Source organism: Anolis carolinensis, chromosome 3, assembly GCF_035594765.1.
Source record: "Anolis carolinensis isolate JA03-04 chromosome 3, rAnoCar3.1.pri, whole genome shotgun sequence".
NCBI lineage: Eukaryota > Metazoa > Chordata > Lepidosauria > Squamata > Dactyloidae > Anolis > Anolis carolinensis.
Genome location: NC_085843.1, coordinates 181189933 through 182343365, shown reverse-complemented (window position 1 = coordinate 182343365; position 1153433 = coordinate 181189933). Strand labels below are relative to the sequence as shown.

General features: G+C 39.5%; 3 protein-coding genes and 6 long non-coding RNA genes across 41 annotated transcripts in view; 3 read left to right on the top strand and 6 right to left on the bottom strand.

Annotated features, from left to right (window-relative positions):
• Positions 1-3638, top strand: part of lrmda (leucine rich melanocyte differentiation associated) — a 973974-nt gene extending 970336 nt beyond the window's left edge. The window contains exon 7 of the mRNA XM_062975874.1: positions 2643-3638. Within this exon, the coding sequence (XP_062831944.1) occupies positions 2643-2722 (80 nt within the window). The 3' untranslated portion in view covers positions 2723-3638. The remainder of the gene's footprint in view (positions 1-2642) is intronic.
• The window catches only part of LOC103279402 (uncharacterized), a 206049-nt gene extending 44291 nt beyond the window's left edge, over positions 1-161758 (bottom strand). Inside the window, exons 1-2 of the long non-coding RNA XR_506760.3 lie at positions 161278-161758; positions 129913-130049 (exon numbers count right to left, since the gene is read on the bottom strand). This is a non-coding gene — a long non-coding RNA (uncharacterized LOC103279402). The remainder of the gene's footprint in view (positions 1-129912; positions 130050-161277) is intronic.
• Positions 12882-14592, bottom strand: LOC134297684 (uncharacterized). Its single transcript, XR_010004519.1, has 2 exons — positions 12971-14592; positions 12882-12929 (listed from the first exon to the last, which is right to left on the bottom strand). It is a non-coding gene; the product is annotated as an uncharacterized LOC134297684 (long non-coding RNA).
• LOC134297686 (uncharacterized) lies at positions 39927-44526 on the bottom strand. The gene is made up of 3 exons (XR_010004521.1): positions 44344-44526; positions 42562-42690; positions 39927-40321 (listed from the first exon to the last, which is right to left on the bottom strand). It is a non-coding gene; the product is annotated as an uncharacterized LOC134297686 (long non-coding RNA).
• Positions 161759-206452: 44694 nt separating the features above from the next.
• On the bottom strand, positions 206453-863619 carry kcnma1 (potassium calcium-activated channel subfamily M alpha 1). Of its 29 annotated transcripts, none has more exons than XM_062977423.1 (32): positions 862305-863465; positions 672164-672328; positions 565655-565716; positions 480335-480428; positions 477971-478082; positions 442957-443032; positions 437927-438002; positions 435727-435897; positions 433890-433981; positions 405602-405712; positions 403477-403582; positions 402296-402378; positions 393691-393760; positions 387830-387985; positions 373476-373585; positions 365844-365912; positions 360867-360878; positions 354217-354303; positions 352156-352232; positions 336936-337109; positions 298103-298196; positions 284664-284787; positions 281188-281412; positions 278278-278470; positions 252168-252281; positions 251071-251154; positions 245426-245556; positions 231682-231876; positions 228022-228140; positions 225736-225960; positions 223178-223206; positions 206453-212577 (listed from the first exon to the last, which is right to left on the bottom strand). In XM_062977423.1, the coding sequence occupies exons 1-32, from the start codon at positions 862692-862694 to the stop codon at positions 212423-212425; spliced, it is 3981 nt and encodes a 1326-aa protein (XP_062833493.1). In that variant the 5' UTR covers positions 862695-863465; the 3' UTR covers positions 206453-212422. The 29 variants fall into 29 exon arrangements, with proteins under 29 accessions (XP_062833493.1, XP_062833492.1, XP_062833494.1 ...); XM_062977422.1 differs by lacking the exon at positions 433890-433981 and adding an exon at positions 434073-434164 and having other exon boundaries at positions 862305-863461; XM_062977424.1 differs by lacking the exon at positions 433890-433981 and adding an exon at positions 434073-434164 and having other exon boundaries at positions 206453-212574; positions 862305-863460.
• Positions 863620-896059: 32440 nt separating this feature from the next.
• On the bottom strand, positions 896060-990639 carry LOC134297683 (uncharacterized). The gene is made up of 4 exons (XR_010004518.1): positions 990178-990639; positions 989204-989336; positions 896873-897004; positions 896060-896752 (listed from the first exon to the last, which is right to left on the bottom strand). It is a non-coding gene; the product is annotated as an uncharacterized LOC134297683 (long non-coding RNA).
• LOC134298081 (uncharacterized) lies at positions 905760-906907 on the top strand. Its single transcript, XR_010005055.1, has 2 exons — positions 905760-906291; positions 906375-906907. It is a non-coding gene; the product is annotated as an uncharacterized LOC134298081 (long non-coding RNA).
• A 14298-nt stretch (positions 990640-1004937) lies between the features above and the next one.
• On the bottom strand, positions 1004938-1151983 carry dlg5 (discs large MAGUK scaffold protein 5). Of its 5 annotated transcripts, none has more exons than XM_062975868.1 (34): positions 1151602-1151983; positions 1095408-1095476; positions 1087203-1087365; positions 1083187-1083330; positions 1079301-1079484; positions 1074717-1074976; positions 1073096-1073408; positions 1069564-1069794; positions 1067069-1067253; positions 1066131-1066256; positions 1065069-1065201; positions 1064760-1064887; positions 1063189-1063364; positions 1056430-1056533; positions 1055327-1055419; positions 1052323-1053348; positions 1043453-1043591; positions 1042346-1042490; positions 1041734-1041855; positions 1040399-1040491; positions 1039272-1039440; positions 1028678-1028755; positions 1027753-1027915; positions 1025493-1025626; positions 1021968-1022132; positions 1021253-1021436; positions 1020674-1020822; positions 1019750-1019920; positions 1017908-1018104; positions 1016574-1016717; positions 1011927-1012054; positions 1010689-1010798; positions 1007561-1007670; positions 1004938-1006631 (listed from the first exon to the last, which is right to left on the bottom strand). In XM_062975868.1, the coding sequence occupies exons 1-34, from the start codon at positions 1151981-1151983 to the stop codon at positions 1006516-1006518; spliced, it is 6234 nt and encodes a 2077-aa protein (XP_062831938.1). In that variant the 3' UTR covers positions 1004938-1006515. The 5 variants fall into 5 exon arrangements, with proteins under 5 accessions (XP_062831938.1, XP_062831939.1, XP_062831940.1 ...); XM_062975869.1 differs by having other exon boundaries at positions 1040399-1040488; XM_062975870.1 differs by lacking the exon at positions 1028678-1028755.
• On the top strand, positions 1100967-1104880 carry LOC134297682 (uncharacterized). Its single transcript, XR_010004517.1, has 4 exons — positions 1100967-1102225; positions 1102451-1102604; positions 1102768-1102944; positions 1104587-1104880. It is a non-coding gene; the product is annotated as an uncharacterized LOC134297682 (long non-coding RNA).
• Positions 1151984-1153433: the final 1450 nt, after the last annotated feature.

The following is a 1153433-nucleotide window of genomic DNA, read 5'->3' as shown; positions in this document are numbered from 1 at the left end:
GAATATTTTTAGCATAAAATATTCAGTGAAATGTGAACCACTACATAAAGTGAAGCTAGATCCCAGTGGAGTATATCATTTAATATATTTACTGATCCAAAAGCTGGACTACGTTACCAAATGTTGGTAAACTGCACAAGAAATTTATTTGGGTCTCATATTCAAATCTACTGTGCAAATTCTCTCTGCTGGTCAATGCGGAGTTTGGAGGGCTGTATCATCTAAATTTTCCCATTACTACAAATTTTGTGATGAAGCTCCTGGCTAATAAAAATAACAGAATATGTATAAACTACAGTAGTAGGTTTTTACAGGGAACAGCCTTCTTGGTTGCTGCTCCCAGCCTGTGGAACTTCTTTCCTTGGGAAGCCAAATTGACCCCTCTATCAGGCAGTCTCCTCTGTTTATCCAGGCCTATGAATGTCACCTTTATTTTACTGCAAGCATTTTAATTAGGATTTGTTGTATTTGTTTTTGAATTTTTGTTATCATCACCATCATTGTCATCATCCTCATTATCATTATCATCACCATCACTACCATATTTCAACTGTTTTTTTAAAAAACTGTTTAAAATTAATATTTTAATATGATTGCTTGTTTAACTTGCCACGTTATCACACTAGGACTTTAAAGCGGACAGCGGACAGCTGGCAGAATTCTGGGAAATGTAGTTTAGAGCAGGACCTTTTGAATTCCCAGCTACAGAAGTCATTGCCTTCCCAAACTACATTTCCCAGAATTCTGCAGGTGGCAGAAAACGCCCAAAATGCAGGGCTTCCCACTTTAAAGCCCTAATGTGATAATGTGATATGACATAGCACTGTAAAAATGAGAGAGAGATAAATATTTTCTGGGGAAATACATTGGAAAACATGCATGTAAGTAGAATTTTTATTGAAATTATGGAGATAGAGGATCATTGCAGAAATAGGATTGAATGGATTTATGAATTTACAAATTGGATGTGTTACAGAGAATTATCAGCCTACCTTTACTTAGCTAATTCCAGGTGTCAATATGCAATCATTTGATGTGTATATTTAAATTAGAACTGTAATAGTTACCTGAATTTCAAGGTATAGTTGGAGTTTCTTGCTTAGAAGAAATTTCAAGAGAAGGAAAACAATGGTTAACATATTAGTCTACACCAGTGATGGCCAACCTATGACACGCGTGTCAACACTGACACGCCAAGCCATTTTTGCTGACACATCTCCGCATGGAGATTGATTGGATGAGTATGTCTTTTGTGGCCAAATTTGGTGTGATTTGGTCCAGTGGTTTTGTTGTCTACTCCATGGGAATTATGGATATTATTATTCTATTATTGTTGTAGTATATTATCATTTTATTACTATTATATTATTATTATATTATTCATTATTCATGACTACATTGAAACTAAAATAGAGAGAAATCAGCGTGGAAACTGCAAGAGGTGCCATAGATTGTTGTACATGGAAATAATAGCAGTAAATAGTTTTTGATTTATTAAATACAGTTATATATTACAATTATATATTTTTGTTATTTAAACTATACATATTGCAAAATTATGGGTTTTTTCTCAAAGTGACACACCACCCAAGTCATGCTAGGTTTTTTGGTGAATTTTGACACACCAAGCACAAAAGGTTGCCCATCATTGGTCTACACATAACATCTGAGCTGCATGTATACATGCATAAAATCATCTCTGTGTGTGTTTAGGCCTGGAAATACACCTTGGTTCATTCAAATGGCCTGGAGATGTGCATGTATTACTCATATTTTCATGGTACACCTTATTCAAATATTCAACCTTATTCATAGCTGTCCAGCCAGATATGTTTTCCCTAAAATAAGACATCCCCAGAAAATAAGACCTAGTAGAGATTTTGCTGAATTGCTAAATGTAAGGCCTCCCCCAAAAGTAAGACCTAGCAAAGTTTTTGTTTGGAAGCATGTTCACCGAAAAGAAGGCCAGAGCATGCAGGATCGGTAAATGTACGTACCATAAAGTGTTGTACATGGAAATAATGGTAGTAACATGAAATTCTTGATAGGATTCACAGTTTGTCTGGTTATGCTGGTTTGTGATGACAACTACTGTACAGTATACAATAAATGTTCATGTTATTGTTCAACAATAAATGTGAATTCTTCTTCATGGAAAACTAAACATCCCCTGAAAATAAGACCTAGAGCATCTTTGGGAGCAAAAATTAATATAAGACAATGTCTTATTTTCGGGGAAACACGGTAGGCACAGCAGTGAGCTTGAAAGACATAATTGCTAGCATTTGCTTACATTTTAAAAGCCAGAGAGATAGTTCTGTAGATGTTACGTGTTACTCATGACTGCCAAGACACTTTTACAAAAAAAAAAATCATTAAATTGAAATCCCTAGTAACATTTTGTCAGAGGACCAACAGGTTTAACAGCATTATAAGCCCTAGTAGCCTTTTCTTAAAACAAATAAGACCATTGGCTCACGTGTCCCCTAGTTGTTGTAATGCATACTGACAGAAGCTTCTGTGGAACTGAATTCCAAGACATACTCTCCCCTGCTCCGATCTTCCTGCAATGTGCTATTATTTGCACATACCACATTCAATGCTAACTGCTCTCTCTCTGTCTCTCTTTTTTATTTTTGCAGGTGTTTTAGGGAAATGTCGGTATGTCTATTATGGGAAGCATTCGGAAGGCAACCGATTTATACGGGATGACCAGCTCTGAGGGAGACTGCCTCTGCAAAACGCTTTACACAGGGACACACACACACACAGCTTCCACCTCTTTTGAAGGAAAAGAAAAAAAAAGGATGCATCAACCAAAGTCCTCCAGTTCCTTCTGCTGACTTTGCCAGACCTGTCAAAACCATCCTTCTGCTTTAGCCTGAGTAGTCACATAGAGATTGACATGATTGCCTCTAAGCAGGTCCCATCCACCAGTGTGACAGACAGCTGCAGCAAAGCACCAGGCCTGACAGGAAGAACACCATGATGGATTGCCCGGCCCAACTGCTGCTTGCCGGAGAGCAAAGGTCACACCTGGGGCCCCACTGAGCATGCTCAGCTGCTTTTCAGAGAAGCCCCTGTCTTTATCTGCAGCTTGCCTGTTGAGCGAGAAAACTATCTTTATCGAAAATAGCTGCAGTCTGAGAATTTCAGAGAACACCAGCTCCATATCTGTCTCTATTGTCCTCAGGTATCTAATGCTAACACACAAAGTAGATGTATCACATGTAGAACAGCACAGTTCACTTGTTTTTATGTGGGGGGGGGGGGGACACTAATAAAAGCATCTGAAATGCTATTTAACTGCAAATGCTGGAGAAAGGGGGTGTTTCTTGATAAAATTCATGCATGTTTGTATTTGTCCCTAACTTAGCAGCAAGGATGGAAAAATAATTGTCATTGTAGTAGTAGTGTGCTTGTTTGTCTTTGGGGGCAGAGATTATATATAGGAACAATAACTGCAAAAGATGAACAGAATAGAGGGATATTGTTGAGTTGTCGTGAAAAAAATTAATTTGGGGAAAGAGTTGATTTGCTCTCCCTATGAGAGGGCACATGTATTTGGTTCTACTTCATCAGTCACATTTGTTACTATGCAGTCATCAATATTCAAATAAAGCAAATCCTGTTCCTTGTTTTGCTTTTTGTAAAAACTATGTAACTAAAATGAACCTCTTTCAAAAGTCATTTTAGGAAATAATTTTTTGACTAAATTCTTGCACTAGACTAATTAAGGTAAAGGTTTTCCCCAGACGTTACCAGGACTTACTTTGGAAGACAACCATACTAGGCATGGGTGATAGGTAAAAGGTAAAGGTTTCCCCTGACGTTAAGTCCAGTCATGTATGACTTTGGGGGTTGGTGCTCATCTCCATTTTTAAGCTGAAGAGCTGGCGTTGTCCATAGACACCTCCAAGGTCATGTGGCCGGCATGACTGCATGGAGTGCTCTTATCTTCCCGCTGGAGTGGTACCTATTGATCTACTCATATTCGCATGTTTTCGAACTGCTAGGTTGGCAGAAGCTGGAGCAAAAGTGGGCGCTCACTCCGCCCACGGGATTTGAACCTGGGACCTTTCGGTCTGCAAGTTCAGAAGCTCAGTGTTTTAACACACTTCACCACTGGGGCTCCAGCATGAGTGATAGCCAATGATTATGGTAATAATTATGATGATGATCTTGTGTCTGGAGTAACATTTATAGTTCTGGTCTCTGTTCACATCCTATACTGTGGTGTGGCTTGCAATATGCAAAAGCAGATTATGTAGACTTCTATGGGGTGAACGCACCTTAATCTATCTGTATCTTAAATAATGTATTTGAAAACCTTATTGACAGCAATCCAAACAAGTCCTTAACATATTATTGCATTTCTGTAGAGTATCTAGCCTGTTATTCGTAGATGTCTTCATCTATATAAAAAATCACTGTATGTACCAGTTTACAAAGGTCCATATGACATTGAGTTAAATGAAGAAGATAGAAGTGGAAAAAAATGAATTAGTTAGCTATATTCAATTATGATTGAGAAGGTGCAAATCAGATTGTTAGAAGATTGTTATAACATGATTATTTGTAAGAATGTTTTGTGGGGAAATCAGCTAATTTCCCAAAAACAACTACCAGCTGCAAGCCATGCTCACTTATATTTGATGAGCTGCTCAGAAGTGTCAGTACATGTTTTGACCATGGCAGAGGAGTTCGAAGCAGGAGTGCTTAGAATAACCTTGTGTCACATTCAGTCTGGTTTGATATCTCTTTTTGAGCTCATCAAGGGCTTTTTAACCCTGCCTCAAACAATTGAAATGCACTTGAAAACTGATGACATGACTTTTATATTTTCCCTCCATCCCCCCTCCCCAAATGGTATACTTTTAAAATGTTGAAACCTTAATGTATCACTATCAGTAAGGGTTCACCCCACTTCAGTGGCAAAATTATTTTGGGCATGAATTATGGTCATGCTTCAATACTATCCTCAGCATAATTTGTTTTGAGATTTGGTTTTTGCAGTGCTGCATATAGCAAGTTCAATTACCATCTAGGTCTTCAGTTAAAAGAGTTAGCACATGTACTTTTTGTTTACAGTGTAATGAAAATCATTATCTATCTATGGTTTCCTAAGCAACAATAAAATAACTCAATATTGGAGGGTGGAGATTTACATTTACTTCATTTTCATACGAAAAAAATTCTCACACATAAAGAGGATTGTGAGAATCTGCACATTATTCGACTTTTTTTTTTTAATGGGACTTCTTTGTGAAAGTTGTTTGTGAGGGAAAAAAATCCCTAATACTGTTTTACTATAAAATACCAGAAATATTGTAAAAATAGGAGGGATGTGGAAAAAAGTTGCAACAATTTCCTGAATGTGCAGTTTGACTGTTTCTTCATAGACATCTATGTCCACCTTCCCCATGCGGCCTCCTAGCCAATGTGCTAATGGACACCCATAGATGCCTATGTCCACTCTCCTCATAGGACCTCCTTTTTTTGTATCAGGAGCAACTTGAAAAACTGCAAGTCGCTTCTGGTGTGAGATAATTGGCCGTCTGCAAGGATGTTGCCAAGGGGATGCCCAAATGTTTTGATTTTTTTTACCATCCTTGTGGGAGGCTTCTCTCGTGTCCCTGCATGGAGGTGAAGCTGATAGAGGGAGCTCATCTGTGCTCTCCCCGGGTTGGATTCGAACGGGCAACTTTCAGGTCAGCAACCCAGCCTTCAAGTCATCAGTCCTGCCAGCACAAGGATTTAACCTACTGAGCCACCAGGACCTCCTGACCAATGTGCCTTTGTGTGTATGACCCCCATCAAGGTCTATGTACAACCTCTCCATAAGGTATCTTGGTCAATTAGCCTATAAACCCCTATAGATGCCTAAAGCCACCTAATGATAACAGCAGCAGCACTAACATTTTACCATGCAGAGGCACTTCTAATGCAATTCTGATCAGATTACTGTAGTGCTATTGCATTCTACAATATTATACTATTACAGTAGAATCTCACTAATCCAACATAAATGGGCCAGCAGAACATTGGATAAGTGAATATGTTGGCTAATAAGGAGAGATTAATGAAAAGCCTATTAAACATCAAATTAGGTTATGATCTTACAAATTAAGCACCAAAACATCATGTTATACAACAAATTTGACAGAAAAAGTAGTTCAATACGCAGTAATGCTATGTAGTAATTACTGTATTTACGAATTTAGCACCAAAATATCACGATGAATTGAAAACATTGACTACAAAAATGCATTGGATAATCCAGAACGTTGGATAAGTGAGTGTTGGATAAGTGAGACTCTACTGTATATATTACATTGTTATCACAGTAATATTATTTTTATGGCACAGATTCTTTTAAAACATCACAAGAAGTATCGGAGCATGCTTTCTGGAAATGCAAAGGAGAAGGACAAGGAAGGGAAGAAGGAGAAGAAGAACAGAAGCAGGAGGAGGAGGAGGAGGAAGAAGAGATAAATGAAAATATCATACCTCTTTACATAGCTCTTTATTTCAGTTTGTACCAACTTATCTTGCTTCTTGTACTCTCCCATTGCATCTTTCATCCTTTCATCTCCTCTTTTTACTGCCTCTTGCATCACTTCTGCCTTTACAATATCTCCTTACTTTGTTGTTGTACCTCTCTCCCTTCCTGGACACACCTTGTACATTCACAACGCTCCCCTCCCTTGATGTGGGCATTTTGCCACCCACCCTTGTCATCATCACAACTACAAGGCTTTAGCACAGCAGGTTAAACCACCAGCTGCAATAAATCTTGTCAATTGAGAGGTTGAGAGTTCAAAGCCCAGGTCAGGTTGAGCTCCTGACCTTTAGACCAGCTTCTGCCAACCTAGCAAGTCGAAAGCAAAATGTGAGTAGATAGGGACCACTTAAACAGCGAGGAGGTATTAAGACACTCATAAGGAAATGCCAGGAAAATACTGGTGATTCAATCAAAAAAGAAGGAAGCTACGAACAAAGCTCTTTGGCAGGGAGATGGAGCGACAACACCCCCCCCCCATGGCCAGAACCGAGCACAAGCCTCCAAGAAGCTGAGGTTAGGAAAAGCCTATATCTATATATATAAAAGGATAATGAAATTTCGGCCTAGGACAAAACAACAAAACTACACATCCCAGAAACACTAAACTTGGCAGCACAACCCATCATCCATGCCTCTACGCTCATACAACAAAAAGAAAACAAAAATAAAGTCCTAATTAGAGGGAGAGGAAGAATTGTTTTTATCCAATTGCTGCCAGTTAGAATGCTAAGCTCCGCCCACTTGGTCTCCTAGCAACCCACTCAGCCCAGGGGATAGGCAGAGTTAGGCCTCACTTAGGCCTCTTCCACACTGCCTATAAAATACAGAGTATCTGATTTTAACTGGATTATATGGCAGTGTAGATTCAAGGCCCTTCCACACAGCTATATAACCCATTTATAAGGTAAAACCTTTACCCTTTACCTTAACTACCACCAATTCCTCAATACTTTTATTTCCCATACCACCATACTTCGCCACAGCAATGCGTGGCCGGGCACAGCTAGTACCTCTATAAATGTTCAATCGTCTGCCTTGTCTGTGGATAAAACGGCATTGAATGTTTTCCGCCTATGTATGTTCTGTGATCCACCCTAAGTCCCCTTCGGGGTGAGAAGGGTGGAATATAAATACAGTAAACAAATAAATAAATACTTTTCTCCATTGCCTCTTTCATTATCTTATGTCTGTCTGTCTGTCTGTCGCTCTTGCACCTTGCATTCTGCCACTGCACTACGCATCCTCCCTTGCCTGCTTTCTTACCTTGCATCTTCAACATGATTTATTTCCTTACTTCTTTATTTCCTTTTCCATTTGTACACCTGCCTCTCCCTCTTCTCCCAGCTTAGTTCGCTGTGCCTTGTTCCATATTTCCCTCATTTGCAGCCACAACTTCAGCTGCACCTCAACTCTATTTTAATCCCTCTTTTTTAATAATAAATATTTTAAATAATCTATCCTGTATTTATTACAATTTTACCATTTATGTGTTTGAAATGCAATTTTTATCCTGTATTTTTGTTTTAATTGATATATTGTATTACTGTTTTATTTTTTTTATAGTGTGATTTGTATTATGTTGCCTATATTTTGTCCTATGTTGTTTGGACCTCTGCCCCATGTAAGCCTCCCTGAGTCCCCATGGGGAGATGGTAGCAGGGTATAAATAAAGTTTTATTATTATTATTTTATTTATTTGTTTATTTATTTTGCCACATTTATATCCTGCTCTTCTCACCCCAAAGGGGACTCAGAGCGGCATGCATAAAGGCACAATTCGATACCATACAACACATATACAGCAAATAAAAACATATACATTAAACCAGGGGTCCCCAAACTTTTTAAACAGGGGGCCAGTTCACGATCCTTCAGACCATTGGAGGGCCGGACTATAGTTGGCCACCAAGCAATAATAATTAATAATAATAATAACAACAATAATAATAAAAAAGAGGGTTGGCAGAGACCCTTTGGGCCATTGAGTCCAATCCCCTTCTGCCTTTGTGCACCAAAAGCACAAGCACAGCACTCCTGACAGATGGCCACCCAGCCTCAATGTTAATAATAATAATAATAATAATAATAATAATAATAATAATAATAATAATAATAGTACAGGGATTTGGAACACAATACTCCTGACCTCACAATCATGTTAAAAAACAAAGTATGGATTGTCGATGTAGCAATCCCAGGTGACAGAAGGATTGAGGAGAAACAACTGGAAAAGCTGACACGATATGAGGATTTAAAGATCGAATTACAAAGACTCTGGCACAAGCCAGTCAAGGTGGTCCCAGTGGTGATCGGCACACTTGGTGCAGTGCCTAAAGACCTTGGCCTGCACTTAAACACAATCGGCGCTAACAAAATTACCATTGGCCAGCTGCAGAAGGCCACCTTACTGGGATCTGCACGCATTATTCGCCGATACATCACACAGTCCTAGACACTTGGGAAGTGTCCGTTGTATGATCCAATACAACAGCCAGCAGAGTGTGTCAAGGACAGAACGCCACAAGATTCAAAGTAACAGAGTTTATTAGATTACAGAACTCAAAAATGCCCGTAAAAACACAAGGGCCAGGCAGTTTTTGCCTTTAAGCGCAAAAAGGGACAAAAGTAAATGTTCAAAAGATAAACCGGATTAAACCGGAGTTTAATCCGGGTAAAAACAAACTGCTTGCTTCAGCCTAGGTATTAACAGAACGAAAGCCAAGGAACAAAAGATACAAAGAATGCAACTAATTGGCAGCAGATTCCTCTCTGCTGCCAGCACTGTGCTTAGAGTAACTTGCGTCGCTCCCACACACACACAGTAGACAGGATCTCCAACACGAGCAATTCAGCCAAGGATTGTAGAAGTAGAGTAGACCAGTTCCGTTCCGTAGATCAAAGCCAGAAGCAGACGTTTGTAGTTTTTCCAAGTCCAAGAAGGGGGGGAAGACAAGCCGTGGTCAGTTCAGTCCGGGTTCTCAAAGCAGGAGATGGCGTCCGTCAGAAAGACGACGGAAGGTCAAGCTAATAAGAGTAAACACAGGTTTGCACAAACAAATGCCCACACAATCCCTCCCGCCGTCTGACCTTGGATTCCAATCAACTTACGTCTCAGCACAGGAAAGCACACAAGTCTTCAGGGAAGCGTCCCACACACACACGGATCCCAAGCGTTTGCCCAGATTACCTTGCCCGACGCAATTTGCAATTGCTCCCAAGCCCCATTTTATGCCAGTTACAAATCTTCATCACTGTCAGCTGTCCTCCTTAACCCGGGCGTTTCCTCATCACTTTCCTCGTCAGAGCTGGAACACCTCTGACTACGCCCAACAGCATCTCCAGCTGTGGATCCCGTCCCATCCCTCCAGCTAAGCCATGGGTCTAATCCTGAAGGTCCCCATTCATCTTCTGCCCCATCATGGCCAGTGGCCCCCAATTCCTCCCTTACCCGAGTCCAATCCATCTCATCCTCCTCTGAGCTAACCAGCCCCTCCTCCATTCTCTCCGTAAACCCTTCGAAAGATTCTTCGTCAGATGGTGCTGCAAATATGTCTCGCAGTCTTTTTCTCTCTCGCTCCTCGAGAGTATCTGACTCCCGAGGAGTCTTACGCCCACGTCTGTCAGTAACAGAGCCATGAGGCTCAATCATAACAGAGTGTCTGCTGTGGACTCATCTTGTGTTTATAATAATAATAATAATAATAATAATAATAATAATAATAATAATAATAAAATGGGTTTTAAGAGAAGAAGAGACCCCTTGGGTCATTTAGCCCAACCCCCTTCTGCCCTTGTGCCGTGGGGGCCGGATAAATTCCTTCGATGGGCCGCATCCGGCCCCCGGGCCTTAGTTTGGGGACCCCTGCATTAAACCAACCACAAAAAAATTTCAACTTTAAGATTATTTTAAAAGATAATTTTCACCTCACCCCTTCAAAAATGCAGAATATTACTAAATGGAAGTGGTAATTAAAAAAAAACAAGAGACTCCATAGAAGCTCAAATACTAATCACTGAACTGTAATTTTACCTCCTTTGTTTAAATCCACCTTTGTTTTGTAATGGCTTCATCACTTTTTGTACAGTCTTTGCTAGGAACATTGCAAATCACACTTCATTACCTAGGGTTGTAACATTGACCTAGGGACCCTGATATTGGAACTGAGAGAGAAATGTCAACCAGAGGTGTGAAACATCACTCAATTGCTTAACTTACTTGAAAGTAGGAAGTGGGAGACTCATTTCTCACATGACAGTTGTCCAAACTGGTGCTGGGGAGCCTGCGAAGAAATTGGGTCAGACCTAGCCAATGGTATGGTATGATGTCTTCTTCCCAGTCATTGCAGTAGATAGAAAAATATGGCAGAATGGGGAGGGCTCAGCTCAGTTAGGCACAGACTAGACTGCAGAAGGTCCTCTAGGATGACATTAGAGCCTCTGAGCCTAGTTAAATCATAATTCATCTGTAAGATAAATTTACCTTGGGCATAGTCCTAATTAATCTCTTTTAATGGACCAGTTTGCAATCAGTGGAACACATCATTTGTGTCACACATTTGCTGTTTCTGTTTTAGGTAAAGGTTTTCCCCTGACGTTAAGTCCAGTCATGTCTGACTCTGGGGGTTGGTGCTCATCTCCATTTCTGAGCCGAAGAGCCGGCGTTGTCTGTAGACACCTCCAAGGTCATGTGGCCGGCATGACTGCATGGAGCGCCCTTACCTTCCCGCCGGAGCGGTACCTATTGATCTACTCACATTTGCATATTTTCGAACTGCTAGGTTGGCAGGAGCTGGGGCTAACAGCAGGAGCTCATTCCGCTCCCGGGATTTGAACCTGGGACCTTTCGGTCTGCAAGTTCAGCAGCTCAGCACTTTAACACACTGTGCCACCACTCGGCCAATGAGTTTCTCAGGGTGCTTTTTAAAAAGAGAATGAGGATATTCTATTGCTGTTTTACTGTAAACTAAAATAGCTATAAAGATGCATGATTAGAACAGATTGAACAAAATTTATGTAAATACAAGTAACTATATCATAAGTACGTGAATTTCTTTCTTCTTTTTTAAACTGAAAACTACCCAAACAGCAAAAGTAGCAAAATAAAATGTGCAGACAGTCTGAAACATGTCTGAAAAGAAGCATTCCCCCGCATTCTGACACAATGATACTAGTCAATTACAAAATGAGGATTTTCTGACTTTGGGGCATGTCTCTTTATATTCTTTTTTCATTCACACTTTCTGCTTGGAAAAAAATGATCCCTTTTCCTTTGATTCTCCTTTGTGTACTTAGCACATTCTTATGATGAAGGGGTGAGGAGAATATTTCCGACACTTATATGGTTTGTGAATGAGTGGCAGTGTTTATAGTCTTTGCTTCCCTGTGAAACTGTCATTTCCTCTTCCAGATTCAGTTGGGCCAAGGAGAATTATTCTTAGATTCTGTTCCCAGGACCTCTGCATTAGCAATTATGCCTGGTCTTTGGGGGGAGGGGGGGCGGGGCTCATAATCTATATATATAAAATGATAAAGTTGTTTGCGCAGTGACTATAACAACAAAACCAAACATCCCAGAAATACGAAATTTGGCAACACAATGCAAAAGGCTTGCCTCCAGGTTACAACAACACAACCACACCACAAAACCACAATCCAGACCCACAAAACTCACAACAACGCATCATGCGATAACAACACAACTAAACGTCCCAGAAATACAAAACTTGGCAACACAATGCAAAAGCCTTGCCTCCCAGTTGTAACAACACAACCACACCACAAAACCACACAGGACCCACAAAACTCACAACAACACATCGTGACTAAAATAACACAACTAAACGCCCCAGAAATACAAAACTTGGCAACACAACGCAAAAGCCTTCCCTCCAGGTTGTAACAACACAACCACACCACAAAACCACAATCCGGACCCACAAAACTCACAACAGTGCATTGTGACTATAACAGCACAACTAAACGCCCCAGAAATACGAAACTTGGCACACAACAAAACGCCCCAGAAATATAAAACTTGACAACACAACGCAAAAGCCTTGCCTCCCGGTCGTAACAACACAACCACACCACAAAACCACCATCCGGACCCACAAAACTCACAACAATGCATCGTGACTATAACAACACAACTAAATGCCCCAGAAATACAAAACTTGGCACACAACTAAATGCCCCAGAAATACAAAACTTGACAACACAACACAAAAGCCTTTTCTCCCGGTTGTAACAACACAACTACACCACAAAACCACAATCCGGACCCACAAAACTCACAACAACGCATCATGACTATAACACAACTAAACGCCCCAGAAATACAAAATTTGACAACACAACGCAAAACCTTTGCCTTCCAGTTGTAAGAACACAACCACAACACAAAACCACAATCCGGACCCACAAAACTCACAACAACGCATCATGACTATAACAACACAACTAAACGCCCCAGAAATACAAAACTTGGCAAAACAATGCAAAAGCCTTGCCTCCCAGTTGTAACAACACAACCACACCACAAAACCACACTCGACCCACAAGACTCACAACAACGCATCATGACTATAACAACACAACTAAACACCCGAGAAATACGAAACTTGGCAACACAACACAAAAGCATTCCCTCCCGATTGTAACAACACAACCACACCACAAAACCACAATCCGGACCCACAAAACTCACAACAGTGCATTGTGACTATAACAACACAACTAAACGCCCCAGAAATACAAAACTTGGCACACAACTAAACGCCCCAGAAATACAAAACTTGGCAACAAAACACAAAAGCCTTGCCTCTCAGTTGTAACAACACAACCACACCACAAAACCACAATCCGGACCCACAAAACTCACAGCAACGCATTGTGACTATAAAAAATACACAATTTGACAACACAACTCATCCACCTCCCCAATCCCTACATTCACACTTGGCCTCCAAAAAACAATTACAATAATAACAATGACAACAACAACAACAACAATAAGAATCAACACCATCACAGGCAAGAAACAGCCAGGCACTGAGGCTGAGAGGCCAGTCAGTGCTACAGTGGGCCTCCAAAAAACAATACAGTAGCATTTAACTTATCCAACCTTCATGACCACAACAACAACAATAATAATAAACACCTACACAGGCAAAACAAAAAAAAGAATATTGTACCACAATAAAAATATAAACCGCACTCAGCAGAATCAGACATTACAATTAACAACAAACCAAAGACAACAGGGATCTCAAGCAATTATCAATCAACACAAAAACTGAAGAAGGTAACAGACTTCAAATACTACTACAGTAGAGTCTCCCTTATCCAAGCCTCGCTTATCCAAGCTTCTGCATTATCCAAGCCATTTTTGTAGTCAGTGTTTTCAATATATCGTGATATTTTGATGCTAAATTTGTAAATACAGTAATTACAACATAACATTCCTGCATATTGAACTACTTTTTCTGTCAAATTTGTTGTCTAACATGATGTTTTGGTGTTTAATTTGTAAAACCATAACCTAATTTGATGTTTAATAGGCTTTTCCTTAATCCCTCCTTATTATCCAAGATATTCGCTTATCCAACCTTCTGCTGGCCTGTTTAGCTTGGATAAGTGAGACTCTACTGTACTAATGTGAGTATAAAGAAAGGTGGAGGTCACAGCATAAATACAACCTAATGTAGACTGACCAACACCACCAGACTCAGCCACAGCAACGCGTGGCTGGGCACAGCTAGTATAACTATAACAGACAGATTGTCCCATTCAGAACCATTCTGTTGGGCCATTGAGACATTCACAAAATTAAATTCACTAAATAATTCACTTTAAGGACTTAAAAAAAACAACCACCCCTTTCTTCAATATCTCCTTCTGAGCAATTTCTACAGATAAGCAAAGAAGATGTGTGCTACTTTAAGTGGGGAAAGAGAATGTGGAACTTTTTCATGCTTCAATACAATTGTTACATTTTCAATTCCATGAAAGTATAAAAATAGACAAGGAAGGAGAGGACAAGAACCTTGCTCCTCAGTCTACTAGCTTTATGCTTGCACTAATATTTTCAAATTGGGAGAGAACCGGAAAACATACTATCGATTTGGAGTGGTGCTGTGTTTCTGCTGTGATAAAAGTCTGCAATTTCATTTTGTGCCATGGCTAGACTTGGGCTGATTTGCAAAATGTTAAGGTGAAGAGTGAGCATGGGATGTGAGGAGTGGGAGGAAAACTGTTTAACAGCAAATGAGGGAGTTGCAAGCAAGAAGCTGAAAACTGAAGAGCCAAGATAATGGAACAATGAAGAATGGGAACACTGCTGCAATTTCCACTAAGGTGAAGTTCAAAGTGACATTGGAGATTTTCTTATAAATTAAGCTACAGAAGTATTCTGATACAAGTATTTTTTAAAAAATCAGATGTTAACATACCGTATATACTCAAGTATAAGCTGACCCAAATATAAGCCGAGGCACCTAATTTTACCACAAAAAAACTGGGAAAACATTGACTCCAGTATAAGCCGACAGTGGTAAATTTCAGAAATAAAAACAGATACCAATAAAATTACATTAATTGAAGCATCAGTAGGTTAAATGGTTTTGAATATTTACATAAAGCTCTAATTTAAGATAAGACTGTCCAACTCTGATTAAATCATTATTCTCATCTTCTTCAATGCAAATGTGCTTATGTATCCTTTTAATAATAATTGAGTAAAATAATACATGTAATAATAATAATAAAGGAAAATAATACATGTAGTAATAGAGTAAAATAATAAATATAATAATAGTAAGAGTGAAATAATAAATGTATTAATAATAATAAAAAATAGAGTAAAATAAATGTAATAGTAGCAACAATATTAGAGAAAAATAATAATTGTAATAATACCAATAATAATAGAGAAAAATAATAAATGTAATAATACCAATAATAATAGAGAAAAATAATAAATGTAATAATACCAATAATAATAGAGAAAAATAATAAATGTACCATATATTCTCGAGTATGAGCTGACCCAAATATAAGCCAACCAGGACCCTCATCCGAGTATAAGCCGAGGGGGGCTTTTTCAGTCTTAAAAAAAGGGCTGAAAAACTACGCTTATACTCGAGTATATACAATAATTATTTTGGATAGTTGGGTTTGAGGGTTCCACCATCTGCCCTATTTTAAACAGGACATTCTTCTGTTTCAACACCTTATCTGATGAACCATTCAGCTCAAATTTGGTTTGGCCATAAGAATGGAGGGTAAAATCTTCAACATGCTCATCAACAGATATGGTTTGGATAGCACATGAATAAGTACAGAAATCAAATCTCTGTTGTGACAAGATGTAGTGCATGTCTATTTAATTGCAGTTTTGATCTATGCATTTGAAAATGTTATGCAATGCTGTGCCACCTTCTATCCTCCTTTCTGGTGAGTTGGATAATGTTTGAATGGTCACCCCAAATCTTACATACCTCTGAGTTGTCAATAAATTTTAATGGGGTTGACATTTTAATGTGGAGGTTCCCCCCTCTTAGACAAAATCTCAAGGGAATTTCATGGTAAGTCCAACTTTACTAACCAAATGTAATGCTTTAGTCCAGGAACTGTTTCTCTGAGATATTCTGGTGGGTTTGGCCTTGGAATAAGGAGCAATCTGGGCTTTTTCTGTTATCATTCTTATAGCCTCAATCATATCACAGAACCAAACAATTTCTTTGTACTGTGAGGAGCTGAGCACGATGAGACAACTGAGTCAACAAACAGAGTGCACACTATACAGAGAATGGAAAAAGGTGCAAGCCAATACTCTACTGTGAAGATCAACCAAAGAAGCCCTTTGCCATACAGAAATGGTTGGAGACCAATGACCCAACTATAAATAAATATTAAATAGCAAAATGAATTCCATTTTTTTTTAAAAAATAAATAAACCAATTACAACAAGAGGGAATACAATTCTCACAGTTTCAATACAGACAATAAAAAGAAAGATACCAAATAGATAAGATAAGCATCAATCAGTAAGGTAATGAAATTGACAATTTTTTCCAGTCTAAGGAAAAACAAATTGCAAAATTAATCAAAATTAGATACAGAACAAGATCTGCTTAAAGATTGTATGGTTCAATGGTCAAAGAATATGGGCCATAATATTCATCTAGACAAGTGGGATCAGATGTGGAGAACAAAGATTAAATTCACAAGATGCTATGGACTATAAGATGATATATAGATGATACATGATACTGGAAAAGCTAGCAAAGATTAGTCCAATTTTTTTAAAAAAATGTTTGCTGGAAATGTCAACAAAACGAGGGTACTTTTTATGATATGTGGTGGACATGCCCTAAAACCAAAAAGGTCTGGATTGCAATACACAAGAATATTGAAAATATCGTAAAAAGGGGTATAAATGTTGCAAATAAATCAATAAATAAATAATCTTAAAAATTAAGATACCACCAGAACCAGAAGCATTTCTGTTGGGATTTACAAATGTAAAATTGCCAAAGGAATTCTTGAAACTTTTTCTGCATATGGTGTATATGGTAACTGCAGAAAGGATTGCCTATGCCTATTATTGGAAACAAACACTCAAGATCTATAATTTACAAAAATGATGGATCTGGTAAATTGACTAGGCTTATACAATCACCAAATCCTCCCAAATTTGAATAACAGTGGCAGTATTTTATTGACTTTTTAAAAGAAGAGAAGAAAACAAAAATATTGGGTTTTACATCATAAGAGATCATCACTATTACAGAGATGGAAAAAAGTAGCAAGGGTAGCAAGATCCCCAATGATAGCCAAGGGATCTTAAAATGTTAATCTATCAGAAGTAAGAAGACGCAAGACAAAAAAAAAGGTTTTTTTTTAAATTATGAAGAAGGCAACAGTGTTAGGGCAGGAAGTGTTAGATAGGGCTTCTGTTTTCTGTTTTCTATTTCCTAACCTTCCTATCTTCTATGTTTCTATATACTCACTTTTCTCTTCTTTTATTTTAGTAAAGGTAAAGGTTTCCCCTGACATTAAGTCCAGTCATGTCTAACTCTGGGGGTTGGTGCTCATCTCCATTTCTAAGCCGAAGAGCCGGCGTTGTCCGTAGACACCTCCAAGGTCATGTGGCCGGCATGACTGCATGGAGCGCCATTACCTTCCCACCGGAGCGATAGCTATTGATCTACTCACATTGGCATGTTTTCGAACTGCTAGGTTGCTAGGAGCTGGAGTTAACAGCGGGCGCTCAAGCTGCTCCCGGGATTTGAACCTGGGACCTTTCGGTCTGCAAGTTCAGCAGCTCAGTGCTTTAACACACTTCGCCACCGGGGCTCCCAGAAATGCTTTTTTTCTTTAACATCATAGAAAGCTTTTTTGCATTAGATGGCAATAATTGAAGATGATAATATAAGATGTTTTTAAACGTCCTTAGTCTATTTTGCCCGTCGTATGCTGCCTCCCCTCCATTTTCAGCATGGAGCCTTTCACATGATGTACAGGCACTTCTGGTCAGGCTCCATGAAAGGAAGCAGCACACACCACCATCCCAGCAACATGAGAGCCTTCCAATGTTGCCTTTGCAGCAATGGGGGAAGCCAGGAGGTGGAGTGGTGGATTTTCCAAACCCCCACTGGGAGCCCATGAATTCACCTTAATCGGGGCGCATCCATGGGCCTTTTTTATGAGACTCTATATCTATTCTTGTACTCTTCCCTATTTCCTGTATTTTATAAATAAAAAATTCTGTAGCCAGAATCGAACATCCCCTCAGAAGAAGGTTAAAGTGCCTCTGCATCTGTCTGTCTCGGTCTCTGTTTGATATGTTTATGGGCATTGAATGTTTGCCCTATGTGTGTATAATGTGATCCGCCCTGAGTCCCCTTCGGGGTGAGAAGGGCGGAATATAAATACTGTAAATAAATAAATAATAGACGAAGGACGTTTAAAAACATCTTATATTATTAGTACAAAAAAAAAAACAGAGTGAAAGTGGCTGAAGATTTGCTATAAATCCTATCAGATATATTGCAAATATGTGTCGGGTTTTATTCTCTGACAGTGACGGTGGCAAAAAGATTTGACTTCACCATCACTATTGTGGTTACTCCATGGCTTTTAGTGGAGCTACTTTAGGACGGGATTCTGTTCTATCACATGGTCATTGACCAATGAGACATGTCCAGGTTCTTTTGTGCCCCCATGTTCTAAACATGATCATGAAATTGCCAAGGGAAGTTATCAAAATGTCTGGGATGGATTGCAACCAGTATTCACATGGTCTACAACCATCCTGCACAGCCTCTGACCATCCAGGTGTTTTGGACTTCAGCTCCCAAAATTCCTGACCACTGGACAAACTGGCTCAGGCTACTGAGAGTTGGAGTCCCACCTGTTACTATTAGAGTTAGCAATATATGCATGCCTCTACTCATTTATGGCTAGTTTGCACGCTTGTAGACTACACATTAGTTTAATATGGAGCCTCCAGTGGCCTAGGGGATAAATGCCTTGTGACTTGAAGGTTGGGTTTGTGACCTGAAGGCTGCCAGGTTCGAATCCCACCCGGGGAGAGCGCGGATGAGCTCCCTCTATCAGCTCCAGCTCCATGTGGGGACATGAGGGAAGCCTCCTACAAGGATGGTAAAACATCAAAACATCCCCTGGGCAATGTCCTTGCAGATGGCCAATTCTCTCACTCCAGAAGCAACTCTGGTTGCTCCTGACACGAAAAAAAGAATTAGTTTAATCACATTCACCCCTCTCTTCCTGCATCTACAGTCATTTTTGTTGTTAGCTTTCAACTCTCAAATGTTTCCCACTCTTTATGTTTTGCAAGTGAACTTAATTTTATATGTTTTACAAAGGCGGCTAAATCTTTTTAAAAATTTATTACACCCTGAGAGTAGGTGAGCAAGAATGGCACTGGTTGTTATTCAGCTTCTTCCTTGCTGGTTTTATTACTTAGCTTGTCAGATTCACTGCTATCTCTCTCATTTCTCAACATTTCTGATTTAAGTTACAGCTAGTTCTCCCTCATGGTCATTTCAATGTCCATCAGTTATTGATCTACATGGTGGCCATACCCTCAATAAAATTATCTAATTTATTTTTAAAAGCCATCTGAGCTAATGACCATCGCTGTATGCTGAAGAAGTGAATTCAACCTTGTGGTTCATTAAACATTGTGTAAAGAAGACATTTCTTGCTTGACTGTATTTCTTATCAGTATTGCTGGATGATACCCATTTTAATTATATGCATATCTGTATGCATTCCAAAGAAACAAAACTGCTATCTTGGTGCCATAATAATTTAATCATCTTTTATTGAGTATTCCAATAGTTATAATCTATCTAAAATATATAGAAGGAAGGTAAAAATGCCACAATTCTGTTGGTTAAACTTAACTAGAGTAGACTTGTTGAACTGACAGTTAAATAGTAAGAAGGGAGAGGGAGAGGGCCTTCTCCATGGTGGCCCCTCAGCTCTGGAACTCTTTCCCCAGGGAGATTAGGCAAGCACCCACCCTATCAGCCTTTAGGAAAAGTTTAAAAACCTGGCTTTTCCAGTGTGCTTTTGGAGAATGAATTTTAATCCCCACAACAGGTCCCATTTCAGTGACAATCACTTTATCTGATGCACTTTATTCTTTTGGACCACATAGTTGTGCCTCTGGTTGTAGTCTGTCTGTGCAATTTTCTTACAGCAGCTGAGGATATGATCAATGGTTTCATCGGTTTCCTTGCAGAGTCTGCATTTTGGGTCATCAGCTGATTTTTCGATCTTGGCCTTAATTGCATTTGTTCTGATGGCTTCTCCTAGGCTGCAATTATTATTATTATTATTATTATTATTATTATTATTATTATTATTATTATTAATAATAATAATTAGTGAGCCAGTGCGGTGTTGTAGTTTGAGTGTTAAATTATTATTGTTATTATTGTTATTGTTATTATTATATTTATACCCTGCTTTATTTCTCCTGAAGAAGAGAGAATGATTCTGGAGATGAGAGTTCAACTCCCCATTCAGCCATGCCACTGGGTGGCCTTAGGCAAGTCACACTCCTGACCTCAGATGAAGGCAATGACAAACCCCCTTTGTTTAAATCTTGCCATGTGATAAGGTGGCCTTACAGTTGTCATAATTCAGAAATGACTTGAATGCACATAACAAACACAAGTCAATGTGTACGTTCATTTAATTGAATGGCTCTACTTTAGTTGAGGAGCCCCGGTGGCGAAGTGTGTTAAAGCGCTGAGCTGCTGAACTTGCAGACCGAAAGGTCCCAGGTTCAAATCCTATGAGCGGAGTGAGCGCCTGCTGTTAGCTCCAGCTTCTGCCAACCTAGCAGTTCGGAAACATGCCAATGTGAGTAGATCAATAGGTACCGCTCCAGCGGGAAGGTAACGGCGCTCCATGCAGTCATGCCGGCCACATGACCTTGGAGGTGTCTACGGACAACGCCAGTTCTTCGGCTTAGAAATGGAGATGAGCACCAACCCCCAGAGTCAGACATGAATGGACTTAACGTCAGGGGAAACCTTTACCTTTACCTACCTACTTTAGTTGAAGTTAATAAAATAAAGGTGAAATAATCTGTTGATAATTTTGTGCCATGTCTTAATTCTCTGTATGTAGTTGGCACACCGTAAGAATAACCACCAAACAAATAAATAAGTGAAACCATCTTTTTACATATAAAGTATGTCCCCCTTTATGGTGGCTGGCCATGACTTTGATCTCCTTGCCTAGTTTTCTTTCTTTGGAAACATATGGCATGTCTCAGCTACACCAAGTGTCAGCTCTTTGGCAGGGCACAGGCTGATTTAGCTTAGGGAGATTGCCAAAGAATATGAGCCTGAGTGGTTGCAAACTAAAAAGCGGTGGGATTCAGATTGCCATGAAGGCACCTATTGTACTGCTGTGAAGTCATTCTGACTGCTGCGGCATTTATGGCAATTTTACAAAAGGATGGTCACTTATATTCTGTTACTTTTGGGGTTATTAACTCTTGGCACACTTTAAGAACTGAAATTAAACTCCAAGACACTGCGGCAAGCAGCTCAGCCACCACACTTGTAAGCAGAATAAAATCTGCTTCTGACAAAAACAGGCCACAAAAAGACCTCAAGCAATATCTTAGCTTTGCTTGGAGACATTGTCATCTTCATGAGAAGCCTTCCAATGCCATACACAATTCCAAATGAATCAGAAGAAAAGTGCTGTTGTATTGAATTTTTTTTCTGATTTCTTCTTGTTGACATAGCTGAACATTCCTCACCAACCCGTGTTCTGAATTAACAAGTTGTGATATTAGCCTGTAGACATTGAGGATTAAAGGTATTCTTCAAGGCTTAACTTAAATAGGGCATCATCCATTTCGGGGAGGAAGAAGGGCACTTATCCATGTATAGTTTTACATCCTCTAATTGATGTCACATGCAGCATCAGTATGCCAAAGATTCATAAACTGGGAATGTGACTGGGAATTTTAAAAACAACACAAGTATGTCCAAAATTAAATAGCAAAGGTAGGTAGCAACTCCCCACCTCATTCAGTGCAGTGAGAAAGAACTGCTTGAAGGAGTGTCTCAAAAATTCTCTTTACTCCAAAAGTTATCAAGCTGGAGTCTGGTTCATGTTTTCTGCTCATAAAACGACCCTTTATGGAAGCAATTTTCTGCAGTAATGGTGAAGACACACAAACATAACATTGTTCAAAAAAGTCTGCCAGCGCCAACCAAATAGTTTTTCCACTGCCTACCTTCTAGGGGTAGTGTGTTGGCTTGGAACCTACATGATCTGGAAGGGCTGGCTTGAATAATTGCTTGTGCCAAGGGTCAGGCAATTGTCCAAGCCAGCTTTCCCTGACTCCAAGTCCTTCCCTGGGAGGCAAGCATTTAAAAAGAAACCTGAAATCTACCCTGTTTCCCCTAAAATAAGACATCCCCAGAAAATAAGACCTAGTAGAGGTTTTGCTGAATAAGGCCTCCCCCGAAAGTAAGACCTAGCAAAGTTTTTGTTTGGAAGCATGCCCGCCGAACAGAACACCAGAGCATGCAGGATTGGTAAATGTACGTATCATAGAGTGTTGTACATGGAAATAATGGTAGTAACAAGAAAATCTTGATAGGATTCACAGTTTGTCTGGTTATGTTGGTTTGTGATGACAACTACTGTACAGTATATAATAAATGCTCATTTTTTTGTTCAACAATAAATGTGAATTCTTCTTCATGGAAAACTAAGACATCCCCTGAAAATAAGACCTAGCGCATCTTTGGGAGCAAAAATTAATATAAGACACTGTCTTATTTTCGGGAAAACACGGTAGGAGCTGGTAAATTATTGTGCACTACAGGAAGATGGAGCAGCCTCATTGTTCAAGAGAAGCTGAGAAGCCTGTGTAAATTGGACAGGGAAAAATGCACTTGGAATGCACTTCTGTCACTCCTATTTCACACTGAGTTTGGTGCCTCACAGATCCAAAGTTGTGTTAATTCCACTTAGATAGGCAAGGATGTGTTATTTCTAACACCTATTCCAAAGATACTATGGGCTGGCATCCATAGGCTTGCATGCTCTTAACTATTTATTTTATTTTATTTATTTACATCACTTTTACCCCGCCTTTCTCCCCAAAGGGACTCAAAGCGGCTTACAATAAATAGGCAAAAATTCAATGCCTAAAAACAATGTAAAAACAACAATTCATATAAAACAATCTACGAAACAACAATTCATATAAAACAGATACCATTACAAAATAAAATCACATTATATAAAATTTCAAGCATGTCCATGATTAGACAACTATCTCAATATACATGATCTCAGAAACTGCTGGGGTAGAATTGGGTAATCAAAAGTCAAAATTTGGAGAATTTGCCACGAGTCCACTCCTGGATATCTAATGCAAAAAAATATTTACAACATCTTTCCCATTCCCAACTACCTCTTCACCAGAGCCGGCCCTAGGTATTTTTCAAGTGTAGATGAACAGAATTTTGACGCCCACCCCCCAAACCAATCACTGAAAAATAAAAGCATTGGATAAGTGAAAATGTTGGATAATAAGGAGTGATTAAGGAAAAGCCTATTAAACATCAAATTACATTAAGATTTTACAAATTAAGCACCAAAACATCATGTTTTACAACAAATCAACAGAAAAAGCAGTCTCGACTGCGCCCCCATATGTTTTGCGCCCCAAGCGACTGCTTAATTCGCCTCATTGTTGGTGTGACCAGAAAACCTTGAATAAGGAAGTTCTTGATGCTTCTATACCAAAATTGTCTTCCACATCTCACCAGAAGCTTTTAACTCATCTATACTGAGTTAAAGCAGGAGAGAATGTGTGGTGGGAAAGGTATCTCTATCTATCCAGTTGATATGTTCTCCTAGCTCCTGATCCTGTGAAGTAGAATCTAATTGCTTCAGAGAGAAAGCAAGTTTCTTTTCACAACATAAAATAGTAACAGGAGGTTACCTGGCAATTGCTGGGGATGGAAACTTAGAGACTTTTAATAACCTGAGCCTTTCCTAGCTCCAGAATGCCCCTCCTCCCCACACATATACTTCTCTCTTGCCACTGTAGCAAAATTATTTATTCCAACACCCCAGAGTAATAGCCTAGATATAAGGTCATAGCTTGATATACCAAAAGGAGACAAACTATTTCTCCACACAAAATAAATCCCTTTAATATAGTGATGAGTTTGAGGAGCAATTGAAACGCTAAGCCTGAGTCAGCCATTTATGGAATTAACACTTATTTTTGTTGTACTCACAAGATAGTTTAAAGAACCTCTCTTCCTCTTGGAAGAATTTGATCTACTGTGCCTTGAACCTCTGAGAATTAAGGTGTAATCACAGACAATGTACACTCACACATAATTACTGGTGGTACATCACATTGCCTATCAAGACATTGATCCAATGGTTCAATGCTCCCGAGATAGGCAGAGTAATACATATGTGGCAATACATCAATTTAAGCACTTATATCCCCATCAATAGGTTTCATCCCTGAAGCTTCTCCCCCCTGCTCCATTTGTACCTATGGAAGCTTCCCAAGGGGGAAAAATCCCACAACTCTATCGAGGTAGAATCCAAAGATGATAGCTGAGCTCTTCCACATCTCTGTGGACATAGTTAACAGCCCCTGCCCTCTGATTTTGTCCCCAGAAGCTTATTTATATATTTGTCTGTAGAAAATAATGGAGCTGAGACAGAGCCGGCCCTAGGTAATTTTCAAATGAAAGCGAACAGAATTTTGGCACCCACCTCCCAAACCAATCACTGAAAATAAAATCATTGGATAAATGAAAATGTTGTATAATAAGGAAGGATTAAGGAAAAGCCTATTAAACATCAAATTACATTAAGATTTTACAAATTAAGCACCAAAACATCATGTTTTAAAAGAAATCAACAGAAAAAGCAACCTCGACTGTGCCCCCGTATGTTTTGCGCCCCAAGCGACTGTTTAATTCGCCTCTTTGTTGGACCGACTCTGAGCTGAGATTTCCCATGTGTGGCCAAACTCAGAGGGCAGGAGCCCCCACCCATTTGCTTAGCTTATCCATAGAGGTGATCCTCAGCTCCATTAATATATTTAGCCCTTTCGGGGTTTTCACTGGTAGAAAAAAGGAAACAGCACTACTCCTTTATCAACATGTTCTAGTTATCCTGAATGTCCAGACAGAAGAGATTTGGCCAAAGAAGTACAATCAGTGTTCTTTGAATGGTGGATTGAACACTGTTGTCTTACCCCTTAAATGTTTTCAGTGAATTCTGAGGGATAGAGTTGAGCAACTTGCTGTGTTAAGGCACATGTACTTCTTACAGCTGTTTTTTATATTTATATTGAATTTCTGATTTATTGTGGTAGTTGTTTTTTTCCCTATTAATGATGTTTTCTTATTGTTCAAGACTTTTAAAGCAAAACTTGTAAGCCATTTCAAGCATATGTTAATAGAGAAAAGTGGGACATAAATTATAGATTGTGCTATTCTGTTTTTGCAGAATCATCTATTTAACACACTGTTGCTTAAAATGCTTTTTAAAGGGGTGACGTGCTTAGCTATTGAAACATTTGAACATTTACTATGTATGTGTGTGTGTGTGCAAGTACATACATGAAAGTATATATGTGCATAGACATAGAGGTTGCATTTAAGTTCCTATATTTCTCTTCTAAACAGTCCTTGCAGTGGCTCTACTCCCCCTCCCCATCATCAAGGCAATAGGCAGGCGTATGAAAGATTGGGAAATGACTCCATGCCCATAAGAAATAAGCAGTTTTCTGGTGTGATGTAATGCGCATCAAGAATGACAAACTCAAGGATTTTCTTCTATTTCCTGAGATTATTGCTCTTGCCATTTCTCATCTCTTGCCTCCAGGCTGCTCACTCTGATTCATGAGAGGAGGGCGGTAGAACCCTTGAAGCTTTGGTGATCCGGTTGTCCTTATCCTATTGCCCAGAGCTGCACATACTAGTGAGTGATCATAAATTTATCCTAGCCTTCTTTAATAACCTAGCTGCTTTATTTAGCCCTCTGACCCCCTGCTGCAGTGAATTCTGGGCCTGCCTCGTGCAGAGCAGTATTTCTTTCAATTGTGATGTTCTCCTTTTGCCAGCCACTACTTTTCTTGCATTTATATAATGGCAAAGGAGTGTGAAAAATGGGGGACCTCAGTTCCGAAGTAATATGTGATGCCTTCTGAGTTTGTGACCTTTGTATCGTGAAGCAGGCCATCTCTTTGGTGCATGGATGCTGTCAGCTTTGGGGGAATAGTGATGAGGACAATTTTAAGGCCAGATTATGTTGTCAAGGAGCTGGCAGCCTCATTGTCTGTCAATAGAATCTTAACACCTTCCAGAACATTCCATCATGAAAGTGAAGCCAACACAAAAAACTGCCACATTATGAGCATTGTAGTTGCTAGGCAGCCACTCGCATTTATCCAGGCACCTGAAGTTTCAAACCTGGGCTAGTCACTTCGTGCTTAGAAAACAATGCAAAACTGTCCATAATTTGGGTATATTGTTATTACTATTATTATTATTATCCTGCCTTTCTCCCCATAGGGACTCAAGGCAGCTAACAATACAATGACATAACTAAAAAAAAAAAAAAACAAGGCAAATACAAAAATTAATTAAACATTTGTGTCATGAATATAAAGTTAAAACACAGTTAAAATACAGTAAGTACAACAAATTCCAGTCACAAAGTCCCATGTCCCTCATCCTCTCTCAAATGCCTGGCAGCAGAGATACTGTATATACTCGAGTATAAGCTGACCCGAATATAAGCCGAGGCACCTAATTTTATCACAAAAAACTGGGAAAACTTATTGACTGAAGTATAAGCCGAGGGTGGGAAATGCAGCAGCTACTGGTAAATATGAAAAATAAAATTAGATATCAATAAAATTGCATTAATTGAGGCATCAGTGGGTTAAATGTTTTGAAGATTTACTGTATTTCAAAGAAAAACAGTAAACTAACTCTATAAGTGGAAAAGTAGGGTCAACAAAAACAATGTGATATCAACAATAACTTTATAATCATCATCATCATCAACAACAACAGCAGCTTCATTTGTACCCTGCCCTATCTATCTCCCACTGGGGAAACTCAGGCCAGCTTCCAACATAGTAACAGGCAAACATATAATGCCTGTATAAACAATGCAGAGCTAGATATAGATCTATCATTATATATACTAATTTCACATGTGTATTTTCCCCTGAAACCTTTGCAAATCCTCTCAATGCAAAGCCCCCCTAAAAACAACTTTGTTTTCTTTTCTCCTGCCCTTTCCCACCTCTTTTCTTTCTCCCTTTTTCAAACTCTAAAAGTAGCCAGAAAAGGCTTTTTAAAACTTCTCTCCCCCTCCCAAAAAAACCCACCTCATTTTTGTTTCCTTAGGAATAAAAAGAAATACACACCTTCTGTTGCTCTCTTTTCCCTCCTTCCCTCCCTTTGGACTCAAATGTTCTTGCAATAGTAGTAGTAGTAGTAATAATAATGAATCGTGCAAATTTGCAAGAATATCTTTTTTTTCCTTCCCCTTCTGCCCATGCAATCTGGCTTGCAAGGGATTATCTCACACTCTCCTTTCGCTTTTGAAAACATTTGCTTCTTCTCTGTCTCTCTCTCAAACAAAATATAAGATAACCAGCCTGGGAGGAGAAGCAGAGGAGGGAGGTTTTGGAAAAGAAAACATACTGTGGCCTCCAGGCTCCGCTGATGGCTTGACCTTGACCCAAATATAAGCCGGGGGAGGCTTTTTCAGCTCATAAATAAGGGCTGAAATGTATATATGGTATGTCTTGACCGGCTTGCAAAAGGCAAGTAGGGATGGAGCCATCCTGTTCTCTATGTGGATGGAGCCCCAAAGTTTGGATGCAGCCATCAAAAATCTCCCTCCCTCCCTTTGTTTTGTTTGTTTGCTTGTTTTGCTAAATATGAAGTGGCTAAACATGGCTCAGATATTAGTCTGATCATCTGGACATGGGTACAAGCAGTTCAAAAGAATTTGCACTCTGATAGATAAAATGACACTTTCTTCCATTCCATGTAGAAATGGCAATGAGACTAGCATATTAAGCTAATTTAACTGTGACAATGGTACAGCACCAACTACTTGATCTGAAAGTGGCAGACTATTTAGACAGTATAGCATAGGCCATTTAGTATACAGAAGAGGTTGATGTTCTTATCTTCTGCAGCACCCAAACAACTTACTATCCAGGCTCTGAAATACCCTCTCCCCCACTGAAATGAAGTGATTACAGCACCACTGAGATTTACAGAAGATCTTAGTGGATCTCAGCCCAGCCAGACATGGGGACACTTCTCTGATCTATGACCACTTCCCATGCGGAACATTATGGCCATATAGCAGGATTTAGAAGCTAGACAACAAGTCCCAAGAGAGGCACTAGGCCCAACTTAGTATAGGTCAAAATATGATATTATGTTGTGCTAAATTATAGAGCAGTGGTTCTCAACCTATAGGTCCCCACTCCCAGATGTTTTGGCCTTTAACTCCCAGAAATCCTAACAGCTGGTAAACTGGCTGGGATTTCTGGCAGTTGTAGCCAAAAATACCTGGGGACCCACAGGTTGAAAACCACTGCCATAGAGGATTGCAGACTTAGTGTGGAAATCCATCAAAAGACCTCATACCAAACTACATTGAAATGAAATATACACAAAGTATACACAAATGCCATATATCTCCCCTTCCTTCCTGCAAGTTCTGGAGGATGCTTTTGTCATCATATGTCAAGCTATAAGCACATGGTCTAATATTTGCCTGCTCTTCATTGGCCACTAAATGTCTGTAACAGAGGAGCCGTTATAGGCAATGGCTTTGTCATGTGGGATGGAAGTAGAAAGGCAGAGCAGATTTCAGTCTTGGTAGAACTTACCCTGTTTCCCCTAAAATAAGAGATCCCCAGAAAATAAGACCTAATAGAGATTTTGCTGAATTGCAAAATATAAGGCCACCCCCAAAAGTAAGACCTAGCAAAGTTTTTGTTTGGAAGCATGCTCGCCAAACAGAACACCAGAGCTTGCAGGATCGGTAAATGTACGTACCATAGATTGTTGTACATGGAAATAATGGTAGTAACATGAAATTCTTGATAGGATTCACAGTTTGTCTGGCTATGCTGGTTTGTGATGACAACTACTGTACAATAAATCTGAATTTTTCTTCATGGAAAAATAAGACATCCCCTGAAAATAAGACCTAGCACATCTTTGGGAGCAAAAATTAATATAATATCAGGGAAACACGGTAATACCCAATTCCTCCTTTCTCCTCATGTATAATTTCAGCCATTCTTTCTCTGGAAAGATGCCAGGAAGGTGAGTCTTAAGAAGGGAGGGAGTAGCAGTCCTTGTCTAAGGGACGTAATGATTTCCTTCCTCTGCAACAACATATAAAAAGATATGCACACTGAAATATTGGAACCATCTCCCTGTGTGTCACTTTGTGTGCCCCCAATTTGAGAGTTCAAGAGAAGCTAGATGGTGAATATCAGGAAGCTGTAGTGCAGTGATTCCTAACCTGTGGGTCCCCACGTGTTTTGGCCTTCAACGCCCAGAACTCCTAACAGCTGGTAAACTGGCTGGGAGTTCTGGGAGTTGTCGGCCAAAACACCCAGGGACCCACAGGTTGAGAACCACTGCAGTAGTGACTGGTGATTCCCATATTAGTGAGCATTATGAATCCACTCCAGGAATTAGTCTCAATTTTACAGGAGCTGCTGTGGTGCTGAATTTATTTTGGTGGATAGAGCTCGGGGACTGGGTGTCATGATCTCCAATCTTTGACATCTCCGGCTGACAAAGAACAGATGCCAGCTATAAAACAGGTCAGCCATAAAACTTCAATTACCCTCTGGTATGTGAGAGCCTCTATATAAGTGGGCCAAAGGGAAGGTTTATTTATTTATTTATTTATTTACAGCATTTATATTCTGCCCTTCTCACCCCAAAGGGGACTCGGGGCGGATCACATTACACATTATAGGCAAACATTCAATGCCTTTTAACATAGAACAAAGACAGACAAACATAGGCTCCGAGCGGGCCTCGAACACATGACCTCCTGGTCAGAGTGATTCATTGCAGTGATTCATTGCAGTTGGTTCTGGTATTCGGTACAATAAAAATCTGTTGGAATCTACCAGGGTGTCTTGGTGCTTTTTCGGTGGAAGACTGACCCACAGCACAGCTGGGAGAAGAGGATCCGACACTGGGATAGCTTAAATTCAGTCTAAAACCCAGAGTGGGTTAACCACCATAATTCCAATAACTTGAGAGCTACCAACCACCACTGGGGAGAAGCAAACTGACTTCATTAGTTTCAGACCAATAGAATGAGATCCTTCCTCCGTGATAGACCTACATGGAACACAACATTAATGATTGACAGGATACTGAACTCAAATGGAACAGAAACTGCATTGAGTTTGAAAATGTTTGTACTTTATGTTTAAATATGTATCCCTAAAGCTTTTCTCATGAACTGTTCCAGTTCTATTGGATCTGAAAATCATTTTCCTTCAGGGTCTCCTCGTATTAAATGGCAGCATATGTGATGGGGGAGTCAGTGAGTCTGTACCTTGAGTTGTGCTGGTTAGAATGTCCAAAAGCAAATACGATAAAATGCACAAGCACTACACAGAACATTTTATTGTTTGTGTGTATAACTTTCTATATACCCTATGTCCCCATTCCCCAGTTTGAACATCATGCTGTTCAGACACTGTGTTCCCTTGTAGAAGTTCACCATAATATATAGAAGGCAAATCTGTAAGCTCCTGCTTTGTGCTTGATTTATCACTCTGTCTAGGTAGCCGAATGATTTAAGTGGAAACCAGTCTCATAGCCTGTAGGTACCACTGACTTTTTAATAAGAAGGATTTTCGTAAAAATGCAGTTTGCCAGAGGAGTCACATTATCACAGTCTGATTGTATTTGGAAAATGCTAAAATTAAATCCACATAATTTCACCTTCAAGGCCATTAGATAAAAAATGTGCTGCCCATATTAAACTTGAAGTTAGGCAAAGATCACACCCTCATTTGCAGAATTCAATGAAAGCTAATACATATGAAGTACTGTTGTTTGGATACCACATCACTACTCTTAATCCAGAGTTCTCTGGTGCTACGTGCAATGGAAACAATTAGTTCTGAGGCAGGGGAGACTTGTTTAGACATGCTTACAGACATTTATCGGACTACTTTCAACAAAATACTACCACTATATTCATATAGAAAAGACAGTGTTGGATCAATGTGTGATCTCTGAACCACCAGCATGCGCTTAGAGCAGGAGTCCGGAGGGCCGGTTCATAGTCCCTCAGATTGTTGAGGGGCCAAGTTATCATTTGGAAAAAAAATGAACAAATTCCTATGTACACTGCACATGTCTTATTTGTAGTGCAAACCCCCCCCCAAACAACAATTATTTATTTATTTATTTATTTTCTTACTTACTACATTTATACCCCACCCTCTCTCACCCCGAAGGGGACTCAGAGTGGCTTACAAGTTGTATGTACATACGATATATTATATTATTAGCATAGCATAATATTAGCATTATATATTACTATATTGTACTATACCACTATACCGTAATATTATTGGTAATATTAAATTTAATATGTAATATATATTTAATATTATTGTATTATACAATATTATTATATTGTCTTATTATTATTATCAGCTGCCCTGAGTCCCCTATTGGGTGAGAAGGATGGAGGTAGAAATACTGTAATAAATAAATATTATATTGTATTACATTATAATATTACAGTAGAGTCTCACCTATCTAAGATAAACGGGCCGGCAGAACCGTGGAGAAGCGAAAATCTTGGATAATAAGGAGGGATTAAGAAAAAAGCCTATTAAACATAAAATTACATTATGATTTTACAAATTAAGCACCAAAACATCATGTTTTACAAGAAATTGACAGAAAAAGAAGTTCGATACACAGTAATGTTAAGTAGTAATTACTGTATTTACGAATTTAGCACCAAAACATTGCAACATTTACTACAAAAACAATGACTACTAAAAGACAGACTGCCTTGGATAATACAGAACCTTGGATCAGTGAGCTTGGATAAGTGAGACTCTACTGTATTATCAATATTATATGTATACACAATATATTATATTATTACCATAGCACAATATTAGTAAATGCAAGAACAACACAATATTTAAAAATAAAAACAATTTTAACCAACATACTGTAAACCTATCAGGATTTCAATGGGAAGTGTGGGCCTGCTTCTGGCCAATGAGATAGTCAAGTTAAGTATGATTGTTGTTGTTGTTGTTGTTGTTGTGTGCCTTCAAGTCATTTCAGACTTTGGGCAGGGGCCAGGTAAATGACCTTGGAGGGCCGCATCCGGCCCCTGGGCCTTAGTTTGGGGACTCCTGGCTTAGAGATTGTAACACCACTGTTAGCAACTGTACAAACCCACTCTTCCCCCATACATAAAGATTTTGCAAAGTGACACAACAGGCACTATAATCAGGTCAACAATACACTATGAACAGAACGAGAAATGAGGAGGAGACACAGAGGTGGGAATCCAGGTCTCTGTTGAATCATTGGAAAGCAGGAAGAGAAGCTCAAAAGTGGCAAGTGGCTAAATGATTCCTAATCTTTGCCCCTTTGCAGCTTCCTCCCCTATGTTTTCCCCACAGAATGTTAGATCCTAGAAATGTTCCAGAAGAGCACATGAGGACATGGACAATTTTACATTGCCTGCAGATTGTTCCATTACAGATTTCAAGACTAGCCTCGGGCATTTGACTACTGTGACTAACATTAGAGGAACGTTCCTTCTCTCTAAGTTTCTCTCCTTCCCAAATAATCCTTGTAATTCTGATCCCAGATCCTCTTTCACTTCTCTCTTACCTCTGTGACTTGTTATACTATGATGAGATTTTCATTTTGCTTTGTTAAGGACTCTGACTGGCACCCACCTTTCTATCTGTGTCTATCAGGGACCCTGATATACCATTGACACAATATGGGCAGAGCCGGCCCTAGGTATTTTTCAAGTGTAGGCGAACAGAATTTTGGCGCCCCTCCCCCCCAAACCAATCACTGAAAAATAAAAGTGTTGGATAAGCAAAAATGTTTGATAATAAGGAGGGATTAAGGAAAAGCCTATTAAACATCAAATTACATTAAGATTTTACAAATTAAGCACTAAAACATCATGTTTTACAACAAATCAACAGAAAAAGCAGTTCAATACCTTGCGGAGGCAGGCCGCAGGAGACAGGAGTTGCCTCTATGGCATCACAGGCAACTGCCTAGTTGGCCTGGTGGTTGAACTGCCTCTGAATATGGGTTTTTCTTTTGGGACCATTTCATAATACAGTAGAGTCTCACTTATCCAACACTCACTTATCCAACGCTCTGGATTATCCAATGCATTTTTGTAGTCAATGTTTTCAAAACATCGTAATATTTTGGTGCTAAATTCGTAAATACAGTAATTACTACATAGCATTACTGCGTATTGAACTACTTTTCTGTCAAATTTGTTGTATAAAATGATGTTTTGGTGCTTAACTTGTATAATGATTACCTAATTTGATGTTTAATAGGCTTTTCCTTAATCCCTCCTTATTATCCAACATATTCACTTATCCAACGTTCTGCTGGCCTGTTTATGTTGGATAAGTGAGACTCTACTGTAGTAGTATTTCCAAGGCACCTCTGGGAAGGTTAATTCCCTTCAATCTAAGGAAACAAAAGTACTGTCCTAGATGGCCACCTAGAATTGTGAACTAGCAGCTTAGTCCTAACAACACTACCAACAAAACAAGCTGATAGGAGTTACAACTCTGAGGGGAAAGAAAAGATATTCAACTGAATTTCTGAATCCTTGGTGTGACAGCCGTCCGCTTTAGGTCACTGTAGGTCAGGTGACCATCTGGAATAAACAAATCTGGCTTGATTGGAGCTACCTTAGGAGCAGCTGAGGCCCTGGCTTCATGATTAGCATTAAGGACCATTTCTCATATGAAAATATTATTTCTGGAATGCAAAGGACATACGTTTGAGTAAAAAAAAACTTGACAAATTACTGTCTATGACTTGGAGGAATTAAACCAAAAAGAAAAAACTGCCCTGGCCTTCTATGAACCCAAAGGTTTGGTGGCTGGTCCAATGTTATGGCTGCTTCATAATATCAATTAGACAAGGGGGCATGTTTGCCTTTAGTTTCTGAACCATTGCTGTTGCCTGCGTCCATTCGTCTCCCCCACCCTCTCTTTTCCCAGTGTGACATGACAAGGATTCGATGTGACACACACCAAACTTTGAATGTCCCGCAGCCAGCTCCAGTGGCTCGGGTGCTGTCATCTTGAGCCACATCAGGAGCACTGGCTCAATGGCTGCGTCTGTGACACATGTCAGAAACTTTTAAATGTCTGCTCTTTTTTTCATCAGGATGCTTCTGCATCCTAGCGAGGGAAGAGCTGACATTTTCTGTTTGGGTGGAAGTTGCTGTAGTCCTTCTTCCTGCCTCCTCTAACTGTCACCCTGAGTTTCCCCTAAACATATCAAAACGCAGCTGAATAAACCTTGTCATTTAGAAATATATTCAGTAGTAACCAGGCTTTTACAACAATGTTTTTTTTTCCAGAAGAAGAAGAAGAAGAAACTTAGGAATATTTTCTCATACAACAGATGCACCACACAAAATACAGCACTAGGCTATCTCTGACCTTTGTTTTGTGGTGCATTGAGAATGGATGTGCAGAACTCAGCTACACCTGAATTCCTTAACATTTCTGGACACCACTCCACTCCACCCACCCATAAAGTGGTATTATTTGGTATATAAATCACAAAGCACAGTGCGGGTGGGGAACTCCCCCTGGTTGTGAAGAGTTGGAAGAAATAACATTTTGATCAAATTATTTGGTTTAAGGGTATAAATTAAAAATAAAAAAACAATGGAGGGATAGAGAAGAAACATAGCAGTATCACTGAATCCTATGGGATTATTAGAAAACTCACTTATTTCAGAAATATTGTGAAAGGAACAAGAATTGTCAGATATGTCACTGTAACCACAAAATAGTGACATCTTAATTCAATGAACAAATATATCATGCATATTTTTGAAGCATCACCAACTTCTTCATTAGAGGAAAGATCTTGAAAATAATACAAGAGAAGAAAAGTGATGGTGTTGGAGACTTACATATTGTCTCCATTAAGATGGCCTGGAGCAGTGGTTCCTCAGGTGTTTTGGCCTACAACTCCCAGAAATCCCAGCCTGTTAGGATTTCTGGGAGTTGAAGGCCAAAACATCTGGGCACCCACAGGTTGAGAACCACTGGTCTGGAGGGATATTAGTGCAGGCAAGAGGCTTTTTGGCTAACTGTATAGGACAGTTTGCCTGAATCTCAATGTTGCTGCTAACTGAATGGAAATTGTATTGACTGTGGGCCCATCTACATGAGCCAACTGGGGCAGTTTGGGGGTGAATGGACTCCATGGAGGCCAAAAAATGCTTGCAGTCCATTCGCTGTAACACAGCAGAAGGTTACATAACGTGGCCTACTCCCGCATTTTTAAATAGTCACAGGATACTCCGGAGTGTCCCTGAGTTCTAGAGCTCATCTGCATTTTGGGCCAGTGTAAATATCTGGGCTACTTTATATTTGGAAATGACAATAGCTGTTCACACTACCATTCTGATTTCCAAGGGCTTGGGCAGCCCAGAAAAAAGGGATGGCATCTAACTTGCCCACATCTTTCTGGGTTTTGTGGTTCCCACCGGCAGAGCCAGCCCTAGGTATTTTTCAAGTGTAGGCGAACAGATTTTTCCTCCCCCCCCCCCCCCCAAACCAATCACTGAAAAATAAAAGCATTGGATAATAAAGGAGGGATTAAGGAAAGCCTATTAAACATCAAATTACATTAAGATTTTACAAATTAAGCAAATCAACAAATCAACAAAAAAAGCAGTCTCGCCTGCGCCCACGTATGTTTTGCGCCCGAAGCAACTGCTTAATTCGCCTCATTGTTGGACCGGCTCTGCCCACTGGGCACAAAATAGCACTGGTCACAGCTTGGTGCCTGCAATGATAGCTGAAGCAATGGTGTGATCCAAGAAGGAAGGAAAAAGAAGAGAAAGCTATTCTTACTTTGAGTCCCTTTTGAGGGAGATAGAGAGGGGCATAAATAAATCTAATAATATAATAATATTCCTCCTTTCCTCCTCCCCTCTCTTGCATCTCTTCATTACTCTGGATATTGTCCTTACAGATACTGACTAGTGAACAATGCCTTTTTCATGCATGGTGTGCACTATAAAGCCCAGAACGATGGGAGCGAGGTAAGGGTGGCAGTCCAGCAGTGCTGAGATTTCTGGGCATCATCCAGCCACCTGGCCGGCTCAAGAGCATGCAGTTCAAACACTCACCTGACCCCAAGCCAGCTCTGTAGCTGGCCATGCAGATCATTGCTACAATGGCCCAGAGTCAGATCAGCATCATCATTTGTGGCCTATGTAAATGTATTTTACTGCCCTTAGTTTCTTGTCCCACATAACCAAGTATGGTTGCAATTCACATTGACCCTCTTGGAAATAATAGAAACTGCCTGAAATATAGCCTGTGTATATTTATCTGGGAATAAGTTACACTGAGGATATGGAAAACATTTCTAAGTACACATTGTGCTTGTGAGAGTCTTCAAATTTAGGGATGTGTAAAGGATGTCGGGGTCGTGGTGGAGGCTCCTTCTTTGGAGGCTTTTAAGCAGAGGCTGGATGGCCATCTGTCGGGGGTGCTTTGAATGCGATTTCCTGCTTCTTAGCAGGGGGTTGGACTGGATGGCCCATGTGGTCTCTTCCAATTCTACTATTCTATGATTCTATGATTCTATGAAACTTTATTTATAGCCCGCCCTATATCCCTGAAGGGACTCAGGGTGACTCACAACAAAATAACCCAGTGGCAAACATTCAATGCCAATAGTAATATATAAACAAATCAAGAAACAAATCAAGAACAACTCAATAAATTATGAAAACATAAATAAACAAGACACAACAAAATGAATAAGAGCCTGCCTCCAATAGTGTTCTCCAACCAGTGGTGGCTTGGTTATGGTGTCTACTTGCCCAATTAGTTTAATCATTAGTTTAATCATTAATGTTAATGATCTTTTAGTAGCTTGAAAATATAATTACTATATGCAACTAAAATTACATTGTAGTTGCTATTTTAATAATAATTAAATGGTCCCCTTTTCCACATGTATTTAAAAAACATTTATTTTAAACAAAATTAAATGATAGCCTTATAGTTGTTGATGGGCCCCCTTTGACTAATGGCAACCAATATTTTAGACCCAGTCCACCACTGCTCTAATTGTTCCTGGGAGATATATTACATACTGTACTTATGTTCTCTCTGGATATAAGGAGATGAGAGTACCAAACATGTTATATAAGAAAAAATGGGTTCCCCAGAGTTTAACTGACAAGTACACACTAATGGAATAATATTATAATGGAATAATATTCCATTAGTATTAGGTATCATTAAACATTGTATTATGTATAATAAATGAATATAAATGTCATATAAGTGGTTACAAATCACAAGCAAACGGTTGTATTCATAGTATGATGAATGGTAGTTACATTCACAATGTGGTAAACCTTTTTGTTTATTTTCTTGATTCTTCATAAAGGATGAGTAGACCCCTGATCCACACTAGGTTTTGACTACCTATAGTCTTCATCTGGTGATGGGGTCTGCAAGTATTGAGTAACATTAATACAATTGTACAAAGTGTTTTCTGGCCTAGTAAAATGTGGATCATATAGTGGCAGAAAGATCTGAATATCCAACATTTTCCAAACAAGCAACAGTGCTACTACCACTATCACTCACAGGTCCAGCCACAACAACTCTTCTAATGATCCTGGGACCAAGAAAAAAAAAAAGCAATGAATTTTGAAACAATTCCTGCTGTTGTGTTCCAAAGTACTATGATTGGAAAGCTGTAATACAGCCGTCTACTGTGATTAGAAGCTAGAGTTGTCAGTCAAAACCAAATTCCTTCCTCTCTCTCCAACTTTTTGCTATTTTACATCTTTTATTTGAGGAGTTTGGGAAAGTGTAGGGATTTATTCTGAACAACTCCCATATCTATTAAATTCACCTTGATTCAATGTACAATTCAGCCAAATCTGAAGCATGCCCATGATTCTTATACAATAGTGGCTTCTTTCTCATCAAATGCAAATGGCCTGCATCAATAGGGGTATAGCATCTAGATCCAGGGAAGTCATGCTCCCCCTCTATTCCGCCTTGGTCAGACCACACCTGGAATACTGCGTCCAATTCTGGGCACCGCAGTTGAAGGGAGATGTTGACAAGCTGGAATGTGTCCAGAGGAGGGCAACTAAAATGATCAAAGGTTTGGAGAACAAGTCCTATGAGGAGCGGCTAAAAGAACTGGGCATGTTTAGCCTGCAGAAGAGAAGGCTGAGAGGAGACATGATAGCCATGTACAAATATGTGAGGGGAAGTCACAGGGAGGAGGGAGAAAGCTTGTTTTCTGCTGCCCTGCAGACTAGGACGCGGAACAATGGCTTCAAACTACAGGAAAGGAGATTCCACCTGAACATCAGGAAGAACTTCCTCACTGTGAGAGCTGTTCGGCAGTCGAACTCTGTCCCCCCAGGCTGTGGTGGAGGCTCCTTCTTTGGAGGCTTTTAAGCAGAGGCTGGATGGCCATCTGTCGGGGGTGCTTTGAATGCGATATCCTGCTTCTTGGCAGGGGGTTGGACTGGATGGCCCATGAGGTCTCTTCTAACTCTACTATTCTATGATACTATGATTCTATGATCTTCATTGTAGAATTAATGCCGTTTGAAACCACTTTAACAGCCATGTCTCAATGCTATGAAATCATGGGAGTTATACTGTAGAGTCTCACTTATCCAACACTCGCTTATCCAACGTTCTGGATTATCCAACACATTTTTGTAGTCAATGTTTTCAATATATCGTGATATTTTGGTGCTAAATTCATAAATACAGTAATTACTACATAGCATTATTGCGTATAGTACTACCTTTTCTGCCAAATTTGTTGTCTAACATGATGTTTTGGTGCTCCATTTGTAAAATCATAACCTAATTTGATGTTTAATAGGCTTTTCCTTAATGCCTCCTTATTATCCAACATATTCGCTTATCCAACATTCTGCCGGCCCGTATATGTTGGATAAGTGAGGCTCTACTGTAGTTTTACAAAGTCTCCTGCTTTCTCTCCCAAAGAGTGCTGGTGCCTAACCAATGCACAAATCCCATGACATTGAAGCATGGCAGTTAAATTGCATTAATTCTTCTGTATAGAGCCAGCCCCTGTTTTGACTTAGGTCAGTACACAGTTGGATGAGCCCTGCAGTGGCCAATTCAGTGGAAAGCCAAAATTTGATTTTCCCCCAAGGTAGGGGGGAGTCAAAACAGTTGGACCAGTTCCTAACCAAAAACAACTGCAACTGTCTTTACTTCCCTCTGCTTGGTTGGCCTTGGTATGTGGGATGTCAGTCTCTTGACACCATCTACCATGTTTTGAATTAAATTCAGTGGGCCTTGGTGTCTGTTAGGGTTTAGTTCCAGGATTCACAATAATGGATCTCAAGTGCCATTATTATGCCCAATGGCATAGTAAAATGGTGTCTGTTATATAATATGGCAAAATCAAGATTTTCCTTTTGAATTTTTAAAAATATTATTGGTATGTCATTTTAAAAATATTTCCAAATCGTTAATGGTTGAATATGTGGATATGGAGGGCTGACTGCAGCGCCAAACAAGCTTTCCTCCTAAAGGCATTCTTAAAGCCCTCTGGTCCTTTTGTTTGCCTTTTCTGCCACCTATCTGACTCAGCAACATGCTTTCTTCATTTTTATTGTCACAGAATTACAAGCCATTTAATAAAGTGGTGAAGAGAAAATTCTTTTTTTAAAAAAATACTTTTATATGGTCAACAGGGTGAAATTTAGAAGTGCATGGACAGGTGACTTGAAGCTGTCTCCCTCCTCCACACTGAGCAGAATTCACATTGCAGTTCAGACATTTTTCCAGTATTGTATGTTTAGGCATTTCCAGATCTATTGAGAGGAGAAGAGAGAGAGGGAAAGTGCCGGAAGCTTTAACTGAACTAAGATGCATTTGTTTTTGGCTCCTAATTAATCAAGATAACATCTCTTTCAGCCATTAGACAGTAAAATCAATAGACTGGGCAGCCTGACTGCCATTTAGACTTATATAAGAACACCTATTATTGGCAAAATCGTGATGGATTTAACCATTTCATCCTTTATTATATTTCAAATAAGAATCAGTCTCAACAAGAAGATGTACCAACTGCCATGATAATGCTCACTTTGCTGTAAACATTCATCTTCCCCAACTTATTTCCCAATGTAAGTTTTTTTTCCTCTTGACCACACAGCCATGAAACTAAGCAGCTACTGAATTTTGTATAAACTGAAATTAAAGACAAATCGGGACTGAAGCACAAGCAGTCATTCCAAAGTAAGTGAAGGTTTTGAGAAGTCTGCTATGGAATCATGACTGTCTGTGTAGACATATTCCAAACTTGAAACCAATATAGTGACTTGCTTCAGTCTCCCACACCAGGCAACATTCCTACTGTTGTGTTGTATTACATCTCCCATAGCCAGCATGTCTAATGTTGATTGAAGGTGCATCTACCCTGAAGAATTAATGCAGTTTGACCCCACTTTATGCTATGGAATCACGGGAGCTGTAGTTTTATAAGATCAACTACTTTGATTACAATATTTTCTCGTTGCACTTTACCCAGTTTGTCTTATCCCTTTTACTTGGGTGCCAAATCCATGTTTTAATATGCTTATTATTTTATTCTTTTATAATAATAATAATAATAATAATAATAATAATAATAATAATAATAATAATAAAACTTTATTTATACCCCGCCACCATCTCCCCAACGGGGACTTGGGGCAGCTTACATGGGGCCATGCCCAGAGCAAACAATATAACAAGTATAAATACAACATAACATAGAGCAATTAAACAATACAATAAGTAATAATATACAATATACACTACAACGCAAATTAAAAAAAAACAGTAAAAACAGGGCCGTCCGCATGAATACAAAGATATTCTTTTGTTATGCTTAGAGTGTTGAATTTAAATAACGAACTGGGAAAAGTGCAACGAGTGAATATTATAATACGAGGTAATTGATTGAATGCAACCGGCAATGAGAAAACAACTTGGGAGGGATGGACCCTGTGACTGTAAACAAACTGCTAGGGCAAGAAGTGAGAGAAGCCAAAGCACAGAACAAGCATGGGCTTTTCTAGCTTTAAAAAAAGAGTTATGTTTTTGTTATTTTTGTAGAATAAAGAACAAGCATATTGTAGGAACAGTGTATATAGCTGTTGGCAAAATGCCAGCAGGGGACAGAGAAAAAGGCCGATCTACTCAACATCTTTGTTGCCTCTAAATCTCCTAAAAGGGAAACAGTGCTCAACTTGGGGATAATGGAGCAGATGATACAGTAGGGGAAATGAAGCACAAAACAGGAATATTTGGCTCTGGAGCCAGGTACCTATATGAAAGGGCAGGCCCTTAGCCAGGATTTTAATTCAGGGGGAGGGGGGGCTGAGTCTGCGTGAAGGGGGTCTACCCTAAAAAACCTTTTGTATCGTTATCCCAATACCCCCATGTATATGGGATATATTGAGCATGGTTATCAGATCATGATATGTATAAACATAACAGTTTAAATAATAAATGTAATGCCTTCTCGCGAACCACCCTGAGAATTTTGGGGGGGGGGGGGGCTGAAGCCCCGGCTACATGCCTGTCCAAGGGTATTAAAAGAACTGGCAGAAGTAATTTCAGAACCAATGGCAATAATATTTGAGAATTCCTCGAAAACGGGAGAAGTTCCAGCAAACTGAAAGAAGGCAAAGGTTGTCTCCGTCTTCAAAAAGATGGAAGAGGGGGAAGGGCCCACACAGTTACCACTTACTTGGCCTGACAGCAATATCAGGAAAGATCCTGGAGTAGATCATTAAATTAACCATCTGTAACCACTTAGAAAGGAATATCATCCTCACTAAAAGTCAACATGGGTATCTCAAAAACAAGTCATACCAGACGTTTATCTCTTTTTTTAATAGAACGACAAGCTTGGTAGATGAAGGAAATGCCGTGGATGTAGCATACTTCAGTTTCAATAACACCTTTGACAAAATCCCCTATTATATTCTCACAGTAAAATATGGACTAAATAATGCTACTGTTAGGTGGATTGGTTAATTGGCCGAACCCAAAGGGTGCTTACCAATGGCTCCTCTTCATTCTGGAGATAAGTGACCAGTGATGTACCACAGAGTTCTGTCCTGGGCCCAGTGCTATTCAACATACTTTATCAATGACTTGGACAATAGAATTGAAGACATACTTGTCAAATCTGCAGATGACACCAAATTAGGAGACCTAGTGTAGCTGATACCCCAGAGGATATGATCAGAATCCAAAATGTCTTTAACAGATTAGAAAGACTAGCAAAATGAATTTCAGCAAGGAGAAATGTATGGTACTAAACTTAGGCAGAAAAAAAATAAAATGCACCGATATAGAATGGGTGACACCTGACTTTAAAATAATACATGTAAAAGGGATCTAGGAGTCTTAGTAGACCACAAGCTGAGTATGGGTCAATAGTGTGATGTGGCAGCTAAAAAAAACCATTATGAATCTAGATGGCATCAATAAAAGTACAGTGTCTAGATCATGGGAAGTAATACTCCCACTCTATTCTGCTTTGGTCAGACCTCATCTGGAGTATTATGTCCAATTCTGGACACCACAATTCAAAATGGATATTGACAAGCTGCAGAAGGCCAATGAAAATGATCAAAGGTCTAGAAGTCAAGCCCTATGGGGAGTGGCTTAGGAAATTAGGTATGTTTAGCTTGGAGAAGAGAAGGCTGAGAGGGGATATGATAGCCATGTTTAAATGTTTGAAATAATATCATGTTTTAGGACATGGAGAAATGGACTCAAATTGCAGGAAAATAGATTCTGCCTAAACATTAGGTTTATTCCTGATGGTATGAGCCAGTGGACAGTGGAATATGCTGCCTCAGAGTTAAACTGTTGTCTATAGTGTAAATTGCCAGACATTTGTAGGGTACAGACTATATGTTGGGTATTATTTTCCATTCCTTGAACTCAATCACTGACCTTAAGATTCATGCTACCATTGTTAGCAACGTTTCTCCTGTATACCTTCTGTAGCAAGATATTTGTATCTTCATTAATACTACTATCTTCTACATTAACACAATTGTAGTTACAAGTGCTGTCACCCCTGTGCTCATTGTACTTGGTGTAATTTGATAATGTAATTCAATAACTTCCAAAAGCTCTGATCATTATGTGTTTGGGAGGAAAAAAAATGGTAAAAACGAATCATCATTTGAAAGCCTTCGACAACACATTGAATCATCATTTTTTTCTCAGTAGAATGTCAAATGATGAAAGCTTAGTCCATGACAGGAGAACCTAACAAGAAGCATCGACCCCTTTTACTCTCTTCATCATGGTGCTGCTTCTGGCTTTTTTAATGCCTTGATGGGGAAATAGCAATGGTAGCCAGGAGTGGCTGGTATTTGAATCAGCATTAATGTTTTTCCCTTTCCACAGAATGACCCTTGACTTATCCATGGGTAGTATCAACATTAATAATTTTGGTCCCCAAACCTGGTTTTGACCTATACATGAGTTTAACTACTACATTTTTTTGTGTGTCAGGAGCAACTTGGGTCGCTTCTGGAGTGAGAGAATTGGCCGTCAGCAAAGACATTGCCCAGGGGACGCTTGGATGTTTTGCTGTTTTTACCATCCTTGTGGGAGGCTTCTCTCATGCCCCTGCATGAAGCTGGAGCTGATAGAGGGAGCTCATCCGCACTCTCCCCGGGTGGGATTCGAACCTGGCAGCTTTCAGGTCAGCAACCCAACCTTCAAGTCACTTAGTCCACTACGCCATCTGGAGGCTCCTAGACTACTACATGAGTATATACAATAAATTTTGCTAGAAGTTATACTTACGTATACTTACATCACAGATTTCCTAACAAATAAACAAATGTTTGAATTTGATTTACGCAGACTTGTTTAGAACCACTGTTTTCCTTAGCTACAAGCCTACTTATGGCCTGACCAGGCTTTTGCTCTTTCTTTTCCAAAGTAGTCTCTTTTATTGTTAATCCCACTCCATCAGAAATCAGCCAGTAAATGTGATATCACAGTAGTATAGCCAATCAGATTGGGCTACATGATGATGTCACAGTTGGCAAGCAGAGGCAATTTAGATTGAAGGATTTGTAAATAATTTAGCATTTTCTCATGTAGTGCCAAAATCTGTGAAATGAGGTGTTTGTCAGTACTGACAAATACACTCATGAACTACCATGAGTTGTTTTGGCTCAGCTGTAACAAGCAAATCCTTTTTACTGGAATATTCTACAGCATTGGGGACACCAACCTCATCCCTCTCTTCAGCGCTAATGTAAATTAATGAGAACAATATTTTCCTTCTGAATAGGTTAGGCAAATGCTAAATTATAGTCAAGCTGTATAGTTAACTAACAGCCAAATGTGTGTTATTCTCAGGACACTGCAACATTAGATGATGGAACAGACTCATTTTAGCAAACCTCTGAGGCTTAGGGCCAATAAAATATTGTGGTATATATAATTTGTTTATGAAGTTAGGAGGCTCAAGAATACATCAGGAAAGTTTGTAGTTTTCTGTAGGCTGCTTCTACCTAACATTTATTGATTCAGAGGTTCTTTCGCTGGCATGAACTTGCCTAACTGCACAGGGCCTTTGTCCTTTGCAATCAAAACTCTACAAAGAGTTTTTATCCATTGTGTTTTGTGTTGTCTGATTGGAATAACACATTAGTGCAGTGGTTCTCAACCAGTGGGTCCCCAGGCATTTTGTCCTACGATACCTAGAAATCCCAGCCAGTTCACCAGCTGTTAGGATTTCTGGGATTTGGGAGAGCCAAAACATCTGGGGACCTACAGGTTGAGAACCACTGCATTACTGGATAACACTCATACTTCCTTTCCAGGCTCTTTCATTTTTATGCAAATGTTCTAACTGAGATTGGGGATCTTGGACTAAATCCTACTGTTACTTCCAAATAGAGTAGATCCAATGAATCAGTTAGATATGCCTATATTTTAAGGTACCAATCAACAGGCCTAGTCTGGTCGGGACTAACTAACAGGATTCAGCCCTTACCAATAGTATCAAACACCTTTCATTGCTCAGATAGCCTACTGGCATTGTTGATAGGATTTCCATGTTGGTTTCACGCTTTGTCCAGCTTGGTTTTTAGATATGTTTCCCTTGATACCATCTCAACCTTGACTGACATTATTAAATAACAGTAAATAACAGTAATAATATGCAGAGACCCTCACTGATTGACTTTGCAGCTTCAATACTAAAATGTTTTTTGTTTATGTTTGCTGGTTTATTGTTTTTAATGGTCTAATTTATAGTCCTATGTAATTGTTTTAGATGTGTGATATATTGTTTTTATTATATGTGAGGCATTGAATTTTGCCATTTATTTGATGTGAACCACTTTGAGTTCCCCCAGGGGTGAGAAAAGTGGTATATAAATGCAACAAATAAATAATAAATAAATAACATTTAAGTGCATTGTATGTGTGACTTGCCTTGGTTGGAGAACACTGGAAAATGTATAATCTCTGAAGGGCTTGCTTACATGCAAACTCAAATCTCCTTTTGTCTTTTAATCTCTTGGGTTTGTTTGTTTTTTTTACTTTGTCCTCTGGTTCTTGTAGTATTTTAATATGCAGTGAATACATTCCCAATATGATACAGGTTTGCTTTTCTTCTGCCAAAGCTTGTTGCCTTGCTCCATAAAAGTACAATGGCCATAGAAAGATGCCCTACAGCGTGATACAGTTTATAGGTCTGGAATGGTTTAAATAGCCAATTTGTAAAAGCTTCAGATTCAATTTATGTGTTTGGTTTTCCCCCTATGGCATTTACTTTGATAAAAGTGTAAAATGTGCCAAGCTTCGATTCTGTTTACTCCTCTTGTACCTGATCAGCTAACAAAAGGGAGAGAGAAAAGGAGAACGGGAGAGGGAAAACTTGATCACCACAGTCCATTTGTCGTTGGAAATGTCAAATGTATAAATGTCCAGAAATACTTTAACTATCCAACTGAACCTGCATAATTAATCTTATTTAGAGTCATGCCAAACAAATCACTATTTTGAATATTTGGATTACAAGTACCAATTTGGGTGAATCTCTCCTGGAAACACTTGTAGGACTACTGACCTTGGATATTTTCCCACCAGCATTATAGAATGAAGACTATTTTCTGCCAATAATCTGAGTTGCTACTGCAGAATTCTGAGAAACGTAGTTCAGAGTAGACCTTTGGAATTATCAACTAAAGAGTATTTAGCTTCCCTAAACTACATTTCCCAGAATTCTGCAGGAACAGATCTAACAATTGGCAGACAATCGTCTCGATTCTCCAACACTGGTGGGAAAACATCCCTTATGTCATAAATAGTTTTCCCTATATGCTCTATTTCCCTAGAATTCCTACTTGTAATACTTGACCATTTTGAATTAATCCATTGGTGACTAAAACCAGTGAGAGATCATATAGTGAACTGGATGCATAGTGCAGAGCAAGTAAGAATTCTCTAGATACTTATGTGACAATAACAATTCCTGGATTATTCATGTGTAGGAGCCCCGGTGGCGAAGTGCGTTAGAGCACTGAGCTGCTGAACTTGCAAACCGAAAGGTCCCAGGTTCAAACCCCGTGAGCGGCCGGTGTTAGCTCTGGCTCCTGCCAACCTAGCAGTTCGAAAACATGCCAATGTGAGTAGATCAATAGGTACCGCTCCGGCGGGAAGGTAACGGCGCTCCATGCAGTCATGCCGGCCACATGACCTTGGAGGTGTTTACGGATAAAGCTGGCTCTTCGGCTTAGATATGGAGATGAGCACCAACCCCCAGAGTCAGACATGACTGGACTTAACGTCAAGGGAAACCTTTACCTTTACCTTACAATAGGCATGAGAAGATCAAACACTAAATATGGTTTTGTGATGTCACTGAGGCCAACCAAATTAGAAATGAAAGCAACTCCTGTGCATTAATTGAGCAAACATTTTTGCAAAGAGTATTTAAAAAACACAACAGTAAGATTTTTCATAATATTGAAATGCTTGAAGAACATGTGAAAATTTCAGCTCAATTATACAGTATATCTATAAAGTATCTTTACAGCTTACGAAGATCAATGCAACCATTTCAATACCACTCAATTGTATCTGTCCTGTTTCCAGACAACCTGTATGTTCATAGGAAGAGTGAAAACATTTTGTAGTTCTTCACTTTGACCAAAATAAGGTACCAAAGTAAAGTACCAATGTTTTTTCTGCTGAGCAATGCCCAATTTTAACGGGTGAATATTGCACACTAATCTTCAATGCCGTAACTATAATCTTTCCTACACCAACAATGGCTTTGTAGACCTAGGTCTCTATCTTATTTCAAGGTAGTTTAAATCCATGGTCATTCCTATTAACTTGTCCTCAAATTTTGTATGCACTGCCCTTCCATTTTTCAGATGCATAATCTGCATTCACTTTAAGGAAGGTTGCACAGGTGGAGTTGTACATGCAGCATGTTGCAAACAGGTGTGATGCATTTGCATTGGTTCCACATTAGACTGTGCAGTATCACAATTTATTTAAGCATCACCACTGTGCAATTCTATAAGCATATGGTTGTCTCATCAGTGTATTTGCTTTTTGTGTGCTAGGAATGTGAAGAATGTTCCCAAACTTTCTTTAGTTTGTTGAAAGACACAATGTCAGGACAGCTGAGAAATTACCCACCTCTGCAAAATTTCTCAGCTGTAGAGATAAGACAAGGCTTGCACATAAAAATAGAAAAATATTCTCAAACCTATTTTTATTTTTCTTTGGAAAGAAAAGCACAAGTATCCAGCAAATGACAAAGTCCATGCAAGAAGCCCAGTTTGCAGATGACACCAAACTGGGAGGGATAGCTAACACTCCAGAAGAAAGGAGCAGAATTCAAAACGATCTTAACAGACTAGAGAGATGGGCCGAAACTAACAAAATGAAGTTCAACAGGGACAAATGCAAGATACTTCACTTCGGCAGAAAAAATGGAATGCAAAGATACAGAATGGGGGACGCCTGGCTCAACAGCAGTACATGTGAAAAAGATCTTGGAGTCCTTGTGGACAACAAGTTAAACATGAGCCAGCAATGTGATGCGGCTGCTAAGAAAGCCAACGGGATTCTGGCCTGCATAAATAGGGGTATAGCGTCTAGATCCAGGGAAGTCCTGCTCCCCCTCTATTCTGCCTTGGTCAGACCACACCTGGAATACTGTATCCAATTCTGGGCACCGCAGTTGAAGGGAGATGTTGACAAGCTGGAAAGCGTCCAGAGGAGGGCAACTAAAATGATTAAGGGTCTGGAGAACAAGCCCTATGAGGAGAGGCTTAAAGAACTGGGCATGTTTAGCCTAAAGAAGAGAAGGCTGAGAGGAGACACGATAGCCATGTACAAATATGTGAGGGGAAGTCATAGGGAGGAGGGAGCAAGCTTGTTTTCTGCTGCCCTGCAGACTAGAATGTGGAACAATGGCTTCAAACTACAGGAAAGGAGATTCCACCTGAACATCAGGAAGAACTTCCTCACTGTGAGAGCTGTTCGGCAGTGGAACTCTCTTCCCCGGACTGTGGTGGAGGCTCCTTCTTTGGAGGCTTTTAAACAGAGGCTGGATGGCCATCTGTTGGGGGTGCTTTGAATGCAATTTCCTGCTTCTTGGCAGGGGGTTGGACTGGATGGCCCATGAGGTCTCTTCCAACTCTACTATTCTATGATTCTATGATTCTAAGAAGAAAGTAGTTGGTCTATGCAATTTCCAAATATATCTAAATAGCCAAAAAAATTGCTCTCACAAAGGTTGTTTTCTCTTGAGCCCATTTTGCCTATCTTTTTGGGTGAGCAGAAAGCATGTGATTTCTCATCAAGAGCGAGAAAAGTAAGGATGAACGTCTTCCAACATGTGAGTATTGTGAAGATCCCTTTGAAACACGATAGACCGCAGGGCCGGGTGGAAATTGGGACCAAGAACCAAGGGCAAGAAGGAAATTTAAAATTTCACTGAAAAGCTCACGATCTATAGAATTTTTTCTAGACCTTTCTTGCCCATCTTATAATGCCATTCTCTTTTGCTGTAGATCCCATTGTGGTCTCCTTTGTGTCCAAGGTCATCTAGAAGGCATCTGTCTAAACAGCATTCTTTGCCTTTGCTTCCTTATATTTGTTCAGTGGGAGAGAACAAAAAGCCACAACACTATTGATTCTGGAAGTTTAACTGCATCAAATGCAAACGTCGTGGTGCTGCTGGGTCCGGGAATTGCTGTCAGCATCCTGGCTGTGCCGCTAAAGAAGGGGGGGCGGCTAATTCAGTCAGGCCTGCTCTTTCTGCCACAGTTTTGAGTGACGTGCATGGCCCAGTGCACATTCACTGAAAACTAGTATCAGGGAATGACATACAGTTTGATAACATAAGATGCTTAGGGTTTTTTTGGCTCAAGTGAGATGTTCAGAGCTAATAGCCCTGGTGAGCAGAGTTTTAGCTGTGATCTGTACCTTGAGATATCGGCTGTGTCTGGCTCAGGGGAAAGGGGGGAAAGAATGAAAGCTTATTTCTAGAAAAGGCTTCCGATGAGCAGCATTTGTCATTGAAGGGGAGATGGGTATAATTAGCTTGTCAGTCTCGTTTGGGCTGAGCTGGCTTTCTGTGCTAAGAAAGATGGACTAACTGCCAGAGCTGCTGACAGGTAGTCGATAATGCAGCAATTAATGTCATAAATAATTCTGGAACCAATTATATCAAAATGGACTCTGAGCTTTAAAAAAGATCAGAATTCTCACCTCCTTCTTCTTCCCCGCTAACAGCAAGCCTAGGCTTTCATTTTTCTCTGTAATTACTTTTCATTGTACATAGCCATAAAGTAGGGGTCTTTTTCTTCTGTCCATATTTTTTATGCAGCCCTTTCAATCCAAGTTATCCTGCCCTTGCTGCCATTGCCACCCCCTCTGCCCCTTTCTACCCTCTGCCCCCTCCCTCCGTGGCAAGATATCTTTTGGGGGAGCATGTAATCTTTTAGCCTGGCTGTTTACATGATAGCTCCCTCTGCACCAAAATGATTAAGAGCCCAGTTTTCTCAAATGTCATGAGCAATGACAGTAGAGCACACCAAACAATGGCATTTGGAAATGAAGACATTTGTGAAATAAATTGATTTGTCTTATTATTTTAAAGGTTGTTCTGACTTTGCTTACACCAAACCTATTGATTTTTCTTGGCCTCCTCCTTTTCTTCTACAGTTGCAACAACCAGGGAACGTGAGCCAAGCTATTCCCTCTATGCCGCAAACACAATTTACTACAAGTTTAACAATGGCTCTGTAACCCTTTGTAGTGTCTTCTGTCTATGAGAGGGAAACAACAGAAAAGGGAATTGCTTTCTTGGGCTGATGGCACACTTGCAGTAAAAGAAAGCCTTTTAAATGTCTTTGGGTTTCGGGGATTAGCCTTTTTATGATATTATTTGGAGACAATGAAGCAGGAATCGGCTTCTCTCAGCATGCTTTGGGATGATGCTCGTAGCAGCAGCAATTTCTGCAATATTTAGCATTTATATTGCACTTCAAAATGATTAAAATTTAAAAAAAATTATATCCTCAGAATATGCCCAAAAAGTGCACTAACTACTTATTTAAAAATTAAGTTGTTATTTTCAATTATTCTCTATTACTGACTCATTAGATCAAGAACGATCTAACTTGTTTGCCCAAGATTATTAATACAATATTTGAACTACTCTTTATGATTAAAATGTATGCTTAAACAAGGGCCAGGATTCAAAATTGGCTTCATAGCTACTTAACTACTTTATGTCAGCGTGCTGGAAGAAGCAAAGACCACCAGCATTGAAGCAATGCTCCTACGCCATCAACTCCGCTGGACTGGCCCGAAGGAGAAGGAGGCGGAGAGTGGCACCCTCCTCCCAGGACAATGGCACCACAGGCGAGTGCCTAGTTCGCCTTATGGTTGGACCGCCTCTGACTATATTTTATGGGGAATATCTCTACTTAGTATCCACTGGACTAGTACACTGGAACCAGATCCAGTAGCTAGCACACATTGGATTAGTATACTTAGATCAAATCCAGTAACTTTGTTTTTGAATGGGTTACTTTGCTAACTGGTTACGTTTTGCAGTAATTAGTGGGAAGTAACTTGGCTGCAAGTAACTTCTTAACAGAGCAAGAATTGGATTGTTACGCCTTATTATGTCTTTTCATATATCTCTCTGTGTTGAGTCAGTCTAAGCAATGGGAAAGGGAAGAGGAAGGGTCCTATAATGGCTGCTTTTGGGTGCAGCCCAGAAATATTGTTTTGCATTACACTATGTAACACGATTTTGGTTCCTTGGTTATAAATGTCATTTCCTAATTGGTTCTACCATAAAAACATGGAAAAGGTTTATTAAACTGCAAAAACTTTGTTTTTGTTGGACATCCTGTAGCTCATTTTGCTATAGTTTTTCAATGAATTTCTTATACGACCTCATCCAATGGGCTGCTGGAATTGCCATGCATCATGGCAAATCTGGCAGTGCCCGCTGGGGGATGTGGAAAACCCTTTGCTTCTCTCCCCTCTCCCATTGATCTCAATTGAACACGGGAAGCCTCCTGTGTTGCTGCATGGCAGCCCACCAAAAGTAACTGTGCATCATAGAATAGGAGCCAGAGGACTCCGTGGAAAAAAGGAAGGCAAACTGGTCCATGCCGCCGAATTTACCCCATCTGATGAGATCTATAGACTCTCAACCAATTCAACATAGTTTGTGGCAGCCACAAAAATGAAGTTTCTGAAGTATAACAACTACTTTCAAGGTAAAGATTGAACAATGGGAAATAACACTTTCTAACCAGGAACAGATTTCTTTTTCAATTTTTGTTACATAGTGTTATCATTCACATTTTTTTTTCTCAGAATTTGCAGGTGGAACAAGAGTGCACTTTCCTGTATTTTGCAGTAACATCTTCCGCTTCCTCATTTATTTATCACTTACCAGTTTCTCCTTAGGAATCAAATCAGGGACCAAAAGATTAAATACAGTAATAAATAGACCCGTAACATAGTTTAATCACAAACAACAATTAAAATACATAATCAATTAAAATAGCATAGAATCATAGAATAGTAGAGTTGGAAGAGACCTCATGGGCCATCCAGTCCAACCCCCTGCCAAGAAGCAGGAAATCGCATTCAAAGCATAACTTTTTAGTTGTGAATAGTTCAGCAAGTTACTTTTCTGGACTGCAGTAACACATCGAGTGCTCAGAGTAATGAGTCAAATAATCAAATAATTTTTAAAAGTGACATCCCATGCTCTCAGTCTGGCTTTTTCAGAGAATCCCCCAGCCCCAAACTCAAATTGTTGTTCTTCACATTGAAAAAAGACATTGTGGAAGCAGCAACTTACTTTAGCATTCTTTCACAACCTTTTGCTTCTTCGAGCCTGACAAATGTTTCCAGTTTCTCAACTATGGTGGCATTTAGTTCTGGGAGGGTGAGGGAAAACAGCTCATGAAGTTCCCACTGTTTATAAACTAGAAACATCTGCTGGTGTTACTTGCTGTTTGCATGTTGGGTCCTGAAGTAGAAATAATCTTGCAATCCTTTCACACACAGATGCCCCTCCTTAGCAATAGGTGTCACTGTGATGACTGCTAATTAAAGGAAATTGTTACAGAGTATTTGGGATACTTTGGCCAATCCAGCAAATGTGTAAACATTGACATTTACCATACTTTAAAACTATCTCAAGCTGCAACAAGTTAAATCACAACCGGTTTAATGAAGTTGCAAACCAACAAGGATGTGCAGGTCTCTTAATTACAACATGAATCATTGTTTTGTCACTGGGTTGGAGCAATTTAGGGGAATTGTTCATCTACAAATCAGTCATAGGATGCCTTACAAGCACACTTCCTTTCCACAGATGTTATCATTACACTGGAGCACACTCCCTTTCTTTGGATAGACAAAACCCACTTCAATCCCCTCAATCTGAGTGTAGGATTTATATAATGGTGATGAAGCTATAATTAAGCCACTCTGAATCTTTGAAAAAAGTGGGATATAAATAACAACAACAACAACAACAACAACGCTTGAAACTGGGGGGTTTCTGGAGAAGATGTAATGAAATCTATGAATAGGAGAAGGTAGGCTCTTTGGGATGTTGTTGCACATATGCTATCCAGTCGGTGAAAATTATTCTACTTCTAGTTATATAGGTTAAAGGTAAAGGTTTTCCCTTGATGTTAAGTCTTCTCGTGTCCGACTCTGGGGGTTGGTGCTCATCTCCATTTCTAAGCCGAAGAGCTGACGTTCTCCGTAGACACCTCCTAGGTCATGTGGCCAGCATGACTGCATGGAGCACCGTTACCTTCCCGCAGAAGCAGTACCTATTGATCTACTCACATTTGCATACTTTTGAACTGCTAGGTTGACAGAAGCTGGGGCTAATAGCGAGAATCCACTCTGCTCCCCGGATTGGAACTGCCAACCTTTTAGTCAGCATGTTCAGCAGTTCAGCAGTTTAACCTGCTGTGCCACCAGGGGCTCCTTCTAGTGATATAGGTAAAGGTAAAGGTTTCCCCTGATGTTAAGTCCAGTCATGTCTGACTCTAGGGGTTGGTGCTCATCTCCATTTCTAAGCCGAAGAGCCGGCGTTGTCCGTAGACACCTCCAAGGTCATGTCGCCAGCATGACTACATGGAGCCCCGTTACCTTCCCGCCGGAGCGGTACCTATTGGTCTACTCACATTGGCGTGTTTTCAAACTGCTAGGTTGGCAGGAGCTGGAGCTAACAGCAGCCGCATAGCTATCTATAAAAAAACTATTTTGCAGTGATTGCTTCCAATAGCCCTAAGAGTATAAAGACTGAGGGCCTGTCCAGACAGTACCTTTATCCCAGAAGCTCCCACAGCAAACGGGAGGGTGGCCAGACGCTGTTCCCTGTAAACCCAGAAACAACCACTACAAAAGGCAAAAAATGTGAAATTTCAAGGTGCGGGAATATTGTGGTTTTTAGCCAAATATCCAGATATTTGCATGTCTCCATGTCCCTGCAATCGGAAATCATGGACTTTTTAATCTGGGTTTGTTCCCAGGTTTTAGATGTTTGTTCCTGATTGGTCAGTTCCTAAAAAGGTGGTGATTGGGAAGAGGAACTTCACCTGTTTAATGAAGTTTGTGGCAGAAAAATGAAGTTCCTGGGGTGCAACAAGTATTTCCACATTAAGTAGTACACAATGAAACAGGAACAGACAATTTCAAACCAGGAACAGAATGTCATCATTACTGTAGTAAGTCAGACCTTGTGGTATGGCCATCTATGCAGACAGGTTTTGTGGTTTATTTGTGCCAGGGAGCAACAGGGTGATGTTGTCAGGTTATACATGTTGGTTCCTTATTGGGTGTATGCTGACAACATGGGTACAGTTTAGTAAATGGCAAAAACTTACTACTTGCTGTTGGGACAGGGATGTGCTGGAGAAAAATGTAAATACTGAGAGCCAACGTCATGCAGGTGGCTAATAGAAACAGCCATGAATAACCCAGGAACAGCACCTATTGTTCCATGCTATGAGTACACCACCAAATCTGTCTGGACAGATGGCCAGGCAGCTAGGCTCTAAAAAGTGTCAATAATGGCAAAGTTCTGTTCCTGGTTTCATTGTGCAGTGCTGACTTGAGCAATACTGATCCTACCCCATGAAATGTATTTGTGTGGCAGATACTTCATGAAATGTTTGGAGGGCACAGTTTTACTCTCCAGGACAAAGAACGGGACTTTTGCAGAGATCCGCATATCCATATATCCGCATCACAGGGCTTTTAAAAAAAAGCTGCTCAGGTTTCCAGAGGAAGTCCCGTGGTGACCATCTTGGGAGCCTCTAAATCTCAGAACAAAGCAGCAGGTCTGGACAATGGAGGCAGAAATCCCAGGACTAACAGGTCTGTATGTGGATTTCTTCTGAGGTTTTTTGCCCCGGTCTAAAACCCATGATTTAGTGTTGTCTGGAAGTACCCTGAGGCAAAACCCACAAGAAGTGCATTAGAGAATCATAGGGCTGTAGAACTGGTAGGTACTTCAAGAATCATCTGCCTCAACTTACTGTCAGAATTCCACACATCAACTATCACTTACACACATTCTTTTTATAAACTTTCAACAAACGAGTGTCCGCCATCTTCTGTGAGAGTCCAGTCCACTTTCAAACATCCCTACCCTTTAGAATTGCAGAAGACAATCACACTTGTTTCCAGGTCTTCAGATATTTCCCCTTGTCCACATTGAGATTTACAGCAATGAAGATAAAATTTTAAGAGATTCCCATTCTGAACATGGAAAATTCTATTAAAAAAACATGAAATTAAGCATCTACCTATCTTTAATTTAAATGTATCAATTCATTGCAAAGGGATAATGCCACCCAACTGCGGAGTGTGATTGTTTTCCCTACTCCTATTTAGTACATTTCGGACTAGGGATGTGTATGATGCCACCTCCTGCCTCCACTTAACCTTAATCTTCTGGCAAAAATGCAGGGAGAACTTTTGTGACCTTTCTTGAGTTCTAGTGAAAATTGAAGCATTTTAAAGTGTCAGAAAGTGTGTGTCTAGAATCTGATGAGGCTGACTGGTCTTTCCATCTTTCCCCCTTTTTGAAACTTTAAACAAAAGCAAGAGACTACGCTCAACAGATAGCTGCCAGTTGCTTTAAATCATCTCTGGGAGAATTGCAACATGGAAATGTAGTGTGGTTGTCAATGACATTGTATGGAATAAAATAAGCCTGCACATTTGGGGAGGCTAATCTCTTAAATTGCCTCTAAATAACTCTCGCCTACAGATTTTCTTGAGCATTTCTGTCTTCCCTTAAAGGACTAATCATTCACAGCAGCAATACTAATCACAAGGCATTCGCTTCAGCTCCAATTTCTAGGTTTTGTGGACCATCGGCCCAACATAAAAAGGAGATAGGTTAACAGGACATTTTGCTAACTGAATTTTTAGGTTGATCTGTGCAAACTGACTTTGCTGAGACAGTGTAGAACCAAAGCTCTGATGAACTGTGGCATGGAACAAATGAGAGATACAGAGAAATGGAAGCTGGTAAGATTCTGAGCATGGGAACACTGGGAGATAAAGGGATTGTCATATCAGACAGATTAGATGAGCAACCAATTTGTAGTGTTGGGATAGGGAGAGGAATTTACGGGAACGGAGGTGATGAGAAATGCTATAGAGAGATAGCCTTTCAGTGAAGTATAAGACAACTTGCTCTTATTGATTTTATTACTGCAGAGAGGGTCTACTCATCTTTAATATCTTTTTATATTTTACTATACATTCTTGAGGAAAAATATTAGAATTCTGTGCACCAAGCAATCACCTTTCAGTAATTTCTCTTGGATGTCTGCAATATATTCCTTTTTCTTTGTAGACTCCAAATAGCTGTGCTTGCTTCTCCTGCATAACAAACACAAGTTCCCTTCTTCGTTTCATCATCCAACTATTACCATCTTCCTTTCTTCCCCTCCTTCGCCATTTAACAAAATCCCAGAGTTGGTTGTGATAAAACACATTAAAAACCCCTATAAGAACATACTGAGTAATCACCACTGAAAAGTCATAACTTCTATGATTGTAAATCATGCTTGAACAATGCACTTTCTAACTGAAATACCTTTTCCACATCTGATCTGCAAACATACTTGCGAGGCAGATAATGAATAACTTATTCTTGGACAGAGTGGCCTAGGTTTGATTTATCTCTTAGTATAAATAAATAAGAAAAGGCTGTCAAATCTGGATGCATAAATCTCACCTCTCCTCTAAGGATGAAGGGGAGGAGAGTAAGTGAGTGGGTGCTTTTACCCTAATTGGAAATGGGGAGAAAGTCACCCTTTTGAGGGAATAAATACTAACCTTGCACAAGTATTCCTGGAAAATTACAGTTCTGTTTACAAATCCTGACTCGAAGGAGATTATGCTCTGCTTTGTCCTAATGTAAGCCTTGAGAAGTTGGGAGAATAGAGAAAAGGTATTCCTCAAGGGAGGTTCCCAAAGCTCCACTTGTATTCTCTCCTATTTGTGTTTCCAGATTCAGATATTTTACTACTTCCAGGCTCTTGATGGAAAATGATTGTTTTTTAAAATATTGGTCTTGAACCAATTTGCCTACAATTTGTTCTCTAAGCAGGGATATTTTCTTATTTTAAAGTATATATATACAGTAGAGTCTCACTTATCCAACGTTCTGGATTATCCAACGCATTTTTGTAGTCAATGTTTTCAATACATAATGATATTTTGGTGCTAAATTCATAAATACAGTAATTACTACATAGCATTATTGCGTATTGAACTACTTTTTCTGTCAAATTTGTTGTTAAACATGATGTTTTGGTGCTTAATTTGTAAAATCATAACCTAATTTGATGTTTAATAGGCTTTTCCTTAAAACCCTCTTCTTATTATCCAAGATATTCGCTTATCCAAGCTTCTGCCAGCCCGTTTAGCTTGGATAAGTGAGACTCTACTGTATATATATATATATTATTTTTCGTGTCAGGAGCAACCGGAGTTGCTTATGGAGTGAGAAAATTGGCCGTCTGCAAGGACATTGCCCAGGGGACACCCGGATGTTTTGATGTTTTACCATCCTTGTGGGAGGCTTCTCTCATGTCCCCTGACATTAAGTCCAGTCATGTCTGACTCTGGGGTGTGGTGCTCATCTCCATTTCTAAGCCGAAGAGCCGGCGTTGTCCGTAGACACCTCCAAGGTCATGTAGCCGGCATGACTGCATGGAGCGCCATTACCTTCCCGCCCGAGTGGTACCTATTGATCTACTCACATTGGCATGTTTTTGAAATGCTAGGTTGGCAGGAGCTGGAGCTAACAGCGGCCACTCACGCCGCTCCCGGGGTTTGAACCTGGGACCTTACACATTTTTATATAATTCCTATCAGCTACCTTAGGTCTGGGATTATCTTTCAGGATACAATTTCTCTGAAAACCTTAGGCAGGCTTCTCAAGTCTCACTGCAGACATTGTGTGAGGCAAGGCCTGCTACCAAAGCATTAAACCCTAAGACTACGCATTGTAGAGTGGGACTGTGAAAAGTGTCTTTAAGAGGGTTTGAATCCTCTTTTTGATCTTCGAGGAAGCTTCTTGGAAACCTCAACATTTTTCAAAGCATAGTTCAGTGATTCCCAACCTGGGGTCCACAGATGTTTTTGGTCTTCAACTCCCAGAAATCTTGACAGCTGGTAAACTGGCTAGGATTTCTGAGAGTTGTAGGCCAAAAACATCTGGGGACCCCACATTGAGAACCACTGGCATAGTTGGGAAAAAACCCATTGATTTTTGAAAAGTTAATTCATCTCCAGCTAAAATATTGTATCCTTTATGGAATTTTCATATTAACACACAAATTTATGTGCTCTCTCTCTCTCAATCTCATGCGCGTGCACACACAACACTGGTTTGCAAAGAGTAGCAATACAAGGAGAATTATTTTTTAAAAAATTGACTGTCTTCATTGGTTTATAATGTGTTGGTCTGCTTGCATTGTTGTCTCCAGGAAAATGCACAGGAGTTACACAGCTATACAGTAGTAAATTTGCACTTAATAGAAGGTGGAAATATTATCCAGCTGAGTTGAGAAGCTTTCTCCAAAGATTGAGGTACATCCCCAGCTGTGTTCTTGGCTGCCCCACTAGCATTAGACATGATATACAGCTGTGGCAAAGTGAATTTCAAAGTGAGATCTCCCCTTTCCAATCTGCTACATAGATCATCCTTGTTTGATGAATGAGTCAGAATTATTCCAAAGCATTTTTTTTAGTCTCGGTGCATAAGAGAATCTAAAATTATTGGATAGTTTGTAAGAAAATACAAAGTACTGTATCACCCTGCTCAGATCGGTTAGGTGAGAAAGTCAGTATTGGCTTACATGCCATAAGTTCAGCTGCTTATGTATACAATGTTGGCAGCCAATACAGATGGAAAAAGCATGGGCCGAATACATCTTGAGTGTCTTGGGTCTGTGAAGGTCACTCTGTTAAAGTAATATATAGTGCCAGTATTGGTGGCTCAAGGTCAAGTCAGCTTGCTTTTCATAATGCATAAACCTGAAGCTCTCCCAGACACCAATCATCTGACCTAAAACCTTGGAACAAATATTTTACTAAGTAAATCAGTGAGCATGCTGGCATTTCTATTAACCTTCAATGCACTGGTGACAGGAAATGAATAATGATAAATAATAACTCAGGCCTGTAAATCATACTTAACATCAGAGGCAGGAGGAAAAAAATGTGGTAGACTACCATCTGTTAAGAGTAAAGCTGGTGAAGCTTGCCTGGAAAATACAAAAGGGGACACACTTACCCTTTTCCTCAAAGGCTTCCCAAGGTGTCCTTAAAACAGAGTGAAAAGGAAATAAAAGTTTCCTAAAGAAGCCAGAAGACAGCCATGTGGGAAATCTTTATGTGAAGTAGTGAGATTAATATCTAAAATACTAATCAGCCACATTGGGAGGGAGGGATGGAGGAGGTAGCACTTTTGTGACTAAAAGCTGAAAGGCCAAGGAATTTGGCTTTATCCATTGATTGACTCCCACACAACTTGTGGCAGAGGCAAAGGGACCTTTCATCTCTTTTCCCTGAAATAAATAGCACAAGAGGCATTCACACTAGGCTTATGCAATTCAGCTGAAAGGTGACCCGTTTTTGGTATCCAGATTTTGTCGGGTACCCAGATCTGTTTTCGGAAACCTGAAAATTGGATAATAGAAAAATCTGATTTTGGCTAGGCAGCTGAAAGATCCAGGAAGATCCAGCCAATTGGGGGGGGGGGGGGTTGTGTGTGTCAGGAGTGACTTGAGAAACTGCAAGTCACTTCTGGTGTGAGAGAATTGGTCGTCTGCAAGGATGTTGCCCAGGGGATGCCCGGATTTTTTTTTTTATGTTTTTACCATCCTTGTAGGAGGCTTCTCTCATGTCCCCGCATGGAGCTGGAGCTGATAGAGGGAGCTCATCCGCACTCTCCCTGGGTTGGATTCGAACCTGGCAGCCTTCAGGTCAGCAATCCAAACTTCAAGTCACAAGGCTTTAATCCACTACGCCACCGGGGCTCCTGGTGGCAATGGGGTTCTTTCAAATGGCTGATATACACCTATATCCATACTGGGCCCCTTTAAAATTCTCCCTATATACAGTGAGTGCTACCTGCTTCTCCTGTGCTTGCCTAAGGAATCAAACCAGTAGCAGAGCACCTCTGTAGGAGAGTTTATGTAGGAGAGTTTCTGTGAGTATACATGCTCCTGTCTTCAATGCTTTTACTATACTTTGTAATTTGTAATTTTTATCCTGTACAAGTGTTTCTAGCCACTCGTATGTATTCCCTGTAGGTCCACTCCGTCATTGATAATGACACATTGAAATTATATACTTGAAGAATGAAATTGACTACTCTAGGTTCTCCATACCTGAACTTTCAAGAATCCCCTTTCCGTTCCTGGGACCCTTTCCTTTCTTCTTTTCAAAGGAGCTTGAGTTTGAGGAATAGGGTTAAAGAAGCACCCTTTCTGGGCTCCTTTTCTTCTTTCTTTCTTTCTTTGGAGCCTGGGTCACAGTGTTCTCCTATTCTGATTGGCCCAACAGGCAGGGCTCACAGGGAAACCCCGTGAAAGCATGCAGCAGCCTCTTTGCACGCTGCATGATGCTGAATAGGAGAGGAGGAGCCATGACCGAATGCCACATGGCCCATTTTGGCCCAAAAAAAAAAAAAAGGTGGCTGAGCTCTTACTGTTACGGCCAGCCGAACAAGCCAGACTGGCTGAAGGGAACAGACCAAACCGAATTCTTGCACAATCCTAATTCACACAGAACTTATTCTCATTCTTGGTGTGTGATGGAAATGAGTGGCTAATGTGCATATTAAAAGAAACTTATAATACTGATCATACTCTTTAACTACATCTTAGGTTATGGGAAAGAGCAAAAATTCATGAGGTGTATATAGCCATTGTGCTCAGGGACTACATTATGGACCAAACACAAAGGCTCTGAGGCTTCTCCAGTTGCCAACCTTGAGAATTAATCATAGGTGTCGGGCTGTGGCGCAGGCAGGAGAGCAAGCCAGCTGCAACCAGCTGCAATGAATCACTCTGACCAGGAGGTCATGAGTTCGAGGCTCGCTCGGAGCCTATGTTTGTCTTGTCTTTGTTCTATGTTAAAAGGCATTAAATTTTTGCCTATATGTGTAATGTGATCCACCTGAGTCCCCTTCAGGGTGAGAAAGGAGGAATATAAATGCTGTAAATAAATAAATAAATAATATTTCACCTTGATTTTTTATGTGTACTCCCAAACATATGGGATCCTAACGAAGTGCGTTAAAGTGCTGAGCTGCTGAACTTGCAGACCGAAAGATCCCAGGTTCAAATCCCGGGAGCAGCTTGAGCGCCCGCTGTTAGTTCTAGCTCCTGCCAATCTAGCAGTTCAAAAACATGCCAATGTGAGTAGATCAATAGGCAGAGGTGGTCCAACCATAAGGCGAAATAGGCATTTGCCTGTGGCGCCATCGTCCCGGGGGCACCATCGTCCTGGGAGGAGGGCACCACTCTCCACCTCCTTCTCTTTCGGGCCTTCCAGCGGCCACGCTGGGCCTTCCGGCCAGCGCAGACCCACCTTCGCACCACGCAAGCCCACCTTTGGGGCCTTCAGAGATTGTGAGGTCTGTAGGAACTTGGAAGCTAGGTATGTGGGGTTTATATATCTGTAGAAGGTCCAGGGTGGGAGAAAGAACTTTTCTTTGAAGCAGGTGTGAATGTTGTAATTAATCACCTTGACTAGCATTTAATGGCCCTGTGGCTTCAAGACCTGGCTTCTTCTTGCCTGGGAGAATCTTTTTTTGGGAGGAGTTAGCTGTCCCTGATTGTTTACTGTCTGGATTTCTTCTGTTTTCAGAGTGTTGTTCTTTATTTATTGTCCTGATTTTAGAGGGTTTTTTTTAATACTGAGGGCTATCTGGGTTATCTAAGTCCACACTGCCCTATATCCCTGTTCAATGTTTAGTGCTGAATTCGCAAATATAGTAATTCCTACATAACATTACCATGTATTGAACTGCTTTTTCTATTGATTTGTTGTAAAACATGATGTTTTGGTGCTTAATTTTTAAAATCATAATGTAATTTGATGTTTTATAGGCTTTTCCTTTATACTTCCTTATTATCCAACATTTTTGCTTATCCAACGCTTTTATTTTTCAGTGATTGGTTTGGGGGGGGGGGCCCAAAATTCTGTTCGCCTACACTTGAAAAATACCTAGGGCCGGCTCTGTCAATAGGTACCGCTCCGGCGGGAAGGTAACGGCGCTCCATGCAGTCATGCTGGCCACATGAGAGAGGACATAAATGTTTGATGTTTTCTTTGGAATTAGTTAATTGTGAATATCATCTAACCCCAGAAGGAAATTGGGCTCAATTGATAGTTGTCCTGGTTTTAGTTGCCTGTGATCACACGTCTGCTGGTGGTCCCAATGATGGGAGCAGTGAAAGATAAAATAAGTGCCTGACTTTTAAAGCTTTTGCATCAAATACACATATAATGCTTATTAGAACTAACACACTCAGCTGCCACTAACTGATAATAAGAAACTGACAAGAAAATGCCATGTCCAAAAACATTCATATCTTCATAAAATCATCATAAACTGACTTTGAGATGCCTCCAGGGAATGTATTTGCCTCATTTTGTTTAAGTTTATATGCAAGAATACATTTTATCTTCAATAATATGACAAAATGTCAATCATTATGATGGATGATACAGGGAGTGGGACAAAACAGTTGTAAGAACTCCAAATTCTACTCCACTGGTTGCCAAAGTACAGAACGTAGATTTTCGTCTACTACAACAATATCCCCAAACACAATATTATATTTTTCCTCCTCACATATGGGACTGGCAGCAAGTCAATTTTATGGAAGTAGAGTAAAATGAATATATATTTTAAAAAGTCATTGAAAATATGTTTCTCAATTTTCAGGAAACAGTGATACAGAGATGTGTTGTCGAAGGCTTTCATAGCCGAGATCACAGGGTTGTTGTATGTTTTTCAGGCTGCATGGCCATGTTCCAGAAGTATTCTCTCCTGACATTTTGCCCACATCTATGGCAGGCATCCTCAGAGGTTGCGAGGTAACCTCACAACCTCTGAGGATGCCTGCCATAGATGTGGGCAAAACGTCAGGAGAGAATACTTCTGGGACATGGCCATACAGCTCAGAAAACATACAACAACCTGGTGATACAGAGAATTCTGAAATTGGCAAAAACTTTCGCAGTATTGGACTTTGCTGCATACAGTATTTCTTTGCACCACAAAAGCAGAAAGTGTTTTCTATGCAAATAATAATGTGCAAATTTACACAAAACAAGTTTTCAACTATAGGGTTTTCTGTACAGGAAATTGCATTTTGGCAAAGAAAACAATATTTCTGGGTAAGTATAATTTCCTGTACAAAACGATGACATACAAATTTTGTGGTGAATATGCCCCAACCTGCACAGTTTGTGAAGATTGTGAACATTGGGAAGGAAATTTCTAAAATTATTCATTGCTTTAAGGATAAAATTAGAGAAGAATCACCTCTCTATACAGAAGAAAACAAAATAAAGCTTTCTTGTTTTCTCCATTATTTTCATGTTCTTGAACTACAGTTGGTTAACATGCACTGTATTCTCTTCTAACAGAAAAAATGTTTGTTGACCTGAAGGGACCAGTATATAGCTGATTTATTTTCTCTGTGGCTCAATCCTAGTTTTCTCTAGAGAAGTCCTTTCCAATTAAGCAAAAATAACCCTGGCTGTGTAATGTGGTGTCTGATTGAGACTAACGCACACAAGAGACAGACATATTAATTTTCAAGATTCAAACATTTAGTCTGTACAGCTACTACCTAAACAGAAAGCTCAGCATTTTATCCCTTTAATCTCTACTCTCCACTTTTTCAAATACAAATTAAATCATTTAACAATGATTTAATAAGCACTAAAACGTGTAATGAACCGAGTAATGAATAGGAGCTCATATTTTATATGCCATTTTGTGCACAAACTACTGTGCTTTTGGCAGTTCACATTCATTTCACTAGGACATTGAAGGAGCTTTTCTTTGCATTGTGTGTTATCAACTTTATTTTCATATTCATAATACATGTGAGGCAAACAAAGAGATAAACACAAGAACATATGAACTATTTGGATGTATATTTTTCCAGATAAAAAAACTGCATTAACACCAAACCGGTCGTCTTTCTACAGTCTTTCTGGAGGGGCATACTCAAAAGGTGGTACAAGGAGATGCCTATTCGACAACCTGGTTATTATCTTGTGGTTTCTCTTAAGGTTTGATTCTGTCCCTCATGATGTTTATATTCACATAAAACTGTTGGGAGATGTCATGTTCTAGGTTACATTGAAGACACTCAGTTTAACTTTTACAATTCCATCAAATTCAAATGAACCATTGTCTTCTGTCAATAAAAGGTAAAGGTAAAGGTTTCCCCTGATGTTAAGTCCAGTCATATCTGACTCTGGGGGTTGGTGCTCATCTCCATTTCTAAGCCGAAGAGCTGGCATCGTCCGTAGACACCTCCAAGGTCATGTTACCTTCCCGCCGGAGCGGTACCTATTGATCTACTCACATTGGCATGTTTTCGAACTGCTAGGTTGGCAGAAGCTGGAGCTAACAGCGGGCGCTCACGCCGCTCCCGGGATTTGAACCTTGGACCTTTCGGTCTGCAAGTTCAGCAGCTCAGTGCTTTAACACATCGCCACCGGGGCTCCTGTCAATAATCCACTGGAAAAAGGTGAACAAGCCGAAACATCTGGACAAGATAGAGATGCTTCTGGTTAGTCACAAAGCAGACCAGAGAGCATTATTCTGCTTGTGCTGGATGGGATTACACTTCTTCTGAAATCTCAGGTTCACAGCTTTGGTATAATCATGGACTCTGAGTCAGGATGCCCGGGTTTCAGTTGTGGCTGGTATATTTGCACAGTTAAAACTAATGCATCACATGCACCCATTCCTTGAGAAATGAGATCAAAGTATGGTTAAATGGGCCTCGTAACTTGCTTGGACTGCTTAAATATATTCTATGTGAGGCTGCCCTTGGAAACCGTTTTGCAATTTCAGCAGTTCCAGGACATTAACTGGGACTGGTTACAGGGATCATGTGGCTCCCCTACTGAAACAGCTACATAAGCCAATGGTCCATTTCTGGACATAATTAAAAGTGCGTTTTTTTTTAAAGTCGTACACAGCCTGGACCAACTATTTAAAATACCTTATCTCTTCATATAGGTCAGTGCAAGATTTAAGATTTCCTTTTTCCCAATTCTACCTCCTTTGCAGTTGCTGTTTGTGAGGACTCAGAACATAGCCTTCTACATGGTTGCTCCTATACTGTGGAACAGCCTTGCATGGGAAGTCTGGTTGGCTCCTTTGCACTCTTTCTGCTGGCAGATGAAGATGTCCAAGTAGGTTTTTGAATTTTAATTGTAGAGCAGTAATATGTTTATAATGTGGTTTGCTATGTTTTTAATCTTTCACCAAAATTTAAGGTTTAAAGAAATAGGTTTAACCATTTTAATCATATATACACACACACACACACACTAGCTGTGCCCGGCCACGCGTTGCTGTGGCGAAGTATGGTGGTATGGGAAATAAAGTATTGAGGAATTGGTGGTAGTTAAGTTAAAGGGTCCCCTGGGCTGAATGGGTTGCTAGGAGATCAAGTGAGCGGAGCTTAGCCTTCTAACTGGCAGCAATTGGATAAAAACAATTATTCCTCTCCCTCTAATTAGGACTTTATTTTTCTTTTCTTTTTGTTGTATCAACCTAGAGGTATGGATGAGGGGTTGTGTTGTCAATTTTCAAGGTTGTGGGGTGTTTACTTTTGTTGTTTTGTCCGCTGCCGTGATACCATCACTCTTTTATATATATATATATATATATATATATATATATATATATATATATATGATAGATATTTAATTCTTTTTTAACTTTTATAAGATGTTTTACCACACACACAAATAGCAGGTCACCATATTTAAGAAGCATGATGTCATATTTCATGTTACAAGCTACCCTGTATCTCCCACCTCTGCTTTTATAAGGATGTGGGAATACAGCAGAAAATTCACATATAGTGATATCTTGACTTAAGAGTTTAATCCATTCCATGGATTATATGCTCTTATCTCAAAGCAAATTCTCATTGCAATACTATTAATCTGTTTTGCGCCCCCCCCCCAAAAAAATACCTCCTTTTATGTGTTTTTAGACAAGAAAATGTAATTTACAAATAATGTATAAATGCACATTTATATGGAACAATAAAAAAGAAATATCAACTTTAAAATGGTAGAAGCACAAAGTTGTGGCAAGGAAGCACATCTGAAGCAACAAAACGTGTGTTGGCCAGTGTAACTGCACATTCACGTGGAACAATAAAAAAAAAAGAAAGATCAACTTCAAAATGGTAGAAGCAAAAAAGTTTTGGGAAGAAGCACAAAGTACAAAGTGAAGAGGCAAAAGCTTCATTTTCTTCATACTGGACTCATTCCAGCCTCTCTCTCCCTTTCTTGCTCTCTCTCTCTCTCTCTCTCTCTCTCTCTCTCTCTCTCTCTCTCTCTCTCTCTCTCTCACCCCCCCCCCCCCCCCATGAAGCCAAACATACCAGGAATAAAACCCACACAAAATCAGGTAACCCAAAGTTCCTCAGAGCAGACAAGAGCAAAGCAGATGGCAATCTCCCAAAGCAGACAAGGCACGAGGCACGGAGGCTGCTCCTTTGAAGCCCTAAAACCCTGTGTCTTCTCACTAGCACTTCCTCTGATGCTAGCTTTCAACTCAAAAAATTGCTCATATCAGAGTGAAACTGAGCAATGGCTCTTAACTCAAAACACTCATAAGTAGAAGTTTCACTGTATATAATAATGTCCTCAATGTGCAAACCATATTAAATTCCATTTTAATCCATTCAGGATTCAAGAGAGATGTCTGTCAGCTGCAGACCTAATCTATCTCCAAAATAAGCCTAGTTTGAAAATGGAAGAACCTTATTGACAGCACAGTACATCTTATTACATGCTATTTTTGTCGGAACTGTAGATTGCTGCATGAACACATCATTTATAAGCTAGACATTCCAATATTTGATATGCGTACACCAAACTGATTTAAGGGCTATCCGTCATTACTCAATAGGTATTACATCACCACTCTATGTTCTTGGTTCACATGAGAACAGTTAAGGGGTCCAGGAGTTCCATCTTTTCGGGTAAACTCAATTCACTACTCCAGTGTCTAGTTACTGCTAGACAGAAATTCCAGTGTCTGGTTACTGCTATAAGCAGTACTTGTCCCCAAATAACTGTTAATTGTAGCTAGTCATTATCTAACTATATTCCAATTCCTATCAGCACAAGGGCTATAAGCACCAAGCTATGGTAAATGTCTATTGCTTACAATGAACACTTTCAATATGTTATGGATAGTAACATTATGGATATAACAATAAAGCATCACAATCGCAAAGCATGGCAGGTCCTAAACACAGGCTCCTAACATTGTCACACTACACCATGCTTGACATTCTTCCAGAATTATGTTATTATGTTACAGTGATCACTCAAAAGATTATTAATTGCCATATTTACCACAGTAGAGGAAGTAATTACATTGTGATACTCATTACTAACATGTTGCTGTTTGCTTTTGCACCTTTGAGAAATTGAGAAAACAACTCTCTGGCTTCCCTCTCTATATCTGATTATCATGTTTCTGCACAGACCTCCCTACAAGACTCCCTTTTCCCATCATCTGTACTGAAACACCACAGTGAACTATACAACTTTTTTTGTGTCAGGAGTAACCAGAGTTGCTTCTGGAGTGAGATAATTGGTCGTCTGCAAGGACGTTGCCCAGGGGACACCCAGATGTTTTTGATGTTTTGTGGGAGGCTTCTCTCATGTCCCCGCTTGGAGCTGGAGCTGAAAGAGGGAGCTCATCCACGCTCTTCCCGGGTGGGATTCGAACCTGGCAGCTTTCAGGTCAGCAACCCAACCTTCAAGTCACAAGGCATTTATCCCCTAGGCCACCGGAGGCTCCTTATACAACTGCCACATGCAATATACTTAAGTACTTTGCATGGATGCATGGAAAAATCACACACTCAGCCCCCCCATATTGTAGTATTTCATATAATTTTCAGGCTCCCCCCCCCCTTTAAAAATAGGTAATGTGGGAATGATACATTTTCAAATGGAAATAGCTAGCGCTCTCCTGAATGTAAATACTAATACTACTACTACTACTACTACTACTAATAATAATAATAATAATAATAATAAGACTTTATTTATATTATGTTCTATCTCCCTGAGGGGACTCAGGGTGGATTCCAACAAACAAAAAGGCAAAAATTCAATGCCTCAGTACAACAGCAAATAAAAACATAATAACACCAAATAACCCAACATTTTAAAACACATTATAACATGACACCTAAAGTTAAATAAAACATAACCCATTAGATAAATTATATCTAATTTTAAACATGAACATCAAACATCCATATCAATTTACAAAAGCCAATGAAGATTAATTAAATATGTAAGTTAATTATGTAGCCAGTGATGTTAACTGGGCTGACAGGGTATATAGTAGCAGTATACAATAATAATAATAATAATAATAATAATAATAATAATAATAATAATAATAATAATAATAATAGTACCACCTCCCTGCAGTAAAGAACTGGTGGGATCACAAACCTGCAAAAGTATTGGAGAATGAGTACGCAAAGATACTGTGGGACTTCCAAATCCAGACTGACAAAGTTCTGGAACACAACACACCAGACATCACAGTTGTGGAAAAGAAAGAGGTTTGGATCATTGATGTTGCCATCCCAGGTGACAGTCGCATTGATGAAAAACAACAGGAAAAACTCAGCTGCTATCAGGACCTCAAGACTGAACTTCAAAGACTCTGGCTGAAACCAATGCAGGTGGTCCCAGTGGTGATAGGCACATTGGGTGCCATGCCAAAAGATCTCAGCCGGCATTTGGAAACATTGACAAAATTACAATCTGCCAACTGCAAAAGGCCACCCTGCTGGGATCTGCACGCATCATCTGAAAATACATCACACAGTCCTAGACACTTGGGAAGTGTTCGACTTGCGATTTTGTGATACAAAATCCAGCATATCTATCTTGTTTGCTGTGTCATAATAAAACAACAACAACAACAACAACAACCTTATTCTTGTACCCCGCCTCCATCTCCCTGAAGGGACTCGGGCAGCTTACATAAGAAAAACAGTCCATAAATTTAAAACACAATATAATGACATAGTTATACAACAACATAACATGACAGTTATTAAAACCAATACATCAATTGCTATGTACAGAGGGTGATTCATGCAAAACTCTGAGTAAAGTTCATGAGTAAAATAGAGACGGGCGGGGGAGGATGATAAACCGATCGCATTAAAACACTAAAACCTATAAAAGGGGGGGGCAATATTAAAGTGCAGCACAGTTTGAAAACAAGATACATGGCTGGTGGTCTCTTCACTCAAAAGTGCACCAGAACATCCATGTTTTCAGACTCCAGCGGAAGGTGGACAATGAAGGAGCCCGTCTAAGCTCCCTGGGGAGCAAGTTCCAGAGTCAGGGAGCCACTATCGAGAAGGCCCTATCTCTCGTCCCCATCAACCGTGCTTGAGACAGAGGTGGGAGCGAGAGAAGGGTCTCCCCGGAAGATCTTAGGGCCTGTGTGGCTTCATAGGGGAGGAAGCGATCGCGTAGATAAGCAGGTTCCGAACCGTTTAGGGCTTTATAGGTAACTAGCTGTGCCTGGCCACGCGTTGCTGTGGTGAAGTATGGTGGTATGGCAAATAAAGTATTGAGGAATTGGTGGTAGTTAACGTAAAGGGTAAAGGTGTGGAGTCCAGATAATCCAGTTAAAGCAGATAATATAAGATTATATAGGTTATATAGCTGTGTGGAAGGGCCTCGAGTCTACACTGCCATATAATCCAGTTAAAATCTGATAATCTGTATTTTATAGGCAGTGCGGAAGAAGCCTAAGTGAGGCCTAACTCTGCCTGTCCCCTGGGTGAGTGGGTTGCTAGGAGACCAAGTGGGCGGAGCATAGCCTTCTAACTGGCAGCAATTGGATAAAAACAATTATTCCTCTCTCTCTAATTAGGTCTTTATTTATTTTTTCTTTTTGTTGTATCAACCTAGAGGCGTGGATGATGGGTTGTGTTGTCAATTTTCGAAGTTGTGGGGTGTTTAATTTTGTTGTTTTGGCGGTCGCCAGGATTCCATCACTCTTTTATATATATAGAAGATGACCAGCACTTTGTATTTTGCCCAGAAGCAGACCGGAAGTCAATGGAGCTGCCACAACATGAGAGTTGTTCTCTCCTTGTATGGAGCTTCTGTTAGTAACCTGGCTGCTGATCTCCGAACCAGTTGAAGCTTCTGAACTATCTTCAAAAGCAGCCCCACTAAGACTCTTTGTTCCTTCTCAATCTTCAGATCAGATGCTGTCATTCTGGTATTTTATTTATATGTATTAAACACATTTAAAACATTAAAACTCTCTGTGGAACATAGGGCAAAGACAGACCTGAAGAGGGAAAGGATGTGGGCTCGCAGAAGATGGACCTTGATGGAACAGAATAAGACTATTGCCTCCACTGTCTCACATTTTCTTCCTACCTGTCTGAAGAGGCACTTAGTTGACAGTAGTGCCTACAAAATTCTAGTTAAGAATAAGCCTTTTTGTTTAGATTCCTGGGGGGTGGGGTGCATAAAAGGGATCTTCATTTTGACATAGGCCCGGGCTGTGGCGCAGGCTGGTAAGCAGCCAGCCAGCTGCAGCCAGCTGTAACAAATTACTCTGACCAAGAGGTCATGAGTTCGAGGCCAGCTCAGAGCCTATGTTTGTCTTGTCTTTGTTCTATGTTAAAGGCATTGAATGTTTGCCTTATATGTGTAATGTGATCTACCCTGAGTCCCCTCCAGGGTGAGAAGGGCGGAATATAAATACTATAAATAAATAAATAAATAAATAAATAGATAGATAGGACCTCATAAGGGACAACAGAAGCTCCTTCACATAATAACTGATATAATGATAAAAAGGGCTATTTCACATGTCATACCCAAATTATAATTTAGGTGTGCTAGAAGAATACATATACACATACACTTCAGCAAGTAAAGAAGATCAAATGTGATTGAAACACACCAGTGCAAGTCATAGTTCTGTTTTATTTTTGAAGGGGCTGTGGTAACTAGGATGAATCTACAAATTAACTAAAATGATACAGTGGATATTCATTTTGTGCTTCATCCATGATGAATAGCCCTGAAACCCACGTCACAGATAAATAAATGGCCTTTAATCTCTTCCACGTGACTGTATAGACAATTTGATACACTGTAACATAGAAGTCCCAATGAAAGTAATCACTTGATCATAATAGATCATATTGCATTAGGATGTGTCTGAGGATGTAATTTACTATCCAAAGTGTGAGGCATTAGCACTACTGTAATAATCTCTACATGGAACAGAGCATTCTGAATTCATTATGTGCAAGCTTTGGACTTTAAAACGTTAATAATATTGTAAACTAAAGGTACACTTTGTGTACCATAAATCTAAGTGTCTGTTCATCCTTTGCACTCAATAAATATACTTCTCATCAACTTTTAATTATGCTGTTTACATTATTCTGTCCTGAAGAGGATAACACTCAGTAAATCATCTACTTGTAGTCTATACTGCAGCATAAGTTTAGTTAATTAAACCATATATTTTATTAGTGCTTGCACTTCCATCTTATAAAGAGCATTGCTGTTTGGGGCTGGGGAGATAGGGGCATCTTTATTTATGTTTCATGCTGGAGGCAATGCTAGGGAATTTGCATGGAACATGGTAGGGTTTGCTTGTGAAGTTCCAATCATCTCGAGTTTGTCTCTGCCAGCAAGCAAGCAAGGGCAGAGGGGCCTTTTACTTGGGAAATGGCTGGAGTCAAAAACCATTTGGGTCTCAGCTAACTGACAGAATAGCTCTCAGAATAGAAAAAAATAATTGGGAGAAAATTACCAAAAGACCTTTTGACACAATATTGATATAGTCTAAGATGTAAACTTGTCTTTTAGAACTACAACCTGGCCATGCTGATAGCAACGGACATAACAAGGGATAAATAGACTGTCCCCCACTTCCCATTTCTATTTCCACGTCTATTTTATATATCTTCACTTATAAGTCCATTTCTAAATATATTTCTTCTGAAAATCCGTAGGTTAAAATATATGTTGAAATTCTTCAGAGTCACAAACTATATCAAAATATTATTCAGGCATAACTCTGTAAATTCCAGTATACAAGATGGAATACAGGCAGCCCCCAAGTTATGAACAAGATAGGTTCTGTAGAGTTGTACTTAAGTTGATTTTGTTTGTAAGTCAGAACAGGAACATTTTTAAAATTTAACTCTCTCTCTCTCTCTCTCTCTCTCTCTCTCTATACACACATAGGGGCTCCTGGTGGCACAGTGCATTAAAGTGCTGAGCTGCTGAACTTGCAGACCAAAAGGTGCCAGGTTCAAATCCCGGGAGCAGAATGAGCGCCCGCTGTTAGCCCCAGCTCCTGCCAACCTAGCAGTTCAAAAACATGCAAATGTGAGTAGATCTGTGGCGGGAAGGTAACGGCGCTCCATGCAGTCATGCCGGCCACATGACCTTGGAGGTGTCTACGGACAATGCCGGCTCTTCGGCTTAGAAATGGAGATGAGCACCAACCCCAGAGTCGGTCACGACTGGACTTATCGTCAGGGGGAAACCTTTACCTACACACACACACACACACACACACACACTTTGGACAGCATTGGGAAGGGTTAACACCCCAGTGATGTTTGTTTTGCTGTCTGTGCTGCAGTTCAGAAGATTTCACCTCACTTTCTGTCCCTGTGAGAACTGGTTTTTGAAAAAAAAATGATGTGTTGTGGAAACAAGGATTAGTGAGAGAGCTTCAGTGGAGACAACGTTTCCCCATGATAATTCTTCCAAGAGTGAATTTCCCTTCAGAGGGATAGATTTCTATCACCAACTTTCTTAACTATGAGTTGTTTATAAGTTAGATGTTTGTATTTCAGGGAGTGCCTGTACAGTTATCTGCTCTATTTCATATTTGTAATTCACACATTAGCGTGGGACATATGAAGCAGGTCAATTTGAATTAGAATTTATCAAGACTGGTTAGGTGTCTACATCTGGAATAGAACATACGAATGATAGCAAAAAAAGATGAGATGAATCGAATATGTTTGCCCTTTTCCTCAAGGTCCCTGACTGGCTCAGCCCTATCCTTTTTGTCAGTTCTATCTCCTTGATAGCCATGACACAGAGGATGGTAAGGAATGGACACCTGAGCTTGTGGAACACAGAATGGCAATCAAAACCATTGCTGTTGGTTCCATCTCGTGAGACAAAATGCTTAAATGGGTTACTCCACAAGCCACAAGTAGATAGATTCTTGTTTTCTTGCATGTTTTCGAACTGCTAGGTTGGTAGGAGCTGGGGCTAACAGCGGGCGCTCATTCCGCTCCCGGGATTTGAACCTGGCACCTTTTGGTCTGCAAGTTCAGCAGCTCAGCACTTTAACACACTGTTTATTTGTTTATTTAGATAAATAGATAGATAGCAACTTCAATATGATGTATATATTATTTAGTCATGTATTAGATAAGGTAAAGGTTTCCCCTGACATTAAGTCCAGTTGTGACTGACTCTGGGGGTTGGTGCTCATCTCCATTTCTAAGCCGAAAAGCCGGCGTTGTCCATAGACATCTCCAAGGTCGTGTGGCCGGCATGACTGCATGGAGCTCCGTTACCTTCCCGCCAGAGCAGTACCTATTGATCTACTCTCATTTGCATGTTTTCGAACTGCTAGGTTGGCAGGAGCTGGGGCTAACAGCAGGCGCTCATTCCTCTCCCGGGATTTGAACCTGGCACCTTTTGGTCCACAAGTTCAGCAGCTCAGCACTTTAACACACTGTTTATTTATTTATTTATTTATTTCCAATATTTCTATCCTGCCCTTCTCACCCGAAGGGACTCAGGACCGCGTACAATTGGCAACAATTTGATGCCGACACATCATTAAAAACAAACAGCATATAAAATCTATTACAAACAGTTAAATACAGTATAAAATATAAAGTAGACTTTTTAAAGAATCTTTGTCCTCTTTAAAGATTTGTGTCATGGCTGATATCCTGCTTTGGGAGATATACATATCCGACATGGCTGTGTCTCCATAACGGTGCTATAGAATCATAGAGTTGGTAGAGAGCACAAGAGCAATCTAGAACAACATTCTGCCCTGCAGAAATATATAATCAATCCAAGCTCAACTCCCTACATGGCGGGCAGTTGGACTGGATGGCCATTGTGGTCTTTACCAACTCTATGATTCACACCCAATCAGTGCTGAATTTACCATTGTGCTTAGGTGGCCAGGGTGACCCATCTTCTAGCCTATTTTGGATGGATTTTGCTTATATGGTGCAATTCTAATTTGGAAGGTATTCTGTTTCGGAGCAATTCCAGACATAAAGAGTTGATAGTTATGGGAGTGTGCCACAAAGCAGGCCTACTGGACCTACCTCCTTCTGGGCCAAAGTAACAGGACTTATAACAACTAGCACAGGGTCTCATTTGTCCTAAATTCAGCACTGTTCCTAACACATGGCTACCTAGCCTCAGTTAATAAACCTCCAAGAAAGGAGATGCCACCATATTTCAAGACATCATACCCCATTGTTGAAAACACCTCACCATTAGGAAGTGGTTCCTAATGTATAGAAGGAATCTCTTTTCTTGTAGTTTGAATTGCTCCGTGTCTGAGTCTCTGGAGCAGAACAAAACAAAACCCATTTTGTAAGCCATGCAGTGACCCCACATACCACCCCTCCATCACACACACACACACACACACAATTTCTGAGCTGTCAAAGAGTGAGCAATTCATCCATATATTTTTGGTTACCTGGATATCTTGTACATACACCACAAGGACCTCTAGCAGTCCATGGTATGTCTTTCCAGATCATGCCCTTGCAGCTACAGGAGAGTAGCTGATTGAAAAAGAACCCAGAAATTGACATTTGGCGGGAGACCTTTGTGTCAGAGGTGGTGGTAGTGGTTTTTGTATGGCCAGATAATTTGACCTATGCAATAACTGAACAAGTGAGCTGTGATGTTGGAAGCCAGACTTAAAACATCCTAATTTACTAACAGGACTCTAGATTTGTTTTCCTTTTCTGACTTGGTTCGTGGATCTCACATCCAAAAGGGATGGAACCTTTTTTTAAAAAAAATCTGAATATGTATGGACCATGGTAAGCATGCAAATGCATTATCTCATGATCAAAATAATTGTATTTAAAGAAAGGGTGTAAATTCTGTCATTAAAACCTCCATTTTGCGGCCCCATTATTTTCCCCAGTTTCAGTGGGGAATTTTTTTCCACAAATTTCCATGGAATATTGTAACATCTGCTATCAGAAAGCCCCTATTCTTTTTCTTTTCTTTTACTTGTCAGTTTTTCTTTTCTATTGTATATTAATCCAGTCATCTTGTGTGAGAAGGCAGCCAATACATTTCTGAAGTAAAACAAAGGCACAAAAATAAGGTAAAATAAAACGGTTGATGGTGAGTGTACATTCACATATTACACAAAGTAACTAAAGTCATATGATAGGCGACACATTCACAAAGTAAGTAGTTGCTTACTATTAAATCCTTTAAAACATTTCTATTTAATGGTATCCAGACTTTAAAGAAACAAGAAACACACAAGTAAATTAGAAGCTGGTTAAATGTCTCCAAACACACATGCTTGGAAACCTTTCTTAGCTATTACCATAAGCGGCTTGTTTTTTGAAGGGCCTTTTAATGCTAATGTGCTGGTCCGCTTTTAATGTTATTTTTAAGTCTGAAAAGGCAGAGAAAGGCTTGGATGTTTTAAAAACAATAAACAGTGCTTAGTCTCCAAACTCTCCTCACGTTTCCTATCATCCTCCCAGCCCTGAGTGATGCATTTTATCGATGTAGTCCACTCTTCCCTAACCTTAGTGCTGAGCTGACTGCTCTGTACTTAATACGAAAGTGGCCTGGAGCTCTGAACCAATATGCGTTGACTTTAAACACAAGCAACAAAACTAAAGCTCACTGAAAACAATGACATTTATTCATATTATTATCACCAGACAGAGAGAGGGGTCACGAAATAGAAAGTGCCTTTTATTTTCACTGCAGAAGGAGAAGGGAGATGCACCCCTGGAGGCACATGTGGCCTCTATAATCAGACTCATCTGACTGGAGCTGTGCTATGATATTTGCCAGTAGAAGAGCATCTACAGTTTTGAGTGGCCGGGAGAAGGACAAGCATTTGGGCACATGATCATGAATTGCCAGTTGTGAAGCTGACTTAAACAAGGCAAGCCAATGTCTTGTGTATGTGTGTGTGTGTATGCATTACCATTCCTGGGTGGCTCCCAAGTGATGAATTTCACTGTTAAGAGAGGACAAATATGTCATGACACACATACCTAAAGCCACATTCCTATTGTTCAGTTACTGGCAAACAAAGACCTTTCAAAGGTTTTTGTTCAGGTTGGTCATCAGCGACTGAGTAGTTGTTGGGACTGAAATTGTTAAAGATTTTATCTACCTTCGATAAGTACTTTTTGTTGGAAAAATGTCATCCTGTACTGCTCAAGTCTCTATGGTTAGATAGGAAGCCTAGAAAAAGAGTTAGGGACACCTTCCCCAGTTCCATGCATGCTTTGATTAGGCTTTACTATTGTTTTCTCCCTCATGTCCTGTTTAGGTCAACCCCACCCTTTGATGCTTTAGAAATGTGATCTCTCCTAGGGCTTTGACGTAACTTCCCCAATTTGGCTTTTGGAATGTTTATGGCCCTAGAGAAGAACAGACCCACATGGCTTGGTCGCCATTCCTGCTTCCTGCTTTGTTCCAGAGAGGACGCACCTTTGTCCCTCTACTAGCCAAGATGTAGCTACCTAGAGCTTTGTTATTTTAATCCGTCTATGTGTATTAGAACAGGATTAGATTAGATAGTTAGCTCCAAACCTTTTCTATCCATCAATGGATTTCTTTTTACCTCAATAAATGCTTTTAAACTTTAAAGCTAACTTTGCATCCCTTTGCCTTCCTGAAGACAAAGAGGCCTTCCAAAACTCACACTGCGCGTAAGTCTCTCTGCTGCATTCTACTCTGCTATTTTAATGGGAATTTACCTCATAAAGGGGGTGATTAGAGCTTAACGGCTCTTCAATTCCCAACACTTTTCAAAAATGGAAATTGTAATCAAGAAGTCAAAAGATGACTAACACTTGGATGGGCAGATATGAAGGAACTAAAAAGCCACTGAAGTGCAAAGATTGGGATATTATTTTCAGTTTCTATTTATGGAGGTCGCAACTGGACAGAGAAGAATGGCAACCACAAAAACATTAATTCTTTTGAAATTTGGCATTGGAGGAAAGGTAGGCAGTTAGCAGGAACTGCCAAAAAGACACATAAATTGATCCAGTAGGAAATTAGGCCTGAACTCTCACTAGAAACCAAAACAACTAAATTGAGGCTATTGTACTTTGGTTATATCATGCAGTGAAATACTGATGGAAACTACAATAATGCTATGCAAAGTGGAAGGCACTAGAAACAGAGGAAGACTACATTATAAGGGGATTGACTCAATCAAGGAAGCCATAAGCTTAAAAGATCTGATCAGTATTGTTAAAAATGATGTCTCTTGGAGGTGTCTTACAGGGTTATTATAAACTAGAATGGACTTAAGTTTAGTTTAGACAATCCCTCCTTATCCAAATATGATGGTCTTCTAAGTGTAGTGTCTTGGTGGTAGGTACGGAGGTGACTTTGGAGTCCTATTCTTGACCCACATGTTCTTCCACAGTGAGGACATCAGATTCCAGATAGAAGGCAGTCCTGGTCAGGATTGGCTCAACACGCCTTCCTCTTGGCAAGTTTCTCCCTTTCGCCCTTCATTCATGCCTCTTCAAATTTCACTGCACAGCTTGTCACAGCTGACCTCCAGTTAGGGCGCTCTAGGGCCAGGGCTTCCAAGTTCTTAGTGTCTATGCCACAGTTTTGAGGTTAACTTTAAGCCCATCTTTAAATCTCTTTTCCTATTCACCAACATTCTGTTTTCCATTCTTGAATTGGGGGCAGAGTAACTGCTTTGGGAGACAGTGATCGGGCATTCGGACAACGAGGCCATTCCAGCAGAGTTGATAGCGAAAGAGCATCGGTTCAATGTTGGCAGTCTTTTCTTCTTCCAGCACACTGATATTTGTTCGCCTGTCTGACTTAAGGACACATAAGAATAAGGAGTCCTCTTCCAGCTGTAGATATCAGATCTTGGTTGTAAGCAACATTTAACCATCTGGGGCTAATCACTCAGGACCATATATCAAGGAAAATCAGAGATAGTCAAGAAGTAGTTTATTTGCTGGAAATTAATATTTATCTAGTGAATGTTATTTTAAGTACCTTCCCTGGGAAAGCTGGAAAGGTGCCTCTCAAATATCTTTAGTAATTGAACACCAAAATTAAAATACTGTTTTAAGTGCTGTGCTATTTTTAATTCCTGTACCACCCACCCAACATTATTAGCACATCCTGTATTGGGGGATTGAAATAGCAGTCTATGAGAAACACATTTTAAATGATCTTGTGATGCTAACCACATTGTGAGTTTTTAATGTTCCCTTTTCTTTTTTCCTTATTAAAATTGTCTAAGGAAACTGATGAGGCCTTTTAAAATGAAGAGTAAATACTGAGGCTATTCTCTACACTGATTAATCATTCCTCACCTGAAACTGTTAAAGAATTCAATCCACAAAAACAGAACAATGTCACAATTGCCACTTATAAATGACTTAAGACAGCAAACTGAAAGACTTCAAAATCTTTCATGCTGTGTAATAGTCCGCATGCTGCACTTCTGAATGTTTCAGGATACCACAGTTCATGTTGCAGAAAATTCACAGCTCTTCAAGTTTTGCAAATATAGGCCAATGTCAACATAAGGACCATCTGTTTGAAAGTGATGTCCAACATCATCCGACATTTTTATCTGGAACACTTACAGACTTGTGCATATTCTGCAACAGAAAACAGGCAATCCAAGGTGGGAGTGAATTGAAACATTCCGTAAAACATAACCCATCAGACACATGGTCTTTTCAGACAAATACATTTCTCCAGTCCTGGTGAAGAAAATAATTTCTGCCAATAATTTCATGATTATTAGGCTGTATATGGCCATCTCTTTGTTTTAGAAAGGGCTCCCACGTTTTTGCCCTCAAATCTCAAATTATTAGATTAATTTAATGCCTGTCCAAAGGTTTGTGCTGCTTGTTTTGTTGCACATTTGGATGTAAAATCCTTTCCTTAAATCTCCAGTTAGTTTGTGCAACAATCTGCAGAAATGCATGAGCATGTGTGCGCACGGACACACACACTGAACACATATTCTGATGGAAAGTGAATTGTTGTTATGTGCCTTCAAGTCATATTCAACTATTGGCAACCTTGTTCTAGGGTTTTCTTGACAAGATAATAAAGAAAATTGAGATCGTGAGAAGATTGTGAAAAGAAATAATCTAGTTCTTTGAGACATCAGATCTAGCCATGGTAGTACCTGCCTTGATTACCTCCTGTTTGAATTACTGGTGCACACTATAGTTTGGAAACTATTTGGAAACATCAGTAGAACCAAAAGGTTTTAGGCATAGAGACTGGAGTGGACAGCATGTGTTATAAATCTTTTTTTAAAGGAGAATGTCTCCATATGGTAGATGGATTGAATTTATTCTTTAAAAGGCACAACAGCCTGTACACAAATTAATTAGCCTTCTTCAGGAACATTAATTAGATCACTGCCAGAAATTTCAGACATGCATATATACTTCCTCTATTAACTGTACTAAGCCAAAACACATTGGGCTTTTTAAAGAATAAATGTAGTACATTTCGTGCGTGTGGTGATTGTTCTTTTTTTTCTGTAGTTCCAATATGCTGCAACCAGGTTGTTGACTAGAGCTGATTGCAAACAATATGCAACCCACCGTTGAAACAGTTTGACTGCCTACCAGCCCATTTAAAATCCTTGCCATCTGAAAGAAAGGATCGTCCGTCTTTGAGTTCCCTGTGTTTTAAGATCTTCATGAGAAGACTTTCTCTCTCTACAGTTACAGACATATTTGATGAGATTCCATGAAAGAGCCTTCTCAACGGCTGCTTCCAAATTATATGAGGGCTATCCAGAAAGTAGATTACGTTTTGGAATTAAAAATGAACAAAGTATAGGAGAAAACATTTACCATATGCAGTTGATAGCCACACCCAAATACCACTTCTCGGCATAGTCGTCATTCAAATCTAGGCACTTATCATAGCGATGAATGAGCTTGGCAACTCCTTCCCCACCAAATTCTGCTGCTTGGGTCCTCAACAGTGTGTGACCGGTTGCGTGGGGCCAGGCGTCCCCTTGAAACAGCAAAATCCCTGCGCTATCGCAATGCTGAAACACAGCCAGGCTGGACAATGAATGCACCAGGAGCAAAAGTAAGCAAGGAAGAACCCTGCTCTCGCTTCTTTTGCAAGGCGATCTCAAGAGAGAATCAAAACATTTCGGCTTCCCTTCCCTTCCTGCTGGCTCAAGGAAAAGGCACAGGCTTACCTAAGAAGGCCTGCTTGGCCTGGCTGCTAAGCAAGCTCCGGAAAGCAGCCTGGAGGAGAGCGGCGTAGGCTCCCAAGGAGAAGCAGCCAGGATCAGTCAGGGCTTGCATTTTTTTTCCGAATGTGAAGAAACTTCTTCAGATTTCTGCAACATTGCCAGTATCAACAGCTACAAATGAAAGGTCGTTTTCAACCCTTAAACATTTGAAAACATACACAAGAAGCACAATGAGGCAAGAAAGACTGACTGGACTTGCACTCTTGAATGTCCACCGAAGTTTATCAATAGAGCCTGATTTCTGTCAAAGTGTATTGACACAGTTTTCAAGTGTTTCTAACAAACGTTGTGGTATTCTTTTGTAACTATAAATTATCAATTAACAATCATTTTCAGTTATTTTAAGACTTGAAACTTTGTAACTAAAATAGACATTTGATTTAATGAAGTCTATATAAAATATACTCGAAACCATATAATTTAAAGTATTTTATGTTATGGCACGATGAAACATGCCTGTTACCCTTGGTAGTCTTTTACCTAGGTCATTGCTATCTTAAATGCTGGTTATAAGTTTTAATCCTGGTTTTATCAGTTTTATCTGCTGTTAATTCCACTTACATCGTGTGTTTTAATTGGTTTTGGCTATTTTTGGCCTTACAAACATTGCATACCTGGTATCTTATACCTTTTACGGAGCAATAAGGGTCTTTGGAATGTAATAAAAATGCTGTTTTTGTGTTATCAAACTACTCTTCATGATTTGCTAAAAAAAGTTTCAACCCCCCCCCCCCCCAAAAAAATTTTTTTCTGGCTACGGCCTTGAATACAGTTATAGCATTGAGGGGTTAGGGTCAGAATATAATAGGATACAGAAAGATACAAATTGTTACTGGCTTCAAAGAACAGTGTAAGGTGATATATGCTATCATGTAGCTGGTCTGCAGAACAGAGGTGTGAAAGCAATACATCTATTTACCAGAAAATACTTCTCTTGGAGTCTCCAGGGACAGTTCTTCAGTTAAATTGCAGCCATGTGAACCTGCATATTAATTAATTAATTTTATGGTTGGCATCCTGTTCAGTAGTTAAGAGATTATAAATTGGATTTATGATTTCCTAAGTGCTAGAGATTCACAGTTACGGTCTTTACAACCAAACATGACTCTGGAATTTTAACATTTCAGCCCGATAAGACCTCAACCAAAAGGTTCTGAAATGGATCAGTCTAGGGTACTGAAAATGAGATCTGTGACACTCTCTTGATCATGGGGAGCATAAAGACAAGCAGCTGCAACAAGGTCCTGAGGTGTCTCTCTAGCTATCTAGCTGGATGTGCCTTACTATTGTCATTTCCCATTGCCCTGATCCTAGTGCCTTAGAAGTCCTGAAGGATGAAAAATTAGGGGTTTGTGGGGTGGCATCATCAGGCCTAGCTATAATAAAAGAGTTCCGTAATTGTAGCATCTAATGATGCCGGTCTTTTGCCGGTATTTATTATTTATTGAAATATGTTTTTCCTTCCCTTTTATCATGAAATTTCAGTGCAGCCAACAGAAAGTGTAATATAAACAGCCTATACAATTCCAAATTCAAAGCAGAGCATAATTTAAACAAAATATGAACAACATATTATGCAACTCAACAGATAAAAACATTCAAAAGACTAAAGAACATACCTAAAATTAAACTAGGACCCAAAATTGTAAATAAATAGCCACACTTTACCCATGTCTTGTGCTGCACTAGCCCTGGACCCTCTAGCACTGGTCTCAGCCTCTCGTAGCTGCTTAGGTCCACCCTAGAATCCCATCCATTGGCAGTTGAATCTCACCTAATGGACTAGTCCTGAAATGGATTTACTTTTAAATGAATATGTTGTGCTAATAGTAATTGTGTTGATGTTTTTATTATGGCTGTGTTGTATGTTTCTTGTTCTGGTGATTGAATGTTTTACCTATGATGGAAACTGTCCTGAAACCCCTTGGAGAGATAGAGCGGTATACAAATAAAGGTATTGTTATATTGTATGACACAGCAAACAAGACAGATATGCTGGATTTCGTTTCACAAAATCACAAGTTGAACACTTCCCAAGTGTCTAGGACTGTGTGATGTATTTTCGGATGATGCGCGCAGATCTCAGTAGGGTGGCCTTTTGCAGTTGGCAGATCATAATTTTGCCAATGTCTATTGTTTCCAAATGCTGGCTGAGATCTTTTGGCACGGCACCCAATCTGCCGATCACCACCGGGACCACCTGCACTGGTTTCTGTCAGAGTCTTTGAAGTTCAATCTTGAGGTCCTGATAGCTTGCTCCTGGGCTGCAAGGATCAGGCCTTCTGTCTCCTTCTTCAGTGTCCCATTTGTGAACCAGAGCCAGGTCTTCTCCTTATCAGCTTTTCCTTCAATTTTGTCATCATCTGAAGATAACTCATACTTAATAACTAATGTACGCTGTTAAAAAAACAATTGGGACAGAACTTTGACTCCTCATTGAAGATTCTGTGAGCTTTGTCAGGTTTTCTTTCTTCTCCATTTACCCGAGCTGTAAAACCTTTATAACATTTAATTTATATTCAGATTGTCATTTGACTTGTGACATTATTGATCATAGTTGTTTTTTATTGTTTTCAGTGCTTTATTGATTAGTCATATTTCTAAGCAATATTTTATAAATGCTATGGCTTGTTACAACTTATATTCTTCTTTGGATACAATATATATGAAAAAAGATTTAAAATATTTTAAAAAAACCAAGAGCAGTAGATAATCTACATTTTACATAGTGGGGATGAATAGCTTTTTATACAGTTTTGTACAGATTTGAATACTAAAGAACAAGTATAACTAGGATAATAAATGGCAAATTAGACCAAGGATGGGCCAACAACTGTGCTTTAATTGTTTTTTAATTCTCAATTTTTTAATAAAGGAATTAATTTAGACATTCAAACATGTTACCTTTTAAATAATTCCTGTAAAAACAGGATTTAGCCATAGAAAATCTCAAATTTAGCTAACCATGTTTGCCCATAAAGGCTGTTTCTAAGATCCTAATGTTTTCCCTGATGTATTAAATGGTGCACATTACCCTAGACAGTACCATCTTTTGAGTTATACATCAAGAGAGTGACTCATTCTGATGATGTATTCGGTTAATACATCATCAAAGCACCTTGTACCGCTGTTGCACTAATGACATGTTACTGTAATATATCATTGAAGTGAACTGCAGTGGAGATATATTACTTAAATGGAAATGGTATTATATGAACAGAGGTTGGAGGATCAAGTACAGTATTATGCACAAGGAAAACCTCATTATAGCAAGGATGGTCTTAAATGAGAACCATAGTGTTCCAATCTGGACTTCTGCAATGGGAACTTGTTTTTCCCCAGTATCTACCACCTGCCCATAATATTTGGTGCAATGGGTCTCAGACATAGTAGTCTATCAATTCCAACACCGGACTCTATGCAAAAATAAAAATGTTCTAGATCAGGGCTTTATAAACCTTTTCCACTTGTGACCCCCTTCCATGTGATAATTTATACAGGGTAGATAGGTATGCAAAATAGATATAAAATCAAACAATTACTGATAATAAATCAGCATTTGCAAAGCTTGCTAAACAGGCTGGTTTTCCTTTTTATTAAGTACAGCTGAAAAATTTTCTGCAGATCTACTGCATGTTGTTGCTAACAAATTTGTGTAAAACAGTCACTATGTGGCATTCAAAAACCTTTTACTGTTGCCAATGTTTTCATGACACCAACATTGAGCTAACAGACTTCATTTGGGGTTGGGACCCAGAGTTTTAGAAGCAGTGTTCTAGATAATGCTGCCACTCTAGCGCTAAACCTTACTGTATATTTATTTATTTGTATCTGTATATTTATTATTGTATTTCTAGGAATGTTGTTGTAATTGACTAACTAACTAATTTTAATTGCTTTTTTTACTGTATTTTATAATTTGTATATATGCCTGGTTTATTGTGAGCCGCCCTGAGTCCCCTGTTGGGTGAGAAGGGTGAGATATAAATGTTGTAATAAATAAATAAATAAACTAGAGTGGATCCCTGTGAATACCAAAATATGTAGATGATCAAATCCCATTATATACAATGGGGTAGGAAAATGGTGTTCCTCACTGGAGGTTCTTCACTGGAGAATTTTTGCAGTTAATAGTTTAATTGTAATGAATTAACTAATTATAGATTTCTGTATGATCTGTCATTTCTTTGTTATAATACTTTCCATCTGAGGCCTCTGTCATGTTAGCAGGTCAAGGTCTACACAAGAAGGAATTACATGACAATAGCACTACCATATTCATGTCCCTCAAATGTGAGCATCAAATGTCTATATCATCATCATCATCATCATCATCATCATCAGAAACTCATCAAAGCACAGCAGACAAAAAACCAGTACAAGAAAACCACACTACAAACTAGAGCTGACAGCTGGCACAACAAAACATTGCATGGAAAGTTCCTTGACAAAATTGAAGGAAAAGCTGATAAGGAGAAGACCTGGCTATGGCTCACGAATAGGACCCTGAAGAAGGAGACAGAAGGCCTGATCCTTGCAGCCCAGGAGCAAGCCATCAGAACAAATGCAATTAAGGCCAAGATCGAGAAATCAGCTGATGACCCAAAATGCAGACTGTGCAAGGAAGCCGATGAAACCATTTATCATATCCTCAGCTGCTGTAAGAAAATTGCACAGACAGACTACAAACAGAGGCACAACTATGTGGCCCAAATGATTCATTGGAATTTATGCCTTAAGTACCACCTCCCAGCAGTAAAGAACTGGTGGGATCACAAACCTGCAAAAGTATTGGAAAATGAGCACGCAAAGATACTGTGGGACTTCCGAATCCGGACTGACAAAGTTCTAGAACACAACACACCAGACATCACAGTTGTGGAAAAGAAAAATGTTTGGATCATTGATGTTGCCATCCCAGGTGACAGTCGCATTGACGAAAAACAATAGGAAAAACTCAGACGCTTATCAGGACCTCAAGATTGAACTTCAAAGACTCTGGCAGAAACCAGTGCAGGTAGTTCCGGTAGTGATCAGCACACTGGGTGCCGTGCCAAAAGATCTCAGCCGGCATTTGATATATTTTGAAACTGTTTTTATATTAGATATTCTTTTCTTAATAAACTTACTATTCTTGTTTATCTGTGTTTGATTAAAAAAGGATCAAGTAGGCAGTTGAGCTGCAACAGAGACATCATTTGAAAGCCTCTGGTAATAAACCAGACAGGTCCTGGGACAGGGCCCTGTATGGATGGGCCCCCAAATATTTCCTCATTAGCAGATACAACTGCTACACCTTGTTTGACTATTTCCCCCTCTTTTTTATTAAATTGTATATTAAATATTATTTTGGTCTCATATGATGCAAACTGCTGTCATTTTTCAGACCACCAGCCTTTTACACCTAGTAATTATGATATGGCTCATATTAAACAAAAGTTGAATGCTGTGTATTTTCTATGCTGCTGTTAAATGGTCTGAATTTGGCATGTGCAACACTTGCCCTTCAGCACTGCTCTTAAATGCTTTCACTCAGCAAAATAGTCATAATCAATATGCATCTAATTAACATTTCTTTCCTAGATCTATATTGGTCCATTAGTACTGATTTAACCTTTATGTTTCAAAGAAACAGAATCAAAGAAAAATGAGAGTTTGGTATTTTAACTAAAAAGTGCTACCGTGCTTCCCTGAAAATAAGACAGTGTCTTATATTAATTTTTGCTCCCAAAGATGCACTAGGTCTTATTTTCAGGGGATGTCTTATTTTTCCATGAAGAAGAATTCACATTTATTGTTGAACAAAAAAAAGAACATTTATTATATACTGTACAGTAGTTATCATCACAAACCAGCATAACCAGACAAACTGAATCCTATCAAGAATTTCTTGTTACTACCATTATTTCCATGTACAACAATCTATGTCACATACATTTACCGATCCTGCATGCTCTGGTGTTCGGCGGGCATGCTTCCAAACAAAAACTTTGCTAGGTCTTACTTTCAGGGAGGTCTTATATATAGCAATTCAGCAAAACCTCTACTAGATCTTATTTTCAGGGGATGTCTTATTTTCAGGGAAACAGGGTCTTATATTAATAATGCTTATGCACTTAGTGGAGGTTTCAACAACAGCAACAACAACAACATGCCTTGCGTGACTCCTGGATCATTCTAGATTTCATGAGATAAAAGTTGTCAATGCCCACACTAGAGAGTTTTGGAATATACAATGAAGGATTTTCCTGAATATACAAAACCCTGAGCCAGGAAACATGTGATTGCAAGAGGTGGAGCATTTATTTATAGCAACTAGCAGACATGTTCCTTAGCACAAAAACAGTAGTTCCAATTGCCAACTATTGTAAACAGCTAGAATTAGGTGTTTGGACATAAGCCCAAGGAATCATCCATGTTGGAAGACATGGCATTAATTGCATTGTGAAATAATTTTCAACCTCAGTAATAAAATTGGCTCTGGTGATTGGAATGTCAATGAAAGGCCATTCTTGCTGTTAGCCCCTTTACAAACACTTGGGTGCTGCAGTGCCTCATGCAAGTGAAACAAAAAATGTTTCAATACTCATTACTAAATTAGGGAAGGCAGAAAATTATTTTTAAAATGTTTCTAAAATATAATAAGGGGTCTGTATTGTCACCATAACAATATAATGCTTTTTGTTTTTTTAACAACTTTTTTTTAAAAGCTACAAGAGCTATTTTCTTGAATTTCAATTTTCAATGTAACAACATAACCCAAGCCATCATAACCCAAGCATGAGGTTTTTAGAGAAATGGATCTAATTTACATATGTTTTAATTGTTATAATGTATTTAATGATGTATTTTTATAGTTTTAATTGATTATATGTACTGTTTTTGTTTTATTATTATGTTCTTGGCATTAAATGTTGCCAACTGTTGTAAGCTGCCCTGAGTCTCCCCGGGTGAGAAGGGCGGGGTATAAATGCTGGAAATAAATAAATAGATAAATCATCCCCCCCCCCCCCCCAAGTTTCAGAAATATTTGCACATCCACTGATTTTTAGGGAATTTTAACCAACATAAACTTAACAGTGCTATTTCACTGGAAGACCACAGGGGCCATCCAGTTGAACCCCCTTCTGCCAGGCCGGATAACCAAACACAGTCAAAGTACCCCTAAGAAATGCCCCTCCAGCCTTTGAAATAATGATGATGACAACGATGATGAGGATAGGAAACCTACTAGGTAAATGATGGGGTTGATTCAACACCCAACAATCCCCTTTTATCTTGAAATCCCTTTGGAGAATGAACACCAAAACTTCCAGGAAGGAATTCTTGGAAATGTAATTTGGGAAGGCAAGGACCTCAGGACAGAGAATTCAAAAGGCACCACTCAAAACTACATTTATAAGAAATCTGCTCACTTCAGAATACCGATGCCTACCCACGTTAAAGCCTCAATATGAGTGTGGTCTCTGGCTGTCTCTCTTGGCTGGCCATGTTCCAGAGGGACTTCTTCTTTGATTGGCCATCTACCCACCCACCTGCCCTGAGCCCCCCACACCACCCCATCAGGGCTTTTTGGGAGAACCAAACCCGGCCCTTTCGGCAGAGACCAGGAGCCGTTTACGAGACTTATGTAACTCTTCTGAAAAGTTTGGATAAGTGATTTGAATCTTAAGTTTTCTGTGTGGGCACTCCTTGCGTTGCTTAGTATTGTGTCCTGTGTACAAATCTTACAAAATAGATATGACAAATTAGGCATAAAGAAGTTTAGCACAGCCCTAAAATTGTGCATAATCAGCTAGTTTTCTTATCTTCTACCCTCTTGCAGAAGTCAATGTCAGGTAAATTCATTATTTGCATTGTGAACAGATAAGCAATGTCCTAAAATGTCTACTTTGTAGGCCTTGGTGTCACTACCCTGTTTCCCTTAAAATAAGACATCCCCAGAAAATAAGACCTAGTAGAGGTTTTGCTGAATTGCTAAATATAAGGCCTCCTCCGAAAGTAAGACCTAGCACTGTTTGTGTTTGGAAGCATGCCCGCCGAACAGAACACCAGAGCATGCAGGATTGGTAAATGTACGTACCATAGATTGTTGTACATGGAAATAATGGTAGTAACAAGAAATTCTTGATAGGATTCACAGTTTGTCTGGTTATGCTGGTTTGTGATGACAACTACTGTACATGATATAATAAATGTTCATTTTTTTTGTTCATCAATAAATGTGAATTCTTCTTCATGGAAAAGTAAGACATCCCCTGAAAATAAGACCTAGATCATCTTTGGGAGCAAAAATTAATATAAGACACTGTCTTATTTTCGGGTAAACACAGTATGAGGTACAGAGCTACAATCTTTCATGTTCACTGTCCAAGAATGCTGGTACCTCATAGGATTCTAATATTTCAGCTATCTGGTATAAAATTATTAAAATGTAAATAATCTGTTCATGACTTGTTCAATATTACTGGACTGTATTATTTCTGTACAAGCCAAACCTTTAATGAATCTGTATAAAATCCAAGCAACATTATTGTAGTTAAGCTATAATTATTGTGTTGGACATCATTCACATTTATTAGGAAAATTGGTACACACCAACTTTTGAGTGATTGTGCTTATGTTTGAAACAAAAATATTCATACTGCTTCATTTGGTTAATCATTATTAAGTTATAGTAATTAGAAAAGGCAACAATGCTTGGCAAAATAGAAGGCAGTAGGAAAAGTGGAAGATCACATTCCAGATAAATAGGTTCAGTCATGGAAACCACAGCCCTGAATTGGCAGGAACTGAGCAGGACTGTTGATAACAGAATGACTAAAAGGTCTCTCATTTTTAGGGTTGCCGTAAGTTGAAGTTGACTTAATAGAAGTAAACTACAACAATATACAGAGGGAAAAAAGCAATCAAATGGAAGTTAAAGAATTCAGGTTTCTTGGATTTCAATATTCTTCTTCTGTGAAGGCAAAACAAACAATGAAATAAGATGAAAGTTTCAAGGTTGGTTAATTTTTAATCCTCCCAGGCAAAGCACCACATGAATTGCTGTTTAAAACTGAACTATGTATGGAGTGCAAATATAAACCACAAAGTGTTCGTGGAAAACAATACACTTGGGGGAGTAAGACATGCATCTGAAAGGGAAACCTCTAAACAAATGAAAAGTTATAGAAATTACATTAGAAGCGCAGCCTTCAGCTAGAAAGATAATCTATAAAGAGAATAGACAGTGTGGGGTAACTTTCAAACTCTGGAAAGAAAGATAAAAAATAAAAAGTGAACTGAGTGAGATGGAAAGAACAAAGAATATAGATGGAGCATGTGTACATGAGAAAGAGTGAGAGAGAAATATATCATTCTAATACTTTGAGAAAAGAGGACAAGACTAAACATGGCTTGCTGAAATCAGAGACTCATTGTGCTGGCAAAAATTCCACAAGTATGGGTTTTGCTTATTTGTTGATTCCATTTTTATGCTGTTTTTTTCCCCCCAGTGTGGAACTTAAGACAGCTCCTGAAAATAATGTAGTGTTTCTTATTTATTTGTTGCAAAATGTTTATAGGGAGGTAGAAAAACAAATTTCAGGGATTTTTAAGGACATACTATATTCTCCAAGATGTCTCCCTTGGTGCGATTGCTAGATATATTAAGGATCAGAGAAAACCTGAGTTATCTTTTGGGTGTGGCCCAGCATGACCTGCTAGAGCAGTGGCTATCAACCTGTGGATCTCCAGATGTTTTGGCCTTCCACTCCCAGAAATACTAACAGCTGGTAAACTGACTGGGATTTCTGGGAGTTATAGACCAAAACACCTGGATACCCACAAGTTGAGAACCACGGTGCTAGAGGAAAAGCTAGAAATTCTCACTGTATGGAAGGACTTTTCTTACTAGATAGAAAGATGGGTAAGACCAGGGGTCCCTAAACTAAGGGGCCCATTGAAGCTATTTATCCAGCCCGCACGGCACAAGGGCAGAAGTGGGTTGGGCTAAATGACTCAAAGGTTTTCTTCTTCTCTTACAATCCTTATTATTATTATTATTATTATTATTATTATTATTATTATTATTATTATTATTATTAACATTGAGGCTGGGTGGCCATCTGTCAGGGATGCTTTGCTTGTGCTTTTGGTCGAGAAAGGCAGAAGGAGGTTGGACTAAATGGCCCAAGGGGTCTCTTCCAACTCTCTTTATTATTATTATTATTATTATTATTATTATTATTATTATTATTATTAACATTGAGGCTGGGTGGCCATCTGTCAGGGGTGCTTTGCTTGTGCTTTCAGTGCACAAAGGCAGAAGGGGTTTGGACTCAATGGCCCAACGGGTCTCTTCCAACCCTCTTTGTTATTATTATTGTTGTTATTATTATTATTAATTATTATTATTATTATTATTGCTTGGTGGCCAACTATAGTCTGGCCCTCCAATGGTCTGAAGGATCGTGAATTGGCCCCCTGTTTTAAAAGTTTGGGGACCCCTGGGTAAGACAAAGCATAATGGACATGGGCATAGACTAAATAAAAAAAGCTGTGAGCATGCTGTGTTTGATGTGTTTCTTCACCATAGGATTTTCTTCCTTCTTGAGACTCTGAGTGTGTGTGTGCAAGATTAAAACCCGAAATTGCAGGTTAAATTCTGATATCTGCCTATTCTGCTAGGTGGTGAGAAGTATGACGATTTGCTGATGTTTTTAATAAATGAATTTTTCTTCACCTTTGGCCCAAACTGCTGCTGCCCTTCACCTTTCTTCACAGAAGAGAGAAGCAACAATTCAGTTATGTAGAAAAAGTTAAAACCAGTATTTAGTAACAAAATATAGTGTGTGTGGCTGTGTGTTGAGCGAATAATCTTAGACATTATGTCTGTCTTTGACCCTCTTCTCTCTCATGAGTAAAACTGGATATGATCAGATGCTGTAACCCCAATTTGTAAGAGACTTGTAGTCAAAGCATATATGGAAAGTACTTTTTTAAAAACAATAAAAACTTATCTTATGGCTATGAGATAAATCACATGCATTGTTTGTTTGTTTTTAAGTACAATATAATGGGAGTGTGATGGAGAGAATGGCTATCCAGCCCTAATCCAGCAGCCTTAAATGATGGGTTGACTACTATAGAATCCAATTTTTGACTTGTGTGTGATAATGCCCTTGCTGAAGTTCGCCTCATTGTTTAACATGACATTATAGCTACAACTTCTCTCAATAGTACCCATTTTTTCCTCAAAGAGTTAGACTCTGAAAACCAAGCAAGAATCCTAATGCAAAATGCTCCCAATGTAGTATAGGTTGAAATCTTGATAATGGTTTATTTATATGTATGGATGTAGCTATAGATTTATAAAATCGTTGACATTTTCAGGTGTCAATCCCATGAAGCTCTCTTTTTTCTATAGTACAGTATATTAGTTTTAAGAACATAAATAGGACCATGCTGCATCATATCAAAAAACCTTTCCAGGCAACTATTCTGTTCTCACAAAAGATAACAAGATGGAAAAACTCATAAGCAGGACAGTTAGATGAAAAGGGATCCTCCTCACAGTTGCCTAGAAACTCTGTTACTAATACATAATTATATAGACAAAACAGACACTAATATATAACCATCATGACTAATGGTCACTAATAACCTTAGCCTTTTTTATCTCCTTCGATCAGCTGACCTAGAGTTTGATTGTTTTTATCTGTTTGTTTGTTTGTATTAGATAGTATTCTCTGATGATACCACTCCAAACTTATTAAATAATCACCTCTGAATAATCACCAAAATGTATGGGAATGTACTTTATACCTCCAGAATTATGGCTGTCAATAGAAGAATAGATAATAATTTTACCAAGAGCAGCATCGGAACAGCCTTCAAAACAAAAACTATTTCACATGTAATGAATCACTTCCCAAGAATAGACCTCATTTTTGTTCTGACTGCATCTGGTAACCATTCTACATTTTAAAATTTTACTTAATTAATCTCATGGTAAAGACTTCTTCCCCTCGGTTTATGAAAGACAAGCCCCTGAAAAAGTGTGCTGGTCTTGCCTAAAATGTTTGCCTCTGCTCAAAATAATTAAAAAGTTTAGCATGGAGATAAATCTTAAAATTCTTTCTAAAGCTTCCCCTTAGATAAAACACCAAATGTATTGTTGAGGTCTAATCTCTAGAATACTATCCAACAATAGAAATAGAAGTATATTCATTTCAAAAGAAAAAGGGGCTCTCAAGACTTGATAACGCTTGACTGGGAAGAATAACAAGAAAATGTAGGCATTTTGCTTAGTTTTTGCCCCCTTTTTTACACATCTGACAGTTTTACAGGAAATAATTCTACCCAGAAGTACACATGGCTTTTTGTAAAATGAGAGGAGTTTTGCACAAAATGCACACTTTTTGTGTAATAAAACAGTTTGCAGGAGACACACATGGGATTTTTGAAGAGAAATCACATTTTTATGCCAAACCCACAAGTTTTGCACAAAGACACATGTGTCTCTTTGGAGCTGAATATAAATAAACTTGTTGCTTTGATGTGGCATGATATTGTTGCTGTGACATACTATTCATGAATTGTTCCCTAGTTTGTACATGCTGAGGAACATGGAAATGATGGAGCTGTTACATTCATAGCACCATTGTGGATTTCCCATAGCCATATGCTTGGGATCTGAAGGAAAAAATCTGGATTAAATCGCCCTTCACTTCATCGAGCATGGCTCTTCTCAGGTTCCATATTTTCACTGACTAATCCATAAAGTGCTTTGGACTTTTCTATCAGGATTAATTTTTCTTTCTTCTGATATATTCATCCTGATCAATCAGACTACATGCTGACAGGATTAACGATCTATCAGATTTGCTCCTTTGTCAATATATGGTCATTTTGGCTACAATGCCAGCATAATAATTGCCATTAGAAGAAGGGTTGATAATTTTATACAGAACGATGCCAGAACGTCATTGAAGATAAAAGTTATTTCACATGTAATAAATCACTTCCTAAGAATAGACTGCACTTTTGTTCCCTTTGTAGATTGATGTTGACTTTGTAACATTGCATATGGTAAACATTCTAATACACTCAGTGAAGACTGTGGCTCTGTAGCACTTTGATTTCTGACCTCTCACATTTGCAAACCCTTTTAGAAGTGTGTGCTGATAGATTACAGTCTTTCAGTATCCCATCTATTCCCTTCAGTTGTGCCTCCTTGAGGGATGCTCTTTGGTCATACCTTTGGAAATACCTATTTTGGCCGGGCTGTGGCGCAGGCTGGTAAACAGCTGCTGCAATAAATCACTCTGACCATGAGGTCATGAGTTCGAGGCCAGCCCGTGGCAGGGTGAGCACCCGTCAATTAAAAATAAAATATAGCCCCTGCTCGTTGCTGACCTAGCAACCCGAAAGATAGTTGCATCTATCAAGTAGGAAATAAGGTACCACTTATAAAAGTGGGGAGGCAAGTTTAACTAATTTACAACGTTGGAGTGAGGAAGTGCCATCAGAGTGGATGATGAAGCAGCTGCTCCCCCCGTGACCAGAATCGAACATCCCCTCAGGAGAAGGTTAAATTGCCTCTGCATCTGTCTGTTGTCTCTGTCTCAGTTCGATGTGTTTATGGGCATTGAATGTTTGCCCTATATGTACATAATGTGATCCGCCCTGAGTCCCCTTCGGGGTGAGAAGGACAGAATATAAATACTGTAAATAAATAAATAAATATTACAAAAATATTATAAATAAATATTACAAAAAAACAGAGTGAAAGTGGCTGAAGATTTGGGTGGGAGTTTGAGCAGGGCTTTGACCATTACAAGGTTTCTTTTTTAACCATTTCCTTTTATGCATGTAAAAAAGAAATGGATTGTTTACAAATTCCTCATTCGAATCTAACCTGTGGCCAGCTATCCTGCTATGAATCCAGTTTCTACATTTGCATACTGTGCTCTCACTTATCAGCCTAAAAAAAGCACTCATAACAACAACATTCGAGAATATAGTATATCACAAAATCCTTTATAAAAACAATCAATAGTATCAGAAAAAAGAAAGACAGCCAATAACCAAACAGAGCAAATGTTTTAGTGCTTTCAGGAACAACAGATCAAAATTAATTAATGCTTTGATTAAATAATTGTGAACTAGCCACAGAATAATACGTTGCCACTAAAAATAGGCAGATTTACTTGCAATGCAAATCAAAAATTAAGAAAGTGCAAAAGCTGGATTGCAGTTAAACGTCAAGAAAACCAAGATCATGGCAACTAAACCTATTGATAACTGGCAAATAGAAGGAAAAAACGTGGAGGTAGTGACAGACTTTATATTTCTAGGCGCGAAGATCACTACAGATGCAGACTGAAGCCAGGAAATCAGAAAACGTTTACTTCTTGGGAGGAGAGCAATGGCCAACCTTGACAAAATAGTGAAGAGCAGAGACATCACACTGGCCATGAAGGTCCACATAGTCAAAGCATTGGTATTCCCCATAGTATCCTATGGTTGCAAGAGCTGAACCATAAGGAAGGCTGAGCGAAGGAAGATAGACACTTTTGAACTCTGGTGCTGGAGGAAAATCCTGAGAGTGCATTGGACTGCAAGAAGATCCAACCAGTCCATCCGCCAGGAAATAATGCCCGACTGCTCACTGGGGGGAAGGATATTAGAGGCAAAGCTGAAGTATTTTGGCCACATCATGAGGAGACAGGAAAGCTTGGAAAATGGGGAAAATGGAAGGAAAAAGGAAGAGAGGCCGACCAAGAGTAAGATGGATGGACGGTATCCTTGAAGTGACTGGCTTGACCTTGAAGGAACTGGGGGCGGTGACAGCCGACAGGGAGCTCTGGCGTGGACTGGTCCATGAGGTCACGAAGAGTCGGAGATGACTAAACGACTGAGCAGCAGCAACCCTAACTCTTCCCAACCCCGTATCTCTTTCCCCTCTCCAACTCTACCCCTCCACCCCAAGTTTTCCCTCCCCTCACTCTCTCTTTCTTTCTCTTCTTTTTTTATCTGTAAACATAGAATTTAAATAAAGATCATTTTGTAAAAAAAAATTCACTGGAGTAATATTTATAGCATTGAGTTTTCTCTTTATTAGCACACAAAGCTCCTGACTCGTTATATGTAAAAGACTTTTTTTCCTACTTACTAGAAAAATGGTACATTGTCTAGTTTATATTTCAATATGCTTATCTCTATTACAAAGCATCATACCATAATTTGCATCTAATTGTAACAGTAGAGGGTATCAATATTACCATGTAAATGAGAACAGTTCACCCAAATGGGTCCTTGAGCAAATCAAGCCTAAACTTTCCCTAGGGGACAAGAAGGTTAAACTAGAACTCTGTTACTTTGGATATATTACCAATTGATATTAAAAAGACAATATAATGCATATTAATATGGTAGTAAGAAAAGGGAAAGACTGGATAGACTTGATCAAGGAAGACACAGCCCATAAACTACAAGAGCAGAGCAGAGCTGATGACAAGGTGGCGGTCTCATTCATAAATACACCATAAATTGAAGTTGACTTGATGGCAGTTAAAAATAAATGCCCCTAGAACAGTGGTTCTCAACCTTTGAGTCCCCAGATGTTTTGGCCTTCAACTCCCAGAAATCCTAATAGCTGGTAAACTGGCTGGGATTTCTGGGAGTTGTAGGCCAAAACACTTGGGGACCCACAGTTGAGAACAACTGCCCTAGAAGATTCTGATTTATGATCAGCTCCAATGATTGCTATCTATTTATCACACATGGAATCTTGTAATAACTGTGAGATTGAGCTATTAGTGGAAATTAAAGACTGATGAGAAGTACCAAAATGAGACTTTCATCTAGGACAAACTTAAACATGTTAGTTAACATTTGTATATAATGCTCAATGTACTTTCTGGACTGTATAGAAACAAATCTGTGGTAGAACACTTTAACACAGCTTGCAGCCTTAAAGATATCAATAGCTTGAAAGGAGAGCGAGTGCTCCTAAATGGTAGGCAGGAAGACATTTTAGCACTTAAAAAAGAAAAATCAAACAAGATTCCATTTCATTTGGAGAAATTCTGGCAGTATACATGTGCAGGAAAGTGTATGATACCCTGGGGGCCCACTTTTCTGTCCTCTGCTTACTTTGCAACCTTGAGATTTCCTTAACCCAGATGGAGGATAGCTGAGGGGAGCATGGAGCTACCTCTGAGTTGCTCACACCTTTAAAAAAAATCCTATCAGTACTGTCAGACCAAGAGGAATAGTAAGTTTCTTTTCATGTGGCCCCAAAAGGATTTATATTGTCCATTCATATGTATCCATTCACATCAGCTGCCAATGTCAATGTCTGCCTTGCCCCCCCCCCCTCCTCTCTCTCTCTAACTCACTTTCTTTAGGGGTTCTGAGGATTAGTGCAAGCTTTTTATATAACTGCCAGCATGGCATGGGAAAGCAAAGAATGAAGTGGAAGAAAAAAGTCTTAGCACATCTTACAGAGACACTGGGAACATCCTTCATAATCAGAGCTGTTCTTGGGAAACTGCAGCTCTTCTAGTTTTTTGTTTGTTTGTTTGTTTCGTGTCAGGAGCAACCAGAGTTGCTTCTGAAGTGAGAGAATTGGCCGTCTGCAAGGACATTGCCCAGGGGACACCCTGATGTTTTGATGTTTTATCATCCTTGTGGGAGGCTTCTCTCATGTCCCCACATGGAGCTGGAGCTAATAGAGGGAGCTCATCCACACTCTCCCCTGGGTGGGATTCAAACTTGGCAGCCTTCAGGTCAGCAACCCAACCTTCAAGTCATGAGGCTTTTATCCCCTAGGCCACCAGAGGCTCCAGCTCTTCTAGTGATCCTAAGAAAGTCATACTGTGTCACTAAACTGAAAAAAACAACAACAGTTATTTTCTGATGGATGGACAAGATTACAGTACAGTAGAGTCTCACTTATCCAACATAAACAGGCCAGCAGAACATTGGATAAACAAATATGTTGGATAATAATGAGGGATTAAGGAAAAGCCTATTAAACATCAAATTAGGTTATGATTTTACAAATTAAACACCAAAACATCATGTTATACAACAAATTTGACAGAAAAAGTAGTTCAATATGCAGTAATGCTAAGTAGTAATTACTGTATTTACGAATTTACCACCAAAATATCACGATGTATTGAAAATATTGACTACAAAAATGCGTTGGATAATCCAGACCGTTGGATAAGCGAGTGTTGGATAAGTGAGACTCTACTGTATTTCTTATTTTCACTTTTTACAGCCTAATAAAAAATTTCCCTATGTTTCTTACTGACTTGCTGTTCCTGGATGCAGCATCTACTTCAGCCAAGAATCCTTTTATGAATCATAATAGATCTTCACATTTTGTATTGGAATGCCCTTTTTATTGTGTAGATAAAGAGGTAACCTAGCTGCCACATTTTCACCAGTTGACATTTTTGAGTCATCTTCCCTCCTAACACAGTTTCAATCTTACCTGGACTGATGCTATTAGAATAGAATTCTATTTACTATTATACTATACACTCCAGGGTGAAGAGAAGAAATCCCTCCTACACCACCATCTGGCATCTGGAACCATCAAAAGCTGGTGCTTCAATATAGTTCTGGGATAAATGATGCAAGATACTATCACTGGTGGTGCTGAAAATTACAGAGAAACCCAAGAGAATTAGCAGGGAACACTTTCTCATCCTTCTTCTGACACAGGTTATCTGAGAAGGCAACAGAAACTAGTCTGAAATTACTCTGGATGAAGATGAAATTAAAGTCCCTGTCACTCTCTACCAAGTGATGCATGTAACAATAGACACAACAAGGATGGTGTTTTAGGCTTTGCTGAACTGTTTCTAAAATACTGTCTAAAAGAGGAAAACTGGAGAAGTAGTCACAATTATATTAGTATACATGTCCTTTATGTGACGCCTGCTTGAATGCTATTAAATGTTGGCTCAGACTCAAGGGAAAAGTATGGAAAGGAGGATAGATATTAACAGATGCTTATTTGAGTAACTAGTTTTTTTGTTGTTGTTGTTTTTTTTGCTTTCTCTTTGGTAGATTTGTGAAGGAAAATCAACAACAAAAGCTACAAAGTTTCAAGTCTTAAAAAAAACTCTGGAAAATGTCTCTTAATTGGCAATTTAGTGGTTACAAAAGAATATCAAAAGGCCAGTTGGAAACACTTGAAAACTGTGTCAATACCCTTTGATAGAAATCAGGCTCCATCTATAAACTTTGGTGGACACATAAGAATGCAAGTCCAGTCAGTCTTTCTTGCCTCATTGTGTTTCTTATGTATGTTTTCAAAAATGTAACAGTTGAAAACAACCTTTCATTTGTAGCTGTTGACACTGGCAATGTTGCAGAAATCTGAAGAAGTTTCTTCACATTCGGAAAAAACTGTCTTTCAGGGGCAAGATATGCTTCCAATGCATTTGATGGGTTTTCCTCCAGGTGTAATCTTTTTCCATTTTCTACACCACAGGTCAAACTCTTCCATCAGTGTGTCAGTATTTTGAAGGCATTCATTGTGAAGTTCTGTGTACTTGTTCAAGTTGGATTTTAAAGGCCCACAATTAATAGGGAGGAACATTTGCAGTTCCTGAACTTCTTCTCTGTGCCTTCTAAACCTTTCTTTTTAAAATACAGATTTTTATTGAAGATTTATATTTATAAAAAATAAAAAGTATGAGGTTATTAGAGGAGGGTAGGGATAGGGAACGTTGGGTATTGGGTGTGTTTAAGGAGAGAAATAGGGTAGGTAAGGGCGGTTGGGGGATTGAAGAGTTTGACTTCCAATCTTCTCTATTGTGGTTACTTCTTTCTTGGTTTTCTTAAATTCTAGTTTCGATCTGCTTTTTCCTTTTCTTATCTCTCCTACGGGGGCATGTCTAAAGGACATGCTTAACTATTGTCACCCAACACAACCACTGATTGCCAACAGCTGTTTGGCACATTTACCACCTCTTCACAGGGGTATGTTTGTCCCATTTTGCTGCTTTGCTACATGGGAAGGATGGGGTCTGCCGTGTGCCATCACGCAATGCATGACAGGCCCCACCCACATTCCTCCCAAAGTAGAGTAGAAGCACCAAAAGGCTCTTCCTCCTCCACTACGAGAAGGAAAATGTAATTTGTGTAGGTCTGAAGGAGCTACCTGCCTTTTCCTCCACTTTCCCCCAAATGATGAAGGAAAGGGGGGCAGGGCAATGCTTGTTGCCACCCTTTCTCCCATCTGATAGGGATAGGTTGCCAACGTACCCTGTCCCATCCCCACCATGTGATGATGTGGGAAGGAGGGAAGATGTGCAGGGCACCACGAGCTGCCCTGTACACCTTCCCTTTTGCCACCGTAACTGAATGGCCCAAAAGGGCAATTTGAAGACGTCCTTAGTCTTGTGTCTCAGCAAAAGTCTGTCTGAAATTTGAGGCCTTATAAACACCACTGCTATCATCAGCATGACTTCTTGCCTGACAATGAGTAGACAATCTCACCACCGCAGTAGTTCCATGGTGGCAAGTTAAAAATATCTAATACAATCAAAATGCATTGCTTAGATTTGGCCTATTCCTGGCAGAATTTGTGCTGAGCTCTTCCTGTTGAAATATATGAATCTTTAAAAATGCCTGTCTTTGGATGAATCATGCTTCATGTGTTGGAAATTCTATGAGCTCCAGTTAAATCTTTCTTGTCTTGTCTGAGCATGATTTTCAGTGGAAAGCTACAATATAATTTCATAAAGAAACAAAACAAATAATATTTTGTCCCACAATATGATAAGGGAGAAAGTCAGGCTATTTGAGAAAGTAAATAATCTTTTTAAAAACTTGTATTGTTTACTTTTTGAGGAGTATTTGTGTTCAACACATCTGAAACTCAACCAATATATATCTTGCAAACCTGCAAGTATCCACCTTTCATCCTTTGTCTATTATTATTTTTGTCTACTTCTTTCAAACTGTGTGAATTATTTTTTTCACACCTCTGCCTGTCTGCCATAACCCTTGGTACAAAATTCCCACAGGGCTGCATTGGAGAATGTGTATCCATTGTTGCTTTTATGTACAGAGTAATGCACATAACAGAGTGAAGGATAAAAGTCTGGGGAACCATCACCTTTGATAGCAACCAAGAGGAAAAAGGAAAAAACCCAGAGGGGAAATGTATTATCTTCACCTAAATGAAAAAGCATCAATTGAATGACACAAACATCACAATGATTGCAAAGACAGCAACACTGTGAAAATGTAGCTTATACATTATGACAAATATTGTCTAAAGTGTGTGGATATTAGTTGGAGTGGGGAGTTAGAACAAAGAAATGCAATATTTTTTTTCATATGTCAGAAGAAAAGAATGAAAGAAAGCAGGTAAATACATTTACAAAAATGCTGTCATGTGCTTCTCAAGTCAAATTGAAGGGAATTTTTGGCAAGATTTATTCAGAAGAAGTTTCCATTTCTATCCCTTTATGCTTAAATAGCATGGCCCACTGAAGGTCACAAAGTGGGTTTCCAAGGATGAGTGGAGATATAATTTTATAATGTAATTGTTTGTATACTTTTGGGGTCTTTTCATGATTGAGTTGCTTTGGGATTGGGTGTGTCGTGAATGTATTTATATTTGCACTTGTAATGGCACTACATGTGAAACTATCAGACAGAAAATATTTGTACAAAAATATTGGGAGAATAATTCATAATATCAAATAGAACTAGGAAAAATGGGCTAGTATTATATATTGAAGAAACATGGCAAGCTCAATTAATTAAAGAAGACCAAGAGAAAGGATATCATATGATGATGATACAAGTAGCAGACAAAAAATCCTTATTGTTAATGTATATGAACCTAATTCAGATAAATCAAAATTCTTTGAAGAAGTAAATCAAGAGTTAAAAAGGAATATAATATTCTTATATAATACTTCTAAGAGACTTCAGTGCTGTGGTAGACTCTACCTTGGATACAATATCAAGAAAGATTCTGTGAAAAAGGGAAGAATAACTTCCAAAAACCATCTGGAACATACAGAAAGAACATGGGAAAAATAAGAACATGGCGAGAATAGAATAGAAATGAAAAGAGCTTTTACTCTGACAGATCTAAAGCTTATTCAAGAATTGATGTGACATGGGTTTCATACAGTTTGATGGGATTGGTGGAAAATGTGGAAATACATCAGAAAATAATACCAGATCATGTTCCAATCTCAACTGAGATTAAAATACCAAAGAAACAATCTGTTTGGAAATTAAATGAAGATCTGACATATTTTAAAAACCAGAAAATGTGCAAAATTAATAGAAGAAATAAAAGATTTTTAAAAGATTAAATTAAAAGAATAATATCTGTACGCTAATATGGTACACTAATAGCTTATATGAGGAGGAGACCAATATAATTTGATATTCAAGAAAGGAAAGGAAACAGAATCAAGAGAAGATGAAATAAATTCAAGAAACAATTAAGAAAAAAGAGAGGGGAAGTAAAATGTACCCTTCAAACAAAACTGTAATTCAATAATTGAAGCAATTTAGACTAAAAGCATTAATGATATTAATGTATCAAATTGAAAAGAAACTGAAATTTGCTTTTTGACTTGAAACACTGCACTTTATTCCTCTGCCCCAAAGCATCTTAGAATATCACATTGCATTTTAGTTCTAGTGGTCCCTCCAGGCCATCCTCTCCTCCATCCCAGTGGTCTTTTTTTTCCTCCTCTTTCTTTGCAGATTCATGTTATTTGAGTGATTATATTCCATCTGCTTATGTGATTGTTTTAGTCAATTGTTATGTTTTGTTTTTGTTTCTAATTCTTATAGCGTTTTATAGTGTTTTCAGTGTTTTATTGTACAATGTTTTATGCTGATTTTATATTGGAAACCGCCTTGAGTCCCTTTCGGGAGAGAGGGCGGTATACAAATAAACTTTTACTTACTTACTTACTTACTTACTTACTTAAAAAACATTTTGAATTTGCTAACAAACCAGGAAAGTGGTTAGCAACCAAATTAAAAAAGGAAAGGTAAAGAAAATATATAACCCTGGTGAAAAGAGAAGACCAAGAAATTAAACAGGATGACAAAATTATACAAGAGCTTCATAAGTTTTTTCAAGATTTATATACTAAAAAAATATATCTGCTAGAAATTAAAGACAGGGATATCTACAGGGACAAAAATTACCAAGGTTAACAAAGGAAACACATGACATGATGCATGAAGTCAATACAGTGATAGGAACTTTAAAAGACAATAAGGCTCCAGGACCAGATGGCTATATGGCAATATTCTACAAAACACTTGAGGATGAATTAGCCCTTACTTGCGCAAAACAATTCATTATCCAAACAAAGAAGACACCAGTATATTGAGAAGAAGCTATGATAACATTAATTCCAAAAGAAGACAGAGAGAACACCTTGGTCCAAAACTTGGCACAGAGAAGTCCCATGACCAATTGAACATACTGCATGGGTGTAGGGGTAATTGACCTGGATTTTTTCGAGTTATAGTTCACCTGCATCCAGAGATACTGTGACCCCCACCAACAATGGACTGGGGCCAAACTAGCCACAGAGAGCCCCCATGACCAACTGAACATACTGCAGGGGTTTTGAAGGAATTGACCTTGATTTTTGGGAGTTATAGTCACCCACATCCAGAGAGCACTGAAACCAGCTGACATTGGATCTGGGCTAAACTTGGAGCACAGACCCAACATGGCCAACTATGAATATGGGTGGAGTTTGGGCGTGAAATGTTCAATAGAAACATCAAAAAATGCATAAAACCTCGATTTATACATGAGAAATAAAAATATACACACAAAAATATACAGTAATTCAAGTTAGATTCATGTAAATTACCTTGATAAAATACACTGTTTTAATGGTTAAAATGCATATAGACAATTCAATATATCAAGAGCAGAATTGTTTGGACTTGGAAAAAAATCCCTCCATAAACATAATATCTTGTTGTAGTGTTAGAAAATATAGATAACGATAATAAAAAAAAATGTTGAGGCAAAAAAAATTGGATTAAAACTGCAATATTTGACACTGGGAGGAATTAATGAAGGTCTGGATTTCCTCCTTCTATTATAGTAACGACTCTCTTCCATATAAAAGATGTTATTTTTCAGCCAGATTGCATCACACATCTTTGAAAAGTTGTATCACAACAACAGCCTCTTTACCCTTCCTTTTTTGACTATCTGCTGAAATGTATAAATAAATAAAAGTTAGAAACTTAGTTCCCTCCTTTATTGTTTGACAGTCCAGTTTAAATAGAGGTTTTTTTTTTTTGCCAGGCCCAGAAACTTCTGTTGTTGATACTGTGTTTATTTGTAGTGTAACCTCTGAAAAAGTCAAATCAGTTCAATTTATAAGCCAAAATGCATTTTACCTTTTACAAAATATAATGTTTATTAAGGCTTTTTAAAGAATAATATATACTGTAGACCATCAATAAGTATGTAGTAACCCATCATCACTTTCTTTGCTTCTGGATCATAATATATGCTCCTCTTGATGCAAGACAGTTTCTGTGTGATTTTGCACATGGGTAAACTCGGAAGAGTATCTTAGTATTTAGGTGCAGGAGTAATTTTGTCAATGTTTACCTTTTAGGCCCGGGCTGTGGCGCAGGCTGGTGAGCAGCCGGCTGCAGCCAGCTGCAACAAATCACTCTGACCAAGAGGTCATGAGTTCGAGGCCAGCTCGGAGCCTGCGTTTGTCTTTGTCTTTGTTCTATGTTATGGCATTGAATGTTTGTCTTATATGTGTAATGTGATCCACCCTGAGTCCCCTTCAGGGTGAGAAGGGCGGAATATAAATACTGTAAATAAATAATAAAATTTTAAAAAATCCTTCCACCCATCAGCTGAATAAAAAATAAAAATAATTACATATATATTTACTTGGCTTTCCTTCAGTGTTGCACATTGAAGCCATTTTTAATTTATTTTAAGACTTACTTTTGTTTGGCTTTCTTCTATTGACTTAATGTCTATGAGAAACAGCTCCATTTTTAATGTAAGTGGTATGTTCTCACAAGGGAATGGATGGCAAGTTTTCTTAATGTTTAAATAAATTATATTTTATACTGTCATAACCCAAAGTTCTCCAGAGGTTTCACTGGCTCCTGGCTCTGCTGTTATAGACTACATCCCTTTCAGCAAGATATTTCCTTTTCAGCAGGATATGTGGGTTTTCCTCTTGCGTTAAAATATTACTTTTTAATTACACTCTAAATGATCCCTTGTTAATCTGTTTTATTCTTTTGTAGTAGTACTGGTTTCTTTGGAGCAATGTTCAGGAAATAGTTTAGGCAACATATGTATGCACTCTGGAGTAAAGGTTATGCATCTTTGGACTTCCTCTTTTGTAGGCATAAATGTGATGAGTCATGGGCCATGTAGTCCCGTTCCTGGCACTGTGGTGCTAGATGAAGAGGAAAACTTGGGTTTTTCACCGTTTCAGTCAGAACTGGAACTTTCCCAGCCAGATTTGGGAACCTTGCACCTGCAAGAGATTTGTCTTCCAGAAGTCTGTCAAACAAGCCCTGAGCCTAAATCTCCTACGTTTTCTCGCCATGAGTTTTGTAAACAACAGAGGGGAGTTCAAGCGGCCTCTCGCAGGAGTGCTAGGATAGCTGCTAAGCATTCAGCTGATTAAGTCTGCTTTCCATGGGAAACTTTAAGGAGTCACACATCTGGACTCAGAGAATAGCTTTCGTTTCTGGTTCTCCAGAGAACTGCTCTTTGGCGGGAAAACCGGGACCCTATTTAGGTGTTCTACCCACAAAGGGATCTTGCGGAGTCAATTCGTCAGCTACCGGAGTAGTGTGTGTGGACAGCTACTCCGTTTCCAAGCCTCGTTCCTGTTTCAAGCCTTGTTCCCTATTCCAAGCCTTCGCTCCTGTTTCCAAGCCTTCGTTCCGTTTCCAGCCTTGTTTACCTCCACGGATCTAGCCTTGTTTTCCAGGACTCAGCCTTGCCTTGTTTTCCGGATTTTGCCAAGTAATTCCACGGATCTTGTCCTTGCTCCTCGTTCCTTGTTGCCTTATACCAAGCCTTGTTTCAAGTTACTCCTTAGCCTCGCTCAAGTTTCATGGACTAAAAGACCTTGTCATCTCCCCTCACTTTGCCTGGCAAAGTGAGTGTTTCGGTTATTGGATTACAACTTTGGACCTTAATATTTCATATTGGACATTGTTTCTTTGGACTAACTTTGACCTTTCCTGAAAGGTCTATTTCTGGACTATTTCATACACTTGCTTTTATTAACTTTATATATTCCTTCAATAAAGATATTAGATAGATTCTGGCCACTGTGTATGGTTATTGGTGCTCTGCAGCCTGGGTCGTGACAATAAATGATTTTTATTTTACTCAATTTCCATCTCCCATTCTTATTTTTGTTTTCTCCATTTGAGATGTACCTATTTTCTTTCAAAACTATTACATCATGGTCTGGTAAACCAAAAACTGACTTGTTCATTCCACACTTATACCTCTCAGTGATATTTTCTTTTATGAAAATGTTATTTTCCAACATCAAAAGAAACAAATTCCCACTCTGAGTCTATCCCCACGGACCCTGCCCTGTAACATCTCCAGGAGCAGCTGCAGTTTTTATTATTATTATTATTATTATTATTATTATTATTATTATTATTATTATTATTATTATTGTATGACACAGCAAACAAGATAGATATGCTGGATTTCGTATCACAAAATCACAAGTTGAACACTTCCCAAGTGTCTAGGACTGTGTGATGTATTTTCAGATGATGTGTGCAGATCCCAGTAGGGTGGCCTTTTGCAGTTGGCAGATCATAATTTTGTCAATGTCTATTGTTTCCAAATGCCGGCTGAGAACCTTTGTCACCCAGTGTGCCCATCACCACCGGGACCACCTGTACTGGTTTCTGCCATAGTCTTTGAAGTTCAATCTTGAGGTCCTGACAGCGGTTGAGTTTTTCCTGTTGTTTTTCATCAATTCGACTGTCACCTGGGATGGTGACAGCAATAATCCAAACCTTTTTCTTTTCCACAACTGTGATGTCTGGTGTGTTGTGTTCCAGAACTTTATCAGTCTGGATTCGAAAGTCCCACAGTATCTTTGCGTGTTCATTTTCCATTATCTTTGCAGGTATGTGATCCCACCAGTTCTTTACTGCTGGTGGGTGGTATTGAGGCATAAGTTCCAATGAATCATTTGGGCCACATAGTTGTGCCTCTGTTTGTAGTCTATCTGTGCGATTTTCTTACAGCAGCTGAGGATATGATCAATGGTTTCATCAGCTTCCTTGCACAGTCTGCATTTTGGGTCATCAGCTGATTTTTTGACCTTGGCCTTAATAGCATTTGTTCTGATGGCTTGCTCCTGGGCTGCAAGGATCAGGCCTTCTGTCTCCTTCTTCAGGGTCCCATTTGTGAGCCATAGCCAGGTATTATTATTATTATTATTATTATTATTATTATTATTATTATTTTATTATGACACAGCAAACAAGATAGATATGCTGGATTTCGTATCTATCTTGTGTGCTGTGTCATAATAAAATTCAGGGTCCCATTTGTGAGCCATAGCCAGGAATAATAATAATAATAATAATAATAATTATTATTATTATTATTATTATTATTATTCAACAGTTAAATTATTATTATTACATCAAATTAGGAAGGCAGAGATATTGCAAAGGATAGGATTGGTAGAGAAAGGCTGAAAGAACTTAGGTTGATGATGTTTTGCTGATAGAATTCTGATGAATACTACAAATAATAATAACAATAATCTGTTATGTCCTGATGGAGGCTGGAGTTAGAGAGAGAGACGATGGGTTCTGTTGCCTTGGCAAAGCTTCCACGGAAGCCCAATAGTTTTATTATAATAGGCAACAGCCGAATTATTATTATTAGGTGAAATTAAGAAGACAGAGAGAAATATAATAAAACAACTGAGAATTTGTGATGAGACTGCAAAAGAAAGAAATAATTAGGTATTGGTGGTGGGTTTAGGTAGGTAGGTTTTTCTGAGTATGATGCTTTGCTGTTTGCTGGAATTCTTATAATTATTAATAATAATATTTTAAAAAATACTTTCTGAAACAGGAGGGAGGGGAGGGAAGAAGCTAAAGGTTTTAGTAAAGGCTAAAAGGTGACTCAAAGTCACCCTCAAAGAAAAGCACACTCACCCACAAGTCCCCAGACACCACACACCCACCCAACCTTACTTTCCAGCTCCCAGTCCCTAAATAAAAAATCAAGAAAATAATCTAGGAAAATTTAAGAAAATCAAAAAAATAAAATTAGATTCAATGAGCCAAGCTAAAAATTAAAGCTACGAGCAAGCAGCAAGGCAATTGAACTGAAGCACCTCTTTCTAGAGACAGGACGCAACTTAGCAACCGAGGCGCTCACCCTATTAAATAGACACAGCTTGCATAAGACATGTCATGGCTTTCTTCTACTCTGATTGGCCCAACATGCAGGGCTCAGAGGGAAACCCCATGCAAGCACACGGCAGCCTCTCTGCGTGCTGCGTGATCCCAAATCATAGAATCATAGAATCATAGAATCATAGAATCGTAGAGTTGGAAGAGACCTCATGGGCCATCCAGTCCAACCCCCTGCCAAGAAGCAGGAAATCGCATTCATAGCACCCCCGACAGATGGCCATCCAGCCTCTGTTTAAAAGCCTCCAAAAAAGGAGCCTCCACCACAGTCCGGGGGAGAGAGTTCCACTGCCAAACAGCTCTCACAGTGAGGAAGTTCTTCCTAATGTTCAGGTGGAATTTCCTTTCCTGTAGTTTGAAGCCATTGTTCCGTGTCTGCAGGGCAGCAGAAAACAAGCTTGCTCCCTCCTCCCTATGACTTCCCCTCACATATTTGTACATGGCTATCATGTCTCCTCTCAGCCTTCTCTTCTGCAGGCTAAACATGCCCAGTTCTTTAAGCCTCTCCTCATAGGGCTTGTTCTCCAGACCTTTGATCATTTTAGTTGCCCTCCTCTAGACACTTTCCAGCTTGTCAACATCTCCCTTCAACTGTGGTGCCCAGAATTGGACGCAGAATTCCAGATGTGGTCTGACCAAGGCAGAATAGAGGGGGAGCATGACTTCCCTGGATCTAGACGCGATACCCCTATTGATGCAGGCCAGAATCCCGTTGGCTTTCTTAGCAGCCGCATCACATTGCTGGCTCATGTTTAACTTGATGTAGCCATGATCGGCAGCTGCACGGTCTCTTTTGGTCAAAAAAACATGGCGGCAGAGCCCTTGCCATAAGAAGCATTTGAACAAGCCGAACAAGCCAAAGGCAAATGTCCAAAACAAATCTGTGCACAGGTTTATTGATTAGTGCTCTAGGTGGAATTAGCTTGCAACCTAATGATATACACTACAGTATGAAGGCTTTCTGCTGATCAGTATTTACCCTTACTGAAATTCTTACTGAAATTCTTTTTATTGTATCAAGAGTAGAAGATATTTTAACCAAAAATTAATGATTGAAGTAACCTTGACCTATATACTATATACTAAGATTGGGCAAAATGTGACACCCCTGCCCTGGATAGGAGTGTAGCTTTTTTTTAAAGACTCTCGAATAAGAATTCTGCTCCCCACAAATGAAATTTTCACCCAGTCTTCAATTTTAAGTGTTACAGTATCTTGAAACTGAAATTGAGCATTTGGATTTACAGATTAGACATTCGTAATGCCAAAGGGATTAGGAAAGGGACAGGCAAAGTTATCAAAGCAATGTAAACACAGCAGTTCTAGAAACCTAGAAATTTGCAGACTGAAGGGAAATTTCATGGGGGAGACAGAATTCTTATTTGGAGGAGCAATGCTCTCACTCACTCCCCCTTTAATTACAGACTGTTTACAGATAGTTTGGATTGCACCTCCAACTTTTTTCACCATTAGATCTGCTGGCTAGGGTTTCTAGGAGTTGTAAAACATCATAACCAACAATAAAGCATGGGGGGGGGTGTTAATGGAACTAAAAGAAAGGGTTAGCACTGCTTCAAGATGAATGGTTGAGTATTTTCAACCTATGGTTTGATGGGGCAGATTACATGCAAAAAAAGAGAGGAATAATGATGATGTATCTATATCCAATCACCACTGAAACAAAAGAGTACAATGTATAATTTATTTATAAGACTTTGTAACACGATTTTTGTTTCAGTGTTATAAATGCTATTTCCTAATTGGTTCTATTACAAAAACATGGGAAAAGTTTATTTGTCTGCAAAAACTTTGTTTGTGTAAGACATTCTGCAGCACATTTTACTATAGTTTTTCAATGAATATCATATCAGAGTCTCAACCAACTCAACATAATCTGTGGCAGCGACAAAAATGAAGTTTCCGGATTATAACAACTACTTTTAAAGTATAGTCCTATTAAACAGGAAATAACACGTTCAAACCAGGAACAGAAAATTTTCAAATTTTCTTACACAGCGTAATTTGCACAACTTTGGGTGGGAGTGGCTGAAAAAAAGACCCTTTGAGCTTTCAGACTTGAACTGGAACCCAGATTTCTCAAGACAGTTTATTGCTCTCAGCATAGATGGTTTTGAAAAATCAGCAGTCTCTTTTCTGAGCTTGACTGAGAAGTAGCCCAATTCAGCCAATTATACCTGAATAACCCGTTAGTTACAATCTGAAAACACCTCATGTAGTGACAGTAGTGCTTACCAAGAGGACCAGCTAGCCATGGAGAATAGTATGGCTCACAGAAAATGGCCTACAAGTCTAGATACCTCTGCAATCTGTAGTGTCTTGTTTCACAGGCAATCCTCTCTCCCCTCCCACCCATCTTGTAATATAAAACAACAACAGTTATTATTATTACTATTATTATTATTATTATTATTATTATTATTATTATTATTATTGATACAAAAACATATTATGACACAGCAAATGAGATATATATGCTGGATTTATTATTATTATTGTTATCTTTATTTATAACCTGCCCTATCTCCCCAAGGGGACTCCACAGATGACTGTTGTTGTACATGATGCTGTCATACCCCAGCCACCTTTGGCTTCTGAACCTGATCCAGAAATCAACTATGACCAGGATGAAGCTTGTTCTGACTTTTTACCTAGTCCACAGAGCTCTTTCCAATTACAGCTGCCGGCTGTTGATAGCTCGGGTGATTCCTTAATTGGGAGAGAAAATGAAAATATTACTCTCATGGCTGAACCAGATGTTCTTAGTTCCCCAGAGATTGTGTCCTTCAACAGAAGGGAGTTTCTGCATCGCCAGAGATCTGAGAAACAAGAACTCCGCTTGGCATCTCGAGGGGATAATGGCTAGAAGATTTTCCCTTGAGAACCTTTAGGGAGTTTGGCTTTCCTTGTTAGTGATCAAATCAAAGTTCCATAAAAGTGTTTTCCACCGTGGACACTTCACGGTGTCAACTTTGCTATTTCCTGAGAAAGGTTCACTGACTCTAGCTCCTGTTTCTTCCAAGCCAAGTTTCCAGATCCTGGCGGCCAAGCCGAGCCGCGACTCCCGAGTAGACCCGGAGTAAGTCTACTTCATTGCCTTGTTCCTGAACCAAGTTTTGCCTCAGCTTCATCACATTCCTGCTTTGATATCAAAGACGTCCTAGTGACTTTGGACTTTGTTATTCAGTCTTGCTTCCTTGTTGTTCCCAGCTCAAGAACTTTCCAACAGTTTTGAGCATGTTTCGGTTTCTGGACTTTGGACAATAATATTGGACATCTCCCTTCAATTCTTTGGACAAATTCATACCTTTTCATAAAGGACTATTATTTGCTCAACCTTTCCACCTATTCATTCCTGGATTTATAATTGTGTTAATATATTATATGATTATTGGTCTCTGTCTGGTTTTCAGTGCTCACGCTGCCCTGGGGTGCAACAGATGCTTTGTATAGTCCCATCCATGGAAGTGGCACTTTAGAGTGTACAAATCTCTTGACTCATTGAGCTTAACATTTACAAATCACAGTAGGAGGAATAAGACATGGAGAAAAGATTGAACTGAGGAGCAATTGGTGGCTACTTTAGTTACATGCCTAGGTTTAAGTTGTACCAAGAGAGTGGATCACAATGGAGCAAAAAGCTATGATCTCATGTGATAGCTCCCTTATGACATCATTAAATCCCTGAATAAAACCCAAAATTGCCCCCAGCACTTCAGCTACTGCTCCCAGTTTCATTCTTTCTTTTTCATCTTCATTTAGTCAGTGATGGATACTGAGGATTTCCTTCAGCATAGCCTACAAGGTGGGGCTTGAAGTAAGGACCCACTGAAGTCTTTCCCAGATGCATCTATGGTTAGACAGGAAGCTTCTGTAGGACAGATCAGTTTTGTGGGTCATTCATTTCCCCCCCCCCCTAAGTTATAGGCTGAGCCAGGGAAGTGTAACTAGGAAGCTAGGAACTACAGAAGTACATATGAATGAGGTAGAAGTAAATGGGTGAAACTACACTGACAATATGTGGACTAGGGAGAAGGGGATATAAATTGATATAACACAATTAACAAATCCTTCACATGTCTTTCTGAAGTCTATGAAGTCCAGATGGGCATCCCATCCATCACATCAGCACATCAAGCTCTGACTTGTTGTTGGTACTAAGGATCATGGAATCATAAATTTGGGAAAGACCACAATGGCCATCTAGTCCAATTCTCTACCATGCAGGAACCCACAATCAAAGTGCTTCTGACAGATGGCCGCAAAACTCTAAAATAGGCTAACAATAGGAAATTAGGGCTGGTTGAAAACATGATGTGGAATCAGTGCCTTAGCCTCATAGAGTGAACCCAGCAGCTAATACCTCTGAAAGTATCAACAGTTTGTGAGAAAGCAAAGTCAAGCTTTGATGACTGATCTCTCTCAATGTGTAATCTGTTCTGATCATGTGTGGGTGGCAATCGTTTTATCACTGGAGGATCATACTATTTAATAGAAGAAGAAATCTCCCAAATATATGGAACAAGGGCAACTGCTCAAGGCCCAGGGCTGCACATGTTGTGTAATGGAGCTGGAAGGGCCATACCTCTCCCACCACTAAATTCATGCTAAGAGAAAGAGAGAGAGAAAGAGAAACACCCTGTTCAAAATTTCTGGAAAAGGGGGCCATGGGAAGCAACACAACTACACTCATATTTGATGAAAGCTAAAGAAAGTTATTTTTTCTAGCTAGGGAACAACCAGAACTTTTTTCCAATAGCCTCCCCTCCATATTTCTCAATCAGCTCAGAGGGGGCTGTAAACATTGCAGAATTGGTCTTGTGGCCTCTCAAAAGCACAAGAAGCTCTTCAGTTATGTTTGTTAAAAGTGTGATATGGAGGGGCATAGTGGAGGCCCCGGAGGCGGCTTGTAGGGCATACTTTGCCAAGCCAGTGTTAGGTCAACCTGAGTCATATTCCCCATATTAAAAAAATTTGACAATTCTTAGCTGCCTTTGTTCTCCCCCTACCTCTAGATAGATATGTCAGGAGGGCCTATGACAGTGAGTTCCATAGGTAGAGGATCATTATTACAACTTTAAAAAGACATGCACAGATGTAACTTTGACATCTGTCTGTGCATGTCACCAGTAATATACCAGTCTGATTGACTGCAGTTTAGGTCAATATCAGGATTTTTCACTTGAATTTTTCCTATACAGTAATGAGAATGAATATAAATATGTCTCATTATCATGCTGCCCATATCAGAATGGATATAGTAAGATGAAGAGTGTTGGAAGTTAATCAAAAGGAAGTAAATCAAGATTAGTGGAAGTTGGTCAGATTGATTAATGGCCCCCAATTAAGTCATTCCCCCAAATGGTGGAACTTGTCACTTGTAAAAAAATCTCTTTATCAGTTATTGCAAATCTCAGTATCTATTCCACAGACTGCCAACAGGAGGGATCAAAATAATGTTACTCGTACTTTGTCAGCTTCTCAGCAGGCACTGCGGGACACAGCTAACAATATATCTTCAGGGTTTTTTTTTTTAGATGTGTGGCTCAGTTTAAGCAACTTGTAAGTCATTTATGAGAAGGGGTTTAAGATGCTGTAATAACAACATGTGATTACTTATATTTCAACAATTCCATTCTACAAGTATAACTTTACAGAGGAAACATAAAGTTTGGAGTTGGCTGGTAAGCAAAAGATGCACATTTATTCATTTATGTTCTGTGCAATCATGTAAAAAATGTGGGCAAGGGATATGAATGTATAATGTAAACTTGCTAAGTTGTCACATGCTCTTGAAAAATAGATACAGCAAGACCTCTCTAACAATACAAAAATTATGTTAAAGTCAGTGCCATGTACTGCTGTAATGTACCACTGCTGCGGTGTTGATATTAATGGTACCAACGAGACTACAACATGATATTATAGCATACAATATGAGGGTGCTGACGTATCTATTAATATCAGAATATCAGAATGGGGCACCCACGCCATCAACAAGAAGGAGGGAGTGGCCATACCCCTTCCTTGCTAGTCACATAACCACCCCATTATTACCTCATTGGAATTCTATTCTATTCCAGTCCGGATTGTGATCTGCCATTCAACGGGAGGAAGGCAGCCAGACAAGCAGTGTAGCTGCCCCTGGAGCCACTCCAGAATTTTGCTATTCTGAACCTTGGATTAAGATGCTTGTTTAGATAATTCCTTAGCAGAAAAATGTAAACTTTACATCCTCCCACAAGGATGGTAAAACATCAAAAACATCCGGGTGTCCCGTGGGCAACATCCTAGCAGACGGCCAATTCTCTCACTCCAGAAGCAACTCGGGTTGCTCCTGACACACACAAAAAATTCAGATTAAATATTTTATTTGTATGTTATTCCCATATATGTGATCATTTTTGTGTTAATTCTAGTATTATGTAGTTTGTAGCTTGTGTTTGTTATTCAATTTCCATTTTATGTCATTCTTACTTATAAAGAGAGTTTAGCTCAAAATAATCAATTTGCTATGTAGTATGCCTTTTTCTAAAAAACCCACCTTTTTTACAAGAAGGCATTTCTGTGGATCAGGAATGTGTTTTGTACCATTTCTGATACATACATCAGTATTTCACCCTATTTAAGTGTAGGAGTCCCTGGTGGCATAATGGGTTAAACTCTTGTGCCGGCAGGACTGCTGACTGACAGATCGGTGATTCGAATCCGGGGAGAGTGGGTGAGCTCCCTCTGTCAGCTCCAGCTCCCCATGCGGCAACATTATTATTATTATTATTATTATTATTATTATTATTATTATTATTATTATTTTATTATGACACAACAAACAAGATAGATATGCTGGATTTCGTATCACAAAATCACAAGTCGAACACTTCCCAAGTGTCTAGGACTGTGTGATGTATTTTCGGATGATGCACGCAGATCCCAGTAGGGTGGCCTTTTGCAGTTGGCAGATCGTAATTTTGTCAATGTCTATTGTTTCCAAATGCCGGCTGAGATCTTTTGGCATGGCACCCAGTGTGCCCATCACCACCGGGACCACCTACATTGGTTTCTGCCAGTGTCTTTGAAGTTCAATCTTGAGGTCCTGATAAGTTTTTCCTGTTGTTTTTCGTCAATGCGACTGTCACCTGGGATGGCGACATTAATGATCCAAACCTTTTTCTTTTCCACAACTGTGATGTCTGGTGTGTTGTGTTCCAGAACTTTGTCAGTCTGGATTCGGAAGTCCCACAGTATCTTTGCATGCTCATTTCCCAATACTTTTACAGGTTTGTGATCCCACCAGTTCCTTGCTGCTGGGAGGTGGTACTTGAGGAATAAGTTCCAATGAATCATTTGGGCCACATAGTTGTGCCTCTGTTTGTAGTCTGTCTGTGCAATTTTTGTTATTATTATTATTTTATTATGACACAGCAAACAAGATAGATATGCTGGATTTCGTATCACAAAATCACAAGTCGAACACTCCCCAAGTGATGCGTGCAGATCCCAGTAGGGATTATTATTATTATTATTATTATTATTATTATTATTATTATTATTATTATTTCCATTTCTATACCCCTGGGGGGACTCAAAGCAGTTTTTTCACCCCTGGGGGGACTCAAAGCAGTTTACAACATAATAAATGGCAAAATTCAATGCCTTACAAATATGTAAAAAAAATCACATATCTAAATAAAATACATACAACTGTAGATTAAAACCATTAAAACTATAAAAACATCAAACATAGACATATGCACAAAACATGCTATTACAGCAATTAACATTAACCCTTCTCTTCCCCCACCACCATCCCCCATCTCTCTCCATTCTCCATGAGAGAAGCCTCCCACAAGGATGGTAAAACATTAAACATCCAGGCATCCCCTGGGCAATGTCCTTGCAGACAGCCAATTTTCTCACACCAGAAGTGATTTGTGGTTTCTCAAGTCTCACCTGACAGGAAAAAAAACCTATTTAAGTATCCTGATCAAAATAAGATTAGATTCACATCTCCACCTCATTTGCTAAGTAAGGCATGGAGTGTTATCCTTTTCCTGAGACTGAAATTTAGCATACCAAATACGTACTTATTTCTAAATTGTTTCTTGGTTATTCATCACTGTAACCAAACAACTTGGAGTGTGTTACTTTGGGCATTATATGTAAAGATGCAAGAATGATCTCCTGACAATTTTGGAGATGAAAGCACGTCTTAAAGTAATATATTCATGATTGCAACAGGGTAGGGGAAGGGCAAGATATTTTTTCCTAGCATGTCAGACATATCTTATTAGTTTCCATAAAGATGAAAAACATCCAGCTTATGATCCCATTTTTCTTTTCCTCTTCTCTCTTCTTTTTTGATTGAGTAGGTCAGTAATGTAAACTGATAAACAGTACGGAAACATTATCTGGACATGAAGACTTTAATCAAGCACATCATTTTAGAATAGCCTTCAAGTTATGAAAAAAAAATCAGAAGGGGGTTGTTAAGTGAAATATTTATACATGCCTGAATGTAAATGCTCCTATTAAGCTAGACTTTGCTACAAAACTTGTATTTTGTATGGCCTAAGTGTATAAAGGTATGCAAACCTTTTAAGAAATCCCCCCTCCTTACCTTCTCAATAAGGTTATGACATCTACAAACATTTTATGTTTTTTTTCTAGAACAGAAAGCTTCTCATTTACTGCAAGTTCAGCTTCTTATGAAACACAGTAACAAAACTCATGATTTCAAATCCCATAATAGTTATGAAACTCAACAAAAGGAGAAACCATCTTTCAGCCTGGCTTTTACTATTTTCTTAGGGCAAGGGTGGGAATTGTGTGGCCTCCAATATTTTGAAGAACTGCCGCTCCCAACTTTCTTCACCATTCATTATGCTGCCCAGGTCTGCTAGAAGTTGAAACTCAACAATAATTGGGAAGCACACCATTTTATCCACTTTTTACATAAGACTACCTTTAGAGGAAGGATGAGCTACAAACACAGCAGATCCCTTTTCTGGGGATGGAAGGGAATTTCAGATTTTAATAGTAGTGATTCAAAGAAATGTATAGAAGGTAAAGAAGAGTAATAACACAGTAGATAAACATGCTCTTGGATATCTCGAAGATGAAAACAGGACAAAAATAAAGGCTTTTAAGAGCATGTGGTGTGGTTGTTCTTCGTAACTTCTATTGTTCACAACAACATTTTCAAATCAGATCACACAGTCATGGTTTTTTTTTCCAACACAGGAGGCCTCCCTCCTGATTCTCATTATCTGGTACGTTTCAAACTAAATATATTGGTTAATTCTATTTACAGCAGAACCACTGGATCATAATTCAGTACTTTTGTAAGTCTAGTTGGTTTTAGGCCTTACAGTCAGAGCTGGTCCAACAATGAAGTTAATTGAGCGGTCGCTTGGGGCGCAAAACATACGGGGACACAGTCAAGACTGCTTTTTCTGTTGATTTCTTGTAAAACATGATGTTTTGGTGCTTAATTTGTAAAATCTTAATGTAATTTGATGTTTAATCCCTCCTTATTACCCAACATTTTCGCTTATCCAATGCTTTATTTTTCAGTGATTGGTTTGGTGGGGGGGGGGGGGGCGCCAAAATTCTGTTTGCCTACACTTGAAAAATACCTAGGGCCAGCTCTGCTTACAGTATACCTTTATACATGTCAGCTCAGAATAAGTAAGATCATATCCTATTGAATTCAATATCACAAGTAGGTAGATACAGACTGACAGTTGACCTGATTATTACAAGAATTCAGGTTATGCAGTTACATGTGAAACTCCACTCCAAGGATGAAGGCAAGGGTGGCAGAAGACTAGGCAGATCATGGTGACCACCTTAAAACAATTCCCCCCTCCCACCCCCCACACACACATACCTCCCTGGTGCCAAATGCAGTAGGAGACCCAGGTTTTTGGAGCTATACACCTCTCTCCAATGTGGAATGAATTTATCTCCTTCCTCCACTGAGAGAATTGATGGAAGTCCAGTTGTGCTTTTCTCTGTCATGAAAGGAATCTGCAGCCAGGTTTCAGATTTTTCTCTATAGAAAAAAGGTGATTTATCCCTTTTTATAGGGAGAAAAACAGGGCTTGGCTTTGGCTGTTTCTTTCCACAGAGAAAGAAGATGGACTTCTTTCTCAGTGGACAGGGGCACAGTCAGTCTCCCATCATTTCTCTCTACAGAAAAAGAGAGGTGCTCCTTTTCTCAACAGAGAGCAGTGTATGGCTTTGGACAGCCAGGCTTCCCACTGGACTTGGCATCCAGACATGGGGCTGCTTTTGAGAGCTCAGTTCAAGCAAACTGCACCCCCAACATGTCACTCTTCCCTTCAACCACTCTTCCCTTTACGGGGAAGCAGGTGTGTTAATGTGGGATTTGTGTATTGATAATGTTTAAATGCAATTTGTGTCATGCTTGTATTGCAACTAATTGCATCATCCAGAATGTACCATAATGTGGAAAGAGTTAATTGCCAAGAAGCTATGATGACCTTGATGTGTGGCTGGAACTAGGGAGTATCCAGACACAAGTGTTTTATGCATAAGGATTGCATCAGTTCAGTTGAGTTCTGTCTGCCTAGAGTTTGAATCAAGTTCTATTGGAGTCCTGGGTTCGTCTGTCGTCTGCAAGTCTGTTTGTGTTGATTATTGCTGCATACAGTAAATCTTTGTAAATAGTTTTACCAACTTCTCTGAGTGTCTCTTCGTTCTGCGTTCCACTGCTTCCATCCAACTACTGCTGCGCTGCAAATATTCTGACAAGGTGAACGGAGACATATTTTGACTGTGCCTTGTGTAGTATTTCAGCTTTCAGGGGAAAAGGAACCAGGCTTCTGTATGTGGAATATTTCTGGAAGAACTTCTCAGTCTCATTATACTGATTCCCCAGTTCACTATTAATTTGGGCTTTAAACTACCAGATTCATTTTTGTTAGCAAAGATTCCTTTGGGACCTCTATTTGCTGAAACATATACAAGCACCCACCTGGTTAGAAAGAAAGGCACTCTACTCAGGTTGGGAAGCATTTATCAAGTCCAAAAGATAAAGCAAAAAGCCTTGTGTGTCTTTGTTGTTGCGCTTTAATTCTGTTAATCGCCCTAGGTAAAGATTAGCTGCTGTTGTCAATTTAATTCAGCTTCAAACAAAGCAACAAGGTCACTTTTCCCTCTCCTTTTTAGCAAACAGGATTGAGTTGTCATGTAGTCCTAATAGGCAGCACAGGGAATCATTAGTCCACCTCGGCTCCCTGACTGATGGGCATTTCATTTCAATCATCTGACTGAGCTCTGGCGGTCCAGTACTATTGACACCATGTCAGGACTGAGAGTAGATGCCTTAATCGTCTCAGACACTCTCTGCATTGATTTGACAAGTTGCTGTAATGACCTTCTTGGTCGTCCCCCCCCCCCATTTTTTTCCCCTTTCTGAAGGATTACTGTTTACCCAGGGAGGTGCCTGGGACTAAATGCATCACATTGTCATGGAAACTATTATTGTTGCATCTCAATCCTATTAACGCTGTGGTGTGTGACATTGATATGAGACACTAAATATTTCAATAGAGTGCAGGCCACTTCAATAACACTAATCTCTCTCCATTAATCAGGCTTTACAAAATCCACAAGTAGTTTTCCCCAAGCCTGAACTTGAAGTAGGTATATGTGGGCTCTTCTAGATATTTTCTGCCTTTCTAAACGCAATTAAAAGAGGTCATTGGATAGAATGTGTTCAGTTTAAACACACATTAAAGGTAAGAATAAAAGGTAAAGGTTTCCCCTGACGTTAAGTCCAGTCGTGACCGACTCTGGGGGTTGGTGCTCATCTCCATTTCTAAGCCAAAGAGCTGGCGTTGTCCGTAGACACCTCCAAGGTCATGTGGCCAGCATGACTGCATGGAGCGCCGTTACCTTCCCACCAGAGTGGTACCTATTGATCTACTCACATTTGCATGTTTTCAAACTGCTAGGTTGGCAGGAGCTGGGGCTAATAGCGGGCGCTCACTCCGCTCCCAGGATTTGAACCTGCAACCTTTCGGTCTGCAAGTTCAGCAGCTCAGTGCTTTAACACACTTTGCCACCGGGGTTTCTTAAAGGTAAGAATAGGTGGGATCAAATGTCACATAGGGTCTGCTCCCCAGAAAGGGGAAATTGAATCATCTACATTAACTATAAGATAATGAATACAAAATTATAACTCCATGAATGCAAACACACACTTTGAAATTCAAAATTAACTTGGGGATAATTAATTGGAATAATTAATGCAAAGTTGGAGGAAGGGAGTGTCTCTGACCCACAGAACCACAACACAGCATTCCTTTGATGCCACATTGATCTGCAGAAGAACAGAAGCCAGATAAGGCAAATTTAATGTAAGACATTGAGTTCAAATGTGGGAAGAGGGACTCTGAACCATGTAAAGCACAACAAAAATAAATGTCCAAAGGTAGTCAGTCCTCTCTTACAATAAAAAAGACAGATCAGTCTTCATCAATGGCCAATGAAGTTCTCATGTTATACAATTCTTTCCTTCAGAGAAAAGGCCAACACAACAGTATAACTTTTTACAAAACAACTCACAAAAATCCCCTATTCTCCTTCACTCCTAACAGCATGTATAGTGAAGCTGTCAAAACACATCAGGCCTCTTTTTGTGTGAAAGTCTGCCAAGATCCTCAGACACTTAGTTTCCATCTATTAGTTTATATCTTATGGACTTCCTTCTATATTGCCATTCATAGGCTTGAACTATCTATCTGAACACAGAAGTAATGTTTGATCCTACATTTCCTGTTCAGCATTCTTTTGTTTTCTTGGTCACACAAGTAAAGAATAGATAATTGTTGTTTTGATGAACTCTTCTGTTTCTTCACTCCTCCTGCCACACTTCCACCAAATGTTTATCCCTTTCTCTTTTTAAACTTCCCAGCCTTTATCTTGTGGATTGCAACAAAACCTGTTTACCGAGATGGCATCAATGAGAACAGAGGAACTATATGAGAGTTACTCCAGTTTCATCTTCTCTTTTTCCTTCCAAATGTAAAGACATTTGTGAATTTTAATAAATTCCTAAAAAAATAATAAAATGAAGTGAAATTGCCATTTGTGCCTACTCAGCATCTGCAACACAGCTGTGCTGAGCACTCTCCTTTCCTAGTATCTCTGATGAGAAAACAACTGATAAATATGTGCAATTAGACACAAAAATACAAAGGGTGGGAGAATGAAAGAGAGAAAGGACCTCATTCCATGGGATGAGGGAAAGTGCATCATCCCATAGCATTCAGTATGAAAGCTGTCTTGAAAAAAAGATGGGGGACAAAATACTCCATCACTTGTGATGCATTCCTTTCCCAATTTCAAACACTGAACACACTTTCTATCTCATCAGATGAGTAGCGCCTGTCTCTTCCCAATCCATCCCAATCACAAGGCTTGCCCATTAAGCACACCCACACTTTACATGTCACTATGACAGGTGGAAACAAATTGCCCATCCCATGGGAAAGAAGACCTTCCAATACTCATGGAGACAGGCAAAGCGAATTCCCACCTGGCTTCAAAACATGGATTTCTGATGAAATGAGTTACGCACTGTGGGATGGGACATGCACGATCCCATGGGGAAATGTTTAAAAATGTGCATTCAAAGATCATCTGATGAGGTCCAAAGACAGACAGAGAGATGTATACTTTGAAGTGTTTGGTGGTACACATCATCATGGATGCCCAGTTTGCATAATAATTGCCAAATCCTCCTGATTGGTTAACAAAATCCTAACAAGACCATATTTGTGTCAGAGTATTTGTAGTGCAGCAGTAGTTGGATGGAAGCAGTGGAGCTCAGAACAAAGAGACACTCAGAGACGTTGGTAAAACTATTTATAAAGTTTTACTGTATCAACACAAACAGACTAACAGACAACAGATGGACACAGGACTGTTCTGTTCTCCAACAGAACTAGACTCGACTCTAGGCAGACAGAACTCAACTGAACTGATGCAATCAGTTTGCACAAACACTTGTGTCTGGATACTCCCTAGTTCCAGCCACACATCAAGGTCATCATAGCTTCTTGGTAATTAACTCTTTCCACACTATGGTACATTCTGGATGATGCAATCAATTGCAATACAAGCATGGCACAAATTGCATTTAAACACTATCAATACAAAAATCCCACATTAACAATTTGGACGTGAAGTATAGCAATCTTGTTTCAGCGTTGCAATGGATTGGTACATATTTGCACCCATCTGCCTGTCCAGACTCCCACTACCTGTAACCACTCTAACACAGTCAAAACAATGAGGACTCTTATGGAGAAGTGGAAAAGAGAGGAAGCAGCACATAACTTCTGAAGTCTGTGAGGAGTAGGACTTTCTCTTGCCATAGAAAAGACCGCTAAAGTATTCTATTACACAGGAAGCAGCAAACTTCATTCTGTGTTTTCAATAATAACTTTGTATATATAGACTATATTAATGCCTATTTAATTTTTTACTATTTGTATATTTTTAATACTGCCGTACACAGAGGGGGTCTTGTGTTAGATATTAATTATTGAGCAAAATAGATAAAATGTAATACATTCCGGACTAAATGAGCCCTGCACCTTTCAGAGGGTTCATCTACACTCTAGAATGAATGCACTTTGTCAGCACTTTGACTGCCATCTTCAATGCTATGGTATCGTGAAAGATGTAATTTTACAAAGCCTTTGGCCTTCTGTGCCAAAGAGTGCTAGTATCTCACCAATCCACAAATCATAGGATTCCATAACATGAAAACTCCCGTCAAATTGCATTCATTCTATAATGTAGATGCCTTCACCTGATGGGTCCTAATTTCTGTTCCAGAACATTGGTGGTCAGCGGATCTCACCAGATAACAGACCTTCATTATCCATGGCCCTTAGAAAACTAAATTTTCATAGACTTCATAGATGCACCCTGAAAATGGCTTGCATAAACCAGAAGGGTCAATGCCATACTCTGAATAAAATATTTCAAATTCTTAACCAGTTGTGCCCATAAAAGTTATATGATTTGCTTTATGCCAGGCCACATATGTAAGGGTAGTGGGATAATGTAATCTAGTCTGCACTTTTAAGCAAACCGAACCAATTTGCATGTCCCTAGTTTTAACCCATAATTTCCCTTACTGTGGGAAATTTTCAAAGTGAGGTGGTTTAAAGATATAAATCAAAATCCATTCCAGAAACACTGTAGAAAAGTAAATTCTTCTTTCAAACGGTACACTGTTCCTCCAACTATGGTGGACATACTACAATTTTGTTACAACATTATAAGAACTGTAGTTTAAAAAACAAATTTCACAAAAACGCCAGAACTTCTCCTGCTGGGGTTGCATGATCAGTCAGCTATTGTAGACAAAAATAGAGATAAATTATTTACCTTCTTTATTACTGCAGCTAGAATGGCGATCGCAAAACAGTGGAAAAGCGAAAGGGCGCCAACTAAAGAATCGTGGTTGGAAAAATTGATTGACATAAAGAACATGGACAAATTAACTTATTTGATGAGAAAGAGCAATGGAAGAATGCAGATGACCACAAATTGGTCATTGTTTGAGGACTACCTTGAGAAAGTAATTTCCAAGAAGTGATAATGTAATATGTAAAGGAAAAGGATAAAGACCGGAAGTAAACCCTTCCCTTATGTGTTTTTTCCCCCTCACAACCTTTGACCCACTACACCCCCTTTTCCCCTCTATCCCCTCCCCTTACATCAATCCTTACCCCTCCCCCCCTTCCCAAATGTAAATGTGTTTGTGTTTGTGTTTATTGTTATTACTGTGAATATTTGTAAACCTTCAATAAAAATATTTTTTTAAAAAGAACTGTAGTGTCTGTCATAGATTACATTCCTTGGATTAAGAAGAGATTATGTAAACAAAAGTTTGAAAGTTGTGGAAGTATTTTGAACATACATTCAATATCCTGCCTCAGCATGCAGTGATTACTTGTCGACCACCTTTAAATTTTTGAATTTTTCTTCACTCAGTTGCTTTCAGTCTTAGCTCACAACAGATGAGGATGGGTTGGTGTGTATGTCCACAGTGAGCAACAGGGTGTCACATCTTGGCAGATGAAGATCTGAGATGGAAGAAAACTGGGACTCATTCCCATATGCTCTACTACCCAACCACACACTACCAGTCCTTGCTCTTCTTGTGTCACTATGCACTTAAATTCTTATTAAAAAATATAGCCTCTGGCTTGCCTAGGAAAATTAAAACGCATAAATAAATAGAATTAATTGTACACCATATTTATTCAGCTCTTCCAATGTTAACCTCATGCATTTAAAATATGTTTGTGTGCATATTTCATACAGAGTACAAGATGTGTGCTGATACACATGATGCCAGAAAGGAAATGACAGGAATATGTGCTATGTTCAAGTAGATCATATAGAGACTTGGTTAAATATATATTAAGATGACAAGACTCCAACTGCGATACAATCTAAAACTGCTAATAGACAGTATGTTTTCTGTTCCCTCCATAGTGCATTACCAGTTATTCAAATTAAGGAAGGAGCAATGCAGGATCACAGTACATCGGGTTAAATCCAAATGCATTTTGGCAATATATATGGGCATAACTGAAGATTATCTATCTGGCATCAGCATCTTATTGTTATATTATGTGCAGCCAAAAGAAATACAGCACACAAAGAAAACCAGTAATAAATGACATCAAATTAGGAGGGGAATAAGCCTGACTAGCTTCTTGAATTAGAGCCCTCCGGGCTAGCATGGAATATGCAAGCTACAGGCTTTCCTTGCCTTGTTCTGTCCTTTTCTGTTTGGTGCTTGCGTTCTGTTTAAACTTAACTTTGCATGCTCTATAGCAATTCTGTGCCTGGGTAAAATGAAAACCACTCAAGGCTTGTTTATCCAATCATAATTGTGATGTTATTTCTGAAGACTAGAATTGTTACCATCAGGGGCCAAAACCATACCCTGTGGTATCAGAAGCTGGGTTAATGAAAAGTTTGAGGATATGGAAGGGAATCATGTAGCTCTAGATACTGTTAGCCTGAAATTTCTGGGTGTCCAAGCGAGCTTATTCAATGCTGAGGAATACTGAAACCTGTAGTTCAGCAACAGGGCCGGCCCTAGGTAATTTCGCTTTGTAAGCGAACCTAGTGCCCCCCTCTGAAATTGCGCCCCCCACCCTGGCACATACTGGCTTCGGCGGCGGCTTCGGCTTCGGCGGCGACAGCTTCGGCGGCGGGGAGGACCATCACCTCTCTCCCAGGTGAAGGCCTTCCGCATTTGCCAAGGAGGGAGGCGATGGTCCCCGCCACAGCCTCCCTCCTTGGCAAATGCGGAAGGCCTACTTCGGCCTGGCTTTTCTCGTGAAGTCTCGCGAGACCTTGCGAGAATAGCCAGGCCGAAGTAGGCCTTCCGCATTTGCCAAGGAGGGAGGCTGCGGCGGGGACCATCGCCTCCTTCCTTGGCAAATGTGGAAGGCCTTCACCTGGGAGGGAGCGATGGTCCCCGCTGCCACCTCCACCCCCGGCAAACAGGGAGGGCCTATCTGAGGCCTAGCTTTTCTCGCGAGGTCTCGTGAGTCCTCACAAAACCTCGCGAGAATAGCTAGGCCCCGGATAGGCCTTCCGCATTCGTCGAGGAGGGAGGAGGAGGCGGCAGCGGGGACCATCGCCTCCCTCCTCAGCGAAGGCCTCATTTGAGGCCTAGCTCTTCACTGAGGAGGGAAGGCAATGGTCCCCCCCACCACCTCCGCCTCCCTCCTCAGTAAATTTACACAGGGGTGCTGTCAATGCCTCGACAGCGCCCTCTCTTGACGTGCGCCCGAAGCAGCCGCTTCAATGGCCTCCATGTTGGACCGGCCATGTCCAGCAATATTTGAAGGACAGCATTTTCCTCACACCCAGTTCAGGAGAATTTCTGTGAACTTATCGACACTGGGCAATAAATGTGTGCCAGATCAGCCCCAAATCCCCATGCCAAATCCAAGGACATCATCACATTAGGATAAATAACTCATTTCAATCAGTATGCATTCAGTAGCTTTTTTCTGATTGATTGAAGATGGGATGTATACTGATGCTATCACACACAGATACTAAGATTCTTATCTTCAGAAAATATTTCGCTTTGTCCCATTACACCATGGAAGCCTGGCTCTCCTCAATCCATTGAAAACCCTACATCACTCTGTGACCTTTAATTTTTTTTTTCTAAATCTGAACAGTGATATCCTGATCTAGCTGTACAGGTTGCCATGGGACACTTCTCACCAACCTTCAAAGTATCCCCTGTATTCATGGAAAGCATGACAAAGCTGGATCCAAGTAGAAGTGTGCAAAACAGCAGAAATCTGTTCTATTTTCATTTCAAATTCCATGTGTGCCCCACATTCTGTTTTTGGGAAGATACTAAGAAATTAGGAGGGGGGGGCATTCAGATTTGTAATTTGAAACCCTGAGTTTTGTTTTTGTTTTGGTAAAATTAGGTCCATTGGCACTAATGGAGAAAATTTAGAGGCTCGTTTATCTGTCATTTTTACAGCTATCTGAATGAAACTCTGCACACTTGTATGACACATTTACGACTGTTAGCTTACCAAGTTTCAGAATATTTCACTCATACACTTTTTAAAAAAAATTCTAAAGTTTTTTTTTTACAAATAACATTTTTAAAAATCAAAAGAGGTATCTTTTTAAATTTCCCCACAGTGACAGAACATGAGCAGGGCATCATTCGTTCCAAGTATCAGAAAAATCTGATAATCCACTGATTTTTTAGGCTTTTTTTTTCAATTTAAGCACCTTTGGCGAGTCACACTCTCTGAACCTCAAATGATAGATTTTTTTTTTTAAATCAAGTTTTAGGGAGCAACTTGCCACACTTGCAGGGCATATTTATGACTAAGCTTGTAGAATTTTTAATTTTAATTTTAAGATATTCTTTTTTAATTACAGCTGTTTGAGTTGTACTGGACTAGATATATTTAGGGATCCCTTTAAGGGAAACTTTAGAAGCTCATTTTTCTGTCACTTTTATTGTTATTGGAATGAAACCTGGGATACTTGTAGGACACATTAATAGCTGTAAGGTTGCCAAGTTTCAGAACATTTCATACATCCACTGATTTTTTGGAAATTTGAATTTGCCCACAGCAACACAACATGATTTAGGGCATCATTCCTGCAAAGTTTCAGAACATTTTGCCCATCTACTGATATTTAGAATTTTAAAAATGTTCTCTCTCTTCTACTGAGAAGAGGAGCTAATTTGTAGGAAAAACAAGGAATTTGGGGAATTGAAGCCCAGTACAAAGGAGAGGAAAACCAGCCTGTGATTAGCTGAAGGAGACCCTGTGATGCAGCAAATATGGCTGGGCTTCAATTCCCCGAATTCCCTGTTTTTTTTCTACAAATTGTCTCCTCTCAGTAGGAGAGAGAGAGAAAAATTAAAATTCTTCACAGGACCACAGGACTTCTTTCACTATAGAAAGGTAATGCCAAGGGGGACTAATTGTGACAACAGCTATTTGGTAGTATTTGCTTCTTTATCAATTTTCTTTATACATTATTTTCCTTATTTCTATAATCCCCCACTCTCTATTCCAAATGTCTAACTTCAACATTGTCTTATATTTTCATTCTTAAAAATAGTAACAACAGCCATCCTGTACCATTTTTCTCTAAGGAACCTGCAACAGCTAAATGGATGGAAGCCTTGTACTCTTATTCTCTAACTTTAAGCCTGTTTTAATGCCTTCAACATTACTTTAAAAGCCAATTGCCTGTTGACTTTCCCACTTTCCATATATATATTTTAATTTTAATTTTTAAATTTACTATTAATAAAAATTTACCGGAAAAAAGCCAATTGCCTGTTGACAAAAAGAACTTTAATTTTTACCTGATATTAGTTTGAAAAGATTCCCTCCTTTGACTAAAGCATATTAAGTTGTCTTTTGCACTTATTTTTCTAAAGACACTTTTTCAGTTACACATACTTTTCTCCTGGAAGTTCTTGCATCTGTTGTTCAATGAAGCACAAACTGTCCCTGCTCTATAGACAGCCTAGGAAGAGCAGTGTGAAACAAATTCATCAAGGAATCCATCAGACTAAATACAGACGGAGAGCTTGTAACGTTCATCTAAAAAATCTACTTTAATTAGCTTAAATTTCAGTTAAAAGGTCATAAAACTTAATTCCGTTTACATTATTATTAGCAATTTCTAAAATGCATTAACTCAATGGTAAAATTAAATATAAAGTTGTTAATTTTGAAAGAAATCTTAGGAGATGGTATTTCTAACTGTGGTTGCCAACTGTAGTATAGAGGCAATTGATAGTCATTGAGATTAGAAACTTTGATTGCTGATTGTGTCTTGTAAAAATGGGCTCTACTGGAAGGACAGTGGCCACTATGCTGAATATACACCATGCTCCCCTCTACATCCCAAGTCAAGCATTGAGGTCCTAGGGAAGACCCTTATCTTCAAACATGTACTTAAGTAGGACCAAGGAAGGCTCCTTCTCAGGAAGGCACCAGCACTTTGGAACTCTCTTCCAGAAGAACTAAGATCTACTCCATCCCTGTTGAGTTTCCAGAAGGGTATAAAGACCTTCTTATTTAAGAAAAAAAAACTAACCAAAGATTTTTGCTTCAGGGCCAGGTTGAGTTTTAATTGCTGGATATCGAAAGAGTTTATACAGGGAATATGGTTAGGGTTTTATGAAGGATTGATTTTAACCATATTTTAACTTTTGTACTGTATGTTTTATTTTGTTGTAAGACGCCTTGTGTCCACTTGCAGAGAAAAGTGGGGTAAAAATATCTTAAATAAATAATAAATCAACTGTTGTCCCCTAGTAGCACAATTTGTTATTTGTACCTTAAACAGTGGTTCTTCTTCAATTTGCCTCCTACAGTCTGGCAGGTGACTTCGACTAAATCTTGTAACATTCATATATTGTCTTGAGTTGCTGGTATCTGTTGTCCAACATTTCTGGAAGTTGCTACCGTGTTTCCCTGAAAACAAGACAGTGTCTTATATTAATTTTTGCTCCAAAAGATGCTCTAAGTCTTATTTTCAGGGGATGTCTTATTTTTCCATGAAGAAGAATTCACATTTATTGTTGAAAAAAGAGAACATTTATTATATACTGTAGAGTAGTTGTCATGACAAACCAGTATGACCAGACAAACTGTGAATCCAATCAAGAATTTCTTGTTACTACCATTATTTTCATGTACAACAATCTATGGTACGTACATTTACCAATCTTACATGCTCTGGTGTTCTGTTTGGCGGGCATGCTTCCAAACAGAAACTTTGCTAGGTCTTACTTTGGGGGGAGGCCTTGTGTTCAGCAATTCAGCAAAACCTCTACTAGGTCTTATTTTCAGGGGATGTCTTATTTTTGGGGAAACAGGGTAGATTGGGGAAAGTTATCATAAACCATCACATTTAACTGTTGCTTGTCTTTTATCATAGATGATTTTCCTCTCTACTCCAGTTTACTACTATTGGCAATATATGTACTATCCTCTCAGCCCCTCACTTCAGTCTCATAACCATTTGCTTTCAACTTCTTACCAGATCAAGCCTAAATAGGTTGCTCCACAGCTATATACTTCTTTCTATTCTTTCAGATCACTGTAAATCACAAGAACTGGGACAGGTCTAAACTACAAAGTAGATGCTTATTGGAAGAGCATACAAGCCATGGAGTCTTTCTTCTTCCTCTGTCCTTTCAGTAACCTAGAGCAAAGACACTCAAGAGTTGGGACCTCATCACATAGACCTTGAGAAGTGTGGCTGGGGCGTAACGGTCTAGCAAAAGGAATTGTACCTTTCTATACCCAATCGTCCCATTTCAAGTTCTCTCTCATGTGTTTCCCTCTTCAGTTTCCCCTTGTTATTGCCTGTATTTGAATAATCACATGGATAATTTTTTTCTCCTCCTCCATATTGCTTTTTTAAAAAAAAAAAAATCAGGGAAACCCTAATAAGAAAGGAAGAGAGGGAGAGAGAAGAAAGAAAGGGAACAAGGGAGGAAGATTGGGAGAAATGGTTTTTACAGAAAATAAGTGGTGATCTTGGAGGTCAGGGAATGGTAAAGGGTGAGACTAGAGAATGGAGGCTGTTTGTCCAGGGAGCTAAAGAAGCCGTGGAGGCAGCTAGAGAACCCAAGATCAAGATGACAGCAGTGTCTATAGAACAAGGTACTTATCTCATTTTTAATGGTCTATAACTCCTACAGACCCTTCTCTACAGACCCTCAACAAGATAACATGTTCCTTTTTAAGAGCAGCACGGGTGAGGGACAAAAATATGTGGCTTGCTCTTTTTGAACATGCTGCATTGCACTGGAATTAGGGTTCTCTCCATGGAACATCGTATTTTCCCTTCTTATACTGAGAATTAATTAAATAATTGGACACAAAATGATGTTTGTCATTTATTTGTGCTAAAAATAATTTTGGAAGAACATTAATCGGTTAACAAGCCTAGGTGAGAATTCTTGAGAGTGAAAGATAGAGAGATGCTGAGATTTTTTAGTGCTCTACTGAAAATGTCAACATGATAGTGACTTTTATTAGTTGTCAAGTTTTCTGTAGTTGTAATTGTTGTTACAATTGTAAATCTGTCCCTGAGTTGTCCACATTGCACTATATATTGGAGTGCACTACACGGAACACTCTTCTGTACAAAGTATGTTGTCTACATAGAAATCTAGATGTCAAAGGAAAGTGTTGATGCCTAGCTTTTTCCAATCATGCAAGTTTATTATATAGAATGGGTGGGTTTATTTAGTTATTTGCTGACTGAAATGCAAATGCTCTTTCTCTATGGATACATTACCTTAGAGCTCTTATACACTAGGCAGTTTAGCCTGATGTAAATCTGCCCCGAATATTCCCAGACTCAAGACATTCATGTGCAATCCAAGGTCATTGCCTAAAAAGCAATGACCTTTCTGTGGTGGTCTGCACCTCATCTATTCCTTGTCATTACTGCTGCCACTCCAAGTTGGCCATAGAGCTCCATCCAAACTTTTAACTGTCATAGGCACCTCTGACAATGTCAAAAAAGGGGTACCTATGTGACCATCAAGAAGGATGGCCCCAGTTAGATCCGATCCAACTGCTCAGAATTCCCTGAAGCCATAGGATACTTCTAAGTTTCCAGAAAACAGAAAGCAGAGCAAAGTTGATCTAAAGCAAAACAAAACCAACAACCCACACTCCAGAAGCTGTTGTGCATCATGAAGTCTTCCCAGCGTAGACAAACCCTTGGTCAGTGGAAGAGAACGATTGGTACCTGGTTCCAAATACTTATATTCTGGATTTATTTATTTTTCTTTTTCAATTTTTCATTTTCTTTTATTTAGGGGCATTGCTAGCACTTGTATATAAAGCAAAATATGAAGGGAGTCACTTTCTATACAAGGACTCAAGAGGAAGAAAATATGTTCCACTGTTGAAAACAATACATTAATTGGCATTAAGACCCATAAGATTAACCACTCTTTCTTGATTTTATGAAGTACCTGAAGTTTTCTAGATATCAGATAAAGATTACAGTACACAAAATACCACACATAACTGTGCAGCATCCCGTATGGCTAAGCACAGCATAGTACTTTTCACTATTCAACCTTTGGAACCTGAAAAATCTGATAGAGTTAGGACTTCATCCCATGCAGTAAAATCAATGTTTCTACACATTTACGAAATGGAAACCCATGGTGCCATTCACATGATGGAAACTTCAACCTTTGGAACCTAAAAAATCTGATAGAGTTAGGACTTCATCCCATGCAGTAAAATCAATGTTTCTACACATTTACGAAATAGAAACCCATGGTGCCCTTTACACGATGGAAGCTTCATCTGTGGGGTTGAAGTATTTTGCAGTTTTGAAATATCAATCTTAGTCTCAATTGACTGATATTTCAAATATAATTTCTGCCGTTTATTGTAACAAAGTATATGTCCAGGGGGAAAGGGTGGAGGGTGGGAGTGGGGTAAAACAATAAAATAAATAAATGAGAAAAAGAAATATTTTGCCAATTTGTTAGTATTGGCTTCTCCAACGATTCCTAAGCCAGTTGGTAATCAACTTTCTACAATTGCCAATGTAGAGGCTTGTGGAAAGATCAGGGTTAATTTTAAACCACTTCTTACAATTCAGGGTGATGTTGTTTAAAAAAAAGATAAATAATTGAAATCCTGGAGGCACTGAGGCAGGAAACAAATCTCTACCCTGTGATGAGAAATCAAACAGATAAATCTAAAGAAAGCAGAGAAAAGGAGAAGGTGTGAGGGGGGTAGGAAAATCATCAATTTAATTTTCAAATGGAGCATTGCGAAGTCTAGGGAAAAAACAACCATCCCAAATGCTTTACTTATCCCATGGGATGAAGTCCTTAGATTGTGAGTTTTTCACTCCAGACAACAATTCCTTTGTTCCTTTCCCAAATTTGAGCATTTGATATCGGAAGCATGTGAAGGACTATTTCCTCAGTACGACATGATAGACACTGAAGAGACCCCCATTCATTGAAATATACGTTTAAATGCAAACTTTACATTGTAGAGATTTATAGACAAACCTGTGAAAATGGGGGAATAGATATTCTAATCTAGATTATTTTGAGTTTTGTCAAAAGAAGAGTCTTCAGCTGCATTTGTCTAACATCTCTCTCTCTCTCTCTCTCTCTCTCTCTCACACACACACACACACACACACACACACACACACACACTGACTTTAAGCCGTTTCTTTTTTTATAAGAGAAAGAATGAATACTGACAGCCTGAGGAAATACAAAAAGTAACATTTTATTTAATTGCTTTTGGACACAAATGTAATCTTTGGTTGTTTAGTGGAGAGAAAAAGACAACTGCTAATGGCAATGCAACCTTTTGCATTGAAAAATGCTATTTAAACAATACTTTGGACAAGTTTAAATGTCATCAGTCTTTATTCCGCATGTATAGTTGGATGTCAACCAAAGATCATTAGTTATCAGAACTTCACATAGAACTAACTAAATATTTGTTCCAGATAATGTTCAATAGGCACATGATAGATTTTTTCTACCAAGGAGGCAAGTAAATCCAGGTCATATAAGCTGCCTGATAGAAAGATTGGCTGGGAATGTTGCCCTGCACTATCTGAAGAAAGAGCCACTTAGAGATATATCACAAAGTTTAAATGAAAAGTGAGATGTGTTTCATTAGCACTTTAGCATGATGGATATATCATCATCTTTGTCAACATTTTCATTGGTCTCAGTTTTACAGTTTTTTTAACAACCCCAAATTTGGACTACCAATGATCTGGATTTATAAAAAAAAAAATCTAGGGATCAGTGAGATATTGTTATACAATGTGGTACATCTGAAGTAGTCCATTTTTTTTGTAATTGTGCTACTGTGATCCTATCTACAATAATTTCATCCGCATATCTTGCCGGAGCAATGGGAATTGCTCTCAGGGCACCTATAAATTTGGTGCTGTTCAGACACTTTGCGCTGCAAGTTCCAGCAGCCTAGCTAACATCACCAATGGTGAGGAATCATTGGGAATTGAGGCCAAACACATCTGCAGACCATGATTTTGAATAATATTTTAAATGACAAATTCTGAAAATAGTTTAAAATCACCTTTTGTTTGTTTAAACAAAACATTTTAAACATTTTGGGCACCGCAGTTGAAGGGAGATGTTGAGAAGCTGGAAAGCGTCCAGAGGAAGGCGACTAAAATGATTAAGGGTCTGGAGAACAAGCCCTATGAGGAGAGGCTTAAAGAGCTGGGCATGTTTAGCCTGTAGAAGAGAAGGCTGAGAGGAGACATGATAGCCATGTACAAATACGTGAAGGGAAGTCATAGGGAGGAGGGAGCAAGCTTGTTTTCTGCTGCCCTGCAGACACGGAACAATGGCTTCAAACTACAGGAAAGGAGATTCCACCTGAACATCAGGAAGAACTTCCTCACTGTGAGGGCTGTTCGGCAGTGGAATTCTCTCCCCTGGGCTGTGGTGGAGGCTCCTTCTTTGGAAGCTTTTAAGCAGAGGCTGGATGGCCATCTGTCAGGGGTGCTTTGAATGCGATTTCCTGCTTCTTGGCGGGGGGTTGGACTGGATGGCCCATGAGGTCTCTTCCAACTCTACTATTCTATGATTCTATGATTCTGATGACCGTCACCCCGGCTCTCAAGTTGAATTGAAAGCGCAGCGGAGAGTTCCGCAGATCACTCGCCAAAGGAACGGGACGGGACCGCAGCAGACTATTATTAAAAGATCTTTTTTTCTTCACTTTCCCCTTCCCTGAACTATGTAACAAATCCCCCAATAAAAGTAGCATTCATTTTAACAGTAACACTCTCTATCTGGTTATTTTGTATCTTTCTCTGACTCCTTCCTTTGCATGCAATTTCTCTCTCTCTCCCGTCCCTTTAACTCCGGCTGAGGTTTCTCCGCCATAGATTAATATGGCGGACGATACAAATCGGCTCATATCTCTATCAAAATTACCCCTAGAACGCTCCTCTTTTAGTCCTAACCCTTTCTAAGGCTCCTGACTCGAAGACCACCAGCGGAACCGAAATCGGTCCAGTTCTCGGCACCTCAACAGCTGACTGTCAAACGGGACCGACTGCTCCTTTCAAGCCAAACTGCTGCCTTATCCCGGACTTTCCTCTCCCCGCGGAAGAGATCCCTAGCCCCTTTCTGTGAACTGGGGATGGGGGGATCGCTCTCTCGCTGGGGGAACATAGTTCTCCAAGAACTCTTACCCTCTCTACAGCTGCCAGGGGGTGCCCGGACGGGTGCCCTCCACGTTTCATTCATACTTTCATAATTTTATGAAGGAGAAGAACACTCTTCCCCAGACCTATCCCTGGACTTATGGAATCTTATATTTCCGAAGACTATTACCCACATGTGCCCCTTCCCCATGCCATCTCTACGAATTTCCTTCCATCACAGATGAACTCTTTTCCCTCATGTATCCATGAATTTTCATATTCTATGTACCTGGACACCCTCGTGACCCACTGTTGTATGAGTTTCTGATCGTTGGGCTAACTTCATGAATTGTGAAATCATGCTGCTAGAACTCCACTCTTATGAATTTCCATATTGGGTTCCCCAGATGTTGTGAACTTCGTTCTTATCAAATGTTTTCAATTGTTTATATCATTCATGATTCCCCTTTATGCAATGTCACCCACCTTTATGGATTCTCCTTTATTTCCTTGAAATCTATCTATCTGCCTATATGTATTTGTACTCTTTGGGATCCCCGGAAAATATGTATTTTTCCCAGCAGGGTCTATGTTCCAACTTTATTTTAATTTTCACTCTATCCCATATAATTGTCAAATCATGAAATCAAATGGGAAATATTATGACCCCAACGTGAACCCTAGCCCCCATGATCCAGACCTCCCTTCCCAAAAACAAAAGGATAATCTGCCACAGTTTAATCCAATCTCATTCCGATCGCATGGACAATATAGGGCTTGAGTCACCAAATTCCTAAAGGTGATTCGACCCCAAGGCAAACATTGTCATATCCCAGGCCAGGACGCCTCAGGAAGGCACCCTGTGGGGCCCGTCAATGACGGCTCATCACCACCCTTCTTTACTTCCCCCTGACACCCCAAGGCATATCTAAAATCTGTGAACGTGACAGGACCCCGGACATCCTTGATGGGTGCCATTAATTCCTTTAGAAATCGGCCGGGCCAGGATTAATCTGATATTTCCTGTCCGGTCACTTCATTGTTTCAATAGCTCCCGCCTCCTCCTCTCTGATTGGCCCGAGTGGGGACAAAAAGCGGCTCCCCATTGGGCCAGCAGAGCAAGGCGGGAAACAAAAGCCCGCCTCGTTCAACCTTCTAGCCTATCCGCGATCAGATGGGCGGGGGAGCGGGGCGGGAAATTCAAAGGGCTGTCAGACCGAAACATTGTATAAATATGGCTTTATTTGAAACATATGTTACGCTAGTAGATTGAATGATCGCTACTAGTGTCCATTCAGCTGAATCGCTCAATAAAGACTCCTTGGCGGATTTTCCTTCAACCTTGGCGGACCTTCTTCATTTCAGGCTTCAGGTTGTATTGCGGCTTATATTCTCCTTTTGGCTTCGCCAAGGTCCGTTCCCTCAGGACCGGATCGGGTCTCTCCTTAAGGGCCCGATCCCCTAAAACGCGGTCGACAACATAATTTGGCTTTACCACGAAGGGACTTGCTTGGAAGTTCCAAAAATCAATTTTTTTAGGCTAAAATTCCAAGCGGCGACCTTGGTCCAGATATTCTGGAACAGGTTGGGGAGAGAAACGGCTGCAAGGAGGGCCCTCTGACCAACAATTTGACCTCATTTCACATCCAAATTTCTCTGGCAGTCCCTTTCTCTCTCTAGATCTGATTCTGGGTACTGAACAAAGGAGCCAGATAGGAGGAAGCAGATTTTTAGCTCCTCGAAGGAAAGGCGCCAACGTGAAACAGGGGACGCCCTGGAAAAAAATAAAAGGGAACCGGCCCCGTTGTTGAGACCCAGGTGGGCGGAGCTCTGGAGGTATTGCACTTCGGATCAGGGCTCGGTAACAAATTCCTGGTGAAACACGGGAACATCTGGCACCCGGGGGGCGTGTGAGAACAGTCTGGCTTGTAAGATTACAGGTTCGAGGATCGTGGGGTAGGGGAACGGTTGTGTTCCCGGGGCACCTGCGGATTCCACGGACGCCAGCCATTCAGTCTTGGTGGAGGGAACTCTCGGAAGGACGAGCGGCACCTAGCCGGTTGGGTGAGTCGTTACTCCGTTAACTGTCAGGGTAGGCAGGGGCTGAGCCAAGAATGGGTGTTTGTTCAGCACGTCTAGGGTGTCCCACCCCAGCAGACATCCCCAGGGATTCTCCATTGGGTAAGATCCTGGCCAATTGGGGTGGGCTTTGCATCGAAAAACATGGTGCAGGCCAGGTTGGGCTAACTCAGAGCACATAAGTGGCCCCTTGTGGCCCTTGAAGGGGGAACAGCTTGCCCCCCCCCCCCCCCGCTCGAGTCGCCGAATTCGGAGTGTTGACCTAAGGTGACTCGCCATGGGGAGGGCAGGTGGTTCCAGCTTGCTTATGCTGCGATGTTCATGGCCTTAAGCCAGAGGGAGAGTGGAAGGGGGGAGGGGGTCCAAGTCTTCCCATGCAGGGACGTGGGCTCCAAACCTACCCTCCTCAGAAGCTCCTCTCTAGACCTACTTCCCCTCCCGCCTCCACCAGAAGAGGAACTTCTGGAGACATTTGCTTGCCCCTCACCTTACCAACCCCGACCCCCATCCCTTGCCCCACCTCATCCCCCGCTTTCTCCCCCTGTTCTGAGTCCTGCACCGACCCAGAACCCCCAAATCGACCCTTCAAGGGAACCTCTGCTTCCCGGGATCCCCACTCTCCCAGACTCACTCTCCCAACTCCCTGCCATTTCCCCCCGTCCCCCCTCCGTTTCCCAGCCCTCTGTTTTCTCTCAGCCCCATCTCCCCTCCGTTTCCCAACCTCCTATTTCCTCTCCACCCCCCCCCCCACCGAATCCCTCTAAGCCTTTTTCCCTTCCACCCCAAGACTTCTTCCCCCTTGCGGCCCCCCCCTCCCTTAATCTCTCCCTCTCTTCCTCTCGCTCGTCCTTTTTTGGCCAGAGGAACAGGGGGAAAGGAGGGGCCGTGGGGGGGATGAGGACCATCAGAGGAAGGAGGAATTGACTGTTCAGAGACCATAAAACATCCATTGCCATCCTCTGTTTTATCTGAAGCCTGAATATTGGGTCAATAGTTCTCCAAAGAATTATTTTCCCCTCTCCCCCTCCTTTTCAAAGCAATCTGCTTCTGAATTTTTGAGTCACAGTTCAATTCCCTTTTTCCCTCTTCTTTTCTGTTTGCTTTCAAAACTTTACCCAAAATCTCTAGAAACTCCCCAAAGATCCCAGAGGAACATAAATTTTTAGACTGTCAATTTGCATTTTTGTTGGTTACAATTTGTAAGTGGGACCTTTGATCTGGCATTCTTTCCAAATCGTCAGGTCACACCTTGAAATTTGCTCAAACTAAAGGATCCTGTGTCCTCAAAGACTCCTTTCCCTTTTTCTTTTTTCTTCACCCAATCCCTTTGGGCAACCCTGCAAACCCCCCCCCCCTTTTTGAATCTTTCTCTCTCAGCCCCCCCCCCTCCTCTCTGGGGGTTATTGTGTATCTTTGGAAAACCTTCCATCTTCAGAGACTGGCTGAGTCCTGCCTGGGGCTTCCCTGTTCTCTGAGTAGTATTCTTTGTTTGTTGCCTTGACTTTGGAGTTTTGTCTGTCCTTTAAATATGGGGAACCAAGTTTGGTTCCTCTTTCTCATGGTTTTCTTCCTTGAGCTATCCTTTCTGTTCTCTCTCTCTCTCTCTCTCTCTCTCTCTCTCTCTCTCTCTCTTGTTTGCTATTTCTTGAATGACTGTGCATACCATGGGTTAGGGGTTTTACTAACACTCTCTCAGTATAAAAGGGACTGTTGGAAATTGTAGAATGGGAACCCTGGCACCCCACATGGAAGGCACCCCACTCCGACCTGGACTACCAGGACCATCATCCGCTCCTGTGGCTATAAAGGGACTCTGAGAAACCCAGCTCAGATAAGGCAAGAGCAACCAGTGGGGTGCCATCACGGTGATGAGGCCCCCACCCACAAGCTGGCTCCGATCGTAAGGCTGACCCTGAGCAGAAGAACATCCCCCCTTCAACTGCAGGGAGGAGAGGGCGCCCCCACGAGACCAGGAGAAGGCTGGCAGGTAAGGGCGACCCCCCTCACCTGAGAAGAGGCGGCAGAGGCTAAAGGTGCGTCCCCATGGAGCCACGAACAAGACCCTCGCTGTTGGTCGCTGGGTCAGGCGCGAGTGGGGAGCCCTAACATGGCTGCGAGGATGCCAGATGTACCTTCAGTATTGAAAACGTCCCAAAAGGTATGAATGATCTATTTCCATTTTTTTTCCTTCTTTACAAAATTAACCCTCCACACTTAGGGTTTTGGGGGAAGGGGAGTGGGGAGGGGACACGTGATCTCTTTTCTTTGCTGTCTTGAGGCATACTCTACCCCTTGGACCCCCCCTTCCCGGGTGGAAGTGCTGGACCTGGTTGTGGTCACTAGGAGGCGCCTGGTGAAGATGGCATCCCGACCTCCTCGAAATCCTCCTGACCTCCTACATCGCTTGCAAGGTTGCTGGAATATGTGCCAGGATCTACCAAAAGCGCTCCTGAACCAGAACCAGCCCCCACCAGCGGTGAGGGAGACAAAGACCTGTGGACTGCTGAGCTGGGAGACGACCTGAAGGTGTTGCTCCGGAAAACACCTCCTCAGGGCCTGCCGCCCGCAAACTGTCCTGACCCACACCCTCCCGAGGTCCGGAGAAAGACCAAACGCCAGAGACGGAAGCACAAGACCCCCTCCGAGGATCCCTCCAAATCCCATCCCTCTAGCACCACGGGAACACCCCTTTTTGGACCCACCAACATTTGACAGCTCAATTTGACAGCTGTCAAGCCCGCCTGTCAGCTGATCGGCTCACCTCAACCCCCACTCACTGCGGTAGCGCTGGGAGCTGTCCATGGTACTACCTCAGGAGCTGTAAGTTCTAATTTTCTCTCTATTTTTTCCCTCTCTGTTTCTTCCCTACCTTTCACCGCTGGGAGCTGTCCAGCGTGCTAACCCTAAAAAAATGCTAACCCTAATTCTCATTGTTTCTCTAACCCTCCCTGTCAATTCTAGATTTCTCCTTTTTCTAGCTGTAATCCTTTTCCTTCTAATAATAAGCTGCTGCTGGTCGCATTTGCCCGCTCTGTTCCAAATTTGTCGCAAAAAGAACCATTCGAACCCCTCTCAGCAGATGGCCATGCTGCCGCTGAGAGGTTATAATGCTTATGCGGTAGGGCAGGGGCGAAATGGGCTCCGCCCACCTCGCCCCGCCCTCCCGAGTGGGGAATATGATGACCGTCACCCCGGCTCTCAAGTTGAATTGAAAGCGCAGCGGAGAGTTCCGCAGATCACTCGCCAAAGGAACGGGACGGGACCGCAGCAGACTATTATTAAAAGATCTTTTTTTCTTCACTTTCCCCTTCCCTGAACTATGTAACAAATCCCCCAATAAAAGTAGCATTCATTTTAACAGTAACACTCTCTATCTGGTTATTTTGTATCTTTCTCTGACTCCTTCCTTTGCATGCAATTTCTCTCTCTCTCCCGTCCCTTTAACTCCGGCTGAGGTTTCTCCGCCATAGATTAATATGGCGGACGATACAAATCGGCTCATATCTCTATCAAAATTACCCCTAGAACGCTCCTCTTTTAGTCCTAACCCTTTCTAAGGCTCCTGACTCGAAGACCACCAGCGGAACCGAAATCGGTCCAGTTCTCGGCACCTCAACAGCTGACTGTCAAACGGGACCGACTGCTCCTTTCAAGCCAAACTGCTGCCTTATCCCGGACTTTCCTCTCCTCGCGGAAGAGATCCCTAGCCCCTTTCTGTGAACTGGGGATGGGGGGATCGCTCTCTCGCTGGGGAAACATAGTTCTCCAAGAACTCTTACCCTCTCTACAGCTGCCAGGGGGTGCCCGGACGGGTGCCCTCCACGTTTCATTCATACTTTCATAATTTTATGAAGGAGAAGAACACTCTTCCCCAGACCTATCCCTGGACTTATGGAATCTTATATTTCCGAAGACTATTACCCACATGTGCCCCTTCCCCATGCCATCTCTACGAATTTCCTTCCATCACAGATGAACTCTTTTCCCTCATGTATCCATGAATTTTCATATTCTATGTACCTGGACACCCTCGTGACCCACTGTTGTATGAGTTTCTGATCGTTGGGCTAACTTCATGAATTGTGAAATCATGCTGCTAGAACTCCACTCTTATGAATTTCCATATTGGGTTCCCCAGATGTTGTGAACTTCGTTCTTATCAAATGTTTTCAATTGTTTATATCATTCATGATTCCCCTTTATGCAATGTCACCCACCTTTATGGATTCTCCTTTATTTCCTTGAAATCTATCTATCTGCCTATATGTATTTGTACTCTTTGGGATCCCCGGAAAATATGTATTTTTCCCAGCAGGGTCTATGTTCCAACTTTATTTTAATTTTCACTCTATCCCATATAATTGTCAAATCATGAAATCAAATGGGAAATATTATGACCCCAACGTGAACCCTAGCCCCCATGATCCAGACCTCCCTTCCCAAAAACAAAAGGATAATCTGCCACAGTTTAATCCAATCTCATTCCGATCGCATGGACAATATAGGGCTTGAGTCACCAAATTCCTAAAGGTGATTCGACCCCAAGGCAAACATTGTCATATCCCAGGCCAGGACGCCTCAGGAAGGCACCCTGTGGGGCCCGTCAATGACGGCTCATCACCACCCTTCTTTACTTCCCCCTGACACCCCAAGGCATATCTAAAATCTGTGAACGTGACAGGACCCCGGACATCCTTGATGGGTGCCATTAATTCCTTTAGAAATCGGCCGGGCCAGGATTAATCTGATATTTCCTGTCCGGTCACTTCATTGTTTCAATAGCTCCCGCCTCCTCCTCTCTGATTGGCCCGAGTGGGGACAAAAAGCGGCTCCCCATTGGGCCAGCAGAGCAAGGTGGGAAACAAAAGCCCGCCTCGTTCAACCTTCTAGCCTATCCGCGATCAGATGGGCGGGGGAGCGGGGCGGGAAATTCAAAGGGCTGTCAGACCGAAACATTGTATAAATATGGCTTTATTTGAAACATATGTTACGCTAGTAGATTGAATGATCGCTACTAGTGTCCATTCAGCTGAATCGCTCAATAAAGACTCCTTGGCGGATTTTCCTTCAACCTTGGCGGACCTTCTTCATTTCAGGCTTCAGGTTGTATTGCGGCTTATATTCTCCTTTTGGCTTCGCCAAGGTCCGTTCCCTCAGGACCGGATCGGGTCTCTCCTTAAGGGCCCGATCCCCTAAAACGCGGTCGACAACAATTCTAGGTTTTCCCCTGACGTTAAGTCCAGTCGTGACCGACTCTGCGGGTTGGTGCTCATCTCCATTTCTAAGCCGAAGAGCTGGCATTGTCCATAGACACCTCCAAGGTCATGTGGCCGGCATGACTGCATGGGGCACTGTTACCTTCCCGCCAGAGCAGTACCTATTGATCTACTCACATTTGTATGCTACGTTGGCAGGAGCTGGAGCTAACAGCGGGCGCTCAAGCCACTCCCGGGGTTTGAACCTGGGACCTTTCGATCTGCAAGTTCAGCAGGGGCTCCTACATGGCTACTACATAGCTGTACTAGGGGGCAGGGAAGAGCAACTGGTTGAAATTCATTTGTCACTGCCTAGGATTGCTACTTACAGGTGATCCTCCTTATTTGCCTGCCTTCTGCTAAATATCCATGCTGGTAAGATGGAAAGAGGAAATGGCTGAGTGGGATTTCTCAGTCAAAAGCTATGATAGCCATAGAAAGACAAACCTTTGCACTTGCCTCCTCCATCTCCCTATCCCACTGACCACTATATGACTATACCCAGTGGGAAGGAATGGAGGACAGCGGAAACAGATTATTTATGTATTTATTTACAGCATTTATATTCTGCCCTTCTCACTCTGAAGGGGACTCAGGGCTGATCCCATTGCACACATAAAGGCAAACATTTAATGCCATGACATAAAACAGAGACAGAGACAAGACGCAGGCACCGGGCTGGCCTCGAACTCATGACCTCTTGATCAGAGTGATTTGTTGATTTGCTGCAGCTGGCTTGCTTTCCAGCCTGCGCCACAGCCCAGTCCTGATCTGATCTTCTACAATCAACCCCTCTCTTTCCCGCTGACCATTACAAGCTGTGGGGACAGGCAGGAAAAGAGGATAAAGACATTCTTGAGGCAGGGAGAAATATGCTTAAAGTGCTAGTTCTTCCATGCAGGAATGAATAATGTGAACAAGCACATCCCTGAAGGAATCCTCACATAGCTTGTATCACCTTGAGCACATTTGTCCTTAGCCCAGCTGAGCTCATTTCCAACAAGCTACTTGAGCTGTGAGAAATGTGTCTACAGAAACTGGGCTGTAGATTTGCATGTCTTTATCTTTGAGGCATTGAGCACCATCTTTGTTTATTCGTTGATGGGGCAGGCATGTATTTGGCAATATGGCTGCCCCATCAAATTAAATTCTATCCTACTTCCAGTCAAAGTGTGAAGGAGATAGCTCTGTTTTTTAAGAAAACACCTCATAGAGGAAGTCTCAGCTAATGTGGCTCCATACATAGAGTATTGTGAACAGAGATTCAGTCATGTCATGAAGGACAATACCGAGTAGATATACTTTTTGATGAGTACAGCCTACGTCCATATCAAATGCCTGATGAATTAATTGCATACAAATCTTTTTTTCTTTTAATATATTTTTATTGAAGTTTTACCTTATAAGATAAAGTAAATTAACATCAAAAGAGGGAGAAAATTTGATTGTATAGAAAGTAGGAAAACTGCAATTAAAAAAGGATCAAAAAGGGAGGGAAAGAGAAAAAAAAACAAAGCTAAAGTGTCTATATATATATATATACAGTAGAGTCTCACTTATCCAACATAAACAGGCCGGCAGAATGTTGGATAAGTGAATATGTTGGATAATAAGGAGAGATTAAGAAAAAGCCTATTAAACATCAAAATAGGTTATGATTTTACAAATTAAGCAGCAAAACATCATGTTACACAACAAATTTGACAGAAAAAGTAGTTAATTAGACATTAATGCTATGTAGTAATTACTGTATTTACGAATTTAGCACCAAAATATCACAATGAATTTAAAACATTGACTACAAAAATGCATTGGATAATCCAGAACGTTGGATAAGTGAGTGTTGTATAAGTGAGACTCTACTGTATATATAAATAATAAATCTGAACAAATGGTGATATAAAAATGCAAAAATACTTGGCAAAGAAACACACCAAAAAGCAACAGCAAAAAACCTTAGCACTGGCATTAAGCACTTCGAGTAAAATCGCTAGGTTAGAAGCAGCTGACATTGGTAATGTTCTAACAAAGAACTGCCAAAAACTGTTAAAGTTAAACTAAACAATCATTGTTGTTCCAGTACAGCAGTTGGAAAAATAATAATAATAATAGTCAGGATTTCCAAGCAGTATGTTATCATTTGGTTAACAGAGAGATATAGAAGAATAATATAATGTGCATTTATGATAAGTCTATATTTCATTAAGGCTAGTAATAAATCATGTTCTTACTCTAGAATAGTATATTTTTGCTTTTTAGTACATTAAAAATACTTTTTAATGTATTTCCTTAGATGGTAGAATATAAATGTCTGCATTTCAGGCAGAATTATCCTATGGTCTAGTGCAGGGGTCCCCAAACTTTTGAAGCAGAGGGCCGGTCCACAATCCTTCAGACTATTGAGGAGCCAAATTATCATTTGAAAAAAAATTCCTATGCATACTGCACATGTCTTATTTGTAGTGCAACAACAACAACAATGAAAAAACAATACAATATTTTAAAATGAAAACAATTTTAACAACATAAACCTATCAGGATTTCAATGGAAAGTGTGAGCCTGCTACTGGCCAATGAGATAGTCAAGTTAATTAGGATTGTTGTTGTTGTGTGCCTTCACGTCATTTCAGACTTTGGCCGAGCCTAAGTCTAAAATTATTTATTTATTTACTGCATTTATTTACCACATTTCTACCCCACCCTTCTCACCCTGAAGGGGACTCAGAGCAGCTGTATGTACATACAATATATTATATTATTAGCATAACACAATATTAGCATTATATATTACTATATTGAATTATACCACTATACTATTGTATATGTAATATATAACATATAATTAATATTATTATACGGTTTTACTATTAGTATTATATTGTATAACATAATATTATTATCAATATTATATGTATATACAATACATTATATTACAAAACTGAGGGCGGGGGCCAGGTAAATGACCTTGGAGGGCCGCATCCGGCCCCCGGGCCTTAGTTTAAGAATGTTCTTTTATTATATAAAATAAAGCATAATAAATTATTATATGCAGGCAGTGAGTCAGAGCATTTCTACAAATATATAGACTAGGATGTCTTAATGAAAATACCAATGTTGAATCCATCCTGTTCTAATTATACTATCAATTGTTCCAGAGGTCATCAATTAAACAGTCTAGCTCCCTGCTTCTCCAGTAAAGCACTCCAGTAGGATATCCCAGAGATCTCCATGCTTATTCAGATATTCCCAGGAATATAACAATTTCTCCATAAATATGCTCAGTTAGTTTTCTATTTTGCACAAGGTCCAGAATGCCTTGAAATACACCTGAATTGTCTGCTTATTTTCACTGTTTCACAACCTGTTCACAAGCCACCAGCAATTATGAACTCTAGTTCTTTTTTTCTTCATCATAACCTTTTTTTTTTACATAAACGAGTGGTGAAAATTAAAATTTATAATAGTCAAATTTGAAACCCCCATGTTGAAATAGTCTTTCCTTCTAAAAACCTTACATACAAATCTTGAAAAGTACAATGCACCTATACAGTTCAGGCCCAGGCACTCTGAAAGTCAGCATTTTCATGAATGAATGTGCCCAACCTCTAAGACAATCAGGAGAGTCTCTGTCTCACACTTTCCCAACTATATCTGGCAGTAACAAGATGAGGGCCTTGTTGCTGGCTGCTCCCAAGATTTGAAACTCTATCTTTAAGGAGGCTAAGATGGTTCTTTCTTGTTTTCCTTCAGCAGACAAATAAAAATGTTTGGTTGAAATTTGTTTTTATTGTTGTGTTGTTTTCTTTGAGAGTGACATTGTTTAAAATCTTTTAAATTTTAATGCTTTAATTCTCTATGATTGTTCAATTTCATTTTCATAATCAGGTTGACATATATTTATCAGTTTGATGGTAATTAAGAACAAATTGATGTTTCTCGATGTATTTTATTCCATATTTGTTTGATCCCTGTTAACCACCAAAAGACTTGATATTGGGAAAAGTTGGGATATAAATTAATAAACATCAGCAATACAGCTAGAATATTTTACATGTACATCTGTACATTGTAAATGAGACAAATACATATTTGTACATGGAAATCGTATAAAAGCACTTGTAAAGGGGCCAGACTGGCTCTGGCCTCCTACCACTTCGTCGCACGCACCACCAGCAGGAGGATAGATATATACAGTAGTCTCTCACTTATCCAACACTTGCTTATCCAACATTCTGGATTATCCAATGCATTTTTGTAGTTAATGTTTTCAATAAATCATGATATTTTGGTGCTAAATTCGTAAATACAGCAATTACTACATAGCATTATTTTGTATTGAACTACTTTTTCTGTCAAATTTGTTGTATAACATGATGTTTGGGTGCTTAATTTGTAAAATCATAACCTAATTTGATGTTTAATAGGCTTTTCCTTAATCCCTCATTATCCAACATATTTCCTTATTCAACGTTCAGCCAGCCTGTTTATGTTGGATAAGTGAGACTCTACTGTATATATATCTATATATATAAAAGAGTGATGGCATCACGGCAACCAACAAAACAACAAAACTACAGGCCCCCCAACCTCGAAATTTGACAACACAACCCATCATCCACGCCTCAAGGTTGATACAACAAAAAGAAAAGAAAAATAAAGTCCTAATGAGAGGGAAAGGAATAATTGTTTTTATCCAATTGCTGCCAGTTAGAGGACTAATCTCTGCCTACTTGGTCTCCTAGAAACCAACTCAGCCGAGGGGACAGGCAGATTTAGGCCTCACTTAGACTTCTTCCACAGATTATCTAATTTGCACTGGATTATATGGCAAGTGTAGACTCAAGGCCCTTCCACACAGCTATAAAACCCATTTATATTCTAATATTATCTGCTTGGCACTGGATTATCTTGACTCCACACTGCCATATAATCCACTTCAGTGTGCAGTCGGACACAACTGGACTTAATGTCAGGAGAAAACCTTTACCCTTTACCTTCACTACCACCAATTCCTCAATACTTTATTTCCCATACCACCAGACTTCGCCACAGCAACGCGTGGCCGGGCACAGCTTATATATATGGAAAAAGGTGCTATTTCCTGACTACTGAAGCAGCCTTTTTTGGTTTTGGAATTCACTATGTGTGTATATATGTATGATATGTAAAGGTAAAGGTTTCCCCTGACGTTAAGTCCAGTCGTGACCAACTCTGGGGGTTGGTGCTCATCTCCATTTCTAAGCCAGCGTTGTCCATAGACATCTCCAAGGTCATGTGGCCGGCATGACTCCATGGAGCGCCGTTACCTTCCCGCCGGAGCGGGAGCGGTACCTATTGATCTACTCACATTGGCATGTTTTCGAACTGCTAGGTTGGCAGGAGCTGGAGCTAACAGCGGCCACTCATGCTGCTACCGGGGTCTGAAACTGGGACCTTTCAGTCTCCAGCTCAGTGCTTTAACGCACTTCGCCCCTGGGGCTCCTATGATATATACATATAGGTATTTAAAATTGCCCTTGGAATTTTCTATATTAAGAAGAAAAACAGTTGTGTTTTATAAAATAATAATGAAGGTAATTGTGAAGAGGTCCCTAGACTACCCTATGCTTCGCATACTGGAGCTGGATTGTCAAAGTTTTGAAAATAGCAGAAATTGACAAATTGGCAATGATAAACAAAGAAAAAACATTCAAACATTTTATCAAAGACTGAGAGCCATTCCTAAACTTAAAAAGAAAAGAAAAGAATGATGGAAAAGTTTTCATGGAAGGCTTCACAATTTAATTGGTTATTATATTTGTAGGGAATTTATAAATAATATCTATTAGGCTAAAAGGAAGAATAGAAAAACAATGCAATAGGAAGGAAGAACAAACTGCATATGAATGTCTCCAACCCAAAGCGGTGGGAGGAGGGAAGGGCGAAGTCAAATATAACTATTATATAAATGTCAGGTAGTATTGCACAGGTCCATGTACATATGCATAGTTTTGTTTCATTGTTCTTTATGAATATGTAAATTTTAAAAATATTTATTTATTTATTTATTTATTTATTAACAGTATTTATATTCCCCCCTTCTCACCCCCGAAGGGGACTCAGGGTGGATCACATTACACATATAAGGCAAACATTCAATGCCTTAACATAGAACAAAGACAGAGACAAACGCAGGCTCCGAGCTGGCCTTGAACTCATGACTTGGTCAGAGTGATTTGTTGCAGCTGGCTGCAGCTGGCTGCTCACCAGCCTGCGCCACAGCCCGGGCTTATATATACAAAATATTTTATATATATACAAAATATTGGAGCTGCAAAATATTATATAAAATATTGGAGCTGCAACTCTCAAAGTGCAAACTGTGAATATTACCCAAAATGTGTTGAAAAAATATACTATTAAACTTGTCCAAGAGCCATGATTACCTGTTTCTCTGATGACTGTGTATTCAATAGCCAATTGTTCTGGTGTGTAATCTGAAAAATATTTGTGTGCCTCCTGGTGTGGTCATTTGATATAAAATATGGAAGCTCTTCCCCTTTGCTCTGTATTTTTCTCCACACAAAGGGGTTATTTCTGAACACATGTAACTGTCTTCTTCTAATATGCTTATTTCTTTAACTAGCCAAGAATAATATATTTCTCGACATTTTTTTCTCCTTACCTCTGTTACCAGTCTACCTCATAATTGATCACTTTTGCAAACAAGTCTACATTGAAAACCCGGTTGCCTTCGACCAAGTTAGTTTACTGCCCTTCTTCTCCCTTAATGAATGCCAAAATCATCATGAAAGAATGCTTCATGAATAATGCATTGTGGTCCAATTAAATGTGACTGCTGCTTTATTTATTATAAAGGCTATTGGATGCCAAAAGTTACCTAATAGTTGGATACAAACTTTTGACAAACAAACTGAAAACCTGTAAACGCTTCATATACTTGGAATTTTAAAAATTAAATGCTTAGACTGCTGTGTAAAACTTTCACCTTAAAAAGTATCCCCCAACAATCCCTTTAAAAATTAAGCCACGTGAAACATTTAAAATGTAGAGCACTCTGCTTCTGTTACTTTACATTATCAGAGGACCCCACAATGTCAATGGAGAAGTAATGATGACAGGGAGGATTCAAATGATGGAGGTTTTTTCCAAATAATCTTGAATTAGTTTGGCTTAATGGACATTGAAATAGAAAATTAATGGCTCTTAATAATTGGGGGTTTTTTCCCCTCCTGATGGCTTGGGTGTTCAGCTTCCAGGAAGTGAGGCTTTGGAGACAGAAATAAGAAGAAATAATCTGGAATTAGAAATACAATTCCAAGAAAGGGGGTTATTTGGAAGGTGCCAAAGTTCTCTCTAGAGATCTGATTACAAATATTTTGGATATCCTCCAGTGTTTTCTCAAAATTATAAATTCCCCGTGGAATTTTTTTACTTTTAGGAGAAGTTGTATGCAGCCATGTAAATATACTTTGCTATGTGTTGTTGGAGGGAAGATTTTTTTTTTCAGGAGGGCCAAGATACTGCACAAGGAGAAGTAGCCATGGAGAAGTGGTTACAGCTCCTCCTAGTTATGTTTTCCAATGCTACTTCTCAAAAAGCTACCTTATGATCCATGCAACTCCTAACACAGCCATTTTCAAGTTACCAGAGAGCAAAGGAGTGAGTGATGATGCATCCAGCTCTTATCCCAGATACCCGTTTTAGTGGATCCAGTCATAGGAAGAGAGCTGGACACCTCATCCCTCACTGCCTATTCTGCTGCTGCTGCTCAGTCGTTTAGTCGTCTGCGACTCTTCGTGACCTCATGGACCAATCCACACCAGAGCTCCCTGTCGGCCGTCGCTGCCCCCAGTTCCTTCAAGGTCGAGCCAGTCACTTCAAGGATACCGTCCATCCATCTCACCCTTGGTCAGTCTCTCTTCCTTTTTCCTTCCATTTTCCCCAGCATCGTGATCTTTTCCAAGCTTTCCTGTCTCCTCATGATGTGGCCAAAATACTTCAACTTTGCCTCTAATATCCTTCCCTCCAGTGAGCAGTCGAGCATTATTTCCTGGAGGATGGACTGGTTGGATCTTCTTGTGGTCCAAGGCACTCTCAGGATTTTCCTCCAACATCAAAGTTCAAAAGCGTCTATCTTCCTTCGCTCAGCCTTCCTTATGGTCCAGCTCTCGCAACCATAGGTTACTATGGGGGATACCATTGCTTTCACTATGCGGACCTTCGTTGCCAGTGTGATGTCTCTGCTTTTCAGTATTTTATCGAGGTTGGCCATTGCTCTCCTCCCAAGAAGTAGACGTCTTCTGATTTCCTGGCTGCAGTCTGCATCTGCAGTGATCTTCGTGCCTAGAAATATAAAGTCTGTCACTGCCTCCATGTTTTCTCCCTCTATTTGCCAGTTGTCAATCAGTCTGCTTGCCATGATTTTGGTTTTCTTGATGTTTAACTGCAGCCCGGCTTTTTCTTTCACCTTGGTGATATGGCTCCTCAGCTCCTCCTCACTTTCAGCCATCATAGTGGTATCATTTGCCTACCTAAGGTTGTTAATGTTTCTTCCAGAAATTTTAACTCCAGCCTTGGATTCGTCAAGCCCCGCATGTCGCATGATGTGTTCTGCATACAAGTTGAATAGGTAGGACGATAGTATACAGCCCTGCCGTACTCCTTTCCCAATCTGGAACCAGTCTGTTGTTCCGTGGTCTGTTCTTACTGTGGCTACTTGGCCTTTATACAGATTTCTCAGGAGACAAACAAGGTGACTTGGTATCCCCATACCACCAAGCACATGCCACAGTTTGTTATGGTCCACACAGTCGAAGGCTTTACAATAGTCAATAAAGCAGAAGAAGATGTTTTTCTGAAACTCCCTGGCTTCCTCCATTATCCAGCGGATATTGGCAATTTGGTCTCTTGTTGATTGTGTAAGTCAGAGTTATAAAATTATAATTTTTGAATAGGATGTCAGTGTGTGAGTAGGGATGGCTTTTGCCTTATTACTTCCCATGCTTTCAATAATCAAGCAGAAAATGAGGTGGTATGAGATCCAAGTTATTGGACAGCACCAACAGAACCAAAAAGAAGGATTGTAGTAGGTAGACTAAAAGGAAGTACTGCAACAACAGTATGGATCATTGGTGGTACCATGCCCACTCAACTGAGAGCGCAACTAGTTTACAAAGCAGACATTCTGCTTTGCATGCAGTATGATTCTAAAACATGCCTATTTCTTTAGATATTCTCCACAAACCAGGTAAAAAGGTAAAGGTTTTCCCCTAACGTTAAGTCCAGTCGTGACCAACTCTGGGGGTTGGTGCTCATCTCCATTTCTGAGCCGAAGAGACGGCGTTGTCCGTAGACACCTCCAAGGTCATGTGGCCGGCATTACTGCATGGAGCGCCGTTACCTTCCCACCGGAGTGGTACCTATTGATCTACTCACACTGGCATGTTTTCGAACTGCTAGGTTGGCAGGAGCTGGGGCTAGCAGTGGGCGCTCATTCTGCTCCCGGGATTTGAACCTGGGACCTTTCGGTCTGCAAGTTCAGCAGCTCAGCGCTTTAACACACTGCACTACCACCAGGGGCCCAAGCAATCCCTTATTCCCAACCAACTCTTTAATTCTGATTTATCTCATTTGGTACACCATCTTTCTACATGCAGAGATTTCCTTTAAAAGGGGGGATCTTAAAAATGAAATGCCTCATTTGCATTCTGCAGTGCCATAAACCTGTATGCAGATAATTGAACTTGTAGAGGTTTCTGTGTTATGGTGTAGTAGATAACACTTAAAAGATAGCTGGTGTTTCTGTAGTTTAAAAAAGAGTTTTCCCTTTTAAGTCACTTGGAGTATCTTTTAAGAGGAAAGGGGCAAGAATATCATGATCATCTAACACATGTGTCTCTGTGTCATATAAAGACCAAATATCTGATTTCTATAGACAATTTAATGTGGTATGATATCTCCTATTTCTTCATCTATACTTCCTGGCTATGAGAAATGAATAGAAGAGCGAGACAATGAGGGATATGAAAACAGAGATGGCATGTGGCATCATCTCTCCCATGCCTTGACTTCAGAACCAGTCTTACTAAGTTTCCACAGAAAGGAGACATTCAAAAGAGTTCAAACCATGCTGAGAATAATGAGACATTTATGGTGTTAATGAAATATCAATAAAAGAGCACTTGATCTTTAATTAACCTAATTGAGTTGTGTACTTTAATTACCTGAAAATTGCCATAATACACACATGCATATTTGTAAACTCCCTATATTTGATAGTGATGGTTAGATAATAATACCCCATGGGATACATGCGAGAGCAAAGATGTCTCAGAAATTTTGCAGTGTAACAACGGAATGTAAATAGCTGAATATAATAACTATTCATAAAATGCTCACTTATTTTACAGCTGTAATAAAATAATATGCACTATTTTTAAGGAACATTGGTCCAAATAGGTTGGTGTTTTGAAATATTTCTTTAGGGGGCTTTCATTGACGTGATACAAAATTACCCTTTATGGCTAACTCACAGCTTGAAGAATAATAGAAAGCAATGCACAGGCTGATCATCACAGCCTCCAATGTATTGATATGCTAAATATTATGCACTTGAGTCTCCTTTGGAGGGAGAAGAACTGTCTTACTACCTGGGAAGATCTCTGGAAGCTCTCAAATCAGGCCCAACAGAGTTACAGCGATCCCCCTTGTTTATCCCAAAGATGTCTCTTTCTGGGTTGTTGTATGTTTTCCGGGCTGTATGGCCATGTTCCAGAAGTATTCTCTCCTGACGTTTCACCCACATCTATGGCACATCTATGGCAGGTACCTCACAACCTCTGTTGTGAGGTACCTCACAACCTCTGAGGATGCCTGCCATAAATGTGGGCGAAACGTCAGGAGAGAATATTTCTAGAACATGGCCATACAGCCTGGAAAACATACAACAACCCTGTGATCCCGGCCATGAAAGCCTTCGACAACACGTCTCTTTCTGATCATGGTGTCTCCCCTGCGAGGTAAGTATTTATTTAGGCTTTCCTTAATCCCTCCTTATTATCCAACATTTCCGCTTATCCAATGCTTTTATTTTTCAGTGATTTGTTTTTTGGGGGGGGGGGGGGCAAAATTTCTGTTCGCCTATACTTGAAAATTACCTTGGATCTGCACTGCATAGGTGACTGTGGAACTCACATGTAAAACCCTATTCTTGACCCTAACCCTAACCACAGTGAGGACATAAGTTTCCAGGTGGAAAGTCCCAATTAGAATTGGCTTGATGTGCCTTTTCTTGGCACTTTTCTCCCTTTCACTCTCCATTCATGCCTCTTCAAATTCCACAGCACTGCTGGTCACAGCTGATCTTTAGTTGGAGTGCTCAAGGACTCAAGTTCCCGATGTCTATAACACTGCTTTTAAAGTTAGCTTTATACTCATGTTTAAATCTCTTTTCATGTCCACCAACATTCAATTTTCCATTCTTGAGTTGGGAATATAGTAACTGCTTTGGGAGATGGTGCTCAAGCATGCGGATAACATAGCAAGTCCAGCAGAGTTGATGGTGTAGGAACTTCACTTAAATATTACATATTACTGCTGTATCAGAGTAAGATTGCTATTGTTGTATTTATGAGTGGAAAATTTATCCCTCCACCAGAAAAAAGCAAGCCAGTTCAGTTTATTCTCTATCTTCCTTTTAATTGAGAGTCTGATTTTGATATGGAAGAAGAACAAACAGGGTGGAAAAAAGGGTGCCAGAAGAAGGAGCAGTAAACTGGTCTGTCAAATATCTTTCTTCTTTTCTCAACCTTCCTCTTTCCTCTGACTTCGTTCCTCGCTCTATCTTCTCTACATGAGATCGTGGTGACTCCAAATGACCTTTTTATCCTGTTAAAATATTTCTATAGTATTCACTCAAATGCTTTTCATCTGACATGGACAGAGATCAATTTGCCTCAGTTGTTTTATGTGATTAAGTCCTCAAAGGAGCTTTCAAAATATTGATGATGGATAAGCCCTGACACTCATACATCACATTAACTCAACTTCTCTGTGCAGATATAGCTTCATGGATCAGAAATACTAAAGGAACAGAGATGTGTACAGGCATGGGAAAATAGATTTGTGTTTTGGCAACCATGCTATCACACCAAGGCTTTAAAGCAGGTAGCCCCACATTTATGATGCCTGAAGAATTCTGAGAAATGTAGTTTAGGATGGTACCTTCTGAATTCTCAGCTACAAAGGTTTTTGTTTTCCCAAACTACGTACATTTGAATGTTTGCCTTGTTTGCATTACGCTTAGAAGAAGCCCTGAGTCTCTTCAGCGAGAGCAGTGTCAGTTAGAAATAAATTATTATTATTATTATTATTATTATTATTATTATTATTATTTCCCAGAATTTTGTAGGCGGCAGAAATGGGCAGTTGCCCACTTTAAAGCCCTGGTGTGATAACATAGCAATCGGAAGAACATCTTTTAAAATGCTCCGTAGGCACAACAATTCCAGATAGAAAAAGCAGTGAAAGGTTGCCACGGCACAACACTTATTTGAGTTTCATTTTCTTTCAGAGTCTAGAAATGCTATTTTTGGACTATAACTTTCAGAATGATCCAGCCAGGCTGACCATGTGTACATCATAATAAACAAGAAGATTGTTATCAATAAGGTTTCAAAACAGCAGAAAGAAATCTGGATAATAAGGAAGGATTAAGGAAAAGCCTATTAAACATCAAATTGCATTAATATTTTACAAATCAAGCACCAAAACATCATGTTTTACAACAAATCAACATAAAAAGCAGTTCAATACATGGTAATGTTATGTAGGAATTACTATATTTGCGAATTTAGCCCCAAACCTTGAACAGGTATATAGGGCAGTGTGGACTTAGATAATCCAGATAGCCCCCAGTATTAAAAAAAAACAACAACTCTAAAATCAGGACAATAAATAAAGAACAACACTCTGAAAACAGGAAAAATCCAGACAGTAAACAATCAGGGACTGCTAACATCTCCCAAAAAAAGATTCTCCCAGACAAGAAGAAGCCAGGCCTTGAAGCCACGGGGTCATTAAATGCTAATCAATTAGAGCTCTTTCTCCCACCCTGGACCTTCTACAGATATATAAATCCCACTTACCTCACAATCTCTGAAGGTCCCCAAAGGCGGGCCCAGTGCTGGCACTGGGAGGCCCGGCGCTCCAGCGAGCGCTGGGCCACCTGGTGAGTGCTGGGCTGCCCGGTGCTCACCAGAGCGCTGAGCGGAAGGGGAAGGCCTCCCCAGGAAGGCCTCACTTTCTGGCGAGGCCTTCCTGGTGAGGCCTCGCCAGGAAGACGTTTGGCGGTTTGGGGAGCAGAGAAGCGGCACTTCTCTGCTCCCCAAAGCCCCAAATGCCTTCCTGGCGAGGTCGCTGCTTTGGGGAGCAGAGAAGCGGCGTTTCTCTGCTCCCCAAATCGCCGAACGCCTTCCTGGCGAGGCGGCCTTGCCAGGAAGGCATTCGGTGGCTTCTCTGCTCTGCAAAGCCCCGAACACCTTCCTGGCGAGAAGGAACGCCTTCAAGGCTTTGTGGAGCAGAGAAGCACTGCTTCTCTGCTCTCCAAAGCGGCGACCTCTGCTCCTTCCTTGCGGAGGGAGGCGCGGCGGCGGAGGCAGGCCGCATGAGACAGGAGTTGCCTCGATGGCGCCCCCAACAAGATGATGCCACAGGCAATTGCCTAGTTGGCCTGGTGATTGAACCACCTCTGTGTGGGAGGGAGATGAATAAGAAGGAATTATGGGACTGTTTTTTAAAAATAACCCTCAAATTTCCCTAAATTTTGTCTTTTTACTCCCCATTAAGAGATTATTTAAAACTCCTCTGTATGTCTCTAATCCAAAGAAGAAGCACAACTTATGGGGACATGGGTCTCTGTGTGTGTCTCAACTACCACACTGCAAGGTGAATCCCTATTCCACTTCACAGTAGAGAAACTCTAAGGAAGGAACCTACTCACCACCACCAGCAGTAGGACTTGTAGTAGAACATATGGGGTTTATGTTCAACTCACTGTCTGAGCTAACCATGTGCCAGACCCTTTTCCCAGTGTGTGACTGGGCACCTGTCAAATATATGACTTATGTATTTCTTATAACAATTTCTTTTGCATCTCTGGCAGTCACAAAAAGCTGTGTGTGCACATACAAGCCCACATTCTGTGTGATGAATGGCTCATAACCCTCACACCCTGCTCGCCTGAGCCAGTTGCTTCTTTTAAATCACCCATCTTATCTTGAAGAAACACATCTTGTTCTGTATCCGAACCAGGTTGCTTATCTCACCTCCAGAGACTGCCCATCAACATGAGGGTGTGAAGTGAAATGACTTCGCCAGCTATCGGCTCAATTTGCAGTGAGTGAGCAGCCCACATCTTGATACCAACACATAATTCAGTTGGCTTTGGCAGATTGTTAAAAGGAAGGCTAGAATCACACTGCCAGGGACACTGAATTATATCAACTTGAGACAGAATCTGAGCCCTGCAGGTCAGGATTTGAGGATACTAAAGGAAGCTTAAGCTTGTATTTGTAGCAGCTAATATTCTGAAATGTAGACACACAACACAGCTAAAACTGCAATGGTGATATAGGTTAACCTCCTCAGATTTTCTTTGGAACAACTGAATATTAATTTTGTCAGCTACCATTTTACTTCATCACACAAAGAATCAGCTGTATGAATGTTTTAAAATGTATTTTTTTCAATATCTTTAAATGTTATTCCTAAAATGTGTTCAACATACATCCAAACATTGTTTATATCTCAAATATTGTTTATATCTCAAGTAAAGGTTTCCCCTCAGATAAGTCCAGTCATATCTGACTCTGGGGGTTGGTGCTCATCTCAATTTCTAAGCCGAAGAGCCGGCGTTGTCCGTAGACACCTCCTAGGTCATGTGGCTGGCATGACTACATGGAGCGCCGTTACCTTCCCGCCGGAGCGGTACCTATTGATCTACTCACATAGGTATGTTTTCGAACTGCTAGGTTGGCAGAAGCTGGAGCAACAATGGGCGCTCACTCCACTCCCGGGATTTGAACCTGGGACCTTTCGGTCTGCAAGTTCAGCAGCTCAGTGCTTTAACACACTTCGCTACCAGGGCCCCATCTCAAGTATAGTGACTGCTTATAATTTTCTTACAGTTTGTTCTTATGAACAGTTGCACTTAGCTTACTTGCTCCTAGGAACCTGGGGTGTGCTATGATGCAATGAGAGTACAATAAAATTACAAAATTACAAAATACATTAATAAAAATAGTAAACATTACATGTATTATACTGAAAAATTACTCTTCCAGTTAACTATTAAGGAGACATACAGGTTCAGATATAATAATATAACTGCAGCATTACTTAACTCAAGTAACTGAACTCAAGTTAAGTATACCTATTCCATAAATAAAAATCTTTTTTTCAAATATCCATGATAAACTTTTTCAAAGTCATATTTTAAACTCTTAGCAATATAATCCACCCAGTATACAATTACACCTAGGGCCTAGGGGATACAAGCCTCATGACTTGAAGGTTGGGTTGCTGACCTGAAAGCTGCCACATTCGAATCCCACCTGGGGAGAGCACGGATGAGCTCCCTGTATCAGCTCCAGCTCCATGCGGGGACATGAGAAAAGCCTCCCACAAGGATGGTAAAAAACATCAAAACATCCGGGCGTCCCCTGGGCAACGTCCTTGCAGACGGCCAATTCTCTCACTTCAGAAGCGACTCAGGTTGCTCCTGACACGAAGAAAAAAAAAAGCATTTACATCTATTTTTATTTGATTCACCAAGCCCTTATGCTTTTCATGCAAGCAGCATTTAGGGAAGAGATTTCTGGATATCAACAAACAGCCACTAAACATGCCATAGATGGGTGGTAGTTAACAGTAGGGAAAATATCCACTGAAAACAGGATGCAAGATTAAAAAGATAAAAGGCAGCAGTTCCAGATAATCAGGGTCTTGGCTGCCCATTCAAGAAATTAATGAATTAATGTTTGCTGAGCCTTTTCTTCCATGGGAGCTACAAGCTCTCAGCCTCGGTTATATGGACAAATATCCTGAGCTCCTTTTGGTGTTCAAGATGAGACCTCAACTGAAGCAAGTATTTCACAGCAGTCTGTGTAAGCCCCAGTTGGAGAAGCTGAGGAAAGCACATCTTGGAAAGCTTCAGAAAAGTAAAACATACCCACACCATTAGAGTATTGGTTACAGTGAGTAGAGCTTTGCAGGTGTCTTAGATTATGTGGAAAATACTTGTTATGTAGGCAACAGCTGAAAGTTTTAAATATAAATGAACTCAGTGCTGGTAACCACTGTTCCACCTAACACATGCCATGATGATGTTTTTCCACTAGTGTTATAAAAGGGAGGCTGTCATCTGCCAATTGTTCAAGTTGCTTCTGCAGAATTCTGGGCAATGTAGTTCAGGGCAGAGGAAAGGAATTTCAGAGAGATCCTCCACTTCTCTAAACTACATTTATCAGGATTCTGCAGGAGCAGATCGGACGATTGGCCTCAGTCTGTAACACTGGTAGGAAAACGTCTGTAGACAGCACAACCAGCTCACTTGATCTGCAAACCCCTAGAACACACACAAGAAAGCAGTTGAAGCTGTGTGAAATAAAATGGTTTTGTAATCAGATCACTGAACAAATATTACCCAGCTCCTTAAGAACATTTGCCCCCTGACCATTACCTTGCCCTACTTACTAGACCAGGGGTCCTCAAACTTTTTAAGCCAAGGGCTGGTCCACAATCCTTCAGACTGTTGAGGGGCCGGATTATCCTTTGAAAAAAAAAACAAATTCCGATGCACACTGCACATGTCTTATTTGTAGTGCAGAAACAACAACAACCACAACAACAACAACAATGAAAGAACAATACAATATTTAAAAATAAAAACAATTTTAACCAACATACATTTATCAGGATTTCAATGGGAAGTGTGGTCCTGCTTCTGGCCAATGAGATTGTCAAGTAAATTAGGATTGTTGTTGTTGTTGTGTGCCTTCAAGTCATTTCAGACTTTGGGCGAGCCTAAGTCTAAAATTTATGTATTTATTATTTATTTATTTACTGCATTTATTTACTACATTTGTATCACACCCTTCTCACCCCAAAGGGGACTCAGAGTGGCTTACAACTTATATGTACATACAATATATTATATTATTAGCATAGCACAATATTAGCATTATATATTACTATACTGAAATATACCACTATACTGTAATATTATTAGTAATATTATATGTAATACAGAATATATAATTAATATTATTATATGGTATTATTATTAGTGTTATATTGTATTACATTATAATATTATTATCAATATTATATGTATATACAATATATTATATTATAAAATTGAGGGCGGGGGCCAGGTAAATGACCTCGGAGGGCCGCATCCGGCCCCCGGGCCTTAGTTTGGGGACCCCTGTACTAGACTATCTTTCAAGCACCTTGCAAATTCTGAGGTGACTCAGGTTGCCCTATAGCCCTGTGACCTGAAGGCAATGGCCAATTCTGACAACCTAGCTAGAATTGATTCCAGAGCCAAACCCTTAACTCTCAAGTGGACATTTGTAAATTATTTGAAAAAGAAAGCCCCACACGTCACCTAAACCTCTCAATCTTCAAACCAGCTTTGTTATAACTTCTCCTGGTAACTGCATCCAGTTATCTGAAACACTCCGTTTGGTGGGAGAGCATAACAGTTAGCCCGTGATGTAAGCAAGGCACATAGAGCCCTATTAAAATGAGTAAAACTGCAGTGAAAAGACCTTGACCAATATGCATGAGGGACTGGAGGACACAGAATTAATGGCCTGCACAGTGTCCATATTATTGCACCAAAAATGGACAGTTAGCCAAATCCTAGGCCCATATTTGCACCACCACTGCTATCGAGAAAACATTCAGAAATGTCAAGCACAATAACAAGCCCACCTCAGTGCCTTCATCAAGCCATCTGTGCACAGTAATGAAGATAAAAAACATACCCTATAACAAATTGAAACTGCTGTGTGATAGAAAATACCTGTAAGGAATCCGGTCCCAATTCAAGGTGCAGGTTATTACCTACAAAGTCCTGAATGGTTTGGGACCCACCTACCTTCGGGATCGCGTTTCTCCCTATGAATCTGTGTGTTCTCTTTGATCGTCGCGGGAGGCCCTCCTTCGCTCCCAACACCATCGCAAGCATGGCTTGTGGGAATGAGAGAGAGGGCTTTTCCATGGTGGCCCCTCGACTCTGGAACTCCCCAGGGAGATCAGACAGGCACCCATCTTGGCAGCCTTTAAGAAAGATCTGAAAACCTGGCTCTCCCAGTGTGCTTTCAACAGCTGATCACAATAATTAATTTCCTCAGCACTGATACAACTGGGCCTAATTCACTATTTATTTTTTACCCTCATCTGGTAATTACCATCCTCTTTTATCCTACCTCAATTTTTCCCCTTTTTATTACAGCACTTTATTTACTACATCAGATTTTAACCCATGCATTTTGCGCCACTGCCCTGTTTTTCACTATTTAAACCTGCAAATTGTTTCTTATCTGACAGTTCTACTTATAGGAGCCTCCACTGGCCTAGGGGATAAAAGCCTCGTGACTTGAAGGTTGGGTTGCTGACCTGAAGGCTGCCAGGTTCGAATCCCACCCGGGGAGAGCACGGATGAGCTCCCTCTATCAACTCCAGCTCCATGCAGGAACATGAGAGAAGCCTCCCACAAGGATGGTAAAACATCAAAACATCCAGGCGTCCCCTGGACAACGTCCTTGCAGACGGCCAATTCTCTCACTCCAGAAGCAACTCCGGTTGCTCCTGACATGGAAAAAAAAAAGCACAGCTAATGGTGAGAATCTGCAGGATTGAAGTCCACAAGCATCTGGAGACACACAAATTGTCTACTCCTGCTTTAAGGTTATAGCAGCTGGACTTAATGTGGTTTGGCTGATATTAACTATTCCAAGAAACTCAATCTCCTTTTCTGTCTCTTGATAATGAGATATTTAAGATTTTATTTGGCTATTGGTTTATCCTGTCTGAACCAATTCCAATACTGACCTTCCAACATCAGTCAACAAACACTACAATCTTAATCTCATTTACTTAGTGGGATTTGATGGGACTTGACTCCTATTGGGGGCCGGGCTGTGGCGCAGCTGGCTAGTAACCAGCTGCAATAAATCACTACTGACCAAGAGGTCATGAGTTCGAAGCCTGGGTCAGGTTAAGCCCCCGACCATTAAATAGCCCGGCTTGCTGTTGACCTATGCAGCCCCGAAAGACAGTTGCATCTGTCAATTAGGGAAATTTAGGTACGCTTTATGCGGGAGGCTAATTTAACTAATTTACAACATCATAAAACTGCCAGCAAAACACGAGGAAAGGAATGAGGAAGTACAGCCACTAGTGGACAGTGAAGCAACAGCTCCCCCTGTGGCCAGAATCGTGAAGCTGGAAAAAAAAGTTAAATGCCTCTGTGTCTGTTTATATATGTTGTTTGTCTGTTGGCATTGAATGTTTGCCATATATGTGTTCATTGTAATCCACTCTGAGTCCCCTTTGGGGTGAGAAGGGCGGAATATAAATACTGTAAATAAATAAATAATAAATATTAAATATGCTAAGATCACTGTCTCCGAAGTATGCTTTCATGGAGGTTTCCTAAACACATAAAGCAGACTTCGCCTCTTTCCTGTGTGCATATCCATTGTTGGTTTCCCACAGTAAATGTGTAACCAGGGAGGGTCCTTCATTTTATCCCATCATTCCAGAATCCCACTCCTTGGCTTCAGATGGTTGTGTCCATATTTATGGGGAACAGGACAAATAGAACAAGCTAATTTGTAATCCCAGAAAGAAAATGATGGCTTGACGGTTTCCCTCATTGAACACCCTGCCAGTTTAAACAGCTGATTAGTCAGCTTCTGTGGAATCGATCTGAATCAGTTCCACCTGCATGCTCCCACCAGGAGCCACTTTATTGTAAATCAATCATTCTGAAAACAACTCACAAAGGGGCCAGTCCTCACTAACAAGCCATCAATTTAACCTGTCTGTCTGGAGCACTCTGCCAATTAGGAGTGCAACAAACATTTATTCAAAAATTATGGGCAGGTTTACATTGCGTATTTTTCATCTTCTGAAGAGTCACCTGTAATTGTAGCTTCTGATCTGTCTTTCTCTTCATATCCTGTTTATTGAAAATATTTTCATTAGTGTAAGGGGAAGTGTTCTGATATCACAGTATAAAAGTGCTTTGAGCGAGGTGTGTGAGAAAGAAAACATGTCCAGAATTTTAACAAAGAGATTGGACAGATAACCTTTATTACTGAAAGCCAACGTTAACAGGAACTCTGAAGCTTTATGTCCTGCCCTCAAGCCCCTTGGGGCTTCTGATCAATCCGAGAAGTCAGAGAAGTTCTCTTCGTTCTTTGACATAACGAATTGCTAAATTTTGGCCTTGGCTTTTCCAGCTGGCAGTGGTTGGAAAAGCTGCCTCTGGAGGGATGTGCAGATATATTGTTTGGTCTCTCAACTTCTCCTTTAAGATATTTCAAACTATCCCAAATAAAAGGGAATGAAAGAGATATATTCTACTTTCCGCCTTTCTGCATCTTTTTTTTCTAAATTGGCTTGCCTGGACATTTCATTTATGTCAACAGTCCCAAAAGGCAAGAATGATGTTAGGACACTGTGTGTCAAATTTAGCATTTCAGGAGTCATCTTTTCTGGTGAAGAGAAGCAGGACATTTGGGGCAGAGGAGATATGTATTGCTGTGAGCTCTAGTGTGCCAGTTTAATAGTGCCAGAGTAGATAATGCAGCTAAATAGTGTCCCAATTGTATCATCAAAGTGTGCTTTTGGAGGCAGGTCGGCTTTGTATTGTTAGCTATAAAATGTGATGTTTTATCTTAACAAGCCACAGCATAAAGCTTTCAAAATTAAGAACAGAGCAAATTTCTGTCTATGTCCCTAATTCAATGGGCTCCCTCCATAGAACTCTGTGTATATCAGTTCCACAATCTATCTATGCACATAATAAAAGTGAAAATGTGTATGTGTGTATGTGGAAAAAGTGTCTACCTACACAGACAGCCTCCCGCTTCCACAAACAGCTATAGTTCCCACTGAGCAGGAGACACCAATGGCCCTCCCTCCACTGACATGCAGGTTATTGTGAGTGCCATGAACATGTAACCCAAACCCTGCCAGTGTCCTCCACAAGCACCATTCTGCCCCCCACCCAAGTGAAGGTGTTCATGCAAGGACAATTTCACCCTAGATGTTCTGTTTTTCCTCCAGAATGGACATCCCAGGGTTCCTTAGTTTGCATGACTCCACCCACTGCCTCTACCTTAACCCTTTCCTACCCCTTCCTATGGCACACAATTAACAGAGGAATTGATCCTCAACTGAACAAGAGGTTTCGGGAGAATTCACCATGATTTACAGGAGTTGTACTTGACCTACATCCAGAGAGCACTGTTAACACAACCAACGATGGATCTGGACCAAACTTGCCACGGAAAATGGGACTTGCAGTACCTTCACTAATACTGTGACCCCATCAACAATGGACTGGGGCCAAACTTGGCACAAAGAAGCCCTATGACCAACTGAACATACTACAGGGATGAGTGGGAATAGACCTTGATACTGGGAGTTATAGTTCACCCTTATCCAGACAGCACTGAATCCAGCTGATGTCAGATCTGGACCTGTTGGGTTATCTAAGCAATCATGCATGCATTTTCAATGTGGGATGGTTTATGTAGTTAGTTATGTCTGTTGCTTAGTAACCTGAGCCAAGCTGCATTCCAGAGTTGATGACACCATTTAAGGGTTTTGCATATGAAATGGGAAATGGGTGTATCCTTTCTGGGGACACACAGGAAGTGATGTACAGATGCCTCTTCCTGTCTCTTCCTCTTTGCTCCTGATCATGCCATGCTGATGTTCCTGTATGTTAAGAGATATGTAGTTTCCTGAACTGTTTTTCTTTGGAACTAAGATGTTTTTGCCTGTATGACCATCATCATACAAGATTGTGAGTAAACATATTTTTGCTATTTTATTTGATGTCTCTGATGCTTATTTTATGCGCATGACTTTTAAAAGGGAAAGGGAGGCTGGATATTTTGTCTTACTGTTTAATTTCTTTTTACCTCTGCTCACATAAACCCCTAGTCTTCTGCGTTTTTACTGCTCTGCACGAATGTTTAACCACATTGGAATCATAATCTTAACAGGTTATGAAAATATATTCCTATTAGGACCAAACTTGGCACACAGACCCAACATGGCCAACTGTGCATACAGGCCTGGTTTGGGGGTGATTGACCTCGGATCTGGGAGTTGTAGTTCACCCTTATCCAAAGAGCACACAACCCAGCCAACAACAAATCTAGACCAAACTTCAGTGATATTACCTAACATCCCAAAACAAACAATGCGTTCTTTTAATAATCTGGGCACCACCAGGTCCCCAAGCTAGTGCTTTATAAACAAAACAACCCTAAGATATCATAGGGTACATTTGCTAAACTTGTATGGCTATTGGGCACAAGAACACATTCAAATTGTGTGTTGCACAAGAATCTTAGATCAACAAGTTGCCTTTTAAGAAATCTGCTTACCTTGATTAATGTTCACATTAATCAAGGTAACAAATCCTGTTGAGTTGATGAGAACCATTGGTTTCTCTGCTTAATTTGTAAAGCTCTGCCCAAACTAATCAGCTGTACTAAGGCCCGGGCTGTGGTGCAGCCGAGAGAGCAAGCCAGCTGCAATTAACTGCAATGAATCACTCTGACCAGGAGGTCATGAGTTCGAGGCCTATGTTTGTTTGTCTTTGTTCTATGTTAAAAGGCATTGAATGTTTGCCTATATGTGTAATGTGATCCGCCCTGAATCCCCTTCGGGGTGAGAAGGGCGGAATATAAATGCAGTAAATAAATAAATAAATAATAATACTAATTGCATGAAAATCATTATGGTTTATTATTACATTTCTGTATTGCCAAATGAACTCTGGGTGATAATGTGTTTCAATAAATAAAAGTTTAGCGAATATTTATTTATTAAATGTAAAGCTAAAAAAGCTAAAAAAGCTAAAAGCACTGAGCTGGAGACTGAAAGGTCCTAGGTTCAAACCCCGGGAGCGCCCGCTGTTAGCTCCAGCTCCTGCCAACCTAGCAGTTCGAAAACATGCCAATGTGAGTAGATCAATAGGTACCGCTCCAGCGGGAAGGTAACGGCGCTCCATGCAGTTATGCCGACCACATGACCTTGGAGATGTCTATAGACAATGCCGGCTCTTCGGCTTAGAAATGGAGATGAGCAACAACCCCCAGAGTCGGTCACGACTGGACTTAACGTCAGGGGAAACCTTTACCTTTTAAAGCTAAAAATATGAAATACTTAAAGCTATAACAACAGAACATAATGTTAACACAGCCAAAGAGTTCAAAATAGAATAAAAACAGCATGAAAACCAGGTGATAGCAAGTAAAACAGAAGCAATACAAATACTGACAAGCACTAAACAGTTGCCCACCTTCAATGAACAACTAAAACTCATGAGAAAATACAAATATCTTCTCATTAGCTTAACCTATTTGGGGAGGGAATACCTATTCCACATTTGGCCATCAACTTCTGAAAAGACCCATCTCCTTTCATCAGCAGAGGAGATAGATATAATCCTCCATTATTCACAATCCAGTAAAATCTGTTAGGAGTTTTCTACTGACTAGAAGTCCATTATAATCAGAGAAGCAAACCTGGGAGTCAGTTCCAATCAAAGTTGTGAATCAGTTCCACTTTCAGTTCATAATGCTCCAATGTGAAGACTGACTTTAATGTATAGTTTGTAACAAACTCAAGCACTTTGAACTCATTCGGATGTATTTCATGCACATGAAAGCAACCACCACTTAGTTTTAAAATATACTTTCTATAGAATGGGTGCAACAAACATTCTTTATCACAAGAAAACAGGTGAGAAAGTAGACCTTGTTTATATTTCCATGGAATGAGGTAGTGGTCTTTATTTTGGAACAGGATAGCGGAGAACAGGGTTCAAATCTCCACTCAGGCATGGCGGCCTAATTTGGTAACCTTGGGCATGTTATGCTCTCTTAGTCTCAAGGAAAGGCACCCTCTAAACAAATTTAGCCAAGAACATTCCATTATTATCTGGGGTCACCATAAGTCAAAAATGACTCGAAGACACACAATAGCAAGCTTTCAATTGCAATTCCATGTGCTTGTGAGAATATTTTCAAAATCTGCATATAACTAAACAACCAAAAAAAAAAGATGGTTACATATTGAAATAAGAATATCTGCATCACATATCAGCATAAAGTAATTTAAAATTGCTGATACCCAAAGAGTGAGAAAGGAAACTATTCAATACATTCTCCTTGTCGATGTCCATCGACCAGAACAGGAAATTGTCAGTCTCCCCCATGCCTCATCTCTTGGTACTACTTTATTATGACCGCAGTCAGCCCATTTTTCAGAAGTGTTAGAAGTACGATGGGAAAAATAAATGGTTTCTTTATCCTGTACTTGTCCTGCCAACTGATCCTTGGAATGTCTTTTGCTATAACTCACATTCCTTGTACATTAAAACTGTGGAAGCTCAATGTTGAAAAGTGACACCAGCAGCTCTGTATTTCTTGTCTTAATGACTTTCACAATCACATTCAGTTTCCCTGTAAAGAAAGACAGACAGGATCTTGGACAGAGAAAGGAAGTGTTTGTCGGACATGACTTACCAAGGGTTTTACCCAGATGTCCTTACTCAACTGGCCATGTGGACAAGGGGGAGTTGTCAACACAGGAAAAATTGTAATGACAAATGATTTATCTTAGAGACGAAAACATTTATTCCAGATCATGTTTTTGTAGGCCACTACTTACTGTCACACTAGCAACAGTCTAGAATTACTGCTTTTCATTCATTTACTTTTAATGAAGAATCCAGATGATGTCATGGTTAATCCATTTCATCATTCATATTTTCTGAGTTGTGCTCTTATTTATTTTGACTCAGACAATGTCTGACCATATTCTCTCTTAAAAGTTAACATACTAACCTGTTACTTGCTTTCATCTTCATAGCTTTCTGAAAACGGATCCTTTGCTTAAATTAAGACAAACCTTTCTACTTATGACATTTCTTCATATGTCATTGCTTTATATACAACTAGCTGTGCCCAGCCAAGCGTTGCTGTGGCGTTGTCTGGTGGTGTTGGTGAGAAATTGTTGAGCTAGTGGTGGTATTCAATGTCTGTTGTATGGTTGTCTTTATGTTTAGTATGCACACTGAAGTGGATTATATGGTAGTGTGGAGTCAAGATAATCCAGTTCAAAGCAGATAATATAAGATTCTAAATAGGTTATATAGCTGTGTGGAAGGGCCTTGAGTCTACATTGCCATATAATCCAGTTAAAATCTGATAATCTGTGGAAGAAGCCTAAGTGAGGCCTAACTGTGCCTGTCCCCTGGGCTGAGTAGGTTGCTAGGAGACCAAGTGGGCGGAGCTTAGCCTTCAAACTGGCAGTAATTGGATAAAAACTATTATTCCTCTCCCTTTAATTAGGACTTTATTTTTCTTTTCCTTTTTGTTGTATCAACCTAGAGCCGTGAATGATGGGTTGTGTTGTCAAATTTCGAGGTTGGGGGGCCTGCAGTTTTGTTGTTTTGTCCGCTGCCCTGATGCCATCACCCTTTTATATATATAGATGGTGTAGTAAAATGTCATTCCTCATATAAAATGGCAAAATTACACTTGTTTGGGAGACTTATTAAAATATTTTCAAGCTGTGGATAGTTGAATCCATGGATGCTCAATCTGTGGTTATGAAAGTCCAACTATTCTAGTGTTCAGTAGTAAACACTATTGAAATATTAATACTGTAGAGTCTCACTTATCCAAGCTAAACGGGCCGGCAGAGGCTTGGATAAGCGAATATCTTGGATAATAAGGAGGGATTAAGGAAAAGCCTATTAAACATCAAATTAGGTTATGATTTTACAAATTAAGCACCAAAACTTCATGTTATGCAACAAATTTGACAGAAAAAGTAGTTCAATACGCAGTAATGTTATGTTGTAATTACTGTATTTACGAATTTAACACCAAAATATCACGATATATTGAAAACATTGACTACAAAAATGGCTTGGATTATCCAGAGGCTTGAATAAGCGAGGCTTGGATAAGTGAGACTCTACTGTAGTTAGTAAAATTTAGTATTTTTGTCAACAAGTATTTTTGATCTGCCATTACTGTAAATGTAGTCAGCATATTATATTTACAACAAACTCAGCCCTGTTTATATGCAGTTTATAACAAATTAATTGCACCAGCTTTTTAAAAAGTCTATAAAATCTAAATAGTGCTACAGTAGAGTCTCACTTATCCAACACTTGCTTATCCAACGTTCTGGATTATCCAACGCATTTTTGTAGTCAATGTTTTCAATACATCATGATATTTAGGTGCTAAAGTCATAAATACAGTAATTCCTACATAGCATTACTGCATATTGAACTACTTTTTCTGTCAAATTTGTTGTATAACATGATGTTTTGGTGCTTAATTTGTAAAATCATAACCTAATTTGATGTTTAATAGGCTTTTCCTTAATGCCTCCTTATTATCCAACATATTCGCTTATCCAACATTCTGCCGGCCTGTTTATGTTGGATAAGTGAGACTCTACTGTATTTTGCTGGACAGTGAGATGAACCCTCGAGGAACAAAGTCTGAGTTTCTAGCAATGTGCATTTTTTCTTCTTCTCTGGTTCATAACATAGGAGGAGTATGATGATTCCAAAGACAGGTCTGGTATCTCATATTCCAATTCCTGGCAAGACTTCCTCAACATGTCTCAGAATCAATATGCTTGGCTCAATCCAGATGTTTAGTTATGGGTATGTAGGGTTAAATGAGGTCATTTCCTCAAAAGGGGTGTGGTATGGTAACTGAACTGGAGACCGAAAGGTCCCAAGTTCAAACCGCGGGAACGGCCGCTGTTAGCCCCAGCTCCTGCCAACCTAGCAGTTTGAAAACATGCCAATGTGAGTAGATCAATAGGTACCGCTCCAGCGGGAAGGTAATGGCGCTCCATGCAGTCATGCCGGCCACATGACCTTGGAGGTGTCTGCGGACAACGGCTTAGAAATGGAGATGAGCATCAACCCCCAGAGTCAGACATGACTGGACTTAACGTCAGGGGAAACCTTTACTTATGGTAACTTTAAAGCAAAAAAAGAGAACATTTCTGTAAGTGTCATTAGTTAAATGTACACTAAATACAATGTTGACTATGTCCATACCATCCTGCATAAATCCCTTGGAAGTTAATGGTTGAGAAATGGATTAATTAACAGTAGTATGGTCAGTGTTTAAGTAAAAAAAATCATCTCAATTTATAATGGTTATCATTATCTAATTAATTTTAGATACAGTAATTAATTATTTCACCCAGTTGATCAACCTGATTCATTTCTACATCTACCCCAAGGTTAAGGAGAAGCCCCAGTTCAAGTGTAATCTCTGCCACTAATGTAATGACTTAGGCTAGTGGTATTCAAACTGTGCTCCTCCAGATGTTTTGGACTTCAGCTCCCACAATTACCAACAACTGGTGGGATTTCTGGGAGCTCAAATCCAAAACACCTGGAGGAGCACAGTTTGAGAAACACTGCCTTAGGCTATTTTTGTCCCTCAGTTACCTCCTAAAAATTGAGGGTATAATACAAGACATTGTGGGGGTTTCTAAGCGTATTTGTATGGCCTTATACAAAAGCTACAAATTATTAACAACAGGACACACTGTACTTTTTGGAATATAAGAATATTATGGGTTTTTAGATCCAAATTCATTTATTGTCTTTATAGGACATTTCTCCAAGAACCTTGGATTCATTTGTATGCAGACATAATGCTTCTTATAAAAGATCTAGCTGATTCAAAAAGAAAAAAGGCAACAAGGTCCCACCATCCCAATTCAAGCTGCTACATTCTCAATCAGAATCATATACAAATCCCCAACAGCTGCTTTCATTTGAAGAAACACTCCGGAGTTGCTTCAGCAGCCAGATGGTTCTTGACAAAACCTTCAGATGTCAATTTCTGTTTTAATATCAGAGCATTTTCTTTCCCAGAGTCTTATGCGCATGTGTGCATATGCACACACACATACATATCACATTTATTCTACTGTTCTTTTTCTGCAGTTAAAATAAACATATCTGCTTTATTTCAGATCTCATTCAATGGCTTATGAATGCTGGAACTAGATTTCTACACAGAATTCTGAAAGTCCTAACATCTTTTAGACTAATGTACAACACCTATCATTAATTCGCTACAAATATTAAGGCTTGTTTTACTACCTGTTCTTCTTGTAGTCCAATTTATAAATCCCCATATTTTTCTTTACTAAAATGATGAAAATTCAAGTAGTAGGTGGCTTGTAAATTAACTGCTTGGCTGAGTTTATTTACAAAGTGTTCGTTTTTCTGTGTTCCAAATCCAGAGATCCCTTTCTGCATATGTGTGAGCTATTCTAGGCATAGAAATAAAATACATAAATTTCCAAGCACAATAGAAAGAAAGAAAGAAAGAAAGAAAGAAAGAAAGAAAGAAAGAAAGAAAGAAAGAAAGAAAGCAAACAAGCAAACAAGGAAGATTCATGTGTGACCCTATTTTCATTCCTGCAACATTAGTGACACAATGACTTGCATGTGGCAATTGACATATTGCATAGAAAAGTCACCATCACACAATGGCTGCTGATAGCAATAGAAGTGTTTTCCACAGTTTGTTCCTCTGGGCCTTAACTTTGCAAGTTGTGATTCTGCATTGCTCATTGAACATTGTTGTGCCTCCCATATGGCATCTTCTGGTTGTGTTTCTCTATATTGTGTGTTGCAATTGTGCCTCATATATTGTGTATTGTAGTTAACATTCTATATTGTGCATCATATATTGTGCATTTCATATTGGAACATACACAACAGCACCTAGTTGTCAACATGTATTGCATCATGTTGCTATTGTGTTTACATAGTGTATCTTTACCTGCATTTATTTAGGCTACATGGAAGAGATGTTGGATTGCAGCCTAAGTTTGATTCCATGAGATGTTATGAAATTTCTCAGTTAACACACAAAGTGTTGATTTCACCAGAAACATAATTTATTTATTTATTATTTATTTGCGACATTTATATACCGCCCTTCTCACCCCGAAGGGGACTCAGGGCGGTTTACAAGTATATATACATACAATATATTATATTATACAACTAAATCGCAATATTATTAGTAATATTGCATGTAATATAAATATACAATTATAATAGTGAATTATAATAATTATTACATTGTATTACATCATAATATTATTATTAATATTACATGTATATACAATGTATTATAATATTAGTATAGTATAATATTATATATCATTATATCATTAAATTGATACAGGAGACATGGTGGAAAGATGTCTTCCCGGCCCCGCCTTCTTCATTCTGCTCCAGATATAAAACTAGCATAGCATGTTATTGCGGATAGGGGCCTCTAGCTGATGTAAAGAGACAAGATGGAACTGTCCTCATAAGAGACGTTCAGGACATGACTGTAGGAAAAAAGGAAACAAGGCATCAATTTTTCCTTCAGTACTGTGACCCTTGTGAATGAGAAGCCTGAAACATATGAACCAGTTGAATATTTGATCATCTGGTTTTGTCAGAAGTATAGTTTCTCCTGGGGCATAGCATAGGGTATATGTCAATTTTAGCAGTCCTTGCAGAACTATTTTATGCTAGCTTGGCATAGACATGTATTGCTCATATATAATGGCCAAGATCCAACACTGCCAATAAGATCTTCAAAATAGCCGTATTTGCCAATGTATATCACATGCATATGTTGTGGATGAGTCTCTGATTAGTAACAACAGGGAGTTGGAGAGTAGGCAGACAGAAAGGTCTACTCAGGAACAAGATCCTATAGAAGAGCAACAGCAGGAGAGGATTTGGCAAATACTTACTGAACCCACTGATGAAGAGTCTTTTGAAGGGTTTGATGGGGATGCTGGGTTTGACAATGAAGCAGTTTCTATGAGAAGTGCTGGGAGTGACACTGATGAGGTTGTGGATGAGATGGATTGGACAAAAGTAGCAGAAGTGGGTGAGGAGCCTACATGTAGCAGCACATTCAGAAGATCTGTTGGGAATGAAACTTGGAGGGAAGATGATTTGTCTGCTGTTTGGGAGGATGTAAGTAGAAGTAAGAGAAGGGCAGGCAAGGCAAAGAGCAGCTCGGGCAGCACAACTGGCAGCTGAGCGTGGGGTGTTGTCTGATTCTAGTTTGGAGGAAAATGCAGAAGCAGCTGAGGGTGGGGTGTTGGCTGATTGCAACTCAGAGGAAGGTTTGTAATAAAAGGAAGGTTGGTTGCAATAGGAACTTTGCGACTGGCAAAGTGTACGCTGGGTTGCATGGTATGCTGGGTTGTGATTCCTGTGAGACTTGTGATTCCTGAACTTTGTGGATTCTTTGGGATTTGCTACTGTTCTTGGTTTGGACCTCTGATCACTTCTGGACATCATGTTTGCTCTTGTGCCCTGACTTTGGATTGGACGTTGACGCTGCTACTGTATCCTGTTTGCTGTGGATGACCCCTGGACCGGTTTGACTACGACTTTACTTCACCTTGGTATGTGTTTGCTGAAACGATAGCTAATGCCTCTGCCGGGTATTTTGGTTAGTGGGTTGGGATTATTTATTTATTTATTTTACAGCATTTATATTCTGCCCTTCTCACCCCGAAGGCGACTCAGGGCAGATCACATTACACATATAGGCAAACATTCAATGCCTTTTAACATAGAACAAAGACAGACAAGCATAGGCTCCGAGCGGACCTCGAACTCATGACCTCCTGGTCAGAGTGATTCATTGCAGTGATTCATTGCAGCTGCTCTCCAACCTGCGCCACAACCCGAGCCCACTTTAGGACTTTGGGACTCTCTGTTGTACCTCCTTTTTGACCGGTTGGTCTGTGTTTGTTTTTGAATACTATTTTGCTGCTGTTAATCATTTTTGATTCTTTTGAGCTGTTTCTTCATTTAACTATTTGTACTTGGGACTGACTTCGTGGTATCTGTACCTTGACAGTATGTGTCCACAGAGGCTTGCCTCCATTTCTAAGCATTTCCTATCGCCTTTGATCAGATCTCACCTGGAATATTGTGTTCAATTCTGGACACCACAATTCAAGAGGGATATGGACAAGCTGGAAGATATACAGAGGAGGGTGAGTAAAATGATCAAAGGTCTGGAGACCATGCTTTATGAGGAGTGGCTTAAAGAGCTGGGTATGTTGTTTAGTCTGCAGAAGAGAAGGTTGAGAGGAGACATGACTGCCATGTTTAAACATCTGAAAGGCTGTCATAAGAAAGTGGGAGCAGGCTTGGAAAGTAGGACTCGGAGAAATGGGTTCAAATTATAGAAAAAGAGATTCCACCAAAATATTAGGAAGAACTTCCTCACCTTAAGAGCTCTTGAACAGTGGAACTTTCTTCATTGAAGTGTGGTGGAAGCTCTTTCTTTAGAGGCTTTTAAACGGACACTGAATGGCCATCTGTTGGGGATGCTTTGATTGTGCTTTTCCTCTATGGTAGAGGGTTGGATGGCCGAATTGGTCTCTTCTAACCCAAAGATTCTGCCCATGCTTCTATGCCACCCTGAACCTTATTTCTAGAAGATTTTAATCCGAAATTTTCCCCTGTTGATAGAGAACATGCATATCTTCCTATAATTATTTGTCACTGCACTGTGAGCAGTTCTAGTTGAAAAGTGTCATATGCGAGACATGGGTTTTTGGTAAGGATGTGAAAGAAAACTCGCCACGATCTCAGATCTGAGACAAGCTATTGTGACAGAATGAGACAATGTGTTGAGATTTCCCAAATCCTCGTGAGAATTCTCACCTCCAGATATTTTGAGCGATTGCATTTTTTTCAATGCGTGCAAATAAAGCCCCTTTGCAAAAGTAGCATCACCTATCTGTAATTAAGAACTCGTTTTAGTAAGCATAAAGTCACAGGCTGGTTGATCAAAAATTACAAATATGAATTGTCCATAAAATAAAGCAGTATAGATCACCATTTTGGAATTGTCTGAATTCACGTTTACCACAAAAGGACAAACCAAGTCAGAATTAAAATCCCCAGTTCTCTGGGCAGTGTTTGCCTTATGATAACCAATTCACAAAATTGTTTTTGTATTCATAGCTCTAAATTATTACGCAGCCCAACAAAAATAATTTGTTCTCCTGATGTCTAGGTTTTTAAGCCTGATCCAGGGGTTATTGGGGGTGTTGATTTGGAAAATTGCATTAGCTAAACCATATCAGCTCTAGTTTCTTAGATATGGTTATCATGGTTTTCTGTTTTTTTGTTTTTTTTTTTTCGTGTCAGGAGCAACCGAAGTTGCTTCTGGAGTGAGAGAATTGGCCGTCTGCAAGGACGTTGCCCAGGGGAGGCCCGGATGTTTTTTTGATGTTTTACCATCCTTGTGGGAGGCTTCTTTCATGTCCCCGCATGGAGCTGGAGCTGATAGAGGGAGCTCATCCGCACTCTCCTCGGGTGGGATTTGAACCAAAATGTATATTGCCCAGTGTTATCAATATTCTTTAGTAGTTATTAGTAGTTTGCATATGCATGGCGTCGCTGTTAGTTTTGTTTAGTTTCATTCATTTTATATCAATTTTGTATTTGTCGTTGTTTCCGAAAATGGGGCACCTATGTGAATAGAATTTTTGTCTCACAAAAAAAAACCTGAAAATTTTCAGACCATTGGCAGCAATGGGAGGGCTTCCATGGTGCACCCCCCCCCCCCCGGGCTCAGTTTTTGGACTAGAGGGGTGAAAATTGCAACACACAGAGGGCATTTTGACCCCTTTTAGCCCACCAACTTTTAAAACATTTGGGTCTTCCCCAGTGTACTATTGTGATTAATATTAATACAGTAGAGTCTCACTTATCCAACGTTCTGGATTATCCAACACATTTTTGTAGTCAATGTTTTCAATGCATTGTGATATTTTGGTGTTAAATTCATAAATACATAGTAAATTACTATGTAATTACTACATAGCATTAATGTGTAATGAACTAATTTTTCTGTCAAATTCATTGTATAACATGTTTTGGTGCTTAATTTGTAAAATCATAATCTATTTTGATGTTTAATAGGCTTTTTCTTAACCTCTCCTTATTATCCAACATACTCACTTATCCAACATTCTGCCGGCCCATTTATGTTGGATAAGTGAGACTCTACTGTATTATTATTAACACCCATTGGTAAACATCAGCTGTAATGGGAAAGCAGCCCTCTGTCAGTACTTGCTTAGGTTACGCAGCCCGAAACAAAAGGAAAATGAAAGCAAGCATGATGACCGTGCAGCTTTCTCTTTCATATCGCCTTTTGTTTCATCCAAAAATAGCATATTTCGTTTTGGACATCTGAATGGACAATACTAAATGAATAGACGAATGTAACAGATGAAACAAATACAACGCACATCAGTATTAGTTATATTCTGTGTGGTGTTTGGATGCATTTGTGATGCCATCATAACTGTTATTACATTTCATGAAACTTACCCCATCCCCTCTGCATATATTTAGTTATAAAACTTCCATAAAAATAAATCCTTCTCTAGCCATCTTTTTAGGAAAAAGTAGTTTTTTGGGGAAAGCACAGCAAGTTCTTTGTTGAATTGAGGAAATGCCACCCCCTACATAAATAATCACAGCCTGCCTGTCCAAATTCATATTTCTACTCAAAACCAAAGCATGGCCACCATAACCAGCACTGAATATGTCCTTCAAAGATAAGCTAGCCCCTGGGCATTCACAATGATGTCTTAACATCTAGCAGCCACACTTCAGTCCTAGGGAAATTAAAGACAATTTCTGGACATCAGACTCTGCCTTTTATTCATGCATCTAGACAGCATGGAGGCTGCCTTGCCATATACTGACATAAAGGACAAATAGACCTAGTTATTATCTGTGACACAATGAGAGCCCAGATGACATGTTCCGACAAAGTCTGAAAACAGTACAGTAGAGATGTTAGATGGAATTGGTATTAAAATTAAGCCTCAAGGATTGCATCACAGAATGGTGGCAGCATTAGGTGTCCATTTCCTTCAAGTAGCATATTACTATGCATTTACACACATAACAGTTTGCCAGTTAACTAGTTTACCGAATAGGAGGTGAATAAACAATAGTATAAGAAAGTCTTTATTATAGGGCTGTGAGGCTAGATGAACTGCTTCTTATTCCATCATTATAACAAAAAATGAGACAGGGCTGTAGGTCCTACAACTTACTCTCGGAAAACAAAGCAATGGGTTTGTTTTCAACTTGGCAGTCTTGGCATTGATGAGTGTATGTGAATCTTCTCTGGGTTTCAGCCTGAACTTTAAAGGAACTCTCCAGGGAGTAGAACCAGTTCAGCAAATAAATTCAGCACCTTGGATAGTTGTCAAGTTCTGGACTTTTGGGAAAAATATTATCAAATTATTAGAGAAATAAAAGTAAAAGATGTATTGCATGTGTAACAAGGTGAGGATCGTTTAGGAGGTGGTGAAAGCATGGAATGCTGTGAATTACTGGTCATTGGCTGGTGACTGGTTTAAACAATATATTTTTGTGTAACCCATTTTTTTGGTCAGATATAGTAGGCTACAGAGTACTTTGAGTAAAAACAAGATCTGGTTTCAAAAAAGAACAATGGGATGCTGTAGTTTCTGAGCTCTCCCTGGTAGTTTAAATACAGGACATTTAAGATTTTTCCCATGGTAATAAAATATGTTATGAGCCTATCAAAACTATACCTTTTAATGTTGTGTATGTGATAAATGGATTGAATGAAATTGTGTAATTGGGTTCTGGCTAGGGCATATTAAGGTTGGCCAAGGCTGAAGAAACTATCTTAAAATTGGAACCTGAGAATGGCATTATGGAGAAGGTGAAGAATCCATTAGCTATGGCTTTAAAAGTGCTAATGACAAATACAGAATTGACCTGAGAACTTTTAGTGTAAACAACACCTGTTTACATAGTCAAACACAAAGTTACTTTAAGAAAAAGGTTAAACAACCTATCTATTCTGGAATTGATGAGGCTCAAGCAAGTCTGAGCTGAATGGCAGGTTATCCCAACAACCAGGTACAACAACAACAACACAATCACTACATGAGGAGACCCTTTTCCTTTTCCAAAGTGCGGCAGATCTGTGAGGGATGCAGCATTCTCACCACTCAGCAGCAGGCTAGGGAAGGGATGGTGAGCATGTATATATGTGAGTGAATGCTGAGTATATGTGATGTTTCCCTTTGTCTGTGTAACCAATATAGCTATTATAAAACCAGTGCTGTGTCAGTGTGCCTACTTCTTTCTCTGAAGGCGCCTGATACTCTATTCCACTAAAAAAAGATTAAATGACATTTTAAGGTTTAAAAAGTATTCATGACACATAAATACCATTTTGCAAATCTCTTGGTTCCCTGGCATATTTCTAGCAACCTTAGTGTTATTTGTTAATGTGGGATTTGTGTATTAGTAGTGTTTAAATGCAATTTGTGTCTTGGTTTGTATTGCATACTGATTGCATCATCCAGAGTGTACTATAGTCTGTAAAGAGTTAATTACTAAGAAGCTGTGATGACCTTGATGTGTGGCTGGAACTGGGGAGTGTCCAGACACAAGTTTGTATGCATTAGTGATTACATCAGTTCAGTTCTGTTCTGTTCTGCTGTCTGTTGAGAAGACAAGTCCTGTGTCTATTGTCTGCAAGTCTGTTTGTCTTGTACAGTAAAACTTTGTATATAGTTTTACCATTGTCTCTGATGTCTGATCGTTCTCAATTCCTCTGACTCCATCCAACTGCTGCTGCGCTGCTATTACTCTGACATTATTTGGGTAGCCAATGAGGAGAGGCGAGTAATAAATAAAATCATCATCATCATCGTCATCATCTGTGGAATGAATGTGAAATAATAATGAATAAGAAAAAACTAACTTCTGTCTTTGTGCCATTTGAGTTGTAATATAAAAAGAATACTACATGGGCCATCATGAGGACTGGACAAATAGTAAAAAGCCAAGGGGTTTGTACCTAGTACTCATGCCAATGGAGCAGCTCCGAGGTTTAGGGATTTGTAAATCAGATCTCTGCAACACTACAAACATCTTTGCATAGTATCTGAAGGCATTACAGCTAGTGGACCAGGTCATCTGAGGAACCAGTAGAGACTTTCCTGGTTCCAGTAACTGGTAACCTGGGCTCAGTTTTTGGAGCAGAGCAATATATCTCTTAAGTAGCTACACAAATCTATTCACGATGCATGCCTGTTCCACAGTTAAACCCTAGTTCCCCTTCAACCATGTTACTTCACCCGCTTCTCATCCTTGGACTCTTGATTGTTGTTTTGAGGTTGAGTTTACCAGCTCTGAACCTCTGTTTTCCTCAACCATTACACAAACTTGTCTTTTGTCACAACTTCTGCTACATAGTAAAGGTAAAGATTTCCCCTGACATTAAGTCCAGTCATGTCTGACTCTGGGGGTTGGTGCTCATCTCCATTTCTACGCCGAAGAGCAGGCGTTGTCCATAGACACCTCCAAGGTCATGTGGCTGGCATGACTGCATGGAGCGCCGTTACCTTCCCACCGGAGCGGTACCTATTGATCTACTCACATTTGCATGATTTCAAACTGCTAGGTTGGCAGGAGCTCGAGCTAACAGCGGGCGCTCAAGCTGCTCCCGGGGTTTGAACCTGGGACCTTTCGGTCTGCAGTTTAGTGCTTTAACGCACTTCGCTAAACATATTGGCCTATCCTTCTCTCACAAGCCAAGGCAGGAGATATATATATATATATATATATATATATATATATATATATATGTGTGTGTGTGTGTGTGTGTGTGTGTGTGTGTGTGTGTGAGAGAGAGAGAGAGAGAGAGAGAGAGAGAGAGAGAGAGAGAGAGAGAGAGAGAGAGAGAGAGAGAGAGAGAGAGAGAGAGAGAGAGAGAGAGAGAGAGAGAGAGAGAAATTTACTATGCCTTTGATAGTCCATGGTGGAGGGCTGACAGGATATTCTTGACATGCTGAGAGTTGGGTTTTTCAGGCCAGTGATAGTGGGTGGTAATGAGACTGGATGAGGCCTGGGTAAAATTAGGAAAGGCATAGGAGGCTCATCAGTGACTTCATTGCCTGAGGATTCATAAATCCTAGAACCAAGCCAGATCTCCAATCTGTGTCAATGATATTTGTGTAGCCTGCAGGTGTCAAAACAGGCACCAATAAAAATGAACCAATAAGGACAGGAAAGGAAATTTAGCAAGATGAGGCAAGTTGGTAAAAAAACAATATTTTTCATGCATAAGTCGATCAAATTCAGCAGCCTGCAGTGATGGGAAAGATACATAATATGATAAAGCTCGGTAGCAAAGACATGTGTGATTGAACAAACCAATGAAGAGATAACATTTGAAAGCTTTACAGCTTGGAAAGCTGTTAGCAAGCTGGGGTCCCCTTCATCATTTTTAATTTTAGTTTTACTGCCCTTCATTTGCTTTGACGGGTTGATGTTGCCATGGTGCAGTTGAAATTCTCATAAAAGTGCTGTTACCCTTTTCAAGATGGCTATTTTTTCCTAGGGTTTATGCCACATTTTATAGTTATGTCAGAAGGTTTACTTGGTTTATGAATTCTGCAAGCACTAGGATTGCTATGAAAACTCTGGGTTGGTTTTTTGGCTTCTGCCATTTAATAGCTTAAGCTTTTTTTTAAAAAAAAATCACCATATGAATGTGTTACGTTCTTAAATAATTAAAGTCATTACAAATTTATCCTTTTCTTAATAAGGGCACATAAACCCCATTTTATGCTTATATTGCTAATTTAATACAAAAAAAATATTTACTACAGACAGACTTCTACGATTTCTTTTTTTAGCCCCAGATGGGAATGAGCTGTCATGCATCGTTAAAAGCTTTTAAATGTCAATCAGATATTGGAAATACAGTAATCAATCAGTTATATAATTGGAAGCAATATGATCTCTCTTGTAAACAGGCATCATTTTATTGGATGCAGAGGAGCTTAGCTGATTCACATTCAAGAACGCATCAACCATTACACTAAACATGCAGAGTCAAGGCCCCCTTTGGAATTAGAAAAAGGAGCCTCCATTGCTCAGCCTTTTTCTCAGACCTGCATATTCGCTGGGGTTTGAGCATGACTGACCCCACAATCAAACCCATCTGAGTACAATTGAGCTGCTAGAGATTTTCAACGACTAGTTTCGGCCTAGACTGCTATCAATATGCGGACGACACCCAACTCCTTCTGCACTTGGAGCCTGGAGCAACGTCAATACCAGACAATTTCACCCTATGCCTGGAGGCTCTGTCAAACTGGCTACATGCTAGTAGACTGAAGGGGAACCCGGCGAAGACTGAGATTCTCTGGCATGGCCGTTTGATTGGTCTGACCCACTTGCTACCCACCTTCAATGGTGCTGCCCTATCTCCTTCGCCTACCGTTAAGAGCCTGGGTGTCGTTTTAGATTTGCAGCTGACAATGGAAGCTCAGGTCGCTGCTGCCAGCAAATAGGCCTTTTTCCATCTACGACAAGCGAGGCAACTGGCACCCTATCTATCTGATGAGGCTCTGGCAACAGTCATCCATGTCAGGGTCATGTCTAGGCTGGACTATTGCAATGCCCTGTATGTTGGCCTTCCGATGTCTACGACTCAAAAGTTCCGTATTGTTCAGAATGCAGCAGCCAGGCTACTCACAAGAACACCCATGAAATGCCATATAACACCAGTGCTGCAGCATTTGCATTGGATTCCAACTGATTACCGTGGTTTATATAAGATGCTACTTCTGACCTTTAAAATTCTTTACGGCCAGGGCCCATCGTACCTTAGGGACCTTAGGGACCTCCGGTGGCCTAGGGGATAAAAGCCTCGTGACTTGAAGGTTGGGTTGCTGACCTGAAAGCTGCCAGGTTCGAATCCCACCCGGGGAGAGTGTGGATGAGCTCCCTCTATCAGCTCCAGCTCCATGCGGGGACATGAGAGAAGCCTCCCACAAGGATGGTAAAACATCAAAACATCTGAGCGTCCCCTGGGCAACGTCCTTGCAGACGGCCAATTCTCTTACTCCAGAAGCAACTCCGGTTGCTCCTGACACGGGGAAAAAAAAAAACTTGCACACAAACATGGGTGCATATTAAATACTCTAGCTCTGCTGATGTATGGAGTCTCCACAGTAATTTTCTTTTCTAGATTTGTATTGCTTGGCTGTAGGGAAGAAAGGTTTTCTGGAAGTAATATCCATCAGCATTTTGAAATAAACATGCAAAGGATGGGGCTGTGTGGTTGCCACCCACGTACACATATACTACGAAACAGTGGTATACCAGGTGTGGAGTGGTTGGTGTGGTCCCTTCTGGGTGAAGTAATAAGGAACACTTATGTGTTCCTCCATCTGAACATGTATGTTCCACACACAGGAATGGAGAGAGAAGAGTGGGTGAGCAGACTGGCCCTGTTATCTCAGCATAATTAAGGAGCACTGGAAGAAGTAGTAACCTGCTCCCTTTTCTCTTTCTGTATGTTTTTCATCCTTAAAATCTTGAAGAGACCATAGCTAATCATTTCCTCTCATTCCACAAAGTCCATTTTGGAAGGAAAGTTTTGGACTCTGAAAGTCAGATCTTTTGGTGCCTTAGCAAACCCTTTAAATTGATTTATTATTGATCTTGGGAAGTTTAGCACAGCCCACTCCTCTGTATTTTGATTAATCATGACAATCACAATGGTGCTTTCTCCAAAATTGAGGTGCACTGTGTTGTGGTAATCTCTGAGCGGTAAGACTCCATTTAACCCTCTCTGGGGGAGATTCCACCAAAATCAGCAGAGTAGCAAAAGCAAAGCTTTCAAATGCAACAGTTACTTACACGAAGGCAAGCGAGAGAAGCCTTTCAACTTAGGATGGCAATGGAGTGCAGAGTCTCAGTAAAAGTTCAAAAAGTATTTATTCAGGTAAAAAGAATTCCATTGTAGATAGAAAGGCTTGGGAACTGTCTAGTCTACTCTAGACTGGATTCTAAGGAAAAATAAGAAAGGAAAAATAACAAACATTTACATAGTTACATCTTGCCAGGAGAGATGGCAGGATGCTTCTTGTTAGCTTGAAGAACAAAGGGAGAAGAGAGAACCAAAATGGTTCCAACCTCATGGTCCAGTTTATTGGGGCCATAAAAGACATTCTGACCAATGAGAAGTTAGTGTCCCTAAAGATTCACATTTCTACTAACTTCAAAGTAAAGGATGTGACGTATACAGGATAGAGCGAAACACAGTAAAGCCTGTCTAGGCATGCTTTGGAAACAGAGAAAGGATTCCCTCAATCTAACTCTATCATCTATCTAACTACATCTAGACTTGAGTAGTCCAGGATGATTCCCAACACACTGCAGTTGATGACTATTAAAATCTGGAATAAAGAGAGCCAGGGCTTATAATGTGGAAGAAAGTTCTCAATGAAATTAATATTAGACCAAAATGAGTTAAGAAGCCAGTATGTTGGGAAAGTGAGGGCAGGCCTAATATGTGAGAATCAAATTTTGCACATTTTATCGTGCAGTCTGTCACCAGGTCTGGTTCCATTTTCATTCTTAGATGTTTCTCATTGGTCTTTCTATTTTGATGTTTCCTTTTCAAAATTGTTTTTGTTATCTGTTTTTTCTTTTAACTGTCTACATCTCAGCCATTGTATTTGGTATCCCTGTACTTCTAATTCTTCCTGTATTTAAAATATGTAATCTTCTTCCCATATTCATAAATTTTTATATGTCCACCATCATTCTTCTTTTCCTTTGTCCAATCTGGAAAATGCTTCTTCTGGTTGTATTGGGAGTAGAGGATTTTTTGGATATAACCTAAATTAATATTTGTTTCAGATTCTCAGAATTGTTTGGCCAATGAAGTTATTTCTAAATGCCAAGTGTACTTCTAAATTTGTATTTCTAAAATGTACATTTGCTTTTCCAAACTGATTGCACCCAGACCTGTAAGACTCCTTTTGAGGAACCATGGTCAGTCTAAGGTCCCATCCATGGGTTCATGAATAATGAATCCAATGTAAAAATTTCCCTCAGAAATGCTGCTGCTGCTGCTGCTCAGTTGTTTAGTCGTCTCCGACTCTTCGTGACCTCATGGACCAGTCCACGCCAGAGCTCCCTGCCGGTCATCACCGCCCCCTGTTCCTTCAAGGTCAAGCCAGTCACTTCAAGGATACCGTCCATCCATCTTGCCCTTGGTCGGCCTCTCTTCCTTTTTCCTTCCATTTTCCCCAGCATCATGATCTCTTCCAAGCTTTCCTGTCTCCTCATGATGTGGCCAAAATACTTTGCCTCTAAAATCCATCCCTCCAGTGAGGAGTGTTAGAATTTTCTTAAATGGCTGGAACAATGTTTTCTACTGATGGTGCCTTGGTTTGTGTGCGAATTTTTTCTTTGAATTTTCTTATTTAAGAAAGGTAAAGAAACTAATGGTTAGTAATGGAAGAAAAGAAACTTTTGTTGGAGTGTCAGGTGTGTAGTGAATGATGAGCATGATGCCCAGTATTAATATTTTCAAAATATTAATGAAATTAGATCAACTTACAACTTCAGAGGACACTGCTGGACAGATGATTTATCCCTCAAAGGTGTTAAAAATTATCCATCCTGAGTATTAAATACACTAGATACTCGACTATAAGAAAGTGAGTTGGATTGATGTCAATTGGAGTTACCTCTGTGCAAATGTGTTTCCACTAGAACAGTGGTTCCCAAACTTATTTGGCCTACCACCCCCTTTCCAGAAAAAATATTACTCAGCGCCCCCTGTAAGTGGGCGTGGCTTAGGGGGTGGGCGTGACTCCTGTTCAAGAGGGCGGGGCTGAGCTTCTCCTCTAGTCCAAGATGCAGGACTGGGAGGGGGGAGGTGTGTGTGATTTATATATATATATATATATATATATATATATATATATATATATAGCACTTATGGTCCCTGCATATGTGTTTGTGTGTGTGTGTGTGTGTGTATATATATATATATATATCTTATATATACATAGACATACACAGTATGTGGAGAATATGTGGCCACAGAGGAGGAACCTTCCTGGGAGCAAGGCCTAATAATAATAATAATAATAATAATAATAATAATAATAATAATAATAATTCATCCCAACAAAGGATTCCCCCAGGCAGGAAGCAGTCAAGCTTTGAAGTTGAAAGGCTATTCAATGCTAATCAACCTTGAATCTATATGACCAACAGGAAATTCTGGAGGGGTTGGGGGGTTGCTCTTGATTTTGGGGAGTGGCAGTTCACCTACATCCAGAGAGCACTGTGAATCCAAATAATGATGGATCCGAACCAAACTTGGCATACAGACCCAACTTGGCCAACTTTGAACACTTGGGGCGGGGGTTGGGGATGGTTGAGCTACGATTCTGGGAGCTGTAGTTCACTCACATCCTTATGCATTTTCTAATGGGAGCATTCATAAAAAAGAGAAAACTGGTTTTTCTAATAAATAGTGTTTTGTTGGAAATGACAACCTTGATGTTACTTGGGCCCTTCCACACAGCTGAATAAAATCCCAGATTATCTGCTTTGAACCCAGACCAGGCCCGTCGCGGGCTCCAGTCCCCCCTCCTCCCTCCCTCCCTCCCTCCCTCCCTCCCTCCCTCCTTGGCCTCGGCCTTGGTGCTCCTCCTCCTCCATCCTGGAACCCCTGTAATTGTCTTCAGGTCTTGGGGGGTTCCCAGTCGAAGAATGCTCACACAGGCAAGTCTTTCTTGCCAAGACGAGCACAAAGCTGCTGCTAATCCATTTCCGCCCGGACCCTAGCATATCAAACTACTACTTCCCCCCAGCCCCCCTTCCACATTCACACCTATCTGTCAGATGATTCTTTCCCAGGCTTGAAAACCAGATCATGGCCATAAGTCAATCATCCTAGCCAGATGGCTCCTTATCCTTTAGGCTATCTCCACTCCAATTGCTTTTGGCAGGATGGGGATAGTTCAGCTAGTGTGAATGCTAGGTGATCACATCCTGACACTACCCCAGGTATAACAAAAAGCATAGCATGATCATATTTTTCCAGCCACCAGTCTAATAATTTTGATGTGGTTTCATTTTTCTTCCTGTTATGCTTTAGAAGTGGTGATGGAAAATTGAAAAGATTTCAAACATCTTTGAATTGAAGAAAAGGGGAGACAAATAAATTGCCTTTCTCACTTATGCATACCATTTTTATTGTAGCTTTGTAATCAAGCTCTGTCTTTAAAAAGAAATGCCATATGCTGTCACTGGTTTCTCCTTGTTTGCTAGTTTTCTTTTTAATTGTGTTTCTATTTGAGCCGTATTGTAACAACCGGGCTATGGAACAGAACAAAAAAAAACAACATACATTGTTATCAGTCATGGAGCCTCCTAGAGGACCACCTTAATAAGAGGCAGTTCACTACTGCTTGAAGGCATAAGATGGATGATGTTCATAGTTCATTATTTGAACAAGAGCATCTGACGTATGGCAAATCTATCTGAGAGAGTGTTGTAGAATACTATTTTATCTTTAAGGAATGGTGTTTTATAAAAGTAAGATATTTACTTCTGTTGCAGTGAAGAATTTGAGTAGAAAAATTCTCTGCAATGTTTGTTTGAATCATACTAGAATGATGAGGCAGGGCCATGCCGTACATCAAGCAACCAAAATGGGAGGACTCTATTTCTTTCCGGGTTAGTAGAAAATGCCAAGTGCTGTTGCAGATTAGCTTTGGTTCTTTAAAGACAAACTCATTGCTGATGAAGTATTGTATATACTCGAGTATAAGCCGACCTGAATATAAGCCAAGGCACCTAATTTTACCACATGAAACTGGGAAAACATTGACTCCAGTATAAGCCGAGGGTGGTAAATTTCAGAAATAAAAATACATACCAATAAAATTACATTAATTAAGGCATCAGTAGGTTAAATGTTTTTGAATATTTATATCAAGCTCAAATTTAAGATAAGACTGTCCAATTCTGATCAAATTATTATTCTCATCTTCTTCAATATAAATGTGCTTATGTATCCTTTTAATAATAATAGAGTAAAATAATACATGTACAGTAGAGTCTCACTTATCCAACACTCGCTTATAATAATAATAATATAATAATAATAATAATAATAAATTTATTCTTATATCCCGCCCCATCTCCCCGAGGGGACTCGGGGCGGCTCACAGCAATAATAAAAACAGTGACAAATTACACATTGTAAAATCAAACATGAAAAGCAGTCATACAATCAATACATACATCACATGTTAAAAACAAGGAGATAAAACAGTTCTAGGCTGAAATAGAGGGCTTCTGTAGCTTCGTGGCAGAAGTACTCAGCAAGGTATCAATAATCATGGCAGAACACTCTCAAATTAAATTAAATTAAATTCGCTTATCCAACGTTCTGGATTATCCAACGCATTTTTGTAGTCAATGTTTTCAATACATTGTGATATTTTGGTGCTAAATTCGTAAATACAGTAATTACAACATAACATTACTGCATATTGAACTACTTTTTCTGCCAAATTTGTTGTATAACCTGATGTTTTGGTGCTTGATTTATAAAATCATAACCTGTTTGATGTTTAATAGGCCTTTCCTTAATGCCTCCTTATTATCCAACATATTCGCTTATCCAACATTCTGCCGGCCCATTTATGTTGGATAAGTGAGAGACTACTGTAATAATAAATAGAGTAAAATAATAAATGCAATAATAACAATAATAATAAGATCAGAGTGAAATAATAAATGTATTAATAATAATAATAAAAACATAGTAAAATAAATGTAATAGTAGCAACAATAATAGAGAAAAATAATAAATGTAATAATACCAATAATAATAGAGAAAAATAATAAATGTACCATATATTCTCGAGGATAAGCTGACCCAAATATAAGCCAACCAGGACCCTCACCCGAGTATAAGCCGAGGGGGGCTTTTTCAGTCTTAAAAAAAGGGCTGAAAAACTAGGCTTATTACTCGAGTATATACATTAATTGTTTTTTCTTATACAATTAATCTTTAAATTGTGTTAGTGCAAATGTTGGCTAAGTGTAATAATTGGTTCCATATACCAAACACATGCCTGCATACACATACAAAGCACATGCAATCACTGATACCTTAAAGGTATAAGCTCTGTGAACATAATCTGTTTCTTACATTATTTGTGCTTTGCATTTTTATGACCAGCTTGAAATTCATTGCAATGCTGTACACATCTACTTAGGTTTTAATATCTACAGTAGAGTCTCACTTATCCAAGCCTCGCTTATCCAAGCTTCTGGATTATGCAAGCCATTTTTGTAGTCAATGTTTTCAATATATCATGATACTTTGGTGCTAAATTCATAAGTACAGTAATTACAACATAAGATTACTGCGTATTGAACTACTTTTTCTGTCAAATTTGTTGTATAATATGATGTTTTGGTACTTAATTTGTAAAATCATAACCTAATTTGATGTTTAATAGGCCTTTCCTTAATCCCTCTTTATTATCCAAGATATTCGCTTATCCAAGCTTCTTCCAGCCCGTTTAGCTTGGATAAGTGAGACTCTACTGTACTTAGGTTTTAAGAAATGGGGTGCCACTGCTCCTGTCCCTGGGGGGACTAGTACCCGGGGGAGTGGGGTAGGAGAAGGAAGAGAAGGAAAAACCAGCCCCACATGCCACTTCACTTATTTTGAGGATCCCAACTCTTTCTGTGTGTCATGTCTATTTCACACAGGCAAAGAAAGGAACGTACCAGGCAAAACAGAAACATGTAGCATGCCTGATACTTGGACAGCCCTCTTGCTCCTGTCTCGAGAATGAGGCTGCAGTGTGAATATTCACATGGATGTCCCAATTTTGGAAGGCAGTGATGGAATTAGAAGCTCACAAATAATAAAAACCATAAGCGTGAACCAGAGCCGGCCCTAGGTATTTTTCAAGTGTAGGCGAACAGAATTTTGGCGCCCCCCCCCCAAACCAATCACTGAAAAATAAAAGCGTTGGATAAGCGAAAATGTTTGATAATAAGGAGGGATTAAGGAAAAGCCTATTCAACATCAAATTACATTAAGATTTTACAAATGAAGCACTAAAACATCATGTTTTACAACAAATCAACAGAAAAAGCAGTTCAATACTTTGCGGAGGCAGGCCGCAGGAGACTGGAGTTGCCTCAATGGCGCCCCCAACAAGATGGCACCACAGGCAACTGCCTAGCTGGCCTGGTGGTTGAACCGCCTCTGGCATGAACTTGCAAATCCAGAGGACCAAGTATAATCTTTTTTGGAAAGTAGCACTGCCTGGCTAGTTCAGGGCAGTTTCATCCCCTGTTGGAAATAACTTTCCTTGCCGTTCTCCCTGTCACCACAGACCCCATGCTCCCGTACTTCTGTTCCCATACCTCCATGCCACCTCCACCTATGCAGGCCAATAGGATCTCATCAAGTGAAAGCAACTGCACCTTCCACCTTGCCTTGCCTTGCATTCCTTTGCCCCATTTGCTCTGAAAGTAATATATAGCTACTGTTGTTGCTGCCACTGTTTTGAAGAATTAACTTCCTTTGACCCATATCTGGCCCGAACATGTTCCAGACAGGCACTTTATCATAGGAAAAGCCAAGTACACTGTGAGGTATTTGAAGCAGTGTCCTGATACTGAGGCAAGTGACATTGCTTTGCAATGATGCCTCTGAAGTACAAGCATATCACAAATCATGTTAGCTGCGGAAGCTCAACAGAACTGATGTGCACAGATGTTGCTATTTAATGTGGTTTCCCAGCAAACCTTTCATAAAATTCATGACTGTGGCTGACCCTTGTTACCAGGCCCTTCTCTCTTTCTTTTTTAAAGGCTTATAACCTGGCTATGAAACACTGTCGGCTGAAAAAGTGATCTGCAGAGAATCATGTTCTCTTCAGCAAAAGATGCAGGAGGTGAAGCCCCAGTCAAACAGTTGATTAAATGTCACAGTGCATTGGGCCATCTTCTGTAGACTCTGACAGGATATATTTCATTCTCTCTGTACAAGAAACCGTTTCTGCTCTTCTTTAACAGTAAAGCTGCCACTGGAGTTTTGGCTGAAGAGAAACCAGAAGTAAAATTGGGGATTCCTTCCTTCTCAGAAGACACATCTGAAGAATTTCAAATGAAGGGACAATTCCCATGGGATTTCTCTGTGTTCCCAATCAGTTCTGTTGTAGAAGTAAGCAAAATGCATTAAGCAAAATGCTATCACTATGGGTAGGTGGAACAGGTTTTATCCAAATGGCTCCTCATGGTATCTTCCTACGTAATACTGTAGAGTCTTGCTTAGGTAAAGGTAAAGGTTTTCCCCTGACGTTAAGTCCAGTCGTGACCGACTCTGGGGGTTGGTGCTCATCTCCATTTCTAAGCCGAAGAGCCGGCGCTGTCCGTAGACACCTCCAAGATCATGTGGCCGGTATGACTGCATGGAGTGCTGTTACCTTCCCGCCGGAGCAGTACCTATTGATCTACTCACATTGGCATGTTTTCAAACTGCTAGGTTGGCAAGAGCTGGTACTAACAGCAGGCACTCATTCCGCTCCCGGGATTTGAACCTGGGACCTTTTGGTCCGCAAGCTCAGTAGCTCAGTGCTTTAACGCACTGTGCCACCAGGGGCTTATCCAACATAAATGGGCTGGCAGAACGTTGGATAAGCAAAAATGTTGGATAATAAGGAGGGATCAAGGAAAAATCTATTAAACGTCAAATTACATTATGATTTTACAAATTAAGCACCAAATCATCATGTTTTACCACAAATTGACAGAAAAAGCAGTTCAATATACAGTAACATTATATAGTAATTACTGTATTTATGAATTTAGCACCTAAACGTCGCAATGTCTTGAAAACATTGACTACAAAAACATTGACTACTAAAAAAATGGACTACAAATAAAGATAGAATTATTTATTTATTTACAGTATTTATATTCCGCCTGCAGAAGAGAAGGCTGAGAGGAGACATGATAGCCATGTACAAATACGTGAAGGGAAGTCAAAGGGAGGAGGGAGCAAGCTTGTTTTCTGCTGCCCTGCAGACTAGGACACGGAACAATGGCTTCAAACTACAGGAAAGGAGATTCCACTTGAACATCAGGAAGAACTTCCTCACTGTGAGAGCTGTTCGACAGTGGAACTCTCTCCCCGGGGCCGTGGTGGAGGCTCCTTCTTTGGAGGCTTTTAAGCAGAGGCTGGATGGCCATCTGTCGGGGGTGCTTTGAATGCGATTTCCTGCTTCTTAGCAGGGGGTTGGACTGGATGGCCCATGTGGTCTCTTCCAACTCTACTATTCTATGATTCTATGATTCTCACCCCGAAGGGGACTCAGGGTGGATCACATTATATACATATAGGGCAAACATTCAATGCCCATATACACAAAGAACCGAGACAGAGACAGACGCAGAGGCAATCTAACCTTCTCCTGAGGGGATGTTCGATTCTGGCCACAGGGGGGAGCAGCAGCTTCATCATCCACTGTGACAGCACTTCCGCATTCCAATGCCGTAAATTAGTTAAATTTGCCTCCCCACTTTATAAGTGGTACCTTATTTCCTACTTGATAGATGCAACTATCTTTCGGGTTGCTAGGTCAGCAACGAGCAGGGGCTATTTTTTTATTTTTTAATTGACGGGTACTCACCCCGCCACGGGCTGGCCTCAAACTGATAACCTCATGGTCAGAGTGATTTATTGCAGCAGGCTGCTCACCTGCCTGCACCACAGCCCGGCTCCTAAATTGCATAAAATGAATTTACAGTAACAATTTTGTCAGAAGTTAAATCCGTAAAAAGTTCAGTCCTTTCTGCCTAGAGAAAGAGCTGTGGATCTGGGCGGGAGGTAGACTGCATTGGATAATCCAGAATGCTGGATAAGTGAATGTTGGATAAGCGAGAACCTAGTGTAAGTAGGAAACTGTACTGGAGAATAGAATTCTGCAGAATGCACGCTTATCATTTCAAGTTGTCATTAACAAAAGAGAGACACATTCATTTAATCCACCCAAGCTGTTGTTACAGTGAAGTTTTGATAAGCAACCTGAACACTTCCTAGTGTTGCTTTCAATTTACACATTACATATTTGATTGCAACTTTGGGCACATTTATATTGACCCATTATCCTGGGGAGTGGGGATCTGTTTCCTGATGGCTACATGACACACAGAGCCTTGAACCACACTGACAAAAGTTGTGAGGTCCTGAGTTGCTCCAAATTCTGCCTGAGGATATAGAGCAACCTGTGACTTTGGGCCCACGTAAGAACGAAAGGGGCAAGTTTGGCACTGCTGGACAATCAGGACCCCGTCCCATCTCTGCAATGGCCAGAGGGCTGATGATCAAAGCCATCCCATGGCCAATCCAGAATTTCACATTCCAAATCAGCACTAGGATAAATGCTTTGTCATATATTCAGAGCCGGCCCTAGGCATTTTTCAAGTGTAGGTGAACAGAATTTTGGTGCCCCCCCCAAACCAATCACTGAAAAATAAAAGCGTTGGATAAGCGAAAATGTTGGATAATAAGGAGGGATTAAGGAAAAGCCTATTAAACATCAAATTACATTAAGATTTTACAAATTAAGCACCAAAACATTATGTTTTACAACAAATCAACAGAAAAAGCAATCCCTGTATGTTTTGCGCCCGAAGCGACCGCTTAATTTGCCTCATTGTTGGACTGGCTCTGCATATATCAATAGACCCAGAATATTGGGTTTATATAGTCAAAAGAGACCCATAAGCTGAGTCTAAACCCCTGCTCAGGGTAGGGACTCCATATAGAACATCCTCAGCAAGAAGCATTTTAGTTCCACTTAAATGTCTAGCAAGAGGCCTACAATTAAGGATGAGATGACTATAATGGCTGCTAGTGTAACAATGGAAATATGCTTTCAACCCACCTCTTAACAGAAACAGCTCTGCCCACTTCATGCCCTGTGAAAGGTGTTAAAGAAAGATGATAGTTGTGAGTCGGGTGGATATTGCAATTTTGTGCCATCTTCTATTTCACCCTGATCTTGCCAATTTTGGCACTTTTTTCTCAAACCATCTGCCCTCGCACTTGACCACACATCACAATACAGGATGGGAAGAGAGTTTGGGAATGTGGCAGCAAGGTAGCAGATGGAGGGAAAGGCAAGCAAGAAGATAGCATGCTGGGAAGGGATACAGCCATAGTCATGACTATTTTGCCATATAAGCTCCGGTTTCCCACAGTTTTCTGGGCCTCTGGCTGGTAATAACATAATTGTCGGCTTTTCGCCGCAGGAAGACTGGAGTGCAGAGCAGCAGTCAGTTTGTGATTGTATCATTGTTCCTTCATCAAGTGGAATTTTCTCAGTTCCACCTCAGCTTCCAAATAGGAACAACCTTGAACTGGTGCCACTCTTTTTAAAAATGGAAAACATAAAAAACATATGCTAAGTCCTTTTGTTTCTGTCAACATAGATCTAAAGGATATAATACAACGGAAATATCCTTCTATGTCTACCCCCTCCCTGAGACTTCAAAAATGTAGAGTAAGAGGGGACAGGAATTACAAGGATTTCTCAGGGTACAGTACACAGCTGGTGAAATGTATTTGGCCTGGAGGTTCACAAAAAGTTCTCCAGGCTTGCTGTACCAGACTTCACTGTCAAAACAAAGACATTTCAGGGCAGGGCATATGGTAAACTGTAATTCTAGAGGGAGATACTTGTCCCGGCCATGAAGGGCATAAGCCAGGTTCATATGTGTGTCTCGGCAACTCTTCAAGGGTGACAAAATCTCTTGTCCAATTTACCAGTCTAATACTCCATAGTTGTCAATAAACTGCCAAGACAGGCCCAAGAGCATTTCAGGACACATTTGTAGTCGACAGTATTGGATAAGCACATACACTAATTGTAACTGAAACAGCATACCATTCTGTGCAAACGCCTGAGCTTCCATCCTGAGTCCAGACAAATTACATATATTGGTACTAAATGCCTTCCTGTATATATGAGGGAACCCGAAAATGTTCTTTAATTATTTCTGGCATATGTCCTTTAAATTCAAAACTAGAGAACTGTAGTGGGCAAAGGGTAATACTTACTAACAGGTTACATTTCCCTCGGGATTTCTTGATTGACATCAAAATTGGTTTTGTCCCCTCTCCCCATTTGATTGACAGGGTGGCAGGTGTGAAGTGATGGTGGAGTGCTGTAATAATGTGTCAAAAGACCTTAAATCAAGACTAATGTGGCTTCAGTGATAAGTTCCCATATGGCTCATATGGAATTACAGGGACAGATCCATTCAGGGAGTGTTATTTTCGGAATATCTTGATTGCTTAACAGTTGAACCTACAAGGAGAGTTGGGACAGAGGTTTTAAAAACAACACTAGAATGTGACTAGGAAAAAAAGAAATTTTACCAAGAAAAGAAGAGAAGTTTGGGATTGGGGAGAACTTGTACACAAAGAGTTGCATAAAATCAATGATCTTGGCACCATTACTTGTCAGTGCAGCAGGAAATACCAAACTGACTTGGAGAGGTTACTTTAGTAAAAGTTGCTATTGGAAAACTAAGTCCCTAAATCTATCAGCTTTACTAACGGAATGTAGTAATGTTTTCATCCGTTCCGAACCCCTAGTTAAGACATCCAGTATTTATGAAAAGCAAATGGGATTGTTTGATTAGAATATTTACCAAAAAGGGAATATTCTAGAAAAATGCCTAATATCTCTTGAGATGCTTACAATCTTCTAAAATTTTGACTGGCACGGTTCTCAAATACAGTAGAGTCTCACTTATCCAACATAAACGGGCCGGCAGAAGCTTGGATAAGCAAATATCTTGGATAATAAGGAGGGATTAAGGAAAAGCCTATTAAACATCAAATTAGGTTAAGATTTTACAAATTAAGTACCAAAATATCATGTTATACAACAAATTTGACAGAAAACGCAGTTCAATATGCAGTAATGTTATGTTGTAATTACTGTATTTAAGAATTTAGCACCAAAATATCATGATATGTTGAAAACATTGACTACAAAAATGGCTTGGATAATCCAGAAGCTTGGATAAGCCAGGCTTGGATAAGTGAGACTCTACTGTATATGTTTTATTTCTAACATGGTCTGATTTTTATTTTCCTAACTCATTTTCATCAATATTCCTTAAAATGTTATGAGTTTTTCACTTTTTTATAAATTAAAGCAAGAGTTTAGAAGAGGTGAACAGGAAAAAAAACCCCCATAATATTGGGAAATAATGTGTTTCCCCACTTTTCCTTTTGTTAGATATGTTAAAGCTATGTTTATTTAATTTTTTATATTAGTATAGCTTTGTGTGTTTTGGTTCTGTGTAGGTATACCTTATTTTTTGGACCTCATCATATTAGATTAATAACGTGGGTTGATTCGGATTGATCTGGACCTTGCTGTTATAGTTCAGTCGTCAGGATCTGGCCGCTCACAGGAGATGGAGTTTGACTCAGGTTCTGATTCAGATTTTCGGCCTCTACAGGACTTGGATCAGAGCTCAATGGCTTTGCAGGTGCCCGAAGTTGTGATTCCAGAGAAACAGCTAATTGGGGAACATTCCGATGTTCACTCAAGGCTGGATTCACCAGATGGAGTTGTTGCAGGGGATGATGTGTCTTTTGATCAGAGACAATCTATCTCACAGGATAGGAGTAGAAGGGAGGTTGTGAGATGAAGTAAACGCTTGGCTCTCAAGTGCTCTAATGAATACTTTCCCATGTGAAGCTGTGAATGTCCTGACTCTCATTGCATGGTAGCCTTGAGATTTCCTTAAAGGTACCTCGCTCCCTGTTTTCGTTGCGGTGTCAACATTACCATCCTTGGGAGGAGCATCTCCATTCCAGTCTCCTGATCCTTGCCTTGTTCCCGTGCTGTTTCCAGGATACTCAGTGGAGGATCGTGCCTTGTGACTCTTGAGTATACCTTGCCTTGTTACTCTTGTTCCTGCTGCTTTCCAATGTCTGCCTTTCATGTGGATTATAACTGATGGATTTTACTGTGTCTTGTCTCTGATCATCGCAACTCCTGGTTACTAATTGACTTTGACTCTTTGTTGGAATTATTCAAGTCCTGTTTGTGGATTACAACTTTATAAGACTTTGATGAACTATCTACTGAACTGCTGAGGACATTATATTATTGGACTATTAGTTCTATTGACTCTTTTCATTATTTGCTTGCACTTTCATATATATATATATATATATATATATATATATATATATATATATTTCATTAAACTGCTTTGCTTGTGAATCTGGCTCAAGTGTGGTTTTCAGAGTGCTCACGTAGCTTTGGGATGCAACATTTGCCATTAGTGTTCAGTGTTAGTCCATGTTCAAATAAAATGGAGAATTAATTCTCCGCCATCACATTTGTTCTTATCTGGATTCGCCCGCTTCATTTGCCATCACATGCATTGGTGAAGTCCTTTCCCATCCCACCTTCCCCACCCTTTTTCCCCTTTAAATTACTTGCAAAAATTGAAGTATCAAACCTCTGTGGGGCAGAGACCTAAATAAGGATGACATTGTGCCAGCGGGTCGTGTTTGAGTTTCCTGACTACTGAAACGGGGGTCTACAGTAATTACTTAATTACTTTGGAACTTGCATTGTTTAATCAAGATGATATATTACCAGATACCGCAATGCAAAACATTTCTTTTAAGAAAGGGGGTGGGTGGGGAAACCTACCTTTGACAGCATCATGACAGTAATGGTAAACCTGAGGGAATAATGGTGGCGAGAGAAGATTTACGGCTAACAGCTGTAAACGCCCACTTTTTGCCCACCAACCGACTTCACAAAATGAAGTGGTGAATGGTGAAATGAAGTGGCATGGTGAAAATATCCAGCGGCTATCACATGGGAAAATCCATGATTTTTCCCGCATGTAGGCACATACAGACAGCTGGAGCTGGTTGATTGCCGGCTTCAAATAATGCATATTTTTAATTGAAAGCACCAGTGACCATCAGGTGTCCACTGAAAGTAGACTTGCATCATGTGATGGCAATTGAGGGACTTCAGTTTAACAGCATCTAGAAATGGAAAAACTATCTAATGTGATGAGGTCCCTTGTTTAATATATTTAAAATGATGTTTGCCAATAAAAAAATTGGGGGGGGGGGATAAATGTATATAAGTTTGATTGCCTATGACAGCCTTCTATCAGGTTGCACTACTAACATTACAAAAGAAACAATTTAGTATTTCCAAGTGTATTGGTCTATTTGACTTTATAAAATGCACTGTATTGCAAAGAAAAATGATCTCTTGTTCAGTTTCACTCCATGTTTTGCTCCTGTTCAGAACTGTACTTTCTGTTTTCAGTGTACACTAGAAAGCATTGAAGAACTACTTCCCACCTGACAAACTGCATTGTGTCAACCAAACAGGTGCAGCATGTGAGTAAGGTGTGTCTGTGTGCACGTACTCGTGTATGCACAGAATGTAACTTATAGGTGACAATACACCTGGAGGATATAAATATATTTTGGCAACATCATACAGCAACACTTTCACACATATCTGACAAGAACCTGGACAATCTAGCAGTATACATAAACTCTGGAAATCTTGGTTATTAATATTGTGCTCATACTTTCCCTATAATCCTATTGGTCCATGTCAGATTTCTCACTTTTATGACACAAATTAGACATTAAGGTATGGACTCTGACCTTTCCTTGTGCCTGCAAGTTAGCCTGATATTAATCAGAATAAAGCTTCGTGCTGTCCTCTCATTTTCTTTCCTTTTCTAGTGTTCTGTATTTCTTTAAAATGAGCCTGCTTCCAAATATGAATAAATCTGAATGTCAAACACAGCTTCCCATACCGATTCCAATACTGATCTGAAGATGAGTGTCAGGACCCTGCACATGCTTGGTTTTTCCTATGAGCATTTCTCACAGATCCAGAGGAATGATTTGACTCCTCTGTATTGCATTAGACCACTGTCATTAACGATAGGGGTGTCATTTTGATGTGATCTGTGAGGCAGCTGTAGCTTTGAAGTTGAAAGATAGAACAGACATGGATAAATTGTGCTCAGAGTACGCTGCTATTGCAACCATTATTGCTAGCAATTATTTCACCAAGTGACACATCTGATAAGAAGTCACCCAGCTTGCTGTGGAAAGAAAGAAAAAAAGGGGGGGAAAGAAGGGGGGGGGGGAAACCCTACCTCACTTGGTTGCAGAAATGTAGTAAATCTGTTGACTTTTTATAAACAGGCTGACAAAAGCTCATTAGTTTTAGCAGCCGAGTTCATTCTGCACCAATTCTTTTTTGTGCTATATTGTGCAGTTTTTCTCAGATGCAATTAAGGTGGAGCTTCCCATCTGTCTGGATGACCTTGGGCCAGTCACTTTTAATTTTCAGCATTTGGACAACTGCCTTATCTTTCCTTGCATGCATATGTATATGTGATATTACACATATTTTCATTTCTCCAGCTAGACATGTTTACAGATGAGCAAATCCCACCAGGATTTACTGGAGGTCAGGCTTAACCATTTAATTGTTCTCAATTGTGGAGAATTACTAAGGAGAGAGGAAAACAAGAAGATGGTAGAAATAGTGGCCAAAAGAAAACAAGAAGATGGTAGAAATAGTGGCCAATATAGCTCATTCCAACACAGCAGTAATATGGCCCAATCACTGTATAAAGTTCATGAAGGAGTAATTATTGCAGAAGTCACCAGAATTTATTTATTTATGTATTTATTTACAGTATTTATATTCCGCCCTTCTCACCCCAAAGGGGACTCAGGGCAGATCACATTATACACACATACATTCAATGCCCATAAACACATCAAACAGAGACTGAGACAGACAGACGCAGAGGCAATTTAACCTTCTTCTGAGGTGATGTTCGATTCTGGCCACAGGGGGGAGCAGCTGCTTCATCATCCACTCTGACGGCACTTCCTCATTCCAATGTCGTAAATTAGTTAGGTCATAAATTAGTTAGAAGAGTATAATCATAATGAATAATAATAATAACTTTATTCTTTTACCCCACTTCCAGCTCCCCGAAGGGACTCGGGGTGGCTTACATAAGAAAAACAGTGCATACATTTAAAACACAATATAACAACATAATTATAAACAACATAACATGACAATTATTAAAACCAAGACATCAATTGCTATGTAGAGAGGGTGATTAGTGCAAAACTCTTGAGTAAAGTCCATGAGTAAAATAGAGACGGACAGGGGAGGACAAGGAACCAATCACGTTAAAAAACTAAAACCTATAAAATGAGGGGCAAAATTAAAGTGCAGCACCATTTGAAAACAAGATACATGGCTGGTGGCCTCATCACTCAAAAGCGCACTGTAACATCCATGTTTTTAAACTCCGGTGGAAGGTGGACAATGAAGGAGCCCGTCTAATCTCCCTGGGGAGCAAGTTCCAGAGTCGGGGAGCCACTACTGAGAAGGCCCTCTCTCTCGTTCCCACCAAGCGTGCTTGAGACGGAGGTGGGAGCGAGAGAAGGGCCTCCCCGGAAGATCTTAGGGCCCATGCAGGTTCATAGGGGAGAAGGTGATCATGGAGATAAACAGACCCCAACCCTTTAGGACTTTGTAGGTGATACCCTGGTAGCGAAGTGTGTTAAAGCTCTGAGCTGCTGAACTTGCAGACTGAAAGGTCCCAGGTTCAAATCCCAGGAGCGGAGTGAGTAGATTAATAGGTACCGCTCCGGCAGGAAGGTAACGGTGCTCCATGCAGTCATGCCAGCCACATGACCTTGGAGGTGTCTACGGACAATGCTGGTTCTTCGGCTTAGAAATGGAGATGAGCACCAACCCCCAGAGTCAGACATGACTGGACTTAATGTCAGGGGAAACCTTTACCTAGGTGATAACCTGGACCTTGAATTGGGCCCAGAAACTTATCCGTAGCCAGTGGAGCTGCTTAAACAGGAGGGTTGACCGCTCTCTATATCTAGCTCCAATTATTAATCTGGCCACTGATCTTTGTACCAGCTATACAGAGCGCATTGCAATATAAGCCTCCAAAACATTTTGGAGACAAGTTCTGAATTTAGTGTCAGATTCATTTACCCAACCTCATGCCCTCCCTATATATACTCAGAGGTTGGTGGGGAGGAAAAATTTCAAATTGAGTGCTCAATAATAAACATATTGTAAGCTTACAAAGGGATTCAGTGGGGTTGATTTCTAAGTAGATATAAGCTGGGGCCATGGTTTTGTTTTTTTGTTGTTTTTTGTGTCAGGAGCAACTGGAGTTGCTTCTGGAGTGAGAGAATTGGCTGTCTGCAAGGACGTTGCCCAGGGGACGCCCGGATGTTTTGATGTTTTACCATCCTTGTGGGAGGCTTCTCTCATGTCCCCGCATGGAGCTGGAGCTGATAGAGGGAGCTCATCCACGCTCTCCCCAGGTGGGATTCGAACCTGGCAGCTTTCAGGTCAGCAACTCAACCTTCAAGTCACGAGGCTTTTATCCCCTAGGCCACCGGAGGCCACCGGGGCCATGGTGGTGCAATGAGTTAAATCGCTGAGCTGCTGAACTTGTTGACTGGAAGGATGGCAGTTCGAATCTGCAGGACGGGGTGAGCTCCCACTGTTAGCCCCAGCTTCTGCCAACCTAGCATGGAAATGTGAGTAGATCAATAGGCACCACTTTGGCGGGAGGGTAAACTGCACTCCATGCAGTCATGCCAACCATATGACCTAGGAAGTGCCTACAGACAATGCAGGCACTTCGGCTTAGAAATGGAGATGAGCACCACCCCTCAGAGCCTTTACCTTTATCTGTGTTTCATTGTTTCCAGGCGTTGAATGTTTGTCTTTGTGTATGTGTATGCTGGAATCTGCCCTGAGTCCCTCGAGGAAATAGGTCAGAATACAAATAAATGGTTGTTGTTGTTGTTGCTAGAAGAAGGCATGGGTTATGACAAACCAAAAGTTCCAAACTCAGCAAAACTCTCAAACCTCTGTATTAAATCAGGGTGGATGGAGGAAGAGATGGGAAGAAAAGAGAGGCTATTCTTCCTCAGTGGTTCCTGAATCACAGTTCCTCAACTGCATCTCAACCCTGTTGGGTTCTAGTATCGAGCAAACAACCTGCAAGATATATTTCCTCCACCACTTCTTCCTCTTCTTCCCCTTCCCCTTCTCCTTCTCCTTCTCCTCCTTCTCCTCCTCCTCCTCCTCCTTCTTCTTCTTCTTCCTCCTCCTCCTCCTCCTCTTTTCTTCTTCTTCTTCATACCCCACTTTATCTCTCCCAAAGGAGACACTTATACAGTAATTCTATTTCTCCTTAGGGCTTCCTTTTTAGTGGGATCTTCTTGAACAACCACTTGTTCTGAAGTTGAATACAGTACTTTAAATTGATTAGAGCTCTAAAGCAAGAGATTAACTTTGGCCTCACTCAGGAAACTTCATATTATTAACTGGTTGATAAACTGGTTGCTTCCAGGCTTCAATTATTTTAGGCACATAGTAGCTACAGTTGTATTTAGTGCTTTCTTACATGATGCTCAAACTGAGTCTTTTTCTTTTTTACATTTAGATATTTTCTTTTCTTCTGAATTTTTTGTTAATCTTTCCTTCACCCTGCCCCCATCATTCACATAGCTTTATACAAATACCACTTTGTCAGTTCTATTACTTCTACCTATTCTAATTTCATTAATTACATGTAATTGTTGTGATATATTTTTCTAATTGTTCATCCACATTTTTTCTTGGTCACTTGGTAGTTTGAATTCAACATTAGTTTTACACATGAAGCTAAGAAATAATTTCCATGTACAGTAGAGTCTCACTTATCCAAGCTAAACGGGCCGGCAGAAGCTTGGATAAGCGAATATCTTGGATAATAAGGAGGGATTAAAGAAAAGCCTATTAAACATCAAATTAGGTTATGATTTTACAAATTAAGCACCAAAACATCATGTTATACAACAAATTTGACATAAAAAGTAGTTCAATATGCAGTAATGTTATGTTGTAATTACTGTATTTATGAATTTAGCACCAAAATATCACGATATACAGTAGAGTCTCACTTATCCAACACTCGCTTATCCAACGTTCTGGATTATCCAACACATTTTTGTAGTCAATGTTTTCAATACATCGTGATATTTTGGTGTTAAATTCGTAAATACAGTAATTACTATGTAGCATTACTGCGTACTGAACTACTTTTTCTGTCATATTTGTTGTATAACATGATGTTTTGGTGCTTAATTTGTAAAATCATAACCTAATTTGATGTTTAATAGGCTTCTCCTTAATGCCTCCTTATTATCCAACATATTCGCTTATCCAACATTCTGGCGGCCCGTTTATGTTTGATAAGTGAGACTCTACTGTATTGAAAACATTGACTACAAAAATGGCTTGGATAATCCAGAGGCTTGGATAAGCAAGGCTTGGATAAGTGAGATTCTACTGTATTTTCAAATGGAGCTTCTTTTATTTCTTCTTTTGCAATTCTTAATTTATAGGTTAACCTTTTTAGTAGGGCCTTTCACTCATACCCTATTTAACCAATTCTTTATTGATAAATTCTCCAGTTTCTCCCATGTTCTGGCTATTTTGAATCTTGTGGCTTGAGTAATATGAGTAATATATGATTTTTAAAACCAAATCATTATTCTTACTTTCAAATACAGAAATCGTTAGTGGAACATTCCTAAAATAAGAAGGGTGATAGCTTTCAAGCCTGGGTAGAGAACACATTTAATGATGCCTCAGCCTTTCGTAAAATTCAAGGGTGCATCTACACAGTAGAATTGATGCTGTTTGACACCACTTGAATTGCTATGACTCAATACTATGGGAGCTGGAATTGTACAAAGTCTTTAGCCTTCTCTGCTAAATAGTGCTGGTGTCTCATGAGCTAAAACTCCCACAATTTCATCGCATTGAGCCACAGCAGTTCACCAGCACTAATTCTACAGTGTAGATGAACCTTTAGATATATCATGAATTTAAAAAGACCAAGCTGGACCCGTGTAGATACTCTTAAATAATGAGAAATAAATGTAGATGATATGTTCCGTGGAGTTACTTGCTGTGAGTGAGAAGTGCATTCGGTTCAGTTCCATGACCCAAGCAAAGTGTGGTCTCGTATTTATGAGAGCTAACTAACCCAGAGTCTTCTGATTACTTGTCAACCAGTTGGGGCGTTCATAAATTGCTTCAAGCCTGCCTGCTCTGTCCACATGAAGAGACATTAATTTTCTCCCCCAGCACCCTTTAAATGGTAAACCCAACTCTGAATGGAAAGATACATGCTAGGGCTGAGCCACAAGGCATGGAACTTTCTTGGATATCTAAACCAGGATGGACATTAGAGAAACTGGTATCTGCATCTCTGTGAATTGTTTTATATAAGGGACATCATTTTACTGTGCCATCCTATATAACGGAACTTGAGTATGCATGTTTTTTGGCAGGTCTGCACACTATATGTTAAGTACAAGCTTTATACTAAAAAAGGTAGTACGATAAGATGAAACCGTATGGGTAGAGAATATGCAGTCATTAATGCGTTAAATTTGCTTAATTAGAATACATACAATAATTGTGATACTTTGTGTAATACACAAATGAGATGCCCAGATTGAGGAGCTGCAACGTGGGAGTCTCAATGTTCAGAAATAATTACTTTTTCAGGCTCTGTTTCCAAGCTCCTCACAAGGTGTGAGGTACAACTTGTTTAGCTTGAAATACAGAGGAAACATAGGGTTTTTTTTAAAGCATCCACATAAGTCCCTGGACAGTTTAAATGCCCTCATCCCAGTTCCTCCTCATTTTCCTGAATTTGGAATTACAGCACTTTGTAGAGAAGATAAATACCTGCTTTTCATTGATAGGCAGACAAATGGGCAGATTGACACCTTTTGTTTCTCAATTTCCCTATTTATAGCAAAATACACAGGAGAGACAAATAAGTTAGGAGGAGGTCTGGAATCTTTGCATCAGATGTAGGAACCCTACAGTTCTTCATGGAAGGTCATCTTAGCCCTCTTGTGCTAATCCGTTTAGGACAGAAAGAAACTCTACTGTGTTTCCCCGATAATAAGACAGTGTCTTATATTAATTTTTGCTCCCAAAGTTGCTCAAGGTCTTATTTTCAGGGGATGTCTTCTTTTTCTATGAAGAAGAATTCACATTTATTGTTGAACAAAAGAAATATGAACATTTGTCATAAATTGTACAGTAGTTGTTATCACAAACCAGTATAACAAAACAGACAAACTGTGAATCCTATCAAGAATTTCTTGTTACTACCATTATTTCCATCTATGGTATGTACATTTACTGATCCTGTATGCTCTGGTGTTCTCTTCAGCGGGTATGCTTACAATCAAAAACTTTTCTAGGTCTTACTTTCGGGGAAGGCCTTATATTTAGCAATTCAGCAAAACCTCTACTAGGTCAAATTTTCAGGGGATGTCTTATTTTCGGGGAAACAGGGTAGTAGGTGGCATGAGGAATACAACATTCTTCATCTATGTTATCAAGTTGTAATGAATAAGTGCAATAATGTGTGTGACAAATGTTGAATTTTCAAGGTTCAAATAAAAATATTTTTGTGATGGGGATAACTATAGATGCCATAACCATTTATTTATACTATGTATAGGAAACATGTTGTCCTTCAGTTTATGCTGGACGGCTGCTCTTAGCATTCCTCACCATTGCCTGTACTAGTTAGAGAGAATGGAGTTGCAGTAGACCAACATTTGGAGAGTCATATGATTCCAACGCTTGAGAGAAACCATGATGGAAGATGTGTTGTCAAAGGCTTTCATGGCCGGGATCACAGAGTTGTTGTATGTTTTCTGGGCTGTATGGCCATGTTCTAGAAGTATTCTCTCCCGACATTTTGCCCACATTTGTGGCAGGCATCCTCAGAGGTTGTGAGGTATGGAAAAACTGGACTCATGATGGAAGAGTCCAATGTAGTGTTTTTATAGTCAGAGCTATATTCTTGATGGACAGGGCTGAACATTACCATTACACAGAGTAAAAAGACTACCTTGGGCAACCAGCTTAGGATGTCATGAAACAGCAGCAAACTGCTGACTATTTAATTCACTATTATTGCAGTAGTAAATGAGCTGGGAGGCTCTTACAGGATTATCTTACAGGGGCCGGGCTGTGGTGCAGCTGACTAGTAACCAGCTGCTATAAATCACTACTGACCGAGAGGTCATGAGTTCGAAGCCCGGGTCGAGTTAAGCCTCCGACCATAAAAAAAAAATAGCCCCGGCTTGCTGTTGACCTATGCAGCCCCGAAAGACAGTTGCATCTGTCAAGTAGGGAAAATTTAGGTACGCTTTATGCGGGAGGCTAATTTAACTAATCTACAACACCATAAAACTGCCAGCAAAACACGAGGAAAAGAATGAGGAAGAACAGCCACCAATGGACGGTGAAGCAACAGCTCCCCCTGTGGCCGGAATCGTGAAGCTGGAAAGATGTTAAAATGCCTCTGTGTCTGTCTAAAACTGAATGTTGTTTGTCTGTTGGCATTGAATGTTTGCCATATATGTGTTCATTGTAATCCGCCCTGAGTCCCCTTCGGGGTGAGAAGGGCGGAATATAAATACTGTAAATAAATAAACATAAATATCTGCCTTGGATGTTAAAATAACTACTTTGGACTTGGCCCCTCTGCCCTTTCACTTGGAGATGGCGAGACATTGCTGTTGAGCCTGAAACCACAAAGTGTCTCAGGCTGGCCTTGCCACAGCCATGTGAATTAAGCTGGAAGTATATGTAGCTCCTGCTATGATTCTATCTTATTGTACATGACACTTTTGCACACATACCCCAGAGAGAGAAATTGTGCTAGAAACCACAAATGCAATATTGATTTACACATAACCATGTGTATGACCTCACACAGCTGAGGTTGTGGTATTGGTATCTTACCCAAGACTACATGTTAGAAAAAGAGAGCAGGGAAAAAGCCACACAGATATAGCGCCTTTGTTTTTAGAACACAAATACATAAATTTTTAATCTGAGAAAAATACAAAATGAAACCATGTACAAGTTATGTACAAACCCTTTTTACAAGACAATAGATTTATCACTGGATATTACATATGACAAAGTCAGGTAGATCATTTCTGAGCACCAGCATTTGCGCTCTCTCTCTCATTCTCTCCTTCCAAACCTTAGTCACACAAAAGAAACCATAAGAAAAAAAGAAAAGAAAGGATGAAACCACACTCCTTTTTCTTGATGAACTTTTGAGTTAATGCCCCAGGCGTTTTCTATTGTCCCTTTGGGAGAAACAGCTGGATAAGACAGATGCCTCTGTAAGTTATAGTGTCATATTAGTTTCTGTGCTGGGAGTGTGGAGAGAGTAGGTAGGCCACCTTTAATGGTTCGTAAGATTTCTAAACTTAATTGCAGGGTTTTCATGGCAGGCACTTTAAAATTCGCAGACTTGTATGCCCAGGGCACTATCCAAAAATAATATAGATATATAGATATAGATATTAAAAATTGCATTTAAAATATATCTCAGATCTTCTGAAGACCACCTCTCAAACACTGAGGGCTTCTCTTGAATGCTTTCCCTCCTTACAAATTCTCTTTAAATTGTATTAAAATAAAAATCTAATGTTTCTCCTTACATTTTAGTTATATGAATATCTGCATTTTTTTCTTCTTTTCTTGTTAGAAAGCCTCTAGATCAGAAAGTAAGGGATAGAGGATAGATGAAAGATGCAACAACAGCCATCACAAAACAATATGAAATTTTGCTTTCTCACAAATCCAGTGTGTTTGGGTGATCAGTGCATAGAGAATGCATTGCTGCCAGGGTTGAATGTGCCACTTCAGCATGGGCCCCTCATTCAGTTGAAAGAGGCATCCTGCCAAAGTTAGCACAACTAAACTGGCTTAAGAATACTTCACTGCCTTCATGGTGGAGCAACATTTGCATGCAAGGTTGCCAGAGCAGATGTCCAAGAAGCAAGGAAACACTTTGAACGTGAAAGAGGAAACATTCATGGAATCTGTGGATATTGGGAAAGCAAAGAAAATCAGTCGTTCTGATTCAGCAAAGGTGACATGGGCATGGATGTCAGTCCCACATGCAGACCATTTGGATGTACATCTATGTTATGTTCTATGGAGCTGTGATGTTTGATAATACAGGAGAACCGGCGAGCCTGGCAGCTGCATGCCACAAAATGGAGCCCTTAAATAGATGCTACTGTGTGGTGTTTTGTTGTGTCTGAAGACCATGTTCAGTATTCAGAAGGGTAACATGGCTGGTCTTGCCCTGGCAGACCATGTCAGGAATGCTGAGTTGTGAATGCATGGATCATTAACCCACTTGTAAGTTATTGCTCTTGTCATGTGACAAATTATGCAGCTTATTATTGCAAAAAGTATTTAACCGTGCGTTTCTGCAAATAAAGCCCTCAAGTTAATCCATTTGGTTTTCCTCTCCAGGGCATCCATACATGAGTCATAGTGAGAAGCTAATACCATTCTCAGAATTTTCTTGAATATATAGTGAAAGCTTTCTGTAATTGTCTTCTCTGTCACCACTAAAGTATGTGCTCGAGGGAATAATGTTCACCTCTCCATGATGCTTTTGCTTTGTTCTGTCTCCTTAACATGAAAAAGAAAAAGAAATGCTCAAGGATTAAGCTTGCATGTGGCAAAGTAGGCAAGAAGATATTAGAAAGTAATCTAAGCTCCTTCATCCTTAGTTGCGATTTTCCCCATTAGGCCTGTAAGGCAAATTGTAAGAACTACTTTGTTCTTTACAACTGTAGCAATATCCTCTAGTTATAATATGGCTAACTATTTGACATACAATGCAGCATCTTGTAATGGGTTCTTCACTAGCAGAGGAAGGAAGGATGGGGAGCAGAGATACTAACTTCTAAAGCCCTGGAAATTTATGATTTTGTAATGAGTGTTAGTGACTTGGATGGCTCTACAAGCGACTCTAAATTACTACTTGGAAATAAGGCGAGCAGAGGCTACCAGTCATGATGGCCAAATATTTCTTCCAGTGCTGGAGGCACCATGCCCCTCAATATCAGTTGGTGAAGTGGGAAAGTGCTATACGTATTAGCATTGTGTTTGTGGGTTTTCCATAGGCATCTCTTGGTCATTTTAGATACTGTTCAGGGCTAAATACGTCTTTATCCTGATCAAGTTTAGCTCTTCTTGTGTTCTAATCATCTTAAAGGGTCTTCCTTTCTGGTTTTGCTGGGAAATGCAACATCTCGTAATACAGTGGTTCTCAACTTGTGGGTCCCCAGGCCATTGGTGGTTGTTCGATGGTGTTTTATACTGTATTAGGTTGTGTGTTGTTTAATTTTGTCCTATTATGATGTTGTTTTATCAATTATATTAAGCTATATTGTAACCGTGTCGCCTGGGCCTGTCCCTATGTGAGCCGCCCCGAGTCCCTTCGGGGAGATGAAGGCGGGATAGAAAAATAAAGTTGTTGTTGTTATTGTTGTTGTTATTATGGCCTACAACTCCCAAAAATCCCAGCCATTTTACCAGCTGTTAGGATTTCTGGAAGTTGAAGGCCAAAACATCTGGGGACCCACAGGTTGTAATAGCTTCTTCACTAGTAGAGGAAGAGCTTGAGTATTGGAAAAGGTGGAGAGTAAGACCAGAAAAGTCTGGGACCATAGGATTGGGGTAATAGTATCATTATGAAATATGTTATAGAGAAAATATATACACATCTTTCTTCCTTGTGATAGCTGCATCTGAGGTCATTCAATGAAATTTCATGGAAATCGATTCAATATGGACAAAACAGTCATGATCAACATAATTAATCCATGCTTGGTTGGCAGAAGCTGGGGCTAACACCGGGAGCTCACTCCGTCCTGTGGATTCGAACTGCCGACCTTCCAGCCAGCAAGTTCAGCAGCTCAGTGGTTTAACCTGCTGTGCCACCACAGCCCTTTAAGTGAATGGATAGGTATGTCCTATTGATGTAATTGATCTAGTCTTGTCTATTTTTGTGAACACGTTATTTTTTCAAAAATGTACAAGTACCTTATCTATTGCTAGTTATAAGCAAGGGCAAGAGAGCAGTCAGGGTATGGAAAACTTTCTTTTAGTCCATGCCTATCTATTTCAGTCCAACTAGTTGCACATTTTCAACAGCCACTGTCCATACCTTCATAACATAAAAAGGCTAGCATACTGTTTTCAATAATAATAAAACAAGTAAGATTATATTTTTTAGAAATGGTTAATCTGCATGAGGAATATCAGCTTTTGCATTTTCTCAGCTCACAGAATTTTGACATCTGTCCTAATTGTCTTTATTCCCTCGAAGCCATGAGTAACTACAAGAAGAGTAAGAAAGCTTCCACTATAATCCCAATCCATAGTTGCACAAATGTGCTTATATACCTGAACCAATTCATTGCTGACCTGGGAGGATCATGGTCTGTTATTTTAGTAAAGTGTTCCAACTTCACTGTTACCAATGGTTCTGCTGTGGCCTTTCTAAGAAAAGGATCAATTTTAAGAGAAGTGGGCTATAACCTGATTATATGAATTTTCTGTGTTCTCCATTCTAATGTGCTAGGATTGAAATTTAATGAATTCTCTTGGCACTGAGGCATATTGTATTTTTGTCTTGTGCAGTTCATGAATGAAAAAGGAGTATAGACTCGGGTGCAATCCCATGTGCTTTGGTACCACCTCTGTTGGGTCGCCATTGGGCCTTCCCATTCATGCTAGAGGGATTGTGCCCTTTGGAAAAAATAATTTTAAATAACTTAATGCAAAATCCAGAATACAAATTGCACCCTGCCCATAGATTTACAATAATAGCATCTCCAAAGACGAGAGCCCCCTTAGATTCGGGGCATTGTGATATGTGTAAATAAAACTGTTGTTCATTTGCTAATTTTTAGTGGTGAAATAAGTACTTTTGAGAAACAATCCAATTTTCATACATTATATTCACAGTTGTTACTTTTTTCCTCTTTGAATAACTAATTCTACAAAACATAATGACAAAGTAGTCACAGTCCAAGAAGTCACTCTGGAATTAAGCCTATTAGGTGTAAGTATGAATATATTTGTACTGCAGCCAGTAGACAAACATTAAAGCTGAGATAGTTTTAGCGTAAAATATTGGGTTATATAGTGGACACCTTTATCTGCTCAGGACTTGTTTGATTCACTGATATTACTCTAATGATAACGATATCACAGAATGTTGAATCTCAGCAGTTTTTACAACTTTGCACAATTACAAAGCCTAAAATTAGCTTGTGTACTGGGAGCCAATGTCATCTTTTCTCTCAGCCTTATTGCCTTCTTCCCTTCCGGAGGTCATCTGCCCCAGTTCAATCTAGATCAGCAGTTGATAATTTAAACTGGAGAGAAGTGCTAAATTATTTAGAGCCTCAAATGCTGGGGTTACTATATACTGCAGCACAGATATGAAACATCACAATTTTGTCTGATGACTAGAAAAGCTTACTGGCCATTTTGTGGAGAAGAAGAAAGAAGAAGAGGAGGAGGAGGAAAGAAAGAAATCTCAGAGTGAGCTGTAGGACTTTTCTAAAGGCCTTGTTATATTAAATACATTCATTATTTTCTGTTACTACATTTACACTTGTTTTGGTGTAAACCTTATGGGGCAAAGTCCCAAAAGTTCGGAAATTTAATGTTGATTTCTAACACCTAAAAAGAGAAGGCAGAAATTAGGTGGCTGCAGGCATAGCATGAGCAAGATCTGAACCACAGTGTTTGAATCACAGTTAGAGCTCACCTAATATCTGGCAATATTACAATGGAGAGGCTGGATTTATCCTTTACCACCATGAAAGGCCATTGGCAAATTGTGATATGGAAAGAAATTACATTTGTCACTTTGTAGGGAGCAATACTGGAGTCGGACTCAAAGCCAGTGCTAGCCTTTCTTCAGCTAAACACAGATCATAGTGTAAAGGATCGTGACTACTTATCAACTTCTTTGTGTACAGGGTTGGATGAAAGTCCTTGGTGAGAAACATTAGATGTCCATGGTCGACTCCTGCACATTGAAATGTATTGGTAACATACAATATGAAGTATAGAAAGAAAGCAGCCTCACCTGTACAACGTTCTGGAAGTTACCATAACTAGCATATTGACTATGCATTGTGTTTTTGTTTTATGCTAATGTTTACTACCTTATTGCCACTGGCTGTTACCCATTTATGCTATATTGGATCTTATAATTACCTGTAAGGAAGTTGCTCTGTATGAACATCTGCAGTAGCTATGGTGTTAAACAGATGCATAATTTCAGAATAGAGTTAATTCTACAAAAATATGACGTTTCCACTTTTTTTCAAAATAAATATGCTTCAGTTTATTAAGAGCTGGTGTCAATGCTAAACAAAATACACGTCTTCCAGGAAAGAAACATTCTAGTAAACTCTTCTTTGCGTCGTCTTCTTTGATTTACTAAAATACAAGTGGAATTTTTTTTTAAAATACATTTGTCTCTCTCTTAATTACATTTTTGCTTTTTGAGTTGTGACCATCATTCTCCTGAAAGACATAGGAATATAGAATTTCTTTCTTTCTTTTTCTTTCTTTCTCGGAGTCTGGCCACATTTGCAGCTGTTTTGTTAAGGGAAAATACTTGACAATGAAATAAAGAAAAAATATATTTTCTTTCTAATAAATAAAAATAATTTAAAACGCTAGAGGCTATACATGACTGCTTTGATTATGTTCGTTTATAAATGAAAGAAGTTTCCAAAATACATGGAAGCAAATATTAAAGGCAGACAAACAAAAATCTGTCTACTTTGCTTTCTGGCAAACACTTGCCTTCTGTAACTTTTTCCACCAGTGGTTCAGGATGAAAGAGGAATAAATGTCACATCACCATTCATGAAGTCTCTCAGTTTTTTTCTTTTTAAAAAAATGTTCTGGCCTTCTGTGAGTCAACATTCATCTTCAACTTCTCTGATTGGTGGTATCAAGCTGCTTGTAGACTTATACTGATTGATCTGATTGGCCATGTGTGTGCTCATGGGCTTGATTTGAATGTTTCTGGGGTAGGCATTTTCTGGCTCATCTGTAAACCATTTCTTTTCTGCTGAAGAGCAAAATGAATAGAGAGACAGAACAAGGGAGGAGGAAAATGAAAAATGTAATTAGTGCCATGCCAACAGCAGTTCAGAAAAGTGCATTTAAGCTACAAAACTCCAAATCAATAGCAAGTGACTTTGAATAATGGCAAGCAGTGAGGAGCTGAAGACTTCATAAACTGGAAAACACTGGTTAGAAGAAAGAAAGAAAGAAAGAAAGAAAGGAAGGAAGAAAGGAAGAAAGGAAGAAAGGAAGAAAGGAAGAAAGGAAGAAAGGAAGAAAGGAAGAAAGGAAGAAAGGAAGAAAGGAAGAAAGGAAGAAAGGAAGAAAGGAAGAAAGGAAGAAAGGAAGGTCTGCAGGTTTGAAAGCAAAGAATTAAAAAGAAGCGGCCCAATATTGGCTTACTTATGGAAAGTGCCCAGGACCTTTAATACATTGTTTAGGAAATACTGTTCTCTCTTTGAATGAAATTAGTGAGGTGCTAAGTTTTTAGGATAGTTTAAATTAGATGTGAGATGGATTTGCCATGATACGTTTTCCTGGAAAATATCCATTGTGAATGTTGAGGTTAAATAATGTCTTAAGATTTTCCTACAGCTTGAACTGAATGTTTCCAGATTCCTCATTTCAGTGATTAAAACCACAGGTACTGTTTCATTATCTGGACGGAATCTAAAAGGGGGCCTAGACAGACAAGGATAGTCCATTTGGGGGGGGGGGGGGGTCTTAAAGGAGGAAAACAGTTTCCCCATTTTTGCTGGTTATGTTCCCTCCCCATTTCCCATTTCATAAACGGGGGTTGTTTATTGGGAGGGGGGAATAACAGGGAAATGGGAAAATGGTTTGACTCCTTCAGCCCCCCCCCCCTTAAAATGGACTACCCTTCTCTGTCTAGCGCCCCCTTTTGGCCTCCGCCTGGATAATGGAACAGTACCAAAATACATATTTTGAAATGAAATTCTTTTAAAATTGAAGCTCTACATATGAATTCTACATGAACTAGAATTAGTGCAGGATGGGCTGATCATAGATCTAACTATGGCACAAGGAGTGTGGCTGAGAAAAAATCCCTGTAAACTGTGAAAATCTGTGACTACTATTGTTAGATATCAGATGTGCCAGTTTTCATCAAAACGGGGTTTATTTTCCTGCAATAGCCCTGGCCAATATATCGACTTATAATAAGTAAATGGGTTCCTGGTTATGCATCAAAGTACTAGATACCCACAAATACAGTTATATGTTTTAGTAATGTTCAGTCAACAGGTATAAAGTAAAAACTCATATAGAATGAAATACAATATGTTCAGAATTCACAATCGTAATAAACATAATCTATACATCACAAATGACTATCTAGCTCAACAATGTATGTTCTATATATAATTGTTCAGTTATTCAATCAGTTAGTTGAGCTGAAGAGCAAGTAGGTCACAGTAGATCACAACCGGTTTCGACTAGGTCTTCTTCAAGTGAATTGATTGAATAACTGAACAATTATATATAGAACATACATTGTTGAGCTAGACAGTCATTTGTGATGTATAGATTATGTTTATTACAATTGTGAATTCTGAACATATTATATTTCATTCTATATGAGTTTTTACTTTATACCTGTTGACTGAACATTACTAAAACATATTACTGTATTTGTGGGTATCTAGTACTTTGGTGCAATACATCGACTTCTTAAACACTGTCCCACCTGCCTGAATTTTTCCACTAATAGATGGATTTCAGTTGGACTCCTTACGAGATTTTACACTGAATGAAATATTTAAATAGATGTATGTGATGGTATCCTATTCTATTTCATGATCATTCATTCATATATATATATATATATATATATATATATATATATATATATATACACACACTATATATATATATATATATATATATATATATATATATATACACACACACACACACACACACACACACACACACACACACACACACACACACGATACTTAAAGGAATTATTACTGAACTCTGCTGTGGCTGTATATTGATATTATTTAGAAAGTAGACCTGTCTTCGCTTGAGAGTCTGCCCCCCCCCCCCCTTTATTGCTATTAGGTGGCCAAATTCAGTTAGAAAAATAGCTAATAGGTCGAGGTCTTATTCCTCTTACAGCTTGTCAAATGCCATGTTACACAATTTATGAAAATATTTTACTTAACTTTTTTTATAAATTGGAGGCATCCTGCAAATCAAAGAATACCGTTTTTCTTTCACTTGAAATATTCCAAGTTTCCCTCCTCAAGGAAGCCTATGTGATTCTGAACCAGGTTTTTCAGTCTCTAATTAAGTTTGCTCTGATTTGAACAGATTGGCCGATAGGAATTCATAATGTTAAATCTTGCACAGCGAAGCTAACTGATTAAGTGCCTTAAATTATTCTTCCTGACAAAATGATAAAGTTACAATCTGTTCTAAGATGATCTACAGCTTGCCAGACTCCTACAGCTTCCTTCTATATTCATTTATCTTTTTTGTCAAGCTGGGTTTTACACATTTAGCCATAGATCTTTTAAAGTCATCAGAACATCTGAATTGTTAATGAGGCTCTAAGGGAAAGGCTGCTGATGGGCTGGTTTCAGAAAGGTTGTAGGGAACGAAGACTGGGAAATGTGTACACATCAAAATAATTTCAGCTCCATTTAAAAACCATTTAGTTCAAGTGTGACACATGAACCATTATGCATTTGAGGAAACCAATTTTGCGTGATCTACAGTTAAACTAACCTTTCAGAGAGGTGTTAAAATGTGATGGTTCTCATGTTTTAAAAGCCTCACAAGATCACACAAACAATTTTGAACTAACAGTTATTCAAATGCATTGTATTTAAATTATTTTTTCAGAGAGGTTAAGACTGTATACTTTTTATCTCTTGTCTCTTTCACCATTAGCATTTGTCAGGCATATTTGTGTTACAAACTTTGCTTTAGATGGGGGAGAACTTGGAGAAAGAGATTTGAAGTCTGGGAGTATCTGAAAAAGGAAATGATGTTGCATCTTGAGCCAGAGAGGAAATGGGCATGCCAAACAACAGCTCTTTGCACATATCTCTGTACTGAAATGCCTCATCCTCCAAACGTGCTCTTTGTAGAGAGAGACAACTAGGTTTTGGAGTTTCAGCCTTAGGAAATATGCATGAGACATCCCTTTGGTCTTGTTTCCTCCTGCTGGAAGAGAGTCTTCCATTGATATCTGTCTTAGGGGAGCAACAGAAGCTACTCCGAGGGAGACTAATTATGGTTCTCCTGTCTTTCATTTGAAGGAAAAGCCTTCCAGAGATCATTTGCTGAGATAGTCAATGCTCTGTTATATATGTACACTGGCAATATGTGTACTATTAGGTCTTTTCCAAAGGAGGTAGTCAATACCCCCACATGCGGTAATTCCATATGAACAGAACTTTGAGCACCACAGCACAAAGCCAGTGAACAGGGAGCTTTTGCTCACTCAAATATCCAGTGAATCACCAAGTTTCTCCTTCTACTTTAGTGATGTTCCTGGAGCTTCCTATGACTCATCAGAGAATTGGGGGTATGTACAGTAGAGTCTCACTTATCCAACATAAACGGGTCGGCAGAATGGTGGATAAGCGAATATGTTGGATAATGAGGGATTAAGGAAAAGCCTATTAAACATCAAATTAGGTTATGATTTTACAAATTAAGCACCAAAACATCGTGTTATACAACAAATTTGACAGAAAAAGTAGTTCAATATGCAGTAATGCTATGTAGTAATTACTGTATTTATGAATTTAGCACCAAAATATCACGATGTATTGAAAACATTGACTACAAAAATGCATTGGATAATCCAGAACATTGGATAAGCGAGTGTTGGATAAGTGAGACTCTACTGTAGTTTACTTCTGGTTTTGGAAATGCAGCCAGAAACTGCCTGTATAATCCCATTAATTGGGCGGCTTTCAAACCATGAAAGAAACTGTTGCATTGGGGGCTGAAGAAGTCCAAGGGACTTGTGCTACTCCACCAGTGCAATATGTGGTCCTGGTTTCTGTTGTGTTTGTTTTAAATGTCTCAGGTGCTTGAGTAAATGCTCTAATGTTCTTTTCCTCAACACTACTAACACTACATGTTACACAATGCCAATGTGACTACTCAAGGGCAGTGGCTGCTGAAGGGGAAAAGCCAGGAGTGCAGTGACAATAAAGGAAGGCAGACACTGAAGAAATAGGCTGCTCAGCCTACTCAGACATCTCATTTTGACTGTCTTCCCTCACTGCCACAGCACAAGCCTGGAGAAAGTGCACTTACTAACATGAGGTACCAACAGGATCCTAGTTGAAATATCCACGAGGTTGGCAGCATGCAACTACATAGCAGTGGTGATTTATTTTCATGTTGGCAGCCATGACTAGAAAGGGAGTTCTCATTACCCTGCTTGTTTTTGTACAGCCTACATGGACACAATATGGTAGAAATTATGTAAGAAAAGCTTTCTCCCTGCTGAAAAAGATTCCTATACAAAGCCCAGACTACACATTTTAGGGCTTGCACTGCATTTTCTATTCAACTGTATTATAATATTAGTACTGCATGGATTAATTTCCTCCAATTTAGTGTCCAGTAAACCCTTTTCCTAGTTGTTCTTGGTCTTCTTTTTCAGCATCCTGGTTCAGACTAATGAGAAAACAGATAAAGTAAGTTTCATTTTTAAGGGTGTGTTTATTTGTTTGTCCTGCAATATTAACCTTTTGTGTGTGCGTGTGGACATAAAATGTGCTCTACTTAATCTCAAATGCAATCTTCAACCCCAGGGTTTTCCCACCACTCATTGAAATAAACAACAAAATAACAAGAAATCTGAAATTGGGTGATTTGTATGTGGGTATGTGCAGAAACATATTTTCTGCAAAAAATGCTGTGCAAAATAAAAATCATTACACAAATTCTGCACAGAATATGTTCCAAACTACATCATGTTGTATGAACCCAGGATTCTCCTCAGCAGGGGTTTGGAACACTCTAAAAACACATTTTGACTGTTTTTCCCTTTGTTTTGGCCTTTTAATGGCCATCAGATGCCATTGCAGGGATCATACAATTGCACTATTTGTCTTCCCTCCCAATAATGTATGGATAAGTGAAGGTATTTGAAGTATACATTTCCAGGGTACATAGAATCCTTTGTACAAGGTGATTCATAAAAACTGTAATTTTTAAAAAAATCCATACTTAATACTTTAACATTTAAAATTTAGAATTAGAATGATTCTAGTGGTGATTTGGGAACAACCCTCCATGAATTATTCTTCTTTGTCCAAACTTCAAATAAAAGTTCAAAGTTTGACAAGGAACATTTTATATACAGCAAATAATCAGTTTCCAGGGGAATCGTATTATCACTGAACTCTTTGAGTATCCCTAATATGGTTTTCCCTGAAAATATATCTGATGGTATGAAATATGAGAGAATAAAATAAAATAATAATGCTTGTCTTCCACACAAAATGGAGAAAATTATAGCTTCTCCTGTTTATTGTTCCCATTTTATTGGTGACTGTCAGTTTTGCTTTCTCCCATGTTTAAGTTTTTTAATTAATATTTTAAGGGTCTTCTTTTATGCACAAAATCAGATATGTGATCTGTTGTCAAAGGAATGTGTGTGAGAGGGGTAAAGCCTAATAAAATTCAACTTGGTTAGGAAAAACTACTAAAGGTTGATGGCCCACAGGCAAGGGTCCAGTTTCTCTTACTCTGAACCCCATTTTGATATTAGAACTACATTTGCAGTGCTCAACTTTATGCTAGGAGACAGATTATGGCATGTCAAACAGAATGGATTTTTTCTTTGACATAATAGTTTAGTAGATCATGGAAACATGCTGTGGACATATCTTAATTACATCAAAGTATTGGACAAGATTTTAATTCCAGTTTAATTGACAAAATGAAAAAACAATGGTACTGTATAACACTATGATTAGATTAATCCATTGCTGATTGAGCAGCCATACTCAATTATTAGTTCAGTATTCTCCTGAGAAGTTAAATCTTGAGTGCAGTTTGAGAGGGCTTTGTCTTAGGTCTCATGCTTCTCAGAACCACCATAGAAAATAGGACTGAGGTTCAAGTGAATCTAGACAACCTAAAAGATTGGGTGAAATTAGTAAGACAAGATAAATAAGCGTGTCCATATATACATCTATTGAGGTGTGGGAAAAAGGGCATAGTATGAGTATCCTGGCTCAGAAAGAACTTGGATGCTTTAGAGAAGAGGTGGGCCCAAGTGCAGCCTGCAGGTGAGCATATGGTAGTGATGGACAAAGGGTACCCATTGTAGCTGCCCTTACATGCCACCCCAAGCCTGAAAAAAATCAACAAAATCTATTTTTTTCACTTTGGAAGGCCTCTTGGAGCAGACGTTTTTGTATGTATCCCTGAATCCAGATATCTGCAGAATCCAAAAAAATTCAGAATTACATATTTTCTTCCAATGTTCCACCATTTCTGGATCTGTTCCACATTATGATCAGTAATAAGGGAATAAAATATTCCACAGAACTGCCAAAATTGACCTACTTAGCCGGATCTACAGAATGTATCATGATTTGAATAATGCAATCACTGAAAAAGCTATTGAGGGCTTGGGCTACTTTAACAGGAGCATAGCATCCAGATCAGATGTATTCTATTCAGCAAAAGTTGAACTGTTACTGAAGTCCTGTTACATGGGCATTGCATGTGAAGTGGAGTCCGGAAACCACATTTTATGAGGAATGGTTAAAATAGCTGGGCAGAGAATATAAATGAAGACGGTTAGGGAGGGGAGGGGAATGATTGAGGTCTTTAAATTACTGAAATGCAGCCTTCCTGCTGAAGACGACAAAACTTGAACAAATGGGCAGAAACTGCAGGAAAATATTTTGAAAATTAGGAGAAACCTCCTTACAGTTCAAACTATTTGGTAGTGAGAGTAGCTACACAGAAGTCAATGATGGGTCCTCCTTCACTTGAGGTTTTGAACTAAGTCTGCATGACCAACTGCATGCTATATCTCAGGGTAGAACAAACTACATTTTGGCGGAAATAATGAAATGCTTTCCCCTCAAATGCCCCCATTCCCTCAATGATGTAAAGGGCATTTTTGTCCCTCTACTCCATTTTAGTTCCAGGAGATGCATTTTCCTCCAGCAGGATTTAATTTGGGTATCAACATCCGGATTACCTCCTATTGATAAAAGACTTTGATTGGGCCCAGTATAACTTTAATAATGAAAACATTGCAAAATTGCCGCCCATCCCCTAGGGCAATGGTTCTCAACCTGGGGTCTCCAGATGTTTTTGGCCTTCAACTCCCAGAAATCCTAACAGCTGGTAAACTGGCTGATTTCTGGGAGTTGTAGGCAAAAAACATCTGGGGACCCGTAGGTTGAGAACCACTGCCCTAGGGTCATTGGGGACATTTGACATCAAATATTTTCAACATTTTATCTGGGATGGTGACCCTATAAGATCTTTTAGGGACCTTCACTGTTAGCTGTAGATGGACCCTGAATTATAGATAATGAATTAAGCAGGAGACGGACTAGGGCCTCAATAAAATTCTGAAGATCCCTTCCTTTTATTTTTTAATATCTAGCACCCCTACAAGGCTTTGCCATTTATGCTCAATCACTTAGCATTTTGTGCATCACAATTTAAAAAATATATATATAGTTAGGTGAAACACCTAGCAGCTGTGCTTTAGTCATCATTTATGTTAATAAAAAGATGCTTCCTCCAGTGAAATATGTTGCTAAAATATGCAAACCTGCTGTGTCTTTATGCTGTGGATCATAAAGAGTTTCCCCTTTCATGGGAAATTAAGTTTGCCAGTTCTGTCACAATCATAAATATACCAACCCTGGAATAAACTGGGGGACCTAGTAGTGTCACTCTAAATCCTTTTGCACTGTTCAGGGTTGTACAGGAACCAACCAGGGGCTGGGTACTTTTCTGACAGTGGTTTTGTAACAGCAGAGCCTCTACTAGGTCCTCCAATTCAACTCTATGAGAACTTCTTGGGGAAATATACCATAGAATCTCCTGAAAACTTAATGAATTTCTAAAGATACAATATTTCCCCCTGGATGCAGGGAAGTGAAATTACAGGTATGAGTTCTGTAGTAATGGAGATCTTACTATACACGCTATATGATGCTGGTACAATTGGTGGGACTTTTGAGTGAGAACAGTACTTTCTAATTTACTCATGTGGGGAACAAGGAGATTTAGGGATATCTATCTATCTATCTATCTATCTATCCATCCATCCATCTCACTGATCAACACACATTTCTGTGTGCATATGTGTATACACATATATACATACGGTATAGTCAAAACTGTAGTTAACACTGACAGAAACACTGATGGGGTAGCCTCACTCCCCAAAAGAGCAAGTGTAACTGTGTGTTGGTGATTTCCCACTTTTGAACCTCTGTAATATTGCACATCTTGAAAATCCCAGGTGGACAATGCAGAGGAGGGAAATACTAATGAGTCCCTTTTTGCTGCACATGTTTAGCTCATCTGCTAGCCACAAACTCAATCAATGGTCTTAGGTAAACCCCTAGTTTTGTTACAGTAAAAATATACTACATTGTATTGGAAAGATTAAGGCAGAATTCATGGACCTCCTATATCTTCATTTATATTTGCAATATATATCTTTAGATGAGAGATTATGGCTCACCCAAGTCATTGGTCAAGTCAACAGAATATATCATGGTTTGAATGGATACCTCTTTGATCTTGGTCAGACAACATACATTTTGGTGCCTCAAGTGTTTGACCTCTTTCTGGGTATGTTTGACCTGCTGATTCCAGAAATGCACCAGTTTTACCCCATCAGATCTAATTTTTGAAATGCAGATCATATGCCATATAATAGTCATCATAGAAAATCAGGATAACCATATTTAAGAAACTAGAGCTGATGTGGTCTATCCAATGTAATTTTCGGAATCAGTGCTCCAAATAGCCAAAACACCAAGATAATGTTTTGTTGATGGTTGTTCTAAGATCTTTTCCTGCTATATAGGGATAATACTATTATTCATAGGGATGAAAAATAAAATTATGAAAACTGCAACATTGGAGATCAGGATTTGAATTCCCACTCAGTCATAAAAACCCACTGAGTGATTTTGGACAAGTCACAGTCTTTCAGCTTCAGAGGAAGACAAAGGGACACCATCTCCGAAAAAACCTTGTTATACCTTGTGATAAATTTGTTTTAGGTTCATACTAAGTCAAAAAGGTCTTAAAGGCACAAAGCAAGAACAAACCTTAATTATTATTATTTTTTTAAAAAAAAGTATTGCTGTGAAAATGCTATCAAATGCAATGTATCACAGAAGATTCTTAATATCCTTGGACAGTTGCAGGCTGTGATTCACAAGCTGGTTAAGCCGATGCATTTTGACTTACAAGTCCAAATTAATTGCAGTCATATGTGTAGGACGTAGTAGCATTTCAAATGGAAGATGGCAGAGATATGAGATTAGCATAACAATCCACCAACCAATATTCACAGTTTTTTGTTTTTTAAAAAAATACATGTTAAATAGTTTTATATGTTCAAACACTTTATAAACATTTGGCTCTTCACTTAAAGACCAAGATATTTAAATGAATTGACAAATAAACAGACATCCCCATGCACACCGTTTCTGCTAAATGAATCTACTAAGATATTGAAAGCAGTATTAATACGAGGGGTCAAGTTACAGAGCACAATCCAGCAAGCTGGTATCTCTGGATTTTCTGATGGCTTTCACTGGAAGAAATAGAAGGCCAAACTGAAAAACCATTTGCGAGACTGAGCACTCAGAGGCCAAAATTGGGCAACAATTTTATTGAGAATTTACCATTATGGCAGAATTGTTGAGCTTTTTCTTTCCCAATGCCAATGAACTATCTGATTGTCCCCCATTTTGAATATACAATATAGATTTTTCCTCAAGCAGTTTTTTAAAAACTCTGAAATGTATAGGACAACTGCTTTCATATGGTCATCCCTTCCTCAGTTGGAGGAAACAGGATGTAGCATTACAAAAAAGCAGGTCAGGTGGCAAAGCAGCAAGGGGTATTCCTTCTTGACCCTAGGTGAGTCTAAAGAAACTGGTAGCATAATATCAAGTCAATATCACTACTGGGAAGGGGAAAATGGATGGTGATGAACACATACTGGGTGAAGAATAGTGGGATAAAGTGAACAGGACAAGACGGCACTACAGGAAAACAATGTAGCTACGAAAAGACCTAGACATTGGATAGGAGGACACGTGCAGCTGGAAATGCAAGCAAATGGACAGGGTTTGAAAAAATAAGAAATAAGAAATCAGAGCTGGCCAACAGCAGCAGCAACAGCCAATTGACTTTGGTTTCAGAAATAAAAGGGGAAAAAAGAATAAAATTACAACAAATCCAAAATTAAACAAACAAACAAACTGAATCAAGGTTTGGTAATGTGGTTTTTAATGTGTCACAAGTTTTCACAAGGACAAAGTTATAGAAGGAAAAACCCCACAGCAGTTTTCTAGCTCATGCAGAACCATCAATTGTCATACCTTGGCCCATTCTATTCATCCTTGTCGCACTTTAGAAAGAGAAGTAAGCTATGTAAGTTTAACAAGGCTTTTAAACTGTCACGCGTCCTGTTGAGCACTTTAACTGGCACATCCTTGGTGTGTGTTAGAAAAAGTCTGATGGCAAACATCAGAACCTTCTTTTTCAAAAGTGTGTACATTTATCTTTGTGATTAAGTGCTAGAGAAAGAAGGGGGGACAGCAATATTGCTTTGGAGGAGTTGGGGCTGAGGGTGAGTCCAGTCCCGGGGGCAGAATACCAACAAAAACAATCACCCTTCGGTTTGGATAGCTGGGAATTTCCAGTCCCCACTTTCAGTCCAGAAAAGATGCTTTGCACATAGCACACATTGTCCCATAACAAGAGGTTGTCAGTAAAAGTGCTTGGCGTAATTGTCAATTCACACAGAAAGCTACTATGACCATCATGCTTTTGGAACAGGGAAGAGGGGACTATCTATTTAGCAACTCCCCCCATTCTCCCCCAATACTTTCTAAAACATAGAGCACATGCCAGGCAACCAGCTAGCATTTATATAAAGGGAAGGGATCAGGTAGAGGGAGGAGGGTGCAAAGGAGTAGTGCGGTTACAAGGAACTATTTTTCTGTAATGGATAAAAAAAGGGTTATGTGGGAATCCAAAGTGTGATCCTGGTAGTTTAGGAACTTACTCTCTTCTACAGATATTTCATCTATGCTCCATTCCTATGAGCTACATTAAAAATTGTGTGACATCAGCTTGGCTAGGCACTTACCAAACTACATTTAGAAGCACTGAAGAAAATAAACACACAAATGTGCTTTTAGAGCTAGATATGATTCCTTGATTCCTGCAAAGGATGACTCCCTGATTCTTGTAAAGGATTGCAAAGTATCAGTTGAGAAAACTTCCTGTGTCTTCAATATAGTGATTCTCAAATTGTTTTTTAAGACTGTAGTTTGACTTGGAAATTGAAGCCATTTGGTTATGATAAACCTTCCTATCCCATTGGAATAGGCAGGCCCTGAGAGGTGGCTTCCTCCTGCATAAATGGGCATTGATGATCTCAAGGGATCTGATGTGGTGGAGAAAAGGTGCTACAGCTCCCTGACTGAATCCTATATAACAGCACATAAGGATAAAAATCCAACCCTGGATACCAGAAGAGAGGGATGAATGAATGTTAAAAGATGTCTCTCTGGAGGTTGGTAGGAAAATATGCCTTTTTTAGGTACATGAATGAAACAAGCCTCAAGTTTTAATCCAGAAGCAGCATGCAGCTGGACATTTTGGGAAATCTTGACTAAGGATAAGGCAGTACGTTCAGGCAACTTTGTCTGAAAAGTTAGTCAAATGCACTAATGCCAGGCAGTCTGTTCTGTGGGTTCTTGAAATCCTCTCAAGTCTGCTAATACATTGCATGTTAGTTTAGCAAGTGCTATGCAAACAGCTGTACTACCATGTAATTTCACTGAAATATAGCTAGTTAAAACAGGAGCCCAGATTTTCTGCACATATGTATGCAAGTCTTTTCTGGAAGTATTAATAGTATAAAATTAAGCTATTAGAGTAGGAAGAAAAGGAAACAAGGAAAACTACTTGTTTCCCCCCTGCGTATTATGAATATGATCCTTCACTGTATGGGGAAGGATTTTCTACACATAAAGGTGATTAATTCATCTTTTAATAGCTATAAAGGTTTCAGAAAGGTAGCTTCTAATGAATTGTGTTCACTATTTATGGTGCATGTGGCTTTTCATTCCAAATATTAAAGTAGAGAAAACATAGTTATCAGTGTGGCAATATAGGCAGAATTTAATATGCAATTAGAACTTTAAAAAAAACTCTTTTCAATCATGAGAGTTGAAAAACTATCTGCCAGTCCACTTTATGCATATTTATGTTGATGGGAAGAAAACACTCACTCTAATAGGAAGGCTTTTAAAAAAATAGTTTTGTGCACAAGAACTGATATTGCTTCATATAAAAACAGGTGGAGTAAAACTATACAAAATGGTGCAAGGCACATGCTGTTTCCAGCCCAAGAAAATGATCCCCCTGCCCTCATTCCTAAGATAATTTTACCTGATTATTACAAAACTAAGCAGGGGGGAAGTAGAATTTAATGTGTGTGGATTTCTTCTTTCAAACTGTACCCTTTCACAACAACACCCTTACATTAAATAACTTTCTTTCTGAAACTGATAGTGCACTACACATATTCTAAAACTGATACGCAGAGAGGTTATGGTAGGGAATTATTCACGTCTGGTTTTAACTCTTTTCCACCTGCTCTGCATCATAAATAATCTTTGGTCCGTCTGCTTTGTTGCTGTTGTGCTTAAGGGTTTTATGGTATTGAAATAAAAATGACAATCACATGCACACTGTTATACATATGCAAAATGTGTGTATAAAATGGGAACTCCATGGGGGGAGGCTGGGTAGAACAGGGAAAGCTACTATTGGACACACCAATTGGGAGGGTATGGGTGGTGGATACAGCTTCACACACGGTGGGAGTGGGAACACGTATCAAAGTCTATCTTCCTGCACATACTTCTGCTTTTCCCGGGAGTCCCTGGTCTTAGTGCGGTTCTGACGGTTTGCAGTTGCTGGGAGAGAATGAACCGATGAGCTTTTCTTGCTAGATGTGTAGGAAGAATGGGAAGAATGGGAGAGACTGGCCCGGGACTGGCCAGCATTGTGGTCGTACTGCATCAAACAGAAGATCCAGTCTGTCGGCACAAGTTCAAACTCGTAAGGTGGATTGGCTATAACAAAACTGGAAGAGAAAAAGAACACTGGTCTTACTTTCCTTTCATTGGGGTTTCATCTTCCAAATTATACACTAACAATGTCGTTAGAAGGTAATGTATGAATAACACTAAAGAGAGCAGGTACGTTACAGTCAGAGGTATATGGCTGGTGAAAGTAATTCTGAAAGAGCTGTTTTTCCAGGAGTTTCTCATAATACCACTGCAAAGGTTCATTGCAACAATTATCAGGTTACTGCAATGAAATCCACTACAAGTCACTACCTAAAGCAAGCCTCTTCATCCTGCAGCCCTCCAGGTATTTTGGATTTCAGCTACCAGAATTCTGACCATTGGACAAGCTGGCTAGGGCTTCTGGGAGTTGGAGGCCAAATGACCCAAGGCTTTGCAAAATCTACTATTTCTTGTTTTTTAAAAGCCATATTGCCAAGACAGCCATAGCAAACAGGGGTTTTCTACATCAATGAATTGATAGGTTTGTCTTGAAATGAGAAATGGTAGGTCTCCATGTTGGTTTACTGGCTGTTGCTCTGCCATTAGTAGGAGAGCTTGTTCTACAGTTGGAGGACCTTTTGATCACAGACCTCTATTTCTATTCTTCTGTTTTTCCACCTTATACTCTTGTCTATCAGTCCTCCTGTCTTCTTAATTTCCTTTTCTACCTAACCCCTTTTCCCCCCATCCTGATAGTTTTCAACCTCTTGCTTTACTTCATTTGCTAACCAGAGAGCTACAAGGGTTTTTGGAGACAAGCTTTAATTCTTGTTCTGGGGAAAGAAAAATGTTAAGAAGCAAAGTAGAAATGGTTATGGTAGTGGTTTCGTCATTTACTTAAACTATTTCTTTTTCAGCTTTCTACCCAACCTAACATACCAGAGTTGCAGATTAATTTAACAATACAAAGCAAACATTCAAACACTAATAAGATAAAATTATGTTAGGTTTTACAATGGTAACAAGAGCCACCTTCCCTTAAAAAAAGAAATAACCAAATAAATCAGGTTTTATCTGCTTCCAGAAGAGGAGATAGTTAGGGGGCAAGTGAACATCTGTAAGGAGGCAATTCCAGTGGTTGGGCACTAGCAAAGGAAAGGAACACTGCTGGTCTCACTTTGGACAATGGAAGCACCTCTCGGACCTTGAGGAAGATTTCACCATAAACGGCAATTCATATAAAAGAAGGCAATATTCTATGTAACCTCATCACCTTTGTAACTTTTGGGGAAATGATTGCTGTGGGTTTTTTGGGGGGCATGGGAGTTATACTTTCTAAATCTTTTAGAATTGATGAAAACAATTCCTTGTCATTCAAACAAACAAATCTTTATTATGGTCACAGACCAGCATAAGGAGGGAGGGTTATTCGGCACCTCTGAGCATTGTTATCTCATGATAATTTAGTAGCAAACATTTCTTATTTATTATTAGATCAAAAAGCCATTAGAACCACAAATCTTTTGGTACTTTCAAGTTATACAGAATGTTTGACATTGGAGTAGAGGGTAGGATGGAGAAAGGGGGTGGGAAGGGAATGGTGCTACACATCGTTGTTGTTTTTTTATTTCTCACTCATCAACCATTTGATGAGTGAGGGATTTCATTCAGGGCTTCAGTACATATCAACGTATTTCTCTTTGTGGGCTTACTAAGGAGTGGGTCCAATTAACAAAATGGAGCCTAATTTAAATGTACAGCATTGGGTTGCAGCTATACAAGGTCTTCTAGCACAACCAGCTTACATAAAGTCCAGGAAAAGTCAAGTACTGGTGATCCTTACCCTCATGCCTTTGCTCACAACAATAATCTTTTTCTTCAATATCCAACATGGAAGTCTCAGAAATGTGAAATCTTATTATATGCATGGTGAGGAGTTCGTTGTCCTCATAAAAATGTTGATTTTGGGGATCGTGTTTACTATTTATCTTTGTGTATTAGCAAGAGAATATCTGGACCCAAAAGGGGAAAGGATACTTCCTGAAAATAGACACTTCATATGAAAAACTCTGCTGGCAAGATTAGAACATTTAAAATAATAAAAACTGGTCAAGACACCACAATTTTGCATTTACCGCTTGGTGCATTGGCTAGGCGTGTTTGGATTGAAATCTCTCAATCGGTATATTCCAAAGCAAAGCATATTGTATGTTTTCAAAGCTTTACAAAACAGATCTCCGTAGCAACCACCATCCTAGGAGAGAAAATAAAATAAAATAAAATTTAGAGGTGTTTTGTTCCACCTCAATTACCACAATGACATTGAAGGCGAGGGAGATATTTTAAGTCAGTAATTCTATGCCAAGGGAACAAGGTGTGAGGCAATCTGTTGTTTACTTGTCACAAGTGAGAAACAATTAGTCAAGGAGCTGTCTAATTTAAATGTTTAATCTTGAAACTAGCTAATAAATGTGTGCAAGGGAATGTGTACAATCCCAGTGATTGTATTGCAGAAAAACAACCTGGACTGGGAACAGTGACTGACTCATATTTTAATTGAACATGCAAGCTTTGGGGCCAGAGAACTGCTGTTCCTTAAATTAAGAGCAATGGAGTCTGAACTACTGGATGATTAAGAAGGTGTGACTTTTCCTTTCTTTCTCCAGTCTTGAAAATTACTGTGTCATATGCCTCAGTTTATTTAACTATGTTGTCAATTTTCACCAAGATAGTTTGGATTTCACTTGGGAGCATAACACTTCAGTGAGTAAGAATCTCCCCACTTTTCCCCTTAAAAAAAGAGAAATTAGAGAAGAGAAAGAAAAAACATGTTTTTTTCTCCAAGTGAAGGGGCCACCCATCAAGATCCTCCTTTGTCTCCCAGGCAAGCATTTGTTTTGATAAGGGGATTCAATTGGCATTCAGTATGGCAAATACAGAAATGGGTACACAAGTACATGATGAATCAAACTTTCAGCTTTACCATCATCAGTAAAAGTAATAGCCAACTTGGGATTGGATTATTGCTTCACAGTTTGCCTTCTATACTTTGGCAGTCTTCTGAGGTGATTGAAATTATCAACAACAGTGGATTTCCATGCTAGAAGAACTACAGGCTAAGCCACACGTGTATAAAATGGGAGCCGTAAATATATGACAGGGTAATAGGGTTGAACATATGCCTCCCACCTCCCATAGAAGGATTTAGGTAGTATAGTGGACCTACCATATCTATGGATTCATGATTTGTGGAGGCATAAGACATGTGTACAAAAGACACATTGCTACACTTGTACTGTACTTTACAAAACATATTAGTGAGGCTGGAGAGGCTCACAGAGAGATGCAAATATGATCTCGTTCATAATTCCCCATTAAATGTGGCCTATGATAGCAGTGGAGGTGGTGGCAAGCCCTAGTGGCACATTCTTCAGGCGCTCCTAACTCTACAAAGCCCACCAGTCACCCATTTCCACCCTCAAGCAACCTGCACAGGGATATGGAGATTGGCAGCAGTGATGGTGTTCCTGGTCATTCATTTGCAAATTACTCTGCAAGAATGCCACTGCCAATCTCAGGAGGATGAGCAGCCTCCAGGGACATGGAAACTGGCAGCAGTGGCAATGCCAATCACAGGGTAGTAAGCAGCTTCTTCAGAAACATGGTGTTTGGTGGCAATGCTCCTACATTTTCATTCACAAATGGCTGAGCAGGAGTGCCACTAGTGTTTCCAACTGTCATGTCCAGGTGGAATCTGCTCAAAGGCAGGAGCAGGCAGCTGGCTGGCTCCTTGGAGGCAGGAAACCTGCAGAATGCATGCCTGGCAGCCAGGGTTTGCCACTGTCTGTGCTGTCCCTACATTATTTTTAAGATTATGTGCTTTTGTATCTGCAATGGGTCCTGAAACCAGTCCCCTATGGATATCAAAGGCCTACTGCATACATGTATGGTTATGAACATTCCTCCACAAAACAGTGTATTCACATACGGATGAGAGTTTATTTGTTTGTTTGTGTTCTAATTGATTTTTAGGACTGGTTCCCTTCTCGCCCATGTGTATATGAATGGATTTTCCCCTTGCATTCATACTAGACAGATGAATGTGGTAAGTAGCATTATAGAAAACAATGTGTTTCAGTTAATGCAGTGGTTCTCAACCTGTGGATACCCAGGTGTTTTGGCCTACAACTCCTTGAAATCCCAGCCAGTTTTCCAGCTGTAAAGGTTTCTGGGAGTTGAAGACCAAAACATCTGGGGACCCACAGAGTTAATGCAAGGCAGAGAAAGCATAAGTCTAAAATTTAAGACTCAATTAGGTAGTTGAGGTGGTATAAGTATTTTGTATTGTATCTTTTCACAAGACTGACTGTTCCCCAGAAACACACAGAGAGGGGGAAATGACAATGAAGTCATGTAAATCACCACAATCGATTGCATCTGCTTTACTAGACCCAACTCTGGAAACTGTCTACATATGTGTTGTTAAAGGCTTTCATGGCTAGAATCACTGTGTTGCTGTGAGTTTTCCGGGCTATATGGTCATGTTCCAGAACATGACCATACAGCCAGGAAAACACACAGCAACCCATTATATTAATTCGTTTCTGTATTCCTCTGTTTTGTTTACAAACTCTTACTTTGATTCTCCATATGAAAGCCTTGCTATCAGCTTACTATTAATCAGAAAGAATAAATAAGACACACTCAAACAGTTAGAAAGAATTATCAACTAATTGCTTATCCATTCAATAGCAGCAGAGTCTCTGCTGCAATAATCAAGCAGCAGAATAGAAAGAGACTAGAACTCAACAGAAACAGATTGGAAGGAGTCAACAGCTATGACCACAAAGCCATTTTTTACGAAGTGGAAAAAGAAGATAAAAATGGAGCTGGGAAGCATCACCAACATTAACTAAGTTTTATATTGCTTCTCAATCAGAATCCTGGTCAGCATATATTCTTTATAAAGAGCCACATTTTGAACAGTACAAGATCTGAATGAACAGTGACTATTGTTTGATCCAGTAACACTTGCTTGATCCAAGAAAAATTTGAATAAAGCCATTTGTAACTTTTGGTAAATTTGTAATAATTTAGTAAATTATTTAAAACCACAACTCACATTTATACTAGTCAAATAGAGTATGTACATGTATTTCCAACATGGACCCCATGTAGATATTAAAGATGAGGAATCTCTCAGAAACAACGAGGCAGCAACTCTAATTCCACACAAACATGTTTGAACACATAGGGATTCAAAGGCAGACTTTTTAAAAATTAAGGATGTTCTGGGCTTTGGGCCACAATCAACATGTCAGTTTTGGTTTCTCTTACATTTAACTTTCTTTCCTTTTTTATACAAAAAATAGCAATAAAAATTAAATTCAAGTTTGTTCTTCCCAGAATATGAAGACAGTTTTCAATTCTGTTCCATTTAGTAAGTTTCATTCAGTAAGTTTCATGTATCCATACTCAGGAGTCCATAGTTAAGGGTGCACAAAAGAAAGCTCTGCTTGCATGACCTTTATTGGCAGAGGATCCTGTTAAAGAACCAATTGGCAGAACATCAGTTCACAAAGTCCAACACTGTTGAGAGGCATAATGGGTTTGAGGGTGGTCATGGTTATATTGAGTGGCATCTGGAAAATCTAGGGGGGGGGGGGGGTGATGAACAACTCTGGCCAACACAGTTCCTTTGAGAGAATGACAATTTTTGTACACTCTATCCAGGAGGAGATAAAGACATTTATGAGATCCACTGCCTTGATTTCCTTCTCTTTTCATGGTCTTACCCCAAGATCTGCAAAAGGCCCATCCAGCAAAGCCAGCTGGGCCACCCGGCACCGGTCCCTATTGGCGAGGGTCTGGGGCGTGCTGTAGCCGCCTCTCAATGCATTCTCTTCAGCAATCAGCGACTCCAGCTCTGGTGTGGCTCCTCCGGTTACCAAAGTACGTATCAGTGTGAGAATATTGTCATTGAAGTATGTCTGCAGAGATAAAAGAAAGCTCTTTAAGCAAACACCATTAAAGTCACAAGCGAAGACATCCAAATTACAACTTTTCTGGCTTTCTGCTGTTTAAAGTTCTTGGCTGTCTCTTCAAATAATTTCCCATTGGAAGTGAAAAGACAGCAGCCCCCAATTACTCTATTTTCTTCTGTCCCATTAGGCTTCTACTCGATCCTTCCTCCACACACTTTTTCTCTGTCTCTCTTTTTTTAACAATCCCCAACTCAGGGTTGATTTTTATTAAAGAACAAAAAATGTAAATCATTCATGTTTGCTATAATTGGTGTTAGTGGTGAAGCAATGACTGCCTTCCTTCTCATTGCCTTCATGTCTAATAACAGCCTTTAGGACATGTAATTGTAAAGTCCAGACCACATTTAAAGCTTACAGCGGCTAGATTGCCTTTTTATACTTGTCACCAATCCATTGGGGAGCCGCCTCTGTGCTTCGGATGTCATTACTTATTACTGCAGCTGGACTCGAGCAGTCTTCCCAATGTACTGTACTAAACATCTTATTACGAGACTTGACAGTGTTCAGACACAAGCATGTATCAATTAAACATTCTGAGTTCATTCCAGATAAATGTATGATGAGTTTAGGGTCCTACTGGTCCTTTTAAAAAACTCTAGGGTATAGGGTAAGTGTAGTTTATTAGGGAAGATTTACTCCACAGTGACATTTTGCCAGCATCAGTAGCTGCACTGCCCTGTCAGGCAAACAATGGACATTTTAAATATTAATTGGATGCCAACGGTAGGAAGTTCATTTCAAAGTACAGTGGTCTGGATGGAAGATGCTCCACTAGGTAGCCACAATTTATGTCTTATATTATCTCAAATCTGAATGAAGTGCACTCTGTTGATGAACACATACACATATATATGCCCATGCATTTTTTTTTTTGCTAGATTTTGCATCAGGTAAAATAGAATGTGTGCCGAGGGACCCATTTTCCCTGAGACATTTCCACCGGAAACAGCAGCACAACAACCACTACTACCACCACAACCTCAAATGTATCTGATAAGAAGCAATTTCTGGATACTTTAGCAGGGAAATTTTTGAATATATAGATTGCTTTGTTGGCACCTTTAATCCATTACCTCTGATAATATTCAGCACACTCCTTCTTAAACTGTGGGTCTTGACCCCAAATGTGGTCACCTTAGTTCAATGTTAAGAGTCCCAAAAATTTGTAACAGTAGAAGTTTTTTTTTACCATCAACTAGTGGCTGTTTCAGACATTTGAACAAATCTGTTGTGCAATGCTTATAGTAGGCTCTGCAGAAGATGCTTCAGTTGTACTTCATAAAAAAGGAAATCCACGAGTTTAGCAAGCCTTGCAAATGCTGGTTCATTAAAATTTAGGAGTCCTGGCCTAGCAGAGCCATTATCACATCGTATTTGAAATGTTGTATGCAACTGTATGTATACAATATAGTTGTATGCAACTATATTGAGGCAAGTAGGTTATTATATTGCAATGTAATGACCTACTTGTCTCACTATAGATTTGTATTGCCCTATATTAAAAGTTTAATGCTGTCACTACCTGCAGCATACCTGCAGGTATAAATAGGGCAAAAAGAGGTAGTTGGAAGTTGTGGTAAAATATTTGTTTTTAAATAGGTCCCATCTGCAGGTTGGGATGAAAGATAAGCCCTGCATTCAAGATGCTGATTGCCGTGGGGAATGGATGCAAAGGAGGGTGGGGTTCCTACGTTTTGTGTTTGTGCATGCGTTCAAGTCTCCTGTCAACTTTTGGCATCTCCGTGAATTTTATAAGGTTCTCTTAGGCAAATATGTTTTGCAAATTCCTTCTTCTGAAATAGTTCATAATGTCTGGTGTTCATTCATAATCTCCCATCTAAATACTAATTAGATCTGACCTTGCCAAGCTTCCAAGATCAGATGGGATCTAATGCCTTTAGGGTATTTAGGCCCCTAAATGTATTATTTATTACCTTGCTTTAAAAATATTGTTACTATGTCCATGTTAAACTCCAAAGTAACTTGTCACTGGCAATGTCATAAGTAATGTAATGCATTACTTCAGTTTCTGAACTAGAGTAGGAAAATATGTGCCTTTCAACATTCTTCCTGCACCACTGCTGAAATGCTATCATTAACTCTGGGGTTCTTTGCATCCCACTATCCTCTTCTTTATAATCCAGGTAACATTGAAAGACGATTATATATATATATATATATATATATATATATATATATATATATATATATATACACATACATACATACACACACACACAGACACACACACACAGAGAGAGAGAGAGAGAGAGAGAGAGAGAGAGAGAGAGAGAGTTTATGCATATAATTTGTCTCGATCTAGCACCCTGTTATTTGGATCTTTTTACTGTTGAAAAAGACTTTAGACCTATGAATGCAATAGGAAAGGCCCACATGCTGAAATTAATTTGAACATGATGGAGGGTGACTTAACCACTTGCAAAAAAAGGACTCAGAATACATTGCTGACTATGTTGAGATTACTAGTAAAGACCTTTTTAATGTGTAATTGTGCTTGCTAACTCAAGAGTCATAAGGCTGCTGAAGCCATAATAATATAAGAAAGAAGGGACAAAAGAAAGGCACAACCTTGCTTACTATAATCCAGGCAAAAGACAGCTATTTCTGATCTCAATACGTGAGCTTGCAGTGCCACCTAGCCCATTCTTTTGCATCCCACCACAGCTCTTTTATAAACAGCTGGATTTTGCCTTCTGGATTCCTTTCCCGCTATATTTAAAAAGCAACAATCCATGTGTTCTGATAGCTCATCATCAGTATGGTCACATTTCTTAAACTAATTAACATCTCTAGTGGCATATTGTCATTTTCTGTGCCACAGCAACTATATTTAAAATATTTACAGGCTTGCATAGAATAAGTTTTAAAAGAACCAAGGTTAAGATGTTGAAAGCATTCTTTTTCTGTTTTGTTCTGGTCAACATTTCAGTCAAATGAAGATTTTACACTTCATCCAATATTGATAATATGAGGGTTATCCAGAAAGTAGATTATGTTTTGGAATTAAAAATGAACAAAGTATAGGAGAAAACATTTACCCTATGCAAAGCCACACTCAAATGCCACTTCTCAACATAGTCGCTATTCAATCTAGGCACTTATCATAGCGATGAATGAGCTAGGCAACTCCTTCCCCACAAAACTCTGCCGCTTGCGTCCTCAACCAGCCGGTCACCCCTTCCCACAGCTGCTCATTGTCACCAAGACGCTGCATTGAGGATGCAAGCGGCAGAGTTTTGTGGGGAAGGAGTTGCCAAGCTCATTCATCACTATGATAAGTGCCTAGATTTGAATTGCAACTATGTTGAGAAGTGGTATTTGGGTGTGACTTTCAACTGCATATGGTAAATGTTTTCTCCTGTACTTTGTTCATTTTTAATTCCAAAACGTAATCTACTTTCTGGATAACCCTCGTATCTTCCAACAGCAGCGAAGAACAGTGTACATTTTGGCTTTTCATTGTGGTTGTCAACCCACAATACAAAATAATGATTTTAACAGATTAATTAAACTGTTTTTGACTGACTGATCTAAATAAATTTGCACAATACATAATCTAATTAATGTACTTATTCTAGGATTGTTCGAAGAAGGGATAGTTTTTCTCAGAGACAAACATTTATCTCATTAGGACTATTTAGTTCCCTATGAGTCCTCCATGTGATGTCTGCTATTGGCCACACTTTTCCACATCCTAGGCTCAGGACTGGTAGTTGCAAAGCATGGTGGTTGACTCAGACAGATTATGTATCTTATGAAAGAGTGGCAAATTACTCCTTATTTCATTTATGTTGTTAAAATATATTTAATTAGAGAGGTTGGGGATAGAATGGTTGCTTACCTGTAACCAAGTTTCTTCGAGTAGTCATCTGTGAAATTAGCACCTGTGATAGTTGATGCACCTGTGCAGCAATTAACTGAAAACCTCTGGATAGCTATAGGATTGTGGCTGTGCCCCGCCCAGCCTCCATAAGAGGCAATATAGGAAATATAGGCCATGCAAGGGGTGCAGACTCAGTTCCCTTTTGCCGCTGTACCACGGCTCGAGGACTGAGCATGAATAGTGGGGAGGATGGGCAGGGAGGTGCTAATTTCACAGATGACTACTCGAAGAAACATGGTTACAGGTAAGCAACCATTCTTTCTCCTTCGTGATCTCTGATGAAATCAGCACCTGTGATAGAATAGCAAGCCACAAACCTTGGATGGTGGGCATCATGCTAGTGCCAAGAAGAGTACTGCTCTGCCAAAGGCAGCATGCCTCCTCAACTGGACATCCATCTTGTAGTGGGTGGCAAATGTGAGTGGAGTGGCCCAGATCGCCGCCCGGCAGATGTCTTGCAAAGGGACTCCACAGAGGTACGCTGCCAAATTGGCAACAGCCCTTGTCGAGTGGCCTCAAAGGTGGGGAGGGGGATCTCTGCCCGCCATCCTATAGACCAGCTTAATTGTGGCAACCACCCATGTGGAGAGGCGTTGTGGAGAAACAGGCAAACCCTTAGCATCATTTCGATACTTCAGGTAGAGTTTTGGGGATTTTCTGAAATCCTTTGTTCTGTCCAGGTAAAAGGCCAATGCCCTATGGACATCAAGGAGATGCGGTGCCCGTTCCATATCCGTTGACGGGCCTTGGAAAAAAGCAGGAAGAACTATATCCTGTTCTATATGGACGGAAGTCGCAACTTTCGGGAGGAAGGCAATGTCCATTCTGAGGACAACTTTATCCCGATGAAAGTGAAGTTATGGTGCATCAGCACGCAATGCACAGAGTTTGCTGGATCTTCGTGCTAACTTGACTACTGCCAAAAAAGCGACCTTCCATGATAGGTAGGAAAGGTTGACAGTAGCCATGGGCTCGAATGGTGGTTTGGTAAGTGCAGAGAGCACTAAATCGAGCTGCCATGAGGGTGGTGGAGGGGAGACTGGCGGTCTGAGATTCCGGTATCCTATGAGGAATACCTGTACAAGAGGATCCTGGAACCAGGAGGCACAGCCTTTCCTGCGACGGTAAGCAGAAAAAGCAGCCAGATAACATTTCAAGGATGAAAGCACCAAGCCGTCTTAAACCAACATTGCTAGGAAATCAAGTAGGAGGGAAGTAGGGGCTTGCAGAGGATCCACCTCTCGTTCTTGAGCAAACTGAGCGAAATGGTTCCATTTTGCAACGTAGGACCACTGTGTGGGTGGGCAATGTGCAGCATCTATGATGTCCGCTACTGAGTGGGAGAGTGGCGGGGCCGAACTTTCCATGCCATGAGACGAAGAAGACCAAGGTCTGGACGGTGTACGCAGCCATCCTGGATTGTCAGTAAGTCCAGCAAGTTGCCCAGAGGAAGACATTCTGCAGCAGCCATTGAGCTCAGGAGCGCAAACCAAGGCTGTCGTGGCCATTTCGGCATGATCACAATGGCATTGACATTGTCGGCGTCCATCTTGGGAGAGGAGAGGGATGGGCAGGAAGATGTAGAGTAGAGGGCCCTTCCAGTTGTACAGGAAGGCATCCCTAGACATCCCTGCCACATGTTTTGCACCCTTCTGGAGCAGTAGTAGCCGCATTTGGTGTTCTCTGGGGCTGCGAACAAATCCATGTCCGGGTGGTCCCACCTCTGGAACAGCAGTTTTGCTGTGTGAGGACGAAGCGATCATTCGTGGGTCTCAAGTCCCACTCTGCTCAGGTTGTCCGCCGTGGTGTTGTCCTGGCCGGGGAGATGTATGGCAACAAATGTTATGCATCTGGGGAGGCACCAGTGCCAAATGGACAGTGTGAGCCGGAGGAGGGTCTGAGATCGAGTGCCACCCTGTTTGTTCAGATACCAGACTGCTGTCATGTTGTCTGTATGTATCTGCACAACATGGCCAAGGATGGAGCGCTTGAATGACTGTAGAGCCTTCTGAACTGCCATGAGTTCCAGAGCATTGATGTGCAGTTTGGCCTCGGCTGCTGACCAGAGCCCGTGGGCTATCTTGGAGTCAGAGTGGGCTCCCCATCCTTGGAAGGAAGCATCAGTGATAATGACTGTCGAGGGCCCTGGAGGCTGGAACAGCATGCCCACACGAATGTTGCTGTGCTTTGTCCACCAGTGCAATGAGCGGCATACCGCAGGTGGGGCAGATAACATCTGGCTCTGTCTGTGTCAAACACATGGAGGAACCATGCCTGAAGTGGGTGGAAGTGCAGCTGGGCGAATAGTGTCACCGCCGTTGTTGATGCCATATGCCCGAGTGTGGATTGCACATGCTTGGCATCCATGGATGGTGATTGGATTATGCGCAGAACGGCAGAGCAAAGATTGCAGAAGCACTCCTCGGGAAGGTATGCTTTGCGGTCAAGGGAGTTGATCTGGGTGCCTATAAAACGTATGTCCTGCATTGGCTCCAAGAGGGAAAGGGTGAATTGGATGTGATCCAGAAGCTGCTAATGGGAATTCCCAATGAGTAACCAGTCGTCGATGTAAGGGAACACCACGATACCCTGGAGACATAAGTGAGCCGCCAACACTGCCATGCAGTTGGTGAAAACGAGAGGCGCCGTGGATATTCCAAAGGGCAAAACGCTGAAAGAGAAGGCCATGTGGTCTATCTTGAAGGACAAGTACTTGTAATGGCGTGAATTAATGGCTATGTTGAAATACGCGTCCTTCAAATCAATTGTAGCGAACCAAGCGTGCCGTGGAATGAGGGGAAGGATGGTCTGAAGGATGACCATTCGAAACTTGTGTGCCTGGATGTAAAGATTCAGCCCTTGGAGTTCCAAGATTGATCTCTGGCCTCTGTCCTTTTTGGGCTGAAGGAAACATCGAAGGGTGTAGCTCCACGATAGCTCCTTTTTGGAGAAGGGTGCAAACTTCGTCCCACAACACAGAAGAGGGAGGTGTCATCCTGATGACTCCTAGCTGCGGCTGCTTTTTAAACTCAATGGTGTAGCCATTTTGAATGATGTCAAGTACCCACTTGTCAGTAGTGATACTGTGCCATGCTGCAGAAAAACCAGCCAATCTCGTGCTAAACCGAACAGTCGGAGTGATGTGTTGAGAAGGGTTGTGTGGGGAATTCACGTGAGTCCTGTGACTAGCTGAATCACCACTGCACAAAGGTAGAGAGGACACCCGCGCTGAAGGGGGGGGGGAGGTGACACTACTAAAAGCGCCGCTTAGTCTTGTTCTGGGTCTTCCTTTTATCTTGTTTACATGAAGCAACTTGCATCTGTTACTTTGGTGAGCATGGTAGCCTCATTTGGGAGGAAGCTCACGAAGAAGGGAAGTATGGCCTGCGGTTGTAAGAAGAGGACTGCTGGCCTCTTGATCTGGAGTGGTAAGAGGTTTGTGGAAAACCAAATTTGTTAGCCGCTTGTCTCACCTCTTTAGTATCTTTCAGGTGAGTATTTGTCTCTGGATTAAACAGACCATCATCATGGGCTGGGAGATCTTCTGCTAACAACTTGCCCTCCTCTGAAAGGGTAGAGGTGCGTAGCCAGGCATGCCTTCTAAGGGAAGTAGATAACGAAAACATCTTCCCTGTGTTGTCAGCAAGATGCTGATTGAGATCTTTCTGGGCTCGATTCAGCAACAAAGCCTCTCAGCAATAGGCCTTAGCCATACCTTGGTGCTCAGGCAGCAAGTCTAGGTATGGTGCAACCTTCTCCCACCGAAAAGCATCATAGGAGGCCATATATGCTCCATTGTGAGCTATGCAGGTCGTAAGGCTTGCGTTGGCATGAACCTTTTTACCCATTCCCTCCAGCTTTTTCTCTTCTTTATCGGATGGAGTAGGCTGGGATAGAGTAGACCTCCTGCATTTCACGACATCCACCACCACTGAATTTGGGTTAGGGGGATAAGCAATCCACTTTGCCGAAGTAAGAGCGATGTGATATCTCGCATCCCATCTCCATGACGCAGTTGGAACCAGTGATGGGGCTTGGTCAGAGTTCTTTGTCAATTGAAGCAGGTATGGCAAAGGCGGCAAAGCTGCTGAAGTAATTGCTTGCTGCACCTGCTGGTCAGCTGGATACATTGGGTCCTCAACCGGAGGTTGGGTCTTTTTCATGGATAAGCTTAAAGCCTTAGCCATGCACACCATCAAGGCAGTGAATGCCGAAGTATCCTCAAGACATGCTATTGGCGAAGTCTCACGAAGCTAAGAGTCCTTAGGATCTTGTATAGAAGATCCAAATTCAGATAAGGTAGCATGGTCGCCATGAAGGTGAGAGTGATACTTGTGGCGACAACACAAGGCAACATAGAGTAGCCTTAGAAGCACTATGAGAGGAGGGACGCTGAGCAGGAACAAAGCGATAGGCCCTTCCTCCAGGGAAGTAATGAATAGAATCAGGGTGGTAAGAATGAGGATTACGACCTGATGGTGTGCGGCTTGGAGAATGCCTTCCATATTGTCGGCGCCTCTCCTCTCAGGGGAGGCATAAGACGAATAGCCTCCCGGGAGGAATAGGAATGCCAGCCAGGAAACTGACTGCAGGATCTGGAACGCCAAGTGTCTCCTGCCCTCGCAGAGTAGCAGCAGGGAGACCTCCTTTCCCTCAGCCACGGCGATAAGCGGCGCTCTGGTTCCAATGGCTGGGACTGCCAGCTAGGCCCTGCCGCTTCCCCAGTGCCCAACAAGGCCGAAGCCTGTTCTAAGGGCAGGGAGGGCTGCGTTGGTGGAGGGAGTGAGACCCCGCCTCCACTTCCTGCTGCCACAGGAAGTTCTGCATCCTGCTGTTTCGGCTGCCTGCATGGCGGAGTAGAAGCTCCAGTGGAAGGCAATGGTGGCCCGGGCGACTGCCACAGTAAGGCAACTTGCAAGGCAGGCTGAAGACTTAAGACTCAGTGAGTCTTTTGTTTCCTTTTGTCTCCCTTCTCCGGAGAAGGAGAGGTAAGGCTCTGTGTGCTTTTGCGCTTGGAATCAGCATTAGCTCTGGCTGGGTGTTTTCGAGCCACTGTGGGGCCTTGTATTGGTGTTGAGGGCTCTGAGACCGCTTTCAATGGGCTGGCTACCTCTGGGAGGAGGGCTTTCTCACAGAATATAGCTTTAAGACGCTGCTCCCGATTCCTTCTCATTTGTGGCATCAATGCTGTACAGACAGGGCAAGATTGTGCAGAATGTGTTTTCCCCAAACGTATAAGACAAATAGTATGCCCATCAGAGTCTGGCATGCCCCCTCCCCCAGGAGATACATTCTTAGAAAGTACCAAAGCCATTTAAACAGACCAGGGTCAGATGAGAGCATCGTTGTTAAACAGTCCAAAGTCAGGAGAGGAGAGTTTACCAAATCCATTTAAACAGTCCAGGTTATCAAACACACTTGTAAGTTTGTAGTAAGAGAGGTTCCTTAGTACTGCTGCAAAGGCGGCTGGAAAAAGGCAACTGAGGCTGCACCCCTTGCATGGCCTATATTGCCTCCTGTGGAGGCTTGGGCAGGGCACAGCCACAAGCCTATAGCTTTCCAGAGGTTTCCAGTTAATTGCTGCACAGGTACATCAACTATCACAGGTGCTGATTTCATCAGAGACCATGAAGGAGAAACAACTTGCTGTTCTGTCTCAGGGTACAAAATATATCCAGTTGACCTCGCCTAGGGAACTCATCAGATGGGTGTAGGGCTTTATTTCCATGCACTTTGGAAATTGAGCCTCAAGGAAGCCCCACAGAGGCCATCACATGACATAGGGCACTTCAGGTGGAACTCCATTTGGCTTCATTTTCACAGCACATGGAAACAGAGCCCTTCAGAAGTCTGGTGTTATCTGACTCCAAAGAGCCTGAAGATAGGAGAAAGTCAGAGAAAGATGGATAAGCATGTGGGATGGCTAGCCATCCCTCAAGACGGGGGGAAAGATGGGAGGAAACATGATAAGATGGTTCCCTCCACTTTCCCTTGATCCTTCTGATGAAGTCCTAGATTTCTTATTTCCCTTTCTCTTGAAAATCTAAAATTCTGTTCTCCAATTTTGCCGCAGTTATCTGCCTCTTTTTCAAGTTCATTTCAACCAACCTCGGGATGCTCAAATTGGAACCACATATAGGTGAAAAACTATATCCCAGTGGACAATTGAATCCCTTTGTTTTTAACAGGATTCTTCAGGAACAGAAAATCAGAACTTGATTTGCCTAATCATAAGATTGTGTGTCTCTCTGTATTATAATCTTGCCTGTGCACACAAGCCCCAATTTTCTAAGAGCATGTGTATGCTCTCCAACATAAGAGTAATATAAATGTTGTCTAGCAGTCTGGTGTGTTTAAATATTACTCCTCTCTTTTAAAAGCTCCTTGCAGGAGAAGCAGCTACAAAAAGATCTCTCCCCTGTATCTTAGAGCTAGGCAGAGAGGGAAAAGAATAAAAGCTGAGTTTTAGTTTTGAAGTATATGATCACATTCCCTCTCCCCATCTGTGAAACAGTCAGAGAGAAGTTGAAAAGTTCATCATGGTGAACTTCCTAACTATAGGTTATTCCTAACTATAGGTTATTCCTAACTATAGGTTTGTTGGAAACCACTGCAGTTTGTGGGAACTGTGCACATATTTATGGTAATGCTTGACATTCATTGCAAGGGCATACAGACATATGGGAAGCAAAGGAAGAATACATAATTACTTCAATAATTGGCTTATTTTATATATCTGTTAAACATTTTAACCCAGACTTCAGTCTGCAGATATGACAGTGGACAAGTATGGCTGAATAAAATAAAATAAAATACTAAAACCACATCATTATCATAAAAACAGAGAAGGCATTAAATACACAAGATCAGACAAAATCAACCAATCAAAATGCCTGGGTAAGCAAAACACTTTTGAGCAGGCAGCAGAATAAAATAAAATGACTAAATTGCTGCTGCCACATTATACCTCCAAAGGGAGAGAACGCCACAGTAGAAATGAAAAAAAAAGAAAGAAAATATCAGAAAAATAATCAAAAATGTGTTTTTGATTATTATAATACTCTGTTGAGAAGAATTCTGAACTGATGAAAAGCTTGTTTGTGTGTTTCTTTTGCGGGGAGGCACGGAAAACAAACTGAAAACAGCAATTTAAGCACTGATTCTGCGCAGAAAATATTGTTACTTGCTGAAAGGCACCATTTGTAAAGACTGTACAGAATAGGTCCTGAACTTCAATTTTTGAAAATGCTATAGTTTTGAATAATTTCTCTCATTGAGAATAAAACTGCTAAACTAACTTGTTCTGTCCTTGAGTACAACATTAATGAAGAATCATATCTTTATTGCATACTCTCAGTGCCTCTGAGCTCTCACCATTCTTGACAACTCTGTGTGTGTGCACTTTCATGTCACCTGTTGACTTGTTGCCACCCTATGAATTTCGCAAGGTTTCCTTAGGCAAGGCATAGTCAGAGTTAATTTTGCCAATTCTTTCCTCTGAAACATAGCCCAGTATGGCAGTCTCCCACGCAAGTACTAACCAGTGCTGACTCTGCTTAGATTTAGGTAGGATATTGTGCCCTTTAAAGTAATAAAGCCATTATTTCCCTGGATATACTTGGAGAAAGCTCCCCTAACTAAGGAACTGAGAGGAAAATGCAAAGTCTTCTGGAGAGTAACAGTGTGTGAACGAAGCAAAAAGCAGTATCTCACCCTGAAATGCTGCAAATGTGGGCCTTTTCAGGCCACTTGTGCTTCCAGGAAAAGATAAACTTTAATTATGGATTTATAGGTGTTCCCATGGAAGTAGGTGTGGCCAGTAAAGGAAAAATGTTTCGAGGCTTCAGGAAGTTGAACGAGTGAAGGCTGAAAGGAGGAATGTATTTTGATGTAAACACAGATAACAAAAGACAAAGCCAAAGTGGGCACTGAAGGAGGCAACTCAAACCTTATGAAGCATGTGGGAGCAAATAGGAAACCTATGAAGAAATATAAGGGAGGGATGGTTGGTAGTTTCCATGTCAATGGGGCAGTGATCAGATTTTAAAGAAGCTAGTCAAATGGTGCACTCAATAGTCAAGACAATGCCTGTCTAATAAACCCAAGTTTATTAGGGCAGGGCTTATATGGGGAAACTACTGTAAGATTTTAAGGTCCTAGGCTATATAAGATCTTTAATAGTGTTGCATGCATCTTGCAACCAGGCCAAAACCCGGAACCTCAATCAGTGGCTGGGAATGGATGAGAAACACCCTCCTGGGCACACAGAAGACTGGGTGACTTGGAAGGTGCTGAACAGACTGTGCTCTGGCACCACAAGATGCAGAGTTAATCATAAGAAATGGGGCTACAAAGTGGAGTCCACAATATGTAACTATGGAGAAAAGCAAACCACAGACCACTTACTACAATGCATTCTGAGTCCTGCCACTTGCACAATAGAGGACCTTCTTACAATGACACCAGAGGCACTCAAAGTGGCCAGCTTCTGGTCAAAGGAAATTTAATATTATGCCAAGTTTTTAACTTTGTTTGTGGTTTTTCTATCCATTATAACTGTAGTCTCAATTAGCTTCTGACACAACAAATGAATAAATATGCATTTTGAATTCAGATTTGACGTATACTGGCAGTCAGTTTTATTCCTTTAAAATCTGTGTCGTGTGGTTTGCATTAGATGTTCCTTTCAGCAATCTAGCTGCAGTGCATCACATCAGCTGCATCTTTCAAGTTAGCTTAAAAGACAGGTCAATGCAGAATGTATTGCATTCCTCTATTCAGGAGGTATAGATGACCAGGAAAGAATGCAGCTGGTGAGCCAACTGGTTTCAAGCCACACAGTTCATCTGGATTCAGGACTATAGCCACAGTAAATATCTAATCCTTCATAGGGAGTACATTCAGGTCGGGTTGCTTACAGGGTTCCCTATCCACAGAGCATCTCTCTTATCAAGCTGCACCTTCAGTTTACATATGGCACATGTGAGATAACAGATTGTAGCTTTCTAGGCAGCACTGAATTAAAACAGTATGGGACAATATCACTTACTCCTGTATTTGGATTCATGCAAATATTCTTGGGTGGGCAGTGAGAGCCTGCAAGCTGCTATTCTGAGGCAGCATCACTTGGACTAAAGCCGATTCTTAGCTACTAGACAACAGAATCAAGTGTTACACAAGTGTTGATTTAGCAAATTCCTGCTGATTCAGTAGGTGTACTTGAGTTGGGACTAAGAACTGAATTTAATTTTGTGTGTGTTGTTTGTTTGCTGATCTTAAAGCAAAAGCATTTGAATGGGTTTTCTTAGGTGAAGTTTCATGTTCCTTAAACACTGCTTGTTGCAAATTAACTAGGACTAACTAATGTTATCTGGCAAAATGACTTACAGAGAAACAGGCAAATGATCAATACTAGATAGATAGATAGATAGATAGATCAGCTGGTGAAAGGCAAAATGTAGAGCTATGATAAAAATTCCAGATTTCCTTTTCTCAATTATTTACAGGCAGTTCATGAACTTGGGTGGGGGGGATTCAGTCCATATGACACCAATGTGATAACGGAGGACACTGTAAACATTGGGTGCTTACCGCACTCATGAGGGAATCCAACACACTGACAGCAAATGCAGTTCCACATGCAAAAGGCTGTGTGAGATACAGTTCTGTATCAGGGTCATCGTCATCATCTTGGTCCAGAAATTGAACATTTGAGTCATTCACTAAAAAGACAATGATGTTAAAAACAGTTATTTCAAAAACCACCACAAAAAAACAACAACCAAAAACAAAACTCAGTTGATCAACTTTACATGCTAGCAACAAAGAAGTTGTATGTGTCCAGAAACAGGCATATCTGGAATACTTGAATGTTCTTGAAAATGACATTAAAATGGTTGTGAAATGTGCATTTGTTATCCCTGAGCAACAAAATAACTTTCTCAAGTGGAAAGTGTATTGTCACCAAATGGTATATTTGAGCCATAGCTATAGGGTGGGTTACCTAGTCAGGGAATTCCATAAAATACTCTCCTGGCTCAAAGGGAAGCAATGGTTTTCTGTAACTGTTTCGGTGTGGCCCATTTCTACCCCCCTCCCCAAAAGGGGAACAATAACACAAAGATATAAGGAGGTTAAAGAAATGAAGGTATCATTCCTTGGTTCCAAACTGCATTAAATTCCTATCAGGCTAGGATTCAGATTCCAAATAACAGCCACAGAACATGTCTCCTATATATCTTATAATAAGTACCTCTTGATCTCAGGTATTTTCTGATAACCTTCTGATGAACAGCAATCATGGTCAAATCTACAAGTTCAATTCTGTTTCTCCAATGTCTTGCTCAAATCTCATCCCAGCATGTAATAATTTTTTAATTACTAGAAATGTGTGTACATTTCTATGTCTATTTTTTCAAAAAAGGATAATTTTACAATATTTTCTCCCACTAGGTTTGTCTGTTTTTGGTTTTATAAACATTTCTCTATGTGCATTACTAAAGTAGAGACATTTTTAGATACGTTTTTGGTGGGAGTACATGACACCATAATCTCAAAAACATACTTCCAGTTGTAAATTGGCTCTGCAATGAGTTCTGGGGATGTGATTTGAATAAGCTCACATTTAAATGCTAACCCATCACATTTCTTGCCCATTGCTTATACAAATAAAAGATCCAGTTCATTCTGTTGCAATCAAATTTGTGGACTGACTTCATCACTATAGAGTATGATGATAGTATTGTCTGCTTCACTACTAACAAAATTCCTTTACATTGGAAAATATAGTAGAAAGAATGGCTTGAATTTAGCTTTCCCAGTGGTATTTTCTGTATATATCAATCTCTCTAAAACAGTATTCTATCATGAGAATGTCCATTCTCTGTCAAAAATGCACAGTTCATCGACATGTAAGCCATGCTTGTTTTCCTTTGTCGTGCAAACCAATGGGCAGAATAATAATTAGTGCCATTCCTTCTAACCCTAACCCCAGGATTGCTTCCAACATTCACGCGTTCAGCATGATATAAGGGCTATATCCACTTATGGTTCTATATTTGTTGAAGCTGTTGCTACTTTATAGAACACCTGGAATCATTCAGCTGTACCCAAACACTCCATAATCAAATGTCTGTCCCAATTCCTGTAGGGACAGACTATACATAATGTCTTAACATATTCTGGCACTACACAAGGATTGCTACTGTTTGCATCTATGAGAGAGAGTGAGTGCAAGGAATGGAAAGATATGGGAAAAGGCATCAAGGCTGTGGCATGACTGCATGCATTATCATTTTACTACACAATCCCTTTTAGTCAACAATCCTAATTTTGCAGACACAAGGAGATTCTAATAGAGCTTGTGGTCATGATCCAGCTTGCTTCTTCTCATACAGGCTATTTGTTTTAAAAATACATCCTTAATCCTTATTTGGAAAGAGTATAATATGATTTTAATGTCTCCAATTTTATTCTGCTGTGGTATCAGGTACGGCAGAATTATTGATCAGTTTATTTTGTCTATAGTCTTCTTTAGTAGGCCTGATGATTATGCTGTAATAACCTCATTGGTAAAGTTACAAGCAGTACTAATTACATGAGGTGACAGGATCCAGTAAAATGGTTGCTGCCATTGTGGAAGTATGACTTTGGGTGCATTTGCACTGTCATAATCATCAATGATCCCTTGTGTCCGAATATTATTGCTTTCCAAGTGCAGGGTCTTGGCAGTGGGTCCATAGGTAACTTTAGAGACCAATTCTGGATCTGCATGTTCTTCTGCAGTGAGGACTTTCATTTCCAGATGGAAGGCAGTTCTGGTCAGGGTTGGCTTAACGTGCCTTCCTCTAGACACATTTTTCTTTTGCCCTCCATTCGTGCCTCTTTAAATTTCACAGCACTGTTGGTAACAGGCAACCTCCAGTTAGAACGCTCAAGGGCCAGGGCTTTCCAGTTCTTGGTATCTATGCCCATTTTTAAGATTAGCTTTAAGCCCATCTTTCTATCTCTTTTCCTGTCCATCAACATCCTGTTTTCCATTCTTCAGTTGAAAGTAGAATATATGCTTTAGGAGACAGTGGTCGGGCATTTGGACAATGTGGCCAGTCCAGCAAAATTGATGACAGAGGATAATTGCTTCAGTGCTGGTTCTCTTTGTTTCTTCCAGAATGCTGACATTTGTCCGTCTGTCTTTCCAATAGATTTGCAGGCTTTTCAGAGGCAACGCTGATGGTATAGTTCCAGAAGTTGAGTGTGATGTCTGTACATGGTCTGTGTTGTACACTTTCACAAGTGTATAACAGGGTTGGAAGGACAATAGCTTTATAAACAAGCATCTTGGTACCCCAACAAATGTCCTGATCCTCAAATACTCTGTGCTTCATTCGGAAAAATGCTGCACTCGCAGAGCTCAGACGGTGTTGTATTTCAGTGTTGATGGTGAAGTTTGTGGAGAGGGGGTGGCCAAGTGGAAATTGTCAATGTTTTCTAATGTTACAACATTAAGTTGTATTTCTGGCTTTGCTGAGGGATTGGCTTGTGCCTGCTGAAATGACACTTTGGTTTTCCCAATGTTCAGCAAGACGCCAAGCTTTTGGTATGCTTCTGCAATGGTGTTAAGTGTGGTTTGTAGGCCTTTTTTGAATGAGCACAGACTACATTATCATCAGCATATTGGAGTTCTACAACAGATGTTGTTGTGACCTTGGTTTTGGCGTTCAGTCTGCTGAGGTTAAATAGCTTGCCATCTGTCCAATAGATGATTTCCATGCTGGTGGGTAGCTTCCCATCAACAAGGTGCAGTATCATAACAATGAAGATGGAGAATAAGATTGGGGCAATAACACATCCCTGTTATTACCCTTCTCTTCATTACTATGGCCTTAAGTACAGTTTTTGCTTTTGAAACAAATGGTTATCAAGGTTTCTCAATCCAAGCGCCTCCATTCTTGAAAGCCATCTGTTCATTTCAAATCATCTTTTTGATAACTGCAGCTAACCCTTACCAACCCACCTTCCTATGGTAGGATTCCAATCTAGATCAGACTTCTTATACAGGGTACTTCTTGTTAAATAGCAACAACAACAACAACAACAACAACAACAACAACAACAACAACAACAACAACAACAATCTGTCACAAGATCAGAGTAATGCAGAATGAGCCCTACATGTATACTTTGTTCCCCCCAAAAACACATCTAAAGAAATAACACAAGATGATTATGATATAGAGGCCACTTGTATATACAAAGTAGCCACTGAATAATTCCACTGATGCCAGCTGTCCATCCATGAACAAGAACATATATAAACAGAGCTAGTGGTGGCAGCCAGTGATTTTCAGCAATCTGGTCTCTTTTTTATCTGATCATAGGTAGCATGGCTAGCTAAATTTGGACTCTCCATTTCTGGATATAATCATACTACATCTGTAGTTTCATGAGATACTTACAATACTTTCTCAGAAAGTTCAAGTGTTGTACCATGCATTAGAGAATTTTAAGCATCTTATGAAACTGCAAACACCAAAACTCCATAGGATGGAACCATAGCAGTTGAAGTGGTATAAAACTACTACAGGCAGTCTCCAGGTTATGAGCAAGATAGGCTCTATGACAGTGGTTCTCAACCTGTGAGTCCCCAGATGTTTTGGCCTTCAAGTCCCAGAAATCCTACCAGCTGGTAAAATGACTGGGATTTTAGGGAGTTGTAGGTCAAAACACCTGGGGACCCATAGGTTGAGAACCACTATTCTATGGGTTTGTTCTTAAGTTGAATGTGTATGTATGTCAAAACAGGTGCATTTTTTGAGTTTAAGCTTATCCAATTTTTTTTAGTTTTGGATAGCATGGGGAAGGGTTAACACCCCCTGTAATGTTTGTTTTGCTGTGTGTGCCCATTCAGAAGATTTCACCTCACTTACATTCCCTTTGATAATTGGATTTTGAAATTTTTGGCTTGTTGTGGAAACAAGTATTGGTGATAAAGCTGCTTCAGTGGAGAAACCTTTTCTCTAGGATAACGCTTCTCTTCCTAGTGATAGAATTCTTCTCTCTCCCCCCAAACCCCATTCTGAATCATTTGTAAGTTGGATGTTTGTAACTCGGGGACTGCCTGCAATGTGGACCTGCCTCCTTTTTTTCTCTTGAACCTAATTCAAAACAGAGTGACTAACAGTCCTCAAATCCATTTTTTTCAAAAAGACTTTCCTTTCAACATAGCTTCCAACATTATTTGGTTTAAATCTTTCAGTATATTTCTCCCTTTTTGCATGCAGCTACTGTTTGAAAAAGGCACTCTACTTTAGACACATACCTCTGGGAAAGACAGGGTCTTTTCTCAAATGGTAAATTAAACCAAGGCACAAATCTTCACTACCATTGTATATTCCACTTACAACTGGCAGACTTGTAAGGCTAATAACTCACACATGGGTAATACCTGACAAAAGCTTTTCCACCTGTTATATAGTGACAATTTCAGAGTCACAGCAAAATCTCTTATGAGCATTGCATGGGTATAAGCCTCCATCTTAAATTGCAATAGGTTTATCTTCAATGTTTTCTTATTGGGATTTGTTTGAAAGGTCTCTCAGCAAAATGGAGTGGGGGGTGAGACTGGTTTAGGGTTTAGAGATTAATCACAGAAAATGGGTAACCAAATCCCATTTTGCTGAAGAAGCCTACTTAGAAGTTTATTTGGTTTCAGGACTTCAAAACCCTTCATACTAGAGCAAAAGCCTGCCCCCTCCAAAAAAAACCTAAGCAACCAGTCAAGAAACAAACAAACAGCTTAAGGTTGAATACAATACTGGTAGGTTTTTTTTCTTCTAAAATATTTTTTATTTCTTCCTGAACTCCTCCGAGGGCTGTTAAGACATGTCAGTCAAATCGTCAGGTGGCTAGAATTTTAGAAAAGAAAAGAAAGCAAAGGAGGAAAAAAGGTCTACACCAAAGAAAAATGAATTGGTGTGAAGATGCTATGGAAACAGCCAGCAGGTCAGACGAGTGTGATCAAAGATTTACTGATGCTGTGTGTAGGGAAAAAAATCATTAAGAAATGCCAGAACAAGACAGCCAATTTCAACTGGAATCACAAATAAAACACATTCAAAGCAGTGCGATGAGGGCAGCCCCCTCTGATACAGCCAGATAAATAAAAGAGAAAGCTGATGATGGCGAGAGCAACAATAAAACAAAAGATAGTTGATGTGAAGGAAAAAGGCACTTCTTACCCAGTTCAGTTATCATTAGAATGTGAGTTCCACTGTTTTTTTCCTGACTGATTGAAACCAAAGGCAGAAGTTTGCCAGGCTTAGCTAATAAGTAAAATGTTTAGGAGAGGATGGAGGGGAGGTGGGGGAAGAAGGCACAGAAAGAGAATAAAGTAAGGGAATAAGACAGGTAAGGTCTGAAACTAAAAGGAAAGGAAGTAAAAGGACAAAAGAACTACAAATCAAGTTTGTTTTTACCATGAGAAGCAAAATGGCTTTCACGCTTCACACCGCTTGACAACCGTCACTATTTAATGCCAAGCAGAAATGGAAAGGAACATATACTGCATTCTCCATGAAAGCACTCCCTATATGCTATGATGTCACAAATTAGTAGTTAATTTGTTAGCATAAGAGAGAAGGAGAGCGTGGAGATTAACAAGTCAATCTCTGTTGCCCATTAAAATGCAGACAGTGAAACTATTGGTTGCATTTCCTATGTAACCAAAAAGCCACAGCCATTCAAGCCAGTTCAATGGTACTGTCCTGTCATTGAAATTCAGTGGCCAAATGCAAGTATGAGAGAATGTTGCTCTCCTACATTAACTCCTTCATGTTTTGTGGAAGTTTTGCTTTGTAGCCAGCAGGGAGAAACCAATTCCGCACTGAACCTGTGCCCTTGGTTGCTATTCTCCAGACATTTCACAAAACCCATGATTTCTGCCATTTGTGACAGCTGTCTGGTAGGCTGATTATCCAATGCTCTAATATTAGCAGAATATTCAGATGCACAAGCTTTTGTACAAATATAGTGTTAAGTGTAACACACTCTAAACATGCTCACTCTTTCAATTCAACTTTGTTTTATTTTTTTGTCTTGTGGGCCAAATTCTGATGAGTTGTGCATTGTTACCAAGCAAGGAAAGAAGAAAATTGTTAAGACTTTAAAAGAGGCAAACAGCTATCATCACCACCATCACAAAAATAATGCCTATTTGCACCAGCAGGTTAAATGAGAGGTACTATGAAATGGGATTATTTCGCTAGGCTGGAAAAATTAAAGGAAAATAAATTAAGAAATGAACATAAAAGGACAAAGAGCCTTTCATTTCTCTTACCTAATTCTGTTATAATTGGGATATCAATTCCTGTTGTAATGGAAGGTTGGCGTAGAAGGCCATGAACTGGGCTGTTGTCTGGTGATGACCTGTCCATTCCTGGTGGTGAAAATCCTGCAGAGAAAATTGCACACAAAAATTTGGATGTTACACCAGGAATGCTAAGGAAGAAAGCAAATAGCAAACATAAAACTGGATATGAGCTGGAGGTTGTTTCTTACATAAAGAGGAAAAGAAACAAATTTCAAAAGCCAGGATGGTCAAGGATCCCAATAGCAGGCAGTTCTTCACTTCAATTATTTATTTATTTATTTATTTATTTATTTACATCACTTTTACCCCGCCTTTCTCTCCGAGGAGATCAAAGCGGCTTACAGTAAATAGGCAAAAATTCAATGCCAAAAAAAATATGTAAAAACAACAATTCATATAAAAACAATCTACAAAGCAACAGTTCATATAAAACAGATACCATTACAAAATAAAATCACATTATATAAAATTTTAAGAATGTCCAAGATTAAAATCCATTCATCCAGAATCCTCAAGTCTTCGTACAGGTCATGTAAAGTCCATGTTCTCATTCATTAAAAGCTTGCATGCACAACCATGTCTTTAAGGCTTTCCTGAAGCCTAGATAGTGGATATGGTTTGATCATAAATATATGGATACATGCTAGCAACCCTGTCTCTCACTTCACCAGTCTTCAGCTTGTCTTTGAAATATGTATACTATTTCTACGTGACCATCAGCAACTTTATCATTTTAAAATTCATAAATACAGAAAAATATATAATGTGAAAACCATATGAATTGAATTTTACACTTGAGTGCTCGTCCTCTACACATGTCTTTCTTTCATTCATTCAACTGCATACAAACATACCCACATATGTTGTTGCTGCTACATTTGCAGTTAAAACATATACCAGCTGTAGTAAAGATTTCCCCTGACGTTAAGTCCAGTCATGTCTGACTCTGGGGGTTGGTGCTCATCTCCATTTCTAAGCCGAAGAGCCAACGTTATCCATAGACACCTCCAAGGTCATGTGGCCGGCATGACTGCATGGAGTGCCGATACCTTGCCACCGGAGCGGTACCTATAGATCTACTCACATTAGCATGTTTTCAAACTGCTAGGTTGGCAGAAGCTGGAGCAACAGCAGGCACTCACTCTGCTCCCGGGATTTGAACCTGGAACCTTTCGGTCTGCAAGTTCAGCAGCTCAATGCTTTAACACACTTCGCCACCGGGGCTCCTATACCAGCTGTACCCATTGCTAAAAACATCTGATCTGGCTACAGTGACACATCTCAGTTATAAACCATTTGAAATATTATAATGTGATGAATATAGGAATATCTCTGAAGAATGTTCAGAAACTTCAGATGATCCAAACAGCCGCAACCAGACTACTGGCTGCAGGCTGGTATTAAGAGCATTCAATTCTCTTATTCTAACAAATTCACTAGCTGCAAGTCTGTCTCCCGTAACAATTCAAAGTCTTGGTTATAGCCTATAAATCCCAACACATTTGAATCTCTGGAATATCTGAGCAGCCCTATTCTTTCATATTCTGTCCGCATTTTGTTATTTTTAGAGATAACCTTTCTCTCTGCCCCACCAGCTTCACAGATACATCTGATGAGAAGATGAAAGAGGGCCTTCTTGGTGCCTGCTCTTATGTTCTGGAACTCCCTTCTAAGAGAGGCTACAGTGCTATCCATGGTTTTCTTCCAAGAGCAGCTAGCTGGCGGCTTTGTTGCTTTGCCAGGTACTTGGGGACTGCCTATTTATGGACTTCTTGCTTTTAATAGTGTATTGTCAATATTTGTTGCTTTTTAATGGACATGCTTCCACATTTCTTTTAATTATTTTGATAATTTAATCATAGTTTAATTTGTGTATGTTTTTAGTTATGTGAATTTTTATGTGCTGTGTTAAATCTCAGAGCTGGGTAAAATATAAATAAAATAATCTTTAAATTTATAAAGAGTTCTTCATTTCCAAATAGTAGCAGTATACAAAGTTGCTTTAGGTACAAGGTTCAAAAATTAATTTCTAAGCTGTATTTAGGTTATATTAAGACACAAAATAGCTATCCCTCTTCGTTCTCACCAAAGGCTGGCAAAATACAAATAGGATTTACTTTGCTCTAAAGACTCAGATTCTAAAAGGAATCTTCAAATTAAATGTCTACCAAAGGAGATTTTGGAATCTCGTTACTGAATGTGGAAAATTCAGGACTGAGGAATAGATGACAGCAGCCAAACTTTTTAAAATCAACCAACAGAGAGATGAAAAGTGATGTTGTTTTTGAAAAACTGGTAAGAGAAACACAGCAGGGGAGGAAGTGTTTGTTTCATGTCCATACCAATTAAAGTTGCAAGAAGCTGCAAGAAGCAGAGATTTTTCAATTCTCTTGACTAAGATGATGAGGAAATCAAAAATACTCTGAGTCTACTTATGGCTTCTTAGGCCCCTTCTACACTGTCCTTATATCACAGGATCTGATCCCAGATGATCAGCTTGCCCCAAGTTATATGGCAGTGGAGAGACTCATATAATTCAGTTCAAAGCAGATAACCTGGGATCAGATCCTGGGATATAATGACAGTGTAGAAGAGGCCGAAATGCTGCTTGGGTAATGAATGGAAGAGAAAAGATGTTATGATGGTGGTTACAGGCAAAAAAATAGACCAGTTAGGACTGAATGGGCACCCTAGGGCACTTTAAAATGGCACTAGCCATGTCAAACAATTAAGATTATCTTAGTCATTTCTTCAAAGGTATGCTTCTTAAGGCAATAACATCAAATAGCCACTGCAGGCTTAAAAAGTATTTCCTCTAGATGGGTCTTTCAGATCACCAACAACCATTTCTTCTTTTGGTTTCTAGCACTGCTGGAAATCATGGTCACCACCAGACAGGATGTAAGGTCCCACATAGAATAACTAGTGCATATTATTGACTGTATATAATACATATTTATTTATTCTTTCTTCTTTGAAAACTTAGCGCCAATAGTGGACCAGCACTGGGTCAAGGACCAATATTTTGAGTAGGACTAGAATATCCCTTTAACTGCCTTTGGAGAGGAGCTATTTCTTTCAGCAATCTCACTCTCAATATGAAGACCAATGCCGAATTATTATGCAAGAACTTTGTAAGGATCACAAGAACATATAGACTTGGTTCCTAAGTTGTCCCTCCATTCATGGAAAGAGACAGATTTCTGTTCCTTCTCTCTTTCTACAGTCCCAAACTGAAGGAACAGAGTTTTGGTTGTCACAGCAGGTTACAGATATAAGGGAGAAGATGGGAAACTGTTTCATCAACACAAACTCTGATCCATTAAGGAGGGTCAGCATCATCCAGAAAATTGAAGCATTTCCAAAGATAAAATATAAATATTCATGTTATCGCTGTTGATGATGATGATGTCAACGACACTTCCATTATCTTGAAAAGGTGGCAGGACAAAGACAGCCAGGTCCTCATCACAACCTCTAGAAATATCCTTTTTGCTGCCTGTTTTCCAACGCAAAGCATAAATTTTAGATGCCATCTATTTTCTCCCATCAGAAAAAATATGAAGGCAACCTAAACTGTTTTATCACAACTTTCATTTGAAATTATGAAAAACTGCAAGTGACAGCTGTGTGAATTCAGTGAATGTGAAGTTTCTGAATTCCTTCAACTTGACAAGTAAACACCTTAAATCGGTAGTGCTATATATGCATAATACATGGCCTGTATTTTGACATCCATCATCAAATGCTGACTTGAGAAAATACTGATTTGTACGTCAAGGAATAGCACCCATAAAGCAGGAAAAATTCAGGTCACAGGGTATTAGGAAAACAGTATTTCATTACAGCACAAGAAACAGGCTAAGTCATGAGATGTAAGAGCTCTTTGGGGATGTGAAAATAGTCTCTTCAACTACACAGAGCCTTCCTTTATTCATAAATGACAAACTTTACTCAAAAGCCCATTTTCATTTGCTTTCCCATATTTTCTAGTCATCTAATCTTAAAGACTCGCACCTATAAAACTAGAGGTGAAACTGCTATTTTCATCCCCCCCCCCCGGGATTCGCAAAAGTAGCCCCACATTACTTATGAGGCACAGTGGGCCTCCTGAGTTCTTATACTTAACCACTAAAACCCTAGTGTCTATAGGAAAGCTTACGGGCCATTTACACTATGCAATTATAGTACTGTACTATTATTTCACTTATCTGTCGTGACAATTGGCAACATCCTATGGAACATTTATAATTTTGAACTTGAGAGAACTTTTGATGCCTCGGATCTAGCTATAAACCCCAGAAGGATTCCACAGGATACAGACATTACAATTCAAGTGGAATCTTAGTGTCATAATTGTTTAGTGTGGATAGGTCTTTACAGAGTCAGAGGCAAATTCAAGACTCGTCATAGGGGAACTTTCACTGATAGGCAACTGAACTTATGGAGGAGCATCCTTCAGGTCTACCTTTTCTACACAGGAATGATTGCTGTAATGCCTTTTGGGAGATGTAATTCCCTCAGTAGGGTAGTATTAGCATGATAGGGCTATCTACCTGACTAGGCTCACATTTCCAAAAGTTAGGAAAGCCTTCACAGCCCTTCATTTTCAAAATATGCCTACAGCGGTGATTGATGGTACCCCCGTGGCTCTTGGTTTATGTGTTTGCGGGAACACAATTTTTTTTTCTTGTTCTCTGTATTCTGGGCCAAGAACTAAAATCTTGGGGTCTATTATTCATCTCCTTCAAACCAATACGATGTCAGATAATTTTTTTTACCTTTTGGCTGACATTGACCCTGTAGTTACTCACAGGTGTCTCTTTTTGTCCTGGCAGCACAGAAAATGGTTGTGAGTTGGTAGTAATGAAGGAAAGACACTTCCACCCTTTCTTTGCCTCCTTGAGCAATCTCTGTATGTGTTCTCATCTCTTACCTTCAACACTGAGCAGTAGGTCAGGAAACTTAAGAGATGACTCAGTCATTTCCATTAATAGCCATTCAAATATTAGTTTTGGTTTCCATACAGAAAATGAATGACTCCTTAGTCTGCAGATTTTAGCTAGTTAAAATCTAGTCTTTTAATCAATGTGTATGTACTGAAATTTGTGCATTGCCCAAAGCACTTCTTCAACATCCTGAAAAAAGTTTGAGCTAAAGCCCAGATGGCGAAGTGTGTTAAAGCACTGAGCTGCTGAACTTGCAGACTGAAAGGTCCCAGGTTCAAATCCTGGGAGCAGAGTGAGCGCCCACTGTTAGCTCCAGCTACTGCCAACCTAGCAGTTCGAAAACATGCTAATGTGAATAGATCAATAGGTCCTGCTCTGGCGGAAAGGTAACGGCGCTCCATGCAGTCAGGCCAGCCACATGACCTTGGAGGTGTCTACGGACAACACCGGCTCTTCGGCTTAGAAATGGAGATGAGCACCAACCCCCAGAGTCAGACATGACTGGACTTAACATCAGGGGAAACCTTTACCTTTACAGTAGAGTCTCACTTATCCAACACTCGCTTATCCAACGTTCTGGATTATCCAACGCATTTTTGTAGTCAGTGTTTTCAATAGATCGTGATATTTTGGTGCTAAATTCGTCAATACAGTAATTACTACATAGCATTACTGCGTATTGAACTACTTTTTCTGTCAAATTTGTTGTTTAACATGATGTTTTGGTGCTTAATTTGTAAAATCATAACCTAATGTGATTTTTAATAAGCTTTTCCTTAATCCCTCCTTATTATCCAACATATTCGCTTATCCAACGTTCTGCTGGCCCGTTTATGTTGGATAAGTGAGACTCTACTGTACCTTAAAGCCACTTTATAATATGAGAAAGAAAAACTGTGGAAAACTGACACAGTGGGCACCCTGTCTCATTCCAACCTTATATTATTCCACAGAGCAGAGACACATAGAATAAAGGATGAAATGGAGATAGAGACAGACTGGGTACAAACAAGAGTGCCTTCAAATTATGGAAAGGGTCCCTGGTACTAAACTATTAATAACAATGAATATACTCATTATTATAATTTTTTTACTCTCAGTACAGGAAGCTGACTATCTAAAGCACCTTTCTCCCTCCCTCTCAATACAATTAATTTAACTTCATTATTATATCCAACTCCCAGTAATTAATCTATTAATACTATAATTAATTAAAATTAATAAAAGGCAATTATTTCTTGAAGGCACATTTCTATTACAATAAAAAAAATATGTAAACTCTTAACAGGGAAATTGTTTCAAGAGACCTTGGTTCTCCTGTTGTTCATCTTTCATTAGTTTGTGGCACACTACTTTCAGGAAGGGTTCAGTCCTACTTCATGCACCTATCATTAAGTGAGCAGAAGAGCAAAGTTTTGCAAGCTGTTTTTTGTGTGTGCATACAGTGAGTCACTTAACCCATCCCCAAGGGGCAATGGAGTCTGGACCAGAGTGCTCCTTAACTCTCCGACTCCATATACAGACAATTATGTTTCAGAGGAGAAACTGAAGTGAGTCATGCACTTAGCCAGTGCGGAAATTACTGGGTTCCAAACTGAATTTAACCAGAAAGCTACTTTAAGAGGTATATTTTAACTTCTGGTGTTCTTTTTAAATGTGCGACTCTCATATAGATACTATAAGTGTTGCATGTTTTTTTTTAAAAAAAAAACCCTGGTAACTCTATATTAGTAGTCTTAATAAGGCTGAAAGATAAAGGAAATTTAGAAAATCATCTGGATAAAGTACTTTTCAAATAAGACACAAGTGAACCTTCCATAGGCTGAGATTTTGTTCAGTTAGTAGCTCCAATGATATATTTCAATAATATTCCTCAAGCTCTAGTGAAATATAGTTTGATGGCAACAAAATGCAACCCCATAATCAATCGGTGGTGGAGTTGGATGCCAGGAACTATGTGGTTGCTTTTTTGCATCCAGCAGAGGCTGGATGGCCATCTGTCGGGGGTTCTTTGAATGCGATTTCCTGCTTCTTAGCAGGGGGTTGGACTGGATGGCCCATGAGGTCTCTTCCAACTCTACTATTCTATGATTCTATGATTCTATGATTGCCATTGGGAAGAATGGGACAAGTATTATCTCAAAATCAACAATAAGAGAGGCAAAATTGCTATTTAACAGTGAGCTGTATTCTGATTGTCAGGAATAGGGAACTGTGTGACGCAGTGAGGGACTGAGTATGTGTCCCTATCCTTTGAGAAAGGAAATACAGTTATTCCTCCTTGTGATGGTATATGCTTTATTTTATTTTTTTATTTTGTGTCAAAACCATTGCATGAAAAAATAAGTTTAAAACTGCTAAAATAAAGGGAGAACAAGCTGCTAAATAGTTTCAGACCAAAAATGGGCAACAGTGACCGCATTATCTGTCACTTTAAACAGTTTTTTCTCTGTGCATTGTGGGCAAGCATACAGGTGCTGAGTTGTTTGTTCTGCTCCACAGTCGCACAAGGTGGAGGATTCTTCTAGGTAGTGCCATCTTGCCAGATTGTCTTTTGATCTGCCAACTCCACTTCTGAGTCTGTTTAGGGACTTCCAAGTTGTCCATTCTTGGTTTGCCCCTGGAGGAAGACCTCGTGGTGGGCCATCCAGTGGGAATTGCCTGATTTTGCTGCCCACAGGGATATTCTTGCTGTTCCTGGGTAAACATTTAGAGGAGTGGTTCTCATGATACTTTTCCTTGATTTAAGTCTACTTGAAAGAGGCTGATAGCCATACAGTGGGTGGCTTTCACAGTGTTCAACCTTATTTCTCTCGCAATTGGCAGCAACTTCCCGTTGTACATCGGGGGGGGGGGGGGGCAATGCCAGCTAGTTTATAGAGTCTGTCAACAGGTGTAGATTTAAGACATCCTGTGATTATTCTCTGTGTCTCATTCAGTGCTATATTCACCTGCTTCACATGGACAGATTTATGCCCGATGGGGCAGCCATACTGAGCAGTTGAGTGAGACAAGTCCAAGGCTGATGTTCTTATTAATTTTGGGTCTGTACCCCATTCACTATTAGTAAGTTTCCATGGGATGTTATTGTGTGCAGCTACTTTCTGCTTGGTGTTTGCACAGTTTTTCCTAAACGTTAGTGTTCAGTCCAAGATATTTAGGATGGGAACAGTGTTCATGCTCTTGGCTTTCCAAGGTAACCTTCGGTTTCCTCTTGGCTTCATGATTACATAGATGGAAAGCACACACTTGTGTCTTGGCAGGGTTAGGTTTCAACTGGTTATCTTTGTAGTAGCTGGAGAGATCTTTCAGGGCATTAGAAAGTTGGTTTTTAACTGTTTCAAAGTCCTTTACTTGTGTTGTTAGGCCAAAGTCATCATATATAAAGTTTTCTGTGAGTGGTGATTGTGGCTGATTGTTAGTAAAAATGTTAAACAAGGTTGGTGCAAGAACGCTGCCTTGGGGTAAACCATTCTTTTGCCTCCTCCATCTACTTTTCCTGCCCTGAAACTCCACATAGAAGCTGCGGTTTTCTGGGAGGGTCTGGATAGTTTCTGTAAAATCATAATCCCGGGTGATATGTTAGACTTTATGCAGCAATTTCCTATTTTGCTCCTAGAGCTATTTTCATCAATGACTATTTAATTAAATAATTTTGGAGGGTCATATGTTAGTATGTATTATATAGTTTATTAACCTCATTTCCTTTTAATTGTTTATCATCTAACAATCTGTGTGTCTGCCTTTTCGGTATATGAAAAATTGTTGGCTATTGTAAATAAACACAACTAACCCCCCCCCCCCCCCCACCACCACACACACACACACACACACACATACAACATTTTTTGTTCTCTGGGGATGAACAAGATAGGTATCATATGGTATCTGCTTGTTTCTCTCTGGAACAAATAGTAGCTCCTCAAGATATTCTTGTTGGGAAAATGCTGCAGGTAAAGGCAATAAATTCTCGATCTCCCAAAAGCACCACAAAACTACAGTCCTGACAGGAATGGGAGAAATAGTTGCTACTATTAATTTTCTGGTAGAATCAACAATTTTCTCATATTAAAGAATCAACTCATACTGACAGAAAGACTGGTAGTAAGATTCTCCCCCCCCCCGCCCCCCGCCAATTCTATTGGTACAATTCATATGTATAGAATGCACATGTTTCTTCTAAACAAAATATACAGGAAGCAATATCATAGTGTAAATATATGTATTTTCTGCAGAAAAAAATTCCCATAAAGACTTTCAGAAGGTGTAAATACTTCTTGAGAGCTGGGCAAAAAAAACCCTTTTTTTGGACCAAGAGGTAAATATAGGGTGCATCTATACAGCTGAATTAATACAGTTTGACAGCCATGGCTAAAGTACAGAACTCTCACAGCTATCTTGACATCACCTCTAATTACATCTTCATTACTATCAGTACTAAGTTTGAGAATTAGGCAAAACAAACAAACCTCTGGGGTAGCCATTTACACGTTGCTTTAGAAGAAAAGAAAAGCCAAACCTCAATAGAGAAAAAAATCAAGCTAAACTAGAGAATACTTTCTTGCAATGATCTCCATGATTTTACTACTACAAGGATAGTGAAAGCTGCAATTCAACAATATCTGAGGACGCATGTTTGGATCTGCAAACATGATACAATTGGGATATGCTTTCTTTTCAATTTCAGCCTTAATTTCGTATTAATTTTGCATTTAATTTGATCCAAAGAGACCTGGGGATGTGGAGAAAATCTTCATTTATAAAAGCCATTGCTAGATGTAGACACTCTATCCATTTCTACTGTAGCCTTATTTAATTTGAATAGTTATATTGTGCCCTCTTTTAGTCATGGAGCTTACTGCGTTCTCAGGTGGTCTCCCATCGAGGCACTGACAAGACCCAAACCTGTTTATCTTCAAGTAGGTTGATGCATGATGTGCCCTCAGTCCATGCCCTGAGATTAGTCTCAGTGTCAGGAAAATGTGCCCTGTGCTGACCTTCTCAAATAAATTAAACTGTGTCAAGAGGTTTGCAAAGACAGCCTGTCAATAAGCTACAAAGTGGAAATTTCACCGTTAAAAAGAATTCTTTAAACACAAGTTAAAACAGCATTTTAGATGCACATAGTTTCCTTTTAAAGAAAGGGAAGAAGATAGAGAAAAGTGAAACAACAATAAAAAAATCTCAACACAAACAAAGAAGAAAAAATATTTTGTTAAGTAAATGTGGAAATGCTCTTGAACACATGATTGGCAACTGCTGAAACATAAATTATAAAAACTTCCCATTGCTGCTTATGGAGAAATTATGCAGATTAGAATTTGATTAGGCTTATTTCATGAGACTCAATTTGGACTTTTAATCTATTAAACTCCAATAAATGAGGCATCTGAATAGCTCCCTAGAGCAGGAGCTGTAATAACCACAGCAGTCTTTCTCCCCCTCACCCTTTTTGCAATATGTATTCCAACAATTTCTCTTGCAAATGAAGTTAACAGAAATTCCGAGCCTCCATGTACAATTACTTCTTCACTTGGATGAAAATGTCAGATGTACAGGGCAAGGCAAATCAAACTTTAAAACGTTTAAATGGCATTTTTACAGACTTTAACTTTTAACACCATTGCTGGCACTGCTGTTTCTCTTGCTTCATTTTGATCAGTTTTAGCTTTTCATTTAACAGGGAAACGGGGCATGTAAGTGGATAGAACTACAACTAAGGGCCCGTCTACATGTGCCAAATGAGGCAGAGCAGGAGTGAATGGACTCCATGGTGTCTACATGACTGATGCACGGGGCCTAACTGCCCTAATGACCATCATGACCACTTAATGTGACCTTGTCCAGTATTTACTAAAATTTGCAGGATACTATGGAGCTCCCTTGAGGTTGCAGAGCTCCTCTGCATTTTGTGGAATTGTAAACATTTAAGCTGGTTCATATTTGGAACTGGTTGTGTCTGTTTACAAGGCCAACTTAGAATCATAGAATAGTAGAGTTGGAAGAGACCTCATGGGCCATCCACTCCAACCCACTGCCAGGAAGCAGGAAATTGCATTCAATGCACCCCCGACAGATGGCCATCCAGCCTCTGCTTAAAAGCCTCCAAAGAAGGAGCTTTCACTGGGCTTGTGCCCATCCCACAAACAGCTTGTCAATTGTCCTACCAGTTTTCTTTGAAAGGGGAATTGCCACTAGTTTTGACATTGCCACTGGTGGCCATAATAATGAGAAGGGGGTACCACATAACACATGTGTTGCCCATTTCTTCTTTACAGAATCAAAGACATGAACTACACAGGCAATGTTATACTTTTGTAAGATATATGGATTAGCACTTGTTCAGTGATTCTGATACTGCTTTTTTCTTTCCTTTGTCAGAGCAGAAATAATTCAAGCATATTTGTTATCTAAGTAGTACTCAACACAAAACAATGTCATGAAGAACAAGCAATTTTATAGTTGCTCAGAAGATATGGATGAAGAAAAAAGAAGACTATTCAGCTATCTCACACTAGGAACAGGAAATTCCTGAGAACATCTTGGAGTTAGAAAGGCCAAACTCTATCCTCGAGAAAATACTGCTAAGATTATTTTGAAATTCATGAACTTTTATAATTGTCTGAGTGCACATAAACAACATTTGATTAAACAAACAATATGGGCCCAAACAAGGAAACATTCTGGAACAATGCTCAAGAGAATGCTTGCTGTCAGATGTAACTTTTAAACCTTTCTCATAATAATCTTGTAATATATTATCGACATGTCCCATTTTGTCAAAACTATCTTCATAATCAAGATACTATCACAGCCGCTCTGGGCATTGGAACTATTTTTAATTTTAATTTAAAGAGCAATTAAAGAAAGACAATGGATACACAAGATAATAAAGTAAGTGATTAGCAGCATGCAAACGACACAGGCTTAATGATAATACCCATTTCTATTCTCTAAAGGGCCTGTCGAGAAAACCCCTTCCTACTCAGGGGTTGTTCAGCTAATGTGCCTCAACCTACAATTACAATATTACTGACACCATTAACCACTGAAACAGCATCACTTCACAAAACCCTTGTTGTCTCATTAAAATGTAAAGGGTCAGGTAATTTACCAGCTTTGTATGTCTAGTTTTGTTGTTGATAATTAGCAAGCATTACCCAGAATAGTCTCCCATTGGGAACCAGCAAAACTGTGTGAAATATTAAAGAGGAAACTCTTTACATTTTACTGAAAACTGGGGATAATGTTGGCTACAATCCTATACATATTTGCCACAAAATAAGTCCCAGGGAACTTGTTGCCTTTTTTTTAAGCAGTCATGAACAAGATTTATACTATGAGAAAGTTCAGTGATAAAGAATGCCATAGAGAATTGAAAATGAATTGCAATTTTGACTTCATGAAATACTGTTGATAAACTAAGTCTCAATGATGGGTTGCTACCCAAATGCAGGCAGATTCTAGATGAACCATAGACCCACTGAAGCTATCTGGAATCCAGCAAGTACATAAAACCACAATTCAATATGCTTGGATATAAATTCCATTGGTTTCAACAGAATTATTTCCAAATAAAAGAATTAGATAGCATGCGATTAAGGGTTTCAAAGCATTAGTGTGATGTATTTGCATTTCTTAAAACAAGGAGATTGACAGACTACTTCTCAAAAAGCCTGCTTCTCCTTTTAATGTAGGTTTCCTACCAAAGCAGCTCCAATAACATTTACCATCAGTTAATATGTTGTCTGGGAACCGAGTTGTGTCCTGTTCTTTAAATGGATCTTTTGGAACATAAACCACATTCCAATAAAAAGTGAAGAGAAAATTATGAATTCATTAAACCACTTTGGTATCTTTGGTACTACATATAATATTTATATTCCAAACCCTGTAAAATATGCTTTAATATCTTTAGGCAACTATAAGGGCTTAAATATTTATAAAACGGCTAAAGATAAAGCATGGCCCTCTTATTCCGACATACAGATGATGTAAGGCATGCAATCAAAGACAATAACACTTTCAACTCATTTGTCATCTTAAAGGAGGCTTTCGACTCCAGTTCCCTTGTGTGCTATCTGCATGAGAGTTGTTGCCTGCACAGGGCATTCCAGAGGAGTTTGCTCCTTAAAAACTACCAAGAGTGCTATACTTCACATAAAACAGGGTTTTCAGAAAACGGTGACAAAATTATAAATTTTCAGGCAAAACAGCTCCGAGAGGGGCTTCAAAATACGGCTGTATTTATCTCTGGGACATCTGGGAAACAGGAAGCATTTTGATTTAATATTTCATAACAGAGGCAATTGCTTCCTTGCCTGGTGTATAATTAATGCTCATAAAGAGAGGTTGTATGTGTGTGTGTTTAAATTTTATATCTCAATATCAGGATATCTCTCTCTCTCTCTCTCTCTCTCTCTCTCTCTCTCTCTCTCTCTATATATATATATATATATATATATATATATATAAACAGATACACAAACACACACATTAAAATATTTTGTTTCTCTTTTAAAGTGGTAAACCAACCAATAAAAACAATACAAAGGAGGTATAATGCATAACCATTAAATATGCTTGCAGTTAATGTATAATACCATATTACTGGCAATACATTATTTCATCATCTGATGATTTTTAGCTTTTTGGTTTGTTTGTATGTCCAGGGCTGGCTGGCCTCTAATTAGCAGAGAGGCTGTGATCACCGATGAGAAAAATGTGCCTAGCTGTACTTCCAAAACAGCATACAGTAGAGTCTCACTTATCCAACATAAGAGGGCCGGCAGAACGTTGGATAAGCAAATATGTTGGATAATAAGGAGAGATTAAGGAGAAGCCTATTAAACATCAAATTAGGTTATGATTTTACAAATTAAGCACCAAAACATCATGTTATACAACAAATTTGGCAGAAAAAGTAGTTCAATAGGCAGTAATGCTACTTAGTAATTACTGTATTTATGAATTCAGCACCAAAATATCATGATGTATTGAAAACATTGACTACAAAAATGTGTTGGATAATCCAGAATGTTGGATAAGCGAATGTTGGATAAGTGAGACTCTACTGTATTTGTTAAAGCCCATCTACTTTGCTTTGGTTCCCTCCCCATTAATTCAAATGGTCCAATAGAGATATAATCCTGCCTTCTTCTGAAAGGTGGTTAACAAATTCAGATCCAGCAACAAGAATGCTTTCACCTCCCCTCTGACATTCATGAGCATGAAAAAAAATGCTATGGGGGAGGTCTTAAAAGTTTTTAAACTGTGTCACTCTTCCAACAACACCTTATGTCTTACTGTTGGCTCAATGTTGTAACAGCAGATACACAAACAAGGTTGTGCATTCAAACATTCTTATTGCTTTGAAAGGGGAACCCAAGACAACCTCCCTTTTCTTCTTCTTGGTATGTTTATACAGATATGGTAAACAAGGTTCAGAATAGCTCTACAGCCAATCACAATACATTAAAGCCAGTATATATTACTAGCTGTGCCCGGCCACGCGTTGCTGTGGCGAAGTCTGGTGGTATGGGAAATAAAGTATTGAGGAATTGGTGGTAGTTAAGGTAAAGGGTAAAGGTTTTCCCCTGACATGAAGTTCAGTGGGTTATATAGCTGTGTGGAACTGCCATATAATCCAGTTCAAATCAGATAATCTGTATTTTATAGGCAGTGTGGAAGAGGCCTAAGTGAAGCCTAACTCTGCCTGTCCCCTGGGCTGAGTGGATTGCTAGGAGACCAAGTGGGTGGAGCTGAGCCTTCTAACTGGCAGCAATTGGATAAAAACAATTATTCCTCTCCCTCTAATTAGGACTTTATTTTTCTTTTCTTTTTGTTGTATGAACGTAGAGGCATGGATGAGGGGTTGTGCTGCCAAGTTTAGTGTTTCTGGGATGTGTTGTTTTGTCCTAGGCCGAAATTTCATTACCCTTTTATATATATAGATAGAAGACATATCTCAGATAATAAGGAATACATGATGAAGCTTTTTCACATTTTCCTCTCATCTAAAGAATTTGGAGCACACATCATGGGAATGCTATGACTTTGTGAAGGGAATCCTGAGGAAAGTGGACTTTTAATCCCCAGTTCACATGAACTAAGAATAATGGCCATATTCTCAAGAAGTATCTCCACACAATTCTTGCACTTATCACTACAGGATTCAAGAAATCAGTCTACAACAGGTGCCTTAATTCCACTCCAGGACCTGAAGATGTGAAGACCTTATTAAGGATAGGGGAAATTATGCCACAAAGGACAACTGCTGCATATGTTTCCCAAGTTCCATATAGGAAATATGAACTGGATTTTGCTAAAGAGCACTTTCTTCTCAACAGATAGCAACTCTGATTCCAAAGCTTGAAAAAGCCAAGAATATCAGAAACACATGATGTACTTCTGGGAAAATTAGATCTTGATCAGGAAATCAGTGGAGTCACCATGCACTTTGCAAGGTCATGATGTGTAAACATCAGGTCCCTGTACAAAGCCCCAAATTTATGTTGAGTTGATGAACAATACAGCTTGGCAGCATGGGGCAGAGAGAAGAGATGGGTAATAAGGTCTACTGGGACAAGAACCAGGAAGCACTGGGAATCAGCCATATGGACATGGGCGGGATATGGCTGATTGGGATGAAAGGACTGGGCAAATTAAAAGATTTCCTAAGGCAAGAAAAAGCCAAACAACTGCCTCATTGGACAATTGATCTATAAAGTACTCCTTTTGATCAGCTAAGGTAAAGGGCATATCAAATGGCAAGAGTCCTAAGCCACCCTTTAATCCAGGCTGCTTCAGGCTACCTGCTTCCATTCTCTCAGATGAGATGAGAAGGAGGAATATTTTTGTCACCCTTCCAACCATCATAAAGCTTTGATGAAACATGTGAGGTGCTCACCTCCCTTGAGTTTCTGTAGCTGCAAGAACTGGAAGGAGTGGATGCCTGGGAGATTATACATCTCTCTGTAAGGGACTCAAACAAACCTTTACGATGCTGCCAAGATAGAAAGGGTGCAAAGTGGTGCATCTGTGAAAAAGACTGTCTAGCTTTGCCAAAGGCATCTCAATGGTCCACTATTCCATTGAGGAAACCGAACTGTTTCTCATTTTCTCCCCTCCTTCTTTCCATGACAGGAAGGGCACAGAAAGAGAAAAGCGTGTATGTGTGTATAAGCAGACCTTTCTGGTGTGGCAGAGACTGGAAGGGGGGATATTCTCCCTCTTGCATCATGGCCACTAATCCCCACATCCACCACTGAACTATGGCACCACATGTGATAACGGAAAGTAACATGGTGCCTCTGAATCTGTTGCTTGCGTTTTGTCTAAACCAGTGGTTCTTAACCTTTGGTCTTCAGGTGTTTTGGACTTCAGCTCTCACAATTCCTAACAACTAGGTAAACTGGCTGAAATTTCTGGGAGCTGAAGTCCAAAAAACCTGGAGGGCCAAAGGTTGGGATCTACTGGTCTAAGCAGCTGGTGAAGTGGTTGCTATCAAACTGTTCTGCTATCACCGTGCCTTTCTATATATGCCTATCTTCAGTGAACAAGCCTAGAATGAATAGGTTAAATGGTGATGCCATAAAAACTGTGGGAATTGACTGTCAGTTTTACTCCGGCCCCTTCTACAGGGTCCTTATATCCCAGGATCTGATCCCAAATTATCTGCTTATCTCAAATTATATGGCAGTGGAGACTCATATAATTCAGTTCAAAGCAGATAATCTGGGATCCCATCCTGGGATATAAGGAAAGTGTAGAAGAGGCCTCCGTTACCTGCTGTGCAGGAAAAAAAATAGTGGGAAAGGGACTGAAAGCTCTCTATTGTAATCTTTTGTTAATTCTTGTTCTGTGCCTTCAAATTATTTCTGATTTATGGCAACCCTTTCTTGATTTATGGACTTTTCATAGAAATATTTTTCAGAAGGGGGGTTGCCTTTGATTTCATCTGAGGATGAGAGATTGTAGCTTCCCAAAGATCACTTGTTGGGTTTCTGTAGCTGAGTGGGGTTTCAAACCCTGTTCTACAAAGCTGTAGTCCAACATTTAAAGCCCTACATCGAACATAAAGATATGTGCCATTGCCAGTTTCACTTTTAATGCAATAATCTTTTGGAATTTCCAGGAAATGGGTAATCTTCAAGTAAACCAAACCTGTGGTTTCAGAAGCTGTTGGAAACTCTACATGTGATGAGCAACCACTAATGGTTCAGTACCAAGATGGGGAAAAAACAGACAAACATGCTTCACAATAATCTCCCAAGCTTCAAGTTATTCATAATCCTCATTAATAATTTGAATAAAGCAGAAGTAAGTGAATGCTATAATAATTACTTTTGCAAAATAATACAAAGCTAGAAAGGCATTTCAGTTGCCATAGATCACAGGATTGCAATTCAAAATGTCTTGATGAATTGAAACCAGGTTATAAAAGTGAGTCAAGTGAACTTCAACAAAGACAAATTGAAGGTATTAAAAACTGGAAGGAAAATCAATTGCAAAAACACCAAAGAGTATGGGAAAGTGGCTAGATTTTAAAACTGTAAAAAAATTCTTGGCATATGGGGGAAAACATAGACCACTGGGGTGGTCTGAAATGAAAATGCAGAAGCCAAGAGAGAAAAGGAAAAATTGTGGGTTGAAAACATTTCATTAACACACACACACACGTACATACACACATAAAAGTATTTTGGGGAAGTTTTTTGTACAAAGATATACAGTAGAGTCTCACTTATCCAACATAAACAGGCCGGCAGAATGTTGGATAAGCGAATATGTTGGATAATAAGGAAGCATTAAGGAAAAGCCTATTAAACATCAAATTAGGTTATGATTTTACAAATGAAGCACCAAAACATCATGTTAGAAAACAAATTTGGCAGAAAAAGTAGTTCAATACGCAGTAATGCTATGTAGTAATTACTGTATTTATGAATTTAGCACCAAAATATCAAGATATATTGAAAACATTGACTACAAAAATGCGTTGGATAATCCAGAAATTTGGATAAGCGAGTGTTGGATAAGTGAGACTTTACTGTATTTCTAAAAAGTTGTATTTTGCAGAACATACATAGTCCCCCCCCCCCATGAAATGTTTCATTAAAAATGGAAATATATTAAATGATTGAAACTCATAATCTCATGTAAAAATATATAGTTTCCCCTCTGTATCCATGGATTTTCTGTCCATAAATTCAACGTTCCTTTGGAGGCTGATGTGGCCCTCAAAAAAATGGAAGCAAATGTAGCAGTTCCTACTTGGGTGTAAGATGTAAAGTTTGTGAGGCAAACAAAGGCATTCTCATTGTTTAATTCAATAAATTGATGATGTAATTCTGAATATCCTTAAATTACTCTTGAGTCTGAAATTAAGTCCCACCAGTTGGAACCATTGAATGTAAGCAGAATTTATTAGATTGGCAGTGGTGATGTGACTCAGCTTAGAATACAATATAGATAATCTATTTAATGGTTTATCTGTGATACCACTGAAATTTAAATCGCATTCTAGATTGCCTTCGAGTAAACAGAAGATAAAGTTTTGATTCCATTAGGGATATTTCTCAGAGAAGCTGGGGGTGGAAGTGCCTAGCATTTTGGCCTACAGGAAAATTTTCATGTTCCCTCTCATGTAAGAATAAAGTCTGAAGCATTCAAAGAGAGACAAAAGCATTTCAACAATAATGACATATCTCATGGGGATTGTATTCATCTCTTCCTCTAAGCAGACTCCCCTGGTTCTCCAAATGATCTTATTCCTGTGTGGCCGATTCTAGTTCATGTTTTTATAGGGTAATGCAGAATATTTACAACATCCATGATTAGAGCACAGAATCAAACAGGCTGGTAAAATAGCAGAAATTGTAACTAATCTTCACTATTTGCCAAGGTGCATTGATCTTTTAATACCAACATGGAAAGCTTCACAATCTGTCCTGATTTGAAGATATTCAGACATTCTCCTCAGTGCTGGGCACTAGTTAACTATTGAAACAGATAACACGTAAAACAATAAATTCATTTTATTGTCTATCTATCAATCTATCTTTTATCTATATATAGGAAATATGACTTAAATGGACATAGGAATTTCCTTTGAGTATTTGCTTATTTGATTGTGTCAGTTTCAAAGGTGCTTCTCAGTATTCATTTGAAATGCCTATTAAAGTATGTCCTTAATTTTTTTTTTAAATGACATTTTGGCTGCAGTGCTGATTTACTGCTTCAGAATAAACTGTTAAGATTATAAACAGCTGTTGAAATAGTTGATGGCAATCCAACACAGTTCTATGCTTGGTTTACCAGGGAGGTGAGACTGACAAATGTGGTTGCGAGAGATCTGCTCAGTATCAGACAAGAATGTAAAGTGGGAAGCCCTCCTTATTCAGCAGCTTGTACTCATCAGGGCACACCTATGGGGCAGATATAGGCATCTCCTCTCACTACGGCTCATTCTTAACTGAATGGTGGGACCACACATTTTGACTTCATGTGTAGGCATTGGAAAAGATGTGCTGACTTCATATGAATGGTGCAATAATGACTATTCAGTTTGTGTCTAGAGCAAAAGCTAAATTTCCTTGAAATCATTTAATAAAATACCTAGATGAAATGTTAGAGAAAATGACATTATTTAAATTCCAGTCATGGGATGTGGGCTACCAAATTTCTTGATTATTATTCATCAGAATCAGAGTTGGAAGACAACAAAACAGCCATCTACTCCAACCTCCTGACATTTAGGACAATTTTGTTAAAAGTGTAAAATGTGAAGCTACCTTATGAATTTGGGAATCTATTTTGAGAAGGGATTGATAAATTACTAGCATGTGTATGTGTGTGTGTGTATAGATAGATAGATAGATAGATAGATAGATAGATAGATAGATAGATAGATGGTTTCACAGTCAATTAATAAATAAAAAGAAGCAACAAACACAGAATCTATCATGCCTCATATCTTCCTGTGATGTCTACCAGCTAAGACTTAACAACTAAACTCTTAAAAAAAAAACAAGCAAAAAAATAAAAATAGAAAATAGGGGAGAAAATTAAAAACACAACTGGCATTTTTGTTCCTCAAGCAAAGGCAACAATCATATCAAACTATTATATACTACTACTAGCTTGGGGACTCGGCAGTGCCCGGGTCATTTGAGAAAGACATTGTTTGCCTGGGTTCCAAGTTTAGTTTAGATTCGTCACTGGTGAAGGTTGCAGTGGTCTGTGGGAGCCAAAGGAATTGAAAGTTATGCAAATCGCATCATCCATGGTCCATTCTCTCCCAAATGGCACCAGGATATAAAATGGGCCATGGCAGTTATGTGTCCCAAGTTTGATTTTGATCAGTCAACAACAACAGTTTATTGATTAGCCAGTTGGCCTTATCAAGGACAGACCATACAAAAACAACATACAACATATAGCATACATCTAGTTCACTTAAAATAAAATACAGATATACAGGTGTCTGCCTGCTTGGTGCCAATATAGTTTAGCTAAAGATCTATGCATAGATTTTGATCAGTCATTGGTATGGGTCACAGTTTTCTTAGGAATTCAGTGAAGATACTGCAAGTCCCATCATCCATGGGCCAAACTCCTCCAAATGGTACTAGGATGTAGATGTGTCATGGGGTTCTGTGTGACAAGTTTCTTCCAGGTCCATCATTCATGAGGGACATAACGCCCTGTGGGAGCCGAATTGGGTGAAGGTGCTGCAAATCACATCATCCATGGTCCATCCTCCCCCACACCACACCAGCGTGTAGCGTTCTGGGTGTAGGTGACTCCTCTCATTCCCCAGTAGGAGTCACAGTGTCAATCCCCCAAACTCCTCCTCTGCTGTGTTTGTTATGGGGACAGATTTGAAAGGGAAGGGCAGTAGGCAGGGTCATGCAAATTCCACACCAATGGAGAACCCTGGGATGCCTGCCTGTGGTGGAGGAAAATACAAAATCTAGGATGAAATGGTCCCCAAATGAAAGCATCACTTGGGGGGGGGGGATAGTGTTTGGGAAGGACATTGGCAGGGGTTGGGCTACATGTTCATGGAGCTCGCTGTAACCGCAATGTCAATGGAAAAGAGTGACTTGGTGGCTCCTCAGCACTGGGAACTGTAGCCTGTTTGTGGAGGCCAGAGGCTGTCTGTGTGAGCAGACACCTTTGCCACATACACACATATGAGTTTTCACTTTTATTATGGATATAGATATAGATATACTATTATACTCACATCTTGTTCTGCTTAATTGCATTTTGGCTTCTGCTACAGATAAACCAATACATTTAGAACCAATACATATAATAATTAAAAACTTTGGCTTTCTTTTTCCATTTGGTCAGTTAAATTTGATTGGCTGTAGAGATCCAGGTAGTTTTGCTTACCAATCTCTGTAATACGTTGGATAGAAAAGCACATGGATTACTGCAGCCCATCATATAAATGACCCTGTGGAGAAATGTACAGAACAAGGAAGGAAGAAGAGAATTTGGATGGCACAGATATTTATGGTATGACAGAGATAAAGTGAATATAGATTATAATATTGAGTTTTTTGGACGTGCCTTATTAAGAATATGGAACAGGTATAAACCAATGTTATGCCAGAAGATGTCTTTATGGGCCCTAGCAGATAGAGCTTATTTCAGTAGAGAAATGGCAGGTAAAGAAAGAGAGTAATTTATCATTATCTTTTGGAATGTTGTCAAGGTGAATAAAAAATTAAATTGAAGAATCAATTAAAAAGGGGTCTAGTTTTCAGTGGTATTCTTACTGTTATTAAAAATATTAGATGGATACAAAGTTATACTTCCAAACAGATTAAATCCAATTTATAAATACGGCTAGATTGATGAATGGTGAACATTTGATAAGTAAAATGTACATGTTTTGGTTAGCGTTGCAAATGGAAGTTCAAGTGAAAGAATGTATGTTAAAGTGGGCAAATAATGTTGGAAATAGTATCCAGTTGATTCAACATTCAACACGGATACATTTTAAACATACTGTGTGACATACTTATTTTGAAAATTGAGTATGCCACATCCTCACTCTATCAGAGCTGTCAAACATTTGACCAAATTGTTTCCACTCCATTGTGACCCATGGCAGCCCTACAAACAAACATACAAATTAAAAAGGGCACAATCAGGACTAGAGAGTTGATGTTCCTGGTAGGGCAAAGTACCTGACTTGTCAAGGGCTTATACTTCACAACTCAGCCTCAGCCTTTCAGTTGGTAATACAGATGTCAAGAAGTTCAAGAAGGTCAAGAGAAGAGATGTGCATGAGTTAAGAATAACACAGTGTTCATGATTTATTGATTTTTGCCTACCAATAAAGAAGGTGAGAAATGGTTAGAGGACAGGCAAACTAATTCTGAATCCACACTGTCAAATAATGCAATTTGAGCTGCATGATATGTTCAAGTGTAGATTTATATTATACAGTTTGAATTGCATTGACCTGCATTATATGGGTCTACACTAACCATATAATGCAGAACAAATTGCATTAAATGGCATTGTAGATCCAGCCTTAGATGGCATGACTGTTTTGGTTAAAATAATAAATTGGGGGAAGCCAGATATCTGAAACTTTTTTGGAAAGTCTGGAATCACTACATGTGACTAGCAGTTTATTCCTCTGGAGTAACTTTTTAGCAATGGTCCAAGTTTTAAGATGCATTTGAGGTGACATCTAAGCAAGTCCTTAGAAAATAGAAGCTATAAGAGCTTTTCAGATGAAGACTGATTATTAGAGATAAATTGATGAGGGGTGGAACACTGCAATTCGGTTGTGAGAGGGAGTTTTAGAAATTAGCCACTTGGTCTTCCATTGCTTTTTAAATGCCTCACCATTTGGTATATGATCCCAGTGTATATGATTATGTGAGAAGAGCTTCAAGGTTAGCTCTTACAAGCTAGAAATGTCTACTCTTCATTGTAGGGCATACACCTAGGGATCTCTACAGCTAACCTATGTAGTTGTAAGGTTGTTGCCTTTCTTCTTAACCTGCTCCTATGTTTTGGAAAAAAAATTAGACCCCATTACCAGACAGTGCTAAGCATTGAGCTGCAGTTAAAAGCACAAAAGCAGGTCTGAGAAAAAAAGATGAAGCTCTATATGGCTATTTTCCAGGAGGGAGGGACGGAGGGACGGAAAGAAAGAAAGAAAGAAAGAAAGAAAGAAAGAAAGAAAGAAAGAAAGAAAGAAAGAAAGAAAGAGAGAGAGAGAGAGAGAGAGAGAGAGAGAGAGAGAGAGAGAGAGAGAGAAAGAAAGAGAGAAAGAAAGGAAGGAAGGAAGGAAGGAAGGAAGGAAGGAAGGAAGGAAGGAAGGAAGGAAGGAACTCAGTGCCAGTGCATTTTGTGCAAATCCAGGCACCACGATGCCATGCATTTCAGAGCAGAAAGTGATGCCTAGCGATGGGTAAGGGTTTGTACCAAATGATGTGAATTGAAATGTTTTCCCAGGATAAATAATGCACAAACTTTTAAGTAAAAAGAAAGTGACAGCCTGCTCTGTAAATAAAAGCACTTAGTCGCCAGTAAGGAACTGCAAAGTGGAGGCACTCTTTGCTGATCAGCAGAAATGGGATCACATTTTATACACACACACTCAGAGACACATATATATGCGTATGCATGCAGCTCTTGTGCCTCTTGTCTATTAAGCACAGAATGGGGAGGGGTCGTTCTGCTATTAAGGACAGAATTGGAGGAGGGGGAGAGCTCTTCTGCACAAGCCCTCATTTGACATGAATTTTCAATAGGGGATTGTGAAGGAGAGGTTTCTGCTGGAAAGCGCACGAAAACTGCATCTCATGGACAAAACTGTCATTCCAAATACAATTTCCAGCAAAGTTTATGTCACCTCTTTGATCTAATTGCTTCTGACAATGTGAACCATGGTATTTAAGATCCTTCAAGAAAATCTACTGTTTGGTTGTGAAAGCGCAATAACAAGATCAGAAGTGGTGCACACGTAAGTGGCACAAACCTCCATGAAGATAAGTGCTTTCTAACAGAGTACTTTGGATTTTTAAAGAATACTCTCTCAGCACTCTTTCAACTCAGCTGTAGAATATAGTGCTTACATATCTCCAGACCTACTTTTGAGGGTTTTAATCCAACCTACTCTGAAATGTCCTGTAATATGTTACCTATTGTGATACTGTACCAACTCAAAGTCATAAAGGTATGATGCTATGAATTGATCTCAAGTTTCTTCATTGCATGAATAGTGGATACAATCATTAATGCAGGATCCTGTTGTACATTCTTTCAGCAGGGTGTGACAGGATATGCAAACCCTTGCTCGTAGAAATTCTGTGAATGCTGTCCTCTATTGCACCACTGATGAGAACTGACTGCTTGCACAAGCATATCAAAAACCTGATTACAATATTTGAATCCGCTTTTGACGAGATCAACAAAGAAAATGCACTAGACTTTCTGAATCTGGTAACATATGTATCTTATATTTCATGTCTTAGAGAAACACATGGCTATGTACAGCCCTCACAACTATAGTGAATGTTCAGCATCCATCTAAACGCTCCAGGACTATTGTACGATGCAGGCAGGGCCACTTGCTTGAACAGCTTCTTCACATCAAAATCTCTCACTATCTTATAGATTTTTACAGTCACCTGACTTTTAAACATCCCATGTGAATTGTAAATATTCCTTCAAAAGAATTCTGTGGAGTAACTGCTATGTAAGAATTGTGCCTCATGATATCCTCAGTGTGCGGAACCAATGACATAGGTGGCCTTTCTTTCTTTCTTTGATGTATATCCAGATGCAAATCCACAAAAAGGAGAGGATTTGCAATGATTATATAGTTATTCACACAAAAGGTTCACAGTCGCTTTGTATGTGTCCACAGAACAGGCTATGAATGGGAGTTTGGAGTAGAGAATGGCAAGCAGATTACTGGCTCCTGGAACTCTATTTATGTCTTCCCAAACTTTTAGCCATCTTTTTGAATGTCTCAAGTAGAAAACTGGAATATAAAATTATTGCTGTGGTTGCTACCATGATGCCACACGTGCATCTCTACTTCAATTCCTTTCTCTGGTCTCTTATCGCCACTGACCATCAAAACTACAATTTCTGCAACCTCTTCGTTATTTCCATTGACACTCTCTTCCAATTAATTCTAAGCCTGAAACCCTTTTTTTTTTTTGGCTTGGCTTTTGGATCTCTAGCAGACAATGGGGAAAGCAGGACAAATAAACAAAGAATTATTTTCTAAAAAATACAGAGCATCTGTGTTTATTCTGCCCATTTCCTTATTGTTTGAGTTCTTTTAGTTGCAATATTGAATTGGTCAGGAAGAGCTCAGAAAGAGCCCCCGTCTTATTTTATATAAGCTTACAGAATGCTTATTTGGGTTTTTAAAGTGTTTTTAAATCCACTCTATGACCTTGACAAGTATTAATGAAAAGGGGGAGAAAGTCAATTGAGAAGAAAGCACTGTATTCATATGTTATGCTTTCTGATCTAGAAATAACAGGGAACTGTGGAGACACTATGGAAATTTAACACAGGTTTTGCAGAAACCCCTCTTACAATGTATTTCCATTCTCTCCTTTAGAAGGTGGTGGCGGCAGTGGTGGTATTATTATTATTATTATTATTATTATTATTATTATTATTATTCTATATGGCATCTGACTGCTATCTTGCGGACAAAGCAAACACTCTTGTCAAATGGCATTTGCAATTATCCCATTTTGCATCTAGCGTAAGGATGAGCCACCTCTGGCGACATGATGTGTACCAATGTGACTTTGTTCCTACAAACCTACAGACTGAAGGATTCTATAGATGTAGCAATTACCCATCTGAGAGTGAAATGAAATAAAATTCTTCACTCAGTCAATTGCTGTGCCCTCACTGGGATCACCAAAATTTGCTTCTGTGCATGCGCACGCAGTGCAGTGTTGCGACCATCCCTTAAAAACCCATCATACCAATCAGCAGGTTTAACTGTCAAGCAAGCTGATATAAGGTCCCTTTGAATTACTGAGTGAAGGATATTCTTCTTGCCAGGCCCTGTCCCCTGTAGGCACTATAGAGAAGTATTATAGGGCAGTTCTTACCTTGGGAATTAGCCTGCAAGACCCCAATGCTGTCATCAAACTGCATAGACTTGATGTTGAGTGACGCCAAGATGCATTCCTTGTCCTGCAGCGAAGTATCATCAATATTATTCTGATTGGCTGACAGGATTACGCACATGTCGCAGAGGTTGATGTTGACAGCCCTTAAATCAGCTCGACTTAATGGTGTACCCTTCGGCAGAGAGGAAAGAGAGAGAGAAAGAGAAAGAGAAAGAGAGAGAGAGAGAGAGAGAGAGAGAGAGAGAAGGGGCAGGAAAAAAACAAATTAAATACTGAAAAGGAGCTTTGGGAAATTATTTAACAAGTATACGTTTATGTTCTGACATTAAGCTGGTCTAACTATGTGCCAGGGAATAGAAGAAATGCACTAATCTAAAGGGTAGTTGCTGCTGATGGCAGCATTTTAGCATTAAGTCTCAATACTCAGTCAAGCTATTACTAACAAACAAGGAACCGGAACGATGCCAGCACTCTGCATCTTGTCTGCAACACAGAATCGTCTTGATTTCAGTCACTCTCATGTGGCAAGTTCTGGCTTTTCTAAGCATAGGCAGGGATGTATTGAAATATTTGCCACTTGAATTACTGAGCCATGAAGATTTGGGGCAAAGAATAATTATATCAGGACTAAATTGCTTTATGTGACTAAACACAGTGGGTTTAAAAGCAAATCATACAGTTCTTTAAGAGATAGAAGAAAATTATAACCATCCCTTTCAATATAATTAAACAAACCGATTTTTCACTTTGAAAGGGAAAGACAATATTTAACTAAAGAGCACTGGGTGCTATAACATCTGTTATTATTTTGTCTTCTCAAGTTGATTCTTGTCAACAATTGTTCAAAGAGTTTTTTTCTTTGTTTTCTTCTGAGGCTGAGAGAATGTGACTTGCACAAGGTCACCCAGCGGGTTTCCATGGTCAAGCGGGGGTTTGAAGCTTGGCCTCCACAGCCCAACTCTCATCATGCTGGCTTTCATGCAAATTGCTTTATAGACTTAGGGCCTCATCACATTGAGGTCCAAAATGTGGGTGACAGCAGGGGGATTCACCAGGCAGCATGGTGAATCCATAGGGCAGTGGGAGAAACCATTGCCTTGCACCCTGCATTGTCGCTTTCCCCATCACATGCGGGAAAGCGAGGCCACCTGGCTTCCCCCTGCAATGGTTCTGTTCTAAGCAATGAGAATATGGGAAGCCTCCTGTGTTCTCTGGGCTCTGTCCTAGGATGGAGCCCCGCCGGAAGTAGCCCTGCATCATGGACGGAGGCCCATTGGGGCTCCAGTGGTCTCCATCCTGGAAGCATCTAAGGATGGAGCAAGAAGGTTATGTGATGAGATCCTATGTGGCAAAAACTTTTGCAAATAAGGGGTTGAGAGAAGGTGAACTGAAGTTTATTTCAAAGTAAAATATGTTTACCCTCATCATTGTATGCCCTCATGCAATTCCTTTGGAAATGCATGAGCATGTGACAGTACATGGTATAAATGCCATGCCATAAGGTTTTCTCCAACATTATGCCTCTCCCTAGGGGCAAAGTCAGAGGGGCCCCTGGTGGCACAGTGTGTTAAAGCGCTGAGCTGCTTAATTTGCGGACCAAAAGGTTCAAATCCCGGGAGCGGAATGAGCGCCTGCTGTTAGCCCCAGCTCCTGCCAACCTAGCAGTTCAAAAACATGCAAATGTGAGTAGATCAATAGGTACCGTTCCGGCGGGAAGGTAACGGCACTCCATGCAGTCATGCCGGCCACATGACCTGGAGGTGTCTATGGACAATGCCGGCTCTTCGGCTTAGAAATGGAGATGAGCACCATCCCCCAGAGTCGGTCACGACTGGACTTAACGTCAGGGGAAACCTTTACCTTTACCTTTAGGGGCAAAGTCACATGCTAGTACTTTTGGGGTCTTCCACCCAGCATTTTCCTTCCTCAGAAATATTTGCTGAGGTTCAGCAACAAAGATAAGAATCCTTGGAATGTGAAGCTGAGACGAATGGAATACAACGTAGGTTATATGTTCTACTTAAATGTCTTTCATGTTAAACAACGCAGAGACAGGGTGCATTACAGGAAGTTGCATGAGAAATTCCCATGGCTTATAACAAAGGGGTGACTTGTGATATGAAGTAACCCTGGACAAACATGTAATCTCCCACTCCTTTTGGGAGACATGGGGAGGGGCAGGGAAGACCCACATGATATTCATGCAAAGCCTTTGATGTGGAAATCATTATGATTCTCTTGCTGTTTGCACCTTGCTCGCTGGGTGTAAAAAGCAGGCTAATAAACATTTCCATTATAGTTAGCAGTGAGGCATAAATGGTAACACCAAGAATCAGGGTCCTTTGAATTCTGGACTCATTTTGCTATGAAGAAATTCATATTATCTGGCTGCACATTCCCTTAGAAAGATGAAATGTCCCTGTCAGGCTGCTAAATAAAGCAAAGCCAGCAGGCCAGCCTTTCAAAGGTCTTTATGGATGCAGATAGATTAGGTAGATAGACAAATAATACAAAATGTTTTCAAAGGTTTCATAGGCATAAATAATGCCATAAGTAATGACTGTCATGCTGTCAAAAAATCATAACATCAAAATTGGCTGCATGCAGGGCACTCAAGCAAGTGTTCAATAGATAACACAGCAAACATATTTGATAGCAGCTGAAATTCATCCTTGACAAGGGACTGAGCACGTCGGCAAATTTCTTCTAATAAGGTCTCCCAGGGCTTAGTTTTCATAGATACAACAAACAGAGAAAAGGCCAAGTCCTGAGGCCTATAACCAGACAACAGTAAAACAAGGAAGCCCAAGATCAAAGCCAATGCAATTCTATTCAGTTGGTGTCTTTAAAAAAAGACAGAGTGAAAGGAAGGGGGCGCTTTGGACTTACAGGCAAGATTGAGACCTTGGGGAAGTTGTGCATTGTCTCCCATTCCCTCCTCAGATATTCTAGGGAGCCCACAAACACAATGTGCTTGAGCTCGTGGTAGTGGAAGTTGCTGGCTCTTAATGGCATCACGAAGTTTCTTAGTCCAATCAGGGCTGATGTCACATCTCCAAAAATGCAGACAACCACATGGCCACTTAAAACTGTCATGGCTGCTTCACTGCGAGTCTGGAAAACCAAAATAAATTCAGGAAGGAGGGCAATACAGAACTGAAAGAGAAGCTTCTGGAAAAAGAGCAATGCCTTGTAAACCCACACTAAGGCATTTTGATGCACAGATAAGCATGATAGCATCATAGAGTTATTGTTGATTTTTATTTGAGTCATCTTGAATACTGGTTGCACACAGTACTTCTGTGGAAATGGGATGGAAAATTCGAACAGCCAAGTAACTGATCAGTACAATCTTACACTTTTAGTATGTGGGATATCAATCTCATCTTGGAAAATCAGGGCTGATTTTAGTGTTTAATACATAATTAGTATATGATGAACACAGTTCATGAAGAAAAAACATTCAAGAAGATATGGGAAGGAAGGGGCCACATGTTATATGCCAAACTTAATATTCAAAGTTACACAAATATGAAAATTATTCATAAAAAGAAAATGTGTAAATCATCCTCAATGAAAATCATATGATTTCAGCTGAAATTCTTTGGATTTAATGCATGATTTATTGCAGTCAGATAATCTGGTGGACAAATGACGCTGTATTGACATACCACACAGAGCTCTGCTACCTTCTTCTTCACACAAGTGGCACAGAAGATGGTAAAGAGGATAGAAAACAACAAATAAAAGACTTTGCCCATCTTCTGTCTGTAACAATGAACAACGAGCTAGGGAAGGTGAGTCTATAGCGTCCTCATTTGTATATGTTATTTACCACAGTCTGCATATTTGCACTGCTGTCAGCATGTAGAGAGAGCTAAGTAAATGACTGCAGTCTCAAATGATCAGCAAAATGGTGCAGATAATACGTTCCATTATTGTACAGTTCAGGAAAGCTTTTGCATATATAAATTAATCCTACCTTCAACACACATGCACACAATATTACAATTTTACAAGAAACTCCCTCTATAATACAGCCTTAACTGCAAGAAGATCTCAAGCACTTAAAAAATACTTGTACTTCCTTCCTGTTGCTACTTAAGCATGGGATGTTCACCCTGAATATGAACTGCCTTCTCCACCCCACATTCCCATTTGTTTTCAAAGTCATGACATAATCCTCATATCCCAAGTGTAACCTATTTTAGTTACCTACTTGATATTGTTTATAGTCACCCTCCACTACTTTTGTTTCTCTCTTTGGTCTTTGTTATCTTTCCTTATGTCTGTTTTCAACTGTAAAGTTCTTGGGAGCAAGAGACATTTTTTATTTGGTTCCTAAATTCTGTAAGGTACAATGTGCCTTGATGGTGCTGTATAAAACTTGACGATCCCAATAACTGGTATGTATGGCTAGGGCAGAAGGATGCGTGTAAACACCCAGGGTTTATTTGTTTGTACATAGACTGTCTTTTAAATGGGCAATTGCAAGAAAAAATAACAAGGCAAAAGGGGAAAAAACTGGTTGCATATGTGGATCTCTTACTTTCATAGCCCACTGAAATATCTCTCTCTCTCTCTCTCTCTCTCTCACACACACACACACACACACACAAAGCTTCCCTGTGCAAATGGAGTAAATGAACGTTAAGTCACAACCAGACAAGGAGGGCACCCCTAATGTCATTTTTTAAACATGCAAACTTTTTGAAGTGGAACATTAAGGTCATTAGCGTCATATCTATTTGAAATACATTTAAAATATTCTAGCTGACATCTGTCGCCCTCAGTTATTTAACTATGTATGGGGAAGTTGTCTCTGGTGGTCTAATGAACACTGCAGAATGCATATCAATTTAAACAGTTTTGAATCAAATTCATAACAATTTTCTCAGTTGAATTGACTGGATTATTGATTGCTGAAATGCCAATATTACAATTCCAGACAATGTCATAGTTATTGTGCACAGTCTCCAAGGAACCTAAGTAACAAAGCTTTGTCTCCCAATCATTAAAGTAAACCAGAGCTATCCCTCTTATTGGTTGCAGCATTCAGCAGTTCAGAGAACTCTTGAAAAAGCAAGTATCGAAAAAAGTGCCTCAAGTACAACAAAGTGAAGACCCGCCAGGGAGTTCATTTAATAGATTATCAGTTTTGTCTATGAGATGCTGAGCTGCTTCCTTTGATGAAAGTGCATGAACAAAAATCGCACTTTCACAGAATCGAACAAAGTGGGAGAGGTCTACTAATTAAATTTAATTAGTTCAGTCAGTGTGATGGCTGCTCCCACACTGAATGAAAGGAAGATGGAAAGAGTAAAAAAAATAGTAGCTTGATACTGTTGTTTGTTTCAAGATAGAGTGAGATGCTATGGGAGGCAAAGGGCTGTTTCTGAAAATGGCACCAATGTAGCAACACTCTCAATTACCAGAAAATGCCATGGGTCAGAAGCAGAGAAACACACATAATATCATGGAATAACATCATTTCTACATGCAATAGGATACATACAGTAGAATACAAAATGAAATGATGCCTTCAGAAGCAGTCCCTTTTGAAAAGATCTGCACTTGCGATGAAAATGTATGAAACCAAGGATGCACCTTAACAAAAATAGATAAACATGGTAGCTACTGTGAGGTGTGAGATATAAATAATATTCTTCTGCATTGCCATCTGGTTTAGAAAGACTACCCAGTACATCTAAATGTGTATAATGTAGAATAATGTTTTAATCTAAGCAACGTTCTTAAATTCTTCCATTTAGCATGGCTGAAAAGAGAATGTGGGTGCTCTATCTATGAAAAATTCTCTTAATGATCAACTGGTGTACAGTAAAAGGTCACCCAAAGATATTTCTGAATATAATAATATCCTTTCCATTATGGTAATCAAGGCTACAGCATTCATCAGAATAATGAAAGATAAATCAGCTAACTCATAACTCACATTCATAATGCTTATTTTGACTTGATAATTAATACTGTGAAGGCTACATCATGCTGATGGCAAAGTGAGGAAGTACCGTATCTATTGCAAAGGACATGATTATGGCATCTGCTAAACCAATGGATTATACATTTGATAAATGCTCTGAGTGTAAGCTTTGCCTAACAACAGCAATTTATGACACTGAATGTTGACATGACTCTGGGAATCTCAAAGATTTGAATATCCAAAGGAATATATGGAGCTATCAACACCAATTAAACTAAACTGGGCAATCCATTCAGTCAATGGATTACTCCTTCTACCATTCATGAATTACTTGTTTATAAGCAAGATAGTTGAAAAGTATTTACAAATTCATACAGTTCAGTTAAATGATATAATTTAGCAAATGTTTCCTTCAGGTACCTACCAAAATAACTTTGTCAATCTCCTTGGCAGGACACCAGTGAAACATTCCTGTAGAGTCATATTTTTTCACATTGCAATCCATGTTGTCTACTTGTTCATTACCAGGTATTAATAAAGGGTCATGTCTAAAGAGAAAAAAAGAATAAAGGTTAATATCAGTGGAAGTCATAACAAGGAACAGTTCATATAATTTGCTTTGACAAACGTGCTTTGAAGAGGCTAATGATAATATTAAATTAGCTTTAATTTCGGGGAAACAAGACGATAGGAGAAAAAGAAGTCGTAATAAACTTTCATTAATGATAACAAACTTTTAGGCAAGCCTATCTTTCCACTATCCAAAGACACATACATGTTTTCCCTCTCCCTTCCTTCACCAAATAAACATCACAAGAGTCTCTATTAGCATCTGCAGTGAAGTAGAAGGGATAGGTATGAAACCCCCATGCTGACTGACTAGCATGAGGATAGAAAGCCAATTGCTTCCTTATAATACATATAACTTCTGACATGACGTTCTTCGAAGTAAAAGCTTTAACAGGCTGCACTTTAAATATTTTAGCAATTTGCCCAATCATATTTTGCTTTCCCAAACTGAAGCCCTTTAAAGATTCAGCAGTGTGTCATTTTCTAGCAAACTGACTAACAAATGCCCACATCCAAAATACATGATTTTAATACTAAACAACAATGCCCATTTTCTATGACAGCAATAGTATTTGGGGCAACCTTCAAAGCATTTCTTGTACTAAAACAACAACAATGATAATGACAATGATGATGTAGTTTTTCACCCTCACATAGTGAAAGGAAACCAAGAGATAGTCAGGCTGTACAGTCAGGCTTTGCCTTCCACTATTTCCACTCCCAGCAAAATGTGTTGTCCCTGCTCCCTTATTTTATTAAGAGGAAAAGTACAAAGGCAGCAGAGAACACCGATTAATTCTTGGGGCCTCATCAGAAAGACCAGATGAAGTGTCCCACTTCACCTGGCTACTGCAAGAGAAGAGAGGGGCAGCGGGGTGAATCCAGTGCCCCATGTGCAGTTCCCTCTTGGCGACACTTTCCCCATCACATGGGGGAAGCATCACCTTCCTGATGTTGAAGGGAAAACATCTGGCAACGCTTTCACCTCTGTTGGGGATGGAACTTCCACCAGAAATCACACAATGTTGTGTGATATCTGGCGTGGGATTCCATCCTGAAGATAGGGTAGAAGCATCTTAAGATGCTGTTTAAGGTAAGTATAATGAGGTCCTGGTGTGCAAGTTCCTTCATACTTGAAAGAGATTTGCTTTCTTGGAAGTGGAAATGTGGGCAGTATATATATATTTTCAAACTGTGTTTAGGAATCCAGACATTTCATGGAAGGTCATCAGGCTACTTTAAGATCTTCTTCAAAAGATGTACCATGTACCCCAGTAAGAAAAAATGTGCTGTGTGATCACGAGCAGTGTTTGGGTTGGTTTTATTTGAGGAATACTTTTTCAATAAAGGTATAGCCGCTCCATGCAGTCATGCCAGCCACATGACCTTGGAGGTGTCTATGGACAACATCGGCTCTTTGGCTTAGAAATTGAGATGAGCACCAACCCCCAGAGTCAGACATGACTGGACTTAACGTCAGGGGAAACCTTTACCTTTACCTATAGCCGAGAACAATACTGGTGAAAGTTTCATCACCTTTCCTGTCTCCTTGCATTTTGATTTCGGTGTCACTATTAACCTGTTTTAGTTTGGCTTTTCTTCAAGGGTGCTTCTGATGATACTATTTAGTGTGACTAATTAGGCCATTACAATTTTTCATTTTATTTTGAATGATTAATATGTGGTGCCTTTCTGCATCCCACACATCTATGAAGATAAAGGATGGTAAGTGAGGGTCCATCAATGGGAACAATAGCAAGGTAAGAAAAGTTTGGTGGAAGACGTAGTGCCCTCCACTGAGATTAGTCTAGTGGGTGCTGAGTAAATGTGAGCTTAATTGCAAATGAGGCTCAATAGTCCTGGCCACTGTCTCCCAATGAACAAGCATACAGTCTACAATATATCAGGGAATTCTCTAGAGTAGTGGCTGATGGAATTGTCAGTACCACTTTCTCTTCGCATGCATTTTTCAGATTTCTCATTCTTTCTGTCAAAGTTATAAACATCATGTACACAATATGAAAAATTATTGTAAAAAATTAGGATGATTCCATCCAACTATCTGCACTAGCTGAATTAAATAGCTAAAACTTTATGAAGATTATCATGTTGGACCTGCCTATAGCATTTAAAGATGAGGGAGACACTAGAAAAAAAATGGGTGGCAACACTAATTCAATCCCACAAACACATCGAAACACACAGATTCCTAGCTGGCCATTTCAAAGCCTTCTCCCTCAATGGATGTATTGATTAGATTTGCTTTCTTTGATATAAGATTTTTTGTCACTTTCTCTCAGTTTAAACTGTGCAGGAGTTTGTAGATGAAAATGTTTTTCTTAAAACATTAAATAAATGAAATGCATTCATCCCAGGTCCCCAATCTGCATTGGTTCTGTGGTAAAAATGATTTTGGTTCTTTGCTGTAATATATTGGAGAGAAATATATTTCTGAAGCTGGATTGTTATGAATACCACTAGGTTAGTGTAATCACATAATTCTGACATTTAGGGCCCTTCCACGCAGCCATATAACCCAGAATATCAAGGCAGATAATCCACAATATCTGCTTTGAACTGGATTATCTGAGTCTACACTGCCATATAATTCAATTCAATGTGGAACTTTATATAGTTGTGAGGAAGGAGCCTTAGAGATTTTCCTTAAGTTAATTCTGCCTTCTCCCTAGCATACGATTTTGACCAAATGTATTCAGTTCCTCAGCAACTTGAGTGCCATTTGGAAAATTTAAAAAAATGTTCAAAGTAAAAGTTTCTGAAAATTATAAACAAAGTTGTGACGTTCCATCTGATTAATATTAAGATTATTTTAACATTAACAGACAGGTAGTCAGTCTTTCAGTGTACAGGAAATAAATAAGACACCAATTGCATGTGTTATGGCATAAAAGCCACCAAGCTACTTTTCTCACATCTATATCTCTAACCATATAAATAGCTTTGCTGTTCTTATGGCAAAAATTATGTGCGCCTGAGTTAAAGCACGGAGGAAAGTACAATCTTTTCAGAGTTTTGCGGAGCATATAATGCCACTTATCATCAATTAAACTCAAGAGCAACACTAAATGCCATGCTACAGCTGCAAACCTAAAAAGCCTGCCTGGAAGACAACAGCCTAAAGCAAAACCACAAATCCCTTTTCCAGTGAACCTGCTGTGAGATAGCCGGCATTATATTTTAAAGAGCACAACTCCCCTTGCAGCCATTTACAAGTACTCTAAACACATTCAATTGGCATTTTCAACTTTAGAAGTTCTTCTGACTGACCTGGAAATTGAGGTAAAAGTCCACAGAACAAAAAGGATTTTCTTCCCTTCTGTCTTTCTTTCTTTCTTTCTTTCTTTCTTTCTTTCTTTCTTTCTTTCTTTCTTTCTTTCTTTCTTTCTTTCTTTTTAAATGCTGCTATTTAATTGCATCCATTCTTTCTGCAGTTTTAGCATTTTGCATACATGAGATTGTGTGGTTTATGGCTTGGTTGGCTAGTGAGACCTCCAGTGGTCCAATGACATTTTAACCAGGACATGTGAAATGACAATTTATTTGTAAGAAAAACTGAGTCAAAGCACTATACAGGTCACAAGGAACTAAAATACCATGTTTTTTGTAAATTCTCTTGGCAAGCTCTGGCCTATCCTGTCTAGTCCTGGTCTGTTTCTTTTAAGAATGAAATTGTAAACTTTTTTGTGGGGGCAGAGTGTTCTATACAATACAGCTGACGCCACAGCTGATTTCAGAGGCTGCTGTTGGAACTGTATGTAAAGAGCTGGTTTTGCTACCTGCAGACTGAAAAACAAGCTTACAGAATTACAACTGTGGCATGTCTGCATGGGCCAGTGGTCTCACTTTGCAACTGCTATGAAGGGCTCATATGACAGACTCTGGCATAATGGCAACTGCGATTTCCGAAAAAAGTCCTGCATGATTCCACTGTTTTTGAAGTGTGGAAAAGTATGGATTGGACTGGATCTGGGGCAATCTGGAGTCCACACATCAAACAGACCCATCACTGTGTTGCTGGCTAAAGCAGCTTCCTGGCAGTCTTGCTAGTGATGTCACTTCTGCTGGTCATATAGCTAGGTGCCCTATTGTGACCTCATAAGACATGACATTTCATGCAAGGCTCTGCCAGAGAGTTGCTTTTGGTGGATGGAAGAGTCATGGCAGCAGAGCTCCACTGCACTCTCAGCTGGGCAGTCACCCGAACACTAAAATGCTCGATGGAAATTCTCAAGCTGCAACCAAGACAGCTACAGAGCAAAATACTCCGGATTCTTTCAGTAAGTGTAGATGCAGCCTCCCACTTATCTCCAATCTGATACTGGAGAGGAGAGTGGGAGTTTTGCACATATTTTTGACTTTCCCAATTGGGAGGGCAAACAGTGCAGTGAATCTCACTCTCCCCGGGCAAATGGGAAAATTATTGACTGGGATAAGGAATACCTAGTTGTCAGGGACATGGTGAGGTTTCTGGAGGGATATCTCCCAGGCCCTGTGCAGGTAAGATTGGGGCTGTTTAGCAATTGGATTAGGGCCATAGGTCAGAAATTCCCCTTGCTTCAGTGCCATGATGGAATGGCCAAAGTCCAGTAGTTTGTTTGAGGTAACAAGATGCATAACTATATACAGTAGAGTCTCACTTATCCAACATAAATGGGCCGGCAGAATATTGGATAAGCAAATATGTTGGATAATAAGGAGACATTAAGGAAAAACCTATTAAACATCAAATTAGGTTATGATTTTACAAATTAAGCACCAAAACATGTTGTACAACAAATTTGGCAGAAAAAGTAGTTCAGTACGCAGTAATGCTATGTAGTAATTATTGTATTTACGAATTTAGCACCAAAATATCATGATGTACTGAAAACATTGACTACAAAAATGCGTTGGATAATCCAGAACGTTGGATAAGCGAGTGTTGGATAAGTGAGACTCTACTGTACTGAGTTTGATTCACTTTCTCCCAAAGGCAAAGTGTTGCCTAAATTACACAAATGCACATTATCCACACATTGTTATTGGGGGCACAAGAATAATTTAAAGCAGAGAAATAAGAGACAGGAAATGGGGCAAAACCACTACTAAGTCCACTATCTCTCTTCTCAAAATATCTCTGAAGGAGCCATTTTACAATTTTATTACAAATACCTGCAATAGAAGAATACCCTCTCTTCCATAGCAGGAAGGTGCTATCTGATGTGAGAATCCACAGTTGAGTGGATTGTATGGATCTTTATCAAAAAGGGGAGAGCGGAGAAATGGTGCTAATTTGTTCTATGCACAGAGAATCATTGGACATAATTTTACACACACAGGAATGCATACCTCTCCTTCATAATGTAAAGTGGATCAACGACAAGCCGTGCTTGGGAATTAGACCTGTATCTCAAATATATATTTATGGAAAATATTTAGCAACAGTAACTAAGAGAGTAAAATTGTGTTCTTTGTGAGAAGACGCACATTTATGGTGCAAACATGTAATTTCTGGTTCTCAAAAGTAAATGTAGTGACAGCATTGGTATGGGGTTGTTGTGTGTGTTTGTTTTGTTTTTTCAAATGGGGGTGCAGTGGGGATGGAGCAGGCACCTTGCAATATCTAAATGCAGTGGGTGACGGCTCATGCCTTTCACATTTCCCTTACAACCGCCCTAACAAATTGTGGCAATTAACATGCTGTTAGTGTTAGATGTAGGCAGCAAATGCAGGTGCTAATAATTGAAAAAGCATTTAGAGCTTTTACACCCCAGCTGAATATTTCATAATGTGCTGCATGTTTCGCTATTTGCTCAGTGGGTCTCTGTCACTTCAATCTTCCCTGACTGCTTTGACTGGCGCTCCAAAGCTCCACCAAGCCAAGACTGACGGCTTGTCACAGGCAAACTCCGCTGACTACTGTGGCGGCTCACTGGGACTGACTGCAAAGGTTGTCACGCTGCTCTGATGGAACTCAGCAAATGTTTTGTGACTTATACACCCAACATTTGTCAGCTAACATTAGCCATTCCTCATGACCCTCTCCACTCTATACCAATGGCATTGGGTCGTAATGAGCATTTGTAGCCATGTGTGTATGTGTGTGTGTTGCACTAATGACACTTTCTGGCTGACCTTTACTTTCATGAGCTTAATCAGCAATGAAATTTTCAAGATTTCAGAGCACGTGTGAAGGCAGCCTTGTCAGGTAAAAAGCGCATAGTGCTAAGGAATGAAATGTACATGCATCACTCTGCACTTACACGCTTGCCCCATTTATCCACTGATAACTACATTGATATAGCCATCAAATTGGAGGCTGGTCATTTATGTCCTAGTAGAGTTTTACACTGAATGGAAATTGGCAGTTTAGCACTTATCCACTAAATCACACCACTTCTTAATGTTGTTTCCGACTTAAGGGTAGTCAGATATGTCTATCTTAGTATTGGTAATTTTTCTTTTTAATCCCACATTTATTTTGCCCCATTTTTGCATACATTTGTAATTGTAAAAAATACTACACTCTTATTTTTTACATGCATTTTTCCTAATAAATGTTTTATGTGTTTTAATTTAAGCATTGATTTTTGCAAAATCTTCCAGGGCGGTAGCCATATTAGACTGTCACAGCAAAAACATTCCTTATGGTACCTTAATGTTTTGTTTGGCATAAACACTCATGGATTCAGTCCTCAGAAATATGGCGTGTGTATCGGGGGGAGGGAGTTTTCTTAACATATGCATTTTAATGGGTCATTTCCATAATCAATTTTAAGAATCAATTTCCCTCGAAAAGAAACACATTTTGTACACATTGTTGAATTAGAATATTTCCTGGAAAAATTTGAGTAAGTGTGAATTAGGTTACTTTGTGGATCAAACAAAATTCTTCACTCCATTACTGCCATATTGCAATCATACAAAGCATGCCAAGGTTTCCTATAAAGTTGAGATTCTCTTCTTTGCTCCCAACTGCAAGATTTCATATGAGAACCATGTGAATGTATTTATTCTTTTGGCTCTTTCCTTAATCTGCAGTCAAGATTTGAATACTGGTCGTTCGATGACATAAATAAGAGATATCTAACCAAAAATGAGTAATAGTTTGTGGAATTAAGTTTGGAAAATTAACTGTTCTACACTAAAATTGTGATCGCAATTAGCTTTTAAAAATGATAGCCTAATTTTGTCAAAGCTGCATTCTTACACCTGTTTACTTGCTTCAGTTTTCAACTAACTTTAGTATCGCATCTTTCCTCTGAACACTGGATAAACCTAACAATGATTTATTAAAACAAGCCAACTTTATGAAACTATTTGAAATTTGGCTTGCTTCAGTAAACCAGGAATGGGCAATTAGCAGATCCTCAGACCTAAAACTCCTATGAACCCTATCCAGCTCAGGCAATCATAAGAGGTGCTAGGAGTTGAAGTTCAACTATCTGTGGAAGGCTTCAAGATGTCCACTTTTTCAGCCTTAAGTAATCCAAGCCTAATCTGGAAGACAATTAAGATAACTCTGTAACTAAGGCAAGTAACCATGGGTAAAATGTGCAAGTGAGCATTAGATTAGTGCTGGGGTGACCTAAGTTTGAACATTAGAATTTCACCAAATTTCTGTGTTATTCACTACACATTTTTACCATGGTACCACCAGTCTTTTCCCTTTCTATTACCTAGAATTCAATGTACATGAAGAGAAGTTTCCACACAAGCAAGTGCAGAGATCCTCCACATGAGTAAGAATCCTTCCCCTTTCCATGTGAGAAAAGTGGAGCTAGACAAGGCATAGAGTCTGTTTGCTCTCCTGCTCCTGTGCTGACAAAATGTCTGCCGACTATTGTCTGAACAGGACTAGTGTTTCCTTTTAAATAAGATCTTCAGTCTGATTTGTTTTGAAAATCCCATTGTGCTGCTATAAATTATAACTGGGTTTTGAATGTGCACACATCCAGACTTGCTCAATAAAAACAGGCCGTTTGATTTGTTCTAAAACCTACACATTGAGGTATATGATAAAGCCAAGAAGTAGTATTTGTTTTAGTTTTGTACATGACTAAAACATACATTGTTTATCTAACTGACATGTCACAAAAAGGAGGATTCACTATTACACTATTAAATTATGCATAAAGGGGGTGGCAGGGATGTTGAGACCAGCAAGACGCCCATTGAAATGTAATAATGTCCAAATTGTTTATAGCCTGCAAGAAGGAAGGACCAGGGAAAAGAGCTACTACATTGTTACCTGGCCTGTGCATGAGTTACAGATAATTCTAAATCAAATATTAAATCCTGCCTATTTACTGAATGTATATCCTTCCCTGACTCATGTGTATCCTTGGCATTAAAGAGAAGGAAGGTGTGTAACACATATAGTTCAGCACTTCATTAAATAAGTGAAATACAGAATGTGTTTGTGAGTCCCCTTCCCTGCCAAATTACAGCGAGATAAACATGGCAAACATCATTTAAATATACACTTTGTGACTGCATTTCTGTATTTATTCATAAGCAAGTCTCATTACATTTTCACAAACCTCACAGAAATGCTGTCTTTTTCCCTGCCACTTTGCTGGACCTTGGCATCCATCTCTGAGCAAGTTTAGTACGTCCTGTTTTGGTTGGCAAAGGGTGAAGCCAGAGGAGGGAGTTTGAAAGTCAGGCAAATCCTTGAGGTTATGAAATTCTCCTTGGCAACAAACTGAGAACTCAGCAGAGCCAGAGCCGCTGTGGTTTGGGTGTGTGATCAGGGACACTAATGATAATGACCCTTTGCTGAGAGTGCTGCTTGTCTAGAGGCCAGTGTCAAGTATACCATTCAGTTTGGAGTGGACAGGGACAAACTATTTGTTTTCTTTTCAGGCCCCTGGGCCCTGTCACATACTATTTGTTTCTGCATTTAGAGGCATTGTCTCACCAGGACTGACGTTTCCTTCCACTCTGTATACTGGCCTCGTCCAACTGCAGCTATCGAAGCACTGAGGACTAGAGGCACTATCCACCAGAATGTTTTCCCCTGTGCAAATCTCATGGAAATGAGTAAAAGATAATGCAGGAACAGACATGCTGCAATAAAACTCCCATTCACTTTAAGGGGCTTGGCGCACATGCTGCTCCTGGTGGATACAGCTCTTCTGCATTCCTAGCCATTGTTAACATACATTGTTTACTGAGCTCAGTTTTGCTTATGTTGTCACCACTGATTTCAGAACAACTTATTTTGACTTTCCATAAATTGCAAATTAGTTATTTGAATTGGAGACTGCAATAAAAATATTCCATGAAACTAGGCATTTCTTTCTTCAAATAAATAAATGATTTGAAAGTGGAAGAAAATTGTCATTACTAGCAGGTAAGATTTATTTTCCTTTCTACATTAGAACAGAAAGATATATTAATATTGTCTTTACCCAAACTGTACTCTATTCCAGATTTTCTAACATGATTATTAATTTAAAATATGATGCAATCTAAGTGCACTACCAAACATGGCTTGTTGGTAGACATTCTACAAGTAAATGGCGAGACCCTTCGTGAACAGAATGTTAGATTAGATGTGGCTGGGAATCACCTGGACCTAACAACTTATCTAGATCTTCACAACTTGGAAAAGTCACTAAAATTGTGAACATTGACTTCTAGAAACCATTCAAGAGCACCGGTTATCCCTTTAAACAGGTTGTAAGGCTTCCTTGCATATTTTAATGTAATCGCTTCTCTTCTTCACATCCAAAAATAGCTTTCTACTCACTTCCACTTTTTTTTCTCTCTGCTTCATTTTAAGGGACTGTTAGCAGATAACTGACCCAAGCCTTGATGCCTGGAGCTTGCCCAACCACACACTAAAGTTAAATTGAAGCCAAATGTGCAGTTTTCAAAAAGACACTTCAAAATGTTATAGCCAAAGCTACAACAGGATGAGTGATATTCCTCAAGGGTGCTTTTGTGCTCAGTGGACATCGACTGTGTTAACTGGATAGAGAAACAGCCGCATTCTTCTTGCTGGTGTTGTTATTGTTAAAGGTGCATAATTTAAACTTTTCAAAAACAATATAGCATATTTCCACATTTCTACAAGGAATATTGATTCTGCCCCCATTATATATTTTGCATTCTAAGCGACTTCAAGTTTTCTTGAGCTGGACTAGGCTTCATTAACATGGTACCCCAAACAATATCTATTTGGGCCAAGGTACAAAGCGTAGGGGAAGGCTGAAGTCCAGTAGACAGGCAAAGGAGGAAATAAAACATGTCTGGTTTTGGCCTGCTCCCCACTCATTGCCCAACCTATGTTTAGCAATTCTGATGCGTTACTGAGCAGACAGCTCAAGCTTGCAATGAGTAATCTCCCTTAGTCCCTCTTCAGTAGGCAATGAAAGCAGGCTCCACTTTGAAAATTCTTCCCCCATCATGCAAGCTGACACAGGCATGCTTTTCAAAAACCCACAGCCAATCTGTTGATCATTACTTATTTACAAAGGCCTTCGGGCAGAAAGTCCTGTAAAAACCATACTTGATACAGTATACACTAGCTTTTTCGGCTTGTGGAAGGGGGGGAAGTCCCCCTAAGGCTACCTCAAACCATCACTTTCTATTGCACATAAAATGTACCGTGTAACACTAAAGTATTTAATATATATGGTATAATATATCTACAGGAAAGGCATTTGTGTAGAAGTGTGTTAGCCTGTATTTGGTAATTTGATGTTTTGCTGAAGGCTATGACTTGAAAAAGCCTGCACCTAGTGCCGAGGACCTGTCATCTCAGTACCCAAGAGCCAGTAGAATAAAGAAGTACCCTAAAGCAGCAAAACTTTGACACAGCTTTGAAGCATATGAAAACAGTATAACTCCCCAGAATTATTATGACTCAAGATCAAAGAAATGAGGCATACTTTACATAGCAAACAGGGACAGTGCACTTCGCTCCAAATGTTGCTGTTCTCCCCTCTTCCCTCTGACTGTCTCTTTTCCCCTCTTATTTTATTTCATTTTTATAATCTTACATTTATCAGATGATAGAAGGAGAGGAGGCACTCCCTTTTTTTTTCCTTTCACATTTCCAGTGGATAAAATTAATGGAGATGAGATGACATGAAGACACGTGAATTCTAAATGACGGCAGAGTAACAACCACATCATATGAATGCGGAAATTAGCTGCCTACTCCTATCCCTCTCCCCATCTCCTAAACAAAATCTAAGTCAGTACTGAGTTATAAAAGATTAGTTAACAGGTACTTTTTCAACAAATTAATGTCAGCAACAGATGGACAACAAAAGGAGAAAGTTGCAAGTAAATGTATTTTCCATATGAAGCAATTGTGGTAGTTCTAAATTCCAAATAAAACAGCTTTGCAATATAAGAATACCCTCAGATTGAGAAAGAACTTAATGAGTATCTTTCTAAGCCACACCTGAAACTTTGGCACAAGTGACTGAAAAGGAATCACTCCAACTGAAAAGAGTAAACAGTTGAAATAAATATTATGTTTATATATTTGGAAACAGATCCTATTCCTGATTATTTAAAGGTCATTATTTTTTTTATTAGCATAGATTTGTATTTTCAGTTTAGGTATTGTTTTTGTTATTGTCGTGTGTCTTCGAGTAGTTTCCAATTTATGGTAACCTTAAGCCAAATCTATCACAAGAGGGCATTCAAGGAGGGCCTGCTTCTGCCTTACTCTGAGGCTAAGAAGGCGTGACTTCACTAAGCATTACATTTATTGTCAAGGGATGGCCATTTATCAGAAGTCATGCAGTGTCAAAAGCAACATGTTTTTTAATCTTTAGTGGGATGTCCAATATAGTATGGCCAACAAAATTTGAATAAAAGTGAAATTCAAATTAAATTTGGGGCTTTCCTCTAGAGCAAATTCTTCTGAAGCATGTCCAGGATAAGCAATGAGTATCCTATACATATTTCTGTTGTCACCTATGGACCCACTGCCAAGACCCTACACTTAGAAGGCAATCATCCTCGACCACGAGTGATAGCCAATGATGATGATGATTATTTATGATGTTAATTCCTAGAACAAAGTTTTAAGCATATTTGGAAAAAAAATACCCAAGGAGCTAATAATGTGTTGTCGAAGGCTTTCATGTCCAAAATCCCTGGGTTGCTGTGAGTTTTCCAGGCTGTATGGACATGTTTCAGAAGCATTTTCTGCTGACATTTTGCCCATATCTAAGACAGGCATCCTCAGAGGTTGTGAGGTCTTTTGGAAATTAGGCAAGTGGGGTTTATATATCTGTGGGATGTTCAGGGTGAGAGAAATAACTCTTTTCTGTTTGAGGCAAGGGTGAATGTTGCAGTTGGCCACCTTGATTAGCATTGAATAGTTTTGCACAACCTCTGAGGATGCCTGCCATAGATGTGGGCAAAACGCGAGGAGAGAATGCTTCTGGAACATGGCTATATAGCATTTCACAGCTTATCTTGATTCATATATAATTTCACTATACATTATAAAAAGGTATTCTTAGCAGTATCAGAATGCGTATATAGATAATAGATAATAATAATTTATCTAATGAAATTTATTATAGGAATCTGTTAAAAACAAATACTTCACAGAGAATTAAAGGTGGCAGGATGTATAGGTGTAAAGTGAGAACGAAAGTACGTTCACATTGCTTGTCTTCATAATACCTATGGTCGGTCTTCTTTAAAAAGTCCCCACATTTCATAATTAATATTGCTTTTAGCCTTAGTAGAACTGCATTCGTTCTGAACTTTGCTTTGGCAAGTACATAGATTATTAGGCCTTTAAAAATTTTCAAAATCAATTAGGGGAAATTTGATTTCAATCGACAGGATAAAAGGAAGGTAATACACAGGTTCATTTTTGATTGTGATGATACATTTCACATATGGCCTTAAGTACAGAAAACAGTACTCAGAGGGATTCCAACAGAAAGAGAATTGCCCAAGGCAAACTAACCACATGGGTTCCTCTGATTGGTTAGTGCTATCATTAGTGCCACTGCTGTTTAAGAACTACACATGGACAGGACAGGGTGACAGCTAAGACTTTAAAGCCTATGTATTTTTCAAACAGCTTTTCAAACTGTTTTTCATGACAGATTTTTTTCCAGCTCTATCATTAACTGCTGACAAGCTGACAGAATAAATACTTCAGTCTTTCAGAAACCATCTAACAATCTTCTGCGTTCCCCACCACACCGCCATGACCCCCCCCCATACATTTTTATTTATTTATTATTGGGGGAGGAGGTTATATTAGGAGAGGAGATAGAGATATGACTTGCTTAGTCTTACCTAGCCATCTTGGGCGAGGAGTTGGGTGAATTTCGCATGCCTCCATTGCGCTGCTTCTTTTTGGGTGACAGTGTTGTCGGCTGCTCGTCTTCAACTGGAAATACAGGCAACTGATGAGGTCATGATCAGCTCAAATTGTCACATGTAATACAGGTGAAATAGCCAAGAACACACACTCAGTTCCATTCACGCACTGATACTTCATTACTATCTTACATAGATTCAGTAGAGACCAAACCAGTGTTAGTCGTAAAGAGTTCAAATTGAAAGCTGAGGTGGAGGAAGAGAAAGAAAGAAAAGCAAGGCATTGACTGAAGAGATTCTGGAGATGGTATGTGTTTTCATAGAAGATCATTTATAGTTAAGCTGTGTTTTCAGAAAACAGAATTAAGCACCCTGCAAAAAGATTAAGTATATTTGTAATCCAAATACAGAATATTGCCAGCCTGTACTTTGCTTAAGTTAATAACCTGACACTCCTGAAATGCCAGCACACAGAGTGTTCATGAAGACATATAAAGCATTCATTGCCTTGTTATTCAGGACTGCAATAAATGAAAAACTATGCCGTTGCACATGAAACTTCAGCACAACTAAGTCTGGATGCACACTAGCAAATATATATATATATACCCAACTCATTCCTGGTTCTGCTAGAACACATGATGTTTGTCTTATTTGCAAAACAAACATGCTCCCTTTAGGTTTTAATGCTATTAAAAGCAATGCCCTATTTACTCCTATTTTCTGAATTATATTTGGGGCTTCAATGGATGGTGGACAATATTGATTGGTGTGTAGTAACCTAGCTCAAGTGGACTCATGATAACTCCAGATACATTTTTTTTAAACCAGAAGGCAATCTTTTAAATTACTTGGGGTAGGGAGTTTAATTGAAAGCCTCCGTCATTAGAACAAAGGGTGAAAATGGGGTGCCAAAAGAGAGAGATGTTAACACCCAATCTGCCCATTAAAAACAACAGGAAAAATTCATATCTTGATGATGGCATTGTCATATGAAAAAGGGTAAAAAGAGGTGTCACAAAAAAGGGTGACATAAACATCTAGACTGTCCATCTAAAACAAGAAAACAATGTGATAAGTGGGACAGGCAGAAGTGTTTAGTGGCATCTAAATCTCTCTTGCCTGCCTCCCTCTCTCTCCCATCCACTACCATTTCAAAATATGGAAAATCCACAATAATGTGACAGGCAATAATATGATGCAGCAGCCACATGGAAATGGTGGTACAGTGCCTCTGGTCCTAAAGTAACTTTTGGAAGAGAGATGGTGTGACTGTTAATATGTATTAGGTTCATGTTCTAACATGTTAATGTGATCATAACTGGAGTAGGACCGGGACCAGATAATGCAAAGTTGAGCTCATTTATATTGCTAGTGTGCATTCGGCTCCAGAACCCATTGTTTCACTCTTTATTATAAAAGGGGGTTATCACAGGAAGATTGTAACTAAATGGCAAGAGAACTTCCTGTATAAGAAACAATGGGAACTGTACATGAAATTCATTTTAATGAGGATGGAGAACTGTTTAAGTAGAAAACCATTCACTTTATGTTTTTTTCTTTATAAATCAAAGAAAAAAGAGCAAGTTAATTGTTACAAAAAGTATAAATGTTGTCTAAAATCTACAGCACAATGATCCTTAAGTTTGACACAATCACAGTATGTTATCTCTCTTTCCTATTTTATTTTTTAAAATTGAAATAGATTAAACATACGAAAAACAAAGAAAACTGTTTTATTATTATCACTAACTCTTTTAGCACTACCTTGCATTACAATTTCTGATTATTAGCAGAGTCAGCTTTCTCTTTACAAATAATTGCTCCCAAGCAATATTGGGCCTGGTAAAATTAACACTTATCAAAATTATCAAATAAAATAGGCTATTTTCCACCCTATAATTAATAGAAAACCAAGCTAAATACAATGAAAACAGCTAAACCTCACATAGAAGTTATTTGCAATTAAAAGAAATAGAAGCATCATGGGGCATTGCTTCCTATGTAGGTTCAAAATTAATCAACCAAAACAATGACAAAATAAATGAGTAATACAAGTCTTTTGGGAACTATGGTCAAAAAGCAAAATTAAATTTAAACAAACAAACGAAGAGGCCTATAGGTTTGACAGCTGCCTAGATTTGGCTGCGAATGAATTAACAACACATTCTGGCTCCAATCCAGACAATGTTATTTTCAACTAAGTAAGATCTCATTTCTTTCAAAATAATTTAGGAAAAACTGTTTTGAATGTTGGATCTCTCATTTTAACCCTCTAATGATGTAGTTTGTTATGTCTCTCTGTTCGTTAATCCACCTACCTATCAACATACATATATACCTATCTCCTCCACTTCCAAATTGGTGCCAAAATCAGTAATATGTAAGCCAGTTATGTCATATCTATTCAGAAATAACAATAGCATCAAAGCCACTAAAACTGCCTTCACAACCTCAAGGTAGTCCATTGTGAGACTAATAAATTCATCCTGGTCTTGCAAAATGTATTTTTCTAAAAATAAATTAATTGGTGAGGAACCACACTCTTTGGCAGAGAAGGCTCAAGACCTTATAAAACTATAACTCCCATGATTTCATTGCATTGAGCCATGGCAATTAAAGTGGTGTCAAACTGCATTCCTTTATACATTGTAAATGTACCCTTGTTTACCATATTTATATGTTTTTCCACATTGTGCATGCATATTTGAAACCTGGACACTGTACAAATTTCCATTCTTTCCATGTCACAAATATATGATAATGACCTTTGTAAAGTTAAAGATGTTTCTTAAAACCTCCCTTAGGAAATGGAATATGGAATATATCTCTTGATAATGATATACAGTATATTTATGTAGCACTCAAGCAAGCCTCTGTTGATAACACATACACCATGCCTTTAGGGCACATTGGGAGCAATATGAAGTATTGTTAATTGCCATTTATTTCAATGGGGAGTTAAAGATGTACCCAACACCTTTCCTTTTGCAATCACTAGGACTGAAAGCTGCTTAAATGTGACCAAACTGCAAAACAAATCATATAACTAGTAAGAAGACAGTTCTGTCTCAGCAAAAATTGGGTGCAGAAATGTAGGGAAGGCTAGATCACGTCTTTGTGCTCTTGAAAAGCATTCCATTAGAGCTATATGGAATAAAAGACTTCAAACAGCATACTCAAATATCATCCCCAGTATCAAGGCAACATAACATTCCTTCCCATCTTGGGCTGAGATGGATTGTCTGCCCATTCCTGTAGGAAAATACCCCAAGCAGAGGAATGAGTTTCAAAACAAATGGGCCCTGTTTTATTATAAGGCGATGCAAAAGTAAGCAACAATGAATAAAACACAGCACAGGGTGACAAGAAGAATCCTTATGATACTCCTGGCAACAGTCATGAACCCTTGTCCATCCACTTAGAAACGGGTCAAACTGATTGGTTTCCAAAAACATTACTGACATTACTTAAGACTGGTTAAGCGATACGATGGGTCCTTCCACAAAACCCTATATCCCAGAATATCAAGGCAAAAAAATCCCACATTATCTGAGTGTGGACTCAGATAACCCAGTTCAAAGCAGATATTGTGGGATTTTTTTTGCCGTAATATTCCTTGATCATTCTTTTTCCTAATAGTCCTGATTTGACAACGATAATTTGACAGCAACAAATGCAGGGAAAAGAACTATAAATTATGGAAAATTGTAAAAAAACAAACAAACAAACAAAACCTTCCCGTTCAAGGAGAGGGATGATTGACTGAGACACATTGTTTGTCTCACAAAATTTGGGTGCTGAAAATAACTAGGAGATAAAGGTGCATTAAAGAGTAAAAGAAATAAGAAATTATGATATAATTAGAAATATATAAATAATCCCATGGAATGAGATTACTGAAAAAGATAGGAAATCTAGCTATTTTTGAGTACAAGGGTATCTCAATGCATATCAACCAGTCTTTGCCACTTTTCAATTTTTCACTGCCAGCCACCCCCATCCACTCAAAATTTCACCTAATTTAATCTGCCTCTGCAGATTAATGATATTGAAATACAACACAGTAAAAAATGTACAAGCATTAAATAATATGCTTCGGGCAAAAACCTGAGTATGCAGAGATCTAAAAAAAACAGTTTAGTTATTTATATACATACTGCATTTATTAACTGATTTTCCAAACAGCAATTTCCTGATTGGACCAATGTCTAATTTATTTACATTATAAATTACATTTAAATAATAAGGAACATTCGCTAAAAACTAACTAAAGAGCATGAAAAATAGACATCTGGAACATTAAAGTTTTCCATTTTACAGGCCCAGCTTCACCAGCCTGGTCCTCCCCACTGATGCTGCCATTAATTTTACCCCTACCCGCTTCAAAGGTAGAGTACTGAAAGGATTCGGATCTGGTTATAATGGCCATCCTCTTCTTTCTTTCAACTGCTTCTGAACCCAACCTAATGCACTGTGCCAATGTAAAAGGAAGAGTGGAGATGTCAAATTGCTGCTGTCACCATTGCCCTAAGCCAGGTCTGTACAACTTCTGGCCTGCAGGTCAAATGTGGCCTACAAAGGGCTTCCCTGTAGTCCATAGAGGCTCTGGGTCAGTGGTTCTCAACCTGTGGGTCCCCAGGTGTTTTGGCCTACAACTCCAGAAATCCCAGCAGGTTTACCGGCAGTCAGGCATGTAGCGGGGGAGGGGGGGCTTGAGGGGCTTCAGCCCCCCCCCAAATTCTCAAGGTGGTCCGTGAGAAGGCCTTACATGTATTATTTAAACTGTTATGTTTATTCATATCATGATCTGATCGCCATGCTCAATATATCCCATATGCATGGGGGTATTGGGGTAACGATACAAAAGGTTTGTTTGGGTAGATCCCCTCCCGCTCAGACTCAACCCCCCCCCCCCCCCCGAAGCAAAATCCCAGCCCCTCCCAAATCAAAATCCTGACTACGGGCCTGCCAGCAGTTAGGATTTCTGGGAGTTGAAGGCCAAAAACATCTGGGATCCCACAGGCTGAGAATTACTGCTCTAGGTTGAAGGCATTTAGAGGGAGGTTGCTAAGAGTTTGGCTGCTGTGGGGGGAGTTTGGCTGACCTCACGTTTGCCTCTGTAGTCTCTTCTGAGGCAAAGCTTCCCTCTTCAGATGGTGACCTCTCATTTGCCCAGCCCATAACTCGCCCTTGACTGGATTTACTGGCTGCACATGCTTCCCTGGGGAGAAGTGAGTTACAAAGCAGGTGCTTCCCCTTCTTCCAGCCCCATTGAAGCCCACCTTTCCATCTCCGCCACCTTTTGCCCTCCTTTCAGCCCCTTTGTAGCCTTTCATTCTTCATCCCTTACATTTTATATTGGCCGGGGGGTGCATACACTGTAGAAATAAAGTGGTTTGACACCACTTTAAGTGTCTGGCTCAATGGTGTGGAGTCATGGGAGTTGTACTTTGGTTAAAAAGCAGTACACTTTGGCAAAGAAGGCTAGAAACCTTGCAAAAAAGACTCCCAAAATCCAAAAGCATTGAGCCAGGGCAGGTAAAGTGGGATTAAGCTGAATTCATGCTATAATGTAGATCAGACCTTATTCTGTGAAGGGTGGTAGGGTGAAGGGGGTAGGAGAGAACTGGTGGTCAACTGAGGAGTTGCAACTGATCAAGATTGAGCACTGAGGGAGGGGACGCAAGCCAAATTGGTTTAGCCTATCTTAATATTAGCCCTTTACATTTCTCAACTTGTGTAGGCCTGCAATAACCTTCCCTGGCAGCAAGTATAAGGACAAGTGGCATTGACAACTGTACCTGGGTCCTTCAATAAAATCCTCCTTTTAGAGCTGGGCTTGGAAGTTAAGCTTTGCAGAGACATGTGGGGGATACAGTAGTTGCCTAGTTCAGTATTCTCTTAAAATATAGTGCTTTTAAAAGGCAGCATTAGGCATATCAACAACACTGCCCATCAACTAAGGTCATGGGTGGAGGATTTTGGAAGCTTTTCCAAAACTCTAAGCTAATATTGAAATTGTCCTCAGATTCTTTCAAGTCCCTGGTGATATAGACTCACTCAAATTAAACTAAATTCTAGAAAAACTGATGCACAGAAAGCTGTCCCAAAGAGTACTGTGAATAAGTAAGCACTAGCATTGAAAAGGCTTTCACCATCTTTTTTCTATTTTACAAGATAAGACAATGTTCCTAATCTGATGTCTGTATCAAACACTGGCTATGTCTCCTTCCTTTGATAAACTGCATCTTTTTAGCAAGAATATTTAGTGATGAGAGATCACTCTATTATTCTACATTCCAATCATATCCTAAAAGTCTGAAAGATTTTATCTTACATGATGCATTTGAAAAAAAAAGTTCCCTAGCAATAAACATGGTTCACACAGAAATTATCTGAATTGCATACGCAGTAATCGGAACAATGTTCTGTGTCTTGTTCAGTTTCTCTCTTTCTCCTTCCCCATAACAGGGGACACATAGCATCCTGAAGAAACAAACTGAAGAAGAGGCCTGAAATTTCCCTAATGGATGCTTTACTATTCATAACTTTGAATCTATGCTGTTGGCATTCGTGACTGTTCCACCTTATATCTAGCAAAAAATGTAGGAGGGCAGAGTGAGTTATACTGAAGTTTGTAGTACTGCTACAGGTATGGCATATTACACTATAGGCTACATTGGGAATGAGTAACTGTTGGGGCAAAGAGGAGGGTTATTTTTATCTGTAGGACACATCCACATTCTCAATGTATGTCTTGAACCAAAATATCAACCTGTACTGACACAATATTACAATCGGTGTTACTTGAACAATACACAACTAAACATGAGTTATTCAGAAGAACTTAGGGTTTTCCAAGGTAAGTGGAAGGGCACTTAAATGCAGTTTACAAATTAAAATGGCCTCACAATTCTGCTACAATTTGTATAAATAGTTGGGGAGAGGAGGGAGCATCAGGAAGTGCAGAAACTTAGGGGTGTCACTTTCTACAACTCAGTATCAGAGTCTGTGAATTGGCATAAGGAGGCTCTCTTTATTTACTGGGTGGAACCAGTAAATAAACCCTGGAATCAATCTCGGAAGTGGGGGGGGGGGGGGAGATGAACTTAATTAGTAGTAAAATTTAAAGAACATCATTGCTTGCTCTTAACTTCCCTTCTTGTCTAGACTCCTTTCCATCATGTTATTAGATTGTGAGCCATCCAGAAGGCCTATTTTAATTTTTGTGCATAATTAGCAGACAAAATAATAACTTCTAATATGATGATTAGTAACTCTACCTACTATGTGTAATTGTGCAATCATAACATAGATAAGAAGATTACTAATTTTTCAATGTATGATGTGTTCTATTGTAAAAAGGATTGACGAAAATCTCATAAAATAGTGTTTACTAGTACAGCTGGCTGAAATGTTTTGGAAAACAAAGGTTAATGCTGCATATATTGTGAAATGCTTTTTAATACATGTTTTTCCCCTTTCACCCTTTTTTGCTTCACTATACTAGAAAAAAATCATGCTTACCTCAATGGAGATACAAAATTATATAGTTCCTCTATTAGTTATGAAATACAACAACATTTTACGAACTTGTGACAGATGTTCTGAATTTCACCCTGTCTCTATGCCCTCATGCAATCTAAGACTTGGGTTTTCTGGGTACCCTTACTTGTAACAAATAATATACAATCCTTGCCTCAACCTAGAGTTCAGTTTAGCCTAATAGGCACTGCATCAAACAGTTTTATCTCCATGGACGACTGTATTGGAAAGGCATCAGACAATGACTAATGAGGCTTCAGATACTCTAGTTTAGACTACAGTTTAGTTTAAAAGCCACAAGGATGTTTTAAAATCTTTGCTTATTCCAGAATATATATATGCATGTGTGCAGTGTGTGTGTGTGTGTGTGTGTGTGTGAGCGAGAGATACATTCATTATTTCTGTGACATAACCTTCAGACAATGCTCCATGAATTGATTTAAGATGTGCTGTAATTTTAATGGCCTTTGTGTGAAGGCTAACATCTGAAACAACATCTTACTTGGCTTTTATCCTCAGTTCTTCCTTTAAGCACAATCAAGAAAATGTCTTCAAAGAGGTAGTGGTCAAGGTCTTTAGACATTTGAAGTATTTTAATACACTTAAATATAAATCTGTCACCTCCATTGTTTCATCTATGTCATCATCAACAACAAGGGCTTTTAACAAAACCCAGCTTTTACATATCTCAAACTGCGCTGTAACAGCTAACAAGATTAATCAGACATTAATGCAAACTTGTACACTTGCCAAGCCTATTGGTGAAAAAGGTAAAGAATTCAAAGCCAATCAAACATGAAACACAACACCAACCAGAAACCATTAGTTGTCTAGCTATCTTGATTAAGGTATTAATCACTACATCTGGAGAAACTCACATCTGCAAGGACTTAGCAGCGCATTAGTAATGTCATTTTCACATGGAAAACGCTCAAGTTTCACAACCCATGCACAAAAGAATCTTTGTTGCCTGATGCATCCGGCTATGGGACTACCTACGGAGCTCTTGGTTCAACCCCGGCTTTCTGTTCAGGAAATGGTGGCATTTGGCAGGTAGACTGAGTGCCCTTTGCAATCTACAGTAGGAAGATTTTCCTTGCTGAACAGAGCCCAAAAGGTTAAGCTGTTGCATTGAGGGATTGTTTGGCAGAAGGAGACTTCCTTTACGGTTATTAACAAGTGGGACTGGTTCCAGGATTCCATCAGTGGACTTGATGTCAACCATTGCATGGGTACTGGCACTCTTGAACTGAACTGAGCGGTTTGGGTAACTTGGTTTAGCTTCATTCTTTACTTCTAAACAATAAGGAAAAAGTGTAAATTAATGCATTATGCATTAAATGACTGCCCAGACTACATCAGTGAATCAATTATCTGTGGCAACCGAAGGTTTGTGGTACTTGCTTTCAAAACCACAATACCCATGGGCTCCAATCTGTGTGGGATGCCACTCATTAAAAAGGATTCACCTTGTGCTTCTGAAAATCTTCATCACCATGCATTAGACTGAATTCTCAATTAAAAATGTGTCCTGAAAGCTTCCACTGTCTCTTTTCATAGAACAGAATTTCATGGCTGAAATGTACGTGCATAAAGTGTTTTCATGTGTACACAGAATCTAGTGTTTTTCCATCCCAGCTACAGACTCTTGTTCTCTTTTAGATGCAACATGTAAAGGTTCCTCAGAAATCAGAAATGCTCCTCTCATGGCATGAGTGCCTTCAGTGTGTTTTCACTTTGCACATGTGTATGCATTCATATGCATGGACAGTCACCCTGGCCTAATATGAGCAGACACCCTAATTTATTCTGAACCTACTATTTTTATAGGAAAAAAAAGATAATTTTACAATATTATCATTTGTAAGTAATAACTCCAGCCAAGGGAAAAGATATCCAAGGCAAATCCAACACTGATAAAATATCAATATTTATTCATGGCAGAAGGATATTGATTTTGTCAGTTTACCAAAAGAACAGAACTATGTATCTTCATTTTGCAACACACTGAAAACAATAATCCAATCTATGTAAGACATTTTAGTCAATTTATTCTAGCCTTGAACAGGATGAATTCATGTTAAATCAGATACTCTGCTAAATTCTACTAAGCTCAATGGGTCTTAGGCAAAATTAAGTATGTGCAAACTTACTTGTATATAAACACCACTGACTATAGTAGGGTTTCTTTCAAGTACAGTAGAGTATCACTTATCCAACACTCGCTTATCCAACGTTCTGGATTATCCAACGCATTTTTGTAGTCAATACATCATGATATTTTGATGCTAAATTCGTAAATACAGTAATTACTACGTAGCATTACTGCGTATTGAGCTACTTTTTCTGTCAAATTTGTTGTATAACATGATGTTTTGGTGCTTAATTTGTAAAATCATAACCTAATTTGATGTTTAATAGGCTTTTCCTTAATGCCTCATCCAACGTATTCGCTTATCCAACATTCTGCCAGCCCGTTTATGTTGGATAAGTGAGACTCTACGGTATGTATGCATAGGATTGTATTGTAATTCACAACATCCTCTCTCTCTCTCTCTCTCTCTCTCTCTCTCTCTCTCTCTCTCTCTCTCTCTCTCTCTTACACACACACACGCACACAGATAAATATACACATTGAATAAAACCACTGTCTTCCAAACAAAAATTGCTATAAACTAGTGATCCCTTTCTAATATTTTTGTTTTGAATTGCCTCACTGAGAAAGTTATTTGAAAAAATACATAGTTTAAACAGTTACGCTGTGACATTGTGGCATCTTTTTTTTTTAAGGTGATTAGCAGAAGGAAAATGTATGTGTTGATAATCATATACTCCGTGGAGCCCCCAGTGGCACAGAAGATTAAACTACTGAACTGCTAAACTTGCTGACTGAAGGGTCGATGGTTCAAATCCAAGGAGTGGAGCGAGCTCCCACATTTAGCATCAGCTTCTGCCAACCTAACAGTTCGAAAACATGCAAATGTGAGTAAATCAATAGGTACTGCTCTGATGGGAAGGTAACAGCACTCCATGCAGTCATGCCATCCACATGACCTTGGAGGCATCTACAGACAACGCCGGCTCTTCGGCTTAGAAATGGAAACCAACCCCCAGAGTTGGATACGACTAGACTTAATGTCAGGGGAAAACCTAGCAAACATCATATACTCTTGTAAGTTCAAAGTAGCTTCTGCAATCAAATGACTAAGACATTGACATTTTAAAAGAGGACTTGATAGGAAATATATCTGCTCTCCAAATGTAAATTATCAATAGGGAAATATACATGGAACCCAGATGTCAGCTTATTGCTTTCGAGAAATACAAAGCATGTCTCTATCACAAAAAGCTTATCCCATTCAATTTACACCAGATACATTAAAGCCAAAGGAGTTATTTTGGTTTGCTTTTTAACAAATTCCATATGAAGAGGCAAATCCTGTGCCCACACAAGGAGATAAAATGCATCTGGAACCTGGCTGCAGGAGAAAGTCCTTAGGGTGTTTACATGTGGATAGGTTTCCTCTAGGGATGAAATATCTTCCTGCTTTGCTTTTTCTTGCATTCATTTTTTAAAAAGTCTTATTCCTTCTATACTCAATACAAGGAAACATGTAAAAGTTTAGGTCAGTAAAAAAATCAAGTGAAACAATTTTTCTCCTATCTGTACTGGCCAAGTTCAACAGGTACAGCCATTCTTAGTATGCTGTATCTGCTTCCTATATAAGATTAAAAAGAAGAAGGTTCTCACGGAGAAAAAACAGGTGTCAGGAAACTGATTCATCACAAAGTTGACTGAACATACACATTCAAATCTAGACTTTTGGAACTGATACATTTGTCCATTTCATGTTCTCCTACATTCTGATTTTCTTAAGTCTCGGTTCTTTTCATGTTGAACATGAAGAAATTGTCATATTATGCTAATTCTTGCCTTTCCCCAGTTTCAATTGGAAAGTCACTTGAGAGACTTTCCTACATAGTATGTTTCAATCATGGGCATTCTTATGAGCAAAGAGCAAAAAAAGATGAAAAGCTTCTTACTTTCTCATGGATAGGCCTGTAAACCACAGAGTTTCCTTAACACTGATTATTCAGCATCAAGATTATTCAGATTCAAGGCAAGTAAATTAGTGCTGGTATAGGCCTAAACTCCAGTGATTATCATGATGTAGTTCTTTAAAAAGGGGGATTGTACTATCCCTACACAATACTAAGTCTAAACTGAAACAAAATTTGATGGATAAAGAGGAAAACAAATTTTTATTCTCAAATGGCCAATTCTTAATTACACATGAAACATTACCAAAGCATTATTGCTTTGCAAGGGTTTGATAATACTGGATCAACTCACTCTGGATGAAAATTTTATTCAAGCTAGAGTTTGGAAAAATTACTTCTTTGACTACTGCTCCAAGAACTACTGCAATACTCTGAACTTTCCAATACTCAGATCTAATCCAGCAATCCATTTCCCACTATGGCAAAGCAGATTACTCTGGAAAGTCTAGAAGACGAATTTAAAAGTAATAGAAACTAGTCTAGACGACTTTAAAATGTACAGTTCCAAAGTCTATCACTGTTACATACCGTATACTTCCATCTTCAGAAGCTGTATATTTCTGACTATTTATTACCAGGGAGGAGGTAGTACAGTAGAGTCTCACTTATCCAACATAAACGGGCCGGCAGAACGTTGGATAAGCGAATATGTTGGATAATAAGGAGAGATTAAGGAGAAGCCTATTAAACATCAAATTAGGTTATGATTTTACAAATTAAGCACCAAAACATCATGTTATACAACAAATTTGACAGAAAAAGTAGTTCAGTATGCAGTAATGCTATGTAGTAATTACTGTATTTACAAATTTAGCACCCAAATATCACGATGTATTGAAAACATTGACTACAAAAATGCATTGGATAATCCAGAACGTTGGATAAGCGAGTGTTGGATAAGTGAGACTCTACTGTATCTGTCTACTGTCCTTTATTGGTAGGATTGAGAAGACCCACACTGTTAGTCAACTACAGCTAGTCAGCAGTTTCAATCCTGTTTTTCTAAGCTTTTCAACAGGCAGCACTCCTCTCTACTCCAAGAGAAGGTGAGGGGATCTAAAGAAGCTATAACACAGCCAGATTATGTGATAAAATGGCTAGGAGTATAAATTAAGTTATAATTGGGAATAGTTAAATCTGTTAAACACAAGGGAGGGATAAAGAGAAAAGAAATAACTATCCTAAGTCTCTTTCCCACTCCACATTTTTAACATTTTGATAACACTTAAAGTACAATGGCAACACTGAATGGAGTTCACAAGGGAAGCCATGACAGTTGAAGTGGGGTCAAAATTTTGTAATTGTGTAGTACAAAGGAAACTCTAAATCCTCAAATAGACTTGAAAAACAGATCTGGAGGGATACATGTCTTGAGCTTAAAAGCTCTCCCCTCAACAATATTGTCTGTTTTATTTCATAGTTTTTCACAAGGCTACAGTAATATTAAGTGATAAGTTCAAGAATATGAGACTGCAAGCTTGATTGCAAGCAGTATTTCCCACAATTTGCCGCCATACATACCTGAAGTAATCCGACAGTGTAACACCAATAACACCAAGCACAATTCTTCTGCTATCTAACAATTGTACATAATGTGCTCTGCCTGTTTGTGGTGAAACTGTACGGATTCTCATATCTAGAATCACAAAGTCAACATGGCATGATCCAGTTGGCTGGGAGATTATGGGAGCTATAGACCAACCCTACTTTCTCTTCACTTTTCGAAGATCTGTTCTAGCTCTTCATACCAAAGTAGTGGTATGAAGTCCTAAAGGGAAGAGAGAAGAAAAACTAGTGCAATTTCCTCCTGTAAGCCACCCCAATCCCTTTGGAGAGAGGGGGCAGGATATAACTAAAGATGAGGATGATGAGGATGATGAGGATGATTCTCTCACCTAATACAAAAGTGAATGAAACCCTGAACAGGGACAATCTTTTAAGGAGACAGATATATGCAGCAATATTGTACTCTATGCTCTGGACAAACTGTCCAAAAGTATTGGGATAACAGAGAAACATTTGGAGCTTTATTGTAAAAGCTCCAAATGTTTATTAAATTATATATTGTTAACTTCTCTTAAACAATCATTGAAGTTACTTTTTTTTAGTCTTCAACTGTTTGATACTAGCTTTTGGGTGTCTCCACTATCATCTGAATATGGCAATGGCTAGAATTATCATGGCAGACGAGTATCAGCTCAATAATGCCAAGTGACACAAAATTCATAAGGTGTGATTGTCACCCTATGAGACTTTCTGCCCCTGCTCCATTTTATGGGGTGCAATCTGGCAAAGAAACTTATACCATGATGACACCATGTCACACATTTAAGTCTCTAGACATTACTAAGAAAAAGGAAATAATATTTAGGGCTGATGTCTTAGGATGTTGCCCTACAGCTACTAAAATATTTAATATCAGGCTAGAAGATTGAAAGCCTTCTTCTCTAGGAAAGTTGAGCAACTTCTATTACAATGATATGTTTAGGGGGGCCAAATCCTTCCAGCAGAACACTTTCCAGGGGCAACCTGGGACAGGATGTCAGCCTTAAAGTTTAAGTTGTGCAAAGATAACACCAGACTTTTACCCGTATTTCCCCCCTTGATATTTATTTGCTACACTCAAGATAATTTTAATGAAAATCAAGTCCTGAAGCATTTTTAATGCAACCAATTTGGATAATTGGGTATGCCCATGCCTGTGGCAGTCTCTGCTTTATTCCCTTTGAATGTGTACTTGCCATGTCTAAAAAGGGGGTGGGGTATGCTGTGTTAATATAAATATAACAAGGCAGAATACCAGTGCAGCATTTCGGAACAAATGGCTGCAACTAGATCTTATTTGCCTGGAAGCAGCCCCAACAATACATTTAAAGTGAAATTGATGATTTTTTAAAAAGAAGAAAAGAAGCAGCAGCAGCAGCTCTCCCCTACTAGCGCCACTAAATTATAGAACTGCGTGACAACCAAGAATCATGATGGTTGAGGAGACTAACATATTAATTTGGATCAATGGTGGAAATATCGTACTCTTTGTTTTCTGAACCTCTGATTTCCTTAATTGTTCTGTATCATGACTGCAAGCTTGATTTAGCAATGTTTCCCACAATTTGCCACCATACATACCTGAAGTAATCAGACAGCATAACACCAATAAAACCAAGCACAACTCTTCTGCTATCTAACTGTTTTACATAATGTGCTCTGCCTGCTGGGATCATGATGAGCTACACATTATGAAATACAAGCCATCAGTAGCTGATCATGTTTCCAGTGACCAAACCTTCCTTTGATCCATGTGTCAGTAAACAATGGATGACATTCCCATTTTTCAATGAATACTGCTCAGACTTATCTGCTTATGACTCTGTGAATCAGGCAACTGAAAATATCCACTACAATTCCTCCAAACTGTCAGCTATTGCTGTGATTCTACCCAGCACCCTCTGTACAAGACAAAAGATTAACCATTAGACTAGATATGTTGAAAATATACAGCTTCAACCTTTCCCCAGCTAGCTCAGAGCGATGTATAGATGATTATTTCAACCGTCAGCTGCCGCATAGACTTAAACCCCTGCACAATAACTCCTGGATTCATCTGCCCCTTGTCAAACTCACACAGTCTTACTTTGAGGATACTTGGTATGGCAGTTTCACTGCGGATCTAGAATAATCCAGACGGCCGCTGTCTCTTTGTTAACAGGAAGTTGAACTGATGAGTTTGTAATGCATTTCTTATCAAAGGTAGTTACAAAAAATACCATCTTCAGTTTAGGTTGGATTTTATCATATAGTCAAACAAATCTTAAAATATAGTCAATCATAATATCTATGCTTATGTCTAAAAAATGGAAACATGTTCTTTAAAAAATTTCGCCATTAATTATTTATCCATCTAGCATTAATATATTCTCTCTCGGTAGAATATGTAACAAAATAATTACTTAGAAATACAAGTTAATGGTGTAAAGTAGAATTTTTCAACAGTGCCATTCAGATATTTTGTATTACAAGTCCCATTGGCCCCATCTAACATAGCCAATAATAAGGTATTGCGGAAGCTGAAGTACAAAATATCTGGAGAGTGCCTGCTTAGGGAAGGCAGGTCAAAGGTATTAACTTTCAAAAAGTCAACCTGGATCAAAATTATTGCAAGTTCATGCAGTAATGATGTACATCTCTATGATTTTTTTCTAGCAATGCACATAGTGAAAAAAACATTTTTTTAAGTGCTGAGAAACCTTGATGAGAAAAATCTGTGATTTACAAAAATCTTTTTTTGTGCAAAAATCACACATTGTTATTTTGTAGAGAAAACAGCATGTTCTGTGTAGGAAACAGCATTTTCTGCATTGTAAATAACATTTCAGTGCAAAAACATACTTTCTTGAGAGTTTGTTCTGCATAAGATTTATAAATAGTCAGTTTGTAAACAAACATATTTTTTATTTTTTTCAATGCAGAATTAAAGTTTCTGCATTGAAGCATTATTTCCCACAAAGACAATGCTGTTTCTTGCACAAAAATGCTGTTTTATTTTGCAAAGCAACCACATATTTTTTTCTATGCAGTCCCAAATTGCGAGCAGTCTTCAAAAACTATGTGGCTGTCAAAGATTTTCTTGCCACGAGAAGAATACATCCCTATTGTTTTCCTTAAGGGGAAAATACAGGGAGCATTTGAAATTGCCAATAGGTATCCTGAACAGTCAGAATATTTAGAGATATTAATGTCAGATCAGAGAAGGAAAAAATGGATTTACAAAAGTATGTGTAATTGCAGATCACAAGTAAACAACAATCCACAGTTGTATTCTACTATTCGGAGAGATGCTGGTGCTTCTGAATAGGGACTGTAATATATAGTTAGGCCCAATGCAAACAATAATAGGCATGATATGTATAAAAGTGATGTAGCTCTGAACTACAAAACAAAGACAGGTAGCACTCTGAAGAAAATTGTTCCTAACGTATGTGTAGAAACATAAAGTAAAAGAACATGTTTTTGAACATTCTTAACACAAACAACCAGATTGTATAGTGGCTAGGCTTCAATTATATGCTTGGACTAATGTAATCTCTGCTGTCCTTTTCTGGTTTTGCTTTTAAAAGGATATTGAAATAATTTACTTTTTTAAAAAATAGCCATGACAAAAATTGAAAATATATTCTAACAGAAACAGCATCGATGGTAGGATGGTAGGAAACTGGCTTTTTAGTTTGACATACCCTGGTTAAGACTAACTGCTGTTTGTCCCTATTGGAAATCTCTATTTTAAAACCATTTCCAAGAGGAAAAGTTTCCTCCCCACAATGGAAGTGATGTTCATTCAGTACAGTACTTTAACTCTTCTTCTAATGATGTATTTTCCAGAACATTTATAGCCCTCTAGTAATTTTTCTGGCTTGCCAGCTGCTTGGCAATCTTTTTCTTACTGGACATTAAAAATACACTAGGTAGGCAAGGGCAAGTGAAAATACACGAAGTCTGTCACACTTCTGATAATTCACCATAGAAAGATGCAAGTCAACTGATGGGTCACAAATTGTGGTGGCATGTTATAGTATCTTGGATCACTGTATGCCCATGCCACTAAAACACAGATGAAATTTTACACTGCATAGACAAGATTTAGAGACTCTTATCAGGCCCAATCTCTAGCCGGAGACACCTATTTGAGGATTGCCCCCTGATTCCCCTTGAGCAATACTGCTACAGACATTCTAAAGCCCTGTAAGAAAGTATAAAAAGTAGTGAAAAGTCAGTTTTCGCTGCCACCAAAGGCTGGACCTATATTGCCATATAATCCAGTTTCTGAATGCGTATTATCTGCTTTAAACTGGATCATAAGTCTACACTATCATCTAATCTAGTTTAAAGCAGATAATCTGCATTCAAAAACTAGATTATGTGGCAGTGTAGACAGAGCCAAAGAATCTACAACCCAGTGGCAAGAGTCCACTTAAGTTTAAGGAGAATTTAAATTTAAATCAACAACAAAACCAGTACCAACCCCAACTGCCAACTTTCAGCCTCTCTTCTAGTACCATTCTTGACCAAGACTTACGCTTAGAGCATTTTCCCCCACAGAACAGCACTGTGCCAGACAACAAGGGGCCAGTACAATCCATGTATGGCATGCAGTGAATCTGTTTCAAGATTCATAAAATCCTTGCTATTTTGAGGAGAGAATTCAATGTCTTGAATAGCTGTACCCAGGCCTGGAATGAGCCTTGGAGCAGATTCACTATACTCATGACATGGAATTCATTGGCCATTATATCCAGATGCTGCCACCATGGTGAAAAAAGTCATTTTCAAACCATAAGGGAACAGAAGATCTTTTCTGCTTATATGCAGGATTAGATGCTACCCCAAATAGTTAATAACATGGTCAGTGTCCTATTATGCTCATTACATGAATGATGACATTGTAGCAGTCAATCAATAAGATGTGTTTCTAGGACCAAGCAAAATGGCTGTATTGAAGGAGAGAAGCAAATAGCTATATGCATGCAGAAGTGGTTGGCAACAGCAAACAATCAATCACTTACAGCTTGGCATCGTGAACAAATGTCACCTTTTTTGCACATACTGGGACTGTTCAGAGTATTAAGCACTTAGAAGCAGGGAGGTTGAATGCTAGAGATTGGGACCGTTGCTTTTCTTTCTGCCTGACATGCTTACACTAAACATTGAGTGCTAATTTGTGGAAAGTCAGAATCAAATATTATTTCAAGTCAGGCATGCTTATGGCTATATTTAACCACGTCTGTTTTTTTCCATACTCCAATTCCTTTATTGTGTTTTTTCAGTGCTCTCTGTTCTGCTGACTTCCCAGTTTATGAATCACTGTCTGTTTATTCAAGTCATTAAAATGCTATTGGCAAACTGTCCACTGAAAAGCGTCAGAAATATCAGTGGGCATTTTTCTTCGACAGTTTGACAATCTATAGACACCCATGTGACTGTGATACAAAATGTATGATTAAATTCTTCAGAAACCAGGCCCTTCCTTCAAATCAAGTGAAAAGAAGTTTTATAGAAACTATTAGATTCAGACTTTTCCCATTTTAAGGAATGTTCAGTTCAAGCTCCCTCTAAAGGAAAATAATGGGGAGTTGGAATCAACGTTCTTAAAAGAAGAATACACCCCAAACAATTACAAATACATACATACTGCAAGCAAGCTTCATCAAATATGATTCTGGTATATTTTTTTTAGCAGTTAGTGATATTTCATTACATTGAAACAAATAAACAAATGTTCAAATTACTCAATAATCAAATATAAAGGCCTAGGTCTGTAGGAAAGCACATCAGCTGTTCCTCTTGGGGGTAATGCTGGATTGGTGGAAGAAGCTGCTTATTTACATGTATGAGCAAGTCATCACCAACCTAATGCCCTCCAGACATATGGGACTATAACTTCAATCACAAGTCAGCATACCAAAAGTCAAAGTATTAAAGTGCAAAAGGAAAGAAAAATGGAAAATAATTGGGAGCATAAAATACTAAAATACAAATAAAAACTACATTTACATGTGCCGTTGTTGATTTTGTGAATGTGTAAATAGCCTTCAAGTCGCCTGTTGACTTTTGATGCCCCCATGAATGTAACAGGGTTTTCTTAGGCAAGGAATAATCAGAAATGGCTTTGCCAGTTCTTTTCTCTACAGCACCTGGTATTTGTTGGCGGTCTTCCATCCAAGTATTAACTAGAGTTTACCCTGTTTGGCTTCTATAGTCAAATAGGATTGTTGTCTTTAGGTTATTCAGGCATTAGCTATTACTTTACTTTAAAGTTTTTGCTGCTAATTAGTAGCAGTGTTTTAAGGGCTTTATCATCATTTATTATTTTGTCATAGGTAATGTGCTCTTGAAAACCACAGCAAAACTTGCTTGTGTTATATGCCACCATGTGATGGGCCATTTTTCGTTTCATCAGCGCTCCTTTGGCAACTGTTCTGAGTTGAAGGAGATCTTAAGTTTCAGTCAACTGTCAACTAATGTAAAATTTATTGTAAAACTAATATAAAGCATTTAGTGAAAGCTAAAAGAACGTCAAAAGGGCCAGTGACATGTTCTTCAAATTCCTAGCACAATCAGAAATTTTGGTAGTCAACATTCAAAGACAATGTGGAGATTCAGTAGGCCTTGAGATTGCAGGCTCAAAAACATTGGACTGTATATTTTTAGCTAGAAGTCTCCACACCTTTTAGACTAGATGGAACCATCCTAACTGTAACCTCTGATTGAAACATGTTATTTCTACTGTATATGCCTATCTTGATTCTGTTTTTCTTTCTTTCCCCATGTTATTTCTCTCTCTTTCTCCCTTTTTGTTTCTCCCTTTCTTTAGCAACAATAAACATGACATAAATGTGGTTATTCTGCAACTAGTGTGCTCCACTTTAGATTTGGGTGTGATACATTTATGAGTTTCAATGTGGACACTGAGGGTTGATGCTTTGAGCTAGGGTTGGGAAGTTGTAGTCCTCCAGATGTTATACATGAGGTTGGCATATACCTGAGTATATATAGCAAGTGCACCTGATCCGTATTTATACACACATAAAGATATAGCAAGTATGTGTGTGTGTGTGTGTGTGTGTGTGTGTTACATTATATTGGTAAATTAATCAGAGAAATTATATTGTCTTTCTAGCAAAAATACACTGTGATAAATCTGGGTTTGCTGAACAATATGTGGCATCACTACAAGTTCTCATTAAATTTAATTCACCCTATTTTATGCTGCCCGATTCACAGTATCTTTTAAAATTTCCTACAGATATTTCTTAACTATACATTATCTGTGCACAATGAAAAAAAATGTATTAATGAAGCTGGTTTAACAAAAAGAGAATTCTTTCCCACATCTGTTCTTCAGAGCCTGAGCATCTCCTCTAAAGTGTCGCTAAAGACCTTACTTGAATCAACTTCCTGTAAAACCGGAAGCTATTAGAATGTTAGCTTTTTCTCCTTTAATATATATGCTGGCATCTGGAGATTGAAACTGTGCACACACAGTCCTTCCTATCGTGTTCAAAACCACATTACATGAATGTGAAGTAATTAAAAACTTAATGGTGTTGAGTGTGCAAAGAAAAGCCAAAATCAAATTGTTGGTTCCCACTGGAGTAGACCCATTAAGTCAATGAGACCAATGTTTCATGAATATAATGGGTTTCCTCGAGATGTAAATAATTACTGCCACAATAATTAAACTACTACAATTAGGATTAAAATTAGATCCTGTATGTTTGATCTTATAGAACTGTTACTTTCATGCAAAAGTATAGTGTAGACTAACAACTTAGATCAATGAAATGCTGCTTTTTTTTAGTCTACGAACTGTTTCACACAAATAAATTCAGAATACTTGCAAAATGTTCCCTGTCGTACTCTATGTACAAAGGGATTCTGGCAATGGATGCTAAAGCCTGCCACTGAGGATCAACACGCTGGCTCAAAATTTCAATCTATCGTAATTGTTTTTATTGCCTTGTAGGCTTGCATTTGGAGGACTCAGGTTATTCCCAGAGTGGAGTCAATGAAGTTCGCCAATGTTTAAAGCAAATAGAAATGTGGCATCAATTTCAAATGTAACAAAGGAGGAGCTGCTGGTTATGGCAAACAAACTATGCCAAGTTGTTCTACTAAGCCAGGACCTTCACTCAAAAAATGTAAACGTACATAACAATATAACAATATGGTAGGAATTGCCAAACTGCAATACACAACTATCTCTGCCATTGTATTTTTATTTCTATTACTGAAAGTCTTCTGGCTTTCTTCCAAATTCTTCTGATGTTTTGCCAGAGAATGAACCCCTATATGTGTGAAATTTCAGTGCCAAGTCTAAGCAAACTACTATACATAAACAGCTTGCCACATGGAAGAGCTGCAGCTCAAGAGTCTGCCACAATGCTATATTTTACCATGAAGGCCTATGGAATCTATGGGGCTACCCTATAGTGATAAATTCTCGCAAATGTTTTAGGCCCCTTCTACACAGCTAAATAATATTCTACAGTATCTACTTTGAACTGGAATATATGGCAATGTGGTCTCAGTTCAAAGCAGATATTGTGGGTTATTCTGCCTTGATATTCTGGGTTATATGGCTGTGTGGATGGGCCCTCAGTAAAACCAGATACCAGGACCAGATACTCCCATTACACCTTGTTATTAGCCTTCTTGTTTTAACCCAAAGGAATTTGCATTTTGAGCTATATATTATACTGTCTTTGTGCTTTATAAACACATATTACTCGAAGGCATATATATGATAAAACCTGGATAGTTCTATGCTAAATTGAGTGTCATGCTTTCCCCTCTTCCACACCCAAATCTGATGATGGAAAAATTTTCTATTAGCCATCCCTCAATACAATACCCAGGATTCTTTGAGAATGTATAATAATTATAGCAGTTTAAGTCAATAGAGGTATGGCCATAGTTTGCACCATTAACTCCTACATGTACGTCAAATCACAAATACCGTCACAGAAAATTTGTTTTTCAACAAAACAGCCTGATGAGCTATTTATTGCTTACTGGCTGATGATATTCTGAATGGCGATACTATATTCTCATTCACAAAGATGACTAGTGAAAAGGAAGCATAAAGTGGCCTTCAAATGTTTCTAAAAAGCTCAACTTTTCTGCCAATGTTTGCATGTTTTGGCTCCATTCTTTCTAATACTCTGCTTACCCAAGTGTTCCACCCCATCATCTAGTGATCCTATGATCAGGGAGATTGTTTTGGTTGTGTGATGACATTGTCAAAGCAATTCAGAAGGAGAGCAATGCTGACAGAGTTATCTCTGAGCAGATCGATACATTTGCTATCCTGTCTTGAAAAACAAACAAAAGGTGTCATCAAAAAGAACTTAGGTGAAACTGGCTCTGCTTTTGCTTAGTCCTAGTTTGTGTACATATGAAAGGTAAAAGAAGCATGTGTATGTATGTATGAATAGATAATGATCAATATATACCTGATGTTTTTACAAGCTCACTGGCTTGCTCTTCCTACCTCCTTCTCTCCCCATATATCTCATTGAAGCTGAAAACGGTTCTCTGATTTTTAAGGTGGCAGCACCATCTGCTGGCAGAAAGAAATCTGAAAGTATTTCTGCAGTTCCATGCCCTCTGCACCCTGTCTTAGTGAATTGTATGTCCCCTTAAACAGCCATATTTCTAGGCCACAGTTAGCCACAGTAATTTTAACAACAGCTTTCAAACAGATAAACTATAGTTTAATAATACATTGCCTCATTTATGTCTTCTACAGAAACACAGCCATAGGCTAAATTGCTATGAAACCAAATTCTAATATATAAATACGCTAAATTACCAATTAACACCCAAACAGAGAAGCAAATAAACCCATTTCAGTAACAGTTTGTAATTATTGATGTCAGATTTAGGCACAAAGTTAAATGCTATCCATGAGTCTGGCATATCCCAAATACATATGAAATGGGAACATTTATATTTCATGCTAAAGAGCAGACATAAGAGCAATGTCATAGAGGCAGCCCACATTTTACAGGGATACCTTGCATCCCCATCACTGAAGCCCTTTCCACATTGCCTGTTATTCCAAGATCTGATCCCAGATTATCTGATTTAAACTGGATTATATGAGTCCCCACTGCCAGATATTCTGGGATAAGAAGATAATCATGGGATCAGATCCTGGGATAAAGGGGCAGTGTGGAAGGGGCTTAAGTCACCAACAAGAGTGATAAACTGGAATTGCTAATAAAACAGTCCTGCCGAATACCAACTTTGAAAAGCTTTCTTAGCAGATCATTTACATGAGTCCCTCAATGCTAGTAAAGTCATTTCTTCTCCTGCCATGGACATTCAAGGCACAAGTTGCTCTGATTGACTCACTTCGCATTTTCTTCTGTTGCAGAAGAAGGAAGCATAAGCAACAAACAGCTGTTTCATTGACAAGTATATCTGCTTCTGCACCCATTTGAAACCTCATGCAATGTACATGGAAACAGCTGATCTTCTTCTCCTGTCATATGTTTCAATAAGAGAGGAAAAGGAAATGGGGAAAAGGACAGCAGACTGATGGGCATAGGTTAGGCCCAAGGATGTTGGTCCCCAAATTTAGGTCCCAGAATGCTTTATCCGGACCAATGCCCCACTTTTTGTTTTACTTTTTTATGTTTTCCTTATTTGTGATTTAAATAATACAGTGGACTTATGGGGGAGAAAGGTTCAATTCCTGAATGTATCCCACTGTGTTTTATCCTTATCTGAAAATGCTTTACAGAGGATTTGGCAGCACTGCCAAATGGAGAAAAATATGATGTGAAGGGAAGGAGGGATCCCCTCAAATCAGACAGAGGAAAGTTTCACTTTGCCACAATATGTGGATAGGATTTCCTAGATCAAATCAATCTGAATCTTCCAGTTAGTTTGAGCGGATCCAATCCATATGCATCCCAGACATATATATTATAGATGTCACTGCTGGACAGTTCTATTTATGTTCAAAGAAATGTACCACAACATATTTGTTACCTGCTTGTATGGACTAATGCAGCAAATAACTCTGGTTATAAATATCATAGATTACATCTGTAAAATAATGGTAAAAAAGGCAATAGGGAAAGGCAGAACTGAAGCATATTTCAGCAATATGGAACAGCAGAACAAATGTGTCCTATCATTTTTGGTAAATGACAACAGGGAAAAGGCAAAGTAACACAATAAAATGGAGAAATAGGTATTTCATAGCTAAATCTGATTACATTTGCAAGTGTGTGTGAGAGAGAGACAGTGAGAGGCTTCTATAAAGAATATATACTAAAATGTCCACCAAAGCACACAGTACTTTTGCTAAAATTGATTGTTATGTGGGAGCTGAGACTGGCAATTCCATGAGTGGAAAATAAACTGTAAGCTAAGAAATCTAGCAGTGATAACTAATGGCAGTGGTACTTACAACGGCGACTTGATCTCTAACAGAAAAAGTACTCTAAAGGATGGATGCATACAGCCCAGACCATTTTTTCATATAAAAACTAAATAGGATCAGGACGCCTCTGCAAAATAACAAATGGCTGCTATATGTTTCCTCTGATTCGATCGCTAACAAAAATATTACACCGATAACACTCAAATGGCTCTAACGGGTATAGCAGACTACTTATGATTGTGACACTAGGGAAGGGGAGTGCCATTTCACATATATCTGTGAAATGCGATGATGTGCTTTAAAAGTTATGGAAATGACCCCATCTCTTAAAAAGCCTGTGTCAGAACAATAATCAAAACCTCGTTCTTGAAGCATGTCAAAGACGAAAGTCTGGGTATTATGATCATACACAGAACATAATGGGTGCTCCATCTGCAGACACTATGAGGGAATATTCAGATTGCCTTGCATTTTCTTGACTTGAAAGACTTATTAATGAATTTTGATTTTCTGTGCAGGATGCACCACTTCGTTTCATTTTCTGTAGTCAAATCATCCACAAACGGATGAACAGTGTTTGCATATGGTTAATTTATAAATCACTTATACTGAATTTACCACACACGCTGCACTAAAAAGTAGTCTTACTGGCATCTAACAAAACAAGTCTCTTTAACTGTGCTGCATTTTAGCTGCAGTGGTACAAGAACAAATACACAAGAGATGCCCACATTTCTTGTGTCTGTCAGCACAACTGGCACTCTGTTAGGACTACAATGGAGGATTACTGTATTTATTTGATTCTAAGACTCAGTTTTTTTTCCCTGAGATAACATTTCTAAAAATGGGGTGCATCTTAGAATTGCATGTGTATCTTATGTATTTTTCTTGGTGGTTGCACTGAAATTAGGGTACATCTTACAATTGATGGCATCTTACAAGTGAAGAGATGCAGTAATTGAAGTGTTGTCTGCTTGATCTTCACCTCATCTTCTTTACACTGACCTACTTCCACAGTCTTCCTAATACAGCTATCATAGGCTAGAATGCTTTCTACACAGTTTGAACACCTAATTCCAGTAGTTGTACAGATAGGCCTTCCTATATTTGCTAGCAGAACTAGGGACCTTTTATAGTACACAATTACAGAGCTATGATTCTACGTACTTTAACCATTATGCCTGCATCCTATAAAATATGGTGATTTGCAATTCAGAATGCACAGCCACACCACACCATACACCCTGATTTAATAAACAGAGTAGAAGTATTTGTACAGGGTGGTGTAATGGGAGATAGGAAAGCTTTTGTTGAAAGGAAGAATGCAGAAGAAACAAAAAAAGAAGGTTGGGACCTAAGATCTGGATACTGAATTTATCTATCATGCTTTGGTTCACCTATACAGGACCTCATCCCATGAGGAAGGGGGAAAGCAGGGGGAAACGGAGGGAACCATCTTCTTTCATTCCCTACCATGCCTTTACATCTCCAGGGATGGCAGCCACCCTGTTCTTTCCCTGCCTTTCCCTGTTTCCATCTGGCTTTCTCATTGGGAGTCAGGTAGTACCCAGCTCCAGAAAATGGAGTCTTCCCTCTATTTTCCTGTGCTGTTGCTACAGTCTCATGTACAACTATGGGCAAACACTGGAATTGGCCCTGAATCATGTGATGGCCTCTGTGGGACCCTGTTTTGACAGCACAGAGAAATGGAGATAAGACTGCATCTAATGAGGTCCATACTTCTATCAAGTCCAAATAAGACAGTGGTTCTCAACCTGTAGGTCCCAAATGTTTTGGCCTTCAACTCCCAGAAATCCTAACAGCTGGTAAACTGGCTTGGATTTCTGGGAGTTGTAGGCCAAAACACCTGGGGACCTACAAGTTGAGAACCACCAAAATAAGATAACACCTTAGTCTTAAGAGCAGAATGGGATAAAAGAATGTTGATTTATCATTATCATTATTTATGGATGAGAAAAATATCACCTTCTGAAATGTTCTCTTCTGCACAAGTATTATAAGTTTTATCTGAAAATATCTCGTGTTATGTTTATGCAAGATGGGAATTTGATTGGAATAGCACCATGAGAATGAGAGTACTTGCATTATTATTTTTTTTACAAAATGAACTGTGGAGCAGTGATTAACCACCCTGTCTCTCAACACCACTGCTTTAAATGGAGGGAAAAGACACAGATTTCCCATATCCATAAAGAGTGGTCCTTGGAAGAAATGGATTCTGGGATGATAATGAACTCCCACTATGAAATAATCTCAAAAGGAATATAATGAACAGTGTCTTTTTTAAATTAAGCTTTGAGATGGTGGAATAGGACAGCAGTGACAGCAAAAACCACTGACTTGTATTCTGAAGACAGCAGTGAAACTACTGTGTAATGTACTAAGAGATTTTTGAATTCCTCTTGGACAAGATGTTAAGTTTTTGGACATTCTCTGGAGGGATATGTAAGACCTTAGCCTTGAGGCTGACTTAAAGCCAAGAGGAGTTCTCAGGCATTTCCTCAAGCCAGCTTTGAGGAATTTGTGATGTCTTTTTATTGACTCAGCTTCAAAGAAATGTTCTCTGAACAACCATGAAGGCACAAACGACAATTTTGAAAAGTTTCAGAGAAATACAGAAGATCAATACAGCATAAGTCTTTGTCCTATGCTAGGCAAAGAGTTCTTCTAGATGAGGGAAGAGAAGGCTTTTACTTATGTTACAAATATCACTAGGTAGCAAGTTGACTTCTTTTGAGAGAAGTTTTATTTAAAAGTGAAATCTCTTGTAGTGTTATTGGCATGGAAGTGTATGTCAAATATTTGTCTTGATGTCATATGAATGGCTATCAACTGTTAGATCCCTTCAGATTTCTATCATGGCATGAATTATAAAAATATAAGGAGTGACTTGTTTATGAACAAAGGTCATTCAGTACACCATGTTTTTCTCAACAGTGACCAACCAGATGCCTTCAGGAAGCACACAAGCAGGGTATGGCAATAACGGCACACAAATAGGGCATGGAAGTAACAGTTCCACTGTGTGCTGCTAGCATCTACTCTTCAACTATGCTGTACCTGTAAACATGGGTAGGCCTGTTCAACTATTGCAGCTCATAGCTACCAACAGAATTTGTCTAATTTTTTCAACACTGCCATCCTGATTTCCAGCATTTTAAAAATATATATGCCACAAGGTTATCACAACATATAATTCTGTTTAATAACAAAATAACTCACTTCTTGAAAGTTTAACACTACATGCAGTCCCCAAGATAGATTCTGTAGGTTTGTTCTTAAGTTGAATTTGTATGTAAGATGGAACAAGTACATTTTTAGGCATAACACCATGTATAGCATAAGAGAGGGTTAACACCCCTACAGAGTTTGTTTTGATGTCTGTGCCCCTGTTCATAAGATTCCACCTCACTTTCTCTAATAATTGGATTTTTTGGGGGGGAAAGCTTGCTATGGAAGCAGGGATTGGTGGCAAAACTTCTGTTGAGACCCCTTTTCCCCATGGTAACTCTTTCAGGAGTACAATTCCCTTCTGCGTGGTAGATTTCTCTCACTTCCTTTTGTCTCACTCCCGTACTTAACTATGAGTCATTTGTAAGTCAGAGGTTTGTAACTTGGAGACTGCCTGTATATAATTTTTGCAGCTCTACTGAAGTTCTTGAGCAGTTGCACTACCAATAATTATGGCAATGGAAAATATTTCATCAGATTATAGTGACAATATAAAATATTTGAATTTAGAAAATTAAGGATGATGCTGTAAACACTGAGCTGGAGATGGAAATTTATTTATTTATTTATTTATTTATTTATTTATTTATTTACAGCATTTATATTCTACCCTTCTCACCCCAAAGGAGACTCAGGGAGGATCACAGAACACATATACAGCAAACATTAAATGCCATTATACAGACAGTCCCATTGTCCATATTTAATCTTCTGCATTCCATTATCATGGTTTATATTGCAATTAAAAATTAAAACTTCATGGAAATAACCTAAGATTTGTAATATGCTTCCTTGAAACTAAATTTATCAATGACGATAAAAAAGGAAAGGTTTTTTTTTTTCAAAATGAAAATACAGTATCTGGAAAATGTCTTCTGCCATTTTCCTCAATGAAGATGATGTGTAGGTTACAGACAAGAGAATGAGCACAGCTGTTGATTCAGTACCTGGAAGATACAGTGGTTTTTGAGATTTGAATGTCAGATATATTGCTATTGCTCTTAACACTATGACTCAGACTGGGATGGCTTGCCAGGAAAACAGTGGGTACCAGAATGCACCCTAGAAAGCACTTCTGTAAATGAGATGTCACTCATACAAACTACTTTAGCATTTTACTGCACTCCAGGTTCTCATAACTGCCAATTTCAAACAAGCATTTTGTATTGCTATTTCAGTATTCTCCTAAGAATTAATATTATTTTTATTTATTAAAACTATTTACAATGCCTCCCATCCTTATGGATATGAGGGGCAGTAAATCCGGCAATTATTAGTCTTTGCTAATTTGCAGTAATGCTGGATCATATCACTACAAAACAGTTTCAGATGCCAAACAGTATTCAATTTAGAGTGAAGGAGAAGGGGGAGGAATCTGTCCTAAAAGTGGTGCATGGAGCTTCCCTGAACACTTGATGTACTTTCTCAATCTTGCAGCTGTTTCTAAAAGCTTCCTCCCAAAGGCACATTTAGGACTAAATTAAATGTAACTTTGACTTAATTAACGTTTTAAATGATAATGAACACAATGTAGATTCACAGGAAGCATTTATATTGTGTTGTAAAAATGGATAAAATTTTAATAACTCTTTGTTAATAAGTGATGTCTCTCCAGACCTGTAAAGCCTAAGGCAGTCCAACGCTCTACTCTAAGGTCTAATCTAGGTTCCCTAATGCAGGTGGAAGAATGAAGCAGAAGTCTGGCTTGACATTTGCTCTAAGCCTGCTTTGGATCAGGGCTCTGCTTGTTCATAAGTACTTTATTTCATATAAGTAAAGGTCAGAATTTGGGCTCAAGGCAGGGCTACGACAGAAACGTTCAAGAGGAAACCGAGCTAGTCCTGGCATCTGTCGCTTGAGATAGCTCAGGAGAAGGAGAGACGGAGAGCTAACTGGCTAGCATCTGTCCTACACCGAGGAGGTAACAGGGAGAATCTGCTGCCTGGTGGTAAGAAACTGTCAGGGTGAGTTTCATGACAACCAGCCACACTCAGGAAATAAAAATGCAAACATAATTTCCATGTCACCTTGCATAAGGTCCTCTCTGAAACTTGTTCCACGGGCTGAAGACAGCTTTCCCCCCCTTAGCCTGTCCCCATCAAGGCAATCCATTCACTAGTCACTTTCCTGTGACCCTGGTAAGAAACACTACCCAAAATAAAAGCCTAAAGGGATTTCTCAAAAAGACTTCGCTTCTTCCATGCTCCTCACTTTGCAACCAACTCTTTAGAAAGATTTGCAACAAAACTTAGGAGCATTTGCATCTTGCACAGAAACAGCTACATATATTCCCAGAACTACAGGCATCACAAACCATCATATCATCTTTCTGCCAACACCAACAACATGAGCTACCCAGCCCCCTTTGGCCTTCAACAAAACATTTCCATCACTCATACATTCTACTAATTGTAATAATCAATCAAAACACACTATATTTGTTCTTCGATTGGACAACAAAATGCAGCTTGACTTGGATGGCAGTTCTGTCCCCTGACTTCTTGCATCCACCTAATATCCATTCTTTAAATCTATGTTATCAACACAAGAATGTGTGCCCAATTATACACAATAACTGAGGATAAAAAGAAAAATCCTGGAACTATATATAATAAGATGTTTTGAAAGGGTGAAATGTAACTAGAACAAGTCTACATAGTTAATCTTTACAACTAAATCAACCACAGAGGTGAAGAAGGGAAGACAAATTCTAAATTCTGCTGTTGTTTCAGAACTATTCTGAGTTATTTCTTCCTCTGAAAGACAAGTGATTTATTTCAACAGAAATAAATAATATCATTCCCCCCCCCCACCGCCCCAATCATACACAGTCTTCTATTTTTGCTGCTGTTGCCACAACTGTGACAGAAAAAATTCTTACAACAGGCTTTATACCATTTCTCAGACTGTAAATTGTTCAGGTCAGAGACTTTTTAAATTTACTGACATAAACAACAACACATTTTTCATACTGTTGAAGAGCAGATAGGTGATCACGTAGTTCAATTATTCATTTCTACTGACAGTAATTTATTCTGAAGTCAGGACCTCTTGCTCATTTCTTTAATGGCAGATATTCTTTTATTATGGTGATGAAAGTGATGCCTAAATGTTGGATACACATCAACCAAGCTGTTGCTTGAGCCTTGCGGGTGGCCCTTAATGCTGTTAGCAGTTTGTAATAGGATCGTAAAAGTGCATATATTTGAGAAGGAATGACATTCAGGTCATAGGGTTAACTAATAAAGCAACATGTAAATCCCAGACAAAATCCCATTGGTATGTCAACCAAAATCAAAACTACTGGATTATTAGATGAGAGTATTACACACATACCCTCCATCCTTTCCTTCAGTCAAACAATATTTTCCAATACCATATTTTCCGATATAACATGAAAATAAGGGATACTGAAAAGAAGTTTGTCAATACAGAATACTTATAAGAATGTTAAATTATAGAATTACTAGCAAAGTATTTTTACAAAGTAGGAATGCTTGACAATCTACTTCTGATTTGAGGTTCAATAATTACTATCCAAAATGCAAACAGGGGAAGGGGATGTCAGATTGGACTAGTGACTGGTAGTTTTATTTCTTTGCTAACAGAGCCTGTTATTCATGTGATATTAAGAGAATAGGACAACCAAGAAGGACTCTCCTTTATAAAAGTCACAGGTCCCATTCCATTTCAGCTTTCTTTCTGCTTTTCCTCTCCCCTTGTACTGAAACAGTAAGGAGTAGATGGATTTGCAGAATCTCAGACAAGGCAGAAAATCTTAAAGGCCAGACATCTAATACATATTTACTACAGAGTAAGTCCTACTAAAGACAGTGTGACTTTTGTTCAAATAGACATATATACAAGACTTTGCTTCAAGGGAAATGCAACCAACTGATAGCTAACAGGGTACGACAAAATGTCACAGAATAAGAAGGAATCGTTTTTATATGTTTTTAGAAGAAACTAAGCCTAAGCATTTTATTACTTATCTTTTTACTATAACTTTAACATCTCTGCAATATCCATGTAATGCCATGTCAACCGATGACACACTGCTCCCTAAGCTTCTATTTCAGCACAACAGAGGTTGAGGTCCCATCGGCTTTCTTTCCAAAGGTCAAATATTTGTGCAACATATACTTCATGATTTGTATATCTACAGGTTTGATTTAATATGATTTTTGTTCTCTGAACTAGCATTAATTTTCTTTTTTGTATTAGACTCATTAAGGGAATATCAGACCAAAGTAATGCTAATTTTCCAAGTTGGTTATCTGATAAAACCTGGGTTTGGGAAACACGGCTATCGGATTACAATTTTTTCATAGCTTCTAATAAGATTTTCCTGAACAGTTGGGAAACAACTCAGTTTTCTTTCTTGACATTAGCACATCACCATCTTCAACCATTTCTCCTGCTTATTTTTGCTTACACTTTCCTAGTGTTATTATTCTGTCCACATTTGTTTTCAAAAAGATACACTTTAAATCCCAAATAAAATAAACTAAACAGACACAAAAATAAAATAACCAAAACAATACTAAAACAATCTTCAAGTCTTCCCTCCCCATAATGTTTTCATCCTTGAAAAAGAATACAACTAAAATAAAAATTAAAAATACGTAGAATTTTTCAAAACAATATATGCCAATTCCCACTCCTCTTACTATTTTCAAGAAATCAAGAACCAAAAAAGTTGCAGAAAGGGATTTATAGTCTAGCAATAGTCAGGGTCTCGCATCAGATGCTGCCTCTCTGGCATATCTCTCTGCTAGTCTCCTGGTGCAATTCACTTTTCAGTTGGGGGACCATTCTTCCAAATGCAACATTTTACATGATGCTGGGGCAGTTGCAGATATATATCCAGCTATTTTCCTTTAGCTGGATACACTGAAACAGGCATTCTGTAGGACCTCTGGGGGAAAATACATCTCTGAAGCTCTCAGCCACACACCGCTCTTTTTAAGAAGTAACTTTATTGACAGTTAACAATAATACAATATCTCTACTGCACACTGGGGAGAAGGCTGCCACAACCTGGGTTTGGTGGGATTTGGGTAACTACCGTGTTTCCCTGAAAATAAGACAGTGTCTTATATTAATTTTTGCTCCCAAAGATGCGCTAGGTCTTATTTTCAGGGGATGTCTTATTTTTCCATGAAGAAGAATTCACATTTATTGTTAAACAAAAAATGAACATTTATTATATACTGTATAGTAGTAGTCATCACAAACCAACATAACCAGACAAACTGTGAATCCTATCAAGAATTTCTTGTTACTAGCAATATTTCCATGTACAACACTCTATGGTACGTACATTTACCGATCCTGCATGTTCTGGTGTTCTGTTCGGCAGGCATGCTTCCAAACAAAAACTTTGCTAGGTCTTACTTTCGGGGGAGGCCTTATATTTAGCAATCCAGCAAAACCTCTACTAGGTCTTATTTTCTGGGGATGTCTTATTTTAGGGGAAACAGGGTATATGCTCAGAACAGAATTCTGACTTCCACAATGACACAAGAAGGGTTGCGAGCATGATGCAACACAGAACCTTTGACATGATATTTCTTATTATATATCTCTTTCTCGTTTCCCAGAATTCTGCAGGTGGCAGAAATGCAGATTGCCTGCTTTTTAAAGACCTGGTATGATAACATAGTTATACCATTCTGAAAATCTTTTCAGCACTTTTCAAGGTAGCCCAAATATTTTCATATGCTCTCACCTTGTTGAGAGACCAAGTGCCCTTCAATTTTTAGAAAAATATGTTTATATCTAGCAGCCTATCTCTGCTACAGTGTCATCCACATGGGGACTAGGACAAGTTCATCCATACAAAGCCAATATCCTTACTACAACAGTAGCGAAATTTGGTTGTTGCATGAAATTGTAGCTGTCACTCTTTTTCACTTACTCTAACAGGCTGCTTTAATTATTCTTATATATAAAAAGGGTAAGCACAATATAGTTCATGAACCACTCAGGCAGTTCTGTACTCCATATTGTCCTGCCACCACAATGTTTTTCATTTTAAACAATACCATGCTACATAGAAAAAGTATTCTGAAACAAATGAGATGGGGGATATGCTTTGATTGTGAAGCAAAGATTGTTTAAAGATTGGAGAAACAAAAATTCCTTTAAACATGCTTAACACTTCCCTCAAAGTAAAAAATGATACAGCCCTGAAGCACTTAACCAATTTCTTACAGCACCAGCTTTGTGGACTATAGGGCACTATCAGATCCACAGCAGATCTGGGAACCTTGAAATTTTCACTGGAAGTAACAGCCTTCAGCTTTACATGTGTTATCATGTACACTCTTAATAAACCTAATGTCTTCAGCTTTGGAAAGGTAGGAAAGTAATATGTTTAGATGAATAAATCAAATAAGAGTCAAAGGACACAGAAGAAATCCCCATTAAAATGGATGGTAGCTGAAGAAGAGGAGTTCTCTTGCAGAGTTCCCATTTATTGCAATGGAGCTATCTTGGCGAATTTCTCACAGAACGGTGGCTAATGTGATATGGCTTTTAAAAAACAGAATTCAGTTTTAGCAACAACAACAACATTCTGTTCGATAATAGGAAAAAATCAAGGGAAGCAAATGACAGGAAAAAGAGAGAGGGAGAAAGAGAGGAGATGAAAGGCACATTAAGAGATCTCAGAGGCACACACAGAATTCATGGGGTGGAGGGAGGGGTGTGTGACCAAAGCCAACCCTGTAATAGTATAATGACCTTTAATGAGTGTCTTGGGAAACAATACAGTCTTAGCATGAAAGAAAAAGGGCAAAACCAATCATGGTTCTGCTGACACTAATTCAAAATGATTTTCAGAACAACTGAAGAATGTAAGAGAGGTAATCTGATCCACCCATCTGACCTCACTTTGATTCCAGGGCCTTACTGCCGCCATTTCTAATTGTCAAGTATACTACATTTCACATATGCTCATATTTAATGAAAAGCCAACTCTCACCACTCCTCTTTGAACTAACCAGCCCTTGTCAAGATGGGCATTGTCTGGCCTCTTTTCACGAGAAGGAAAACACTGATTTCTATTGAAGCCCTGCCAGTGGGATTTCAAGGATGTGTGAGTGAATATGGAGATGGAGATATTACAACTGGAGACACCTCCAGGATTAATCAGCTAGCATTGCTTTACAAAGGACACAGATTGATAATGATGTGTGAATTGTTTCTTCCTAACCATCAAAGGTGAGGGATCTCACACAGAGAATGAAATTTGTTTTACTGTGATGACATGATGATGAATAGGCAAGTAAAGGATGCAAAGTATCTTCCAAACCAACAATACCACCTTTATGTCTGACTGTAATGTGTGGTTAACATGGTTTTCAAAGTCATTACTTGGCAAAAGAAAGAATGATGTCAGAAGCAACTTGCTTATTTGGTGGAAGAGATTATGAAATTCAAATGGAATGTTTCTTCCCCCTTTCCACAGTTAGTACTAAAATGTAAAGCTATACCAGCAGATACCATATGAGTAGACAATGTATATATACTATGAACTAATAAACATCCTAATGAGGAGATAGGAAGGCACATGCAAGGAAATATACTTCATTACAAGGCACACTGAAAGAGTTTACTGAGCAGAATTTGCTGAACAGATAGGTTTTCTGTTTATGACATGACCTTCTCAAAGAAGTCCACTTAGACTTTTTCAACATTTCGGTGCCAAGTTTCAATGAACTGAGAGCCTCATTTTTGTGGAGAACATCTGAACAAAGTGATTTATGTATTTCTTTATCATGTGTTTTCTTAATTTTACTCTTCATCCAGAGATTTATTTTCCAAAATCCTGGTGATCCATCACACTCATGTGACTTGAAGGTTGGGTTGCTGACCTGAAAGCTGCCAGGTTCGAATCCCACCTGGGGAGAGAGTGGATGAGCTCCCTCTATCAGCTCCAGATCCATGCGGGGACATGAGAGAAGCCTCCCACAAGGATGGTAAAACATCAAAACATCCAGGCGTCCCCTGGGCAACGTCCTTGCAGACGGCCAATTCTCTCACTCCAGAAGCAACTCCGGTTGCTCCTGACATGAAAAAAAAAATGTGAAAAGTAACCAAGTAGTGTTAATTAAGCTCTTTCTATTAAGAATTCTGATGGCTACCATAAGAACAGGGCAAAAAAGCAGCAAGCAGATGCAAGCAATAGGGAAGCAGTCAGTAATGGCGACCTTTCACCATTAGTTTAATCTTTATCTCTGCTCATCCTATCTTTCTTCTGGTAACTAAAATTTCTGAAAAACTGTGGCGAGAGAAGCAAAGGCAACTGGCTGCTAGGAAAAGATAATATAATCATCAGTAACTCATAGACAGAGAACAGTGGTCAGTGGCTCTTTGCCTGCCTGCCAGTTACTTTTCCCCAGAATGGTATCAATTTAGAGTGAAACATTGTTTTAGGAGATTATGAACACTTAGATATGGCACTTTTAGAAAGTGAAAAGCCAGCTACAACCTATCTTTTTATAGAAAAAAATCAATTGGGCAATAGGGATGCATCTAGAATGTAGCCTCTGTTGAGATAATCCAATTAATCATGTCAACTTGTGTATGAGTTGATATTTGCCCAGAGGAAAAAATGTAATGGTGTTGTATTTTAAAACACATATTCCCAATAAATTGAAAAAACCTGAACAATAAAATATTTCAAGATCTTGATCTACAGATGAAACCAAATCAATATTTATGCTGCAAACAGTTTTCAAAAAGAGGCAATGCTATAAATATTTGGACTAATCATCTTTCCTGAGTTCTGTGACATGGGAGGAGCTGTGAACAGAGGCATGAATTATCTGAAATACAGCCAGGGAGCTGGTATATTCCTAGATGGGAGAGTTAAAAACCTTCTTAGTTTTTTAACCAAGGTTTTTCTTTGTAATAGAGGGGTGGAATAGGGAATATTTTTTCTGTCAAGACCTGTATTCTCTTAGGAGTCAACCATCCCAAGTTGCCTCTGGCAGTAGGCAGAGCAAGAGGCAATAATGGGTGGATCCAAAATGACTTCCATTTTCTTTGTTTCTTCGCCTCACTGTAGTTTTTGTTATCTCAGTGACAAAAATAGGACTCCGTCTTTGTTAATAAATTTGATAGAAATTCCTCATTCATGGGGAATAATTACACAAATAGGTTTCTGTGGGCTACCTGTTCCTGTCAACATAGGCTAGATGCAGTGAAGAATGTGTACAGCCCTGGATATATGAGTTCACATATCTATTACACCTCAACTTCAGGTGGCCAAATGCCACTTGTTCCTCTAAGATGCTGGACATAACTCCAGATTTGCTCTAGACCAGTGGTTCTCTACCTCTGGGTCCCTATATGTTTTAGCCTTCAACTCCCAGAAATCCTAACATCTGGTAAACTGGCTGGGATTTCTGGGAGTTATAAGCCAAAAAACCTGGGGACCCACAGGTTGAGAACCACTGCTCTAGAACAAAATAATTGTGCTAAATTTATATTTTGCATGAATAACTTTTCCACCAGGGAGTAGGCACAAACCAACACCCAGAGAATTGAGAAAAACTTATCAATCTGTCAGTCATTTCTGAGAATTGTATGTTGTCAAAGGCTACAATTCTCAAGATGGGTCTGGCAACCTTGAAGAAGAGCTCACTGTTGCTAAAATAATGTGTCTAGTACTGTTGTCACATACATCCAGTTTCAAATCTACTGATCCTTGGATAAGACAAATATGGAACTAGGGTCAAGCAAAAAGGTCAAAATTAGCCATCACAAGGGGTAATATCTCAGTAATACAGTTCATTTTTTACATACAGAAGGCTACAGAGTCAGTTCCTGATATAACTATTTAAACAATTTCAGGTAGCAAAAATATGAGAGACCTCTTATCCGAAGAACCTTAGAGACTTTTCACGAATCTAAGCACATAATGCTTTGCTAAAGGAATCTAAGGTCTTACTCAGTGTAAGGCAGATTCACATTTCCATGACAGAACATAGTCTGATTTGTAGTTTTGAATCATTACATGGCATCTGCTAACTCCATATCTTTCTTGTGTCATCTCTGATATGTTTCCCAACTTTTCCTAATCTAGAACATAATAGCCCCAATCCTATTTCAGTCCTGACTAGAGCAGATCCATTGAACCCATTAGCTGGTTGTTTAGAAATAATCAACATCATGTCAGCCAGTCCTTGTCAGAGCAAAGTCATATTAGTTGCAGAGTTGACTTATTCGTTACTTGGTGACTTTAATGTTACTCCCCAACACACAGAGAGACAACCAATATAAAAACAACATTCGCTCCCTTGCTTACTGAACAGGGCAATGTATATCCAGCTCACAAGGTGACAGTTAATCGTATACTTTTTTTGGGGGGGGGGGAGTGAAATTATCCAGTGAAAACATTGTTTATCACTCCTAACAATTCCATAGTGATGCCAGCAAAGGTAAACATACATAGCCAAACTATGCTACTTGGCCAAAATAAAAGATAGATAATTTACAGAGGGGCCTTCAGGTCAAACAGGCTTTTCAGGTTGTGCATAGGTCAAAATAATTCCAAATGTGTCTCAAATTTCAGTAGAAACTTTATCTAGTCTATTGTCCACCTACTTCTTCTACTACAACTGCTAATAAAGCATTTAATAGCCATTATACTGTGCATATAATTTGAAACAAAACATCAGAAACCCCAGATATGTAGCCAAAACATTGATTTTTTTTTTTTTTGCTTTCTGAAAAGATCACAAGCACCTGGAACAACAATAATTAATCAAAATACTGCATTTTTGGAAAAAAAAAGGTCCCTTGCAAAATATATAATTACAGAACTGTATAAGTTAAAGAAATTACAGCGTGGTGGAGGGATGTGCCAACCCAATTTGCTTAAACAAAAATCCCCAAAACAATAGAACCACGATGTACGACACAGGACAGGGATGATACCACAGACACTACAGACATGGAACAGCATGTGCTGGTGTTAAAACTTACAGGCACGTAAACTGGTGGAGCAATCATTAACAGAGACAGAAGAAAGTGGGAAGGCTCTCTCAAGGGTGTCCATGTTACTATGCACACTGCCTGACATGCAAGAGCAGTCACGCTCAGAGCGTCCGCAATCAAAACAACATGCCAGTTTGATTCTCTTGTAGATGGACATCTTGGCTATAACCATGGGTTGGATGGGAGGAGAGGAAGAGCAGCAGGTTAATGGAAAGGTTAGAGATAACAATGCAGCTGGAAGGTCATTTAAGGGATTTAAGATACAGGCCTTAGTTTATGACAGTCTTGACCCAGAAAAAAGAAAATCATTCTGATTATCAGTCACACTCTGGTTGTACATCAAATGTAAAATGAAAGATAAATGGTTCTTTATATTCTATTTAGGGGTGAAACAGGACAAACTATTATTTTGAACAAAAGGAAAATAAAAAGATTCAAATAAAGGCAGAAAATTGAATAGACTCCGCACCCCCTTGCTGACACTATAACCATCCAAGGGGGAAAGGTGGAGGGGGTGGTGCCAATTATGAAAATTATTTCAGTCTAGGCTGCTTCTTTAGTTACATTGAGCCTTGACAGTATTTTTTCTTTTTCTCAGAATTAAACAATGTCCGAGAAGATCATAATTTCATTTAATGAGTATAAATCTTTTAGGAAATAAGACAAATTTGAATGAATAACAAATTCTGTCCCTGTAAGAGATGCTGCAACTAACAGCAAATATGTTCAACATTGAAGGCAGTTCACATGTAAGGCATCACCGCAGCACACTAAATATGGGTCCAGTGGAACATGATGAAACAATCATTATCCCCATCCTCCTTTCTCTTTGGTACACATCAGTGCACTTCAGTCCTGTAACCACCACAAGACATCAAGTTGAAAAACCATCAGATAGGTTCAAGACATTTTTAGTCATACTGATGGAGATTAATGTAAATTGACAGCTATCAAATTTGAAGTGATTTCGTTTAGTCTTTTCAAACATGCTGTCTTTGCAAAAGTCTAATTTGTTCAATTCTTTTAAAATACTTTTCAAGTTATACATGAAAGTGAAACAAAAGGACATCTTACAATTGTTTCCCATGTGGCACTGGACCATATTTATTGGTAATGGCTTAGCATGGATTAATTTAATTTTAGTGACACTGAAACAAATTGCTGGCAGCCAAAAAAACACAAACCTTAAAGAGCAGATGTGGCCAAAGAGTAAAATAAATAAATAAAATTAGCTTGTAATCTTACATAGATGTAATCATAATTCCATGAAAATTTGAAACATTTCCCATTGGCTTTTTAAAGTAAGAATAAGGATATAAATCACCCCAAATGGGTCAAGCCCTGTTCTAAGGCCTCTATGACTTGCTGTACACAGTATATTTGTCAAGCAAGGGATAACATTATGGTTGTGGGAAAACAGGCATTGAGGGAGATGAATGAGTGATTTCTTTAGGAGTGACTAAGTTCCTCTAAAACCTCACTTGCATTTCATGTGGCATGTGCTCTTAGCATTCTCTTTGAGTTACCTTGCAGCTGTTCAGATATGTCAACATGCAGCATCAGGCTTCATCAGAACACCATAGATCATACTCCAGTGCTTGATTTATAAAATAACTGGGGTTCTAGTACAGCTTTTGATAGGTAGCTGTTCAGACTACCAAAATAGTTCAAAGAATAGACTGGTTTCCACCTCTCCCCATATTTTTTTCTTCCAAACTCCATAAAAGGTGCTGGAGGAACCAGATCAAATATTTATTTGGTCAGCAAGATGATCTTTGTCCCAACATTACTACATTTTTTTAAGAAAGCCCTTTTTGCTTCTAAAGGAAACATTTCTACTAATCAAATGCTGTAGTAAAACCAAAATAACCACCAGTTTTATCTGTTTTGATTTTGGTTAGTAACAGTCCCTGGTATTCATTTCCATCTAAGCTGTATTTTGTCAAAATGCAGTAATAGAATAAGACATTGGGGAAAGGGTAAACAGGAGAGGATAACAAATAAGAACTATTTTTTTTCAACAAGAATTTATATTATTAAGCTCAATAATGGAACGGGCACAAGGCATATTTTAAGATCCAATGCATTTCAGGGACTGTTTTTAATTATCGCTATCAGTTACTCTGGAGACCATGCATCATTTTATAATTCATTTTGTTAACATGCAGGAAACAGTCTTAAATCTGTTAACAAACTTGTCAGACTGATTTGCTATGAAGTTTTTCATTAATCATTACATGAGCAATCACATATCAGAAAAACACAGTTTGTAAGGCAACGTGCTTATTACTCTTCATTCCTGTTAACACAGTCATTTTGCATCCACACCGAAGAGAAGAGGGAAGTAAATATTTTAAATGCGCCCACACATCACACATAGAACAAGATGGCATATTAGATAAAATGGTTGCTGAACATATTAAGACATGATGGAATGAGTAAAGATTGTGCAGCCAGACACACATGGTTTCCCATTAAACCACCATAAATGCTAATTGAATATGGCAATCAGCAGAAAGGAAGGGGGGGTCTTCTGTGCAGCTTCAATAATCTGGACGTCGTGGTACTTATGCCACATTTGAAAACTCTGCAGGAGTCAACCATTCTTAATTACAACTTTGGAAGAAGTCATCTGAGCACTACGCAACACTGTTAATTTGTCAAGTAGGGTAAACCAGAATAAAGGCTCCTTCTCTGCTGATTACCTCTCTTTTTGTGACCATTGTCTCTCTGATGTTACCACTCCTCTGCTTCACTGGTACATAATCATCAATGGTAACAAAAAGTAGTTCTATGATGACATCTAGTGGATCTATACCAAACAGCAGTTGACTAAAAAAACTTGGTTTTTGGTTTGTTTGTTTTTTGTTTTTTACTTGAGGTGAGTAAAATAAAAGGTGGGAGGGAGGAGGAGCTACACTGCCTTTAAAAATTGAAATAGCTAGGTACTATGTCATTTCAATTCAGCTTTTCTTATGATTCACAGCAAGAGGTAAATGACAACAAAGGGAAAAGTTTGAAATTGAAACAAACAATTTATGACCACAACAGAACTGCAATGTTAAGGGAACAGCTAGATTGGTTTAATTTGCCTTTTGGTGATGTTGGTTAAGACCACTAGCCTAAGGAATTGCAAAGGTTTCCCCACAGCACAGTTTCAGCCTTGAAAAAATACAGCAGTGTGTCTTAAAACTGACTGTGATGGTTGATTTGTTCTGTACTGAAAAGGCAGACCCCCACCAATTCCACAGTATTCCAGTAAATCCAAAAGTTGTCCATCAGACTGTTTGTGCTTCTTTCACTACTTTTTGAAAAGTTCTAACTTAAAATAATGTTTGTTAAAAGGAATATTATTGCTATTTCCCATCATTTGCCAGCTGTCAAGTTTCTGCAGTCACTTAACTTACAGGAGGACAAAAAGGAGCAGATTGACCGTTCTATTGTAGAGTTTCTCTAATGTTTTATAATATCTTTGCATAAAGTTTTTAAGAAAATGCTTAACTTTTGGATATTCATCTTCTTTCTTTCGTTATACATTAATAAATAGACTTAAAATAAATATTTACATTTATGTTTTTAAGTGCAGCACTAAATACCATGGAGACATCATCACCATGTCAGTAAAAGCCTACTGAATGAAGTGTTTGAATATTTATTTTTTAAAAACAAAACACAGACCTTGTACTGTGTAAGGGCATTACTGCATGAAGTCACCCTCCCACGGCACCTCTGCGACCTGGGATAGCAGCTATTTACAATCACTATCACTGTCTTCTTCCCATTGCTGCAGGACTGCCAGGTTTTGGCAGTCCGAGTTTGCACTTCTCTCCTACTGCTCTCCTACTGTGTCTCTTCTCCCCTTTCATTTTTCACTTTTTAAAAGACGCCGTAATTGCATATTATGTTTAAAAAAGCATTACTTGCCATTTAGAAGTGTTGTGTACTTTTACAATGAGGGATGAGGAGGGCATGTGTCCACAAAGGTGCCCGGATCTCATCTCACTGGGAAGACCTGGGACCATGGTGCAATCAGAGGCTACTAATGGAATTGGCCCTTTAAGAGCTGGAGACTGCTTCACTGTGGTGAGGCGGCAGACCAGCAACACATATCGCATACCATCAGTGATAGGGACATTATGTACTTTCTATACAGAAAATAATGTGTGCTGCAAATATTTTTTCTGCACACAAATATGTACATTTTGTTCAGAATAAGTCTTGATTTGCAAACAGGTATCAAAACTGCAATTTTGAAGACTTGAAGACACTGGATCCAATGATTCTTCACAGTTACATCATCAAGGAGGAGCCATCCACTACATTTGAGTTTAACACACACACACACACACACCAGGTGTTCCTACGGGAATGTCCAAAACCAATATTCTTTTTCAGTTGAGTCCCTGTCCCCTTCTCCAACAGGGAAGGCAGGAGAAGCAATCCATGCCCTCCTTAGGAAAAATAACAAACAAATACCCAAAAAATTACCTGCTAAGTAAAAGTTGTTCTGAGAATTTAGGTTAGTTAAGACATGATAACACACTGCGCCTCTGGTGGTGGCGCAGTGTGTTAAAGCGCTGAGCTGCTGAACTTGCAGACCGAAAGGTCCCAGGTTCAAATCCTGAGAGCGGAATGAGCGCCCGCTGTTAGCCTCAGCTCCTGCCAAGCTAGCAGTTAGAAAACATGCAAATGTGAATAGGTACTGCTCCAGCGGGAAGGTAACGGCACTCCATGCAGTCATGCCGGCCACATGACCTTGGAGGTGTCTACAGACAACGTCAGCTCTTCGGCTTAGAAATGGAGATGAGCACCAACCCTCAGAGTCGGTCACGACTGGACTTAACGTCAGGGGAAAAACCTTTACCTTACCTTAAGACATGATAACAAGACTGTTGGAGAAGGGGGCAGGGGCTTAATGACTCAATTGAAAAATAATGTTGGAATCTGATATTCCAGTTGGTACACATAAGGGTTAAATCCAATCATAATGGATTACTCCTCCTGCCATCCTAGAATGGACCTTCATGAGAAGTCCAGTTTCTCATTCTGGGATGAGACTACATAACTACAGTTAGTGAGAAATGCCAAGAATTGATTTCTCCTCTGGAAATTTGAGAAACAAATTCTAATTTCCAATAAAAGTATTCAGATTTAATTCCTATCGGCAAAAAATGCCTATTCTTACATGGATTCTCCCTCATTCCTTTCCTCTGTGTGTGTGCGTGCGTGCGTGCACGCATGCAAGTAAGAGAAGGTATGTCAGATAATGAGAAATACTGGGGGCCAATGTCCTGAAAAGTGAACTCTCATTAAATAGAGAAAGGTTTAACACCCCCCCCCCCCAAAGTCACACTAGTGAATTCTTTTTGCATTTTGTATAAGACAAGGCTGATCATCTTGTGTGAGCTTCAAATTGTTCATGGCTGGAAAGTCTCAAATTTGATTAATTACTGAATGAGAATGTATATGTGGCATTACATGTGATCATGTCCTTTTGAGAAATGCTACAGATGTGTTTTTACAGCCAGAACAGGCTATGCCATGCAAAGAGCCCTGGTTAAGAGGTGTGTGCACATTAATTTTAACCTTCCATGCTACAGCACTTTCCTACTTAATGTCTAAATCCTAGGAAATATGCTCCCTACAATGAGCCACACAAATTTGGATAGATATTTTTATTCAGGGAAATATTTCAATTATCATTTATAAATTTGAAGTGTACACATGGCAACTTGTCAGGTTTCCAACTAACAATGAGACTGAAAAATGTAAAAATGGTTGAAATATTTGGCAAATCTAATCTCCTATAATTCATTCCAACAACTTTATATGAAACTTTGTATGAATCATCATCACTTCATTATTTCTAGGAATATGTTCTTAAAGCCCCAATCTTATTTTCCTTCAAACCTGCAGCAAATAGAAAGATGGTCTAATCTACCCTGGAAGTATATACTACATACTCTTTAGACCCTTCTTGGATAATCTACATGTTACATTAAACTATGTCTTTGCATGCATTTATGTATGTATTCAATTAAAACACAGAAAAGGCCCTGATTTGTATTTGGGTTGGAGTGTGGACAGATAGAGGGTTTAACACTTTGTCCCTACACTACAGCTCTATTTGGCTCCTATTTGGCATGGGATGGACATAAATGCAGGTACCAGGTACCGATAGTAGTTTGGTCATCTGAAGAGAGGGGATTTCATTAGGATTACAGCAAGGGGAAAGGATTGACTCCCTTCCATTTCGGCTCTAATTTCACTTATAATGTACCTCCTTCCCCAAAGGACTATTTAAAAAGCACGCAAACACATCCAAATGCAATTATGCATTTACAGAAAGGTTGAGTCTGGTCTTAAATTGTTGTTTTTCTATTCTATTCCAATAGGATACAGCTCTATCTAAGGCTGTTTTAGAATGTAGAATATACAAAATATTCTTTATATTATATACGTTTTGCAAAATTATTTCACATAGTCAATCAGAAATCTAGGATTAGCAGCCACTAATTGTTAAACATAAAATTGGTTACAAATTAAGACCCACTAGGAGAAATCTCAGGAAATGTCATAGTACAGAAAATTTGTTTAAGCAAAATGATTTTTAAAAATACCCCTGATTTAAAATGTTTGTTAAGATGAAAGGAGGCCATACTCTGTTGGAGTGCAACACTAGAACAAAAACCATTGTGGAAATAGTTACACTATCTGAAATTAAAACATCCGGGCGTCCCCTGGGCAACGTCCTTGCAGACGGCCAATTCTCTCACACCAGAAGCGACTTGCAGTTTCTCAAGTTGCTCCTGACACGGAAAAAAATAATAATCTGAAATTGTGCATCAGCAGTCCCTAGTGCCTCTTAGTCATGATGATATGCACCTCTCATGACCCTAGATTCTAGTCAGTGATCTAGGGCGCATCTACATTGTAAACTAAATACAGTTTGACAAAACTTTAACTGCCTTGGCGAAATGGTATATACCCATGGGAGTTGTAGTTTAGTGAGGCACCAAACTCTTTGGTAGAGACTAAAAATTTGTAAGACTATGCCTCCGATTATTCCATCTCAGTGATACATAGCACTTAAATTAGTGTCAAACTGCATTTATTCTACAGTGTAGATATACACCTAGATATAAAGGCTAGATACCCACTAGGGCCAGTGGAGAAAGCACACTGCTTAACCATTGCAAGTCCAAGTCCAGGATTTGGGAGGTTTTTATGCCAAAGATGCTAGAGACCCTCAAATCAGACAATTCATAATGGATCCTGAGTACAGCTTTAGCAACATGGACCTTCAAATGCTCCACAATCTATGGAGCTTCGTGAGTTCTTGGGAAATATGAAAAAGAGAAAACCTCACAGCCAAAATCCTGTTTCTTAAAGCTTTCCACTTAACAAATATGGGATGGAGTCTCTGGGGCTCCATCTACACTGACATACAATGCAGTCTGGAACTGCATGTCAGTGTAGACTCGTATAATGCAATTTAATGGCATTGAACTGAATTACATGAGTCTACACTGACAATATAATGCAGTTTCATTATATGGCACCTGAGAGAGAGGTTCTGAATGGAAGTATAAGGAGGTTTTAGTTTAGTTTGAAGCAAATTGCTCGACAGGATCACTCCTTGCTGCTATATCACCAGTCCTGTCTTGCTGCTCTGAGCCCCATGAGTTCCTACAGTAACTAAAACATGGCAATTGGCCAACTGGACTAATTTGGACCCACTTTTCTTAATATGTGGAAATATTATATCCAGATTAGGTTCCACTGAGGTATCACAATTATGGAAGAAACACTTTTCTATAAGTTGCTCCTTTGAATCTTGAGGAACACTAAAATATCCCAGTCATCTGAGCAGGATTTTACTGTAAATCTTCCTATCATACAATTGGTATCTGTGTAAAGATTGAGAACAAAGTAATACAGCTTCTGCCCATCTGATTAAGACATTTAACATTCTCCAAGCCAAGAGGACACTTACCGTTCCCCTCTCATCTGTGAGACATATAGATTAATCCCAAAAATAGTTCCAACTGGAGTAAACACAATGAATTAACTGAACTTTTTCTAAGCATTGACTTAAAATGATTCAGTGGGTTTACTCTAGTTAAGCTTAAGAATAGGATTGATATCACAGTGTTTTGTCTCCCTTGTACATTGTGCAGATCTGCATAACAGAAGAGACTAATAATATACCTACAACACAAATTTACAATGGCTGAGGATAGCTTAGAAATTTTTTAACCCTGCTTAGACCTACAATGCTCGGGGTGCCCTAGGCAAGAGAAAATTGCTGTTAAATAAATTTGATGCTGTAGACATGCTCCAAATATAATATTTTGAAGACATGTTCAGTAACAAATTTTGTTTAAATGACCGAATAAGAAACATAGGTTGTAATTTTTCCCAGCTATTCCCTAATAACAGAACATTCGAAATGTTTGAATGTTTATAGATGAAACATACATTTGATTTGCAACTAGGAAAAAGTACAGTTGGTTGGAAGTGCAGGTGGGGAGACAGAAAAGGCCAGAGGAAAACAAGCTGAAAGACTGCTGTATTTTCTTCAACATCACTCTGACCCATGTGGGCATAAAGAATGAGAAAGGTGTAGGTGTGAGACACCACTGCTACATGCAACATAAAAGAATCAGAATACTGAACAAATGGATACTCTCTACTGGAAGAAAGACAGGTTGGATTGCACTCTGGGCTACAGGGAACCCGTTTTTACTCACAATAGATCACTATCAGTTTGTAGTTAAAATATAGTAGGGGGCGTGTTCCAAGGCAGCAAGAGGAAAAAATAAATCAAAACATTGTAAATTATCACAGATCAATGCAATATCCTTCAAGCATATCAGCGTACACATAATCTGTACCTCATGGTTTCAAAAGCCACCTTTGGGAAGGAAGAATCATGGCTGGGGAAAAAAAATGGTTAGCAAAAGAAAAGAAGAAATGACTACACACAGCATCCAGTGTTGCACTTTCGTCTCGGGATCACTGTGACAAATATCATTGAGTTGCATAATCTTAATCAATTAAAATGTGCATTTTACAACAACTATTAGCTAACATAGTCAATCAGCATATATTTCCATATGAATAAAAACAGCTCAGAAAAAACCCCAATAACTCATATTTTCTTTATATTTACACAATGAAAATACATTTCATAGCAGATGTCATCAGGAAACATCTCCTCCTGTATGTGAGAGAAGGGAGGACCTATCTTCTAAAATGGTGCCAAGCACCCACAGTTTTCATAAGAGTTTATATTATGGTGTACAGTTAGGGTACAATTAGCCTGGGGATAGAAACTGAAATTACGTATATCTACAGTTATTTGTTTTTAGGTTAAATATGGGTCTGCTGACATTCAGGAAACTTGGTTAAGTGGAGAATAGAAAAATATTATGTGCAGTTTTTGTCTTTAAGGGCTTTTTGGGGTAGAAATTATTTTGCACAGAAATGCACACATGTTATTTGTAAAAAATAATCGGGTTTTTGTTCACATATCTAGATTTTGGTAAAAATGTCCCATTGGATTTCGTGTGTGTGTGTATGTGTGTGCACATACATGATAAAGATTGCTGTTTATTACACAATATGCCACAGTTGTGCACACACACTCACACAAATAGCTACACATTTCTGTGGGATTGTTATTATTTTTCACAAAAAAAAAATCCAGCCATTTTGCACAAAAACACATTGTGTGGCTATCTGGAAACACAATGAAACTTTTCTGTACAAAATAATGTTCCATAACAGCATATGGTTTGTAAATAACGGGCAAGGATTGCTTAGAAATATTCATTTTCCTTGCAGCATAGAAAAACTGGGAAAATTATTCAACCTCACTTCTGAAGATGAAAGTGGGAAAATAATTCAACCTCACTTCTGAAGTTAGATATTGACCTCTCTAATGTAGAGAACCTGTTCAATCAGACAAAAGGATGTTTAATAGATTTGTTTGGCTGATAAACAAAATGCTGTAGCCTTGATCACAATTCAGTATCTGTATTCATATTAACAGTGGGAAACTATATTTTTTTTTACTAGAAAATGCCAATTAAATTGAAACAAGAACAACACAAGTGAAATATATTACAAAGCTTCTGCAATAATCTGGAGCACAGGATTTTCATAGCAGAACTTTTGGAGAATGTAACATAAAAATATGCAGATTATACAAGGAAGATGGCAGGGAGACAAGAAAGAAAAGATCTGTGAAAGGAAAGCACAGTTACTCTAATTATCTCTGGCTTTGTGGAGCTGCAGAACTGAATTATTAATACTAGGCCTAACAGGTTTGGACAAATAGCTATGTAGGTCAGGCTCACTTTTAGGTCCTGACAATACTGTAGCTAATGTTCAGACAGCATCTGAAGGGAGGTGAAACCTCAGATGCATTATTAAAGAACATGTCTTTCAACTATCATAGGAAGCAGCATGTAATTAATGCCACAATAATTAAGATCTCCATGTAAAGAAGTTATTCTTTCACATTTCATTCACCTGTACGCACAGCTTCATTCTGTTTGCCTTTATTTAATCTTATATGTAAATTCTATCCATCAGTTCTAATTTTTATTATGGTGATCATTAGCATAAGCAAAAGTATGTAGATTGCAAGGAGGTGGAAGGGCCACTATGTTTGCCATTAAAATTGAAGCTGACAAACTGAATAGGGAATGTAACAGGAAAGATGGTCATGCTTCCCCTATGCTTAGTGACATGCTTCTCTCTACACATAATCTGTAATCCATGAACAATTAAACCTTGCTGTGCTGAATCAGACTCTTTCCTTTCTGATTGTACTGATATGCAGCATTTATTTAGCTTTTACCAGATGCTGCTAACTATTACCATCATTTGTGAATTAAGAAATATAGAAGATATGGTCCTTGGGTTCAGCCTTAGAAAGTTAGATCAAGGGAGTATGTTCAGCAGTTATATCAATGTTTAGTTATTAGAGGGCTGATCGACAAAGTGTTACCAGGAAGACTAAAGTAGATCTGATGGTTTCAAAGATGGGACTGCTGAGAGGTTTCTAAGTAAGAATAGGAATACTAGTAGACAGTGTCCAATAATACTGGTGCTCTCTGATGATGCAAAGTTGCAAAGGGATTCTCAGAATGTCTTCATTTATAAGGTGCAGCCATGATATCAGGTCAGAAGTGAGTGTATGCCCAGGATTCCCCTCATCCCACACCTAGTCTATAAAGTGGGTGGGAATCATACAATTTCCTAGACATCATAGGATTTCCACCCCAGCAACCCTAGACATTATATATAGGGAGCTGTGGTCCAACAATGGCTACATGTGTTTTACCCCAGCATCTTACAAGTGTGTATGTGTATACAGAGTGCAGCTAGCTACGAATGTGCGAAGGGTTCCTTAACTATGGCATTTGAAAACACTGCACTAGTGCCTGAAAAGAGCATAAAGTTTTTTCTTTTATAAGGTATTTTCTATACATATTCATATGTTGCTGAGTTTTCTTTTTATTTATGGGAAAGTTTAGATTGCAACATGTTTTTAAAATAATAAGAATTTTAGTTCTGAAAGTACCTCAGTGCCTAACTTATGTGGTTTACCCTGAAGTTATTTTGATTAACTTATGATCTCTTTACATGGCCCTTTCAGGCTGTGCAGCTGCACCGCAAAAAGGAAGTTGCAAGAGGCAGCTCATGGCGCCTTGCGTGCCCTCCCTCCTCCCCTCATCACATGGTGAGGACAGGCAAGGGTGTGTTGCCAACCATTCCCTCCCCCCCATCAGATGGCAGAAAGGGCAGCAATGTGTGTTGCCCTGCCGCCATTTCTACCATCACACAGTAAAAGGGTGAGGAAAGTGCGGGTAGCTCCATCAGAGCTACCCAAACAACACTTTCCTCCCTGTAGTGGGGAAAAAGCACCTTTCGGCACTTCCCCTCCACTTTGGGAGGAATGTGGACAGGGCCTGCCATGCGTCGTGTGATGGTGCATGGCAGGCTCTTTCCAAGCCATGCATAAAAGTGGCAAAACGGGGCAAGAATGCCCCATGTGAAGAGGTTCCTAAAGTTGCATATCACTGCATTAAAAAAAAATCCTGCATCACTCCTGGACACACAAAAAGGGCAAATGGCTCTCAACAGTCTAAAACATTATACGGTTTGCTGGCAATGCCTTCATCAAATTACAGGTAGCAGCCCAGTTACATCTGGTTTTCAGCTGCCTCCATTGGAATCTATGAGATTTGACTATGCATAATTAGGCACAGGTGCTTACTAATGAGAGATCGCTTCATCACATATAGTTTACAATGCCAACTGCAGATTCAAGCCAACTTGCCTATTTAAACCCTGGCTGCCACTAAGCTGCTGCAACACAGTTTTTAATAGGAGGGTTTTGTAAGGCAGATGTCATAGGTGGAAACAGAAACATGTTTCTTTTCTCCTTGACACTGCTTGTAGTCAGGATTTTAGACCTACGCTTCAATGGCCAACATGCAACATTTGTAAATACAGTTGGGTTGTAGAATGTGCTGGTCTGTTCAACTAGGCTCCAATGGAAAAGGGGAAATAGATATGTTGAACAGAAAAATATTAAGTTACGCCACAAATACTTTTTCTCCCTTTGACATTCCTCAACCAGTCTGGTGGATTCCATGTTCAAATTTCTTCCTTCTTTGCCCATCTTAATTTTATTTCAGAATCTGTTTGTTGGAAAAACTGATGTTGCACTTGCTGCACTGTTTCTTACACAGAGCTGACTGTCAGTGTAGACTTTTGTTGTCTTATTTTCTGAAGGTTTTAGATTTATCTTTTTAAAAAAGTTTTTCAAAAGAATCAATTTCCAGTTCTCTTAATATCTTCTTCCTAAAACCTACTTACTTTCCTTATTCCTTCTTACCACTTATTATATATAGCTGTGATATTTTAAATCTGTGGTTTCCATATAACAGAACAATCTTTACTATCAAAAAAATCAAACGATAATGTTTGTCCTGAACTATACCACTTCAGCTTGAACCTTTAATAAGGGCTGCTGCTCTGCAGTCAACCCTCCCTCTGCACACAGAAAAGAAACAGAACCTCAAGGAGGCAACTATGGTGAAATGTTAGCTTTTAACTGCTGAGGAATATTCAAATATCCAGTTCTTAAGTATACATTTAAGTGGTATAGGCCAGAAAAAAATTACAAATTTATTCTGTTTTATTTTACAACCTGGACTTCACACTAATCCCTTTGGAGAGCATGATAAAACCTGGAGTATGATGGAACATTCTGAAGCCCACTTAAATGGGAACGCTCTTCAGCACATTCCATTATGGATTGAATGCTTGTTATGTTGATGTATATTCTATAAGCAAATAACTGTCAAGGGACTCACTGCAAGAATTTCTTATCTTACAATGAAATTTTCCTACCAAACCAAGATCTCACAAAGTGCCCATAAAGCTGTTCTGGCAAGATGTTGATACATGATAAGATTTTTACTCCCATCATATCAAAGGGAAATTCAAAATAGAAGTGGTATAGTAAATCTTGATTAAAATACAATCCCTTTTCTCATAGGTTCCATTACTTGCCACTGCCATAGGTGGGAGGAATTGTATGTGATCTTCGTGGTGTGCACAGAATTCTTTTATTGGCTCACTCATGGCAGTGCCTCCAGACTGCTCTCAAAACTGTGCTGGAAGTGAGTGTTAAATGCTTTATATGCTGGTAAATTGGTCACACTAGGAATAACTATGAGAATAAACTCATAATTGCCCATTGGTGATTCTAGATCTTTCCAATAACAGATATCCACTTTGATGATGAAGTGTGGCCAAGATCCCCACAGGATGTGTTCCAAGCCACTGGGATTAAAAGAATGAAAGGAGGGGCTCTGACTGAGTTTTTAAGGCATGGGGATTTTGTCCATTTGAGAGAGGGGATGTATCTTCATTATGGACCAGTAACTGGACTTGGCATTTTCCCTGCTTCTTAAGGCTTAAAAGCATTCCTTATTATTATGGCCTCTTGTTTCATATTGTATTACGGTTTTATCTTTTTTATATTGTGATTTGTATTATGTTGCTATTTATTTTGTCCTTAGGTGGTTGGGCCTCTGCCCCATGTACACTGCCCCAAGTCTCTGTGGGGAGATGGTGGCGGAGTATAAATAAAGTTGTTGTTGTTATTATTATTATTATTATTATTATTATTATTATTATTATTATTATTATTATTATTATTATTATTTCTGAGCTGTAAGTTGAAGGACTATTTAAGCTACCCTTATATCTTGAAAGAAAGAAACAGAGGCAAGTATTTCTGGCCACAAGGTTCTCTCAGCAATGCTCAGTGCCTAAAACTTTGATAAAGAAGTACAATAATAGTTTTTGCACTTGTGACTGAAAGTAGCTCTTGGAACAATGTGCCAGCAAAACAGGAGGAGGAGGAGGAGTAGGAGAAGGAGGAGGAGAGAGGGGGAGGGGGAAGAGGAAGATATATCTATCTAGAAGGAACAGAGCAAAGCCTGTATGTCACCGAAATAACCAATTACCGAGAGCTTTAAAAATGCTACTTTTGGGACTACAGTATAATGCTCAGAATTTTTCACCTCACATAGCTATTGGACAATCTGTTTAGAAATTTGGGTAGCTTTAGTTCAAAAGTAAGTTATCCAAATGTTGTCAGGACCTTATTTTACCATAATTGTCTGTAAGCTATTCTATCTTGCTACTTTACAAGATATAACCTAAATTCTACCTCTGGCGCTAGAAACCTTGTAGATTTCAATAGAGTGTAAATTGTGATGAGACTGGTTTTTAAAAAAAATCAAAACAGAGGTGTATTTGACTACTGAAACTTTAATTTGAGGTAGTGGGGGAGGAAGGGAAGAAAACATTAATCATAGATATATAATACTTTGACATATCTACACAATTTGATAATTGTCTATACTTTGTTAACTTGGGGCTATAGAGGTTCTAATGATGATGCAGGTGTGACCAAATGGTGTGTATTTCAATTTTAAACCTAACTGCAAAATGGAAATATCAGAGACTGTCATCAATTATGTTTGTATGGATAGATTTCCTAGGTTTCCTCCATGTCTATGGAAAATGTAGAATTGTATTTAAAGGGGTCCCTTAAGGCTTAATAGTTCCCATAGAATAAGAAGGCAGGAAAAGGGGAGGGGGCTTTACTTACGTCGTTTGCAGCCACATTTTTTTATCCTTTTGGGATCTGTGATGTCATCATGACAGGCCTTGCAGTAAAAAAATGCCCTAGAGAGCAATGGAGAATGGAAAAACTGACATATTTCTTAATCCATACAAATGAAATTAGTCCCACATTTCCTCCTTGCTACAAGTGCCAAATTAATGAAACATGCCAGCACTAATTTCCTTTAATCTTTTGAAAGGTTTAGACATTTAAAGAAGGAAATGTTTGCTACAAGACAATTAATTTCAAACACAAGGCTGGGTGATTCAAGTTCGTGTTTCTTTTAATAAATTTAACTTGAAAATAATTGGAGAATGGTTAATAAATATGACATTGTGGATCACATCATCCAGCTTTCATCTTGGAAAGGAGCATCCAAAGTGACTTTATTATCCAAACACACAAGAGATGAAAACACTGTTCTTGGCAGGGGAATTTCTGGCTCAAAATCTCCTGATTTTTTAAAATCATTTTTTAAAAACAGAGGAAGATATATAAAGCTATTTGTTCCACTTAGTTTCACACGGCTTAATCTTTTGGAGAAATTCAGAAGCTGTCATGAAACAAATGCAGGACAATAGCAATTATTCTTGTACTTATGGTGCCAAGGCAACTCTGGTGCTTTCCAAACACTGGCTTGGGTTCAAATATCTCAGAGAGTGAAAGGTGTTTGCACTGAAAGAGCTCACCCACTTCTCCCTTTTCTAAAGCTCTTATCTGACCCCACAAAAAACAGCTTTAGAAGATTAAAGGGGCCCCAAGAGCATCTTATCAGAGGCCATGGGGTTTCTAGAAAGGGAATAGTAGAGAATAGACAATCACTTGCCTGCACAGTGCCAATTTTTTGATCCAAGCTACTAAGATTTATAAATAATATATTACAATTATGATGATATTATTATAGTAAAGGTAAAGGTTTTCCCCTGATGTTAAGTCCAGTCGTGACCGACTCTGGGGGTTGGTGCTCATCTCCATTTCTAAGCCAAAGAGCCGCCGTTGTCCGTAGACACCTCCAAGGTCATGTAGCCGGCATGACTGCATGGAGCGCCGTTACCTTCCCGCCAGAGCGGTACCTATTGATCTACTCACATTTGCATGTTTTCGAACGGCTAGGTTGGCAGGAGCTGGGGCTAACAGCGGACGCTCATTCCGCTTCCGGGATTTGAACCTGGGACCTTTCGGTCTGCAAGTTCAGCAGCTCAGCGCTTTAACACACTGCACCACCATCAAGGGTGGTGATATAATATTATCACCAAGGGCCTTGATATAATAATAATAATAATAATAATAATAATAATAATAATAATAATAATAATAATAATATAATAATAATATATTATTATTATTATTATTATTATTATTATTATTATTATATTATTATTATTATTATTATGTTATAATTTCTCAGACTTAGACTAAATGGCTTTCTACATATTAACTGTTTTTAAGACTCTCCCTTATATGTCTAGATACTGTGACATAAATTATTCTAGACGCCCAGGTTAGGCATATGACTACAATCAGGAGAGCATTATGGTAACTGCACCGTCTTCTCAGAGTTAGGAGAATAAAAACATTCACAAGTTCTCGCATCCTTGATGAGAAAGAGTGTCTGGCCATGTTGATTAGATTGCCCTTATCCAAATAACAACAACAACAACAATAACAACAACAACAACAAGATTGTGTGCTGTGATATTAGGTACATGTAATAAATTATAATTTGTATTCTGCATTTTAACACTGAATTCAGGTCACACAGAGGAAACATGTGTCTAGTAATGTCGCTCTCACTTTGATTTAATAAGGTGAGTGTGGCATCAAAATGGTCAGAACAAGCCAGGAAAATGCAAAGTAGAACACAATTTTTCACTTGTGTAGGCAACACTCTAGATTCTAAAATGCAGCTAAGAAATAGAATTTTTAGAAAGGCTGCTGAAATCATCTAAGAGAACTTTACACTGAAATGTATCCCACCAATATTCATTATCACAATCAATACAACTAGCAGATAAAGCATATTTAGAGAACAAAACACAGCATTACCTTTTTACTTCTTTGGCATCGCTTGCAATGAAGAATCCTAAAGTGCCCTCTTGAATCTTCACATGATTTCCAGGATTGATTAATATACTGTCCAGTAAAATGAAACAAAACAACAAACAAACAAAAACCAAGAAGATAATGCAATGAGTTCATGATACTTTTCAGTGTTTAAAATTGAATAGACAATTTTTCTTTGTTTTGTTATAGGGGGCCCATTATTTGCAGAAATCTTAAAAGGAAAAAAACTAGAAGCCATTTTTCACATCTAAACAAAGCTCCAACATAAAAAAACTCTAGCAAAAACAATGGGAAAAATATTACTAGCCCCCACTTCTCATTTTAATGAGTGTATAATCTAAATTACACACACACACACAAACAAAACTCTACAAATAAATTTCCAAGGAAACAATTGGATTACTTCTATTTTAAGTATTTTACAATTTATGGTAAAACAAGATAATATTAATGGGACCCCTATATCTCTAGCATATTATGTACAGTACAATACACATATATACTGAAGGGGAATGGTACAAGACAACCGTTACTATTGCTGGAGAAAACATAAAACATAGTTAATAATTCTTCCACCCCAAAGCCTCATTGCAATGGATGAAAAAAGGTTTTTCATTCTTCCTGAAAAATAAAATCCTTTTAATTTGAAGGAGGGGGCGGGTTTTAAAAAAAATAATTCCATTGTGTGAGCTGGTCTCTGTAAGTATGAAGCATGACTATCAAAATGTAATGTTGTTGACTTCTGGTGATCAGTACCACAATTGTAACACAGATAGGTCCAAGGAATCCGTATCCAATAATGGAACTACACAGGGCTTGGAAGATGTATGGTTAATGTAGACCAGTGGTTCTCAACCTGTGCATCCCTAAATGTTTTGGCCAACTCCCAGAAATCTTAACAGCTGATAAACTGGGAGGGATTTCTGGGAGTTGTGGGCCAAAACATCTGGGGACTCACAGGTTAAGAACCACTGATATAGACAGCTATTTCCCAAGGGGTTAGCTTATGTTGTGTGGGTTAAATGTATACATTTGTTAGAATAGTTGTATCTCACATCCAGCCAATGTTAAATTTTATCTCAATTTGAACACCAGATTTGACATTTGAAGAAGGAATATAATTTTCTGGACCACAGCAGGACAACCACAACCACATTACTAGGCAGTTGAAAATACCCCTGCAAGTGAAGTTGCCAATTCTTAAAAGGTATTTCTTGTGTACAATATCTTGCAGGAATTGTTACTCATTACGGCAGATATGGAGAAAAGGTAATAAGGAGAGGGTGGAGTTAGTGTGTTAATAACTGTAATGAGTGGATGACTTATCCTAGGGTTGTGCGCTAGTCCTCTGATGACCATAGGCATTTCATGAACAGCCTTGCTGCTTTTGCCCCAATTCCTACCCAGGAAGTCAGGCTTTCTATTCTTAATGTAGAACTTCCTAGAAATGTATTAGGTTGAATATGTACCCTAAGCATTATTTTGTTCATAAATAGAAGGAGCAAGCAACAGCACTATGTTGTGCTAATCAACTTCGAACATCAGAAAGTTTCATTTTTTTCTGTGAAGTACTGGGGAAATGTTTTATGGCTGAAGGGAGAAAAATGAGCCAGCGGATGAGCCAGTACTTGGTAATTACTATAGTGGGGCTTTTGCGTCCCTAGAATAGCCTGTTTTCTCCAATAACTTTTTCCTTCTTTTATGCAGCTCTGTGAAACTTAACAGATGCTATTCTGTCAACTCAAATTATTCTCCCCCAAATTGATCATCTAAACTGTTTTGGATCCAATCCCTTTCTTGTGGTAAAGAGTCACAATTTTCCAAGTAGTTTAATACAGCTTCTAAAGAAAGTGCTATTCTGTCACTTCATTTTTGTTAAGTCAGAGGAGAGTTAACATCCATGCAATACTTGTAGGTGACAAACACTGCCAGCAGCTGGAATTGATTTGGACTTAGTAGAAAACATATTTTAAGGGATGAGACAATTAAAGCACAATACGTATGAACACATGGCACAAACAATGTAAGGTATAGCTTCCTAGCATTATCCTCCCATAGCCTCTAACATTACTCTGTTGCCACCAACTACTACTATATTGTTTGCTTGGAATACTGTAAGCAAATTTCGCAATCCATTATGTGGCTAGAAACTCCACTGGTGAGCTTCTAGCCACTGCACATTTACTGCAGTAAATATGTATGTACTATCTAGTACTTGCATGGCTGTATCTAGGAGAAGCAAAATGACTGTTATAATTGACAAGGGACAGAAGCATATAAATATGTCCACATCTTTTCAAAGATCAATACATGCAAAAGAGGATACCAAAACATGACAACTTTACTTCAGTTACTTGTCAATCATATCAGCAACGTAACATTAATTGGTCAAAGCCCTGGAAGGGAAAACAAGGTTTACTTCTTACTGAGCATTGAGTAGAATCAGAGATGCCACGATATTTCACCTGAAGCAAAATTCAAATCTGGAAATTCTTCCTAAAGCAAAAAAGCAAAAGTCTTTCTATAAAGAGACACTTTCTATAATCTCATCTCTGCCTGGGATCCACACAGAACACACAACTTTAAGTTTCATTTAATTTGGGCTGTGAATGTCGTCTTCTTCGCACAACCCCTGCATATCCTTAAGGAACTGGTGAAAAAATCCAGACTTTTCAAGGGATGCATTTAATAAAATTCTTTCCTAAAAAGGCAAATTTTGAAAAAAAAAATCAGGTGAAACATCCTAGGAATTTGAAACAAAAGTGGAGAATCTCTAGAGGACAAGAGAATTTCCTTAGAAAGTGGCATTTTTGTTATTACTTGAATGCTTTCTTCCTATTGTTCCCACAGACATGACCCAAGACCTTTTTAAAATGATAGTGGCAATTTCAGAAAAAGGGTGATATATCAATGGGATCATGCTCCCCTTTGCCTAGACTATGTCGCAATGTGACTATTGTTTCAGCTGTATTCAATAAAATTTTGTGAAGGTTGAATAGAGTATTTTTAAAAGTCCTATAAAAGTTGGAGAACCCTGAATGCTAAATGATAAAATCTGTGGTTAAAGTCAGGAAAATCAGATCTTGATATTTTCACTCTACACTGACAGGTCATGTGTGAAATGCTGATGTATTAAACCTGATATTGTCGGGTGTATCACATAGGCTTTCAGTGGTGTTTCCTATGACATCCTTTAAGCTGTGTTTGAGTTGACTCTTCTCAGTTTGCCAAGTCTGGAAATTCCTGGGAAAATGTGGCCTACTAAGACAGACATGGTGACAATTATTCGTATCTGAATGTCTTCCAAGGTGATTATAATGTTCTCTGTGTGAGGTTACTTTCAAACATGTTGCAGAATGCTGATCAGTCCAGAATATAGTTGGCAACTTTTTCACTGAGGTGAAGCATGTATTAATTTGATGCTATACCATCTTCACACTTCAGCATTTTGTGTGAGAAAGATTAATCCAACCTGCTGGTCATAATCTTTAGGCCTAAAGTTTGCAAAGCAGGAATAGCTTATGAGGTTTTGGGTTTCTTAAAGAGGTGGAATCAAAATTTATTCTCCTTAATTAATGAGAAAAGGATTCAAGGAAACCTGCCAGGAAGAATAACCGCAGCAAACTTTGGTGCAGTTTTCTTGGTATTGTTCACAGCCTGAGTTGTGATTTTGCACAGAAATGTACTCTTATTTATGCTGCTGTAAAGAATAATCCCATGGTGCACTACAGGATGAGTGAATATGGAAATTATGGTGCACTTTTATTCTCATGTAGTGGAAAGAAAACTATGGAAATTATTCACCTCTATTTTAGGACTTGTCCTGGACTGAGTAGTAACCCCAGAAGAAAGGGAGGGAGGGGGGCAGGAGGTAAACTTTTTGTGGCCCTTGTCAATAGGATGCTACGTGCAAGCAATCCTTTCCCCTATTGCCAGCTTTCGGCAAAGGGATGCTCAGGACTACTGAAACTTTTATTTGTACTTACTTGGGTAATATTAGAAGTGTCCATGCAATCAGAAGTACTACATCATTAGGGTTATGATTGTATCGCGGTCTCTATTTACAGTAAAGCAAATGGCAGTTTAGCTTCTTTGCTCAGTGTGGGCCATTTCGGAACTGAGAGGATGGAAAAATATGGAGAGGAGCTTGTATGTGTTCAATCTTCACTCAATCTGGTACTATGATGAATACACCAGAACACTCTCATTTTGAAATGAGTTATGGGTTCAGTAAATCCACTTCTGGCAAATACAGCTAAAATGAATCCACAAACATCAATTGATCTTGTATTGCTGGAACAGGAGAGAAGACTCTGGGAAGTCACATGTAAGCTACCTTGGGCTTTATCAAGGGGTAGTGGGAACAGAGATGTCATTAAAATTCAGCATTGCTGCACCATTCTGTAAGCCCAGATGTATGTGTTGCATGTCTAGGCTTATACTGTCCATCAAGAAATACATATTATTCCCTATAAGAATAATATCCTGAGCTCCTATATAAGACAAAGATCAACGTTTTGATGGAATGAGTGACCAAAAAATCCCCCAATACCCTACAAATAATTCCATGATTAGATGTGCTGTACCATTCCCCATGCAATTACGATCACAACAATAATATATTATTCACCATCATATTGAAATAGATGTATTTAATTTAGGAGACATGGGATATGTTTCAATAGGGTTTTTTTTTTCTTTTAAAAGTTGATTGTTGGTCTTTAGGCTGTGCCTTTTAGTCCATTATAAGATCTGTTGCAATGTAGCAGACAGTGCCTTCAAATTAATTTTGATCATGAATAATAGATGCTCTTTTATTTTTTTACTCTCATGAATTTTGGCAGATCATAGTGGTAAACAGTAAGGGAGTCATGCCACAAACATTTTTATATAATGGTATGTCTCCTAGCTACCACTTCTTTCTTCTGGGCTTCTCTGACTAATGTTAATACAGATTCAACATCGTCACATACACAGGGGGAAAAATCACTATAGACACTGAAAAAATGCAGACAACAAGGCAATTTGATAAGGCTGTAGAATACTGAAGCTTCATTATCACCAAAGCAAACAACCACAGGCATTGCTCCCAGGAATTGAAGCCCTCAGTAAAAATGTCAATGGACAGCAAATTGCAGTATTTGTTCCTTTGGCATTCCCAAACTTGCTTGGACTAAACAGCACTGAATATAGCAATTCTAAAGCATTCAAATTATCTTTGCTCATGGTCACAGATAGGATTAACACAACATCTTAATGAGGACCAATCCAAATGAAGGCAAAATACTGCCATCTTATTCTGGGAGCAAGTCAGAGTACTTTTGGAACCACACACTTTTTTCACACTGCTAAACATGCTTTTAACACAACGTTAAAATTACTGGTAAACAAGAAGCCAAATAAGAGGTGCAACAACTGCAGATCCTTGAAGATGCCAAGTGTTGCAGTAACTTCTCTGCAGTTGGATCATATAAATAATGCCAAACTGACAGGAAGCCACCTCTCTGTTTTCACGTATCTACTCCAAATCCACAGGATAAGAACTAAAAAGAAAGAATGTTACACAGTCCACAGAATGATGAGACAGAAACAAGGGAGGGGAGGAGGGAGAGAAACTAAGTTTGAGGATACACAGTTCAGGAGGAAATGAACATATGTGAAGAATGAAAATGTTCTTATGGGGACACCAAGAAATTTACAGTAGTGAAATGATACAGAAACAAAGGGGATTTGGTGATTCATGCCTTATTTACTTCCAATTCACAACAGCAGGATGGCATGTAAGTTTGAGATGAAGACTGAATATCAGCACATTAAAATAATATGCAAAACATGCTAACGCAAAGTGTGGGAAAGAAGCCAACTCATTCAAAAGATCCAGTCAATGGTCTCCTGTGTTCGAATGAATGTATGTTGTACAAAAGGTTACAAAGTGTGCACTGATAAAGCAATAGAGTAGTTTCTGTGTGGTACGGTATTTCAGTTGATCTGATCCAATGTTAACTCCAAAACACAAATGAAACGAAATAAAGTCAAGGCATTTATATACTATTTATGGGAGGATAAACTAAAGGGCATGAGGTAGTGTGTATAAGGTGTTTTGGGAAAGGACTTGAGTGTCATCTCAGCAAAGGTGTGAATACAAAGACAATGAGGCAGCACAAAGGTTAACAGACAGGCTGCAGACACTATTGCAACAAAGGGGAAGTACAAAAACAGCGAAAGGAAAGAGTACTGGACAGGAGAGACAGTTCTCCTACTGTAATAACTGTATACACTTATGGTGTCTCAGGATAAAAGGCTTGCATCTAAATTTCATTTGTATGTATATATATATATATATAATTCTGCAAAGAAGTTAGTGCACGAGTCACAAGAAACAACAAAGAAACCAACTGTTGCTATAGAGTTCTCTCTCCTCTTTGAAACTGTGGGGGACTCATATATATCTTTATGTATATGAGCTGCCTAGCTATCTAGTATCTATCTATACATAAATATAAATATATATATCGAGAGAAAGATAGACAAAGATGTTATCTTCCTGTATTCTTGGCAAGGGATTAGTCCTGAAGTTAGAAGGAGTGAAGGTAGGATTGAGGTTGGAAGGAAAGGTAACGAAGAGGGCATACCGCTTTCGGCTTCTGCAAACGACAAGAAAAAAATTGCAAATCAAACACTTTGATAAGAAATCAACTGACACCAAAACAAAGGCAAAAAAACCTTTTATTTCAAGTCTTCCAAAGGCGCCAACATTTTTGTTGTTGTTTTGAAAAGGTTTTTCTGCTGAGAACAAGGACAAATAAAATGGAGAGACAGGGAAAAAGTTCAACGGAGGAGTAAACATAGGGTACATGAGAGAAGAATGTTGGTTTGCTTTCCATTTTTTACTATCTCTGCCGAAGAAAGAGATTCAGAGTAAAAACAAAACAAAACCATGTGTTTGAGGAGAAAAAGGATATGATTTTGTAGACAGCTTTGTATTCCACTGATGAAAAGATTATTTATTTTATTAACTTTCCTTCTGGAGCACTAGTAATTGGGATTACTAGTTTTGCTTTTGGCTACAAATGATGTCTTCTTTCATTCTCACAAACTTCAAGGGTGAATTTACACTGGAGAATTAATGCAATTTGACACCATTTTAACTGCCATGATTTAATAAACCCTTTACAATGTCTAGAAACTAACCCTCCTTCTTGGCTTTTATCTAGCTGGAAGGATGGGGTTTTTTTTGTTTGTTTGTGTTGTTGTTGTTTGCAGTATTTTCTTTGGAAGACGGATGAAGGAATGTTGGTGAAAGGATTTTCTGTGTTGGGTTGCCGCAACATTTCTTCAATAAACAATGAAAGGAACCTTGAGCAATTAAAGGATGGGATGCTACTTTAGATTATCCTTTCGTTGCAGTATGTGCTTATGTACAACAGGCAAGGCTTACCAAAATCATTTACTATGTATGTGTGCACGCTAAAGCAGAAAAAAATGCAAAAGCAGATACCCTAGCATGATGAAAAACCATAAAGGTATACATTTGGCCATAAAATGAAAATCATATAAAAATGGAGGTTGTTGAAAGAAAAAAAATCCAGGGGAAACAACTGAAGGGACTTTCAAGCAGTCCCCAGAAGAGTCCAAATGTTTAATTTCCTGATATAAGACTTATCTCACCTGGTGGTTTTATTTCACATCTGCATAATGTCAGTCCTGAGTAAATACTTTGCTGAAACATGTTGAACTGCTCTTATATTTGTGTGTGTGATATAGGAACTTATTTCTATTATTTTTATGTTATTTCTGCCTCTGGTATCAAAGTTTATATTAAAGAAACAAAAGCCCAGTAACATGTCTGATTTGGTAATTTAGGCCACATCTACACTGCCATACAGTTCATTTTCTGAATGTAGATTATCTGCTTTAAACTGGATTGTATGACAGTGTAGATTCATATAATCCAGTTTTAAGCAGATAATCTGCATTCAGAAAATGGATTATATGATCAGTGTAGATGAGACCTGAGATAAACCTGTTAGTATGAGTTATGGTTTTTACCTTTATCACTATTTTCAAGTCAAGAAATGGGGAGGGGAGATTATTTATATGCTTAAAATACTAGTGGATAACATGGCCATTTCTGAATATCTTACTACCAACATTACAGTTATGTCAGCAAATGTTACTGAGCAGACGCTCAGCTGATAACTCTGTGCATGCTGTTGTAACAGCCAGTGGATATCAAACTAGAGGTTATGGCTGGCATTTTTCAAGACAACTAACAAGTATGAGAAAAGAAAATGTGCCAAAGAATGGAAGAGTTAGTTGCTACTACCCGTTGCTTTCATAACAGGGATTGGGATCAACTGGGCCAGAAGTAAATGGAAGCAAAATTCTAACACAGTAAGCCAAGTCCACTTTAGGTTTCTGCATCAAAATTTAACAGGTCCCTCACTGGTGTATTTCTATTTATATTCCAGTTGCTTGCAGTCCATGACTTCTAGCAACTGGCTATGCTGCAGATGTTTTGATTTGCCGATAGCAGCTTTTTAAGGGCCTCATCCCATGAGTGGGAAGAAAGTGAGGGAAAGCGGAGGGAACTGCCCCTACCAGTGAGGTCCATCTTCTGGGATGGCCAGTCAACCCACATTCTTTCCCTGTCTTTTCCCATTTTCTCTCATTTTTCAGTTTGAAGATGAAGTCTGGGCTCTGTTTCCATACACTGCAAAAATGGAGTCACACAAAGTCCCACCACGTGGTCTCCTTACATTATGGGATGGCCTCCAGGGGAACAAGTGCATGGAAACAGAGCCCAGACTGAATGTGGAGAGGTTGTCTGCACCAACTTCAGTTTTTGAGGGGATGTTTCAGTCTGGAAGTTCAGACAATATATTTATAGTAAAGGATTTATCCCAGCTTCTTATGAAGTTTATAATCTCACTTCTGGTAAACTTAAAAGCTAGCCTAACTGCAAAGTCTACTAGAGAAGGAAGAACGGAGGAAGCTAAAAATGTTGGGTGTGTTTGTGAAATAAAATAAAGATATTACTGCAAAGAATCAGAAAAAAAATATTGAGCAGAAATGATATGAATATCATAGAAGCATTTGCTACTTTATTGTTGGGTCTAGTGACGACCAAGAGTATTGAGTTGGTATAACTCAGGGGTTTGTTTTATATTTACTAATATGTCAGGAGACTGCTCAGTGTGGATAATGATTTCTGGTGCATCTTCAAATGAAACTGAAAACACTTCCAAGTTTGCAAGTTTTTTAAAAAAAAGAGGACTCCTTTTCAAGAAACAGACATTAGTCTTTGACAACATAAAACAAACATCTGAAATAACATACAGCCTTTAAAAATGTCAATAGAGGGTTGGATTAAAAGTGTATAGCTTTGCACCACCAACTTCCCTGCTAGCACTGAATCTGTGGGTTCATAAGCTATCTATGTCACCCAGGAGAAAAACTGATAGGGACTATACAGGAGATCAATAATTTAATAAGCAAGGAGGGAAATCTTCTTCAAAATGTCTGGAAAGTAACAAATTTGGCATATAAGTATTCTTTACTATACTGGCGGAACATGTCAGATGGGCAGTGAATTCACTGGGGGTTTAAACTTTAAAGAAGCTAACCAATGCAGTGTACCTAATCTGGGGAAAGGATTCAGAAATTTGAGTAGTTCATTTCAATGCCTAGAGCAGAATAATATGTTCTTATGTAAACTACTATCAGCTATAGGAGCTGGCTTAGGATCTCTCTGAGACTACAGTTTATTTATTATTTACTACATTTATACCCCGCCCTCTCTTGCCCCGAAGGGGACTCAGAGTGGCTTACAAGTTATATGTACATACAATATAAGTTATATGTACATAAAATATACACACACCTCTAAACATTACCTGATAGTTGCTAGAAAAAGCTGTACACAGATCAAGTTAACTGGAAGGCAAGAAGTACGAAAAGTATAATGGGTTTTTTTCCCTTTATACTTTTTCAAATGGTGCTGTGACTTATTCAGGTCCAATACAATTCCCTTCTTTAATCTTTGGTTGTGTGTGTGTTAAAAACTTCATCCATTTTTCACACATGAAGAAAACACGTCATAAAGTGTTGTTGTTTTTTGCCTTGACCTCACTCATGCTTGCACTGCTTTTTAATGTTCTTCGCTATGGCAGACCACAAGATTTGTCAATAATATCAAACAATTATGTCCAAAATAATGACACTATGAACTCCTGAGTATAAAATACTGTGATAAATGAACTTCTCTCCCCAAACTCCATTAAACTAAATCAGAAAATGTGCCAATTCTTTTTTCTTTCTTCTTCAGATAATTTTTACCAATTAAGTTTGGGGTTTGGCATTTCAGAAGCCTTGAATCATCATTTCTTAGAGGTACAGAAAAAAGTTCTTGGAAATTTGTGTCGGGTGCTTGCTTGTATTTCATTATTGTTTCTGTTTAGTATTTCTGTTAGTGGGGCAATGTTTCCTAACCAAACTGAAAGACATCTTGTTTGATTCATCATGGTCTCTTTTCCTCCTCTTTTTCATCTCCCCTCTCCCATTCTGGTAAATCTACTCTTTTTGTTGAAAGCAACAGAAAATTCTAGGAGTCACATGATTCATTATAAGACTTCCCTGTAAGGTAGAATGGGGTGTTTTACTATATTTACTATAAATATTTATATGTGCAGAATATTTCACATCCATACTTATGAAAAGCACATACATGCCTAATGGCGGCTCTCAGTTTGAAAAGAAATCTTACAGATAAAGATAATTATACCCTCTACTATTATAAAACTTCAGTAGCGCGTTTTTTAAAAGTGGCATTAAAAAATAATATGGAAAGTTTCTGCAGATTCAACAGAAATAGCTAGAATTGGCTGAAAAGATAAAATTGAATGGCATTGCTTTTGAGGATTTACAAATAAATATCTGCACTATGATCAGTCCCTACATATCTTGTGCCTTCTATTTCTTTATGTTCTATTGTATTAGGTGTTATTTTTCTGTTTCTTCTTGGGAAGTTCTTTACTTTGGGGCAGGAAGCAAAACAAGCCTTGGAGCCTTTTTGTGTTGGGCCAATGTAAAATCTATTGTAATTGTATGGCAGAACATTTTTTTTGTTTATTAGGGGCAAAGAAAAATATTGCCATTATATAGCACAATCAAAGTATATGGTGCTTCAAGCCAAGCTTTGCACATGATGTAGTGTGCAACATTCCTACAAACAGATTTCACTTGGAAATACTCAAGGTAGTTGAATGACATTATTAAGATCTTCTGCTTATCTTCTATTTGTTTGTCTGGTTCTAATTTTTACTACATTCCTTATCAATGTGTAATCTCCATTTTTTTTTAAAAAAGAGCCTTTTAAGCAGTAGACATTAAAATGCAATTTCTTTTAACCAACTCCATGGTAATCTGATACAGGAGGGATGCTGCAGGCATTTGGTTGAGTTATATGAGCCGGTGTAATGATGCCATAATGACTGGAATATAAAATGCTTTCATAGATATAAAAAACCATTCAGAAAAAGGAAAAAATATAAGCAGATCAAATAATCAAAAGGCGCATTATGAAAATGTTTCTGTAGACAATCACATACCTGCTTTCCCGTTGTTCCGACTTGTATTCTATGGCTATCATTAAGAGCTTTAGCTTCGCAAAAACCAATCTGCAGAAGAAGAAAAAGTCACCCACATGGTTAAAAATGTGTATTTTGTCATTACAGTTATTAGGAAGGCATGAAAAAGCATGGAAGATGGAAAAGGATCAAAACCTCATAGAAGAGTCTCGGGAAGTCAACACCAAACAAAATCAGACTTTCTCACTACTTTTACCCTTATATACTTAGCCACTTTATTTCATATGTCTATTACCTTTGTGCACACTTTATTTTCTTTCATTTGTTCTCCTTATTCCCAAACCCTATTTTCTACTCCTTTCTTTTCTCGGCTATTTCTGCTTTTCCTTTTCAAATCTTTCATGATTTTAAATCTACTTGATTTTAGCTATTGTAAAACTTTAATAAAGATTATTTTATTTAAAAAATGTGTATTTTGTCATTACAGTTGTTAGGAAGGCAAGAAAAAGAGATGGCAATATTTTTACATTTTACTGTTCTAATAATCATAATTTACCCGCAAAGTGTTCAAGAATACTTTTGTCAATATCCTGTACATCAATGCTGCTCAATGTAATGGACTGTGGAGTGGGGCTGATTTGCAAGCCATTGGCAACCGTCCACAACATGGTACCAGGAAGAACCAGTTGTAGGCAATGGGCATAATTATGGTGCCAGGCACTGGCATACTCTGGAAAAATCGTATTGGTCCACCACATCAGATTGATGAAGCAGCTTGGCTGTAAATGACGTAATGGTAAATGTCTTCTGAACAAATCTTGCCAAGAAAACTCTGGGATTGGGTTGCAGAAGGTTTCCAAAGGGTGGAAAAGACTTAAAGGTACACAACAATAACAAAATGAACAACACATCAAACAACTCCAAAGTTTCCTTAAGGAAATAATAAAGTCATGTTATTGACATGTTATAGTCATGTTATTGGCAACAGTCTAGTTTTATTTAATGCGGCAATGCTTTGTATGCATTACTTTCTTGACACAGAGTCAACAGTTACACTTGTTAAAGAGCCATTCCCTTTTTCCAAGGAAACTTGAAACCTATGAAAAACATGGGAATTCTTAGCATCTAACCAGATGATAATTCTAAGTTGCAACATGATGATCCAATTTGCAGGGTAGATGGGGGTATAAGAAAAAGGCTCTGCTTTGTAAATACTGTACATTGATTTATTTATAGAAGGGCAAAACTATGACACAATGCTTTAATAAACAACCTTCCTTACATATATGTTCTATGTTGAGATCCACAAAAACTGAAAATTATATTGCAGGGAGACTTAATCTCCTTGCCTTAAAAAAAAAACCTCCCAACATAATTTATTAATGCAGTTTGAAGACAGATGTTCATGAACAAAGGCTCTAAAGAAGCCAGGACCAACTGTTTCTACCTACCTAGAGGGAAATAAATCTTCCTTCTAATTAAATATTTTTGAGGGGCTGAGCCTTTCACTTGCATAAATTAGACATAAAAACTATATTGTTGGCTCACTAAAAGTGTATAGGTAGATAACTATAAAAGTGTTTGTTTTTCTCTGTTCTCTTGTTATAATCTTGAAGAATATGGATATGATTTTGCTGTGATTTATTTTGGCAATATTGATGTATAAAAGGATGGTCACCTCTCTATACTTGAATCTTCAACACACAGCAAAGGCATATGGCTGGGAAAAATGCAATGATCAAAGGACAAGGGTATTCATAATCAAATAACTGCTGTCTTTATGGTATCATTAAATTCGTATTCCAATAAGCTATAGCTTCCACAGACAGTTTTATAAAACAAAACAAAATCCATGACTTGCAGGTTGAGACAATTCAATGGTATTTTTTTTCCTCACTGAATTTATGACACATTTGATTAAATAAACATGCCGTTATAAAACCCTCAGTTTTGAAATCGAACACTTTCAGACTCAAGTAGTGACTTATGACCTGAATCTGAGCCATGAGGCAGTTTTATCTAATGCAGTCCTTTAGCTTTTTAATATTGGGTTTGATTTCAGAACACCAATGGACCCCAAAATCCACAGATATTCAAGCCACAGTATATACATTGAAGTAGAAAAATTGCATCAAGTATGTAAAATGGCAAACAACTAAAATGAGAGAGACACTGAGGATCTGGGAATGGTGGGAGGCTACTACACATCGGTATTGTTCTCGATGTGTGGCAAAATCAGGGCCAGCTTTTTGGAATTTTCTATATATTTCCAAGCCATGGTTAATTGATGTGGCACCCATGGATATGGAAGGTTGCCTATACTGTGTAATTGGAAAATGTATATGAAAAATGGTGTACTGCCAAAAAAGTATACAGATACACTAGAGTCAATGTAAGGGAAATCCACACATTTCAAAAATGTCTAAGAGTGCTTTGCAAACTATGCAATTTGCACAGTCTTGGAAAATAAGCAGAAAGCTTCAGGAAATGCTGGTAGCAGTAGGTCCAGATGTAGGCTTAACTTTGGTTGGATACTGAACTATAAAATCAGTTCCCCAGTGCTAAAGCCTTTCTTGGCTTTGGAGGTCAATTCCTTCTACTTTTCCTCTAATGTACCATATTTAACAAATTTGTATTAATGTAAGTGGTTCTGATTGTGTACTCTTGTTTGCCTCAATTTTGGGCAATTTGGCATGGCATCCAGGAGGTGGTGTTTGGTAACTAAAAGCATGCAGGGGGGGGTCTCCTTATGGGACTTTGCATGTGAAATAGATGAGGGTGTGCTCACCAAGGTGGGAGGGCACATCTGCCTTTCCCACACCTTCTGGTGACAAGGAAACTAAGCCCCTATGACATCATCCTCTAGGGAATTACATACCTATCATTCTGGTGGTCACCTGGCAAACAGGCAGGGTTTTTTTTTTAGTTTAACCATCATTAATCAATTTCCTTGAAATATCTAGACCTATGGGTGTGCCCAGCCTATATGGAGTTGTTATCAATAAAAGTTGTGCACTAATTTTTTCCAAATAAAGTATAAAAGCAAAGTAAGGTTAACCTCTGAACATGCAATATGCACATCTAGGAAAATGTCATTCACGGGAGGAAAAAAAGAAAATGTTCACAATCTAGAATGAACCCAACATGAATGTTCACAACCTAGAATGCATCCAACATTTTTCCATGATAGGAATATCATTGGGCTTGACACCAAGTCAGATCTCTGGGAGGAGGGACAGAGGTCACTATCTTAGCCTTCACACAACAATGCTTCATTGTTGTCAACCTTTTCTTTGAAAAAACTTGAGCTCCATAACCATAGTGTGTGTGTGTTTGGGGGGAGGTGGAGTCCCATTAATGTGGAAACCAAAAGTGTAGGGGGGGGGGGGGGCGCTATCTCTACTGATGGCAGTGTCCTTTTGTCATGCCACCATGGACATGGTGATCATTATGGCCATGGCCGGCATCAACAGTAGCAGCCAGTCATAGACCATTACTACTACTACTAAGAGAATAGTATATTCATCCTTTCACCCTTCAAGTAACTTGAGAGGGTTTACACTCAATTTCTCTTCTTTCCAATTTATTCTCACAACAATCCTGCAAGGAAAGTTACTAAACGTCAATGACTGGCAAGCAATAACCCAAAAAGCTTCATGCCTGGGGTGGGAGGAAGGGGAGCTAGAACCCTTATTTCCCTAATCTTTTCTCTAATATTCCAACCACTACACACACTGGCCCCAAGGAAGTGGGCACAAATGAATATCTGCCCCAATCTTTAAAAGTCTCTGTCCTAACTGTAGTCAAAGTTTTCATGAAGATTCAAGTTGTGTGATGTACAACATCATATTAAAATTGCTGCTGAAATTTAATCTATTAAAATGGGGGGGGGGGGGGTGTCCCGTTATCATTAAAACATTGGTTCAGTGTGAATTACAGTACTTGCTTAATTTCAACCAGGAAACAGATAATTAAGATTCTGGGTAATCAAATGCTTCAGGAATGTGCCATTCAACACTACTTATTTATTGATTATCCTGACATGTAATACAAATGATAACTCTGGACTCAACACAGGCATAATAAACACATTTTCAAGAACCATATGGAAACCCATCTGTCTTATCAATGACAGAAGCTTGGAGCCTCTGCTCTCAGGAGGTATGCTTCACAGGATTGCACCCAATGAGGCACAATTAGCTACAACAGAAAATGTTGCAAGAAACATTTTATGCGTAGCAAGTGACATCTTCTGCAAAGATTCATATGAAACAACAGGGAATGCTAACATTATCTGTTAATAAGCCAATCACTTTTTGTTGCAATTTACTGCAAATCATTCTGACGGCGAGCACTTAACCCACAAATCAGTTTTATTCAATTCAATTCAAGCTCTGGAATAATTAGAAAACTCACTTCTGAATTTATATTCCATGCATTTTTCTTCACCTTTATACCAAAGTAAGGAACTGGGTTTAGAAGGCAGAATATGATGGGAAAATAAAATGAACCACATGGAGCTCAAGGAGTTCCAAGGGCTTCTGGCCTCCATGTATTTATTGTCCATGTCTACAAATGTGCATGGAAACATCTATGCGATGAAAATATGTAAGATGTACAGAAGGTACATAAATAGGATTTTAAAAAAATGTATGTTATACCAAAATAGCTAATTATGTAAAAATAAGAAGCTCATTCTAAAAACATAAAGTCTGATGATTTTTGCTACTAAATGGAAATATTTTTCATGTCTGTCTTTTATTTTTGAAAGTAAGACATATCTGCAAATGAAAAGGTATTATCCAAATGTGTTATATTCCTCTCAATTCTCATTCAGACTAATGTCAATTATTTTGGATAAATGGAATGTATGTCATATAAGTGTACTTTGCTTGGTACTTTCTCTTTTCTCATATCAGAAAACTAGTCATCTCCCTTATTCTCACAGGATGTTTAAGGATCGTGATTTCGAGTAGTAATTCAGATCCTAAGAACACAGAGTACTTATCACAGCTATCATACTACAATCACAACTGCTCAGACCTAGAATCTTTGTGAAACTTTGGAGAACAGTTCAACATACAAAAGTTGACTCTACTGACCAGGAAACAGGAATCAAAGTGTGTCTCTGTGTTTGTGTGTAACATTCCCCTTTCCTTGGATTCCAACTGCAGCCCCCAACTATGCACCTCCACATATGCAACTTTCTGAGCATTCCCTTCCTAGCAACCCAGATATGACAGTATCTGTCAGACTGAATAACCGCATCTCATGTGTCTCTATACCTTATGTTTATTCTAGCAATGCATACAAATGCCCTGATGTCCTATCTACATGTGTGTTAACCTTAATATGATACAGGTTTTTGATCTGTATAAATGATCAGTGGTGTCCCCCTGGCCCATAGCATAAGTTGGCTATAGGATTTGGTCATTGGATTTACTGCAGTGCTGAAATGAATTGTGTTCAGTGCCTTAAGACCTGTCCCATGAAAAGAGAAGGAAGAGCAGAAAGAAGAGGAAAAGGGTGCCTGTGTGTCTGAGCTGTAGCTCCTACACATTAAAACTTGGCATGTGAGCCACAAACATGGATACCACTTTAGGTGTAGTTGCTGTTCTAAGCAAATTAACTGTTAATAATGTCAATATGTTTTGAAGCCTGCAATATTCGTTAGCAGTTCCACAACTGATATTAGTTTGAGACCAGGAAATAACAATTTCCCCCCAGTGTTGTAGGGCAGACACTCACATATATGGAATGAGCCAATACATCTTTCTAGGGGCTCAGGGGGTACATTATAGTATCTGGTGGGCCCATGAGCTTTAGCAGCTATGGCTTTAGTGAGCTTGAGTGGGAGGAATGTGTTTGAGGTTCCACAGGGATGACAACGCGATAACTTTGAATGTATTCATACAACCAATAAGGATATACTTCAACCTATCTGAAGTTGAATATTTTCACTAGTTTTACACATGTCTGCAAATTTCAGATTTGTTCTGTAGAGATAAACAATAACTGAGGTTTTACTGAGGTGATCAGGTACTCTTTAAATCAGTTATAACATTGTGACTGTAAACTTCCAAAAATATGCATCCTGGAAAGTAGGAGATATATTCAATTTTCACAAGGAACCATTAAAAAAAACAGTATTTAATATCTTGATAACATGTCGCCTACTCTGAATTAAGATACTAAAGAATGGTTTTTGGAATAGCACACTGAGAAATGCTTTTGTTTTCCATTAGAAACATGTTTAAAAGATTTATTATATGGGATAAATCTGGCACTTTTCATTTCAGAGATGGTATGATGATGACAACAGGTGCAGTTTGACAATTTTATTGAATGCATTCTGAGTGATAATAATACATTGTTCGAATATGCATTAATAGTACTGAGATGACTGTTTAATATTAGAAATCAATGTTTTTCTGCCTTTCTGGTATGCAGATAATGTTCAACCATTGAAAATTTGTCGTCTTTAGTCTTCCAAAGACTCATTCCAGTCACAGAAATAACATTAATTTTAAAGTGTTGCATAAGCAAAATGATGTTAAATCTTGAGATGAAGTTCCACCATGCTAAACCATTTAGAATGGTATTGCCTAAACTCTTTTGCTTGTGACAAATGTTTGCCAATCATGCCATTCTTTGTTTTCATTCTGTCGGTTAGATTCAATCCTAGTGATACTACTAGGGCTTACAGGCCATACTGGGTGACACCATCAGAGACACCAAAATTACCGAACAGAAAATGTTTGTGTAGTATTTCAGCAGAAATGTGTTATTTCCTTTATAAAAATATCCATGTAATTATAACCATAACAACATTTTTCATACCAAATTAGCATGTGCTCTATCAGTAGATTTACAAGACTATCACTCTATGCTAATTTGCTTTTTGAAACTTTTAATGTGCATGCACTCTGTTCAGAGCTTCATTATTACTTAATTACATGAAGTCACTGATTTTATCAGTACATTCAGTCATATGTAGGAATTACGATTTACAAGTATAATTACTAGAAAATGCATTACTAAGAATTCTGTATGTTCTGGTACAGGAGAGGATAACACCTTGAATTCATGTGGGTGACACTCTTAAGTTACCATACTGGATGACATCAAGCTTAGTGATGCCACTGTTCAACCCTAAAATAGGTGCAAAAATACCAGCCTCTTAAACATGTCATAGCCTCTTTCTTAAAGTCAGATACTGAATATATCTAAACAGAGCTATATGTTTTAGGATAATTCCTCTAAATTTAGTGAAGACATGAGAAAACTGTTGGAATAACTATACAATCATTCATGCCAGAAGCATACTGTAAAGGGGCAAAAGAGTAATGAAGGATTACTAAGTTACCCAGTGTTGTATTCCAATCAGATCCCAATATCTTTGTTTGCACAGAGTGACTGCAACGTTTTAGTCACAATTGCTGATAAATCACCGTAAGAAACTAATTACAAGTAGTCCTATTTTCTATGTACTTTGCATTGAAAAACCTTTGAATTTGAGAAAATATTATTTGTTGCCACAATTGTAACATCTACTTTTTCTGAATTTTAATTCGCAGTATTTGGAGGAATTAGGAGAAAAGTACTTTTGTTGCTATTACAGAGGATGAAGAAGTCAACTGCAGCACTACTTACTCACAAACAGCAGGGAATGACAGACCAACAAAGGCACTAGAAAGATACTCTGTATACATTTCATTAGCAACTCCTTCCAGGTAGTATTTCTGCCACGTATCCTCTTCAATCTAGAAAGGAGGAAACAAACAACCTATTTTAGAGTTTGAAATTATATTCTGCAAAAATAAATAAAAAGTGCTTAAACCCAAATCAATTTTAAGTAATTAAGCTTGGTATCTCGGTTAATTGCTTTACCAGTTAATAAGGGAGCTAAAGAAGACCTTAAGATCATGGGGGGGGGGGGGGGGGTACCTAGCTGCTGTTTTTATATTTTTATGTTTTAATATCTTAATGTTAATGGTTTTAAATTGTATTTATATGTTAATTGTTCCTATTGATTTTTTTGTTATGTTTTATTTGCTTTGTATAATGTGGCATTGAATTTTTGCCTAAATATATGTTGTACGCTGCTCTGAGTCCCCTGCGGGGTGAGAAGAGCGGGATAGAAATGAAGATAATAATAATAATAATAATAATAATAATAATAATAATAATAATAATAATAATCTCTCTACAATAATCAGCATAGAGGGAAGAACATACCCACAACATATGAGGGACAGAGTACCTTTGGCAAGGAAGGATGCACCATGAGATATGCAGGTAGGGCACCATATTGATCAGAAACCAGGAGGCTTGGCATGTGCCATGAGGTATTGAGGTGCTAGAATGCAGCATGTCATAGGGTGGGGTGTTAGACCATTTAAGACAGAGTCATCACTATTCACATACCTCTTGTTGCACAGGCCATCCTCCTGCCCCCAGTTCAGTATGAGTTTCCTGATTGCTTTGGGGTTAGGTAAGAATTCCCCCCCCCCCTTACCTGGTATTTCTAGGTACTCCATACTGAGGAACTAGAACAGGCATGGGCAAACTCAGGCCTGTGGGCCGGGCACAGCCTCTTAGGATCTTTCACCTGGTCCTTGTCTGCCTCAGTCCTCCTCTCATTATGCAGATGCAGTGGAGGACCAAGGCAGAGACATAAGGCTGGCAAGGGCTCTCCGGAGCCGCATGTCTTTCCTCCTCTCAGCCTGGGCTGTGTTGGGTTGTAGCATCCCTAGACTGAAAGGAGGATCCTCCCCCCCCCCCCCCCGCTATGCCAACCACCCCGGGCTTCACCCCCTGCCAACCGTCTCCACGCCAGCCACCCCAGCCTCTCCCTCCTGTGCCAACTGCCCTTGTCCTCCTCCCCACTCCCCCCCCTAGCCCAGCTCACCTGCCCTGGTCTGGCCTACAATGTGGCCCAAACACAAAAAAGTTTGGCAATTCCTAAACTAGAATGATCAACTATGTGTGGCAGTGTTCAGCTTGGCAGATAGCAGGAGAAGAATTTAAGGGTCAGTATACACCTTGGCACACTGTTTGGTGAAGAGTATGTTTCTAAAACAGACATTTCACATCCTGTGATGTGGGGAAGAGTCTATATTGAGGCAGATCTGGGGGCTTCACACTCAGTTATATGGTTTTTCTTCGTGTACTCTGTGAATGCACACTAATGGAGAAGCTGCGCCTGCGCAGGTTCCGACGGAAACTCTTCCAAGCTGAAGTTCAAATTTTGGCGGTAACCACGCCCCCCTTCCCAAGGGGCATATAAGGCAGCCCCAGGCGCCCGCTCTCCAGTTCCTTTTTTTCCGCCGCAAGGTTCACTTCGGACTCTTCGCATGTCTACTACTCGTTTCAAGCGTTGCACGCAGTGTGCTGCTAAAATTCCTGACTCGGACGGCCACGCCAAGTGCCTCTTCTGTCTTGGCGAGGCTCATGTGGTCAGTACCTGCCGTTTTTGCCTAGCTCTCACGGCTCAGGCCAGAAAGAACAGAGCCGCTAGGCTTAGAGCGGCGCTCTACGAAAAATCTCTCGCGCCAGAACCGACTCCGTCGACGTCGGGTACGTCGGCGTCCTCAGCTTTGAGAGCTATGTCGGCACCACCAACTAAGCCTCCGGCAGCCAAGGCTTCCTCGGTCTCGTCCAGAGCGTCCAAGACCTCCAGGGCCGCTAAACCGGTCAAACCACCGTGTACTGTGACGACGGCGACCGTGTCGACCCGCTCCGGAAAGGTGGGACCTTCCTCGACGTCGAGCTCTCTGGCTTCGGTGACCTCGATCCGCTCTCATATCGGTTCCCCTCCGTCCTCCTCTGCTATCAAAATAGCCTTTAAAAGGGCTCACGAGGAGTCTCGTCGAGCGCAATCCGACTCAGCTGTGGTTCCTCCCACACCTGGCAAGTCCTTGAGGGTTGCATCCAAGCAACCGCCGGCGAAGAAACGGCTAACTCAGCGCTCCTCCTCCTCGGCCTCCTCAAAGAAAGACCCGCCATCTTCCTCGACAACTTCCTCGAGAAGGTCTTCTCCTATTGTACCAGCCCAGAGGCCTAGAGATGTTTCTCAGTCTCCATTGCACCCCCTGTCTGATGGGGAGCTGCAGGACTCACCCCACCACTCTACCCAAACGGTGGTCAGGGTGCCGGTGCCGGAGCCCCTTGCGCCGCCTCGCTCGTCGCGCCAACAGCTCTTCCCTCCCACCTCGACACCGGAGCGTGGCAGACAAACGGCTCGCCTGGCTCGGGCAGCCCAGGCCTCAGCCTCTAAGGACCTTCGGCCTCCGGCCCTCTCTTCCCGCGAGGCCTTGCCTCCTCCCGAGACTGTGCTGTCTTCTCCCCCTCAGTCCCCCCAAGGGGCTGAGGAGGAAGATGCTGATGTCGACCGCCCAGACTCTGTCCTCTCGGCCTCGGTGGTCTCTCTCGGTCTCGACCTCTCTCCTCCCCACGACGCGTATGAGGCGGACCCGCCTTCTCCTACTGACAATGTTCGCGCTTTCGCTGAGCAAATGGTCAGGATGGCCGACGCCCTGGGTTTGGAGATCAAGCAAACCTCCAAAGCAGTGTCTGACCCAGTCTTCAAAAGGGTGCAGGCCCAAGCTCCGCCGGCCACGCTACTCCCCTTTCTGCCTTATCTGTTGGACGTTATCCAGGCCTCCTGGAAAAACCCTTCCTCCATTCCTCCGACCTCGAAGAGGATCGAGACTTGGTACCGTACCGACGATGATACCCTGGAGTGGCTCAAACACCATCCCGACCCTAACTCCCTGGTCGTTAAGGCCTCTCAATCCTCAGGTCGTCAGTCGAATACTCCGGCCGACAGAGAGGGGAAGCGCTTCGACGCCGTGGGTCGAAAACTTTATTCCGGAGCCCTTTTGCTTTGCCGCATGGCGAATTATGGAGCCTGCATGGGTGCCTACCAACAAATTATCTGGGAGAAGGCGCAGCCCTTCTTCGCTAAGATGTCGGACGAAGACCGCTCCGTCCTCACTACCCTCCAACAGGAGGCAGACTCGCTCGCTCACCACCAAATACAAATGGCGAAGCATACAGGTGATACTGCGGGTAAAATGATTGCCCACGCGATTTCCATTCGCCGCCACGCCTGGCTGAGGTCTTCGGGTCTCTCCTCATCTTCCAGACAGGTCATTGAGGACCTTCCCTTTGACGCGCTCGGACTTTTTCACGCCGGTACCGATGACAAACTCAAGTCTAATCATGACTTTAAAATTCTTGCGTCTAAATGTGGCGACCAACCTCAACCTCAGCGCACTCGCTGGTTCCCGCACCGTTCCCGCCGTTTCCCGCCGCAATCTTTCAGACACCATTCTTTCAGGCGGCCTTCGGGCTCGAACAATCAAGCCCATCACCAACCTCGCCGGGGACCTCATCCGCAAAAGCAACGCGGTCGATCCACCCCTGCTCCTCCGCAGCCTAATCGGCGTACCTGACGCCAACCCCTGCCAAAGCTCCTCGCCCGCTACCGTTGTAGAGCCCACGCTGCCTCGTCCCTTCGGTATCTTTGCAGACCGACTAGCCCCTTTCTACAATCAATGGGACTCTATTACTTCAGATGCATGGGTTCTCCGCATTGTCCAAGACGGCTACGCCTTAGAGTTCATGGACCTCCCTCCTACAGGTCACGTTCTCCACTCAAACCCTTCCCCAGAGATACTGGCCGAAGTCGAAGCGCTACTGGCCAAAGGCGCTATCCGTCCCTCCCCTCCCGAACTGGACCCTTTAAGTTTCTTCTCCAGATACTTTACAGTCCCGAAAAGAGGAGGCGGGCTACGCCCGATTCTGGACTTAAGGGCACTCAATATATTCATCCGCCCCTCCAAATTCAGGATGGTCTCTATTGCCTCTATCCTCCCGATGCTGCAGCGGGGAGACTACTTTGCCTCCATAGACTTACGAGACGCCTACTTCCACGTGGCAATACGAGAGGCGCACAGACGGTTCCTATGCTTCAAAGTTCTCGACCAAACCTACCAGTTTACCGTTTTGCCCTTCGGTCTCGTCACGGCCCCGAGGGTCTTCACCAAGGTTGTCGCCGCCGTAGCGGCCCACCTCAGGCTACATGGCATCACGGTCTTTCCTTATCTGGACGACTGGCTTCTCGTCGGGCCCGACCCGGTTCTTCTCCAAAATCACGTCTCTTTCACGCTGCGTCTTCTAAAATCTCTCGGCCTCCAACTCAATTCCGAGAAGTCAAATCTCTCCCCGTCAACCCGAATCCGGTTCATCGGGGCCCTCTTCGACTCCGTCGCAGAGACTGTGTCACTTCCGTTCGACAGATTCCTGGCTCTCCGCCACCATATCGCCCTTTGTCGATCTGCCCGGAGGGTCAGAGCCCGTGTCATTCAGGTCCTTCTAGGCCACATGGCCTCCACGGTTCTCACGACCCCGTTTGCCAGGCTGCGCCTTCGGACCCTGCAAAGGTGGTTTATAGACACTTTCAAACCGTTCCACCACCACAACTCCAGATACCTGTCGGTACCGTCGTCCGTCCGCCAGTCTCTCTCATGGTGGATGTCTCACCAAAACGTGTGCAAGGGCCTTCCTTTCCATCCAGCCCCGCCATCGCTAACCATAACCACAGACTCCTCCACCTACGCTTGGGGAGCCCACATGAACGGTCTAACGGTTCAAAATCTTTGGTCCCCGTCAGAGAGGGCCAACCACATAAACTTCCTCGAACTTCTCGCCATTCTCAAAGCCCTAAAAGCATTCTCCCCCCTCATCCGCCACAAGTCCATCCTCATTCAATCGGACAATCTAGTAGCAGTATTCTACATCAACAAACAGGGTGGTACGGGTTCGAGGAAACTGATGCTCCTCTCCTCTCGTCTCTGGATTTGGTGCATAGCCCACGGCGTACAGATCTCTGCAATCCACCTACCGGGCGCCCAAAACGGCTTAGCGGATGCCCTCAGCAGGATGACTTCTTCCTCTCACGAATGGAAGCTCAATCCCGAGGTCCTCGACGGTCTGTTCCGCCTCTGGGGGCGCCCTACTCTGGATCTCTTCGCGTCTCCCCACAACGCTCAGCTACCCCGCTACGGAGCGAGGCTCCCCCCGAACTCTTTCCCCGGCTGCCTAGGGGATGCCTTTCTTCTGGACTGGTCGGCGGAGATGCTTTATCTTTTTCCACCGATTCCCCTCATACCGAAAGTTCTCGAAAAACTTCTCTCGATCTCGGTCACGGCGATTCTCATAGCTCCGGCCTGGCCCCGCCAACCGTGGTATCCAGCCCTTCTTCGCCTCTCCAGAGGATCGTTTCACCCTCTGCCTCTCTCGCCGCACCTTCTCTCACGGGAGGACGGCAAAATTCTTCACCCGGACCTTTCTTCCCTTCATCTCACTGCATGGAGGATTCTTACCTAGCCTCTCTTCCGCAGAATCTGCAAGACGTCCTGCGGGCAGCCCATAAGCCGTCTACTACCAAGGCTTATTCCTACAAACTCTCTCGCTTTCATGCCTTCCTTCGATCCCGTAACGTCGACACCTTCCCGACCTCGGTATCGGTGGTCCTCGACTTCCTCATGACTCTCGTCGAGAAGAAACTTTCTCTTGCCTCTATAAAAGCTTATCTCGCAGCTCTTTCCTGGTCTTTTCAGCGCCACGGCCAGCCATCTCTTTTTTCTCACCACCTGATCAAAACCTTTCTCCGGGGCTACAATAACATCTGCCCGCCGTCGCTACCACCTACGCCGGGCTGGAGCCTCGAACTTGTACTTTCTCAACTGTCTTCTGCTCCCTTCGAACCGCTTGCCTCGACCGATCTACGCCTGCTCTCCTGGAAGTTGGCCTTTCTGGTGGCGATCACGTCGGCACGACGGCCATCCGAGCTCGCTGCCCTCAGAGTCGACGAGCCTTATCTTCGTTTCCACCATGACCGCGCTGTTCTTCGCCCGGACATTACCTTTCTTCCTAAGGTGGTGTCAGCCTTCCACCTCAACCAGGACATTGTCTTACCAGCTTTCTTCTCTAACCCCTCCTCTCCTCTCGAGCAAAAACTGCACCTTCTCGACGTTCGGAGAGCACTTCTTTTCTACAGGGACCGTACTAAGGACATTCGTAAGTCACAAAGACTCTTTGTCGCCTATGCCCAGGACAAGTTGGGTAATCCCATCTCTTCCCAAAGACTGTCCCACTGGATCGCTCAGGCCATTGAGTTGGCCTATGAACTAGCCAAGCGACCTCCCCCTCCTTCCATCCGCCCGAGGTCGACTAGGGGCCTCTCGGCGTCGATCGCCTTCCTTAGGGGTATTCCGCTTGACTCCATATGTAAAGCGGCTATCTGGTCAAACCCTCTCACGTTTGTCTCTCACTACAGGCTGGACAGTAAGGCCCTTAAAGACTCGGCCTTTGCAAGATCAGTACTCTCATCTTGCCTCTCCTGACTCTCAGACGTTTTTTCTCTTCATATTCACCCACAGGTGACTCTCTATACCTCTCCTTCAAGTTGGACGGGGTTTTTTCCCCATACCTGCCTCTAGGGATATGTTTTTTTTTTCCCCATGATTGTATTGAGCAGTTGCTCTGTTGCTTTGTACCGCCTCGTTGGCCCTGGCGGATATGCCAAAGACCAAGATGTGTTTGTCCCTCTCCCCCTGGGAGAGCGTTTATATGCACTACGCAATTGTGTATTTTTCTCTATCATGTTTATTGAAAAATTCCTTCCATGTTATGTTCTTCTTCTATGATGCTCATGTTGCATTGCACTGGTCCTTTCGGACAATTTATTGCACTGGTCCCTTGGGACGGTTATTTTTTCTATGTCCTAATAAACATGTGTTTGGACATTCACTGATTGTCGAGTTTGCCTTGTCCCACCATCCGGGACCTTAGCGTGTTAGTCTCCATTAGTGTGCATTCACAGAGTACACGAAGAAAAAGGACAGGTTGCTCACCTGTAACCATGTTTCTTCGAGTGTACTCTGTGAATTCACACAAACCCGCCCTTCCTTCCCCTCTGGCAAACCTCTCCCTTTCTCGTTGCCTTGGCGGCGTAGGAACTGGAGAGCGGGCGCCTGGGGCTGCCTTATATGCCCCTTGGGAAGGGGGGCGTGGTTACCGCCAAAATTTGAACTTCAGCTTGGAAGAGTTTCCGTCGGAACCTGCGCAGGCGCAGCTTCTCCATTAGTGTGAATTCACAGAGTACACTCGAAGAAACATGGTTACAGGTGAGCAACCTGTCCTTTTGAGCCTTGTACATGAAGAGCCTGAGTTTAGTTTTCATTAAGTAGCTGGACTGCCCTTGGGGTTTAGGTGTTTTATCCAAGAAAAGGCTGAGAAGGTAATCTTATGTAGACACCTAGCCTCAGCTTGACCCACATCAGATTAATTCCCTACCATATTGTTCTTTTTGAGTCCTATTCTGAAATAAAGCAGTCCTTATGTAACCCAGCTCTTTGTGTCATTCCATTGTTAGCCACCAATGTTTTGTTATATAAAATAGTTTCTACAAAAACTACAATGCTGTATCAGCTAACTTGACAAAGGACCCTACTATAACCAGAGTGGTTTATTCTGTTGTTGTTGTGCTTCCAGTCTCATCACTGATTCGGAACAACAAAAGCATAATATTTCTTAATTGAAAATCAACAAATTGATATGGAGCCTTTGTGAAGCAATTCCTACCAGTACATTGTTTGTGACTGCCCTATCTATGGATAAAGTTTTACTCTATTTCTAGGTTTGCCTATTTTTTTAAAATGGTAGCTATAAAATCCCATATCATGGTAAAGAATGTAAATAAGATGTATGTTATATATAACATACATCTTATTTACATTATTTACCATGATATGGGGTATGTCAATACTGACCCACAGCAGTTCGCAAAGAAAGAAATGAAAAGTGTGAGCTTTAGGGAATTACGCAAAAAATAATGTGGCACCTATTCGACAATCAATTGAAAACATCTCAGGGCAAAGACTAGTCTTTATTATGTGCAGGGACAGTTGATTCTGAAAAGCATCAGTGAAATATAGCATTTTCACAAAACCGAAGATATTCTAACATAGATATTCCACTATAAAACAATTTATATTTCACATGATTCTATCTAGCCATTTGTCACCTGAACAATTCTCCAAACATTTATTTCTCATCAGTACCCTGTTTGCTCTCATAATACCCTGAACTCACCTGGTTTGGGAAGCTACACAGGATTAGGCTTGGTTACTATTTGAATAAGCAACTACAATCAAATACTACAAATTTCAGATAGAAAATCTGCCTGAAATCCTGGACAAATGCTGCTGGTCAGAATTCAAAATTCTGAGTTAAATGATCTGTGAGTCAATATTATTCAGCTTCCTATTTTCCCATGTGCTTTACAGAGAGACCCAGCTGGGTACTGTTCTCTAGCTCATTGCCTCAGATTTCCAGAGCTAATTTGTATTCCCACAATACAAATGGCAATGCTTCTCCCCATGGGATGAGGGAGAAGGTAAGGTGGGTGATGCAGAGTGTGGAGCAGTGGCATCTTCATGCCCCCCCCCCCCCAACTAGGAGCCTGTGGATTCGCTCTGATGTGGGGTGAAACCATGTATGATTGGGTCATGAAACCCACCAAGAAGTACATAAAAATTGGCCTCTTCTCTTCAAAGTTTTTAAATCTAAATTTTACTCTGGCATTATTTTTCAACCTGTGCCATTGCAGAAGTAGAAGACATCCATCTTCCAAAATACAGGAAGGCCTTTGAGGAATGTATCTAGTCTCAACCTCTGAAACTGCTATCCCATCCATAGTAACAACAATGAAGACCAATAAAGGCTAGTTTTCCGATTCATGATATCTGAAAGAAACTAAGACATCCATCTTCTTTGAATCTCCAATACTTAATACAGAAAGATTTATATCCACTCAGTATATGAACAAGTTTATTCAGCAAAACAAACAAAGGTTTTTACAGCTACACCCTCTGCACTGAAAAGAAAGCCATTGTTGCTAGTTCAACTTTATTAGCCCATATTGTACAGGGATAGGTGATCTACAGTATTGAAAACCAGCTGTCATGAAACCTAAATAATTTGTGCTGCCATTCTGCTTGCAATATGGGAACAGCACCTTCTTAAAAGGAAAGAGAAAGTATGCCTCCTGTGCTATTCCATGTACTTTTTTGGAAATCACTCATATAATTTCATTAAAAGTCTTGTATTCATGTAATTTGTTTATATTGGCCTTATGTCCCAATATTGTGGGTAGCTCTCAAGGAAGCTCCCAATATGATTAAAACATAGATACAACTAAAATAGAAGTTATAATATTTCAAGTATAATATATAAAAAGACAGTGATAATATTACTAAGGTATACATTTCCATATTAAAATAATCATTTGTAAGACTTTTAAAACAATATTTAAAACACGGATGTGTTATATGAGTGTTAAGGCCAAGATAAAGACCTTCTGAGGCATTCTGTATTTAACACATGAGTCTTATAATGGTTTGAGCCTTGGATTATGCCTCTGGAGACCAGGGTTCAAATCTTCACTCAACAGTGCAAAAAAGTGGGCTACCTAGGACATACTGTCAGAGAAAGGTAAAATGAAAGCCTCTCTGAACAAATTTTACCAAGGAAGTCCCATGACAAGACCACCTTAGGATCACCGTAAGTTGGAAATACTTTGAAGGCACACAACATCTTTAAGGCATTGTGGTAGGACACCAGTAGTCAAAGAACTGGTTTGTGAGTTCAAATCATTATGTGACATCCAGACTTAACTTTCCCATTTTGCCTATCACTGCTACACTAGGGTGGTCAAAATGGTGGTGGAACTGCCATCAATAGTAATTCCACCTCTGTGCAGGTCCTAAAAGAGCAGCAGGGTCTAAATCAATCTTGCACCTCAGACACAACACTACAAATATGCTTAACAGACAGCATATTGTAAGTAATGGATGCTGTAGCCTCAAATCTAAGAATCCCAAAGCAGGACAGAATACAGCCCTTCAACTCCCTGTGCCACAGCCCTAGGCCCTGCATGTTTCATTTGATTTCATTTTCATTCAGACTTCAAAGGGATTATATTAAGCAATTTTTGTGCTATAGTTTTTCAACTAATACCTCATAGAGGTATTCATAGAGCAGGCATGGGCAAACTTCATCCCTCCTGGTGTTTTGGACTTCCAACTCCCACAACTCTAACAGCCAGTAGGCTGTTAGGAATTGTGGGAGTCGGAGTCCAAAACACCTGGAGGGAAGAAATTTGCCCATGCCTGCCATAGAGTTTCAACTAATTAAACATAGTTTGTGGCAGCCACAAAAACAAAGTTTCTGGAGTATAACAACTTTTAAAGTAAGCACCGCACAATTACACAGGGATAATAGTTTTAATCCAGGAATAGATTTTTTTCAAATGTTACCACGTAGTGCTACATATTATAATGAATTATGTATATAAATGGAATAAAATATATTACTAAATTAGTATAATCAACTGCTTGGAATTCTGTTTCAGTTCTTTTTCTCATGTTATCAAACTTTTTAATAAGAAAATATTTTAAAGTATTTTCAAAAATTGCTCCAATTGAGCAATGTCACGGACTTTGGTTATTTTGAATGTATTTATTTTTGTCAGGTTTGATGCAGAGTAAGAGTTTCCATATGAAGAATGTGGCTAAGAAAGCAAAAAGAAAAAAATCAACTGCAAAACAACATTTAAAGTTTGCGACATATGCTTTACTGCTAATGTTGGGCAGTGAGGTTACACAAATAGTTTGGCTGGAAAGTTAAACCATAATCAGTTAAATGTGTGCACTGTCACCACCGATCACCTACATCTGTCCTTGATTGATCAAATATTCCTGACGTATTATACTGTTTTGCAATCAGACTGGGAGAATACAGGGGAGGAATCTCTCCACTTCAATCTATTTTTTAAGAATGACATGACTTCTGCTAAGTTCTTGCTGGCATTCTCTTAATATGTATATTTCCACTAATCTTGTTTGCCTGAGGCAATTTCTATGTGGTCTAGAAACAACAAGAAATTGAGAAATCTATCATCTTTCTCTCCTAGAACTTTCCCAGACAGAACAGGGCAACAATGCACAAGATGAATCAGTAAGGCATATTGGACATTCAATGCTAGTTTATGGCTAGACATGCTACTTGGACAATTCTAGGAATTGTAGCCCAAAAGGGAACTCTTCCATGCTCTAGCACAGTGGTGTACAACCTGTGGCCCTCCAGATGTTTGGGACTCCCAGAAGTTCTAGCCAGCCTATTTAATGCTCAGGAATTTTGAAAGCTGAAGTCCAAAACACTTGTAGGGTCACAGGTTGTGCAACATGTCTTCTAGCCTTTTTTACTGACAAAACTTTCTGAAACTAATACCAACTGGGAATAATACTTAGAAGACACTATTATCATTCTGATTTTGCTTCACCTTGATATAATCAATGACAACTAGCTGTACAATGTTGTCACACTTTTTGGGAATTAGTCAGATTATGAAATTTTGACGATTTGCTAAATGCAGATACCCTCAGTGTGTCTTTATGGGCACTGTATAGTTCTCCTACTCTATTGAAAATACATATTTTCTGTGCAAAAAATATTGCTTTTGTGCAGGAAACACATTTGTTGTCTCAAAAACGCATCTTCTGTGGAGAACATCTATGTGTATTCTGTGCAAAAAAAATTTCATGAATGAAATTCCAAAATATAGTGTTTCACAAACAGGGAGGAAATTCCTGAAATTATTTGCTCTTGCATGAGGTAACAAATAAACCAAGGTTGAGATCTTGAAAATCTATACATATCACATGCAATTCTCCCAAGCAATAAAATGTAACATTTCAATATTTCAAGTTTGCTCACCTGTCAAGAACTTGTAAAGTTTCTGTACACTAGTTATTTACATCATTCAGAAGTACAAGATGCATACTATCCAACATTTTATAAATAAAAAATGGGACACGAGCAACTTCAGAGTGAAGTACAGGTGATAAACTAATTTACAAGATGGAATACACAAAGTAGTGATTTATTTTTGTCTGAGCCTACTGGAAAGGGCAGGATTCTACCCCACTCTCCCTTACAAAGGCTAAGAGGAACACCACCACTACCACCACCACTACCACCACTACCACCACAATGACCCCTAAGTTATGAGGGCAACTTGCCATGGAAAATTTGGGGAGTTCTTGTCGACAAAAGTAATTTTTCCAAAGATCTAATCTGAATATGCATATGTAGTTAGTTAGTTAACAACAAAAATATGGCCAAGAACTGTTGAAACAGGATCTTTTAAAGGCCACATCTGGTGGCAATACACAAAGTAAATGAATTATGCACTGTGTGAATAAGTACTGTCTTTTGTCATTCTTGAAAAGAGATGTGAGGTGGGGGGGAGGAGCTTCCCCACAAACTTCGGGAAAGCATCCCCCTGTTTTTTCTATGCCTTCACATTGGTCATTTTGAAAAACCTGGCAGTTGAAAATTTCTAAACTCTAGTGCTTTGTGAGAAGAGAAATGCAAAATCTTTTTATTACAAGATATAATTCTGTATGTATCCAGCAGCTTTGCCACCAGTTGACCACCTGATAATCACATGGATTTAAGAATGGCCACTTCAGCAGGAGGTCATAATTCAACCTGTAAACAGTTTCAAAATAGGAAAAGGTCTCCAAATCCCAGTGTGGGAAAAATATGCATCGAAAATGTGGGGTTTTGTAAAGAAAGAAAATTAAAAGAAAATGCAACAGACTAATAGACAGAGATTTAATTCTTCCCTGATTCCATTCTTAAGGGAAGTAACAAATAATGTTAGCAACCACTTCCTCCTGCAAGCAAACCACAATTCTCAGTTTGGAGGTTATTCTGCACAGAATGCATATGTGGGGTTTTGCACAAATAATAACTTAAAATATTTTGTATGGAAAAATATTGCAGACTATACATGCATTTTTGTACAGAATAAGTCCTGAACTGTGATGGTTCTCATTAGTTGAGATTTCTCCTTCTCAGAATTTGTCAACAGCAATTTTCAGATTTGATAAAATATTCTTCCCATACTACAATATCTTGAAAATGTTCCTGGACCTGAATCTATTTCTTTTTTCACAAAATTTTGAATAGTACAAGAAAATGTACTCCATTGAATAGCATCCCTGTTATTAAGATTGTCTGCATTGTCTTTGTTTTTGGCAAGGGGAACAGATATTTATTGAATGGCATGACAAGGGAATAAGTAAGGTTTTGTGTGAATTGTTCCATATTGGCTGTGCAATCCACTTGGTAAAATCTTTTCTGCACCCTTTTTGTCCAACGTAATTTATTCAGATTCCCAATTTGGAAAAAAAAAGGTGGCCAAAAGCTAAATGAGATCAAATTAACACTAAGGGAAGAAATGAAGATTTGCTTCGGCAATCTATTACAGGTTCCCCCTTGTGTTTGAAAATTACTGGAGTGTATCATTTATTATTGTTTTCCCTTAAACCTCGAGGGCCTCATTGATTGTAAAGAAATAAATAAGTGAATTATTGTTGTTGGAAGTTTGGGCTTTTGTACAAACATATGTTTCATATTTATTCTTGCAGTGAGGGATTCACTAGCCACTTGATGGGGGAAGAAAAAAAGCTGAGAAAGGAAAACTATGTGTCTTTTTCTCTCGGCACTTTGTTGCCATATGGATTGGATAGAGATCATATTTTTAACTGCAGAGAATTTCTACATTGATAAACATGTGGTTTATCTGAAAGGAAGAAAAAAACAATAAAAAGGGATTGTACTTTGAACAGTCTCTAATGGCCATGGATGTGTCAAATAAAAACAAAAACATAATTTTGAAGGAACCCGGCTCACTGCCAAATTTGTAATAGGCTATGGGTTTTATTTTTCTTTGGATATGTTGTTTTATGTTTTAGCCATCAAAGTTGATGTATTTCTCTCTGTTTTGAGTTTAGGCCATGCACTCTACTCAGCCCCATGACAAATTGAATCCCATGCTAATGTCCTCTAATAGGATGAGACATTACCTTTATAAATGACCTCATGGAAAAGAGGTTGGCCAGCATTGTCGATAGGCCTGGTGCCAGGCAGCTCTGGGCGATGAAGCCCAGCTTGAGCTCTGCAAGGCATATTGCATCATCCCCTTCTTTCCAATTCCAGCTTGGGATATTCAGCAGATGGGCCTGCAAGAGAAATACACAGGTGAAAAAACACACAACCAAACCATCTCCCAACATTTGCATCAGAATTTTGCTAACAAAGGATGGGAATGGATGAGAAAGCAACTGCAGTAGATACTGCAGTCTTCTCCTCCTTCCTCCTCTTTCTTATAGGTCTCTCTTCTAGTCCTGGAGGATGTGGAAATGGAGTCTTCCATTTCTGAAGGGGGCTGTTCAAAATGTTATTTTAAAATCTTTTAAAGACAGAATGTCCCTGACTGCAGAAGCTATTGTTCTCTTTTTATGTATTTGATTTTAAAAAAACTGAAAAGAGGATAGCATGGCAATAAGCACGAGGTAGGACAGCCCTGTAGATAAGTGGCCTGGTTAGTTACCAGCATGACGTGAAGTATTGGGAGCAGAAATACAACATTGTAGCCAGGGCTGAGAAAACTGTGGCTCTTCAAGAATTGTTGAACTATCAACCCCATTATTTCTAACAACTAGCCAAGTTATCCACAAATTGTGTGTTATAATATGAGATGGAAAATATAGGTCCCTCATATATGTTATATATATATAACAGGAAATAGAAAGTTACCTGGGAAAGCCAAGAGTGCAAACACTGTTGCCATCCTAAATATTTTGGTGTCACTTTAGATCGAACACGAACATTTAGGAAACACTGTATGAACACCAAGCACAAAGTAGTAAAGGTAAAGGTTTCCCCTGACATTAAGTCTAGTCGTGTCCGACTCTGGGGGTTAGTGCTCATCTCAATTTTTAAGCCAAAGAGCTGGCGTTGTTCATAGACTCCTCCTAAATCATGTGGCCAGCATGACTGCATGAAGCACCATTACCTTCCCACAGAAGCGGTACCTATTGATCTATTCACATTTGCATGTTTTCAAACTGCTAGGCTGGCAGAAGCTGGGGCTAATAGTGGGAGCTCACCCCACTTCCCAGATTCGAACCACCAATCTTTTGGTAGCAAGTTCAGCAGCTCAGCAGTTTAACCTGCTGCACCATTGGGGGCTCCAAGCACAAAGTAGCTGTACGCAATAACATTCTGTGGAAACTTATCGGCAGCGCATGGGTGCAGATCCAAAATTAATAAGACCATCAGCCCTGATCTTGTCTTATTCAACAGCTGAGTATGCCTGCACTGTATGGCACAAATCTGTCCATGCAAAGCAGATGAATATAGCACTGAACAAAACATGCAAAATAATCACAAGATGCCTCAAACCTACACCTGTTGATAAGACTCTAAGCTCGCTGGCATTGCTCCCCCCCGTGATGTGCAACAGGAAGTTGCTGCTAACTGTGAGAGAAATAAGATTAAAAACTGTGAAAACTATCCACTGCATGGCTATCAGTCACCTCCCAGTAGACTTAAATCAAGGAAAAGCTTCATGAGGACCACCACTCCTCTTAATGTTCCCCCAGGAACAGCAAAAGTAGCATCTCGGCAGCTAAACCAGGAAATCCCAAATGGATGCCCCCCCCCCACACACACACAAGGGTCTGCCTCCAAAGGCAAACCAAAAACGGCAACTTGGAAGTCCCTGAACAGCTTCAGAAGTGGGGTGGGCAGACTTGGCAAAATGGCACTACCTAGAAGAATCTTCCACCTTGTGCGACTGTGGAGCAGAACAAAAAACTCTGCATCTGTGTGTTTGCCCACAATGCCCTGCCTCATGCACAGAGAAAAAATTGTTTAAAGCTACAAGTTGCCCGTTTTTGGTCTAAAATGATTTAGCTGCTTGTGCTCCCTCTATTTTATCAGTTTTATACTTATTTATGCAATTATTTTGACATAAAATAAATAAATGTTATAACCTCTTTACCTCCCATCATATGACTAGATTCATCAAAAAGGCTTCCTCCAAAGTCTATACCTAGTCAACTAGAATACTGCCTCCACAAAAGCTCTGATTTTTCTCCAACTCACTTGGAGTAAGCATTAAAATGTTCTTCCCATGAAAAAATTCTAAAAACATTGGGTACTATTTCATTATCTGGACAGATTCGAAAAAGTGGCGAGAAAGGGAAGGATAGTCCATTTTCAGTGGTTGAAGGAGGAAAAACATTTCCCCTGTTTTCACTGGTTATTCGTCCCACATATAAACACTTCCCACATCATAAATGATGCCTTTCATCTAATTACATATACAGCAGAGTTCAGCTTTTCTACTGAACACAGGCAGTGGAAACAACTGGAGTACACACAGATCTTCCTTAATCTCGTACTAGCTCCCCTTTATGTTGGAACAGAAATGGGGCAGTGCATGAAGAATATGCAGTCCATATTTGTGTTCAGTGAAATTAATTCATAGTTCCTGGTGTGCATGTCATCATTATTCAAACAAGATGGGATGGTAATGAATGAACTTCGTGGCATCACATGATTTACACAGCTGATTGGCCCTACACACCCTGCAAGGCCACTTAACGTGGTCTTGCATCACATTCCCTGGCCCTGAGCCACTTGATCCCAAGAAAAGTGGGATGATTGTGTAAATTTGTTGGTCGGTTCTGAATCAGAACAAGCTCAACCATTTACACATCATGAAAGTGGTGATGAGCCCCAGAACTTCAGACTTATCATTATTGTTCTGTCCCTGTCATATTTACCTCCCACCTGTCAAGACCCAGGCTGCAGAACACCAATAACCATGCGCAGAGACCAGAATCTATCTAATATCTTTATTAAGGAAATATATAAAGTCAATAAAAACAAGTGAAGAATATAGTTCAGAAGTAGACCTTTCAGGAAAGGTCAAATATAGTCCAGGAAAACAATGTCCAATATGTGATATTAGAGTCCAAAGTTATAATCCACTTGACCGAAACACACACTATTTGGCAAGCAATAGTGTGGGGAACTGTCCAAAGTCTTTCGAGGCTTAAGGTAAATCCGAAGGAAACTGGAAAACAAGGCTTGAATCTAGGAAGCAAGGTCCGTGGTTTAAAACACAAGGCAAGGCAAGACTTGAAACTTGGCAAGATCAAACTTGAAACAAGGCAAATATGAAACAAGAACTGAGTCCATAGAAGTCCGTGGAACAAGGCAAGGCTGGAAACTTGATCCGGGAAACAGGGAACTGGAGTACGAAGTCTACACACGATCTCACTCCTCAAGCTGACGAATTGACTCCGCAAGGTTTCCTTTGCGGCAAAACACCTAAATAGGGTCTCGTTTCCTGCCAGAAGAACACTTTCCCTGGAGAACTAGAAGTGAAACTCATCTCTGTCCAGATGCATGATTCCTTAGAATTTCCCAAGGGAAGCAGACCTAATCAGCTAATTGTTTGGCTGCGATTCTGGCGCTTCGGCGATTCGCCTCCCTAGCGCCTCTATCTTTATTATAATTGTCCTTTCGAGAAAACGGGGGAGAATTCTGCCCAAGGCTTGTTTGGGTAACTTCTTGAGGGCAAACATCCTGCAGGTGCAGGGGCTCCGTTTCTGGCTGAAACGGTGTAAATCCCATGTTTTCCTCTTCGTCTGCCACAATAGTACTAGGAACGGGACTACAAGGCCCATGAGACATCACACCACCGGACTTTGTTCTTGGATCACGTGATGTTAATGGTTTTAATTGTGTTTTAATTGTATGTTAAGTGTATTTGGAATGACTTCCTTTGTATTTTGTTTTAAACCAATTGAATTACTGCCACATTGTCAAGCTGCCCTGAGTCCCCTCCGAGGTGAGAAGGGCAGGGTAAAAGTAAAGTAAAGTAAATAAGTATTGATGGCTATGAGAAATGAAACTGCTAGTGCTGACCCTTGCCAAAGCGCAACCATGATCAGAAAACAGAGGAGGGATCCGAGATGGAAGGAGGCAACCCCTCCTTTCTAAATAACACTTTGGCCAGCATCAGCACTAGCAATAGTGTAGGACCATGAGCAGTCTTATACCCTGTGATTGCCACTATGATAGGGACAGGATGATAAGGGTGGCTGTCCAGCTTGGAAGCTAGCTATGCAGATACCCATCACCACCTGGACACTTGGAGGCTAACTGTCTGGACTCCCCCAGGCTGATTCAGAGTATTCCACTCCAGATCAGCCCCAGTATATGTAGATGTGCCCATAGAACACCAAAAATTCACTCAAGAATCATAACCATGTTCCTTCAGAATTTCCACTTTTTTGTATCAGGTCCCAATTTTCTGTATCAGGTTTTCACTCTGTAACTGCAGTAGCCTTTTGGGGCTGGATTTAGACTGCCATATAATTCTGAATCCAGACTATCTGCTTTGAACTATCAGTCCACACTATCATGTAATCCATTTCAAAGCAGATAATCTGCATTCAGAAAATGTATCATATGGCAGTGTGGATGGGACATGGGAGAACTATTTATCCCACTTAGGTCAGCACTGTATGTTGCTATCCAGACCATGACAGTGGTGAAAAGAGGGAGCGGAACAACTCTCTTCTCTCCCTATATGTCACATCTTAAAAAGTATATAAAGAGATGGAGAAATGTAGAAATACTAATGACTTGTGAACAGACTTTGTGCAACAAGAGCTGGTAAGGATGAGTTCTGTGTGTGGAACTTGAGTCAGCTTGGGTTTTGATTAGATCTGAATTGATGTGTTGAAATCAAAGTGACTAGATTGACAGAAAACGTGTGTGGACTTTATGTGCTGCATCTTAATTGTATGCAAATTAGATGCTAATATAAACTATATGCTCAGAGAAGTGAGACAATTGCGTTCCAATTGAAAATCAAGAATGGAAATGCACATTTCACCTGGTCAACACATATATTTGTGCCTCAAATATTAGACCTCTTTCTGGATATATTTCGACCTGTTAATTCCAAAAATGGAACCAGTTTCCCCCTATCAGCTCTAGTTTTTGAGATACAGAACATATGCCATATACTAATATTCATCTTATCACCTACAAAAATCATGATAACAATACCTAAGAAACTAGAGCTGGTGTGGTATATCCAATACCTCTTTCTAAATCAGCAACCTAAATAATCCCAATAAGAGGCCTAAAAACCAAGTCATATGCATAGTCATATATACTATGCATATATTTTACCACATATTCACACGTGACTATTTAAACTTCCCACACTACATAGAGGAATCAAAACTACTATAAGAAAAGAGAGTTTGTAATGGTCATCTATTAAAAGATTCAAGCGCTAACTACGTAATCCATTCTAGAAAGCCCTCCAAGGTTATTCAGTTCCTTCACCCTGAATTCACTTGGAGTCATCTGCATCATTCTGCAAAGTGTTAAGGAATTTTTTTCCACTAGACACGTAGTTGTAGCCTATAACTATTCTTCAAGAAGCTGAAAGGTTTTACTCTGTTAAGATGTTAGGCACATTCATAAATTACATCAGCGCAATTTAAGAAAGCCCCCAGTGGCGCAGCGGATTAAACCGCTTAGCTGCTGCTTCTGCCAACCTAGCAGTTTGAAAACATGCAAATGTGAGTAGATAAATAGGTATCGCTCCAACAGGAAGGTAATGGTGCTCTATGCAATCATGCTGGCCACATGTCTATGGACAATGATGGCTCTTCAGCTTAGAAATGGAGACGAGCACCAAACCCCAGAGTCAGCCACGGCTAGACTTAATGTCAGGGGAAAACCTTTACCTTTACATTAAGAAAAATTCTGCAAGAAATGTTATGATATTTTGAGAAGATTTTAAACAAAATTATAGGAGATGAGTGTCCTTCATGATGGTTCTTACCTTATTGTGATACTGCAGCATCTGGGTAATTATTCTTATTTTTGGATGATAATTCTTTATGGAAATTACTCTAAAAAGGAAAGAAAATAAACTATCATTTGTCATGATTTCACATTAATTTCATAAATGTGTCTTTGGCTTAGTTCAGTTCTCTAAAACTATCATATACTGAACTTCAAAAAAACTACCCTGGTTTCTCAAACAGAGCTTTAAGATATTAGTTAGAATTAATGCATTAACATTAAATTAACAAAAATTAAACTCATTAACGTTTGATAATTGGAAAAAAAATTACAAGGTTAATTAATTTGTGGCCTGATGTGTTAAACAGTTATTGTTTTTAATCAAACATGTATAATGACTCAAGTGGCCAATAACAATTCAAAGTGATCAGGACTATGAAGTATTTACATAATTCTGGTAATAGTTAATGATCAATATGAGGACTTGTAAAATTGTTGTGGAAAATATTAATGAGTAAAAGAACAACTTCCAATTTCTGTTATTCAACCATACTTAGAGATGTCCAAAACAGGAAGGCATGATTCACGCACTTCCTTCAAGCCATGATTATGAAACCAGAATTGGATTCAACATTTTCTGCGACCTATTGAGAAGCGCCCACATTAGGGCAGGTCAAGTCAGTATTTCAAGTTCAGAAGATTCTATAGAAATCAGAGTTCATAGAATCATAGTGTTGGAAGAGACCTCACGGGTCATCCAGTCCAACCCTCTGCCAAGAAACAGGAAAATCACACTCAAAGCACCCCTGACAGATGGCCATCCAGCCTCTGCTTAAAAGCCTCCAAAGAAGCCTCCAAATGAAAATTGATATTCTATGTGAAAGTTTCTAATTTACTATAGAACCTAGAACACTGGAACTGGAACAACTGTGCCCCTTATTAATTAGTTTCTACTGCTATGTTTATACCAACAATTCCAAGCTGTATTATCTACATCTGGGCTATACAATCCAGATTAAGCAAATGTGCAAGGTGGGGAGTATGCCATTCACAGTTTGGAGAGGAGAATCTCTTCTGGTTTGCCATCCCATGCCTTCTTGAGATTGCAAACCCGAATTTCCAGGGTTCCTGATCACACAGAAAGCCTTCGTGCATTGAAAGGATATTCTTATTCAAACCAGCTCTCAAAATGGTTTCCATTTGAGGGAGAATGATGATCAAATGGGACAGGGCCAGTGAACTTCATGTCTTGTATTTTGGCTTAATCTAAATTGTATAATGCCTGAGCAGGGATATTATTGTGATGAACATTTCTGGGCCTGCACAATCTTCCTAGGCCATTCACAGGTTTGCTTTTTTCTGCAGATAACCTTAATCACGTGATAGCCTTGCTTGTTGGTTATATTATCCCATTCATTCCAGGAGAAAAGAGAAGTGTGTACACACAAGCACTATTCCATTTAAGAATCAAGATGCTGGCATTTTCTCTCCCCAGATCCTCTAAATTACTAAGGAAAAAGCAGCCTGGGTCATTGTGACCTATCTGCAGTAACTCCTTTGTGATGATTTTATTTATTCATTTATTTATTTATTTACATGACCTATATAATAATAATAATAATAATAATAATAATAATAATAATAATAATAATAATAACAACAACAACAATAATAATAATTTTATTCTTATACCCCGCCCCATCTCCCTGAAGGGACTCGGGGCAGCTTACATGGGGCCATGCCCAGATACAACAATATAAAAGCAAGACAACAATAAAACAAGTTACACAGCAATAAAACATCAGCATCAATAACAACAATCATAAAAGATCACTATACAAAATAAGCATTAAAACAAGAATATAATACACAGCTCTGGGCCAAAGTGCAGAATGTGTCAAAGTCAGGGAGAGGTAGTTTCACAACTGACATACCCCTTTATCTCAGGTTTGGGATACAAAGAAACTTCCAACATTATGAAGAAGTTCCACTAAAAACACAATGAATCATGCACATTAAAATGTTTACTGAATAAATTATATTATTGAAAAACCAATGAAAACAATTTAAACACCAAAAATAACTAAAATACCTCAATACCATATTTTCAAATTTGTAACCTTAACAGAGAGATGGAGTCCTTCTACAAAGGCACAAAATGAAACTTGGAACTGGTATGAAAAAAAAGCCCCTCCTCTATCCCCAAGCTGTTTTACTCACCCAATGATGACAAAACAGGAAGTAAAGAGCATGGAGCTCTGGTACATGCATATTTTATTTCTTTGGGGAGGAAAATCAGGGTGCTGGGGGAGGGGGGCAGAAAGAGACTGCCATCCCACTTCCCCGAGTTGCCTGAGCATGCAAAGGCTGTTGGGATATAATTCTGGATCCTGCATAGGGATCAAAGATAGCTATCCCCACTGCCTCAACATGGGAAAAGGTCCAAATCCTGCTGCAGGCTTTGGTCCTTCCCCAGTGTTTTTTAACCCAAGTTAAAGCTGCATTAAGTGGCTTCTCCTGAGTTAAATCACATTGGCAAGTGTAGTGAACCTTACCTATTAGGCCGGGAATGAATCCTGGGTAACAGTGAGTGAGGCAGGCCTCCATTTTGTAGAGGAATGCCAGGCAGCCATCTTGAGTGTAGTTAGAAAGAGGGAGGAGCTTAGAGAGAGAATCCTAGGATTGGCCAGAACAAATGGGAGGAGCCAAGTCTTAGAGGGCAGAGAAAAAAAATGCTCCAAGACAGTTCGGTTTTGGGTTTTGGAGAGGAAAGTGCAGTTTGGAGTTTTGGTTGTGTGTGAGAGAACTGATAGCTGTGAAACTGACAGGATAGGTCAGGAAGTTTGGATCTCTTGGGGGAGATAATTCAAGAGATTGACTCTCACTACTGGGCTGGTTAATAGAAGGACTCTAGGTTAGAGTTAGTTAACAACCCAGGGGGCTATCTAGATTAGGTTAGTCGAACTCGTGACTATTCTCAGCAACTTTCAAAAGCCTCTACAGTATATCTTTCTATGAAGAAGCCTTTATAATAGTTCCAGCAATACAGCAATTAAATGCCATAGAAAAGCCTCATAGTAAACATCAGTTTGGGAGCCAGGGGGTGGAAACAGTGTGGGCAGGGAATGGGAGAAACTTATCTCAAGTACTTTTAACAACAAAAATCTTTAAAACATTTTAGGTTGGTGGCAGCTACTATTTTAAAAGAAAATCTAAAATCAAACTGTGTTCCCTTGCCTCTCACATACGTGTGCTTGAGTGTGTGAAGAGTGTAGAGTGAGGGTTGTCTGTTATAGCAAGCGTGCATTGTGTGAATATATGCAGATGAATGTGACTCTACGCTGCATTATTTGGCAGTGTAGATGCAGCTGCAGATGCTGATGGCCTACCTGCAGAGAACAATTTTAGTGGTCAGCAAAAGGACATTATAGAGAAGGATATCCTAAGTAGTCTAATGCAGAGAATGGCAATGATCTAAATGTATAGTAAAGCATAGACAGTGTCATCCAATTAGTTCAGCATCTAAGGGTTAGAATAAGGAAGATTCAATTTGCATCCCATCTTCATCCACAAAGGAGCAAATGCTACATTTTGTTGTGTTCATTGCCTTCAAGTCGATTTTGACCTAATAACACTATGAATAAAGATTTCCAGACAGCTGTGTGTGTGTGTGTGGTTTATTACAGTTGCATGGAATAACCAAGCAGAAACTTGACAAAATTGGCCGAACTGCTTATTCTAGCAAACAAAATGTTATTTCCAAAATCTTTCTCCCACTCTAATTCTCTTTTATAAACCTTTTTTTACTGAAGCATTTAATTACACATGTAGTTTTATTGATTCAAACTTGTCTGTTCAGAAAACACACAAGAGAATGCAGTTCACCTAATAAGAGTTTACTACCCCCATTTCTCCAGCTTTAATTAAACACATGGAATCTATTTTAAAAACTCACTAATCTGCATCTGGATTTCTCTTTAATCTATGTATATAATTTAAATTCAAAGTGAAAGTTCCTCCAGCAGAATAAAAATGTAGCTTTGAAAAAGGAATAAAGCACTTTGGGGGAGATTTTGCAACTTTTTTTTACAACACACAGCAACTGAGGTTTGTCTCCTGGTCAACCCCCAAGATTCTACCGTGCCCATGGTCCAAAGCCACATGCTAAGACAACAGCTTGATCTGGTGCTCAAAGATTTGTATTGGACTGATCCTTACTTGAGGCTGCTAGAACTGGCCAAAGTGAAACAGCCTAATCAGAAACATGAAAGCATTGTCAACGGTTCATGGTCACTAGAGATGTGAAGAATCCTCATTAATGTTTCTTGACAAAAAGAAAGAAAGAAAGTGTTTTGGTACTCAGTATTCACAATTAGGGGGAAAGAGAAAAGCTGACAGGTACTGTTCAGAAAACTTTTTGTTTCCCCAAAAATATATGTAGTGTTCTTTTCTCTCTCAGAAAACCCAGTGTTTTCGGAATAAAAAGAATGCTGTTTCATGGGAGACAGTGTATTTTGTACAAAATGCAACAAGTCAAATGGGAATATACGTTTTGTGATATATATCTGCCCTGAAAACCATACTTTTAGGGACAGAAATCACTATGTATGCATAAGTTGCATGTGTATCCATGTGCCTTCACGTTGTATTCAAGTTGTGACCTTATGAATTTCATATGGTTTTCTTAGACAAGGATTAACTAGAGGTTGTTTTACCAGTTTCTTCCCCTGAAATGTAGCCTACAGAATCTGGTATTGACAGTCTCCCATCCAAGTACTAACTAGGGTAGACCTCGGGCCCATCTATATTGACCAGGACAAGTGGAGGTGAATAATCTCTATAGTGGCTAAATGATTTATGCACCTGACCTATCTAAGCAGTTGGGCCAGTCTGAGGCAGAACCAACCAGAAATGTTTACATGGCCATCTCATAAGACTTCATCACACGCAATAAAATCAGTGTTTCTACATATTTAAGAAATCGCAACCCACTCTGCGCTTCATACAACACAAGCTTCAACTGTGGGGGGTGAAGCATTTTGCCATTTCTAAAGTATTGGTTTTTCCAAAGATTTCTGAGTCAATTGACAAGTAACTTATTAAAAAATTTCCCGTCTAGAGATGGGTCAAATGGTACATTTCCCAGTGTGATGTTAATCACTTTTGGCTGCTTTTGTTGGCCGCTTGTAAATAAAATGATGATGCTGTGTGTGGGAGAAATTGAGAGGCCCATTTCCCCAGAATGTCAATGCATAGGTTTGGGGAAAGGGTTAATTTAAAACCATTTCCTACACTCACCAATGCAAAGGCTCTGGGAAATATGAGGGTTAATTTAAAACAACTTCTTATGATCTGGGATGACTTAAAAAAAAGATTAAATAATCAAAATCCTGGAGGGAAAATGGGAGGAAATCTCAGTGAAACGACCCCAGGGAAAGTGCTGCCTTAAGAAATGTGCTTCTATTTCAGTTGAAGGGGTTTGAAGGCAGGGCTGCCTTAAAGGATGCCTGTTTTAAAAAGTATGCTGGTATCCTTGAAATTGAAGGAGTCATCACCTGCCATATGATGGGAATTAAATAGATGGTTAAATTAGAAGCTGGAGAAGGTGATCTTAAGTGTGATGGGAGTGAGTAAGTTCTTCATCTTCTTTAAATACAGAGACCCATGAAACTCTACTCTTTCCCCTGCTTTCCCTTATTTTCTCCAGCTCATTTTCCAGGGATGTGTGATGATATTCACCATTCCCCTGCCCCTGTTCTTCTTGTCACTCCTGTCAGTGGGCACGGCATGGCACTAGTGTTCGCTTGTTGCCTGGAGTGATACTAGTCAGAGTGATAATACAATAGAGAAGGGAGAGGAAGAGGCAAATAATGGCACATATTAAAAGTATCTGAGCTTGAGTATTAACCAGGACTATCTATGCCAAACTGGGGCAGTTGAGGTGAATTCAATGTCAAAAGTGAACCTGCATACTTCTAATCGTTTCTGAATAAATAGTTATCCTAGTCGCTTTAGAATAGATCCTGAGAAAACAGAATCCCAGGTAGCACATTCGAATAAATTAAACCATGATTAAACGCAACAATCAGCAACACTGCTGACAACCAACCTCTGTCATTTTTCACTGGGTTAATCCAAGTGGCCTTTGCCAGCCCCACCCCAAATTAACAAAGGGGACAGAGCAGCTGTGCTTACTCAATGTACTGGTCCCTAAAGAATCTCCCCACTCAAAATGGCACTCAGTATAATAGCAGAAGAATGAGCATCTAGGCGCAGTCTGCTCCCTTTAATTTAAATTGTTTCTCCCAGCTCTGACATCATTTTGTAGGATGTGCGTATTTGACAACCCAATAAAATTTGTTCAGAACACGGGCCAATTTGCTGTATTAGCTCATTTTTAATGGGTCTCTGACATTTTAGTTTTTTAAAAGGGCAGATTGGTCCCATTAAATTAGATCTGTAGGAGTATGATGCCAACAATAGGGAAACTTACCTTATTATACCCTTACATTTGTCATTTCTTTGCTACCTTTCTGCAACTGAGATTAATCATACCATTTTCTTTTTTCTTTTGTGAAAACTGAACACAATGCTCAGATTGGGAACTGTATCTTCCATTTAGATATTGGCTAAGTCTCAAATCCTTCTGTTTGGATTTCAGATAGGAACTGTCTACATATAGAAAACCCATTATAGATACCCACATCAGAATAGTTAAAACTGTATCTGTTGCTTTCACCATGCAAGGTGTGAAGTTATCTTTCCTGCCCTGGGTCATTCTAGATCTACAGGAATCAAACACCCAAAACTTTGACTGGGGCTAAATGGGCTAATGGGAATGAAGGTCAAACCAGGACCTATTTTGGCAAAGACTAGTGTAAAGCTTCTTTGCATATGGCTCCTGTAACAGAGACCTGCATACCCCAAGACTCATGTGCCGCACAAGACAATACATGTCATTGATGTAATATGTTAAACAATCTATTCACAAGTGTAAAGAAGTATGAATTTTAGTTTACAGATGCCATGTTTAATTGTGTGGTTATGTTTTAAAAAGGGTTAATATTTCAATTACTCAGCACTCAGAGTTGGTTGCCATGGAGAAGGGGGCGGAGCCAACTGGGTTAGCTGAAAAGAGAGCAGAATTTGGAGGGAAAGTCAGTCAGTGTATGTGGTCAGCGGACCACAGGGAAGTCTGATTCTCAGTTGGAGGATCAGGGTGGCTCAAATGTGGGATTTTGAGTCAATTCTAAAGTAAGTTTGGTGACTTATTTTAGGTAGTCTGTGCCATGATAAGGTACAGGGAGACTGATTCTGGTTGAGGGATCAGGGTGGCTCAAATGTTTGATTTTTGAGTCAATTTTAAAATAAGTTTGGTGACTTATTTTACAGTAGTCTGTTTCCAGATAAGGAACAGATAGTCTGTGTTTGTAATTCACAGGGTGAAAGCAGTATAGAAAGAAGTGGAGAAGGAAGTGACATTTTAGGAAGTTTGAATCATCTCATTCTGTTATTGCAATTGTTAAGGAAAGTGCCTCTAAGTGAGAATTGTAACTATTGTGCCTCAATAAACATGTTATTGTTCTTTTCCTTCAAACAACTCAGTCTCTGTCATAGATACACACATCAAGAATAAACAAGAAGAAAGAAGAAAAATAAAAGTCTCCTCTCTAAGTAGCTAGTGGCTATGTATTCCTATAGTGGTGGCAAGAATTGATGATCCCCTTTGTAATTTGGTGGCAGCATTATAAAACCTCTATAATTTGGTGGCAGCTTTTAAATAAAAACATCTTTAATCAGTGGTGGCAGCGGATATAGTTAAATATATAATAATTAATTAATTAAAAACAACCTCCATCTCCACATCTCCGCAATTGGTATAAGAGGTGGGATTTAAAAAGATTCCCCTCTGCCTGAGTTCTTTACAAATTGGTGGTAGCGGTGGGATCCAAAAGATTCCCCCCTGTCCAAGTTCTTCACAATTGGTGGCAGCGGTGGGATTTCAAAGGATTTCAAATTCCCCCCTGCCTGAAAGAACCTCAGACATTCTTAGCTCGTTACAACAAGAATATGTGGACAGACGTTTTCCCCTCCTGTTGTGGAAGCAACCATGAAGGTAGCTGCAATTGCACTAGTTAAGATATTTACAAGGGGAAAAGGTAACAAACTACTTGTTCATATGGCAATTGACGTATTTGGGATATGTACCCTGAGTAATGAAAACTTTGATTCTTGGGGAAGGCAACCTGTAAACCAGTAAGTAAAGAAGGAAACAACACTTTTAAACAGTTTTACTGAGCACAAAATTTGAGTAGTTCCCATTTTGCCCAATCCCATTTCTCTTTTTAAAAATCTTCCTAAAAACCAGAGGAAAGTGATGAATAGTATTAATGGTAATAATATTACAACACTTTTAACCTTTCATATTCTAAAGACTCAAGGGGTATTACAAACATGGGAAATTGGCACGTGTGGTAGCTTTCTCCTTGAGTCAGCCAGTAGAAGTCTTGCTACAAACATCGGGGGTGCAAAAAAAACATGTGGATCTTTCTATTCTTGAATACACCTTACTGAAACCCTTAAAGTGATGGTTTCTGACTGTGTAGAGTAAAGTTAAATATAAATTTTCTTCTCAACATTACCTCATAATATTGGAGGCATCCTCAGCATCTGGGTCAGCGCAGTATTTGTTGGCAAGGATTAGGCACGCGTCTGCTGACTCTATCTGGACACCAAAGGAGAAAACAAGCAGAGAGAGATAAGAAAAATGATCTTTTTTTAAAAAACAAAATTGGAACTTTGGAGAGAAATGAGAAAATATACAACTGCTAGATCAAATATCATACTGGAAATGCTTCAAATATGATGCTTCTATAGGCAATAAATGCAACTGCTAAAGATATGCATACTGCAAGAGAGGCTTGCACCCAAAACTTGCTCAAAAATAGAAGGTTCTGAAGTTTTTCTCAACAGGCACAGGAGATATAACACTACATGGGTGTGTTATACTAAAATCTCAAAGATGAAGCCTGTGATTCCATGGTGACAACATCCCAGACAGGCAAATGGTCCCAATGAGAGATAAATGTCCTAGATGTAGGCAGAAAGGCAACAATGGTGGCCCATCAGCTGAGTGGGATGGGGGGAAGAGACACTTTACAGTAACACTTTGGGTTGAGGAATGGCCATATTGCTTGGATCAGACATTGCTCCCATGTACTGGAGTACAATTCACAGTATTTCTCATTAGCTATCTTGGCTAGGGCAAATAACAGATGCAGTCCAACAATATTTGAGCATCTATATTTTACCCACGCATGACAAACATGTTGGGGATATGGATAGCAATTAATGCATGAAGTGGGCTAGGACTTCAGAATCATTCTGCAGACTAAGGTAGAAGATTCTGAACTATACCACTTTGAAATTATGGGGAAAAGCATATATTTTTAAAAATCCACAACTGAAACATTTCAAGTCTTGACATAGCTATAACCCTAGAGAGTTAACTTACTACATGAAGTGGGTTGCTACAATCTGAAAAATATCCATTTTACACTAGATAAAATTGTACTAACTTTCAGAGGATTCTATTTTGGCAGTCAGGTGAGAGTGTGTCTAGTGATTATTATGTGATCATTAGGGAATTTAGTCTAGTAGTCTAGCAATGGGGTTAAGGAATTTCTTATGGTGGAATCCCTTTCCTTACAGAACTGCACTGCTTTCCAATTGTCAACAGGAAAGGAGAATTACTTTTTAAATCTGTGCCATAATTATATCAATTATCAAAATGATATTTATAACAGAAAATAAGAGGTATTACCTTTACTCTAGCCAAGTCATGCGGATTGAGAACTGAACCCTGAAAAAATTCCACCTGAGTGAAGTGTCGTTTAAAAAGAGCTTCCAACTCAAGGTTAGGGGAGATACTAAATTGAGAAAGAAAAGACAGCACAAATACAGTAAAGTCAAATTGCAAACATTGTTAATGTTTAAAAAGCTATTTTCAAATAATTATAGAACCAGATTTGAGTGAACAATGTACCCAGGCCAATGCAGGGTAACTCAGGGTAAACTATTAATCCGGTTTACACCAGGGTAAAAAAAAACCCTGCAAAGATCCAGATCTTCCTTTGCAGGCACGAGAGCAGTAGGGACTTGTCTCCTGGGATCACCAAATGCAATCCCAGGAAGCATTCCCATAGCCATACTGTGCTCCCCAGGCTCAAGCAGCTCAGGGAGCTGGGATGGCATTGCCCAACCTCCTCCCCTTCCCCCTGTTTTGTGCTCAAAAGAAAAGGGAAACCTAATTACTGTTCCTGGAGGCTTCCCTGTTATTGCATAGTACTCTGTGAGGGGTTTGCCCACATGTGTGACCTCAAAATCCAATTTGTTTCATATTTTGGCCAATGTGGAAGGGACCCCAGACTGGGATAAGCTCTGCAGGATTTCAAGTAACCCTAAATTATCTTCCCTATCCTTTCAGGAGATTCCTAGAGCTTGCTAGTGGTCTTACATTCACTATTTAACAAAATATGAACCTGCTTAGTTTCCTGAATTCGACAAGATTGGTTATGTTCAAGATAATATGGTCATTTTACTTTTACGAGAATCAGAAATTGAAAAGAAAATATTTCCTGTGTAGAAAAAAAGAGTTATCTGCACACACAAAAACTATACACACGTCTCCAACTATGCATTTTCTGTGTGGAAATAGCATTTTTCTGCTCATAAAATAATATTTATACACAGATATATTATTTTCTGTACCCCCCCCCCCCCACACACAAAATGGTGTTTTATGTAAATGCTAGAATTGAACTGCAAAAATTTCCATCAGTCTTCTTCTTAAGATTTCTTGCCACCCAAAAAAAAATTGTGTTCAAATATTTTTCTTCCTTTTTAAAATATTCTTTACATCTCTATTAATCTTGCATGTACCACATTCATGCAAAGAGAATCTTTTTTTCACAGTGAGAGAGGTTTTAAACATAACACATCCACAGTCAAGCTCTCAGGATTATATTACACAAAAGGTTTTATTACACAAAATTCTGATTTCATTACAAGGTAAATATGCTAATGCTGTTAATGTATCACGTCTATTTAATTATTCAAGTGTATATTTTATTTTAGAGTTATCAACTCAGGAACAACCCCTAATGCTAAGTAGTGCCCAAATGACAACAGATATAAAACAGACTTTGTTCATGCTACTTGGATGTTGAAATATGTTTACCTGGCAGTAAGACAAGTCTGTTATAAAAAAGGACAGTCTATTTTAAAGTAAAGCAATAAAATGAGTATCCACAACCACATACAATCTAAGTAGGGCACCAACTACCTAAAATATTTTAAAAATAAGAAGAAAGAATGCAATGGCATACCAGTGTCCAATCATGTACTGACACTAGACTTGGTTGCCATTACAACTATTATGTGAAATGTCTGGATCTTCATTTGCCCATACCCCATGCCTAAGACTGTGTGGGTCACACATTCTGCCAGCTTTAGCTGCCCCATTATAAATGACAGAATCCAGACATTCTGTGCGCATATGAAAGACCTATCAGCTTTTGATAGCTCCACTGATTTTAATCTGATTTATTATCCCTTATATATACTTAGGAATAGAGCCTGAATCCCATATTGAACCCTGCCAGATTTTTCAAGGGATCTTTACAACTGTTTTTTTGAGACAACAAGGGGCATTTGGACATCCTGAGTGTTCATCAGAATTATTTGTAAAAAGAAGTTCAAATAGTTCCAAGATTAAATTTCCCCAAAGTCAAAAAAAGTTGCCTGGTACAACTAGGAAACTGTTAACAAAGAAACTGTCACTGTGCATGCATATACAACTCCTCCAATGTTTTTACAGCAGTTTTCTAGGTCCAGGCCCCTTATTTCTGTCTGTGATAAAATAGCATCATACTTTAGCATTTACTCACTTATGCAGAAAGACGATTTCTACGTTCACATCATCCCTGTCCTTGTGCAGGAAGTCCTTCAGGAAGTTGGACACACTTTCCAACGTTATGTGGCCACAGACAACAATGTGCCTGGGACAGAAAAAAGGACACAGTTAAATTTGTTGAACAAAAATCAGGAAGAAATGTAAGCTACCTTAGAAGTATAGGAGAAACATTATTTTATTGTGAAAAAGTAATGGAAAGAAAAGGGAAGAAAGAGCATCAGTCCTTTGATATGTCTCCAGTTCATTCCTAAAAAAAAGAAGGGAAAACACCAACATCACAGAATTCTGAGACCAAACTATTCCTGGTTCTTAATGTAGGAAAATATCATTGCAAGCAAATGGTCCAATAGTTATACATATACCATTGAGTCTTGGGTTTTTCATTTCAGTGTTATTTAAACTAGAGTTCCCTGTCACATCTGAAATGTCAGTTTATTAACCGCACCCATAAATTGGGGCCAAAACATTATTCAAACAATACTGATGCACTAAAACACTTGGGTGAAGTGAGGATAAGTGAGAAGAGGAAGAAGGATAAAAATCTAACATTATGATGAAAAAAATCAAGATCATTACGTTAAATCCAATATACTATTGACTTAGAAAATGGGATGTCTGTGAGTAAGGATCTGGATTCACGTTATTTTTCTATATATTGATGACTTATTTGGTATCAAAGTCATATGATTTAATTTTGCTGGGAATTTGTAGTTTGGATTAGAAACTTTGATAATGCTGAAGATTTTAAGCACACCAAGGTGCTTCTCTACCATGGTCAAAATCATAACTGATTTCCACACAACTATAACAATCAACTGAATCAATGGGAACTTGATAATCAATACTTAACTTAGTTCTATTAATTCAATGAACCTACTCTAGCTGGAACTAGCAACTGGATTTAGGCCAAATGTAGCTTTAATTAAGGAAACTGTTTATGGATTACAGGCAAACAAATATAAGTATTCTAGAAGAAGCAAAGACCACAACCACTGAAACTATGATTCTCCACCATCAACTACACTGGACTGGCCATGTTGTCCAAATGTCTGATCTTCAGAAGTTCTGTTGGCATTGAGACAACACTTGCTACTCCCTTTGCCTCACTGCCAACAGAACCTCTGAAGATGCTAGCCACAGATGTTAGGAAGAATACTGCTGGAACATACAGCCCAAAAAAACTCACAGCAACCCATTATCACATACATAATTTTACTATGTAACTGAAACATGTTTTTTGATTTGGGGTATTGTAGAACATTCTTAATGTGATTTAATAGAATGCAATCATGTAGATTTTCACTTAACTAACTTAACACAACTCAGAATACAGTCAACATATCTTAATTATAACAGCTAAGTAAATCCTTCCTTTCCTTTTTTGTTTCTCTTCATATGCACATGTAATATTTAGCAATGCAACCCACTTCTGTATTGGTAGCTCCATTCCTAAACTGTATATAATGAACAGTTTCTATATGCCTGCATGTAGATGTCCCATGGTTCTAAATGAGGGAAATGAGCGAAAGAATATCAGTGTCAAAAATAGTGGGTCAGAATGAGAATTTGGAAAGTTATTGTCGAAGACTTGGAAAGTTAGTTTTAAAAATAATTAGTAATAGTTATAGTTCCCTCTTAAAATACTCATAAATAGCTACCCTGTTTCCCTGAAAATAAGACAGTGTCTTATATTAATTTTTGCTCCCAAAGATGCGCTAGGTCATATTTTCAGGGGATGTCTTATTTTTCCATGAAGAAGAATTCACATTATTGATCCAAAAAAGAACATTTATTATATACTATTCAGTAGTTGTTATCACAAACCAGCATGACCAGACAAAATGTGAATCCTATCAAGAATTTCTTGTTACTACCATTATTTCCATGTACAACAATCTATGGTATGTACATTTATCGATCCTGCATGCTCTGGTGTTCTGATCGGCGGACTCGTTTCCAAACAAAAAATTTGCTAGGTCTTACTTTCGGGGGAGGCCTTCTATTTAGCAATTCAGCAAAATCTCTAATAGGTCTTATTTTCAGGAGATGTCTTATTTTTGGGGAAACAGGCTAGTAAACTTCATAATTACATATCCTTAAAAACAACTATCAGTGACTTTTGAAAGATTTCATGTTGAATCTAACTCCTTTACTGAATCAGCCCATTACTATAAAAGTAATTAAAAGGTAGTGTGCTCTCCAAAAGTATAGAGTTACAACCAAAATGCAATGCAATTGCATCCTCTTATTAGAAAAGGGGAATTATTTACAAGTAATCAATTATTTCAAAATCATTACTTTCAAATTCTGCGTAAAGTAAGCACACATTATCATAGTTGTTATATATCTGGAAACATTGTAAATTGTATTTAAACTTAAGGGTTTTTTTTAATGGTAGTCCAATTTTGATGTCTGTTTCAGTGGAATACATCGTCTTCATGACAAAAATGTTTAGAACTTCAGCTCCCAGAATTCCTGAGCATTGGACAAGCTGGCTAGGGTTTCTGAAAGTCGGATTCTGAAACACCTGGTGGGCTGGCCACATATCTGACACATCAGCTCTAGAAGCAGGTAACACAATGGAAATATAACAAATATAACAAATGGCTAGCCAACTACACCACCCTACCAATTGTCGCAGAATTTGGCACTTATGCTTTTTCATCAGGTTCAAACTATGGCCTCTTAACTTAGTGGACAACTGTATATGTAAACAGCTTCCAAAGGTTTTACAGTCCTAAATGGACCTTTGGTTTCATGATGAAAGTAACAGAAGGAATCTCAGCTGAAGTCCTTTTTTTGGTAGACAATGACACCAAGCTGTTCAATATTCTGATCTCATGGAGAGTCACCAAACATATTCCTTTGGTATGCGATATTGTACCCTTTTCACTGGCATCTGAGATGACAGCAGGTGGCAGATAATAAGCAAAGCACTTTCAAAGGCAGCATTTAGACCATCCAGGTCACTCCTACTTGGTAATTGTTCTGAACACATTCCAACAAATGTGGGGGAATCATTCACTGGAAGCAATGAGGGACAGATAGAAAGCAATCACCATCCATGTAATTTACCACTGAGGCCATTCTAAGTGTCTGCTATTGCTTCATAATTTGGTGCTTGACTAAGAATGTGAAAAATAATTGCAGGGGTCTTGTTGTTAGAAGGATAATGATGCAGAACAATGGTTAAATCAATAACGAGCACAAAGGCATTATTAAAATCATCCCCCAACACAGCTATATGTGCAGCGGTCATTAGTGACTATAAAATCCTACCATTCTATAAATACAGCACATCTTACATTACATTGCTTTCTTTAATGAACCAGAAAGTGTTTAAGTATGTAGATCTTTTATTATTTTTTTAAACAAATGCAAGGTGTCTATCTATATGCTTTAATGCACGGTTTTTATTGTCAACTTTCAGAATGCACTGCCTTCACTGATTTTATCTGATGCAAATAATAGGTTATATTTTAAGGAGAGATTGCAAGACCTGGCCAGGGGGTTGGGGGGGGGGAGAGAGAGAGAGAGAGAGAGAGAGAGGGGGGGGAGAGAGAGATTTAAAGACACCGAGGAAAATTACAAAGTTGGAGATATGGTAGAAATTCGTCAGAAAGGGAAGGAGTATGGCAAGACAAGAACAGGATGCCAAAGGGGAACCAACCATATTAAATATAAAAATAGAGTTGTCTATATCACAAATCAGAATAGGAGAACATGGCCTAGACCAAGATTTCCTTTATGAAGCTGCAGATATCATGTGAAGAAAAGGACAGAGGTAATCTACAATTCCTTCATGTTGAGATCAACACTATGTTTCTTCCTAGGGGAAATCCCTTCTACAATAGGACTCTCACCTATGCAGGGAAAATTGTTCCTCTCCAAATAATCACATCCTAGTATGATTATCACTCACTCTTTCCAACCAGCCTTTCACAATAGCCTCTGGAGCTACGCATTGAAAGAAATGGCTCATTTGTCATAAGAAATATGAGACGAATAATAAATAAATAAGAATAAATAGGGTGATACTTCTCTTAAGAATATTTACCATTTTGCATTTTTAAATTGTATTTGCTTTGACAGAAAAAAATAGCAATCTATTATTACATGTGGAAGTTGCAATGATAATTCCAATTTGGGAAATGGAACATCATTCCATGACTTGGATCAAAGATCAAACTAAAAGTATATAAACAGAAGAAACTACTATATTTGTATTTTCTGTCAGTCCAATACTGTCTTGACTAGCAGTGTCCTGTAGGCCTCCAAGAGGGTCTTTAGCCTTTTTAGCAGGATATGCCCATAATTCAATCTGTGACTTTTTTTCATGCAAAGTATGTGCTCTAACATTGAGTTGTGGTTCTTCATCTATGATATAGATAATGTACAATGATAGTACATTGGTTGATGGAGCAATATAATAATAATAATAATAATAATAATAATAATAATAATAATAATAATAATAATAAACTTTATTTATACCCCGCCACCATCTCCCCAATGGGGACTTGGGGCGGCTTACATGGGGCCATGACTAGGAACTTCTAGATTTAAAAAAGACTCAAATCCTTAATAAATATAGACACAAACAGACAACAACTTCAAATACACAAAGAGTTTATGACCAGACCTAAAAAAACCCACAAAACTTTTACTGGTATATAATGCTCAGTCTCATTCTGATCATTGTTATAACAAGCTTATAATCATGAAGACTAAAGATATATATCTCTATTTTATCCTCACCAAATAATTTCCACTGTTTTCTCCCTCATAGCTAGAGAAAAATGACTATTTCTACATAACGTTCACTCAGTATTTGCATATCATTACTAATGGCATTACTTTTCTGTGGTGGTGAGATTGAATGTTCCTGTGAGACAAGAAACAATGCTGATGGTAGCAGTTCTGCTAGTAGGATCTCCTATATCAGACAGGCTTTTGCTAAGAACCCAGATTAAATGTGCTAAACATATTGTCCTGGTAAAGAACCATAGTTAAAAACTTGTTCATGACAAACCCTTTTCTATACCTTTTACTATGAAAATTATAATGAGACATATAATTGGAAGCAGAAGGTGAAGAAACTCCATTCTCTCTACAAAACAAGAATAAGAGCAATACTGTGGCACAGACGATGAACTACTAACATGAAAATTAGAATAAAACTAAAGAACACTAAACCAACATCATAACATCAACACAAACATAAAGGACTTCCCCATAGAACAGTGTTTCTCAACCTGTGGGTCAGGACCTCTGGGGGGTCGCAAGGGGGGATTCAGAGGGGTTGCCAAAGACCATCAGAAAACATATATTTCTGATGGTCTTAGAAACCCAACTCTCTCCAGTATTTTCTGTTGGTCATGGGGGTTCTGTGTGGGGAGTTTGGCCCAATTCTATTGTTGATGGGGCTCTTTGATTGTAGGTGAACTATAAATCCCAGCAACTACAATTCTCTAATGACAAAATCAATCCCCCTCAACCCCACCAGATATCAAGTATTTGTGCCAAATTTGGTCCAGTGAATGAAAATACATCCTGCATATCAGATATTTACATTTACGATTGATAACAGAAGCAAAATTACAGTTATGAAGTAGCAACAAAAAAAATGGTTGGGAGTCACCACAACATGAGGAACTGTATTAAGGGGTCGTGGCATTAGGAAGGTTGAGAACCACTGCCATAGAATTTAAAGATAATTTGCATTATTAATCCTATTGACCAGGAACCAAAAGAACTAAGAACTGAAGCCAGACACATTGATTTTGTAGATCAGGAAAAAAATCTGTTAAAGACATTTGATTGTCCTTATTTGAAATCTATACCCACAACAAGATGCTAATGTCAGGACAGAATATGGAGAAATAATGGTTTTTAATTCGTAAGCAAATTGAGCAAGCTTGCATTTTAACATTCTGTTGGTTTAACTTTATTGAAGATGTTTAAAGATTAGTTAAATTTTATCTACTCCATGTACTGACCACCTGCTACAGGTATGGTGATGCCTCCCGACTATGGTAGATGTGTAGCTTTTGAATCTCAGGTGCTCCTTCATGTGATCCGAGGTCCAGAGAGGATTAACTACTGCTCCTCACACTAAGTTTGACATACATCTTGCATGTGTTATGTGGCCTGGTGATAGAATCAAGTGACTAGATTTGCAAATTCAGTTACCATCTGCAAATCTAGCAACCACCACAGAAAATATCTCTGTGGATTATTCCCTTGGATGATCCAAAAGACAAACTTACAGGATGAACTGCTGAGGTGCACAAGTGAAGACCTATGACAGACACTATTGTGCTGTTGACATTAGTGTTTTCAGAAGCTTATAGAACAATGTATCTATTACAAGCTGAGCTGCTGATGTGCCTAGGGTCAGAACTTTGCCAAAACCTCTGAATTTTTCCACTATGATGAGAACAATGAACCAATTCTTGGCTCATTGCTGGAATGACATTTGCTAGCCCGTCAGCACTAACTCATTTCAAAATATGGTCCCAGTTAAAATTCATTGCTGACAGACAATAATTGGCCTATCCTTTTTATTTTAATAAGAAAGGCCTGCACAGAGATGGCAACAGGAAATCTTTAAAAGAAATATTCATTTATACCATCTAGCAGGTCCTCTGTTTATTCTCAGACATCTTCCTATGTGTTTGCTAATTCTCAGACAGCAACCCTTTTCAATGACTACACTATAACACCAAATCCCAATGAGAAAATAAAATATAATAACGTGAAACTCAAAATCTGGTCAATTGGCTACAACATCACTACTTACTTGCACTGTTTCTTTTTCTTTCACACACAGTTTCTTCTTGCTCTTTCAAACCTGTTTCCTGCAGCACAACCATACAATTTTCTCTCAGAGAGGTTCTATGTATGCTAGCGAATCTGCAATAATATCTCCACATGGCTATGCCATCACTGTGTTGACTATGCCTTTCCCATTTGCTCCTCTTTTGCCAAAAGTAAATGTTGACAGGTAAACTGCATTTTACACAGCAAGAATCTATTGGTCTCCGTATGTCACTTGGCAAAATTCAAAATGTGCACAAAGCAGGTCAATTCTGCCATTAGAGAACTTACTTTCCCACCTGCCTCCATTCTCCAGGTGTCCTCCCATTTCCAATTCATATATTCCATCTTAGCTTATCTTTTAATCAGCACAACCTCTTGTCCTTGGTGAAAACCTATGTTGTTAGCATTTCCTTGTCTTTACTTCCACATTTCACTACCTCGGCCTTTATCCTATCATTCAGCCCCACAATCCACACACAATTTTCTCACAATCCTTCTCACTACTTTATTTGACCTTATCGGTTGATTATCCTTCTAGCCTTTCACATTTAATTATTAAGATGTAGATCATAGCAAGTATACCAACCCGCAACACATTTTTAATATTTCAGAGAGGTACAGCAAGCTATTTATTTATTCAATGATGGCAGAATAAAAATAAATACAGAAGCATTAAGTCACCTTCAAGTTACATTAAAATGATGTTTAAAAAGGAAGTTCCTTTTTTACCAAAAATCACAGAATTCCCTAGTCATTTAATGCAGTGTGGAAGAGTATTTAAAAGTAACATATCTAAGTTCTGATAAAAGCTACACACACCAATGTTTTCTGTCTCTGAATGTCATCAAGGATGGGGTTTGGCAAAATTATGGAATAAGAGGCTTCTTGAGTTGAAGGACCAAAAAGTTCTGTGTCTTCTTGTAGACACTTTCAGAAAGTGTAAGAAAATGTAAACCTTATCAAAACTTATATTAATGTTTGAGGATGTGTCAGAAGGCAACTGGTCTTCATTCAAGTAGCCAGGTCCCAAGCTGGATATAGCTATACAAATATGAAAATGTATAGGCCGAGTTTTTAGCAATTGTACACTATTCTAAATGACTCAGCAAATATTTAAATTGTAGGCTATGATTATAATTTTGAATTGTGATGCAACAATTCTAAGTTACATAACACATGTTGGACTTAATACAGGCTCTAAGGTAGAATTTGGTAAGTCAACATCATGTAAATTTCATTTAGTCATTGCATATCTTCAGGCTTATATAAGTTTATATACTTTTTGATATCTTGTCTTAATTCTTCTGGTTTCTTTGATTTTTTAAAAAATTATTTATCCTACTACTGTTTATGGACACAGACACATGCACACTAGCACATAATTTTATAATTGTCATTAGCAACCCTAAGAGCTTCTTACCTAAAGGCCAATATTTAAAAGATATAATAATTAATTAAAATTAAATAATAATATCATTGTTTTATATTCACACTGGATGCTAAAGAAGAAATGGAAGACACTTTTTACAACATCTGGAAAATGAAGGTAAAGAGTAAGACCTGTCTCTCTTTTGCTGATATTTGTACTATGCTAAAGATTAATGGTGCTTACTATTCTTCATGAACATTTGTTGAACTGTAAGAAAAAAATTAACTGGTTCTAGTCTGTCACCTCAGATTGAAAATAACTATTTTCCTCCTGTAAGGATAAATGAAATTTATCCCACAGATATGATCAAAATCAGTTTGTTTGCATGCCTTATGATTATCATTAGGTACATTATTTTAGAAACCACGCAAAGCCCATATTGTTTCAATCATCTGATCTGAAGATTTACAGGTCCCCCTGTCTTGAGCCAAATTTTAAGTCTAAGTGTTTCATATTTCAGCTTCTTTTTGGAAAACAGAGAGAGAAAAGAAAGACCAAAATAACATTAGCGGAGCTGACAAAGCTTGAGAAGTTTGGAATCATGTATTAGCTTTAGGAGCTAACACTGTTCATGCCTCAAAAATTCAGAGCCATTTTGAAAAGTTGTCATGTATTAATTTAAAAAATATAAGTGTTACATGCCATTTTATATTAATTTTACATTAATGTATGTTACTTAGCTTTCAAAAAATACTTAAAATAGCAATATAGGTGAAACTTCTTCAAAATGATCCCCAATTGACCATGTTACATGGAAAAAATGATATCCACTTCAATATTTCATAAATGGAATTTTATTATGCTCAAGTTGCTGGGAGAAAAGTAATGTTACAGATAATGTTGCTTGTTATGCATTCGTTCAAATCTCAGAAAAGAATTAGCTAGCATTGGGTAGCTCCTGCATTCTTCCCAATTCAGATTAAAATACAAGCTAGAGAATTTAAGTAATTTCAACACTGTGGGCTCTTGGAAAAAAATCTGTTCCACAAAAACGTACACTGCCAAAAATGTACCAGTACCAGATGGCACCACGTCTCTCCTCTTTTCTTCTCATCTGAAGGTGGAACATGGTTGCTGTCCTGGGATTGTAGATACAATTTCAAAAGACTGAAAGTAAGTTTCAGGAGACTAGGAATTCAGTGGGTAAAATAGGAGGTGAACTAGAAATAATGTTGTATTAGCTTTGAAGTAAACTGTAGCGTTGTGCAATCGAAAAAACGTTTCAAAAGTCATTACAAAATTAGGGGTGCTAGCATTTCATTTCTGAAGTGTTTCTAAAGTATTGTTAGTGAAAATTTCATAACTTTAATGAAAGTAACGAAATTTTATTACTTTTCCGCTATAGTAATTGCACAAATGGGGAGACTTCAGGGGCTCCTTTCTCCCTCATTTTCATGGCTATTGGGGTGAAATTTGCTACAATGGTAGAATACATTTATCACTGTTAGCCCATCTAATTTCAGAAAGTTTCAATTATTCATATATTTTTGGGAATTTTCAAAGTTTTAATAAACAACATTTTTAAAAGAAAACCGGAAGAGCTATTTCCTTGAATTTTCTACACAATGATACAAGATAACAGGAGATCATTCCTCAACTTTCAGAAATATTCATACATCTACTAATTTTAAGAAAAATATTTTGACAAAACTTTTTTTAAAAAAAGCTACAACAGCTGTCTCCTTGAATGTCTTTCATATTAACCAATAGAACTTCTATTTTGGGATTTCTTCCCAGCCCAGAGATTTACTTCCTGGAAGTATCATTCAGTTCTCCTCTTTGCAGATTCAATAACTTATTGGAACTCTGGCTGGCTGCTACTACAGAAGGACAAATCTTTCCTTTATCTGGATTAGGGCTTTCCGATGCTGATGCATTCTGGGAAATGTAATTTAGGACAGGGGCTTTTGAATACTCTATCATAAGGCTCCTTGCCTTCCCAAACTACATTTTCCAGAATTCTGTGCTTTCTCAGTTTCTTTCCTAGTGAACTCTGCTTTCTCCCTGATGCTTCCCTCTCCTAATGGTGAAAGGCCATTAATTTAAAAAGGAATGGCAGCCTTTTTGGCTTTCTTTGCTTGCTTGCATTGATAATAAAAATGACTTTGGGAGGCTTTCGAGAATTACAAAATTCAAATGAAAAGTATTGGGTAAGTTTCGATTCTTAAGTTTTTGGCTCCGGCCATGCCCACGTGTCAGATATCATGTCGTAAGTACAAATTTAACAAATTTGATCTGACTTACGACAACTAATGAAAAAATTGCACACCCCTAGTAAATCACCAAAATCACCAAAAATTTGGTCTTTGTTGTTGAATATGAGAATAATATAAGCAAAGACTTATATCCCTAGTAATATTTATTTATTTATTTACTTATAGAGACAAAAACAATCTCTATTTCATGTTAACTTTTATTACATCTTATTGCAGTTCCTTAACACTAAACAATCAATTTGTTTATTTTTAATAGCCTTCCTGCCCTTTATTATACTTTATAACAGGTATGGGCAAACTAAGGCCCAGGGTCCGGATGCGGCCTTCTGGAAGCTTACCTCAGACCCTTTTCATTTTCCCTGTCCTCTTGCCATAAGGACATGGTGGCCTGCCACATCCTAATGTGGAACACCCTCCCTAGCAACATTCGACAAGCCCTGACTCTTCTGGGCTTTAGAAAAGCTTTGAAGACATGGTTGTGTGCTCAAGCATTTAATGAATAAACATTTGAGTTGACATGGTCTGAATCAAGGTTTACGCATGAGGTTCTGGATGAATGGATTCAATTATATATATGTTTTTAAATTTTATAATGTTTTTTAATAGTGTTATTAATTGATTTGTGTGTATTGTTTTGATTTTAATTATTGTGTTTTGGGCATTACATTTTTGCCGACCTCTGTAGGCCGCCTTGAGTCCCCTCGGGTGAGAAAGGCGGGGTAAAAATGCTGTAAATAAATAAATAAAAAATGGATGAGGGAGGAAGGCACATAGAAGCTGAGAGCCCAATGTAGCCATATTTTGGGTAACCATTTCTTGAAGCCCAGGGTTTTTCAAAAAAATACTATTTTAATTGGATCACTTTATCAAAACATTTGGGTAAATGGGAAAACACTGAATAAGGTTCATTTGTATTAAAACATGAAGCAAAAGTAGGGACAAATCCTTAGAGACATTTTTCATTGATATATGGTTAGACATGCCTTCTGGATTCAAGTACCAGGGAGAAAACCACTATTACATTGTAGAAGACACAAACCAGTGATCCAAACCTGCTGTACTTCTGGAGTAAGACTGAAAATACATTTCAATAATATGAGCAGCAGAAATGAAACAGAACTGCCACCATCAGACAGATAGAATACAAGGTCACCTCAGAGGCAAATGCATTTAGGCAGTTTCTGTTATAGATACTCACAGGAACTCAATGTGTCTTTTTGTATGGTATACTGCTCATGCCATATTTCATTGTAAACCAGTGTAATCCAGTGCACAGTCTGAGAATTATTGATTTAGTGGCTGCAACCATGATGAGTTCATGTGAACAAAACAGGATGTAGATTTTTTCCTACCAGTTGTCTGCCAAAAACAATTACCAAATCATTTCCATCCCCAACAAGATGTGTGCGAAGACTCAGGGAGCCCCCCGGGGGGGGGGGGGGGAGTACCACGTGGACCAGTTAGTCTCATGTAAACTATACTCCAAATTAAAACAATGTCAACTTCAGTATAATCCTTGAGGTGGGACCTTTCCTTTCTGCGTGTTCATAGGCAAACAATGCAAAATGCAAAGCTCCCTTGGCTGTTTATTTTCAAAGAAAATTGCATCCATTCTATTGGAACAAATATAAAGAACCTCTTTAAAAGTCACCCTTGCCATTCCATCATACTAAATCACAGACAGTAAATTGCAAATTCTGTTCAACATCCACTGACTACATTGTGTTCATTTTGTCAAGCAAGCAAATGAAATGTGACATATATTGATCTAGATGTCTCTGTATAACTATAATATTTATATCAAATGCATATGTCTGAGTCATTTTTTTCCTGTCTCCCTTCTTAGCTTTCTAATCATGCATTCATCTACTAGCCGCCCACCATCTCTTCTCCCTCTTGCTTGTACTCCCCTTCTCTGTCTGTCTCCACTCTAGAAGCTGGCAAGCTGGAAGAAAACTCAAGGCATATTTTTAGTCAGGGTTGATTCAAATGCACACATTAATCATTATACAAGTTGAATAGCCCTTATCTGAAAAGCTTAAGACAAGAAGTGTTGGGGTTTGGATTTTTTTTTTTCAAATTTAGTAATACCTGTCTATATACATAATGAGATATCTTAGAGATGCGACCCAAGTCTAAACACAAAATTCATTTGTATTTCTTAGCCTGAAGGTAATTTTATACACCATGTTTTTATTAATTTTGAGTATGAAGCAGAATTTGTGTACACTGAACCATTCGAAAGTATTGATGTCACTATCTCAGCCTTTCATGTGAATAATTTTGAAATATTTCAGATTTTGGAATTCTGGATAAAGGATGTTAAATTTCATTTTTTAATGTATGGGGGAAATGATGATTTCACCTATTAAATATGTAAAGAAATAGAATTTATGTACATAAATCTGTCTACAGTTAAGCACACACCATAGGTATGTTAAGTATTTTGTTTTGTTTGTTCCAATTATTTTAAAAAGTTGGAGAGTGCACAGTTCACACATGGCAATGTATGTTAAGCACTTCTATTTTTCCAACTCAAGCCTTGGATCAGAATACTGTTAAATAGGACAGAAATAGCTCTGCTTAATGTATGTAGTCACTGGAGGTAATTCACAAAAGAAATTTAACAGAGAACAGTAACAAAGCTTTTGAGTTTCAATTTTGAACAGTAGTTAATTTCATTTTTGAAATTCTTACCCAGCCTAGAATTTTTAAAGGGGATGAAGTGGATGGAGTTGATGTGCGTGATACACAGAGGTTTATTTAAGACAGGGTGTTGCAAATGCTTTCATTTTGCTTTGCATGCTAAAGAAAAGCAATTGCCCAAGACTTTCCTATAGCTTCTTCCAAATACAGTTACTCCTATTTTCTCATAGTAAAACTTTGCCATCTGTGGCTTAATAACCCAGCTGCTCAGATATATGCTGTCTTAACAGTATCCTTGTTTTGTAGAATAGGACTAATCAGCAGTTTTCACATATTTGGAGGGATATTTTCAGGAATAGTAAGGATTATCAAATAGCATATAACAAATAATGTTTTAACGCTATCTGTATTTAAAAGATGTGTAAGGTCAACATGCATAACAAAATCTTTACTCTGTTTGAAGGCAATTTGGGCAGTTCTACAAAGTCACCAAATGCAATCTGGAATCAGCTTGCAAAATTCTCAAAATATTTTGCCTTAGAAAAAGTTCCTACATCAACTTCAACATTCACTTTATGCAAGATAATAAAAAATAAAATAAAAAACTAATTTTCCATTCTATATTTTTGAAAGAAATCTAGGAGAGATTATTCAGAGAAGGCAGTGGAAATAAATTCTCCTCTCAACTATTTCCTCCTTCCCCAGCTGCAGAAAAACCTTTTATATCCCACATAAGGATGCTTGCAATGTCTTTGCTCACAGATCCCTTTTAATTTACTCTCAGCCATTTATTATTATCAAAGAGAAGGAGAAAAGGTAGAAAATTGTGAAAATTACCCATTCCATCCTACAAGAAGAAAGGTATTGAAGTTTACATCCCTATTTTTGATTCAAAATCTTATCTTGAGGTTTCAGTGACTCAACTTTCTTTGTTTTTTTTTTGTTTTTGTTTTTTTTTTGTTTTTTTTGCTGAAAGCTTTCTCAGAAAAGCACAAATGTCATTCTCACAGGGAAGAACACATTACAGTAGAGTCTCACTTACCCAACATAAACAGGCCAGCAGAATGTTGGATAAGCAAATATGTTGGATAATAAGGAGGGATTAAGGAAAAGCCTATTAAACATCAAATTAGGTTATAATTTTACAAATTAAGCACCAAAACATGTTATACAACAAATTTGACAGAAAAAGTAGTTCAATACGCAGTAATGCTCTGTACTGTATTTACAAATTTAGCACCAAAATATCACGATGTATTGAAAACATTGACTACAAAAATGTGTTGGATAATCCAGAATGTTGGATAAGTGAGACTCTGTTTTTTTTATTATTTTTCTCTTTCCCGCCCCCATCCAGAGATTTTGCTTCCTGTGCAGCAACTCTATTTTCTGTGCAGAAAATGTCATTTTCAGGGAAAAAAACCTCTTATGTGCATTTTATGCATATATTTAATCAAATTATTTTAGGCATACATGTACTTATGCATGTATTAAAAATGAAACACATTCATAGACTAACTCCCAAACTGCACAGGTTCTTGTCCAACTAGGATTTTCTTTGTCAGAGTTTCCTGACAGTCACCCTTCTCCATTTTTAACTGGTTTTTAAATTATTTATCAATATTCTCCCCAGTCCTGGCACAGTCTGACGACACAGGTCCTTCCAGTATTAACTTCTAGGTTAGATTATTATTCTGCATTAGAAGAGAGCTGCAATAACAAATGAGGTAGAAGTTTAACATGTCTAGAATTCAAGTGCTGGAGCTCTGTTTAGTTGGCTTATATGGGACTATGTTAGAATGGGTCTCAAGTAAGTGCACTGCCTGCTGATTAACTTTTGAACCTAGCTCAAAGTGCTGGTGCTGCATTTCTTTAAAGCCTTCAATAGTCTGAAGCTTCATATCTGAAGGAAACCCTTCTACTATATTAACCTATATATTAAAATCCACAAAAAAGTTTTCTGTAGGTGCCACTTCTCATCTCAGAAAACACAAGCAGAAAGAGAGCTTTCATTAAAGTGGATTCACAGTTTTGGAATCACCTTACAGAAGCTTTACCAAGTCTAGAGACAATTTTGCATTTTGTTTGGTGCCAGAATCTGAATTTTATACCATTTAACATTTTATTATATATATTAAAAATACATGCCTCTTGATTTCAATATTTATATTGCTGGTAGTACTGTTTTTTTTTCTCTTCCTCCTAATTATTATTGGTATCTTTTGTTTACACATTCTTCTGTATCTCAACAAAGGATACTGATGCTGTTATCAAATCAATATTATTGAGCATAACAGATTAAAAGCAGAAAAGAAAAGAAATTTCCTGGAAGATATTCCTATGATTCCTGATAGAGTGTCTTAGGAGGTATTGGATAAAGCACATTTCTTTCTCCAAGAGCAAAGTAAGATCTCTAGTGTCTGAGGAGGAGATCCAAAACAAGATCCTCCCTTTCCAGCTATCATGGGAACCTTCTGAGATCTGAACCTCAATGACAGGAAAGGGAAGAAAGATGTATGTCACAGATGTGCTGATGAATGGCATGACAGAATTTGGGGATCAATAGCATATGACTACTCAAGTTCCCTACTATAATGGCAAAAGTGCTCCCAATCACTAGAAGGGCAAAGGAATGCCAGTCCAGGAACTGGTATAATTTATTTCTAGTGAGATGGATTTTTTGTCCATAACAGGGCAAAAGAAAATAAAAAAGTAACTTCTTCCTCATTTCTGTCCTGCTGGCAAAAGCCCAGGTTGTAAGCACTGTATTGAAGCAATTTATCCGGGTGCATTGGGACTGCACATGGAAAATTATTTTATCCAGTGGTTAGCCTTAATGGTTAACATGGTAATGTAGGCTGCCATGAGTAAACAGAAAGGATAAATATTGTATCTGAACAAATCCTGCCTTTCTGTTGCCTCACAAACCCAAGTTGTAGGCTATATGCACATCCAACGGTAAGCCACCTTGAGTCCCCCTCGGGGTAGAAAAAGTGGGATATAAATATTGTAAATAAATAAACATGTGTTTTAACTTAAAAAAAAAAGACCCGTCAATCTAAAGAGGGTACATTACTAGGTATAAAAACCCAAGAATACGAGTACAGTAGAGTCTCACTTATCCAAGCCTCGCTTATCCAAGCCTCTGGATAATCCAAGCCATTTTTGTAGTCAATGTTTTCAATATAACGTGGTATTTTGGTGCTAAATTCGTAAATACAGTATATACAACATAACATTACTGCGTATTGAACTACTTTTTCTGTCAAATTTGTTGTATAACATGAAGTTTTGGTGTTAAATTTGTAAAATCATAACCTAATTTGATGTTTAATAGGCTTTTCCTTAGTCCCTCCTTATTATCCAAGATATTCGCTTATCCAAGCTTCTGCCAGCCCGTTTAGCTTGGATAAGTGAGACTCTACTGTACTTAGATATTTGAGAGAGAAAAATATGGGCAGTTACCCTAAAATCAACCAATCTCTCTGCTCTATGTTCATTCTATTAGATGTGAACAATGGAATGACTATTGTTACAAGGATTTAAATCAGCCATGTTAGAAAGTAAATGTGCAAAGGTATTGCTTTTCATTATGTACTTTGAATGGCCCATGCTCAAATCAGTTCTCCAGGTAGAGTGTGTGTGTATACATAAATACATAACAACTGTTCTTATTGTGTTTGTGCAATTCAGTCTTGAATATATCTGAGAGGAGGCTTTTCCGATGATGACATTTCTCTCAATTTCTGCTGGGACATTCCCAAATTCTAGTTCCAATGAATCTGATGTCCAGGTGGCAGAGATTTTCAAGATGTTTGGTATAAAGAGGGAAATCAGTCAAAAGGTTTGTTATATGAACTATAGATTTCTATTAGAAGATAATTTTGTGATGTATAGGATGGAAGAAAGAAAAGAGTAATTTAGAAAAAGATAGATATTCACATTTACAGAACTTCTAACTATAAAAAGAAAATTGAATGGTTTCCCTATATAACTTTTGATAATGCTTGCAGACTTAGCAATTGATATACATTAAAGAAATATTCAAGGGAAACAGTTTGGAGAGTTTACTCATTTCAACTACTTCCCATTCCCTCTTCTCCACCCCACTATAGGACAGAAATATTCTTTCCTTTTTCATTAGACTAGTTCTGTAGCTTATAATCTCGGTACATTAATGTCATGCATCTATTTTATTATTGATTTATATGTTTTTTTCAACTTTTTAAGTAACCTGGGAATATGTGCTATGCCCTAAAAGGTGGCAAATAGTGTTGGTAATTGATGAATTAATATCACAGGTTTTAACCAATGTTCCTTTCCTCCAGAGTGAAGTACAGCAGGACATTATACAGCTTACAACTGAATTACACTTATCACAAATACTTCTTTCTCTCTCTCTCTCTCTCTCTCTCTCTCTCTCTCTCTCTCTCTCTCTCTCTCTCTCTCACTCAAAGCAGCACTTTTCTGTATGCTCTAGCAGGGTGGCCAAACTGGGCTTTAAGTAACCCTCAAACAGCTTGCTAGTAGAGAGCTTACTAGGAAAATAGTTGTCTATTTGTCTTTGTGTGCAGAAGGAAATCTCTTGGGAAAAACAGCAAAGGGGGAAAGGAGGCAGCTTTAGACAGAGAAAGAAAAGGTATATAGTTTCACAAGTTCACCATGGGCTGATTGTGCAAGGAACACATATATAGTTCTACTTAGGTCAGAAGCATATTTTCAGCTGAAAGGAGAAATGCCAGTTGTTTTACCTGGTTGTTGTTGCTGTGTGCTTCAAGTTATTTCTAACTTATGACAACCCTAAGGTGACCTTATCACATAAGAACATCTTGCATATCACTAAGCAAGATGTTCAGGTCCACTGCCTTCCCCTGTGATTAAAGGCCCTTCCACACAGCCATATAACCCAGAATATCAAGGCAGAATAACCCACAATATCTTCTTTGAACTGGTTTATCTTGTGGGTTTTTATTCAGCTGTGTGGAAGAGGCCTAAGAGAATTTACTTGTCCAGTGTTTCCTAGTAGGTTTCCATGACTCCAACTTCGTTCTTCCAAAACCCTAGGCCTACACTCAAACCACTACACCTCACTGGTTCTCTATTGTTCAGTGTGTCTATATGTGTGTGCACATACATGCTGTTTTAACATATCTTAATATACTAATAATTGTACTATTTTCTGTTTTTAGACTCTACCCAGATTTGCCCTGCTAAATCCTGGGACTTTAAATATATCTGTGTACCTGCGTCTTGGGGAAGGGGTAATTTAAAGGATAATACAATTTTCCAAGATCATTGAAATTAGTTTATTTTCTCCTTATTTCAATAAATTCAATATAGTAAGGAATTGCACTTTTTCTGTTATGATCTCCTTTCTGCAGCTCTCTGTCCAAAAAAAAATCTAGTGGCAAACATTTTGCCAATAGCTTTTATCAAGTGAAAGCAATTTTTATATAAGATGGTCTTTCCTTGTATTGTGACCATGGTGTATATCTTAAATATTTAATATTATTTATTGTTTTAAAATCTTTATTTTGATAGTAATATGTTTTAATATCCTTTGTAATTTTCCTTTTTGTTTCACTTGTACTGCAACTGAAAAGTAACCCATTCCTAAAGAATAGTAGTAAAGCACTGAACAAAGAAATGCAATTCTATTTGCATGGCACATACCCTTAAGTGCTCAATGCTCTTTGAATAGCTTATCCTTACTTCCAACGAACCTGTATAGTATGCCAATTCCACTGTTCATATATTATGACTCATAGAGTAAGGCATTAAAAAAAAGCCTTTTAATACAAAACCGTGAGTTAAATGGGAGACTTGCTGCTCCAAGCTCATGCTTGTAATCACTACAGTGCAGAGATATCTGTAAGATGAACCTCATATTGAATTAGAGATAAGAGATTTAGAGAAAGAGAATGAGAAGGCAATTTAGAGTACATTCTTACCCCAATAAATACACAATGATTTATTGTTCTATCAATTCAATTTACTGGAAGATGATATTGCACATTTCTTTTGGTGTTCTGTCTTTCAGCTGTGAGAAATTTGCCAAAGTTCAAGATAAAAGAAAAAAGTAAGCTATTTTATACTTCAGAATCAAATCACAAATTATAATCAAACCAAGGTGTCCTGTCATCTTAAATTATATGTTTGTCTATCTGTTTACTCTTTGTGGCTCTTTTCCATGTCTGGAAAATACAGCTATCAATTCCCATGTTTCCTGGAAAGAATCTCTTACAGATTGTTCTTCAGGATATCTTGATGGTTGGTAATTTATGGATGACCAATTAAAAAAAATCTGAGGAAAGCTACAAGAAGCAAAGCAAATCTCGAACAAAGAGAAACAAGGGGTTTATATATGACAGAAATGAGGCATGCTTAGAATAAAAAAAGACAGATGTCTGAGCTTGGAAATCTCAGGACAAAAGTTAATAGACTATTTAGTTCATTCAGAGTGTTTCCAAGCAATTTAATTTTTCACTGTTATACACTAGTTGATTTGAAGAAGCAATGCTCTGGATATATGATCTATATACGTATTCAGCTGCTACTCTACTTGTGACTGGTGTGAAGTAATGATTAGGAGAGAGGCAGCATACAAATGAAATAAACACAAAGAGCAAAGGGAGACACAGGCCTTAAGCTAGTGTTTGAAAGTAACAATTTTACAACAGAAAGACTGCCTAGTTATGCTCCAACCAATGGTCTTCCTTGGGGCAAGGGGATTTTGTGTGATTTATTTTGAATCCCAGTTGAAATAATTCACTGTACAATAAACTGAAAGATATTCTTAAGCAAGTTGTTTTAACAATTTAAATAGACAAGAAATAAGGTGGTGAAACTATGCTGGCCTGGCGCACAGATGTGTGTCTGATCTCACACATGTGCTTTAGTATCAAATCTTCCATGTGCTGTTCTTGCCAGAGGGTACAAGTACACTGATCACTTAATGCCTCTCTCCATGGCTTGTGATACTGGGGGACTTCAACATCCATACTGAGGACACCCTGTCAGGATTTATATCAGGACTTCATGGCTTCCAAGACAATCACAAGTCTGTCCCAAATGGTATCAAATCCCACACATGCTGCTGAACACACTCTAGACCAGGGGTCCCCAAACTTTTAAAACAGGGGACCAGTTCACGATCCTTCAGACCGTTGGAGGGCCGGACTATAGTTGGCCACCAAGCAATAATAATTAATAAATAACAACAACAACAACAACAACAACAACATCATCAAAGAGGGTTGGAAGAGACCCGTTGGGCTACTAAGTCCAAACCCCTTCTGCCTCTGTGCACCGAAAGCACAAGCAAAGCACCCCTGACAGATGGCCACCCAGCCTCAATGTTAATAATAATAATAATGATAATAATAATAATAATAATAATAATAATAATAATAGTTGTAAGAGAAGAAGAGACCCCTTGGGTCATTTAGCCCAACCCGCTTCTGCCCTTGTGTTGTGGGGGCCGGAAAAATAGCTTCGATGGGCCGCATCTGGCCCCCGGGCCTTAGTTTGGGGACCCCTGCTCTAGATCTTGTGTCCTATACAAGTCAAATTACTTCCTTTAGCCATTACTACCTTCAGACCTGCTGGGACTAAGAACTTCTGCAGGGGTGGGGGACCCATTAAGATGGTCTGTTGTAGAAGGCTTATGGATCCATATGGATTCCTAATGGCTCTTAGGGAGTTTCCAACTATCTGAGCAGGAAATCCTGTTGAGCCTTGGTTGATAACTGGAATGGGGAAATAATCAAGGTGGTAGATATGATTGCTCTAAAGTGTCCCTTCTCACAGAGTGGAGCTAAATCAGTCTCATGGTTTACTAAGGAACTGGCAGCTATGGAATGGGTAAGACAGAAACAGGCAAAGATCCATCTTAAAGGTCTATCATGGGGCAATTAAACCATTAAAATGTATTTCTAATTGATATCATTGTATCAGCACAGAACAAATAAAGTTATTTCAGGTGTTTAGAAATCTAGTACAATCTGTCCCAAAAGAGAAAATAACCCAGGTAACAGCATACTGCAAAGAACTTCCCATCGTTTTGCAGATAAAATAGCTCAAATTCGCTCTGAGGCCATATTTGATGCACTTCTGGTGGATGTATGTCTGATACCTGCTTGTCCAGTGTTGATAGATACATTTAAATTTGTGCAGCCTGAGGATGTGAACAGGATTCATGGAGAGGTGTGAGTCATCACACATATTCTTGTGGGGCGGGGGGGGGGGGTGATTCCTCTCTTCCCTCCCTCCTCCTTTTTTTCTCCATCTGACATCACGGCTAGTAATGCCTCTGGATGGATGCAAGATGTTCCTATTGTTGTTTTCTTATTGGAGAAAGGCACTAACATTTTTTATTTGCATCCTTAATGGTACATCTTCAGACTCCCTCCCTTCCATGAAAAAATATGGACTGACTGAAAAATCAGTCATGGAAGAAAGAAGCAGAAAACTGTCTCTCTACCTCACCTCCTTTGGCTAGCACTTGAAATAGGTTTCCCTATAATTCTTTAGGATGTCTGTGGGCCACAGATATGGGTCTTTGAGCCTGTAGAGAATCACATCTGGAAAATTCTGGGGAGTCCACAAATATTCTTTAACTAATTAAAAATTTCATGAGACTCAGAAAGGTCATTTGGATTCTTTTGGGAAATGTTACTAAAGGCAGTAGCATTCTGTTTAAATAAGCCTTGGTTTGGAAAATATTTGTTATTTATGAACATTGGCACACATAAGAATTGTATTTCCATTATTGTCCTTTCTAAGAGCAGATGACTGGGATTGTTTTTTATTATTATAATAGCAATAAATCTGTAAAGAAGTTCAGGTTGAAAAGACATAACATGCTTACAAGCAGTTCTAGCAATCATCCAAGATGAGCAAGGATTCTAATCTTGGTGGTTCAACTGCAACCTTCTCACTCTCTTTCAAGCCTGAACAACTTCCCAAACTATCTATGAAGTAACTGACAATTTTCACTGTTCTTGTGATAGGTATCAAAAATAAGAGCTCAGTACGTACAGTTGGTGGACTTCAATTGACAATGAGAGCTGGTGGCTCTCAATACTTTATACTGGAGATATTTTAATCTAGAGATTTTACACAAGTACAAAACAAGTGAGACATGTATGGAGCACTAACCCATTCTAGAATATTAAAATATTTGCTATTTAATCTGAGTTGGTATTCAAAGATGTATCAAAGCATATTGCAGTAAGATTTGTAGTTTTTACATAATGTGTAAGGCTTTCAGAGCAGGAGAAGGGATCATTTTATTGAAATTGCAGTTCCCCTGAAATAAGGAATGCTGGGAGCTACCATTCAACAGCAACTGCAGGGCCATATGATTCTTTTAGATTAATTTAGAAGTTAAAATAAGATGTATAAAACAAAAATAAGACTAATATTCTAACTCCCCATCATGAGTGAACATTTTTTATGGAAACAATAATATATTCCAGACTGTTTTATAGGATGCTGCAAAGTAGAAATGTGCCAAATACACAGGATGTTGCAAAAAGATGGACCCAGTTTCAAAACAGTATATTTCATGATGGCAACATGCTACCATCACATAAAAAGTTACAAATGATTTAATAAGTTATTAGGTTATCAAGTTTTACTAACCATCTTGAGCCAGAAACACATCTAAAAATAACTGCAAATTGAAAATATCTCATTAGTCTCCTGTTGTGGGGTTGCCATCTTTCAAATGATTGTGGCCAGGGGTTATTTATGCACTAGGGGAGGCATCTAGTAGCAGTCATTTGAAACTTTATGCTCCATTCTTTCAAATGGCAAGAGTTTCATTCAAGGGAAGTTTGTGGCTTCAGAGACATAGTGATTTCATATTGGGTCCATCTTTTTGAAACACTCTGTATATATGCTACTCAAGCAAAAAGTAAGCTACAAAATGTATTTTGCTCCCAATCATATAGAAGCAATAGAAAAAAAAATTAAAGAAAAGAAATTGTACTGTGTCTTATAACAAAACACAGCACATAATACACAACTGATAAATGTAGAAAGACATGAAATTGAAAATGGACTGAACTAAAACAGTGCCTACAAACTCAAGCACCATTCAGTACCAACTACTCCAAGAACACATGCAGTGTCTGGCAAAGTCCAAGGAAAGGAAGCTCCAACACTGTTTTGTTATGTGCCTCTGTCATTTATTCTTTATTATTATCTTCTCCAATGATTCACAGTTTTCTGTATTCCACTGGGTCTGCCTTGCCTGTCCTGTCCTTCCAAACTGCTATGCATAGCCATAAAAGCCAACTGGACTTGAAATTGAATCTTCCTTAAATACTGGTGAGACATTATCTTTGATCTGAAGGATGCAGCCTAACTTACAGTAGTTGTCTGCCACAATGATTTGCTGTTCCCTCCCATAATACGTTGACTGATCTGACTATCCACTCCGAGTCAGGGTATTGACAGCAATGCTTCTATGTCACCATAGGATGGGAGGATGGAGGGTGGCAACAGAAAGTGAAGAGGAAAAGAAAACTTCCCAAAGAATTACAGTAATTCTCACCCAAAACTGTGTTCTACAAATAGTTCCCCCTTCCTCAGAAAACAGTGAGGAACAGGCTCTCATCATAAAGAAAAAAACACTGGGCTATTGATAACCAATGGACCAAATGCTCCTTCTTTGCTTGTTTGCAAATACCAAATGCTAAATGCTAAATGGCAAGCTGGGACACGTAGCAGATTCTAACAATTTTATGACTTAGTTGGTTTATTTTGTTGTTTTAGTGACCCATACAAATTAAAGAATTTTTTTGATTATTCACGTGTCTATACTATTTTGTATAGCAGCAATAGTTGGTCTCCATAATTCTCACAACAAAGCTTATTATCATCACATATTTCAAATAGGAATGGGCTAAAAAGGACAGAAAGCAGTTTTCTTACTCTTACCAGCACATTTATGGCTAAGGCCAGATTACAAACAGAAACTTCTACATTCACAGCTCAGGCTGTCTAGTATGTGTGCACAATATTACTGTCTTAAACTCGAATAAAACTGCATTGCTTTCATACTCAGATAGTCCTTATTCTGAACTCCCTAGTTTTTGTCACTAAGTTTTTTGAAAGGATATATGTATAAAGAAAAGGGCTTAAGTTCTTCCTGAGAGAAGGAAACACATACATGTGTTTAAGACTCTGAATAACATCTTTCAACACAGTTTAGCAGTTCCAGTTTTTGCAAATGCATTTGATTTTATCTGGAAACTTTTTGACATTAGAAATCACAGAGCTGTAGTTTCTCATTAAGTTTGCTGCCAGAATCTGTGCTGAGAGGCTCAGTTAAAAACCATGTATTTCTAATTATTACCACATGCCTCCAATCCCAAGCAATGGAAGAGTTATTGGTTCTGACAGCCCATTCTCTCAATGTGAATTCCAAAGGAAAACTCAATTTTTTGGCCAAACATAACATTTCATCAATCTTGTTCTACTGACTGCAAAACCAATATCAAACATAAGACTGCTAATGGCTTTTTACTGTGTTGTTCCCAAGCTTATGTGCTCTGATGAAAGATGAATGGGAACAAAGACTTCTCCAAAGTATTTAGAAATTAGTTTTTTGAACCAGGAAATAATGCATAAAGTTAAATCGAACGCTCTATACACTGATGACAGAGTTCAGCTTAAATCAACAAAATATATACAGGCAAACAAGAGACACAGAAATGGAGACAAAACGAAGAACATATTTTAAAAGGAAAGCTGAAGCTCCCAGAGAGAAAATAAAGTTAAGCAAGCCACAAAGCTAGCAGAGAAGCCTGCAAGTTAGCTGTTGAAGCAACCAGAATATGGGGATGTGAAGATCAGATCTGTATGTAGAGACAACAGAGTAATGCTAGGTACCAGTGACAAAACATTTTTTTACAGACTATCTTCTTTTAGTGTTATTTATCCAGGCAAAATGACAGTGGATGTCATATGTATCTCCGTAATCCTATTTATCGAAGTGCTTTATTCAATGTTTATATCGCTTAGGTTTCAGTCCTGCACCCATTTTTCACAGAGCTTGAAAAAGATAACGCTTATGGAAAAGTGATCATGTTGGCAGGGAATTCTGAAAATTGAAAAAAGTTGTAGCACTAAAAGGAACTTTTCCAAACTCTTTTTTTCCGAGGAGGTTTATTCTCATTTTTGAGAAGACATGGGCTTAAAAATCTGGATCTTTGTGGACTGCAGGATGTTGACATTAACTATCCCTAATGGTCTGGGGAATTAGACAAAACATGGAAGATTTTAATTAATGAGTCAATTAATTAGACATACCAAATATAAACCTCTTTCAATTCTGTTTAATGTGGTCCAAACTATACTTTACAATGTGGAGATAAGAGTTCAAAACCAAAGGTAAGCGATGCCTTTTCAGACTATTTTCTCATGTGAAAAAGCTTCCAAAATATGATAAATCCTGCATAAATAGAAAATGTGGTTTTCACAATTATGGTTTTGTTTTTATGTGGAGTCCATTAAAAATATTTTAGCAGCAGCAGCCTGAAGTGGTACAATTCAAGAGTATTTAACTCTGCTAGATCATTCTGCAAATATGCAGAATGCTGACTCTCGTTCCCAGCTATTGAGTGCTAGATTATATCTACAGCTGAGTATCCCTTTTCAGAAATGCTTGGGACCAGATGTGTTTAGGCTTTCAGATTATTATTATTATTACTATTATTATTTGAATTTTGGAATACCTGTATTCTTGTATACCTGTATGAGTTATCTTGGAGATGGAAATCCATTTATGTTTCATATCCACTTTATACAATAGCCTGAAGTTAATTTTATACAATATTTTAATGGTTTTGTCCATGAAAGACAATATTTATGACCTTTTATTTGTAATAAAATGAGATGGGATACAACAGCCAAAACCACATTCTTACTAGCTGGTTATAACACCATTCTAATAACAAAAGTTGCCTTTTATCTGTTTTATCTGCATTCAAAAACAGAGCAAAGTATACTGATCAGATTGGTATACAGTGTAAGAGGGATGAGGACATCTGATGTATAAACTTAAGATTAAGGTACATTTGGTTATAAGTTTGTCATCCCCAATTTTTCTATCTGTACTTGTATATTTATAATTTTACTTGGACTCGATGTATACTGTATGTTGTGTTTATATTGTCTGTTTTGATAAAGCCAATTGGCTGATCAATAAAATCATTTTGTTTCTATTTTGTCCATGAAACAAAGTTTGTTTATATTGAATCATTATAAAGCAAAGGTTTCAGAACCTTAGCAACCCATGTGGACAATCTGAATATTTTAGAATTCTGGGATGCACAAAAGCTGTCACAGAATAGCAGGAGGAACCTTTGTGTTCAAAAACATTTTAATTTCACATTCTCAATTTTGAGTAATGAGGCTCATCCATGTCACAACTCTATATGATTAAGATTTAGCATTTTTAATTGGTGGGGCTTTATCACATTTATTGGGGCAGGAAAAGGGAAAGAACTATGGTCGCCCTAGTTAAATGAGTGTTAGGTGCCTAAAGAAATGAATTGGAATATTGCCAATTGCCAACAGGATATAATAATGTAAAAGCAAATATGTGATTATGGATTATGGGGACTGGTGACTTGTGGAGGCAGGGCCAAATGGATCCGATACCATCACTTCACAAAATGACATAAAGCTGATGGTACTTGTGTGTCTGTGTGTTTTTTTAAACCCACACACATGTGAAAGCATATTCCATGGTTTAATTAAAAATGAAATAGCCATTCTTCATTCTACTTCTACGAGTTACAAAATGGTAAATATGCATTTAATGTATTACTATTGACCAGGGGATTTAATTTAGGGTGGGATAATTAGTTCTTTCAGACTTCTTTTCTGTGAAATGGCAGAACACATAGTGATATGAACAGAAAATGATATAAAGATGTGCAGTTGGATACAACTAGGAAGGTCACATACAGACCATCTGAGGTATCTCCACAGTAGGTATTGTGCACAGTTTTGTGTCAGCTAGCCTGCTCCTTTTAGCATTGTCAAGGTAAGTAATTTTTAGCAATCCATTTCTGAAGACTAGTATATTGTATATGGTTGCTTTCAATTCACAAAAATGGTATCTGATCTGTGTTAGTGGCATGTCTATTTTGACAACTTATAAGTTTGGGGAGGGAGGAAAGAAGTGTACAAGGAAGGGTTTTAAAATAGTAACCAGGACAACTTTTTAGAAACTATGTTATTACACAAATATTAATGAAAATATAATTTAGGTTTTCAAGAGAGAGTCAAATCAATTGAAGAAAAGCTTTTGGCAGTCTTTTGACTGGATATCAGTGTCAAAGTCATTTCAGAACACAGACACACAGGCCTACATATAACATATTTCTGGGGGGAAATGGGGTTTAGCCTTATATTAATGTGCATACATCTAATCTCCAAGGAAACTAGCATAGGGTTGGCTCATACTGCCTGTATTACTCTCAGAAGTAGTTTAGTGGTACATACAGCAGCCACATGTAAGAACTGGTGCTTCATGTAGAACCTGTATATGCAAACACTTTGATCTATATGGGTGTGGTAGTCTTTTTGGGCGTCCATCATATTCAGGCACATCATGAGAGCTGTGGGTTCAGCTCCAATGCCTCTACCTGAGCACAGCCTTTTGGAGTTTGCTGCACACTGCTAAGATAGTAACATGGGAAGGGTTTACAATTTCAATATAAAGATGGATCATAGGATCCATATTTGTATAGCACCTACACAGGTGTGGTTCTTTTCTGATGGAAAGAATTTTAGCACAACTAATAGTTTAACTCTATAAGCTGACAGCAAATTAATAATAGCAGGGTTATCTTCAAGACTATGCAAGCTGAGCCCTGGTGTTGTCCAGACCTCCCTTGCAGAACAGGAGATGCCGTTGTGACTTGTACCTTAGCATGGCCCAGGTCTCTAAAATGTAGTGTGACAACTTGAGAAAAGGACATTTGATGTCAACAGGACACACACAAACACACAAACACACACAGAGAGGAGTGCATCATGGTGTGTCCGTGAGTCAGATGTCACCATCATGGCGGGCTGTTTAACGTCACACAACCACGCCTGGACTTTTTTTTAATTTTAAGACTTACTTTCTGCCTCGGGTTGAGTTATAAGTCCCGCCGTATTTCTTCCGGTTAAGGATGAGAGCAGCAATTTCTGGCACGTAGCGCGCAAACATTGCCTACATGCATGAAACAAAAACAAAAAAAGAAAATGGCATGCAGAGAGTGTTCTACTGCACCAGAGGCAGCAGAGCCTCTTGGAATACTTACTTTCTTCCACTAACCGCACTATAGGAACCACCATATTTCTTGCGGTTTCCTATTAACTCTATGATTTCAGGGACGTAGCTGGCAAACATGGCCTAAGGAAGAAGATAGGAGACAGAAGAAAAGACTAAAAAGAGAGGCCAAAGAAAGGGGGATGATGAATATTTTAAGAAGATATATTATCTTTAAGATCCGAAAACAAAAGACTTAGATCCATAAAAGGTTTTTTTCCCCAAAAGGGTTTTTTTTAAAAAAAAAAGTTTCTTTTTATAAAATCAAAACAAGAAGGTTGGACATAAAAGTTGGTCTTGAAGAGATGCACACCTGAGCAACTAAAGAAAATGATCAAAAGATGGAGAAAGGCACACAAAACAAAACAAAACAAAAATCCAAGAACAAAATGAGGTCAACGTAGCAACCAATTGACAAAGCACTGCCATGGCTACAATTTTCTGAAAGGGGGCAAGCGGAAATATTCAAAGATTACAGGCCGCCAAAATGCCCGAACAAAGACGAAGCAAACAAAAAAGCATGGGTTATTTACTATGCTAATAAACTACAAAAGACTGGGAGAATCCCCCGTTATCAAAGAAAACAAGATGGTAGCAGAGGCTTTCCTCCACACGCATGTGAATGAACATGGTGTAGCTTAAATAATATATATTTTTAAAAGTTTGCCTTTTAAAAAAGTTGTTAAGAACATGGAAGAATGCAAAAGAAAAAAGTGATGAGGAGGGGAAATGTAATCTGCCATGTTTTGTCCAACAAACATTTTGCGTGTGGCTGGATACTTCTAAGAGCTGCTGCCAGTGAACTTGGCCTCATTTTTGGTTCAACATTAGAAATAAATGCATATAAATATATTGCATTTATAATGCTTTTGGTAGGTGCAACATCCCCTAAAAGAGATGTATATGAGATATATGAAACTATGTAAGAAGACTTACACTATGTGACTTAATGTACATAGTACGTATAGGGTAGGCTGAATTTTATGTTACTTACCTTGTAAAATGCATATCATAGTACTAGGAATGCTGTTTTTAAAAACCAAAATTGGCAATTGTTGCCACAGTATCTTTGACACTGACAGAAAAATAACAAAGGCAATTTGATTAGAAACAAGTTAAAGATCTACTTTTGTTCAATGTACTTACTCAGCATGTCCAAGCACAGCAGAAACATAACTTGCTGACCTGTTTGGAAATGTTTACTGCTGACAGCATGTGTTAGCACCATGTTACCTTGCATGGTATTAAAATGAAAGAGATCATAGTTTGCCAATGTCTAGAACGGGCAAGCGGCTCTTTAAAGATGGTCCTAAGCCACAGTGTTTGTTGGAATATTGGGAAGGAACACAGAAGGGAGGGGGGTTCTTGAAACCGCAGCTAACTTTATATTATCATTACTATAATCACCAAATTAAAACACTGCCAGTAATTATTAAGTTAATGTTATACATTCTTCGGGAACTTTCTGTATCTGCATGCACTACGTTTTAAGGATTCCACGATATTTGCATGTCAGTTAAGTAAACAGTTGTATAAAATACAAGTTTTTCCAATATATTTTGCAATATTTTAAACAGCTCATCCATATAATCACTGCTATAATCTCTGAAAAAGAAATCCAACACGAAATAACATAAGAATTTTACCAATCCCCCGAGGATGAAGAAGACCATGAAAAGGCGACCAAGGGTTGTTTTTGCATAAACATCTCCATAACCAACAGTGGACATAGTAACCATTAGTAAATAAACACATTCCCAATATGTAAGCGCTTGGTTATTTTGGAAGTTTTCCCATGGATCCCCTGAGTTCTCCACCTACAACAGAAAAATAACAGCAGATAAATGTTTCAGATTCTACAAAGTAAAAGGAGAATATTCCTTTTCATACATTAATTGCATGTTGGTGAGCTCTGAAAGATAGAGGTTTAGCTCCTTGCTCAGACATGAATCTGTTGTGTGTTCAGGACCAAATATTTTTCTCTCTATATATATATTGGATTTTAAGGCACCATCAATTGTAAGATATATACTCATTTCAGTACTACCAACAGAAAAAAATGTTTATTTCTATACTGTACATAAAAATGCACCCATGCTTTTAAGACACACCTCATTTTTAGAGACGTTTATATGTGGAAAGTTGTTTCTAAGAATTGAAGAAATATAGTAATCTATGTCCAGTTTGCTGTGATGTTAAATAATGAGGACTATTAAAAAAAGAAAAGAAACTAGAACACTAACAGCAGATCTTTAATCTTGGAATCTATTCAGAACCCCGTGTTTCTCTGGAGCCATTTACACTGCCATATAACAGTTTGTTATTACATTATGTGACCAGCGTAGACCCATATAATGCAGATCAATGCAGTTAAGCTGCATTATATGAGTCTAAACTGACCATATAACAGTTTGAAATTGCATTATATGGCAGCATAGATGGGGCCCTAGTCTATCTCAATATGGATATGCACAATGTTTTCTGTGTCATCTGCATTAAAAAGCTACATGTTTCATTGTGCTAAAAAGTCCTTTGAAACATTTCAAGATATTCTCTACCCTTGGAAGACAATCATACGTGGCCACAAGTGATTGCCTACAGTAGTAAACTTGAATACTGAAAGATAATGGAACAAAAATCCTTTGGGTCAATTAGGCTTCCCAAGTAGGTTTTCCAATTGCCAAGAAACCTATTTTTTTACCAGAATATTATTATCATTCCTAAAAGACATATGCAGATATATTGTAGATAAAATTATTGAGCAATTCTGGTCTTATAGAGAACCAAGCTCTGGCAAACTTTCTTGTGTCCCCCCCCCCAAAAAAGGGGGGGGTGAGGTATGTCTACTTCCCCTGATCAACCACTGTTGATATGCTGGAGCGGTAAAGTCAGTTGGGGCAGGGATGTGGAACTGTGTGAAACGTGGGCTTCTTCTTCACCTCTCAGAGCCACAAACACAGTCACATGCAACTAATCAGGTTAATCGATCCCACAAAGAGGAGACATTCTGGACAATGTTTCAATACATGCTTGCTTTAGCAAACATCCCACAAGAGAAGCTTGATACAGCATTAGGATTAAAGATTACTTTGCTTTACAAAGGCATCAGATTTGTTAATTTGCCATACATTATTTTGGATAGGCCTGCAAAGCAAAATATGCATCAGTCTGGGAGCATACACATATTGTACAAATAATTATTTTAACAAACAACTCACATATTAATAGTATTACATAAATATCAGTAATATGTTAGCTGCTTGATATAAATATGCACAAGTATCCTGCCTGTAGTGATTAATTTTACTTGTTTTTCCTGAGGAAACAGTGCCACCTTGTGGTTATTTACTGACTTCAACAAATGCAGTTAAATATGTCTTTGATTTCAGAATTGCTTAATCATTCGACTAAGACCAAATTAGAAGCAGTTTTATTCCTGTCCTCCCACTAATGTTATTATTGTGATGCAAAGAAATTTGAGTGACAGCAAGTTGGGGCTGAGTGGGGCAGATGTTTGCTTTAATGTTTCCTGTATTTTCCCCGGCTAGCAAGACCAAAGATCACCGAAACTATTTGGAGACATGCATTGGAATTTTTCTAATAGTTGTGAATCATTGTCATGTGGTTAGATTTTTTTAAAATCATGGGTGGAAAAAATTTATCCCCTCCCTTACATTGTCAAAAAAAAAACACACACACACATACACAAAAAACAAGCAACTGCCTTTAAAATGCTTTGTATTTGTGAGCATGCATTAGACAAGACAAAACAAGGTTCAGTAAAGTAATAACAAGCATAGGAAATCCATGACACCACCACCATAAGTCTTTTCAAATCATACTTACCAAATGTATAAATCCAGCTGCTGTCAGCCATGTGCTAATAAATATTGAGCACAGATTCACCAACTTGATGGAATTACTGGGTTGTTGTTGTTTTTTTTTTTTTTTTAAAGTGAGGAATGGAGAAAGAAAAAACAAGATGCTCTTAGAGTGTTCTTTCAGTTGAACTTCCTTTACAGAATCTAATCTATTCAAGAACTAACTCTTGTGTCAGCTTTTCTTGTGGAGATCCATCACTTTCCCTCTAGGACTTCCTGTCCTACTTTCTGTGTTAAGGCATCAGGCTGGCAAAACGGATGCCATTGTCAACTCAACAAATCACATGCCCCAAATAGAAAGCAATTCCAAGGTGAGAATCTCTGCATTTGGCTTGCAATAATGCTTTGGTGTGTTTCCCAAAATCCATGGTTTGTTGAATTGCTCATTGAATAATTTGTTTATGAATGCAGATAAAATCTCCCTTATCTGGAATCCAAAATCTGAAATATTTCAAAATCCAAAACTTTTTGCTTCCAGCTGCCCACTTCCATCTTTGGGGAAAGGAGGGCTAGTTACAAATCCAGTGTCCACTTTTTCTTTTTCTGATTGAGGAAGAGGAGAGGGGGAATCTCCATTTATACAAGTCTCTATAAATAGTAATTATCCCATGTACTTCTGTTCTGGTCTTCTATCAGGCTAATAGTCAGTTGGGGGGGGGGGGGGGGGGATTGCTGGAAATGGCCAGAAAGGTTAGCATGGAGTGACCTCATTGGCAGGTGGGGATAGGGAGGAGGAGTTTGACAGTCATTCCCAACTATTGTGCTAAATGGGCTATGCTAAGTGTGCTGACAGCTGGGGAAGATATGAAAATCTTTTCACAGGGGGGCTTGGATAAGTGGCCTTCTTCCTTCTTTTCTCGTTTCTCTTTCCACTGTAAAGGTGCCTTGAGGACAAAAACTTATCAGGTGCTGGACATGTGACTAGCCCACTTTCCCCCTATCCCTCAATCACTATGCAAATACAGGTATTCAAAAATAATGATCCGACCCCGGGCATTTCAGATATGGGAGACACAATCACTATATATGCTGAGGGTAATCAGTAGTTTCCAGTCCACAACACCTACAAATTATTTCTTCATTATGCCAAAATCATCTTGGGTTTGGGATTTGATTTCTGCTTTTTGAAAGAGTGATCAAGGGGAAATGAACATATATTTTAACCTAGAGTGCTAGATTTCAAAGTACATTTAAAAATACACAGCTATGGAGCATACATCACCAGGCACAGCTAAGATAAAAAGAAACATGGCAAGGAACAATCCATATCTGAATACCACATAAATATTCTGTCTGTTTTTGTTTCAAGTGACATTGTAGGCAAATCTTTACTTATACTTTTCCGGGCCCAAATAAATGCATTGGGATTGTGTGGCTGTCATATTTGGGCTAGCTGTTGCCCACCAGTTCTCTAACCAAGGGCAAGGCATATATCTTTTAATTTAACACATTTAAATCATTTAACTATTGCTTTAAAGTTTTTGATTCATAGAAATAATTTTTGAATTGATGACAAACTATTTGCTGGCCTTCTGAAAAATGTTTTAATGTTTTTTGTGGCTATCTTGTATGTTTATACATAAGTGTTTAATGCCTGTGTATGAGATGCTTTTGTCTTTTCAGCTAGGGGTCTAAATATAGATGGATTAGGCACCAACATTTTCCTGCTTTTTAAGCTCTTAGAGACATCTGTGCAATCCCTAATTCTGACCGAGCCCAGTCTAAGCTCCTGAAGTTTTACTGCAACCTCATTTAAATCACCAAAGAGGGGGAGAAAGTAATCAATTTAAATTGCTTCACTTTATTCAGTTTAGAAAACTGACACAGGGGAGAAAAATAATGTAGGTATACAACTGTGTATATTTTCAAAGGTAACTATATTAACATCAAACATGTAATGCCTGTAGTGTTGGCTTTCCCCTTCAGGAACAGGCATGTTGTTAAGATATTCTTTGCTCAGATCTAATTAGTAGACCAATATACATGAAAGCAGGGTTTTATATGAGATTAAGGGTGTGGTGTCGTGTTTTGAATGTTAGGCTATGACTCTAGAGATTGGAGTTCACATTGCCACATAGCCATGAAAACTCACTGGTTGACCCTGAGCACATCACACACTCTCGGCTCAGAGGAAGGCAAAAGCAAATCTTGGCAAGACCCCCCCCCACCACCACACACACACACACACACAGACACACACACTCCCAATACATTGCTGTAAATTGGGAAAAAAAGTGAAGGCACACAACAGCAAAGTACAGCACACTGCTGTTTAGTCCACTTCCTCAGAACATCAAACAGTTCAAAATGGGAGAGAGGAACTGAATATAATGTACCCATTACCCCATCTCCGCAAAGTACCTGTTAATTATCTAGCCTGGGTTGGGTACCTATATTGATACTCTTTTATGTGAATGACCACTAAAAAAATAGTAAATCTTCTCCTTAATATTCAGATAATTTAAAAAAGACTAAGAACTTTCTGCTAACCAGTGGTTGCTCCCATGCTCGGGAACTTTCTTCTCTGAGAGGTTAAGCTGGATCCTTACTTGCCTTTCTTTCATTCACAAGCCAAAACATTCATATTCAGGGAAGTTTTTAACATGGAAGCAGGAGAGCTTTTATTGAGGGGTTATTCTTTCTAATCTTGTATATGTTTTTAAATATAATTTTAAGCTGCTTTTTCTTTTAATTTTTCTTTTAATTATTTTTAATCTTTTAATTGCCACTTTGGGTCTCACTCCGAGAAAAAGGTGGCATACAAATGCAACAAATAAATAAACAACTTTCCTCACACAGCTGATTTCCTAGGGATGAAGGAATTATGAAAGGGTTACTGATGCTCTTAAAACCTTATCAGGCACAGATAATGAATGTGTTATCTCCTCTGCCATCACAGAGTCCTCTAGAACCCATCACATGATGCAGGGCTACTTCTAGTGGAACTATGTGCTGGCAGCATTGCAGCATCCGACTCCTCATTGGAGAACAAAAGAGGAACCGAAGAGGAAGTGGGGACAGACAGCAAAACATTGTAGGAAGGGAGACTATGGGCCCCGATGGGAGGTAACACAGCCTAATGGCTCCCTACGCTGCCCCATTTTGCCCCGCGATTTCTCTCACTGCCCCCCGCTTTACCCCTGTCCATATGATGAGGCATGTTTGTCTCTAAATCCAAGTTTTCACCTACTACATTGTTTTTCAACCTGATATAGCAGACTTGATATAACAGATAAGCAGTGGTCCTATATTTATTCAAAATAATCATAATGCCTTGGAAATTGCCATAAACTTTTGCAGACCAACATCATCAAACTGAAAACCAATTTGAGTACCATTTGTCTACTATATTCACTTAGCTACTCCTTCCTGGTAGTACCCCACCACATGGGCAGTTGTCTAAACTGTAGAGGAAGAATATCATCCCTACAATTACACTTGCTATTAAGTGTATTTTCCTCTATAAAAGGAAATATATTATCATTATAGAGGGGGGGGGGGTGATCCACTGACATGAGTGGGATTAGGGAAGAACTCACATGGGTGTCACCATGGTTTGTGTTTTTGCATTTATTGCCTGGCAGCAATAGCTAAAGGGTGGAACTACTTGGGATTAAGTAATTGTAGCAGTTGCTCAAAGTAATTCCACCTAGTTTTCTTTTCTCATTCATAGTGTGATCAGAGATTGGAACAGTTACTTTTTTGGATTATCATTCCATGACCACTTATCTGTAGAGACAATGGGAATTGTATACCAAAAAGCTTCTCAGAGTTCTAGCCCTAAACCTTTAAAACAATGCTCTCTAAAGCTATTCTTTTTTCCTTTTTGCTTGCCCTTGCCTGCTAAATCATCACATCCCATTCTGAAGTGCTACTCTAGAATAACAAAATCAGGGCCAAGGTTCCAAATAAGCTGCCTTCCTATGAAGTAAAACTTGGAAATTTTCTGAATAGTGTTAAAATCCAAATATACCATCAAACCAAATCAAATATACAATTTTGTATATATAATTGGCTTAATATATTCTTACAGAATTTAGATGAAGCACATCTGATTTTGCAATGGAAGACTGCAATTTTAAAAGTACTAACTCGAAATCTCAAATGGAGTTGTAAATTTTACCAAGTGCCAACTCTAAAATAAATAATCAGTCTATTTGCTGTCTATTCCGTACAGAGGAATGGGGGTATACTGTGAATACTGGCCTGAGAGTGGGGAAAAGAAAATGGGAGAACTTATGAGATATAACTTTGTCACTTATATCTACAAAGGATTTTAAAAACAAACTTGGGGAGAAGTAGAGTGCATATTGTATTTAAAGTTCTGACAAATGGTATTTTCTAAAATCTGCTATAAGTACACCCAACAAATATTCATCTTCAAGTCTTTGAGGTTATACTGTAGCATCAGTGAACTGAATGCAAAGGAAAATCCCTTGAAATGTGATAAATTGTGAAATGAAACAGTGTTTTCAATTTATATTTGCTTTCATGTCCATTGGATATGTAAAGTATTAGCAGGAATTAGCCAATCAATGAATGCTGCCAGGAAACTGCAAGGGAAAACTAGCAAACTGTATGCAGAAGCAACAGTATGTGACTGACCAAACAGATGTGGATTCTCCAAGCGCAATTAAGCATTCTGTTCATTATGGCTGTAGCACTTTGAACAGTTTGCTGTGCGTAAGAAAGACCCTTTTCATTAAACATGCATACGACTGTACTGTAAATCCCTGGATATCCTATCACATAAGCAAAAGACAATTTATAAAACAGAAGCAGACTCCCTATGATACTGGTACAAATAAGATCATTAAGGAGTTGTCTTCTGAATTGCAATAACAGCAGTTGAAAAACAAACTAACATAAATTTTGCTTATATTTGAAAATCAGACATAATCAGACAGAGGGCTAAAGTTTTTCATTCATCCATCCCTCCCACAAAATGAAATAATCCATTATGCAAAAGGTCAAAAGCATGTATTAACTCCTTACCTTGTTTTAAGGATATTCAGAAACTGCAAAATTTCTGAGAACTGTATCAGTCTAAGAGCTCGTAAAAATCTTAAACCTGTATTTGTGAAAAAATGAGACAAGAAAAGAAGGGTTTATTAGAACATTTTCATCCTTACATGCATTTCAGTGGCAAATGTGAAACCAAAAGTGGCATTGTGACAAATACCCTTGAAATATTGCTCCATATTAAACATTGCAATTCTTTTGCGAGTTATTTTCAGAGAAACTGAAGTTTCCTTGCTGAAAAGTTCCTGACACTCAAAATGTTAATTATAAAACTTATGGAAAAGAAAGATTTAATTCTGAAATATCTCCCTAAAAGACCACAAGTCCTTCTCAAACTCTCCTGAAAAATGAGTGATTATGTGCCTACAGTAAGATAAAGACAATCAAACAGTACATGTTTGTGATTAAGATGATAATTCTATGTGACGTAAAACTTTTGTTGGAAAGCTTTGCGCTATTACTACAAATTTCTAATTTCTGCTGAGTGATCGATACATTGGGGGTTGATTTAGTAAAGCTTATAGTATGCTAGATTTTTTTTAAATGATATTTTTCTAAGAAAAACTATGAGTGAGCCCAGTGTTCATGGAGGATAACTCCATAAATGCTCCCACAGCACAGATAAATATTGTCAAAGATTAAAGGCTTAAATTATTATGGGAGATTTATGGTGATAGGAAATAATTTTGTTGCAAATATCCCTCTCTTAAGAGAAGAGGTACATTGGGTATTATAAACATACAGCTTATGAAGTAAGAAGAAAAGTTTGGAGGACAAATTTCTGTGCGCGCGCAATCAGATGCAGAACATTACATAGTCATATGCTCAATTTTTCATCTCATATTCTTTTAATGTTTCTCATCATTCCCTTCAATGAAATTGATGAATCAGTTTTGAAACAGGGACACCCCACTCCCCACCATGTTTTTTTATATGTATGCTGGTTTTAAAAATCCTATGTAGTTAGTTATGTAATTGTTGTTCAAGTGTGTTTATGTGCATGTATGTATTGTTTTCTTCGTGGGGTTTTTTGTGTTAATATTCTGAATTAAAAATGAAAAAAGAGAAAGAAATGTAGGCCTAAATGAAATTAGTAGTACCAATCAAAACACACTGAATAATTGTTGAATGGTAAATCAACACTCATGAAAATCCCAATGAACTTCATTGGCTATTCTAGTTCAGACTATCAAATGGATTTAGGTTTAACGATCTAAATAAAAACTGATTCAAATGTTTAGAAGAAGACAGTCTGACATTCTATTTCATTTCTAGTGCCATTTCTTATTAGCCAAGATGTCTCAGTGTATACAATTACAGAATCTCAAAATTGGAAGGACTCTCCAGTCCATTCCCTGTCATGTAGGAATGCACAACTAAAGTACTCCCAAAATATTTATGTTTAAAGAGCTCTGAAGGTGGAGAGTCCAGAACCTACTGAGTCAATCTATTCTACTGTTGAACTGCACTTATGGTTAAAAAAGTTATTCCTAATGTTTAGGAGAAGCTTTACTTCTTTTAATGTGAAGCTATTGGTACAGCAGCAACAAACTTTCTCCATCTTTTGCACGGCATCCCTTCAGATATTTAAAGATGACTCAGGTAATCTCTCATTGACTTCTTTCTTAAGCTCCCAAAGTCATTCCCCATAAGACTTAACAGACATTTGATCATCTTGATTGCCCTTCTTTGTACAGGTTCCACCCTGTCAATATCCTTCTGGAATGGTTAGTGCCCAAAATTGGACACACTATTTCAGATGAGGTTTGACCAAAGCAGAAGAGAGTAACACTATGGACTTCATCAGACCGGCAGGAGAAAAGTAGGGAAAAGCATTGGGGGAAATGGGGAAACATCTTGCCCCATTCTATCCCAGCAGGGTCTGTCTTTGGGGATGGACAACCATCCCACAACCTTTCCCATCTGCTTTTTGCTTCCCCTTGTTCCCCCCTCCCAATTTCTCGAAGCAGGAATCGGGTAAGAGCCCGACTCCTGAGAAGGGAGCCTTCTCTCCCTTGTAGCAAGCTGGCAAGACGCAGTATTGCAGGAGGCCACTGGGTGGCCTCCAGAAGTGGCCGTACATCCTGGGATGGCCTCTGTGGGACTCTCTTTTGCCAGTATGCGATGAGGTGGTAAAATCTCCCTCAACTGGAAAACTACACTAATGTTGAAGAAGCCAGAATTCCATTATTTGTGTCCGTTTGTTTGGCTCCTACATCACACTGTTGGTTCATGTTTAGCTTGTGATCTTCTAAAACTCTTATCTCCTATGTAGGATTCACCTGCTCTTAGTCACATTAACAAGTAGTAAAACCTTATTTGTTAAATAGCATCCTGATATCAACACAGATGCTTGAAGAAGAATGAAATAAAAAGAGAAATATAGCCACAGAAACAGAAACAAAGCAGCAAGAAAGCAATTACCACATAAAATAATTACAGTGTATGCAGTGGTTGCATCTCCTCCTGAAAATCATGGTACCTAAGATGTAAATTTTAAAATCCTTATATTTGGCTTGGTTCTACAACAGGTAACTTTGAATGTAATTTTGTAAACATCTCACAAAATAATCCTTAATTTTCAGTAAATCTAAACTAAAGCTTATTGCCATGTTATTTCTTTGTTGTTGCTCTTATTTCAAATATTTGCACTTAACAAAACCTTAGAAGCAATACAACTATAAAATCAAAAATGTAGTAAGCAACTAATCATTAGCAGCGGTTGATTAATGTAAAACAGCAATCTAAACATGTGATATCTAAAAGACACGTGCATATGAAAAGTGTTTGTGTTAATAAGCCATCATGTATGGCTGAGGCACCATACATACAGGAAAGGCCCTGTCTCAGGCAAAGCCGTCCCAAGGTAATTTTCGGGAGTAGGCAGCTGGAATTTTGGTGCCCATCCCAAATTCCCCCCCCCCAAACAAATTGCTGATAAATACCAGCGGTAGCGGCGGCGGAAGGCCCAGCCACCCATCCGCGTGCCCGCCCTCCTGCTCTCCCTCAGAGTCCGCGTGGTCAATTGGAAGGCCTGCGCACATGCACAGGCCCATCGATGGGTAGGCGGCAGGCGAGGAGTCCTCGGACTCTGAGGGAAAGCAGGAGGGTGTCCGCACGGACGGGTGGCTGGGCCTTCCGCCACCGCCGCCTCGACAGCTCCCCCACAAGGTCTGCACCACAGGCGACCGCCTAATTCGCCTCAATGTTGGACTGCCTCTGGTCTCAGGTCACGACCCACTGCATACCTTCTCACATAGATAGAAAGATCCAAAGAAGATCCTCTGTGTATAGTTTTAATTATTATGGAGATTCACAGGAACATAGAATCAGAGAATTGGAAAGGCACCCATGAGTCATCAAGACCAGTCCCTTATTCGATGCAGGTTCATGTGAGATAAAACAGACCTTGAGCTGTGATGATCCTGTCAGGATTTCAAACCTTAAAACTAGAATTCTGACTTACACTGTTTAAAAGTAGCAGTTATGTTCCATTTACTGTGTCTAGTCCATTAACTAATTCTAATCCATAATCCAATCTGTAAATGCCATTCCACATTAACAACATATTGCATTATTCAGGTAGGATGCGAGAAAAACATACATAATTGTGGCCAAACTATCTTAGTTGACACACCAACCCAGTTGGGCAATGATGTTTAATGTTTCAGAAGCTACGTGGACATCAGTCACCTTAACCTGACTACGTACTACCAGAGTACTATTCTGTTGATTTATATTATTTTAATGGATACATTTGAAATGATTTTAAAGTCATATATGGTTCAATATGTTTTTAAATCTTTTTATGTGCTTTTACCTATATATCTATATCTTATCTGTATTTTTTCATTTGTGCCAGTTTTAGAGAAAAGATAGGGTGACGATGACAATTATGATGATAATGATGATGTTTTAGCACAGGTGAGACATTGCTTTTCCACATGATATACATTAAGAAACCATTGTATTGCTAGATAGCATTATTTTAGGAAATATGGGAAGAAAGCTTCTGTTAATGATGCCATAAGAAAAAAAATACTAGAATCGAAACACTTTAGAAAAGCTTTTCAAGGGGTATTTATTCACTAATCCCCCAGTCCTGATCAACAGGAAGAAGCAGAATCAGCAAGGGAACATTCTGTTGAAAAGTCTTTGTAGTGTTTTTGCTTATGCATGCAGAATGTTACTTCAATTGAGTTTCGTCCCAAATACAAAATCGTCTGGAGAATCAAATTAAGAGAAAGATGCAGATGAATACTCAGATGACACTGGGATACAATATTCTAACATTGATACAATGAGAATACTGTCCAAAAGGTAGATAAACAATATGGCAATTAAATACTAAAGTACTAGTGCTCCATTTAGAGCTACGACACAGTTCTGAATAAAGCATAATTGTACACACAATATAGGAACTAGTGCTTTGGAACCGAGTCTCAAAACCTCTTGCAGATCTGCTGCAAGCAACAAACCTCTGACAAAAATGTGTTCCAGATTGATTCAGCTATCTTTGAGTTCCATGATGTTCAACAATATAATTTGCTGAAGTGATAATGCAGAATTTCAGGGAAACTAGCAGTATACTATCAAAAATCACATAAAGGAAATGATAGATAGAACCATCTTGGAGTGTTTGTATTCTGGTTTTGCAAACCTATACTCATCACAAAGAGCTAAATTCAGTGTTTTAGCCCAGGTCACCCATGGAGCCTGTCGCCTCTCATCAAATGACACCAACATGGCACCATGGGTGAAGGAGGGCAGAGCCGGCACATGCTGCCAACGTGGCAACACGGAAAGCTTCCTGTTGCCATTACAAGCAACAGGGGAAATCTGCATGCTCCACACTTCACCCCATAGGATCAGCTGGAAGAGGAGTTGGGTTATGTGGGGTGTAAAGTGCTGGGTTACACACGCCCCCCAACAACATGGAGTGACTTTGGCAGCCATGTGATAAGATTGTAAATCCTTCCATGTGCTTTCTCTCACACTTTCTCTCCCACTCCAACTCTTTTCCTGCTCACTAATCTTTGGGAAAATAATGGCAAAGGCTGATGCACATTCATGAGTCTTAGCTGCCATTTTCTCCCAAAAAAACCCTCTGTTTTAGCCAAACAGTTTGAGTTTTCTTTCATGCATCTCTTCTAACACTATAATCCCATTTTAGATAGGCCAAATTGAAATCTTCAGGAAATTCTAATTCTGGGCTGAGATTACAACTATAATTCACAATAGTGTTAGGTGTAAGGGAGTGCGGGAGAGGCATGGGCAGTGTTTTCCATTACAAATGTATTCTCCCAGCAAAATTCTCCTGTGCGGGTTGAGAGAAGAGATCATTCAAAAGACTAATCTTGAAATAAAGCTAGAACATTTCTTCTGATAGAAGGAGAATTGGAAAGGAGGCCAAGATGGGCCAGGGTAAAAAAGAAGTCAAATTATGCAAATTCCAAACCTCCTCCAGCCCAAGGACACAGTCACATTGCTGGAAAAAATGTAGGCCAGGATGAGGGTAATCCTAAACCATTTCTAACCCCTATAGGGAGAGTTCCATTTGGTTAGAGTCAGCTCAACTGGCTTTGGTTCTGTTTGCCTGTTAGGATTGCATGGTAGAAAAGCTCTGAAATAGCTGCCTTCTATATCCCCTTGACAAGTAGTGCATAAGGGTCTGCACCTAGTTCATGGGGTTGAGGAAAGATTAATAGTCAAACCGGTACTGTAACTGCTGGTTCAATGAAAAGGTAAGAGTTAATACAATTGGGTGGGGAAAATATGAAGCAATTAGCTTCAGAACTGATTTCTGCATAGCTAGAAGCCATCTGATTCAACGAACTTTTGATTTGAGTAATAGAGAGTGTTCCCGTGCATGCTCCTGAAGTGGCTCCAACAGGGTTTGCATTACAGTATCAAAAATAAAAAGGAATCTCAATTGCTCTTGGTTTTTTTAAAAGAAAGAAAGAAAAGAAAGAAATGCTATGTTTTTAACCTGCTATTTGTGACTCAGTACAATCCACTCTGCTAAATTCATGTTTTTGATAGGATTAATCAACACAGCAAGAGGTGACATCGCTCACAGGTCCTAAATCTTTTTAAAGGGGGGTACAGACTCCTTGATAGAATAATCCAGTTGCAAACAGCAAACATGAATGTAGGATTCACAAAGGGTAAATTGCTTTAAAGCTCAACACTCCCACAATCTTTCTCCTCCTTAGCACACTAAGAAAGTTCAACAACATCAACGCTGTCCTCTTCCACGGTTTGTTATTGGATAGTCAGGAGGAAGAGCTGCATTGGGGTAACAGTGCTGGCAAAGGGACTAATAGCCCCCACCACACACACACACACACACACACACACACACACACACACACACTGCTGCAATATGTGGAAAGCAATGTAAGCACTGCAAAACACTGTTAAACATCTATTATATGATATCAATTCTTATTATCAGTATCTGACAAACAGAGCCGACCCTAGGTATTTTTCAAGTGTAGGCGAACAGAATTTTGGCGCCCCCCCCCCTCCCCACAAACCAATCACTGAAAAATAAAAGCATTGGATAAGCGAAAATGTTGGATAATAAGGAGGGATTAAGGAAAAGCCTATGAAACATCAAATTACATTAAGATTTTACAAATTAACCACCTCATGTTTTACAAGTAATCAACAGAAAAAGCAGTCTCAACTGCGCCCCCGTATGTTTTGCACCCCAAGCGACTGCTTAATTCGCCTCATTGTTGGACCGGTTCTGCTAACAAATCTAAATCTGTCCTCCTTACACCAGTATGTCATCCTCTCTGAGATTTTTCAGTTTTGTTCATCTATTGATCTTGGGCCTGGGACTGGTCACATTTAAGACTAATGCTTCCTTAACAACCTAAATTGATTTCCAGGTCTCCACACTACCTTTTTGCACATCATTGGTGTTAATGAGCACCACATCAATTGACTCCTAGGCAAGGTTCCTAGGCAATGTCCCCAATTTTTGCAACAGACACAAAGCTATCCTGTCATCATCTCTGCACCAAATGCAGTGTTTTCTACATGTCAATCAGTTGATTTATCCACAAACACCAGTAGCCAGAAGTATGTCAGTGGTAAAAAAAAAGGCACCTCTCCATTTACCAACTAATGAGACTCTTCTAAGAGGACAATTCCTTTTCTTTGAGAGTCATGGCCTCCTTCCCGGGGACTTTCACTTCCCATAACTGCAGAAAATTAACCATGTTGAGAATGAAATGACACCCCAACATCCACAAAGGCCTTAACAACGAATCTCTCCCCCCCCCCCCCCTCAAATAAACTACTTTAAAATTTATGGAATCTCCTCATGCTTCCTGAGAGTAAGAGACTCACTGTAGTAAGTATACACAAGCCAATGGTAGCAAATGTGCCAGTCAGCACAATTGGATAGACACTATACCTCTGATGCTGTTCTACCTGTTTATATAATAAACACCATACTTACTTTTTTATACTAACTACCATACTTTTATTTCAACTGACAGTTTGGTTACCAGGAGTTCTTGCTAATGAAGGAAAAGAAGGACTGTCTCCCTTACCTACCTCCCTAAACTCTCTGGGAAGATTATTGGCCCTTCACCTGACTTTATGACTGCATCTACACTGCCACACAATGAAGTCTGAAACTGCATAATACAGCACTGAGCTATATTATGTAAGTCTACACTGGCCAAATAATGCAGATTCAGAGTTCATTATATTTAAAGGGGACCTGTGTTATTATACCTCGGATACTGCTGCCAGGAAACTCCTGATACACAGTAAACTAGATGGCCCTTCCCACTGTCCTGAATCCATCCAGGATTGTAGCGCAAAGTACCTAATCTTTAAGGAATGACTCACTTTGCCTCAGCTTACTCCAGAAATAGTAATCTAGGGCACCGGCTACCACACTGTGTTCTGTGGAACCTTAGGGTTCCATCAAACCATTGTAGGAGTTCCACAAAAATCTTCTTTAAAAATAATTTTTTTAAAGTTAGTGCCAGAATATAAGGATTTTATTGAAATTCAATTTATATTTGCTTTTAAAATGATATTTCAGTCTGTGCCACTGAATGACTTATGGGTAGGACTGAGAGACATATAACCATCAGTAGCCAGAAAAGCTCTCTGAGCAGTGCTCTCCTTTGTGACCATCTATCAATGTAAATCAGGCTTTTCAGCTTCTGCTTACACCAAAACCAAATTTAGTTGGATCCTGCCAACAATTTATGTATTCAGACATAAAGCCCAATTTCAAAACTATCTTAAATACAAAAATGAAAAAAAAATCATCATTTAGGTGTAAAACCAATATTCTCCGTACCAAAATAAAGTTATGTGGTTATATTTAAAATCTTTCATCTTTATTTCCAAATTTACTACATTATACAAAACACTCGGGTAATAGGAGTAGGTGAAAGATGGAAGAACTTTGTGTGTTCCCAATACTTAAGGACAAAGTTAAAGTTTCTCAGAAAAATCAGGGAAAGATTAAGGTTCTTGTGGGGAAAAAATATTCTGAAGGGTTCCATGATCAAAATAGTTTGGGAACTGCTGATCTACGATAATATCTGACTATTTCCTTAAAATTTTGTTGGTTTAAGCAAAGCAAAATAAAATAGAATGTTATAAAACAGACATTATGAAAAAATCAAGAATAAAAATTTATTTCAGAACATGCAGAGAGCATACAATGTTGATTGAGAGTATTCAGAACCCTGCAGTAAACTGGCGTTAAACAAAAAGCAAAATGATATCTAAGAATTTGAGACAAAGATTTATTCTATCAAATGTATCCATAAAACAGAAACTAGATAATTTATTATATTCATTTGGCTACAAACAGGAATAGTTACGAACATTTTAAGCCTGCAGAATACAAAAGGAAAACAAGTGAAATGTGGAAATTATGTAAACAAAAAAGTTTAAAAAATAATCATGTGGGCACTTTGGATAGTTAAAACAACAGTTCGACAAACAAACACAAATATTAAAAAGATCACCTATTCATTGTCTAACAAAGGTTTTGCACCACAGCTTTAACATACCTTGGAAATATGAGTAATAGAGAAGTAGGGGATAATAAATGTTTTAGAGGTGGGGGGGGGGGGAGGGAGAGTAAGTATCACTGAATCAAATTACAGCTAATTCTCAAGTACTGCTTACAATTCTGTTGCTTTACTGTTCCACATCACAATTCCGAGTGCAATTAGAAATAAGTCAATTGAGTGAAGGGATCAGGTATGCAAATTTTAGCAAAGAATGAGGCATATTGCATATAGGGTACATGCACAGAGGTAATGAAGACATATCTATATAGCATGTCAAGGCACTATATAAATTTCCTGGTCAAAGGGCAGGAAAGCAGAGCTATCCCAACCCTATCTCCCTTGCTACATGAAGACTCTTTGTAAGCTATTAGCTGGATCTTACATATATAATGATTTTGGGGTAGCATCTACCACTGCCACCACAACTGAGGACAACAGCCAGTTTAGTGTATACAGGATTTACTGAGTGAAATGCAGTACTCTGCCCTCTAACAGCAAGAAATGGGATAGATGTGAATAAGATAGACACAAAAGAGAAAATGTATAGAGTAGGATTTTAAAAATGAGGTAGAAATAAATACTGAAAAGAAGAGAAGTATGACAAAGATGGGGGGGCGCAGAAAGGCAACAGGAGTATCTGGAAGGCTCAAGCACAATTACAGACTATTTAGATCTGACATCACTTGTTTTCGATTTATGGGCAAGACACCAAGCAATGTTTATATTTACTGGAGAGTGTGTGTAGGGTATACTACTGAGAAATTAATTCCATTTTGAGTTACCCTTGTTTTTTTTTCTCTACAGCTTGTTTTGCTTTTTGCTTTGTATTATGGGCTACCATATTACCATACTATAATTATAAATTGAAATTCTTTTACAATAAAAGTTTTAAAAATTAATAATATTTGTTAGTTCAGAAATGTTCTTTCTAAGGAAAAATCCCATCGGAAATTAAGCAAATCCGTAAGTGTTGATATTATTTTTGCCACATACGGTATATTATAAATAGTTGTATCAATTTTATAAAAGAAGGGTAGTATAGACTATTAAACCCAAATGTATAAAAACTAAGTAAAACTAAAAGAGTGTCAAGCTGAAATTGCAGACTAATAGAAAATAAGCAATTGATATTTTTTAAAGGATTACATATTTTAAAAAGATAATAACAGATAATAAATGTAAGTTAAATACTTCAAATTGTATAGTTATTTCATAATGAGAACATTAGAATATTAATTTATATTACTATTCCACCATCAAAGAATTGAAAAACAGTTTTAATGGAGGAAAGAAACAACGTGAAAATTCTTCATCTAAATCTGAGACAACAGACAACGTAAAAAAAAATGAATAGCTGACCAATACCTTTACGTATATTTGTAACTCCCAAAGGAAAAAGAGAAAAATATAGGTCTGCCAGAATTATTGGTAACATTAGTTGTTTATGTAAATTTGTAACACTGCAGCACTAATTTTTATAAGATGTGAGGTTTAATACTGAATTAACCTAACTATGAAAAAAGAGAAAAAATGTTTCTCAGTCCAACGAGGAACACAAGGACATCTAATTAAACATTCACACACACACACACAAATGAAAATCAGGAAAAATAACAATTATAATAATGATGGAAGCATTTTACAGGCAACAGATTGTTAATAAAATGAGAAATGTGATTAAAAATATAAAAGTACAATACACAATTGTGAAATGTTTTTATGAGCCTACATTTCGTATAGTAACCAAGACACTTTTGCCATAAAATGAATTTCCCAAAACAATGTTATCTTCCATTTTGCAAACAAAAATATAAGAAATATGTATACATGAATAATTAGGAAAATAACTTTCTTTGAGGAAATGTCTGTTAAAACTTTTTCCATTATAACTACAAATACAACAAGAAATATTATTATTTTGGAAAATAATATTAGCACAATAATATTAATTGCAGCATACTATTATTAGTAAAGTCATGCTAGTCCGTACTAGTGTTACTGAAGATACATTCAACCAAAGATGACGTTACAAAGGATACAGGTGCAGAGAACCCTTGCAAAATTCCTTACCCCAGTATGAGCCAACCCTATAACAAGATGCCAAGGTCTGCCGAAAAGTATGCTGCTCTTCCTTTTCAGGAACATTATGCCCGGTTTTGACTCTGTATCCATTTTTGAACAAATCTCCATGAGATTTCTTACGACGCCGAGTACTTCTATATGTCTCCGTCCGTGCACCCCCTGAGGGGCTGTGATAGACCAAAATCTTACTAGGAATCATCACTACCAAGTTTTAGGATTAAACAATAACAACAAAACCCACAACAGCAGATTTCTAAAGTCTGCAAAATCAGCCTAAATGCAAAGCCAAAAAAGAAAAAAAAGAAGAAAAATAGAGAGCAACAGAAACAGGAGACTTATATAACATGAAAGTGTTGAGAATCAGTCTTTCAAGCTGGAAACCTATAACTTTAAAATAGATTTGGGGAAACAATAGATTCTAAAATTTATATTGTATCAAAATATTTTTGAGACAACATAAAGTGAAGATGAAAGAGAAAGGTGAAAAATATTTTCTATCAGTTTTGTTCCCTAAATATAGGGGCAAAAGCACCCAAAAGACAACCAAATCGCTAAGACAGAATGACTATCCACGCAGACACTCTTCTGATTTGTGCAAAACCAAGGCTTAAAAAGCATCTCTTCCTATCCGGATATTACCATATAAGCTCCTTTCATACCCCCCCCCAATGTGCTTCCTCCCCAGCCGGAGAAAGCAGTACAGATTACCATTGGGCGGGGGGGGGGGGGATGATGCTTTCATTCACAAACCCACAAAATGTATTTGGTTGTCACATAAATTGTTCCTTCAGCAGTATTACATGTTCTATGTTGGTTAAAGCTCATCTACTGCACTGAGGTCACATAATCAGCCCACTTTCACAGGATTTAGTCCTTGTGAATTGAGGAGGGGGACTTTTTCGACTAATCCTCAGTTAATGACAACTGAAATACCACATACTTTGAGCTGTAACAAGGCGTAGGCATAAACTGGTGGTATTCAGTGAAGTTGTGAAAGTGGTCAATACTTGCACATTTTTTTACTTTGAACTAAAGCCGCTTCCAATGTGCTCAAGTTAAGATAATGATTTTCATTATTATTGGATGCTACTCTTTCATGACAAAATGACTTAAGCCTCAGCACAGCTGTCAGACAGTCACATGTACACAATCCATTATGAATTCAAATGCAGCCTTCTTTCTTAAGCTCCACTTTCACATAAAAACTGTCATTCCAGTCCTCAAAGCTGAGCTAATTCAAGATATTGCTGACCCAATACATCTGTTTCTCTTAGCAAAAACAAGGAGATATTGACAGAGGCTGTTATTTGTCTCAATGGCTTCAAGAAACCTCCTTATTCAGAGAACGAACAGAACTCTCTCCCATATATCTATCTGTATCTATATATCAGAAAACAAAAAAAAATTATCTATTTCTTCCCCACCATTTCCCACATGAGACTCAAGATGGCTTACAATGACACAGCAGAACCCAGTAAGTTTTTTTAATGGCAAATACAAAACAATTTAAAACAATTTAAATATTTATGACATGAATTCAAAATATAGTTAAAATATGCTAAAAATACTGGCAGTCCCCAAATTCCAAACAAGATAGGCTCTGTACATTTGTTCTTAAATTGAATTTTTATGTAACCTGGAACAGGTACATTTTTAAGTGGAACTCCAGCCCAAAGCTTTAGATAGTATAAAGAAGGGTTAACACTTCTGTGGTGTTTGTTTCAATCATTATCATAATCATCACCATCACCTTTATTTATACCCCACCTTTCTCTCTGTGGGGACTCAAGGTTACTAATACTCCACACTAGGCAAATTTAAAAGGTGCAATACACAAGTTAAAAAGCAATTAAATAGTAGTAGTGTGGTAAAAACAAAATCAAAATACATAGCAATAGGTATACATGGCATTTCAAACTGATACTGTCTGTGCCCCTGTTCAGAAGATTTCACCTCACTTTCTGTCCCTGTGATAATTGAATTTTGAAAAGAAAAAAATGGTTACTATGAAAACAAGGATTGGTAAGAAAGCTTCAGTTGAGAATTTTTTTCCCCATGATAATTCTTCCAGGAGTAAATTTCCTTTCAAGGGGTAGATTTCTCACTTCCTATCATCTCACCCCCATTCTTGCCTATGGGTTATAGTCTGGTATTTGTAACTCTGGGAATGCCTGCACTCAAACAATTAAAATTACATTCAAAACTAAATCTCTCCATCTCTGCCCCCCCCCACCCCACAAACAACTTCCCCAGAAGCCTGCCCCTCATTATCCTACAAATGCCTGATGGCAAAGAAATGTCTTAATCTGCTTTCAAAAGGTAAGCAAGGATGGGCCATCCTGGTCTCTCTTGACAAGGGTTTCCAAAGTCTGAGAGCAGCCACCAAAAAGATGCTCTTCCAGGTTCACACCAAACACGCTTGTGCCGGGACAGAGAAAAATCCCTTCCCAGAGAACTGTAGATTTCTTACAGGTTCATAGAGGGAGATACAGTCCTTCAAATAAACCCGACCCGTATAAAAGGAAACGTTATTAATCTGTCCAGAAAAATCAAATTTGCTGTGATAAGAGGGTGGCACCATGAGAAACATACCATGCCTGAAGCGCTCTCAGTCTGTTCTCTGCCACATAATGTCAGGGGCCACTAATGTGGCTGGTCTGAAACACCAGGTTTTGACACCACATGTGGTAGCAACACATATCTACTCCAAACTTTTTTCAGATTTCTTCTTCATTTCTCCTGTTGTTTGACCATACCTCATTTCTGAGCTGATGATAGCCAATGAAAAGCCAATGTCTTTGTGACATCAGCTACTGTTGCATAAATCCACACCTTTCTCTTGAATTTCACCAATCTTTTCTGTTGATTGCTAAACATTCCCACTTCTAGGGGATCATGCTAATGGAGTGCTCGGGTCACAAAGGTTCTGCTTTATATTTTAACCATAAGCAGGAAAACTACTTCTGTTTCCATATGTAGTTCCCGAGAAAGTAATTTCATTCCATGTTCAAAAGTGGACTGGGCTAACAACTGCATTTTCTTCAACATAGACACTGCAATGATGTTCACAGCATCTGAATGTAACAAGCGAACCTATGGGGTACACATACACGAAACAGACATTGTTTATATTAATTCTGTCTACATACTAAAAAAGGAGCAAGCCACAGCCAGGAAAAAGGACTGAAGCAATGCTTCTTAAGCAATTTGATGTGGAGTGCTATGCCAATGTGCCAGGGACAAGCACTAAATTTATACCCAATGGGTTCAAGTGTAGATTTCCCTTTTGGAAGTTATCAACTGGCAGTCAACGGCCAGAGGACTGGCCATAGTCCAGGGAACCACCACTCATCCTGGAGACTTCATTTTGTATCTTAACAGAAGCATTATCAAAGGAAGGTGTGTAATTTTATCCTACAGGGTCCACTTGTCATTTCAGTTGTCACATTATGATATGTACCAGTCTAACCAAACAAAATACACATTTTACCATCCAGTTTGCCTAGTCATTGTTCACTGTGAGCTATTTGTCCTGGAAAAATCTGGAAATTTAATCTTTTTACACTGTCCCTATATCCCAGGATCTGATCCCAGGTTATCTGCTTTGAACTGGATTATATGAGTATCCCCCGGGATAATCTGGGATAAGAAGATAATTTGGGATCAGATCCTGGGAGATAAGGACAGTGTAGGAGGGGCCTCTGATCACAATCTTTCTAGTGTCATTTCAGATATAAAGAGAAAACCAAAGAGAAATAAAATAGTTTGCAATTTTATAGCACAAAATGTAAGTTGTTTAATGAAGGATATTTAATTATACAGTAGCAGAAACTACAGTGAAGTATAAAGTCTCAATTTAATTAAAAACTATTAGGTAGTTGTTTTCATGGCTGTAGGAATCAATTGCTATGCCAATTTGTTAAAGAGGAAAAACTATTTCACAGAATAAAGAGCTGGATAAAGCTCTGACAATGGAGACGGAGACTTAGTAGACAGGTGGCCCTTAGACATAACCTGCACACCTTGAAAGTAAATAGGGGCCAAAATTAAAATAGGCTAAGCTTCTTTGGGTCACAATAGGTTTCTAGCATCTCACTTTCCAAGTAAAAGTATACGTAATGATTAAACCACTTTGCAAATAAACCATCCTATTTAAAAAGTAAATTTCTATTCATATAAATTAATTAAACTTGAGACTTCCTTCACTGCAACTGTTTTTATGTGTGATTACACATAAGCACATGCTTGTATTAAATGAAATAGTGGGTAACGAAAATTCCCAAGAACTTAACTTTTATTTTTTTCTAATTTAAGAAATTTAAGAAAATGTGCTTGAAACCAAGTGAACAATAGTAGAGCTTCAGAAAGTACAAGGGTGGTGAATAAGGTCACTAGGATAATTAGTGACTTCTTGCCCTCTGCATGATTGGCAGGAGCAGAATACAGCATTTAAGACACACTGTACAAGTTATTCAATTGAGAGGACTCTGCAGTCTATGGATGAAGACCCCAACACAGAGCACACAATAAAAACATGATACTCTATCACTGATGCCCTAACTGTAGTTGATAGAGCCACTAAAGCTATCAAGCCACATAAAATAAATTTTAACTGGAAGAAACCTCCACCCAATATATTACCATAGCATCATACTGGAAGATCTACAAATACCTAAAGCAGTATTCTCTCCAGGACACGCTAGCCTAATTGATCAAAGGAATGATTATTTATCTCCCATTCTTACATGTATGAACTCTGAATGTGATAATCAGTTTGTAGAGATTAGAGAGTGCACAAGATTCCAAATTGTCTTTCACACATTCAGGATACGTTGCATTTTATGTCTTACTAGCTGTGCCCGGCCACGCATTGCTGTGGCGAAGTATGGTGGTATGGGAAATAAAGTATTGAGGAATTGGTGGTAGTTAAGGTAAAGGGTAAACGTTTTTCCCTGACATTAAGTCCAGTCATGTCTGACTCTGGGGGCTGGTGCTCATCTCTATTTCTAATCCGAAGAGCCAGCATTGTCCGTAGACTCCTCCGAGGTCATGTGGGATGACTGCATGGAGCGGCATTACCTTCCCGCTGGAGCAGTACCTATTGATGCACTCACATTTGCATGTTTTTGAACTTCTGGGTTGGCAGAAGCTGAGGCTAACAGTGGGGGCTCTCTCCGCTCCCCCAATTCAAACCTGCGGCCTTTCGGTCCAGAAGTTCAGCAGCTCAGCACTTTAACGTGCTGCGCCATCAGGGGATATTATTTCCTAAAGGTTGTGAATATACAATATTTCTGATTGTGTTTTTTTTTGTCTGTTGGAGGCAAGTATGAATGCTGCAATTAGGAAAAATGATTAGGATGTAATGGCCTTGCAGCTTTAAAGCCTGGCTGTTTTCTCCCTGAGTGATTTTTTTTGTTGGGAGGTGTTAGCTGGCCCTGATTGTTTCCTGTCTGGAATTCCCTTGTTTTCAGAGTGGTGTTCTTTGTGATATTTTATGTTATTCTACTGTCTGTGGCCCTCAGAAAACAGAGGATTTGCCAGACTTTGATGATGGGAATACTTTGTTGGGAGGTGTTAGCTGGCCCTGATTGTTTCCTGTGTAGAATTCCCCTGTTTTCAGAGTGTTGTTCTTTATTTAGTGTTCTGATTTTAGAGATTGTATTGTTCTGTTTAATTATACCACATTAATTTTTATATATTCTGATTTTAGTGTTTTTGAATACTTGGAGCCAGATTGTATTCATTTTCACGGTTGACTGCAACATAATAATAATAATAATAATAATAATAATAATAATAATAATAGTAATAATAATGACTTTGGTAATACACAGTGCTTCACTCCCTTCTCAGCTTCCTTTCTGGAAGAATCCTTTCTTGGGAGGTGTTAGCTGGCCCTGATTGTTTCCTTTGTGGAATTTCCAATTTCCCTGCTTTCAGACTGTTGGTCTTTATTTACTGCTCTGGTTTTAGAGATTATATTGTTCTGCATTATTCTATCCCAGTAATTATTTCATATTAAAGTAGAATCTCACTTATCCAACATTCGCTTATACAATGTTCTGGATTATCCAACGCAGTCTGCCTTTTCATAAGCAATGTTTTTGTAGTCAGTGTTTTAAATTCATTGTGATATTTTAGTGGTAAATATGTAAATACAGTACAGTAGAGTCTCACTTATCCAACATAAACGGGCCAGCAGAACGTTGGATAAGCGAATATGTTGGATAATAAGGAGGGATTAAGGAAAAGCCTATTACACATCAAATTAGGTTATGATTTTACAAATGAAGCACCAAAACATCATGTTAGACAACAAATTTGACAGAAAAAGTAGTTCAATACTCAGTAATGCTATGTAGTAATTACTGTATTTATGAATTTAGCACCAAAATATCATGATATATTGAAAACATTGACTACAAAAATGCGTTGGATAATCCAGAACATTGGATAAGGGAGTGTTGGATAAGTGAGACTCTACTGTAATTACTACATAGCATTACTGCACATGGAACTACTTTTTCTGTCAAATTTGTTGTATAATATGATGTTTTGGTGCTTAATTTGTATAATCATTACCTAATTTGAAGTTTAATCAGCTTATCCTGAATCCCTTCTTATTATCCAACATATTCACTTATCCAACGTTCTGCCAGCCTGTTTATGTTGGATAAGTGAGACTCTACTGTATATTGATAATCTTATATTATCTACTTAGAACTGGATTATTTGAGGCCCCTTCTTCACAGCTGTATAAAATGCACACTGAAGTGGATTATATGGTAGTGTGGAGTCAAGTTAATACAGTGCAAAGGAGATATTATAAGATTATAAATGGGTTATATAGCTGTGTGGAAGGGCCTTGAGTCTACACTACCATATAATCCAGTGCAAATTAGATAATCTGTGGAAGAGGCCTAAGTGAGGCCTTAGTCTGCCTGTCCCCTAACTGAACCCTGGCTGTCCCTTGGCTGAGTTGGTTGCTAGGAGACCAAGTGGGCAGAGATTAGCCCTCTAAACTGGCAGCAATTGGATAAAAACAATTATTGCTCTCTCTCTAATTAGGACTTTATTTTTCTTTTCTTTTTGTTGTATCAACCTAGAGGCGTGGATGATGGGTTGTTGTCAAATTTCGAGGTTGGGGGGCCTGTAGTTTTGTTGTTTTGTGGGTCGCCGTGATGCCATCACTCATTTATATATATAGATATGAATAAAGCTGAATGAAGTCTTGTGACTAAGCTTTCGCTAAAGCCTATTCATTATAATCCTGAGGAAGGTGATATCACAATTGTCTCAATAAATACTTGGGAGCACTAATAACAACACTTGACACACATATCCATATGACATATTCTGATCTCACCTCAGATCAAGTCATTCTTCCACATTTTACTAAAAAAAACCCTGAAATATTCATGATTTTTAAAAACATTTTTGAAAGGCCTGCCTTGAAAGGATTTAGAATACAGTATATATATCTCTTGGATCTAAAGTGAAATTCTATCTCTCTTCCATATATAACATGACCAGTTCACCACAAAAATAGCTTTATCTGGAACAAAGTGAAAGAGACTAGTTATATGCCCATAGGTTATATGAATTTGCACATCTTTTTCTCTCTACAAACCAATCTGGCACTGTTGAGGAATTCAGACTTTTAACGTAATTCATTTTCCCCCCAAGACTATCTGTATGTCCAACTCAGAAAATGCTCCTTCCATATCTACAGACTGTATAATCCGCAAGCTACAAATGTCCTTTCTGTAAACTACCACCCTGTTAAAGGATTTTCTATACTGTTAAAAAAATGGTGGTACCATTTTGTGCCCCAAAGGATACACTATTGATATGTCATTAGCCAGTGAAGGGCACAAAATGTCAGGAGAAGGTTGAATGGAAATAGAAGTCAGCAGGTTACTGCCATAGTGAAGAAAGAAGGGGGCATTAAAGAAAGCAGTAAGGGGTCGACAAGAATAACCAGAAGGGAAGAAATCTATTTCTCCTTTTTCAGGGAATAAATAGCAAACAACTAACCAGACCGGTTGTTTATACTGGGCTCATTTCGTGTACTTCTTCCATTATTAATTTCTATTGTGTTAAAAGATATTATTATAACCATAAGATAGGATAAGTGTTTTTAACTATATTTTGGCTTTTCGGATGGCGGCTGTTTTTTGGAGGTTTGCAAAAAAAATGGATCCACCAAAATTAGAATAGAAATGGTTCAGTCAATTTGCGCAAACCTAACATCAGGGGTATGCAACAGTCTTAAGTATCTAGTGCTTGCTTAATCTCCTATGTACAATAAGGAATGTCTAATAGCTATTTCTGAAACCCCTTTTACAGAATTATACTTATTTAACTGTAAACTGAATATATAATTATGCAATGGCTAAAACAGTTCAACCACATGTTGAGAGAAATGTACATATGCAAGAAACTCAAAAAGTATTTCAGCTATCATGATTATTGACTGTTGGTCACTTCTAAAATATTATTCTTTCTTTCCTTTATACATATAGAAATTAATAGAAATCTGTTAAAATAATTTGTGTTTAATCTCTGTTGCATAATCTGAGAGTAAGCTCTGATAGATAATTGCAGTGTATGTCCTCAATTTGTAAATGAGAGGAACTCATGCCAAATTACATAAAAATCTGATATTTTATCCTTGCCTTTGGTGAATGTAAGCTGATGCAGCTATCTTTCTATTATGGCTCACAGTTCCATTTACTACATGTAGGCTAATGTATACGGGTAATATATCAGAGCCACTTCTTACTCTGAGAGCCAGTGTGATGTAGTAGTGTGAATACTGGATTACAGTTCTTGAAGACAGAGTTCAAATCCTAATCGGTCATGGAAATTCACTGAGTAACCTTAAAGAAGTCACACACTCGCAGACTCAGAAGAAGGCAAAGGCGAATGTCTTCTAAACAAATCTTGTCAAAAAAACCACATGACAGTCTTGTATTAGTTTTTCCATGTTGATAATCACTTGAAAGCATACAACCACAGCTATAACAACAACAGTTTATTAGCTGTGAGCTGCCACTTTTCTAAACTACAGTATATATTTCTACATGTATAAGTCAAACTCATATATAAGTTGAAGGCAGGTTTTCAAGTCAAAATTATGGATTTGGACTCATGGATAAGTTAAGGGTCATTCTGTGGCAAGGGGAAAGCATAAATATTGCCTCAGTTGGGAAGTTATCCCTGGACATTGTTGCTGCCATCTCCCCACCCTGACATTCAAGGAAACCAGAAGCAGCAATACAGTGGAGAAAATGGAGGGGGGGGGGGAGGGTCAGTGCTTCTTTCAGGTTTTCCCAGAAAGTGAGGTTCTTCTCTTTCACCACTCTATTCATAGAAAGGGATTGTCCTTTTTTATAAGAGAGAAGGTACCTGACATATGGACCAATTGATATGTTCCCCCAGTTTCATTGGGTTGATTTTTTATTGAAGTGTTTAGACCTATACATGAGTATAAGTATTAATTCTAACTTTTGTACTTGGATCTTCCCAAACACTTGATAATGGCACTGCTTGTGAGACTTGTAATAGTTACCCTTCACACAAACATTGTAGCACAGAAAAGCACTGATGAGCTCCTAGAATCATAGAATCATAGAATAGTAGAGTTGGAAGAGACCTCATGGGCCATCCAGTCCAACCCCCTGCCAAGAAGCAGGAAATCACATTCAAAGCACCTGAAGTGAAGTACTTTCCACCTGAGTGCTTTTCTTGAGGAAAATCCCCTCCACCCTTTTTTTAGCCATAATTCCAATGCACATATAATCTGGTGCCAGGTCAAATATGTAAAGGCCATACAGAAGACAAAAATGGATTGCAACGAATAAGAACAAGGAGTCAGTCAGTCTAGTGGTCTAAGCAAGGCTTGCCTAACCTGGGTGTTTTTATTTCACACTAGCTTGGGGACCCGGCGGTGCCTGGGTCATTTGAGAATGGTATTATTTGTCTTTCAATGTTATGTATTCTGTTTGGAGTGGGTGAACTACAATTCCCAGAATCGTGGCTTAATCCTCCCCAAACCCTGCCAGTATGAAAAGTTGGCCATTTTGGGGCCTGTGTAGCAAGTGTGGTCCAGATCTGTCATTGGCTGTTCATCACCTGAGTAGCAGTACTGTCTGGATGGGGGTGAATGACTACAACTCCCAGAGTCCCAGGACAATTGTCGAAAAAAATCTGTCAGTATCGACAGCAGGCAATGTTTAGTCTGTGTGTCAAGTTTGGTCCAGATCCGTCATTGGCTGGGTTCAGTGGTCTTTGGATGCAGGTGAACGACAACTCCCAAAATAAAGGGCCATTTCCAAAAATACCTGCAGTATGTTCAGTTGGTCATGAGGATTCTCTGTGCGAAGTGTGGCCCTAGTGCATTGTCGGTGGGGGTCACTGTTTCTCTGGATGCAGGTGAACTATAACTCCCTTTTCACCAAACTTGTTGAATATGTTGTATTGTTTATGGGGGCTCTGTGTGGCAAGTTTGGTCCTGGTCTATCATCGGTGGGGTTCGGAGTGGTCATTCATTGCAGGTGAACTATAAATCCCAGTACCTACGACTTCCAAATGCCCAGGCCAATTGCCCTCCAAACCCCCCAGTATTGAAATCTGGGCATATCAGGTATGCATGGCAAGTTTAGTCCAGACCCATCATTGTTTGGGTTAATAGTGTTCTGGGTGTAGGTGAACTATAACTCCTCTACATTCCCCAGTAGGAGTCACAGTGGTCTGACTTGGTGCAGGGTGAACTACAACTTCCACCATGTGGTGTGAATCCCCCAAACTCCTCCAGTAAATGTAGTTGCAGCTCAGTTCTGCTCTGTTTGTTATGCAGACAGATTTGAAAGGAAAGGGCAGTAGGCAGGGTCATGCAAACTCCACAGAAATGGAGAACCCTGGGGTGCCTGCGTGTGGTGGAAGAAAAAGCAACATGTAGGATGACATGGTCCCCAAATGAAAGCATTCCTTGGGTGGTGGGCCGTAGTGCTTGGAGAAGACATTGGCAGGGTTTCGGCTACATGTTCATGGTGCTCGCTGTAACCGTAATGTCAGTGCAAAGGAGTGACTTGCTGGTTTATCCGGAGTGAGAAGTGTAACCTGTTTGTGGAGGCCGGAGGCTGTCTGTGTGAGTGGACACCCATGCCACATACACACACACATATAGGTTTTCACTTTTATTATGGATTTAGATATGCGTGTTATCATAAATTCTCAATAAAATGTTTGCTGAAACATGCTGAACTGCTCTTCTTTTTAGTGGTGATAGAAGCATTCCATATTCTTTCCATGTTATTTCTGCCGATGGTACCAAATATTTGATTAATGAAATGAACACATCTACTGGACTAACTGATTTATACCTGTATTCTAACGGCTACTTCAAATCAAGTGGATTCAGGATACTCCTGCATTTGAGGGACTCTCAATATATGCATAAAACATTATATGAACCAACTCATTTTTTAAAGGAAGAACCGGGTATTTTGAATACTTGCTAAATATGACTATGTAAAAACTGCTTGTGAAAATAAGGATTGACCTGGAGCAAACTTCCACTCTTATGAATAGTGAATGCGTAGAAAAGTTAGGAATATCCTTGATGAGGGTACAAATCCACTACTGTTTCCACTTCCTTGGTTTGCGATACTGGGCACTTATGTGTTTGTGTACATATAGACAGACAGAGACATAGTAGATATTAATGGCAAAACACTAACATCTATGTGACACAAAGTACAGTGTTCTGATATTTCAGATATTTTTTGTTAAGAATCAAGTCTGATTGTAACAATAATTCATTCCATCTGTACATCTCCATCTTCTCCCCTATTTGTTTGGATATTTTAGTAGATTACATCTCATTAAATTTTATGTCAGTTTCTCATGTGTAGAATTCACATTATTACAGAGATCAGCAAACAGGAATAAATGTATGCTTGTGGTAGGAGAACCAGCTGTTAGGCTTATGCAATACAGGTAAACCACGATCTGTTTCGGTGTCCTGAGTTTTGGTGGGACCCCGATCCATTTTTTCAGAAGGCTCTCCTTCCCATCATTTTAGGCATTTAAGCTGTTTCCTACTCTAGAGGAGGAGAGGAGAGGCACTGCAGGCAGGAGGGTGTGCTTTCTCTCCCAGGCCTGCACGCCATGAACACACTTTTTCCAAGGCATTTAAAAGGGGCAAGTTCTTAAAGCTGTTTCCTACTCTAGAGGAGGAGAGGTGCTGCAAGCAGGCACACACACTTTCTCTCTAGGTTGCCACACACTCTTTCCAAGGCATTTTAAGGAGGCTTCCCACTTTCAGGTGAGGAAGAGCGATGACCTCCTAGAGCTATCCTTCCTGGCCTGCCTTCAAAACACCCTCTTTTTTTCTTGGCATGCTTCAATCTCCTTTCTGCTTTGGTTTTAATGCTTCCTTAGAGCTGTTTCTACTTTCTAGAAGAGGAGAGGTAACTAGGTGGTAGTAGTTTTCAAGGAGTCAGGATTTTCCTTTTTTTTTTGGTTGGGATTAATAAGAAAGATTAAACTATGATGCCGAATAAGAGAGGAAGAGCCAAGATTGGCTCTCGCTTGCTTTTGTTGCGGGTGGGTTTTTGTACCAGGAGGGCCCTTAATGGTACAATGAAGGTACAGAAGGTACTGAAGGAAATGGAAAACAAATCCACACATAATGTTATGATTGAGCCTCATGGCTCTGCTACTGGCAGACGTGGGCGTAAGACTCCTCGAGAGTCAGATACTCTCGAGGAGCGAGAAAGAAAGAGGCTGCGAGATATCTTTGCAGAACCATCTGACGAAGAGTATTTTGAGGGGTTTACGGAGAGGATGGAGGAAGAGCTGGTTAGCTCAGAAGAGGATGAGATGGATTGGACTCGGGTAAGGGAGGAATTGGGTGCCACTGGCAATGATGGGATGGAAGATGATTGGGGACCTTCAGGACTAGACCCATGGACAAGCTGGAGGGATGGGACGGGATCCACAGCTGGGAATGCTGTGGGGCGTAGTCAGAGGTGTTCCAGTTCTGATGAGGAAAGTGATGAGGAAACGCCCGGGTTAAGGAGGACAGCTGATAGTGATGAGGACTTGTAACTGGCATAAAATGGGGCTTGGGAGCAATAGCAAATTGCGTTGGGCAAGGTAATCTGGACAAATGCTTGGGATCTGTGTGGGACGTTTTCCTGAAGACGGGTGTGTTTCGTGTGCTGATTACGTAAGTTGTTTTGGAATTTGGGTTCAGACGGCGGGAGGAATTGTGTGGGCTTTTGTTTGTGCAAACCTCTGCTTAATCTCAATAGCTTTGACCTTCCGTCGTCTTCTTGACGGACGCCATCTGCTACTCTGGATTTACGGACTGAACTGACTACGGGCTCGGATTCTCCTACTGGACTTGGAAAACTGCAAACATCTGCTTCTGCCTATCGACCTTCGGAAAGAACTGGGACTACTCTACTGCTTCAATCCTCGGCTGTTGTGTTTGTATTGGAAATTTGCCTGCTGTGTGTAGGAGTGACTTCTAAGTTACTCAGAACATAGTACTGGCAGCAGAGAGGCATCTGCTGCCAATTAGTTACATTCTTTTGAACTCTTTGTTTCCCAGCTTCTGTTTTGTTTGTTCCCAAGCTGAAGCAAGCTGTTTTGATTTTACCCGGATTAAACTCCGGTTTAATCCGGTTTATCTTTTGAACGTTTTTCTTGCCCCTTTTTGCTTTTTGAGGCTAATGTTGCCTAGCCCTTGTCTTTTACGGGCATTTTGAGTTCTGTAAATCCAATAAACTCTGTTATCTTTGATCTTGTGGCGTTCTGTCCTTGACAGATTGCCCAACGCCCATAAAAAGTTTTACTGCAGTAATAAATCTCGTCAAGAAGACGATGGATGAGTTAAAGGCTAGATTTGAGCAATTACAAATGGCCTTTAACGCCACTCAAGCAGCTCATTCTGTTAAAGGACATGTTTTGACCCCTGAACGCTTTGACGGATCCAGGTGCAAACTGCCAACTTTTTTGGCACAAGTTGAGCTTTATTTTTCCCAGCTCAGTGCTCAAGCTTACCCTACGGACACTAGCAAGGTGGCTTTTATTTTGAGTTTGTTGACTGGTCCCGCAGGACAATGGGCCACCAATTTGATTTTGGGAAATGACCCAGTCAAGGACAATTTGAATAACTTTAAGAAGCTACTAACTGACACTTTTGGGGATCCCCTCCGTACGGAGAATGCTGGGTGGGCTTTGTATCGGCTGAAACAGGGAAAGGGGACTGTTTTGGATTACTTAAATAAGTTTAATTTGTACCGTCACCAGCTGGACTGGGGGGAAAATGCATTCATGCTTTTGTTTACTGCTGGTTTAAGTGATTATCTCCAGGACGAATTGGCACGCTTGGAGCCGGCCGAAAATTGGGATGCCTTAGTGGCTAAAGTGCTGCGTTTGGACGCCAGGTTCGAGTCCCGTAAGCACTCAAAAGCAATGTGTGCGCCACCTATGCATGTAACCAAGGCACCTGTGGTAATGGGGGAAGAGCCTATGGAGCTTGGGGTCTTTAAAAAGCTGTCTACAGAAGAAAAGAACCGTAGGAGGCAGCTGGGGTTGTGTTTGTACTGTGGGAATGCTGGGCATTTTGCCAAAAACTGTAATGTGAAATCTTCCCAGCTTTCGGGAAAAGGCCAGCCCTAGTGCGACGTGAGTCCAACGCATTAGGGCTTTTAAAGCAGTCAACTGAGGGGAAGAAGCATGTTTTCGTACCCATTACGTTATCTGTTGGGGGAAAGGAACTTGTTTCTACTTTGGCACTGCTGGACTCAGGGGCTACGGTCTCTTACGTGGATATTGAGTTTGCTAGGAAGCATGGCATTCCTATAGTGCGCAAGGCATGCGACGTGTGGGTGGAAGGAGCGGATGGGAGACTGCTGGAGACTGGGGTGGTTAACCATGAGACCTCAGCAGTAATGTGGGAAGTGCAGGGAGTAACGGGAACGTTTGTGTGGGATATTACAAGCCTGCCTAGATACGATGTGATCCTGGGGATGGATTGGCTAGCTGTAGTAAATCCACAAGTAGACTGGGTGACGCGTAAGCTGACCTTAAAGAGGCAGGAATGTTGTACTTTGAACACTACTCAGCCTGATATGGAGGGAGTGCCTGCTGAGTATGGGGAGTTCTCTGATGTATTTTGTAAAAAGGAAGCGGACAAGTTACCGCCGCACAGGCCGTATGATTGCGCCATTAAACTAGCAGAAGGTGCGAGATTGCCAGCAGGAAGGCTGTACGCCTTGACTGTACCGGAAAGGCAAGCTTTACGTGAGTTCCTAGATGAGAATTTAGCCAAGGGGTTTATTCGCCCATCTAGCTCTCCAACTGCGGCGCCGGTATTCTTTGTTGCCAAAAAGACTGGGGACCTCAGGTTGGTTTGCGACTACCGGATCCTTAACAAATACACCATTCGGGATAGGTACCCGCTACCTTTAATCTCGGAACTACTATCAAGGGTGCAAGGGGCTAAGGTCTTTACCAAGCTTGACCTGCGGGGGGCGTATAACTTAATCAGAATACGGGAAGGTGATGAATGGAAGACGGCATTTAACACGTGTTTCGGATGCCACGAGTTCCGAGTCATGCCTTTTGGACTTTGCAATGCGCCTGCGGTCTTCCAGAGGTTCATAAACGATGTGTTTAGGGACCTAATTGACCAATTTGTGGTGATCTATTTGGATGATATCTTGATTTTTTCTAAGGACGAGAAAGAACATCGTCAGCATGTCAAGCAGGTTCTGCACCGTCTGCGGGCTAATGGGCTCTTCGCCAAGGCTTCCAAGTGCGTCTTTCATGTGCCTGAAGTGGAGTTCCTAGGTCATGTAGTGTCAGGTAGGGAACTTAAAATGGACCCACATAAGGTTGACGCAGTCAACTCATGGCAGGAGCTCAAGACTAAGAAGGATGTGCAAAGGTTCTTAGGATTCGCTAATTACTACCGGGAGTTTATCCCAAACTTTGCCAAGCTCACGGTGCCTTTGATGCAGCTCCTGCGTAAGAAACAGCCCTTTGTGTGGGGGCGGGAAGCTCACGATGCGTTTTTGCAATTAAAGTCTAGCTTTCAGTCAGACAACATACTAACACATCCTGATATTGACAAACCGTTCGTGGTAGAAGCGGACGCTTCTAGCTACGCGTTGGGGGCTGTGTTGTCTCAAAGAGATTCCTCAGGGACCTTGCGTCCCTGTGGATTTTACTCGCGGCAACTAACACCATTTGAGCAGAACTATACCATATGGGAGAAGGAGTTATTGGCGATTAAGGTGGCGTTTGAGGTGTGGCGGCACTGGCTAGAAGGGGCGCGGCACCAAATCGTGGTCAGGTCTGATCACAAGAATTTGGAGCACTTGCAAACAGCTAAAAAGTTAAACCAGCGTCAAATCCGATGGGCTTTGTTTTTCTCCAGGTTTAACTTCAAGGTGCAATTCGTGGAAGGGAAGGCTAACTTGCGGGCCGATGCCTTGTCCCGCAAGCCGGAGTTTAAGACCAATGAGCAGGTAGTATGTCAGACCATCTTGCCTACTGCCTCTCTGTGTGTTGTAGACAATGAGCTTGGGTTACATGACCAGATCATTGAGGCCCAGAGAGAAGATGTGTGGACTCAGGAACAACTCATGCTGTTGTCAGCAGGTAACCGTACAATACTGCCTCACCTGCAAGATCAAAACGGAGTATTGGTGCGCAGGGGGCAGGTCTATGTCCCAGTGGGGGCCCTCAGGTTGGAGGTGATTAGAGCCCACCATGACGAACCCATGGCTGGGCACTTTGGCAGATTCAAGACCGTGCAGCTCATCACCAGGAGCTACTGGTGGCCGAAGATGCGGCAAGACATTCTGCGCTTTTGTGACAGCTGCGCTGTTTGCCAGCAGAGTAAGACGCCTGTTGGGCGCCCTAGAGGGTTGTTGTCGTCTCTACCTGTTCCTGAGAGGCCATGGCAAATCATTTCCATGGATTTCATTTCGGATTTGCCTAAGTCTGGGGGTTATACTTGTATTTGGGTGGTGGTGGATTTATTTAGCAAACTGGCTCACTTTATTCCTTGTTCGACCATTCCGGCGGCCCCTACGTTGGCGTTATTGTTTACTAAGCACATCTATCGTTTGCACGGAGCTCCTGAGGTGATTATTTCGGATAGGGCTCCACAATTTGTGTCACGCTTTTGGAAACACTTCCATGAGTGCTTAGGTACCAAGTTAAACGTCTCTTCAGCGTTTCATCCTCAAACGGATGGCCAGTCGGAACGGGTTAATGGGCTCTTAGAGCAATATTTACGTTGTTTTTGTTTAGATCAACCCACTGCTTGGGTGAAATGGCTACCGGTGGCGGAGTTCGCTTACAACAATGCGGTGCACACGTCTAGTCAGCATACGCCATTTGAACTGACTTATGGTTTTCACCCACGGGGAGGTGTGGCGCCGTCGACCAATGTGGTCTCTTCTGACCCTGTGTACCGCTCCTCGGAAATGGCTGCGTTGCATGATGTTGCCCGTCGCTTACTGTTGGAAGCTAAGGCAATGCAAAAGACTCAGGCCGACCGCCACAGGCAGGCAGGGGAGGAGTTGGAAGAAGGGGATTTGGTGTGGTTGTCTTCCAAGCACATTAAACAGGCTGGGGGAAAGTTTGCGCCTCGGTATTTGGGTCCCTTTCCTATAGTTAAAAAGATTTCTTCCGTTGCGTTTCGTTTACGTCTACCGTCTAGTTTAAAAGTCCATCCAGTGTTCCATCGTTCGCTGTTGAAATTAGATACCTCCAGTCGTCGTGGTGCTATAGCGGAGGATATCACTGCCACCTCTCCACCTTCGGGGGAGGAGGCCTTTGTGAGAGGGGATAGTGTTATGATTGAGCCTCATGGCTCTGCTACTGGCAGACGTGGGCGTAAGACTCCTCGAGAGTCAGATACTCTCGAGGAGCGAGAAAGAAAGAGGCTGCGAGATATCTTTGCAGAACCATCTGACGAAGAGTATTTTGAGGGGTTTACGGAGAGGATGGAGGAAGAGCTGGTTAGCTCAGAAGAGGATGAGATGGATTGGACTCGGGTAAGGGAGGAATTGGGTGCCACTGGCAATGATGGGATGGAAGATGATTGGGGACCTTCAGGACTAGACCCATGGACAAGCTGGAGGGATGGGACGGGATCCACAGCTGGGGATGCTGTGGGGCGTAGTCAGAGGTGTTCCAGTTCTGATGAGGAAAGTGATGAGGAAACGCCCGGGTTAAGGAGGACAGCTGATAGTGATGAGGACTTGTAACTGGCATAAAATGGGGCTTGGGAGCAATAGCAAATTGCGTTGGGCAAGGTAATCTGGACAAATGCTTGGGATCTGTGTGGGACGTTTTCCTGAAGACGGGTGTGTTTCGTGTGCTGATTACGTAAGTTGTTTTGGAATTTGGGTTCAGACGGCGGGAGGAATTGTGTGGGCTTTTGTTTGTGCAAACCTCTGCTTAATCTCAATAGCTTTGACCTTCCGTCGTCTTCTTGACGGACGCCATCTGCTACTCTGGATTTACGGACTGAACTGACTACGGGCTCGGATTCTCCTACTGGACTTGGAAAACTGCAAACGTCTGCTTCTGCCTATCGACCTTCGGAAAGAACTGGGACTACTCTACTGCTTCAATCCTCGGCTGTTGTGTTTGTATTGGAAATTTGCCTGCTGTGTGTAGGAGTGACTTCTAAGTTACTCAGAACATAGTACTGGCAGCAGAGAGGCATCTGCTGCCAATTAGTTACATTCTTTTGAACTCTTTGTTTCCCAGCTTCTGTTTTGTTTGTTCCCAAGCTGAAGCAAGCTGTTTTGATTTTACCCGGATTAAACTCCGGTTTAATCCGGTTTATCTTTTGAACGTTTTTCTTGCCCCTTTTTGCTTTTTGAGGCTAATGTTGCCTAGCCCTTGTCTTTTACGGGCATTTTGAGTTCTGTAAATCCAATAAACTCTGTTATCTTTGATCTTGTGGCGTTCTGTCCTTGACACATAACTCTACCAGGTATACAGCTAGCTGCAGTTCATTTAAAAGTAATTTTAATACTGAAGAACTACAAAACCAATATCCATATTTTCTTGTGGTGGTGTTGTTCATATAGAAAAAGTGGCATTGCTTCTTGTTGTGAATTTGATACCTGGTTAAATTAAAATATGTCACATAAATTTATATCAATATGTTACATGTCATCTGAATTATCATTATTATATTTATATAATAGCTTGGCTGTGGTGCAGGCTGGTGAGCAGCCAGCTGCCAGCTGCAACAAATCACTCTGACCAAGAGGTCATGAATTCGAGGCCAGCTCGGAGCCTGCTGTGATGTCTCATGGGCCTTGTAGTCCCATTCCTAGTGCTATTGTGGCAGACGAGGAGGAAAACATGGGATTTCCACCGGTTCAGCTTGAAACGGAGCCTCTCCACCTGGAGGATGTTTGTCCTCAGGAAGTTACCCAAACAAGCTTTGGGCAGAATTCTCCCCCGTTTTCCCGAAAGGACAATTATAATAGAGATAGAGGAGTCAGGGAGGCTAATCGCCGGAGTCTCCGAATTGCTGCCAAACAACTAGCTGATTAAGTCTGCTTCCCTTGGGAAATTCTAAGGAGTCATGCATCTGGACAGAGTTGGGTTTCGCTTCTTGTTCTCCAGGGAAAGTGTTCTGTTGGCGGGAAAACAAGACCCTATATAGGGGTTTTGCCGCAAGGGGAATCTTGCGGAGTCAATTGATCAGCTTGAGGGAGAGATCGTGTGTGGACTTCGTACTCCTTGTTCCCTGCTTCCCGGATCTAGTTTCAAGTCTTGCCTTGTCTCACGTTTTGCCACGGACCTTGTTTCATGCTTCAAGTTGCCACGTTTCAAGTCTTTGATCCAGCCAAGAATCAAGCTCATGATCCAGCCTTGTTGTCAAGCTTCAATGGACTATAAGACCTTGTCATCTCCCCACACTATTGCTTGGCAAAGTGTGTGTTTCGGTTAATGGATTATAACTTTGAACTCTAATATCTTATATTGGACAATATTTTCCTGGACTATATTTGGCCTTTCCTGAAAGGTCTGCTTCTGAACTATATTCTGCACTTGTTTTTATTGACTTTATATAATTCTTTAATAAAGATATTAGATAGAATCTGGTCTCTGCAGCCTGGGTCGTGACACCTGCATTTGTCTCTATCTCTGTTCTATGTTAAGGCATTGAATGTTTGCCTTATATGTGTAATGTGATCCACCCTGAGTCCCCTTCGGGGTGAGAAGGATGGAATATAAATACTGTAAATAAATAAATAAATAAATAAATAAATAAATAAAATATTTAGAAAGGTCTGTAGTAAGCTGTGTGCCCTGTCCAGTTGCTACTTACTTGAAGGGTTGCTTTTTAAAAAAACTTATAAACTACAATTAATCAATTTAGGTAAATCTTCCCTCCAAAAAATGCTTCAACAAACCAGAAAGTCTGGTTGAGTTGGGCTCACAAGAAGAGAGGAGAGAGGGGGAGAGGGGTGATCAGACATGGGATATCCTCAGTCCAGTGCCAAGCTTACTGGGATAGAGATATCTTTATGGGAGGTGTCAGGGCAGCACTGTCAGTAGTCCCCACTGGGATGTTATGTTCCCACCAGCTTCGCAAGGATACCAACTGGTCCCTCACACTCCCTTCCCAAAGCAAAGCTGGAGATTCTTCATAGGTACACATTTGTTTAAGTAAACTCCTTAAAGCAATGCTGATGACTAGTGTCAAGGTATTTTCCTCTCCTTCTTAGGAGGATAGAAATTGTCCTGGAGAAAGCAATTCAAGCTCAGGAAAGGCACATAGATACTCTTGGTATTGCCTACCTATATGGATTTGGAACACTGCTTTCAGATCATTTTTAAATGTTGGTTATTCTTCTTATATTCATAGAAAAAGCTTCTCTGAGAGCCTGCATTGCCCTCTTAATTACAAACATGTAACTAAGTAATGTGTTTTGGCTTATCTACTCCAAATCTACCTGAAAAGCCACCAGGTTCCTGTTTGTCCTGCTCCTAATCTATTTTCAGCTCCTTGCAACCAGCAAATAATGTTGCAACAACGAGAAGTACAGTAGAATTCTTTGTCTAAGAATCACTGACTCAAAACGTTATCCTGCTGTGCCCAGTTGGCAGCAGACTAGATCGTCATTGCTCTGCATGGTTCCTGGCTGTTAAAGTAGTCTTGGGGTAAAGTTAAGACCACTACAAAAGTGTCACAATTATGAAGATTGAGCAATTACAGATCCAAAATTCTAGGTTACAAACCCATAACTCCAATAGAGGAGGCCAACAGATATTTACAGCATATTAGCCAACCAGTGTCAAACAGTTCCACCTGTCTTGTGTATGTGTGTGTTTCTTTTTTTTCCAATTTGCTGGACCAAGTAGTTAATAAACCCTTATTTTTCCACTCCAAAGCAAACAGTAAAAATGGGGCTATCAAGCATCCAATGGACTGTTGTTATACCGGGCAGGTGAGCATTTTGATAAGCTATGCAGTTTTATGCCCTAATATAAGGCTAAAATAAATGCTGATGAATGCTCGTAGTTTTTAAAATAAATCATAGAGATGATGCAATTGGCTAAAAGTATTGTGTCTGATGATGATGGCAATAATAGCATCTGGGATTATTTTTTTCAACACTGTAGCTGCTTTTAAAGTAATTTTGGATGCTGAATTCAAAAAACACAATAAAAATATCCTAACCGAAGTCTTTCACAAATTACATTACCAATTTCAATACTAGTTTCATTCAATTTAATTGTACAACATACACACGTTATATCAAGCTCTGAAAACAACAGTATGTGAAGGAACAAATAAGTGATCATGGATTTAGCATCCAAAATTCCTATAAAACTAGCATACCCTCTTTTAAAAAATGTTTATGACTCTTACCTCCACTTTGGATGTCTTTTTTATTGTTAATGCACCAACAATATACATACACATAATAGAATAAAATAATTATACAGACAGGCAACCCTGACATCTGATTTTTTAAAATTTCCCTTGGCTTGAATTGGCAAGTTTCTGGCACTTTGTACAGCTTAATAATAACACACTTTTTCACATGAAGAAGTTTGATTTCTGAGGAGAAGCCATGCTGCATCCTGACCACTAGATGGCAGAAGCACACAATAATTTAAATTTACAAGATATTTGGATAGAAAGCAAATATTGTGACAGTGGTTAACATTTGCAGCTACAGAAACAACGGAACAGAATTAGACTGATCCTCAGGCTACCAAATTCAAAATTAAAGTTATTACACTTATAATTATTATCATATGTTACTATCACTACTCAGAAAAACTTATAAAACCAACATAAGAACTGCATTTTAGGCACTAAAAACTGTAAATGCAACTAAGCTGTTGAAAGGGTTGCAACACTGAGTTGGGAGGTGAGTTCAACATATAACGATGGATGCTGCAGAAAAAAATGTGACCATCAGGAACACAAGAAAATGTCTTTCATAAAGATACCACAGATCTTTTTAACTCGGTTTGAGTGACACTGATGGACAGCGCTCCTTAGGGGTTCAATTTCAGGGAGGATTTCTTCCAGCCCTCACCTGCAAAGTAAGGGAGCTTTACCTAGAACCTTCTACATCCAAAACAAATGCTGGTTATTGAGCTATGACCACTCTCACATATATCACAGACCTTTGTTTATTTGTATTTAAGCAAATTCTGTGAGCTCGTAAAATTGAGGCTAAAGATTTCATCTGTAGGATGTTGAAAAGAGCCATGGAAGTTGGCTTGTGAAAAGGTAGATTTTTAAAGTCTGGTTGCACTAGATGTTCCATCTAGTGCAACCAGGGCCTTGTTGATTAATGAAAAATCAAGAGAATACAGTCATTCTTCACAAAGCTTGTCCACACAAGCATGCAGCAAAAACCAGAAAAGAGCTCCATGTCACCTTAACAATGCATAAATAAGTACCAAACCAGAGATGGAAAGTCTCTTCGCTGTTGTTTGCATCCTAGCTAAACTTCACAAAACTCTGGAAACAGTCAAATAGAACATTTGCACAAAAGTAAGAGTTTTGTGCAGTTTCCAACTGAGTATTTTAAGATCCCTAAGTATTTTAGGAAAGTTCTGCATATAAACTCAAATGATATACAGTAGAGTCTCACTTATACAACATAAACGGGCCGGCAGAACGTTGGATAAGTGAATATGTTGGATAATAAGGAGAGATTAAGGAGAAGCCTATTAAACATCAAATTAGGTTATGATTTTACAAATTAAACACCAAAACATCATGTTATAAAACAAATTTGGCAGAAAAAGTAGTTCAATATGCAGTAATGCTGCGTAGTAATTACTGTATTTACGAATTTAGCAGCAAAATATCACAATGTATTGAAAACATTGACTACAAAAATGTGTTGGATAATCCAGAATGTTGGATAAGTGAATGTTGGATAAGTGAGACTATACTGTACTTGTGTTAAAATTATGAAGCAATGTTGCAGAAATGTGAACTGATAGGAAATGCTTCTGCATTAAAATATCCACAAATGAATTTCAAAAACTCATATTTTTCGACAAAAGTTTTCGTTTTTTCAACAAAATGGATAGAATTTGCAAAACATAAAATGTGCGCACCTAGAAGCTATGTTTTTCAAAATAAATACATAAATAAAATCAGATAACTTTGTAGTTTTGGTGCAAAATTGCTATTGTTTTGTTGTTTTCTTTGGAGTGTTCGGGTCACAGAATAGATTCAATCATTATTGACCTCTTTTTTCCTTTTCTTTTTTAGTTAAAAACAAAAAATACCATTTACTTACCCAGCCAACTTCTGTTTAAATACACTGAAACAAACACTGGAGGAACCGTGAAGAAATCTACCACCGAGTTTACTTCCAGCCAAAACCACAGCTTGTCGTTGGCTGCTATGAACTGTGAAAAGAGAAGGAAGAGGAGATTAAGAGGATGGGGATATTTTTGCTCTGTTGGGAGAAAGGCATGGTGTCATTCTTCTTTTATTAAAAACTAAACAACAGCTGTAGAAATTGCTTTTATTTGTTACCTGGCTAAGGCGGCCTTCTTCCTTGTTTTTTGGGGATATTTAAATTATTTGAGCCCCGGTGGCAAAGTGTGTTAAAGCACTGAGCTGCTGAACTTGCAGACCGAAAGGTCCCAGGTTCAAACCCCGGGAGCGGCATGAGTGGCCGCTGTTAGCTCCAGCTTCTGCCAACCTAGCAGTTCGAAAACATGCCAATGTGAGTAGATCAATAGGTACCGCTCCGGTGGGAAGGTAACGGCGCCCCATGCAGTCATGCCGGCCACATGACCTTGGAGGTGTCTATGGACAACGCCGGCTCTTCGGCTTAGACATGGAGATGAGCACCAACCCACAGAGTCAGACATGACTGGACTTAACGTCAGGGGAAACCTTTACCTTTACCTTTTTAAAATACATAGCTACTTTTGGTTTCAATAGAAAAGTGGGAAAACAACCACCATCAACACAACAACAAAAGGCTTTTTTAAAAAAAAATCATACAGCGAGAGTAGGTAGAATTTTACACAGGTTTTGGGGGAAAATGATTATGAAAACTGGTGAAATATAAGTTATAATAATAATTCAGGTAAACTAGTATGATATTTTGATACATTACTTGGGGTTTGTTGACTTACGAAAATAAAACCTACTTCTTGAATATGAAAAAATAAATAAAGAGGACTATTTGCCATGTTGCATATAATGCCCATTCCTTTCTTCTTTTTATATCCCACTTTTCTCCCAAAGTGAGGTGCAATTTAATTTTCACACACCAGCTTAACCTTTAACGAGTTAATAGATTTTTCAACACAACTTTTAAGAATCCTGAGGACATAAAAATGTTGTAATGGATCCAAGAAGTAGAATTTCCTGCTTATTTAACTTTAACACTGCATTTTAATATGTTGTTCCCAGCCTTAATCCATTTGGGGGGGGGGGGGGTGTATAAATACTACTACTACTACTATTACTACTTGTGGGTGGTTCTGTTCTGATCCTAAATGAACACTCATTCAACAATTCTACTTTCCTGCCTGAGTGCATAGTGATTTGAATGGGAGAAATTTATCCATTTTCCCTTAGTGGGGATTCCTCGCCTGGGAAACCGTAGACAGATCAGAAAGACAATCAAAGATCTGAAATGCTCCAACATTTCAGATTCCCAACTTCCTTTCCCCCTGTCCTCCTTCACACAACATCACACAGGGGGATACAGACAATGGTTGTAGTCTTTTGGGAATCTTTTGTTGCTCTGCTGCACCCAGTTGCTTTTTGGCACTGACAGCAAAAATTGCACCAAAATTGAAAAATGGCCTTGAAAAACTTTCTCGCTTTATGGTTTTCAGACACTTGGTAAAACCTTTACTTGGTTTTTCTTCCTGAGGTAATTGCATATTTCTTCTCTTTCTAGCTCAAAGATCTATATGGTATCCTGAATTCTGTTGATACCTAACTCCACTGTGGGAATTACAGTTCTAAATAAACTCTAGTCTAGCAGATTATGTCCTTATATGCCAGAAGAAATTGAACCGTTAAGTCATAGTTTGTTGTCTCCCACATTACTGTCTGCGAGATCTCTAAAATGCGCTTATTAAACCATCAATCATTTTATTGCCACGAAGGCCATATGAAAGCTGTATTACTTTTTTGACACAAAAACATCTGTTGTAGAAATCGAAGCCAAGAAGGATATGAGCTAACTTTTTATCTAATTAAATCAATCTTGATTTTAAGATTGGCTTTGATAAAACATAAGAATTGGTTTTACTCCACTGAAAAATGTCTCCAGTAGCAGATGTTCAACAGAGCACTCAGCCATTCTTTACCAACTGAGTTGTTTGTTGCATGAAAAACCTTTATTTTGCTATTGTTACCTGTGGCTACCATTGGACTTTGTGGGATTTCTTTCATTGGTAACAGTAAAACAAAGAGGTAAGGATTGGGTAATCCTTCTAGGTGAACCTTCAGCTACTCCGCATTTAACAAATTCTCACAATAATATAATCATTTCCCAATCAGATAGTTATTGTTTTTTCGTGGTCAAGGATCTGCCATTCAAGACATCTGGGGGATGCCAGGGTGGAAAAGTCTAAGAGAAAGCCAGGGAAAGCCATGCAAAATTTTAATAGTAAAACCAGATACTTACACGCAAGCCAAAGTAGAGTAGGAAGAACACGTTGAAAGCCATGTCTATCTGTAACGTGAAATCTTTGTAGAAATTCTGGCAAGATTCTATTGGGCTATTTAAGAAAAGAAAAAAAAGAGTATAGTAAACTAGATGAATAAACTTTGCATAAAAGAAATATGAAAAAAATGAAGTTATGGCCTCTTTCTATTTTATAGACTGAATTCAGTCATTATTGCTTCTCATTTGGTGCTCCCACTTTCTTAAGTGCAAGCAGTCATTTATCTTTATTTTTTGTTGTTATTGATGTCAAAAAAGAGAGAATTTGAATTTATAGCAAATCTTACTGGTTATCTGTTCAATCAACAGCTGAAACAGAAACATGCAGACATTTTTAAGGAAGAACAAGCAAGAAAATGTTTTAGGCTTCCTTCATCCCATATTAACCCTTAAAGAACTGACTTCTTTCTACAACTGACTTAAAGATATCTAACAGTTCAATAGTCTAACTAGGTCTGCCAAGTTTTTAATGGCCAATGTTTCCATACTTTTTACAGCTATTTCATCTGCAGACAACTGAGTGAGAACACTAATGTCCGTGACATGAAAGGTTTTGCCTACTATTTCCTGCAGTTCAAGCTGCCAGTAATGCTGTAAGAGCATGATAGACTTCTTCTTCTGGCTAGCTGGCTAGCCTAAATCTAACATATATTAATTATGCAATACTTTATTTATTTTGACTAGAACAGTATTATTTAAATATACAATTTCAATAATTTTCTCTTAAAGAACTACCAAATTTTACATCATGTTTCACCCTCCCCTTCAGGATAAGCAAAATAAAATAAAAAGATGTGTTTGCTTATGAATATTTTCCAAATTAGGAGACAGTGAAAGTTTTGCTTGCTACTTTACATACATAGACACATAAATTCAGTAGAAAGAATATGGTTCACTATTACAGATGTAAATGTAGAGGAGAAATTCCAGAATTAGAAGCAGAACTCCAAGGGTTAATTTTCACATGCAGATTAAATAAAAATTCCTCTCATTTTATCTTCTCTGTCTCAGGCAACCATTGCAACCTCCAGTTTTATTTTAAAATATTGGCACATACAGTTTAGTAGCATCCTCTATACAAACTGGTACTATGATATACTTAATATGCCAGCTCAGAACTAAATGAAATATATATATATATATATATATATATGTACAAATTGTGATTTATTTGTAATAATCCTAGATGGTTGTAAATTAGATCCCCCACAGTTTAAGCAATGGTTCTCAATTTATCACAAGTTATCATTCAGTTAGTGTAATCTCCTAGAGGTAAGAACAACCCTTTTGTGGGCTGATGAATGATTTAATACCAGGGAAAAAGGAATGTATTTAATACTAGAGGAAAAAGGGATAAAAAAGAGAAGGGGAAATGACCAAAAATCATGATTTTATGTGTACAAATAAATCACTGAATATCATACCAGTTAGTATAGCTGCACATGGCATATACAAGACCAAGTCGCTGAACAAGCAGGATTCTATGCATTCTGAATATTATCAATTCAATTAACTGGACAAACTGAGTTTTACACATGCAGCCAAGTTCCAATTTACTTGTAAACATCACAGCTCAAACAAGTTTACCAAGAGCATGCCCCTTGTTTATCCTCAGGCTTTTTATTGTCGCAAACATTTCTCTGAAGGACAGTGTAAAGGGATCTAAGAAGGCTTAATATTCCACAAAACCATTATCAAAGTATTTTGAAAGAAAGATGCCTAGCACATCTGAATAATTTTGTGTCAAACATATATACTATGCATATACAGAAAAAGCTGAATTGTAAAAACGGAAAAACATCTGCAGTACTGTTCGCAAAGCAACATAAAATAAAGACTGCTTCATACATTACAGAAAAGTGAAGCCAGAGGAGTAAATCTGTGATGCTTTCTGTGCTCTCCCATCCCCAAGTCTGCACACATTTACCAGAGCATGCAAAATTTGGCTAAGCCATCCCACTTCTGATTAGATCTTCCAATGCTATCTAAATAATGTATCTGACAAAAAATGACATGTGTAGATCCTCAAATAGTCATCAAAGCAAAAAAAAAAAAAACAACAACATTTATTCACAACATCTATTTTTTTCAAACTTCTCTGTCGTATATGAAGCAGCATGGAACAAAAACATACAATCAAGAGATTCATGTGGTGTAGCTCTTGCTGAACTGTATTGTTTCAGATCACATACACGTAATCATATATTTTGAACATTGCTGCATTATTGTTATCATAATCAGCACTTTTGACATCATTTAGTAGGAATCCTAATGGACAAAAACTGAAAAACTAGAGCTGCCACATGGAATGTATATACACCAAAAATTATTGCTATGCTTAAAGTTTTCCTACTTTAAGCAACAACTTAACTTTTAAGAGATGGAATAATAAACCTACAGCAGGTTTCCTATCATCTAAAACAGTGGTTCTCAACCTGTGGGCTGTGGACCAGCAGTGGACCACGGGAATGAAAATCTGGTCTGTGAACCTCCTTCCTCTTTATTTATTTTATCAATTTTATTTCCACTCCTTTCCATTGCATTGGATAGACCACATCAGCTCTAGATTATTAAATATGGTTTTCTGTGGGCAAGCAGATGGCGACTGCTGGATAGCATATGTTCTGTATCAGAAACTAGAGCTGATGTGGTCTGTCCAATGCAATTCTCTGAATCAACACCCAAATCTAAAGTTGACCAAAAACTGATTCATAACACTTTTAGTACTAATGTTGGAGAGTGGTCCCTCGTCAAAGTGGTCCCTGGTCAAGTTGTCCCTGGACAAAGCGGTCCCTGGACAAAGTGCTACCTGGTCAAGTGGGCACTGGTCAAAGTAGTCCCTGGTCAAAAAAAGGTTGGGAACCATTGATCTCAATGAACTGTACAGATTTACTGGGACCGTTGATGTGTTCCTCCTATCTTATATGTCATGGAAATTGTATACATGTAGGTTTCAATACTGAAATTACATACTAATTGTCTCTTTCTTAGCAAAGAAAATGTAGATTGCAGAGATGGCTACATTTTGTATTTATGGTCTGTTTACAGTTCATTTGTTAGTCATTTCTACTTCTTTCATTTATCTATAATTTTGTGTTGTTTTAATATAATAAAATATATATAAAATATTTTTACATTTTAATTTCTTATATAGTATGTTTACACATTTATGTCAAATGCATATTTTAATGCCGTTTTCTCAAAATATACATTTTAAATGTAAGTGTATGTTTGTGTAAATATGCATGTACATACATATACACACATGCATACTTGTATATACACAAATTATTTATATAGGCTAGAACTCCACAGTAAAATTTGGAAAAGTGCAAAAACCAATCTATCACTTCATTCTCATCTGAAGTTTAATCGAGGAAGCATGGATCAGATTGGTTTATATCAGAATGCAGCAACAGCCAGACAAATACTGCTGGAAAACATGCAGGCGAGATAGCAAAACAGTTGTTTGTCCCAAGCAAGTGGTAATCAATGGCATATTGCTTCTGAAGGTGGAAGTTACATTTGTTTCCTGAACTGCTCTACTACCCTGTTTCCCTGAAAATAAGACATCCCCAAAAAATAAGACCTAGTAGAGGTTTTGCTGAATTGCTAAATATAAGGCCTCCCCTGAAAATAAGACCTAGCAAAGTTTTTGTTGGAAGCATGCCCACAGAACGAACACCAAAGCATGTAGGATCGATAAATGTACATACCATAGATTGTTGTACATGGAAATAATGGTACTAACAAGAAATTCTTGATAGGACTCACAGTTTGTCTGGTTATGGTGGCTTGTGATGACAACTACTGTACAGTATACAATCAATGTTCAATTTTTGTTCAACAATAAATGTGAACTCTTCTTCATGGAAAAATAAGACATCCCCTGAAAATAAGACCTAGCACATCTTTGGGAGCAAAAATTAATATAAGACACTGTCTTATTTTTGGGAAAACAGGGTATTAGCAATAATAGCTACTCCCCAAAAGTCTGTCTGATAGTTTTCAAAACCATGTAAAGAAGTGGCATTGGCAATTGTATGTATATATATATATATATAAATTGTCACATTTTCTCTTTGGTGATGAGAACAGATGTCTCAAGACTTTTTTAGTTTTTTAAAAAATAATAATATACAAAATATACAAATATAAAAATACAAAAAGGCCCTTCCTTTCTCTAATGCAGAAGGTAGAAAAGTGAAGAATACTTATTTCCATTAATATCTCTCCCTTTCCCCCAAATGTAACTGAAGATAAACTTAATAAAGCTGATGAATTCATTTCGAACCCATTAATGAGAGTAGGTAAAGGTAAAGGTTTCCCCTGACGTTAAGTCCAGTCATGTCTGACTCTGGGGGTTGGTGCTCATCTCCATTTCTAAGCCGAAGAGCCAGCGTTGTCCGTAGACACCTCCAAGGTCATGTGGCTGGCATGACTGCATGGAGCGCCCTTACCTTCCCACCGGAGCGGTACCTATTGATCTACTCACATTGGCATGTTTTCGAACTGCTAGGTTGGCAGAAGCTTGGAGCAAACAGCGGACGCTCACTCCGCTCCCGGGATTTGAACCTGGGACCTTTCGGTCTGCAAGTTCAGCAGCTCAGTGCTTTAACACACTTCGCCACCGGGGCTCCTATTAATGAGAGTACTATGTCTCAAAAGAAGATACCATGTTATAGAACTCACTATTACTCTATAGTGTGGAAGAAAGTAAAACTTTGCTTATTTCATTCACTCATGCAAAAATATTTTCAGGTGTCAATGAAATATGTTTAATAGAATATGTTCTACTTCCAATTCTTATACTTTCATTTCAAAAAATTACTCAAGACAACTCATGATTCAAGTTACAAACAATCCATAAATGTTTGAAGCTGTAAGGAAAACCAATAATATAAAAAGAACAGAATGGCTGAAAAAAATCTTAAAATATGGCAATAATTTTCCCCTCTCAAAAACAAGTCTACACACAATAAATCCATATTGAGTTCAAACAACGAACTTGCATCCTGAGATCCCTACATTTAGCACACCCTCCATAAGAAAGTCAGGGTAGCATGGAGGATGGAGATGTCTGAGACCACAGAGGCCCGAATTAAAATTCCCACCCAAACAAAAGAATCACTAAAGGACCTTAGGCTGGTCATCACTGTCTCGGCCACCTAGTTCACATACAAGCTGAGCAAAATGGGAGCAGGTGATATCATACACATCTTGGAATAAGGGCAAGATAAAATGGTTTATTTTTTGGCCAGTAAGTAAATGTGCTCCTACACAGATGTCTCATTCTGTTTCTCTTCCTCACTAGCCTGAAATATTTCAAATATGAACATGATTACTATAAATCATTTCTCTACACATCCACACAATATTAGAAGAATCACATCATCTCAGATAAGTGGCTACACATCTTTTAATTACATAGACAGAAGACCTCACAAAATAGTTATCTGTCAATTTTTTCCTCCCATCCTACTTGGGGATAAGTAATGAGCAGTGTGCTAGGGTGTCCTTTAAAAAGACACAACAGCATCCCAATTAACAGTGAGAAAGATTACTAACAGGGGAGGTTGCCATTATGACTTGAATGAAACATTAATTATAGTGACTGCAGAGGGAACAAAGATGCCACCAAAACGAACCTGTGCATCAGCACCTAGAACCCCAAAATATTAATATACATGCCTTTCAATGCCATTTGATGACGTGGTTTGAAATTTTATTCAGTTGTATCTGACTGAGACTTAAGACATTTTTTTGGGTCTAAGACAGAAAACCAAACTGCACACAAGGGCTACAACCACTATTCTTGTTCATCTTATAAGAACTTATGGAAGAGAACTATTTCAATTGATTCTTACCCCATCCCTGCCTCTCACTTTATGTCCCAATGTTCAGCTACAGAATAGAGCTCTCTAGTGATTAAATTAAAGCATGCAAACCCACAGCACCAAATGGTGCTCTAGAATTGCCACTTCATCTTGCTTCATGGCTGGTTCATATTGGAGCTAAAGGTAAGCTAAGCCTGTGAGTCGTAAATCTTTACATCTTAATCTTCTATTTCTAATAGTCTTTTATTCCTGATCAATATCCAATCTTTTAACCACACTAAGCAGAAGTATAACTCTAAATTATTATATTAAATTAGATAAACCAAGTCCTTCTAGTTGTTCCAGATCTTGCAATATTTTACTGTCACTCTCAGTTTCTTTCGTTGCAAATACATCTCCATAAGTCCTTCTGCCATCAGTCCTTTCGAGAGTCTTCCCAACAAAAAGAGGTTTAAACTCTCCTATCTTTGCAAGTCCTTCTTAATGTCATTCCACATCTTATACTGTCTGAGTTTATCATTGCAACAGCAAGATATTTCACTGTCTTTGCAGGTCTATAAGTGTTGTCAGGAGACCCCAATGGCACAATGAGTTAAACCCTTGTGCCAGAAGGGCTGCTGACCTGAAGGTTGGGTTGCTGACCTGAAGGTTGCCAGTTTGAATCTAGGGAGAGAGTAGATGAGCTCCCTCTGTCAGCTCCAGCTCCCCATGCAGGGACATGAGAGAAGCCTCCAACAAGGATGGTGAAACAAAAATATCCAGGTGTCCCCTTGGCAACATCGTTGCAGATGGGCAATTCTCTCACATCAGAGGCTACTTTCAGTTTCAGTCACTACTGACACAAAAAAAAATCAGTGTTGTCACCCCCTCCCCCTCAAATTCTGTTTATCAATTCACCTTAATCGTTTTGGGGAGCATTACTGCCTTCTGTTTATTAATTTTAATTTTGAAATCTGCCAAATCCCCATTTTTAAAAAATATTGTCATCAATCTACTTACAATTTTGAGTGGATTTGTCAAGGTAAACACCAAATCATCAGCAAATGACCTTAATTTATATGATTTGATTTTTATCTTTTCACTTTGCCTACTGTCTCTATTCAAGACCTCAAATTCTAAAATGAACAACAATGGTGACAATGAGCATCCCTGTTTTGTTTCTTTTTATCTGACTTAGAATAGATAACTCTCTTTTACCCACGCTGTTTGGGTAAAATAACCCATGTCATAAAATTGCCTCCAAATGACATCTCTTTCAACATTACAAAAAAGAAAAGTCCAGTTTAAGTCATCAATGGCCTTTTCTGCATTAAAAATATCAATGCAGCCTGCTTCTTATATCATTATTTAATACATTTCTAATATTATCACTAATAATAATAATAATAAAACTTTATTTATAACCCGCCACCATCTCCCCAATGGGGACTCGGGGCGGCTTACATGGGGCCATGCCTAAGTTTACCTAAGTTTTCTGTTAGGTAAAATCCACATTGATCTTTGTGATTGAAGTCCTGAATCATTATAGATATGACCTATCTGCCAGAATCATTGTGAACAGCTGATAATCATTATTTAACAATGATTTTGTCTGTAGTTTTGTTTGTTTGATTTTTGTCGAAGTCAAGTGCTGGTTTTCGTTAGGTATCAAAGCTATATCAACCTCTTTCCAACTGTCAGGGATCTTTTCAGTTTATAAAATTGCATCCATTGTTTGCTGAGATGGCATTAGAAGGCCCACTTCAAATCATTCATAACATTATCACAGGTAGCCCAGCTGTTCCTATTGTTTTAACTCTAGCAGTAATATTATGACATCACAGATTTATCTCACCATAATAGGAGAATTTATAGATAATCTTTGTTATTCTATAATCTTAGGTAAAATCTGTTTGGTCATGTATTCTTCCAGTGTATTTCTTGGGATATCTTGTTGCTTATGTGGAAAGGAATAAAATTGGGTTCTATATATCTTGCTATCAATAATCATTGAATTGAATTTACAAAACCATTTCCTTTTCTCTCTTTTCACTATTTACAGGGTGTTTCAAAGAGATGGACCCAATTTTACATGGCTATAACTTTGTAATATCGAGCAGCCCATGAATGAAATGCTTACTACTTGAAAAGGTGGGGTAAAGAGTTTCTAATGATTACCAATAAATGCCTCTCCCAGTATAAAAACAGCCCTCTAGACTCAGTCATTCATACAATGATTATCCTGCATCTTAAGGTCTAATGAAATATCCATCATTTGTGGAGTTATTTTAGGTTTGTTTCTAACTTAAAATGGTTAGTTGTGATTGATAGTTTGATAACATTAAACCATTTGCAATTTTTGTATAATTTTAATATGTTGCATTGTGAAATATACTGCTTTGAAATTGGGTTCATCATTTTGAAACACATTGTATATCCTAATCAACTACTGTAATTCCAAGCTGTCCATTACATCAAACACACACTTGATAATTTACCATGGGGAATTCTAACCTTTTATCTGACGTTCTGCCTTCTTCTCTTTTCTATTTTTATTTGGGGGGGGGGGGGGGGAGGGTAATAACTGTATTCTAATTTTTTTTAAAAAAAACTCCATTAAACAGTTTATCCCTATGATTTCTTTTAAAAATGCATTCCTATCCTTATTCAGAGCATATACACTGACCACCAAATTTTAGTCTCTTGCAAATTGATCTAGAGCTCCATAAACCAACCTTTCTTATTAGCCAAGAGTAGAACTTCGATACAATACAACACCAATCATCTTCTTCTGTACTACCAGGATAAATTTTATCATATTTTTCATATCAAATCTAAGAAATAGCATCATTGCACACATTAAATCACATTAGTCCTCAGCAGCAGCACTTGGTGTGACCAAATTCTTTTCACTATTCAGGTCAATTTGTTGGTCCAGTCTTTGATCTTCCTCATCCAAGGTCAGCTCCCTTTGATCTCTGTTCTTTAAATGTCAAATTTTCTTTCTTTTCTTCTTCTTGGTCTGCTTCCACATCCTTTCTAATTTTTATTTTTAAAATCCCTTTCTTTTTTTGTCAACTCCACTCAAAATCTTTAATTTTTAAAGCAAAACTCAATCTTTACAGGTTTTTACATCTGATAATCTTCTGTTTCAATTTAACTGCCAAAAGCCAATCTTTTGTTCTGCATAAAATTCTCATTGGAATCTCCTTGAAAACTATTATCTTTTTTCCACCCACGTTTAATTTAGTCTCAAAGTGTTTTGGCTAAATGGAGTCTCCCATAATCCTCCCATGAACAGGCCATTATATCTCTTGTCAAATTTCTTGTTCTTCCAATTTAGATTATGAAATGGACAGAGCTTATCAAATATATTCTATTTCCCTTTCCGCTCTATCCTAATATCTGTCAAAGGGATTAATCAATGCCATTCTTAGATTTTCTTGTGGGTCCTCAAGGATTGATCTGAATCTTAAACAATATTCTTTTTCATTCACCTTGAGTAGGACCCAAATTATTCAGTTGCTGTTTTTTTACTTTGTCTATTGTTTCAGCCTTCAGTTTCAATTTTTCCACTTTCTCATCTACTATTTTGTTTCTTGGGTTAATTGTTCAATTGATACTTTAATCTCTTCCACCTCATGTTGCATCTCTTATTTCATTGCCTATTTTAACTTATTATCATTAAAATTATTATTATTCTTGTTTCCCAAATTGTTTCATTATATCTTTTCTGATCAGTGTCAATTTCTCTTATCATTTGAGATATTTTGGAAAAAGTTGCCTTTTCAGTTGGTACATCGACTGATGATCTCCTAATTTCAATTGATCTTTTAATCTTTGTGGTTTTGGTAATTCTAGCAATCATTTATAAAAAAAACTTGTGTATATTAAAATGTGTGGCAGTACTTCACAGAATTATTTTTTTTACTATTACACTTACAGCCATTTCAGCAGGTCAATTTCACTCAATTCACAAACATTTCTACAGCAGTAGAAATTAGTTTTTGTCTCCCAAAGCCTTACCTAATATCTTAAATTGCAGACCACTTCCATGCTACAAATTTTGTGGGATGAAAATTTTACTTTTTCAGTCATTTATTTGTTCATATTAGATAGCATTCTCTTCAGCCAATGTCAACTCTAGGCCAAGAATGGGATTAATATACAGTACCACACACTTTTCTTTCTCACAAAGATAAAATCTTGTTCTATTTTTGATGTGGTAGTGCCAGATCAATTTCACTCAATCTGTAAAACACTTCCACAGCAGTTAATTTATGTCTGCCAGAGCTTTATCTAAACTCTTGAATCCAGAAAGAAGAAAGATTAATTATTCATCTATACACATAACAATAAAATTATTTTAGCATTTAAGTAAAAAATTCATGTAATTCTTTCTCCCTTCTCTGGCATACTCAACCTTGATAAATAAAGTCAGTGGATTTACTGATGTTGCTGATCATCCTACAGAAAAAAATCATATTCTTTATTAATCCAGTTCTGTATCAAAAAAGTTTAAGAAAGTGAGAAAGGTGAACCGAAAGCATGTCTTTCAGTTGGAAGAAAGCTGTTCTACCCCACTCCTCATTATGATGACATTTGCATCTGGCAGTACCTTATAGAAAGCTGGGTTTTTAGAGAGCTGGTCTGGCTGAGCCCACATTCTTCCTCAGCTGGAGCTCCCTTTACCCTCCTCCCTCCAGAAATCTCCACTGGACCTGTCTCGGGCACACTCTCAGAAATGTTGCCATCTTCTCCTATCTAGAAGTCCCCTCAATTCTTTGGAAAACATGCTTATAGGTTGAACAAAGAATTAACATTACATTTCAATACAAAGATGAAGAGATGTGAAATTTAAATTTAGGTTTACAACATGTGGAGCACAGTGCTGTATTTAGTAGACTACTGAATCCAATATCTGCTTGTATTTCATGCTGTCCATTTTCTCACCTCCTTCAAAGAAATCTATCAAGAGCTTTGGAACAACAGGGATGATACTTAAATCATATTCCCAGAGAATAGAAAATAGGGTAATATTCAAGATTTCATGTTACCCAGGCAATTATGGAGATTCAGAGTTTAAGAAGAAAAAGTCTGGCTTTAGGTACAACACTAAAATATTATTTTATCTACAATTAATTCTGTCTTGAAATCTTAATTCCCTATCAGGAAATTAACAATAGTCTGTGAGATTATATGTTATACTCACTACCTTATGCAAGCATAATATTTAATCATTGATTATATGTATTATTATTGTTTCAGTAAAATCTTTTAGACATTCCTAAAGGAATGCAGGATATATTCCTGACACCTCCTCCTTTGAACAGTAGAATTATAAGCCACAAAAGTGGCACAACACTTTCTCCATATTCCATAGAAGGGCCTTGAAATGCCTCACAACCTCTGAGGATGCCTGCCATGGATGTGGGTGAAACGCCAGGAGAGAAAACTTCTAGAACATGGCCATACAGCCTGGAATACATACAACAACCCTGTGATCCCGGCCATGAAAGCCTTCGATAACACATTGGCCTTGAAATAGTCTTCATTTTCTATTACTGAATTGGGCACCAGGACTAGATACATTCATCTTCAGAACTTTTTGGACTCAGATAGAAATTATTGAATAGAAAATCTGAGAGCCCTATCAATGTCAATTTCTTTGCAGAACACAGATTGAATTCTGAAGAATACATCCTGATAACCTATTAAAGATTGACGGTCAAAGAGTGGATTCTATATAACAAAATTAATAACCTATTGTATTTTCTTTTCCTGTCAGTTAGGTTTATTATTACTATCAGACTATAAAGATTTGGGACTGACATGAAAAACTCAGTTGTAACAAAACTGTTATTGAATCTAGACTTCTGTTCCCTCTCAGGTGTAAAAATGTACATCATTCTTCTGTGAAACAGGACAGTGATTCACTGGCTTCATGCTCTATTTAATGATATATGAAATTGTAACCTAAATTTACCTCTCTCTTTCTTTTACTATATTTTTACTCTGGATGATAAAGGATTTGTAGCAGTTGACAATACAGCCTTAAAAGTGATTGCACTCTATTTGCCAACATGTTTGCTTCTGCAGGACTGTTGATATAAATTCAAACAAAAGATCAAGTTTGAGTTTAATGAAAATTCTGAAATGTGAATGAACCAAAACCTGCCATGAAGAGATGTAATGGTACTTGCTCATATTCTTCTGTTGTTATACAGTCTTTCACAGTCCTTTACTCTCTTTTTTTGATACTCAGTGCTACAGTATGGTAAGTTATGCTCATACATGCTAGATGTTATCAGGTGGATTGGTCCATCAAGTAGCCAAAGTAAGAGCAGGGATAATGATAGGTGCTTCATAATATTCTCTTTTTTGTCTTCACAATATGCAGATTCCAAATAGTATGAACTGATTTCAGGCTTAGCATGGGATGATAGAAGATACATCCATACACACCTGGATGAGCAAAGATTCCATACCTCAGTTTAGGGAAAAACCACTCTTGTGTTCTTGTGTTATTCAGAGGGAATATTCAGTACATTGAGCACACCTGGTGAGAAAGTACTGTATTTGACTGTGTAATAGTTGCATTTTCCACCTTTTATATATAAAACAGGTGGTGCGACTATTATGCAGTGGTGACTATTCTGTGATGAAAATGGGTGAAACAGAGCTATGGGACTAGTTACCACCTGAGGAAAGCCTTGTAGCTTCCATGGGGTCAAGCGTGGGTTAGTTAGGTGAGTTCACCCACCTGCCCACCTGCCACTTTCCTTTGCATCTACAAGGCTTACTTTGTCTGCCAGCCAAGTCAAACCCTGTAGCCCTGAAAGGACAGTCACATGGGCAGGTGAACCCTCACCTGCTCACGTGCCTGCCTCCTTTACACAGTAGTCACCCTCAGAGTGAACTATGGGTGTGACTATTATGCGGGAAATACTATTTTGCTGATTTTATCATGCCAAAAATGGGAGTGCAACGATTATGCAATAGTGACTATTGTAAAATGAAATACAATAGTTATACATGTGGTGCACTTTCAGGATATTACTCTTGTCATTCCCTTTGCTTCAGACTACTCCCACTCCAAGACAGATTGCTTGTTTTGGTATACTAATTACTTTTAGTATTTTGCCATTGCATGCCCCATAACACAGTCTGAAGGCAATACCTTTGAAAGAGCAGTGATATTAGTATTCTACATTCCTCCTTGCCCAAAGTTACACATAGGGAGGACATAAATCTAACATATAATATAATCAGTCTTTACCATCAGTACAGTACACATCTGAAGCCAATTTTGAGGCAGTCAGGCACTAACGTGTCTGAATGTTTCGCACATAAAACAGTAGGTATACAGTGAGAGAAAATCTGAATACAGCAATGTCCTGTGGAGAATGGTAGATGTAGGAACAGAAAAACCTGAAGAGTTCAGTTAGTAGATATGAGGGGTACTGATGTAGGGATAGGGTTACAGTAACACCCACATTCTGAAATGTTTTGTTTAGTTTAGCTTCTTTGTTTTTGTTCTCTCCACAATTGAAATGGTTCAGAATGTATTCCACATGGTTGATTGGGTTTATCTATTAGATGGTACTGCACTGCTTACATTAATTATAGTCTTTTTCCCTGGATGCACACACAGTCTTTGGATAGCTGTTTTGTGTGTGTGTGTGTGTGTGTGTGTGTGTGTGTGTGTGTTTTAAAGTAGAATATCTTTGGTGACAGAATAAGTTGTGTACATTTAGACAAAGAAAGAAATATACTAACCTCTATAAATGACAAAATGACTAAGGTACTTTTCTTTGCACCTTTACAATCTTATTAATCTATATAATTTTCATTTTCATGATCAAGACAGCAATAAAATACTAGAATCATTCAAAGCTCTTTTCACCAGATAAAATATGGTATACTATACACCTTCCCCCCCCTTCAGTTTCTCCTTGATCTCAACAGAATAGCAATCAATCTTTAAATGAAAACAGTCACATTATTACATTGTGGCACAGAAAAAAGCCTTCTGTTGAAAGTAACCAGTGTCAGCAGTCAATCAAGAACCATTTTTCTAAAGTGCTGCTAATTTTGACATCCTTTCTTGATTTTGAAGATGTATTTTCACTATTTTTTTTTCAAAACAGAAAGTTAATGTAGTAGACCTTTGGACTGCTAAAAGATAATGACTGCAGTCCTAAACATTCCAGGCAGAAAGACTCATTTGTCACAATGGCCTTATTTCTAAACAAACATGTACAATATGAAGTTGATTTTCCATTTAAATCTCCATTTTAAACTCAGTGTGTAGTACATTTGCAATCCAACAACCAACTTTTGAGTATATTGTACAGGTATTTTTAGCAAGTAAACTATGTAGCTTGGGCAGCTTAACATTTCTGTTCAAGCATTGCTAACAGTTGCCATCCCCATTTTGCATTTTCCATTTAAATCTCCATTTTAAACTCAGTGTGTAGTACATTTGCAATCCAACAACCAACTTTTGAGTATATTGTACAGGTATTTTTAGCAAGTAAACTATGTAGCTTGGGCAGCTTAACATTTCTGTTCAAGCATTGCTAACAGTTGCCATCCCCATTTTGCATTTTCCATTTAAATCTCCATTTTAAACTCAGTGTGTAGTACATTTGCAATCCAACAACCAACTTTTGAGTATATTGTACAGGTATTTTTAGCAAGTAAACTATGTAGCTTGGGCAGCTTAACATTTCTGTTCAAGCATTGCTAACAGTTGCCATCCCCATTTTGCATTTTCCATTTAAATCTCCATTTTAAACTCAGTGTGTAGTACATTTGCAATCCAACAACCAACTTTTGAGTATATTGTACAGGTATTTTTAGCAAGTAAACTATGTAGCTTGGGCAGCTTAACATTTCTGTTCAAGCATTGCTAACAGTTGCCATCCCCATTTTGCACGCCTAAAACAGCTCAGGGTACTATATCAATAAGATAACTCTTCTGGGATCCTAGAGCCTCTAGAGCAGTGGTTCTCAACCTGTGGGTCCCCAGGTGTTTTGGCCTACAACTACCAGAAATCCCAGCCAGTTTACCAGCTGTTAGGATTTCTGGGAGTTGAAGGCCCAAACATCTGGGGACCCACAGGTTGAGTACTACTGCTCTAGATGAAAAAGCTTCCTGTGAACATCTTAATGGGTTGGTTAAGAATCACAATTATTTTCTTTCTTGCATTGGGAGCCGCTGGCCAACCTTTTTTCATGCCTTTCTTCTTAGCTTTTAAGAGAAAATCAATATACAGGAAATAATCACGTGGAGGTCCAGAAACTCGGGAACAACAGGGAATCCATGGAGCAATACCCAGCTTCGTCTTCTTACTGTGGTTGGTCGTGGGCTGTCATCCCATGATGTTTCTCAATTGTCCCCAGCTTCCACCAGTGCTGTCTCTGGCTTCTTCAATGAGGATATGGGTAGTCACTTAAATCCTCGGGACTCCCTCTTAGTGTGCTGCTGGAGACCAATGAAGCCCCATTGGAAGTAGCCCTGTGTGATGACTCATGGGCCTTGTAGTCCTGCTCAGGACATTGTAATTCCTGATGAAGATGAAAACTTGGGTTTTTTACCTTCCCAGTCTGAACTGGATTCCTCTCAGCCAGATCTTTCCCAGGCAGATCTGGGAACCTTGCACCTGCAAGAAAGTTGTCTCCCAGAAGTATGTCAAACAAGCCCAGAGCCTACTTCTCCCGTATTCTTGCGCCGGGAGTTTTGTAAACAACAGAGAAGTTTGGATTCAGCTTCGCGCAGGAGTGCGAGGATTGCAGCTAAGAATGTGGCCAATTAAGACTGCTTCTCGTGAGAATCTTTGGGGAGTCTCACATCTGGTCTCAGAGTTAGCTTTCGGTTCTGATTCCCAGAGAACTGCTTCGGCGGGAAGCTAGACTCTATTTAGGTGTTTTACCCGCGTAGTAACTTCGCGGAGTCAATTCGTCAGCCTACGGAGCGAGTTGTGTCTGGACAGCGCGCTCCGGTTCAAGCCTCGCTCCTGCTCAAGCCTTGCCTTGCTATCCAGCCTTCGCCTTGCCTCCCAGCCTTTGTTTATCTACGGACTTTGCCTTGTTTCCCAGGATCAATCCTTGCCTTGTTCCACGGATTTATCAAGTTATTCCACGGACCTTGTTCTTGTTCTTAGTTACCTTGTTCCACGTTCAAGCCTTGTTTCAAGTATCAAGTTATTTCCTAGCCTCGCTCAAGTTTCATGGACTAAAGGACCTTGTCATCTCCCCTCACTTTGCTTGGCAAAGTGAGTGTTTCGGTTATTGGATTACAACTTTGGACCTTAATATTTCTTATTGGACATTGCTTTTTTGGACTAATTCTGACCTTTCCTGAAAGGTCTAATTCTGGACTATTTTCTACACTTGTTTTTATTAACTTTATATATTCCTACAATAAAGATATTAGATAGATTCTGGCCTCTGTGTATGGTTATTGGTGCTCTGCAGCCTGGGTCGTGACAGTTTGACTCCGCCACCCTAAGCACCAATTAACCTCGGCCAGAATGTCTACCGGAACCGTACCTGGGCCGAGCGGCCAGCCGATTACCTACACCATCGACAAGGAAGAGGTGGACCGAATCCGTGATAAGCTCAATGCACAGGATGGAGAAATAAGGGGTTTGAAGGAACGCGGAGTTCGTCTTCCGGCCATGGCGTTGCCAACCAAGTTTACTGGAGAAGCTTCTAAGGTTCATGTCTTCCGTCGCCAATGTCAAGCTTATCTGGAGGCCCGTGCTGCCGAGTTTCCCCAAGAAGACATCAAAGTGGCATGGGTTTACAGTCTTCTAGACGGGCCAGCGGCCAGCTGGGCGACGGCACTGTTCGACCAAGCCTCTCCACACCTAAGATCAGCGCAACACTTCTTGGACCACCTCAAGGAGACTTGGGGAATCGAGGACAATTTGGAGGCAGCCGGTCACAAACTCCGTCGCCTTTTCCAAGGAGACAGACCTATGTCTCAGTATATAGCCGAGTTCCGAGTGCTGGCCCACAACACCGGCTGGAACGATGTAGCCCTCAGGGGACAATTCCGGGAGGGTCTCAACATTGAAATGCTGGAAGAAATCTCCAAGGTGGATCCTCCCCAGACCCTCGAGGCACTCATTGATCAATGTTTACGGGCTGAAGTCATGATTGCCAACAGGAAACAGTGGGTTCGAGGCCAGGGCAGTAGAGCCGGGGCAAAACCCCCCGCTCCCGCCAGCGTTCAGCCACGTCCGGTGTGGAGACCCCCACCGCCAACCCCATACCCCAGAGGAGGCGAGGAGGTGCCGATGCAGTTGGGCAATGTGCGTCCCAGACTAGATGCCGCCGAGAAGGCCCGTCGTCAACGCTTAAACCTCTGCTGGTACTGCGGGAACGGGGGCCACTTCGCCAGAGAGTGCCCAGCCAAAGGGAAGCCTGCCGCCCGTCTTGCGGCGGCGTCCTCCACGGAGACGAAGGCGTCTGAGCCGACTGGCACACAGCCGGCGGGGGAAGCCAACGACCGGGTGTAGAGGGGCTCGCCAACCCGGTCAAAAAATCCATCCAAGAGCCGCCAACCGGGGTCCTGTTCCTTCTCGTGGTCACATTATGGTCAGCAAAAAGGGGACCCGTCATGATCCACGCCATGATAGACTCTGGAGCTACCAACAATTTCATCGATAGAGAGTATGCCGACTCTCTGGGATTACAATATCATGATTTCAAGAATGCCCGTGTGGTGCAAGCCATAGACGGCCGTCCCCTCAAGACGGGCCCCGTAAGTCAGTGGTCGGAACCCACCAGGATGTGGATAAGGGAACATATGGAAGAGATTTCCTTCTTTGTTACCGAGGTTCCCCATTTCCCTGTGATTTTGGGAATTCCATGGCTGACTCTCCACGACCCTAACATCTCCTGGTCCAACAGAGAACTGCAGTTTGCTTCACCGTACTGCCAAAACCATTGCCTCGTAGCCAAGGTATGCCATGCCACAGACACCGAGCCCATCATCACCTTGCCAAAGAAGTACTCCGAGTATTGGGATGTATTCAATGAGAAAGAAGCCGAAAAATTACCCCCACATAGACCTTATGACTGTGCCATTGACTTGGTGGAGGGGGCCCCGATCCCGCGAGGGCATCTCTACTCCCTGACTGAACCAGAGCAAGAAGCTCTCAGGGAATTCCTAGAGACAAACCTTCGCAAGGGATTCATCAGACCCTCTCAATCCCCAGCCGCCTCCCCAGTGATGTTTGTGAAGAAGAAGTCAGGGGAACTACGCTTGGTGGTGGACTACAGAGCATTGAACAATATCACCAAGCGGAACAGCTATCCCCTGCCTTTAATCTCGGATCTACTGGATCGGCTTCGAGGAGCCAAGGTTTACACCAAGCTGGATCTTCGGGGGGCTTACAACTTAGTTCGCATCAGGGAAGGGGACGAGTGGAAGACCGCCTTCCAGACCAAATTCGGATTATTTGAGTCCCGAGTTATGAATTTCGGTTTATGCGGAGCCCCCGCAACGTTCCAGCATTTTGTCAATGACATTTTTCAGGACTATCTAGACAGGTTCTTGATAATCTACCTGGACGATTTTTTGGTGTTTTCCAGATCACAATCAGAACATGAGAACCACGTCAAAATGGTGTTACAACGATTGCGGGATCATGGACTTTATGCCAAGCTGGAAAAATGCGCTTTTGATCTACAAGAGGTAGATTTCCTTGGTTACCGCATCTCGCCTCTAGGGCTTTCCATGGATCCAGCCAAAGTTTCAGCAGTATTGGAATGGCGGGCGCCAACTAACAAGAAAGAGGTGCAGCGTTTCTTGGGGTTCGCGAACTACTACCGCAAGTTCATTCCAGATTTTGCCCGCTGGTCCGACCCCATCACTAGCTGCATCCGTGGAAAGCAGCCTTTCCGCTGGACTGATCAAGCAGAGAAAGGGTTCCAGCAACTAAAGAAACTATTCACCTCCCAGCCAATTCTACAGCACCCAAATCCTGGAACCCCTTTTGTGGTGCAAGCGGACGCCTCTGATGTGGCAATTGGGGCTGTACTCTTACAACCGGTGGGAGATCACCTCCACCCCTGTGCCTTTTATTCTCGTCAACTAACCACACCAGAGAGGAATTACACCATTTGGGAAAAAGAACTACTGGCCATAAAGGCAGCCTTTGAAACTTGGAGACATTGGCTAGAAGGGGCCAAATTTCCCATTGAAGTCCACACTGATCATCGTAATCTAGAACATCTAAGAACTGCCCGCAAACTAAATCAGAGGCAGCAACGTTGGGCTTTATTCTTTGAACGTTTCAACTTCCAGATCCATTATGTGACCCCAGCCCAAACCAAGCAAGCAGACGCCCTGTCACGTAAACCGGAATACGCTGCAGGACGCAAGGAGACCTTTGAATCCCAACTGCTACAACCTGAGAACTTTGCCACGCTCACGGTGGGGAACACCAAATCCATTCCCATTGGTTCAACTTCCCCTACTCCAGGACCCATCTGTGCTCAAGAAATCAGGGCTAGTCAGCAAGCAGATGCCTGGGCGCAGGACCAACTTCGCCAAGGTCTGCATTTCCCCTTTTCGCTTAAAGATGGGCTGCTCTGCTATAGAAATCATGTCTATATCCCACCCGGACCGGGCCGGGAAAAAGCGCTTCGTCTGTGTCATGACTGCAAACCAGCAGGACACTTCGGACTATTTAAAACTATGCATCTGATCCTAAGGGATTTTTGGTGGCCCAAGATCCGCAAGGATGTGGAAAAATATGTCAACACCTGCCCAGTATGCCAGCGCTCCAAGATACGAAGGGAGAAGCCCTCAGGGCTTTTACACCCCCTTCCTACCCCATCTCGCCCATGGGAAATAATTTCCGCGGATTTCATCACTGACCTACCACCTTCCTGTGGATTCACCACGATCTTAGTGGTGGTGGACCTATTCACCAAGTTAGCCCATTTCATTCCCTGCGAAGGCCTCCCCACGGCCAAGGAAACTGCGGATTTATTTCTTCAACATGTCTTCAGACTACATGGATTGCCCAAGAGTTTAGTCACAGACCGTGGATCTCAATTCACCTCTCGTTTTTGGAAGGCACTACAAAAACTATTGGGCATAGACTCTCGCTTATCTTCAGCTCATCATCCCCAAACAGATGGGCAAACGGAGCGCACCAATGCCACTTTGGAGCAGTATCTTCGCTGTTATGTAAACTATCAACAGGACAATTGGGCTTCTCTGTTACCACTGTCTGAGTTTGCCTACAACAATGGAGTTCAAGCTTCTACAAAAGAAACGCCGTTCTTTGCAAACTACGGCTTCCATCCACGTTTCTTTCCCCCTGTCATTGAAACTTCAGAGGTTCCCGCAGCAGAGGATTGGCTGCAGGAACTCACAGCGGTGCAACAACTTTTGCTCCAGCAACTGGACCAAGCCAAGGAGGACTATAAACGCCACGCTGACAAACATCGCCAGCCGGGCCCCGAAATCAAGGTAGGAGATCGGGTTTTCCTGTCCACTCGCTTTCTGCCCTCCCACCGCCCTTGCCGGAAGTTAGATGCCCGTTTCATTGGCCCCTATCCAGTGGTGGCGCAATTAAACCCCGTGACTTTCAAACTCCAACTTCCGCGTTCAATGCGCATTCACCCAGTGTTTCACCGTTCCCTGCTCCTTCCGGCGGATGGTGTGCGTCCTGATACAGACCAACCGGCCCCCCCTCCTGTTTTGATGAATGGGGAGGAGGAGTTCGAGGTTGAAGACATTTTGGATTCTCGCTTTCACCGCCGCCGCCTACAATATCTCATTGACTGGGTGGGTTTTGGCCCTGAAGAACGCTCTTGGGAAGACGCCTCCACAGTCCATGCTCCTGATCTAACCCGTCGCTTTCATCAGACCTATCCCGCCAAGCCGCGACCTCGCGCCTCGGGGAGAGGGCCCCAGTTTGGGAGGGGCCTTGAGGAGGGGGATAGTGTGATGACTCATGGGCCTTGTAGTCCTGCTCAGGACATTGTAATTCCTGATGAAGATGAAAACTTGGGTTTTTTACCTTCCCAGTCTGAACTGGATTCCTCTCAGCCAGATCTTTCCCAGGCAGATCTGGGAACCTTGCACCTGCAAGAAAGTTGTCTCCCAGAAGTATGTCAAACAAGCCCAGAGCCTACTTCTCCCGTATTCTTGCGCCGGGAGTTTTGTAAACAACAGAGAAGTTTGGATTCAGCTTCGCGCAGGAGTGCGAGGATTGCAGCTAAGAATGTGGCCAATTAAGACTGCTTCTCGTGAGAATCTTTGGGGAGTCTCACATCTGGTCTCAGAGTTAGCTTTCGGTTCTGATTCCCAGAGAACTGCTTCGGCGGGAAGCTAGACTCTATTTAGGTGTTTTACCCGCGTAGTAACTTCGCGGAGTCAATTCGTCAGCCTACGGAGCGAGTTGTGTCTGGACAGCGCGCTCCGGTTCAAGCCTCGCTCCTGCTCAAGCCTTGCCTTGCTATCCAGCCTTCGCCTTGCCTCCCAGCCTTTGTTTATCTACGGACTTTGCCTTGTTTCCCAGGATCAATCCTTGCCTTGTTCCACGGATTTATCAAGTTATTCCACGGACCTTGTTCTTGTTCTTAGTTACCTTGTTCCACGTTCAAGCCTTGTTTCAAGTATCAAGTTATTTCCTAGCCTCGCTCAAGTTTCATGGACTAAAGGACCTTGTCATCTCCCCTCACTTTGCTTGGCAAAGTGAGTGTTTCGGTTATTGGATTACAACTTTGGACCTTAATATTTCTTATTGGACATTGCTTTTTTGGACTAATTCTGACCTTTCCTGAAAGGTCTAATTCTGGACTATTTTCTACACTTGTTTTTATTAACTTTATATATTCCTACAATAAAGATATTAGATAGATTCTGGCCTCTGTGTATGGTTATTGGTGCTCTGCAGCCTGGGTCGTGACACCCTGCATGGGCTCTGGCAGATTCTGTCCCGGTAGTGTGCCAGCAGCATACTAGGATAAGGAAAAATCCGGTCTGATGATGTCAATAGGCTGAGATAAACAGTGACAGCAAAATTGGGGGGGGGGGGCATTCTATATGCCAGGCTGCTATTGCAAGAATGAGAAAAATAACAGTACAAGACTGGCAACTCCAGAATATATGAGGCAAGGGAAAGAGCTGAGAGGTGCGTGAGAAAAAGCAGGAGAGCATGAGCAGGGAATAAGACTCAGGGAATAAGTGAAACAGAGGGTATAAGGCAATGGGGTTTTTTTTTCCCAAGGACCTGAACCTCCCAATATGCCCTTTTCACCCTTTCTCCACTTTCTAAAGTACCTATATTGCTTCTCCTTCATCTTTTCTGCCATGTAATCCAGTTTCAGGATGCAGATTAAATACACTGAACTGGATTATATGGCAGTGTAGACCCATATAATCCAGTTCAAAGTACATTATATGAGTCCACACTGACCATAATAATTCAGTTCAAACTGGATTATATGGCAGTTTAGATGGGCCAGACTTCCACCACTTTCTCTGTTCTGCATCATAATCCATTTAAACAGTTTAAAACTACCTTTTTCAATTTAATAACTACCTGTAACACTTTGGCAAAACATTGTGCATCTGGCATTAACCACATAAATAATTTTATAAATATCTCTTTTTTTTCTTCCAGATCATTTGGGGCTTTTGATACAACAGAGACATGCAGGAAAAGTATTTCAGCTGGGCAAAGGACAGCTATATTTTGGAGAAAAGATTAACTGAGTAAAAGAATAAAATCTAGAATGATGATATGGGGCTTGGTTTGGGTCAAGGCTATCTTCACCATCTGTCCCTATCAAATTTGGCAAAAAGATCTCTCCATCCATCCCTTCTTCACTTCGAACCCTCTCTCTGTACTGCATGTCCTTGTTCATTCATTACATTATCAACAGTCATGGAATGTCATTAAGCAAGAGCAGCACCAATGAAGATTATAACTTGGGAAGATTTTATTCAAATAGCCTCTTTCGTCTTACCAAGATATTAAACATCATTGTTGACATTAACTCAACATTATCACAGATTCATGATTCTGGTCATGCATTTAACACTTAGACTGCATTCAATGTCTCAACTGTTAGAATAAGCACGTTGTCATGCACCAAGCACTACAAGAACAGTGTTTCCATTGGTCTTAATGTAGCTCCCAAAATGTAACATTGCATCATGCAGTGAAACTAGTAGTTTGGTCTTGGCTGCCATGCAAAGGTGGGGATGGGGAAAACCTACATCAATGACTCTGCAGAGCGGCTCCTAGGTAAGAGTTGATATGAAAGAGGGGGATTATTTTAGCAATGAAAACACAGGCTGTCAAATTTATAGAAATGTAAAAATACACCGTACAAAACACAGAAGTAGATCTTGATTTTAGGGCATTTGAGGGAATCCAGACAAGGCATAGATTAAATAAATAAACGTATTCTCAGAATGGTCACTTAAAACTTATTCTCAGAATGGTCACCTTCCTTCTGAACTTATAAAAACAAAAGAACACTTCAAGGTGGCTTTCCAAAGCCCAAAGAACATTGTCTTGATAGACAATTGTGCACCAAGGATTGAATCAAAGGGGGGGGGGGCATTTTTGAAAATCCCCTTTTCCTTAACAAGGGAATGAGCTTTGTGCCACTAAAAAAGAATCAGGACTAAATCCAGCAAACCCACAGCAATATTATTTGAATGACCACCTGAAGAGGAGCCTCACAATCTTTTCCCATGGCATCCTAGTTTGAAAGAGCAAAATATTCAAACATTTCATTCCCCTGACTGAAGTGGTACAGACACACAGCAAAAAAGATCATATGAGGCTGTAGATAATGAAAGTTGGACACTGTAAATTAGTCTTGTTGATAGTGCTTCAGAATGAAATTGAACTGGTAAGGGCAGGCTAAAATCACAAGTCAACCCCTGCAACATCTTTGTTCCTTTTCATTTAAGCTTAAAGAGAGCCCCTTGTGCAAGAAATACCTAAATAAATAAAAGAGAAAGAAGAGGAAGAGGAGGAACAGAAGGAGGATAAGGAGGAGGAGATGGGAAAAAGGCAACTATATAACTTATCATTAGTTTTGGTAATGTCAGATCCTTTAGGTGATTACTGACTGTGCTGTTTGGGGCTGTATTGAAATCCAAAATGTCTGGAGGAAATCAAATTGGAGAAAGTTGTTCTGAGAGCACAACTCCACCTACCAACGGAAGATGATTCCTGGCAAACCTCACTAAAATATATTAAATGTGGTGTCAAAACATCTTTCAGTGACAAACTTACCTAAAACCAGATGTTCATAATCCAGAAACAATTACGTTGGGCTAAATAAATGCTCCATGGAAAAGAATATTTGTGCAAAATCATAATATGGGAAAGTTTGGTAATACTTGATTCCTACCCCTCCTTTCCCTCCAAAAATGAAGAAGAGGAGAAGAATAAATTTGTTCCTAGATCACTATTCCTTGATCTGGCCCTCTCCTAATGTTTTGGAATTCAGCTCCCATCAGCTCCTGCCAGTGTGGCTAATCTTTGGAAACTCTGGAAACTGTGTTCAACCCAATCTATTTTCAGAGTCTGAAGCAATAAGAGGGATACCATGCAGTCTCATATAAATTCAAAATGATAAGATATCTGTAACAGAAAGAACGCTATGATCTCAGTTGAGTTATTGATCAAAACAGGCACCAAGGAATGTGTGTGTATGTAAATGTGCACATACATAAATTTCAAAATCTTTTCATGGGATGTGGAAAGCAAACAATACTGGTATCTATGCCTGCAAGGCAGAATAAAGGTATCTGATAGCCCAGACATGTAGTTTCTGGCCAACAGAGAGGGGGTGAAAAGATCACCAGCTAATGGCATTTCTTTTGAGCCAACTTTATTTAGCTGCTGACTGTTTTGAAAATGTTTGTGAAAATCCCTTGACAGTCTCCCGTGTTCGCTCTTCTCTCTTAACAAGGGCAACAGCTAACACTGTGAATAACAGGGATCTTTAAGCTTGATTTGAAGCTGCGTGAATAGAATATGTTTTGCTTAAATGAAAAAATAGACTCCTATTTAACAACTGCTTGAGACATTGCTATGCTCTCTGAAGGTCAACCAGTAGTGAATGAGAGAAAGAAAATTTCTCTGCCCACTTTGTGTGTATTATTCTAATGTTGTTGCAGAAACTTGCCCTTTTTATTTGCTTACAGCATTCTGCTCAATCTCTGTTCAGCTGTTGACAGTTTAGATTTTTTGTTACTGGAACTACTGCAGATCTGCACAATTTGTCACCTGCTAAGCTGAATACACTGTGTGTGAAATGCACAACAGCCACAGTGCATGTTCTTGTTTTTTTGGATGGGAGAGGGCTGCCTGCTTAGAAATTCATTAACAAAAGGCTTAAGCACCTGGAAAAGTACAATCTCTGACTGCTTGGTTCCAGTTTATTGTTGTTTGTGAGTTGCAGTTAGCAAGTTTATCAACCCATTAATTTGTTTTTCCATGGTCTCTCAACCTTCCCCCTGACAGGTGTGTTGTACCGAAAATCTTTTTGAAAGGGCAAAATTCAGTTATAACAAATCAATATTGAAGACTATGAAAGCAAGTCACGTTGAATGATGTGCAGTGTACAAATAGTTGAAAGAGGTGGTCTGTGGACTAGGCCTGGCTTGTGGGCCATTTGCTGCCAATTTTCAGCAGAAAGAAAGACAGACTTGAATTCAGTGTGTAGAAATATGGTATCTCTCTGATTCTTAGCACAACAGGAAAAGGGTTGCTGGGCGGAGGGGGGATTCCACATCAGATAGCTTGAGAAGCAGTAGTATACACCAAGAAATTTAGTAACCATTAAACAAATGCCTGTACATACTTTGTTGTACAAAAGGCAGCTTTGTTTTCAAGAACCATCATTTAATGAAATCCTACAGTCACAGATACTGTAAATCACAATAAATACTTGGGCTTCCATTTGATCTTTTGTAGATATTTCCATGTACACATGGAGGGGGGACATGAGTTTTAGGCAACAAGTCTCCTTCTTCCACTTTCAAACATAAACAGAGAAGCCTTCTGCATGCACACAGTAAGATTGGTGATCCCTAACTGGTTCAAGAAAATTGTAAGTTCTTCTGACAAAGTCAGCAGATTTAGCTAAAGCTGTGCAAGGCAAGGAGCCATGGAGCAAAGTAACTTAGAAGTCATGCCTGCAAACTTCTAAGATGCGCAAGACAAATAGGTGAAAGAGCATTCATACTTAGGTATGACCCATGTATATCTAATATAAGCTCTATATGTGTATTATAAATAACTATACATATATTAGAATATTATTCTATGGAGGGGGAACTAGCTCTAAGATTCTTTATTTCCAACTCTTTAAATATGGATCCAGCTAAGAAATTTCATACATCAGGAGGGGGGTATCACACGCATTAAATAAATGTCTTGGAAGCAACACAAAGGCAATAGACCAAAGACCTCGAGAGATCTTTGTTCATTCATTTTCGGTTTATAGAGGAGCCAAGTACTATTAAGAACACTCATGTTGAAGTAAAGTCTATTAATTTGAATAGGATTTGTGCAAGATAAATTGTTCATGTTCTCCATATTCCATTTTCTGGGAACTTTATAAGTCAGCAGATATGGAACTGCAATTCCCAACAGTTCCAGACAACATAACCAACAGTGAGGGTAATGGGAACGGCAACAACATATGAAAAAACATTCAGTTCCTACTTCATGGTATTATTTCACTAAGAAAATCACAATAAAAGTCAGCTATAAATATGTTTTTGAGAAGTACTGAGGATGCACACAGCACAGCAATCTACAGAAACCTTTGAGAATTGTTGAAACTTAACTAAGAGAAAATAAATAACAACAATCACTAATTGTATTCATACTGAACCTATTTCCAAGTTAATGGTCACAGAAGTACAACATATGCAATACAGAAAGAACATTTATATTGTATAGATAAATATTAAATTGCAATGAATTTATTATTGCAGAAATAGTTGAGGTGAGTTGTATTTGTATGCTCCTGGAAACGAACAATAATAAATATCATGGGGGTGTTAACAAAGGTTTCATATATAAAAATGTACTGAGTTAATGGATAACTTATAAAATAAATGGTGTTGCTACTTTCTCCACAAATTGGAATTCTAACTGTAGAAGTATTCTACTGAAAGAACGTTACTTTTTTTTTTTACATGAAATTGATAAAATAATTTTTTTTACTGACTCTGCTTAAGAAAAATGAAATACAATACAATAAAATAATCATACTAAAACAAGACATAAAAATAAATGCAAAGGCTCTCTAAATGACAGAAGAATAAAGTAGGTCCTTGATCCTTAGCAACCGGAAAACATGTTTAGATATCTGACAAAATTCATTTTTCCCATGTATTCTACTATGATGACTACTGCAGCATTCCTATGTACAATGAACAGAAATCCCATTTTCCTACTGCTTTTAGATTTTAAAAAATTCAAACATGTATATAATTGTTTTAAATTAGTAACTAATATATGTATCTCACTGAGCATTTCTAAGAACAGCCCTGCTGGGTGAGAACAAAAGCTGAATGACTTTTGGTCTTATCCAGCAGGGTTGTTCTTAAAAGCCCAGCTTTTGGTTTCCTCCAGTCTATGAGAAATCCTGAAGGAGGACATGAGGGGAATCAGTTTCTCCTGCTATTGTTCTCCTGAGAATAAGGACAGGTTGCCTCTGAGCCTGGAAATAGAATACTGCTTATTTTAAAATCGGTTTAGATATTATGAGTGTGAGCAGAGAATTTCTTTCTGTCCACATTCTCCACACCAAAGTTAATTTTAAACACCATGATTCTGTTCTGCTTCATCACTTTTCCAGACTGAATAGCCCGAAATGCTAAAACCATTCTTCATAGAGGGGTTGTTCCAACTCCCAGATCATTTTCGTTGTCCTCTTTTACATCCTTGTATTATTCCACATATGACCTCAATGTACACATATAACCATAAAGGAATTATAACATTATGAGCTAATGATTTGCTCATGATTCTCTCAGACTGAATTTCTCATGACTAAAAGGGTTTTGCCCAAACACTGCTGACTTCATTGGTGATTGTGATTCTGGTGATTATACATTAGAATAATAAAGTAGGGAGAGTCTCCACAAGCCATCCAGTCCAACCCCCTGCCATGCAGGAAAAGGACAATCAAAGCACCCCCGAGAGATGGCCATCAAGCCTCTGCTTAGAAGCCTTCAAAAAAGGCGCTTCAACCATACTCCAAGGCAGAGAGTTCTAATGTTGAACAGCTCTTAAAGTCAGGAAAATCTTCCTAATTTTCAGGTGGAAACTTCTTTTCTGCAATTTGAACATATTGCTCCAAGTCTTAGTTTCCAGGGCAACAGAAAGGCCTGTTCCCTTATGACATCCTTTCAGATATTTATGTATGACTATCTTGTCTTCTCTCAACTTTCTCTTCTGCAGGCTAAACATACCCAGCTTTGCAAGCCACTCTTCAAAGGGAATGGTCTCCAGACATTTGATCATTTTAGTCACCCTCCTCTGGATACGTTCCAGCTTATCACTATCCCTCTTGAATTGTGCTGCCCAGAATTGGACACAGTATTCAAGGTGAGGTCTGACCAGAGCAGAATAGAGAGGCACCATTACTTCCTTTGATCTAGACTAGGCATGGGCAAACTTCAGCCCTCCAGACTAGTTTCTCAACTTCATTTGCTTAAGGTTTTAGAGCAAGTGGTGGCAAAACAATTCAAAGTTTTTTAAACAAATTAAAGCATCCATTTCCCCAAAGAAATATTATCTGGATCCATCTGGTTATGGGACAGAAAAAGTCTTGGTCCCTTGAGGCATAACTTACACCAGAAACTGAACACAAGAAAAGTGTCTCTGGTAGTTTTGCTTGACCTATCAGTACCATTTGATGTCCTTAATCATGGTAGCCTTCTCAGTTGTTTGACTTTAGGATGCCATTTTGCAAAGATTGCAATCTTTTTTGGCTCCATGTTCCAAAAAGATGAAGCTGTTCAGACTCATGGTCTGTTGGATTCCCAAAGGTTCAGTAATCTCCCCTAAGATCTTTGCTATAATTTTTTTTTTGAAAATAGTAATAGAAAAAATATTCAAAGAAATTTTAAAATGGTCAAAACCCATATTTGTTGACGGTGGGAAACCATGACAAAAGAAAAGCATGACATGGTAAGAATTTTCATAGTTTGCCGTTTATTCTGTGCAGGATCTTTTTAACCTGGTGGGTATCATTTCTTGTTTTGGTTTTTATTTTGTTTTTTGCAGATGTAGGTATTTCCTAAAATTACTCATTAGCTCCTTTGATAATTTATTTATCAAAAAAAATTACATCCCAACTGGGGAGGTCATCTGGAGTTTTAGGAACCGAGTCATCAATATGCTTTTGTTCTTTTGCATCTGCTGTTAGAGCCTGAGGAAATTCTTAATCATTGTGTGCATTTGGTGAAGGGTTGCATGTCAACAAACTGAGTCTCGCTTCAGATGAGGCATAAGTTTTGTTGGTCAAAAGGAAAGCCAGGGTAATACAGATTACAAGATGCTCTGGAATGGGCTAGTCTCCCCTAGAAATACCAAGTTTGTACTTTGGGTATGCATTCCCAATATTGCTCTTGGAAGGCTCTTGCTCTTGGAAGGCATTTCCAATATTGCTCTTAGATGTTGTCGTCCAGAGTGCTTTTGCCCAGATTCAGATGGTGCACCAGCAGTCCCCTTCTAAGAGCACTTTGTTCACCTATTATTTTATTTTGGCTTTAAGTATTACTTGACTACTAGACTATTTGTAATTTGAAGTGGGACTGCCATTAAAATGCTTTGTATTTTAAAACAATGCCCCCAATTCCCATAAGAAAATGTACAGAATATTAGATATTCAACAGTGTTCCATCACCTGAAGAGACCAGGTTGGTGAATGCACAACAAACACATAGTTTCCTTTGTAGTTATATCTTGAGTCTAGATTTTCCTCTCAAGGCATCTCTTATAAACTTCCAGCAGACAACAAAGGCGCCCTGTTCCATATGACCTTTGGTTCTTAAAACTACTGTTAGCTAGTTTTAACGGTTTGTTTCTTAATGAATGTTTTTTTAAAAAAAAAATGCATATTGCTTCCTAGGTGATGAATCCATTTTAAGGATAGAGTTCATCACCTTGCTCATTTAAAATCCAAATTAAAAAGAGAAGATTCACTGCCTTGCATAGGAGAGGCCACCAACCATCACTATATTTGTAATGAAACAAGTTAAAGAGGTTTTTTTTTCCAGGAGTTGGTTACAAAAAGTAAAACCCTTAGTGATTTCACTATATATATTTCTATTACAAGGTTAGTTACTAATCCTGAGATCCTATATACACATACCTGGGAGGAATCTGCACTGAACTCAGTGAGACTTCTGAATAGATAAACATGACATTGCACAGAGTAAATCTGTCTGAAAGAGGAGCAGGAACTACACTTTATTTTCTACAGCCTTTGGGTGACAAGTATTTTCTGTGTATTGATATATGAATTTCACACAAATAAGCTTAGATGATGTAACCAGCAACAAAAAACATATCTTTTATTAACAAAGTCATTAACAGAGTTTCTAGTCTGTTAAGCCATTAACAGAGATTTAAATGCATGGGGTAAGAAGAAATTGATTTCCTTTCCCATCACATATATTGATAAATGATACTAGCACAAATATCTAGCTTATTAATAACTTCTCTTTCTGGTTAAAATGAACTAGGCTGACAGTGAAAATGAAGTTTTGCCATGATGCTAAATGAGAAATCTTCACTCTAAAGTACAAAACAACAATTTATCATAATAACTGTTGAATGCACATTGTATTTCTCATACACTAATAGTAACCCAGTGGGTACAATCCATCAAAGTTGTATTATATTCAAGTTCCATAGGTTGTACATGAACACACTGTAATAAAATAGATGGCCAGGTTCTAGGTTGCTGACGTTTGAACTGTCTTGTATAATTCTCCACTTAACAGCAATTTGAATTGTAGCAATAACCTTATCTCCCTGTGAAGAAGAATGTTTCATCTGCTGGTTACTGCATATTAAACTTCTGTCAAAAGAACAGGAATAAACCTAACAATTTTCTCTATAGTCAATAGTAACAATACTAGATTGCAAAAAAGCAGAGTGATCACTCTATGACAGGTCTGCCCTACAGTTTCCATAAGTCAGGATACAACTTGAAAGTATACAACAACAGCAACAGCAACAATCACCCAGCCAGAGTGTATGGTGGATTAAAAAACTTCTTGTCCCTTTAAATCAAATCACAAGTCCATATCCTACCTCAAGCCATTTCTCAACATTCCTCCCATTTCAAAAGAGGTTTGCCATATGGCACACATGGGACTGCTGTTTTCAAAAGATACAAGTCCAAAATTCTCTTGAGCTCATAGAACATGGTAAATGTACAATATATATTTCAATTATATTGTAGTCTCTTCTAATGATCTCAGAGCAGACAGTGTGGAATCTGAGTTTATTCTATCAGTAACTTCATGGGGCATTCTAAACCAATATTGCACACAAGAATCCCAGTGTTATACCAATATGTTTTAAATTGGAAAGCAGCGCTGCATGCTTAAGATGTCATAACAGGTAAGACACCGAGGGTACTTCTACACAGCCATGTAACTGAGAACTGAGTGTGGATTATAAATATCTGGTTCACTTCTGAGGGTCTACACAGACACTTCAGGAACCAGTTGGAAGGTGTAAGAATCTACACAGATCCATTGCTGTATTTAAATTGCCTATAAGGGCAGCAGATTCATTCAGATGGATCCTGTCATATGCTTTGTAACTAGCAATTTTTAGTGGCAACTGCTGGAAAGATACAGTCAATCATGATGTGAGGAGCAGCAATACTTGTAGGAAACCTGAAATCTCACTACATGGAGCAGCTACCACAAAGGTGCTTTCAACTGATTGCTAGCTCCAAAGTAAGAGATGCAGAGGTATTATAAACATCTTCTCATATTAATCCTTTAAAGATGAAATACATATGCAATGGAAAATTTTCTTTTATTCATTCAATGTCTTCTGGAAAACCTGCAAATTTCCCTGAGACTTTAAGACAGGATGGGTTTATGTGTAGCAGCAACAAACAGAAGACTATAAATTACAGCAGATTTATTCTCATCTCAGCCATAGTTTTTTCCACACTGATGAAAATATAGCCTCAGGAAGCATAAGTAAATTGAAAGATGCTCTCTTTGTTAATGATCATATTAAAGAATTTCCACTCTTTATTTTGAATGGGGGTACAAAGGACCTTCTCCCTCAGGAGTTCCTACTGATGTACATAAAAACGACTACTTTAAATGTTTTCAGAAATCCAGATCTCCACTTTGAATGCCATTGATAATTTGTGGATAGCCATGAGAAGTCATTTCTAGTTTCAGTTTAATTTTGTAGTGCTTCTGTGTGTTGAATTTCTAAGACTTTTATCACATGACATCACTATTCTGAACCATGCACACTATCAGAAGTGCCCGGGATCACTGCACCAGGAAGGTTGTGACACCATGCCATTTCAGGAGTAATGGAGTGGCAATGTATATCTCATGACATTGCGCAATAGGCACCATCTCCAAAGGTGACAGTCCTTATTCTGTGCTGGTTTGCCACCTTCATATGATAAAGTCCTAGGTCTGCCTTCTCACTCAGTTTTTTGACCCTTCACAAGGTTTTTCCCCTTCAAGCAATATTGTCAGTTGTTTAAACATGAACAACTGTTTTGAAAGATTATGAACTAAGTTACATGGCCATCGGGAAATGTAGCTGATCTAAAATGTCAAAAACAATACAGAAGTCCTAAATATTTTATCAGTGAAACCAAACACTATGCTTGACATGAAAACAGGCCTCTAAGATTTGTCAAGATCAATATAATACCTTTGTATACTATATTTTCTTGTTACAGTTAGCACTCCTTTCTTCTTTGCATTTTGACAGCTGTATTGAACAATATGTATTTTATAACTGATGATGAAAAATTAAAGGCTTCATATATTCAGTTACTAACTTGTTTAAATTAGCAATAGTCTTTGCAACCACAAAAAATCAATCACTTGCTGTCACAAGTCACTTGGCAAGGTTACTTGTATCTGAGAGAGATACTTTTTTCCCTAAACCCTCGTAACCTAGCTAGTATAAGGTTCATATTACATAATATAGTTAATCTGCAGTATAGTGACACTCAAGACTTCCCCTCTTTATTCATTTTCTCTTTTGTACGTACGTTTTCTTAGCTTGCTCTTTCTTAGCCTCTATCTTAGGCCCTTGAAACTTGAGCATTGCATAGCCACAAAAATTCTACTTTCCCACACAGAAACTGGACTACAAATATTATTGATCATTTCATGAGGAAATTATGAAGCAGTTTTCTATTCAATTTTTTTGCAAGGAAACTAAACATTCAAAACAATTAGAATTATGATAAAGTTCAGATGAGTAGCAATATTCATACTGTTAAACTAGAAGCAGATCAAAGTAATGCACATCATTAGCCCAGCTGAAAACAGATTACACCAAAATGTTTATCCAAGGTGCCTTATAGAAAACTTGGATTATGCAAGTGCACATATGAAACATCTTTCCATCCCAGGTGAAAAGATTATGTAGCCATTTACTGCAAGTCAAAGAGAGAGGACATGTGAGCCAAAGTCTACAATAAGATCTTAATGTATGGGGAGACTCATGGCTTTAATCGGTAGGGATATAAAACTACTGGAGGTTTTACAGAATGAAATAATACAAAATACAACACAACAATGGTGCCTAACGGTCAGTTGGGATTCAGTATAATGGCTGTAAAATTAATGGAAAATGCTGCAAATTCATTATGATCAACTCACTGGCTCCTCCACTAGGTTCTGTTTTTTCTAAGGCAGCCCAACTACAAAGTATGCTACAGGATTTGAGAAAGACTATAATTCTTTGAAGAGCCTTATAACCAAGGTGAAAGAAGAAAGTGCAAAAGCTGGGTTGCAGATAAACATCAAGAAAACCACGATTATGACAACCAGATTGATTGCTAACTGGCAAATAGAGAGAAAAAATGTGGAGGCAGTGACAAACTTTGTATTTCTAGGTGCAAAGATTACTGCAGACGCAGACTGCAGCCAGGAAATTAGAAGACATTTACTTCTTAGGAGGAGAGCTATGACCAGTCTCAATAAAATAGTGAAGAGTAGAGACATCACACTGGCAATGAAGGTCTGAATAGTTAAAGCAATGGTATCCCCGTAGTAACCTATGGATGTGAGAGTTGAACCATAAGAAAGGCTGAAGGAAGATAGATGCTTTTGAACTGTGATGTTAGGAGGAAAATTCTGAGCATACCTTGGACTGCAAGAAGATCCAACCAGTCCATCCTCCAGGAAATAATGCCCGGCTGCTCACTGAAGGGAAGGATATTAGAGGCAAAGATGAAGTACTTTTGCCACATAATGAGAAGACAGGAAAGAGAAGAGAATGATGCTGGGGAAAATTGAAGGAAAAAGGAAGAAGGGTCGACCAAGGGCAAGATAGATGGATGGTATCCTTGAAGTGACTGGCTTGACCTTGAAGGAGCTGGGGGTGGCAATGGCCGACAAGCAGCTCTGGCGTGGGCTGGTCCATGAAGTCACGAAGAGTCGGATGTGACTAAACAAATAAACAACATAATTTTCTGCAATCTTCAATCATTTGGGATGCTTATAGCTGGAGCTTTGTGTTTCATAGCTGCTCTCACAAAATGGCTGGTATAGGGAAAAATGCCCATTCACAAAATAGCTACCACGGTGGATGGGAGCAAACCCTAATTTTAGTAAGTCACCAAATAATAATTTCATTAAATGTAAGTTGGAGAGACTATACGAAAGGTAGGGACAGAACCACTGTTTTGATTCTGAGTTCATTTTTATTCAAACTCCTATTTTGCTGTTGAGTCTGCATGACAAGTAATTTTAAAAAAACAGAAACAGAGTAGAGTCTATGCTCCAAATATCACAAATTTTCACTCAAAGCCACAATAAAATGGCAATGTCAGAAAAGACAAATTGCTGGTGCTGAGAAGCACACACCCGTACACACACAAACTCAAGCAATATGAACTCATAACCCTGACAAAACATACCACATATAAACAAAATGTGCACAATAACAACACATAATCAACCAGCCAACACAAACACTCCTATCAGCAAAACCAAATGAAAAGACACACACTCAACGCCTACTTTTTCCATGTCACCTCCTCAGTCCCACAGGACAATCCCTCCGGCCACCTCCAGCCTTACTCTTTCCTTTTCCCTTTCAAGTCAGCATGTTTCAAAATAAAATGCCAGATGGTAGATGGGCACTATTTTTATTTTCTAGCCGGGGGGGGGGGGCTCATCTGGAGCTGAAAGTCATGTGTGGCAATGAAGATAATACTAGTGTCAGTCTCAATTTCTTGTTTAAGAGAATCAGGATGGGAAAGGGGGCCTGATGAGTGCCAAGCCACTTGCAGCATACCTGAAATATATATACCAATAAATTCAAAGAAAAGTGTTTTGGAGCAGAAATGTACAAGCATGAGTGATTACAGTCAGATCATTCTGACAGCATTCTACTGCTAAAAGGTTTGTGAATCATGAGCATATGTTGTTTTTCCAATACGTCATCTAACTAATGACAGAAGCATTGTGAAAGCATTATTTATGTGCATATCAAAGGGTCAAGGTGCTCAAAACACCGCCTGGCCTCCTTCTTGAAACAGACATGAAGGCATGGCATCAAAGTTGTTCTTAATGTTAAGCAAAGTGAGTCAACCACAATAGGCAGCAGATTCCAGTTGCACAGAAAGGGCAACAAATTACCAGTTTTCCTCCTCCATTTCTACACGCTTCAGAACTGGTTCAAAGACATACTCCCATGGAGTCCATCAAACAAAGCAGAACTGCTTCTGGTGTTTGCTTGTGGGTCTTTGTCTTCCCTGAGTGGGACTTCATCTGAGCAGCATGTAGAAATGGGAAGATATCAAAGCTGGGCACACACTGACTCCACTCCATTGCATGTGCATAGAAATGCCTAACACCAGGTATCTGTCCATGGGATAGGAAGTAGTGGATTTCTGTTAAACTCCATTTTCTGAAGTGCCCCTCCATGATCCTTCTGTGCATTAGTGGTTTAAAGATAGTGTAAGTCTCATCAAAAGAAATGTTTTAAAAATGTGCTGGACTCCTCTAGAGGGAGACCAGCACATTGAAAGGAGTGTTAAATGTAGAGGGATTCAAAGGGGAGAAAATCATGGCGAAGGGTGTTGAAATTGTGCTGATCTACTTTTGGCTGTGGTATCTGATAGACTTAAAGCTGCCACAGACATAAATGTTTAAAATGTTTTATTATTAAAATGTACTTTGACTTTGGGCAATACCCATTTACTACTTCATGCAGCAAATCATATTGGGATGTTCACAAATAATAGGGGTTTCTGCTACTCAGTTCAATAATATTGATTCATGTTGACCAGTACTAGAATCCAGACAATGTAGGAGTTGATTGAAAATTGCTCCAAGAGTGAAGTACCCGAAATCTATATTCTCGTGTCTGACTCCCCACCCCCACTTTGATCTTTATTCTCTTTAAAAGTACCAAATCTGCAATGAGGAACTGACGTTTCAACGTAATGCTATAAAAGAAGATATTGGTAAAAGCTTGTTTTTACTCATAATAATAGAATGCAAGTTAATTTGACAGCCGTAAAATAATGTTGAAGCAGTTCTTAGTGGGCTGTGAATAATCTATCATAGTACATTGTGTACATAAAAAATATAAAAAATGTCCTTGCATTTTTCACATCTGTTCAACTGCCATTTAAGTAAGGGGCAGGTAATGATGAATTATTCTGAATGAATCCTTTAATGATGCACTCAATCAAAAATAGATTATTGCTATTGTTTTCTCAGCCTTCTGGAACCCAGACAAAAGGAAATGGTTTTCTTTGTCTTTTTTTAATTAAAATTTTAAAAGACTGAACCCAAGAAAAACTATTGGAACACTTTGGTCTCATAATAGCCAAGGGCAAGTATAAATTTGAATCCTTTTTTTTTTTTTTTTGCAATGTGGCTATGATCAAATTATTAATATTTCAATTCAGCCTCATCTGTACAATGGAGAAAAGTGTGTCTGCCTGCTCATAGGGCTGCATAATTGTCAAACTATTTTGTGAGAGATTGGCAACAAAACAGACAACTATTTTCTATTAGAAAAGTAACAAAAAAGTAGACAATTCTAAACTGTAGCTCTAGTAAGGCTAAGCAAGATTATTAAATTTAATAGCTTATACAGTTTTTCAGATTAATTTTCTGGTGGCAAGGCTTTTGAGTCAAACCAAAAGCCTTGCCACATTGAATGCAACTTCTCTGTCAATTTTTTTTCTTATCCAACAATTTTACTAAATATGATATTAAAATGAAAAAACAGGATGGAATAATTATTGGTTGATTTAACTAGTTGTAATCCTATCCCTGTTGTTGTTGTTTGCACCTTCAAGTTATTTCTGACATGTGATGAATCTAAGACAAACCTATAACAGGGTTGTGTCTCAATCCAGCTTTTGGGTGATCAGACAAAAGCAGACTTGACAATATGAGACTCAATGTTTCAGGCCATATCACTTAAGACTTAGGGAAAAACTATTTAGAAAGTTCACACGCTGGAGCAAATAAATCAAATACTGTGGCTGTTTGTCATTGCAAGAGAGGGATTTTTCATTATATGTGTAACAAAATTGCAACTTATGAATTCTGCTGAGAAAAATCACAGGAAATTTAAGGATTATTAAGGATGATAGCTTGATTAATTTGATATCTGAAATCCATTTTTCCTCAGTATAATACAGTAATAAATCAATTTCATAAAATGAATGACTAATAAAAGACGGCTTTTACTGAGCTGAGATATGCAACAAAAATACTACATTAGCTGTTCTGAACTGCAGACAGTCCTGGAATTCATATGTGATAAACACAGTATGATTTCTCTTTAGACACATTGGATATATAAATTGTGACTATGGAACTTGTCACATGGCTGCCGGCAGTGCTCTACTTCATAGAGTGGCATGGGGAACCCGGTGGCCTATGCCCCGCATTGCCTGACTCCAGCCGAGGGCGATCAGATGGGGGGGAGTGTGAGAGCGTGTAGAGTGCACTGCTTCCCCATGCATTCCAATGATGTGAGCATGCGCCGGCTCTGCCCTCCTTCACCCATGGAGTCATCGATGGGAGGCAGCTAGCTCAGTGGGTAACCAGAGCTAAACTGGCACATGCTGCCAAATTTAGCACCGTGTGAAGCTGTAAAACTCTCGAAGAAAGAAAATACTTCAGAATGCCACCATATGGGTTTTGTAGATTAAAATTACCTTTGTGAAAAAGATAAGGATACAGCAAAAGATGAGGTCGTAATGAGGCAAAATTGTTCCCATGTATTCCTCTTTTTGTGATAATTTATGTTTTGCCATTATGTTTTGTTAAAAGGATGCATGGGGGAAATAACTCAATATTGCTAGTAATGCATGAGACTTTTCCTGAACCACTTGAAAATAGCTTGCCTAGACTATAGACAGATGAGATGTTGCCTTAGGAAGCTTCATACACTTAGAAATCAATGTTAGATCATTGGGCTCATGCAATTGTGGTGTCTCATGGATTTAACTGTACTTGAAGTTCAATTTTTTTTTCCTCTGGAGCATGTACTTAATTTGGATTGGGGCAGTCTGAACTGTCATTGCTCAACTATACCTTGGCAAGAAATGTGAATTGAAGGCAAACAACTCTACCATTTATATAGTTTTGGAAACCTACCAGGGCTAAAAAACAGAACAGTAACCCACAGATTAGAAAATAGTAAATTTACATTCCAATATTCATGCAAGAGGATAAAGACAACCTCATCAGACAGGACAATTTGTCCATCATACACCACTTGCTCTCATGTTTTGCCATGGAGCCCATTACACACATCTACTTCCAAATGTGCTCCGTGATGAAAGGGGAGAGCAATACCACTCATTATGGTGTACACCACTGCAGTGGGAACATGGGATGTTTCCCGTGTTGCCTTTGAAACAATGGGGGGAAGCCAGGTGGCGGCACTTCCCTCCCTGAGATGAAACCAGCAGCAAGTTGGCCAATGCGGGGAATGGGGTGACAGGATTTCCACACACCCTGATGGGACCCCACAAATATGCCACCATGCATGGAAAATCCATATGACAATATGATAAGGTCCTCTGAAATACCGTAATCACTCATGAAAGCAAAGAGTTGCTTAAAAATTTACAAAACTTTTACCATATGTGGAGAGAGAAAAAGCCAGATATCCAAATTGGATTGGGAAAAGGAAATGGTATTTGGGATCATATTGTAAACACATGCTGATTTATATTGCTCAAGAAAAACAATGAATCAGGCTTTACAAAATAGGTGTACCACAATATGTGATTGTCCTGGTGTGTAACCTATACTGATGGATTGGATGAGGGCTAACAAGCTGAAACTTAATCCTGAAAAGACAGAGGTCCTCCTGGTCAGTCATGCGGCCAATCGGGGTATTGGGTGACACCCTGTGTTCGATGGGGTTACACTCCCTCTGAGAACACAGGTTTGCAGTTTGGAGGTTCTCCTGGACTCAGTGCTGATGCTTAATGCTCGGGTGTCGGTGGTGGCCAGGAGGGACTTTGCACAGTTAAAGCTTGTGTGTCAGTTGTGAACATACCTCGAGAAGTCTGACATGGAACCTCTGAACCAGTCCAGAGGTTCCATGTGGCCCCAAAATGTTATGGCTATTGAGTTCTTAGGTATGTTAAAATTTAATTCCCACAGATCTCATAGCATAATCTTTAACAAATTAATTTACTGTCACCCTTTGTAGTTGGTCTCACCAGATAGTTTCAGCCGACAGATCTTGAAAATTCTTGAAGAACAGTTCCACTAATTGGATTTTTAAAGTTAATTTTTGTCTCTACAATTTGCAATGGAAGGAAAAAGAATACTGCTTACCCCTCAGGGATGCTTCTGTCCACGAAGGTGTTAAGGTTACGGCAGATTTAAGGGCATCTTCTAGTTTGTTTTTTCAGATCTTGCATAAATATAGTTTTGAAAGAAGTGAATTGAAGCTGCTTCTCTCTGCATCTAGTTGCATGACAATGTCACTGGAATATGCAATGTCCCCACCTTCTCTTCCACCTTCTTCTGTTTCAGTGGGAAGGTGAGAACCTTTGAGTCTTTAGGGGTTTGCATCTGTCCTTTTTCTTTCTGAAAAAGTATTTCGCAACTCCATATGGGTAATAAACCGCCAAGGACATACCAGTGTTTCAGTCAGCTTGCTCAGCCACTGCTCACAACTACATTTTTTTCACCAAAAGTTCTCATAGTAATTTTTGAAGATGTCTGTGTTTGTTTAAATTGACAGATTCTCAACATACTGCCATTCATATCTTAACTACAGTTATTAGCATGCCTACTACTTGTTTTATACATATTTATAGTATACAATATCTTTATTTCTTTACAAATCCCTTTTTTCTGGGATTTTTTTTGGGGGGGGGATATTTTTATTTTTGTGATTGCTTTGACATTATGGTATTTTGTGTGTTTTACTATTTCGGAACTAGAAAATACGGTCACCACAACTAAACTGCTATTGTTTTGGGGACCTGAAATCCATAAAGATCAATGAAGAGAAAAGGAAATGTTAGCACTAAGACAAAATAATCCTGATGATCTCAATGCTTAACTGGCATAATACTTTTACAGGACTATGTCTGTAACTCCCAAATAATGTTTTTTTAAGGCTAATAGAAACTGAAGAAAATTGATTTCTGAAATATTGCATCAGACTGAATATGGCACGTGATCAGTTAGAGGGGAGGATGTAAAGATGGGAAAGAGGGAGGGAAATTTGATATATTATTTCTTGGGCGGCTGGCAAACCTGTGCATAGGCAGGTACAACCAAAACTGAAAGAACTGGAAACTCTTGCAGTTAAAGTATGCTGAAAGTATGGAATGAAAAGAGAGAGCTCAATTTTGGTACAATATACACCAATCCCCATGCCGGGCAGAATGTTTTGGTACAAACTACTTCCTTCTTAGACTGTCTTTTGGGGAAGATGACATTTCTACTTGCATTATGGTGCATATTTTTACAGAGCAAGTTTCACTTGTTAGGATAGAACAATTACAAAACATAGAATTAAAACAATTTTGGTCAAAATAACCATTTATTTGTTGTTCATGTCTGGTAATTCTACTCCTACCTCCTCACTGATTATTAGTGTATCTATTTGTGTGTGTGCACATATGTTTATTTTTTTAAACAAACCAAGCTAAATAAACTAACAAAAAAGTACCCATGTACTGTTGACCATAGTGGTTTCACTGTGGTTACAAGGCAGGTATAATGTTTACCAGTTTGAATGTATTTGGCTAACTCAAATTTGTAATTTTCTTTAAATAGCCTGGTAGCGTGTGTTAAAATCGCACACACAGTACCAATTTTATGTCCTGTGTGGGAGGCTTGTTGAATGACTGGAAGGAAAATTGTTGACCAGTTTGCTCTCAAATATAACATATTTCTAATGAAAACATTCTGTCATCCTCCTAACAACTTTCGGGGATAAGTTCTAAAACAACACCCGAATCCCACTGCTGAGCTCAAGGAAAGAATTGTTATAGAACAGAACAACTGGGGGCTTACAAGAAATAGGAATTAACAGAACTGCCCTAGCTTGATGTAGAAACTTTGTCACATAACTGGAGGTTAGCAAAGGCGCATTAAAGGAGAACAGAACCAAAAATCTGGAAGGATGCTAGACCTCTGAAAGTAATCCCTTGAACTCTTCAAGAACCTGAGAGCCAAAGCATCCCTAACCATTAGCAATCTAGCAGCTGCAGCTGATACTATTGGCATACTTCTCCTCCATCTATGATTAAAGTCACACCCTGGTTCTTCGACAGAAGACAGTAAATGTTTGTCCTCTTCTATAAAACACTATTTCAAGTTATTTGATGAGATTTTTTATCCATTTTCTCTTATGCAGACTAAACATAACAATTTATCCAATCTTTCCTCATAGGATGACTTCCTGATCACTTTGTATCTACAGGCTCAGAGTCTGCAAATTCCAACTATAGTACTGGAGGGGCTGCAAAGAGACATGAGGCTGCAGAGAGATATGAGGCAGCAGAGACAAATGCCTCCTTCTATTTCACAGATCCTCGTGCCTCTCTGCAGCTTCACATTCATGTCTCTTCACTACCTCTGGTTTCTTTTCTTCCCCATCCAAGTACTGGAGAAATGGAGGCACCTCTCCTTGTCGCTGGTGTCCTGTGACAAAGAGAGCCTCTCCTGCTGTACCATGGCAGCCCTTTTGCACTAGTTCCCCCTGACTATCTTCGTACCATTTGTCCTTTGTCCTAGAACAAAACCCCTGTGGATACTGAGGGCCCCCTGTGCTTCCCCTTTTAACATATCTATCAGTCTGTTTACATTATTATTCATCCCCAATGAGATCAGATTGATCCAGATTAAAAGCAAATAATTATTTAGACATTTGAATCCTACTAATATGTCTTAAAACTGCATAATGATTTTGGGCTAGGGAGGCAGTTATGTCACATTGATTCATAATTGACATGTATCATCTTTTTTATACTCCAACTTTTGGAACCATGGTGCTAATTCAACATGCAATGCTTTAGGTTCACATTTGGCTGCCAGTTCCAAGCACAAGTGTTTTATGTATAACGGAGGCTTCTAAAATGTGGGGAAGGCTCACTTTTTTATACAACTGATCATGGTCCATGATTACTGACTCTGGTCCTTTATAAGCCATCTTCATTGCCACTGCTGTTTCAAATAATAATTTTAATTCAAAAAGCTTTCCTGGGAAGTCAACTGATTATGCAGAAACCATTGCATTATTTTTGGATAGCCCTATTTTGTTTTCAAACTGACCACACTCAAACATAGCCTGACAAGGAAGGATGGGCAAGAGAGCACTGGATTAGGAAGGCTAGGGCAAAAGAGAATTATTTGAGGTATGGGAAGAAGAAAGATATAAAACCAAGAATAGGAATGGCAGTGCCAGTTTGTGGCTCAAATTTGTGGTGGGTGGGGACCTCTGCTTCTTTGATCCTTTACTATAATTGCATCAACATATTTATGCTTTCCACCTTTTCCGTAGTAAGAAAAACATAGAGGATATGCTCCTGAACCTAACATAGAAACAGGAAACCATGGATAATTGTGAACCCTATCAAAACGAATGCCTTAGTACAAGGTTACTTTGGAGAACAGAAACATATATTTGTCAGATGTGGATAGATTAAACTATAGGTACCGATTTCAAGGGTAGTGGGGTTGTGCTGTAAATGCCCTGTCTGACTTACCAGCTCTCTCCAGGGTTCTTCTTCCCAGGAGGCTCTGTCCCCTATGCTTTTTGGTGTGCTTGGCCAAGCAGCCACCTCCCCCCTTTATCGGTGAGGGGGGAGTGTCCTCGTGGTGTAGGGGTGTGGCAGTACCGGTGTCCCAGGCTGGAAACAGTCGGCTCACTGCCAGGGACCCCATACTGCTTGATCCAGGACCCATGCATGGCTGCCAACCCTGTTTCTCATTGTAACCAATAAACAAGTTGTGGCCTTTGGTTATCCCAAACCTATTGTATCTGTCTTTCTTTGTGGATTTCTGGTGGGGGGAGGTTGGTCGCCACTGCCCACACAAAGAGTTAAGTGAACATGGAACTAAACTTTACAGTAAAACTAAACTGCCACCAAGTAATGCTGGCCAGGTTTTCCTATATTCTGAAATAAAGAGACTATGTATGTTTCCCAATCCCATTTTACATAGTTGGCTGCTGCTTCCAAGCTAGAGAACGCCTTACTATTTTGTTTTCTGTGAAGGGAGTTCCACAGTACTGGTATACAGTTATGCCAAACATTATAGAGAGTGAACTGGTTTTTTCTTTCCATAGAAGCTCCTGTTTGACATATTGTCTAGCTCTGCCATTAAGAACTCACCCCCATCATATTAAGCAAGGAACATTTTTTTTTCTATCACTGAACCTCAACTAGGGAATATTGCATCTTTTAATTTATTACCATATTGGAAAGATTTTGCAAATAAATAAGGGCAGCAAGTATGAGAACTAGCTGAGAAATAAACCTTCCAAGACTGTTTGGCAAGAAACAAAATAAAAGATAATTTTGAAGAAATATGGTTATCAAACTTATCATCATCTTAGGATGTCAGCAAATCAAATAACATTTTGGAAGAGATTTCCATATGTTCAGAATTTTTTGTTTTTTCTAATTAAGCTAATCTAAATAAAACTGTCATAGGATCCTATCATCCTTTTTCTTTCTCTCATATCCTTTTTTTTATTTTTTATTTTCCTTTTTTTTTTTTACATTTTCCCCTATTTTCAAATGTTTGTTATTACATGTCAATCATTATAATGCTATGTGTGGGAAAGAAAGGAGGGGTAAGGTCAATACTCTATGCTACTTTGTTGCACATGTCGCTACATATTTGTAATAAAATTTATGAAACTTTATCAAACAGCTTCAATCACTGTAGGAAACTGAGAAGGAAGAACTTGAAAAACCTTATTATTGATAAATGGTGGGCTATTGCACTTTGCAAAAAAAAATTGATTTACACTAAGTTACAGCATGGTTTGAGCATCAGACAAAGGGCCTCATTATATGGAAGAGATCCCCCAGTCCAATTTGCCAGTCTCCATGGCAAATCGGTGGGGCAATCCCAGCACCCAGCACCCCGTCTTGCTTGCAGCAACACATCCCCATCCCATGTAGGGAACTGCATGACTTTCTCCATGTTGAACCCATTCTTTTGAATAAAACACAGGAATCCTCCTATGTTCCTAGGGAAGCATCCTGCCACAATGTCAGAACACTTCATTCTGTACGTTATGTAATTGGTGGCATGGAGCTCCAAGGAGGCAGCATCCTGTCAGCATCCTAGGACACTAAAATCACTTTGTATGACTTTTGCATACCCAGGGTTTGAATCCCTGCTCAGCCATCCAGCTCTGAGTGTCTTCACCAATCTAAAATCTCCTAGAAATCACAGCTATACACTGATAGGACCTGAACTGATGGTGAGTAACCAGCTAAAGGGGTTGCTGTAGATTGTTCAATGAAAATGTTAGCTTGCTGTGTAAGAGCAGTGAAAAGGGCACATTTCATGCTACAGATCACTAGCAAAAGAGCTAAAAATAAAATGAAAATTATGAGAATGACCTATGGTGTAGATGCCTTAATAATACTGTATGAAACTATGATTGAAGTGCCTGAAAAACCTCATTATTGGTGAGTGGTGGGTTGTTCTACTTTGTACTTTGATTTAAATTATGTAACTTCACATTCAGTTTAATGGTTTGAGCATTAGACTATGATTCCTGCAGATCTGGGGTTTGAATCCCTGCTCAGCCATGGAAACACATGGATGACCTTGGGTGGGTCATACTGCCTCAGAGAAAGGCAAAAAGCAAACCCACAATTTTGCCAAGAAAACCCATTATTGGGTTGAATTTGAGTCTCCATAAGCATCATAAAGTCATACTAACAAATTTCAATTTCAGTTATGAAAATATGTGTGTGTGTTTGTCTGGATGATAAACTGGGTGCAACTGGGAGTGCTGCTTGATGCATAATGCTTGATGATTTCATCCGACCCAGAGCCGGTCCAACAATGAGGCGAATTAAGCGGTCGCATGGGGCGCAAAACATATGGGGGCGCAGTCGAGACTGCTTTTTCTGTTGATTTTTTGTAAAACATGATGTTTTGGTGCTTAATTTGTAAAATCTTGATGTAATTTGATGTTTAATAGGCTTTTCCTTAATCCCTTCTTATTATCCAACATTTTTGCTTATCCAACGCTTTTATTTTTCAGTGATTGGTTTGGGGGGGGGGGCATGCCAAAATTCTGTTCGCCTACACTTGAAAAATACCTAGAGCCAGCTCTGATCAGACCCCATCCCACGTCATGACCAAGTCCCCAGCTCTCAATTTCACTCTGGAAATCTCAGAGCCTGGGATGACCTTGCACCTCTAGATAGAATTCAATTTTTATATGATACAAACCTCTGCTGATAGATTTCCTAATGAACTAGAACTTCTTAACTTCTTAATGAATCATAACAAAGCAGTCACCCATTCCAATATCCGCTTTTGAAATTTCTTTGCTCCACAAGGTCAGTGGCAGAGTGTCATGGTGAATTGAAGCGTTCCTCCACTAATTCTGAATACTATCTTTTCCAGTGTCATATTTGTGTCGAATTTATTTTCTGTAGTGCTGGCCTATTTGCCCTATGTAGAATGCAGAAGGGCAAATTTGACAGAAAATGGCATAGGTTGCATTGTGAATGGCCAGAATTAGAAATGCAGCTGCACTTCCAGTACATTCTGATTGTCATTTTCCTCTGACTCCACTTACATTCACAAAGACCCACAGCACTTATTTGTCAGAATTAATTCATTATTCTGTGTGTGTGTGTGTATGTGTGTGTGTTAAGAATTACAAATACAATAGACAACAGATAAAAACATTCTTTACAAACAGATAAAAATGCTTGTATAAACCAAGTTTTAAAAGGCAACTAAGCCCCAGAGTGGATTCATTGCTATCTCGGCCAACAGCCACCAATGACAAAGCAGAGTTGAAAAGGGAAGCCCCTCAAATAAGATGTCCAAGAAAGGCTTCTTTTCAGTGTATCTTAAAAGAGAACAAAGTAAGTCCATAGCCAGAAGAAAGAGGAGGATATAAGATACAAATCAGAGAAAACAGTAGCTAATGATCTTCCATGAAGACCACAGAGTGCATCACTATAGCAAAGGATGTAATTTTCCTATACTGTATTACCAAAGCATCTATGATTTATGCTTGCTCCACCAAAGCAGCAAAAATTGAAGCACACTGCACACTTTGAAAAGGGCAAAGCATCAGCTTTTTTGCAAAAATAACACACACACCCTGTTCTATTATATGATTGTTAACATTGTTAGCATTATTTGAATAGTGCTATTTGTATGCATTGACTGTTACCACAACAGGACAGATGGGAATGGCAACTATGTTCAGCTATGATTCACAGATAGGGTTCAGAAATTCCAGTTTATGCCAGCACAACTAAACATCTTCCAAGAAACAAACCAAGGAATTAGGCGTGTATTCAGCAAACCGGAAAGGTATAAATTAGCAGAACGTCATTTGCCCCAACTTAGTTATTTGTATCTCACAGCATTCCTCTTATGGAGTTTGGGTTTACATTGCTCTAAAATGATGTTCAACCATTTTATTCCTTCCACATGCATAGGGTTAATGCAGCATGGACTGTCACTCAGTATATGGGTGTTCATTGTTTATCAGTCTCCTTCATTAGTCAACCAGAAAATATATTTCCCATATATTTGAATATTTGTACATATCTCTAATAACAGAACAAGTGCTTCATGCAACCAACAAGTTGAAGGGGAAAAGAGAGGAGGATTTAAAAAGAAGTTTGTAAGAGAGGGCACAAAACCAAGGTCAATTCCCCTCACAGGCAAGTGTTGTAATATCCAATTTGAGTAACCATTGGACCTGACAAGTTTAATAATGCAATCTACTTGAAGGAAGAGAGTGAGAAAGAAAATGTCTATGGATAGACTTTACAGTGCAATTAAGACCCCAGATAGATTAAAAATATCTACAGTTAGTGTCACCATTAAGATACGCAAACCTATTCCTGGCACAGAGATGAACAGAGAGAGTATGATGGGTCGATACAGTATGATACTGATGTAAACAGTAACCGATGGAAACAAGTATTAAAATCTTCTCGTTGTTTTACTTTATTTACAATCTTAGTGAAATGAAATATGCCTACTCATATTTACTCCCATCAAGAACTCTATGGGTAGATTGGCCCCCCAGGAACAATAAACCAAGTAGCAAAGAAAGAGAGTGAATCATGTCTCAGCAGCAGGTTTTTTTCATGTACAAACAGGGGTTACTGGGTAATGTTACACAACTTTATTTGTACATCTGACATTTGGCATGAAGCCAAAAAGTAGCCACACAAAATTATGTGACAATAGAGGGGAAGTTTTATTCCATGGGTTATGTTGTCAGTGAGCTGAAAAGCCAATTGCTCCACAGGCCTTCAGTTGCCTATCCAGTCATTGCTGAAGCTATGGTTGCTAAGAGAGACTGTCTAATTCATTTCACCAAAAAGTATTGTATCTATATAAGATAAGTCCTTATGTCAGTCTGAGATGGCATGATACCTCCCCTTGCATCCTATGGAGTTATTGGTTAAGATTTTGCATATTACTAGCTAAACATGAATTCTGCCAGCATGCATATACTGAATGTGGGTTCTTGACTACAGGAGACCACAATATCTAACTCCGCAGTGGCACAAGAGGGCTTTCCCTGAACACCATGGGGTGAAACAGTGGCTGTTGGGTCAGGGGGTGGAGCTGTGCTGGGATGCTGGATGTAAGGAGTTGTATTACCAAGTAACTACTCAGGTAGGAGATGCCTTCTTGTGCAAAGTTTGAAAAAGCAGACATGCATGAGAAACTCTTTGTTGTGTCAGCATACAGGTCCAAGAGGATTTGTAGGAAAAGCAAAAAAGGAAGCAGAGCCTCATTTGTTTATTTCTTACTTCTTTATTTTGGGGGCTCTGTCAAAGTGGGCTGTCTTCAGAGGCCACACTAGCTCCATTTAGTGTATCACAAAGAACACAAAATTAGCTACAATCTTTAAAAACATAGTAAAGGTAAAGGTTTCCCCTGACGTTAAGTCCAGTCATGTCTGACTCTGGGGGTTGGTGCTCATCTCCATTTCTAAGCCTAGAGGCCGGCGTTGTCCGTAGACACCTCCAAGGTCATGTGGCCGGCATGACTGCATGGAGAGCCGTTACCTTCCTGCCGGAGCAGTACCTATTGATCTACTCACATTTGCATGTTTTCGAACTGCTAGGTTGGTAGGAGCTGGAGCTAACAGCGGGCACTTAAGCCGTTCCTGGGATTTGAACCTGGGACCTTTCGGTCTGCAAGTTCAGCAGCTCAGCACTTTATCGCACTTCGCCACTGGGGCTCCTCTTTAAAAACATATTCATTGAATAATTCTATCTGTCAAATAGCATCCAGATACCTTTAAACAGAAATATTTGGTGTTGTATAAGATAGACTCCATACAAGTGGACCATTAAGAAGAACTAGAGACCACCATAGTTCATGTGTTAACTATAATCCCATAGTCAGGATAATTGCATCACCTCCCTTTGCTTCTTTTTCTCCTGACTACTTGGCATTCTATATACATAATGTTTTTAAGTAACATAGCTAATTTTGTGTTGTACTTTAAATCTTTAATGGGATTATATGTGTGCAGCTCCTGAAGAAGGCTGGCTTTTCCTAAAGCCAAAACACATTTGACTTTTGAAATAATTTAGAAATAAACATGTGACCATCTAGCAGCAGCTTCCTTTTTGCTTCTTCTACATGCTCATCAATTATCTTCAATTTTATTTGGGTCAATGTCAGGGAACCCCAAAGGTCTAAGGCCGAAGGTCTCCTTATATACTGTTGGAAGAAATAGCAGTGATTCCCTCTGCATGGTAAGGATCTGCCTCAGACCATTTGAGGTTCCCTCAGCATTGCATGTAAACACTGGCATCAGAGTGGAGAAGGGAGGGGAGGGGAGGGAGATCTGGCATCTGGCATGAGTGGGAGTAAGCAGCCGTAAGGACAGTGTGCAAAATTCAGCAATGAATGACACTTCCATTTTTATCAGAAGTTATGCCTGGGGAAATCTGGAGCTACAGAACTCGATTTGCTGCCTTTCTCCTAGGTTTTCCAACCTGTACACTTCCCCCTCTCGTCATGGAAATAAACCAACATTCAGTGCAGATGGTTCATTTAAAGGTAAAACAAGGCATTCCTACCAAAAGCATACTGAGACTTTTAAAAATGATTTCAAATAATTCCTGACATGTGTTTCTATTTCTGCAATGTCAATACTAACATTTGCTTTTACAATAAGTACAATAGCTAGTGAGTCCCAGTTCCTGGCAGAGGAGGTCTAGGGAGGTGTATGCACATACACATGTTTGCATATAACTGAAAATTTTACATCTATGCAACTGCTAGAAGCAAATGAGAACCCACGACAAGGCTACTGCAGTTGCCTTTAGCATAGAGAAGGGAGCTTACTACAGCTGCTCTAAAATAAAACCAAATGTTCCAAAGGCAAGACAGAGCATATAAACAGGCTCTGCGTACTGACCCTCTTTTAGAAATCATGAGTCCCCTTTGAACCAGTTTTAAGTGATGAGATTTCACTAAAGAGCCATATGTAGTCACTAAAAATACTCCCAAGGGTTTCTAGTCTCAACACCATTACAATTCCCATGATGCCTCTGGAGGGAAGACTAGCTTGCAAGTCACAGTGAGACTTCTGGCTCCAATCCAAGATCTATCTGAAGGTGGGCATGTTTCAGAAATTAGGTCTCCATGTATGAGGCTATCATGATATGGGTTCCTTGAGAGGCAATGTTTGTTGAATGTGTTAGCAAGAGTACAGCGAGGCCCCTTCCACACAGCTCAATAAAATCTCACATTTTCTGCTTTGAACTGGAATATATGACAGTGTGGACTCAGATAACTCAGTTCAAAGCAGATATTGTGAGATTTTCTGCCATGATATTCTGGGTTATATGGTTGTGTAGAAGGGCCCTGAGGCAAATCTGGGTGGAAAGAAAAGTGGAAAGCAGAAGAAGAGGAGAGAAAACAGAAACAAAGTGGGGAGTAGCAATAACAAAACTAAACATACAGACAAAAGCAGAGGTCATAATCCAGCAAAATTTGTAAGCGTCAAGTTTTATTACGTTCTGTTTTGGTCAACTGGATGTTCATTTGGATCTCTTCTGGCCTAAGGTCCATAGTCGCACACAGATCGGGTTGACTCTATCATTAGACAATATGAGACAGAAGCGGCAGGTTGTAGATGCTGTGTAGTAGCAACAAGGTGACAGAGGAAAGAACTAATTTGCCACGTAGCCTGCCTTGCATCCCCCATGCCTGGGGTAGGCAAAATGGAGCAATAAAGGTGCATACAGTCCCCAAGTTTGTTTTTCTAGCCTTTATCATCTAGACTCCTCTGGCTCATTATCTGTAATGCATATCTACATATTTCTTTAAAGGGATTAAAGCTGACCTGGGCTTCATTGTGATACATATTCCAGCACAAATTTAATCACAGTATTCCCAAACCTCCTCAGTAATTCACCAGAGATAGACTTTTTCAGAGCTTTTTCTTTATTTGAATCAATACCTACAATTCAAATTAATGGGCAAATATTTTCTAATATAATGGTGGCGACATCAACATATCAGAAAAATGCCAATAGCAGTTTCTTGCTCTGTGTCTTCTCTAACTCCTTTTGACCTTTAACAATTTTGCTTTTCTCTTCACAGAATGATTTTTCACTCCTTTGCTGCTACCTGACAACACAATGATAAGAATGATTGTGGGAAGAATGCATGCCTGTTGTCTGTCAATACAGGAACTCATCTTATCATAAACTTCACTTCCTATAGCCTCTAATTAAAGTTGTCACTGGAGCATTCTATACAAACCACATAATGCAGCTTGAAGCCACAAAACACATACCACCAATGCCTACTGTAGGGTACATCTAAGAGTATACAACACATTTTTAAAAGTCACAAGGGAGTCTGGATTCTGTCAAAAATGCACTGCTGCAGATGTCAGTATATCCCAGATCCAGGGTAAAACTAGGAACACAAAATATGAAGCTCATTGTAGACACACACACACACAGGTCAAGCACAATGAGACCATTTCTGTCTGAACCAATTCCAAACTGGATTATCGTATCAGTCTAGAAGCACCCACTGAAATTCTGCCCAAAGCTACATTTGAACCAATTTGGTAGAATTCTACCTCAGTTTGAGAAATGTTGGGATGAAAAAAACCCACAAACAGAATAGTCTTTCTAATATTAGAAACATGCTTGAAAGAGAACTGTATGCTTCATAACAACACATTTTGTCTGAAATGAAATTCAAAGAATATTTAGCAATTCCATGTCATCAGATGAAAACAGCCAAAAGTATTTTTCAGATGAAAACTAAGGTCACATATTTTTTGGTTTTATAGTAAACGGAATAAAGGCTTGACCATGATACACTAAAACAAAATCATTTGGAAGTCTTGCCATCACTCAAATGAATAACAACTTCAGCTATTCTACCTGCCTTAATTATGTAATAGTGATGAGAACACCTTAGCCACTGAAACTCACTTGTCAAATCAGATTGCTGGGACTGAGACTGAAAGGCAATTTCTCTGTATGAAAATCATTTATAAAGGCTGCCTGTCTTAAATAATTCAATTGCTATCATTTTAGATGTAGGAAAGACATGACACCCAAGGGAAGGAAGTCCACAACATGACCACTGTGGGTCATTCATCTTACACAAAGGCTTATCATAGTAGAAGGCAAAGACTTGGGAAGTACAGTTACATTACAGTGTGGTAGAGAAAAACAATAAATCACTGCTTTCCTTAATGGAAGTAATCTCTTTTGAACAAGGTGGAAGTTTTAACCAAGTGCCATTCCTCATTTAAGCTGATAAAGTATTGAAGCATCACAGCTTGGAGCCTTTTGCTGCTCCAGTTTCCAGGAAGCAACGTGTCCCATGTTCATTCACAGGAAGAAACAAACCATTACCGAGGACTCTGGTGGAGGAGAGTGAAAGGTTTTCTAACTTTCTAGATGTCCTGGAGGGTAAATTAGACATACTGGTAGCAGCAATGTTTTTAGTTCACATGTCTTCCCCATTCATATATAAAGCAGGATATGTGTGCCTAATTTTAACATCAAAAGGGATGCATGAGTTAAAAGAGTGGATGCTTTCTATGCTGTACATTCCCATTACCAACTGTTCCCTGAACTCTTTTTTCTCTCTCAGCAATGCTTTGAAGCCAGAAAGAAGCACAGTGAGTAAAAACTATGGAGAGCTCAGTTTAACTTACCATTTATCTCATGTTCCTTTGGATAGTCAACACACAGAAAACAGCCTTGTAACCATTAATGGGTCAGAAGCAGAACCCGTATGTCACCTTCACCTTGGTGGAAAGTTGCTATGCTTTTCCTCATAGGCTGCCCTGGTGAAAGTTGCTAAGCTAAACAAAGGGCCAAGGGACTAGAAATGTTGCACAATGGAATAGTCTGGTTCAAACTGCTGCAAAATCAGGAAAATTCAACTCCCTCCCACCCTCAAGGCGCAAGATACGAATCAATTTTAAACCTAGTACAAGCTAAATTTGCACAAATTATGTGATGTCCATTTCTTAGAATGAAAACTGCATGAAGTATTTGCAATATGAAATAAGGGTACTGTTCCATTATCCAGGCAGAGGGTACTAGGAGCCACTAGAGAGAAAAGGATACTTCATTTTATGGGGGTGGGTGGTGGGTTGAAGGAGTACAACAATTTCCCCCTATTTTCCTGTTATTCCCCCCACCCATGTCCCCATTGTGGAAACCATCCTCCTTTATGATATGGGGAGGGGGAATAACCAGCAAAAATGGGGGAAATGCTTGTACTCCTTCAACACCTTCCCCAAATAAAGTATCATTCTCTCTCTAGCGGCCTCTAGTGGCCTCTGCCTGGATAATCGAACAGTACCAAAATAAGTAATTATTTTCAGAAATCCATGAGAAACCACATCAAGGTGCACATAAAGTACATTCCTAAAATTCCAACTATTTGTTGCAGTATGCCTTCAAGTCATTTCTTACTTACAGTAGCCCCAAGGTGAACCTATCATGGGGTATATTGGCAAAATTTGTTCAGAGAAGGTTTGTTATTGTTTTCCCCTGTGGTTAGGAGAGTTTGCCTTTGCTCCCAAAGTTTAAGCCCAACACTCAAATCACTACATCAAGCTGATTCTCATATCAGGTATTCTATCTTACAAAGCAAACAGATAACAGAGACTTGTAGGATAACATGATGCAATTCTGCTACAAAAACATAATTAGATGAGTTAATTTTCAAATTCCCTCCAGACCTAAGGCTTTTTGTGCGTTTGTTTCTTCTGTTTCTCATAAAATAATACTTTTTAACTTTAGTAATTGGATTTGCAAGCCACTTAAGGTACCACTAAGGTATTTTTCACCATTGCCTCTAATTTTCACTCACTAGAGAGTTTCAAAATGGATTTACTGTATAACAGTGGACTGTTGCCCATGAAATAGCTTTTCAGCTTTTTGCCAGTGGAATGATCCTGCAGTTTTATGGATTGTGTTTACAGAAAATGCTCTCTATGACTTCCTCCCTACTGAAAGGTAGGGGTTCTAGGATTATAGAACAAATTAGGAATGTATTTGTAAAGCTGGAGTAGGAATCCCTCAAATTGTTTTTGCACTGTACTTCCCCATCAACTCTAAGCAGCGTGACAAATGGACATGAATGATGAAAAGAGACAAAAGAGAGAGCCACATCCTGTACAGTCAAATCATGATTTCATGACTATCAAGTCTCATTGGACTGGTAAAGAACACTGTCCCTGCTTTCTTCAACAGATTTCCATTTCCTCTGGAATGCCTGCAAATCTTGGGCTTTCCCAGTGCTGTTGATAGATTCATGCACTATTGGGGGAAAAGGAATTGAAATCTGTTGTATAAGAAGCTGATTAAATGTGATTGAATTTTAATTATGACACCATTATCATTATAAGGATGAGAATTATTATGATTATTATTACAGGGAGCATACAGGGAGCATACTACCCCTCTGTTACGTCAGCTCCACTGGCTGCCGATCAGCTACCAAGCACAATTCAAAGTGCTGGCTTTTGCCTATAAAGCATTAAACGGTTCCAGCCCAGCTTACCTGTTCGAACGTGTCTCCCGCTATGACCCATAATGGAATCTAAGATCTTCTGGGGAGGCCCTGCTCTCAGTCCCGCCAGCCTCACAGGTGCGGCTGGCAGGGAACAGGGACAGGGCCTTTTCAGTGGTGGCCCCCCACCTATGGAAAGCCCTCCCAAATAAAATTAGACAGGCTCCCTTCCTCCTGTCTTTCCGAAAGAGAACGAAAACGTGGTTATGGGACCAGGCATTTGAGCATGAGTAGCAGCAGAAATGAGATATGAATATATGACTCACTGGCAGACTCCACCTGGACATGAAAAGTGCCTTAAATATATATTTAAATATATAATTATATATGGTTTTAATGTATGCTCTTAATTCTATTGTATTTTTTAAATCTTAATGGATTTTTAAATTTGATGTAAACTGTTTTTTGATGTATATGTTATGTTGTAAGCCGCCCTGAGTCCCCTGATGGGTGAGAAGGGTGGGGTAGAAATGATGTAATAAATAAATAAATAAATAAATATTAGTAGTAGTAGTAGTAGTATTAAATGCTGCTGTCTGAGAAGGTTTATAGAAAAGAAAACTATTGACAAAAAAAGAATCAGGAGACCTCCATCCTTTACATCCATACTTCCCTACAAATATTCCAATAGCAATGCCCCCAACAAAAGTTTCCTAACTTCTAAATATCAAATATTATAACCCTATTGTGTTAAAAGTTACAAAAATGTAACTTTGAGATCTCCCTCATGGGTAATGTTGCTTTATGCTTTATGTCACAATAATGATAGAGGCCATAAATATTCCAAGGCCTCTACAACCACTGGGCTTTCCTCTGACATCAAGAACACAGACTGATTTGAGGGCACATAAAGTTACATCATGAAACCCACACAGCTCTCACACTGGATTTGTCCAGTCATTTTTTTATCCTTACTTCTCATATAGGTCCCATGCAGGGCCTATATATTTGAGGATAAATTTCCCCATTACTGATTATGCAAAAGGCCCATCAGCATTAAACAGAAGCAGTGTTTGTTTATTAGGAAGTGTTATGATTGAGCCTCATGGCTCTGTTACTGACAGACGTGGGCGTAAGACTCCTCGAGAGTCAGATACTCTCGAGGAGCGAGAAAGAAAAAGACTGCGAGACATTTTTGCAGCACCATCTGACGAAGAGTCTTTTGAGGGGTTTACGGAGAGAATGGAGGAGGGGCTGGTTAGCTCGGAGGAGGATGAGATGGATTGGACTCAGGTGAGGGAGGAATTGGGTGCCACTGGCCATGATGGGATAGAAGATGAATGGGGACCTTCAGGATTAGACCCATGGTGTAGCTGGAGGGATGGGACGGGATCCACAGCTGGAGATGCTGTGGGGCGTAGTCAGAGGTGTTCCAGCTCTGATGAGGAAAGTGATGAGGAAACGCCCGGGTTAAGGAGGACAGCTGACAGTGATGAGGATTTGTAACTGGCATAAAATGGGGCTTGGGAGCAATTGCAAATTGCGTTGGGCAAGGTAATCTGGACGAACGCTTGGGATCTGTGTGGGACGCTTTCCTGAAGACTGGTGTGTTTTCGTGTGCTGATACGTAAGTTGTTTTGGAATTCAGGGTCAGACGGCGGGAGGAATTGTGTGGGCATTTGTTTGTGCAAACCTGTGCTTACTCTTATTAGCTTGACCTTCCGTCGTCTTCTTGACGGACGCCATCTCCTGCTTTGAAAACTCGGACTGAACTGACCACGGCTTGTCTTCCCCCTTCTTGGACTTGGAAACTACAAACGTCTGCTTCTGGCTTTGATCTACGGAAAGGAACTGGGTCTACTCTACTGCTACAATCCTTGGCTGATCTGTTCGTGTTGGAAATCCTGTCTGCTGTGTGTGTGGGAGCGACGCAAGTTACTCTAAGCACAGTGTTGGCAGCAGAGAGGAATCTGCTGCCAATTAGTTGCATTCTTTTGTATCTTTTGTTCCTCGGCTTTTGTTTTGTTTATCCCCAGGCTGAAGCAAGCAGTTTGTTTTTACCCGGATTAAACTCCGGTTTAATCCGGTTTATCTTTTGAACGTTTTTCCTTGTCCCTTTTTGCTCCTAAAGGCTAGTACTGCCTGGCCCTTGTATTTTACGGGCATTTTTGAGTTCTGTAATCCAATAAACTCTGTTATCTTGAACCTTGTGGCGTTCTGTCCTTGACAGGAAGTGAATAATAGGCTCACTTTTTAAAACACTGTTTTAAACGTTACAAGACTTGTGGGTGATGCCAACAGATATATTGTACTTTTTGTCAAATAAACTGTAGGGTATGCCTAATGAACATCTCTGAAACTGAACTACATTCACACCATGCAATATATTTTCAAAGCTACAAAACAACCACAGCTTTATGGCTTAACCTCCACTCAGCTTTTATCCCTGCATGCCCTAAATTTCCTTTTTTTTTTCCTGAAAGAGTAGCATTTGGCACACAGGAGCAATGTCTACTCATGGATAATGTTGGACTTGGCAAATAAATTTGTTTCCCTTTGCCAAAAGTGGAAGACATAGAGGAATACTTATTCAATTGCTGAATATTAATAGTTCCCACTGTGGAAGTGCTTTGCTTTCACCTATCAATTTTACTTGATATTTCCCTTTTTATCCAGGATGTTGCTTGTTTGCCTGCTCCAAATTACTTGGCTATAAAGGTGTTACCTTGCACACAAAAAGACAACCACCTCCATAAAGTATGTTTGAAACCTAGTGCTTGGTTTCTTGAAGTATTCTGTTTTTCTACATGATGTTTTTTAGTCTCGGATGGCCACAAAACATCATATTGGCTCCTTGCTTTTATGAACTTACAGGATGTTACGGACAAGGGGGTGGGGGGAGATGAATTTTCCTTCAGTTTTCTTATCATGCCAGCACACACACAACAATGTTAATAGTAAAATCAGGTACACATTAAATTATTATGCTCAGGTGGAGAATTATCACCTCTTCTCCCTCCACTGAGGGAGCTGTGTTTTAACCAAAAATTAAATTGGACTCTAATTACAGAACATTTGCATGATTGTCTAAACCAGGGGTCCCCAAACTAAGGCCCGGGGGCCGGATGCGGCCCTCCAAGGTCATTTACCTGGCCCCCGCCCTCAGTTTTATAATATAATATATTGTATATACATATAATATTGATAATAATCTATATATATAAAAGAGTGATGGCATCATGGCGACCCACAAAACAACAAAACTACAGGCCCCCCAACCTCGAAATTTGACAACACAACCCATCATCCACGCCTCTAGGTTGATACAACAAAAAGAAAAGAAAAATAAAGTCCTAATTAGAGAGAGAGGAATAATTGCTTTTATCCAATTGCTGCCAGTTAGAAGGCTAAGCTCCTCCAACTTGGTGTCCTAGCAACACAAAAAAATAAAATAAAAAACACTAAAAAATTAATACAATAAAATACTATAATAACAGAAAATAACTAAAAATAATACAAGAAAATAATAAAATATAATAAATAAAAATATAACTTACAATAAAATTAATAAAAAAAATGCAAATAACGTCAAATAAAAATTACACAACAATTTTAAACCAATACCACCACCACTTTGCCACAGCAACGCGTGGCCGGGCACAGCTAGTATTATAATGTAATACAATATAACACTAATAATATTACCATGTAATAATATTAATTATATATCCTATATTACATATAATATTACTAATAATATTACTGTATAGTGGTATAGTTCAATATAGTAATATATAATGCTAATATTGTGCTATGCTAATAATATAATATATTGTATGTACATATAATTTGTAAGCCCCTCTGAGTCCCCTTTGGGGTGAGAAAGGTGTGATACAAATGTAGTAAATAAATGCAGCAAATAAATAAATAATAAATAAGTGCAGTGTGCATCGGAATTTGGGGTTTTTTTTGTTTTTTTTTTCAAATGATAATCCGGCCCCTCAATAGTCTGAAGGATTGTGGACCGGCCCTCGGCTTAAAAAGTTTGAGGACCCCTGGTCTAAACCAAGGGACCAAACCTGTAGCCAAGGTTAAATAAAAAACCTAGTTTATGCATTAACTTTAACTGGTTAACCAAATCCCCATGAGAAGCAAAAATTAGTTGCTCCAGAACTGTAAGCACTATCTCAACCAAATCTTGAGAATTTATTCACACAATCATTACCTACCTTTCCGCCAATCTACACTTCAATAGCAGCACTAGCAGTGGAAGCAACTAGGTTTTGATGTCCTATATGTTTAATCAATAATTTTGACTTAAAGACAATGTAACCCACTGAAACTGACATCAGAATAGGACTTAGAAGGTTAAATTCCATAAGGACAGTTTCTGTTGTGACTGCGCCTTCGGGGATTATGGTTGATGGTGATGGAATTCGAAGAGGAAGAAAAAACCCTCGTGATGAGGGTTCACTGGAGGAGTTGCGCAGGAAGCGACTTAGAGAGCTATATGGGGGATCTTCTGAGGAAGATTCAGATGGGGAGATGGATGCTGAGGAACAGGTGGTGGCTGGAGAAGCGGGCACTGAATGGGCACAGCCACCGGAGATGTCTGGGGATTTGGGGCCTATGGATACTTCTGAACCTGGGGTTTCTGCAGGAGCTGATCCCAATTGGGATGCTTGGAGAAGGGAGGATGGTTCTTTAAGTGTTCATGGGGCTAAGTGTGGGCAGGATGATTGGGACTCCGACGAATTGCTAGGTACTCCAGATCCACAAGCTCTAGCTGTGTGGAGTTCAGACTCTGAGTAGATTTGGGACACCTGGTGTTTGGGTGTGAGTGTTTGGTCACCCAGGAGGAAGGGGAATAAAATGGGAATGTTTGGCCACTGCACTTTGCGTGTGGCAAGGTGTTGCTGAGGCGCCATTGGGATCTCTGTGTTTCCATGAAGACTGGACTTGGACTATGATTTGAATCTGCTGATATCACCTAGCTTGGCTCTCGCTGTGTCTTATCGTGGAGCTGTTTTGGATGACTGCACCCTCTTCGGACTTTGGATTGAATTTGACCTGGCTTCTGTCTACACCCTCTGACTGACGGCTACTCCCGGCTTCTGACTATTGGTTTGTCTTTCGGAATTTCTGCTGCCTCCTGACCTGACCTTGGATTCCTCTGACGACGGCTATTCATCATCCCTTTGAGGCTTTCGGCTTATCTGCACCGTGGAAGCAGCTTTATTGCTTTTCTAGTTTGTTTATTTTCCAGCAATTAACTCTATTTGTTTTCCAAAGCTGAATTGAAGCGTTATTTAGTTTTTTATTGAATGCCAGCATGGGAAATTAGCGTGGCTTGTTTTTGAGTTATTATTGTCCAATCTACTCTCGAAACACTGAAAAGTGAAGTGTTTCAAGGATATTTCCTGTGTTTATGTTATTTTCTGGCTTATCTTCGGAATAAACTCTGTTTTGTATGTTAACTGGCGTCTGACTCTTGACAGTTTATGTTTAAATGAAATGTATGATGTTTCCAGGTATATAACAACTATGATAATTGTGCTTGCTTTAAAAGTTTATATTTTAATTTTTGTAAACTATCAAGTATTTTTAATAACTAAGTACCAGATTAAAGACATTTTATGCAGTTTCTAAAAATCTAATATGATCTTGATTTTAGATATTCAAATTTGAATATATAGATCTTTCAAAATGCAGCATCTCTGATTCTAATAAACATTTTTCATGAAATTTAAAAACAATTATAGATTTTATTATATAGTTTTGTCTTTTACCTCACGTAATAATCTTTAATAGTTTTTGAAATATTTTCAAAACACCTGAAAGTAATCATGTCACAGCTCTCTTGTTCTTCCCCCTTTCAGAGCTCTCTCTTCCACCTGCTTTCTTGCTCCTCCCATTGCAGTATAAAAGGAAGGTATGAAAGTAGGAACCCCGGTGGCGAAGTGTGTTAAAGCGCTGAGCTGCTGAACTTGCAGACCCAAAGGTCCCAGGTTCAAACCCCGGGAGCAGCATGAGCGGCTGCTGTTAGCTCCAGCTCCTGCCAACCTAGCAGTTCGAAAACATGCCAATGTGAGTAGATCTACCTATTTACCACTCCGGCGGGAAGGTAACGGCGCTCCATGCAGTCATGCTGGCCACATGACCTTGGAGGTATCTACGGACAATGCTGGCTCTTCGGCTTAGAAATGGGATGAGCACCAACCTCCAGAGACAGACATGACTGGACTTAATGTCAGGGGAAACCTTTACCTTTATCTATGAAAGTAGATGTGAGTCATTTCAAACATAGCTGTCTCACTGTGCATTTATTTTAGTTTGAGTTGATGTTCTGAAACTTAAAACACTGTTAGTTGCTTTTTGTTTCACTCCAGAAGATGCCTAAATGTCTATCAAACAACTGAATGTTTTTGAGTTCATGGCAAAAAAGAAAAAGCCTAATATTGAAGACCAAGAAGGCAGCAGGTTGAGAACCATTATAGCTGCTGGTACTGGTGAAGACCCTAGAACATGCACACCTGGACTGCAGGTGAAAACTGAAGAAACTGTGGAAACTGAGGTATCTACTACTGGTTCATCTAATCCAGTGGTGTAGGTCCCCAGATGTTTTGGCCTTCAACTCCCAAAAATCTTAACAGCCGGTAAACTGGCTGGGATTTCTGGGAGTTAAAGGCCAAAACACCCAGGGACCCACAGGTTGAAAACCACTGATCTAATCCTAGCCCTGCCAAAGAAACCATGGAATAGGAGCAAAGCTGTGTTAGACTATGGCCTGTGAAGAACTTTTGCACAATGATGGTAATTTCAGGGCCTTGTTGAGATCTTGTGCTAGATCAGGTGCCACTGACCTGAAAAGCCATTTCAAAACTGCAGCTATGAATGCCCACTATACCTGTACTACTCCTCAAATACAGAACGAACTAATAGACATTTCTGGTAACAAGATAGTCAAAAGAAATGTTGGAAGATGCAATGCATCACAGTGTTTCTCTGTTACAGAAGATGAAACTTTGGATGTGAGTATCTCAGAACAGCTTTCGCTCTTGGTAAGGTTTGTTGATGTTGAAGCTTCAGGAATAAGAAGCGATTTTATAGGCTTTGTGAAGATAAGTGATTGCATGGTGGATGTATTGCAGTCATTATTTTGAAAACACTTTAAAATGGGCTGAACTTGCAATATTTGTGTGGGCAGGGTTATGATGGAGCTGCTAATATGAGTGGTCATTGCAATGGTGGACATATTAATGGTATCACATAAGTATCCAATTACTGTCTACATCCACTGCAGTGCTCACTCATTAAATCTAGCTTTAGCAGACTTGCAGCATTCTACCTGTCAGAAGATGATAAAGAGCAATATCATGTGTGTGCAATTTCTTCAGAGCACCATCCATCAGACAGGAAATGTTGAAAAATATTGGTGGTGGGTTCATAGGTGTGGGGTAGCAGTGTATGGGTTTGTTAAGATGTTATAACCCTACAGTTTCTGCTTTTTATTGTACTATTTGTACTTCATTTTTGCTTTCTGTTCTGAGCAGTTCTGAGTCCCTTTTTGGAAGATGGGGCAGGGCATAAATAAAGTTTTATTTATTGTCTTTGACCCAGCAAGATCAGTGGTGGAGTCTATGATTGGAGAAGTTAGGATTTCTCACATCTGTTCAAGGCAGACATGTAAAAGCAACATCTAGGCAACTTCACCAGCACCAATGAAATGTTAAAGTCTAAATGTGTACACCCCATCCCTAGACTTTTTCTGCAGTCAGTTTTAAGAAAAGTTTACAAGGCACAAGGAAGTAGTTCAGGAAGTACATATGTCCCTCTCTATTAATTGTGGTTATTTAAAATACACTTTGAACAAGTGCATAGAACTTTGCAATTAATGCCTTCAAGATACTGACACACTGATGGAAGAGTTTGACCTGTGGTGCAGAAAATGGAAAAAGATTACATCTGCAGAAAAACCATCAAATGCACTGGAAGCATATTGTGTCTGTGACAGACAGTTTTTTTTTCCAAATGTGAAGAAACTTCTTCAGATTTCTGTAACATTACCAGTGTCAACAGCTACAAATGAGAGTTTATTTTCAGCTCTTAAGCATTTGAAAACATACCTAAAAAGCACAATGGGGCAGGAAATTCTGACTAGACTTGCACTCTTGAATGCACTGACAGTTTTTAAGTGTTTCCAACAAGCATTGTGGTATTTTTGTAACCACTAAATTACCAATTAAGAGTCATTTTCAGGTTTTTTTAGACATGAAACTTTATAGCTAAAATAGAAATTTGATTTAATTAAGTATATATAAAATATAGAATGAGTCATAATATTTAAATTATTTTGTGTTCATGATTCACTAAAACATGTTCCAACCCCCACCTTATCTCCATTTTTTTTTTGCTACAAGGACATATCACGTTAGAAGAGAATATGAATTTTAAAATGATGTAAGTGGAGAATAACTCCTAATGGTACTATTTAATTTTTCAACTTGCCCAAATTTTAATGACACTCCCAAAAGCTTGAACAGAGAACACAGGAAAGCTATAAGTATCTATCTCACTTTGTCCTCTGCCCCAAAGCACTTTATAACTTTAAAATGGCACTTTAGTTCAATTTGGCCACTCCATACTATCCCCCCTCCACCAACCTGGTGGTTCATTTTATTTTATTTTACTTTTACATATTTTATGTTTTAAAGGGCTTTTATGCTTAATGTAATGTATTGTTTGCATAATGTGATTTTACTGTGTTTTATTCATTGTAATATGTTTTAATTGTACTTGTTTACTGTTTTCGGGCCATTGTCCAGTGTTAGCTGCCCCGAGTCTCTGCGGGGAGATGGTGGCGGGGTAAAAAAATAAAGTGACTTACTTACGTCTACTGAACAATACAAAATACTGTGTTCACACAAATAAACATTTATGTCTAGGCATGTAATCTTCAACTAGTTCATCCTCACATGCAAGGAGGAATAATTTTCATAGTTTTGTTTTCACTTGCAAAAGAAACATTAACATTTTTGCACATCCTGAATTGCTTCATAAAATTATCCTGTGCAGAATAATACAGGGAGGAGGGGGGTTACACAAAAATTACAGCATAAAAATGAAAACAAGGTATGTATCCAAGAGCAGTGTGGGATTTTATGCCAAGATCCACAGTTTTTCTGCAAACAAATGTATATCTGCATAAAATGCTTTTCTTGAAATATTTCATGATGTGCAAATACCAAGCACAATCTGAGCAAATCTGCCTCTGTGTTTTGTGTCTATATCAGGTTTCCTGAGCATATTTATCCAAACTGTGTTTATCTGTTGTGAAGCAAATTGCAGTAAATATTCTTTTCATCACCACTTCTGTCACATTTCAAAGGACATAACAGGCACTACATTGTGGCATTTAGGATTAAAATAACAGGTTGATATATGATTTCCTATAATTGATTTAAAGAGTCTTAGTCAAGAGATATTCAGTGCCATTTATGTTTTAGAAATAAGTGTCCTGTAGTTCAGAAATAAAATTGAAGAAAGCTTTCTTACACTTTCTTGACAGCTATCTCCCATGTGGTCTAACGGCACCCCACAGGAAGAATGTTAATATGTCATTGAGGAATATTTGGTTCCAGATTATTGTGTGAGAAAGATATTTATGTAGCATGACAACACAGCAGTTATAAATACGCATAGCATATTAATATAAATGCAAGCATAGCTATGTAACAAGTTGTTTCTTTGCTGTTTCTTTCTATTCTCCCTTACAGAGAGCAGCTGCTCCTTCACAGAATCATAGAGTTGTAAGAGACCTCATGAGCCATCCAGTCCAACCCCCTGCCAAGAAGCAGGAAAATAACATTCAAAGCACCCCTGACAGATGGCCATTCAGCCTCTGCTTAAAAGCCTCCAAAGAAATAGCCTCCACCACACTCCGGGGCAGAGAGTTCCACTGCTGAACAGCTCTCACAGTTAGAAAGTTCTTCTTGATGTTCAGGTAGAATATCCTTTCCTGTAGTTTGAACCCATTTCTCTGTGTCCTAGTCTCCAGGGCAGCAGAAAACAAGCTTTCTCCCTTCCCCCTATGACTTCCCCTCACATATTTATACATGGTTTGTTAGGAGTACTATTGAAAAAAATAAAATAAAACAAAGGCCAGTAACTGCTCTATTTCACTGGATGGGAATGTGGCCCACCCATTGCAATAAAGTGTTCCTTCGTGGTTCACGTTTCACTCCCTCACTGTTTTGTGGGTTTTCGATAAATATTAATGTAACCATTTATTGCGGTATTTTCACTGTTTCGTGGGTTTCTGTGGTGTACAAAGGGTTTTGGAAGGGGGGAAAGGAAGGGAAGGGTTGGAAATAAAAAGGGTTGTTTAGCTTCCGTTCTTCTCTGCCGGTGTATTGTAACTGCTAAAATAAAGTACAGACTGCATTGTAGTAAGTGGTCTGTGGTTTGCTCTCCTCCACTCATAGAATAAATATAGTGTCCCTACTTTGCGGATTTTCACTTATTGCGGGTGGTCCTGGAACGTAACCCCCGCGATAAGTGAGGGAACACTGTAATGTGAATGTTTCATTTGCATCTAACAGTGTTATGTGATAAACAAGATTTTTGTACAGAAAGTAGTGGTTTTCCTTGCAAGTACAATGCTTTTGTTGCAATGGTGTAGTAACAATGTGGCCACAGACCATATTTTAGTTTTTGGAGACCACTGGTTGTCCACAGACCATAGGTTGGGAACCACCGCTCTAATCTGTTTAGCCACAAATACAAGGCCAATGGGAAGATTGGAAAAGGATTATCTGTGGCCTGCTGATTTCTATTAATAACCAACTAGCCAGAGTGGTATAGTGGTTTGAGGGTTGGACTATGATTCTGGAGGCTTGAGTTTCAATCCTTTCTTAGCCAAGAAAGGAAACGGATGATCTTGGGCAAGTCACACACTCCCAGTCTCAGAGGAAGACAATGGCAAAATTCTTCTGAACAAATCTTTCCAAGAAAAGTTTGTGATCAGTTCTCTTTAGGATTGCCATAGGTTGGAAACTACTTGAGGGCATACAACAACAACTAAAAGCTGTTATGTGGTGTTTTTATCCTCCATTGTATAATTGTGTTTGATTATCCTCTCTTAATTTAAGGACATTCCAAGAATTTTTAGTGCAGTCTTAATTCCCAAAATTCAAATCTCTAATTCTAAGTCATATACTTTTCCTTCATGCAGAAGCTATTACAGAATTTCTGTTGTCTTTAATGGGTCCAAACTAGCTAACATTTTCACAGATTTTATTTCAAAGTAGTATACTAAGAACCTCATCAGATGGGGATAAATTGCCATGGAGCCCACCGGCTTCCATTCCTCAACACACAGCTACTTCCAGTGGGGCTCCGTGGTATAAGGGAAGGCGAACTGGCACATGCTGCTGTGGCGCCAACATGGGAAGCTTCCTGTCTTTAACTGAGATTAATAGAGGAAGGTGGGTGGCTGATGCTTCCCCACTGTGGAATGGGGTGATGGGTGAGTTGGGCATGTGGGACTTGGGGCTACAGGTTATCCATGCCCCACTCTCGATGGGCACTACCAGATTCGCCACAATGCGTGGAGATTCTGGCAGCCCATCTGATGGGGTCGTAAATGATACTGTCTGTTAAAAGATACTTTGATCTACAACCCCAAAGTTGAAGTTTGACCCATAGACTCAGTAGTATTTACTGCTAGAAATGTATATTTCTAGGATCAACTTGTTTCTCATTGAGAATCTGAGGACTATTTTGCATTAGCATTTTGTTCTCTTAAAGCACCACCCCTTTACTACTTTACCTCTGGAAATCTCAATAATGTCATTAATTCCAAGTGCAGTAAAAATCATTAAGGAGAATTAGAAACCTATTTTAACCTATAATCACCAAATGTTTCATTAACCCTACAAACTTCAAATCTTAAATTGTGTCTGCAACTGGGAAAGGCAGATTTAGAAAAATGACAATTAAAAGACCTTGCTAGCCATCAACCAGTCCTTCATACAAGCTATAAAAATAACAATTTTTCTTTACCCTTAATAGTTGTATGGAAGAGAAAAACTCCAGAAACATGAACTAATGGGCTATGGAAGAGAAAGAGAGTGGGATTCTACTTTTGACTAGACTCCACGCAGGAGATGGGAACATTAATGTTATGTTCATGTCTCCAAAAAAAAAAAGTCATCTAGAAAATCTTCTATATATGTTCAGTTGTTCTACTAATATAATACAACATATGTGACTGGTTAATTTCGAATTACAACTGAGTTTCAGTTAACTGGAACTCTAGCCTGTATGGTCTTCCTCATTAATAACTTTTATCACTTTGACCCCATCCTGATGTTGCTTATTCACATGTTTAATTTGTGAAATGTTCCAATCATCTCCTTGTTCCATTTCACTTAGGCTGGATTTGTCGTTATGTGGGAATCTCTTAAACTAGTTTCAGAAGAACTATATTATTTTGTGAGCATCACAAAATACACTGAGAAGCAGTGAAAAAAGAATGATGGTAAATATTTATGTTACTCTCTTGCTGTTTAGCTTAACTGCCTGGCTTCTGTTTTCAAATTCTTCTTTTTTCTATTTCAATGTATCAATATCATCAATCCAGCCTATTTCCAAGCCACGATTTTCATCAAGAGGGCTAAAATGGTGTAGTGGTTTGTGCACTGGATTAAAAATCTGGAGATCGGGAATTAAGCCCCTGCTCAGTCCTGAAAAAGTACTCAGTGACTATGGACAAGACTTGCTGTCTCAGCTTCAGGAGGAGGTAATGACAAACTACTTCTGGACATCTTGCCAATAAAACCCTGTGATAAGTTGCTTTAAGGTCACCATAATTCAGAAATAACTTGAAAGTACATAAAAGCAGCAACAATCACCCTGAACCTGTAGGGTTAGTAGCAGTTTACTGGTATTTGTATTAAAAACCAACCCTCTGCTCTCAGGTGGGTGAGATAGAAAGCATCAGGCTGCTAAGGAGAATAAAAAAGCACTGAACAATTAACTCACAGTGGTTGCCTCCTTGAATTAGCTGTCACATTTGTAAAAGCACTAGATCAAACAGACACAACTTCCCAAATTCTAGCTCTCACTTAGGCCTGCCTCCTCTCCAGTCCTGTATGAGTACTTAGCAGGATCAAAAACACTACTCTCTTCAATGATGATGAACCCCACAATTCCCAAATCCATCTCCATAGACATTTTTGAAATGTGGAACCTGAAGACACATGCAACAATTTTGAATCACTGCATTACCCAAAAACCACAATCCAAGAGCTTTGTGAGCTGCTGTGTGCATGGTTGGTGTCAATGCCACACAAGTTCACGATTAAGGTATTTGGTATGCTTTACTCAAAAATTCAAGAAGAGCCGATTAAGTTAACCAGCTGCAGCTGAAAACACTATCACCATAAAGTCTTCTTTTTAATATCCTCAAAGTGTATTTTTTCCCAAAACAAAACTTTTCAAACATGCATAAATATGACTAATGCTATACTGTTTCCTGGATCAAAGTTGTAAAAACTAGAATCATTATTATTATATCCCACTTTCGTCTTTTAAAAGAGATAAAAGTGAAAAAAGTGAAGTCCTGGCTGTGTGGGCAAGCATTTGATGAGTGAATTCTGTTGGCTTCAACTCGGTCCAGATTAAGGTTTATGTACAAGGTTTTGCGGACGAATGGTTCAAGGATTTTATACTGTATGGATTTAAATGTATTTATTGTATTTTGTTAAATTATTCAATTGTTTTAATTGCTTATGTTTTATCTTCTTGTATTGTATATTGGCATTGAATTTTTGCCAGATTGTGAGCCTCCCTGAGTCCCTTCGGGTGAGAAGGGCGGGATAGAAATGAGGGAAATAAATAAATAAATAAATTCTAAGTAGGTTTTAAACTGTACAATACACAATGTACAGTTTAAAACCTACAACATGAAGCCGAAATGGAATTAATCCAGCAGGGAAGGGGTTGTAATCTGAAACCATTGGGATATTTCAGTAACCTGATCTGCCCATATCATTTTTACAGACTAATATCAAATTATTAAAATGTACAGATTTGACAACAACAAAAACTTGAATATCCCAGTGCCTTGATATTAAAATCAGTTTCTTGCTGGATTGATATGATTATCACCTAACATAGAACATTTGATCACTGTTCAATGTCACTTTCCTCTGTATTTCTAACCCAATTTTTGTACATGATTTACAGCTCATATGCATTTTTATACATCAAGAGGTGTATCATATTAGCATATTTATGTTCTACATTGTAATCACAAAAAGAAGCACAGCAATGGAATAAAAACACTCTCAAGCTGGCATAAAGCTAAAAGTCTTCCAGGTTGTGATTTTCTCAACAAAATCCCCCTCTCTCCCTCCCATACACACACACACACACACACACACACATAAATGCATTGAAAAAGAAACAAACATTCATTTCATTTATCCTCACTGCTGCTGTCTGGTGCCTCATTCCCCAGTAGCTTTTTGTTTCAGAATTGATTGGATTTTTGTACACAAAATAGCTGCCCTCTTCCCCCATTAACTCAAATAATGTGGCATACTTGCCCCTATGACTCTGTCAGTAGTGACATATGCGTCAAAAATGAAATGGGTGTCCTTGCTGTGGGGAAGTCTATTTTTAGCCATGAATGATTCATTAACTACCGGGGTCTCCCAAAAGCTACATCTGTCAAGCTGTCAGAGGGTCGGGGGAATCAGCAAGGTCACGTTTCAGGAAAGCTGATAATGGGAATGTGATTCCCCCACCCCCTACAGCACACTGAAAGGCAGTGATCCTTGCAAATCCTCCTGTTTTGACAAATCGTTTGTCATGGAAAGTTTGCTTTGAAAAACAGCATCCCAGCCTTCCAAAATCTGTTCAGCTTATTTTACAGTTTGCATTGCAGAGACTTAATATGGTTGTGTCTGACAGTAAGGAAGAATGTCATTAATTCCACGTGCATAACTAATCAGGCCTCGGGGAAAGGGAGAAAAGGAGGCTACTCACAAGGCACATGCAGCTACTTCAGAAGGAAGATGTCTGCTCAATTCAAAAGAATGGAGTTGCAAACAACACCTCACTTGACGGACTGCATAGGTCCCAAACAGGCTTTGCAATTTGACGAAGACACCTGGACTTTCTGACAGAAGTCCAGGAGTTTTCACCAAACTGAAATGCAGTTTTAGTGCTGCATTTCAGGAGCGGATGAAATTCCATTGAGCCTTGGAGACACACTAAGGAGGCAGATATTGCAATTGGGAAAAAAATCAAGGATAAATATGCGAATACAGTTTCTACCTTAGGTATTCAAACAATAATGATCCTACACTTGCTAAAGTGAGAAAAATAGCATCAAGCATAGTGCCACATAAAGAGATTGCTTATGTTATTTGCCAGCAATACTCAATTCTTCTATTAAAAACAGGTGAAATATGGGGATAGGTCATTATGTGAATCTAATTGTTCAATGGTAAAAACAAATAATAGAAATAAAAACAAAAAACAAATACTTTGTTTTCAAAACAATAGAGATCATTTGTTGATTTGTATAGTATAATCCAAAAGGAGCCCCAGTGGCGAAGTGGGTTAAAGCACTGAGCTGCTGAACTTGCAGACTGAAAGGTCCCAGGTTCAAATCCTGAGAGCGGCATGAGCGGCCACTGTTAGCTCCAGCATCTGCCAACCTAGCAGTTCGAAAACATGCCAATGTGAGTAGATCAATAGGTACCGGTCCGGTGGGAAGGTAACGGCACTCCATGCAGTCATGCTGGCCACATGACCTTGGAGGTGTCTACGGACAACGCCGGCTCTTTGGCTTAGAAATGGAGATGAGCACCAACCCCCAGAGTCAGACATGACTGGACTTAACATCAGGGGAAACCTTTACCTTTATAGTATAATTCAGTTAAATTCACATGACACCCCATGCACCTTCCCTTTCGCTAGTGACTTCTGGCACAACAGCAAGGTCCTTTGTTTCCACAACAAACCAAATTTTTCAAAATCCAATTATCTCGAGGACAGAACTCACTTGGAATATTAGGTATAGTTTCCAAATGATCAAAATGGTGGAATAACATCTCTTTTGTGCTTTATTTTTTATTGAACAAATTTTCATGAATACAAATAAAAACATAGATTCACACCAGGTGGGGGGAGGGGGGGTATACAGGCGACAGTGGGGATCTCTATAGAAAAGGAAGGAGAGAAAAAAAGGGAAAAAGAAAAGGGGGGGAGAGGGTAGAGGGGAGAGAGGGGAAATTTTAGGTCTTCCATTTCCATCGGTCTAGCTTTATTTCAATGTTAGTCCGTGTGTGTGTGTGTGTGTGTGTGTGTGTGTGTGTGTGTGTGTGTGTGTGTATATATATATATATATATATATATATATATATATATATATATATATATATTTCCTATCAGTCTGGATGGTTTTATTCGGAACAGATTTTTTTTTTTAAATGGGGCTGCATTTGAAGACAGCCCGGAAACTGCAACTGGTGCAAAGGTCAGTAGCCAGGTTGCTAACTGGAGCTAATTATAGGAGTAGATGATGCCCCTATGAAAACAGCTTCACTGGCTGCTGATAAGTTTCCGGTCCCAAATCAAAGTGCAGGTTATCATCTACAAAGCCCTAAATGGTTTGTGTCCTGCCTATCTTTGTGACCACATTTTCCCCAGTGAACCAGCACAGACCCTAATATCTGCCAGGAAGACCCTTCTCTCACCCCCACCATCATCACAAGCATGGTTGGTGGGGATGAGAGAGAGGGCCTTCATGGTGGTGGCCCCCTTCCTCTGGAACTCCCGCCCCAGGGAGATTAGGCTAGCACCCACACTGTCCATCTTCCACAGGGACTTCTAAACCTGGATGTTCCAGTGTGCATTTGATGATGGTTAAGCCCCTGTTCATGAACGCCCAGGGCTAACTAACCATTAGACTGTACTCAGCACTTTACCCCCAGCCCTGACCCTATAGTCTGCTTTTTGCACAAGCCCATGCCCAGCCTCCTCTAACTTCTGATCTTGTCCACCATATTCCTGGTTCTGGTTATTGAGGTTTGCTTTGATACATTTTAATGATTTTAAACTCTACTGTTTTAATTGTTTAATTAGATTGTTATATGTTTATTATGTTTTAAATGTGTTTTAACTAGTAAATTCTGTTGTTTGCTGGGCTTGGTCCACTTGTAAGCCACCCCAAATCCCTTTGGGGAGATGGTGGTGGGGTATAAAAATGAAGTTGTAGTAGTAGTAGTTATTATTATTATTATTATTATTATTATTATTATTATTATTATTATTTATTACTTCACATATTTGAATGAGCTGGGCTATACAAGTGGATCATTATTCTTATCTATTTCAAAGTGACAGGTGACAAAAAGGTGGTCAGTCACTAGGGGCCGCTGTAGTTATAAGTTTCTGAAGAATGTTTTACGACTGAACTTATTAGATTAGTAGGCTCCACTTGGAGCTAGCAAAAATGGCTACTATGAGCTAAAGTTGGCAACTGAAGAAGATAGCAGAAAAACAGAGGAAAATTGAACAGAATAAATCTTCTTACATTTACTCATTAAGAAGCCAAATTTATATTTCAATTCAGACTGGGTATCATGATCACAATGATACAAACCCATCTAACTGCACATGGTCCTTACATCACAGTTTTGCTTATAGGTTGCTTATAGGTTAATAGGTTGTCCTCACTTTTAACAGTCAAAATGAGATATAACTTAGTAAATTTTATTCTTTTACAGAAGAGGTAACAGGGTGTGGGGCTGGCTAGAGAAAGAAGTTCCTCTACTGTTCATTATTATGACAAGACAAATGAAGTTGCGACCTGGACACATTTATTTCACATTTAACTGTGCTTTTCTTCAGGAGCTTGAAGTAGGTATCTATTTTAAGCAATAAATCAGGATAACATCCAGATAGTTTACCAATCCAAAGTATACTTGTGAACAAAAACAGGTTTCCAAACACTCTTTGCAGCAGTACATCAGCAATTATTTACAGGAAATTCTTAACAGGCTGGGGAGAGGAGATTGCCGCCTAAGCAAATTAACATCCACAAAAATGCAATGAACATTTCCCAGCACCTGGAGAGTCAATTCATAAACCAAAGAAATAAGGGAGCAAGCTTTCTTTAAAAAAAAAACCACACACATACACACCTAAATATATGAAGTGATTTTACAGTGAAGCTGACTTCACTTTACAGTTTTGTCCACTGGAGATGAGATTCCCTGTGTTTATGATTTTGTCCCTGGTTAAAAGTAGCTATGGGAGTGAGAACTGGGGAGTGGTGATTGTGATTAGAGCCCAAACTTTTCAAGCAAAACTACTTGTATTGTTAGCTGGTAATGACAGAAATATCCAAGCTAATATATAGTCTCGTTTCGTAATTTCCAGTTTGAAAACATTAACCCAAGTGAACAGATGCTTATATATGGATCCATTCTTTCTATATGAATGTCCATTTTGTAGATACACTAGAGTCTCACTTATCCAACATAAATGGGCCGGCAGAATGTTGGATAAGCGAATATGTTGGATAATAAGAAGGCATTAAGGAAAAGCCTATTAAACATCAAATTAGGTTATGATTTTACAAATTAAGCACCAAAACATCATGTTATACAACAAATTTGACAGAAAAAGTAGTTCAATACGCAGTAATGCTATGTAGTAATTACTGTATTTACGAATTTAGCACCAAAGTATCATGATATATTGAAAACATTGACTACAAAAATGCGTTGGATAATCCAGAACGTTGGATAAGCGAATGCTGGATAAGTGAGACTCTACTGTATTTTCAAGGCAGCTTGCAAGAAAAAATAAACTGAATCACAATAAATAAAAATAAAATAAAAAATTAGTAAAATAAGACAATGCATTAAAAAACAAATTCTGGAGAATATACAACAGGTGAGTCATATTTTAAAAGTCTGTAGAAAACTCTCCTGAAGCAGAAAAAAGGTCTTTGCCTGGTACTTAAAGTCAGTGAAGTTTATATTGGACTACAACTCCCCAAACTCTCCTGTTTGTATGATCACTGTCTATGCTGGCTGAAAATGGCAAGTGTGAAAGTCTAGGAAAAATAAATTTGCTAAGATTTGTAGAAGATGTTAGCCAAACTGGTTAATAACTATCTGATAGTCAGACTGTGACCTGTGGATTCTTGTCCAGGGGCAATGTGATTGCACTGCCCTCTCTTGGAAACCTTTGGCATAGCATAATAAATGTAAACACATGCACTGAAAAGATGGTACATGCTCACACCACTGTGCTCACAGAGTCAGTTATACCAGGAGAAACTAAAATTGTACATATCTGATGCAACTGATATAGTATGGCATTCAAAGTACATATTCTTTTTATCTACTTTTGTCTCACTTGAATATATATATCTCCAAGTTCATATCATTCTGATTGTTGCTTTGACATGACTAGCTATGAAATCACCAGCCACAAGCATTTATATAATGCAACTATGGACCTCATCACATTGATAAGGGGTAGTGGGTGATTTGCCAGCCTCCGTGGTGAATCCACGAGGCAGTGGAGCAATCCTGGTGTCCCGTCTCAGTCGCAGTGATGCTTCCCCATCATACATGGGGAAGTGTTGCAATGCAGCTTCCCCTGCGCTGGCCCTGTTGATTCCTACAGAACACGAAATGCCTCCCATGTTCAAAGGGAAGTGTCCTACCATACTGTCAGGACATTTCCTCCATTGAGCCTCACTGGAAGTTGCTATACATCATGTGATGGTATCCAGTGGAAAGTGTCATGGCAACAACCTAGGATGTCTATTTGCCCTTGGGTGATGAGGTCATATGAAGTAGCAACTGCACTGACTGAAAAGAAAGAATGTATATCCATCAAAGTAGGTCTAACAATCATTGCCCGTGTTAAGGAAGGATTACAATGGCAGAAAACTGGTTAGCAGGTCTCTGACATAGCAGGACATCCTGGTGACTTAATTATAAGAACTGATGATTGCTTATTTTTATCATTGTCAATGCTTATTTAACTTGATCTATCATTTAAGTAAAATATTCATGAACTAGAATTGTATGTTTCTTTCCTTTGAATGAAACTGTAATGGCATTACTGTTTTCCAGGGATGCAGTTCCATATGGCCTTTTCTGGCACAAGAAGCTTTCCCATTTCCCACTCCCCCAGTTTCAGTTTATTTGATCTTTGCTTCTCACTCACAAAAACCAAACACCACAAATATTTGTTGAGGTGCTATACCCATGAAAATTCTGGCATGACTTTTACTAAACACAAGACTTGGCTGGAAATGTGTAGAGGATAATATTTCACTGTCTTTGATTGTACAATGGGCTGATAGATCTCTCTTCAGCCTTTAATGTAAGAAATTTGAGGCAGACTATCTTACTCAAGGGAGCTGAGTGCAGCATTTATGTGTAACCACCACGCAAGTGATGGTAATTCCCCCTCCCAACATAGAAAGAAGTTTTCTAGTAGCAACTTAGTTTGACCTTCTTCAAGAAATCGCTTTTCTTGATAAAGAGGTTCTTATTCATTGTTCTACTATTTCCAGAAACTGAAAAATTGGTCTAGTAGTGGGAGGAAAGCATTAATTAAATGGCCTATATATAAAATTCAAGCAACCCCAAAGACCAATTTCACCAACTTTATGTGAACAGTCCTGGCAGATCAGACCAGTGGTCTATCTAATCCAGCATTCCCTTTCATTGACAACCAGCCAAAAGGAAAACCTTAGGCAGGATGTGAATGGCAAAGCATCCTTTTGCATGTGCTTCCCAGCAGATTATATTCAGTAGCAAGCTATTCCTAATACTAGAGGTAATATATATATATAGCCATCATGACTCATAGACATTGACAGTTTTATCCTCCATGGAATTATCTAATCTCTCTTAAAGGCATCTGGATAAGGGAGGTCATCATTACAACTTTTGACAACAAATATTTAAAATACACTGTGAAAAGAAGCACTTTCTTTTGTACTGTATGTCCTGTTGAATTTCACTGGGTTCCAATAGTATTCATTTTTTTCACACCAGGCCTAATTTTGTATACACCTTTTGTATATAATTTTTTTATTCCTCTTCTAACCACCCACCCAAATGAAATTTTGCAACAACTGTGCACTGGGTCTATATTTCACTGGACAGTCCATCATAAATAATGTGCATTCCCTGCTTAGTCACCTCAATTTTGATGTTGTAGTAGAGCCTGTGAGTAACATTACAAACAGTAGTATGGGTGCCAGAAGGTGAAAAGGGGTTATTGAGAATTAGTAATGTCACAATGGTGGTAAGCATTTCATTGTTTATTTTTACTTCGAATATGTTGCTCTATGAAAGTCATTTGTGGGGATTTGGGGCCATTTTTTCTACATTTAAACATATTTTTTTATTATGATAATGTTGTAGTAGAGCCTGTGAGTAACATTACAAGCAGTAGTATGGGTGCCAGAAGGGGAAAAAGGGTTACTCGGGAGCAGGAATCTGATGATGAGCAGCAGAGAAAGAGGATCCGGGACATACTTACAGCATCTACAGATGAAGAGTTGTTTGAAGGATTCTCTGGGGACAATGGGTCAATGAGTGAAGGAGAAGAAGGAGACACCATGGATTGGATTAAGATAAGAGAAGTGCAAGCTATTTGTGAGGCACCAACAACTACTGATACCTTTATGGGGTTCTCTGGGGGTGAAGACTGGCAATCAGGGGATCCAACTGAGTCTTGGGGGGATTTAAGTCTTGACAGGAGATGGAGGAATTGGAGGGAAAGTCAAGGGAATTCACATGAAGAGCTGGGAGCAGCTGCAGGGGATAGTGATGGGGCAGTGGTCAGTTCATCTTCTGTTAATGATTTGTAGATAAAAGTGGGTTCAGGGGTGAGGGGTCTTTGCAGAAGGCAAGGTGTTGATGTGCGTTCGTGTGCCCAGTATTAGGAAATATTCTTGTAGTCTTGCTGTTGCCTATTTTGTGTTCGGCATTGGATTCGGATCTGCAGTTTGGAACTGGACCGGTTTGGCTAAAGACGCTGCTTCTGCAGAAACTAGAGTGACGCTGTTTTGCATTTCTCCTGCTTTGACTCTGGACTTCGGCTGATGATGCTTCTCTTCCTGCGACTCCTTTTGTTAACCATTTGTGTACTGTGCCTTGTTTTGCCTTAGAGTGCTTTGTTTGACTTGTTGCTCTTTGCATCCAGCTAATCTGGATTATAAATTCTGTTTTGAAGTCACTTTTAAGTCTGGCCCTTTAAGGTGTCTGTGATTCCAACATCTGACCCTATCGGCATATGCATGAAGATCTCAACAGACCCACCACCATTTTATATGTGCATATACTGAACAGCATATGACATTTAATGCTAATTTTCCTCAAATTGGAGAGATCTTTTAAAGGTTTTTCATTATTTCTATTTTTCTGCTTCCTCTTGTTCTTTCTGTCTACACTACTGATGTCATAAGGATATCTGGCTTCATTAGTGCTCATCGCCAACTTTATAGCTCCTAATGATATATGTACAAATTTAATAAGCATCACTTCCAATATAAATATTTGGAGGTGTGAACCTCCTGTTTACATTGTTCCATTGTGAGAAATAATAATTAACTGTCCAAGGCACATCAGACAGGAAAAAATGTTCTATATCTTAAGGAAGAGAAATGAAATGCTTGAATGAAAGGGTTGGTGGAAATCAGCTAACCAGGATACGCAAAGTATGTAGTATCTTCAAACAGATCATATATTAGTAACAATTAGTTCAGTTGTATAGCAGAGAAACCTCAGGAGGAAGTTGCAGCTTCTACACAGGGTCTGAACTGAATCAAAATATAAAACAGAATCTAAGTAATTTATCAAGTGATGTGTTTAAAATTACATAGGGCAGATTGATCACATATAAAAATATGGTATTGTCTATTCCTGGCCTACACATATGATCTATAAACACAACCTATTGTGTAAATATGATGCCTTCTCACATAATAGTTCTGAAGACATAGCAAAAACAGAAGGATTATCAGACTCTTACTGGACTACCAACATGACTAAAGATTTTGTTTGTTTACCGCCTGTTTGCTTGGTCTACATTAAATTCAAAACTTGGATTTCTTACATCTTAGTGTGACAACCATTGCACCATGCCAGCTTTCACTACATATGAACCCTTCCACTGCCCAGCTACAGCAGAGTGTGTTTTAGGTGGAAGTTATGTTGGAAGTGCTAAATGGAAAGCTGTCACAGCCTATTTAGAGTGCCAGATTCTGATCTTTTCTTATTCACTATGCCAACCTAGCAGTTCGAAAACATACAAATGTGAGTAGATCAAATAGGTACCACTCTGGAGGGAAGGTAACAGCTCTTCGGCTTAGAAATGGAGATGAGCACCAACACCCAGAGTCGGACACAACTAGACTTCATGTCCAGCATTTACTTTAGTATCATACTAAGGACTGAAAAAAAGTTGAGGTCATAATGTTGGCTGCATTCAAAGGAACTCTGAGGGTCTCACATCTTGATGGTGGTGCTAGAAGTTGGTAATGATATTCTTAGGAAATGGAATTACGACACTGCTGCTATCTTCAGACTGTTCTTCAGATGTCAGCTCCAGATCTCCTCCCATCAGTGGACCAAGGATAGTCCATGCTAAAGCAAATACTAAGGCCCCTGGTAGCTTCAGGAAATATCTTGGAAGTTGTTACCACCAACTACATCTCTCAATTTAGACTCAAAATGGGAGTACACTGGAAAAACTAAGTAGCCAAGAACTATTTCATACAACACAATTTGTAAAATGCTGATTTAACTTTAACAGCCATGGCATCTTCCTGGAGTGTCTTGGTTTGGCAATGAGGAGGCACTAGAGTAGTGGTTCTCAATCTGTGGGTCCCCAGATGTTTTGATCTTTAACTCCCCAAAGTCCTAACAGCTGTGAAACTGGCTGGGATTTCTGGGAGTTGTAAGCCAAAACACCTGGGGACTTACAGGTTGAGAACCATTGCACTAGAGTAATCCGACTGAGAATTCTAAGTGCCCCCTCCGAACTGCCAATCCCAGGATTCCATAGGATAGAATCATGGCATTTAAAGTGGAATCGGAGTGCTATACTTATGTGATGTTGAAAGGCCCCTAAATGCAGCTTCTGAAATCCATAAAGAACAATACATAGCTTTTGAAATTTTCTATTTCTTTCCTTCATCTATCTGAAATAAATAAACTTAGAGATAGAAGTAGAGACATTTGTTTCTGACCCTCTATGCTTTATGTTTCTTTGATGAGTGATGCTGTGTTCTAATCCTAATGAAAGATGTGACTGGTGCTTCAATGAATTAAAGGATATGGCTTTAAAGTTGTGAATCTTGATGTACTGAACTACATGGGATTTACTTTCAATGATGCCTTTATAGTGTTCAGATACAAGCCTGCTATTCTATATTTCAATAGGAAAACTTTAATGGAAGGGGAAATATTTGTGTATGTTCGAATTAATAGCTGCCACAAAATAATTTATCAAGACTCAGTCATACTATACTTTACACTTCCTGATCCCTGAGTTTGCCATTCAAAGGCAAGAGTTTGGAACCTAAAGGAATATGTCTGTATGATCCCTCAATTCTTTGCTCCCATTCAGTGCATACATCATTGTCAGCTCAATGGTATAAACAAACTGTTTTAGTAAAGCTTCCAGCATTCATCATTCTGCCTTGAATCTTGAGTCCAGTATTGAGAACAGAGCAAGTATTTGGATACTGATGAGAACAGAATTGCTGTTTGGATTCTAGTGGGATCAAATTAATAGTGAGAAAGCAAGTATCTAGATTCAAGTAAGCATAAAAGTAGAACACAAAAGCTTCAAGTTTGATTTGAGGACAAACTCTTAAATGGGGAGATAGTGATGTTAAGCCTGACTGGTCAATGCCCACACCATGAGCACTGTGGTCTGCGGAGGAAGCCCTGCTTTCGGTCCCACCCCTGTCTAAGGCACGGCTGGTGGGAACAAGGGAGGGGGCCTTCTCCATGATCGCCCCTCACCTCTGGAAATTCCTCCCCAAAGAAATAAAAACAGCTTCCTCTCTCCTCTCCTTCAAAAAAAAACTTTCAAAAACCTATGTACCCTAGCAATATGGAGAGCAGGAGGACTAGAATATCTTAATACAATCTTGTCTATACTGGAAACCTATCCTGGCTCAGCTGGCAATTAAATCACTCTATATTTTAATACATTTTAGTTCTCCTGCTTTCATTATGCTGTAAATGTGCTTGTAGTTATATTATGTCTATTTAGTTATTATGTTTAGGTTAGTTTAATAAGTTACCGTTGTTTTACTTATCATTTGATTTGGCTAGTTTCTTGTTCTGTCTTTATTATGGCATTGAATGTTTGCCACTTTGTTTGGAAACTGTCCTGAGTCCCCTTGGGGAGATAGGGTGGGGTTATAAATAAAGTCATTATTTATTATTATTATTATTATTATTATTATTATTATTATTATTATTATTATTGTATGACACAGCAAACAAGATAGACATGCTGGATTTCGTTTCACAAAATCACAAGTCGAACACTTCCCAAGTGTCTAGGACTGTGTGATGTATTTTCGGATGATGCGTGCAGATCCCAGTAGGGTGGCCTTTTGCAGTTGGCAGATCGTAATTTTGTCAATGTCTATTGTTTCCAAATGCCAGCTGAGATCTTTTGGCACGGCACCATATCTTTGCGTGCTCATTCTCCAATACTTTTGCAAGTTTGTGATCCCACCAGTTCTTTAATGTTGGGAGGTGGTACTTGAGGCATAAGTTCCAATGAATCATTTGGGCCACATAGTTGTGCCTCTGTTTGTAGTCTGTCTATGCGATTTTTTGCAGCAGCTGAGGATATGATCAATGGTTTCATCAGCTTCCTTGCAGAGTCTGCATTTTGGGTCATCAGCTGATTTTTCGATCTTGGCCTTAATTGCATTTGTTCTGATGGCTTGCTCCTGGGCTGCAAGGATCAGGCCTTCTGTCTCCCATTTGTGAGCCATAGCCAGGTCTTCTCCTTATCAGCTTTTCCTTCAATTTTGTCAAGGAACTTTCCATGCAATGTTTTGTTGTGCCAGCTGTCAGCTCTAGTTTGCAGTGCGGTTTTCTTGTACTGGTTTTTTGTCTGCTGTGCTTTGAGGAGTTTCTGACTTTTGACTTCAATCAAAGCAGGTTCTTCACTTTGCTTTACATATTCTGCCAGGGCATGTTCTTCTTCTTTGACTGCTTGTTTTACTTGTAAGAGTCCTCTGCCCCCTGATCTTCTAGGCAGATATAGCCAGTCAACATCACTGCGAGGGTGCAGTGAATGATGAATGGTCATGAGTTTTCTTGTTTTTCTGTCCAAGTTGTCCAGTTCCACCTGTGTCCAATTTATAATGCCAGCAGTATATCTTATGACAGGTATGGCCCAGGTGTTTATGGCCTTGATGGTGTTGCCTCCATTGAGCTTGCTTTTGAGAATTTTTCTGACCCTTTGTGTGTATTCTTTACTGACCAGAGTCTTCACATGTTCATGCTTGATGTTGTCCTGCTGTAATATGCCCAAATATTTATAGGCCTCTGGCTGGTGACACTTTATTGTTTGGCCATTAGGCATATTTATGCCCTCATTTTCAATGATTTTTCCCTTCTTCAATACCAGTGTCGAACATTTGTCCAAACCAAACTCCATGCTGATAGCAGTACTAAAAATTCAGACAGTGTTGGTCAGAGACTGGATTTCAGTTTCCTATTATTATTATTATTATTATTATTATTATTATTATTATTATTATTATTATTCATGGCAGAAGCAGAAAAGGTTTCTCAAAAGCTTTATGACCAGTAGTAGTTTAAATGACCTACAGGATATCTAGTGAATCATATTTTGGGGAGCCACATGAATCTAATCTTTAAGCCTGTCTGTTCTATCTTCAGACATACTTAGAAGCCACTCTGGTATTCATGCTTCAAATAAATCATCATAAATAAATAATCTCAGTTGCATTCCATCTTCTGTACTGTAAAGCTTCTGCAATGCCAGAACATTATGTGTTATGCCACTGAGAAGTAAACACTTTTTTACATTGATCTTTATATCCTTCAGAGCCTGCTTCAGAATATGACTGCCTCACATGAGATAATTTAAGCACAAACTTGATAAGGCCCAAACAGTGTTTTCAGGTAAAGCTGCATTGGACCTGACACTCCACTACCATTGCCAAGGGCAGAGAAAGGGGAAAGTTTAGCGTGAAGACTAGACACATTCACAAGTATATCAATGAACAGTCACAGATCCAAGGAAATATGGAAGTTTTCAGTGTTTTCATGTTCACTGGATATTTCAACACATATACAGACTCAGAGATGGGTCTGATTCCTTCTCACTAGCTTACATTTAAGTAGGGGGTAGTGATGGAAAGAAATGGTACAGAATCACATTCCCCATGTTTCAGAATAGGCTTGACGGGGAACGCCTATAAAATTCTAACACTATCTTTGTGATCTTAAGAACACCACTAACACCTTTTTAAATTTTCAGTAAACTGAGTTCCACCAAACCCAGGGTTTTGAAATCCTGAAAAGTAACTCTCCCTCAGAGGACATGTTAATCGTGTATGGACTGTCATGACTTTGCTCTTTGTGTGCAGTCCAGGGTCAACAGGGGGTGCCCAGTTTAAATGGAGTAGTTAATCTATTCTGGTTTGGGTTTGAGCTTTAAAGAAGCCTCCAAGGTTTTGACACTTATCTCCAGAACAGGGTTAACACCTCACATAGCTATTTTACAATTGGATTAAAAAATCCAACTAAATTTTGTTCACTAAAACTGTGAGCAAAGCCATCACTCCATTGGTGCAGGTCCTGTATTTAAATAGATCCTACCTTGAAACTCTATCCATTTCAAGTCCATTTTAAAATTTAAGTACCAGAAAGGGCCTTTGAATTGCCTGTCCACAAGTAGCTCCTGCACAACTGTCTGTTTCAGCAGCACCCTAATGAGTTAATTGGCCATTGCCTTTCCCACTAAGATATATTTATTTCTGGGTATTTTGTATAGTTACAGAAGAATAAAAAAGACCATTTACCCTGCAATATGATTAGAACCGAAAACCTAGTCATAATTATTCCTTTCACATCTTCAACTACTACAGCACTTTTTTTCCACTAACAGGTATAGCAGTCAATGGACAACAGGGGGTGAGAGAAGAAGAAACCTCAAGAAGAGTGTTCTTTCTAAAATTATTATTCCCTGGAAGCACCATTGAACAAGTATCTTCAACTGTATTTGCAAATGGCTATAACTGAAGTTGCAATCTGTGCAGATATTTTTGAAGAATTGTGCTCAAAGCAAATTTGCTTGTGCTTTTTTTCTTAGTGTGTGAAATTGCTGATCCCGCTTTTCTAGCCATTTCATGTGATTGGTGCTTCTCCCTCTTTTTTAAAGCTTACCAGGATAAAGAGGAAGAGAAAAGTGATACAAAGAGCAGCAGCCAGGATATTAATCAGCATCAAATTAATATTAGAGTGGTGATGAGAGGGCATTAATTTGTTCTGCAGCATTGAATGTGCTACTTTCAAAGTGATCATTGGATTCAAATATGGTAATGCTTAGTGTCCAATGTTAAGAAGTCCTACTGCAATACTACTTTTGCACCCAATTTTGCTTTTTGCCTTGCACAGCAGACAATAGGATATCATTTAAACCATATCCAGTAATACCTACATGGAAACATACACACGTGCATCAAAATGTGAACATGCTATTCACATATAGTATGGCAATCAATCCTATCTTCCACACACAGATGACACAAATATCTGCAATATGGGTATATTACATTCTTGTCTTGGGTAACCACTAGATATCATTTAGAAGTTTTATTCATTTCACTGGAAAAACTCAAATCTGCATGAACCTCTTCCATCCAAACACAACCTAAAATTGTTCTATTAATTGATATCATCCATATGTGTCACAGAGGCAATATTTGGTGCATGCAATCTTTCTTATATTAAAAGCACAACCATGCTAACCTTATGGTTGTAATTATTAACTAGATTACCTCACAAGCAAGTAACAACAAAACATCATGAGCTTCATTTGTAATACTGAACCATAGAAAGACTATATGAAGAACCCATGGGATTTTAAAAGCATATATAAGCAAAACAAAATTGTTTTTCCAACCACCACTACTAACTCTCACCCACAAAACAATGTATTATGATATATTGTTTTCGGGATCCTACATTACTCTCTTGACTGGATAACATGACAGAATAATTTATCAGCTGAATTTGTTTAGCTGACATCATCAGGAACAACACAAACAGAATATCTACTATTTATTGAAAATATTTGAGAATGTCTTCATTGGCTGTGATAATGCCAGAAGTGCAAAGCAGCCACTTCAAATTGCCACTTCCTTTCCAGAACTTTCCATAGCTCACATTATCTGTTTGTGCCTCAAAACAATAGCTATCAATGATGAGAAAAATATGGAATACACTAACATCACAACACAGTGACAGTTTTAATATATTCTGGAGAAGGGAAGAGGGAGAGGACTGGTACATAATGAGACATTATGCAACAGTAGTTATGCATGTCACTTATAATATCTAATTTGGACCTTAATAGTTACACATCCCTCCTGATTCTCATTGGGGTAGCCAGTGGATAGGCTGTTGTAGGGAAGGTGAATACATATTTGGTTTTATGGCTGCTCCTCTTCCAGCTACAATAACTTGTTTGAGAGCTCTTCCAGGGCTGGATCCTATTCCAACAAAGGTTTTGTATTGAAGTGGCCTTGTACAACTTGGAAGAGCTGAGGAAGAGGAAGCCATAAAACTGAGAGAGAATTTGTTACCCTTAGAACAGGCCTGCAAAACCTGTGGCCCTCCAGGTGTTTTGGACTTCAGCTCCCAGAATTCGTGGCCATTGGACTAGAGCTTCTAGGAGTTGGAGGCCCAAACACTTGGATGGCCAAAGGCTGTGTAGACCTGCTTTAGAACAATGAATCGACAGATGCCACTCTCCCCCCACTTCTTAGATATATTTTTCATTGATCAGGTATTTGGCTCTTAAAAGACTCTGTTTCATCACTGTTTAGCACTGACTGAAAGAAGAGGCATTCTAAATCATACATTTTCTGAGAACTTAATAATTATTTCTTTCCTTTTGTCTCCATCACAAAACATGACAAATAAAAGTAATTCCAAAATTCTAAAAATAAAACTCATTTCTAGCATCTTTGAAACTAAAGCAGGGAGATAGCAGTGATTCCACCATCACCACCACCCTCCCCTGGCGACCTTCTCTTATTGTAGGCAAGTAATGAACACAAAGCCTAGAGCTAAAGTAAAATTTGGTAATTGCTTCAGGGTGGGGATAGGAGAACAGGAAATGTATTAAAATACTCACTTTGACGAATCTATGAAGTATATTACAAGAGCACCAATACTAAGAGCGAAGACTAAAACAACCTGCAAAAATAAAGAGAAAACACAGTCACTTTACAAGGGACAGCTAAAGCATTTATTATTTATACAAACAAAAAGGAATGAAAAAATAATTCATGGAATTTCATTGTCTTCTGCTTTACCCAAAATAGGAACAGTACTTGCAGGGCCTGACAGGACCACAATGGAAATCCATGTACATATGGACATAGCCAAAGATATCTAAAACCTCAAAGCAGACAAAGCAGATGGTGTTCAGTTCTCGTAATATAATACTAAACATATAATGAGCAATTTGCTGCCTTATAATGGTATCCTAAATCTGTTGTCTAAGACAATACACCTCACCCTACTAATTGGCCCAATACGTATCATATAAATATCTCTCATATCAATGTTTGTAATCCCTGGAGCTTTCAAGAGAAGGGTTTTGCACAAGACCACATCCTGTCATTGAATTAGGCTATGATACCTACAATATTACTACTTAAATTAGAGCTCTCTCCAAAATACAACTACAACAATAATATGCATGTTTCATACAGGTCTGCCCACACATTTCAATTAGGCATGTGCAATCCAGAAAAAATGGTTCTATACTCTGTTCAAAAGTAGGGGGGCGCTGGCGCTTTGTTTTTAAAGTCATTTCTGAATTTTGAAGGCAAAAAGTTCAAAACTTTCTGAAACTTCCGAATCTTCGTAAGTACCTTGTTAATGGTGGATGAGCATGAAGGAAAACATTACTGTCAATGAGGAAACTTGAGGGGCTTCTCTCTGTGTCATTTCTGAGCTATTCTGATGAAACTTGCTACAGTGGTAGAACACATTTACCACTGCAAGCTAACCAAATTTCAGAACATTTAACCGATCCTCAGATTTTTGGTGAATTTCCAAAGTTTTTATTAAAAAAATTTTTTAATAATAACAAAAATCTGTTCCTGGTTTGAAAGTGTTATTTCCTGTTTCATTGGGTTGTCTTTACTTTGAAAATAATTGTTCTACTTCAGAAACTTTGTTTTTGTGGCTGAAACTTTGTTGAATTGGTGGAGAGAGACTCAACAAACCATAACGTGCTATGTATAGGATAATGTCCTTTGCGCAAAGACAAAGTTTTGGCAGTGTAATAAAGTTTTGCCATGTTATTATGACAGAACCAATTAGGAAATGACATTTATCAACCAGGAACAGAAATCATAGCACACCATCAAACCACTCCTTACAGATGGCCATCAGCCTCTGAATAAGGAAATCTGTTCCCGGTTTGAAAGTGTTATTTCCTGATTGATTGGGTTTTCTGGGGATGCGAGTGTGTAACTTGCCTAAGATCACCCTGAGTGGGGAATCAAGCCACAATTGTAGTCCAACTCTCAAATCACTACACTACACCATGCTGTCTCTCTCTCTAAACTTCTCATACCCTCCAAGAATTCACAAATGAAAATCAGGATACCTATGGCCAAGCAACATCCAAGTTTGGTCAAGATGGTCAATGTTATTAATAAGGAAAGAGTGAGGACAAAAGGGGGTGGGGAATGTCAAGAGGAGAGAGGAACTGGGACATCTGGGGAATGGAGGCTCCTTTCTCCCTCATTTTTAAAGCTATTGTGGTAAAACCTGCTACAATGTTAGAACATATTTATCTCTCTTTGCCTATCAAGTTTCATAATGTTTCACCCATCCACTGATTTTTTGGGAAGTTTCTTAAAACATTTTTTTAAAAGACTACAAGAACGATACCTCTGCCTCCCCCTCCATCAGTCCTGATTCGCTGAAAGGCATGCCAACATGTTTGGCTTCACCTCTCAGTGGGGCTTGGCCACAGCTACATCCAAAGACATCAGAGACTTAAGAATTGAAGGCTCCTTTTGATTCAAATTCTTAATATTGGGAAGGCAGTGAGCAGGTAGGTCAGAACTCGCTTCAAAGGTGCTTTAGATCCAAATTAGATCCGAATTTAACAAAATTCCGAACAAATTGTGCAAGCCTAATTTCAATGTTCTACTTTAAGCATCTCATGAAACTTTTTCTAAAAATATATTGTTGAAGTGAACTTTTGGATACAGTCTTTAACAGTAGTATTCTAGAATACATGTTTTACACTCAAGATTCTGTGGGCTGAATTCAGACCTCTACGTCATTTTATGGGGCCCTCCAGATGCTGGACCACAACTCTTGTCTAGTCATTAGACATAATGACTAGAGATAATGGGAGTTGTGATACAATAATATCTGGAAAGCTGCAATTTTTCCTGTTTAGTCAGGACAGTGGGGTTTGCACTAAGTTACAAAGCTTGTGGATAGGATGTCCTTTTTTCTTTCCCCAGACTCAGAGCCACAAGTATTAATGGTTTGCAATTTCCATTATCCCAGTCCACATGGTAGAAAATTAAAGGTGATGGGAGTTGTCATTCAATAACATCCAGGGACCCAAACTGGGTAAAAACTAAATAACGCTGACCACTATGTAAAAAAATACATAGTTGGCCCTCTATATCAATAAATTCAGTTGCCCCTTGAAGGTAACCATAAGAGTGATTTGGCCCTCAATGAAAATGAGTTTAACATCCTGTGCTAGGACATTAGCTATTAGATAACTAAAACTGAATCTATGGCAGGTTAGAGGGCCTAGTGGGATTCATGTGAAGAAAGCAAAGAGACTTTATCTGAGTGTGCTATCTGGACCACCTCAGATTTGAATATCTATATTTCTCAGTCATCTAAAGACTCAAGGTCTGAAGCCTGGGAGATATGTTTTGCCCTTAACACCAAATGAATAGGAGTACATTCTTTGTTATGAATCTTCTGGGGAGAATAAGAGTTGTTGCAGTTAGGGCTTTGTTTTTGGGATTTTTTAGCTATGTAACATGAATGCAATTGCGTATATATGGCTTCGCAAAAAGGATTTCCATCAATTTACCACAAACAGCAGGTAATCTGAGTTTGGAAGATATCTTACACTGCCATTTCTGGATGAGGCACCATAGTGTGCCTAGACTGCAGTCCACTCATGGATTTTATTATGAAACACTTCTGGAAATATATTTCTTAGTCTTTACTATGGGTGAAACAAGTGCCTGGTCACCCTGTGCCATTATTAGTTTTGAATACATTACAATCCATTGCATTTATTTTATACTCTTTCTAGATAATATGAGTGTCATATGTATATTTACATTAACCAGAGCAGCTAAACTGTTTTGTGTAAAGACAGGAAATAGATTATTAGTAAGCATAGCAACCTCTAACTGGATACAAGATAAGTTGAGCAATACAATTCTAGGCATTCCAGCTCAAAAATAAAGGCTCTATTGCAGGCACAGGCAAACTTTTTTTGCTGAGGGCCTCATTGTGGACCTGGGAAGGACAGGCAGGCCAGCCTGCGAGTGGAACCAAGGGTAGTTGGTGTAGGGGTAAAGCAATGGGGCATTTGATGCAAGGGCATTTGGCACAGGGAGGGTCCTTCTTGCAGCCTAGGGGTGCAGCAGCCCGCCATGTCCCCAGGCTGAGAGGAGGAGACATGCAGTTGCCAAAAGCTCTTCAGAGAGCTCTCGACAACTGCGTGTCTCTGCCTTGGTCCTCGTCTCAGCCTGGGGGCACAGAAGGCCACAAGGTCCGCCTGTTGAAAGGAGGGTTGAGGAAGACGAGAGCCAGAGGAAGGAGCCCAAGGGGCTGCATCTGGCTCATGGGCCTGAGTTTGCCCATGCTTGTTTTATTGCATTTACTCCTAATAAAATGTTTTTCAAAGATACTATTAGGAACAACAAGAAGTAGGATAAGTTGGACATTTTGTACAGAAATGTAGTAGAACAATGTGGAATGTGATAATAATGGGTGAACCAGCACCTTTTATTAAGATACAGCTTGCAGTGGAGTCCCCAGGTGCACAGTAGGTTAAACTCTTGTGTTGGCAGGACTTATGATTTGAAGATTTGGTTGCTGACCTGAAGCTTGCCTGTTTGAACCCAACCCAGGGAGAGCGTAGATGAACTCCCTCTATCAGCTCCCACAAGAATGGTAAAAACATCAAAAAAAATCCGGGTGTCCCCTGGCCAACGTCCTTGCAGACAGCAAATTCTCTCACACCAGAAGCAACTTGCAGTTTCTCAAGTCACTCCTGATACACACACACAAAAAAAACTTGCAGTGAAAGAACCACAACTTATCCAAAGGTTATATCAAAATCCATAATTTTGGCCCCCAAACCTGCCCTCAATTTATACATTATGTCAACTTATATATGAGTATATACAGTAAGTCTATAAATAAGTTTCTTTACACAATGCTGAAGTTTAAGCATCTCTTTCTATTTTAGGATGCCTGCTGTAGCCAATCTTGTTCTCTTTCAGTTTCTGTCTTACTCTTTCTTCGTGGAACTCTTAGAGCCAAGTCAGTATGCAATGTACTGGCAATTTATAAGAATCCTGCTGTGACAGTTTCTGGGTCAGCAGTGTGATATCTGAAAGGCAGGGCCTTTGGTAGGATGCAAGCAAAGCAGGTAGATCCACCCCAAATCAACCATGTCCAAGGACCATTACATCCATCCTCCCTTGTCACAGCAATCCATTCTATGTGGGCAGAGAATCTTTGATTTTCCAGATGTTTTGGATTTTCCAAGTCTTAGCAGTCAACATACTTAATACATTGTGGCAACTGGATTCCAAAACACAAAACCACAAGGTCCCCATGCTTGTCATAACCATGCAGAGACTAAGGACCTCCATGTGATGCTGGGGGACAGTGAGGGGATCCGCGAGGCAACGTGGCAAATCTGCAGGGCAGCGGGATAAACCATCGGGCAGCACCCCGCATTGCCCCCTTACCGTCCCATGCTGAAATCCATCTGGTCCTGGATTACTCTATGAGAACACCTGTCATCTCAGGACAAGTGCTTAGCATGCTGCCAAGACACAGCCTGCCGGAAGTAGACTTGCATCATATGATGGGCTCTCATGAGTTCTGTCCTGGCTGTGTCTTGGCAGCATACTAGGATGGGGCTTAAACTTGATGTGATGAGGTCCTAGGAGTAAAGAGGAGAGGAATAAAGAGGAGAGATTTGCACTCTGCAGGCAACACCCAGGCCAACCTTCTGTTGAGGAATTCTTAGTCAGATTTTATCTACCAAGTCTGTGAGACCTACGATGCATCAGCACTGTAGAATGAATGCAGTTTGACACAACTTTAAAGGTCATAGTTCAATGCTGTGGAGTCCTAGAAGTTAGAGTTTGGCGAGGAACCAACACTCTTTGGCAGAGATGGTGAAAAACCTTATAAAATTACAACTTCCATGATTCTATAACACTGAGCCATTACAGTTAAAAGTGAAACTGCACAGATGCATCCCTAAACCATCTCTACTGAAACCTTCAGTGCCCCAGTAGTCCTAAGTATTTAGCATCCACATAGATTGCGAGATCGTATCTCCAACCATATGTAAAGGTTGATAAGGAGGGTAGGGAAGCAAAGTCTGAACAAAAGAATAAAAATGATGAAGTTTGAATTACATATTTATGGATTGTCTCTCTCAAGACATTTTGTAGGACGAAGAGAGGGATTTTCTATGGTATTATGGCAGATAGAGATGGGAGTTTTACATGGGTTTTAGCCTGGCTCAAAGTAATAGTACCAATACTAATTCCACATGAATTCCAGGAACACATAGAAGTCAGCTGAAGAAACTTCTGCTACACAGATGGTTTTATTTTCATATCTGTTTCCTCTCACACTTTTCTATTCCTGTGACTCCCATCCTACAAAAGCTATATCTTTCAAAATATCCTGAAATAAAATGTATTAAAACTTTACAATAGTGCCATCCCAATTCTTGGAAGAATCATCTTTACTTTGATATAGTGCTTTCATGCCAGATGTCCAGCTTTAGAGATTGTGGCCTAGTTAATTTCAGAATATTTAATTTCAGGTTACAATAATTAAGTGGATGTGGGAACCAGTTAGGAACTATTTAGAGAATGTGCTAAGATGTGGAGTGGAAAAATTAAGATTGAGATTGATATTTCAAATGTAACTTCTGTAGTTTGCTGTATAAATTGCATGTACAAGGAGGGGAGAGTTGGAGTAGGATAAAACAATAAAACAACTATAAAAATTCAGAATATGTTGAATATGTCTTACTGTGAGTAAGAGGGGGAAAATTAGTAACTTCATAGAGAAAAAAAGACACAACCCTATTTGCCTCAAACCATTGCATTGTTAACCAATACCATTTCTTGAAGTGGGATAACAGTTATTATGCATAGTACACAGAAACTCTGCAGAAGCACAGAAAAGCTTATAAGTGTTGCATTATTTTGTTGGTGTGCAATTTTTCTGTAGTGCCTGCATGAGTTGAAATGAGTTATAAAAACACTCCTAAAATCCAAATCGCTAACAGATTCAGCTGTCTTGATATCCAGATTTGTATCCTCATTAGAGCCTTTCTATTCTAATTTTATCCCCCTATTTGAATAACATTTTACTAATCCTGTTGATAAGACAGACTGTTCTTGTAGAATGTGAAGCAGGCATTCTATCCAAAAGAAAAAGACAAATAAAATAGTAGAATAAACAACCCTTCCTGTAGAAAGAGCGCCTTCTTTGACTATTCTCAGTGTGTCCAAGTGGGCCTAATATTTTGCAAGTATGAAAGCTGTTTGTCATGCAGCTGCTTCAACATTTTAAAGGTCACATATAAAACCATCTACAGATATGATCAAGTTGGCTTTTTATGGTACAGGAATGCAAAAAGCTGGACTATCTTAATAGAGTTTTTAAAGCTATCTGTAATACTGATGAGGAAGCCTGCAAAAGTAAGGGGCAATTTTAGTGCATAAAACATAAACAAAAGTTGTAGTATTCTTCGTATGAAACAAGCTCACCAGCCAGCAGAGTCTTGTAGCAAAGGTGTTTATTCAAACACTAGGAAGGCTACTGAGGCTTTGGGTGCACAAAACTATATATCCCAACCATCAGTAGTTAAATACATTACAGCTGTAACAACCAGAGAGTGTGGCTTAAAGGCACAGTATACCACAGAAGTGGCCAAAATCTTTACTTCTCATTTTGGGAAATTTCTTGAGGGGAGGGGGACTACTTTGAGGAAACCTTAAGCATTATATTAATGCCATTTTGCTAATCCTGGAGATCTTGCAGGAGCAGGTACTGTAAATTTTGCAGCTTTGAGTCTCCTTGTGGAGAGAAAAAGTGGGGTATAAATAAATATCATAAACATAATAATAATAAATGGAAGAAGAAGAAGTAGTAGAAGAAGAAGTAGTAGTTATTGTTGTTGTTGAAGTTTGGTCCAGATTGGAGGGTGGGGGGCTTCAAGGTAATCCAGAGGCACGAAATGTAGCCCTGAATCCCATAGCTACAGATGTCCAGTCTGACAGTTATAGTCTAATGCAAACTCTGGTTATATCTGTGCAGGCTACACAGCCATGGAAAGGATCTGAGTACCAATGTATGTTATCCAAACTTGGAGCTTGCATAGAAATCACAAAGGCAGTTAGGTGACATAGTTCAATACAATATGGCCCAACTCTATTATTTAAGGTTTCAGGTACCCATGGGGAGTCTTGGAGCATAAACCCAGAGCCGGTCCAACAATGAGGCGAATTAAGCAGTCGCTTCGGGCTCTAAACATACGGGGGCGCAGTCGAGACTGCTTTTTCTGTTGATTTGTTGTAAAACATGATGTTTCTGTGCTTAATTTGTAAAATCTTAATGTAATTTGATGTTTAATAGGCTTTTTCTTAATACCTCCTTATTATCCAACATTTTCACTTATCCAACGCTTTTATTTTTCAGTGATTGTTTTTTGGGGGGGGGGGCAAAATTCTGTTCACCTACACTTGAAAAATACCTAGTGCCGGCTCTGCATAAACCCCATGGTTATAGTGGTTGTACTGTATATTCCTTATCTAATTCTGTTCCTATATGTACATGTTTATTGAAAGGCAAATTCCACTCAGTTAGGTTGCACTTAGATTGTTGCCATAATGCGTGATCTACCATATTAAAAATATAAATAGATGCAACTCCAGTGATCCCTTTGATGAGCTCTCCATTTAAAAATTGGTTTAACTTCTCAGTTGCAGAAACTGACACCAACTAACCCAATTAGCCATGCTAACTTACTGATCTCTGCTACTATTTATAATCTATTTACTTCAATAGAATTATACAAGGTGTAAATTGCTTAAATTGGATTTTGTTAGAGTAAATTAAAACTCTATTGTCTACAGCAAGGGGGGAATTCTGTGGCATTCCTCACTACTGGCTATTTTGGCTAGAGTTGAGGGGAGTTGCAATTCAACATCTGGGGAGCTGTACAATTCCCATCCTTGGCCTAGAGATTCATAATATAAATATTTTCAATAGGTGGCTGCAATGGCTTAATTCCATTACTAAACCACTGTGGTTTAATCAAACGAAGTATGTTAAAAGCTATCACTGTTTCAACCTGGCCAACCTACATCACAAACTGAGTGGTAATTTTTGAGACAGACTGGAGGGTTCTCCCAATCAAATTAAGTGAATTAACATAGCCTTTAATCAACTGATCATTTTTTATTCCCATCACTCTGGAAAGCAATGCCAGTGCTGAAATGTATTATGTATGTTCAGAGACAGGAACTAAGATCAATTAAGCTGGGCATTGTAACAATAAAAAAATCCAACTAAAATTAATTAAATTATTTGTTATCTAAATGGACTGTCTTAAAACTGCAAATAGGTTATTAGTTAATGAAACAAGAGACTAATTTCTCCTTTTGACTCTTTACCCAAATCAAAAGTCTCTATAGATTTTGTACAAAATTCTGCCCCCAACTCCAGCTCCTCTACATTAAAAAAAATTGCAAGATTTAGGCCACACACAAAAAACAACAAATATAAAATTCAAGCAAGCAAATACAATGTAGCCTGAATGTTATTAGGGAGCTAAAGGTAAAGGTTTCCCCTGACATTAAGTCCAGTCATGTCTGACTCTGGGGGTTGGTGCTCACCTCCATTTCTAAGCCGAAGAGCCGGCGTTGTCAGTAAACACCTCCAAGGTCATGTGGCCAGCATGATTGCATGGAGCGCCGTTACCTTCCTGCCGGAGCGGTACCTATTGATCTACTCACATTGAGATGTTTCGAACTGCTAGGTTGGCAGAAGTTGGAGCTAACGGCGGCTGCTCACGCCGCTCCCGGGGTTTGAACCTGGGACCTTTCTGTCTGCAAGTTCAGCAACTCAGTGCTTTAACACATTTCACCACTGGGGCTCAATTAGGGGGCTAGGAAAGTAGAATTTTTAAAAATCTAGAAAGGCTTTCAGAAACAAAATTACAATTATGAAGTAGGCAAGCTTTCTTGGGGAAAGCACTTCACATTCAGGGGCCCACCACTAAGGTGATACTTTCCTTGGCAATGGCATCTGAAAATACGTCTGTGTTCATAATCTTAGCATACACATAAAGACCAATCTCTGACCTTCAGTTCCTATACGAATCATCTAAGGGTCAAATTAGATGGAGTGCTGTTCAAGGTGATGAAAGATCTGTTTGTCCTAGCATATGATTGTCGTCACCTTTTTTCTGAGTTTATGTGCTTCATTTTGGTTTATTCATTGAAAGATAATTGCCACTGGCAAGGCACATTACTTAAAACCCATCTGTGAGGAAATTCTATTCTGGAAAAAAAAAAGGTTATCATAAGGAAAATTCATTCCTCTCAATCTACTTCACTCCTATTCTAGTCAATGCTGCGCTGACCTCCCTTTCAGAAGTCCTCTTTAATGCTAACTTTCTTTTGTGCAACCTCATCTGAAAGCCCATTCTTTTTGTAAAACTGTAGTGTAATATTCTAATTTTAATATTAAACTCAATGGCATACATATGCTGAAGTTCCTTTTTCAAAGATTTATTAATAACCTAGGTATAACTGTTAGTACTTAATTAATATCCTAGGGCTGAAGTCTTATACATTAAAAACGTTTCTGGGAGTAAGTCTTATAAAAGAGAGAAGGATTTCCTTCTGACAAAATTAACACAGGATTCCACTAAATACATATTTTTTAAAGAAGCACAAACATTTCAAATATTTTCTCCCCACAGAGTGAGATTGTAAGTATTTCCCAGCAAATTTCTAGGATTGTGTGTATTTCTTCGTTAAAAAATCATATGGGTTCTTTCATGGAATTTTTTTTGTTATTTTTTTACATACATGATGGCAACAGTCTTGGACAGTAGAGGCTCCCAAAGTGACCCATTTAAGATGGAATCAGGTGTCAAACAGGGATTTGTTATTGCCCCAACTTTATTCTCCATCTTCAACCCTATGATATTTCACCTTGTTTACGGGAAGCTACCTACTGGTGTGGAAGTAATCTATCAGACAGATGGCAAGTTATTTAGCCACAGCAAACTGAAAGCCAAAACCAAGATCACAACAACATCTGTTACAGAACTCCAATATGCTAATGATAATGTAATCTGTGCTCATTCAGAAGACCTACAAGCCACTTTGAACACCTCTGCACAAGCACACAAAATGCTTGGCCCTCTTACTGAGCATTGAGAAACACAAAGGGCTTTTTCAACAGGCATCAGCCAATCCCTCAGCAATGCTAGAAATTCAACTTAATGATGTAACATTAGAAAATGTTGACCATTTCCGCTACCTTGGCAACCACCTCTCCACAAAAGTCAACAGTGACACTGAAATACAACACTGTTTGAGCTCTGCAAGAACAGCATTTTTCCAAATGAAGCATAGAGTGTTTAAGGATCAGGACATCCTTAGAAACTATGGCATAGACACCCAGAATTAGGAATCTCTGACCCTTGAGTGTTCTTACTAGAGGTCAGCTGTGACCAACAAGTTGTGGAATTCGAAGAGGAACAAATGGGGGGAAAGGGGAAGAAACATGTCAAGAGGAAATTGTGTTAAGCCAACCATGACTGGGACCGCCTTTCACCTGGAAATCGATGTCCTCACTGTGAAAGAACATGAGGATCAAGAATAGGGCTCTACAGTCACCTATGGACCCACCACTACACTACACCACTACACTCGGAAGGCAATCACACTCAGACATGAGTGATCCCCAATAATTGTGATTATAATATAATGTTTTTTTCTATTGATTCTACAAACAAAAAAGGAAACCGCATTGGCATTTGGGGGGTTTTCTTTGTGCATTTTTATGCACGGCAAAAAATCGTACAGTAGCTGACAATTCCTTCAGCAAGGTATCTAGATGATAACTTTGTAAATATCTACATCCTTTAGTTGTAATACAAATCACTGGACCTTACACTCAAGTAAAAATTCAAAAACATTTGCATTTATATGAAGATATTATAAGTCTATCTTTTTCATTGACAAATCTTTATAGAGAAGAAATGTTAAATAGCATCAAGTCCTCCAATTGCCTCCTAGCTTTCAGGCTTTCTAGGAAGCAGAAAATCTATTAAAAGAGAGCCCCATCTGTTATATTTCAGTGCACAATTATTAATTCCTGTTTCCTAAGCAAATCATCCATGTGCAAATTTTACATAGAAGAAATCTCCAATTATAGCATATTCCACTGAGACACAGTTTTTCTACTATTATTAATATTGAAATATTATTTTCCATGCAGAAAAGGCTATTTTCAATACAGAAATCACTGTTTTCCTCACAAAACAATACATGCAAATTTTGCAAAGAATAAGTTTGACTTGTCTATACTCAGAAACACATTTTTTAACCATTTTTTATTTCTACCCCATGGTTAGATCTAACATAAGTTGACTTTGACTCTAGGACTGAGAGATCTGCAAGTCATGCTATCATTAACAGGCTTGTTCAAATCTTCCGGACTCAGAGTCAACGCTTTTTTGATTGAGTCAATCCACTTGGATGAAGTCTTCCTCTTTTCCTGCTGCTTTTCACCTTACTAGAGAATATTGTTTTTTTCTAGTGAGTCATATCTTCTCATGTTATGGCTAAAGTATGACAGTTTCAGATCATCTTGTGTTCTAGGGTGGGTTCAGGCATATTCACCCTAAGACACACTTATTTGTCTCCTTAAATTACTTCTAAATATTGCTCGTGTATATAACATTGGAGATTGAAGCTTTGCACAAATCAGAATCTTCTTTTCTGGTGATGTGTTTATTTTTGGTGATACTTGAATGGCTGCTCTCCAACTATTTTGTAAATATTCACTTGGTAATAATTCAATGACATGCTTATAAGCATACACCACAAGCATTGGAATGTAAATGTCCTTATAATAAAAACAATGTTTGTTAGAAGTGATCACAAAGTGACCCGACAAAGTTGGAAATGCTTGTGTGTGTTTTTCCCCTAAGGCAATATACTTACAATTATTGTTATATTTTTCTAAGAAAAATAATGTCTGTGATTTTTCATAAAAGCCCTACAAAAAGCTGATTAGCATCTTTCTGCTCTCAAATATCTCCCTCACTCCCTACCAGCTGTTCTTTCTCTGTCCCCATCCCACATCCAATTATTACCATTTGTTAGCTAAGTGATATGAGAAGGGCAGAATGTTTTACAGGAAAGAAAACTGGGGGGGGGGGGGGAGGTTAACTGCAAAAAGGCTGATTGCAGAATATCACTGTGCTGGGTTCCTTTGTAATGATGAATGATTAAACATATTTAGATTTAGTTCCATCCATCCATCAGACTTCAAAGAGCATGACAACCAGCAAGAAAAGATGGTCCTCTGTAACCATCAATTAAAGAAATCATTTTGGGTGATATGATTTTTAAAATGCACACAGGAGGAATAACAAGAACAGATTTCCAAAACTTCTCATCTTTGACATGAACAGTATTATTGTTTGACTAAATGCTGAGAAGTGGGGAAGGAGGAGATTATAACTATGTAAGGGTAAGCAAAACTTAACTCATTTCTTTATCTTCTTGGCTCTTTCCTCTACATGATCTTGCTGAATTTCATAATTGCCTGGCTCAGAATACAAATTACCCTAGCTTGTAATGCTCAGGTGTCTCACAAAACAAATGTCATTTCTCACTGATTTTAACAGTTTAGGATTAAAAAGTGGCATTATATCACATCCAGAACACATTTTTGTTTAATCCTACTATTTGTCAAACACCTGAAGCTTAAATCACATCCCAGACAATACTAACCAAGCACAGTGAAGAGAAATCTTTAAGAATCTAGGGGGATCTGAACAAACATAGAGGCTTTTGAGCTATCTGTGAGGAAAATACAATGCAGAACCAGACTAATTAAACATTTATATAAAAAGCCTATTCACAAGGTAATGTGATGGTAGTGAATGTGCCATGCCATGGAAGTTTACTTCTCAAAAAAATGTTTCATATTTGTTACAGTATTTGAAAACTAATCTATTGTCATTACTTTGCTGCACTGGGATTTTTTGGTGTTTAGTTTTTGTTTTTCTAAAATGGCACATGTTATAAGAACAATTGTTGTGAATTCACTCTTGGACTTTTTTTCTTCGGTACAGTAGAGTCTCACTTATCCAAGACTCACTTATCCAACATTCTGGATTATCCAACACATTTTTGTAGTTAATGTTTTCAATACATCGTGATATTTTGGTGCTAAATTAGTAAATACAGCAATTACAACATAACATTACTGAATATTGAACTACTTTTTCTGTCAAATTTGTTGTTAAACATGATGCTTTGGTGCTTAATATATAAAATCATAACCTAATTTGATGTGTAATAGACTTTTCCTTAATCCCTCCTTATTATCCAACATATTTGCTTATCCAACATTCTGCTGGCCCGTTTATGTTGGATAAGTGAGACACTACTGTATTTCCATTTTATATTAGTGTTAAAAGTCATATTTGCAAGAGAGGAGATGGCACAATTGCTAACTCATATCAATTGGGATTTTTCCATCACCTTCTTCTTTTTGGTTCATTAACAACTGAAATTGACTGGATAATATTAATGAATATTCCTTTTGATAATATTTAAATAGACACAGCCAAAAATATAATGTCTATTTAAATGAAGTATGTGTTAAAAGAAAAATACTAATGTATCCAATCTAACTGCTCACTTGCTTCAGAAAGAGAACCATTGGCCTACACTAATAAGATATGGCAGTGGTCCCCAAGACTCCCCAATTTCAGCAATTCATTGCCTTACAAAGCGAATGACCCTAGGCTTGATAGATTTAAATGTGGCCTTCAAAACACGTGACTAACAAAGTGGATGTAACCTTCCAGCCATTTAACTGAGTCCAACCAAGTGCCTGCCCTCCCATCCCAATTTCTTTCACTAAGCAAATAATCCTCCACATATAGCTAGTGTGGGGCTACATCCAGTTAACAGCCATGATTTTGAAGGTTTTCTTTTAGTCCTTTATCATGAAAGAACACAAGCATTTTTGGGGTGTCTACCAATTATTTCTTAATTCAATGTTAAAGCCAGTTTAGATGCTATTTCACTTGAAGACAGAACAAAAGTGAAACTGCGCACAGATCTTTTCTTCATAGACTGTTTCGGCAACCTCCTTACAATATTTTATTTTACTGAATGAGTATATTCCAATAAGTAAATAATTAAAATCATCTCTGGGGAATATGTAAAAAATGTGAGATGACATTCAGTCGTAACCAAGATAGAACCCAAAGGTAACCATCATTTTTGAACGGGCCCAAACTGTTGCCTGGCTATGCCGTGGAAAGGAAAGTTTCATAATCTTCAACATCATATTTTAATCAATGTTAATTATGATTTAAAGCCAATTACTATTCCTTACTAGAGTAGACCTATTGAAGCAATGGGATTTATCTAAATCAGTGGTTCCCAACCTGTGGGCCACAGCTCAGCAGAGGGCCGCAACAACAAAATTCCAGTCTGCGAACCTCCTTCCTCTATTTTATTTCCGCTCCTTTCTGCAGAGCTGACCAGCCCCACCCCCATGACTACTGGATGACATATGTTCTGTATCAGAAACTAGAGTTGATGTGGTTTATCCAATGCAATTTTCCCCAACTAACCAAACCAAATCTAAAGTTGACCAAAACCTGATTCATAACCCTCTTGGTATTAATGTTGGAGAGTGGCCTCTGGTCAAGTAGTCCTTGGTCAAAGAGGTCCCTGGTCAAAAAAAGGTTGGGAACAACTGATCTAAATCCTCACACAATGTTCAGCAATTGATTTAAATAAGTCTCCTCTAGATGAGACTAACAATTTGATTCAGCCCATAGATAACTACCACTCCACTGCTAGACTAACTGAAGTATTCTCATTTTTTCCTTTAAAATACCAGTATTTTGAGCTGTGAGATGTTTCTCCCATGGTGAGGCTTAATACGTAGCTAGTGAAATTAGACTACAGCACAGATCTCTTTTCATTATTTTTCTATTCACCTTGTGGTTCCCAGTGATGAGCATAGCCCTGCCTAAACCATTAAGTATATATGTTTTACATCTCTATAGATACAATGGATTTCCCAATTGAATTACAAGAACTGTAGTTTGACAAGATGCTGATGAATCACTAGTTCCCCTCCTCACAAATCTTACTTGCCAGGTGTCTCTCAGAAGATAAAATATCAGATCAATTGATACATACATACACACACACACATATGCCTACAGTGGCCACCAGGATTGTACCTAAACCAAAATGTGAAGTATAAATTCTAGACAAGAAACTTCAAGAGAGGACTTGAAGACACATAAAGATCATAAAAAATATGTTCTAAATCTTTTTATAACCTACTGTAATTATTTTCATTGAAAACCAAATCTAACAGCAATAGACTGGAAGAGATAGCATTGAGTTGGATATAATCCTGGAAGCATTTCAGTACAGGCAACACTGGCTGGAGGCCACCCACTCACTGCATGGGAGAAATCACTATTAGCAGGGAGACAGCACAGCAATTTCACCATCAGAGGAATCCCCAGGACAGAGATGCAGTAATGCAGCATGATTTGTTGTCCAAGACACAATTGCTGAGCCAGCTTCTCTTTAACTCTGCTTTATTGCTGGAATGACAGAAAGGCAGCAACATGCTCTGGATATCTGGCAGCTGCTCCAGGTCTGCTCTCCCTCTGGCCAATTTCTACTCTTCCTCAGGACTCTTTGTATATGTCAGCAGAATTCAAGAATGACCCTGTGATTTTCCAAAGCCAGTAGCTAATATTTACTGCATCTTAGGATTTCTCTTCCTTTCTAGCAGACAATATATTATCTGTAAAATCTGTAAAATGGTTACTCTGTTCAGTCATAACTTCTTTCTAATATATAAAAAAATGTAATCAAAGTAAGATCTGGAAATTACTGCCATATTAACACTTGCAGAACTAAATCTCATATTGTATGCTGGAATTCTCTCTAAAGTACACTACAGTGGACTCTTGACTTAAGAGCATCCCAACTTAAGAGCATTTTGAGTTAAGAGCTAGAATCAAGGAGCATCCTAACAAAAGAATACAGGGCTTTAGGGCTTCAAGGGAAAAGCCTCTGTGCCTTGTACTCTTGTCCACTTTGAGAGATTGCGGCCTGCTTTGCTCTTGTCCACTTTGAGGAACTTTGAGTCAGTTGATTTTGTTTCGTTTTTATTCCTGGTATGTTTGGCTTCATGAAGACAGGGAGGGACAGCAAGGAAGGGAGGGAGGCTGGAATGAGAACAATATGAAGAAAATTAAGTTTCTGCCTCTTCACCTTGCACTTTGTGCTTCCTTAACACAACTTTGTGCTTCTACAATTATAACGTTGATCTTTCTTTTTATTGGTCCATGTGAATGTGCATGTATACATTATTTGTTTTTTAGAAAGTACATTTTCCTATTTAAAAACACATAACAAAAATGGAGGAGGGTGTTCAGGGGGCTGGGACAGATTATAATAATAATAATAATTTTATTCTTGTACCCCGCCCCATCTCCCCGAAGGGACTCGGGACGGCTCACATGGGGCCTTGCCCAACATCACAATATAAAATCAAAACAAAAACACAAATTTACAACAATAAATCAACAATATTGGTAAAACAATCGAAAAGGACAATCTTACAAGATAAAATGTTAAAACAGGTATATCAAACACAAGTCTGGGCCAAAAGGTGAATGTGTCAAGTCGGGGGGAGATAGTTACATAATTGACATAGTCAATGAAGTACTATAAATGACAATAGTGACAATAAGAGGGCAGATCAGTGGGTCTATTATTAATAGCATTTCAATGCATTTCTATGAGAAAAACTGCTTTGAGTAAAGAGCTTTTTTTGTTAAGAAAAAAAATTGAGATGGAGGTGGGACGGAGAGAAGGGCCTCCCCGGTAGATCTTAGAGCCCATGCTGGTTCATAGAAAGAGATGCGGTCTCGAAGATAGGTTGGACCCAAAGCATAAGGGGCTTTATAGGTAATAACCTGCACTTTGAATTGGGTCTGGAAACTCATTGGCAGCCAGTGGGGCTGCTTCAATAGGGGCATTGTGTGCTCCCTATAACCAGTCCCAGTTAGTAATCTGGCCGCTGACCTTCGCACTAACTGCAGTTTCGGAGCTGTCTTCAAAGGCAGCCCCATGTAGACTGCATTGAGGTAGTCCATTCTAGATGTAACTAAGGAGTGGACCACAGTAGCCAGGTCAGGCTTTTTGAGGTACAGTCGCAGCTGGTGCAGAAATTTTAATTGTGCGAAGGCTCTCCCAGCCACCACCAACACCTGGGTATCAAGCATCAGCGCTGAGTCCAGGAGGACCCCCAGACTGCGGACCTGTGCCTTCAGGGGGAGTGTGATTCCATCAAGCACAGGTTGCCACCCTATACCCCAATCAGCCCCACAACTGACCAGGAGGAAATCCTTCTTGTCAGATTAAGCTTCAGCCCTCATCGAGTCTGTCACAACTGTCAGACACTGGTCCAGGATCCAGGGAGCTTCCCCTGGAGTGTGGTGGAAAAGTGTAGTAGAGTTGAGTATCATCTGTGTAGAGATGGCACCCAGCTCCAAAACTCCGGATGACCTCACCCAGCAGTGTCATGTAGATGTTAAAAAGCTTGGGAGAAAGAATAGAACCTTATGGGACCCCACAGGTCAATGGCCAGGCATCCAAGCAGGTGTCCCCCAGCATCACCAACTGCGTACAGTCCTCCAGGAAGGAGTGGAAGCACTGCAGAGAAGTGCCCCCAAGACCCATTCTGGAGAGCTAACCCAGAAGGATACCATGGTTGATGGTATTGAAAACTGCCAAGAGATCTAAGATAACTAGCAGAGACACACTCCCCCTGTCTATCTCTCTGCGGAGGTCATTCACCAAGGTGACCAAAACTGTCTCCGTTCCGTGACCAGGACTAAAACCAGACTGCGAAGGATCAAGAAAATCAGTGTCTTACAAGAAGCTCTGGAGCTGGAAAGCCACCACACACTCTAGAACATTGCCCAGAAAAGGGAGATTCGAAATAGGCCAGTAGTTATTTAATATTGAGGAATCCAGGGACGATTTCTTAAGAATTACTCTTACAATTGCTCTTTTCAGGCTAGTTGATAACTGTCCCTGTTCCAATGAGGCATTAATAATCCTCATAACCACTCAGTCAATCTCCCGCTGGCAAGTTTGATAAGCCAGGAGGGGCAAGGGTCTAGAGGACATGTGGTCACTCCCACAGCTCCAAGAATTCTGTCCATGTCATCAGGCTGAATAAGCTGAAATGAATCCAACGAAATAGGACAGACAGATGTCTCAGGTACATCTATTGGAGCTACAATAAGGCTGGTGTCAAGTTCAGAACGTGTCCGAGCAACTTTGTCTGCAAAATGACGGGCGAAGATAAATCAGTAGTTCTTTTAGCAGGAAAGGGTTGCAATTACCTGAACACACAGCCTGGTTGATGAAGTCATAGCAAATTTTAAGCCAGAAACTATTTTGCCACAAACTCATTGCATGGTCTTAAGAAAACAACACTTTTAACTGATACTAGACAGTTTAAATAGTTATACTGAGTGCTATTCATGGAGAGGCAGGATATAAGATGTAAGTTCTGCTGAAAGCCATGAACCAATCTGAAGGAAATGGTTAAAAGCCAGCTGAATCAAGCTCTCCCATTGTTGCCTTTATTGGAAAAAGCCACTGTGGGAGCTAGTATCTGGTACAAACACTTTCAGATAAAGTAGGGGAGAGCTAGACTTTTTCATGTAGTTCTGAACCACAGCAATACATTTAAAGTCACGGTGTCCAAGAAATTAAATCCTTCAATTGATTTTATTTTATGTTGTATGGCAGAACCTCAAAAATGAAAAGAAAAAGGCCTGAGTCATGTTCAGATTCCGCTGTCAGGTGTCCAAAGCCTTGTGTGGTGCATTGACAATCTTTCTCATAAATTTAGCTGTAATGGAATTTAATACTTCCAGCAAATTATGTAGCTAGCAAAACACTCTGAGGAATTTTAACTTCTCACTAAAAACTTCCATAAATATCACATTAGCTGCTCAATCGTATAGTTGTTTCTGACTCTTCGTGACCTCATGGACCAGTCCACGCCAGAGCTCCCTGTCGGCCGTCACCGCCCCCAGTTTCTTCAAGGTCAAGCCAGTCACTTCAAGGATACCTACCATCCATCCATCTTGCCCTTGGTCGGCCTCTCTTTCTTTTTCCTTCCATTTTCCCCAGCATCGTGATCTTAGACATACACACAAATATAGTTTTACATGATAACTGGTAATAATCATCCAAAAATATATTTTAAAACAGGATGTGTGAGAGAGAGAGTTTATAAAACTAGGGTAAAGGTCAGTGATAGAAGAAACAAGTTGTAAGCAAAGGACTTTTAGAGGATATGAACATTGCTAGGACTTTCATAGTCATCTGTGTCCACCAAAGGTAAGAAGAACTAAAGTATAAATGTGCTGCTTTATATGTATCATTGGACAGTAGTGGGAAAAGGCTACTTCCACTGCCACACACTATGTGGTATACCTGTTAACAAATGATTAATTCCCTCTACAGGCTCATAAAAACTTCTCATTCACATTTCCTAGAGGAACACTTTGAGGTAGACATTGTTTCCGTACAATGCACCAGGAAATAAAAACAGTAATTTTCCAGACATACTGGAGGCTTATTCCACCTAACTGGAGGCAATATGGTAGAGCAGTGGTTCTCAACCTGGGGTCCCCAGATGTTTTTGGCCTACAACTCTCAGAAATCCCAGCCAGTTTGCCAGCTGTTAGGATTTCTGAGAGTTGGAGGCCAAAAACATCTGGGGACCCCAGGCTGAAAACCACTGTGGTAGAGGATCAGGTTTTAATAGCTTTCTTGTCACGGCTTGTTAAATATTCTGATGACCTTCTTGAGTTTGTTCTGAATGTCATGCCCTGTGGCATATATGTCTGCCAAGTTTCTCTTATGGTGCTTTTGTTGCTGTGTGCCCTCAAGACATTTCTGACATCTGGTAACACTAAAGCTGTCATGAAATTTTCTTGGAAAGATTTGTTCAGAAGGGGTTTGCCTTTGCATTCCTTTGGCAGTAACACAATATAACTAGTCCAAGGTCATCTGCTTTTGAGCCATCATTTGAACCCTAGTCTCAACCCACAATCATTTACACTTCCTTACGGAATGCTATAGGGGTAAAATTGAACTTTTAGTTCTTACTTTGGAAAGATCTGGCATTCTCTTGGTTGTACATTTCAACTTCCTTTCCCTTATTTAAGTAAGGGTTTGTCTTTTGAACAAAACAATCTACGCAATTCCACAGCCTAGGTAATTTCACACAGACCATGCAATCCATTTGGAAGCATGGCAACCGCTATTTGCAAATGGTCCTGAAACTCATTTCTTGCATTGGGCACTGGGTACAACAGGGTTCGCTCTCATCTGATCGGTTCTGCAGCTGGCTATTTTAGGGCATAATATTCAATGTACCAATGAATTTCACACCTCTTTCATCACTAGAACATGCAGTTATCAAGTCTGTGTGTCAGTTCTTGGGCTCTGTTCTAAATTTCCTGATTAGGAATCCATGTTCTACATCAGTTAGTACAACATGCCTTTTGGTGCCATGTGAAAACTAGGGCCTTTTTGGTTAAAACCTTTTTAGAATCTATGGATATGCACATATGTGAGGGAAGGAGCAGAGAAAGAGGAGTTTTCCCTGTTCTAGATCATCAATTTATCTGCTGCTCCTTATCTTTATGAATTTATCATCATTTGGGGTCTCACGTTAGTTATTTGATGGGGGGATAAAACCCCTTGTATAAATAAATAATCCCATTCAGTCTTGAATTTCCAGATTATTGGGCATTATCACATCACAAAGAGACTTTCAGCTTGACAGTGCTTGAGCACAATTCAGTTGGTCTTCCTCACCAGTACAAGTCCCATTAAACAAACACACAATAAGGTTCAAAGGGTACTTATGAAAGAGATTGTAGCTTCCTGAGAATCACTTTGAGGTTCAAATTTGTCATGATATTTCTATGGCGTTAAGAGGATAATTGACTGACATGTAACACAGTCACACAAACACTGCATTGTATATTCAATTCAAGATAAGCATCATGCAGGAAGTCTATTGAGCAGCATGAATTATGGCAGTGCCAGATTCCAGATTCATTCAAAACATCTGCAACTAGAGACTTAACAAGGGCATCTGCCTTGATCTCTACTTAGAGCTGTCCAATTGTAATACTCTGGGTTTGATGCTATTATTCTGCTCTTTGGCTTCTGGTATAAAAGAATAATCTCTGTTGCTTTTCCTATGTGGTTTGTTTCCTCAATGGAAAAAAGCTGCATGACTCTGTTTAAATGGATGAAGTGTTTTTATTTTTAAATTCTTCCTTCCCTCCCAAATAATGTGAAACAAATGTAAATGTACAGCTGTAGCAAGAACTGTTGTTATTTGTTTCTCTTATAATTGACAAAGCAAACATGTTGAAGAAAGAGATCTGAAATGGCCCTATTGTTTCAGTGCAGAAATGAATAGTGAATTATAACTTTTCCGATTAAAAGTATTATAGAAGAAATGTCTCCTCTGAAGCATTTTCATAAAAGCTATGCTATGCTCAGAAACACATTTATCTTGAAATAGTCCAATGGACATGAACAGTGAAATATGTAACGCCTTGTCATGAACATTTTCAGGACAAGCTGTACATGATGGGGAAGATTTAAAAGTTGATTTCTAAGGAATACTTTGTAGTAGCCATCTTGATTTCATTTTAGGCTTACTAGTTGCCTAACCATGACAAACATCAAGTGTTTTTGACAGTTCTATCTTGTCATTCATTACATTTTTCTTACTTGATTCAAAGGCATACTATACCTATCAACTGTCCCATTTTGGCGCTAACTGTCCAGGTTAATTTTCTGTCATCCTACCTTTTCATCTGCTATTAAGATATGCCTGTTTTTTTTTTCTTTCTTCCCACATTGCCTTTTTATCTTCAGCTTACTTCAATTGCTGCAAACTGAGTTCAGCATGAAAAAGTACTTTGCACTCAGTTAACTCAGCCAGGAGAACAGGAGAGGAGGAGGAATCTTGTCTTTCACAGTAGGTTTGGACAAAAGAAACATGAACTAAAATGTTCTTTCCCATCTATAACTTTTGCCATCTTGATGTTGTTGGCCATATATGTCCCAGTTTTCATCTCTGAAATGTTACAGATATTCTGATTTCTTTGAGCTGTTTGGCTGTTGTTCATGGCTTTGCCTAATTCATTTGCTATGCCAAATACACATTATATAATATATCACTTAGTAAAATCTAACAGTATACCAAAACCTTTTACATCAAAATTGCAAGCAAGAAAGGACTGTTTCCTTTGTCTGGTGTTGTCAGTCCATCTATCTCTTTCTCTCTCCTTTTCCTCTTTGGCAATGAGAAATACTTATTTATTGCCAATATTAATTTATTGGCCATGGTGAACCTGCTGAGGCCAGCACCTTAGACAGGACTCTATTTCATCAAAGTAAATGGGCTTATCCTGCTGCCAAGTTTTTTAATGCTGGTTAATTCTAAGTATGAAACAAACAAAACAGAATGCAAAAGATTTTGGTATTAAAATGTCTTAGTTCTTTCACACAATAAATATGTATTGGGAATCAAATAAGTTATTCAGAAAAAGCATCTGGTTGATTTCTTCTTTGACAAATCCATTTTTTAGAAAAATGAATGTTACATTAAATGCATGGAATTTGAAAAGGGACAAACTCAGAATCAGGACTCAATAATATCTTCTTACATGTGATTAAGTATAGTATACTGGATGAAAAGGAGTGCTGTGATTAAGAGCAATCTCCCAAAAAAGGTTTACACACCTTTGAACATAATATAATCAATTCTTACTGTCTTATATGTGCATTCACATCACATCGAGTTTGTTGTTGTCATGAGCCTTTAAGTCTTACATCCATCTATTGCCCAGAGGGAGCCCTTTGGCTGCCTACAGGTAAGAATTCTACCTTGCTGGCATAGCAGTCAAAGAATAATGAGTAACAGAGTTCAAAAGCCCTTATGCAGATTGCATTCTGCAACTCTGCATCTGACACTGACATTTTTGTTTCCAAACCTTTCTGACATGAGATGTCATAAAGAAAAAAGAAAGAGCTCTCTTGCTGCCACTCTCCGTTACAGATGCTAGTCCTTTTCAAAATACAGCTGCTTATATAACCAACGGTGTGAAGTCACCCAGAAGTATCTTCCTCCCAAAGGGCAAGCCAGCTTATTAGTGAGAGAAATAAAGAAATAAATAATGGTTAAACTGCAACTCCTCCTTCCTGTGTGAGTTTCCATTCTGCAAAGGGACTCATTATCATTCACTTTCTAAAATATTTGCTTCATTGCTCTGAAGCACTGCAAGGAAACAATCTGGGTAAGGTGTGTTCATGGCGAAGAAAGAAGTAAACACAGAGTGTTTGCTTGGTTTCTTATGTCAAGAAGATAACACAACAGAGAACACATTAGCAGATTGTAGCTACTGTCCCAAAGTGCAATGGAGTGTTACAGCACACTGGAGTAATCGATGAATAAGCCATGGCAGAAAAACAACCACCTGGTACTGCAAGATGGTATATGCAATTTGCCTGAAGAGAAAACTTTGAAGGCAGAGCTATACATAGCTCCCCTTTACATGGGCCCATACAAAACCCAATAACTAGATAGATAGATAGATAGATAGATAGATAGATAGACAGACAGACAGACAGACAGATATCTCATATTCAGAGCTCAAACAAAATGTAATATACTCCATAAGAATGATGTTACGAACAATATGTTCTGGTAATGGGATAGGAGAACATAACAATGGTTCTTTTGAGAATGTCACAATGGTGGTAAGCATTTCATTGTTCATTTTTACTTTGAATATGTTGCTCTATGAAAGTCATTTGTGGGGATTTGGGGCCATTTTTCTACATTCAAACATATTTTTATTATGATAATGTTGTAGTAGAGCCTGTGAGTAATGTTACAAACAGTAGTATGGGTGCCAGAAGGGGAAAAAGGGTTACTCTGGAGCAGGAATCTGATGATGAGCAGCAGAGAAAGAGGATCCAGGACATACAGCATCTACAGATGAGGAGTCGTTTGAGGGATTCTCTGGGGATTATGGGTCAATGAGTGAAGGATAAGAAGGAGACACCATGGATTTGACTAAGAGAAGTGCAAGCTATTTGTGAGGCACCAACAACTAGTGATATCTTTATGGGGTTCTCTGGGAGTGAAGACTGGCAATGAGGGGATCCAACTGATTCTTGGGGGGATCTAAGTCTTGACAGGAGATGGAGGAATCAGAGGGAGAGTCAAGGGAATTCACGTGAAGAACTGGGAGCAGCTTTGGGGGATGGTGATGGGGCAGTGGTCAGTTCATCTTCTGATGGTGATTTGTAGATAAAAGTGGGTTCAGGGATGAGGAGTCTTTGCAGAAGGCAAGGTGTTGATGTGCGTTCGTGTGCTGGGTGTTGTGTATTGGAAAGGTTTCTTGTAGTCTTGCTGTTGCCTGTTTCATGTTTGGCATTGGATTCGGATCTGCAGTTTGGACCTGAACCGGTTTGGCTAAAGACGCTGCTTCTGCGGACACTGGAGCAATGCTGCTTTGGATTCCTCCTGCTTCGACCTTGGACTTCAGCTGACGATGCTTCTCTTCTTGCAACTCCCTTTATTAACCATTTGTGTACTGTGCCTTTTTGTTTTGCCTTAGAGCGCTTTGTTTGACTTGTTGCTCTTTGCATCCAGTTAATCTGGATTACATTTCTGTTTACCTTTTGAACCAGATCTGGTTTAGGTTTTTGAGTTTTGACCAGTGGAACTGCTTTTAGGTATCCCTGCGTCCTTTTCCTTTTGTTTCAATAAACTCTGTTTTGAAGTCATTTTTAAGTCTGGCCCTTTAAGGCATCTGTGATTCCAACAGATAATGAGTAAATAATAAAGTAATTAAAAATAATGTACTAAGCACACACTCAAGAGGAACATCCTGTTTGGAAAACTTAATGACCAACGCTTAAAACATTTTTTTAATTGGCATTTTAAGCTCTGAGCACATCCTGTTAATTTAGGATCTCTCCACATGCAAAATAATAAACAAACAATTAATCTGCATTGAAAATATCTGCTCAAAAATTATTTGGACATGGAAACTAATTTACCGTTGTTGCATCAGACACAAATGTGTATAGAAACAGCCTTCACAACATTAATACACAAAAAGAGCTTTGTTAGTGAAATGCTACTTGCTACTTTTAGAAAGGGTGTGAAGATGCATGCCTTCCATCAAACAAAACTTATATACTATTTTGATATTCATTGATTAGATTTTAGCAGTTTTATTGTTTAATTTGTTTTTAGTGGTGATTGTAAAATGTTTTTATTTTTAGGAATGTTTTTGAAGTGATAGCACTTTCACATTTTTAGTAGAGCAGTGGGATAAAATGTAATACATTGAATCTATAAATATTTTCTAATCTTCTCTTGAAAAGGCTTCATAGGCAAGAAACCATGCCAACTAGGCTGGGGGGATACTGATGATAACATGTCAGCTACCTTTATTGCACTAATGATTCATGACCTATGAATCCTCTGCTGTAACTCCATCAATAGAAATTACCCTCATGTGAGCAGAAGAAAAGTGTACTCCCAATATCACCAAGTTTTATCATACTACCCAGCCCACAAGATAATAATCACTTAGTTCAGCTGAAAGTCCTGAAGATTCCTCAACTCCAAACAGATCAACAGGTTAAAGTCCCACAGAATGACTCTACATTTCATTTTTTCTGCCTCAGTGTAGTACTGTACGTTCCTCTCTGTTGATGTTTATTTTGTTAGTTTTTGCCCAGCTGTCTAATCTATTAAGGTCATTTTGGATTCTGACCCTGTCCGCTGGGATACCAGCTACACCTCCCACTAGCTCGTCTTCCTGATGTGCTACCAACAAGGAATGCCACCTTGCATGACAAGACATGTACATCACAGATTGCAGGCAGTTCAAAGGGGGTGTGCATGAGTTGTGAGAGAAACACAGACAGTCTCCAGGATGAAGGTTAAGGGCGTCTTTGAGGAAGCTCTTGACAACTGGATGGGTGAATGCATTAGTCCCATAGGTCCAAGATAAAAATCAATAAAATATCAAGTAAAAGACATAACAGACAAACAACAGCCAAAAGCAAAAAAAAAAAGGGGGGGGGGAGAGGCTTCTATGAAAAAAAACCCTAGCATATGCTCTGAAGAGCAGCTTCCTTATGATTGCGAATAATATGTTGAATAAAAAACAAACTGATGAGATTCTACTCAAAGAACAAGCTAGCTCTAGAAGTTTCCAAATATGCACCAATACAGAATGATTTCTATGTGTCATAGAGACCACAAGGAAAAAATATTCCTGCTTTTGCTGTATCTTTTTTCCTGATTCTGTTTTCATTTTGCCTATTGTGCAGCAAACCTTGTGCTACTAAACCTCAACATTTCCCCATTGCACTCAGTTCCCCCAAAGCTCCGCTTTGCCATTCTCACAGTGCCCTGGCAGAGAATCTCTGGCTTCATACTACTCTTTCACTGTTATTAGGGATCGTAAGGCAATCATAAGTCTCCCATTTAAGTGCTTAAGTTAGTATACATATATTAATCAGTATGTCTTTCTGCAAATTGTTATTCTCAAATAATGCCTGCGTGTGTCAAGTTTAATGTAAAGTGCTTTATCTAACTTCCCCACTGTGGACCAGTACAGCATATCATCTTGATGTTCTCTGTAGATACATTTAGATCTGGACTTAAATAGAGGGAATCGAAACTGTGTATGTCTTGGATCCCCACTAAGTCCATTCAGAAGACAAACTAACAAGATAAATATGATGAAGGAAAGGCTGTATATATGTGTGAATCAACGACATCTCATAACTTTGATAGGGCTTCTCAAATCTGAATGGCTTCCAGCAAGTTCTATGAGACAGGCTACAACTGACAAGAACTTGGAAAAGGAAGAAACCCTATTGATTTTTTAAAAATGTTGTCAATTATGGTGAATAATGGACTTGCCATGCCCAGGCATATATAGGTGCCATAGCACTGAATGGCAAATTACTTGTTTATGTTGAATTTTTTTACAATAAGACATACATGCTTATTAACCAGGCCCTCCAGCTGTTTTGACCTCCAACTCCCCGAATTCCTGCCCATTGGACAAGCTGGCTAGGCCTTCTGGGAGTTGGAGGCCAAAACAGCCAGAGGGCCGTAGATTGTGCAGGCCTGAGCTATATAATCATGACTCAGTTTTTCTTGAAGATGTCTTCTTGTGTCTTCAAAATATTTTTAGTATAATTCCACCAAGGCTTATTTTTGTACATTTGGTCCCATTTGGCTTTTATTACCAAACTGGTTTATTAGGCAAATGTAAAAGGAAAGTTTATTACCAAAATGATTTGTTAGGCAGGTTTTAAAAGCCATTTCAAGGCAAATAGGAAACCAGGCAATTTCAAGGCAAACCAGAAAACTCTTCAAAGAACCTGGCTCTCTACATATCCCTGCTACATGGTTACCTCATTACTAAACTTGGAATGAATTAACCAACAATTAACAGCAAATGGGAGCTGGAGAAGCCATGTTTCAGACTTGCCACTGACCAAAACTTATGGAAAAGAGAACAGTTTTATCATATTGAATGATTGAGCCACTAGTTTTGACAACTAGTTTTAAAAGACTATTTGCTGAACATTTTAATCTTCCCTGCCCCCTACCTCCCATCCTGCTTTTCATACTATGAAGGCCAGGAGTATGAAATGTATGACTTTTCAGATATTCTTAGGACTACAGCTCCAATCATCACACACCCAAGGCTATACTGATTTAGGGGGTTGTACTTTAAGACCAACCAGAAAGCTTCTCATCACATCCCTGGTTATGAAACAGAGAAAGCTGGAAAACATACAAAATATTTTTAGTTAATCTTAAGAAAAATATATCTTTTGGATATTTTCCCTACAGACTAATGCAGCTAACCTAACATTTAAAAGATTGATGTTTTTCCTTGAACATGACTTATACTGGGTTGTTGTGTGTGTTTCCGGGCTGTATGGCCAATGTTCTGGAACATGGCCATACAGCCCAGAAAACACACAACAACCCTGTGATTCCGGCCATGAAAGCCTTCAACAACATATTGCCTGATTGTTCAAAAAGAATTTAACCGCTATGGGAGGGGGCTCACCATGGAAGATCCGGGAAGAAACTATGGTTGGCTAGGCCTCTGAGTAGGAGTACTGGGCATATTTGAGGAGTTATGAAATGGCTACTTGCAGTGGTATTACATGTATAATTGTTCACTAAAAATAATTTAATGTTGCAGTCATCTAAGGATGTGTAGATATTTGAGAACCTCCTGTGAGCAGAAACAGATGACATGTATTGGAATGGCATAATATTCTTTTAAAATAAGTATCAGATCTTACATAAACCACACTTGCCAAACAGTATAAGTCATGTGTTGTCGAAGGCATGTGAGATATACTGTTGTCGAAGTATACCTCACAACCTCTGAGGATGCCTACCATAGATGTGGGCAAAACGTCAGGAGAGAATACTTCTAGAACACAGCCATACAAACTGGAAAACACACAACAACCCCAATCAGGAAATATCCCATACCCACTGTGCATACCCAGGCTGGCTTTACTGATTTTTCTCCCTTAAGCATTTTTTAAAATGTATATTTTTGTACTTCTGCAAATGTTTGAGCTGCTGAAAAGCCTACTAGTTCCTTCCCTTGAGTGTATGAATGTGGTTGCCTCACCTACATAGGGATTATTTCTCAAAGAACTGAGTTAAATCTTAGCATATTAAGATCCCTTGCTTCTCGGGCCCCTGGCAAAAGCACTCCCATTCTTCTTTGGAAAACTCAGTTGAAATTGTGCTGAGTAATAATTCTTACTGAGAATCTTAAAAGAGTGTTCAGATATCACAGACTTAACATGCAGTTAAGAAGTATTTTTATGCCAAAAAGCCAGCAAACATGCATCTTTTCCAACATGACATATACAGACTGGTCAGGAGAAAGCAAACAAGCCTGGGAGTGGATGCAAGATTATGAAGAATACTGGCAGAAAAGCATTATCTAGAAAAAGATCCATTTTGAATGTAACTGTAAAAAAGATTAAAAGTTACAAAATGATTTTTAAAAACTTGGTTCTTTCATTCTTCAGTTTCCCGTGACAATGTTTTACAAAGTTTGAAGCAGGAAACCTCTAACACCTTATTTGATTTTAGAAAAAAAATGGCTGACAAGGTTTTGGCTACATTCCATGTTTTTATCTACATTTTTCATTGGAGGGAAACCAGGTTATCACCTACACATCAAACTCTTTTCAAGTGTTATGCCAATCAAAATGGTTTAATTATAGGAAACTTCTGTTGACTTGATTAAAAAAAAAACCACAGCCACACATAGCTAAAAGAACATTCCAAATGTCTGAAAAGGGAGTAGGAAGATGTACTTCATCAGTTTATTGTCATTCTTACATCACTGAACTACAAACACTAATTCAATAAAAAGTTGTACATCCACCAATGAACGTTTACATAGCTTCACACAATAGTACTACCTTTCAAAGTTGTCAAAAACCCGAAATTAATCTGAAACCAGAATGACAAGGCCCTGATGAACATGTGTATACTTATTAGCAAAGAGAAATACCTGTGTCAACTGACCCATGTTGATCCACTATGGAAAAAGATATGAAGAATATATGACAGCCAACTACAATACTGAAGAGCTCTCCTGCTCCAAAATTCAATCTTTCACAGAATAAGAATGCTGATCTGTCAGAGACAGAATGCCAGCAAGTAAAACAAAACTCAGTTTATTGAGGTTACAGAACTAAAAAATGCCCGTAGGAAACAAGAACAGGGCAAACACTTGACTTCAGTGTGATAAGTAACAAAAAACAGCTCAGTTTGAGCTTAAATAGTTCAAATGGATAAACCGGGTTAAACAGAAGTATAATCCGGATTAAATCAAAAGTGCTTACTTCAGCCTGGCAAACAATGCAAACAAAAGAGAATCGGCAGGAGTGAAAATGTAAACAACAGACTGGTGGCAGATTCCTCTCTGCTATTCAGAAACAGCGGGGGGATAAACCAGGCTTGTTTATTCCTTCCTGCAGCGAGCGAAAAGCGTGGTCGTAGTCAGGGTAACGGCAGTCAGCAGGGTCCCAATCCGGTCCAGAGGTCTTTAGCCAAGCGTAGTCGTCAAGGAATCCAAAGGTCTCACCGATAGCCAGCAGAAGGGATAATCCGGAATCGAAGTCAGTCAGTCCAGCGTCAATCCAGTGTGAGTAGGTATTGCCCGTCAAAAAGACGACGGAGGTCCAAGCTATCGAGATTAAACACAAGTTGCACAGAGAAAAACCCCGCACAGTTCCTCCCGCCGTCGATGCCCAGTGTCCTTGGTAAACTTACGTATCCAGTAACGAAGCACACCCGTCTTCAGGAAGTTCCCCAACAAAAGCCCAAGCGTCCGTCCAGATTACCTTGCCCAACGCAATTAGACATTGATCCCAAACCCCATTTTATCCCAGTTCAAGCTCATCATCGCTGTCAGCTGCCATCCCAATTCCAGGCGCCCCAACATCATCATCCTCATCAGAGCTTAAGCACCTTTGACTACGCCCCACAGCATCCCCAGCTGTGGATCCCGCTCCATCCCTCCAGCCAGTCCATGGGTCTGATCCTGCAACCCGCCAATCACCTCCCATGTTTTCATTGCCTGTTTCCCCAACACCCAAATCCTCCCTCACACGAGTCCATTCCATGTCGTCCTCCTCCGAGCTGGCCATCTCTTCCTCCAAACCCTCAGAAAAACCCTCAAATGAGTCCTCATCTGTCGGTTCTGCAAACAAATCCCGGAGCCGCTTTCTTTCACGCTCCTCGAAGGAGTCTGACTCTCGAGGAGTCTTACGACCCCTTCTTCTATTACCGGAGCCCGAAGGCTCAACCATAACATGATCCTTATGGGTTGATGTGGGGTGAATCCCTTCACCATGATGGTGAATGAAAAAACAAAACAAAAATGCTGAATCTACCAATCCCATCCCATCTCCTCTCCTTCTAGGGATCTCCACTCCATGAAATGTAACAGGCTTTTTGTGCATTAATAAAGTAAACTATCACAGAGCCATCTGCTATTATGGTTTTGTGTAGCAACACAGAAGAGTGGAAAAAGATGTGAACATGACAAACTCTGAATGTTTTCAGAGCTTGCATTTTATCCTGTCTCTCCTATTCAGCTTAAAATATGAAAACAAGAAACTCCAAGGAATCCTGCCTTTAAAAGGCAAAGATTTCTGACAAAACATAATCAGTTGTGCTCCCTTGAAATCAAATGCACCGTACGGCACATGGACCAAGAGCAAGCCTGTCTCTTTAATCACAAGTACACTTTTCGGCTGGAAACCCCCAACTGTTTTTCTGGCAGCATTTATAAATAGATCTTGACCTACATATCTTGAGAGCAGGAAAGCCCCTTAAAGAGTCAGAGTTAAAAGCATTACCTGCCTGTAGATTAAAGCAGACAAGTAATCACGTTTTATACCCAGCAATGACCTTCATCTAATGCAAATGCCACCTTCACTTAGGAAAATACCTGAACAAGATAAACAGCGGTGGTAGCAACGATTTGATCAAAAATACAAAGCTCAGCAGATCCAGGCATCTCCTCCCAGAAAAAAAACATATTTGCATCCTTTCCTCTTCAGTGATCAGGAAGACGGGCAGAAATGTTTGCTAGCAAGATTGTTTCATAATGTACAGACAGTTTGCCACTGGTAATAAGGTTTGTCTTCATCCTGGGGCCTAATTCAATGCATTTTGCCTAGGCCTTTTCATACTACTAGTAAAGTCATCTAGTAGTAATAACAAAGCTGTAGGAACTGATTAAAGAGGCACCATGAGGGCTGTCATTAACAAGACTGATAATTACATTATAATTAATCAAATGGGTTTCTTTGCCATATTGAAAGTAATAAAAAGACATATTTCATTCAAAAAAGTATTGCTATTGGCAGAGTTGATCATTAAAACATTCTTTTATCTCTCCCTATGAAAACAATACAGCAGAAAAAGGATCAAATATGTACTATTCTTACAGGAAAAGGTGAGGAAGAAAAGGATACATTAAGGCACAATATGCTAAATTCTTGGTTACAGCCATGAACATTTGTACCACACAAAATAAACTGATGTCACATTTGTTATCTTGGAGCACCAGAACTCTCTCAGGGGATATGAAATGGTATCATTATCCTGCCTAATTCACAATAACAGTGAACCTAAGGTATTAATGTTTTCTCAAGTGATGAGAGAACAGCTGAGGAAAATGCTGATGGGGAAAACTGTGTTCCAAATCATACAGAGATCACCCATTGGCAGAGAAGGCTCTTGTGAAAAAAAGAATCCTCCACATATGAACAGAAAAAAGAAATGGTGACAAAATGGGCAGGGCCATGTTTTTAGTCTAAGGCCACTTGTAGAAGGAATGATAGATCAATGCTTCATTTCTGGGATGAGTGTAGAAGAGACTCCAATGGAAAGGAGCTTAGTGCTACATGTAAAGTCTGAACAGGTACTTCGGGAGGCCGAACACACACATTCCATGAATCTTTGGGATCAATGGCCTGGGATTCTTATGTTATGGACAGCTTTTGTGGCAAAGTTCTATGGAGATCTAAGATGATCTATACCCATGTCCAAAGAAAGGTAAACTCAGGCCCCTTACAACCATCCACTCACTGATAAATATTTTTTACAAGCTCTTCTGGTCAAACAAATTCTTTGTCAACCAGGAATTGGGGTGGGGGTGCAAAAGAATATTATGCATGAAGACAGCTCTGTCATCTCGTAACCTGCCAAAGACTGCTTGGGGGTCCTTCTGAGACAGGGCCAGTCACTTTGAGACAACTATAGGGACAAAAGCCAAGAGAAGGAAGTCTATCCATCACAGAGGAAAGTCTTGTCTTAAGAAACCTGTATAGGAAATTGATTGGCTCCTCTTCTTGTCATATAGCCATGCTAAACTAACTGCATGGGATACTCTCAAATTGAAGATTGGAATACCATTTTTCTTAAGAAAGAAATGGGATAACTATGAGATTTATAACTTTGAATCAGTTATTCATTTCAGTATTGCAGTATCAGCTACCTGTCAGAAGAAAAGATATGTACTTGAGTAACTTTTCATAGTACACTCACCCCGTTCTTCATTAGTGTGAAAACTACTCAACTCAAAACACAGATGGAGCAACATATCATTTAAATAACTAAACCATAGTACCAGAAGTCCTTTCTGTGCCGAAGGATTTATTTTGAAGAATGAATTGGGGGGATATATCAGTCTATTTAATAGCACTACACCTTTCCCCCAAATCTAGGACTCAACCAATTTCAGATTATTATTATTATTATTATTAGTAGTAGTAGTAGTAGTAGTAGTATTAATAATATTGTGTTCAGATTACGCAGGGTTTTGTACTATGAATAACGGCATCCTTTGGGGAGAAGGCCACCTCACTAGGCTAGGATTAGACAATACAATGTTATGATATCTCTAGTCTTTCTTGGAAAGCAGAATGCAAATGGTATGCTGGATTGCTCCTAGTTCAGCCCATGCCTTTTTATTTGTGAAGTATTGTGGATTCCAGTGGGTCCCCTAGATATCCATTCCCCAGAAGAAGTAGCTCAGCAGGTCAACAAGAAATTTCCTGTACTAACATGAGATCTGTGACGTATTCAAATGATCTTTATAATCGAATACTCCATTTACAGCAGGGGTGGACAGTGTGCATTTCATAGGTTTCATACAGCTCCCCATTTTGTGTCCCCTCAATCTCCCAAAGGGTTTTATTTTTTAAAAGTTCCAAAAATGCCATCTAATGTGCAATGAATTATTGGCTCACTTCCTGTTGTTAAAAGAAAGCATCTGCTGGGACTAAAATGGTCCAAGAAAGCCAGCAAACATGATGAGAAGATCCCCTTGAGGGCATCTTGGGGGGGGGGGGGGGGGTGTGTGGAAGGGGTGTATAGCTTTTCAAGGTCTCTATGGAGAATAATGTAACCCCTTAGCCTTACAGCTGCCCACCTTGATCTGCATGAAAACTCTCAGAAGATCCATACAGAGGTGTGGATGAAAGTGTAAGCAATTATGCTGATGGTATACAGCTCCACTTCTTATTCTCAGCTGCGAACACCTGGCTGCTTACATCAGTACTCCCTCATATTATGTTGGTTTGGATTTTTGTAATGCAAGTTTTCTGTTTTAAAAACATTTATGGAAATTATTTTTGTTTTTACTGTTGGTTTTAGATGGTGTGGTTTTCAGATTATTTATATCATTTCTGTACTATTCAAATTATGCATTTATATGATTTTACAGTTAATTGTTTTAACATGAAAATCTCTTCATTAACATCAATTCGTCATAGTAAATTTGTAGATTGTAAAATATTGGTAAGATTGTTTTTAAAATACTATTTTTCATTAGGCTTTCCCCACACTTTAAAAACAGCCTCCCCTTTTACATCAAATGCCATACTAGCAAATTTGTGTATTATCTACCCACAGCCAAATATCCATGGTGTTCCCTTGGACAAATAATGGAAACTCCTTTGTTTTGACTTTCATGCTGCAAGCTACAGACATGGCCCATTAAGCACTTGAGTGCTGGCAGGAGCCCATGAAAGTGACTGGAGATTGCTCAGCAGCATTTTTTTTGCTGGACTGCCTCATATAAATTAATTCTGAATGCATGCTTAACATCTCAGTTTGGTGGCACTACTTGTAGATGTAAATGACTAATTTTACCAACAAAAATCTGAAAGAATTCCATTATGAATAAGCAAACTACATAGCAAGAAATGACCTTGCCTCTCTCATCACTGTTAATAATGAATAATATTTAGTATTTCTCTCTTTTCTTTTCTTTCTTTTTTTTTGGTGAAAAATGGGCAAGCAAGACCAATCTATGTAGAAGTTTTGGGAACTTGGGTTCAAAACTAGGGTTAGCCACCTAAAAATCTGAAACAAGTCAGAGTTTTGACAGAATAACTACTGCAGTCTTCTCTGAATGAAGTGTATTTCCCTCATAGTGACACACTTTTGTTTTTATTTTTCAATTTCAGTCTAAACCTAGTCTATTTTATTTTGACTTGTTTGTTTTCAAAAGATGGTGATTGACATGAAGGCCCAAAGCTGAGCTTCCATGATGCTTGAAGCAGAGAGCGCTCCACAGGTTTCCTCAAACTCCATTTTAATTGCTCCTGATTTATTCAAATCTCTAGAACCCACTGAGAGTCTTTCTCATGTTTTAAAGTGTAAACTGTTTTTTAAGAAGTTGCCATTAACTGTGATTTAAAAACATCTTAGAGTTCCTAGTGTGTTTCATATGGGCCGCTGCCTTCTCCTAGGATTAAACATTTAGCAGGAGATAAAATGTTTTAACAGGAATACAGCTTAATGATACATTCCCCCATGGGAATCAATTAGAGTATAGCTGGACCTAATTTCCTACTAATTTGCCAAAGGGAAGATTTTTATGTTGTCTGGGATGAAAAAAAAATCAATTTCCTAAGAGTTACATATAAAAAGGGTGAGAAGAAAACACTGCAAACAAAACATATTTTGGTGATGCATACTCTTCCATTCTTAGTTTTTCATGCAACTATTGATGACAATGTGTGAAAGTTACTCTTTTGAGACAGCTTCCAGAATTTCCTAGTTGATGGAGATTTCTAGCAATTATAGTCCAAAAACTATTGTATCATCTCCGATTTGGACTCACGTTTTTCCTTGTTGCAGTCTCCAAAATGAGTCACAATGAATGACCAAAATTCTAAAATCTCAGAATCCTGAACCAACAAAGAAGCCTTAAGGAAAGACAAAGACAAGTACTTCAGTAGAAACAAAAGGCTAGATCTCACAGCAATTCAGATTGAATGTATTAATCATGGGCTGAAAGACTGCTGCTCTGGAGGTACATACAGCACCCGAGACTAAGTGAACCTCATTTCCTTTCACAGCCTTCAAACCGCCTTCTTTTTTCTTTTTTTGCCGCTCCCCTAAAAGGTCCTGGATGGCCCCAGGAACACACATTCAATTGTAAATCAATTGCAGAAAATTCTTTTCCCTCTCTCTCTCTCTCTCTCTCTCTCTCTCTCTCTCTCTTTCACACACACACACACACAAGGGGGGGGAGGATTTAATTAAAAATATATCCTTTTTAAAAATCAAAAGTGGACTTTGGTCTGATCTAGTTGTTTGTTTTTTTGGCGGGGGGGGGGGGGTGTTGCAGTTTTGACAGTCTATGCAGCCCGTGCAGTCACAAGGGTTTAAAATTGGTTCCTGGCTTTATTGTTGTTGCCTTCCACTGGTTAAATAAATAGACTACAATGATGAGGCCAAAGGAGATCCATTCAAATGCTCTCCTCTGTAACCATCATCTGTCATATTCTACCAAGGAACATGCCTCCATTAAGAAATCTGGCAGCACAGACCTGACTAGGAGAGCTCAGGTATTTTACAAGACAGCCAGAAGAGGGAGACAGTTGCTTAATCTCTTCTGAAATTCATATGTAATACTAGCAAATTCATTATTATTTCAGGAGGGATAAGATGATGTCTAGTAGCCAAAAGGACTCCAGTCTTACAAAGCATATGATTTGATATGGCTCCATACATCTCAACAACTTGTTGACTGAGCAAAGACTAATTAGCTTCTCTTGGGCTGTCCATACCTTCTTGCATTCTCACCCTTTTGGTGTTTGATTTGCCCCTGACATCATGTGGTGGGTGGAAAACTAGTCATCTATTTGCGAGTATCAATGTTGATTTTGTTAAATTGGCCCTCTGAACAAAAAAAAAAACTTTACTGCTTTGATTATAATCAAATGCTCATTCACCATGTGTACAAGTAAAAGAAGGAGAAAAACAGCCAAGATTTATTCATGAGTGCTGAATATCCAGCTTCTCATTAAAGATCCTGTATTTGCAAGGCATAGAACATCAGATCTATACAGCCAAATGCATGGTGTCAGCTGCTGTGTCCGGATGCTGAAGAGGAATACAAAACATCCTGGTGCTGTATTTAAATTGACAAGGGTTTCTATATTGGGAGTTTTTGCTGTCTCACTGGGAGCCTGGGGACACAGCTGTCAAACCAAGAAGTCAGGAGTGTCCTGCAAAATGAACTCTGTCAACCTCTTTCATATTTGCAATGGAAAACTTTCCTCTTCTCGTTTTCTTCTTCCTCCTTGTACAATGTCTTGTGTGGGATTATGATCCTAGGCTGTCATGATGTTATACTTTTGAAACACTTAGTTAAGAAAGTCTAAAAGATAGTGTTAGTTCATGCAGAAAAATGATTATAAATTTAGAAAGAACAAATTTCTAAATCCATAAACAAGAGGTAGCAATTGTGTGGCCTTCCAGATGTTGAAAAACAAACCCTGGCACCCCTTATCATTGAATATGCTAGCTAGTATCACCTAGAGTTGCATGTCAACAATATCTAGAAGGCCATATGACTCCTACACCTTCTATAAACATTGGCCATGAACTACGGGATGGCAGCAGAAGAACTAGCCTTCATGCCAGTATGTTCTACATTTAGATTCCAAATTCCTTAGGCAGGGACATATTTTCTTTGTGTTACTGTTACTATAATTCTTTCACTGTTCCCAAGGGGTCAGATTTCTGTGGGTCGAGTTCTGCATGACAACTATCTTGACAATATAATGAAAAGATGGGCCCTTGATTAAAACATGCATTCTTTCCTATATGAACACATATCAGTAAATAGGTTTAAACAAAGGCATCTCTGTGCAGGTGGTATGATTCAACAGGAAATTCTTGTGAAGGCTTTGGTACCTGACACTGTTTTGTAGCTTGGCAGTACTTTTCTCAGAATGAAATTATGTTGATGCAAAACCTGTACAGAGCTATCAAGCTGATAAATGAAGAGAGACATGTTCCTCCTGTAGCAAAATTCAAAAAGACTGCACGTGGGCAATGCATCTAGCAGCACATCAAAGAGGCTTCATAAATCAAGTGTAGGCTAACTGCAATCTTGCATAGACTAGATAAAGGCAAAGTAATGCAGAATGTCTGTGATCCAGCCATACTTGAAATTTTAAAAACATGAGTGCATGTAGGATGCTGTAATACTGAAGGCATTAAAATGTGACCTATGTGGCCCCGAGTAAGCACATCTCATCAAGAGTGTCTTGCAGGATGAAAACAACATTTATGTATTTTGCCAATGCAGTGGGAGCTACCCATTATGTTAAAATTATTGTCTTCCAATTGGTTCAGGACCTTGGATAGCTCCTTTCAAGTCTCACCAAAAGCTCAATTTGAGATTTAATTCCTTGCTGAGATGGAACCACCAGCAACAATCATTAGGTCACAGGACAAGTTGATCCCATAACAATTAACCCACAAAATGATAACAAAGTTCTATCGTATGTACAGATGTCATAAAATAAACTATTTCTTCCAACATCATCTAGCTTTTAAAAAGAGGTTATTTTCTTTTATGATGCCTTCCACCATTATTTATAAATACATAAACTTAGTATTTTTTTTAAAAAATGTACTATAGAAGACAGCCAATTCACCACTTCTGTGCTAATATTATCACAATCATTACAAAATTAAACCTTGTGGACTGGAAGGGGCCACTGATGTTTGTGTAGTTTTCCTTTTGCACACTCCCACTCTAATTGCACACAACATATTAAATATCCTGGTGAAATAAACCTATATAGATCCAAGGAGAAGGTGTCACCAAATGTAATTTAATGCATTAAATATTTACATCATTTCTTGTATAATATTCAACCAATATCGATGCTGTGTTTCTCCCATCAACTATTTAAGTTGACAATATAAACAAAAGGGAGTGGAGAGGCGAGTCCTGATTCAGGTAACAGAGAAATATGCAGCTATTGGCAAAAGCGAGCAATAGCATCATTTTGGGGAATAAAGAAGTTTCTATAAAATTTGATATGTCTCATCCCAGTTTTGAAAACTTGAAATACATTCTAGTTCATGCCCTCACCCTGATCCTGTAGTCCAGATGGTTGAAGCTACTCAATGGAGATGGGATGGACTTTTCCTGCTTCTTGGCAGGGGGTTGGATTGGATGGCCTGTGAGGTCTTTTCCAACTCTATGAGTCTATGATTCTATGACTTGGGGGTATTGAAGTGATGGATCTGGCAAGCTCATCTAACAAGCTGTCTTAAAATGAACCAAGACTAACTTTATCAAGTAGGTGTTTTATATCAAGCAAAAATCTCAGCTTTTCTCATGTCCTGGGTACTTGATATTAAGGTTTTTCATATAATTATGGGCCCATATGTGTCCAAAGAGGAATTGCAGCAAGTCTCCCATGTGTCAAAATGTGAGGCATTAAAAACAATAAGAGCTGAACATGAGATGTTGTAGTGGCACATAGTTCCATTAACTTGATGTTGACAAAGCCAACTGAATGGGGTTCCTGACCCTGTTCTGAATGGGGTTCTTCTTTTCAGAAGCATTAGGGCTTCTGTTAACCAGAACGGACCTGACTTTTGCATGTTGTGGTCCTTTGCACTTCCTTCAAGGGCACTTAAATGACAACATATCCTGAGAAATAGCTAATTAAATGTAACCCTCAGCGGCACAATGCATTTTTGCTCACCATGACCTTTTAAGGGTGTCTGTTTGCTTCTGTGCTCTTTACACAGATCTTTGCCCTAAAGTCCATCATTTGTGCGTGAAATAGCTGTATAACCTATCCTAGGCACTGAGTAGCATGAAAATGTAGTAAATCTTCAGACTAAACTGTTATTTTTGAAATAGTTCTAAAACCCCTTATTTTTCTAAATGTCTGCTTCAATTATTATTATTATTCTTTTTCTTTTTTCTGGTCTTTGGACCTGATTCACGAGGAAACAGGAAATATTCAAGGAACTTGATCAGTCAACACAACAAACTAAGGAACCATGGTAACACTGGCTTTTTTTATTGTAAGAGCATGCTGGTAAGTGCTTCCAAATCAATCTTTCTTTCAGTGAGAGAAGCTAAAGGAACAATATGGCCATGTACTGTAGATTCCTTAGTACAGAAGTGGACAAAATAAGCCCAGTGGGCAATGTGTAACCCCTGAACCCACTTTTGTGGCCCATGAAGTCCATTACTTGTCCCCCAAAGCTTTTCAATCTACCCAACTTTAAAAAAACCAGTGCATATGGGGACTTTTTATCCCCAAAAGCCCAGCAGAACACAAAAATATATTTTTATCAGAGTCCTTCCAAATTGGCAACATCACTTCTATTTGTCATTTCTGGAAGTAGTTGACAATAGATGTACAGTAGAGTCTCACTTATCCAACACTCGCTTATCCAATGTTCTGGATTATCCAACGCATTTGTGTAGTCAATGTTTTCAATACATCGTGATATTTTTTTTGCTAAATTCGTAAATACAGTAATTACTACATAGCATTACTGTGTATTGAACTAATTTTTCTGTCAAATTTGTTGTATAACATCATGTTTTGGTGCTTAATTTGTAAAATCATAACATAATTTGATGTTTAAGAGGCTTTTCCTTAATCTCCCCTTATTATCCAACATATTCACTTATCCAGCATTTTGCCAGCCCATTTACGTTGGATAAGCGAGACTCTGCTGTACTTTGGAGCACTGTCAAGTGAATGTGGACTGTAGGGGGCTTATATGGGAGTAATATCCCCCATCATTACCACCACCACACCGAGTTGCCCACTAGCGGGTTGGTGTATATGTAGGTACAGTTTCCTCTCTGGTTTGTTTCTGTCCCAATAAAGCAGATGTTTAAGGTTTGTTCTCTGGTTTGCACAGAATCATATGGGTAATATGCCAATAAGTCAACAGACAAAAGAATACTCTTTTTTAAAAAACAACTCCTTTTGCCTCCTCTGATGATTTTATTTCTTTTTTGAGAGGCATTTTGGGTTATTTCTCCCCCCCCCCCCCCTCTCTCTTTATCTCTCCAGCTCTCAAAGGTTAGTGTTTGTTGTGATTATACTGCTAAGTACTGCCAAAAAATTTAAAGGCTAATCCCACAGAACCAATCCCAAAATGAGATTCAACCCTTTCTAGAATACTCTGAGAACAACAGAGGAGTGTTTCAAGGAGAACTTTAAATTTGAGCCTTTGGATAGAATTAACAAATGAAAATTTACTAACAAAGCCCCTCTCTCATCTGTTTTCTCTTTTCCTTCCATATACATAGACCAATCAGACTCTCTTCACACAGAGACATGGACACACAAAGACATATTCTGTGTGTGTGTGTGCACTCACACACACACACAGTGAGAAAGCAAGAGAGCTGATTTAACTACATAACTACAAACATCATTCTAAATTAATTAAGGAACAAAAAATCATTGAGGGCAAAGTACAGCAAATTGGTACGACACTCCTCCCAGTAGTAATATAGTTTACACATGGATAGGCATACCCACATTTCAGACTTGACTTGGCTCGCATTCCTTCTACTTAAAAACTACATGAGCTGTGATGGAAGAGGACTCTCAAACATTCCCAGAGTCTTACCAAATGACAGTCTCTATGATTCTTTGAAGGAGATCATAAAAGTTAAAATGGGGTTGAATTTGGAGTTCCTAAACCCCTGAGAAAATTAGGCAAGAAGAAGAACAACACATCAAAAGTTTCTGCAAATTGTAGGAACAATTTTTTTTCTTAGCATAACATATACTGCACTTTTTTTTTGAGAAATGGGCAAAAGCTTGAAAATGGTAGGCAGATGTTGGCTTAAACTAGATGAACCAAGATATGATGTCTCCTCGTCTTCAGGTGATCTCTGTCTGCCATTTCCCAAAGGAGAGGTAGAATAGCTGCTTCCACAATGGTACAGGCAGCTTGCTCTCTACTATTTTTTAAAAATATATATATATTGTTATTTTATCGTTTTATCCCACTCCCACCCTCCACTCCTTGTACATGCAATTTATACAGCAAACTACAGAAGTTACATTTGAAATATCAATCTCAATTTTTCCATTCCACAGCTTAGCACTTTCTCTAAATAGTTTTTAACTGGTTCGCAAATCCACTTGATTACTGCAACCTTTTCAATTTTATCTATATTATTCCATTTGCAATTTTTTATTTCCACATTTAACATATAAACTATATACTTATACCAATTTGTCAGAGTCCATTTTGTTTTATCTTTCCAACTTCTCATTAAAACAATTTGTGGACACGATATTTGTCAACCATTTTTTCTTTTTGTATATTCTTCACTTCTGTTATCCTTGCATGTAGTACATTTCTATTAACTATTGCTATTTGTAGATTTAGCATTCTACTGATTTCTCCTTCAATCGCTCTCCAGTATTCTTGCACTCAATCGCATTCCCTCTACTTGCTTGCTCTCTACTTGACACCTCTGGGTTAAGAACAGAAAGAGTTGTTTTATCCCATGCCAGATTATTCAGATGGTACAGGTTAAACCCTTGTGCCAGCTGAACTGCTGACCTAAAGGTTGGCAGTTCGGATCCACAAGATGGAGTGAGTTCCCATCTGTCAGCCCTAGCTTCCCATGCGGGCACATGAGAGAAGCCTCCCAGCAGGATGGTAACACATACAGGTGTCCCCTGGGCAACATCTTTACAGAAGGCTGATTCTTTCACACCAGAAGCAACTTGCAGTATGTTCTTAATTCGCTTCTGAAATGATAAAAAAAAATCAATCTGCTCCAATGATATCTTCCCAAATGGAAGTGGCTCTCCTCAGTTTCCAAGGAAGTCCTTCCTATCAGCACAGCCTCCCGGCAGGCAGTGAAAACTGAACTTGAGACCTCCTGCATGCAAAGTATGCTCTACTACTGTGCAAATTATTCAGCTGGGTTCTAAGGTGATAAAATACTTAGGTACATTTTGATATTTCATGGTGTTTCCGCACTAACAAAACACACTTATAAAATGCTATGCATTGTTTAAGCCAGTGTTTCTAAAACACTGCTTCTCCAGATGTTTTGGACTTCAGCTCCCACAATTTCTAACAACTGGTATACTGGCTGGGATTTCCGGGAGCTGAAGTCCAAAACACCTGGGGAGCACAGTTTGAAAAACATTAGCTTAAAACTATTGACTGAAATAATTGCTTCCATTGGTGTTTGAAAGCTCAATCTGGGTCTTTAAATGGTTTTGATTGTGTATTGATTGCTGTAATGATTTTAATAGTTTTGCGGTTTAATTTGGTTTTTATTGTGCAATTTACACCTTTAGTACTACCCAGCTGCACAGGCACACAGGATCATAAAGATCATTCAATTTAATTTCTTCCCTCTTCAGGAAGTGACCAAGGTTGCAATGAGGCAGAAATCAGGGCTTAAATGAACTGGATTTTTTTTCTTGAGGCTCTGCTATAGCTTACTTGCACCTTTATTATGCCCAGGTTCTCTGCTGGCTGAGCAGGCAGGTAAAATGTCCTGATCTGCCTCTATCACTGAGGGAGGAAATGAGGAAAAGAAGAACCAAAAAAGCCAAGGTGTTTCTGTTTGTCATCTGTCTACTTTTCCTGAGCTGCTGTGGGGTTCTCATGCTGAGCTGACTGAGCAGATTTCATTTCAGGCGACAACAACACCAACTGGTGAACTCGAAGGTGGGGGAGGGGGGAATTGGTTCAGTAATTTTATTTGCCTTTTCCTGAGCTGCTAAGAGAGGAAGAGGACATCTCTCCCTACTTGTTTTGCAATTTCCTGGCCTTCCATATTAAGGGTTGTACTAGGATCTCCTTCAGCAATGTCAGAACTTCAAGAGAAAGCAACCTTTGCTCCCTCGGCTCTAACTCAGGAAAAAGCATAGTTTAGAATGGGATGGCTTCCAAAAGCAATAAAAAGCTTAATGTTCCTATACCGGTATATGCAAGGACATCTAGCAGAAGTTAAGGTAGCCCACAAACCATGGGGGTTAGATCATAGAGACATCACCAAAATAATGGGATGGTCTTACAAATTTAAGTCTTATCCTAAAATTTCTACCCTGAAACAAGTCCCACAAAATTCGATGGGAATTTTCCTCCAAGTGAATGGATAGAAATTATAATGCTTTGTTTTATAATCTCACAGATTTCAGTGGAATGCATATGCATTTTATTTACTCTGAATTAATACTATTTGTTTATAACTCATTGAGCTTTGTTTATTCAAAAGTACACCCACTCACATTATTCCTTGTTTGAGGTGGAGGTGGGACATTAGATGGGCAATACTCCTTTCTTGTTCTTTTAAGTGTAAAAACTTTGTTCAGATTGAAAAATTTTGTCACATTATTAACTGAAGCATTAATAAGCTTGTGTTAGTACATATCAATATGAAACAAGTTCCTGCATGCTGTTATTTCTACATTATTTAAGCTTTCAGGGTGGACTTTCTTTATATAATGGGAAAGTGGGTTATATCTATATGTGTTTTAGGGCAAGAACATTAGGTCAGATCCTCAGCTGGCGTATATCAATACAGCTTCAAGCAAGGAGTCACATACATACACAACTGGAGCATGAAATGAATACTGTTAAAACTGACCAAAGAGTCAACGGACTTCAATGTTCAGCTAAATCGAGCACAGCCTGGGACCCACCAAGCCAAGCACTGAGCCACCAGCTACATACCATTATTTCCGAGTGCTCCACAATCAAACATTTTTGTGGCAAGTAGATAACAAAAACTATCAAGCCACTGACAGTCAGTTTAAATTTCATTTGTAGATTATACACTGTGGGGTCTAATCCAGGGATCGACCACATGCAACCCGCAGCCCCTCTTTTTGTGGCCTCCAGCATTGAGCCATGGTAGGAGTCCCCGGTGGGGCAGTGGGTAAAACCCTTGGCGCGGCAGGACTGATGACTTCAAGGTTGGATTGCTGACCTGAAGGTTGCCGATTCAAATCCAACCCGGGGAGAGTATGGATGAGCTCCCTCTATCAGCTCCAGCTCCATGCGGAGACATGAGAGAAGTCTCCCACAAGAATGGTAAAAACATCAAAACATCCAGGCGTTCCCTGGGCAATATCCTTGCAGATGGCCAATTCTCTCACATGAGAAGCGACTCACACTTTCTCAAGTCACTCCTGACACGAAAAGAAACTGAGCTGTGGTATTTATGGTGGTATCAAACTGCATTAAATCTACAGTGTAGATGCATCTAAGGAGATTAAAAGTGAACTAAGTTCAAACTCCTTCCTAACAAGGGTAGGCAAGTTAACAATGGATCTGGCCTTGGGATCCACTGCTACACTATCATTTTGTAATTGAGCAAAATGTTGGTGTTCTGCTCTTATTCTAAGGAGTATACATTTAATTTCAGCCAAAGATATTTCTCCAAAGTTCTAGAAGACAAGGTGATTTATTTTTATTTATTTATTTTAACAAAGGCAATTGCATGGTTCACTTCTTAGAATCGGATTTAGGATGAAGAAGGGGAATGTTCAATCAACTAAAAAAAAGTGGTTCATAAGACCATGGCTTTTATTTAATAGAGCCAGTGAGATCCTAGCAAAAATGTGTTTGTAAAGAGTTGATACAGAGATCAATTAGAGATTAACTGAAATAGTCAATGAAAATGCAGATTAATCCATCTCTGTTGTTATTTGATAAATGGAATGTACATTCCCTAAAAGAGGTTACTGAGTTGCCAAAAAAAAAACCCTGGATGGTTCATCAGGCCTAAACTGAAACTAATTCATTATTAAAATACACTCTGAAGTTTTGTAATAATGATTAATTAATGTACATATCAAGACATCATATGAGGAAGTAGAGAACAGCAGGTATCAAATTTTAATTTAACAGTAGCAGAAGATGAGTGAACAGCTTCTTCTGCATGTTGGATTGAGCCTGCACTATGTTGTAACCCAACAAAATGAATGCCATCCAACAGTTAGATAATAGTAATCTCATTCTTTTCTCAGCTCCAGGAGACCAAAATGGATCCTTCATAGGTGACCAGGTATGTCTCACAGCTGCATTTGGTTCAGTAGATCACAGACTTGGCCACATGTTACTTGCAATTAGTTTCTTTTTTTAATACCCTAGAAAAAAGTTACATTACAGTTGCAATTGGACATGGATAATTTCACATGTTTTGCAGTGTGAACGTTTCATTGCATATGGAATGGAAGATGTGCCTGTGGTTTTCTGTGCTGCTATGTGGATTACCTTCAATCATCATTACTACTGCTACTCACAACTTTGTATTGATGTAGAGAATAAATCATTTTAAAACAGCAAACTTTTCAAGACAAAAGTTTTTTTCAGTGTGATTGCTGGGGAAGAAAGGTAGGAATGGGGAGAAGGGTGTCAACTGTGATATATAAACACACACACAGAGAGAGAGAGAGAGAGAGAGAGAGAGAGAGAGAGAGAGAGAGAGAGATAGAGAGGGAGAGAGAGAGAAAGCGAGAAGCAAATAGTGGTCAGGGTTACTGCCAGAAAGTAAGGTTCAGCTCAAGATGATTCAGTGCAACTGTAGGTCATCATATGTATGAGTCACAGAGACCACAAAGAACTTTCCAATCTCTGACTTAAACAAAATTGATTTAAAATATATTGAGAATCAGAAAAGACAATACATATTCTTCCACTTGGGCCATACTTCATTTTTATCTTTTATGTCCCTGGAACTAAAAGAAAGTACTTTTAAAAACAATAAACATAAGAATCTGTAGTGGAATAGGCAACTGCCAAAAGGCTTCCATTTCATGGAAGATGCATTGGCCAATTCAAAGGATTTGACAAATGAAATAATAGGTTAAGTGGTGGTGCAAAGAGGTTATGCAGCTCCCCTCTAAGAACTCCAGATACATCAAGCTGGACTGTAATGCAACAAGGATTAATAACAAATATTGTAACGAAAGTGCTGTATTAGACTGGACATTAATTTGATATAACCCAGTTTGTATCACAGAAACCATCTGGTCCAACCCCTTCATTCACTGCAGGAATAGACAGCTAAAATACTTCTGAGAAAAATACCATTCCATATCTATTTAAAGAACTTCAAAGGATGAACCCCCCCACCCCTACACACAACAGAATCTATTTTGCTATCAAATTGCTGTCAGTGTCTGAAAATTCTTCCTAGTGCTCAAGTGGAGCCCTCCTTATTGTAATTTGAATAAAGTAGATCATTCATGGGCCCAGTTCTGTTCAACATCTTTATTAATGACTTAGATGAAGGTTAGAAAGCATGATAATCAAGTTTGCAGATGACACCAAATTGGGAGGGATAGCCAATACTCCAGAAAACAGGAGCAGAATTCAAAACGATCTTAACAGATTAGAGATGGGCCAAAACTAACAAAATGAAGATCAACAGGGACAAATGCAAGATACTCCACTTAGGCAGAAAAAATGTAATGCAAAGATACAGAATGGGGGACGCCTAGCTAGACAGCAGTACGTGTGAAATAGATCTTGGAGTCCTCGTGGACAAGACAAGTTAAACATGAGCCTACAATGTAATGCGGCAGCTAAAAAAGCCAAAGGGATTTTGGCCTGCATCAATAGGAGTATAGTGTCTAGATCCAGGGAAGTCATGCTGCCCCTCTGGTCTGCCTTGTTCAGACCACACCTGGAATACTGTGTCCAATTCTGGGCACCGCAATTGAAGGGAGATGTTGACAAGCTGGAAAGTGTCCAGAGGAGGGCAACTAAAATGATTAAGGGTCTGGAGAACAAGCCCTATGAGGAGTGGCTTAAAGAACTGGGCATGTTTAGCCTGCAGAAGAGAAGGTTGAAAGGAGATATGATAGCCATGTATAAATATGTGAGGGGAAGTCATAGGGAGGACGGAGCAAGCTTGTTTTCTGCCACGACTAGGACATGGAACAGCTTCAAACTACAGGAAAGGAGATTCCACCTGAACATCAGGAAGAACTTCTTCCCTGTGATGGCTGTTTGGCAGTGGAACTCTCTGCCCCGGAGTGTGGTGGGGGCTCCTTCTTTGGAGGCTTTTAAGCAGAGGCTGGATGACCATCTGCCAGGGGTGCTTTGAGTGGATTTTTCTGCTTCTTTGCAGAGGTTTGGACTGGATGGCCCGTGAGGTCTCTTCCAACTCTATGATTCTATGGTTCTATGATTCATGTCATAGTCTTTGGAGCAGCAAAAAAAAAAAAGGTTTCCTCCATCTTCTAAATGTTATTCATTCAAACATTTAAAGATGACTATCTTATCACTATTCTGTCTTCTATTCTCCAAGTCAAGCATACCCAGCTCCCTAAGCTATTCCTCATAAGCCTTAGTTCCCTTTCCCTTTGTCTGTATTGTGAATTACTAGCTGAAGGGAGCCCAAATTGTGGTACTCAACTCAGGCAGGGGAAATCCTTTGTCTAAATCCCACTGCTGCCTCCAATTGAGGAGATGTGCGCGCGTGTGAGAGGGAGGGATGGAGGATGTGTGAATGTATGACAGGGAGGACTCAGTGGACAAGGAAGGATAACAGAACTGATGGGTTTAAATGAGTAAAGATGGTAACTTATATAGGAAAGTACGGTAACTTATATAGATAGGTACGGTAACTGCCACCAACGTGAGGTAACAGGCTTACAGAGAGGCAAGGAGATTGATCTTTGTGAACAATAACAAAATTCAATCTTTATTTGTACATAAGCGTATGGTTCCAATACATAAACATTTCAGGATCTTAAGTTACAATGTAGTCTTTCTTGAATGGATATATCTTAAATAACTTCTCTTCGAACAGTAAATAAAACACCCGGTCAACTTATATCACCAGCCTTTCCCCTGCGTGAACAATAAGCTGCCGTCCTTAGCTGATTTCCACAACTCCTAATCTTTCCAAAACCTAACAGCCACTGTCCTTTTTAAACCCTCACAGCAACTGAACTTTTAAAAGGGAAATATGCTCCAACTGTCAACTTAGCCACACCCCCTTTTTCTCCCAAGGGAAGCTGTGTTACCATGGCAACCTACCAAATGCTGCTTCCAGCTAGTTTCCATGCTAGGCTTTTCCTTGCTAATATATAACTCTTTTTTTTAAAACAAACAAATAAATAAAATCATATTAATAATCTCTGTTTAACACATAACTTCTCTACACTAGCCATTGTAATTGTACTAACAAAAGATGGAAATGTATTGAAATGTATGGAACTCACTCTCCAGGGAGATTAGGCAGGCCCCCACCCTTCTCTCCTTTCGGAAGAGCCTAAAAACATGGCTCTTCCAGCAGGCCTTTGAAAATTGATCTAGTAAGATTAACCAGTCGCCTTTCACTAATAGTCCCATTTAACGCTTCTCCTAGCACTTTTGATGGCTATGACACTTTGGATAACCACTCCCCCCCCCCCCGATGATATTGACTTAACTAGCACTTTAGCCCAGGTTCCTACAGATTTTATCCATGATTTTATCATGATGTATTGTATGTGTTTTTATAACTTGTTTTATTGTTGTTTGATTTGTTTTACTGCTTGTTTTTATATTGTCATGACCGGGCTTGGCCCCATGTAAGCCGCCCCGAGTCCCTCTGGGGAGATGGGGCGGGGTATAAGAATAAAATTATTATTATTATTATTATTATTATTATTATTATTATTATTATTATTATTATTATTTAGTGTTCTTATAATGATGAAAAGTGAGAAGTGCAACCGACATCATGTTGTTCTTAATGCTGGGCAGAAAGATGTTTTCATCTCTAATACTCATAATAAATACACATGACACTGTTGTATACTTTCAAACATGGAAAGCCAATCAATTAAAACTTGTGCGCCAGCTGCGACCATACCTCGAGAAGTCTGATCTGACTATGGTGGTCCACGCCTTAGTTACCTCTAGACTGGATTATTGCAATGCGCTCTATGTGGGGCTGCCTTTGAAGACGGCCCGGAAATTGCAATTAGTGCAGCGCTCGGCAGCCAGGCTTCTAACAGGAGCAAACTACAGGGCGCGTTCTACGCCTCTGTTTAAGGAGCTCAATTGGCTGCCGTTTGTTTTCCGGGCCCAATTCAAGGTGCAGGTTATCACCTACAAAGCCCTAAACGGTTTGGGACCCACCTACCTTAGAGACCGCATCTCCCCCTATGAACCTGCACGATCTCTTCGCTCTTCGGGGGAGGCCCTCCTCTCGCTCCCACCACCTTCGCAGTTGCGGCTGGTGGGGACGAGAGAGAGGGCCTTCTCCGCTGTGGCCCCCCGCCTCTGGAACTCACTCCCGAGGGAAATTAGACAGGCCCCCACCCTCCTTGCCTTTCGAAAAAGCCTTAAAACCTGGCTTTTCCAGAGGGCCTTCGACGACTAATTTTTGGGGGTTGATTTGTCTGCCCATTTAATTTAATTAGAGAGTGTTCTGCCATGATTATTGATACCTTGCTGAGTACTTCTGCCACGAAGCTACAGAAGCCCTCTATTTCGGCCTAGAACTGTTTTATCTCCTTGTTTTTAACATGTGATGTATGTATTGATTGTATGACTGCTTTTCATGTTTGATTTTACAATGTGTAATTTGTCAATGTTTTTACTATTGTTGTGAGCCCCCCCGAGTCCCCTCGGGGAGATGGGGCGGGATATAAGAATAAATTTATTATTATTTTTATTATTATTAATCATGTAGTTATGCTTTGGGGGTGGGATGGGGGGGATGCTTCCCTATCAATACGTAATAGCTGCCATTCACCACTCTCTCAATGCAGACATGGCTTGCAACAGATGTTGCTTCCATAAAGCAATGTCTGTTCTAGGTGCTTATTAAACTGCACAGAACAGCAGCAGACAATTTACTGCTCCATTGCTCACATCCTCCAACTTCCGCTCTGCACAATCAAATGCTGCTGTTTAGCTGGCAGATGTAGAATGAAATTGCAGGAAGCCAGGCAAGCACAGACCACAGGTTGGGCTGTTTATAAAGAAAAAACTGCGTGAAACACTAAATATTCAGAAAAGTTTGTTATTTTCATCTATTTTAAACCTAGAATTGCCCTAAAATGTCACAAGGGTACAGTTAAATGTAGGCAACAGACCTGTTTTTCGCCAATCAGCTGCCCTTACTGTGGATTGAGAAAGGGTGTAAACACAGCAGCACCTAAGAGCCAAGGGCATATTAAGTATTAGCAGGAAGAAAAGATATGTTAAGGAAGAAGCGGGCAAAATGTGACCTTCAAGAGTTGGAGTGGAAGAACAGCAGAAGGGGTAGAAGATGAAGAAGAGATGGCAAAACAGGGCAAAGAGAGGTGGAGACATAAGAAGCTGCTTTGCTCAACATGCAAAGATGGAAGGTCAGCATCAGAGTATGTATCTTATGTGAGAGGCTAATTTTGATACTGTGTACTCTTACAAATCACTGCCACTTTCTATCTGAACCAAGATTGAGCTCAAATGCTTAAATGCCCAGTAATGTCTGCCACATAGCTCACTAGATGAAGCCACAGCCTCAGACTGTGACTTTCCCATAAAGACTCTTATAAAAACAAATTAGAAATCAAAAGTCTCATTATCACATGTAGTTCAGTCCATTTTTGTCTGCATTTTTGTTTTCAGCTACTGTTTACACCATATTGTTGACTTGAGTTCCCTTTGACTATGATGCAATATATTCTCTTATGCTTGTTTGAAAAACTTGAGAATTATTTTCAAATTTATTATCTTTGGTTAGTAGTGCTGCTCCAGTGCTGCTAAATCCTCAGTCTGCCAAATCTTGCATTTGGTTCTCAGGGACACAGTGGCTCTAACCAAAAATGTCAAGAAACTGTGTTCTACTTTAAATGCAACTTGGACATATGCTTTGAACATATTTCTTTTTACCTGTTTACGTACATGCTTAAAACATTATTAAGAACTGCAAAAGGTCCTACAGATGCTGCTGGTTAGTGTGCCTGATCCCAGGCCCATATAGTATTGCCACTACCCATGTTTGTAACTAGGAGTTAGATGTAAGTCAGATTTTTGCAACTCAGGGATTGCCTGTATAGAATTACACCTTGCTTGATTAAAACATTGAGTAATTTGACTAACCTAGGAATGCAAGCAAGGACTGAGAGACAGTAACCCAAGGAGTTAATATAAGGCACAACATCTGAAGGGATGTCCCAATTCAAACTTGTCATTTTTTTCTACGAAACAAAAGTGCATTTGGAGCAGGAGTAAACAATAATGTTTCATTAATGCTTGAACATAATTCTTTCCTGTACATAAAGCTGATTGTTTCCAGGAGTCAGCATGCCTTGTCAGAGTGGTAAAGTATAGAATAATTTAAAGATAAAAGACAGACAGATACAAGATTTGGGATATCACTTTTATGATAAAAAGAAACAATTGCACAAAAAGGAACAAGTTATCTTACTCTGTTATGAAAAAATTAAATTAAGGTCTGTTCCCGTATCTCTTTTCTCTCTACCTCCCAAACAGTAAATACATTTTATTTTTGGAACATAGCAGACTGCAGCAGTTTTTGTGTCTTTTCAAAATGTTCCCTTGGGGGTCAGCTCCTCGGAATTCCCTTCAGTGGTTATGTAATATCTGATGCGCTGTTTCAAAATGTTCTGCTTGGAAAATCTTATCTGACAGTGCTGCCCTGCTTTCTCTAACTAGTCTAGGGGTTTGTTTTGATATTTTTTTCCTTTAGAAGCTGGCATTAGAAAGGGCTACATTTACTATAAACCGTATTTAAAGTAGTGTGTGTACATGCAAATGTACAGGCACGTGAGAGGTAAATGGAGAGAATGTGGACAAGCTGAACAATGCAGAGGGCAACCAAAGAATGAAGAGTCATTGATGATAATAAATATTAGCAATGTGGATGTTGGCAGAGTTTGACTGCATTTGCAGTCCTGTTCTCTTGGCCTGCAACCCAAATCTCGCAGTTGGGTTAAATGGCACATTAACCAGATGGCACCTTAATCAAATGGCTCATTAATGCAGATGGAGCCACACTGCGGTCTTTGAGCACCTTCCAAGCAAAAGTTAGTTACACTATTATGCCCCATCAAAAGCCACAGTATAGAACTTTACCCCCAAGTTATTGAAGTATCAGTGGAAGCAATGAAATTAGACATTAGTAAATGCACACTGCCATAGGAATGTAACCAGATGTCTTCAATATGGTTGGCTCTACCAACGATGTAGTAATGTGAGAAATATTCATCTATATTGTATGGCTGAACCAATAGGAAGAGATATGAAGGAGTAGCATGAGCATGACTATACAATATTCTCAAACCACTGAAGTGGAAGTCTTAGTACTTTTCAGGAAATGTGAACATCCATTTGTCCCACTTGCTTCTTCACCTAAACTCTCTGTTGCATATTGTTGGAGTGCAGCAATTCAGCTATCAGCTATTAATTAATTAAGGAATAGGTTTTTCGTTTTTATATCATACAAAAAGTAACTACAACAAATGTATTTGTGTAATTTAATATTGCATTTTAAAAGGTGTTTCTTCCTTCCCTGCTAACACCTGTGTGATATCTCCTCCTCACTTAAATCTGAAAAGAGAGTTCAAGATAGGGTTCATGGGCTCAATCAGGGACACTGGTCTTCTCTATGTTTTCAACTACCATCCACATCAGCTCAAGCAACAGATGTTTGGAGACTAGGGGACCTATAATTAAAAACTGGAGGAAATTCAGTGATTTATTAGGATGCAGCTGACAATAGAACATAGGTCATGTCTTAAATCTTTGAGAAAGACAGGTTCAAAAACTGCTATGAAGAAAACTTAATAGCCTGATTTATTTGGCATTTTTGCCATAGCATTCTGGTTACTTCACTTAAACATCCTAAAAGGCTGGAAGCTAAGCAGGCTCAGAGCTTGGATGGGATACTGTCAGGTTCCGTAGGCTATATTTCAGAGGAAAAAACTGCCAAAACCACCCCTGATTATTTCTTCTCCAAGAAAACCCAATCAAATTTAGGAGATGGCTATCCACTGACAGGAAATGTAAAGGGATATACACGGGAACAATTTTTACATAGTGATAACACAACAAAATAATTAGAAATCGATCTCAAGAACAAAGTTAAAATAATTTCTAATAATAACAAGATACTTGAAATACTTAAAATATAACACAAACTGTTTGCCAAATAAGCTGGATCTTTTTGTATTTCGCATGAAAGTTTTAAAACAAACCTTTAACTGTGTTATACTGGATGTTGTTACAAAGCTCCATGACAAGAACCCAAACATGGCAGGCTTCATGATTATGGGAGCTTTGCAACTGTTCAGCCCAATGTATAAAGGTCTGGCTTATTCCCAGGAACACTGGTATAATAATGCATTGGTTTTTATAAAAACCTCTCAAAATAAGGAAAACTCTTACAGCACTTATTCTTTTTCTCAACAAACTATTGAAATAAAAAACTCATCTCATCTAAGGAGAATGGAAGAACAAGCAATACTTGCAAGCAATACTGGATATCAGCCTTGCTTAACACTATTTAAATTGAAGCTCTTTGAGAATTCTCCACAATTTGTGGCAAAAATTGAATCTAGGAAAAAGATTTACAATTTAGAATGCTGTTTTAATAGTACATAATTCTGCTACATGTTCAGAGTTGTCATTTCTACGTTTAGCAAATCTTAAAGGGTTTGACAGATAAAATATAGGAGTAAGCGTAATTGCTACTATAATCTCCCCTCTTTATATTTCTGACAGAGTAAGATATTGTGCAAGGCAGAGATTAATTAGGGCACAATGAAAACATCAGAGCTACACAACCAGGCCCAAACATGGTGAAATCTTTGTCTTGGGCAGCAACTGGGAGACTGGGAAAAATACAAAAATCATTCAACAATAAGCAAAAGCTCCCATAATCTCACACATTAGAGAGAAAATTTGGGAAATTACTACTTATTGCATAGATAAATAAAATAAGATCCCAATCCCCAAAAACTATAAAGAAATTAATCAAAATTCTCAATAATATGCAGCAATATACACACATGATGGTTGTGTAGGAGAGACACATGGCAATGATCCAATACTGACATCCATATCTTCATCCATGAAGTATCTGAGGTATAATTTTGCAACCCAGAAAAATATAATAGCAATAGTTAACATGTTAATGTTGATACCTTAGCTCTGTTTTACACAACTGTGGCTGAATACATCAGTACTCTATTAATTTTTCTTGAAAAAGGCCTGGCTTGCACTGTGACCTCAATTTATGATGGATTGTGTTGAGGACAGCCATACATCTTGCCTGGGGAAATGGAGAGACATTAGTTTTGACTCTTCTGGTGAACAGCATTTACAAGCTCTGCTTGTTCCATGTAACTTTATTATACTTTATAGAAAACAGCAGCACCTATAGCAGCACCTTTCTGAGCCTGAGTGAAGATGATGGAGCCTACATCTTAACACTCACAAAGGCTTACAAGATGAAGGCTTACAAGATAATGACCTCAGTTGCATGGTGGCTTCATTTGGGTAAATGAAACCACCAACTGGATGATAAATGTTTTTCATGAATGTATCAGATATGGTTATCACAGAAATTTCAGCAGCAAGAGACCTTGATCTATCTATCTATCTATCTATCTATCTATCTATCTATCTATCTATCTATGGCTTCCAATCGTATCCTCAGGCAATACTAGAAATGTGTGGGGAAAATCACCATCATCCATGAATAAACTATCCACGAAAAGATATGAAGCAGTATGGACATGAGTAAACATTTCATGAGTACAAGAAATTACTGCCAGACCTCTATTTGGTAGTGAATCATATTTAATCACCACAACTAATCCAGTTCCATTGTTCTTGATTTAAAAAAATGGGAGGTGTATAGTGCAGTATGTGTTTTGATTTAACACAAATCAGTTCAGATGCTGGCTAAAGGAGAGAAAATTAGGGGACTGACACTGACACATCTCGTTTTCTCTTGGTAACAAGTAAAATATGATAATATATATAAAATAAGATATGGGGATAATCAGAAGAAATGGGTGCAGCAACAGATTTAGCATGATAATCCTTCATATTTGGTTAAGGAACAAAACTGAATAAACTATTCTACCTGAAACGTGGTTGTAGCAGGAGTGCATTAGAGGGGTATAATTCATTTTATTGCTTTGCAATGAAGATAGGAAAATCAATCCTATGTTTCTATACATCAGTTTACTAATATAGACATATACATGTTGGTGTTAGTTAATAACACTATAGCTTTCCATAAAATTATTTTCAATTGCCCATGATGGAATAAAATTTGAGATACCTGTTAAGCTCCCTCTAGTGGAATATACCTGAACACCATGGAATTATATAAAAAAAACAAGCTTAAACTTCGAGTATTTAAACAACATTTATTTTCCTTGTTTTGATTCAATAAACCCAAGAGACAAGACACCAAATTGCCTGGATTTGTGGGAACATTCACTTGGAGAAGTAAACCAACATGTAAAATAACTGCATGCTAGAGGAAACAGCCTGTTTGTTCCTTCTTTAAATACAATTGAATAAACAAATGAAGATGACCATAGCATTGTTTACACTTCAAATTAAAATTGTAGTGAAATTTAACCATATGAGCTAAAATTCATAAACTAGCAACGACTCTTATTTAAAGTTGACTCACAGTCCTCTTTGGGATACCCATAACCAAAAAGTCATTAGTGACCTTCGGTCTTGCTTCAAGAACCTAATTTCCCACTTTTCTGGCATAGTTTGAGCAGAAAGTTGGTACTACTGGATGGTCTCATTTAATTTTATTTCAGTTTTCTCTCTGGAACTGCTAGTTTCACCAAACTGGGTTTTTTTTTCCTCAAGAAAAAATGAAGCTGTTGCTGAGCTGCTCTTTCTTTCCCAGTGTTAAGTCATTTTCTTCCTTTCATGCTGGTACAGAGAAGAAGAAAAGTGTGTCCCCTCAAAAAAAAACTATCTAGTTATATGTGGGGTGGGAAGGAAAGACACAGCCTAAAACTAGTGAGCGACTGCATGGTTTGCCACAAGCATCTATTTGTTCAGAACTGTGAAATAGCAAAGAATTTGGTTTAAATTGAGCTTGGCATCCTGGTGAAACTCAGCAAAGTCAAAGATAACATTCTCCATTTTCAGAGTTCAATGAAGTGTGCCGTTACCATTTTGAGTATGATCAACAATAATACTGTTCAGCACAAATGGAAATTGTACTCAGAATAGTTACAGGATATAAAACAAAACTAAGCAGAGCAGAAGCCATGGAAACAATTGCAACAGTAGACTGGAATGTAATTATTGACTGGATTGTGTGTGCGTATGTGTGTGTTTGTGTGTGTGTGTGTGTGTGCGTGCGCGTGTGTGTATGCCTGCATGCATAGCACTAAAGATGGATGAAGCCATCTGTTTCATTTCCTTTAATGTTCATGTTTTTCAAGCACAATCCTACTCTCCTAGTTTGCATAGGTCTAGTTTTGTTAGAACTGACATGAAAATGTATATGTATTTTATGCAGATTATTGTATGATGAAAATCTGAAGATATTTTTCTCAAAGCAAATCCCTCTAATATGTGTGTGTGTGTGCATCATTTTCCTTAATGTACACAATTTTGTACACAGTTGTTTTTATTATCTGTCTTTTTGTACAACATTCTTTTACCAAAGTATTCAAAAATTCAGAAGACTGCAACAACCAACAGATAACTCTTGGGGGGGGGAGCAAACCATTTTTGCTAATAATCAAAACATCCAGTTTTGCGCCAGTTCCATCTTTCAGATGAGTAACCAAAGTTGACTCCTGAAGCACATGATGATGAAATTAACTGAGAGTAGTTACTGATTCGCCCAAATGGACAGCAGAAGCCCTGAATACATGCAGGGCCGTAGCCGGGAAGGGGGGGGGGGGGGGTTAAAAGTTCAAAAAACCCTGAAATGTTAAAAACAAACCCCGGTTTACTTATAAATTTGTTAACCAGTTAAAATTCATGAGTAAACTAGGTTTCAAGTGGGTTTTGAACCCTTTTGGGGGGGGGGTTAAAACCCTTAACACCCCCCCCCCGGCTACAGCACTGATGCACAAGCTATCTCTAGTGACTTTAGCACAGGCCTTTCTTACACAAGCTAACTGCCTATATTGCCTGTGAAATCCAGCAACAGTTTGCCATGAAGCAGTCCCATTTAGTATAATGGGCTGGATTTTCATAAAAATACATTTGAGACTCCTTGCTTTCAGTGGTCAATGATACCCCCTTGTACACATAAGGCACCCCTTTTGTGTGTAGGTCAGGAATGGAAACCCTAACCTGTGGTTCAAATAACCGAGGTGAGGGCAAACAGAAATAGCCTAGAAATGAGTCTGACCTAAATAAATCATTGGGGCAGAATTCTCCATCAAGTTTCCCTTGGTGGTTGTACAGGGTTATTTCAGCTGGGGACTTAGGTGTTTCACTCAAATTAGATGAGATGTAGGTCTGGGATGGCCACTGCCTTGGCTTTATCTACACCACGTTCATGCCACACTTTAGTTTTGCATGCACGTTTCAAAGTTTAATTAGGTAACATTAATAAAGTTGCCCATAGTTTAACTCATATTTGTTGTGTAGTCTATTTATTTCAGGGGTTGGGTGGCAATAGCTCACCACTTCAACAGGACATTGATTCTTCTCCCGTGCAAGCTCCTTGATGATGGGAAAGAACATGACAGACACAGATAATGTAGCAAATAACTTTAAAGCTCTTCTACTCTATATTCTCATTCCCTGATCATGCAAATTACCATAAGTTTTTAGGAGGATCAGAAGTCCATGGGTGTAATCATTATACAACTGATGAAAAAACAAGAGAATCTGAGAATCCACCTGACATGTCAGATTCTTTTGGTTTGGGTTTTCCGTGAAGGAGAGCTTGATTCCTAAACTGTAGGATATTAATGACAGAAACTCAAAATTTCAAAGCCTCGGCTTATTATTGTAGCTTACAGATGAATTAATCTACTCACTGAGCTTGCCATGGCAAAGGTTCTTGATACATAGATTAAATGTCTTTTCAATCTCCACTGTTTCACCTGGCAGTCTCACCTCCCATCAAAGTGGATATAAGACCCATTCATTTGGAATGTCATATTTGTTCCCAGTTAATAGAACAATGACCTTCTCTACTCAGTGGTATTATTATTTTCAAGGCAGATGGAGATCACTGTATGCAGACACTCAGTTTGCTATTTAGTTAAAATTTTGATGGTCCTGATGAGATATTCTTCAACTATTATACCATCCCCTGCATAGATATTCTTTTTTTCTTTTCCATACAGCAAAAAATGCTCACAGTGGAATTATAAATACATAACTACCATGGTCCACAAAATTACAGTTTGCATCTCGCACAGTGATACCTTCCTAATATTTTTATGTTAGAAATAAAGCAAAATACATACACACAAAGAAAAACAATGTGGCTATGTTGAATAAAAATAATATCTATTAGATGTATGCTGAACAGTGCAATCGTAATTTCCTTGTATATATTTTTAATATAACCAGTTGTACTGCATTTATTTCCCTTTCATTCTCTTTTAACAATTGAGTGGAAGGCAGTGGTTCCCAACCTGTGCTCTGTGGCCACTCCAGGAAAATAAAATAAATGAAAATGGAAAGAAATTAAAGAATAAGGAAACATACATTATTTCATATTATGTCTTAATTTAGGCCTACTGTTGCACTACAGTGCCCTCTCATTCTGCTGTAATGCAAAAGGTTTGATTTATTGAACTTTGGAAGAATGTTTATGTATAGCCAAGTTTTGTATATCATGTGTATTGGTGGTAGTTGAGAATAAGTTGAGAAATTATGGTAAATACAATATTCAAAATGTAGCTTCACTGCACAAACATTACACAAGTGTTTAGATATTTCTTTACTTCACATTCCATCTGTCCCCTCTTCCCCCCTCCCGTAACACTACTCCTAACCACTATTAATTTGTAAGACATAGGGTAAGCCTAAGGGGGCTCCACTACAGAAATGGATTCTAAAAAGGGTTCAGCGAGTCAAAAAGGTTGGGAACCACTGGTATAAGGATATAACTGCATTCCTGGCTTTGTAGTTCAACACAATATCAGACACATAGAACACGTCTCTTGTCACAACCAGTACTTTCACTTTCTGCATCACCCTGACATCTGAAAGATTTCCAGGCTTAACTGTGCCATCCAGGTGCACCACTTATCTAGCTTTAGGAGGGCTATTAACTTACTTGCCATCCGACCTTATTCTATGTATAAAGTCGAAAGAACAGCTCTTCAGCCATTATGAGAAGATCCTGCCTGACCAAATCATGACTACACACTCTCCCTTTGGAAACCCTGCCTCTTCTCATCTTTGACCACAGAACCAACATTGCTTGAATCTAAGGGCCTTTCCACACAGCCATATAACCCAGAATATCAAGGCAGAAAATCCCACAATATCTGCTTTGAACTGGGTTACCGGAGTCCACACTGCCATATATTCCAGTTCAAAACAGAAAATGTGTGGAAGAGGCCCAAGAAACTGCACTCTATTCAAAAGGTCCCAGCATGAGAATTAACGTTTTCCCACATCAGAAGATGCCAGTCTCGTAGCTTGTGATATTTTTAATGTCAGAAAAACAACTTATAGTATCTATTTCCTACTTCACACATCATGGTTGCAATCTGGCATGGTAGATGTGTGCTACATGGAACCATTTAATGCCCATTAACAAAGGCATCAAGTCCTATGCATAAAGATTTCAACTCAAGGAAGTTTACCAGGGACTCTGTGGTTGGAGGGCATCAAGGAAAAAGATGGCTTTGTGTGTGTTTTTTTCTGATCCAGGTACTAAACAGACAATATCATTTATTGACAAATATAATTCACCTGTGAGTATGGAAGGCATGCTATTGATTCAACATCCTAACTTAATCAAGCAGACTGATTTCACTGTCATGAAACTGGATATTCCTTTCACCCCACAGTGCTAGTAATATATTGTTTCAGGGCAAAATGAGAAGGGAAAAAACCACTAGAGTCTAATGTGAACTAAAGTAACCCAGATCTTGTGATTGCACACACTTGTTCTTTCTGGCATAAAAGACATCTTAGCTAAAAAGCTCAGCCAGGCTTTCACTGTTCTGAGCAATTTTTCAGGTGCAGTCATGCACAACTGGTAATGTTTGTCTGTCACAGGAACAAAAGCTTTCCCATTATCTTGGGCCCAGAGATCAATATTTTACTAATGTTCCATTCTATCGCCATCCCTTGCAACTAAATGTTGATTAAAACATAAGAAATGTACAATTCCTTCGCATTTATTAAGCTCCTCAAAAACAAAGCTTTGTGGCATCTTTCTTCCCTTGTCCCTGTCCCACATTTTCTGCCCCTCACCTCTGCCCTTTCAGCACATACAGGATTTCTGGCAAATTGCATACAACATCCTTCCCAAGAAAGCTAATAGACTGAAGGCAAGGAGGAAATTGATATAAATTTGGAACTTATAATATTTTTATATATACTATACAAATAGAAGCCTGTGACCCCTTATTGAAAATATATTGTCTGAGAAATGATCATGAAAGACTAATAGATGAAAGTATTTCACTGTATGCAACAAACACTTGCAATGTATGTATATTTGAATGAATGAAAATAAATAAACATTATATATATATATATATATATATATATATATATATATATATATATATATAAAACAAACTATGGCTTAGACAATCATCTTATAGCAACTACATAAACCATCCCACATTGAAAATGCATGCATGATTGCTTAGATAACCCAACAACCTATAATCCTCCTCTCAGTAAACATAATAAAACTGAGGCAGAAAAACAACAGATGGATGGGAAGAGGAATACAGACAGATATGGGGATTGGATATCCTGGACAGATAGCTTCTTTGGTGCCCAGGACTGAATTTGAGTAGAAGCTACTTGATGGGATTAAAAAAGATCAGTCTCAGAACAAGTGGGCAAGGCTACTTTCTGCCAATTGACACTATTAGAAAGTATCTGCACCACAAAGCCAGAATAGTTTCATATTATTTGAATTGTCATGGTGCTGCCAAACTACAAATCCCAGGATTCCATATTAACTGGGTATTGCTGATATATTCTAATTGTCCGGTCTGGTAAAAAGACTTTTTTCTATACATCTTATGAGTTTTCTTTCTGCCTAGTATTAATTTGTAGCAGTTTTTTGGAACCATAAGCAGAAGTATTTCATATCAACTACTTCCTAATTATTTTTTTAAAAAACTAAACAGCCAGTAATTGAACTTGAAACATTCTACAGACAAAGTGCATGTTGAAGTTGATATAATGGCCTGAAATTCTCTCAGCAATTTTTGTTGTTAAACTCTATTTATAATACAGGGTGTTTGAAAAAGAACTCCCTATTCACCATTGAACTTCAATGGTGCATAGGAAGTTCTTTTTCAAACACCCTGTACTAAAAGGAATGTTGCGGCAATAAAAGGTTTTCTTAATAATGCACCTATCCATCCACCCGTTGAATCTCTTTGTTTATAACACAGATATCAATCAGAAACCTTTGAAAAACATTGTCTTTGAAAACCTAATGTTCTTAGAGTCTTTCCATTTTAGCATATATTTTCAAATGTGAAACTACTATAGAGTTGCATTTATTTGTACTTCATCCTTACTAGGTATATTCAGAATATAGAGAAAATTTATTTGTGACAAGAAATAATGCCTTGATGTACTGAGACATTTTGTTTGAAGAAACTGTCAACAGCTATGATATTTTCCACTTTATACATTGCTATAAACCCAATCTTTCTAACAAATGGAATTCTAATGTGTAGTGGAAATCTGAGATGCAGTCTTACAAGGATTATGTTAGAATCAATAAGAGATGAACACCACTGTTTGAATCCATGTTCTCTGCTAGCAGCATACATAACTTTGCGAAGTGGGCTAAACTGATGTATTTTACAGCTTGAGAGTATTTTATTCTTTGTGGATTATTGCTGCTCTTTTACTCACAGACAATGTCTTCTCAATGCTTTCATGTTCTCTCACTATATTTAGGACTGTTACAGAATCTAATCAAAATATCAATGGTAAATTTGAAGGCTAATTTTGAGTTCAGACAGATCCAGAAATGGCATTGTGCTGTGTTTATTTTATCTATTCTTATATTTCAGGCATGCAGAAGGCAATCAGCTGATGCAGTATCTTTGAATTGACCTACCAAACTGATTTCCAACATTCTTCTTAAAGGATTAAATACTGCAAGCTTTGAGCAATATGCTGTGTATTGCGAAGGGTGTGTGAGCCTAAAATTCATGTATACCATGACAACAAAGCCTTGTTTACCATGGGATTGTTTATTATTCTGATGTTAAGCACAATGGAAAAGTCTGCAACAGGTTTGAACAGCGATTAATATTTCTTTTTGTAGTTTTCCTTAAATAAAAGGATACATAAATAAAGAAAGTAATGCAAGAAACAAAGTTGACTGTGTGATCTTATGTGATTCTTCTCTTAATACATGAGGGAGTGTGTTTTTTTAAGAAGACCACTAAGCTCTATCCTGCAGCAACCACAAGTTACAAGATGGGTGGGGAACCTGAAAACTATACTCCATTTCACATATACTATGACAGATCACATTCTCTTAGTAGAAATGGCTGACGACAAGAAGACTGGATCAAAAGTGCTCACATGTTTTACCTTTGAAGTATTACAGTAGTTTATCAGCCAAAACATCTTTGCATGATAGTGTCATGATGAAGGGGCTTTGGCCATGTGCAGAACCCCAGGAGGCATCCCTCAAAAACTGGGTTTGATTCCAGGACCTGAGGTTTCCCATCCCTCCTTTATAACACATTTGTACAATCTCTGCACAGTCAACCTTTTAATTGTATTGTGTCATGTTTGCTATTAGCTGCCTAGAGTCCCTATATCATGAAAAAGGATGGATAAAGATAAATAAAAAACCCTGAGATTAACCCAAAGGTTTTTGCTGTACCATGTCCACACTTGCAAGTACAGTAGAATCTCACTTATCCAACATTCTGGATTATCTAACACATTTTTGTAGTCAATGTTTTCAATATATCATGATATTTTGGTGCTAAATTAATAAATACAGTAATTACTACATAGCATTAATATGTAATGAACTACCTTTTCTGTCAGATTTGTTGTATAACATGATGTTTTGGGGCTTAATTTGTAAAATCATAACCTATTTTGATGTTTAATAGGCTTTTTCTTATTCTCTCCTTATTATACAACATATTCGCTTATCCAACATTCTGCCGGCCCGTTTATGTTGGATAAGTGAGACTCTACTATATGTGCTTCTACACACTAATTGTGTAGCAGCAATAAACCCTCTCTGTGACCAAGTGCTTCCAAAACTTACTGTGAAGTGAAAATGATGTCAAACTTTTCTGTTTTATCTTCTCAGACACATAAAAAGCCTTATACGCAAAAGACTAAACAGCAACACCTAGTGAGAGAATATAATATTGCCCTCTTAAAATAAGAAACTACCTAATGTCTAGATCAGTGGTTCTCAACCTGCGGGTCCCCAGATCTTTTGGCCTTCAACTCCCAGAAATCCTAACAGCTGGTAAACTGGCTGGGATATCTGGGAGTTGTCGGCCAAAGTACCTATGGACCCATAGGTAGAGAACCACTGGTCTAGATTCAATTAGTAATCCTAAATCAAGGAGACTGTTGAATGCAAAGTCAAGAATACTAGTATAAATCCAATTGAGTTAATGGATCTACTGCATTTGGGATTAGCAAATACACGTTTGCTTTGGCAATAGAGAACTATTAAAATAAATTATTTGAAAAAGTAGCTCTCTCCAAAATACTTGAAGGCTTCTTTTCTTACACAGCTGTGACATAGTTATAGCACTTTGGTGTCATTGCAATTCCCATAATGAATTCTGGGATTTGTAGTTTGGTGAGGCAGAAAAATTCTAAGCATTCAATGAAATTACAAATCACAATATTCCATAGGATGAAACCATGGCAGTTAAAGTGGTATCAAAGTACTGTAATTTTGTAGTGTGAAAGAGACTTAAGTTAAAAGTCAGAGTGTGGCAGTTACATTATCTATTGCTCAGAAATAGTAATAATAGTAATAATACACTCCTCCAGATGTTGTTAAATTAAGACTGTCATAATTTTCGCCATTACCTATGCTGGGGCTGGTTATGTTCTTGTTTGATTAAATATAACAACTAACATTTAGTTTTTCTCACTGCTTTTTAAACTTTCTAACCCCCTGATGGCACAGCAGATTAAACTCATGAGCTGTTGAACTTTCTGACCAGAAGGTCAGTGGTTCGAATCCATGAGACAGGGTGAGCTTCTGTTGTTAGCCCCAGCTTCTATCAACCTAGCAGTTCGAAAACATGTAAATGTGAGTAGATCAATAGGTACCACTTCTGCAGGACAGTAATGGTGCTCCATGCAGTCATGCTGGCCACATGATCTAGGAGGTGTCTATGGACAACACTGGCTCTTCAGCTTAGAAATAGAGATGAGCACCAACCCCCAGAGTTGCACATGGATGGATATAATGTCAAGGGAAAACCTTTACGTTTACCCCTTTAAGCTCTGGATAGCATCACATAATTATATATGTGATTGAGAGAGATGCAATGTTGACAGAATCCACATTCAAATGTGTACCCAAACTTTGTTCTTGCTTTGCACATACTACTTTTTCTTTTAAGCAGAAAGTGGGTCCATTTTGAACTGGACATAAGGAAAGCTGCTATAATTGTCCACACCAGTGGAACAGCAATGTGTCCATTGGAAATTAAGCTTGACAGATTACCACAGCCTCTCTATTAATCAGATCATGCCTACAGCAAATCTGGAAATGCCTAAGGTGAAATATCTTTAAAATGGCAAGGAAACCAAGGGTGTTTTATAGGATGAATAAAATTCCTTAGTGGTGTACTTTGCTTTCCTACTAAATACAGTTCCATCTAGCTGCCACTTTCAGAGATCCTGACTAGGCTTGTCAGGCTTTTGTTTAAAATCACATTAGAATTGTCAAGGAATCAGATTCAAGAAAGGAATGATAGTCTGGCTACTTTTGAGGGCACTGTTATGTTTAATGGAAGCTTAAGAGTTCTCTGCACATGCTTGTTTGCAAGCGCTTGCTGATTTAAACAAGCAAACAAACAAAAGGCCAAACACAAAAGGCAGCTGTCAAAGGTGATACTGATTACAGAAGAGTTACCCATGATATTTGCATTCATAATTATATATGTACGATCTGATATATTTTTTGTCTTTGTCTAGCTTTGTCAAACATCTGCTTAGAATTTGGTAGTTGCATCAAAGGACACCAACTTCCGCTACCAGAAATGTTGTATTCAGTGACCTTCCTAGATGAAGAAAAATTCCAAATTTTATTATCTTTCTGGTACTTACAGAGGAGGCAAACAACTACAGTGGGCAGAAAAGTAAATCTTCACACCATTAATAGCTCAATTCTAACTGGCAAAGATGACCTAGGGCCAGTTGATATGACATTAGGCCAGCGGAAAGCTGTGTTGAATGCAGCTCCATCCCCATGTCCACAAAGTGATAACCTCTCCTGCCAATATAGGTTTTGCTGCCTCCTTTAACTATGGCTGCTTCAGGTCAATGTGGGGTCACATCAGCCTGCAGATTTCTACAACACCCATGCCAGCTGCTGCAGTTTAACTCGACTAAAGGCACTTGATACAGTTGCACCACAGGTTTAAAAAACTCAAGGGAAAGTCCAAATCCTGCAGCAGGATATGGGTTTTCCCCTGTGCTTGAGCATTGCAGACATCCATCCCCAAATTTCTATGTGAAATCAGGAGTGAGTATCTTGACAGCCATGGGATCTGGCAGCCTGAAGACGTGGGTTGTCTGTCCCTTTTTGCCCTCTCTTACCCTATTTTACCCTCAAAATTAAAGAAAGTACAAACAAACCTTAGTTCCTGGTCCCTCACAATGTGATTAACAAGGGGCCCCAAACTCCCTTGCCAATCACATGAGAGGGGGCAAAAAGAAAGTCGGTAGGAACTCAGATACATTGGTGGGGGGAGGGGCAAGGAAGGTAGGAATACAGCTCAGCCATACCAACACATCCGTCAACACCTGTCAGGCTGCAATGCAGCTTAGAACCAACATTTTTCATGATGGTTCTGAACTGCATTATGTGTTTGTGCAGAACTACCCTAAATCTCACTGGAAAGGAAGCCACTAGTGGCCACTGTGGAAGAGAGTAATTACACTTGTCGAACCAGCTATGGACCTACATGGGACCTACTTGGACAATGTAAAGCTAAGGGCCAGTAGAGAACATTGAGATAGGGTTCTTTGATGTGTTCTTTTTGTGTACTGTCTTCACTCATGTCTACCCCTCCCTTCCACATGATGCCATCTTCTTTGTTACCAGATCTACCTTATCTAACTGCTAGACTATTTTCCTAACAAATGCTTTTCTCTTAAAACAGGCTTTGATATTGGATTCCAAGAACTAGCTTCCAAGCAAACTAACATAGCCATAGTTGTTCATCCCATCTTGATTATTGAAATACTGCCCCTAAAACATTTCAGAAGCTTCAGTGAGTGCAAAACACAACAGCCAGAGTTTTGAGTGGTACCACTCCCCCAGATTATCTTCCCAGTCTTAAAAGAATTTCAACAGCTGTCTATTCACTTCAGGCCAAACATGACATGCTAGCAGTTATCTATAAAGCCATAAGCAGTTTGAAAAGCACTTATATGAAGGACTAATGTCCTCATACCTAGACACTAAGGTTGTCAGTCAATTTCTTTCTCCAACCACTACCTGGCACTGGGCTATGTCAATTGAAACAACTTATTTTTATCCGCAGCTATGACTGCATTTTATGAATTTTAATGTTTTACATTGTAATTACAGTAGAGTCTCACTTATCCAACACTCACTTATCCAACGTTCTGGATTATCCAATGCATTTTTGTAGTCAATGTTTTCAATATATCATGATATTTTGGTGCTAAATTCGTAAATACAGTAATTACTACATAGCATTAATGTGTAATGAACTACTTTTTCTGTCAAATTTGTTGTATAACATGATGTTTTGGTGATTAATTTGTAAAATCATAACCTATTTTGATGTTTAATAGGCTTTTTCTTAATCTCTCCTTATTATCCAACATATTCTGCTAGTGTACCGACCACCCCGCTGCACTACAGTCTCCCTGCCTGAGCTAGCAGGGATGGTCTCTGGCCTGGCGTTGGAGTCCCAACGGCTCATTGTGCTGGGGGACTTCAATGTCCATGCCGAGACCACTCCTTCTGGTGCAGCTCAGGACTTCATGGCCGCCATGGCAACCATGGGGCTGTCCCAACTAGTATCTGGCCCTACCCACAGAGCAGGGCACACACTAGACTTGGTTTTCTGCCAGGGATGGGAGGAAGGTGGCGGTGTGGAGGAGCTCACCATCACTCCTTTGCCATGGACCGACCATCACCTGATCAGGTTTAGAATCACTGCGCCCCCAACCTCCGCAGGGGTGGAGGACCCAAAAGGGTCCGCCCCAGGAGGCTTATGGATCTGGATGGATTCCTGATGGCTCTTGGGGAATTTCCCGCCACCTTGGCTGGTGATTCTGTCGATGCCCTGGTCGCCCTCTGGAACAAGGAGGCGACTAGGGCAATAGACACGATCGCTCTGGAACGTCACCTCTCGAGTACCCGAGCTAAACCATCTCCTTGGTTCACTGAGGAGCTGGCAGCGATGAAGCGAAAGAAGAGGGAACTAGAGGGCGTGTGGCGTTCGAAGCCGAGTGAGCCAAACCGAACATGGCTATGTCTCTATCTCAGGGCATATGCCGCGGCAATAGATGATGCAAAGAATGTTTTCTTTGCAGCTAATATTGCGTCCGCAAAGAACCGTCCGGCGGAACTGTTCCAAGTTATCAGAGGTTTGTTATATCCCGCCCCCCAAGACGGGATCCCTGACAACTCGGCAGCCCGCTGTGAAGCATTTGCTCAGTTCTTTGCGGACAAAGTCGCTTTGATCCGTTCTAGCTTTGACACCATATTAACGGCAGTCTCCGAGGATGTAGCAAGAGCACCTGCTTGTCCCATTTTGATGGACTCATTTCAATTGGTTCAGCCTGAGGACGTGGACAAGGTGCTTGGAGAGGTGAGGGCTACCACATGCATCCTAGACCCCTGCCCATCCTGGCTGGTGAGAGAAGCCAGAGGGGGATTGGCCGAGTGGGTAAAGGTGGTGGTGAATGCCTCCCTTCGGGAAGGCATATTTCCAGCGAGCCTCAAATTGGCTGTGATCAAACCGCTGTTGAAGAAGCCATCACTGGACCCCACTCAATTAGAGAACTTTCAGCCTATTTCCAATCTCCCCTTTTTGGGCAAGGTCGTGGAACGTGTGGTGGCCGCACAACTCCAGGCATTCTTGGTAGATACCGATTATCTGGATCCGGCACAGTCTGGCTTCAGGCCGGGGCATGGTACCGAGACAGCCTTGGTCGCCTTAGTCGATGATCTACGCCGCGAGCTGGACAGGGGGAGTGTGTCCCTGCTGGTTCTGCTGGACCTCTCAGCGGCCTTCGATACCGTCGATCACGGTATCCTTCTGGGGCGCCTTGCCGGGATGGGGCTCGGAGGTACTGTTTTGCAGTGGCTCTGGTCCTTCCTGGAGGGTCGGTCCCAGATGGTGTCCTTGGGGGACACCTGCTCGGCCCCACAACCATTGACTTGTGGGGTCCCGCAGGGTTCAGTACTGTCCCCCATGTTGTTTAACATTTACATGAAGCCACTGGGAGAGATCATCCGGAGTTTCGGGGTGAGGTGTCATCTGTACGCAGATGATGTCCAGCTCTGTCACTCCTTTCCACCTGTCACTAAGGAGGCTGTCCAGGTCCTGAACCGGTGTCTGGCCGCTGTGTCGGACTGGATGAGGGCGAACAGATTGAAACTGAATCCAGACAAGACAGAGGTCCTCCTGGTCAGTCGTAAGGCTGAACAGGGAATAGGGTTACAGCCTGTGCTGGACGGGGTCGCACTCCCCCTGAAGATGCAGGTTCGCAGTCTGGAGGTTCTCCTGGACTCATCGCTGAGCCTGGAATCCCAGGTCTCGGCGGTGGCCAGGGGAGCCTTCGCACAACTAAGACTTGTGCGCCAGCTGCGCCCGTTCCTTGGGAGGTCTGACTTGGCCACGGTGGTCCACGCTCTGGTTACATCTAGTTTGGACTACTGCAACGCTCTCTACGTGGGGTTGCCTTTGAAGACGGCCCGGAAGCTCCAACTAGTACAACGGGCTGCAGCCAGACTAATAACTGGGGCAGCTGACAGGGAGCGTACCACCCCCTTGTTAAGCCAGCTCCACTGGCTGCCGATATGCTACCGAGCCCAATTCAAAGTGCTGGTTTTAACCTATAAAGCCCTAAACGGTTCTGACCCAATCTACTTGTCCGAACGCATCTCCTCCTATGAGCCAGGAAGATCCCTGAGGTCATCTGGAGAGGCCCTGCTCTCGGTCCCGCCTGCCTCACAAACGCGGCTGGTGGGAACGAGGGACAGGGCCTTCTCGGTGGTGGCTCCCCGGCTGTGGAACACCCTCCCCAGAGATATACGGCAAGCCCCAACCCTTTTGAGTTTTAGAAAAGCCTTAAAAACATGGCTTTGTGCCTAGGCTTTTAACGAATAAATGATAAAGACGACCCAGATTGTTATATGGATAAAGTTGGAGAATATTGGACGAACGGATTTTAAGCATATGTTTTATGTTTTATATTTTATACTGTATTTAATTGGTTGTAGTATATTTTTATATGTTGTTGTTTTTAATGATGTATTGGCATCGAATTGTTGCCAATTGTACGCCGCCCTGAGTCCCTCCGGGTGAGAAGGGTGGGATAGAAATAAAATAAAATAAATAAATAAATATTCACTTATCCAACATTCTGCCGGCCCGTTTATGTTGGATAAGTGAGACTCTGCTGTATGTATGTGTGTGGTTGTAATTCTGTGATTTTAATCATTTCAGATTTATATATTATCTATATGTGACACTTCGCTGTATTTTGTTGGCCGCCCGAGTCCCTTTGGGGAGATGGTGGCAGGGTAGAAACAAAATGTATTATTGTTGTTATTATCATTATTATTACCACCTCAATAAGAGACGATGACTACTACACTAAGAGAAAGGACCTGCAAGCTCAAAAAGGACTTCAGTGTCAACTTCGTTATTTGCATGAGCTTTTAAAACATTTTTATCATCAACTATTTTAAACTCTCAGGGTTTTCTTCTTGTTTTCATGTTCAATGATATTCCCAAAACATCTGGAAATCACTGGTGAAAGGAGAGATGCAGATATTTTAAACACTTAAGCATGGTAGTGGAACTTGGATCAGAGCTCCTCTTAACAATTCCAGAACTCAAGGAGGGAACATGTGGGATCGTGTCCTTCTATGCAAACAAACAAATTTGCAATAGCTTGAACCAGAGATGCAGGATTATGTCATCAGTCAAGAACTCTGTTTAGCTTTTTGTCTTTCAGATATTTTAGTATAAAGGCTGGAATGCATAGCATGCAACCTCCTGTACTACACAGAGAATAGAAACACAAAATTCATAAGGAAGATGGGTCTGCCATTCCTAAATTGTTGCCTTCTTTTGTTTTTGCTATACTTCACCTCAGGCAGCCAACCTACACAGAGTGGGCATGGGGAAAACAAATGGCAGAAAATCTGGTCAGTCAATAGTGCCTAGATAAGAAATTTTGTGGCTGAAGACAGAACATCAAATTGTGCCCCAAAGGGAAAGGCAGACATTTTGTTTGGCACCTGGCACAGAACATTCTAAATGCTATTTTTTCCTGAGAATTAAAATACAAAGATAATTATGTGTGTGTGCATGTGTGTAAATTTGCTGTCCTTCTCCCCAAATACGCTAGCCTATGATGCTGCCTTCCTCTGCCTAATGATGGTGCCTTGTAAACTACACTATAATTTATAGATGAATGTTGGAATGTAACCAAGTCTACCATTGTGCATGGTAGTCATTCTTCTAACTTAGATCTGCCCCAAAAAGCAAAAACAAAATGGCATTCCAAAACAAAATGGCAGTATGATTCATCCCTGAAGTGTGCTTTGCCTCACTTAAAAAATACATTGGTCTAATCCCACATGGTTTCTGTCCTTATTTAAGATTAATGTGTGCTTCACTGTAACTTAATCTGTTAAATATAAGTTCTCCAGAATGAATCCGTGCTCAAAACTGCATATGTGTGGGTGTGTTTATATATTTGCCCAAGACAGATTTTTAAAGCAACAATGAAAAGTTGTCTCTTCATGACAAGCAACGGTAACAGCATCATCTGGGACCTTGGATTTTCCCTCTATAAATACAATGTGCAAGCGAACATTTGTGCTAAGGTGCTAAGGCAGCTTTAATAGAGACAAGTGACAAGATACAAATTAAGAGATCTTGCTATAATTTTTAAAAACTACAGAATAAGAATATTTTTGTAGAACACTGACTACAAGACAAAAGATTTCCTCTATTGTAAAATAATGTTAATGGAAGTCATTTAGATAACTAAATCATATCATTGTCAGCAGAATTCAACCCAGAGAAGCACATTTTGCTTCTAGAATGAATAAGACACAGCTATCTACAATTTTCACATTATTGTTGTTATGTATGTTAATGGCATTCGAGAGCTAAATCCAAAATTAGGCCTAGCTATGGCAGACCTAGTTAAAGAAAATGGATTTGTGTGAATTGTGATGAGAAGCTCCATTTATTTCCATGGCTTTTCTCTAGGCCAGCCCTGCACATCTTGTGGCCATCCAGGTGTTTGGACCTCCAACTCCCAGAAGCCCTAGCCAGTTTGTCCAATGGTCAGGAATTCTGGGAGTTGGAGACCCTAACGCCTGGAGGACCACAGATTGTGCAGGCCTGCTCTAGGCTGAGCTAATGTTGGATTTCATTTCCCACACCCAAAGAGCTACAATGAGAGGCAAGTCAAGAATCTAAGCTTAACTCCAAAAGCTAATTGTTGCACCCCTAGGCTGCAGAGACACCTCAAAACCATGCTGGAGCCTCAGACTATAAGCACAGCAAGTTATTTATTGAAGAATATGTAAGCAATAGCAAATCAAAGTTCAAGTTCAATGAAACAAGGTTGTAGTCCACCAGGTACAAGATACTTGAGAGTCTTGAAGCAAGGGTCCAAGAGAATCAAACACAAGAATAAACTTCAAGAAGGTATCAAAATTAGTCCAAGGAACAGGAACAAAACTGGAACAGATAACAGCATCTTTGACTAGAACAAGGAATTCAAACTGCAAAACTTTCAGGAACAATGACTGGATAATCCAAAATTCCCCAAGAGCAAGAACAAAAACTGGAACAAAACTCAAAATACAAGGCAACATGAACTTGGCATGAAAATCCACAGGAACATGTAAATAGGATTATTTGAGTCCATGAACAGGAACCACACACGATGAGCAAAGTTACCACCTCTGAAAATCTCTCTCAGAGGTAGCTCTTCTTAAAGCTGAAATCAAGGCCTCTCTCTGTGGGAAGTTTGTTCAAAACCTTTTCTCATTAATAGGCTTTTGCTGCGCCTCAGAAATTCCCTTTCTTGTCTCTGTTGATATATAGCTTTCTTTCTGTCAACCTCGTTAGTCTTACCACAACTGAATTGCCCATCTGGCAGAAGAAATTTCGACCTTGACTCTCCCAAGGAATGTGGTTCAAGATGCCTGCTTGAAACTATTCTGTGCCTGTTCCTAGAATCCTCAGCAACCTCATCTAACTCTGGCTGCCAGAACCAGCAGACCCATTTGGCTGCATGGGAATGATAGGCTCCAACCCAGAGTCTACTGGCAAGTAGGTATAATCACAGACTGAACAGGCCGAACCCAAAGCTCACAAGGCTCACCTGACAGCTCAGGTGCAGGCTGGGCTACAATACTAATCACAATTATCCTTCATCGTGTTTGTCTTAAGATTTTTACACTTTAAGAGGTTTTTTAGACTGAGGCGTTTCAACTCATTATGCAGCCAACAAAGCCAAACCCTAGATTTGTGAACAAGAGTACAAAAATAATACAGATGGAGAATTACAGTCACATTAGACACTTTGATAATCATTATTTGTGTGAGTCATACATTATGCTTTTAGCTACACAGGTAGAATCATATGTATGAATTTAGTGCCTTGTACTGCCATTATACTGGAACTTGAATTCAAAGACATAGTCGTGGTAGTTGAAATATCATCAGTATGCAAAGGAATCATGTAATACATTTCAGAGACTAAGGTGCTACAAGATCCATTAACATACAATGCAACTTTTAATCAGTTTCCATAATGTTTACTTTAACAGTCAGTGGAAAATATTATGCTATTTGGTGGGCTATACATTGTTTTGATTAGTAATTTTTAAGATAACGTCTTCCAATCACGACTGCTCCAAAAATAATTCAGGCAAGATTTTTTAAAATGTGGAGGTCTGCAAAGGTCAAGCAAAAATTGAGATCCTCAGTGTACCAATGTTTACCCCCCCCCCCCCAAATGAATTATTGCTTTGAGAAGTCACAGTAATTTAATAGAATATAAAATTGTCAGCATGAGTCAAAAGGTGCAATTGTTCTGACCTCTGCCCACTTCCTCTCTGAAGAGAAAACTCAGGAGACAGACAGAAATACTATTGTATTACAACCAATGCTAGATAAGCCTCAATCTTGTTGTTCTACATACGCAGTCAATTCAGAACCAGTGTATAGCACTCTTGTGTGTTATATAATTGGATTTTTCTGCAGTTCTGCTAAATATTTAATTCTGAGATCGTGGCTCAGAGGAGCTTCAAAATAACCTTGTAATCTCCCTCCTTGAAGGTTATGAGAAGTGTTTAAATTGCTCAACACGTAGCTATGCTATTTACATGCAGACCTAAAATCTCTCCAACTTCTCCAGTCTGTAAGCACAGCATGAAAATGGAATCTGCTGAAGATCATCTAAGTAAAATAGAGGAAAACATAACAGCAGAAAGGTCATCTGGAAAGCATACTCTGCTTCATTGTCTCAACCATGCATATTTTTTTCAGAATGATCAAAGATTAAAATTGACATTAACTATTGATAATAGAGGTATTCAAAGTACCAAAGAGATAGTATCAGACACTGCACATTCATTTCCAGATTGGAAAGGGGTCCATTATATTTATGATTAATCTGAAATAATAACAGCTGATGGCACAGTGTGTTAAAGCGCTGAGCTGCTGAACTTGCAGACCAAAAGGTCCCAGGTTCGAATCCGGGGGGCAAAGTGAGCGCCCGCTGTTAGCTCCAGCTTCTGCCAACCTAGCAGTTCAAAAACATGCAAATGTGAGTAGATCAATAGATACCACTCCAATGGGAAGGTAACGGTGCTCCATGCAGTCATGCCGGCCACATGACCTTGGAGGTGTCTACGGACAATGCCGGCTCTTTGGCTTAGAAATGGAGATGAGCACCAACCCCCAGAGTCATACACGACTGGACTTAACGTCAGGGGAAACCTTTACCTTTACCTTTTTACATACCAAAAGAAATAAACTTGCCAAATCCCATGACTACCAGCCTGAAAACATATACTGTATATTGTATTAAATTTTAGGTTTGCTGCTCTGTTCCACCCTACAGTGTGGTCCAGTAAAAACTCCCATTTTGAATCTTTTTTCCTATGACAAGCATCAAACTCCCAGAACAATCTGGTATATATATTTTAATTGTAAGGACAGGTAGCCTGGTCACAGACAATGCGCCAGGGGAAAAGGTTTGACAAGAGAAGTAGACTGAAAGGTCTGAGGTACCACTCCAGAATCAACAGTTTTTAGAGATCACCTTGTATCCCCAGATTTCTGGGCAGAGACCACCTTCCAGTGGACACTCGTAGTGGCATGAGTACTAACAGTAAGTCACAATGGATTTATTGAGACTTTCTCTCAGGTTAATGTGCAGAAAAATGCAGTCATCCCCATATTCATGTATGAATAATGACAACAACTTTCTACATGGAATGAAGCTTAAGATTTTATAATTCTGTCAACAAGAGATGTAATGCTTTCTTTCTCTGAAACTATTTTTTAAAGACTACTTTCCCCCTGAGGAAAATACATTCAGCTCTAAGATTGTGACATTTTTTATTTGCTTTCCACATAACTCAACCTATTGGCCTTCATCAAGACTGCAAGCTCCACCAGCACTCAAAAGCAATTCAGTTTTCCTCAATATCAATAAGGATATTTCACAGAGCGCTAGTAAAGAAAATGAAGACATGTTTTGGGGGAAATGAAGAAATGTATTACCCCACAGCAGGCAAACATTTTCATTTTCCTTTCTACCCAAAACAAAACAAAATGTGGAATCTAGAAGCTCACAAACATCATTCTCTAACAGTTGACTCTTCCAAAGGCACCTTGAAAAAGCATGCTCAAACTCAAAGCAAAAAACCAGAGGTGCACAACTCTTCAAGGATGCAATTCTTCCAGTCTTATCAATATATCATATTTTGATTTGCAGCTGTTGAAATCTATGTCTCTAGGAAAGTTTGTGTGTGTGTGTGTGTGTGTCAGGAGCAACTTGAGTCGCTTCTGGAGTGAGAGAATTGGCCGTCTGCAAGGACGTTGACTAGGGGACGCCCAGATGTTTTGATGTTTGTTTTTACCATCCTTGTGGGAGGCTTCTCTCATGTCCCCGCATGGAGCTGTAGCTGATAGAGGGAGCTCATCCACATTCTCCCCGGGTGGGATTCGAACCTGGCAGCTTTCAGGTCAGAAACCCAACCTTCAAGTCACTTAGTCCACTACACCATCTGGGGCTCCTCTAGGAAAGTATAACCATCATAGGTTTTAGAGTGAAACTTAAAGGGACTATCTAAGATTCTAAACATAGCCAGAAAAGAGAGTCAGCACTTTGGTCAGCTCATTCAAAGTTTGAAGGGGGAACCAAAGGATAGTAAATATCCTACTGACTAGGGCGCCACTAACTGCTAAGATTGTTCAGGGATGCTATTTTCTTTATGTGGACTGTTTTGCTTCTGGTACTTTCCATTACCACTTCCAGCTGGGGGGAATACAAATACTTTTAAAGCCTGTGATCTAAAGAAAGAAAGTGGTGAAGAGAGTACTAAAATAGGCAGTGTGAGGCCAGCCACTTTGCACCTTAGCACTGTGTTACTCAATTGAGGCATCAGAACAGAGTTAGTAGGTATAGGTATTTTGTGTGTGGGGGGGGGGGGTGTGGATGGATGGATAGATGGTGAAGCCCTATTGGCAACTTGGGTCATTTGTTCACTCTGCCTACTTACAGCAATGATATTACAGCATAGCAAAAACAAGGTACCCACAATGATGTAAAGTAGCAAGTAGCTTAGGCCCGAGACCAGATGTCAATTGAGCTTTGCAGATATTAATTACATGTGATTAGTTAACTAAAGACATGTTTTGACTTAATTAAAAATACACAATGAATTCTGTCTTCCATACATCTACTAAATAAAAAGGATCTCTTTCATTTCCATTTTACCTCCCTTTGGTAATATGCTTATTTTTCCATGGGATAAACTTTTCTAAGTCAAATACATTTTCCCCCTAGTACTAAGAGAAATCAGCTTCCTGCAGACTACATATTAGGCTTGTCCGATCGATGGAAAAAATGTTTCAATTCTCGTTTCTAAAGTAGGGGGTGTCGGCTCTTCGATATAGAAATTATTTCTTAATGTTTCACCCAAAATTTTTGGATATTTCCGAAAATTCGCAATGTTTCTAAAATGTTTCTAAAATGGCGGATGCGCATGCGCAATCGCCAAAAAACAGGAAACCAGAGGGGACATTTCTGGGGGTCTCCCGCCCTCATTTCTTGAGCTATTCTCATCAAATTTGGTACAATGGGAGAACACATTCCACACTCTTTGCTCAACAAATTGCAGAATGTTTCCTGTCTCCTATGATTTTTGGCGAATTTTCATAACTTTTTATAATACACTATTTTTCAATATTTGAAGAAACCTGTTCCTGGTTTGAAAGTCTTATTTCCTGTTCAATTGGGTTCTTATCACTGTAAAAGTCCCTCTTCTACTTGTGTAGACTTTGGATTAGAAATGCAGCACACGCCAAGCAATGCCTTGACAGGATTGGCAACGTCCTTTGGAAACTATAAATTGCTGTGGACCCTCTATTGAATCAAATCAATGTCTGACTTTGTGATTGCAGAAATAAAACTCAGCCCAAGGCTTGGGAATAGAAAAGGAGCGTGAGGGAAGCAATGCCTTGGCGGGTGCCCCACGTCCTTTGGAAACTATTTCTTCCAATGTACCCTTTAGGTTTGAAAACAATGTGTGTCTTTGTGATTGCTGCAATAACACTCAGCCCAGGGGCTTGGGATTACAAATTGAGCAGGAGGGAAGCAATGCACTTGCAGGAATGCAGACGTCCTTTGGAAACTATTTCTTCCAATGTACCCTTTAGGTTTGAAAACAATGTGTGTCTTTGTGATTGCTGCAATAACACTCAGCCCGGGGGCTTGGGATTACAAACGGAGTGGGAGGGAAGCAATGCACTTGCAGGAACGCAGACGTCCTTTGGAAACTATTATTCTCAAGTCCCCCCCCCCTTTCAGGATTGCAAAGAAGGGCTGATGTGGTGATTGCTAAATTCCAAAAAAGAAAACAGAAAGGCAAAAGGTCTCCCACAGGAGTAGATGGAAAGCACCCCAAGCTCAGCACTAGCAGGGACGCAGAGGTTCTTTGGAAAAAAAAAGTTCCCTGAAGCCAGCCACAGCAAGGACTCTGCCCCAAGCCCCCAGCCAATTTTCCCCCAAAAAAACACAATATCGAACCAGCAACAACAGAAACACTCTACCCCCAGTTAGCCCTCTCTCCCCCAAACAAGCAAGCAGCAGCTTCCCAGCGTGCGCCAAACACCCTCTCTCCTCGGTATCCCAACCCAGAATGGCTTGGGTCGGCTGCCGTTGGGGATTTTTATAGAGATCCTCCACGTGGACACGGAGGACGCTAGCCCCCACCTTTTTCAGCCATCGTGGAAGACTCTGATTGGCCAGGGAGCGGCCATGTTAGGCTGCGCTAGGCTCCCATTCGTGTTAGGTTGCAGAAACAAAAACAAAACAAAAAAATTAAAAATATTTAAAAAAAATTTGGAAGGAAAAAAATTAAAGAAAATTTTAAGAAACAATTACAGAATGGGCCAACGATGGTTCGAATTACATTGCCAGTTGCGCCCAGGGAAAACATTTCAATACTCGTTTCAAAAAACGAGAACAATCTGAAATAATTACGAAACGAGAAACATAACGAATATTTGGACAATCCTACTACATATATGTATTCGTAACTTATAGGTAAGTCTCAGTTTACATTATCTGAGGCCCCTTCCACGCAGCTGAATAAAATCCCACATTATCTGCTTCAAACAAGAATATATGGCAATGTGGACTCAGATAACCCAGTTCAAGGCAGATATTGTGGGATTTTCTGCCTTGATATTCTGGTTTATATGACTATGTGGCAAGACCCTGATTTACAAAATTTCAATTGTAAAACATTTCTCGAGAAATAAAGAAATGCCTGCTGACAACATGTTGCCCTCCCAGGATGCCTGTGGCATTGAGAAAAGCAAAAGAATGAGGAGGGTAAAGTGAATTACAGTCCTATATGTAATAGGCTGTCTGCTCTGGGTGCCTTTTACCATCCTAGGATGGGGAAGGAGAGAGAAGAAACAATTAAAGTCCTAGCATTGCCAGAAAAGGGGGTTTACTTTTGGCAGTTTAGAAGAAATGGTGAGATTAGGGGGAAACAGGAATCTTAGAAATTTTGGAGTAGCTGGTTAGTTGAGAGAGTAATCAAACAGATAACAGTAACAATGTCAAAAGTTATAACTCTGCTAATTAGGCTGTAGTAAAATGATGCAGAATCTTGCAGCATCTTAAATAAAGAGTCAACATGTACATTGAATGATAATGTTGTATGGAAAGCAAGGATTATTGCTAACTGCTTATATGGCAAATTGGGAACCTGATCCTCAAAAGGTGTGAAAACAGGCAGAGGAAGACAGAATGGCATTTCAATCCCATAGCTTAGCAGCATCTTCCATGTACAGTAGAGTCTCACTTATCCAACATAAACGGGCCGGCAGAATGTTGGATAAGCGAATATGTTGGATAATAAGGAGGCATTAAGGAAAAGCCTATTAAACATCAAATTAGGTTATGATTTTACAAATGAAGCACCAAAACATCATGTTAGACAACAAATTTGGCAGAAAAAGTAGTTCAATACGCAGTAATGCTATGTAGTAATGACTGTATTTATGAATTTAGCACCTAAATATCACGATATATTGAAAACATTGACTACAAAAATGTGTTGGATAATTCAGAACGTTGGATAAGCAAGTGTTGGATAAGTGAGACTCTACTGTATCTGATAACTAATCCTGGGGATAATAAACTGAGCAAGAACATTTTCCCATTGTATATGTGCTTAGTGCATGAGCCACCACTGTCAAAAGGTAAATTTAAACAAGGCAAGTGCTTCAACCCTAAACCTGTTCAGTATTGAAAAGACATCTCTTTTCTAGCACAATAATGCTAGGGACTCTTCCTTCACCCCAAAACGCAATTCTCCTCTTCCTTGCTACCCCTTCATACATACACAGTTCCCATGGTAGTTGAAGATCTCTGGAGCAATTATATTCCAAGATTTAATTTTCTTTAATTCAATCATCAGATGAGTATGATTTTTAAAGTAAAGGCTCAGGAGGCAGTCTGGAGTTTCAGAGCTTAGCATAATTATTTCATGAAGGTTACCTTGCAACCTTCCAAGGTAGGTCAATTACACCACAGATAAGACTGAGAACAGTTATCCCAAGGCTACCTACTTCACTCCTTCAACGAATACTTTAAAAAGCTATTCTGAATCACAGGGGAGGCTTCACACTCTTGTGTGTATTTTTCCATAAAAAACAAAGACCAAGAAAAATAAAGGCAGAGAAAGAGAGATGTTTAGGGCTCTTGATGGAATTCGTGACTCAGTTGAGAAATTTCATGGGGGGAGAATCACTCCTTCCCTCGAGCACACAATTTATAGCATGAACTTTTAAAACCCAGCCTTGAAAAGCAAACAGGGTCAAAGCCAGCCTACATTTAGAAGGCCAAAAATTATATTAGCTTTGTAAATGGAAGGATACATAGAACATTTAAAGGTGACTTGCAAAACACTACTTTTTTCCTATTTTTTAAAAAATAACTTTTTATAGGCTTACTGGCAAAGCAGCTTACTTTTTAGCTGATGTCAATGTCAAACCAAATGTTGTCAGTTCTTTGCAATTATACAAAATAGGTGAATACCTTTTGACAAACATCCTATATTTTAAAATGAAATTGAAAAGGCTTCGCAAGTCTCTAGAAAAAGCAAAAAACTGAAATGTGCACATAATTCACAAGGGAATTATATCTGCAAAGCAGGATAACCAGTTCAATGGGAAATTGGGACCTTTACCCAGAATAGGAACGTGACTGGGATGTGGGGAGAACTGAGCCCAGGATCTGCAAATCCCCAAGGCCTGCTCAGAGACCTTTTTTACAAGCCCAGATAACAGAGAAGACTGATCTCTTTCACAAATGGAAAGGAACTTAAGAAAAGGTAGCTGCCTTTAAAAATTTGTTTTTATGTTTTGAAAATGTTTTAAGTTTCAACAAAAAACATACATCATCAAAAAGTACAAAGAAAAAGGACACATTTAAGACAAAAATAACATGATCCAATTAAATAATAAAAATAAAGACACTACTTCAGTGTCTTGTCTAGACGTCCTTCCCTTTAAGGTAAAGATTCTTGCTTAATCTTCTTGTGTTCTATTTGATTAAAAGACAACTGAAAAACTTCATTGGGGGGGGGGGGGGAGTTTGTTCACAATGACTACTATTACAGTAGGGTCTCACTTATCCAACACTTGCTTATCCAACGTTCTGGATTATCCAACACATTTTTGTAGTCAATGTTTTCAATACATCGTGATATTTTGGTGCTAAATTCGTAAATACAGTAATTAGTACATAGCATTATTGTGTATTGAACTAATTTGATGTTTACTAGGCTTTTCCTTAATCTCTCATTATCCAACATTCTGCCGGCCCGTTTACATTGGATAAGTGAGACTCTACTGTACTTTCTTATTTCTTCTAACTTTGAAGCTTTTAAGATTTTTAGAGTCCTTCTTTTTATATAGTTACATACTATTCCTATAAATTTTCTGTTCATATTTTAATAATGGTAGACATTTTCTAACTGTCCGGTTGTAAGACCTATTCTTTAAAATATTTCTCCACTTTCTCCCATTCTTTCTGCACCTTGTTTAGAGAGCTCTTCTTCATAATCCTAGATAATTTCAACTGCTTCACTTAATTTCAGTTGCCAGTCATGGATGGAAGGTACTTCAGTTTCATTTTTATTTATTCAATGTGTATGTCCTTTCTCTCAAAACCAGACCAAAGCAAGCATTTGCTCACATTCATCTGTTCCCACTGCAGCCCTCCTCATCCTCTGCCGTGTTGCTTGTTTCATTTTTTTTCTTCCTCTCACTCCACTTTCTCCCCTAACGAAATATAAATTACAAACTCTTTGGAGAAAGAGCCAATTTTCTTTATTACCCTAAAGCATGTCATGCCTATTTTTTCTGCTTGTAAACTGGAGCAGCTGTGGTGACCACTGTTGTCAAAAGATTCCTAAATCGAATGGGTACTTGAGCCCTATTCAATTGTTCATATTTAGTGAATTTAAAGATGTGGATGTGTGCCTAAGCCCCATATCTTGCATGCCTCTACACACTTGGAAGTATATCAATTCTTATTTGGAGATTGAACATGAAGCTGGCTATTCAATCACATGAGCTCTGTAGATGAATGGAACAGAGGTACAGAACACTTTACAAGCTTTTCCATCTTATACACAAGGATAGATGTGTGCTGGTGAGTTCATCAATACAATAAAGTCATTATTTAATATTGAAGGTCAACCATTCCTAGATTTGTCTATTTTTTGATTACTGAATTGGCCATGGTCTTAATTGCTGTCCCCACTTTCATGGGGGGACTCTATTCCTGGCCACCACAAATACAGCACATCACTCTGTGCATCTCAAATGCATAACTCTTACCCCTCCCTCCTCAACAGCACATCACTCTGTGCATCTCAAATGCATAACTCTTACCCCTCCCTCCTCAAAAAAGGAGGCCCATGGAGGTCAAACTACTCTTTGTTTTAAGTGAATTTTCTGCACTTTAAACAAATACAGAAAGAGAATTGGGAAAAACTCAGGACAAAACTGGCTTGATAATTATTTTAGGTAGATCCCTTGTAAATAAAAATTGAATTAACGAAGTATGGCTACTCCAGAGTGGCAATGTTCCAAGATGAGAAAAATCCTAGTTTGTATTCAACATTATATTTGGACTTTCTCCTTGCTCTTCTGGTAAGCATCCATCACTTTGAATAGCCATATTCAAATGATGCCTCACATAACAGCTGAACTGGAAATGGAATTAGCTGTGCTCTAAGCTTAATACCATATTACGTTTAGTATGCTGACTTTAGTCTTATTCATTAGGCTAAATTGTTCTCCTTTCTGAAGTCATAGCATCTCTTGGACACACTCCCAAAATAACTTTAGATGGCCAATTACATCCAGAAACATTTTTCCTTCAGTAATGCAAATAATAAGACAGACAGAGTGCTTTCCAACACTCTTGAATGCTGACTCCTCTTGATTTCAGAATTCACCACTATACCAACTGCTTATTTGGCAACCAACTGTTGACACCTTGGTTTGTAACACTAGCCTCTCCTTTGCTTCTACATTCTACTTCTTTATCACCTGCTTCCATCAGCACCAAATCTGAAGAGGTTATTTTTGATCACACTTCTAGCCTGACAGAGGATCCTCTTCCTAGGTCTGCCTTCTTTAATTCAGGAAAAGCATGACTGCGATACATACTCTACCTCACCTTTTGACAGAAGGGAGCTAAAAGAGAAAAGTGAGAGGAAGGAAAACAGAGACAAGCGTAACAAGGAAAAAACACTGCAAAATGCAGTTATCTTCATGTTACATGTTCCTCACAGGGTTTTGCTTCTCATGAAGGTAATAACCAGGTTGCAGACCTTATTGTGTAGCCTGACTACACTTCTTCCTCCTATTGGATTACAGATGGTGTCACAGTGAACCTATCCACATGTATTCCTTGGATCAGCAGTAATGCTTTGGGGGACAACAGCTGAGAGACCAAAAAGAAGTAGAACTGTCTACCTCCATGCACCCCATTGTTGCCTGCCCTGCTAGAGGATGCATTCATTAAAATAGCCATTACTGGTTGTTCTGTCATGCGCTGGGCCTGTAACTATTGTCTTTGTATAGGACGTATACTTTATGCCCAGCGGGAAGCCAGGGCGCCTCAAAAGAGAGGTTCTTGAGGATTTTCCTGAAAAGGATAGTCCTTTGAGTCTTTAATGAGATAACAAAGTCTTTATTGTTGAACAAATAATAAATCTTCAAGGAGTCAAATAACACTTCAAGGTTTCCTTAATAAACTGTTGACTTTTCAGTCTTGTCCCCAGGAGACAGACAATTGGCTTTGGATAACTGTGCTTTCTCTATCCCTTTATAACCTTAGCCAGAACCTTTGGGACCTTTCCCCTGGAATTTCTGTTTCTGATTCCTCGGATGTTCTATATCTCCGGATGTTCTTGAGATATGAAGCTTTTCTACGGGACAAGCTGGTCTACGTCCTATAGCTTAGCTTCCTTAAGAGAGACTGACTTAAAAATGGCTCCTTCCCTCCCAGAGCCCTGAGAAAGGGGCGGAACCAAACTTAATGTGATGGACAGGCGGCCTGCCCTATGATGGCAAACATTAGAAGAAAATAAAGTTGGAGCTTCTAGTACAGCCGTACCAGCATACTGGTCCTCTTCTGTGCTTATATCCCCCGCCTCAAATATGAGCAAGCATCCACACATGTACATAAACCTCTGCTTTGACATCTTTCTTGGCATGGGAGGAGAAGGAGGTAAAGGCAAGATTCTTCTTTCTGAATGTGAAAGGAGTTCTGGAGACACTGCCATGTTTCTCTTCTCTTTCTCACTCTAAGGCAATAGGAAAGAGAAAGGACACTTCCTGAAGCTTTGACTGAATGGTGGTTGAGGAGCCTGCCCTTCCCTAGACCACCATGCATGCCTGCCTTGGATTCTGATGGAAATTTGTGTGGCACAACTGAGCCTGAGATTTTTGGTCCATTACCTGGAATGTCTAGTGTTATCACCTAGAATTGGACCCTAATAAGAACTTTCTACAGAGGGAAATGCACTTTGCATAAAGTGAATCTGTCAATCACCAGTTTGCCCCATAACAATTTTACAGATACAGAAAGCAAATGACAACATACTACAGTGTTTTAAATATCTTCACTCACAACTCCCACAGCTGCACTGTTGTGGAGGCATTAGAGTATGCAAGACAACCACACCAGAGGTCATTTATTATCATATGACATTTGTGTTAAGGAATGCAACCACAAGGTTTCTCAGTGAAGTACATGCAGTATGTTACAATGTGTTGCTTATTTCAAGGTCAAAGCATTACTCTCTCTTCAGGAGGAAGCCACAGTACCTCAAGGGAAGGAGGTTCTACAAACAAGCATTAGCTGTACAACAGGAAACAACAGTTTATGGTATCCCATGCGGCTTGTACAGAACCTAATCATTCCTGCCAGTTGGAAACTAAGAACAGGTAGAATGGCTTCCAGCAAAAAGCTTTTTGAAATGGAAATGTTTGGATTCTTAGGTTTATTGTAACATTTTAGCATATTTATTAGGAGAGGTGAGTTCTTCCATGAGTTTTTCAATAGCTTGTGTTTTTTTCTTTATTCCAGAGATTTATACCCTTGAGAAGCAACCCAGGAATTCACTGGCTTCACACATGGTAGCAACATAACATTACCCTGCAGGTTTTGTGAAAAAGCTGAAGGTCTAATTTCAGTTACAAATATAACCTTTAAGATTGCATAGAAATGAGAGCAATAAATACATACATACGAAATAAAAATATGGACAAGCATAAATAATAGAATTGCCAATTCTCAGAGTCTGACTTGATATTTCAAGGTTTTTCTTCCTCAGGAGTTCCCCAAAAGAGCTCGACTCAGGGGCCCAGGCCATTCAGACAAATTATTTCCAGTTTGATGTGGGATTTTTTGTATTAGCTCTACTCCCTTGTCCGTTCATATTCCATTATTGACTCATCAAGGAAAGCCAGTCTGCATTCAATGACTTTCACTAAACTCCATGTAACCCCCCTTTCCTAACCTGTAGGCTGCAACCTTTAATTCCCTTACGTTTTCACTATCTTAGAAACTAAAGATCCAGAAACCCTAGTTTTAAAGAGCCCCAAACTTGCAGCAATAATTTTTAAATACTGGTACATCCAAATTCTTCAAGGGCTACAAGTAATAACATAAAATATAATGTTTATCAAAATAATTAACATGCTGCATGCCCACCAATTACAGCTGGTCTTTCGGGAATCTATAATTGTTCAGTCTTACCAGCATTAAGAAAAATACTGCTATGGTTCATATTGTCTCAGCCTCTCCTTTCAAATAGAAATAAAGGGAGGAATATTTTCTTATCCTAGCTTTGCTACATACAGATCCCTTAATTGCTATGACCCATGCAGTAGAAAAGTGACAAGAAAGAATACACATAATTGACCTATGCTGCTTGAAGGTTCCCAGGTGAGCCACAGAGAGTGGTGTTCAATCCCTCACCTTGTGCATAGAGGTAGTCAGCTGGGTAATTTTTTTTAGGGCACCCTAAGCCTTTTTCTTCTCACCAGGGCTGGCAACCTAAGATCCGTATGCAAAGTAAAGAATGCTAACATGGTCCTGCATGGTCAGAGTTTCCCAGTCTTGCCACGCAGCTGCCAAAACTCAACCTCACACCTTTTTTAATGAAAGTTATTATTTTCACAATTGTATTGTAGAGATTACATTTTTGATCAAGATCAAGTACAATACAATTGTATTATTGCCTCCCCTCCATCCCCATTCTCCCCTTCCTGAAAATCTACACATATATGTATACATAAACCTCCCTCCTAAACATGATGTTTAGTTCGGAGAAATTCTTTAGCAACTGTCTAAAAGAACCCCAGCCACTTCTGCAGCTGAAGAGGTCGCGAGATGACTGGTTGCTCATCATACACAATGGTGATGACATGTTCACTATGTCAGTGGTTCCCAACCTTTGGTCCTTCAGGTGTTCTGGATTTCAACTCTCGCAATTTCTAACAGATGGTAAGATGGCCAGGATTTCTGAGAGTTGAAGTCCAAAACACCTGCAGGACCAAAAGTTGAGAACCACTTCACTATAATAAACAGGCTTGTGTGGTGACGTACCAGAGCTCTGTGAATTTGTTTGCTCATCTTCTCCTTCTGGAAAGTGACTGCTAGCATGAGAAATAACCAACAAAATCTGAGGAAAGGAGAGAAACTCCAACTCTAAGTTGTCCCTTTTACTCAAATAAAACTGCATAGAACAATTTAAAAAATAATCCTATGCATACTTACCTGAAAGGGCATTTTATTGCAGGGATTCCCAAACTCAAGTCCTCTATGCATTTTGGATTTTAATTTCCAAGAAGCCTCAGCTGCCTTGGCTGGCAATGATCAGAGAATCTGGGAAGTAAGTCTAAAAAAAACTGGAAGACCAGAGTTTGGGAAACACGATGTTATTGCACTCGGTAGGTCTTACTTCTGTATAAACACACCATGGTTAAATAATTATTAATCAGGCTTCCTTTTTATATTAAAAAGGACCTGTCTTTCTGAGGGCATCAATTACAAATTCAATCATTATCCTTGGATATATGTGTGTGCCTAGCAACTATTTAAAGGGAAAAACAGTCTGAGGTAAAGGAGAAGATTGGTTAAGGATTGCTTATGTCATAAAGGCATTGCTTTCTTTTTTGCACTTACAACCTAACTAACTTTGATCTACATTTAATGGTCTATAAATTGTCTATTACATTTTGTATTGGCATTGAATGATTGCCATTTTTTACTTTGGAAGCCGCCCTAAGTCCCCTTGGGGAGAGAGGGTGAGTTAAAAATAAAGTTTTATTATATTATAGCTGCCATTTTTCAAAGAAATAGCTGTGTTGATCTGCCACAGCAGAAAAAAAAAGCAGGGAGATGAATGTAGCAGCAACTTTGAAACGGACTTATATTAGCATGATGATCTTTCATGGATATCAATCTTCTTCTTCAGATGTCCTATCATAGAATCATAGAATAGTAGAGTTGGAAGAGACCTCATGGGCCATCCAGTCCAACCCCCCGCTAAGAAGCAGGAAATCGCATTCAAAGCACCCCCGACAGATGGTCATCCAGCCTCTGCTTAAAAGCTTCCAACGAAGGAGCCTCCACCACAATCTGGGGGAGAGAGTTCCACTGCCGAACAGCCCTCACAGTGAGGAAGTTCTTCCTGATGTTCAGGTGGAATCTCCTTTCCTGTAGTTTGAAGCCATTGTTCCGTGTCCTAGTCTGCAGGGCAGCAGAAAATAAGCTTGCTCCCTCCTCCCTATGACTTCCCCTCACGTATTTGTACATGGCTATCATGTCTCCTCTCAACCTTCTCTTCTGCAGGCTAAACATGCCCAGCTCTTTAAGCCTCTCCTCATAGGGCTTGTTCTCCAGACCCTTAATCATTTTAGTCGCCCTCCTCTGGACGCTTTCCAGCTTGTCAACATCTCCCTTCATCTGCGGTGCCCAAAATTGGACACAGTATTCCAGGTGTGGTCTGACCAAGGCAGAATAGAGGGGGAGCATGACTTCCCTGGATCTAGATGCTATTCCCCTATTGATGCAGGCCAAAATCCCATTGGCTTTTTTAGCTGCCGCATCACATTGTAGGCTCATGTCTAACTTGTTGTCCACGAGGACTCCAAGGTCTTTTTCGCACACACTGCTTTCAAGCCAGGCGTCCCCCATTCTGTATCTTTGATTTCCATTTTTTCTGCCGAAGTGAAGTATCTTGCATTTGTCCCTGTTGAACTTCATTTTGTTAGTTAGTCCTGATAAAATGATATAAATAACACAGGCTTTAAAGCATAATTGCAGAGTTTTTGGGTGAAGATAGAGTGTGACAGGATACAGAAATACGTGAATGGTGATCCTAGCCATCAATCTTCAAAGAGCTGTTCAAGATGCTGTTGGCCTTTCAAGTGGCTGGTGGTAGCCCTTTTGATGTATGTGCATATGATTAATTGAGAAGAGCCAGCTTGGCAGTGTGGTTTGTGTGTTGGACTAGGGCAGCATAAGAGATCAGGGTTTGAATCCCTGCTCAGCCATGGAAACCCACTGGATGAACTTGAGCAAGTCACATTCTCTAAGCCTCAGGGAGCAAAGGCAAACCCGCTCTGAACAAATTTTGCCAAGAAAGCCCCTTGACAGGGTTGCCTTAGGGCCACCATAAACTAGAAAAGACCCAAAAGCACAAAACAACAAGATCACACCAGGAACAGGAATCAGGTACCACAGTACCAGACAGAACCATGAATAAAAAGAGACAGAAGGCTGAGATAAGTGATTATTATAGAAAGTAGTGAGGAAAAAGAAGTGTGGAAAATGCAGAACAAAACCAGCCAGGAAAGGATAGTCTCACAGCCATACCTTTGTGCCATTTTAACAGTATCATTTTTTTTTCCAGAATGCTGAAAAGACACATCCTCTAAGGACCTCATTTTTCAGGAAGCATTAGTCAGTTAATCTTTCCATCTGTCTCACTTTTGTTGATGTTATACATGCTTCTAATAACTGCCAAGGTTCGAATGGGGAATCTTTAGCCTACCACAACTATCAGGCCATTCAGTATGGCCTGTGGGAAGGGAACCATAGAAGCTGTGAACACGAAGATGCAAAGAGGCAAATATTTCCCACTCCTGGTGCATACAATCTGTTCTGAACTGCAACGACAAAAATGTAATTGCTTTGTGGTATGAAGCAAACAAAAGCTTGAGATTTTTAATGCCTGTACTGATTTTTATTTTCCTTCTAAAAGCATCAGTGTTAAATGCAGATTAGATACTTTATTATTCTTTGCCTCTCACTGCTTTTCCCACCCCACTGCTGGGATTCAAAAAAGAAGTATGAAGCATTGTTAAAGACAACAGGAGTTTGTGCATAAGATGTTATTTTTCCACCTAAGGAACTGAGGAATATTAAGGTAACTTTTTTAACACCGAGGGGGTCTTTTTCCACTGTTAGCTAGTTAAAAAGTCCCCTTTGTGGGCAATAGCAAGAAAGGGAGCCAGGATTCTTAGCTCTGGGATATTGGAAAATTGCAAAAGCAAATAAAGGTAGGAATAAAGTTTCTTGGGAAAGAGAAAGACCATAGACTCCACTCTTGCACTAAAAATCCTCCCGAAACATATGACCACAAGCAAATCACTCAGGAGGTGTCTGTAGTTAACCAGGAGAATGGGGAAAGCACTTAGAACATACTCAGGTACTTTTTCCTCTTCTCCTATTTTAGAATTCAAACCTGTTACTAGGCAACTTCAGCTTGGATCATATGATGATGTAAGTTAACAAAGTTTGCATGAGGAAAGTTAGATTCTTGCAGATATCTACAATGCATTATTCAAGAATGGCCCAAAAAAGATTTTTAAGGGTCACTGGTGACAGCAGGATAGAGAAGGGGAAAGGAAATATTTATTTCAGTAAACATCCTTATCTTAGAATCAAAGCATCCTGGTGAGGAACTAATTCAATCAAGACAATGAGAGTAAACAAAACTTGCCAAAAATAATAGGTGTAAAAAAAAAAAGAAGTAACCCCGTAGTTGTAAATCCAGATAGTTACTGCTCCTATATGAGCAAGGCTTTGAACAGAAATGTGGAGCCCCGGTGGCAAAGTACGTTAAAGCACTGAGCTGGAGACCGAAAGGTCCCAGGTTCAAACCCCGGGACCAGAGTGAGCGTCCGCTGTTAGCTCCAGCTCCTGCCAACCTAGCAGTTCGAAAACATGCCAATGTGAGTAGATCAATAGGTACCACTCCGGCGGGAAGGTAACGGCACTCCATGCAGTCATGCTGGCCACATGACCTTGGAGGTGTCTACAGACAACGCCGGCTCCTCGGCTTAAAAATGAAAATGAGCACCAACCCGCAGAGTCAGACATGACTGGACTTAACGTCAGGGGAAACTTTTACCTTTACCTTGAACAGAAAATGGAAGTTATTCAGTAGAGTAAATTACATCTGCTTGTTATGCCAAAGTATTATATTATTTCTCTTATAATTAACAGCCCAGTTTTTACCATTCGAGAGCAGCAAGTAAGTCAGTCAGTCTTCTTTTTGTATGTATTCATCTTTTTCCATTTTCAAGTCACTTGGATTAATTTATGTGAGAATCTAAATGTCCTTCCATTCTATTTGCTGTTTCACTCCCTTGTCAAGACAGATGTCAAGTAAAAAGCAAGTTAAGTACGGCATCTGCAAATGAACTCCAAATAAAAAATTGGCCTCATCCACTAAAAATGTGAAGAGGAATATGTTTCACTCTTGATTTTCAAACAAGGATTTTGTTTTGTTTTTTATTTGGTAGTTAGAGGTTTATAGTTGATTATATACTTTGTTTCGAATTAATTGGCAAACCAATCATTGTTAATGCTGGGGCAATTTAATTTACCATATGTTTAATGAATAGTTGGATTTCCTTGTTTATTTATAAATTAATGAGGATTTAATCAAAGCCCCATTTCTCCATCTCTCTCAAGGGCAGGGGTGACAATTTAACATCCCATCAAATATTATTGGGCTGTAATTTCTAGTATACCTCACCACAGACAATACCTCCTAGAAGTATGGAAGTTGTAGTCCAACAACATCTGAAAGGCTGCACAACTTCCATCCTTGCTCTATATATAAATGAAAACAGAACCCCTTTCTGTATATTAATGCAATAGTGAATCTTAGAAAAGGGTCTCAGCAGACACACAATAAAATCCAGTTACTATAAGAATTTAAAGATATTGCTTCAAAACCTCTTTTTTTAGTTCTATGTTTATGGATTAACTGAAACTGGGGAGATATCTGTCTTGTCGTAACTCAGTGGTTCTCAACCTGTGGGTCCCCAGGTGTTTTGACCCACAACTCCCAGAAACCCCAACCAATTTACCAGCTGTTAGGATTTCTGGGAGTTGAAGGCCAAAACATCTGGGGACCCACCGGTTGAGAACCAGTGCCTTAACTTGTGCGCTATGGATGTGTAAATATATCAGAGACAGCATAATCACAAGATGAGCTAATCTTCTTTAAAGATACTTAGGCTGTTCCCAAACATGGTCCAAAGTAGTTGAAGTATAGTAGGATTGTGCTGATTTTTAGAGATCTGGAAAGTTGTTGATGTTGTCATTTTCCTTTTCATTAAAAAAAAACCTCTCAGAAAAAAGGAAAAGGCAGATAACAAAGTGGAGTTTTCTGACCAACAGCTTTATCTTCCAACCACGAAATGTCCTCACTATGACTTTCTTTTTTACTTTTAATCACTTTGCTTTGGAGGAAGCTATTCTGTTCATTCTACGTTTCTGCTTCTAAAGCCAAATGCTACTACCTGTTAGAGAAAACCCACTGCAAGATTGAAACACCTGTAGACTTGTTATTCAACTATGAATTGAATGAGTCCAGTTGGAACTAACAGTTGGTTTTAGGCCAATATTGATGTTAATGACTGTAGTAGCCAAGCTCAGATCTTCCAAAATGCAGGTATCTCACTGCTGACTGTTCAATTGACAGTCTATATAAACTCCCCAGCCAGGTAATGTGGATTTTCCACCACATGATTAAGATTTCCCAATGTTTTTGTCAGGCTCCTGGATCAGGACACTGAAATTATTTATCTGAAATTAGACACATTTCATCCCACTAGAATGAATTCCATATACAGTAGAGTCTCACTTATCCAACAGCAGAACGGGCCGGCAGAACGTTGGATAAGTGAAAATGTTGGATAATAAGGAGAGATTAAGGAAAAGCCTATTAAACATCAATTTACATTATGATATTACAAATTAAGCAACAAAACATAATGTTTTACAACAAATTGACAGAAAAAGCAGTTCAATATATGGTAACGTTATGTAGTAATTACTGCATTTATGAATTTAGCACCAAAACATCACAATGTATTGAAAACATTGACTACAAAAAATTGACTACTAAAAGGCAAACTGTGTTGGATAATACAGAATGTTGGATAAGCAGAGGTTGAATAAGAGAGACTCTACTGTAGGCGCAAAATTTATTTTCCTAACACATAACACTTTGTTGAGTTTGTTGATGTTCCTATTATAATCAACATAGATGACATTTGAGGCTTTAAGCAAACAAGGTAAGGTAAAGCAAGCCAAAGCCTCAGAACAAAGGTAGTCTGCTGAGCCAGCCTTACCATTAGATAAGAGTGAGGTGGCCACCAACCCATGTAACCAAACTAGAAAGTGCAGGGCATTGTTAGTTATTCAACTCATTCTTACTACCAGGGGCTTGTTGGAATGTCTGACTCATGGAGCAAAATTGCTTGTCTGGACCCATAGGCTGTGTAACTTGATTTGGGAGGATTTATACACCTCAGGCAACACAATGCTCTGTGGCCAAGCAAAGAATATGGTTCTGATACATTTTATACTATCAGCAGCATCATTATATTGCTTATATTTATATTATATTATGATAGATATTCCATTTGGAAGAGAAAATCCAATTTGAATATTTAGAAATTCTCAGTCTCCTTGGGAAACTCATTCCATTGTTGAACTGTTCTATAATTAAAATATATACCCATAGGGACCTTCTTGTATCATTTATTTTCCACACCAGTTGTCTTAATGGTGGAATTAAAACAGCGGAAAGTTGTCTGCTGAAGGCCTGTTCACAAAAACTGAAAATGTTGGCTGACACACTTTAAAAGAAAAAGAAAAGGTTTTATTGGATCAGGATGGAGTCCACCTTTCTAATACAAATACAAGAATCTTCTTTCTAATACAAATCAGACAGATGTTTTTCAGGAAGACCACATACAGGACATGACAGCAGATAACAGTATCTGTAGTATCTTATCTGTCACATAGCCATGGGCTCCAAAGAAAAACTCAAATTAACTTAGAACATTAAGGGTTAACACTTCATCAAGAGTGAACTGTGAAACAAAAATAAAATATTTTTAATGGAATTGTATTATTTTCAAACTCTAGAGGGAGGCATTTGCTATAGATAATGCACTTGTAATGGAGACTTACTAGAGAAAGATGTTTTGTTTTCAAGTTTCATTTCTATTCATTCCTCTAAAGATTTGCAAAAGATAATAAAGATTTATCTAGCTCCTTTGTTTCAGCAGTCATCCAATTTCAAATATTACTAAAACTGGTTTAAGATGGCACTTTTGTTTTTAAAAAAAAGTCTAAATTATAATTTGGCCTTATTCCAACCATGAGTTTCTTACTTGATTTATATGAATGATATCTCACTTTCATTTGCATAACATTTATCCAATAATGAAATCAAAGCTAAATTCTGGCCACTTTAGGCCTTATTTGAAAACCATTTTCCAAAAAGGTAGGACACTGAAACTACTACTGTTTATTTTAGAACACTGTAATCTACAGTTCTCTGGTCAAACAAAGGATCTAATAAAATGGAAGAGACCAAGGCCCCTTCCACACAGCTGAATAAAGTCCCACATTTTCTGTTTTGAACTGGGATATATGGCAGTGTAGACTCAGATAACCCAGTTCAGAGCAAATACTGTGGGATTTTCTGCCTTGATATTCTGGGATATAGGGCTGTGTGGAAGGGCCCCAAATGATAACTGAGTCTAAGTAGTGGCTGTTGGGATGTTTCTAAAAATCCTCAGGAGGGGGCAACCACCTTCTTTCCCACTTTCCCTTCAGCCCCTGGTATCCAAACTTCTTCTGAAGCTGAGGGTTCCAACCACTGTCAGATCTAATCTATAAAACCACTTTTCCTTAAATCTTTCAAACCCAGAGTTTAGAAAAATGACTGTTCCCAATAGCCATATTGGTTGGGGGTGGGGTGGGTGTTTCTGGCCCAAATTTGTTACTTCACTTGATTTTTAAGCTATTATCCACCACAACACTATATTTTGTGGAAGCAAACTTTGTTGGTCAGTGAACTTCATAATTTCAGCATCACCTGCTAAAATATTCTTTCCTATCTCAGTAATATAATGTTTAATAATACCACTAAGATAACTCACAATTGAAAAGATGACTTATTCTCAAACTGAACAACAGGTCTTTTCTCAAGGCCAGCATCTCACAAAAAAAAGCGTCAAATACCCCAAATTCAGCCACCCGAGGTACATCCAAAGCCAAGTGCAGTATCACAAATGGATTCCTGTCCTACCAACTCTCACAAGAGAGTAAGGTCAATGGGAATAATACATTTTGTCTCACTGCCAAGGTCAGCCAAAATATGTGAACAAGAGAGGTTGTATAAATCAATCATTGCAATATCCGGAAATGACATCACTGGGATGTGCATATGTATGATTAATAAAGAAGACTGGTAGAACAGAATGTCATTGCTACTTTCTAGCTGTAGATCTCCATTTGACAACATAACACCAATGAATGACAACAATGAATCACTTTATGATTCATCTTGTTTTATTTATTTTATATGAATTTTATTTCTAAATGTTAATTTTTTTTAATAAAAAAAGGTAAGAGTTTGGATATTACAAAATCCTGTTTGGAATGTGAGTCAGGCACATAAAAACGGTGATGGTCCCATTAAAATGTGGGACAGATGGCAACACTGAAGGTCTCATAGCACTTCATTTTTAATTTCTAAAATGAAGGAAAGCGATACCAAGAAAGAAAGAAGATGTGCCAAGAATAAATTTCTGCTGCATCGTTCCCAGAATTATTCTTGCATATACTGTATGCAAGCCAAAAGGAATCTCCACAAATGCAGCACCAGGTTGGCAGCAATATCGCTGCAGAAGAATCAAGAAAAAAGCATACACATATCAAGAGAGAGAGGGTAGATTAAAGGAAGCTGCAGTTACCATAGAAACCAATGAGACCAACTCAACACTGTGTACTTTGTAGCATCATCATTCTGTGCCTGATGAACCCCAACAGGAAGCATTGTTCCTGTCCCTATGGAAACCTAGGAAATATCCCACACTGTAGTCACAGGAGATTAAAGCAAAGTGGAGCACACGTCTTCAGCTCAGCAATGAGCAATCTTTCATATGGAGAGGTGCCTCAAATCTATACACAGAGAAGAAAAGTACACAGACCCTGCACATCAATAACAGACCCAAGGCCCAACAAAGGTACTAAGCCTACAAATTAAATGTAAGGGAAGAGTAAGTGTTTGCAATCAGATTAACACATTGTGAACACCTCCTAGGAAATGAATTTATTATCACACCTAATCCCCATGGAAACCCTCTGCAAGGTTGAGCATTCTCAGAATAAGTGTTCATCAAATTCATTTTACTCTTTAAAAACCTACTGCATTTGTTAATTAGCTCCAGGTTATTTCTGTCCCACACCCCACATCCCTTGGGCATTTATATTTTGCTTTATAAATAGTAGGTCTGCAGATAATTATGAAACCAGTTCTTGGAGACTCGGTGCAGTTATGCTCAAGAGGCCTATGCTCTTCTGAACATTGTATCCTTGCAAACGTAGAGCTTTCAGAATGTGGGGTATGGAACAGGTAGGACAAAAAGGAGCAGGGAGGAAACCAGTTTTGCTCTAGTTTAAGAGCTACAGCTGTGGACTGAGGTGCAACATCCAAATAAGGAAACAAATGCTTTCAGAAATCATAGTACTATCACATTGATTGCTTCTGTTCTGTGTTATAATACAAGCCTACCCATCACTATGCGGTTATCAATACCAATTCTGTCACTTGTTAATAAAGATAATATTCCAGGAATTAATGAGCATCCATATGAATTCAGAGAGAGAAAAGCTAACATTTGACTGGAGAGGAGTTGAAATATAAACTCCCTCTACTTTAAAATAGCTTGCTACATTAGGGCCAGACTAACCTGAATCTCCAGCTAAAGAGGGTTTCCCTTATCACCATTTTTGGAAGCAATTCCTCACTTTATATATAGCATGCAGGAGGAGAAATTTCTGGAAAGAATAGCCCACTAAATAGGTCAGCCCAGCTTTTTTTTTCTTGCTGCTCCTTAAGCTATTGGCAGAGTTAAGAATATCACTTTGGTAAGCCTTCCCTGTCACCTGTTTCCTCCATAAGAAATATTACAAAGAATCCTGCAGACTTCCAGACATGGCTGGACTACAATTCCAAGCAGCCATAGCCATCTTAGCCAATAGTAGGGATGGCTGTCAGTTGCACTTCAACAAAATCCAACAGGCTGCATGATTTTAATTCCTTTATTAAAGGGAAGGCTGGATATTATGGTTGCAATGGCAGCTAGTTTTCCACATAAACTAGGGTTTGGTAGGATTGATACCATCAAGAAAACACCATTTAACCTCTTAATGGGTACTATCAGTGAAAGCAAATACCACAAGAAAAACCATTAAAAGTGTCACAGTTTATGCTGACTGATCTCATAAACCCAAGCTGAATCTTCACTGCCATATAATGCAGTTTGAATCTGCATTACTGTGATGATTGCAGAACCTTGGTACCAATTACATTCAACACACATGAGAACCTTAGAATATGATTTAATGCTAGGTTACTACTATACAGCAAAGTTTGGAATAAAGAAAACACAGGCAACTTCTCAGTTTCAGTCCCCACACCACATTCCCTGAACTCCAAAAAGTTCCTGCAGGCCTTTCAGTCCGAGCTATTTCAAGCTATCAGACTCCCTCCCACTCAGGGTCTCCTGCTGCATTCATTTCTTGACTTTGGCTATGGACTCATGGCATGGAGGTGTTTTGGTGTCTCGAACACACAAGAACGGATGGATCCATGACAATTAAATGGTCAATGTAGACCAGACATTGGCAAACCTCATCCCTCTAGGTGTTTTGGACTTCAACTCCCACAATTTCTAACAGCCGCTAAGCTGGCTGGAATTTCTGGGAGTTGAAGTTGAAAACAGCTGAAGGGCCAAAGCTTAACATGATGCAGTTTAACTGCACTGAACTGCATTATAAGGGTCTACACTGACCATGTAATACAAATGCAAACTGAATTGTATTTCAGTATAGATTCAGCCTCAGATGGCCCCTACTTGGGGGAGAGGACCCAGTACCTTGGATAGCTGCACTGCTGTTAAGAATAAAAGAATTGTTCTTGATCGCTAAGGTTCAGAAAGTGGGGCCTACAACGTCAAGGTTGCTGCTGTTTAAAAAGAGGGTTAGGCTGAGGCTCATGTCCAGATTTTGCACATGCTTCTTAATTAACTAAAGCATATTCATACACATGCTTAGAATACTGATGATTCAGAATGGAATATCAAAGGCAGGAATCTACCACTTGCAATTTCCTACGAAAGACAGAAAATGGAAAAATATACACATTTTCACTAACCATCTCACAGATCGTGGCTAGGATAAATTACTATGGAAAAATGCAAAATGAAAATTTCCTTACCATCTTTGGCTATAACTCCTATCAGCTCCAAATATCCTTGCCAATATGGTCATTCTGATTAAGACTATAATATGGGGATTCTAGTCTGTCCAGTGTGTGCCAGGTTGGAGGAGGTTGTTCTTGCAATATCCTCTGCCCTGAAGAATCCTCTGTGACCAGAATTCTGCAAGTTACTTTGTCAGAGATCTGCTCCTTGCTGCTGACCTCTGGCTTACATTGTTTCCTACCAGCTGTGCTAGGTCAGTAATTCTAAAGACTTGGCAAGCTAGTTTGCAGAATCTGAGCCTAACCAGAACAACCATACATTATTTGGTTTCCTTAATGCAGGGGTCCGCAAACTAATGCCCGTGGGCTGGATGCAGCCCTCCAAGTTCATTTACCTGGCCCCTGTCCTAAACTTTAGACTTAGGGTTGACCTAAGTCTGAAATGATTTGAAGGCACACAATAACAACAATCCTAATTTTGGACTATTTCATCATAGTCTGGCCCCCCAACAGTATGAGGGACCGTGAACCACTTAAAAGGTTTGAGGATCCTTGCCTTAATGTATCCAAATATCACTTGGAGACATTTCACCTTTAAAAAAATCTGTCTTAGACGTATTTTGTGACTGATGTAGCATCCTGGCTTAGAAAAATGAACAGAACTAATTTGTTTGCCTGCTTGCTTCAGCAAGAGAGATATCTCTTCCACTACACTTCACAACCCATGCCTAGCTATGCAGGTTGACGAAGTAACTACAGGCCTGGGCTTCCTAAAGGAGCCAGGTGCATAGCTATACTTTCCTTTCCCCTACATAATAATTCTTCAGTCTTTTGAGTTCCTGTATGGTGTAAAAATTATAGTGTGTTTCAAAGCTTCATTCCACAAGAAGGAAGAAGGCATGCAATATAAATATACTGCATTCAATGCCAGGTGTGTTTTTAAAACTAGTTTTACATAGACATTGGCTTCCAATTGTAGTTATGAGCCAAAAAGCTGAGTAATTCTTCACAGACTTAAGGATTTAATTTATTTTTCAGGTCCTTTTAACAGGTTACCTAATATTGAAGATGATAGATAGACAGACAGACAGACAGACAGACAGACAGACAGACAGATAGATAGACAGACAGACAGAGGATGACTTGCTGTGGTCATGCCTGATAAGATATTTCTGTAGACCAAAACAGTATTTTTCTCTGAGTTCTGTCCTAGATGCATGTTGTATGTTGTGTTTGTACTGTCTGTTCTTGATAAGGCCAACTGGCTAATCAATAAATTGTTGTTGATGTCTGAGTTCTGTTGCCAGTATTATATGGAGGCTATGGCATTTAAGTCAGACTCTGAATGAATGTAGAGCCGTTGTTGTCCTTCATTATTGCCTATTGAATTTAACGTATGCTGGGTGTTTTATATGCTACCCTGATTTAATCACTATAAAAATCTATTAAATAAATACTAGCCTGCCTCCTACCCATCCACCTCCAGATTACATATTAAAGGGGAGCTAACTGGAGAGTTATAGAAGCTACTGTCCAAGGAGGTCATATTCTCCATTATTTTCTTCTGTGTTTCGGAGCATTATTAAAGAATTAACAACTGTCAGTGTCCTGCATAGACATGGCTTCTTTTCCAGGTGGGGCCAGAATATCAAATTAACACAGTTGGTTCTAGCAAAAACTTTACAGGTTATAGGCTCTTTTTTTCAGTCTCTGTGAAACAGAACAAAGATTAAGAATTTGCTTTAGACATTGCTCACTGAAAAAAATACTACAAAATACAACCCAATGAAAAATTAAAATAATTATACTGCAAATGATGTACAAAAAAACCTGAATATATTGGTTCTGGGCATCACATTATGAAAAGTATCTCAAATGTTTTCTTTCAACAGCTTTATTTGGAAATGCTTTAGAACTGAATTAGCTTTCACAAACTGTTCCCGGTTTTGACAGTTGCCCAGGCAAAGGATGTCACGTCTTAAATAATTTTCACACTTTTAGTTGCTAACAAGCTTTCTAATTTTTGTAATGTGAAAATAAAAGAAATAAGAAAGAAACGGATATCCCCTTTTTATTTCACCATTGTTCCATGTCCTGGTTTCCCCCCATGCCCTGCTCTGCGTATCTTACATCTTAGAAAGTGAAATAATTTTGGAAATGGTGTGTACACAATTTGCACCCATTTTCAGTTTGTATCATTTTTCTCCTTTTAAGTTTCATATGCACATAAGCACAAAAGTATCTACATTATAACTTTGCCCACAAAGTTTTTTTGCTCATACACAACAAATATGCATGTCCATTCATGTCTTCTAGTAATTCGTAAAGAAAACTGCTAAATCATGTATGTCCAGTACTCTGTACCAAATTCGGACATGAAAACGGAAGAATGGTAGATCCTCAATGCATCAGAACATGTTTACAAGTGAAATGATATAATTGGGGCATAAAACATCTAGGAAGAAATTTCAGTGATGGGATTTTTAGAATTATTAAGAGAAGGACAATTTTCTTAAGTTAGCAACTAATCTATGATGTTTATTCCAAATTTTCATACAATCTCTTGCATTGTTATCTCCTATTTTACATTTGAAGTATTCAAGAATACTTGTAGCTGTCAATTTTGATTACCTATGTCTCTGTAGGGCCTAACCCTAGAAGGTCCCATTCTATTAATGTTTACCAATTTCATTTGAAAAATGTATGTTTAGCCTGCAGAAGAAAAGGCTAAGAGGAGACATGATGGCCATATATAAATATGTGAGGGGAAATCATAGGGAGAAGGGAGCACGCTTATTTTCTGCTGCCCTAGAGACTAGGATGCAAAACAACGGTTTCAAATTACAGGAAAGGAGATTCCACCTGAACATTAGGAAGAACTTCCTAACTGTGAGAGCTGTTTGGCAGTGGAACTCTCTACCCCAGAATGCAATAGAGGCTCCTTCTTTGGAGGCTTTTAAAAAGATGCTGGCTGGCCACCTGTTGGGGGTGCTTTGAATGTGTGGTGACAATTTTCCCCACTGACCACTAGATTTGCCCAAAAAATGCCCTCACTGTTCCCCAGCTTCAGGACCTCTGTCTGATGAGATCCTAAGAAGCAATTAGTCTGAGATTAGTCGGAGGTGGGGAAACTGTAGTCCATAGATCCCATGCAGCCACAGGGCTATTTTTGTGCCCCCAGAACCCACAGGACCCAAAATGTTTTAGATTTAAGAAGAACCTTTTCCCCCAGAAAGTGATTTAGAAGTTTTTTCTAAGTCGCTTCCTGTTGAAAAGAAGGCCCTGATAGTTGGAAGCAGGCCCCAAACAAGGAGAAATTGCTCATCGTGCTATCTACAAGGACATATTTAGAGGAGCAAAAAAGGTTTAACATTTTGGAAGGGTGGGCAGTGGTGTAGGAGTGCCCCTCCAAGCTTCCCTATGGTCATAGTGATGGGTGCCCATCATCAAACTGTAAACCTCCATTTCATCCATCAAACTGTGAACCTCCATTTCATTTGCACATCCTACTGTACTGAGGAAGAGATGACTGGAGAAACACACCTTTTAACACATGCTTATCCATACTTGTTCTTCTTCTATGAGTCATGTGAATGCATGGCACCCCATTAAATGATACACACCATGTAGTGAACAAATATGGTCTACTCTAATTGAAATAGATCTTGATGATATCACGAAGGGGAATATACCAGTCTTTGCCTGGTTTAGGGAGCTGTCAAGGAGTGAACCTGCAAACTGCATGTTAAGAACTTTGCACTCTGCTTTATAGCTATGGTCACTTTTATTATGGTTCCTTCCAAGTAAATACTTGGTCATATATGAATTTGCAGAAGGACAACTAGGAAGATAAGATTAATACAGTCCTATTTCTGCTACAGTCCTATTTCTGCTACGTCTTCACACCACATACTGCTATCCTTTTATTCTCTGCTTAGCAAATAAATCTAAGCAACAGTTACACAACAGGTTTATTTGTGTGAGTACTCAAAATTTTAAAAAATCAATTACTATTTTTTCTTCCCCCAGAACACAAGTGTTCAGTGAACCACTTCCTAAAGGTTATTTAATAATGAATATAGAAGATTGATTCAATTCAAATTGTACAATATGAAAAGGTACTGTAATTTCTCCATGTGTCACTGTGGCTGATCTAATTTTGATCTGCAACTGACCTACAAAAAACCATAATCTCACTCAATAAAAACAGAATTTTCTGCAGCTGGCTCAGGAGGCAGGAAATGATCAGACCTTTGAGAAATACACTGTGCTAATTCACTAAGAACCAGAGGCTGAATACCTTTAAAAGATTTTCAAAAATGATGCCCTTCATTTCAGCTAGAACTTTACTTAGCAAGATCGACAATCATTGCCAGAAATGCCTGCAGAATCGCCAAACTGGATTTAGAGTGTTACCTATAGGCAGACTGTATTATCAAATGTGTGGGGAAAATCAATATATTGTTATGGGCAGTTAATCTATGCTAATAAAGAAGAAATAGATGGAGCTTCATTTTGCTTTTAGGTTTTTCCTGGTTTGTATCTGGTTATGCTACCGTATTGGTACAAGGTCATTTGTGAGAGCATTTCTGCTTTTTTAGAATTATTCCAACTGCTTGTGCAACATATGGTTGTGCTACTGCTATGCAGCTATTTTACACAACTGCTTACACAAAGGTGTGACCCAGCACAACTTTAGTAGCAAGTGTTTGTACTCTGTTTGCATTAAGTTGAATTTTGTGCTTTAAGTTTTATTAAAACCAAGAAACATAAATGTCAATTAAACTTTCAATAAGGGCTCTCATATGATAAGTAAATTAAAATATTAAATGAAGCCAAATTAGAAATTATGTGGAAAAATGAATGTTGTTACTCCTGATTTTCAATTCCCTTGAATAACAAAGAAGCAAATATATATATAATATTTACTTTACATGTGACACTATTCTCACTTTTCCTCTAACAGCTAATGTACAGCAGTATGTCTACTTCCATTTAAAAAAATCGAAAAGGCAGAAGATAGACTATGCACATTGGCTACATTAATTCAATTAAGAAAAGAAAGATCAAAACTCGATTTGTCATGTCCAAATTTCTTTCAAGATGAGATTAAAACTCTTTTTAAACAGATCTTTGTTGCCTTTTCATGACAATGATAGCAGCATTAGATGGTTTATGAAACACTGCTCTTTGTTTCCAATGTTTATTATTCTAATGCAGGTTATTTCCAGTTTATCAGCACCCATCTTGGCAATGTGTTATTCTGTACTCAAGTAATGTAGAACCTACATTTCAGCAAGGGCTTCCTGGCCTTTTGTAAAACTAGTTTTGTACATTACTTATGGTTATACAGCCAGTCCTTGAGTTACAAACACCCTACTTACAAATGACTCAGACTGAAAAACAGGGGTGAAACAACAGGAAGCGAGAGAAACCTGCCCCTCTGAAGGGAAATTCACTCCTGAAAAGAGTCATCATGAGGAAAAGGTAACTCCACCGAAGCTTTATCACCAATCCTTGTTTCTACAGCAAGCCATTTTTTTTACAAAATCCATTTATCACATGGACAGAAAGTGAGGTGAAATCTTCTGAACAGGGGCACAGACAGCAAAACAGTGACGTTAACCCTTCCCTATGCTATCTAAAGTTAAAAAATTTAATATCTTTGGCTAGAGTTACACTGAAAAAATGTACCTGTTCTGACTTACAAACAAATCAACCTAAGGTCAAACCTACAGAACCTATCTTGTTTGTAACTTGGGGACTGCCTGTACTGTAAACCTGTAATACATTTTCAAAATGAACAAAATTGGTTTTACGAAAATAGGCAAAACCCAGATTCTTTACAGACAATTAACTATGAGGCATCAAAGCAAAAAATAAAATTAGGAACTGTTGTGTTTGAATGAGATGGTTCTCTGGCCTAAAATGATACTGAATATCTTATCTTCCCTGAAATTAACTTTTCATCCTTAGAAAAATACATTTCTCTGCAACTAGGACCATAGAATGATAGAGTTGGAAGAAACCTCACGGTCCATCCAGTCCAACCCCTTGCCAAGAAGCAGGAAAATGACATTCAAAGCACCCGACAAATGGCCATCCAGCCTCTGCTTAAACATCTCCCTTCAGTTGTGGTGCCCAGAATTGGACACAGTATTCCAGGTGTGGTCTGACCAAGGCAGAATAGAGGGGTAGCATAGCTTCCCTGGATCTAGACACTATACTCCTATTTATGCAGGCCTAAATCCCATTGGCTTTTTTAGCTGCCGCATCACATTGTAGGCTCACGTTTAACTTGTTGTCCACAAGGACTCCAAGATCCTTTTCACACGTACTGTTGTCGAGCCAGGTGTCGCCAAAACTGTATCTTTGCATTTCATTTTTTCTGCCCAAGTAGAGTATCTTGCATTTGTCCCTGTTGAACTTGATTTTGTTACTTTTGGCGCATCTCTCTAATCTGTTAAGATCATTTTGGATTCTGTTCCTAACTTCTGGAGTATTAGCTATCCCTCCCAGTTTGGTGTCATCTGCAAACTTGCCTTCTTGTTTCATCATGCCTTCTGGCCCTTCATCTAAGTCAATAATAAAGATGTTAAACAGAACCAAGCCCAGGACAGAACCTTGCGGCACTCCACTCGTCACTTCTTTCCAGGATGAAGAAGATGCATTGGTATGCACCCTCTGGGTGCCAATTACAGATCCACCTAACTGTAGTTTTTGCCTAGCCCATATTCAATCAAGCAAAATTACAGTTAGGTGGATCTGTAATTGGTTAAGTAAACGAACCCAAAGAGTGCTTCCTCTTCATCCTGGAAAGAAGTGACGAGTAGAGTGCCACAAGGTTCCGTCCTGGGAATTGGAAAGCATCTGTCCTATTTTAATATGCAGTGCAGAAATTAGAAGAAACAAGCGTCTAATTATAAGAATGCTAAATTTTTAGTAAGGGACAGACACCTTGATCCTAACCATAGTTACTTGGAAAAGCCTCCTATCTCAGTTCCCAAGTAAATATACTCTCAAAAGAGGATTTGTACAACCACATGCTCTCACCTAATGGTGGTAAAGACCAAGCTATAACTTATTTTTGAAAGCTCCAACCTTTCTGAGGATGTCCTCAGGAAATCACCTCCTGAATGTGATAGCTTTTTAGCAGATAGCTGCTAAAAAGATAAATGTTTGCCTAGGTGGAGCTCAGCACATTGTCCATATTAATGTTAATATCAGTGAGAGATCTGAATCCATCTGTGGGGAGAAAAAAAATTAGAATGGAATAAACATGAGAAAACTCACAAGGACTCTGCCAGTTAAGGTCTGGGCTGAAATCATCACCCCTGCCCAGTCTTTAACAGAGGTCATCCAGCCCACTTCTGCTGCCACTACTTCCTCTTTTTCATCTGTGGGTTTCAAGTCCCCATCTGCTTGGGTTTCTGCAGGGACGCTTATCTTCTGGACCTCCTATGAAATAGAAAGAGAGAAACAGAATGTCACTGGTTGGCAGCAAGAGATTACCAGATAAATACAGTGCACAACATATGGTGAGTGGGAAAATCATTTTGCCAAATGGGAGAACGACCTACTTTCTAGTGGTTACTCATGGAAGAACATTCTTGCTAAATGGCAAACTGTTGGACAGCAAGCCCCCCACCAAATTCCACAATAAATGATTTGTGTTCCCTTATCCTAGTAAGAGAGTTCCTAGTGGCACAGCAGATTAAACCGCTGAGCTGCTGTACTTGCTGACAGAAAGGTCAGCGATTTGAATCCAGGGAGTGGAGTGAGTTCCTGCCATTAGCCCCACCTTCTGCCAACCTAGCAGTTTGGTGCTTCATGCAGTCACGCTGGCCACATGACCTTAGAGGCATCTATGGACAGTGCCGGCTCTTTGGCTTAGAAATGGAGATGAGCACCAACCCCCAGAGTCGGACACGACTAGACTTAATGTCAGGGAAAACCTTTACCTTTATCCTAGTAAGATTTATGCTCATCATCTTCTATATATACTTAACAAAGAAGGGGGGAGGGCTAACCTTCCAATACCATCACCATATTTTAGAATGCAGATTTCAGTACAGTTTGCTTCAACTGGCACCATGGAATGGGTAGGAGAGAGATGAAGGAAGAAAAGTGTGTCTTTATGGTGCAGGAAAACTATTAAAAATTTGGAATTAGTAATCTGAAGTGGTATAACTGAAGTGTTACCTAAGGCAGCTAAATTATTCGGGCCAATTAATTCCAATCACACACTGCAGCATAATGGTGCAGCTGTGGATGAGTCTTAAGGCAAATATGGATGGAATGATGAGCAATATCTATTGATCCCTTTTATTAAAAAAACAATGTTCAATAGCTATTAGAATAGACTTATTTTTTTTCTTTCCTATGTTCTGTACACTTGGTATTTTTCCAAGTCTGTCAAGTATTTTTGACACTTGATGCCAAGTTATTTCTCAAGTCACATGGACAATGTAGCTGGTGTTTGAGATATCTGTGATTCATTTAGTCGCATATGTTTATGGTCTTATAAACAAACCTCAGTGCAGAATCAGAACACGGACAAAATTAATCTAAGAGGAACACACAGTGAATGTTAATATTAGTCATGTATCATTTTAATTCCCTGTTTCTAGAATAGATTTCCAAGGAGTTTCCATTGGTGCATTTATGACATTTAAACCACCAAAGAGATATGAAATACAGAACTGCCAATCTTCCAGCAGGCTGCCGGGCTGCCAAGGAGCCACAGTTTTAAAAAGAGCTGTGTGATTAATCCAAGGAACTCCTCCCTGTCTGTATGCAGTGGTCCTTACTGAGTCACTACAGGGAGGTAAGAAGCAGAAAATCAAAGAGGACCATTTTAGCAGTGGTTTGTTGACTGACTCATTGCTGGCCTCACCCATACTGCTACTGCTAATACAAAGATGCCATGCTCCTACATTCCAGTCCAATGTGTCTAAATCACAATAAACACAGATGTTTGAAAAGAGTGCCAGAACACTGTAATCAAAGGATCAGATGCTTAATTCAAACTAATCAGTAAAATCCAACTGCCACCTCTTCCCATTGCTTCTTTTTATCATTCATGACCTCCTTAGAATAATCAGAAAATACTGGTACAGTTAAAGCCACAACTACTAGTTTGGTTTCCTTACAGTCCTACATCACCTTGGTTCCTTGAGCCAGAGTTACTTGTCCTGCAAGCCTCCTTTGCTTTAGTTGCTTCACCTTACTAACATCTATTCCTACTGTACTGTTGAGAGATTTTTGCCCCATTCCTACTTTCTTCTTTACTCTTCTTTCCTTCTTTCTGCTACATTACTCAACATGCATGGTTCCATCATATCTGTGCTTTCATAGCTACTTCATCATTCAGACACCTTGTTTCTTGATAACTCTTAATAATCCTCCTACATAATATGAATCTAATGTCCCTTCGACACTGCCAGATAATCCAGGTTATCAAACCAGAAAATCCACATTATGTGATTTCAATTGGATTATCTTAGAGCACTTCCAGACAGCAATTTATTGCAGGCGAAAATGGGTTAAAGTAACCCATTTTGGGTTAAAATAAAGTAACCCATTTTCACCCATGTTGCTGTCCCCACAGATGCCCAAAAGAAACAGGCTTTCCTGGGGGGTTGTTCCCATGCCAGCAAAGTAAATTCTGTGCCAGCACAGGGCCACCCCACCCCCACCCCAAAAAGCCTTAAAAATAAAAGAAAACTTACTGGGTTGTCATTAAGACTCTCTGCAAGCTTCCTGGAACATACCAATGATGTGCCAAAAGGCGGGAGGAGGAGCGATTCCCCCCCCCCCCCCACACACACACACCTCCTGGCACATTTTCCTTTATTTTTAAGGCTTCGGGGGGGGGGGGTGTTCCGGGTGTCCTCTTTGCTTCTCTGGACTCATAGAGCCCAAATAAGCAAATTGGGCTGTGGGGATAGACTACTCAGACTGCAGAAGTATCCCAGTAGCCTGTCCCCACAGGGCTCATACTCCTTTAGACCTGGGCCTTTCAGGAAGGCATGGGTCTAATGGAGTATCAAAGTACTTTGGGACAAAGCAGGGTTTGCCTGCTTTGTCTCGAATTACTTTGCTTTTACCTGAGGCGTTTTTGGACGCCTCAGGGAAAAATCCGACAGAACCTGGGATATGAGCCCTGTCTGGAAGGGCACTCTATACTGCCATATAATCCAGTTCAAAACAGATAATCTGGATTTTATACAGCTGTGTAGAAGGGGCCTGACTTACTCTGCTGTTTACCCCTGGTTTTCCATCTCTCACTTTTTCTGCACCATTTCTTCACATATGTTGAACCTAGACAACCTACCACTTGATGTCCTATTTCATGAAACAGACATTGATGTGTCCCTGCAAAATAAAAACGTACATCTCCATTAGAGCAGTGTCAAATATTTGTTTTAGTTTCCACCGAACTCCAAGGAAGCCCCTCTGATACTGGACCAGTGCTTGGCGGCTGTGATGGGCTGGATGAGGGCGAATAAGCTGAAGCTTAATCCCAACAAGACAGAGGTCCTCCAGGTCAGTCGTATGTCTGATCGGGGTATTGGGTAGCAACCTGTGCTTGACGGGGTCGCACTCCCCCTGAAGGCGCAGATCCACAGTTGGGGGGTCCTCCTGGACTCAGCGCTGATGCTTGATGCTCAGGTGTCGGTGGTGGCCAGGAGGGACTTTGCACAGTTAAAGCTTGTGCGCCAACTGCAACCTTACCTCGTGAAGTCTGATCTGGCCATGGTGGTCCATGCCTTAGTTACCTCTAGATTGGACTATTGTAATGCGCTCTACGTGGGGCTTCCCTTGAAGACGGCCCGGAAACTCCAACTAGTCCAACATTCGTCAGCCTTGCTTCTAACTGGAACTAATTATAGGGAGCGGTCAACCCTCCTACTTAAGGAGCTCCATTGGCTGCTGTTCACCTTCCGGACCCAATTCAAAGTGCAGGTGATCACCTACAAAGCCCTGAACGGTTTGGGACCCTCCTACCTTTGTGATCACCTTTCCCCCTACGAACCTGCACGATCTCTTCATTCGTCAGGGGAGGCCCTCCTCTCGCTCCCACCTCTGTCACAAGCGCGGTTGGTGGGGACGAGGGAGAGGGCCTTCTCCGTGGTGGCCCCCCCGGCTCTGGAACTCGCTCCCCAGGGAAATCAGGCAAACCCCCACCCTGGTAGCATTCAGAAAGAGCTTGAAAACCTGGGTCTTCACTCAGGCCTTTGGATAAAGATTGCTCATCCCCATAATCAATCCTGTATCTGTGACCATTCATGTACCGGTTTGCACTTTTTACCTTTGTCAACTTGATATAGACACAGGATCTATTCCCATCCCAATTTGTGCTTCCAAGAATTTGCAGCACTTTATCAGTCACCTTGTGTTTACAATATTTATATGGTGCACCTTACCCAGCCTAATTTTACAACCTATCTGTTTTAATCCATGTTTTTTTTAGTACTTGTCATTTGTTTTTATTGGCTAATGTTTAAATTTTTATAATTGTGCATGTCTCTTGTCTATTGTTTTTATTCGGGCTTGGCCCCATGTAAGCCGCCCTGAGTCCCCTTTGGGGAGATAGAGGCGGGGTATAAAAAATAAAGTTATTATTATTATTATTAGTCAAATCAACAAACTTCCCTTCTCTTTCAATGTTTTGGGTTCTTTCTTTTCTTTTCTTTTTTTTGATCCTCGGGGAGGGAGTGAAATGTTTGTGAATATTTCATGAGTCAATGTGTGGAGGCAGCCATCTTTTCTTCAGCACAGTAGCCATGAAATGATGCTACATTGTCACATACCATCACTGCTAGTGGCATTTGATGCTCTAACTCTAACTACACTCTTGAGAATAGGTTAAAGAGATGTAGAAGGAGGAGTTATCTAAGCCACTTCATTTACAAGTATGGAGAGTGTGGCAATGTGATGACTCATGGGCCTTGTAGTCCTGTTCCTAGTACTATTGTGGCAGACGAAGAGGAAAACATGGGGTTTTCGCCGGTTCAGCAAGAGCCGGAGTCTCTTCACCTGCAGGATGTTGATGTTTGTCCTCAAGAATTCAGCCAAACAGGCCTTGGGCAGAACTCCCCTCCGTTTCCCAGAAAAGAATCTTATTCCAGAGAAAGGGGAAACAGAGAAGCTCAACGGAGGAGTTTACGCATTGCTGCCAGAAATCAAGCTGATTAGGCTTGCTTCCCTTGGGAAATTCTAAGGAGTCACACATCTGGACAGAGTTGGGTTTCGCTTCTCGTTCTCTAGGGAAAGAGTTCTGCTGGCGGGAAAACGAGACCCAATATAGGTGGTTGGCGCGAGGAATTCTTTGCGGGTTCAATTGATCAGCTTCAGGAGAGAGATCGTGTGTGGACTTCGTACCCCAGTTCCTTGCTTCTTGGATCAAGTTTTCAAGCCTTGCCTAGCCTTGCAGTTTTACCACGGACCCTGCTCCACGCTCATGTTTTGCCTTTGTTTCCAGTTATGAATCTAGCCAAGAATCAAGTTTAATTCCAGCCTTGTTGTCAAGCTTCATTGAACTCTAGGACTCTGCTAATTCCCCACACTATTGCTTGGCAAAGTGTGTGTTTCGGTCAAGTGGATTAAAACTTTGAACTCTAATATCTTATATTGGACAATACATTTTTGGACTATATTTGACCTCTTTTGAAAGGTCTGCTTCTGAACTATATTCTTCACTTGTTTTCATTGATTTTATATATTTCTTTAATAAAGATATTAGATAGAGACTGGCCTCTGTGTAAGGTTATTGGTGCTCTGCAGCCAGGGTCCTGACAGTTTGACTCCGCCGCCTTAAGCACCAAACAACCTAAGGCCACAATGTCTACAGGAACCGGAGCGGAAGCTCAACCACCCAGTTACACCATTTCCCAGGAAGAATTCAATAGGATCCGAGACACACTCCGAACGCAGGAGGGAGAAATACGGGGCTTGAAGGAACGCGGAGCCCGTCTCCCTGCCCTAGCGCTACCAACCAAGTTTTCTGGAGAAGCCTCCAAGGTTCATGTTTTCCGTCGCCAGTGCCAGGCGTACTTAGAAGCCCGCCAAGCCGAGTTTCCCCAAGAAGATGTCAAAGTGGCGTGGATCTACAGTCTCCTAGATGGGCCTGCGGCCACTTGGGTGACGGCGCTATATGACGCAGGTTCCACGCATCTAAGCACCACGCAAAATTTCTTGAACCACCTTAGAAAGACCTGGGGGATCGAGGACGACGAGGAGGCGGCCAGCCATAAACTCCGGCGTCTCTTCCAAGGGGACAGGCCATTGTCCCGGTACATAGCCGAGTTCCGGGTGCTGGCTCAGAGCACCGGCTGGAACGATATAGCCCTTAGAGGACAGTTTCGTGAGGGCCTCAACATCGAGATGCAGGAAGAAATCTCTAAGGTGGACCCCCCAGGGACTCTTGAGAGACTCATCAACCAGTGTTTACGAGCCGAAGCCCTGCTTGCCAACAAAAAACAGTGGCTCCGAGGCCAGAGTGGAAGAGCCGGAGTGAAACCTCCCGCTTCTGCCAGTGTTCAGCCACGTCCAGTATGGAGATCCCCACCGCCAGCCCCAAACCCCATGGGAAGCGAGGAGGAGCCAATGCAGTTGGGCAATGTGCGCCCCCGACTAGATGTTGCCGAAAAGGCCCGCCGCCAACGTTTGAATCTGTGTTGGTACTGCGGGAATGGGGGCCACTTCGCCAGAGAATGTCCAGCCAAAAAGAAGCCCGCCGCCCGCCTGGCGGCGGCGTCCTCCGCGGATCCAGAGGCGGCCGAGGCGGCTGGAGCAAAGCCGGCGGGGGAAGCCAGCGACCGGGCGTAGAGAGGCTGGCCAACCCGGTCAAAAACCCCACTCAAGAGCCGCAAACCGGGGTCCTATTTCTCCTGGTGGTCACGCTGTGGTCGGTGAAAAAAGGACCCGTCATGATCCATGCCATGATAGACTCAGGGGCAACAAACAATTTCATCGATAGAGAGTATGCCGACTCTCTGGGATTACAATATCATGATTTCAAGAATGCCCGGGTGGTGCAGGCCATAGATGGCCGACCCCTAAAGACAGGTCCAGTAAGCCAATGGACTGAACCCACCAGAATGTGGATAAGGGAACACATGGAAGAAATTTCTTTCTTCGTTACCGAAGTTCCCAACTTCCCTGTGATTTTGGGAATTCCATGGCTGACACTCCACGACCCAAACATCTCCTGGTCCAACAGAGAACTGCAGTTCGCCTCAAGATATTGCCAAAACCATTGTCTAGTAGCCAAGGTCTGCCATGCCACAGACGCAGAGCCCATCATCACCTTGCCCAAGAAATATTCGGACTTTTGGGATGTTTTCAAAGAAAAGGAAGCCGAGAAACTACCCCCACATAGACCCTACGACTGTGCCATTGACCTGGTGGAGGGGGCCCCAATTCCGCGAGGACACCTCTACTCCCTGACCGAACCAGAGCAAGAAGCTCTCAGGGAGTTCATAGAGTCAAACCTCCGCAAGGGGTTCATCAGACCCTCTCAAACCCCAGCAGCTTCCCCAGTGATGTTTGTGAAAAAGAAGTCAGGGGACCTACGCTTGGTTGTGGACTATAGAGCATTGAACAATATCACGAAGCGGAATCGCTACCCCCTGCCTCTGATCTCGGACCTATTACACTGGCTCCGAGGGGCCAAGTTTTACACCAAGCTGGATCTCCGCGGGGCTTACAATCTAGTTCGCATAAGAGAAGGGGACGAATGGAAAACCGCCTTCCAGACCAAATTCGGATTATTTGAGTCCCTAGTCATGAATTACGGATTATCCGGAGCTCCCGTAACATTCCAGCATTTTGTCAACGATATCTTCCAGGATTATCTAGATCGGTTCTTGATCATATATTTGGACGATTTTTTGGTGTTTTCTAGATCACAATCGGAACACAAGCAACACGTCAGAATGGTGCTACAACGATTGCGGGATCATGGACTATATCCCAAGTTAGAGAAATGCGCCTTTGATCTGCAAGAGGTAGACTTCCTGGGATACCGCGTCTTGCCACTAGGGCTCTCCATGGACCCGGCCAAGGTTTCAGCAGTATTGGAATGGCGGGCGCCAACCAACAAGAAGGAAGTACAGCGCTTCTTGGGGTTTGCAAACTACTACCGCAAATTCATCCCAGACTTCGCTCGCTGGTCACCAGCTGCATCCGAGGGAAACAGCCTTTCCGCTGGACGGAGCAAGCAGAGAAAGGGTTCCACCAGCTAAAGCAGTTATTCACGACCCAGCCAATTCTACAGCACCCTGATCCTAAAACCCCTTTTGTTGTGCAGGCTGACGCCTCTGATGTGGCAATTGGGGCTGTACTCATGCAACCAGTGGGAGAACATCTTCATCCTTGTGCCTATTACTCCCGTCAACTAACAGCCCCAGAGAGAAATTACACTATTTGGGAGAAGGAACTTTTGGCCATAAAGGCAGCTTTTGAAAATTGGAGACATTGGTTGGAAGGGGCCAAATTTCCCATTGAAGTTCATACTGATCATCGAAATTTAGAGCACCTAAGGACCGCACGAAAATTAAATCAAAGGCAGCAGCGCTGGGCTTTGTTCTTTGAACGTTTTGACTTCCAGATCCATTATGTGACCCCAGCTCAGACCAATCAAGCAGATGCTCTATCACGGAAACCAGAGTATGCTGCAGGACGCAGAGAGACCTCAGAATCTCGATTGCTGCATCCCGAAAACTTTGCCACACTCACAGTGGGAAACACCAAATCCACTCCAATTGAACCAACTCCCTCTAACACGGAACCCCTTTCCACTCAAGAAATTAGAGCCAGTCAACAGACAGATGCCTGGGCTCAAGAACAGATTTGCCAAGGACTACGTTTCCCATTCTCACTTAAGGACGGGCTACTATGCTACAGGAATCATGTTTACATTCCTCCAGGTCCCGGCAGAGAAAAAGCACTTCATTTGTGTCATGACAGCAAACCAGCAGGACATTTTGGGCTATTTAAAACCATGCACTTGATCCTGCGAGATTTCTGGTGGCCCAAGATCCGCAAGGATGTAGAGAAATATGTCAATACCTGTCCTGTATGTCAGCGTTCCAAGACACGAAGGGAGAAGCCGTCAGGGCTTCTACATCCCCTTCCCACTCCTTCTCGCCCATGGGAGATAATTTCCGCGGATTTTATCACTGACTTACCACCCTCCCTTGGATTCACCACGATTCTAGTAGTGGTGGACCTTTTTACCAAGTTAGCCCATTTCATTCCCTGCGTTGGTCTTCCCACGGCCAAAGAGACTGCAGATTTATTCCTTCAACATGTTTTCCGACTACATGGATTGCCCAAGAGTTTAGTCACTGACCGTGGATCTCAATTCACCTCTCGTTTCTGGAAAGCACTACAAAAACTATTGGGCATAGACTCTCGTTTATCCTCAGCTCACCATCCCCAAACGGATGGGCAAACTGAGCGCACCAATGCCACTTTGGAACAATACCTTCGTTGTTATGTAAATTACCAACAGAACAATTGGGCTTCCCTATTACCTCTGTCAGAGTTTGCCTACAACAATGGTGTCCAGGCTTCAACTAAAGAAACCCCGTTCTTTGCAAACTACGGTTTCCATCCACGTTTCTTTCCTTCTGTTATTGAAACCTCAGAAGTCCCTGCAGCGGAGGACTGGCTACAGGAACTCACAGCAGTACAAGAACTCTTGCACTAGCAACTGGATCAAGCCAAGGAGGACTACAAACGCCACGCTGACAGCCATCGCCAGCTGGGCCCCAAGATCAAGGTAGGAGATCGGGTTCTGTTGTCCACTCGCTTTTTGCCCTCCCACCGTCCCTGCCGGAAGTTAGATGCCCGTTTCATTGGTCCCTACCCAGTGGTGGCGCAACTTAACCCCGTGACTTTCAAACTCCAACTTCCGCGCTCCATGTGCATTCATCCGGTGTTCCACCGTTCCCTGCTCCTTCCGGCGGATGGTGTCCGCCCCAACGCGAGCCGGCCGCCCCCCACCCCTGTTCTAGTGGACGGAGAGGAGGAGTTCGAGGTTCAGGACATTTTGGATTCTCGCTTCCATCGCCGCCGCCTTCAGTATCTCATTGACTGGGTGGGTTTTGGCCCTGAAGAACGCTCCTGGGAAGACGCTTCCAGAGTCCATGCCCCCGACTTAGTACGCCGCTTCCATCAAGCCTACCCTGCCAAGCCGCGGCCCCGCGACTCTCGGAGAGGGGCCCTGTTTGAGGGGGGCCTTGGGGGCGGGGATAGTGTGATGACTCATGGGCCTTGTAGTCCTGTTCCTAGTACTATTGTGGCAGACGAAGAGGAAAACATGGGGTTTTCGCCGGTTCAGCAAGAGCCGGAGTCTCTTCACCTGCAGGATGTTGATGTTTGTCCTCAAGAATTCAGCCAAACAGGCCTTGGGCAGAACTCCCCCCCGTTTCCCAGAAAAGAATCTTATTCCAGAGAAAGGGGAAACAGAGAAGCTCAACGGAGGAGTTTACGCATTGCTGCCAGAAATCAAGCTGATTAGGCTTGCTTCCCTTGGGAAATTCTAAGGAGTCACACATCTGGACAGAGTTGGGTTTCGCTTCTCGCTCTCTAGGGAAAGAGTTATGTTGGCGGGAAAACAAGACCCAATATAGGTGGTTGGCGCGAGGAATTCTTTGCGGGTTCAATTGATCAGCTTCAGGAGAGAGATCGTGTGTGGACTTCGTACCCCAGTTCCTTGCTTCTTGGATCAAGTTTTCAAGCCTTGCCTAGCCTTGCAGTTTTACCACGGACCCTGCTCCACACTCATGTTTTGCCTTTGTTTCCAGTTATGAATCTAGCCAAGAATCAAGTTTAATTCCAGCCTTGTTGTCAAGCTTCATTGAACTCTAGGACTCTGCTAATTCCCCACACTATTGCTTGGCAAAGTGTGTGTTTCGGTCAAGTGGATTAAAACTTTGAACTCTAATATCTTATATTGGACAATACATTTTTGGACTATATTTGACCTCTTTTGAAAGGTCTGCTTCTGAACTATATTCTTCACTTGTTTTTATTGATTTTATATATTTCTTTAATAAAGATATTAGATAGAGACTGGCCTCTGTGTAAGGTTATTGGTGCTCTGCAGCCAGGGTCCTGACAGGCAACTGTCATGTCTTCTAAATGTCACATGCTATGTTAAATGTGTTCATGTATGTGAACACTCACATACACCTCTTCAAAAGGAATGAGAGGCATCCAACATAGCAGGAAATATATATTCAATACACTTTCCAGCAAGTCTACCACACTTTCGCATAACTGTCCATTTTCTGTTTCAAAATAAACTGAAACACACAATCACCTTCCTGATGACTAAGAAATGTTTCAGCTCTACAGGATAAATGAATTACAATTTGGATCAAAAGTCTGTAAATCTCCCCCACATCAACATCTGTTGCAAGGCTAAAAGTATTTTTTTTCCTTTTCAATTATGTATAGCATTCATTATCAGACAAATATAGATATGATGAATCAGACTTCCTGCATCCAACATTCATAAATGACACATCCCACAAAGAAATAGCCCACTGATTTTTGGAAGACTGTTTATGAAACAAGAATAATTTCCTAGAGATTAACCTCTGGTGGGAAAATAAGATTTTGAACATACAAGCTTATGAGTCCCATGTTCCTCTGCTCAGTCTTAATTCCTTTAGCCGGTCTTAAAGCAGGACATGGAGATATGAACTTTCCCTATTGCCATCTTCCCCCAGTAACTCATACTTAGAGACACACTTAGGCTGAATGCAGATGTACCATTCAGTCATAACCAATAAACCTAGCCATCATCACATCTGTGGCAGCAGATTTCACAGTGGCAAACCATGTTATCTTTTGCATAATCTAAATATAAATGCATTTTAATTAAAGGCATCAGTTCTGTTCAAAACAATCCTGAGCTATATCAGGCAGGTTCTGCCAATTCAGGGTTCATCTGAAGGTAAGGAAAAGCCTCTGATATGCCAAAATGAATCTGAGTGTTATCAAATTTTGGTAATACAAGGAGGCAGAGCTACACAGAGTAGCATTTCTTCCACTCATTTCCAACCCTCTATATATGGAAAACAGGAAAGTACGGAGCAAAAGCAGGGGGGTACAGTTTTCATAATAATATTACCAGGGCCCTCCTTTTCAGTTCCAAATAGATATCCTGAAGAATGTGCCTTGAAATAAGTGACAGTCAAACAAAATGAAACTTTGTGCACTAAGAACACATCCATTTAGACAGGATGGTAAGAACAGTTCCCACTGGATTTTGCCTGGTATGTATTCATTTGTAAAATGGTAATATGCCTGTCACAACGGAAGCCTCAAGTGATGCCTTGCACTTCTATATAGCATGGGTTACCCCAAAGACACTAAACTGTAGCGAAAAGCCACCTAACCAACATTAAGTAATGGAGGCATCTGTTCTGTGAGGCAGAATGGTTACTACTATGTTACTGTTTGTTTTGACAGAGAACCTCATGAGAGAAATGCCTTAAAGAAGGAACTGTGGGATAGTGATAAACCAGCACTTGGATACAGCTGTAGTGAAACTGTATAGGAAAAAGGGAGAACAAAAGTGTTGCTATGTACATGTCTGTATAATGGTTGTCTTAACTGGCATGCATTACAGTCACACGGGACCAATACAAGGCTAGCAAGAACTGTTTTTCCCCTCATAATATTTTCCCATTTCCCTTCGCAGTGGCTATTCAAAACAGCTGATATTAGGATGCAGAAAAATTCAAGTTTTATGTCTGAAACCTTTTGAGGGCACTTCCAGATAGCCTCATAATTTGGAATGAATAAGTGGGGCCAATGACTGCAGTACCTGACAACAAGTCCAAACATGGAGCCATCAGTTAATGCGGGCTGGAAATGCTCCCCCGCTACCCTAACACATTCATTTGTAATGGATTTTCAAAATCCACAAGATGAACAGGGGGCATCCAGTGGCAGTTTACTTTAATTTTTTTTTTAATTGATTCTCCAAGATGTGCTGTACATCATAAGCACTAATGTGGATATCTGAATGTGCACCCATTATTGATATTATATTTCGTATTTTGAGTAGATTTGCACATTTAATACATACACATTATCTATTACCACATTTCTCCACCCCCTTCCATTCTACATTATCCACTTACTTATCTAATATATCATAGTTCTGTTCACTCTTTTTCCCTTCCCTCCTCCCTCCCCCCATCCCAAACCCATACCACAATTTCTATTAGAACTTTAACTCCACCCATAAGCTCAGGTTTTCCCATCTCTGTACACTCATTATCTCTCCTAACCCTCCTGCTGCCTTTACTTTCCCTTCGTGAACCCTGCTTTCCTTTGGGGTTGCTTGCCTCCCATGCTAGCGCCCTCTGTATAAATTCAAGCTCTGTTTAATTCCATAAACATCAGAACAAAGGAATGGTTGCACAGAGTTCCCATGGGAATTGCTTTCCAATTGTGCTTCCATTTAGCCACCTGTGTGTCTGTGGCTCCATTTGTTTACAGTCCCCATCAGTTGTTTGGGGATTTTTAAATGTGGACATGTGCTGGAACAGTCCACGGCAGCGTATAGGCACGGAGTCACATGTTTTACTTGAGTGCAGGGGTATACAGATATGCAGTCATGAGAGTATGTGCATTTTTGGGGCAAAATCGGGGTTTAAGTGCACCTTTTAAACACTTGTATTTCAGCTATTAATGCAATCCACCATGCATATTCGGCAAAGATCAGTTAGCCACCCACTCCCTTTTATCCCAGTTTCTTCTGCATTTTTGGGCCTGTGTAGAAGGGCCTTGAGTTGTCAGGGTAGCCTGCAGTGAAGAAGCACATAAGTCTGAGAAATGTTGTTCAAATTTTGTATAAAATCCTGTCTAGCAATTGTGACTCTATACACAATTTCTTAAGAGGTAAACACCATCAAATTGAATGGGCTGTTTCTCTGAATAAAAACACATAGGAATGTGCTCTACAGCACGTTTATGCAAATAGGTGACCTCAGCTTTCACTCCATAAAACAAATACCATCTTGTAGGTAAAGGATATTATAAGCAAGAACCACAAGCAGTAAGAGGACAGGAATGTGAGACATTGTCTTGACTGGGTCAAACTATTGCTCCATAAAGTTCAGTATTAACTGACCATCACTATTTCTTCATAGTTTCAGAGGTGTGTTAAACCTATATCTCCCTGAACATCCCAGATTTCACTTCAACTTCTTGTTTGAGGACCATGTACTTGTGTTAAAGCAATGCTTGAGAGCCCTACCCCAGAAAGACGCAATAAGGCAGGGATCTGGACTCCCTCTACCACCTTACCCCCAACAACAACTAATTTCCTGGAGGGTCAATTTGGATCCGCCTTGAATGATTGCCTGCATTCTAGACTCACAGCATATAAATTGTCACAAATAAAACATTATTGAAGCCTTGTTCTCCTGAACACAAACTACACCCACTAGACATGCTATGTTAAATGGTTCTAGAGAAGAAGTTCTTAAATTGTCCTCTAAGGAAGTCATTGTTTTGGTTTGGTTTAGTTGCGTGAATAACTCACCAGGGTTTTCTTGACAAGGATATTCTTGCCTTCTCAAGATAAGAGTGCTTGTGCAAAATTAGTGAGTGCCCTGGGATATATCCTAGACTCTTATTCTATCTTTAATGGAAGCCAGAAGCTCAGGAGGCTGCAGTGACAATAGACAAAGGAAAACAAGAAACACATAGGGGCCTGGAAAGGGTGCTGAGTGCGAACACCTCTGCTTCAGAGGAAAGGACAACATCTCAAAATAGTGAAGGGGATTATACCCTTCAAAAACACAGCTAGCGTGACAGCATTTGATGGTACAAACAGGAACCTTTCAGTTTGCTCTTGGCAGCTTGCCTGCAAATATGTGTTAAGCTTTCCCAAAAAGCTGATTCCCTTTCTTATCAGTGGTGCAAGTCTGCCATCCTGCTCCTTCTCCTCACCCCAGTAAATTAACTAAATAATCCTGTAGCACTCATTCATTCATGAGCTAAAAAATGAACATTTCAAGAAACCTGGACTGAAGTTTTAATTGGTGCCTTATTTAGAAGCACGGCAGGTACATTTTAAGCTAATACTATCTTTATGCAGGCAGGCTGCTTACCTGTTGTTTTGTAAAGTATTCATTTATTTTAATTGCTTGATGACAGGAACATATAAATAGAGTGAAGTGGGAGGGTGCATTTACTGTTTGGTGTGATGTTGTCTCTTACATTTATAAATGGTGGAGAAACACAGCATAGTTATCAGAAGAAAAGGCTGAAAGCTACATGGATACAAACCCATTTTGGGATTCTGCCAGGGCTGAATAGTTCCTGCTAATAGGGTAGACATTCTCATCACATTTTTATTTAGCTATCTGGCTTTCTGTTATCATTCCATTACCAAGGTTCAAAGTGGTTTATAAGATAAGAAAAACTAGTGCTCTCTCTCTCTCTCTCTCTCTCTCTCTCTCTCTCTCTCTCTCTAAATATATATGTGTGTGTGTTTATACACACATACACACGTGTATGTGAATATATTTGTGTATGTGCATATAAATATATTAAACATACACACTTGTGTAACCCCCACAAAATATAAATTATTAAAAATTTACTGACCAGAACCAAACCTTTTATTTATTATATTTAACCCATTTCTTCCTCCAAAATGCCATCAAATAGTTGTGTAAGATATCTCTATGAGGTAGATCAGGATAACTCTTACGTGTTAAAGACAAGCAGTCAACATCATGGTTGGAGTAGGGATTTGAAGGCAAATCTTTCTTGGTCTAAGCCCAGTCTTACACCAAATACACATGCACCATACTGATTTACTTCTGGGAACACATTTGTGATACCGTTCTTCAAATTTCACAAAACCTATCACCAGGAGGATTTGCTATACAGATAATGCACTCAGTGGAGCTCTCTGCCTCTCTTCAGCATTAATAACAGAAGAGGAGGCTACTATGTGGGAATGATTCAATGAAGTTTACAAGGCCAATTTGATGATGTACAAGTTTGTTGCTTCTGCTGCTATTGTTGTTTTTGTTCAAGCCATTTCCCACTTTTGATGATCTGAAAGTGCTGTCAAGGTATTTTCTTGGCAAGATTGTTTCAGAGACAAATTTGCCTTTGTCTTTCTCTGAAGCTGAGCTGAAAGACTGTGACTTGCCCAAGGTCACCCGTTGGGTTTCCAATGCTGAAAAGGCATTTGAACTCTAGTCTCCAAAACCATGGCCCATTGCTCAAGTTACTATGTCACACTGGTTCTTTCATGTTAGTTAGATCAATATAATTTTCCAGGTGGGCAATTAAGGCCAAAAATACAATGATTTACCCAAACTCCCCTTACTAACTCTCTTTTTTAAATCATGTCAGAAGTTACTTGAAAACATTTTGCAAGTTGCTTCTGGTATGAGAGAATTGGCCATCTATGAGACGTTGCCCAGGGCACACCCGGATGTGTTACCATCCTGCTGGGAGGCTTCTCTCATGTCCCTGCAAGCTAAAGCTGACAGATGGGAGCTCACTCAATTTCATGGATTCAAACCGGCAAACTTCAGGTCAGCAACCCAACTTTCAGGTCAGCAGTTCAGCCGGCACAAGGGTTTAGCCCATTGCGCCACTGCGGTTCCTTCCTCATTAGAACAACTATTCTATGTCCTAGGACTCCAAGAATTCCCAACCATCTTAGACAGTGGCGACATTGACTTGGGGTCTCCAGACATAGTTCAAAAAAGTTTTTAAAATATGTTTTAACTATATTATTTTAAAATAATAATAATAATAATAATAATAATAATAATAATAATAATAATAATGTTAAACTTTATTTGTATCCCACCCTCTCTCCCCGTGGGGACTCACATAAACTAAATCTGAGATAAACTTTGAAGAGAGATTTTCACATTCCTTCCAGAATGTACAAATGGGCCTAAATGATGCTTCTTCCCAACTGTTTCATAATGACCTCCCTCCTTTTCATAAGGTCTCAGCTTAAGAAGTGGAAGACAGGAGAGCATTTGCTTTTTGAATAGCAGCTGCAGTCAGCTACAGGGTAACTGGCTATGTTTACTGCTCCTCGAACACATGCACACAGTTAAACGGAATGCTAAATAATTCAGGGCCAATGCGCGATTGCATCTTTTGGCACAGGAATGATTTCATCCTGAAACTGAAAGCTTCAGTTAAACTAAAGCTAAGACATAAGATCTCAGGTTGAATAGCACCACGACAATTTGTTTTTAAGACGTCACTGAAAGCACCAGGTATGTACACATAAACCTGAGCTGCCCCTGACCGTATCAAGGTCACGAAAGGGAGGGGGGATATCCTCAAGCACAACAGATGCTGCAGGGAATCAGCCCAGGTGAGCTGTCTATTGAACTCACCTGGATTAATCTAAACTCTGTGTGTGTCTGTTGATGGAATATTTATGCACAAAAGCCAGCAAAAAGGGGGGCAACGGAAGGAAGGACAATTTAGCACTGAAATAAAAAGTAGTAAAAATATAGTGGTTAAATGACTCCTAGCCAATGCAGCTTCTTGCTGAAGAAACAAGTTATCTTCAGCCTTCTTTGAATTTGTTATGCTCCTATTATGTTGCACTGAGATCAGATATCATACTGTACCCCTGGTTTTAAAGGATTAATTATTGATACCTGAAAGAAACATTCATCTTTTCAGTGGAGAAAGAGGAACAGAGACTCAAGTGGAAAACACATCAGATGAAACAGTCAAACGTTTTTTGCTAATGAAATATTTAAAAGCTATGTAATATGATAGTCGCAAATTTGGCAGTTTGAGAAAACTGGCACGTGAACTGTATTTTAATACATATAGCCTGACTGACCCTGTAGACAGTTGCTTGGAAGTAAATAACACTGAGCTTGATGGGGTTTGTTCCCAAATCACTAGGCACAGGGTTGATGCCATAAAATTTTCCATTTAGATGTTCCACAGCCCACAAAAATGAAATCTCCATGTTGAGAAGCATTCTACCCTGATTATGTGTTGCTTAAAGGACAAATGATGGTGACATCTATGGAGAGTCACACGCCAACATCTAACTTCTCCTCTCTATGCTGTAAACTAGATCATGATTTCATAATGCAGTCTATTAGGAGTGTTATAACACTCCTTAAAATAGTCCCCCTCAAACCCTCATTCAATTATAAAGTTGCAGCTGGGAGAAAAGACAACACAGGCATTTCATTAGAACAAGGTCAGGATATAACTGGAATCCAAGGTCCCTCTATCACTCTTTGACAGACTACATATTTGTAGATTGCAGTCATATATTTATGGATCAGAGAAATCATCAATTAGCATTAGCACTGCACCATGTTAGTCATAATTTAAGTGATACCTGATGTTTTTCCTGCTTATACATATTATCATGACTTAAATTGAAAACCTTAAGATCATGGCTTAATCTGGAAATTGAATCAAATTCAGTTGACCATGTATGTATTCACTGCAATGTGAAAAATTGGGTTGTTTGTTGTTCTTTCTGTGTAATTCATGTTTATGTGCTAGCTTTTCCCAGATAATAGTTATGCTAGTTATGGATTATGGAAGTTGTAGTCCAACATATCTGGGGAAATGCCAAGCAGGGGAAATGAAGATGGCCTTCATTGAGGTCTCCTTCCTATACATTAAATTGGAGGGGGGGGGGGTCCCTGTGCTTTGGTTATGCTGCCCAAACACCATCTCTTTCCTGCAGATTGCTTAGACTATTTAGAACAAGAAGAAACATGGCTTTATCGACATCAACCTTTACTCAGTAAAACCTTATTAATGTCTCTTACTTCAGTGCTCTCAGTTCATTGCTTTTTAATTGCTGTTTTCCTATTGTGACTGGGTTGCTTTATGCAATTAGTTTTATCAGTGTCTTCATTATTTGCAGTCTAACAATCACTGCATTTATTTTATATTATATTGCCCAGAATGCTTTGGCAGATAGGCGGGGCCAAAATTATTGAAGTTAATTGTGGAAAGATGTAAATATTACACCAGGTGCCCATTGATAAAGCAGCACAAACATGGGAAGCATTCATTTCAGTGAGGTTTGGAGATTGTTTCTCCCTCTCCCCCCGCCCCCTTGCATTGTTTGGTACATAGGCCAATGACCATTTAAAATGGTTCACCTTGACTCACATTTTCCCTATTAGGACAGCATAAGGTATATGGGAAATGGATAGGCTTGGAGGAAACATTTAAATGCTGGAAAGATACTGAGTCATTGAGGGTAAAAGGTCATTTTACATGTGTGCCAAAAGACCTCTCTGAGAAAACCAGTGTTTAGGAAAATAATAATAATAAATTTTATTTCTACCCCACCACCATCTCCCTGAAGGGACTCTGGGCAGCTCACAAAAAGCACACTATAGTGCTATGACAAAACAGTATACCTTTACATAAACAACATATGTTTACATTAAAACAATATACATTTACATAAAACAGCATACTAATATAAACCCTACCAATTTAAAATCCAACAGATGCAGCAAAGTTGCAAATAAAAACAAACTGTATAAATAAAGTGCTATCATATATCAGTCACTAAATTCTCGGGTATCATGGTTAAGGTACTAATCATGGCTCAAAGGCTTGCACAAAAAGCCATGTTTTCAATTGTGACTGGAAAGCTAGGAGAGCGGGGGCTAACAACCTCTTTAGGTAAGGCATTCCAAAGCCAAGAGGCCACCACCAAAAAGGCCCTCTCTCTCATCTCCACCAACTGCCCTGGAGTCAGAGGTGGGACCGAGAGGAGGGCCTCCCTGGCAGGTCTTAAAACTCATGCTGGTTCATAGGGGGAGATGAGACCTCGAAGACAGGTTCGACCCAAAGTGTATAGGGCTCTATAGGTAATAACCTGCACTGTGAATTGGGCCTGGAAACTTGACGGCAGCCAGTGGAGCTGTTTTAACAGGGGCATAGTATGGGAAAGTATTCTTTAAAAACAAATGAGCAACTGGCTAAGTAATGTATTTGACCCCAAATGTCTGGTATTTGGGACACATGGATATAAACACATCAAGAAATCAGAGGCACAGAAGACTAAATGCATACTGACTGATATATAATGTAACATGAACCTAATAGGATTAACTGTCTCCCTCTGTCAAAATTGCTGCACTTTTAAAGATAGTAAAAAAAAAACTGTCTTAAAATGTCAGGAATTCTTTTTGCAGATTCTATTATCACACACCTTGACAATACGTAAACTCCCACATATAATGATACATAATTAATAATGGTATTTTAGTCACTTTTATATTCTTGGCCAAGGTGACAGACAACTTCTTTCTAGAAGAGGCAAAGAGGCATGGTCTCAGAATTGTCTTTCCCACAAAATAAGCTTCCTATTTTTTTATTTGATAGGTTACATGTCCAAATAATAAAACACAAGAAGCCTTATACCAAGTCAAAGCACTGTCCAACTAGCCCAGAAATCACTAACTATTGCAACTGGCAGTGGTTCTTCAAGGCTGCAAACAACGTCCTTTCCAGGAGAAAAGTTATCTAATTCATTTTCAACTAAAAATATTTCAACTAAATATGTTGGATCCACAGTACCAACTTTCTCTGGATGTAGAGGTGCAGACATTTTAGTTCTCTAGCCACACTGCACAATTAAGAATGAAAGTTTAAAGATCTCCTTTCTTAAAATATGTCATATGATTAAATTTATTCTTAATTGGGCAGCTGAGAGTTAATGCATTCCCTTCTCTGCTATGCCTCTGCCGTCTCACCATTAAGGCACAGTAACATGTGTGGATTTCCTCAAGAGCTTGCCTTTCATTTGCAGTTGTAGCAATAAACCAAAGAGGATATAGTTACAGATTGTCCATAAAATCATTTCTAGATCCCTGGATATATGAATCCAAAAAGAACTATCTTACATAAAGACTTTATAAAACTCCATGAGAATGGAGATATCAATGTGAAATTTGGAAGGAATAATTAGTATAAGTACAGGAGTAAATTATGATGGAAAGAGGGGCACTAATATATGTGCAAACAGGGTTTTTTTAAAAAAATAAAATCTTCCATTATAATGACACCATTTGGTGATTACAAAAGGTATATTGTAGAAAGTTCTATGCTTGCATTTCCTTCTTGCTAATTACTTCAACAATGCATTCAAAGAAGCAGTTGCAGGTTTATAGGTCACAAAATGTAATACATGTTAATCAGAACATGACTTAGGCTGGATCTACACTGCTCTATATCCCAAGATCTGATCCCAGATTATATGAGTCTATATTGCCAGATAATCTGAGTAAACAAAATACAATACAGGCTTCCATATAGAACAGAACACGGCTGTTCTTTATTTCCCATTTCCATATCCCATTCAACTTGGAGAACATTGATATGAGAGAGAAAAAATGAGGGCTTCACAAACATGCTTGCTAGGATGACTGGGAAAGGGGCAACAGAAGAGACAATTGCTTGTCCCTGATTTTGTGGGCTGAAAAGGCACGGGTCTCTTCTGGGGCAAACTCTGGAAGGTGGCATGACTAGGCATTTGCCAATGACACAGGACACACACTGGAAACCCATCATCACAACCATGTTATTATTTTCTGGCATTTTTTCAAACTGACCCTTTCACACTTTCCTGGACTGGATTCTTCCCCAAATCAGTCACCAGCATTTAGTCCTTTAACTGCTCCTAGTTCTCTCCATTTGTTCATTATTTTCATCTAATTCCATTTGTTCATTATTTTTATTTTCAAAACTTTTAAAAAAACTACATTCTTCAAATTCCTTTGTGACAACTTTTAAAACTGAGCTTAACTGAATTTATCTGCAGATGAATCTACGACTTTTCTCAAACTCTCAAGTCCATGACACAAAATAAAAGTTTCAAATTAACCTGAAGCCTGGGGAATAATATAATTATGAACACTTTGAATCTTAGTAATTGACCTAACCCACTTTATTTCCATCTAATTTAATACTGCATAAGAGGCCAAAATACCCTAAAGGTACCAAGTCCCATCTGATATTGATGCTGGGCAGGTCAGGCCTGCTTAATAATTGCATGGGAGAGTGCCAATGAATGTAAGGTGTTGTAGGCAACATTTGAGAAAGGAACTGACAAAAGCACCTCCAAGTATTCCTTGCTTAGGAAAACCCTATGAAAATCATGGGGTCAGCATAAGCTGAGAGGTGCCTTGAAGGCATGCGCACACACACATGCCCAGTTTAATCCTATAACACTGGTTAATGTTTAAGATATGTTTATATATCAGCTCTATTCATTCATTTTTAACCCTAACCCATTTGTCAATTTAAATTCAGAATATAACGTCAAAATAAGTGAAACTATTCTACTGAATAATTAGGGAGGAATGAAAAAGGTAACAAGTCTATTGAGAAAGGTTTTACATTTGTCTGAAAAGTAAGCAAATTATTTTCCTGTCATTGTAAACTACTCAGAACACAGGACATTTATATGTGAGCTAAAATGAGACTAAAATATGCAGTCTTTCAAAGGGAAGATTCATCATGGAGAAAAAAGTGAGACACATTCCAAGACTGCCTGGCATGTATGCTTGCAAGGTAAAAAAGTTATGCGCCTGGCCTTTAAAATTCTGCATTACTTTCACTTGGCAATTTTAATTCTTCGATACATTAATATTGACCCCATAAATTCAAAGACAATCTCTGAAAGTAAGATAATAAAAATAGACTAATACAAATGTTATACATGTCCACTGAAAAACAAATTAGACATGCGGGGTGCAGCCTTGCTGTCTATATGTCTGATTCATCAGCATGGAATGTGGGAGTTGAGCATGTTAATTTTTCTTCCAAAGGGAGCCACTATCACTGCAGAGTCTTTCGGATAAAGCATTTAAAACATTTTAAATGGTGTTTTAATAGTATTAATTTTCAAATGATATGTATAATTTTTGAGTTTTGTATTGTAACTTTTTAAAATATATATGTTGGAAGTCTGCTTGCATCCCGATTTTGGGACAGAGGCAACAGGAGTAGAGGAAGAAGGTTGAGCTTCCTGGACCATGGCCCCTTCTCTTTAATGAACCACACCCTCCTTCATCTGATGAATAGAGCAGACATGCAAGTACAGGCAATCCCAAGTTCAGAACAGGATAGGTTCTGTATGTTTGTTCTTAAGTTGAATTTGTATGTAAGTCAGAACAGGTACAGTTTTTAAGTATAACTCCAGTCAAAGTAGGTATATTTTCTAGCTTTGGGTAGCATAGGGAAATGCTTGTTTTGCTATCTGTGCCCCTGTTCAGAAGATTTCACCTCACTTTCACCTCACCTCACATCTCACCCTGTAATAACTGGATTTAGAACGATTTTGGCTTGTTGTGGAAACAAGGATTGGCGAGAAAGCTTCAATAGATACACCTTTTCCCCCTTAAAACTCTTTCACAAATGATTTTCCCTTCTGAGGGGTAGATTTCTCTCACTTCCTCTTGTCTCACCCCTGTTCTTAACTATGAGTCATTTGTAAGTGGGATGTTTGTAATGCAGGGACTGTAGTTAGAAAGTATATCTGTCCAGAAAAATCACCCGCAGAACACAAACATCAGGGAAGAAAAGAGGATTCCAAAGTTTTGCAGAAGCAGACCAATCTTGTATTTAAAAGGAGAGAAATTTAAGAGGAGAGGAATTTGATATATATGTGTCTTTCTTGTTTAACTGAATATAGGCAGTGTGATATCTAGATTATCTTTTTATGAATAAAACAATAACATATAGATACAATAAAATACAGTTAAGCTACATGGAGATAAAATAATCTGCTAAAATGACTCTCCACCCATTTCATGCCCTTTTCAGTGGACTGTAATACACATTAAACTGGACTGTGGATTTTCTGCCTTTTATCCACCAGTAATCCATTTTCATTAGGAATTTAACATTTCTTTTATAACAATCTGCTTTGCCTGAATCGACAATAGACAAGATAAAATTCATTTCTGCCTAAAGAAGTAATACAACGCTAGAAATTGGCACTAAAATAACTTGGCTAAATTGTGAATGATGTTAAGTGCAATTCTGGTTAGTCTTGCAAACATGACAGCTGAAGCAAGCACCTTACAATAAAATCAAAATGGAAAAAGATCACTAGGAGGATGAGAATTCTTCATGAAGTATATAATCCAATGCAACTTGCACACAATCTTTAAAATCATCTGAAAGAGACTTAAATTGAATATGACTTTTCATTCCTATACTGGAAAGAGATTTTTAATCCTGACATTGTAGTGGTACAGCCTCAGAATTATATCTTAGGTACCAAAAATATTTGTTGTTGCTGTGCACCATAAAGAACCCATCCACAACAGTCTGAAAACATTGAGCAAGACATTCAGATGGAAACCATATATGGTCCTGAAGAAGAGGGACTCGATAAACTGCAAAGGCTCAATTGTACTGCATCATTAAGCTCATTTTTTTGAAATGGAAATGTTAAAAGGCAAACATAAAGGCCGCACAGTCTGTCCTCTATCAAAAACTGAGATCAGAATTTAGATGCCTCCCTTGAAACAACTTGTACACAACCCAACTCCAAATAAAATTAAGTGCCAATTCTCTGGAAGCAGTTCTAGGGTCTCAATCACTGCTCATTGCAAGCAGGACTAGATAACGCTTTTATAAAAAATAACTGGATCGCAGCCTAACAGGTTCTTTGCCCCAAACATCCATATGTAGATAATGTGCCCATTTGCTTCCTAACTGGAAGAAAACCAATGTTGTTCATGGACACAAGCCAAAATGATGAATAGTACTCAAGAGATTGTAGGATAAATGACTGTGTAGCAGGTCTGCCTCATTCTTACTGGCACTGGCCCTGCGCCTGAAACTGCAAATTAATGCATCGAAAGCAAGGCAAGTTTTTTCTAAACCTAAATTTCCATGCCAGGAAAAGCTTCACCTGGTAAACTTCTGCAGGCAAGTTATTGCTAAAGGTATAAGAGGAGAATGAGCAAAAGGTTCCGGCAATCCCATCAAATACAGAGAAGAGTGCATCAGAGAGGCCAAGAGCAAGTATCCTAACACAGTCATGCCTCCACATTTGAGGGTTTGTCTTTGGTGGATTTGATTATTCACAGATTTTATTAAAATCTTCTCTCTAGGAAGCTTTGTGTCCCCCAGTGCATGATCTTGAAGTTGCCCATGGAGTCATGCCGGAGGACCTACTATTTCCTAAAAAGGTGTTTTCTTAGGTTAAAAAATCCGACATATTTTATTCACATTTTTTTCACTTTCATGGGTGTCTTCTACCCCTAACCGCAGCAAATGTGGAGGTCTGACTTAAAGTGCTGTTTGTTTGTTTCAAAAGAAAAGCAGAATTGACAGGAAAAACGCTGAGTTATGAAACAGAGACAAGAGGACCTTCTCAAGTCCTTAATGGAACACTGGCAACAAGGAAACTTTCTAAAATGGCCACATTTTCCAAATTAAGAGACAGACATTCTACAACTTGGGCTCACTTATATGATGTGTGAGTATACTCGATGAACTAAGCTTTTTGACGTGAGCACAATGGGAAACTGAATATCCAGAAATCTAGATTTCTAGTAAGAAAGGCTCTGAATGTGCAATTTGCATTATGCTCTATTGCAGTGGTTCTCAACCTGTGGGTCCCCAGATGTTTTGGCCTTCAACTCCCAGAAATCCTAACAGCTGGTATATGGGCCAAAACAGTTGTGGACCAACAGGTTGAGAACCACTGCTCTATTGAAACCAGCAAGTTCAGCAAATATATATACACACAGTGATACATTGACTTAAGAGTTTAATCTGCTCCATGATTGAACTCTTAACTCAAAATGCTCTTATCTCAAAGCAAATGTTCCCATTGAAATGCTATTAATCCATTCCTCCGCCGCCGCCCCCCAACCACGACCCCTGTTTTTGTTACATGTTTTTAAATAAGAAAATGTGCTTTATAAATAACAAATAATCCACAAGGAACAATTAAAAAGAGAAAGATCAACTTTAAAATGGTAAAAGCACAAAGTTGTGTAAAGGAAGCATAAAGCAAAGAGGCATAGACATCATTTTCTTCCTAACTTTATTCATTCCATCTTCCATCCCTCTCTTGCTCTCTCTCCTTCCATCTCTGCATGAAACAAAACATACCAGGAATAAAAATCACACAAAATCAACTAACCCAAAGTTCCTCAAAACGGACAAGAGCAAAGCAGACAGAAATCTGCCAAAATGAACAGGGCTCACTTGAAATCCTAAAGCTGTGTACCCTCATGCTAGCACTCCCTCTCGCACTAGCTCTTAACTCAAAATTCTCTTAAGTTGGGATGCTCTTAAGTCAAGGTTCCACTGTGTGTGTGTGTGTGTGTACATATATATACACACACACACACACACACACACATATATATATATATCAGGCCAAGTAATATCGCTCACACACATATACACTTGGAGGTACAGTAGAGTCTCACTTATCCAACACTCGCTTATCCAACGTTCTGGATTATCCAACACATTTTTGTAGTCAATGTTTTCAATATATCATGATATTTTGGTGCTAAATTCATAAATACAGTAATTACTACATAGCATTACTGCATATTGAACTACTTTTTCTGCCAAATTTGTTGTCTAACATGATGTTTGGGTGCTTAATTTGTAAAATCATAACCGAATTTGATGTTTAATAGGCTTTTCCTTATTGCCTCCTTCTTATCCAACATATTCGCTTATCCAACATTCTGCCGGCCCGTTTATGTTGGATAAGTGAGACTCTACTATACTTTCATTTGAAAAGGACAGGCAATAGGTGACTAAAAGGAAAATCATTACAAAGAACAACGTGAAAGGTATTATCGGGTAGTAAGGATGACAGGTGAAAAGTCAGCCATCTGCCTCAGGCAGAAAAATTTGGGATACTACTAAGGACAGGAGACAACAAAGTTTATTTATTTATTATTTAAAACATTTATATTCTGCCCTTCTCACCCTGAAGGGGGTCTCTGGGAGGAGCACAACATATATAGGGCAAACACTCCATGCTGAGACATAAAATAATTATAAATATACACAAACATTTAAATCAGTTATATCTACAGTAGAGTTTCACTTATCCAACATAAACAGGCCGGCACTTATCCAAGACTCGCTTATCCAACATTCTGGATTATCCAACACATGTTTGTAGTCAATGTTTTCAATATATCGTGATATGTTGGTGCTAAATTCATAAATACAGTAATTACTACATAGCATTACTGCGTATTGAACTACTTTTTCTGCCAAATTTGTTGTCTAACACGATGTTTTGGTGCTTCATTTGTAAAATCATAACCTAATTTGATGTTTAATAGGCTTTTCCTTAATGCCTCCTTATTATCCAACATATTCGCTTATCCAACATTCTGCCGGCCCGTTTATGTTGGATAAGTGAGACTCTACTGTATTTCTGTTTTCTTCCTCAGATACCAAAATGTGTTGAGTTTGACCTAACTTGAAAACAAAGCCTTACCATTACATTTAAAGTTATGAAACAAGACCAAGACCTGCAACAAGTGAAAGAACTAACAAATAATTCAATTTTTCATATATTGCTCTTTGACTCTTGGAACTCTTTGCTATAATAAAAGCTGCTTACATAACTGAGTTCAAAAACCTACACTAATTACTCAACTGACTGATATTTTTGGTGTCAACAGTGTGAAGAAAGGCCAATGAACAAACAGGGGAAGTCTTTCCCAGGTTCACACCATGAAATTATTTCACTAGATTGACCCCATAATGATATTATATAAGAAAGGAAGTATGATTGGATAGGGCTGTCTGTGCCTAAAACAAAACTTTAAAAGTCAGGACATCATTTTCTAGACATATTAATTTAGTACACTTTGAGAACACTAAAAAGGAAAAAGAATGACCTTATTAGCCGGTAACCTGCTTTGGTCCTCAGAAGAATTAGACTTTGAAACTTGGACTTTCAAAATTATATTTTTTTTCACAGGCTGTGTTCCACACCACTTAAACAGAATTTTTTTAAGTCAGCAATAGCTTCCCTCATTTGCATGTACTAATTTTAGAGTACAACCAAGTACTGTATTTGAAATACCTAAATTAATGCCTAACCTTCAATGAGCTCCTTGGTGCTACATTCCCATTCCATCTTTTTCCTTTGGAATGCCACATGTACACCAGGGAAAGGAGAATATAACAATAACCAACTAAAGAGTAATGAAATGAACAGAACACTAAACCAATTTAGAAAGTTCACCTGTGGATAGTTTGTCTTACATGATTAAATGGGAAACTGAAGGTCTGTGATTGCAGACCTTGTAAGAAAAATGTACTGTCCTCCAATCATTAATACCACCAAAAATGCCTTCAAAAGCATATCAGTGATGTTCAACACTGGACCAGCTTATACAAATGTGTGAAATTCCAGAGGTCATTTCAGAATTCGGGTAATTTTGGTGATTTGGAGATACGAACTGCCAAAAAATGAATGGGGAGGACCTCTTTAAATCCTTAATTAAGCAAAACATGGGCTGCCAAATATTTTGGCTAATTTCAGAAAAGATGTATTGATTCAGTGGAGAAACTGAAGGGAATACCTCTTTTGCAGAAATCTAAGTTCAGGTGTGTGTGTTGCAGGTAGGGAAATGTTTGCTTAATTAAAGATTTTTGTCTTATAATAACAATATTTGGAGATCCTACCACCACCAGATATTTATTTATTTACTATATTTATACCTTTCAATTGTGTAGTCACCTTGATAGAGAAATGCCTCTTAATATTGCATAGTCCTATAAGCCGATTGAACATCACTGATATGCTCTTTTGGGTTTTTTAAAAGCCATTTTATTTGTAGGAACATAAAAAAAAATCTTTATAATCAGTGGATGAGTTCTGAAACTTGGCAGGCTTACAGTCGTAAATGTGGCCTACAAGTGTGGCAAGTTCATCCCAATGGCCATAAAAGTGACAGAAGGATGAGCCTTGCTTTTCCCATCATAAAGGGGAAGTATCATCCAAATAGGGCAGAAGTGTGCTGGCTCCAATGGAGCCAGCACAACACGGGAAGCCACTCGTGTTGTGGGGAAAGCATCTGGTGATACTTTCACCCTGTCTGGGGTTGGAGACACAGCCAAAAGTCACACAATGTTGTGTGATGGCTGCCTTGCGGCTCCATCCCTGAAGAAGATTCTAAGCATCATAGGATTTTCAGCAATGTGGTGAGGTCATTAAAGGATTGCCAATGAATAGTCAGGCTTTTAATTATGCCCAAGATCAAAATGTTTATTTGTACATTCAGTGGGACTTTGTCATGCCAAAAACCAATTCCAGAAGGTTTCACAGCTATCCAGATGAGGCTTTTGGAGTGTAATGCAGTATTCAATTTTTGTTAGCTGCCGGTTGCTTGAGAGTTCTTGTTGCTTGCGTTCTAATTCACTGAGAGCCTACTGAATATCTGAATGCAATCCTAAGACATTTCTCAAACAACACTGCCCCCCCACCTTTCCATCCCAGGTCACATGGGAGAAGCTTTTTAGGCAGGGTGGGGGCAATGAGTGTATCTTGTCCCTAAAGAGAATGCCTAAAGTGGTTCACTTACTCCCAGGTGACAATTTAATATCTGTCTGCTTTATGACATTGATTAATCAATTAAATCTTCCCATCAGCACTTGGTGGAAGACCTTTATTGCTTAACACTACCATTACTGCAGCTGTGCTGTACTTAATATAGATAATAAATACCACTGCCATAAAGATATATCACTTAAGGCACTCCATATGCTCAGAACATTTTAATGCTCTACTTAGAACAGGGTTAATTTATAAAAGATCCATTCAGGCACAGTTGTTCTTCTTCAATTTCAACAGTAGTGGTTCTTAACTTCCAAGTCTTCAGAGCCAAGTCAGCACAACCAAATTCAAGACATTTGGAAGGCTTGAAATTAAGAGCCATTTCTCTATCAAGGTGACTACACAATTGAAAGGTATGAATATAGTAAATAAATAAATAAATATCTGGTGGTGGTAGGATCTCCAAATATTGTTATTATGAGACAAAAATATATAATCTTTAATTAAGCAAACTTTCCCCTACCTGCAACACACACACACACCCCTGAACTTATATTTCTACAAGTCCTGAATTTATTAACCTTATACATATGATGCCTCATCCAAATAAAAAAAATTCTTCTGTGAGGAGAAAATTCTAATGCTGTTCCCAAATCTTAAAAACTGAAACTGTAGTTCAAATTTATTCCTAAAGTTCAATCCAAAAGTACCATACAGCCAACTGGTTTTTACTAGTACTGCAAAACCACAAACAGTACCTCATTGGGATCAGGGAAACATCATTTGAATCCAGATCTAGATCACTGACTTCAGTTCCTGATACAGGATCTAGGGCAGGGGTCCCCAAACTAAGGCCTGTGGGCCGGATGAGGCCCTCCAAGGTCATTTACCTGGCCCCTGTCCTAAACTTTAGAGTTAGGATTGACCAAAGTCTACCTGGTCTTTGGAGGTCTTTGCTTACTTATGGCCTTATGAGATCGTCTAGATGGTCTTTGAAGGTCTCTTTGCTTAGCTACAGCCTTATGAGACCGTCTAGATGGCTTTTGGAGGTCACTTTCCTTACCTATGGTTTTATGAGCTTGTCTAGATGACCTTTGGGGCCCCCTTTCCTTACCTATGGTCTTATGAAACCTTCTAGATGGTCTTTGAGGGTCCCTTTCCTTATCTATGGTCTTCTGATGGCCTGATGAGATCATCTAGATGGTCATTGGAGGTCTCTTTGCTTACCAATGGTCTTATGAGATTGTCTAGATCAGGGGTCCCCAAACTAAGGCCCATGGGCCGGATGCGGCCCTCCAAGGTCATTTACCTGGCCTCTGTCCTAAACTTTAGACTTAGGGTTGACCTACGTCTGAAATGACTTGAAGGCACACAACAACGATCCTAATTTTTTACTATTTCATCATAGTCTGGGCCCCCAAAAGTCTAAGGGGTTGTGAATCAGCCCTCCACTTTTAAAGTTTGAGGACCCCTGATCTAGGGTCTCACAACAAGCTGAAATCTTAAAATGGGACCCACTTTTTTCAGACATGGGCAGTATGAGAGACTGTTTTCCCATGCACCTAAAATTACCATTTGAAAGTAACCTGCATCTCTAGCACCTAGCTGATGCTCAAAACAAAAGAAGACTTCCAGCAGTATCATGAATACATTTAGAGTACATGCACACACCCATGGATCCACTTTAAATCTAGTTTTCTGCCTCCTGCAGACTTCTTGGGCTTGTAGTTTGGGGAAGAGCCTTTAAACAGCTCAGCCAAACAGGTCCTGGGACTCACTAAACTACAAATCCCAAAATTCTGCAGGAGGCAGAAACAGGATTTAAAGTGTATCCATGCTTTGGTGTGATAAGGCTGTATAAATGCTTCCATATTATGTGACTCATACATGCCTTAGCCCTGTGTGTGCTTTCAACAATGTCTGGAGAACATAATATATTTTTACCTGCAGATGCAATTGCAGCTCCCAGTAAACACTTCCAGTATTGTAATGGTATGCTCTCATCATTGTTAGGGGCATTCTGCAGTCTAATCAACAGTTGCATCTTAAACTGACTTTAACTGCCATGGCACCATCTTATGGAAACCTGGGCTTTGTCTTTTGGAAAGGACCTGACATTTTCTGTTAGAAAACTGGTCCTAAACTAAGTTTTCCATAGCACCCTGATTTAATCCTTGGCTGTCTTCTCACGGTGTAATTACACTATTGGAGATTAGTAGGACAAGGTGGGAAGGAAAGCTTGAGATCACATAAAAAGACTACAATTTCTAGAATCCCCTATACAGCATATCTGGAGGGTGTGCTGGCTAGAGCATTTAGGAACTGGAATCCAGAAAAGTAATTTTTTTCAAGTTTTGTTAAAAACAGTATCTTTATGAATCCCTTTGAATGAACCTGAACTTTGTCTAGGGGGAAACAGACAAATTTTGAACCACTACAGAAAAAGCCATTCTGCTATAGTCATTGTCCTGCTCTGAGAAGTTAAAAACATTTAGACCAAGGCCTTATCATATTGTCTTGGCATGTAGGAAAACACATTATCTGAGCTTAAGCTCATGATTGTGAATATGAAATCTATATGAAACCTATGAAAGCTATATCATACCTGTATCTCAGCAGTTATTGCTACAGAACATAAATGATAAACATGCGAACCAACCCTTAGCTTGTGAACTCAGGCAAGGAGGGAAACAGATTTTATCTTTTTCATCATGTAATATAGGCATAATCTGCTGGATGTCTTTTGGGGATAGTGTAGATTATAAATCAAACCAGATGCACACTTCAAACCAACTCAAATCATTTCCCCTACATTTTCCAGTCTCCTGGACAAGCTATTTTTTCATACAAAGAACAAAAATAAACTGGACCAAATCTCATGCACCCATTCAAGGGAAGCTACTGAATTGGCAAGCTAGCACTGACAAATTAATTTTCCAACCATCATTTTTTGAAACCTTTGACAAGCTCTGCAAAAGCGAGTGTAAGGATGGCCTAATAATTTAATCTGAAGGCATATACATAGAGCATAGGTAAGGAGGAGGTTTCCACACAACCCACATTTTGCTCCCAATAGGGCTGTTCATTTAGCGGTCATTTCACATCCATTACTCAATCTTGTCTTTTAACAAAAAAATAATAAAGTAGGATTAGCTGGAAGGCAAGCAAAACACTGATTAACCACTGATATACTAGACAATGCAACAGTTGCCTATTGCTCACAAGCAATAAAGGAGAGATACAAAAATATATTATTTTATTTTATTTTTATTTACAGCACTTTTACCCCGCCTTTCTCGCCCGAGGGGACTCAAGGCGGCTTACAATAAATAGGCAAAAATTCAATGCCTGCAAACAGTAGACTAAACATCAGTTCATATAAAAACAACGTAACACTACAGAATAAAAACACATTATACAAAATTTAAAACATATCCAAGTTAAAATCCATTTGTCCAAAATTCTCACACGTAAATCTTAATCCAGACCATGTGAAATCAATGTTCTCATTCATTAGATGCTTGCGTGCACAACCATGTCTTTTCTGAAGCCCAGGAGACTTGGAATCTGCCGAATGTTGCTGGGAGGGCATTCCACAGCCGAGGAGCCACCACTGAGAAGGCCCTGTCTCTCATTCCCACCAGCCATGCCTGTGAAGCTGGTGGGACCAAGAGCAGGGCCTCACCAGATGATCTAAGGGTTCTAGAAGGCTCATAGGAGGAGATACGTTCAGACAGGTAAGATGGGCCAGAACTGTTTAGGGCTTTGTAGGTCAAGACCGGAACTTTGAATTGGGCTCGGTAGCATTTCAGCAGCCAGTAGAGCTGGCTTAACAAGGGAGTTGTGCGCTCCCTGTATGCCACTCCAGTTATTCATCTGGTTGCCGCCTGTTGTACTAGTTGGAGCTTCCGGGCCGTCTTCAAAGGCAGCCCCGCGTAGAGCGCGTTGCAGTAATCCAAATGGGATGTAATCAGAGAGTGGACATCTGTGGCCAAGTCAGACTTCCCAAGGTACGGGCACAGCTGGTGCACAAGTCTGAGTTGTGCGAATGCTCCCCTGGCCACCACTGAGACCTGGGTTCCAGGCTCAGCGATGAGTCCAGGAGAACCCCCAGACTGCGAACCTGTGTCTTCAGGGGAACTGCGACCCTGTCCAACACAGGCTGTAACCCTATACCCTGTTTGGCCCCTGTTCTCCGTGCTGCTATACAACTGTTACCTATATCAATCAATCATTCAATCATTATGAAATACAGATTTAGATTTCTGGTTTCTTAAACACATACACAGAAAATGTTTCTTTAATCATTTCCATTTTGGGGAAATTTCATTTTGCTCCCAAAGGACAAGGAGAATGTAAATATATTTGACCTTTTTGTCCTTGCATGAAAGAACAAATAATTCCTAATAATTTCACCTAACTGCAGAAAAAAAATATGCAGTTTTGTGTATGGTTATTTGCACATCCCAAGGTGTTTCAGCATATTCTATATAATAATACATGTGGGGAGTTTAACATAAAAGTCCTGTTTTCACACAAAAACTTATTCCTAAAGAGAAAAATACTGTTGCATAAAACAAGGGATTTTTTGGGGGCAAAATTACAGTTTTTGCATAATAAACAATAATTCTGCATAAAAAGTGGCAATTCAGATACAATAATTGCAGGATAAAAAATATGGGTTTGTGCAACAATTGGAACAACAAAAGCCCTGTAATGTGCTATATAGATTATGCATACCCCTTGCTAGGATTTATTCACATGGTTAAAATTTTGTTAATTTTCTGTATAATGTACTTACTTGATCTGGCCTTTTTCTCTTCTTACATATATCTGTATTATCTATCCACATTTTTTTGTTTTACAATGAACTACATAGTTCAACAGGCAGACAAAAGAAAAGTTGCCTTGGTGCTCCTGCAGCTTCAACAGCTGGGCCAAGGAGAATACTTCATGAGGAACAACTTTCCCAGCTTTGCTATACATAAGGGAGATGTTCAAATTCTCTAAATCTCTCCCCACACTCATTTTTCCAAAGCAATTTTGTTAATGGTAAAGGAGCTTTATTCTTCCTTTCTATGTAGCTTTCATAGGAAAAATTAGATGTGAGACTATAAACAGGATCCCCTGCATTTTAAAAATCAAACAATCGTAACACAGTAATGGAGAAAACGGTTTTTGATGTTCCATGCCTATGTCCAATTTAAATACTCGCACATGGTTTCTAAAACATGTGCAACATACTTGCCCTAACAGTGAAACCACTGCTGTTGCTTCCCCTCCTCCCATGTCCATCTGAGTATTTGAACCATGCATTTCACATAGTGAGGGCAAATTACTGCTGGGGAGAGTGAATTTCAGTTAGGAAAACTAGGTTAAGCCCTGCCTCTGTCAGGACTGCAGACTCAATTTAATCTGCTAGTACGCAGAGCATTTAAAAAAAATAGCAACCACAAATCTGCAGATTCAGAGATGTCTGTCATTTCTAGTATCAACTCATATTTTGTTCAGATACCAGTTTTTATCATTTTTATTTCATGCTTAGCCTTGCATTTTTTGAAGAACCTCAAATGACCAGGAATGCTCTTTCTGCTTTCTCCACTGTTATCCTTAAAACAACTCTATCTGACAAATTAGGCTATGAGATTAAGGCCCAAAGATACCCAATCCTCACAATGGATGGATATCTCGACTTGGCCTTTGCTGGTTCTTTTCAGTTATTGCTAAAAACAACATGACATTATATTGTAACATTTATTTATTTATTTACTTCATTGATTACCCGCCTTCTTCCTCGAGGTGATTCAAGGCAGCTAACAGGCTGAATCCCTATTCCCAGATCTGTCTTTCAACTGACAAGGAGCACTTCTGTCTTGTCTGGATTAAACTTCAATTTGTTTGCCCTTATCCAGTCCATCACAACACATGAACTGATTCCTTAGAATTAGGTGAAAAGGAGTTATACAGTTGGGTGTCATCTGCGTATAGATGGCACCACACTCCAAAACTCTGGATGACCTTTCCCAGCAGTTTCATGTATATATTGAACAGCATGATGATAATAATAATAATAATAATAATTATTATTATTATTATTATTATTTTATTTTATTTTTATACCCCACCCCATCTCCCCAAGGGGACTCGGGCAGCTTACATGGGGCCAAGCCCAGGCAACAAGCAATATAAAACTCAACAATAAAAACAAACCATAAACAAATAAAATCACATATACCAATAAACAATAAACACACTTTGATAAAATCCTGGGTTGGCTCCTTAAAGGGGTAGTGGGCCAGAAAAGTTCAAATAGTTTTGTACAGTACAGATTAGGAAAGAGGTAGGTACCAGGGACTATTATCCCATTAAGGTGCTGGAGGAGGCATACACCTATGTACGGCTAAGGAGTAAAAATGCTATAAAAATAGAATGGACAAAGAGGGCAATCCCAAACTAAGGAAATCTGTCGCCAAAAGCCTGTTGGAAGAGCCAAGTTTTCAGGCTCTTCCGAAAAATAAGGAGGGTAGGGGCCTTCCTAATCTCTCTGGGGAGAGAGTTCCAGAGCCGGGGGCCCACGATGGAGAAGGCCCTCCAAGACAACACAGAGTCCTGAGGGACCCCATAGACCAGTGGCCAAGGCAGAAGTCCCCCAGCACCACCTTCTGAGAACGTCTCTCCAGGAAGGAATAGAGCCACTGAAGAACAGTACCTCCAAGCCCCATCCCAGAAAGGCGACTCAAAAAGATACCATGGTCAAACGTCAGTGAAAGAAAAACTAACAGTGAGACAATCCTCCTGTCAAGCTCTCTGCGTACGTCATCCACTAAGGAGGGTGACACAAGTGTGTGCTTTCCACCTACGTAACCGTGAAGCCAACAGGAAACTGAAAGTTACTTGGGAAGGCCAAGAGCTCGAACACTGTTTCCATCCTAAATATCTTGGTGTCAACCTTAGATCGAACATTAACATATAGGAAACACTGCATGAACACCAAGCACAAAGTAGCTGCACGCAACAACATCCTGCGGAAACTGACTGCCAGTGCATGGGGTGCAGACCCACAAGTAATAAGAACATCAGCCCTGGCCTTGTCTTTCTCAACTGCTGAGTACGCCTGTCCTGTCTGGCAAAAGTCTGCCCATGCGAAGCAGGTGGACATAGCACTAAACAAAACATGTAGAATAATCACAGGATGCCTTAAACCTACACCTGTTGATAAACTACAAGTTAGCTGGCATTGCCCCTCCTGATGTGCGACGGGGAGTTGCTGCTAACTGTGAGAAAAATAAGGTCGAACATTGTGAAAGCTAGGGTTGTTGTATGTCTTTCGGGATGTGGCCATGTTCCAGAAGTATTCTCTCCTGACGTTTCGTCTACATCTATGGCAGGCATCCTCAGAGGTTGTGAGGTATGGAAAAACTAAGCAAGGAATGTTTATATATATCTGTGGAAAGTCCAAGGTGAGGGAAGAACTCTTGTCAGTGGAGGCCAGCGTAAATGTTCCAGTTAATCACCCTAATTTGCATTGAATGGCTACATCTACTAGCTACTTTCTGCCTGGGGGCATTTTTTGTTAACTGCCCCTAGTTCCCATGTCTCAGAGTGTTGCTTCTTATTTACTGTTCTGATTTTTGAGTTTTTAATACTGGTAGTCAGATTTTGTTCATTTTCATGGTTTCCTCCTTTTTGTTGAAGTTGTCCACATGTTTGTGAATTTCAATGGCTTCTCTGTGTAGTCTGACATGATAGTTGTTGGAGTGGTCAAGCATTTCTGTGTTCTCAAATAATATATAGTGTCCAGGTTGGTTCATCAAGTGCTCTGCTATGGCTGATTTCTCTGGTTGAATTAGTCCCAACAACTATTTTGAAAACTAAAGCAAAACTTAAATTATAAACCTCATCTGTTAACTGAGATTGGATCGCTGATTTAATGAATCACTATTTCCCTTTTACTATGCACTTTTACCCCTGTATGAAGGTCTCAAAAATGAGGTGTGTCTTAGAATCATAGGGGCTTATATCTCTATCTCTATTGCTTTTTTCTGTTGGTGGCACTGAAATTAATGTGAGTCCTACAGTCGATGGTGTCCTAAAATCAAAGAAATATACTATTACAAAAAACAGCAATCATTTTATGCCTCCCTTGAAATCTTTCATTCAACAAATCCAAGATGCCAGAATAAGTCAAGACATTTTGAAACAAACACAAGCCTAAATCTTATACATGGCTCTCTTGAGAGTGATTCATGAAGCTAAACTACCTATCAAAATAAAGGCCAATCATCTGCTTTTTAAAAAAAAAGCAAAATTCAATTTACCCTTAATAAATAATGGTTTATATATTTGAAAAAAGAAATTATAACACCATATGAAATTTTATAGAGGAAGATGTACAAAAAGACATTTACGCCATACAGACTGACTTACTGCTTCATTAATTTATTCATTTATTTGTGGGCATGTGTTAGAATTTTTCAGCATCATTTAGGAAGCTAACATTTGGTACAAATGTAACCCACAATAAACAAAAAAAACTAAGATGCATACGAAACATCTAAATATGCCAAGGGAGATTTCTAGAGGCATCTTGATTCCCATGGCTACATTTTTGATACACAAGATGGACTTTTGGACTTCAGAAATCCTATTGGTTCCTTATATGCTAGCATCACTCTTAAAGAGATCTCTAGCAGTATATACAGAATGCATACATGTGCTTGAAAAGTTCTTTCTATTTCATAGTATTAACACATATGTACAGATGCACTATAACTCTGGAGGCCAGGATTCAAATCCTCACTCAGCCATGGGAACCTACTAGAATCAGAGGACCTAAAGATGTTAACCTCAAGGTTGGACTTCTGTAATGCGCTTTACATTGGGCTACTTCTGTACCAAGTTTGTAAACTCCAATTAGTTCAAAACACAGCAGTTGGACTGGTTACAGAAACACCTAGGAGTGAGCACATCACACCCATAAAAAAGTCACTACACTGGTTACTAAAGAGTTTCCGTACAAAGTACAAAGTTTTGGTTTGGCCTTTAAAGTCCATAGTTTTGGGTCAGGTCACCTACAGTATTGCCTTCTCCTGTACAATCTGCCCTTTAGGGCACTGAGGTACTCGGGGGGGGGGGGGGCTTATTTCAATTAGCCAGAACCCAATTGGTGACCCATCACCCAGAGGACCTTTTCATCGGCAGCCCCAAGACTGTGCCAATGACCTGACAGAAGACCTCCGACAGCTAAATGAGCTGATATTTTCTGGATCTATATGCATACAGACTAAATACGATCCCTGGGGAAGGTAATGGCAACCCACCCCAGTATTCTTGGCATGAAAACTACATGGATCAGTACAACCAGAGAAATGTCGGTATACCATTGGAAGATAGGACTCCCAGGTCGGAAGATGGTCAAAATGCTACTGGGGAGGAGCAGAGGACTAGTCCAACAAGCCCCAGATGTGATGACGCAGTTAGCTCAAAGCTGAAAGGAAGGCTAACGGCCGATGGTGCTGGAGGTGAATGACAAATCTGATGTTCTAAAGATCAACACAATAAAGGAACCTGGAATGTAAGATCTATGAGCCAGGGCTAACTGGATGTGGTTTTTGGTGAGATGTCAAGATTAAAGATAGACATTCTGGGAGTCAGTGAACTGAAATGGACTGGAATGGGCCACTTCACAAAAGATGACCACCAGATCTACTACTGCGGACAAGAGGAACACTGAAGATATGGAGTAGCCTTCATAGTTAATAATAAAGTTGTGAAAGCAGTGATTGGATACAACCCAAAAAAAATGATAGAATGATCTCAGTTCGAGTTCAAGGCAAGCCATTTAACATCACAGTGATCCAAATATACGCCCCAACCACAGCTGCTGAAGAAGCAGAATTAGATAAGTTCTATGACGATCTGAAGCACTACTGGATAACAAGACATTATTCTCATTACAGGAGATTGGAATGCTAAGGTGGGTAGTCAAATGATAACCAGGATCACAGGCAAGCATGGTCTGGGACAACCAAATGAAGCAGGACGTAGGCTGATAGAATTTTGCCAGGAAAACTCACTGTGCATAACACACACTCTCTTCCAACAACCTAAAAGACGGCTTTATACATGGACTTCACCAGATGGTCAGCACTGAAATCAGATTGACTACATCCTTTGCAGCCAAAGATGGTGGGCATCCATCCAGTCGGTGAAAACAAGACCTAGAGCTGACTATAGTTCAGATCACGAACTTCTTATCGTAAAATTTAGAATCAGACTAAAGAGAATGGGGAAAATACACAGACCAATTAGATATGATCTCACAAATATTCCCAATGAATATGCAGTGGAGGTGAAGAATAGATTTCACAGACTAGATTTAACAAATAAAGTCCCAGAAGAACTATGGACAGAAGTCCACTACATTGTCAGGAGGCAGCAACAAAGTACGTCCCAAAGAAAAATAAAACCAAGAAGGCAAGATGGTTGTCTGCTGAGACACTGGAAGTAGCCCAAGAAAGAAGGAAGGCGAAAGGAAACACCAATGGGGGAGATATGCCCAACTAAACACACAATTCCAGAGGTTAGCCAGAAGAGACAAAGAATTATTTTTAAACAAGCAATGCATGGAAGTAGAAGAAGGCAACAGAATAGGAAGGACGAGAGACCTCTTCCAGAAAATCAGAAACATCGGAGCCAAATTTCAGGCAAAAATGGGCATGATCAAAAACAAAGATGGCAGGGACCTAACAGAAGCTGAAGAGATCAAGAAAAGGTGGCAAGAATATACAGAAGATCTGTACAGGAAGGATAATAATATAGAGGATAGCTTTGACGGTGTGGTGAGTGAATTAGAACCAGACATCCTGAGGAGTGAGGTTGAATGGGCCTTAAGAAGCATTGCTAATAACAAGGCAGCAGGAGATGACGGGATCCCAGTTGAGTTGTTTAAAATCTTGGAAGGTGATGCTGTCAAAGTGATGCATGCCATATGCCAGCAAATATGGAAAACACAAGATTGGCCATCAGATTGGAAAAAAATCCATTTATATCCCCATACCAAAAAAGGGAAACGCTAAAGAATGCTCAAACTTCCGTACAGTGGCACTTATTTCCCAAGTCTTATATTTTTTGCTCCCAAAGATGTGCTAGGTCTTATTTTCAGGGGATGTCTTATTTTTCCATGAAGAAGAATTCACATTTATTGCCGAACAAAAAAAAATTGAACATTTATTATATACTGTACAGTAGTTGTCATCACAAACCAGTATAACCAGACAAACTGTGAATCCTATCAAGAAGTTCTTGTTACTACCATTATTTCCATGTACAACACTCTATGGTACTTACATTTACCGATCCTGCATGCTCTGGTGTTCTGTTCATTGGGCATGCTTCCAAACAAAAACTTTGCTAGGTCTTACTTTCGGGGGACGCCTTATATTTAGCAATTCAGCAAAACCTCTACTAGGTCTTATTTTCTGGGGATGTCTTATTTTCAGGGAAACAGGGTAGGACTAACCTTGACAAAATAGTGAAGAGCAGAGACATCACACTGGCAGCGAAGGTCCACATAGTCAAAGCAATGGTATTCCCCACAGTAACCTATGGTTGTGAGAGCTGGACCATAAGGAAGGCTGAACGAAGGAAGATAGACACTTTTGAACTCTGGTGCTGGAGGAAAATCCTGAGAATGCCTTGGACCGCAAGAAGAACCAACCAATCCATCATCCAGGAAATAATGCCCGGCTGCTCACTGGAGGGAAGGATATTAGAGGCAAAGTTGAAGTATTTTGGCCACATCATGAGGAGACAGGAAAGCTTGGAAAATATCATGATGCTGGGGAAAATTGAAGGAAAAAGGAAGAGAGGCCGACCAAGGGCGAGATGGATGGTATCCTTGAAGTGACTAGCTCAACCTTGAAGGAACTGGGAGTGGTGACGGCCGACAGGGAGCTCTGGCATGGACTGGTCCATGAGGTCACGAAGAGTCGGAAACGACTATGCAACTGAGAGAGAGATGCAAACAGGTGGTGTTTTTGACTTTAAGTATCAATTCTGCCATTTCTACATTATTTTTACACTTTATATTCCTGAAAGGAATAAAATCATGATATTGCTAGTTCTCTCCTCAAATTTTATCAAGTTCTAGCATGCTTTTTTAAAAATTGGTTGAGGATTTTCATCATCAGTAGCTTCACTAAAATGCAAAAACAGGAAATTGCTCAGTGCTGGAGAATTGTGTCATTTCCTCCTCTCCATGCAATTTGTTATTGAAATGAACATAACATTCCCATAATACCACTTAAGGAAGGAACAAGAGAGGGGCTCTGAACGTTTGCTACATTAATCTAATTACACACAGGTTAAATGCCAATCTGAAGAACAATAAATTAAGCAAACTAGCATCCTTCACTCACCTATTAGGAAAATCTAAATAGCAATTGGGTGGGGAGAAAGAAAGTTTAACAAGAATATAGCCTAAGATTAAATTGTGTGTTGCTTGGATATGTAACTGCTTGCATGAAATAGCAAAAAAAAAGTCTGCCCCCCTCCCCAATTAATATTTATAAGGCCCTAACTCCAATTTTTTACCACACAGAGTAATCAATTAAATCAGTGTAACTCAAACAAAAGCTCCATTGGTTCAATTGAACTAATTATGGGATTTAGGCCTAATCCAGTAGTCTAACAATGTAAATGTAAGACTCGAACTGTATTACTCATTGTATCATGAAGATATATTAAAACCATAAATCTGTTTGTGCATTTCTGTAATTTAAATAATTTTAACTTGTCTCTGTTTTTTGGTTTATATTGTTATTTACCACACGGAGACATCTAAAATGTACCAATTCAAATCAGAAGCATGGAAGGTGAGAATGAAAATGGAGATGTTATCTGCCCCAAAAGTAGGGTGATCACATAAAAAAGCGGTAATATTTATTTGGAAGAGCAGGTATCAGCAAGTAAACACAGCATGGTCAGCTAGATCTGCTGTATGTCCCCCTTCCGCATTATTATTGAAAACTGGGAGTCCTGTCCTGTCTTTATATGGATGCCTTATCAAGAGAGGAAGCCCACAACCACCCTCTTCTGTTCCAGTTCCAAATGGGAACTGGTTATCAAGCACCTTTTAGCTTCCTTTCTTGATAATGCGTCCTACAATAGATACCTCCTAGGGTGAATAACAGCTTTGAATGTGCAGCAATTTTCATCACACAATTTTTACAACAGCAAATTTGCCAGAGTCCCAAATTGTCACAGGAACTTCTCAAGCTGCAGTAGCTGTAGTTTTAATAGTGGTAGTAGTACTAGTAATTATATGCAGATATGTAAATATGATCAAAGATTTAACATATACTCTTTTAAGATTCTATGAGCTCAGCAGTGTTTTCCTCCAAAGCAGAAAAATGACTGGAAAGGAAAGTGTTTAACAGTCTCTTTCTGTGTCTGCCTACAGATAAATTTAAACAAATGAATAAGAGGAATTGGGACTCTGCTGAACTGTAGTTTGAGTTTTAGATGTCAAGCCAACAGTATATAAATAATATGTTAATAGTCACTCAGCCATAATCAAACATAAAGAGAAGATATAAAACATTTCCTCTTTTGCCTTAATGCTCCCTTGGAGAACTGGTTTACTCAGTAAAGGAAGATACTGGCAAGTTTTAATTCTGGCTGCATGTACTTCGATGGGCTATGGGTTGAGGAAACCAGAAAATACTGACGAAGCTGGGGTCTCATTTGGAATGGACATGGGAGAGATGGCATTGATAGCATTTAGAATAATACCCAAACTGTATTAAATTAGGTATGATACATAACTGTAACTCTCCAGCTCTATCATTTGAAATCCTCTGTACCCTTATAGATGATGTAACCATAGTCGGTATTAGTAAAAATGAATCCATCTCCTTCCACAGCCTGTCTGTTCTGTTGCTCTCCAAACATTGGAAAATGGGAAGTGGTTACCAAGCACCTTCTACCCCTCTCACATAACCCAAAAAGAAAGAGATTCATTACTGACAAGGAGGCCTAGAAAAGGGCATGCGTATGCATGAAATTTGCATATGCTTATGCGTATCTTCCACTAAAAATACAAAAGGTGCTGTAGTTTAAAAAAACAGTGCTGTTTGAGGATGTGTTGTTCACTGGTATGATAATCTAAAATTTAAGGCTGCCCCAACTTACAGTTGGTAGGTAAAAATTTGGTGGGTGAGCTGTTTAGTTCTCTAGAAAGAAAATTTAAAAATCCATTTTTTTAAAAGATTTGACTTGATTTCAGAAATGACATGAATTCATAGCTGTATTTGAAACATAATAAAAGCTCATATAACAGTGGCAGAAAGAACAGTGGAGAATAGCATTATGTTCGTCAAGGGAATGACTACTTAATATAAACGTTGATCTTTTCTGTTTCCCCCTTAAGAGTAACGTAAGAGCTCGTCATCCTCCAGTCCTCTATGAATCTACCCTTAAAAAGGTAATATGGATTACAGTGAAAAATAATTTGCCACGCATCTTCCTAGCACATATCCCAGACAAGCAGTCTGTTGCTGATGAGAGCTCCACTGAGGATCACAAAGATCAACCATGGCAGATGAATGAACCCCAGCTCACCAGTAAACACACTATATTTCTCAGCTCTACTCTAGACCTACATCAGTTGAAATATGTCCAGGAAAGTTCAACAGTTGTCTAGAACTAATAGTATATGGGTTTGCAGCTTTTTTGTCAGAGGGACTCATTTAGATGCTGGGGTAGGATTCTCATCAAGCATAGAACTCAGTTTCATCAACTTAATTTTATGAGCATTGCCATCCCTTTTCACACCATTTAACCTACTGCAATCATGAGAATGGGGAATTGATTTCTTTTTCTTTCTGCAGCAAAGCTGTTTGTGACTCTAATATTCTCATCCCTTTTATTTATCTTGTGTCAAAAGCATTGCATAAATAAGTTTAAAACTGATAAAATCAAGGGATCACAAGCAGCTAAAGAGTTTTAGATCAAAAACAGGCAACAGCTACTGCATTGTCTGTAGCATCCCATTTAACTCTTTATGACATCCATTCAATCTATATAATCAATGAGACTGTCCCTTAGTAATATTCATATGTGGTCTGAAATCAGAAAAGAAGTGTTGCTCTCCCTGAATGTCACTCATCCTTTATATTTTACTCCCCTACATTTAAGAGAGAAAACCTCTGAAAACAAAACAAAGATATTATATGCTGACAAGATGCACTCCAATCAGTATTAAGGCACATCATGCATATACGCAATATATTCCAAACAGGTGTAAATGAACTGAGGAGAATTAATTTACAGACATTTATACTTCTCCCAGTAACTTCTGAGAACAATGCTGGCAATTTTAAAACCAGGCAATATTAATGATTCTAATCCAGTTAATGAAACCGCCTGAATACAAAGCACATAAAAGTGATTTTTTAAAAACCTGCTCAGTTGACATCTAAGATTCCACCCTATACCTTTCTTTCTTTCTTTCTTTCTTTCTTTCTTTCTTTCTTTCTTTCTTAACTTCCAAAAGTAAAAATATCCTCATAAGATGAAGCAGCCAAACAAAAGGACACGTATTTTTCATCGTAACAGAAATAAACAGCAATCATATGTATTAAAAACTAAGACTCGGCTATTTAACAATAGAGTCATGTATGCACATGTAACACTGAGAATATGTTTCTATGATCATAATCACATTGAGGTATCTTTGAAAGAAATGACATGGAATTTCTCAAAGAACAAACTAAACTACTCTTCCTTTTAAACACCTCTTTTGATATCACAGTCAATGAACAAGTGGAAAACAAAAACTCAGAGTGTCCATTTAGGAGCTTTCAGAGTTGTTTCTGATATAATATGATTGCGAGCATCCATTTATGTCCCACAGTTGGGGGATGAGATCAGTGGCAGTGTCAGCCAGAACCAAAGAGGAAGATCGGAGATCCTGAAATCTGAACCAAATATTGTGAAAAGGTCAAGGACAATTTACACCTAGCAATGCAGCTTCTTACATACCCTAAGGAAATACCTTGTTAGGAAGAGGGCATCCTGACAAATCTCACACTGCAGCTGTCATCACACAAAAAAGAGTGCCTTCACGCATACATATGAGGCATCTATGGTCTGAATTCGGCTTCACGCCATGCAGCAGAATAAGCTGTGAAAATGCTGAGGTGCTACGCACAGCATCACTGCAGAGTTCCAGTTTGAGAAGCCAAAGCTGAATGCTCCATAATTAAAAATAATAATAAATAAATCCCTAACAACAGAAGGCTAGCCCTATTCAACAGAAATACTCTAATTCAGTGCTCAAATGATAGTTCATTTTGCCAATCCATGAACTACCAATCCCTCAAGAATTTCAATTAAATAAAAAAAATTACTGTGGCCAAAGGCCACAAACAATGTTTAGGATGAGGATCCCTTATGCTTGGGGCTAAAAAGATATTGCATGATTTTCTTCTGATTTTTGAATACCTGTATTTGAATATACAAACATAATGAGATATTTGGGGGATGGGACCTAAGTCTAAACATGACCCTTTTATGTTTCTTATATACATAACCTGGGAGTAATTTTATACAATATTTTAAATAACTTTGTGCATGAAACTAAGTTTGTGTACACTGGACCATCAAAAAGCAAAGATGTTAGAATCTCTGCCACCTATGTGGACCATTTTGGATTTCAGAGTATTTTGAATTTCAGGATTCTGAATAAGAAATGCTCAACCTGTACCAATCTTTGGCAAACTAGTGAGGGAAATATGCTACTCCATCAGACCCAAAGCATTGCTTTACCTCAGAAAATAGCCTCCTCAGAAATGTTTACATAAAATATAGTTCAAGTACCACCTAACCCCTAGACATATGAAACAAATATAAATCTTTCAGATAAAAATACCTAGTGTTCACCACATGGCAGCAAGATGCAAGCAAATGTATAAGAATTATACATTTTTGGAAGGGCTTTAATACAAGAATAAATTAGATTAGATTTCTTATAGTCCCTCAGATTCTTTGATCATATAGACATTTGTTTTGTAACAGCAGCAAGGGTGATGACATGAAAAATCAAGGCCATCATCAGCATCTAAATGGATAATGTCAGCTGCTGCCCTAATATGATTTTAAAAAATGAGAAAAGGAACCACAGCAGATACATTAGAAAATGTGGAATTAATTTGTCAATTACTAGAAAAATAATTTTTTTCTGAATCTAGAAAGGGAAGAATCTAATTGCCCTCAACTGTAGCCTGAAGTAGTACATTCTGCTAGATCACTTCATTCTGCTCCATGTATGGCTGAGTTATGCAGCATTGAGGGAAGTGATGCATACATGGTGGAAGAATGTTACAGAGAGGCCTCATTTCAAACACAAGTACTCTTAAGGGATCCACTTACACATTCTGCTGTGAGTCAGATTATTCATGAGGCAGATGCACCTGTATGAATGAACCTGCCCTGAAAAACTAATACTGATACGGGAAGCCCTAGCTCTGCTTTCAGAGACGAGGTGTTCTAGAAAGAGAACTGATTAATTGTGGCTAGCTGAGTGCACTGAGGGCATAGATTTCAACAAACAACAAGGCTTAAGAAGACCCAATTCAGCCACACTATGGCTGTGGTGAAAATGCATACTGAAAGAAATAATGGAATCCTAGGAATAAAATATTGTCCCCAAGAATAGAATTAGGGAGGCAGACAGAAGAGAAAACGTAGCAATAATAGATGGATTCAATTATCCTCATTCTGAATGGATGAAAGTAGAGTCAGCCCATGTCAAATACACAATATTTCGAGAAATGAAAAATGAATGTGCCTTGGAGCTGATGAGTGGAGGCGACCTTTGATTTAATATTGAGCTGTGCCAAGATCTGGTTAGACACACAACTGCTACCCGTGCCCAAGCCAGCACTATCAAATCTGACAGGAATGTGACTTTTAACAGTCTTAATCATTCGATTTTAGAATAGCAATTATTATTTTTTTAAAGAAAAGATATACATGTTTGTACATAACAAAGCTCATGAGAAGAATTTACAAGAGCCAATCCCTCCAGATTTGATAAACTGTAATTATGTACAAACCGTCAGCAAATGCAATAAGCTAAAAACTCCTCTCTATACAGACATACACACATACCATATTATTAATAAAACATTTCTTCTTCAGAAATAGAGGAAAATATTGAAAAGCTAGGGGTGAAAGTAATTGCCTTATTTATATGGGTCAGATTGTTGCATTGATTTTAGAACAGTGAAAATTTTAATTTGCTATGAAAAGAAGCCCAAATACCCCAAAGACATCAAATCTTGTCTGATCCTGGCAGGTAAGCAGGGTCAGACCTAATTAGTAGTTGGATGGGAGACTGCCAATGAATACCAAATACTGTTGGCTATGTAATTACACATGCCAGAGACTGCCACAATGTGCTTCTCACAAGAGCCATGACAGGTGCTGATGACTTCTGGACAGACCACAGGTTAATCCAATCCAAAAAAATAAGGTGCAAAATGAACACCCAAGCCCTTCAGGAGCCCTCCAAACAAGCCCTTCTCCAAACTACAGTCAAGGATCATCTACCCACAGAACATCCCGAAAATGTTGATGAACATTGTAACAAACTGAAAACCTCCATCATCACAGCCTGTGAAGAAACCATTGGATACCAAACTAAGAAACATCAAGACTGGTTTGACGATAACGACAAAGAGATCCAACAGCTAATTGATAACAAAAGGAAAGCCTTCCAAACATGGCAGAGAGACACCAACTGTGCTGCTAAGAAAAAGATATATGCCAGTGCAAAAGCTGAGGTCCAAAGAAGGACCAGAGAACTCAAGAACATCTGGTGGACAAAGAAGGCTGAAGAAATCCAACACTTTGCCGATACCCATGATGCTTAGGGATTTTTCAAAGCCACAAAGATCATTTACAGACCAAGAAACCATGGAATACAGCCTCTACGCTCATCAGATGGAACCAAACTTCTGAAGGACAAAATATCAATTGCACTATGTTGGAAAGAGCACTACCAGAACCTGCTGAATCGCAGCTCCAATGTGGCCGAAAAGATTCTCTCACAAATCCCGCAACAACAAACCAGGGATGAGCTTGCAGCACTTCCTAGTTTGGAAGAAGTCAGCAATGCCATCAGCCAACAAAAAAAACAACAAAGCCAGCGGACGTGATGGGATCACTGCTGAAATCTTCAAAGAGGGTGGACCTGAGCTTATACAACAACTCCACCAGCTCATTGAAAAGGTGTGGGTGACCGAGAAAATCCCAGCAGACTTCAAGGATGCCAGCATCATCACCCTTTTCAAAAAAAAGAGGGGATAGAACAGACTGCAGGAACTATCGCAGTATCTCCCTTCTAACCTCCGCTGGGAAAATTCCTACAAGAATCCTTGCAAACCGCCTTCTCCCTGTTTCAGAAGACACCCTCCCAGAATCCCAGAACAGCTTCTGTCCCTCCAGAGGAACAGTGGAAATGATCTTCACTGCATGACAGCTCCAAGAAAAATGAAGGGAGCAAAATCAACCTCTGTACATGGCATTCATTGACCTTGCAAAGGCATTCGACACAGTAAATCGCAGTGCTCTCTGGACCATCCTCCAAAAAGTTGGGTGCTCTGACAAATTTGTGAACATCCTTCGGCTCCTCCATGATGACATGATGGCAACAGTCTTGGACAGCAACGGCTCCCAAAGTGACCCATTTAAGGTGGAATCAGGTGTCAAGCAGGGATGTGTTATTGCCCCCACCTTATTTTCCATCTTCATCGCTATGATACTTCACCTTGTTGATGGGAAGCTTCTTACCAGAGTGGAAATCATCTATTGGACAGATGGCAAGTTATTTAACCTCAGCAGACTGAAAGCCAAAACCAAGGTCACCACAACATCTATTATATAACTCCGATATGACAACGTAGTCTGTACGCACTCAGAAAAAGACCTACAAGCCACTCTAAACACCTTCGCAGAAGCATACGAGAAGCTCGGCCTTTCATTGAACATCGAGAAAACCAAAGTGCTCTTCCAACAGGCACCAGCTAATCCCTCTGCAATGCCAGGAATACAACTTAATGGTGTAACATTAGAAAATGTTGACCATTTCCACTACCTTGGCAGCCACCTCTCCACAAAAGTCAGCATCAACAATGAAATATAACACCGCCTGAGCTCTGCAAGTGCAGCATTTTTCCGAATGAAGCAGAGAGTGTTTGATGATCGGGGCATCCGTAGAGATACCAAGGTGCTCGTTTACAAAGCCATTGTCCTCCCAACCCTGCTCTACGCCTGCAAAACGTGGAGGGGTCTACAGACGTCACACTCAACTCCTAGAGCGTTTCCATCAGCGTTGCCTCAGAAAAATCCTGCAAATCTCTTGGGAAGACAGGCAGATAAATGTCAGCGTGCTTGAGGAAGCAAAGACCACCAGCATTGAAGCGATGCTCCTATGCCATCAACTCCGCTGGACTGGCCACGTTGTCCGAATGCCCAATCACCATCTCCCAAAGCAGTAACTCTACTCTGAACTCAAGAATGGGAAACGTAATGTTGGTGGGCAGGAAAAGAGATTTAAAGATGGGCTTAAAGCCAACCTTAAAAACTGTGGCCTAGACACTGAGAACTGGGAAGCCCTGGCCCTTGAGCGCTCTAATTGGAGGCCAGCTGTGACTAGCAGTGCTGCTGAATTCGAAGAGGCACGAATGGGCTTAAGGGAGAAACGTGCCAAGAGGAAGGCCCATCAAGCCAACCCTGACCGGGACCTCGTTCCACCTGGAAACTGATGTCCTCACTGCGGGAGAACATGCGGATCAAGAATAGGTCTCTTCAGCCATCTAAGAACCCACTCACAGGACCCTACGGCTGGAAGACCATCATCCTCAAACTACGAGGAATCGCCTAAGTAAGTAAGTAAGTAAGTAAGTAAGTACTGTTGGCTATATTTTAAGAAGGTGGAAATGGCCAAAACACTCCTGAGTATTCCTTCCCTAAGAAAACCATAAATAATTGACAGGCATTTTGAAGGCGTGCACACACATATTTATATGCCAAAAAGAAACCTATTCTGTTAAAAAAAACTGTAATCAAATAATCATATGAATTTTGATTCTATTGGTATAAAAGAAAAAAAACTGAATCAATATTGCAATTCTATTTTTTTAAACTTCTATATAAAAGCCTTTATAAAATTTTGATATCACAAAAAGAAAGGGCTTATGAAAGTATTGAAGAATGCTAAATCAGAATCAAAATATCTTTCTTAAACTATGCAATTATATTTCTGTTAAGCGGAGGTGTGCTAATGCTAGTATACTGACACATACACTTGGTTTTTAAAAAATAAATGAAATTCGATGAACACCAAAAAGTTCAGCCCATCACTAACTCTACCACTGAATGACACAATGAAGTAATATCACCTGGAGAGATGGACATTTCTGTAAAATATGCGGGCAGGAAGGCAAACTGTTTTGAATTCCAAAGAAATAAACTGCAAACAGATTGTCATAGACATCACATGTCAAAATCAGAATGCCTATGAGGTTTAGTCTTATGTAGACGTAAAAAAGAACACTGTGATCACTAAAACTCAAAATGGGTTTCTCAAAAACAAGTCATGTCAGATTCATCTTATTATTGCAAGCTTGATAAATGAAGGGAATGGTGTAGCTGTAGCATATCTTGATTTCAGTAAGGTCTTTGACAAGGTCCCCCATGATAGTCTTGTAAACAAGTGGAACCAATGGGTATATGATAGACTTCAGAAGAGCTGTAAGACCAAGAACAAGCCATGTGAGTAAGAACAAAGATCCACCTAGAGGAAAGGGTTCTTACCATACATCAAAGCAACCACTGAATGCATAGGAAAGCTGATGAAGAAACACAGCTTACAAACAATCTACAGACCCACTAAAAAATCAACAACATTTAGCAAAAGGGCTCCCATAACCATTGCAGGAGTCTACCATATACCATGCAGCCCTGGACAAGTCTACACAGGGACCACCAAATGCATCATTGCCCAAACACGAATCAAGGAATATAAAAGGTACCACAGACTAACTCAACCACAGAAGTCAGCTATAGCAGTTGATTAACCAACATAGACACAGAATATTATTTGAGAACACAGAAATGCTGGACCATTGTGACAATTATCATGTCAGACTAAACAGAGAAGCCATTGAAATCCACAAGAAGTACGTGGACAATTTCAACAGAAAGGGGGAAACCATGAAAATGAACAAAATCTGTTTACTAGTATTAAAAAACACCAGAATAAAGACAGTAAATAAGGAACACCACTAAAAAGGGGGGGGGGGGATTTCAGATAGCAAACAATCAATTGCCAGTTAACACCTCCCAAAAAGAGGATGCCCCCAGGCAACAGCAGCCAGGCTACCTCTATGCAGATACCCTCACTGATTGACATTGCAGCTGCAAGGCTAATCAATTCTAATCAAGCTTTCTAAGTCAACAGTGTGATGTGGTAGCTTAAAAAGCCAATGCAATTCTAGTCTGTATGAAGAGGAGTTAGGTATCTAGATCAAGAGTCCCACTGTATTCTGCTTTGGTAAAACTTGTCCAGTTCTGCTACCACAATTCAAGAACGATACTGACAAGCTAAAACATGTCCAAGAGGAAAGCAGACAAAATGGTAAAAGGTCAAAGCAGACTGAATAATTCCAACTGAATAATTTCTAAGCTTCATTGATGAAATAAGTCTAAAAGATCTACTGCTATTCTCTTGAACCTAACAAAGGGCTGGTGAATACTCCAGACCTAACACTGACCAGGCTCTGAAGGTAGCAAGGTTGTCTCTACATTACATTTTCCAAATCAATACAATGAAAAATCCCCTCCTCTTCAGAAGATCTTGCTGATTTTTTAATATGAAAATGTTGCCACTGGCAATCGTTTTTGTTTATAAAATTATGAATGATGTGGAGGAAGTTCTTCAATTATCTGTCTCTCTCATGCTAGAAGTCAATTGAGTATATCCAGACAAATTTCCTGGTTTCAGGGCAAACAAAAGGAAATATCATGTTATACAATAAATATTTACTCATGGAATGTCTTCCTCAGAATGTGTTGATGGCTACTGTCGTAGATGATTACAAAAGAGGATTAACTGTGCCAAATTTTAAGTTGTATTATGTAGATTGTTTCATAGTGGTTACTGGGACAGGTTTCTCAAAAACACCTTCACAGAGAGACACAAAGAAATTGTTCTGTTATTGTTCCTTTAATTTGCAAGTATTTTCATTTCCTTTTCTGAGAGTTTGACCTAACTCTGCAGTGCATACTTACATGAAAACAGAAATGGTATTATCACCTATTATTGCTTTTTTATAAATTTTGTAATTCAACACGGCATATTTTTAAATAATGGTAGAAACAATGTTGTTAATTTATATTGAAGTTTTTTGTCATTAAAAACAATTTGGGATTTGTGATAAAATTAAATAGCTAGTGATCATTTCCATTCCGGGAAAAAGGGAAAATATATAAAGCTAGTTGGGAATGATATATCTGGAGTGGTAATATATACATTTTAAAAAGCTAAACCCCTAAAAATAATGAAAATCCCAACACTCAGGTCTTATAAAGTTCTTAAAAATAAGTGTGAAGAAAAGCAAGTTAAAAATGTTGGCTAGAGAACTGTTAATCATTAAAAGAATTATTTTTAAATCTATGTCTAGGTAGTATAGTATGACAATAATAATTCTAATGTCAAAAGAGGATGGTGCATGTCATATAATGAAAATGCGTGGAGGGAGATGAATGAGGCCTTAGAAGAAGAGGAATTAAAAAATAAAGTTAGATCTTCTAAAACTTTGGATCGGCCTTCCCATTATTCCCCAGCTGAATAAAAGATGTGCTATTGTTACACTTATCAGATTAATTTATGGATGATAGGACTATCAGTGGCATCAATGATAGTTGGTACATGGCAATTTCATGTTCACAGAGAGCATGGCACCGAATATCATTTTCAAGGGATCAACAGAAAGGCTCCTTGAAGCATTTTCCTGCCCACTACTGGAAGCAGATTGTAAACAATGCAGACTCTAGCTTAAATATGAAAATGAACCAAAAATTGAAGATTTTTTTTGAGTACGACAAAGGGTAAATATTACAAATCTTCTTGCTTACAAAAGAAATGAGACTGGAGTTTCATGATATACTCTGATGACGAGTAAACTGAACATGAGAAAAGGATTGACAGCTTCATGCTCTTCCTCGGCTGTTCTGTCCCTGACATCTCAATTTTAAAGGTGTTTACATACAAAAGACCTGTCAGTTTCAGTAAAGAGACATATTATCCATTTAGGACTGATTATGAAATGGCCTGATTCAGTATATGGGGCAAAATTTTCCTTCAGTGCTGAAATGTTCTCTGAAATGCAGGATGAGATTTATCTGAGGGCTATTGGACTCAAAACTTTCCCAGTGATACATTTCTTGTACTGACTGACTTCTTTGATGTCCTGAGATGAAAGCATTGCCAGAAGCTTCCAAAGGCATTACAGCTGCATTGTAAGAACTGGCTTTTATAGTGTTTGTTTCTCATGCCACTTTTTGTTAATTGGAAAGAAAAAGTTACTGTAATACTTCACTTGGTTTTAATCTTTTAACTAAACCTTATATGGAATTTGGGTGTGAAATATGACAAGATGTGGATGAAAAACAGGAATTCAATTTTTTGCAGTGTTGTCAGTGGCAAGAGTGTTATAAAATTCCTTACCTCCTGAACAATTCTGATGCAGTGTTTTGTGAGATCGTTGCAAGTTTTTTCTTGAGATTAGTAATTTTAAATCATGTTTCTCTTTTTTATCTGTGATTTCCATTTGTTATACATGTCTGTGCTGTGATTTTGTTAGTGAATGCCAATAAAGGCTGTTGTTGTTTGTTGTTGGGAGGAGATTATTCCAGAAATATAAATAACGATGTGTCTTAAAATGATACTTTTGAAGGGATGCATTGATTGAAAATATCTTTGCAATGTCAGTTTTGAAAAGGCTACTGACAATATAATAGTAGCTGCATTATTCAAGAAATAAGCCCCATGGTGTAGAGTTAGGAATACAAACCAGAACTGGATCCAGTTGCTAGTCTCAGGTAGAACAGAACAGAATAAGTTGCTGAATGATGAGACAACATATATGAAATCCCTTGGGTCTATTCTCGCTGCAACTAACAATAAGATTTAGGCCTCAACTACCATGACCAACTCTCCCATATTTCCAGGAATCTCCTGTATTTCAGTTATTTCACACCTCCCAATTGTTCTTGCATATCTCCCATAAATTTAATACAGCCTTTGTGTGTGTGTGGGGGGGGGGGTTGAGGGAGGGTTGGGGAGGTGCGTCATAAAGAAGCGGGAGGAGAGAGAAGCTACTAGGTAGAGGAGGGGAGGGGAGGGGAACTCACTCACGGCCCTTCCTCCCTCCCCTTCCCTTCCCCTCCCCTCCCAATGTGAGGAAAGCCTGGCAGGATTCCCATGCCCTGCCTCGTTGGTTTGGCCCAAGCCCCAAATCTGCAGTGAGGAAAGGGTGGAGTGTGAGAACGGGTATCTCCCCCTTCTCACACTCCCAGGCAAGGAGGAGGGGGAGGAACAGAAGAAGAAAGAAGAAAAGGGGAAAACAGAGAGGAAGAGCAGAAGGGGAGACAGAAGGAGGAGAAGGACCACTATGTTCCATATCCCCTATGTTCCCATAAATGTTTCATCCGAACTAACAATATGCAAACAGATAATAAATAATACATTGTTTTGTTTTACTGGAGTGATGTCCCGCTGCTAAAAAGGTGCAACATTTGTGGTGACTAAATAGCCTTAAATTCATGGCTGAAAGTTGGTCATCCTAGCTTTAATTTTCAATGAAAAAAACCTCTTGTAATGAATAAAGATATGTTGCACTGTAATGATTGCAATGCAAGCTGCAGTCGAAAAGGGCCGCAGCACAGTAGCAGAGTTTATGCTTCCTTTATATAATATTCCAAGTTCAAATCCAGGTACACTCAGGTAAAAAGGTTTAAGGTAGCAGCAGATGCTAAGAAAAGCCTTTGCCAGAGACCCTGTATAGAGTAGCTGCTAATCACAGCTAGCAACAGCAGGCAGAATGGATAAACGATCTGCTTTGACTCAATATAAGGCAGGTTCTCATATTATGTATATCCATATATTTGATTCCTTTCCGTTTTCAATATACCAGCACATCTACATCAGTCGTTCAGCCCTATTCAGTCCATGAAAAACTACATCAAGCCATATGATTCCATTCCATGCACCTCCATTTTAATTTATCCATTCATTCAGCTCTTATTCTTCAATGACATTTTGCTTTGGAAAAATAAATGAGAAAGGTGCCATTTGCCATGTATACTATAGTACACATGATGAAGTGAAGCAATATCACAGCTCCCTTAGAAGTACCAAGTCAGGCTAAAAGATCAATACTCTGGAAAAAAAACACACATCAAAATATGCCCATGTGTACTGCAGCAAAAGAGTTATAAAACTACTGCATTTTCAATTAGATGAAAGATTTCAGTCAAAGAACTGCACTTGAAAAAACACACTGCAAAGTTTTGGAGCCAGGATTTGCAGTCTGTAGATCAATGACTTTAAAACTTTGTACAAAGATATTGCTTTAACCTGTCTTTTGCTCATGGGACAGAGATTAATGGAAAGTGAATACATATAAACAAATGGTTGCAAGACTGTCAGAACCCAATTTGATTCTTCCCTTACAGGCCAGAGGGGGACTGGCAGAGTGGATAAAGGTGAATCAATGCCTCCTCGGAACAAGGCAAAATTCCAACTTGCCTGAAGGAGGCAGTTGCGAGACCTATAATTTAAAAGCCATACCTGAACCCCTCCATAATGGACAACTTTCGGCCAGTGTCCAACCTTCTCCTTCTGAGCAAGGTCTTGGAGTGTGTGGTAGCCTCCCAACTCCAGGGATTTCAGGATGAAACAGATTGTCTAAATCCATTTCAATCTGGTTGCAGGCATGGCTATGGAACAGAGACAGCTTTGGTCACCTTAGTGGATGATCTTCACAGGGAGCTAGACAGGGAGAGTGTGTCCCTGTTGATTCTCCTGGATCTCTCAATGCCTTTCAACACCATTGATCATGGTATCTGTTTTGGTCATTTCACTTGGAGGCACTGTTTTAAATGACTCCAGTCCTTTCTAGAGGACCATGCCCAAAAGGTGGTGCCAGGGGGGCTCCTGTTCAAACCCCTGGCAGTTGTCCTGTGGGGTTCCTCAGGATTTCGTTTTGTCTCCTATGCTGCTTAACATATACATGAAACTGCTGGGAGAGGTCATCTGAAATTTTGGAGTTTGGTGCCACCTATATACAGATAGTAATCTATGGTTGTGAGAGCTGGACCATAAGGAAGGTTGAGCGAAGGAAGATTGACGCTTTTGAACTCTGGTGCTGGAGGAAAATCCTGAGAGTGCCTTGGACCGCAAGAAGATCCAACCAGTCCATCCTCCAGGAAATAATGCCCGGCTGCTCACTGGAAGGAAGGATATTAGAGGCAAAGCTGAAGTATTTTGGCCACATCATGAGGAGACAGGAAAGCTTGGAAAAGATCACGATGCTGGGGAAAAAGGAAGGAAAAAGGAAGAGAGGCTGACCAAGGGCAAGATGGATGGACGGTATCCTTGAAGTGACTGGCTTGACCTTGAAGGAACTGGGGGTGGTGACGGCCGACAGGGAGCTCTGGTGTGGACTGGTCCATGAGGTCACGAAGAGTCGGAGATGACTAAACGACTGAGCAGCATATACAGATGACAGTTAACTCTATGAATCCTTTACACTTAAAACTGAAGCTGTCCTGACCCTAAACAAGTGCCTGTAATCAGTAATAGACTGGATGAGGGCAAACAAACTGAATCTTAATCCAAACAAGACAAAGGTGCTCCTCGTCAGTCAGACAGTAGATCAGGGAAGAGGGATTCAGCCTCTGTTGGATGGGATCACGCTCTGCCTAAGGACACATGTCCGCAATTTGGGGGTCCTGCTGGACTCAGCACTGAACCTGAAATGTAACTCACTATCTCCTATAATATAATATAATATAATATAATATAATATAATATAATATAAATATAAATATATCACACACACACACACACTTGTTATGTATTTTATTATTATGTATGTTATTGTTTTGTTGTAAGCTGCTCTGAGTCCCTTTGGGAGATGGGGTGGGATATAAATAAAGCTTCATTCATTCATTCAATATGGTGCAAACATAATGAGTAGCAATGCAGTGTCAAAATGATCAGTGTGTCCAAATAATAAGAAATAGGTTCATTGCCTTTGCCTTCTTTTCTTTCCATAACCTTTAAGGCACAGAACAGTTATTCCTGGCTACCCAATCATAAATAAAAGAAGAGTGCTTATGCATCAGGTAGCATGCGTGTCTTTCTTGTCCATATAAACAAGACAAAATGGCACACAGGAAAGCTGCTCAGGAGAGGTTTAATTGGCAAACTGCTGAGATCTTGGATTCAATGATTTACAACCTCAATTTTAAAGGGTTTTTCCTTTCACATAAATATTTGAAGGGAGGCATGATCAAAGCCCTTTCCGTTGTGCAGGTATCTCACAAGCTTCCTCCTGACGAAATATAAAAATAAGCACAGACTTTTATCACACACATGTCAAAGTGCAAACCTCCTGGATAGTAATAACATGGCGCCAGGTATCATAACGCTGCTATGTATTAAAATGCTTGTGTCATCATCAGAACTTTGAAAAGTTGTCTTTTGGAACTATGACCTCCTTCCAATACAGCCTGGGAAAACTTATTTTTTTGAGTACAACTCTCAGGATCCCTCAGTCAGCATAGTCACAGTTTATGGTAGCAAATATTTTCTCAATACTCTGGTCCTAAAATATCAGTTTTTCTAACTCTTTTTACAAGCAACCTAGCTTTCAGGTCAAGCCCCACACAGAAAAGGCTAGGTGAGATCCTCACTACCCATTCACCTCAGAGCAGAAACATAAGGAAGAACTTGAGTCCTTTTCCAATGTAAGCTGAGTCAGAAAAATGTTCTCTGAAACTATTCTATCCTATCCAATTTGTCATCGATCCACTCCTTTGGGCTTCACGCAAATCTACCATTTGCCAAAATATACAATCCTGTGCTGTTCTGGCTGAATACCTTAACTATTGGTTTATCCTATTGAATACGAAGTCTGTCCACTTGTGGTCTCTTGGTAGCCAGTTCATTAGTCGACATGTCCATCAGTTGTCTTTTGTTCGTGCTATGTGCCCTGTCCATCTTCTTTTTGCTTCATAGATTTCATTGACCACATCGCCTACCCAGTTCTTTGATGCACCTAACTTTATCTCTTATTGTCATGCCACAGATCTTTCTTTCCATTGCCCTCTGATTCGCCATCAGTTTTTCCTCCTTTAACTTTGTTGTTGCCCATGTTTCAGATGCATATAACATTGCCAGTAAAACTGTAGAGTTGAAGATATCTGCTCTGACCTTCATTGGCAGCTTATAAAAAAAACATGAAAAGGTTCTGTGTGGCTTTATCCATGTGAGAGAAATTTGGGGTGATGGAGTTTCTTTGGAATTTCACAGCTATGTTTCAGAGATCGCATCGGATCAGAGATCAGAGATAAGCGGATCTCTTTAACATATCTATGAAACTTCTTAGAAACTCCATCACCCCAAATTTTGCTCACATGGATAAAGACACATATAACCTTTTCATGTTTTTTTATCATAGGTTAAAACAGTGATTTTCAAACTGTATGCTGGATTTCCTTGGAAATGTATGAAGAGAGCTTCAGAGTAAATCTTAGAAAAGATAACTATTTCAATTGTTTTCAAATTTCTACTTAAACCTACAATGACCACGGAGAATTACATTAGTGCTCATTATCAAACAAGCATAATGTGTCATGTCAGCATCCCATGTGAAATGAGAGTGCATCAGGGTCCTTACAAAGCATGGGTCCTCTATTTAGCTCACAGTTCTACAGAATAGAAACCTATGGGAAAAGGTTTTCTCAGAGCAGGAAACTGGACAAATGAACCAAAACACTATTGAAATTATTACAGGTAATGGGACAGGCTCCTTGTGGAGAGAAAAAGTGGGGCATAAACAAACATCATAATAATAATGACAACAAAAATGTCAAAATCCTCCGCATTTGAGGTCTGGACTTTTAGCTATCTGGTTTGTGGAGCAAATCATTTTATTTGATGTTATCTTAGGTCATGTCATGTCATTTAATTTTATTTTAATCCCACCTTTCTCTCCAAGGGATTCAAGGTGGGTAACAGTAACATGACATGCTACATGACACAATAATTTAGGCTACTCAATTAGCTGCAGCATTCACTTCCCTACTCCATTACAGGTTACTAATTTGTATTAATGATATTACTAATAATTTACATGTGTTTCTAAATGCATTGATAACCAGTTGGAAAACTGTAAATATTAGCTAAAAATGTTTATGACCCATTTCTGGAATTAATTTTAACAAAAAAAATGAGGCAGAATCTACCTATTGCAGTTTAGAAAATAAAACAAGAACAGCCACTCATCAAATGTAAGCACATGTGACTCAAGAGGTTCTTTGATATGCCCTAAGAAGGCTTTCTATATATCGGTCATTTTCTATGCCTAAGGAAAACTCTGAATAAGCATTCCTCTTGGCAGGGCCCCCAGCTACTGACAGAGCCCATCATTGCTACTTGAACTGGTTCCACCTAAGATTACGTGCCAAAACAACTGTTGTTCCTGAAAGGTACCATGGAGTCACACTGCAATGGTATGCAAGAAAACAATTTTATGAAACAGGAAAAAATTTGCTTTACTTTGGCATATGATTTCCTGTGGATCCAAACTGTTGTCAGAAAGGTTAATAATAATAACAACAACAACAACAATATATGTTGCAACAATCCAAACAAACCCTATACCAGATTGGTCAATGAACCACAGCAGAAGGAAAAAAACTCAGATAGATATTGGAATGTTGTAGACAGAGTCATTCAAGGAAGTTATGGCCTGAGTCTGTAAGAGTGGAGTAGAGTTGTTGACATGGTGATTTGAAGGTCCCTAATTCATAGGGTCAACATTAGTTAACATTGAATTGAAGGCAGGAAACAAGCAATAAAGCAAATTGACCAGCCCAACAAAACCAAATGAGAATTGATATTTTTGTTGTTATCGTTAAAATTAATATTGCCAGTGTTTCTCTCATAATAAAGGAACATATTTTTGCATTATTTGAGCAACAAAAACCAATGTCTTGTTAGTCAATGATGGTACCCACTTCCCTTCACAAATGAGCAGCTCCAAGATTCATCAAAATTAATATGCTTCTGGAACATGGCCATACAGCCCGGAAAACACACAACAACCCTGTGATTCTGGCCATGAAAGCCTTCGACAACATAATATGACCAAAGATAGATCATCACATGTATCTAGGAAACATGGAAGCAGAACATAAAAGAAACCCTGCTGTTTATCCTCTACTTCATGCACCTGGAAACACTGTGTATCTGAACCTAGACGTTCTTCTATTTAGCCAAGAACTGCACCCAAAAAAAAGCAGCCATATAAACCTTTTTTAAAAATCTAAAGCAGTTTAATATCCTTTCCTCCTCCCACAATTTTATTTAGGAGTAGCCTAATGATGGCTTTATATAATTCTTATCACTTTGTGTTCCAGTCCTGAGGAGAAAGCAGAAATGATGGTGATGATGATACCAACAACATTTCTCCCTTAGTACAACTCCCTTTGGGAGAAGCCATGACAGTTCAACCTGTTATGACATCAGCCTGAGTTTAGCACTGATCTTTCCTTCAGTAATGTATACTGACAGAACAAGGCTTGCTACGGGCAGAAATATGACCTTTACATGCTTTTCTGTTTTTGATGCTCAACCAATACACCTTTATAATGAGTCTTACACCCAAATTTAAATGCACAATGGGAGCAAATGAACCGAATCAATACATTTCTCACAGTGCATCACTAACAAATTAATTAGACAACCCCTTTCAGACATTATCTGTACTTATTGAGCAAATTCAGCAAAACATGGCAGTCCTTGTTACAATCTGGTTTCTGACAAGCCCAACAATCAGACTGATTGAACCTTCAGTACCAGTTTTATCTTCTCTATCAATCTTATCTTTAATAGCCTGTCAGATAAAAGAGATGGGGGGAGACGAGGGGACAGATCCACTTGGTAAAAATCCAGATAATTATTTTTAAAATCTGTAAGCTAATGAGGAAAATCTCTTCCAGGTAGTCTGCTAAAAATTGACATCACACAGCAGGGTTTTCCTGATGAAATATTACAGATAAAAATCTGGTGTGAGAATAGTTATTATAGAAATATTGCTGAAAAGATTATTTTATTCTCAAAGTTATGTTTTTAAATGTTTTAAGCTTGTTTAACTTAGTATTGCTTTTAACAAGATAACTGGGACATGAGAGAAACCTCCCACAAGGATGGTAAAACATCGAACATCTGGGCGTGCCCTGGGCAACGTCCTTGCAGAGGCCAATTCTTTTACACCAGAAGTTACATGCAGTTTCTCAAGTCACTCCTGACATAAAAAAAACCAAGGTAACTATCTGTAACTGTTTTTATTGCAATGGTTTTTCAAAGCTGTATTTTATTTTAATCTATGTGGTGAACTGCCCAGATAGGAAACAGATAAAAACAGAGATGTAATATAGATGATTTTGACTTCTATTCCTGCTCTTATGTATATTTAAATGATCTTATATCCTTTACTGAGCAGACACTTTAAAATAGAACTGATCTATTTTGCTGGATTGCTTCTACACTTCATGGTTAGAATCTCTCCCTCTCCTCACCCAGATGTTTTTCTTTTACTATGCTGTGTGCCTGCAAATCACTTCTGACTTACAGAAACCTAAGATGATCCTAACCTGGGGATTTTTGAAGATGAGGATGTAACTTGCCAAGGGTCACTTGGTGTGTCCTCAAGGCTGAGCAGGGATTCAGATCCTGGTTTGCATAGATGAAATATTTAGTACAAAAATGGCTGGTGGATAAAAGATTTTAAAAATCACTGTGGTATTAACACCCTCATCATGACTAGTTTTACCCTAAGACAGTATCCCACTTTATGTTAAATCGCATTTCTATTTATTCACTTACTATATTTATATACCACTCTCACCCCAAAGGGGACTCAGAGCGGCTTACAATATGGCAATATTCAATATACAAACAAATAAAATACTATGCATCATACACATAAAAACAGATAAAAAACATTACCGTAAAACTGTTAAAAACCATGATACCTAGTCCAGAAGTCATCATCTGTGTTACAATTATGCCAGTTCTGTATTGCACTACGCAAATGCCTGCTCTCATAGCCAGGTCTTTACTCTTTTCCTGAAAACTAGGAGGGAGGGGGCCAGTCTGTTATCAGTGTGTTGGTGATGACAGAGTTGTGTTCCACACATTTGGTGAGAAGTAAAATGCCATTTGAGTTGCTGTTTCCAACCCCATCTTTCCCTACAGTCCTTGGCCACAGGTTGAAATCTCATCCAACTTTTGCATTAAAATCACCCAAGAGGATGGGTTTTTACCCGTATTTACATATATGTACATAATGAAATATCTTTGAGATGAGACTAAACTTGAAATTCAATTATGCTTCACATTATACAGCTTATATACATAGCCTGAAAGTGGTTTTATCCATAATTTCTTAAATAATGGCATGCATAATACAAAGTTTCTGTAGACTAAACAGCGAGAAAGCAAAGGTATCACTATCTCACATACCCATGTGGACAAATTTTGGTTTTGGTATTTTGGATTTTAGAATTCTTGATAAGGGATGCTCTACCTGTACGTTTCTTAGTTTTAAAATGTAAATTTCAAAATAAAAAGTGAATGCTCATGAAGTAAAATGCAAAATACTTAAATGGCACCTTAATGCAGTTAAAGAAGCAGCATATCATTAACAAATTTTCTTTTACTAAGCTGGTCTTAGTAAAACAAATAACAAGGAAAACTTTACAAGGAAATGAGATATACATGATTGGTCATAGTGGAGAATATTAGGAATGTGGAGGTGATAAGGGAAGAACAAAAGGTTGCTATAGGAATTATTAAGGAAACAAGTTAATTCATGTCTTGTGACTCTAGCCTGTATAATGATATTGGCATGCAAGTCTGAAGCTGAGAAATTTAAGCTACACTAGCCCTTTCAATGATTCTTCAAAAGCCTCCAAGGAATACATGATAAGAGTCCCCCAACTTGCCCTCTCTACCTCCTGCCAAAGTCATTTAGCAACTTTCAAATTTTCCTCATGAAAGAACTAGGCCATTCTGGCATCTTATCTCCCTTTAGTAATACAGAAGGGCTTTGGCTATTTAAAATATCAGATGTAGAATGTGAAACAGCATCTTCTCAATACCCAGCAGAATGCTGCTGGGAAATCATGAGAGAAGGGAGACCATGAAAGAATGCATGTTCCTATTTCAATTCAAGAGAAGGCTGTTATTATACTGTGTTTAAACCAAGTTTTATACTGTGAGAAAATAATCACAATTGTTATTCATAAGAATTGCCATTGAAAAAAAGGGATACTTAGGGGGTGATTGAAATTATGGGTTTTAAAATTTTAATAATCATTCACTATTACCTGGGAATTCTGGCTGTGTGAGAAAGTGTGCGGAAGGATTGCCTCGCAGGAGAGTTAGATCTATTGAATGCAATGGGACTGCAGATCCCAAAACACATAACAAGCACAACCAATGGTAAGGAATGTTGAGAACTGCAGTCTGACGATGCCTAGATGGCCACATGATTCCCATTTGTGTCTAGTGAGCCTCAACGAATTCTCAGCTGTATCAGGAAACTGCTCTTCCCATGCTCCTTTAAGTTAATCCATGAAAGTTACATCCATTTAAAATCAAAATGTGCTGTTAGTAATTGTAATATCAAAATTTTCTGTTAGTAAGTTATTGGTGGCTTTTCCTTCCAATCGCCCATATCTTTGGTCACTTTACTGTTTTTGCCACTTGTCATAATGCCAAATAAGCAGTACAATGAGGCAAAAAGAAGAGAATATAGTGTTTCACATAAGTAAATATCAGTCAGGTCCAAAGCAATAGACACACAAACAAGAGGAAAAAGGAACAAAAAATCTTTACTCTTGTCAGCAGAGTTGCAAAATCAAAAATGAAGTAAACTGAACAAACTTACACAGTTCCTCATAGCAAAGAGCATTGCTGGTTATGCACATTCAGCATAACCATCACCATCACCAACTGTATTCTAAAAACTCATACAGTTATACCCCACCAGGTGTGGTCCAAGCTTGCTTGCTGACCTACATCAGCAGCTGCTCATAATAATTAACACCATAAGGTTTTTTTTTAACACACATATATATCTGATCCTGTTACTACTTACTATAACATATAGTACAACGGGATAGCCAATTTCAGCAGCAATTCTTTATTCATTATAATTCTTCCACATTCAATCTTGCATTCCTATGGGAGCCAGCCTCTGGGATATTTGTGCATCCCAAAGTTTTCCCTTCAGCTTTTTACCAGCAACAACCTGCCAGCAGTATGCTTCAGAACCTTGGCAGCTGTGCCCTTCGTATATTCATTAAGCTTGGTAGTTGACATATGCAAATATTATTTTCTGCATTTATGAGTTCTACACATTCAAGAGTGTATCTACTGTATATTCAAATATTTAACCTTTCACGGTGTGTGCCTTTAGCCTTTTATATTCATTTGGTGTATGAACACACACAATTTATATTGGTCAGTCTATTACTCCAACTACTGCAATGCCTTATACTCTGACCCTAGACATTATGGACAAAAGTATTTCTCAACCACTGGAGATTCCAAAGACTAGGTCTGAAGCTTTTAACATGCAAATTCAATGATCGCCTGATTTTTATCGATATCTTCCATTTCTATTAGGCATTGGGTTGCAATTAAAGGAAAGAACTGTGTTTAAAGTGGCGAGATAAATAAAGGTTTGTTCCTTGTTGAAAAATGGCATAAAAAGAAATGAAGCAGAGCATGACTCAGCAGCCTAAAGCAACTTATTCTATTCCAATATCTTCTGTTTTGAAAACTGATGGAGAGCAAATGGAAGGCTTAGAAGAAATCTGGGGAACAATAAAGCTCACTTCTGGTCCTTGAAACCAGAAGGAAACATACAAAGCCCAGTCTGAGAATTATTCAGGTGAGAGAAGTCAAAGGGGTGGGAAATTAAGAACCAAGTAAGCTCCATTACATATGAGCAATTACTAAAGCAAGAAACTGTGATTATACTTAAAGTTATTCCCCCATCATTGTATTCAATGATCATTGAAAAGAGATTTATAAAAAGAGTGACTGTTATTAAAGCTCCAATAAGGATAAAAATGCTTGAATGAAATCTTTAGTTATAAAAATAGAACTGTATGGAAGCAAAATGTTGTGCCTCTTAACCTGCATTACATCACAAAACATCTTACATTTGTTTCACAAGGCCAGAATGCCATTACTATGAGGCAAATATCAAATACCCAAGCCAGGCCTGACAAAGTGATATTGTTATCTGAAACTAGACCTCCAAAAGTGTTGATGTTCAGGAATGTCCTCTAGTTACTCTGCTCAGCTTCAGAAGCCAGGGAAAAAAACCCACCCGAGCAACACCAGCGATGCCTCCTTGACTTCCCACCATTTAATTAATTAACAGATGGGTGCAGCCAGAGCTCCAGGCAATTGATTATGTAAATATGCCCTGGGAACACCTCAATCTCCCACCCAATGCAATGGACTCTTCACCAAACAAATCATCTGGAATAACTATCTATTGTTCAATCAAATAAACCTTTCCCTCTGCCAGCTGACATTGATCAGTGCACACTGTTTCTCCTAAAGTAATCTGAATCCAGGTTGATGAGCTCCCACAAGTAGAAAGAGATGGTGCAAATACAGAAAATAAGTTCAAAATTCCACCAATAAAAAATGTTTATTATGTTTGCCACCATACTGTACACCAATTACAAACTGTAAACCTTACAGTCACAACTGTACTTCTGAAACAGTAAAATTGTGGATCATAATTTGCACTAATCATAGTAAATATATATTCTTTGAAATGTCTATAAAATGTCCATGCCTGTAAATATAGCTTATATCAGATTTGGGAATTCTTCCCCTGGCATACTTCTCTGCCCAACAGAACAATAAACAATCTCTGATTCTGCCCTTGATCTCTGAGTGGCTCTATTGGGACTGACTGGAGCCAGCATGATGGGAAACAGACCCCCAAGATTTCAGACAACAATATGAATACAGAAGGCAGAGGTAGCTAGACACAAAGATCTCCAAACAAAGGGGGTACTCATTTTATTCCTCTATTTCCAGCTGCTAAGAAGGACCTTTCTCATAGCCATTTCCAACATATTGTGCTTTCTTCCAAAGGAGTTAAGGACAATTGTGTTCAACTACTCCTGTGCTCAGTGCTTTATTCCTCCAGCTCCTCCCACACCAACATATTTTATATTTCAAATATAAGCCTGAAGGTGCCCAGGACCATGCATACAACTCAGTAACAATCACGATGTCTGACGTATTTTATTCTTCTCTATCATCCAGAAATAACCTCATTTTTCACCCTAACCCCAAGCCCTCTTTTAAATGCAGCATTTTACCCATCTAACTCATCCATTGGGTTTACAATTTATACCTTTGCACTTTGGCTCAATTCTCTCTTGTTTAACTTTGGTAGGAAGCAACCTGGATAATGACTGTGGGGATTGGTTGTTATGGTTGAGCCTTATGGCTCCGATACTGGGAGACGAGGTCGTAAGACTCCTCGAGAGTCAGACTCTCTTTGAGGAGCGCGAAAGGAAACGGCTCCGAGACTTATTTGCAGAACCAACAGACGAAGACTCCTTTGAGGGTTTTACCGAGGGAATGGAGGAAGAGATGGTTAGCTCAGAGGAGGATGACATGGAATGGACTCGTGTGAGGGAGGATTTGGGTGTCACCGGCACTGATAGCATGGGAGGCGACTGGCGGGTTGCAGGATCGGACCCGTGGACGGGCTGGAGGGATGGAACGGGATCCACAGCTGGGGATGCTGTGGGGCGTAGTCAAAGGTGTTTTAGCTCTGATGAGGATGATGATGATGAGGCACCTGGAATTAGGATAGCAGCTGATAGTGATGAGGAGTTATGAACTGGCATAAAATGGGGTTTAGAATCAATGGCTAATTGCGTTGGGCAAGGTAATCTGGACGAACGCTTGGGCTCTTGTTGGGGAAATTCCTGAAGACGGGTGTGATTCGTTTGCTGAATACGTAAGTTACCAAGGACACTGGGCATAGACGGCGGGAGGAACTGTGTGGGCTTTTGCTGTGCAACCTGTGTTTAATCTTGATAGCTTGGACCTCCGTCGTCTTTTTGACGGACATTAATTGCCTACTCTGGATTGACGCTGGACTGACTGACTGACTACGACCTCGGACTATCCCTTCTGTGGCTATCAGTGGAACTGGTGAACTAAAGACGTCTGTACCTGGCTTTCGACCTTGGACCGGATTGGGACCCTGCTGACAGCTGCTACCCTGATTGATGTGTTTGGACCCGGAGTTCGCTCGTTGCACGGAGGAGTAACAACTTAGTTACTCAATCGTAGCTTTTGAGTAGCAGAGAGGAATCTGCTGCCAGTTATTTGTGTTTCATTGAATCTTTTGTTCACCAACTTTTGTTTGTTTAAAGTGCCAGGCTGAAGTAAGCATTTTTGATTTAACCCGGATTAAACTCCTGTTTAATCCGGTTTATCTTTTGAACCGTTTTTAGTATCTTTTCACATTGAAGGCAAGTGTTTGCCTAGCCCTTTGTTTCTTACGGGCATTTTTGGTTCTGTAACTTTAATAAACTGTGTTGAATCTTACTTGGTGGCGTTCTGTCTGTGACATTGGTAATATGTGTTATATGTTTTATTGTGACTTAATATGTTTAATCATTTTAAACTGTATTTAAACTGTATTTATATGTCTCATTTGTTTTAACAATGAATTGTGGTATATATTATCTGATCTGTATAATTTGTGGCATTGAATATTGCCAAAAACTTGTAAGCTGGTCTGAGTCTCCCTCGGGGTAAAACTGAGGAGGATAGAAATAAATAAATAAATAAATAAATAAATAAATATAGTCACAAATAACTTTTCCTAAATGTTGCCCACTGGGTGTATCTGTCTTTAAAACAATGTTGTAGTCTAAAACCTAGATGGCCTTTTTAAAATGCAAGCTATTAATATTTCTCAGTATAAACCTGACACGTGGGCATTAGTGAAACATGTAACATACTAGGTATGCCGCAGGAAGTACCTTCTGCCAAATGATAAAAGATCTCAGCAGCAACATTAAGCCTGGCATGTAAGCATTCCCGGGGAGAGGAACGGGCAGTTGTTTGGAACTCAGATTATAGAATTTTCTTGTTGTTTTACCTTATTCCAGCTACTCATGTGCAAAGATGACTACCATAGCTATGTGCTGGCCAGTGAGCAGGTAAAATGTTATCATTATGTGTCTTTTGCAGACAACTTTGCAAGGCTACATTTGACATCTATACATCTCTGGACAGTTTTTTTCTCATTAGACCTTGCCTTTTTGCCCCATAATCTTCTCTGGCCCAGTGCCTTGGAAATGCTCCAGACTGCCCGATTTATCATTATAATCCCATGTCACTCCCCAGACATGACCATATTCTGTATGAGAGCTTTTTGTCCAAAGCCTTACAGTGGTTTCTAATGCTTCTCCTACCCTTGAACTTCTATTTCTTCTTGGCTGGCTAAATGACTTGATGGTTTCCAGCTTCTTTGCACTAAATAGAGATGAATTAATAAACCAGAAATTACCGTATATACTCAAGTATAAGCCGACCCGAATATAAGCTGAGGCACCTAATTTTACCACAAAAAACTTGGAAAACTTATTGACTCGAGTATAAGCTGAGGGTGGGAAATGCAGCAGCTACTGGTAAATTTCAAAATAAAAATAGATACCAATAAAATTACATTAACTGAGGCATAAGTGAGGTAATTTTTTTTTAATATTTACCGTATTTCAAAGAAAAACAGTAAGCTAACTCTGTAAGTGCATAAGTAGGGTCAAAAAAAGAATATGGTATCAACAATAACTTTATAATCATCATCATTATTATCATCATCAACAACAATAACAACAACAACTTCCTTTGTATCTTGCTCTATCTCCCCATGGGAACTCAGGCCGGCTTCCAACATAGTAACAGGCAAACATTCAATGCCTATATAATCAATGCAGAGCTAGATATAGCTCTATAATTATATATACCAATTTCACATTTGCATTTTCCCCCTGAAAAATTTGCAAATCCTCTCTCTAGATATGTACATTTCCCTCCTGCAATATTTGTAAGTCCCATTTATCTATGTTTACATTTATCTAGACATCTGTGTGTGTGTGTGTGCATATTAAAAAGGCCTATATCTGTATTAATATCTGTCTATCTAGACATTGCTCTCTATATATAGAATTATATCTTTATAGGTCTTGCGGAGACTTGCAAACATATGAGGGGAAAATTCATATATTAAATTAATGTATTTGTAGAGGAAAATCTATATATTATTTACAAACTTTGGGGCATGCATTTGCCCAAGGAAGAAATGCAAGCAAAGCCCTCCTAAAACAACTTTGGCCTCTTTTCTTTTCTCCTCCCCTTTCCCACCTCTTTTATTTATCCCTTTTCAAACTCTAAAAGTAGTCAGAAAAAGGCTTTTTAAAACTTCCCTTCCTCTCCCAAAAAACCCACCCCATTTTTGTTTCCTTAGGAATAAAAAGAAATACACACCTTCTGTTGCTCTTCTTTCCCTCCTTCCCTCCCTACTGACTCAAACGTTCTTGCAATAATAGTAATAATAATAAACCCTGAAAATTTGCAAGAGCCTCTTTTTTTCTTCCCCTTACACCCATGCAATATTTTAATTCTTCCTGGCTTGCAAGAGGTTCTCACTCACTCACCTTTTGCCTCTTTCTCTCTTAAAAAAATAAGATAATTCCAGCCTGGGAGGAGAAGCAGAGAAGGGAGATTTTAGAAAAGAAAACATACTGTGGGCTCCAGGCTCCGCTGCTGGCTTGACCTTGACCCGATTATAAGCCGGGGGAGGCTTTTTCAGCCCCCAAAAAGAGATTTTAAAAACCCGGCTTATCTTCGAGTATACGGTAATTCAGCATAGTCTAGTACTCTGAAACAATCTGAGAAATGCATTTGTTAAGTTTATTTGGCACTTGGGCAGGCTATAGATAATGCTTTCATCAGTCAATCATATATCTGCCCTAAAATTTACCTCTTGGGGATGACAGATTTTGTTAAAAGGCAGTGATGCAATATCCCTTACCAAAATAAGGTTCTGCCAAACATTTACCCTTTGGGGAGGACAGATTTTGTTAAAAGGCAGTGAGGCAATATCCCTTACAAAGATAAAGTTCTGCTTGGAGCACAACCATGCAATGAAAAAAACGAGGGCTGCCGTTTCTTGTTGTTGCTGTGTACCTTCAAGTTATTTCCAACCTAAGAAGACCCTATGGCAAAAGTATCACAATGTTTTCTTGGCAGGTTCTTTGGCTTCCTATGAGGTGGAAAAATGTGACACCTCAGTTTCCATGGCAAAGTGGGAATTCCATACGTTGACTCCAGAGTTATAGTCCAACAATGAAATGGTTAGACAACACTGATTCTTGTTGCTGCTCAGCCCTTTTTAAAAATAATAGGTATACACTGCAAAACACCTTTTCTTTTCTTTTAAAAGGACACATTAAGAAAACAAAAGCAAAATGTTTACAAAATGGCAGGATTTTTGCTATGAGAGTAAGTGTTACACCCAAAAGAGATTGTTCGTCTGCACAGTGGGAAAAATGGAAGCAATGCACCTTTTATCCCAAAGGTGCCTTGCTCCACCACATTTTTGCACAGAAGTGTTTGGATACCATTCTAGCAATAACTGGATTTTATAGAAATTAAGCTAGAAATCATATCAACCTCGTGATGGCCAATTTTGCTTTCACCATTCCATAGGACATAACCAAGAAATCTTCTGAGACCTAAATCTGCCCCCAGCTTTGAGATTCTGGGAGTAAAGTCAGCTCCCATTTTCACACCTCTATAGTTCTGTTTCCAAGGTTCATCTGCCATGGCCCCACTGGGTGGACTCTGAGGAGAGGAAGACACTAGATCTAGATGTTACCACAGATTCTGGTTCAGACCTCTATAAAATGATCATGGGAGACCCACAAAGTGAACAATGCAATTCACGGAGGAAGAGTGTAGGAGAGGAAGAGTTAACACTTGACACAAACCCCAGCCACCCACTATACACACTTCATTGGTAACTGAAATCCCTTACAACAATACTTCTTAAGTTGCCTGACGTCAAGGACCAGTATGGCTTTCCCCCCATATGCCAAGAACGAGCATCATATTTGGGGCCACTTTGTACAATTTGTTTATCTTTTTCCTGAAAACTCACTGCAGGGTGACAGCCAAAAGCACATGGCACACTGTATAACATTGACTTTAAACACTGATACACAGTCACTCCACCTTAAGGCAGAGAGTGGCCCCTTTAAAAATACACTCCAGTTGGGTCAGGGTGGACTTCACAAAGTTGAAAATACATGGCCATAAAAGATCTTAAAGTGGAAATGCAGCAAAGGGGAACTTAGAAGTCCAACCCAACAGGCATGCACAGATAAACCTCTCCTTAGACCTTAACCCATAAAATATTAAAGGTTTGAAAAAAGGACTTGTGAAGGCCATTGATGAACAACTGGAAATTTTAGAAGTCTAGGGAGGAGCACATACACTTTTGGCATGCATCGAGATATTGTATGCACACCTTTGCCCCACCCTTTAAACTTGCTTTTTAATCATTAGGGCAAATGATTTCATTTTGGAGCTATTCAAGGTCCTGCAGCCCATGTCTTTTGCTTGCTGGTGAGTCATTTCAGTCATTGATGTGCCTTGGAATTTATGACACGGTCTATTCCTTGAAGGTTCTGTATCACCTGATTGGCCCATCTGGTTTCTTAGTCCTGACAGCAAGCAACATGATAAAACCTTAGCAACAAGGTAGTTTCATAATTTCATATTTCATTAGATCAATAAAGATGTTTGTTTTACAGCAATAAGAAGTCATTTCCTTAAATGTTTTATTACAAATGTATTTACACAATCATGATTCTCTAACAATGCCCTTTATATCACATATGTGTGTCATCCTGCAGTATTAGCATGGCACAGAAGAGATGAATTTGGTGATGATTACTAAAAATAAACTATTCCACAAATTACTTTTACTTCTGTTCACCTAAAGGTTTTTAAAGAAAAAAAACAACACTTGCACATTGGTCAAAAAGTAGATATTTGATTTGAAAACATGAAGCAGTGACAGGGTTAAGTGGATTTGGCATTCTCAGATGGATGAACGTCAGTTAGTACTCAATTTAGCACAAACCTAATTAATTTTCTGAAGTACTTCCATAAACCCAAGAAGGGAACATTTTTTAAAAAATCAGGCAGTACGCAGAGATTTACATTTTAATTTCTTCCTAATTGGATGCACCATTAATGGTGCATCAAAAATCCCTTTAAAATCGTGTTTCCTGCCTTCAGTAGATGATAGCCAAACTAAGGAAACTATATGGATTAATTCTTTTTGGAGGCAATCCATCATTCTTTTAATAAGGAATTAAACTACAACTTGGTTTTTCACTTCATAAACTTGTTGATTCATTATAAAAGCTAACAGACAGCAGAATGTCATTGGACTATAATATACAATGACAGATGTCCTCTCCCAAGGAAAATATTCCACCCGTTTCCTAGTATGGTTTCTTTTTGCTTCTGGCCTCTCTTGAAACTAGAGGTATATAACTGACACACTCTTCATTTCAAAGCAAAGCAAACGGGAAAATGCTCATATTTTATTTGAGACTCCAGTTTATCTGCCTTTACAAAATTAATCACATTTAATTTTATACATTTTACAAGAATGCAATCTATTGCAAATGTTAGGTTACATTGCTAAAATACCTCTCCAAATACAAAGTAATAGCATCAGGATTCAGGAAGTACAAGTAATTGAGCCCCCATCTACATTGCTATATAATGCAGCTTGAAATTGCAGTATGTGGTCAGTACAGACCTATATAATACAGTTTAACTTCATCATCAGGATATGGCAGATCAGCTACTCCTATTTCTAAGTATGAATGCACAAAAAAACCTAGTGTGTTTCGAACCACTGTGTACAGGAAAGCTCTAGCAGTTAGACTTCTAGACTTGGACTAGAAAGATCTTACAGTCTTTATGCTAGTGGTACCCTCTCCACAGATTGTGCTCCCTAGAGAAGCTGTCCTAGACTCTATGGGAGAATCTAAACTATCGAATTAATGCAGTTTGACATCACTTTAACTGCCATGGCTTGATGCTATGGAATCATGGGATTTGTAGCTTGGTGGGACACCAGCATTCTTAGGCAGAGAAAGCAAAAGACCTTGTAAAACTACAAATCCCATTATTCCATAGCATCGAACCATGGCATTTAGAGTGATGTTAAGCTGCATTAATTCTACAGTGTAGATGCACCTTGTGTCATGGTGTTTGGGAGACAGGTAAAAGTCATTTAAATTACAACAGCATTATATGAAAGATTATACTAGTCTACATCTTCACAACACTGGTTATCTGTGCTGCATTGTTTTTTCCCCTTTTGATGCCCATTTTAGATGTGTTCTTTTTATCATTATTAGTTTTTTTCTATCTTTATTATGCTGTTTTTTAATTTATCGTTGCATTGTCCAGAGAATTTAAAGACCAATTCAAACATGTAATAAACACAGCAATAAAAATGTTTGTGTTCAAATCCCTAACTGGAAATGAACCTTATGAGATAGCCTTCTTCAGTCACACCATTAGTCTAACCTACCCCATAAACTTGTTAACATAAAATGAGAGGTTGAAGATTAAGTTAAACTCTTATTGGAGGAAATCAATTAGGAACATTCCTGTTACACATACATTATTGTAGGCCTTTTTCTTTACATTTTCCATCTAGCACAGATTCTCTAAAGAAGTCATGGTTCTGGGTGGCCAATAAATTAGCTACCCAGATTTTAAAAAAAGATACCTCAAAATCTTTTTGCTTTAAAGGCAAACTGTAATTAAATAGGTATCTAATTTAGCTAGCTATCTAATTAAAAACTGTCTTCTCTCTCACACATACACAAACACATAGAAAACCATTTAAACAAACAAGAGCAGCAATAGAGCACAACAATAGTTAGAAATTACTATAAGCTGTTTTAAAGCTGTCAACAGATATTAAATCCCTAGAAAAACAACTTTTTAAAGCATAAGAGCAAAATAAGAGGAGATATTTCCAAATATCCACTTCTGTCATAAAGGCTCCCTCTTTGTTTGCTGCAGAGTTCACCCGAGAAGGCGAAAGGCAGTTCCTTCAAATACCTTCATCTTAAACTGATTAGCAATTTTAAGAAATATAACCAATCTTTTCAATTGTACCAGGAAGCAAACGTGCAGTGCTTGGGGCTGTTAAAAATATTACAAATGACACAACAAGGTCCTGAGCAGCAAAAGATACCTAAACTATAAGAAATTTTCTATATTATTTTGGCTGTTCCTCATAAACTGCCAATAGCATACAATAAAACTGAAGAAATCATTAATATTAGCAAAACAAATAACATCATTTCACTTCCTCTAGCTCTTGATAGTTTTAGGAAGACAACACATTAATTTCCATTAAATTAAAAAAAAAACAGAGAAGCAAACACAAAACCAGAAATTGTAATTACTGTATAATGAGACATTGTACATGGTCTTATATAAAGTTGGGGGAGAGATATCTTAAATAATTTCATCATGGTTCTAAAAGAAAAGATTTTACAAACTATTTTTACTTGTTTTTTTTCTAGGAAAAAAGACAGGGGGGGGCACTTTCCTGGCTACATTTTTTCAAGAAAAGTCACTATTATTCAGTTGGAAGCTGGTTTAAAATCCTGTTGGATAAAAGATACAATGACCTTCTGTTCGCTCAGATGTGTGCATTTGCAAAATAAGATCTAGATACATGTGCTGATAACATGTTCTGAGGTCCGACTCAGTACTGAGCTCTGGGAATTTGTAAATGTTCACAACAAAGTTTGGGCGAGTTTTTAAAGTCTTCCAACGCCTCTACTAGCTACTTCTACAGCCTCCCACTGTCTGAAAAAAACAGTTTCTCCTTTCATTTACATTTACATTTACATTTTTAATGAAACCAGTGAAAGTTGCAAGAGCAGCACTAGCTGCCTACACTTCCCATGGTCCCCTAGACCAGGGGTCCTCAAACTTTTGAAGCAGAGGGCCGGTCCACAATCCTTCAGACTGTTGTGGGGCCAAATTATCATTTGAAAAAAAAAATACAAATTCCTATGCATACTGCACATTTCTTATTTGTAGTGAAACAACAACAACAACAATGAAAGAACAATACAATATTTAAAAATGAAAACAATTTTGACCAACATAAACCTATCAGGATTTCAATGGAAATTGTGGGCCTGCTACTGGCCAATGAAATAGTCAAGTCAATTAGGATTGTTGTTGTTGTGTGACTTCAAGTCATTTCAGACTTTGGCCGAGCCTAAGTCTAAAATTAATTATTTATTTACTGCATTTATTTACTACATTTATATCCCACCCTTCTCACCCTGAAGGGGACTCAGAGCAGCTATATGTACATACAATATATTATATTATTAGCATAGCACAATATTAGCATTATATAATTCTATATTGAACGATACCACTATACTATTACATGTTATATAATATACTAGCTGTGCCTGGCCACGCGTTGCTGTGGCATTGTCTGGTGGTGTTGGTGAGAAATTGTTGAGGTAGTGGTGGTATTGAATGTCTGTTGTATGGTTGTCTTTATGTTTAGTATGCACACTGAAGTGGATTATATGGCAGTGTGGAGTCAAGATAATCCAGTTCAAAGCAGATAATATAAGATTCTAAATGGGTTATATAGCTGTGTGGAAGGGCCTTGAGTCTACACTGCCATATAATCCAGTTAAAATCTGATAATCTGTGGAAGAGGCCTAAGTGAGGCCTAACTGTGCCTGTCCCCTGGGCTGAGTAGGTTGCTAGGAGACCAAGTGGGAGGAGCTTAGCCTTCAAACTGGCAGCAATTGGATAAAAACTATTATTCCTCTCCCTGTAATTAGGACTTTATTTTTCTTTTCTTTTTGTTGTATCAACCTAGAGCCGTGAATGATGGGTTGTATTGTCAAATTTCGAGGTTGGAGGGCCTGTAGTTTTCTTGTTTTGTCCGCTGCCCTGATGCCATTACTCTTTTATATAGATAGATATAATATATAACGTATAATTAATATTATTATATGGTATTATTATTAGTATTATATTGTATAACATAATATTATTATCAATATTATATGTATATACAATATATTATATTATTAAAACTAATACAAAAATATTATATTATAAAACTGAGGATGGGGGCCAGGTAAATGATCTTGGAGGGCCGCATCTGGCGCCCGGGCCTTAGTTTGGGGACCCCTGCCCTAGACTTTGCACAACAGTACGGTGCACTGGGAGGGGAAGGAGAGAAAAAGAAAGAATACTTCTTCCTTTCTTCTCTCTGATTCTCTCTGGCATTTCCCCTGAAACCACTTGTCAAGTAAGTGGAAAGAGGGACATTAATATAGGAGATTGGGGCTTTGGGGAATGTTGCAGACTACTGATAACAACTAAGAACATCTCCATGCCCCAAACACCAACATACACCATAAAATATTTTTAAAAAATAAAAAAATAAATCATCAGAAATAAGGCAAAATAAAACTGAGAGGGGAATAACACAATGTCTGACTGAGATAAGCATAACAGTAGGGCTTGCTGGTATGCTGCAGCTTCCTGCTCTTTCTGCAGTTATCCATCCCTCTCTAGAGTAGCAGTTCTCAAACTATGCTCCATGGAGACCTTAGAGTTATGTGGGGCCTCCACAGTGCCCCTGCTCCCTCTCCTTCACCTAGTAAGCATGCGGCTTGTGGAGTATCACTGCTACCAGTGTGACTTACAGGGCCTACCCGCCGCTGGCAAAGCCTACAGGGCTTCCCCATCCCTCCTCATTGCCACCACCATGGCTTGCATTGCCTCCCTATTGCCACTTTGACTGTACTCTTCCTGCATTGAAGAAACAGGTTGGACTGGGTGGCCACTGGGGTAGCTCCTATTATTGCTATTGCTATTGGTATTGCTAAGGCTGGGTAGCCATCTCTTGGGCTGTGTTTTTCCTGCAAGGCAAAAGCAGATGTATCCATCTAGAAATGTAAATCAAAAATCAGTCCAAAAAGCCAGGATCCTTCTCAAAAGTTGACTGGCAAGAGGCAATAGCTTAGTCTATTCTGAAAAAAACCTAAAAGAACCACCAATTCCCTCTGCTGTGATAACACATACAGGCAGTCCCCAAGTTACAAAAAAGTAGGTTCTATAGGTTTGTTCTTAAGTTGAATATGTATGTCAGAACAGGTACATTTTTAAAGAGTTAACACCTCTGTGGTGTCTGTGCCTCTGTTCAGAAGATTTCATCTCTCTTTCTGTCCTTGTGATAATTGGGTTTTTGAACTCCCTAGATGCAATGAGACTGCAGATCTCAAGACACAGAACAAGCGCAACCAATGGTAAGGAATGTTGAGAGTTGCAGTCCCACGATGCCTAGATGGCCACATGACTCCCATTTGTGTCTAGTGAGCCTCAACGAATTCTCAGCTTTATCAGGAAACCGCTCTTCCCATGCTTCTTTAAGTTAATCCATGAAAGTTAAATCCATTTAAAATCAAAATGTGCTGTTAGTAAATGTAATATCAAAAATTTCTGTTAGTAAATTATTGGTGGTTTTCTCTTCCAATCGCCCACGTCTTTGGTCACTTCACTGTTTTTGCCACTTGTCATAATGTCAAGTGAGCAGTACAATGAGGTAGAAGAGATTATTTTCTTATCCCTAATTTAAAAATATTAAAACTATCCCTTATTTTTATCCCTAATAGCTCCTCCATTTCCTTCTTAGTTATTTTGTGGAACTTTGGCCATTTTTTTCAGTTTCTCACCAAATGTGGGTGTATGTTCCTGTTTTTACAGATATGTTTTGGGCAGGTTCTTGTTATATAAGCCAATTGCATGGGAGTTGTATACCATTTTGTAAGTATTTTCCATTGCAGATTGGTTGTTGAACTAGCATGGCAGGGATAAACCAACAACACTTATTGATATACAGACAACAACAACAATAATAATAATAATAATAATAAGTTTATTTATATCCCGCCTCCATCTCCCTCAAAGGGGACTCGGGGCGGCTTACAGCAAAATCAAAATATAAGCAATGATAAAATATAAAACATCAAAGGACAAAAACAAAAACCAATAATAAAATATACACAATAGGTGAAAAAACACAACACAGAATTAAAACATCAAATTAAAAACAATGAGGTTGCAATAGTGGATAAGCAAGGTGCACATTATGAGTAACAAATTCGTAAATAGATAAAGTGCATTAAAGTGCAGTACCCAAGTTACAAACAAGATAGGTTCTGTATGTTTGTTCTTAAGTTGCATTTTTATGTAAGTTGGAAGAGGTACCTTTTTAAAGTGTAATATTACTAGCATAATTACGTTTTTTTCTTTCATTTGTTTAATTTTCAGTCCACTGATCCTCTGACATTCTTACAAAAAATGTTAGGTATAGGAAACGTGTTATACATATTGCTGATTTTGAAATGAGTATAATTCTGGATTTCTGAAGGACACCATTGGCTTTTCAATATATATTATTTCCATAAATATGTGAACAAATTTAGGAAGATGGTGGGCCTTCTATAAGGAGGCATTGAAAACGGTGACAGATGGAAACACTTCCTGTTTTTATTTTTGTTCTAATGTTAATATTTTCCTGAGGCACTACAGTTTCTGGATGTATTTTAAAGGAGAAGGATTTAAAAATCCTTACTGAAGTGTATTATTTGATTTTAAATGGTTGTTTACACAAACTTTCATGCTTGATTAAGAATGAGCATGTGGTTGAAGAAATTTTAAAAACCTACACATCTCAGCTGTTCACACTAAGACTGTCAAACAGAAACACTGCTTGATACATTACTACTTTTATCACTGTAACATATCCTCTATGTTGGTTAGAAGACAGAAATTTTGTTGCAAACTAAATTTAAGAAAGCCTAGAGCACTTTTACTAAACTGGCCTCATAATAGATAGTACTGATCATTCAAGTTATAAAACAGAAATTGAAACCATTTTTGAAGTAGACCTGTATTACATGTTGACATGGATCTGTATGACCATGACATCTGTGTAAGCATAGTTTTACCATCACTCAAATAGTGAATGGCTTAAAGTCCTAAGTGTAATCTTCAACTTTCTCTACAACTTCATTTTCCTACATGCCTCTGAATGGGATGGATAGTAGATATAATGATTTTATGCTCTCTTGCTGCAGTCAAACAGCATTTTTGCAAGAATACTGGCCTTTATGTTTGTGAGTGATAAGTGGCCCTTGTACCTAATTTTGCACAGATACATACAAATCCAACAATGTATTGAAGTTGTTTATACACTTTCTTAGCTCTCAATCTTTGTTCATGTCTTGGAGGAACAGAAACATTCATTTGATGCAAAGGATCTTCCAAACTATCTCATCTGGAGGGTGGGAAACAGCAATTATTTTTCAATAGTATGTCAGAGGCTGGTGCCATATTTGTACTCATTACCAACAATTGTTTCTTTCTCTTTCTCTTTCTCTCTCTCAATCTCTCTCCCCCTCCCTCCCCCCCCCTCCCCCAAAACTCACTAGGGACCATCAGTCAATTGTTCAGGAACTGGCACCAGTCCTTGGACCACTACTTGGAGAAGCAGTGTCCTAAAGCACTGGACTGTGCAAATTTGGATTATTGTAGCTATGAGATCACTTGCTTAGATGCAAATATAAAAGTACACCTCATGTTCAGAAGTGTAACAAAGAGCTTGCCTTGTTAAGACCAATTTTGGATTTGCAAAAAACATGTGCATGCATTTGTTGTGGGGAAGCATTCAAACATCTGCAGTCTGATCATGCACTGTATTTATTCATGAATCAAGACTGCATATATTCCGAATCTGAACTTTATTAAGCCAATGAAGCACTATGTCTGGAAATTGTTGCAACTTGGGGTACAAGAATACAATGCTAGGTGGGGAAGAATCACAACTTCTTCTATTGTTGGTGGCACTGCAAGCTGTCACTGACTGTTTCAGTACAAAACATTTCAAAGCAGAAAGCAGCAACCCAACAGCTGCAACTGGCATTTGATGACATTAGAGTGTTTAATCTTCTAGACACAAGTACTACATGAAAGAGTTTGGTAGACAGGGCTAGTTTGCTGCTTATCAAGTAATGGACACCATCAATCAATAGCAGCTACATCACTCTCATTAATCAGAGTGGTTCAGACGTCTGACAGGGAAGTTACACAGGGAAGGGATCACATTATCACCTGGAAGTGCTGACAGTGCCCACTTGGAGACCTCTTTTGGACAAAAGGGCTGGTGTCTGAATCCCTTGCAAGTGATAAGGTAAGGCAAAGGGGTCTGTCAGCAGACTTCACAGAATATACAATAGCAATCTGCCATCTGGACCACACTTACATTGACTTCTGATTGTTGACAGGCCCCATTGCCACCCTTTCGCTTCCATTCTCCCTATTTGCACAGCTTTAACTCTCTGTACACTTTGATATTGTCCTGTGCCTTTTTTCATAAGCAAGGAATAATAAATTTGCACCCCTTTTCTTTTAAGCACAATATTAATCTTACAACGTAATAATAAGACCCACAGCATGAAAGAAAAGCCTCCACCAGAAAAATTAAAGCATTTTTCACCATGATTCTTTTAGAACCAAACACCAGTCCATTCAAAATCCACTGAAAAGTCAGCTGCTTGGTTTGGAACAAAACCATCAGCTGCCCTCTGCCTTTGCCTGTCTAGTCGTGTTACTGCAATCAGCAAGCCATTTTACCAGCCCCAAACTTTATCTTGAAACTATAGAGAAACTACTAGATATATTAGTACTCTCACTGAAATTGTATTTATTTTCCTTGGGATTTCTCAAATGTCTTTTCTAAGGCAAACACCTTCATAAACCCATCACCATTTTTTAAAGCAAAACCTAGTGTAATATGACAGATTTCCTGCTGAGACATTGTACTGGACTGTTCAAAACAAAATAACTTCCTTTGATTTTTCCTTACTAGTTTACCAAAGATTTGAAACCTTGAGATCCACTTTTATGGGGGGGGGGGTGTTAGATGAAAACTGGTGACAAATCCAGAGATAACATTGCAGTCATTTCTAAGCAAATCTCTAGGTCATAGTCTCCTCTGAGCTAACAAATTACTTTTGGACTTAAATGTTTTGCTGCCTTGTAAAATGCCGTGATCTCCTCTTTAGCCACATAATATATGCTTTATGCACTGTTTTTAATATGGCTTTAGTTCTGTAATTCACTTACTAGCAGGGATGGGCATAGCCTCCCAAAAATAGGAGATACAACTGTAATGGATGTAAGGTAGAACTGTCCACACAGCCCTAAATTCCTTTCTAAAGTTCAGGTAAAATCTCCTTTCCTGTAGTTTAAAGCCATTGTTCCGTGTCATAGTCTCCAGGGCAGCAGAAAACAAGCCTGCTCCCTCCTCCCTATTTATCATGTCCCCTCTCATGTCCCCTCTCACTGTAATTACTGTAATTTAAAGTAAAATGAGAGAGGTGTGAGGGATGCTCTACACCCAACCCACATTGCAACTAAATGTTTCTATGTATTTCAATAAATATTTTTATGTATTTGTAGGCAAGGAGGTTTACAATGGCTTGTCTTTAAAGCCAGTTTCATGTTTGATACCACTTGTTGTCATCCTGTTGATTTTGTGCCTCAATGGGAAATGTCTGCACATTTAGTAATTGGCTATGTGTGATTCCAGTCCTCAAAACCCCGCAAATACACAGAGGAAAAACAGACATACCTCAGTGTGGCCACCAAACTAAGACTTTTTAAAAAGTGAAGACTGGTGAAGAAGACAGTCATCCTCAAATTCATTTTGAAAGAAGTTTCTAAGTAATATATGTCAAACTGCATTGTAATTTGATGTGGCCCTCAGATGCTGGACTACAGCTCCTGCATTCCCAATCATTAGTCATCATCATGAGAGATTATGGGAGCTGGGATATAGTAGCATCTGGAAGGTTGTAGTCAGGAGAATAGGGTCTGAATAGAGATACAAGTCTTACGGATAGGATGTCTGGTGTTAAAATGCCCTTTAACCTTTCCCCCAACCTCAGAGCCACAAAGGCTGTTGAGTTACAATTCCCATTATCCCCAGATAATCAAAAGTGTCATTCAGCAACACTTGGGGACCTAATCTGAGCAAAACCAATGGAACACTAACCATTATGTAAAAAAATAGTTGGCCCTCTGTATCCATGGGTTCTTTGTCCTTTGAAGGCAATCATAAGGCTGAGGTGGCCCTCCATTAAAATGAGTTTGGCAGCCCTGTTCTTATTGGAAGGTTCATGTGTGTTGGCTCACACAAGAGTTATCTGACATGGTAGTTTTATTTCACACTAGCTTGGGGACCCGGTGGTGCCCGGGTTATTTGAAAAAGGCATTATTTGTATTTGAATGTCAGGCATTCTCAGTTTAGAGTGGGTGAACTACAATTCCCAAAATCGTGGTTCAATCCTCCCCAAAACCTGCCAATATTCAAAGATGGCCATTGTGGGTCTGCGTAGCAAACATGGTCCAGATCTGTAGTTGGCTGGTGATCGCCTAGCTGCAGTGCTCTCTGGATGGGGGTAAACTACTACAACTCCCAGAGTCCCGGGGTAATTGTCCCGAAACATCTGTCAGTATCCATAGCAGATAATGTTCAGTCTGTGTGCCCAGTTTGGTCCAGATCCGTCATTGGTTGGGTTCAGTGGTCTATGGATGCAGGTGAACTACAACTCCCAAAAGCAAGGCCCATTCCCAGAAACCCCTGCAGTATGTTCAGTTGGTCATGAGGCTTCTCTGTGCAAATTTTGGTCCTGGTTCATTGTCGGTGGGGGTCAGTGTTTCTCTGGATGCAGGTGAACTATAACTCCCTTTTCCCCAAACTTGTCCAATATGTTGTATTGGTTATGGGGGCTCTTTGTGCCAAGTTTGATCCTGGTCCATCATCGGTGGGGTTCGATTGCAGGTGAACTATAAATCCCAGTACCGACTACTCCCAAATGTCCAGGCCAATTCCCCTCCAAACCCACCAGTATTCAAATCTGGGCATATCGGGGATGCATGGCAAGTTTGGCCCAGACCCATCATTGTTTGGGTTCATAGCGTTCTGGGTATAGGTGAACTACAACTCCTATAAATTCCCCAGTAGGAGTCACAATGCTCTGACTTGATGCAGGGTAAACTACAACTGCAATCCCCCAAACTCCTCCAGTAAGCTTAGTTCCTGCTCAGTTCTGCTCTGTTTGTTATGCAGACAGATTTGAAAGGGAAGGGCAGGAGGCGAGGTCATGCAAATTCCCCAGCAATGGAGAACCCTGGGGTGCCTGCCTGTGGTGGAAAAAGCAAAATCTAGGCTGAAATGGTCCCCAGACGAAAGCATTCCTTGGCTGGTGGGCCATAGTGTTTGGGGAGGACATTGGCAGGGGCTGGGCTACATGTTCATGGTGCTCGCTGTAACCGCAATGTCAGTGGATGGGAGTGACTTGCTGGTTTCTCAGCACTGGGACTGCAGCCTGTTTGTGGAGGCCAGAGGCTGTTTGTGTGAGCAGACACCTGTCCCACATACACACATACGGGTTTTCATTTTTATTATGGATATAGATATAGATTAGCATACAGATTAGCCTACAACTAATTCTCAATTAAAATCTGCTAAAACATGTTGAACTGCTCTTCTCTTTGGATGTATTTATACTATAGAATTAATGCACTCTGACACACTTTAAACAGTAAGATTAAATGTTATGAAATTGTATGAGTTGTAGTTTTACTGTTCTTTAGTCATCTCTGCTATAGTGTGCTGCTGATCCATCACTAAACAACAAATCCTTGGATGCCATATTATTCAGCCTTGGCAGTTAAATTAGGGTCAAACTGCATTGAGTCTTCAGTGTAAATGCACCCCTAGTGGCAGAGGAACCTATCTGTATTCCTTCCATGTTATCTCTGCCTTTGGTACCATTTTTTTATTAAAGAAATAATACCTAAGGACAGGTTGTCTTTATTAGCTGAATAAATAAATTTCCACACCTGAAATTTAAAATTGCAAGTACACAATAATGAAAAATGGTTCTGTATCACATTACTGTTCTAGTGTTGATGTTCTTGATGTTGATTACTGTTCTTGATGTTGATTTCTAGGCAATCTATTATAGTCTCCCAGCTGTATCACCATGAGCTAGATACACGCACAAATCATGTTTTTTCCTACAGTTTCACTGCTTGCCACATGCCCAGTACTTGGGTGCAAGTTTGGCGGATAGTGTTCAGTTTCAACAGGGAAGATCAAGGCTCAAATTCATACATATTCACTAGAGAAAAATCAGATTCATATTTCTGTTCAACTTGCCCAGCATAACTGTAGTGAATATAAAATAGTGGAGATGCTATGTATATGCTATTCACAGGGTATTCATTTTTTTAATGTCTTGAAATTTAAATTCTCTAATGGAGTATTAGAGAATCATAGTCACTGCTTACATAACAGATGGGCCTGTTATTTATCCACAGAAAATGGTGACCCAAATATGGCAAGGGAAATACATATTGAACTTCAAACTTCAAACTGCTTGCTTTACATTTTGGTCCCATAATAGACAACCCTTCTTATTGATTTAGAAAAGCAGTGGTCATCACCACAAAGTGTAAATCAAACATGAATTTCTCAACAAATCTAGCAGATACTTTTAAAAGATGAAGATCTATTGAGTGGTGTCCTAATGCCCACATTATGTCATTCTCAATTCCACATATAGCAACAGTCACTGTATCTTAAGAAGACATTAATCTTACATAGCATAACACTGAAGTAGGAAATGCATAGCATGGGTATGTATATAGATTAATGTGTGCAATGTGATGTGTGTCCAGGGAGCAGTAAGGATTAGCATAACTTTAGATATATTAGATAGACTACTAACTATGACTGGTCATATGAGTCCATGGCAACAGATATTAGTCAATGACAATGGCTTCCAGTCCCTTCTCATACATAATTCAAGGCACTGATTCTTACAATGAACAACACAGAGCCCAAGTACCCAAAGCACCACCTTCTCCTGAAATAACCTGGCAAAACATTGAGATAACCTTCAAAATAACTTCTCAGAGATCAGAGATTCCACCCACATGTGAAGAAAGGAGATATGGTGACTGGGGAATAGGGAATGGGCTCTGTCTGCATTAGCACCCAATTGTGGAATGCTCCCTTTAGAAACTAACCTGGTACTTTTAGTATTAGGTGAATATGTTTCTTTTAATCAACAGGTGAAGTGTTGGACTAGATCTGAAATTAACTGGGTTCAGCTCCTTATTCTGCCATGGAGATCCCTGGAAGATTTTCGGGCATTCACTATTTTTCAGACGAGCATATTGTGAGAAGTGGGAGAATCCTGAATTCTCCTCTGAGCTCTTTCCAAGGGTATAAATGTAATAATACATTTAATGTAATAAGTATTTGCTCATATTTCTAAATACAATCTCTCAAGGGTATTTTAATTTGGAACTGAATTTATTTTTGTTATAGTTCCAATGCTGTTACTTTTAATGCCATTTTGTTTTTTGTTTTGGAAGGGCATTATTTTGGCCCAGCCCTAATAGATAACTAAATCCAACTTTCATGCTGGTATCTCATCTTAAATTGTCAGATTACAATATATTTTACATCTTTTCTCACATTTTGAGAATAAAAAGATATAGGAGTAGAGCTTAATCATAGACTTAAATGTGTACACCAACTTTTATTACAGCATCTTTGTGTTCACATATGTGATAAAATTTCAGTGTGCTGAGAGAAGACAGGCATTTCCAAACTAAAGGAGGACTATATGGGAAAGTCACTGATAAGACAGGCTACACTAAAATGATTTATTTTTTCACCACACTATTTCTATTGCTTTCATTGTTCAACCATCATCTTCCCTCACTCTTTTCTCACTTTTTTTAATCACATGCTGACGGATCAACTGAAAAAGAATTCTTCCAGAGAGACTGGGCTCTCCAAATGGTACTGGTTTCATTGAAATCTACAGCCATTAGGCTGGGCATAACAAAAAAAATACCTGTTTGGAATACTATCTAGTTCAACCAGCCCCTTCAGAACAGTTAACACCATCACTGCTGTCATACACATAGTTGCTTTTGAAGGCATTTCAGAATCATCCATGCTCGTTCATGCTCGTCAATGCTGTTTAACATCTTTATCAATTACTTAGATGAAAGGTTAGAAGGCATGATTATCAAGTTTGCAGATGACACCAAATTGTGAAGGATAGCTAATACTCCAGAAGACAGAAGCAAAATTCAAAATGATCTTAACAGACTTCAACAAAGTTCAACAGCGACAAATGGAAGGTACTCCACTTAGGCAGAAAAAATGAAATGCAAAGATACAGAATGGGGGATGCCTGGCTCGACAACAGTATATGTGAAAAAGATCTCGGAGTCCTTGTGGGCAACATGTTAAACATGAGCCAACAATGTGATGTGGTGGCAAAAAAGCCAATCGGATTTTAGCCTGCATCAATAGGAGTATAGTGTCTAGATCCAGGGAAGTCATGCTGCCCCTCTATTCTGCCTTGTTCAGACCACACCTGAAATTCTGGGCACCACAGTTGAAGGGAGATGTTGACAAGCTGGAAAGCGTCCAGAGGAGGGCGACTAAAATGATCAAGGGTCTGGAGAAAAAAACCCTATGAGGAGCAGGTTAAAGAGCTGGGAGTGTTTAGCCTGTAGAAGAGAAGGCTGAGCGAAGACATGATAGCCATGTATAAATATGTGAGAGGAAGTCATAGGGAGGAGGGAGCAAGCTTGTTTTCTGCTGCCCTGAGACTAGGACACAGAACAATGGCTTCAAACTACAGAAAATGAGATTCCACCTGAACATTAGGAAGAACTTCCTCACTGTGAGAGCTGTTCAGCAGTGGAACTCTCTGCCCCAGAGTGTGGTGGAGGCTTCTTCTTTAGAGGCTTTTAAGCAGAGGCTGGATGGTCATCTGTCGGGGGTGCTTTGAATGTGATTTTCCTGCTTCTTGGCTGAATGAGGTTGGACTGGATGGCCCATGAGGTCTCTTCCAACTGTATCTATATATATAAAAATGTTCTGACCGTTTCTGCTTTAAGGTAAACAGCAAAACTAAACAACCAAAACACACGAAATTTGGCCACAAAAGATATGGTCATCCGGACTGTGTTTAGACATCAAAAAACCAAAACCATTCAATTTGGAAATTACTCAAAACACCCAAAAAACAAATACAGCTCTCTGTGCACACGCGGAGAAGCCCCCACCCTTGGAATACCTATGTCACAGACAGGCAGCAGTGTGTGCATCCCAACCGAACATTGAAAACTGTTACTGCACTGGCCGGGGCTGGCGGATTGCATAACACGAGGGAGGAGGATATTAGGCCTACTCAACCACATCAGGCAAGTCCTCCAGAGTATGGAGGTGAACGAGGCAGAGGAGAAAAGGGTGAAGGGAAGCTTTCCCCTTTTCCTGCTTTTAAAAAACTTCTTTTCTTTTAAGTTAGTCAGGGACCTCTCTCACAAAGGGGCCCCCTCCCACTTCAGCAGCTCTTCCACCCTCCCTCCCGGCCTCCCTCCGGCCAGAACCATCCGAAAAGGACATAGTGTGAACGCTGGCGGGAGGAGGGAGGGAGGGCGAAAGAGTCGGGAGGGAAAAACCAATACCGCCATTACTTCAGTAAAGCCTCTGTTTGCTTACGAAGGGCTGCAAGGCCATTTCTTTTAGCTCAATCAAGCGGTTTTCTCACAAAATGGGCCCCCCTGCCGATTCAGCAGGTCTTCCACCCTCCCTCCCGCCCTCCCTCCGGCTGAACCTGTTCAAAAAGGGCAGAGCGCGAACGGTGACAGGAGGAGGGAGGGAGGGCAAAAGAGCCGGGAGGGAAAAACCAACAGCGCCATTACTACAGTAACGCCTCAGTTTGCTTACCAGCTCCAAAGGGCTGCGAGACCATTTCTTTAAGCACAATCAAGCACTTCTCTGACAAAATGGTCCCCCATTTGGACTTCAACTCCCACAATCCCAAACCGGCTATTTGGGATTATGGGAGTTGAAGTGCAAAACACCAGGACAGTCCAACAAGATTGCACAAGCCCCTACCATCTTATAAACAACAAGGACAATACATACTAAACAGGAAAACTACTTCCAACATTCTTAAAACAGGAAAATTCCAAACAGGAAACACACAGGTCCAGCTAACACCTTCCAACACAGAAATCCAATACCCAGGAAGCAGCCAGCCTATCACATTAAAGCCCATTAAATACTAATAAAGGTAACACAATGCAGCATGCATGTCTGATTCCTAGCAAGGGAAATCCAATGAAAAACAACATCTCGCTCCAAATATTGCAACAATCTGCAACCAGGACAGTGAAAACACAATTACACTATGAAAGGACAGGTTGCTTACCTGTAACCGTGTTTCTTCGAGTGTACTCTGTGAATTCACACTAATGGAGAACGCTGCGCCTGCGCAGGCTCCAACGGATACTCTTCCAAGCTAAAGTTTGAAATTTGGCGGTAACCCCGCCCCTCTCCCCAGAGGGTATAAAGGGCGCCCTCCGCGCCCGCTCTCCAGTTCCTACGCCGCAAAGGCAGCGAGAAAGGGAGAGGTTTGCATGTGGGGAAGGAAGGGCGGGATTGTGTGAATTCACAGAGTACACTAGAAGAAACACGGTTACAGGTAAGCAACCTGTCCTTTTTCTTCGTGTACTCTGTGAATGCACACTAATGGAGACTAGCAAGCTGAGGTGTAGGTAGGTGGGATAGCAAACCCGATAACCAGTCTAGTGTCCAAACAACACATTTATTGAGCACAAGGTGCAAAAACGAGCAAGTGCAACAGTCAAAGAAGACGATGCAACAGCATATAGTGCAAAAAAAAAAACGATCCTTGCTATTAGGACCCAGAACACAATCATAACATTGTATGTGAGCGATAGTCTGTAAGAAAATACAGAGGTAAGTATAGACCCATTTCCTGAAAACAGAGGTAGAGGTATTCATGAAATACATTTCAGTGCAGTGGGTAAGTATAGTACACAAGCACTACGTTAATGAACCCCTGAACACATCGAGTACATAAAGGGTGGATGACAGCGGTCAGCTTGTAAGAAGGATAAACCAAAAAACTGGTTTTGAGTAAGGCAACAACATTAGGCAAGGCAGGAGGAAAGGATAGACCTGGCAAAGGCCGAGTCCTTGAGGTTCTTTGAGTCCATCCTGTAGTGTGAAACAAAGGTGGATGGAGTGGACCAGATAGCCGCTCGACAGATGGAGTCGAGAGGGACGCCCCTCAGGAAGGCCGTAGATGTGGAAAGGCCCCTCGTTGATCTAGGGCGGATCGAAGAGGGGGGTTGGCGTTTAGCCAGCTGGTAAGCGAGTTCGATAGTCTGAGCAATCCAGTGTGAGAGTCTTTGAGAAGAAAGCGGTTCGCCCAGCTTATGGGTAGCGTAAGCCACAAACAATCTAGGTGACTTACGTATGTCCTTAGTCCTGTCCTTGTAGAAAAGGAGGGCTCTCTTGACATCCAGGAGATGAAGTTTCCATTCCAAAGAAGAAGAAGGATTAGGGAAGAAAGCAGGAAGTATTATGTCCTGGTTCAGGTGAAAAGCAGAGACCACCTTAGGTAGGAAGGTGATGTCCGGGCGAAGAACAGCCCTGTCGTGGTGGAAACGGAGGTAGGGTTCGTCCACCCGAAGAGCAGCCAGTTCCGAAGGCCTGCGCGCAGAGGTGATAGCGATTAGGAAGGCAGTCTTCCAAGAGAGAAGGTGAAGGTCTGCCGAGGCCATAGGTTCAAAGGGAGCTGAAGCTAGTTGAGAAAGGACGAGTTCGAGGCTCCATCCGTGAGTTGGAGGTTGAACTGGAGGGTGCAGGTTGTTGTAACCTCGAAGAAAGGTCTTAATGAGATTGTTAGAAAAAAGAGAGGGTTGTCCCTGACGCTGGAAATGCCAGGATAGAGCAGCGAGATAGGATTTTATCGAGGCCAGAGAGAGTTGACGATCTGCAAGAGAAAGTAGGAAGTCCAGGACCAGCGGGATCGAAGTAGAGGCGGGATCGACGTGTCGGTCCCGAAGGAAAGTTTGGAATTTTGCAAGCTTGTAAGCATAGGCTCTTGACGTGGCCGGCTTATGGGCGGCACGAAGGATCGCCTGAAGGTCTGGGTGGAGAGGATTTAAGGAAGTATCCTCCAGGCAGTCAGGTGTAGGGACGGGACGTCGGGGTGGAGGACCTGTCCCTTCTGTGAAGATAGTAGATGAGGGAGAGTTGGGAGGGTGCGGGGAGGATCCGCACACATCCGGAGTAGAGTTGGGTACCACGGCTGGCGTGGCCATGCAGGGGCGATCAGGATGGCCAATGTTGGCGTTAGATAGAGTCTCTCTATTACCCTCGAGATGAGAGGGAAGGGAGGAAAAAGATAGACGGGCTCGAGGGTCCAGTCGAGGAGAAACGCATCTCCGAGACAGCCCAGAGTCGAGTTTGGAGGTAGTCTCGCTCCGAAGCGAGGAAGTTGAGCGTTCGAGGGGGAGGCAAAAAGGTCCAGAGCTGGCCAGCCCCAATCGTCGAAGACGGATTTCAGGATTTCGGGATCGAGACGCCACTCGTGGGCGGAGGTTGTCATTCTGCTTAAAGAGTCTGATAGGGTGTTTTGAGCCCCCGGAAGGTGAACTGCTGACAGGGTTATGTGTCTCGCTATGCACCACAGCCAAATGTCCATCGAGAGAGTCATCAGTTTTCTCGAGCCCGTACCCCCTTGTTTGTTGATGTAGTACATAGCTACTACGTTGTCTGTTTGTATCAGAACCGTCTTGTGGGGAAGAAAGCGAGCAAACGCCCGGAGGGCTTTGAAGATTGATAACAGTTCTGGGAAGTTTATGTGGTGAGACTTTTCTTGGATGGACCAAAGGTCCCTGACGGTGAGGTTTGACATGTGGGCTCCCCACGCAAAATTGGAGGCGTCGGTCGTGATGGTGACTGACGGGAGGGAGGGATGGAAGGGAAGTCCCACACAAACGTTCGCTGGGTCCTGCCACCAACGAAGGGAGAGGCGAACGTGGTTCAGTACCGTGAGAAACATTGAGCTCGGATGCCGATGGGGTTTGAAAGAGTCTATAAACCATCTTTGGAGAGGTCTGAGACGTAGTCTGGCGAAAGGAGTAACCATGACCGTGGAGGCCATGTGACCCAGAAGAACTTGGACAGAGTGGGCTCGGATCCTGTGGTTGCGGAGGAGGAGAGAAAGGTGTTGTTGAAGGGCTAGGAACCTGTCCTTCGGTAGGGAGGCGGTTTCCGTGATGGAGTTGAAGAGAGCTCCGATGAAGCGGATCTCTGTGGTTGGGAGGAGTTGAGACTTTGAGACATTCAACTGAAAGCCCAGCCATTGCAGAAGAGAAAGAGCTTGAGAGACGTGGTTTTGAAGGGATGAGGGGTCGGACGCGGCAATCATCCAATCGTCCAGATAAGGAAAGACCATTATGCCCTGTTTTCTTAGGTGCGCTGCCACCACGGCGACCACCTTCGTAAAGACCCTTGGGGCCGTGACGAGGCCGAAAGGGAGAACTGTGAACTGGTAAGACTGTCCCAGGAGCTTGAAGGAAAGGAAGCGTCTGTGGGATCGACGCACCGAGACGTGGAAATACGCGTCGCGTAAGTCTATAGAGGCAAAGTAGTCTCCGTGCCGGAGCATCGGGAGAATGGAGGCCACCGAAACCATTTGAAATTTTGAAGGCAGAATGAAGAGGTTTAGGGCCCGCAGGTCGAGGATAGGCCGAAGACCTCCGCCCCGTTTGGGAACCGTAAAGTATCTCGAGAAGAAACCTCGAGTGTCCTGCTCGGAAGGAGAAGGCTGGATTGCGCCCTTCGCCAGAAGGGAGTCGACCTCGGAGCATATTTCCGGTGAAGGGTCGGTGTGGAGAATGTGACCCGTGGGGGGCAAAGTTTCGAATTCCAAGGCATAGCCGTCTCTGACAATGCGAAGAAACCAGGCATCTGAGGTTATAGACTACCATTCGCGGTAGAAAGGAGCTAGGCGATCGAGGAAAGAGCAGAGAGGAAGGATCTGGTCGGGGCCTAGGAACGGCATGGCCGTGGCAGTAGTAGTGAAGGTAGAAAAGTCCCCGAGAAAGTGGGCGTCAGGCCCGTCGCTGGGGTTGTGGCATAGCTGCAGCACCCTTGCCCCGACCTTTCGGGACCTGGTGCTGGCGGCGGGGTTGTTGCTGATGACTGTGGTGACTCGAGCTAGACGAGCGTCGAAACGGCTGGTACGAAAAGGCTGAGGGTAGCGACGGTACCGTTGCGGGAACCATCGGGTCCACTGAGTCTGAGGCTGATCGATCCCGCACTTTGTTGCGAGAATCTTGAAATCATGATTGGACTTCAGTTTGTCATCAGTACCAGAATTAAAAAGGCCCTGGGTGTCGAAAGGAAGGTCTTCGATCACCTGTCAAGAGGAAGAAGAGAGTCCTGAGGACCGAAGCCATGCATGCCGTCTGATCGCGACTGCGTGGGCAATCATTTTTCCGGCGGTATCACCGGTATGCTTAGCCATTTGAATTTGGTGGTGTGCGAGAGAGTCCGCCTCCTGTTGGAGGGTCGAAAGGACTGACCGGTCTTCGTCAGAAAGTTTGGCGAAGAAAGGTTGGGCTTTCTCCCAGAGGATCTGTTGATAAGCGCCCATGCAGGCCCCATAGTTCGCCATACGGCAAAGGAGGAGAGCGCCGGAGTACAGCTTGCGGCCTACCGCATCGAATCGTTTACTCTCCCTGTCGGCAGGGGAGTTGGAGTGTCGACCCGACGATTGGGAGGCCTTTACCACCATGGAGTTTGGGTCAGGGTGATGCTTGAGCCATTCCAAGGCTTTGTCATCGGTTCGGTACCAGGCCTCTATTTTCTTAGAGGTTGGAGGTATCGAAGATGGAGTCTTCCAAGATGCCTGGATTACGTCCAGGAGGTATGGAAGAAAAGGCAGCAAGGTGGCTGGCGGGGCTTGGGCTTCAACCCTCTTGAAAACGGGGTCGGTAACAGCCTTTGAGGTTTGTTTAATTTCCATCCCCAGAGCGTCTGCCATTCTGACCATCTGGTCGGAGAAAGCCCGAATATTATCCGTCGGGGAAGGTGGGTCGACCTTGTAGGCGTCGTGAGGCGGGGAGAGGTCGAGACCGAGAGAGACAACGGAGGCGGAGAGTATCGACTCGGGGTGTTCGATATCGGGGTCATCCTCCTCGGGCCCTTGAGGGGACCGGGGAGGAGAAACAAGCACAGAGTCCTGATGAGGTATCACCTCAGGAGCAGCGGGAGCCGGCTGTGGAGGAACGCCCTTGGACGCGGAGGCCTGGGCGGCACGGGCTAAACGCGTCATCTGTCTACTCCTCTCAGGTGTTTGAGCCGGGGGAAAGAGTTCTTGTCGAGCCGGAAGACGAGATGGTGCCAGCTGGGGAGCCTTAATAACTGTCCTGACCGACCGGTCGGGGGAGGCTTGAGCATCCGCATCCGAGGACTGACCATGAGGAGAGGAAGAGGAGCGGAGGCGTTGTGCTGGTTGGATAGGAGAGGATCTCCTAGAGGAAGGCCCAGAGGAGGGGACGTCCTTCTTCGAAGACGCTGAGGAGGACGACCTCTGGATCATTCGTTTCTTTGCTGGGGGTTGCTTCGACGCGACCCTCAGTGATTTTCCTGGCGTCGGGGGGATCGGGCACACAGCTGCCGAGTCAGATTGAGCCCGTCTGGATTCCTCCTGAGCCCTCTTGAAGGCAATCTTCATGGCGGAAGAAGATGGCGGCGAAGCCAGGCGGGATCGAGTGGAAATGGCCGAAGCCACCGAACTCGAAGTTGATGAAGGGCCCATTTTGCCCGACCGAGTGGATACCGTAGCGGTGGTCACCGTGCAGGGCGGTTTGGTCGGTCGTGGTCTCGAAGTTTTCGAGGTTTTAGATGATACCGACGGAGCAGGCCTGGACGCCATCGAGGCCGAGGTGGAAGTAGAAGCCTCAGGAGCAAGAGTTTTTTCGTAAAGAGCTGCGCGGAGTCTCGCAGCTCTATTTCTTCGGGCCTGAGCTGTAAAGGCCAGGCAAAAACGGCAGGTACCGACGACGTGGCTTTCGCCGAGACAGAAAAGGCACTTAGCGTGCCCGTCGGAATCTGGAATCTTAGCGGCACACTGAGTGCACCGCTTAAAACGCGTGGTTGACATAAGAACGAAGAGTCCGAAGTGAGCTTTGCGGCGGAAAAAAAGGAACTGGAGAGCGGGCGCGGAGGGCGCCCTTTATACCCTCTGGGGAGAGGGGCGGGGTTACCGCCAAATTTCAAACTTTAGCTTGGAAGAGTATCCGTTGGAGCCTGCGCAGGCGCAGCGTTCTCCATTAGTGTGCATTCACAGAGTACACGAAGAAAAAACAGGGAAATCAGGGCCAGCTAACACCTCCCAACAAACGATGGCAAACCAGGTCCCAGTATTAAAAACCAATAAAACCAGGATTCTCCCAGGCAGGAAGCAAACAGGCTTTGCAGCTGCAAGACCATTAAATGCTAATCAAGGTGGCTAACTGCAGCATTATGCAAGGTAGAAAGCGGCCAGGCTTGCAAGCAGCAAGGCTATTCAGTGTCATTCAACCTGGCCAATCAAGATTTCCCCTAGATAGAAAACCCCCAAGCTCTAAAGCCACTAGGCTACTCTGTCCCATACAACCAGGCCTAGAAAGGATGCCCTATGTAGAAAGCAGCCAGGCTTTTAAACTGCAAGACTATTCAATGCAGTTCAAGCTGGCCAAACAAGGATTCCCCTACTAAGGAAGTAGCCAGGCTTCAAAGCGGCTCTTTGATTGAGGGTGCTACTCCAGCTACTCCAGAAAATGGCCAGGCTTTGAGGCTGCAATTGCTATTCACAGCTGTTCCACCTGGCCAACAAATGATTCCCATAAACCACAGCAACGCATGGCTGGGCAAAGCTAGTGATTCTATAATATTCTGGATACTATTTAGAGCTGCATTTACATTGTAATAATAATAATACCCTTCGGAAAAGCAGCCAGATCTGCACACTGCCTCTTCAATAGGGGTAATCCCATCAACATTTATTTATTTATTTATTTATTTGCAGTATTTATGTTCCGCCCTTCTCACCCCGAAGGGGACTCAGGGCGGATCACATTACACACATAAGGCAAATATTCAATGCCTTAACATAGAACAAAGACAAAGACAAACACGGGGCTTCGAGCTGGCCTCGAACTCATGACCTCTTGGTCAGAGTGATTTGTTGTACTGGCTGCCCGGTGCAACAGCCTGGGCCCAATCACAGCTGATAATCAGGATACTACTCTTTGCTGTGTGCCACTGTTCCCTTCTTACAACAACGACCACTGTCTTGGATTCTACTAAACAGCTTGCTATGGCTTTTTTATTTTAAAAGATGAATATGCCATCTCGAAGCATGGATATAATGACATTCTGAATGTTCTGGGTCTCATTAATGTTCACCTATCAATATGGTCTTAAATTAAATGTAGAAAAAATGAAAGCAATCACAAAAAACTTAACAAAGAAAGAACAAGAGACACTAAGGTGCAAATGGAATATTCAAATTGCCCCAAAAATAAAATACCTAGGAATCACGATAACCCACAAAAACTCCCAACTACTGGAAAATAATTATCTAATAAAATGGAAGGAGATGAAGAAAGATATGGAAAAGTGGAGATATTTAAAATTATCTTTCTTAGGTAGGATTACATGTGTAAAGATGAGCATTCTGCCAAAAATGATATTTTTATTCCAGAATCTCCCGATAATTAGGAACCAGGAAATATTAAAAGACTGGAACAGAGACATAATGAAATTCATTTGGCAAAAAAAGAAACCATATATGGTTGATGAAAAAAAGAGGGGAGGCTTAGCCACTCTGACCTAAAACTGTATTTTGAGGCATCAGCCCTAATGTGGATAAGAGACTGGACAAAATTGGACAACAACAAAATTCTAAATTTGGAAGGAATAGATTTAAGATTGGGCTGGCATTCATACCTATGGTATGGAAAAGCTAAAATAGAGAAATTTTTCAACAATCACTTTATACGATCGGCAATTTTTAAAATTTGGGAAAAATATAAAAAGAAACTATATGAAAAAACACCCCTTTGGATATCCCCCCTGGAAGCCTCGCAGAGGAGGCTCCTGGGGAGGTATAAATGGCCAAACTATAAAGACCTATTAGTGAAACAAAATGAGGAATGGGAAATGAAGACCCAGCAGGAAATGAAAGAATTGAACAAAAACATTTCCTGGTATCAAGTATGGCAGATAAAGGAACATTTCAAAACAGATAAACAATTAGTATTCGAAGAGAAATATACATTTTGGGAAAATATCATGCAAACAAACAGGAAAATAATAACAAAAAATTTACAAAAAATTAATAGAATGGGAAACAGGAAATGAGGAGGAAAAAACATACATGATTAGATGGAAAGAAAACATAGGCAGAAAGATTAGAAAAGAAGAATGGGGAAAAATATGGGGGGGAAAGCTAAAATATAACTATGCGATAGATCTGAAGGAGAACTGGATCAAAATGGCCTAGCACATGACACTACAAAAATTAGGAAAATGTTATAGAAATGTTAAAAACAAGTGCTGGAAGTGTGAAGAAAAGGAGAGTACCTACTACCACATGTGGTGGAGATGCGAGAAAGCAAAAACTTATTGGAGGAAAATTCAGGAAGATTTACAAAATATGCTAGAGGTAAAACTACCAATGAAACCAGAATTATGGCTATTAGGTATACATGAACAAAAATTAGAAAAGAATAAAGATAAACTCCTGCTCTTACTAACAACAGCAACAAGGATTTGCTATGCAAAGTTACAGGAAAAAAACGAAATTCCAAAAGAAGAAGATTGGCTGAAAAAAATTCAGGATATCAAAAATATGGATACTTTTACTTTTCTATTCTCAAAAAGCAAGGGAAATCCAATAACGGAAGCAGATTGGGACAGGGTAACAAAATATTTAAAGGGGAAAAATATAAGACAGTGATAGAATAAAGAAGTAAAATAATAAACAAAAGATTAAAAAGATAGTAATTAAATAAAAGCAAAAATAATAAAATAATAACAATATATAAATATAGGTTCATATAATTTAACAGAATAAACAAAATGTAGAGAAGGAGAAGGAAAACTCTCACCAGAGCAGAAAAAGGGATAGAAGACAAGGAGAAAGAGAAAAAGAGAAAAAAGTGAAGAAGAAAGAAAAGAGAGAAAACCTTCTAGAAGATGCTCGGAAGTCAAAACTATTTAAATCTTTTGTTTTTATTGTTTTTAAACTTTTTCTATCTGGACCCTTCCCCTCCCCTCCCCTATTCCCCTCACCCCTGCGTTCCACCCTCTCCCCCCCCCCCCCATTTCCTTCCCTTCTCCCATTCCTCTACCTACTCTTTTCCACCTATCTTTCTAAGGAACACTTTATGACATTCTTTTTTTAATATGTATATTGAAAAAAGCTTTAATAAAGATTATATTTTTAAAAATATGGTCTTACATTCATTGTTCTTAAAAGCAACTTTTCAAACTCCCATTATATGTTGCTGTTCTGTGCAGCATTTGATTATTTGGTGATAACTGTCTTAGCTCAGATTTAAAAACAAGGACTATGCTTGTGTTTTTCATGTCTGCTCAAACTGTTCAAAAATGTATTCTCAACAGCCCTAAGTCAGGAATGATTGCTTCAAGTTGAGGCATTACATGCAGGTGTACAAAAAAAAACGCAAGGCTTCTGCCTCACCATATATATAAGACCCCAATTATCTCTTTAACTTACATCCATCAAAATAGGCTGAAATCTTTAGAATGGAAATTCCAGCAGTTTCAACCAATTACATTCTACTTTCCAAAAATGTCAACCACCTCCTTCAAAAGGCCAAATAAGGAAAGAACAAATGAGAACTGGACCTCTCCAGATAGGGAAGGTCCACAGGGAAGAACCAAGCTTATATAATTCTATCTTTGAATCCAAATAAAAAAACCTGTCCCAGTTCATTCTATAACCTAGCACATTTTGTTAGACAGAAGCAACTATGTCATTCCACCAGCATGGCTTATCTGCCCCAGAGGTTCTTTATGGGCAACTCTACATGGACACAATATCTTGGGACCAATCTGCAGTGTGAAACTCTGAATTGGTCCTTGGATGGTCTTTACTGTCATGCTCTAGATCACTACAGAGGAGGAAGGAGTCCTAACCATTTGGTGGTACTGAACCCATTTCGGTGCTGCTGGACAGCCACCCTCACTACCCTGCTCCTGTCATCATAGCAGCAGCCACTGGTCATGAAATGGTCAGTGGTCATTGCTCATCAGAATAATGTGGAAGGGGTGAGAGGGGGAAAGAGAAATTGCCCCCTCCTTTCCCCCCTCCCTTCTCCAAATGCCTTTGCATCCTAGCTGGCATCACCTCCAGATGATGAGCAGCAACCATCAGTCATTTCATGCTGGGTTTTCACTACTGTGATGGGAACAGAAAATATGCCCAGAAAATATGGAATTGCCATGCAAACACAATTGTGATCGGTTCTGTATTGGAACTCCCTCAGGTGTTTACATGGGCCCAGAGTCCAGGTTTGCTCCTTAGTTTCTGGGAAATGCCAGAGAAACTCGTGACTTTTGTCATTGCAGTTCAGGGCCACATTATGCACCCTTGGCCCTGCATTAACCCAAATCAGCTCCATGCATTATGTAGCTAGCCACCACAGAACTGATTTGCCCCCCTTTGGATTTAAGTGTCTATGTAGATGTGTCCTACGCCTTCGGAAAACTCTATGAGCACAGAAGTCCTACCAGAGAGGAACTGAAAGTTCAAATCAAAACCCATTCCTTTTAAAAGTGTATTCATTCCCACTGTTTTCTGATTTTGTAATTTTGGTTTTTTTTTTTCAAGTTTGAAATTCCTTATTCATATGCCATGATGAGGTTGCATGAATGAAATGTATTGATCAAATCAGCAGACTTCACAATGAAACCTATATAAATAAAAATGTCACACATACAAAAACACTCAGCTAGCACAATAAAATCCATGAATATATAATGAATCTCCCCACAATAAAAGCAAGATTATTTTAATCAGATGAACCCTTAAAGCATATAATAATTGCTTTCAGAAGAATTCAGGTTGCAATTTTTATTAACATACTCTTTTGTGTCAGAAAGAAATAGACATATTATTCAGGTGGTCTTCCTGAATGTAAAATACTTGATAATTATGATCTCAGTACAATAATCTCAATAGAATATAAAATATGACTTAATGTTTCAATTTCTATTGAACAATGCAAAGACAATCTGTGAGAGCAGTAGTGGTTTGAAGACTATTATCAGTCCATTAGTCAGTGACTGCCATTCCAGGCAAATTGCAAGGAGACGATACAAATGATATATATGCATGCATGAATGAATGTTCCAGAAACCCAAGTGACTCCCAACTACAATAGATCTAGAAAATATTGACTGGGGGGGGGGGGGGTTGATGGAGGATTATGGGAGTTGGAGTTCAGCTGCATCTGGAGATATTGTCATTCCTACTGATTATGGGTCTAGATCAAACTTGGTATACTTATCCTTCATGATCCAACTTAAAATACTGGTGTGGGTTTGGAGGGACTGGCAGTGGATGATGGCACTTGGAGTCTAGCCACATTCAGAGAACTGCATTATTCCAGCCCATGACCAAAGATGCAGCTCTCCTCCTAATCAAGCAGATGGTTCAGTCTACTTGCCAGGCTACATCTCCCAACACCCCGATCCCATCCAGATCTGTGGCTGATGGGAGTTGAAGCCAGACCAGATCTAGGGTTGATTGGAATGTAATGTTAATAATGAGTTTGTCTAATAAATAACATTACAAAATGCATACCTGGGCAAAGCTGAGTACATAAGCTAGTATACTAATAAAGCACAAATATAGTACCAGTCCCCAGTATGTTGTTTAAAAAATGGCAGCCTGGCTCATTGGAGAACTTGTTCAAAGGTCAGAGCTCCTATATCCATGAATGTCATGTGGATTCATGAAACTGTAGATTATAGTGAACCCTATTATTTTTAATGGAATGAACACTGGAGGTACCAAGAAGAGGATGGAGCTTGTACAGGAGAGCCTAAGTGAATAAGAGAAACTATGGATAAGTGAAACTGTGTGTATCAGCTTCTGGATCTCTAAATCTCCCAATCAGAAGAGCTGAACACATTAAAACTCACAAGACATTGCACTCCTGTAATTTGGGGCATGTCATCTTTGCAACTTTAGAGTGGCCTATGTTTCCCATGATCAACACACAACATGCAATGACCGAGGGGGTGCCTTTGCGCCATTAAAACTAACATCTCAATTCACTACACCCATTCATGAAGATGCTTAATCTGGTCATGATGACACATGGCTTGGTTACATCATGTTTGGGTTATTGTAGTACGGGCTACAATTAACGCTCTTCTTGCAGCTCTTTCTATCAAATGAGTTTACAAGGACCATAAAACGCCCCTGTGCCAAGAACTTCACTGGTGTTCCTTTGTTTCCAAGCACAAATCAAAAGGCTGGTTATACATCTTAGGACCCAACTTTCTGTCTGATTGTTTCTTCCCCATGGGCCTGCAGACCCTGAGATCTGCAGAGCAGGCCTGTCTATCAGTCCAACCACCTTCACATGTAGGACTGGTAAAATTGGGGCTTTTAGGATTGCAATATTTTTAAAGGCATGCAAGAGGATGCTGTATTTTTTAAATTATGTGTTTAAATTTGTTTTTAATTTTTAAAAAGTGTAAGTTTAAAATTGTTTTAGTGAATGTGTATGCACACACATTCAAGTTACCTGTCAACTCAGGGTGACCCTATTGATTTAATAGGGTTTCTTCAGGCAAAGAATACTCAGTGGTTTGTCAGATCCTTTCTCTATGTACAGCATCTGGTATTCCTTGGCAGACTTCCATCCAAGAACTAAACAGGGCTGATCCTACTTAGCTTCCAAGATCAGACAGGATCAAATGCCTTTAGGGTATTTAGGCCTTTGTTTTAATGTTTACAGTTTATTTCTATTTTAATGTTGAATTTTTAATATTTTTAAATATTTTGTAATTATTTTAATTTGTAAGCTGTCTTGATTCATCATCACAGCCATCATAGGACCTGCCATGTGATACATACAAAGATATCAAACCAAAAACCAATTAACACATCCCTCGCTCATCTCAATTTCAAACAGATAAAGCTCTTTATTAAAGCCTTTGGCTACCATAATAAATGTATTGACTGATTGACCGACTGAGAACAGATACAGAGGGAACACAATTGTTCCTAAGTGCTCATATATGAAATAATCAGGAAAATGAATTCATGGCAGGAGGGAAGGAGGTAGGGATAAAATAAATGGTTTGGATTCATTGACATGCTTATGTTGGCACTGTTCCTATTATATGCATAGAAATCCTTTAATCAGCTGTATAGTACTTCTGGAATATTACACTATCACAAATATTTATAACACATACAGTCACAAACCAACAGAGAAAATATAACAGTTTCTTCTTTTGATGGAGATGGGAGCTGGTATTGAAGCTTCCTGCTTGAGTGTCTGGGTATATACTAAAGAACAAACCCATCATTTTCGTTGGAGCATGACTTAAGAATGGGAAGCCTATTAATGCAAATAACATTTGGGGAAATACTTTACATAGAAAATGTCAGAACAAATTGACTAAAGATACTGTGAAGGGCTAGACAGAACAAACATGCTGCATAACAAGGACCTCCCACCTTACAGTTCATGAAGAACAGAATGTCTTCTGCATCTACTATTGTGAATGGAATGGGAATTACTTTTATGGAGAAGCAGCAAGTAAGCACACACCAAACCAGGACAACATGGATAGCTGGAATTAAAAATGACTCTTCATCTATTGGTACAAATCAACCTGGAATAATTCCCAAGATCTCACATAAATTATCCACAACAATGAGAAGGCATCGATACAGAAAGTATATTCAAATTAACCCCCCCCCACACACACACACAAACCCAGTCATACAGTCTTTTCTTCTTTCATATAATGAAAAGAAGAGGCACCCATATGAATCCAGATTAAGATTCCCTATTTCTAAAAGAGACAGATACACACAAGAAAACACACTAGAGTGGTTCTTAGAACTGTGTTCTAATCCTACTAATTGGCCACAATTACAATGGGCCCAAGTGTCACAATTGTTTGAGGTCAAGTTCATGTTTTCTCTTAGTTATTGAGGTGGCAAAGAAGATAGCATTTCATAGCTAGAACAATAAAGAGCAAAAACAAAGAAAAAAGGAAAACGGGCCAAAACAATTCCATTCAAGGATTTCTTGCAACAGAACACGAAACAATGGCATGTGATGGTGCTAAAAGGAGTTTGAGGCATGATTAAAGAAGAGCAGTGAAGCCTGTGAAGCTTGTCAAAGTAAATAAATAAATAAATAAATAAATAATGGCCACTTGCATTATAGACAAGGGTTAGGTAAAGTTTAGCATTATGAACTGACATGGGAAGCTTTATGAGCACTTCCCAGATCACCAAAAGAATGAAAGCCTACTGATAGATCCTTAATAGAACAGAAGGGATGGGAGGTTCCATAGGTCCTTGAACCTTCTAGTCACTTTCTGTACAGAGCTGAAATGACACATAAAATATTGCATCCCCCCCCCCCACACACACACATCACTGTCACTTTTAATATATTTAGAACTGCAATCTTTAGTATATTTCTATGACAAATATACCACAACTCACTACACACTGCAAGAAATGCTAATGAACCACAGTTGACATTAGATATTCTATATGCAAAGCAATTAGCCAAGCCCACAGCATCTGCTGCATCCTGAAGATGTCAACATCTCTCTTCATTTCTACCCAATATGACACTTGCTTGTCTAACACTGCATACTATTTATTTACTCATCTTGCCTTTGGGCAACATCATACCTTCTGTTTTTGTCCTCCTACAGCCATCATTAATAATGAACTTGTCACCTCATCAGTGTGCCTACAAGTTTGCATTTCTATGGCTAGTCACACACATACAGTCTGCCTGTATAAGTTTGCTCCATGCAACAGAAGAAGTAGACTCAGTCCCCACACAACTGAATAAAATCCCACATTATCTGCTTTGAATTGAAATATATGGCAGTGTAGACTCAGATAAACCAGTTCAAAGCGGCTATTGTGGGATTTTTTTGCCTTGATATTCTGGGATATAGGGTTGTGTAGAAGGCCCCTAGACTCCAAGATACTACAAGATCCCTTGAAATACTGCATATTACTTGTGAGCCAACTGTTATACTGGACTGCAGCAAAGACACATTTATCCATTCACCAAATAAAAAATAAGAAGAATGTAAGAAGAACTTACTGGGGGGTTAAACTAGATGGCCCATGTGGTCTCTTCCAACTATATTATTCTATGATTCTAGCTATCTTCAAAACCCATCTGGAGTCCTAAAAATCTCATTACTTAACTAGCCCAAAGACTAATTTGTCCCAAATCCGGCACTGTCCCCATGCAAGCTTTTGTGCAACTTATATCCACATTGGGATATCAGTATAACTTGAGCAGTATAACTGAAGCCAAACCAATGATTGGCAAAAATGTAAAAGATGGAAACATCCCATATTTCAGCGCAGGAGTGCACAACATGATGATCTTCAGAAACTCAGTCCCTGCCATCATGAGAAATGATAAGAGATTAAAGAAGCTGTAGCCCAACCCTTTTTTTTGGAGAATGCCCAAGTTGGCTACCCTTGTATTAATGTTACATGTCACCTTGAGAAGATATGCCCCAGACATACCCAAATGAACACCCATGCTTCATAACATTGAAAATTCTGATAGTACAAGATGGCACATTTATTATACAGCCAAATCCCCAGTGAGGGCTGCTTAATAAACACCACATTAATTCCTTTTCTATTTAAGTTATCCTTCAGGGAACTGTCCTAATAAATAGGTCTAATTCAATCTCAATGTATTGTTATATTTTAAACTTGGTGAGGAGGACTTTTTTCTATTTGGAGTTTCATTTTCTCAGAGGGAATATATGACAAAAGTGAGCAAGGTCAAAACCGAAAGGGTGCATACTCTTTCTTACCCAGTTTCTTGTCACGTACATGAAATCAGGCAAAGGACTTCAGTTTGTCAACCAGCACCATGTCTACCAAGCCCTTCATGGATCTAACAGCAATTTTAGGGGAGATTTTGATGAGGAAAACATTGAAGGAAAAGGGGCTTCAATACCTTTTACCGATCTTTAAGACAAGATGCAGCACTATTAGTGTTTTGCTTTTAGAAAATCACACAGAGATCTTTTTATTCTGTTTATGTTTATTTTCAAGTTTAGAATTGAAACAGTTTTATATTTGGCTGAACTTTGCTGGATGCATGTCTTATCTACTGAAGTGGTGAACTGTCAATTCATGTTTTTAAATAAAAAACACATACTTGGCCTTTAACTTATTTTGTTTTATTCTTGCCTCTTTGAAGTATTCTATGCTTCTTAAGTCTCTTATTATTTCTATGTGACTTTGACTTTTGGAGGACACTGAAAAACAATGACTTGTGAGGCTGAGTGTATGCATGACAAGGAGAGATATATTAACAATTAAATTCTGTAATATGATATCACAAAGTTAAAAGACAATCTTAGTTCTCTCATGTGATTAAATAAATCTGAAATTTTTATGTGAAGCACTCAGGTGGGTTTCCCCTACTGAGATTTTAAGAATTCAGCATACAGTAAGTAAAATGAAAATATGTAAGACCCAGGGAACCATAGCTACTGACAAATACAACAGCTTTGGGATTTTCATTATGCTAGTGTATTCTCAAAAGAAATCTATTTGGGCAGAAATTCTTGTTTTTGATTTCATATTTCTGCAATTTGGAGTTTGTATGTTTTCTTCTATGTAATATCATTACAATAACATTTTGTTCTTTTCTTTATTAAAAAAGGAGCATCTACAGTCTAGATGGACAATGAGTGCAAAAGAGGAGCAATGTATTCTTTCCTATGTGATATTGATTTTCCTGTTAACTGTCTCGCGTTAATTGATGGCAATAGCTAAAGGAAATGAATATGAACAAGAAAATGTGTATCTTAAATCCTATCTCATCCATGGTCTCAGTTCCAGCTCCCAATATCGTATACTGAAATGTACTGAGAAGTACTGTAAGGGCACATGTAAACTAACCATTTAATGTGGCTCCAAGCCGACTCGAAAATGCAGTAGCAGCTACAAATGTATGCTGGGTGAAATTGGCTTTGTAGAATGCCAAGCACACTTTGTAGAATTTGGAATGAGAGCTGCTGAAAAATGCCTCAAGAGAATGGCTTTCTAGCAGGAGGCTAATAGATCCCTGGGAAGGGTAATTGATTACCTCCACGTCTGTCATTTCTTCCTCTTTTTTGCCTTCTATGCCTCTGGGGTGCTGGGGTATATCTCTTCCATAAATTGGGGACAGGGGAGAGACACAGAGAGGTTTGAAGCCAGGTTCTGTGCTAAATAGAATCACCTGTCAATCTAAAATAACTTTATTCTTATACCCTGTGACCATCTTCCCAAAGGGACTCGGGGCGGCCTACATATGGGACAGAAAGTCCAAAGAGCCATAAAAGCAAACTATCCATTAAAATAAAACCACTTCTAAAATAAAATAGAAACAGCGTAAAATACAACAATCCATATAAAACACAATTAAACCTACGTGCAGCAGCCTTGAGGCTCCATCAGACAATGTTCAATAAAAACCAATTACTATCATTACAAAAATGAATGTGCCCAGGCTATGAAAGGGTCAGGCATGGGATAGTGCAAAACAATGTACCATAGGCCTGGGGGATGAAAATGGTGCCAAGAACAGAGTACTATCTGGCAACCTAGGAAGTGGGCATTTATAATTATTGACTAGTAGTTTTCAATGCTTGCTGGAACATCCACATTTTCAGGCCCTTACCAAATGAGGAAAATCTAATTGCCCACACAGCAAAATTGGTTCCTCCCAGACAGGTTCCAAGCTGCATTATAGTGTCAGTGTAGATATGAGATGTGTCTATTGATTACTTTGGTAATATAGAGCAGGTGTCCCCAAACAAAGGCCTACGGGCCTCCAAGGTCATTTACCCATTCCCCCCCCCCACACACACACACACACTAAACTATAGATTTAGGGTTGCCTTAATCTGAAATGATTTGAAGGCACACAACAACAACAATCTTAATTAACTCGACTACCTCTTCGGTCTAAAGCAGGCCCACAATTCCTATTTAAATGCTCATAAGTTTATGTTGGTAAAAATTGTTCTTCATTTTAAATATCGTATTGTGTTTTTCATGTTTTAGCACTACAAATAAGATATGTACAGTGTGCAAAGGAATTTGTTCATGTATTTTTTCAAATTATAGTTGTCCCCCCTCACTGTCTGGAGGACCTTGAACTGGCCCTCTGCTTAAAGAATTTGGGGATCCCTGATATAGAGTAACCACTCAACATACACGGTAAAATGAAAACTGTGACACATCTGGCTAAACAACATCAGAGAGTGGTCAAGATGGCAAGTTATATATGTGGAAGAACATACAAACTACACGGGAGTAAAGAAACTTGAACTTTTGCAGCTTGGACCAAGTTTTCAGCAACTGAAGTAAGCTGAGAAGAAAGAGGAAAAGTAGGAACAGGATATAGAAACTGGGGCACTTTTAAAGCAAAATAGGACATCAAAGGATTAGTTGGGAATATTCCTGAAAATTGGGACAGTTGGCAAGTACAAAATATACATGGCAATGCATGCATATTTCATGTCCATGAGCAAAATCTGCAACAGTTAACTTCAATCTTCAGAAAAGTTGGACAGATCAGCAAACATGACATTTTTATCTCTATAGGGCGAACTAAAAATTAGATTATCACCAGTATTTACAATAGCCATGAATGTACAGAACACTAAGCATCAATACTTAGTGTTTTACAGAATAACATATTAAAAATAGATCCCTGCCTTGGAAGGGGACAATCCAAAAACACTGATTCAAATTTGACAACACATCAATGGTGTGCCTCCTTTCCCCCGCTCATATGATCATTTTACATACTTCATTTTCACATGGAAATAGTATTATGTTAAAAAGTAGACCGTAAATACATGTTTGCAATGATGCTCATGGCTACAGTAGAAACAATTCCAAATATATATTTTATATTTTATATTTAGACATGCTTTCCCTTAGTCTGGTATATAACATAGGCTAACATTAAAGAAATTGGACTTCTTAAGTGGAAGGAAAAGGAAGATGCAGTAAGTGTTAGGTGAGTCTCTCATATATAGACGCAGCTAGCTAACCATAAACTTTCAACTTGCTCAAAGTAAAATAAAGTTTGCCTACTATAATAGTGACAAACAATATCATTAGCTAATCAGCCCCAGATGGTTTTAATAATCTATCCTGTATTTATTATGTCCTTACCATTTATGTGTGTAAACTCAATTTTTTGTCTTCGTATTGCTATTTTAGTTTACTGGTTTTTAACTGTTATAATATTCTTGTTTTTAATTGTATTACTGTTTTTATCTTTAATATTGTGATTATATCATGTTGTTGTTTATTTTATCCTTATGTTGTTTGGGCCTTTGCCCCGTGTAAGCAGCCCCGAGTCCCCACGCGGAGATGGTGGCGGGGTATAAATAAAGTTTTCTTATTAATAATAATATCTGCAAACTGCTGTATCCCAAAGTAACATGATAAGAGTTAAGAGCCCCCTCCATCTATGAAACACATAATCAGAATGTATAAAGAAAAATGTAAAAAAAAATCTAAGATTAATCAGGAGGAGGGCAGGGCAAGAGAGAATCAACGTGACTAATATCTTCACATTATGTTCAAGAGTAGCTTACTTACAAAAACTAAACATTTATAAAATCCTGAGTGTTCCTAGATATTGATCAATGTTGCAATCTGTTGCTTCAGAAGAAACATAATGTAACACAATTCTTTGCCAGAGATTAGAAAAATTAAATTATTTTTTACAACTCCCCAAATTCTCAGGCAAGGTCTTTTTTATTGCTATAATTTAAATGGCCCGATGTTGTCAAAGGTACAGGCAATATTCTTGTGATTGTCAGGTTTTGGGTGCAGGGCTGAGGGGGTTAATCATCCCCTCAGAAATGCTTTCAGTTAAAAGTACATGAAGCAGTACCACATGAAAAGAAGAACACGTAGAGTGAGCTGGTTCAAGCAAAACCTAATCTGTGTACATTTTAACAGTGCTGAAAATTTTCTTTTCAGTAGTTTGGATTAAGAAGAGACATGGGCTGCTAGGGGCAATGTGCCAGGTTATACCTGACCTGAGGAGGTAGTGATACAGTGTGTATTCTGGTCATGGCCAAGCTCATTTACACAGACAGAAACGCATGCATCCTCCTGAAATGCTGTACATCTTATTAAACCATGATTTAAAAGTTACGCATCAGGGCAACACCCAGCTTAGCTGTGTTGCCTGCAATGCATATAGCCTGAGATTCATTGAAACTAGGCATTTATCTGTGATGTGCTAGCATACTAGCATTGTGCTCAGGCAGGCAAGTTATGGACCATGGCATGCTAGCAGCATGTGTGTAATGGCTGAGGACTTAGGCCAAATGAGATGGCAGTTGCAGGTAACAAGGAATTTACAGGTTCTTCTTGCCAATCCATATAACTTCTGAAACAGGCCTAAAAGGCAGGTGTCTGTGCTATGGGTCAGTAGACACTTTTAATATTCCTATTGTACAGTGAACATCAACCAGACTTGACACATTATTGTCTATGTGTAATCCATAGGCTCAGGGATGTGCATTGCCAGAATCAATGAACTGGAAATTTTAATATAAGAAGGCTTTATCCCTCTCAATTTCCCACAACCTGCTTTGAAAAGTAAAATTCTGGCTGACCATATACTCTTTTGGCATGTTCACCACACATTTGTACATAAAGTGTGCTGCTTAAGATATAACACTTCTTTTAGGACTTCATGCCTCTGCTTCAGCCTCCATTTCCATGTGCTTAGAGCCCCAGGGGAGTCCCATGGAGACATGATGTAAGTGGGAATTCAAGGGACTATGTTTCTGCAGCATATGGAAATGGAGCCCAAAGTCCACCTTCAGAAGTCAGGTATTTCCCAACTCCAAAAAGGTTCCAGATGGGAGAAAGTGGGGAAAAGATGGGGGGGGGGGAGACAGGTAAGGACATGGCCATTCCTCAAGACAAGGAAAGATAGGGGAAAGTAGGAGGGAACAAGTTAAGGAAGTTCCCCTACGCTGTCCCCCGGTGTCTCCTCACTCTGTTAGTTGATGTCTTTAGAAGACTTGCAAGAATTCTGTGCTGGTTCTCCTAAAATATTGCAGGAGTACAATTAAAACATTCTAATTGCACTATGTAACACGATTTTTGCTCCTGGGTTATAAATGTCATTTCCTAATTAGTTCTATCATTAAAAAACATGGAAAGGTTTATTAAATTGCAAAAACTTTGTTTTTGTAGGACATCCTGCAGCACATTTTCCTATAGGTTTTCAATTAATATCTCATTGAGTTTCAACCAATTCAACATAGTTTGTGGCAGCCACAAAAATGAAGTTTCTAGAGTATAACTACTTTTAAAATAAAGTACTGCATGATTAAACATGAATAACACTTTCAAACCAGGAACATTTTTTTTTGCAAATTTTATTACATAAAAATATACAAGGCTGTGTCAGTTCACAGAGATTAACATCTACCCCAGATTATTTCTGATAACACTTTCAGGTCTCTCTCATGCAAATATTTTTTTTTTCAAAATCGTACCACTTTAACAATCTGTTTAAAATTATCTTTCACATTCAGTTCTATTCGTAGTATATTTTCAAATAAATATTTGCTTTATCTACAACTATTGTAGAAGTGTGGCAATTACCTAGCCCGCCAGTTTGATTATAATGGAAAAATATAAAATAAACCATCACATTACAACAGTGGAATGGAATTTTAAAGCCAATTTGACGGTCAGTATTTATGATTTGTTTGTGTACCAAGTGAAATAGATGTATTTTATTTGCTAAGGTGGCTGCTTAAGTCTTGCAAGGGACTATAAATTCAGGATTATTTATGGAATACTATTTCAGCTGGACACTATAAATTTAAATCACTGGGATTGCATTTTTTTGTTTTCTATCACACACAACTGATTTTCTAATCTCCTTTATGTCTCTCAAAAGTTATTTTAAGGTAATGTATTAGCATCCAGGGATTTCTAAAAGAGGAAGCCAAGTTGGCATAACACAAGTAACTCTATGCCAATGCTGCAGTTTAACAAAGAGGCATTTTAACTGATAGAGTTGATTTATGCAGCAGGAATGGGGTGGACACTTGAGTCCATGGGGCCCTTTCTGAGACTGCCTTGTCACACCTACCTGCCTCAAGTGACTTAGTCATGCAGCTTATTGCCAGCACTGCTGCCTGTGTTGATGGCTGAGTGAAGCTTTCCACAGAAATATTTATCCAAATTTAAAATATTTTCAGTCTCTTGAGGGAAAATATAGTGGCACATACTTGAGCAGGTTCATTCAAAAGACTGGTTGATTTCCATTTTAGAGAACTCAATCTGGTTTATTTGACAATTATCAATTGTGTTGCCTTTAAATTGACATATGACTTTTTTTTTTTTTTGAACAACAAAGCAACACAGAATGAGACCTTTTGCAAACTGGTTGCTATGGAAGTTAGTAGATTTAGCCATACAGAGAAGAAATCTATTACTTACTTGAAAAATCACTTATATACTATCAAAGAACAAATTTAAATTGTGTAGAAGTACAAAATCTGCATCACCAACATATGTCACTTTTCCTTAAGGGACACATAAAGTAAGTTGGAAACAATCACACCCATGTATTTTGGAAAGGAAAAGTGGTGGTAGTATATGCACAGTCACTTCTTAACTACATGCATTTCATACTCAGATACCTTCACCTAAGTAGAAATCACATTAAAAGAAGGGAAGTTTTAAAATAAATCAATATCTTCTAATTTCCAGTTAGTCATAACTTATCGTGATGTAAGATCCCACTTTAGTCAATGATGCTTCAATAATTCCCCACTTAATCACAATAACACATTCTGTGTGGAGAATGCCCTTGAACACAATTCAGGAGCTGCAGCTAAAGGACAGTTCTGAAATATAACTTTAAAAATTTGAAGACAGCACTGTATTCTTACATTCAATTTGCTACTCTGAGTGACAACAAAATTTTAGGCATAACTGAAAGTGCTGCCTTTTCTCATTTGTGTCCCCCTCCCCAAATTCACACAGATCACAGATACACCCTATATATTCTTGTTTTTTATGTGATAAGGTAAATCCTTCCCAGTTGTAGAATGTGTGCAATCAAATGCTTTAATAAAGGGGTCCACCTGTCTACCTACTTTGGTAGGATTCTTTTGTCAAAGCAAGACTGCTTCTTTCTTGGCATCCAATGCCTTATCCAATACACAACTCAAGTCTGCTATCTGTGAATTTTAACCAGTCTTTATCTCAGTCTATTATTCCATCTTGTTTGAAGGCCTCCTTCAGTGTTCTGATACCAAAGTAGTCCCCTGCTGGTAATTTTCAGGACTACAGACCAGTGGCACTCACTTCCATCATCATGAAGTGCCTTGAAAAACAGGTCTGTAGGCATATCATTTCTTGCCTTCCACATACATTGGACAAACATCAGTTTGCATATAGAGCCAACAGATCGACTGGGGATGCCATAGCTATAATGCTCCAAACTGCTCAGACCCACTTGGAATGACAGGGGATCTATGTGAGGATGCCTTTTCCAGACTTTAGTTCTGTGTTTAACACAATAAGTTTAGACTAGTGTCTAAATTGATGGAACTTAGATTGTCATATTCAATTTGTTCCTTGATTATGGACTTCTTGTCTGGACATTCCCAGTGGATTAGATTAGGTAATCATACCTCATGAGCTCTCACTCTCAACACTGGGAAGCCACAGGGCTGTGTGTTGAGTTCTGTGCTTTACACTTCATACACATATGATTGCATCCCCATCCACCATAGCAATACAATTACCATATTCGCGGATGACACAACTGTGGTGGGGCTTATCTCTGAAGGTGATGTGTCTGCCTATCAGGAAGGGGTGGTCAGCTGCACTTGTGGTTCAGGGACAATAATCTGGTTCTCAACATGAATAAGACCAAGGAGCTTATAGTGGACTATTTCTAGAACAGACTAGAAATCCAGCTCTTGGTCATAAATGGAGACTGAGTAGAGTGGTTGGCTAGTTTTAAGTTCCTGGATGTCACTGTTAAGGAGGTTCTGACCTGGGGCACTCATATGGCAGCACTGATTGAAAGGGCCCAGCAGAGACTGTACTACTGAGTATTCTAAGGAAACAACAACTGAATGGCAGATAGCAAGGCTAAAACCATTGACAGATCTGCTCTCATAAATCTGGCTGGTACTACTTCAAAAGCACATCTAATTCATAAATTAGCTCATTTTGTGGTAGTGAATTCAGTGGCAATTCCAGATAAGGTATGATCAAGTATATTAAACAAAGGGGAGGAAAAAAGGTAAACTATACCAATCAATCCTTAAACAGGCTTCTCTGCTGAACTAGAGCTCAGACAATATACAACAATTACACACAGAAGTAGATGAGCAACAAGAGTCTGTGACAAGTAAAAGCTGCTTCTAAGAACTCAATCAAGGAATCTTTTGTTTTGGTTTCTTTGCTTGCAAGCCATCTTTATGCCATGTATTGCCTGAAACACTAATGTATATAGAAGTTACATTTTGCAGGCCTTATTTTTGCAATGCTTTCTTCACTGTACCAGTACAAAAAAGAAAAAGAAAAAAGACAGCAACAGTAGTAATGTCTGCTGTGGTCACGTTCCATAGCTGATGCTTCTGCTCAATTTGCTGCAGCATGCTGTACCTTGATTTTGTTCCCACAAGAACCGGGGAAGGAGGTCAGCAGTTGAAGTGACAAGGTAACAAGCAGATAGTGACAAAGTAGCAAGCAAGCAGCAACCACTCTTATCTGTATTCGGGCTTACAAAAGGAAACATTGAAAACCCAGTCCTGGAATACACCTGGTTTCTTCTTAAAAGATAATGGACAATTGCTTCTTAATGTCAAGGCTTATTCATTTGCCAAATCTTAATGGTTAAAACAGCATTTGTTGTAAACTAGTTTAATAGTCATGGCTCCCTAAAGAATCCTGGGAATTTCCATTCAGTGCAGGCACTAAGACAAAAAAATCACATCTAATAAAATCTAATGTGATATGCCAATTTTCCCTGAACAGTATTCTGTTTCCAAAACTGAATCTTGAAACTACAATAGAAAATTCCACAGCACCAGTTCCCTGTTATGAAATGAAAATAAAAGAGGGGTCTTTTTTCTGGACCTCTCTGGTAACATCTATAACCTTTCATATTTATTTATTTATTTATTTATTTATTTATTTATTTATTGTCGAAAGCTTTCATGGCCGGGATCACAGGGTTGTTGTATGTCTTTCGGGCTGTGTGGCCATGTTCCAGAAGTATTCTCTCCTGACGTTTCGCCCACATCTATGGTAGGCATCCTCAGAGGTTGTTCCATACCTCACAACCTCTGAGGACGCCTGCCATAGATGTGGGCGAAACGTCAGGAGAGAATACTTCTGGAACATGGCCACACAGCCCGAAAGACATACAACAACCCTATTTATTTATTATTTTATTTCAATTATTTATACCCCGCCCTTCTCACCCGAGGAGACTCAGGGCGGCTTACAAGTGGCAATTGTTGCTGTTACACTATATACATATATAAAGTGTAATTATGCAGACAGCTGTCTTTGTTTATAAATTACACCTATACAACTACACCTGGTAACATTTGAAGACTGCTCCAAATCCATACAGTTCTGGTGTGAATCTAGTATTCAAACGCAAGCTAGGAAAAATTGTCAAACTTGCAAAAGAAATGCTAAATTAATCAGAGTAATGCTATCTTTCCAGTACTCCGATAGTATTTAAAAGTTGTCCAACTTTGGAGATGCATATTCGGATTTCAATGAGTCACAAAATCTGCAGGGCCACAAGGGCCTAGAAACAATCTGCTAAATCCAACATCCCACAGAGAACCTTCATGTGTCACCCATTCTATATGCAGATTAACCCACACAAGACAAACTGCACTTTTTAGGTTTTGGCCCTGATAGTGGTGATGTGGTCTTGAACACTTTCAAAACTTGCATATCTTGTAGGCCAGCATTTTGGGGTCTCAGTAAATGTCCTGGTTTTGCGGCCTTTCTGGAATAGAAAAGTGTGAAGGCGGCAAAGAGAAGAAAAAGGCAGGAAGCCTCTTGCAAGCCATAACTCATGGTTGCTTTGCTGTACTTATTTCGGTGAGTCACTACAGCCCACATTGGAGACAGCTGTTGTAAAAAATGCTGATAAATCTTCAAAATACAAGGAAGATTCCTCTGTAGATAGCAGAAAAATAAAGTAAATGCACTTATAAATCATTTTGAGTTTGCATGTCCCTATACATATTATCTCAGTAATCTTTGATCACAATCCAATGAAGTTAATATGCCCATTTTGTGGAAAAGAAGCAGGGCAAGTGAAGAGAAAAGAGAATGACTTGTTTGAAGCCACCTCAGGAATCCATAACTTCAAGATTCACAGCTCTGTGTCTTGACATGGCCCGTAATCATACTATACTATACAGGCAGTCCCTAAGTTACGAACATCCAACTTCTAGTTACAAATGTGGGGAGTTGGCAGTGCCAGGTGGGCCCATGAGCCAGCATCATATGTCAGGCTTTCTGTAGTATTGAAAAATGTTTAAGCATTTCCATACACAGGTAAAATAGGTAATATGTTAAGACAAACATCTGTCCAAGCAACATTTAAAGTAGAACTCCATGCAAATTTATTTTTTATTATTATTATGATTGGTTAGTATGGTGTGGGATTAGAGGTACTGGGAGATTTTTTCCTGCTGTCTGAATCCTCATTAGAAAGATTTAATTTCACTTCCTGTCCCTGAGACAACAGGAAGCGAGAAGAAATCTACCCCTCGGAAGGGAAATTCACTCCTGAAAGAGTTATCATGGGGAAAAGGTGTCTCCATGGCAATGCAAAATTTTCAAAATTCAATTGTCACAGGGACAGAAAGTTAGGTGAAATCTTCTGAACAGAGGCACAGACAGCAAAGGAAACATTACAGGAGTGTTCATCCTTCTTTCTGCTATCCAAACCTAAAAAAATGCCCAGTGCTACATTAAAAAATGTAGCTGTTCAGATCTATAAAATTTAACTTAAAAATAAACCTGCAGAATCTATTTTGGTCATAACCCAGGAACTGCCTGTATTGTATTTACAAAATTCTAGAACTGTGACCATTGAGAAAAAGCAGCATTTCTTAACCCAAAATCAGAGTGACCTTCACCCAGAATTTTCTTGTTATTCCAAACAGAGAAGGCAGCCAGCACCAGGGATCCCGCAATACAGCACACAGTATCTAGCAACCTCTTGAACCAATGAGGCATGGTTACTAAATTATTCCTCCCTGATGACAGTTGTGATGCATTGAAGTGTTTCCTCCAGAACCATCTGTTCTCCTGATACAGAATGGAGCCCCTTTCACAGAATGAAAATGTCTACTTCACTTCATCAATTCGTGGGAAATGAAGATGGTGATGATGATTGATGGTCTTGTTGACTGATTTTGATGTTGGGGGTATTATAATCTACATATCCTGTTCATTTATTTCTAATATTAACACCTCTCCAAAGAACTCAAGAAGATTCACATGGCTCCACATTTTAAACAGTCACAATGGCCTTTCTGGGTATGCTGTGCTCAAAGGGGACACTAGGCCTGTGGATTTAACAGGAGGGAGGGGATACACACCCAAGCCATAAGCTAATTCTCTATCCTAGCTGTTACACTACACACAGTTCTCTCTAGCTAACAGACAGTATAGGATTAAGACAGTTATGTCAAAGATACAGACATTTGGCTTTCCTTTATCATCAAGAAAATAATCAAGAAAAGGAAAACAGGACCAGGAATCACAAGACCAGGAATTTCAATGATCCAATAGCCTACAGAGTTTTAAATAAAAATAATCATATTAATAGGTTTTTTAAGAAAATGTGGGAGTAAAGTATGAACCATTTCTTCTGGTCTTAACCATTTCATTCATCACTCTAAAACTATCTAAGTTTTAACCATTTATTTCATTATTCTAAAATTAAACATCCTGATTAACTGTTTTAACGTCTTCACAGGCATCAGGTTTTTAGTTCTAACTTGTTTTAACTTGTTTTAGCATTGGACCCCATGGTAGAAAAATTGATAACTTATTTTAATATTTTGGTAACTAGCCTACTGTTACTCCATGGTATTCACCTTTGAAGGTTATGTGATAAATTGGGATAATGTGCCATCTTTAAAAAAAACCCTGAAGAAACCAAGTATTGGCAGAAGAAAATAGTTCTGAAGAAACCAGATATTCATGGTAATACAGTCCCCACTGACAAGAAAAAAAAAACTATGAATAATACTTAAATAAATAACTTGGTCCTGTGGAAGAAATAATAATAATTTGGACAGGGCAGCCCCACTCACATATAATGTTCAAATGCACAGCCTCCATTCTGCACGCAATGTGAATTAAATGTCAAGAATCCAGTTGCCAGACAGTTGACTCAAACAGGATGAATAGCTTTCCCCACCCTGCCCTAACCAACATGCAAAGGCCAAACATACAGCCACATCTATCATGTATGGGAAAAGAAATTGCTGGGTGTGCATGAACATCAGTGATGATAGCATGAGTAATGCATACCACAATCCCCAGCAAACCACATGTGGTGTGAAAGATAGAATCTGTAACTGTCTATTTCAAAAAATAAAGAACACACAAAAATCAAAGGCACCCATCTGTCCGACCATGACTTAAATTGGCTAGTATCTGACTTCTAAGTTATTCTTATATATCCTTTCTATGTTAGGGGGAAAATAAACCAAAAAAGAGCAGGGCTCAGTTTCTAACTTGTTTAAATGTGGATTGTTCAATCACGTTCCAGAAATTACCCTAGTACTTTACTTTCCAATATTGTCTCCTCAATGTTCGTTACAAAATGAACTAGCAACTATTGCTTATATACTTAAAATTGTTCTATATCTAGGTAAAGTCAATCCACTCTAAAATGTACAACAAATGCACATGACAATTCCTAGAATTATAGAAATACATAAAAGATGTATTTCTTTCTACTCAGTTTCAGTAAAATCACTGGACTTGTGCCCAGTTCCCATCACTTTAGCCAAGGAATACAAAAGCAATGATATAATTGGCATGTGCAGGGCACAGGTTTAATTTTATTTCAAAGTTTAACATTTAATGAATTAAATCAGTATTTTAAACATGTTAGACTGTCCATTTAGATTTGCTATGCTGCCTCAGCCATAGCAATTTGTTGGCTATTGTGACCCATCTAATAATCACAAACCTAATTGATAATGGTTTGATAGAACACTCTCTAGAACATTGGAAAAAGGAGATTTTTCTGATTAGCTGCCCTTCATGGCATTTTGCCACACTAGACAAGGTTGGGAATTCCTCCTTCTTCCAAGAGTAAGTATCTCTTTTACTGTCTTTGGTTCCTAGTAACCAAAGAAACCAGGCACATGGCTTGCTTGTGAGGTATATTCTTCAAGCAACTGTTCACCCTATGATGGAAATAGCTGGAAAATTTACTTTGTAGACAGGCAGTAAATTTGCATTTGTTATCTGTAAATGGGTAAGACTTAAATAAATAAACTGAAAAAATATCCAGGTTATTCAAGATGTCGCAGTTCGTTTTACCAAATATATAACACAAAAAGTCACCAGAATTTCAATTGCAAAGTCATAACAAAAATCTATAATGTCTACTTCTATGTGGCCTTCAAATACCTGCACACCCCAAGAAAGAGATAGAGAAAAGCCTGCTGCACTGAGAATTAAACCAAGATGGAGAAAAATAAAGAGTATTTCTTCTGAACTGTAGCAGAACATCCTTCTCCTTTGCAAGCGTAAAACATATTCCAATAAGACACAGATGATCAGTGTGGACAGGTACAAACAGATTACTGGTGAAAAGGTTATTCACTCCCTCCCACCTTGTTCCCATCCTGGAATTTAATTCTACACTGATGTAAAGAACATGTGGACATGTTAATGAGCAAGGAATGAAACCTCCTTTCTATAGAATGTGTTTTGTCTTATTAGATCACATCATGACTGAACATAGGAAGCAAATCTATCCTCTTTCAGGTCCTTCTCTATCCCTTTGCTTTCCATTTACTACTAATCTCCCAACAAACCATGGTTTAAAGGTGAAATTAAAGCAGCATCACTTATGCCAATGATTAATAACTCTCCAGGCTTAATGCAAAGACCTGTGCTAGAGGCCTTGAGACCTGGGTACTGAAGGGACTACTTGAGTCATTCTGATCTCGTTTCAGATGTTAAATATTCAGCAGAGGCTCTTTTGAAAACACTACCAGATAAAGACTCTTTGCCAAGCATTTTGAAAAGTCTTTTCACCTATACTGTTCCCAGACTGTGGGATACATTTCCCTCTGATTGGGAAACAATTTCCAGCCTAGCAGTTTTTAGGAAAGATGTGAAAATACCTCTCTCCAAGCTGCTCTTTCAAAATATTTTGATTATTGTAATTCTGTTAATGATCTTACCATTTCAGTAGTTCATGTGATAGCATATTTACTTGAATCTAATGCCCTTTTTTTGGCTAAATTGCATTGCCAAAATTGAGGTGTGAATTAGATTCAATGATGCATTTAAATTATACATATAAAACCACTGTGTGAAAAGGCCTGGAGGGACTCAAAGCCCCAGAGATGGGGAGGAGGGGGACGACGAGGCTGTTCTCAGTGGCAGCAGCAGCCTCAGGGCTCCATGGTGGCCGGAGAAAGAGAAGGATTGGCTGGCTGGTGACCCAGTTGTTCCTGCTGTGGATCCTGCCCCCTCCCCTCCCAGCTCAGTTCTTCACAGTTCCCAACTAGCCTCATTCACGAGACCTTCGAAATCTTCCCCTTGGTTTTGAAGGCTTCATGAATGCCAGTTGGGAACCACAGGAGGCTAGTGGGTTTGCCAATCTCAGGCTGTCAGAGAGGTGTGACTTCCCAAATAGCCTCATTCATGCTGTTTGCCTCCCTGACATGCTACACTTTGCACTGTTGTGTGCATTACATTCGACGGCAGATCCATCTTTTCTTATAAGCACCTTTAAAACTGAGGTGTACATTACATTTGATTGTGCATTATACTCAAGTAAATATGGTATTTCCTTAGCTGCCTCAGATTGTCATCTTTTCATGGAAAAGTAGAATAAAATGATTAAATATAAAATTAGGTTCCTATTGTTTTTTCTCAAATAAGTAGGTATTGGGGGGTAATTTAATTTGTGTGCAACAGTAATTTTTATTACCATCCCAGGACTAAAAGAAATCACAGTTGGTGCTTAATACCATGCTATCACTCAGAAATATCTTCCCTCTTCTTCTTTTTTCAAACCTAGTTTGAAGAAGAATTCTGGTAGACTTTAGGGGGGAAATCCAAGGATTCCACTTTGGAGTCACAGGTTGATTTGAAATGACAGCTCCACTATCAACATTGCACACATACCCCACACACATATACACCCATGTACCCAGGAAGTTGTCAATATTGATTTGGAACAAAGAGTAAACCTGGCTCTGTATCTGGCTGCCAGTCTCCTTTAAGAACAGGAACTGCACTACATGTCAAAGCCAATCAATAACCCATCAAATTAGCATTGAGCAGAAGGCTTGCTGCCAAGTAGCTGTAGCCACCATATTTCTTCAAGGCAAAACCCCCAGCCCTTTGCCTATATTAAATTTCAAATTAGTGCAGAGCATTTTAAAATTTATTTAGGCAAGTAATACAGAGGGAGATGCCAGATGAATCAGCAAAAGAGGAGAAAAATAGTGTGTCTGTGCAGAAAGGAAACTGTAAGTATGGGTAATTGAATCACTGTCAATTTAAAATTAGTGATGTGTCATATCTTGCCCCAGATGCCAGCGAGTAATGGGCAATCCGACAGCAATTCACAACCTTGTGGTTTATACAGTTATATAAAGGTAACCATTGTGCTGGATGTAGTTTCTAAACTTGTAGCCTTTTCACATAAATGCATCTATTTCGGAACCTCAACATACTACTGAAAATTATGGGACATGCTCAATTGAAGTGGGTCTGTGGCTACACCTGTTGGATCTAGGGAGATTGTCATGAGCTGAATTGAGGTGCTCATAAATGGAGTTGTGCCATAGTTCAAACAGTTTTACATAACAAAGTTTCAGTGACTAAAGGAATCCATTTATTTCACCATACATTTCAGTAAAACATTATTTTCATGCTGCCTGTTTTTAATGATTATAGAATAAATCTATTATCTTCCAGCCCTGATGATGTGGTGGTCTGCTGAGCTGGTAGGCAGTGAACCAAATTCATTTCTCAGGTATATGCATTGCACATCACTCTTCTATTAAGCCTGATATGATGCTCAAGCACATCATCCCAGATACCATTGAAAGGAGACATACAGAAGAGTCCACTTGACCTGAATTCAAAGTGCTCAGAGGGAACACTTTTGCTACTACACCTGTTTGAGCTGGAAGAAAGACTGACATGCCAAGAACTTCCAGCAACGTTTTATCTTTGTGGGTATGTTTAGTCTCAGTATCTTCTCTAACAATGGGAAGTGACACCAAACATTGTGTTCACACCAACAACCAGTTTCTTTTTGTATATGCATTTTTGAAAATACACAGTGAAAATATATTGAAAATACACAGTGTTATCCTTTGTACACCAAATGTTTACAATACCAATTAATTCAATATCCATTCCACATTATAAACAACAAAATGTGGAAAGGTCAAGAAAATATTAATGTTTCTACAATGCATTGTGTGTGGCCTTGAATATTTTTTTATTGCAGGTATGAATTCTGCTTCTCAGATAGATAGGTGTGGGTGTGTATATGTATGGTACACATATGTATATGTGGTTTATCCATGTATCCAATCTATTTCACCCAGCGCACATAATGCATCCACAAGTGCTGCACTGTGTCTGTGTGTGTCACATGACCTCTGGCGCAAGTTGCATTTCTTCCTGAAAGTAGTGTTAACGAGTTAACTCTCATGGACTGTTCACCTGGTGTAAGCATCTCTTTACATTACCAACACTGCAGGATGAAGCAAGCTACTGATAGTAAAACAAAACAAAAGTCATGGTTCCCGAATTTACTTGGCCTGTCAAGAGGGAATAAAATGAATGACATCCCACCAAATGAGAAACAATTGAGGTGCCTGGAAGGCAGAAGTGAAGATAAAATTTCCTCTTCTTTTCCACATCTGCTCTTTTGGGATTGGATGATGTCAGGTAAAAAAAACTACTAACCAACCTGGAGATGGGTAAAGACTAAATTTCTTAGAAGGCTATCACTTAATGAAGCTTCCTTATCTCTATAGACTTCTGCAGGAAGAGGTGAACTATTGAATAGAACAGCAAACAAGATATCTTGCCTAATCCTAGCAAATTAAATTTTGTTTCAAGAGGCCTTGATTTACCAGGGAGATGTAGAGTGAAATAACTGAAGGGCCTCCTAAATGGTGATTTAATTCTGCACTGATGTAAAGAACAGTAGAAGTTGAGAATTATCAGGATAATGATAGGATTCCCAAAACTACTGGAAAGTTGTTTTCTTGGAGCAACCAAGGCAATTCTTGATTCATCTCCAAGGGCAATCCAGAGGCTGCAGGTAAAAAAAGTATCTGAACAGTCTCTTAGATTAGACTACATAGCGCCCCCAAAAACATGGTTGGTGTCTTGATTCTTTGGTCTGTTCCTAGATTTACTTGGGATGCTGATTCAGAAAATTGCATTGGATACACATCAGCTCTAATATCTTAGATATGGTTATCATGATTTCTTATGGCTAAGCATATGGTATGAGGCATATGTTCTGTATCTCAAAAGGCAGAGGTGATGGGAGGAGAGTGGTACCATTTTTTGGAACCAGCAGGTCAAATATACCCAAAAACATATCTAACATTAGAGACATCAAAATATGTGTTGGTCGGTCTTATTTATATAACAATAGAAAACTGACTCTCGGTAAGTATTACTGTGGCTTTAGCAGCATCCTCTTTTATTATTTCATGCTTACAAACATCTGATTTCTATATTCCGTGAACCATAGTTTAATTGTTTTTTTCCAGTCAGAATATTATTGAAATTTATGAAATCATTAAAATGCTTGAGAATACCTATCAGTTAAGGCATCATTAAAAGACTCAGAATTATATTCCTTATAAAAATGACAGCTGTTAAGCTAACAACTGAGGACTTCTTGACTTCTACATTGTACTGAATTTAAATAGATATAATAAAATTGCCACAGGTACAGCAATTTTAGAAGTGCTGAAATTGTACATTTACCTTTTTCACTCCAACTTTTGTATGTCACATTTCGTAAAAACAAATTGTATACTTTATTCAGGCTTCCACTAAAAGCTAATTCTTCATAGTTTCTTGAGATTTTGAGCAGTAGTTTAAAAGATGTCAGGATTTCCCTGCCCCATTAGAGTCTATGGTAGCAAATGCAAATAAAGTGATCTTGTGCATATTGGGTGCCATTTTAAAGCTCAACTACTGTCAATACGTCCAGAGAGTCATCAAAGAGATTATATGTTGCATTGGGATGCATGGAAATATATACTATGGATAGTAGATACACAAAATATCCACTCACACCCATATGATACTGAAGAACACTGTTACTGATCACAGGGTTCATCTGTTACTTAAGACATCATCCTCCCCCAATTCCCTTGTTTTGTGGATTTTTAGCCAACACAATATACCCTTAGCCCTGGTTTTAAACTGACAGTTTTTTAATTGTTTAAATTAAACGTTCCATTAAGAACTCAGTGTATTAAATCAACTGCACAACTGTTAGCAAAGAATGTATTAAGTTTTGGGACCTAAATCTAACAAGGAGTTATCCTGTAATTAATCAGTTGAAATGAGTAGGCCCTAACTGATTGTGTTGTTTGACTTTTATATAAATATAGGGATATAATCTGGGTGGATAAAAATATCTGCATACCTCATCTTGTTTTACTCGGTTTAGTTTCAGCACAGAGCATGGGTGAGGGCAGGAGGTGATGATAACGTCAGAGCTAGTGGAAGAATCTAACTTTTCTTGGAAATGTGCTTTCATGCTCATATTCATAGTCTCTTAAAAGGTGCTGCCTTTCAAGGGTGCTGGTCCTTTATAAAATAGACCTTGATCTCATCTTTCTGGCATTGTTTCTTTTCAGTCTACCATATAGTAATCCTTCCATCGCTGGTCAAAAGGTTTTACATAAGGAAGCTTTAATGAAACGTTACTCTCATTTTGCCTGCTTGTGGTAAATAAAGAATGGCTCTATTAGCTCCCAGCCCTGACTACATGATGATCTACTGAAACGTTAGGCAGGGAGCCAAGTTCTGTCCTCAGGTACACACACGTGACCGCTGCTAATAAGCCTGATGTGATTCTCATGCACTTAGCCCCAAGATACAATTTGCTTTTATGTTTTTAATGCCTAATGTAACCACAATAATCAAATGATTAGGAGCTGTTTTTAGAAGCAGAGCTAACCTGGGTCCTTTCTTTTGTATCTCTAAAAGAGGGCATGAATAATACACGCAGGCAAGTGAAGGCAGAATTTTCCAATACACAGTGCCTAAGTCAAGTATCAGTTACACTGAAATAAATTAAGCCTTTTCTCATCTAGACTCAGTACAGCTACCACTATATGACCCATTACCTAGCATTTTTATATTACAGTTTTCCATGTTTTAATCTTTGACCCCATGCTAAAAGCTTCTTTTAGTACAAACTATGCATGCAGAACATTGCATCTAATATCAAACAGAGAAGCATGTGGATATTAACATGACCTATGCTATACCATTACTATTATGACAGGTAATATTGCTGCCTACAGACACCAAACACTTTGAGCTATTCTTCCTACTATTGATCCACCTGTTGATGCTCAATCTAGTGAGTTGCTCTCGGCCACAGAACAAAAAGAAACAAAGGTCCACAAAAGGGCTCCACCTCCACAGTAACTTTTGGCCTGCCCATTAATGTTTCCAATGTAGCTTATTTACATATCTTTTCAAATTGCCATTTAGCTATAGAAGCACTAACATGCTAAATGTTTATAATGATTATGGCAATAGACTTAAATCTGATAATGTTCATCCCATGCAGTCTATGCAAAGAAGTAGCTCCACTACTTCTCCTTGTATACAGTCTCTGAATTTCCCGCCATCCCACTCCACTCCACTTCAAAATATAAAATATGGCAGCCCAACTGTTGTCCAGCACACAGTGTAAAGACAAGGCATCACTTGTCATTTACCAAATGCAAGGCGTTCTATATGTTTCTGAGTTCAATTCAAGGTACTAGTTTTGACCTATAAAAGATTAAACGGAATGGGGCCAATGCTGGAGAGTTCCTCTTCCCATATGAGTCTGCCAATAATCTGAGACTCTCAACATTGGCCCTCTTTTAAGTCTCTCCATCTCGAGAGCAAGCCCATAAAACAGGACTTTCTAAGAAGCAACATCTTAATTGTGTATGTAACTCCCCTCCAAAGAGAAATCAGGATGCGTCCATCTTTATTGAGTGTTCAACAGGCAGCCAAAACTGTATTCTTTTGTTAGGCTTTTCCAGTCTGTTTTTAAATAATATTTTATTTCTGTTTGGCCTTTATTTTGTAATATTACTATACTTCTTTTGAGGGATGTTGGTAAGCAGAAGAGCAATATATAAATACAACTTTATACAGGAGTCCAAAGAACCGGGATAGCCATGGAAATTGACCCCCAGGAAGCAGTCCCAGGAGTCAATCCCCACAAACCAGGAACCTGAAAAAATCTGGACCTTAGCTTAAGGTCTGGATCTTTCCAGGTATCATATTAATGTAAAGTAAACTGAGAAAACCCAGTTTTCTCTGCATTAATTCACTTTTACTTGAAGCATTGTTTGGATGCCTCTGGTAAAAGCGAGACAGGTCCTGCGTTTTGGGCCTATTTGGAAGGACACATGATCTGGTGGACCTTTGGAAACCAAGCTGCAGAAATTTACACACACCTGCAGATTGAAATTTTCAAATGCACAAAAGCTAAACTGGGTTACAAGGAAAGATTTTGATAGATAGGGTGTCTGCATGAAGCAAGCATTTCCTAAAATATGCCTAGAACATCTAAGAAATTAGATGCTAAGTGAGATCACATAAAAAAAATTTAAAGTACATGACCGTATTGCATTAAATGACATTCATGCTGAAGAATTTGTGGCAGCTGTATATGAACCTGGCTTTGGCCCAATACATTCTTTTGTGTGAGACAGAAGAAAAAAAAACAAAGAAGTGGCACCCGCTTCTCTGCCTCATTAGCAGGGGGCCAAATCTGCTGGGGAAATACTTCCATGCACGCTCCATTGAAATTGAGCTCTTGTGTAGTTCCCATTCATATCATTTGGTTTTGTATTACATAATTCTCCCAGTAAACTATGGGTCAATCTCTCACTTTGCCACCCATTAATCTTGCTGATAAAGGAGACTGTTCACCTAGCATCACAGTAAAAGTCAGCCCTTTTGTAGGCTGGCTTTTTCACACTCAAGCAGATTAGAACTGCTTGAGTGAGTCTATCCGGTTTTGCTGTACTTGAAAAGTTAAACATCCCAGTGTTGCAATCTCTGTTTTCTATGAAGCACTTGGCAACAGCTCCCTGCCAATCAAAATGATATACCTGCCCAAAGTTGTTTCTCCAAACCTTACATAGAATATACAAGATGAGCCCCAGGAATTGCTCAAGTAGGCGGAGGTGCAACCAGTTTAAAGCACAATTCAGGAAATGTCTTTTGACAAACTAGGGCAGCTTTAGAAGGTATGAAAGCTGGAAATTTGCTATGTATTCAGCACATTCAAATGGGTGAACATTCCTATCTGTCAACTCTGCACAGAGCATCATAAGAGTCAATGGTAGCTTTTTAAAAAAAATTATGGCCTTCAAGTCTGACCTTCCAGGATATGGATACTTACTGAGTATAAGTGCACACACCCTTCTGCAAAATCACTGGAAAGGAAGCCCATTTAACCCTCTTTGCTGAGGACATGCAAGTTAATGGCCTCATGGCCACTGGCTGGAACTTTAAAATTAGATATGACATGAGGAGATTTACATGGAGACATGGAGGCAACCAATGGGAAATTGCTTCAGAGTGCCACAGTGATTATGCAAGTATGCTTGTATTATTTATTTACACTACATAATCTATGAACTTGATGAAATAAAGATTTCCTAGGGCAAACCCACAAAAGCCATTTGGGAGGTTGGATGTTTGCTTTTAGTGCCTTGCCTGTCTGCAACATGACAGCTAAGAAAAGTACAGCATCTGCAGAAGTAGAATCTGTGAGGGTGACACTCCCTAGTGGGTAAGTAGTTTCACATTCACAGAAAGTGGAACATAATTGATCTTCATAGAGGGTAAATGCACATGCACAGGAAGAGGGCATGATTTGCCAACAGACCCAAAGAAACACTGAATCCCTACTCTGGTAGAAACATTGTACAGCCCATTACAGCAGAAATAGATATGATTTTAACAAGACCAACACTGAAAACACCAGAAGCAGATTCTATCTACTATCATCTCAATGATAGTGATTCAAATTCATTTGTATCATCGATTGTTTCTTTTTCCTCAGCTATGACAGCCTGTGATGTGAAGCAGGGAATACAGGAAAATGAAGCAGGTTAAGAGTAACTAAGCACTGAAAGAGTGTTATTCAAAGTGGTGGTCCGTGGATTAGTGTTTGTTTGCTTCCTATTAATGATGAATTTCTAGTAAAGAAAGAAACCATAGTAGCCAGTGGGCATGATTATAGTGCCTGCCCATGGCACACTGGGAAAATTCCCTACCACTCCTGCACATCAGATAGCTTAAGAAGCACTACGTTGACATGGATGGACAACTTGAGTATCTTGATCCATTTGTATATTGCCTTTACCCTTTGCAAACAATCAGTTCAGGCCTCTAGCAAGAACAATCTTGCCTCATGCAGGACAGGCATGAAAGCAGAAAGGGAGTGAGAGAGGAATTAAAACTAATGGGGTAGCTCTACCCCCCTTCTGGCTGTGGCATCAGTTCTAGATTGTGGTCCATAGAAAACTAAAGATTTCCAATGGGGGAAAATCCCTGTCTCAGGTGAAGGGAAAACATTGCCTGAAATTTGGGCAGTTCAAGCATGATGTCCAGTTACATTCTGAGACTCATTACAAAACTGTTTTCCTTCAAGCTTGGAACCCATTAAGCAGAAAACAAAAATAGATTAGGGCTACTAAAAATCCTTCTGTTTTCCTGGTTAAAGCTTCAACATTGTGATTTTCCCCTGCAAACTGAATTAATGGAGTGGAAAAGAACAAGGATGGCAACTGCTCCAGAGCCAGTCAGATTATTTATATCCAAATAGTAGGGATATAATTAGTAAGGCCAAAATCTGAATAATGCTATATTAAACAGCACAAGTTAAAGAAAAGAAACAAAACATTCTGTAAAAGTTTTAAGAGATATGAGCAAGTATCCTTCTAAATGAGGTGGCATCTATAATATGTATCTAAAATTTCTTAAACTTTTATGAAAACTTGACTTCATAGATCTCCCTCAGTGGTGCCTATCCAAGTTCTCATACATGATTTCAAGATTTTCAGAAAAACCGCACAATGCTAATTATTGGAGTTTGCTAATTCTACTTCATTTCATTAGGATGAATGATGTCACACTCTGGAAATTGGCAGAAAGAAAGGCAGAGGGCTGGATGGGAGGACATTGAGGGGATTAATCATTTCCCCATTCCCAGGTTGCCATGTTCCAATTCAAACTCCTGGTGTAAGAGCAGGCCCAGTGGAAATGTTTGCTTTGTGGAATATTAAGGAGGGAATTACAGAAACAAAACTCCCAGCTAAAGCTGAGCCGGATGTCTCACCCTAAGGAACACAGCAAGCTGACTTAAACCATTGATTCTTCTTGCTCAGTATTGTTGACACTGGTAGAAGCTCCCTAGTTTCCCCAGCAAACATTTTATTTTCCTAGCTTTACCTGCAGATTGACTCTGGAAGCTTTTGCTCTACCACTAAGCAACGTATCTTCACCTTAAGAGGAAGCTGGTCTGCTTTCATATTACAACATGCATAAAAGCCTGATTTGGCTCAGGTGCAAAATCACATGTGAAACAGTTATGTTTTTCCTCCCGTTCTGATTTAAGCAGGAAACAAACAGTCTAGATTCTTCTCTTCTTAAGTTGCTTCTCCACCCCACAATATACAAACAATGATATTTACTTATGGCCTCAGAGAGCAAGACAAGCACAAACCTTTCCTATATCCAACATAACTAAGTACAGAGATTAGAATCATATCTATTTTAAAAGGTCATTCTTTACTAACTGCAATCTTTGTTTGTTTGTTGCTGTCAGCAACACATTAGTATCACATTACTGATGTGTTACTTAATAGTTGATTTTTAATATGCTTAAAATTATTAAAATGGCAAAAATCCTCACAAATTGTGCCCCTAGAACCAACATTTTATGAATAACATTTTATGAATTACTTATTACACAGCCCACACAAAATGTAATTATCTTTTCCCTTTACAAATAATATTACTGATCCCTCTTTACAACAAAAAGTAGCATGTTACAGATAACATCATCATACAATAGACTATGATTGCCACCTTCCAAAATATAGAACATATACTCCAACACCACATAACATATTTGACAGTTTGGCAGTGGAATACATGGTAAAAAGAGTATCACCTATTTTTATCATGTGCTCTTTGTATTCACTCTACTTATGTTGCAACATGATTATCTGGATGTGAGAACTGTGTTTATCCAAAACTGTCTCCAGGAATATGTGCTATATATTGTCTAGAGAGCCCGTAATAACCACACACTATATACAGAATCTGAACCAAAAAAGAAGATGCCACCACAGTCCAGCTTAAAAGAAAGATGAAAGGAGAGTTTGAGAAGTGAAATCAGTTTGAGAATGCTAGAGGTACATTTTTAATAAGAATGTGAATGACCATATTAATGGAAGAAGCCATAATGTCAAAACTTACTATTTATTATTTATCTACAACATTTATATTCTGCCCTTCTCACTCTGAAGAGGACTCAGGGTGGATTACAATACACATATACATGGCAAACATTCAATGCCATTATCAGATATACCACATGTACAGACAGACACAGAAGCTATTTTAACATTTTTCCAGCTTCTAGCTTCATGAGGGTATGCTCAATTCCAGCCACAGGGGGAGCTGCCACTTTATCATCCATTGTGACGCTGGGTTCTTTTGATGTTCCTCATGCTCTTCACACGCCATTGGCAGTTTTATGGTGTCATAAATTAAGTTAAATTAGCCTTCTCACATTAAGTGGTACCTAGAACTTTCTACTTACAGACACATCTGCTTTCGAGCTGCTGAGTTTGACAACAAGCTAGGCTAATAACGGTTGGGAGCTTTAAACCCCGGCCCGGGCTTCGAACCAATGACCTCACGGTCAGTGATGATTTATTGCTGCTGGCTACTAACCAGCTTTGCCACAACCTGGCCCAGTGTAAATGAGCAGTGAAGGAGGAAGAGTACTACTATAGGTAGTACTCACAAAACACACTGGGACCTATATATTAAAACTACATTTTTGTTGGCTGGTCAGAATCCTAAAATAACACACAAAACAGCTCTTTTCCTATTCAGAGCAACACAGCTATGAACTGCATATTTGGAATCAATTAGGGTAAACTGTAAAGGTGATACAGATATTTGATCTGGAGAGGATCTTGTTAACAGTTTGTTTATTTTAACTTCTATTGCACTGCAGGTTGGATGTTGTATGTATATGTGTTAAATGTTTTGATGCAGCCAATGGGCTAATCAATAAAACGTGATTGATTGATACTATAGGAAGATTCTAGTTAGGTAACCAAAAGCAAGAGAAAGTGATAAAGGGCTTTGATAGAGAACCGTGCAAATATAGACATGAGAGGAAAAGAATAAGACATTTAACAAATAAGGACTTCTCAGTGGCTGCTCCAAGACTCTAGAACTCTTTCCCTCATGAGGTTGAAATGGCCCCTTCTTGATGTCCCTCTACTGGCATGCAAAGTCTTTTTATTCTTACACACTTTTGAGATATATTTTTAAAGGTTTATAACAGGGTACTGTTCTCCTTTAATCCTATTTCAGTTAACCTTTAATTTGTCTTTAATGTTTTGGCAGCTAAATTACATTTTAATGTCAACCTTTTGTATGCAAGATTCATATTATATTTATTTCAATTTATAAAGACACACTGAATTATAATAAAGATGATGATGACGATGACAGCTGTTAAAAAAGAATGCAACACATTCCTATTTAAATACATCATAATCTCCCATTTCCCTTTTGCACTACTATAAGCTGAAAACTTAGCCAAAATAATTATCCTAATGTTTCTGGACCTCTGGACCTCATCAGATCTGGAAAGTGGGTCATGATAACTGAGAATGAGCTGACCCAAAAGAAAACCAAATGGGATAACAGACATGTAATCACAGCAGCTATGTCTTCTTTAAAATGATTCTTTCCCCCATAGTCAATAGTGTTTGTGTGTTAATGACTTTGTAGTTTCTCAGATTCAAGGTACATGTTTCCCTATAATAAAAATAAAAAACCAGTTTGTAAAACTGACTTTTAAACTAGAAGTCCCAGAATCCCCCTGCCAATTGTGAAGCTGGCTAGGGCACTAAGGGAACTCTAATATAAAAATTATTTTTTCAATCAATGGAGAAATATTCTTTCTTCTTTTTGGAGGAAATGTGTGCTTGAGAAAGCAAGTCTTTAATTGCAGCCTCAAAAGATTTTCCTGCTTCCCGAATATATGGTCAAAGCTGGTGTCAGATCAATGACATTAAAATATGCACAGTAGAACCACCCAGCACCACCGAGACAAAACACTGAAATGAAGACACTAAGTGCCTTATCACACTCGAGCTGATGAGTATGCATCTGAAATCCTGTGGCTACCTCCTACAGAATTCTGGGGCTTGTAGTTTAGTGAGACCAAGGACTTCTCTGGTTGAGCATTTTAAAGACTCCTCCCCTAAACTACAAGCCCCAGAATTCTGCGGGACGCAACCAAAGGATTTCAGATGGGATTCATATCCCATCTGAAACTGGCCTAAGACAGACGTGGTCAGCTGTGGAGGATTCAATGGCTACAGAAAGATTCTGAGATTGAATCATTGCTTCTGGGATCTTCCAGGAGACATAGTTTATAACCACTTCTTTTTTGCCAGTCTGAAAGAGTTGAGGGCCACAAAAGCAACCTTCATATGGCTCCAGGGCTGCATTATATTCACACCTGCACTAAGAGAACAAAGGAGCATGGTCATTATTGAAGAGGAAGACTTACAACATCCACTGAAAAATGGAGAAGAAAAATTTCCAATTATTTATATCGTACTCTGAATTCTCTCAAACTGGTAGCTTTGCTATAATGTCACCTATCCAGTTACTGAAATGTTAACGCAGTACATTCCAGTCTTTCTCATGTAGAGAACATGTTCCACACTGACATGTCTACATGCAACTCCTTGGCAGATACTACCACAGAGGTGGCCACAGTACAAAATAATTAAGAAGTGAAAAGACAAAAACTAAGAGGATAGAAAACCTCAGAGGGCTATAGGAATCCCCTGTGAATTTCAAACCAAAATATATCCTTGTGGGCTGACCATTATAAATACCCATGTATCTTTATAGTACCATAAGGTTTTTAAACACCAGAATACTGTGTGTGATTTATAATAGACCAGACATAGCTGCAGTCATTTAGGCATTCGTTATATGAATATTAGCTAACAGCAGAGGCAAACAAATAGCAGCCTTCTGGTTCTTATCTGACTGCCAGCACTCCTTCTCATTATCTACATTGGCTAGGCTTTTGGAGAGTTTCAATCCAACATCTGGAGTGCATAAGCAAACCTACATGACCTTTCCTGGTCCTTTCCAACCTTCTAATGCATGGTGCAAAATGTAGCGACTAGTTTTCACTGAGGCCCACAAATCAGATTGCACCACCTATGGCTGTATTATCCTTATCCATTCATTCCTAGGCTTTTTTCAACACAACTGTCTTACTTTTGAAAGCCCTGAATATTCTGGGACCAAGATACTTTTAAAATTTGATCCTTCCTCCCATACGAACTTGGTCAAAATCAAAGAACAATATTTGAGGTCCTGGTTTATGTTCCATTGTCATCAGACATTCAGCAAAGGGATGTGAGAGTTCTGTAGTGTCAACCATGAATGCCTTTCATAGTCAGACGTACTTTTTTGCAAGGCAGTTCTCATTCATTTATCTATTTATTCATCATTTTTGCTTACGTTGGTAGAAAAAGGAAGAAAAGGGAGGCGATAGAGCCTCTGCAAGGAGAAGATGGGGTGATGGCGACAGGGGACAGGGAAAAGGCAGAACTGCTTAATGCCTTCTTTGCCTCGGTCTTCTCACAAAAAGATAGCCATCTTCAACCTCAGCAACATGAAATGGACGAAGGATTTGGGGAAATCCAACCCCAAATAGGGAAACAAGTTGTCCAGGAACACCTGGCCACTCTAAACGAATTCAAGTCGCCAGGGCCAGATCAACTACATCCAAGAGTACTGAAGCAACTAGCGGAAGTTATTTCAGAACCACTGGCAATCATATTTGAGAGTTCTTGGAGAACGGGAGAAGTCCCAGCAGATTGGAGGAGGGCAAATGTGGTCCCTATCTTCAAGAAGGGAAAAAAGAACGACCCAAACAATTACCATCCGGTCAGCCTCACATCGATACCAGGCAAAATTCTGGAAAAGATAATTAAGGAAGTGGTCTGCAAACACTTAGAAACAGATGCAGTCATTGCTAATAGTCAACATGGATTTACCAAAAACAAGTCATGCCAGACTAATCTGATCTCTTTTTTCGACAGAGTTACGAGTTGGGTCGATACAGGGAATGCCGTGGATGTAGCCTACCTAGATTTCAGTAAGGCCTTCGACAAAGTCCCTCACAACCTTCTGGCAAACAAACTAGTAAAATGTGGGCTAGACAAAACTACAGTTAGGTGGATCTGTAATTGGCTAAGCGAACGAACCCAAAGGGTGCTCACCAATGCGTCGTCTTCATCTTGGAAAGAAGTCACGAGTGGAGTGCCGCAGGGTTCTGTCCTGGGCTCGGTTCTGTTCAACATCTTTATTAATGACTTAGACGAAGGGTTAGAGGGCACAATCATCAAGTTTGCAGACGACACCAAACTGGGAGGAATAGCCAACACTCCAGAAGAAAGGAGCAGAATTCAAAACAATCTTGACAGACTAGAGAGATGGGCCGAAACTAACAAAATGAAGTTCAACAGGGACAAATGCAAGATACTTCACTTCGGCAGAAAAAAATGGAAAGCAAAGATACAGAATGGGGGACACATGGCTTGACAGCAGTACATGTGAAAAAGATCTTGGAGTCCTTGTGGACAACAAGTTAAACATGAGCCAGCAATGTGATGCGGCTGCTAAGAAAGCCAACGGGATTCTGGCCTGCATCAATAGGGGAATAGCGTCTAGATCTAGGGAAGTCATGCTCCCCCTCTATTCTGCCTTGGTCAGACCACACCTGGAATACTGCGTCCAACTCTGGGCACCGCAGTTGAAGGGAGATGTTGACAAGCTGGAAAGCGTCCAGAGGAGGGCAACTAAAATGATCAAAGGTCTGGAGAACAAGCCCTATGAGGAGAGGCTTAAAGAACTGGGCATATTTAGCCTGCAGAAGAGAAGGCTGAGAGGAGACATGATAGCCATGTACAAATATGTGAGGGGAAGTCATAGGGAGGAGGGAGCAAGCTTGTTTTCTGCTGCCCTGCAGACTAGGACGCAGAACAATGGCTTCAAACTACAGGAAAGGAGATTCCACCTGAACATCAGGAAGAACTTCCTCACTGTGAGAGCTGTTCGACAGTGGAACTCTCTCCCCCGGGCCGTGGTGGAGGCTCCTTCTTTGGAGGCTTTTAAGCAGAGGCTGGATAGCCATCTGTCGGGGGTGCTTTGAACTTGATTTCCTGCTACTTGGCAGGGGGTTGGACTGGATGGCCCATGAGGTCTCTTCCAACTCTACGATTCTATGATTCTATGATTCTATTCTAGTGTTATACACATTATGAGGTTGTGCTGAGTGTCATTTGTTGGTTTTAATGCTGTTTTTTTTTAAGATGTGGTCCCTTTTACTTGATTCTTTTTTTTAAAAAAAAAGGAAATTATGTTGTTCATGTGGTTTTGAAAGATGTTTTAGCATTTTTTCAAAAATAAGCAAACAAGTAAATAGAACTAACATGCATAGCCTATAAAATGGGGAAAATATATATATATTGTTTGAAGCCATAGAAAACTGCGTTCTAAAAGCATAGCTTTATTTCTGTGTAACTCTCCTAGTAGTACCAAATAGATAGATACAGTAGAGTCTCACTTATCCAAGCTGCCGGGCCGGCAGAAGCTTGGATAAGCGAATATCTTGGATAATAAGGAGGGATTAAGGAAAAGCCTATTAAACATCAAATTAGGTTATGATTGTACAAATTAAGCACCAAGACATCATGTTATACAACAAATTTGACAGAAAAAGTAGTTCAATTCGCAGTAATGTTATGTTGTAATTACTGTATTTACGAATTTAGCACCAAAATATCATGATATATTGAAAACATTGACTACAAAAATGGCTTGGATTATCCAGAAGCTTGGATAAGCGAGGCTTGGATAAGTGAGACTCTACTGTAGATAGATAGACAGACATTTGTTTCCACAAGAGATAATAAACCATTTTGGCCTTCTCTTTGTAAGCTAATACATAATTTCATGCATGCCTTACATTAAATAAGCTCTTACAATTAATCTCTTAAATACAATCACAAAATGCATGTTAGCTTTTTCCTTAGCCAGAGCCTTCAAAAGACCTGATTAACTGGTCTGTTGGGCCTACTGTAATTCTGTGTGAATTGAGAGGGATTCCAAGGTCTGTAACACCAGCAGTCTAGCTTTCAGGGCAATTTATCTGCTGTGGACACACTGGTCTTGTCAATGAGGAATACCACAAGCTTCCAATTAGTCCCAGTGTCCCCCAGTGTACCACTGAAAAGAATGATGCTAATAAACGTATTTTTTTAACATAAGACATGTCCACACTGTTCAATTACAACACATTTATGCCACCATAACTATTCTTGGAATCGAGGATTTAACTATCTTTTGGGATCTGGAGATTGGTGGTATCATGAGGTATTTTGAATTCTCTGCAAATGTTTTCTAATGCTGTAATTCAGACATGTGCTAGAGAATGCTAAGTAGCTTGTCGAATTAACAATTTCCTCCTCAAACTAATAGGATCCCAAAAGGCAACACTATGGCAATTAAAGCACTATAACTGTGTAGTGTGGATACACACATATACCACACTGGGATAGGGTGCCCAAGTCGTTCACTGGGTTCTACAGCAGTAGTTCTCAACCTGGGGTCCCAAGATGTTTTTGACCTTCAACTCCCAGAAATCCTAGCACCTGGCAAACTGGCTGGGATTTCTGGGAGTTGTAGGCCAAAAACATCTGGGGACCCCAGGTTGAGAACCACTGTTCTACAGTCTCGGTCTTTCTATTATTCTAAACTGCTCCTGTGTCTAGTGGTTCTCCACAGACATGAAGAAATATTTCAGCCCAGACCTTCTTTATGCTGATTATTCATTCAGGCCCTATTTAGATGTTGCTAACACAAGTGGCTTATATACATTTCCCCAGTGATACTCTTAAACTTGGGTGGGCCTAAAGTAGGAACTTTCCCATAGGAGTTAAATCTCATCTCAAAGTACCATAGGCCCTGCTTTATTTCTTCATAAATGTATCCAAAGACTAAGGTTTCAATCAGAGAGAAAATCTGCAAACATTTTAACTGTATCTGCTTATCCTGCATTTAGGAACAGCATTGTAAACTGACTTATTGGAAGGACTCTTGATTATATTTTCAGAGCACATCTTTTAAATGTATTTACTTATCAGATTTTGGCTGTACAGTCTGTCCCCACTAGGTAATTAAGATAATTGCTTGAAATAGCCCTTTACAATATCATCTCTGAAACTGAATTTATGTATTATAGTATTAGGGTCACAGTTTTTGTTAAAGACACAACTGGACATTGCCTTAAGATTTGGGCAAGCAACATCATTATCCATATTAGTCACAGAGCATATAGCCCGGGCAACTCTAAGGTACTCAATGGTACTCAGTGTTCTGGAACAGGTAGCCTTCTCAACAAGATAAACCTATCGCTGATATAATTATCTGATCTTGTTGCTGAGACTATCAAGAAGTACTAACTGTTTTGCATCATTAACTGTGTGCTTTTTATATTTATTACCATGCAGAGTCTGCTTTCTCTTTCTATCTATCTCTTTGTGTGTGTTGAAACCTCCAGTCAACGTTATTGGTCTATTCACTTATTATGTTATTACTTGATTACCATCACATATGACATGAATAGCCTGCTGGTCTCACTCTTTTTCCTGCTTTTTCTCCTGCTAGAACTACATTGCGGCCCCTGTCCTCTGTGATCTGTGAACAAGTCCCCCATTTCTGATTCTTCCCCTCACCACAATGCATTTTAGGGTGGCTTTGCTAGTTGTTGGGGGCAATCTTCAAAGCAGATGAGCATGGTCCCGTCCTTCCTTTCACATAATGGGAATCAGTGGTACATTTTAACAGTTTCTGATGCTGTCAAATCACACTAGCAATTTTAGAATGTTCTGCCTGAAGAAACCTTTTGTTCTGTAATTTGTCAATGGAAGACTGTGACCTGCCATCAAAGCCTCATGTTGCTTCAATAGATTCTGGGGCACTTGTCTCCAGCCCAGTAATAATGCACAGGGTATTTTCTGTGTGTGTGTGACCCACACACTCCCCTGACCTAGAAAGCAGGATCTCTTGGTTCCTTAGCTCTAAAGAGAACATAGCATTTATTACCTTCATTTGCTAAACTATATGAAAAACACATCATGCAAACTTTTAAAGCTTTACTGTCTTCTTCATCAGGAAAAAATGCCACTTAATCTGCTGGGGTTATTTTCACCCCATTTCCTGACATAGCTAATTGTTCCTCTTAGCTATGGATCTGGAGTCCAGCATTTCTTCCCAATTAAGATGAGTCAGGGTGGTATAGTGGTGTGACCATTGGAGACCTGGGTTCAAATTCCCAGTTGGCCATGAAACTCAGTGGCATACCTTGGGAAAGTCATACACTCCCAGTTTTAGAAGAAAACAATAGCAAACCTCTTTTGAAATCTTTTTTTCAAGAAAACCCTATGATAGAGTTGCCATAAGTAGGAAATGAGTTGAAGGCACATAACTAATCCTACACAACCTCACAAATATGCAGTATTATTTTAATAATCCAACCCAGATTATCATGCCTTGGCAGGAGGTGAGAAGTAGAATTTAACTGACTATGTTGTATCATAAACAAAAGCGGAACCACTTTTGTGATTGGGCTATTGTTTTTCTCACTTCTGTGAGGGTTTTCTACAAAGCTACATAAATAAAAACTACACTGAATTTCAAAAATACCTACTTCATGGAACTTAATGAACATGGTAAACACCAAACCACAACTGCAGATATTTCATGGATCCTTTCATTTTTGCATTCTCTGAAGTTGGAAACATATGCCGCCCTGAGTCCCCAATGGGTGAGAAGGGCGGGATATAAGTATTGTAATAAATAAATAAATAAATTTTAAAATAATACAATTTGTAAATCTGTTCTGTTGTTTTGTTTTAGTTGTCTGCATGCTACTGCTCTTTTAGTAATTTTATCACCTTTTCCCTAATTGTCTAAAGGGAGAAAATGAGTTAATAATTGATCAAAAATGGGGATATTCGGTTTAAGTCAAATAGGTCACTGACCATCATTTCACTTTTTAAAAATCTTCAAAATGTAGGACAATAGTGCCATCAATAAAAACATCTCTATATATTTTCATCTTAGCGATGTTTGAATGTTCATGCAATTTATTTCTAGATTCTGAAGATGCCTTTTGCAACCATGTGTTTATTCTGGAATACTACATGGGCACCTACATGACATCACATTGGTGGTGTCTTTGTTTTGGAAGTGATAGTGACATCTTTTTCCAGATCATTGACTGAATTAATGAATTAATGTCTATCTCCCCGCCCCCCTCCCCAGGTATACATCACTTCAACACTAATTTTCAACTTTCAAGAGGGTGTGGTAATGTATGAGGGAGATGAATCCATTACCTCTCCTTTCCTATTGTTATCTTTCCCATGGTGTCATTTTATCAGTCCTGCATCTTATTGTTTATCCCAACTAGCCTAGAACCACCAAATCAATAGAACTTACATAAGTATTTACTTAACAGTATTGATTCAGTGAGTCTACTCTAGTCTGAATCTAGTATGCTTCAGAGCTCAGTGAATCATGTAAACACACACAGTTTTATAACCATCGCAACCACCCCCAAATCGTGGAAATACACATATAGCTTTCATCTAGCAGAAGAGCAGTGATTGGGGAGATCTAGGAGCTGCCATTAGGAAGCAAACCTGAGAGACTGACACTGTCAACAGTTTAGGAATATTCATCCAGAAATATTTACAAAACAAAACAAAATGAGACAACTAGGCAGCAGGAACCATGTGAAACAACAAACTGGTCTAGAGAGAATGAAACACCTCTTGAAGAATTAAATGAGTCTTGGAAGCAAATAGAAGACTTTGAGTCCCTTCAGGGAGATGGAAATAGGGTACAAAAACAAGTTGTTGTTGTTGTTGTTATCAGCATATGTTTCATGAGATAAAGATAACCTATGTAAATCTAACATAAGGATCATACCAGTGACTATTATGCTGAGCTGGACGTTTGAGGGGGGGGCGGTATCATTCTTTTTAAAAAATATCTTTATTAAACACAAAACACACAAATAATACTAATAATACAAATTAATAATAAATCACAATCTATCCTAAACCATACAACACAAAAACATATGTGGCCTATGACCTGCACTTTGCTCATCCCAGTTTCCTGCATATAGGTAAGATACAAAACCATTTTCATTTTCTGTGAATGGACAAGGTATGAGAGGGCAATGTAATATATAAGAGTCCTATCATTCTATATATTTTTAAATGCACAATCTAAATAAAATCCTATAAATAAATTACACTATATATCTAGACCACTGCACTTCAAATACAAGAAAACAGGATGTCCAAAAAATATTTAAAATGTGCAAAAAAATTGTAAAATATCAGAAAAGTGGAAAAACATGTTTTTGAGCATTGAGGATCACCAATGAGCACTTCAGGACTTACCCTGCACAAAACTCACATGTGGTTGTTTTGCACTCAAAAAGAGCATTTTTCTACACAGAAAAAAATGTGTTGTATAGGAAATTAGATTTCTCAATGAAATATTTTCTGTCCAGAAAATGCTGTAATGTTTGTTGAACTAATAGAATTTTGCCACCTATAATTGTCAAAAATGGTTCAAGAAAATATGTAGAATAAGATATTTCTTTCAGCAATCTGGGAGGTCACTTCAGTTGCACCTCCATACTTTATTCTCCTTGTATGTAGCTAGTAACTTCATACTTGTAGTTTGTAAAATAAGCTCTAAGGTTTTTAATTAAGAGTCCTTTAAATTGCTTTCTTCAATTGTCGTGCCTCCACAAGAACTGTAATTGTTTATGTTTATCCCTATTTCAGCCCTTTTTTAGTTAACAGAATTAGCATTTTATGTACAGTTTCTGGGGGATCAGTCTAGACAGCCTCTTCGCATTTGAAGCCTCTGTCGCCATGCTTTTTAAAAATCCCCTCAGGGGCAGAGCCTCAGGCAAAGCACTTCTGGTTCTTGGAGGAGTCAGCTTTTTCATGAGTGGAAGATGAAGAGAGAGGAAGGCTGGAAAGTCGACAAAATAGCATGTCCAGTTAGAACTATATGAGCTGCATTCAAGTCCAGTCAGAGCTGTATGAACTGTATTCAAGTCCAGTCAGAGTTAAATATGGAGACCATCTTAAGAGACAGTTGAACACCATACAAGGATGAGACAATAAAAAGAAATAAAGATTTAAGAGCCTCAGTTTGGCCAGAATTGTATCTCTCAAAGACTTTACTTCCCATAAAGATTTTGTAGTGAGATTCAGGAGGACAGAGTCTAAAATTCCTGTCAGTTACTAAATTCATGTTTGATTCAACCATATAGTCTCCAATCTGTTCCCTGTGCAGCCAGTTCACCTTCCAAGTTTGCTGAATGTGGAGAAATTAGAGTAGAAGAGCAAGAAATGCATACTCCGAGAGATTATGAGAGTAAGGAAAGAAAAATAAATTATAATTAATAATATATTGTTATGGCCAGAGGGCTAGCAACCAAAGAAAGATTATATCAATTATATTTTCATCCACTAATAGTCAAGACAGCTATATTACAAATGATGCTTATAATAATCCACTCAGCCCTGTGCTATTCTGATGTGACATTTTTCTATGAATATATAAATATGAGATAGATGTGTTCATTTCTTCTAGTTTCACTAGAGAGAGAAAAATCATTATTCAGACATGCTTTCAAAATCAAATTACATCTTCCTCTTCCTTTTACATGATGAGTCCAGGCCTAGCCGTAGACACATGGCTGCCACCATTGGGAACAATTCTGTGTCAGCATTTCTCCTTGCTCCCAGGCCTACATATATTCTTTAAACTGGCTGTGTGGGCTGAACCCTCTTCTCTCACTCCACAAAATACATGTCTCTTCACATTCTTTCCTGGGCTGTGATTGTCCTTGAAAATGTTCAAGTCCTGATTCAAAAACAGTAGACTATTCTTGCTTAAATACAAAATTTCAAAATGGAATGACTGTCTAAATCTGAAATAAATGTTTAAAACCAAAGGATAATTTAAAAAAAAAGCAAATCTGTGAAAAAGGATCCAACCAGGTAAAATCCTCATGTATCCAATAGGGAAGATCTTCTTGCTAATTCCAAAAGGTGTTGGCCATGGTAGTTACACAGGAGAAGGTACTATCTCTTAAAATACATCATGTTCCCAGGATGTGACAGGCACTGAAATCAAGCTCTAGGACTCTGTTCTGGTAACCCCTAGTTCAGATTAAGTTTTGGGTTTTCACAGCTGGCACTCTAGTGACTGTCAAGTTAGCTGTATAAAATGTGTTTTTACTATAGTGATTTCCCAACCCATGAGAATTATTAAGTTCAAAAATAAAAGTCAAACATTTGTTCTAAGACACTGGAATCAAGTAAACAGAGCGGCACAAATATTGTGAATCCAATCCTGACAGTTTGCATTTTTAGTTGAAATGGTTCTCATCATAAAGCAAGACAGGGATTGACATGCCAAAGCTTTGTCTAATCCTGAGATGCCAAAATATGCATCTTACTTCTAAGAGGAGATATAAAATAGAGAATCCCAGATATCTACTGACAGATGCATTTTAATACACCTCTCCCTCTGACTCCATACGCTTCAAACTCTATTTTTGAAGAAGAAATACCTCAGCAGTGATGATACATTTCCAAAGTCTTGTTTCACTATAACAGGAGTGGGCAAACACAGTGGTGGCTGGGATCAGTTCCTCTTTCACTGGGTGAGAAAAAAGGTCAGCCTGGAGTATCGGCAATGGCTCTGAGAGCCACAAAAACATCCTTTGGTACCATCTGCAGCCTCAGAGCTATATTCCATATACTCCACCACTATAAGATACTATTTACTACCATTGGTTCTGAGATTTCCACAGCAAATGGATTGAAGTTTTTTTTTAGTTTTTTTTACTGCTGGACATAAGTTGTCTATCTGTAAAAGAGACATAATATGCTCAAATTCAACAGGTATAGCTTTAATCTTTTCCATACTTCATTCTGATATAACAAATTGCACGTGGTGCCTTTCTGCTTATCATGACATTGTCTTTATGATTTTGCTTTATTTATATCCCACTTTATTGTCAAAAAAGACAGAAGCAGCAGTTTACCCTCTACCCACCCACCCCCGCTCATCCCGCAAAAAGGTGAATGCTAAACAAAACCTGCACTACACTGCAGTAAACATAATACTGAATAAGGCTGAAGGGACCCAGATGCAAATTTCTGTTTAAAGATGTAGTTTCTGAAGTGATCTTGGATCAGTCTCTGCCTCTTCTGCCTAACAGGTAGGGTGATATCATTTGGATTAATTGACTATCCTAAGGTTTTTGCAGTACAGGTAGAATAAAAACGTGATCAAGAAAAAAACATAAAAGCAATTCACAATCAGGGGAATTTCCCATTTTTGTAATGATCCTGGTTGTCATGGGCACAAGCCTTAAGTTTGTAATAGAGGGATCGGAATCTGCTGCTGCTTCATGAAACCACTCAAACACCTCCTCTTCCTTCATGCAAAACAACTACAAGTGATTATCAAGTAGCAATTAACTTCTAATGGCCCAGACCTCATGCTGGTTTCTTTAGAATTAGAACATAGCACAAGCCATATAAACAAAAATAACTACAGGGACTGATTGGTTAAAAAACATTAGCTTCATCATCAAATACAAGATATGACTAGGTTTTTCCAGGTGGTAAGCCAACCTAGGGCCGCACGTCCCCCGCCTGAAATTGTGCCCCCCCCCATCCCAAACTTACTGGAGATGGCAGCGGGCGGCGGCAACCATTGGGTCACTCGTCGCAAAACCAGGAAGTAGTTTCTATTCTCACGAGATCTCGCGTGATTTCTGCGAGATCTCGCAGAAATCTCGCGATATTTTGTGAGATCTCACGAAATATCACGAGAATACAAAAATACTTCCTGGTTCTGCAGCGCGTGACCCAGTGGTCACCGCCGCCACCGCCCACTGCTGATTCAGGTGCGCCCAGGAAGGCGCTGCGCCCAAGGCGGGGGCTTCAGCGGCATCCATGACGAACCGGGCCTGTCTCTAACATTAGTATCAAAAGGGTTACGAATCAGTTTTTGGTCAACTTTAGATTCAGTTTGGTTATCTGAGGTGTGAATTCAGAAAACTGCATTGAACAGACCACATCAGCTCTAGTTTCTGATACAGAACATATGCCATCCAGTAGTCACCATCTGCTCACCTACAGAAATCATATTTAATAATCTAGAGCTGATGTGGTCTATCCCATGCAGTTTTCTGAATCAACACCCCAAGGAACAGGCCCTAGTGCCAATTGTCCCCACATGTCTCACGGACCTTATTTTAGGCCTCGCGGCCCACAGTTTGGGAACCACGGTTATAAAAGATTCAGAATTGTCATCACTTGTAGCTTGGTTTTATCATGATGGAAGATGCTGTTATTTTGCAACCTATAGAAGATTCTGGAATCTTCACAGTCTCTAAATTGAACATCAGTGCTCTCATCACCCACCAATCCCAGTTTGATTTTTGGTACTGAAAATAACGATTCAAGGAGAGCAATAATTCTCTTAAAACAAACCACTACATTACTTGCTCTTTTAGGTGAAGTTCCTTTCTATTTAGAATAACAGTAACTGCTATTTGACACCATTTTGAGGGCCTCTTTTTCTCCATTCCACAATCTCAGCCCATTGAGGCTCATGTAGACAGCATAATGATGTCACAATGTAACAAACAGCCTATTAAATCCAGTTATCTCATGACATCATTATGGCCTTCTGATTACCTTCTTTCTGACAACAAAGAGCAGATGGAATATATCAGCATTGCTCAAACAAGAGGAAGACACTCCCTGTGTTGCCATACTTTCATTTTTCCCACCAAGATGCTCTGGTTGCCAAGGGTTACTCAGGAAATGTAGAAAAAGATGGGGAATATACACTCTCTGGTGTAGATTTGACTGTGATTCCACAGAAAATAATGAAGTGTAGCTGAACATCTGCATCAATCTCTGAATGTAAATGGAACAATATCAGCATTCAGATTCTGAGAACATAGTATTACTCTCACAGTTTGCATCATTTACAAAACAAAAAATATTGTAGGGGTTGACTCACTCAACCATGCAGGTACCGAAATTATTTACCATATGGATGAAAAACCAGAAAAACACATGTAGGCCAAATATCTCAGAAGAAGCATCTAAAAACCTAAACATGTGGAATCTGTACATTGCTTTTCAAAATAGGGTATATTAATTATTTCTCAAAATGGATATAGTATTTTTACAACACCTAGAGAGCACTGTAAGAGGAATGTTTTGGATGAACTTGAGCAAATCCAGTTGCAATGACAGTATTCTGCCCAGGAAACCAATGCTTTGACATTCTTAACACAACTTAATTACTCCAAAAATCTAAAAATGTCATATTTATACATCTCATGGTCAAAACATGGGCCATAATATTTACCTCAAAGCAGAGGCTAGCTAGCCAAACTACACACAGTATGGAACGCAGGACTGCCAAAGTACCATTGCCTCCTCATACATTCAAGTTTTGTTGAGGAAGGAGGTAGAACCTCCAGCAGAAGCCAAGAACTTGTCTGTAAGTTTCCAGAATACATCCTCTATTTGCTAGACCGATTCTAAGGTACAAAGGGACAGTCAGAACTATCCTTAATTTGAGGTTATCATAATAGCAAAGGCAGCATTGGTTTCCTGGATAGAATACTGTCATTGCAACTGGAATTCATTCAAGTTCATCCAAAAAATTCCTCTTACAGTGCTCCTCATTGTAGGCAGCCAGTTTTGCTGGAGTTGAATTTTCCTGCAATGAATATTAGTCACTGGTACATGAAGATGGCCAACTGATCTGACTGTTCTTTTGTCAAAAAAAGATTCCAAGGCAATAATAATTACATTTGATTTAAATTGGCCCTACAGATGCCTCACTTCAGAAATACACAAGAAAGGTTCTCTCCCTGTAATTCTATTTACCATCCACCTCACAATGTTGAACCTATTTATTTGGGAGACTAGCAAATTATGAGGATTTATTTACCTGACAGTTGTAATATAACACAGAAGTTATGACGATCCTCATTTCTCTCTCTGTTGAGCAACAGGTCATTTGAAGGACCTCTAAAGTAAGAATGTGTTACTGAGAATGGCTAAAGATTGCATGAAAGTTCACTTTAATGCCATATTCTGGAAATATTTGTTGTTGTTGTTGTTGTTGTTGTTGTCCCCAAGTCTGGGATCCAAGGCAGCTCACATATTATAAGATATGTGGGCTCGGGCTGTGGCGCAGGCTGGAGAGCAGCTGCAATGAATCACTGCAATGAATCACTCTGACCAGGAGGTCATGAATTCGAGGCCTGTTTGGAGCCTATGTTTGCTTGTCTTTGTTCTATGTTAAAAGGCATTGAATGTTTGCCTATATGTGTAATGTGATCCGCCCTGAGTCCCCTTCGGGGTGAGAAGGGCGGAATATAAATGCTGTAAATAAATAAATAAATAAATAAGATTACAATCAAACAGACAAAATATTAATACTACCGTTGAAATAAACTCTTAACTATGTTTAAAAACTGCAGTCTAAAATGGTTTTAAACAACATAATTTAAGCACTTTCAGTCATGTTGCTAAAGGCCTTCCATTCTAAAAAGTCTATCTGAACTATAAGGTTTCCGCCTTCAAACAAATGGATAGCAAGGTGGGGCATTCTAACCTCTCTATGAGCTAATTCAAAAACTTAAGGCTAGCCACTGAGAAGGCCTTCACTCATGTTCCCATCAACGATACCTATGAAAACAGTGGCATAGAGAGAAAGGTTTAATTAGTTTTACAATTTTGTTTTAACATAGAAATGTGTCTGTATGTTTGCTCTTAACATAAAAAGAAAGGCAGTATACAAAGATATAAAATAATATGGTTATCTTAAAATAGTTTACATGTAGTGGGTTTTTTCCTGCCACTTTAATGATAGTTTTCCCAGTGACTATAACTTCCATCAGCTGTTGAATGAAATGTGTTCCATTCTAGCAGTGTTGTAATGTACCAGCAGGAATGGCTTTAAAGCTGTCAAACACGTTTTGAAACATCTTCCCTACCCTTGACCTTGAGGTAGAATGATTTGTATGTATCCTCAATTTCCTTTCTTTCAACACGAAAATTAATTGCTCAGCCATGGCTAACATGGCTAACTACATGGCAGTGTAGTTGTGAAACTATTTATTTGAAAACTTGCACTACTACACAACCATGCAAATGCACATGGATGTCCTGTATTTTACGGGGGACCCAAAGGCACTTGAAATAATAGCATCATACCTTGTTTTTCTCCCACCTGCAGCACTATACTGTAATTTGTGGCATTTAGGCACACTATAAATACAAATTATAAAGTACATAAGATCTAACTCATCTAAACCTTTCTACACTTACCACATTATAGATTAGAACATATGAGTACTATGCGATCAGCAGTTACACGTGGAAGAAACATGAGCACAGTAGCTGCATCAGATACAAAAAGGGCTACTTTGTATACTCTACTTGTGTAGGAAGGTAACAAATCTCAACATGTTTGATCTTAATTCTTGATTACAAAATAAAAAAATAAGAATGTTAACTGTATATGTTGTATATGTTGACGAAGAGATGAAATTTTGCAATGTGGAGTCAACTATATTCCCAGTAATTTGAACAAGACCTTTGGTTCATTATTTACTGAATGACAACTACATTTTGCATGCAATACTACAACAAAGAAGCATGAACAACTTAGCTCTTTGTATGATTTTCAGTATAAATGTAAAAGAAATACAGAATGGGCTTACCAGTGCCTTTTGATGCAAAGTACTAACACAAATCTTGTACACAAAAGATTGTCTTTGTCTACAGGAGACCCTCTGCCAGTGTCACCTCCTACTATTTCTGCTGCCCAGTAGATTCCCTTCCAGACATTCTCTGCTATTCTTCTGATGCAGACATTACTCCATGAAGAGAAGACATGTAATTTAGTCATATGTTTTCACTGTGAGCATTCCGCCTTGTGTGCCCTACTTATAGACTAGCGTTTTAACAGAATCTAGATCCTCTGCTGCTCTCAACTTCCCTGACACTCTCAAACACCCACACACATAAAAGTGGGCATCTGATAGCGCCTAAACAATATCTGAGAGATATGCACACAAAAATTGTACAGAAAACATTAAAGGATGACAGATTCCTTCAAAGTAGAACCTTTTGATGAATAACCTACAATTTGAAGTCAAGGCTCCTGTTAAGCAAATGAAAGAGGAAAATCTGCAGATGGCATACCAATAGTGATGTTTCAAGCTATAGAGTCAAAATGCATCCACATTCTAAGAAAAGAATGCCAAAAAATAACTGTCTCAAGGAGGGGTGACACAGGAATTGTAGAAACCATTAAACTATCATACAAGTAAAATAATGCTCAAAACTTTACAACAAATATTTTACCATGTGTGACAGAAGAAATGCCAGATAACAAGCTGGATTTTTTTAAAAAGGAAGAGACATTAGAGACCACATTGCAAAAACACACTGCCCAGTTATAGATCACATTGCAAACACATATCAAAAATTTAAAAGAAAATGAGCCCATGATTTAAAGATTACAATAAATTATTGGAATGCATAGATCATGAAAAAATGATGGACAGTACTAAAACTGGCACAACACTTCATTGTCCTTATATTCTGGACAAGAGGCCACTGTCAGAATATAATGTTCAACATTTTTTGATACTAGCTGTTTAATTTATATGTGATACATAATACAGAGAAAGCAAAATAAAACATAAAAGTATGAAATTCAGAATAAGAAATGTCAATAATTTACGATATGTAGAAAATTCTATATTAGAAGCAGAAAATAGCAAGGACTACTCGCTGTTTTAAATGAACATGCAAAAGCTAGATAACAGCCAAATATTAAGAATGCAAAAATATTGACTACAGAAGATTTACATAACTTCAAATGTTATGATAAAGACATTTAATTTTTTTTTCTATGCCGGTTCAGTCCTAAATGAAAATAAGAAGCTTTAGTCAACAAATCAGAAGAAGCCTAAAAGTTAGAAAGTCAGCTATTAAGGAACTAAAGATTCATAATTATAAAGATGAATCATTGCACACCAAAGTCAGTATCATTCATATCATATTCTTTCAGATCAAGAACAGATCAAGCTAGCACTCTCCCTAGGAGCCTTATGACTGAACTGAGGCTATCATACTTCGATCATGTCATAACAAGACATGACTAACTGGAAGAGATAATAATGCTTGGGAAGGCAGAAAGCAGCGGGAAAAGAGAAAGACCATATTCCTTTATTGAGTTATTGAATTAACTCAAAAAAGGAAGCCATAGCAACATATTTGTGGACATAAGAACAACTATTTACTTGGCTTACTGTGTTACAGAGCAAAAAATACAAAATTCTATTTGTGCTTCAAATTTGGTTGAGCTAAGATTATATTTAACAGTTCAAATGAACCCGTTCAACAAACCTATCTGAACAGTAATTGCTTTGTTGGTTCAATGACCTCCTATGGTACAAAAACACTGAATATTACTGACAGAGGAAAATAACCCCCTTTTCCTTAAAATAAAGTACAGTCAGCTCACAATACCCACAGATTCTGTATTCATGCATTCAACCATCCACAGCTTGAAAATACTTTTTTAATTTCAAAGAGCATACCTTGAGGGATGTTATTTTACTACACCATTGCAAATGATGGAACTTGGGCCTCCATGGATTTTGATCTCTACAGGGTGTCCTGGAACCAAACCCCAGCAGATACCAAGGGTCCACTGCATATAATTTTGAAATCAAAATCTTTGTGCTATTTTTTGAGGAAATTCTCTCCAATCATTTTGGCCAAAGGCCTTTCAAAGCACTTCTTTTCAAAATACGAGAGAAACTAATTATATAATTGTGTTGTCCTCAAGATTTCGTATGAGGCTAAAACCAATATTTTAAGTACAATGGAACATGCTATCATTTCAAGGCACATTTCAAAACATTACAGTTACATTGCTACTTTCAACTTTTAATTTGTGAAATGCAAGGTTTTTCAAATTTCTTTCTATAGCAGTGAGCATTTTTATCAGTGATCTGGGTGCCAGGGTAGGGGAAATGAATGAAAAGTTCATTTTTTCATTGTTATATCCCCTTCCATAACTGCAACCAGGCACCATGACCTTAAAGAGTTAAAAGATTGTCTTCACTGCTAGAACTGTAAAGTAGTACAATGGAGGTCAGGGTGGAGAGACAAAAAATGGTTCTGGAATAATGGCTATATGCCAGAATGCATCAGAATGTTTTGTAGTCTATACAAGTAACAAGAGGTGGACTTTAGGTGCAAGGTATGTTTCTGATCCTCATCCAGTTCCAAAGAAATTTATAGCTGGGCCAATATCTCTAAACTATTTCTGAAACCTCAGTAGACCAGTTTCACAAACAGATAGCCATAGGAATTAGATATGTTTTTAGACACAAGGCTGGAAAGTGATGGTTACTTTAAAGAATGAATGGGGAATGGTGAACTTAAGCAGAATGAAAGATTAATGCAGCAGGTGATTACCAATCAGAGGTGTTTTGAACATTTACATGGCACAAGTTTCCAAAACTGAATAAAGAGCACAATGACATATGTTACATGTAAACAAGCATACATACTTTCAGTCCATACCAACTCTATACAGAGAGAAGTTTATGGTGCTAGGCATTCTCTCTCTCTATATGTGTGTGTGTGTGTGTGTATCACTACAGTCGATGACCAGCACCAAAAACTTTCAGTCCCTAGGGGCAAAGGGCAATCTTAGGGACTGAAAGTTTTTGATGCTGGTCAAAAAAAAAGGGGGGGGCAAAAGGCAATCTTGGGGGACATGGAAAGAGCCTCCTCGAAGATTGAGTAAATTCAGTCGGGCGTCCCCTGGGCAACGTTTCTTGTAAGCGGCCAATCTTTCCACCCCAAAAGCATTGGATGAATGGATGAATACCAAAGGTCTTTATCAAGACCATTGCTAATGATTATGTCTATTAATATAGAAGGTTTGTCACTTGCTAAGGAAGAACTATTAGCCAAAATGTCTGAGGACATTTCGTGTGACATCCTATGTATACAGGAAACACACAGAGACATCACAATTTCCAAAAATTCTTGGAATGCAACTGGCAGTGGAACGACCTCACAGACAATATGGCAGTGCCATGTTTGTACAATCTGGTGTAGCAATCTCTGCAACTTCCCTCACAGAAGAGAACAATATTGAAATCTTATCTGTGGAACTTGATAGTTGCATCATATCATCACTCTATAAACCGCCTGGGGCTGATTTCTATTTTACGCCCCCAACCAATTGCCACAAACATGAAGCCCATTTTGTTGTGGGAGATTTCAATAGCCATAGCTGTGTCTGGGGCTATGACGAAGATGATAGAAATGGCGAAGCAGTTCTAACGTGGGCCAACAACAGTAGAATGAGCCTCCTCCATGACAGTAAATTACCACCATCTTTTCATAGCGGCCGATGGAAGCGTGGTTATAACCCTGATCTGATTTTTGTAAAGGAAAGCATAATCCACCAATGCATCAAAAGGGTATTAAACCCGATACCGAACACACAACACAGACCAATATGCTGCGTAGCATATGCAGCTGTAAGACCAAAAAGTGTCCCATTCCGCAGAAGATATAACTTCAATAAAGCTAACTGGACAAAGTTTACAGAGACCTTAGAAGCTGCTATTTCTGATATAGTTTGTAGAAGCTGTGAAAAGATCCTCAAGGCTCTCAATCCCTAGAGGCTGTCACACAAGCTACCTACCAGGCCTAAACGAAGAATCGCTAAATCAGCTACAGGAATATCTCAGACTATTTCAAGAGAATCCATACAGTGATGGGACTATAGCAGCAGGCCAAAATCTATCTACAGCCTTAGCTAATGCTAAGAAAGACCGTTGGATAGAGCTGCTTGAGAACCTAGACATGTCCAAGAATAGCCAAAAAGCCTGGCAACTGCTGAGATGCCTGGATAGTGACCCTCTGGTCAACCATGGACATGCAAACGTGACACCAGACCAGATAGCTCACCAGCTAATTCAGAATGGGAAAACTAACTGCAGCAGAGTAAAGATGAAAATCAACAGGGTGCCAGAACTTGAAACCCACCAGTTGTCTTCTCCTCTAAACCTGAAAGAACTCAGAGAAGCCATCAAGCGATGTAAGACTGGTAAAGCACCTGGCCTAGATGACCTGATGATGGAGCAAATCAAACACTTGGGCCCCAAAGCTGAAAACTGGCTTTTGAAATGCTACAATCAATGCTTGGCACACAAACAGATTCCCAGAGCATGGAGGAAAACTAAGATCATTGCCATTTTAAAACCTGGTAAAGATGCCTCCAATGCCAGGAACTACCGACCAATCTCCCTCTTATGTCATCTATATAAAGTCTATGAGAGGATGCTATTAAATCGACTAGGACCTGTTATCGAACCCAAGCTTATTGCACAACAAGCAGGTTTCAGACTAGGGAAAAACTGTACAGGTCAAATTCTTCATCTGACTTAGCATATCGAGGAAGGCTATGAGAAAGGCTGCATTACGGGAACAGTTTTTGTGGACCTTACGGCAGCCTATGACACGGTGCAACATAGAAAAATGCTGCATGAAGTCTACCATATCACCCGGGACTTTGACTTTACAAAAACTGTCCAGATCCTTCTAGAAAACCGCAGCTTCTATGTGGAGTTTCAGGGCCAGAAAAGCAGATGGAGGAGGCAAAAGAATGGTTTATCCAAAGGCAGCGTTCTTGCACCGACCTTATTTAACATCTTCACGAACGATCAGCCACTACCACCACTCACAAAGAGCTTTATATATGCTGATGACCTTGGCCTTACAACACAAGCGAAAGATTTTGAAACAGTTGAAAACCAACTCACTAATGCCTTGAAAGACCTCTCCAGCTACTACAAAGAGAACCACCTGAAGCCCAACCCTGCCAAGACACAAGTGTGTGCTTTCCACCTACGTAACCGTGAAGCCAACAGGAAACTGAAAGTTACTTGAGAAGGCCAAGAGCTCGAACACTGTTTCCATCCTAAATATCTTGGTGTCACCTTAGATCAAACACTAACATATAGGAAACACTGCACGAACACCAAGCACAAAGTAGCTGCACGCAACAACATCCTGCGGAAACTGACTGGCAGCTTATGGGGTGCAGACCCACAAGTAATAAGAACATCAGCCCTGGCCTTGTCTTTCTCAACTGCTGAGTACACCTGTCCTGTCTGGCAAAAGTCTGCCCATGCAAAGCAAGTGGACATAGCACTAAACGAAACATGCAGAATAATCACAGGATGCCTTAAACCTACACCTGTTGATAAACTCTACAAGTTAGCTGGCATTGCCCCTCCTGACGTGCGACGGGAAGTTGCTGCTAATGGTGAGAGAAATAAGGTTGAACATTGTGCACTGCATGACTATAAGCCCCCTCCCAGTAGACTCAAATCAAGGAAGGGCTTCATGAGAACCACCACTCCTCTTGATGTTCCTCCAGCAACAGCAAGAGTATCCCTCTGGGCAGCTAAACCTGGCAATTCTAACTGGATGGCCCTCATGAGGGTCTTCCTCCAGGGGCAAACCAAGAATGGGCAACTTGGAAGTCCCTGAACAGACTCAGAAGTGGAGTGGGCAGATCTAAAGACAACTTGGCAAGGTGGCACTACCTGAAGGAATCCTCCACCTTGTGTGACTGTGGAGCAGAACAAACAACTCCGCATATGTATGCTTGCCCACAATGTCCTGCCTCATGCACGGAGGAGGAGTTGTTTAAAGCTACGGACAATGCGGTTGCTGTTGCCCGTTTCTGGTCTAAAACTATTTAGTTGTTTGTGATTTCCTCTATTTTTTTCTTCATCATTTTTAAATGTATTTGTTATGCAATGCTTTTGACACGAAATAAATAAATAAAAGGGCAATCTTTGGGCAATCACTTTGTAGCCACAATCTACTTGCAGTCTACATTTACATTGACATTTAAGATGGCCGAGACTCTTTCAATCTGGCTTTGTGTAGAACAGATAACAGCCATCAGTATGGATGCTGCAGAAAAGATGGCATATTCCCTCCCTTGGAATCTATACTGACTCCCATTTTGTTAACCTTCCATTGACAGATAAAGTTTTTCCCCATGCCATAATGCTTCTGGTAACCTGCTGTTTATATGGGAAGGTCTCTTACTAGTGTACTCTATTGTTTTGACTTTTTCCTTTTTTACTGGAGAGCCTTTGTTTCTAATTCTAAAAAATGATCATATTTAAACAGCGAGTTTTTGTAGGTTTTAGGTGTCTCTATTTTAATATTTTCAAGGCACTTCTAGTCCCAGATCTCAAAAAAAGGAAGAATGTGAAGCAAAAGATGCCATTTTGAACATGAGCGTGGCTTAGAATTTGCCTCAGAGCCCTCCACTAAAGTGGAGGGATTCCAAGGAAGACATTTAAGAAATCCTCTGCAGTCAAAATGAAAGGGAGAGAAGTTCCCAAAGAAAGACAGCTCAAGAAGTATTGTATTGAAGGAACTGGTGCTAAATTAGACCAAAATAGTGATACAGCCCAGTCCCAATCTCAATGTACACAGGTAAATTCCATTCATTTCAGCAAGGCATTGATTCCCAGTGAATTAAGAACACTTAACATCATAAGAATACTTAAGGACTAATACCTAAGAATGACAAGAAGATTTAGCAAGCAAACCATTTCCTCACATTGTAGGCACAGTCTGTGGAAACAGCAACCAGTATCATATGATTCCCAAACTCTGAAAATGGAGTTGTTATTGTTGTTACTGTTGCTTAATCTGCCTGACCCCCACTGCTTTTTAATTGGAGTCATGCAGCTCAGATCTCCCCGAGAACCTGAAGAGGGAGGAAATGGCACATCCTCTGCTCAACAGACATCCAAGAGCCCCAGGATATGCTATCTCCAGATGCTCCCTAATGGTAGCACACAGAGGAGAAAGGTGGAGTCATAATAAATGGAAGCACCCTGGGCAATAGAAATGGCAACTCTCTGCACAACAATGCACAACAACTAAAGGATTTGCTTTGCAAAACATACAAAACAGAGAGAGTGGGTCAGATACATTGCTTCACCAAAGCCAAGGGATGTGAGCACTCAGCCCTAAAATCTAACACAGTCAGTCTTCCGGACCAAAAGAGTGCAATTTCTGTAACAAAAAAAATGTGACTAGTACATGGGAAAACCGGCCTCTATAGGTAGAGTGAAAATACAGTACTGGCTGGAGAGCATCTTTCCGAATCATTCCACAGAAGGGAAAGGGCTCACTTTGGCATTGCTTACACTGCCAATCAGATAAGCCATGTTGGTGAGCCAAGGTCTGTACAGGAATCAGGCTCCTCAAGGGGGCTTCAGAGCTAAACAACTAAGCCCAGCCTGATATATTGAAGGCCAAAACCAGAATGAGCTGGGAATCTCATCCTGTCATTAACTCTCCTCCTTTCCCTGTTTGTTTCAGACCTCTGCTATTTCCTAGAGATCTATGAAGCATCTTCAGTGGCTCCTCTGTCTGGTACTTGAAAATAAGCCAAGCCACACTTATGTCAACACCACAACGTGGTTTGCAGCTGAGCCATTTATTTGGGGTGGGCCAGCTGTTTGTTTAGGATGTGCTACAGACTGCAAAATGGCTTCCTGAAGCAGACCATGAAAAGGTCTTCTTACAATTCAAACCTTATCCATCACCAAAAGCACAGTATTTCTCTTCTCAGCAAACAATAAGAGAGAGAGATCCATATGTCATTCTTTTTCTGACAGAAACAACTAGAAGAGCTTCACTCTGGGTAAGAAAAATTTGGACTGGATGTTATATGTACAAATCAGCAATCAGAGCTAATGCAAAAGCTAGTGATCCTCAATGGATCATACATCATATGTTCATCTAGTGAGGCCAGGCCTGTAGCCAGGGGTTCAAGTTTTTTTTTCAGGTTAAAAAAAACCTGGTTTACTCATGAATTTTAACTGGTTAACCAAATCGCAATGCTAAGTCTATGAGACAAAAAAAAATTAAGAGTCCCTCCAGCCACTATCTCAAGAATATATTGACAGGCTTGTAGCTGGGGGGGGGGTTCAATCCCCCCTCCCGAAAAAATTTTCTGGCTATGGCCCTGAGTGAGGCAAAACATCAAGCTGCATCCATTGAAATGTGAAACTTGGTATGGGGGTGTTTGGACCAGACTTTCTATGATGCGTTAAAAGAAAAAGTTATATCTCTATGGTTTCTTCCTCATTTCAGTTTCCTGTGATGTCAATTTATGTCTTCACAGTAAGCATTACAGTGTCATTTTTAAGCACTTACTATACAGTCAACACTTAAAGAGCGGCAGCACACTGGCCCCACACACTCTATTGTCACTTTCACTGCCCTTCTATATGTCAAGTTTGAGGGTCTGAAGAAAAGAGTCTCCATAACGCCGTGTTAGTAGGAAGCTTAATCTTCCAGGTTTCCCACTGAATAAGGAGTTATTTCGCCTGGATCAGAGGTGTCAAACATGTGGCCCTTCAGCTTGTCCAGTTGGTCAGGAATTCTGTTAGCTGACGTCCGAAACACCTGGAGGGCCACAGCTTTAAGATCACTTCCCTGGATAATAAAATACATTGGAGCTGGGAAGAGAGCAAAAGAAGCAAGGATTTTCTGGACTAAATCCAACTACTAGTCCCAATTAGAGTAAACCCACTGAATCAATTGCTTAATAGTATATCAACACCAGGAAAACTCCACTGATTCAGTGGATCTACTGTTGATAGAAGTAGCAACTAAATTAAGTCTTCTTTCTCTTTACTTATTAAGAAAAATACCTGAATAATGACTGAATAAAGCTTCTGGGATACACTAATACCAATAAATGGTTTAACTCCGTATGCTATTTCTTGGTCCTTTCATTAAAAATTATGGACGAAGAATTGTAGACAACAGAACTTGTACATGCTAAACTAATGTGGACCGGAGTTAGATAATGATGTGTTTTTACAAAACCCATATGCCAGAAATAAAAGCAGGGAGCAGTCTAATAGTGTAAAGATAGCACTGTTACTATTTAAGGCTCTGAGTGGATGAGTCCTGTCTATATGAAAAACATCTGCTTGGCATTACAATAGAAGGAAACATTTAGGCTTCCAAATGTTACCAAACTACAATTCTCATCATCTGTTACCGTGGCTTTTGCTGGCTTGTGTGAATGAGAGTTGTGAACCAAATCATCCCTGATAATCTGGAAAATATGGTTAAGAGAGATACAGTAGGGTCTCGCTTATCCAACCTTTGCTTATCCAATGTTCTGTACTATCCAATGCATTCTGCCTCCCGCCCGGATTCACAACTGTTTCTCTAGGCAGGCAAGGATCACAGATTTTTAAAAAATCTTCACAGGACCAAACTTTTTACAGATTTAACTTCTGACAATATTGTTACTGTAAGTTCATTTTATGCAATTCTATCTTTATTTGTAGTCAATTTTTTAGTAATCAATGATTTTGTAGTCAATGTTTTCAATACATTGTGATGTTTTGGTGCTAAATTCGTAAATACAGTAATTACTACATAACATTACCATGTACTGAATTGCTTTTTCTGTCAATTTGTTGTAAAACATGATGTTTTGGTGCTTAATTTGTAAAATCATTATGTAATTTGACCTTTAATAGGCTTTTCCTTAATCCCTCCTTATTATCCAACATTTTCGCTTATCCAATGTTCTGCTGGCCCGTTTATGTTGGATAAAAGAGACTCTACTGTACTATGAGTTCAGAACAAAGAAAATAAATCCAACTCATTTGAGAGCATATGCTTTGTGTAGTTATAAGCGGTATGCTTAATTCTTACCATTCCCTCATGAAGATCTCATGAGTCAAGAGGAAAAAACCCTGCCTAAGATCCTGGAGAAATACAGGCACCAAGTTGAACAGGTCTAATATAGGTGTGCCAAGGACCATGTTGGGAGAATTTTCCTAAATAGGGATTTTTTGTGTCTTCCATGGACGGTTAGAATGGACAAAAGGGAATAAAGAAGACTTGGAAGGCAGGGACTGAGCTGGAAAGATGCTGGGTCTTTCTATTGATCATCAGTTCCTTGGTTTAGCATCCAAGCAGCTTATGCTGCTGCTTAGGCTTAAGGTCAGTGTGTGACTCATTGTAAATGCACTGGATGTTGCCCTAAGACTATTTTGGACAGAAGTAAAAAAGAATCACCATGAGCTTTTTTGGCTGCTGTACAAGACAAATAAGCACCTCTTCTCTTCCTGTCTTCTAAAAAGAGGGGGAAAATTACATGTAACTGTTGGTTGATGTTCAGCACCCAGTTCTTCAATCTAGTGATCTGATATAAATGAGGCAGTCATGATATGCACAGGAATGCCATTCAAATTTCTTTTTTTTCTTTTTTTCTTTTTTTCCTTCCCCTTATTTTTCAAAATGAGGCAACTGAAATGGGCTACATCACATTACTCCACTGCACCTTACATCAAAAGACACTTCTAAAAAAAATTCCCAATAACCACAATTTAAGCCAATTCTGACCATAAAAAATAAAAACAAACAAATGGCACTCAACCCCAACCACATTTTTACATTTCATGGCCTAGGTTTTGCACCAAACAGCTGACTATCATGAAGAAAATAGTTTTTCCACACACACCCCTGGTGAGGGGGAAGTAAACTGTTGAATTTATTTGTGCCAGGCACGTGCGTGAATCTTTCTAAATCTTTCTAAATGTTTAGAAGGATGACTCTTACCTTCTTACTACTATTTTGTTATCATTCTATTCTGTCAACATCAACTGCTCTGGACAGATACCTCATTCCATCTAATGGGTGAGCCAATCTTGCAAGTTGCTTATAAGTAGCTTAGGCTGTAATTACACATACATTTGTCTGGATATAACTCCCAATGAATGCAATAGAACTAAATTCTGAGAAATCATTCTTAGGATTGAATTGTGAATTACACACTTCTCTAAAATATCCAAGACCACTTGTCTTTCACACTGCAGCAGGAGGCTGGGGAAATTCTGCTTTAATGAGCAGTGTTAAAACGCCACCTTAGCAAAATCACACAATTAGAAATATTTTAGACTAGATGACTTGCTTTTTAAAATTAAAATCAATTAACATTTTATGTTATTCATCTCCCAAGTCCATTTGTAACAGCTGAAGATAGATAACAGGCAGGCAGAGAGTGGGTGTATGCCCCCACACATGAATCTGATTAAGCTATGCAGCTAGTACGTTGTGCAAAATCACTACACAGGAGAGCCAACCCCAATTTAGGCAGGATCAATAATAATTAAATGCATTTATGCTACAAAGGAATTTACCACTTGTTCTTCTACTAAATCACATAACACTGCAATCTGACAAATCATGGCACTGCCACACCTATCTATTGCTTTAAGCACAACAGTTGCTATGAATGCATAGGGAGGAGGAAATTGTAATCAATGCCAACAATAAGAAACAAGGCATACACTAGAACAGGGGTCCCCAAACTTTTTGAGCAGAGGGCCGGTCCACAATCCTTCAGACTGTTGAGGGGCCGAATTATCATTTGAAAAAAAAAATACAAACAAATTCCTATGCATACTGCACATGTCTTATTTGTAGTGCAACAACAACAACGAAAGAATACAATATTTAAAAATGAAAACAATTTTAACCAACATAAACCTATTAGGATTTCAATGAAAAGTGTGGGCCTGCTACTGGCCAGTGAGATAGTCAAGTTAATTAGGATTGTTGTTGTTGTTGTTGTTGTGTGCCTTCAAGTCATGTCAAACTTTGGCTGAGCCTAAGTCTAAAATTAATTATTTATTTACTGCATTTATTTACTACATTTATATCCCACCCTTCTCACCCCGAAGGGGACTCAAAGCAGCTGTATGTACATACAATATATTATATTATTAGCATAACACAATATTAGCATTATATATTACTATATTGAACTATACCACTATACTATTATATAATATGTAATATATACCATATAATTAATATTATTATATGGTATTACTATTAGTATTATATTGTAAGATAATAATAAGATTATTATCAATATTATATGTATATACAATATATTATATTATTAAAACTGATATAAAAATATTATATTATAAAACAGGGCGGGGGCCAGGTAAATGACCTTGGAGGGCCGCATCCGGCCCCCGGGCCTTAGTTTGGGGACCCCTGCACTAGAATATGTGATTGCAGGACAATAGCCTTGGATGTGAGAGCAACACCATAACATCTGACTGGCTTACAAGGTTTGTGATTCACACAACTCTGCCCTGGCAAGGAGTAGTGCTAGTACCCTGGCAAAGTTTCAAAGAGCACAGTTAAGATATCACCAATGCTTTGTTGGACCAGAAATTACCATAAAGGTTTCTTTGGCCCACAAAGTGCCTCAAATAAACCTATCCTACATGAGCTGGGTATATAAATTCTAAATCACATAGCCACCTACTTAAGTGACCACTTTAATGCACTTCATGCTTCATCTCTTCCACCAACTCTAATGCCACAATACATCCAGTAGTTTTTAAGGCACCAGAGCACTTATAAGGTCCTTTAGGCAGTTATTCAAAATTCATGTGTAAGTAAAAGGAGTTATGGTTTCATCAGCTGGTTTCAAGTCTAGCCTCCACAGATTTAAGCGCAGATACAAAACGATCATGGTTTACATAAGTATGGACAAATTTGGCAGATATGGGGTCCAATTTTAAATCTCCAAAATCTGCCATTGGTAGCAATGAGGTGGAGTACTTAAAATAAGGTAGTGTTCTGGTGACAGTTTAGCAAAAAATCACAAATCCATTGATGTTTGCTTTATGTGGATTTTCCCCCCATTTGTGGCAATGTGATTATCCATGGCAATTGCATGGCCTGAGTTGGTGTCAGGCGTTTAGGTGGCTTCATTTGATTGTTTACAGAAATTACACTTTACGCAACAATGTAGGTTTTGGTCCTTTTCAAGATCAGATAGGAAATGCCAAAAAAATTGATTCAATGTGGACCATACAAAAGAAGAAGAAAATATCCAGGGAACCAGAGCTTGGAAAGTTACCTTTGTAATTAGTTGCAATGCTAATTCCAAACTCATACAAAATAACAGTTACCACTGTAATTATCTTTTTCTCTAAAGTAACTGTCACTTACTCTAAAACTAATCACAAGTCACTGGTCTATGGAGCTAAACACAGTTTCATTTTATCTTCCTTGTTACTACCTCAAAATCCAGAATGAAGTAGAAGGCACAGCACAAACAAGCCTGTTAAACAAGTCATATGCCTCCATCACATCCCTATAACTATTGAAGTAACTCAGGCGGTCTCCAAGTTACAAACAAGATGGGTTCTGGAGGTTTATTCTCAAGATGAATTTGTTTGTAAGTCAGAACAAATATAGAACAAAGTAACTCCAGACAAATATATATTATATAGTTTAGCTTTTGATAGCATAAAGAAGAATTAACACTTCTGTTATGTTTGTTCTGCTGTCTATGCCACTGTTCAGAAGATTTCACCACACTTTCTGTCCTTGTGATAATTAGGTCTTTGAAAAATTTGGCATGCTGTGGAAACAAGGATTGGTGAGAGGGCTCCAGTTGAGACACTTTTCCCCATGATAACCTTTCAGGAGAGAATTTCCCTTCCTAGGAGTAGATTTCTCTCACTTCCTGTTGTCTCACCCCCATTCTTAACTATGAGTCATTTGTAAATTGGATGTTTGTAACTCAGAGACTGCCTACACATGCTACAATTGCAACACAAAAAGCAGCAAAGTTATTCTGTTAGGTTAAAATTGTAACAAGAGATAATCATAATTTTGTTATTGAAAAACCAGCTTGCTTTGTTACTAAATACCTAATTGTTTATAAATAGCTACTTGCAATTTTGCTGGGAACTCAATATTTGTAAAATACAAAAATAATAAATGAAGATATCAGTGATGAATATTATTCTCATATCTTTTCTACAAAAATTAAGCATTCATTGTTTTAGGAAGGAAATTCTTTTCATTCATTATGCCATCGACACATTTGCCAAAGAGTAGACATCTAATTTAAAGAGTGAGTGGATGCTGTGTGCAATGGATAAGAAACTAAAGTGAATGGGGGAGAAATGAATCAAAGAGCTAAATCCAAAATCAACGGGCACTTGGAGACTATAAGAAGAAAAGCAGTGTAGTGATGATAGGTACATAAAAGACTGACCTAGAAAAGCATCACTACTTGAGATATTCAATTCCTAATCCAGGTCTGATTACATTAGATTCAACATCCGCTTTCTAGCGTTGCACACCAGCTAATTCTCTGCTCTACATTGCTCTCATCTTGCTGTTATCTTGCTTGCATTTCAATGCTGAAAAAGCAGCAGTAAATGTCCCCAGGGCTCCTAATTCAGTAAGTATAACAATTATGTTACAATTTATGCATATGCAAATGCTGTAACAGCTACTTCAGCACACAAACCATAGCAAATTCCTAAGAGGAAAGGATGGCATGCTGGTGAAGTTATAAAAAAAAAGATTTATTGGAGTCAAAATGGAATGCTGTTTTTACAATTGCATAATGACATTCCACAGAGCACAAAAACCAATATGCTGTAGGACATAGAGTATTGAAAAAGGAGTCGGAAGTCCAGGTTCAGATCCAACATTCTACCATGAAGATCATTGGGTGGCTTTGAGTTAGGGGTAGACAACTAGTGTTCTTCCAAATGTGGTTAGACTGTAAGTCTCATCAGCTCTAGCCAGCACAGCCAGTGGAAGGATGACAAGAGTTGTGGCTCAACAAGCGAGCTCACAAGTTGCCCATCTGTCAGGATCCAGGCTGCAGAGCACCAATAACCATGCGCAGAGACCAGAATCTATCTAATATCTTTATTAAAGAAATATATAAAGTCAATAAAAACAAGTGAAGAATATAGTTCAGAAGCAGACCTTTCAGGAAAGGCCAAATATAGTCCAGGAAAATAATGTCCAATATAAGATATTAGAGTTCAAAGTTATAATCCATTAACCGAAACACACACTTTGCCAAGCAATAGTGTGGGGTGATGACAAGGTCTTTAGTCCATTGAAGCTTGACAACAAGGCTGGATCATAGGCTTGGTTCTTGGCTGGATCAAGGACTTGGAACGTGACAACTTGAAGCATGAAACAAGGTCCGTGGCAAACGTGAAGCAAGGCAAGACTTGAAACTAGATCCGGGAAGCAGGGAACAAGAAATACGAAGTCCACACACGATCTCTCTCCTCAAGCTGAACAATTGACTCCGCAAGGTTCCCCTTGCGGCAAAACCCCTATATAGGGTCTTGTTTTCCCGCCAACAGAACACTTTCCCTGGAGAACAAGAAGTGAAACCCAACTCTGTCCAGATGCATGACTCCTTAGAATTTCCCAAGGGAAGCAGACCTAATCAGCTAATTGTCTGGCAGCGATTCTGAGGCTCCGGCGATTAGCCTCCCTGACTCCTCTATCTCTATTATAATTGTCCTTTCGGGAAAATGGGGGAGAATTCTGCCCAAGGCTTGTTTGGTTAACTTCCTGACGACAAACATCTTCCAGGTGGCGAGGCTCCGATTCAAGCTGAACCGGTGGAAATCCCATGTTTTCCTCCTCATCTGCCACAATAGCACTAGGAACGGGACTACAAGGCCCATGAGACATCACACCATCCTAACCGAGAAAAAAGAGTTTGGAGCAGCAATGGGTCCAGGCGTCAAATCTCTATCCTCAGAAGGTGTTTCAAAGGTTGGTTTCCAATACCTCAATAAGAGCAATTCTCTTTTTAATGCCCAGGAAAAAAAAGGTTGGTCAGGTTGCTGAAGTTTTATCGCCTCACTCCAGGGCACTAAGGCTGTTATTGCTGTTGTTATTGTTGCTGCTGTTAACTTTCTTGCATCCCATTTCTTCATGACTGGGACTCAAGGTAGATTACAAATTAATCACAATATAGTTAAAATAGAGAAAAGATCAACATTAACGAAGAGAAGTGGAGACGTGTTGTTATTGCTGACTTTTAAATTGTGTTCTTATTGTTGTTTAGTTTTTTTCCTCAATCATATTGATGGCTGAGTCCAATTTTGGGAGAAAGACAAGATGTAAATCTTAGAAGGATGCATAGATGGATAGACAGACATCACAGCATTCAATTGGCATAGAGTAGATATTCCCACATGGAAAAAGTCAAGTGTACACTAAGGGCTAAAGACTAACTTCTCAGAAACTGCATTTTATAATACAATATATAAACCATATAAGTAAAATAAAAAATGTCTGGGCTCCAGATCATGTCCACCCCCAATGTATAATGCCCTGTAGAACTTAGCGAGGTTTCCCTAACAGAGCAGGAGAGGATCCATCAGGCCAGCAGAGAAAGAGGAAAAAGTACTGTATTAGAAGCAACATTATGATGAGCCCTGACATCATCATCATCATCATTTCTGGGCTTGTTTGATGAACCTCTGAATCTGTGCTTCTTGGTCCATAATCTGTAAAATACCCAACCTCCTTTGTCCCAATGACAACCTGTCAATATAAGCCCCAAGCCTGGAGAAAATCGTCAGAAAAAAGATAGTACAATAGAGTCTCACTTATCCAACATAAACGGGCCGGCAGAATGTTGTATAAGCCTATTAAACATCAAATTAGGTTATGATTTTACAAATTAAGCACCAAAACATCATGTTATACAACAAATTTGACAGAAAAAGTAGTTCAGTGTGCAGTAATGCTATGTAGTCATTGCTGTATTTACGAATTTAGTACCAAAATATCATGATGTATTGAAAACATTGACTACAAAAATGTGTTGGATAATCCAGAACGTTGGATAAGCGAGTGTTGGATAAGTGAGACTCTACTGTACTTGGAATTCTAAGCCAGAAAAATGCTTCTTTGATGCCTTCCTCTTCCCAAAAAGAGGAGGAGCTAGGGAAGTATCAATGAAATGCTTCAGTCAAGTACAGGCAGTCACTGAGTTACAAACATCTGACTTACAAATGATAAACAGTTAAGAACATGAGTGTGACAACAGGAAGTGAGAGAAGTCTATCCCTCGAAAGGGAAATTAATTCCTCAAAGAGTTATTGCAGGGAAAGGTGTCTCCACAGAAGCTTTATCACCAATCCTTGCTTCCACAATAAGCCAATTTTTTTTCAAAATCCAGTTCTCACAGGGAAAGAAAGTGAAGTGAAATCTTCCAAAGAGGGGCACAGACAGGGGTATTAACCGTTCCCTATGATATCTAAAGATGGAAAAATATATATTTTTGGCTAGAGTTACACTAAAAATGTACCTGTTCCAACCTACAAACAAAGTCAACTTAGGACCAAACCTGCAGAACCTAACTTATTTGTAACTTGGAGCCAGTTGAAGTCTTGGAGCTTTCCGATGTAAAACTCCTGCTCACCTACCTTGCTTAAAGATGCAATGCTGGTTTCAAATTAAGAACAGGGTCAAGACAAAAATAATAAGCCCCCATAGCCTCCATATGGTGTTAATGATGGAATGGTTGTTAAGTAGGCCTTCCAGTACCTAAGTTCAATGTTTCACCTTTGCTCCCGTCCCAAACTTGGTAAAATAGGCTCAAGTCTTCAAATATGCTATCTGGGCTACAGTACCAGCTGGTCTCATGTGCAGATCCCAAGGCTGGTCCTAGCCTCTATAAAACCCTGATCTTAATAAGACACTGCCTCACCCCCCCTTTCCACACACACAAATCTTTTTTCGTTTTAACCGTACACCTGAGATAGCTTCCCCCAATCCTCTGTTACTAATTCTTTCCTCTACATTGCTACTGGGTTTTGGCTATCCATCACTGAGAGGCTACACTGGCTAGTAACACTGAGGAATAGTAATCCAAAACAGTAACTTTTCCAAACTATTATCTAGCCTCTGTGATCTCTATCTATTTGGGAGCCCTGTATCTGCTTCTACATCTCTCAATTGGACTAAGAGCCCAAGCTTGAACAAGACAGAGCTTGAAACATTCAGAGCTTGGCCTCCCTACTCCTAGCCTAGTCTGTCCTAGGGTCTTGTTCCTGGATGTGATGCTAAAGTATGCATCTACAGCAGATTTTATCAAACAGTGCTCCTCTAGATGTTTCAGCTCCCACATCTCCTAAAAGTTGGCCAGGATTTCTGGGAGCTGAAGTCCAAAATACCTGGAGGAGCACAGTTCGAGAACACTTCTCTATAAAATAAGGGGCCTTTGCAAAACTCCTTCAACAAATATAAATATTGTGATCTATTCTTTAAAAAATGCTAACAGTCCCAAACAGGTAAACATTCTCAGACCTTCCTTTGTGTGAGAGTGGAATCACACCATCCCATCCCACTAAGTATCTATACACATGTAGGTTCTGACAAACCATGCATTCATAAGGTGCAACACACACAGGTGATCCAGTTCTATCATCCACTGTAAAAAAAAAAAAAAGAATACAGTTGGGCCCTATAGTTCCTATGCATGATGTCTTCATAAAGGTACATCAGACACAGTGAGATTGCTCACCTCTGTTCAGATATCACATGCAGGAAAATATTTTCTGATCCAGAACAATGAAAAGCCAAAGCTTTTTTAAAAACCAGTTACAACAACATTAAGTGCCTTCAGACAGATTGCTTTTATAGATGCTGCCTTGACATGTTAAACAAAATCAGTCTGCCATCTGTCGCACAGGACATTTAAGGAAAACTAACGGTTCGAATGTTTATTTTGGCTCCCAACACATCACCTGTTCCCTCTCACCCATCCTTTCCTGTAGCATCACTAGGCACCAAAGTAAAGGATACATTTTACAAATTATTCGTTTTGATTAATTGCTATTGACTCAGGTCCAGTCTCCCACGGACAGCCCTCCTGCTACTTTCCTTTCTTGGTTATAACAAGAGAGCCTAGTTGCTACTCAAAGAGATTTTCCTTTTAAGAACAGAATACCACATTCACAAATGATAGCTTGAAGAGAGCACGTGTTGCTCAAAGGAGCTAAGAATAGCTCAGTCAACAGGGCCTATGTTTAAACTGAAACCCTTCTAAAATCTCAAAGCTAGCTTATTTTCTTCTTAACATTTCAAAATTTAAACTTTTAGAAACTTAACCCTTTCATGCAGAAGAGGAATGTATCACTGCTGTAAGACATTGCACATCATAACACAGATGCACGAAGGATCTGGGTATATTTTATCATTAAACACAGGTAAGAAAAATGCTATGTGAATATGAGAACTGCAGAATTGAAAGGGATACTGAATGAGAAGGAAAGGCACAAAGAATCTACCTTAATGCAACACTTTTTTAATTTAAAATGGTGAAACTGATGCCGCATCACTTCAAATGACATCTCAGAAATGAAACCCACAAAGAGTGCTTTAGGTCAGGAGTAGGCATGTTTAGGAAGTTGGTAACCAATTTTCACCCTTGGGCCCAGCCCCTGAAAATGAAAATGGAAATGCCCAGATATCCACTTCTAGGTTTGCAAAACACTTCAAAGAGAGGCATGGGAAGAGGGGTTTAAAGGCAACCTGAAGCACAAGAAGGGCTTATAAGTGAGAATTACTGTTACCGAGGACTTCCAGGGCCAGGAGTCCTCTTCCCCACCTGGAAAAGGGGCTCCTCAATATACTTATGACAGCAAATGAAATGTCCTACTCTCCCACACATGTGACTTTTGCATAAGAAACAGAAAATTCCTTATCCTTGGCAAAAAAAATATAATGAGAATAATTTAAATAACTTTACAATGTACCACCCTCTACTATGACACTCCAAATCTGCTACCCAATGATAGTGCCAGATCTGGTTTTCACTTAATGCTTAGCCTGACAGACAGAAAATAGGTCATCTGATGGATGCTCTGCCATATCAAAAATACTGGTGACAAAAATGATTATGTTGATATCCCTCAGCATCAAGAAACAGCATATATGGAAGAACATTTGATTAGAATATTTTCCATTATGTACTAATTTTTAAAAATCCATCATGAGACACAGAATTTATTTATTTTATTACAAGCATTTATATCCTGCCCTTCTTACTCCCGAGCGGGGACTCAGGAAGGCCTTACAATTAGACATAATTAGACATTGAACCATGCCTGAGATCAAATTAGTAATACCCAGACACAGGTATACCATCTCAATAAAACCATAATTATGTCCAACTACTGCTTATATCCAATGGCTAATGCCACTTGGGACAGACCCACTGAATCAACTGCTAAAAAATGTAATCACTTATGTAAATCTTAGGTATTCAGAGGGCTTAAACTAATAGGACTAGCTTTACCCCTTTTAGTGGATATTTTTGCTTTCAATTAAATCTTTAGAGATATCAATATATCGTCTTTAGAGGTATTTGCTGTCATGGCTTCACTCAAAGCCATGGTGTGGATGATAGGAATCCCATTAAAGGTTCACACCCTCACCACAAATTAAACTTGTACCAGGATGTTTTAAACAAGACCTGCTAGTGATAGAAGAAACCCATCTAGAATCCATTCTTCAGATCCAAACTTTCTGTATCTACCATCTTCATTTGTCATCAACTCTATCCTTAACCCCACCCAATGTATCTTTTGCCTCTCGTAAGTTTACCCAGGTTTCTAAATCACTAGAGATTTTGAAAACCAAAGAAAAATACAGATTCTTAGCAGTTCAGTAATAGAGAAATCATACTGCAGTGTCTTCAGAGCTGGTGCCACAAGAATTGCAGGGTTTAACGTCCTATGCCAGGTTTCCCTCAGCAGAGGGCACTTAATATGCTTCCAGCCACTTGGAAATGACTACTTTCCAGGAAATGATGCCAACTATGCCAGCACCCCATGTCCTGTACAAGTGTTTCATTAACTCAACAAGGGCTCCCACTAATAAACTGTGCTTGTGATATATAGGGCCACTGACATCTATGAGTAAATGGATATATCAACAGACTAAGTCGGCCTATCAACTGACTAAATCTACTGTCTGCTCTACTGACAGAATCACTAGTATGTCTGGGGTTTCCAAGGTCTTTTTAGTGCCAGATTAATGTCAAGCTAAATAAATAAGGCATAAGGGCCTTTTAAATACAATGCCATCCCAGTATAATTTCTCACACCTTTGTGCTTTGCCTACTCCAACAAATGGGCACTTGAGGAGGGTAGACAAGAGGTTTGATGGCAGATACTATCTTGGTACCTGGAGCACTCAACACAGTAGGCAATATCTATGAGAGAGGACCAACCAATCTTAACTACACGGTATAATACCACCACTTATTAAGTGAAGAGATTTTTTTCTCTTCTTTTCTTTTCCATAATTGTTTGCTAACGATAGAAGCTGGCCAATGTTTCCAGAGTGTGCTAGAGATGTTTGTTCAGTTGCTTTGGGTGAAGAAGGAAACGGTTCCTTCAACAAGCATTTATTGTTACACCTATTGTCCTCAGTATATGTAGGTAAGTACACATAAATAGACATTGCAGCCATGAGGATTACGTGTTATCATTCCTAAAGAAGAGCCAACTAAGGAGATGTCACTGGAAATGTCTATTACTTCCAGAGGCAAAGTGTCGGATGTACCAAACAATACTGTTCTGCAGCCCATTTTTAATCAACTCAGATAGAAATCATTTATTTCTTGGGTTTTTAACCTGCTGCAACAGTGAAGCTTTTATGTTGTGATGTGACTCCATCTTACTGTGTTTTAAATGTGTTTCTATAGTGTTGTTAAGACACTATTTTAAAAAACAACAACAACAACAACTTTTAAACTTGTATATTAATAATCTTTAGCTGTACTTTGTTTTAAACTGGCTGAATCCTATGCTTGAAAAAAGGCTGGATTTAAATTAAATAAATAAAACAACAACATCTTATAATTAATTATCTAAAACCTTAACAGCAACTCTAACATTGTGGCTTCTGCCTATAGAAATTGCTGCTTATTGTCACTTTGTTTGATGTTACATAGCAGACACATGTAAGACAGGTAAGCATTCTGCTAAATAAGTCTCATAAGTCAACCAAAGGCTCTACTGTTCTATTATTGTTAAGATGTCCTGCACAGTTTTGTGTTAATGCATCTGATCCTGGCTAACCACTTGAGGACAATAACATCCTCATGCAGACTGTTCCTACTAAAAAAAAATGTATTGTGAAGGATGATCTCATTCAAAACACTGGAACCACCATGCATACTTTATTGTTTCAATTGTGATCGTAATTGTATATTGTACTGTATCATTTTCTCTTTCAAAAATTATTTATGTATGTATTATTTTGTCTAAAATTACATTGTAAACTATACTGCAACAAAAGGTACTGCATCATAAATACAATAAATAAATATCTTTATAGCCAAATACACCAGAAATAAAATGGGATATAAATAAATATAATAATAATATAATATTTTTTCTGTTACATTCGAGTTGATTGCTTAAAGAAAGTTGGATTCCAACAACTTACTGCTATATGCTATGGTTTTATTATCCCTTTGTGGAATCACAGTTTACTTGCACACATCTTTGAGAGGAGGGGGGGTCTATTATCTGGAACTCTCATACAATAATAATATCCCTATTTTGACCAGTGAAACCTCTTAGCAAAGATATTTTGCCTTTACCTATAACTCATGTAGCAACAATGTTGTTTTCTTCTCCACCACCATTATCAAAAGAACTTGGTTACAATTATTTTTTCAAAACCTGTTGCTATGTTTGGAGCATTTTTTTTTTGCTCTTCCATAGACAAAGATGAAAGATTTTCCTTGCATCGCTAGAAGTGAGGATAGTGGCTATTCAGGCCACATTTGTAGAATGATTCAACACTTTCACAGCACAGCAAAAAAAGAACAAAACAGTTTAATTTTGCTCAACTAAGCTCCATGGGAAAATATTCAGTTCATCATACAATTAAATGGATAAGCAATCATAATACCTCAGACTGAAATCTCATATCGTCTCACCTTCAAACACAGTATTTTCCTTCCCAGAGGGTTTTTCTCCATTAACTCATCGAGAGATGAAACGTGATGTTCACATATGTGTCAATCAGTTCAGTTAAACAATCTGAAATGCACAATTCTCAAAGAAAAATAAACTCTATAGAACTATACATTTTCTTCTGCCAAGCCAAATTACTGCTAACAGTGGTGCATTCAGTGGTAGCAGAACAAGGAAGAACCTATATTATCTATAATTTAAGATATTTGTCTGTTATGCTATCCAAATCCACATGTTTGATCCTGAAGTTATCAAAATTAGTGTTATTTAATTAGTGTAACAAAAACAAAGATTTGGGACCCTGTCCAACAACTACTTCATATGTCTCCTAATCAAACAAAGCATTTTCATTTTATTTTATTGTTTGTTCTTGGATACACATTTATTAACTGATTTTGACTAAAACTGACTTTCAGGTTTAGGATGTCATCTAAGACTTTTTCCATTTTTAATTATGTATTACTTTGAAACATTTTTAAAGGTTATGGATGTAACTATTCAAGGTTTGGCTTTGTTCAAATCATAAAATCATCAATATCTATCTAGGACATCTTTCCCAGTTGCATCTGAAGCTACTGTCACAAACTCAGGCCAATGAGACATACTCCTAGCCCCTGCTTGTCTATTCTACTTATCACCAAAGTCTAACATGAAAGTCGTATCCCAGCCAACAAAAAGTCTTGAAAAAGAAATGCTGGGGTTTGGACCTGGAACCTCCTGTCAAGTTTGAAAAAGAGATAATGTCCCTTGGATTTATGGAAACCATGGTTTTAAAATATTCTAGTGTTTTATATTCCAAGCATTCCCAAAATAAGTGGGGGTTTGCATTCATCACAAATGAGATGGCTATAAGTCTCTGTGTTTAGAGAGATTCACCTAAAATCATCTGTAATTTGAATCAAAGGTGGTTCAGGAGAACTCCCCAAAACATCTATTTTCACAGAAAAGAACTTCAACATGGTTATGTGCTGGGTTTTGGCAAACATGCACATTGCCAGTTGGTGCTTTCAGAGGTTATGTGTTCAGCCACATAACTTCAGGGAACCACAGGCCCTCTGACCATCAGAGCCAAAGCCTGCAGGAAACTACACAGCCTGAAAATATACTAGGATATTTCTATGACTTTTCAGTGTTCTTTTTCCTTGCTTTAATAAACACTGATCTTTATCCATTTTACGTACAATTAAATAAGAAAAATAAGCAGATATATAATTCCTCAAGTGGCTGTGGGAGCAAATTTTGAGACGAGCTGTACCACAGCTAGTTTCTGAATCCTGTAGCTTCTCCCATAATGTTCTCTTCTTTATTTAAGTAAAATGAGTCCTTTTTAAATGGCTTTTCCTTCTCCTGCAGTAAACAGCAATAAAACAAGGAATAGGCTGAAACTCTGGTTTAAGATCCCATCGGTTACTGGAAGCTAAACAGGGTCAGCATTGGTCAGTACTTGGATGGGAGATGACCAATGGATACCAGATGCTCTTGGCAATACTCCAGGGGATGTAACTGGCAAAACCAGCTCTGAGAATTCCTTGTCTAAGGAATTCATAGGGCCCTGACAAGACAACAGGTGACTTGAAGGCACATATACATACACAAGGACTGGGAAAACCTTCTATAACCCAGGACCTTTCTGATGCATTTGCCTACAGTGTCTATCATTCCTAGACATCATACCCAATGACTATGCTGTCTGGAAATTATAGGCACTGTACTCCAACACATTAAAGAAGAGGGAAGTAAACAAGGAGTTAGAAGACAAATAACAATTTGTCTCAGCCTAGTAGCATTAAATGTACACTTGATGTGTGACATTTAAATTTGTATAGTAATAACATACAATTTTAAACATGTAAGATTTAGGTTTCTACATTTATTTATTTATTTATTTATTTATTACAATATTTATATCCCGCCCTTCTCACCCAACAGGGGACTCAGGGCAGCTTACAATAAAACTCTGCACATCTGCACAACTGACTTATAACAGAGCTCCCAAGTATACCTAAACAATGTATGTTTATGGGCTTGTTGGCCACCTTCCCACATCAATAGCAAGGATACATCTACTCCACTATATATTACAGTACCATCACATAGTATTTTCTAAGACACTTAGAGAGATATATGTCTACAAATGTATAGTAGTAGTAGTCCAGCTATTTGTGTCCAAAGAGTATCTTCACAAATACACTCTTTTTGTCTCCCCATTTACTTATTCTGTTAAATAAAATAATATTGTAGAATAAGTTAACAAAATATGTGCTCTACCAGGTACAGATGAATGGTTACAACTATAATTCCTTCCCACTCATAGAATCATAGAATAGTAGAGTTGGAAGAGACCACATGGGCCATCCAGTCCAACCCCCTGCTAAGAAGCAGGAAATCGCATTCAAAGCACCCCCGACAGATGGCCATCCAGCCTCTGCTTAAAAGCCTCCAAAGAAGGAGCCTCTACCACGGCCCCGGGGAGAGAGATCCACTGTCGAACAGCCCACTAGATATTAAACTTTTCATTACTCTCAACCAGCCCACTGGCCAGGCTGGTTGAGAGTAATGAAAAGTTTAATATCTAGTTTCTTAAACTCTGTTCTACATAAATCTCTACAATTTCCTCTCATCATCTTCCTTGAGTCACAACTCAAACTGGGTGGGGGAGGATAAGCTTTCCATTATTACTTAGTTTAAAGGTATCAAAATGGAAGTGGCCTATTCTACCAGGCAGCCCATCTTGGCAGCTAAGTAGGTTTGGCTGTTGTTAGTATGTCAATGGGAAACTGCCAACAATATCAGGTACTTTTGGCTTGATTTCAGTGGAAAGAACTAAGAAAAAATACCTCTAAGGATTCCTTGCCTAAGAAAACCCTATGCAAAACCCTATGGGATCTTGATAAGTTGACAGATGCCTTGAAGGCACATACATACAAATCAGAAAGGAAGAAGCAGTAAATAGTGTCCCCTCTATTTGCATACACTAACATGCCACCAGGAAAGGGGACATACATTTCCCACAGCAATCGGCCAGAAAGCCTATAACTGCTGTGAGCCGCTTTCTTCCTAGTTTCCAAGTTTAAAAAAACCCAAAACAAATCAAGCCTCTGCTACAATGATCAGCAGCTGTCTGCCTTGTGGCACCACAACAGAGCAAAGGACATTTTGTTTCCAGTCACTGGTTAGACCAGTGTTTCTCGGCCTTTCCTATCTAATGTCCCACCAACCACTCTTTCAAAGAACTTGAGTCCTGCCAAACAGCAACAAAATCTCCTTTTTTTTTGAGAACATGCACATACACAGAAGCATTCTAACATAACATCCATAAGAAATTATCAGGAAAGATATGACAAGGGGTAAAAACTTCGACGTTCCTATGCAGAACTAATACAAGCCATAACCCCTGACAGCTGCCCACCCCTTACATAAGGAATTAAGTATTTGTTTGTGCCATTCACAGTCTCAAAGGAAGTGCAGAATATAAATTCAATATAGGTAAATGTCAGCTCACCACAGCCGCTCCTGAATGAACACACGAGACTCTCTGTGGTATCACCAGGAACTTTTACTGTAGGAAACATGAACATCAGAAAAGCCAAGAATGGGAGGCTCCGGCCAACCCTCCTTTATATACCCTCCCCCTCATTTGAACAGTCTCTTCCCGCTCAGTAAAACCCCGCGCAAATTCCCCGCCAAGTCCATCAGCCGTTTCTCCTCCGAGTCCTGGGACGCAGGTGTCTTATCAATGTCAGTGACCCTGAAACTCAGAGCCACATCCAGGCTCTAGTAGCAGGGTTCTGACATGGCGTCCTCCTCCCCTTCGTCCTGGAAGGAAAAGATTAAACACAACTATTGTTCTCCGCTGTCCAGAGTTCCTTTATACTTTTTTAACAGGCTGCAATGGAATACCGGGTGTACCTTTCCTAGGTCCTTTGGTAGCCTCAGCTCATAGGTCACTTCGTTTATTCTTTTTGCTACCCTGAATGGCCCTATATAGCGTGGAGCCAATTTCTTGGATGGGAACCCCAATTTCAGGTTTTTTGTGCTCAGCCAAACCAGATCTCCTTCGCCCAATTTGTCCCCCTCTCGGCGCCTACGATCCGCAAAGAGCTTGTACTTCTTTTGTGTTTCCCGCAATGCCTCTACCACGGTTTGCCACCCTTGCTTGATTTTGGCCGGCCATTCCTCGTCGGTCTGGCCCTCCCCTTCCTTCCACTCGGGTAGCCTGGGGAAAGGTGCCACCTCCTGTCCGTATACTATTTCGAATGGGGCACGACCTGTGGCCGAATGTACGGCCCCGTTAAAAGCCATCTCAGCAAACGGAAGAAGGTCCGCCCAATCATCCTGTCTATAATTGGTGTACATCCTTAAGAATTGGCACAGTGTCTGTTGGGTACGTTCGACCCCCCCGTTGGTCGCGGGATGAAAGGCCGAGCTCAGGTTCCTTTCTGCTCCTAACAGCTGTAAGAATTTTCCCCAAAATTTTGCAGTAAATTGGACTCCCCGGTCACTAATTATCTTGTCGGGACACCCATGTAGGCGATATACATGCTTCACATACAAATCAGCAAGTTTTTCAGCTGAAGGGAGTTTTGGCAGAGCCACAAAGTGTGCCTGTTTTGAGAATAGGTCCAATATTGTCCAAATGTATCTGTGGCCTCTGCTGGGGGGTAGTTCGCCTACAAAATCCATGGCTACGCATTCCCATGGCCTCATGGGCTCCACCACCTTCTGCAATAGCCCCTGGGGCTTCCCCGGTGGTGTTTTTCCCTCTGCACATAATTCACACTGCGTGACGTATCCCCTGGCGTCTTTCCTCATTCCGGGCCACCAGCATTGTTTGGCCAACAGTTTAATAGTCCTGGTGGGGCCTAGATGACCCGCACCCTTGTTATCATGGTACTTCCTTAACATTTCTCGTCTTAAACATTCAGGAATATACAATTTCTTATTTACAAACACCAAATCCCCACACAATTCTCCCTTTTCTTTGTTTGTTTGTAACCATTTGTCCATTCCATACGCTCGCTTCAACTCTTCCTCCCATATTTCTCCTCCCCCCGTGGAAATGGCAGTACGTTTGTTTTCTTTGGCCGCTTGTGCTCGAGTTAGTACTGCCAGGCCCCATTGCTTATCAAGAAAAATACTCCCTTCAGATTCCTGAATTCCTCCCCCGTGCTGAGGCATCCGAGAGAGAGCGTCAGCGAGTATATTATGTTTCCCCTGGAAGAATCTGAGTCTGAAATCAAAACGGCTGAAATATTGGGCCCATCTAATTTGCTTCGCTGATAGTTTACGAGGGGATCTTAGATACTGTAAATTTCTATGGTCAGTCCACACCTCAAACGGTGTTCCACTTCCTTCCAGAAAGTGTCTCCAGCACTCTAGTGCTTTTAGAATCGCTAAGGCTTCTCTCTCCCAAATCGGCCAGTTTTTTTCTGTATCGCTAAACTTTTTTGACAGATAGCCACATGGCTTCAGGTTCCCCCCCTCGTCTTTCTGTAGCAGAACTGCCCCATATGCCCGGTCTGACGCATCGCAATGTAATACAAAGGCTTTAGACATATCAGGGTGCTGTAGGACAGGCTCCTCAGTAAAACGCTTTTTAAGGGCTTCGAAAGCTTCCTGGCATTCTATTGTCCAGGTCAGTTTGGCCCCTGGGGCCTTCACTTTGGCTGTTTCTCCCCTACCTTTAGTCTTTAACAAATCCGTTAATGGCAAAGTGAGGCGCGCAAAGTCCTTGATAAATGTTCTATAGAAGTTTGCGAACCCTAGGAAGGATTGCAGCTGCTTCCGTGTTTTGGGGGCTTCCCACCCCCTCACGTCTTCTACCTTCGCAGGGTCCATCGCCACTCCCTGGGAGGAAATCCTATACCCCAGAAAGTCTATCTGGTCTTTATTGAACTCGCACTTGGCAAGCTTCGCATACAGTTTTGCTTCTCTCAACTTTTGCAGGACTTCCCTGACTAGTTCTATGTGTTGCTCCTTAGTCCGAGATACTAACAATATGTCATCTAAAAAAACAAAGACTCCCTTGTACAACAATGGATGCAACACTTCGTTGATTAATTGCATGAACGCGGCGCCTCCGCCGCACAAACCGAAAGGGAGCACACGATAATTGAATAATCCGAATGCACAGGAGAAGGCCGTCTTCCACCTGTCCTCTGGTTTAATCTGCAATTTATGGTACGCTTCAATTAAGTCCAATTTAGTGAATATCTGTCCCTCCGATAACTGGGCGATCAAGTCCTTCACTAAAGGTAGGGGGTATTTATTTCCAGAACTGATTGCATTCAGGCCCCTGTAGTCAATGCAGAGCCTCAGCGTTTGGTCCTTTTTGCGCCTGAACAACACAGGCGCCCCTAGAGGGGAATTTGAAGGCTCTATGAAACCCCTCGCTAGGTTTTTATCAATGTATTTTCTCAGTTCCTCCTTTTCCCTAGCCGACATTGGGTATATTTTTGCCTTAGGAAGCTCTGCTCCTGGGACTAGCTCTATCTTCACTTCAACTCTCCGCTTCGGTGGGAAACTGTCTGCTTCCTTCTCATCAAATACGTCCACAAAATCCCGATACTCTGGGGGTAATTTATCTGCCAGTTCTGCTATCCTGATAGAGTCTTCCTCCCCCCTTTTCCCCGGCTCCCTTTCCACTTCCTGGCTCCCTCCTTCCAACTTCATCCTGAAGATCATGCTCTTATCCTCCCAGTTGATTTGCGGGTTGGCCTGCCCCAGCCATGGCATGCCTAGTATAACATTATAGCTGGCTATTTGTGATATCACAAATGACACCTTTCCTTCCCAACTCCCTATCTTACACTTTACATCTTCGGCACTGTACTTAGCTAATGATCCCGATGCTGTGGATCCGTCCAACTGCGAAAAAGCTATTGGGGATTCTAGGTTCGTTCTTTCGCATCCCAATCCCTCGGCTAATTCAGGGGAGATGATGTTCCTGGAACATCCACAATCCACAAATGCTTTGCAGGTTGCTTGTTTGCTGCCACTTTCCAGCTGAATGGGGACCACTATCATGGCTTTGTCCTGACTTACCAACCCCCCCGAGTGGTGCCTCATCGGTGGTTCTTCCTCGGCGCGTTTCCCTGCCACGGCTCTTGGTTTGGGCGGGCCTCCGCCTTCCCCTTTTCTCTGCCAGCACTCGGCAGCCCTGTGGCCCAAACGGCCGCACACGAAGCAGCCCCTCCTGCTGGTGCTCACGTTCCCTGTCGGCTCCGTTCTCCTCCCGGCTGGGGTTGATCCCTCCTTCCGGCTCCCCTCTTTCATCTGCGGCCGCTGCTGTAGCCCTCCTCGGTGCCTCCTCGCCTGGGCCAGCGATGTCTCGATGCGCCCCGCCAGCTGAATCCATCCGCGCAGTGTGTCAGGCTCATCACGATGCACCGCCCAGGAGAGGATCTCCCGCCTGAGCCCCTCTTTGAAGAGTTCTATCTTTGTCACTGCAGACCATTCCGGCACCTTTTCAGCGAGGCATTGGAACTCCTCCGCATACTCAGATACCGACCTCTGCCCCTGGGAGACGGTCTTCAACTCCTCCCTCGCCCGGATCTGCTCCAGTGGATCTCGGAAACGGGTCTCCAGGGCCCCCATAAAGCGTCGGAGTGACCCCAGACATGGGTCGCGCCGCGCGTGTAGTTGAACGTACCAGCTGGCCGCTCCCCTCTTCAACACTGCACCAATGGCCCGTACCCGGCTGGATTCCGTTCTAAAAGTGTGGGCATTGTCCTCCATATAGCCCCTCACCGTGGTCAGGAAAAAATCCAGTTCAGAGGACTCTCCCCCAAACTCGATCCTTAGTTCCTCTCGTCTCGGTAGGGGTCCCTGTGGTGGCAATCCCCAATTCTCCGCCCGTCGCAAGCCCCCTTGCGGGCCAGTGGGCCCCGCTGCTGCTTCCCTTTGTCCTGTGCCACGCCCGGCATTCGCCAGGGGCACCAGGGTCTCAGTTGGGAGCGTAGCCGGGATTCTCGGAGGCTTTTCCCCTTCGTCGTCACTCTCCTCCACCCGCGTCAGGCTCGTTTGGATCTTGGGCCGGGCACCGGGCTCCTTTCGCATTTCCCTTCCCTTCGGTGCTGGGAGGTCTGCAAAGCCCTGGCTGCTTCCCATGCTCACGTCCCACATTGAGCTAGCCCGGAGTTCCCTTCCTCGCTCCGGCTCCGCCAAAACCGCCAGGCGCTCCATCGCCCTCGACATCACTGCCAGGGTGGTCTCCATCGCCGACATCCTCTCCTCCAGAAACACCATCTTTTGCGGGCCTGGGGAAGGTGAACCTTCCTCTCCTCCGGTGCTATCTCCCCGCACCACTCCGCGCCTCTGGGTTACCCCATTTGGCTGGGCATAAGCGGTGGATGACGCCAGGGCCGCTAGCTGGTGGAACTCAGCGTCCGTCTCGGGAGTGGCCCTTTCCGACCTTCCTCCTCCGGCGCCCAAGAGCTCTTCATCCTCCACTTGCATGTTACACCTCACCGCTACAGCGGGATGGTGTCCGTTTTCTTGGCTTAGTGTCAGCTCACCACAGCCGCTCCTGAATGAACACACGAGACTCTCTGTGGTATCACCAGGAACTTTTACTGTAGGAAACATGAACATCAGAAAAGCCAAGAATGGGAGGCTCCGGCCAACCCTCCTTTATATACCCTCCCCCTCATTTGAACAGTCTCTTCCCGCTCAGTAAAACCCCGCGCAAATTCCCCGCCAAGTCCATCAGCCGTTTCTCCTCCGAGTCCTGGGACGCAGGTGTCTTATCAATGTCAGTGACCCTGAAACTCAGAGCCACATCCAGGCTCTAGTAGCAGGGTTCTGACAGGTAAATAAATAACCCCGAAGCCATGGCACTGAGCCCTATTATACCTCAATGTTATCTATTACTAAGAAACTTCAGTTGAAAGTCAATACACTAGTTTTTAAATCAGGCCTGCCTCTCTGTAGCCCCACACTCTGGTTAAAATAAGGTCAGTTATGGATACTGAAAGCCCAGCACATAACAGGCCTAAACAACAACAAAAAAGCCGGATGCCCTTCAAGCCACCTTGATCTGTGAAAGGGCCATGCAAATGATATTTCACCTGACATTAATATGAAAGACAGACATAGAAACCTAAGGAGAAAAAGAAATCAGGATTTTAACATAAATGTACTCAACTTCAAAGACTCCCTTGAATTTATGAGGGCTAAAAGTCTGCAGCAGGTAAAGCTTAAACTGAAGCCTAAACCCCCCTTTGTCCCTCCAGAGTATTCCCAAATGTATTTTGAAAACTCTGCATGATCAGAAACCCTCCATTACAACCAAACATACTTAGAAACCCAGCTAAATATGATAAGAATTTGAAAGTGTCATATGGGAAGGGAGACACTGCATACAGGATTTTCCTAAAAACATTTAGTTTTCACTTGTATAAATGCCTAAAGGGATTTGTCTGTGATTGAGCAGACAGATGTCATACCTTCAACAATGCCAACTAGTAGCTGCCATATCAGCACAGTATTGATCTACTCTTGGTTTTGTTCTGAACTTTGAAGGAGTTGTCCAGGGTGCTGAACCCTATCCTTAAAATAGTTTCAGCAACTTACTTAAAGTTTGATATAGTTCCCTACCACTAACCTTCAAAAAAAGGTAGCAGAAAAGGCTCCCTTCTATTATAGTCAGAACGAACATGAAATTGCTGGCACATTCCACCACAAACATAATGGAACATCATCAATGAAACAGTGGAACTTATGATTACCAAAGTGTAAACTGATTCTGCAGCTTTGAAATCTTTCAATGGTATGTTTCCATGTGCTTTCAAGCTTGGTATAGATTGGACTTTTAAAAACTGATTAAACAAACACATTGTATGCTTTGATTGGGCAATATGAAAAGCACTAAAACACAAAGAAGCTATCCCAAACCATGTTCTATTTCACCTACTGTATTGGATCACTGTCCTATATTTAGATATAAGCGTATCTTTCCTCCAGCCTTGTCTTCAGAGCTTGATCTAGGTCTGAGAGCACTGAGGTAATCTGGCCTCTCATGGGCACCTTCTCATTCTCAGACTTCACTGGCAGTAATACTCCAAAGGGGATTGGGAGTTACCATTTTAATGACTTGTGGTTATGTTGTTGTCTCTCATTTTGCACATGGCCATAATCTGGTTGCTCCTTCTTCCCAAAGATCCTTAACAATTGACTCTTATGGTCAAAGCAAAACAAGGCAACAGCATGGATCACTTCCAAAGATGTTGTAGGAGTTTGATGCTTTCTGGTCTCCCTTGAATTTATTTCTCATTACCAACACAGGAAAGCACTGAATACATACATATAAAAAAGAAGATTCTGCCAGCAGATCTATCTAGTTACTTGGAATTCCTTTCTGAGAAAGTGTTTCCCCTCAAAAATATACATTAGTCATCATAAAAATAGGACCAAGTGCTACAGCCTTAACAACTCTTTCTTTACACAAGCTTACATTTTTCTCCCACATCCATTGTCTATCTCATACACAAATTAATTTTTTGAGAAGCAAAAGGTTGTTCCCATTATTTATCTAGCAAGGCAAAGAGGATTTCAGGGCTTCAGTTTGCCTGGAGCTTATACTGGTCATCCTTTCTAGAGAACACCTGGCATGAAAAAGTGGAAATTCATCTCAGTGATGGTTGGAGGGATATGTTAAGAAAATCTGATGGTATATTAAGATGTGTATCATCATCAAAGAAGGAAAGGAATAAGAATGCAATTGAGTTGAGATGAGGCATGTTATAAAGACTTCTACCTCTTCCACCATGCCTAACTTTCTCAAGGTTGCTCTTCTAATTTGCAACATAATGTTTTATTTCACTATTGCTCCTATCATTGCTTCTTTCCCCTCCCCACTTGCAAACAGAAAATGAATTCACTCAATACAGCCAGGTTATACCATATCTTGGGAGAAGCAGGGGAAGCCGATAGCTGAATGTCAAATCCTGACAGCAACCTAGCAACCATATATATTTAAAAGGTTTGTGTTTTTTATGTGTATCTGTGTGCCAGGAATAGCTGAAGCAGATCTGTTCTTCCATTCGTAATCCGAAAAATGTGAAAAGGGGAAAGGAGAAACTCCAGCTGCTGGTCTATTTTGGAGGGTCCAAATTGCCTGTCAGATGCCACGTTAGCAAGTATAGAGCATTAATGCTTTTTTCTGCTTAAAATATGATTGTAAAGAAGAGACAAAGGTATCCACAGCATTTAGTTTCCTAGTTTGAAAAACATAGTGGGATTTACCTTCTGACTTGCTATGTATAAAATGGGAGGGGTAATTTTGCAAGGAAGCCCATTCATAGAATCACAGAATTGGAAGAGACTTCGTGGGCCATCCAGTCTAAATCCCTGCCAAGAAGCAGGAAAATCACATTCAAATCACCCCCAACAGATGGCCATCCAGCCTTTGTTTAAAAGCCTCCAAAGAAAGAGCCTCCACCACATTCTGGGGCAGAGAGTTCCACTGCGCCAGACCTCATACTTTGGAGTAGTCAAGTAGCATTTATACTGGAAGTGGAAAAAGTCATAACCTCAGTGTTAGCTTTATCAAGAATCTCAAATGCATACTATGACAACTTCAAGGCCAGCCAAACTGTCACAACATAGGAAGCAAGGCTGGGCTGTGGCACAGGCTGGAAAGCAAGTCAGCTGCAACAAATCACTCTGACCAAGAGGTCCTGAGTTCGAGGCCAGCCCGTGCCTGCGTCTTGTCTCCGTCTCTGTTCTATGTCATGGCATTGAATGTTTGCCTTTATGTGTGCAATGTGATCCGCCCGGAGTCCCCTTAGGGGTGAGAAGGGCGGAATATAAATGCTGTGAATAAATAAATAAATAAGGTTTTGAGCTCCCAATAATGTTTTTATCAGGCTACACGTTAAAGAAAAAAGAGAGAGAAATGCTGCCATAGTGTTTGAGCCCCGATTTCCTCAACAAGATGTTCTGAACTAGAGCCTGGCTGTTGTTTTCCTCAAAACTGACTCAGAAAATTTTTGCTTCCTTCCACATTCCCTTTTTGATCTTTCAGTTGCTGCCTCCCTTGAAGCTGACATAAGAAAGAACCAATATTCTCTATATATATTCTATATATGCCTCCTCATTTCCTGATGTTTTTGGCTTGGACAAGGTAACCCATGTTTCTGTGATCCACTAAAGCAGTGGTTCCCAATCTTTGGTCATCCAGGTGTTTGGGATATCAATACCCAGAAGTCCCAGCCAGGTTGTCAGTTCTGGGAGCTGAAGTCCCAAACAGTTGGAGAACCAAAGGTTGGGAACCACTGTGCTAAAGGCTAGGGACATGTTCTTAAGGCCACCAGAGCCTAGGCAATGGAGTAGAAGGGCAGGGTTGCCACTCTCACACAATATTCATACTATTCACCACTAATGGGCCAATGTTGCCTATATGTATGAATGTGTCAAGGGACAATCAGAGGACCATGATGCCAAGCTATACGGAAAATAGCAAAGCAAATAGTTTGCCATTCAAAAATGCAACTGTCTGAAAAGGCAAATCTGTGTGTGATCTCTCTGATGTGGTCTGTCAATATTGGTCACCTTGCAAAACATGCTGGGAAAAGAAGCATGAACAAAACCATGTTTCCACAAGAAAGCAGATTTGATATGCAGGCAGTCCCCGAGTTAAAAACATCCGACTTACAAATGACTCATAGTGAAGAACGAGGGTGAGATAACAGGAAGTGAGAGAAATCTACCCCAAGGAAGGGAAATTCAGTCATGGAAGAGGTAGCATGGACAAAAGGTGTCGCCACTTTATCATCAATCCTTGTTTTGACAACAAGCCACATTTTTCAAAATCCAATTATCACAGGGACAGGATGTGAGTTGAAATCTTCTGAACAGGGGCACACACAGCAAATCATACACCACTGAGGTATTTATCCTTCCCTATGCTTTCCAAAGCATACATATGACACTGGAGTTGCACTTCAAAAATGTGCCTGTTTTGACATACAAACAAATTCAATTTAAGAACAAACCTGCACAACTTATCCTGTTCGTAACTTGGGGACTGTCTGTACATTAAACCTTTGCAAAGCTATTCATTTTACATAGTGGCTCTGTAAAGCTCTTGGCTTTTTGCTTTAATGCTCATATACCAAAGTAGTGAACTGGGAGACTGTGTGGGAACAAGAAAACATGCACAACAGCACAGCACAACACTGCTGCAGTCAGGAGTGGTTCAGGGTTCCCTCTGCTCATATCGACAGGGGAGCATTTTAGGGATCCTGGCTGTGCATCATGAGAAACAGGTTAAAACCCCCTACAAAAGGAGAGTGTAGTTTACCCATCAGTGGGATTCAACTGCCTGCTTCTGCACAGGACAGCAGCCAAAGGCTACAATCTAGAGGAACATATGAAGCAACCCTAGGCATATTTATTCAGAAATAACTTGCACCATATTCCCCTCACTTATCGTGGGGGTTCTGTTCCAGAACCTCTCGCGATAAGTGGAAATCCGTGAAGTAGGGACACTATTTTAATGTTAATATTTAAACATTATTTTAATTATTATGTGGCCTTTCTCCCCCTTGCAAGCCCCTTCCCTACCAGCGCCGGCTGGGCCCTTGCTCCAGGACCGCCATGTCCCTGGCAGCCAGGGAAGAAGGGATGCTGCTCCAGCCAGATGAGTGAGCGAGGGAGGGTGGGTGAGAGAGTGAAGGCCGGCAGCAGCAGCAAGAGCCTGAAAGAGGCAGCCAGGTCCGGCTTCTGCCTCCACTCCAGCCGGGCCATGCCAGAAAACTCCCTCCCCCTCCTCCGAGTCCTCCACAGGAAGGGGCTTGCAAGGGGAAGAAAGGCCACATAACAATTAAAATAATGTTTAAACATACCCCCGTTTTCCCACAAAATAGCAAGCCCACGAAAAGCGAACTACGAAGTAACGGAGGAACACTGTACTTGTTTTAAGGCTGTAGCATTAACCCCACTACAATTTAACTGAAATAAGTAAGGCACGTTCATAGTAGCCATTCATTCTGATGAGATTCATGAACTGCTATCTTTCTTTGGGTCAAGGGCAAAATTGCCAAGATCAACACTATGTAGAATGTAACGTAAGTTTGACAGCCTAGGCCTACCAACATAAGAATAAAATCTATGCAATGATTTGAAGTTTAGGACCTCCAAATCCCAAATGAGATTTATCCAGTGGGAAGTATGCCCCCCCAATGAAACAGCAGGCACTATGTACCCTTGCTTAACCCACATTCTCAATAAAGCGTTCTCAAGAGCAACGTTACAAGAATAGTATGTGTTTTCGAATTCCAGGAAAAGGTGGAATGGCAATTCCATATGGAGGATGATTATTGAGAAGGAGAAAGCAAACAATCCAAAGAGAGTAATCTGTCTTTAATAAGAGCAAGATTTTGCTTTGGAAAGAAATGAAGAAGTAGGAAGACAGGTTTACACAATAATGCCTCTGTGCTCCTATTTTACTTTTTCACTTGAAAAGATATATACATTCACACACATATAATCATGACTTAGATAGACTGGAGAGTATTTGTTGACTATTACAATTTCATTTTCTTTCTGTATGTTCTCTTCACCTGCCATGACCTCTGAAAATGGATACAAAGGGCAACACCTGAATGTCCTCTTTTCTTGCCAAAATGCATTAAATTATATGAAATGCAACATGACCAAGTATGTTTGCATTTTGAAAGTATTTACTTTGGCTTGCCGCCATTTCTTCTTGAGGCAGGTGAGGTTATTGCATCCTTTTGTCAACTAACAGATAGTTAATCTTTTACTTTATCACAATGTACAGTTCAATATAAAGTGACAAAATTTCCTATTACAATTTGAACACATTCACAAACAAGAGTGGCCAATCAGCAACTAATGGCAAGAATCCCATTGACTGGAAAATTGGATACAAAGAGGCATTTCCTTCTCTGCCTGTTTGTTTCGTGCCATTAAGAAGTAACCATTCAACAAGGTACAAGTGGAATGGAATTGGTCACCTTATTTTCTTCCTCTTCACTTCAGACATTTCTCCTAATGAAAGTCTCAATCTTTCTTTCTCAACCCATTTATGCCCATGACTACTCCATCATGGGTAAACCCTGACTTTTGCAGAAGTCACTGTCCTTTTGGGGATAATAATATTCTTCACACACATGGCATCAACAAGCCCCACTATTCTCATATCTTGGCACCAGAAAACCCAAGGCAACATAAGGTGCAAAAAAACAACACTTATTCAAATAGAGATGTTAGAAGGCCAACCCATACACAAAAGCATTAACAATAAAACTTTCATTCATTCCTATAAATAGGGAATCACTTTCAGAATATGAAAAAATGAGCAGAGAAAGGAGGATAAAGAAAAGGATAAAAAAATGGAATATTGAGGAAATGAAGAAAAGAAGTGGGGAAGGATAAAAAAAAATAGAAAAGCAGCAACTGTGAAAGGAAGCCAACCAATATACTGAAGAAGAGTAAATGTCCCATGAATATTTACTTGAGACTTAGGAAACAATTCCTATATCCCATGAATATTTACTTAAAGAGCTTACTGACAAGTCCAACTGGATATCAAGGGGGAAATATAGTCAGAATTTATTCCAAAGTAAAATATGTATCCTTGAAGCCTTTGAACTGAGTAAACATGTGTTTGGAGCAGCTGCAGAGGGGCATCCACAAACACCTTTATATTTAACTGAATTCAATGAACACTTGTTTTAAGTTAGGTCTGGGAAGAAAGGGACGTTTCACATGTTCCAAGCATTAGAACCTGGGTCTGGCACGCACGGTGTCAAAGACAGCCCAAGGCTGATCTAGCTGCCGGCTTCTTAAACTGTGGATCCCAAGCCCAAACAGGGTTTTTTGGGCTCAACGTTGGGGTCACGAAAAAATTGGCACCAGTGAAAGGTTTCTGAGTGCCACACAAATTTATTAGCAACAGTGGAGTCTGCAGACAATTCTTCAGCTGTACTTCATAAAAAGGAAAATCAGCCTGTTTAGCAAGCTTTGAGAATGCTAATTTATTATCAGCAAATGTTTGATTTTTTAAATGCTTATTTTATATGCCTATATATCAGGGGGTCAAGGGACCGCAGTGGCACAGTGGGTTAAACCGCTAAACTGCAGAACTTGCTGACCAGAAAGTTGGTAGTTTGAATCCGCATGACGGGGTGAGCTCCTATTGTTAGCCCCAGCTTCTGCCAACCTAGCAGTTAAAAAACATGCACATTTGAGTAGATAAATAGGTACTGCATTGGCAGGAAGGTAATGGCACTCTATGCAGTCATGCCAGCCACATGATCTTGGAAGTGTCTATGGACAACGCCAGCTCTTAGGCTTGGAGATGAGCACTATCCCCCAGAGTCAGACTCGACTAGATTTAATGTCAAGGGGAAAACTTTACCTTTTTTATCAGGGGGTCACATGAAAATTTCTTAGGCAAAGAAGGGTCACAAGCGGGAAAAATGTATGAAGTGCTGGATTAAAGCATTAGATTAGATCTGATCTAAGAAGGGTCAACCCTTTACTTAGGCACAAAAATGAAGCATTTAGCGAAAGGGAGAAACACAGTTTATTACAAAGGAGGTTACTGTAGATAGCAGAGGGGTGGAAATTATAGGCCCCTTCCAGACAGGCCCTATATCCCAGGACCTGATCCAGGTTTTCTGTTTATCCCTGATTATGTGGTGGTGTGGACTCATAAAATCCAGTTCAAAGCAGAAAACCTGGGATCAGATCCTGGGATATAGGGCCTGCCTGGAAGGGCCCATAGAATCATAGAATGATAATAGAGTTGGAAGAGACCACATAGGCTATCGAATCCAACCCCTTGCTGTCTCAAGCGCGGTTGGTGGGGACGAGAGAGAGAGGGGGGACCTTCTCTGTGGTAGCTCCCCAACTCTGGAATACCCTTCCAAAAGAGATTCGGATCAGGAAATCGGAAGATGTTTCCGATTCAGCCTGAAAACACGGATGTTCAAACAGGCTTTTGACCACCAGTAGGCTGAATGGGCCCATATGAAGTTGACACTTGGGACTTTAGTTGTGAATTGATGGCAGCCAGTTCTATCTAGAGATGTTTTTAAAATTGTATTATTTTGATTTTATGTTATATGTGTTGACAGGGGTTGTTGTTACAATTTTATTTAATATACTTATGTTACAATACATTACACTAATGTATAGTTTTTATTGTTTTATGTTATATGCTGCACCCTAGAATGCCTTTGTAAGCCACCCTGAGTCCCTTCGGAGAGATGGTGGCTGGATATAAGCAAAGTTTATTATTATTATTGTTATTATTATTACAGTAGAGTCTCACTAATCCAACACTCGCTTATCCAACGTTCTGGATTATCCAAGCCATTTTTGTAGTCAATGTTTTCAATATATCGTGATATTTTGGTGCTAAATTCATAAATCCAGTAATTACAATATAACATTACTGTGTATTGAACTACTTTTTCTGTCAAATTTGTTGTATAACATGATGTTTTGGTGCTTAATTTGTAAAATCATAACTTAATTTGATGTTTAATAGGCTTTTCCTTAATCCCTCCTTATTATCCAAGATATTCGCTTATCCAATGTTCTGCCAGCCCGTTTATGTTGGATAAGTGAAACTCTAAAGCTAAACCAAATGGGCCAGGACAGAAAAACATTCACCAGCCACAGAGGTTTATTAAATTAGACCAAAAGTATGCAACTACAGTAGAGTCTCACTTATCCAAGCCTCACTTATCCAAGCTTCTGGATAATCCAAACCATTTTTGTAGTCAATGTCTTCAATATATCATGATATTTTGGTGCTAAATTCATAAATCCAGTAATTACAATATAACATTACTGTGTATTGAACTACTTTTTCTGTCAAATTTGTTGTATAACATGATGTTTTGGTGCTTAATTTGTAAAATCGTAACCTAATTTGATGTTTAATAGGCGTTTCCTTAATCCCTCCTTATTATCCAAGATATTCGCTTATCCAAGCTTCTGCCGGCCCATTTAAAGGTAAAGGTAAAGGTTTCCCCTGACATTAAGTCCACTCGTGTCCGACTCTGGGGGTTGGTGCTCATCTCCATTTCTAAGCTGGCATTGTCCGTAGACACCTCCAAGGTCATGTGGCCGGAATGACTGCATGGAGCGCCGCTACCTTCCCGCCAGAGCAGTACCTATTGATCTACTCACATTGGCATGTTTTCGAACTGCTTGGTTGGCAAAAACTGGAGCAACAGCGGGCGCTCACTCCGCTCCCGGGATTTGAACCTGGGACCTTTCGGTCTGCAAGTTCAGCAGCTCAGTGCTTTAACACACATCGCCACCAGGGCTCCTTGCCGGCCAATGCAGTACCTATTGATCTACTCACATTGGCATGTTTTCGAACTGCTTGGTTGGCAAAAACTGGAGCAACAGCAGGCGCTCACTCCGCTCCCGGGATTTGAACCTGGGACCTTTCAGTCTGCAAGTTCAGCAGCTCAGTGCTTTAACACACTTTGCCACTGGGGCTCCTTGCCCGTCTGTTTAGCTTGGATAAGTGAGACTCTATTGTACCATGCAGGAAAAGCAGAATCAAAGTACCCCCTGATAGATGGCTGTTTATACTTGTGTTTATGTCCGAATCATATAATCATAGAGTTGGAAGAGTCCTCACGGGCCATCCGGTCCAACCCATTCTGCCAAGAAGCAGGAAATCGCATCCAAAGCATCCCCGACAGATGGCCATCCAGCCTCTGCTTTAAAGCCTCCAAAGAAGGCGCCTCCACCACCTCATAAAACAACCTAAAGAGGATAATTCCTGGTTAGTCCTTAGATGTGCCCACAGCCCCAAAGAAGCGCGTGGAGCGGCCCCGGGGCAAGCCAGGCAGGCGGGCAGGGCAGGAGGGCGGCCTTACCTTCTCCTTGGCCCCGCAGTGGCAGCAGACGGTCCACAGGTACTTGAGGGTCCTCCAGAGCAGGATGATGAAGAGTCCCCCGAAGAAGGTGACCATGGAGGAGGCCAGGAAGGCCCACCACATGCGCTGCCCGCTGTCGCAGGGCACCTCCATGGTGATGGGGATGATGAGCGCGTTGGACGGGCGGGCCCCCGGCGCCGAGGACGAGTCCGCGTTGAGGCTGCTCCCGACGGGGCTGCTCATCCTAATGTTGCCGCTGCCCCCGCCGCCGCCTCCGCCGCCGCCGCCTCCCGAGTAGTAGCTGCTGCTACTGGAGCCACTGGAGCCGCCTCCGCCGCCGCCGCCACCGCCGCCGCCTCCTCCTCCGCCGCCGCCGCTGCCATTTGCCATGGCTAACACCGGGCAAGGCACGCCGCCGGGGCTCCGGGGAGCTCCTGCCGCCGCCGCTGCTGCCGCCGCCGCCAGCGCCCGCCGCCGAGCCCATCCCCGGCCATCGTGCTGCGGCGGCGGCGCCTCTCCGGAAGGCAGGCGCGCGAGCCCGGCCCCGGCGCACGGCCGGACAGCAGCAGCAGCAGCCGCGGGGAGAAGCAGGAGGAGGAGGAGCAGCAGGAGGAGGAACAGCAGCCGCGCGGGAGACCCAGCCGTGCCTCTTCTCAGTCAGAGAGGAAGGCGAAGAAGAAGAAGAAGAGGAGGAGGAAGAGGATGGAGGAGAACAGCCCTCGGGGGCCCTGGCGCCCGCCCCTCCTCCCCCTGGGCCCGCCTCGCCCCCGGCGTCGCCTCAGCGGCCGGGCGGAGGAGGAGAGGAGGGATGCGCCCCCTCAGAGTCCGGCCCTCCAGTCAGGACGCGAGATAGGAGGGCGAAAAGGGAGCCTTAGCCTCGCCTAACTCAGCCTCCGACGCTGGCTCTGATGCTCTGGCGTCGGCGTCGCTGCTCTTGCTGTTGCTGCTGCTGCTGAGGAGGCGCCCATCCTTCCTTCCTTCCTTCTCCTTCTTTCCCTGACAGCTGGGCTCCTCTCTCGCGGATGGCGCCTCTCCGGCTCGCGCGCCTTTCGGGGCTGCCTCGCGCTGAGGACGCGGAGGCGCGCGCGCGGGATTGAGAGAGAGAGAGAGAGAGAGAGAGCGAGAGATGGAGCCGCGCAGGTGGAGGAGAAGGAGGAGGCGGGAAGAAGCACAGCACAGCGCGCGCGCGTCGCACCGCCGCTCCAACAAGTCGCCTCGCGCTTCTCTCTCGTTCTAAGGAGGGAGGGAGGGAAGGAAGGGGTGCCCGCGTGTCCGCGCGCGCGGACGGGGGAGGGAAAGAGAAGAGGGCTCAGAAACCCCCCGCGCGCGCGATCCTGAGCCTTGCGAATGGCATGACGCACGCTCGGGCTGTCAGTCTCGCGCTCTGCTCGCTCCCTCCCTCCTTCCTTCGCTGTTCAGACAGCTTTATGCTGCGTGTTGTTCTTATTGCTGTTCTAATTATTATTCTCCGAGCCGGGAAAGAAAGGGGGGGAGAGAGATGGGCGCTGTTTTCTAGGGCTGTTTTCCACACAGCTAAAACCCACATTATCTGCTTTGAACTAGGATATATGGCAGTGTGGAGTCTGATAACCCAGTTCAAAGCAGATATTGTGGGATTTTCTGCCTTGATATTCTGGGATATAGAGCTGTGTGAAAGGGCCTGAGGAAAAAGCACGGAAGCGCCGAGGCCGACGCTCTTGGCAGGCTTGAGGCGCAGAAACAGGTGCTTCGTGATGAGAGAAGCGGGCGGGCGGGAGGGGAGGCTGTTTTGTTTGGATGCTGCTGCGTGTGGGCTTCTCTTTTTTTTTTTTTTCCTTCTTAAAGCGGAACACCCAACAGGAAGCTCGTGCCTCACGGTGTTAAAATGGGCACAGAAAGGAGCAACGTTGGAGCCGAAGCAAGAGAAGGGAGGGGAGAAACGAAGGAGGAATAACAAGGGGAGAAAGCTCGGCTTTCGTAGCAGGAGGGCTCGCCTCGTCGGAGGCTGCCAAGAGAGGGATCCTGGGCAATAGAAACTGGCGACCCTTCTGCAGGATTCTAGGGAAATCCATCTCTCTCACACACACGTTCCCTCCCTCCCTCATCCTTCCTCTTTTCTTCTCCCTCTCTCTCGCTCGTTGGGTAGTAAACACCGGCTGCGCCCTGATGGACGTCTCCTCCTGTTTATTGTTCCTTCATAAAACCATCATGAGGACATAATCATGACTTAACCTCTGACCCGAATGGTGCCCATATTGGCATCTGTCCCTGTGCTGCCTCCCTCCCTATCCATTGCTACTGGTTCTTTCAGATTGTGGCAAGGGAGCGAGCAACAATTCCTTCACAAGTGCCCTTCAGTCACCTGTCCTTTGTGGCAACCGCATGAATTGCATTTTTTAAGGAAAAGGAAACATGTTCAAAAACATGCCAATGTGATTAGATCAATAAGTACCGCTCCGGCGGGAAGGTAACGGCGCTCCATGCATTCATGCCGGCCACATGACCTTGGAGATGTCTACGGACAACGCTGGCTCTTCGGCTTAGAAATGGAGATGAGCACCAACCCCCAGAGTCAGACATGACTGGACTTAACGTCAGGGGAAACCCTTACCCTAAGACAAAGGATCCTCCAAGGTGGTTTGGCTAGTCCATCTGTTCCCACACTTATTTGGCCAACCCTGCTTCAAGATCAGGTCCCTGTTGGCTTATGGTGATCCCATGATATGCCATTTTTGCCATATCCTTATTTATTTATTTGTCATATTTATATCCCACCCTTCTCACCTCGACTCAGAGCAGTGCACATAAAGGTACAATTTGATGCCATATAACACATATCCAACAAATAAAAACATATACATTAAAACAACCTATAAGAACATTTCAACATTAATATTATTAAAATCACATAATCCGATATCATCGTCCAGGTTGTTCCAGTTATCATTGCACCATTCCACATTCACATATTGCACTGACAGATTATCTAAAAGCTTGCTCCCACATCCACATTTTCAGTTTTTTCCTGAAGGCCAGGAGGGAGGGGGGTGATATGGTGTCACTAGGGAGGAAATTCTGCAACGACTGAGAAGGTTTTGTCTCATCCGCACCTGCGAGGGAGACTGGTCTGAGAGCAGGGCCTTCCCATAGAACCATAGAGTCAGAGAGTTGGAAGAGACTTCACGGGCCACCCAGTCCAACCCCCTGCTAAGAAGCAGGAAAATGACATTCAAAGTACCCTCAACAGATGGCCATCTAGCCTCTGCTTAAAAGCCTCCAAAGAAGGAGCCTCAACCACACTCCGGGGCAGAGAGTTCCACTGTTGAACAGCTCTCACAGTGAGGAAGTTCTTCCTAATGTTCAGGTGGAATCTTCTTTCCTCTAGTTTAAAGCCATTGTTCCGTGTTCTAGCATCCAGGGTAGCAGAAAACAAGCTTGCTCCCTCCTCCCCTCACATATTTATACATATCCTGTTTCTCCTAAAATAAGACATCCCCAGAAAATAAGACCTAGTCGAGGTTTTGCTGAATTGCTAAATATAAGGCCTCCCCCGAAAGTAAGACCTAGCAAAGTTTTTGTTTGGAAGCATGCTTGCCGAACAGAACACTAAAGCATGCAGGATCAGTAAATGTACGTACCATAGAGTATTGTACATGGAATTATTGGTAGTAACAAGAAATTCTTGATAGGATTCACAGTTTGTCTGGTTATGCTGGTTTGTGATGACAACTACTGTACAATATAGAATAAATGTTCATTTTTTTTGTTCAACAATAAATGTGAATTCTTCTTCATGGAAAAATAAGACATCCCCTGAAAATAAGACCTAGTGCATCTTTGGGAGCAAAAAATAATATAAGACACTGTCTTATTTTCGGGGAAACACGATAGCTATCATGTCTCCCCTCAGCCTTCTCTTCTGCAGGCTAAACATGCCCAGCTCTTTAAGCCACTCCTCATATGGTAGCACGACTTCCCTGGATCTAGACACTATACTCCTATTTATGCAGGCCAAAATGCCATTGGCCTTTTTATCAGTGGCATCACATTGTAGGCTCGTGTTTAACTTGTTCATGAGGACTCCAAGATCCTTTTCACATGTACTGCTTTTGAGCGAGGCATCGTCCCCCATTGTGTATCTTTACATTTCATTTTTTCTACCTAGGTGGAGTATCTTGCATTTGTCCCTGTTGAACTTTATTTTGTTAGTTTCAGCCCATCTCTCTAATCTGTTAAGATCGTTTTGGATTCTGCTCCTGTCTTCCCAGAAGATCTTAATCTCTGAGATGGTTCATAAAGAGAGATACGTTCGGATAGGTAAGATGGGCCAGTACTGTATAGGGCTTTATAGCCTAAAGCCAGCATTTTGAATATCCTTCCTCTGAAATATAGGCAACAGTACCAGTTATTCAACATCAGTCTGCCATTCAAGTACTCATCAGGGCTAATTCTAATCGACCTCCAAGATCAGGTAGGATCTGGTATCTTTAGGGTACTAAAGTTGTTGCTATGTGCCTTTGAGTCATTCCCAACTGAACCTATCAAAACATTTTCTTGACAAGATTTGTTCAGAAGAAAGTTGCTATGTCTTCCCCTTGTGGCTGAGGCCCCTTCCACACAGCTGAATAAAATCCCACATTATCCACTTTGAACTGGAATATATGGCAGTGTGGACTCGGATAACCCAGTTCAAAGCAGATATTGTGGGATTTTTGCCTTGATATTCTGGGATATAGAGCTGTGTAGAAGGGCCCTGAGAGAATGTGACAAACTTGAGATCACCCTGTGGGTTTCAAGGAGAGTTCAACCAGGACTCAAATTTCCAGAGCCATAGGAAATCAAACCACTACACCCTGCTGGCTCTTTGTACCCATTCAAAATTCTAAGAGAAATACTGGCTGCCTACTGTGAAGATCTGTATATAACACTGTCTATTTGAGAGTAATAATTTTTGCACAGACAAAAGGTGCATCCAAAATTTATTTTTATATCTACAAGATGCTGCTGATGCACACAAACCACAAGGTTTCTGAAATCTGTGAATACAACACATCTCAGGTTGAGACATTGATCTTTCACAAACTGATTCCAACTGTTGAGCTGTGATTCAGGAGTCTTGGATCCTGTTGATAATCCCAAATGGAGGAGACCAATGGAATCAATGGTTGAATGATGAGAAAACATTCATTTATACAATGGGTCTACCCTTGGGTCTAACAATATGATTTAGGACTAGAACTGTGTCCATGTGTGACAGATTTCTGTCAAAATAATACACTTCAATTTGCTTACTCAAAAATTGTGGTTTTTGTTTTCCTTTTTCCCGATTTCGCAGACGAGAAAAGCCAAGATATATTTGGCACAGTTCTCTCTTAAAGCAAAGATATATTCAAATTTTGCTAGTACAACCCACAATCTTTTCCTTTTCTAAATGCCATCAATGTGTTGATGTATCATTTCATATGCTAATTATAATATCACTGATGCATTTTGTGTTGCTAAAGCAGAAAAAATAAGATTAGGCTTGATATCACAGCAAGGATTGCATATCATTCAGTCCTTCCTTCAATTGTATTTTAACACCGGGGAACAATTCTCCCTCTTCCCCCTCCCACTCCAAGTTCAAAATTTCCATACATTTTATGTCTCCAGATATACATTTTTTCTTTGCCTCAAGCAGTCTGATGTACTTGGCCATCCTAGGCTGTAGTGACTTTAGCATTGTCAATGAGAGGAGGAGGTATGGAAAGCTACAAGTCTACCAAAAATATATATCATTTCTCTTTACCTTTAAAAGGAATGAGAGGAACCTGGATTGGGAGACAAGGCAGTTAGATAAATATATAAAAATTTCAATGATTGGAGCAGTCAGAAGGCTAATACCCATGCGAACATAAAGGCAGATGAGATAGCACTTTTGAAGAATGGGAAACTCAACCTTGCCACCTAAGTAGGAAGGAAACCAATAGTGAGACAATCAGATAATGAGAACAACAACCTCAATGAACTTTTTACATCTACTGACTTGGACATGGCTCTCAATAAATGTAAAAATGGCAAAGTAGCTGGCCTGGACGATCTACGGATGGAACAAATTAAGAACTTTGGCCCAAAAGCAAAGTGCTGGCTGCTGAAGCTGATGAACAACTGCATTGTTAGATCCCCAAAATCTAGAGGAAAGCAAGAGTCATAGCCAGCTTGAAACCAGGCAAAGACCATAATGATCCAAAAAGCTATAGACCAATCTCCTTCTGGAGATACTTATTTTGCATAGAATTATGGAAAAATAGACCCATATCTGATTCAACAGCAAGCTGGCTTCAGGAAAGGCAAAAGCTGCACATCACAAAAGCTGACTCAGCACATAGAAGATGGTTTTGAAAGGCAGTAGATTACAGGAGCTGTCTTCATAGACCTGTCAGCAGCTTATAACACTGTTAATCATCTCCTTCTCCTGAGAAAAATGTATAATATCACAAAGGATTACCACCTCACCCACTTCATAGGAAATCTGCTACAAAGCAGGAGCTTTTTTGTTGAATTCCAGGGCCAGAGAAAAACAGATGGCGAAAACAGAAGAAAGGCCTCCCTCAGGGGAGCATGCATGCTCCATCAATGTTTAACGTTTACACAAATGATCAACCAGAAGGGACATAGAGTTTAATCTATACTGACAATCGTGCCATCATCACACAAGCAGGGAGCTTTGCAATGGTTGAACAGAAGCTCTCCGAAGCTTTAGGTACTCTTACTGCCTATTACAGGGAAAACCAGCTGATCCCTAATCCATCTAAAACACAGATGTGTGCTTTTCACCTTAAGAAAAGACAAGCACCATGTTAAAACAGTGGATGTGGCTCTTAATGAGACACCCACATTATCACAGGATGTCTACGCCACACACTACTGGAGAAATTATACTGTTTAGCTGGTATTGAACCACCTGACATCTGCTAGGAAGTAACAGCCAACAATGAAAGGACCAAGGCAGTGCCATCTCCAGCCCATTCCCTGTTTGGATATCAGCCAGCATGGCAACACCTTAAATCAAGAAATAGCTTTCTAAGATCTACAATCGCAGGAACACCAAAAATGGCAGGCTAAAACCCAGAACCTTAATCCATGGCTGAGACCAGATGAGAGACTCCCCCCTGGGCACACAGAAGACTGAGCAACATGGAAGGCACTGAACAGACTGCGCTCTGGCACCATGAGGTGCAGAGCCAATCTTCAGAAATGGGACTACATGTGAGTGTGGGAAAAAGCAAACCACAGACCACTTACAACAATGTGGTCTGAACCTTGCCACATGCACAATTGAGGACCTTCTCGCAGTGACACCAGAGGCACTCCAAGTGGCCAGATTCTAGTCAAGGGATATTTAGTATAATGCCAAGCTTTTAACTTCTTTGTGTTTCTAAATACATTACAACTGCACCCTCGGTTTCGCTTCTGACACGATAAATAAATAAATGATTGGACATGAGAACATAAATTCCATATACCCAAATTATTCTACATTGTTAAAACCTACTATTAATTATCTTATATATGATGACTTCCATTTTAAATTTTTAAAAGCCTTGACATTAATATATATCAAAATGCAAAATGCATTTTTTACATTTCCTTTGACTATGCCATGCCTCAGCCATAGGGCTACTCTTAATGACAATGCAGATGCTATGTAGAATTCAGTTGCCAGGGGGCATATTACAGGTATTATTGCTCATCTGCACAGGCCATCTTTAGCTTTTGGACCAAATTCAAGAAATAGTTATTACAATTGAAACCCTAAATAGTTTGGATGTTACATTCTTGAATAAGAGCTTCCGCTTCTATATTCTATTTGCCTATTTCTTTCTTTATTTTTAAATCTGAAAAAGAAACTACCCTGGATCCCCTTCCTGTGTTTTTGGAACTCCCTGCTCCGTTCTTATTTTATTTTGACCACCTGCTTAAACTTTGCTGCTTCAGGAAATTTTTCATGCCTTCTTGATTAATGACTGCTACTAATGGCACTGATTTACTATTTTGCATTTTCCTGTTGAGTTCAAGTTGTTGGTTTTGATTAATCTTTCTCTCTTTCTCCATTTTATTTTTAATTTTTTTGGCTATACACTTAATTTCCAGAATTATAATAGATTTTGAATAGAACTGTCTGTTTGAATAGAACTGCCCCCCCCCCAATACATTCTGAAAAGCAAACCTTGAATTTTTCATTTTATATAAGGAGCACCATTTTACTATACCATAATAGGATTTTGGTATCCATGGGCTTTCTGTGTGTGTGTGTCTTGAAACCAGTCAATAGCCCACTGTAAATTAATGTTTAATTCATCATACTCCAAAGGCTTAAAATTTTTTAGGCTCAAGGGCTGCACTTCCATATACACTTCCCTGAGAATATGCTCCATTAAACACAGTAGTATTTAATTCTGAGATCACATGCATATGATTCTAATGAATACGTATTATTAATGAATATTCATAATTAATTCTAACTACAATCATAACTCATCTTAAAATGCTGAAAGCTAGCCAAAGGCTTCAGAAGAGCTCAATTTTCTTTTGCTCAGGCCCCTTCTACACTGTCATATAATCTAGATTATCTACTTTGAACTGGATTATATGAGTCTACGCTTCCATATAATCCAGTTGAAAGCAGATAATCTGGATTTTATGTGGCAGTGTAGATGGCACCTGAGTTAATGTACAATCTGTTAGAACTGAGAATTAAAAACACACACACACACACACAAAAGGGATCTGTTGTGAATTAGTAACTCAGCAGTGAAACTAGATCTCCCTATGACTGCTATTACAGCTCTAGTTTTTAAAGCAGCTGGAGTCATTGGCATGATTTTATAGCCTTCTAATATGAATTATTCTTGTACATTATGCATGCACTCCAATTAAATTTTGACTCACACAGTAGTAGTGCTAGCGCTGTTTAAGAGTGATTCCATCCTATCTAGTCCTCATGCATGGCAGGTCCTCTTCAACCTCTGCTCCTACCATTAGTTAAAGGCAGAGTCGAGTGTGAAATTGATGCCACACAGTTCAGCACCTGACTTCAAAGAAAGTGGTGAGCCTGACAATTTTTGTTACATTTTACGAGATTTCTCCATGCTGGCTGCAGAGGCAGGAGGGAAACCCTGCCAAGTTTATACTTCTACGGCCACTAAAAGTTGCTCCATGCTACCACAGCCTTCCTCTTAGGTTGAAGCCCCTTCTGGGCCTCATCACACTAGAGAAGAAATCCACTTAAAATATGGTTTCTGACTCCTGCAGAATTCTGGGGTTTGTAGTTTAGGAAGAGCCTTTAACAGCCTCACTAAACTACAAACCCCAGAATTCTGCAGGAGGCAGAAACCAGTTTTTCTCTAGTGTTATGAAGGTGTTACACTGCCATATAAAATCTAGATGATCTGCTTTGAACTAGATTATATGGTAGTGTAGACTCATTTAATCCAGTTCAAAGCAGATAATGTGGATTATCTGCTTTGATAACCTGTAGTATATGGCAGTATTGAAGGGACCTGAGAGAGTGTAGCTTACCCAAGGTCACAGCTGAGCAAAGATTCAAACCCAGTGTCTCCCAGCATCATTATCCTATACTGAGATCACTATGCCACACTGAAACTCATATAATCATTGTTGTTTATTCATTCAGTTGTGTCTGACTCTTTGTGACCTCATGGACCAGCCCACGCCAGAGCTGCTTGTCAGCCCTTGCCACCCCAAGCTCCTTCAAGGTCAAGCCAGTCACTTCAAGGATACTGTCCATCCGTCTCGCCCTTGGTCGACCCCTCTTCCTTTTTCCTTCCATTTTCCCCAGTATCATTCTCTTCTCCAAGCTTTCCCGTCTTCTCACTATGTGGCCAAAATACTTCATCTTTGCCTCTAACATCCTTCCCTCCAGTGAGCAGTCAGACATTATTTCCTGGAGTATGGATTGGTTGGATTTTCTTGCGGTCCAAGGCACTCTCCGAATTTTCCTCCAACATCACAGTTCAAAAGTGTCTATCTTCCTTCATTCAGCCTTCCTTATGGTCCAGCTCTTGCATATAATCATTAGGGAAACAAATTAACACAGTGGTGAAAATGCACATAGCGAAATTGATATGCACCCACTGCAATGATTTCAGAGAAGACTGGTGAAATTGATAGAAAAGGCTCCACTTTGCAGGAAAGGAGGACCCTGTTGTCAGATTTACCAGAATTTCTTAGCATAAGGCACACTGGTGAGGCTGGTCTGAAACAAGGGAGGAGACATATCCATCACCAACTAGTCAATTTACTATTATTCTGCTGCCTCCCTTCACACCTGAAAGGACTGCAGCAATTCAGGGGCAGTTTAAAAAATTACATTAGCCAGCATGATGCTGTGATTGATTGTTGGACTATTCTTCAAGGTCAGAATCTAAATCCTCACTTGGCCATGGAAACTTTCAGCAAGCAACATCTTCTGCCTCAGAGGGATACAAGGGTCAACCACTTCTGAATAAATCTTGCCAAGAAACCCCTGTGATGGAGTTGCCTTTGGGTCACCATCTGTCAGAAATGACTTGAAAACACACCAGCCACCATTACAATAATAACCCCCCAAAATAGCATTGCAGGTATTGTCTGGATTCTAAGAATATGTATCTTATAATCAAATTTTATTGAGAGCATGACCTTGGAATGTGTGATGTCTTGACCTAGACAGGTTGTCCCTGATTACCAAGTTTGACCATTATTCACCTGATCTGGCTAGTATCTTCTTGTTTATAGCTGGGCAGTATCTATTTTTAATGGTTCAAGCAGCCCATCATTCACCTGATTGGTGGCCTGGCCAGTGTCCACTTGTTTATAGCTGGCCAGTATCTATTTAATGGTTCAGGTAGCCCATCATTCACCTGATTGGATGACCTGGCCAGTGTCCACTTGTTTATAGCTGTCCAGTGTTTACTTGTTTAATGGTTCAGGTAGATCATCATTCACCTGATTTGGTGGCCTGGCCAGTGTCTACTTATTTAATGTTTTGAGTAGCCCGGTTAGAGGCATAGGGATGATTGATATACCAGGATTAGCCCAATCAGATAAGACAACGCATGTAGACAACAGGTGTCTTTATAAGCCAAGAGAAGTTAGCTTTACGTTGAACTTAAATACAGATGAAAATCAGTTCTGTGAGATTGGCCACCGGGCCATTTCTCACCATCATTCCCGGAGTTCCTGAATGAAGGTTGATTGAGGGATAGATTTGCTGGGGTCATATGCTTTCTTTGATATGTTGCTTGTTTTTTAACAAAATCTTTTCCTTTTAATCACTTGTGTGTTTATTTTCTTTGTGTCAAAAAAGAACCCTTTGCCCTTCACAAAATAATAACCAAGACTAAAAAGTTTGTATGTAGTCCATGTGAAGCTTTTCCGAAACCTACTGCGATTGCTGTAAATTTCCTCAGAAATCTCTGCTTAAGCAACGATGAGCCCAGGGTAACTTATATGACCACCTATCAAAAGGAAAAATGTTTTCCAAAACATTGGGATATGTCCACATCCAAACCCCTTATTGTCATCACTGCTTCATTAGGAACACATATCTGTTTCCTTCTTAAACACGTTTAGTTCTTCCAGATAAGGCTATTTACTGAGAAGCGATTTCTGTTTGTTATAGATAACCGAAACATGATATTTTCCCATTTACAACCATCCCATGTTTTCCTACTATTTTCTCTATATGTTTTATTACTGCAAAAAAAAAAAACCCTTACAGGGGGAAAGGTGGAACCATTGAGCATTGATTGGTAATGCTGAAAGCCATCTGTCTGGAAGTATCCATAGTAGGCAATCATATTTCAAACTTGTATTCTTGTTCTAAAACTTTTAGCATACACAATTTCAATCTGTAAATACCTTTAGCATACATATTACACAGAGCTAGTTCAATATACACAGATGTGTTCCATGCACAAAATTACTGAAAATATTATGTATAAAATTATCTTCAGGCTGTATCTATGGTGTACAATATATGAAAAATAAATGAATTCAGTGTTCAGACTTGGGTCCCATCTCCGAGATAGCACATTAGATATACTGTATGCAAATATTCTAAAATCTCAAAAAAAAAAAAAAAACCGGAACATTCTGGCTCCCTGTCTTTTGGATAAGGAAGACTCAACCTGTAATGTATTTTATTTCTTTAATACTTCAAAAATAATAATGCACATGAATATTACAAGCATTTCATAATAATCAACATACAGAACAATGTAAAATTTAAAAAAAAATTAAAAATGTATTTGTTATGCAATGCTTTTGACACGAAATAAAAAAAAAAACATACAGAACAAATTCCTGGCATGACCCAGTCAGAGCTTGGTATTCTGAACAGGGCAATTCTGCCCATATCGAGTCAAAAGAAAATCCTATTAAGTTCAAAGAGGTTAACTTCTTGATGTGTGAGTATAAGGTTGCAGTCTGCAACTCTTTGATTTAGGTGGAAGAACTAAAATGCCCTTGAATCGCTGCCATAAAAATCAATGTTATGAGATGCTTACTTAGAAGTACGTATATCCTACTGTGTTCAAGAGGCTTATTCCCAGAAAAAAGTGCATAAGATTGAGGCCTTGGAAGTGCTTAATTTTGGTTGGATTGTGTCCTACCACAGTAATTATTCATAGACAATTAAAGTAGCATCTGAGTGCATGAGATATTTCAGATGAAAGACTCTATTAAATATGAAAATGCACAAGAGGCATGTATAGTTGATAACTGATAAAAGAGTTCTCCCCTATGAAGCTTCTACAGCATAAAATCTTATATCATGGAAGTATTGAGATCAGGCTCAGCTGAGCACCTAGGGAAAACTTGTGAAACTATTTTTCAATCTTTCTTTTACCTGCCTATAGAGATCTGTGTAAATATTTCACACGCACACACCCTGCCAGCAGTTGAAAAACAAAACTATTTTTGTGAACTATAGCTTTTTAAAAGACCATTGCTTTGTACTCCAGCTTGGTATGTTCAAATTACCTATCTGTTCAAATACGGTATATTGGCTGATTTTTTCACAGTAGTAACATTAACTAGGTGGAAAAGCATTCAAATAAATTAGGCTGTGGAACTTTTAAAACTACTGGAAACACCTGTGTTTTCACTCATGGCAAGCTCTAAAAGTAATTGAATAATTGCAGCTCTGGCAAATGATGCCTTCAAGTGCAATAACTAAACTACAAGGCCTCCAGAAACTTATAGTTCATGATGTTATGGAAATGTCTCAGGGATATTTGCCAGTCTCGCAGAGCAGCGTTACAAGGATTTACAGCCTGAGGTTTTAGTTAGACAGGCACAATGAAATTAATGTGATTGAGCCACCATGAGGACAAAGAAAGTACTTCTTCACCCTATACATAATTCATTTACTTAACTTATTGCCATAAGACTTCTTGCCCCCCTGATACAAAGGGGTTTTTTTTGCGGGGGGGACGGGACACCAGTGGTTATTAGTCATCACAATGAAGGCCGCAGTCCCATAGATCTGATGCCATTAGATGAACTGGAATTCTCTGTTTCACTGGGAGGATGATGCTTTGTCCTTGGAGAAAATCATGTCTTGGGTATACCTTTTCAAACTCATCTGGCTACTGTGACTTTCATTCAAGGTCAGCATTTCTGATTTTAGATAGGGGCCAAAGGGAATAGGTAGCATGTGATCAGTATTTAAGGGAAATTTGTGTGTGCTTCAGCATGTGCCTGATGCAGATATTGTGGGATTTTCTGCCTTGATATTCAGGGTTATATGGCTCTGTGGAAGGGCCCTTACATGCTGGGCGGACTAATGGATGGTCTCATGAGCCTACCAAAACATTCCTTATATGGTAAGTACATCCAGTGGGGCGAGTACTGTGATTGACAAGTGTGGAATGATATATTTCATGTTTGCAGGTGGATGGGGACTGGCTAAGGCAGTTGTTCACAGCCTGTGGCCTTCCAGGTATTTTGGACTTCAGCTCCCAGAATTCCTGACCATTGGACAATCTGTCTAGGGCTTCTGGGAGTTGGAGTCTCAAACACCTGGAGGGCCACAGGTTGTGCACCATTGGGCTGAGAGAATACAGGAGAAATAAGGTTGTAAAGTTAGATTGAAAGAGGCAGCGAGGAGATGGAGTTTGATGGATACAATGAAGAAAAGACAGCTGAGAGAGGATATGCTATGAGTTGAGGGGAAAGCATTTAGGACCTTTCCACACAACCATATAACCCAGAATATCAAGGCAGATAATCCACAATATTTGCTTTGGATTATCTGAGTCCACACTGCCATATTAGCCAATTCAATGTGGATTTTATACAGCTGTGTGGAAGAGGCCCTAGGGGAGCAATAGGGTTAAGAGTGGGTGTGAAGGACTGTGTATGAAAACCATTATGCAGCATATATATCTGCTGTCAATATTGTTGACCTAGCATAACCTGTAAGCACATAATTAAGTGCTGGGAGGTGGTGAGGAATAATTTATGATTGTATAATACTCTCAGTCTGTAAATAACCAAATAGTATTTGTTCCCTGTAACAAAACATTTGTTTGGGTCAGTAATAAACCAACAGTTTGGTTCCTGCACATGAACAGAAACGTCTGTGGTACTGATAACTACATTACTACAAAGATCTTGTTGGCCGCATAAACCCAAACAGGACCGAGAATGGAGGTTTATGTTCAAAATGGTAAATGAAAGCAATCCGACCAGTTCTGAAGGTAGTAGATGCTGGGAAATGTCACAACGTCTTTCAAGAATTCTGCTTTTTGGGGTTGCATCTTCCTTGTTAGGTCATTCATATCATGAAGTTCAAACAATATTGATGAACCTATTAAAATCTAGCTCACATGAGGAGGAGTCCGATACCAAATACGATGCGATATTGCCAACAGTTTTTGCTTTCTGTAACAATAAATCAGGTGATTGCAACCCTATACACTTTCATTTTTCTGTTTAATTATCCTATTTATGCTCTCCTGTTAAAAGAAGGTTTAAAAATGTTGGGAATTCTGTAGTAGTGGTGCATTCTTCATTCATTGACACCCTCTATACTGCCATATAAAATCCAGATTATCTGCTCTGAACTGGACGATATGCCAGCATAAATTCATATAACCCAGTTCCAAGCAGATAATGTGGATTATCTGTTTTGATAGTCTGGATTACATCGCATTGTAGAAGGGGCTTTTGTTCTGCCTAATCAGGGCAGTTCTAGAAGGGTTATGAGAAACTGCATTTTAAGGGTAAAGAAACCATCTATCTTATAGAGATCCCTCTTGTGGATATTCTGGGCACAATATCACAGTAGATTTTAAAAATATCCCTCAAAATATAGCTCCGTATATTGTCAAGGTCAAAGATGTAAACTGTGCTTCTCAGGTCCCGTCTACACTGCCATATAATCCAGATTATCAAAGAAGATTATCTGCTTTGAACTGGATAATATGAGTCTACACTGCCATTCAATCTAGTACAAAGCAGATAATCTGGATGTTATATGGCAGTGTAGAAGGGGCCTTTGATAGAAACTTGGCCAAACTGAATATTAATAATCCCTTTATAAACACACTAGCTGTGCCCGGCCACGCGTTGCTGTGGCTAGGACTTAATTTTTTCTTTTCTTTTTGTTGTATGAACGTAGAGGCATGGATGAGAGGTTGTGCTGTCAATTTTCGAGGTTTTGGGGCATTTAGTTTAGTTGTTTTGTCCGGTGCCGTGATTCCATTACCCTTTTATATATATAGATTTTTGCTATCACATATCAAAACACAGACGTCATGAAGAAATATACAAGCAATTCATTCCTTACTCCAAATCATATTTGTTGATTCATTTAACCTTGGTCATAACTATTTGGGTTCAGGAATACTGCTTGAATGTTCAGCTTTCATGGAAGGTAATATAGTAGAGTCTCACTTATCCAAACTAAACGGGCCGGCAGAAGCTTGGATAAGCGAATATCTTGGATAATAAGGAGGGATTAAGGAAAAGCCTATTAAACATCAAATTAGGTTATGATTTTACAAATTAAGCACCAAAACTTCATGTTATACAACAAATTTGACAGAAAAAGTAGTTCAATACGCAGTAATGTTACATTGTAATTACTGTATTTATGAATTTAGCACCAAAATATCACGATATATTGAAAACATTGACTACAAAAATGGCTTGGATTATCCAGAGGCTTGGATAAGTGAGGCTTGGATAAGTGAGACTCTACTATATAATGAAGCAATCCAAGCTCAAGACTATGCCTAGGAAGATATGGCCTTAAATCCTTACTCATTTGTTTCCTTAAGCCAGTTGTACATTCTCTCAGCCAGGCTGGTTGTGGTAGAAGAGGACTGTGTGTACACTAGTACCTAGATCTCCTCAGAGGAAAAATGGGATACAAATGCACATGTGGGAAAGTTCCTTTTTTGTGCTGCAATAATCAGATTCTCTAGGAAATAGTGGTTCTTATTGGGGGAATCTGGGAGTTATATTTTTAAAAAACTTAGCGTTTCTGAGCTCTAACTATAACAAAGAAATGTACACACATAATAAAAGTGAAAATATGTATGTATGTGTGTTTGTGGCTGGGGTGTCCACTTACACAGACAAGCTCCCACTCCCACAAATAGCTATAGCTCCCACTATGCAGGAGACACCAATGACCCTCCCTCCAATGACTTTACAGGTTTTAGTGAGCACAAAGGCCTGCCAATGTCCTCCACAAACATCATACTGCCTACCACCCAAGCAAAGGCTTACATACAGGGACAATTTCATCCTATATTTTCTGTTTTTCCTCCACCACAGATATCCCAGTGTTTCTTACTCTCTCCATTGGTGTGGAATTTGCATGACCCCACCCACTACCTCTCCCATAACCCTTTCCTATTCTTTTCTATGGCACACAGGGGAATTGATCAGCAACTGAACATATTGGAGAGGTTTGTGGAGAATTCACCATGATTTATAGGAGTTGTTGGAACTGGGATGTATGATTCACCTGCAATCTAAGAGCACACTGAACTCTGCCAATAATGGACCTGAAACTATCCTGGTACACAGAACCCCCATGACCAACAAAAAATACTGGAGGTATTTGGAGGGATTTATAGGAGTTGTAGTTCACCTCCATCCAGAGTGCACTATAAACCCAAATAATGATAGAGCTGGACCAAACTTGGCATGCATACCCGATATGTCCAAATTTGAATACTAGTGAGTTTTGGGGGGAACTGACCTGGACATTTTGGAGTTGTTGGTACTGGGATGTATAGTTCACCTGCAATCAATGAGCACTCTGAACTCCACCAAAGATGGAATTGGACAAAAGTTGGCACACAGAGCCCCCATTAACCAGCAAAAAATTCTGGAGGTCTTTGAGGGAAATCCACCTTGATTTCGGAGAGTTATAGTCCACCTACGTCCAAAGAGCAGTGTGAACCCAAACACCAATGGAGCTGGACCAAACATGGCACACATACATGATATGCCAAAATTTGATTACTGGAAGGGTTTGGGGAGAACTGACCTTCCTTTTTGGGAGCTGTAGTTCACCCACAATTAGAGAAACTGTGATCACCACTGATGTTGGACCTGACCAAACTTGGCACACAGAACCCCCATGACCAACTGAACCTACTTGAGGGATTTGAGGGGACCTACTTGCCCTAATGGGAGTTGGAGTTTACCCTACAGCCAAAGAGCACACTGAACCCCATCGATGATGCATAGAGAGCAAACTTGCCCAACATAACAAACTTTAAGTGCTGATGGAGTATCTTGGGCTTAACCTGGCATGATGTCGGTTGTAGTTAATTCACAACTTTATGCATTTTGTACAATTAAAAATGACTTTTTCAAATAACCCAGGCAACACCGGGTACCCAAGCTAGTATGTAAATAAACAAAGTTCCTGGGCATTATTCGTCATTCCCATTGTCAACTAACCATAGAGACACCTTAAATGTGAGGCTAGACTGTGCTATGCTAAGTTAAAACCACGTTAAAGCCCAACTACTAAGGATGCATGTACAATATTGAATTTATGCAGTTTGACACTACATAGCACTTAAATATCTACCTCATTTACAATTTTCACTCACTGTACTTTACCCAGTACATTTTATTGTACTTGGGGGCCAAATCCATGTTTTTACCTTTATTGTCTTTTATACTTATATGCTTTTATTATTATGTTTAGAATGTTAATTTACTTTTTGTTTGTTTTTTCTGATGTTACTGTATGTTGTTGCTGTTTTATCTGGGCTTGGCCCCATGTAAGCTGAACCGAGTCCTTTCGGGGAGATGAAGATGGGGTATAAAAATAAATTATTATTATTATTATTATTATTATTATTATTATTATTATTATTATTATTATTACATTAACTGCCATGGCTCAATGCTACGGAATCCTTGAAGGTGTAGTTTGGTGAAGCATTAGCATTATTAGCACTAAAGTTCTTGCAAGACTACAACCCCCACGATCCCACAGCCTTGAGTCATGACAGTTAAAGTGGTGTCAAACTGCATACATTCCAAAGCAAAATGCACCCTAAGTTATTGAATGATCGCATGGATATACAGATCCACAATGAAACACTGAATATACCATCCAAATTAACAAGGAACCCAAGTTATCACTCTCATAAAAAGGTGCCATATGCTCTCCATGACAAGCTTAAGAGAGCTGTTCAGGTGCTAAAAGAGACAATGGGGTCACGAGTCATTGCAGAGAATATGCTCATTGTCATCCTATAGAAATTTCTCCCATTCTTTGAGAGTCAGCTAAGGAGAAATGTGACCTAAAAGCTTAGACTGCTTTGCAATTCAATTAGGACATTAAACAGAAACATCCTTGGAGAAAATCCAAATGCTGCAGCAGAGTAATACTTCTAGTAGGGCAAAGTAAAATGCCACAAAATAGCGAGCAAGACTTATGTTTCTACCAGATGTTAAGCAAAAAATCAAGAAGTCGTCTACATGGGCATGAAAATCCAGACTCACATTGAGTTGGTTCCTGACTTTCTTCATAACATTCCTCCAGTTCTGGTGAGTATTGTGGGTTAATCCAGTTTTGCACTGTTTCTTTGGGATTTGTTTGAAAGATACAGGGCAATGTGGACAGCTGGATGAGGTCTGATTTGGACCTGTCTACTGTTCACACAGGACACTGCCACCATCACTTTTTCCCTGTGGTCATCAGCATGGGCGAAAGGGATTGACCATGTCTATGTTATCGCCATCCCCAGACAATCACTCTTGTGAACTCTTGGGTGTCAAAGAGAGAAGTATTCTCTCCTGACATTTCGCCCACATCTATGCCTGCCATAGATGTGGGCAAAACGTCAGGAGAGAATAGTTCTAGAACATGGCCATACAGCCCGGAAAACATACAACAACCCTTTGGAAGTTATGTTTTTCTGGCAGGAAAATCTTTTTTAAAATACTGAATTGACTTTGGTGGGACACATTCAATGCTGTGAAAAGGTTGACAATAGCAACCATTAAAGCTAGGCCAAGTCCCAATCAAATGAAGACCTCCAATAATTTCCATAAGTGTCACTGAACTGAACAAATATAATTTATGAACCTATGGTCAAGAATGTTCTGAACTGGCTGGTTGTTAAGCAAATGTTTATTGCTTAAGGTGGAGCCATAAACATGTCGATTTACATGTCATCACAAGAAAAGGTTCTACATCCCAGAAATTGCAATAGTATTTCCATGTTTAATATACAAGGCAAGAAAATAATTCTGGAAAGAGACTACACTCCATTGTTTACGAAAATAATAACTGCAACTTAAGGATTCAGTCATGCTGCAAATGTATGATTTTCTCATAATATGCAGTGAATTTATGTATACCGCAATAGCATTACCATAGTCTAGAGCAGTTGTTTGCAAAGGAAAATCAGAGAAGGTTTTGAAAAGTGAAAACAAAAGTTTGCATAGATTCAAGTGTCCATTGGATAGCTAAGAAAAGTACTAAGAAGTGGATGCTGGCCTGACAGAAAACCCCATTAAGTGATCAGAAAATCCAAAATGGTCTGCGTTTCTCCTAAAGCCAAAGATTCATCTGGCATTTTGTAGATATAAAATTCCCATGAGACTGGAAGCCATGCTTGTGCACCACAAGACAAATGGAATGAAACCACTAATAACTGAGAAAGAACATCTATGCAACTCTACTCAGAAGTAAATTTCATTGAATTCAGTGATCATATAGCTAGAGGACAGATGACTGAAACATAACATTTAATAGAAAATTGAATACTGAGCAGGCTACATGCTGCAGGATTATATTATTGAAAGGAGAATTGGGACTCCAAATGGAAAGAGTGGATAGTCAGTAAAAGGGAAACAAAAATACAAGGAATATCAGACTATAAGTCCCTTCAGGGAGATAGGGTGGGTTATAAATAAAGCATCATCATCATCATTACTATCTCCATGATCAAACAAATAAAATATAAAAACTGTAAAACTGTTCCTGGAGAGGGGGTGAGAGGGCAAGGGAGTGGGAAAAACAGATAGATATAAGGTCCCAGGTTCAAACCCCGGGAGCGGCGTGAACAGCCGCTGTTAGCTCCAGCTTCTGCCAACCTAGCAGTTTGAAAACATGCCAATGTGAGTAGATCAATAGGTACCGCTCCGGCGGGAAGGTAACGGCGCTCCATGCAGTCATGCCGGCCACATGACCTTGGAGGTGTCTACAGACAACGCGGCTCTTCGGCTTAGAAATGGAGATGAGCACCAACCCCCAGAGTCAGACATGACTGGACTTAACGTCAGGGGAAACCTTTACCTGTACCTATAAGTAGTAATAGACAAGGAATACAGGTTACACCACATTGGCATCAGTAAATATGTGGAAAATTATTTTGACTTTTTCCTTTTTTTTGTAATGTGAATATGAAATGTTATACTCTACTTATATAATTTAATAATTTTAAAGGAAATCCTACACTTACTTGAGAGAAAATAAAATGGGCTCATTTATGAGTAGGTGTACATAAGGATCCATTGTTAAATACAAAGCTGCAAATTAAGCACCCTGATAGGGCACATTACCACTCTGGCAGATTGAGGACCTACCCCAGATATAAACCAGAAGGTATGAGCATTAAAACTAATTCAGTTGTGCAAAGTCCATTTAGTTTGGTAAGCATTTGTCTTGGGGACTAGTAACCTGTCTCCTACCTATTCATTCCTCTTCAAAAACACTGTAAAATGCCATTCATAATGTCAGTTAGGCTTCTGCAATTCAGCTGGAGGGCAATCTGTTTTTGGTATCCAAATTTCATTGGGTACCTAGATACATTTTTAGGAGCTTCCCGAAAATTGGCTAATAAAAAAATCTGTTTTCGGTTAGGCAGCCAAAAGATCCAGGAACATCAGGCCAATTGGCGCCAATGTGGAACTTAAAAGGCTCCCCTTTCCATTCCTGGGATCCTTTCCTTTCTTCTTTTGAAGGGAGTCTGGGCTTGAGGAATGAGGTTAAGGAAGCATGCACCTTATGTACTCCTGAATAGAAAGGAAGAAGCCGCATGGGCCATTTTGGCGGAAAAAAACAAGGTGACTGTGTCCTTCTTGTTACGGCCAGCCAAACAAGCTAGTTTGGCCAAAGGGAACTGACCAAACTGAATTCATGCACACAAGCCTAATGACAGCACTATATTATTATTAGTTCTGAGACAATTGAAGTTAATTATTTTGGCAAGGCGGCTACATGAAGGCACTTTGGGGTTCTCTTACAGCCTTGCTTCCTGATTATGTATTATTATGATGCATTAATACTAAGTCCATTACAATGGCAACTGAATCACACTATTGTTTAGAACTGAGGAAGACATCTTGTGGTTGTATTTTGTATCCCAGAATCATGACAAGAAATCATATAAAGCTGCATTATGAGATAACCATATGCCTCCCAGAGCAAACCAAGCATTCTCATTTGCTTAACAAAGTGCCAGCCAAAGTCACTACTTTGTAGGATGTGTTGTTCCCTTATCTCTCCCACCATGTTTTCCCAATTGCCACCTTGTTAAGCAGGAAGTTCTGTTGCTGTGCAGATGGTGCTGGCTTCTGTTTATCTACCTTCAGCCTGCAGAGACTCCAAACATACATAGTAGGTGAGCAAATTTTGTTTTATCAATATTATTAATTGTTGTATAATTCACTACAATACACAGTGCATTAATACGATGCAGTTACTTTGCTGGTATTTTAGTGTCAAAATAATGCTCTTTGTGATGAGATTTCTTTCAAAATTTCATCCCACCCCCTCCCCATGACCTGAGCTAACTAGCAGAAACTACTGTTACCTGAAACATTGCATCCTAAATCTTTGGGTAGCAATTTTAAACAGTCAGTGCTCTTTATCCATATATTATGTATCCACAAATTTAACCAGCGGTGGTCAATGTTTTTTTGACCAGGGACCTCTCTCCAACATTAGTACCAAAAGGGTTAAAAATCAGTTTTTTGGTCAACTTTAGATTGGGTTGGTTAATTTGGTGCTGATTCAGAAAATTGCATTGGATAGACCACATCAGCTCTAGTTTCGGATACAGAACATATGCCATCCAGTAGTCGCCATCTGCTCACCCACAGAAAACCATATTTAATCATCTAGAGCTGATTTTCCCTGAATGTCTTGTGGACCTTATTTTAGGTCTTGCAGCCCACCAGTAAGCCACGGCACACAGGTTGGGAACCATTGGATTAAACGGTTTGGAAAATATGATTTAAATATCCAAAAAGCACTTTATTTTGCCACCTTTTCCTATGTATAGAATGGAACTTGAGTATCCATGGATTTTGGTATCCACGGGAGTCCAAGAAATAGCCCTAGCTGATAACCAGGGCCTGCTGTAATTTCCTAGTTAAAATAAATCCTCCAAAAGATATGTTCTCATAAAAAAAAACCATAGGAATGGGAATTGAGAAATGATCTCTAGGGAAAAAAGGTAAGGCTGAGAGTAGAAAGACAGAGTATCAACAGAAGTTGGTCTGGCTTTCCAATGAATCATATTGCTCAGTGAGCAGATCCAGGGACAGTGAGTAAGAGTCCTTCTTATGGGAAGGCATTGTAGATATGGTTGATCTGAAGGGCATTGGGACCACCATTACATTGCCGTGGCAGCAGCAAATTCTGTTTAAATGTAAATTGCAACTTAAATGTTTAATTGTAACAATTAAAAATTACATTTTTAAAAAACCCAAAAAACCAAGAGGTTTGTAATGGTTGGTAGGTGAAATAAAACAGAAGGCCTCTGCCCCTTCAGTGCTTGTATAGAAGAAGAAATTTAGACAGGTGTTGCTTTTCATGCATGAAAAGCAACACCTGCTTGCACAAAACCATTAAAGGGACAGGAGTTTTGTCTCTTATTTCAATTGGCAACCTTAAACCTACCTCATTTGGTGCATTTTTCATCAGCTCTATAGTAAGGTGTTTTTAAAAAGAGAAAATAAATAACAATGTTTATAGTGTCACCTTCATGTAGGTAAACATCTAGTTCATGATCTCCAGCCTGTTAGGTTGGGAGCAGTAATGTTTTAAGGCCATGCATTTTCATGGGTGCAGATGCATGTTTCTGGTCCTCTCCTTCATCAGCTAAGGCTGTCATAGACCCACAGTGTATTTACCATTCAGGGGCGTCAAACTCATTTTCATCAAGGGCCACATCAGCCTTAGGGTTGCCTTCAAAATGCCATTGAATCCATGGATGGCGAATCCATCGATGTAGATGGTCAACTATAGTTTTCTTATATAGTAGTCCATTCTCTTTAGTTATTACCCAATTTGGATCCCCAGATGCTATTAAATGACAACTCCCATCATTTTTATTATCCGCCATGAGGACTGGGGATAATGGGAATTGCAACCCAACAGCACTTATGGTTCCGAGGTTGGGGAAAGGTTTTTTAAAGGCAGACATCATATCCACAATTTAGATCTATCTAAATTCAAACCCCACTATCCTGTCCAAACAGAACAAACTGTAGATGTTACTGTGTCACATCAGCTCTAGCCATGATGTTTAATGATGAAGAATGCAAGAGTTGTAATCCAGCATCTGGAGGGTGACATAAAATTATATGGCGGGCCGGATTTGGCCCACAGGCTTTTCACTTAACACATGTGCCTTAATCCTATGCTGGTCTAAGCAGAAAGAAAAAAAGTCTTGATCAACCAGAGCTTTGAAATGCTGAAATACAGGTTGCACCCTTACTTGGATGATAATGACCTTACCATCCACATCAAAGATCCAGGCTTGACTACTGTAACACACTTGGCATGGAGCTGCTCCTGGCAATAGCATAAGCCCCACTTAAGCCTTTGCTTGTGCATGAGGGCTAAGAGCAGAGCAGGGGGAAGGGGTCTGGGGAATTGGTGCCGATTACCCCAGCTAAGCAAACCAGAAAGAAGGCTACAACCCACTTATGTTTCACATGTCATTGTTGATAGTATCATTGTTTTTGACATCTATTGTAAACTTTGTGAATTTCATTGTAAAAGATCATGATACAGTAGAGTCTCACTTATCCAACCTTTACTCATCCAACATTCCGTATTATTCAATGCAGTTTGCCTCCTGCCCGCATGCACAGCTCTTTCTCTAGGAAGCAATTCGATCTTTATTTTTAGTCAATTTTTAGTAGTCAGTGTTTTTGTAGTCAATGTTTTCGATACATTTTGATGTTTTGATGCTAAATTAGTAATTATTTATTTTATTTTACAGTATTTATATTCCGCCCTTCTCACCTCGAAGGGGACTCAGGGCGGATCACATTATATACATATAGGGCAAACATTCAATGCCCATATACACATAGAACCGAGACAGAGACAGACACAGAGGCAATTTAACCTTCTCCTGAGGGGATGTTCGGTTCTGGCCACAGGGGGGAGCAGCTGCTTCATCATCCACTGTGACTTCCTCATTCCAACATCGTAAATTAGTTAAATTTGCCTCCCCACTTATTTGCTACTTGATAGATGCAACTATCTTTCGGGTTGCTAGGTCAGCAACGAGCAGGGACTATTTTTTATTTTTTAGTTGACAGGTGCTCATCCCGCCATGGGCTGGCCTTGAACTCATGACCTCATGGTCAGAGTGATTTATTGCAGCAGGCTGCTTACCAGCCTGCGCCACAGCCCGGTGCAGTTATAATAATTACTACATAATGTTACCGTGTATTGAACTGCTTTTTCTGTCAATTTCTTACAAAACATGATGTTTGGGTGCTTAATTTGTACAATCATAACGTAATTTGACATTTAATAGGCTTTTCCTTAATCCCTCCTTATTATCCAACATTTTTGCTTATCCAATATTCTTCCGGCCTGTTTATGTTGGATAAGAGAGACTCTACTGTATAAGAACAAATGTCTTGGAAAATATTAAACACTCTTGCTATGCAGGGAGGACCGGGCTGGGAGCCAAGAGGGAAATAAAGTCATAGGTAAGCAAAAGGACAAATAGCACCTTGAGTGGGAGGAAAGGAATGAGGAATCCAGATGGTCCATTGAAGCCATAGGTAAACAGAAAATCTCTGATGATGGAAACAGTGACCTAGAGCGATGGATCCATTATGGCTTCAGGTACTCTGAAAAGAGGGAACATCTCCAACTCCAAATTCTTCTTTATCTCCTCTGTCTCTGAGAGCAGCTCCCACACAAACCTTGGCTGGCTCAGATTGCTTGCTAAAGGTCAGGTGACACAGGAGAACAACAGCTGATCTGTGATGGGCCAGACACTGAAACTGAGTAAGTGGTCAGAGCAACGGTGACTGTAGGTGGCAATGACTGAACACCCCCTCCCATTAAAGGCTCAAGGGACTTTGAGAGAACAAACTAAAAATTCATTGAGCCCAAACACACTCATAGCTACAACCATGTAAGATGGTAAAGTCGTGCTTATTGTTGGGCTTTGTCCCTCAATCCCTGACTTAGTCGCTGAGCAGTATGTTCTTCAGAGATGATCTCTTGGAATTTAAGAATATGTAAGCAAAATGCTGGGTTTGGGAAGACTACTCCACTCTACTCTATTCCAACCCAACATTGTAAGAAGCAGTCTACTCACATTCAAGAGAATGCAAGTAGAACATTCCTTCAGTCCTTACCATTAAAGTATATACTGTACAATGGACAAAGGAACACTGGAATGAAGGGAAACAAATAAAAAGAAGGCCAATTGTATTTAACATATATTCCCAACTTGGGCACAACACTTGGCTTATCACTGTGCCCCGATTCCAAGATGCTCGCCTAGACTTTGAAATTAGTTGCAAGAAAAATAACAACAAAATAATCTAGTAGCTCCTTAAGTCTTATTTGGCATTAGCTTATGTGACATTCAGTGAACGTTATTAGACATAGGGAATGTTAGTTCAGAACCGGCCCTAGGTATTTTTCAAGTGTAGGCGAACAGAATTTTGGCACACCCCCCCCCCCCCCCACACCAATCACTGAAAAATAAAAGCGTTGGATAAGCAAAAATGTTGGATAATAAGGAGGGATTAAGGAAAAGCCTATTAAACATCAAATTACATTAAGATTTTACAAATTAAGCACCAAAACATCATGTTTTACAAGAAATCAACAGAAAAATCAGTCTCAACTGCACCCCCGTATGTTTTGCGCCCCAAGCGACCGCTTAATTCGCCTCATTGTTGGACCAGCTCTGCCTCAGTTAGTACATATTTATTCAGATGGAGTGCCAAAATAGCTGGAATGGTTCCTGACCCAAGTTATACCTGCAAAGAAGCCCTTTTATTATTTCATACTCCAAGAAAAGAGCAAAATTTCCAATTGTCACTTCTTTAAAGTTTCTGGTGTACTTCCTTGTGATCTTTTCCAACATAGCCTACTTCTGAGATTAACTTGAGTTTCAGGGGGCAAGGTGAGAACTCAGACGCCACATTTGCTCGGCGAGCCAAAAAAGCTGTTCTTATTCTCCACTGGAGTGCTTTTACAAAGAGGCAGGATGTAATTATACAGAACCTCAGCCTCACAGTGCTTCATTATCTATATAAAGCTATATCAGACATGAGCTTAATGTAATAATATGCTCAGCAAGAGAATTTAATTCCTCCATCTAGGTGTTTTTGAAGTATTCACGGCTCCTCGGCACCAAAAATCAGTTTTTAGAGAGAAGGCTGAGGGTAGAAGCAAGATTAAATTTTATCCCAAAGATTTGTTCCACCTCAAATGGTATGAATACTCACATCAGTTTCTCACTAATCCAAAGTCAGATAAATTGGCCTGTTTGAGATCTTCTTTTGCTCACATTTTATTGTCCCTATTTTGCTCACTTCTTTTTTGCAAATAATCCTTTTTTAAAAAAAGAATAGCAACTATGCTAGTCAATAAGTAAGAACAAATCTACAATTGGGCAATACCTTTACTAGCCCATCCAAATGCCACAAAGGTGCGTTTCTGTTTGTTTTAAAATGGTGCATTACGTTTACCAATGGTTAGTGGGTCTTATTGCATGCAGTGTGGAGGGGAAAGATTGCCTCAGTTCTAAAGACAGCTAGATACCTTTCTACCTGGGAGTTAGTCCTGTCAAATTCAGTGAAACTACTTTGTCAATAGACATGGAAATGTTTGCACTGAAACAGAGTTTACTGAAATGCGTGGAACTGCTTTAAATAGAGCCCAGCTCCCACTTCCCAGAGGACATTTTATTTTATTTTCATATGCAGTGATTTAAACTGATTGGCAGAGGCTTCAATCCTTAGCTTTCCTATACTTTTTTAAAAATAGTTTTTCACGGCTGCCTTTTTATTTACTTTAATGAGGAATTTTGGGTACTGAGCCTGGGAAGTTATATTTTAGATGTAATTTGCAGCATTACCATGCTGACTGGAGAGGTGTGGTGGCAATAATAATAACCAGCCTCATTATAATTCTATTCTGAATGTTATTAGGTTCCTTTCATCAGGGTATTTTAATCTAATGATTTTATCTTATATTGCTGCTATAGTCCCCCCACACACACACCTTTGAAGTTGACTGAATTGCATTGGTGGTTGTTTGATATTATTACTATTGTATAAACCTTAGTTTTAACTTCTGTTTTATCATCTTCTTGTGTTTTAAACTGTGTATATTGTTAATGTATTTGCGCTGTTACTTTTGTAACATTGTGAGCCACCCCGAGTCCTCACAGGGAGATGGTGACGGGGTATAAATAAAGTTTTATTATTATTATTATTATTATTATTATTATTATTATTATTATTATTATTGGTTTTATTTCTTACCTAGGGATAGATTTCTTTCATTTCCTGTTGTCTCACCCTAGTCCTTAACTATGAGTCATTTGTAAGTCAGATGTTTGTAACTCAAGGACTGCCTGTATATTAAAATACACAGAACAAGATTAAATATAGTGAACACAAAATGAGACGAGAATACAGGACGAGAATACAGTCACATTACCCCCACCCCCAGTCTTCTCTTCACCAAGCTGAACATGGCCAACTCCTTCAACCTTTCCTTGTGTGTTGTGTTAATCCTTGATTACTTTCTGTGAGTCCACTCTAACTTATCTATATCCTTACAATGAGGTGCCCAGAGTTGGATACAATACTTCAGATGAGACCCGAGCAATGCAGAATATAGTGAGACTAATATTTATCCCAACCTGGAAACTTCTGTAAATGGAGTATAATACTTACCTTCTTTGCTGCAGCATCCCATATTCATATTCAATTTCTGATCAACAGTAATCCTAGAACCTTGTGACACTCTTTTCGAGACCTACTTTCAGTCTGAATCACTTCCATTGATGATGCTTCTTTGGATGTGATTTCCCAACAAATGATGGATCCCTCTGATGATATATATATGATCCATTTTGTAATCAAAATAAATTGGGGACTTTATCACATGCTTTGTTGAAATCCAGATAAATAATATCCACATGCCTAACATCTATCAAACTACTGACTTGGTTTTTAAAAATGATTTGTTGTGAGGGATTTATTTTTGACAGATTCATGCTGGTTCCTACCAATCACTGCATTGTTAACAAGATACTCACAGTATAATCTATTCTCTTTTGGGGGGAAATGAAGCAAAATTGATATCTAACAGTTCCACCTTTTGCTATGATCTATTATCATTTTACCATCCTTGTAGAACAATGGTCCCAACATTTCTTTATCATTCTCTTCCTTTGAACGTATTTGAAAAAAGCCTTCTTGTTGCTTCCTGCTTACATAGCCAGTCTGAGTTCATTCTGAGCCTTAGCTTTCCTTTACACTATTCTTACAAGCTTATTTGCAAGTACTTTCCACTGAATCCTGTAAGGTACTTTTGAATAAATGTGCATAGGATTCAGAGCCGGTCCAACAATGAGGCGAATTAAGCGGTCGCTTGGGGCGCAAAACGTACGGGGGCGCAGTCGAGACTGCTTTTTCTGTTGATTTCTTGTAAAACATGATGTTATGGTGCTTAATTTGTAAAATCTTAATGTAATTTGATGTTTAATAGGCTTTTCCTTAATCCCTCCTTATTATCCAACATTTTTGCTTATCCAACGCTTTTATTTTTCAGTGATTGGTTTGGGGGAGTGCCAAAATTCTGTTCGCCTACACTTGAAAAATACCTAGGGCCGGCTCTGATAGGATTGCACTATTCATCAATTAATCAAAAATTGTATTTGTGCAGATTTGCATATAGTAAGACTTATGCAACAAAATGTATCATTTGTTTTTCATTCACTAGCATGTGCTGTATGTAAGAAGTATATATAAAATGAGAAAGAAGAATGCTGCTGATGGTTGCCATCAGATCTTTTCTTCCTCCTTTTTGCCTTTGAAGCTCCTCCCTAGAAGTTCGGATGTGTGAATTCCTTATTATCACTTACTTACATATTTTGAGGTTTTTAAAATCCAGACACAGAATTACATTTTCGTGCTTCAATGGTAGTTGATACTATATGTGTGCACACATGTGTGTATGGGAATGAGTGTGTAGAGTTGTTTTCCTCTCTATAAATCAGAAAGTGAAATAACCTGAAGGAGAAAACATCCTCCACCCTTCTAATGACCTACTTACCATTATTTTCATGCTCTGGTTGTGTGTACCCAGAGGGAGTGTCTTAAAATTGATCTGCAGCCTTTCTTAACTTTTCAAGGGAGCATCAATGGTCAAGTCAAACTCAAAATGTGAATGATTTCTCCCACCCGCTCCAGTTTAGAGAGTGGCAATGGACAGTCCAAGTAAACCCTTCCCCAGTACGCTAAACCTTGTTTCATAGATGGCATTTGTTGGGACAGGAGCAAGAAAATCAGCAGTGATGTCATGAGCAAGTACGAAATGTGTTCCTTGGTCAACTTAGCTTGAAAATCCTGCCACGAACCTGAAGAAAATGGCCACCCCCACCTTAAAGGGTTATACGTTTTGTGAATATCTTTTGGAGGACCTCAGTATTGTTTTTGAAACTGTCATTCACTAACCAGGTCAAAACTGTGGGGGCTGAGATGAGATCCGTGCCATGTGGAGAAGGAAAATTGGGGGAAAGTATCTTGCCTTGGCTACATTCTGTGGAATTCAGGATTTTGGGAGAAAATAAGAATCCTCTCCTTTGAACTCTTGTGTTGTAGTACAGGGAATTTATGAAACTCAAGAAACTTGGATTCTATAAGATGGATAAATGGCACTTGAAAAGGCATCAAAATGCTGCAAGGGAAGAAAACAGAAATTGGGTTTAAATAGCCACATACATTAGTTTCAGAAACCAAGATTGCACCCACCAAAAATCCAAAAAAAACTAAACAATTGAATCAATTTGTACAATACTAAAATCCTGATCTTGCCACCAAAGCAAGAACAGCTGCCGCAGTAAGCATCCCTTTGCTACAGGATCATCTAAATTTTTGCACGGCAAATATTAGGTCAGAACAGGAACAGGAATAAGATTAAGAAAGGGTTGAAGCAACTATATTCTGTTACACTGAAACCATATGCTAAGTGACATTCAGCAAGATATTGGATTGCATTTTAATAAGCTACAAACAACCGATAGAGTTGATCCCATGGAAAATAACTTGTGATGATTTTCTACATTGATAATAGAAAGAGACAATCCGCAAGGGTTGCAGAAAATTAAGAGTCATGTCACATATTGCTAGAGAACCTCTTGACTTGTGATGTAACATGTCTATTCTTTTAAGTCAGTTATTAAGAAGCTTACCTGTTCTGGAAAGGACTGCTCCCCCCACAACCCAATCCTCAAAGGAACTTGTGAGTGTGACAGTTGTCAATGAAAGCCAAGTGACCTCTATAGCTCAGTGCCTCCTATCAAATAAGGCTAGGATGTCACTGCACCTGTTTCTGGGCAAGAGAGACGTGACTATTAAAATGGTAGAAAAGCAATATGACTTTATGGTGTAAATATGCATTAACTAAAGGCTTTATCATACAAAGCAGGCAAACTGGCATTACAGTTGGACTGTCACCTTTGCTGAAAAATTCTATCACATGTCGATACGTATATCTCATTATTGATTTGCACCCCACCTCCCTCATGATTCTCCCATCCATAGCTATTGATGGCCGGGCTGTGGTGCAGGCTGGTTAGTAGCCAGCTGCAATAAATCACTCTGACCAAGAGGTCATGAGTTCGAGGCCAGCCCGTTTCGGGGTGAGTACCCAACAATTAAAAAAAATAAAAAATAGCCCCTGCTTGTTGTTGACCTAAGCAACCCGAAAGATAGTTGCATCTATCAAGTAGGAAATTTAGGTACCACTTATATGTGGGGAGGCTAATTTACGACACCATAAAAAGCCACTGTTGGAATGAGGAAGTTGCAGTCGCAGTGGATGATGAAGCAACTGCTTCCCCTGCAGCCGGAATCAAGCATACCCTCAGGAAGCTGGAAGCTGAAGAAGGTTTAAATTGCCTCTGCGTCTGTCTCTGTCTCTGTTCTATGTTTATATGGCATTGAATGTTTGCCTTATATGTGTACAATGTGATCCGCCCTGAGTCTCCTTCAGGGTGAGAAGGACGGAATATAAATACTGTAAATAAATAAATAAATAAATAAATAAATAAATCTATCACTAGTTCCCAATCCCACTGTATTCCCATCTCACATCTTAATATGATGGGTTCCTTCTGCTTTTGTACAAATGTACCAACCAACATACATATGTATTTTGACTTTTATATCTAAACAGAAGATATATCTTTACCTTTTTTGTTTTGTTTTTAATGTTGAAATTGCACAATTGCAACAACAACATTAGAACAGCAGTATTCCAGTAAGGTGAGGGTTATGAGGATGTGTGGAAGTCTGATCACAGGACCACAGAATGTTGAGTTGGTGTAGTTGCACTATCAAAGAGAGGTGCAGTATCAAAGGTGCTCGATCTGATATGTATCCATTATCTATCATAATAATAATAATAATAATAATAATAATAATAATAATAATAATAATGGCACAACAAAACCTTGCATGGAAAGTTCCTTGACAAAATTGAAGGAAAAGCTGATAAAGAGAAGACCTGGCTATGGCTCATGAATGGGACCCTGAGGAGGGAGACAGAAGGCCTGATCCTTGCAGCCCAGGAGCAAGCCATCAGAACAAATGCAATTAAGGCCAAGATCGAAAAATCAGCTGATGACCCAAAATGCAGACTGTGCAAGGAAACCGATGAAACCATTGATCGTATCCTCAGCTGCTGTAAGAAAATCACACAGACAGACTACAAACAGAGGTACAACCATGTGACCCAAATGATCCATTGGAACTCAAGTACCACCTTCCAGCAGTAAAGAACTGGTGGGATCACAAACCTGCAAAAGTATTGGAAAATGAGCACGCAAAGATACTGTGGGACTTCCGAATCCAGACTGACAAAGTTCTGGAACACAACACACCAGACATCACAGTTGTGGAAAACGCTTGGGAAGTGTTCGACTTGTGATTTTGTGATATGAAATCCAGCATGTCTATCTTGTTTGCTGTGTCATACAATAAAATAATCTTTATTTATATACTGCTCTATCTCCCCAAAGGGAATCAGGGCGGTTTCCATACAATAAAATATAATGAAAATACATCAGAGATAAAACACAGCAATGCAACTCTAATGGAATAGCAGTTGTGGAAACAAAAAATGTAACTCTTTGTTTAGAAATAAACTTTCTCTGGGTGTGAATGGGACCCATTACAAGCTAAGTACAGCAAGGATATCATCTTCAATCTGTCTTAGATATTGAAGAATTACATGCTTAAGGATATGATTTACATCCATATCAAAAAAGTACTCAAAATGTAGGCATTTTCAAAGAATGCTGTATATTATTTGCAATGTGTCTTTCATCTTGAAAATCTTAATGCACAGATTAAGAACCTGGCAGCTTTTATGAGCATTTATATACAACTGGTATCAACAAGTGATATCACTCAATGAGGCATTAAGGTGAAACAAGCAAGAAGAGAAAACAAATTATAATTTTTAAACTGACAGATATAAGAGGGGAATGCCAATTATGTTATAAGGCCTAGGGGGACAGAATCCTGAAAAAATAAAGATTTATTTTATTTCAGTTGAACACTGAGGTAACTTATCAAAACCATAACAAGATCAGTGACACTGATTTTCAAAACCTTGAGTTTCATCAATAGAAAGGCTTTTTCTGAGCACGGAAGAGAGTGCTCATGATGAGAGAAGAAAATCATGGATCCAACACAGTAGCTAATTTTAAAAAATTTAATTTTTTTTAAAAGCCACATAAAATCATTTTCATTCCAGGTGGATATTTCAGTGTAAAGCAGAAATTGGCCATGAATAGATTTGAAATGCATTAATCAGTTTGAAATCCTTTTTCATCCTTACAATCTTATTGTGTCCTCATAGTTCCAAAAGCAACCATGGCTTTCTGGAGACATCTCTGACATCACTCCAAAGAGTCATCCAAAGGGTAGCCTATAGAAATACTTTTAATAGGGCAAGTAAATATGCAAACCACAGTAAATTTTACAAAGTTTACTAAAGCTAGTTCCTGCAAAGAAATACTCATCATTAGGAGGTTTTTCAAAGATTTTAAGATTATATACAGTTAGTCAAGAAATAAAAGCATCATCATCATCATCATTTATTACCCATGTCTCCTTGTGGTAGAGTACATCATGGTTAAAACAATGAGATAAAACAATAAGTGATTATAACCCTATAACAAATATACACAGATTAAATATAGATTAAAATCACCTTGCAAGTTAAAATTGACTGGATAGACCTGCCAGAAGAGATAGGTCTTCAGTTGTGTTTTAAATTCCAACAGCTGGTTTAGCTATTGAAGCTCTTCTGGCAGGTCATTCCACAGTCTTGGGGTGGCTAATGAAAAGGTTCTCTGGGTAACTGTGCTCATCAAGCTCTGGCTGGTTGAAGTAAACATCCCTCAGAAAACCTGTGTCCGGGATAGATTGTATTAAATAGACCTCTATACAAAATAATTAAACAAAATGTCTTTAATAACGTAATAACTTAAAAAGATGAGACCCAAAGTAATCACTGATGGGTCACTTACCCATTTATTAGTGGGATGAAAGAGGCTCTTCAAAGATGTTGGATGCTCATCCAGTGTCATTGAGGACTTTCATTTCAGTGGTGCTCTGAATTTTATTCCAGACTTTATATGGGCAACCCCAGGATGCTGAATCTATGAGGGGTGGAGGATAGGATGTATTATTACCTTAGCTCTGTGAATGTTGGAATAAAGCCCAGCGTGAATGTATCAGATTCTTGATGTGGAATTACCAGCAAACAATGGCAGATGGGGCAAATAGTGAGCTGAGCATACCTGCAGATTGTATTAAACACAAAGCTCTCTCTCATTTAAAAAAAATCACATCTAGCTACAAAATCTCAAATGTCTTTCTTCTTCTCTGACTTTCTTTTTAAAAGAACACTTCTCCCCTACTCATCAGTAAGGCACATGCTTTGAGACAGGTTCTTCTCAAGGACCATCGAACAAATAGATGTGAAAATTAGTTTGGATTTATTTCTAGCAGTCGAACTTCCACAACAGACAACAAAGATCAAGAACAATTAGAGTGTTTAGCCAGGTTGAGAGGAAGGGAATTTTGTCAAAGTCATTAAACAGATTCTGAACACAAACAGTATAAGTATTTAACCTGTCTATTTAAGGACTGATCCGCTGCTACCTGGAGAGGCTTTCAACACTATACAGTAGTCAATATGAATCGTTCACAACAAATCAGGAGCATGGTTGGCACAACATAAGCCAATATGTTGGTTTGTTGATTCATTTAGACTTAAAGCCTGCTCTACTCTCAAAAGATTTGGGTCCAGGAGCAAAAGCAATACACAAACTGAAATTCAATAAACATTTTGGAAGTTGTTCCTTCATTTACTGATTTTACTCTAAGAGTCATATATCAACACAAACAGGTAGAATTTAGAGCATTGACATGTTACCAAGTTTGAACTAAAACCCAGAATCCTTAGTCCAGTGTAAACACTGGCCATATTGTCTGTTCATTTTGGTAGTTGTGCTACAAAAAGTGACCCTATACATATAAGAGGTATACAAGGTTGAAGTCTAATGAAGTTTTGAACACTCACAAATCATGCAGACTTAAAGCTTTTATAAAATGACAAGAAAGGACGTGGCTCCTTATTGTTAGAGGCCCAAAAGAAAGGAGTTTCTGAAAACTTTGATCCCACAGTAGCATGTTGATTGCATATTGTTATGTTTTTTCATTGGTATTTAGTTGTTCAGACAAATTTATGGCTAAAAGGCAGGACACAGAGAAAGCAGAAAATAATACCTTGAAGTATTTGAGTGCAAAAATCTCCATCTGTGCTGACTCAGAATACCAGTAGCTTTGTCTGTTACAAAACCTTTGGCAAAGGCTTGGTATATGAAGCTGTCAAGTCTGATTAGCTGACATTATGGAGAACTATTTGTTGCTTATTACCACTGCCTGGCTAGGGAGAAATGGAAATGTACAGAATACTGAAGTAATATTATGGAGAACCTTTTGTGATGGGAAGAAATCCAGGGTAATTAACACAAGGAGGGGGAACAAATTGAGTTCCATTGACCCCATTGCTAAGCTTCACAGATTGACAAGGGCTTCTGTATAGGACTTACATGCAAAGAAGAGTAAAGAAGCAAATCTACTATCTTCATCCATAGTGTTAACCGATTATTAATTATTATATGTTAAAAATGTTATTAGCCAACCTTGCCGTTAAAATGCTCAAAGGTTAAAATGCTAGTTTAAAATACAAAAGAATAGGTTTAGGATAAGAACAGGGGCAGTTCACCCATAAGGCAATTTAGGCATTGCCCATAAGGCAACTTGCCTCAGGCGCCATCGTTTGGGAGGCTGGGTGAAGCGGCTGGCAAGCGCACGCACTGCCGCTTCCGACAAGGTCTCTGGGCTACCCGGCCATGTTGCAGAAGCATTCTCTCCTGACGTTTCACCCACATCTATGGGAGGCATCCTCAGAGGTTCTGAGGTCTGTTGGAAGCTAGGTTTATATATCTGCCTCCACTGCCGCGCCTGTCTCCGCAAGGAAGGAGGTCACCACTTTGGGGAGCAGAGAAACGCCGCTTCTCTGCTCTCCAAAGTGGTGAACGCCTTCCTTCTTGCCAGGAAGGTGTTTGCCACTTTGCAGCAGAGAAGCGCCACTTCTCTGGTCTGCAAAATGGCGAATGCCTTCCTGGCGAGAAAAGTCCAGGGTGGGAGAAAGAGCTCTTGTCTGTTTGAGGCTAGTGTGAATGTTGCAATTGGCCAGCTTGATTAGCATTTAATGGCCTTGCAGATTCAAAGCCTGGCTGCTTCCTCCCTGGGGACATCCTTGGTTGGGAGGTGTTAGTTGGCCCTGATTGTTTTCTGTCTGAATTTCCCCTGTTTTCAGAGTGTTGTTCTTTATTTAGGCTTTTCCTTAATCCCTCCTTATTATCCAACATTTTCACTTATTCAACTCTTTTATTTTTCAGTGATTTGTTTGGGGGGGGGGGCACTAAAATTCTGTTCACCTACACTTGAAAATTACCTTGGGCCGGCCCTGGATAAGAACAACAGATAAAACAATTCAAACATGACTGAGAGATTGCAACTAAGTGGGAAATGCTTCACAGGTAAGGCAGTATTAGAATGAAAAGAAATGCTTCACAGTCTGGTATCCAATGTAATGCAGGTTAATGTGTGCAATATCTTTGAGAAAATAGCAGGAAGAAGGGAAGAGAAGGAACTTTTCAAGCCCCCAAATTAGAAAAAAGAAGAAAAAGAATGCCTCGGACTGGAATAAGTTGGAGGTGGGTAGAGAAAGTAATTTACTTGTTTACCAGGAGACCATAAGTTGCCCCAAGATTCTTTTAGAAAGTCAAGCTTTTGCGCTGAAAAGGAAGGTGTCTCCTACTCTCGGATACTTACTTACTTACTTACTTACTTGCACGATCCCTCATTGTCCAAGTATAATGGCCCTCCAATGTAATGTCCTGGTAGTGGATACGTAGGTGGCTGAAGAGACCTATTCTTGATCTGCATGGTCTTCCGCAGTGAGGACGTTGGTTTCCAGGTGGAAGGCGATCCTGGTCAGGGTTGGCTTGACGTGCCTTCCTCTTGGCACATTTCTCCCTTTTGCCCTACATTCATGCCTCTTCAAATTCCACAACACTGTTGGTAACATCTGACCTCCTGTTAGTGTGCTCAAGAGCCAGGCTTTCCCAGTTCTCTGTGTCTATGCCACAGTTTTTAAGGTTAGCTTTAAGCCCATCTTTAAATCTCTTTTCTTGTCCACCAACATTATGTTTCTTGTTCTTGAGTTGGAAATATAGCAACTGCTTTGTGAGATGATGAGCGGGCATTTGGACAACGTGGCCAGTCCAGCAGAGTTGATGGCATAGGAGCATCGCTTCAATGCTGGTAGTCTTTGCTTCTTCCAGCACATTGACATTTGTTCACCTGTCTCCCCAAGAGATTTGCAGGATTTTATTGAAGGCAACGTTGATGGAATTGTTCTAGAAGTTGAGTTAGATGTCTGTAGACAGTCCATGTTTCACAGGTATAAAACAGGGTTGGTAGAACAATAGCTTTATCAACAAGCACCTTGGTATCCCTATGGATGTCCCGATCCTCTAACACTCTCTACTTCTAGGTTGTTATGCATTTTCTGAAACATGGCCATACAGCCCAGAAAATGCACAACAACCCAGTGATTCCAGCCATGAAAGCCTTCGACAACACATTCCTCTGCTTCATTTGGAAAAATGCTGCACTCACAGAGCTCAGGTGGTGCTGCATCAGTGCTGCAAAATGTTGACTTTTGTGGAGAGGTGGCTGCCAAGGTAGCCGAAATTGTCACAATTTTCTAATGTTACACCATTAATCTGTATTTCTGGCATTGAAGATGGATTGGCTGGTGTTTGCTGGAAGAGTACTTTGATGTTCAGTGAGAGGCTGAACTTCTGATATGCTTCTGCAAAGGTGTTTAGAGTGGCTTGTAGGTCTTTTGTAGGGCTGTGTGGAAAGAAAGTGTGCAGATTCAAGAAGAGGGGTTTCATTGTGACTCTATTCAGTAATTTCCTCTCCCTAGTTATCTTCTGGACTGGTTTCAGTTCTATATTTCTGCATAAAATGCACTCTTTTATAATATTACTTGGGTTGAACTGCAATTGGTTCCCCTTGTAATCTTACTCACTTTTAAGATTAAGTTCTATCATGTGGGTTTAGGTCAAGATGTAGATGTTGACCTGTACATTAGCAAAAACCAAAGGGCAGCTTGTCACAACAGCAAATCTAAGAAAACTTTCCAGAGAAGCTTAACAAGTTTCCCAGTCACTTGAATGACAGATGCACTCAAGGTCTTGGTGACACTGGCAATGATACAAAGATACTGTGTGTGAGAGAGAGAAAGAGAGAGAGAGAGAGAGAGAGAGAGAGAGAGAGAGAGAAATAATGATGAATTGTTCTGAATGTTTTATTAAGTTGTCAGGCACACATTTTATTTCCTTTATGATCTCTCACTAGAACTCTTAACCAACCCATTTGTTTTTATTATAGAAATTGTTATATTGAAACATATACGATGCATAAGGAAGCAAAGGTTGATATAAAATGATTTCTAAAGGGCACAGAGATCACAGAGAAGTCATTCTTCCTTGGTTCTGAAGCTGACTCACCTCATCCCTGGCCTAGGGGATAAAAGCCTCGTGACTTGAAGGTTGGGTTGCTGACCTGAAAGCTGCCATGTTCGAATCCCACCCGGGGAGAGCGCGGATGAGCTCCCTCTATCAGCTCCAGCTCCATGCGGGGACATGAGAGAAGCCTCCCACAAGGATGGTAAAACATCAAAACATCCGGGCATCCCCTGGGTAACATCCTTGCAGACGGCCAATTCTCTCACTCCAGAAGCAACACCGGTTGCTCCTGACATGGAAAAAAAAAACTCATCCCATATTTGGGGGGGGGGGGGGAGCAGGGAGCAGAAGGAATTGTCTTTTTACTGTAGCATTTCATTCTGCTATGTTTACTATGAAAACTGATCATATATTCAATCCAACACATGCAGTGTCCTTTAGTCCCTTTCTACAGTAATCCTCTGCTTTCCGAGCTATCACACGGGCGATCCCATACTGCTTTCTTTTTTCTTTTTTAATTACAAAGGGGGAAATCTCAGAATTGTGGAAGTCCAGGTCTAAAAAAAAAGGGGGGGGGGCGGGAAATATAGCAACAGCTCAGTGATATATTGAACTGTACAATTCCTGATGAATAAATTCATTTTAAAAATCATGCAGAAAGATTACTGTCAAGAAAAGGAGTGTTGCTGCTCATTTGGAGGCCACCCACAGGAACACCCACTCTTCAGTGTCACTAAAGCAATCTAACATGGGCAAATCTGACAAATCCCATCATAAATTAAATTAAACTCCTTCAGCCTTTTCCATGCAAATCAGGAGCTCTTAAGATGATTGCTACCTGACTCCATAATCCCCTGCTTCTACACACTTCTGAAACAGTTTATGGATGGAATCCCACATGTGATGGGCGGAAGTAGTTTTGCATCATATGATAGGACTTTGTCTTTAAACTGTTTCAAATGTGCGTGGCAATGTCTGTGGGGAGAAAGGGGGCTATGCCTAATTTTTTTGAGAAACTGCAAGTCTCTTCTGGTGTAAGAGAATTGGCCACTTGCAAGGACATTGCCCAGGGGACGCCCGGATGTTTCGATGTTTTTACCATCCTTGTGGGAGGCTTCTTTCATGTCCCTGCATGGAACTGGGGCTGATAGCGGGAACTCATCCACGCTCATCCCAGATTGGATTTGAACCTGCAACCTTCAGGTCAGCAACCCAACCTTCAAGTCATCAATCATGCTGGCACAAGCGTTTAACCCATTGTGCCACCAGAGGTTCTGGTATGTCTAATGAGGTCCCTAGTCTCAAGAATACCCACAATTGTTAGGTTTACTCATCTCTAACTGTTGTGTATTTATAATCACTACTTTGTCACCATTCTGACAACATCGTCACAATCATAATTCCCCACTCCAAACAACTTAACCAAGTATCAGCTGCATGGGGAAAAAGAGGTCCATTCTGCTGATGATAAAGTCATGATATTTCCTTTAGGTTTGGTGAATCCAGGGCGATTAAAAATCTCAGATTTTGTTCCTATTCTTTCTGATATTCTGTGTTAAAATAGCCAACCGGGAACTCTGGTTTAAGAAGTCTCTGATCATACTAAAAAGGGTAAAGGTTTCCCCTGACGTTAAGTCCAGTCCTGTCTGGCTCATCTCCATTTCTAAGCCGAAGAGCCAGCGTTGTCCATAGACACCTCCAAGGTTATGTGGCCGGCATGACTGCATGGAGTGCCGTTACCTTCCCGCCGGAGCGGTACCTATTGATCTACTCACATTGTCATGTTTTCGAACTGCTAGGTTGGCAGAAGCTGGAGCTAACAGCAGTCGCTCACACCGCTCCCAGGGTTTGAACCTGGGACTTTTTGGTCCACAAGTTCAGCACCTCAGTGCTTTAGCACACTTCGCCACCGGGGCTCCCATGATCATACTAGGGACTGACAAAACATATCCTAAACTTATATGGTTCTCTAAAATAAAATCAGAAATAAACAACAAACAATATCTGGGACTTTCGTGTGTTTATAATCAATCTGGATGCACCCTTAGTTAAGTAGCTGATGTAGAACAATGGCATATGTACCTATTTGAAGTATCCTTGCCTTTCTCAAGTTCTCCATGAATGCTCTACTATAATTTGAAATTTTCTGCCTTCAGTTAACCAAGCAAAATGTTTCTTCAGTTAGTTCAATAAAAATGAACTTTCAAAGGTGATGTCTGGTGGGTGTGAGTGTTATGACTAAAATCTAAACATTCATTAAAGCCGTTAAACATTTATTTAGCTAGGGGAAAAAGTAATCAGTACAGTTTTCATAATGGCTGCAGTCCTCTGAATGAGAGGTCTCATCCTTAATGTGTGCAATCAAAAATCTAGTCTAACCTCCCCAGTTCAAGAGGATCCTCAATATTCTAAAGAGACATTATGCTACCCTTCATGACATTTTTGGTCAATAAGTCAAACTGTTTATAAAAATAGGGTACTGTTCCATTATCCAGTCGGAGTCCACAGAGGGATTTCCATGTCACAAACAATGTTTGTTTCGACAATGGAAACTTGAGGAGGGATAAAAGGAAAAAAGGGGGAAATGGTTTAACTCCGTCAACACCTTTCCCCTGTAAAATGGACTATCCTTCTCTGTCTAGGCCATTAGGAATCTCCCTTTCTCCACAAGTCTTCTGCTCTGCCATTTGTTCATAAGCTCTCTTTGAACAAGGATCGATCCCATGCTGTTATCTTGTCTGGATCCTGAATTTCTTGTGTGTTTGTTTATGAACGAAGTGCTGAATATGTGAAGGTTACCTTCTCAAAAGGAACAATAAACATGCAAATCCTACTGAGAGATTTATCCTATCCTGTCGGTATAGCAAAATGTAACTTAACATTCAGTCCGATTTTTTTTTTATGTCAGGAGCAACCGGAGTTGCTTCTGGAGTGAGAGAATTGGCCATCTGCAAGGACGTTGCCCAGGGGGACGCCCAGATGTTTTGATGTTTTACCATCCTTGTGGGAGGCTTCTCTCATGTCCCCGCATGGAGCTGGAGCTGATAGAGGGAGCTCGTCCGTGCTCTCCCTGGGTGGGATTCGAACCTGGCAGCCTTCAGGTCAGCAACCCAACCTTCAAGTCACGAGGCTTTTATCACCTAGGCCACCGGAGGCTCCAGTCCGATATTCAATTTACTGTATTCTGAGCAATTTCTTTTCAGGACAGTCCAAGTATCTTCACCACTTTGAAGATATTTAGAATGTATGACTGCCTTTACCATTCAACTATTTGCCTGTAGGCAAGTTGTAGATACTTTGAGTCTTTGTAAATTACCTAGATACAATTTCAGTTATTCCAGTTTGAATTTCTGAAGTAGGTCTTAATTGGACCCAAATGAATCAGGATTTATATTTTATGGCACACAATGGAATGCAATTTGTCAACATCCTGGCTTATCATTATACAGCAAAGAATATACAATATGACAAAGGAAGCTGTGCTTCAGTTCTTCAAGCTGTTTAGAATTGATGGTTACAGACTAGCCTCCAAAGAATTCTCAGGATGAGACTGAAACAACATTAAGGATGCTTCTCTCCATACTCATTTGTGAAACATTCAGGGATGCTTAAAACCAGCCTAAACATAAACAGCCAGCTGATAGGTCTCATAAAAACACTACCATGTCTGAAGTGTGATTTATTTCATTTTGGAGGGCACTCCATTAATCCAAATAATCGAATTTCCTCTCTGAAGAAACATGGCACCAGCAGTTTTTCATCCTTAGTATAAGAGGTGGGCAAAGTGTGACTGTAGGGCCACACTGTAGGGGTGCTTTGAATGAGATTTCCTGCTTCTTAGCGGGGGGTTGGACTAGATGGCCCATGAGGTCTCTTCCAACTCTACTATTCTATGATTCTATGATTCTACATGTAGACCCCAAAGCTATTTTTGAAGTCCACAATCCTCCTGGACTCCGTAAACACCATTACTCTTCACACTATTCTCTTTGTTTCCACTTCATCTGCCATGGCTCCATCGTATGAAATTTTGGGGTTTGTAGTCAGAGGCACCAGAGCAGCTTCCTGACTAAGCAGTCTAAATGCTCTTCCCTGAACCACAAATTCCAGGGTCTCATAAGATGCAGCCGTGGCTGTTAGAATGAAACCTACAACTGTGTAGCATCAAAAAGCCCATGAACAGCAATGCACCCTTTAAAATACGTTGTAGACCTCAACATACTATTTAACATCAAAGTACCACCCTTACCACCAAAAGCAGAAATCCACATCCAGCCATTTTCTCAAACTATACTTGTTATGGTTGAGCCTTATGGCTCCAATACTGGGAGACGTGGTCGTAAGACTCCTCGAGAGTCAGACTCTATTGAGGAGCGAGAGAGGAAACGGCTGCGGGACATCTTTGCAGAATCAACTGACGAAGACTCCTTTGAGGGTTTTACTGAGAGAATGGAGGAAGAGGTGGTTAGCTCAGAGGAGGATGACATGGAATGGACTCGTGTGAGGGAGGATTTGGGTGTTCCTGGTAATGATAGCATGGGAAGCGACTGGCGGGTTGCAGGATCGGACCCGTGGACGAGTTGGAGGGATGGGACGGGATCCACAGCTGGGGATGCTGTGGGGCGTAGTCAAAGATGTTTTAGCTCTGATGAGGATGATGATGATGAGGCACCTGGAATTAGGGTAACACCTGATAGCGATGAGGAGTTGTAACTGGCATAAAATGGGGTCTTGAATCCAGGGCTAATTGCGTTGGGCAAGGTAATCTGAACGAACGCTTGGGCTCTTGTTGGGAATTTCCTGAAGACGGGTGTGTTTCGTTTGCTGACTACGTAAGTTACCAAGGACACTGGGCATAGACGGCGGGAGGAACTGTGTGGGCTTTTGTTGTGCAACCTGTGTTTAATCTTATTAGCTTGGACCTCCGTCGTCTTCTTGACGGACATTATTTACCTACTCGGAATTGACGCTGGACTGGCTGACTGACTGACTGACTGACTGGCTGACTACGACCTTGGACTACCCTCTCTTTGGCTATCGGAGGATTTCGTGGAACCTAAAACGCCTGCACCTGGCCTTCGACCTCGGACCGGATTGGGACCCCGCTGACCGCTGCAACCCTGATTGATGTGTTTGGACCCGGAGTTCGCCCGCTGCACGGAGGAGTAACAACTTAGTTGCTCAACCACAGCTGTTGAGTAGCAGAGAGGAATCTGCTGCCAGTATTTATGTTCTATTGAATCTTTGTTTACCAGCTTTTGTTTGTTTAAAGTCCCAGGCTGAAGTAAGCATTTTTGGTTTAACCCGGATTAAACTCCTGTTTAATCCGGTTTAGCTTTTGAACCGTTTTTTAGTGACTTTTCATATTGAAGGCGAGTGTTTGCCTAGCTCTTTGTTTTTTACGAGCATTTTTGGTTCTGTATCTTTAATAAACTGTGTTGAATCTTATCTACTGGCGTTCTGTCCTTGACAATACTTGGGGCAGTTTATGTGACCCTCTCCCGCAGGTGAAAATCAGTCCCCAATTTGCTAAAGTTGCCCACTCCTGCTCTGAATGAATGAATGAAATGGCAAAGTTAGGTACCAAAAGTAGTTCTGGGAGAATTTAGCTCTCTTAGCCTCTTCCTTCCTTTCCTTCCTTCCTTCCTTCCTTCCTTCCTTTCCTTGCTTCCTTTCCTTCCTTCCTTCCTTCCTTCCTTCCTTGCTTCCTTTCCTTCCTTCCTTCCTTCCTTCCTTCCTTCCTTCCTTCCTTCCTTCCTTCCTTCCTTCCTTCCTTCCTTCCTTCCTTCCTTCCCTCCCTCCCTCCCTCCCTCCCTCCCTCCCTCCTTCCTTCCTTTCTTGAGACATTTATATTCTGCCCTTCTCGCCCTGAAAGGGACTCAGGGTGGATTACAAATTATGTGTACATACATTATATTATATTATTAGCATAGTACAATATAAGCATTATATATTATTATATTGTATTATACCATTATATTGCGATATTATTAGTAATATTAAATGCAATATATAATATATACCCTGCCAACCTAACAGTTCAAAAACATGCAAATGTGAGTAGATCAATAGGTACTCTGGTGGAAAGGTAACAGCACTCCATGCAGTCATGCCAGCCACATGACCTTGGAGATTTGTCTCCAGACAATGCTGGCTCTTCGGCTTAGTAATGGAGATGAGCACCAACCCCCAGAGTCGGTCACAACTGGACTTAGCGTCAGGGGAAAACCTTTACCTTTACCTATATAATATATAATTATAGTAGTGTATTATTATTATATTGTATTACATTATAATATTTATCCTCACTGCATCTCTCTTCACCTCTGGGTGTAAGGAATTTTGAGCAAAGAAGTGGGCAAACGGAGAAGTCTTAAGCAATTCCCTTTTAAAACTCTCCCTCTGGCACTTCTAAATTCTCAGCTGAAAGTTTACATTACTGCAATGCTAGAAATTTCAGTACTTAAAGAGGTGAATGGCAGAAATGTTATTTGTGGGGGAGGGCAGGACTCTCATTGTGCCCTTTATAAACACAACTCCACAAACTAGGTTTCAAACCCTATGTCTGCTCTCTGTTTGGCTGCATTCCTTGATGGGTTTTTCTTTAGCCCTAAGTCTGTCCATGAATTTCCCTCACTTGATATACTTTTTCCACTTGCTTGTTGGCATTTATTTTTACAATCTCTGAAGAGAGAAATGTAAAGATGTCTTTTTTCTTCCTTTTTTCTTTCTACTTATTGAGCATTTGGGACTTTTATCGGAGCCACAAATCTTTGGCTTTCCCAACCGAAAGGATTGATTTTTTTATTGGTAGTGCAGGGATTCGTAAGTTAAAAACCAGCAGCATTCTCATTTTTAACGTAAAATATGTTCAGTCTCTTTTACAATGGTTGAAAAATGAAACAGTTTGCCTCAAAGTTGCACAGGCGATGTAAAGCAAAACCAGAAATATGATATACACTATATTCCTAAAGCACAGTAGTGCCGTAGGTTAGTTTCTTTTTCTGGTTTGACAGCATTAAAAACCAATAGTGTTTCCAAGCTGCCAAGAGTGATAGGAAAACATTTCACAGGAAAAAGACTCAAGAGTAGCAAATAATTTGATAATTATTTGCTTATACAGTAGATGCTCACTTATCCAACATAAACGGGCCGGCAGAACGTTGGATAAATGAAAATGTTGGATAATAAGGAAAGATTAAGGAAAAGCCTATTAAACATCAAATTAGGTTATGATTTTACAAATTAAGCACCAAAACATCATGTCATACAACAAATTTGACAGTAGTTCAATACGCAGTAATGCTATGTAGTAATTACTGTATTTACGAATTTAGCACCAAAATATCACGATATATTGAAAACATTGACTACAAAAATGCGTTGGATAATCCAGAACATTGGATAAGCGAGTGTTGGATAAGTGAGACTCTACTGTATATACTTTTTCATATGCAAAATTAATTAAAATGAAGAGAGACCTACAATTAAAACCCACCAAGCTGCAAATGTTGGAGGACACAAGAGTCCAACGGTGTGTATATTTCATAACCTGACCTAGACTTTTTGCACTACCTCATTTGGGTGGTGTACACTAGATTGAATCTGAGCCTGGAAAGTTGCTTTTAAGATGAATAAGTGTAATGACATGGTGAAGCCATGCATGACTGAGCAGTGGTAGACTAATGCTCAGGGTCCCAGAACATAAATAATCCTTCCACTGCTATGTTTTGGATGGCTTCAGCATGTCTTTTTCCTTTGAAATATTCATCCATGTTAAAAAATAATTTCCAAACTCTCTTGAAGGAATATTTTGCTGTCAGTCCAATTGGTGTCTGCAGATGGGAATGGGGTGAGGGGAAATCTTGTCCCTTGTTTCTGCCAACGAAATGTCCAGAGCTAGCTCGGATGGTGTGTGACCAAACATCCCCCCCATCTCCATTGCTTATCAAATCACTTTTTTGGGCTGTGTTTTCATTCATCTTTGCTTGTTGGCTTGATTTCATGTTTCACTTTCTTATTCTGAAACTTTGTTTCAGGTGTTCTCCCTTTAATTGATCTTGGCTCCATATTAAAGGCTGATTCACCCAAATACTGATAATAAATAATAGTGAACCAAAACGAGGGATGAACTGGAAAAAAATATTAAAGCCAAAAAACAGAATAAGGAACAGGAATTGAATTCAGTGTTGATATGATTACATGTGGCTCCTTGGTTTTTTACTCAGCTTTGCCTAGATGTTTGGGATCATATGTAACCATTGCGGTTCTTTCATGCTGCTAACTGGAACTTTTCATAAATTCTGAGAACAATACCTTAATGGCTTACCAAAATGAAAAATCAAGGCTTTTATACCACACCAATTTACTGTTTTTATTAAATTTGGTGACTTTTGCTCTGAGAAGAAGGCAGAAGAGAGGCTAATAACCGTTTCAGTCAATCAGTTATCCAGACATTCACACCAATCAATCAAAAATAGACGAAGCTAGACTTTGCAAGAAGGGAGCCTCCGGTGGCTCAGTGTGTTAAAGCGCTGAGGTGCTGAACTTGCAGACCAAAAGGTCCCAGGTTCAAACCCGGGGAGCGGCGTGAGCGCCCGCTGTTAGCTCCAGTTTCTGCCAACCTAGCAGTTCGAAAACATGCCAATGTGAGTAGATCAATAGGTACCGCTCCGGCGGGAAGGTAACAGCGTTCCATGCAGTCATGTTGGCCACATGACCTTGGAGGTGTCTACGAACAATGCCGGCTCTTTGGCTTAGAAATTGAGATGAGCACCAACCCCCAGAGTCGGACACGACTGGACTTAACGTCAGGGGAAACCTTTACCTTTAGACTTTGCAAGATGTGACAATACATTTTGAGTCATTTTCCATTATGTCTTTAGAGGCAGACCACAATATTGTTCTTCAGTGCTGAAAATACTAGAATAGCATACACAAACTGTGGAAAATGTCACTTTATTACTTCTGTTGTTATCACTATGCATTTTGCTGTAAACAAACAAGCCACCTTCTCCTGATTTTCAAGGTTGTGGAGAAAATTCTCCTGATTTGTGATTAGTGTCTTCTTCAAGCTCAGAGGTTAGATAGCATTTTCACAGAATCCAGTAGTTAAAGATTCCTCTTTATAGATACCTCTTCCATTTCTCTGTGTCAGTTTCCTCTTTGATCCACGTGAGCATTAGTGCAAGATCGATTCTGCTGGATGTCTAGTTTTAGGGAATTTCAAGCAACTGTGGACAGGACTGTTATACTGAAAGTCAGAAAATCCCCATTCAAGTATCATGTTAGTCATTAATTCTCAGGAGAATCACAATGGTCTGAATATTAGGTTTGGATTCTGGGAAACCAGAGTTCAAATCCCTGTTCAACCCCAGAAACTCATTGAGTGTCCTTGGTGAAGCCATACTCTCTCAACCAAAGAGGAAGGCAACACCAAACTTCCTCTAGACAAATGCAACCAAGAAAACTCTGTAAGAGGAACATCATAAGTTGGCATTAATGGAAAGGCACATAATAATATGAATTTCAGGATGATTACCTTAAGGAAGCTACTGTGTTGAAGACTTACTTTACCAGATGATTACAAGAATTACAAAAAGATAATAGTTGTCAAGTGGTGTGAACCCTCACAAAGTTTTATATATTGCTTAATAACCATAAACACCATCCACACTGTGGTGTGTAGAAGTTTAATTCATTTGTCTGTACAAGTCTGTGATCATTTCCTGTGGGTAGAAAAATAATTATTTGTTGAATCTCCATATGAGCCAGGTGTGAGCATAGCTAAGATTCAACAGGCTTAACACAGGTGGGTTGCATTCCTACAATGGGTGGAAGCAGAAATGTTAAAGGACAGCAAAATTATCAGAAGCTGATGCATCCTCTTGTTGGTTTTGCCACTCTACAGGCAGTCAAGGAGAGAATAAGATTCCTTGTTGGGGTGACAGTAACTGACTTTGTCAAAACGAGAGGAAACGCCCTGTACTTGGAGCTGAAAAATGTTTATTTGCTCTTCCTTGCTCCAGGCTCTTAAATTAAGCCCTGTATAAACATAACAGTGAGCAAATAAGGCAATTTCTTCCAATCACCCAACCAAATAAGTGGGTCAGTGTGGGGAAATTCCACAATACTGCTTAGCAGCTACTTCCTGAACTCAGCTAGCAACGAGTTTTGTGACACCTTAAAACAGTGGTTCTCAACTTGTGAATCCCAGGTGTTTAGGCCTACAACTCCCAGAAATCCCAGCCAGTTTACCAGCTGTTAGGATTTCTAGGGGTTGAAGGCCAAAACATCTAGGGACCCACGGGTTAAGAACCACTGCCTTAAAAACTAATAAATTCTTATGGCAGCAAGCAGGCCAGAACCCAGCTAGATAGATGAGTTAATTTCAGTTGGCAGATTATGTCTGCCTATGGATCATGAATCCATAAAACATAGTACCGTATATACTCGAGTATAAGCCAACCCGAATATAAGCCGAGGCACCTAATTTTACCACAAAAAACCCTGGGAAAACATTGACTCAAGTATAAGCCGAAGGTGGTAAAATTCAGAAATAAAAATAGATACCAATAAAATTACATTAATTGAGGCACCAGTAGGTTAAATGTTTTTGAATATTTACATCAAGCTCAAATTTAAGATAAGACTGTCCTACTCTGATGAAATCATTATTCTCATCTTCTTCAATGTAAATGTGCTTATGTATCCTTTTAATAATAGAGTAAAATAATACATATAATAATAATAATAAATACAGGAAAATAATACATGTAATAATAAATAGAGTAAAATAATAAATGTAATAATAATAAGATCAGAGTGATATAATAAATGTATTAATAATAATGAAAATAGAGTAAAATAAATGTAATAGTAGAAACAAAAATAATAAATGTAATAATACCAATAATAATAGAGAACAATAATAAATGTACCATATATTCTTGAGTATAAGCTGACCCAAATATAAGCCAACCAGGACCATCACCCGAGTATAAGCCGAGGGGGGCTTTTTCAGTCGTAAAAAAGGGCTGAAAAACTAGGCTTATACTCGAGTACATAGAGCAAGTGCCATTAGATATCAAGGTCTTTATATCCATTTATTATATTTATTTTCTCAGGAGAAATAAAGAGGTAAATGTATCAGAATCTTGAACTTTGGGGCAGAACCCATCTTCCATAGCCTTACCTAGTCCAATAATTGGGAAGATTAGTGAGGAATTTAAACAGCAATGATAGCTCCAACGATTTCCTTTTCACTCCTACAATTTTAAAATTAAAAAGTTGTTCCAGTAGGACTTCTTTCACATAGGTTCCTGCGTTTTCAAGAGAGCCAGTCTCTCTTAGCGCCCTGCCAGGCAGGCCCTATATTCCAGGATGTGATCCCAGGTTTTCTGTTTATCCCAGATTATCTAGAAGTGCAGATTCATATTATCCAATTTAAAGCATAAAATCTGGGATCAAATCCTGGGATATAGGGCCTGTATGGAAGGGCCCTTCAGCCCCTTCTACACTGCCATTATTATAGTCCAGGAGGACCATGTAGTCATGCCAGCCACATGACCTTGGAGGTGTCTATGGACCTATTTACCTTCACCTAGTCCAGGAGGACAGATAGATACATTACAAAAAGAAAATATTTCCATTTTACGTAAGTAAATAAATTAAATAGTTACTTTTTAATTAATTGGGGAAGGGAGTGTCATCTGAATGCAGAAGTGCAAAACACATCATGAGCCATCACTGAAATTATGTGATACTCATCCTCCAACATTTCAATGCAGCTACATGTCTGTTATTATACAAGCTGCAATTTTGAATCTATGACCTGGGAGACTCCTAAGTAATTCCAGCAGAAAAGTAATACCTGTACAGAGTGTTTCAAAAAGATGGACACAGTTTGACATCCCTATATCTCTGCAGCCACAAATCATGAATGAATTAAATCCTTACCACTTAAAAAGGTGGGACATAAAGTGTCAAATTATTACTGCTAGACGCCCCTCCCAGTGCAAAAACAGCCTCTAGCCTCAGTGATTCGCAAACTGGCAACCTTGCTGATGAGATATGTTATCCATTTGTGGAGTTATCTTTTAGATTTGTTTCAGGCTCAAAATGGTTAGTAAAACTGAATAGCTCGTTAAACCATTTGTAACATTTTGTGTAATTGTAACATGTTGTCGAGCCCCGGTGGCGAAGTGTGTTAAAGCACTGAGCTGCTGAACTTGCAGACCAAAAGGTCCCAGGTTCAAACCCCGGGAGCGGCGTGAGCGACCGCTGTTAGCTCCAGCTTCTGCCAACCTAGCAGTTCAAAAACATGCCAATGTGGGTAGATCAATAGGTACTGCTCCGGTGGGAAGGTAACGGCGCTCCATGCAGTCATGCCAGCCACATGACCTTGGAGGTGTCTACGGACAATGCCGGCTCTTTGACTTAGAAATGGAGATGAGCACCAACCCCCAGAGTCAGACATGACTGGACTTAACATCAGGGGAAACCTTTACCTTTACCTAACATGTTGTCATCACAAAATATGCTGCTTTAGAATTGGCTCCATCATTCCGAAACACCCTGTATAATATCCTATAAACAAGTGCTGAGCAAATTGTGGCCTCTAGATGCCAATGGACTACAGTTCATACCAGTCCTGAGCACTCATTATGCTGGCTATTGCAGCTGGGAATTACAGTCTGAGATATACAAAGGTTCCTGACTCAGCGCTGATTCCTTGAAGGATAGAAGTTTGGATGTGAAATCACAGTAGGCTCCCATTTCCAGTAAATGTGATGCTGCCTTGTTTTTACATTAAGCATTTGTATGTGAATATTCATGTATCCATATATCCAAAGGTAGTGTATCACACTTTGTCAAATCAGCATTTAAATTCATTTTATACCTTGAAAAATCAGCTTCATTTGGTAGAATCACAGGCACCTTTTTGAGCTGAGGAAAATAAGGGACAGGTGTCATGTGAAACAAGGAAGAAACTAGTAGCCTGATTGCCATTAGAGGTAAGAGAAGATAGTAAAGGTAAAGGTTTCCCCTGACGTTAAGTCCAGTCATGTCTGACTTTGGGGGTTGGTGCTCATTTCCATTTCTAAGCCGAAGAGCCGGCGTTGTCCGTAGACACCTCCAAGGTCATGTGGCCGGCATGACTGCATGGAGCGCTGTTACCTTCCTGCCGGAGCGGTACCTATTGATCTACTCACATTGGCATGTTTTCGAACTGCTAGGTTGGCAGAAGCTGGAGCAACAGCGGGCGCTCACTCCGCTCCAGGGATTTGAACCTGGGACCTTTCAGTCTGCAAGTTCAGCAGCTCAGTGCTTTAACACACTTCGCCACCGGGGCTCCTAAGAGAAGATAAGGGCAATGAAATTCACCATTAGAGGGAATAGAGGGAACACATGTGCGGGCTAAGGCCCCATCTACATTGTTTAACTGCATTGAACTGCCTTATATGGCAATGTAGGCTTATATAATGCAATTTAATAGTGTTAAAATGCATTATGAAACTGCATTATATGGCCATGTAGATGGGGCCTAAGATAGCTGCCCAGGCATATACATCACTCCATGGAAGTGTTGGTAGGTGGTATGAATGGTGGGAAAACAAGGAAGGATATTGGTTTATATGGATATATAGATACACTGTATGTATATCCATATGCATGGAGGAGAGAGCGTAGTCACTGGGGTGACCTAAAATAACCTGAAACGTGAACATGGTAGAAACACCCTGCTGTACTGAGATGACTTTATGGTTGGGGACTGTGAGGTTTTCAAGACCAGTTTGCGTTCAGATTAAAACAGGCAAGTGTGACATTAATGGGGGTCAAACCAGGGCAGGATACCGTGCCTACTGGACCTAGGATGCAAACCTTGTGTAGATTTAGCCATAAACTTCTAGAATCATGATGGAATAGAGGCAGAGAGTGTTAGCTGTTGCTAAGAAACTGGTAAACATTCTCTTACTGAACGTGGAACAGCCCAGACTGGGTATGTGTCCAGTATCAACCAGCAGAAAGAAGAAACTCTGCTGAAAATTATGGGAAGCTTGTGTATACCAATCCTTTTAAAATGTGTTTTTACACTTATCATTTTCATATTAATAGTTTAATTATATTTAAACTTTTTTGAAATTAATGATGTGGGATTCTATCTGTACTGCTTTGAATTTTTTGAGCTACCTTGAGTCACAGACTGCAGAAAAGGTAGAGCACATATCTTGATGCCCCAAATGTTAGATCTGTTTCTGGGTATACTGTATTTGACCTGCTGATTCCAAAAATGGCACCACATTTCTGCTATCAGATCTAGTTTTCAAAATACAGAACATAAACCATATACCTATTTTCATTTGATTGCCCATAAAAAATCATGATAACCATATCTAAGAAACTAGAAAAGATGTGGTCTATCCAATGGAATTTTCTGAAACAGTGCCTCAAATAACCCCAGGAAGAGAGCTACAAACTAAGACACCAAGAATTTTTTTTTTGTTGGGCTGTGTAATTTCGCGAATGCTATATGACCTGTAAAATTACATTACATATTCCCAGCTACATAGAAGTGCTAAGAAAACTCTGCTGAATTATGAAGGTGTGTAGTGGGACAAGGGTAGTGTCATCCAGTGTGCATCGATGCACATCAGAGGCTGCTATGTAGTAACGTCACAGCAGTTCTCAGTTGTATACGAACATGATGCAACTACACAATTCTAATTCCTGCAGATAGAAGTCCACTTGTAAAAATGTAAAGCCCCGACAGTATTCTAGCCAATCTATCTATCTATCTATCTATCTTTATCTATCTATCTATCTATCTATCTATCTATCTATCTATCTATCTATCTATCTATCTGAGTGATGGTATCCTGGCAATGGACAAAGCAACAAAACTAAACACCCCACAACCTCGAAAATTGACAGCACAACCCCTCATCCATGCCTCTACATTTACATAACAAAAAGAAAAGAAAAATAAAGTCCTAATTAGAGAGAGGGGAATAATTGTTTTTATCCAATTGCTGCCAGTTAGAAGGCTAAGCTCCACCACTTGGTCTCCTAGCAACCCACTCAGCCCAGGGGACAGGCAGAGTTAGGCCTCACTTAGGCCTCTTCCACACTGCCTATAAAATACAGATTATCAGATTTTAACTGGATTATATGGCAGTGTAGACTCAAGGCCTTTCCACACAGCTATATAACCCATTTATAATCTTATATTATCTGCTTTAAACTGGATTATCTTGACTCCACACTGCCATATAATCCACTTCAGTGTGCATTATATCCAGCTATGTAGAAGGGGTCTCATATAATCCAGTTCTAAGCAGATAATATAAGATTATAAATATACAGTAGAGTTTCACTTATCCAACATAAACAGGCCGGCAGAACGTTGGATAAGTGAATATGTTGGATAATAAGAAGGGATTCAGGAAAAGCCAATTAAACATCAATTAGGTAATCATTATACAAATTAAGCACCAAAACATCATGTTATACAACAAATTTGACCAAAAAAGTAGTTCCATGTGCAGTAATGCTATGTAGTAATTACTGTATTTACAAATTTACCACCAAAATATCCCAATTAATTTAAAACATTGACAACTAAAACACTGACTACTAAAAGGCACACTGCATTGGATAATCCAGAACATTGGATAAGCAAATGTTGGATAAGTGAAATTCTACTGTAATATGAAATAATTACTGTGGTACAATAATACAGAACTATAATTTCTAAAGGCAGGACAGTAAATAAAGAGCAACACTCTGAAAGCAGGGAAATTGGGAATTCCACAAAGGAAACAATCAGGGCCAGCTAACACCTCCCAAGAAAGGATTCTTCCAGAAAGGAAGCTGAGAAGGGAGTGAAGCAGTGTGTATTACCAAAGTCATTATTATTACTATTATTATTATTACTGTTATGTTTCTGTGAACCGTGAAAATGAATACAATCTTGGTCTAAGTATTCAAAAACATTAATTCAGAATATATTAAAATTACTGTGGTATAATTAAACAGAATAATAAAATCTCTAAAATCAGAACACTAAATAAAGAACAACACTCTGAAAACAGGGGAATTCCACACAGGAAACAATCAGGGCCAGCTAACACCTGCCAACAAAGTATTCCCATCACCAAAGTATGGCAAATCCTTAGTTTTCTGAGGGCCACAGAAAGTAGACACACATAAAATATCACAAAAAACACCACTCTGAAAACAAGGGAATGCCAGACAGCAAACAATCAGGGCCAGCTAACACCTCCCAACAAAAAATTCACTCAGGGAGGAAACAGCCAGGCTTTAAAGCTGCAAGGCCATTACATGCTAATCATTTTTCCTAATTGCAGCATTCATACTTTCCTCCAACAGACAAAAAAAACCAATCAGAAATATTGTATATTCACAAGCTTTAGAAAATAATATCCCCTGATGGCGCAGCATGTTAAAGCGCTGAGCTGCTGAACTTCTGGACCGAAAGGTCACAGGTTTGAATTGGGGGAGCGGAGAAAGCCCCCACTGTTAGCCCCAGCTTCTGCCAACCCTAAAGTTCAAAAACATGCAAATGAGAGTAGATGAATAGGTACTGCTCCGGTGGGAAGGTAACGGTGCTCCATGCAGTCATGCCACCTTGGAGGAATCTACGGAGAACGCCAGCTCTTCGGTTTAGAAATGGAGATGAGCACCAACACCCAGAGTCAGACACGACTGGACTGGGGAAAATCTTTACCCTTTACCTTAACTACCACCAATTCCTCAATACTTTATTTCCCATACCACCATACTTCGCCACAGCAATGCATGGCCGGGCAAGCTAGTAACCTATAATAGAATGGAAAACAACTAAACCTTTATTTGGCCAATAAAGGGGATTTTGATAGCTTTAGTATCAGCACTATTGGTTTAAATTGGTCAATAAAATTAGTTCATTATGTTCACATATTAAGAACTGAGGAAATAAATTCTCTAAATTCTTTACTGGAAAAAAGTTATAAAATGGCCAGTAAAAAAATATTGGCTGACATCCTGTTCAAAATCTCCAGTGATGCAGGCTAGATTTATGACCTCATATATTTTGATTTTTACATTTACAATCCTGGCACACTTGCAAACGGCCCCTAAAACCCACCCTAAAAGCCAAGCAACCACATCAGAAGAAGGATTTCTGTGGTACTGGAGAGTGGGATAATGAAGGATGACAGATCCAGTCCCCACCCACCAGTGAACCATGGACTCTGTATTTCCATAAGTAACTTTAAAAAAACCTCTGATGTTTAAATTATAACTGCTATTTTTGATTAAAACTGTTTGCATATTGACAAACACCCAGAATGAGTGTGTATTTCCTAAAACTTGCTGAAGGCTTCTACTGAATGGCTTGGAGAGTGTTGTTGTATGTCTTTCGGGCTGTGTGGCCATGTTCCAGAAGCATTCTCTCCTGACGTTTCGCCCACATCTATGGCAGGCATCCTCAGAGGTTGTGAGGTATGGATAAACTAAGTCAGGAAAGGAAAGAATATATATCTGTGTAGAGTCCAAGGTGTGGCAAGAGTTCTTTGTCACTGGGAGCCAGCATTAATGTTTCAGTTAATCACCCTAATTGGCACTGGAAATGTTTTGTCCCTTGCCTGGGGGCATCCTTTGTTCAGTCAAGTCCTCATTGTGTTGGTTCCCATCTACTGTTTTGATTTTGGAGTTTTGTAATACTGGTAGCCAGATTTTGTTCATTTTCATGGTTTCTTCCTTTCTGTTGAAGTTGTCCACATGCTTGTGGATTTCAATGGCTTCTCTGTGTAGTCTGACATGATAGTTGTTAGAATGGTCCAGCATTTTTGTGTTCTCAAATAGTATTCTGTGTCCACCTTCACAATTTGGAGCCATGGAGAGGAAGAACTCAGCAAGTTCCTGGACCATCTTAACAGCAGCCACATTAATGCTGGCTCCCAGTGACAAAGAACTCTTGCCACACCTTGGACTCTACACAGATATATATTCTTTCCTTTCCTGACTTAGTTTATCCATACCTCACAACCTCTGAGGATGCCTGCCATAGATGTGGGCGAAACGTCAGGAGAGAATGCTTCTGGAACATGGCCACACAGCCCGAAAGACATACAACAACCCTGTGATTCTGGCCATGAAAGCCTTCGACAACACACGGCTTGGAGAGTGTTCTGCATGGCCATTGAAGTAGCTGACTTGCAAGTTAGGATACTCCATTGTGCTTACTGTTGGGAATCACCCTGGACTACTCAAGTCTAAAAGTAGTCAGATAGATGATAGAGTTAGATTGAGGGAATCCTTTCCCCATTTCCAAAGCATGCCTAGATAGGCTTCACCATTGTTTCCTGCTTCCCGTCCTATTTACGTCAGCCCACCCTTTGATGTTTCTAGAAATGTGATCTCTCCTAGGGCTTTGACGTAACTTCCCCAATTTGGTCTTTTGGAATGTTTATGGCCCTAGAGAAGAACAGACCCACGAAGTTTGGTCACCATTCCAGCTTCCTGCTTTGTTCCAAAGAGGACGCACCTCTGTCCTCTATTAGTCAAGATGTAGCTATCTAGAGCTTTGTTATTTTAATCTGTCTATGTGTATTAGAACAGGATAGATTAGTTAGCTCCAAACCTTTCCTATCCATGACTAGATTTCTTTTTACCTCAATAAATGCTTTTAAACTTTAAAGCTAACTTTGCATCCCTTTGCCTTCCTGATGACGCAGAGGCCTTCCAAACTCACCGTGTATGTCTCACCATTGCTGCAATTTTTACCCTGCTATTTTAATGGGAATTTACCTCATAAAGAGGGTGATTAGAGCTTAATGGCTCGTCCATTCCCAACACTTACATGGGGTTAGTTTAAACGTTAATGTGTAGAGCAGTGTTTTTCAAACTGTGCTCCTCCAGGTGTTTTGGACTCAGCTCCCAGAAAACCCAGCTAGCTTACCAGCTGTTAGCAATTATGGGAGTGAATGTCCAAAACATCTGGAGGAGCACAGTTTGAACAACTCTGGTGTAGAGGATCGGTTGGGAGGTGAAGGAGACAAGAGTTTTCAAGCTATCAAAGAGATTACTCCTGGCTTTTATTTATGTAATCATTATTTAAAAAATGTGTGTAGCACCTTTCATTGTATTGGATTGTACTGGAGTGCTTCAGAATATAAGAACATTTAAGCAATAAAATGGATGCTATATACAGAGCACATAAACCATCAGCAGCAACGGTTTAAAAAAACTTGGTAAATAAAAGAGGTTTAGAGGATCGGGCTTCATATGACTGCTCTTTGATTTTGCCAGAAGTGCAGCTATATTAATATCTGTATTAATGTCTCTGCATGCCTGCTTCCTATACATTTAAAGACTGAAATGTCTTTACAGGAATGCAATCAGTGTTTGAAAATTGGCAGTGTCTGGATCTGGTCACTATTATGGGAAATGGGAAGTTTCTGATATGCTTATATTTACTTATAGTGAAGCATTATGCTGAAACTTACTGTATATACTCGAGTATAAGCCTAGTTTTTCAGCCCTTGTTTTAAGACTGAAAAAGCCCCCCTCGGCTTATACTCGGGTGAGGGTCCTGGTTGGCTTATATTTGGGTCAGCTTATACTCCAGAATATATGGTACATTTATTATTTTTCTCTATTATTATTGGTATTATTACATTTATTATTTTTCTCTATTATTGTTGCTACTATTACATTTATTTTACTCTATTATTATTATTATTATTATTACATTTATTATTACACTCTGATCTTATTATTATTATTATTATTATTGCATTTATTATTTTACTCTATTTATTATTACATGTATTATTTTCCTGTATTTATTATTATTATTATTACATGTATTATTTTACTCTATTATTCTTAAAAGGATTTAAAAGGATTTAATTCTTAAAAGGATTAAAAGCACATTTACATTGAAGAAGATGAGAATAATGATTTGATAAGAGCTGGACAATCTTATCTTAAATTTGAGCTTGATGTAAATATTCAAAAACATTTAACCTACGGATGCCTCAATTAATGTAATTTTATTGGGATCTGTTTTTATTTCTGAAATTTACCACCTTCGGCTTATACTGGAGTCAATGTTTTCCCAGTTTTTTGTGGTAAAATTAGGTGCCTCGGCTTATATTTGGGTCGGCTTATACTCGAGTATATATGGTACTTCTGCCCCCCTCCTCCCCAATCTAATACTCTATTGCCACTCATCTCTGTATACCCTAACTGCAGTCCAAAAGACGGGCCAGTATTGTGTTGCTGGTGAGCACACTAGAGTAAACTGGCTTTCTCTGTCAAGGCATTCTTGGCTTTCTCTTCGTGTGAAATTCCTAGTGTGCCTTTCTCAGAACATATGAGCTGTTAATTGCCTCTAGAGCAAGACTTTTCCCCTTGAAGGAGAATCCAGGACAGCTAACATTTTGCCTCTTGATCTTTTTTCCATGCTAGCTAAGAGATGGTTGTTAACAACCAAATGACTAGTCGATAGCAACACCATGGGACGAGCACTGAGTGTGATATGTGCAACTGTTCTCTCCTTGAAATGCCAGAGAACACTTGACTGGTTTTACAGTGACAAGAGGGGGGAGGGCAGGAGATGTGTGTCCCTGTGGATGATGTCCAAGGTTTTTCTTTGGACCACAATTTAGTTGCATAGACCAATGCCCTGAAGTGGAAGGCAGATGTAATCTTCAAAGAAGGATCAAGCATGTGTTCTCCAGACATAGTTTGTCTTCACAGCTAAGCTGCCAGATATGACACAGACCATCAAAGAAAACTTTTATGGTCATTAAAGAGCATAAAAGTTGCCCATTTTACCCCTTTCCTGCCTGTCCATAATTCCTAATCCTACAAAGTTCCCATCACCTGTCTTGCTGCAACAAACCCTTTTGCTTCTGTCCCATTATGCCAGCAGCAAAGTGACACCAGTGGGTGGGATTGTACTCTTGCCCCCTATGTATTCTCAAGCTACCTGTTTTCCTTTCATCGAATGCTTTTGGGGAAAGGAAAGGAAAACTCAGTCAAATTCTTCATCTGACTGAGCATATTGAGGAAGGCTATGAGAAAGGCTGCATTACGGGAACAGTTTTTGTGGACCTTACGGCAGCCTATGACACGGTGCAACATAGAAAAATGCTGCATAAAGTCTACCATATCACCCGGGACTTTGACTTTACAAAAACTGTCCAGACCCTCCTAGAAAACCGCAGCTTCTATGTGGAGTTTCAAGGCTGGAAAAGCAAATGGAGGAGGCAAAAGAATGGTTTACCCCAAGGCAGCGTTCTTGCACCGACCTTATTTAACATCTTCACGAACAATCAGCCACTACCACCACTCACAAAGAGCTTTATATATGCTGATGACCTTGGACTTACAACACAAGTGAAAGATTTTGAAACAGTTGAAAAACAACTCACAAATGCCTTGAAAGATCTCTCCAGCTACTACAAAGAGAACCACCTGAAGCCTAACCCTGCCAAGACACAAGTGTGTGCTTTCCACCTACGTAACCGTGAAGCCAACAGGAAACTGAAAGTTACTTGGGAAGGTCAAGAGCTCGAACACTGTTTCCATCTTAAATATCTTGGTGTCACCTTAGACCGAACACTAACATATAGGAAACACTGCTTGAACAACAAGCACAAAGTAGCTGCACGCAACAACATCCTAAGGAAACTGACTGGCAGTGCATGGGGTGCAGACCCACAAGTAATAAGAACATCAGCCCTGGCCTTGTCTTTCTCAACTGCTGAGTACGCTTGTCCTGTTTGGCACAAGTCTGCCCATGCGAAGCAGGTGGACATAGCACTAAACAAAACATACAGAATAATCACAGGATGCCTTAAACCTACACCTGCTGATAAACTCTACAAGTTAGCTGGCATTGCCCCTCCTGATGTGCGACGGGAAGTTGCTGCTAATTGCAAGAGAAATAAGGTTGAACATTGTGAAAACTACCCACTGCATGACTATCAGCCTCCTCCCACCAGACTCAAATCAAGGAAGGGCTTCATGAGAACCACCATTCCTCTTGATGTTCCTCCAGCAACAGCAAGAGTATCCCTCTGGGCAGCTAAACCTGGCCATTCTAACTGGATGGCCTCCCACGCGGGACTTCCTCCAGGGGCAAACCAAGAATGGGCAACTTGGAAGTCCCTAAACAGACTCAGAAGTGGAGTGGGCAGATCAAAAGACAACTTGGCAAGGTGGCACTACCTGGAGGAATCCTCCACCTTGTGTGACTGTGGAGCAGAACAAACAACCCCACATATGTATGCTTGTCCACAATGTCCTGCCTCATGTAAAGAGGAGGAGTTGCTTAAAGCTATGGACAATGCGGTTGCTGTTGCCCGCTTTTGGTCTAAAACTATTTAGGTCCTGTGATTTCCTTTTTTAATCATTTTAAAATGTATTTTGTTATGCAATGCTTTGGACATGAAATAAATAAATAAGCTGTTTTCTTTTCATTTTATATTTATATTTGCCATTTTTAAAATACAGGAAGTGTGCAGCTGTGCTAAAAACAAATGATGATGATGGTGATGGTCATGATGATGATGATGATGATGGAAGAGCAGTAGTAGGAAAGATGGGGTTACAAGGGTGTGAGGAAGTATGATCACAGGACCAATTGCGTGAATGAAAAGAGGTGTGATTTTAAAGGTGTTTAACGCAGTATGTATCCACCATCAAGCAGTCAATGCAGATTGTGTTACCAGGTGAGAGTATAGCAGAATCAGTAGCGTCCAGTTAACACCATGTGCAAAAGACTCACACCAGGCAGAGGAATTGAAAAGGACAAAGGAACTTTACTCTTGCTTGTTGAGTTGAAATACAAAACAGTTCTGCCATCGTACAATGTCCATGTAGTTGCATAAGATCAATAACCTAATCAATCAGCATCAATATATACAGCATAGCATAGTCAAAACTACTACTTGACCGTAGCTAGAGAGCCCTGTCTTTTTCTGTGCTCTCCCTCCAAGCTCAAATTCCAACTGACATTCTCAGCCACCTGCCATCAAACAGATACATTGTTTTAGGCGTGGCTTCTCTCTCTGCAAAAAGTCAGCTCCCTTTTTGCAGAGCTCTTTCTTTGCAAGAATCTTCCAAGGGATTTCTTTTACACACATACACATTAGCATTTTGGCGCAATAGATTGACTTTTCTGCCATGAGAAAACATACATACATTGTGGACAGGTGATGTCCTTAATGGAAAAATTATTTGCTTTGCTTCTGTCCATCACATTTTCCAAGCCCAACACAGCTGGGTCTAAAGGACCATAATGGCATGAAATATTTTGTATTCCCAGGGTAGTAAATTTATTGATTAGCCCTTAGGCCATTTCACAGTACCAAACCAAATAAAAAGGGTGTTTTCCCCCTAAAGTGATAATACCACTATAATATGCAAGTAAACCTTCTTGTCTATTTATTCATTTTAGACCGCTTTTCTCACCCCTGGAGGGACTCAAAGCAGTGTACAGCATTATACATGGCAAAGATTCAAAGCCTCATATCCATACAAACATATGGATACAAACATACAAACATCCATACAAACATTACACATCTAAAAAGACCACATATGTCTATAAAAGAAATCATTAAAAACTATATATGTCAACAGCATAACGATAAAACATTAAAACTTAAGCATTAAGACATTTAAACATTGCATCAATCTCATCTAGTGGAGCATCTCCATATATTGCTCCAGGCTACTAGAGAATGAAAATTGCAGGACAAATTATATATAGCTGCAATCTCTTCCAAATTGTGTCTATATGATTTTATGCACACATTTACAACAGTCCCCAAGAAAAGAAAGGAAAAGAAAAGAAAAGAAATCACCAAAAATGGAACGTTGTAAAAATGACACCATTCCCTTTTCTGTGTGGGCTGGGTCTCCTTTTTCTTCTTTTTCTGAATAGGAAAAATCCATCTCACTATCTGCTTAGCACCCTTTCTCCCAATTCACTTACAAGAGTCATAAAGGTAGAGGGAATTGATTGATTCATATATTTTAAAGTAATGCAATCCAATTCATGTTTATGCTGAATAAAGTCCTATGTTCACCTGGACTTATTCCTTAGCAACTGAGTTTTAAAAGTTTTTCTAATGGCTTCTCTAAGAAACTCTTTTTCTTGTCAATGGCTTTCATAAAATGTCAGAGGCAGCAAGTCAGAAGGTAACTTTGCTTCAAACTTTCAGTATGGTGTCTCTTGTCATTAACCTGAGGCACATGTCATCTTGCAGTTGGTATAGTTTATGGCGCAAGTTGGAGTCCAAGACTAAAACTGGTACATAAATTCTCTCACAGTGTCATATCTTTGAGGTGACAAAGTAAATATCGGAGCCCCGGGTTGATGGTGCAGGACTTTCATTGCCAAGGAGTGAAATATGAAAGTTCTTGTTTAAAACAGAAAGAATATTCACTAAGATATAGAGGAAAGAAATGCTTGCTAGTTCCACATAAAGAAAGCAGGTGAAGACTTTGAGTCTTGTTTAACAGAGAAAAATGGGACATTAATTAATTGATTAACAACAACAACAACAACAACAACAACAACAACACTTCTGAAGATGCATACCTGCATATACATGGGCACTTATACTGTTTATTGCTTTAACCCATCCCAACTCCATTGAACTGGTCAGATGAATCTATTGTGGCTGCATCCTTTCAAAGAAAGGAACTAGCAAATTCACTTCTCTTTGAAATAATAGTATTCATTGGTGGCTTCCCATTCAAGTACTAACCAAGGTTGTCCCTACTTAGCTTCCCAGCTAAGACAGGATCTAGTGCCTTTAGGGTATTTAAGCATGTGGTGTAATGTCAGGGCCTTTTAAATCCTAATGGCACAGACTCCATTCATGGAATTCTAACATTTAGCCCACAATAGGTAGAGTTGTCTGGCAAAGTTATAACAGGGTTGTTGTATGTTTTCCGGGCTGTATGTCTGTGTTCCAGAAGTATTCTCTCCTGATGTTTCACCCACATCTATGGCAGGCATCCTCAGAGGTTGTGAGGTATGGCTCTGAGGATGCCTGCCATAGATGTGGATGAAACGTCAGGAGTGAATACTTCTAGAACATGGCCATACAGCCCGGAAAACATACAACAACCCCGTGATTCCGACCATGAAAGCCTTCGACAACACAAAGTTGTAACAGTTTCTAATTTCCTTGCAATAGACCTTGCATACAGAATTCCCCATTGTGTGACACACCTGTGAAATGTAGAAGAAAACAGAATTAGCCATATTTACTTGAGTCTAACATTCACCTGTTTGGGACTAAAATAGAGGTGCACATTAGATTCAATGGCACCCAAACCCATCTACACTGTTAGGTATGAGATCCCAGCTGGGGACAGAGGAGGAATAGGGAGGGGTGGCTGCAAAAAGGCTGGTGGGAATCTGATGGTGATCGCAAAAAAGCTGGCGGGAAGGCCTGATGGAGGCATGCAGCTTTCCAGGGGCTTTTTTGCAGCCACTACCACAGCCTTGGTGGCGAAGTGTGTTAAAGCACTGAGCTGCTGAACATGCAGACCGAAAGGTCACAGGTTCAAATCCCGGGAGCAGAGTGAGTGCCCGCTGTTAGCTCCAGCTTCTGCCAACCTAGCAGTCCGAAAACATGCCAATGTGAGTAGATCAATAGGTACTGCTCCGGCGGGAAGGTAACGGTGCTCCATGCAGTCATGCCGGCCACATGACCTTGGAGGTGTCTACGGACAACGCCAGCTCTTCGGCTTAGAAATGGAGATGAGCACCAACCCCAGAGTCAGTCACGACTGGACTTAACGTCAGGGGAAACCTTTACCTTTACCTTACCACATCGCATTACATTTGACAGCTAATTTTTTTGCAAACCTTTACCTTCAAACTTTTGGTGTACATTACATTCAATTACATTCAATATTTACTTGAGTAAATATGTGTATATAATTTTTCCAACAGTGGTACAAAATTCAAAATAATATGCTTATTAACTCAGAATTCATAAGGCCTATAAGTTTAATGGTGTGTGTGGTGGAAGAGAAAGATAATGATAGACACAGAGACTTTCTTTGATTAATGGGTTGCTGAGGGATTTCTCCTTTTTATTTCCAAATGGGCAGCTATATTAACAACAACAAAAATTATTTGTATTGGTCACACATTTCTACTATTTCAGAAATGTGCAAGGGAATTGCCCTAAGCATTCCACTGAGTGCCAGATTGTAGGAATAAGCAACATAGGAGATATGGTGCCTTTATACTTGACTTTTAGGATTTGTAGAGGTATCTGGCTGGTGGAAAATAAATGACTGGACATATTCTCCTGATATAAACATTCCGAAAACCAAGCCCTATGAGTAATGTCCTAGAGAGTTGAATATGTTTACCTTGGATATGAGAAGACTGAGATATTTTAGCCATCTTTAAAGACCTGAAGGGATATCACGTAGAAGCAAGCTTGCTTTTGGCTGTGCCGGAAACTGGGACACAAACCAATGGATTCAAATTAAGAATAAAAAGAGACTCCACATAAACATTAGGAAGAATCTCTTGAGGGTAAGAGCTGTTTGACAGTGGAATAGACTACCTGAAGATGGTGTACCTCCTTCTCAGGAGTACTTTATCTGTGATTCTTATATGGCAGGGGATTGGGTTAGATGGCCCATGAAATTATCTTCCAACTTTCTGATTCTTTAATTATTTAGATTTATTTTTTTTCATCCTGAGATATTAGCTTTATTCTTAATGTGGAATGATACTGATCAGCTCTTACTTTAAAAAAACAGTGTCTTTTAGATGGAGAATTAAAAATAAATAGGAAAAAAAATGTATCATCAGCAATCCAGTCAATGCAAAATCGAGAAACCTCAAGACTGCAGGTACAGATTTTCTGAAGTAAAAACTATACAGGTCCCACGGAGTCTATAAATAATATTAACCTAGTATTTGACATACCAAGCCCTAACCTGTTGGGGTAACATTAGACTGTTAGTTTGTATAATGAGCAGAATCAAGTGGTACTGTCCTCTTCATGACTGCAAGTCAGTATCTGTGGAATGACAATTTTTAATGCTCCTAAAGAGACAAGGAAGATAAAACAGGAAAAGCTTCTGTAGATTGGGAAGTCTAGATTGCACCTTTTCTCCTTAATATGCCATTTGCCTTCACACAAGGAGATGGGTTCCTACTGTGAAACATTCATGCATCTAGTTCCTTGATCATGTTGCAGACCTCTGATCAGAAGCCAGAGAGTTAAGGATGGACAAACCAGTTAAGTCTGTTTCCACAGATCTCCTATTTTCTGTTTCTTTTAAATCAATTTTGTGTCAATTCCGTTTGGGCTATTTCTTAACAGAGCACATTTTTGCAAGATACATCATAAGCCCATAATTAATGAATTTTCAACCACAAAATGACCCTGTTTCATGTTCATTATGAAATGTAAACTCAGAAATTTGTGTAAACTCTGGAATGAGTTTAAAGTATTACGAAAAAAGCAACAATTAATTTCTCACACATCCTTTGGTGTAGTACAATCAGGGAAGAAGAGTACAATCTGTTGGGAATCATCCTGGACTACTCAAGTCTAGATGTAGTTAGATAGATGATAGAGTTAGATTGAGGGAATCCTTTCCCTGTTTCCAAAACATACCTAGACAGGCTTTACTATGTTTCACTCTATCCTGTTTACGTCACATCCCTTACTTTGAAGTTAGTGGAAATGTGAATCTTTAGGGACACTAACTTCCCATTGGTCAGAATGTCTTTTATGGCCCCAATAAACTGGACCATGAGGTTGGAACCATTTTGGTTCAGTCTCTTCACCCTTTGTTCTCCTAGCTAACAACACGTCTCGCCATCCCTCCTGGCAAGATGTAACTATTTAGATGTTTGTTACTTTTCCTTTCTTATTTTTCCTTAGAAACCAGTCTAGAGTAGACTAGACAGCTCCCAAGCCTTTCTATCTACAATGGAGTTCTTTTTACCTGAATAAATACTTTTTGAACTTTTACTGAGACTCTGCAGTCCATTGCAATCCTAAATGGTCAAAGGCTTCTCTTTGCTCACCCCGTGTAAGTAACTGCTGCTTTTGAAAGCTTTGCTTTTGCTACTCTGCTGATTTTTGGTGGAATCTCCCCCAGAGAGGGTTAAATTGAGTCTAACCGCTCAGACATTACCACAACACAATCTGTTATGCAATTTTCTGTGCTAGAGAAAGCTCCTTGGAATTATCCAGTTAGGCACCCGACTAGAGAAAGCCCATTGAATCATTAGCTCAATTGTGGGTCAACATGAAGGTACATCCAGTTAATTGTATGATTCTACTGATGGGATTTCAGCTGGGACTGCAGATAAGAAGGTATGTGCCTAGGGAGCTTCTGCTAAACCAGACCAGCCAAGACAGAGAACAAGCACTCCAGGTTGAAGGCAAACTACAGAGGGTTATTACAATTTGATCAAAAGGGATGCCAGTAGCAGCCAATGCTCAACATGTACAAGCATAATTCCATATGAAAATACATTTTATACAGTTCTGACAGCTATTCAGACTTCCTGCTCTTCCACCTGATTGGCTGAGAAACCAGGCAGGCTAGGATCTATGCAGGGATTGGCTGGAGGTTTCCCTGACATCACTGAGAGGAGGAAGGGATCCCTTTGCTGAGAAAAAGAATAACTGATCATTGGTCAGTTTAATAGTCCAATCCATTGTAGAGATGCTAACGTGGAGGATGTGAAACAGAAGGAGGGCGATAATATGGATATGCAGATGATTCCTTGATTGATTTAAGTGTCCAGTTCTGTAGAGATGAAGTTGCAAGACCCAAAAGTCAAATGTTACAATCCCAAATAACCTATTTAAGAGACTAATGTATTCATATCTGTTTAGCCTTCTCTTCCATCAGAATTGCAAGCCTCCAGCCTTAGTCAAACAGGTAAACATCCTAAACTCATCTTGGTAACAAAAGGATCATCTGTCATACATACACACACAAAAATCTGATATTATCTGGCTTGGGAGATTGCTCAAGGGACTTTTCTTTAATTGTACAGCAAACTCTGTTCTCAGGAGCCTATGCAAATGGGACACTGGAAAGCAGCTACTTTCAGGATACATTTGATACAAATTCATACATTTAGAAATTGAAACAATATACAAGCAATACAAGTTACATAAGAAATATCAATTTAATACATTTTTAAAGGGTTTTGCTTTGCTATGGTTTGGGGCACGTTGCTGGTGGGTCCTTCTGAAGCCTCCAGCAGCTTCAACATTACAACATTTGATAGAGAAAAATGTTTTAAAAATTAAGAAAAAAACCCATAACTTTTGCTTGAAGTTCATAAATCTTGGGGGCGGGGTGCCGCAGCTCAACAACACTATTATTATTCTGGTAAACTACAGGATTTAGGGCTGCCAGTTTTGGAACCACAACTAACATAACCTCCCAGCCTGCTAGAAGTTGTAGTCGTAAAAGTATCCAGGCTCTGGATATTCTGGTTATAGACACCCATACAAGTAGAATACTGTAAGAGAGCTCCAGCCCCACTCATCTCCCTCTCCTATTCTTTGACATTAAAAATCCTTCTGAAGTGACTTTACTCATTACTGCTGGCCAGTAGCCTATTTTCTAATCACACAGATAATGAGATTCTGTGGAGGTTAATCCTACTTAGCTTCTTCCTTAGCTTTTTTTTTTTTTTTTGTAGTTACGTTCCCCTCTTTCCCTTTCATATATTCACAAGATGTGCTGGCTGTGTGTCACTGATCTGGTATCTGTGCCTGAATTCCTCCTTTGTTGCTAGGCTTTTAGGTATGGACACAAGTGCATCCTTGCTGTTCCACTATATGCAAAAGCAGCACCGAGATCAGGGATGGGGCTCCTCCAGATGTTCCTGGGTTACAGCTGCCACTATCCTTTACTACTGGCTATTCTGACTAGGATTGACTGAAGTCACAGATCAACAGCAGCTAGAAGGTCAACATTGCTCACCCTTGATGTAGATAGTACAAAAAACAAATGCAAATGTCGTTGTCAGGCTGAGATCCTACATTGTATCATAGCTCTCATTGTAGCATATAGCATGTAGCACTGTAGCATGCACTTCCATAGATGATGAGTACAGGACTTGAAGAGATTTTGAAGGGAGAGTGGTTATCAAAATCTTCAGAATAGTGGAAAGGTCAGTGGGTTGCATTTGACTTGTGAATCATGTTCACAGGTCTGATACCATGAGAATCTGGATTTTTCATAGGACTTTTATAGCTACCCTGTTTCCCCTAAAATAAGACATCCCCAGAAAATAAGACCTAGAAGAGGTTTCGCTGAATTGCTAAATATAAGTCCTCCCCAAAAAGTAAGACCTAGCAAAGTTTTTGTTTGGAAGCATGCCTGCTGAACAGAACACCAGAGCATGCAGGATCTGTAAATGTATGTACCATAAAGTCTTGTACATGGAAATATTGGTAGTAACAAGAAATTCTTGATAGGATTCACAGTTTGTCTGGTTATGCTGGTTTATGATGACAACTACTGTACAGTGTATAATAAATGTTCTTTTTTTTTGTTCAGCAATAAATGTGTATTCTTCTTCATGGAAAAATAAGTCATCCCCTGAAAATAAGACCTAGAGCATCTTTGGGAGCAAAAATTAATATAAGACACTGTCTTATTTTTGGGGAAACACAGTAATAAAGCAGATTCCTACAGAAAACAGGTATTATTTAGATGTGTGGTTAAAATATCAGCTTTTGCTTGTCCAATGTCTGATTCAACGAACTGTTTGTGATATAATGGGAGAACAGAAGTGTCCTCAACAGTTTTCCAACATACCTCCACAGTTCTTCAACCTGCATGAGTGTGGCATTTAGCATAAGAGTTTTGCAGATTTAAAATAATCTGCCTCCCACACAAGCAGAGTTATGCAGGAGCTCTGGCATGGGAAACTCAGAAGACAAACTAAGGAAGGAGGAAGAGTCAGGGCAGAAGAGGAGACACAATGTTCCCCACCACCACCATGTTGCATTGTAGACTAGAGATGAATGGGTTATAACAACAGTCCATAAAGTATGGACCTCTTAATATGAGCTGGACTACAATTCCCATCAACCCTAACTAGCATAGCTAAATGGTTAGTTATTATCAGAATTGCCATCTAGTAGCTTCTGTAGGGGTCTCATGTTCTGTTTCTCTTAGAGGAAGAGGTTGTTGCAATTTGTTCACATCTATCAGCATTGGATTCATGCTGACAAATCATTTAATGTCATGTCTAATTCCAAGTAATGATGGGCATCTATTTAAAATGTTAATGCAAAGGTGTAAGCATGGAGCACTATCATAAAGGTCATGTTCTTTTTCTCAATCTGCCTCCTAAACAGCTGCTCAGTGAAATACCAGAATATTAACCTTCTTAAAACACATGTTATTTCAGACCACATGCTGTGCCTGGTATCTAGACCACATGCCATGTATCTGTGTTTTTTTGATTTTGTTCAAATAACTGCAACAAATATAATAATAATAACTTTATTTTTATACCCTGCCCCATATCCCCGAAGGGACTCGGGGAAGCTTACATGGGGCCTTGCGCGATACAACAATCATATATATATATATATATATATATATATATATATATATATAACATGCTGCTCTAGGCACTTGAAATTTACAAAAATGAAAAATAATATATGTTTGTGTGTGGTCATCTACCGCAGCTCCCAAGACTGTGAAAACCTGAATTTTGGCACAGATATTAAGAAGGGTTGAAGGCTGTGTACTTGGGGAGTTTTAAAACAAAATGGGTTGTTTTAAATAGCTAAATTGCTAAGTTGTATAAAATTGTATGGTTAAATGGGCACAAAATTTTGGTAAAAAATACAAATGGAACATTGGGAAAGGGTCTGGACAAAGAGTTTGAAACTTACACTGTGTGTAATGACTTGAAAGAATTTTTAATAAAATTATATAGAGATGGTATCAGACATACGAGAGGATTGCTAAAATGTATTTTAAAAAGTTCTAGTGACTGTCGGAAATGCAAGGAAAAGGTGGGCACATTTTATCATCTAATTTTAAGAAAGAGTGGGGGCCTATTTACAGTAGAGTCTCACTTATCCAACACTCACTTATCCAACGTTCTGGATTATCCAACACATTTTTGTAGTCAACGTTTTCAATACATCGTGATATTTTCATGCTAAATTCGTAAATACAGTAATTACTATGTAACATTACTGCGTATTGAACTACTTTTTCTGTCAAATTTGTTGTATAACATGATGTTTTGGTGCTTAATTTGTAAAAATCATAACTTAATTTGATGTTTAATAGGCTTTTCCTTAATCCCTCCTTATTATCCAAGATATTTGCTTATCCAATGTTCTGCCAGCCCGTTTATGTTGGATAAGTGAAACTCTACTGTATTGTGTTCCTCCAGCAAAGATGGGACCAAATCTCCATCACCGTCTTTTTGGACTAGAAGTATGTTATTATGTGGTGAAAGGTACCAGTGGTTACTTTTCATTAAATGGGTGTAGAAAACCAATAGAATATAACCACCAGACAGAGAATGTAAAGCCCTTAGATTGTTTGTAGTTATTGTGTTTTTTATGTTTAGGATGTAGTTGTATTAGTTGTATTATTCTAGAAAAAGTATTTTCAATATTTTGTTGTTGATGTTGTTTTGTTTTTTATATGTTTCTATGTATGCTTTGTTTTAATTTGTCTTGATTAAAAAGTTAATCATAAAAATAGTTTAAAATGTATTCATGCCATGCAATATTGTTGCTAGTCACTAGGAGGGAGATACCTTACAATAATTATTTCTTTACAGGGCTTCTATGCAATTCAGTTACCCTCTTCATGGCACTCTAAGCCTTCAAACAGTTGAAACATAAAAACAAGAGGCAGGAAAGATGAGAAAAAGAGCAGGGAGGAATAACTGCAGAAAAGGCATAAGAAGCTCTAAGCGCCTTCTTCTTGCCCTGCGTTTTCAGAGTGAAGGGTGCCATCCCATATCTTTTGCAGTTGTCACCTCTAGTATTAGGGGATCTACATAGTATCTTTTTCACTGCTGAATAAGTTTCCAGGGACATTCACTTTATAGAGTGTTCCCATGTTCATGACTCTTTGAATGATGAATATCTGAATCGCATGTGAACTGGTGACACATGAGAAAGGCAGGTTGTGGATCCCATTACAAAATCCCTTAAGCTACCTAGGCAGGGCTTATGCTGGAAGCCATGCCATCTGCTTCTGAAACTTCTTGTCTTTCCAGAAGCATTACAAGTGTCAGGGTGAGACTTGCTAACCTAACTATAAATGGTAGCAGACAGCGACACTCTCGTCAGTTTCAGTGGCTACTCTTCAGACTCCTACAAAAAGTTAAGACAGTAAAGGAAAGGCTGTAATGAATTGCTGTAGCCAGCCAATGAATTGCTGTAGCCAGTCAGAACTGAAAATGTGTATGCCTAGAACTATTCAGCTCACATAGAGCATTTGTTCTACAGTTAGGGTAGTTGCTATCATTTTCCTGGGTTGACTGAAGTTCAGAAGAGCCATAATTTTTAATAGGATTAGAAGGATGTTTTTCTCTTTTGTGCATACAACTAGAACTCTAAATAATAATAATAATAATAATAATAATTAATAATAATAATAATAGAAGAAGAAGAAGAAGAAGAAGAAGAAGAAGAAGAAGAAGAAGAAGAAGAAGAAGAGGAAGAAGAACATGCCCTGGCAGAATATGTAAAGCAAAGTGAAGAACCTGCTTTGATTGAAGTCAAAAATTAGAAACTCCTCAAAACACAGCAGACAAAGAATCAGTACAAGAAAACCGCACTACAAACTAGAGCTGACAGCTGGCACAACAAAACATTGCATGGAAAGTTCCTTGACAAAATTGAAGGAAAAGCTGATAAGGAGAAGACCTGGCTATGGCTCACAAATGGGACCCTGAAGAAGGAGACAGAAGGCCTGATCCTTGCAGCCCAGGTGCAAGCCATCAGAACAAATGCAATTAAGGTCAAGATTGAAAAATCAGCTGATGACCCAAAATGCAGACTGCAAGGAAACTGACGAAACCATTGATCATATCCTCAGCTGCTGTAAGAAAATAGCACAGACAGACTACAAACAGAGGCACAACTATGAGGCCCAAATGATTCATTGGAACATATGCCTCAAGTACCACCTGCCAGCAGTAAAGAACTGGTGGGATCACAAACCTGCAAAAGTATTGGAAAATGAGCACACAAAGATACTGTGGGACTTCCAAATCCAGACTGACAAAGTTCTGGAACACAACACACCAGACATGACAGTTGTGGAAAAGAAAAAGGTTTGGATGTTGCCATCCCAGGTGACAGTCGCATTGTCGAAAAACAACAGGAAAAACTCAGCCACTATCAGGACTTCAAGATTTAATTTCAAAGACTCTGGCAGAAACCAGTGCAGGTGGTCCCGGTGGTGATCGGCATATTGGGTGCCGTGCCAAAAGATCTCAGCCGGCATTTGGAAACAATAGACATTGACAAAATTACAATCTGCCAACTGCAAAAGACCACCCTAGTGGGATCTGTGCGCATCATCCGAAAATACATCACAAAGTCCTAGACACTTGGGAAGTGTTTGACTTGTGATTTTGTGAAACAAATCCAGCATATCTATCTTGTTTGCTGTGTCATACAATAATAATAATAATAATAATAATAATAATAATAATAATAATAATAATAATAATAATAATAATCCGAAAATACATCACACAGTCCTAGACACTTGATAAGTGTTTGACTTGTGATTTTGTGATACAAAATCCAGCATATCTATCTTGTTTGCTGTGACATAATAAAGTAATAATAATAATAATAATAATAATAATAATAATAATAACTTTATTTTTGTATCCCACCTCAATCTCCCCAAGGGGACTTGGAGCAGCTCATATGGGGATGAGACCGGTCAACATCATAGAATATAATCATATTAGAATGCATACACAATATCATAAAACAGAATAAGACAACAACAATTAAAAACAACATAACAGTTGTGATAGAATAAAATAAATTTCAAACCAACCATCAGTGAGTCTGTAATAAAGTCCATTTCTAGGCATGCATGAGCGGGCTGGCGCAACTCACTTTTGAAAATAGGGCTAATGGATAAAGTGCATGAGTCTGATAAGCAGGGGTGGGAAATGTAAAATGAGGAATAATAACTTTGGGTGGAGGACAATAGTAAACTGCCAGGACAGATTTCAAATCTTGATTGGAGCCAGATTATTTAGGGGATTGTCTAGTCAAATGCACAGCAGAACATCCATGTTTTTAGTTCTTTACGGAAGATGGAAAGGGTGGGTGCTAACCTAATCTCCCTGGGGAGGGAATTCCAGAACTGGGGGGCCACCACTGAGAAGGTCGTGCTTGTGATGGGGGTGGAAGATCACCATGTGAAGCTGAATGACAGTAGGTATAGAACTAACAAAAGCCAGCACTTCTTCAAGCAAGAAGTATCTAATAGGAAGAATTCACTGCTGCAAGATGTAGTGCTTATGATATGTTTAAGTAGCTTGGAATGGGGACTAGATGAGTTCATGAAAGACAGTGGCTATTATTATGGATTGTTGCCTATTTTCACCATGTTCACAATATAGTTTTTGTATAGCATGAGAGCCATGACTTTATTTGCTCATTTCCCCAAATGTTCATACCTTTGAGTGTGTGTTTTAAATTGTATATATTTGCTCAAATATATTGCATTAGAGCATGCTCATGTAGTATTTTGTGAACATTTCAAATCTGCAAAAAGAATTTTATTGCAGTTGTATATACATACAGTAAAAGTTAAATTTGGCACACTAAAAGATTTTAAAAGAAACAGCAATAAAACAAAATACAAAAGAAGAACCAAATTTGAACACATATTTTGCTACTTGCTGTTTGGTATGATTCAAATAATGGATGATGCTGAGAAACAAAATATTATTGAGACTAAGAAGACAAACTGAGTTTGATATGGCATAGATATTGATGGTACAATACAGTGAAAGTTAATATAAAAAAGGTAAAGGTTTCCCCTGACGTTAAGTCCAGTCATATTTGACTCTGGGGGTTGGTGCTCATCTCCATTTCTAAGCCAAAATGGTGTCTGTAGACACCTCCAAGATCATGTGGCCGGCATGACTGCATGGAGCACTGTTACCTTCCCGCTGGAGCGGTACCTATTGATCTACTCACATTGGCATGTTTTCAAACTGCTAGGTTGGCAGGAGCTGGAGCTAACAGAGGCCGCTCACGCCACTCCCGGGGTTTGAACCTGGCACCTTTCGGTCTGCAAGTTCAGCAGCTCAGCAGCTCGGTGGTGCCCAGGTTATTAGAAGAAGGATGTTTTTGGATGCTAGGTAATTTTAATCCAGATCCATTATTGGCGAGGTGAACTACAACTCCCAGATTCCCATAATATACCATTTTTTAAAATCTGGAATAGATAGAAATCCACATTGTGCCAGAAAATGTTTCTACAGCTCTCAGCATAAGATGCATTATATAGAAGGGAAGTAGAAAACAAAGAGAAATAGTTAAGATACTATTAGAAAATAAACAAGGAGGATATATAGTTAAAACAAATGAGCAGCCAATGGTGGAAGTATGTAGTTTTAAATGGTTTCTCTACTTGCAAGTATAGTAGAGTCTCACTTATCCAACATAAACGGGTCGGCAGAATGTTGGATAAGCAAATATGTTGGATAATAAGGAGAGATTAAGGAGAAGCCTATTAAACATCAAATTAGGTTATGATTTTACAAATTACGCACCAAAACATCATGTTATACAACAAATTTGACAGAAAAAATAGTTCAATATACAGTAATGCTACGTAGTAATTACTGTATCTACGAATTTAGCACCAAAATATCATGATGTATTGAAAACATTGACTACAAAAATGTGTTGGATAATCCAGAACGTTGGATAAGCGAATGTTGGATAAGTGAGACTCTACTGTATGTGAAAGATTTTAAAGATTTATGATTTCCTGCATAGATGAGCCGCCTGTCTACAACAGCTCAGTCTTTCACGCATGTGACTACTCCATACTGATCCCAGGCAACCTTTTGGTCTTGCCATAGGCCCTTTCTAGACTGACCATTTAATGTAGCTTGCAGCTATCTCCAAAATGGAGCAGCTAGACTATGCACACCATGAAAGTGTGTTGCAGCATGCTTTAAACCCAGTAATCCAATACAAGCAAAGTTAGGGGGAAGTACTAAGTGAAGCCCTAAGAGTGCATTCTTACACTACAACAGTGGTTCTCAACCTGGGGTCCCCAGATGTTTTTGGCCTACAACTCCCAGAAATCACAGCCAGTTTACCAGCTGTTAGGATTTCTGGGAGTTGAAGGCCAAAAACATCTGGGGACCCCAGGTTGAGAACCACTGCACTATAGTATAAAGCACAATGTATAGTCAAATCAGCTCTGCAGAATGCAAATCAAATGTGCAGATTCCAAAGGGGACGTTGAAAAAAATGCATTCTCTCTGGCTGTCAAGATACTGCAGAACCTGGAACCAGTTCAAGGCCACACTCTGATTGGTGTAATCACCATCTGGACCTCAAACTGGTTCCAAGGTTTATCCTAGAATAATTGACTTGGGGCAGAACAATAGCTCCTCAGCACCACCTTGTGGAAATGACTATCTGAATAGGACAGGAACCATTAAAACTCTATAGTTCCAATTAGCATCACAGAGAATTGATTGACCATGCTAGCAGGGTCACATATTGTAATGAAGTGTGGTTTTTTTAAGTTATAGAAGCCATGTTTAACTGTGTTTTAAAAAGGGTTAATATTTCAGTTACTCAGCACTCAAGAGGTGGTTGCCATGGAGAAGGGGGCGAAGCCAACTGGGTTAGCTGAAGAGAGCAGAATTTGGAGGGAAACTCAGTCAGTCAGTCTGTGGTCAGAGAACCATAGAGAAGGTTAGTTTTTAGAGTCGGTGCCCTTATGAGGTACCAGGAGACTGATTCTAGTTGAGGGATCAGGGTGGCTCAAATGTTTGATTTTTGAGTCAATTTTAAAATATGTTTGGTGACTTATTTTAAGGTAGTCTGTTTCCAGATAAGGAACAGATAGGCTGTGTTTGTAATTCACAGGGTGAAAGCAGTATAGAAAGAAGTGGAGAAAGAAGTGACATTTTAGGAAGTTTGGAACACCTCAATATAGTTTTGCAACTGTTCAGTAACGTGCCTCAAACAAGAAGAGAAGTTATTGTAACCATTAAGCTTGTGCCTAAATAAACTTCTTGTTGTTCTCTCAAACATCTGTCTCTGTCATACATACACACATCAAGAATAAACAAGAAGAAAGAAGAAAAATAAAAGTATCCTCTCTAAGTAACTAGTGGCTACGTATTCCTATAGTGGTGGCAAGAATTTATGATCCCCTTTGTAATTTGGTGGCAGCATTATAAAACCTCTATAAATTGGTGGCAGCTTTTAAATAAAAACATCTTTAATAACTGGTGGCAGTGGATATAGTTATATATATAATATAATTAATTAATAAAAACAACCTCCATATCTCCACACATATATCCAAAGCTACTGAAAGGGAGGAAAGAATTATAGATATATAGCCATGTATAAATATGTGAGGGAAAGTCATAGGGAGGAGGGAGAAAGCTTGTTTTCTGCTGCCTTGGAGACTAGGACACAGAACAATGGCTTCAAATTACAGGAAAGGAGATTCTACCTGAACATGAGGAAGAACTTCCTCACTGTGAGAGCTGTTCAGCAGTGGAACTCTCTGCCCTGGAGTGTGGTGGAGGTTGGCTGGCGATCTGTCAGGGGTGCTTTGAATGTGATTTTTCTGCTTCTTGGCAGGGAGTTGAACTGGATGGCCCACAAGGTCTCTTCCAACTCTATGATTCCATGAATTAGCATACCTGCATCCTCAATGCAGGTCATTCACCAGCACAGTCAAAACTACATCATAATCAAAAGACACCAGGAAAAAAAATGATTCCACTAAATTGTACAATCCATAGCAGGTGTTGAGTTAGGTATAGTATCTTGGCAATGCATTTTGATGATGATGATGATACTTTATTTGTAGACTGCCCTATCTCCCCAACGAGACTTGGGGCAGTTGTCAACAAAATAATCACAATGGCAAACATTTAATGCCATATTCACTCACAAAACAGGGAATAATACTGCTCAAACTGAAAATCAGCATTTCTAAGGTGTTTTTCAAGTGCAAAATTTGAAATAAAAATTAAATTAATCAAAATAAATTTAGACAATAGCAGCTTGTTTGTTTTACCAGTAGATCTGGTGCACTTTCTGGTGTATCTGATGAACAGCACTGTGAAAGTTGCATGCACAAACCTAAGCAGATCAACTTTTTCTTACTTTTGCATCTCCTGTCCTTTAAGCTTCTAATATATCTGATAATACATTGAAATCCTTCAAAGGAGTCATTGCTAGCTTTAGATTTCCTTTCAGCAGCAGAAGTCAAAGTCATTTTGATTCTCCAGGCACTGTTCACACAAAGCCTTTAAAAAAGTGAAATCTCAGCTTTGGAATATCTGCCAGAAAAGAAGGACATCAAATAAACTGAAAATATGCAAGGGAAGCCTCCAGTCTGCAGGGAAGGCTTTAAAAGTCTTGTCTCTGAGCGATTTACTAGAATATATCTTTGCTTCTATTAGCCAAACAATAAAAACCAAAATAACTGTCCTAGCAATAATACCTCAGAAATATAACTTGAAATGTTGTTGGAAACTCTTGCTCAAACCACAGAGACTGAACTGTAATGAGGGGAAATAAATTTGTTTCTGAATCAAAAATCAGAAAATAACATTATATATTCTTAAAAAATGTTTTCCTGTATTGAAGTGGCATATCCAAAGCACACAATCCTGGAGACAGAATGTGTTAAATCACTAATATTGTTATTACAACATTCAATTCCACTTCTACAATTATCACCACTTACAACTATTGCTAATGAGAGAATATACATAAAATAAAATGACATTTGGCACTGTAGCAGAAGGGAACATACTGTATATACTCGAGTATAAGCCTAGTTTTTCAGCCCTTTTTTTAAGACTAAAAAAGCCCCCCTCGGCTTATACTCGGGTGAGGGTCCTGGTTGGCTTATATTTGGGTCAGCTTATACTCGAGAATATATGGTACATTTATTATTTTTGTCTATTATTATTGGTATCATTACATTTATTATTTTTCTCTATTATTGTTGCTACTATTACATTTACAGTATTTTACTCTATTATTATTATTATTATTATTAATACATTTATTTATTTTACTCTGATCTTATTATTATTATTGCTTTTATTATTTTACTCTATTTATTATTACATGTATTATTTTCCTATGTTTATTATTATTATTACATGTATTATTTTACTCTCTTATTATTATTAAAAGGATACATAAGCACATATACATTGAAGAAGATGAGAATAATGATTTGATCAGAGTTGGACAGTCTTATCTTAAATTTGAGCTTTAGGTAAATATTCAGAAACATTTAACCTACTAATGCCTCAATTAATGTAATGATGTATGATGATGTTTTATATCAGACAAGATCAGACAATTCTACAGTACAGTATGACCCCTGTATCCATGGGGGATACATTCCAAGACCCTCTTTGGATACCAAAACCGTGGATAATAGTTAACCCTTTTTTGTTTTCTTTTTTTACTATAATTTGGTCAGAAATGTACCATACAATTGCACTGGATAGTCCTAGAAACATAGGAATACTTTTTGGAGCATGAGTAAGTAAAACCATGGATAAAGGTGTTGTCGAAGGCCTTCATGGCCGGGATCACAGGGTTGTTGTACGTCTTTCAGCTGTGTGACCATGTTCCAGAAGTATTCTCTCCTGACGTTTCGCCCACATCTATGGCAGGCATCCTCAGAGGTTGTGAGGATGCCTGCCATAGATGTGGGCAAAACGTCATAGAATCATAGAATAGAAGAGTTGGAAGAGACCTCATGGGCCATCCAGTCCAACCCCCTGCCAGGAGGGAATACTTCTGGAACATGGTCACACAGCCCGAAAGACATACAACCATGGACAAAGGGTTTGTAAATATATCCAGTCCAATTCTGTCTGCTATTGCCCGTGGCAGGGCATGGCAGAAAAAAATCTTTTCTGATCACTTGCTACATGGACCATTTAATGGTGAAATTTGGAATTTCCGCATTGCCCTTCAGCAATGAGTTGTGTGCCACATATTTAATAATAATAATAATATAATAATAATAATTCTATTTATTATTATTGACACAACAACATTGTATGACACAGCAAACAAGATAGATATGCTGGATTTCGTATCACAAAATCACAAGTCGAACACTTCCCAAGTGTTTAGGACTGTGTGATGTATTTTCGGATGATGTGTGCAGATCCCATTAAGGTGGCCTTTTGCCGTAAGATCATAATTTTTCCAATGTTTATTGTTTCTAAATGCCACCTGAGATTTTTGGCACGGCACCCAGTGTGCCAATTACCACCGGGACTACCTGTACTGGTTTATGCCAGAGCCTTTGCAGTTCGATCTTGAGGTCCTGATAATGGCTGAGTTTTTCCTGTTGTTTTTCATCAATTTGACCGTCACCTGGTATGGCAACATCATCATCATCATCATCATCATCATCATCATCATCATTATTGTATGACACAGAAAACAAGATAGATATGTTGGATTTCGTATCACAAAATCACAAGTCGAACACTTCCCAAGCGTCTAGGACTGTGTGATGTATTTTCGGATGATGCGTGCAGATCCCAGTAGGGTGGCCTTTTGCAGTTGACAGATCGTAATTTTGTCAATGTCTATTGTTTCCAAATGCCGGCTGAGATCTTTTGGCACGGCACCCAATGTGCCGGTCACCAACGGAACCACCTGCACTGGTTTCTGCCAGAGTCTTTGCAGTTCAATCTTGAGGCCCTGATAACGGCTGAGTTTTTCCTGATGTTTTTCGTCAATGCGACTGCCACCTGGGATGGCAACATCAATGATCCAAACCTTTTTGTTTTCCACAACTGTGATGTCTGGTGTGTTGTGTTCCAGAACTTTTTCAGTCTGGATTCGAAAGTCCCACAATATCTTAGTGTGCTCATTCTCCAATACTTTTGCAGGTTTGTGATCCCACCAGTTCTTTGTTACTGGGAGGTGGTATTTGAGGCATAAGTTCCAATGAATCATTTGGGCCACATAGTTGTGCCTCTGTTTGTAGTCTGTCTGTGTGATTTTCTTACAGCAGCTGAGGATATGATCAATGGTTTCGTCAGCTTCCTTGCTGATGATGATGATGATTATTATTATTATTTCTTGTCTGCCTTCCTCTTGGCTTGTGAGGAGGACATATAAGCATCTTAGTGAAAAGGTAAATATGAAAATCAATGAAAAATTGAGGGATCTGATAATAAATTTGTACAGCATGAGGGAAGGCAAAGCAGGTTTCTTGAAAAAGAAGAACCTCAGTGTGCAGAACAGAAATTAAGCAAGGAGTAACAGTAGGGAAGGAGTTGGATGCCAGTGATAGGTATGAGTTCCAGCCAGGCTACTGAAGGCAAAAGAAAGCACTGTGTCTTCAACATGGGGCTCCTTACTTATATACAAAAGGAGAACTGAAGGACGGATGAGGCCCGAAACACCAGCAATAGAATCAGAGTGGTGCAGGCAAACTCTTCCACCAATGAAGCAGTTTGACGGGTTTTCTCCAGAACTTTTTTTCAGGCTTTTTCTGTTGTGTTGAGTGAATATTAGAAGTGTGTGTAGTACACAGTATCTATCTATTGAACATGTATACTGACTACTGTGTATCTGCCCTTTCAAAGCAAATGAAGGAGAATTGAGTAAGTCTTGTCTACCCATTGTGAGGGCTGGATGGGGTCTTAGATGAACTTCAGTGTCACTTCTTAAAGAATTTCATATTAACGTGACATTCAAACTACACACCTCATATCAAACACAATTTTTACAAGCAAGTTGCACATGTCGTGGTTTGAAGTTTTTTCTTCTTTAGAAACCTATCAGTGTTTTCTTGGTAGAAATGCAACCACAATTTTCATCCAGTGGAAGAGTTTTCCAGCATCTTATTAGAAGCCAAAGGGACAGGAAACAGGTCTTTGATCTCTGGTGAACCAGGCGAAATCCTGGCAATGTGGAAATGGGAGGAAGGACAATGTAGCATGAATCCAATTCTTAATACTGATTACAGTAGATCCATTCAATCAATTAATGAATAGCAAATCAACACATATAGATCTACTCTAGTTAGAGTTGAATTTAGGTTGTGAGCCCAACATTTTCATTTGGCTTGTGAAAGTACAAAGTTAAATGATGAGTCAATTTCCTTGCTTTAAAATAGGAGTAAGAGAAATACAGAATATGCTGGATACAGATGATGCGCTAGAGGATGCACGGCTGCAACCTCCATCATCCCTTACCATTATGTTGGCTGGAATTGGCAGGAATTCAAGCCCACCTGAAAGTCTACACTTTATCTATTAGTACTTTGAAAGAAGGCAGACTTTACCCATTTTGTAGGCAGCTTATTGAAGAACAGGTAAACACAAAACTGAACTGAAAAGAAATATGAACTAGGAAATAGTTTGAGGGTGGAATCTTTAGCTTCATCTCTAAACAGGTTCAGGGTTGCTGTACGTGCAATGTAGGTCCTGTGGTGAGCAAATAGTTGGACAAGATAACTTACAGATTTGCATCTTGATTCTATGCTGGTTTTGGTAAATTGTGGTAGGGAGACAATAAGGAATGACCACACTGTCTAGTTGAAGTATTTAAACTGGACCGGGGAGCTCCTGCTGTTAGCCCCAGCTTTTGCCAACCTAAGAAAGGTAAAGGTTTCCCCTGACGTTAAGTCCAGTCATGTCTGACTCTGGGGGTTGGTGCCCATCTCCATTTCTAAGCCGAAGAGCCGGCGTTGTCAGTAGACACCTCCAAGGTCATGTGGCCTGCATGACTGCATGGAGCGACGTTACCTTCCCGCTGGAGCGGTACCTATTGATCTACTCACATTGGCATGTTTTTGAACTGCTAGGTTGGCAGAAGCTGGAGCTAACAGCGGCCGCTCACGCAACTCCCAGGATTTGAACCTGGGACCTTTTGGTCTGCAAGTTCAGCAGCTCAGTGCTTTAACATACTTCGCCACCAGGGCCAACCTAGCAGGTTGAAAACATGCAAATGCAACACCAGCTTTCGGCTTTGAAATGAAGATGAGCACCAACCCCCAGAGTTGGACATGACTAGACTTTGTGTCAGGGGGAAACCTTTACCTTTACCTACTAAGATTCCCATTGGATGTATCTAAGTCCTCATGTATTTTGTAAAATTCTCAGTTTATTGACTTAAATTGCCAGTTAAATATATCAGATCCTCTAAGACAGCAGTTACCAGCCTGCGTATCTCCCCAGATGTCATTAAACTATATTCCCCCGCCCCCAAAAAAATCCTTAATTATTTTGACTAGGGCTTTTGGGAGGAAACAACCAAGAAATCTGGGGATTCAAAGTGTGGAACCACTTTTCTAAAACATATTTGTGGCCTTCAATTTTTTTTAAAAAAAATCAATTACTGTGAAATAATCTTTCTTTCTGTTGCTCTCATGATTTTCCCCTTCTCTCCAAACCAAAATATAGTACTGAAGGGAATGTGTGTTAGGCAATCTTCGTTTCTCTTTGAAGGAATTAAAAGGTGATTAGAAAGAGTGAGAGAGAGAATAAAATAATTAACCAATATGTCTGCTGCACCAGAATGAAAAGTGGGTAGGTAATAAGGGTCATTTGTCATTATTTGATTTGCTTATTAAATGAGCACTTGTTTTAGCATTGAAAAGAGAGAAGGGCTTATTTAGGTACGGTTATGGGAAAGCAAATTGCCTCTACTGCTGAGATTCTAACCACATGCAATGAATAGATGTCTAATAATATGGGGAACATTCTGCAAATCACTTCTAGGACTCTGCTGAGCAATCCTGCTGCGTGAAATGCTGCGATACCCACAGAGGTGAAATTGGCTCTTGCCATTTTCCCAGCTGTGCCTCCTCCACTACCACAGAGGGATTTGAAAGAAATGATTCAGGAGAAGAAATCTCTCTTTTACTTTGGGATTTGTGTGCTGAAATTTCTTAAGGATCTTTGAGATGCTCACCCACACAAGCGGTTGTTCTTAATTTCTCATTGGGTACCGAGGAAACCCTGGAGTGTGTTTGAAAGTGGGCAGGATGATGTAGAGGGATGAATGCTTCTATTTTCCCTTAGCCCAGCTCTGGAAAAGTGTAGCTGCCATGCTGTTCTGGTAACCAGCGTGACCCTGGTTTCATCAGGCTGTGTTGATGTTACAAACGTGCAGGAGCATAAGAACAATAATGCAAAAATACTGGACCCTAGAATTTGCCATCCTGACCTCAGCAGTTTCTCTTTCCCTCCGTCCCTCTCTCCCTCCTTTTAAGTAAAGACCCAGAGAGGCCAAATGTGTCACAGATGCAACTGTATTTATTGTTGTGTGTATTACTCCCTCCTCCAAATGAAGATTTGTTCATTGTTGTTTGAGGCTTAACCTGCTCCTTTTTTTAACATTATAGATTTCTTTCTACCATGACACTACTTTCCCACGTGGGTGGAATTGTGTGTTGCTGTGTGGCAAGAGACTATGCTGCTAGTAGAGTCGTCCATGCCAGAAGGGTTTTGCAGAGGAGCCAAACTATTGATATATCTATAGGGCATGACACTGGCAGAGGATCTCTCAGAGACAAAAATGACAACAGCACCATCACTAACACTCCTGCGGAGAAGAACATTTTTGGATGTTGTTTTTATCCTGAAAACCATATGATGAGTTAATCCAAAATGAAATGAGAAAGTGTCAAAAGATTATACCCCCAAGTCAGAAGGCCCTCAACCAGGAAAAATAACTACAAGTAGTGCTGTGGAGAATGATTCAACTGGAATAAATCCGAACCAATGTTCAGAGGTTGACCTGCTGAAAGGATAATTGAAAGTCTGAAGCTACACAACACACATTAATGAGAAACATGAACCAGGGAAGACAGACATAGTAAAACAGAACATGGGATGTATAATACAGTAGAGTCTCACTTATCCAACATAAACAGGCCGGCAGACCGTTGGATAAGCGGATATGTTGGATTAAGGAAAAGCCTATTAAACATCAAATTAGGTTATGATTTTACAAATTAAGCACCAAAACATCATGTTATACAACAAATTTGATAGAAAAGTAGTTCAATACGAAATAATGCTATCTAGTAATTACTGTATTTACGAATTTAGCACCAAAATATCACGATTTATTGAAAACATCGACTACAAAAATGCGTTGGATAATCCAGAACGTTGGATAAGTAAGACTCTACTGTACTTGGGAAGGGTGCACTAAGGTGGCCAGGAATGAAATATTTTGAGTCAGACAATTACACAATGTTTTATTCAGGGAATAAACAAGAAGTGCCTAATAGAGATTCAGTATTCAGAAAAGAATGGTTTTTGTTTTGATATACGTTACATCACAATTGGAGAGAAGATTGCAGAATCCAGTTCAAGTTAACTTCAAATTTAGAACGGTTTTGCCAAATGCTTATAGCAAGTCGAAGCCTTTAAAACAGCCTGTTCTGCTCCATTTCTTTGTCAGGCAAAAAAAAAAAAAAGGTCTGTGGCTATATCATCAAGGAATTTACTGGCAGAATGCACTATTTAGTTATGCTTTCAGACCTCTTTCAGACAGGCAACCCAGCAAATGCTTCCAGAAAAATTCTGAAAGTATAAATCACTCTCGACTATAGGCAGTACTTGAAGGAATTAAATTTGCGTTTCAGGTTTGTTTTGTTTTGTTTTGTTTTACTTCAACGGTTTTAACAGTTTTGTTTTTACTTCAGCTGTATAAGTCTGGCAAAAAACAGTGTTCACATTGCTCCAACATGAAGGTCATCCATCTTTGTGATAAATAGGTTGAGCAGGCACAAGGTATGCTTCCAATATGGAAACACTGGAAAAAGCAGACAACCAAATGCTAAGACTCTAAACAACTAAAGCCACAGTATGTAAAATGGACTTGAAATTTCCAGCAGCTGAGACATACTACAGCAAACCAAAGCTTAATACACTACTTCGGTGTGAAATAATGGGCTTTTGGGTAGTTTCGTAATCCAGAGCCTGTAATGGTTACTTTTCTAAGAGCTATAGTCCAAATACAGTAAAGTCTCACTTATCCAAGCTTCGCTTATCCAAGTTTCTGGATTATCCAAGCCATTTTTGTAGTCAATGTTTTCAATATATCATGATATTTTGGTGCTAAATTCGTAAATACAGTAATTACAACATAACATTACTGCGTATTGAACTGCTTTTTCTGTCAAATTTGTTGTAAAACATGATGTTTTGGTGCTTAATTTGTAAAATCATAACCTAATTTGATGTTTAATAGGCTTTTCCTTAATCCCTCCTTGTTATTCAAGATATTCACTTATCCAAGCTTCTGCCAGCCCATTTAACTTGGATAAGTGAGACTCTTCTGTAGTAGCTTCTACAAGCACTGTTTACATAGTTATGGTGCAATAAAGTATAAGAAGGATTGCCTTACTGGATATTACCATCAAGGCAACATCTTCATTAACACTCTAAGGACTTCATTTCATAGAAGTCCAATTTATGGGTGATAGCGAGGGTATTCGCCATGCAGCAAATCCGGTAGGCAGTGTGGGAACTTGGCACATCACATCACCCACATTGCCCCTTTACCCATCCCATGGGAGATATGTTTCTGCCCAGCTTCCCTCCACGCTCAGCCTGTTCTTTCCTATGAGGACACAGGAAGACTCCAGTGTTCTCTGGGAGGCATCCTTACACAATGTCAGGATGCTGGAAGGGTGGAGTCGTGGCAGAAGTAGCTGTGCGTTGTCTGATGGCATCCAGCAGGCTCTATCCTCCCAGCATCCTCCAAACACCCTTTTAAATGTTAAAATCTCCAATATGATGAAGTCGTCAAAGAGCTGTCATCTTTGGCTTTTGGAAACTCAGAAACAGGTCTATGAAGTGGCCAGATTTCTTTTGTTGAAGGTACACAATAACACTAATACACTCCGCATTAGTGGGTCACTGTAATTTCATCTTCTATAGAATAACTAGCTGTGCCTGGCCATGTGTTGCTGTGGCGAAGTATGGTGGTATGGGAAATAAAGTATTGAGGAATTGGTGGTAGTTAAGGTAAAGGGTAAAGATTTTTCCCTGACATTAAGTCCAGTCGTGTCTGACTCTGGGGGTTGGTGCTCATCTCCATTTCTAAGCCGAAGAGCTGCCATTGTCCGTAGATTCCTCCAAGGCCATGTGGCATGACTGCATGGAGCGCTGTTACCTTCCCGCCGGAGCGGTACCTATTGATCTACTCACATTGGTATGTTTTTGAACTGCTAGGTTGGCAGGAGCTGGAGCTAACAGCAGCCGCTCATGCCGCTCCCGCGGTTTGAACCTGGGACCTTTCGGTCTGCAAGTTCAGCAGCTCAGGGCTTTAACACACTTCGCCACCGGGGCTCCTATATATATGTATATATGCTCTGTATATAGCACCCATTTTATTGCTTAATGTTCTTATATTCTGAAGCACTCCAGTACAATCCAGTACAATAAAAGGTGCTGCACACATATTTTAAATAATGATTACATAAATAAAAGCCAGGAGTAGTCTCTTTGACACCTTAAAAACTCTTGTCTCCTTCCCCTCCCAACCGATCCTCTACACCAGGGGTCCCCAAACTTTTTAAACAGAGGGCCGGTCCACAATCTTTCAGACTGTTGAGGGGCCGAATTATCATTTGGAAAAAAATTAAAAACAAATTCCTATGCATACTGCACATGTCTTATTTATAGTGCAACAACAACAACAACAACAACAATGAAAGAACAATACAATATTTAAAAATGAAAACAATTTTAACCAACATAAACCTATTAGGATTTCAATGGAAAGTGTGGGCCTGCTACTGGCCAATGAGATAGTCAAGTTAATTAGGATTGTTGTTGTTGTTGTGTGCCTTCAAGTCATGTCAGACTTTGGCCGAGCCTAAGTCTAAAATTAATTATTTATTTACTGCATTTATTTACTACATTTATATCCCACCATTCTCACCCCGAAGGGGACTCTGAGCAGCTGTATGTACATAAAATGTATTATATTATTAGCATAACCCAATATTAGCATTATATATTACTATATTGAACTATACCACTATACTATTATATAATATGTAATATATAACATATAATTAATATTATTATATGGTATTACTATTAGTATTATATTGTATAACATAAGATTATTATCAATATTATATGTATATACAATATATTATATTACTAAAACTGATATAAAAATATTATATTATAAAACTGAGGGCAGGGGCCAGGTAAATGACCTTGGAGGGCCGCATCCGGCCCCCGGGCCTTAGTTTGGGGACCCCTGCTCTACACCATTGTTGTTCAAACTGTGCTCCTCCAGATGTTTTGGTAACATCTGGTAAAGATTTTCCCCTGACATTAAGTCCAGTCGTGTCTGACTCTGGGGGTTGGGGCTCATCTCCATTTCTAAGTCGAAGAACTGGTGTTCTCCGTAGACTCGTCCAAGGTGGCATGACTGCATGGAGCACCATTACCTTCTGCTGGAGCAGTACCTATTCATCTACTCTCATTTGCATGTATTTGAACTTTAGGGTTGGCAGAAGCTGGGGCTAACAGTGGGTCCATAGTGTGGTCAAGGTGGCAAAAGTTATTGAGGGAGGACACACAAGCGAGGAGAAGCTGCAACTGTTGCTTTGGTTTGAACCTAGTGGGAAGGACAAAATTCTGCCTGTCTCCTTCTCTGTCCCCATTATTGGCTTTTGAATTCACTTTGCTTCAATTAAATTATATTGAGAACAAAGGGGGAATGTGGGAGGAAATAAAAGAACTGCGACATTTTAAAAGCTGCTGAAAAAGTGGTACAATGGATAATTAATCAGGACTTTCTCTATCAAATTGGGCCAATTGGAGAATATGGATGCAACATTTTGATACAAACTTTGCATGGATCTAGAGCAGTGGTTCTCAACCTGGGGTCCCCAGATGTTTTTGGCCTTCAACTACCCAAAATCCTAACAGCTGGTAAACTGGCTGGGATTTCTGGGAGTTGTAGGCCAAAACCTCTGGGGACCCCAGGTTGAGAACCACTACTCCAGAGGTCTTTTCCCCCTTTTTGCTAGGGCAGCCTGTCAGGGACTGATGAAGAAATGAAATGTTGACTTGTATTGATATTTAAAAATTCTTGCTTATTCGTTAATCATGTGTTTATTCTTTTTCTAATTCAATATTGCTATTTATTCTGGGTTTGTTCAATAGCAATGAAACCTTTTTATGGCAACAAAAGATTGAATATTACAAGGATCCCTGGAAATCCTAATGTTTCTCCTTACTTCCTGTGGTGTAGGCTTGTGGATTAACTGACCTGCTTGAACTCTCCAAAGACCTCATCACACTAGAGTTTGGATCCACTTTAAATCCACTATAGGGAGGGGGCTTTAAACAGCTCAGCCAGACAGATCCTGGGCCTCACCAAACTACAAACCCAAGAATTTTGCAGGAGGCAGAAAGTGGATTTAAAGTGGATACATGCACCCAGAGTAAGGACCTATGTTACTGTAATTCACATCCTCATAAACGTTGCCAATAAATGACTTTTGCCCTATGTGAAGGCAGGGATATGCAAACATATTGTGCTATAGATTCCCACACGGCAGCAGTAAATCAAAGATTCTGTCTCTTTTAGAGCTTAACATATGGCTTCCTGCTAGCTACTGCAGTTCACAGTTATTTCTAAGGCTTAGCACTGGTTGCCTTATGAGTTATTGCAAAACTGCAACTGATAGGTGATGCTGAACCTGGCCTTTACTAATTTGCATTAATAGAAAAAAAACATTTTCAGAAGCTTGGAGGTGGTTTTCAGCACTAGACCTTTTAAAAAAATGGGATCTATATTTTCTAGCACAGGTAGGAAAATGGCAAGAAGGGACAGTTATGAGCTTTCCGTAATGATTGTTGTAAAGCACGGAGTTTAGCTGAGGAGTCGGCCAGTCAGGTGCTGAAAGCCTACTTGAATAGAAAAGTATTTGCCCGTCAGCTATTAATACCTGAGAATGCCTGCATAGTTATGGTAGTTATAGCTCAGCAGTAAACTGCAGTCAAGACCTTGAAATTTGACAGAGTGGTTTTGGCCACCTTCTGAGTTGCAGTGTCTTGTTTCAGGCCAAATTTCTAAACAAGGGACTTCTTATAAACAAAAAACAGGGTTGCCATAACTCATCATGAATTTTTAAGGAATGGAGGAGATAAAAACTGCTGCTAAAAATTCTTGAAGTAGGAAAAAACATGGAAAAAGAGAGACAGCTAAAAGACAAATGTTAGGTAGGGTGGCATGGATAATTAGGACCATAGATAAAAGGATATGTGCCTGGTGAGCACAAGCTAAACCAAATGGGCCAGGACATAAAAACATTCATCAGCCACAGAGGCTTATTCAATTCGACCAAAGGTATGCAACTACAGTAGAGTCTCACTAATCCAAGCCTCGCTTATCCAAGCTTCTGGATAATCCAAGCCATTTTTGTAGTCAATATTTTCAATATATCATGATATTTTGGTGCTAAATTCGTAAATACAGTAATTACTACATAGCATTACTACGTATTGAACTACTTTTTTCTGTCAAATTTGTTGTATAACATGATGTTTTGGTGCTTAATTTGTAAAATCACAGTCCAATTTGATGTTTAATAGGCTTTTCCTTAATCCCTCCTTATTATCCAAGATATTTGCTTATCCAAGATTCTGCCAGCCCGTTTAGCTTGGATAAGTGAGACTCTACTGTACAAGCAAATGCTTCAACATGTACAAGCATAAAACATACAAAGAAAGAAAGATGTTTTAAATTGTTTGACAGATATTCAAAACTCCTGCTCTCTTCCCTGATTGGCTAAGAGAGGGGCTGGTCTGGATCCATGTTTTGATTGGCTGAGAGTGCTGCTGATGTTGCTGTCTGCAGGTGGGGATTCCCTTTCACGGGGAAATGACAGCCAGGGATTTGCCAGCCAAGGGACCAATCAGCTGGTGGGACATTCCTAGGAAGGGGACTCTTGGTTAGCTCAACTGTTCAATTTTGTGTTTGACAAAGACTGGAGCTTTCACAGACAAAGACATGAGACCATAAAATAAAAGGTGATGATCTTGGGCAATAAAGAGATTTAACCAGTGTACATACTCTGAGCCCCTGTTTTCACAGTCAGCAATCTCTCCATCTCAAATGGACAATTTAGCTAGACAAATCTGAGCTGATACAGGAAACTGTCTATTTCTGCATACATGACCAATGGGTTATAATTATTACCTGACTGGGAAACAGCCAGAGGAATTTGGCCAATCTTCTGATTTCAGGAAATGCCCCAGGGGGGTCATAGAGAAGTGGACTACATCTTACTACATTTTATAAGGAAGCTTATATATTTTATATAAAGGAAATAGATACAGTACACAGAAAAATACAAGAAGGATACAAGAAAAATAGATGCAATTTATTAAAGGGTTGGAACAATAAAGTGAGGCTGAAGCTACCATTGGTCTACTCCAGATCCCCGCTGCTTCCAAGTAGCAAAAATTTGAAGAAGTATTGGAAAATAATAATAAAAATAAAACATTTATTGCAGAGCCCTTGGTGAATTATAGATCTTTCGGGGGGGGGGGGGGGTGTATTACGGTTCAACAACAAGGGGACCTGTCCCTGAGTTTTCCGCTATCGTGGATCATCACGAGATGCAATTTCTCCAGTTTTAGTGGGCTCAGCTCAAGTAAGAAGAAAGGGCTTTTACTTTATTTCCAGGAAAGATTAATTATAAGTTGAACTACTTACTTAGAAGAAGAGGAGAGATGTTTGCAAAAGGATGGATAGCCTTTCTTCTTGAGAACAGGGTCAGAAATAAAAGAAAGGAAAGAACATTCAAAGATACAAGGGAGTGATAAGTTTAATTTTTAAGAGATTGTGCAATACATATGCCCAAGGATATTACAACACAAGGAGCCCCGGTGGCAAAGTGCGTTAAAGCACTAAGCTGGAGACCGAAAGGTCCCAGGTTCAATCCCCGGGAGCGGCGTGAGCGGCCGCTGTTAGCTCCAGCTCCTGCCAACCTAGCAGTTCGAAAACATGCCAATGTGAGTAGATCAATAGGTACCGCTCCAGTGGGAAGGTAACGGCGCTCCATGCAGTCATGCCGGCCACATGACCTTGGAGGTGTCTACGGACAACGCCGGCTCTTCGGCTTAGAAATGGAGATGAGCACCAACCCCCAGAGTCAGACATGACTGGACTTAACGTCAGGGGAAAACCTTTACCTATTACAACACAAAAATAATTAAAATGAAAAACCTGTTCTCATTGTCATGTAAAATGCATTTCCAAATACATAAAATCATCAATCCTATGTTATTTAATAATTAAATCTCATAAATGCTTACTCAGGAATAAATCCAATTAAGTTAATTGTATTTACTTTCAGGGAAATGGGGTATGATTGTGTTTTCCTCCCTGTTCCACATCAAGGAAAATGAGTGAATGAGGCAATGCTTTCTCAAAGGGCATACACAGATGCCAGCTGAATCTTAGCCCTGATCTACAGCTTCTGGTTGTGAATATGGAACAGAACCTCTTCTCCAGTCACTGACCATGCAATAAAACAAACTTCTCTCCCAGATAGCCAGTAAAAGGTGATGTGTTTAATATAATGATTCTATTTTTATATATATGATGCTTTTTCTCTCTTAAAGGAGACTCAAAGTTGATAACAATGCTAAAAACCATACAATGAAGGGGTCACCATGGAGGGTTCAGGACCAGTTGTTGGCCATGGGGATTACCAAAATGCAAACAAAAAAACAGCAGAAATAAAAATACCTCCAAACAATTGCCCAAAATGGTTGAAGTCCACTTCTGCTTTTAAAAACTTTTTTTGACGTTAAGCAGTGCAAGGAGGAGGTGTGGCCTATATAAAGGTTCAGTTTGTTGTATGCCTCCAAGTTGTTTCCGACTTATGGCAGCCCTGAAGTGAACCAATCATGGAGTTTTCTTGGCAAGATTTATTGAGAGTGGTTTTTCATTTCCTTTACTTTGAGGGTGGAAAAGTGAGAGAGTGTTTCTTACCCAAAGTGTCTGAGCTGGGTTTCAAAGCACTCATCTGTGCTGACCACTTAGTTTGGAATCAGTTTGGCAGAAACCATTGTCACTGTGCAGTTGATTAGACTACCATTTCTAGAACAGATTCGAGGATAGGATGGTGAATACATTAACCATGGAAGGTGGCTGTGGATCAGAGCCGGCCCTAGGTATTTTTCAAGTGTAGGCGAACAGAATTTTGGTGCCCCCTCCCCCCAAAAAAACCAATCACTGAAAAATAAAAGCATTGGATAAGCGAAAATGTTGGATAATAAGGAGGGATTAAGGAAAAGCCTATTAAAATCAAATTACATTAAGATTTTACAAATTAAGCACCAAAACATCATGTTTTACAAGAAATCAACAGAAAAAGCAGTCTCAACTGCTCCCCTGTATGTTTTGCACCCGAAGCGACTGCTTAATTCGCCTCATTGTTGGACCGGCCCTGCTGTGGATACTGCGGATACTGCAGATTCTAAAACCAATTTGTCAATCTAATAATTTGATTTTGGTGTCCACAAATTTACTTCATATTATTCGGAGACAATTTCACTGTGCAATGTGATTTCAGCCGTGGCCACTTTGCAGTACATTCAGGGGCTTATTCTGGACTTTTCCCCAATTTAGCTTAAGTTAGTAAAAGTCCTTAAAATGTGCTGTAGTTCAGCATAGTATCACTGCTGCAGCTTGAAGCTTGCTACAAATTGCATTGTCAGTATAAATAAGTCCTGTTATCAAAGAGTGCAGTCTTCAGATTCCTAAAATCAGTCTTCATCCCTAAAATACAACAACAAAAGAACACAGTCTGCAGATTCAACAATCTAATTCAGAGCATGCATGTGTGCTAGCATGCATACACATACAAACATGTCAGTCAACTGCCAAAGTGTTAGGTCTTAACCAGTGATTTGAGTACTCTGGAGGTGAAAAACTATTTTCATGGCCCTCATAACAAATTACATAAAATTTGCATTATTCAAAATGTATTTATTAAATAGTTTTTCAAAATATATCATTCATCCTGTCTTTGCTTAACTATTTTATATACCCATGTATAAGTTGGCGTCATGTATAAGTCAAAGGCTGGTTTTGCAGCCAAAATTATTGATTTTGATATGACCTGTAGATAAATCAAGGGCCATTCTTCAGAGAGGAGAAAGAACTAATGTCATGCTGTCAATTTCCCATCCAGGCATTTTAAAAGACCAGAAGCAGTGTCACAACAGAGAGACTAGAGGGTTCTTTTTAGGTTCTCTCAGGATGGGATAAACCTTTGATCACTGCATTCAGAGAAGGGGATGGTTCCTTTTTTCCTTTCTTTTCTTTTTTCTCTTTTGAGTTAAAGTATAGTACAGTACTTTTTAATTTTTTTATCAAAACTTCTAAACTTATGCATGAGTGTATATATAGTATATGAATAGTCTCCTGCTGCCACAGCAAAAGGTACCTGAACAAAGTTGATTGAACGGAAATTGAAAAGGCAACACTGAATAAAGTTCATTTACTATCAGTATATATGGTACAAACTAATTTAAAATTAGAACTTTAAAAAAATATTCATGATACATGGTAACTCAATGGAATATATTGAGGAAGGGAGGAAGGTGAATTAATTCACTTAAATATAAACTAGGCCAGTTTCTAAAACCTATAATCTAGTCTCACATTAGCAGGAGGATCTGGCAGTGGGCCTCAGATTGTATTGCGTGAATGGGAACAGGAACATGAAAAATAAATAAAGCACTTGGCTCCTTCAAGACACTGCCGAGAGAACTCATTATCTCACGAGTGGACACCTCACTTAAACAAACCAAGGTTTTCAGTCCTAATGGCATTCACCTCTTCATAATCAACATGAACTAGATATATTGAGGGACAGGAGGATAGGGGCCAATTATTGGCTGTAAAGGCATGAATTTCAGCAGTTGTGAGCACTCTGAGCTGTTTGCCTCTTACGGTACATTTAGCCCAACACATTGTGGAAAGAGTTGGTTTTGTGGGACTCAATTCCCAAAGGAAGCAATCCTCCAACGTAACAGTGGAAATTGCACATACACCCCTGCCCCGGTTGTTGACTGCAACTCCCAGAAGCCCTAGTCCATGTAGCCTATAGTGAGGAATCATAGGACCAGTAGGCAAAGATCTCTGATAGGATCCAGTCCGTGCCAATAAAGATTACAAATGCCCACTTTTACCCCATGAAAACATGCCTACACATGGTGATTACTGCTCCACTCCTTGGCCAAGTAAGTGTTGATTTCTTGCCAAATGTTCATGCAAATTTGAGCAAAGACTCATGGCATCATGAATCCCCTAACTTAGGAATGATCTGAGAAACCCACAGCTAACATTGTAGAGAGCTGCCTTGCTACTGAGAAGAGCCAGCTCTCTCAGAGAATGAGTTATAAATACAACATGCTAATTCTGAAGACTTTATTCTGGGAAGGAATGTGAACAGCGTGACGGGACTCCACAAAAAGCAGCACATTCTAGAGACACTGGAAAGCTCTCTGCTGCTAAGATTGTTGCATTATCTTCCTTAAATGAATGTTGCAGGATGTGAATAAAAATACCAGTGCCATCTGTGATTTGCATTCTACTAATTTCATACTAGGCCTCGGGAAGCACAGCCATCCATTAGTTATGATACAAAGAGTGCTTTTATTCTTCCCAGTCCACCCCAACAGTGGTTATCAAACAGCAGTTGCTTCCCTCTGCAATGTACACTCAACAGTTGGCCCAAGTTGGGGGTTGGTTGGGAACATGGAGAAGTTCCCGTGGTGGAGATCTGGGTTAGGTCAGGATCGGAGTGAAGACTGCTCAGGAACTTTAATTGCAGTGGAGTGTTGTGTGGTTTCCAGGCTGTATGGCCATGTTCTAGCAGCATTTCTCCTGACGTTTTGCTTGCATCTGTGGCTGGTATCTTCAGAATATCTGATGGTAGTCTAGCAAATGGAGTAACTGACTACCATCAGGTTTTCTGAAGATGCCAGTCACACATCTGGCAAATGTCTGGAGAACAAGCCCTATGAGGAGCGGCTTAAAGAACTGGGCATGTTTAGCCTGCAGAAGAGAAGGCTAAGAGGAGACATGATAGCCATGTACAAATATGTGAGGGGAAGTCATAGGGAGGAGGGAGCAAGCTTGTTTTCTGCTGCCCTGCAGACTAGGACAACGGCTTCAAACTACAGGAAAGGAGATTCCACCTGAACATCAGGAAGAACTTCCTCACTGTGAGGGCTGTTCGACAGTGGAACTCTCTGCCCCGGACTGTGGTGGAGGCTCCTTCTTTGGAGGCTTTTAAACAGAGGCTGGATGACCATCTGTCGGGGGTGCTTTAAATGCAATCTCCTGCTTCCTGGCAGGGGGTTGGACTGGATGGCCCATGAGGTCTCTTCCAACTCTACTATTCTATGCTTCTATGATTCTAGAAGCAGGCAAAACGTTAGGAGAAAATGCTGCTAGAACACGGCCATACAGCCACCCAACACTCCAGTGATTCCGGCCATGAAAACCTTCAACAATTCAACCCTCCGTGTTTTGGATTCCAAGACACATAGTGTGAAGGTAGTAAAGAAGAAATATTAGAAAATGAGGGTGAAAATAAAAAGAATCTGGATTGACATTAGGAGTAATGAGAACAAATTACTTTTAGAAAGACCCTTCACTTTTCCCTGGAGTAGAGTCCCGGTGGTGAAGTGCATTAAAGCACTGAGCTGGAGACAGAAAGGTCCCAGGTTCAAACCCCGGGAGCGGCGGGAGCGGCCGCTGTTGCTCCAGCTCCTGCCAACCTAGCAGTTCGAAAACATGCCAATGTGAGTAGATCAATAGGTACCGCTCCGGCAGGAAGGTAACGGCGCTCCATGCAGTCATGCCGGCCACATGACCTTGGAGGTGTTTATGGACAACGCCGGCTCTTCGGCTTAGAAATGGAGATGAGCACCAACCCCCAGAGTCAGACATGACTGGACTTAACGTCAGGGGAAACCTTTACCTTTACCCTTAGCATTGGAAAAGTTATGTGACGAAATATCAAACAAACTCTCCCACAAAATGCATTTTTAAAGCTGCTACAGCACCATCAATCCTGCACTAGCAGAACGTGGCAGTGCTGCATCCTTTGTGGAAACAGAGCAGAGGCATCATCTCTTGGCATCTCTGGAGGACTCCTGGGGAAGTACCAGAGATGTCTGGATCCAGCTAGAGGATGATAGTGGGATGCTGCTATTTCACTGCCTCTTCCTGCTCTCCACTGGTCAGGAAATAGCTAAATTGGGGGACTGCAACAGTTAAAATATGGGTTAAGGGCTGGGGTAGACACAATATTATTCTGCCTGCACAGATCTTTGCACTAAGTCTCCACATCCAGGATGGAAGACATTAGGCATGGGCAAACTTTTTTGTTTAGGGGCCGCATTGAGGGCCCAGCTGGGAAGGCTGGGCCAGGAGGAAGAGGGGCCAGGAGAGGGAAGTGCCAAGAGGGGGCAGGGCAGAGCCTGGGTCATCCTCAAGTTGTCCTCCCAGCATAAGGCCAGGAGGAAGGCGGGACACGCGGTGACTGCCCCGATCCTCCCACGACGCCCCTTCCCATCCTCCTCCCCCAATCCCCGGGCTGAGGGGAGGGTGAGACAGGCAGCGGTTGAGAGTGCTCCGAAGGGCTCTCAGCCACTGTTTTCCTTCCTTGGGTCTTTCTCCCAGCATAAGGAAGGGGCTGATTGCACCATCCTTATGCCGGGAGGAAATCGAGACACACGGTGGCTGAGAGTGCTCCAGAGGGCTCTCAGTTGCTACGTGCCTTCCTCCCTCATATTTTTGGCATAAGAATGTGATGAGCCACCATGACCTTCTGTCAAGAGGACAGGGAAAATGAGGTAAGCACTCAGGGGGCCGCATCCGGCCCCTGGGCCTTAGTTTGCCCATGCCTATTAAACAAAATGACTCCATTTCCATTTATCATGTTAATATTTAGAAAGGTAAAGGTTTCCCCTGATGTTAAGTCCAGTCATGTCTGACTCTGGGGGGTTGGTGCTCATCTCCATTTCTAAGCCGAAGAGCCAGCATTGTCAGTAGACACCTCCAAGGTCATGTGGCCGGCATGACTGCATGGAGCACCGTTATCTTCCCGTTATCTAGGTTGGCAGGAGCTGGAGCTAACAGCGGGCGCTCAAGCTGCTCCCGGGATTTGAACCTGGGACCTTTCGGTCTGCAAGTTCAGCAGCTCAGCGCTTTAACGCACTTCGCCACCGGATATTATAAGATGCTATATTCTCTTACCAAAAAAAAGGAGGAAGTACCCTGTTAAAGACTGCATTAAAGGTATTGATTCCTCCCAGCCTCTGTTCCCCTTCCATAACAAGTGGGGCTGAAATAGAAGTTAAGTCTGAAGTCCCAACCAGAGCAGACTCACTGAATCAATGGAACTTATCATAGAATTGAGTTGGAAGGGACCGCATGCCTATTCTGCCATGCAGGAATGCAGAATCAAAGCACTTACGACAAATATCAATTTGGCCTCTATTTCAAAACCTCCAGGGAAAGGGACTTCGCCACACTGCAAGGAAGCAGATTCCATTGTTGAACTGCCCTTATCTATATGTTGAATCACCATTCAACAGTAGATTTGGGCCTGAATCTTTCCTTAGCATTGGCAATGGGAGAACATTTGTCACTGTACATGTTAGCAGCCTGGTTTAAGCAGGACAAGACAGGCTGGAGGGCCACCTCCCACATTTTCACTCTGTATATAGATAGGGTTGGTTCTTCTGGCATTTCCCTAGTTAGCCATGGTACCTGCTACTATTGTTTGTAAGTGAGTGCCGTGTGTCTGTAGGGGTGTATTCTTGGTTTTTGCAAGGCAACGGTGGACTTGATCAGACTTTGCCAGGGCTATGCTTGACCATGCATTAGCTGCTGGTCCCTGTAGAATTTGCAGGAAAAGAAGAAATAATTGCAGCCAATGGGTAAAATGGTCCTGGTTTCTGGCACAGTGGGAGGAAAATCTCGGATAAGGTGAGAAGCACTGGCTTCACAATACTCTACAGTTCCCAGGGACCACATAATCCATAAGACTACAGGAGAAAAAAGATATCTGTAAGGTAAATATTTGAAAACTTGCTTTACAACATGGTCAAATTATTTCTGAGCCCCTGATGAGACTGGTGAATTATAAATACAGTCCATGTGCCTTGCTATTTATAGTCATCCCTCACGTGTCGAGTAAATATTATTGAAGAACAGAATCAAAGATGGCCATTGCAGAACCATGAGTTTTTAAATGAAATCATTCCCCCTCTTCATCATCTCAATGAGCAAGATATGGTAAAGCAGGAATAAATCCAGTATTCTGGGAAACCCATTTATGTTTTCAGTTGGTACTTCTGCGAATGAGCATTGCCCAGTTGCCTTGACAACAAGGGCTGCGTGGAGCTGTGATTTTGAGCAAAGGCAGGGAGATTTTGTCTTTAAAGAGAGCTGCTGCCAGGTAGGCAAACCTAAATGAGATTGTTGTCTGTGTGGAAAAGGGTGAGGAGGAAAATCTCAACTATTAAATGAATGATCGTGGCATCTAAGCCGGCTCTAGGAAAATCAGCATCACTTTAGACTTTCTCTCCATTTCCCTGGGGTCCTGTAAGTAATGAGGAGCAAAATAGTCTATTTTGATGGCAATGATTACATGGGGGCTGGGGGATGACAAGCATCACAGGAACCTTCACAAAGGGTGTGTGTTAATTTCCCACTGATCTCCTTGTTAATCTGGGGGACAGACATCCTCTGAGACTATTGGTTTTGTTTTGTTTTCCATCACAGAAGGTTCTGTATCCCTCCATGGATGGACAAGTAGCACTGGAAATAGTGTGTATATTCCCTTACTCAGTGGGAGCTAAAGGGTACAAAATAGATGGTGAACGCTCCATGCATTTGAATGAGATAAACATCTAACCCCGGACAGGACCCCTGCTTGAGGCACATTTGAGGGTAGGAGGCAGATGTGTATATGTGTCTGAAGAAACAGAAATATGAAATGAATAAGTGCAACAAATAAATAATACATTTTACAAAAGAGGTGTAATCCCATAAAAAAGGTGAAGGTAAAGGTTTCCCCTGACGTTAAGTCCAGTCATGTCTGACTCTGGGGGTTGGTGCTCATCTCCATTTCTAAGCCAAAGAGCCGGCATTGTCCGTAGACACCTCCAAGGTCATGTGGCCGGCATGACTGCATAGAGCACCGTTACCTTCCCGCCGGAGCAGTACCTATTGATCTACTCACATTGAAATGTTTTCAAACTGCTAGATTGGCAGAAGCTGGAGCAACAGCGGGTGCTCACTCCGCTCCCGGGATTTGAACCTGGAACCTTTCGGTCTGCAAGTTCAGCAGCTCAGTGCTTTAACACACTTTGCCACCAGGGCTCCGTGTAATCCCGTATATATCTACAAAAGAGGTAAAGGTAAAGGTTTCCCCCTGACATTAAGTCTAGTTGTGTCTGACTCTGGGGATTGGTGCTCATCTCCATTTCTAAGCTGAAGAGCCAGCATTGTCTGTAGACACCTCAAAGATCATGTGGCTGGCATGACTGCAAGGAGCGGCATTACCTTCCCACTATTGATCTATCCACATTTGCATGTTTTCGAACTGCTAGGTTGGCAGAAGCTGGGACTAACAGCAGGAGCTCACCCCTCTCCCTGGATTCGAACTGTGAACTTTTTGGTCAGCAAGTTCAGCAGCTCAGTGGTTTAATCTGCTGCACCACTGACGGCTCCACACAAAAGAGAGTACCATTGAATTCCATTATCTTAATTGTACACAAGTGCTTGTAGCAGAGATGGAAATCATGTTGTCTTGCCACTGTGCTTAGGCTGCAACTATTGGCTTGTTTTATGGTTTTGTGCACAAATGTACCCACACAAAGAGCCCTTCTCAAAGTTCAAAAGTATTTCTAAAAGTGATGTTTTAGATGTTAGGTGTAACAGTTTGAAGTTGCACAGCAGGTCATCCTGCATGCCATGGCAAGTCTGCTATCTTGCAAGAGTTTATCGGTGCATCAAATGGAAGATTAATAAAAGTTGGTAGTGTTTGAGGATTATGAGAGATAATGTCAGATAAGCAGTATTTGCAAGAGGAAGGTGAACAACATCCAGTCCCATCCATCCCCCACAGAAGTTCATATGTATGTAACATATGTAAATTTATTTACAAATATTAAAAGTTTCAGAACTTGTTATGGTGGAGGCTCTGTAACATGTGCTCTTCAAACATGGAGAAAACAAAGAACCACAGACTATAAAAGGGAAGATGAACACAGGACTTCATCACACGGGGGCTGCAAGCATCATAGGATGCCTGCACCCCAGTTGATCCACCGATCCCCATTCCACCTATCACATAATGCACACTGATTTCTGGTAGTGCTCCATTGATGATGCAGCACCCCAAGGCAGCATGAGCACTCGAAAACCAGACAAGAGCCAATATAACACACTATATATTTATTAAAGCAATTATATATCTAAAGGAAGTCAGGTATAGAATCTGAGTAAGGAATAGTTCTTTTTAGCAAGTCAATGGTAGTTCCAAATGGGTAAAGGAAAAGGTCCGATAATGAGAACTCGATAGCTCTCCAAAGAAATCAAGGAATCCATGAGTTGAAACAGAGAAACAAGGCTGGCAGAAACAGAGTTCAATCCACTGGAAAAACTTTGTCACAATCAAGGCAGCAAGGTTGTCAAGTCTGAGGCAAACTTGAATCAGGAACAAGGAATCAACTGAAGTAAAGTCAAGGTCTACTCGAGAGTCACGGCACGGCCCGACTGGAACCGGAAAACTTGGCTTGGAAACAATCAAGAGCGGGAGATGGAGAAAACCTCTCTCAAGGAAGAGCAACATTGACACCGCAACAAATCTACTGATCGAAACACTTTTAACAGATTCCAGACCGTTCACAATTTAGGGAATATGAACTCCCAAAACTTTCTCATGGGAACACTACCCATTATCCCATCTATTTGCCAGTCTCTGGCTCTGGCGAACCCCTTGTTTTGCACTTCTCTCTCTGGTCACAAAATCTCTATGATTAAAAACCACATTTTTAGGCGTCTCAGCAACATCTGGCTCTATCTGCGAGGGAGGAGGAGAAGAATCTTCCCCAATTAGTAAGTCTCTAAAGTCAATATCTTCGGGCACCTGCAGCTGCAAAGGCCCCTCCGTGAAGGGTGAAATGTTAGTATAATCCTCAGCATTATCTGTGTCAAAGTGCATGTCCTGAAACACTGCAGGCCCTGGTGCTATGGGTGGCTGGGATCTAACAAATGAATTGGGGCACAAGCATTCTATGACGCTACACCCAGAACGCAGGAGACTTCCCATGTTCCATAAGGAACATGGGGCCAGTGTGTGTGTGGGGGGGGGGGTGCATGGTAATGCTTTCCCACATGTGATGGGGAAGCATCGCTGCAAGCGGGCACTGGGATTTCCCCGCTGCCCCACTGATTCACCATGGAGGTTGGTGAATTGCTCCATGTGCTTTCATTAATGAGATGTGATCAAAAGATTAACCTCAAGCTAACATGCAGGAAGAGAGAGAAGGTGGCTAAAAGTAATAAATAGAATATGATGTGAATGCATATTATGCATACATGCTTAGAGAGCCATGCAAACAAATGACTACTGAGTATAGGCATACTACATTTGCTACCTTTACCAGGTAGTACTGCCCCAAGAAAGTAGAGAGATGAAGCATTATCCTGACAATAATTATTAATGATTTAGAAACCGGGAAGTTTATCCAATGCGCCGACATTTACTGTCACCAACTCATATTATACAGTATATTTCATTCACTGCTCTAAAATGTTAAAATACTGTTGGAGAATAAAAGAAAAAAAATGTCTACTAGCAGTATTTTGGCACCTGCCAGGTTAATGGAAATATGCAAATCTCCTTAATTAAAGATAGCTACAGTCAGAAGATAATTTGTCTTTATTCTACAATATTTATATTCTCCATTGACATAGGTATTAATTGTTTCACAATATGTGACGTGACCTTTAGTGCAGAAGCAGTTTCTCATTTCTTTGTCTCAGTGTTTCAACAGAGTAAATTTACAGAGATCTACCAATTTGAGAATTTGATATTTACTTGCAGCTATACTACTCTAAATGGCATCTTAAAATATATTGTGAATTCATCACACTTCATCTAAGACGGTAACGAATGGAGGGCAAGCCACCCACCTCAAAATGAAAGCAAAAATAAGTCCTGGTTTTCATATCTGGCTTCGCCCACTGCTGCGTTTTTTGTTTTGTTTTTTAATTTGTTTTCGGTTTGTTTTTGGGGTTTTTTACTTCAATGTGGTAAGTTTATTTATTTGTCTATCTTCTTTGAGCCCTCTAGAAATGGAGATTAAACATTGTTGATTAATGTGTTGTCGAAGGCTTTCATGGCCGGAATCACTGGGTTGCTGTGAGTTTTCCAGGCTGTATGGCCATGTTCCAGAAGCATTCTCTCCTGACGTTTCACCAACATCTATTGCAGTCATCCTCAGATGGAAACTAGGCAGTTGGGGTTTATATATCTATGGAATAATGTCTAGAGTGGGATAAATAACTCTTGTCTGTTTGAGGCAAGCGTGAATGTTACAATTGGCCACCTTGATTAGCATTTAATAGCCATGCAGCTTCAAAGCCTGGCTGCTTCCTGCCTGGGGGAATCCTTTGTTGGGAAATGTTAGCTGGTCCTGATTGTTTCTTGTCTGGGGTTCCCCTGTTTTCTGAGTGTTGTTGAAAGTGATTAAGTCAATAGGCAACTTGTGATGGTTTTAAATAATGGTTTTAATGTGAAGATAACTGATTGTAGTGTTTGTATATTTTTATGGTTTATTTTATCTTCCAGGATTGAATGTTTGCCGCATATATATTATGCTCCGACCTGAATCCCCTTCAGGGTGAGAAGGGAGGAATATAAATGTTTTAAATAAATAAATTGCTCTTTATTTACTGTCCTGATTTTAGAGTCATTAAAAAGCCATTATATTTAAAAACTCTAAATCAGGACAGAGAAAATGAAAGACTGGTCTGTGTGATTTTATTATTTTGGTCACTTTCCGGTATTTGAGAAACAAATAACAATGTAGGCCATTGTTCTTTTGGCTCTTCCATCTATGATAATTGATAATGACAAAACCAGGTTTTGAAAGCTATTTTATGGAAGATGCTCTGAATGGTATTTTAAAAACACATCATAATTCTTCCCTGTTATGATGTGTTTTTTAAATACCATTCAAATATTTTCATCTGGGCTATAACTTTTATCTCAAATAAAACAAATAACATTTAGAAAATCCTTTCTTTGAAGACATGGGGAATATTTAGTCCTCCAGATGTTTTGGACCTCTACTGTTGTGACCTTCAGTTAGGATAGGTAAAGGTAAAGGTTTCCCCTGACATTAAGTCCAGTCATGTCTGACTCTGGGAGTTGGTGCTCATCTCCATTTCTAAGCCGAAGAGCCGGCGTTGTCCATAGACACCTCCAAGGTCATGTGGCCAGCATGACTGCATGGAGCGCCGTTACCTTCCCGCCGAAGCGGTACCTATTGATCTACTCACATTGGCATGTTTTCAAACTGCTAGGTTGGCAGAAGCTGGAGCTAACAGCGAGTGCTCACTCTGCTCCCGGGATTTGAACCTGGGACCTTTTGGTCTGCAAGTTGACCAGCTCAGCGCTTTAACACACTTCACCACCGGGGCTCCCATCAGTTAGGATAGCCAATGACAAAGGATTTTTGTTCAAAAACATTTTGAGAGCTGAAGATTTCTCATCCCTGCATTAAATATCCACAGGGGTGATCAGCCTGATCCCACACAGACACGGACAGAAGTTAGTTTGTTTATAGTACACTGTCAAGCCTTCTATAACTATTTAGAAGATAGATGGAAAATCCAGAAAATAATGGACAAATGTTTATGTAATGTAAACTTATATTCACATAGTTACACATGTCTTCTGTAGAATCCCAACCTTACATTGGTAGCATCTGTGGCAATCATGCTAAATTTGCTTCAAAACATGGAGTTATCCAGTTTTAATATTTTGCTGTAGGAGCTATTTTGTTCTATTAATCATGCAGTTACTTATTTCAAGAAGCCTCATAAGCATACATAATGATCACTAATGAAATACAAAATCACCCCAGGGAGGTATTTGCATTCCATTGTTATTACCTAAATAAAAATTCTCTTTCACCTGCATAATCCTTCAAAAACCAAAATCTGCTCCTCCTAATGTTTGGGTGTAATCTCTTTTCCTGTAGTTTGAATCACTTGTTCTTGGTTCTTGTCTCCAGAGCAGCAGAAAAGAAGCTTGCTCCTCCTCGATATGACATCCTCTCAAATATTTAAACATGGCTATTGTGTTCCATCTCAATTTTCTTTTCTCCAAGACAAAGATTCTCAGCTCCTTAAGCTGCTCCACATAGGACATGGCCTCCAGACATTTTAACATTTTGGTAGCCTTTTTCTGGACATATTCCAGTTTGTCAATATTCTGCCATTTTGAGTCTCATGAGGGAGAAAAGCAGGATATAAATAAATATTTTATTATTATTATTATTATTATTATTATTATTATTATTATTATTATTATTATTATAATATTTTATTGTATGACACAGCAAACAAGATAGATATGCTGGATTTCGTTTCACAAAATCACAAGTTGAACACTTCCCAAGTGTCTAGGACTGTGTGATGTATTTTCAGATGATGTGCGCAGATCCCAGTAGGGTGGTCTTTTGTAGTTGACAGATCATAATTTTGTCAATGTCTATTGTTTCCAAATGCCAGCAGAGATCTTTTGGCACGGCACCCAGTGTGCCCATCACCACCGGGACCACCTGCACTGGTTTCTGCCAGAGTCTTTGAAGTTCAATCTTGAGGTCCTGATAGCGGCTGAGTTTTTTCTGTTGTTTTTCATCAATGCGACTGTCACCTGGGATGGCGACATCAATGATCCAAACCTTTTTCTTTTCCACAACTGTGATGTCTGGTGTGTTGTGTTCCAGAACTTTGTCAGTCTGGATTCGGAAGTCCCACAGTATCTTTGTGTGCTCATTTTCCAATACTTCTGCAGGTTTGTTATCCCACCAGTTCTTTGCTGCTGGGAGGTGATACTTGAGGCATAAATTCCAATGAATCATTTGGGCCACATAGTTGTGCCTCTGTTTGTAGTCTGTCTGTACGATTTTCTTACAGCAGCTGAGGATATGATCAATGGTTTTGCCAGTTTCCTTGCAGAGTCTGCATTTTGGGTCATCAGCTGATTTTTCGATCTTGGCCTTAATTGCATTTGTTCTGATGGCTTGCTCCTGGGCTGCAAGGATCAGGCCTTCTGTCTCCCTCCTCAGGGTCCCATTCATGAGCCATAGCCAGGTCTTCTCTTTATCAGCTTTTCCTTCAATTTTGTCAAGGAACTTTCCATGCAATGTTTTGTTGTGCCAGCTGTCAGCTCTAGCTTGTAGTGCCTTTTTCTTGTACTGGTTTTTTGTCTGTTGTGCTTTGAGGAGTTTCTGATTTTTGACTTCAATCAAAGCAGGTTCTTCACTTTGCTTTACATATTCTGCCAGGACAACATCACTGTGAGGGTGCAGTGAATGATGAATGGTAATGAGTTGTTGTTGTTGTTGTTGTTATTATTATTATTATTATTATTATTATTATTATTATTATTATTATTATTATTTAGGGTATATTATGATTCCTCCTTAGCTATTTCAATACGTCATAACCTAACATAGTCCAGAGGCAACATTTATTATTTGACATTTACAAATACATAGTATTGCTAACACAGGATGCCAAATATGTTTCAAAATATCTTTTATATATGATGTGGCTGTCAACTACCACATGGTAGGGGACTGCTTCTCTCCAGAATCTGAGCAGGAAGGCTGTGCCGCACAGTAACAAGAAAAGGAACTCCTACGATTTAAATATGAGCATATACTGTATATGCTCTATTTTGGCTCCTGGAAATCTCCAATCCATTTGTAAACAGTGGTTCCACTGCAGACGAACTCAACCAGAGAAATCAGCCATAGCAGAGCACCTGATGAACCAACCTGGACACAGTATATTATTTGAGAACACAGAAATGCTTGACCACTCCAAAAGCTATCATGTCAGACTACACAGAGAAGCCATTGAAATTCACAAGCATGTGGACAACTTCAACAGAAAGGAGGAAACCATGAAAATGAACAAAATCTGGCTACCAATATTAAAAAACTAAAAAATCAGAACAGTAAATAAGAAGCAACACTCTGAGACATGGGAACTAGGGGCAGCTAACAAAGGATGTCCCCAGGCAGAAAGTAGCCAATAGATGAAGCCATTCAATGCAAATTAGGGTGATTAACTGCAACATTAACACTGGCCTCCAACTGACAAGAGTTCTTCCCTCACCCTGGACTTCCCACAGATATATATAAACCTTCCTTGCTGAGTTTCTCCATACCTCACAACCTCTGAGGATGCCTGCCATAGATGTGGGCGAAACATCAGGAGAGAATACTTCTAGAACATGGCCATACAGCCCAGAAAACATACAACAACCTAATAGTTCCACTGTTTACGTAAAATGTGGTGTATAAATGAAAGTCTTCATTTGCTGCTACAACATCAACTTTTGATAGCCCAAATCTTCAGCAGTATGGTTGCTTTAAGAATGGGTGAAGGTACATGTGACCCAACTTTTCTCAATGAGACATAAGTCTACAAGATGAGCACCATGAAAAGGGATATTCTCCTTTGCACCACAGCCAAACAAGTCTCTAATAGTTGAGGTGCAGCAAACCAACCTCCCTCCTCTAAAGTGTGACTACCAAGTCATCCTCTCTAAGGTAAGACAGCCACCGAGACAAACATGTTTTGAACTGTATTCGCTTTTATAAGTGAGAAATAGTATTCTAAACCTGGCTTGGTATCTATCTACATGAGCTGCTGTGCCAGGTATAACTGGCAGCAGACACTATTTGCCACTGAAGACATATTTGAATCCAAGACGTATCCAAGAGCATAGTCACACAATGCATCCACCCCTGTAGGGGTAATCCAGCCCATCCAAAACAACTATTTTATGTAACTCCCAGAGTCAACTACTCATAGGATCTCCAACCTTTTGGGATTCAATCTCCTTTCATTAGCACTTGTTCAGACACCTCAGAGTTCAACAATCAATTCAGGTCATGTAAGTCCTCACCTGACACATATGTAATAAATACAGCTGGATATCATCTTCATACTAATACTCATGCTGTGTTATCTCAACCTCATGGAAAGAAAGCATTGATATACAGGTGTTTGAAAAAGAACTCCCTATTTACCATTGAAATTAAACGGTAAATAGGGAGTTCTTTTTCAAATACCCTGTATATATAAAATCCCAATGGGTATTTCACTTACTCTGCCCAATTCAGTTTTACTGACATCACTGCTGATATCATAGATGCTTGGCAGTGAAGTCATAGAGCAGAATATTAGCATAGGAAACTGTCACCGATATCAAGTATAGCAGCTAACAAATGTATAGCTGAGTTGTTTGTGCCTTCAAGTAGCCTGCTATACTAACTTAAAACAGTGGAGAGTTGCTTAGTTATTCACAATAGTAAAAAAAAAATGATGTGCTGCTAGTCCAGTTAATTTCTTATAACTTTGAGGTGCTGAATCAGCTTTTCTGGGCCTAACCCTCAAATGAGGATCCGGTACAATTCAACAGCACTCCCCGCTGATATTTTGGAGGTAGAAACAGATGGAACACTCTTGAGTTATAACAATTAAATTTCCAGTCCATAGTGGGATATTCTTGTCTTCTGAGTATTTATAGTCAAATGTTATTTCCATTTACTTTGAAGTATAATTCCCTGCATTCACTTCTGATGGAACCTGAGTTAGCATTAAGCTTGTGCAATCTGAGTAAACTGTGATCCATTTCGATGTCCTGGATTTCAGTGGGGGTCTTGATCTATTTTTTGAGAGCCTCCCGAATTCGGGAGGACAGAAATCCATTTTTGATCCGGGAAGCCAAAATATTCATTTTCTATCCGGCCCATTATGGGGGAGGGGACTTCCCAGGCTCCCCTTCTTGTCGTTTTAGGCATCATTTGTCCTTATATCCTTCATTAAGACCTGAATTAAAAGCATTGAAATTAAGATACCACTCTTTTTGCAATTCTTTCCCCTCTGTCAGTAGAAGATACTGAGTTTAATACTTCGTTAAAACTTTCTACTCTAGAGGAAACAGGCACTGTAGGCACACTCTACTTGCAACATGCAGCTTTCCAAGGCATTTTAAGGAGGCTTCTGCACTTCCCAGGAAAGGAAGAGTGATCAACCTGGGGCTATCCTACCTTGGGCTTCCTTTTAAAAGCACTCCCTTTTTTCTTGATTTGCAGGCTCTGGTGTGTATTACTGTAGATGCATGTATTTGACTAAATTTCTGTGGGATCACTACTTGTGTATGTGTGTGTTAAGGGAAAAACACCTGGTCAATTACAACTCATAGTTGAGTAATTAGAACAATCAAGGCTAACAAGCTTGAATCACTCCCTGAATGGGGTATAACTTTGGGAAATGTTTGTAATGTTTTTTGGGGACTTATTGAATATTTGCTGAGAGCCTACTATGAAGATGCATGAGTTTAATGCAAGGAACTTTATGTGAGTTTTGTTGCTTCAAAGAGACTGAGTTATTTTTGAAGTTGGAGGTTTTGTTTTTTGAACTCAAAACGCAGATGTCTATAATCTACAGTGAAACGTAAAAAGGTAAGTATGGTATATAATGTGTGGGTGCTACGTTGGTAATGTAATATAATCTTCTATATAAACAATTTTAATGGCACTTGTTATACAAACTGCAAAAGAGGGGATGATGGTGTCGTATGAACAACAATCTCAACTGGATTTGACTAGAAACAGTGGTAGCTCATAGCCCTCTGGAAACTCTTACATTTACTAATAGTATATATTGCAATTAATACTTTACTTTAGGTATCCACTACTTATATTCTCTTTCACTACATTAGTATAGTTCTTAACATCAAGGAACACACTTAGCAACACTTACAAAGGTATTATGGAAAAACTATTCCTATTTATAGTTTAAGTGTCAGTTATGTCAAATAGAAATCAAAACCAAATAAAGTCTTATTGTTGACTTAATAACAATCAAAATTGCTATTGCAGCATTGAATCGAGGTAAATAAACAGTTCTTAACATGCATATGTACATAAAGGCAACCCTTCACATAGGTCTTAACATAAAACTGTTGTAGTCTCTAGATTGATTACAATCTTGTCAAATCAAATAAATGAAAAACAAGCAGAATCTACTGCCCTCTTGATAGTGTTCTCAAGTGTTGCTGGAGTGTAGAAAAAACAGTTTAGTAATTAATGTATCATCTTTATAAGTCCTTCTCAAAGTAGTAGTTTTTTTACCCTGCTACTTAAGAGTAAATTTTTGATTTTTTCCCCATTTCCCTGGCTTGTTTTCTTTTGCTCATTGTGGATGCACAAAAGGGCTGGATAAGTCTGGACAGGACTGCACGCTGTTTGTTTTTCAACAAACCCATAACAGGGTGATGCCCTTTCCTTCCTTATGCTTCAATGTCCTTTCTGCTTTGGATTTAATGCTGCTTGCTAGTAGTTAAAGCTGTTCTACTCTAGAGGAGACAAGCATTGCAGGTGCATACAGTGCTCTCTTCCTGCAGCATGCAGCTTTCCAAGGCATTTTAAGATGGCTTCCCCACTTTCCAGGGAAGAGCAATTGACCTGGAAGTATGCTACTCTGGGTTTCCTTAGAAAAACCTTCTCTTTTCTCTTGATTTGCAGGCCCTGAAGTGGTGCCTCCCCCCCCCCCCAATGCTTTTTCTTCTAGCGGATGCCTCCCTCCCACACTCCACTTGTAACCAAAGGCAGCTAGTTTTCAACAGCCACTGTTCTGTTGTGGCTGAAAAAACATGGAGGCTGAGCCCTTGCCATTACGGTTATCTGAACAAGCTGGATTGGCCGAAGGGAACCGACCACTCTGAATCTGTGTGCAAGCCTAGTTAGCATGCCACAAGTTCCACATTTAAAGGATTTTAATCTGGCAAGAAAATATATCATAGAACAATTACAATTTAAACAGTTATATTGTTTGGAGAATGTGTAATGGACAAGCAGGAAAGGATGTAGAAGGGGATCCATGAAAGTTGTTTAGATAACCCCAAACAGGCCAACCATAACACATAATCACATTTTTGTTATAAAAAAAACAGAAGGAAGTGTAGGAATTTTGTCATAAATCCTTTGAAGTAGTATAAAAAAAGGGCCATCCAATGGGATTGCATGCATAAAGATTCATACTTTGTTTCTTGAGAAATGTAGCTCCCAGTACTGACTATTGATGCAGACCACCAGAACCTCTACTCCACTGTCATGGCAAAAGAACATGTGTTTAGATCAGAATAAACATAAAGGTCTTTGTAGAAACATGTAGAGCATACTGGTTGAAATGAAGAACCTGTTCACAGGACAAAAAGCGGGTTAGCTGAGTGGTCTGGCCATGTACTTTAAAGCAGTCAAGGAGTGGTCTAAAGAAAGTTTGTGCATGTGCCTACACAACTTCACAGCCAGCCCAAGTACTGAACACAATTGCAAAATTTCATTTTCCTTTCAAGATGAGGAATTAGAAGAAAAGAATTCCATGTTTTCAATAGCTTCCTCATCTTTTTTCTTTCTACAGTGAAACTGTTAGGAAGGGGAAAGACAAAATAATTATAGTGTCTTTTCCTTGGTAGTGCTGAGAACTGTCTCAAAGCACCTACATTCTTTTGAACCCAGTAATGAAACACTTTGGCAGCTTTGTTTAACAACCAGACAGTTTTATACTAGAAAAACATACGTCTTGTTTTATAGTTCAGAACAAGTCTTTTCTGTTGCAGCTGTGTGGTGAAATGGCATGCAATACTTTTGATTGTGTATGTTTTCACAGACACAACAAGCACTGGGGATGAGGTGCCTCTCCTTCATTCCCCAAGATTTAACTCCTGAAAGGGCTAAAAACTCCCCGCAATAACAGTTATAGGTTCTAGTGTGTTTAATCTTTAAAAGCTTCTAAAATCACACCTCAAACATTTCCAAAAAGGCAAAACAGGAGAGTGATTTCCCAGGATGCTACTCTTGGAAAAGAGGTACAGTTGCTATGGAAGAACTACGAGATTAATGACAAAGAGCTTGATTCCTGATCTTTTCCATAAAATGCTGATGCATTAGCATTCTCAAGCCACACGTACTACTTCTTTGGCACTCTTCATGCCAAAACAAAGATAAAATAATACTAGCAGCAAAACAAAGATAAAATATTTTGAATGCAATTGAAGTACTTAAACATTAATTTATACTTCAATTTTCAAAATATTAAATTTAGATTTAAATTCTTAAAAAACCCTTTCTTTATAGATCTTCAGTCTTGGAAAAAATAATAAATTATGGGAAAATGTCTCTTTCTCTTAAACTCATATATACACTAGAATAAAAGGTAACGGTAAAGGTTTCCCCTGACGTTAAGTCCAGTCATGTCTGACTCTGGGGGTTGGTGCTCATCTCCATTTCTAAGCCGAAGAGCCGGTGTTGTCCGTAGACACCTCCAAGGTCATGTGGCCGGCATGGAGCGCCGTTACCTTCCCGCCAGAGCGATACCTATTGATCTACTCACATTTACATGTTTTCGAACTGCTAGGTTGGCAGGAGCTGGAGTTAACAGCGGGCGCTCAAGCTGCTCCTGGGATTTGAACCTGGCACCTTTCAGTCTGCAAGTTCAGCAGCTCAGTGCTTTAACGCACTTCGCCACCGGTATTTGTCTCATGTGTTTCATCCATGCTTCTGTACCGTACCGTTAATTCGTATTGTACGGTACGGCAGAGCCCCCCAAACGGATGACGTTGGTTTTGCCGCTGTTCATTCCTCTGCCTGCCTGCCTGCTGCTTGTTGCCTCTTGCCTGCCTCAGTGCCTGTCTTGCAGCATGCTTATTCTTTAAGCTCAGGTCTCCTCACAGATCGAGAGGGAGATGTCTCAGAATCGGTGGTGCAGTAGGATTGATGACTTGAAGGCTGGGTTGCTGACCTGAAGGTTGCCAGTTCGAATCCAACCTGGACAGAGTGTAGATGAGCTCCCTCTATCAGCTCCAGCTCCATGTGGGGACATGAGAGAAGCCTCCCACAAGGATGGTAAAAAAATCAAAACATCCAGGTGTCCCCTGTCCTTGCAGACAGCCAATTCTCTCACACCAGAAGTGACTTGCAGTTTCTAAAGTTGCTCCTGACATGAAAAAAGTAAGGGTGGACCATCTATGGAAGGAGAGCTTTGTTAGATGTTGGGTTGTTATATGTTTTCCGGGCTGTATGGCCATGTTCCAGAAGTATTCTCTCCTGACATTTCGCCCACATCTATGGCAGGCATCCTCAGAGGTTGTGAGGTATGGCTCTGAGGATGCCTGCCATAGATGTGGATGAAACGTCAGGAGAGAATACTTCTGGAACATGGCCATACAGCCCGAAAACCTACAACAGCCCTGTGATCCAGGCCATGAAAGCCTTCAACAACACATTGAACATTTGCTAGATGTTGTTTGAGAATACAAAAAGGGGGATTAGAGCGTGCACTCATTGGAGGTTTGAATGATATAGGTCACTATAAGCATTAACCAAGCCTTATACCATAAAAAGAAATTCAAGGCAAAATCTAGTAACAGCTAGATTTACCACAATACTGTAACTGTTGTTCTCAGAGTTACAACCAACTACATACAAGACTAACAATCACGATAGAGCATGATTTCCAGACAACCTGGCCCAATGGCACCCATGTGTGTGCCTTTAGAAAATGTATTATTTATTTATTTATTTATTTACAGTATATTCCGCCCTTCTCACCCCGAAGGGGACTCAGGGCGGATCACATTATACACACATAGGGCAAACATTCAATGCCCATAAACACATCAAACAGAGACCGAGACAGACAGACGCAGAGGCAATTTAACCTTCTCCTGAGGGGATGTTCAATTCTGGCCACAGGGGGGAGCAGCTGCTTCATCATCCACTCTGATGGCACTTCCTCATTCCAACATCGTAAATTAGTTAAACTTGCCTCCCCACTTTTATAAGTGGTACCTTATTTCCTACTTGAAAGATGCAACTATCTTTCGGGTTGCTAGGTCAGCAACGAGCAGGGGCTATTTTTTATTTTTAATTGACGGGTGCTCACCCCGCCACAGGCTGGCCTCAAACTCATGACCTCATGGTCAGAGTGATTTATTGCAGCTGCTCACCAGCCTGCGCCTGCGCCACAGCCCGGCCCCAAATAAGTTGTCCACTTCTTAATCTGCAGCCGATCTGCTTTGGCAAGACTTCATTATTAGAATTGGCAGATTGGTTCTGAAAGGTAATGTCCAATGAGTCCTTTTAAACTCATGTCACTTGTCTATTAGAAACAGCACAACTTGGGCGAAGTGTATTGTAATTTAATTTCTCCAGAGTTACCTAACTGCTGTAACTATACAAGTTTCATGTGAATAAGACAAAAGCAAATATCAGATGGACCACTTTAAAAGGGTTCTAAAATATCAGTAATGAAGCCGCAGTTAAGAATTTAGGAAACATTCCCGCAGATATCTGAGAGGAGAGAGGGTGAGAAGACTGTTTGATTTCCCAGTCAAATCATGCTTGGACTCTGGCTGTGATGCCTGGAAGGCTTTGTGGGATCTGTGTGCAACCCATCTGCACAAAAACACAAAAAGAGAGAGTCTGCCAAAAGGCAAGTATCTTCCTCTCTGCCCTGTAAACCTGGGGCAGCCACTTAAGACATCAATTCTTCAGGAAATCAGAGAGGTCACGTTCTGATTTAAGAGCTCTGCAGAGTCTCTTTTGCAAAGGCTTCTGTGCAAATATTAATCTGTCCAAGTGGTACTTAATTTATTGGATATGAAGCGATTGCGGCACAAGGTGAGCTGCATTAGTCTTTGATCCCTGATTAACCATTTGTCCTGGAGAAAAAAAGCTGCTATTTATTTGATTAAGAAGGGTGGGAGAATGTATCAGCAATTTTTCTACCATCCGTATAAGTTTCTTAATAGTATACAAGCGTAGAGAGACTGGAAAAGAGGGAAGAGAGATGGTTAAGTAATTGTTTTGTGTGCTAGAAAATTCTCACTAAGCACATTAGATTTATTTCATTAGTCAATTTTCTGCAGCTTCGTATCTAAAACTTTGGTCTGCTTAGTTGGGAAATGTATTTGGATTTCTGTTCCACTTCCCCAAAGCACCTGGAGTGTTATTTTTAATTGGCTAAATATCAAGTACAATTATGGGCATTAAGTACAAATATACTTTATTAACTGTCCTCATCAACCACGCAGACTTGATTAATTGATTACTTGCACAGCCACTCAGTAAGCACACAATGCTATACATGTATGTATGTTTGTATGTATGTATATGTATATGTATACACACACATGGCCAGTTTTAAGTCAAAAAGTAAAATTTAAGTGAATTTTTCTCCACAGAATTAAAAGGGGGGGAGCTCCCATGAATGATCAGGAAATTTGACACTATTTTGGTTTTTTTATATGCAGCTTCAAGTCAAAATTCCAAACAGAGGGTTCCTTAAAAGCAAAACAAGAGGTACCTCCAGATATCCATCAGGATTTTTAAGTGATAGAAAACAGAAGAGAGTGTCCAGAGCTGTTATTGCTAAGACCAATGAGATTTTTAAAAAGTCAAGGACAGGAGGCTTCCTAGATCCCTTTTGGAGTCCTGAGAATGTATCTAGCATTTAATATCCCATACCTTTTACAACATACGTAATAACAGAATGCGTTAAAAGCCAAATTTGATGTAATAATTGTATTTATGTCATATAAAAGACATAAATATAATATAAAAGAGCAGCCTCAAATTACAGCCCTAACTTGAAGTACCCCCCCCCCCTCCCAAAGCCAGGCCTTTCTGAAGTTTCTCTTTGCTTTTCAAGCAAAATTCTTCCTGGCACACAATGAGACTTCTCAAGGAGAAGCTTTAGAGAGACATTTTTTGTAATTGTTATACTAGGAACAGAAATAGTTGACTCTGCTTCCCGACCTTTTGTGGTCCTCAGGTTGTTCAGGCATCCTACAGGTTCTATTTACTTAACAAAAATTGTGCAGAACCAACCATGATTAGGATTTTCTATGGCAGCTGCAAATTTGTCGCCCAGAGTTACATACACGTGACTGTTTTGTATTCAAGATTTCTACAAAACCTCAAGTTTAGGGGCTACATAAAGACCATTGAAGTCCTCCAGTCTGTACTTTACAAGCTGCAACACCCAACTCCTGAAAATGGAATATTCTCTCTATTTTCACATGCTGGCAAGACGGATTCCAACGGGTGGCCACCAGAAGTAGCTGTGCATCATGGGATTGTGTCATACCCCAGCCACCTTTGGTTTCTGAACCTGATTCAGAAATGAACTTTGACCAGGATGAAGCTTATTCTGACTTTTTACCTAGTCCGCAGAGCTCCTTCCAATTACAGCTCCCAGCTGTTTGATAGCTTGGATGCTTCCTTAATTGGGAGAGATACTGGAAATATTACTCCCATGGCTGAACCAGATGTTCTTAGTTCCCCAGAGAATGTGTCCTTCAACAGAAGGGAGTTTCTGCATCGCCAGAGATCTGAAAAACAAGAGCTCTGCAGGAGTAACCGCTTGGCATCTCGAGGGGATAATGGATAGAAGATATTCCCTTGGGAACCTTTAGGGAGTTTGGCTTTCCTTCTTGTGATCAGATCTAAGTTCCATAAAAGTGTCTTGCACCGTGAACACTTTGTGGTGTTAACGTAGCGATTTCCTGAGTAAGGTTCACTGACTCCAGTTCCTGTTTCTCCAAGCCAAGTTTCCTGATCCTGGCAGCCAAGCCGAGCTACAATTTCTGAGTAGACCCGGAGTAAGTCTACTTCCTTGCCTTGTTCCTGAATCAAGTTTGGCCTCAGCCTTGTTTCGTTCCTGCCTTGATATCAAAGACTTCCAAGTGACTTTGTACTTTGTACTTCAGTCTTGCTTCTTTGTTGTTCCCCGCTCAAAAACTTTCCAACAGTTTTGAGCGTGTTTCGGTTTCTGGACTTTGGACAATAATATTGGATATTTCTCTTTAACTCTTTGGACTATTTCATACCTTTTTACAAAGGACTATTATCCACTCAACCTTTCCACTTATTCTTTCCTGAATTTATAATTGTTTTAATAAATATATTATATGATTATTGGTCTCTGACTGGTTTCCAGTGTTCACGCTGCCTTGGGGTGCTAAAGGATGGCCCCCATGGGACTCCATTTTGCCAGCATGCAAAAGGGAGATAAAATAGGGGAAATTTACATGGATAAGGTCTTAAGTCAGGATACAGATAGGTAGGATGAGATCCACTAATAAGCACTGTAATATACAGTGATACCTTGACTTAAGAATTTAATTCATTCCGTGACTGAGCTCTTAACTCAAAATGCTCATATCTCAAAGCAAATTTTCCTATTGAAATACTTTTGATCCATTCCAGTCCATCAAACCCTCCCTCCATTTTTGTTATGTGTTTTTAAATTTTAAAAATGTGATTTATAAATAACAAATAACAATGTATAAATGCACATTCACATGGAACAATAAAAAGATCAACTTTAAAATAGTAGAAGCACAAAGTTGTGGCAAGGAAACACATTTGAGGCAACAAAATGTGTGTTGGTTCAGTGTAACAGCAAAGCAAAACCTGCACATTCACATGCAACAATAAAAAAAGAAAATTCAACTTTAAAATGGCAGAAGCACAAAGTTGTGACAAGGACAAAGTGAAGAGGCAGAAGCATCATTTTCTTCATATTGTACTCATTCCTGCCTTCCTCCCTCTCTTGTTCTCTCTTTCTCTCTCTCTTCATGAAGCCAAACATACCAGGAATTAAAACCACACAAAATCAACTAAGCCAAAGTTCCTTAAAGTGGACAAGAGCATGAGGCATGGAGGCTGCTCCCTCGAAGCCCTAAAGCCCTGAACTCTCACGCTAGTATTTCCTCTAGCCCTACTTCTTAACTCAAAATGCTGCTCTTATGTCAAAGTAAAACGTGAGCTGAGTGACAGCTCTTAAGTCAAAATGCTTATAAGTTGGGATACTCTTAAATAGAGGTTCCACTGTAGTGCTAATGCATACATGTTCCTTATATTGTATTCTGGCCACTATGTATAGTATAGCATTGAACTGCACATGAGAATCTCCACACTCAGACACTGATGCTGGCCCTGCCTCAGTTACCGAAAAGGTTCTAACATGGGTTCCATTAGCTAACAGGGAAGCAAGAAATAATTGTTATGTCTCAGAATGAGTGACTCTTGATTCCTATGAGAGTTTCAGAGGTGGCCCTCAGAATGATCCACATGTTTTAAAATCTTCTTAAAATAGAATGTATTTGCTTCTTTATCACAACATACGCTCTTAATAACTACAGTGATCATTATGTGCAACGTGAGAAACTGATTATTATAAGCAAAGCTAAAAATATCAGAATGGTGGAATTTCAAAAAGACAACCTTGGCTGACTGTGCTCTGTCATTTGTAATAGATCTCGTAGAACTATCTCCCTGCTGTCCATCGAAAAGGAGGAAAGCCTTCATGTAAAAATTAACTTGTACTTTCACAAGTTTAAAAATAGAAAGATATTGCAATCTGGGTTTCTTTTGTAGGGTACATCTTGTTTATCTAACCTTTATCATATGTCAGTGTCTCTTTTTAGTTCCAGTGTAAATATTTGGAGATGTTAGAACTTTGCCATTCACAACATAGTATAATAACCACTGCTGTGCATTTTCTGATCCTGAAATGAGCCTGGCTTTTAAGGTGTAGGTGTATGGTACCAAATACCAATCAGCGATAGCACACGGAAAAAGATATACACTGTCAGAAAGACATATGGTTCCTATTTCTCTTCTAAGCCAGGCTACTCAATTCAGAGTATACATTTATTTCTTTATGGAAATCGGGTACACAGAGGCCTACAGCCATCTTTAAATGATACAGACAAATGCCTCATTCAGAGGGCTACCTTGCAGAACAGGTCAGTGGACACTGTCACTTTTCTGGCATCAGTCCATATCCTAATGTATTTATGCATACTAGAAATTACTCATGTACAACCCCGGTGGCAAAATGTGTTAAAGCACTGAGCTGCTGAACTTGCAGACCGAAAGGTCCCAGGTTCAAACCCTGGGAGCGGCAGGAGCAGCCGCTGTTAGCTCCAGCTTCTGCCAACCTAGCAGTTCGAAAACATGCCAATGTGAGTAGATCAATAGGTACCGCTCCGGCAGGAAGGTAACGGCGCTCCATGCAGTCATGCCGGCCACATGACCTTGGAGGTGTCCACGGACAGCGCCAGCTCTTCGGCTTAGAAATGAAAATGAGCACCAACCCCCAGAGTCAGGCATGACTAGACTTAACGTCAGGGGAAACCTTTACCTTTACTTTTTACATCCCTCATCCAAATTATTTGATGGACTGTATGAACTCTTATGGGGAGTCCCTTCTTTCAGTCCCATCACCCTCACTGGTTCATCTGGTGAGAACAAAAGAATGGTTGTGAGGTCGAATTTAGATTATGACTGTGTATATGGGGGTCCTGCCTGGCAAGCATTGTGCTAACAGCTCAAAGTTTCAGATTAGAGAATACACTCACCAGATGAAGATAGCCACAGAGGTTTTAATTCCGATCTGGCCAGAAAAGATGTAAGTATGGTTAGCACCAAAAATGTACAAGTATAATCATGAATACAGACAGCATGGATTTTAAAGCAGTCTAATTTCCATTCAAGCTGTCCACTCCCACCTTGGATTGGCTAAGAGAAGGTGCCAACCCGAGTCCAGCCTCGGATTGGCTGGACTCCACTGTTGTCACTGGTTCCAGGCAGGGATTCTCTCCCAGCCAGGAGGGGATGGCCATGTTTGGTTTCTGACAGCTTAACCAGCTGTGTGGGGATACCGATCTGGGAGGAGACATTCCAGGAAGTTCCATATTTGGAGGGCTTGGAGGGCGTCCAACTAGCATAATAGTCCAGCTTTGGGTGATAAAGGTGGGCTTATGATAGTCAAGTGCCTGGGGTCCCTGAAACAAAGGGTGGTGATCTCTACCATTAGAGTCCAGACTTAGATGTATATTGTGAGTTCTTGGTGATGAGGAAATGTTCTGAGAAACACAGGGGTGAGGGATCTTGAAACAAAAGGTGATGATCTTCCATAATTATGCCTTGGATGTCAAATAAAGAAATTCAAATGAGTGTACACAATTTGAGTCTATGTTTTTATGGCCAGCTTGGTTGAGGCAATCAGCTAAGTAAGTATCACATGATGATATCAGAGCTAGAGTGGGGATTGCCTGCTGGTCTACACACACACACACAATGAGTCTTTGATTGTCACCTTTGTCTAGGAGATTTTCCCAACCCCAGATGCCCAGGAAATTCCTTAAAGGGGTCAGCTAAGAGGCGAAGACCCTTGTGGCTTGTTCTGGCAAAAATCAGATATATATGACCAGAGGGTTGGCAGTTTGAAGTTGCGAGCCAGGGTGAGCTCCTGCTGTTAGCCTTAGCTTCTGCCAACCTAGCAGTTTGAAAGCATGCAATGCGAGTAGACCACCTCGGCGGGAAGGTAAAAAAAGCACCCCATGCAGACATGCAGACAACATGATCTGAGATGTCTATGAACAACAGGCTCCTCAGCATGAAAAAATGAAACAAGAGCACCTCCCCATGGTCAGAGTTGCGCATTGCCTCCAGACACTGGAGATGAAAGGGGAAGGCCCTTTCCTTTGTCTGTGTATTGTATGTCGCTGTTGTTCACTGTGTAAAAGGCATTAAATATTGTCCTTGTATGTGTATACTGTAATCCGCTCTGAATCCCTATGGGGAGATACAGCGGGATATAAATAAAGTGTATAATAATAATAATAATAATAATAATAATAATAATAATAATAATAATAATAATATACATGGAAAAGCAGGATAGGGAGTAAAGGATACAATATAGGCAAAAGTTGCAAAGAAGAATACATTTTATCAAAAGATTGTAGAGCAAAATAATTTTTACAAGAGGTTTGCTGCTGCATGTATGCTGATATGTATGTGTACAGACCTTTTATGGAGCCCCAGTGGCGAAGTGTGTTAAAGCACTGAGCTGCTGAACTTGCAGACCAAAAGGTCCCAGGTTCAAATCCGTGGGAGCGGCTCCTGTTAGCTCCAGCTCCTGTCAACCTAGCAGTTCGAAAACATGCCAATGTGAGTAGATCAATAGGTACCACTCTGGCGGGAAGGTAACGGTGCTCCATGCAGTCATGCCGGCCACATGACCTTGGAGGTGTCTACGAACAACGCCGGCTCTTCGGCTTAGAAATGGAGATGAGCACCAACCCCCAGAGTCAGACATGACTGGACTTAACGTCAGGGGAAACCGTTACCTTACAGACCTTTTATAAAAAGATATCAAGAATGAACTTTTGAGGAAGGTTGGTAGCTGCTGGTCCATCTGCCAATGTTGTCCTTTGCCAGAATTGCAGGAGTTCAATGGAAAAGAGGGGAAAATCCCATTTTAAAATCCCATTTTAGTTTGGTGCCCATGTAGAACTATAAATCTCAGGGTGAGGGGTGCGTTGTTCGACAATAGTTGGTAGCTCCAAGGATGTAAGAATGCCCTTCCTGCAGATAATAGACTAGTGTGCTCCTTGCTTTCCTTTTATAGATATGCCAAGGAACTTTTCGACTGTATCTACACTGCAGAATTTTAGCAGTTTGGTGCTACATTCACCATTATGGCTCAATGCCATGGATATTTGCCTTTCTCTAAGAAAGCTCCGCCCCCACAACAATTTAAACCCTTTAACTGCAATAGGGTGGCACTATGACAGTGAAAGTGGAGTCAAACTGCCGTAATTCTGCAATGTGGATGGGCTCGTTGTTTTGACAGGCCTTTGAGGACTGACTGCTCAGAAAAAAGAACCATTCAGAACATGCTGCATTATTTATATTTGTTGTTCTTTTTAATGGTTATGATTTTAATTGCTTTTAATGTGATAGATGTTGTAATATTTAACTTTTCACAGTTTAGTTTTTTAAGCTGTATCTATTTCAACATCTGTTTAAAGGCACACCCCAAACCCCATGGGACAATGTACTCATCGCTTTTTAGGGTACAGAACATACTCCTCTGACCCCATTTAGATGCCTGACAGTGAGGCAGCCAGCTCAAAGACCCATTCAAACGTCCTTTAGCAGCCTTTTATTTCCTGGTAGCATTTAAGAAATCAACATAGTCAAACAAAACGTTTCTTCTATCACAGTTGGCTGTAAACAGTTCTAACTTGAGAGCTGAAGGAATCTTTCCACAAACACACACTGGATGATAGATGCTGTTGTTTTTCTTTGAACATTGCCCAAGTGCTGTATTTAGCAATTAATACTTTCTTATTAAAGAGTTGTTTCTGCAGCTTTAACCAAGAGATAGAAGCCGTGCATCGACTGTAACTGATATGCATATGATCTAAATTAGCTCTATGCTCTTTCATGAGCAGCAAACTCTTCTTTGGCTTTCTTTGTCCTGTGGTACACTGCTGTTGCTGTCCACCAACTGAGGATATATATGGAGTTCATATCAGCAAAGAGCAGCAACCAGCAAACAGGAGCATGCAGTCCAGATCTCATTTCTTATCATCAATGGAAAGGTTTAATAGGTGGACTTCAGCCCTCTTTTGCAAACGTTCAACAGGATTGGTGCATTCCTGCAGAGTTGCTTGTCTCTCAAGAGAAATTACATTTCCCACCAAGCTATTGATGGCACACACGTTTTCATTTTACACCAGGAAGTTGCAACCTGAGCTAAAATGATCAGCAAACAGATTTCAGAAACTTATTTGTCCAGCATCCCCTTAGAAATCTTCCTGGTGAGTTGGTTAGGAAGTCAATCGCCCAAATGGAATGGAGCAATGCTTGTTAAACCCCTTGTTTAAAGTAAAATAAGACCGAGGCCAGAAGTCCAACAACTTTTAAACAAGATTGTAACACATACATACACACAACTCATGACACTGTTTATGTGAATGTCCATTATTTCAAGTGCTACCGGTCAACAAATTACCAGATATGGGTTGTTTGGAAGTCAAGGATCTTAAAGAGTAATGAAAATAAAAGAAAGAAAAGAAAACAGAGAAGTGAAGGAAGAGGGAACTGAGGCATACCAATCCTTATATGGCAAAAGACCTGAGCAAGTGAAATCAATGTGATTACTAAAATATTCACAGTGACCAAAAGGTCATAACGTTAAATGGACAGTGTCAATTGTATTCTTATAAAGTTATGATTGATAAAGAATTTAGTAACAAAGTCAACTCCCATTTCAGCCTGGTAGGATTCCCCCCACGAGAGCCGGCCCTAGGTAATTTTCAAGTGTAGGCGGACAGAATTTTGACGCCCCCCACCCAAACCAATCACTGAAAAATAAAAGCGTTGGATAAACGAAAATGTTGGATAATAAGGAGGGATTAAGGAATAGCCTATTAAACATCAAATTACATTAAGATTTTACAAATTAAGCACCAAAACATCATGTTTTACAACAAATCAACAGAAAAAGCAGTTCAATACATGGTAATGTTATGTAGGAATTACTATATTTGCGAATTTAGCACCAAACATTGAACAGGGATATAGGGCAGTGTGGACTTAGGTAACCCAGATAGCCCTCAGCAATCAGGACAATAAATAAAGAACAGCACTCTGAAAACAGGAGAAACCCAGACAGTAATCAATCAGGGACAGCTAACACCTTCCAAAAAAAGATTCTCTCAGGCAAGAAGAAACCAGGCCTTGAAGCCATTAAATGCTAATCAAGGTGATTAATTACAACATTCACAGCTGCTTCAAAGAAGAGTTCTTACTCCCACCCTGGACCTTCTACAGATATATAAACCCTACTTACCTAGCTTCCAAGTTCCCACAGACCTCACAATCTCTGATGGCCCCAAAGGTGGGCCTGCACGGTGGGAAGGTGGGTCTGCGCTGGCCGGAAGGCCCAGCGCGGGCACCGGGAGGCTTGGTGAGGGCACTGGGAGGCCCAGCGTGGGCACAGAGAGGCTTACCGCAGCCGTCGGAAGGCCCAGTGCTGGTGCTGGGAGGCTCAGGGACGATGGCGCCCCTGGGATGATGGCGCCACAGGCAAGTGCCTAGTTCACTTTACGGTTGGACCGCCTCTGCCCCCCACCCCATCATAAATACACAAAATAGCAGAATTGTCATCAAGTCCTATCAATGTTATGAGAACTAGCTTGCTATTTTCTAAATTTTGGACAACAAATCATTCTATCTATGGTAGAGGTGTTAGCGTTTCCCACCCATTGATTTATGGAAAATTAGTGGGAAGAACCATATAGTGGTAACTAGTACCCACGACCACCATTACGAATGCTTGACTCAGTTATTTAAACTTGGTATTGTCATGATATTCGGAAAGCAGTGCTTCTCAAGGCCAAGTGAGAGCAAGAGCCTGTAATTAACAAAATCAGTGGTGGGTGAGGACAAATGATTTCAAACAAGACACATCCTGATGAGCTAGATCAGGGGTTCTCAAACCTTTTCAGCTGCGGAGTCCTTTTTGAACCAAAAGTTTCTTATGATCCTCAATAAATGTTTATATATTATATATTATATTATATATAATGTATATATGTCAGGCATGGACAAACTTTTTGTTGGATGGAGAGCCCTTGTGTGAACTAATTGAAAAAAAAAAACATGAACAAATTCCTATGCACAATGGACATATCTTGCTTGTAGTGCCAAAAAAGGAAAGAAAGAACAATACAATATTTTAAATGAAGTACAATTTTAACCAACATAAACCTTAACAGTATTTAGATGGAAGACCCCAGAGGCCATCCAATCCCACCCCCTTCTGCCATGCAGGAAAAACACAATCAAAGCACTCCCTGAATAGTGGGAGGGAAATAGGGTTTTGAAAGCAAGGAAGGTGAGGAAAAAGGCTTTTGGTGGCAAGGGAGGCAGGGCAGGGGGAGGAAGGAGGAGGGAAAGCTTGGAGGGGGAGAGCCCTTCAGATGCCAAACAGTGCCATTCAAACTTCTTCATGAAATTCTTATCATTTTCTGATTTTAAAAAAGTAGGGGAGGAGAGGAGGAAGAAGGAGAGAAGGGGGGAGTAATTACTGGCTTCAAGTCAATGCTATCCATAACACTGAAGTCAAACCCACTGATATCTCAGTGCAATGAAATAGTAAGTGGCTGTAATTTAGAGCCTGGCTGCCTTAAAGCCACGTCCTGTGGACTTTTTCTCAGCTACACTCCAGTTATTAAAGTTATAAGGTGCCGATGCCTTTCTTCTATGGCTGCCTGCTTCTAATTAAAGGAGATTGTGAGCACAACCAAAACTCAGTTGAAGCTGCTCACCACTTTATCTTTTAATTCAGCTCCCTAATGCCTTTCCCCTTACTTCTGAATAGCAGCTCATTAATTTTCCACCCAAATGCAATATGTGTGCTTCCTGAATGCATATAGAAATGCTTCACAGCCTCAGCACCTAATTGCTATCATTAGAAAAGCTTTCTGCACCACAACATTCAGCAGCCAGTGATGCTGCTTTTCAGTTTCAGGTTACTTTGTAAACCTCGGGGTTCCTCTCCCCACTCTCTCCTCACATAAACATCTTTGTTTTTCATTATCTGCTGTGCCTAATAATGCCTTAATCTCTCAGTGGTTCACAGCTCAAGGAACACCACTGATTGCTTGAACTGAAGGTGTTGTCGATCCACGGCACACACCCCCAAAGATTTATAGAACATCATAAAACTTCAAGCAAATAATATGATTTTTATTGGAGTTGCAATATGCCTAAGTGTTAGAGGTTCCAGAACAGACCTAGCAGCTATACCCTACATCCTCTATCAAATCTAACCCTTTAATAAAACGTGTTAGTTTGATGATTTTTGTATAACTTGTATATTTTTTGTACTGTGTCAATTCTTACTGCTATGAAGTGTATAAACTGTATCAAATGTATTATTTATTTATTTATTTATTTATTTGCTATATTTATACCCCACCCTTCTCGCCACTAAGTTGATTCCTTGCTCAATTACTTCCCATCTGGGAATGTAAAAAAGTACCCAGCTTTAACCACAATGTAGCATAGGAGGGAAACAGATTGAGGGATTTTACAAATCTTTTCTTCCTGTACAAAACCAGATCAAGCACACCATATTCTTACTTGGGAACCTTAACTGCACATTATATTCTTACCTATGGCTTCAAAAGCTTTCTTTCCACAAAGTTGCTCTGCTCCATTGATAGTTTTGCTAGGATGATCTATTCCCTTTCAGAGCAGCCCATAGGAATCAGCTTCTGGTTTGCGCCTTTTTCATGCACCGGTACCCTAATTAATTGTATTAAAATTTAAACAGTCAGCTTATGCACGAAAAGACGCACAGCTTTCCATCATTTTATCTTTATATATACAAATGAGCACTGCTTACTTCTTATAACAACATTTTAAAAGTACATTTTAAAAGTAACTACACTCAGCCACAAATAGACACATACAATACATCTTCTGAGTTCATTAACCTTCAGTTGGATACTACATTGACATTTTTCCCATTGCCTTTTATTTATTTTAGAAACAGCAACCGTCATTGGTACCATTTTGTCCAAGGTCCTATATATTATACAAATATAGTGCAATGATGCTATCTTGACTGCCATAGCTGCAACATACACAATTCTGGGGTTTATAGGTTGCTGAGAGGCTTGAGAAGAGTTCTTAGATTGGAGATTAAAATTGCTCCCCTTTCAACCAGGATTCTATTGGAAGCTACCAGGCAGAGCCGGCCCTAGGTATTTTTCAAGTGTAGGCGAACAGAATTTTGGTGCCCCCCCCCCCAAACCAATCACTGAAAAATAAAAGCGTTGGATAAGTGAAAATGTTGGATAATAAGGAGGGATTAAGGGAAAGCCTATTAAACATCAAATTACATTAAGATTTTACAAACTAAGCACCAAAATATCATGTTTTACAACAAATCAACAGAAAAAGCAGTCTCGACTGCACCCCCCGTATGTTTTGCGCCACAGGCGACTGCCTAATTCGCCTCATTGTTGGACCGCCTCTGCTACCAGGTAAGTTCAAGTGAAATCATAGCATCATAATTGTTTAGTGTGAAAGGGTCCAAAGCCCCAGAAAGCAATTATTGGAGATAAGAAAAGAGTTGGTTTACCTCCCCATGTGATATCTTGCTTGGTTTCCTATCCCCTGCTTATTTCCTGGTTGCTGTTCTTGGGTGGAATGTTCCATTGGTTCTTGTTTTGGGGGTGGAGCTTGGGACTCCCCTGTAGGTTTGGATGAGATGGTTCAGCCTGTGAGCTAGGCTCTAGAGCAGGGGTCCCCAAACTAAGGCCCGGGGGCCACATGCGGCCCATTGAAGCCATTTATCCGGCCCCCGCCTCCTCCCTTGCCCGGTGCGCGCCTTCCGGAGCTTTGCTTGTTTCTAATGGTATTTTAATTATTATTTAATAATTAATTAATTATCAAGGGGGTGCTTTGCTAGTGCTTTTGGTGCACAAAGGCGGAAGGGGGCTGGACTAAATGGCACAAGGGGTCTCTTCCAATCCTCTTTATTATTATTATTATTGACACAAAGACACAGTATAACACAGCAAACGAGATATATATGCCGGATTTCGTATCACAAATCACAAGTTCCCAAGCATTTAGGGCCGTGTGATGCATTATTATTATCATTATTAACAACATTGAGGCTGGGTGGCCATCTGTCAGGGGTGCTTTGCTTGTGCTTTTGGTGCACAAAGATAGAAGAGGGTTGGACTCAATGGCCTAAGGGGTATCTTCCAACCCTCTTGATTATTTTTATTATGATTATGATTAACATTGAGGCTGTATTTGTTCCCGTTTGGGTTTTTTTTTTTACTTCAAAATAAGAGATGTGCAGTGTACATAGGAATTTGTTTATAGGGTTTTTTCCAACTATAATCCAGCCCTACAACGGTTGGAGGGACCGTGAACTGGCCCCCTGTTTAAAAGGTTTGGGGACCCCTGCCCTAGAACAGGGGTCCCCAAACTTTTTAAACAGGGGGCCGGTTCATGATCCTTCGGACCGTTGGAGGGCCGGACTATAGTTGGCCACCGAGCAATAACAACAACAACAACAACAATAAAAAAGAGGGTTGGAAGACCCTTTGGGTCATTGAGTCCAATCCCCTTCTGCCTTTGTGCACTGAAAGGACAAGCAAAGCACCCCTGACAGATGGCCACCCAGCCTCAATGTTTATTATTATTATTATTATTATTATTATTATTATTATTATTATTAATAATAATAATAATAATAATAATAAAGAGGGTTGGAAGAGACCCCTTGGGCCATTAAGTCCAACCCCCTTTTGCCTTTGTGCACCAAAAGCACAAGCAAAGCACCCCTGACAGATGGCCACCCAGCCTCAATGTTTATTATTATTATTACTATTATTATTATTATTATTATTATTATTATTATTATTATTATTAATAATAATAAAGAGGGTTGGAAGAGACCTCTTGGGCCATTAAGTCCAACCCCCTTTTGCCTTTGTGCACCAAAAGCACAAGCAAAGCACCCCTGACAGATGGCCACCCAGCCTCAATGTTAATAATAATAATAATAATAATAATAATAATAATAATAATAATAATAATAATGGTTGGAAGAGACCCTTTGGGCCATTGAGTCCAATCCCCTTCTGCCTTTGTGCATCAAAAGCACTAGCAAAAGCACCCCTGACAGATGGCCACCCAGCCTCAATGTTTATTATTATTATTATTAATAATAATAATAATAATAATAATAATAATAAAGAGGGTTGGAAGAGACCTCTTGGGCCATTAAGTCCAACCCCCTTTTGCCTTTGTGCACCAAAAGCACAAGCAAAGCACCCCTGACAGATGGCCACCCAGCCTCAATATTAATAATAATAATAATAATGTGACTTTGTGATACAAAATCCAGCATATCTATCTTGTTTGCTGTGTCATACAATATAATAATAATAATAATAATAATAATAATAATAATAATAATAATAATAATAATAAGGGTTGTGAGAGAAGAAGAGACCCCTTGGGTCATTTAGTCCAACCCCCTTCTGCCCTTGTGCCATGGAGGCCGGATAAGTAGCTTAGCTGGGCCGCATCCGGCCCCCGGGCCTTAGTTTGGGGACCCCTGCTCTAGAAGCTTTCCCCCCTCCTTTGGCATTCCTGAGTAAAACCTCTTAGAGATAGGTTTTAGAATTTGGTCTGGGTTCTTTGACCTGGCAAATTCAAACAGGCAACATAAATCACGTACTTACCATGTAGTTATTATACCTCATAGTCATTATAGATAGTTCACCATAGCTGGTACTTACCACATAGGTCATAGTTTAGGTACTTACCTCAAAGATAGCAAAGCTGATAGTTTACCTCATAGCTTATGTACTTACCTCATAGTCATTATAGAGTTCACCATAGCTGGTACTTACCATATAGTTATTATACGTCATAGTTTACCTCATAGCTTATGTACTTACCATAGTTATTATACCTTATAGTTTACCTCATAGCCCCGGTGGCGAAATGCGTTAAAGCACTGAGCTGGAGACCGAAAGGTCCCAGGTTCAATCCCCGGGAGCGGCTGCTGTTAGCTCCAGCTCCTGACAACCTAGCAGTTCGAAAACATGCCAATGTGAGTAGATCAATAGGTACCGCTCTGGCGGGAAGGTAATGGCGCTCCATGCAGTCATGCCGGCCACATGACCTTGGAGGTGTCTACAGACAACGCCGGTTCTTCGCCTTAGAAATGGAGATGAGCACCAACCCCCAGAGTCAGACATGACTGGACTTAACGTCAGGGGGAAACCTTTACCTTTACTTTTTACATCCCTCATCCAAATTATTTGATGGACTGTATGAACTTTTATGGGGAGTCCCTTCTTTCGGTCCCATCACCCTCACTGGTTCATCTGGTGTACATCATTATGTACTTACCACATAGGTCATAGTTTAGGTACTTACCTCAAAGATAGTAAAGCTGATAGTTCACCTCATAGTCGTTATAGTCATTATAGATAGTGCTTATCATAGCCTTGTACTTACCTCATAGTTTACCTCAGAGTCATTATAGATAGTGCTTATCATAGCCTTGTACGTACCCTATAGTCCTTATAGTTTCCTCATAGCTTGTGTGCTTATCCCTTATAGTCTTCATAACCTTCCTTCTCTAGCAACATAGTTTTATTTCTTTATAATTTCAGCGATTTTACCTCATATTATTTCTAGTACAATAAAAGGACTATTTCCTGTGTTCAATAAACATATTTTTGGTTATCTTTAACCAGCTTCAAGAGTGTTTACTTTGGGATTTGAGGTATAATTAAAGGGTAAACCGAACGCCGCTTGGGTAGCCAGACCTCTAGATAGCCATTTCCCTCAGTGTGCCTTCACACCCCACATTAAACCAAAAGAGTGAGCAGGAGGGAAATGAAACCCAATCTCTAGTCAGTCCAATAGTTGTGGGGATAAAGAAGTACCAGTATATTTCCTATGCTTTATGGATCTGCTTTCCATGTCATACTTTGGGCCTTTGCTCAGCCTTGTCTCCACATTTTGTGAGCTCTGGATGGAAGATCCTAAATAAACTGAATTGCTGAATAAACTGCTGGCTCCACTTCCTTACCTTTGCCACACATATACCCATCTAAAAAGTGGAGGAGACCACATGGGGGAGGTGACACTAGGAATGGACAAAGAGACTTGTTCCTGGCTCCTGACCCATCCGCTCTCAGCAAAGACTAATGAAGAAATAGTAGAGCCATTGTTGACTGGAAAACTCTAGGGTGAGTTCATTCCTGAAAATCTCTAATACAGTAGAATCTCACTTATCCAAGCTAAATGGGCCGGCAGAAGCTTGGATAAGTGAATATCTTGGATAATGAGGAGGGATTAAGGAAAAGCCTATTAAACATCAAATTAGGTTATGATTTTACAAATTAAGCACCAAAACATCATGTTATACAACAAATTTGACAGAAAAAGTAGTTCAGTACGCAGTAATGTTATGTTGTAATTACTGTATTTACGAATTTAGCACCAAAATATCATGATATATTGAAAACATTGACTACAAAAATGGCTTGGATAATTCAGAAGCTTGGATAAGTGAAACTCTACTGCATTCTTCAACATGGGGATCCTACAGTATAAATGTTGCTCAGAATGAAACTGAAATTTAAGAACTGCAAAATCAATAGAGAGAAAACTTTCTTTAATGGAGATAGATCACAGAAAGGGAAGTTTGTGGGCAGCTGGGCAATCCCTATGGCAAACTCATGGCAGGGCAAAAGGGGACTGGAGTTCAAAAGGATTTTAAAAAAGTACAATGTTAGTCATTTCAACTGAAATATTATCACTATAAGAAAATGCAGAATCAGTTCCAGAGAGTGTTTTTTTTTACTGCAGGACTTTGGGAAGCAAAAATTATTAAGTATCCTAACAGTTCAGATAAATGAGATATAAATATTTGAAGGGCTTATCAAGTCAGAACAATTTTTCCTATCTTGACCTGTAATTGCACCCATTAGAGAAGGTTCTTTGTCAAGGGAAGCATAGCAGGTGCTTAAAATGTGAATGCATTCTGCATTATTCAGGTGGAAGATAATTTTGTCAGTGGATGGCTGAAGGTTACACCGTGAACAGCAGGCTAGCCTGTTTCTGCTTTTCTTTTTGTGTTTATGTGAAAAACAGTCAACTCCAAGGCCGCTTATTTCTAGTTCCCAGCTAAGGAAGAGCATGAAAAGTGTCTGTAACAGGACCAAATCCCTACCCAGACTAATTTCAATCTGAGCCCTTGTCACAACCTTGTCACACGGCTGCCAGAATTGATCAGTGTCGTCGGAGGGCATGGGGAACCCAGCGCCCCATGCCCCACATCATCTAGCTTCAGTTAAGGGCAATCTCATTGGGAGGAAGTGTCAATCACATGGCTTCTCCCATAGAAGACTCCACCCTCCTTCATGCACGAACCCACTGACATCATTTGATGGGAGCCGGTGGGCTCTGTGGATGATCTGGGCTAAACAAGTGCATGCCGCCAAATTCTGTCCTTTGAAATGAGGTTTTTAATGCATCCTTGACCTCCCTCCCTCTTGTCTTCTGTGGATTCAGTGTCTCCATTCTGGGTTTTAGTCCAAAGGAGCTACTTAGGGTGTTGAACCAATTTCAGAAATTGGATTCAATAGTCTGGATGGCTCCTTTAAAATTCAACAAGAAACCTAAAGCAGATTAATTGCTTTAGTGACATTAAAATCAACAATTGGTACTGACTCTTTGTTGGTGGAGTGATTTCCCACACTTCAAATTACATTTGCAGTTTTTGTTAAAGGAGAAGATTCATCCCATGCAGAAGACCATCTTGGAAGAGTAGAGGGCAACAGAAATGGTGATGTAGAGAGAATTGTGTAGTTTTCAAGCACTCTTTGCAATTTGGGATTTAGGACCTTATCACATATGGTTTCACCCATTTTCTCTCTGTTTTTGTATGCTAGCAAAACAGAGTTCCATGGAGGCACATCCACTTCCAGTGGCCTCCTTGTCTGTCTTGCCAGCACACAAAAACTGAGAGTAGGAGGAACGTGGGGGAAAGAGGATGGAGGAAGCATGTGGGGTGGCTGGCCATCCCCAAAGACAGACCTTATACCTTCCTCCAAATGCTTTCCCCTGCTTCTCTCCTGCCCATGGGATAATGTCCTTAGGTAAAGATTTCCTTGTGTCTAGTCGTGTCCGACTCTGGGGGTAGGTGCTCATCTCCATTTCTAAGGTGAAGAGCCAGTGTTGTCCATAGACACCTCCAAGGTCATGTGGCCGGCATTACAGCAGGCACTCACTCCGCTCCCCTTTCAGTCAGCAAGTTCAACAGCTCAGCGTTTTAATCCGTTGCACCATTGCTCTGATAATGTCCTTCTTCTTCTTCATTCACTTAATCACTTCCGACTCTTCGTGACTTCATAGACCAGTCCATGCAAGAGTTCCCTGTAAGCCATCGCCGCCCCCAGTTCCTTCAAGGTCAAGCCAGTCACTTCAAGGATGCCTTCCATTCATCTCGCCCTTGGTCGGCCTCTCTTCCTTTTTCCTTCCATTTTCCCCAGCATCATGATTTTTCCAAGCTTTCATGTTTTCTCATGATGTGGCCAAAATACTTCATCATTGCCTCTAATATCCTCCCCTCCAGTGAGCAGCCGGGTATTATTTCCTGGAGGATGGACTGGTTGGATCTTCTTGCAGTCAAAGGCACTCTCAGGATTTTCCTCCAGCACCAAAGCTCAAAAGCATCTATCTTCCTTCGCTCAGCCTTCCTTATGGTCCAGCTCTCACATCCATAGGTTACGATGGGGAATACCATTGCTTTAACTATGCGGATCTTCATTGCCAGTGTGATGTCTCTGCTTTTCTCTATTTTATCAAGGTTGGCCATTGCTCTCCTCCCAAGAAGTAGATGTCTTCTGATTTCCTGGCTGCAGTCTGCATCTGCAGTGATCCTCGCGCCTAGAAATATAAAGTCTGTCACTGCCTCCACGTTTTATTCTGTACAAAATGCACAAATGGGATTTTTGTGCAGAAAACGGCATTTTTTTTCTATGCAGAAAACCCTTTTTCCACACAAGAAACTACCTACAAATTTGGTCCAGAATATATGCAAAACCTCTCTTTAATATAGGGTTCTTGTCAGGGTTTCCTGATGCTCCATATGCATGCCTTCTAACCATTATCCATATATCATCAAATATTATTTCCACTAGATCATTATTTCCACTAGATATGAATAACATTCTTTCTCCCAGTAATTAATGTATATCTACAATAAATGCCCATGGTAATTCGAGGAAGGATAATGTTACATCTTTCATGGTGTAACTGTCATTTTATCTTTATAGTTATGAAAGTGTGCCCTCACTGAACAATGAAGGAGGAATATTCCATAGTTCAAGGATTGCCTTGCATTGCTGCCTCATGCTCTCTTTTGGGTGTTGTAGAAACAAAACAAAAAATAGAAAGAAAGTATGTTTGCATCTCAAGTCACTTTATTCAGAAGTACCTAAAGTAACCGTGTTAGTTTCTTTCAGCCAACATGAAATAATTAAAGACATTGCAACCACAGTGTAGCTAAATCATAAATTGCTTTTTAAAGAACCATTTCCCAAGCTCTGGAACATGATTTCTACCATTTCCTAATGCCATCTGGCACTATGCTTTCCCCGAGATGCAATATTTAACAGTCTGAGAGCAAAAACAATATATTAGTTGACAGTAGAAGTGGATTAAAGAATATGCAAAGCCAGTCAAGGTATTTTCACATATTAAGATAACATCTCACTGAAACCCTCACTCCACATTGTGAGGATGAGCCACAAGATAGAACCCTAGCCTTGCTTTTTTCAGTTGAAGGAGTGCAATTACCATTTTACTATCCCAGGAGAGGGCAATAAAGAATCTGCTACAAGATTTTAATGTGCCAGAAGTGCCTCTGGTGATCAAGATATAAAACAAAAACGTAATATGTAATAAATCCTGAAGTAAATGGCCACATATTGTTACAGCAGATTTTAAATTGGCTGAGACTATATTCTTTTTCTGTACATTTAGTTCTCAGACAAAGTAAAGACTTTCTGTATATATTTCAGATTTCAATATTAAGGTCAAAAATACGTAGTATGATTTTACATAGGATTTGTGCTGCATTGGAACAGTAAAGACAAATATCACTTAAGTAAAATAAATATTAAATATTAAATAACCAAAAAATAAAATAAGGTGTAAACACTAAACTAATCTGGGAATCTGATATTGCAACACATCCAATGAAGTGGGTTAAAACCAGTATAAAAAAAAGATTAGGACTAAGTACCTTCCAGTCTACTTGGAATACATGAAGCTCATTCCAGAGGTTCATCAGAGGTTTTTCTTCTACTTTTTTTTACTTATTCAAATAGACATACATTTCTGTTTGTTGCATACAGTGCAATACTTTCCAGCTATTAGTGTCCCATAATCATTTCTCAGGTAATATATCTTCTTTAAGGAGTCACAGTCTTCTATTTAAATAGTACATATAAAGGTATCATAGGCTCTAAATTAATATCCGTTTCCACCTTGTCTACAGACTTATGGGTTCCCCTATGTACATTTTTAGTTTAATTTTACATTGAGATGTTGGATCATTGGTTGCCATTCCTTAACAAAGTTCTCCAAAAGTTATCTTCTTAAGAGTACAGTTATTTTATCCATTATCAGCAAATCTGTAATGTATTTTCTCATTCTTCTAAGGGAGGTACTTCTAAGGTTTTCCAGTATCTAGCATATACTATTCGAGCTGCCACTGTCATGTAAAACTATTTTTTCCTGAATTTTCTTTCTAGTTCTTCATCAGACATGTTGAAAAGGTACATTTGTGGTGTCATTTTGAAATTTGTGTTTAACTTCTTTTCGAGATATACATGAATCTGTTTCCAGTAGTTTTTATTGTCTTCCTTTTTTGTCCTGGATGATGATTGTAGTTTTTAATGTAGACATATATCTGTGCATGGGTTTTCTGTATACTGTGTGGCCCAATTGTTGATTTGGTTTGTGGGTGACTAGGACATCTAGTAATAGTATTTTTACGTCATTTCCTTTTGGAGAAACATTTTTCGAAACAAGCCCTGAAAACAGAAACAAAAAAGCTCACTATATGGTTCTATTATGTGAACGATATGTTCACTATTTGGAGCCATGGAGAAGAAGAGCAAAGGTTCTTGGATCATATCAACAATATTCACTCAAACATCCAGTTCATCATGGAAAAAACAGGGTGCCTTTTAGGAAAATGAAATTAAATTTAAGGAAAGTGTTCTGCAGTGTGCAAGTACTTACAGGCATAACACTTGTCGTTTGGAATTTAGCATCAAACACCAGCATTTGTTATTGCTAAAAACCACAGACTTCTATAGAGTTTTTCAATTATTCTGGTGATACTGGAAGTCATAGCTGTATATACAATGGCATAAGTTCCAGTATCTTTTAGAGAGCACAGCTTTTATGTTTTGATAGTTATGGGATTGCACTGAAATTCCGAAAGAATATTTATCATCTTAGAACAGGCGTAGCATTACTAAATTTTACAGATCAAGAGTGATTTCAACTCAGAAAACGTTGCCCACACAAAACAGTAATAATGATCCAAATCTGTAACTGTGGTGAATGCATCAAATGAGATGAATGGGAATGGTTTCATTGCTGGTTTGAATAATTTATTCAGTTTCTGCTATTTGCAAGAAAGAATAAGGAGTTTTACAGGGCATTTTAAATCCTCTTCCTGATAACTATAAATCTCAATTGGTAACACTTTTGGTCTCATATATTTCCTCAAGCATTTCTTGAGCAGACATTTCAGAAACACAAGCACTAGGCATTTTTAAACATTACCTGAGATCTTTAAGAAGTTCCATTTTTCACAGTATGCTATTTCTGGGCTTGTAGAATTATGGCATAGCATGAACTTTGCATTAAGGGCCTAACATTTTTTTCTAGGAGGAGAGAATGGAACTATAGTTGTTGCCTATTTCTTTGTTTTATATCTATTGCCTAGGACAGTGATGGCCAACCTATGACACGCGTGTCAGCACTGACATGCCTAGCCATTTTTGCTGACACACTGCGGCATGCAGATTGATTGGATGACCATGTATTTTGTGGCCAAATTTGGTGTGATTTGGTCCAGTGGTTTTGTTGTTTACTCCATGGGAATTATATGTGTGTGTGTGTGTATGTATGTGTGTGTGTGTGTGTGTGTGTATGTGTGTATATAATCATTCTATTATTACTCTATTATTATCGTAGTATATTATCATATTATTACTATTATATTATATTATTCATTATTTATGACTACATTGAAATTAGAATAGAGAGAAATCAGCGTGGAAACTGCAAGAGGTACAATAGATTGTTGTACATGGAAATAATGGTAGTAAATAGTTTTTGATTTATTGAATACAGTTATATATTACAATTATATATTTTTGTTGTTTAAACTATACATATTGCGAAATTACAGTTTTTTTCTCGAAGTGACACACCAGCCAAGTCATGCTAGGTTTTTTGGTGAATTTTGACACACCAAGCGCAAAAGCTTGCCCATCATTGGCCTAGGAATTTCAAATTACATATTGTATGACATCTTGGTATTGCAAAATATTAGTTTTTATTTTTAGTAAATACAGCAAGGATTACTCATTACTAATCAGAAATTTACTTATATTTGTTGCGCTTCTGAAAAGCTGCACTGCACAGACCTAAGGATCTGCTTTGAGATGTTTGCCACCTAATGGTCTCAAGTGAGAATGCTTACAATGTTGGTGATAGTTGGCCACCAAAAGAAAACAAATATGAGTAAGGCTTCACCATGTAAGAGGAGCCCCCGGTGGCACAGTGTGTTAAAGCACTGAGCTGCTGAACTTGCAGACTGAGAAATCGCAGGGAGCGGAGTGAGCGCCCGCTGTTAGCTCCAGCTTCTGCAACCTAGCAGTTCGAAAACATGCAAATGTGAGTAGAATAATAGGTACCACTCTGGCGGGAATGTAGCGGTGCTCCATGCAGTCATGCCGGCCACATGGAGGTGTCTACGGACAATGCTGGCTCTTTGGCTTAGAAATGGAGATGAGCACCAACCCCTAGAGTCGGACACAACTGGACTTAACGTCAGGGGAAACCTTTACTTTTACCTCACCATGTAAGATGTGATTTCCTGTCCTACATTCTATGCAGTCCTATCAGGAAACATGACTTCACTATGGGAGTTGCAGGCTGGCCCTTCTAGAATGCTTTGGGGTTCTAAGAGTTCCGGGTCCTTATGGTCTCATCCATGTACTGTTGAGCTCTTTCAACTGGATATGTGGACAAAATTAATGCTTCCCATTCTAATTCCATTAGATGTTATGAATTTCATCAGAGGAGTGGGGAACAGCAGAAGGAACAGTCTGAACCTGCCCGCCCCCCCCCCCCCGCCCCCCCGTCTTTCGCCATCTTCTGGAATGGCCAGCCATCCCATGTACTTACTGCACCTTTCCCCAGCTTCTTCCCACTTTCTGATGCTTGGAGTTAGGTAACATCTGACTCCTGAAGATGACTGCTGGGGTCCATTTCCATGTGCTTAGGAAACAGAGCCCCATGACGTAAGGGCACTTCCAGTGTGACTCCATGGGGCTCTGTTTCCTAAGCGCATACAAATGGAGCCTAGCAACTATCTGATGAGCTCATAAGAGCAAGAAACATTACAGAACTGTGGAAATCCAATCATACAGACCACTCATCTGAAGAACAATGATTTCCATTCTTCTCTGATTTAGGTGCCTTAGTTGATAGAGAACCAGTGGGTGTAATCTTGGCTCCTACTTGTCCAGTGTTATTGGGTACTTTTACTTTGTAAACCCTAGGGACAGATTACTTGGAGAGGTGAAAGCCACCCCATGTGGTGTAGACACTTGTCCCTCCTGGCTTATTACACAGGGCAGAGGGGGGACTAGCTCAGTGGGCGAAAGGTGACATTTAGTTGTAGTACTCATTTCCACCCTCATCCAGAATATCTTATTATTTATTTATTTACGGTAGTTATACACTGAAGGAAGATTGACAAGGGATATCCGGCAGAAGTTTATTGTTTTTTTTTAAATCACTCCTTTATGCGCCGAACCATATATGTGCACGTGAATATATCTATCTATATCTATCTATAGAATAAAAATCAGTGTTTGTATGTATGTATGTATGTTTGTGGCCCCTGGTGGCACAGTGCGTTAAAGCGCTCAGCTGCTGAACTTGCGGACCAAAAGGTGCCAGGTTCAAATCCCGGGAGTGGAATGAGTACCCGCTGTTAGCCCCAACTCCTGCCAACCTAGCAGTTCGAAAACATGCCAATGTGAGTAGATCAATAGGTACTGCTCCGGCGGGAAGGTAACGGCGCTCCATGCAGTCATGTCGGCCACATGACCTTGGAGGTGTCTACAGACACGTTGGTCACGACTGGACTTAACGTCAGGGGAAAACCTTTACCTTTACTATGTTTGTTTGTATGTATGTGTGTATGTGGCAGCTTTCTGACTGGCCGCCACTTTCACAGGCCACTGCGACCGCCACGAAGGACTGACATGGACCAAACTTGGCACACTTAACCCCCATGACCCGTTTTATGTCCTGCTACCATTTGGCAGAGGACGGACCATGGATGATGAGATTTGCAGTACTTTAAATCACTCCGGCTCCCACAGACCACTGCGATGCCCACCAGTGACGGAACTGCACCAAACTTAGTAGGCAGAATCCCCATGACCCTCTTTCTGTCCTGAGACAGATTGGGGGAGGACGGACCAAGGATGATAGGACTTCCAGTACCTTCATTCATTTCTTGACAACACTGCAGCTGCCACAAATGACAGAACTGGACCAAACTTGGCACCCATATCCCAAATGATACACATTACACACTGCAGCAGTTTGGGGGAGGATGGACCAAGGATTATGGGATTTGCAGTACCTTCACCCAATTCGCCTCCCACAGACCATTGCGACCCCCACGAATGACACAATTGGACCAAACTTGGAACACAGATGCAACGTGGCCCACTTTACGCTCTGCTGTGGTGTGGGAAAGGATGGACCATGGATGATGGGACTTCCAGTACCTTCACTAATGTCCTGAGACCACTGCAACCCACACCAATGACTGATCAACACCAAACTTGGCACACAGAGCCCCAATGGCCCACTCTACATCCTGGTGCAGTTTGGAGGAGGATATACCATGGATGATGGGACTTGCACATGGGGGTTTTAGTTCCCCACAACAACAGAACCCAGCTCACACTGGATCTAGACTACACTTGGAACACAGGCAAACAATGCCTTTCTCAAATGACCCGGGCACCGCCACATCCCCAAGCTAGTTAATATATACATATAAGCAAATTTACATTTGCACATATACAGTTCAGCGCATACCAGAGTGAATTTTTTAAAACTCCCTTCTCCTAATTCTTCATTCAAGATCTGTTTAATATATAATTTAAAATAAAGAGTTTCAGAGAGTTCTAATTGCTCTCTATTCATGCTTCCTTTAAATCAGCTGTGTGTCTGTTTGACAGTCGAACCATCTGATCAGCTGTTTCGGGTTTTTTTAAGTGGACATGTGCTGGAACAGTCTCCATGGGGGGGGGGGGGGAGGGAAGGAAATCACGTGTTTTTGTTGAGTGCAAGGTTACACAGTGATGTGAATATGCACATTTTTGGCTAGAATTGGGATAAAAGAGGAACTTTTTATCCAGTGTTCTTTGGCCATTGCAGCAAATCAACGCACATTTAGTCTCCTTGTATGAATCTGCCTAGGCCCTGAAATCTTCAGGAGAGGCTCTTCTCTCAGTCCCACCTCCACCTCAAGCTTGCTTGGTGGGAACGAGAGAGCGGGCCATTTCTCTCAGTGGCTGGAACTCCTGCCCAGGTAAGCCAGAATGCCCCCTTCCTGCAGCAGGCCAAAACCTTTTTATTTAGGCAGGCTCGTAAAGGAGGTGGTTTTTAAGAACATATCAGGGACTGCTGTGGTTTTTTGAAATGTTTTTATGGATTTGATCTGAATTGTTTTTAACACTAATGATGTTTAATACTGTTTTAACGTTGGTATATGTGTACACTTTAAATGATATTTTAATGCTTTTAATGTTAGCAGCTTTAAATCTCCTTCTGAAGATAAAAAGTGGGATAAATATAAACATTATCAATATATTTTTTTAAAACCTGGAGCTTTGGGTAGGCCTGTGCATTAGGACTCTTCATTTGCAAAGATGGGGTATATGCTTTAGGTTTTGAACTCAGATCCTTTTATCTCTTTTAGGATAGGCAGTGCAGACATGTAATTCAGCTAAGAAAAATCTGTATTTCCTTATTAATTCTTTTCATCTCTCTTTGATCCTCTCCAACATCATTTTATGTTTTTATCTTATAAGACATGTATATTTATTTATACCCTGCTTTCCTCTCTTGTTTGAGACCCAAAGTGGCTCACATATAACATATACGATATCTAAATTCTAGACATGTCTTCTGTTGAGCCACTGGAATTTGTCATGATGAATACTATTTGAAAGCTGTCCATCGTATTATCCAGTTATACTTTAAATCATGTACTGTGGTCTGTGGCCACCTGAGCCTGGGGAACATGGGATGGCAGACAAGATAGCTGCCACCCAGATTTGGGGAACCCAAATCTGTTGCCTTTCATAAAAAGGTGAAAACATGCCTCCGCTATCAGGCTTTTAGCGAATGGAATAGCGGCATGATGCTGGAAAGGCTGTGAAACATGGGGGGTGGGGTGGGGGACTGTCTATTTCTTTTTACTGTAATGTTAACTGCATTTTTTAATTTCAACTTTCACACATGACAAAGATTTAAGAGTTTTTTTTAATATTTATATTCATACCAGGGAATATACCCAGCGTTGCCTGGGAGTTGGACGCTCCACTGCCCATTTGCTTTCTCTCTTCTCCAACTCTGAAAAGGCCTACCGCATAATGTCTCAATGGCAATGCTCTGGCAACGGTGGGCAGGGTCTCTTTGTGGCTATTTCTTTCCTTCCTCCATTAACATACATACATACAAAGTATTTTTAGATGTATCTGCATTAACTTTGTCTTAAATTAGTATCATATTATGTCATGTCACTGTTAGCCTCCTTGAGTCTTTCTGGGGAGAAAGGTGGGATAAAATAAGTAATTTTATTTTCTGCAGACAGGCGTTTGGCAACAGTTGTATTGCGAGACTTTCAATGTTTATTTTCTTTTTATCAGTACACTTTAATTTAACTTTTCATGTTTTAATTGTATTTTCTTTTGATTTGGGATTTGTTTGAATTGTTCTACACAAAGTCAAGTATTAGAAATTGACCTTTATTTAACACAATACTCAGTTTCTTTAACATTTTTTTGTTTTTGATACAAAGTGACTTTTTTTAGTACAGAAAATTTAATGTTGCAACAGTACCAGCTTGTTTCAATTGTACCGCTGAAGTCCCACTCTGGCCTCCCTCTTTAAAAAAAATATATAACTGCTGTTCCTCAACTTATAAACAGTATTTCAACTAAGAATTTATCAATAGCCTTTCTACATTTTTCTTCTCTCTCCCATATTTTGAACTATAAAATAGTATCTGCAAAACAGAGATTAACATTTCCAACCATTTTTTTCATAGAACAACTGTGCAAGAAGAATCCCTTTTTTAATTAATGCAAATAAAAAAAGAAGACAAAATAAAAACTGAAGGGCCAAAGGAAAAATATCTGTATAATGAAATGTTAGGAAATTATCGCAAATGCAACCCTATTCAAATGTTTTAACAATAAGGTTACAGTACCTACAAAACATGACATGCATTTTTAAAGGGAAAATAAAAAAACATACAGTTGGAAAAATGAAACCAGAAGTGCAAAAAAGGAAAACATACAATGGAATTTGGTACAGCAGGAAATACAAATGGTAATAAAATATATATAAACCAAAACAAATGCATACTATCATCTATAGAACAATGACATGACTAACAGTTATGAGATTACTCTATATGTTGCCCAGTTCCAAGAACCTAGGCTGTGCTTCTAATTATTATTATTATTATTATTATTATTATTAAAAACCCTATGGCTATTACACTCCAAAGAACAAAGCTTGAGCAACATAAGCTTCCAATTACATAGACTGTCTACATGTGATAAAATAAAGCAATCTAGGCCCCGCTATGAACCCCTTCTGATTTCCTGCTAAATGCAGGCCCAGCAACTCAAAATTATTATTAGTAGTATTTTGAATACACAAAGTAGCACAGTTTGATTGGATACATCGTGACATTTAAGTATTAAATTCATGCACAAAAGAAGCAACAACTTTTAAGTGACAAAAGAGTTTATGCAACACAAACAGTGGCCTGACCCATGTGCTGGAGAAGTGCTTCTCCCTCCATCCCCCTTGCCCCCAAATTCACTCCAAGACACAAGTACCTATGAGAAAACCATTCACAATTCATGTGTTTTTTCTGAACACCAAAGGATAGAATCACACTTCATGTAAAAGTCATTCTCACTCAGCATGTAGAAACTCTACTCTTGTTTTTGTATCAGAAAAGAAAAAGGTGGGAGGGAAAGGAAAGAACCCAGATAGTTAAAAAAATATATTCAAGTAAACAAGAACCACCAAATATTTGGGGTGGGGGGGTGTAAACGTATCCTAAAAGGTTTTCTCTTCTTCCTTCCTTCCTTTCTTTTTCTCCCTCTCTGTTTTTGCAGCATCAAAAAGTCTTCTCAGGGAAAAAGGAAATTCTATATTTGTCCATTTTTGTACTGCAAGCAATTCCTGTCAGCGATATGCTTGTTGGTTTCCAGGCCCACCTTGCTCATGAGGAACTCTCCTTTTCACCCAACGTACAGGCAGCCAGGGACCAGAAAACCCGATCAATGGTTTATGTGTGTGTGAATAGAGACCCAGCTGGAATCCACAGGACTTTGTTTTGTTCTTGATCAACCATCGTCATGATCTGAGTGCAAATGGTTGAAAGTGGACCGCCCTGGACAACCCCTTTAAAAAGAAAGCAAATTAAGAATTTCAGACCAAGTAAATTATGATTACAAATTATTTGCAGAAATTTTAACAAACAGACTGAAACAAATCTTAAGTTGGTTAGAGAAATCCATGTTTTTAACAAAAAAAAAAAAGTATTCACAGGTAACATTGATAAACTGGAGAAATTATCAAAAAAATGTCTGTTGTGTTTTTGTAAGGGGGTTATGGCCCTTTTGTTTTGTTAAAATCTGTCTTTCTGTATATGTCTTCAGTCATGGTTGTGGTTGTTGAGTTCGATTTGTTTTACTTTTAATGATGTTTTTATACCCTGATGTGATTTTAATTGTTTTAATTGGATTGTTTATGTGCTATTATGTTTTTAACTGTGTTTTAGTTGCTGTATTTTGTTGTATGTTCTGGGCTTGATCCCAACTGTAAGCCACCCCAAGTCCCTGCAGGGAGATGGTTGGAAGGGTATAAAAATAAAGTTGTTGTTGTTGTTATTATTGATTGTAGGTTTGTTTCATTGAATAAAAATAGATATTTTTAAAAGGATAAGGCATTTAAAAGGAGTACAGATGATATTCTAATGTAAACAACTGAATCCAGACAACTACACTGGTGGTCCAGATCTATGATGTCACAAACAAATTATTTTCTGGCTTCTGAGGATTTTTTTTTTCCGTGATGGGAGCTACTTCAGAAACTGCAAGTTACTTCTGCCTCTGAGGTTATCATTCAGGAAACACTGTCAAATAGTAGAGATTTAGATTTCTTTCCGTCTTTTGGATGTTGCACATAATTAAATTATATCTGCAATTTAAATCTCTAGGAGTGGCTTCTAAGAAAAGAAAGTCAGTTCCTTAAAACAGGTGCATATCACATAAATCAACACACTGTGACAGTGTCTTCTCTGGTTCATTTAACTGGAATTAAATACAAACCTGTAAAATACTTGCTATATTCCTGCTCTATTTTTTGAGCTGCTTCAAATTGTTCTTTGGAATGTTTCTGTGTAACTTTGTCCCTCAGGAAGATAGGATCCTTTTGCTCTCTGTAACAAACAAATAGAAATGATCCTTAATTTTTATGGGAAAGACCATAAGCAGCTTAACAAAACCTGCATCCAAACATGAGTTTTGAACAAATACAATTGTGGGTTGGATATGCCCTCTGGTGTCCAGAATGAAAAGGCAAGCTGGTATAGCAATGCAGAAACAGAAGTGAATCAGCCTTTGAACTGCTGCAACAGGCAACAAGATCTGCCGGTATTGGTTTTCTTATGAAGTTTGGCGGCTGTGCAAATTATTTCTACATGGACAACTGTGATACATTCACTTATCATACAATCCCAGACTGCTAATACCTTAGATGCACTCCAGTGCCCACCTCAAGCTCAAGTACAGTTGTTCTGCTCCCACAACTCCCTGCCCTCCCTAGATCTGGTTTGTTTCTGATCATAGGATATAACCAGAATAAATTTACTCTATAGGTCTACAGCACTCAGAATCCTCCAATAAGCAGGGCCAATAGGGATTATGGGAGTAGTTATGTACGAAAGCAACCTTTTCAAAACTCCAGCTGTAACACTTAATCACTCCTGTTTCCGCGTGGAAGCTGTTTGAAGTTGCTTCTTCAATTTCTTCTGTTTTTGTCTAACTTTTCCTTCACAGCCCTTATAAGCATTTAGAATAATATTGGAAGACCTTTCTCTTCTATAAAGCTTTTGACATATTCCTCCATCCTTTTATGCCCACTGGCCTTTCTAATGGCTTCAGTTTATCATAGAATTGATCATACCTTGATGAGGGGGCGCTGGTTTTATCCATTTTGCCACTAAGGCACATTACTGAAGATCTAATTATATTATTTCGCTAAAACAAAATCAAACCAAATTTAATGGTGCTTACTTGTCTTCACCTATGTTCAAAGCATACATAGTAACTAATCTTGCATCTGTATTGTGGGCAAACTCAAGAGGTCAACAAGTACTTGAATCTTCTTTAAATTATGATTATTTATTATTATTTATTTAATTTATATACCGCTCTTCTCCCCCAGGGGGACCCAGAGCGGTTTTACACAATGCCACAATAGATGCCGCATATAATACAAAATGTAATAAAACCAAACAGTCATAAAACACAATTACAAACCGGGATCCAAATCCAATTAAGATTAATAAAAACCATGTGACCGTTACATCAGGGGAAGTAGAATTGAGCCAAAAATCAGAGCCAGTCTGTGTTCAACTTCATATTAATCCAAGAATCCATCAGGTCGTACCAATCCATATACTAGGATGGGCCAAAAGCATGGTCCCACATCCAGGTCTTCAGCTGCTTCCTAAAAGATATGAGTGAGGGGGGGCTTAGCTAATCTCACTTGGCAAGGAGTGGCACAGCTGTGGAGCCACCACTGAAAAAGCCCTGTCTCTCATCCCTGCCAACCGCATCTGTGACGGCGGCGGGACCGAGAGCAGGGTCTCACTCAAAGATCTTAATCTGTGGGATAGCTCGTAGGAGGAGATACGTTTGGGGAGGTAAGTTGGACCAGAGCTGTTTAAGGTTTTGTAGGCCAAAGCCAGCACTTTGAATTGTGCCCGGAAGCTAATAGGCAGCCAGTGGAGCTGCTTCAACAGAGGAGTTATATGCTCCCTGAATGGCACTCCTTTTAGTAACCTGGCTGTGGAACAATCTATTATATATTGGCATGACCACCAGATCCTTGAGAATCAGAATACAGGAACATCGTTCTAAAATCAGAAGAAACAGTATGGATTCCACCTTATACACACACTTCAGTGAGAAATCTCACCCTTACAATAGCTTTAATTTTTTTGCTTTAGAGAAATTACATGTGACTAGCAACACAGATATCAAAAGAACTCTCCTCCAGAGGGAAGCCTTTTGGATTCATAAATTAAGTACTATTACCCCTCATGGTCTGAACAACAAATTGGACCTCACCTGCTTCCTGTAATTAGATTAAGGTATTTAAATCACCATTAGACCATGAACGGCTGCTCGCAACACAAGATCAACAACAGTATACTAATACTGCGGACATGTGAGTAGATGTTTCAAAAATACCTGACAAAATGGGGCTGGATGTGTTTGACTTAAAATATTGCATACTTTGGGGCGTTCCGACATGTCTATTTTTACAAGGGCTATTTAATTTATAATTTATATCTCATGAAGAGCACAATATTAGATAGTTTTCCTTTTATTTTTATCTCCACAAAGAATACCTGAAGCAGAGCCTCCAACATATATCATCATAATAAAAAGAATTTAGAAATATATTGTCGCTTACCAGAAGAAGAGTTTCTGAAACTGGAGATACCCGGGAAAACCAGTTGTGAGACTATATTACCTCTATTTTCCATGACTGAACCTATTCCAGCCAACAACCAGCTACTCAGGATCTGCATTAATGTCATATCTGTTTCCCTTGTTTTTGAATTTACTCTCGTTATACTGAAATTACTTCTGTTATACTGAATCTTTGGAGATACCTTACATCTTTGACACCATCAGCACAGGAGTTGGAACACTTATAAGACTTTTACCACATTTGGTTGAAGACCTAGACTGTTCTACTCTAATCCTGTGTTTTACTCAGTTGGAGTCCAGAGTAAATCCTTCCAGGATTGCAGAGAGACTGAGTCTGTTTGGCTCTAATCCGTGTTTAATCTAATTGAAGTCCATAGGAAATTCTTCCAGGACCGCAGAGACTTACATCTAATTGTTTTGTTTAATATATTTAGAATTTTTTTTTTTTTCATTTTTAATCTCATATGATTTCAGAGGATTTGGCATTGATTTAGTTTACGTGAAATGTATATGGTGTTCTAATATACATATTGTGTATATCATATGTTTTGAACCATTATTGTTCTCTATATATTTTGGCACATTGTTCAGAATAGACATCTGTGTTAGTTATTATCATATCCTCGGGTTGCACAAAATTGGACAAGCAGGTGCTCTCGCTACATCTCGCTTAAAGAGCAGGATATGGATGGGTGAGATCCCCCATACAACCATAAGCCACATTTCACACTTACTTGATCTGCTTGGCATTTTTGTATCGAATGAAGATGACAATAGGATAAATGTGAATGCTGTGGAGCCGCTCAATAGCATGAGGAGCGATATCCAAGAGACAGTGACAGTCCTGAAAATGAAGAATTAATTCATTACATTCGGCTTGTGGAATGTTCAAAGCAGTATTATTAGCGCTTTGGTACAGAAGAAATGTGCCCGGAATAGCAGCTTGCATAAGGCTATAAACAAAGTTGTGACTGTAGTCCATTTCAGTCACTAGTGAGATTATATTAATTCCTCTTTCTGGTGGTTTCCTCACTTTGTCCTCTGGTTCCAACCAACACATGATGAAATCTCCCTTTCTCCTCCTTCCCTTGCTGACTCTTTCCCACTTCTTCCTATCTTACTTATGATTCCTGTAAAATTCCAAAGAATGACATCTTCCACAATACTCCTTATTTCCTTTTTATTGTTCCATTGGGACTTGGTATGTTCTGGAATCTGCTTGGTGCCTTCTGCTGGCATTTTTAATCACCTGATTAACAACAAACAACCCATTTTGTGCTCTCATGTTTTTAAATTCACCCATCTCTATCATCTTTCCAGTTTCTTGGGCCACACTACATGTGAGGGAACAAGTACATTGGCTTGTAATCTGTGTCTGTTAATACTGACAGACACAGCTTCCCCTTGCCTTTTGGCCGAGTGCTTGGGTTACTGGATCGCAGTGAGGAAATGGGACGGCTACTTTGTGAGAGGCTGACCCGATGGGATGGGAGGAGGAGACAGCAGCAACTACAAGGTGCCTGTATCCCTCAGCTTGATCACAGTGGCAAGCGAGTGAAAAGAGCGGGGAGCATGTGTCTCCCAACTGTCCTCATTCATGAGACCCTCAAAAACACGTCCTTGGTTTTGAAGGCCATGTGACTGAGACCAGTTGGGAACTGCATGAAAATAGAAGAAGTGTGTACATTACATTTGACAGCAAATCCTTTTTTGTGATGCACATGACATTCGATGGCACCTTATACTTGAGTAAATATTTTTATGAGAAGGATTTGATTTATCTTAACACTTTGACCGTGCACTAACTGCAAACAATTCAGTGTTATTGTATATGGTTTTCAGATGGTCTCTCATCTACAAAGATGGCAGGAACAAGGTGGTACAGCTACAGCTGAATGGTTGACACTGTGTGACTTTTTTTTCCTGCAGGATAAAAATCAATGAAGATAGGGCTAGACAAAGAAAGCAGCACCTTCTCTGTTATCTCCTTTATTGAGGCAACAGTTGTCACGTCAAAATGTCCACTCCTACGTTTATAATCTATGAATAGACAGTCTTTCACGCCCCGCTCGATGGCTTGTTGAGAAGCTTTCATCACCTCTGTTTAAAAAGGACAAAAACAAACAGGAGTTTATTCATTTTTAGATAAAGAACATTAATTTAGTATAAGGTATTAAGAAGATTCTGAACCAATTTTTTGAACTGTGCATGAAGACACATACCACATTGATGTTCAAAGAAGTTAAATGCATTAGAGGCCATGTAAATACTACAGATCTTCCCTAGACAATCAAGAAATGGACTTATGGATAACACAAGATTAATGTAAGCAGTATTATATAAAACAGGAGGAGGAATATATAACTCTCACAGGAAATATATCTCAGGTTGTGTGGGTGTCCCCATGCGTGAACATACAGAGGGATGGCATTTCACCTTTCATTTCCATTTTATTAAAGGTAGGTTCATACACAGAGAAACCTGGAAGGGGGGTCAGCTAAGATGTTGTTGAAGCAATCACTCAGCTGATTCTGATGAATGACAAAGTCCCATTATGTGGCAGTGAACCCATGTAAAAATCCATGTGCTAGAAATGCACTTCCACACTGCGGTTATGGCTTCAGGGCAGCAAACCTCTCAAAAGGAATGCAGAATTAACAGAGCAAACATTCAAATAGCTGTACAGGATGGAAGAAAAATATTAGCAAAAATGATAATATCCAGCAATACCTTGATTGAAGATTATATCAATTCTAAGACTCCCTGTAACGGATTTGTCTTGCCTAAGGAAAAGTTAGTGCGTGGCCTACCTTGAGGGATTGGTTTGCAAGCAGCCATTTTGTAAAAAAAAAAAAAGAAAAGAAAAGAAGAAGAACTAGGCAGACATTTTGTGTGGCTCCTTTCTAACAGAGGCCAGGGAGAGGAGTTAGATTGCAGCTATTTGCATGAAGCGTCCTGATTGGCCAGATGCAAATAAGCAGATGCTAAGGGACAAGAGAGGGGCGGAGCTAAAACGTCCGTTAGAGGAGTTTTTCCTGAACATTCCAGTCAGTTGAGAGTTGGGAATTGAGTTGGGAACACTGAAGGAGTAAGCTGGTTCCCTAGAGTTTAAATATTGTGATAACTGAGACAGTTATTAGTGATAGCTGGTTAGCTAAGAGCTCAGGAAGGACAGTGTGTCCTAGGTTAAGTTTAAAAGTCAGTGTTGGAAGTAATTATAATAAAGCCATCAAGGAAGGAAAGGCCAAGAAATTTCATGATAGGAAAGCCTCACAAAAATGTGTTGAAGTAATAGTGTCTTAAGAAAGTATTCAAAAATCATCTATAACCCATCAAGCATTTTGTGCCATATTCCTGTTCCTGAAACAGTCAAACATGTGCCTCAAAAGAGTGAAATAAATCAATAGTTCTTGTTTCATTACACACAGTGTTTCTTCTCCAAACCTCAAATAAAGCAAAGTTCCTCAAAAAGAGTTACAGCAGAAATAGTCTCCCCTCAGTGTCTCTTTGCATCGCATGTGCGCACGCACTCGCATAAGTGTCCATGGAAGCAGCGGCTGGGATCTTGATTGATCGTGAAATGGATGTGTGTTGCATATTTAATGGTGGCAGCGGTGGGACCACAAAACTCCCCCTGCCTTATTGAGAAGTTCACTGGTGCCTACTGTGTTACACATAAGATGGTGGCAGAGGAAGGGTATTGAAATTCCCTCCCTGTCAGAAAAGTTTTGTGCCTCTTGTGTGTGCGTGCGCACGTCTCATATTTAATGGTGGCAGTGGTAGGATAACAAGATTTCCCCCTGCCTGATTATGAAGAGTGTGTTGCACCCCTTCCCACCCAAAAAAGAAATTGAGGCTAAAAAAGAGGGATTGACTCAGAATCGCTGGAATCCTAGATTTGCAGTTGCAGTTGCTTTAAAAAAAAAAAAAAAGAGGATAAGGAGTGGCAGCAGTGCCTGAGAGAATGGGAGTGAAGCCAGTGGGAAGCAAGTGGTAGTCATCAAGTTTTATCTGGATCTTTCAGCTGGTTTTCCATTTCCTTCAGCTGCCTAGCTGAATCTCTGTGGAATCTATGTTTCTTTAGAGCAGTGGTTCCCAACCTTTGGGCCTCCAGGTGTTTTGGACTTCCAACTCCCAGAAATCCCAGCCAGCTTACCAGCTGTTAGGAACTATGAGAGCTGAAGTCCAAAACACCTGGAGACCCAAAGGTTGGGAATCACTGCTTTAGGGATTTTTTCCCCCTAAAACTGAGGTTCCAAAAAGGAAAGGTGCATCTTGGAATTGATGGTATCTTAATTTTGGTGAAATATGGTAACTGTTCTGTCCTCAGAGCGAATTCTTGAAGGTGATCTAATCTCACCAGGAGCAGAGTTGGATTTACCCAGGTGAACAGTTAACAAAGAATTTATTTAATAAAGTAATCAAAGTCAAAATTCTAGCTCCTCCCAAGACTAGGAACTAAAATTTGTAGAAGTTGGAGGCTTGACTCAACTGTATTTCTTGCTTACTTTTTGCCTTCTTTTTGTGTCTTTTCTTGCCATAATAATAATAATAATCATCATCATCATCATCTTTATTTATACCCCGCCACCATCTCCCCAAAGGGACTCAAGGCGGCTCAAAAGTACTCCAGAATAATAAACAGTACATAAACATAAAACAATAACACATGAAATTATAGCAACAACCACAACAGATGCACATAACATCACATGTCAATAAAATTGTTAAAACCTAGAAAAATGTAGAAAATACCAGCGGATAAAATGGCTGCCATCAATTAACAAATTAAAGTGCCAATGTGAGTAATGTCCTCATATGCACCCATTTCAGTCTAATCGGAGTCAAAGACTTGTTTAAAAAGCCATGTTTTTAAGGTAGATTGAAAGGTTTGGAGAGTGAGGGCTAACCTAATCCTTGTCTTCCATACACCTGTGGCAGGGTTTCTTCAACTTGTAATGCCAACCTCTAGCACCAACTTCTAATGTGAAATGCGTTCAGCTTCCTAGCTTCTCTCAGCACCTTTTTCTAAGTGGCTGACTTCAAGGCAGCTGCTGGATCTGGCTATGAGACTCCGCCTTGGGGGGGGGGGGGTGGATGGGGCATCTTAAAGGAAAAGAGCCTACCTATGGTTCCCTCCCATAAACTATACAATAAAGAACTGAGTCTCTTCTAACTAGGGTAGGCTTAATTAGATAAAATAGTAAAGTCTCTGTGGGGACATGACAGTAAATGTGATGAAGTTTTTTTTTTGTTACAACATAGCAGCAACAAAAAGCATTCTGTACTCCCAAGAGGTGCCTGGTACACCACTATTGTTGTGATCAACACTGTCATTGTTGTCACGTTCCTAAGCACTTAAGTTACAGGTGGACAAATGTCTGGGGGCTAGGAGTCAATTTCTTTAAAGACACTCCACAGGCCACAGCCCTCCAAACACTGCTGTTTTTCTCTGCAGTGCCTTTTAAAATGGTGACAGCATGTGGTACTGTCGCCATTTTGAGAAGGACCGCAGAGGAAAATGGAGGTATTTGAGAGTAGTATATAGTTCTGAAAAGCTAGTAAAGGAAATGTATAGGCATTTTTGTATGTTTTCATGTATTTGGAGGGCTTTCTTCATTGTTTTGGGGGTCAAATTATGCCAAAAATTGGAAGGAGACTATTTTGCCCTACACTGTCCTCAGTTATTGACTTGTATTTTAAAAATACCCAACTAGCTCAAGATCAGAAACAGGTATTTGATTATCTTCTACACCTGAGCAACACATGTAGTAGGTAGAAACAAGATGGGCAGAGAGATGAACCACTCCATCCTGCAGGTGGACCTTTTAAAATACTTATTCCTTGCAGTTTTAAATTACACTATGAGAAATGGACTGTGACAGACATCCCAAACCAATATTTTTTTAAATGTCAGAAGACACTTTTGCCTCCTGCAGTCAGAAGAGACAGAGTCCACTCTGCAAACAAACTAGGGGCAGCTAACAAAGAATGCCCCCAGGCAGAAAGTAGCTAGTAGCTGTAGCCATTCAATGCAAATTAGGGTGATTAACTGGAACATTTACGCTAGCAAGGGTTCTTCCCTCACCTTGGATTTCCCAGAGATATATATAAAAATTCCTTGCTTGGTTTTTCCATACCTCACAACCTCTGAGGATGCCTGCCATAGATGTGGGCGAAACGTCAGGAGAGAGTACTTCTGGAACATGGCCACTCAGCCCGAAAGACATACAACAACCCAAAGCCTTAGTTAACAATAAATAAGGAGCACGAATGATCTTTTTACAGAAAGGAAATAAATTTCCACCACACAGTTCAGCAAGAGAGGGCAGACAAAAGAAATGACCAAGGGAGAAAATGAGCAACAACTGGAGGAACAAACTAAGCTTTGGGGTTTAGACAATTCAGGGAATGGAGACATGTAGAAAGGGGCAACAGGAAGTCTCATTTTGTGGTGTGTACAGATTGCAGTTCAAAGGCCTGGACATTAGAGTACACAAAGAGTTAAAGTAGTATCCTGGACAAAGAAAACTGAAGCAACAAGATACAAGCAACCACTGCTGTTGTATTGCTTTAGGGTAATCCCAAAGAATATAACTTTTGTTGCCAATGTACTGACCAAGAGGACACCTGCAGAATTTTCCTGGAGATTCCTTGACCAACATGTCCTTCACAGCATCCAATAATGGCCCAAGTATGAGCACAGGCCTGGGAGAAGTACAATCCACTTTCTGAACTCGTTGATAAGCAAGACTTACGGTGTCTGGAAAGAAAGGGAGATATTGTTACATTCTATATTTAATCTTCCTAGACACCTAGCACCCAATCACTTGCTCCTGAAAGATAATAAGGACTAGATTTACCAAACTTCTTCGCATAATAATCACTCTTTTTATTCCTTTTTTAAACTAAAAAAAAAAAGGGGGGGGGGTATAGCTATTATGCAATGGAAAAAAAACGATTTTATATCTACCCTTATTCATGATCAGAAATCAGTTCTGTGAAGGACAATGTACTGCTAGCAGACAAGATGACCAGCACACAATTTGGAGGAAGATAACCTCCAGGCTATAAACAGACTACTAGAAATCATTCTGCCCTAAAAAGCTTTAGCTGCTTGCCCACCCCTTCTGCAAGGATGCTTCACTCGCTCACTCTCCCCACCTTTCAGCTATGGCCAGCACTTCATTTACTCACTCACCACCCCATTTCAGACACAACACTTCATTCAGAGGGTGGGCACACAGGTAAATTAGTGAAGTGATACTTCATTCATCCACTCACCCATGCGCCCACTCACCTTTCAGGCATGGGGCTTCATGCAATTGAATTAAGGGGAGAGGGTGGATAAGTGAGTGAGTGAATGAAGTGGCCTTGCTGAAAGGAGGCAGGCAAGCTGGTAAATCTATTTAGGGCAGCAAGGCATGTGGAAGGGAAGCTTTGCTGCTAGTAAACTGTTTATAGTGGGGAAGCTGGTCATCTCCTTAGCCAACAGATCATTGGGGTGATGAATCAAGAATGTGAAACACATAAATAATGATTTTGCAACCCAAAAAATGGGGGTATGACTATTACATAGTAGTGATATTATGTGATGAAATATGGTAAATTATCTGTGAATCTTAATTTTCTGACAGTAGAAAACATTAGTTTAACATGTGCAAGATATGGAGCAGATTATTAAGAATAATCCAGGCAATTATATTCTATATTCTGTAATCCCAAATCAGTGTTTCTTAGCTACTCAGAAAGAAATAGAGTGACACAATTTTCATCCAAGTTTGCTGAAAACTGACCCTCCCTAACATTCCCTTTATTCAGAATAATACAGTCCAATTGCTGAACATACACTGGACATGGGAGACTGCATTACCTGTCCATACCTTATTTCCCAAAATACAAATAAATGCTGATTATTTTCTGGTGTGCTAACAGCATTTAAAAGTCACTTGCCATCTAAGTAGGGAATTGAGTCAGTGCTGATAGTATCAAGGGCCAGCAGATCCTTTCCATCTTTGGACCCACTGCGTTTGTGTTTATGCCTTCTTCTAAAGAACGATCTACGAGCTGCTGCTGACGAAGTCTTTGTGGAGCTGTTATCATCTTTTGTTTCAGACATGCTGTGCCTCCTGTAGAATTCCTGTTCCATCCTGCAAGAAAATTATTTTGATAATTGCTCTGTACTTTTAAATAGTAATAGATGATATTCAAACTAGTGCCACTACAATTTTGAAATAAGTTTCATTATGAATTCATACATAGTTGCTCTGTGAGGTATATCCTGACATAGACAGGCTGTGCAATGCAAGGTGAACTAGAAGATCGGTAGTGTTCTCAATTACTCCAAGCTAATACAATTTCCCACTGCTTTTACTGAATGCCAAATGTTGGAAGTTATACTGGTTTTCAGATTCAAGAATTCCTTAGGACTCTTGGTTTTCAAACTCAAGAATTCTCTTGAAGATATCTTGCTTACATGGGAGCTCATCATATTCAGGCAGCTTCCAGGACATATTGTTAGTTCACTTATTCAGGATAATAATGAGAGCCAAACCAATATCTCCAATGCATACTTGCACCCCAGAATCTTTTGTAATACTTTGCTGTTCTGTAACAGAGGTGCAGGAGTTCCTTGGCAAACAAGATGCTGTGCAAACTGTTCCCTAGTTTTAAACCACTCCAAAAGTTTAAGAATAATGGAAGTAGATAACAAATTTTCACTGATGTTATATTTACTCCAGGACAGGAGTGAGCACCTTCCCATTCATTAGACATATCACATAAGACTTCAACATTTCTTCTGCAACACTGTGTGACAACAAAATAGTTGCTTGAAGTGTTAGAGCAATGAGATGTGGTTGCTTGCTATCCTAAGAACATCAGCCTCCTGGAGAAATCTACTCTTATAAAAAAAAAATAACCCTGTTATAATGTAGAGATGTTTGGGTCTCTAAGCTCATGCAGACCAATTGCTGGTAACTGGGCCTGTGCCTTGTTTCTCTGTTCATGACTTTATGATATGTAAAGAGATCTTTAAAATGAATATTTTTTAAATGAGTAGCTGAAGCTCAAGTAATGCATGTCTCTGAAACAGTACGGCAATGCTAGAAGTATCTAAAGTAAGGGGGAACAGAGCTCAGAAGGTTGCTATGAACCTAATGCAAAATATAAGGGAGCAGTGACTGTAAAACAATTAAATGAAAAGGTCTATGAGACAGAGAAAAAGCAAGCAGAGCCAAAAAGGATAAAACAGTGGGCACATAGAGAAAATTTTCCTACCAGTTGCTAGTAATATAGCTGTTAATTCATCATAATTATATAAGAATCTTAATTAAGCGGTGGTGACCACTTCTGATCCTTGATCTTGATCTCCTTGAACTTTACGAAAAAGCAGGCATTAATTTAGTAGATTAATTAGAAGGGATGCTGTGCAGTTTTGTGTTCAAACTCAAGGTCCAAAATTAAATATGGAGGCCTGCTGCCCCGTCCCTGTCTAAAAATGTTCCGACGTGATCATGGGAAATCATTTTGACAAATGTACAAATCAAAAAAAGAAAATCCTTTCCATTTTTAGGAGGGGGACAGCTATCAACAGCACTAAAAATGACATGAAGGAATACCTCCTTTAATTGAGTGTTATTGAAAATGTGCCACCTCTTTCAAGTAACTTTACTGAGAAACTGAATCTCTCTCCAGCATTAACTACAAAGCTTTGAAGAGTAAAGTGTTTGGCTTTTATACATACTTCACTGCTCACGTTTAGCAATGATATTTATATCTTAGAGATGGAATTACATGTATTTGCTGGGAATCTGTCCTCTTTCCAGCTTTTGGGCATTCTCATCTAGCTGCCATGCCATCCAGCCACCGAAGTTTCCCAGTGGAAGAGTGTCATCCACATATAAAATGTCATCTTTTTTAAAGCTCAAGTCCTGCTCTACTTCTGCCAACCGGTCATAAAGTGCCCTGCAAAGAACAAGAGATGAAAATAACTTTTATGTTAATTATATGACACAATTAAACATGTCACACATGAAATAAAGACACTATAAACACAAATAAGTATTTTAAAATGCAGATAATTTCTTACAACCCCAATTTATGCCGCTGAATGCAGCTTAAAAGATACGTTCTTTCGAAATATATGCAAAATTATAAATTCCCATAATTTAAACTTATTACCTCTTTAATATCACCACCTTCAATGGATATCTCTCACACACACATAGGTTTTCATTCTGTATTTCATAGAACAGGCAATTTAATCATCTCAAATTGGTTCACATTTATTATTTTCTGTTAGGCTTCTGATTACATTGCCATTCTTTTGCAAATACAATTCCTAGAATTGTAATTCTATGTCAAAATGCCTCGTTTATCTTGCCAGAAGCTTTTACATAGTTCAGTAGACTCTATAATGGCTTGGGCTCAAGATTCAGATAAAACATCTTATTTGTTAACATAATCATTATAGTAATTCAATGAATTGAATTTACATATGTAAATGAACCAAGGCAAAATTAAATAATTATAGACAGAATTTACCTTTTACCTACAGTGAATTTAAACACAACATGCACAACTAACTTGTTGGATCTCATTCATACATTTATGCAAGTTACTTACTCCTGAAAGCTAACAAGATATTTAAGTCGATGGAACCAGCCCTTATTAGCTCAAAAGAACATATTCTGGTTTACTGAAGGCAGTTTTAATTACCTGACATAGAATCCGTCTCCAGGTAAATCTTTGATCTTGCTGAATTCTTCCACTCTGTACTGAGCTTTTATTCTAACATTTTCACATGGCTTAAGCATTTCAAGATACGCTTCCTCTGCTGTTTTATTCCGCATGTCAACAGAACCATACTAAAAAAATGTAAAAAGTGAAAGAAATGTTTAATGCATAATATCACAAATCTGATATGTGTCTTCTGCAAATTGGATAATGGGAAGTGTGCACCTGTCAATGTCACACAGCAAAAGTGGGACAGGAACGGCATGAAGGAACGGCATGAAGATTTCCAAGGCTCCTCTAACCATCCCTTCCCCATAAATCTTGCTCAGGAAGGTTCTAGAGTGCAATTTCCCATCTAAAGGGATGGGCTCTCTGGTCCTGTTTAAGCCAGAACATACATTTTAGAATCCTAAAAAAAGTGATATTTCATCTCAAATTTTTTAGGAGTCTGTTGGGTGCTTGGGAAGCTTCAAGTCCACACAGTACATCTCTAAGTGCCACATGTGAACTTTGAGCAGTATAATTATCATGAAATGATCAGCCATCTGCATCTACCATTACCTCAAGTATCATGTCTCCTTGCACCAATCCATCAGGGCCTTTGGCAGGGCTGTCTTCTTCAACATCAGACACAAATATGCCATATAAATTTCCACCACAGATTTGAATTCCAAGTTCCGCTTGAGACTTCTTAAGGGTAACAGTCCTAGGTTCAGGGGTCTTCTTGGTTGCGTCCATAGAATTGCTTTCAAAGAGACAAAGACTCTCAAGGCCTGTTTTACAAAACATTTCTCACTAGCTGCTACTCTTCCAAATCCCTAAGTTCCACCTAGTTCCTACCCTTTGGTTTTTTAGAAGAGTACTGAAGCCCAAAGAGTATTTCAGCTGTCTGAATTCCTTACATGATCTGGCAGAAAGGAACAAACCATTTTCCTTCATCTGGATTCTAGTTCAGCTTAGAAACTTTCATTCCCACTTCTCACTCACTAATTGCATTGGCATTATAATGAGGCTGTGTGCAAGTGAACCTTCTAGTTTTCATATTCAGAGGCTTCACTTGTCTCAACCACTCTAGATCAGACACCTTTAGTGAGATGCTCTGTTTTGTATTGCAACTCCTAAGGGGCCTAGCAAACATGGCCAAGGCTCAGTAAAATTTGAGTTGTCAAAATATATGAATACCACCACCCTGAATAAAGCTGCTAAAGATTATACTGTAGAAATTCTGCCAAACATAAGGATATTTTTGAAGGAAATGAATGAGAATGCAGCATACCGCATTGAGTTGGGGGGAGTGGTCGTTGGAGTGGTTTGCTTGGATGGGGGCGTCATGGTCCCTTCATCCTGTTCGCTCACAGTGTCAATTATGGAATGACTGTCAGGGGTGGCAGCACCACTGCCTTGTGGAGTGGAATGACTGCTCACAGGTTCTAGTCGAGAGCTTCAATTGAAAGAGATAACAATTGCGATAATATTAGTGAAATAACAAGAGCAAAATTAAACAGGGGGGGGATTGAATTAAAATGCATCTTCAAATAATTCAGGATTTTAAATGGTGATTGACATTACAGGGAGGAAAAGGATCTAAATTTTAAATCACACTGTTCTTTGGTAACTCCAAGGCTATTGGAAAAAAAGGATCTACAAGAGAGCTCAAAGAGGCCAGTCTTTATCCTCTCATTCCAAGTGAGTCTTTATTTAAAAATAACAAAATAAAAAGCAAGAATAAAACTTTCTAGACTTGAAGGCAGGCTGGTTCTGCTGCCTTCCAATCCACCCTTGCCTTGGCAAGCAGCCATGGAACTGGTTTTCCCAAAGCAGATATGTCTTGCTTATTTTATGAGTAGTTTTTTGCACCTCTCAGGAAAAAAGAGCTGACCCCAGAGTGAATGAGTCCCAAGCTCAACCAGCACAACAATGAGTTGGTATATGCCACCACAGCTCTCCTTCATCAATATGTGGCCAATCTTCCCATTTCTATAGGTTTCTTGAAGAAACCATGCCAATGGGGTGTGCTGTGCGTGCTTCTGGGAGCTGTAATCCCAAAAAGTAACATTTCCTTTGATCCTGTTTTAGATGCTGGTGAAAGAGGGTCTGCTCTTGCTCACATGATTCCAAAAGAACAGGTACAGGATTCAAGTCGCTCTGAGTACTTCAATGAGAGAAAGAGGGCAGGATATAAAAAAGTAAATGAATAAATAGATGTATTTTCCACATAAAATGTGATATGTCAGAGTTTTAAGCAGACAAAAGTTGATCATGATTGGAGCACCTTTCCAGCTGCTCTTGCTTCCTCGGACACAAAACAAAACAAGTACAGTAGAGTCTCACTTATCCAACACTCGCTTATCCAACATTCTGGATTATCCAACACATTTTTGTAGTCAATGTTTTCAATACATCATGATATTTTGGTGGTAAATTCGTAAATACAGTAATTACTACATAGCATTACTGTGTATTGAACTACTTTTTCTCTAAAATTTGTTGTATAACATGATGTTTTGGTGCTTAATTTGTAAAATCATAGCCTAATTTGATGTTTAATAGGCTTTTTCTTAATCTCTCCTTATTATCCAACATATTCGCTTATCCAACGTTCTGCCGGCCTGTTTACGTTAGATAAGTGAGACTCTACTGTACTTTACAGTAGCTCAGTCAATCAAACCATGGTTATGAAAACTGAAGTACAGTTTGCCTTAATACTTGAATGGACCAATCATTATTATAGCTATCACTTGGGCCAGAGAGGCCAAAACACTATACATATGAGAGAGAAGTTATTTTTAGCATGATGATGATGATGATGATTTTTAAAGTGTACACATTATAACATAACTATTGGTATATAAAGCCACCAATTAACAGTTGTCATTTTACACTTTCTAATAATAGTAAAACATTTTTAAAAGAAAACTTCCCAACCATACACCGAGATAGAGTCTTACAATAATTTGTCCTATCAAGCAATGTATGTGTGCCATAAAGTATTCAAAGGTAACCTAATTGTACATTTATCATAATCTTGCTCTTCTTTCTGCCAATGTATTTTTAAACACACAACACTATTACGGGCCAGTCTTTAAATGTTCTACCTCTATATTTTGTGAAAGGCTTTCACTTATTTTGAAAACATAGTATTTTATTTCTAAGGAGACAAGTTAGTTTATAAAATTCTGCAAAGCTTAGCAATTTGGTCAACCATTTGTTTAGAGATGGAATAATACTTTCTTTCCAGTCTGGCATAAACTATGTGGGCAGCTGTTATAGTATTTTAAAATAATAATAACAATAATAATAATAATAATAATAATAATAATAATAATAATAATAATAATAATATTTTTGTATTCCGTCTCCATCTCCCTGAAGCGACTCGGGGCGGCTCACATGGGGACAAGCCCAACAACACAAGTTAAAACACAGAACAATCAATTCAAATCATTATAGCGACATAAAATGATAAAGGACATCCACAGAATTAAAAACAGGAAATAATAATAACTAAACATTCAGAGGGTAAAAATTGTGTAGAACTCTGAATAGGGCTCCTAGGAGGCATAAGGGCGATCAAAAATAGGGGTGGAGGAGCAAAGAAAATAATATTTTTCTTATTTATGATATAATTTTTAGTTCCAACAAAAATATTTCTGGTGAAAATGGTATAGTCTATTGTAAAATTCTTTGGATTGTTTCTCTAACAACTGTCCAATATGCATGGGCTTTATGATAGACCCACCACATGTGGGAACAAATCCCTTATTTTCTCTTACATTTCCAATATTTATTACCCATTCTTTTGTTTTTATTCATCTTGACAAATTTTACTGGCGTGATGTACCACCTGTGAAACATTTTATAAAAGTTTTCTTTCAATTAGTTTGTCTTTGTAAATTTAAGGCCTTTGTTCTACATTCCTTCCCTTACGTTCATATTTATTTCATGGCCCATGTCTTTTGCCCAAATTACTATACACTTTTACTTCTTCACTTGTCTCATATTTCAATAAAAATTGATGAATCCTTCTGATATGTTTATTTATTTCTGGCAATAATATAATAATATTTTAGAGAAGTGGTTCTCAACCTGGGATCCCCAGATATTTTTATCCTTCAACTCCCAGAAATCCTAACAGCTGGTAAACTGGCTGGGATTTCTGGGAGTTGCAGGCCAAAAACATCTGGGGACCCCAGGTTGAGAACCACTGTTTTCGAGTATCCCATACAATGTGTCTATCTGTTCTTTTATCTTTGTTTATTTTGAAATATTCATTGATTTGTTTTATAAATTCTCTATTTTTTTAAATCTTGCAAAAATATGTTATTTAATCTCCATGTTGAAAGATTTGTTGTCATTATAAAGGTCATCACTATTGGATGATGATCTGACAACCCTCGAGGACTAACGTATATCTTCGATACCAAATTTGTTAATGACTTATTAATGAAGCTGAGTTTGGGAAGATGGAAAATAAAAACAAGACAAGATGCAGCAAGAACTTTTAACTATGAAATATGTAATGCAAATTTGGAAGATAAATCTAGAATTACTGTAATTTAATCTCTGAACTATGTGTTTTAATATCTGTATTTTATTGTACGTATTTTATGTTAATGAGTTTTGACTTTGTTGCATCCTGCATAGAGCAATGAGGATAGGTGGGTAACAAATAACACTTGTTGTTGTTGCATTGTTTAGCTTGATTCTAAAAATTGTTTCCACAAACTATAATTGGCATCAATGTCTAATGTGAGATAATGAAAAGTAATGCTTCACAAGACAAAGGTCTGATCAAGCTTACCTTGATCGTGAGTGATTACCCAGCTGGAACATGTGTGGGTTGTACTGTGCCAGAATAGTTATGGTGTCACACTGCTGCCCAATGATCAGCCGTGCCTGTTGCTCGGTAGCATTCCGCAGGTTTATTCCATTGAACTAGATGTGAAAGGAGGGTGGAGGAGACAGATGTATTCAGAAGCACATTTACTGATAAAATAAGTATTGATTTTTCCATTTAGCTTCATATTGGTTTTTGAAATTAAATTTTCCATAATTGACTGGATGTATGGCACAGGTTATTTGCTGAGTTCAAGGTAGTGTAGATAAGAGAAGCACTGCTGCTTCTGTATTATTTAATTTAATTGTTTGGGGGGGAGGAATCAATGCTATCATAAAATCTGATAGTTTGACCTGACTACTGTGTAAGTGGATAACTTACTACCCCTGACTGAATAACGAAGTTTTGTCAGAAGCTTTTAAAGGCAACCTTCACAATTCACATACAAAATGTGAAGGTACTCTTCGCATATTTTAACCTATTTCATAGTTTTAACATAATGTCAGCTAAGCACAGCAAAACATTTCAGATTTGTAATTTCACATGGTTTTCTAGCTTTCTGGATTCTCACATCAGAATGTAACACAAACATGTTTCTAAATATGCTTACAAGCAGACTAATTAAGAAAGCATGGTGTAACAAGTACACACACACACAAGAGGCACAAAACTTTTCTGACAGGGAGGGAATTTCAATACCCTTTCTCTGCCACCATCTTATAGGCACCTGTGAACTTCTCAATAAGGCAGGGAGAGTTTTGTGATCCCACCACTGCCACCATTGAATATGCACTTCACGATCAGGCAGGGGGTGATCTCTATTCCAAGATCCCAGCCGCTGCTTCCATGGACACTTATGCGACTGCGTGCGCACATGCGATGTAAAGAGACACTGAGGGGAGACTTTATTTCTGCTGTAACTCTTTTTGAGGAACTTTGCTTTATTATTTTGAGGTTTAGAGAAGAAACGCTGTGTGTAATGAAACAAAAACTATTTGACTCTTTTGAGGCACATATGCTTGACTGTTTCAGGAACATGAATATGGCACAAAATGCTTGATGGGTTAAAGATGACTTTTGAATACTTTCTTAAGAGGCTATTACTTCAACACATTTCTGTGAGGCTTTCCTATCATGAAATTCCTTGGCCTTTCCTTCTTTGAAGGCTTTAATACAATTACAGTAGAGTCTCACTTATCCAACGTTCTGGATTATCCAACACATTTTTGTAGTCAATGTTTTCAATATATCATGACATTTTGGTGCTAAATTCATAAATACAGTAATTACTACATAGCATTAATGTGTAATGAACTACTTTTCCCGTCAAATTTGTTGTATAACATAATGTTTTGGTGCTTAATTTGTAAAATCATAACCTATTTTGATGTTTAATAGGCTTTTACTTAACCTCTCCTTATTATCCAACATATTCGCTTATCCAACGTTCTGCCGGCCCGTTTATGTTGGATAAGTGAGATTCTACTGTACTTCCAACACTGATTTTTAAACTTAAACTAGGACACTCTGTCCTTCCTGAGCTCTTTGCTAACCAGCTACCACCAATAACTGTCTCAGTTATCACAATATTTGAACTCCAAGGAACCAGCTCACTCCTTCAGTGTTCCCAACTCAACTCCCAATTCTCAACTGACTGGAATATTCAGGAAAAACTGCTATAACGGACTTTTTAGTTCTGCCCCTCTCTTGTGCCATAGCATCTGCTTATTTGCATCTGTCCAATCAGGCCACTTCATGCAAATAGCTGCTATCTAGCTCCTCCCCCTGGCTTCTATTCAAAATGTCTGCCTAGTTCTTTTTTCTTTTTTTTTACAAAATGGCTGCTTGCAAACCAACCGCTCAAGGTAGGCCACACCCTAACTTTTCCTTAGGCAAGACAAATCCTTTACACATGGCTGTTTGGAGCTTCATTTTTAACACATTCAGTACTAAAACTACAGTTTATCTCTGAGATTCAGCCCAAAATGCCACCCCCGCCCCGCCCAATGTTGGCTCATTCCCCACATTTGACAAGTTTGGAATGCTTTAGAAGCAATGAAGCATTACCAGTATTGTGGCATGTCTATGAAAACAAGTGAAATGACCAAATAACATAAATAATACATGGGTAGTAGAACCTAAATTCACCGGCACTTTTCTAAATGAATATGCTACCCGCGTGTGGGTTAGGTGAAATAGACAACTAATTCATCATATATCTTACCTCTAATAACTGGTCACCATATTCTAGGCCAGCCTGATGGGCAATGCTGCCACCCGTCACTTTTGATACAAATATTCCACCATTTTCACCACACACAATCGAGATACCAAGTGGTTCAGAGCCCTTTTGTACTTTTACATGACGTGGTTCTTCCATATATGGCCTTTGGGGGGAAAAGAGCACAGGGCCACATGTTGAAAATATAAACATCGACTGAAATTTATTTTTAAAAATGCACAAAATAGATTATGCAGAGGACAAGGACATGCATGACATCTGCTCACCCTTGTACTCTTAAAAGTGGAATAATTCCCATCTTAAACAATTACTAAAATGCTTGTGAGCAGCAGCATTCCAAACATCATGCAAACACATAGTGGCCAAATGAAGAGGACATTGGATGAACAATACTTTACAAATATTTGGAAAGGACGGATAAGAAGAAATAGAAAAATAAACAATACCATGAATTGTAAGTTAAACAATAATAAAAAAATCCTTTCAAACAAAACACATCTTCATCCATATTATATATTGGGAAATGAACATATATAATATGCTGTTCAGAAAAATGTTCCCAAAGGAAGCCTTATATCAATTGCTAAAATCTCAGAAGCCTTAATAGCCAATGGCCATAAATACAGAATTATGAGAAGGCTGCGAGTGAAGAGATGAAGAAGGAAAAGGACACTACTGATAATTAATATTTGTATGCAGGGAAACACATCATTAGTCAATGAAAGCTAAGCAGTTGTAAAAAAAAAAAGAGAGGGCAGTTCAAGCCATTAAGGATGGTAGGTTGCATGGTAGCATTGCAATTACCATGCAATTTTTCTTTGGGGGAGGGGATTACCCAAACATGTAAATAGCACAAGGAAGGTGTGCAAATACTGCTCGAGAAGGACAACCTTTATATCAAGCCAACCTCAAACTCCTTAGTGAACAGAACCTTGGCCTAGGAGCCACAGGGATTCTCAGAAAAGACCTATTACGGAACAAATATCTGAAAGATGCAGAGGGATGCAGAAAAGGAAAGAAAACACACTTAGAAAGAAATATAGTAACAACAGTCTACACAGCTACATTGAGAATGAATACTATTGCTTTTTAAAAAGTGTCAAAAGTTTTCTCCTAAATCCAACCCAACCCTGGCTTGTCCAGATTTCTTGGCTTGCAATGCATTGTTGTCACAATTCATTCTCCAGTCACCTTCATATGATACAGGGGGCCATGACTCCGAGGCAACAGGTGCAAGGAAAACCTTAACTAGGCTACCAACTTCCATGGAAGGTAGTAAAAGAAGGTGCAACATTCACCACCTACTTTATGGTTTTTTCTTTTTACAACTGATCATTTTCAACAGCAGGAAATAGGGAAGGATTTTGTCAGAGCAGAACAGGGTAACTTCACATTTATCTATTTTGTCTTTTACTCTGCTCCTTCCAAAGATACAATATACACTATAGATCAGAACTGATCCCAAATCTTGAGCTGCCCTGAGCCACAGTTCTGTGAGAAAGGCAGAATAGAAATCAGTTAATTGACTGATTGATCAATACGGCAAATACTGCAGCAGGACACCAGTTGTCCTAAAAACAAACATGGGAAAAATAAGGAGGATGTATAGCTAATATAAACAAGATGGCCATCTCATGATCAATCTGGGTGGATAGAATAGAACTGAATAGCTTTATTGTCATTGTACTACTGCACAATGAAATTAAATGCTTTCCCTAACACACATCACAAAATAACACACCCATCCCTCCATACTCCAACCACCACCACACAGTCCCCAATGCCACATCAATGCAAAACCATGGAGTTCAATATAGTCACAGCCCTAGGATAAAAGCTATCTCTAAGTCTGTTTGTCCTTGTCTTTGTCACCCTGTACCATCTGCTGGATGGTACTAATTAAAAAAATGCCAGGTGAAATGGGTCCTTAAGAATGTTCTGAGCTTCCTTAAGGCTGTGGGACTTATAAAGTTTTCCAAAGACACGAGAGGGCAACCAAAGATTCTCTGTGCAGTAGTGTTAACTCTTGGAGCGCCTTCATATCTGCCACTGTGCAGTTACCAAACAATATGCAGATGCAGTAGGTCAGGACACTCTTTATGATACACTCTTTGTATTTGCCAGCACATTCAGTGGCTGCCTAAAAAGAGCCATGCTAGTACATGTACTACACGTTGGCTCATTTTTTAACTGTAGCATTTAAAGTGATCAGGGTGTTCAAGAGGACTCCTCTCATGTGGAACCTCTGATCAGTGGGAATAGTATGCAACGAAAATAGAGGTGGTGCTTAAACGTCTATCCCAGGTATGTCCATACCCAAGAACCCTTTTTACTTCATATCCAAGCTCGCTCCTACCTCCCACCTTGATTACTTGAAGAAAGTGAGTTGCCATGAAAGGATTTTAAATGTTTTGAAGTGAATACCAAAATATTCCTGTATGCAGTTGAGAAAGCAAACCTTAGATAAAAGGATGTAACAAGCCAGATAACAAAATCAATTACCGTCCTGTATGAAACCATAAGAGATTCCTGCCCCATAAACAGTTTTGTAGAAAAGAGAAATCCTGACAAGGCAGTTTTATCAATTATTTTGTTTGAGGGTTCCATTTTTGAAATGAAAATACAGTAGAATCTCGCTTATCCAACATAAACGGGCCGGCAGAATGTTGGATAAGCTAAAATGTTGGATAATGACGGATTAAGGAAAAGCCTATTAAACATCAAATAACATTATGATTTTACAAATTAAGCAGCAAAACATCATGTTTTCCAACAAATCGACAGAAAAAGCAGTTCAATACACAGTAACATTATGTAGTAATTACTGTATTTACGAATTTAGTATCAAAACATTGCAATGTATTGAAAAAATTGACTACAAAAAGAGAAGGTTGCTTACCTGTAACTGTGTTTTTCCGAGTGGTCACCTGTGAAATTCACACATACGGTATCCCTCAGCCTATGCTGACAGCTTACGGAATCTTCTAGAGCTTTTAACACATCTCTGGCGGAAGCCCCGCCCACTCCCCCCCTTGACATATATATAGCCCATGTGAGGGGCTGCCGCCTCCGTTCCCTGCCACGACAGCAGCAAGGTAAAAGGCATGACAACCGCGGGGAGGATGGGCGGGGATGTGTGAATTTCACAGGTGACCACTTGGAGAAACACGGTTACAGGTAAGCAACCGTCTCTTTCTCCATGGTGGTCAACTGTGAAATACGCACATAAGGTAGATTAGCGAGCTACTAACCTTGGATGGTGGGTGTCATGCCACCGAGGAAAAAAGTATTGCTCTCCCAAATTCAGCATCCTTCCGAGAAGCCGCATCAACCTTATAGTGCCTGATGAATGTCGATGGAGTGGACCACGCACCTGCTCAGCAAACCGCATCCAAGGGCACACCCATCATGAATGCCATGGAGGTTGACATTGATCTTGTGGAATGAACTTTCACATGTTCTGGCAATTCTTGGCCTGTTGACTTATATGCATGACGAATCGTAGCAACAATCCAGGCCGATAGCTGCTGAGTCGAGACTGGTTTACCCCTGGCATCCTTTCGATATTTTAGAAAAAGTCTTGGGGATTTACGAAATTCAGATGTTCTGTTAATGTGAAAGGAGAGTACTCTATGAACGTCCAACAGGTGAAGGGTCTTCTCTAAACTGGAAGTTGGATTCTGGAAGAATGCTGGGAGAACTATTTCTTATGATGTATGAAACCTAGATTCTACCTTAGGGAGAAATGCAACATCAGTGTGTAAAACCACTTTGTCTTTATGAAATCACATTAAGGAGTGTCCGAACGAAGAGTATACAATTTACTTGCTCTCCTTGCTGAAGTTATTGCGACTAAAATGCAGTTTTCCAAGAAAGGTAAGTCAACTCCGTTGAGGCAAGTGGTTCAAACGGAGGCTTTGTCAAGGACGAAAGTACTAGCTCTAAACTCAAGGATGGGACCACAGGTGCTATTGATGGCCTCAGATTCCTAAAACCTCGAAGAAAGAGAGCTATTAAAAGGTCTGCAAAACATGATGGAAGACCAACTTTCCTTCTATATTAAGATATCACCGCGAGATAACATTTCAATGACGATAATGACAAACCTGCATCTGCCAGAGAGCCTAAGAAGTCCAGAACTATAGCAGATGGTGCTGTTTCAGGTTGTACTCCTCTTTGTTCCGCAAACGATGTGAATCATTTCCACTTATATGTGTATGACATCTTTGTTGATGCTCTGTATGCCGCAAGCAACATTTTTTGCACTGATGAAGATACTGCTGACTTCACTGTGGTGATTGAAGTCGCCATGCTGTCAATTTTAAAAGATGTGTGTCCGGATGTTGAACCATTCCTTCTTGGGTTGTTAGGAGATCGGGGCAGTTCGGTAGACGAAAGTACTCCCCTTTGGACAGTTTTAAGAGAGTTTAGAACCACAGCTGACGAGGTCACCATGGGGTTATTAGAATACAATTCGCTCCGTCCCTCTGTAGTTTGGATATCACCCTCGTGAGGAGAGGAATAGGTGGAAATGCATACAGAAGTTCTCTGCTCCATGGTTGCAGGAAGGCATCTCTCCAGACAACCTAGTCTCCGATTCACAGGTTGGCAAGCATAGTACAGAGGGCATTTGGAATTCTCTGGTGCAGCAAAGAGGTCTACGTTCAGGACTCCCCAATATTTGAATAGTAGTTCCACCACATCCTTGTGAAGTGACCATTCATGATTCGCAAAGGGTGTCCTGCTGAGTTGGTCTGCAAGAACACTTTGTTCTCTTGGCAGATGTATTGCCATCAGATCCACATTTTTGTCGATACACCAATTCCACAGATGGAGTGAGAGCTGCAGGAGCTGAGTTGAGTGCGTTCCTCCCTGCCTGTTTAGGTAACACTTTGTAGTCGTGTTGTCTGTGATAACCTGAATGACGTGTCCGGTGAATGCTGGTTCAAATGCTTTTAAAGCTTTTTCGACTGCGAGGAGTTTTAAGTAGTTTATGTGATTGTGGGCCTCCTCCTTTGACCAAATTCCGGGGACAGTCAAATTTCCAGTGTGGGCACCCCAACCTTGTGAGGAAGAATCTGTAGTCAAAATTATTGTGGGGTCTGGAGGTTTGAAAGGTAGGCCAGCACAAACATTGTTGCAAGTGGTCCACCGTAAAAGAGATCGGCGAACCTCCAACAGAAGATACAATCGCATATTGGGGTTGTGTAATTAGATGGTCGTAAATACTGAGGAACCAGGCTTGTAGGACTCGCATACGCAAACGAGTATAAAGTGTTACACTCATTGTGGAAGCCATGTGACCTAGGATTACTTGAACCTGCTTGGCTGTTACATGCTGTTGTAGGATTGCCTCCTGGATAATATTCTTCAATTTTTGGAAGCGGTCCTCTGGGAGAAACGCCTTCTGCATTACTGAATCTATAATGGCTCCAATGAACTGGATAGATTGAGTAGGTTCCAGGTGGGATTTTTCTATGTTCACAATCAAACCTAAAGACTGGAGAAGAGATAATGTGGTGTCAATATCAATGAGCAACTGAGAACGGGAGTCAGAAACTATTAACCAGTTGTCAATATAGGGGTATACCGTAGTGCCCCGTAATCAAAGGGAAGCTGCAATGACAGCCATACACTTAGTAAATATCCTTGGGGCTGCAGCCAAATGAAAGGGAAGGACATTAAAACAGAAAGCTTGATTTCCAATCATAAAAGACAAGAATCTGCAGTTCTCTCAATGTATAGAAATATGGAAATAAGCATCTTTCAAATCAATAGTTGCAAACCAAACTCCTCTATTTAATAAGGGAAGAATCACTGACAAGTTAACCATTCTAAACTTTCTGGGATTGAGAAATGCATTAACTTACCTTAAATCCAAAATTGGCCTTCGGCCCCCTCCCCACTTGGGTACCAAAAAAGAATGTGAGAAAAAACATTTAGATAGTGTTTCTTGGTCAAGGAGTTGAATGGTGCCCTTGTCCAAAAGAGTTTGTATTTCCTCCCATAACACAGTAGAAGGGGGTGTGACACGAATATTCCCAAGTGGAGGATAGTGGAAAAACTCAATAAAATAATCAAACTCTATAATCCTAAGCATCCAACTATCAGACATGATATCACGCCAAGCTGAGATAAAGGATGCCAACCTAAGGCCAAAAACAGGTGAACTCAAAATTGTCTCCAAAGTTCTTGTAGATGAATGTTCACAATTTGCCAACGGGCAAGAAGAGGAAATATTAACTAGGGTCTTGGTTCCGGTGTTTCGCTGAAGTCGATGTTTGTGCCCACCTTGATTCCTTGTTTTGTCGGAACCTTGGTCCCTTGGCAGGTAAGGTTGTTTTCTTTGAATTTGGTATTTTGATTGCGATGCTCTTCTAAACTTGCTAAAAGTTCCACCTTGTGACCTGTCCAATCTCCTGTAAAAGGGTGGATGCGATGGTTGCCAGTGTTGTCTCTGTTGGTATATATACTGTGGATGATAGCCATATTTAAACATCGTTTGCCTCATTTCGTGGCCATGCTTAAGGTTGTCATCGGTGTTAGCGTTAAAAAGGCCTGAATTGTCCATTGGGAGATCTTCCGCAAAAGATCCACGTAACCAACCATGATGTCTAATTGAAGTTGCTGTAGCAAACAGCTTGCTTGCAGAATCGGCCATATGTTTTCCTAAATCTTTTTGTAGTTTTGCTAAGGATGTAGCCTCAAGATGGAAGGCTCTGGCCATTCTCTGTTCATCGAGGGGTAAATGGTCTATCAATGGTTCTATTTTAGACCATAAAAAGGACTGCTATTCCCCATGTAAGCCCCGTAGTGGGCTAGTCTTGTAAATAGGGCAGCAGAAGTATGCACTCTCCTTCCCAGTGCATCAATTTTGCGTCCCTCCTTATCTGGTGGTGTTGGTACTTGCCTTCTCAGGCGCTTGGCATGTGTTGCATCGGCGACAACTGAGTTTGGTTTTGGAGGGCGTGCAAGCCATTCGGCTGAAGAAGTATCCAGTTTGTACATGCTATCAACATATCTAGGTACGGCTGGCACAGCTGCTGGTGCGAGAAGGGCTGCACCCGCCAGTTGAAGGAAAAATGGTAAAACTGGCAAGGTGCTGGTGGTCTCTGCTGATCTGCTGGAAATTGTGCATCTTCCACAGCAGTGGGTGTTTTAGGAGTAGGTAACGCTAAAGCCTTAGACATCCAAATCATCAAAGCAGAGAAGCTATGCAGTTCTTCAGAAGTGGTTAAGGACATTTCAGTGTCAACAGTGGGGTTTTGAAAACATTCAGTATCATCACTAGATTCAGAGTCTAAAACTTCATTATGTTGTGAATGAGATGTTTCAGTCAAAGGTTGCAAAGGGGGCTGTGTAACCCCCAGTCCTGCCATAGCTGCTGATGTAGCAACATTTAGATTTTGAGTGGGTATGGCAGTTACATTGGCCTCCCCAGCTAAAGGGGCATGTACAGCCACAGATCCCTTAGCAGTCTGTAATTCCTTCACCTCCATTGTTCGCTGTAATGGAGCCCCATTCTGTTCCTTTATATATGAAGAAACAACCCCTTGAGAATATAGTGTCTCCTTAAGGTGAGATGTAACCATCCCATGTGGGAAAGGCATACTTGATCCAGGGGGCCCAAATAATAAAACTGGCCATGAGGAGACATATGCAACATACTAGCAGGATGGCTGTGATAACTTTGGGGCATTTGTCCCTATTGTCTTGATACTGAACGCCTTCTCCTCTCCCTTCTTTTTATATGCTGCCATCCTCGGATTCGAGCTCACTGTGAACTGCTTGAGCTGGAAGACGTGGAGGCAGCACATGAATCCGAGACACAGCTGCTGGAGGAGGAGGCACGACGTTGTGCATCTCGCTGCCGACGCGAACGTTGGGAGGGGCTCTGGCTGTGACATGAGTGTGTGGAGTGTTGGGAGGGGCTCTGGCTCCGATGCAAACATCGGGAGGGGCTTTGGCTCCTACACCTCCTCTGACAGCGGTAGTTTGGATTATGTCTGACAGGCATGCGAGGAGGAAGTAGGTCTCCATCCTGGCCTGTGTTCGGGCCTTCAGGACCATCCAATATAGGTATTGCGGATGTCGAACCCGTAGCGTGTACTGGCCTTTGGTGTTCGGCTGTTACTTCAGGAGATGTCTCTTTTGCCTCCTGTGAATTTAGTTTTTGATGTAGGGGGTTATGTTCTTCCCCCGTTAATACAGGAGAGGATCGATTTTGATTTTTCTCTGCCTCATTAGCAGCCAGCCCTGGGGGTGGTGCTGAGGATGGTTGATCCATTAATAAAGGATAAGTATCCCAATCCTCTTTGTTTGTCTGAGGTGAAGATGAAGGTCTCAGACCACCACCGCCATTTTGGCGAGCCGTTTTGACAGTTGAAATTTTCGGTTTTTTAAACTTTCTTTTTTCAGGTCCCGCTCGTGTTTGTGGATTGGGGACAGGATTTGGTAAGGAGTTTTGACCTTCTGAAATAGACGAAGGCAGTAGTGCCTGTTTATATAACATGGCTTTAAGACGTGATTCTCTATTTCTTCTGGCCTGGAGCGTAAAGCCTTGGCAGACGGCACAGGACTGTACTATGTGCCCTTCCCCCAGGCATAAAAGGCACTTTGAGTGGCCATCAGATTCAGGTAGCGTTCCTCCACAAGAGGAACATCTTTTAAAGGCTGTAGTTGATGCCATTTGTCAGATTGTACTCTTTGAGGAGAGATCAGAGAGAAGAATTCTCTTAGCTGTCTTAGCAGAAAAAAGGGAACTGAGGCAGCAGCCCCTCACACGGGCTATATATACGTTAAGGGGGGAGTGGGCGGGGCTTCTGCCAGAGATGTGCATATTTCACAGTTGACCACGATGGAGAAACATTTACTACTAAAAGGCAGACTGCTGGATAATACAGAACACTGGATGAGTGAAGGTTGGATAAGAGAGACTCTACTGTACAGCAAAGACTATCATTAAGTAGCTACAGAAATATATTTACAATAAGTTCAATAGTCAGAATCCATTTATCTGAGCTTAGAGGCAAAGCAATCAACTTTGATGTATGCGATTGCCTTCTGATCTGGCTAGATCTGGTCTGGTATCTTTTATTTGATAAACTGGATGTATGGGGTTCATTGAGGGAGAGGGGAGTTGTATATCATTGTTATTGCTATTATTATTAATAACAATCTTTACCACCACAGTAGCAGCTAGGCTTCCCTTCCTGAAAGAGTTAATGAGGGGGAAAGGTGTTTCAGCTGAACCTTTCTCACTAATCCTTGTTTTCACAACAAGCCACATTTTTCAAAATCCAATTATCACAGGGACAGAAAGTGAGATGAAATCTTCTTAACAGGGGCAGGGACAGCAAAACAAACACCACAGGGATATTAATCTTTCCCTATGCCATTCATAGGGGAGAATGTACCAGTTCTGACTTACATACAAATTCAACTTAAGAGCAAACTTAACATATCTTGCTCATAACTTGGGGACTGCCTATACTGATAACAAATCAGCATCGGCAAGGCTTGCTAAACAAGCTGTTTTTTCTTTTTATGCAGTACAGTTGAAGCATCTTCTGCAGAGTACACTGTAAACACTGCACAACATTTTCATGAAAATGCCTCTATGGACATTATCCCATGGGTGGGAAAGATGAGGGGGAAACCATTTGGAAGAGTGGGGACTCGTATTACCCTGGCAAGATCCATTCCACGTCCTTTTCCCATCTCCTCCCCACCTCCTCACTCTTTCTTCAATCAGGAGTCCTCTCAGATTAATTGTGTGTGTGTTTTGCTGGCTAAGCACTAGGTAGGCCATATGATTAAGGTAAAAAAAGCATACCAAGTTGAAAGATATTAAACTATATTTTATTACATCATTCATTACACTAAATGGGAGAGTCAATTTTATCATGTCTTTGGACTCTCTCTGTGAAGTTAAATAATGAATGACAAGTCATAAAGAATTGGGACAGTTTGTTGGCAAGAGGGGAAGGTGCTTCCATCAAACCATTTATGGGCTAATTAATATGCCACAACAGCCACTGATCTCTAAAAACATATCAATTCTTCCATGCTCCTTTCAAGTTCTGAGGCTGAGCAGGTTCAGTCATTTAGGTGACTGCTAGGCTCTTGTGGTTTCCACTTCTGTGAGGCAATCCTTCATGTTCCCAGATGTGACTGGCTCCTTTAGGGGCCAGTGGCATGACTAGGAGTTTTTCTAGCATCTTGTCAACAACGGATGAAAAGCACAGAATACTTTAGGATGTTCTGGGAAGGTTAACTTTTAGCATAACATCAAAATGTCCTCAAACACATCTTCAAGTCAATAGGCTAGAGCAGATCCGAGTTGCCAGGTTTGCCTCTTTCACACACATAATGCCATGTCACACTGTTTCAACTGCATGCAACCCCTTTCCCCCACTAACCAGAAAATATATTTTGTAGCAAAAGATTACATCTGGAATACTAGTGTCCATCCCATCACAGGCAAGATTAGCCTGTTTGCACTTCTACTCCTTATATTTCATTAGTGAAGCTCCTAGCCCTTTCTTGCACAGCTTGTAAGAGTAAAGCTCAAACCACACATGCCATACATACCCCCTGGCCTGATTTCTCTTTCTCTTTTTCCTATCAATTTACTTGCTCTTTTGTGCCCTAGCAGTCATGTGTTGAACCTGTAGTCATCTTTGATATGGAACAGTCATTCATGAAAAAACAAATACATACAAGCTGGTAAATATATACAAATCGGTAAGTTGCAGATCACATGGGTTCATGTCAATCATGTTTGTTATGAACCCCATGTGATCTGTCACTTACCAATTTTTCTATACTTTTTTTGAGAAATACAGGTTTTGGAGTCTTTTAAAATACTGGTCTTCAACTGGTGAATTCAGATCTCATGCTGAAATTAGAGCCACCCTGAAGTGAATTGTACTGTGGGACAATGTTTTTGCTCCACTGGCTCTACTTTTTATTTACAGTAAGCAAGGCAGGAAGACAAGGACACAGACAGAGATGAAAACAGATAGAAGGAAGGGGAATGAGGAGCTGATAGACGGATACCTCTATGTATGTGAGTTTACGTATGTGTATTGAAAAATGGTTGCTATGTAACCAATTAAAGTTATACAAATCCTTGTAAAGATGTTTGTTTGATGTTGTCTCTGTGAATGCATATGACCATTGGTCGGAGCATTAATAAATTGATTGATTGAATTAAAGTTATAGGTGAGCCCCAGTTGAAAAATAAGTAAATAAAGAATTTCCACAGTAAGGTTATTCTTGATTCTATGATTCTTCCAGAAGGAAGAAATTGCTATCAGCACAATTTTCTCTGACCTTTATTAAAGTTCCAAGTCAGCTAACTAAATTTATAAGTAACTGACATTGTCAATTCAGGAAATCTCATTGTGTGTTTACCTTAGGGCGCCATAAGAAGAAATGGCTCGAAGATGCGCACCAATAGCCCTGCACATCATATTGAGAAAATGACCACCACTTACTTGTCTTTTCGACGTTGTCCTATTGATATTGGACTCACTGAAATCCTGGGCATTGTGGAAAGGGAATTCTGTGACTGGCTACTAGTAAACGATGAGGTCTCCAAGTTTAGTGGTGACTGCGGAGGAGTTATCAGGCCTGGGCTGCTACATTCAGAGTGTGACAATGAACCTGCACAGAGAAGCAAGTTTATTAGCATTTCATAGTTATCACTGGGTTGTGGAAAGAGAAAGGTTTCCCCTTAGATTTCCACCTAAAGGTTTATTTTATTTTGAGCTCCCTCAAGCTGCCAGCTCATCTCTCATAAGTACAAATAGTTTTTTCTATAAAAGGAGTTGCACTGGATAAGAGAATTAAGGTTATTAGTAGATTTCCAATAAAATATTGCACGTTTCTGTTCTGGATTCCACCTTCTTGCCCCCAATTTTCTGTCATAATTTCATCTGTACTTTTAGAAACTTTAGATTTTGCCCAAGCCAGTTGAATCTTTGACATTTGGTCTGATGCCTTTTTCTTGTCTACAAATATTGTCATTTCAGATCTATGATGCCTGAAATTTGGGATGATAATAATAACAGTTGTTATTATTATTCCATTTGTTTATATATTGCTTTATCTCTCCCAAAGGAGACTCATTTTGTATAATGAGTTTCCTATTAATATATATGACTGATATTGTATCCTGTCCCCAGATATGATGAACAATAGGGTTGCCACTGACATGTCTCCCTAGATGAAATTCAAAGTTTAGTTGGCATCTGAACAAAACTAAGACAAATTTCCAGGTATTTTGTACATGCATTCCTGGTAAACAGATATTAAACGATACTTGGGGTTGTACTGTAACAAGCATATTCTTATATCTACCCTACATCTTTCAAGATTGTATGCTTCAGTGAAAAGTCCAGGAATTAGGAGTAGCCACACAAACCCAGTTGTAAAAAGTATCTTTTGAAATACACACAAGCCCATCTGCTAATGTTATCCAAGGCAAAAAGAAAAAAAGGGAAGATATGAAACCCAGTGGGGGGGGGGGGCAGTTACTAAATCTAAATGTAGACATTTAGAATACAGAACTCTCATTTTATGCAATAATCTCCAACAGAACAATAAGAAAAGGATTTTTTACCCCTATCAGAGCCAATTATGGACCTCGGATATCTTGGCGTCAAAGGTATTTTTATTCGCTCCGTTCTATATTGCAAGTTGCTGGAAGAACCTACTTTAAAAGTACAAAAAGGTGAAAAATCAAACTTAATAGGAGAAATCAAATTATTTAGAACCTACATCTTACTAAATGTTTGAGTGACTATTGCAATGAATGGGGAACATTTTGTCACTGCACTTAAAAAGGAACTCTAACTGTAGGCTTGGGAAAGAATTCCCATTTGATGGGAATATTCTTGATGGCAGTTCTGCACGTAACACGTGATTTCTTCTGTCAGGTAGAAAGTGGGAGGAAGACCTATTTTAAAAATATGGCAGGTGGAGGAGTACAGCTCTCATCCTTCTAGCACACCTCCCCGCAGTCTTTCTCTCAAGACAGTTTTCTCCTCACTTGAGCTCTGATGCAGAAAGTGTGCTCTGCTGGGATAAAAATACATAGGGGGAGGCTGCAGGGAGGTAAGCAGGAACGTATGCTATGCCTTTCACTTTTAAAACAGTTCTTTTATTACTGGGGAAAATCTGTATTTACTAACACCATATCATTCATCCAGAAAAGACAACAGAAGTAGATACACAAAGATTTTTATCAGAATGTAGACTACAGTTGGAATAAAACCGAGGAAGCCTGTATGGCTGAAGATTGCTAGGTTTTTACCATTTTTAGGCATAGAGATAAAACTCATTCAGACAATGCATTACACACAGGTTGTTCATATGACCCTTTCCTGCTGTTCTTCAACTCTACCAATCAAATTGTGTGTGCCCTTTTATTAATGCCAACACATGACTAAAAGTTGGTTTTTACACTGGAACACTATGTACATATTTTACACTAGAATACTATGTACATACTATGTGAGCTGCCCATGTAACCCATGGACACAAATATACACATAATTCAGAAGATTTTTTTATTACTAGACACATGCATCCTGCTCAAGCACTGTATCCATTACAAAAAAGGAAAGAACGAGAGAGGCCTATTAATAACACAGACAATGTAATTGATGGCATGGGATCTTTGACAGGACAGTGGTGCACAAGCCCAAAGACTTAGTCCTGCATCTCATGGCAGTTCACCACAAGATATCAGCAAACCCTTAAAACTACTAGGATTTGGTTTGATAGTTTTAGGCTAAGTTCTCTAACAGTTTTGAACTGGGGCAGTCCTTGTCTTTGAATTCTGATTCTTTGAAGCCAAACACAAATAGGGGAGCAACAGAATTATTTTCTCTAATGTTAGAAACCAGGACTGCAAACAAGTTGTCTTGATTGTCCAATTGGAAAAGCTACTTACCAAGTCTTGCACTAGACGGAAGTGAATTTGAGCCATGGGATGATCTTGTGCGTGAGTTTTCAGAACACTCACTGGAGTGCTTGTGGCTTAAGTCCAGACTCAGGCGGCCTTGGTGCTGAGCACTGCAAGACACAGACAAATCAGCTGTCATTAATTTCAATGTAAATAATGCCATTAATGTATAATAAGTTTTGCATAGAGATAGTGTGATCTAATAGTTTCAGTGTTGAACCACGATCCAAAGAGACCATGGTTTGAATCATGGAAACTCAATGAGTGACCTTGAGCAAGTCACACTCTCTCAGCCTCAGGGGAAGACCATGGCAAACCTCCTGTGAATAAATCTTGCAAGGAAAATTCTATTACATAAGTCAGATATGAGTTTAAGGCAGGAATTAGAAACAGCAAAATAGTGCTTGAGATAGCCTCTGATCAACAAATATCAGCCAAAACCCAAGAATGCAAATGAAGAAGAAAAAAAGCTGTGTTTCATTCCTCTGAATCACAGTTACTGTAGGGAAATCACTGAGAAATGCCATCTTGTGGGCCTCCAAAACCATCTGGTTGACCATGCTACTCGAGAGGATCCTTCAAGTCCTCTTCCACATGTACCTGGGATGAAGATGCTGATGGCAATACTGGCTGGCAACAGAAGGACAATTGGTGGTGCTAACCCTATGGCTCCGAGCAGTATAAACAGGATTCCTTAGAACAGCAGTTACTGCAGGACATGGTGTGATGTTCCTTGGCACCGTACCTATAGAGAGAAAGAGGAACAATACATATAGAAAGTATGGTGATGCCACTTTATGTACATTCGTACAATAATAATAACAACGTGCACAACAGAATTACTTAGAACTTATGAAAATTCTGGATTGCAAACCAATGCACAGCTCTTCCATATATGCATGCATTGTTTGTCCACTTCAACCTTCATATGGAACAAAATTGTCACAGACATGCAGGTTTTATGGCAAATATTGTACAATTGCCTCAAAGGTCTGCATCCAGTATTAATATCATGTCAACCCAAATCTCACACACAAAGTCCTCTCATATAGACAAAATATGTATTTCTATGAATCTGGTATTTTTTTTTCTGACTCATACCAGGACTCCAATACCTGAACATAAAAATAAGTGCCACTACCAGATGTTGAATAAAAAAACTGAAAAGCAAGTGCTTGGGAAGATGCTGTAAATCCATTGAACACATTGTTATGAATTAGCTACTGCCAACAAAAGCTGTATACCTAAGCCTGATAAGACTGTTTCATGGTAATATACCAAGGAGGGAATCCTAGAGCACTAATGAAAAAGTGATTTTGTTCAGAAACATCAAAATACAAATTGTTTGGGGAAACTTAATTACTTTTGCACATGTGTAATGATATCCCCAGCAATAATATGTTCTATTTAGAGGTGTAAAATACCCTCATTATTGTTTTGTTCTTTGTGAAACTTGATTATGAATGTATACTCTAGTGTTGTTGTCATTTACCCATTAATCAGCCTTGTTTTGGGTTTTTACTCTCTGGTACAATTAGAACAGTAAAAAAGTAAATAAAACCTTTTTTTTTTGGTTCTCAAAAGATTAATTTCCCGAAATAATTGCTGGGTATTTATCATATCATGTTAGGACATTTTAGTTTTACACTGTCAAGTGACTGGTTCATTTAGGACAATTTCTCAACAAAAGCAGTTTCTCATACTAACCCGCAGATAGGCTTCCAGGGTATAAAGATGCAGGCACGAACCCATCACTATGTCTACTAGACCGTTTTGGGGAATATGTTGGCCACTCCTGTAGCTCAGGAGAAAGATGCTCATCGCTTGCTGGAGTGTATTTTTGTACCTGTGGAGAAAGTCAAAGTCATCTAATTTTCTCGCATTTCTAGTGTAGCTTCAACTTAATTTGAAACACATTATAGGTTGTTCATTCCAACAGGGACTGCTAAGACCTCTCTTCTACGAGGGGGGGGGGGGATACAGTGCTTCCACAAAACAATACATTCTGGTATATAATCTGGCATCTCGTGATTAATCTGGTTTCATAACAGAATTGTGAGTTCCTTCTGGGAGATAGGGCGGTCTACAAATAAAGTTTATTATTGATATCACTGCCTGGCAAATGGGAGGGGAAGGTACATCCCACAGACCACAGACCACAACGGTTGCCCCCAGCTTCTTTTGTCATCTTTCAAGCCTCCCTGGATTTATTTTTTATGGTCAGCCATTTTTCCTGGGGCAGTTGGAATCCACTTGCCCTCATTATCACTCTAAGGACTCCTAAAACAAACAAGCAAAGAAAGAGTAAAAAAAAAGAAATGCATGTAGATAACGTGGCACCCATTAGGGGCTGAATGGTCCTCCACCACCACCACTACCTGGGAGATATTTCAGGATGAATGCTGAACTCATTTAGAGAACTTTTCAGTGCCATATTCCAGTGGTAAATAAAAGACACTTGATTTTTACCCTCTATTGTTAGGAGCTAAGACATGTCTTTGAGCCATTTCTAACTTATGGAGACTCTAAGATCATACCATCAGTGGCTTTCTTGGCATGTTTTTGTCAAAGGAGACTTCCCTTGTTTATCTGTACTACATAGTTCTATATTTGCTGGATACTTTTCTTTAACTGTTGTGGTTTCATTCTAAGGCATTTATAGTTTGATGCGGTCCTTAGAAACCTTTGGCAGAGATCTATAATTTATCTATCTATATATATAAAAGGATGAAAAAAATTTCGGCCTAGGACAAAACAACAAAACTACATATCCCAGAAACACTAAACTTGGCAACACAACCCCTCATCCATGCCTCTACGTTCATACAACAAAAAGAAAGGAAAAATAAAGTCCTAATTAGAGGGAGAGGAATAATTGTTTTTTATCCAATTGCTGCCAGTTACAAGGCTAAACTCTGCCCACTTGGTCTCCTAGCAACCTACTCAGCCCAGGGGATCAGCCTCTACATAATAATGATGATGAAGATAATAATAATAATAATAATAATAATAATAATAATAATAATAATAATAGAAGCATAGAATCCAAGAATTTGGAGAGACCCCTAAGGGCCATCCAGCCCAACTCTTTCTACTATGCAGCAAGACACAATCCAATCATTCACAACACATGGACAATGTATAAATACTATACAATACTACACAGGGACATAGACCCCCTCTACCCTCACCACTTTCACAGTACACAAACAACCAAATGCATACTAAACATAAAGACAACCATACAACAGATATTCAATACCACCACTACCTCAACAAGTTCTCACCACACCACCAGACAACGCCGCAGCAACGTGTGGCTGGGCACAGCTAGTCTATTTATTTATTTATTTCCAACATTTATATCCCGCCCTTCTCACCCGAAGGGACTCAGGGCGGCGTACAAAATTGGCAACAATTCGATGCCTATACATAATTAAAACAGCAATAAAAATCCAATAAAACAATTAAAACAATATAAAAATATAAAAACATATGATTAAAATGTAATGTGCATTTTACTATGGAGTAAAACATAAAACCACTGAACCAAATCACACCAAATTTGGCCACAAAAGACATAGTCATCCAAAATATGTCTTTCAAACAAAAAAACCCCGTAGAAAAATAGCCCAAATTACAGAGGATGAGGAAGAGCCTTTCTCCCCCTAACTGCCAGTCAGAGAGGTAGGCCATAATGCCTTTAGGTCCTTGCTGCCTTTAGGCCCCGCCCCCCTCACGTCCTAGCAACTCCCTCAGCCAAGATGGCACCCAGAGCACAGGCACAGTACACTTAGGCCTCATACACACTGCCTATAAAATAAAGATTATCTGATTTAAACTGGGTTATATGGCAGTGTAGACTTGAGGCCCTTCCACACAGCTATATTACCCAGAATGCCAAGGCAGATAATCCACAGTAGTTACTTTGAACTGGATTATCTTCAGTCCACACTGCCATATAATCCAGTTCAGTGTGGATTTTATACAGCTGTGTAGAAGAGGCCTCATACAATCCAGTACAATACAATACAATACAAGCAGATAATATAATATTATAAATATAATATATAATAATTGCTGTGGTAAAATAATACAGAACAATATAATCTCTAAAATCAGGACAGTAAATAAAGAGCAAGACTCTGAAAACAGGGAAATTGAGAATTCAAGAAAGGAAACGATCAGGGCCAGCTAACTCCACCCAACAAAGGATTCCCCCAGGCAGGAAGCAGCCAGGCTTTGAAAATGCAAGGCCGTTAAATGCTAATCAAGGTGCCTAATTGCAGCATTCATACCTGCCACACTGAGACTATTTTTTGCTATTCAAACTGGCCAACCAAGGATTCCGCAAGGTAGAAAACAGCCAGGCTTGCAATCAGCAAGGTTGTTCAGTTCTATTCAACCTGGCCAATCAAGATTTCTCCTAGGTGAAAAACCTCCAGGCTTTGAAGCCACAAGGCTACTCTGTCCCATTCTACCTGGCCTAGCAAGGATGCCCTATGTAGAAAGCAGCCAGGTTTTTAAGCTGCTAGATATTCAGTGCAATTCAAGCTGGCCAAACAATGATTCCCCTACAAAGGAAGTAGCCAGGCTTCAAAGCGGCTCTTTGATTGAGGGTGCTACTCCAGTTTGCCAAACAGGAATTCCCCTAGGTATAACACAGCCAGCATTGAAACTGCAAGGCTATTCAGTGCAATTCAACCAGGATTGACCTTGGTAGAAGGCGGCCAGGCTTTGAAGCAGCGATAATACTCTGTACTATTGAAGCTGACCAACCAAAGATTCCCCTAGGTAGCAAGTAGCCAGGCTTTGAAGCAGCGAGGCTATTCACTGCAATTCTAGCAGCCCAAAAAAACATTCCCCACAACGCAAGTACCCAGGGTTCCTAGCAGCAGGCCTTCCATTGTATTCCAGCTCACAAAACAAGGATTCCCATAAGAAGAAAACGGCCAGACTTTGAGGCTGCAAGGCTATTCATTGCTATTCCACCTGGCCAACAAATGATTCCCATAAGCCATAGCAACATGTGGCCGGGCAAAGCTAGTATATTATAAGTAAAGGTAAAGGTTTTCCCCTGACGTTAAGTCCAGTCGTAACCGACTCTGGGGGTTGGTGCTAATCTCCATTTCTAAGCCGAAGAGCCGGCGTTGTCCGTAGACACCTCCAAGGTCATGTGGCCGGCATGACTGCATTGAGCGTCGTTACCTTCCTGCTGGAGTGGTACCTATTTATCTACTCACACTGGCATGTTTTTGAACTGCTAGGTTGGCAGGAGCTGGGGCTAACAGCGGGCGCTCATTCCGCTCCCCGGATTTGAACCTGGGACCTTTCGGTCTGCAAGTTCAGCAGCTCAGTGCTTTAACACACTGCGCCATCACCAGTATATTATAGACTAGCTGTGCCCGGCCACGCGTTGCTGTGGCGAAGTCTGGTGGTATGGGAAATAAAGTATTGAGGAATTGGTGGTAGTTAAGGTCAAGGGTAAAGGTTTTCCCCAGACATTAAGTCCAGTCGTGTCTGACTCTGGAGGTTGGTGCTCATCTCCATTTCTAAGCCGAAGAGCCGGCGTTGTCCGTAGACTCCTCCAAGGTCATGTGGGATGACTACATGGAGCGGCGTTACCTTCCCGCCGGAGCAGTACCTATTGATGCACTCACATTTGCATGTTTTTGAACTTCTGGGTTGGCAGAAGCTGGGGCTAACAGTGGGGGCTCTCTCCGCTCCCCCAATTCAAACCTGTGGCCTTTCGGTCCAGAAGTTCAGCAGCTCAGCGCTTTAACACGCTGCGCCAGCAGGGGATATTATTTCCTAAAGGTTGTGAATATACAATATTCCTGATTGGTTTTTTTTGTTTGTTGGAGGCAAGTATGAATGCTGCAATTAGGAAAAATGATTAGGATGTAATGGCCTTGCAGCTTTAAAGCCTGGCTGTTTCCTCCCTGAGTGAATTTTTTGTTGGGAGGTGTTAGCTGGCCCTGATTGTTTCCTGTCTGGAATTCCCTTGTTTTCAGAGTGGTGTTGTTTGCGATAATGTATGTGCTTCTACTGTTTGTGGCCCTGAGAAAACAGAGGATTTTCCAGACTTTGATGATGGGAATACTTTGTTGGGAGGTGTTAGCTGGCCCTGATTGTTTCCTGTGTGGAATTCCCCTGTTTATTTACTGTCCTGGTTTTAGAGATTATATTGTTCTGCATTATTCTATCCCAGTAATTATTTCATATTAAAGAAGAATCTCACTTATCCAACATTCGCTTATACAATGTTCTGGATTATCCAACGCAGTCTGCCTTTTCATAATCAATGTTTTTGTAGTCAGTGTTTTAAATTCATTGTGATATTTTAGTGGTAAATTTGTAAATACAGTACAGTAGAGTCTCACTTATCCAACATAAACGGGCCGGCAGAACGTTGGATAAGCGAATATGTTGGATAATGAGGAATTAAGGATAACCCTATTAAACATCAAATTATGATTTTACAAATTAAGCACCAAAACATCATGTTAGACAACAAATTTGTCAGAAAAAGTAGTTCAGTACACAGTAATGCTATATAGTAATTACTGTATTTATGAATTTAGCACCAAAATATCACGATATATTGAAAGCATTGACTACAAAAATGCGTTGGATAATCCAGAACGTTGGATAAGCGAGTGTTGGATAAGTGAGACTCTACTGTAAATACTACATAGCATTACTGCGCATGGAACTACTTTTTCTGTCAAATTTGTTGTATAATATGATGTTTTGGTGCTTAATTTGTATAACGATTACCTAATTTGATGTTTAATTGGCTTTTCCTGAATCCCTTCTTATTATCCAACATACTCACTTATCCTGCCGGCCTGTTTACGTTGGATAAGTGAGACTCTACTGTATACTGATAATCTTAAATTATCTGCTTAGAACTGGATTATATGAGGCCTTTTCTTCACAGCTGTATAAAATGCACACTGAAGTGGATTATATGGCAGTGTGGAGTCAAGATAATCCAGTGCAAAGCAGATAATATAAGATTACAAATGGGTAATATAGCTGTGTTGAAGGGCCTTGAGTCTACACTGCCATATAATCCAGTGCAAATTAGATAATCTGTGGAAGAAGTCTAAGTGAGGCCTAAATCTGCCTGTCCCCTAACTGAAACCTGGCTGTCCCTTGGTTGCTAGGCAACCAAGTGGGCAGAGATTAGCCCTCTAAACTGGCAGCAATTGGATAAAAAAAATTATTGCTCTCCCTCTAATTAGGACTTTATTTTTCTTTTCTTTTTGTTGTATCAACCTTGAGGCGTGGATGATGGGTTGTGTTGTCAAATTTTGAGGTTGGGGGGCCTGTACTTTTGTTGTTTTGTGAATTGCCGTGATGCCATCACTCTTTTATATATATAGATGTATAATATTTCAGACTGCAATTCAAACTAAAGTTCTCTAGCAAAGAATGATATTACTTAACCAAAGTATAAATATTGTGATTGCATAGAATGAAACCATGACAGCTAGAGTAATATCAAACTAATTTAACTGCACAGTGCAGATAAAAGATAAGTGTTAAACAAAAATACAGATTTTTAAAAGAAAAATTGTTTTGCATCTTTCTATTTTTCTTTTTTGGATTGTTCTTAAGCGATTAAAAAGGGAGCTTTTAACATCTTATTAATACCACTATCTATTCCCCCCCTTTTTTTGCATCTTCTGCTACCTTTATTAATATTTTTAAATTCTTTTTGATATTTTTTATTTAATTTAAAATTTAATCCAAGTTTTTTATTTTTAATTGCTTTTAAGTGGTTAAAAAGGAGTTTTTGATATCTTATTAACACTACTACATTTTTGTGGATTCTTTGGATTTGTTTCATTTTTATGAATATGTAAACAGAAAAATATATAGTAAATAAAAAAGATAATTTATATAATCAAGAATAATAACAAGTACAATCCAAAACACATGCACACAGAAATAACTTTCATATTTTAACAGAGCTTACTACTAGATAACTGGGTACTGGACATGTAGTCTTAACCTTAAATCCATTCAACTGATGATAAGGTTATTTAGAAATCCCATTCTCCCATGCCTTTTTAGAGCAATTTGCAACATTACACATGACTGATGTAAGCCCATCCAGGACTCAGGAACTCATTACATACTTGTTTGAATTCAGACCTTGATCTCAATTTTCAGAAGGGAGGTCAGAAAGAATTATTTTGGGGGCTAATAATTTAGAGGTTCGAACCACAATTCATCAAAAAGACTAGCTAATGGGAGCCTTGGGGGATGCAGGTTCTGTTCCTTCTATAATCCAGGGGTCCCGAAACTAAGGCCCGGGGACCACATGCAGACCATCAAAGCCATTTATCCGGCCCCCTCAGCGGCAGTGGCTCCCTCCTCCTCCACCAAGGAAGGCGCATGCGGCACAAGGGAGGAGTGAAAGACGTGCACATTTCCCACCTCCTCCCTCGCCTGATGCACACCTTCCAAAGCTTTGCTTGTTTATAATGGTATTTTAATTATTTAATTAATAAATAATTATTAAGGGGTGCTTTGGTATTGCTTTTGGTGCACAAAGGCAGGAGGAGGTTGGACTAAATGGCCCAAAGGGTCTCTTTCAATCCTCTTTATTATTATTATTATTATTATTATTATTATTATTATTATTATTATTATTATTATTATTACCGTATATACTCGAGTATAAGCTGACCCGAATATAAGCCGAGGCACCTAATTTTATCACAAAAAACTGGGATAACTTATTGACTTGAGTATAAGCCGAGGGTGGGAAATGCAGCAGTTATGGGTAAATTTCAAAATAAAAATAGATACCAATAAAATTTCATTAATCGAGGCATCAGTAGGTTAAATGTTTTTGAATATTTACCGTATTTCAAAGAAAAGCAATAAACTAGCTCTATAAGTAGGGGCAACAAAAACAATATGGTATCAACAATAATCTAATAATAATAATAATAATAATAATAATAATAATAATAATAATAATAATAATAAAACTTCATTTGGATCCCATCCCATCTCCCCATGGGGACTCAGGCCGGCTTCCAACATAGTAATAGGCAAACATTCAATGCTTATATAAACAATGCAGAGCTAGATATAGATCTATAATTATAGATACTAATTTCACATATGCATTGCCCCCTGAAACATTTGCAAATCCCTCTGTGTGTGTGTGTGTGTGTGTGCATTTCCCCTACAATACACACACACACACATCTATCTAGATATGTCTATATATATTTGTGTGTTCATTTCCCCCCTGTAATATTTCCAAGCCCTATATATAGGTAGGTAAGAATATATTCATATGTATCCAGACATCTCTCTTTATATAGATATTTGCAGAGACTTGCAAACATATGAGGGTAAATTCATATATAAAATAATGTGTATGTATGGCTACAGATACACAGGTACATGGATCTATATGTATAAAGGATTTGCAAAGACTTGCAAACATATGAGGGGAAATTCATATATAAAATTAATGTATATAGATAGATACACATATAAAGGTAGACAGAGATTGCAAAAGCTTGCAAGGGGTTAATGCCTATATATCTGTTGGAGAGTTTAACAAATATTTAAGGGGGAAATGCTTTCATAAGATTAATGAATATATTTTTTTTCTTCCTGACTTGCAAGGGTGTCTCTCTTTTCAAAACATTCCCTTGATTAAGAGCGAGGGAGGATTTGCAAAAGTAAACACACTGATAAGGAAGGTAAAGAGAGAAATAGATCACATATTGCAAGCAATAGCCTGCAAGCTCCGTTGCCAGCCTTGACCTTGACAAGGGCTGAAAAACTCGGCTTATCTTCGAGTATATACGGTATTATTATTATTATTGACACAAAGACACAGTATAACACAGCAAACGAGAGATATATGCTGGATTTCGTATCACAAAATCACAAGTTCTCAAGCGTTTAGGACTGTGTGATGTATTATTATTATTATTATTATTATTATTATTTATTAACAACATTGAGGCTGGGTGGCCATCTGTCAGGAGTGCTTTGCTTGTGCTTTTGTTGCACAAAGGTAGAAGGGGATTGGACTAAATGGCCCAAGGGGTCTCTTCCAACTCTCTTTATGTTTATGATTAACATATTTGTTCCCGTTGTTTTTTTACTTCAAAATAAAATATGTGCAGCGTGCATAGGAATTTATTCATAGTTTTTTTTTAAAATTATAGCCTGGCCCTCCAACAATCTGAGGGATCGTGCACTGGCCCCCTGTTTAAAAAGTTTGGGGACCCCTGTTCTAATCAGAGATCAACAACAGAGGGGTGTATTATGTTAATATGGGAATAATCATCTACAGAACAGCCACTACTTTATTTTATCCATCCACTTCTGGATGTTAGCACAAGCACAATGGATACATCTTTAATTCCCAGTTAACTCTTCTATGGTGCAAAATGCCCTTTGGTAAAAAAAAAAAACCCAACCCCAACCCCCCCCCCCCCCCCAAAAAACAAAAAAACAAACCTGTAAATATTTAAACCATTTTTAAAAGAAATGCTGGTTGGAATCCCTGTTCCAGATCTCATATCTACCTGATGAGATGCATTCGGAATGACCACAGGGGTTAGTTTATGTCTCAATGCAGGTGCAGATTTGGGCCTGGGTCTCTTAATTTCTGGCTCTTCTATTCTTTGAAAACCAATGTCATCTTCGCAGGATTTCCTTGAAGGCAAATGTGCAGCTTCCACACTTTCCTCCCTGTAATAATGTCCAGATCTTCCTTGTGTCTTGTGAATGCCACTATCTGGCTTGAGTTCAATCGACACAGGAGGTGGGATCGTCGCAGAGCTGGGAGTCGGGGAGCCTGTGGTGACCATAGATTCACAAGCAGCACTTGCCTGCTGTTTGTGTTTAAACTTAATAGAATCACTTCTCTTAGGAGGGGTAGGTGGGGTGGATATGGCTTCACTTTCGGAGGACTGGGGCGAATATATCAATATCTGGCTGGGAGACAGTAAATCCGTATTGGGTGGGGTAAGAGGTCTTTTGAAAGTGTCAGGATCAAAGATGGACTTCCTTTGTTTCGGCTTTTTGTAGACAGAGAACTTTTCTGTTTCCATTGCAGCAATGTTGACCACCACTTTAGGCCAGGTGCCACCACTGTGTTTCCCTCCATGCCCTTTATCTAAAGTGCTCTCCACCATAATGCAGTCTGCAACTGTGGATTCGAATGGTAGCCTCCTGCTGTCTATGTTAACAATACCATAGCTGGGCTCCCCATACACATCTGGATTAAAGGAGCCAAGGCTGTGCTCAGAGCTACTATGGCATCCGTGGACTGTGTTCCGGTGAGAGCTTGTGTGTAGAACGTTGCTGGAGAACTGTCTGAGATCACAATACAAACCACTGCCCTCTTGGTCACTCTGGTCCTTCTTGACATCCATTATGTCAGGATTGAAAATGTCAGTTTGGGTTGAGCTGTTAAGTTTTAGATTTCTCTTATTCTGGGCTTGTACCTCAGTCCCATGAACCCTACAGTTCGATATTTTCTCTGAATCCTTCAGGTTTTCAAAAATGTTTTGACCACTCCATGATGAGCTTGAGCTCGGAGGAAAAACCTAGGTGGAGAAATAACATCCATAATAACAACAACATGCTTTCAGTATAATTATGATCACAGTGGTAACCTATATTTATATTTTATACCAGCCTAGATATATCCTACTGTGATTCCATAACCACTAAGCATTACTTCATACTAAATTACATGCACAACACAATGTATGCATGTTTACTCGGAAATTTAGAGATTAATAGGATTTACACCCTGGTGATGATATGTAAAGTACAGAATTGAAGCTCCAGATGACTTTAGAATGTCATAATATCCTGAACAAATTTCTGAGCTATCTATTCACTTCTATAGAGCAAAGAATATGTATATGGCACTATAAACATAGTAATATTCTGCACAATGGTAAGTCAAATCTTGTTTCTCGAAAACCTGAAGACTATCAATGATAATTATATCAAAACATTTTTTCATAATTTATTCTGCTTTTTCCATTACTTAGGATAATTCTATTTTGTCATAGATATGGAAAGGTAACTGCTCAAGTCATACTGCCATCACTTCCTACCCCAAAGTACTGGAAAAATCATCCAGCAAGGCTTTTACATCTAAGATTACGGAAGTACTTATTAGGATATGATAGCAAATAGGAATAGATTATGTGCCTTTTTCTAAGATTGGATAGCTATGGAAGAATACTCCATCAGAATACTTTGGAGGGAGTCAATTATTCATTGCACCTGCTCCTGAAAATAAAATAAATTGCTATCAAAGGCCCTCAAGAGGGGTATTTGGGCACTTTAACCATGTTTTGGGGACTTTCTAGAATATTTAGGCCAAGAGAGGCTTTTTTAAATAAAGGAAGTAAGCAGAAGTAATTTCCTGTTTACTTACTGTTTCAAAAAAGGCTTCTTCTGAGCTCAAACTGGCCCAGAGGGTTGTGAAATGTGGTGTAAATGTGCCCACCTGATCCCTATTCGACATTTTGAGGTAATTTTTTAATAATTATTTGCCCGGGGGTTTCAAAATTGGTGAAAACAGACTGCATGCCCCTAGAGCACACTTGGAGGCATCCTGGAGCAAAAAGACCCCACCCTGAGGCCGTAAGGTCCACGCTTTGACCACCCCGGTCTCCCATATGGATTGTAGGACTTCCTGAGAGCAGATCTCAACACCTGGTTTCAGCAGAAGTAAAGAGAATAGAGTTGGCAAGTGCAGAAAGGGAGTACAATTGGGTAGCCTTTGGATATTGTAAGAGTAGAGATAACAAAGACAAACGGGGTGTTCTCTTTCTGAACTGAGGTCCTGATCCTTCATCCAAAATGCTGGTTTTTAGGTAACATGTATACAGTAGCTGTTAATGCATTTAATCCAATATTTTAGGTGGCTAATCTATCTTCTAGTCATTCTATTCATTTTTATGTACAGTCAGCCCTCAACTTTTGGATACGAAAGGAGCACAGGACTCTTGTAAAGGTGCCAGGGGGTGATCCATTAATATCTTTAGCACACACCCACCTACCCCCGGCCTGACAAAACAGTATTTAACATATGCAAACTGGTGTGGTGGCAAGGCACAGCTGTGCTGTATTCCCTCACTCGCAGAGGCAGAAGGGAGGATGGGATTAGGGGGTGGGAGGAGGGATAAAAGTTCTCTCCTTTTCCCCATATTTGGTAATGAGAGTAGAGAATCTACATCCCCTCCCACCATTGTCCTATTCCCTTTCCCTTTCCGATCCACAAAAGTGAGTGAACACATACACACCTTCCGTCTTCTGGTCCCATCTCCTCCCTCTCTTCCACCCCTCGTGCACTCCTCGCTTTCTTTCTCCCTCTCATGTGAGCAAAAGAAACAGTGTGACTAGGCCCAGTGATCCCAATGCAGCATAACTGATGTTTATCGACGTCCTTGTTAAAACTAATGTAGGGCAGTGGCAAACATAGTAATCAGCAAATAACAAAATCCAAGAATGCTCGACTTAGAAATGTGGCGGGCTGACTGTATTTTATTATCCAATACCCACCTTCATCAATGAAAGAGTAAGAGACTCCCTGCAGTTTCGCAGCAATGCTTCACATTCAGTCAGTGATTTATTATCAAGTGAAATGCCATTTATCTGCAACAAAAGGATGACACAGCAACAATGCAAAGCAAGTAAGGGTAAAAGCTTGGCTAGTTGATATTCAATGAAGAAAAATACTAAGGTGTTTTACAAAAATAATGGCATCCATTACACTTTAACAATAATCTTTGGGAATTTGCCTTGATGGATTTATGCACCTCCCCCCCCCCCCCAATCCCCCAGGTGGATTTACCCATTGCTTCTCATATTGGTATACAGAGTTATATGTGCCTCTTTATTAGCCATGGTTCACCTGGTCCATAGAAAGTTATAGGAACATGGTTTTCAGGGAGCTAAGATTATTTTTGCACTGGTTTAAATTTTGGAAGGGGAAGCCGGGTAACAAACCAAATCTTGACAAATGCGTACCACAGCCGAATTGCAAGAAGTCTTGCCTTCACACTTACTCCCTGGTGTTTAAACGAATCAATATATAAATAAATGAATATATAAATAGTATAAACGTCAGGTATATCACCCAATATTACAGCTTGGGAATTCTCTTTTTTGCGTTCTCAGAATTCCCTGGCTTGTGGCTATGTCATTTAAGGGATTTGGGAAAATATACTCCAAAATACGAAGGACCTCATCACACTAGAGCTTGGATCAACTTTAAATCCACTTTAGGGAGGAGGTTTTAAACAGCTCAGCCAGACAGGTCCTGGACCTCACCAAACTACAAACCCCAGAATTCTGCAAGAGGCGGAAACCACATTTAAAGTGGATTCATGCTCTAGTGTGATGAGGCAGTAACTTTTCCAAGCATTGCAAAACACTTGGAAAATACTATGCCTGTTACAGACACTGTAAAATTGGGTTAAGAATGCTTAGCAATATTTTTTTTTCAATTTCTTATATTTTTCTTTTCTATCCCTTAATCTGTTCCCCCATTTTTTATGTATGCATGTTATCATAAAATATTAAAAAGAATGCTTATTTTTGTGATGTTAGAATAGGAAAGGGCTCTTCTTTATAAGCGAAGAAATACCTAAAGTATCACTTACGGCAATTATCCTATCTCCTACTGTGAGGGACCCCTCTTTGGCAGCTGGGCTACCAGGCACTATGGTAGCAACCAATATTCCATTTTCTAGGCCAATTCCACTATCTGAAATAGAGAAGTCAGAAAGAAAGCTTAACTCCTAGTAACTTTTTGCATGCATCCCAGTTCTCTCATATCACATTTATGATTGAATTACGGACTGTGTTCACTGGAGCCAAGCTTCAACATTACAGAGGTTCATTTTCCCATGACTTTTCAATCTCCTTCCTCCAAATATTTCTAGCATAGAGGGCCCACAACTTGCACTCAAATGTTTAAAACTTAAAAGTAGTTTGTTTCCTGGGAGGGCTCAGTACATCTATTTGCCTAATGATTTAGAATTAGACTTTCTTGAATGAATTGGCTTTGGATGGTGAAATGCACGCACACACACAAGAGGCACAAAAATTTCAATACCCTTCCTCTGCCACCATTTTATAAGTAATACACTAGGCACCTGTGAACTTCTCAATAAGGCAGAGGGAGTTTTGTGATCCCACTGCTGCCACCATTAAATATGGGACTACCCACTAAGGCAGGGGGTGATCTTTATTCCAAGATCCCAGCCACTGCTAACAAGGCACAGAGACACTGAGGGGAGACTTTATTTCTTTGAGGCTTATAGAGAGTGAAACGCTGTATGTAATGAAGCAAGAACTATTTATTTGTTTGAGTCTTTTGAGGCACATATGCTTGACAGTTTCAGGAACATAAATATGGCACAAAATGCTTGATGTATTACAAATGGCTTTTGAATGTTTTCCAAAGAGGTTATCACTTCAAAACGTTTCTGTGTACCGTATATAAGCCGAGTTTTTCAGCCCTTATTTATGAGCTGAAAAAGCCTCCCCCCCCCCCCCCCCCGGCTTATATTCGAGTCAAAGTCAAGCCAGCAGCGGAGCCTGGAGGCCACAGTATGTTTTCTTTTCCAAAACCTCCCTTCTTCACTTCTCCTCTCAGGCTGGTTATCTTATTATTTTTTGAGAGAGAGACAGAGACAAGAAGCGAATGTTTTCAAAAGCGAAAGGAGAATGTGAGATTAACCCATGCAAGCCAGACTGCATGGGTAGAAGGGGAAGGAAAAAAGATATTCTTGCAAATTTGCACGATTCATTACTATTATTATTATTATTATTATTATTATTATTATTATTACTACTACTACTACTACTACTATTGCAAGAACATTTGAGTCCAAAGGGAGGGAAGGAGGGAAAAGAGAGCAACAGAAGGTGTGTATTTCTTTTTATTCCTAAGGAAACAAAAATGAGGTGGGTTTTTTTGGGAGAGGGAGAGAAGTTTTAAAAAGCCTTTTCTGGCTACTTTTAGAGTTTGAAAAAAAGAGAAAGAAAAGAGGTGGGAAAGGGCAGGAGAAGAGAGGACAAAGTTGTTTTTAGGGGGAATTTGTTTTGAGATTTGCAAAGGTTTCAGGGGGAAATACACATGTGAAATTAGTATATATAATGATAGATCTATATCTAGCTCTGCATTATTTATGTAGGCATTATATGTTTGCCTGTTACTATGTTGGAAGCGGGGGAGAAAGATAGGGCAGGGTACAAATGAAGCTGTTGTTGTTGATGATGATGATGATTATAAAGTTATTGTTGCTTTTCCACTTATAGGGTTAGTTTACTGTTTTTCTTTGAAATACAGTAAATATTTAAAACATTTAACCCACTGATGCCTCAATTAATATAATTATATTGGTATCTAATTTTATTTTTGAAATTTACCAGTAGCTGCTGCATTTCCCACCCTCGGCTTATACTCAATACGTTTTCCCAGTTTTTTGTGGTAAAATTAGGTGCCTCGGCTTATATTCGGGTTGGCTTATACTCGAGTATATACGGTAACTTTCCTTCTATGAAATTCCTTGGCCTTTCCTTCCTAAAAGGCTTTAGTACAATTACTTTCAAAACTGACTTTTAAAACTTGAACGACTCTGAAGTCCTGACTAAACTGCTTTTTCAAACCTAAACTAGGACTATCTGTCTTCTCTTTAGCTCATAGCTATTCAGTTAACACTATTAACTATCCCAGTTAACTCTCTGACTGACTTTTAAACTTAAGCTAGGACACTCTGTCCTTCCTGAGCTCTTAGCTAACCAGCTACAACCAATTAACTGTCTCAGTTATCACAATATTTGAACTCCAGGGAACCAGCAGACTCCTTCACTGTTCTCAACTCTCAACTGACTAGAATGTTCAAGAATAACTGCTCTAACTGATGTTTTAGCCCCACCCCTCTCTTGGGCCTTAGCATCTGCTTATTTGGATCTGGCTAATCAGGCCGCTCCATGCAAGTAGCTGCAATCTAGCTCCTCCTCTGGCTTCTATTAGAAAGAAGCCACACAAAATGTCTGCCTAGTTCTTCTTCTTTTTTTTTTTTACAAAATGGCTGCTCACAAACTAACCCCTCAAGGTAGGCCACACACTAACTTTTCCTTATGTAAAATAAATCTCCTTCCTCCAAATATTTCTAGCATAGAGGGCCCACAACTTGCACTCAAATGTTTAAAACTTAAAAGTAGTTTGTTTCCTGGGAGGGTTCAGTACTTCTATTTGCCCAATGAGTTAGAATTAGACTTTCTTGAGTGAATTGGCTTTGGATGGTTTCTTTTTTAAATAATCAAATTTATAGTAGCTGGCTCTCTCGGGGGTCATGATGGTTAAGTGAAAACTTCATGCTTCAAGGACAATGTGTATATTATTCGTAGTTGCCAGAAGACTGAAAATGGAAGAAAGATAATTGCCCATCGCTTGTGGTTTGCCCCAGCTTATAGCCTCTGTTGGATGTATCATGCCAGAACAGACAAATCTTTTTCTGATTCCTCGGGGCTGTTCAGTTTTTAGGTAATGCCATTACATAACCAACTCTCTCCAGTTCCAAAGACTCTAAAAATGGGAAGATAGATGTTCCCTAGTAGGAAGTACTTTTGCCGCTTCTGTTACATATTATGAGTAATACACTTCCTGTGAGGGAGACATAGGTTTAAAAAGAGAATTTTCAGAGATACTTGCAATGACTATAAGTCATCTGTTCTGATTTAATGCTATTTGACCTAATTTGCAAAAGGCTTTTGTGAGACCTATGTCTGAGTGAAGCCTATGTTTGAGAAAAAACACGGATGTTTGGAAAAAGAGTTGTTGCAGAAAGGGAGTTACTTTTACATCTGGACAGGATAGATAATACTCCTTAAGGTTCCCAGCGGTTTTGGACTTATGCTTGCGAGAGAAGTAGATAAGTAGGTGCTGGGATCAGGGTCAATAACATGAAAGCACCATTGTCTAAAGAGTCACATGTTGTTAGAACAAAGAAAACCAGTAAAGATGTGTGTTAGTAAAGATGCTTATGACGTAATCAAGTGTTAACCCAAAGAAATGATTGATCTTTGAGAACCAATAAGAATATGTTTTCAACTTTCTGTAAAAGTGATAAAAAGGCTTGCAACCCATTTTCAGGTTGCAACAAATCCTTTGATGGCATTGCTGTATGCATTTTTGTCGTTATTGCTATGGCCACGCAATAAAACAGCTTTTTGCAGTTTAAAGATCCAACTTTCGTGGTGTCCTTCCTCGCTCTCTCCACTGGGTGGGGGCTCCTGCTTTTGAATTTGGATTAAGAGGAGTACTTTTTGCATCTTTGCCCCTTCACCTGGAGAGGACTATTAACGTTTAGTAGCTGTCTAACAAATGTCTGCCTAGTGAAAAAAATAGTACATTTTTATCATTTAAACATCTCTAAACAAAAAGCCCAGAAGTAAACCGAATGTGTTCCATCTTAATTTGAAATGAAAATAGACTCCAGAAGAACTTGTCCAAAGTTACAAGCATGTACTTAGTGAAACAAGTGTTGCAGAGAGTAAGACACTGACCATAGGGTTTAATATATAGGAAAAGGGGAAAGTCTCTGGAAATATCCACATAATCATATTAGTCTTCAAAAGAAGAAATATTTCAAAACCGAGCAAACCGATTGAAAAAAATGTAGAGAGGGTAAAAATGGTTTGAAAATGACTGCTCTATACCAAACCACAGTAATATAATTTCATCTAGAATGCATGACATGAGTCAGTAAATGCTAGCGCAAATCCAAGAGGTCACCAACAGTTTTTAAAGGTTTTCTTCAAGAACTGTAAGACCTTTCCAAATGTGAGGAAGGAATAAGGAAAATAAGCAGACAACAGAGGATGCAAAACCAACGATAAATACCTCTTTATCATGAGCAAAAACCAGTCATTGAGGCAATTGAAGCAAAAGGTGAAAATGGATTTAAAAGAATACTAAATGTGGGTATGGACAGTGCAGAGACAGTGAGAGAGATGGTGCCTTCATGAAGAGAGAAAAGGCACTGTGCCAAGCTTAAGGACAGAGACTAGTCATTGTGACCTCAGGCTTGTGACCTCAGGCCTACATGATCCCTTCGTTCATCAGGGGAAGCTTTCCTGTCCCCACTCCCGATATCCCAGACCCGCCTTGTGGGAACAAGGGAGAGGGCTTTTTCTGCTGTGGCCCCCCGATTGTGGAATTCTCTGCCCGCTGAGATTAGGCAAGCCCCCACACTAGCAGCCTTCAAGAAAGACTTGAAAACATGGCTCTTTCGCTGTGCTTTTGGAGAGTAACCATTTTATATTTCTTTTCCGTTGCTCCCTCTAATATCTATCCTTCAGAATACCCCACTCCCTTATGACCCTGTTCGCTGTGGTTTTTATTTTTATGTCTTTCTCACCCCGAGTTTTAACTTAATGCTCATGTGGTCTGCCCTTGTTTTCATTGTCTCCTTGTTTTATTTTGTAATGGATATTATTTACTGTATTGCTTATTGTTTTGTGCTGTGCTGTTTTTTTATATGCTGTTTACATTGTATTGTTTTGGGCATGGCCCCATGTAAGCCGCCCTGAGTCCCCGTTTATTATTATTATTATTGTGCTGCTCCTTGAAGGAGGCAGCATAAGCCTGAGGTCATAATGGCTAGTTTGTGTCCTCATGGTAATGCTATTCACATGAAGGAGGATGATATTTCCTCATACCACTGTTTGCCACTTGAGGAGAGATTCTGCTCCTTGGGCCTACAATTTTACAAGAGAGGTATTCCCCCTTATTCTATCTTTCTGTAGCTTCGACTTGATGGCTTCTCGTCTTAGTGTCTCTCTATGCTATATCCACCTGCTTGCCTGCCACTCATTTTTCAATTTAATCATTAGCCTTGAAAGGTTATTCCCATGACTTGGCACTTAGAATGTATCAAAAAGCTATTAAAATGTTTTTAAAATAAAATCTCATACAATTAACAAATGTAGTATAACTAAAATGTCACTTCTGATAATAATAGAGGTGATATTTCTAGATATCCTGAATGCCTGTGTACTACAGCTGCTCATCCCAGAACTGTCCAGAGATGGTCCTTAATTTAATATTAAGTGTAGTTAAAATGTATTATTTAATTGACTGAAGTAAGATGTAACTGACTGAAATAAGATATAGGTGGAAAGTGCCAAGGAATTGCAACTTAGTTCCCTACTCAAAAGGAAGCCATTTAAAAATAATAAAAATAGTAAGAAGGAAGCTAAAAAGAAAAGTAAAAAAAAACTCTATGCTTGGGAGCTACACATAATATATTATGAATAATCTGCACTACAGGGCAGGAGAGGAAATATGAAGTTCAAAAGCCTCTCATCATGGCTAACAAGAAGTAGGTATAAAGCTGTTAGAACAGGAATATTGTGGAACTGAGACAAATAATGAAGACAAAAATAGTTTGATCTTTTAAAGTCAAATAACAAACAAATCCCTGGATCCAGATGGCATGTTGCTGAGAGTTTCAAAAGAATCCAAACATGAAATTGATAATCTTTTGGTAAGTATCTAAGACAGCTTCAGTACCAGAAGACTGGGTAGTAGCTAGCATACAGGGTTTTGGCACAAATTGTCAAGCCCAGGTCCTGCTGGAAAAGCATTAATACAGCTTCAATAGGGTTACAGTGTGCCCTCACTTTTCGCAGGGGTTAGGTTCCAGGCCTGACCGCGAAAATTGAAAAACCGCGAAGTAGCGGCACTATTTATTTCAATAAATATAGTCTCCCTCCCTCCCTCCCTCTTTTCCTTTTTTAATGTACTGTACTATCTTTCTTGTTGTTCCTGAGGCAATGAGGCGCAGGCAGGGCCTACTGACGCTGCCTGCAGGTGGCTGAGGAGGAAGCGCGGGCCGGGTCATGTGCCTCAAACTGAATCCGCAGAACCCAAACCGCAGATTAGCGAGGGAGCACTGTAGGTCCTGTCTTGCTAACATTTTACAGTTCTTTGGAATTTTACTGACATACTGGATCAAATTATATAAAGTATTTAAAATAAAAATGGATTGGCAAGAGCTCCAAAAGGATATTTCCAAACTAGGTGAATAAGCTTTAAAATAGGAAATGCAAGTGTTAGGTCTGCATGAGATGGTGGGACTTTGCGCATACATAGATGAGATCTGAACTAGTGGTAATTGATCAAGGGGTCTTAATGTTTTGGTAAGCAGCTCAATGAAAATGCTGGTCTAGACAAATTAATTTTTATTTGCAACTATCTTTGCATTCTGTGGTCTCGAGCTATTTGTCTACACCTTGAAAATTAACTTTTTATTAACAGAGATATTCTCTGTGCCTTTTGTTTAAATAAAAAATGGGAAAATACACTAATGTGTTAATGCTAAATTTAAAGGTTACAATGCGATTACCTTTATGGCCAGAAAGATTGATGTGCAGCGGTGTTATCACCTTCCCTCCTAAAGATTTCCTTCTACGAACAACCATATTAATAACTCCTCCACCATTAAGTACTGCTTTTATTACTTGCTTCTTGTCCTTGTTGGTCAGGTCCACATCATTTATCTTCAGCAGCCAATCATTCACTCTGATTAATTAGGACAAAGGAAGGAAGTCAATTTTAAATTGATCTACATCTGCATATAAACAATGATCCTAAGTGAAATGCAACCACTCCTAATACTATTATGATATCACAAATCTGAATTCATTTATTAGCTTCAGAAAACAACTCAGCCTTCTATTCTCACTGCCTCTCAGAAGGACTGTAACGAATTTGCTTCAGTATTGCAGTGTCTTACATGGTTATCATACTGTGATAATTCTTTGGAGTTAGCATTTGGATGAAGAAGACTTTGAGAACTCTTGATATGTTGTCTACAGCTATTAATATGATTTAGTACATTATTGGGGCTTGACAGAGTGACTGCATGTTTATGGGAAGGTCCTTCAGTTTGGATTATATTTTAAGCACTTAGCAATAGTTAATACAGGCTTCTACAAATGGCATCAAGTCAAAAGCTAACATTTATTACTAACCCATCAGCAAAAAAATAAGCCACAAAGTAACTTTAAAACTTTCTCAAAATATGTACAATTTTGATTCAAGCATATTGTTTCTGAGCATTCAGTCAGAAAGACAAAAATGGAGGACAGTTTAAAATTTAAGAGACCTGTTTTATAACAAACAAAACACCACAATTACTTCCAAAATTAGAAATAAGCTGAATACATATGCCTCTCAGGCTCTTTCCATATCACCTTTGAGTTTGCACTTTATTACCAGCCCCGCCCCTGTAGTATATTGCACAAGCCCTGGCCCGCCCTGTTAGTGCTGACCACGCCCACTACGCTCAGCTACTGGTTATCGGCTGTTGTTGAGTTCATGTTTTTTATAATATGTTTTATCTGTTTAATGCTTTGTAATACAAGTGTATTTTATGCTGATATCTTTTAATTTTTGTCCTACTGGGCTTGGTCTCCACGTAAGCCAAAGAGATGGGGCGGGATATATAAGAATAAAGTTGTTGTTGTTGTTGTTATATTAAAGTATCTGCCAAATCAAATGAGTTAAAACATACATACTTTCTCTAAGTTCTTGCTCCAACTTTTGATAGATTCTCCCAATTCCATAGAATTTTCTTCTTCAGAAAAAGAACTATGGCAATTACTATTCTCAAACTGTGATCAGAAATTAATAAATGAATATACTCCAAAAGCTGATCTTCCAGAAACTAACAACCATTTCCTTTTACTCTATTTAATACTATTGCTGAACAAGGGCAGGCTACCCATAGCTCTGTGCACATAATCTATATGTGCCTTAGTCCTTTTTTTCACATCTTGATTTTAACGTCTGCCAGGAACCTCCACTGATCACATACTCCCTTCCCCACTCTCCATACGATATGCCATCTTTCGTGAGTCTAAAGATTTATAGACTGACAACTGGATGGTCTTACTTTAATTGAGTATATCTTACCTTAATCGACCATCTGCAATACTTCCTTTGTCCACTTTGGTCACAAATATTCCACGGTCCCCAGGAAGATATGGCTCGTTCACCCCTTCGGCTACGTCAAATCCAAGGGCGTTCAAATCCATATCTTCCTAATGGATATGAAATGCTACATGTTATCTTATATAATTTTATACAGAGAAGGGATGCAAGCAAAATGAAATATTGCTGTGATTTTAAAAAGAGTATTTCTCATTGTTTCTGTCTGTTGGTGAAGGACACTTCAAGAGGGAAAGCTAACAAAGTGTGCAAGACTAGGAAATTAGGACTTACCCGATCTTTCTCAAATTCAATCACTTCCGTTTCCCACTCTAGAGAATCTGTATCAATGGCTGAATCATGAGAACTGTGGGCCATCAACTGCCGAAACCTTGCTTCCTTCTCCAACTGATTCTCCATCTTCTCTCTGTGAGGGATTTGGAGGGGGAGACACACCTGAGTATTTCAAGCAAGACAACAAGTGGCTCTTTAAAATACATGTATTTAATTTGTTTTTTTTTTAATTGTAACTTTTTTTTGCATCAGTGATATAATGGAGCCTGCTTACATTCTTTAATTTTCATACTGGAGATTGGTGGTACAGACCTGAAATGCCATACAATTCGGAGTCTGGCACTTTGGGTGAACAAAGAAATACAGACTTTTTCAAAAATGCAGATTCCCCTGATGCATCTTTTAGCATTATTAAGTGTCAGTCATCAACTGTTCTGCTTTCTACACTGCAGTGCACTGATTAATCTCTATTACTTTTCTAATCACTGGGCTCAATGGGACCTACTGCTCTACATAAGAGTAACGTTTAAAGAGCACTCAACTCTTCATAGCTAAAATAAAATGTGATCACACCCTCAATGTTTATGCTGAAACATCCTAGTAGAAAAAGTAGTCAAGAAGTTCTCTTTCTATATCATAGTTTGTATTGTGTGTGCGTGCGTGCGTGCGTGTGAGAGAGAAACATTATCCCATAGTTGTTGTGTGGACTACTTTGTTGCTGCAGATCGAACAAGCCATATGAACACTGACTAGAGAACACAGTCCAACTGCCTCAAAGGAAGAGCTCTGCATATCTTATCTTAGGTCTAGTATAACCATCCTCTTTCCTGGTTGAGTCGATTCCTTGCATCCCATAGCTGACTGAGCTATGAGCCTAACTACATAACTTTATATTGAATTCATTTGTAGATTTGCTACATAACTGCAATTTTAATAGCACAATATGGAAAGGATCACATATTCCTGGACTGAAATGTAGCCATCCTAAGGTTCAAGTAAGAAATGGTAAGCCTATAAGATCAAAGTACAAAGTTATGCATTGAAGGTTTTCTTGTAACGCACTTCAGTTCTTTCAGTTCACGCACAGCATCATTCTTCTGTTTTCTCATATCATCCAGATTGCGAAGAGCCTCAGCCAGGTCACTCACTGCTCGATCTCTCTCCCGCCTTAGGTTATCACACAGAGTCCTTCAAGATGAAAAATAAATGAAAATGAAATGTTAAAAATATGATAACCAGTAAATAACCTGTTACATATTGCTGATTCCCAACTTTCATCCATAACATGCAATCCCACCCCACCTACCCACCCCCATCTCTCTCACTCTCAGAAAATATTCTCTTAAAACAAGCTCCTCTGTAGAATAGTTATTTTTCTAATTTTTAAAGCTGGAAAAATTAAAGGATGTGTTACATGCTCAGGTGACAGAAAATGTCTCCTTATATATTGCACCATATAAAAAGCTTTGGCAATTGAAGTACACTTAAGAGACAGTAACTTTCTGAAAAAAGAATTAACAGTCTGGATTGCAGAATGATAAATGATCTTTGTTCTTATTCTGTCTCATTTTTGAAGTAGAGATGTTTCAAAGAAGTGAAAGAAGAGAGACATCCAACTTCTACTCACATGCACTTCCTAATACCAAAATTATCCACTCCTTAACTTATATATGACTGGAACAATCACGAAGAATCAACAAGGACATCCCTGTCACATCTCGCTTAACTCGTATTATATTCAGTTTCAAAAACAAAACAAATCACATCCTCTTTTCTACCCCATGTTATTTATTCATTAATTTAGGCTGCAACACTGCATACTGTTTCCATTTCAGTAGGATGGAAACCATTTATCAGTATGTATCTCATTGTTATAAATAATGGGAAGGCTTATACTTGTTTGCATCTTTTATACTGCTTTGCTACAATATTATTTATAAATAGTCAAAAGCACAAACAACTTAGCTAGGATTCTCTGTCACCAGACTTTTTTTTTTTACCGTATACTCTCGCGTTCTGCAACAATTTTGTCGCGTTCCTGGAAGGCCCAGTCTCGCCTGCATTTTGCTACTTCTGCTTCCTGCACAGCTTCTTTTAACTCTTGTGACATTGCCTCATATTGCTTTCGGAGCATTTCAATTTCTTTGTTAGCTCTTTCTATATCCAGTGTAGCAGAATCTTGTATCTGATAAAGTAATATTATGTCCAGTACACATAATCAAATTTGAAAGTAATGACTTCATTTTTGAAAAAACAAATCTTTTAACACAGGCTTGAAAAAATAACTAGCATTCTGAGTACATGTAGAAGAAATACTGGTACTGTCTATAATACAAAATTAAAACCCATCACTATGAGTGGGGCAGCAAATGTAAATAAAAGCTAGTCATAATGTGAAATAAAATCACAAAATAACAACAGTAATTTAATAAAATGTAATAAAGAGACAGATACTAGAGATAAAACAACAATAAGCAATAAAATTTACTAGTTTGATACCACAAATGCTCTTTAAATAAGGAAGTATTCATCACACAGCAAATACTGTTAAGAGAGGACTTGCTGGGTCAGGAAAATCCGTAATTTAGTACAGCTAATGGAAACATTCTCTCTCTTTTCCCCATTGTCAAATCTCTACCACAGAGAAGGGCCTCACTGTCACATCTTAAAAGGCAATCCACACGGAAAGGTCAGGCAAGACCCCTACAGATGTTGCAGGAAGTTCAAGGTATTCCTCATCATTGACTACTCGCCCTACGATATCCAGAATGTAAGCCATTGAGAGATTTAAAGATAATCAATACTTTTGCCTTTCTTTTTTAACATGGAAACCAACTGGAAATCAGTGAATTGGCAAGTTCTGTCAGCACTATTTATGCTACTTTCTAGAACAAATAAAATGTATGAAGATCCTTCAAAAGCCGCAACTAGAAGGCCATACCACAATCATCCTGATTAAAAGTCAATATGACATGTGTGACTATTGTCAGATCAGATCTTGTCAGGAAGTTACAATCAATGCACTAACCAAAGCTGCCAGTTAAGCGGCCAGAGCCATAAGCACTCTCAAAATGGGAATCTGATTCTACACTTGCAGTTTTAGACCTTGTTTTAAAACAGGTTTAATTCCTTTTCTAGTGACTGGCTGTCTCCTGACAATGTTGCATGGTAAATCCCCAGAAGACCCCCTCCCAGTGGGTCCATCCTAGATGTCAAAATGTTTGGACTGGCCAAACAGTCCAGGAGACCATTGTCAATGGAACTAAACACCACTGGGAGACCCAGCAGACACAACATAATGTATTCCATTGCAGACCATAAAAGAGACAACTTAGTCCCAAACCATGGCCCAAAGCCAGATGGATATACAGTGTTCCCTCACTTATTGTGGGGGTTACGTTCCAGGACCACCCTCAATAAGTGAAAATCCATGAAGTAGGGACACTATATTTATTTTAATATTTATATATTATTTTAGTAGTTATACACTATTTTAAGTCTTTATCAACCAATCGTGTGTTGATATATCGCCTCCTTCTCCTATTGCCGCTTGGGCTCCTTTTCTCTCCCTTTGGCTTCTCCTTCCTCCTTTCCTTAGGCTGTAAATTGTAATTTTTAATGATTTATAATATTTCTTTAGAGCTTATTGAAAAACGCAAAAAAGCGAATCCGCAAAAAGCGAACCACGAAGTAGTGAGGGAACACTGTAAGTATAAATTATCCATTCTATCCAAGAACTCCTGGAACTGAGATGCCACATGTTTGTATAGATATGTGTAGATCATTGGGTTATGATTTTATTTTACCTGCTTCCCATGTTAGACCATTCCTAAGATTACTTTCAGAACTGATTTGTATATAAATAGCCATAGCTTTGTGTTTTTTTCCTTATATCCCATATACCTATTGAAAAAAAATCAGTGTAAAGAGATATGATGTAATTCTATGGACACATAAAGGTGCACTTTTGGAGGCTGATTTCATCTTTTGGTATACGTATGTTCTTAAATAACATGAAAGAAAAGACACATAGACTGGAAACTATCGCAAATATTGCACTCAAAATTCCAGATTATGTCTAGAAATTAGAAAAAAAGAATACTACAGTCAATTACTAATCTGCTCCAGAGAGAAAACTGGATGGTTCAAAATCTCCCAATCAAGGAAGAAATTTAGTAGGTACTTGGTCAGATTCTGGTTTGGTGAAAATAAGCCTATTGAAATCAGGACACAAGATAATGATCCTAAAGTAAAATATACACCTTTGGAGAGAGGAAAAGGAAGAATCCTTAGTAAACAGAACCCAATTCCCTAATTTAGAACAGAATGGCTGTTCTTTTAGAAAAGGCTTTTCCCCCTTATTTCAGTTGCATTTTCCTTCTGTAGAACACAAATAAGAGATTTCATTTATGGATTTTCTTGAGATAACTGTTTACATTGAACAACTTTCAAATCAGACTAGGAGAAAGAACAAATATGCCATGAGTGGCAGTACCTGGCGAGCTTGGTAGTATTCTCTTAGCAAATGGTCTCTCTGGATGATAGCTTCTGTTCTTTCCTTCCTGGCCACATCTCTCTCTTCCCTTACTATCTGAATATCTTTGCATGCCTGATTCAACTCCTTCTGGGCCTCAGCCTTGTCTTTCACTTCATGGCAGTATTTTTCCAAGAGTTCATTCCTTTCACAGATTGCTCGATCTCTATCCACTAGGGCAGAATTCAGCTCCTAAAATGGAATCATCATGGATAGAAACATCAAGTGCTGAAGTAATATTTTCTCTTGACATACAAACACTGAAACTTGAAAGTCTTAACCCATTTGCAGACATAACTTTAAAAGTGATGAAACATAATAATTATCATAAAATTGATTATTCTTTTGTGTATAGAGCATGAACTAGACAGGATATTGCCAAACGATTATAAATCAGCAATGTGTCTGATCTGGAATGAAGAGACAGATGATGGAAGGCTTTCCAGTTCGTCTACATTTCCTACATTTCCTCCTGCTCCCCCCCCCCCCCCACTGTGATTTCAGGGCTGCAGACACTGAGTTCATGATTACCAGATCAGTGGGGGACATGAGAGAAGCCTCCATGCAGGATTGTGACACATCCGGGCGTCCCTTGGGCAACGTCTTTGTAGACGGCAGATTCTCTCACAACCAACCAACGGACCTTTTCAGGACCAGCTATGACAATAATCTCAATCAACATCGAAGGCATGTCAGCTGCCAAAGAACAACTGCTTTATGAACTGTTCCGAGATAAGAAATGTGACATGCTGTGTGTCCAAGAAACACACAGGGATAAACAATAGAAACAACCAAAAGTGCCAGGAATGATCTTAGTGGCAGAAAGACCACATGCGCAGTATGGAAGTGCTGTCTTTGTCAAGCCAGGCTTCCAAGTCAGCAGTGTCCATAACACCGAAGAAAACAATATAGAGGTTATAACAGTAGAACTTAATAACATCACAATTACCTCTGCCTACAAACCCCCCAAATGAAGAGTTTTGTTTCTCCTCTCCAGAGAACTTTGATAGTTACCAAAGGACTGTAGTAAGTGGTGACTTTAACAGCCATAGCCACATATGGGGCTATGCTCAGGAGGAAAAAATGGTGAGGCTGTCCTTTCCTGGGCTCAACTGCATACACTATCACTTATTCACGATAGTAAGCTCCCACCATCCTACAACAGTGAAGATGGCACCGAGGATATAACCCAGACCTCCTATTTGTGAGCGACAGCATCGTGCAGCAATGCTCTAAATCAGTGGGACCACCAATACCAAACACACAGCATCAGCCAATAGTATGCCAATTGTTTCCAACCATAAGGCCTCTGGAAGTTAGATTTAAACAAAGATTCAACTTCAGAAAGGCAGATTGGTCCAAATTTTCAGATATGCTAGATGACAAGATCATATCAGTTGCCCCAATCCCTGAGGAATACGAGCACTACTCGTATAACAAAAACCTGCACATGGGCCTCTATGCCGAAAGGCTGCAGAACACACTACCTTCAGAGCATTACTCCTGATACAGCTGCCTTGCTGGAAGACTACTACAGGCTCCACAGTGAAGACCTATTTAGTGAGCAAACTCTCCAGACAGTGCAGAGCATTCTGTCCTCCATCTCTGAAGCCAAGAAAGAACAGTGGATAAAGCTGATAACAGAAGTCGACATGAGCAGGAGCAGTCAGAAGGCATGGAGGCTGTTAAGACGGCTGAGCAATGATCCCTCACAAACCCTTCTTATGCTATCCAAAGCTAAAACATATATTTTTGGAGTTACACTTTAAAAATGTACCTGTTCTGACTTACATACAAATTCAGCTTAAGAACAAACATACAGAACCTATTTTATTCATAACTTGGGGACTGCCTATACTTTATTTGACTTTCACTCTTTAAAGTTTGTAGTAGCACTCTGACTGTTCTTAAGTCATATGGGGCAGGGCTAAACAATACCATGTCACATCACTTTGTGGTTGTTTGGCAGCATGCCTAGATCTGCTTCTGAAAGTCAGGTTTCACCCTAAACATAGCTTGTTTGCTTGAAATCTTCAATAATTATAGAAAGATGGAACTCAGTGAGATCCTTGAATATTTATGGAAAACCAATCAAGTTCAACATAGACATCTTTAGCCTGCCAGTTAGATAACTGATAATAATGCAGATGTCCTGTGGACAATATTTTGTGACATATAATACACCACTTCTATATGCTTGAAGTGCTTTCTTTCATCTACATTGTTTGACTAAAACGTCAATGATATAAATAATCCTTCTGATAGTCTTCTAAGTAGCATGATGCAGTAATATTGACCTACTATATTTTATCAGTGTATGTGTGTGTGCCCATGTGAATGCATGTGTGTTGTGGGGTTTTTAGAGACCTTTATTGATTACCAGGTAAATGAGTTAATGCAGGCATGGGCAAACTTCAGCCCTCCAGGTGTTTTGGACTTCAACTCCCACAATTCCTAACAGCCTGTTAACTGGCTGGGACTTCGGGCAGCTGAAGTCCAAAACACCTGGAGGGCTGAAGTTTGCCTATGCCTGAGTTAATGGTAAAGGCAAGATTCAAACCTGGGATCTCTTCACTGATTGCTTAGATTCTTTTTAATCAGTATTGTACAGCAAAAGAAATCTACTGAGAACAGAAAATTGGAAAGAAACAAAACATTAAGGATAACAAAATCTAATACCAGGGAGATGTAGAACATGCATCTAAAATGAGCAGGGGCACTATCTGAATATGGCATGAAAAAGTTATGGTGAGCAGAAGAACAGAAGTTTACCTTTTGCCCAGATTATAATGCCACATGTTTAGCCAGGAAAAAACTCTTCTGTACAAATTGGGAGCCTGGATTTGATCTAGTTGGATTGCTACCAAGATGTCTGCCCTATGAAGGAATGCCCCTTCATACAAAACCAAACCATCAGATAGAAAAACAGCATGTCATGAAGAAGGCCACACTAGCATTCTTCCCCATGGCATGTTTCCTCTGTGCATAGAAAAGCTTTGCCACGAAGCATTCCATTAAATTACACATTTTCTGTGGCCTGAAGTGGCAGCACAGTCCATGCACAGATTTATGACAGCACTCAGAATTAAGTGTTCGTCTAACATAGCTGTACTCTGAGTAAGATACAGGATATATCACCGTCACCATCATCATCATCACTTTCACCACACACAGGATGAGTAACAATTTCTTATGGACAGATAACTAGATGGACAAACTGTTTAAATTCATGTGTTCTATCTAGAAAATTGATTGAGATTCTCTAAATCATGAACTAATTCACCAAGCCTTTTCTTCTGCTGCCTCCAGTCCATGATAGCAGATGAGCGGGCTGTAATTTGAAAACTCTGTTCCGTGCAGAACAGAGTTGTGGTTTGCTGACAGAATAGATGCTGCATGGAACTGGACTCCAGATTCCATGAGCTTGCACAGTGTGAAACAAGCAAAATAATCTAATCTTTCTGAGTACAGAAATTCCCTTATAATACTGTACCTGTCTTAACGCCTCCATTTCTTCACTAGCCACTCTTTTTTCTGAGGATGTGTTCTTCAGTTTGGATTCTGCAAGGTCCAGCTCTGTTTGGAGCTTATCTACTTCCTTGATAACTTGATCTCTCTCGCTCATGATGAGACGGTACTCACTGAACACAGAGTCCCTCTCATCCTTGTACTTCTCTGCATCCTTTACGGCTTTCAACTGCATAGTTTTAAACCGGGTCACTTCTGTCTGCAACCGCTCCATCTCCCTCTCCAGCTCCTTGTTTTGGGAATTGGCTTTGCTGAGTTCTTGCTGAACTGATTCAAATCTAAAGAACAGCAGGTTATTAGAACTGATTTGAAAATTGGAGAAGGGAGAGACTGTACAAAATCTTGCTCACTTTTTACCTAAGATGCACATGAAGGAAGCTGTTTGAAATTATCAAATTAAAAGAAATATAGTCAATCATGTTTCTTTTGTCCACTTGTGGCCCGTGAGCCAAATTTCGCCCATAGCAGCCCTCCAGATGCTGGATTACAACTCCTGTATTCCTCATTGTTTGATGTAATGACTAGAACGGATGGGAGTTGTGATACAATAACATTTGGAAGGCTCCAGTTTGTTCTGTTTAATCAGGAGGTGTGGTTTAAAATTAGATACAAAACTTATAGCTATGATGTCTTTTAACTTTCCCAACCTCAGAACCATGGGTGCTGTTGGGTTGCAATTCCCATTATTCCTAGTCCACATGACAAATAATTAAAAGTGATTGTAACTGTCATGCAGCAAAATCTGAGTGTACCCAATTAGGTAAACACTAAAGAGCATAGTTAGCCCTCTGTATCTACAAATTCCTCATCCATGGATTCAACAGCCCTTTGAAGACAACCATAAGGCTAATGTAGCCCTTGATGAAAATGAGTTTGATGCTTCTGCTTTAGTCATATGTCTGCCCTGTTCTTATAAGAATCTGTATGTGTGTAAAAGATAGCAGGGAGCTTATTGGAAGTCTAACTTTAATGCTGAAAGAGAAGGACAAAGGAGAAGAACTAAATTCTTCCCTGATTTGCATTCTTAAACTCCATTGCTTCAAATACTTGTCTTCCAATCAACTTCACCTACAGTGCCAGAGCTAGGCTAAAGGGAAGAGTACACAGGAATACACACAAATGTATGGTGTTAGACATTAAATTTCATTAAATACTTTTTCACTATCACATGCATATAAACACATATGTACTCTTTTATGTACATGAATATGGCAAATGTATAAACAAGATGTGACTGGTTTTATCATGTCACATTTGGTTTTAACAACCCTTCCACTCCACACAACTATTGTACTATAATTCTGGCATGGCTCCACCATGTGGAATCCTTGTTTTAGTCACACACTGGAGATCTCTGGAAGTGAATCTTAAACACCACTCCCTGAACCAGTATTTCCCAGAATTCCATCACATTCTGATATGCCAATTAAAGTGGAATACAGTGCTATGAAGTAGTGTGAAAAAGCCTTTTAGTGACAGGATAATTATTTTAAGAGTGCCCCAAAACAACACAAAATAAATTAAGAGGATTAATTCTGATAGTCTGTTCCTGTGATAGGATAAGCTGCCCTAAAAGTATTTTCTACCTTCTGAGAGAGGAGGAGTATTGTTGCTGGAAATGTATTGCTGTGTCCCGCTGTTTCATCAACATGTCAATCTGTTTCTGAAGACGTCTGTTCTCCTCTTCCATGTGTTCTAACCGGCTTAGATCAGTATTGTGGCTTGATATCTTCTCATTGTACCGCTTCCTTAGTGTTTCACAATCCTTCTTCATGCCCTCTAGCTTGTCGATCGCTGTATCATAGAGTTTATTTAGCATTTCTGATGAGCCAATCTGTTTCATAACCTGTAATAACAAAGCATGTTTTGAATAAAAATTCCAGGCACACAGCCCTCAATCTTATTCAAACACAGGAAAGACCAATGAGATGTTATTTATCCTTACACTTTAGCTTGCCTATTTGTCTGCTAAGATCTCTATATTATATTATAAACTGTGACCCCCCAGATTAAACTATGTTCTGTTCATTTAAGAGGGATTTTGTAAAGGGAATATTTCTTTTCGTATCTAAATTCATTTTTCTCCTGCAGCCAAGTAGTGAAAGATGTAAAAAAAATACAAGTTGTTTTGTGCACAGAAGATGCCTTATGTGTTTCCATTAAAAAGGAAGATGTTACATATTCTTACAAAGAAAAACACACTAACAATAGAGCTTCTCCCCTATGAAAAAACCCCCACATTTACTCTGAAAATAAAATTTTCAATGTCCATTTTACGTTTGTAAAAAACTATGTTGGTAAAAAAATTAGAATCCGAGCAAATTAATATTCTATATACTAGAATGTAGGAAATACAGCAAGCTATATTTAACGAAAACAAAGCAAAATAAAAATCCTGACATGTACTTCTTTCACACCATGCAATTGTAACTCAGTTTACCACAAGGTGGCATATCTGTCCATTGCAGCTCCACAAAACACAAAAAGCTCAAAATGAAGTTCAAGAGATGAACATAAATTGAAATAAAGGAACCACTGATTATTTTAAACTACCTGATTTAAATTGGGATAGCCATTACTCCAGAAGACAGGAGCAGAATCCAAAATTATCTTAACAGATTAGAGAGAAGGGCCGAAACTAACAAAAAGAGGTCAACAGGGACAAATGCAAGATACTCCACTTAGGCAGAAAAAAATGCAATGCAAAGATACAGAATGGGGACACCTGGCTAGACAGCAGTATGTGTGAAAAAGATCTGGGAGTCCTTGTGGACAACAAGTTAAACATGAGCCTACAATGTCATGCGGCGGCTAAAAAGCCAATGGGATTTTGGCCTGAATAAATAGGAGCCAAATTTATTCGCACTTTCTGTATGAGGTCTCTGTCTCCCCAGTCATTGCTGTGGAGTTTTGAAATTGATAAATCAGTTTATTTCTGCCCCCCCCCCCCCTTACCATTGTCACGAAAGAAGAGCAAGCGTGAAATGAAAAAGGTTCAATCAACAGAGCTCATTATAGTGAGATGTCACTGAAGAGCTGAAGCCTAACATTTGGACAAAACTCAGAAGTCCAAGGGCATAGTGTTGTTGCATGACAGTGCATATCTGCACACCTCTGCTCATGCTGTCGACACTCTCCAAAAACTCTGCTTTGAAGTGTTAAAGCAGGGGTCCCCAAACAAAGGCCCATGGGTCGGATGTGGCCCTTCAAAGGTCATTTTCTCAGCTCCCGCCCTAAACTTTAGACTTAGGGTTGCCCTTAATTTGAGACATCTTGAAGGCACACAACAACAGCAATCCTAATTAACTTGACTATCTCATCAGCCAAAAAGCATACACTTTCTATTGAAATACAATGTAATGGATAAAATTGTTCTTCATTTTATTAGACTATTCTTTCAGTTCTTTTGCACTACAAATAAGATAGGTGTAGTGTGTGTAGGAATTTGTTCCTTTTTTTTTTCAAAACAGGAACCCCTGTGTTAAAGCATCCTCTATATAGTTCTGATCTGTATAGGAAAATAAATGAAAAAAAAAGTCAAAGCATGAGGTTAATGGTAGAGAAACAGAAGAGAAAATACAATAAGAAGAGAGTCCTCCCATTCAATTCCCTGACAGGAAGAATAAATAATCTGAGCTAAACCAAAGGGTATTGCCATGATAACCACAAGCCTTAAAATGAGCAGGGGAGACTTATAAGTCATTCAGCTGCTGCACAGAAAATCAATGGCCATCTCTGTCTGTAGAAATAATCTGATAAAAACCTTCTCTCTTTCCAAGCAGCTGGTCTGTCATGCTTCTTTTGAACAAACTTAAAAGTTGCTGAGCATCAGCAGTACCTACAAAGACTGACAGTAGGGATTGTTGTTGCCTCCTGCATCCTTTTGAAGAGATTAATTTAGATGATAAGTGACCACACTCTTTGGTCCTGTTTCAAAACAGTGTGATTCACACTACTGAGGAAATATATTGCAAATTCTCTCTTCTGAGTTTGCTGAGTGTGGAAAAGGAGAAAGGAAAAGAAGACACAAAACCCACTAAAATGAAAGCTTATTTGCTCTTTTCTTTGAGCATTCATGTCTAAAATCCCACTCTAAGGTGGGAGCAAACCCACACTTTTATATTTTATTTACTAGCTGAATAGGAGCAATATATTCCCTGCATCTCACCCTTCTGAAAAGGAGGGCACCAAATTCTGCACAAGCTGCAATTTTTAAACTGCAAAGACAGTTCTATCTAAAGTGCACTGCAATATCCCTTACCAAAGCACAGACGACAGGAGGCAGAGAGGGACACAGCTGTTTTAACAGCTGTTATATAAAAACCTTTACTAGACGATTACTACCTGAATCTCCGAGAAGAGTTGGAAATCAGGGTAAACAAAGACTATAAACCTGAACGTAATGCTATCCAGCAAGGGAATAATCACCTTATTCATATTATATGGATCTCTTCTGTCATAACGGATTCATTTTTAGTGAATCCACTTTCAAGCAGATCGTAGCATAGGGTCCATCTACACTATAGAACCAATGTTATGAAATCCTGTGATTTGTAGTTTGTTAAGCACCAATATCTTTGACAGAGTAGGCAAAAGACCTTGCAAACTACATCTCTCATAATTTCACTGCATTGAGACATGGCAGTTACAGTGTGTCAAACGGCATTAATTCTGCAGTGTAGATGTACCAAGAGTCTAAACATTAGCATAAAGCAGTTTTTCATCAGTTTTGGACCTGATGAAAAACGAATACTGACTAGCATACATAACATCTCATCTTGAACACACAATTAAAAGGCTGTAGGGACAAGATGGAACCTATGGTTCTACTTGGGAGTAGGGGAGCAGAACTTTTTTTGCAGTTTCCATGGAACCCATAGATCTATGCCATGCACAGCAAAAGCACATGAGCTGCCTATTAGTGAATAACTAGCACATACATCTGGTGCGGCCTGAGTGTCAGAGGGCCACTGCCCTCCTGCTTTCTCCCTTCTCCAACTCTGAGAAAGGCTACCCCACAATGTCTCTCTGGCAATATTCTGGCAACTATATTTGAACAGACTCTTTATGGCTCTTTCTTTTCTCCCTCCATTTCCCTCATACATCTTCCCTCTCTCTTTCTGTCTTTCCATCCTCCCTTGTATTCCCTCAAACAACTTCCCCTTCTTTATTCTATCAATTTCTCTTCCTTTGTTTCTCTTTCTTTCCTCCCCTCAGCTCATACCCTTCATTCCTTTTTCTTTCTTCCTCCTCTCTCCTTTCCTTCTCCCTCCCTTCTCCCTTCTTTTATTTCCTTTCATTTACTATTTTATACACATGTCATCTGGCAGCAGCCAAGCCACTTCTTTTTTCCCCAGTGACATCTCAGAGGGCCACTTCACCTACACAAGCTTTGTTCCTTTTCTTTCCTTCAACTCTGGGCCCAAAACAGTGGGGTTTTTTTTGTCTGTGTTACAAACTGAGAAACCTACATACATACACACTTTGATTTTAATTGAGAAATATATGACGGTTCCATTTTGTCTATTATTATTTACAAAGAGACAATCGCTTAAATATTTGTTCCGCCAGGGAAACCCAATGGGTGCTATTGGAGAAGTCACACTCTCAGTTTCAGAAGGCAAAGACAAATCCCTTTTGAATAAACCTTGGCAAGAAAACTTGATAAAAGATTCACATTAAGGAAAAAACCTGAAAGCAAACAACAACATCGTTGCAATTCCCAGGATGCCATAGATATTACAATGGCAGTGGTATCACAGCACAATATCTGTATAGTGTGAAAAGCTACTGGTAGCTCTTAATTTGGTGCCAAACTAGAATTTGTACTTGCGGGACAGGGTAAAGAAGAATATAGTCAAACATGGACCTTGGATTTCAGGATTTTTTTTTTACAAGTTCAGGGAATTACTGATTGGACAGCCATGGCTAGATATGCTAAAGGAAAAAGACACTCAACAAGGGTCGGACTTAGAATCATAGAATAATAAAGTTGGAAGAGACTACATGGGCCATCTAGTCCAACCCCCTGTCATGCAGCAAAAGGACAATCAAAGTACCCCTAACAAATGGCACTAATACAAGCACTTATGTTTGCAAAAGTGGGGCTGGGAGGGTCAAGAAAAGAAATTAACAGAGAAACCCAGCAGGCAAAAAAAGATCCAGGCTACCTGCTGCTGCTGACTGTGCAAGTTTGCTATCTCTTTCTGGTCCTCATCATGAAGCCTCTTCATTTCCTCGCAAGACTGCTGGAGGTGATTGTGCTCTCGTACCAACTGACTGTTCTTCCGCTTCAAAGTGTCCATGTCCTCTTTCAGTTGTGACTGGTCACTCAGCAGACGACTGTGTAACGTACTGGGGTGAAGATTACAAAGGTTCACAAGAAAGGCACAATCAATTGTTTCATGAAACATCTCTGTCAAGTCATAGAAGGAGAGGCACAGTACAGATCATCTCCGAGACTCAGGGTGCATTTACACTGTAGAATCAATGCAGTTTGACATCACTTAAACTGCCATGGCTCAATGTTACAGAATCTTGGGAGCTGAAGTTTGGTGAGGCACCAGCACTTTTTGGCAGAGAAAGCTCAAGACGGTGTATAACGACAGCTCCCAGGATTTTATAGCACTAAATCATTGGTGTCAAACTGCATTAAATCTACAGTGTAGATGCACCCTTGGAAGCTTTTGTTCATTCAATAGCCTGTATTTACTAGAGTCTAATGTGCCATCAAATCTAATGCGCATCTCAATTTTTAAAACCTTGAAACCCCCAAAAAGTATTTGCCATATTACGCAAATCTAATGTTGCACCCTAGTTTTGGGGAAATAATTTAGTCAAAAAAGGTGAGCATTAGAATCAAGTAAATACGGTTGTATGAAGCTGAAACGAAACCAGGGAGATTTGGGGAGCTGCTGTCAAAAAAATAAACTTTTATAAACTATGAAAACTGTCCATTATTCCAACTCATGGAGAAAACTGAAGCGAGGCAAGGAAAAAGAAGGATTTTGTTGCCACAGTCCTTCAGACTTGACCTTGTCCCATCCCCCCCTTCACAGCTGAGCATCATGAGAGCATGAAAAACTGGAATCTGTCCGCTGTGAGGACCTTCTGTGCAGAATTACCTCCCTTCTGTAAACTGCCGCTATGGTGCACAGGTGCTTAGGGGCAATCGGTCACAATGTTCTGTTAGGAGGAGCATTTGAGTATCTTTTTAGTTGCCGTGACAAAATCCCCAGCCCAGCAACGAGGGTCTGAATACTAAACATATTGGGATGGTTTACCCATGGCAAAATCACTATGTTTTTTAGCATATGATCTGAAATTCCCCTCTTCCCTTCCAAGCTGTTATCCTGGAAGATCCAAAACAAAGCCTTTAAGATTGCTATCTATACATAACAAGAAGAACCTTGCAAAGCAGAAACACACCCTTTTAAACCTATTCCAGGGGAAATAGTCCATGTTTTATGTCAAGATGATGTTCAAACACACAGGAACAGTTTTAAATGCTGGCAGCTTTAAGAAACAGTAATGCCTATTACTTTTATTCAAAGGTCCAGGACAGACATATAAAATGTACGGTGTTATACTGCATGTCAGTTTACTTGTTTGAGCAGAAAATGAAATCAGATTGAATATGTATTATTACATTTATAAAACAAAAGCTTTAGAATTCTGGTAGCCATACAGGGCATTATCACTGTGTTGCTTAGGAAGCTAAGTCATTGATTAGTTTGAGAGAACCAGCTTCATGCTCCAGGGGAACAGCAAATTATAAACCTAGATATTTGTCACATGTAGGTGGCCACCCCCTTATGAAGTGGCTTATTCCACAAATAGTAATATTTTTTAATCTATCCCATACAGCATTTGCTTGAATTTGCACTTTATGCTGAACCAACAGAAAAATGTAAACTTAATTCTGCTGACAAGTGATCCATGTAACTTGCCCTATTAAGCTGTTTTTGAATCCAACAAATTATTCAAAAATAAAACCCTGAGACCAACAAAGGAAGGGCTGAGATAGTTTCATGATGCTAATTGCCCTCAAGGGAGTCCTAATTAACAAATTTTATGGCTTAGAAGACTAACAAATTGTATTTGGTACAAACGTTTCTGGAGTGCAACCTACTGCACTAGATCCAGAAAGGTGCATATATAAAAACACAATATACTAACATACATACTATAACAACAACAATAACAACAACAAGTATTATTTTATTCTTATACCCCACCACCATCTCCTCGAAGGGACTCAGGGCGGCTTACATATGAGACAAAATACCCACAAGACAAAAATACAAAACATCCATTAAAGCAAGACAAAGATAAAATAGAAATATAGTAAAAAATAACAATCCAGATAAAAACACAATTAAAATACAACATCAATATAAAACAGCAGTGTTGGGACTCAATCCAAACCATGCTCAGCTAAATCAATAACCAGTAATACAATGGGCTATAAAAGGGCCGGGTGTGGGATAGTGCAAGCTGCGTAACATAGGGCCAGGGTATCGGATAAAGTGCAGATAACAAAATATTATCAGGGAATCTAGGGACTGGACATTTATAGCTAAGGACTAGGTGTTCTCAAATGCTAGCTGAAACATCCAGGTTTTCAAATCCCTAGGAAAGGAGGACAATGTGTAGGCTTGCCTAATCTTCCATGGAAGCGAGGTCCAAAGTCGGGGGGACACCACCAATAAGGCTGATGATGATGGCGAGAGCAAGAAAAGGGCTGGGTATCAATGGAAATGCTACCCCGTTTTCATCCCTTCTTTCTCTTTCCCTCCTCTGATACTTTTTCCTCTTACTTTTGCCTTCCTTCCTATTTCTTTCCCCCTCCTTCCCTCCCTTCTCCATTGCTTTCTTTCCCCTTCCTTCCTTCCATCCGTCTTTCCCATCCCCTTCCTTCCTTCTCCAGTTTTGAGAGGGCATCACCACATCTCCTTGCCAACATGGTTCTCTTTATGGCTCCTTTCTGCCTTCCTCACTTCCCCTCATGATGTGTCCCCTGTCTTTTCCAGTGACATCACAGGAACATTCACCTAGCAGTGACCAATCCAGTGACACCAAAGAGGGCCACTTCCCCTAGCAACAGCTTTTGTGGTACAAATAGACAGACAGACAAACATACATACTACCGGTATGACTTATAGATATAGATATGCACAAAAGTATTTAAATTATCATATGTATGCATATTTAGGGGAGAGGTGGCAATTAGTGGAGTCCGACTGCAAAATTTACAATTAACGTTGTCCTAGCAATGGTCATTAATCAACAATTAGCTGGCTGTAAGATAGACATTCATGCTTTTGTGGGATGTTTAACATATGAAGTGTCATAGGAAACCTTTACTAAAACCACTTTTAGTGGTGACTTTGCTGTGAACTCTTGAAGTCTTCACAGTGTAATCAAAATTTGCTGATATAATGAACACTGTATGCACTTTTTGTTTTTGGTTTGCTGTTATGCATTGTTAGAAATCTTCCTCACCTTCAGACATGTGTATAATAATCCACCAACTGAAGCAATATCTTGTACATTTAATGAAGTGTACTGCAGTCCCTGAAAGTTCATGCCAAACAAAATTAAAATTTCAAGGTACAACAAAAGTTTATTTTTCCCAAAATGGACTATGCTTTCCCAATAATTACTATTCACTGTATTCCACATTGTAACAATACTTTTATGAGGAAAGCAAAATCCTTATTCCATTTCAAATCTCTTCTTGGCAGATTCCATAGGTCAACCAACAGTTGTTAACCACACTTAATTCCACAAAAAAACTAAACATGCACTTCACCACAATTTTCAAAGATGGTTCTGTATCTGCAGAGATGGAAAAAAAAAACTTATCCATAACCTGCTGCTGAAAGCTCTTGAATGATGCTGAAATCATGGCATTTTAACAGCATACTGACCTGGAGGGCAAGAAGTCTAACATTATAGAACTCTGGATATTAAGATCTGAAGTAACCTATGGCACATAGGGTAGAGAGAGGACCAACATTCACAGCTGGGTTTCTCCTTGTAGTATTTACTTACTGATAGAAATCAGCCTCCTTAGCAGCTTCTTCACATCTTTTTAGTGTCTTCGTGTGTTGATTCTGCAAAGACTGTAGGTCTGACATTGCCTTCATACACTGTTTCTTCAGTCGTTCGTAATCATGGTTTGGTTTGGGAGTAGGCCTACCAGAAAGAGATCTTAGTTATTACAGAAGTTTGTGACTTTAAAATAACATGAGCTATTTTGTATTTTTAGGACCAATCAGAAAAAAGAAGCCTGACTAAATAGTGTCCACATAGGATTTTTTAAAACCCTTCCGAAGATAGTGAAATAGCAAGGAGGGGTTTGGTATGTTTCTAAACATTACTAAGGCACCAACTGAAGCAATACAAGTAACACTGGGTTCCTCATAAAACCAACTTAATAGAAACGGGATTTTCCCCATGCATGGTGATACTTTCCCTTGCCAGTCTTAACCATGCTTCGGAATATATCTGTAACAATAACCATTCACACTAGCCAAGTGCCTTCTATACCAGGATTTGTAAATAAAAACTTGACTCCAAATGTTGGTCAACCTACATTGATTTACAGTTAAATGTAAGACCCCTTCTACACTGCCATATACGATCCAGTTTATCTGCTTTTATCTGGATTATATGGAAGTGTAGAAGGGACCTACATTTCTGGCTGCCACTAACAAAAGAAGTCCTACAAAGTTGGAAAAATTATTGTTTCTTTGTTCTAAAAGGGCGCACACAAATGCAGAAGTAACAGTTCTTGAGGACTTCTACAACTTTCCTTTGAAAACATGGACACATTACGTAAAGAAAAAAAAATGCTTGTCGTTATTTGTGATGATGAAGGCAGAGGAGTGCACATGTAGGTTATGGGTCATGTATTCTCTGCTCCTGCCTTATAAAAATATTATTTTCAGATCAAGATCCTGAAGGCCAGCCTTTCAAAACTAAAACCTTTCTTCTCCATTCAAACTAGACAGCATAAGCTGCAAAGATCTATCTCTTTACTTCATGCATGAAGTTAAAACACCAAATTTTGCACTACCATCAGGCAGAGAAATCTATTAATGATGGTGATATAAGTAAATCCCAGGGGTTAAGTATTGTGTGGAGCCCCCGGTGGAGCAGCAGGTTAAACAGCTGAGCTGCTGAACTTGCTGACCGAAAGGTCACTGGTTCAAATCCGGGGAGCAGGATGAGCTCCCGCTGTTAGCCCCAGCTTCTGCCAACCTAGCAGTTCGAAAACATGCAAATGTAAGTAGATCAATAGGTACTGCTTCAGCGGGAAGTTAACAGCGCTCCATGCAATCATGCCAGCCACATGACTTTGGAGATGTCTACGAACAACGGCGGCTCTTCAGCTTAGAAATGGAGATGAGCACCAACCCCCAGAGTCGGACAGAACTAGATTTAATGTCAGGGGAAAACCTTTGCCTTTACCTACTAGGAATTGTGTACCTCGTACATATAATTTTAGAGATATATAAGACTGAATAACAATTCTAGCCCAACAGATCTGAAACAATGCCACGAATCAGTAAATTTCTGGTTTATACAACAGATATACATTAGCTCCAACAAAAATATGAAACATACATTTACGCTTGAGAATTAGGATATGGCTAGGTCTAAGAATGAGAAAGTCGGATTTTCTTTCAGCCTAGTTAATGAAGACAATTCTCATCCTATTTGTCTTTCTTCGACAGGCAAAAGATTTGCAAAGTTGTCCTGACAATAAACTGGTGACATTAGGCCATTATATCAATTTCATAAAAACTTTACCAGAAGCTTGACCAAGTTCTGAGTAAAGGGTCTTTAAGTTACAGCTAGCTGGAAAGGGTTCACAAAGTCAATTGCATTTAACTATCAAGAAGGGGGGGGGGTGTCAATTCTAGGTTTCACTGTTATCACAGCCTGTAAAAGACCTGCTAAAATTAGGGCAGTAATGAATGTTGACAATAGTGAAATTTTCAGGCCAGTTAGAATGAACCAGATTATGAAGAGCTCCAAAATATTGTTTCATAATAGGGGGATTTGACATAAGTGATGTGTAATTCTGCAAATAATCCCAACTTTACAAACATACAAACATACTAATGATATCTGAGCAAAAGTGAGCAAAAATGAGATCAAGAGGTTGCTTTAGGACAATAAAAATGTCAGTCCACAGCACGGCTGCTATTAAAATGGCAAATTCCATGCCAAACAAAATTACAAAATTAATACGGAAAACATTCATCATTGTTATGCCTTTATATACGTTCATTCATATTTGGAAACTGTGTATAGTTCGATTCCTTGCACTTCAAAAAAATAGACTGCAGAGTAGAGAAGAAGTGATAAGGAGGGCAACTTAAACGATGTGGGGAGCAAAAGTCCTTCATGAGGAAAGGTGAAAGAGTTTGGGTCTGCTTTAGCTTAGAAAAGGGGTGTATGGGGTAACTCAATTTGCTCATATGCCAAATCAAATGTCCTCATTGAAATGCTATTAATCCGTTCCAGCCCTCCAAAACCACACCAATTTTTAAATTAAAATACTTTACCTTCAAGATGAGAGAAGATGCTGGTGGAGGGGACTACTCTACGTTGTATTCCCCCCACCCACCCACGACTCGGCTCGGCATGTGATTGGCGAGCCCAGAAAAGCTCCAAAGATGTTGAGCTGCTGCTTGGTTTCCTTCCTCCTACATTTCTTCCCTCCACCCCCCCTTTCCCTCTTTTTTTCTCCTCCCTCCCTCCTTTTTCCCTCTTTTCATTCTTCCCATTCTGTCTTCCTTCCTTCTTTCTCCTGCCTCCTCCCCTCCCTACCCCTCTTGCTCTCATTTCCTTCCTTCCTTTCCCTCCATTCTGACTTCCTTCCTCCTCCTGCATGCGAGGGGAGGCACATACACTTGGGTTTAGGGAGAAGGGCTGTATGCGTGCAGGTGCTGACTGCCTCCCTCTCATGCTCAAAATGGCAATGGAGGTGGCAGAAGTTTATTAGACCTCTCAGGAGGGCTTAATGAAGGCAGCTCAGGGAACTCGTAACTCAAATCTCAGCTAGTATTTCGAAGTTAAAAATTGAAGGAGCTACAGCTTGTATCTCAAAAAATGTATAAGTAAAGGTGCTTGTAAGTCAAGGTTCCACTGTAGATAAAAGTATATGCTTCTTTTCACATCTTGTAGTTATATTAAACTTGGACAGCATTAAAAGAAACTGAAAAAAAACCTATTGGAAATGTGATTATCAGTCACTATTAGTAATGCTTTCCATGTATTCCTTCAGTACCGAACAATGTGTTTGTGTGAATCAGTTGCTGGGGGATACAAGAGGGAGAGTGTTGTTGTATTCATGTCTTGCTTGTGTAGTTTTGAAATACAGTTGGGTTGGCTGCCTTGTGAATAAAATACTGGATTACACAAAACTTCACCTTATTGTAGTGGTGAGTACAATTTTAGTAAAAGGAACAATTTTTCTTGTTCTTTTTCCATTGGCTGCAATATTAAGTTTTGTATATTGATAAATCAAATTCATTAAAGCTTAACTGGCATAGAGCAAACACTTTTTCTTTCTTTCAGCAGCCTCCACCTTTCTTATTATTTCCATTTTGATTCTCAAACATATACATCTATGCTATTTTAACATGCTGGAGGGCAGAGAAGTAGCTGAGGAGGCAAATGTATTTGCTTCTTACTTTTTCTGTTTTCTATTCATGCCTGGTAAAAGATGAGATGCTGGAGACAGCAGCTGTTTACCTTTCCTTTTGTTGTGAGGCAGACACAACTAAGCAGAGTCAGATAGAGTAGGATCCCATTCTTTCCCAGGTCAAGATTTCTTTTGTTGTTTACTGCAGACATGCTGTTGTAACCTGCTATCTATATCTATATCTCTTCAGCCTCATTCAGTATCCCCTCAGTGCTGATTCTACTAAAACAAAATCTAGACAGGTATGTTAAAAAATTAAGTAACTGTAGAGCTACAGTAACATTAAAAAAGTGGGCTTAAGCAAATCTGCATTCAAATAAGACTACAACCTTAATTGCTTCTTTATTACCTGCAGTCATCAAAGGTGGACCCAGGAGAGGAGAGTGCCAGGCGTTTCCGCAACTCATCCCGTTCACGAGTGACTATGCGAAGCTGAAACGAAACTGTTTCTAGTTTCTCATTCAGCTGCCCTACATCCACGACTGGAGGAGGTGGCGATAATGGTTTTGTACCTGTTGACAGTATAAACAAAAATGAAGTTAAGGGGCTTGGGGAAAAAAAAACCTTTAAAAATTCAGTGTCAATATTCCTCAGCAGAGGTGGCAATGTGAAAGCTATCCCAACTGAGTATAGACTTATGCATCTTACAACTCATAAGATGACCCATATATAGTGGAAAACAAGGTAAACTTTCCCTAGTACACATCTTTGGGATGCTTTTTGGGAACTACATTTTTTGAACAGTGAAACATGTTTCCAGTCCATTTGACTGTATAGTATAGCCCAGGTATTTTGTTTTATCTACTGGTATATTAAATATCTCCAATCCATGTTGTGGAGAAGGCTTGCAACTACGGGGTAAGTAAATCAGTAGTAAACTCTTTCAATCATAGTTTAGCAGTGCTATCAAGAAAGTACAAAACAGTAACAGTCTATTGTGACTGAAGTACAGAACACAAAAGCCTACTCTGACCATTATTTCTTCTTCATGATCACCCTCAGAACCTGGAAAACCTGTATTTTCAAACAGCTACTTCCAGTGCATCCAGCCTGCATGGACAAAGGTCATGCTGCCTAACAGATTTTGGTAGCTATAGTCCAACATCTGTAATTATTGGAAACTCTGGTTATAAATTTCAAAAATGTGTTTAAGATTAGGCCACCACATTAAATAGCAGCAAACCTGATTTGTCATAGAGTATATATCTGATAGGAAATCACAGCCTGCCTTGGGCTTTTGAAAATTATTACCATATAATGATGATGATGATGTTTATTATGTTTATTAATAGCCCACTTTTTTCTACACAAGGAGACTCATTTCTGACATTGGAGCCTTGTGCCAGCAGGACTGCTGACCGACAGGTCGGCGGTTTGAATCCAGGGAAAGTGGGTAAGCTCCCTCGTCAGTTCCAGCTCCCCATGTGGGGACATGAGAGAAACCTCCTACAAGGATTGTATAACATTAATCATCTGGGCTTTGCCTGGTCAATGTCCTTGCAGATGGCCAATTCTCTCACACCAGAAGCGACTAGCACTTTCTCAAGTTGCTCCTGACACGAAAAAAAAAGTTTCTGACATTCAATTTTTTTCATTCTTATGCATACGTGTTTTTAAAAAGACATGCAACGGATATTCAGAAACCTAACTGTTGGATTCTTTCCCCTTCAAAATGACTTCTCATAGATTTTCAATTTTATAGATGTGAAACACAGATAGTTCAAACACTGTGAACCTGTCCAAAGTCAAAATACTGACTGTAACCATTTAAGGCAGGGGATAAACCCTCTGAAGCCAACAGGATTCAATTTCTGCCTTTCTTTTTATAGCAGGAGATTCTCAAACGAATTCGACAACTCTCCTGTTTATAAAATTCACCTCCCAAAGTCAGCCCTCCAGCTTCTCTTTGCTCAATTTAATAAGGCACCTTTATTTTCCCAGCTCCACAAAAGGTTTTCTAGCATTATCAAGTGTGACTTGGCATATGCTTCAAGTAGCCCTCAAGCTTATTCGAAATGCTCATCCCTTCCCCTACAGAGGACATTTCTAGCTGAATGCTAAAGGGCTTTTTATTTCATTTGACAGCTCACTTCAGTGTAAAGGAAATGACCTGGGCTTCCAGCTCCATCTTCTTTTTTCCACCTGACTGACTGCTTCATGCTGCAACATTTCCATTCTTTACTCTGACCAATCAAGTTTCTTCCAACACGCTCAGGCCTGGAGACCACAGCTTTGTTTTCTAAATTATAACCCCATCCTTTTTTCTTTCTTTCTTTTTTTCTTGTAACATGCTTCTTTTCAGACAAACTGGATTTGTCATAACATATTTATTACAACTACCGCCAAGTGTGGCTTATTTGTCGGCTTAAATAAATACTTCACAACTCACTTTTTTGTTTCCACACACAGCCTGGAGAACCAATCATTATGTGGGTCACCTTTCTGGCTTGCCTCCAGGTAGCGAGTTTCTGTCTTAGCCACCAAAGAGTGCTTACTGTGCTAATAGGGACATGTCTTGTGAACATAGTTTTTGACGCAACATACCACACACTCAAAACCAATTCTAAAACATGAACTTTGGGAATGGGAGAGTAAATATCACTGTAGTAAATGAGTAGGCAGCAAATAAGAGAATGAAGCTTCAACTAAGAAAGACAGATGTGATGCTACTGGGGAGGCTCAAGGCATGATGCAATAGTGAAATAATTGAAACCAAGGGGCTTGAATAAAATGAAAGAGGTCAGTGGGCAAGCTGGCTAAGGAGAGGTTCTGAAAGTTGTAGTCAAGAGAAGTAACTTGTTCAAGCTCTACCAATATGGTACCTCTGGAGTAGTAGAGACAGATGTGCAGCTTAGGGGGATTAAATGAATCAGCCTAGCCTTTCAGATGGCAGCATGGCCAGAGGTGCTTTTAATCAGTTACAGCCTGTATGCCATCTTGAACCTGAAAATGCTGCTGAAGAATCAACGTTTTCAAAACACAAGCACAATAGAGCTGGAAAGGAGTACAGAATTTTTCACTTCTGGGTTTTACTGTTTTTTGATTCTTATGTTAAAGCATGAAAGAGCAGTCCTTGATCAATAACTCATTATTTCAAGCTGGTTTGTTAGACCACAGTTGGTTTTAACCACAGTTTGTAGATACAGATGGCATGGATATCAGGCTGTGGTAAAACTTCTGAATGTTTTGCAGGTGTTTCAGAGGCCAGGGAAAGGGTGGGTGCTAGCATCAGCATCCAGACTTATTTTGATTATACTACACTATATTTTGGTGTGGCTTCCAAATGTGGACAAAAAAAACCCATGATGGACCTGGATAGATGCATTTTGTAAACTGTCAGTCTTCTATTAATTTAGGTGTACATGTGTGTACGTTAACATAGAATGTGTATTTCTTACCTTCAAGCTCCACATGCAGAGATATCCAGGAGAGGGGGCTGAGACATTAAAAACTTCTGCTTTAGTAGATCCCACCGCCATTACAAGGAGAGATCCACAAGATCTCACCCCAAACATTAAACAAGAAGTGCTATTTTAGCAGAGACAAATATTAAACAGGGAAAACTGGTACCATGCCTGGTAAATTAGGGATTATTAGAATGGTGATATGTTTCACTGTCAGCCAGAAAAGAAATTACAGGCTGCATGAAACAACATAGTGCAGAATGCTACTGAGGCAGGCTGAACATTTTAAAGAAAATAAGCTAAGCTGTTGGGAATGAAAAGCAATTCTTGAGCTGCAGGTGAGTTTAGTCTGATATGCAGTAATTATAATGAAGTTGTGAAGGTCCGGGTATCTTAAACACAGAACTAACGAATCTAAGAAACCTAAGAAACCTATAGTTTGCTGGCATTCTTAGATATATCTGCTAGAGAACTCAAAACATTATATATTCCACTTCAGTTGCCATGACAAAATCCTACAGAATCCTGGGACTTGTAGTTTGCTGTGGCACTTGGGTTCTCTGGCTGGAAATTATACATTTTCCTCCCTAAACCTCAAATACCAGAAGCCCATGGTATGTTGTCATGGTGCTTGTAACAGAACTATTGCTCTACATTTTGCACTGACAATGGGCTCCCTAGCATAAAATTATTAGTGCCTCACTGACAAATGACATATCCCAGGACTCCTTAACACTAAGCCTTGGAAGCTCTAGTGGAATCAAACTCTTTAACTGTTCAGCATGGATTCATCCCTGCCTCATTCAATTAATCAGTCAAATCATGACCAACTGGTCATAAATAGGTATTTGTTCATAGTGATAACCTATGAGGATAAATCAATACAGAGAATGGCATTAATTATAAGCATCTCTATTTCCCCCCATATATATGACAACACAAGCTTTTCTCATACGTCTTCGAGATTCATGGCAGATCATATGAAAAGCCTTCTTCATGGTGCTCCCACTGAAATATGTTTACTATTATACAACATGTCTAACAGGAAATATGGTTTAACTAACAGTTCAGAACCCTGGGAAGAACTGTTGGGGATGGAATGATGTGGGGGAGGAGAGAACTAGAATGGCAATGCAAAAGAAAAAGTATGTCCAGAATAATACATACAGTAGAGTCTCGCTTATCCAACATTCACTTATCCAATGTTCTGGATTATCCAACGCAATCTGCCTCCCTCTTGGATCCACAGATGATCCACAAGGACTGAACTTTTTAAGGATTTAATTTCTGACAATGTCGTTATTGTCAGTTCATTTTGCGCAATTCTATCTTTATTTGAAGTCAATTTGTTAGTCGCCAATGTTTTTGTAGTCAATGTTTTCAATACATTGCAATGTTTTGGTGCTAAATTTGTAAATACAGTAATGACTACATAACATCACCATGTATTGAACTGCCTTTTCTGTTGATTTTCTGTAAAACATGATGTTTCAGTGCTTAATTTGTAAAATCATAATGTAATTTGATGTTTAATAGGCTTTTCCCTAATCCCTCCTTATTATCCAACATTTTTACTTATCCAACGTTCTGCCGGCCCGTTTATGTTGGATAAGTGAGAATCTACTGTGTGTGTGTGTGTGTGTGTGTGTGTGTGTGTGTGTGTATCCTGGAGGCGTAGTCCAACACTCAAACCACTAAACCACACTGGCTTATTACTGAAATTACTTATATTAAAATGCAGCCATGGACAAGGTCCCTCTCAAATACTCAGCATGGGTGCTGCACATTGTACACATGGACACTTGGGGATCTGGGGGTGGGTTGCGGCTGCTTATTGGTCAAATATATTGCCATACATCACAGTTCCAAATTGAGTTTATTTATATAGTTTCAGTAATTCTGGGAAGGGGGGTGCTAATGACTTCTGCCTGTAAATACACTGCATCATGCCTCAAAGGCAAATGTCTTTAGAATGGCAGTAGTCAAGTTTAAAAATTGCTCCTGAGATTGGCACCATGAACTAACATTGTGAGAAATATCAGTTTCAGTTTGGGTAGAACAATCTCACCCTGTGGAAGGAATAGTATCCGGTCGTCTGACAGATACTTCCAAGCCTAGGTGGCAAGACATGCTGTGCCCCCAAATGCCAGTGAGCATTTCCTACATTTTGTTATTTGGAATTAAATTAGGATCTCCATTTCCAGCAACACTAAAATCTGTTATTAATAAGCATGAAAGTATTTAAGTTTTGAAAACCTAGCAGATTCTGAGTTATAACTGTGAAAGACTGAAAGCTTTCAAGGACACTAGACTACTCTTACTTAACTTCTTTTTGAGGAATTGCAGGAGAGCTTCTCTCAAACAGAATTGGAAAATTATTATGCAAAAGGGCTAATGTTCTGCATCTTTCTCTGGCCTCTTCCACACAGCTGAATAAAATCCCACATTATCTGCTTTGAACTGGAATATATGGCAGTGTGAACTCAGATAACCCAGTTCAAAGCAGATACAAGCTGTTGGATTTTCTGTCTTGATATTCTGGGTGATATGGCTGTGTGGAAGGGCCCTCAGACTCAAGAAACAGACATGTTACTGAGATGTATCAAACATAACAGCATATTGCTTCAGAGAACCTTGGCTTCACACGTTCTTTTGTTCCTCAAACATAGTTAATTCCTGTCTTCTTATTACTAAGTTAAATAATAGTTTTCTGGACCAAAGCAAATTACACCATGGGCCTTTCCAGACAGGTCCTATATCCCAGGATCTGATCCAGGATTTTCTGCTTTAAAACTGGATTATATGAGTACACACTGTCAGATAATCAAGGATAAATGGAAAACCTGGGATCAGATCCTGGGATGTAGGGCCTGTCTGGAAGAGCCCTATGTAACACAATTTTTGTTTGTGGGTTATAAATGTCATTTTCTAATTGGTTCTATCATAAAAACATGGAAAATATTAAATTACAAAAACTGTTTTTGCGGGACATCCTGCAGCATGTTTTGCTATAGGTTTTCAATGAATATCTCATAGAATCTCAACCAATTCAACATAGTCTATGACAGCCACAAAAACACAGTTTCTGTAGTATAACAACCACTTTCAAAGTAAGTACCACACAATAAAACAGGAAATAACATGTTCAAACCAGGAACAGAATAAAAATCAAATTTTGTTACATAGTGTTATGGTTCATTTACATTCAGAAATTGAGAAAAGGCACTTTCCTATGTCAGAAGAGGAGTACTAGATCTGAGGCGTCTGAATATATGTACACATCTCTTGATGGGCAAAACTCTCTTACTGTTGGAGAACATTAGTCTTGATTTCAGACTCTTACCCATAGGAGACATCAAGGTGCAACAACTCAGGAGATGCTTAGCAATGCCTGAGAACTTTCAGGCCACAATGGCCACTTTCCCAAGGTCTTCCTGTCTGACAAACTCTCTGACATATGTCATGCACACCACAGCTTTTTCTTTTTTCTTCGTGTCAGGAGCGAATCGAGAAACTGCAAGTCGCTTCTGGTGTAAGAGAATTGGCCGTCTGCAAGGACGTTGCCCAGGAGACACCCGGATGTTTTGATGTTATTATCATCCTTGTGGGAGGCTTCTCTCATGTCCCTGCATGGAGCTGGAGCTGATAGAGGGAGCTCATCCGCGCTCTCCACGGGTGGGATTCAAACCTGGCAGCTTGCAGATCAGCAACCCAACCTTCAAGTCACACCACAGCTAAAAGATCCCAAGGAATACTGGTATTATCAGAGACAATTGAAAACTGACACACATGCACAGTATTGCTTCCAAAATGAAGATGGAAGGAATGGGAATAGGGCTAATGTTGTTTCAAGCCCATTTTCCTTTTGAAACAGTTATTACTGTTAAAAAAAAGAAGAGAAGGCTCAGGGAAGCTGACTTCCACCATGACTCAATGGAGAAGAACAAGGCCCAGAGAAAGCTTTATCTCAGCCACTCTACATGCTTCAATGGCCAATCCAGTGCAGAGAAAAAGAGGGGGGAGATGAGTCCTATGTTCTCTCACCCACTCCGCCCCCACACTCCCATTTAGAATTATAGAATCATAGAATAATAGAGTTGGAAGAGACTTCATGGGACATCCAGTCCAACCTCCTGCCAAGAAGCAGGAAATCGCATTCAAAGCACCCCCGACAGATGGCCACCCAGCCTCTGCTTAAAGGCCACCAAAGAAGGAGCCTCCACCACACTCCACATTAGAGAGTTCCACTGCCAAACAGCTCTCACAGTTAGGAAATTCTTCCTGATGTTCAGGTGGAATCTCCTTTCCTGCAGTTTAAAGCCATTGTTTCGCATCCTAGTCTCCAGGGCAGCAGAAAACAAGCTTGCTCCCTCCTCCCTATGACTTCCCCTTACATATTTATACATGGCTATAATGCCTCCTCTCAGCCTTCTCTTCTGCAGGCTAAACATGCCCAGCTCTTTAAGCCGCTCCTCATAGGGCTTGTTCTCCAGACCCTTGATCGTTTTAGTTGCCCTCCTCTGGACACATTCCAGCGTGTCAATATCTTCCTTAAGTTGTGGTGCCCAGAATTGAACACAGTATTCCAGGTGTGGTCTGACCAAGGCAGAATAGAGGGGTAGCATGACTTCCCTGGATCTAGACACTATACTCCTATTGATGCAGGCCAAAATCCCGTTGGCTTTTTTAGCTGCCGCATCACATTGTAGGCTCATGTTTAACTTGTTGTCCATGAGGACAACACGTACTGCTGTCAAGCCAGGCACCCCCCATTCTGTATCTTTGCATTCCATTTCTTCTGGCGAAGTGAAGTATCTTGCATTTGTCCCTGTTGAACTTCATTTTGTTAGTTTCGGCCCATTTGTAAACTCTGTTTTGTTCCAGCAGCTTGGAAATTCAACCTTGACTAAAAACAGGTGTACAAAACCATCCTTTCCAATATGCATAGCCTGAAATATCAGGTGGCTAGCACAATTACAGAAGACACACACTTTCCATGCGATATCACCATCCCTAGCTACACAAAAATAAATACTTCAACAGAGAATTCTTGACTCTTGTATTAGCATGACAAATAAAATATACATGTTAATCTTGAATTAATGCAACTCAAGACAACTAAAACACCAAAAAGCTAGGACATTTCTTACCAGTACTGCTAAGAGAACTGCTGCTTTCAGAGTCTGATGGCATTATGGACAATACGCTGTAAGTAGACCCTGGAAAAAGGAGATAAAATGACTTGCTTAATCTGTGTTCATCATGAATCTGCAGCATACAATGGAAACAAAATCATGAATCTCTCCCCAACATTTCTGCTTGTCAACAACCCATTTCCAAGTTATCTATGGCAAAGAATAATATTATCCAGGCAGGGAAGATCAACAGAAGTATGACTTGGGTTTTAGGCTCCTTAGCATATGTAAAATTGGTGGAATTGCCCATATGTTCATCTATCCATCTGCCCATACTCATACCCACATAATCCAATGAAACCCTTTTCATAGCAGACTATCAAAAGCAGCCTGTGAATGGTATATTTTTCCTTTTCAATCCAGATTATGTTGCACCTCTCCATAATGCAAAAAAAGGACACATGGACTTAAAAGTTTCAAAAAGAGGATAATTTCCTCAGGAAGAAATTTTTCTCATTTCCCTCTCCAAGACAAAGCTTTGCTCTGGAGCTGCACTTCTCTGCCTGTAGCCCCGATTCTCTCTCACTAGGTCACTGCGGCTGTTCCTATTGCCTTTCATTCATTTGACGTGCAGACTGTAAGCTAGTTTTTTTTTAAGGCACCATGCGTTTTCACTGTCCAAGGACAGAGAGGGAGAAGCCTCCACACCCACCGTATAGTCTGCTGCCTGAAATGACCCACAGACTAGAAATGTAATTCCAACCATTAAAAACGTTTCTCTTTTCTCATTTAAGCTGCCAAATCACAGCCACAGGCAGCAGGCAGTTCAATGTTGGCAGACTTCAGCACAAACCAGCTGGTGCCACAAAATTTTAAAAAAAGGAAAACGCTTATGGGAGATCAACTGGCAGCAGAGAGATGACAGTTTGGAGACATAAGGGAAGAGATTAATACACAAATCTGAAAGCAATCAAATGTAAGGTCTTCTTTCCTTCTGTCTCGTTAAACATAAGCTGACGCTCAGAAAAAGATGTCAACAGAACCGGTCAGAGTAAATATCTGGAACAAAGACGGGACCGAGTATTGTGTCCATTGCAAGATTACTTAAAAGTTTCACCAAGTCTTCAACAGAAATACCAAATGAGGCAATTGCTGTAACTGATCACATGCCAACAAGCAAGAATGAAGCAGAATTATTCAGAATGAAGCCGAGTCAAATTCCCCTCTCACTTAATTGGTCCTGAGAAGGCAAAAAGAAAAGACCTTAGTAAAAAGAAACAGAAGTTATTTTAACCTTATGTATTCAGCAGATGCCTTCTTCTCTTTCTAGCCAATTTCACCAAAAGACTGATCAAGTTGACTGAACCTTAGCTTCCTCCTCCCTTGTCATTCCAGTAGAACTGAAACAGGCCCCTAGTCAAGGAGCTAACAGGTGGCTTTAACTTTAATTTTTCAGCAAATGAAAACTGATTTCAAAATGGCAACCCCTTCTGTAACATAATGACAGCTATACCTCCCATTATCAATTTTAATGAAACTGTTTTGTTGAAGGCTTTCATGGCTGGAATCATTGGGCTGCTATGAATTCTTCGGGCTGTATGGCCAGGTTTCAGAAACATTCTCTCCTAACGTTTCACCTGGATCTGTGGCTAAATATGCCAGCCACAGATGCAGGCAAAATGTTAGAAGAGAATGCTACTGGAACATGGCCACAGAGCCCTTTAATGAAACTTCTGAAAGAAGTCAAAACAGAAAAAATTGCTGAAATGTCAAAGACTAAGGAACAGGTCTTATTTTAATACATTTTCTGAGGAACTTGTATTTGCAGATCAAAAGGTTTAAAAAGTATTAACTCTTGCCACCTCCACATAAAGATCTGCACATACCTAACTTTGAAGATCCTACCAAAAACCATCACTGAATCTCCAATTGACGACACACTTCTTATCCTAGTGGTGCCCACCCAGTGTCTTTAGTATACATGCTCAACATTCTGACCAATGATTTTACAATTTATTAATAAGAACATGTGAAACAGTGAAATTATACTCCAATTTTTGTAGATCGTGTACCAAAATATAACACAGTCCCCCCCCCCCCCCCCCGCCCCGTCTTTGTGTTTTGGTTTTTAAGATTGTTCCTAGGGTTATTTGGAGTGCTGATTCAGAAAATTGGATTGGAAAGACTGCATCAGCTCTAGTTTCTTAGAGATGGCTATCATGATTTTCTAAGGATGAGCAGATGAAGAACTTGTAGATGACATATGTTTGGTATCTCAAATACAAAATCTGATAGGGGGAAATTGGTGCCATCTTTAGAACCAACAGATCTAACATTTGAGGCACCAAAATGTGTTGGTCAATATTGTAAAAGAACAAATTTTATCCATACTGGATGTTTATACTCAAGACACATTTAGTTGTGTAATGTATATTTTAGGGAACAGAAGAGGCAAACTACCTCTGAGTATTCCTTGTCAAAAAACATCTTACGAAATTCACAGGGTCACCATAATTTGACAGGTGGCTTAAAGGCATACAAACACAACGTATAGGCAGATGCTTAATCAATTAGTTTTGTTGATTTCAGTGATAAAGAACCGAATTCTGTGCAACAAATAATAGTTTGTTTCACTATCTACAACTTGTCAGAATGTTTAAAAAGATACCACTATTTTCCTATGTATTTTTCATTGTGTCTTCTGAAGAAAAGTATGAGTAAACAAATCTTCCTAACTGGTTGTTAGGAATATCCATTCTCAAATTAAACTCTGGTGTTTTTTGTTGTTGTTTTTTGCACTCCCTCTGCAAATACTCAAATTTCTCAACAGGAAATAGCTCCCCTCATCCCTCCTGACAAAGGACAAGAGGGCAGTAAGACATGTTTACTTACACCAAACTGAAGTGAAAGTGGCAAGGTTCCCATTTGCTTTGGAGAAAAGGAAAAATTTGCTACAAATGAGAAATGATTCAGTTTTTAAGGACCTCATTCCCTTTTCACATCACTAGAAAAAACTGCCCAAGTAGCTGGACCATCACATGGGCATGCCACATTTTTGTTCTCTTGCTTTACAAGTATGTGTTGCCATATTTGTCAGAACTAGTAAAATTCACAATGATCTCTTTCTTTCTCTCTCAACAAGCTGTGATTATCAAGGCAAAATCTGTGCAATAGCAATGTTCATTCACAAATGCAAAATTTAGTATGACACATGTGCCATTTTTGTATTGATATTTTACTGCTCTTTTCCTTCAAGAACCATTCTAAGAAAACGATGTTTCGGGTTCTTGCTGCTCTGAGAAGTTAGGGCCCTTCCAGATAGGCCCTATATCCCACGATCTGATCCCAGATATTTTGTTTGCCCCAGATGATCTGGCTGTGTGGACAACAACAGACTGGTTCAAGATTGGGAAAAGAGTACGGCAGGGCTGCATACTTTCACCCTCCCTATTCAACTTGTATGCAGAACACATCATGCGACTTGCAGGGCTTGACGATTCCAAGGCCGGAGTTAAAGTTGCTGGAAGTAACATTAACAATATTAGGTATGCAGATGATACCGCTCTGATGGCCGAAAGTGAGGAAGAGCTGAGGAGCCTTATCACCAAGGTGAAAGAAGAAAGTGCAAAAGCTGGGTTGCAGTTAAACACCAAGAAAACCAAGATCATGGTAACTACACCTATTGATAACTGGCAAATGGAAGGAGAAAACGTGGAGGCAGTGACAAACTTTATATTTCTAGGCGTGAAGATCACTGCAGATGCAGACTGCAGCCAGGAAATCAGAAGACATTTACTTCTTGGGAGGAGAGCAATGGCCAACCTTGATAAAATAGTGAAAAGCAGAGACATCACACTGACAACGAAGGTCCGCATAGTCAAAGCAATGATATTCTCTATAGTAACCTATGGATGCGAGAGCTGGACCATAAGGAAGGCTGAGCGAAGGAAGATAGACGCTTTTGAACTCTGGTGCTGGAGGAAAATCCTGAGAGTGCCTTGGACCGCAAGAAGATCCAACCAGTCCATCATCCAGGAAATAATGCCCGGCTGCTCACTGGAGGGAAGGATATTAGAGGCAAAGTTGAAGTATTTTGGCCACATCATGAGAAAACAGGAAAGCTTGGAAAAGATCGTGATGCTGGGGAAAATGGAAGGAAAAAGGAAGGGAGGCCGACCAAGGGCGAGATGGATGGACGGTATTCTTGAAGTGACTGGGTTGACCTTGAAGGAACTGGGGGCGGAGACGGCCGACAGGGAGCTCTGGCGTGGACTGGTCCATGAGGTCACGAAGAGTCAGAAACGACTATGCGACTGAGCAGCAGTGGACTGATATAATCCAGTTTAAAGCAGAAAATCTGTGATCAGATCCTGGGATATAGGTCCTGTCTGGAAGGGCCTTAAGAGAGTTTCAGGGCAGCATTTCATAGGGCCAGTTGTCCTTTAATGAGAGAAAGACTTTGAATATTTCTGCATGTCAAATAAACATAATGAGCAGTCTGCTAGACTGCTACAATCTGTGATGGGGACTTCATTTTTTAAATTCATTTCAAAAAATCCAAACGGATTTTACAAATAGACACAACTTCACATTATCAATCACATTATTTAGTGGGCATAGTCTACCACTAAACAGTGTAGCTGTGGGTAGCACTGCATCAATTCAATTACAGTGGAACCTCAATTTACGAGCTTCCCTACTTAAGAGCATTTTAAGTTATGAACTGACACTTGGCCTCATTTTACTTTGACATGCGAGCAGCGTTTTGAACTATGGACTAATGCGAGAGTACAGGGCTTTAGGGCTTCAAAGGAGCAGCCTCTGTGCCTCGAGCTCTTGTCCACTTTGGGAGATTGCTGACAGTTTTGCTCTTGTTTTCTTTAACTAACTTTGGGTTAGTTGATTTTGTGTGATTTTTATTCCTGGTATGTTTGGCTTCATGAAGAGAGGGAGGGAGGGAGGCTGGAATGACGACAGTATGACAAAAATGATGGTTCTGCCTCTTTGCTTTGTGCTTCTTTGCCACAACTTTGTGCTTCTACCATTTTAAAGTTGATCTTTCGTTTTGTCATTGTTGCATGTGAATGTGCAGGTTTTGCCTTGCTGTTACACTGTCCAATACACATTTTGTTGCCTGGAATGTGCTTCCTTGCTACAGTGGCTGGATGGAATCAAACACTGTCTATCTCCGAACATTTTCCCTTACCAATTTTCATAATAGTCTAATATTTTGAATGTTATCTAACAAGGAAAATGTGGCAAAAAAGGCAAATGTCAGTGAAGAAAAAGATTAAGTCTGATCTTGAAGAAAAAATGCATATTGTAAATGTAATAAATCCAGTTTATTCCTTTACATTCTTCTTTCATTATGTATTATTAATTTTATACATTATTTGTTATCTATAAAGTAAATTTTCCTATTTAAAAACACATAACAAAAATGGGGCGAAGCACGCCAGAATGGATTAATAGGATTTCAGTGGGAAATTTTGCTTGGAGATGAGAGCTAAGAGTTCAGTCACGGAACAAAGAAAACTCTTAACTCAAGGTATCACTGTATTTTCTTTTAGTTGCAGGCGCTGTCAGGCATGTTGCTTCTAGTCAATAATGCTACGTGCATCAAGAAATAGGGAAGAAAGTGACTCTGGCCTATACCAAATGATACAACCATAAACCAACACTGAATGGAAAGCGTGTCAGCATCTAAGCTCTGCTAGAAGGACAAGTCTGCAAACTGTCAAAAAAGTCTGCTATAAAAATCGAAACACATATATATGCACAAATTTCAAAACTGGAGAAAGCAGGAATTCTTGGACCAGGATTATAGCTTCATGACCAGGGGAAGTAAAAATACGAAAGCCCAGGGGAAAAAGTGGGGAAAAGTTTGCGATTTTCTGAGTTTCTTTATGTTTTTTTTTTTAATATTGGGGACACTAATTACAGAATTTTCTTTTTTGTGGAATGCTGGAGGAAATGTTAGGATAAGAATTATATATTTCACCACACCTACTATCCAAATTTAATTCTGAAGCTTATGTAATATGAAAACTTCTACGTAGGATGATATGCAATATCTCACATCATTGCATTTTTTGGGTTTCCCCTCTTTTTTATGGGAACGAATTCGCTGTGTCTGCTTGACATGAAGGAGGACTAGAGGATACAAAACAATTTTGTTTGTTTTGCTAATGGGAGTTTTTTTCTATTTTATTACTTTGGTTTGGATTTTTATCACCTCCGCATAAACCAGTAAAAAAAAATAATGAGATTTTTAATTATTTCAGAGGTTCCTTACAATACAGAACCATGTACTCCATTTGAGAGGAGGGGAGATGGAAAATATATTCAATTTTCAATTTTTCCTGGGAAACAGTCTACACTTTTAATATATCAAACATATTATTTTTATATAAGTGAAATTATCCATAATGCATTCTATGCAAGGCTACTTTCAATGGGTTAAGGAATAATCTATTTTTTCCCATTTCTGTACAAGAATGCTCATTTTTCTCTTTAAAAACAGGAAAACATGCTCCCATACAAACAAAGAGATTCAACATTTCCCCAAATTTTACAAATAGTAGGTCCTCTAGGTGTGGTCTGCCACTCCCTTGTCTGTCAACTTAGGGGCTGGGGAAAGGTAAATGGCTACAGGATATTCCTCTATCCCGTGTTCCTGCTAGTTGAGCTTTTCTATTTTTCTACCCTTTTGCCTTTTTGGATAAGGAAGGGTCAGGATCCGATGGAAGCTCCGTGGGAGAGACGAGCTCCTCTCCATCCGAGAAGATTGCAGAGTGGTCTTCTGCATCCTCGGGATCGATATCCGCCCCTCTGTGAGTACAGGTGGTGTTGGAGTCTGTGCCGCAGGCCTCAGTACCGAGGAGGTGCCGAGGCCGTCTTCCAGGCCCCCCGAGTGCACTGCTGGGTTTGATGTGGCTGGCTGGGCATGTTTTTGCCCCACAGTCAGAGTTGAGCGAGGGAAGGGCATGCTGGAGGGGGCGGGATTCTGTGTCAGCGGTGTGGGGGCGTAACATCTGTACGGTCCCGCCTCTCCGCAGCAGTCAAGATGGCAGCAGAAGCTGAAACGGGAGGAGGAGGGGCATACTTATAGTGCCCATAATCATAAAAATAAGCTGGAGGGATCCAGGGCTTGCAAAGTAGCCTGAGAAACCGATGGGCTTCGGCACCAGGAGGTCCATGAAGAGATCGAAGGTGAGCGGCGCCGGTGTGATAAGAGCCTCTTTCACAGGGGCGGCCTCGGGTTCCCTGCTCCGAGTCTTTCCCCAGCGCCGATGTAGTGGCAATCGGGGCTTGGAGGGAACCCAGTGCTGAGGGACCTTCATGCTCGGTTTCTGTTGTTGTTGCCCCATTTCAGGAGTAAGAGAAGGGGCTTCTGCCCCTATCTCCACTTGGACCTCAAGCTCTGCTGTTGCTGGGGAGGCTTGGATCAATGTTGGCAGGCTCCTCCGGAGGAGGGAGCAGCACCACGGTCTAAAAGAGTAGTCAAGATCATTCCTAAAGCTGCTGCTGGAGCATGGAAAAAGGAACTAAGGTGTAGTCCCCGCCCACGGGCATTTATACTACTGGGGAGCATGGGCGGGGCCTCCACCAAAATGTTTCATTTTAAGATCTAGAAGATTCTGAAAAGCTGTGCAGGCTCAGAACTTGACCCATATGTGGGATTTCACAGACTCCATGAAGAAAAAACAAATAGGGTAGGGGTAATAGAGCTGGCATTGGAGATTGGGGAGTGAATCCTTTCTTGAAAAATTGAGAAAAACACAAAGGTTTGCCCAGAACCTTTCTTTTCACAGCTAAGATATGCTCTCTTCCCAAACCATAAGATGGGTATACTAGACATCTTGTGAAAAACTGGATTTATCACACACAACATAATTGCAACTGTACAACATCCATCATTAGTGCTTTGTTTGAAGACTGTAGCCACATAGCAGCAACTGTCAGTCTAAAATCTGATCTTGGTTCTGGAAAGAGAACTTTTCCCAAAGCTACAAAAGGGTGGCTGTCTCAGCAGGATTTATACAGTCAGTAGTTGTTATATAATCTGGTACATCAGTAAGGGCCAATAGTGTCCTATGTGAAAATAAATTGTACACGACCATTACACACAGTTTTATATTGATTCTTACTACAAGGGATGGGGATATTTTCCCCCTAAAGAAAACTTTTCTGAGTTTGGAAAAACTGGCATGCATCCACCCTTAAATAAACAATATAGTCATTTGCACAGGGTGCATGACTTCCCTGGATACCTGCTGCCCAATAACCACTTGCTGTTTTCCAAGCGGGGAAAACTCATACTAATTTGCTCATCCAGTCTAACAACAGCAGATCGTGATATGTGAAGGACCCAAAAATCCCAACATAAAACCTAATATAATTATGTCTCTGGGTCTGTCTCTGTCTGTTTGTCCTATATGTATATAATGTGATCCGCCCTGAGTCCCCTTCGGGGACTTGTTTTCCGGGCCCAATTCAAGGTGCAGGTTATCACCTACAAAGCCCTAAACGGTTTGGGACCCCCTACCTTAGAGACCGCATCTCCCCCTATGAACCTGCACGATCTCTTCGCTCTTCGGGGGAGGCCCTCCTCTCGCTCCCACCACCTTCGCAGTTGCGGCTGGTGGGGACGAGAGAGAGGGCCTTCTCCGCTGTGGCCCCCCGCCTCTGGAACTCACTCCCGAGGGAGATTAGACAGGCCCCCACCCTCCTTGCCTTTCGAAAAAGCCTTAAAACCTGGCTTTTCCAGAAGGCCTTTGACGACTAATTTTTGGGGGTTGATTTGTCTGCCCATTTAATTTAATTAGAGAGTGTTCTGCCATGATTATTGATACCTTGCTGAGTACTTCTGCCACGAAGTTACAGAAGCCATCTATTTCGCCCTAGAACTGTTTTATCTCCTTGTTTTTAACATGTGATGTATGTATTGATTGTATGACTGCTTTTCATGTTTGATTTTACAATGTGTAATTTGTCACTGTTTTTATTATTGTTGTGAGCCGCCCCGAGTCCCCTCGGGGAGATGGGGGCGGGATATAAGAATAAATTTATTATTATTATTATTATTATTATTATTATTATTATTATTATTATTATTAGGGCGGAATATAAATACTGTAAATAAATAAATAAATACTGTCTAAACTGTATTGTCTATATACCATTTTTTACAGCAAATGTTATAAAGTACCATATCAGCTTTGGGAGAATTTCAGCATAAAAATGTCTACTTCATCTCTAGTGGCGCAATGGGTTAAACCCTTGTGCCTGCAGGACTGCTGATCGACAGGCCAGCAATTTGAATCTGGGCAGAGCGGGTGAGCTCCCTCTGTCAGCTGGACATGAGAGAAGGATGGTAAAATATCAAACATCGGACGTCCCCTGGGCAATGTCCTTGCAGATGGCCAATTCTCTGACACCAGAAGTGACTTGCAGTTTCTCAGGTCACTCCTGACACACAAAAAACTTCATCTCAAGACCCAATGTATTATTTCGAGGTATATGATGAAGCCATCTTGATGAGCCTAAGCAGGCCTTAGGTTCATCTCAACAATCTTGGACGAGAAACCATCTGGAAAACACTACACTCAGTCCCACTATAGAAGGGGCATTCCTTGATCTTTACAGTAAACTTTAGAACTAGAAGTGAGTAATGGCAACCCAGGCCCCATCTATACTGCCATAACTGCATTATATGGTGAGTGTAGACTTGTACAATGCAGTTTAACTACACCGAATTGCATTATATGAATCTACACTGACCATATAATGCAGTTTCAACTTGCATTATATGGCAGTGTAGATGGAGCCCCAGTTGTAACTCTTATAGTCACCCTAATTGGCTCACAGCTCCCCCTTTTTGCACCACCAGAAGGCAGCAGAGAGGGTGTGAAAAGGATTCCCCTTCCTAGCTTTTTCTCTGTGACAGGGGTCCCCAATGTAAGGCCCATATGCCAGATGCAGCCCTCCAAAGTCATTTACCCGGTCCCTGCCCTAAACTTTAGACTTAGGGTCGCCCTAACACAGAAACGCCTTGAAGGCACACAACAACAACAACAACAACAACAATCCTAATTAACTTAACCATCTCATCAGTCAAAAGCAGATGAACACTTTCCAGTGAAATACTGGTAAGATTAAGTTAGTTAAAATTCTTCTTCGTTTTAAATATTGTATTGTTCTTTCATGTTTTTTTTGCACACAAATAAGATATGTGGAGTGTACACGTTGTTTATTTTTTTAAAAAGCTGTAGTCCAGCCCCCCAACAGTCTGGGGGACAGTGAACCAGCCCTCAGCTTTAAAAGTTTGAGAGCCCCTGCTCTGGGAGGATGTAAGTGGGAAAGAAAGGCTTTACCCGATGAAAATTTGGCTTGAGCAGGAGGGATTTTCTACCCCTATCATAGAATGGAGGCATTTTGTGAGTTTGTGGATGTGTATATTTATGAAAAGAAGACAAATGTGCTCATGAAAACCCAGTATTCTTTTGGTTCCACCCACCTACCGTTGGCATGCAGCCCACAGAAATTCAGTCCCAAAAAACAATCCTGTTTCAGAAGATTTTTTTTTTAAAAAAAAAATTACACTTGTTGCGGCCATTGACAACCAAAGGAACACATCTTTTTACAACAGACGAACTAAAGCTGCAGTAGCATTTCTAGAACTTGCAAATTTTGAAAAATCTTCAACTATACATTCTCTGGTGAGTTTTAAATCCTGGCAAGGCTGTTTATTCCAGCATTTCTTTACAATGCCTCTGGGACAAACAAACCAAAAAGATTTTATGAAAGGTCATGGCAGGGTTTTGTGCTGCTTCTGTGACACTGCAGTTCAAGAGGAATGGGCTTGTTTTTGTGCAAAAGACGGAAACAAGACAAATCTGGTATCAAAAAGGCAATATTAAAAACCTATAGGGAGAACATTCTATCTCCAGGTCACTCATTAATGGTGGATTCATTTTTTAAAACAAAACAAAACAAAACCCTATCACACTACATATATTCATCAGCCCATCTTTACATTTATTACCCCTCCCCAACTTTTATTTTTCTGATCATTTGTTTATTTTCTCCATGTGAATTTTTTTTGCACTTCCTTTTCATCTGATTCTCTTTTATATTTGGGGATAACATGTGTCTTCTGGATACTATTATGAGAATTTACATGATGGCATAATATGCAAACAAATACATGGATGACTGGAAACAATGCTTTCTCGGATCCTCTACCTGAGATACATTTTGACACATTATTGTTGTCTTGTCTAACACAAAGGAATCACTTGCAACTTTCCAGCAGAATTTCAACAAGCCCCACCCCATCCTCAACAGAACAGTCCACAAAACAAGCTTAATTTCTCAATGCAGCTGGACAACTACATAATGGATGCTTAAGCATCATGTTACATCTTAGGAGCCCTCTAGATGTTCTCAAACTGCAATTCCTAGCATTCCTCAATGTTGGTGGTGCTGGTCAGGGTTAAGGGAGTTCAAATTCAACAACTTGTGATATTGGAAACTGTCAGATCACTACACATATTTTCATACTTAAACCTTGTACCAAGGCATATCTCAAAATCTATCTCTACAGCTAAACTCATTGATACAACTGCACAAGATTTTAGAATTCATTGATTCATAAAAGGCATTTCTCCAACCACAGGGCCAACTTAAAGAGGTGAAACTTGGCAAAGCAAGGCAAATATCTTGAAACACTGTATTAAGAGACTGGCATCAACAGGAAAATGCCAAAGCGCAACTGGGCCCTTGGTATCTGCTGTGGTTTGGTTCTTAGACAAACTGTGGCAACCACTTTTTTGGATGTTCATGTCCCAGTTCATACAGTGGTGTATTAAAATGATAAAATGAAGAGGGCATGGGAAATGAATGATACACATCCAAGAAATATATGAAGCATCAATTAAAGTGGAACAATGTATATTGAGATAAGACTTTGTTAAAGTTTGTTAACTGAATTGATTTATCAATAAAAATGTTTTTCTTAAATAAAATGGCAAAATGAAGGTTCATTTGTTAGAAATCCCACCCACCCACCCACTCATTTTTAAACCATGAATTGTTGAATCTGTTGATACAGAATCCATGAATACGGAATGCTGACTGTTGTCATCTATAGTTCCCAGTTAAGAATATTCAAACACATCGACAACATATTATGACTCCTTCAAGATAATAACAATGAACCCTAACAAACTCTGCATGGCAGTCTTATACGAGGACCCCTTGCCCTCAAAAAAGGTCCCTACAAATCCAGATGCCAACTGTGTTCCCACATCTATTCTGGCAACACCGAGATCCTTACACAATCTTCCACAACACTGTAGATTCATTTACTTGCTAATCTTCTAATATGATACACCACATCCACTGCCAACAACAGTCTACATCAGACAGTCAGGACAATCTCTGCCCAAGATAATAAACAGAGACAAATCTGGCATAAGAAATGGCAGTACACACAAAAAAGTGTCAGGATGCTTCAGTCTCCCAAGACATTCCAGTCACTGATCTCACAGTGGCTGCTACAGTTCAAAGGAACGTCATAGCAAGACTGAAAGGGAGACAGCTGGATTTGTGGATTCATTCACAAATTCTAGTTTATTAGCACGTTTGAAGGGAGACAATGGTTTATTAACACACTTATGCTGGCATTCATTATAGCTCATTACATAAGCACAGAAACACTTCTTTAGAAAGAGTCCGCCTTCAACAGAACATCCCCGACAAGAAAATACCATCAACAGATTCTCAGGCCTGTGTATTAGCTCACAGATGCCAATGTTTTATATAAACCAGTCCAGTGACTGGTTTACAACTAGCTAGCTCTCTCTCCCTCTCTCTCTCTCTCTCAACTAAATAACTGTACGTACATATCTGATGCCTAAATATTGTGCTCCATTAATTCATCTGAAAAGTAAGCAAATGTGGAAATTAATCTGTTAGTCACAAAAATGACAGGACTCTTCCACTCCTTTTTTAAAAAAAATAAAGACTAAGCATGGATGTCTCTCTGTAAATCATCTGCCAGTGTAGTGCTATTCAAAGTGATAATTGATGGACCTGTGCCGATCCATAAGCCATCAGCTGTCAAACTCTGGAGAGCTTCTACAAAAGAAAAAAAAATAGTTGTAGCCAACTGACAAATATTATACTGACCTTTATCAACACTGGGGAGGGACTCTTTATCTGATATGGATTTATCTGTTTTTCCATAATTTTCTGGGTGGATTTATCAGCTTTGAATACAGGCAGTCCCTGAGTTACAAACATCCAACTTACAAACTCAATGTTTAGAATGGGGGTGAGACAACAGGAAGTAAGAGAAATCTACCCCTTGGAAGGGAAATTCACTCCTGAAAGACTTATCATCGGGAAAAGTGTTTCCACTGAAGCTTTATCACCAATCCTTGTTTTCACAACATGCCATTTTTTTCAAAATCCAATTATCACAGTGACAGAAAGTGAGGTGAAATCTTCTGAACGGGGCACAGACAGCAAAGCAAATACCAGGAGGTGTTAACCCTTCCCTATGCTATCCAAAGTTTGTGTGTGTGTGTGTGTGTGTGTGTGGCTGGAGTTACACTTAAAAGTGTACCTGCTCTGACTTACATGCAAATCCAACTTAAGAACAAATCTACAGAACCTATCTTGTTTTTAACTTGGGGACTGCCTGTAACAGTTGACGTGTCACAGTGAAGATTAACAGCTACCCATCCTTTTTGCATTTCCTTCCCATTATACTCATCCTTTGCCATACTATTGAATTCATAACATAACTACAAACTGGGCCTAAATTCTGACAGAATAAACTGGTGTCTCCAAAAGTTTATGAGAATATAAATTATTAATCTTTAAAGGGCCCTGAGATCGTTTGTTGTTTGTATAGTTCTTCTGCACTGTCTAAAGCCTCAGCAGGAATCTTTAGGTTAACAGCAGCCCACGTCCGTGCTTTGAAATGAAGGTTTCTACCATAGGCATTGTGCAGTTCATAAGTGGGTAACATCTCAGGTTAATCATGCATGCTGATACTTTGATGCATTCCCTGTTTAAACATTTCTGAATGATAATGGGAAACACAAGAATCTGGCTGTTTTTTTGCTATGCTATTGGGCAAGGAACAAGCACACATCTATGAACTATATATATTTTGAAGGCAAGTTTCCCATGACACCTAACTGGAAAACCGTCCTACCTTTGGAGCTCTTATGCCAGGAAGGAAATGTGATTATAACAGATTACTTTCCCTGAGAATAATCAAGAAAAGTGATGGGAAGGGAGGAAGACGTGATCTTGCCCTGTATCTCCAGGCACTGATAGGTTCTGTACAGAAGAATCAATATGGTATCTGCATGAATGCCAGAAACCAAGAAATGCAAAAAGAAAATTCCATCCTGTCAGGACCCTGGCTGCAGAGCACCAATAACCTTACACAGAGGCCAGTCTCTATCTAATATCTTTATTAAAGAAATATATAAAATCAATAAAAACAAGTGAAGAATATAGTTCAGAAGCAGACCTTTCAGATGAGGTCAAATATAGTCCAGAAATGTATTGTCCAATATAAGATATTAGAGTTCAAAGTTTTAATCCACTTGACCGAAACACACACTTTGCCAAGCAATAGTGTGGGGAAATAACAGAGTCTTTAAAGTCCAATGAAGCTTGACAACAAGGCTGGAAATAAACTTGATTCTTGGCTAGATCCGTGACTGAAGACGAGGCTAACATGAAGCATGAAACAGAGTCTGTGGTAAAACCGTGAGACAGGGCAAGGCTTGAAGCTTGATCCGGGAAGCAAGGAACTGGGATTACGAAGTCCACACACGATCTCTCTCCTCAAGCTGATCAATTGACTCCGCAAAGAAACCCTCGCGCCAAACACCTATATTGGGTCTCGTTTTCCCGCCAACAGAACTCTTTCCCTAGAGAACGGGAAGCGAAACCCAACTCTGTCCAGATGTGTGACTCCTTAGAATTTCCCAAGGGAAGCAGACCTAATCAGCTTGATCTTTGGCAGCTAAGCGTAAACTCCTCCGTTGGGCCTCTCTGACTCCCCTTTCTCTGGAATAAGATTCTTTTCTGGGAAACGGTGGGGAGTTCTGCCCAAGGCCTGTTTGGCTGAATTCTTGAGGGCAAACATCAACATCCTGCAGGTGAAGAGACTCCGGCTCTTGCTGAACCGGCGAAAACCCCATGTTTTCCTCTTCGTCTGTCACAATAGTACTAGGAACAGGACTACAAGGCCCATGAGTCCTCACGCATCCCCTCCTGCAATTGTTTAGGCTCCAAATGTTATCTAGGAAGCATTGGGGGGTCATTTCTGCCATGCTTTGGGACTTATACCCTAATACCATATTAGGCCCAGGAAAGGTCTGCTTTTAAAACCAGAAGTAAACTGGGAAGTAGCTCCTGATAGCTTGGAAATAAAAGGTCTAAAAACCTGGCAAAATGCCCTCCCACAGCCCTGAGAGGGTGTTGGAAAATTTGGGGTCAAAACTGTTCATTTGCTTGTTTGTTTGTTTTATGGTGGAGTTAGAAAACTCCAGAATAGACAGGGATCAGCAAGAACCATCCAACTGCCCCTCCACATGTTCCCTCATGGAATTAATAAAATCTATACAAGATATCAGACATCAAACCAAACTATAGTCTATGAAAACCACACAATATACAAAGGTGAAATATGGTTTAGAAGTCCTTGTATGTTTTCATCTTCCCTAATCACCAAGCTTTATTTCTGTTTCTTTCACATATGACCTCTGGAATTGAAACAACAGCCACTATTACTCCTTGTCAGTTCAAACATTGGGTTATTGTGTGTTTTCCGGGCTGTATGGCCATGTTCCAGAAATATTCTCTTCTTTCACCCACATCTATGGCAGGCATCCTCAGAGGTCATACAGCCCGGAAAACACACAACAACCCTGTGATTCTGGCCATGAAAGCCTTCAACAACACAGTTCAAACATTACACATTAAAAAGTTCCATTTTTTATAATAATGATTTGATATGATATATGAATTAGAAAATGTCAAATGGAAATATAGTGGGTCAAAAGGAAACTATTTCTGTGCATTTTTTATATTTAATTTAGGAGCTGCAGGATTAATCCTCCTTTCCTGCTCAATGTAAAATTTCCTTCTAACCTTCGCAACACAAAGAATTTTGCGCTCAATTTATCTGCATTCTAAATGTTGCTTGCCAGCCATGCACTTGCAGAAGTCATTTTCTTCAAAGCTTAAAAAGAGAGGCCATGTATTATACAAGCTTTCAAAAACTATTATGTTCATTTGGTGGATAATACTAGATAAGCCACAGGCAAAAAGAAAAGAGAGAGAAAAAAGAAAATCACTATTTTTTTTAAAGGGCTTTTGTGTTTCTATGATCCTTTAGCAAGACCACACTGTTGTTAACATAAAGTATAAAACCTGATCCACCACAAAACAAGTGGGTTGCAATATATTTTTCTGGAGAAGAAATGATGGTCTTCCCAAACTTTTGGTTGCTTTCAACCCATGAATGAGTTGAATGTATGCCAGGTTCACTGAAGATTCCTATGTGCAGGGCATCACATGACAGATCTATCATATCAGCACACATCATCTCAATCATGATCCTTCTCAACAGGAGGCAGCTCAAGCTTCAGCTGTGATCCCTCAGGTTTGGTTTAATCAATTAAAGAGCACTTTGCATTGCCATGGAGGAATATTTGCCCACCAGACAAAAACCCGAGTCAGATTTCCTAGCTGACACAATAGCTTTGAAAGCAGAGGCGCTTTTACAATATAATACAACCCCCATATGTATGGGGGATATGTTCCTAGACCTTGTGTGAATAGGTGAAACCTCAGATAAGAGTGAATCCTATTATTTTCAACTGAACAAATGACAGAGGAACCAAGAAGATGGTGTAGTTTGTACAGAAGGCCCAAAGTGTATAAGTGAAACTGCTTATATAAATTCCACATATCTGGCAATCATATTGTATATTACTATAATTCCTGATTCCACTTTGTCATGGCCCCACCCTTTTAAATGCCTTCTCCTCAAATGACTTTCCCAAAGTCTGTTTTATGGATATCATCATCAGATCAAAGAAGGCCCTGATTCTGAGTTTAAAAGTCACCACGGCCATTCGTTGACAAGAATGATACAAAGAACTGAACAGGGAAGGACAGGAGAAAGTCTTAGGACTGTGTCGCAAGCCTTAAGACACAATAAAGTCTAGGTTGGTGTGAATTTTCCAGGCTGCATGGCCATGCTCCAGAAGCATTATCTCCTGATGTTCTGCCCACATCTATAGCAAGCATCCTTTTTAATACTGGCTACCACTATTTAAAAAACTCTAAAATCAGTAAATAGCAAACAACACTCTGAAAACAGAGGAATTGCAGACATGAAACAATCAGTGCCAGCTAACACTGCCCAACAAAGGATTCTCCCAGGCAGGAAGAAGCCAGGCCTTGAAGCTGCAAGGCCATTAAATGCTAATCAAGGTGATTAATTACAACATTCACACTTGCCTCCAACAGACAAGAGTTCTTTCTCCCACCCTGGATCTTGCACAGATATATAAACCTCCCTTGCCTAGTTTCCAATATACCTCACAACCTGTTGTGATGCCTTTCATAGATGTTGGGGAAGCATCAGGAGAAAATGCTTCTGGAACATGGCCATACAGCCTGGGAAACTTACAGCAACCCAATGATTCCGACCGTGAAAGTCTTTGATAACAGAATAAATTCAATTTGAACAATGTTAGAACATTCTATAGCGATTCCAATGCTTCTACAACACTTTCTTTGGATTGAGGTTCTTCCCACATCATAATGCTAGGTAAAACAGTCCTGAATAAGCAAAAGATACTTGGAATTCAACATGATGGGAGGTGATACTTGATATCTAACAGTCCGAGCTGATTTTTGGGTGTTGGGAGCATTTTTAAAATCCCACAATGCGTTTGTTATAGGTATGATTACCACAAAAACCTATCCGCTCCTCTAGGTCTCTCCACAATGGAAAGATCCCTTGGTAACCTTATATACAATACACCACCAAGAGATCATTTATGTAGCTGGCCATGATGAGAAGATGTTTCCACAGAGAAAAAGTTGATTTGATACAGAGTGCATCTTCAGGAGAAATGTCTAACTGTAACTGTAGCTGCTTCTGATTCTGATCATCACACACATCTGCAAATGTGTGGTTGTATCACATGATGCAATTTGTGAATGGAGACAGAGAGGGATATGTTCGTATTTAAAATAGCTACATGAGGCTCATATTTAAAGAGCTCAATTCCAATAAAACATTATGATTTCAATCCCAAGTGATTTGCAAGCATCAAAGGCAAAAAATACATGCTCTATTTAAAACACATTAGAAAATATACACTCTCAAAATAATTTCTCTATCTGCGTTGAATGTATGCATTCAGCCCAAATGGGAATTCAGCCTTTCATTTACGCAAACACATTTGAAATTGTATAGCTTACAAATAGAAGAACAAAAGACATCAGATTCCTCAGCTTTCAAATGACGACACTGTTATTCAGAAGTCCTAGAACTACTAGGTAAATGCAAACATTAAATCTCTAAGATTAGACTGAGTTACTGCATCTCGTTCTTTCATTAAAATGCTGGGAACTGGGTATTTCTCACTGCAAAACAAGCCAGAGGGCAAGTCTCTAATTGCTGGCAGCTGGAGCTTTATCACGTGTGGCTCAAGTGTAAATCAAACCAGAATGGGAAGAAAGCCAAATTAATGCCACAATGTCTTGAGTATGTTTGTGTTAAACAGGACAGAGGGAAAGAAGAAAAGAAAGATGGAAGGCTCTATACCTAACCTGTCTAGCCACAAATATTAAGCTAATAAAATATTAGCAGAAATGACAATTATTTTGATTACCAGTATGTGCAATGCAGTTTGCCAATGTGTGTAGACAGAAACATATAGTAACCTACTAAAGGAGCACAATCTCTGCAAGGCAATATTTCTTATATCTGTAGCACTGTCCACCTTTCTAATTCTTATAAGTTAAAATTGTTTCCATTAATTAACATGACAGCAAATAAAGCGAGAGTGAGGAAAGTGCAGCTTAAGGACCAAATGGATGCTCATTTTCAGTCTTCATTACTCTGAAAGCTTAGAAACCAACACTGAAGGGAAATGCACACAGTGATGAATTAGGTTTGTTAATAAGTCAAGCAACCACCTCCCTTGCCACGAACACTGTCAAATCAAAAGGCTTAAGTCATGCAATAGGGTCTTTATTCTCAACTGAAATAAATTACAATTGTATATTTGATTTAAAGCAACTTACAATATTAGTTTTTAAAAGGTAAAAATAAAACCATGGATATATTAAAACATAATTAAATAGACAATGCTATTAAAACAAAACAGAAGGCAGTTTAAAAATGCATAAATAAAATATCTTGATGCTTTAAAGCAGTGGTTCTCAACCTGTGGGTCCCCAGATGTTTTGGCCTTCAATTCCCAGAAATCCTAACAGTTGGTAAACTGGCTGGGATTTCTGGGAGTTATAGACCAAAACACCTGGGGACTCACAAGTTGAGAACCACTGTTTTAAAGGATCATATTGCTTAACACATTTTAGATTATTTCAATTATCTTCAAGCTTAAAAATGTTTAAAGTGAATGTATTGTACACTGCCTGAGTGCTGTTACAGTACAATATATAAACATTTTAACAAGCAAGCAAATGGTGCATACTTCATACAGCCCATCCAGTCAGCATGCTATGCTCATATGGAATCATACCAACATCATACTGCATGTGGGCAAAACTGCAGCCAACCCTTTTCCACCTAGACACACTTTACAACACATGGCTTGCTTGCTTCATTCAAAATATAAAGAAGCAGGGAGATATTTTTTAAACCTTTGTACATTCAGGTACTGCATTCATTTTCAAAAATTTCTTCCTGCAGAAAATCAACTTGTCTACCAAGAAGCACCTTAAAAGCTGTAGATTGGGGTGGGCAATTGCAGCATGTCTTTGGGCCAATGTCTGGTTCCTGAGATTCTCTACAGACCACACAATTGCATTTTGCTTACTTTGCTATGGATGTTCGGAAGAACAATTTACCACACAGCATCAGTACATATCCCTGGTCGTTCTATTGGAACGCCCCACTCATAACCTGAGAATTATCTCACAACCTCTGAAGATGCCTGCCATAGATGTGGGCGAAATGTCAGGAAAGAATACTTCTGGAACATAGCCATACAGCCCGGAAAACATACAACAACCCTGAGAATATACCCCTAGAATTTATTATTTTTGTTAATCATTTTAGGCCCCACTCTAACTTGAGTTCTTAGGGCAGCTTGCCCTGAAGATAGAACACACTAACATTCATAAATAGCAAAAATATAGTGCAGTTTTAAACCACAAATAGCAGGGACCAAACATAGCTTTAAGCTAATAAAACAGATCAAAAGACTCAAAAGTCTGAAGAGATAGTTACATAGTTCTGAAAGGGCATCAAAACAGCAACAGAAAAGGCTCCCCGAGGAAAAAACGCCACAGTCAGGATAATATAGTTAAAAGAGCCTTCACTGGAGATCTACATTTTGCAAATCTTGTGATATAGGAGATGTAGTATAAGTGGAAAGCAAACTTCACAATACTAATTGCATATCTGAAGGAACCACGAGAAGCATTTGAAGAACTTTAAAAAGGTAAAGGTTTCCCCTGACATTAAGTCCCAGTCATGTCTGACTCTGGGGGTTGGTGCTCATCTCCATTTCTAAGCCGAAGAGCTGGCGTTGTCCGTAGACACCTCCAAGGTCATGTGGCCGGCATGACTGCATGGAGCGCCGTTACCTTCCCACCAGAGCAGTACCTATTGATCTGCTCACATTGGCATGTTTTCGAACTGCTAGGTTGGCAGAAGCTGGAGCTAACAGCGGCCGCTCCTGCCGCTCCCGGGGTTTGAACCTGGGACCTTTCAGTCTCCAGCTCAGTGCTTTAAAGCACTTCGCCACCGGGGCTCTTGAAGAACTTTACAGTTTTCCAACTACAGACTGGAGACCACTGAGTAAAAGAAAATGTTAACTAGGAATTTTACACCATTTTAGATACCCAATTGCTTCAACGAAGAATTTCAGAGAGAGAGAGAGAGAACTGTTGTCCTATCAAAGGCATATAGAGTCCCTATTGCAACAGATAGGAATCATGAGGTCTTCCAAACATGCGTATACCTGCCTTAGTGAAAGCAAGGCACACACATGCCCCCCTGAATTAAAACAAAATCATAATATTCTCTCCCTGCATGCACACAATCTATGAACGAGTGGAAGCATAAAAGACTACAGTTCAAATTAGGTAACATTAAGTACGGCTTCTTTAGTTTTAACAAACACAGATGTCTTCTTAAGCAATATCATTTACCTCCTAAACTATGCATCAGCAGTAATGCATTTTGTGTTTGCTTGCATGGGTTTTGCTTACTCTTCCATCTCCCTGATGAATGTCTTTAAAACTGGGACACATCAAGAGGTACTTATTCTATGGCTTCTCAATCATATTGTTTCTTGTCTGCAGAGCCAAAGCAGCAGCAAGCAAAGCTGATCTGGGGTGTGATCTGCTAGACCATTAAGTGTAAAATTCACAATTCTACCCACATTTCTCAATAATGCCTACAGTTTTTTGAAAGTTGTGTGGCACATGGATAGTCTCAAATCAGATTCATAACTGACATTTACTTAATGGACACCCTAACTCTCTCCAAATGTGTCCTTGAAGGACTTTTAACATCTGATCACTGCAGGCTACTGTCAAGGGGGAAAAAGTGTATAGGTTTACAGAGGGCAAAAAATGGAGAAGGACAAAAGCTTGATTTTCATAAAGAAAGGCAGATAGGTGATACTGGGAGAATGAAGTAATTTTCAAAGAAAATGAAATAAAGAATAGAGACAGAAGCTAGAACAGAGAATGGAAATAGGGGATACATTGTTATCATGTATGGATATATTAGGTGAGTTAACAAATTAAGAGGGAAGGTACTGTATATTCTCATGAATAAGCTAAAAAAACAACAACACCTCAACAAAACCTGGGTTGGCTTATACATGGGCCATTGCTGGAATAGGAACCTGGTGTAAAGACAGTGATAAGAAGTAGGGGTGAGACACGCTCCCACTCCATTACTGTTCCCTTGCCAAAACAGAAGAAAGGCAGTCCTCCTCCTTTCCTACCTTCTTTTTAACATGAGGGCGGGTTTATCGGTAATGCAGAATATCATCAGCACCTTAGCTCCATGGATTTTTTAAAATAATATTCCTGTGTTTAACAATTCTTATTTACATGAGATCACATTCTTACAAGAGAGGCAAGGTAAGATAAGGTTTCCAATATTTCCCCATCAGTTTCTTGAACAGATCTGTCCATTACAGTTTTCTAAACTTCCAAACAAGAAGGGTCCCAAGCTAGCTAATAAAGCCATTTTAAAAACATACAATCTACATCTTTCCCTTAATAATGACAAAATTGTCTCCTTTAGTATCTACTTATGGGAATGTTATCAAACATATATCAAATATATTAAAAACAGAGATATACTTTATACAAGGAGAGGGCAGACAGATTAAAGTTACTGTGGGTTGTGAATTTGAAGGACATAACCCAACGAATGATTTGGAGGATATACCTAACAAAGTGTCCCTAATCCAGTCTTACATTAAATTGGGAAATCCCATTTTATCTGTAAATTGACATGTCAGAGGAGTCTCAACTGAGTGAGGTAGATCTGTGACTTGGACTTTCTCAGTTCAAAGTAAGGAAGGAAAACCACTGGTAAGGAGAGAAACAGTCACTAGGCAGCATTTAATACAGCACAACCTCACCTATCCATGGAACCAATATATGTGGTTTCACTTATTAGGTATTGGCTTATTTACTTTTGCACAAGCTACACCTTCCTCTTGGATACTTCCCACATTTATCCCAATAAAAATAACAGTTTGCTATTTTCCATAATTTTATGTTTCAACATGAAGCCCAAGAACATATCTCCAACCAACATGAGGGTCATACTGCAAACAAATAACATTTCAGAAGCTTACAATTAAAATCTGAAGAGTAAGAAGAAAAATCTAAATACAAAAAGATTGTTAATTCACATATTTGTAACTCTCCCTGTGTTGCCCAGAAACTGAAGACCCTCTTTATTCAAAGGATATATTAATACCCTGTATCCTAAACTGACTGAGAACAACTTACCCCAGGAAATCCAGTAAATGTAGCATCTGAGTTGGTATTTCATTCCAGAAAGTGAAAGGATAAAGACATGTTGCATGTGAACATGTTAATAATTTAAATAAATAACATCTCAAAACTCTCCTAAGACACTAAAGGACAAAGGAATTTAGAACTGAAAGATATGAATGAATCACTATAATATTAGAAGTATAATCTTATAATCTTCAATAAACCTCTAAATCTTAAATATAAGAGAAAAAGATCACACTAGGTATTATTTAACAACTCCAAATATTGAAATACAATCCCTGTCACCCTTGTCCACTGGCCATATTGATGAGGCTTATGAGAGCTGGATTCTCTTTAATATCAGGAAGGTTGCATGTTCCTAGCCTTCCTTCTAAAATATTTATATACCCAGTTTTTTCCTATAAAAATTGAAAGTGGAATACAGGCCATGACAAAATGTCTAAGGTTTTAAAGACAAAGCACTAATTCTGTTAGCCCAAATAACAACAGCATCTATGAAGTGGGATTCCATTCAAGTAACCTGAACTATTCATACCACCAACAGCTACAGAAGCAAGAGAAAAGGACATGCAGGAGGACTTCATGCAAAACAAAAAGTATTCATCATGGAATGAAAGATTTTTTTTAAAGTATTAAACTGTCTGATTTCTAAGTATTAGCCCATCATAAGTAGCACTACATACTGAAGTCTAACTCCATGAGATACCAGCTGACAAAGTTAAAAAACAAAACAAAAAATCTTTCAAACAGAGAGACCTGCTGACAATGCACTTTGGACAGCCAAGCATCCAACAAAGGCCTTTTGTTCCACATTAGCAGGGACGCAGCGGTTGAACCAGTTGGCCTACTGCTGTAGCTGGCCTGTATTACGACACAAAACGGGCTTGCTGTGACCTTAGCAGAAAAAAATAGTAAAATTGGTGTAGTGTTACCCAGCTACAATAGGTCACTCAAAACTGTAGTAAAGCAAAACAAGTATTCTTTGGGGGAGAAGAGGAGAGGGGGGGAAATCATTTAAAGCAGTGTGTGTTGTAACATATTACTTAAAGGAAACACTTTTACACTATGCAGCTACAACTCAGTTAATGAAGTTGATGTGTCCCTGCGCATTTCCTTTTTTAACAGAAAATTTAGTACTCAAAGTGTAAATGATATCAAAAGAATAGGGTAAGGTCCCTGTACCACGAAAAAAGCAAACAACTCAACATGTTTCAGCAAACATCAGTCTAAATCAGGGGTCCCCAAACTAAGGCCCGGGGGCCGGATCCGGCCCTCCAAGGTAATTTACCTGGCCCCCCATCCTCATTTATAATATAATATTTTTATATCAGTTTTAATAATATAATCTATTGTATATACATATAATATTGATAATATTATCATTTTATACAATACAATACTAACAATAATATCATATAATAATATTAATTATATGTTATATATTACATATAATATTACAGTATAGTATAGTTCAATATAGTATAATGCTAATATTGTATGTACATACAGTTGCTCTGAGTTCCCTTCGGGGTGAGAAGGGTGGGATATAAATATAGTAAATGAAGAAATAAATAATTTTGGACTTAGGCTTGCCCAAAGTCTGAAATGACTTGAAGACACACAACAACAACAATAACAACAACAACAATCCTAATTAACCTGACTATCTCATTGGCCAGAAGCAGGCCCACACTTCCTATTGAAATCCTGATAGGTTTATGTTGGTTAAAATTATTTTCATTTTTAAATATTGTATTGTTCTTTCATTGTTATTGTTGTTTTGCACTACAAATAAGATATGTGCAGTGTGCATAGGAATTTGTTCGGTTTTTTTTCCCCAAATGATAATTCGGCCCCTCAACAGTCGGAAGGATTGTGGACCGGCCCTCTGCTTTAAAAGTTTGAGGACCCCTGGTCTAAATCTTGCTCCCAGTTAGAGTAGCTTAATTGAATCAATGAGAATTATCATATGTACTTGTATATAAGTCAGCCACAATTATGGATTTTGAAATGACCCATGGATAAGTCAAGATGTATTCCACAGAGAGCAGAAAGCACAGTGTTGCCTCAGGGGGCCACCTATCCCTGATTAGCATCATTTTCTAGCCCAAGCATTCAAAAGGAGCCTTTCACCACACTACACAGAGATATTTTTTAAAAAAAGAATCAAGGTATGGTACTTATATTAACTAGTGGATAAGTTATCCAAGTTTTTTTGAGTCGATATTTTTTCTGTAATTTTTAGACTTAAGAGTTGTAAGGACATATACATTTGTGTGAAGCCCAAAGGAATGGATTCACAACAAATCAGATAAGATAAGATAAGATACTTATACAGTACCTATGTATTCACTCTTCATTTAACAACTGATCTGATGGGTCTACTCTAATCAAAAGGATTCCACTCTTTTCATCCAAAACTAACAATATTTGCATATAAAATCAAATACGCAGATTAGAGGAATTTCTCATAAGTAAACTAAAACACTCAGTCTTTGCAAGATCACTGGAAAGTTCCTTCCAAAATACACCAGGCTCCATTTTTCTGATGATTTTCATTTTCGTCGTCAAAAAGGACAAATCTATGTTGAGGATAATGGGTGTGGAGGCTCATTTGTTTTCCCTTTTTCTGCTCTATTTGTTGTTCATAAATGCTTGATAAGGAAAGCTGCCATTTACCTTGACTGCTGCAGGCAGTCAAGGTAACTGTGTTCCACCTACCCCTGCAAAAGCATCCTAGGTGTTCCACAAAAAATGAAAAATGAAAACGGTTTGTATTAGGGGCGAATTGTTAGATTGTCCCTAATACAAAGAAAGGGGAAGGAGAGCGCAAGTTATCTCCAAACACTTACTCGGCCACAGAAGTCATTTTATCGCAACCTGGCCTCTCAGACCCATGTAATCTCTCCAGGGAAAGTAGACAGAGCACGTTGGGTGTTGGCTTAGATTTACATATTCACCAATTGGATATAAAGTCCAATTTCAAAACTATTTTAAGTACAAAAATAAAACAATTTCATTGTCACATTAGGAGTGAATCCAATATATTTTGCACCAAAAATAGATGTTTCTGGTTATATTTAAAATATTTTCTCTTTATTTCCAAATCTACTACATTATACAAAACACTCAGGCAATAGGAATAGATGGAAGGAGTAAAAACTTTGTGGGTTCACAATTCCTGGTAAAATCAGGACAGGGTTGGAGGTCCATGGGCCAAAGATGTCTTCTGAAGGATTCAGGACTATAAAAGTTTGGAAATGTATGACATTGAATCCTATTTTTTTTCCAGCTCAAGCTTTATTGCATTGTTTACTGCAGCCGCACTGCTGCAAGCCAACACTGAAAATGTTTCTCCAACCCTTCTCCATCTTTACACTGCCAATACTATTTTAAAAACCCAGCTAGAAAGTGGACAAGGAGGACAAGAAAGTGGAAAGTGGGGTGGGGTTGGACTTATGTAGCAAGACTTTGTAAAAAGGAGCTTCACTGTCAGAGAAGTTAAAGTATACCTATATTTGCCAACTGCTAAAGGACAACATATTACAACAATTTTGAAATACGTTCCTGAGAAATAAAGCTAAGCCTTATGGTTGTGCTGCCTGAACTGAGAACATATCCAAACGCCTGTGTATGCAAAAGAAAATAAGTCACTGTGATGGACAAGCTGCTTTTTTGGAAAGCTTGTTAGCTATTACTATGCCCAACTAGATAAAACTCAGGATTCTTAGAGACTCTGCTTTGAAAACATGGTACAAATATGGGCAGTAGATAACATGGATCTCCACTGACTGATCTCTGAGTCATTTAGATCAACATGGGGTGGGCCAATAGGAATGTTTGGGGATCAAATGTTTAATAACAGCAACAACGAAATGACTTATACTCCATTTTCTAAATAATATTACTGAAACAAAAAAGACTAAGATAACCTAGAGCGGATTTTTGTGCAGAAGGAATGATCTAATATTAAAATAAACAATTGGACTTAGACTTTTATAATTCTACATATGCCTATTTTGTAGAAGTCTCTGGGAGATAGACCTCCAAAATAAACAAACCTGAATCCAGAAGGCTGAAATCCACACATCTTTAGGCTGAAAAAACAAAACAAAAACAAACCCACAAGCATCTGTATATGCTATCTGGAGTGTAAAAAAGAATCTGATGAATAAATCTCTGAAATAAATCAATATATATTTCTCCAGTTGAGTAAAATGAGAATAACATGAGGAAGAACTGCTGGAAAGATTACTAAGAAGTGTGGTTTGTCTAGTATTTAAATTTAGTACTTCTATATTGAAGGCAGTGCTATAAATGTAAGATTTATTGAGTGAATGTATGAGCTATCAGATACTGTAAATGAAAACAAGTTACAATGTTTATGGTAATTGTTTCACTATTTATTCATAAGCAGAATTGATCTAACTTCAGAGCTGAAAAATAATTTGATCGCAAAAACGTTGCAAATTCCCATTAATCCTATATACATTTTTAGGAGTTTGGCTACTCAGAAAAGGCTTTATGGAATTAAATAGGTCTTACCGGTATGTACGTAAGTACAGAACTGCAGCTTTAGGATAGAATTGTCTTTCGGCTTAATGCCAGCATAATTAGGGTTCCATTACTTAAACTGTTCTTATTTCTAGTGTAGGGTAGGGAGATATCAACATTTTTGCCAAATAGTACAATAATGGTACCCAGTTAAACCTCCACCTCTCAACCTCACCAGCCTATAACAGGTCATGGGAATATGTTGGGAGAGCTGGCCACCTTTGCCCCTCAGACTTTGCATTCCTGAGCTGGCCTCAATAATACTTGTTCTTAGTCAAAATGAAAGTAAGAAGTAAAATATGGTAAGTAAATATGCACAAGTAAAAATATTCACCTATTAACTGCTCTCTTAACAACAATCCTGCATATTTTTTTATCCTGAAGCAATTCCCACTTAATTCAATGGGACTTACTTTTGAATTGTGTTGCAAAAGTCTGCATTAATGTGTGTATGAATGAAATAATAGTTCTGAAGGAAAACAGGAGCTACATTTTTATTGATCTTCTTATGGTTTTGAGTAATTTTGCATTGTTATAAAGTACATACTCATGTTTAAATGTGGCTACATTTATTTGATTTTAACTTCTTTACCGCCTATTTTTAATTCATGTACTTTGGCTGAAATCAAGCTAAGGCGCCTTGGGTCCCACTCAAAAGAAAGACAGGATAGACATTAAAATTCATCAATAACAGAAATGAGCATCTTCAAGAAATGTGAAGACTTTAACCTTGTGATTTATCAATCACTTGGCAAAATGCTTAAAAAAATTATAACATTATACGGTGCTTTGGAGCCCCCGGTGGAGCAGCAGGTTAAACCACTGAGCTGTCGAACTTGCTGTCCAAAAGGTCAGTGGTTCGAATCCAGGGAGAAGGGTGAGCTCCAGCTGTTCATCCCAGCGTCTGCCAAACTAGCAGTTTGAAAACATGCAAATGTGAGGAGATCAAAAGGAACCACTCTGGCAGGAAAGTAACGGGGCTCCATGCAGTCATGCTTGCCACATGACCTTGGAGGTGTCTACAGCGCTGGTTCTTCGGCTTAGAAATGGAGATGAGCATCAACCAACCCCCAAAGCCGGATACAACTAGACTTAATGTCAGGAGAAAACCTTTACCTTTACCTTAAGTTGCTTTACATTATATTGAAAAGTATGCATTTGCTATAGTAAAGGATCATATAACAAAGCTATTAGTTTAAGTAAACATAGTTTATAATATTTGTAAAGAATGCATGTAGACACAAACATGTGCATTTTAAAGCCACATATTCAACAGTTTACCATGCAGTCACAGCCACATTCATTTATGTGCATAACTGGTGGCGAGGAGCACAATGCAAACATCCCATCCATGATATATTGACTTTAAAATATGAGGTTAAATTTCCTTTTTTCAATTTTATGTGGAAATCAAGGCGGCAGGAAAAAGAATCAAGAAGCATCATGAGAAAATTAACTCTCTGCTTGAGGCAGAACTTTTTAAAAAAGCAAGTGAGGAAAAAAGGGAGTCTGCAACAGGATAACCAAACAATTCAAATATGGCGAAGTGTGAAAAGAAAGGACATGTTTGATCAGGAATTTTGCAGACATTGTATGGAATCATTCAGCAGATCCAAGAATCAATAAGACCCCACAGGTCTGTGGCTAAACATATATCACTCACATTCACACAAATTTGGCCTACAGTAACCTACAATTTTCAAGTGTGATGTTCACACAAATCCTCTTCAATAGGTTACACCTTTTGAGATTAATCACTTTCTATCAGACTAAGCTCATATGCAGACACACATCCAAGCTTTGCTGTTACATCCTGAAAGGGATGTATAGGAGATTTAGAAATTATTCTGAAAGGGTTAGCTGTAGGGTATTATTTGGTTAAAATATTCTCCAATAGTTTATTGCTCTCAACAGGAATAATAACAAACCTTTATAAATTGGCTCTCTGATACCATTTTTTCCTTACATCTGAAGACTAAAACAAGCTGCACTTGGGTTGTTTCTGAGAAGTCTTTGGAAATGTCAACTGGCTTTAGCAATATTGCCCATCTCAGCAAAACATCAGAATGTACATAAGGGTGCATATGTTTGTGGGCTTTTCAGATGTACCCTGTGAAGTTTATGTATCACCTGAACTTTGTTTCGTCTAACCAGGTTGGTTCAGAAGGCCAGCTGAATTTTAGACCTTTTGAGGTTTCCCAAAGTTTCCAAAGGCAGTCCCACATAGAATCTGACATCTCCAGGAATGGGCACAGCTGGTGTGCTCATTCTAACTATGCAAATACATTTCTAGCCCCATTGGAAGCTAAATTTGCCTGATCTTTGTTCTTTTCCGCTGGCAACAAAGACCTTTTTGTTTAAACAGGTCTTTGAAACTGGTCGTTGCAGAAGTGTCTTTTAATGGGGATGCTATACTTTTATCTTCATTGCCATGTTTTATTTGTAAACTTTTTAATTTAATTGAGTTTAATTCTTTAAAAATTTTGTGCTATAAAGTGTTGTGGTTGCAGATTATTTTAATAACTGTCTCAAATTTTATATAAGGGGCATAAACCTAAAGGCACTAGATTCTGTTGGACCTCTGAAACTAAGCAAGGCCACCCTGAGTACTTGGCAGAGGCTACAAACAAATATCAGGTGCCATAGGCTATATTTCAGATGAGGGAACCAGTAAAAACACTGTTGAATATTGCTTTCCTAAGTCCCCAATTTATACTGCAAAATAAAATCCAGATTTGCTTTGAATTGGATTATATGAGTCTACATTGCCATATAATTCAGTTCAAAGCAGATAATCTGGATTCTATATGGTAGTATAGATGTGGCCTAAGAAAGTGCTATGACATTCATGAGGTTGCCGCATGTTAGTAGGCACATACACTCACCTAAATCCCCTGTAAAAAATGGGAAAATATATAAAATGTTGCTGGGAGAAAAGTCCCAGAAATATATTGTCGAAGGCTTTCACGGCCAGAATCACTAGGGTTTCTGGGCTAAATGGCTTGTTCTAGCAGCAGGATCTTCTGAGGATGCCAGCCACAGATGCAAGTGAAACGTCAGGAGAAAATGCTGCTAGAACATGGCTATACAGCCTGGAAACCACACAAAACCCCAAGTCCCAGAAATCTTCAGTATTGGCTATGCTGGCCAGGGCTGTTGCAAGGCAACAACATGTGGAGGAAGGTGTAATTCCCATGCCTGATTCAAGGGCCAACTCTCCAACACCTCCATGGTTACTTTTAACTCCCTAGCTAATCAAATTCCATAGAGAAAGGACATGGAAAGACAAGAAGGTGAACAGGCAGGTACATAATAAAGAGAGCTCTTAATAGCAGGAGGTAGATGATAATATCATTTCTCATAAAGATCCTAGAGATAGATCTCTGTCAAACTGGGGGGAAATGGCGATGTCCTCTGAGAGGAAGACAAGAAAAGGTTTTCTGCCTCAAGGTAAAAATGGGACCTTTCTCACCAGAGACTTTGTGCTCACAGACACCAATGGATGGCAGAGTAGTTCTGTGGGCAAATGCTGCTGCCAGTTTCTCTTCCCTTCCAGGGAAAACCATCCATTGTGACTTCATGCTGATGCAGTGTCTCTGCTCAAGCAAATGGCATCAGCATGAGATCACAATAGACAGTCTGTTTCTTTCTCATTGAGACAAACAGATGCAGGAGTATGTGCTGGTCACAGCCTTGCTTTCTCTTACACCGTGAAGGAAGTACTAGAACCACAGTACCCTTTTTCTTGTAATGGACAGAATTTGTTTCATCCTGGAAGCAATAGTCATTATGGACTCAGGGAGCTACTGCAGTGTAAGGTTATCCTACAAGAACATCAACTGTGAAAAAAAAAGAAAGGATGAAGAAAAACAAGGGACAGAGAACTTGGATGGTCATCCACCTATCCCACTTCTAGCACAAACTGTGAGGTCTTCTATTCTTGAACATTCTGCATCTTTTCTTTGATAATGGTATCATGTTTTAATTTTTTTAAATGTATTGTGTTTATCAACTTTTTCCCCATAAGCCTTCTTAAATAAATATATATATAATAAAGGCATGCAAAATACATACATACGTACAGTACATACATGCTACCTATGCTATCATTGTGGCAACAAATGTGAAGTCTCCACTTAACCCACTACTGCCAACCTCACTTGTGAGAATCTTCTAGATGTCTTCTTGGTTCCTGTGCAAAATTCCTTCTTATAATCCTGCCACTTGGGACACTAGTGCCCTTGAACCATTGCTGCCACCACAGACAACCGATAGCACTACTGCAGCATTCCCAGAGGCATAGGTGCATATCGCAAAAATAATTTATTAAATAGAAATACAATGTACAGTTAAATAGTACTTCTTAACAGATCTAAATACTTATTTCTCTATCTCTCCTAACCCTAGCTGAACATCATGGTCATGAATCTAGCCAATCCCTATCTCTCCTCCTCACTAGCACTTAATTCCTAGCTATGGCAGACCCTCATATCTTGCTCTATCATATACCCCATCCTTTTAACAACCTATTTAAACACCCAGCCAATCACCAGATTAATCCTCATTTCACACTCTTGCCTCTCTCAGAAAATCTTGACCACATAGCCTGTACTGTGCATCTCTAATAAACACAGCATTTTAAAAATAAAAGTCCATAACACCAGATGAAAAGTTCGCAACAGGGAACAAGCTAGAACAAAAGCCAAGAACTGAAAAAGAGCCACGTAAAGACAGAAGCCACAAACAAGGGATGGAAGGAAATTGGTCAATAAGCAGCCAATTCATTACAGGATTTCTGTATCCAAATGGGCATGGAAGAAAGAGCAGTAGAGATATGGGAGGTGGGTAATGTTGGCAGCCTCCAGCTAAGCAAAACTAAAAATGAATGAAAAATATAAAAAAAATGCATTGGAATAACACACATTTCTGATGGTCTTAGGAACACTTTCAGCAGAGAAAGCTGAAGATCTCTCTGTCCTTCACTTTCTTTTTGGAACCAGATGACGAATTCTCCCACCAAAAACCCTCCTCCTGCTGTGATTGGCTGACCTCTCATTTGGCCGCTCAGCCAAGGGCAGGGCTGTTTCTTAGGCTCCAAGCAGGGAGGGGAGAGCAGGCGTGCTCGGCACATGGCAGCATGGTACGCATGCGTGGGCAAGGGAGAGTGTGTGAGGCTAGAGGGAGGCTCGCGTCAGCGAGTCCCTTCAAGGCAGTGGGGAAAGTCCCCATGTGACATGGGACTGAGAGTGGCCCAGAAGAATCAGGAGGAAGAGTAACAGCAGAAGGTGCTTATGTAATTTGTAATGCTATTCGTTAGGAAAAAGTCAGTCTTTCCTTTTGTTTTTTCTTAATGCTCCTATTAAAAATGCATGTGAGTAAACTACAACTCCCAAATCATGAGTCAATCCTCCCTAAATCACACCAGTATTCACAGCTGGCCATGTTGGGTCTGTGTGCCAAGTTTGGTTCAGATCCATCATCAGTGGGAGGGGGGGAGGTCACAGGGTTCTCTGATGCAGGGAGAATTACAATTACCATCATGTTGGATCAGCCCCCCCCCCCAAAAAAAAAAAAACCCGAGTCATTATTCAAAGTTGGTCATATTGGGTATTTGAGCCAAGTTTGGTCCAGATCCATCAGCTGGGTGCACATTGCTCTGTCGATGAACAGAGCAATGAACTATAACTCCCAATCTCTGAGGTCAGTTCCCTTGAAACTCCACCAGTATTCAAAGTTGGGCATGTTGGGTATGTGTGGCAAATTTACTAGTTTTATCACCAGTTTGGTACAGAGTGCTCTCTAAGTGTTGGTGAACTACAACTCCCAGAAAACAAAAACAGCCCCCCCCCCAACCCACCAGTATTCAATGTTGGAATTACCTGATGGAAACGAAGTAAAGTCCCAGGTAAAATGGATATTTGACCAATTAGTTGTTCTGAACAGAAAGCCAACATAAATTCTGCTGTTAAAATGAATATTTAAAATTCGGAATACATAAAGACCCTCCAAAATTGATTATGTTTTAGGTTTGGGGAGTAAAACATGTTCCTCAGTCCACTAATGGGATGGGATATAACTGATTGGTACAATGGTTTATTGCTACATTAGTAATTTGTATTCAGAACTGTTTTGTAGCAAAATACTGAAATAAAAGTAACATTAAATTATACCTGTCATCTAACAATTAGTGGAGGACAGCCACAATAAAATCATCTTCCTATGCTATCATAAAAATATGTAATAATACATTGATGCAATTGTATGCACCATGAGCTCAAAACAGCCTAATCTCATGACTAAAAACAGTCCTGTCATTACTATGTCTTCATACATGCCTCATTTCCTTAGGCATCCATGTCTATTGAAACAAGAGGTACCTTTTAAAAACCTCAAGCAGCCTTCAGATTGACTTCTCTGCAGTGATGTAAGTGCCAGAACACACATTTGGACACCAACCCTGTTTTGTTGAGCTATAATGTCAACCCGTAATTCATCAGACAAAGCAGAGTAAGACTGTGACACAGTTTCCCAGCAGTACTGGCTTGTTTCAAAAATTGAATAGGGAAATCTTGAGAATTACATCACCTCTTAAGGTTGGAAGCTAGACAATCTAAATTCTTATTCCAAGCTCTGCACCATAAGACATTTTCCTACCAACATCACACATAGCCTTCTATCCTGACATTGCATGAACGGTGATGCAGAGATTATAGGATTAGATTCTGGGTTCAAATGCCCCTTCAGAAACAAAGCTTGCCAAGTGGCTATGGCTAAATTGTTACATCATCCTAACTCACCTCAAAACATTGCTGTAAAGTTTAACTAAGAGTGCTTGGAAAAAAAGTCAAGATACGAAATAACAATAAATGAAATTAGAACAATTTTCTCTAACCTTTCCCATGTTCTTTAATCGTTTTGAAAAAGTCTTGATAAGTTCAAAGACATTTACTAATGCAATTTCAGGAACATTCTTGACTCAGTTTAACCCAGGCTAGCAACATTCAAAATGGCAATTAATCTACATACAAATAGGAATTGACAAATGAGATAATGAAAGATAATAGTCTGAATCCTACTGTTATTTCCAACTAATACCATAATTGTTGGCACACCCTAATCAATGAGTCTACTTCATAGGATTCAGACTTTCCACTGCTTACAAACAATTGTAGCTAAGGAGCACAATATGTGGCTAGTCCTTGCCATATTGTAAATAAAATACTAGTCACATAGTCTGAGAAGTGCTGCTTTATAACATTAAAAGATTAGTCTGGATCTGTATGCAAAGTGATCTTGCAGCAATTTTGAAACTAACCAGGAGGAAGACATTAGTAGCACAAGATTTCGTAGACGAGGGATGTTGTTTTACACTACTCTAATTGCCATGGCTCAATGCTACTGAATCATGGGAGTTAAAGTTTGGTGAGGCATCAGCAAAGAAGGCTAAAAACATTATAATATTGCAGCCCCCATGATTCCAAAGCATTACACCTTGGCAGTTAAAGTGTTGTCAAACTGCACTAATTCTATGATGTAGAAGCACACCAAGACTATTGCATCTGATAAAATACATGCAGTCTATAAAAACCTATGGTAACAATTTCTTTTTCTGAGTAGTTTTAGTGCTACAAGGTCACTTTGCATATTCTAAACCAGATTAACAATGGCTGAATCTGCATTCCTGTAACAGCTTGGCTAGATGAGTGAGTCCCACTGAACTCAATGGGAGCTACATCGAAGAAATGCACAGAATCGCTTTGAAACAAAATGTACCATATATACTTGAGTATAAGCCAACCCGAATATAAGCCGAGGCACCTAATTTTACCACAAAAAACTGGGGAAATGTATTGACTCGAGTGTAAGACGGGAGTGGGAAATGCAGCAGCTACTGGTAAATCTCAACATTAAAAATAGATACCAAGAAAATTAATTGAGGCATCAGTAAGTTAAATGTTAATTACAATAATAATAGAGCCAAGATCCTTGAGGATTACTTTCATATCTAACTTTAGCATTCAATTTTGAATTCTCCACATCTAAAAGGAACAGCAATATCTGATCTGTATTGACCAAGTATACATTCAAGAAATATACAAGGATCACACGTGTCAAGTCTGTTTCTATTTTACAAAAACAAGGATCTTTGCTCCTCGAGAAAGGAATACTTTCTCAGTCATGTAGATCAAATCACTATTTTGTCCCATGTGTGAGGCGCATCAGTTGAGAGAGAACACTAAGCCAACAGTATTTTCTGCCTCCCATCCCTCCTTGTTGGTTACATAAACAATTGCAGAGTAATGGTTTTCTGCTTCCATGCATACTAATTCACTCATGAAACTGCAGAGCAGATATACAGTCAGTGGCTTGTAATTGTAATTAAGCTCCATTTGGAGTTTGTTTGCCTGAATGAGAAGCCTGTTTTGCTTGAGCTGCAGCTGATGACCATTACAGTTCATACTATCACTGTTGATGACTACTTTAGCCTTTGTCCAAGTAAACATACCTCACGGGACTTTAAAGTAGATACGGGTTCAAAACTGCTCAACTGTCCACAGAGTACTAGATTGCAATCAGACACACACGTTCCCCTTTTGGAGTTGCATACAAAGAAGGCAAGAAACATCAAGTTTAAGCAAGGCTCCAAGGTTCAATTCAGACATAACACCAATTTGTGGTAACTGAGATTTCATCTGATGTCTGAAACCCAGGAATTACCATTAGGAGTCATTGCTTCATCTAGAGAAAACTCTCTTTTTTTAGCTATCAACAATACTATGAGAATAATTCTGGCACAGCCTTCTTTCTCGAGCAAGAATTAGTTACTAAAGGATAAAAAGACAGATAAGTTAACACTATCTGTGAAGTACAGAGACCCAGAAATTTACATCAGAAGTGGGAAAATCTGGGGGGGGGGGGTAGACAGGCCCTCCCTCTCAATATTTAATTAATATTTTTAAGTCCACCATATCCTCCAGAAGCCAAGCTAAGCAGATTCATCAGATAGTTTGTGCTCCTTGAACTGCTTTAGGTAGGGTGAGGGGTAGGTAAGGGGTTGTAAATAAGGAAGTGTTATCAAGGAACCACAACCCCACCCCTAATAAAAAGAAGACATAGTTTGACCTATGGGGAATTATAGTTTTCCAAGGATGGAAGACCAGATGAACTGGAAACAGCCTCCATCTCCATGATCTACCTCGAGTCTCCAAATACCAGCAGTAGCCCATACCCCATAGCCTCCAAGCCCTCACACACTCCCAGCTCAGCTGTTCAGTCTGAGCCAGTCTGCACCAGTGAATCTCTGGAGCTTCAATGGAGATTGCCTATCCCACCTTCTCCCTTCTCCCCAGCCAAGATGCAAGCCAAACGGGTAAAATGTATCCAAAGACCACCTCCAAGACCACCTCTGCCAGCCCACTAGAAGCCCCGGAGCCTCCCTGCCCAGTTGGGAGATCCCCAGCTACATCACTGCCACCTCCTCCAATCAAGGCGCAGACACTCTTGGACCTGCCTCCAGACCAATCAGAGGCCAAGAAGGCACCAGTCAGCTTCTCAGCACTGGCCAATCTGGGGAAAATGCATGAGAATGCTTGTATATAAAAATGTCTGCTTATGATGCTTTTACACTTGTACCTTTTCAGCATCTGTGCTATACGAGTGTCCCTTTTGTGCAAATTGAATAAAGGTCTCTGTCGTTTGCCTTCAGCCTGGTGAGATTCCTGGTTCCTGACTAGAAGCATCCACAGTTAGCGAAGCTTGCCAGGCATCCCTTGGTAACCACAGGACTTCTTTCTCCCATGCTTTTTAACATCTACATGAAACCGCTGAAGTTATCCGGAGTTTTAGAGTTGGGTGCCATTTCTACACAGATGACACTCAACTCTACTACTCTTTTCCACCACATTTCAAGGAATCTCCCCAGATTCTGGACCAGTGCCTGACAGCTGTGACGGACTGGATGAGGGCCAACAAACTGAGGCTTAATCCAAACAAGACAGAGGTCCTCCTGGTCATTTGTGGGGCCAATTGGGGTATTGGGTGGCAACCTGTGTTTGACAGGGTTACACTCCCCCTGAAGACACAGCTTGGCAGTTTGGGGGTCTACCTGGAGTCAGCGCTGATGCTTGATGCCCAGGTGTCAGCAGTGGCTGGGAGGGCCTTTGCACGTTTAAAATCTGTGTGCCAGCTGCACCCATACCTTGAAAAGCCTGACTTGGCCATGGTGGTCCATGCTTTAGTTACATCTAGAATGGACTACTGCAGTGCAATCTATGGGGGGGCTGCCTTTGAAGATGGCTCGGAAACTGCAATTAGTGCAAAGTTAGCAGTCAGATTACTAACTGGAGCTGGTTATAGGGAGCACACTATGCCCCTATTAAAGCAGCTCCACTGGCTGTCAATGAGTTTCCGGTCTCAATTCAAAGTGCAGGTTATTACCTATAAAGCCCTATACGCTTCGGGTCCAACCTATCTTTGTGACCGCATCTCCTTCTATGAACCACCATGGGCTTTAAGATCTACTGGGGAAGCCCTCCTCTTGTTCCCACCTCCGTCTCAGGTGCAGTTGGTGGGGACAAGAGAGAGGGTCTTCTCGGTGGTGCCCCCCCGGCTTTGGAATGCCCTCCCAAGGGAGATCACGCTAGCCCCCACCCTCCAAATCTTCCACACACATTTAAAGATATGGCTTTTCCAACAAGCATGCAATCAGGTTTAGATTCTTTAATAATACATATGAGGACCTTAGATTCTCTATTATGCACTTTACAATTCTGAAATCAAATGCTGCTGTTTTTATCTACCACAATCACTGTATCTTATTGGTTTAACAAGGGGATACTGTGAATGTGTGATGTTATATTGACTGTTTATTGTTTATGTTGTATTTTGAACTTGTTGTATTTTGCACGTTACACCTTGAATGTTTTGTGAGCCGTCCCAAGTTCCTCTGGGTGATGGTGGCGGGATATAAATAAAAAATTATTATTATCATTATTATTATAGTGTCACAAGGTTTTCATGCACGGAGACAAGCTTTGCTACTGTTTCACAAGTTTCAAGAAATGTGTTCATTTCTTATCAAAAATCTTTTCCCTCCATATACTGCAGTGGGCACAAAAAGAATGGAAGCAAGATGTTCCAAGATTTGTACATTTTTATAGTACAGTAGAGTCTCACTTATCCAACATAAACGGGCCGGCAGAACGTTGGATAAGCAAATATGTTGGATAATAAGGAGGCATTATGGAAAAGCCTATTAAACATCAAATTAGTTTATGATTTTACAAATTAAGCACCAAAACATGTTATACAACAAATTTGACAGAAAAAGTAGTTCAATACACGGTAATGCTATGTAGTAATTACTGTATTTATGAATTTAGCACCAAAATATCATGATGTCTTGAAAACATTGTCTACAAAAATGCGTTGGATAATCCAGAATGTTGGATAAGCGAGACTCTACTGTATCCGTATATGTCACGTATTACAACTCCTAAGCTTTTCCAGGCATTGTCGTAACCACGTTATCTAGGGATGATGAGGGCTGTTGTCTAACGCATTTGGAATGTACTTTGGAAAGATTATATTAGACTCACTTACAGACTTATTAGGTGACAATTTGAATGAGAAATAATATTTCAAAATTCCACAAAAGCATTTCATTTGTCATCGTAAGATAAAGTATTTCATTAGATTTGCTGAAATTGCCAGGTTCTTCTCTAAAGAATAGCAGGCAGGGTGGACAGACTTATTCCCCCTCATATTTCTAGTGTTTCATATATCTAGTGCCTTTACTAGTGATGCAAAATATTTTTTAGAGACCACAATGCCCTATGGCTTTCTGCCTCCATCCCTGAACCCTACATTCTGTAGAATCATAAATCCTGAAAACCCAATAAGGGTAACATTAAACAGCAATTTGTTTCAGTACTATCTGGATATATCAGAAAAAATACAAATACATTTTGGAAAATGGGGTCTGCAACAATGTTCTGCAGTGTAGAAAACACTTTCTGAATACTTTCCATTTGCCTTCCTCCAAATTGGTCAGTGTTCTGTAGTTACTGACCATAAATGGTCTTCACACACACACATTTTCCCTCTCTAAAGATTCCCCCACCCCACCCCAATCAAACCACTTCTACAAACCTTTGGGTTCAATGACATGACAATATTTTCCTCTTGTGTGTGGATGATGCTCTTTTGGTGATGCAAACAACTATACTCCAAATACAGAATTTTGATCCCACCTGCTGAATCATTTTGAAGTGGCATTCACAGGATCAATGCAAGCTAATAGCATCTGATCTTCCAAAGGGTTCCTCCATAGAGGACTCTGCAGAAATGAAACACCATAATGTGCTTACTGTTGTGTGATTTCTCAGAGATGACACGCTACTTCAGAGAACCCTGGAAATCCCAGGAAAATGAAAAGGGTGTTTTGCTCCTGCCTAGGAAGCCATAGCCAAGGAGAGAAGCAACCTTTTGTGAAGGGAATTCTTTTGACACCCATTACATGTTTCCAGGTACTGTTGGGGCTACAACCAGAAAACTGTTGATCTTTGCACTGCAACAATGTGCAAGGAGAGAGGGTTTCCTAGGCTTTGGTATGCACTTAGGCTCCACAATGAGCACACACACCTAAAACAGTGGAGATTCCTTGGTCAGGCCAAAACCTTGTCTGGGAAACAGTAGTCTTCAATTCTGCTTGCTCCTGGCTCCTTTTCACATAGTGGTTGAAACCCCAGCAAAGATACATGGATTTTCTTTTCTTTTTTTTAAGGCGGGTGGATATAGAACAATACACAAATACTTTCTTCCTTCCCAACACAGTGAGGGGAGTAACAGTGGTGTACTACCATACTGCAGTGGTTTTCAACCTGGGCTCCCCAGATGTTTTTGGTCTACAACTCCCAGAAATCCCAGCCAGCTTACCAGCTGTTAGGATTTCTGGGAGTTGAAGGCCAAAACCTTAGGGGACCCCAGATTGAGAACCACTGCCATACTGCTTCAGTTACTGTTATGATACCTTCTCTTCCTCATTCCCCACATTACCTCCTTTGCAATCAGTTGATGAATGCATGAAAAGGACAGATTCCCACCAGGAAAAAATAATCAGGATGGAATTTTAGTATTGTGTATACCAAAAGAACAACAATGTTGCATTTCTTCAAACAATCCCAAAACATTTTTGGGTTCTAAAACAAGGTTAATATCAGTGATGTATAGGACTCAGAGGTCGGCACATCAGGAGATTTTGATCTGCAGGTTCTACAGGCTGGCCCTTTTTCAGAATTCTGAAATTCAAAATACTCCAAAATCCAAAAATCTCCACACAACTGGTTGAGATAGTGACACTTTTGTTTTCTAATGGTTCAGTGTATGCAAAGTTTTACTTCTTGCACAAAATTATTAAACATCTATACACATAATAAAAGTGAAAAATGTGTATGTTTGTATGTGGCGGAGGTGTCCACTTACACAGACAGCCTCCCGACCACACAAACAGCTAGAGCTCCCACTGAGCAGGAGACACCAATGGCCCTCCCTCCACTGACATGCAGGTTAGAGTGAGCAACATGAACATGTAGCCCAAACCCTGCCAGTGTCTTCCACAAACACCTTTCTGCCCCCTCCCACCCAAGTGAAGGCATTCATGCAGGGACACTTTCATCCTGGATTTTCTATTTTTCCTCCAGAATGGGTACCACAGGGTTCCTTAATTTGCATGACCCACCCACTGCCTCTCCCTTAACCCTTTCCTACCCTTTCCTATGGCACACAGTTAAGAGAGGAATTGATCAGCAACTGAACAAGAGGTTTGGGGAGAATTCACCATGATTTACAGGAGTTGTACTTGACTTACATCCAGAGAGCACTGTGAACCCAACCAACGATGGATCTGGACCACACTTGCCACGGATGACAGGACTTATTTATTTATTTATTTATTTATTTATTTATTAGAGACATTTATATCCCGCCCTTCTCACCCTGAAAGGGACTCAGGGCGGTTTACAAGTATATATACATACAATATATATTATACGACTATATTGCAATAATATTTGTAATATTGCATGTAATATAAATATACAATAATGAATTATAATTATTATTACATTGTATTACATCATAATATTATTATTATTACATGTATATACAATATATTATAATATTAGTATAGTATAGTATATTATTATTATTATTATTATTATTATTATTATTATTATTATTATTATATCGTGAAATTATAGTACCTTCACTGATACTATTACCTCCACCAACAATGAACTGGGACCAAACTTGGCACAGAGAAGCCCCATGACCAACTGATTATACTGCAGGGGTTAGTGGAAATGGACCTTGATTTTGGGAGTTATAGTTCACCCACATCCAGAGAGCACTGAACCCAGCCGATGTCAGATCTGGACCAAACTTGGCACACAGACACAACATGAACAAGTGTGCATAATGGTGAGGTTTGAAGAGAGTTGTCCTTGGAATCTGAAAGTTGTAGTTCACACTTATCCAGAGAGCACTGAACCTAGCCGTCAACACATCTGGACCAAACTGCGCACAAACCCAACATGGCCAACTGTGCATTCAGGCGGGGTTTGGGGGTGATTGACAATGGCATCAGGGAATGATACTTCACCTGCATCCTTATGCATTTTCTAATGAGAGCATCCATAAAAAACAAAAACAAAGTTTTTTTTCTAAGAAATATGACCAAACTGATATTACCTAACATCCAAAAACAAACAATGCCCTTTTCAAATAACCTGGACATTGCTGGTTACCCAAGCTAGTATGAAATATAAATGAATTTTCTGTTTAGACTTGGGTCCCATTTCCACGTTTTTTCATTACATACATGCAAACACAGGTATTCTAAAATCTGGGGGGGGGGGGGGGGGGAGACTAAAATCCAAAACCTTTCTGGTCCCAGGAATTTTAGATAAGGAAGACTCAACCTGTATAAAACTCATCTACCATTACCTCCACTCCGATGCACTCCTTTGTTTCCTCTGAGTTTACTTACAATCAAAACAGTAGATGAACAGGAAATATTTTCCAGCTGTTGAGCTATCCCTGTTGTAACCTAAAATACTGGTATATTGGGGTGACTTTGACTTCAGTGTTAGCTTACTAGCATTGGAAAAGATCTGCTCCTGCTGAAGATGTACACTGGAAATTGCTTTTTAATTACATATCGGTCAAGAGTGAAGCCTGTACCTCTGGTCTTTCTCTTTGAGCAACTGTCATAATAAAGATATGCACTTCAACATTTATCACCGGTTACTCTTAAGTGTAAAAAAGAAAATCTTAGCAACATCCAGTGGAACCTGATATGAAAGGAAGACAGTCTCAGGATATATTTGAAAAAGGTTTTATTTCACAACAAAATAGCCAAATACACAGAAGCTAAAAATATTTGGATGAATCTTTTTGGTGGAAACTAATTAGAAAATGTGTGTGCAAGGAATTATTTTTAAAGGAGTTAATAACAAACTGTTGATAGCAGACAAGAATGGGGTAATATCACTTCAGCAGGATAAACTATTTTAAAAAATAATGAAAAATTGATAGGACAAGTTACCAGAAATATTTTTGGAAATGTTTGATATTTTGATGACTGCATGGAGATTTTTGAAAGGAAAAGAAAAAGACTCATCTGTTTTTCTCAAGATTTGATGTGATTTGGGTTTCCAAGACTTTGCTAATAATGCTTCTACACTGACACTATAATCCATCTTGGAACTGGTTTGGAGGAACTGGATTCATTGCAAGGGTGATTAGACTGCCATGCCTGGAACCAGTTTGAAGCCAGGAAGATTATTACAGTACACTGAAAGTGGAACCTGGTAAGAGTAGAACAGTGGCAGGTGGACAAGCACAGTGAACAGAATAGAGACAAAAACCTTGAGGAACAAAATCAGTGAGACATTTTGTGTAGGCATTGTAGGGAGTTCTCCCCCTTTCAGTACATTTGGCTATTGTGAAACACCTGCTATTGTGCCCTCCCCAGAATACCACAAAAAGACATTGTTGCCCACCCACCAAATCTCCTTTATCAATTTGAGAAGCCCATTGGAAAAAGCCCATAAAAATACAGATCTTTCCAGCTACTCTCTGTTTATGTGCTCCTTTGAAGAGAAGCAATTGTCTGATGGCCAGCCAGTTCACCTCAGAACTTTGGCGGGATCCAGCTAACAATTTGCTCATATACAAACTTCTGTTTATGTTTTAACCCAGTCCTGGAAAAAGTTACAATTCAGAACCAACAGAATTGGGCTTTTGCCCTTCAAAGATGTTAATTTTTAATTTGGCAATGATGTAGCAGCTGCAATGCATCAATGTCCTGACTCAGGAAAACAAATCATCAAGTGCATTTGTATCTCAAGCAAGGTTTCTGCTTTGTCGTTGGATATAAAATTTTGGTGGGTTTTCCAGCTGACCTAGTAGACTGTCAGACACAATGCCATCAATTTAGTACCTGTTTTTAATTCATTGAAAGCATTTAATTAAAGCTGCAGTCCTATACTGTCTACTGGAGAGTAATGCACATTCAGCTTACTCTCCAGCAGCCATAGATGTGGCTCAGAAATAATAATATCATTCCTGAGCCACATTCATAGAATTAGATTACAGTATGTGTATTTCTATCAATAATAGTTTTACAAGAAATCAAAGTAGAAATGTGCCAGCCACAACTGAATGGCTTACTATGAACAGCTGGCATATATTTAAGTCATAATAGCTGCTGGGCAACAAAATTAATCCCTTATCTCATTTCTTCCTCTCTGCTTAGAGGAAGAATCTTGGTTCTTTGAGAAAGATTGAGCAGTCTCCAAGTTCTTTTATTCACAATTCTGCACTGGATTCAAAGGTACAAATCCAACCAGACAGCTGTGTACACACTCCCCAACTTACGAACAAGATAGTTTCTGTAGGTCTGTCCTAAGTTGAATTTGTATGTAAGTTGGAATATGTACATTTTTAAAGTGTAACTTCAGGCATATGCATGCATGCATGCTTTGGATGGCATAGTGAAGGATTAACACCCCTGTGGTGTTTGTTTTGCGGTCTGTGCCCCTGTTCAGAAGATTTCATCTCACCTTTTGTCCCTGTGCAGAATTGGATTTTGAAAAATTTGGCTTGTTGTGGAAATAAGGATTGGAGAGAAAGTTTCAGTTGAGACACCTTTTCCCCATGATAACTCTTTCAGGAAGGAATTTCCCTTTCTAAGTGTAGATTTCTTATCACTTCCTATTGTCTCATCCCTATTCTTAACTATGAGTCATTTGTAAGTCAGATGTTTGTAACTCGGGGCTGCCTGTAATTGGGAAAGAAAGAGGTAGACACCCAGAAATAGGATATCCACATAAAGTGGTTTAGTTTACTATTCAGCTTCGTTTACTATTCAGCAAATAGAGAATATGTGCAATTGACAATTGGAATGGCCCCAGTCTACGATTTTGGATCTTGTGATTTTAGTATTTTTATTAGGTGTTTTAATTCTGTCTCTTCATGTCTAAATGTTGTTTATATCTTATGTTTAATGGTTTTATTGATTTTAACATATAGTTATATGTCTCTTGTTTAGATGTTTGATTTGGTTTACATGTATCTTAGGCATTGAGTGTTGGCATTATTATGTTGTAAACCATTTTGAGCTCCCCCAGGGGTGAGCAAAGCAGTATATAAATACAATAAATAAATAAATTATTTGTAATCACCAAGAATTTCATTCCATCCAGCCCTGGTGTTTGGTCTGGTGAAAAGACATGGCAGATATACAGAGTCTGAAAAACACCAAAGGGGTTTGGCAAAAGAAAGAAAGAGAAGTCTTCAACTTCATGAAAACTCAGAGGAGAGATTCAATGCACAACTGCTCTTTTTGGGAGCTAAGAGCTCCTGTCCTCATCAATAAGGTAAACAAGTGGTTTTTCGGAGGGATGGTTTCAGGCCACATGAAACCTTGAACACTGTCACATAAACAGTACCCACTTACTAAATGAGCACACTATTTCTTTTAGAAACATATAAAGGCATATGTCATTCACCTGCACTTAAAGATCAATTCTACACATCTCCAAAGCATGGTAAGTGACACCATGATCAGCTAAGGATCCACAAAATATTACAGCAGTGTGGCCATATTAATTTTGAATAAAAACAGCCCAAAAAACATAATCAAAGGGAAAGAACTCTCTTTGCTCATCTTGTCATTTCCCAGTTAATAGGCTCTCAAGGATAACTTGCCTGGGGGTCCAAAAACTAAAATTTGGTGCTAAACTCCATAGAATGTAGTATGTATACAAAAGTGCACATATTTTTTCTACCCAAAGAATCATGATATTTTTATGCACAGATGAATTTCTGACTTCTGTTGATTATAATTTTTATAAGCCTAACAAAACTAAAAAGGAATAAAACTTGAGTAGCAGCTATATTCATGCCACCGAAATCTATACATCTTTACTCTGAAGAAGGCCCCATTAATTTCAGTTCAAGTCACAAATATGCAACTTAGGTCTGAAGAACAAAAAAATTGCAAAAATCAGTTCCAACAACATTTAAAACCAGTTATCCCCAAACAGCAGTACTTCCCACCATTTACTCAGCCAAACAGTAATATTCTAAAAAATTTTAACACAGATTACTCACAAAAATTGGAAACCTGATCATTTTGGTTCCTTCGATATATACAAGGCACGACAAACTGCTTATCACTTTAAACTCCAGCAAGCACATTCAAACAGATGATTGGTTGTCGCCAAACAAGCCTGTAATTTAATTGTGTTTGCCCTAAATTCCTTCATTAACTATACTCTAAATAAGGAAAAAGCTTGCAGAGGAAAAGTGCCTTAGGTTAAGCCAAATGGAAACAAATGTGACAGAGTCCAAATACATGTTTTTCTTTCATCCTACACACGCACAAACAGAAGTGCTTTCCTTGGATTTAGTATTTAACACATTAAGAAGGCAAATTTCCTCTTCAGGAATTGCAATGAAACAGTACAAAGCTGAGGCATTCACAAAGGCACAAAGTGAAACTGACTAGGATATCCACAGGGCTAAAGGTTCAGACAACCCAGAATAAAACATAATGTGGTTATACTTCCAATGAACCCTGGGCAACAAAGATCTAAAAGGAAGCTAGTTACCTCTTACATGGTAATCACAGCACCAACTCTCATAAAAATGTGGGAGGAAACTGTTGTTTAAACTAATATAAAAAGGAGGGTTCCACAAATCTAAGCAGAAATACCACTAATACCAACCTACATAAATCTCTGGACTGCAATGTCCAGAACAGACAGCAATGTTGGTTTATTGCAACAAAATCAACAAAGAGCCTCTGGGCATCTGATCTGCTAAGACACTTCTGTGGCACTTCAACAGAAAATGTGCATGCCTGTTTGTATAATCTACCAGTTGATGATAACATTCCATGCATCTACTGAAAAGGGTTTTGGTCCACAAATAATCATAGCACAAAAATGTAAGTCCCTTAACACATGGGTGCATCTACACTGTAGAAATAATGCAGTTTTGGATAATGCAGTTTTCATGGCTTAGTGCTATGGGACCCTAGGATTTGTAGTTTGATGAGACACCATCACGGTTTGGCACAAAAGGCTTAAACTAAAAATCACACGATTCCATAGCACTGAGCTACGACAGTGAAACTGGTGTCAAACCATTAATTTTGCAGTTTAAAATAGAAAGATCAAAATGAGATACATCTACAAGCTACAGATCCTCAAATGTGTGGGAGAACAAAATCCCAAAACCCAAACAGACTTCCCCATGAGGATTAATTACAAGTGCATAAGAACATTGATTCACATCTCATCCCGGTCTCCATGCACACAGCAAGATGAACTAGACAGTCTTCAGAAAGGACAGCCTAGCGAAGCTCACTATCTTGCTGCATTGTCAAGAATTGTTTCTGAGCTGTCAGCTGAACATAGAAACTTGAACACTGCAACATCTTTGAACCTGGTTGACTGCAAGTGCATACTTCAGTTCAATGGCCACTGTAATCCAACGATGCCTAAAGAATTGAATGCAAGGTGCCCTAAATGCCAAACTAGACAGAATGACAATAACCTTATAGATAATGTGTATATAAAATGGAGGTCTGATTAATCTTGGTTATTTTCTTAGAATAAGAGTGCCACATAGGTGTGGGGTTGCTCTAATTTCCACAAGGGTTACATCTCCAGAATCTAACCCTTAAGTGTTTTCTTACATTCCAGTATGGAAAACTAACTTGACTGTATTAAAATTGAATTGGCTACTACACTAAAGTCCCATATATACTTGTGTATAAGTCAATATCATGTATAAGTGTAGAACAGGTTTTGAGGCCAAAATTATGGATTTTGAAATGACCTGTGGTGGGGAAAGAGAGTCACTTGCAATATATGAACAAACATTGCAACATAGTAATATATTAGATATAATCCAGAGGTGTCAGATGTTCAGACAATCTTCCCCCCTCCCCCCAGTGTGCCAGGGAATGGTACTACAGTAGAATCTCACTTATCCAAGCTAAACGGGCCAGCAGAAGCTTGGATAAGCGAATATCTTGGATAATAAGGAGGGATTAAGGAAAAGCCTATTAAATATCAAATTAGGTTATGATTTTACAAATTAAGCACCAAAACATAATGTTTTACAACAAATATAACAGAAAAAGCAGTTCAATTTCTGTAGTTCAAGGCTGTAAATTGTAATTTTTTATTAATTATAATATTCTTTTAGAATTTATTGAAAAACCACGAAACAGCAAATCCGCAAAAAGTGAACCGCGAAGTAGTGAGGGAACATTGTATACCATGCTAGTACTCGCAGAATGCTGGCAAGTTATCTGGGTACAGCTGGGAGATAGGAAAAAAGGTCAGGCTGATTATCTTCACCTTCTGTTATTCAAAAATCCCTTTCTCCTTTCCTGCCCCTTCTCTAGAGAGCATCTAGGTTTACCATTCCAGAAAAAAATATTGTAATGGTAACCTAAGTTTGCAAACATAGCTAGAAATTGCTTTGCAAATTCTGAGTAAAAAATGTTGCTCAGAAAAGGGAAAGAATGGGGAGGGAGTACTGAGAGGGGAACGGAGGTGACAAGAAGACAATATTTGTATCCAAGCCTGCTTGAGGAGATAACAAATACAGTAGTAAATGTTTGATTTTATACATATTTTATATGCTATATAATTGGAGGTGATGTAAAAATGTCTTGGGCAGAAATGGGTCACGAGTGGAAAATGTTAAATAAGCCCCACACCACAGAACCTAAATATTCCTAGAGAGGCATTCTCTCAGGTTAAAATAGGTTTTTAAAAAAATATTATTCACAGGTTTTCCCACTTTTGTGGAGCCCTTGTGCCCCTTATCCCAGCAAATGTGGAGGATGGAATGTATCCGCTCTAACCAACTTTTGATTAAAACCAAGCATCTTGTAACTTCTTTCATGTTGACAAGTGAGACCAATCACAGCATACAAAAAAGATTGGGTTGCCAGCCTATACATATACTAAGTAAACGCCTGTCACAGTCTTTCTGACCATCCCAATTCAGTCAGCCTGTCCTGTAACAGAAACAACTTTAATGCTATATATGGCTTCCTATATTTCAGCCACTTAATTTACTGCAGTTGGAGTTTTCGTGGATCATAGGCAGTCAGTAATTCATTTTTGTACGAACCAATGTTTCATACTAACAGCAAAGACTTTAGTGGCATTAATGAAATAAAAATGCAGTTCCTTTAGAAATGCAGTGTAGGCTGCAGTATCATGTTTAGACTCCAAAATTATTCAGCAGTACAACTGTTGTCTCTTGCTGAAGGAGGGAGCATGTTCTTCCTGCATAAAGTGCAAGAATGAAAAAAGCAGAGTAAAAACAAAACAGGAAAAAATGAGCTAGAGATAAATAAAGGTGTAGACATAGCTATGGCAAACTTGAATAATTCCTAGACTGTGTACCATCCGGGAGCAGCTAACATGATGTGAAAAGTAGCCACTAAGAGCAACAGCTGCCTGTGGCATCTCTGCATATTTTGCTGTTGTGGTCTTGCCCTCTTTCAATTAGCCTGCTTTGGCCTATGTCTGCACTGGTTGCAACTACATTTTCCAGCCACCTCAGTAAAGAGAAGCAACAGAGCTACCAATTCACAGAGGGAATTGTCACCATCATAATACACCAGGTCTCTAGATCCAAAAGTTTCACATCCGTGATTTCCATTAATACAGATCGTCATGTCTTGTGCATAAAATGATGGTGTCATGAAAGTGACATACTGAAGCATTCTTGCATGTAAACACTATTTAATAATATTGGATGTAAAAAACTAGTTTTGTTCATATTGGGGGGGGGGGGGGGCTTCACAGAACCAAATCCCCCCGCAGACATGGAGGGCCTATGGGTGTCTTATTTTTTTTTAAAAAAACGGTGGCAGTGTAAAAAAATTACATTTACATCTTGCTTATTCTCCAAAATTTTTGAGGTGGCATACTGCCTTCCCTTCCATATTTTTATCCTCACAACAGTCTTCTAGGGTGGAATGGGGTAAGAGAAAGCAATTATCCCATGGTCATGTTTCATAACAGAGTGGGATTTGAACCTGGATCTACATAATCCTAGTCTAGCATTCTAATGATACTGAAGTCTGAATTGAAATAGCATTCAGAAAATGCATATGGCATGAAGGTAATTTGATACACTGTATTTTAATACTTTTGTGCATGAAGCAACATCTGTATACTGAATAATCAGAAAACAAAAGTATCTCTATCTCAACCATTCATGTGATGGATTTTGGAGCATTTTGGATTTTGGTATTCCAGATTAGAGATGCTCACTCTCTTTTATGAGATCAACCTTTCCCTTCCTCCTCATGCTCCTTCTTCTCCTCACTTTAAACAAAATGCTATAATTCTGGTTATTTATTAGAGAGGTTTATATCCTGCCTAGAAATCCAAAAAAGGAAATATTCAGGAGCCGTTTACATTGTAATGAAATCATTTAACAGGTAAAATAAACTGAAGTAAAAATGAATTCAATATGTTAGTCTTTCATTCCCCCCAATCACAACTTTCTAACATTTAGAGCCTAAAAACAAAAACAAAAAACCAAAATAAAGAGCCAAGAACTAAAAACAATGTTTGGATGCTTGTTGGCAAACTAAAGGAAAAGAATTAAATAAACCCAACGGATCAGAGAGTTCAATATCCTGGGTGCCACAACAGAAAAGGCCTTTGTCTACATTGCTTTTGACTGCACTGCAGCAAATGGAAAGCATCACCTCAGCTCCCCTGCAGTAGGGGTGGAGTAAAAGAGGTGATACACCTGATATCATGAACCTAAGCCATTTAGGGCTTTAACAGCAATAAACTACAATTTTAAATTGTGCCTAGAAGCAAGGCCATAGCCGGGGCATATGGTGCAGCAATGGAATGATGTCCCACCAACAACTTGACAGCAATCAACATATTCAAAGCAGTATTTCAAGTTAGCTGAAATTGCTAAGCAATCTCCAAAAGCAAGTGATAAAAAACATGATATACTTATACTTCTGCTACATTCCATAAGATGCCTAACGATCTATAAGGTCTTCTCAGGTGACATAGCATGGTGGTTACAAGAATAAATTGTGAACAAGTAAGTGTTCATATTCAAGTTTTTCTCTGCCATAAATTCACTGGGTAACCTTCGGGAAAACATCTCTCAGAACTATTTCAGTAGTGTTGTTGTTGTTGTGTCTCAAATTTGAGTTAGAATCAACACATACATGTTGTAGGGACTTCTTACACCCGAGCACAATGACATCTGTTCACAGAAAGAGTTGACATATTTTGATTTAACTATTTGTGGTCTATCATAGTGTTTCCAATTTCAATGTCTATGCATGAGTGTAAAAGCTGGACAGTGAATAAATGCAACAGGAAAAAAATAAGAACATCTGAAATGTGCTGGAGAAGTGTTCTATGGACTGCTAAAAAGACAACCCCAAAAAGTGGATACTAGAGTAAATCAGGTCTAGATTCTCATGAGAAGCCAAGATGAATGAACTGGGGCTATCCTATTTGGGGCATATCATGTGAAAGAATGAATCACTGCAAAAGATAAACTCAAAAGGAGTGGAAAAAGAGTAAAACTCCGTAACAGGTGGCTGGACTCAATCAAGGAAGCCACAGCCTGCAGTTTCCAAAACCTTAGCAAGGCTGTTGATGTCCAGAGACTCTTGGGATGTCTCTCGTTCATAGATTTGCCATAAATCAAACTTGCCAAATAGCAATTTGTGCTCCATAAATCCTTTCTTTCACCGAGTTCTGTGACATGGTGCAGAGAACTCAGGAAATGGAGCGATAGTTTCACAAAGGCAAACTTAATGCCTTGCTGGTGCTGGCACCTTTTGAGGAAGCCGAATGGTATGAAAGAGACATCACCTCTCCTTCCCTCCCCAAATTCCTTATGAACTGGGACTTTGCAGCAAACACAACCAGACCTTCCTTCTGTAAACCAATCTTCCTGTATACCTGAGGGCAATACAAGCAAATATACCTGAAGACAACACAAGCATATCAACCTAAAAGTGACTGCATGCAGTTCACACATAAAATGTTAACAGCAGGAAAGACTAAAAAATATTTAAGTGGAATGTGCCAAGTCTGCTTATCTGTTCCAACCAGGAACACAGAGATACTCACTCCTTTCCTTTCCAAAAGTGCTGCAACACTTATGACACCCAGGCTGCACATGTGACACCTTCAAAGCCACTGAGACTCTTCTAGACTAGGAAACACTTCACACAGGTGGACCATTGAAACCACATTACGGAGAAAACCATTTATAGATTCCCCTTTTCTGGAAATGTCTCCCTGCTCCTGCAAATGAAGAGCAGAACTGGATTCCTTTGGTTGGTTAATCTCACTCTGTTTGATTAAAGCTCCTACTGCATACCAAACCTTACTCCACAGACAAACACACCTGGAGATATGTAAGAATAATCACCCCTTGCTTGGCTGAGATGCCACATCTTCCCCATCACACAAGATGCTTAAGAACTGCAACACTCAGACTATGATTAATTTAAACAGGAGTTTCTGGTATGTTTTTCTCCATTGCGGTTCTGATTGATGTCCAATGACTCTTGGGATGTCTCTCATCCATAGGTTTGCCTTAAATCATAGTAGGCAAATAGCAACCTATGCACCATAAATCCTTCTTTCACAGAGTTCTTTGACATGGCGCCGAGAACTCAGGAAATGGAGCGACAGATTCACGAAGGCAAACTCAATGCCTTGATGGTGCTGACACCTTTGGAAGAAACCTCCCAAGAATCTGGACGTTATTTTGTGTGTGTTTGTGTTTATGCTTTGGCAGTGCATATGGCAGTCTCCTCCTCTGTAGGCTGTCAAGCAGTGGCTAGATGGCTGTCGGGAATGCTTTGATGGCATCTTTGGAAGAAACCAAAGATGCACACAAGATGCTAATGTGTGTGTGTGCGTGCGTGTGTTTATGTTCTAGCAGTGCATGTGGCGATCTCCTTCTCTACAGGTTGTCAAGCAGAGGCTGGATGGCAATCTGTTAGGAATGCTTTGATGGCACCTTTGGAAGAAGCCAAAATGATATGAGAGAGACATATCTCTCTTTCCCCAAAAACCTTATTTCACGTGTGTATGTGTGTGTGTGTTTACGCTCTGGCAGTGTGTATGGTGGAGTCTCCTTCTCTGCAGGTTGTCAAGCAGAGGCTGGATGGCTCTCTGACAGGAATGCTTTGGTGGCACCTTTTGAAGAAGCCAAATGATATGAGAGAGGCATCACCCAAAATCTAGATGTTATTTTGTGTATGTGTGTGTGTCTTTACGCTCTAGCAGTGTGTGTGGCGAATTCTGTTTGCAGGTTGCACCTCTGACAGATGGCCATCCAGCCTCTGAAAGAAGAAGCCTCCACCACACTCCAGGGCAGAGAGTTCCATTGGTGAACAGCTCTCACAGGAAGTTCTTCCTAATGTTCAGGTGGAATCTCCTTTCCTGTAGTTTGAAGCCATAGTTCTGCATCCTAGTTTCCAGGGCAGCAGAAAACAAGCTTTCTCTCTCTTCCCTACAACTTCCCCTCGCATCTTTATGCATGGCCCTCATCATGTCTCCTCTCAGCCTTTTCTTCTTCAGGCTAAACGCCCAGCTCTTTAAGTTGCTCCTCATATGGCTTGTTCCCCAGACCCTTGATCATTTGAGTCACCCTCCTCTGGACGCATTCCAGCCTGTCAAAATCTCCCTTCAACTGTGGTGCCCAGAATTGAACACAATAGTCCAGGTGTGGTCTGACCAAGGTAGAATAGAGGGGTAGCATGACTTCCCTAGACCTAGACTAGTGGTTTGGCCTCCAGGTGTTTTGGACTTCATCTCTCACAGTTCCTAACAGCTGGTAAGCTGGCTGGGATTTCTGGGAGTTGAAGTCCAAAACACCTGGAAGCCCAAAGGTTGGGAACCAGTGATCTAGACACTATACACCTATTTATGCGATTTTATTTTTTAAATAATTTTTATTAAGGTTTTTTTTAAAATAATACAGTAAAAAACAAAGGGGGACAAAGAGTAGGGGGTAGGGATGGTGAGTGGGGGAGGAAAATGGAAGTGGAAGGGCCATGGCGGGGGGGGGGGGGAGAGGGATAGGGAGGGAAGGGGAGGTAATTGCTTCCATTCTTCTTTATAGTGATCTCACATTGTTCATGGTTCTGTGTGGTTTTTCACTGAGCTAAAGACACCAAAGACAATTTCAAAATTCCACTGGCTTTTTTACCTGCCGCATGACATCGCTGGGTCATGTTTAACTTGTTGTCCACAAGGACTCCAAGATCTTTTTCACACCTACTGCTGTCACGCCAGGTGTCCCCCATTCAGTATCTTTGGGGTCTCCTGCTCTACAGGTTGTCAAGCAAAGGCTGGATGGCTATCTGTGGGGAAGGCTTTGATGGCGTGTTCCTGCATGACAGAAACGGGGTTGGACTGGATGGCCCTTAGCAAGGCTGTAGCCTGGGGGGGGGGGGGGGTTAGGGGTTCAACTCCCCCACCCCTGAAATTTCCAGGTTTTAAAAAACCCTGGTTTACTCATGAATTTTAATTGGTTAACTAAGTCCCCATGAATGTCCACTGAAGTTTATCTGTCTTGAGTGTCCACTGAAGATTACTGATGGAGCCTGATTTCTAAATTATTTTGCGTTATGGAACTACTCTTCATGATTTCTGGCTATGGCCCTGCCCTTAGGGGTCCCTTCCAACCCGATGGTTCTGTGATGGTGTCTCTAGAGGGGCAATAACCAAGTGGGTCATAGTCCCACCCACTTGTGAGTTGGCATGATTCTTTGATGGCATGTTCCTGCATGACAGAAACAGAGCTGGACTGGATGGCCCTTAGGGGTCCCTTCCAACCCGATGGTTTTGTGGTGGTGTCTCTAGAGGGGCAATAACCCAGTGGGTCATAGTCCCACCCACTTGTGAGATGGCATTATTATTTGATGGCATGTTCCTGCATGACAGAAACGGGGTTAGACTGAATGGCCCTTAGGGGTCCCTTCCAACCTGATGGTTCTGTGGTAGTGTCTCTAGAGGGGCAATAACCCAGTGGGTCATAATCCCACCCACTTGTGAGTTGGCATGGTTCTTTGATGGCATGTTCCTGCATGACAGAAAGAGTTGGACTGGATGGCCCTTAGAGGTCCTTTCCAACCAGATGGTCTGTGGTGATGTCTCTAGAGGGGCAATAACCCAGTGGGTCATAGTCCCACCCACTTGTGAGATGGTATTATAATAGAATGGAATAGAATAATTAGATAGAGATAGAATTAGAGATAGAATAATGCCATCTCACAAGTGGGTGGGACTATGGCATGTTCCTGCATGACAGAAACGGGGTTAGACTGGATGGTCCTTAGGGGTCCCTTCCAACCCGATGGTTCTGTGGTGGTGTCTCTAGGGGGACAATAACCCAGTGGGTCATAGTCCCACCCACTTGTGAGCTGGCATGATTCTTTGATGGCATGTTCCTACATGACAGAAACGGGGTTAGACTGGATGGCCCTTAGAGGTCCCTTCCAACCCGACCGGCTGTTAGGAATTGTGGTAGTTGAAGTCCAAAACACCTGGAGGGCCAAAGTTTACCTATGCCTTCTCTAGAAGGGCAATAACCAGTGGGTCTTAGTCTTACCCACTTGTGACTGGCATGATGCCTCCCCTTCACAACATGCCTGGTCACAAGTGGGTGAGACTATGACCCTCCTGGGAGACTGCCCCTCTAGAGACACCACCACAGACCCCTCCCTCCTCCTTGCCCACTGACTCACCGGCTGTCTCTTCACTCTGGGCGTTGTTCAGGTAGAGGATGGCGAGCAGGTGGGGCTGCGTCTTCTCCAGGGCCACCCGCAGGTCCTGGAAGTGGTCCCGATCCTTGCCCAGGAGCAGCTGGATGAGCAGGTTGGCCTTGGAGGAGGAGGAGGTGGTGGAGGAAGAGGAGGAGGCGGAGGAGGGGGACCGCTCCCGCCCGCCGCCCTCCTCCTGGCCCTGGCCTTCCCCTTCTTTGGCTCCCGCCGCCCGCAGCTGGAGGAGGTCCCTGGGGGTGAGGGCCCCCGCCGCCTCCAGCAGCTCGACCACCTGGTCCACCTCGGTCATGGCCTGGGCCAGGCTCTGGTGGCACTGGGCCAGCAGCTCTTTGTGCTTGGGCTCCATGGCAGCAGAGGGAGCGAGAGGAGGAGAAGGCGAGGGGCTGCGATGGGCCGAGGAGAGGATGCTTTGTGTCAGGCGCCCCCCCCCCCCCTCTTCTTCTTCCTCCTCCTCCTTCCTTCCTTCCCTTCCTTCCTCCTTCCTTCCTTCCCTCCCCGCAGCACAGGCCCCGCCCACTCCCTGCAATCAAAGGCGGCCGAGCAACTTTCCCTCAGGCCCCTTCCCTCCGGATTTGGGGATATTATTGAGGGCGAAGTGAGAAGGAGGGAAAGGAAAGAAGGGGAGGAGGCGTTGAGGGCGAAGTTGGGCGGCCAAGCAGCGCAACTGTTGCTCCTCTTCCTCCTCCTCTCCTCGCTTTCCCGGGCTGCTGCAAGGGAGGCATTTCCTAGGGCAGCACACCGAAGGGAGGCCCAAAGCGGCCGCTTCCAGCCCTCAGGAAGCCCTCCCCCTCCTCCTCCTCCTCGGCTCCATGCTGGACGGCCCCCTCTCCTCTCCCTCCGGCGCCTGGATAAGTTTCGCCGGCCCAACTAGCCGCCGCCGCCTCCTTCTCCGACGTCGCTGGCCCGGCGGGCCGTCAATCAAAAGCGACTGGGCCAAGACGACGACGAGGAGGAAAACCAAGCCCCGCCTCCCTCCCTCCCCGAGCTCCTGGGCCCTGGAGGCGCCGCTCTCGCGCTCAAGGGCTGGCTCGCGCAACTCGGCTGGGCTCGCGCGCGCGCGCAAGGCAAGTTGCCCAATGTAATTGTAATTATTATTATTATTTATTTACGACATTTTCTACCCCGCCTTTCTCACCCCCAAGGGGACTCAGAGCGGCTTACAAATTATATGTACATACAATATATTATATTATTAGCATAGCACAATATTAGCATTATATACAGTAGAGTTTCACTTATCCAACACTCGCTTATCCAACGTTCTGGATTATCCAACGCATTTTTGTAGTCAATGTTTTCAATATATCATGATATTTTGGTGCTAAATTCGTAAATACAGTAATTACTACATAACCTTACTGCTTATTGAACTACTTTTTCTATCAAATTTGTTGTATAACATGATGTTTTGGTGCTTAATTTGTAAAATCATAACCTAATTTGATGTTTAATAGGCTTTTCCTTAATCTCTCCTTATTATCCAACATATTCACTTATCCAACGTTCTGCTGGCCCGTTTACGTTGGATAAGTGAGACTCTACTGTATTACTATATTGCACTATACCACTATACTGTAATATTATTAAGAATATTACGTGTGATATATAATATATAATTAATATTATTATATAATTATTAGCATTATATTGTATTACATTATAATATTGTCAATATTATATTATATATATACAATATATTATCTATATATATAAAAGGGTAGTGAAATTTCGGCCTAGGACAAAACAACAAAACTGCACATTCCAGAAATACTAAACTTGGCAGCACGACCCCTCAT

What these genes read in the sequence shown, in the direction of transcription:
- kcnma1 (XM_062977423.1), bottom strand. Translation starts at nt 862,694, where the DNA reads ATGGCAAATGGCAGCGGCGGCGGCGGAGGAGGAGGCGGCGGCGGTGGC. An exon ending in TACTTCATAGATTCGTCAAA is followed by an intron (nt 480,429 to 565,654) that starts GTGAGTATTTTA and finishes TTTCTTAAATAG; the next exon opens with CCCAATAGAATCTTGCCAGA. An exon ending in GACTCCCGGGAAAAGCAGAA is followed by an intron (nt 223,207 to 225,735) that starts GTATGTGCAGGA and finishes CTCTTTCTAAAG; the next exon opens with TGCGACAAGGATGAATAGAA.
- dlg5 (XM_062975868.1), bottom strand. Translation starts at nt 1,151,983, where the DNA reads ATGGAGCCCAAGCACAAAGAGCTGCTGGCCCAGTGCCACCAGAGCCTG. An exon ending in AAGGAGGCTGATTTCTATCA is followed by an intron (nt 1,079,485 to 1,083,186) that starts GTAAGTAAATAC and finishes TCTTCACCCCAG; the next exon opens with TACGTTACACAGTCGTCTGC. An exon ending in GGAGACGGATTCTATGTCAG is followed by an intron (nt 1,019,921 to 1,020,673) that starts GTAATTAAAACT and finishes TGTTCTTTGCAG; the next exon opens with GGCACTTTATGACCGGTTGG.